General features: G+C 34.0%; 21 protein-coding genes and 1 long non-coding RNA gene across 48 annotated transcripts; 11 read left to right on the top strand and 11 right to left on the bottom strand.

Moving 5' to 3' along the window:
* Positions 1-40534: 40534 nt before the first annotated feature.
* LOC142977790 (beta-hexosaminidase subunit beta-like) lies at positions 40535-47921 on the bottom strand. Its single transcript, XM_076121880.1, has 10 exons — positions 47695-47921; positions 46825-47041; positions 44583-44692; positions 43940-44148; positions 43409-43521; positions 42808-43009; positions 42287-42416; positions 41918-42001; positions 41491-41696; positions 40535-41102 (listed from the first exon to the last, which is right to left on the bottom strand). The coding sequence occupies exons 1-10, from the start codon at positions 47869-47871 to the stop codon at positions 40931-40933; spliced, it is 1620 nt and encodes a 539-aa protein (XP_075977995.1). The 5' UTR covers positions 47872-47921; the 3' UTR covers positions 40535-40930.
* Positions 47922-102280: 54359 nt separating this feature from the next.
* Positions 102281-209978, top strand: tn (tripartite motif containing protein thin). Of its 4 annotated transcripts, XM_076121992.1 has the most exons (13): positions 102283-102342; positions 107930-108004; positions 140169-140263; positions 195055-195213; positions 195367-196800; positions 197019-197229; positions 197317-198273; positions 198378-198550; positions 199518-199658; positions 203870-204010; positions 204345-204562; positions 208905-209119; positions 209851-209978. In XM_076121992.1, the coding sequence occupies exons 4-12, from the start codon at positions 195079-195081 to the stop codon at positions 209116-209118; spliced, it is 3624 nt and encodes a 1207-aa protein (XP_075978107.1). In that variant the 5' UTR covers positions 102283-102342; positions 107930-108004; positions 140169-140263; positions 195055-195078; the 3' UTR covers position 209119; positions 209851-209978. The 4 variants fall into 4 exon arrangements, with proteins under 4 accessions (XP_075978104.1, XP_075978107.1, XP_075978105.1 ...); XM_076121989.1 differs by having other exon boundaries at positions 102281-102342; positions 197019-198273; XM_076121990.1 differs by lacking the exons at positions 102283-102342; positions 107930-108004; positions 140169-140263 and adding an exon at positions 187668-187775 and having other exon boundaries at positions 197019-198273.
* Positions 209979-219032: 9054 nt separating this feature from the next.
* Positions 219033-223275, top strand: LOC142977924 (uncharacterized). Its single transcript, XM_076122053.1, has 4 exons — positions 219033-219264; positions 219694-219726; positions 221054-221657; positions 222005-223275. The coding sequence occupies exons 1-4, from the start codon at positions 219163-219165 to the stop codon at positions 223219-223221; spliced, it is 1956 nt and encodes a 651-aa protein (XP_075978168.1). The 5' UTR covers positions 219033-219162; the 3' UTR covers positions 223222-223275.
* Positions 223276-236258: 12983 nt separating this feature from the next.
* Positions 236259-472522, bottom strand: LOC142977793 (uncharacterized). The gene is made up of 4 exons (XR_012959724.1): positions 472239-472522; positions 338218-338250; positions 258540-258569; positions 236259-236285 (listed from the first exon to the last, which is right to left on the bottom strand). It is a non-coding gene; the product is annotated as an uncharacterized LOC142977793 (long non-coding RNA).
* On the top strand, positions 306398-404499 carry LOC142977792 (5-hydroxytryptamine receptor). The gene is made up of 6 exons (XM_076121881.1): positions 306398-306603; positions 371050-371112; positions 384987-385181; positions 397944-398077; positions 401750-401859; positions 403269-404499. The coding sequence occupies exons 2-6, from the start codon at positions 371070-371072 to the stop codon at positions 404188-404190; spliced, it is 1404 nt and encodes a 467-aa protein (XP_075977996.1). The 5' UTR covers positions 306398-306603; positions 371050-371069; the 3' UTR covers positions 404191-404499.
* Positions 472523-472845: 323 nt separating the features above from the next.
* On the bottom strand, positions 472846-486406 carry LOC142977634 (calpain-7-like). Its single transcript, XM_076121682.1, has 12 exons — positions 486109-486406; positions 485342-485484; positions 484797-484923; positions 483885-484210; positions 483345-483521; positions 482557-482703; positions 482023-482250; positions 479693-479937; positions 478798-478997; positions 478201-478406; positions 477496-477728; positions 472846-477039 (listed from the first exon to the last, which is right to left on the bottom strand). Exons 1-12 carry the CDS (start codon positions 486317-486319, stop codon positions 476895-476897), a joined length of 2388 nt encoding a protein of 795 aa, XP_075977797.1. The 5' UTR covers positions 486320-486406; the 3' UTR covers positions 472846-476894.
* Positions 486407-486837: 431 nt separating this feature from the next.
* Positions 486838-501905, top strand: Pex14 (peroxisomal biogenesis factor 14). Of its 2 annotated transcripts, none has more exons than XM_076121883.1 (5): positions 486838-487041; positions 490449-490712; positions 496477-496691; positions 497091-497300; positions 498305-501905. In XM_076121883.1, exons 1-5 carry the CDS (start codon positions 486991-486993, stop codon positions 498309-498311), a joined length of 747 nt encoding a protein of 248 aa, XP_075977998.1. In that variant the 5' UTR covers positions 486838-486990; the 3' UTR covers positions 498312-501905. The 2 variants fall into 2 exon arrangements, with proteins under 2 accessions (XP_075977998.1, XP_075977999.1); XM_076121884.1 differs by having other exon boundaries at positions 497091-497315.
* A 337-nt stretch (positions 501906-502242) lies between these two features.
* LOC142977519 (uncharacterized) lies at positions 502243-519169 on the bottom strand. The gene is made up of 6 exons (XM_076121439.1): positions 518882-519169; positions 517287-517524; positions 513230-513466; positions 509234-509566; positions 507793-507927; positions 502243-507101 (listed from the first exon to the last, which is right to left on the bottom strand). The coding sequence occupies exons 1-6, from the start codon at positions 518981-518983 to the stop codon at positions 506488-506490; spliced, it is 1659 nt and encodes a 552-aa protein (XP_075977554.1). The 5' UTR covers positions 518984-519169; the 3' UTR covers positions 502243-506487.
* A 1307-nt stretch (positions 519170-520476) lies between these two features.
* C1GalTA (Glycoprotein-N-acetylgalactosamine 3-beta-galactosyltransferase 1) lies at positions 520477-543457 on the top strand. Its single transcript, XM_076122044.1, has 8 exons — positions 520477-520612; positions 525617-525750; positions 532235-532467; positions 532942-533080; positions 537361-537457; positions 537986-538112; positions 538555-538709; positions 539114-543457. Exons 1-8 carry the CDS (start codon positions 520607-520609, stop codon positions 539282-539284), a joined length of 1062 nt encoding a protein of 353 aa, XP_075978159.1. The 5' UTR covers positions 520477-520606; the 3' UTR covers positions 539285-543457.
* A 1424-nt stretch (positions 543458-544881) lies between these two features.
* LOC142977930 (rac GTPase-activating protein 1-like) lies at positions 544882-554396 on the bottom strand. 2 transcript variants are annotated; one of them, XM_076122059.1, is made up of 13 exons: positions 554140-554396; positions 553178-553380; positions 552576-552729; positions 551918-552102; positions 551199-551300; positions 550961-551084; positions 550475-550634; positions 550123-550252; positions 549704-549853; positions 549171-549421; positions 548810-548939; positions 548395-548525; positions 544882-547952 (listed from the first exon to the last, which is right to left on the bottom strand). In XM_076122059.1, exons 1-13 carry the CDS (start codon positions 554249-554251, stop codon positions 547919-547921), a joined length of 1866 nt encoding a protein of 621 aa, XP_075978174.1. In that variant the 5' UTR covers positions 554252-554396; the 3' UTR covers positions 544882-547918. The 2 variants fall into 2 exon arrangements, with proteins under 2 accessions (XP_075978174.1, XP_075978175.1); XM_076122060.1 differs by having other exon boundaries at positions 551939-552102.
* A 713-nt stretch (positions 554397-555109) lies between these two features.
* On the top strand, positions 555110-780957 carry Pkc53E (Protein C kinase 53E). 2 transcript variants are annotated; one of them, XM_076122215.1, is made up of 13 exons: positions 555110-555416; positions 757497-757528; positions 758263-758345; positions 766011-766122; positions 768584-768712; positions 769244-769440; positions 771527-771847; positions 772307-772480; positions 772881-772972; positions 773494-773860; positions 774308-774472; positions 774958-775119; positions 775508-780957. In XM_076122215.1, the coding sequence occupies exons 1-12, from the start codon at positions 555232-555234 to the stop codon at positions 775108-775110; spliced, it is 2010 nt and encodes a 669-aa protein (XP_075978330.1). In that variant the 5' UTR covers positions 555110-555231; the 3' UTR covers positions 775111-775119; positions 775508-780957. The 2 variants fall into 2 exon arrangements, with proteins under 2 accessions (XP_075978330.1, XP_075978332.1); XM_076122217.1 differs by lacking the exons at positions 555110-555416; positions 757497-757528; positions 758263-758345; positions 766011-766122 and adding an exon at positions 766423-766443.
* LOC142978010 (tetratricopeptide repeat protein 36 homolog) lies at positions 780950-798596 on the bottom strand. Of its 2 annotated transcripts, none has more exons than XM_076122220.1 (4): positions 783798-784040; positions 782932-783114; positions 781576-781751; positions 780950-781217 (listed from the first exon to the last, which is right to left on the bottom strand). In XM_076122220.1, exons 1-4 carry the CDS (start codon positions 783919-783921, stop codon positions 781134-781136), a joined length of 567 nt encoding a protein of 188 aa, XP_075978335.1. In that variant the 5' UTR covers positions 783922-784040; the 3' UTR covers positions 780950-781133. The 2 variants fall into 2 exon arrangements, 1 of the variants encoding a protein (XP_075978335.1); XR_012959732.1 differs by lacking the exons at positions 780950-781217; positions 781576-781751; positions 783798-784040 and adding exons at positions 786481-792717; positions 798131-798420; positions 798512-798596 and having other exon boundaries at positions 782981-783114.
* Positions 798597-798712: 116 nt separating this feature from the next.
* Polr1A (RNA polymerase I subunit RpI1) lies at positions 798713-804377 on the top strand. The gene is made up of 3 exons (XM_076122214.1): positions 798713-798859; positions 798987-803144; positions 803482-804377. The coding sequence occupies exons 2-3, from the start codon at positions 798996-798998 to the stop codon at positions 804301-804303; spliced, it is 4971 nt and encodes a 1656-aa protein (XP_075978329.1). The 5' UTR covers positions 798713-798859; positions 798987-798995; the 3' UTR covers positions 804304-804377.
* A 223-nt stretch (positions 804378-804600) lies between these two features.
* On the bottom strand, positions 804601-876525 carry Picot (putative inorganic phosphate cotransporter protein picot). 2 transcript variants are annotated; one of them, XM_076122219.1, is made up of 11 exons: positions 876160-876525; positions 812193-812371; positions 811717-811829; positions 811172-811301; positions 810910-810997; positions 809854-810080; positions 809391-809540; positions 807614-807746; positions 807110-807231; positions 806702-806821; positions 804601-806360 (listed from the first exon to the last, which is right to left on the bottom strand). In XM_076122219.1, the coding sequence occupies exons 1-11, from the start codon at positions 876233-876235 to the stop codon at positions 806145-806147; spliced, it is 1554 nt and encodes a 517-aa protein (XP_075978334.1). In that variant the 5' UTR covers positions 876236-876525; the 3' UTR covers positions 804601-806144. The 2 variants fall into 2 exon arrangements, with proteins under 2 accessions (XP_075978334.1, XP_075978333.1); XM_076122218.1 differs by lacking the exon at positions 876160-876525 and adding an exon at positions 827916-828218.
* A 21908-nt stretch (positions 876526-898433) lies between these two features.
* LOC142977455 (uncharacterized) lies at positions 898434-905813 on the top strand. Of its 3 annotated transcripts, none has more exons than XM_076121343.1 (9): positions 898434-898662; positions 898794-898920; positions 899170-899296; positions 899494-899561; positions 899634-899761; positions 901254-901337; positions 902249-902504; positions 902838-903048; positions 905116-905813. In XM_076121343.1, the coding sequence occupies exons 1-9, from the start codon at positions 898622-898624 to the stop codon at positions 905205-905207; spliced, it is 1134 nt and encodes a 377-aa protein (XP_075977458.1). In that variant the 5' UTR covers positions 898434-898621; the 3' UTR covers positions 905208-905813. The 3 variants fall into 3 exon arrangements, with proteins under 3 accessions (XP_075977458.1, XP_075977457.1, XP_075977459.1); XM_076121342.1 differs by having other exon boundaries at positions 902249-902510; XM_076121344.1 differs by lacking the exons at positions 898434-898662; positions 898794-898920 and adding an exon at positions 898990-899096 and having other exon boundaries at positions 902249-902510.
* Positions 905814-911268: 5455 nt separating this feature from the next.
* Vrp1 (Verprolin 1) lies at positions 911269-945127 on the bottom strand. Its single transcript, XM_076122324.1, has 8 exons — positions 944305-945127; positions 941281-941606; positions 918887-919040; positions 918366-918597; positions 917887-918002; positions 917537-917670; positions 916979-917150; positions 911269-911409 (listed from the first exon to the last, which is right to left on the bottom strand). Exons 1-8 carry the CDS (start codon positions 944654-944656, stop codon positions 911333-911335), a joined length of 1563 nt encoding a protein of 520 aa, XP_075978439.1. The 5' UTR covers positions 944657-945127; the 3' UTR covers positions 911269-911332.
* Positions 945128-948154: 3027 nt separating this feature from the next.
* Rpn6 (regulatory particle non-ATPase 6) lies at positions 948155-949957 on the top strand. The gene has a single exon (XM_076121399.1). The coding sequence runs from the start codon at positions 948307-948309 to the stop codon at positions 949567-949569; it is 1263 nt and encodes a 420-aa protein (XP_075977514.1). The 5' UTR covers positions 948155-948306; the 3' UTR covers positions 949570-949957.
* Positions 949958-950407: 450 nt separating this feature from the next.
* On the bottom strand, positions 950408-956544 carry LOC142977494 (uncharacterized). 2 transcript variants are annotated; one of them, XM_076121397.1, is made up of 11 exons: positions 956157-956544; positions 955921-956005; positions 955764-955834; positions 955304-955619; positions 954672-954861; positions 954370-954449; positions 954043-954261; positions 953568-953708; positions 953143-953274; positions 952811-952910; positions 950408-951802 (listed from the first exon to the last, which is right to left on the bottom strand). In XM_076121397.1, exons 1-11 carry the CDS (start codon positions 956260-956262, stop codon positions 951626-951628), a joined length of 1617 nt encoding a protein of 538 aa, XP_075977512.1. In that variant the 5' UTR covers positions 956263-956544; the 3' UTR covers positions 950408-951625. The 2 variants fall into 2 exon arrangements, with proteins under 2 accessions (XP_075977512.1, XP_075977513.1); XM_076121398.1 differs by having other exon boundaries at positions 954672-954858.
* Positions 956545-956783: 239 nt separating this feature from the next.
* LOC142977944 (uncharacterized) lies at positions 956784-963625 on the top strand. 6 transcript variants are annotated; one of them, XM_076122085.1, is made up of 10 exons: positions 956784-956833; positions 957117-957384; positions 957603-957940; positions 958605-958718; positions 959107-959256; positions 959821-959965; positions 960493-960595; positions 961278-961404; positions 961601-961670; positions 961929-963625. In XM_076122085.1, exons 2-10 carry the CDS (start codon positions 957160-957162, stop codon positions 962292-962294), a joined length of 1638 nt encoding a protein of 545 aa, XP_075978200.1. In that variant the 5' UTR covers positions 956784-956833; positions 957117-957159; the 3' UTR covers positions 962295-963625. The 6 variants fall into 6 exon arrangements, with proteins under 6 accessions (XP_075978200.1, XP_075978201.1, XP_075978203.1 ...); XM_076122086.1 differs by having other exon boundaries at positions 956798-956833; positions 957128-957384; XM_076122088.1 differs by lacking the exon at positions 956784-956833 and adding an exon at positions 956861-956974 and having other exon boundaries at positions 957128-957384.
* Ypel (Yippee-like) lies at positions 963612-1128478 on the bottom strand. Of its 8 annotated transcripts, XM_076122089.1 has the most exons (7): positions 1128053-1128478; positions 1101305-1101372; positions 981024-981139; positions 978392-978525; positions 976572-976615; positions 971582-971690; positions 963612-969278 (listed from the first exon to the last, which is right to left on the bottom strand). In XM_076122089.1, exons 1-7 carry the CDS (start codon positions 1128062-1128064, stop codon positions 969189-969191), a joined length of 573 nt encoding a protein of 190 aa, XP_075978204.1. In that variant the 5' UTR covers positions 1128065-1128478; the 3' UTR covers positions 963612-969188. The 8 variants fall into 8 exon arrangements, with proteins under 8 accessions (XP_075978204.1, XP_075978209.1, XP_075978207.1 ...); XM_076122094.1 differs by lacking the exon at positions 1101305-1101372 and having other exon boundaries at positions 1128053-1128474; XM_076122092.1 differs by lacking the exon at positions 1128053-1128478 and having other exon boundaries at positions 978392-978575; positions 1101305-1101329.
* Positions 1128479-1129385: 907 nt separating this feature from the next.
* Positions 1129386-1131909, bottom strand: CSN7 (COP9 signalosome subunit 7). The gene is made up of 4 exons (XM_076122032.1): positions 1131553-1131909; positions 1130769-1131021; positions 1130194-1130414; positions 1129386-1129639 (listed from the first exon to the last, which is right to left on the bottom strand). The coding sequence occupies exons 1-4, from the start codon at positions 1131745-1131747 to the stop codon at positions 1129481-1129483; spliced, it is 828 nt and encodes a 275-aa protein (XP_075978147.1). The 5' UTR covers positions 1131748-1131909; the 3' UTR covers positions 1129386-1129480.
* Positions 1131910-1132357: 448 nt separating this feature from the next.
* Positions 1132358-1149695, top strand: LOC142977576 (uncharacterized). 4 transcript variants are annotated; one of them, XM_076121548.1, is made up of 16 exons: positions 1132358-1132979; positions 1134041-1134266; positions 1134939-1135228; positions 1135582-1135720; positions 1138465-1138622; positions 1138913-1139056; positions 1139517-1139704; positions 1140091-1140391; positions 1140652-1140738; positions 1141083-1141200; positions 1141755-1141819; positions 1141902-1141999; positions 1142348-1142468; positions 1143151-1143348; positions 1144726-1144895; positions 1145406-1149695. In XM_076121548.1, exons 1-16 carry the CDS (start codon positions 1132854-1132856, stop codon positions 1145521-1145523), a joined length of 2547 nt encoding a protein of 848 aa, XP_075977663.1. In that variant the 5' UTR covers positions 1132358-1132853; the 3' UTR covers positions 1145524-1149695. The 4 variants fall into 4 exon arrangements, with proteins under 4 accessions (XP_075977663.1, XP_075977662.1, XP_075977659.1 ...); XM_076121547.1 differs by having other exon boundaries at positions 1135567-1135720; positions 1143154-1143348; XM_076121544.1 differs by having other exon boundaries at positions 1135567-1135720.
* Positions 1149696-1151236: the final 1541 nt, after the last annotated feature.

The raw sequence follows: 1151236 nt of genomic DNA, 5'->3' as shown, positions 1-1151236 counted from the left end.
ACATATCCGAAAAAAACAAATTAACGATACACGGAATCCATAACACGATGACCACTACAGTTTAGAATAACGAAACATCAAGAAATAGAAGGTGTATAATCTGAGAAGACCCGTACTAAACAGCGGCCGCAATGGGACGGTAATGGTCTACGCAAAATGTATTGTTTCAAAGTAAGGTGTGAATCATATTTCAAGGGTTTTAAACCCCTAAACCCACAAAATCACCAAGGTTTGTGTCAAAATATTTTATAAACCAAGCTTTAATTCGCAAACCAACAAACTGCGGCTAACCTTCAAAAGTTGTGGAGTTTATCTCACCATAATTTATGCGAGAAAAGATTATTATACCAGCAAAGCTAACAGGCTTAGATAAGCCAAAGAAAATTTACTTAAAAACATTAAAATTTCAAGTCAAATAAGTATAAGTTGCAAACTTTAGGGCTATTTTAAAGTTTTACATTTATATTAAAGATGACTTGAAACTTTTGAAATGGTTTTAAAAGATCTTTGACAATCAAGTTATTTAGAATCTTTTAGTAAGTTATTTTATTATCTTTAAGCCTCTAAGGATTAGATAGAGCTGTGTTAAAACTCACAATTCACCACTTATATTTTTTACATTAACCTAGGTCAACGGTCATATATCCTTTAGTGTTTATAAGCGTAAAATCACTCATTTATATACTTATTCACGTATAACCAAAATAAGGTTGTTTTGCAAAAATATTGATTGGCGTGCAATGCGTTCAGGGGGGCTATCACGTATCTCAGTTGACATTTACTTGAAAGCCACTATGCTGTACATTGTTTTCTCTCTTAGAATATAGTGATTAACACGTTACGTCAAAGCAGCAATGTGACAATCAATTTGACGTACACTAGCTGTCAACTGAGATACGTGATAAGCCCGCAGATGATATTAATGACGCAATAGTTGAAGTAGTCACCACGCCATTTTACTACCCTATATTGATTGATTCTTGTAGATTTGATTTCTATTATTTACTTGATTACTGGTTATTCTTGTAAGTTTGTTAAAGTCCCCGCAATGAATCAAAATATCAATTAATTTGTAATGCGGAAAAGTTAATTCGTGGAATCTCTCTCTTTCTTGAAGGCTCTCTCGTCACATAACACACACGAAAACATAATTTAACGCATCTCCATTAAAATACTGTTTATACTTAAATAAATCAAACACAAGATACGATCATAATTCCGTACATTTTCGCCGCAAGTCCCGTGACGTCATAGCCGAGAATAGCTACGTCATCAATCACGTACATCAGCCCGTCACGTTAAGTGATAACGTCTAAATATAGACAAACAGCTGCATTTACTTGCAAAGCCTTATACTATGGAATTTCTTACGCGAGATTTATATAAGACTAGGTTCTGCTCCCGATTACGTTCGCGTGAATTGATTTCCTAGGATAAAAAGCCTGTGTTAACACATTGTGTCCAGCATATAAACTATATATGTAACGCATTATAAAGAAAACCGTTCAGATATTTTCTCGTGAAAGAGCGACTTATACACACGCATACATATTCGTACATTTTTGTACGTTTAATATATTAGCTGGAATATTATGATTAATTCGAATTTTTATTCTTTATTACAGCAGAATAAGTTGACAAATCAAAATACACCCTGTATTTTGATTTGTCAACTTTATTATTAACTCCCGGTTAACAATTATTTTTACCCTAATTATTTACGAAATACGTTTGTTTGATTAGTCGTGCCTAGATTAAGCGTAACAGACGGATAGATAGACCGACTTTACAATTATTATAGTTTTTTTATGGAAGTATCGATCCTATAGGTGTGCTTATGATCAGACGTGACCTTTACACACTCTTAAACGAACTTTTAGAATAAAAATACAGACAGAAACTAGTCATAAAAACGAGTTTAACTTCACAAGTTATAAAAATAGCAATTAAAATAACCAATTGTCTTAATACACGAACTTTTAACCCAACTAAACAGATTGGCAGTATAACTCTCTAAGAGCACGTAAAATTTTAATGGCCCTATATTTTACTGGTACGGTACTCAAGGCTTTGATTAAAAACCTTTTGCGAATACCCAATCGGTAATACGTGATCATCCCTTTGTATTATTATAGTTAAGATATTTTTAAAGATATTGTTTCCAATATAAAAAAAAAATATCATACATACGTTTTGAAGGAAAATCAGCATGTTTTGGGAGATTTTATAGGGCAGGTGCTGAATAATGTTAAATACAACAATTTGTACAATATAATTAACTACCGAATTATTAACTATTAACTTTATTATTTATATTTATTATAAATTTCCACAGACTATACGTAATCAACCTTAGCATAAACTTGTTCACGGAGCTCACGAGTCATATGATATTCGAAATTCAAATGAAACTAAAACGAAAAATAATGCTTCTACAATAAGACAGCTGCCAATAAGAAATCAGTATAAGAAAGCCTCTCTTTCCTAGCGGCTCTGCTATTGGGCGGCGCACGCGACGCTGCTGCTCTCTTTGATGTATTTTGATCTATCCCGCCAGTAACCCCCGAAACTGTAGCCTTTACACACTTACCGGTACACATCGCGTACTAAAAACTATAAATTGAGGTTAACCTTACGGAAAAAGGACGCTTATTAATGGTTTTTTTTAGTGTAATGAAATAGTAATAGCTACAGTTTTGTGTAATAAAGACATTTCAGTTAAAGAACTAAGTGTTTACCCACCTAATGCAATAAGGATAGTGTTATTGATGGTTTATCATTATTAGGTAAGTGTGTGTTTGTATAGATTTTGCAGTGCCTAATACACACCGTTGAAGTTCCTTGAATTCGGTGGGACATTACTTATTAGTAAAGGTTGCACGGTAATATGCAACACCGATTAGAAGTGTGTAGGTATCCGGCGAGATGGCGATCTCATTTCGCACGTCAAAATTTAAACAATGTGCATTACTTTTCCATAATAAATACTCGAACTGATTAGTGATGATAAAAACCTAAGTGATAATAACTCGTAAGTACGTAGGTGGTGCATTCTTCGCAAGAAATATCAGTGTCGTCACAGGATCGAGACGCGCTGGCGCCGAAAGCGAGCCTTGCTATGTTGCCAATGTTGCTCCAGCGTACGCGTAAGTAACCTTTTATCTTTGAATTATAACATAATTTACTGTGGACTATTTCTTCGTTTATTATTAGCTACCTTTTTATAAATCCGAAGGACACGTTCTTTTTTACATAAGTATATATAATTTTCGAACACACATCTCCAAAAACGCTAAAAGTACAAGAAAATCTTTACGGTCTGAATCCTAACAGAATTTAATCCTGATTTAGTCTCACACAAGTACATTACTTACTTACATTGTACAAAACATCCGGGTTCCATGTGATTTTTACCCGGCCTGCAATTTATACCCGGGCCGGATTAATACGGTCACTTTTTAGATCGGAATATTCTTTACCCATTTTTCTTATATTCTCGTCCCATCCCTTCTCGTTGAAAGAAATCTAGAAGTTTTTAGATTTAAGGCGAAAAAGTGTTTCTTTTCGTATTAGTGCTAAGGTTTGGTTAGGCTTTAAGTACACCGAAACTAAGTTAGCTTTGTTAAAAGTTGTGCGTTGTTCTAGAATGTTTATTTGAAAAGTTTTATAAGGACATTGTCTTTTAATATTAAATTATGATAATATTTTTATGAGTTAATAACGTTGTCTTATAAAAGCCTGTACGTTAAAATATAATTATCCAATAAGAAGTAACACCTATGGAATTTTAAATTACTATGATATTTTGATAGCCGGCTTGATTACTTCTAAATAAGTATTGATAAGCTTATCAAGCGAATTATTGATATAATTTTCAAAACATTTGGTAGTACTTTATGGTTATCCAACACATATATTCCTTTACCTCAGAAAGAGCATTAGCATTTGCCAATGTCAAAGTAGTATTTGAAGTAACGCGTGGATAGAAAACGTATTATGTTGACTTCTATATTATATAATAACAACACGATATTACATAACCTATAATACAATCCCGAATCTGATCAAGAAAAAAAGGTATTTTTCTGCAAAAAAAGCCTGTAAATACAGCCTTGATTTTCCGGGTCACTGATATTTACGGGTGTAACGAGATTGTCTGTTAATTTGAACAGCCAGAGACGCCACGAATAGTGGAAAGATAAGAATACTAAGTTTATGTGGGCCTTACTAATGAAAGAACGAGTTTCTTCCGGAATTTTCCCAAATAATTTAAGGATTTTAGTTTGTTTTTGATGATAGGACTGTGAATTTATGCACACTCAGCTAAAAGTAACCTCCCAAACTCGCTTGTGTAATAGTTGTGTAGGTTATAATGCTTCAGGTTTGTATTTTTCTTGGTCCTGCATACAGTAGTGTGTGTAATTTTTAATTAGAGTCATAGTAAGGCAAATGGTCAAAGGCATAATTCAGACTACATTTCAACGACTTTTCGAATTATACGACTATTAAATATAACAACTATTACATGATTTAACAGTGAAGGTAACCATTGTGTTGGCTTTGAAGAAGTTTTTGAAAGTACCCGCAATATCTGACTCTTACTTGAACAGCAGTGAGACAGGAAGGACTAACGGCGGCCACCCATCAATAGCTCGACTGCTGGTAGCTTTCCTTAACTATATACCTATCCATTCTTAATACGAAACTATGGGGGTATAATAATATTAAGTTATACGAGCCACTTTACATTACATGTCTCCGGTTACACTCCATTTACTAATGGGAACTATGTCAGCATATAAATTGTGCCAATTAGTTTAAAACATTTAACATTGCATGATTTATAGCGGAGGGTAGAGGTAGAGTGTGTATATTAATATACATAATACAGTCGATGACTGAAGTAATAAGGAAGGTATTTTTTATGAACATTATTTTACTATAAACCTCCTGGAATAACGTAATCGAGGGACTTAGAAAACTGATGAATAAACAACCAATGTATAATATGACAGTATTTAAGTCGCAAATTAGAGTGTCTGCCAGCACAAGGAACTTACAGGCAGAGTTTGCCATCGTCAAGTAAAATACGTAGAATATGACATTGATGTTTTGATAAATTCTCCATACATTACTTATCAACCATAACCATACCGTAATATCAACACGCGAAAGCATGAAAAATGTATCTTTTATTTTTTGGCTGTTTATGCTTTTGTAGTTATAATTTGTACAAGCCCCCGTAAAGATAGAAGAGTCGTGAGATCGATAAATATATTTTTATATTAACAAACTAAAATTTCCCTGATGACCGTAATGATCGTATACGGATCGTCTTTAGATCCCTTAATGATCAGCTGAATTTAAACAAATAACATTTCTGTACCTTCACTTTTGTTCTCCACAGTACCTCGTACGCTAGATATTAAGTATACATGTATGCTTAATTCTTGGTTAACAATTAGTTATATTAATTGCGCGGCGTTATCCTTCGCTATTGATCCGACTACCGCTATGTACACCATTAGTTTTGGCTCAGGTTAATGGTTCGTGTTTGTATCTATTATTGATATTAGAAAAGAGAATATGAGTTTGTTTTTTAATATGGGATATTGAACTATCGTAGGACGTTGTAGACTTAATATTTAGACGCATATAACTGTTCACTGTTGAGCATTGGTATTTTGTAGGAATCTGGGAAGGAATAAATGTCCAACATACTGGCCAAGTGCGTGTCGGGCATTTTCCACCACGTTATCAACGGATGGATTACGGACGCAACGTTTTTTTTACAGTTAGTTCTAACGTCTAACGTTCTAACTAAAAGTAAAAAATATTTCTTAACACATAACCTCAAAAAATCATAAGTTGCATTGAATTTGGATTCTCGTTCAGCGTTAAAGTCAAAAGCTTGATCACTTGGTTATCACTAGATACGTACCATTATTTAATATTTATTTATATACAAACATACCATGTTTGTAGAAGATAACAAATACCATCATCATAATATATAATGTTCTACTGAACATACCATGAAGATACCATTGAAGGTTATTAAAAAAGCTTGAAGAATCGCTGAACCCCATAATTCGTATAACATACGCGCAAACTAAACCGTTCTTCCTGTTATCTTAAGAGCCCTTAATAATTGATAAAGGATGCATTCCCTGTAATGCGATTATCGGCCCGAGGGACCTCCCCTTGTGTTTTCAATACGAGGCCCTGATTGCTGATAGTAAGGCTTTTGTTCGTGTACCAGTGAAAAGCAACATTTTCACGCGTTACAAAGCGTTTTAAATGTTTTCAAGTTGCAGTACTTTTGTATGCCATGATATTTATATTAAAAATATAAAGTAAAGTAAACAGCTGTTGAAAACTAGACAGGTATTTTTTTTTTCGAAAAGTGTTTGTAGTTGTTTTGATCGTGTAACAGTAGATTGTGGTTTTTAATTCATGGCACATTAAAAGCGACATACATCAATTGTGAGATTAATAAAGCATAAAATTGTCTGACTTATGTGTAATCGCTGGAAATAGGCATGAATATCTATAGTGCCTTAATTTATGGTGTTGCTTATGTGTGGATTCCAAATATGTTAGTAAATGTGTAAAGTGAGGTGACTAATACATTGTTATATATTCAATAAGTAACTAGTTTAAGCAAACGCTATTTTGATTAGAAAACGAATTGTATGATAAAGAACACAGTTAATTTTAATCACATTTATTAGTAAGGTTTTTTCAATGTATCCAATTTGACAGGAGGCACTTCTTTAGCATAATATATAGGTAGTTCGTTGTACTGATAGTGATGTCTCGGTCCATACACGTATTGAGAGAAGCTTGTCTGCGGCGTGTGAGACGATTGGTAGAAGTACTTCTTATGAGCGTCTATCCAGCGTGTTACCTGGGAAATAAAAAATAATGTTAGTCGAAAACTTTATTCTTATGCAAAACTAAATAAATATATTTACAAGTAGATTATTTTTTCTATATCAAACTAGCTGACCCGGTGAATTTCGTACCGCTTAACAGTTGATATTTATTTTTTTTCTCTTAAAGAACTATCCTCGTACTTCAAAGAATATTATTAAATAAAAAAATGAGATCGGTTCAGCCGTTCTTGCGTGTAGGGGTTAGCAACACATTTGGCGATTCATTTTTAAACATAAGAAGATAATATGAATTTAACTGCTTTATTAATAATAAATTCTAATTCTAAGTTAATGGTTCTAGTATCCCTGGGGCTTTTAAAATCATAAGCGAACGGACACAAAGTACAACCATAGGTAAACAGACTTGAAATAACGTTAAGGATCGTAAAAATATTCGTCACTAGCTGACCTGCGCAACTTCGCTTGCGTCACATAAGAGAGAATGCGTCAAAATTTTCCCCGTTTTTGTAACATTTTTTACTCGTACTCAGCTCCTATTGGTCGTAGCGTGATGATATATAGCCTATAGCCTTACTTGATAACTGGGCTATCTAACACTGAAAGAATTTTTCAAATCGAACCAGTAGTTCCTGAGATTAGCGCGTTCAAACAAACAAACAAACAAACAAACTCTTCAGCTTTATAATATTAGTATAGATGTATGGAAGTCGAATCAACAGCTCACTGAAAATTTACGTAACGAGAAAAACTAATTATCAATTAATTAATTGCGAAACAAAGGCTTAAACTCATTATACTGAGAAATATTAATATGAAAATTGACAAAAGACTTTAATATGTCCAATAATTTTATTAATAAATCGTTTTACAGAAATTCAGCTTTATATACAAATAAAATACGTGTTTTAAAAGACAAAAACACCGAAACGATTTTATCGGAAACTTGGGAGCTGCAAAAGTAAATTATTTAATTTGGCAAAATATTAAATTTTACTTTTATCGTGACATAAATAAGTTTATTTCTAGGAATTAAATTGGAAAACGAAAAATATGGCCCATATCACGATTGCACTGGAAGAGCGTGATTTCAATTCACGAAAACTTAACTAACGAAAATAGTATATTATGTCAGTGACATACAAAAAAGTTCGAACAGATCAAATGAAATATGAAAAACCTGAGCAATTTTTTGTCAACTAGAACTAACTTAGGAACTACCAGACGGTAAGAATGATAATTTTTAAGCATTTTGCAGCTCTATAAAATCACGCCACAACCTTTAAAGCGAATACATCGCAAAAAACGCAAGGCTTTGCTAGTATTATAAACAAAAAAGTTTACTTACATAATCGCAACGACAACTTGGGATACACGAAAATGGATCCATATTTTTGACAAACACTGCACAAAACTATATCACAACTAAATAAAACCTATAATTTCTACTATACTTATAAAGCACGATTTAATTAGTTAATTAAAATTGCCAGCAATTAGATAATGTTCAATAATAATTATAAAGTATTTAGTGAGGGTGAGTTTCAAAGGATTTGCTTGAGGAAGAGATTAGTTAATGAAGACCTATTAATAATAAATTGGTTGTATTTATAATTTTACTGGAGGAGTTTTGAGTGAACCAATTAAGACAATATAGCAAAATCTAAAATATTTTACTATAATTTGGACGCCCTTAGACCTACAATAATGTTACACAATAGACTTGCGCAATAAAACTAGTATCATAATAAAATTGTCATAAGCCTATTACACAATATAAATCTTAAGCGGTCTATCATGTTGCAATGATATTGATCGTCAATATGACATGGTATTGGCAGTTCATCACATAATTCGGTCATGACAAAGAGCACGTCCAATAGTGCTATAGTTGCATGGTGCCTTAATTGCAATATTTATCTATCAAATCGGTTTGCACTATAAGTTTGTACATTGTGCAAATCAAAGAACTGTTAAATTTATATTGGATTCCAATTACTGTTGTTAATACTGTTACTTATGATGTATGATGAAACCACTACTCGAAGATATTGTTGGATCCATTAAGAATCTATAAATGCCTTGTTTTGGTTTGCGTAAAATACATTCTATAAAGTCTCTGTTTTTAAATCTTCTGTAAATACAAACCTATTCGTAATCAATTTACGTATTATAATTGCAAATCAGTAAAGCTTAATATTAATTTAATAACTCAATATATTCTAACAATTCACCCTTTCGACATCTTACTACTGAACCGTATAAATTCCAAAATAATATTTATTTTATCTGAACCCGTGAAATTACACGATGAAGGAGCGTTTGGAGATATCAAAGGCTATACAGATCAACTGTACGTGAAATCTAAAAGCATGTTAGAAAGTCATGAAGACGAGTAACCCTTGGATACCCATATGTTGACTTTATCAGTGGACTAAGTTACAAGAATGTTTCTGGTATTGCTTATTAGCAATAGTTTTTGTATTGATTTAGCAAGTAGTTATTGCTTTGGTTATTTTTTTTTATTTAACTGAACACATTTTTACAAAGTGATTTGAATTATTGATGTTATTCTTGCTCAGCGCCTTGTCAAAGAAAACTATGATTGCCGTCAACCAAAAATTTAACAGAAAAATTGCCATCTTATCTTATACGAAATTGAGCCTGATCCCCAAAGTTTACTGGATGGTTGTATGTACTGTCAGTGTCTTCCAAAAGCCAGAATTTTAACAACAAAATTCTCATTTTATCTGACCCAGGAATTGAACTTGGTCCCCAAAGTTTACTGGATGGTTATGTACTGTCAGTGTCCGAAAGTTCTCCGGTATTTTAAAACGGTATTCAATAAAATGTATACTATAATTGATACTGCAGTGTCTCTACATTATGTATTGGTCACTTTTCCTCTCAAATCTTATTACACACACCAGACGTTAAAAGCTATCAAGCGAAAAATTTGCCCGAACCCTTTTCAACAAAATCGGCTATTAAAACACGAACTTTATGCATATGGGACCCTGATCTTTTTGACATAGAGCACGATATTATTACCCCCAAAAAATAAGGCTCTGGACTGCTAGGAGCCAATGGAGCGGCCCCTGTCTTTGTAAACCCTATTTTAGTTGACTTACATAATATTTTGTGACGGAAAATTCTAAGAAAAGTAGCCTTGTAAAAATGCTTTTGATGTGTGAGAATTTAATCTACTGGATACTAGATTAGGAGTCGATATCATTTGTGTGTTTTTTAGGCTTTCTTGAACTGCAAAATATTTAGTATTTAATACTAAACGGTAACAGGCAAAACAATAGATTATATACTTACTTCTTTCCACAAAAAACATAAATAAAGGCAAGCAGAGCCTCGGATTTCAGTAGAGTTAGTATATTTACTGAAAATCATTTATTTATTTTAAAGAAACCTGAAAAAGCGAAATTGACGTAAGAGAATTTCAATTCACTGCTCAAATCTATATTTGCGTAAGTTTCTAGTCAGTTTTAAAAACTCGTTACACCTATTATTGCGCAATCGAAACAGTACAAAAAAAGAAGCGTAATTACTTACACATTTTCGCCAATTCTAAAACAGTCACACTTTCAATATCAATATCATTAAAGAGGTTTTTGTTCGTAAAGCCGTCGGATACAATAAATTTACGGCGAGACTTGAGCCAAGATACTCGGAGTAAACGCCTTAGCACGCGGCTCTTATCGCGTTACTGATATTGAATTAGATGGGAACACAAAGGCTTGATAATATATTGTTTAGGCTCGAGGTTCTATTGTGGTATAGATAAAATCTACGATAGTTTAAAATGCAAACGTGTTTTCGTGAAACTGGTTTGAATGTCAGCAATGTGCAATTAAATATTTAAATCACTTGAAGGTTAACATATAGGGCTATAGGTAAAAGTATTTTCACAAAGTCGTTTTATGCACGTAAGAAATTACTTGTTTCAGTTACTATTGAAGGATAAACTTTTTAATAAAAATGCCCCAAAAATAATGCATAGAAAAGCTTATTTTAGTAAGTTCATAAGCAAAAGCGGCTAACTAAATGGCTAACTTAACATAAACAGCTGAAGCTCAGCAGTAAAACCCGTAAAATATAGTAAAATAAATAATTATTTTCATCTTCTTAATATCTTTCACGTGTGGTTACAAATAAAAGTATCAAATACTAACACGGTAACGTTACTAACATTAGGTATATCTTCTAACCAAACGATTGGTTTAACGAAGAAAATATTGCCAAACATTGGAACCACAAATTGATAAAAGAAGCTCCAATAAATAAATTTTATTATGTGTTTATAGTCTAATATAAAGTAAATGTTATTTACGTCAAGTTATTTGGGTATATTAAATTTATTTATTAGAATAAGTGGATGCTTTAAATATTATTAGGTTTTATCTTTCTAATAATGTTTAATGAAAATTACATGTATTGGTATTATTAGGTTTTTGTATTTTAGCTACGGTTTTAAGTTTAAAAGAAATAACCTCTAATGAAAATTGGCTTATTATTGATGTATTTTTAGCTATTGACTCAAGCAGTAAAACAGTGTTTTCCTTTATAATTAGCGCATGGAATATCTTCTTCAATAAAAGCATGGGACGCGTTATTGCTTAAAATGAGACTGGATGATAGTTTTTATTAGCTACAATATGATACTCGATTTTAGCAATAGACTTTGATGGATCGATTAAATAGCGTCACATGATATAGGCATGTCAAATATTGCGATAATAATATTTTCGAATGAAAAAACACAACACATATACCTATACAGATCTAAAATACAAAAATAAAACCGTGTTTCATTACCAACCCATTAATACAAGGAAATACAGATCTCCTTTTATTTTAATGAGAACGGAAAAGCCGAAGTTATTTTTCCTTAAAAAAATCAACTTTAACTTTTTGATTCCGGTTTCTTATAATTCATTCACAGTCTTTTAATAGCAAGTAATGGCGGCTATATTTTGAGACCCACTTCATTTTTCCTCTAAAATATTAAATGTAAAAGAAATGAGTTTGCCAAGAAACTAAGTACTGTTTAATTTTTCAAGATCGCCCCTAATTACGTGTTGGGCACGGATCGCTTGAAATTACCTGTTAAAATTAACATCGGCTAATAAAGTCGTTATTTTTACTGGGTTTAGATGTTTTTGACCTAAATTAGGAGAGTAGATTTTTATTGAAGGTAAAAAAATGATCGTAAATTATTTTGTGACTATATACTTTTTTTTTATGTATTAACCTAAGCTGCTCCATTGTTGGGCAAAGGTCTCTCCCCAAATCTTCCACCAGTTTCTGTCTAACGCCAATTCTCTAAATAGATTATCATTTGTCTTACTTTGGAATTTACTTCAAAAATGTGATCTGAGTTTCTCTGAGTGTGCGATAGTCTGCAAAAGGATTTCGATATCTTCCACAGGAAAAATAAAATAATATAGCAAAACGTACATTGTTTAGTTGTACAATTTTCAAACTCAATTAAAAATCTCATTTATTTTTACAATACACAGTTTCGACCAGACACATTTACACTTTTATTGTATAGTGTTAATAGAAAATAGAGCCTTATAATTGAGACTGGACTGTTCAGAAACTAGAATTAATAGTGTTGTGTTGTTTGCTAAAAAAATGTTTTTTTTTGTCGTCGCCAAACATAACCTAGCTCTTATTAAAAGACTTTAAGCCTCTTACGTTCCGATACCATAACTCTTACTAAAATACTCAAACCCTCTCTCGTTTCGAGACAAGGCCTGTTTGTTGTAAATGTTTTAGTTAATTACAAATAGCTAGAAGCGCTGATCGGACGTCTATACAAAATAGTCGATACCATTCGCTGAAAACAAAACTCGATAGATTGAGGTTACAATACAAATCAGTAGAAGCTAGGTTTTAATCAACTTTTAACTCTCAAAAGCATGCACCACTTAACAGCCAATAATAGCCTAGCCAAAAAACCTCATAAATAATTCATATCAAGTGAACAACACAAACAGTAACCGTCTATTATTCGGGCGTCCCAACTTCGCGTCGTAAATTAATTCACCTAAACTCCGATTACGAAGGATTGTATAATATGTTTCCAAATTAACTTTTTGACTAGTTTCGCTTGAACAAAAGTTTGTTTGGCTATTTTTGGGAGGTAACTATGGAGCAGAATGGAACAGAATGGAGCTGCTTTAATAATAATGAAGTTTGTTCAACGTTAGTGTTTTGTTACTGTGGACTTTTTGTTGTAATTAGGTGATGCGTTTTGGATGGCAGGCGTTGTGGGCGGTACTGTGTTCGTTGTTGAAATACTCTCCGAGGCACAGCAGGGCAAGGGAGTTTTTGTGAAGAACCATTTGTCTAAGCTTCGGTACAATAAAATTGCTCAGTGTGCGATGTTGCTACTGCGCTACGGAAATGTCTTTCGCTAATATTCATTTCATAAATATCACAGTCTTCACCAACTATCGAAATATTTTATACGAAAATCTGGAGAGCGCCCAGTGCCCAGTGCGCTAACACTTTAGGTGTTGCGTTTTTGGTAATAGAGAAACAATTTTTTTTTTAAATTTATTTCAACTATCGATACTAATTAAGACGCGTTTCCTGATAAGGAAGCCGAAAAAGGTAAATAATCCCTAGCTTAAAAAGCCACACTTGCAAGTCTAAATTCGAATTACCTTACAAAACTTGTTCCCCACAATTTGTTGGAGACGTATAAAATATGTTTTAAACGTATTACACGAACCTTATTCACAGATTTGAAGTTTTGATAAAATTATTAATCCGTTGAGACGAGGATTAAATTAATTCTTCAAGTAATAAAGTTACTGTCTCCCGAGTGACGAAAGAAATTATATTTCATCCAGTGAGCCGAGGGAATAGTATAATTCAATATATTTAATATTCAAAGGTCACGCATGTAAGGGTTTTGTTCGAAAGGTGAATTATTTAGATCTTATCTTTGAAATGTGATGAGTTAAGACTAATTAAGGCTTTAAAGTTCTGGAATTCCTTTTGTACTTTGCCTGTACTTTTATATAATACAAATGTTAAAGCCTGTCTGTTTGTTACGTTGTAAAGGCCACTTTGCTAAACAGATTCTGATGGCAGGGTAATCGTTTAACGCGGAGTATCCGATTGGAGGTACCGCGTCCTGGCCACGTTATGGTGGCCGTGGAAGGAACAACGTCAGGTTTTTAGTGGGTATGCCCAATTTAAAGCCGGAATGCCTAGCCGGCGGGAGTGCCCGACAGACCCCCGCTTGCTCCCTGAAGCGGGAAATGCAGTAATGCATTTTCCTGACAAAAAAAGAGTAATCGTTAAAGATTACCAGTAGCCTGTGCTCTATAACGGGTATAGGCTACTTGTAATCCTTACACCTAAGCTGTTCAAATGCAGGGATGGAACTTTGAACATGAACGGAACCGCGGGTCAGACTATATTACTATGTTTAATACCCCTTTGAAGTGAAATTATAAGTCAGCTTTTCTTTATGGCTCTAGTCTCTTTAAAGGGCTTTAAAAACGATCATGAATAAAAAATCATCTGGAAAAAATGTTAATTTTTTTTCTTCATTTATACATTACCATCAATTAATTTGACTCTGAATTTTTTCAAATTAATTTCGAAGTTAAAAATATTTTTCTTACCTTTAGTGTTGTACTTTCATTGCCTTTGCGTTTACAGGAAATTATTTTAAAACGTTTTTCTGGAGTTCATGTAAATACTATTTCGATTGATAAGGAAAAATTCCAAGTTAATTACTTTTATCTCTAAGTCTTTGAGTAATTGGCTCCGGTATGATGTCCACTTATCCAATTTATTTTTTTAGATTTTTTCCTTTTAAATTCGGCTTTAAGACGCCCTGATAGTCAGTCCTGTGGGAATATTGTAATCACCTTGTTTACGAAAAATAAAGATGTAATGAAAAAATGAAAAAAAAAGAGGAGCTCGTGGCTTCGTTTACAACAGCCGCACGGATCGATTAAGGTTAAGCTACGCTTGCCGAGGTTGTTCCGTAGATTGGTGACCATCTTAAACATATCGAGTTCCTCCGTGTTTCGGAAGGCACGTTAAATTGTGGGTCCCGGCCCTCATTTTCGAAGATCTTTGACAGTCGTTAACAGTAGTCAGAAGCTTGAAAGTCTGACAACCAGTCTTAGCGAAGGGTATCGTGTTAATACCTAAGTAACTGGGTTGTGAAGGTCAGATAGGCAGTCGCTTCATGTAAAACACTGGTATATAAGCTAGCTGCATCCGATGAGACTGGAAGCTGACTCAAACATAGTTGGGAACAAAGGCTAAGCGAATATAATGAAAAAATGAAAAAGTTTCGAAACAGTTTAGTTATTAATATTAATGCTAGCTTTTATATTATTTACATTTTAACATAAACAGTATTTCATGCACATTAAGTTGTGGGCAAAATATTCTTATTCATTTTTCTACGTACCTAATATCCAACACACGTGTATTCAATAATCATATTCAAAAGTGAATACCCAAATGAATTAATTCTGAATAATAAAATAAATAACCATTTCTAATATGAACTTTGTAACGTGTCATATCAATTACAATAACAGATGGATGGACTATAATTGAACATTGATTTTACAAAGGTTCATTCATACCGATGACAATGAGACTGCGATCGCGGTGATTGCTTCGAAACTTTGAGACGATTGTTTGTAGTTGCAGTTTGCGATTGATGAAAGTCTGGGTGTTGGCCGTTTGACATAATATACTAAACTAGCTTACGGCCGCGGAGTTGGGGGTGGAATTTCACTCAAAATCTTCTCTTAGTGCTCCTTTTAACTTCCTAAGGAATCTTCATACCAAATTTTAGGTTTCTACGCTTAGTAGTTTCGGCTGTGCGTTGTCCATCAGTCACTCAGTAATGGAAGAGTTTTATAAATATTGATGACTAGCTGACCCGCGCAACTTCGCTTGCGTCACCTAAGAGAATGGGTCAAAATTTTCCCCGTTTTAGTAACATTTTTCGTTGCTACTCCGCTCTTAATGACCGTAGCGTGATGTTATATAGCCTATAGCCTTTCTCGATAAATGGGCTATCTAACACTGAAAGAATTTTTCAAATCGGACCAGTAGTTCCTGAGATTAGCGCGTTCAAACAAACAAACAAACAAACAATCAAACAAACAAACAAACTCTTCAGCTTTATTATATTAGTATATAGATTAAAATACGCCGCTTAGATATTCATTAATGATTGATATAGATATTGAAATATCTGTAGTTTTTATGTTATTACTTAAAATACTTGTTAGTACAGCTTCTGGTACTGATACTGACGCAAGAAATAAGAGACTTTCATGGTTAAATTCATAAGAATAACATGATAAATGAGAAATGTCGATATTTATGTTGTTTATAATGTTATTGTAAAACTACAAGACTGGTTTATATTTTTTCTTCAGAGTTTATCATAAACTGCGGGTAAAGAATTAAATTTAAAAAAAAAGCAACCGTCTAGCCCCACCCACTAGTCATGACTAAAGTAAGATGGCGAATATCAGTGTTCACTGTTCAGTGTGAACAAAGCCTTAAACCGACGCAGATGGCCATAATGTCCCGGAGCCTTTCAATTTCGACTCTTAATTGAAACCATTGTGTGTATTTCAATATGTGAAAAATTTAATCAATGGAACGCAAGTTAATGCGTGCATTATTTACGAAATTGTTGATTTATTTAGTCGAATAATCTGTTCTACAGCCAATAATCTTGATGAAAAACTAGATTCTTGATTTTCAAATATTAGAAATAACGATCGCTTTCTTAAATAGCCTACAGGAACTACGTATGTTTGTCATTCTGTCAAATTGTATCAAGGTTTATAAAGTATTTGAGCCTAAGATAGATAGATTTAAATTAAAAGCCGTACTTGTCAGGTATATTTTAACATTCTACCGGATGACAAAGGCCCATTCAGCTTTTTAATGAGACCATTAAAGTGTTAGTACAATTTCATCATCATCGGCCTAGCTTTTCTTACAACTATGTTGAAGACGGCTTTCAGTCTCACCGGATACAACTGGATACCAGTATGAGCGACTGCCTATTGGACCTGGTTACCTGGGCTATAACCCAGATCTGAAACTGGTTGTCAAACTACACTGACTGCGTTAATTCCATCTATTGCATTAAATTTGACATTTCCTCTAAGTAAATCGCCTATATCACTCAAACAAAGATGTATAAGAAAATCATTATCATATGCCAAATGCATTAAAAGCCTTTACCAAACAAGATGCCTCGCAATACCGATAAATAACTGCAGTCATAATTACTACGTTTGGCAAGCATATTAGCGATCGTGTTCGAGCTAATAGCCCGTTGTAATTTACTACGATGGATGTGCCTTTCGTAATGTCGTTCGATTTGGCTGAAATTTACTGAATTGTTCAAGCCGCTTTGCATGTAATGCCGTGGTTAAAGTGTGCTCTTTAGTTTTACTTGTAACAGTGAGTTCTAGGTTCAAATCTTACAAGGAACTAATGGTGTGTTTCGCAATAGTATAATTATCTGATGAACAGGATATTTACCGCTATAAAATTTTTACTTCGGTTTGTACCTATAATGTTTGGCGCTAGCAGTGGTTGATAAAAGTTAACACCATTAATATTTTCATCAATAAAAAACAAAGCTTTTTCTATAGTAAATAATAATCATGCTATGTTTAACAATTAACGTAGGACGTGCAAGTGTTTAACTTGTTTAAATAATATTTGAATAAAAACGTATATCACCCAAAAACTAAATAACGTATACATTTCTATCTTCATAGTTATCTGAACCACAAAACACAGGGTAATCCACACATACGCCGTGTAATCCGAGCGTAATTCCAAAGATATATGAGTCGGGCACAAAAGGTATAAACCGACTAAAATCGAGATGCATTAAAACAGCTTACTGTTAATATAGATCGGGTATATGTAATTTTGTAGCGTTATACTACAGTGAAGGGTGAAAAGGCAATGAATTTCGACTAAATGTACACGTAAGTTTGTCTGAAATGTTTTAGTCTGAAACTATTTTACCCGGTTTCGAATCTTTAATGATATTGCTTTAGAATGATTTAGTCACGTACGTTATGTGTTCAAAGGTATGTATAGTTTCTTCAATATGAAACAAAGTCCCCGGCTGAAACTGTCTGCCCGCTCGAAAAACGCAGAAACTACTTAACGGATTTTTATAATATGGTTTTTATTGATTGACGAAGTTATCTATAGGAACAAATTTAGTGATTTAGAACAGTTTTCTGGAACTAGGGTTAAAAAGACTTCTAGGGTATTAAAGCCAATTGAAAAGCTGTTGAGTAAAATAATGCTGCAAAAAACTTCAAAGGTAGTCTTCTAAAAGTTTTAATCTATCAACTGGATACAATCACGTAAATAAATATCATTGCAAAACTTATAAATGGTTATCTGATTCCAAACTAAAAGCTTGTCCCATAGTAATCAAATAACTGATAAACATACTTATACATTTCTAAATAAATACTTAAAAAGTAAAATGGTCGTTATGAGTTCACCCGTGTCAAAAATCGATTAGCGTCACAATCTTCCATCATTTCATCACAATAAAGCCACTGATATCCGAGATAACAATACCGTTCAACGTACAAAGGTTAATTCAACGAAGAGCTTTATATTAAAATTTAATTTCCTTCAGGAGACGAACTCATTGAACGAAAGAAGACATCAACTATAGGAATGTAACATTTTTTCAATTTACAGTAAAAATCTCGAGTTAATTAAATGTTGCTCCAAGTTATAGGCGTTTTGAAGTGCTTTAATATTTTTTATGGGTCGTTTGGTATTAATCTTTTGTTGATTGAAGCAAGAAATATCAAGTTTTCTTTCATATAGTGATTAGTAGCGTGATTTACTGCTATTCACCTAGTAATGAGGTAGTTACGGAGTTTATATAAAGTACTAGCTTTTGCCCGCGACTTCGTCCGCGTGGTTTGTGACTTAAGACAGAATTTGCATACAAACTTTCATCCCCTATTTTATTCCTTTAGGGGCAGAATTGATCAAAATCGTTTCTTAGTGGATGTCCCACGTCATAACATCTACCTACATGCCAAATTTCAACGTGGACTGATTCTGATCTAATCTGCGTTAAAATCGGCTGGTAAATTACATTATTGGGTTCTTCTTTTTCTTATTCTTGTCCCACGTTACTTGGAGTCCGCACATGTCTCTCAAAAACATAAATACCTATTGTAAAGAGGATTTCGCTGATGTTTTTACAACTAGTCACCAGTCTGACGTTAATTACCTTGAAAAAGTTAAGCTCATAAAATGTTTTTACACTTATGACATTTACTATGCACTATAGAACATTCTGATCTTCTACTTCGTTGTCAGACGACTAATCGATGCTCAGTAACGGTCCTCATAAAATGCACTTCAGTGAAAAATAATTAAAAACTTGCTTTAAACGAAGTAAGTTTTTGAAAATTATGGACTAACTTCAGCGTCTTGTTTAAGTACAAGTTTTGTAAGAATCAAATGAAAATACGTTTTATGGCTTGTTAATTTGTTTGTCACAGCTTCTTCAGTTATATGTTATAGTACCAAGTTTACTGTATTGCGCTCCTATTTAGTTTTGAAACATCAAATATATTTTTTAAATCCTTTTTTTTGTTTAACACCTGTTTAGGAGCCGGCTTTATCGTACGAGTACATCCACGTCTAAAATTAACTGTCAATTAATCACAAACATATTTTAGATGTCTAATATTTTGCAGCTTTTTCTGCGCTAATAACTATCCGTAATAATAAATTCAAAAATTGTAATAAGTTAGTGTTTCTATTTGTATTTCTCTAAAGTTACGCTCAGCTATTTTGCGGCCTAAATTTGTTCGTAATTTATTTTATAATATATTTATGCACTGCTCACTTAATTAGGTACGTCAAAAGCCGTTCTGGAAAAAGCTTGAACAAAGTCATTGCGCTCCAAAGCCGATTGTAAAATCATCAGAAATTGAACTTCATAAATGCATCGATTGAAAGCCGATTCGCTTTTAACTTAACAGGAGCATTTAAAACGGTAGGCTTTGCAGCAGTAAAATGTACTGAAAAATGCTTTGAGTTTTCCCTGGAACGTTAATAGTACCTATAAATGGTACTTATAATAATAATTAATATAAAACAATTATAGGTTTTCATTTACCCCAGTCATTTGACTGTTGTCTTCAGGTTTACCCCATAATACCAAAATTGTTGTCTAATTTAGAAGAATTAATTCCACGCCAACCTTATACAATTTACAAAATGCGTAATGTGAAAGAGGCGATTTCGATCAAACTTGGTGTCGTGACAAATTATACGCCGGAACATGCAATGTATGATACATTTCTATAGCTACTCAATAACAACTGTTCTTTGTACAGATTTACTTCTAGGAACTAATCATGCAATGTTGTTATAGCCATTCAAACCGTACAGAAACCTCTAACATGCTCAATACAAGTACGGATAAATACTAAAAACGATCTGACAAATTACCCGTAAAATCATTTGAAAAGCAATTCAATTATACACATTACGGTATATCTAAAGTTATGTAAAGGAAACATTAATTTTCATTGGGCAAATATTTACTTGATAAGTCCCTCCAATTTCTGAAAATAAACAACATTTTTTACGATGAACTCTCTAAGGATTTCTTATAAGATATTAATAATTTCAACGTAAGAGGGGATCCGTAGATTGCTGTCGATGAGAGGTTAAGTTATGTTGATTAAAGTCGGTGTTTTTGATGGGTGGTTACGACTGTTAATTGTTTAATTGAAGTCGTTTTTTTAATGAGGCTCTCGGCATTAAAATATGTCAAATTTGAGTATAATATTATAGAAAGTCTTTATTCAACATTAATTGTCATTTTTGCTACAGTTTTTCTGAAGTTACAAGCTTGGTTACAACAATATTAATTGTCTTTCGTACTCATAACCGGCGGTCCTGTATGACAAGATGTATGGATGTGAATGAAGCAAGGGTAGTTTGTCAGGATCGTACTAAGTGGCGTTATTTGGTCTTTATCAACCCCTATGGGAAAAAGACGTGATATTATGTATGTATGTATTAATTGTCTTTAAATCACTGAATACAAAAACTAACTCTCAAAAAATAATCCTTGTAATTTCGATAAAAATAGCATAAATCATATAAATTCCAAGAATCTTACGAACAGACATGACGAATACCTACTATTCTAGTTTTTCACTTTCAGATAGAAAGGAAAAGATTTTCGCTTTCATAAATTTTCCGTTACTGCTTCGTGCATCGTTAAGTTCACATAAAACTGGGAATCTGTTCCGAATCTGTTTGTTTCCGTTAAGATTGTAGGTATTGAGCTAGTGATTGCTTGAAAATGTAGGTTAGTCACTGTAATCGAGTAGTAATATTGTTACTTTGACTGATATTTGTAACTGAATAGTAGATTATGAGGGACGGTTGTGTATTGAAACCCAATTATCTAAGTGAGAGAGTAGAGAAGTAAGTAATTATATCCCTTTTTTAGGTAATTCTTCATTTAAAACGTACTAAATTCTAATATACCTTGTGTATATAAGATTGGTTTTTAAGATGCCATAAGTTTGTACATAGTCTGCCAACTGACTGACTGACATAGTCATTTATTAACGCACAGCCCGAACCACAGGACGAATAGGGCTGAATTTGGCATGCAGGTAGATGTTATGACGTAAGCATCCGTTAAGAAATGAATTAGATATATCTACCCCCAAAGGGATTAAATAGGGGATGGAAGTTTGTATGACGATTCTGTTCTAAGCCACACATCACCCTGACTAAGTTGCGGGCAAAAGATAGTTGTTTTTATAATTTTCATGTTTTCCATTTTGCCGATATAAAAGCTTTTTATCATTCAACTGCAGTTAATTAAGACAAGTATGTCGGTCATCTTCCCCTTAGAGACCAGGAAAATGGAGAGCTGCTGCATTTAAAATGCCTCCACTATTTATTAGAAATTGCCGGCCAAGTATTTATTGAGAATATTTTAAAATGCACGCTACTAACGATCTTGGTAATAGCGCTGGCCGTTAAGGACTTGGTTTGTAAATATTTTTCTTTAGATAAAATTGTACTTAGAGTGCAGTAGGCAGTAAATTTAAAGTAAAAAAAAATGTATACGGGAGAGAGAACAAAGCTATAATTACTCGTTATCATTTTGGGGACCTTATCATGGGCCATCATCAGTCTAACCTTTCGTCAAACTGTATTGGAGTCGGCTTCCAGTCTCACCGGATGCAGCTGAATACCAGTATGTTTCATGGTGTGACTGTCTACCGGATATCCACAACGCAGTTTACCTACGTACCTACACGATACCCCTCGGTAAGACTTTCAAGCTTCTCACTATTGGTAACGATTGTCAAAGATCAATGAAAAAAAATGTATCAAACTAAAATTATTTTTAATCAATTAGCGGAACTTTATCACGTGGAATATCATATTTTCATTATAGTAGTGAGATTTTTTAAGGATCAGTAATTCGGGGTCTTAGTTCTTTCCAATCAAAATCGAGCCCGCGATCCCAGCTGGTAAAGTAAGTATTTGATGTTACAACTACATACATAAAACACGTTGAATATTCACATCGGCTTTTCTCATCACCAATTTACCATTAACAGCTTTCACCCATGAAAAAGCACAATTCTTCCATCCTTTATTAATTTACACAAACCATCAAAAATCATTTCCTTCACAAATCATCTCCCTTATTCCATTTCCTTCCATATTCGGTCGTTAATATTCATTCCCATCAATCGAGTGGTATCCCGCTGATTATTGGTACATTTTCCTTATATGTCATGTCATGTGTGGATATAATTCTGTTTGTCTTTGCTGAACTTTGACTTTTGGCATACTTTTTAAATAATTTGCTTAATTTTCATTTTATGAGGGTGCTGAAGTTTTGCCTTTCTTTCGCTACTGCTTAAATTTCTATGCTATGAGGAACATCAAGGCAGTGTCTAAAAAGCACTTGACCAAAGAAGGGTACAATTTACGAATTTTAATCCTGCTTTCAGCATAAATATAATAGCATTCACTATAAGTACCTATTTAGTTCTAATTTAAACCAAATAGTTATGCATGTTCAACTACTAACTTTATAAACAAAATTAATACACATATTTCTTACTCCGCGATTTCTGAACAATATACAATTTTCAATTAATTTCCTGCTATAACCATGTAAAAAATTACGTAAAGCATAAACTAGGCCCAGAAACATTTCACAGTTTTACATCAAAAACCGTTCTAAAAATGGGTAAAAGCACCAGCATTTCTAGCGATTAATAGGAACATTTCTCACAGAAGAAATATTAAAAAGCGTTAGCGTGTGCAAGTCACGTTGCCGTACGGCTACGAACTGTGGAATTGTTACATCTGTCCTACACCGGTAGATAGGAAAGTATCTGCGGTAGTTTATTAGGACAGTTATGAAATTGCTGTTCCGCTATTTGTAGAGTTTTGACTTTGAAACTATTATGGCGTGAATTTGACGTTGGGAGAATTTTTTGGTGGTCTTCTTGATAGATTTTTCATTTGGTGATGGTCACAATATTAACGTGTGTTGTGTGTTTGCAAAAAATATAGATCTTAGGATTATATGTGGCAACTGGCTGTCTGTTTAGTTTGAGTTCTAATGCAAGCGAGTATTGATCAGTTTTTAGTTCCATTTTAGTTCTAGCCTATGATATCCCATGACTTTCATTAACAAGATTTTTCAATTTCTGTTGCTGTTCTCAAAGTTCTGTGGCCTAGTTTTGGAAATAATTCTGCACGATGAAAGCAGCCAAATCATAACAGGCGCCATATTGCAAAAAATCTCAAACTTAAATATTAAAACCTCATTATAAAATTGTGTGAAACAGAAGCGAGAAGTCCCGTATAAACGTATTTCACCTCTAACAAGTTAGCTCAGATATAACATTTAAAATTTAAAGTTTCAACATGCTCACGATATATTTCATTCGCTACTAACTCCTAGTTGGTGTTTATACTTATTTATGGCTTTGAAAACTTAGTTCTTAGTACTTTATTTATTTTCATAGAAATTTGTTGCATTTGAAATTTTTAAATGTGGTTTTTGTTGTTTATATAATAATATTTAGTAATAATATTTAATTGTTATAATATTTAGTATTTAACATTCCAGTCTCACTTCCATTGAGGTATTAATTCTGTCATATTATGACAATAGTCATTTATTGTTGAATTATTACATTGTGGCACATAATTTTTATAAGCAAGCTTAAATCACAATTTTATTAGATAACACTAATCTGAAGTGGGTGTCAATTCGCCTTTTGGTCTTCGTTATGTAATGGAAGTAACTTTGATTAGTACGTAATTATATTACAGTCGAATGCTGAGTCTTAATGGAAACGGAAGTTTTATATCCTCTATAACAGCGATAGACAAATTTTACTATTAGCACCCCTAAAAATTAAGAAACGTTTCATTATCCTACCGTAAGTAACACTAAAATCAGATTACTCAGTAATCACCGCAAAGACAAATTACTGTCGCAAAAATATATAATTAATTGTCCAACGGTACATGACATTACTATGTAGGGTCAGAAAAACAAGAGCAGCTCACGGCCCATTAATATAGGGATTAATGACGATAACCTTTTTTGCTGACGGTCCCGTATCTACGACAAAATGTACCAAACGGGACATTAATTACTTTGTACGTAATTATCTCTATTTATACGACATTTTAAAAGTAAAATATTGCCGTTGGGAAACTATCTGATTTTTTGTGGCGTTTTTAAGCTACTGTTGCTTGGATTTTGAATATCTTGAGCAAGTGAACTATTTTGTATTTTTAGTGCATCGAAAATGGAGAGCTTACGTACTGTACTTTTTATTCTTAATTGTGTAAGATTCGGTCTCTCATAAGGAAACAAGGCGTAATTTTGTGTATATTACGTGTATATAAATATGACCGTAGGGTAATGTTAATTAAAACTTGTTTTTTTAAGTAAGTTTAGTCATATTAGTTTTGAACGGGCGGTCACTCGGAAAACTATAAAAAAAACTAATACAGTGCGTGCGGGATTGTTTTTTTTTCTTATGCATATGAGTATATTGCAGGGATTAATTGGAAATAATTCCTGAATCCTTTTATTATCACCGTAGCAATTTCAGCTTCTTAGACTCTGCCTCTATAAATTAATAAAATCGCATTTACAATAACACAATTCCTTAAAACCTGGCTGTCTAAAGCCAAAATCCCCAAAACAAAAAGCCAAAAAAGAAAAATACATTTTTGAAATAAGAACATAAGAACCCACCAATGCAACTACAGGTGTGACACCTGCAGAGGTCAAAGTCAACTATATCCAGCAACCAATAGGATGAGCCGCGAGTTCCTTATTTCAAATCTGTGTTCTCTATGCACGGGCTTCGGAATAAACAAACGTATTCACACAACACATACAAGGGATTTTAAACCTTATTTCGTTGGCATTAAGACGAAATGAGCAGCATCAATAAGTTGGTTAGCATAAAAATCCGCTTAGGAGGTGCGCCAATTCCAATTTTGAAATGGTTTTGGCGGAATGGCAGTGGATTTTGTTTGTAGGGTTCAGTCTATGGTCAAGATTTGAATACTTACTTTGTTTAGATCTTGTCATTGAAAGAAACATTGCGAGTTTTTTTTCCTGATGTTAATAGTTCCATTAGAGTAAACCTCTGGTTTTATCAAGCGTATGATATTCAATTGTTTATCCAAATACTAAAACATTTTATTTATTGAAAATTCCATCAAAGCACATTATTTTTTACCCAATGCTGTTTGTACTAGGGTCTAACTCATATAATGAGGCGGTTAGGGTTATCCTGAACTAGCTAGCTTCGGTTTGAAGTCTAACTTCGGTATTGAACAGTTTATAAGCAACCACGTTTCAGTATTGCAGCACTGCAAATAAGCGTCTTAAACAGAGGAATTAATTTTGTGTCCTCAAACTCTTGCATAAAAAACATAATAGAACTGCCATTTTTCGGTCATCAACAGTTGCTGAAAAGCAAAATACACGGAACCTCACGCAACCTCCTCAAAAATTCTTGCCCCATTTTTTTCAACACAGTGGAAGCTAAAAGTTGTTTCCATTCAGGCTGGATAGTGAAATAGAAATCGAACTATCACTAGATGGCTACAAACGCTAAGCCGACGTCTGAAATACATGAAATATTATGAAATACATGAAATATTATTTAGTTTAGAACATTTGTGGAAATATTGATATATTTTGTGGGAAATTATATTGGAAATGAGTTTTTTGTTATGCTACTTTATTGAAACTAGTCTGATTGCGAGAAAGGAATTGGACTTGATTGCGAAAAATAAAATATAATACTTTTTATTTAGACAGCCAAAATTTATTTATATTTAAGTTTTATTTAGTAGCGGTAGATAATAAATGTTAATTATTGAAATCTTGTGACGTTTTCTGGTAGAAATAAGAAAAAAAAAATTGTAAATGCACAATATTTGCCATTCATTACGAAAACGTATTTAAAAAAGGTTTAGAGACGTAAGGTACTTGCCGCTAGTTAATCTTATATTATTATGTGCGAATTATAACTTATGATCATGAAAAGAAAGATAACGGTTATGAAAGGATAATAAATAAATATATTGCACTTTACATGCATAAATTACAACAAACTAGCATCATGCAAAATTAACATACTACAGTTTACTATAAGGCCAAACTTTCAAGGCGTCATCTGGTCACACTAGTAGCTCTCATACTCAACTTTGAAATAAAATACTCAAAGTACGACACTTTTAGCGCTCAGCTGGAAAAATGTATCCGGTCCGGAAGAGAAAACTTTACCGTCAAAAATTTAAATGTTACTGTAAAAATTGTCCACAGTCCTTGTGAGAATTTCCAAAAGATATTCATAAAAATTGGTAGAACTTTCTCCAAGTTGACTTTGTGAGAGGAGTGAGAATAGTTTTGTAGGAGTCTGTCGGTGTGAGAACTTCATTCTTTTGACAACTACAATATCTATGACTAATAGAAAAAAAACAATAATATATGTCGTTATATAAATTCTACTTTTTGTCAGATTGACAATAATTAAGTTAACGAAAAAGTTAAAAGAAATCTTAATTCGATTTTTTTTGAAGACTAGAGCTGTAAATATATTCTAGGAAAAGTTGTGAATAAGTTCGTAATTGGAGAAGCTATGTTAATATTAGAAATAAAAAAAATGGAATTACTATAATGCAACAACAATAACATTTGCGGCATAAAAAAGAACACATTTGGATACCATGTAATTCATTCAGGGTGATCTTATACATACCAATTCTGTAAAGAGCGTCATTCTTTTTCAAGAACATGCAGCTCTCGAAAATGCCTATAATTTTTATTTTATGCCTTCTACACATACAGGAAAACACGAACACGTCCAGATTATCGTACATTTACAAGCTAATATTAAATCTCGTTTATTTCAAGCTGTAAAAGCCGAAAAATATTATAATGTGGTGAGGCCCCATAACAGTACCTTGTGGCATTCCGGTCACGCGCTCAACAATGTGATGAAATGATAACTTCCTACACGATCCCTTATACGTGACCGGTGGGATATTGGAGCCGCGGATAATTCTTGCATAAAAATAAGGATAATGGCTTTTGAAAGAATGATGAAGTCCCAAGTACTGAGGATATAAGGAGTAAGTGTGTTTTGGTAAGGCTTTCGATTATATTTGCATGAGTGGTTTTTAAAATGGCTTGGAGAATTTATCCGTTTGTTGTTTTAATATACTCAAAAATTACTGAACGGATTTCACAAATACATACATAAATTAATTCACTAGATGGACTTTAGTAAACAAGCAATGAAATGTGGTGGTAATTACATTGGTCAACACGAATTTTGAGTCTGAGTTCTGTACCTTTGATTTTGATTACGTATACCTAACTAAATAAAGAAATAATATTTTTATCTAATAAAGTTTGCTTTTGTAGCTTTTAGAACGAATTTTAAATTTTAATGGAAAAGCTCTTTTTTTCACATTCAATTATAAATATATAAGAGAAAAAAGTTATGATTTATATATTTTTATTAATTTAAATGATGAAATAAGGCATAAAGAAACACAAAATACAAATAGGATACATCTTTTTTTTTAGAAATGAATACTTTTGGTTTTTTTTTGTGTGAAAATAGGAACTTGATGTGTCAGTAGGCTCTCTCCATATTCATGGTACTTCAAACTTCATCTTTTTTTTCTCTCCTCAGTACCAGGCTGAAAAAAATATTAATAACATTAATTAACGATGTACACATGTAATGTATATTAAAAAAAATATATATATAGGCATATAAATGTTCATTTAATATAAGGAGTATTTTCTTACCTTCTAAAGTGTTTTTGCAGTTATTACACAAGAAGTGAGGTGCCCATATTTTATCCTGATTTCGTACTGACATGTTAAAGTAAGCTTCATAGGCTTCACAAAATGCCTTATTCAATGATAAACAAATTTTATTGGCTCTCACTTTAATAAATTCATCACAAATGTAGCAAAAAGAGTCCACGTCGTTTTTACACTTTTTCGATGCCATTTTTAGACCCCGTGACGCAAAAAAATATCTTATTCCTTTTAAATGCGCACGCGCATACTGCCATGACACTCTGCTACCCCCCGCTTCACACCCCCAGACCCCTCACCCCTGGTTTTGAGTCATAAATGCAACTGCTCTTCAAAAAATCTGCCAAAACCCTATATATTTAGTTTTCGTTATATAAAGTACAAAAGCAAACTTAATTTATTATTAATGTTATTCCTGTTTTCTTTTTGATTAATATAATCAGAAAATATTCACTAAAACACAGACTCCAAAAAAAAATTTTTTTTTGTCGACTTGTGTTATAGAAGACTCAAAACTCCGAATGCATTAAAGCTGGTAATGCAGTTAATAAATATACGCGAATTGAAATTGAACGATTTATTACTTGAATATAATTCAAAATCCCAAAAGCAGCACCCGTCAGTTGCTGAAAATGTGCAGAAATGCAAAATTGATTCTGATTTACTGATATTATTTTAGGCGGTCTGGAAAATAGAATATCAAATTGCTAATTTAAAGCCTGAGTAACCCACGCTGAAACACCAATCAATCCAAGCTGAAATAATTCATTAAAATCTGCATTCTTTCAGTTTTTCGATTTCTTACTAAAACTGTACGTTCACTATTCAGTATAACGGGAACCTTTCTTAAAATTTTGCAGAAAATTATGTAAAAATAAAATCTTACAAAAATATAATTGTAATTGATATGTACCATCTAACAAAAGACAAACTTTTACCTTTCACAATACTCAACCATGCTATGTACCAATTTCCAAAAAAGCTGCTGTTTCGTTGTCCAAAAACCGCAGTATTATTTTATTAGACCAATTTTTCATCGCATCTGCTATAAACACCGTCGCAGATAGTAAACTGACTTGATAAAGGTCAAGTAGTTAAAAGCCTGCCAGTCCGTATTAATCTTGACGGGAGCTTCAAACTTCTAGAACTACTTAGACGATAGACTGCACTCGATACTGACGAAGTTTTGCTTGCATTGTTAATGGCATAAGGGTCAAAATGCAATATGTTTTATGTTTAGACAGTGTTAAGCTTTAGTTCGAGATGTGTGGTGATGATGATAATGTTTTGATGTTTATAATAAAATTTGGTGATATTTTAAATAATAAGATTTAGAGCATTATAAATGTATATATAAATGTCGTAGTACTGACAAGAAAAGTTAATGAATAATCTTAAAACATCTTGTAGACAAAAACTGGTAAAGAAAAGATGATCAGTAATAAAAATGCAATAATAGGAAAAGGTAGGTAATGAAATTGTATAAGTGACACCTCAGACACGAACGGGATATAAGTTGTGAAAAATGTAAAAATACTGAGACAAAACTTATCAAACAGTACAATAAATCGTAGAAGCTATCATTAATAATATCACACTATACTGCAAAGAATTCACTTGCAACGTAACAAGGAACAAAAATAATTCAAACATTTCCCAACTATCTTTATTCCCAACAATATCCGTAAAATTAAGTTCCCAACAAACTCGATCTCCTCATTCACGTAACCGAAACCGTTGTAACGAAATAACCGAAATTTCATACATTATTTTAAATAAAAATAATTTTGCGATAAAACAGCTTCATGCGGTCCACGGTTTATCCGTATAATTAATTTTATGTTTATCGTTTAACCTTACGCTCTCTGGTAGAGTGTACAGAGGGCCTACTATGTTTCGTGAAAACGAAATTTCGTGAAGTGAATAAATATCATTGGACAACTCACGGGATATCTGATTCTAGACTAAGCAGAACTTGTAATATGGTAACCAGATAGCTGATAACATACTTCTAAATACATACTTATATAGATACATTTACACCCAGGCTCAGAATAAATACTCGTGCTCATCCCACAAATATTTGTTCCGGGTGGGAATCGAACCTAACACATGCAGCGCTATGGTTATTGCGGCGAAGCGACCACGTTAAGTATAACTGCGCCAAACGTGCAGATGAATATCGAAGGTTTTTGACCTTTTCCTATACAATTTTGACTCGGAGTAGGCAGTATCGGAAAAGCAAGTTCTGATCTCTGCCTACTCATATACGAAGGAAGCGCGATTTTATATATTAATAATGTGTATGTATGTATATTCTTGTCCCATAGTTCGACTAACATTCTATAACGAATAAAATTGTGGTCAGAAACTAGCGAAATTTCACCGAATATTCGTATACGTTGATTATAGTAGGCCTCAGGTATTGTGACCGCAAATAAAAATGGCCGAAAAATTGCAGGGCTTATTGAATGTGTTATTACGCTGATGAGCCTGAATGTATTGGAACAATATTTTTTATTTATTAACTTGGACAGTTTGATGGAGAAAGTGTTTAAAATTATTATTAATGAATTTCGTTCCGCATTGGCCATTTATTTTGCACTTAAAATAATGTGTTGCGTAGTTATTATGCAGTTTCATATCTGATTAAGTGATGGGCAGCAAACAGATTAAGCCATTACACTTTATTCACTTTATGCAATTTTGGAAAAAATATTCCTATAAGACTTTTTTCTTTTTGACACTCATTCTTTTCTATGTTCTTGGATGTTACAGGATGTATCTATTTAAATCTGGGACATTACAGAACATCACGTGCTACGAATAATTTTTGATTATCCTCTTTCAAACGCCTAATTAATACTCAACATACCCGACTTACCAATACTATGAACCTAAACACTGACAAGAACAGATGTAAATTTACCTGAAAAAAAAACACATAATTATTTTTACAAGATTATTTCCGCACCAAGAATTTCTCTTGTGTTTTGTGTGTATGTGTGTGTTAACCAATAGGCCACGGACGCCGGAAAAAACGTAAATGTTCCTTTACAAGATCATCTTGAAATACTCTTAAATAATTTTTAAGGCAGCACATTTTAAACTACACTAAAATAAGTCACTGTTTCCACATAACGTACAGATTTAGAGCAAACATTTCACAAACTTTAAACCTCTTATCTCAGTCACAATATATTCAACAATGCACAGTTGAGAACATGAATTTCAGTAAGTAGCAACTTGAGATTTGGCTCGGGGCGAACATTTAACCTGTGCGTAAACTTGGCACCTCTAACTGTTACCTAAAACATTGTTACTGTATGTGTTACATAAGTTATGTTAGGTGAATATCTCTTTGTAAATTTGTATTTTGTTAGTAGATCTAGAATTAAGGCTTTGGATGGATTAAATGCACTGTTTAGAAGCTATTCAACGGTGTCAAATTGATTAATGTATCGGGAAAGTAATCACTTTGACGGAACTTGAGATCATCATCATTATAATAAAGTGATATTTCTAAAAATACATGCTACGGATCTCTCCAGTGATGTTTGTAATGTCAGTTTTGCTTTATTGGCAAATAAGTGTACTAGTATTATAATTACTTTACATATGTACATAATATGACGCGTTTTTCCTATAGGGGTAGGCAAAGAACGGCACTTGGTACGATTCTTACGAACTTTCGTACTATTATAGACAAACAACCAAAGAAGGATAATACCTTATTAAAGTTGAACAGCTTGCTATATCATAAATCATTTCTACAATATCTAAAATTAACCCTAACCAAATCCAAATAAAAAATTCACCTCAATTTTTTTCAATCAGAATAGTAGCTATGCAAAGCCTCCGGATCGGAATCCCTGTGAATTTAATTATTAGTTACGCCGCAAATTTAAATTGGATCGATCTTGGATAATCCCGTCCATCCGTGGTGGTTTAACCCTCAATTCAATGTGAGGTACCAATGAACTCCAATATTGACTTACGATCGTTTTAAATAATTCATAGGTAGAGATAGGGTTTCATTATAATAACTGGGCTAATTGTAGGACTATCTGTTAGGCTTTGGCTAGACTGTTATGCATAAACACGGATTCCGTTTTCGAGGTATAGGTAACCGGTATACCTCTTCTCTCTCCTTTGCATAACGCTTAAAACGTTGCGTTACAATAAACACTCAGTACACAATAGCTGTAAAAAGTTACAATAAACATTGTATTCCATCCAAGATAATATAAAATGATGACCATCAAAACACTTCCTTCAGTAACTGAATATGGCAATCGCAAACTAGAAAAATTAACTACTACTAGCTAACTAAATAGGCTAATGTGCTTTAAACATGTAGCCGAAGTTATGAAATCGTAGTGCAAATATTTATATTAAAATACTTTTAATATGATACGAACTAGCTGCAATAAGATAACATGCAACAAAAGAGGAGATAGTATTAGTCTTGTTACTTTTATAAAGTACAATACTATCGTCCTATAATTTATCTGCCCACTTAAATTCCTCACGCAACTTAAACTGCCACTTGACCTAACCTAATCTCTCGATCAAAGTAAATTAACTAAGTCAATTACTCTCTAACTATCCTTAACTACAGTTAAAGTTAGCAACCGACTTTAACGACAGTTAGTTTTCACCTACTGATCCCTTGAAGGTTTAAGTTGCGCTATTAACTTGTTTTGTGCGTGCTTCCATTCAATTTGTAAATAGTTTAAGTGTTACTAAGATTTATATGTTAGAAAGAGATAGAGCATAGTGAAAAACTTAACGATAGAATCGTTTAATTGCAAAATTAAGATAAAGGCTTTCAAAATTTCTCATAAAGTAATAATAAATCTGTATAGTTTAAGTGGTAGTGAAAGTGACTGCGCTGATCACGAAGAGTTGCGTTCGATTTTAGAGTTGGGTAAAAAGGTATTGGGATTTTTTATATCTATTATGAAGTTTTAAGAGTAGTTCGGAAGTTGGCACCCGATATATGGCATCGCAACAAAATGACGAAATAATTCCATGAAGTGGAGGTTTCCGTTTACACCTTTTTGTGCTTGTAATTTCATACACAATGTACAAGTGAGATTTATTCATTTTAATCCATCTGGCGTTGGCATGAGCTAAATCAATTTCGTTACAACAAATCTACCAATTTACAGTCAGTTTCTACTGCAACTTCATTGAACAAGTAAAACCTCACATTATACAAGCACAGAGTCGACCGCACGTTGTTTCGTGGATGTTTGTACGAATACAACTAATTATAAACTGCATTTGCAGTTGCAACCACTTTTTGTACGAAGTTGTTCTGCGGTCGTCTGTAACAATTTTGTAATAAGGTAGAGAAATTCAGAGAAATCTGGGTTACGTCCATTTGATTTGATAAGTAAAGATTTTTTTTTTGTAACAAAAAACAGTTTTATGACAATATACGTAGATTGAACGCATTTGATTCCGTATTCAAATTAAAAATTAAGTATTTTTTAAAAATATGTTGTAACAATGCGAAATATAGAAATTTTTGTTAAAAAATTTCGCTTGAAACTGTATGCAGCCCTATTTCTGAATATGTTTCTGTAAACTTACCAGATGGAATTTGGCCGTTACGAGTATTTGTATGTATACATTTTCTATCACTTTTTATTTATTTAAACTTCTTATACAATTTGTATAAAGGCGGACTTAATGCCTGAGGCATTCTCTGCCAGTCCACTTTTCCCTCGGCAAGGTTACTCAAAGCTTACCGATAACCTGTGAAACTGCCCTTTAATGTTATACATTAAAAACGTAAACATTCGCATCTCCCAATCTTTAAAAAAACAACAATCGTAATAATAAAACAACACACTATCCATCTACCAACAAGGCAACGCAAAGAATGTCGCAATCCAAAATAAATACATCACTATCGGCCGTTGTCCGTCGAAAAGCGTGAAATTACACACCCTATCGGCGACAGGGTGACCATAAATCTATCACAAGTGGGTTATTTGACCTCCAGGATAGTCCCGGACCCATATTTATATACTTCGCAGCAATTGAAACAAATTTACAATGCCTAAGTGACTTTTAGTGCTTTTTACTGTTTTTTATTGATATGGTGTCTGTCTTTGGATAGAATGGCTTCAGGCTAACGCAAAGAATATTGAAGCAATGTGATTTCGGTCTGGAATATCTTTTCTGATATATTTTATTTGATTTTAGGTGTCAAAAGTATTGTAGAAGATAATATTTTACGAAGCTACTAGCATTTTTATTCTTCAAACAGGTTTTATAAAACGGTAATCGATGCTTATATCTACGTTTACTCAAAAGCTGGAAAACATCGTGATCATTGAAAACCATTTTTATTAGCCCATACTGCTCCACTGCTGGGCTAATGCCTCCCCCATTTTTTATTGAAAACCGTAATAACTAAACTGTTATAAAATATACACTTGCGATAATTCACACATTTCCCATAACTTACTGAAATATTGATGGGACTATCCAATAGAACAAAGTGTGAAAAGCGATACGTAGGTATTTTGTTATAACAACTCTATTAAAACAAGGCACAGTCTGGAATCAAACAACTTTTCTTCGCTACTTTTTTTTAGTAGGTTCTATCATATTTTAGTCAGAAATATCTCAGAGACAAAACGCCTCAAGGAAGCCTAAAATTTCCATAAACCTCATAACATTCTCATAAAAAAAAATTGCAAAATCTTTTAACATTTTTCACAACAAGTTTCCACCGACCAAAAGCAGTATCTTTGAAATGAGGACGATTTATAAGCTTTAGGAAATTGAGACATAAATCTGTTGGCGTGGCGAGCGTGTGATAAAACGTGGACGTCGTGTCAAAGTTACGTCGTGCAGAAATGTGTTTTTAATAAATTATAGCGTTATAAATATATTTTTGGTACAATTTTAAAAGCACACTTTCTGTAATACTGCTAACTTCGCTTATCGGCTATCTGTATGCCAGATTTCATCTAAATCCATTCATTACTTGTATATGAAAAAGTGACTTACGTTAATCCATGCAAATAAATTTATGCATTTATAATATTAGTAGAAAAATATACATTAAAAAAAATTACAAGTAAAGTAAAACTTTACGCCTACTTATTTTTAATTAAATTAATTAAATTTAGAATTATGCAATAATTTATTATTTAATATTTTATAATTATGTTATTGTTTCTTTGCTTTGTGGTTATGTTAAATTACTAATTAATTAATGCAAACACTTGTGGTACCACAGTTATCAGTAAACGAGACGGCTAGCTCGAGTGTACCAATTATAATTATCACGGATTTCCTTCTGTTGATATTGTATGTAAAAATAACTATAATTAAAATTTTATGTTAATTATTTGTTTTGTTCAGGCCTATTAAGCGGTAACTAACTTTGAGTTAGTAAAAAGTAAGTAAATAAAAATATGGTTTTCTTTAAATGAACTAATTTTCAAACTATCAATAATATTATAAGCAAGTATTCAATATTTATCTCGCTACAGGCTTTGCTTTTAATCATAAAAATTGTGTAGGTAATAGCTATTCTTGCTCTTTAAAATATTTTATTTTATAATATCGGACTCGTCGGACTATATAAAAGTGATCATGCCTATACTATACTATAAGTTTTGTTTTGTTTTGACCAAGTCCTAACAAACATATTCTCTTACTTAATAAAGCAACAAACACAGTGTACCAGTAATAAATCTAGCAGAATAGCATCAACTTAAAGTCCCGGATTATCCTTACTTTATATTGTTTTAGTTTTTGATGCCTCGTTTAACGGACCTAAGTTTTTATTGGCTATATTGCTTTTATGTTGCACAGTATGGGGTAGGTATTATTTACTCTGTGGTGTTTTAACTACTAGTTTCATCTACGGATAAGCTATCTGGGAGATAAAAATGACAGCATAAATCCAGAACATTCCAATTGTTAAGTCATACGTAACCAAAATTGTAATGCTACTAAATAAAATTCAGTTTTCTCTTTTTATTTAATGGCAATTGATTTATTAAGCACGTATTTTTAAATTAGTCTCAAAGTCTCCTTATCGCCTACTTTTCTCATAATGGACTCTAAGTTTAATGAGAAACGAACAAACGAAACTTAAGGATCAAATCCTTCTATGTAAACAACATAAATTACATACATAAAAAAACCATTTCATTATCTCACGGAACAAGTATTTTTGAAACCGCAAACAATCAAGATTTTAAAAATTTCCAACTTCCGCATAAAAACGAAGAGCATTGTTCAAAAAGTATTAAAATATTAATCCAGCGCTTACCTACGTTTCTGAAGAAAATAAATAAAATGAAAAACCCGTCCGCCTCTGGACTCATTCCAAAATATCTTCACCGAATCTAAAATTATCAGCATTGTCAAGTGCATGCTGTATAAAGACTACCATAAATGGAGCGAATATTAAACGCAATTGGTATTTATGATGTTGGACATTGAATACTTTTGGTGTCTAATGGCTGAATAATAAGACTGAATTTTGAATAGTGTTTAAAAGTATTTTATAGCTGCTATACACGTTAAAGTGACAAAAACCAAAATTGAGTGTGGTTTGAGTATTCAGCCAGTCTTGGCCAAAATACAACTTTCTTTGAGTAAATTTCAATTAGGACAGGACTATAATAAGCTATTATTTTGATAAAAAACATTAAATCATGCAACTGTAGTTTCAAGTGTTTTCTAAATTACAAATTGTCATGTGGCATCAATCAATAGCAAAGTTCTGTCACGTTAATTATTACTTTTTGTAAAAAATAAACTGTCTGTATTTAAAAATACGCCGTTTCACAACTGACTCAGTTTACTACCGTATTCTTAGCCTTTGTTGGTTATTTAAAACGCAAATATCTAGAACCAAATGTTTCACACGACAGTACAGTCGCATTTTAGTCGTCACCTGAACAGCCAGCCTTATTTGTTCGTCGGTACAGCTGCAAGTGACTGTACAAGATTTTAATAAAAGATAATTTCTCTGCATACATATCTAGTCGTACAGGTTTATACCTACATATAATATGTTAAGGTACTCGTATGTTTGTATATGGACGTAATAATTCTATTATAATATGTACTGGAAAAGGTACAGTATTGTTTGTACGAGGAAAATTCTGAAAGCCTTGAAAGTACGGTTTAGGGTACTTTGAAGAGAGAACATAATGAACATGTTCTGGTTGACGAGTAGTTACGATAATGGTCAATTTTATTGTCCTGACCACTGCACTCGCGTTTGTTTATGCACCTTTCCAAGTGTGTGCACAATACCCAATGCACACTCCTCTCTCGATACGAGCGAGACTTCACGACGATAGATCAAGTGCAGGACCGGCGGCATTATAATGCTTTTAATTCATGAAGATCTTTTTTCCCGCGGCTATAAACTAATTTTAAAGTCAAAATTAACTTTTTAGCACGAATTGAAAAACTTCGAAACTTCTGCACATTAGTTGCATTTACTACCGCTATTTGCATGTGTAGACAATGCTTAAATAAGTAGGATTCTGACACTTAACTTTGCTTTCTTCACGTTTACCATAACTTGATTTTTGACCGGCATCATAAAACCTTTGACACTCAAACATGTTTCTACCCCCACAGGGAGAAAGTACTGGTAATAACTTCTGTCAATAAACTTACCTAACTAATAAACTTCTTAACAACACAACGTTATTTCAACGCACAAAAGGGTATCAATATACGGACACCGGTCACTGATCTTGAATAAAAATCCAATCAAGTGGAAATGAAATTCACACGGTGAAACTTCCATACCATTTGGTCCGGTCATCCTTTGAACGGTCAATCTGTCGAAGACATCACGCTTTACGATATTTTGATCTTCATACAATAAAACAGAATCTTTATTGTTTTGAAGTGCATTAAAAAATACTTGCTACTACATGTTTAATGTAAATATACGAACAGATTAGTATATATAGATAAGTATTAATTATTACGAACAACAGACTCATCGCCTCTCATACTCACATCTCCTTGTTTGAAATCGTTTTGGTTTACTGCTGGGCAAGGGTCTCCTCCCGTAATGAGGGAGGATTTAGACCTTGAGCCCACCACGCTGGTCTAGTGCGGGTTGAAGACTTTGCATACCTTCAATAAATTTTCTAAAGAACTCTGGAATGCAAGGTTACACGATGTTTTCCTTGACCGTTTGAATTTAATAATTTTAACCTCAATTTAAAATTTTATAACAGCTTTAGTTGTTTGAAGGTTCAGAACCTTTTTTCATAACATTCATGTCATCGGTTTCTCGGGGTCTAAATGTTGAAAATGGGTAATTAATAATGCATTATCGCGTTAACCGTTAGATAATAACACTAACTCATTTGAAATTCCTTTGAAAATATCTCCTGCAACACGCAAATAAACTTTCATACATGCAAAGTAAGTTTGTAGTACAGAACTGTGGATTTGCATGACAATTGTTATAAGCGGTTTCCAACAGTTCTAGCGAGCGGCAAATGCCACGCCATATATGCAAGTACTTGCATAATGGAATACTACTTCTGTATGAAGGCTCTATAAGGCTGTAGATATGTGAATAAGTATGCCCACTTAGAGCTTGAAGATTTGAATCTTTAAAAATAACATAGTAATAGAGATTTTAAAGGAATAGTGTACGTCCGTGGTGTAGCAGTTGAAGTGGTCATCACGCCGTTATCAAAGGGTGCGTTTGTTTTGAGTTTGATTCCCACGTGTTGCACTTATAGTTATTTCGGATTTGATAATAATTTATGCTCCATTTTTACCCCCGAAAGATAAATTCAGGTCTTTGTTTTCTTTTAAAAAGATTTTCGATGCTAAATTACAAGTCAAAATTTATCTGTACTAAAAATTACTACAAAATAGTTGCTGAAAAGACAAAAAAAACAGAACTTTAAACATTATACAGTTTTACAGATTGTATCTATTTGCGACAAGTAGATATTTCCATTCCTTTTGCATTTCCAAGAAACTGACACTCTTTACATCCACAAACAACTATCAACCTTATCCCATCTCTCCAAGAATCAAAATCATTTGCATCACACACACATCTTGAGAGACTACCCTCATTTGAAAATTTAACTTTAGGATTTAAGTAATAGAGTTGAAATTTACTTGTGTTGGTGTTAAAAGAGTATTTCTTGATGTAACTTGATGTGTCTAACAGAGGCAGTATTATTCAGTGAAGGTTTCAGTGGAATCCATTTCCTGTGGAAGGCTATAGAAGGCTATGGAAGGCTGTGAACGGATGCAAGATGCCAGATGTACTAGTTAGACGTGATACGGATAGGTGGCTTTATGATTGGGTACTGAGGTGTTTGTGATGTTTTAAAGTGATAAGTTGTTGAGTTATTTGTGTATTTTTTGGAGTCGATTTGATTAAAATTGTCTTTTTTGAGTTTTTTAGTTGCTTTCAAATAAGCTGGGAAGGGTGGTTTTCATTTATCAATTTTCTTTTTTTACTTGATTGACAAGTGATTTTATCGACATAAAAGCTTGCCTTTCAACGAATGGAATTATTTAGCATATCGATGCGTAATAAACATAACCTATGAATATTGTCGCATTAGGATACTTTTATTGTAAAAAATGGCGAAGATTTTAATAATATTTTTATGTCATTTGTTTTTTTTATCTTTGTTAATTAGTGATACTTTGGCGTTGCATTTTTGCGCTTACAATAGTCTGGATTAATATAACCATATCATTGGGTAGTGAACTATAGATTTTATTATTTATCGAAGGTCCTAAGAGATCCATATTCAGATAAATAGGTACTTGAAACTGTCCTCTATAAAGTTTACTACGCACAGACAGACTTACTGTAAAAATGTTATATTTATTATAGTATTAAACCGGGCCGGTTTTATTGCATTACTTAAAGATAAGGTCTTATAGTTTAATCTATTTTGGTATAGAAAATTTAGATAGTCTTTTTGATAGGTCTATTTTCTATTGTAAAATCTATATGTTGTAACTTATACTATCAATGCAAAAGTTTAGATCGATGCATTGTGCTGCACTTAAGCAGTTCAAAACTTCCGTAGTCCAACAACTTAAAATAGAGACTTATCATGCACGATTAATTTAGATGATTAGATAACATTATAAAACAAAAAAGTCAAATCATGAGAAAAGTAATTTATTGAATAAAGAAAAAGTGTAAAGATCCAAAAGTACTTACAATTAAAAGCCCAAAAAAAGGTTCGAGCTCATGATTTTTTTTGGCATCATAGCTCTGTATTATGTTATTTAAAGATAGTTAGCTCAATGCCTTTTTGCCAAGGATTAGAATATAATTATTTACATAGCTATTACGTAATTTCAAAAAGGGCACATATCTAATGGCTTTTCTTAGTGAGATGTGGCCTTATCAAAATTATCACGTGTCGAAGATAATACATATTTTTCAAGTTATATTTACAATCATTATTTCCAAAAGGGCACATGTCACAAGTCTCTGCAACGTGAAATGTGCCCTTTCAAAACGATATAAGTAGCAGGTTTCAATAAGTCTTTAGCCAGTAAAGCATACTCCCGGTCCACTGGCTGGCTGCGCCGGAATGCCACGACGAATCATACGACATGTGTGTTCTTCAATACGATGGTAGGCCTCATCTGGTGCATACTTGCTTCTTAATTGTGGGCTCCACAGTCTTTCAGCAACTGCACTACCACGCGGCCATACCCTGAGATAAAGAATATTAAACATTAAAAAACAACTACCATAGTCGCCTAATGTTCAACGTAAAATACTAGGAGGAAAAATATATTAACAGAAGCATTTCACAAAATCTCAAAAAGTAAATTCTCGTTATTAATGAGTAAGTTTTGATACCTAAGAAACTGACACCTAGACTTAGGTAAAACGACGATATACCTAGTCTTTTTTCAGCAGCTATAAAACAAATTGATATCATATCTTTGACTACCTCTATGGGAAGAAGAAGTGTTTTTATGTACTTATGTTTGTATGTATGATCTAAAATCTATATTTTTTTACTCTTCAGAAGTAATCTTATATTACCGAAAATCAGCCAAAATGCATTTCGGGGTGGTATTAATCTATGATATTACCTGCTCATAATATTTCTATCATCAACGACCTCTCCCCACATACAAGCTTCGCCTCCAACGATGTTTTCTAACTTAAGTCCTTTCTTGTTATCGTCAACCATTTTTCGTGGATCGGCTGTGTAGTAGTCAACCCAGTCCCCACCGTTCTTGAGCTGATCTAAGTACCACCACGATGAGTGGATCAGTTTGTACCCAGCTTCCAAGACCTGCGAATGAAAATAAAAACATATAGATAATTTTATAACTGAAATCTAACACTCAGCCCTGTAATTGCAAGGTGACAGCTTACAATATAAAAAGTTATATTGTGTGTGTTTATAAAAATGTTTTACAAAAGATTTTCATAAAGTGGTCTTGGCACTATAATCATAATAGTATTATTAAATGTAAAAACAAATGACCTACTTAAAAATTTATTAACACTTACTTTGACCATATCATCAGGCTTGTAACTTCTCCAAACTTCAATGATAGTGTCTTTTGATATTTCGACACCGTTGTCGAAAACATCCTGTAAAATAGAAATAGAAATGAGTTTATTGTTTTTTACAGTGTAATCAGCACAGTAATCAAAGTACGGGTGCACTGTGCCAGAGCTCAAATCGAATTTGAGACGTGACGTAGAAAGACAGTATGCGGCATATTAGTACAACTTACATTATGTATTGTTAATGCTCTTGATCCCATAATTTTCTCTTTTAACGCAATCTCTATTAAAGTTTTTGCTCCTCTAATTTTCTACTGAAACAAGGTCAGCGGCTCTCCTAATTTCTAATCGATGTATTTAAAGACTCACCTGCCAAGCGACGGGTATCGAATTTTGTTTAAGTAAAGGCATCACTTGAGTCATGAAGTACTTAAGCAGATGCTTTGTGTCTGGTATGTTGTTCTTTTTCATGAATTCCTTTACATCAGGATTTGAGCTCCTGAAATAGAAAAAAACAATATGTAAATTGAGCCCAACATGCCCATTGCCATGTTAAAGGGCAAATTACTCCTCCTAGACTGAATGAGACTTAGGTTTTGAGGCTACGACGCCGACCAATTACTGGGCTTGGCATCACTCGAAGGACAGACAGACAGTCAGAAGGAAGTACAGCTTCAATAAAAATGACGCCAAGTCTTCGGCCATGGGGACATTATAATCCAAATATTAAAAGACCAGCACAACTCTGATCAGGTTGAGGAATATGTAAAAAAAACAATGCTTTTGTGTCTTTAACGACTTTTGAGCTGCATTTCACCGAAACTGTTCAGAAATTTAGGCGTGAGCGTATAACAAACAAAACAGAAATTTTTGCTAGTCATAGTACTCACCAGCACTCCAGATCGACCTCATCACCACCCACATGGAAGTATTTGTCAGGGAACAAGTCTTGGACTTCTTTGAACAGTTCTCCTATGATGTTGAAGGTCGCATTGTTTGTCGGGTCCATGAGTCCAAGGCCTATCATTCTGTTATATTTGTAGCATTTTGTCAGTATATCTGGGAACGCCTGTCCCCATGATCTTGAATGTCCTAAAAACAATAAATATTAAAAATGGTTTCCGAAATTTTTCATCTGTCTTGGATTCCTTATTAGGGGGACGCCCTTAAAAGGCATACACAGTTCACATCAGTGATGTCTTGTAGAAAAGTAACGTGCTTAATACGGAAGTTCGTAAGGACCGTACCAAGTGGCTTTCTCTAGTCTCTGCCTATCCCTATGGTAAAAAGGTGTGTTTTTCTGTATATATTCCTCATTTATTCCTATTCCTCCCATATAGTTCATGGAAACATCTTTAAAATGTTTAATGATTCTGCAGTAATATCGGTGATGTTCTTCAAAACTACCAGGTTTATAGCATCGTAACCGGGAAGCCAGTATTGTCATGTTTAGATGTAGCTAAGATGAAGTACGTATGAAATATTATTTACCTGGAACATCGATTTCTGGTATCACACGAATACCTCTGTCTCTGGCATAATCTATAACTTTTTTGACATCGTTCCTGGTGTAAATCATAGTGACATCAAAGGCGCCTTTTGCACTGCAAAATAAAACTTGATTAATAAGTTATAGGTATCAAACTTGTCAATGCCTGGGTTAATAGACGAGCGTAAGGAAAAAGGTAAAAATTATAAAATGTTGTAGCGGGAGCCGCTAGCGTCCTAGCGAGAAAAAAAATTCAACGAAACTAGACATGAGTTTTTTTATTGTACACAATATAATATTTTCTTGCAGTTGCGTATGTAGTAATATGGTAGTACTACAGTCCTGCCATTGTTGAAACAATCATTTTGTCATCAACCAACAATTCAATAAAAAAACAATCATTCAATCAAAAATTCAAATTGTTTAATATACCTAATGTTTTTGGCTATAAGCGTTTCAAAATCCAGTATTGTTAGTCTATTTTTATATGACCTATGGTTTGAATAGTCAATGCTGTTAATACAATGTAGTACCTTAATTCCGGGTATTTCTCGCTCTGATACGGGAACGCCTGGTCATCTACAATGTGCCAGTGGAGGACGTTCATCTTGTTCATTTCCATGGCGTCTAATGTCTTCAAAATATTCTCCATCGTGAGGAAATGACGTCCCGTGTCGATCAACAGTCCTCTGTAAGGATGCCTTGGGAAGTCCTCAATATTTGTCGTGTTGATGAAGATATTCTGAAATTTAATAATAAGTTCTGAGTAAAAGGTCTTGAAACGCAAATACAATCCGAAAACTTTCAAAAGCACATTGATTGGGTGTTTTTTTGATAAACGTGTTACATCCTTTGTCATTCAACATCAAGTGAAAAGTTCATATTCAAAAAATAAATTACTCAGAGCTGATTTTACAGATTTTTACTGGTCAAGACCTTTGCAAATATAAGGAACACAAAAACAGAGACACACTTTACATACAATACAGGCCGTAGCAACTATTTGTAAATCACAGAAATATTAGTTCCATGTAACTTCGAACCTAAGAGCGCAGAAGTAGCTGCATGGTGACTGAATCTTAACCACTACGCCATTACAATTGAAATCTTCTAAAATATCTAACGTACCAGCTAGATGCTTATCTGTCAGGTATGTTAACAGTAGTGAGCACTTACTTCGTAATCGTCGGATATGTAGAACAGTTGAGCGAAACTTTCCAGCCCTCTCAAGATGCCCCATATTGATTTACTGTTGAGGGTAGACACCGCTGCCACGTCCAATGTGTCTGCAATTAAAGATTTATAATGTCTTATTTTTGTTTAAATAGCTCTGCTAGTATTTCTATTAGCTGACTATCTAGTTTTTTATCCCATTATATGATAGGGTTTAAGGAACGTCGACGTCTGATAAGACAAAAAGAAGTAAACAAATATAGATCCCGTATCTATTAGTCTGTCCGAGAGAAATATTAAAACTATTCATGGTTTGGCCGTCAAAGTGCGTCAGACTGACCGACCTTCGCATTTGTAATACTAATTATTAAAATAACCATATTTAAAAACGACCTTAACCTAACTAAACAAATACAAAAATGTCGCTAGGTACATCTTATCGTAACATGCATACAGAATTGCGTTTTCGTCTTTACTAAAAACGTGTGAGCGTGTAACGTGTGTTCAACTGATTAGTTACAGCTGTTCATTATTCATGTTTAGCGTAAAACCGTGTAGTTTTCATATTTGTTACTTACGTTATTTTAATTCTAGATTGCCCAAAAATAGGCAGCAAAAATATTCTATATTGCGCTACGGTAGCTCATTTCTCTACCGTAGGTACTATCGAGTATCGAAAGTTTGACAGTTAAAATTGCAAAAATAGTCCCTACAGCACTCGACAAAAGCGCTGATCAGATTTTATATGTATAATTTTTTTTTCGATAGCTAGTCGGTTTTTGAAAGTTATTAGTAGTAGAAAATCGCCCTTTTTAATTGAAAAAAGGAGGAAATATTTTCCTGAAAATTATGACATGTTGATTTTGCAAATTCCTATAAACCATGCTATATTACTCTTTTCATAACAAAGCTAGGCTTAGCAAAAATAATAGTCCATATCTCTAATAACTGCATATGTTCTACAAACGTTATCAATAGCGATACTATGAGGAAATCCTTTGATATTAATATAAAATAATATATTTATCTGTATGCATAATTTATTATGTTTTTACTGATAATGTTTATATATTGTTATTACACCCGTATGTATTTTCGAGTATCGAGAGTTTGAAATTTGATATGTGCTGCACAAATAGTTACACTACATGTTAGAAATATGCCTGATTTCTCACTCATATTCCTTTCGGCACTTTTGGTTCGGCAATATTTATCGAACAACAAAACCGACTCGACTCACTTGTTCAGCCTATGCCGATTGGATTCATCTACACATATTTGGTTTTGCCACTCGGCTAGGCCGATTAATGCCGAACTAAATATGTGTGTAGCAAGCTTTACTGATTATATCGAAAAAGATAAGAAACTAAATATACACGAATTTATCACATTGTCTGTTTATCAATTTTTTCGATGAATATCTGTCGGACAGGTTTTCCATACTACTAATAATTATCTTGTTAAACATCAAAACATCCTTAAATAAAAATTTACTGATAATGAAAAAATAAACTTTGATAAGATTTAAAATAGAATAAACAGGCAATTCCCACCATTATTGGCTACCGATAACTCAATAGATTTCGAGTTTTTTTATAGAAAACTGATTAGCGCATCAAGCGATATAGAATATTTTAGCAGAACTATGATTTCAATTTCAAGTAATCTAATTTTTTTATTGATTACTTTGCAACTGCTGGGCCTTCTCCCGAAATGAAATAGAGGTCTAACCTTGAGTACGTCACGCCTTCCAAGACCGGTTTGGGGATTTTACACACATTCAAGAATTGCTTAAAAGGTATCACAGAGATGCAAAATTTCATCAAGATGTCTTCTAATACACAAAAAACTTCCAAAAACTATTAGTGTGTTATCATCGGAAGTCGAAATATGGTCCGCGAATGACTTTAAAATTATTTTTTTTAAGGGTGATTATTACACTTTATTTTTAACTAGCTGACCCGCGCAACTTCGCTTGCGTCACATAAGAGAGAATGCTTTGTTTGTTTGAACGTGCTAATCTCAGGATCTACTGGTCCGATTTGAAAAATTCTTTCAGTGTTAGATAGTCCATTTATCGAGGAAGGCTATAGGCTATATATCATCACGCTACGACCACTAGGAGCGGAGTAGCAACGAGAAATGTTACAAAAACGGGAAAGATTATGACGCATTCTCTCTTATGTGACGCAAGCGAAGTTGCGCGGGTCAGCTAGTCTTAAATAAAACTATTTTGATTACTTACATTGTTCATCCATATCCATATAAGGGTACTCCTCACAAGGAGTTTTAAAACTGAGGTTTATTTGCAGTTCTTTGATAGTTCCTAAGTGTTTAGGGTCTGAAGAACTGGAAGCCGCTTCGAACTTCGGATGTTTGTCTGCAATGTCTTTGAGACTTTTGAGCACATTCTTATAACGCTCTATTGCCGTCTGTAATATTTGACAGTCTTGCCCTTTTACCTGCAAAAAGAAATATTTATAATGGATAAATAAAAAATATTTTTACTCAGCTACACTGTACAAAAATAATTAAAAAAAAAGAGACTGCAAAAAACTTCAGTTAACTTAGTTAACTAACATTTTATATAAAATTGCTATCTATTTGTATAAAAATAAAACAAATCGGTTTAAGCTTATATTTTTTAAATTTAGAAAGAACCACCCTATTTTTCTTTTTTTCTTTAATTCATATACATTGTTTCTATGTTTGTATTATGTATAGTAAAGAGTAGTTAAATTATTTAGAATCCATTTCAAGTGCGCTTCTCACGTCATAGAGTTTATCAACAAAACTTACATTACAGTACAAAATTATTAAAAAAAATACAATATAAAAAAACGAGATGATTAACTAAACTAAACATTATAAAAGTTCAACTGAACTAAATATATAATCAACTAAATCCGTGAAATATAGTGAAACTAGTCTCCTTAATTTTGAATCGATCTGCAAAAATTATATCCAAGATCTTTTTTGCTCAAGGCAGCTTTAAAAAAATACATAAAAAGGTTCACTCGTTCTGGTGTTATTATTTTCAGATACAAAGACAAGCACGTCAAATCCATAACAAAAATTTTGCGTCACTAAATTAAAGAAAAGAACTAAAACTTACGTTAAATTTTAAATCCGAAGGTACTAAATTATAATACGTATCGTATTTCGTCTGTACTTGCGCTTTTGGCCACAATTCTCCTTTAGTAGGCGGATATTTTGGCCCGGGATTAAACACATACATACTAGACACAAAATATACGCAAAAAGCGTTCAAAATAAATATAAACCGCAGCATTCTACGTGCTGTTCTAATAACCGTTCAAAATGTACTGTGCTACAGGAAAAACTTTTGAACAAATCGACGACGTATGAAATGAGGGGAATGTGGTATTTCCGAAATCACTATCTTGACTATCTGATATTTTTGAGGACTATTTATATTGGAAGAATTATCTAGCTTTGTGTTATTGCGAACAGGACAAAGAACATTTGGAATGATAAGATACTGCACGTTAATAAAAACGTTGAGATTTTTTTTTGTGTATAGTTTCGGTTTAGAGTCGACCTCAGTTGGGAAAGTAAATGAAATGGAGACGCTTTTAAGATGTTGTAAAATTAGTGCGTGCGCATCAATCTCATTCGTTTAATAAGAATATAAATTATATTAGAATAAGACACTAATATTTACAGATCATATTTTTTTTTGTTCCACCAGGGAATGGTACCAATTACTTGTGTATCAAAATAGCGGAGGAATACGTTAACCACTGCAATACTAGTATTGTTTAAATCGTTTTCTGCTTAGTCAGTTTTTCATTCTTATACGATTATCAAACATTCTATAAAAAAACATTTTGCGACTTTATCATTTTCCGTAAAATGTACGGAAAATCATAACGTCGCAGTATAATCAAGTTACGAATGACACAAAAAACTAAAGGTTGCCTTGCACTCTAAAAAAAATGTCCATATTTTTTTTTTATATGGAGATCTATTTCATTTCTTCTTGAACAATAACAGCGAGAAATGACGCTCTTGCGCCATATATTGCAATATTCCTAATCAAACAGAGTAGTCAATATATAGAAAATTTTGACAATAAATTATCAGTTCTTACAGAACATCACAGATAATGTCGGCACGCGTTCTGCGCACACAATCGATTAGTTTGATAAAACTGGTAGTAACTAGTTTATCGCGATAATCTTATTAATAACTGATAAAATGTTAAAGTATTTAAGTGTTTTATACTCGGTCAGTAAATAAAGACACGTCTAAATAATATTACGTATTTAATAGGCAACGGCCATATTGACAGAACAAAGTATTTGAGAAGACCGATGACATTTAAGAAATATATTTAAGTGTTGCAATTACAAATAATTAATTTCAACATCCTCTTCTTAATTGCAAACCCATAGCTATTGAACAGTCTTCAGTCTTCTGTTGACAAACTGGTTTTGTGAGGACATCAGCCACCATGTTTAGAGTTCCAACATAGCTGAGTTCAATTTCCTTCTCAGCTACCTTCTCTCGAAGAAAATGATATCTTATATCAATATGTTTGCTGCGAGCACAGTAAGAATCAGTACCTGCAAATTTGATCGCACTCTGATTATCACAATAAATCAAGGTAGGCTGAACTGTAACCTCCCGATGCAGTTCTGACTCTAAATATCTTAGCCACATAGCCTCTTGTGTGGCTGTAGCCAGCGCCATATATTCTGCCTCCATGGTTGATAATGCGACTGTATTCTGTCGTTTAGAACACCATGAGACAGACGCACCCTGAAACAAAAAAGTGTAGCCAGAGCATGATCTCCAGCTGTTAACATCTGAAGCCCAATAAGTATTTGTTCCTTTTATATATCGTAGCACTCTTTTTGCTGACGTCCAGTGTTGAACTTCTGGTTTGTTATTATTGTTTTCTTTTACAGCTGTTGCAAATAAATATCTTTTTCTTTACAGCTGTTGCAAATAAATATCTTGTCGAAGAATGTCGTACTACCGGAGCAATAACCTCATTATATTTATGACTAATCTTGCCTTGTACCGTACAACATTACCATTTGCATCTCTTTTCATTTTATAAACCCATTTGCAGGGAATAATCCTTTTATCTTCAGGTAGATTTACTAATGTCCATGTATTATTCTGAAGTAGAGATTTATATTCACTGTCCATGGCATCTTTCCACTCTTTTGCCTTTGGGCCTGAAAGAGCTTGTTCCACAGTCTCTGGTTCCTTTACATCTGAATCATTTGGTTGGTCTTGATTACAAAGATATGTGTTAGGTTTATTTTTCCTTGGCCTCAAATTCATACTTCTCAATGGCATAGTATCTTCTTTATATCTCTCTGGTGTGTAATCTGAATCATTATCTGCTTCTGAATTAGACAATTCACTGGTGGCATCATCAAACAATGGTTCCTCTTCTGAACTCTCATTTACTAAAGTATCAGTTTCTGATTCTTGTTTACCAGTACTTTCATGTTGTTGCAAACTAGTGAGCGGCATGATAACACAATTTTGCTTAACAGTATGTTCCAAGAAAACAACATCTCTACTTTTGTATATTTGTTTCTTCCGCTCATCATACAATCTGTAGCCTTTAGTAAAATCACAATAACCCACAAAAATCATCTTAAGAGCTTTTGAATCCCATTTTCTTCTATTTTCCTTTGGCACATGCACCATAGCATGACAACCAAAAATTTTCATGTTACTCAAGTTTGGTTTTTTACCAGTCCACACCTCATAAGGTGTTTTGTAATCCAAAGACTTTGTTGGTGAACGATTTACAATATATGCTGCAGTTGAAATCGCTTCAGCCCAAAAACTATTCTGTAATCTTGAATTCAAGATTAAGCATTTAGCTCTCTCTACTAATGTGCGATTCATTCGCTCTGCCATTCCATTTTGCTGAGGCGTATAAGGGTTACTTGTTTGATGCTGTATACCAGATTTACACATTAACTTTTTAAACTCATTGTTTATATACTCTCTTCCATTATCTGAGCGCAATATCTTAATTTTTTTATTAGTTTCATTTTCAACTAAATTCTTGAATTCTTTAAACTTATCTATAGCCTCATACTTGTTTTTGATGAAATAGACAAATACCTTCCGACTATAATCATCTATAAAAGTAACATAATATCTGGCACCCCCAATAGAACTTGTCTCCATCGGTCCACACAAATCAGAGTGAATTAATTGGAGCAATTCAGAAGCTCTAGTACCAGTATCTTTAAATGGTTGTCTACTCATTTTTCCTTCCAAGCACGTTGTACAAACTTGATTACCTTTTTTTAATAATTGAACCCCTTCTGCACTTTCTGTTATCTTCTGTAAGTCTGTGAAGTTAAGATGGCCCATCCTTTGATGCCATAAACTTATATCTCGCTCATCTACTGTTGATAGCAATGCCGGTGCTTCAGAAACATTATTTAATACATACATGTTATTGCGATGCAAAGCTGTCAATATTAATTTATTCTTCTGATATATTTGACAATTATTTCTCTCAAATTTTACTTCACATCCCTTATTTACCATTTGACTTACAGAAAGTAAATTTACTCTGAGTGTGGGAACAAATAATACATCTCTGACCTGTATAGTCCGTATTATGTCATCTGAGTCCCTTATCTGTATATCCACTTTGCCACTGCCTTTTACTGCTACTGTTTTGTTGTCCGCTACTTTAATGTTGTTGATTGTAGATGGAGAAACATCATACATCCAATTCCTGTTATTACACATGTGCATTGATGCTCCAGAATCAACATACCAGCAGTTTTCAACCAACTCAGGAGCAACTGAAAAAACAGCATGATAACTATTACTTTTAGAATTATCATTTTCTGAAAAATTCTTCTTTTTATTCTTAAAATAACAATCTCTGCTCATGTGTCCATGCTTATTACATGTAAAGCACCGTGGACCTTTGGATTGCCTATTATCATGGGAGTGGTTCTGTGGATTTTTAGACTTTGACATAATATTTGGTTCATTATATGACTTGGCTTGGTAGGCAACAGAATCTGAAGATTTAACCTCTTGTAACAATTTAGTTTTCACGTAATCAGTAGTAATATTCACACCAGAGCTCTCCATAGCCATTATCATCGGTTTGTAGTAATCAGGGAGGCCAGCGAGCAGCAATGTACCGAGCCACTCGTCTCCAACCACAAAATTGATATTTCGTAATTTGTGAGCTGTTGATATTACTATATTTACATATTCTTCAACACTTGAACAACTTTCTAAGGTCGTCGTTATTAAATCTTTCAATAAACCTACCTTTCTACAGAGCCCTGAGTCATCAAATACGTTTCTGAGGATAATCCAAACCTGTTTCGCTGTTGTAGCTTCCTGAACATGGACATAATTAATTGGATCTATCAACAATATTATTTTAGACCTTGCTCTTGTATTTTTCTGTTTATCTGACACGTAACCGACATCTGGTTCAATCTCTTGCCACAGTTCCTCGTGTTCTAAATAATTTTTAACAGCAAATTTCCAACATTGATAATTTTCTCGTCCAATGAGCTTATCAATTGTACCCATTGATATTTGTGAGACCATTTTTGTTGTACTTTTCGAATTATTAGCTGAAAAAATTTAAATAAAACTACGCCGGTAATGGCGGTTATAAATTTTGAACTTCAAATTGAATCCAGTTGTATCACCGCACTTTAGTAACAAAATACTTTTACTGAATACTTTCAGACATATAACGGCCCATAACCTGATAAAATGTTAAAGTATTTAAGTGTTTTATACTCGGTCAGTAAATAAAGACACGTCTAAATAATATTACGTATTTAATAGGCAACGGCCATATTGACAGAACAAAGTATTTGAGAAGACCGATGACATTTAAGAAATATATTTAAGTGTTGCAATTACAAATAATTAATTTCAACAATAACTATCTGACCCGGGCGATTCCGGACGTGTTAAACATCATTTAGTTGTTATTCATCTTTTACTTCGGTCAAATGGGGTGGATTTATCAATAAAAAGTCTATGTCTGATCATAGGTTCTTTATTGCTAATGAAAAATCATTTCGGACTTGTAATAGTTAATTAGTATTAATTTTATTTAATGATCACACCTGTCTTACTTGAAAATGGAGGTTTTTAAAAATACATCCGTGGAACCATTTATAATGTTAGTCTAGTAGTAAAGTCAAATAGGACTAAGGACTCAAAGAGGAATAAGGAATTGTATTTAATTGGCTTGCTTGAATCTTACACCGTAACCATAGTAAAATATCATAATTTTACACTATAGTACGGATTATAAAACATAAAATATCTGAAATAACTGCTCTCAGAGCTCGTCTAATTTTCTAATTTTGCACAAACAAAAATCAGATACAAAAAATTTCTTCACATGTAAACATAGAAATTGGTCTAAAAGGTACCGCCAAAGGTTTCCTCACTTCCCATACTGACGCAGTAATTTATGGTTATTAGGGACATGGGACGAAGGGATAGTCAATAGTCATTGCTTTGATTCCGACAGTTTGTTCCAAATGGGAGACAATGTATTTAAGATATTTTCTTTCTTATATAGTTCTATTTAATTCAAGTAAAGTACATGTTTACGAAAACACACGAGCCGAGGACGTTTTTCTTTTTGAAGTCGGTTAAAAATTCCATTTAAATGTTGACTCATTATAGTAATTAATAATTTTATTTTTACAGGATTATCTGCCTAAGATTGTATTATGTGACACCTTATCCAAAACAGCTTAAAAGTGCTTATAAAAATCAGGTCCGGTATAGGAATCGAACCTATAACAATTAAGTATAAAATTATAATGACGGTATCAACAATGTTATCGTCTAAGCTAATCTTAAAGGTTGAATTTCACCTTAAAACCTGACATACTTTTTCTCGTAGGCACCTAGTCGATAAAACACAAAAGAAGTAAAGAGAGTAATAAAGATTTCCTCACAAAGGAGTCTGTGTCCTAATGTTATGTACCGTCACATGGTCCTTAAATGACCTTACATTACGAAGTCCCTCAGGGTTCCAGATTGGTCCCAATCTCTGACGGTCGTAAGTAAGAAGGTTTATGAGACCAAATGATCCCTGAAGACAGACTAGATTATGACTTATAAAAAAATGAGGTAATATTTAAAATGTTTCGTTTTTTTTTTTGTTTTCAAGAAGACAACTCCCGCACTTAGAATTGCTCTTGTGTCGCGGGAACACACATAGAAACAAATAGTTATCCAATAATCGAAAGGATACGAATATATTATCCAAAAAAAATATCTGAGTGCTCTTTTACACTTTTTAACGAATCTCTATACCAAATTTCAACTGTCTATGCTCAATAGTTACGCGGCCGTGCGTTGTCGAACAGTCCGGCAGTCAGTAATGAAAGAGTTTTATATATTAGTGATTATGTGATCTTCACATAAATTTAATAAATACTTACAGTCCATATAAAAACGGATCATAGGCGTATTCCATCTTACATCGCTGTGAAGATGGCGACAACTATTTAGCAAGGATTTTGCTATGCTTATATTAATAAGCTTAGCAGATTACTTGTCAAAAAAATAATTATAATTGATCATTCTATTATACAGTTCGTTTCAAAACGGCTACAAATTTACCTTGTTCAAACAAGTTCAAGGTTCCTTGCATTTGATCAACTTAAAAGTTTTCATTAACTTACTTCGTTCTACCTTCATTTGCCGACCAATTTTCATAATTACTTTAGCAAAGGTGAGTGAAGGCTCTTCCGCATAATCGGACCCCTAATTAGAGGGGTCTATTCTATGAAGCATTAAATCAGAATCAGGATAACTGGATACGGAAAAGTGGAGCAATTGGGGACAAAAGTTCGACCAAGTATTTATTTTACTAATTATGAATGCAAAAGTTTGTGAAGATGTATGTTTACTGCTCTTTTACGTAAAAAAAACTACTGAATATATTTTGATAAAATTTCCTAGGGATGTAGTTTTAACCGGATCTGGGTTAAAATTCAAGAACGACTTTTTTATAACAATAATTGTGCTCTTGTGATCGCCTAGCCCCCGGTGTCTGAGTACATTTAGCGTTAGTTTATATATTTTTTTATATGAGTTTAAACGCTATCGAATAGATAGACTACCGCTTAATGTACTGAAATGTACTGAAAGCTTCACAGACAGACAGTTATAGCATATTCACATGACAAACGCTCAGCGTGCTATTCGATAACGCGCGTTTTCAACAGCTGTAAAGATTTTAATTAATCCTTACATATGCTAACGCGGTCTAGCAAACCGCGCATTTAGCGCTTTTCAAATGAACGTGCACTTTATTTTTCACAAGTAAAATTTGTTAAGAATATTGAAATATGAATAACAGACAAAAAAAATAAGTCAGTCGTATACTAAACAAACTCTTACAAAAACATACGTATTTCAAAAATACTAATGCAACATTAACACGTAACATTCACAATTCGTGTAATAAAATTACGTGACGGGCACGGCATAAATCCTTCACCTGTTGCCATTCGTTTGTCTCATGTATACCAAATGTTTCATGGAAATGCTTTTGAAATTAAAATGAGGCTTGTTTTTAAAGTGGCGTTTTTTTGGTGATGCTGTGATAAATTTAATTCATTATTAGTTATCTGCTGAAATATGTTGCTTAAGAAATATAGAACACAAGCCCTCATTTGCTCTAGAAGAAACCCCTGTCGAAGAGTTAGAAAGTTGCTAGTGTAATACAACAGTAAAATGTAGTTCAAAACAAAATTGGGTCGTCAACGGTTAATTGCCACGTTCTAGTTTGAGAAAAATGAGCTCAAAAATCTGCAATATAAAAAAAAAATCCTACAGGACAATAACACTATTTATAGGCATTGTAAAATTACTTACAGTATTCAGTTGTTACTGTGACCGTTTCCGCAATTTGGAAAAATGGTACATAATATGCATAATATATAAGTTTAATGTACTGACATACTTTCCAACACATAATGTTAAAAGTCTTTCAAAAAGCCTGTTCTATTTTCGTCCCGAAATTTTCACCAAAAATTTTTCTTTTCTGCGTTGTCTGTTTTTCAGTAAGTTTTGGCAAAAATGTTTGGAGTACATTTTCAGCTGAAGAATGCCTCCAAGTTATAAAAACTCTTGAAACTTTTTTCACTTCACGACACATTTAGCAGAAAAAATTGCTAATTTTGCCGGAGGTCGTAATTGAAGCCTGCTCCTGAGGTAATGTGCCTTTCGACACGTTTCATGTATTCAAGAGGAACACAATCAGGTTTATTTTTTTAACGTAATAGGCAGTTTTACGTTAACTGTGGCACGGTCGATAGTGTCCGTCCGTGAATGAGGTCTCGAGTTCGATTCCCGGGTCGTGCAAAGTTCTATTGCTCTTTTATAATTTATATTTGGAGTTTGGTAACGTGTTCCGTTGTTCCGTTGTTGTCCCGGTTCACGGCAATAGGCTGGCCTTCTATGACTTCGGACTAACATTGTTTATGACAAAACGTCTCATACACCTCTATCCACACCTTTGAGTATAAAAGGCGTGATATTGTTTGCTCTCAAAATTTTAAACTATTTCCATACTAAATTAAATGAAAATAATGCAGCGGCTTGCCCGCGAAATTGTTACAAGCATAGTAAAGAATTTTACAGAATAGATACGGTACTATTGTACCTAGTACAACAGTGCCGTATTTATACTAATATCATAACATTGTAGAGTTTGTTTGTTTGAACACGCTAACAGGAATTGTTGGTGCGAGTTTAAAAAATATGTTACTGATATACTGGATAGCCTGTTTATTAAGGAAGGCTATAAGGCTATATATAACACCAAGCTGCAAACATTAGGAGCGGAGTAGCGATTAAAAACGGGGAAATTATGATTTCTCGCTTATGTGACGCAAGCGAAGCTGCGCTGGTCAGCTAGTAACTAATAAACCAATTTCACGTATAATTTAGTGCGTGGCATCGCGTGACGTCAGGACATCCTAGTCAAACATTGATATGTCATTGTGATGGACGAGCTTTGACGCGACTATAAATTATGTACATGGACGGCCAATGGACGGATGTCAACATGAAAGCGTTTCCGCCAACATCCTATATTCTATCATTAATTTTCAAACAGCCTGTATGTCTTGAGAATTTTGTATTATTTTTTAGATATGCGATCCATTTGAATGAATAATAATAAATAAATAAATCATTTTATTTTCAAGCTACAATGGCTCATAGACCTTACAAACTAACATAATAAAGCCGTATTTCATTGAACTATAAAATTTAAGATTACTTGTGTTAAAAAGCAATTACTTATACATTTTTTTTATTAGTTTTGGACTATTGACATACAAATGCTCTTAGAAAAAAATCTACTCGGTACCTCTAGCGCATTTTGCAAGAAATATTTTCAAATATAATACACTCACTACTTGATAATACCTAGCTTAGAAATCACTTCACAGCATACGCCTTAACAATAACGCCGCAAAATGATTTTGATAACTAATTTAACATGTAATTTTGAATAAGAGCGTATCTCACTTTACAGACACAAGTCATACGCCCTTTTCAAAATGACATTTTCATATTTTCACCATAGAAATTCCCACTCAAAATTAACACATATTCAAATAGTTATTACTAAAATTGCCATACATATTAAACTAAAGTGTTAATAAGCATTCAAATACCGCGGCGACGTATGTTGTGATCATCAAAGGAAATGTTAGTACATAATAATATTTAGGTAATAACTAAATGTTCATATATGTATGTGGCGCAAGAACAAACATACAAGCAACTCAATGTAAAACCATCAACAAAACAACTATTTGTGTATCGCCAGATATTTGTTCCATATCGAACTGAACTCCGGACGCGCTGCCGTGACTTTGCTACGGTGACCGTCAATCCTGTCTTCAACCAAATCTTTTTCTCAACTTGTTGGGATAGCAGTCTCATCTCAGATCTGAATATTAGTATTTTTACATTGAGGGACTGTTTCTCGGATCTCCACAACCCAGTTACTTGGGTTATAACACGGTATCCTTAGTACGACTGGTTGTCAGAATTTTAATCTCCTGACTACAGTGCCTCGATTCTCTACTACTATCGACTACCGACAACCGGCTAGCTATCGAAATTTTGACATTTAGAATGTACTGCCAAAATGTTTCCTACGACACCCGTGAGAGGCGCTGATCAGATTTTCATACAAAATTTCTCGATGACAGGTCGGTTGTCGGTAGTCGATAGTAATAGAGAATTGAGCTACTGTACCGCGATTCTGTACAACTATCGAGTATCGACTACCGACTCGCTATCGAAAAATTTTGTATGAAAAATTGATCAGCGCCCCTAGCGGATTTTTGCAAACAACTATGTTCTTCAATGGCGCCATTTTTCACCAAACATTAAAATAAAATTAAATTAAATATTTATTTTTGCTGGAGCGCTCTTGGGGCAATTCGAAATTCGAATTTCGAAATAAAATATTCTTTCCATTTTTAATTTTAATAAATTATTTAAATAATCAATATTAGATAATATAATTTTAGGAAGACTAGGCCAACGAGGCTCAATAGGTATTGTTTCAACGTAGGAAAAAAAAAACGATGATTATTTTTTTGTGTTGATAATGTTTCGTTGAACAACATTAATTATGATATTTTTATATTATTGATTTATTTTTATTAATACCGTTTAAAGTCGACTATAATTAATATTTATGAGAATAATACCTTTTATAATTATTTTTTATCCACTATATAATATATTTAAAATTAGTTTATACACAATTATTTCCAAGAAAATTTTATTTAAAGAACAAATTTTCAGAACGAATCATTTTCTCACTTTAAATGTCAAGTTTTCGATACTCAATAGGTCGCGATTCTCTGCCGGATTGCTGCCGGTTTCCTAACGAGTAGCTCGATAGAAATGTATGGTATTCGATAGCGTGACGTTAGTATCGAATGTACAGAATCGAGGTACTGGTGACGAGTGTCAAAGATCTGTTAACATTACAGCCGGCACACACAATTAAACATCTCTTTCGAAACACAAAGAAACTAAGTATGTATAATATGATCATCCATCCACTGACCCCCCTCGGTAAGCGTAGCTTAACCTGAGAGATTGGTCCGCAAGGCTGTTGTTACTTAACCACGAGTTCCTCAACCAAAGCTGTCAATATTGCCGTACTCCTTCCACAAGTTTCAAGACGTGCTCCGCCATTCGCTTGACGAATTAATACACGAACCACCTCTCTATATTAACTCTACGCACGGAATATCATTTGTCTTGTACAGAATTAGTTCCGCGTATGATAGACTGCTTCAAAGGGAATACGGTAGTGAAATGCGATACGATTGGTTATAACTGATATTGAGTGGGTTAATTTACGTGAGTTTACTAGTAGTATAGATCATAGATTATGCATGTATACTAGTGGTTAAATCCGTGACCTCATACCTAAAAACATTGCTTATTAATAAATAAATAAAATAAATAAATTTAACCCATTACTGTCCCACTGCTGGGCAAGGGTCTCCTCCCGTAATGAGGGAGGGGTTAGGCCTTAAGTCCACCACGCTGGCCAAGTGCGGGTTGGGGACTTTGCATGCCCTCAATAAATGTATTAAACAAATTTTTAGGCATGCAAGGTTTCCTCACGATGTTTTCCTTCACCGTTGGAGCATGTGATAATTATTTCTAATACACACATAACTTCGAAAAGTCATTGGTGTGTTGCCTCGGATTCGAACCTGCGACCATTGGCGTGGGAGGTGTCAACTTATACCACTCGGCTATCACTGCTATATCATATCATCAGTAAAATTATTGCAAATATTAATATACTAGCTGACCCGCGCAACTTCGCTTGCGTCACATAAGAGAGAATGTGTCAGAATTTTCCACGTTTTTGTAACACTTTTTACTGTTACCCTGCTCTTATTGGTCGTAGCGTGATGATATAAAATATCCTTTTTTTCAAGAAAAATATTGTCAAAATTAATTATATCTCTTAATATAACGAAATCGCGCTAAGGCATATCCGCCATTAAAACAGTTGCCATGACAACGGAATTTTGTTAATTCAGTATCATTATAATATTGAATATTCGCGACTTCGAACGCCACCTGAATTTTCCCGGGAAATGCGTCATTTTCCCGGGGTAAAAAGTAGCCTATGTCCTTTCTCGGGTATCAAAATATCTCCATACCAAATTTCATACAAATTGGTTCAGTAGTTTAGGCGTGATTGAATAGCAGACAGACAGACAGACAGACAGAGTTACTTTCGCATTTATAATATTAGTATGGATTTGCAATAATTTTAAATGCAAGTCTGTCTGTGACGCCTTTACGTCTAAACTGCTGTAAGGATAAAAATGAAATGAAGTATGGAGGCAGTTTTAAACTGGGTATGATATCCACACAGGCAAAATCACGGGCACAGTTAGTAAATTAATAAATTGAAAGTAAATAATATTTCATGTACCCACATCATGAATTTAATTCTCTTAGCTTTAGTGTAATTATATCGTATAAAATATAAATTCTAGAGTTTCTATTAAGTCTTTTTCTTCTATTCAGTTTTCATGAAAAACCTTTTTCACTCAAACCACCATAAATTTTATAAACTGCAGCATTCTACAAATAAAAGGCTTTAGTACTATTAAAATATATTGTTAATAAAAAATGGCGGCGGGCAAACATTCGCCGCATCATTAGTGCCTCTTAAAAGTGGTTTTTACTTGTATTTGAAATAACACCTTGAATTAATAAACTACAAGCAAGAATACACCCAGTACTTAGAAACTTTAGGTTGAATTTTAATTGAAGTTAGTTGTCGCTTATAACGTTTTAGTTTCGTATAATTGTAAAACTTTCAAATTGGTGTGTGTAAACTGTTTTCAAGGAAAGTGAATTAGGCCGAATGCTGTTTATTCCTTTGCCTTTTTGCGGTATACAATTTTAGTGAAGTCTGGCTATTTGAGTTGTTACTTCGTTATTCTGTGTTCAGATTAAACTGGTTTTCTTTGGTTTTAATTTTGTTAGTGGCTTTGCAGGATACTTACTTTAGATGAAAGATATTCATGAATTTCAAGAGTAATACAAATATTTTTATGGTCTAATTGTGAGGAAGAAGAACAAAAGTAACTGCATAAAAAAATGGTCACGCCTTGCGAAATCTATATTAGCCCCGATGGTTTCAAAAAAATCCCAAAATGTAACAAGCAACTAGTTGTGTCATGTCTTCCTATAACGATGAAGTCATCTTCAAGAAATAACCAAGGTGGAGGTAACCGACGAAGAGTTTCAGATGTAAAATAGTACCTTTCACTATAATATAATCTTTTTTATACTTTTCAGGTTTCCTACGGCTAGTCAAAAGCGTCATTACTACCAAATTTCGAAAAGCTGCACTGAAAACCCTATTCAAATTTGTCTGAAAAGCTCGACCCATCGAAATGTCAAAAACACGAATTTTGGCCAAAAACTCTTAGTACTGATACCGTATGCTATGCAGTTGGTAGTAAACCGTCAGTTAGCCGATAGACTCATTACTATCGGACTGAGCTAGAGCCTCTAATCAAGTGTCTTCGCTCCACGTCTGATTAAAAGGATTTTTACATTCCACGACGCGATGCCTTGAATTTTTAGCGAAGAATTTTAAATTTCCTCCTTTGCCGGTAAAAGGGATTCAAGTGGGAGATACTTTGCATTTTACTTCTAGGAACTGTGAATGCGTTTGGTCTAGGAGTGATTTGTTGGAGGTTTCAATCTGGTTTAATGTTTTGTGGTCATTGCTTTTTCAAATAGTCTTAATAATATTTTGTTAGTACACCGTTCATGGTTTTGAGGACGAGTGTCGTAGATCTAAAACTTTAATTTTTAGATTTTTATTTTTACAACTTACTTGACATTTGATTTTGCAATATAAATGCAGTCAGGTTGTATTTTGCATCCATATTTTGTTTGATTGATAATACTCTCTATAATAGCCGTGACACTCAATCAATTGTAAGTCTGGACGAGCTGCTGTAAAAAGTATAAGTACTTTTGGACAGTTGTTAAAAGCCCATATCAAACTCATGCACATTAATAAGCTGGGATGTTACTTAAAACGCTTTAAAACAGTAATCTCAATTACTTTTTACCTACAAAATTATATATAACCCAGAAACTAATAACCACTTCGTACAAACCAAAAGCAATATAACTACAGAATGTTCTACTCTTCACGGACACAAATTCCTTGAAAGCCAGCAATCCAATACAAAGTGCAGTGACCACAGCAATGTGACCGATTAATTTACAACACAGCAATTTGTACTGAATGTAGAATGACCGGCCATCTTGTCCAGAGGGACACAATTTCTCAGGCTTTACTGCACTTGGGTTTAGACTGTGGCTTTCAAGGACATTGGGGGGTGTATTGATTGGTGGGTAGTGGTATTCTACAGTCGATAGCTTGAGCTTTTGGCTAACCATTTTAGCGGTTTATTTTTATTTAAGTTTGATTTTATGTGTTATCATGATACAGAATGTTTTGATTTTTCTATTAAGCTTAATGTAATGACTCCGAGCCTAAAACGAGTATTTGTTGGTTAGAGAGAAAAATTGGTTATCGGCGTTATTTCCACAGCGTAGGAAAAAAACTATTTATCAATACGATGAACTTTACTTACTTACTTATCAAAAATCTGCCGATTTCGAAAACAATGCCTATGTCCAGTAGAAAGACTGCAATAAGCGAAATTACCTCTATTATTTTTGATACCAAAAAAATGAGTTAACTGTTTCGATCATACTTTACTCTTTAGTTAAATCACCAGAAAAATCTTCATAAAGCCCCAGCGTGCATATGACAGAAATTCTATCTCAAAATCATATTCGGAACTATATCAATATTACTTTAGATAACGCTCTCAATAACACTCATACGGTATTTGTTAGCAACATGCGTTGTATTATCTGATTGTGCGCGAGTGGACTCCATCGGTGAGAGTTTCTACCGACTGAGCGTCTCTAATCAACTATGTTCTGCTTCAAGGAACGATTAAATAGGTTTTTATAGTGTACGATTTGTCGTGACGATAATTTACGGGAATATTTGAATGTCTGCCTGCTTGTTCATTCAGCTACAGCGGTCTGTTTAAATCAAACCAGATTCTGGTTCATGCACGAGTTTATTAAAATTTATAGTGTTGCACAATGCACAGCTACACTCTCTATTCGGCGGTACAACCTGGAAAAGACTAGAAGAGTTCGGGACTAAAGTCTTTAGGTTCTCTTTGAGGCAATGAGAACTACGACCTCAGCTTTTTCACGGAAGTTGTTAGTGTTTACCCAATGCAAACATTAATAATTTCTTGACAGAAAACATTTAAGAAATATTTTAGACATCAAAGCGACTTTTACTCGCGATGAATGTGATGTAAACGTGCAAAAAATACGACTTCTCGACTTGCGTCAGACATGCGATGAAATGCGATGCACAGGGCATATGGCAATATAATCAGTAGGCACTATAACTATCTTAATATTTCAAAATATTAGGTTCCTAGTTTGAAATAATAAGCGTAGTTTATATAGAATGTTAATAAACCACAGTTATCCTTGATTGGGTGTCGATATCACTGTTTACAAATAGACGATCAGATATACCCGCGTATAGATAATACATACAATTATACGGAAAAACCTGTAAAAATCCCACTTGTAAACTAACCGACACTTATCTTTTTTCCATTAAAACATTTGTGGGATTTCCACTAACGTAGACTTATCTTCATAATTATATAAATATTTCATGACACGTAGTGTAATTAATTCCAGCCGTGTTAATATTTCATATTGTTAACTACTAGCGAGTAGCTGACATTTGAAATTAGTAAAAAAAAAATCTAAAGAAACTTGCCAAAGCCGTTGATTTAACATACAAAATTTATTGATAACTAAGATTTTGGTGACAGTCTAGTTCTATGAAATCATTCCTCAGGAGTTGTAAAATACAACACAACAAAAACCGTACCAATCAATCAGCCTAGCCTTTCTTCCAACTATGTTGGAGTCGGCTTCTAGTCTCACCGGTTGCAGCTCAGTACTCGTATTTTACACGGAGCGACTGCCTATCGGATCTCTACAACACAGTTACCTGAGTTATAACACGATACTCCTCGGTAATACTGGTTGTCAGACTTTCAAGCTTCTGACTACTGGTGACGACTGACAAAGATCTTTGAAAATAACAGCCAGACCCCACAATTTGCCTTCCGAAACACGGAAGAACTCAATATGTATAACTACCACCCATATAATAATATAGACGACCTCGGCAAGCGTAGCTTAACCTGAGAGATCGATCTGTGAGGCGGTTGTCTTTTTTTTACCCGTTACTGTCCCACAGGGCAAGGGTCTCCTCACACACGAGGAGGAGGGGTTTCAGGCTTTTAGTCCATCCTGCTGGCCAAATGCGGCTGTTACTTAACAAAAATCGTATCGTTTCATCTAAAAGTATACAAACCGAACCGCCCGGGTTTAATCGAAGTTTATCTAGGAGTTTGAAATACGGTGTCCAGAAGGCGTTGTGCGATAGATACCTATGTTGGCAGCTAAATTATTGCCTACAAATGATCGGTTTTGCTATTGGAGTTTATCTAAACGATCTTGAGTGCAAATCTGACGAAGTAACTTGTCTAGTTCTGATGGAATTTGAAATGAATTGGTTCTTGTAATGCAGTTCGGTTTGTCTTCTGGGTGGTGAAGATTAATAAGTAGAATGTCAATATGGTTATATACCTCTATATTATCAGGTTACCTTCTAAAATGAGACTGGTAACGTTTTCCGTTCTTTATGCTTAATTCTGCTGTTCTAAGCCATTACTTCCATATACGACCTCACCTCACCTTGGTCTCTTGGCGGTCATAAATAATTGCCGCTATTTCTAGTCCTTTTTCTATTAACGATAAGTGTTCTAATTCGCTACAGAAGTGATCAATTGATTTGTAACGCACTTCTAACAGATAGAGGCTATATATCGTATTACTTAAGTATTTTACTTCTTCAAGTTCATTATCGTCAAATCTTTAAGGCTTCAAAAGCCATCTACAAACGCAAATAACTCTACACTTCCTCAATTTGTACCTAACCAACATAATACACAGCTCCGAGACTACTAAAATGTAACACCATAAACGTTAAGCAACACAAACCCTATAACCGTATGTAATTTGTATTTAAAATTTAATATTCTGAACGTTCTTAGTTGCACAGCTGTGTAGTGTTTCCAAACGGGATTTCACCGGCAATTAGTTCGGAGTAAACGTTCACTTGACTCGAACTGAAGGGTTAAAACGGAGCATAAAACTCTGTATTTTCGCTTGCCTTATGCTTTAATGGGAAGTAGGAACGTACAAAACACATTGAGGTCGGAATTTCGCTTGAAGTTTGACGGGTAATCAATGTTTTCATTTTGTTTTCAATTTTGATGAATAGGTTTTTTGTTATTACATCTGTTCTATACAATCAATAAGGGTGAGGCACCCATAGCCAGTTGCGCTCACCGGTCAGTAAACCTGTCGGTTAAGCAACCCTTGGTGCGGTCACTCCATAGATGGGTGACCGCAGGTGGTATTGGAACTGGATGTCTCCGTGCTATGGAGGGCACGTAAAAAGTCGGTCCCGGTTGTAGTCAATCAAGATAACAGTCGTTAAGATAGTATACGTCAAAGGCCTTCGGGCGGCTTAGACACTATGTTGATCACTAACCATACGATAAGAAGAAGATTCAATAATTGTGTGCCTTTTAATGAGTTAGGATTGATGTGTATTGAGGGCGTGTATGATCTAGGCGACAATGTCTGAATAATCAAGTCTCACGTTTGGTCAGGTAAAAGTTATTTTTGATCGATATCTGACGGCGTCTGCGATATAGAGGTTAGTGTTTACGACTAATGATGAGTTCTCGGGTTCGATGCCGCGTCACGCAAAGTCCTATCGGGCTTACCTAATTTATCTTAGATACATTCGGTATATGGCAGAACACTCGTTCCCTGATGCAAGAGTCTTAACAATGTAAATGACAAAACGTATGCATCCATTCACCCCTGCTTACACTTGTAACTATAACAGGCGTGATATTGAGTGTGTTTCATATTTACTTTGACAAAATTAAGCATATTATTATTATCTTATCACGACCATATCAGCAAGCAAAAAGTAAACTACGCTTGTGCTTTTTCCTTGTATTTTTATCGATAAATATAACCACAGTTGCATGTTATGTAACACTAATTGTTTACATTAAATACAATTTTTTTCTAGGAAACATACTTGAAATAGTTATTGTTATAATTAGTTTACAATTTGTGACTTTGAGATTAACAATAAAACAGTTTACCAAAATACACCTAAAGGAATGTTACAATGAACAAAATTACAACCATAATGTGTATTTATATTAAACCAGTTGACCCGCGCAGCCCCATCCACGAATTTTCTTTGCATTTCTTGGTTTTTTTTTTTCCCAAAAATCAATTTTACAGAAACAATATGACAGTAAAGCCGCTTTTGAAAGTTGCGTTCAGCGACATATGTAACGATTCATTTCTATATACATATATAAAACAACCAATTTTCAAAATCATTACATCAATTTTCGAGCCCACCTCCAACAGTCAAACTAACACGCCACTACAACAAAGTCTCACAAAATTGTCAATTTAAACTGTAATACGTATGCGAGTACGTATCAATGGTAATTTATTTCATTTAGCAAAGTGAGGAGCGGCCATCACTGAATAATGCAACATTTTCTTAGAGATTTTTCCTTCGGCCACTTGCTTTATTGACTCCTCAGTGCTATTGTTTGTTAAGGCTATGTAAAAAATCTATGGAGAGCTTTGACATTTTGTTGCTTTGATAATGGAGTGGGGATTTTGTTAATTGTTTTCTATTTTTGTGGTTAGCAAACAGTGTTTTCTATTTTTGTGGTTTACAGACGTGAAAATAGCGGTATAACTAATTCAAAAAATTTAATTCTTTTCAAACTTTTAAGTTTCTCCTTCGAAAAACTATTGTTAAATAGGGGATAGGTAAGGCAAACAAAAACTTATTTTAGTGATATTTCGTGATTTTTGTATTAAAGTGAATATTTATCTTGTAGGCAATGATTTTCTAAATATACTGAAACACGTTTTTCATTTTCATATTTCGTAAATCTATGAGTCAGTAGCATGATTCTCTACAATTGGAACCGTCAAGTACCGAGAGTTTGACATTTAAAATGTACTGCCAAAATGGTTTCTACGACGCCCGGTAGAGGCGCTGAACCGATTGTCATGCAATATTTTTGATATCCAGCTGGTTGTCGCTAGTCGATAGTAGAAGAGAATCGAGGTAAAAATAAAACAAAATATTAGACATGTATTTTTGATACTAAGTATTAAAGTATATAGTGGGACAGACTTTCGCATTTAAGTAGCGTAGATGATTCACGTTTAGATAAACAATTAATGATATAAGCTATTTATTCTTATCTCTACAACAAAGGTATAAATATAAAATTATCATCCTATCTATTATATTGTATCGGCAGGGATTATAATGATTCATCTTCAGATATTTATTTGAAAGATAATATGTGTTTAATTGATGATAAAACGTCTGGAAAATTTTCGTCTAATCTTTGAACTCTTCTAAAATTTGAACTTCTTCTTCGTCTAAAATTTGAACGTTTAAATTTTTTCATGCGTAAATGTAAAAAGCAATAACTCGATTCTCTACCACTATCGACTACCGACAACCTAGCGGCTAGCTATCGACATTTTAACATTTAGAATGTACTGCCAAAATATTTCCTACGACGCCCGTCAGAGGCGGTGATCAGATTTTCAAACAAAATTTCTCGATGACAAGTCGGTCGTCGGTAGTCGATAGCAGTAGAGAATCGAGAGCTACAAGTAACAAAATATATGCGCTTATTTTCTTATTTTATCTTAGGGGTAAGGTTTCCGGCTAGTAGACTGTTGCCATCTCGACCTCTAGTGATCTTTTGTGTCACTTCCTTCTTCGATACTTCAGACGGTTAGTTAGTCGTATGGTTAGTGGTCAACCTAGTGTCAAAGTTGTTCAAGCCGCCCGAGAGGCCTTTGACATGGCTTAACGACTGTTAACTTAGTAGACAACTGCCGGGATCGATTTTTTACGTGCCATCCGAAGCACAGAGATGTCCAGCTTTAATACCACTATGTGGTCACCCATCTATGGAATGACCGCACCAAGGGTTGCTTAACCCACACTTCCGACTGTTGTTACCTATTATCTTCTGGTTTTGGGTATCCGTAACGTAGTAGATTCAGTATTTTAATATAATATCGCGCTGGCTATGCTTAAAAGTAGGCTGAGGTGCACAGAGTACACCACTTTTGGAAATTTATGTTGTAATCGGCCCATGATAAATTAAATTACATTCTGTTACATTTTAATACCGCTTAAAGTCGCTATCATTGCGTCGGGAGGCGTTCGATTCCCACACGGAACAATTATTTGTGCGAACCACATATAATTGTTTCGGATCTGCTTGTACTTTGTGTCCGTTGTTAGTATGTTTGTTAAAGTCCCCGAGACACAAGAGCAATTCTTAATGCGGGAGTTGTCTTTTTCAAATATAATAGTAAAAAATTGCTTCCATAATTTTTTCCAATTGTACTATCAATTAAAAATAATTATATCGATACACCTAACTAACGAATATTTACCAAATATTATTTGCAATGTTTTTATTTTGATTGTGAGTTTCCTGTTATTCATGAACACAATCCTAGCATTGTTTATTTCATAAATTAACACAATATATCATACTATACATTGTATGCAACAGGAATTACTAATAAATCCTTCCATGAAAAACAACACAAAATCTTTTTTATCCATTCTATCCAAAACCCTTACTAAGTCGGATAAAGTAAAAACAACATATAAACCTTAATATATAGAAAAGAACTTTGAACAAGAAAAATGTTTTCCCGATAAATATTTTCTCAAAAATAATACGAGGAAAATTTTGTATGATACAAAATCCTCTCGGCTTCTTAGGGTGTTTGCAAACGAGCGATTAAACGCACGTAAGCGAACCTATTAATGTAGGTAAACGTTTTTGTAAGATTAGGTGAAAACAAAATGTAATTATATGTTTACTTTCGTAATTAAGTGTCTACGTGTTGAAATAAGATGGTGGTTCACGTAGATTTTATGGTGTGGATTCGTATTGATATTAATTTTGCTTTCGCTTGCCTAAGATTAATTTATATGTATGGTATTTTCTTTAAGTTCTTGAACCGAAGTGTGGATTTTATCAGAAGCAGAATATTGGCGTGTTACTGTTTGACTGTAACGGCCAGTTTCTTCACACATTGTCTAAACTGACCGCCAAAGCCATTGTCAAAATTGATAGTAAAGGCAGCATTTTGTTTCTTCATAAAAATTAAAACTATAATTTAATTCGTTAAGAAACAAATTGGATGTCTTTTTACTTTACCCCTATACTTCGGCTTATAAAAAAAAACTGGCCGTAATTGTTGCTACACCAACGTAATGTTTTGATAGCATACTTAATTAGTATTACAAAATAAAACAGCTTAAAACTACTTTTAAGACCGAAAAGGAGATCAATAAGAATGAGTGCGTCTATCTGTTATGTTTTCACGCCTAAATTACTAAACAAATTGTGCTGAAATTGAACTTAAAGATAATTGAAGACTCGGGACTAAAAAACAGCAACAAGTTTTTTCAAAAACGAAGTCCTTAGCTGCTAAACAGGGGTTGAAACTAACATAAACTAAACACCGCCCTGTCATATCCAACCTCAGAACAAGTGAGACGTGAGTTTAATTCAACACTACAGTTAAACATATTGTAATGTTTCACAAAGTTTGTACTCACGCGTTAATTACAGTATACTATGTTATGCTACATGTGAATATTTACTTACTGTTTTAGACAACTATATGCAGTTGCTTAGAAAGAAAATGAATTTATTTTAGTGAGGTTGAAACTTATTTTAAAGCGATTATCTATACTATCTATACTAATATTATAAAGCTGAAGAGTTTGTTTGTTTGATTGATTGTTTGTTTGTTTGTTTGTTTGTTTGAACGCGCTAATCTCAGGAACTACTGGTCCGATTTGAAAAATTCTTTCAGTGTTAGATAGTCCATTTATCGAGGAAGGTTATAGGCTATATATCACGCTACTACCAATAGGAGCAGAGTACCAGTGAAAAATGTTACAAAAACGGGGAAAATTTTTAACGCTTATGTAACGCAAGCGAAGTTGCGCGGGTCAGCTAGTACAAAATAAATAATTATTGTAGGACAACTCACACACGGTCATCTGATTCCACACCAAGCAGAGCTTATACTATAATAATCAGACAACTGATAAACATACACACCTACGTATATACTCCTAAATACATATTTATATAGATAAATTAACATCCAGGCTCAGAACAAATACTCGTGCTCATCACACAAATATTTGTCCCGTAATATTTGTTTTTACAAACCCTATTTTCTTGAAGGTTAGTAAATTCTTTGATTATCAGGGTAATACAAATTCAAAACAAATGCGATATTACTGTTATATATTTGTCGTGCCTTAACTATCAAAAACCTGTTTACAAACACACCACGTAGTCGAATAAATAATTTAATATTAATATTGAAATATTTTAAACTAAGTTACATACTCGTTTATATAAACATTATCTAATTCAAAGGCACATAGCGTGGGCAAATATTTATCCGCCGACTGCGTATGCAAGCTCTGTAAGATAAGAGGAGATATACTCAAATGCAGCTTAGAGAGATGAACAGTAAGCGTTTGTGTGGTTACATTTACTTTACTTAATAGTTTAGTCAAGAGCCTAGCGTATTTATTTATCCATACTATCCATACTAATATTATAAATGCGAAAGTAACTCTGTCTGTCTGTTACTCAATCACGCCTAAACTACTGAACCAATTTGCATGAAATTTGGTATGGAGATATTTTGATACCCGAGAAAGGACATGGGCTACTTTTTACCCCGGGAAAATGACGGATAATGGGAAAATTAAGGTGGCGGACGAAGTCGCGGGTAAAAGCTAGTATAAAATAAATAACCTTTGTTACCTCGTGAAATACCTACTATCAACCATGCTTACAAATTCTGTGAGGCACTTATAGCCAATTGCGCTCACCGGTTGATAAACGATCTGTGAGTTAAGCAAACCTTGGCGCGGTCATTCTATAGATGGGTTGTTGAGATGTTGAAGGCAACGTTCGGCGTCGAATGTAGCGCAGGTGTGTCGTAACACTATTTAGTTGTATTAACAAAAGAAATAGATAAGCTTATTTCAGCGTTTAATATGCTAGTATAGATCTCTATCACAACTATAATCATAATAGCAAAAATTGGAGCCAAAAACTCAATAATTTTAAAAATGTGTTTTGGCTCTAAAAATCGTGCCTAAAAATGTTGAGTGCAAAGCTCAATAAAGTCGCACTTTTACATGTGACACTAAAATTTTACGTTAAAATGCGCTACACGAGAACTTTATTATTACTGGACTACAGATTTTATCATGGACACAGCCAACTAGGTTAAAATATGAATATGCAGTGATAGTCAAACTTTTTTTGTAAAATTTTGTTACTGGTTTTTAGTTAGGGGCGTAGTGAGTATGAATACACATTCACATTACAAACTACTTAAAACTGAATAATTTGCAAGTTTTGTTGTGTAGGATTCTTATTTTTAACTAGCTGACCCGCGCAACTTCGCTTGCGTCAAATAAGAGAGATTAGGTCAAAATTTTCCCCGTTTTTGTAACATGTTTTATTGCTACTCTGCTCCTATTGGTCGTAGCGTGATGATATATAGACTACAGCCTTCCTCGATAAATGGGCTATCTAACACTGAAAGAATTTTTCAAATCGGACCAGTAGTTCTTGAGATTAGCGCGTTCAAACAAACAAACAAACAAACTCTTCAGCTTTATAATAATAGTATAAATAAATTATGAATTACGGTATAAAAAAAAAACAATTAGGAGTACCTTACCACCTACCAGTATTATACAACATGATACGGGAATTAACGCAAACATGCATTTTACTTTATGCCTGACGTTTTGGCGCAAGTTATACTGGCACCCAAGTTACAATTACTACTTTTATATTTATAATAAACATACAAAACAAAAGTTTAAGCGTTCAAATGAAAAGTTTGAGAACCAAAGAATTTTACTAAACAAAACATATTTTACGAATATTACTCTACGTGACACATTGGCAGTAGCGCTATTATCTTTGCTGATAAAATACGTAGCAAACAAAGTAACATTTAATTGCTTATTAGCACAGAAACAGTTTGTTTGTTCTTAATACTTATATTTTTCCTTCCATTAAGTATGTTAATTATCGCCGCCTGTAGATAACGGTTGAGGAAATCTTGTGTGCGTTTTATTAAAGAAGGAAGTTTTCTACACTATCGGCTGTTTAAAATAAAGCAATTAATATATACGTACATAATGTATATAGTTTATTTGAGTATAGTTGTCCAGAGTTTGGTAACGTGCTCAGTATATGGTAAAAAGCTAGTCCCCTATTACATCGGACTAACATTGTTAATGGCGAAACGCGGGTCTTCCACAATGGTAAATGTTTTGGCGACTGACTGTGGCCGTGAGTTTCTTGCGAGCTCTTCTCATAAGGTTCTACCCCCTTTCCGAGCTAGTGGTGGTATTCAGTAATTGTAACGACTATCATAAGCGTCAATATTTGACCTAAATTAATAATTGATTTGATTTTGACTTGTTTTCATTCACCTCACTTACATCTGCGGGTATAACAGGCTTGATATTATGTATAAATAATGGCAGGAAATCTCTGATATATAAAATTACGCTATAGCCAAGCAAAAATAATTTCACATAATCCAACCTTATTTGAACAACAATAAGCGGGCCTTTTTACACAATTTAAACCACACATGTATCGCCCATTATTGAAATTTGGACCCGAACTCATATTGTATTCACATCATGGACCCAAGATTACCGATAGACCGCACCTACATTTGCATAATAACGCTATCGGTACAATAACATTTGAGTATATTAACTCTAAACAATAATAGAGGGTAGGCTGTAATGTAATGTATGCAGTGATTCAATGATAAGCTTAGTTTCATGTCCGTTACGTTGATTAGTTTGTTATGACGTGCATGTAAAGTTAAGTGAGCATTAAAATACAGAAATTTAAGGCATAAATATTTGATATGATATGACTCGCATCGGGTCAAAAAGGTATACCAGATTTTGGTCTAGATTCTTTAAACATTTTTATAGCAATAACCAAAGCTACGTATTTATACATCCGAAACATGCAACAGCAGAAAAGCCTATTGCTTCAAACGGTACTTACTATAGCTTAGAGAACTATGGAAGTTAAATGAAATTGTATAAAAAAACAGTTCTTGCAAGACACCCTAAAGGCTTACATTCGTTTTTCAAACAATATTTTTGGATAGCTACTCGGTTGTCGATAGTGATAATCGCGCTACGTACGAACTTGGTGCAAAAATCACATCAGAAACTTGCAATTACGATAACTAGGTTCTTGACACCACTATTCTATCAGTGTTCACCCATATGGTAAAACAGGTACAATACACCCTATTATATCATCTACTCATCCATACGTACATAATATCACGTCTTTCAGGGATTATAGTCAAAGATCGGAGAACGCCAATTACAAAGATTTTTTCGCATCATTCATAACTTGAATGATTATTTTTTTTTTAAATCAAAATCAAATCATTTATTCACTTAGGTCAAATGATAGTCAATGATACAGAGAGTGAATTTACCGCCAGTTCGGAAGGTACAGCCAATAAGAAGAGCTGACATGAAACTCCTGGACACTCTTTTTTTTCGTCAAATGGTTTAACAATATTTATACTTGGTATAAATCGTTGATGATGTAAGTAGCTGCTACCTACCAACACTACCGAACACACTTTGGACATAACATAAATTAAATCAATATTTTAAGGTGCTAAGGTGCTATCAATAATCTAATATTATCCATACATTCAACATCTACTCTTCTAGAAAAAAAATCATTCGTCAAATTGCAACATTTTCAACGCTATTTAAATGGAGGATATGTAAAAATATCGTTTTAAACAACTAATAAGCTGTCTGCACGCGATTAGGGTTGCCTTGTAGAAAATTGCCATACGTCTTGCTCATTCAATTACGCGAATACCGTCTGCGGTGTGACAAGACTTTGTTGAAGGGGCTTTACACCCGCTTATACATTTTATATGAATAATATTTACTGCGAAATACTATACTATTCACCACCATCTTTAAATTAAACTTTACACTAAAACTATAGCAGTTTTAAGTCTCTGCATGCTAGATCTTAGTGTCATCAAAGTTATTTTTTAACTATACGAGTGACTACATAAAAAATGAGAGCTATTTCTCGATAATATAATTGTTGTCTATAGCAACAGGAAATTATACCCCAATAGTCGTTTAATCCGATCATTTTTTAAACTAAAAGTAAAAACCTCAAAAATTCTTATCCGGTGTAAACTCTTCTTAACACGTAAAGCGGAGACGCCACTGAAGTATTTAATAACACACGTGAGGTAGCGAAACTAGACACAGAAAGGCAAAGCAATTAAGTCGGAAGTGTGTCGCTGACCTTATGCTTAGGATTGTTGCACGTTGAGTGAATATAATGCTTGAGCGCTTGTATCAAGTTGCGCTCACCGGTCAGTATGCAATTAGTCAAATGAGCAAAGATTTCCGCAATTAAACCAAATATGGGGAAAATGTTTAACGTTTTCAATCATTGATGAAAAATACTGTATGCCAGAAGGTTTAAGAAATGGTGTTGGCGCGTATGGTAAGCATAAAGTTCACTTTTCTTAGAGTTAGTTCATAGTATGTGTGTATTGAGTTCAAATCCGATGAAAATCACACTAATGGTTTCTCTGAGTGTAAAATTATCCATACAAACCGAAACATTGAAGTTTAATTTTGATTGAAACATTAAAAACTACTGATACAGATTTTGACTACCTTAATAACGTCACAGCAAAGAGTTAGCTCCACAAACTAATTGCACAAACAATTAGCTACATACGACCTCCACCTATGACCTTCTGTTACACGATAATATTGTGAAGATGTTATTGCGCCCTTGTAACAGTATCTTTGTAGTTTAGTATTGGATTGTGAGCATTCCTGTCTAATTAAACAGCTGAACGCTATGAATGTAAGTTCGTAATGTCGTACACATTAGGCGTATTGAAGATAGTTGTAGAGTTGCGTATGTCTGAGATAAGAGTTTGAATCTATACTAGTACTACTCGGTTAAAGAGGCAGTTGAAGTTTGAATGAGTTGGGAATTTGGCACCATACCTTCGTCATTTTGTACAGAATTTTACGTAAGTGGGCCTACGACTATAAGTTTAATTTTTTTAACCCATTACTGTCCACTGCTGGGCAAGGGTCTTCTCCCAAACGGGGGAGGGATTAAACTTAGAGTCTACCACACAGAACAAGTGCGCTATTTTGCTATAGCATAATCTCAATAAGCATCTGACTATATTAACATTACCGTGGAGTAATTCGTAACTGTAACTCCAACTCAAGTGGCCCGGCTTCACCCAGGCTCAAATCTTTTTTAGGAATTGCTCTATCCATTGGTGAATATCCCACAAAAAGGACTATGGGCAAAAATGTATGGGCTCCGTCCCCACCTACCAACAAACATGGAACTGATACCAACGTGTTCATAAAGTGCCCCCTATTTAATTAAAATCCTTTGTTTTTGATAAATCAGTGGGAATATATATTTAAAAAAAACAATTTGTAATTATTATTTAACGTATATTTTTATTTTACATTTGTAAGTTATTTTAACATTATTGTTATATTACAGTACTAACTCATATGTATAATAATGTCCTCCTAGCCGATATACGGCTACGGCGGTCAGTTTCATTGAAACTGGCCATCTGTGCCGGACTTTGTTTATAGTGTCCAAGTGTGTGCACAATACACAGGTACACTCTCTATTCCATCACTCTCATAGTTTGGTGGGACGGAGAACCGACACGACCAGTGAGAGGTCAGGCGCAGGACCGACGGCTTTACGTGCTCTCCGAGGCACGGAGGTCTTCGACCTCAACTTCCTAACTCCGGGTAATCTCTAGGAAATTCTTAACAGAAAATCTCAGAACAGACTGTTTGGCCCGACCCAGGATTCGAACCCGAGACCTCTCGCACTGCAGTCGCATATACTACCGACCGCGCCACAGAGGCACTCATATGTATATACTTATATCATTTCCATTATATGGTTAATACATGTTATTGATTTCATATTCCAATAATTATTTTTACTCGTCAATTATAATGCTGTCTAACAGATGCGCTGGCAGATTAAAATCTGATCAGATCTAAAATCGTGGGTTGGAGAGCGGGGGGAGGGGGTTATTTTGTACCCAGCTATCTTTATGTGCATGCGGCGTCCGCCGCTGTGCACTAATTAATAAATAAATGAGCATGTATTTTGAAATTAGTCGTCAATAATACGTTAACGAGATATTTGTTTAAACGTAAGATACTATGAGAACCCCATGCATTTGGGCAATGTCGCCATAGTATAAAAATATCGTCTTGCCAAGATATATCAATTGAGCTACATTTCATTTTTGTTGATGGGTGGGGACGATTCCGCCCATAGTCCTTTGTTAAGTAGATATCTAGTAGTATATTGCGAGCAGACATACATAATATGGTGATAGTTTAAGACTGATTATACCTATTCTCTTAGTTTTTCAAGTAAAATCATGGTTCAACGATCACTCCAAGTCCGTCACGTCATGTTTGTATGTATGCTAATTATCTAGATGTGTTTAAACCACTGGATCTATTGAAGACGGCCACTGAGACGCGACGGTACACTTCATTAAAACTTGACATTTAACTTTTTCTTAATCTTGTCTTGTGGTTATTGAAATATTAAATAATCTTTTGCGAATCATTTTATAATTTTGTTGTGAGCATTTTAGGTGAAACTTTTACGAGTACAAGCTTATTAATTTTTCATTAATCTAGTCAACTACCTAATTGCACACTTTTACTTCGCTTAGATTTGAGTTTTAACATAATTAAATAATTTTTAACACATAAGTGCATTGTTATTTGTGCATTTTAGTTACTTTTTTCCGCTGATTCATAAGTTCAAAAATGTATTATAACATCGTAAAACTCCAAAAAACATACGTCAATTGAAATTCCCATAGCGCAAAAACGACAGATTTCACCATCCATTTATTTTGTACGGTGCGGTGTTGTCACATATTTTATTCATGCTCACGGCTTCGGCGCAGTAAAAATCCTTTAATTGATTACTATGGGCGATGGACGCTGGACGTCCAATATTGCGTTTTTTGATAGTATTTTTGAAGTTTCGAAAGTGTGTATTACACCGTTTTTCACGCAGAAAAAAGTGAGGGAATGTTTCGTATGTATGTATGTTTATTTGAACTTGTGATTCATTGGAATTGCTATTAATCCAATTGTTGCTTTATTGAATTTGGTATAACGTTGTATTCCATAAATTGATAAAGTTCTGCAAATCTTCATAAATTGTGACGACTTTCGGTAGAAAATTATTTGCATAGAATCGAACACAGCAATGTTGTAAATAGCGCTTCTTATTTTCAACCATAGGGTACAAATCGGTACAATTAATTTAAGTTTAGTAGGGAAAAAAGAGTGACTGCGTCTCTGGCAAGGTTGGTAATATATCCAACTGTTGATCATGACCTTATGGGTTGGGCAAAGTTATATTGGTCCTTTCTTATTTATATAATATTTTTCAATAGTACCCTGAGTGTAGCAGTGCCATGCCCGGTAAATGGCAAAAGTTTGCTCCTTATTACATGAAACTATTGAAAAATGTTGAAACGTGAGTGTATTTCCTACACCTCTCAAAGCCTGCGGGTATAACAGGTGCAATATTATGTACGTAAGAAACTGAGTTGAAATACACACTCATATTTATTTATGCCTTGACTACATTGACGATAATTCTATTACACAGCAAAACATTATTCAGAACAAAAATATTAATTCAAAACCATTCCTTACAAACACTGTCATACCATTTATTCCTTTAACCATTAAATCTAAAAACTCCTCAACAAAATTACTAGCAACTGAAACAACTTACCGACTCGAAAAAAAAATCTCAAAGAATTTTTAAATTAAAATGCATTCGTTTGAAAGCAAACTCAACGAAACGAGTAACGTATCGTGTTTCAAAAGCTTTTCCTTCTGAAAGCGAAATGAAGGACTAACGAGTGACGCCGAGTTAAATCTATAGTGTATTTTGTAATGCTGATTTACCTATTTTATACTATTATTTATTAAATTAGTTTTACTGTTTAATTTCTTTGTTGTTGAAGGGAAAAAATATTGTTTAGCGCCTCTACCGGGCTCCGTAAGAACTACTTTGGCAGTACATTTTAAATGTCAAACTCTCGATACTCGACAGTACAGACTATTAAGAATTGCGCTACAGCAGTCGTTTACAGGCAGTTTAAATATTAATATTTCAACAAATTACGTACAAACAAAATATAAAATGGATATTTTTTTAACATGTTTGTAAGGTCTGTATATGGAATGTAGGGGATTAAATTTTTCTTGTAATATCGCTCCTTGAATACAAAAGGGACACAAATCGAAAACTATAAATTTTACAGGAGAGCCAAAACAAATTTTTGAAACTGTTTTTTTACAATATTTTATATATTTATTAATTAAATATAAGATGTTAATATATCATTAGATGCGTATTTTTTAGCTCTATCTATCTACAGTATAAACTTTGTAATAGCTGTTACCTATTAAGAAAAAAAAGCATATAAGTCCGTTTTGCATTCAAAATTTGAACCAATATCATGAAAAATATGTCAAAAATTAAACACACTTTTGCAAATAAAAATGGTTTATTGTAAATTTTTTGGTAAAAAACCGTATCAAAAAGTTAAATCTTATTAGTAAATAAAACGATAAGTGAATAGACACCAGGAAAACATTGTATTAAACAATCTAAATTAAAAAAATCTTTACTTATTATTAAGTAAGTAATATAATAAAGATCAACTTTGTGCGTAACTTTCATTATTCAGTAAAATTAAACATCAATCATCATCATCAATCAATGGGTAGAATGAGTGCAGCAGGAGTATTAAATAAATAAGATAAAAGAATAGTTTTTTGAGTTTAATAAAGCTTTATATTTAGCATTCGTGGATTATTCCAAAGCTTTTGGCAGCATCAGTCATTCCGCCATAGAATCGTCACTCCATAACCAAGACCTTCTTAAAGATACTATGTAGAATCGAAGCTACATACATCAAACTCATCAAAGCAATATACAACAATCTCTCAAAATCTAAAGAAGCGTGAAACAGAAAGACCCGCTATCTCCCAAATTACTTACCAGCACCCTCGAAAAAATTTTCAGGAGCCTGGCGGCAATCAAAAGGCATTGTTGTTAGTGGCAAACAGTTAACAAACCGTCGTTTTGCAGACGTCATTGTCCTCTTCTCTTCCTTTGCATTGGAACTCGAATCAATGCTCAAAGATCTGAGTACGGCAAGCCTTCAGATTGGACTAAGTAAGAACCGTACAAAAACCCAGGTTATGACCAACAATACAAAACTTAGGGTCGAGGTAGGCGGGCACGTCATACACTATGTCGACGAGTACACTTACTTGAGCCAGATAACCTCTTTTAACAACCGACGGGACAAAGAGTTGGACAAACGTGTCACAAGTGCCTGGAAGAGCTCCTGGTCCATGAAAGAGCTGATGAAAGGTAACCTTCCACTGTCACTAAAGCGGAAAATCGTCGAAATGTTTATACTACCCGTCCTAACCTACGCTGCCCAAACATGGTCCCTTACGGAAAACCAAAAGTAGAAACCGAAGGTTTTTCAGAGAGAAATGGAGCGTAGTATATCAGATGTAAGAAGAACAGATCACGTCCAAAATTCTATACTGCGCTCCCAAACTCGCATAGCCGATTTAGGGAAGAAGACCGCCAGGTTGAAATGGAACTGGGCCGGCCACATTATCCGCATGCATCGGGAAAGGTGGGCCCGCATATCTACCAACTGGATGCCAGAGGATGGTCATCGCAGACGCAGGAGACCTAAACGGTGATGGCGGAATGACCTAGACGCATTTGAAAAGGACTAGTCGGATCTTGCCGCTAAAAGGGCGATTTTGAAAGGGAAGGGTCCCCCCTTGCCTTTCCCTGCATCAAAATGTTAAATTTTATTTCGAAAATTTTAACGAAAACTAAAATTATTATCATGCCAAGCGGCCATATTTATGGCCTTCCCATTCTAGCATGCTAAAAATAATTATTTATTCCACAATAATTTAACGCAAAAGGGACGTATTTCAAAATATGCTACTGTTATATTACAAAATATAATAACAAATACTAGTGTTTGAATGCAAAACGGTCGTTTTCAGAAATATGGCACTTTTGTATTACAAAATATGGTAACAAATACTATAATTAGAATGCAAAAAGGACGTTTTCCAAAATATGGCAGTTTTGTATTGTAAAATATAATCACATTAACTTGAAATTTTGCACCCAACACAGACGTATTTTGGATTGTGGCACTTTTTCACGCAACTGACGATCATTTGCGTTGAATCTCCGGGCGCAACTCACAAAGTGGCTGTTTTGCACTGACATTACCTGTCAAAGTGAGCTAATGCAAAAAGGGCAGTAAGTCAGTGCAGCCATAATATAAGCAACATTGATGGAGGTTTTTTTTTTACTATAAAATATAGTCGGTTCAGGTGTCATTTTTGCAATAAAACGATTTTCATTTTTTTTTGAGTTGTGGCCCTTTTGCATTGAAGGAGCGATATATAGATCGATGGGATCAACATTTTCTTGTTATATATCCTGACGAAGTCAGGCCAGTGCGCTAGTGTTCCAAAAAAAGTACCTAACCTAAATTCAATCGACATTCATGCAAATACAGCCAGAAGAAAAAACTTGATTAAAAACCACCTCAGGAGAAATTCGTTCAAGTTTGAATTTTGTTCTACGTTCCCTAACTTCCTTTTATAAAAGTGACAAAAGGATTAAAAAGGAATTAAGACAACAGATGATTAAGGAATTGTTTTTTTCTAAAATAAGTTTGGTTCTCATTTATATTGTAATTTGAATTTGGAAATGAAGAAATGGAATAGCAGTTTTCTTTTTAAATACGGTAATGGTTAGATCTTTTTTCTAGCCTGTCCTTTTAAGTATATTTATACACTTTTTATTTCAATTTTTTATTAATCGATTTCATGATGCTATTCAATGCTTGAATAAAAGCGAAACTAACGCCCTTATTTGTTTTATTTATATAATAATCAAACTAAACACAAGTACTAGTAATAAAATCACACCTTCACCCCATAGGGGTAGAAGGAGACCGGAGAAAATAATTATAAAACGGAACAAACTTTGTTTTTAAATCTGTACTAATATTATAAAGCTGAAGAGTTTATTTGTTTGATTGTTTGTTTGTTTGTTTGTTTGAACGCGCTAATCTCAGGAACTACTGGTCCAATTTTAAAAATTCTTTCAGTGTTAGATAGCCCACTTATCGAGAAAGGCTATAGGCTATATAACATCACGCTACAGTCATTAGGAGCGAAGTAGCAACGAAAAATGTTACAAAAACGGGAAAAATTTTGACCCATTCTCTCTTAAGTGACGCAAGCGAAGTTGCGCGGGTCAGCTAGTCTTAAATTTATTTTTAGTGCTAATTTTATTAAATCTAGACTTAATTTTAAACAATAACACTTTTGAGTGTATAAAATTATTGTGGAACTTACCGACCGTAGACAATGTGCGAAAAAATAAATGTTTGTTTTTAACACTAGTCTCCTAGAGTTGTGTTAGAAACGAGCTTTGAGCTTTATAATAATTATTTTGAATTGTCTTTTCTAAATTACTTTTATTTCAGTTTGCTTAAAATCTCAGCTAAGAATTTTTTGAATATCTTTTAAAACTTGGGAAATTAGTAACAATGGCTGAAAATAAGTTAGACCTTTTTAAAGTCTAAAATATTTAATTTAAATTTTTCATACACTTTGGGGGGCTATTTCATATCTCAGTTGTCAAATGTTTGATTAAAGTGTTTAACACCTTACATCAAAACTGGAATGTACTGAAGAGTGAGTAGTGACCTTAATTTGACCTACACTAGTTGTCAACATATTATATAACATACAAGGTATATTATGTGATACATAATAATATGCTTGTGATAGCTGTTTATGCGATAAAAAATTTAAATAAAAATAACGAATTTGCAATTATAAATTTAATTAAAAAACGTTTCCTTTAGTATCATCCCTATGTATCGTAGAAATCAACTGACTTTTCAAGCAATGTTTTCAAATCCGGACTTAGACGCACTTGCTTCCTATAACATAAATTAGAGACACATTAAATTACCTCTGTCAAAATATCTTCCTGGATTATGGCAAATGTATAATTCCCGTATAAATCATGACAGTTCACTTGAGGTATTTCTACGTTCAATAATGCAGGTGCCAAGTAGTAAATAAATGTTTATTATTTACCGGTCTACGGCAAAAGCAATAGTTTTGTGCCAACTGATAATATTGTAATGGATGCGCGCACGCAGACACGAAATTTAGCAACAAATAAACATCTTTGACTTTGTCTTTGAGGTGCTTATAGCAAATTTATCTCACTGGATTGAACAAAGCTCGAATAAGATATTCCAGTGATCTGAGACTACTTAATGATTAGTGTTATAAGCTTTTTTTTGTTATCTTCTGTAATAACACCATGCTTAAACAAAGAATTAGTATGGTAATAACTTAGTCTTAACGACAACCGCAACTGACTTTGTTCGACTTGAACTCATTTTACTTGACTGGCAAAATATAGAACAGTTACCTACTATCAGATATTATTATGAAATTATCACCCAAAAAAAATGATTTATTCTGAAAACCGAACTCAATACCTTAGTGTCTATCCTGTAACGTGATTCTCTACAGTCGGTACTAACGAATATCGAGAATTTGACATTTAAAATGTACTTAACAATTAGTTTTTACGACATCCGCTAGAGGCGCTGATCAGGATTTCATTCAAATTATCGATAGTTAGTCGTTTATCGAATCAATAGTAGATAGTGATACGCCCCTCGCTACGCTACTTACATAGTCACATATACTCTGAAAAGGTTTTTGCTTGTACAAATATAAAGCCTAGTTATTTTAAACAAAGTAAAAGTAATCCAGCCGCTATATATTTAACAAAACATTTGTTCACACACATTATGGAGGCGATGTGCAAAATGCGCATCTTCTAAAATACACTTGCACTAAGAGATTGTAAATAGAATTTTAAATTCGGTCGGTACACCTGTTTGTGTATTCCATAGAATAGGAACGTGTATTTTCTTCGTATTGAGAATGTTTGTTGTATTTTGCGTGATAATAGATTTGAACTGATACTGGTACTTTATTGAGAGAAAGATATAGCTATATCAATCTTTGTACGTTCTTACTTTTCCTGAAATAAAATCGCAAAATGTTATTTTTTTAAACACAACTCATCATATATTAAGACTAGCTGACCCGCGCAACTTCGCTTGCGTCACTTAAGAGAGAATAGGTTAAAATTTTCCCCGTTTTTGTAACATTTTTTAGTGTTACTTTGCTCCTATTGGTTGTAGCGTGATGATATGATGATGATAGCCTATAGCCTTCTTCGATAAACGGGCTATCTAACACTGAAATTATTTTTCAAATCGGACCAGTAGTTCTTGAGATTACCGCGTTCAAACAAACAAACAAACTCTTCAGCTTTATAATATTAGTATAGATATCGATCAGCACTGAGACGTTAAGGTCCATAATCTTTTAACGCCCCTGAAACTATACTCTTATATACCCTTAGAATTAAAAAACTGGGACAAACTCGAAATTAACAGTTTACATTGCTATAATTAGCAATATAAACTAACCAAATTAATTTGTCATAAACGTATTAACACATTCGTTGACAACTACGTAAATAACAGCTAGAGAATTTCGAAACGTATTCAAAATTACACCACACGTATAATAATCGCATAAATTCTAATTAATATAACCACAAATAATGATCACTTAATATAAATTATAATGTAACAAAGTCCTACATATTTAATGTAAACTCAAATTTATAGCGCAATACTCATAAATTATTGGTACAATTAATTATATTGTTAGCGTAGATTATTAGTTTAGAGAACACATTGAACTACACTTAATATAAAAGCTAAATATGTATGCAGAAAATATTTCTTTTTAATTATTCTTTTATAATTATAATTAACTAGCTTTTACTCGCGACTTCGTCCGCCACCTTAATTTTCCCATTAAGCGTCATTTTTCCGGGGTAAAAAACCTATATATATAGCCTATGTCCTTTCTCGGGTATCAAAATATCTCCATACCAAGTTTCATGCAAATTGGTTCAGTAGTTTAGGCGTGATTGAGTAGCAGACAGACAGACAGACAGACGGAGTTACTTTCGCATTTATAATATTAGTATGGATTTATGGCCTTTCTGAACAGTTTTAGCAAGTTACTTTGTGTATGGTTGTAATAGCGACGCGGCGTATAAAAGACGGTGTCATTCTTTTTCGAGACAGGAACTCCTTGCCTACATCTCTTTAATTTTTTTTTTACCTTCTGCTCAACGTTTCGTTACTATATTCAAACGCAAATATCTCTATCTAGAATGAAATAAAGGTTATTTCTACTTTCGAGTCTGAGCTAGTGATTTCGGGTAAGCTTAATACATGCAGCTGAATACGTGCTCTTGAAATTTTGTCATTTACATGAACACATTTTGAGTAGTAGTGAGGTGTTTGGTAATGCCCGGTATATCATAGGCTCATAGTTTGTTACAAGGAATAAACATTGTAAACAACGAAACAGGGACGAATTTCAAACAAACTAAAAATTTTACTCAATAAATAAAAATGGTGGAAACAGAAAAAGCTAAACAATAACAACCAACAAACACAACTTTAAACAATCAGTTTTAATGTCTTCCAATCAAAAATAGCGAACAAAACACGGAAGTTCACTGACAGACAGTAATTAGTTCTCGACAATTATATCAACGACAATAGATAATTAGCTGACGATTCCACGACTCACTTCACTTTGTTACTGAATAAACTTTGTTTCTTTAACATTGAGGAAGACTTGACTTTTGTCATGGATTTTTAAGTAGACGGTTTTTGGTTCGTTGAAGAGTTAGTTTAAAATTAAGTAGGTATCTTGAAGAATTAATCTATTTATTTTTCTTTATATAAATTAACGTCAGAGAAGATACTGTTTTGGATAAACTATATTATTGAAACGCGAGAAAAAAATGTTTGTTGAACCCCCGCCGCGTAACGCTTTTAACATTTTATATTGAAAATAAACCTCCACTCCCAATGATGGGCCAGTCTCCGCCTGGAATGACAAAGAAATTAGATAGTCTCGATACTCGATTGTACCAATCGCAGCAAAACGTGCTATTGAATCCGCTTCAAACAGAAAGGTCAAACCAAACAAAATATAATCACGTTAATTCCATTCAACATCATAAAGTCAAATAAACTATTCTCTCCATCTACATTATTACGTCGAAAATTATAATTTGAAACTTTACTAAAAGTTAACGTGGCAATTTCACCGGCCCGCGTCACCTAATCCCGGACAAAATGGCGTCGAAATTGTATCCGGCAGTCGACACAGTCCAGTATTTACCGGATGGACTCTGTTTTAAATCGCACAAATCCGGTTCTAGTTCGAATAGGGGCTACGAGGATTTTGAATTTGCACCATTTCATTCTGTTACTGAAATGTAGACTAAACATTTTTGGAGGGAATTTTATTTTGTGAGGAGAAGGATTGATTTGGTCTAATACTTGGGGAACTGGGGCAGGCGTTTGATATTCACACAGATGGTCAGCTATAATAATATGTGTATAATATGCTACCTACAATGCGTTTTTGGTACGGAATTGCAGAACACGAGGTTATGAGCATTTTGGTATGGTTTACATCTACTGAACCTAATTGACAAACGATCGCAAATAATGCATGATCACGTTGACAATATATGTATGTATATTACACAAACAAAGCAGCATTCATTTATTTTTCAACCGTGACATTTTGATATCTTATTTAGTTCATTACCAAATACTTTTAAATCGTGTATTTAAAATCAACAAGTAAACAATAAAGCTAGAACACAAAACGAATTTATCTTAGTCCAAAACTTTTCGATTCAGTTTATCTATATTCCAAACAACTAGGAGAAAGTTTCTTAAGATTCTTGCGCTATCTTAATTTAAAGTTTATACTAAGACGTTCTAAATGGTGTATTTTTAAAGAAAACACGGACTTTTTCCTCAACTCTTCATGCATTGCTTCCGTCTTTATATACGTAGTTTTATGGAAAGTTCAATAAAATCTAACTTCAGAGGTAAAAGGAGCGAGCGAGCAGTAGCTGGGGTGAATACGTAAGCTAAAGACTGAAGAAAAAAACCCTTTTAAATCTTTTATAGTCGCATTATTATGTGAAAATGTGTTTGTGTGGCCCACCTTCATATGTGAACGGATGCTTCCAAAGCGGCTGAACAGACTTGGATGAAAGTCAGGTTGATTTTATTATTACGTCTTCGCGACTAGATCAGTATTTATGAAATTAAAGAAGCATGCAGCGAAAGTGCCGCTGTAAAACAAAAAGTATTTTTTTTTGTTTGAATAATTGATGTTAAGACATTTCTCATCATGCAAAAATGACAGTGCAGTCAACTCGTGATATTATAAATATATTTTTTAGTCGCTGCAATAAATTGAAGAAATACAGACTACTGTTAAATTATTTGTTTTAATGGAGTCCTCTGAGTGCAACTCAGTTCGTAAAATTGTCAGCGTTTTTAAATAATTTATAAATCTGCAAGTTACGTATCAGTTTATTTGTTTTATGTGTTTCAAGTTTACAGCCTCTTAGGGACTATAACTTTGAATTCATGAAACGTTACACGAACTAAAAGTAGAGTTCAAAAATATATTTTTTTATTTTATTGCTAAGGTTTTTGCATTTGTGAATGTTTTTACTTTTGCAGGTAAGTTTACAGTGCTGTGTTAACTGTGATGTCATAAACTGTGGCTGTTTACAATTATTTTTTTAACTTGATTCTTTATTGAGTATATCAACAGGGTTGCTTTTTTTTGGGTCGCCAAGTAAGTAATCTCGAAATTATGAATTAATTCAAGGGCACAAGGCATTAAACTACTACAGTGTACAGTTTCTATGGTAAACCTGGCATCATTAAAATAATATATTTTGTGGACTCACAGGTATGCTAATTTCCATAAGACCATATCTACGCGTTCAACAATTTTGATCCGATAAAAATATATTCTTTATTCTCACAACTTCGGTAAACAGGCTTATTACTTATTTGTTAGATAGTTTTGTCTCAAAGACAATAAATTAAGCCAAAATCATTGCAAATCAAAACTCCCTATTTGCAGTACTCGAACTTTGATCTCAAAGAGTCTTTATAAAGCGCAGTGGAATTTCAAACGAAAGCGGACTAGAGCAGTCGTGTGTCCGCGAGCCATTGTTTGTGTAACAAACTTTCTGTTCCCTACTTGTATTGGGATTGAGTGCACAGTATTTAACTTATTAGCTTTGAATTTAATCAAGATACTATGGTATAAGAGCTTACTGTTGAAGATAGTTTTTGAAAGATTTTCTGCTCGGTAATGTTGCTAGAAATTATTTCAAATTTTTTAGATACAAAGTTACAGCACAATATTTTTGATTAAAATATAATTCCTATTTTTCTAGATATTGGATTCAAAAATTGACATGCAGTGTACGAAGAGTATTGTTTGTTGTTTATAGCAATAATAATAAGTTGAAATTGTTATTTGAATGAACTAATTTCTGAAACTTTTAAACCAACTTTATTTAGGAAACGGATTTTCTTCTATATTAGCAAATTATACTATTTTTTAATTAAACCCTTAGGCAATATTGTAATATAGACACCGTCTTACGTTATTATTTTGGATATTGACCCAAAAAGAGCTAAGCAATTTAGCTTCAAAAACTTAAGTACAACATATTCCCCAGTATTCTTTCTAAGAAATTCCAAAGTATTTTGTTCACGTCATTAAAGTGACGAACTCAAATGTCTCGGAGTTTCTTTTAAGCTATGACATCAAAGGAAAGTTCTCAATCTTTGACACCAACACCCCATTATTACTTCAACTTACAGCAGGATATTAACTTTAGAGTTTTAAAGGATGTTTAAGTTTTAAACACTTGAAACGTACGATGGCTTTTTTGTTAGATTTTGATACAGATTATATTTTACGGAATTTCGTTATTAATATTGTTTATAATTAACGTAGCGCAGTGATTTCGTGTAGGCTCGATTTCAACAAGAAACAAATATTTGTGCGATTCACAAATAATTGTGTTGGGCCTGATTATACTTTTTGTCCGTTGTTTGTATGTTTGTAAAAGTCTCCGCGACACAAGAGCAATTCTTAGTGCGGGAGTTATCTTTAAAAAAGAAAACATAAAAATAATGTTAAGGAAACAAGAAAAAATATAATTATTAAATAGCCAGTCGGTATAGGAAGAAAAAAAAGGATTGCCAAAACCATTGGCTTCCAAAAACTATACCTTACTGGCTATAAGTAGAAAGTAGTTTGGTAGAATGATTGCAACGGGCAGGCAACCATTTTTTTTCTGTAACAGAATAAAGTTAGTTAACGGTGTAAGGTTAGAATCTAATTCAAATCTAACCTTATATTAGGTTTATAAAGAGGAAGACCAATATCACTTGCGAAAGCATTACGGATTATTTTGATTTATATTTAATAAAAACATTTTTGAATCGAAAAAAAAATCTTCGTCTTAAAAAAATATCTACGTAAGTTTTCAGTCAAAATGGTAATAACTATCTTTAGATAACAAGACAACACAAAATTACAAAGAAAATTATTGGAAAATTAATTGCAATTATAATCTCTTACCAGTTATTGGAACGAAACCTTCAGCGGCACTTAAGATGATTAAATTACAGTGTTTTCTAATTAAAGCCTTCTAAGACTTCCGATTTAACTCTTATTAATTAGTTACATAATATTAGGATATTTATAGAAGTGATTGTTTATTTCCATACGTTTTGCTGGCAAACTAAGGTTAAGCAACGTCACCGAGGCCACATTGAAGATGGGTGACCAGATTTTATATAAGTTTAAACAAGGCTGTTGCAAAAACGATAGTTTGTTTGCGTTTTTATTTAAGTTGTGATAATGACGCACTGTTCGAGCTATTTCAAATATCATGTAATATTATTTTTTTATATGTATAAAATAACTAATTTTAATAGGTAGTTGATTCTATAGTTATTTTTGGTATAACATACTTTTCCATATTTATACGTTACGCTAAATATACATCGTATAGTTTTCCATATTTATACGTTTTACTAAGTCTCTAGTTATACAATACATTATTCTAAGTTTCTTCGTTGACCTAGAAAAAGTAATTAGCGTGCTAGTTACTTAGGCTTTTCTTATGTGTAAATAAGAGAAGTAGTTTGTGAGAAGAAAAACTAATATAAGATAGCTAAAGAAAATAATAAGATAGCAAGTTTTGAATATTTTACGTATTCACCTGGTAAACCTAATACGGACATGGGTCGAAAACTAATCGAAGTACTTATAAGTTTTATAACTTAGACGACCTTTATTAAGTAGAGGAAGACTTGCTTAAGAGTATTAAGGTAACTAATATTTAGGATCAAGCTGATCAGCCTAGTAACAAACAAGGAGTAAATACTAGCTGACCCGGCGAACTTCGTACCGCCTAACAGATGATTCTTAATTTTTTTAAGTCACCCTCGTACGTCAAAGAATATAATAAAAAAAAATATTGGTGCAATCGGTTAAGCCGCTCTTGAGCTTAGCAATACATTTGGTGATTTATGCCTTTTCGGCCCACTTAGACAATGCTAATCAAAATCTTAGGACTACGTTTCACAGAATAAAATACGTCGTAATAATATTACTATAAGAACCTGCAAAATAATGGAGTCAAGCCGATACGAGTGGTTAAACATTTTCCGAAGGATATTTTTCTGAAAGAATCCAGAAGGACGTAGTGATAAATAAATTATTTTGGTGAAAAAACTTTAACTGCCTCCAGAAAGAACTAACTATAATCCTAAAGTCAAATTATATTATTCAGGTAGTATTATACAGGAACAAAAACAAAGTTCCAAACAAACAATATAAAGAAGTTAATTAAGTACATTTGAACTGAGTACAGTTTTCCTCATAGCAATCGTAATCTCTTCCTGAACAGTTTCTTAATGACAACATTGATTGACATCTCCTAATCTTTGTTAGAACATTTAAGTGACGCTAATTGTGAATACTTGGATATTTTTATCACAGATTTTTTGTTTGTATTTCGAGAGAAAAATAAAATATTATTTGACTGAAATTTAAAATTGATGTTGTAGATAGGAACTGATATTTTTCTGCCTTTTATTTGCTTGAGCCATATGTGTCTTCCTCCGTCCTTGGGTTAGTTACTTTCAACAGCGTTAGTTACTTGGGTTACTTACTTTCAGCGTATCATGAAGTAAAGACTTTATATTACGTCCGGTCGGCGATGCGTTACTAACAAGAAAGACAAGAAAAATTCCAAAGTGAGATCAAAACATACACAATAACCACACCCTGTAGCACGGTGGTCACGAATGTCGGTTATGGTCGGTCTATAGATTGATGGATAGATTCCGTATCTTGTATAAATGACAGTATATTTCAGTACAATAAAAAAAATCAGAGGTATCCTTCATTCCTTTGGTTTTTTGAGGCTGCAAATCTGAAAATTCTGACAAAAGCGCGAACCAATCTGCCCGTGAACGGTTTAAGTATTCAATGCCCGTTTCGTACACACAGTGGCCTACTGTTTGTATTTTTCGCCACATTTTCCTACTACGCATTTTTTGGGAACTGACAGGAATTCCAGAAAATCCAATTTTGTTATAAAAGCAAGAATAATTCAATATTGAGGGGTATTTGAATTTTGGGAAAGGTAGCCCTATTTTTATCGTTCTCTGGTCTCTGCCTACCCATATGGGAAGAACAGCCTCTTCCCATGTTGATACGTACAATCACACCTGACTGTATGTATGTAAGTTTTGGGCCTTTTGATGATGGAACTAGTTCAGACTTTTCTAGAAGAAGTAAATGTAAAACGAGAAATTCACCCCATTGTTTGCATATTTACCTACCTTAGCAATTAATAATATGGTGAAGTTTTAGAGCCTTCTTAACCGTCTACAACATGCGGGCCCTTATATCGTTGCAATTGGTTTTAATCGTCACGTTATACTCTATTTAGAAATAATACGACATCAAAAAGTGCATTCACTTTTATGGGGCCATGCAGTAGAGAGTAAATAATACATATTATTTATTAACACTTTCATTCGTTATTGTTACGGTATTTCCATGATCCTACAATATAAAATGTTCCTCAAGGGTACAACAGAACACTTTATCAAAATTGGCAAATAAATAAATAAAGTCATTGAATATTACAAAAGTACAATAACAAAAATATGAGAAAACAACTTTATGATATCACCTCAACGATCTTATTCCAAAATAGTTTCTAATTCGGCAAAGCTATTTCTGTTGGTTGTTTACAATTTACGATATTTTTCAAGATTGTATAGAATTATATGTTAGGTCATTGGAGGTGAAACTAAGATGAAAATCGTTTTATTACCAATAATTTCGAGAAAATATTGGTCACCTTCAAGCGTTCGTACACAGTTGTACTCACTGATTACAAAATTAAAAGCAAATTACAGCCAAAATGATGATGAAACATGTAATTTATCATCTGTGATGAAAACTATGCGATTTTTACGTACATATTTTTAACAGTATTTTTATCAGTGAATATAGCAAAAATGTTATTGTATCTACTTTTTATCTATACTAATCTATACTAATATTATAAAGCTGAAGAGTTTGTTTGTTTGTTTGTTTGAACGCGCTAATCTCAGGAACTACGGTTGCGAACTACGATTTGAAAGAATCTTTCAGTGTTAGATAGTCCATTTATCGAGGAAGGCTATATATCATCACGCTACAAGCATTGGGAGCAGAGTAGCAATGAAAAATGTAACAAAAACGGGGAAAATTTAGACCCATTTTCTTTTATGTGATGCAGGCAAAGTTACGCGGGTCAGTTAGTTTGTTATATTGTTACCCCAAAGTATTTTTTAATAGCTGTTGATTAGTAGCAATTATGATATTGATATTTTCATACAGTACAAGTAGTAGTAGTAGGTACACAAATTTTTGCTCTTTACTGTATTAAATAGTATCAAAAGTTAAAATAAAAAAATACTATCTTTTCATTAAGCTTTTAATCATATTATTATTCAATTTGATGCTAAGTTCTACTAACTTTTGAGTTAAGTTAATATAAATTAAAATTATTTTTAAAAATATGTGTAATTTTTAAGTTGCAACTTACATGCATAAAGCGTATTAATGTAATATTTAAAATCTGCATCAGAGACAAATTAATTAAAAAAGCGTTTCTCTCATACATCACGTGACTGGCATTAAATCAACATTATTTAAAATTATTCAAAACATCCAGACGCATAAAATGCACGAAATTGTCATAAAACGTGCAAAATATATGAAAAGTTTGCCACATCAAAAAATAAAGACAGCGTTGAGTGTTGCTACAGCAAAAACTGCTGAATATTTATTATGGTAACCCTTAAGTTACTGTTTCGTTAATATAAACAAGAGTTTTGAATTTTGTTAGTTTAGATATTTTTATATTATCAAACTGTAAATATAATGCCTTGAAATAATAATAGTAACTGTGGTCAAGCGACCTCTGTCATTGATATAAAATTTTGTGTGTAATGTGCTAATAGTGCTAGTATTGTCTTTCAGAAGTATCAGCTAGTTTAATTCTTATATAAAATAGTCCTTTTAGTAAAGTGAATAATGCTGTCTATACAGGAAGCCAAAACGACTTCAATATTATATTGAAATGAATAAACTAGGCTCACAAGATTGTGATTGTTGGTTTGTCTTCATCCCAAAGCCGTAATTGATGAAGAATCCCTACCACATAGGCTATGAAAGTCATGCTTTTAGTCCTACTCATTATTGACCATTTTAAACCTCTCTTATCACCAGGCTTAGAGCGTACTCAACAAGATTGTAAAGTATCAAGGAATTTATTTAAAAGTATTCACACTAGGTCATAAGTGTTCAAAAGCAAGCAATATAAATCTTATAAATACATTTCCTCGAAAAGACCAGCGCCAAAATTACACTGAAATTAGCCCCTAAATCTAACAGCTAGTTTAATTGAATTCAATTATATTTTACGACTTTGATAGGTAATTATGAGGCGTCAGACTGCAACTGCTGCAATTGGTACGATAATTGCCAAGCACTGCGGTTACAATGAAACTGCAATGGTTAATGAACGGCGAAACGTTTGCTCACGAAATACTGCCGCGATAACTCTACGTAAGGTAAATTATAGTGCACTTTCTTTAGTTTTGTAATTTATTTGATGCAGATGTAGATGGAAAGTTTTTAAAGTTGAAAAAAAAGTGGTAAAAATTTACGGTAGTTTTGCTGATCTTTTGCTTGTTAAAAAACTTCTTGGATAAGATTTTCCAGGAAAGTATATCTGAATACGAGACATTACATACAGCTTAATAAATGAGGATAAGATATTTCAGGTAAGTGTAGCTGCATATGAGATTTTTATTGCCACACGATTTCAGCAGGTTAATAGATAAGCGAATTAAAAAGTGATACTGGTCAACTGGTCTGCTTGATGTAAGACGTATGATTCTGAATAGTTATGGTTCTGACAGTGTAAAACAGATTCATATCTAAAAGTAAAAAAATCTGTTGGCTGCTGAAACTATAATTTGACAAAGGACACAAAGTTACGGTAATAATTGAAATTTCCTCTTAACAGCAAATATTGTTAAAATTAATTTTAAAAGAGTCTCAAAATACCGCAACAAAAACTTTTCCTATTGCATACCAAAAATCCATTTCAACACTTTCCTTGCAAGTAATCCTTTTCGCAACTTCTGACTCGCGTCAAATATATGTTATTAGATTATGATACAAAAGGGTAGTTCCGATCCCTTCCCGATTTTGCATTGTAAATCTATTCGGAACAGAACGATTCCATTTCCTAAAACATTTATAACATTTGAAGCATATTTGTTTATGGAATATTACATACATTTCTAACTGTAATAGCTTTTGACTTTGTACTGAATATAGTACCTATTTGTGATTGAATTTCACAAATCGTATTAATGTGACTTTCGCTTTTATTAGAAGAAGTAAAATGTATGTTAAATCTATACTAATATTATAAACCTGAAGAGTTTGTTTGTTTGTTTGTTTGAACGCGCTAATCTCGGGAACTACTGGTCCGATTTGAAAAATTCTTTCAATGTTAGATAGCCTATTTATCGAGAAAGGCTATAGGCTATATAACATCACGCTACGGTCATTAGGAGCGGAGTAGCAACGAAGAATGTTACAAAAACGGGGAAAATTTTGACTCATTCTCTTAGGTGACGCAAGCGAAGTTGCGCGGGTCAGCTAGTATTACATATATTTCTAGCTGTAATAGCTTTCGGCTTTGCATTGAATGTAGTATTCGTAATTTCATACATTTGTTACCAGTGATATTGTTTGTAGCCTTTTATTGAGACAAGCGAAATGTATATGAACAGTTTTTATGTCCGTTTATCCGCCACACACAATTGCCCAATATTGAAAAAGGCCTTTAGAAAAAAAAAATGATCCACCTGCAAATCAAACTAGGTTTCGTTATTACAACTAGTCAGGTAACCAGACACAAAACAATTATTGGACATCACAGACATCATGAAAAGTGTGAAAGTATTTACACCTTTTATTGTTTTCCAAGTTCCAAACCACTCTCTGTACAAGCATATAAAGCTATGGCCATTTTACCAATGCGCTAAAACTACATCATCCTGCATAGGGCTTTACTACAACATAAATTGAACCAAACAAACTCGCCTTAAACACATGCTAATTCCCTTTAAAATATTTCTTCCAAATCCGACAGAGATTCAGCGTTAATTCCACTACGAACAAACATAAAAGTGTTTGTTTGTTCACAAAATATTAATACTCGAGTGTGGAGTTCTAAACATGTGAAAGTAAACGTTGCTTGTTGCACCGGGAATTTCCTTTGTAAATTCGTGTACTTAGTGTTAAGGGGATCTTAGATTGGACGAGATTTATATCCGTTTTCTATATATTTGTTTTATTTTATTTTTTACTTGAGTTTATTTAGTTTCAGTAAAAGTCAATTGCGGCAGTACTTCGATCAGTCAATGCTATTCAAACGACAACGAACAATCCGAAAGGAATTTTGGTAATCTGTTCCTATTTATAATCTGAGGAAAAAAGAGCTTTAGAGCAATTGAACTTCTTCTTCTTCCGATGCCATGTATGAGTCTGAACAAAAAAGGGCAGTTAGTGTTGGTTCAGTATCGAAAAAGTACCTAGTTTCTACAGGCTCAAAATAATTCTTTAGAAAAGCTTATAAGTAAAACTAAATATAAGAATATAATGGATTTGAATATAGTCAAGATATCCCCGAGTAAAGAAAACATTCAAAGTTTTTATTTAAAATAAAATTATCGGTGTGTAACATATTATTTCTTGAACGATTTTATATCCCGATACCCGGCTTTAATCAAGTGAGCAAGCTCCCCAACAATTCCTATTTTACGTAAGCACGTTGAAAATTCGTTTGATTCAACCTGAACCCACGGAATATCTATGCGACGTATACTATGTGCTACGAATTACCATTTTTAATATGAGCATGTCGCCGATAAAAGGGACTCGTTTTCGTGTCACATCGAAAATGTTATTACACGAACATAGGAAAATTGCTTTGAAATTGTTTTATTTTTTGTACGAATTTTTGTGAAATTTTGTACTGCAGGGTTTTTAGAATTTTTTATTTAGTTTACTTTGTTACATTTTTGTATTTATTTTTCTTGTTTGTGGCAATTGTAAACGACGACGTTAATGATAGAGCTAAATACAGAGAGTTTTGATGAAAGACTGCCCCATAACCACATAATTACCAGGAAAAGAGAGAGAGTTGTAACTGTAAGGACAAACTTAAGTGCTTTAAAAACAAAATAAAACAAATAACCATCGACCTTATTGATTAAAAGCACACGATTCACATCATCTTGGCAGCATCAATTGTCAAAATTTTAGTAGTATTGAACTAAAAGTCTGATGTTAAATACCACTACAAAATAAATAAAATTTTAACTCCAAACATCTAACCCGTTTTCCGTCTTAAAGCATCCCACTCCATATTTTCCTTACAAAGAGGTTTCCTCAAAATTTTTCAAGTATTAAACCATTACTACTTCAAACAGTCTATTGGAGTTCTATCGACATTTCGATGGCCAATTCACAGTCAGAGAGCCATGTAAATACATTACTTCTGTCGACCGGGGTACAAATATTGGATCTGCTATGGAAATTTGGCTTAAAGGACTCTCCAAAGTGTAGTAAAAGTTTACTGTTTTAAATGTAGTTTTATTTGAGAATTTCCTCAGCTTAAACCGTTTGAGAGACTGAAAGTAAGAGGCTTTAAAATGCTAAACGAACGTGAGAAGTTTAGCTTCCTACAAGCGAGTATCGAGTAGCTATCGAGAATTTTTATTGGGAAGTTGATCAGTAGATTTTCTAGACACGGTACTTCTACTATCGAGTATCTAGTAACTTTAAAACTTCCTTAAAAAATAGTTCTCGCATGTTTGTCTTTTATATTTTTTATTAGAATATTCCTCAATACTAGCCCGGAGTTAGATAACTTGCCTATTCCATAGCATACAAATTCGGGAATAACAGGCTTATAACAGATTCGGGTATGTAGTTTAAGATACAGGTCGATAACTGTTCATTTTTTATTGGTAGAAATCGCCACACTGCCCTCCTAGCGTATTCTGAAAGAACAATTTTTTTAAAACTTAAAACGCTCCCTATTCAAAAGCTATACGATACGAGAATTGGAAATTGTTCTACATAAATCTCGTAAAGCAAAAATCTAACAAGCCGGTCTGATTTTTATTTTGTTGTCCACTTTGATTTATAACATGGATTGAATTTTGAAAATATAAAATGTGTGGACACAAAGAACAATAGAATTGTGGACCGAATATGTCAATTTCATGCAGTGTAAAAACAAGTTTCATAGTTCGACGTGATAAATGTATGTAAAACGTCCATTGTGAGTTCAAAAAAAGCAACATTTTTATCCAGGATATCTTTCATCTCAAGCAGATTACGGATGTATACTCACTAAAATCCAAGCGAGAAAAAGTCCATAACGAGAGGCTTTTCCCCGAAAGGTCAGATAACAGATCATCTGTTACATTTCTTTGCGTGAACTCTCAGCGACTGAGCCTAAAAAACAATCCAACCTTTTCCCCAAAAATGACTTCTTCCCCGAATCTTAACACCATTGCCTCGAGGTAAAATAAATTTGTCACTTCCCTAGGGTTGAGCAGCTGCCTCTAAGCGAAAAATCCCAGAAAAAAGGAGCAATATTTTCTCAGAGGCAATGTATAAATTTTCTTTCATCAAACCCTTGAAATTTAATCCGAACGGTGACCTGGCCCCTTTTAATTTGACAACTTCAGAACGGTCCTATTTTTGGTCGCAAACACGGTCCCTACAACCCTTCGTGAAAAGGTGTCGGGTCTTTTTGATCGCGGACGTCTTTATGCAAACTTTGTGACAAAATTGTCCCTTTTTAGAAAAATAATATGATTATGCTAGACAGAGATGTATGAAATTGCTTCAGCCGTTTAGTGACCGGAAGGAAGGGTGTCTACATGGAATTTTCTTATGAAAATCTACGAAGTTTTCCTCAATCTCAAAACATTGCAAATATGTTTTTGGATTAGTTGTAGTTTTCTGATTTTTTTCAGTAAGATGTGGCGAAGGTGCCCAAAATCATTAAGGCTCCTTATGTTCAATACAAATTAAAAATACCCCTATTTTTTTCGATTTCAAAAATGATGGTTGTTTAACATAAATAACTGGGTTGTGGAAGTTCGATAGGCAATCGGTCCACGTAGAATACTCGTATTCAACTGCATCCGGTAAGACTGGAAGCGGACCCCCACATACTTGGAAGAATAACCTAGTAAATCATCTAACGCATCAAATAATTTGAGCAATAAGAACTTACGGGTCTCCCTCCATCCATAGCAGGCACAACATATTAAATAAACCCTTTATAAGCAGCAACTGAGTTAATAAAACTTCTAACGCATTTTCCATACTCCTGCACTCACATTAAGTATGCTACATTAAATCCAGATCAAGTTTTTGACGAAAACGACTCCATATCGCGATGATGGATGGGTTTGGACTCAGATCAAATACGATTACGTTAATGGGAATAGATGTTTATATGAGTTTGATAATTTCTAAATGGCATTTAAAATTTTCGATGGGTTGTACTGATAAAATGTGTTTAAGGAGATGATGATAAAAGGGTTAAATTAATGGTGAAAGAAGTATATGTTGTTTTTAATTTTTTTAATTTTAATAAATGTGAAACGCTTACAAACAATACCAGTTTATTGTTTTTTAAATTATAGCTATTTATCGCAATATGATTGAAGATATAAATACAAGCTATTTAACTTTGTACCTTTTAGTAAATTTGCATGGTCCCTTCGAATAAAACGAAATCGTAAGTGTAAAATAGATGGTGTGCCAGCGCATAGACTAAAGTGAATTTGTTGCGTCGTTACAACAATTCAAACCAATGAAAATATTATCCAAAATTTCAGCATATGAACGGTACCTACTCATGACACGTAATGGCAATCTCAGCTCTTATATTATACGACGAGACAATATAGCAAAACACAGAATATTCCAGAAACCTGGAAACTCCAAACACCTGTTAATTGCAGCGGATCTAAACACTATATTTTTAGCCTGAAACAAATTTAGCAGTCGAAGTCATAATGATGAGGTGATGTGCGTGGGCACAACACGTGCATTTAGCCCGTGCAGTGTGCAATGTCAGTGCATTATTTTTGGAAATATTTCTCGAGAATATAAGTGGGTGTGAGTACTTTAAATTATGATTTGAAGTGGCCGTAATCGCCTCAGCGGTAGGTAAATTGTTTGAGAAATAAACGAAATATGTCAGTTGTTTATGTATATTCTCTCATACTTTGCTGACTTTTGGTATTTCTGCATACAAATCTATTTAAAATTGTTTGCAATAAGATTTACTGTTTCCGTGTCGTATTCGGTAATATAGCCAACTGCGGATCATGAAGTCTCGGCTTGGGTTTTCGGGTCGTACAAAGCAATATCACTTCTAATTTAAATAAGAATATTTTTCAATAGTAGCCCAGACTTAAGACACGTGGCCGATAAACATGGCAATCAACTCGCCCTCTATTACATGGGACTAACATTGTTAATAGAAAACGCTGGTGTATTTCTTACGCCACTGTTTATACCTTCGGGCTAGACATGGGTAATTATGTATGTACAATAAAATTTTGATTTACACTCCAACTGTGTAAACATTATTTTTGGCTTTACTTCTAACATTGATACGCATAATTACTTATTCCAGTCTTTCGCTACGTCGATTCGTAGCCAAGAATCACAACATTATAATCTGACAGTTATATACGAGAACTGTCATTTGTCTTGTCATAGTCTTGTCACGTCTTACCAAAGACTTTGTGATATAGATCAATTTGACTTAGAGTGATATTCATTGGTTTATTAGGATGTCTTAGTCAGTATTTATTGAGGACAAACTTATGATTTAGCACCATAGAGTGCTATCTGACGGGAAGGCGGTTAGACAGCAAATTAAACAAATATGGCAAGAGATACATACATACATATTGGACATAATATGAAGCATTCACCCCCGGTTTCTGCGTACATTTAGCATTTTCTTTGTATGAGTTTAAACGCTATTGAATAGATAAACTACCGCTAAATGTACTCAGAAACCGGGGGTCAGAGGGGCAATTTCCAAAGTAACTATAAAAAAAAATTATACTATCCTGGCATAGGAACTAAATTAGCAAGTGGACTTCAGACTTCTAATAATTGATACTGCTAAGGGTTGTATTTTTGGCCCAGATTTTGTAAAAAATTAAAGTTTTAAGATAATGTAGTGTGACCTTTTTAAATTAGTCTAGTACATCAAAATCTTGGTGTATGTATTCAGGTCACCAACTGACAATATCCATATGTACGTTTCTGTAAATAATATCTAATAGTTTACTTGCCAAGTTCACTGATGTTTAAAGATGTTATCTAGTTAGCCGAAGTGGTGTAATGTATCGGGACATGTGGAGTGCGTCTGCCAGGTTTATGAAGGGTACCTGAATTGGTTTATTATAATTAAATGAGAATAGTAAAACTAAGGTAAGAAATGACAGCTACAACAATTAATAACGACGTATGGTGGACTCAAGGCCTGCGCGTCCCTCGATTGGGAGACGAACATTGCTCAGTAGTGGTACAATTTTAATAAATGCTATGATTTTTTTACAACTCAAAAGCATATTTTTTCAGCTTCTTGTTAATTTTCTTTGAAAAGATTGTCATCGTAGTATTTGGTTTAATTTATTGTGCGTAAAACATATTTCAGCGTCATTTATTTATATTAATTCTAAAACTATTATGTATCCCAAAAGCAAAAAGTGTGTTTATATGGCGGTTTTTACCCGAGTTTTTATTTTGTGTCTGCAGCGCACCGTGTCCCAAAATCAAAGTTAATACGATATAATGAAATAAAAATAAATATTTATGTCAAAATAAATCGTTTTCTGCTGTGACTTTTTGTGAGAAAATCAAAATACTTTTGCGGTTACTGAACTCGCTCGAGCCGAGTGATCGATTGCGTTTGTCAAGAAAATGATCAAAGACTGCAGAATGAAATAACGCTTTTATTGATATTTGGGGCAACAGAGTACAAACAAACCATAGCGCACTGTGGACATTTTATGCAGAAACAAAGAAGAAAATATTGCTATTTTTCAATTTAGAAATTCCCAGTCTAAACAATTCTTTGTTACGGACAGTACTGCGTTAAAATTGTTTTCGGCCACCTTCTCATCATTGTGTCACCTCATAATTTACGTAACACATGACTTTAGAAAATACTGCTAATATTTCATGTGGCCATAGTTTAACCAATTCCATTATAGAAAACTTTACATTAAAGTAAAGACTAAACTGAAATAATGTTCTTTATTTTGAAAGTGAAACAATAATGCTTCAATTGTATAAATCCTATTATTTTCAAACATTACCAAATATTTATACTTCAAAATATTGCGTATCGAATGCATCATTTACTTGCAAACCAATATTTCTTTAGTATTGTTTCGTTTCGAAATATCTTTGTCTGCCAAGCCGGATAAACAACTATTTATACCAGTCATTTAACATTTATCTCAGGCATTGAGATATTATGCATATTTTTAAATGACTGCCTTATTGATGAAGACAATGTAAGACCGAAAACTAAAAAAAATACTTTAGTAGAAATAAATAACTGTTGACGTAAAACAATTTTATCGAAAGGATGGGTTTGGAATGTTTGAAGTATCTGTTAAAAACACTGACTGATCGTCTCCGTCTGATTGTCAAAAACCGATTTTCCAAATATTTTTGTGCAGTCAGAAATATCATAATTGTTTCTAGAATAATGTTTTACGGCGATAGATAAGGCTACTTTAAAAGTTAATAACAATCCAATACCCACCTACTTAACTGTGCCGCGATATTAATGGTCTATTCATACATCTAGCAATTTTACTTTGCAAAAAAAACCCTTGATTGTACATGCATGAAAATACAGAACTAACACACCGACAAATCTACTGATTCTATCGATTTTTTACCACGAAACAATTCATATAAACGAATTATACATCAAAAACGTTTGAAGCGCTTCAAATGATAAGAATAAATCTATCATCATCGTCAAACTATCTAATAATCATTTTAGCAAACACATCAACTTTAATGAGCTAATAAAACATAATTTCTATGAAATACACTCATGTCTCATTCAAAAAATTTTTATGATGTGTTTACAAATAAATTGCACCAATAACCTATTTGCAATGACACAATATCCTTAGCGTTTTAAATTTAAACTAGACGCGCTGACACTAAACGTAAAAAAAAAACTACAATGACGTCCCGATATGTAATGCCGCACTCCACTCGAATGAGTGGCTATCTTTTTTTAGAATTTAGCGAACGAAACGCGATGGTCTGAATAGAATTAGTATCTTTGCGTTAGGCGCGCGCACTACAGTAAGTTACCAATTAAAAAGTTGAAATAAAAAAAAAACATAATCGATTTCATTTCCCGCCAAAAGTTAATCTGTCAAACGCATTTTTTTATTAATATTTTTTTTTATTGCCAAAACGTTCGTGCGGAAATTTAAAAAATGGATTTTTTTAATTTAATTTAGTGTGTTTATGGTTGTAATTAAGTGTTAGTGACATAGTGACGATATGTGATAATTATTGTGTGACAAGTTTCTTTTTTTGTTTTGTGTGAAATTGGAGAGTGCCCAGGCGCGACATGTCTATTTTAAGATTGTTCTTTCTAACATTTTATTTATATTTAACTAACACTGTTACTAACTGTTCATGATCTCGTCTCTCAAACTAACATTCTCACGATTAAAATTATAATGGAAGATTGATTGAACCGTAAAACATAATATAAAGTATGTAATACTACAGCTGTAATCTATTTGCGAATAAGTACCGAGCTATGATATGATGAGCTATTACAGTATGAAATGTTTAAAGAAAATAGCCAAAAATCTTTATAATAATACGATAACATTCGAAGATTTTTGCGTTTAAATTAAAAAGGATCGTTTAACATATATCGTACAATCATCGGCTAGAATCAAAATTAACCACGAAATAATAGCACGTGTTCATACAAAAAATAAAATACTTAACTGAGGAGAGATTTTAACACTATTTTAGGTTTTTATTAATTAGTATAATACCGAAATACATAGATAAAATCACGTCTTCTTTTCCCATAGATAAACGTAGAGATAATAAAAAATAAGCAATAAAACTTAGTTAAACATATTTTAAAATTAATCCACACAATTTAAACAAGAAAAAAATAATTAAACAGCTACGTAAAAGTGTGAAAAGTTTCAATATAAAAGCGTTGCTCATTAACAACGAGTGAACGTAACATGTTTGCGTCATGGAAAGTACTGCGTTACTGGGTCAAGGGATTTAGAATAAGAGTTCTGATTCAACGGGAGAAAATGTACTCAATACTTGGCAAAATATTTGTTTGTAATATGTAGTTTTTTTTGTACTTTAGTTTGTTAAATGGGAATTTTAATTTCAAGTTGTAGACTTTTTTGGATTTGATTTTTATTTTAGTTTGATGATGTTATAAAATGTTACATATTACTTTTTAATATTGTAATTCGTGTTCAAGAATAAGTTAAACTGCGCTGAGTTTTTTTTTGCCATGTGAGTCTTGTTTTTAAGTAAGAAATCTTACGTCGTTAGCACAGCATTTTATGTCAAAGTATGTTACTGTGACGCGTACAAAATTAATTCGATCTGAGATTGAATGATCTCTGAGAGAATAAATTCATTAAATTTATACATTCAAATTAATAATAGAACCATATACCTGTTTTCCTAAACAGGTATTTGGATAGCCAACAAAGAAAGAGTTTCTTTTGGTATAACTAAGTCTAGGCGGCAATGTAATGCCTGGTTATCACCTAATGATTAGTTCGATCCACCTATTTTTTATAACGTGATATGGCAACAAGCTCTCCCTCCATTTCTTAAAATTGCAAATGATGAAACTTATAAAGTAAAGGTAACAACTATAAAAAAAAAACAAATCGAAAACTACTTTATTTTTTCTGCAGTAGGTTAAAAATGCATTGTTTATCAACACATAGATTGTCTATCGCAAGACTGTCTACAAATCCTAAACAAACCATTGTTAATTATCTTTGTAAACACGTACGAATCATTGAAGTCAAATAGCGACCCAATCAATTGATATTGTAGTCAAATAATAACTTGAAGTAAAGTCTGCGTTAAATTAAACTTATGTTTTAGTTTAGCCCCTATGATAATACTAGTCTAGGACTGAAAGTAAATATGATTGGACTTGATTTGTCAATAATGGCTACGTTTATATGATTGGTATCTTTTTTAAAATAGCCTTTAGCTTTGCAATTGTTGGTTTTTGGATTCGTTTCAAAGATCAGAGTTTCAGAATCCTGAGACTTCAGAGTTCTTTTTTTTAAAGACAGTTATAATCATAGAAAGATCTTAATAATTATAATTTCTTTTTCTTTGCTAACTGGATATTCGGTACTGAATCAGAGCTTAATAACATTCAGACAAAATACCGATAAAAAACATTTGCAAAAGTATAATTATGTGCCGTATAAATTAACCAAACCACTGCAATAGTGCAGATAATTTAATAAATATAAGACATAATTTATTTAGGTAAAATTAGTAATGCAGAGATCTATTAAAAATCAAACATTGATCACTACAAGCGGAAGTAGACAAAAACACAAACTATTAATAAATTCTATGCATCCATTCATAGTCTAAAATTAGAAATACCGTTCTATTCAATTTCAGTTGTGGTTATAATTTGTATGTGGTACAATAAGCACCATCAATAATCGTGTCTAAACATTTGAACGAGAAATATATGCTAACGCGTCACGTTATAAATTGCAATGGAATAAAGTATGGTGACTTTGGACTTAGGCTCATTTCAAAGTCATGCTTTTCACCAAAGGTGAATGAATGATCCCACGATTTTGGAATGTACCTATTACCATATAACAGGCAGACCAGCAGGGCGTACGGACAACTATTGAGAAATGTAAAAATAATAGGTCTATAGCCGGCAAACGAGATTAGTTAGTAATCCCAAGTCTTTTAAATATTCAAAACTACTTTTCATGACTCGTAACGCATTAGTATACCTTAAAATTCTACCTCTATATGTATAATATGTTTCCGTTTTAAACAAATCTCTTTCTGTACTATTATAATGCAACGGGTCTTAAATCAATTCAATCGGGTTCAAGACCCGTTGCTCTATAATATTATGTGTACAAGTCGCGTTAGTTTTAAATTGTTAATCTCTTTCCTTATATAAATAAACAAGGGAACTTTACAAACCTAAACTGACAATTCCAATTTTATCATCCAACATCAAGTTTCAAACTTTGTTCATCAAAATACATAAATACAAATTGTCACTAAAGATAAATAAGGCATACTTAGCTTTGATTCAGATCTAATAGCGAATCGGAAAATCCCAATTTTAATTCAGTTTATAAAGTGGGTCAGTTTAGCGGATCACGACTGTTTTGTCACGACCCTAGCGCCATTCTCTACAGTCGATACTGTCGAGTATCGAATAATTTACATTTAAAATGTACTGTTAAAATAGTTTCTACGACGCCTGCTCGAGGCGCTGATCAGATTTTCATTGCCGATAATCGACAGTGGTTGAAAATCGTGCTCCTGGTTTGTCATGATTTCATGTTGTAAAGACAAAAATAAGTAGATGGTATTGTTTTGCTGTCACTTTAGCTACGAATATAGAATATATCACTTATCATAAGTCATGAAACTTAACCTTATTTTACTACTACACAAAATGGTATCTCCATCAAACTATCCTATAATCGAAATGTCTTCAAAAACTGTATACAAATCCTAGGGCTTGCAGCACTAGCCTTGTACGTGACAATTATTTATAATCTACTAAAACAATTCTCTAGCAATAAAAGAGGGATTAGCAAACAAATTCCTATCTCCATTGTTATTGAGTCGTAAAAAATAGATAGTTAAAAGCAAATCTTTCTATTTTATGAACAATTTCGCATTTTAACAGTAAACTTACGAATTCAAATCAAACAGAACATTGGGGACTTTAAAAGTTCAAAATGATAACAAATTTTAATATCGTTTTGACAATCCCTTTCTATTCTAACATTTTAAACACTTAAAAAGTTTAAGACAGCTTAAAAGAACTTTAAAAGAGTTTCTTTAACTATCTAAGATTACAAATGACAGCCATATCTTTAATAATTTAATGATCATTTAGTTAGATGAACTGTCGTACAGCCATTTGATTGGGAAACATGATAGTCAATAATTGTGCCAGCATAAGTTTGGGCTAAATACGAATGTGGAAGTTGTATTAAAAAAGTCTGTTATAAATATAATACGAAGTATAGCGATTGCTTTACTAATTTATAGATTCTTTCATTTTATATTTAAGTTTTTTGGTTATATTTTAGCTAGGACACACAAATAAATACTTCTCCACGCCTTTGCACTGAGCACTCTTACATCAGCATGAGGTGCGTTCACGTCAAATAATGTTTATCAAATAGTAAAAAAAGTCCCAAGTTCATAGTCTCATTACTCAAATGAACATTAAGCAATTCTCGTTAATCTAAACTCTACCTAGCTATTAGTTATTATAATTACAACTAAACATGTCCCGAGTACACGCTTTATGTTTGCAAATTAATTTACGCACTCACGCAACTTTGACTCAAAGAGGAAGATTAATCGTGTAACATAAAGGAATATTTAATTATCAAATTAGATAATGTTGATTGAAAATTAATAGGTAATTTTGTTGTCTATATTTAGAATTTGTTTGTTTACAGTTTTTGTTGGTAAAGCCTTATTTTGTAATAAGACGGGCAATTTCACAACAACATTAACTAGTGATAAAAATAATTTGAAAATTCGGCTGCATTCGTAGTATTTCTTGTAACTACATTTTTTTTATTGCATCGGAGATGTAATTTTTTGAGTTATATAACAGAACGGTATATCAGCTCTTTTTTAATTCTTTTAGTATCCAAAATTTGTTATTCAACTATTGCTTCACCAATTGACGATTAAGATTTTAGAATATTTACAATTGTATACAGAAAATATCTGATACTAACTTTAGGGAATCTCTAAATTTTAAACTAACTAGTAAAACTATCATAAAAACATATAATACTATAATTTTAAGTACGTATTATTATGTTTTCGTCTCAATCTCCATCCATAATCTATTCCGATAATAATTAAGTATAAGTTTCTCTTCAGGGAATTGCTCTCGTTTTGATTAACAAATTAATATTTAAAGGCTTATCAGAAATGATTATGATAGATAATAGTTAATTGAGAAACAGATAATAGTTATGAGGTTTCACGATAAAATTACCGGAATTATATTCTTGGTAAATTGTAGTGGGATTATTATAAAGATCCCGCTTGTTTAGTTTAAACTCGATCGCAGCACTGTCATATTTTTTGATAATGTCTACAAATTACCTTCTTCCACCCAATTTGCACAAATCTTTACTAACTACTGGGCTGCTTGCCTGACTACATTAAAAAGTTTACTAGAATAATCCATGCGAATATTATTATTAATGTCAGTGTGTTTTCTACGCTTTTATTGATTAGATACCGACGCGATTTTTGATAAAATTTTGCTCATAGGTTTTTGTTCCCCGGGAATTTTGGATCCAAAATACGTCTCTGCAGAACCCAGGGTACTCAGGTCCCGGGTTTTTTTTTCAAAACGTCAACCCTTTAGCAACTGAAATATGCCATGAAGCTTTTTACGGCCCTTAATACGTTAGTTTATAAATGTTAATAATAATATGGTTATTCCATCTCTTGGTAGAAACCGTATAAAAATCCATGCAATACTTTTTCTAGGGCTATAGCAGAGAGTATAGATCCATAAGAAAAGATTTATCTAAACACCTGTACAATTTCTCAAACATTATCACTAATGACTTATACATGTATTTAAGTAGTGTGTTTTTCACAGGTGCGCCGCCAAAGTGTTGCAAAATAGCAGTGGATGTGAGAATAGACAACATGCTTCTACTTTTTCGGCTGGGAGGTAAGATTTATTGTATTTTTTTTTTTTTGATAGTTAAGGTTCATTTAGATGGATTGAGTTTCTTACACCTATGTAGGGTAGGGTGATTAAGTGCACGCGTTTAATAGATAGCTAAAATCTTCCAAAGATTGTACTGTATAGATACTGTAATTTGACGTTTATATGCTAAGGTTTGCAATGTTGCAGTATGAAAAATCTTGCACGACATTTTTAATAATCATACCATTGCCTTTTTACACTTATACATTAAATGACGATTATTTAACGTCAGACGAAATAATTAAATACAAAAATGAGTAACGCGAAATCGTGTATTATTTTAAAATATAGAATTTTGAGAGATTTCTATGGCTGACTCGAGGTTTCTGCACACTTTTGATTATCTAATTGGAAGCTAGCTAGATTTTAATAAGTTTATTTTTCCTTCATAAGCGAGAAACTTTAAAACGAATCCTTACTCTTGGAGTGTGCACATTAGGTGTTTTTGGCGCCAAATTCAGATTTTATGTAGTGAAATTCCCGCATGATCAGCCTCTGAATAGAAGATGTTGAGTTATTAGGACATTTTAGCGAAACTTCGGTTTAAGTTTCTATATATTTTTTTACACCCTCTATTCTTTAAGTTATGAATGGAATAAATGTTATGTTTATTGCAGAAATGAAATCATGACGAAAATTATATTTTTCTTTATTATATACAAACATAAAATCATACCTATTTCCCAAAGGGGTAGGCAGAGACCAGAGAATGACATTTGGTTAGATCCTTAGAAACGTCTCTCTTTCTAATTATTTTTTATTCAATGTTCAAGTTCAAGGTTTTAAACTTAAAAGCACAAATCAAATTCTCTTTACTTCAAGCCAGGTCCAAGAAAAACGTTACAATATTATTGTTTAAATAAAGCTTATTGATCTAGATATGAAAAAAGTATCATCACAATTAAATCTACTAAGCATAATAATAATACGAGTATCAAATATCAAAACACCTACTACATAACTCGGAATTGAACTTCGGACCTCAGGTGCGCCACTGACTCAGCGGGCATCTAGAGCTGGCACAACACACTTCCGACTCACCTGCGCACTATGCGCGTGGTTTCATCACCTCTATATAAATACTGAGGGATATAAATAGACGTTTATTAATATCAATCGTAGGACAGAGTCGTGCGCAATTTTATAGAGGTAGATAGTGAAGGTTACGAATAAAATTATAGCAAATCATTTTAAAACTAAATTATTTTTTTACTTATCGTAGAATATGGGCCTAAGCTAAAAATAGTGCTGTGTTCGGATATGTACGGACTACAGGATAGGCCTAAAAACTACAATAATGCCAAGACAGTTGTTCTCAAATCGATTGTTTAGTAATTGTTAATAAAAACGATTAGTGAGATGATGATCCCGGATGAAAACGATGCTGTATCATCATTAAATGTGTATTTAACCTATGCTTACTTTCCCCCATCCGGGCTCTTATCCATAAACACTTTAATAATACACTATTATTAAAATAAAAAATATATTTCGCAAAACTGATTGTTAAGTGATAGAAATCATATTTTCAGCAAAATTGAAAGAAAGTTTTAAGACACAAATACGAAAATTAAATTACGTTCACACAATTTTTGTAAAAAAAAAATTGATACGAGACTCATTACAAACTATCCCAACGACATGCTTATTGCACGCCAAGTACTCTTCAACACATTGCAAACCAAAATAAATACAATTCAACTGCTTCCTTATATCCTAAGAACTATAGTCTAATAGTAAAGTGGACCGAAATTACCACTTTGTAAGAGACAGTTGTCTTTGGTTCAGTGCCAAGTGATTAAACATCGACATAGCGGCCTCGCAGACTGTAAAAATTAAACTATAATACGGAAATATGTTGGCAATCAATGTGAATCGGATTTACACTAGTACTGTTGAGGGGGTTTTCTTGTAATTTTTTGAGGAATATGAATGAACGGATCAACCACTTAGGTGAATTTAATCGTTATTACAGCTTTGCCTTTAGAAGTGATATGGGATTAAGTCCACCGTGCTAAACAGGGGGTGTTATAAGTTTGACGTGTTTGTGTGTGTGTGTGTGTCTGTAGCATCATAACTCCCGAACGGATGCAGTGATTTTGATATAGTTTTTTTTTTTAAAAAAGGTTACTTATGGGCGACTGTTCTTAGACATGTTTCATGAAAATCAGTTAAGCCGTTAACGGCTTAACCTAAATAGCCAATATTTAAAAAGTGTGAAAAAAATAGTTAAGTATAATATCTAGGGATTTTTTAAATTTATAGTTATTGTAATATGAGACTTTAAAATGCCTGTCTATAAAATAACAGTTTTGTAAGTTCAAGCTAATAGTTGCCAAAGTGCAATAAGGGCTGTCAATAATTTTGCTCAGTTAACGCTCGCATACATCGATTTCAATTGGAATTTTGTAATTAGCGTAGTATCTAGTAATATTGCAATATATTAATACAATACAATCATCGATCATACAACAATAATACCTAGCTATAAAATTGAAAAACCTAAGATCCCATGCTATCAATCTCGACAAAATAAATATTATGATAATAAATAAATAAATTTAACCCATTGCTGTCTCACTGCTGGGCAAGGGTCTCTTCCCGTAATGAAGGAAGAGCTAGGCCTTGAGTCCACCACACTGGCCAAGTGCGGGTTGGGGACTTTATATGCCCTCAATAAAAGTATTGAACAAATTTTAGGCATGCAAGATTTCCTCACGACGTTTTCCTTCACCGTTGGAACATGTGATAATTATTTCTAATACACACATAACTTCGAAAAGTCATTGGTATAATACATAAAAATAAAATAAACGAAAACAAGTACATTTATTTCTTCTTCACTAACCTTAAATCAACTAAATACGAATAGTTATGACAGTATAATAATATAATCATTGCCAGAGCGTCTTGGCAACGCATTACCGGTGCAATCGCGCGCGTCACTAAGATTTACTGCAAGACATTTATCAATTAATCAGTAACACCTAGGTTATTACTCACACCTGCATTACTAGACTAGAGGAATTCGTTTCATCTTTAGAGGTCTACTTTAATAGAACGTAAGACGAATATTTTATGATATTTTGTGGATTTTTGCAACTGTTATGTTTGTTTTGAGATCTTGTTCCCGGGTACTAAAGTGGGTATATCTACTGCTTAGTTTGAGTGCAAATTTAAAGAAGAGTTAGTTATAAAATAAATGTTTAGTTGCGATTAACGCCTTTAAACTATTTGCTTTCCATATTTGATAATTGTAAATTCAAAAATGTATTAGTACATCTATAATGTTTTCACAGCTAAATTGATGAAATGATTATTATCAACATTTATCAAAAACCCGTCTCTCTCCCGATTAAAATAAAACTTGTTGATTTAAAAAAAAACATCCCTTAACTGTCGATATAAGGGAGGAAACTCTTCGTGGACAAGGTAATCACTTATAAACTATTGTATTAAAATAAGGTCAAATAGTCATATTTCTGAGCAATATTTTTCGTTTCTGTCTACTGTTCGCGCCGAGTAGGTTAGTCAACCGGACATACCAATCCGTTTAATGTAGATGTTTTGTCAACAAAATACGTAGGAGGTACAAAAATGCTAATATCTATCCCGAAGCGTAAACATATCGGTATTACCAATGTCGTTTGGATTACGTGCCATTATTTATGTATTTGTGTACAAGGTTAGATTGGTATGTAGTGTAAGGACAGATTGAGATGATTTCACACATGAAACATGCGTTAGGGTATTTGTTTCAAACTGGTTTAGGAGTGCACATCTGTCAGTATTATACTGACTTATAACAACTACGATTTGGTTTCTATCTATATTTATAAATGCGAAAGTTTGTGTCTGTTTTTATATGTATAGGACAAAATAAAACAAGTTGGTATGAAAATAAACATAGATATTTTTCTACATAGTTGCACTAGTAAACTCGGAATGAGGTGGAATTAATTTTACAGCCTATTTTCTACGCGAGCTTATATTGATGGTCAGCTTTTGACACATTATAATAATATAACCATATTACTTTTTAAAATTTCACAAACAAATTTCGCAAATTCACAAACCACAAAAACCTAACCTAAATTCTCTTAACCCAAAATCCTCATCTCAAAAGAAAAAAAATCCGTACGTACAAATAACAAGTTCAATAAAACCCGCAATTACTTTATACAAAACTTTCTTAAACACTTCTCGGGAACATTTAATAAAAACTTTTTTCCCTAAGTGTTACTCGAAGTTTCTAGAAAAAACATTATACCGCTCCGGGGGCTAAAAGGCCTCAACTGGGAGTCGAATTAAGTGAAACGTATCGCGCATCGAGTTACCATCTGCCGCCTTTGAGCATTTAACTTGCAACTAAGTTCGTGTGAGGTAATTGTATTATTGTCTGTGCGTAGGGTGACTATGTTAAAAGAATCTAAAAGAAGGATATATTATTACGTAACATCTTTTAACTTTTGCAAATTTAGTGAATAAACACACTTTTGATGTATTTGCCGCTAGGTTTTGGAGGATTTGAAGATGCTGAAAGATCGTTGGCCAACTTTTGAAAGAAAGAGAAAAAACTTAAGACGAATGGCATGAAAGGAAAATTAATGAAATAATTTTAGAGTCCAGCGCTATTGGTCGTTGATCATCTGAAGTATAATTATAGCCAATTGGCCACACAAATTATTGGTAAACTTAAATAAAAAATATGATTGGACGAAATTAAACCAGCCAAAATTTTGACTATTTATCAGATTGGTTTAGATTCTTTAGAGAATGAAACGATTACTTCATTGTGTAAACTGGAACTAACAAACACTATGTCATCAATTTTTTGCAATAAAAAGTAGCAGAATAAAATGATACAGAAGAAAAATACTCCACAAACACAGTCACCCTACACTGAAATACGTGAAAGCAATAGTTCCCCACTTGGTTCGTATTTCACATCATATATGGTTCACTTCCCTCTAACAAGTTCCTTACAAGTGTACAAGTACTTGTAACATACAAATTGTGTTTCTTAACTTCTGTTAATAATATTTTTGTTGGACCGTTTAAATGGGAGCTCTGGGTGTGCTTTACTTTTCTTCTTTTTGAATGGCTCGACTGGGAACGGGGTGGAGAAATGCTGATGGCTTTTCTGTTTGTGGTATTAGACTTGCGTCTGTGTAAATATAAAACACGTATATTGTACGACAACTTAGTTGAGAGCCTTGTCAGCAAGAATTGCGGTTGGTGACGGCAATACAAAATGCAAACTTTAGATTATATCAGTGACCATGCATATGCATAGAATAAGTTAATAGAATAATGCAATCAGGCAACTGTTCTGTTACGACGAGTATTCATAATTAGCTGAATAACATTGTACCTTTGTTTTTCATTATTAGATTGTTGATTTTTTATTACAAAAAGTCAAAAGTAATCTAAATTATACAGGATTACTTGAATTTACATTACTTCAACAACTCATTAAACAGCCCGCTGTTACTTTGAGAAACACAAACATCACACTCAAAACAAAATGCAACAAAAAATACAAACTAAAATAACGCAGTGACACCATTTTAAGTGCAACGCAAAAACTACATTCGCAAAAAGTACGTACCTACTACGTATAGTAAAGCCTGAAACACACTGACAACGGGTGCGTGATGGGACATTTAGAATGTGTGAGCCGCGCGGTTCATACTCTTTTAATAAAATGCGAGCGTATAGTATGTTGCAGGTAACTTTGTATGTCGGAACATAACAACAGTCAGAATATAGAACAGAGAGAGGATAAAAGGAAAATAAATACAAGAGATGTAGGAAATAAGTGTAGGTGACGAAACGATACGACGGTGGCGCGGCACGTTCTCTTTGCTTACGCTTCACCAAATACTCTGCTTGCTGCAGCAGCAGTTACAAATACCTGTACTGCACGCTTTTTGTAGCGAATGCAGTTCTTCCGTCGTTCATACAACGGTATTATAACCACCGTACTCTCGTTCAAAGCCGCGTCCGCCCCGCAACCGCGCTGTGTGTGGCGCACTTAACAAATTTTAAAAATATTGTGTCACAAAAATTCACGTTTCCGTTCATCTGGCTGATTTCCGGGAGCGGTATTTCTGTAGAAATATTTATTTTAAACTGTGCCTGTTGCCGTTTTAAAATATTGTACCGTGTACGTGTTCGCTTTTGAAATCATTGTTCGGTTCAATTACAATAAAGAGACCTGATAGCTGACACTTTTAACGATATCTTTGTGACAAGATGATTCTTTAATGCATGATCTCTTTATAATTGGTGCTCGATTTCGTTTTTGTGTGGTTATGAATGGAGCAAAGAAAGCTTGTAAGGATCAAACCAAGTCGCGTTGAAGTCAGTCAGTCGAAGAAGGCGTGATTTTATGCATGATTTCCTAAAATTTTAAGGCATGGCAGTCAAAGTAGTCACCATACTATGCAGACGTTGTGGGGTCAATACCTATCTGTACAAATATCGAAACAACGACGCCCTTGAAGACGAAAATATCATTCAATACACTTCTGAAGCCTGGTAATAATATGACCAGGGAACAATAACTAAATACTAATTACGTCTACTACCATTAAATAGATCCAGAAGCAGAGAATACGCCATTATTTCATTATGAAATTTCCAATTTAACTCGTGTTACTCTCATAACATTAACTACAATTCCCTATAATTAGAATCTGAGCTAATTTCAGCTTAGAACAATAGCGTTTAAGCGCTAACATTGTTCTGTAGATGTCTTACGTTCTAATTAAGGTGCTGTGTGTTTCTGCGAACTAAATATTTCCCAGGAGACTCTACATACAAACATAATATCACGCCTGTTATACGAAAAGGTGTGATAGCCAAGTGGTATAAGTTGGCACCACCCACGCAAGCGGTCGCAGGTTCGAACCCAAGGCAACACACCAATAACTTTTCGAAGTTATGTGTGTATTAGAAATAATTATCACATGCTCTAACGGTGAAGGAAAACATCGTGAGGAAACCTTGCATGCCTCAAATTTGTTTAATACATTTATTGAGGGCATGTAAAGTCCCCAACCCGCACTTGGCCAGCGTGGTGGACTCAGGCCTATTTCCTCCCTCATTACGGGAGGAGACCCTTGCCCAGCAGTGGGACAGTAATGGGTTAAATTTATTATAGGAAAAAGTGTACGCAAAGATGTATGAAATACACCCACGTTTCGACATTAACAATGTTATGTTTCAATGAAATACGGGGCGAGCCTAAAAAACGCCGTGGCCGGGAAATGGTAATAGTATCATTTACCGGCCACGTTATTATGGGGTGTATTTTATTTACATTTGCCTACACCTTTCAGTTTACCAGGTGTGTTGCCTTGAAAGAATAGGAATTATAAAATAATCAGCTGATTGATGATTGCAAAAAAGTAAATTACGATTTTCGGATTTTTAACTGTTTCCGTAATGAACTCCTTCAAAGTTGGTTCAGCGGTTTAGGCGTGAAACCGCGATAGACAGACAGACAGAAGTTTCCTATAATTATAAGCATATACTTAACCTACAGTAGCGCTTTAAATTTGTACAAATAATGCGCCGATATTTTTTTTTTGAATAAGTAGTTCAATAGTAACACAGTTTTCCAATATCCGTTCATTGTTAGCAAAAGATCTGTAATTATTTTGGCAATGTTTCCAATTGTGTTGCTTTGCCAAGTCTACTTACTGTTTTAAGTCAACGGGAGTTGTTTCATGCCAGTTTTCAATGGGAATAATGAACTTCGCGATTCCCGGCACGAATGGTGCAGTTGAACACGAACGACCGTTTGTTGATACGGTATGTGTGCACAGTTGAAATTTGAGACTTCCATGGTACGTCCTTTGAGGAAAGTTTCTTCCGGAGTAAATGAGGGTGATTTTGGATGTGGTATTTTTTTGTTGGGAGTCACACGTTGTGTGTTAAAATGTAGTCTGTGTTTAGTATTAAGCGTTTATGCAAGTGTAAAATTATATATTGCATATTTAAGGGCCCGCTTATTTTTTCGGATAATGTAGGATTATGTATTGCACCACAATTACACTACACTAATGACCGTAATAGTGGTATCAAAGAGACCTCTGCATATCTTTTGTTTCATTTTTTATTATTTTGCCAAAAATATATTAATTCTACTTTGGAATTTTTAGAGACTTTCTTAGCCTTGAAAAAGGAACTCGATATACCCCAGACAGTAAAAAATAAAAAAAAACTTAGTTAACAAGCAAAATCACACCTTTGCTTTCAAAAGAAATTCTGCAAAAATAATCAAATTACAAAATATACCCTTCTTTAAAAATCACGTTGAAAACATGAACGAGATTTGAAAAACCTCCTTTGCAAGTTCTTGGGTCGCGTACACAAATTGCATTATCTAGTTAAGGCCAAACACTGTAATATTATTAGCCGAACAAAACTCGAAGACGCTTCAAGTAAACTCGGTTATTCATAGGATACCAATAAAATTACCGAATTTCGCCTTTGAGTTGCAAGTTGGGATATAAAAACTGGCACGGCAAAAGGAATATGAATTAGAGTTTTTTATTCAATTATTAAATTGAAATTGATATCGCTACGAGTAAATTTTGAAGTTTTGTTTAAGATACTTTTGGTTTTAAGACGAGTTGTGTTCGACTTAGCGGTGTGAGTTATAGCCATGCAGATGCCGTTATGCTGTGAGTGCACTGAGAACAAGTATCTATGTGATTTACTTATGATTAATTTGGATCTGGCTGTACGATATATCCGCTGTTTTAAAAATTGCCGCAATATAGATTTAATTTTGCCGCGGTTATTGTGTTTTGTTAATAAAAAAAGCTTTTTTTGTTATATATTACTTACGCCGTTCCCTAATAAATTATGGTTTATATTTTTGCTATATGATGGGACGTCGCGCGTCGTTATAGTATATAAATAGTAGTTACTACCGCCGTCATATTCACTTACCAATTTTTTGTTATACCCCTGTTTCAATAATTACAATTTCTCATTTATGCCCTCCCAATTACTTTTTTACGAAAAAAAACCTGAGCAATTACCAAATATAAATTACTAAGAGCTTTTTAGGGGCTAATTCGCAACGACCTACTAACTAACAATCAAACAACTTTCATTAGGGGTTGTTTATTATTAATCAGGGCGTAAATTACTAAACCAACCCTCGAGCTGATCGTAAAAATGCCACAAACATCATAAAATATTAAGCGCTTGTTGTAATCGACTTTTATTTCGCATCGATTGGATGTTACATTTCTAAAGGCTCTTTTATAAGTGTAATGGGATCTTTAATAGCATTTTTGTCTAAAATAAAAAGACCGTACACATGTACTAATTAGTCTAAGGCTTACGTTTAAAGTAAACACCTTTTGAAATGATGAACCTGCAGGGTTCTGATGAAAACAAAAAACTTTATGTATCAAATATTTCATGTAATTTATTATATAATATTTTTTTAGAAGTATATTAGAATGTTTATCAGTTATTTGGATACCATAGTAAAAGTTCTGCATAGTTTGGAATCACATGACCATGTGTGAATTGTCTAACGTCATTTTTTATTAATATGTTATTATTTATCTGCGAAATACCTTAAATATTTCTCGGGCGGACCACATCGTGATGTTTTCTTTCACCGTTAAATTACGTGACAATTGTCTATAATACATATATGTATTATTTCACATCACTGGTGAAGTAAGTAATTGCTGAAACCGCTCGGCTATCAATTCTTGTATCATTAGCTAAGATGTAAATATGCAGTGTTACTGCCCAATGTAAAAGTCCCTTTACTAAATTTGGTGTAACGTTTTCAAGGCTTTCTGTTTGTTTAGGAGTTTACTTAGTAGAATTCTTTGGGAAAGCTTTTTAGACGTGGTTTACAGAAATACTCTCCTGTATTTATTTGTACTTTGTGTTTATCTAGGATTAAAGGCGAAGTTTTATTGAGGTGGAAGAGATGATTTTTCTTAATTTTCTTTTTTTGGTGAATTTTGTTCTTATGGCAAGAATCATTTTAATGCGCGCTTGCAGCTAAAAGTGCTATTGTCTTTATTTTATAAATATGTTAGACTATAACGAAATTTATCGCCAAATTAAAGGCAAAAATATAAACTAAAAACGTTCTTGCGCGGCGAAAGAATCGTCGGTAGCCTACGAAATTCAAATTCATTGTTAAATTCTGAAAGATATTGCTTAAAACTAAACTTTGTAGTTATCCTTAAAATGCCGTAGATTTTAACTAAATTAAAGAACAAATGATAAAAAATCCCACTGACATTTTCAAATCCGTCAATAATTTTACCTAAAGCCCTTTAATTACTTAGAAATAACCGTACAATGGCAGTATCGTAGTCAATCTATCAGCAATATCTCGCCATAAGCGTTTGCTTTTACGATCAGTTTTACAGCCGCACTTAAAACTTGTATCCGACGATAACAGATTATTGCTACGTTATTTTATTTCGCTTTTTGTAGCTTTTGTTTTGAGGGTTAAGTAATTATTGTTGATTTGTTATTTTTATTGATGAAGTTCCAAACAAAAATTGGTAAATTGTGCGTATTTAACTAGTCATTACATGTAATTTTTTTTCTTTAAGTGACAACTAACACACTAGGATTGGTCTTGTCTCGCGGATACTTTTACAACGGGCGCAAAGTACAACCAGACGCGGAATAATTAATTATAAATCCACAAATAATTGTTCCGGGTGGAAATTGAACCCAAATCCAATTAGACTCTAACGTTGGGCAAAGTGCTATTATGATTTTCTTGGTATTGTCAATTATAGTAAAAACTTGGCAACGTTTTCCTACCGTGTTTCTCATCAGTCTAACAAGAACACTATTTAATAGGATTCTACACACTTACAAAAACTTTTCTCTAAAGCATGTTCTCTAGTTAATAAAAAGAAAAACTAAGAGTAAAATAAATTAAGCGCTTCCATCTTTGCTCTCCCCAAAATGTTTCACGAAACATGTTTTTAACCGTCTGTACAAGTTCAAAGCAATAGTTTCAGTAGAGCGGAAGTGACGAGCACCTTGCTCGTTAAAGACGTCTACTTCCGCTAGTACGATGAGTATAGGAGTGAATTGTTTGTAACTGTTCTCAATTGTGTAGTGTTGGTAAGTAGGTCAGGTTGATTCATTTTGAAATCGGGTGCCATAATAAGCTATAGTCGTTGGAACGATCTTTTTTTTAAAGAAACAACTCCCGCGTATATATTGGCTCATGTGTCGCAACTATTTGTGGATCGCAAAAATAATTGTTCCGTGTGGGAATCGAACCCATGACTTCACGACGCAATGATTGAGGATTGGCGACCACTAACTAACCACTGCGCCTCGCAATAACAGGTGGCATTTGAACTTGCGACAGGGAGTAAGTCCCAAATTCAAATCTGGAACACAACTGTGCCTCGATTCTCTACTACTATCGACGACCGACAACCGACCTGTCATCGAGAAATCTTGTATGAAAATCTGATCAGCGCCTCTGACGGGTGTCGTAGGAAACATTTTGTCAGTACATTCTAGATGTCAAAATTTCGATAGCTAGCCGGTTGTCGGTAGTCGATAGTGGTAGAGAATTGAGGTACAGGAAATGAGCTTACTATTCCTATCACAATTTTTATTTTGTGGAAATTATCACGTAACTAATTTCGTTTTCCCTTTTAATCTGATTTATTTAAAGTTAACATAATAATATGTACATAATAGAAGGCCTGTTACACCCGAAGGTATAGGCAGAGGTGTATAAAATACCCCTGCGTTTTGCCATTAACAATGTTCATTCCGAGTAATAGAGGGCAGAGTTAACGTTAGCTCATAAAAAATCATTTAGAAAGTATAAATAGCCTCGTACATATATACTAGTATAAGAATAGAGCCTAATTTTCTTGAGAAACGGCCTCGCTATCTCAAAGTACGCAGTGTCACTGAGTAGCGCAATTAGCGCAGTGATGCTTTGATCACCACGGTAGCTGACATGCACACGCTTCTGCTGAATATACCTCAGTATGTAAGTCTAGATGAAACGTAGGAAGGTTTTACAAGATCGTATTGAAGTAAAAACAAAATTGAAAGAGAATAATACACATTTTTCAACGAAAAGTACCTAATATAGACGTATAACAAGTGTAAACTCTCGCAACTTGTACACTAAGATATTTTTTACGTAAATTCAATGTAAATGTCTTAAGCGCGATTGTAAAGTAATGGTTACTGTAACTAAATGTTTTTCATTTTAAAGTTTTTAAGTGATAAAGTGACAACTTATTTACTTTTAAAACTAAGTGATGTTTTACACAAGTAGAACTAGTTTTGCTTGAAGTTCACAAACGAATAATCACACTTTTCAATCTTCATATTATCTTACAAACTTTGACATGAACATACATATCTATCTCCATAACAATATCAAAGACGGTTTCAGACTAGCGATATTTGGTCGCGACCGTATCGACACACGCGCCATACATTACGCGTTTAAAAAAATCGTTATCACTCTTGTACATGTGTATTCGCTCAAACGAGAAGTGGTTAGTCTATATAACTATGGAATCGAGCTTATGGGCACAGAAATGTTCTTACGAATACGTATCAAAAGAAGCGTTTATTACGCGACATTATTTAGCAGCTCTGTCATCGTACACACCATAGAAAACAGAATAAAACTGCACAACGGCACACAGTGAATTTGATGGCCTCGGTGGCGCAGTGGTTATGGTGCCCAATACGCTACGATTGGTTTGTTTGGAGGTCTTGGGTTCTAAAGCTGTTTTGGGTATGGTTATTTTTATTATAATGTTTGCAAAAACTCCCGTGAAAACAAGTACAAAACAACAGCAGTTTGAAGTGCAGGAGTAGCATTTTAAAGGGAACGAACGCTTCCAAAAATGAATGCGCGTACAAAACGCTAGTCTGTAACTCCTATGACAATATTAACCTCGATGCCGAACATTTCATTTCATTGTACGGTTACATTATCTTAGCGGATGTGACTCTTATCGCCAATAAACTTAGTGGCGTGTTCGTATTGTCAATCAACTCGATAGTGGTATACAGCCTTCATTATTTGGTTTTGTTGTACTAGTGGGTAAACAAGTGTTAAAGGGTCGTGATGTTATTCTTTAGTTTAGAATGGGCAAGATATTGTTACAGCATTGTAAAACCTTAATAAATGTTAATAAATACTTGATTTTAGTTTATTTTTCTAAGTGTTTTTAAGTCACGTGATGTATGACAATGTACATCCAAATCAATTTAGCTTTAATCAATCAATTCTGATCTCAAGATGATAATTCGCTGGTTCCGATGATTCCTATTTCCGAGTCATGTGCGATGCTGTTGAGTTTTTTCTATTTACTGTCGAGTAGCTTTTTATGATTGTAACCTATAGTTTTTCTTAGTGCTAGATATTTGACTAGTCCCCTATAACAGGGCGTTAGCAAAAAAAAAATACCAAAGATAATGTGGTATTTTGACAAGAACATAATACTTAATTTTAAAAGCACATGGCAGACATCGGAGAATATGCCTTCTTCAAATCTATAGTCAATTGTTTTATTTATTTTAACACTTTTCTTTCCCACAGTACATTAGAAAGCGAACTACAAATCAATATTCAATGAATGTCATACCCCTTTCACAATCAGTGGCAATTCTGTCTCATACTATTGTGTAGACTAGTGTTTACGATTGTACGTGGGTGTATGAAGATCCGTTCCGTTTTTGTATGAAGTTTGAATGGAGACATGCTGATGTGATGGGGTTGTGTCTATTAATAAAACTGTTGTGATGTGTGTTTAATTATGTTATTTCCTTATTCTCATATAAATGTTTTGTTCTCATATACTTTATCTTACTCTAAAGGAATGCCCATTTCATTTGAGAAGTTGGACCTAAAGAGGTGATTTTACTTTTAATTTTTGAAAAAACATGTAATTCTTAGGGTCTTGTTGTTGAATAATGCGTTCTTCGATGTACAAAAAAACGGTTCAAATAGGGAAAAACGGAACAAATAATGACTAGCAAAACAATCCATATGAAAAAAATGTAACTTGTAAAACATACCTATATAGTTTAAATTTATTGTGTTAATTTGGGTTCAATTAGATTTTTTAAATCTAAAGTATCACATGGTAGATGTAAATTAATAAGCATTCTACTCAAATTATTAATAATTCTACGTAATCTGAAACAAAACACAAACTCCACATTACATTTAAAACAGTAAAACAAAACGTATTCACACGTTCCTAGTTATACAGGCTTGCGTTAGAACCTTTTCATATTACATGAAAAGCTATAAACCTTTCAAATAAAAGAAAACCTCTTTTATCGGATTACGTAACGGTTATTGTTTAATTTTTCAAGCCAATTGTGAATAAAAGTAATACTTACTAAAGAATTCGTGTGTATTGTACGGTTAAACAGTGCCAGTTGCTATACTCGGGCAATTACAAACGCGCGAACTACGTCATGTCATTTTATTGGATTCTGTCGCTCGTACTTACATAGTGTCACATTCCTATGATTATTTTGATAGTGACTTCGCGGCTGAGCCCGATATCAAAGTTTCATATTGTTACTTGACCCGCCTTTATCTTGAATGTTCACAACTTAACTTTTAGGTATAAAACATAAGAATTAATCTCAGATTTTTGTAACTTTGGTCTAGACTTTCAAAAAGTATCACTGCTATAAACATAGTTTTTATATTTGTACCTGAAATTTAATAGAAAATCACTTACTTTTCTTTTAAATAAATTTTTCGTAAAAAGCTCGTTCAGGCAAAAATCGCAAAAAACCGCAAAATGATTCCTTTGTATTCAACTCACATCGATCTCAATGTAGCAATAACGTTAAATCGTGTGAAAATAAAAACGACTCCATACATTTTATCTTAGACTTCACTTTTTCCCCAACTTAAGTTCAATGGTGTATGACATTTTGAAAACCGTTTGTAGAAAATTTCATATTTGAGGATAATATTATAATCTCTTTCATGCCTCCGTCCGAAGGTTTATCTCGTTTATAAAACGGTATCAACCCGAAATAAAGCCGAGACCTCTCTTCGTTTGAAAATATACGGGGCGTTAGTTGCTGCTGGCACTTTTGTTCACCTTTTTTTAAACTGGGAAATAATCCCTTCGGATGCCTTTCCTAGAAAAAAAAAACTGGTTTATGTGGCGTGACCACTAAAAAACCACCCCGAAAACCAACCATTTGACGCGTAGTTTGAGAGGTATCCTGGGACCGAAAATACAAACAACGATTCTTGTTAAACCAAGCCAACAACGTAGATATAATCGCAATCGTAGGAAATTTTCAAATACAGCTGTATCTAAGCTTTCGAACAAAAAAACAATCTAAATTTTTATGCATATCGTAATAGAAACGTTTCGTAATCAAAATGAAAAAAATTAAACAACTTTTGGCTACTGCCAATATTTGTCGGCACGTAATTTGTGACGTCAATACACCTGCTAGCAATTTATTGTGTTTATAGATCTTACCGTGACGTTATTAACTCATTTCGTGACGTAACTTTGTTAAAGAATTCTTGAGCTCTACTTGATTCTATTCGAAAAAGTATTTGCCACCTGTATATAAATAACAATGATTTAGCTTATTTTGAATATAATTCTTCAGTAACAGTAACCTTTGATAAGTGTTTTGACACAAGAAGAATTCTGAATACGGGATTTAAAAAACAGAAAATATTTGAGTGATCTAGTATCTATCGACAACTTTAATTTTATGCAACTGAATGGCACACGCAGATGGCAGCACAGAAATAAAAGTTCAAAATTGTGGTGAATATCACTTGAACAACCACAGATCAAATGTTAAAACCTTCTCGTTCGTACATATAGTATTGTATTCCCGTCGAAATAATATCGTCCCGTACATCGTCACTTATTTGCAAGCGGCTACGTAGCACGCAAGTCAGCGTATTGTGTAGATTTGCGTGCGTGGTCCCGGGACTTTTTGTGATATAATATAAGTATTCCTGCGGGATATCAATACCTTTTGTTGATGTTCGCTCACTTGTTGGTAACTGATGGGTTGTTGCTTGTTTTATGCTGGTGTGGAGAGGAAATGTTTATTATGTATCAACAAGGATAAAGCGAAAGGTGTTGCTAAAAATAAGTTGAAGGCAGTAAAAATTGGACGAAATTAAGCATCAGCCAACATGATTTGTGGTTGAACTTGAAGTTGAATTAAACTGGTGGTGCATATAATTTTAAAAAAATAGTATTTAATTTTGTTTTTTCACATGTTTCTGTCCCACTGAGCAAGGGTCTCCTACCGAACGAGAGAGGGTTAGTAATAAGCACCTAAATCTAATAAATAATATTATCTTAGCTGTCATAGCTGTAAAAAAATGCAGATTATTATTTTTACGCAAATAACTACTTTATAACGATCAAACATTTATTGCACTGGTGGTTTTAGAGTTGCAACATAAAAGTTAAATCGAGATGTAAAAATAACTTTGTAAATTGGTATGAATTTGCTAACGGAGTCAAAGCCTTAAACACAAATATGTCCCAAAATTCCCAAATTAAATTGAGTTCAAACTATTTTAGCCGGAATACGGAATTTGTCTCAATTGATTCAAAACGTTAGGGACATTATAAACATCTAAGAATTAGGGGTAAAGTAAATAGTAAGATATCGCGCCCCACGGACTCCGAGATTACTAGCCGAGTTGATCAAATTCTTTGTTTAGGGATGCTACTGGAAACAAAATATTAAATTTGCAGCTTTATTTTAAAGTATATAGGCGCCGACCATGTTTTCAAAGCTTCAGATAAACCTATTAATTTTTTTTACGTACCACGATATAATTTGAATGAAGAATTGCGATACAAATGCAGTGACCCAAATGTGTGAAATACAGTCATTAAGCCACATCGAAGGCTGTCGAGCGGCTTGAACAACTTTGACACTAGGTTGAACACTTACTATACGATAAGAAGATTTCCAATAACGGTCCGCGCGTAACATTCTCCGTTTGCGTAAAAAACACATAGGTCCTTCCATAGGCTATAATATTTCACCCTAGGTATTCAAATCCATTCAGCCATTATCATTTGAAAAAAAAAACAAACACATACTTTTCACGACGCTCACGTACCTAAGCTTTACTTTTAAAATTAATCGAAATGAATAAGTACGAAGCGCAAGTATAAACATTTTCATCGGTAAAAACGGCTTAAGTTGCAAGCATAGCAACATAATCCCTCCAGCCCTACAACCAAATTTATTTACAATTTTCCTTATGAAATACTCTGAAGCGTTTCAAGAAAATTTATAGCGGGACTTTCTCAAGTAATTCTGAGTTTCGACTTGAAGTTTGAGCTCGCCTTCAACGGATTTTGATACGATCTGATGCGATATTTAAACTCTTTAAGTGGCCATTCGACGTTGAATTCGCGCAAATATTTTGTATACAAGTTTCAATGCTTAGAATCTTTTATAGTAATTTTGTAGCGCACGTACAAATTGGGGATTTATTAGTTTAATGGAGTACAATTTAAGGTATTTCGTGTGAATGTAATATAAATTATATGAATTTTATTTTGAAGTTATTGTAGATTAACTTACTGGTCACAGTGTTACATATTACGGTTTCTTTTCCAATATAAACTATTGTTTTAAGAATTGTCGCCACAAAAAGGAACGAAGAGACACAATTCCACAATATGTTTAGAAGATACGGAGCTACTATTTTTAAAACAATTTTCGTATTTTATGCTGACACATGTTTTCTCCATTTTTCGTATTTCAATTAATTGATAACACTATCTGAAACGTAAATAAATACAAACAAACAAAAACATAATAGTGAACCAAGTAGTTGACATAACAAAGAATCAGATTAGTTTTACAACCGCCACACATAAAACGTGTTCAGATGACCACAAATGAGAATAAAGTTATACGATCACTTATAAAGGGTATAGTAATGGGTGTTTGTTTATACTAAAATAAGCGGCAGTAGCCCAATAGCTGCAGCATTGGATTTGCGACTTAATGATCTTTTTTTAAATCCTACCCATAGCACAACCGACGTAAGCCTTTGATGGTTCCTAAACTTTTTGTTAATGTTTTTCCAAATCACACATTACCGTCTCATTTCTGGGTAAGGGTCTCTTACCGAACGAGGGAGAAGTTACCTTGAATCTACCTTGCTGGCCAAATGCAGTCTTAGAAATTATATATGAAATGTACATATTATCCTATGACCGTTCCATTACAATATATTACAGTCAATACACCACTGTAAATTACAATACAAGTTAGGATTCACTGATGTAACGGGAATAATTAACAAATCATCTTCGCCATTCGTCGATTTTGTTCAATTAGCATTCTTAGAGTCTTCAATGTCAATCGAGACGAAATTAATTTTGTGTACAACACCAATTCTTGGAACCAAAATATTCATTACTTTACTCAAAATTCCACAACTTTAAACCGTCAACAGCTATTTCAATCACCAACAAATTTTCTTAACCGAGAAAATTATTCCAATAATCTTGAAGTATTCAGTACATTTATTTTATTCGGAGGCGATATCCAGAGCCTATTACATCCTATAAAAATACCATTGGACCACTTTTGTTATCAAAATACTGCGGTACCCGAGAGCACTTTCGTGTCGAAATTTTTTACGTTGAAATGGGCTTGGAGTAGAGATGCACATTATACATCGATATTTTGGCGACATCAAGTGTCGACAGCAAGATTTTCATAATTGTAAAATATTAATATATATTATTTAGTTTATAAGTAAACTATGTATCAACATCCAGAAAGGAAGAAATTATTTTCAATCACGCTTAAGACTCATATTATACTATAACATAATTCATAACTTATCGTCCTACCTTCTTCTAAATAGTTTTCGTGTTCTCATAACTATTTGAAGTAATGTATTTCAGAAAACAACGAATTTGAATTTGTTTCTACAGGGTTTACTATATGTTTTTTATTAATCGATTATCTTATATGAAATATTGACTTAACCATGGTTACGTTAATACTCCTTTAAGATGTTCTTATACACCTACTACACATATCGATATATGAATCGATGTTTTTCATCCGAATGTTTTGCATCACTACTCTGCATGTGTAGTTTTATGGGACCGCTAGTGATCTGACTTTTCTTTTTACATAACGTGATAGTACCCCTTTTATTTTGGTTTAAGTTGAGATATATTGCTGTTACATATATTTTTGTTATGTCTATTGTAGTTTTTGCGTACATCCAGAGATTTTGTTTGTTGCATTCTGTAGCTTTTTGTGGGTTTAGTGTGAATTTAGAATGGCAATTTTTTTTGGTCTAATGTAGCACATTTCATAATCGTTTGTTTATTTTGGTCTGGTAGTAGTAAAAAATATTACATCGAAATGTTAAATTGAAAATTCACGTGTTGTGTCGTCACAACATGGCTTATTTTACGGCAAAAAACGACTAAACTAGCCCCCCTTTATAAATTAAAACGGATTTTATGCAACATCAACGGTCTTCTTCTTCTTATCGTATGGTTAGTGGTCAACCTAGTGTCAAAGTTGTTCAAGCCGCCCGAAGGCCTTTGACGTGGCTTAACGACTGTTATCTTAATCGACAACAACCGGGACCGACTTTTAACGTGCCCTCCGAAGCACGGAGACGCCCAGTTCAAATACCACTATGCGGTCACCCATCTATGGAATGACCGCGCCTAGGTTTGCTTAACCCACAGAGCGTTTACCGACCGGTGAGCGCAACTGGCTATGGGCGCCTCATAACATCAACGGTACATCCAATTTCTTTCACAACAAATAAAAGTGGTTAAGTACCGATTAAATATTTTTCATCATCTGATTCTACTCGTATGTCAAAATTCCTATGACTATTTGTATTTAAAAAGTATCTAGTTTTGTAAACATACTGAAGTACTCAAAGAATCCAAATATCTAACAAAATCAAAGGTCTATCCCAACAATGTAACTGATCCGATAGAACTTTGTAAATAACAAACGTTTCACTCAAACTGTGGCTCTCTGATAGCTTCCCTCGATCTTTCAGTTACTTAGTTACAAAAGTTTACCTTTTATCTATCCCCTTCAGGTATTTAAATGAAAGTAGAATAGAAATAAAGCTAAACTAGTTTTTGTAGTTCTTTTTTATGAGAATAGTCCTTTTTTGTTTCATTTATGTTACATTTATTTTATGAGAAATGCCAGGTATTCGAGTGATTTTTTTTATTGTAAATGGTTTAAATATACACGATTATGTTTTTACAGAATAATGTTTTATTTTATATTTTCAAAGATCTTTGACAGTCGTTAGCAGCAGTCAGAAGCTTGTATGTCTAACAGCCAGTCTTACTGAAGGGTATCGTGTTAAAGCCCAGGGTTGTGGAGGCCAGCTGCATTCGGTGAGGCTGGAAGCCGACTCCAACGTTTGGAAGAAAGGCTAGGATCAAAAAAGTACCTTATTTAAAGACCATCTACTCTCTACCATTATTAGAAATAAATGTCGCAGTACCTTATTAAGAACTCATCTACTCTATAACATTATTAAAACATCAACTTCAATAAAGAAAGCAATAACACCCTTTCTTATCTTACCTACTTGTATTCTACGTCATTAGAGCTCTCGTTTTTACACGAGATACAGCAAAAGATTCAAGTGTAGTTCTAGCTAACGAGTCTGTATCAGTACTTTCAAATATCTTAAGTGCTAATGTGAGAAAATGAATATGAGGCTTTAAATTTTTTAGAACTTAATAAACTTTTACAAAATTACCTATTACCTCAACAGAATGTCACTTCAAGAAAGTTTTGTAACCTTCCCATTTTCTAATCTGGATTTCGATAATTTTATTCTAATCGTAGATTTGCTAAAATGTTAGGTAATTTTTGTATGCAACACTGCTCGTACAGCCAATTATATATAATTCCAGGGGAATTTTGTCCTAATATGTTTTTAGATTTTCTAAATGTCTCACTGCTGAGCTGCAAAGCCTTGGTACCTTTTGAAATCACATACATACAATTTTTTTTATCTAGTTCTTGTAAATCGTAACAAATCATTTAAAATCTTAAATCCAAGCTTTGAAACAAACGGTCAGTTACAAACGGTCTCTCAAATAACAGAATTACACAAAGCATCCACAACCTTTGTAAGTGGGAAGCAGTTAAGTTTTACTATTATATCGTAACGGATCATAACGGAGGCTTCACGGAGGCTTCGCGGGGCTTCACGGACCATTAGAAGGGACTGACAGAGAAGACAGAGTTATTGGTAAGACGTAGCCGTTTCTTTTTGAAATATAGACGTACTTTAAGAAAAATTGATATGCTAAAATGCAAAATATTGTAAGGTGCTTCTTTTCTTATGGTTTGAGAAGAGTAGTGATAACGGAGTGGTCGTAGATTCGAATTTGAGGCAACACACAAATCAGTTTCAAAGTTAACGTGTATTATAAGTAATTGTTACTGATTCTATAATTACGAAAATACGTTTGGGTTATCTTTTGTTGTATTTATCTTGCTACAATAATTCAGTGCTATATTAGTAGTCAGATTAGTAGTTTCAAAACAATTTCTTGACTTCTATTTACAACAGAGAACGACCAATCGACAGCAAAATTGTTGCGAATTCCGTTTTACGTCAGCATCATCTAATTGTACAAAACGAATCAGAACGGTAGAAACTAAAATCAAACAATACTGTACAACTTTGGTACGACTATCACACGTGAAATTTCCAATAATTGTACATACAATAGTTGTTTTGCGATCAACCTCGATCCGAACTCTACAACATACCCTTTTGTTCTCACTCCAATAACACGACTCCAGACCTCTGTGCTAATAAAATTTTAATCTGTTCATAATACCGAACGAACCGTTACGGTTTAAAGGCGGTTTTAGACTTGCGTTTTTTCGGTCGTTTTAGCAGACGTGAGCAGTAGCTTCTTCGCTGGAGCTGATAGAAGGTTAATAGTATACTATAGGGAGTAGTAGCGATTAATATCAAATTGGTTTATACCATAGATTTCCAACATTTTAGAGACTTCTCCATTTATAAAAAAAAAACAAAATCGTAAAACAAATTTCTTATACATTTTTTTGGAAATATCACTAGTATTTTGACCCACTACTGCCCCCCACGAAAAGCTCCAGCGTCCACTAGGACCTATGATATATAAATCTTTACAATCATATCAACGTTTGTACAAGCCGCGAGTGTGGCAAAAGTAATGCCTTTACGCGCTTATACGGTTTGCAAAGGGCTTTTATGGGCGTACAAAACGCTAGTCTGAAATCATCTTTAATGTAGAAAACAAAGTTTTGTACGTGAAATTTCATCAACTTTGAACAAGCTCTATATCATTGTGTTTTTAGTTTTTTCGAACTACCCCGCGGTACTTGATGTATATAAATTTCGCGATTTTCATTGTTTGAGTTTGAGTTTAAAATTTCGGTGAAATGTTTTATGAAAGCTGATTATTTTCACTCTTCTCACTGGCTCTCGATTTGTACGATTTTAAATTTTCGTCCGAAAGTAGATCAACAGTTTTGTAGGTGGTAAGCCCAATAAAAACCTTATAATACTAGATTGACAAGGCCAAAAGAGGTTCAAGTAAACAATGATTACAGAAGTAGTAGTGTCGAAATTTCTTTGCGTCATCATTCGTGTTGGAAATCTAAATTATATAATATAAATATAGATTGAATATAAATCAAATCTTTGACACTTATGATAGTCATTACTATTCAATTTGACTCTTTCGATAACCGCTACTTTTTATTCAGTTTCATACATACTATATTCAAAATCATAAAAACTATAAAAATACAACTCTCCCTTCCGCTTCATTCGCGTTCCATACGTTTTTATTTTTCCTTTCCCATTGTTCACAAGATTGGGCTTTATAAATGAGCTACATTTTAATTCAGCCATTATTCGTTTTCACGCGTCTCCAATGATTCATAGGAGATATCTTTTTATGCTTTACTAAGCTTCATCTTTGTTGTATTGTTTTGTTTCTGAATACGTTTCGTAGATTCTTTGTTTCGATGAAATATGGCGCTAGTTGGTCGTTTATTTTTGAGTGGATTGCTTTTGTGATGTGAAAGGCGGCTTGACTAGTAATTTTCTTTAAACAAATTACTAATCAAGGCCTTAAAAAGCAGATTTTTAATTTTAATGTCTTCATTAATACCGAGACGTGGTGCAATAGTTAAAATACTTAAAACGCCTCTTATTAGGTGCACGGCGTCTTGGGTTCAATTTCCAAACAAAAGAATGTGTGACTGACAAATAGTAGTAGTAGTATATTTCGTGTCTGTCGTTTGTATATCTAAAAGAGATTCTGCGGCTAATAAAATTGCTATTGTGGTAGTTATTCTTCTAATTAAATTCAAATCTCCACGAATATTCCTTATAACAAAAATGGAACATGTCTAATATTAGAATTCTAATTTTATATCAAAGTATACACGCCAAGAATCCTAAGTTTTATGTAATAACATATACAACACACTTTGTAGGTAGAACAAACTTGTACTACAAATTCTAACCTTGAAAACCTGCGTACCGTGAAAATTATAGTCCGATGACTTAGTAAAGAGCCTTTGCCTTCACGATTTAGCTAGATTCTTCAAATATTCTGAAAAATAAAAATGTAAAACAAAGTAGGGGTTAGGCCTTGAGTCCTAGTAAATTTTGTACATTTCAAAAATAAAATAGCTGTATCAAACTGGCCAAAATTAGTTACATAAACCTATAATGTTTTAAATTCTGAATTTTGTATACGTCTTCCAACTTCGTACACAAGGCTCTGTACCAAGTTGTTGGACTATAGTAAAGCCGTGTACCGTGAAATTTAGTAAAGCCGTCGTCACTTCAAGCCGACGATACAATTTAGTTTACACTTAGCTATCTGAAGGGGATCTTATTTTATATCGCGGCTCAGAATCCTAAGCCCAAATTAAATGAAGACCTTCTTCACGAACTTAATTTATTTCCACAAAATAGATACCTCGAACACTATTTGGTTGGAGAAAACAAAGGGAAGTACACATTATTTAGGATCAAATTGGAAATATCTGCGAGCCGCGATTGTAAATTAAATATGGTGCAAATGGTTTAGAAACGCAAAAATAACGCATAAATTGTACTTTAGACAACATTTAGAGTAGTTTGTAGTTTTCTCTTCGTTGTTTAGTCTAAATTTAAATGCTCTATAATGCAACGAAATTGCTTTTCACAAGGTTATTTTATTACTGTTTTCAATAAAATTGCTACTTAATTGCACTGACAATGAAATTTTTAGTTTATAAATGTTCCAATTAGTAAGTACAGTAATATATGACTTTATGAACAAATAATATTTATAAAAAAAAACTTTTCAGTAGAATAGAACTTTTCAGTAGTGGGACACGTTTTTTTCAAATTAATATAATACTACGAGACGCATTCCGTTATCTATCTGTAGTGTACACAAAACTTTAATTTAGTTTTCAATCCAATCCGAGTTAACGTCAAAAAAGCCTCCCATCTGAAGGCTGCAACCCCATTTTTCAAGTGGCGAACCTGACCGCCTCACGATTTGTCTTCCTCTCATATTTCCCGAGGGCGAATGCGAATTTTTTCAACAAGATAAATATAAAAACGACCCTTCGCGACTGTTATTGCAGAATGTATTTGTATAGCTTTTGTTTGTTGTACTTTTCTATTTATAATTTTGTTTGGCTGTGTCATTGGTTGTGTTTTACTAGAAGATTTACCGTAATATCTCGCGTACTTTCTCTGGCGTTCTGACTTTTCGTTTACATTCTTGGAGAAATTATTTATGAAGAATCTATTGCCGTCAAAATTTTCTTCCACATTAAGTTGCTGTCTGTTTGCAAGGATTTTGACTTGACGGCTTGGCACAGAAGTTTTACAAAAAATGCATCAATAAAAACAATTGTTTTAGAGAATAATTACTATCTACAAACAAATTGCCTAATCGATTGACGAGTGGAGAACATTTTAAACAGTTTTTTGCACGCGACCCCGTTTACGTAGACCAATACTTAATGTTATAAATAAATAAATTTTCACCCATTAATGTCCCACTGCTGGGCATGGATTTCTTCTCGTAATGACGGAGGGGTTGGGCCTCGAGTCGACCACGCTGGCCAAGTGCGGGTTGGCTTAATGTTATAACACTTTAGTATAGTAGTTATTATTTGTAAATGTGATCCTAAATATTTGAACACATATTAAATCTGTCACCAGATTCTAGAACATAAAATTTCAATAGATATACCCGCAGCTATCGCTATACCAAATGCTTTTCTTTTCTTACAAACTTCAATATAAAAGTTTTTGTACGGTGTCAAAGTTTTGCTTCTGTTATGGATATTGGACTTCGGGTAAGTTCGGCTTTTTTCGTAGACGGAAAAACTGAGATGGTCCAGTGGTAGTCTAGTGGCAAAAGTTTAAGACTCCTAATGAAGGAATATGATTTTTATATTGAAACATAATTATCTATTTTTTTATTAAAGCCTCTAAACTCCACTGAAAAGGTTAATAAACTTTATGAAATTTTACACTGTACAAATAATCTACGAATAACACTCAGTTATTTTCCTAAGGCTCTGCTATAGACTGTTCAGTAGTTTAGTCATCAAAGCGTTAAATAAGCACTGACAAATTAATTCTTGGTTTTTTTAATAAAAAATAGGCTTCTCTTCCCTTCATTCACACTATGCTTAAAATCCACCCTAAAAACTTAAGCTTAAATAAGTTGGGCGGTCTTAAATCAAATACCGTTGCCCCTCAAAGTGGCGTAAAGGCATTACCGAGTAAAGCCGGGCATAAAACTTAGTTATCCGCCGCACTGGTGACTGCCAAGCCGATTGTACGTGACCGGCATCAAACCCCGGTCCCTAACCGGGCGACTGTCGATTCGTTACGGCGTTTTCGCTAAGTTAATTAATAGCTGATATTCGAAGTTACCTGATCAGTACATGACTCGTGTTTTAATGGTTTTAAGTTAATTTTGTAAGCTTTATTGCTATGTTAATTTTGTCTGTCGTCGATTTTTGTGAAAACCGCAAATACATCTGTAAAAGTAGGTTTAGATAATGTAATTTTTTTAAAATAGAATTAATAACAATACAAAAGAATTCACATTTTTTGTACATGATCATCTTTTTGTCGTACCGTAATACTATAATAATAAAAGAAATATACCTTGTAATAATTTTAAATCAAATAAAGATTTATATTCTTATCTTAAATAAAATAAAAATAATCTATAAAAATAAAGACTTATCAATAACAAATAATAAAAATCCACAAGTATTCTTTATTTGATTTACTGTTTTTTTAGTATTTTATTTTCATTTTCATCAAAACATATTTGCTAACACAAAATTGAATAACAATATCTTAATAAAACAAAAATAAGCTACACAAAATAATTTCGCGCAAACTAATTTCGTTTGTCGAATTTCGTTTTCAATATTCGCCTCGGTGCTTTCTAACCCACCTCATTAGGCCGCTACAATGCAGTATTGCCAATGTGAAATTAGAGAATTTGATTTAACGAATGTGCCTTGTTTAGTTGAGATTAGGGAGACTTTGTAGTCACAAACGTGCTTAGATTGTGTTGGGAATAAAATATCTTTGTAGACAATATTGTTTTGTGTTAGACTAGTTTATTATTTGAATTCGTAATTTACAATAAGTTTAACCTTCAAAGATTTTGTACTGTTTGTCCTTATTACGCAACCAGTTAATTAATATGCATTTATTAAATCATGACTGTTCCAATAGAGGTCAAAGAATGTCACTCCCTATGATCTTTAAATCTTTACAAGCTTGTAATGGTTTATAAATATCTCAAAGACAAGGTAATTTAGTCCATAGTTGCAAATCAATTGCATGTCAAATAATATCGGTAATGAATTTCAGTCAGAATAGATGTAACTGGGTGATTTTTTTCATACACATGGAATTGAATAAAATTAGAAGAAAATATTAATTTTTTTTCTTAATTAATTTGATATAATTTATTATTTCTTAATTAATTTGATATAATTTATTATTTCTTAATTAATTTGATATAATATATTATATTTTCTTGCCGTTATTTTTAACTAATTTATACACTTTCATTGCCAAGAAAATGCCTGGTAAACATTACAAAACCTCCATATACATATTTCCGTCGTCTTAACTCAAAATTATTTGCAAAATTCTTTGCGAGCACCCCATCAACAAAGAGAGCATTACATACATAATAACATAACGGAAAATAAGAGCTACTTAAAATATCTTGGTGGGGCGCGCAACATTTTCTTATTTCACCCCCAAGGGTGGAATTATCAACCCCTGACATCTCTACACCCCACGGCCTATTAAACGTCAATTCCTGTGAATATACTTAGTAGAGTCGTCCCTAATTGGAAATTCTTGAAGGTTTTTTCCCAACGATTATACATGTTAAGTCCAGAGGAATAAATTTAGTAAAGCGGAACACTGTCTTAAGTAATGTCCGTTTTATAGTTGAATTATTTCTTTCAAAGGTTGTTTTTATGACATTAATACAGGAAAGTTTATTCATAAAATAATTATATTATGAAAAATTATAACAAAGATAATGTTTTTACTTATAACGAAAGACTTTACTGAGGAAATAGACAATAATTTACCTCCTTTTCAAGTGGTCTAGTATTAAAACCCAGTGTACCGATGACTTTTCGAAATTGTGTGTTATAAGAAATAGTAATGACTGCCTCCTTGGCGCAGTGATTGCTAATGCTAATAGTTGTTATTGCATTATAATCGGATACTTTGCAAATCTGCTGAAAATATTGTTTAACTACGTGCGTTATTAATGTCTCGAACTTTAATTTCCTACTTATTTATTTATTTAATTTTTTTTATTTAAATATAAAAAAAGAGTTGCTTGAATAACTTTGAAACATGGTTGATCACTTAATAAAATGTAGTAATTCTTCGAAAACATTCTAAATGGTACCAAAAACCAATTACAAATGCCTAATAAAAATAGCAATCTTTTTATTAAAGTCCTTTCAAACTTCGACCTTTACAACGCTGATCAAAGGTCCACATACCTCTACCTAATATCCACTTGAAATTTAAAATGTAATTAACACTCATGCCTAACTTTTTGAAGGGTGAGCAAGAAAGGTTTTTTAGGCATTCCATCCTTACGTGTAAAAGAATTTAAGGTCTTCTTTAATTAAGTTTTTGTCTTTAGTGATGAGTTGAGTTGAGTTAAATGTCACATTTTTAGAATTGAGGAAGGCGTTATTTTGATCGGCATTGTAAAGAAGCGATTAGTGAAAAAATAGTATGGCGCTGTCAAATAATTGTCGTAGATTTTTGTTAAATTGCTCATAAGCACTATTTTTATGTACTTAGGTGCATATAAAGAACTTGTATCATTGAATTGAATCGTACAAGTAGAATCAGTCAATCCGACAAAGTTTGAAGAAAGGCTAGGCCGATGATGAAGGTCGGAACATCATAGTTTCACGCAGAGTCATCCAAGAAGCCTTGGAGTCCAGTTCTGCCCTGTGATCTCCACAAAAATCGATCTCTGACCAGCCCTTGTGCTCAGAATTACTAGGAGTGAATTACGAGACTACTACTGAGTTCTAATCATTCATAATACACACTTCTCAGCCATCAAAAACAGCTAAGTCTTATTAAAACTACAGTTTAATAAACAAAATACTGCACCCATATGCAGTTCCAAGTACATTATACTTTCAACATTTCTTCAAACACTCGTTATTTCAAGTTGAACTTAACACAACATTTCCTTCATATAAAACGTTCTAAACGAATGAAACTTCAGAGGTCAACATACATTACACATAAGCCGCACTTGGAACAGCGCCAGACCACACTGTTATGCACTTGTGCTAACACTTATATTGTTTTACTTTCTTTAGGCTTTTGCAGTCATTTGTTAGTTTGTATCGCTTTATACTTTTGTTTTAAGTTTATCGTATGGTTAGTGGTCAACTTAGTGTCCAAGTTGATAGAGCCACCCGAAAGGGTTCTGACATGGCTTAACTGTGACTGATTTAAGACGCTCAGTTCAAACACTACTACAATACAGTCTACTACAATTGGCTGTGAGCACGTTTTTTTTGTAGATTAATTAGCGTATCTATTTTGGATCACGTGTTGGTAAGCGATCAATAAATTATCGTGTTACTAAGCAATGATAATCAATGCAAGCAATTAAGGATTGAACGATTACGAAGAAGATCTATGATCGATATTTTATAGCCCATACTTTAATGATCAATGGAGACATGCAAAATGCACATCAATTGCAATTTTTTCGGTACATTTTTTATTTCCACATTTTGTACTTTTTAAGTAGTGTAAAAAAAACCTGAAGCTGCAGGTTTTTGACTTTCTATTCCTAAGCGTAATAAATCGGTAATAAAACCAAACATAAAATAATTTCGTTTAAAATTTAAAATAAACAGTTTGAATTTGAAACATAGGCCGCTGCCATTTCATACTCTCGGTATAACTCATACGAACTAATATAACACGATTATATTAACTCAAAATGAATATGAACCCGCTAGGTTATGAGAGATAGCGAGAGGATTAGCAGATAATGAGATATTTAAGAGTATTATGAACAATATTGCAGTACTTTTCTACCTTTTTTACAAAGTTGTTGTTGTCATCGTATCATAGTGCGGAAGGAAGTATATCTTAAACTATGCTAGGTGCTAAAATTGCTATGCCTGTAGCTCGATTCTCTACTACTATCGACTACCGACAACCGAACTGTCATCGAGAAATTTTGTATGAAAATCTGATCAGCGCCTCTGACGGGTGTCGTAGGAAACATTTTGGCAGTACATTCTAAATGTCAAATGTCGATAGCTAGCCGGTTGTCGGTAGTCGATAGTGGTAGAGAATCGAGGTACTGTTTGTTACGCATTTATGTAAAACTGAACTGAATTGGTTTCAATTTTGGGGTAGCAGTTCTGGCATACATGAGACAAGTAAGATAACTTTTACATTAAATTGGCTTTTGTTCTTAAGCTTAAGCTTTCAGTATTTAAACTATCTTTAACTTAACCTATCCAAAGGTCAAACCAACCCTACAAAAAACAAAACAATTTTAAAATTCCGACACTAAATTTTAAAAGCAAAAACTAAACGACGTTTTAAAAATCGAAACCAAAAAACTTATCAAAAGTGTTATTTTTAAAACTGGCCAGTGGTAGCTGTGCCAACCATATTAGCTTAGTAAGATAATTTTACGGTTACATCAGTTTAAGTTATTTAACTTAATCTTTCAGTATTTAAACCATCTTTAACTTAACCTATCCAAAGATCAAACCAACACTACAAAAAAAGAAACAATTTAAAATTCAAATTTTAAAAGCAAAAACCCAAACGACATTTTAAAATTTGAAACCAAAAAAGTTTTCTTTTCAAAACTGGCCAGTGGCAGATGTGCCAACTATAATTAGCTTAGCTTAATTCGCTCAAGCCTACAACTTGAGCTGTAACATTTGTTTGGCAGTATGCCAACTGCCACAGCCTGTGGAAGCTGAGATAGACGACAAAAGAAATAAAGCGAACTGTTCAGTATTAGGGTGGATATGGAATTGTTTATTAGTTTTGAATTATGGATTGTAATGGCTTGTTAATAACATTAATAATAACATTTTTTTGTATTATTTATAAATTCTACATTTTATTATTATTGATGGTGTTCGCGAATGTTTCAAATCATACTCTAAATTCTAAATACGTACGGCCGCAGACGGCTCCGTTTTTAAAACGTTTCAAATCGAACAAATGCTTCCTGAGATAAAACATTCAAAACAAATAAACTCTTCAGATTTAAATTATTTGTAGAGATTAATAAACTAAAAAAATATTCTCCTATCCCATAAAAATCATCTATATAGTAGTTCATACTATATATAATCACTGTCAGATTTGATATTAAAATAGGATAAAAATTGCAGAATTTATTTAAAAGTTGCGGATTCTATACCCCTCATATACATGATACAATATTAAAAAACAAAACAACAGCAATCAAAAGTTTCTCAATACATTAGATTACTAGCAAAAACTTTGTAAAAAAAATATTACATTGAAACAAAAGTTTTTAAATTTATATGTCCTCTAAGATCCAAATTTGTATTAACTCTACATCACACAAGACTGGCCATTCACGAAAGTTACACAATTCTAAAATGCTTGTTTTAGATAATTTAGTTTGTTCACTTGTTTTTTTGGCCGTACTTAGGCGATTAACACACTGCCCCGCATCATGCTGCATATTGCGTGTCGACGCACCTACGAGCGTTCCTGCGGGAGTGCAGATCTGCATCATCGTGCGGGTTTATTGCGCACTCACGCGCGTAGGTGTGTTTTGTAGATTCACGCACGGCGGCTCTCATTTATTTGCCGTTCTCTGTGGTGGTCGTGCAGTACTGAGCATCACGATAGTCTTGATAAAAATCACGCGCGGCACTGCGGGATTCGGTGTGCCATACCTTGCGTCTCGCCCCGCACCTACGCGCGGGGGTGCATGTTTCTCCGCGTGTATGCGCGTGATCCGCATGAAAGCGCGTGGATGCATTTTCTGTGTGTTAGACTGTGCGTGTTTTCCATACAAACGGAGATACTTACAAGCAACGTTCGAACACGCATTCACGCGCTACGCTGCGTGGTGCGGGGCAGTGTGTTAAGCGCCTTAGTTGTTTGGAACCGTTGCATATTTGCGCTCGCAAACAATGTCGGTTACGACTTTTTTGTTCTGGCTTGCCAATTTTTCACGATTATGCTTTTACAGTAGTGAGATTAGTTCTTTTTTTTCATAATATGATTATTAAGGTTCGTAGGTTGTTATATTTTATCCTCCATATATATTAGACACATCTTTCAAGGGACTATTGTTTTTTTTTTATAACGAAACCTCTTATTATTTAGTTGCAGTGAATCTTAATACTAAAAATATAGGTACAATATGTAACTTAGTTATTTAAATAAAGTTTGTATCAATTTCAGGTGGCGTAATCAACTTGTAGAGAGGTCCCCTACAAGGAGTCCAGGCGGGCCCACCACAGGGTCGGGCCCGCCAGTGCACCAGCTTATATTTATAAGTAAGTTTATTTATAACGCTTTATACTTCTTTTCTTGTATTTTTGAGTGAAACACCTTTCAGGAAACTTGAACTTAACTTTAGGGAAACGAGAAACAATCATATTTTGTTTACGGTTAATAAGATAGAAGAGACTTGTTGCATTATTCGAAACTTGGTTTACACCTTTTTTACATATGTATTATATGTTTCGAGTTCACATTGTAGACCAACGAACTCAGAAATCAGTCAAAAGGTTAATAAAAATCACAAATCAACGCTTATATTGGCACATTTTCTCCTTGATTTTCAGTTTTCAGCATCAATGAGTTCCTTTTGTCAAATATATCTTTAGATAAAATTATCAATTCTACACCATTACAAACTGTTAACATTCTGCTAAAATATGAGTTTTTATCACACATCACATTCATTTTTCATGACACGGGGTCTATAACCTCAAAAACTTAAACTTAATAAACCAAATTACCTCAAATATGTCGAACGAAACCAGAAACAAACAAAACAGTAAAACGTTATTTGAGAAAGGAAACTTTTATCACCTGTACTGCATGTTTTGTGTTGAAAACATGTTTTCGTTCACCAAGTATTACTGTACTGTGAGGTCTGCACACGAAATGGGTTTATTTTTGTAGAAACAGTATGCTATTTTTAGTTTTGTAATACCGTAAGTGAGTTTACAGTAGCTAAACTGTGTTTTTATAGAGGAAATGTGGATTTTTAGTAATAATATGCAGCTTAAATTAAAGCTCATTTTCTATAGTCGCTATGGAGAAAGGGTTTGTGACACATAAAATTACGTGATAGAAAATCAGTTCTTGCGGAATACGCTAGGGGCGCTGACCAAATCTAAAATATATAGATAACTCTATTTTGCAAAACCGAAACTAATCATAGGCCACTTTTTTCATGCATTCTAAATAAAAGTGAGCGAAGCCGCTCGCTAGTCTGAAATACAATCTACAAGATCTTCCCAAGATCAAGATCAAACTCAACCCATTAGACTTATTGTTTTTGTACAATTGTCTTTCAGGCATGGGAACGGTTTATACATAGAGAAAAAAAAAACAAAGAATGTTCATGAGCAGAGCTGCACGGGTCAGCTAGTTCACTAATAAATTTAAATAGATTTTCCTGTTGTATCTTAAAACTGCGCATCCCTATTTCTATTAAACAAATTGATAGTGTCTGCTTACTCACGTTCTATAAAGAGCGTATAAACCCCTGTTACTATTCAATTCAAAGGCTTTTGTTTCAAAGGAAATCTTAGAAAAAATCTCCAACAGTGTATTTGAAGTGTTTCCGCTTTAGCAGTTTTCTTACAAGCAGACATTTCTTGCTTAACCTTTTTAAATAGAAAATAAACTGTAGTTTAGGGCTTTTTTTGTTTTAAGAAACATACTCGTGTTGATATTTTTTCTTTTTAATTATGACGTAATTTTTTTGTTGTTTCGAAGTATCAAAGTGTTGAAATTATTTTGACATAATAATATTAATATGTATATTTGGTATATAAAGCAAATGCTACCTACTGTTTCATTGAAAATATTATACAATATAAGTACAATAATTATTAGTAGCATTAGGCCTTTCATACAACATAAATTAAGAATTCATACCCTCAATAATATTTGGCATAAAAATAAAAATATAATTTTATTTACTTATATTTGATTAGAAAATTATTTAAACTACATACCTAAGAGCACTATAATTCTTAGTGCAGTTTTAAATGAAATAATTTATTGCATAAATTTTTCAAATCTTTTAACGTATGCAAAACCGTCATCAATTTTCTAAATAATATAATAAATAATAATGTTCGAACAAAAGTATCAAGATTCATATACGACTATTGGTTGAAGAATGCGTCGCATGTATCAAACACATTCGAGCGACATTAAAATTAAGCACAACACATATATTAAGGTAATAAAAACTTTGAATATAATGTTTACAGGGTGGAGACAATACGTAGAGATAAATAAAACTACTAGTTTAACGTATTCTCAAGAAAATCGTGTTTAAACTAATCTTCATTGAACCCTTTATCTTTTTGTAATAATAATTAATATCAGACTGTATAATGGTCTATCTTTTTCAAAGTTAGGTTAGAATGGGACTGACACGGTCTTGTATGTACCCCAAACAATAAATAAAGATAAAAACCTTTCCATAACTTTTTTTTGGTCTAATAACGGTAGGATATGTTAATTAAATTGATCAGTCTGTTGCCCTACTGCTGTTCCAGGGTTTCCATTCGATAAGAAGGAAAATCCACAACACCATGGGTGTAGCAGGGACTTCGCGATCCTTTAAAAACTGTGTTGAAAGACTTCCAGGCATACAAGGCTTAATCCCAATGTTTACCTTCGCTTTTAAAAACTGTTATTTACTTCTATCAAAATATATCCATAGTATTGACTATTTATTTATCATATAATATTCCACCCTATATAACAGTTATATGCCAAACAATGTCTCTAAAACGTATTAGAATGACAAGTAGTGTTATAAAATGTTTGCAGTAAAGTTATTGCAAGACATGAAAACCGAACATTAATAATTTTATTCTCTCGACAATATTTCCCGCTTGGTTATTACGGGGACACGGCAAGATGTTACACAGATAAGCGACTTTTAATCGCGCTACAGTTGAGCTACCTGAATTGTAAGAATCTCAGTATCTGTGTTAAATAAAAGTGAAGTTACGATGTGAAGGTAAAATTCTTGATTATTATCGATTTGCCCTGTATAATTTGAAATATTAAGGAAAGAAAACTAAGATTTGTAAAGCTATCTACATAGCTAAAAATATATCATTATGTTAACAATACAAACTAGTTTCATCCCAATTAAAGCAAATAATCTTGATGCTTTAACAACTTTGACGTCACGTAGGCTACTTCGACGCAAAATATTGAAACAAAAGCATTAAAATCGTTGTCTTTGCCGCAGGTGTTGTGAAAATAAAAACCTATATGAATGCAATTTTGTGTGGCAGGGAACATAGGTAAACGTTTAGCTGCGTTGCAAAGCAAGCAACACAAAATCGCCCGTCTACATAAACCACAAGCTAATGGCCTTGCACAGGCAGGAGACATCACACCACAATATAAACTTTGGACAATAACCATCAATCCTTTCCAAAGTTGTAGCAAGTTATTAATTAGAATATAGGGCGGCTATTATTGCATTGTGGTAGGAAAGGGAGCGTAAATTATTTTGAATAGCACCAAGGTACCTTTTGTTGGCGACTGTTTTGTTCGTCTCGGCGATCGATTTTGACGATAGACGTTTTCGATAATGTCACGCTTTGTGCATTATGCAAATTGGGGACGTGGTGCATGTTCGCTTAAAGTATACGGTTTTAGGTGTCTCAAACTCTGAAATATTAGGGAGGCATTTTTAAATATTTTAGTAAAATCTATGATTGTGTGTTTATAAATTTCAAACTTTCTCGTTGCCTTATACCTAATATTACATCGAAATTAATTATCCATTATAGTTTCTGACCACGGCCAGTGTAATCAGTGGCGAAACGTAAAACCCAAATTGCATAATAATATGACAGTGATAATTCCTATAATTGGCGATTCTCGCGAGTTGCACACAAATTATTATAGATCAGCGTTTCTTAAGTACGATTGAAATATTAAATGAAATATTTAAGTTACGATACCTTATTAATTTGTTTTCCTGACGTTTCAATCGAGTTGCATCAATCATGATTACTGGGTGATTCTGATAATATTAGTCATAACTATTTTTTACCAAAAAAATGGTTAATGCCAATATATTATGTACAAAAGCTATTTAACTAGAAAACTGTTTTTCATTCGTATTTGATTAATAAATCGAATCTGAGTGTTTTAATAGGTACATGATTATCATCAATCATACTATTAAGGGTTCATAAAGGTTTTCTATTATTTGAATATTGAAACCGAATAAACCTAAAATAGATTCCAAATTTTAATTGAAGCATAGATTTATCAAAATGTAATTTATCAAAAACTTTAATTAATATGTTAGTGGCAAGCATTTTAATAAAACTTTTGTAATGTATGCAAGCACTTTATGAGATAATAATTAATCTATACGAGCTTCAAACTTTACAACGCGTTCTAAATTCAATACTAATAAAGCTGAAGAGTTTGTTGGTTTGTTTGTACGCTATTTTCAGGAACTACTGGATCCAAAATTGTTGTATGTGTGAAATATATTTTTTAAAATTAACTTTCGTAGAACAGTTACGTGTGTATGATAGTGCCTTGTCTGAGAGTTATTTAATACAATTCTTGAAGGAATGCAAAGTCCCAACCCGCATTCGGCCAGCTTGAGGAAATAAAGGCCTAACCTCTATCTCGTTACGTAAGGAGAATCTTGCCCAGCAGTGGGACAGTAAAGGATTATATGTATTTTTTATAGTATTTTTTTTGAGGAAGGATTGGCTATTTAATATAACGCTATAACTAATAAAAGCAGCAATAAAAAATGTAGTGAAAACGGAAAAATTCAATTCCACGCAGATGCAGTTGGGAGCGGCTACTAGTAGTTAATAAACTATTTTAAAGGTATGTTATTTAGAAAATAATTAAAAAAGTTTATGAAAACTTCGCATATAATTTAGACGGGTTTTTATTCTGAGGTTTTGTGCTCCAGGCAGTGTGTGGTAGTAATAGTTATTCGTTTTTCAGTATAATATGTGACGTTTAATTTTGAGGGTTGTAATAGATTATTTAATAAATTTTATGTAATTGCAGTGTAAAAAATTACACAAGTATACTCTTTTTGTTTGGTTGCCAATTTTACCTCTTTTTTACATATGCTTAACTTCTTAATAAGTTATAAAATAAAGCCTGCATTACTACTTTGTACATTTTTACAATTATATTGTTTTAGATCGAAAACTTACAGTTATTTCCTAAATGTATATCTGTATAGTGCTCATAGAAAGCTAAACTCATTTTGATTTATCAAACTTAATTTTCTATAATGATATTCGCTCATAGAGACTTACTGAAAGTAATATTCTCAGCTTTTACTAACGATTATGTGTGTCATCAATAATAGTCTTACACGAATATCCTGAAAAATCTTTTCATGTTAGTACGATCATTTATTTCCATATTCTTAGCATTAAGGTAATTTTATCTTCCTCTATATAAGGTTTTTTAAAGAAAAAATAAAGGATGCCCCTAAGAGCCCTAATCACGGACCTCTATTACATTTAACGAGGCCTCTTAAGGGCTTAATATCCCTTCAGATTTTTTGTAAAATTTAGGTAAATCGGTGGTGTTTGCATGGAAGTTATCATTATCTGTTGTTATAAACCTACATTAAAAAAAATCCCGCAAAAAATACTTGAACACATAATGTAGTGTAATGCTTGAGGCTGTCAGTGAGTTATGAGTCCGGATTCCGAAACAAAAATTATTATTTTTATTTGTTTCTATTGCTTATTTGGTTTTATAAGTCTTTGCGTCGCAAGTATCATGTATGCTGCAAGGGGAAATAAATTAAACGTATGTCAAAATAAACTTTTTCAAAGTACCCTAAGCTGGTAGTAATAGTGGGGTGCTAATCAATTTTCGCTCAATAAATATATCTATTCGATGACTAACTTAGGTAGTTCATAATATCAGATATATGGGGACTTGTGAAATACAGTTACTTTAATAAAAATAAGCATATTATTCTAGCCCTAGTAGCAAATTAACTTCTAACCTTCAAATAACACCAAAAACGCCTAGTGCTTTTACAAGAAAAAATATACAAAAATGTCAACGGACATACGAAGTTAATTAACTTTGATGGAATTACCTTGTCTAGCTGTTGCCTCTGAGTCTGGGCTTTGTAATTAAAATTTACATAATATACATAAAAATCAACGGTCAAGTGCTAAACACTAAGTGGTGGGATGTTTTCTGAATATTTCATTATAAAGTTAAGATGACCTGGACGTATATGAAAACCTGCCGCCGATAGGGGAATTTGGAAGGTAAAAGTAGTTTTTTCATTTATTTGATGTAAAATCTTTTTTTAATTTTTAAACAAGGTTTTTCAAATCATTATATAAAGAAAGTATTACTAAATAGGACTAATAAAGTAAATTTTGAATAAAATTTGACAATTTTGATAAAAACCAGCATAAGCCTGCAAATCTTAACTATAGAAAGTTAAGATATCCAGTCATACTTATTATGAAAATCAATCAATTAAAAAAGAGCCCTTAGTATTTTTGACTGCTATTCTCAAAGATTTTAAACGTAAAATTCAAAAAGTCGTGCAATAAAAACTCACTTCAAATAATTCAACACAAAACAGAAAAAAACGAAAAGCAGACCGTATTTTACACAAAAAGCAGCCATCTTGTTTTCAAGTGACAACACTCAACTATAGATTAAAAACGTTAATTCAGAAAAAAGTTTTTCTATTCGAGGCGGCGTCAAAACACCTTTTCACCTAATATTTTTGTATGAAAACATTTTTGTGAAAGAGACCCCACAATGGAGGGACTGTTGAAAAACTCTGTTATTTTCAGATAATTATATTACCTGATGAAGTTGTAAAGTTTCGGTTCCACTGAAAGATGCGTAAAAAAAATATTTTTCGATTCTTGAGGCTTTGTTTAGTTAAAAGATGGTGTAGCACAATTCGATTTTGGTATACTTTTGTTTAAAATAACCTATACTATTAGTAATTTGAAACTTTTACTTGGTATGACTTCTTTATTTTTTTAATGTTTTAGGACTGCATGGGCACATTTTATAGTAGCAATTCTTCAATCAATATAGTAGATAAAATTATGTTTGTATTTTACTACTTGTAAGTCAAAATAAGCTTAAGATAGGATGCAAAAGGCACGTCAAATATAGAGTGTTGGAGGCTTGAAGAGAGACTTGCTCTTCGACTACTATTAATATTTCTTTTCTCACTGTATGTAAAACCTAAAGGTCCTAGATAATAGTAATGTAGTAAAGATAACACTAAATAATATACTTAAGTAGAAGCAGAGGAGTAATCGAAAACGTGCTTTGTGATAATTGGGAACAGTTACAAGATTATTATTAGAAAGTATTTGGTTTTGGTTGGCCATTTTCGTACGCTTCTTGTGATTGCGTTTACATTTTAGTGAGTAAGAAAATTATTATAATTTCTGTGTCAATTGTATTGTTTTATGAAATTGTACGTTTGTTAGACATATAGGCATTTATTGCATCATAAAAACTGTGTACAATGGTTTTTACACATTTTTTTTATTTTGTTGCCCATAAGGACCTATATGGGCTGTTGTTTAGTATTATAAAATCAAAAGTAACTCTTGTCTTTTGTCTTATTATTTATTAAACGAATGTGCTGATTACGATAGAGTTCGGTATAACGATAGATCATAATATTTTAAAAAAATACAAAGGCTATGCTTTCACAAAAAAGGTTTACACGTTGTTTACAACAAGTTTTCGTTTTCAGCAACATTTTAAACAAATATCTCTAATTTTCTTACTGCACCGCAGGCTTCATATCTATTTCGTAGTAAATATGAGCAGTAATAGTAAAAATACACGGTTATTATGTAAGCGCAATATCAATTTTGGCAACATGCGGTCTCGCCGAGATAATTGAATTCTTCTATGTAACCCACATGCGTAGTTCGTGAAAGGTAGATAGAATTTGCATCCATATTTTCAGGTCAATTTTTATATTAAATAAAAATGGCAATGTATTTTTTAATTTCCCTAAGGTTTTAGTTACGGATCGTAATTTATCAGTTCGTTTAAAAGATGCAAATTAAAGGTTTTCTACTATAACCTTTCGTTACAGTCTAACAGATAGATTTTCATCTAGATTTTCAATCTATTTAGTAGACACAGATAAACTTACGAATAGCAAAAAAAAAGTAGAATACGTGACTTTTCCACGAAATGCATATTTTTCAATACATTTAAAGATGATAAATAAAATAAGGTAGGAATGCGGGCCGTGCGTATAATGACATTAATTTCTTACTTACAGAGTTTACTAATAAACAGAACTAGGTGGCATTAGAATCACTCTGAATTACAATTTTATTTTCATCGCTTTTAAAGCATAAAAATATAAATGTCTCGCTATCAAAGCAAAACTTCATATCAAACTCAATACTACCAAACCCTTTGCAATAACCACTACTGATATTTCTCTCATAGTAATATTATTGTATTTTATGATTATCTTTTTTTTACCCGTATCATAACTTTTCAAATTCCTTTGATCGTCCACAAACGTTGGCTTACTTCCTTCGCGATGGCTTATCCTTGGGTGAAATGGAAAAAGGTCCATTTCCCATAGAAAGGCAGCCTTGGTTGGAACTGACATCACTTTATCCCGGTAAACCTAGTGATTTGGCCCAGTTAGATTAGATTTTTGCATTGTGAACCCGTATTCTGAAATAGAAAGGAGCTGAAAGGTTTTTGATATTTTAAAATGCAATTTATAAACATTGCACCTTTTTAGGGTTAAGGAATTATTTGGATTTGTATTCAATGCCATTTACCGGCTTCACCAGTTTGATTTAAAGACTGAAAAGCTGTTAAAAATAAATATTACAAACTGAGGAAATTCCTTTTTAAAATATCAAGAACTTTATAAATAAAATGCTGTTATTTAAATTTTAACACACTTTAAGTTGAATGCTCTAATTTTCTTTTATATTATTCAAGTTTCAGATTTATGTTTGTATGCCCATAATTACTACAAACTACTAAAAAACTATAAAATATTATTATAAAAAACTAAAACAAAACAAAATATTATAAAACTTTCCTCGTTAAATTCACAACACAATCTCATATCAAGCGAATAATTCACAATGTTGTATGACATTAGTTTCTGCAGCCATACGAAAGACCGCAGTTGCAGTGAGCGCGAACTGTCCAAACTTGATCCCTATACATTTGTTTCAATGTCCGTAGCGGGCGAGACGCCAGAAATTAATCCACTGGGATATAGCTTTTGAACTTTGACATGTCGTTTATTGTATGGAAGACAACTGGAATTGGAATTCTTTCTTTCGTTTTCTTTGACGATTTTAACTTCTTCAGTAATGCTATTAATGAAAAAAAACACGCTTTTTTTAGAAAATGCAGAGTTATAAATTATATTCAGAATATTGCAAAACCCAGGTATACTAAAGAACAAATTTCAAGTGGCATAAAATATGACACAAATATCCGAATAGTGAATTGAAGAATTTGTTATCAAATAAAAGTCGTCAATTTTGAGATAAGTCATGTGCTGAAACTAAGTGTACTTGTATTATTAGCACTAACTTACCACACAAAATTATCTTTACTCTCAGTTCGTAAAAATACTGTGTCCAGCAATTGTGTTCTAACTAAATTAAATGACGGTTCCAACACCACTCTGAGTTGTTTATAAAAATTAAATTCCTTCAGAAGATCCCGCCTTACACTACCGAGGTAATTCTACTGCCTATTCGAGGAGTACAGATAAAAGCTGTGTACTGTCGCAATGAAAACTAATCGTTATTGCTGTTTGCATATTTGCTCAAATGTACGCCAAAGACCTTTGTACGAATGAACGTTTGTTTTTGGGACTCCTCCAAATTTGTGATAATGTTTTGTTGTTTTTTTGGGAATAACAGTAATTTTTATTCTTGATGTAGTTATGATTGTTTGTTTTAGTAACTACTTTGTAAGTATTACAGAAATTGTTATCAATTATTGTTATAAATGGATAGAAACGACCACAGATATTCAGAATATGCATTTGCCTAGGAGCGAAACTACCATATAGGCTTATGATATAACTTAAAATCTGTTGCGTACCGATTATTTATCAGGTTAGACATATAAATTTTATTACATTAAAAAATTAAACGTTCGTTTCAAACAGAACTAATGTCGACGAATTCATGAAATGACCACTTGAACGTAGCTTACTGTTTTCCTTAATGGCAAATGCAACTGGCAACGTGCACAGTAAACTAACTAAACACAGCAAATAACCGAAGTAACAAAGCAATAACAATCTCCTTCACGACAAAGTTCTGGATAAAATCCACACACGTCACTACCCAACTATTTACTAAACGAGTATTTTTATCAAAGTTAATCTATTGTGAATAGAGACAGTTATTTTAAGTGAGCACTCCATTCTACGTAATTTCTGGAACGACTAAAACGAAATGAGAGGAGCTAACAAGGTTTTTAATAATATAGGCTCGATGGGTTTTCGGAAAGCTTTTTTGGGAGTTCTATTTTGATAGAAGGTTTATTTTTATATTCGCTTTAGAAATTATTAATAACACTTGAGCCAATTTTAAAGAAGAGGGATAAAATTATAATAATAATATTGTTTTGCTTTTATGCCCCAAGTTGGGCGTCAATAGTATATTTTTTATGATTTGTAAATTAAAAAATAACAAAATGTTATGTTTTGTTATCCTTACAACCTTAGTTTCCTCCAAGTAGAAAAAAGCTCATTAAAAGGTAATTGTTTTTGAAGTACCGTAAAAATTATGACAAATACGCAAATCAGATTTTCAACACATATTACTCGTATCAATGCAGCAAACGAAAATATTTATTTTATGTTACCAAACTTTAAAATCTCGTAGCACATATTCACAGAGCATTCGTTGATATTTCAAAACAAGCTAGAGTCTACTTTAAAATAAATAAATGCATCACAACTTGCACTAACTTCGTCAATCACTTTGAACTTTGTGGACTCTTATTGGCGCCCAACATGGGACTCCGATATTGAACTAATAAAAACTAATTTGAAAACTTGTGATTCAGAGATATTTCTTGCAGCAAGAATATCTTTGAAGCAAAAGCAATCTCTGATGGCACGGTGAGAAATACAAATAAGATACTTTGTCAGTATTTTTATTAAGTGGAAAAAACAAATTATGACGTCATGTTACAGTTGTACTATTGAGAATAGATTCTACACCAAAATACTATTTATCGTTTCCATTCTTGGTTATTAAAAGACGTTTGTTTAGTGTTTTCTTTTGTGATTTGATACTCGGGTCGATAGATAAAAATTTTGCAATTTCTTTTCAGTCAAGTTATTAACTTTTTCTTAACCATTTGTCAGATATTTCTCGTCAGTTATTAATTGACAAATAGTAATCCAATATTATGAATTTCAACTACTCAATTACCGAATAAAGGCAAAATTTGTCATACCATTGTGGCGCAAATTAAAGGTCATTTCGATATTCAGACGTACAATAAATTTGGTAGACAGACTCTTATTGAATTCTTTACGTTTCTAGACTAGATTTATAGTTTAAATTGCTACTAGTTTTGGAATTAATGGACAGAAGAATGCCAATAACTAGATGCAGTTTTTCCTATAAATTGTTTTTTATGGCTCACTATTCGAAATTAAAAGGCTAGTCTGTAGATGTGTCGAAGTAAGAAAATTAATTTAGTTAAAAATACGATACCTTTACTTAAAATATTTTCTGTGTATTGCCTTGTCGGGATTTTTTACAAACATACCTGAAATTACACCTAAGTACATAGGAAGTATAATATTGATCCTTGTGATAAAGAACCCATGACCCTTGTACACATCGCTGTGGTTATTCAGTACGTAATTCAGGCTATTGTCATAATTTTTAATTTTATATTTAAGTAGTCCTAGTCCAAGGAATCTGAAAACGTTACGGACAATCAATAAAAAAAAATTAAAATGACTTTGCTTCTTAAATCAGAATGCTTAATTGACTACACACTTTACAACATCAAACACAAACTTCATGAAAGACTAAAATCGACTGAAACATGAACCAAACCCACAACACAATTGTTCGAATAAATTCATCCACTGCACTCCTCCCATCGTTTACTAGTATAATACGTGTCGTATTTGCTCTGAGTAACGAACAAACACGTTTTGTTGGTGTTCTATTTAGAACAAATATTTGTTCCACCAGTATAGGTGCTTTTGAATTAGATATGTACTAATCTGATTAATTTTGCGAGCTGAGCTGTGGAAATTTAATTACAAGCCAAGTTGCAATATGGGATATCTGTAGCGCGATTGTCTACAGTACTTTCAAATACCAAGCGTTTAACTTTGAAAAATTACTTGAAAAATATAGTTCTCGCAAAATACGCTGGTATCTAAGTTTTTCATAAAAAAACGATTGTCGATATTGTTAGCAAATCCTACCATTGTTGTAAACATATTTTTTTTCTTAACCTTTGCTGTCTCATTATCGGGCCAAGATCTCCTCTAGACTCCTCCAAAAGTATATATCCTCAGCCGTTAACAACACTAAATTATTTTATCCGGAAAAGTGTCGATTTTTAAGCTTGTTCCATGAATCACTTCATCAATATAAAGCTTGATCATTTCTGTCTCTAAATATTCTTTTAAAGTAAGTAAAAATAACCAATGTTAATCAGAGTTGATGAAACTTTCTAGGAAAATGGAAATATTTCCACGTGGATTAAATTGCGGTCAGTTGCTAGTTCAAATGTATTAAATAAAGAGGTCACTGTATTTGTAATTGAATCAGAATAATAGAAGGTTTCTGTTCAATTTGATTGAAAGTATTTGACTTTATTTTTATCTCATTTGTTATGTCGCAAAGCAATAAGTTGTCTGATCTACGAATAGCCATATTGGTATTGTTTATACAGTGTATGATGTTTGTACGGTTGTTAAATAAGTATTAGCGACACAGGATTAATACACAGTATGTCCTAAAAATAAACCGTTTCTAGTTTTCATAGTAATGCAAAGAACTCAACCCGCACTTGGTGGATTTAAAGCCTCGTTTTCCCTTATTTCGAATGAAGACCCCTGCCTAGTGATGGATTAGTATCAAATTTTCATAAAACATTTTTTGACAGCTAGTCGGTTGTATATAGTCGATAAAATCGTTCTTTTGGTTAAAGTGGACTCACATACTGATTCAAACAAAATATGAATTTCCTACATTGTACTACTTTCTACATCGTATTCATATGTCTCAATTCAACGGAAAACAATATTCAAATTCCACACTCCTTTCATCAGCATCTTGTAACAAATGTTCCACTTTGTCACTCAATGTTATTTGTCATAATAACAATTGACATTAACTGTTGCCAACGTTTCGATGAGAACGTTTGCATCTGTGTAAATAAGGGACAAATTGAACGTGTGAATTTCTATTTTGTGTACCGAAATTGCTGTATAAATTTGATCGTGTAGGGCCCTGTTTAATTGTTCGAGAAGATCAATGGTATGTTTGAGTTCAGTTCTGGGAACTTCAAGAAATTCTGTGCAATTACATTTGCGTACGTAGTAATTACACATTAATTTTTATTTTATTTGCGTTTTTTTATCTTTTTCTGCTGTATGTTATATTTTCTGTATTTTTTTGCAAAATTATTTGTTACTGATCTACAAACAACTTAACTATAACAATGTCTAAAATACTACAATTCAAAGCTCGAAACCTGTTTCAAAAGTTTTTTGTATACCTTTGTAGACACGTTATACCATATTATTATAGCCACATCATATAACGCTTATGCGCAATAAAATATATTATTAGAACAAAAAAATCATTATTTACAAGCCAAACCTAAAATATATTCCCAGTAAAATCTTCAAACTATGCTAACGACGCACAATTTACGCGGCAATTCAAATATTTATAACAGCGCCATCTATCGTTAAGGACATGTAAGTTACGTCGAATCTCATTATTTCAGGGTTACCAAGTTATTAAAGGTACTTACATACGGTTTTTATTGCGCTATAAAATCGCTTCATGGCTTTTATTACTCGCTGGTAATTGTTAATGTCGTTTAGCTGGGGGATAAAGTCACCGAGTCGATTATGATTAAATCGATGTTATTGAGTGGAGATATAGCGCCTATAGATAGAATAGGATTAAGGCGTAAATGTTATTAACAAACTTATTACCTTTTTGGAGATTCGTGTTACTTTATTAGTTTGTACTTTAACACAAAAGATATGCGATTACAATTTCAAAGAAATTTAAAATCCCAATAGCATTTTATAAGACCTGAAAATCAGCAGTCACTAGTGCAATCCTTTGGACCGCATTCATAAAACAATTAAGTGATGTAATAGTATTAGATATTAAACCATTAAATTATAATTTCACTTGTTCAATATTTTGAAATTAATTAATTCTGTCTTTTGTGTAATGTAAATAATCTTATTAATATAGTCTGCGACCTTTTTACTAATAACATAATTACGAACCCAAAAAGTTAACGATTTAATTAAATCCACGAAATTTCAACAAACAGAATTGTCAAAGAGAAGATTGATCAGAAAAGTTAATAAAACCTGTCGCTAGATGTCACTGTATCGACGGTGCTAAGAATTTAATTAAATATGAGTCAATACGAGAATGTACGTTATTTTGTTTTGTATCTTTGTTGAAACGTGTAAAGAATGTATTATGCTTTGAACAAAGGTAATTTCTGTTTCGGAGTGTTGAACTTCAGGTACATAGGTTTCGGGTTTGGTTGTAATTTGTGTCCGTTGTTTGTATGCTTGTAGAAATCCTCGTGACACAAGAGCAGGAGTTGTCTTTAAAAAAAAATGACAGATATATTTTAATAATATTACCAAAAACATCTTTGTTTTTCAATTTAAAATAAATCGTAAAAAAACCTTTTACAGGCAATCAATTTTTACACTTTCTTTCATACTCTACTTATGACATTTTCTTGACATCGTAAAAACTTTATTTGTAAAAATATGGTATTTTTTACAGTATTACACTCTATAAACATGTTTGTTTATGTCAAAGATTAAATGTTCATAGGCAGCAGAAAAAGACCGGCAGAAAAATATTCTTTCAGTATATTATTATTTACCTTTTAATAATCAATCAATATACAAGAAAAAAAAAATATTTTTAATTAAATTGTGTTTTATATATAAACTATCCTTTTGCGCAATGGCTTATCTTGTTACCATTTTCAATAATCTATCTTTGTTAAACGACATTTAACCTTTATTTTCGCCCACTGTAAATGCAGCACAAAAAGTGTAAATTACATCCCGGATCTTAAACTATCATCACATCAAAAATTCATATACTTTTTCACATTTAAAATTTAATGTGTTTTTAAAACAATAAATACTAACGCACTGTATATAACACCTATATTTTAGGCGTGAAGCATTTATATGATAAGTGGGACGGTTTAGTCTGTCGTAATTTGAGTAAAATATGACAGCCAGACGCTAGTATTTTTCAAAGGAAGACAAAGCATTTGAATTCCTTACCTTATCTATGAAAAATAAAATGGAAAGATTTTTTGTAAAGCTTTGTATATATAAATGTGTTCTTAAATATTATCTTTAATACATTTTTACTATATCTATGAAGTTATAGTTACATTTGTGAAATTGCAAAGTTTTAAAATAAAAGTCACACTGGATAAAGCTAGGTTAAGAGACAACGTCAAAGTTATTGTCTTACTTTTTGAATCAAGATTTTACTAGATATTTTGTAGAGAAAAAATATGTAGGTATGCTTTGTTTTCCATACTGTTTTTATCTGGATAGCTCTAATACCGTACTTTTTAACAGTATTTCAAACAGGAGAGGACAAAAACTCAAAAACAATTTGTTTACTTGAAATCGATTTTAAATATTACTTTCTAGCACTAGATCTCATTGCAGTATACCTACCTTCCTTCCCTAATAAAACGTAAGGCACCTAGCGTATAACTCAAATAATTTAAAAGGCGTAAAACCAGTCACAGATCAGCATATCGCGGACATAAAAAACACATCAAGAGATACATAAACCGACATTAGCCCGAGTTACCCTATCGTTTGCGACGTCATATCTTAGCGTTTTTATGTTAGGATATGTAGCTGATAGAGGAAAGAATCGGCATGTTTTATTAGTGGCAGAAAATTATCATTCGGCCTGGGAAACTGTGACTGGGTAATCCTTTACCCAGTCACAGTTTCCCAGGAAATGATCACGAGTTTTTGGAATTCGGAATCTGTGCTGTCGAGACTGTGTACTGTGTTGTCTGGGTTTTAACTTTGATCATTTAATGTAATGGTTAAAAAATAGAATGCTGAGTTCACTTTTAGTTTAAGTTTGTAAATAATTTATCCCTAATGATTAGTGCGAGCACTGTCTTATGAGTTTTTTTAAATTTTTGATCAGCGTTCGTTGCAAAACGCCGTAGAATATTGTTAAGTTAAGTTGTAATCTCTAAAACAAGTGAGTAAAACACTGGTTATATAAAAGAAAGACTAAGTATCACAATGCAAAAAAATAAAACGTAGAATAACTTGAAAATGCTCAAAATAAAACATCAACTGCAACATCCAGGTGTATATAATCGTCATATGTTGCGACACGACTCCTAAAATTGGAAAGGGGATGGATCAAATATTGTGAAATGTTGGCGCGAAGTGAAAATATTTTTACGCGTAACCACCAATGAAAGGGAATTCAATGTGCTTGATTATATTTTCTGGGAGTGTTATAAAACATATTCATGTTTTAGAAATGTAAAAATTTGTATCAAATGTATGTTTCATTTTATGGTGCTAAAAATAAGAGGTAATTACTTCGTGTAATTGTTTATTTTACAACTATATGTATTTTTTTACATCCTCGCATAATGCTACAACTTTAACCTACTGCTACCCCGTTTCCTATTGTTGATCTCTTTTTGAAACTAAAGATGGCTTCAGTTTTGAATCTACTGAGGTGTTGACTAGCTGGTTGAAGCTTGTCAATTAGAGCAATCACTATTTAAAATGATCTTTCCATGAAATGTACATACCATAATTAAAATTATAAGTCATTTAAGTACAATTATTTCGGAAAAAATCAATTCACGACAAAAGTACACCTAATAGAGTAGTGACGTCATAATTGAAACTTTCCAATAAACAGCTCATTTAGTTGCCGATCAAACACCAGACGAAGTGGGTCGTAACTTCACACTCGTGATCAAGTTGCTACTAGATTCAGTTATTAGTTCAAATGATAAGTTTGTGTCAGTTTACTGGGTCTAGGACGTATGTATGTAGAAACGTTCGTGAGTTATATGATGTGTGAGTCTGAGTTTTGAACGAAGATCTCTTTTAATATAATATATAAGAGGGTATGGGAATTAATGCGTTATTTCCGTTAACCTATTATAAATTAAATATGCAACGCAAAAGTTGTGATTTTTTAATAGTAATTCTGTTGTATAAAGTAAAGAGGAATTTTATTTTTAAAATTATTCCTTAAAAAAAACATGCATTTCAAATAACTCATAAAACGTTTAAATATTTCTTTGTTATGATTTGATCAGATAAAATTGGCCGTACAAAAAGTACTACAATCATATTCCTCAATTTTACAGTATTTAGATAGCATGTGACTGTTCCAACTGTAGTATAAAGATCGGATTTTCAAAACAAAGACTCGGTTTTTAAGTAATATCTTTTTAACTTATCACTTTTTGATACCATGTTATTTTAAGTCATCTAGTTGGTTTAAAATGAACAATATAGATTTCTGCCTGCGGGTTCATCTCCATCTAAAATGTTAGTGACTGAAAAAGCTATTAAAAACATTTAAACATACAGACATAAATTGTTATACATAACGTGTTTAGTTGTACTACTATACAACCTCTAGAAGATAACCAAACAACTTTCGGGATCTTATCCAAGCCACAAGTTAGTACACTCATAATTAATAGTCGCGGCTCATTTCTCTAGCGAACACTTAATTACACAGCACTTTGGTGGGACAAGCCGTCTTATGTGAACTAAATATGCAGTGTAAATGATGCAGTTAATCTTCTGGAACTTTCTGATTAAGTACTGAGACCTACACATGTACGTTAGTATAGCCGTTTTCTAAGAAAAAAATTAGTAGCCAGGACATAATATCTTTGATAGATCAAAATGATGTCGAACGAATGAGCTTTCGGTACTAATAGATGCGTCAAATTAATAGAGTGATTGGCATTTAAATATGTCGAAATTACGTTCACTAGTAAGTTATAGTTGTCTTCGTTGTTTTTAATTAAATGATGAATGTGTTTTAGCGGGAAATGAATATGTAACAAATAAGAGGTATAACCTAAGCAGATCTTAAGTATAGGTATATAAGTTCTTAGATCAAAGGTCGCTTTAAAAAAATAATTTCAATTAAATCACGTCTTTATTGTAGACTGTAATAAAAACACCACCTTTAACAAATAAATATTTAGTTAAAGACCAGAAAACGACGTCACAATCGAAGGTACGCAAACATACCCTTTGAGCCCAATTAGATACATTACTTCCACGTTCATCCTTCCTTTACTTCCCCTACTTTTTATATTGAGTGAAATACATCTATATTTATGTGCCTCATCAGTTTTGTTCGACAAAGTACGGAGACCTTCTTTAAATGTTACGACACGGCACCGAGACGGTATTTATGCAAACCTCAACAATTATTTCGTGGGTTTCCAAATTGAATTTACTGACACAAGTAATTGCTTTCAACAATTGAGAATTCAGTATCGTTGTAATATTAAATCCTTCATTTGCAAGATAAATTAATTAAGAAGAGAAAGAACACATATCACATACGACCAAATGATATTTAGCTTAACGTGCTAAAACTGACTAATTTCATTAACAAGTACATGATAAATTCCCAAAAGCAATTAATGTAAATCCAGATAAATATCTACATCGTCTATTCACTTATTCTGCAGCATAAGCCATACAGCCTGTGAGCGTCTCAACTGCCACACTAAGCTGTTCTTATACAAAATTGTTTGTTCAAACATCGGCCTTGTCACGTCCCCGCCTAATATAAAGAGTCCCTCAAACAAAAAGGCCCAATATAAGTTGGTATCGTTCGATAACAAAGCACATTCACCATTCACCCTATTGCACATAACACGGGTCGTAAAGATGGGAGTAACGGTTGTTGTCAATACTTTCAAGACCTTGACGCTGATAGAATTTGTTTGTGAAGATTTTTGGTTGCGCTAGATTAAGTACATGTGATGTGTAATTGTTTGATGTACATTTATATGGATTGAAAACTAGTAGCGATAGAAATATACAAAATTATGCGTAACTGACTTTACTTATATTCTGAAAAGTTGTGAAATCATACAATATTTGCTTCTCCGTTTGGAAAATATTTACTTTGTAGATATTATACTTATATACCTACTTAGAAACACAGTTGCGAAGGCAGCTACAATTCTGTAGTTGCTCTATTCGTGACAACATGTTTGTGAAATAAAAATCATTGTACCCGTGTCGTAATCAAATTCACCACCTCCGCAGTGCTAGCAGCGACGTGGTGACCACCTAAACTACGAACTAAACAGTCCGTGATGTAGTAAATGTATCAAATAATATAGAGGTAATAATAATAAACTTAACCCATTATTGTCCCACTGCTCGGTAAGGGTCTCCTCCCGGAATGAGGGAGGGGTTAGGCCTTGAGTATACCACGCTAGCCAATTACGGGTATCAAGCAGGTATTAAATCACTTTTTTATCAAACCATGACACATAGCTAAAGTAATATTATAGCAAAGACAGATTAATGTCTATATATTCTATCCAAAGAAATTCTTTCGAGTATTCATTTAGGTTACACCTAAAAGCTATTTACATTAAACGTACGCTAATTTCAGAGCCAAAACTAATAATAGACGTTCCCAAATTTCCTGTCTATATTGAATGATTTTGTGAAAAATACCATTACGTTCAGACGGATAGACATTAGACATCCTACGCGTTACCGTTTCCTATGTTTAGATTATTGTTCTAGGAATAAACTTGTGAAAATCTGCTAATAATATACTATTTTTGTATGAAATACAGACGTCATCCCTGACGACAACTTTGTGTTCAGTAATATAGTATGTTGAGTTTTTGGAAATATCTTGAAATGTTCACCTATTTGTTTGAACGTTTACAGTAGGCGAAAACCTAAAAAAAAGGATAGTTCACCAGTATTTTAAGTCAATATGCGGTCATGACTTGATGTATGGAAGTGAATGAAGAAATTGAAGTTTGTAAGTATTGTAGCAAGTAGTCTCAGTCAAACAAAAGTTTACGAAAAACGATGTAATATTTTTAATTTTTCTAGCTATACATCAGCCTCTATTTTTTCTCACTACATTACTATTCTCAACAACACAACACCTTTTCTAATAAACAAAACAAGCAATGTATATGTTACTGTAAAAGCCCGAACTGTGGTAAATCCTAAGATTTTCCGGTAAAACCTAAGATTTACCAACTCTCAATGGTAAAAGTCCGAACAAGCCAGAGTTTAAAAACTATGTTACGATATATAAAAAAATCCTCCTTCATAACTATGTTTATAACTATTTCACGGTATAATTATATACTGTGACATAGTTATAAAGAAGGAGTTTTGGGCATAGCGACATGGGTAGGTTAGGTTAGAAGGCTAAGGTGGGAGCGAGCGAAGCGAAGCTCCCACCTTAGCCTTCGTGGTTATTTTTTTTTAACCACCCAGAAGGAGGAGCCCCGCGAAGCGGGGCTCCGGCGACATCTCGATATCATCAAGTGAATATAGGTAAAAGTTCGAAATAAAATCATTGTTCGGACTTTTACCATTGCGAGTTGGTAAATCTTAGGTTATACCGGAAAATCTTAGGATTTGCCACCGTTCGGGCTTTTACAGTAACATATACAACAATACCCTGAAATCTCCACAGAGTAGCATAATGTAAAGAGGAAACATGCTTTGAGTTAATTATGTGTTTATATAGAGTTGCCCATCAACTTTATTTAACTTTCTCTTGGGAACCCGGTTTCATTAAACGAAGTATCCTCGCTATGTGAATTTTACCGTGCACCCTACCCGGGTTTCCGGGTTACGGAGAATAGTTGAACATGGGTGGATTTTTTGGATGTGTAGATAAATATGGGCTTGTAGGGCTGTTTTAATTGTGTAGAAGCTTATCGTTATAATTGTATAGTATTATAGTAATTACATTTTAGATACTTTATTATGTTTGTTAAGTAGGTAGGTATTAATTTTTAGTTTTATAAATATGTTAAGCGCGTATTCTCGCCAACAAGCCTGAAAACTTGGCGAGTAAAATTTTCTGTTACCGCAAATGTAAAACATGCTTTTATTTCAATAAAAAAATTGTTTGTTATTTTGATATTCCGAATACTTAGATCTGAAATTCAATCAGAAGCTACAAATTCTGATCTAAAATGAAAGACCTTAAATTCATCACGCTAGGCAAATGCAGATTAAAAAGACTTAGTACTTTACAGTTTTATCAAATTGTAAGGTACTCAAAGTTGGCAAACTAAAGTTTAAATTGTAAGTTCCTTACATAAAAAAATAAAACACGTGAAATAATTTCTATTTCAATATTTTAGAAGTTTTTATAACGTTGCCTAAAGTTTGAAATGTGGGAGTGTTATAATATATCATTGTTAATGAAAGAACTCTAACTCTAACAAAACAAGTAAAATCCAAAAATATCCTAAATCTAAATATATCCCAGACAGTGTAAGATATAATGGTAATAAAGCGGTAATTCATTCGGCGCGGGTATGATGTAGTTAAATCTTCATTAAGGCTTAGTGACGGACCCCGTCGAGGTAGCTCTGACACTCCAGTTTCAAACTTTGTGGTACTGTGGGGTGGAGTACAAGTTATAGGCGGTAGAGAGAGCGTTTTAAGATTCTAACAGAAGTAGGATTGGCAAAAGTGTGTTTGTAAATTTCATTCTTTACAGCGAAGAATAGTTTTAGTACTTAGTTTAATGATACTGTAGAAAGATAAATTTAATATTGAAGACTTTTATTTAAAAAATTGTATTTGATGAATAAGTTTGCTGCTTTTAGAGCACAGTGACGTGTTATTAATTATGTGAATTTAGTAAAGTTTATTATAATTAGATCTATCAAAAACATATTTATTTATTCATAAACATATCACACATAATTTTACAATACGGGCGTGAAACAACAAAACAAAACCTAAATATGATTTTTTGGAGATATTTATTGAATCCTTCAATTTACCCGCATACATTTTATAACTTGCACCAAACTAAAGCTTGAGCGGTACTCTAAGTTACAGCGGAACTCGTGTCCTTCTCCACAACGTTGAGAACGCCATCAAATCAACACTGCTATCCGATTGTACGCTTAGTTTTACGATTAAAGGATCAACTCTATCCACTCTGCCCACAGTACAGACTAACTGTTACTTAGTTCACGACTCGCATCAATGTGGATGCACGTTATGTAGCGCGGTTAAGAAGTTTTGATACTTGAGCTTTTGGGGACTAGGCAAATATGTTATGATTAATTTATGAATAGAATTCTGTAATTTTGGAATCCAGTTGTTAAAATACCAATAATTATAAATAAAAAATTGTTATACTATGTACAAAAGAGAGTAGGTAAAAATGATTAAATAAACTACATATATAATAATGTAGGCAGGGATAATTAACCCAACTTACTAAGAATATGTTTTCTCCTGTTTCGTCTTTATTCGTGCTCTATAAAAATACTTGGGTCGTCATCATCAGCCTAGCCTTTCTAAAAGACTTTAGAGTTAATAGAAAAAGGAGAACTATTTGCTAGAAGCATATAGGACAGCAGGATACCATAACATACAAAATATAATAACTTAGATTTGCATAACACGGAAAAAACCGTGACCCAAATATTTCAGATTTCACCATCAACCAGCCATACAATTTAGAGGGTAAATATACCAAAAAATTGCGCGATACACACATACAATTTTACCCCCAAACTACCTCTAACATATCTATCAACGAAACCAATTTATCATAACACGAGATGGGTTCAACCCGTTGGATAGAACCCTTTAGAAATTCACGTTTCATGAACCCTCAAACGTAGCGTGGAAAACTCAGACATTACGTTTAAGTAGCGTTTTACTGTCTTGAAAGTGTGTAGATGCCCTTATGTTGCCGAAAATATTGTTATGTCTATGCCATTCTACACTAAGTTTTGCTCAAGACTTTGTTTTCGTGAATCTTAGTTCTGTGGGGCGATTTCCTACTACTAAAAACTGACGATAACTGACAATAAATACAAATTTTGTTTGAAAATCTGGTCAGCGTCTCTAGCAAGTGTTCATAGGAACTATATGAGTTCATTTTGAATGTGAAATTCTCGATACTCTATAGTACCGACTATGGAAAATCGCACCACCGCACACTAAAATTTGTATTTTTTTTTGTGTATACAAGTTAAGTTAAGTTAGTATAAGTACAAGTTTTTAGGTATATCAGTTTAACCATCGCAAGTAACCATATATAAAAAAGGCTTGCTGCTATGCTTAATGAAATTTATCGTTAAATACTTGATAAGTAAGAGACAATGTTTACAAAGGTAAAAATCTCTTATCTTCACCTTAACAACTGCTTGAACGCAATGAACAGTCATACACTCTCTACGTTTCTTTTATATTCCTAATTCATTTACTACAATAAACTCAGAATATAAGCACTAAACAATAATAATAAACTCTCTCCACATTCGGAATACTGTAGAGAATTACCTAAAAAGGGTCTGGAAGCCTTTCTAAATGGATTTCAGACTTGTATACAAACTGATAGTTTAGTTCTATTATTCCTGTTATCCTTTTGTTTAGTTATAAAACAGCTGGGAGTTTTAGTTACAGATGAAAGATTTTGTTGAAGTATGTACTAAATTGTGTCTAGTTTTCGAGATGAGCTTGAGTATGTCGCCTTTAATGAATTGTTGATTGTTTAATGTGTGCTAATATATCATTCTTATTTTGGTATTCATTGCAATTTGGGTACTGACAGAGAAAAAGGTATGTCTATTAGTAAGTCAATTTAATATATATATAGATATTTTGTCTTTTCTCAATAAACCAAACAGTACCTGTTTCTGCATTGAATTATTGCCCGAACTTATTATAAAATGTACAACGTTATGATATTATAAGGCTAGATTACTCAATATACCAGCTTCTTATTTCATAGTCGATACCTTTTGAATGCGTAACAGTCTACGGTCTTAATATGTCACCTTAGCTGAAATTCCTAAACCAAATAGTATCTTTCACCCAAAAGAAATAAATCTTATTATACTACACGTAGTCTCAATTAAACATCAACATAAGCCTTTCTTATCATTAACCCCGGCTATATAGTTTAAAACCAAGATTAACTCGCGTCGCGATTTTGTCACTATACATTTAGTTTGTCTAATTTGCTTCGTAGCCCCGCATCCGTGATGACAATTAATTAAAGCTAATATAATTTGTGAAAAGGAACTCATTGGGGACAACCCTAACTTGATGGTAGGGTTGTCAATCCCATGGGTGAAGGATAAAACGAACAAGTCCACTGCAAATGGAGTTAGGAAAATTGTATGTGTTTGTTTTCAAAAGTTGACATTGTGTATGCAAGGAAATTAATTCTTTGTTTTGATAAATATTATTTGGATATAATTAAAATAGTAGCAGTTGATGGTATGTTCTTGATAAAGTGTGTTATTATTGCAAGACCAATACAATAGGCTAAGTACAATAGGCTTACTATTTATTTATACCGACGTTCTACACATGTCATGATGGTATGGCAAAAAAGCGTCTCTGTGATTCTGAAAGCACGTGTAATTTGGTCTCGGAAGTATTCTGACAAAGATAAGAGTCTTTTGGGGGCTCTTACAACTTTGACACGAGATTGACCACTCACCATGAGAAGGATACCTAAATAAATACATACCCAAATATACATACCTATTATATTCACCGTTCCAATACGAAAAAGAAAACAGCAAAATATCTACGTAATAATAAACGAAATCAAAATAACAATCTCAACGCAATAAAAAGCGAACAAAACACATTTTTTATTTATGTATATACGTACAAAACACACCTATTCGTTATAAAACGTTGACACGCTATAAATCCTGTATCACGTTTTAACATCACGTTTTTGGCATCGTTATATGAAATGTTTTGAATCAACGTGTTTATAAATTTATAGAAGACTAGCTGACCCGCGCAACTTCGCTTGCGTCACATAAGAGAGAATGGGTTAAAATTTTCCCCGTTTTTGTAAAATTTTTCACTGGTACTCTGCTCCTATTGGTAGTAGCGTAATGATATATAGCCTATAACCTTCATCGATAAACGGACTATCTAACACTGAAAGAATTTTTCAAATCGGACCAGTAGTTCCTGAGATTAGCGCGTTCAAACAATCAAACAAACAAACTCTTCAGCTTTATAATATTAGTATAGATTTTTTGGAGGCAATGATACTTATTCACGTAAAGATTAGAATAACCTTCGGTATTAAGAATCAGCTGTTTTCCGGATATTACGGAGAAGTTACAAATGTCGGGAATGTCGCTATCCTAGGAGAATGAGGAACTCAAAAATAGTGGCCAAAACAAGTGGTTATCAGCATGAGATCATAGAGCATCGTGTCGCGTTTGTCAATCGCATAGGACTGTCAGGAAGACTATTTCAAAACAATACCAGAATCAAAATCTGTAATGAACTTTTCTATAATCAAATCTGTCTGTATGCTGTTACGACTATACTGCTGTATCAATTTTGATCAAATTTAGCAGCTAGCAGAAGATGATGGAAACTCTATTCTCAAATAATGTTTTTTCAAAGGTCGGCCCTTAATAGGCGTATATGTATATAGGATTCAGCAATCGACTATCGACAGCTATCGTGAAATTTTATATGAAAATCAGATCAGCGCCTCTAGCGGGCGACTTAGGAAATATTTTTGCAGTATATTTTAAGTGTCAAGCTTTCGATACAGTAGAGAATTGCGCCTGCGAGTTGTGTTTATAGTTTAACATACTAATTCATTTCGAAAATGTCTTTATTTTCGTATCCTTCACCGTTAAGTAAGTAAAGAAGCCTCTTATTCATCCCAGTGGGTGGTAAACTACACAGGCAATGGGAAAGTCAATTTACTCACAATAAATCTTTTCCCCGTCCGTATAGTTTGCTAAACAATCTTATTTTGCAAATACAACTATGGAAGGGAAACGTCTGCGGAACTTTGAGTACGTATATTAAGTTTTGTATTTGTAATACAAGTAAATAATGTGCTTATTGTATTAGTGGAGTTATTGAATGATAGTAATTATTTTTTATTTATTAGTAGTTTTTGTTTATAAGTAGAGATAACTGGTTCAGTAGCTTTCACAATAACGTAGCAGTACAAGATGCGATTGACTAATTTGTTTTTTTTTAATAGTTCTTGTAAATTACGTTAGGAGTGCCTATTAAATTTATTTATTTCAATGTAAAGGGGGTAAAATTTGGTTTGGTATAACACCCGGGCAGTCTTCATATTTTCAACGATAATAAATTTTGCCCATAATTATTTGAAAAGCTTTCCGTATTAGGTAAAGTAAAACCTACCAACACAATTACTGATTGTTAGCAAAATAAACAAAATATTCATAAATCACAGAAAATGATGCACAAGAATATTACCATTACAAACTTTCTACAATATTTATTTATTATTATTAATATTGAGTACAATAAATATATATTTCTTAGTCATATTGTACGAGTCCCCGCTTCCTTTATTACGCGAAACTTTAGTAGTTTTCATCTGAATGTCACTTCAAATTACTTCGGACCAATCTCAATGAAAGTTCGTGGAATTCTTCGTCAAGGTCAATATTTACGATCTAAGAAAAAAACAGAGTCACCTTGAACCGTCTCGGACGAGTGTAGGTATTGAATTCTAGTAAAACATTGAAAACTGATTTTTTGTTAAGAAATGTACCACAACAATTTTTTATTTGAAGATGGTTAAGAAATGAGAGGATTAGAAGAATTTTAAAATCTTACGTAATATGATGGAGATCATGATAATCACAAAAAATATATATATGGCCTCATTTTATTTTTATTTTATTTTATTTGGGAAAATAAACAGTAACATAATATATTGTTTTACATGTAAATATAACTATAGATTTAACAAATATGTTACCAACTACATTCTCCACATATAAACAGAAGACAAAGATAGTTATAATACTGGCCTTACTGGAATAGAAGACATTAGACAACACATCAAAATCAATCAACATTGAGCTAAATCGAGCAAATACATCATGCCTTTGTCAAATTGGGGTACCTTACTAAATATGGTTACATTTGACTAAGCAAACTCTAAAACTAAATAGCTCAAAAGATCACTTACACACTGATCCTTTAATAATAAAAAATAAAGAATAACCGTGATCCTCAATTACAAATCCGGCCGACAACTTATTAATTCGCGAGGCTTTACCGCTTATCTACTCGAGGCTCGGCCTTACTGTTATAACACGAAACACGTTGCTAAGCAAAAACGTATTGGCGTTAAATTAAACTTGTTCAGGGGATAGAATATTGTGATGCTTTGGTTTTCTTTTTCATTCCATCTATTACTTTATATTATGTGTTGCTCAAACAGCTCGAGACCACATAAAGGTGAGCGCATCACACCAAGGAAATCAAATTAAAATGGATGATAGCAATTATTTTAAACGAAATTATGGCCAATATAATAGCATCCGGATATAATGTTTCACCCAGCTCAATTTCAATTAAATTCGTTTTACCGTTTGGCCGTGAAATTGTAACACATAGAGATACTTTGTAGTTAATTGTATTTTTCAAAATAGTTCTCTACAGAGAAAATAAATTTAGTTCTTTACTATGTGTACAGACGATTTTCTCCAGGCAATACTCTACACTATTCATTCATTTAGTTTCAAAATTACACATTACAAAATACAGGAATATTTCCCAAAATGGTAAACTAAATATTCGAATCTGTTTTACCTTGCACAAAAGAAAATAGCTTCATAACCCGTATGCAAGTATGCAAGTGGAAATTAGTGTCTTAAGGAAATTTGTGTTAATAGATGCAAGCATGCTAGCGTTTGAACAACTCGCCTTGGTTTTGTCGTGTGGCCACATTTCATTAGGGGTAATGAATTGGTAATTACAGTCCGGTATGCAGGTATGATATATTGGGTTCCAGTTGTAGTTGAGAAATTCTTGATAATATAGTGAGCTATTTACTAAGCTTAGTTTATTGTGTCAAACAAAAATGTGAATATCGTTTTTTTTAATCCGGGAGTCAAACCCAGAATCGCGACATATCTTGATTTCCAAAATATTTTTTTTTCATCTTGGGACAAGACAGGCAAACAACATAATATAGAAAGTAACCAGACCCAGAAAGACAATTCTGAATTAAACAAATGTTAGTTCTGTATCAGTATCAAACCTACTACTTAGCCATAGCTACTATGCCTATTACTTAGCTCAGTATGACCACTGTGCCACAGACGTGACACTTTTTTTTTATAACACTATTTAGTTTAAATTATGAGGCCCAGACGTATAAGTAATATTTAATTTTTCCATTACATAACTATTTTATCCAAAAACAGTATTTCGTCTAGTTAATACCAATATCATTAGAACAAAGACTTAATTCTCAATTAGTAACCAATACCGTTCACATACATTTTTCTCGTAACTTAAACTGACAGGGAACAAATTAGGATTTGTCTAGAAAAGACAGATTACGCTAACTTTCGTATCAATATCGAAGAAAATTACTTTTGTTAAGAAAAACACTTAAGGAGACACTTTTTTTTTGTCGCTTTGGGAGTTTTTGTAACGTGACGCCTATTCTTTCCTTAAAAGTTGAGGTACGTATTGTACCATAACTTGTACATAATATTGTACTCGTAGAAGAACGTTTTTTTTCATGCCAGTCTAGAGTACAACTACATTTTTTTAAATTGCTTTATTTTTTAAACTTGTGTGGCTCGTATACTGGACCGAATCTGACGTAATAAATAATTTATAGTAACAACATTTAAATTTCCACCACGCGTAAGAACCGTTGTGCATCTTAGTATTAAACCTAACTGCTCTATTGCTGGCCAAGAATCTCCCTCAAAATATGTGTCCTACACGCAAATTATTGTGAGCTACGAACATTTGAACCGTTCTTAAAGAATAAGTGACATTATGATCTTTCCTACTATAACTATTATGATAGGACATCTCATACAACGTAGGAAAATATTCCTTGATGTATTAAGTTCATCAATACCACTATGTAATATTATGAAGCTTAAATAAAAAAATAAATATTTAATACAAGCATAAATATACAAAAAGTCTCATTTCTCACAGCAGTCAGAAAATACAAAGAAAATACTACTTAGAAACAAACACAAACTTCCTTCACTTCTGCTCACGATGTCACAAAAACAACTGCATTTTTGCATAACCTCATAAAGAACAACACTACAAGAATTTCTCTAGAGAAATTACAGCAGAACAAATCAAGCCTTAGATACAACAAAGGAGCGATATCTGAATGAATAATTCGTTTTTGTTTCTTCAAACAACTTATTAAACTTGCTATACACATATTCCGTTCGGCATTAATCGGCATAGCCGGGCGGCAAAAACCGAATATGGGTAGATGGAAGTTTGTGAAAAATGCCGTTGGACATTGCCGCGTCTAAATGTTAAACCAAATTGTGACGATCGGTCTCCAAGGAACTCGGCATAAGCCGAACAAGTGTAGTAATTGCTTTAAGTTGGATTTTTTGTTTGTTAAATACTGCCGAACCGAACGTGCCGACGCGAATATGTGTATAGCAAGCCTTACAGTGGAAAGTTTGCAAGCTCGCCCTCGAAGCCTTCACAAAGCTTCACAATGTATGCTAATTACCAAACGCACGTAACGAAATGCAACTTTACAAAAATCTATCAAAAAAATCTTCTTAAACCTTATTTCGTATCGTAATAAGGTTCAATTTCGCATGGTAGCCTTTTTGAAGAGTGTGTGGTGAAAAGTTTGTCGAAGTAAAATAACGTAATTACTTTTTAATTTGCGTGTAACAAATTCGTACTATGAATGTTAATTTGTTTGGTTAAATATAAACGTTGGAAAGAACAATCGTTGTTTTGATGACATAGTTTGGGATTTAATTTGGGATTGTTACAATTTCTGTTTTAAAGGTCAGGTATTGGATAGGTGACCGATAACGTGATAAAAAAGATAATCGTGCAATAACACGTACTGATATTATATTACCTTTGAAATTGCATCTGTGGCCCTAGTTCGATTGGTTTAGTTGACATTGGGCAATACCTAAAGATTTTTTCTGGATTATACATACAGTTTTACTTTCATTAATTTCTTCGGAACTTGATACATGGCATCACCATTTAGCAAGTAAATAAAATTCTAAAAATTCTGTAAAAAGAAAACCCTAATAAAGAAATTTCAAAACCCCATTACAAGGGCTAACTCTTAGAAAAAGGCACCATAATTTAGCAAGTAAATAAATATATAAAAAATAAGTTTTTTTTTTTGAATAAGCACAAAAAATATGTATAGAGAAACGCTATATTAAGAAGTTTTTACATTCAAAATCGTACTACACAAGGGCTAACTCATATAAGAACTGAGAAGAGAGCTGAAATAGTATTGAAGGTAGTAAATGTTAACGTTGAATGTATTCAGTAAACATTTATGTGTATTCATTACTTTTGTCTCGCTGTTTATACAACTTCCTACATATTCATTCGACGACCTGTTTTAGATGTACGGTCCCTGGATTTGTTACAGAATATTGTTTTTAATATGATTTGTAGAGACTTATCAACTACATGTTGCATAGGTGTAATCTTTAGTTAAGATTAATAAATGTTGTTTTAATTAATTATTACATTGCACAGAACATGGCAAAGATTTTGAATTATGGTTATTCAACTTTGTAACCATATTTTGTATTACATATAATTTAATGTTTATTATATCAATTTTCCCAGTGATATTTTGCAAATAGAGCAGATACCATGTTTTGTTAAATAAAAAAACATCTAGTAACTTTGTCACTATAATTTATTAACCATTATAATATTTTTAATGTAACATTTTATTATACAGTAGTTGCAATTTACTATTTATATTTTGTTCACATTCTTTTCACAATAAAATAAGCCTTTTACTGATATCAATGGTCATTTTCCGAGCTCTTAATATTTTTACTTCCATCAGACGTCGCCTAAGAGCCTTACTTTAAATTGCAACGCAAAATTCTTAAAATCGAACCACAAAAAATGCAAGCAAATAAAAATAAAAAAGAAACTGTCGTATCTAGTAAAAAGGCTTTTGCTGTTGAATACTGAACGGGTCCGCATTAAGAAATATTTGAGGCGAAGAAATGAAAGAGCAATCTTTGATGACGGAAATTTTGCAGTTGCACAGCTTTTATTTGCCATTTGCTACTATTGATGTGGAGTTTTGGTGAAAGTATTATATTTAATAGTCCATCTGGCGGCCATCGAGAGAATAGTATTTAGTTGCTTTTGAGAGGATGCATAAAATGTGAGAGGATCCTCTTAAAAACAACGTTAGTTTTTTTGGTATGGACAAGATTATTTCTGCTTTGTCTTGGTCCAGCAATTATAATTGCAACAGAACTCGTTATTTGAGTACTAACTATTGTCTAAATCTCGTAATTTGAGTACCGCAACTGTTGTCTAAATTTGTGACAAAAGCGCTACGGAAAGTGGGGCCTTGCTTTGATTTACAGTCCATATTTCTTGAAACAAACCCCATTTAAAATCTATTCCCTTCCCTATCTACACTTACATATTTTATCTTTACACAGTATATTTACCCATATACATAAATTTACGGCGTGCGAACATTGTAGCCTTAAAGAAAGCGAAGCGGGTCACTCTATCTCCGGTCTATAAAATTTAAGTGCAACACACAGCGCGGTTGCGGGACGGGTGCGAGTCGCAGCGGGATTACACAACTAATACAAAAATTTTGTGCAAGTAGCCACACTATCGCATTAGATGTGAATCTTTTAGGATAGTAGTAAGGCTGATGAATAAATTAGTTAATAAAACAATGTGGCTATTGAATGTTGTCTGAAAATCTGATCTTCGCCTGTTAAAGACCTTACAGTTTTTTTTTTTTTGTTTTTTTTTTTTTATGAATTCGAATATAAACTTAATGCTCACTATTCACTCGTAAAGAGTGTCACAGTCGGATTTCAGAAAGCGCACGGCTTTAATTATTTGTAGCAAATTTTGCAGCTATAAAGACCCGCGCCCGCGATGCCTGTAAAGACAATGAACCGCACAACTTACGCGTTGAAAACGACCCAACACGCTTCCGCCCTCAGTGTGTTTCACGTTTCGCCGTGGTCAAAGCATTTTTCCCAAACAACCACGAGATTAAAATCTCGAGAGCCCATTATTTATACATAAATAGCCCCTTGCGAACCATAATCTTTAAAAAAGAAAATAGCGGAGATAATAAATTTACGAAATACTTTATTAACTTCACTTCTAAGTAAAACGCTCTCGTCCGTATAAATTCTATCGTGATTATGTTGTAATATTAAACTTAGTTTGTTTCCGCGGTTTTGTTTACATGATTCTTATACTTAGTTATGTACTAGCTGATCCCATCGGCTTAGCTCACGTAAAATTGTGAGTTTTAATCATTTACTATTTAGAGTACAAAGCTAGCCTTGATGAGGAACAACGCAACATCTTTTTTTAACCTCTCTCGATAATATTTAAGTGACATTAGAATATTTATTTTTTCAATTAATATTAAGCCGGTTGACTTAATGGACTGAAATATTCAGCAAATCAAATAATCCTAAAGTTTTGCTTAGGGACGCATTCTGCACCATTTGTGTGACACGAATTTTTATTCTAGGAAAATAATAACAAAAAATATTACTTTATTCTGTGTCATATGTTTTCTCGCAGCGTCAAGATGTATGCGACAAACACACATGTTTTTCTACGCAACATTTTATTTTATATGTTACACACACAATATTCATTATTATATATTATGTCACACTCATAGTTATGGCGAGGTGTCTTATGAACTAATTAAACAATATAAACATGCCTACAAAATACAGTGACAAACTCATAAATAAAATACATTGACTCTTCAAAGTATAAGTTTTAAATGTTTTTAATAAAGTAGCCTTTCCATGTAATGAATTACCAATAAATAGGTTTCCATTTTCAGCAGTAATTTAAACCACAATAGCCGCGAACAACGTTAAATCGACACAGTAAACATCTATATTGCCTCTCTACCATTATCAGGATCTTCATTAATCTCAATAACGACCAATATATTCGAAGCCTATATCCCTACGTCATTAATTGTAGCTTTCAAGTATTATAAGTAGTGAACACGCAATGCACGCACGCTAATCGCATGTAACGCGTAAAATTACTTCGAACTCATGCTCTAATGCATCGCGTGAAATGCGTGCAAAATATTTGTTTTCACTTCCTCAAATCAATCATGTTTGTAAGCTCTATTAATTAACTGTAACTTTTTAAGAACACGATATGAATGGGTTTGTATTAAATGCGTGTGAACGCAAAAATAACGCGTCATGCTTTCACATCGCGTGAAACGCGTGCGATGTCAAGGTCACGCGATAAATATTTGAAGAGTAAGGGTCCCACTTTTCTCGGCAACTGCTGTTTATTTTTTATTTGCGCCTTGTTTGTTTTTTATTAGGCTACTGATTCACCTGGCGTCGGCTGGTAATTTAGATTAAGGTACTTTTTATGCCCCAGAGGATAATATCTATATTTTTTGTTGCGTATGACTTATATTTTTTGTTTTTGCGACTGTCCCTTTACGTCTTTTGCTAAGAAAAATATTTTATACTTTATTAGATTTTATATAAGAACATAAATACAAAATATGTTACTACGTAATAAGTATAGCAGACATCACACACCGCAGTATGTCTAGATTTATAAGCGTTCATCTTAGATACAATTTTCCTTAAATCTTATTAACTAAAAACCAGAAAGAGAATTAACTAAGATACCCTTACCTTCAAGCTAAGACTATAAGCCTTCACACATTCTTCTACAAATACAAAATAGCGAAACTTTTACAAAAATACCTGCCAACTCACATAAAGAAGGAAGAATTACTCACAGTGACAATATCGCAATGAACTCTGCTATTCGGGGTTCCACTTCACCCCGTTTTCCCGTTGATAGATGGCAGAGACCCACTCCAAACACATTTCATACGTGACTTGGGATTCGTTCATATTGGCGTTGTTATTATTTTTTTATAATCACTGCCTATCAAAGTGGCTTCTGGCTCTGGTCTAACCTTTTTATAATCAGTGCCTATTTAATCATATAATACGACAAAAAGGCTTGCGACTTACGGCTACATGTTAGTCGTAAGAAGAGGACGAAGACAAAAAAATACAGTGTCTCCTAAAAATGCTATTAAACAAGACTGGTAGACCTGTCTGTGGTGTGCGCTGTTCTAAAAGTTCTTTTAAGTTTAGAAAGAGTTTGATAACAAAAATATAACCTTAAGATCAAGATATTCGCTATTATATTATTGGATTCGTTACCAGTTTTCACCATAATCAAGTTAATATTTATGTGTAAAGCATTATGATGCACTTAATTTTACGTTTTACCTTCCTGTCACAATACAGCACCATTTATTTTATTTATTTCTCTCACCACAATACGTAAAATATGTGCCATTTATATTTTGCCAGTCAAATTCTTGGTTGATAACAAAACCATCCCATGTACCAAAAGCCTTACATTTTATTCGGGAGCAGGATTCATCTCCGTGTTTTTCATATACGCCTATAGTGGAATAAAGAACGAGTATAATGTAGTGTATATTTCTGAATATCTTATGAGTGTGAAAATATTTTCTAGTCATCTTTGGATAGAGAACATGTTTTTTACAAAAAACTGTTTGTAGCATTTTTGTGTTAGAACTAAGCAGTATTCTGGTTGACACATAATTGATTTTATTAACAGAAAGGATCAGACTGCAAATATTAAAATCAAAAGGTAACTTATTAAAAGTAGTCAAAGTACATGTCAGATTATAAAAGATAAAATACTGTTTTTGTGGCTAGACTGACATTTTGTCCGCATCCCGCTCAAGGTAAAATTAATAATATAAGTAACATAACACTGTAACTGCCTGCGTGACATACGCATACTTCCTTTGCCACTACTTGGACGGCATAATCGCATGCATACACATGCATGTCAATACACACATTTAATTTTAATGTACTGCACGCATTATATTTTTATGCATCGTGTTTGACATAACTATGTAGGGTTTATTGATTTGACGATATTGTATTTGTATCTTCTATCACCAATCGGTGAATCAAAGTCTCGTCTTATCACAAAGTTCCAAACGCCTCCATTTCCACTTATCACACCGGAATCAATACACAGTAATACTATTCCAAAAATCAAAATGAACTTCAAAAAATCCGGTCGCACTTGCAGACAAGTCAGGGTGCCTCATTTACAAACCTTAGCGACAATTCCATTTTCTACGAAGAATTGAACAAAGACCTCGGGTCTGTTTCCAATTCGCAATTTACCATTTGAGCTTTTTTTCTAATAAAGAAAAATCCCAAACGCTTCTGTTTAAATTGAAAGATGTCAATGCATAAGAATGGGAGGTTTTCTTATTTATTTTTTGTCTCTGTTTTGTCTAAACGTTTGAATGGAAAATAAAATGGGAGTTGAGTGAAATAGTGTTTTACTTTAAGTATCAAATCCGATAAAAGGACGCATACGTTTTCCATTTATATTTGCGATAAAAAGTACTGTGAAGATTTTGTTTGAGACAGAAGTTATCCATCTCAAGAGTCGCATTACATGTTTTATTGTTGTATTCTTACAAATAAAATCACTTCGATAAACGAGAGTGATAAAAGCGCCCTATAAAAAGTGAACCATCATAGTTTATCATTGAAAGAAATATTTATTTTGCGTTGTATTCCAATAATCTTTTAATCCTATTGCTATTATATTTACTATAGGTTCCAAATCCATTGAACCTATATGCCAACAGGTGTATCTTTCATAAACAAGTGAATTGCCTTTTTCGAACATTAAACAAGCAGCGTGTGATTGGCGTACCAACTCTTGACTTTAATATATATTTTAGTAAAAGTCTTGTACAATAAAATTATCAACTTAATAATCATTATATCCAAACGATAAGAAACACAATCACGAGAGAACCACGCACCTCGACACCAAAAGCGGCCGAAAGGAGGGTGGCAAAAAAACAATTTCATCAACTGCTCCCTATTCGCCCATTGTTTTATGAAAATCACCGCGGTTCTTAAAATCAGAATGTTTACCCTATTCTGGCTTCCCATAACAGCCCTTATAATGTTTTTTTGCTCTCTAATTAACATAATTTGTTGGCATCAGAATAAATTGTTTTAGGAATTTGCACTTTTGTGTTACCTTGTTTTCTTTTCCGTTCTTCGTTCCTTTTAAGAGCTTAAAAATAAATTTTCGACTTTGTTTTGCATTGTTAGGATGTTTTTTCATTAAAATCAGTCTATTTTAAGAAAAAGGTCGCTAGGCAACATTATATTCAATTGTACGGCAAACGAAACTGTTTTCGGACATCTTCATATGGCAGATAGTTGAACAGCTACAAGCACAACGAAATGAATGATGATGTCTTGGATTCTTGAAGTAATGAGGAAATGTCTTTGATTTTTCCGATCCCCAGAATTGCATTACTTGCTTACATTGTATGCTGGATTTGCCAGTTGACGGTTCGAAGCCATTTTTGTCGTAGTTATAGCAAGGACTCTAAGAAAGCTAAATTTCTGTCGCCATCATTTCACTCTCACAATTTTTGTTGTGAGGGCGAATATCTGTCAGAATCAATATCAGAATATCTGTCAGATATTTAGTTTCAAAAACATAAAAGGTATCTTAAAATCTTAGTACACATAACATTGGTAAAAACCATAAACATACCTATAGGCTATACATTTTACTGCATATAAAATAACACTCACATGGTTTCCGTCGTTTTTTACCTTTGACGTTTACAGCCCATCTTGGAGTAAAGTCGGTTCAATTTCCGCACCACAGTTTACAATCGCACTAAACATTGTTGATGGAGAACAGATGGCATCGATCCATCAAATAATAATAAGATATTCATCTTGATTAAAATTCTTAGTAGACATAGAACGAACGACTGCCAATTTTAACCGGCTGAGTTGAGTGAGATTTGCAGAACTCTGGATCAACTGTTACTTGTTATATTCAGTGCTGTTACATACAATTCGTTAAATCACGCCTTTCTCCCATTGGAACAGGCGACCAGAGAACGCGACTTGCTACGATCCCCACAATCTTCTTTTTATTACACCTGTTAACACTTCAAAATGAGAATTATTAAACATCATCCTGTTTTACATTAAAGTGCGATATTATGAAGTGCTCCAATTTTTCAACTTTTACAATGTTAGTCCTATGTTATAAGGAACAATCCTATTGCCATGTACTGGGCATCTTACAAACTCCGGACTACTATCGAAAATATTGCAATAGCCCGATAGCTCTACAACCCGCACTGAAAATTTTACAATCAGCAGTCCAGCTCGAAAAATTATTCAATTTCCAAGAACTTTTACATAATCAAGCGAACCCTTTTAGCACAGAAACGTAAACATATCGTCTCAATTCTAACAATTTCAATTCGATTAATCTCGAACATTTTCATTACATAACACATCGGTAATAACAATATTCTGTACGCGATGAACTAGGCCTGCCAAAACATGTGGATCGAGAAGAAATATACGTAATTTAATTAGTTATATCAGACGCCTATGAACAATACAATCAAAATAGCAACGAAATTGGGACACATTACCTTCTTCAATAGACTTGGTATTAATAAACAAGAAAAACATTCTTGCGTCGGTTATTCCTTTTTTCTGTAAACAGATTTTTATAAGTATAAAAAAATAAAACTTCTTCGCCTTCACGACTAAAATACTATATATCGTCCCCGTAGAACGAAAAGTCATTAAGTAACAAAATGTTCAAAATCGACTTATAAATACCAATAAAATCAGTAATTTTTTCTCCATATTTCTGTCTTACTCTCGTATTCATAACGTAATTATTTAGAAAAATGTAAATCGCGAGACTTAATTAAGTACATTATTTGATTTGTGACAGTTGAGTTACAAGTAACTAAGTCACTTGATTACTTTTTCTCTTCTTTGTTGAAAAAGATACTTACGCATTAAAGTTCCTTATCTACTTTTTCCGCATTACTCCCTATAGGCATGTCTTAAAAAATAGTAATGCGAAAACTCATCAAAGTGACTTAGTAATTTTATTGTATGTGATATTTTGTGCGAAAAGTAACTAACTACCATTAATTATTTTTCGAGCTATATTATTTAAGACCAGACGTTTAAAAGAAAAAACGACAACTAACTATAGTGTTCTGGTTAATATTTTCCCTGACTGTAGATGACATAACACATTAGAGAATTATAATTAAAATGTTTTGGCTACTTTTCACTCAGCAAAAACACTACTAGATGAAAGGTTGGTAACTATGTCCCGTGATACGATGCTACTTAGTGAGATTACGCCCTTTGACCTTAGGACCCTCGCCGCGCCCGCGCATTACTGCAGTCATTCGCAGAGGCGTATTTTAAGATGGCGCGCCCTGGGCTCCGCTAGCTTTCCGCCCCATCAAGGAATGAAAAAACTAAACTTTATTTTCATTTTTAACAAATTAGTTTTTTACATTGTCCTGATCAATTTTATTTATTAAATCGGCTTTAATCGACCTTCACCTCCTCTGGGCAGGCTGAGTCGTCCAGATCTGTAATGCTCAGTTCCGCGGTCTTTGTGGGCCTGGACACTCGGAAGGTGTCCTCCCCGATAACTTTCCTCAATTTAGAGGCCAGGGCATCCGCTTTTCCGGTCCCTGACCCCTGGGAGCTCAACATTCGAGCTCCCGTAGCCGCAACCCCGAAGCGGACTATTTCATTGTCAGCTTGGTTTATTTTGTCCTTTGCGTCCCTAATAATGTCTCTATATGTCGCACCGCTTTTTGCCGCGTTCAGCTGCAGCTGGAGCCCGAAGATTGGGCGCCTTCTTCTTCCTCCTTCTTTTATTACAGAATTGATGAGTATCTAAACGACAATAGCTCTTGGGAATAGTCGCTCGCTTGATTAGGATTCTTTGAAATTAGGGAACTTTGCCATAAATTGTATAAACTCAGTAGCAGTAGGTCTAAATATTGTAAAATATGGGCACTTAATGATGCAAATAGGTGATGTTACATACAATTTGATGTTAATCATAAAACTGTCACTTTTTTTCTTTTATATTGTTCACAACCAATGTGCTCACTTGTTGCCCATATTCTTATTATCACATGCTAGTAGGTGCTCCCAACATACGGTATGATCAGAGACTAATAAATAACCTAACTATATTCATTTTCCTTAATTGACGTTTAGTCTATATCGCTGATTGTTGGCAGCTCCTCGCATGATCAATTATTGTATCAACCACATTGTAAAACTTTTGGCGATTGAAAAGAGTGGCCGTGAGTTTCTTGCTAGCTCTTCTCATAAGGCTCCACCCCCTTTCCGAGCTAGTGGTAGATTCAGTAATTGTAACGACTATCATAAGTGTCAATATTTGACCTAAATGAATAAATGATTTGATTTTGATTTTCTTGCCCTTTTTGTCGGCTTCCGTAGCCTTGGGCGCCTTGCTATTTTTCCCGACGAACTGCTACTCTTTGGCAGCCGTCGGTTTAGTGAACGGCGGTTTGGAAGCCACTGCACTGTAAGACGCGGCTGTTTACCCTGCTTCTCCTTGGTCCGGAGACCTGTGAGCTGCGGTGCGGTGGCGGTGGCGTGGCGAATGCGTTAGCAGGTACAGCTGAGGACGCTGCCCCTGGTTTTTCTGGCGCGGGGGTTGATGCCGTTGCCTGTGACATGTGATCGACCTCCTCTTGCAAGCGATAATTCTGGGCCTGACGCGCCAAATTCTCCTTCGTGGCATACTGCCTGCTCGACTCCGACACTGCCAGTTTGACGTTCCTGGCAGCGTCTTTGAGGGACTTTATAAAGGTCACCCTTGAGGTGACCGGATTTGTCGGCCACCTCCACCACTGCCTGGTGGTGAGTGAGGATGGTGTCCGCCAGCTGGATGGTGAATTTGTCCTTAGGGTCATTGTCTGACACTTGCTAAAACTGGGCGTGCTCCGACCCTCCGCAACTATGCTATGCAGTCAATACGGCTGGGCTTCTTGCCCCCGATCTCCTCGGGTTTGAGCTTCTCGCCTCTCCCACTTACATCATTTGGGTTCGTTTTCAAATTTAGATTATCCAAACAGTTCCCGCGAGTGTGGTGGCAAGTATCGTTCCACCGAGGTAGAGGCCCCATAATCCGGTGACCCTTATACTACTGGAGGGCGGGAGGTGCCCCAGTGGCCGCTTGCGTCTGGTTTTTCTGGCGCGGGGGTCCCCGCAAAGCGAATGAACTCTGACCACGCAAGGCCCCTAAAGGGGGCGCCACTGCTGGAGTTACTCGGGATTTTCACAGAGGTGGTCTCCTCGCGACCCAGCCGGTTAAGGCAAGGCCCTCGGTCAAGGATGGTCGGATTTACGATAACCGACGGTTGACGAGGGCGGCAGCGGCCTGGCTCTTCGTCAGCTCGGGGCAGTGTGAGTGCCTACTGAGCCCGTCCTCCCACTGACGGCTCACCTGTCCCGCACCTGTGTCCTCTGCAAACAGAGGGACACGCGCAGTAATTTTTTGTTACTCGCGATCACTGTTTCCCCAATTTCAATTCTATTAAGCCCCCTCACCCCGACAAGATGCAGACCCAAGAGAGGAAACCGGCCCGGGCTATAGCCCTTCTAGCCCTAGGGTAAATACACCCCTGCAAGGAAAGATTTGTTAAATCTTTGTGTCAAAGGTGTCATACTAAGCGAACTTTATCCTTGGTATGAATCTTTACCTGTTAGTAACGATGTGTTGGATAGGCTATGTGAGCCTGACGTCACTTAGCTCGAGGAAGAAGAGGAAAATGATGTGGCTACATCATTAATGCTGTTCTATTGATGATTTTGTAACGTGTTCTTGTTCATTATGTTTTAATTAGGTTTTGTATACTTAAAGACAGTTTTTTTATCAATAAATGTTGGCTAAGAATGTTGTTTTACTTTTATACTTTTCAACTGATAGGACACTAGTTTTAAATTAGGCAATAAATTAATAAATAAGCAAAGTCTATTAAGTTGGGTATTTTATTTAGACATAGTTATGTAAAATATGTTTTACTCCTAAAATAACTAACTGATTTTAGTTACTAGTATAATATTTAAATGCTGATGCGAAAACTAACTAACTACATGTGAAAAGTAACTAAGTGACAGATAAATAGGAAAACCTTGGGGTAAAACAAATTATCCTTTACAGTTAATAATTTATATACTATTTTCGTGGTTTAATACATATAACATATACTTAATTAATATATCTTCAAAACAAAACCTTTCATGCATCGATAACTTATCTCCGAAAAAAGTTATATTTTTTTTTGTCATTTAAGACATAAAACACCTCGTATCTCAAAATCACTTAAGTGTTAGTTAGTGATTTTTCGCTCTACGGGGACGATATATTCTTGCTAGATTTCATCAAAATCGGTTTACGATTTTGATGAAATCTAGCAAGGATATATCTAATGATCTCAAATTAAAACTTTTTTTTAAACAATTGCTCTATATTGGGAATAGTGGGAATGCACCTTTCTATACGAGGAGAGCCGCGTGGATCAGATCTATACTAATATAATAAAGCTGAAGAGTTTGTTTGTTTGTTTGTTTGTTTGTTTGTTTGTTTGTTTGTTTGTTTGTTTGTTTGTTTGTTTGAACGCGCTAATCTCAGGAACTACAGGTCCGATTTGAAAAAATCTTTCAGTGTTAGATAGCCCATTTATCGAGGAAGGCTATAGGCTATAACTAGCTATAACATCACGCTACGGTCATTAGGAGCGGAGTAGCAACGAAAAATGTTACAAAAACGGGGAAAATTTTGACCCATTCTCTTAGGTGACGCAAGCGAAGTTGCGCGGGTCAGCTAGTAGTTAATAATGATCTTGAGTTCTTGATTTTTTTTTATTATATGTACAAATAGTCTGTAAAAATATGGTAATTTGTAAACTATACATTTAAAGTACTTAAAACCTAACTTTTTTAGTCTAAAAAAATATTTAATTCTCAACTTTAACTAATAGCTCTTAAATGAGAAGGCATTTTAACAATAAAAAAGACATGAGAATGGTTATTTCACTTATTAAAACCACAGAACTCAAAGTTCTCACCGAGCATCAAAGAGAGGAATACCGCTGCACATAATTTTGGCACGAGCCGCTTCTATTTATATTGAAGTCATTGGCATTTGTAGTGAAAAGGACAGATAGATATCTTATTTATAGTAGTGAAAGTTATTGGGTTAGACACCTTGATCGGACTTTTTGTTTTTTGGTTTCTAGAATTCATAACATTTTTAGATCGGGCAACAAAGTTTCATTGTGAAAGTGTGATATATCATTAGTTGTCAACTTCACAAATATTTTCTACTAGAGGCCGCCCGCGACTTCGCCCGCGTGAAAACCCTTCCCGTGTAAAACCCGATCCCTCAGAAACTTCGAGATAAAAAGTAGCCTATATGTTATTCTGTGTCTTCAACTACATGCATACCAAATTTCATCGTAATCGATTCAATAGTATTAGCGTGAAAAGGTAACCAACATATACATACTCACAAACTTTCGCATTTATAATATTCGTAGGATGTACCGTTTGATACTTCATATCGCAAAGACCGTACTGGAATAAAATCAGAACAAAGTTGGTTTTCCTGTATGTATATGATTTTAATTCGACTGTGATCGAAATTGGCCCAATTCTCTACAACATTAACAAACAAAAACCTCGTGTCCTTATTACATCCTATAATTTAATAACACGTCTTATCTCTATGTCATGTCTATACTAAACCAGCACCATGATTAATTTATAATTATAACACAAACATACGTCTTTAGGTTAGCTTTATAATTACCAGTATTTGTCAAGCAAATTGATAGTACGTACTTCTCAATAAACGTTAATTATAATTTAACTAGTAGATCTTGTGACTTTCTTCGAAATAATTATTTCTCTTTTCAGTACATATTGAGATCAGAATAGAATTTTTGACAGAACCTTTTACAGGCAGATAATCATTTTTATATTGTTACAAATTGTCTAATTTCAACTTTATTGACCTAAAAGATCATGCATTTATTAAAAAATATCCACAATAACTTATTTGTATTTTTCTAAATTACGCTTGCTGTCTGCAAAGACTAACCAAAAGTTAAAATAATCTCAGTCAAATTGCTACGCCTATGAAAAACAATCCGCAAATATTTAGAAATTACAAACTAACATTTATATGATTATCAGCTATAATTAGATACCAATGAACTTATTGATTTATTAAATTATGTTATTTACTCTCGTTTATATAATATCAGAGAACTAAATTTTAACACCTATTTAAGATCAAAATTGACTTAAATCAGCTTATTCAGACTCATTGAATAATGAACTAAATCTCAATTTTAATAATATTACTTTATTAAATATGAGACATGAAAATTTTCATCTATCCGTAGTAATAAATGCTATGCAATGTTACCCGTATATGCAAGACTTTTGAATCAAAATTAAGTTTTCGAATATAATTTTATTTTATTTGTACTTATAAATACTATTTATTTACTTAAGAGAATCGTTTCAGGGGAAATCGGGCAGAGGCTTGTGTCAAAAAATCTGTTAATAGTTATCTTAATACTAACGCCAAAAGATTTATCTGCAATAAACCTTTATCTACCCCTAATGATACTAATCTTTTAAATCAATTACGCTTTAAGCATTTTAGTCATAGAATCAAAATTATGATGTAAATGAAATCATCAGGCGAAAGAATTGGCTCTAGAAAATGTCTTTTTAAAACACGTTACGCCATGTAACTTTACAGCGTTGTGTACTAAGAAAGAGCATTTAATTGCAACGCTTCACAAAGTGCAGTAAAACCTGCCTTTATTTTCACTCGGAGTTTCAAATTGTCTGTGCAAGACAAAGTTCATTGACACCTTCCATTGTCGAACGTTCTCACCAAAGTCAGTATTTTGTTTATCAATAGTGAAGATTTTAGTAACGAAGAAATACTTATGAATAAAGATAGTTGGATAAATAAGTATTTTACATAAGTTTGGTATTGAATACAACATTTTGATATTTTAGAAAATAGTTACGTTTCGTTGTAAGTTTCGAAGTTTTCTTACGAATTAAAGTTAGTGATTATGTTAAGTTGAATGCAAAACTCTGTTATGAAAAGTAATAATAATGTATATTTACTCTTTGAATTTATTTTCATGTTAAAAAAGTTGCTTAAAACAAAGCTGACCGTACATGGCGTTACATTTATATTAATACCTTAGTCCAATATCACGTCGATTTGCGATACAAAGACGTCACAATTTCAGTATCCTCCTAGTATAAAAATCACTCTTCCCTTTTTCTTACTTGTACTGTTTACAGCATACTTTAAAACTGCGTGTTTTCTTCGAACATACTTCAAATGTGTTATTTTCAAAACGTCTTGCATGTTATGTCTAATAGTTAATATGGAATCATTGGAAACGTTTATCTTCTAAAACATTATAAAAGTTTATAATGATAGTTATAAATACACTGTAGTTATATTTTTTTCTGAATATGTACTTTAAATGTTTCACAGTACAAACATATTACACAGGAAAAAAACCGAGAAATGAGACTGTACTCACACAAAATATCTAAAATTATAATCGTTATAACCCATACATCACATTACTGAAGGCCAAAAAAATGGGTTAGTTCCCATATTTCAAGATTCGTATTAATTTAATCAAGTCTCTTCGGTCATACAACGAGACCGTGTTGTTCTTTGTTTACACGTGCCTTTAAATAGCAAGGAGTAAATACTGCGGAGAAAGATCGTACTAAATCACACACGTTTTCACACGCTTTGTGTGTGACGTAGGGGAGAGGGGGGGCGGACTTGACATTGATGTAAGGAAACAAAAGTTTTTGGGAAGTTTTGAGTTGAGTTGAGAATTTATGAGTGCATGTTTTTGTTTTGGTAGTATAAGCTCTTGATTCCTGGTTGACGTTATTGTGTATAAATAACTTGTGTTAAATAGATTTGATAAAAGTTGAGCGATAGCGAGACTAGACTTGATAAAGAGGCAGTCTGTGCCTGGTTGATATTTATCGACGGAAGGTACTTTATCTTTAAAATAGTCAGCGACATGGACTTATACCCTTAACGAATATTAAACCATTTTGGCAGACACTTTAAGTCTGCCAAAATGTACTCTACCGATACCATTCATCATCACCAGTCTAACCTTTCTTCCAACCACGCTGAAATCGGCTTCCAGTCTCACCGAAGGTTGAATACCAGTATTTTACATGGAACCAGTATACATTAGCGGTCGTTATATAAAATAGCACGATACCTCTTACGCTACCGTGATACCAATACCCGAAATACTACAATTTTTTAAACAAAACATTTATTCGGGCAGCGAATTACACATAAAAGTTTATAATAAACTCAGTCTTTCAAAATCCCAAGAACTGTACACAGTCCAGGAAGCAAGCGACGACACATTTAATAATATTTAACGTTGATATATAAAGAAAACAAGCACTTAATCCACTCCCACTTGTACGAAAATCGGTCAAGTGCGAGCCTTGTTTATGTTCAGTCGCGAATGTTGATACGTATTTGGACATCGCACAAAAACACGAACGGGTTTTCGGAGATTTCGCGAAGTTTCGTTTTGTTCGATTGGAAGCAGTTTTAATATGTAAGAATATTAAAGTGAATTTAATAACCAATTAATGTATTCATTGGAATAACTACATAATGTTATATATGGTATTAACTAAGGAAAGTGTGTCTGTGTATATCTTGTAAAAATGTTAGCATGTGCAGTAGTTTCGCGTTTAAAAAAATATAATTTAATATTTTTTGTGATTTACATATTTTGTAAAGGGAAACTGTCTACAATGAGCTAAAGACAGAATATGGATCTCTACATCATAACAATGCGTAGTTCTAATTAATACCTTTATATCATCTTTTTGCCTTATAATATATAAAATACTATATATTTTAATGCTGACATGTTTCACTCAATCATGACTAACAGGGTGATCCAAAATAGTTAAATTCTCTACCTTAGTCTGAAAAGTAAGATATTAAAATATTACAACTAATTCTCAATTCATATTTTACTTTACTCTTTAGAACATCATAATAACAATCTACATATTTCTTAAGTCACTAAAACTTTAAAACAACTAAATTCAAAACTACGTTTGTTATTATGAATCAGTCTGTTATTCATCTTTATTTAAAATAACAGTTTCATCAAAACTGTATATTTCATAGTTACGAAGTATTTATTTTATTCAAATGTTATCTGTTATCCGGGGTAAAATAACTGTAGATGTTTTGATATTGTTATAACATACCTAAACACCTTTGAGTTGAATATAAATTAGCCAAAAGATTTTATTTTGAGAAAATCTTCTTCTTTCATAAATTTTATTTTATAACCTTTAGTCCGGAGTTTGGTAACGAGACCGGTAAATGGGCTCACCCCCTATTACATGAGAATATTTTTTTGAATGGTGTAATATGGGTGCCTTATAGCTTAGTGAAATATACCTATGTATTTGATAAAGTATGAAAAAATAAAATTTCTGAATATTATGTTTTCAGTTACGATAAAGGTTCCTAAAAAGGGTCAAACAACTTTACTTACTTTGTTTACATTCCTTTCATATATTTAGAGTCAATAAACTCGTTTAACGCCTTTATGACATAAAGCACTTAAGATTTCCTTTCCAAAATTGAATCTAAACAACAACAAAGATTAAAAAATACTTACATAATTACTTTAATATTATTGTTTATTACCGTTATTTAATTATTTAACAATCATTAGCTAACTACTTAACTGAATAGCATCACTCCTTTATCTTAAGGAGATAAACAGATAACACAAAGCTTGTTTTGATTATATTACAATCTGTACATAATTCTTATTAAAAAAAAGTGTTTACGAATTCCAAATGAAATAATGTCAATATTTTCAAAAATCATCACAAATTAGTTCTCTATATTAACTAACAATTTAAACAAGTGAAAACAATCAAACCCAACCTGTCCAATGACCTTTCGACGTCCAAAAGTAAACCGTGACGGGAGGAAAATAAATCCCGTATGCGCACGCGCCGTCTAAGATCCCAAAATAAGTTCCCGCGCACGACGTATCGAGTTCCCGTCAGTATCTACCAAAGTGTGCCACCGCGCACACCCATCCTGTGATAAAACTCTAGTCTATAGTGCCACAAGCCGCTACAATATGACAAGTAATAAAGTGTTATAAATCCCTGTTCACATTTACCCTATAACCCCTCTTGTGTGAATTGGATTACCCTCAAGTGTGTTTTATGTGGCTAAATTTACGCTGTAAGTATCCGCTTTGTTTTTTAAATAAGGCTTGAATTATTGACAAAGGAATGACAGTAACAAAGAATTGGCCACTGAACAGAAGTCCAAAAAAAAAACAGCTGATTCAACCGCCACATAATTTGACATATTGAATAATTTTGCGAGCTTTTCTCACGTCCATTCTTTCCATACTTATCCTTCTTGAACTGTCTTTTTTACCCTTTACTGCTAATGTTTACCCATTAAGTAATTGTCCAAAATGAGCGAGTTTCCTGCATGGCGGAGGAACGTGTAGTAATAAAGTTTCAGCACGTGCTAAAGTGTGCTATTTTGAACGATGTTTAGCAAACTATGGACATCTTAGGGTCTATTAATACTGTAGTTTATGTTATAACACTTTAAACTAGACCAAGAGTTTGTTTATTTGATGATTATTTTACTCGTAAAATCTAAAAGCTAATGAAGTTGAAGTACGTCAATTGAGATTTAAGCTTTCACGATTTTAGATGTTTAAAGTCAGGGTCTTATAACGTTTGAAGAATTACTTGTTTAATAAAACAAAGAATAATGAACGTCAAATTTCTTGTAAAGCTTATGTAGATTTTGTTCAAACGGAGGTATAATGTTTTAATTTAAAAACTAGTAATATAAAATACATAAAGATATTGTTATAAAGTCTACAAAGAATAATAAAAACATATTTTATTAGCGATTAGTTTGTAAAATGAAACGTTTCTAAGAAACCCACTCAAAGAGGTATCCGTTCAAGATGTTATTTTTACTTTGAAACTGGAACTGTTACACCTCTTTTATTTAAGATGTTTTCACAATCGATGTATTTTGGATCACATAAAACTTTATTTTTGACAAAAACACGTACAAAATGTCATATTTGTTCTTTGAAATTAATAAATAAGTCAATAATTACGATACATACCGAAGGGCTATGACAAGTTATGCTGTATAAATCAATCAAATATATTTTATTAAGTCTTGCATCCCTTTCTTTCACACGTGAAACTTGCTTAGAGAAAAAGAGACAAAGTATGCACCAACACTTTCGCCTTATCAAAATGCTTCGTTTTTAATCACTCGTCTACATAAATGCTCTTCAAAATACAGTACAATTCACAAAATATTTTCCAGCATCTTGAAATTTCCATTGTTCAGGGTATTAAAACAGTTGGGAACAATAACAAACCAGTTATATTGGACTTTACACAGCCATTTTGGAACAACAAAACCTTTGAATTTCCAAAATAAATTACCGAGAATCGATTTTAGTCTTGTATCGAGGCCTGTGATTTCAAAGTTACGGAGTAATTATCTTCACAAATTCAGTATTTCCTAAATATTTTGTAAATAAACTTGACGGTGGTTATAACTTGTATTTACGTTTGAAACAAGTCCAAAACTTCGGAATCCGTTTTGATCAACTATTGTACGAGAAATGATAAAATATTTGTGTTTCAAACTGTTTAAGCGTTTAAATATCTCGAAGGGTATTTGAGTTGTTTTATTTATGAGATCAGAGAGTTGATTATAAGCCACTAATGACTCAATTTTTTTTATCAATAACGTCTTTTTTGCAAAGCCAAAAAAATCTTTTTTTGCATTTAGAATAGCATAATTATATATAGGATTAATTGAAGGTAAAACTGTATTAGTGGAAAATTATCGATTTTAAAGCAGTAATTTTTGAGAAAACAATAACTTTTAAAAAACTGTGTTACGAGCCGTATAATATTGGTATAAGCCATCACTCCAACAAAATTGACACAAAAGTATCAAAATCACGTGACTGCTCTAAAATAACGAAGGGTAAAATACGTCAGTTGTTTACCAAAACGGGTAAAATTAGCTTGATAAGGTGCTTTATTTGTCAAGACGTAACAAAGCCGACACATGTGATTCGAACGTGGTAAACACCTTTGATTATAAATGATCTTGATACTTTACTTTGAATCACTTTCATTTAGCTGTCGTGTTTTACAACAAATATTTTAGAATGTGTTTAAGTTAAGGATAGCGCATATTATTATGCATTAATAATAATCAGATATTTTATTTATTTTATAAGAACTCACAATTTCATCTGAAAGAAACTTAACTTCATTATCAACTATCAAAGATACTGTTTATACTGTAAGTACCCATTTAAATTTTACTTTAACCCAACTCTCTCATATCACAAATCCCGTATCCCTAAAAGCCTCGCAGGCAATATTTCAAAACGTCACCAAATAATTTATAAAAAAGTATTTCATCACGTCTTCAGCTAACATTATTCCGGTGTACTGTCAACAAAACATGATAGATTTCCACAAAATAATGTATTATTCAATGCAAAAAACACGTCGTATTATTCTTGTTTTTACAAGAGCTTTCATGTAATCTGACATCATCAAATATTGAGGTTAGACACGTTGGGCGTTAAATGTACAATGTGGCGATTTTATTTATAAAGTGAAATGCTTTGTGACATTTCCTTTAAAAGCGTGATAAGGGATTATGGACCATAATTAAATGTATGGTATGGATTATGAATAAAGTTAGGTTTTGGATTATGGGGCTACTTTACAAACCATTTGAGTACGTTATTTGTAACTTATTTAAATATGCTGTTTTAATATATTACTTTGACTATTTATATCTTTCAAAACAACCATAAAATCTGTCATTATCATATTTTAGAATTGTTCCCTAACATTCAAACAAGGAAGCGGTTTGCAGAACTTCTTCCTAGAAGTCAACCAAACGTTTACCTTGAGTGACTTACACAAACCAGGAACTGTGAAACAAAATGTCTTTCTGTAGAAAACGTAACACAAACGAACAAAAGCTTTGTGTACAAGCCAAATACGTAGAAAACTGACTCAAGCTCTTCAATGAAAACCGAAAAAAATAACCTGTCTGCCAAAACGACTAAAAATATAAATGACGTATCCATTGCGCGCCTACAAGGGAAGAGGTGAAACGTATTTATAACAACCCACGCAATGGAAATTAATATATTGATGCTGGAACCAAAACACGGTAGGAATGCTATAATAGTCTGAATGGTTTGTTTAGAGATGAAAATAAACGTGAGTTCATTTGCAAACTAAATATTTTTGCATTATAAAAATAAACTTGGATTAGAATGTATTTAGTCTGGACAGGTAACATGTTTCTTATAACGCACTAAATAAATTGGTTTTAAATCGCTTAAAATCTAGAAAAACGCACGAACATTTTACTGCTTCTATCTTGTTTATATAAAGCCTTGGGTCGGTTTCGTAGTTTTGGGGAAAAAGCTATTGTTTTCTATCTTTATTAAGTACAGCGTAGCATTTGTGAATAGCATTGAAAACGTAACAAACAGACATAAGGACAGTCAAACTTTTGCATTTATAGTAAAGAACGAAAATATGGATTTATCTATCCATTTCAGATATTCTTGGTGTTGAAATACTAAACAAATCTTAAAACAGTTGAGATGTTTTGCATCATGCAGCATTGCACTGCAGTATCAGATCAAAGTTGCTTTATTATTCCATCATCCTAAAATTTATGCGTGCATGCAAAATTTCTGCTCAGTCAAACATTGAGATCTGGGTCAGAATATACTTGCAAGATTTACACTATGCACGGCGAGGAAGATAAATAAAATTATAAGTGAATTGTGTGAAAAGGGAATTGCGAGATGAAACAATTTGGCTTATTTTGGCGTGTCTGAAATGTTCACTAAATGTAATTTTACGGTACTAACTAATTGTACTGTTTTTGACTTAATCTATGCCTGTTAATTAATTATTGAATAACATAAATGTCTAAGTTTGGTCAAGGGGAGAGAACAAAGTTCTTAATTTTGCTAGTATGTACCATTCGTGAAAAATGTAAGACTACCATCGTGATTCATATTAATGCCTTTTAGCTAAAAAATTAAATCAAGAAAAGGCTTTCAATTTATTATTATAGATAGCACAAATATTATTAAAAAGAAAGATATCAAATAGGTAAACTTTAACTGCTAAAATACGCGAATTCAGTCTTACAAGAACCGTTCAAAATATTCGCAAGTATACAATAAAATCAGCAGAAATTCTCCAAATTCCAAACTGGTCTTTCTAAATGGATTCTTCAACCTATTCAAAAGCTATAATAAAATAAATCACTAGCAATCCAATTAAATATTGCATCCATCAAGCATTTTGGACACAAGACACGATGTTTGCAGCCAAAATATTTTGTCAAAGTTTAATTAAATGCTCTATCAATCAAATCTTAAATGTGGAAAGCTGGAAACGAATTTCTTCGATTGTAAGGTTTAGCTTTACGCTAGGAATTTTGATCTTTGCAAGATGGGAACGACATAGAAAATAATTAATAGGTATAGATCGTAGTCTTACTAATTTTCTTTAGTTCTTAGTTAGAAGTATTTGTCGATTTTTTCAACACAAAACTAATCATAATAATAACAACAATTTATTTACGCAAAATAAAGTTTTTCTTCTAATGAGGCGTTCTGCTATTGGATAAAGGTTAATATAATAAATATGATCATCTGCAACAGATGAATGATGATGATGATAAATCTGTCGATCTATCAGGCTAATAAAAGAAAGTAGGCGAAACTTATTTTCCACATGAAATCTTTGCTGCGCTAAAAATCAGCAACAAACTAATAGCCTAGTAAGAAATTATGCAAAGAAACAAGGTGGGATTAAATCTTAGTATGATCTCATTGACGCAGACGTCATAGCAAGGTGTGACGTAGATCATGACGCGATTTATCCATAACATCTAAATATAAAACCCCGTCAGAGTTTGGAACAGGATTTGCAGTAAAAGATAACGATCACTAGAATAATTCTGACTAAAATGCGAGTACGGAAATGATTGTGAAATGCACCTACATTTCATGAAACGCATAATTTTCAAACGATTTGTATGAATCATTCAGGAAAAAAATGCTCGTAAAATTTTACAAAATGTAGGAATGAAGTAGCCTAGAAATAGTATGCAAAAATTTTTGCAACCAAAATGTCCCGTGTTTCTAAACTGTGTCATTTCGAATAATTTCTTTAAAATTATCATTTTACTGGTTCTTATATTTAGCTTACAGTCATAAATTAATATCTTAATGTAGTAAGCACCAAATCTTCAATGTTTATCCATGGCAAGCGCACATTTTGTAAAAGCTTTAAAGTCAAGTAGAAAAAGATTCATAATGTCATCGGTCGCAAATAGCCCAGTTCCCTACAGAGTTTGTCGCCATGACTCAGGGCTGGACAAGCCAAAACGACTCACTTTTAACACAAAAACAAATTACCTAACCCTACTACACGTGGACTCCAGTTTTTATGCTTTACTATTTTTACGTCTGTGATGCGATTGTTGTGTCATTTACAATATTAAACGGAGTAGCCTTTCGGAAGCTCTTAAGAATTAGTTAGGTAGTTTTAAAGATTATCCTCTGTCATTTTGCTTTTGACTGCAGAGTTACGAGTGTGTTACGAGCTAGTGTCGAAAGGTTTTGATTTCCATGACCTTAATAAGTGCTTGTGATTGTACGTTACTCGATACAAATAAGTTTTTATTCACAAATACTTGTTCTGTACTTAAATACTTGTTTTGAGGCTAGTTGGACTTTGTAAGCCTTTGAAAAAATTAAATATGCAGGTGATCTAAGCAATTGACGTCGTTCAATAAAATACTTTATACAGATGTGCAATGCATCCTTAAGTAAAATTATAGCATATTAAAATTTATGGAACAGTTTCCGATTACCGCAAACATGTCGTTTTAAAATTCTATAAATGCCTAACTTTTGCTGTTTGTCGAGACTAACTTCCTATCTAATGCAAAGTCTACTTTAACACCTTTATCATAAGGTTCAAAATCACTTTCACTTCTTAGATATTCGAGAAAGCTTTTCAGAAACTTTGAGTTAGTATGTGCCCTACTAAATACCACTTTATGGATACCGTCATAAGAATCAAAATGAATCATTATTCACAAGCAGAATACAAAAACCAGTGAAACTTTATGACAAAACTTTTGTTTGCTAGCAATTTGCAATATAAACCCTTTACTATAAGACCTACATTTATTTTTGGTCATTCAATATTTGGATACTCAACAATCTAAAATTGTATCACTGAATTTTTTACTTTCTTATTTTAAGCATAAGATTCAAAATCGTTTAACGTTGAAAGTCGAACGTCCAGTCAAATAGGTGCGTGGAATACCAAACGCGTCTATTTATAATATCAGCCGGATCTCAGAGGATGCGAACACCAAATTTAACTTCTCAGCTTCGTTCATAACTAAAACGAGGCAAATGGTGCCGTAAATTCTATATTTGTGAAGGTCGTTTCGTATAAAAAGGTTATTAAAAAAAATTATAAGATATTGAAAATGTACACAATTATGTCGATGTACTGTAATATGCAACGTTAGTCTCAAATTATCGTCCCGTTATATTAAATAACCTATAACAAAATTGGGAATATGTTTAAGAGGATCATAAAAATTGGTCCTACTGACAATTTCAGTACTCGTTAAATCAAGTCAAAAGCTTCACTCAACTCAAACAATTTTGCCGCAAAATTTATCAAGAAAGAATGTAAACAATTCACATTTTTCTAGTTATAAAGTTCCCTTTGAATATTTCCCGAGCTCAGTGTCAAGTGTAGCACTGAATTTTAAAGGAAATTTCACCTTCTGAGAGAATACGACTTTGATCAATATTGAATCACCGCGTTCCTTCCAAACGAATATTAATGTAAATCGCATCGGCATCTTTCCTGCTCGAGATCTCAGATCGCTTAGATTTTATGAAGAAAGACTTTGGACTAAATCTGTGAATTTTAGCAAGATTAATAGCTTTTCGGAGTATATTATTACTAGACGACATGTCGTTGTCGACCCAATTCTTAGCTGATATTTAAATAATGAACACTGATTCTAAATACTATTCTGAACAGATTCTTTAGATAAAAAATATATGTTTAAACACTTGTGTAACATCTTTGAATAAAAGAACCTAATTTTAAGATTTTCACATATTTTTATAAGCAATATTCAACGAATATTTTAATCGATGACTTAAGCCAAATTGCCACGAAAAAAAATTATGACTATAAAACTATGTATTAAGCAAATACGTAACTTTTTCCCTACAAATCCTAAGGTAATTTTTTTCTTCCACAGGTACCTAAACAGCGCTAAGCAACTATGGAGCAGTTCGAGTCGTTACTGACGTGCTGCGTCTGTCTCGACCGGTACAGGAACCCGAAGCTGTTGCCATGCCAGCACAGCTTCTGTATGGAGCCGTGTATGGACGGCCTCGTCGACTACGTCCGTCGACAGGTGAGAACATGTGCCAATTAACACGTCAACAGAATGAGCAGTCCTACTAAATTAAAATACATGTCTTTTTTCAGTGGCCTTGTAAATAATATGTTCAATGCATGTGTTCAAAACTAATATGGACAAAATATTGAGTGTTCATTTGCTTTACAGGTCAAATGTCCAGAATGCCGTGCCGAACACAGAATCCCATACCAAGGAGTCCAAGGATTCCCAACAAATGTCACTCTCCAGCGATTCTTGGAGCTCCACGCCAATATATCTGGAGAACTTCCAGACCCCACTGCTGGGCAAGTCATGGAGAGATGCAACGTATGCTCAGAAAAAGCATACTGTGCACCATGCGCCCATTGCGACAAGAAAGTCTGTGAAGACTGCAAGTCGGCACATATGGAAGTCTTAAGGAGAGAAATCTCAAGAATCAACAATCAAGTTCGCCGTGGTCTAAATAGGCTTCAAGACATCCTCGGTGTGGTAGAAAGAAACACATCCAATCTCCAGACAAACTGCGGAGCAGTGGCCGGAGAGGTCGACGAAATACACAAAAGACTAGCAAAGGCACTCAAAGATAGAACAGATTTCCTAAGAAACGAAGTCGACCGCTATTTAGCAACAGAACTTAGAAACCTCACTCACTTGAAAGATAATCTAGAGTTAGAGTTAAGTAATATACAAAGCAATTGTGATCTCGCCGATAAATATATGAACGACGATGTCGAATGGGAAGACACGGAGTTAGTAGACACTAAAGAAATATTCCTCAAAACGGTCGAGTTCCTCAGAAACTTCGATTACGAAGCTGGCGACTATAACCGTAGGATACGGTTTATTATGACACACGACCCTAATCAACTGGTCATGCATGTCGCTAGTTATGGTGAGCTGAACATCACACAACCCAATGCGTACTCAGCAGGAATGCAACAAACTCAAGGCCTAACGAGGTCTAAGAGTGACCATCGCTTAGCAACGCAGTTCCGTCAGCAAGAAGAAGCAAAGGGTTGGATGGAGAACGACGAGCCAATTCTGGGTGGTCGTAAATTCGGTGAGCGACGACCACCACCTCCAGAGAAACACACGAGAGACCCTTACGGAGCCACTGACGATTACAGCGGCTACGAATCTGAACACAGACCAACTCGTTCAAGGTTCCGATCACGATTCGTGAAGAGTCACTTAGATAATGACTCTGACACAGAAACTACTAGCCGCTCAGTAAAAGCTGAACAAAAAGAAAAGGAAAAAGAGAAGGTCGCCGATACTGAAGACGCTACTCGAGGCCCTCTTAGTGGCATCTTCCGACTGAGTGACTGTCCACGTGTCATGCAAAGGATACTGGACGTCGACAGCGGGAAGAAGAAGGAAAAGAAAGAACCTCCACCACCTCCAAAACCAGTTCAGCCCGCACCTCAACCCCGTCGCCCTCCCCCAGCTCAAAGGCAACAAAGTGAGGACGATGAAATATCCCGTCTTAAAAGACAGAACAAAGGCGCGGCTTCATCACAAGAACCCGAACGTGCACCCGCACGTCCAGTTGAAGAAGAACGTAGTGCCATAAACCGTAAACCACCCACACCGGCGCGGGAGGTGAGTTGGGAGGAAGATACAGATTGAAAAAAAAAGCCAGCAGTACAACGTAGAATTTAGACAAATCATCGATACTAACAAGATAAACCGCGAATGAACTAACGGCATTCCATACAATACACTCCACGTTTAACACATTCATACACACACAAACACAACACAAAAAACAATCTACCTACCGTTTTGGTGTCAATACCGATTTACATGTAATTTCTCAGGCGTCCAGTGACGGTGAATCAGATGATGAATCTGTTGGGTCCCTGCAGCGAAATCAGCGTAAAGTTGCTCCCCCTGTTTCCAAACCAGCAGCAACTCCCAGAAGACCATCTGCGTCTGAAGTAACGACGCCACACCGTCCCGCTGCTCGCGCGCCTAGCACGGAATCAAGCGCTTCCACGGAAAGTTCCGGCTCGGCGGTGAAACACACAGGTGCCATTCTTACCATCGCTGAATTAAAAGCAAAATACAGCAGTGGTGCGCCTCCATCAAAACTTGGATCTCGTTTCTCTTCCACAGGAAACGAGAGAACAACACCAGTGGCAACCAACGGCACAGCTGGCGGTGCGCAACGGGTCCAGAGCCGCTTCGTCGGTTCTCAGCGACCCACACCTGCGCCCGCCCCCGCCGAGCCGGCGCACGAAGACTCCGACACAAGTTCCGAAGAGGAAACCGACTCGTCAGAGGAGAGCGATGAGGAGCCTGTTACGCAAAGAAAGCCCGAGAGCCAGGCGATGGCTCGTAGCGACATCGGTCCGCTGCTCGCGAGAAGCACTAATGCTCGCAATGATGCTATTGAAAACAAAACAAAGGAAACGCCCGCGCCTACGCGATACCGCACAAGGCAGACATCTCAGACTGAGGAAGAACCCGCGCCTAGGTACGGCACCTCGTCTGGTGGATCCTCGTACAGCAACCGATACGGAAGCAAACCAAGAGAGACTGAACGAGAGCTTGAGACTCAATCTTCTATAGACGATGAGACCAAGTATCCCACAGCTAGATCGAGGTACCTCGCCCTGAAAGAGCGCCGCAACCGTCTCGCGAGAAGTAAGAGCAGTCACACCGGTTTCGGTGTAGGAGACGACGACGATCAGGACGATCCGGTATCCCCGACGACAGCGTCACCCTCTGCGTACCTTGCGGCTCGATACGGCTCCGGCACTGGTGGTTCGGAGTTGTCTCGCAGCCGATCTTCGCATGCATTGAAATCTAGAGAGAGCTCGCCTGAGCGGCCTACACCCGGTGGTGAAAAAGACGGTGCAGCCCTCAGTTCCTGGGCGAGATACTTAAAGAGCAAATACGGCTCGCGGGGCAAGGACCGCGAACCAACTAGCACATCGTCGAGCACTTCTCGTCGCCTGTCTCTCGGGCTACCTTTACGCTCGGCAAACGAGCTTGCCAGTTCTGATGACGATTCAAAAAACGCGGCAGGCTCCCCCATCTCCCCTACGGCGGCTACAGCAGCGGTAGCAGGTTAGAATAACGGCGTGGCGTGTACATAGTGTTATGCTTAGGTTGACTGATGATATTTTGTTCTGCTAATATTTTTGAATGCTAATAAATTTTTCTGATGTTAGGTTTCGCAGCAGCCGGTTCCTCCCCTAGGAGCCAGTACATGCAGAAACGCCGTTTACAATTCAGCGTGGGGAGTCGGGGGAGCGAACCCGGATGCTTTACTTGGCCTCGTGGTATCGCTGTAGGTCCCGACAATACAATGGTCGTGGCCGATTCTTCTAACCACAGAGTGCAGGTAAAATTATAATATTTCTGTATATTTCGCAAAAGCAATTCTAAAATGTACTCAGAATGGCACATATGCCGAGAAATGTAGCACTGCATTTCCTCTTACGAGCGGAGTAGAGCTCTAAGTACTTCTTTAGTGGAAGTAAGTGCTGCCACAAGAACACACATGTTGGACTTAAAGACTCCACACAATTATTGTACTACTCTGCGTTCGCTAAGTAACTGAATTTTATAATGCCAGCTCTCAAAATTTATGCTAAGCTTTTAGCTATGAGAATATAATTTATAATAAAATTGAATGTTACTGTAGCCATTTCTGAAATCCAATTTTTATATGGACGATACATTTTAAAATCCCACAATTTATTTACAGTAAAATAGTTTTCAAGTGCAAACACGATGCAATAGAGGAAGTATCATAATTTCTGGTTGTAGAACGATGAATGTTGATCCAAATATAAATGATGAAGTGATGTTGAACGAATGCTGATGCCCGCAATAAATTTTGGCACAAGGTCAAAACAAAAATTTACAAACTGAACCCATTAAATGGTTGTAAACATTGCCTGGCTAATTGCAATGTTGTTTTGCTCTCCAGAAATGATACCTGGAGAACTGGAAGTGGTTGAATAACAAATTGCTTTTACGATCCGAAAACAAAAAAAGTTTGAATAGCGGAAAGCATTAAGGCATATAAATTGCAGTGAGTTCCGGGCCAAACATGATTTGTTTGACAGTAGCACAACCCCCAAAATAAAAGTATTAGAAAACCGTTATTTCAAAACAATACTCGTTATTTTAGTTTCGTTGTCGAAAACCATTTTTCGAAGGCTTACTGAAGGCTATCCACTTTCATACGTCAAGTTTTTCAGTTCTTTTACTATCATTTGCGGTTGGAACAATGCATTGGAAAAATATCACCGAAAAATTCACCTGTCAATAGCAGATGCCCACAATAATATTTATTTTTGCAGGTGTTCGACTCCAATGGTATATTCGTGAAAGAATTTGGTCAATACGGGAGCGGTGAGGGCGAGTTTGACTGTCTCGCTGGCGTCGCCGTCAACCGCATTGGACAGTACATTATTGCAGATAGATACAATCATCGTATACAAGTGAGTTGATTGATTGTTTGCCTCGAGTAAGTGAAATGAAATGTTAACAGGTTAACTGTTCGCAGTGTTCGCATTGCAGAGACAGTACATGAATAATTGCCGTGCTTGTAATGGATAGTACGTGGGTTAATATAGGAAATTATTAATTCAGCTTATGATTGATATTTTAATGTGACATAATTAGTATCACCAAAGCGTATGTAAATTCAAATTCAGAATATCCTTATTTTTGTAAATTTGGTATAATGTATTTGAAACAGTCAAATATTTTTTTCGTTTTATAAATTCTCGTGAAGAGAAACTCACGGATAAAAATGCATAGAATGCTAGCCACTTAGGTTACAATCTTGCAATTAATTTTATGCACAGCACTTATAACTACTCATTTATAAGTTTGTTTTATTATTTGGTGAGGAATAGACAGTCATTTTAAATTGCCCTACACGTAATTTTCTTTCTTAATCACCTTATAAATAGTACAAAATATCTCAATAACAGCTACGAAATAGCTACACGTATAACTTATTTACTAAAAGCACAGCAACATCAAACTGCGCGTTCATATCACATTAGTGGGATAATATTCGCAACGTCAGCTCGTTGCAGCGATATAACGGCTATTTTTCATTGTGAAATATTATTGGCTAGCGTAATAACTTTGTAGGTTTGATCTATGCCACTCTTGAATATTAATGGGTAGAAATATGCATTGTGGATGATGCATTAGTAGTTGTTTTTTCAAATTTTGTTTTTCATATTTGAACACATTTTATGTTATACATTTTTTTTTTCATATGTCTTTATATTACAGTCAATCACCAAATGTGTTGCTATAAACTCGAAATCGATTTAACTTATGTTTTTGAAAATCGTCTTTAAGACACAGGAAAGGTTTTTATGTAAGCAAGAAAGCAAAGAAAATCCGTAAGCGAAGCTGCGCGGGTCAGCTAATAACAAAATAAAACTAGAACGTCTACATTTAAAAAAATAATCGCGTAAAATTTTACTCTCAACATAATAATATACTATTACTTTCACATGAAAGCCTAAAAATGTCGAACAATATACCAAAGGTATCTATAACACGGCAAAGATTTCAACAGATTCTAGCAAACATTTTAGATAAAACAGAAACCATAAAAGCAAGATGAACCAAGCTGAACCGTATTACATTCTGAGCTCCTTTTGAATTTTATCGCTAAAAGCGCAGGTTAAGCTTTAAACAAAAGGAATGAAGAAACAGCAACTACTCTTGAAATCTGAATTCAATTTTACATTCAAAGAGTTTCGATTAAAAATTCACAATGCAAAGATGCTGGATGTTGTTGATACATAAATCTTTCTCGGACTTTATTTCTTGCTGTATTGGGGTCGGCATCTAGTCTGCCCGTATTAGGTTAGATTTTAAACTCTAAGGAACGACTGCCGTTAAATTTTGGGGAATGAAATAGGCAACCGATATTTTAGATAGAGTTTGCCAAAATTTATGAAGGAAATATGGTTGAATATTTTTATTTTATTAATTGTTATTGTAAAAGTATGTGTTAAAAGATACTGTTTTTAGCGTTTCTTCAAATTTATTATATAACAATAGCCTAGTGTCTTTTTCAAGAAAATAGTCAATACAATGTTGCTTTTAAAATTGCAAAGAAAGCAATGCACTTGAGCTAAAATTGTTTGGCATCATTTACAATCCGTTGAACTCAATTTATAAAGAAAAACAAGGTCATTGTGTTTCATAGTCATCATTTATAATGAAAGTCGGATGTCAAGTATATTTTGTGAAAAATTGCTTTCAAAAGTGTAGTTTATAAATAAAATTTTAATATTTCGACATATTCCAGAACCTAACATTGACAGTCGAAGTAATCATTTTGTTATTTCGCATAATTATAATGCAATGCGATTCACAAACAAATGTCAGCTTAAGGTTATTTCTAAATTCATATGACAAATATTTAAGAGTATAAATATCAGAAAATGTATTATTGTAAAGGAACTGAGAGTCATTTAAATAACTCTTTTACAAAGTCATCCACCAACTTGACAGGAAGAAAAATATAACTAACAAATAACATCATTTGTGAACTAGAAGGACAAATAAATCCTTTGTGTCACGGAAACAACAATCATGAAGTAAAGCTAGCTATACACTAATAAAAATCAATGTATAACAATAGAGCTGAATCACATCATTTCAGCTTCCATCTATTACGGTTTATAAGACGGACAGACAAACAGACGGACGGACAGACAGCGAAAGTTTAGTAATAGGGCTTCGATTTTACCCTCGGTACGGAACCTTAAAAACCACTTATGTGGAAGCACCTTGTTCTTGTGTACATTTTGGATATCTTTAAACAAAAATATGCGGGGCTTAAAATGGTGATAATAACAGTCGAACACATATCACATGAATTATTTCGCATTGGTGCTAACTTAATAAGTATTGTTGAAACGCAAGTCCCAAAGCATCTTTGTGTAAAACATCCTTTACCCATTTTTAAATATATTTCCATCTTACAATGTCTTCAAGATATTCTTCGTACATTTTTCACGTTACGGTCACAAAACTAAAACAGATTTGCAACTCTGAAATTGTGTTTTGTGAACTTACTTCTACCTCGTTGCGTCTTTCTGACTAAGATTTTCAATTTCACCTGTTTTCTTTGTTCTCACTATAAGGTATTAATGTCAAATGTATATTGTTTTATTGGATTAAAATAAGAATTGGTTTTCGTTTCAAAAGTTATTATATTTTAAAATATAACTTGCTTAGCTTTGATATTCTCGGCTATTTTTTTGTGATTGTTTTGATGTTGACAGAAAATCAGGTGGATTTCGTACAGGTTCGCGTGGTGTACATAGGTTCGATTTACATAACTTCGGAAACATATTTTAAATCTCAACGATGATTGTCGAACTACTCGTCTCACATTTTGTTTGCTCCATAATTCAAAAGAATTTAGGTAGGCGGACTATAAAAAACATCAACACTAGTCACTTAAAAATGTGAACTGAACACGTAATTTAAAAAAACATTGTGAAATGTGTCTCTTCTGAGTCACGTAGGTTACCTATCTTTAGGCGAAGAAAATTTCAATAACAAACTTCCAGTATAAATATAGTAGAGCCTGCTTTGAACTACATAAATTAGTTCTTCTCTTTGAGACGTATGCTGTACAATTTATTGCAAACAAGTAAATATATAAAAACTTTAGACAGACACTTAATAATATTATTGTAACAAAATGTGTTTGTACCTTTTGGAACAAACATTTAGGCATTTTTTAAATTTAAATCTTGTACTGCTATTAATAAAAAACCAATAATCATATATAAAACTTTTGGAACATGTTTTTAAAATTATTTTTATAATAGTTACTTCGAAAATGCAAAATGGTTCCTGTTGATATTTGCATATAAATACTGCAAAAAGAATTCAACACCATAGCACAAAAGAACAAAATTATACCACAGTAACATTTCCTGCACAAAACCCAACGCCATACAAAACACTCTTTTCCCATTCGATACAAGCACCCTTAACAACACGAAGCCACTCAATAATATTACCTCGAAACTTAAACAGTGCGGACAGCCTTCCAAACGATACAGCGCTAGTGATCCCATCTCAGCATATTTCCCGCGAGGCCTAAATTTGTATTCCATTCGTCTATTTGTCGTGGCAGTAATTCATTAGCGTCAGTCAGTCTGCTGACCGACTCCCGGGATCCAAGATGTGAGTTAGCGGAAATACGAGTTTGAGACAAATGACACTTTTTTGGACATCATCTATCCTGCTTTATACGCTTCTATGGGGATAATTTGACAAGATTTTTTGCGAAAGAGATAATTGATGGAGGTAATCTGTGTTTGGCGGAGGATAACGTATGTTTTATGCGTATGTTTTATTTCAACAATGGGGGTTTAATTCGGGCTATTCTTACGTCGTAAATTTGCTTTAACTGTGTAAATATTATGAGTTTAAACTCTGAGTTTGAAGTTACTTTACTTAACAACTAGTTAGTTTTTTTTTAGATTACCAAATCCTGCAAAAGATACCTTGTAATTTACCTCTATAGAGGATAAAACCGAGGTGTAAACGCACATTTCATCTGGAACATAATTAGCCCGTGTGTTCGCCTCATATAATATCAAGGAATTGTTTATTAATAGCACTTTCTTTACTCTTGTTTGTTTTTGTCCAGGTGTTTGACCCTCAAGGTCGGTTTCTCCGTGCCTTCGGCAGCCAGGGCACTGGGGACGGCAAGTTCAACTACCCGTGGGGCATCACCACGGACGCGCTCGGATTTATATACGTCTGTGACAAGGAAAACCACAGAGTACAGGTAAACACTTTCTACAAATAAAGAGAAAATCGAACTCTTGAATGCGTTTTCTTTAAATAATTGAACATTTTAAAGAACGTTTAGTGTGACTGAAAAAAAACATTGTTTGAAACATCACAATGTTTCTTTCAAAGTTTTTTTTAAAGCTTAATTTTTTTTTAAGCGTACTTGTGTCCTTTCTTGAAAATTCCACACCGTCGTAATTCTAGTATTTGTAAAATCGATATTGCATTGCACTAATAAAATGTACGTATTTTATTCCAAACAAAATTTTAGATACTTAAGAGCTTACGTAAAACAGTATCATTTTTTTATAATCACCATTCTTCATCAGGTATTCCAATCCGACGGCACGTTCGTGGGCAAGTTTGGGTCCTTCGGCTCCAAGCTTGGTCAGCTGGAACATCCCCACTACATCGCCGTCTCCAGCACCAACAGGGTCCTGGTGTCAGACTCCAACAATCATAGGATACAAGTCTTCGATGTCAATGGAAGGGTGCTATCCTCGTTCGGAGAAGAAGGCTCTGAAGATGGACAGTTTAAGTTCCCGAGGTAAGTCTGAATCACTTTTGTTAACACCAAACTATAGTATTGCAGAGCATTTTATACCAGACAGAATTTTATACGCAGTTTTAAAAACTTAATTCTAACCGTCTTAGTCATAAACACACTATAAACCTATTTTAGTTAAAAAGCTACTATAATATGTTTTCTCCTTTTCATTTCACTAAGAGTGAAAGAAACAAAACACTTTATAGGCCTTCATAACTTCATATATTTTTATCAAAAAGAGGGTAAGTTTAGTTTTGAAAAGGCACCCCTGATTAAAAAAAAATACTTTTGAACATATCGACTTTTTTACGATAAATTAAATTATTACTAACTTCGCATAATATACGTTCAGTAATTTCAGAGTATATCGCAAAAAGACACATGGCGAAGGGACTTTATTTTATAATATTTGCTTAAGAACAAATACCAAATATTGTAGTACAAGTCAAAACCAGGATCATAACAATACACAAAACATATACTCTATCAATTCATAGATAAGTAATACAGTTCGCAAATACAACACGACCTATTCACAACAATAGCAGAGAGAATATTGGCATAAACACAGCACTTACTACGATATGTATTCCATAGTTATTGTTGTCACACGATAATACGATGTTTTCCTTCATTCAGAAACTACGAGTAGTATTTTTGTATTTATCTTTGTCTTATTCATAAGCACGTCTGATTTGTATTTCATTTCGCGCTTAGTACAATTTGTTGATATTATTACTTTGCTTTTGTGACGCTAAGGGACTTGTGAGATTAATTCTACTAAGAACAAAATAGTGTAGCTGTATTTTGCTTGAGTGCAATTTTACCGTCAGAATTGTCGCTAAAATATCCAAAATATTCTAATATTCACAAAATAATTGCTTTATGTATAATCACCGTTATCGACTTTTTTCGATGTACTGCGAAGCATGGGAGGAGCTACCCACATTTTAACAGTCTGCACCTTCAGTGTTAATCGCTTTTAAGTCTTTTCGACAAATTTTATTTAGTGGTCTACCTTGCCGCAGTTCAAAGCATACTTAGTTATAGGGAAAACGGGTGACGATTGAATATGATAAAAGAGATGACACTGAAAAAGTCCATGAAGGATATTCTTAGTAGCAATAGTCGGTCAGTTTATCCAAGCAACTTGGTTTCCTCAAGTTAATTAAAAACGTGTTTGTATTTAGGTAATTCTTCACAGAATTAGCTAATAAACTTTCCTACTTTAATGGCTACTAACTGGAGCCGATTTGGTCTTAACGTGTGCTTCCAATGGCTCTATAAAGTGTGGTTCACCGATCTTCTAATTTAGGTTTACAGCCGCTTAAATTTCCAACTTGCGGCCAAATATTTACAGTAAGCGCTGAAAGTCTATAAGTGCAGTTTTGAGATATTGTGGCTTTTAGATAGTTTGCTGTTTTGAGCCTGATATTGGTGGTTATATTGATTTGGTTTATCGTAGTAACCCTTTGAGAACACGTCATAGTACAGTGGTCAAGTTTTAAGGTTAGGCTAGGTTTTTGTAAGGTTATATTGAATTCTGAAATAATTTCTGTGACCGGTTTTTTAAAATACGCGTCATATAACAGGGCATACCTTGAAAAAAAATCCATTCTTTTGCCGGTCCCACTTGCGTACCTTTCATAGAATATAAAACTTTTCTCTCATAGTTCAAAACGATAGTATTTGAATATATTCCCATTCATAATAATATTACTTACTTTCAAGTATAATTACAAAAGCGGCCAATGAACTGTATTTATGATTGATTCTATTGTTTATATCTCAATAAAGGCACATTGTTTCTGTTCTTAGAATTATTTTGATGTTTAGCTTCGGCTGAACATGAAAATAATTTTGAAACGGAAAACTTTGTTTTCATTTTGTTTAATTTTGTAAGTACTTCCGTTGAAAAGTTTTCGCTGAAGTTAATTTTCTGTAAGCTTAATGATGTTAGAACAAATTCTGAACAAATATCGTTAGTCGGTAATTCAAATCAGACGGTTGCGCCGGTGTGACGCAACGGTTAACGTGGTTTTTAATTCGACCTGTAGAATACGGTGCAGGTTTTTTTCTGGTGATACAAGGGTGAAAGTGTTTGCAACTACACAGCAGTTGCATTCGTTTCATTCGACGTGCAAAAACATGGCTCATTTAAATCGTTTTCCTTAGTTTTATTCAATTTTGAGCTTGTTTAAACTAACTAATATGCGTTTTATATAAAACGGTTTAGGTTTTCGGTTGGACGTTGACTTTTCTGTCGGTATTAAATTAAAATTTAGCGAACAAATCGTTCCCTTTGAATTGTATTTTCATACACAAACTTCTCGACTATTGTAACTGTAAAAAATATAAAAAATACTCTTTTAAAACCAAGGTCATACATGCCAACATTGACGTCCAAACTCGAAAAAAGCAGGTCAAAAAGTCTCAAACTAGACGAGTCCTTGTCAACTGTCTGGTCTACAAAGAAGCAAAGACCTTCATTACAATGATGCCAATATCTCAACGTGGCTAGACGTACCTTGACCGAAATACTCGCCTCAATAATAAAATATGACCCGAATACGTGGTCCGTTTCCCGACATGTTTTACAACTCTGAAAACAGTATGACTTACATTTAAGAAGATTGTACACTTGATAGCTTTTATTGTAACTTCTCTGGTACAGCTGTAGTTGAATTATCAATGACGATACACTTAACTAGAGTTTTTTTTTAATATTATTATTCTGGTTGTAACTGCATTGCTGTTTAAACATAATGCCTGAAACGCTAAAATTATAATAACTTTTCTAATTACCACAAAAAGCTATTATTATGCTTGTTATATTTGTCATTTCATTATTTTAATTTTACTTTTCTATGTCAGATATAGCCATAAGACTGAGATAGAAGATTATTGTGATTATTTAAAAAAATGTATTTTTGTAATAAAATATACAAGTTGGTCGCAAAACAAGCTAGTTCAACATTTTTATGAATTTACACCTGCAGATTGAAAATCATTACGATAATTTAAATAAATTACATTTCCTAATTACTGATTATAGATCAAACCATTGCATCCACAGTCACCAGCGAGACTTATTCATACCCAGTAACCAAAATTAAACCCGGTTGAATTACCCAATGTACAAGCTCTTTATAAACATTTTTACGACCACCAACCCGGTCGGTGAGTCCAGATTTTATTGGTGGAAAAATTGTATAGGTGATTCAGAAATTAATTCTCAGTACGTAAAGTATGGCGAATGTTCTCGACGTTTACAAGCCAGTAAAGTATGACATTTACTGCCGTACTTTGACGATGGGATTTTTAGGGACTGGTGGACTGTGGTGTAGTAAATTATGTCTGGGTAGGGGATTCACGGTGCTAGAAAAGTTTTGATTAATATTTTGATGGAGATTGATTTTGTTACATGTATAACATAATATTGCCATAATAATAATAGGATTATTTGGGGAAAAGGAGGGCTTTACGCGACAGTAATCTAAAAAATAAAAATCGTCGGTCAATGTTTACAAAGCCGATGGCCACGAAAAGAGAAAAGTGGAGGAGAAAGATTCGGAAGGATGTATTTATTCATTACCATATGGGATTCATAGCAGGGAAGCGAGAAATCAAAAATAATATAGAAAAAACTAATTTCTAGCTTTTAACATTTTGGATACATTTTTTAGAAACGATCTAATGTAATTTTATTCAATTGCATTCAAGACAAGACCTGAATCCAATAGCACGACTACTATTAAATATTATTACAAAAGAAATTATCCCCAGCTAAAGCCGTCTTTTCAAATAAATTTCCATAGCGTTACTGCAGGAATGACAAATAGGTTATTAGTATGCAATCTCTTTTTGCCTAATAACTTGTGGACTAAAGGATCGACCAGCGAGCGGCCGCTGTGTATAATGAAATGTCAACTGCAGCAGAGACAATGCACGTGCTCTTATTATCTTCAGAATAGAAGATATTGTTGGTTAGATAACTATTTTACAAAGCTCCTTGTGGCTTAGTAAGTGAATTTTTGATAGGAAAATCTGTTTTAACTTACCGATGTTAAGTTTGGTCTTAGGGTTTTCATCTACACGAGTAGTATAATGTGAAATTTTGTCGTCAAAATGTGAACAGAGCAATAAAATAGTAGTGTATCTATTCTAAGCTAAGCTAAAAATAATTTAAAAGAGAGCAAGCAAATCCTTATCTTCTCTTCTGCTCAAATTCAAGCACAGACTAAACTAGGCATGTCTGAATGTATCAGTAAAGAAACCCAAATCCGGAAATATGCTAGTATTAAAATCATGAAGAACTAAACCATTTTTTTCTCATCCTCAGGGGTGTAGCAGTAGACGACCAAGGCTACATCGTGGTAGCTGACTCAGGCAACAATCGCATCCAGATCTTCCACCCAGATGGAAACTTCCTCAGGGCCTTCGGTTCCTGGGGCTCCGGTGACGGAGAGTTCAAGGGTCTGGAAGGCATTGCTGTCATGTCTGGAGGCAACATCATTGTCTGCGATCGGGAGAACCATAGAGTACAGGTGTTTTAAGGTGAGAAGCTATTTTTAGTCCTGTATAAAAAATTGGCGATGTGTCGCAAGGATTTTGACGAAGATACAAACAGTGGAACTGTACGACAAGATGTTTGGATGTGAGTGTGGCAAAGCAAGTTTGTAAGGATCGTACTAAGTGGTGTTCGTTAAGGTTTTTGCTTATCCCTATGGGAAAAAGGCGTGATATATTAATGGACTAATAGTACAACAAATATTTGTGAATTCCGCAAATCATTTTGTTTGGGAACTCATGTAATGTTCTAAGTCTTGGCAATCACACGTGGCGACCACTTTAACATCAGCGCCGAAGACCGTATTTTGTATGGCTTTGAGTAATGATGTAATCCTTTTCAAAGCACAGTTCTGAAAACGCCTTTTTGCTGAAAGCCAGCTTGGTTTCAGTGAAATGAAAGAGTACCTCTTATTACGGAAAAATGCGCAATGTAAGATGTGCGTGATGCCCTAGATGTGGAAAGTGCTATGCTGATTGTATGCAATACTATAGATATAGCAGTTTAAGAAACTGGTAAATATATAGCAGTTTAAAAGGAGTCATAAATAACAATTGCGTTTGGTAATAAAGCAGCGAGCGTAGATTAAAAAGGGACATTTATAAACCTTAGAAAATTTAATCTACCAACGAACGTTCATCTTAAAGCCAAAAAATATACATATTAATCGAAATACATACATTATATTTCTTTAACATATTTTTCTTTCTCTTTTCAGATGAACAACTTCTACCAATTTAATATACGATGTTAATTTTCACCAACATTTTTACAAAAATGATGTAATCACGAAATATCAAATGTAAAATCATAATTTTTATTTAAAATAAACAAGCTTTTTCCAAATTGTAAGTTTCAATTGTTAAAATATTAACTAACAAATCAATTGCTTAAAAATACCTTTAAATTTTGAAAAATAATTTTCTTAAATTACAATTTGAAAGATACAGAGCAACCCTATAACGAATAAGAGATTGATTGAAACACTTTACTTTTCGATAAATCTCTAATATCTTAAGGTTTCCTTTCGATCATTGTCCTTAGCTATCACTTAAAGACGGATGGCCTATCGATGGACAGAACTGATTTCCCATAGGCCCGGCATCGGCCATCAATTGGAGAGCTCGCAAAATATTGTACATCGCCAGGAGTAATCGAATTTTATGAGTGAAATAAAACGCTGATCGAAAACAATAAGAAACAGTATTATTTAATGGGTTTCTCAATTTATACTTGACTATATAAAATAGAATTATTTTAATGTAAAAATGAAATAAAGGGTTATGAATGCAATCAAATATTTTTTCGTAAATAATCATATTACAAGAATTTTAGACACAAAGCACTCAACACAAAGTAATCAAGCAACAGAATAGCTATAGTAAATTCTCGTTGGCACAATGTGTCTCGAATTTCAATCAAAAAAGTATTTCAAAAAATTCACTCATTTTATTGCAATCGAATTTAAACGATGTGACTGTAAATTTTAATAAATCTAAAAAGCTCAATGTATAAATAAAATGATCATCTAAAAGCATTTAAATAAATTAATTGAATAAAAGATAATATAAATGAATAATAAAAGCATTTATGTAATCGAGTGCTACTGTAATATTTTATGCAAATAAGATGATAAAGTCGAAAATTTTCTTTTTTTTATGAAACATGTAAAATATGTGTTTTTACTTTAAACGAGCCAAAGATGGTAGGTTGAATAAAATATACCAAAAAAATGTTGTGACTATATTCACATTTAGCTTCTATTTATTTATTTCATTAGTATTCCTAGTCGATTTCTATAAATGTAATTGTCTTATTAAATGTAATAATAGTATTTATGTGACTGAAAGTCATAATGTTTTTGACAATATTGTTATTTTAATAAATCAAATAAATAAATGAACAGCGATTTTAAAGCAATTAAATGAACCACGGTATCAATAATAAATGAACCGTTTGTACAAAAATGAAATAAGATTTTCGTTCATTAATAAATACAGAAGGATCGTTTCTTACAATAAAATTTGTAGTATAAAATATGAATAACTGAATAGGTACGTCTAGTCGTAGCCGTAAATAACTTTCCTACGAAATGTAATGCTTACGAAATAAGGTATCCAAATATATTTGTGCCAAAAAGAAGTGTTTTATGAGAGACATTGTGATAGTCGGAGCGATTACGTAACAATTTAATAGAAAACTGAATTTAGATACGCGATTAAAAGTATGAAGAGTTTATTTTCTGACGCAAAATTGCAGCTTTTGCAGAACTCATTTTATGGTGAGGTAAGCAATTTGATAACAATATGGCTGTTAATATAATCTTGAGACACAAAAGGTACAAGAAACTAACTATTTTTAAATACCTCTTGTGTACTTTTAAATCAAAAACGTACAAGTACGTGCGAGTTTTTCTGTTCTCCGGTCATTTACACTTCATTTAAGTCCATTAGTTTTTGCCCTTTCATGTCATTTTTAACGAATTTCAATGAATTAAAGCCAATTTAAAACATTCTTGTAAAGCTATACGAACACATTTTAAAATCTGTGTTACAAATACGGCCTTATGGAATCTATGTTATAAATATACGTATTTTCTGTGTGGATCCACCATAATTGAGTATGCTTATAATGCTACCTTGGCTGATACCGATTCCATATGTAACATTATTTTCCCTTTTTTTTAAAACAACAGCAACTCCCGCACTATACAAGACATTGATTGTTTTTTAATAACGTGTTTTTTAATACATACATATTTTTTGTTACTAAAACTTATCATGTTTTGTCATCGCTCCTACTGTCACCTTGCTGTCTCCCTTATTATTTCGTGCCGATATAAGAAAATGAAACACTATTATGTATTCCACGCGATTTATATTTTCTATATTTGCCATAAGTTTCTGTCACTAAGGTTTACTCTAGTGTTTTTGACTGACTAGAGGGATTAATAAATTATCTTTCATATATTATTTCTTCATTTTGAGTTATTCGTCATCTATTACTACAAAAAAATAATCTGAGTTAAACAAATGTTGTATTTGACTGTAGTTTATGCAGTTTATGCATGTGAATTAACAAATATAAGAATATGAAAATTCAAGATTATGCTGTTTCCCCCGATCGGGCGAATTGATGAATAACTCTTAATTTCATCATCAGATTCTCAGAAATTTGTAATTTTTTTTTTCACCTTGCCTGACACATAACCGTGTGTACAGATTAACCAAATTAAATTAAATTATCATTTATCAACTCAAAATAAATGACGTTGACTCTAAATATTTTTTTGTTAAAAAAAAATAAACTGATTTATTTGCAATCATTTATTCGTAATTATAAAACTGTAATTAACACGCACAAAGCTTCGCTTCTGATGTTTTAATATACAATTATTTTATGTACATAATGTATTATGTACTTTGTAGTTTTAAGAGCAACATAATGTTGATATTGAGAACATTTTGTATGGTTTTTGAAGTTTAAATAAACACGATTTGTTACTGAAATGTTGTTTTATTTATATTCACATAACTTTCCCAGCTTTTATCAAAAAAAGTATACGTACTAATATTGTTAATCTAAAAGTTTGTATTTTTGTTTCTCCTTCATTAACAATAAAATGTCTGGAACTATTATGGTTAAGTTGTCCGATAAGGACAGAGGCTTAAAAACACGTAATGTTAACGCTCAGTGAACACATCCCACAGTGAGGAAATTTTAAAATTACCAATAAATTTAAATAAATTAATACTCAATAATTATATTATTGTTCATTGGATATTGACTTTTAACACAAATAACAAAGAATATAGTAAGCAGAAAGCGTTAGTGTTAAAATTAAATAACCGCGATTAATGTAAGCAAGCTTAGCCGTAGTGTCTGTCACAAAAACTTGTGAAACTTTCAGGCTTGTTAATTAAGTAAGAACGATTAGATCCATTATAATTTTAAGCTGATTAGACTCTTACTTTAAGACGGTAGTTTTAACTTTTCTTTAAACTGAATAAAGAGTACGTGTAAATTCGGTATTATAAATGGATCGCGAGTTCGATTCCGTAGTTTTGATTATGGTTTACTAATTAGATTATTTCTTGTCTTATCTTCAATAAACATAAAGGTAGTTACTTTAGATGAAATTTTCTTATTATTATTTGTTGTGATCTAAAGACAGTTCTATTAAGTGTTTATTTAAGCTTTATATTCTAAGGTATTCTAGGTGTCTTAATTAAATAAGCACACACATCATTCTATTATAGACTGGAAAGCCTACGTCATGATATAATAATAAATATATTTGTTTTCCAAAAATCCATGTGAGGATATAACACCATTAATCAGATTGCACCACGGTTGTTTGTTTTTCTGGACAATGCGTGCGTTTCATGGTCGGTTAAGCGTTACATTGTAATAATGATCTACGTGAAATATATCTGGATGTTATTGTTATATGTCATGGAAAAATTTACGTGATTGGATCACCAATTTTGTAAAAGCGAAAAAGATTATTTATACTCTATATGTACACATAAATATGGGTTTAGAAAATACTTTCAATAAAATGCAGCTGAATAATGAAAAGATTACCTTAGGAATCTAAATGAAAACATTATCAAAATAATTCGTGTTCGTTTCTTGAGTGTGTTACCTAAATACGTACAAAATAATTAAAATGTATTGCATACAAATAATCCGATTGTTATACAAGACTCAATTTACACTATAGGTACCTACTACCGATAACCGGTGAGCTGTCAAAATTTTTGTATGACAAACAGTGCAGCGCCTCTAGCGAGCGCCGTAGAAACTATTTTTACAGTACATTTTAAATGTCAAACACTCGATACTCGAAAGTACCGACTGTACAGAATCGTTCCAAGGATCCGTTTCTACAATAAAAAATATTTCTTCCAATATGAGCAGAAGCTAAAGTAAAAATATTATAAAGATAAGTAAATAATAAGTAATATAGGTAACAATTTGTCGAACAAAGTACCACACAAGCAATTTGATTAACACAAACGTATATAAGACTATTTATTATAATAATATTGCGTGAAGATTACCGACGGAACAGAAACAATATAATATTACTTGTGTTGATTACAACAATACTTTTTTCCTTATTTTTGTCTTATACATAATATTTTATTTCTAAAAGAAATTATGTGGGAGTAAGATTATTTTTTGGTTTTCATTGAGGTATTTCTTAATTTAATATTTGTACGTTTATTTTAAGAACCTATTATTACTTTTATGACAAGTGTTATAAAATTTGTTACTGCCATCGCTAAACCTTTTGTCAGATTCGATTCCGTAAGTTGTCAAGTGATGTATTTTATTGAACCCATTACTGTCCCACTGCTGGGCTAGCCCAGCGATAACGAGAAGATCCTAGGATCTTCTCGTCTTCCCCCAATGAGAAGAGCCCGTGATGATGTTTTATTTTAAAAAATAACTTTAAACAATAACCGGGCTGGTACTTTCATTTAATGAAAGTTGCGCGATGTATGTTTATGAAGACAATATTTACAAAAAGCGTATACAGAAATCGAACAATGTAACGAGATATTATGGCTATCACATTATGCACATAACATAAAATTATCATGAGATGCTTAAATTTAATATTCATATAACACATACAAAAAGCACACAAACAATTACTATGACCACTAATACAATAATACATCAATTATCACAAAGGACATCTAAGGACGTGTCGTCGATAACAGCTGATGAGGCTCACTATCAGTCTCGTATAATGTGAGATCGATAGCCATTTGTCCATGTTACTTTATCATTGATCATGTAATTACATTGTTTGTCTTTATTTATAGTTCAGGCTCGTGAGTCTATATTGATTTTATTTTGCGCTTACTTTCGCGTCTGATTAGCAACTTATTTGATTGAAAAGTTATTAGCTGGGCTCTGCCTACCTTCATGGGGAGAATCCGTGATTTTATATATATGTATAAAATACATTGAGAGCTGAAGTTGTAAGAATAGCAAAAAAGTAGTATCTATCATTTACCTTTAAATAATATCTAAGTGATAGCTACTTTTTATCCAGTTCTTTTATCAAATAAAGCTACGGAGTTACCTAGTTAACACCATGTGCTAAAGAGAAGATAAGAATTAAAAATAAATCTAAGATAACTTTAGGAAAATTCAAAACTTAAGGTTCTTATAAAATAATGAAACCAAAATTTAGGACTAGCTTTAGAACTTCCTCAGCTCTAAAAATATTCAAATACAGATCTTGCATAAATATAGCCGAAAATACTACTAAAACAGAAAGTACCAGTCTTATTAAAATAATTTGAACCATTCAGATTTTATGCCGCAGTACAGTACTGGCATAAAATAATAAATGGAGCCTTATTTTAGTGGTCCATCTTAAGTGGTTTATGAGCACCTCTTTACAAAGCCTACACAAAGAAACTACGTTTTGTTACTTAACTTTGTATACTTCAAGCGATCTCTAGGATATGAGACGTAATTATTTTTCTTGGTTAGTGGTTAAACTAAGGTCAAACTGAGGGAAGGAATTGATTTGGCTTAACTGCTATGACGACGACAGTTGCTTTAATTGAAAATTTTATCTTTATAGCTGCAAAAACCATTTCATCGTTATATTTATCATGATGACTCCAAAATACATTATAATCTTAAGGTTAATATATCTGAAAGGTATTTTGTTTGAAGTGCATTGTATACATTTTTACGTTTAGACATAGATAACTTGGATATTGATATAATCCTAAATGTTGATTGCCATATGATAGACACTTGAACTAGCTAAATGCGCTTTAATAATATTCTATCGAAAATTGAAATAATCTAACACCAGTTTTTCGGTCCCGTGTGTCTATCTCATGCTTTCTTAATATACGGTAGCTACCCTATCACTGAGATAGTTCTAATAAGATTTAGATATAACATAACCTAGAGGACCAAACATAAAAACTGCTACTTATTTACATAATTTGTAGATTATCATCAGCTTATTTATAATAAACAATCAAAGCAATAGCCTACAATAACCAAAGCCCAATGGAGCGTGACAAGATAATATGACATCAAAGACAAACAGTTAACGTAATAACGTTTGTAATGAAGTTAAACGGGAACAATGGTGTTGATTCAGTGGCTATTGTCAACTAACTAATGGATGCAATGAAAGTGCGGTGGTTAAGAAGTAAAGTCTTTAGTTTCTCCCTACTACAGTAGGTAAAAGTCATAATTTTATAATATTAACGTATTATCATACATCAATTTGCCTTAAAAATTCTTTCTAGTCTGTATGTCGAGTATTGAGAGTTTGACATTAAAAATGTACTGCCAGAATAGTTTTTACAGAGCCCGGCTGAGGTGCTAAACAGGTTTTCGTGTAAAAATTATCAAAAGCTAGCCGGTTATCGATAGTCGATAGTAGTAGAGAATTGAGCTACAGTTGGTCTTGTGAAGCTGATTGGTCGCTAGTAATGTATTGAAACAGTAGCCAGAATAATAACCAGAGCCCAATGGAGTGACAAGATAATATGACATCAAAGACAAACAGTTAACATAACAACGTTTGTAATGAAGTTAAACGGGAACAATGGTGTTGAGTCAGTGGCTATTGTCAACAACTAATGGATGCAATGTAGGTGCCACGGTTAAGGAGACCTGATAGTAAATTGTGCGTTTGATAATTAACTGCAAGTTTATGAATTGGAACTCGTGGCTTTGTTAACTATAGCCGCGCGGATTGATCTCTGAGGATAAGCTACGCTTGCCGAGGTTGTTCTGCGGATGGGTGACCATCTTATACATATTGAGTTCCTCCGTGTTTCGAAAGGCATATTTAATTGTGGGTCCTAGTTCTTATTTTCAAAGGTCTTTGACAGTAGTCAGAAGCTCGAAAGTTTGACAACCAGTCCTACCGTACCGTACCATGTTATACCCAGGTAAGTGGGTTGTGAACAGGCACAAATATTATCGAAATAAATAAATAGAAGATCGCTCTACAAGATAAAATAGATCAATGTTTTACTTTTAAAGATATATCAAATATAACATTACAGCCCAAAATATTCCATTTTACAAGAAATTTACCGTTAAAGGAAGCCATAAATAACTGTCACCCGATACCAGCAAGCTGGAATTTGTTTCAATTCACAAGTAATTAAGAAAATGTTCCGCACCTAGTTATCTGGCTCTCTACTGATCACCATAATTATTTGGATAGGAAATTAAACTCGTTTTAAAGGTACCCTTGTTCAATGTTTGGATTTTATGGTGAATTTCGAGGAATGTTTTTAAATGTGTTTTTACGTTCAGTCTTAGAAGAAAAAAATATAAAAAGATCTTATGAACTTTAGAATTCAATTTTAGAATTTAGCTAAAATATTATGATAACTGGCAGTATCTATTCGGCCCGCATAAAACAATTGCAGCACTATCATTCTTTTGCCATCTTTCAGGAATTATTAATGTCATTATTTAAATAAATAAGCTCCTCATAATAGTTTATACCAATAATTGCAAATCTATTGTTTTCTTTTGTTGTATAGTTTTTAGTTCAGTTCAATATGAAAATGAAAATAATAATGACTCGATCTATCCTTTCGACAAACACAAAAAAAAGCCTAATATGCCATTAGTTTCACCAAAAATCTTAAGTAAATTAATTACCCCGACCCAACTTAAAACTACTCTGAAACGTCAACAAAACTCCAAACTGCATTCCGTACTCAAAACTTTAACGTGAAGATCTCAATTTTAATTAACACGTACTTTACGGTGCCACTGATCCTAGGTTTTATCCAAAACTCGACGAAACTTGTGCAAGTCAGTGTAAATGCATAAATTAAGCCGGGACTAAAGGAAGTTTTAAATTAAGCGCATCCACTGTTTATTTTAATACTGTGGTTTAGACCCGACGCGTTTATAAGCTACAACTTAAGTTAAGGCGAGTATCTTCAAGTTATCCAAGTTTTTAAGCAAGATTTATTAAGTTTTGTGTCACTTTTTGGTCGTCGTGCTAGTTGTATGGCCGTATTTTATTTAAGACTGACACTTTTCACTATTTGAATACAGGCAGGAAGATGCAGAAATGCTGTTACAATAGAATAAGAACAAAACCAATTTTAAAAAAGTGTGCAGAATAAACAAAAATGGTGCCAAAAAAGATATTGGTAAAATTTTTAGAATTACAAATAAATAGACTTACCTGAACCAAGTGTTCAGGTAAGTCTATTTATTTGTAATTCCTATTTATTTGCAAGTGGCAGAGGAATAATAAAAAAAAGAGTTGCACAATTTTGTATTGTTTGCCTTAAAAATACTACAACGGATTAATGGACATCCACACTTTTTATAAGTACACGTAAAAAGATCCACTAACAAAACGCTTTACTCAAGCAGGTATCCATTTAAATGAAGATTTACATCCACAATCTTCTCAACGAACCCTAAAACCACAAAGTCATAAGTCATTATAATTACATTATGTACTTAACATGCAATATCACACAAAGCTCTTAAGTCCGCTCGTAAAACATACTCCTTAACACTTAATTCAAATAATTTAATCATGCCTTTAATAAAGTAAAAACAGGGAAGGCCTCGTCACCTTATCTGTGACGACCAGGTAACATGACCTCTCCCGCATTCAGATGCTATAGAAAATTGTATAGGAATGAACATAGGTGGTACTGTGAGAGGGTAAATAACGATATTTTCATATAGTTAATATTTTACCGGTAAATAGAATAACGATAATTGAGTATCGGATGCAATAAAATAAAGGTAACAAGTAACGTTAAAATTAACGATATTTTTTTCGTTACTTATGCGTTGTTGCCAACGCGTGCAGCGGGCTAGCGAATCACGCTGACGCCTGGGCACCGGCGCGGCGCGGGGGCCGGGGGGTGAGGTACGAACGCAAGCGCATTCGACGCGGTGAATCTGACGGTGTGGCGAGTTGGCGTGTCTCGTTTTAATATTTTGTAAATTTTATAGGTAAATAAGTGTCTTTTAAAATATGGGCCGCAAGAAAAGAAATACGGTGTACCGTTTCTTTGAATTAAATGTAAATAATTTGAGTTCCAAATGTTTAATAAACGATTGTGGAAAAATACTGAAGGTAAGTACCTATACCTATCTAAGTAGTAATTATGGAACAATTTTTTATCATATTCCATTCAAAATACGAAAATGTAAAAGGTAAACGATCCGCAAACAGGATTTTTGTTTGTAACTTTCCTGGGCATGATTCCATATCTTTATAATATGAGATCAAATCCCCATAAGGCACACACTAGTCAGTGGCGTGCTATTTGATAGGCCTATGTCCAGGAGATACAGGCTGATGATGATGATAATAATATGCCGCCCTCGCCTAAATCCATCTTTATGACTTCATGTGTAATTCTTAGTTTACCTTTTATATTTTCGTATTGTGAACGAAGTACCTATGTACATATTATTATAGGAATTGGTAGTTCATTTTATTAATTAAATGAAACATCCAGTACGTGTTCAGTTGATTCATATTTATTACTTATATTTTTAGACCCGACCTCAATTTGATTTCTGGCAAAATTACGTAAGTACCGGTGGTAGGTAAAAGATTTCCATTGGGGTAAGTCATATTAGTGTGATATTAGGTTTATAAAAATGCTTTCACGCTAATATTATGATGTGTCATTATTTATATTATGATGTGTCATTATGCTTAGCACTCATTTTAATGGAGAATGTTACTAGGTATGCCAAACCGCTTTAAATTTTGACACAGTATAGGTATTTTATAAGCATTTAAAGTTTCGAAAAAAATCGAGTCTCGCTAACAGCCGCGTGAGCGGCTGTGTCGTCATATTACATTACCGCGCCGCGCGGGCCGCGTCCCGCTTAGTAGGTATTAAGTCGCCAATCGTTGTTGTAGGTGTAATAGCTTGCGTAGTATTTTGTTGTGTTTTCGTCCGCATGTATAAAATATTTTATAATAATAGTAAATACCTACTATTAGATTAATAAAATGGATAACGGATTTGAAAAAGGGCAATTGGATAATCTACCTAAATTAAATGGAATAATGGTTACGATCACTGCATATTACCTATAATGAAACAATTTTTAACCGAAATAATCGCGTACTTATTGATTTTACATTCTTCCTGCCACTGTAAAATCAATAAACTCGCGATCAATCCGGTTAGAAATTGTTTCATTATAATATAAAGTTATTTATTATTATTACTTATGTACTTACCTACATTTACAATATGATTTCCTAGAATTTGAATTGGACATTTTTAAAAGTATTTAGGAATAATTTAACGCACCGAGCGCGCGACCACAAGCGGACTATGTGAGCCAGGCTGAGCGGGTGTTAAGTGACGTCACACCGTCACGGAGAGCTAGCGTCGTGCGGTTACAACTTGTTTTACTTATAAATCGAAAACTAATTGACGTATCGAAGTAATTCTTTCACCAGTATTTTTTATTTTGAGAATATGGAGTGCTAAAAATCAGAATTAGGTAACATTCTCCATTGTGAATTAAGGAGAGGGATTTTTCACCTGTGATATTTCGTGCTATCCACCACTGCTTGGCTTAACTTGTCCTATCTGTCAGCAGCAGCACCCCTTCTAACAATAGATACTAAACAATCAAAAATATATATAATAAACTAAATATAATAAACTACCGACGTGAACCCAACCCTTACTATACTAGGATTGCTAGTATTGTGAGAAATACATAATGCTAATAATATTTTAAAGAAATAAAATTAATTGAGTCATGCATGCATTTGTTCCATTCTCAACTCTAGAGCTATTTTCACTTGCACGACGGATGGGCATGTATAATACACATGGGCATGTATGATACGCATGGGCATGTATGATGGGCATGTATGTTTATTTCAGACGCAGCATGGTGCTAATTTAATGAAACATCTTAAGCATATGCACCCAGAAGAATTTAAGATCATTACAGAAATAAACCACTCTACACCGACACAGAAACCAGTGACTGAATCTGTCCTGAAGCAGTGCACGGACTTGATAGCCATTCATGGCCGTCCGTTTTCTTTGATTGATGATGAGGCGTTTCAAAATTTGTTGAAAATGATTCCTAATAATACCGAAATAATAAACGCTCAAAAAATACGCATGAACATCCAATCAATGGCAGAAAAACTTAGATATGAGATGGGGACGAAATTACAGGGAAAAATGTTATGCCTTAAAGTTGATATTGCCTCTATAGGTACAAGATGTTTTTTTGGTATTAATTGTCAGTACTCTGAAAATGGACACATTATTTTAAAAAATTTGGCAGTAACAGAAATTTTTGAACGACACACGTCAGATCATCTCAAAGACTTGTTGTTTTTCAACCTTCAAAGATTCCGCATTGATATTAAACAAATATATAGCATCACTACCGACAATGGGGCCAATATGATAAAAATGACGAAATTGATTAATGACTCTAACACGGCTGACACAGCTGATATTGCAGAAGCAGGTCAGGTTTATAATGTTAATTTATTTACATTTATACATTTAATAAACATATATAAACATAATAATATATAATACATATATAAATATTATTAATTACATACACATAAACAAACTAATAACAAAAAAAATGATTTTTTTTTGTACTTACGTAATATTCTTTATGCACGCTAGACTAAACTATTTTATATTTGTTAAATTTTCTTACATAAGTGAATTATTGTATTCTTGTGTGTGAGAAACGACCTCAGCACTTCGCTTCAACTATTTAAATTAACACTAATTGAACATGCAGTTTCTGCAATTAACATACTCACACGTTATGTGTTCATTGATTTAATTTCATTACAGGCACAAGCTCATCTCAAATCTTTAATGTGTACCATGAAGATTCAGAATCTAGTTTGGATACTGATCAGGATACAGAAATGGAAGGCAACACAACAAACGAAACAATAACAACATTGTTTCTAGAACATCTTGGAACAGAATTCCAAAATACTGAAGATGGGCCACATGTTCAAGAGGAATATACTATCGGGCTTGTGCGCTGTGCTGCCCATACTCTCCAATTGGCATTACAAGATGCATCAAATAATTTCAATGTTCGAAATCTGATTTCAGAATGTAGAGAGGTGGTTCGACGTCTCAGAACTCCCCAATTTGTAAGAATATTACGACAACAAAACAAACCCATTCCAAAACTAGATTGCGCTACTAGGTGGCATTCTGCAATTGATATGGCCCAATCGTTGATTACTTTAAAAGAAATATGTTTAACAAATGAACGATTATATTTGCCATCAGCCACTTGGGTGTCTATAGAAGATTTTGTGACATCCATGACTCCCGCAAAAATTTTAACAAAAAAACTTCAAGAAGAGCAGTTAACTGTAGGTGATTTTTATTTAGAGTGGATGTTATGTCAATATAGGCTTGCAAAAATTAACTCTGAAATTGCTACAAATATCATTTCTAAAATGAAAGATAGAGAAAATGCATTATTTGGAAGTAACACTTTTATAAACGCAATATTTTTAGATCCCCGTGTAAACTCAATTTTGTCGCCAGATCAAAGAAGCCAAGCTAAAGCGAATTTAATTAAATTATATTTTCGGCATTTAAAACTCCAAAATATTGAATTAGAAAACAACCCAGTGGATACAAATAATGACGTAAATGAACACTCAGAAGCTAGAGCTGAATTAGATGACTTCCTTAATTCAAGCTACGTTAGTAGATTTAGCGACTTAACCTGTTTGTTAAGGCGTAACGATCCACATGGTGATTTATTGAATAATTTACAACAAAGTTTTCAGATATTCCTTGAAGAACCATTATTAAAATCATCGGAAAATGTGTTAACGTATTGGGCCAAGTCAAAACTAAAATTTCCATTACTTTTTAAACTATCAACAATAGTACTTGCTACACCTATGACGCAAGTTAGTGTAGAAAGATTATTCTCCTCTTTACGATTTATTATGTCAAATTATAGATTCTCAATGAAAGACCAAATCATTGATGATATTTTGTTCTTGCGCAGTAATAACATTTTTGATAAATAAAAAAAAGTTTATTCTGAATGTTTTTTTATTATTTTTAAAACATCTTCCCAGAAGCACTCTAAGTTTTCTTCTGGCACTTTATTGATTAGGTACCTAAAAGCCACTGCTTTCATGTTGTACGGACAGTCGCACATAGGTAGTCCTGTCTTCTGTCCGCCTAAAGTCACCATTTTCGTTTTTCCTTTTTCATCTGTAACGAATTGAAAAACATTAATAGTAAGTATTAATACACCAAGTAAATGGGTACTATTTAAATGTTTGTATTTTTACCGCGTGGAACGTTTACGAGTAAAGCAGAATACAATGAGTGTCGTTTCGCATCGTGTCGAGTGCGCACGATGCAAGAAGTATATGCCAGAACTCTGTCAGATAAACACCATTTGACAGGGTTCTAGCATACACTTTGAATCGTCCACACACTACAAGATACGAAACGATACGAAAGGGTGGCTAGCCTAATATTGAATTTTACTTTGCCTATCCCGAGATGTAGTAGGCGTGAACATAGATAGGTAGATGAAACTAAAGGGTCTAACTACGGCTTCTGTACTGTTCGAATCATGATATTCTTGTTGTGCGCAAGGTGTTCAAAATATCTTACTAATCATTGTTTCATATTTAGTCTAAGATACATTATGTAAAGATAATTTTGAAAGCTTTGTTTGGAAAGATGTATTTGCACGCCTTGACTGATTATACAAAATGAAACAATGATTTTAATAAGATATTTTGAACACTTTGAATGCTTACAACAATATGATGATTCAAACCGCGTATATTAAATTGCTTTTATGTTGTTGACTAAGCTATTACAATTTGATGCTGACTGTACTAGCCTAAATTTTGCTAAAATTATTTTTCGTACGTAGGTACTTACTTGTTTCACTTTCATTGCGTTCTATTTTTTTTCTTTTTGGAACCAAAATGGATTGTGACTCATTATCATCATCCGACTGTAAAGTAAGAAAGTAAATAAATTACTACTTGTATCATACAAGTTGTATGTATGTATTTAAAAATTAACTTTAACTGTTGGTCTTTACCTAATTCTCATAGGAATAGGCTATAACACTTAGCATATCTATGCCTACGAGATTAGAGCGGGAAAGCTCTGCTACGCGCTACGAACTACGGCCTTGCGCTCCGCTTAGCTCGACTTGGCGGAGGCACTACCGTGCTCCCAGATATTAGTGTTAAATTAACGTAATAGTTTACCATTGCCAAATAATTCACAATTAATAAATAATTACCAATATTTAAAATGTAATCTTTAACTAGAATCATTAATCTAATCGAAATAGTACGAAAACGCCTATCCTTTAAAAATTACGCTCCGATAAAAACGCAACGTGAGGTAATAATAATGAAATAAGCCCGCGACAGACACATGATCTTACTTACGCATGTTTCTGTCGCGGCGCGAGCCACGTGCAAGAGCGAGATAGCGACAATATAAATTATAAGCTAAGCATCCTGCATAAGTATGAGTCGAACATTCTTCTACAGTTTGGTTATGTTTGTTTACTGTTTACATCTTTTGCGCGCTTTATAACAAATTAGAATATTTGTGTTTATCAGAACATTACCTATTCCTTAATAAATGTGTTTGTGCATAATAGTGAATGTATCAGTATAGAATCAGATTTATAGGTTAAACTCATTTCTATAAGAGTGTTCGTTTTTCCGTAATTTTTTTGGTATTTTATTGTTGATAAATACATTCTAAATGTTTAAACTCTCGCGTTGCATCAGTTGCATAAACAGTAATAAACACATTAACACGAACACGCATTTTACCTTAAAATGCCTAACGCACTCGCCGGTCGCTGACTGACTCAACACGCCAACCTGCAACCTGCGCCGAAACTTTAGGCATTTTAAGGTAAAATGCGTGTTCGTGTTAATTCCCGTATTCTGTTATACATAAAACATTCTAAATTTCTCGTATAATATGTTATTAAACAACCAGTGCGAGACAATCATATACAACAACTTATATACACACCCACAATGGTCTCAAAAATATAATATTATATAATAAAAGAAAAAAAATATATACTAAACACACTTACCATATTTTTTGATTTCAGTAGTCACACCTTAAGTTGCGTTAAATAATTAAAAATGCTGAGCACAAAACCCGTTCAGTGTCACGAATTGGCTCGGAATTGCGATCACAATATAAAATAAAACGAAAGAAACAAATGAATAGAAAATATCGGTAATTAACACTATTTATTTGGTAACGTTATCAAACCTTAGGTCGTGATCATGGTACCGTTAACATTTACCGGTAAAATCATTTTTAACGTTAAGCCAGCAAATCGGTAATAGATCACCAAAGTATCAATACCAAGGTAACGTTACCTTTGCTGTTAGCGGTATCTTTACATGATGTAGGTAACGATACCAGATTTTTACCGGTATTCAAAGCCCTGGTTCTAGGTTATTTGGTGGTGTTAAAGGAACTATTTCATTCGTGTCTAGAGATGGCCTATTTGGTTTACCGAAGGAATTTTGGCTTAAGTTATAATTTGTGGTGTGAGTCTTGAGCGGTTAGATCGTTTTAGATTTACCTGATATTTGAAATGGCTACAAAACCATATTTTTTCACTAGTCAGTCGTATATTGAATCATCTAATTAAAAGCCGTAATTGACAGAACGCGTCAATCTTTCTGTATCACGATTGCCTTGACCAATACTGAAGAGTATGATCCTAGTAAGCTGAACTCAAAAATATATTTGAAAAAACTGTTCCCGCGACGAAACGGTTTCTCAAATAACATTTTTTAAACTTTGTACTTTAGTTTCTACTATTTGTAATGATGCTGGGCAACGACATTTTTTGTATTAAAAATATGAAGTTACATTTAGGTACAAATAGACCTAGGCCATCAAACTAGTAAGTTGACACATCATAAATAAAATCTAACAACTACAGCTCCTCAAAATGTTCACAAGAATCATGTACAAATATTTTCACAAGAAAGTCGCTTGAATTCGAACTCACGTACTCACACGATAAATATTTATGTAACCACCTGAACACGATAAAGGGGAATCTATTGAAAATTTTTCACAAAAATATTTTCTTTTATTGCAAATAATGGTTTCTAAGGGAATGTCAACAGAGGGCACTACTTGTCACGCTACAGTGAAATATGAAAAACGTGTATTCGAGTTAAAATATTCAGTGTGATAACGCTCTGGTGCAAAACGGGGGAAAATTTGCATTTCGCTACGTTTACACGAAGATTAAAAAGGAAAAGGGATTTTTGCAGCTAGATATGGAATTTTAGAAGAAACAAAACAAAGGACTGCTTTCTGCAACAGGATTTACGAATGTTTTTCATTTGAAGATAATCTGGGTTGCACTTACTGGTCCGTAAGCGTGTAGAAGGATAGTGGACTCGCTGTATTTGCATTTTATAAAGCACGTTTAAAGTCAATCTCTCCTTTGTATGAAGGTTCACAGTTTTCAAACAATATTTTTTACAGTAGCGAGAGGCTTGACAATAGCCTAAGCATTAGATTATACACTAAAAGATATCACTAAAATAGGATTTTTCTGCTTTAACAAGAAATTATTAAACGTGTGCTAGTGAGTAACGAATATAAAATGCTCAATCTTCGTAATTTTTTTTCGTTATTTTTGTTAAAATTAAAATGTTTACAGACCGAAATGTAATAATTATTAGGTACTCAATTGAGCTCAACGAAAATTCGAAATTGTGACGTCAATTTCTCGTATTTCTATACTACAATGTATTATTAACATTTCATAAAGAGTATTTTATTCAACTGGTAGTCAACTAACCTATTGTTAACTCCACCGACTTAATTCGATGGTTTTTTAATTGCCTGAATGGATGTTTTTACAATGGCCGGATTTCAAATGCATGATACTGACACTAGTCTAACGTTTCAAACATTATAAACTCTCGCGACTTGTACCCATAATATAACAAATAAGGTATTTTAACCTTTCATTTTCTATCGCGTTTAAGACCCGTTACATTATAATATTATGTCAAACATTATAGTTTAACCCTTTCAGCAGAATAGACAAAAGAGTAATACACAAACAAACATTCTTATTTATCACCACATATTCAACTCATCGCTCCTACAAGTACCATGCCAATACATCACAAGATAATGTACTATAACGACACTATCTACAGTACATCGTGAAATTGTCTCGTCTTAAATTATTACCTCGTAACTTAGCAGCCATTTTGAGTGTGACGCAATGTTTGAGATCGTTATGGATGGGCCGTTTTGTGGTAGAAAGTTAGAATTAAAATTTGGAAATTAAATCCTTATTAAAAGTATAAATTTCGTACTTTTTGCGATAATACATACAAAACATTATAGGGTTACTAGGGCAATCAAACCAGCGATATTTTCGAATCAACTGCCAACCCGATTAATTTTATGACTGTTTCCCCTTCTCACACGTAATTTCTTCGTTTTGGCAATGTCTAGCAAGAACAGTATGCCACTCAGTATACAAAAACTTTTCTGCCTGCCCATACATAGACAGCGTAGAAGATTAAATCCTTATCCTAAAATTATACAATAATCGTATCCTCCAAAAAGAAACGTACATTCAGGAATTTCACCCGTATCTAACAGCAAATCTTAATTCCAAACTATCCGAATAGTCAATACATCAGTCGAAACGTTTATGATTATGTCCTCGGACCCTAACACATTAGACTTTAGGGTCCAAGAATATCAAACATTTAAAGGGACAATGATCAAATAAGGTTCTTATATGGCAAAAGGAAAAATATACCAATTTAGACGATTCTTATCGAGTAAAAGGCTGTATTAAGAGTTCGTTCTATTCTAAATGGACTAGAACTGCTATTGAAATGTTTGTGAGCTTTAAGAATGAAATTGTATTTCCTTTGTGGAAAATTGAAGGTGATTTTTTGAGACGCGTCTAAGTAGCACAGTGCAAGATTTTTATTTCTTTATATATTTTTTTAGTAAATACTGTTGTACGTTTGGATTGTTATCTGATAAACGTCAACGTTAGACTGTTTATTTATCGTGTAGGTGGTTAACTTAGTGTCAAAGTTTTTTCAAAACATCCGTTCATACCGTCTCTAAGTGGTGATATAATCACGGTTTAGAGACAGTTATTTTGGTTACCTGACGACAACTGGAATTGACTAATGCCCGGTTTCTGAGTACATTTATCGGTAGTTTATCTATCCAATTGCGTTTATTTTTGTATGAGTTAAATTGAATTGAATACATAAACTACCGCTAAATGTACCTCAGAAACGTTTCCATGGGATGAAAACACTGCAAATGACAATTCTTCGGTAAGCGTAACTTATGGCTAACCATATATTAGTATAGCCACATGATTAATACTGTATTTGCATATAAAAATAGTACATTTAAAATTATCTAAAATCGTCGTTAGGAAACTACTAAACAAGTACAAAGAAGACTATAAATAAACCTCCAACGTTTCAATAAGAGTATAAATAAAAAACTTGAAGTATTCAAATCATAATTAGCACGACTCATCCCAAAATCGTCTAACCAAAGTGGCCAGTTAACTCTTAAACTAATGATCCGCCATTAGTCTAAATCGGTGGGTAAGTTTAGTTGCCAACTATTAATTATAGTTCACCCTCTTTTTGCTAGTTAACCCCGTGTCCTTTTAGTTTAGTGGCAACACTAGCTGTTGTGGACCACTTAATGTTTTCTCGGTTCATGAGGCGGGTTTTTGTGGACGTTTGAGTGGAAAATCGATGGGAAAAATCTTTGGTAAGACGAAAGAATATTATTCTTACGTCTATTTTAAATAAGGGTTTAAGTAAAGATGGAGGTGTAAAATAATAACATAATAAATTTAACCCATTAATGTCCCACTGCTGGGCAAGGGTCTCCTCCCGTAATGAGGGAGGGATTAGGCCTTGAGTCCACCACGCTGGCCAAGTGCGGGTTGGGGACTTTTCATGCCCTCAATAAATGTATTAAACAAATTTTAGGCATGCAAGGTTTCCTCACGATGTTTTCCTTCACCGTTGGAGCATGTGATAATTATTTCTAATACACACATAACTTCGAAAAGTCATTGTGTTGCCTTGGGTTCGAACCTGCGACCGTGGGAGGTGTCAACTTCAAAAAATCGTCAAAAAGATGGAGGTGTATTGAACACATTAAATATTTCTGGCGAGATAACAGTTATATTTGGCTTTTACCAAATTCCTTCTTTTAGTTGAAAATATTACTATAGACATAACTTAATCTTCTTATAAACTATTTCTAACTTGGGAATCGTACTTTAAACGCGTGAACTGTATATGTACATATCTGCTATGTAATGATCGCTAAAACAGAAAACTTAAACATGAACGGTGCTGTAAAAATACTTTAAAACCAGCTCCGTATTTAATTTGACCCCTTCAAAAAACACAGGTGTATTTTTTATTTAACCTTTCTCATCGATTTGATGCCATTAACCTCATAAGCTTTTTTCGTCCAACTTTCCAATCTGCCAATATTAGGCCATGAACTGATAATGTGTAATGCTATCTGCTGCAAGTAGTGCTAAATTACATGTCATTTTTAGGGTTGTGTTCCCAAAAGGTAAAGCGGGAAATGTGTGTTTGTATGTCACTAGGGTGTATTTCATAAATGTTAGAAAAGTTGGAAATATTCACAGATGATGAATTACTGTGGCCGCTTTGACAACAAAAAATACTTTGACTCTCACGCAAGAAACATATTTGTTGCCTTTTTATAAATAATAATAGTACACAACCCTCCGTGCGCAACTCGCTCTTGGCAGGTTTTTAATCTTACATGACATGTTCCATCTCTCTAGACTTAGCCTAATAACTATAAAAACGATAGTCTAAAACGTTTTATTTCAATTAAGTGCTTAGAAAGTATTAAATACTAAATCAGGACTCTTTTAATATTTTAGTCGATTTTGCTAAAGTACTTTCAAGTGTCGCTTTACTAAATTGGACTGAGTAAAAAATATGGCTCAAGAAAATTAGTAATTTTCTTACAAATTTTAGATTCTGGAATTATTAAAATTAGGCCTACGGGACTGGTTATAATCTAATTTGGTCTGGTCTGTTTATTTTTGAATTGTTCATTTTGTTTTAGTCATTATGAGGGTATTTTATAGTAGGTAGTGTAGTTGTATTACTTTTTTGATAGTTATTACAAAATTCCCTCGAAAAAACCGATTTGACACGAAAAGCCCAGAGACGGCTCGCTACTTCTATTGACCCGACTCTCAATCGACACATTTTGTATGAAAATCCGATCAGTCCGGCCTCTAGCGGGCCCCGTAGTAACCATTTTCACATTAAATTTTAAATGTTAAACTCGCTTTACCATAGTTTGTGTGGAAAGGCTACTATTGGAGAATCTTATTCAGCAATAATATGACTGCATGATATCTATTAATTTCACTATTTATTAAACTACCATATACTCTACCAATACAGAACAGTGCCAAACAGTAAGTACAAATGGTAACCTAAACAAAATCGCTTTGAAACAAAACGAAAACGTTGTGAAAAATACAATTATTTCAAAATTAAACTCCCTAATTACTTTAGAATGTTAATTGGGTAAAAAAGTTGGATATTTTTTAACGAAATTGCTGTTGAGTATTAAGAGATTTTTGAATCCCATTCTGTTGAGAGCTCAGTTTAGAGAGAGACCACATTTCGTTGCGTTGCGTTTTCGTTGCTTAAACGCTGCGTCGTGTCTCATATATTGAAAAAAAAAAACGCGGCATATTATACTAAGGTTTTATTAGTCTATTGGGTTGATGTTACAACGACACTATAGCTTCCCATATATTTCAATTTACAAGCGAGATTAAAGAGTTGCGTCGTATGAAAAAGGATTAATTGATTCTAATGAGGAAGAGTAACAGAGGAGACTGATTTGCTGCGCTGTCGGAGCTTAAGGGCACGATAGACAGCATTCATCTGCTAAAGACTTAGTGCTTCATCCTTATGAGCTGCGTCGTCGCCACGACGATGTTGCATTCAATGCGTTGATCCGTTGCGAGAACGCAACGTAGCGCAATAATGTGGCGTCACCTTTAGGGTACAGGGTACTTAGCACGTAGTGGTTTTTTATTTAATTTCCGTTTTATAGCCTTAATTTAGACTAAAATGTAGGCTATTTTTGTAAATGAGTCATTATCACGAATTTCACTTATTCGTTCTTGATTACTACGAATATTAAAGATTGTTGGAATTGGGTTCTATCTATTTCTTAGTTGAGATAATGAAACTATCTTCATTTACAAATTAATGCGAATTTTCTAATTGTTAATTGGTCTACTCAAACTGGTACATTTAGATATGATTATTCTGTTGTAGAATGTAGAATAAAATTATATTACTATATTAATAATGAAACCACGATAAATTATTTACCCATTATTATGTTATTGATAAAGAATAGCAATTACTTCAATAATTATTTTCAAATACTTTTGTACGCCAAGATACACGAAAAAAATTCCCAACTGGCTAAAATGATAAAAATACCCTGCCTCTTGAAATCTATCAATACAAACACCATATTCTCCCAAAATCACTTCGTAAAAAACAGAAAAACAAAATGAAAAAAGGCCCAACAGATTCACACGAGTACGTACCGTCAATCTGGGTAAATAGGGCTGTGCCCTGTCACACGGATCTTTTATAAGTACTAGGGACGTGACCCGATTTAGTAATGTTGTTGTCGATGTTTGGGTGCCGCAAGTGTGAGCACGATTTAGAAGAATTTAGGACTTAAAACGCTTGATATTTACAATTTTTCAACATAAAATAAATAATACATTTATTGAGGGCATGCAAAGTCCCCAACCTACACTAGGCCAACATGGCGAACTCAAGGTCTCACCCCTCCCTCATTATGGGAGGAGTCCCTTGCCCAGCAGTGGGACGTTAATGGGTTAAATTTAATTATTTATAAAACTTGCTTAAAGAAAACTGACTTCTGCAAATAAAGTTTATCTGAGTACAAGAGTTATGAGACTACGGAAATTAACGCGAACACGCATTTAACCTTAGGATTTTTGACATTACGGCGTAGCTTACAATGGCTGTGGCTTAAAAAAATTAAAAGTAAGTTGAGTACTGTTTAAAAAATATATTAGTTCGTCCACAGATGGCTGAGTAATCGGTTAATATCCTTATTTTTTCTGGAGTCAGAAAAAAGTAAGCAACCTTTCCTTGTTATAAGGAAACAAAGACGTACACAAAACGAACACACACACACACACACAAATGGGCACACTTCCTTATACAAGCAAACATACATACCCTCTTTACAAAGATTAAACCTAATATCTGTCACACGCGGTGATGAAATCCGCAACCCTTATCACTCACATTTAAATATATAATTCAAAAAGTACAAGCTCAACATTCGTAACAGAAAAAATTTACTAATTTTTATAATACTACCGAGTCTTATTAGCTAAGGGCTATTGCAGACATGCTACTTATAGTGTTAGCCAATTAACTGCTTTTAAGCTATATGCAGAGCTCAGACTTTACAAACGATCGAGTCGCTTTTCGAAAGCTTGAAGCTGCTGAAAGTTGTAACTTTACACTCCCATACATCCAGATACCGATTGCATCAATTTAGCATCTATGTAATACCACAGCCAAACCGGTTCAGCATCAGAACTGTTACTGAATCGCGTGATTCCAAACGCACATAAGTAAACAAATCTTTAATGTAGATCTCTTAAAGACGACATTTTATTAGTTCTAAGATGTTATATCAGACGGGTCAAAATGCAGCATCGATTAAGTCGCAAAATCGCCAATCATTGCTACTAAAAGTTACGTGCTTGCCAGGGCCCTAGTTAAACGTTTGGAAGTTTGTAGACAAGTGACAAATTAACGACTATCCGCTGTCTAAACTAAATCTTGTAATTTAAAAATCATAACTTTTAAACTCTCGCGTTGCATGTATAATGTATAATAGGATACGGGAATTAACGCGAACACGCATTTTACCTTAAAATGCCTAACGTTTCGGCGGAGGTTGCACTCGCCGTGGTCCCATGCTGACAGGGACCACGGCGAGTGCTTAAAACTGCTTTAAAAAATATATTAGTTCAAAAATTCGTCCACAGATGGCTGAGTAATCGGTAAATATCCTTCTTTTTTTCTGGAATCAGAAAAAGTAAGCAACCTTTCCTTATTTTACGGAAACAAAGACGTATACAAAACGAACACACACACACACACATACAAAAAGGCACACTTCCTTATACAAGCAAACATGCATACCCTCTTTACAAAGATTAAACCTAATATCTGTCACACGCGGTGATGAAATCCGCAACCCTTATCACTCACATTTAAATATATAATTCAAAAAGTACAAGCTCAACATTCGTAGCAGAAAAAATATACTTACTAATCTTTATAATACTACCGAGTTTTAGTAGCTAAGGGCTGTTGCAAGCATGCCACTTTTAGTAACGGCGATTTGCGATTAACTTGCTTTTTAGAAACAGCATAAAAATGCAGCATCTAAGTAAAAAAATTGCACAATTAAAATAGCCAAACCTGGCACTTAAGCTGCATTTCTGAAGCTGGACACAGTGGCTACATGCTTAACTACGCACACACATTCATATGTATACTTCATATCGGCACTAATCGGCATCCGATTTGGCATGTACGAAACAAATCAAGTAAATCGATCCAGCAACGGAATAGACGCTAAATCGCGCGATTTCGATACTGCATTCAGTCTAAATAGAATCTTTATTACAATCTTAAAACTGTTCCGAAACGCGGAGAGCTGCCAAAATGCAGTATCAATACAGACGCAAAATCGCCAATCACTGCTACTAAAAGTTGCGTGACTGCAATGGCCCTAAGTTAAACGTTTGGAAGTTTGTAGACAAGTGACAAATTAACGACTATCCGCTGTCTAAACTAAAGCTTCTAATTTAAAAATCAATTGGGATTTCAGGGCGAAGTGATTTTTTATACAAACGACAAATCATTGTCTAGGTTTCTTGTTTTATCTAGATTTGGGAAAGGATATTGGTGCTAAGAGACTAAAAAGGTTTTCTCCTGTCTATTTTTAAGGCGCTGAAAAACACTGCAATATATTATATTACAATAGAAATCTTTTATACTTTAACGTATAATGTAAAAATAAATTAAATAAAAGAAAAACATAATTTTGTTGCGCTCTGGCAGCTGCTGTTTTCCTAGCTGTGCCGTAATAGTCTGTAAAATAAAGTATTTGCTACCATTTAAAATACCTAAAAATATTATTATTACATTATTTTTTCTTATAACGAGAAACACCCCATAATTTACTTTATTATATTAAAGTCTTATAAAAATGTTATAACGCAAATATTTCTTTTTACGTTCGATATCATAATTAACAAGGTTGGACCTGTAATAGTTTAGACGTCAGACCTCTACCTAATATAATCAAAGCATGCATTTTAACACGGAGTCACACAAAAAACAATCGAAAACCTAAACTGCAACACAATGATTTTTTTAATTCTACCTTCAAACTTTCCTAGAATGCAAAAGATCACTTTCAACCATCTATCTTAAAATTTTCAAATGTTCTCCTGGAACCATTATCAGAATATGAGACAACGCTTTCAAACTCCGTCTTTTAATTTTCAGAACGTACTCCCAGTCTACTAGTCCCTAAACTAACACAAAGCGGTATAAACAGTTCCGATTCTTCAGCCTCGCCCTTGACGGCGTCCTATCGACCCGCCTCGATACCGGATTAATTCCGGCTAATCCGTACGCGTCTCACAGCTTGCTTCAAGGTTTTATACTCTATGGGGTTATGGGAGAGAAGGTATTGGTACTGTATAGTTTAAGTACGTGAATATAAATTGATAGAAGTTGATGCTTACAATAGATTATAAGGAATAAAATTAAGGTAGTTTTAGACTACCGAATGACCATGCAACGAACGTGCGATTTCTTATTTTTAGTTTAATGGTAAAGTGTACTGTAAATTTTAGACTACTTGGTCATTTGACGTCATGAATCTTCTCAATACTTTGGTGAGTATGTGAGTTATGCATAAAAAGCCAATAAGACAATTAAAACTGCTATTCACTATTGAAGACTAACACGACTGATAACTTACAGGACCAGTAACTTAGAATAAAAAAAAAGACATTCGTTCATAGACGTATTAATTTACTAAATATAGTGCTACCCTGATATAAACGTAACGAATACCCTGATACGATTATATTGCTTAACGTAAATAAACTCAACCCCGCAATACAAACAACAATGTTTCAAATTCCTAAACAGTCAATTAACAGCCACAATCGGAACAAACTCACTGGCTACGCGTACACAATTAAATCCGAACACACACAAAAAGTACACACCGCATAAAAATACACAACTGTGTACAAACAAACACAATTAATGATCAAATCGCGATAAAACACAATCGGATTTTTCCCGGTACATTTTGGCGGCTGTTGTGTACACACATTGGAACATCAATACATTGTTTGAAACGAAATGAATAAAATATTATTTAACACGGGCCACTTGGTTTATAATATTTGTAGTTGTGAAAAAAGGAAATGTAGTTTTTGATCACAATTCAATTCAATATTCGGATGAGGCATTGAGAGGCCATTTTAAGGTTATCGAAGTGCTTAATAGTGATTTGGGATCCCGTTCCAGATTTGTTTTAAAAAACTGACGAGCACGCAATTTCATTACGACGTTTCCTTTTACCATTAGAACGAGTGAGAACGTTTACCCTTATATAATTAAAAATCTTGTCCACTTCTTTCCTAATTACGCACGATGGCACGAAGATCTAAATAGAAACACAATGTTTCTCAATACAATTAGGATTCAATCAACGATTCAAATTGTTAAATAAAGTTTGAAAATATTAATATATTGCTACTGTAACAATTCAATTAAAACTTACTTACCTTATGTTTCACTACTGAGCAAAATTATCTTCCTCCGGGCTGGTCAAGTGCCACACTTAGCAGCCAAACCTGGAAAGATATAAACAAAATAAAATACACGTAATCTTATCAAGTAATTTCCTAGCAAACTGACTTCCATCTGGTAATTTGTTTGTAAAACAAATGATGTAACGGAAACGTTTAGCGGTATATTCTCCGAGTGTATTGCGCTGTGTAAGGACAATCGCAAATCCAAGCCACTCGATGCCATTTGTAAGGAGCGGGTCTGTTTGCAACGCTTCGCACCTCCCTCGTGTGGTTCAAGTTATGAGAATAAAGAGAGCATATATATTTAGCTGTACAAAGTTTGGTAGCATTAAATCTATGAAATTACGTGCAAAATATGAAGCAGAGTTGTATGAAAAACACCCCCGTTTCGCGTTTAACAAGACAGTCCCATGCATTACAAGCCTATTGATATTTATCTATGAAATTGTTTTAATAGGTATAAAGTATTCTACGATACTGTTGCAAAGTTGTAAATTAATTTTTAACCTGTAATATCGGTTTGCATCAATTGATAATACTTCGTGTGAGTAGTTATTGTTTGACAATATACGTGCTCTTTTTACACAGATTCGTAGAGATCAAATATCACTGGAATCCATTTATGTGTAATAAATAATTTCGCCTATTCAGGAATGGAACTCACGCCCCTCTTATAAAACGGTAACGACGTGTCAACCATCTTAGCTATTTTGCTACAGATATTCTATTTTAGGCATTTTAGTAACATTACTTAAAAACACAATATCCAATTATAAATTAATTCTTATTGACACTAAACCACCCACAAGCGCACTTACACGGCTTTAAATATTTACAAATGTTGACCTGCACATAAATAGTATTAACAAACAATTAAGGGTACAATTTAATGGCTAACAGTGGAATACATTAGTAACCGCACGCAATTATCGGATGCTCTTATCGTTAATTAGGAGGACCGCAACACGATTATAATTTTAGTTTCATTTGAATCTATTTTATTTTTGCTTTCGCGGCATTTTTTGGGGATTATGAAAGTATGAATATGTTGGTTAAAATGTATAAATATGTTACATTTTGTTGCTAAAATGAAAGGAAATGCAGTTTTAGCTATTTTAGTAAGTACATTTTTAATTAATATGATGGGACTGAATAATTGAAAAGGTTTGCAAGATCCAGTAACCAGTGTGTTAGGGTGAATGAAGATTCCTCTATTCTCTAACACAGTCATAGCCATGGAGCCAACGCATAGATAGCCTATTTTGAACCTGGTAATCATTTTCAGAGTGTCAACATATACTCGTATGATAAGTATTTATAATCGTATTAATCGCACAATAAATTAAACAATAATCATATACTAACTACAGTTGATATGTCAAGTCACCATCCCTTAGCAGTTTTACCGACAAGGTGTGTTAAAAAGCTTACGACAAAAATCATGCCTTAAGCAAAATGTTTTCATTTTTAACAAAATTTGTATTTTAAGTGATGAATTTTTAAAAAGTGATCTCTTATAACTTGCCCCACACAGGCCGACATAACCCCTGAGGGGAGTCATTCCTCAGTCGTTTATTTTATCTCAAATACAAGCGTTTTATCTCTCACCGTCTTGACTGACAAGCCGGCTTGATGGCGGACGGGTTTACACCAACGATATTGGATGAAAAGTAAAATATGCAACAGATTTGTTCACGGCTCGGTTACGTGTTTCTTTAATCATGTGCTTTTTATTTATTTATGATGCCTTTTTCACTCTTGTTTGTAAACAATTTGAAATAAGGATTTGTAGACAGGTCTTGATATTGTTAAGGTAATTTGTGGTTAAGGAAATTTGGTATTCTTTTTTCAATACCCTTGTCATGGCATTATTTATCACTCTTTTACCCAACATATTCTATGCAGCTTCTTTGCCTACCTTTCGTTACAAGTATAAAATGCTTTATACATTCCCTGCGTAACGTCAGTATAAGCTTTTTATTAAACTATTCCTATCTCCGTTGCGATTTCATTAGAAATTACTTTTTACTTCGATATAAGCTTTAGAGAAAACGATTTAATGTATATAAAAGTATGTAAGATAATATGCGACGTTAAATAAGTTGCATCTAGGCGTGCGATTTTTGCTAAGCGTGCTATTTAAACCTTTTCCATAGCAAAATAAAACAAAAATCAATATTTTAACCACATCAAATTAAGCGTGAACGAAAACCAAAAACCACCTCATTTACCCCAAAAAAACATAATTGGGGAGAATCGAAAGCGTTACAAAAACAATAGAGGTTGGAATCGCATTAATTCTTTTTACACGGGAATCGAATTTGAAATCCTCAGTCCCTCAGAGGGTTTGTTTATCTTGTCTTATTAAGAGACTTAATAGGACTCAGGGCTAATACTCTTGAGGCACCGTTTGTTTACGCTGTTACAAGTTGTATCAAGAAAATTATGTAGGGAGTTTATTTGCATGGCTAAGTGAATTAAGGAATGGGTATAGAGTTGAGACTATTTATGTACATACTTGAGATGTTTATGTTTCGATGTGTAAAGGCCAAGTTTTCATGTGGTGAACGGTGGGTTCACGACCTCTATGTCAATAGTGTGATGTCTTAATTATTATGTTGAAGCTATCTGGAATCCATCGTAAACGATATTAAAAATATGTTGATTTAAAATCATTATAAATTAATATGTTGATTTGTATTGCTTCTATTTATCAGCACTGTATTTTTTTAGACATAAAGTTTTTGTCTGCCCAACTCGTTTCTTAGTCACCAACAAATAATTATATTCAAGACTTCACATTCATCACACTTTAAATTTAATATTTGTCAATATTAAAGTCTAATATTTACAAAGTTTAACCAACAAATACATAACTCAACAAGTACCAATTGAAAAGCCTTTGTCATAAAATCCCATTACTCGCTCTATCGCTTCACTCAGCCGATGCAACCGACATCTTACGAGCTCTTCAAATAATCTTGTAAGCACTGCAATACTACAACTATTGAATAACTTGGACTGTATTTACTCGAGCAAAGGACGAATATCTTTTATTATATTATGTTGAGTAAATATTAGAGAAAAAGATTATTTAGTTAGAGATTTTTTCGTAAAATATTTTTTGGATTTTATTTTAGAATATCACGCTTAGAAGTTTTAGAGATAAAGTTTATTTTTCTTAAGGATTACTAGGTATATTATTTTAGTTTTATTTTATACATGAAAATATATGTATATGTTTTAATACAGTAATGTTTTTTGTAAGGAGTGAGTCCATTGAGATTAGATAGGATGATCCAATTTTTATTGCTGTAAAAAATAGTTAGCAACAATTTGTAAAAAAATGTGAAGTAATCGTAATACCGTGATTTGCCGTTTTGTAAGACAGCCCGTGTTTAACAAATGGCAATTTAGGGTCTGCTTTAGAATTGTTTGAATAAAAGTAAGCCTCCGAATCCAAGCCAATCAATTACATTTATCATCTATATTGGTTTACTAATTTACACGAAATTGCGTGTCAGATAGACACACACCAACAGAAAATAGTATCTTAGAGTGCAACATCATGTTCGTATATCGTCCCCGTAGAACGAAAAGTCATTAAGTAACAAAATGTTCAAAATCGACTTATAAATACCAATAAAATCAGTAATTTTTTCTCCATATTTCTGTCTTACTCTCGTATTCATAACGTAATTATTTAGAAAAATGTAAATCGCGAGACTTAATTAAGTACATTATTTGATTTGTGACAGTTGAGTTACAAGTAACTAAGTCACCTGATTACTTTTTCTCTTCTTTGTTGAAAAAGATACTTACGCATTAAAGTTCCTTATCTACTTTTTCCGCATTACTCCCTATAGGCATGTCTTAAAAAATAGTAATGCGAAAACTCATCAAAGTGACTTAGTAATTTTATTGTATGTGATATTTTGTGCGAAAAGTAACTAACTACCATTAATTATTTTTCGAGCTATATTATTTAAGACCAGACGTTTAAAAGAAAAAACGACAACTAACTATAGTGTTCTGGTTAATATTTTCCCTGACTGTAGATGACATAACACATTAGAGTATTATAATTAAAATGTTTTGGCTACTTTTCACTCAGCAAAAACACTACTAGATGAAAGGTTGGTAACTATGTCCCGTGATACGATGCTACTTAGTGAGATTACGCCCTTTGACCTTAGGACCCTCGCCGCGCCCGCGCATTATTGCAGTCACTCACAGAGGCGTATTTTAAGATGGCGCGCCCTGGGCTCCGCTAGCTTTCCGCCCCATCAAGGAATGAAAAAACTAAACTTTATTTTCATTTTTAACAAATTAGTTTTTTACATTGTCCTGATCAATTTTATTTATTAAATCGGCTTTAATCGACCTTCACCTCCTCTGGGCAGGCTGAGTCGTCCAGATCTGTAATGCTCAGTTCCGCGGTCTTTGTGGGCCTGGACACTCGGAAGGTGTCCTCCCCGATAACTTTCCTCAATTTAGAGGCCAGGGCATCCGCTTTTCCGGTCCCTGACCCCTGGGAGCTCAACATTCGAGCTCCCGTAGCCGCAACCCCGAAGCGGACTATTTCATTGTCGGCTTGGTTTATTTTGTCCTTTGCGTCCCTAATAACGTCTCTATATGTCGCACCGCTTTTTGCCGCCTTCAGCTGCAGCTGGAGCCCGAAGATTGGGCGCCTTCTTCTTCCTCCTTCTTTTATTACAGAATTGATGAGTATCTAAACGACAATAGCTCTTGGGAATAGTCGCTCGCTTGATTAGGATTCTTTGAAATTAGGGAACTTTGCCAAATAAATAAACTCAGTAGCAGTAGGTCTAAATATTGTAAAATATGGGCACTTAATGATGCAAATAGGTGATGTTACATACAATTTGATGTTAATCATAAAACTGTCACTTTTTTTCTTTTATATTGTTCACAACCAATGTGCTCACTTGTTGCCCATATTCTTATTATCACATGCTAGTAGGTGCTCCCAACATACGGTATGATCAGAGACTAATAAATAACCGTGAGTTTCTTGCTAGCTCTTCTCATAAGGCTCCACCCCCTTTCCGAGCTAGTGGTAGATTCAGTAATTGTAACGACTATCATAAGTGTCAATATTTGACCTAAATGAATAAATGATTTGATTTTGATTTTCTTGCCCTTTTTGTCGGCTTCCGTAGCCTTGGGCGCCTTGCTATTTTCCCCGACGAGCTGCTACTCTTTGGCAGCCGTCGGTTTAGTGAACGGCGGTTTGGAAGCCACTGCACTGTAAGACGCGGCTGTTTACCCTGCTTCTCCTTGGTCCGGAGACCTGTGAGCTGCGGTGCGGTGGCGGTGGCGTGGCGAATGCGTTAGCAGGTACAGCTGAGGACGCTGCCCCTGGTTTTTCTGGCGCGGGGGTTGATGCCGTTGCCTGTGACATGTGATCGACCTCCTCTTGCAAGCGATAATTCTAGGCCTGACGCGCCAAATTCTCCTTCGTGGCATACTGCCTGCTCGACTCCGACACTGCCAGTTTGACGTTCCTGGCAGCGTCTTTGAGGGACTTTATAAAGATCACCCTTGAGGTGACCGGATTTGTCGGCCACCTCCACTACTGCCTAGTGGTGAGTGAGGATGGTGTCCGCCAGCTGGATGGTGAATTTGTCCTTAGGGTCATTGTCTGACACTTGCTAAAACTGGGCGTGCTCCGACCCTCCGCAACTATGCTATGCAGTCAATACGGCTGGGCTTCTTGCCCCCGATCTCCTCGGGTTTGAGCTTCTCGCCTCTCCCACTTACATCATTTGGGTTCGTTTTCAAATTTATATTATCCAGACAGTTCCCGCGAGTGTGGTGGCAAGTATCGTTCCACCGAGGTAGAGGCCCCATAATCCGGTGACCCTTATACTACTGGAGGGCGGGAGGTGCCCCAGTGGCCGCTTGCGTCTGGTTTTTCTGGCGCGGGGGTCCCCGCAAAGCGAATGAACTCTGACCACGCAAGGCCCCTAAAGGGGGCGCCACTGCTGGAGTTACTCGGGATTTTCACAGAGGTGGTCTCCTCGCGACCCAGCCGGTTAAGGCAAGGCTCTCGGTCAAGGATGGACGGATTTACGATAACTGACGGTTGACGAGGGCGGCAGCGGCCTGGCTCTTCGTCAGCTCGGGGCAGTGTGAGTGCCTACTGAGCCCGTCCTCCCACTGACGGCTCACCTGTCCCGCACCTGTGTCCTCTGCAAACAGAGGGACACGCGCAGTAATTTTTTGTTACTCGCGATCACTGTTTCCCCAACCTTTCAATTCTACTAAGCCCCCTCACCCCGACAAGATGCAGACCCAAGAGAGGAAACCGGCCCGGGCTATAGCCCTTCTAGCCCTAGGGTAAATACACCCCTGCAAGGAAAGATTTGTTAAATCTTTGTGTCAAAGGTGTCATACCAAGCGAACTTTATCCTTGGTATGAATCTTTACCTGTTAGTAACGATGTGTTGGATAGGCTATGTGAGCCTGACGTCACTTAGCTCGAGGAAGAAGAGGAAAATGATGTGGCTACATCATTAATGCTGTTCTATTGATGATTTTGTAACGTGTTCTTGTTCATTATGTTTTAATTAGGTTTTGTATACTTAAAGACAGTTTTTTTTCAATAAATGTTGCCTAAGAATGTTGTTTTACTTTTATACTTTTCAACTGATAGGACACTAGTTTTAAATTAGGCAATAAATTAATAAATAAGCAAAGTCTATTTAGTTGGGTATTTTATTTAGACATAGTTATGTAAAATATGTTTTACTCCTAAAATAACTAACTGATTTTAGTTACTAGTATAATATTTAAATGCTGATGCGAAAACTAACTAACTACATGTGAAAAGTAACTAAGTGACAGATAAACAGGAAAACCTTGGGGTAAAACAAATTATCCTTTACAGTTAATAATTTATATACTATTTTCGTGGTTTAATACATATAACATATACTTAATTAATATATCTTCAAAACAAAACCTTTCATGCATCGATAACTAATCACTGAAAAAAGTTATATTTTTTTTTGTCATTTAAGACATAAAACACCTCGTATCTCAAAATCACTTAAGTGTTAGTTAGTGATTTTTCGCTCTACGGGGACGATATTACCAAACAAATAATTGGCATTACTACAAATAAATAAAGTACATTTATAATAGCATCTCACAAAGCACTTACGATAAAGAGCTCTCATTGTTAATAGTTCAAGAGCTGTATTAATGCTTATTGATATTACGATTTGAGTGGCTTTCTGTGTTGTATAGGAGTCAAGGTGAAGACCCAAGGTTAGGTGAAGTTTTACAATAATTGGGACTGGGCCGTTTAGATTAGTTTAGTTTGCTGCAGTTTTGACTTGAAGAATATTCGTATTTGGATGATATTGAATTTTTGTTTTTAAATGCTATCTGGCGAAGTATATGGTGAAAATTATTCACAAATAGTTTTAAATCCAGACGTATAGAGCTCCATAAGAAGGCGCTCATAGCCAGTTGCGCTCACCGGCCGGTAAACGATCTGTGAGTTAAGCAGCTGTTGGCGCGTTCATTCTATAAATGGGTGACCGCACAGTGGTATTTGCACAGAGGACACGTAAAAATTCGGTCCTGGTAGTTGACCACTAACCATACGATAAGAAGACCCTAGACATATAAAGACGGGTGTTTTGAGTTTCACTGGTATGTGTGTCTGTCTGTCTTTCTGTGTTGTATAGGAGTCAAGGTGAAGACCCAAGGTAAGGTGAAGTTTTTGAAGTGATTGGGCACTGGGCTGTTTAGATTAGTTTAGTTTGCTGCAGTTTTGATTTCAAGAATATTCGTATTTGGACGGTGGTATTGAATAATTTGGCAAATTCTGGATGGATTTCGCTTTCAGATATCACTCGTGTGCCATTATGTTTGATGTCAGAATTGACCAATCTAGCATACTTTTAAAGAACAATAGTACCGGCAAAACAAGGGGTTACTTTAAAATGGAAAGAAATGGGCATGTTTAAAGTCAATAAACATTCAACAATTTACAATTTTATTCAAAGCATCAATCTTAGTATAAGAACCGGAAAACTGAACTCGTCGCTAGCTTTTTATGCGAGCTATGTACTTATTTCTACAATCAAGTTAACCCCAAAATTTCCCAAAGTTGAGGTAACTTTGGGAAAATTCTACGGTATTTATTACATATACAACATTATTAATTATGATTATCGTTTGTATAAAAAAGCTTAACTTGAAAGAAAGGTTTTTGTTGATGCCAAATAATTTGAAGTGTCACGTACTCTAAACGATAGCATGTGCAGGAAGAAAACATCTTAAACACTCCTAATCTCAAGAAACAAAATTCAGCAGTACATCCACGTAAGACATAGCAAAGACAGCGGAATAACATCGATAGCGAACAATACGTCTAATGACGCCCTCGTACCGACAGCAGACAAAAAAATAATGATGTTGACATTTTATATGACGACGAAGTAGGATCAAATATAGTTGCGATTTGTTTTGGGAATGTGGGTTACGGTTTTAGTTTTGGTGGTAATTAGATAATAGTGTATGTTTTTGGTATGTGTCATTAAAAATTATGCGTAAAATAGCTTATGAATAAAAGGTATAAAAAATACTGTCTGGAGAAAATTAAATGGTTGATTGTAAGAATGTATTGTTGTAATTGTTTTTTAAGTAATGAGTGTTATCGACCAGTATGTTTCTGGGATCCATTAGATTTAATACGTTTTACAACATATTGTTTTCCGATTCATATACTTTAACTGCAATAATAATTGTAGCACCATTATTTTTTAGAAAATGAATAAACAACTTGTAGAAATCATAATTTTAAATATGTATCTTAATGAACAGGTAAAACTTAAACTTGGTAAACTTTACTGTGCAACACATGAGTGTTGCAAAGTTAAAGTAACGGTAAAAGTAGCGCAGCCACGTCACATACAGTCCATTTTTTTTCCTAAACAAATATTTTTCCCAGGTGTAAAAAAAAACCTCGATAGCTCATCAAAATAAATTCAGTACAACTGATAAAACTTGTTTTTCTAAACATTTGCCGTTGACATCTTATGACGAGGGTCCCAACGATCAATTTTATCAATTAGAATATTAACAAGCTCCCACAAAATAAATCCGAGTCGTAATGATAGCCCTTAACGTCAGTTTTATGAGACCATTCATTTTTGTATAAAAATGGCTTGAAAGTTGATAAGTTTTAAAATGATATCTATATTTGTGGATAATGGTTTTTGTGTTGTATGGATCGTACCAAGTGGCGTTCTCTGTCTACCCCTATGGGAAAGAGACGTGATGCTATGTATTTGCATATAGGATAATCATTAAACATAAATTAATAATATAAGCCAGTTATACCCAAGCATGTAGGCAGAAGTGTATGAAATACCTATACCCACGTTTCGCCATTGATGATGTTGAGTCCCATGTGATAAAGGGCGAGCCTTGCCTTGTATCATGCGCGTTATCAAACTCCAGACCACTATTCAGAATAATAACCCGGGACCTCGTGGTTGGCAGTCGTATACACTACCAATCGCGACACAGAAGCAATCTGACAGATATAATAATCAATATGATATCATGGATATCGAATGGATCTTTACTCTTGATATCAAATTGATATTTTTAATTATGTCGATGAGAAAAAATCATTTCAGGTTTTTAAATATACGATTGTGAATATTATAAAAATAACACACCGTTTTTTACCCATTTCTGACCCGAGTTCTGGGCAAGAACTCATCTCAAATGAATACAAGCCTAGTAGCCTAGCCTTACGGTACACTTACTTCTCATGTACTAATTACTCTATAAATACTTAAAATAAATAGGAAAAGAGCAATGAACTGTGCCATTGACCTTACACTGTTCTGACAACTTTGACAGCCACTCGTCCCACTTAAATTAAATTAAAAGACTTAATTTTGAAAAATCTTAAGTAATATTACTTTTAAATTAACTTAATATTTTTGAAGGTTGGAGGAGATTTTAACTTTCTATCATGTTTAAACATTTTAATTCTCTAACCACGACATTTGTAGCCCGACAAGTAGAGCCTTGGAATGCACTATTTATCTCGATCATATAAAAAATCGTATATCCAAAGTAAAGTAGTTGTGTCAAACACGTCACGTGCCCTCCGAAGCATGGGGACGCTTAGTTCAAATACCAATCTATAAAATTACCATGAATCTATAATTTACCGACCGAAAAGTGCAATTGGCTATCAGAACAGCTTAGATGTCTAGTATAAAGCCTAAGGAACATCAAGTAAAGCCAATCAATACCACACTTGACCGCAACCTCAAACGCTCCGGAAATTATCTCTATCCTCACATTATTCATAAACGAACTTCATTAAACGGGGCGAGTATTTTTAATTTATTTACTTCATGCCGTTAAAAGTCTGACACCCTTCCGATCCTTTGAGGTCAATTTGTGTAAATTAAAACACATTTTCCTTTGGCAACACACAGATAGGTTCCCGAAAACTTTTTGGTCGCATCGTACGCGGGGGACCAGCGATTGTTAAAGTTAATAATGACAGCAGGACTGGAGGCTTAGTTTAATTTATATGGAAGGTCGGATAACATTAACCATTGAGTGATGGTTGCCAAAGTTTCGACCTCTGAATACTAATACGGGGTTGATGAGAACCGGACTTTACGAGCGAGTGTAACCTAGCCCTAATTAGCAATTACACATTCTAATAGAAAAAGTTTTATACAACTAATGAATTATGGAGTCGGTCGAAGTTTTCGACTTAATTGCCCGTGATTTAATTTTGAGTTGATTTTGTGCGTAAATTAAAAGTTTTAGTATAAATCAATGAAACGTTTAAATATTTATTTTGAAACTAAATTACTATCAAGGTCATAAAACAATTTAATTTGACCTCAAAATACATAGCAGTCGAAAATTTTCCAACCTAAATTAGTTATCTAGTAGGTAGTATACTGAAGTTATCATATTTCGCTTAATTATATTTTTGTTTCAAAATGGCTACATGCCCAATTACTAAGCTGATGACATCGACATCGTGTGACACGGAGTCCTGTCATCACTGGTTCAGTCAGCCTACAGCAGTGTAACGTGCGCCAAAACGTCAGACATTCTAAGATAAAATGCGCATTCGCGTTAAAACCCGTATACTATCATAATTATAGGCATGCAACACGCAATTTAAAAAGTTACAATACGGTAGTTGACTACCAGTCAAATCAGCTAGTCTATATGAAATGTCAAAAACACATTTTAGTATAGAAAAACAACAGTGACGTCACAGTGTCTTATTCTTATTGGTACTTATCAAATGAGTGCCTATTAAAATGTTTCAGTCTGCAATAATTCAACATTATTTTCGTAAAAAATGCACAGCGTGAGCATTTTGGATGAACCTTTTAAGAGTACAAGTTTAATATTTTTTTTGTTAACCTACCTACCCAATTACCTATTATATGTCAAGCCACAAATACCACATGTTATTCTACTTTATTCAAAACTGTCACCTGTCAAAACTTAACACGATTTACCTGCATATTAAACTGGTGCGTGACACCGTAATGAATATTGTAGCAACAATTATAATTTTATTAGCCATTAAGGACCCTTCTACATAACCCAGCGGTTTTAAATAGTTCATGACACGGCTGATGAAATTACTGACACTTAGTTAAATGGGTCAGCTGGAGTACATAGGTTAGTTATTTAATATAAGGTGCGGTGCAGGTTATTTAGTACGTAAAATGTGTGCGTAATTTATTGGGTAAATTAGGCTTATAATAGTGTAAATGTGAGTCTGGCGGTCTATCTATCTGTATTTTTCGCTATTACTTGCTGAACCGATTTTGATGAAATTTAGCACCGAGATAGCAGTCGTGCTGGCGCTGATTGCCTTTTCATGGGTATTATACTTTTTTTTACATTTTGGGGTAAGATTTGGTTGCATGATAATATTATCAACATTTTTAGCAAATATTCTACACATACGTGACCGTGGGAAATACACAACGAATAGTAAAAATTTGAATATTGAACTATAGTCGATGTGGATTTACCATGGAATAGAAAAGTTAATCCACACGAAAAAAAACAAAAATTACTTAACAAAAATTTTGTGATATTTTCCAGTCTGATGGGACTTCGTGTCCGTTATTCGCACATTTACAACACCACTCCAATTTGAATTTTCAAAAATAAAATTTGTATGCAGTCTGTACACTTGAGTAGCTCTGACTAGCCATACAGTGCAGGTGTGACAAACACTCGGCGGCTTTTAGTGCGATTGCTCGAGTCACGTCAGTTGTGCAGGTGTGCAGTTGTGCACCCCTGTCGTGCTAAATGTCAACTAAATTGTAAAACAGAAAATCCAGCCAAGTTTGTTAGCTATGCTGTTTGTGACGCAGTTCAAATAAAAAAGAAAATTTGTTTTTCGCCTAACTTGCAAAAAATATTGGCATTTCGGACAGTTTTTGCTTCGAAATATTTTATGCTTGCAATTGATTCTATATTTTATGTTGTCGGAATACTGACAGTTTTTTTAAAAAAAGATACGTGCCTCAACAAAATTTCACTGTTTCATATAATTTAGTCAGGTATAGAGACTACTTCATTTTATTTACAAAACTACATTAATATCACACACCCACTCATTGGCTTACTAAAATAATACCGAGAAAAAAATTACTTATTTATAAATCCGGTCACAGAAACTTAGGCACCGACTTTAAAAATACACCTTTTTTGTTATTTTTAGATCACACAGAAAAAATCGTCTGTTTAACTCTTCGTCTCAAAATGTTTGAAGCCCAGTCCACAATTACGGCTTACTATTCTTTGTGTCAAAGGCTGACACCGTCTTCAATGCATTCAAACGAGTGAGATCCTTCAGGCTGACCTAGAAACCGTCAAAGAGTAAGATTTGGTGATGAGCTCACATTCACGCGGAATGACTGAATGACTGAATGACTGAATGAGAGCACATTACATTTACGTCTGGGTTTCTGTACTTTTATAGTGAGTGAGTTTTGAAGGTAATGGATTAGGTTTTTTCTTTAAGGGGTAAGAGTATTTTTTAGGAGTGCTGCGGTGTCGTGCGCTTGGCACCTTAATATTGCCTTAGCATCTAGTGTTATGCCTTTTAAAAAACGATAACTGGCGAAACGTGATAGGTAGGCTCCTCACAATATGTTATATGACATATTATGTATGTATGTCTTTTTTTTAACTACTGACGTAATGGCACTGCCCAACTCGCAGTAGATTATACTTTTATCAAAATAATTGCTAGAAAGTAAAATACTGGGTAAACTATAATTTGCTAAGATTTTTTTTATCTTTTTACACAATAAAATATCAATATCAAAAAAGAGTATGTCTTTACATAAAACTACTATATATGATAGACAAATATCAAAGCTTTCAAAGCTGTATGCGTAACTATTTTATGTATATAACAAAAAAAAAAATTCGCGAACTTCGACGCAAGAATTCTTCTTTTTCCCATTTACAAGGATCCTGAACCCTATAACCAATCAAACGTCTCTGAGAAGTTCTTTCATCCCGTCACTGTTACCAAGCTCATTCAGTCAGAGATTACAGGCGGGAGACATAATGAGTATAATTAGATAATTGCCGAGCCATCAAGCTCTTTTGTCAATACCAACTATGGTGCCAAGATCGTTATGATTATCACTTTTATATTAGGCGATAAGTAAAAAGTGAACTAACCGATGTACCATGTTTTGTTACAAACATGTTTCTTTAAGGCTATCTACAGACAGTAAGTTTCAGAGTGATGTAATAAACATGGTATGCGGACACTAATGTAGACTAAAAAGAAAAATTAAAACCGGTTGTCACTAGAAGCACTCAGTCATTACGTTAATCATTTTGAAGTTATTTTACATCCACACCTGAATAAGCTATTAATAATAATTGATGAGAGAAGCATTGCCCGTACTCTTGTAGATTTCTTGTGTTAGCAAATATAGCGACTTTAATGTTTGTATCCAGTCTATTTGTGGCTTCTTTATTTTATGTCGGAACCAAACCGTCCAAAATACTTATATACTTGCAGAAGGGATAACTAATACCATATCTACAATAAGACGTATGTTTTGTAAGCGCGGAAGGATAGAGATGATTATGCGTCTATCGGTTGCACGTAACAGTGCCAATGTTTGGATGACAAAGTCAGTCGTATCGCTTTAATACCATAATACCATAATTTTTCCTCATGTCATGCCATTATCGTTCTCACATCGTCTTCAAATCGTGTCGTACCACCTAAAGACGTGGTAAAGCTAATTTGGTAAATCCATTCAGTGGCAAGGACGGCTCGAGTCCCTGCCATTTGCACAATGAAACGAATATAAGCCCCACTAATTATTCTTGGTTCCTCACATGTATGCCACTGTGTAACTAAGGAACTGAGATAAGACGGGTTTCATCCGAATTGCGGATGAATACGTTTATTTTTAGATAGTATTTTCGGTGTATGGAGTGAAATTCGCGATCATAGAATAATTATCAAGTAATATGTTTTTTTAGGTTTCAATTTTTGGTCAGGTATAACTAGCTAACCTTAAAAGAAAAATATAAGGTTTTCAACGAGATATATTTTTTTGAAAAACTTTACTCAAAGATGGTATGGTAGTGGTGTGTTCTCGAAAAATCAAGGAATATCGATAAAATTGTATACTCGAATTAAGTTCCTTGTAGTTTTTATAAGTTAGTAAGGAATTTGTGTTTTTAGCCGACCAACAAAAAACTTCCAGCAATATAGAACTTTACTATCATTAAACTATATAACGTTTTCTTCTATAACCAAGTTTATAGCCCTCACTACCATCACATTAAGAACCACTACTCATTAGGACTAAATACTTTCCTCATTGATACTTAACTTCTGCCTTGATTTTTTTACTTTATTTAAAGGGTAAAGCTGGAATCACTCAGAAAATGTTCTTTACAAGTAAGTTTCCTTGTTTGACTTGTTTTCCTGTTTTGATTTAAAGATCGACTTTTCTGTAAAAGAATATTCTTTGTCATAAGGCAAGATATTTTAGAATATACATACAGTCTTCAGAAATTCTGTACTTATATTTTTATTTAAAATATTTTCAATTGTGGTATATGACAATGAGCTCCTTGATTGCCTCCGTGGCGCAATGGTTTAGGTCGCGACCATTTGGTCGGGAGGTCGTGGGCTCGGTTTCCATACGGAAAAATAATTTCTGCGATCCACAAATAATTGTTTTGGGTCTGGTTGTATATCACAATTTTATATACACCTTAGCATACACTTTCGTGTATACTTTGTGTGTATGTGTGTGTTTACTATTATAAAGAAATATAAAAACTAAATAAAAATACAATATGAACAAATCCTAACAAAATGTTAACACATTACAAAAACAAAAAGAAAAACCACAACAAATTATAAAACTGTCAACAAATTACTCACGTACATTTGTGTCCACCGCAAACGAGCATAATCTTCACCTTCCACTCCACAATAACATCCAACATTCAACCTTTATCTACTTGATAAGTATTTAATTTACCCCGTACTTAAACCTTTGACTCATAACACAAACAAATATGAACCTCTAAATATGTTTTACTTGTGTTAAGAGTAAAGGTTTTACGGGTAGATTTCATTTCAGGACCGCAAGACTTGGTTATAGTGGATTAGGAGAAGCGGTTATTCCTTTTGTCATTGCTTATAGCCTATTACGCTCACCGGTCGGTAAACGATCAGTGGGTTAAGCAACGCTCGGTGCGGTTATTGAATAGATGTGAAACCGCATAGTGGTACTTGAACTGATTGTCTCCATGCTTTGAAAAATAAGTAAAAAGCCGGTGTCGGTTGTAAAGACAGCTCAGAAAAGAAGACCCAATAAAAAATAAGTTGTGTTGTTACTGCTACGTCTGCAATCTTCAATGATCTGCAGTTCTCGGTCTATAGCTATATTTTTTTATAGTATCTTACTTTCAATTGCCATCTCATTGTTTTTGAAGTCTAACTTGACAGCAGAAACTTTTTTTCAGAAGAGATGATAAGCTTCTACACCATATTGACAACCTTACAAAAATATTGCTGTATTAAAATTAGACTCTATCTTGCCAAGAATAACTTTCAAATATTAAAGCTTCGTTCGAAATAGGGACACAAGCACCTAAACAGCGAAACAGTCTACTCCCATTCATACGCAAAGTTTCAATCAGAAACAATAAGGTAATTTGATTACAAGACTCCATTCATTGCTCGCTTTCTCTCATAACCCAAATCACAATCTTAAGGGCAGATTTCATTGTACACCCGCCTAAGGCCGTGAATAATTCATTCCGACCGAGCTCTTTGCTGAATAAACATTAACCATTCAGTACTATACTTAAATAGGGAATTTATTTTTACCTTTTTTCTATGATAGGAGCAGGCGTCAAACGTCAGAAGGGTGATTCCTACCGCTTTCGACCATCTACATTGAAGTTTATATCGAGAAAAATTATCCGGCAAACTTATCAGCGACCCTGAGTAAGGACGTTTTTTTTCGTATTGGTCCAAAGTTGCAAAGATTATGAGCTAACGCTAAATTCCCGAATCAGAAATTAAGAAGTCAGTTCGGAATCAAGAAGTTAACAGTATTTTGATAAAAAAAAATATTTCAGTGTCTAACATCCGCAGTTGATATGGTTCTCAATGGTACCTTGTAAAAGTACCTTTGTACCTCAAACATCAGCACGCGTCAGATCAGATCAGTCTGTTTAACAATCCTTTTTCAAGGTCAGCTCTGTAAATATATTACCGAATTCCGATAATTCGAACATTGTTAATGGCTATTGCATGTTCAATAGTAATTAAATAGATAAACGTAGGCTTTAATCAATGAGTATACTGGCGTGGGTGACACTATTTTCGGCTACAGGTGTCGGGACTCATTAGCAAGTTGATTTGTGACCCTTAAGCTTGATACATACTGACAAGGAGAGCGTTTTCAGCGCGTCGACTGCGCGGTTTATTATCGTCAAGCGCAACGTGGACGCAGGTTCAGTAGCGTGATTTTTTACAGTCGGTACTGTCGAGTGTCGAGAGTTCGACATTTAAAATAGTTCGTACGACGGCCGTTAGAGCCGCTGATTAGATTTCCGTACAAAATTTCCCGATATTTAGCCGGTTGTCCGTAGTCGATATTTGTAGAAAATCGAGCTATGTTCGTTACAATTAAAATCAAATGATAACAAAATCCTAGTTAAACCTTGACGCTCCGACATACACCGAGCTGCTGCAAATGCATGTATATTACATGCATTTGCAGTAGCTCGTTGCTATATTCACACATACAAAGTAATTTGACGCAGTCTATACTCACGTCTACTCTCGCAACAGCACCGTATGTGTTTTGTACTTTAATTCTCGGAATATATCAACTTCGACCGAGTTTCCTCGTATTGTTAAGCGTAGGATGATCTATTCCGAGCTGATTTGATGTAAATTGTATTTAATGATGTTATGTCTGCCTAAATTTTATATCAAATTTTGTTTAGCAAAAGATAATGCTGTTTTTGGTGCTTATTTTTACTAAACCATAATCCTGAGTATTGTTTATCGTAGTTGATAATTTCTGCACAGCGATGATTTGTTAGCAACTATGTAGTACAATCGAAAGAGAAGTTAACCATTCCCACTAACAACAGACTTGAGTAAAAAGCTATGGGGAAGGCTTGTGCACAGCAATGGAATCGTATGGGCATATAATAATAATTAAAATGTAGTGCGTCGTGTCTTTTTCTAAATTGATATCATAATAAGCTGCAAGTCAATTAATGGGGGATAAAATATCCTTATAGATCTTCAAAAGCAGTTCAAGTTTTCTTGATTTCGACGTTACAACTACTGAGATGAGACTATAACCACCAAACTATAAAAAAACAAGATTTAAACAAAATTGTGAATCATTTGTAAACCTAAAGTACTAAAATCAGGAAGTAAAATATTCCGTAGGCATCACCAGATTCTATCCGACCACTAAGTACTTAATCTTAAATTCGGCACGCATCTCCCCGATCGTAATACCATCGCGATAAATCAAACACCCAGTGCCTATAAAATCATTATAGCCATTCATCTGAAGCGCAAACTAGAATACCAAATTATTGGAAAATGAGACAAAATATAGAAAAGAATTTTGTAAGCGTTTTATTTAATGGTGTAATCCGATGGGAGTGTAGGTTGTAAGACTATAACTGTAGTGATAAAAATCGTAGCAATTACGAAGGACGGAAATTCTTTTTCCAGTTACTTTTGATGAAAATATTTTCTTTAGGAAACAATTCGTTATAGTTGTTGAGCTTTTGCATAATCAGAATCATTGCATTGAAAGGATGCAGGCTACTAGTATGTACTACCTATTGTAACTATTGTGTATATATGTGATCACCATATAAGTTTCGCGTCTAAAAAATATCATGAAATTAATATTACTTGTTCTAAAACGATGTCGTTGACTTTCGTAAACTACATTTTTCATCAGTATGCCAAAAAGCTCTCATTCTTTTCACTATTTACCAAAAAAACAATTTAATCACGGCTCGAAACCCAACTGGCTCAATAACTAATGAAAGCGGCCAAAATTCTTCGAACACCAACTTAACCCCTCAAGCAGCCAAAAGCCCTTAATTCTGAGAGAAAATCTTCCCATCTGAGACGCAAAGTCAATACTGATTAGGACAAAAAAAAGGTAACACGTTCAATGCGTCGGGTCATGTGAAGCGTAACAATTAAATAGGGGTCAAATTGACCCGTTTCTAGAGATTCGGTCTTGTGTACCGTGATTTGTTTGTTAGGGAGAGGTCGAGGGTGTAAGGGTTGATTTTGGATGTGCTGTTTCATGGAGAATTACAAAAGAATTTGTAATGATAGTATAATGTAGTGAGCGGTAGGCACTACTTTTATTCGACGTAAAACTAATATTAGAGAGAAAAATATTCCATTGCTCAACTGTACGTTTGGCGCAGTGGTTTAAGCGGTCACCTCGGCGCAACAACCGTAGCGCCGCGTGTGGTGGGTTCGAATCCCACCCGGGACAAATCTTTGTGTGATGAGCACGAGTACTTGTTCTGAGCCTGGATGTTAATGTATCTATATAAGTATGTATTTAGAAGTATATCAGTATGTTTATCAGTTATTTGGTTACCATAGTACAAGCTCTGCCTAGTTTGGAATCAAATGACCGTGTGTGAGTTGTCCAATGATATTCAATATTTTAGTTGTTTTATTTATAGTACAAGAATATTATACTTATGCTGTTACTGCCAACTTACCTATGCGCTCGTATTTAATGTAAAAAGTAGAGTAATGAAACTTATTGTTCTGCTCGTTTACAAAATGTCGATTTGGGCGCTGTCTCCACGGGCGAGAGAATCGCGGCGATATTATCGTCGTGCCACGTATTTCTATACACTCTCTATGGAACCGTCTCAACGCGGCGATAATATCGCCGCGATACGACGAGTGTCAACGAGCGTGCGAAACGTCAATACATCGTCGCTAGTCGGCCGCGACAAGCAGCGAGTCCGCGTCAGCGTCATTTGTTTTCAATGTTGCCTCTTGTTTCGACAAGCTTTTTAAACAAGGAAAACGCGGGCTCGCGACGATACGCGGCGGAATTATCGCTCGTTCGTGGAGATTGTCCGACGATACAAGGGCGGACTCGTCGCGATTCTCTCGCCCGTGGAGACAGCGCCTTGGAGAGCGAAAGTTGGCCTACAGGATTATCAGAAATTGAAAATTGACAGCAATTCTGACAACAGCGCATATTCTCGACGTATTCTCTTTACTTCTTGTTATGAAAATAGCTTTTACTTTAACTCTATATTTTATTCGGAAACAGTCCAGTCTAGTATGCCACTGCATATTTAATTATAATTTTGACATTATAGCAATGCACCGGTATTCTATTACAAGGAATGCGTTAATTGTGTAACCTACAAAACGACTTCTACATTCATAATAATATCCTAATATTACGCCGGTTTTAACCGAGGATTTAGGCAGAGGTGTATATAACACATCCACGTTTAGCCACTAACAATGTATGTCTGTAATAGGGGCGAACCTGTTTTCATTTACCGGGCACTATCAAACTCTCATTTTTAAAATCATAGTATTAAATTAGGTTACATTCATACAACCCACAAACTAACTTAGGAATCGTCCATAAGATTGCCAACTCATTAAGAGAGGTAATGTATCCAAATTCCTGGAGAGAGCGTGAAATAGTTCTAGCGGTTGCGGCGTGAGGCTTGCGGGGCTCGCATTGTGACGTCACGGCATCTACAGCGGTATGCACACCGGGATATCTGTGTAGTACTGGTTCTTGTTTTCGAAATGGGCTGTAGCTGGTTAGGAAATTATATAAATCCAAATAGAGGTATGCCTGAAACTCTTTTTAATGCTGATTTAAACAATATTATATAAAATGTGGTAAAGGTGTACGTTTTAAAAGAAAACTTTTAAAAATAGCAGTACTGGAAAAATAAATAACTGTCGAAAATAATCTATCTATTTATTTTACAACTCAGGTACCGAAAACGTTACGCTATGATTTGCGATATCATAATTACTACTTATTAGACTATCGATAGATGCAGATTCTTACGTGGTTTATTAATGTCATCTTCTTTAGCGATTAAATTGTCATAATACTTAAACTAAATCTCAGTAGCCGGATTCCCTTATAATATCGACTACCAACAACCAGCTAGCTATGGATTAATTTTACACATTATCTGTTCAGCGCCTGTACCGGACTCCGTAAGAACTATTTTGGCAGTACGTTTTAAATGTCAAACTCACGATGCTTGACAGTACCGATTGTAGAGAATTTCGCTACTGATATATTCAAATATCGTCAAAATCAGTATTCCAAAACGGTCCAATTTAGTCCTATTGTCCTTGTTGAGCCAATAAATCTCTATAATGAATGGGATTTCTATAATCTTAGGATCGTGACGTAATATATCACTTGGCGAGCAAATTGGCCAACTTAGTAAGATATTATTTAGTACGCAGGTTAATGTTCTACCTTAACTAACTGATTTTAGATAGATTTGATAAATTCAGAGCCTGTTTCATAGCTTATCAGGTTTTGATAGTTGTTTTCGAATATTAGTACTAGTAATATTCACTCTACCTGGCAGATAGTAACGTCAATGTTAAATTATAAACTTAAAGTTTATGTCAGGTTATATTCAAAATACAACTACGAGGAGAGACATATTTGCCAATTTAGTAATCCATACTAATATTATAAATGCGAAAGTAACTCTGTCTGTCTGTCTGTCTGTTACTCAATCAAGCCTAAACTACTGAACTAATTTGCATGAAATTTGGTATGGAGATATTTTGATACCCGAGAAAGGACATAGGCTACTTTTTACTCCGGGAAAATTACGCATTTCCATGGGAAAATTCAGGCGGCGGACGAAGTCGCGGGTAAAAGCTAGCACTTAATAAACTTAACTACACATTTCAATAAAATGCTTATCATCAAAATTTTACTATATTAATAACTTATTACACGTATCTATTTGAACAGACACCAGCTTTTATTCTACTGAACTAAATTAACGTCTATACCCAATGAAATACAGGCTAAATTCTATTACAACTTGAAGTATCACTTGCCTAGAGATCATTGAACTCTAATCACATTTGTTCTCATTCCGATACAACACAAACACTGTTCTTGTATTAGATCCATTGTTATTTCAGTAGCACTGAATAATTGTGAAATAAATATTTATTTAGTTTCTAGATATAAATTAAAGGTTGCTTGGAAGAGATTTATAGCTTGTAATTGGAATATTGGCATTTCAATAAATTGATACATTGGTTTGCAGAAACATACACAAAAATAGACAAATAGGCAAATATCCGCTCAGCCTAAGCGCATATACCGTCTGTTTGTCTATCCACAACAGACTAAAAGTGGTTTAAACATTTTTTATATGGTTTTCACCAATTCCCAAAGAATTTTGCAATTTCCAAAGAAGGTTTGAATGTTAAAACACTTTTTTTACTGCACGATTGGCACAGCGGTTACCGTGACTCTTCTGAACCTTGTTGTTTATTTATCTATATTAGTTTGTATTTAGAATTATATAACTATGTTTATCAATTGTCTGGTTACCATAATACAAACTCTGCTTTGTTTGAAATGAGACGACCTTGTGAGTTGCCTAATGATATTAAATTATATTTACCTGAGTAAAGCCGGGTCTGGCCACTTGTACCTAAAACATAAAAAAAGACAACATAACACATGATCATTATTATTACACCAAAACAATATTTCGACCGGAATTCCATCAAATTTCCTTCGTTCCGAACCATCTCTTTTCCCATTATTTCTATTAACACCATTTATATCTGGCACAAAGATTGTACGGCATATTTCATGGTGGTTTTAATATTACTATAACCGAAGAACCGCGTTAAATGGGTAATAGATAAAGTTTGAATGATTATTAATGGTAAATGGGTTTTGGTAGTGTTGGTATAGTATTACGTATGATTATAGGTATAGAGGTAGATTGATGTTTGGGTAGAAGTTCGAGACTTTTATTAGAACAGGTACCTACGTTCATGTAATCTTGAACAATATTATTATATGATAGAAGTATATTATGTATGTATAATACATTCATAGCTGAGCTGTTAAATTAATCAAATGTTAATTCATAAGTGTGATTTACTAATCACACTTATATATAAATACTATAACTTATGTATTAAATACAATACGAGAAGAGTCAGGGAACAGAAACTTGTGAAACCAAAGGTAACTAATTATTACGGCCAAAGAACAAATAAGTATATAATACCTTCAGTTTTTAATAATATAGATTTATTGAGAGAAGTTCCTAAAGTTAGTTATAATAGTCTTAAGAAGAAACTAAAAGATGTCCTTTTAGAGTAAAAATATATACATATATAAAATATTATTGTTATGGATGTAAGGTAAATTATCTGTTTGTTGATGCTTTGGATATTATATTTGTATTTAAGTTGAGTATACGTAGTTTTAGACTGTAATTTCAAATTGTTTTGTAATAGATGTAGCATATATGATAAGAGCGTATCTCGCCGTTAAACATATGTTTGGCGAGTTTAATATGTATTTAGTTTTAAGCTACTTTTAAATAAATAAAATTATATAAAAAAAAAAAATATTCCAAACAACTTCTGCAGCCTCGGGTAAAAGAAAATTTCTTGTCAGGATTTAACGATATTAGTAATTAATATTGTATAGAAATATTATAAAGCTGAAGAGTTTGTTTGTTTGATTGTTTGTTTGTTTGTTTGTTTGTTTGAACGCGCTAATCTCAGGAACTACTGGTCCGATTCGAAAAATTATTTCAGTGTTAGATAGCCCATCTATCGAGGAAGGCTTTAGGCTATATATCATCACGCTACGACCAATAGGAGCAGAGTACCAGTGAAAAATGTTACAAAAACGGGGAAAATTATGTCTCTCTTATGTGACGCAAGCGAAGTTGCGCGGGTCAGCTAGTATTGTATAGACCTAAAAAACTAAAAACAAAATGTTTACTTACTTGACTGTTCATTGTCTGCTTTAAACGTTATCCAAAGCAAATAAAACACAACTACATTTTACCTTTTCAAAATTGAAAAGCAGTAAATACTCCTTATCTACCCGCCGTAGTTTACAAAATTCAAGGACAGAAACAAATTTATGCTAAAATATTCGATACAGAAACACGTTTAGGCTAGCTTAAATCTTAAGCCTAAACTTAAAGACAATTACTGCTAACAGAATGCCTAGACAAAGTACTGGGCAAAAACAATTTTGACCTAGACTATATTAAAGACCAGTATAATTTGGCCTCTGAAATATAGATTTTAAAATCAAATTGTAGGTATTTTTCTTCAATGATAGAACAGTAGAAAGGTCTATATTGATTGGTTTAAGATGGGAAGAAGATTATTTTAGTTGTATGGTGAAAATGAAAAGCGGAAGCGGCTTGAGGGCAGTTATCATTTGGTTACAAATTGCCGAAAAATTATAATTGTTACGTTGGTTTATGGTCACTACAAATGAACTTAAGTAATATAATATAATTTGTGTTCTTTGCATTATACATTGTATTCTTTGTGGGAGTGAAACCCACAATATTTACTGCATAACTAATTATCGAACCCTGCATGACCACAAGTTTATAAAAAGTAATTATTTTGCGATGTAAATATATGACCTTATAACGAAAGAAATATAAGAAGCAAATATTAATAATCTTGTCATAAAATCGCTTGCTCTCATAATCTTGAGACTTTGTAGAAAATACTTCTAAACAAGTCAACTTTGTAAGACTTGGGCACTTGCGATTTTACTTTTAATTATTCTTCTATTATCTATTTTAACAGTTATGTAGAGGTATGTTATGTTTTATTTCTATATTACTTAAAATATACTTGATATGCCTGTATTTTTTTTTAACAATGTGTGATTGCAGTTTACTCGCTATCCGTTATGAAACTGAAATACGGTAATGGTAAAACTATTTTACTGTCCTTGAACCAGATGTAATTTGAATGATAGTAAGTTTCCCACAAAACAACATACAACGAGAATCACAACATACAGAAAAATGAAAAGATATCAATTTTAATGTCTTTTAACTTAAAAATATCTACTTTATGTTGCATGAAAACTTAGTGAATTCATTCAAACTGTAATATGTCACATTTGTTTCCCTGGTTACATCTCAATATCACTTCTATTTATATCCCAACCCTACCCCTCCAAAATCTGGACACAACACTGTCCACATTACAATCCAAAACAACTTTCTTTATTCGTCAACTTTTCATATTTCAATAGCTTTTGTTTCCTCTACAAACTTATCAACACCTTTACAGAACAATCAATACACCTTATTGTAAAGGAATAAGGTTGAAATTAGAATGTTTCCAGTGCATAGTGCGGTGGTTCTGATGACGTCATGCTTTATATGGCACCTGCGTGATAAATCTCAATAAGGGGTATGGAAATGTATTTTTTTTTCAATACAATGAAATGGCAGGATTTGTGATTTTTTTGCTATTATTTAGGAGTGTTTATAGGTACATCTATATACGCAATACTTTTTAAAGCTGTATTATTTTCCATTTTTTAAGAGTAATTCTTCCCCAATAGTTCTTTCACTGTTTTATAATTACACATATCTATATTTGTTTATTCGTTGATACATTACTTTCATGCAAGCACTCATCATGTATATTTTAATAAAATGTTTTACTATATTGATGAAAATACAGACCACGGGTATTGTAGAATATTACACAAGTTAATTGATAAAATTAAAGAAAATAAGAATAATCCTGGAACCGAACCCTCGACATTCACTAAACCTTATTGTGAAAATACTTGTACAATACTTTTTCTAATTTTATTTATTCTTTTATACGTTCCCAAAACCCAATTTGCTCACATACTAACTTAAAATAAGAAGTGATTTTCCTATCAAACTTAACTGCCCTAAAGGGATTGTTCTAGTGTTACTACTTTTATTATTTATTCTATGAGGTAGCCTATGATATTATCTTTTGTAATACGAAAAAAGCTGTTGTAGAATATTGAAAAAACTTATTGAAGTAAAGTTGCTAAATATATTGTAGAAAACAGAGTCATAAATTTATTTAAATTTTTGACTTTTATTTAAGAAGCCATGGCTAAAGAATCGGTTAGTCTATTCAAATATACGTATATGCTGTCTTAATAAGTAACACACTGGTAATTTTGATAAGGTAAAAAGCTTTATATCACCTGCAACCTAACGACTAGTCTGTATTATAATTAAAAAGAAGTGATACAAAATCTTAATATTAGTATTAATATCTTATAGCATCACAAAAGATATCATATTAAAGAATATAACACGAACTCAGCAAAAATACAACACATCATACATATCCCTTACGTGAACAATACGAAAAAATACCAACATGCCGAAAAACTTTTCACAAAAAAAACACTTAACAAAGTTGTCAAAAAAACTAAAGTTTTAGTGATGGTTATCTCTCGTTATCGCCATCTCTACAGGTTTAAACGACACTAACAGTACAAGGAAAAGTTACAGAGAAAAAAGTTTTAATAAATTGAAGTTTGCTAGGATTATTCTTGGCAGTTGTTTGAGGCTAAAAATGGAGTACGATACTTATATTTTTAGGTTTATTTTATTGGAGCTTTGTATTTTTGGACAGAGACTCTTTTATAGACATGAATTTGCTTTTACATTTGTAGAATGTTGCGGTTAATTACAAGGACGGTGACAGAACAAATACAATCACGACGTCTTAAGTTCGATTCGCATGTCGAGCAAATCGTCCTCTTTTCTAATTAAATTAAAATAGTTCTCAATTTTACCGGAGTTTGGTCACGTGCCTGGTATAAAACAAAAGGCTATAACATGGGACTTACATTGTAAATTTTGAAAAGATGATGTATTTCATACACTTTCAGTACGATAAAATAAGTATTTCCTAGAAAGTTATTAATGCACTCTCAATATAGCAACAAAAAGCAAATTCGTACCAAAGACATTCTTCCCTAATTCCATAAAAGTAAACAATCCGATTAACATCTAAAACCTAGTAGTGAAACAGAACCTACAATGAAACCTACTTTAAACTTTCATCAATAGAGTTCCCAATAAAATTAGGTGATGTAATATCTGTGAAAAAGTTACGAGTCCCGAGGGAAATCAATGTAACTGGTGCTGCCACTAAAACGGCTAGCAGTAAATATTTCATCGATAGTGACCGGGAACGCGTTAAACGTAAAGGTTTTTTCACACGACGCGTTTTTGAAACGCTTAAACACGCGTTTACTACGTTTTAGTGGCAGTCAAAAAATTCGAAATACGTAAATACACTGACTACGGCTCATGAAGCACTTTATAATATTAAAATTGAATTCAAACGACCATGCATTTTTACCTGAGATTTTCAAACGTTTTGGTGCAAGTTGCGCTTATTGTGAACGCAAACTGACCGATACCACATTGTATAGGTGCGTACGTTACGTTAGAAACTGACTTGTAACATTTGTTTTTAAAGAAATTTGTTTTAAAAATGTTTTGTTATCGTGTTACACATGTTGTATAACGTTATGTAACTGCTGTGTAGGAGCACCTTATAATAATAATAATGTCCTCCTAGCCGATATACGGCTACGGCGGTCAGTTTCATTGAAACTGGCCATCTGTGCAGGACTTTGTTTATAGTGTCCAAGTGTGTGCACAATACACAGGTACACTCTCTATTCCATCACTCTCATAGTTTGGTGGGACGGATAACCGACACGACCAGTGAGAGGTCAGGCGCAGGACCGACGGCTTTACGTGCTCTCCGAGGCACGGAGGTCTTCGACCTCAACTTCCTAACTCCGGGCAATCTTTAAGAAATTCTTAACAGAAAATACTTTTTGGCCCGATCCAGGATTCGAACCCGAGACCTCTCGCACCGCAGTCGCATATACTACCGACAGCGCCACAGAGGCAGTTAACCTTATGACTAACATATAAAACAACTCGAAGATATGTACATGTATTGAATATGTACGTATTATAAAACATTCATACATGGTTAAAAAATCAGTTATAATTCGAACGTTTGTAAAACGCGCATCTTATCTCGCTTCGCTTAGGCGTTTGTTTCACAACGCAACAGTCAGCTTCTCGGCCATTTACAGTGCCATAAACGCGCGTATAAATTACGACGTGTGAATGCCCCTTTATGTCTGTTTTGTATGCGTTCTATGTACGGGAGTAGGTCAATAAGAGAGAATAGGAATGTAGTATTGGATCAGCTGTTGCTAAGCGGTTTTGTTTTCTTAAGATCTCTACCTATTAGAGAAGCTCAGCTCATCTTATGACTAGGAATACTCCTTTGTGAATACTTAAAGATAAGCTTTAAAGTATTTGAAGTGATTCTGGCTATGGATTATGAGGGTTTGTACTATGAACTATTTTGAAAGAAATAATGTTTTCAACTTTGACGTGCAAAATGTTATGATCAAAGCAAGTTTGTAGTACATTTCTTTTTAAACGGTATTGTTAAGATTTTTCCTCGAAATAAAAACCAGTACAATACGAAGAATTTATTTGCCTTCCCCGTGAGATAAAGGCATGATATTTTGTATGTAAAGAAAAATTTTTGAGTTTTTCTTTTAATGTATGCAACCGATAAAAAAGCCTAACACAAAACTATACTTAACGATGTAACCGTCCCTTCTAGGCTTACAAGACTCACAAAATTACTACTAAAACTCACTAATGACGTACAAGAAACCCTCACACTACATTAAGCGACGTACCACACGTATACATCACTTGTCACTTTGCCTCGAGAATTAACAGCACTAAGTCGTGCGGTCGCCGTAACAAATACCTACATTATTCGAGAACAAGAAGGTGTGGACTAATCGATTGTGTTTATAGATATAATTGTAGAAGACTGGAATGACCAGTGATGTTAGACATCTCGATTTTAGGGAGCCTGGTTTTCCATAACGACATTTTCGATGTCTTCCCGTGATGGGACCCCTTATTCGGACTAGTAGAATAGACCGGAATTCTTTGCCCCGAGACAGAGACTGCTAAATGTTGTGTTATTTTCAGAAACTATGTATCTCCTAAACGGTCTTTGGACTAGGGGGTGGTAATTGCATACTACTACTGATCTCTGGTTTCATTCCCTGGTTTGGCAAAGTGGTGATTTTTATTAGTTTCAATAAATTGACAATAAATTCTATCCAGTTTCATTGCACTAACATTTTAAACGACAAACACGGATCTAGTTTACATTTATTGAAGCCTTCGAGTATAATTGGCGTGATATGATAAAAATACAGTAAAAACATATTCTTATCTCTTCAACTTTCCCATTACAAAAAGACTATCAGCCAGTCTATTCATACGTCAATATAAAATCTGGCAGTATTCAGTATTTCACAGCGTCTAAGTTTGTTGCACATAATGAGAAGTAAGTTTTCACCGAAGCGGCCGTCGCAAGCAGCGGCACAACGAGACCTATGGAATTTAATTTCGTTACTTTTGCGGTATTATTGTGATACCCTTGTTTGCTTTTAATGGCTTTTATTGCAACAAAGTTTTGGATAATGAGTTGGGATCTGTATTGCTGTTGTTTTGCCTGATGTGTAATAGGTTTTGTGAAATGGAATATATTTTAATGAGATGTACCTATTTTTGCAGGCCTTTCCATCAGCGCTCCGCACTTATCACAGGTTATCCGCTACTAATACAATGTTTTAGCAAACTTATATGAATTTTAGAAACAGAAATTATCAAATTGTCCACTCTATTCCTACAATGACTTTCGAAGAGGGTTTATATTTTGCTTAATGTTACGCTTATGTTATTTGCTCATGCTTGAACGTTCAAACAAGGCTTAAAAGATTTTAAGGAATGTACTTTTTTTCTCCATGAAACATCCAGAATTAAAACATTAAACAACTGCAATGAATGATGACTTAATATTAAAATGTAAATAATTAAATTCTTTTGCGCCATTTGTGCCTCAATCCTTGCTTCAGTAGTGCTTAATTAGAGCCCGCTCGACTTGGCTAGCAGTCTACGGCTCCACGTCCATATTGCAGTTTTACTGCGCCACCATAAATCTGCTTTTATTTCAAATTATTCAAACAGAAACTACTATGAGAGGACTATTAAGTGTCTACGTTCAATTCCTCTTTTTTATGCCTTGCAGACAAAATATTAAATTGTGTTTAAAGTTTCTTACGAGATTTTTATACCGTTTTTCCGTATTGATAGTTCTGTTCGCGGAAATTTTAGTTCCTTTAATATCTTATGGTATAGTAACCAGCGGTCCTGTATAACAAGATGTATAGATATGAATGAACCTAAAGAAGTTTGTAGAGATTGAAATAAGTTGCATTCTCTGGACTCTGCCTACCTCTAGAGGAGAAACGCGTGATTTTATTTATGTAACTTAATAACTTAATACCTAACAATTGGATTTGACCAAAAAGAAGAGGTTTTTAAGCTGACATTAACCTGCCACGCAAGCTGAAGACTCATAAATTAAAGTACCAAACCACTTTGAAGTTAACATTAACATTTTTTTGCTATTACTTAGACTTACGAATAAACTATCCAACTCTAATCCGAAAGTAGTGAACCCGGTCCTTATTATAACGAATTCTTGAAAATATTCTCAATTTATTCTTCACAACTAAGAGTATAGGACAACTTTGCATAGCAGAAGTGTCTTGTAGTTTTTGAAAGAAAGTACTTGAGAACAAGCGTCGTCCTAAACTTAGGAACACGTGAGAACTTTAAATTGACTTGGAAATTCACGTGAACAATGACTTTATTACGTGCAGGTGCAGCTTATAAAATACATACAAACATTATATACGTTCATATGTAAAATTACTTCTTCTTGATGGGTCAGGTAGAGACCAAAGAACGCCATTACGAACCGTGCAATTTATACTAAATAATAAACGCATATATTTTTTGGCTACAAGACTACTATTTACGCAAGCTTTTGAAGAGGAGTATTCCTCTTTAGTTCTTTTCTTAAGTGATAGAGATATCACTTTATATGTTACGTAAAGAGGCGAAAAGATTTCAAGCATATCTCAGTCTGCACCTTCAAATATAACGTGATATGTTAAACTCTGAACAACAGAATAAGCCAACCACACCATATAATAAACAATATTTCGTAACTTCCATTTCATAAGACACAAGCTATATTAATATGATTCAACCACTTTCAATAAAACTTCGCATCCTTATTTCTAATAGGCACATAATAACCGTTTCGAACCTCAAAAAGTATAATCCAAAACTCCATTTCAAGTCGATAGAAAAGTTCATTTTCTTCCCAAAACTTTTGTTCATAAGCATGGGCTGCCATCCATACTACTATTAAAAATTCGAAAGTCTGTCTGTTGAGCTTTTGTACGTAAATTACTTTACCGATTTTGATGAAAATTAAAACAAACATAATTGAAGACATAAGGCTAAATATAGGATACACACATACACTTTTTCCCATAGTGGTGAGCAAAGAGCGAGCGTCATTTAAAACAATCCTTACAAAATATATCAGACACTTGGTTTTTAAAAATCTGCCCTTATTGAAGCATAAATAGGGGATGAAAGTTTATACGCGAGCAAAGCCGTGGGGTCTGCTAATAATTAATATACCTTTATTTTCCTGACTGCAGCACCAGATGTTAGTTCTTGAGCCGTAAATCATGAGAAACGCGGAAAAAGTTTTATTTTCGTACATTTTCAATGCGTTTGAAATGTTTTTGGCGGTAAAACAAAACAGATGCTTTATGAGGGTAGAAACGTATTTTAGTGGGTGTTTTGTTGATAAGGATGTTTTTATTTTGAAGGTTTTGATGAGGTTTAAGACATATTTGTTTTTAAATACGGTTTTAAGGTTGTTAAAAGGTTTTTTGTGATTTTTCTTAGATGTTAAATTTTAGCTATTCTAATAAATAATAATATACGAGGAAGCGGTCCCACGCCTCTGGCTTGCCTTCATTGGCTGTCCAGAGTGGAGTCGCGAGAGCAGAGCTCCCACTCTGTTCGGAGGACGGATGCTGAGCGTAAGTGGCTAGTGGGCCAGTGATGCCGGACCCTCAGGGAGCAAGTGATCTGAGTTTAACGTCCAGCGAGGCCTCTCCGTCCTTCAGCCGCTCACGTCCCTGTTGCCCCCTAGTTGCTATTCGTGCGACTTGATTAGGGTGGCCCAGTTTGTGAGTTGGCAAGTCTCCGCCTGCCATTTTTACATGTTATTGACATTGTTTTCGGCAGGCGCCATAGTTCCCGTAAATTCTTATTTACCCAGTCCATAAGCACCTCATCCAATAGTCCAAGTAGTTTTTCTCTTTAGTTTTGCCATAGTCCCACACAGTCCGGTGACTGTCCTTGGGTGCATTTTATAGTGTAGACAGGGATAGTCACCGGATTGTGACACCTTACATACTGTTTGAATATTAAAGCTGTCTTAATGGGCCTCTACGTGTTGGCTTCGGCCCCACGCACGCCAAAAAGTCCGGGACTCCATAGTCCCGAGATAATGAACAGACATACAATAATAATAATAAATTTAACCCATTAATGTCCCACTGCCACTGCTGGGCAAGGGTCTCCTCCCGAAATGAGGGGGGGCTAGGCCTTGTGTCCACCACGCTGGCCAAGTACGGGTTGGGGACTTTGCATGCCCTCAATAAATTGAATTGAATTTCCTCAGGATGTTTTCATTCACCGTTGGAGCATGTGATAATTATTTCTTATACACACATAACTTCGAAAAGTCATTGGTGTGTTGCCTCGGGTTCGAACCTGCGACCACTTGCGTGGGAGATATCACCTTATACCACTCGGCTAATTGCTTATGTTGTTGGAGCAGTTGGTCAGGTGCGACAATTCGCGATTCGATTTTCGGATAAGGCAATTTTAGTTTACTCGTATTAATTTAATTTTCGATTTCATGATCTAAGGTCTTCTTCAATCGTCACTCTTTTGAGATTAGCAAAAGTCATATCATTTCACTATAACAATTTGACTCTCATAATTACTAAAACATATCCTGATAGTTTCATAACCTATAATTTCGTGCATTATTGCTCCGAAACTCACTAAACGGTGTGATATCCATTAGCTACATTAATAGTGCGTAACATTATTATGTACAGTATGGATCGGTGCCAGAATGTACCCGTTATAGTTTAGTTATAGGTTCGGAAATTAAATTTGGATAATCGTGTTATTATTTTTCGGTCAACTACAAAATGATCTCGATGATTACCAGATAGATAAAATAACGCATTTTTTTCAGAGAGACCAAGCAACGCCACTTGGTACAATTCTCGTTTTTCTTCGATTCATTTACATCCATACTGCATGTCATACACAACGTTCCTATCCAGTGCTTTTTAAATATATTATGTTCATAAGTTTAATACCACTTTTTTGATATAGGTACCTATCCCTTGTTTGTATGTTTGTAAAAAAATAACAAGGGCACGAAAATACAAAGTTCACTAGACTATAATATAATCTAACCCCTTACAAGAAATAGTTCCCATAGCAACTGTCCGTATCATCCCAAGGTCGACGTAAAGCCTTGAAATTCTCATACATTCCCCATAAACGCCTTATAGCAAAACAATCTGCAAACAAATGTTCTATTAAATACCTATAGGAACATTTTCTGAAGCCGTCAACGGCCGACATGATTCGTCACTTTACGAAGTTAACCGAACATTCCCGAAGTTGGACATCGTTAGACTTTCCAAAGCAATTATGTGGTTCAATGACCAATGACGTGAACTGATATCGATATTATAACACCTTATTACAATGGTATAAAGTCGAAGTTTGTATAGCAAATTCGGAAAAATAAATATAAAAAGTTGTATTGGCAAAATGATTAATTAATTCCGGTTAAGTAGTTTGCTTGTGTCGGAAAATAAGTGGCGATTTGATTGAATGGACAATGAGATACTTTGTAAGTGTTATTATTTTCTTTTGACTTCTAACTGAATGGAATAATTTAAGGTTCAACAGAATAAATTTTTTTGTTAAAAGGACTCGAGAAAAGGATATTTAAATGAAGTCATATTACACTCCTACCAATGAAAAATCAGAATTTAGAAACAAATAACCAGACAGGAAAGCTTACCTATAATCAACTGACTAGATATGGCAGATTTTTTGTAACCCTCAGTTTCATCAGATAGCATACCATAAAAGATCTTCAGACGAGGTTGTAGCATTGAATACCTTTGCCTATGTAATAAAACGAAGAGAGGTGCTTTAAAAAAGGCACACTGTTTCTTTCATTACATAATATTATAGTTATCTATAAGTTATAATGGCTACTATTGTTATTATTGATATGCCTTTGCTTTGCCTTAAGAACTTTAAAAATAAATGTTATAAGCATTTAATTTTGTCTTTCAAGTTTCTGAGCCAAACCGTAATTTGCACAAATTTTTGCAGACTGATATTAAATAATTTATTTCTCAAATAATTATATTTTACTACTAAGCATCCTTATATTCAATGATTGACACCTCGAAATACTCCCGAAGGCTTCATGTAATACCAGATCAGACATCTTAGTACATTACTTTTACAAAAAATACATTATCAATATTCATTCGTCAGTAATAAAACATATTTAGATCATATTGAGACCTACTTTTTTCTATCAAGCGAATCTCAAATCTAGCTACTAGTCATAAGGTGTGTTTTTGAATGTAAAGTTTTCTTAAAAGAGTTTCAGTCTATCAATATTATAAGAAAAGTTGGGAAACTTTGAATACATAGATGTTGTGTATAATTTGCGTTGTACACAAGTTGCTCGACGTATTTCGCTACAAAAATATGTGTAAAACTTTTGAAGAAAGAGTTTTGATGTAGTGACCTTATTTTGTATGAAAGAGTGCCTGTTTGTTTTAGAACTTCTGAAAGCATGTTTTTTGACTTAATAATGATAAACCTAGTGTCAAAGCAGTCCACAATTAATATGATTTGATTCCATTCTTGACCGCTTTTTATCTGCAGAAGCCGCTCTGGCGCTCTGCTCGTAACTACAGCCACCGTAACCTGCGCTAAGTAAGTTCACATAATGGAAGAATTCTTTAAACCGTTTCATACAACATTGAAAAGAATACTCATATATACTAAAATCAAAAGAACTTTCGCTAATCTTAGTAAAAACTAAGCCCCAATTCAGTCCATTTTAGACCTAAAAAACGAAGCTACTTCCTTTCATACATTCTAGCTTAGAAAATGATTGCTAAAAAACTAAAATTTAGGCTCTAACGCTTATAGAAATGTGTTCTCGAAATATATCGAAAAAAAACGAGAAAATGTTCGCGGAAAGTGATCGAGAATGTTCGTAATCGATCGGACACGCTCGTGGCGATTAATGGCGGAAAATAGTAGCAGAGTGGCACTATGAATAGAATTGAGAGGTGCCAATCAACATATCGCGCTGCTGGGAATTTTGGTAGATGATTTTGACCCTTTTTGTTTTGTAGAAATATATTTTTTTATTATACTGCGTTTTTAATAATTTTGGAAGTAGAATAGTGCAAAACAATTAAAAATTAAAGATTTATTAATAGATAGATTTAAAGCAGCTTTGTGTGTTATTGCAATCTTATTAAAATAGGTCTCATTTTCTTGATTTTAATATTTAAACAAGTAGTTTATACTAAATTGCTCCCGATTCTTCAAATATATCTATGCAAAAAATATAAAAATCATTTCGATAGTATAATTGTTAAAGCCTAAAAAAATATTTTTGACGTTTGACGTTAGAATAACGCGAAAAAAATGTTGAGCGAAATTTGTTGATAGTCGAAATAGCTGGACTGTAGTCGCTTCTGCTATCCAACTAGTCTATAATTACCAGTGCGCTATGCAAGTGGCTAACAAGAGTGGCAATATGTCCACATTCGAGGTTCTATATACTAAACCATTTCACGCCCCTCGATCAAAAGCCGTGCATCGGCTATGGAGTAATTATAACCGGCTATTACGGGCTATTACTGGTTTGTACCGGACAAAGGCCGGCTTCAGTGCTCCGACATGTCATTGATGGCGTGGTTTAAAGAGTAAGATGTAGCGATTTTGGATTATCAGAGCTTATTAGTCGATTAAATGTTTTAACCCATATTGTGTTCGCTTGGAAAAGCTTTTCCGTTAATGTCATAAAATTAAAGCATAACTTTTTGACTGGTTAAAGATATTTTCTAAACTATTATTTTAGTATCGAAATTTATTGCCTTATATTATTAAGACGTAACATAAAATCTCACCAAACGGGTTACTTTATCTAAGTTTTCAAAGTTACTGAAAAAATATACGTAACTGAGCAACACAAATCTCTATAAAACCAGCGCATACAACACGCTGTCTGTGGTAGAAAATGTACAGATAAAATACAGTGTAAATTCAATACCGTTTCATAATGGAAACTTGAAAGACAAGTAATACCGTTAATATGATTCATGGCTGCAAGTATGGCGGCGGATACTAAACGAATGCTTTTTCTTGTAATTACCGGTTCTTTCAAACTGTTACGACGAACTTAAACTGTAGTTTCATTGCAAACGCTTGTCATTCGATGCTGTAGGACAAGTTATGAGCGAAGAGTTTAAAACTTTTATGTGTTTGTTGCTAGTTAATTTAATATTCAAAATTTTAAATGTATGCAGGTTGTTACCAATGGGTGTTTCAAGATTTAAATCTTAAAAAGTCCTTAAATGAACACAGTTAAACGTACTATTAACGTAGGAAATATGTTTTTCTATAAATACTTTGAAAACGATTTATAATTCACTGAAAAATCTAGCGGTAAGCATTTATGCAATAAACTTGCCTCTAGCAATACAGGAAATAAATTCTATGTAAGTACAAGCAATCTGGTGTTCTCTTTTTGTTAGAACATCTATCATTTTATCGAATGAAAAATAAATCATTGTTATTAAATCGCTTCAGCTTATAACGTGTACCACACCATAATTTGGTACCGTCCGCGATTGCGGAAACGCCAGCAATAGTCACGAATTGAGTTGGAAAATTGGAATTTTAAAATGGTGAGCTATAACTTATGATTTTTTTGTTCTTTTGTATTAATGTTTAACAGAATTTAAAATGAATTTCGAGCATGGAACCGTTGAAGCGTATTTCATGATTTTTGAGAAAAAATTTTGCTTGATGTATTATTGGAATGTTACAGAAAGATTTTTAGGGACTGGTAAGACTTTATGGAACTAGTTCCGTTGTTGACTCTTTTCAATTTTTAATAAATCTACTATACATAAAAATATAATGCTTATATGCATTTAGAGGCCTATTGAGTTTCGAAATGCCATCAATCCTCTGCAGACAATAATAAACTGACATTTATGAAACCAAGTTAAGACATACAAACACTCCAATAATCACTTAATGGCCACCCATCTATAGAAAACACTGACTCAAGACTCGCTTCCCATAAATTAATAATAACAATCGCAAATGTGCCTTTTTTCAGTCAATTGCATTTCCCTTTAATAAAACACTACAAACGAGAAAAGATGAAAAATTTCAATAAAAGCAATTCCTCTGAAAGTACTGATATAACCTCCGTAGTGCTTTCAATTACCCTCCGAGTCACTCTTAATTAATTTGTTCATTATAATATTATGAAATTTTCTTCATAACTTGCGTCGTCGGTATTTTTTCTCCATTATTCTTTTGATATTAATTCCCTTAGTTTTATGTGCTTTCGTTTGTAATAGATGTGGTATATTGTTATGTAATTATTCATTATAGTAAGAAACTGTAGAGAGTAAATAATAGGATTTTAAAACTTATACTGCATACATAGGTACGTCACGTTTATTTTGAAGTTACCTTTCGTTATTTCTCCCTTGCATTTACATTATGGTTGATTTAAATTCGGTGGTCGATCTTACTACAATACCGTCCAACTACAACTTAACAACCAAATATAAATTTTTGTGATGAGAACATATTATATTTTAATCAGATTTTCAAGTTTTTGCAGAAAGGAAATGCCTCAATTTTTACAGCGCACTGGCTTTAAATACATTAATTTTTAGGGATACATATGACACAGTAATATGAAATACATTAGATTTCTGTCAGTATCATAATCATATACAAGAATATAATTAACATAACATAATAGCAACAGAATAACAAAATTCACGCTAACGTAAAATAAACAGCGTACATTTTTCAACATCGAGACAAAGGTGAAATGTGACACCTATATTCTGATATCCATATACAAATTTGTATGTATGTATGTACGCATATACGACTCCATTAGGAACCCAATTTAATTACATCGCGAGACTTCATAAAGCTACAACGACCTTAAACAGTACTCATTTGCGAATCCTAAAAGTATTTACAATTAGGTTGTTAAAGGTAAAATTACACTCAAATATTAACCATATTTCAATGACATTAAAGTTTATTATAACTCTAGCGCGAATCGTAATACGATGTACTGGATGTCGCCTAAAAAATACCGGAATTTTACCGTAATTTACGTTCTGAAAAAACCGGTATCCGTTTGCGATATCGAAAAATCCCAGCTCTATCTGCGATCAGTTGGATTTATTTAAATATGGGTCACAATTTACATGAAAAGATACGGTTTTTGCTTTCAATGTAATGATCTATTGATGATGTTAATAGTTTTAGAATAAATTGAAATAGAGATTTTTACAATCTGATCAGAGCCTCTGATGGCCGTCGTAGGAACTATTTTGGCAGTATATTTTAAATGTCCAACTTTCGATACTCGACAGTACCGAATGTAGAGAATTGCGCTACTGATCGTCTTTCCGTTTCAAGAATATCATTTTGTTCATAAGTCGTTTAGCTCAGTCATTCCAAGCCATTTACAATAACCACGGTAACCACAGGAAAGAACGTTTATATGCCATTGAAGTGGAAAATACAGAAAGTTACCTTTAATTTAAAAGCTAAACTACTCGTCTTGTCCATAAATAACGAATACCAATATTGTAAAGAACAATGCATTTCAGAAATATATTCCAAGCACAAACTGTGGAATACTGGCATTGGTCGTAGCACACGTATTCGCTAAAGATGTCGTAATCATTACTGTATCAACATTTGCTTGTAGTGGACTAAGTGTTAGCCTTACGTATATCGAAGCATTTGCTTTGGCACGTGGATTTGACTAAACGGCAAGTATATAATACCTATATTGTCATGGCAAATTAAGAAGAATTGTTGAAATATCGACACTGACTTTTAAGTAGAACTCAATAACGTATACATAATTGAAGTTTAACGCAATCATTACGATCATAGTAATGGTTGTGTTTACGTCTAAGCATCATGAAGACAATGTGCCATAGCGATAGGTTGGCAAAGTGAGGCGCTATCAATTCGTTTACGCTTAGCTACGTGTGCTCCAATCCCTAAACTTCCGATATTACTAACGATACGTCATACTGAACATCAAAAGCCAGCTAACAATAAATTTTAGATCAAAAACTACTATCCGATATTCTGTAGTTGAAATGTAAAACGGATGGGAACACGTACGTTATTCATTTTCTCGATACCGTCTGTCAAAATGCGCAAATAAAGGAGAAATTTCACGCTTCAATGTTACTGTAGACAAGTTTTTGATAACGCCAAAGGGTTATGAAGGTAGCATTTGGATAATATTATTTTAATAAAACGAGTCAGTCGTATATTTCAGAAAACTTTTTGATATGAATATGTATAAATCATGGCCGTGATGGCCGTGTTTCAGCACTTTAGATGAGGAAAGAACTAGTATGACTGGTCAAAAGTTCAGGCTAAAAAGTTATACATGATATTGTTCATAATACTGGTAGACTGCCTGGAGTATAGGTGTAGCAAGCAGCCTGCGCCTAATATCTACCCAGACGGTCTTACATATTACCAGATTTGGAGATTGACGGTATAAACAGTTAACTTGCGTGTACTTGTATATAAGAAAACATTACGGTCTCAAGCCGTCTGACCTACCTATGCCGACGAGTTGCGGGAACATCATCACTGCAAAATGCCTACAAGCCTAAAGCATTCTTACTACCGCCCAAATAAGCCGTGTGCGGAAACTTATAGTCATCTTGTATATTTGAACACTAAAACAAAACCTTGTGCATTAAGCTTGTTTCAATGAAACTGATGACTGACAGTAATAAATCTATGACTTAACCTTAAACTTCTACCACGAAGATCAACATTACAACTTAACTACCGGTTACTATGCTCCTAGAACGATACTTAGCGGTACAAAATAATAAATGATGCGCATTAATACAACTCGCCGAGTATATCACTCAAACTGTTTAAATAAATCTGTGGTCAGCTACCAATTTGTGTTCCGATAGTGTTTGTATTTGATGCAGGACTGTAAAGGTGTGTTATTGTTGAAAGAATTCATTATGACTGTTTAAGATAACGTGAGAGTTGGAAGTCACCTTTACAATGAAAAATTTTATAAAGTTTTTATGAGTTTGTGAATGTGATGGGAAAACAGACGGTAATGTTCATGTTTTAAAAAAAAATGTGTTGAAAGATCCTGCTTAAGAATATATATACCACTACCACCATAAATTTCGTTATTATTATACCTATAAAGAATATAAATTACAACTATTAGCACATAACTACAGAAAAAAACCGTAAGAGAGAGTAAATACAATGGTTTGACTAAAAACAAAACCTAAAAATCACACCTCAGTGAATTAAAATATAAAAATACAAACTTATTTTTAGCTAACATAAAGTACAAAAAGTTTACGACCTTTTAATTTCGACACGTAATCATGAACACACACGATTTCCTCGACATTAAGATATGAATCAAAGTGTAAATCACACTCGTATTTGTATAACTAACTATTATAACGTCATTTAAACTCACGCTACCGTTTTCGTTCATTTCAAAAATATTTAATTATAGGTCTAAAGTATTTTTTCTGACTTTAAGGTTATTATGTGTGAACTATTTTTAATATTGTTCTAACAATTATAGTGGAAATATTTCTTAATAAATAAATGTTTGATATAATAATAGGAATAAGTTGTCTGTAGCTAAAGAGGTGACTATTGTGTATTCCCAAAAGACGACTTTAAAGTACAAAAATTGCGGTCTAATGGTGGCGGTTCGCTAGTGAGACGGAAGCAGGAGATCGAGACCGCGACCAGAGACTGCGGCTGAAAACTTTACTTACTAACTGTCTCCTGTCTCGGTCGCGCTTGCGAACTGTTTCCTATGCTTCTTCACCTAAAGTCAAGTAATGGTCGCAGTCTCCAGGAAAAGCGAGAAGCGTCTCCTTAAAGTGACAGACGAGGACAAAATTATGAATAGGTAAAAAAAGTCTTTTCGCATTACGGTATGTATGAACTTGTAATAAAATCTTTTCTCTACACAAAAAAGCTCGATATTGAGCTCACTGAAAGAAACCTAATGAACCGTGTACTCATTTATGATTCTTGAAGCCAAAGTGATTTTATTACAAGTTCATACATACTATAATGCGAAAAGACTTTTTCCCCGACCTAATATTTGCAATACTGTGTTTACAGCGCATGTTTGTAAAAGTGTATTTATACCGATCTGCCTGCCTGCCCCTGGTCACTAATCATTCATCCATAACGCTTTTACTACTAAACTGTTTAATTGATTTCCATAAAACTTAACGAGAGAAATAACGGAACCCTGAGGTTCAATGTAGGCTACTTTTTTCAAAAAGTAATAACCAAGAAACTTATACAGTTTTACAATATTGTACAACTAGTACATAAATAAAAAAAGCTATGTAGATATCTACGCACATCATTATACATTCACCTTACGAACAACACACACTAACACCAAACTAGTTACCGTACATTCAATTTGCAAATTCAAATTACACAATTAGAAATTAATATTGCGTTTTCAACGTTCACCATTGTTATACAACATTGTAAGTTTATAACAAATAGATGCAATCACCGACCGCTCGTTTGTGACGGTTGTGACGTCACAATTTGTGGTCATATGACGTGTGATTTTGTACTGATGAAACTAATTTAATTGTGTTTTGTTTTGAAAGCTTCTATGGCTGCTGGGCTCATGCTTCCACGGCATGGAAGAAATAATCTAGATTTTATCATCGACTACATGGCATCATGGGTATCGTTCCTAAGTGAACTTCAGACCCAACCGGTCTGAAGTCCGATGGCCAAATCTGAGTTAAAGACTTTAATTCCTTTCGAAAGTCGTTTCAAGATGTCTCAGGTATGCGAGAATTTCTCACGCTGTGTCTATACTCCGTACAATTAAATACTGATTCTAATGCAATGGCTACTGACTATTAGAGGCTGGTCTCCAATAGCTTTATACAAAGATAGGTAATAATGCTATAACTTAGAAAAGTCTGACAACTTGTATATTTATGTCACAATTAGAAAAAAACAAGATCATAATCAACGATTACACTAAGCTCTATAACTTCAGCAGCAAAACTATAAAAGAAATACCCTTAAACATCGTATTAATAAAATAAAACATACTCATTTAAAAACCGCCAACAGTTTATCACGTTACCTTTCAATTACAGCAGCAAAAAACACGCAATTTTCAGTCCATTAACAGCACAAACACCTAAATATGCCACTAATTTATTCAATAATAGTTAATTGGACATAAAATAAAGCATTACGGCATATTCACGTTTTAATAAATTTATCGGCGGCCAAATGGTTTCGTTCCCACCGGACTATGTGGAATTATATTGTGATTACTTTGTTTAATAAAAGTATTGTACAATGTATAAAGTTTAATGACAGTTGTGTAATGTTACATAATGTGATGCAATAGGGCAATTGTTTTTATTTTTTTCATCAAATCAAAATATCAAGTTATTTGGTCTCTGCTTACTTCTATGGGAAAAAGGCGTGATTCTATACAAGTTTTAGATAGATTCGAGGAAAACCTTTTAAGATTTTGCCAAAAAACGTATGGGTACAAGTTCAGTTGAACTTGTATCCTAACTGTTATTAATTTTGTAATTAAGTATCTTTGCTAATTTAGCATTTATTCAGTGATTTCTTTTTAATATAAAAAGTACATTTAAAAGTTCATTTCCTCCGTCAGTCAAGTGAACTTATAACAAAAGGGCATTTTTTCTTATTGATATTACTTCAGAATTGAAACGGGTTGTTCAATGTATCTTTATAGCCACGAACAGCCATCCCATATTAATGTACAAGATTCATACACTCACGGTCTCTCAGCAATTGATCGCTTAAATATAACTACAATTTATTTACTCTAGACCTAATTCAGTGACAGTTAAACCGAACCTTTATGTCCCTTAAACGTGACAGCTCAATATCCGAGCTCATATTTTAAACATGTACCAACATTAACGACGGTCATCTGAATAAAACCTTTTGGCTCAAAGAAATATATTTTATACGGGGAAGAACTGAATAATCGGTGTTTATAAAAATATGTAATGTCTGTCAGTCTGTTTCAAAACATTTTCTTATCATTGTTGAAGCATGCACACATGCAGGCATACATGCCTACAACTAGCCTGTGGCTCAGTGATTAAAAGGGGTTGCCACGTTATTACAGTTTCGGGACGGTGTGCATTCGATTCTCAAACGAAACGTTTGTGCAATCCAGAAATAGTTTTATTTATTGCATTTTGTGGATGTTGTTTGTACGATTGTAAAAACACCCTGCAATTTAAAAGCATTTTTAAATAAATAAATTTAATATTTTACTGCCTCACTGCTAGGCAAGGGTCTCCACCCAGAATATGGAAGGTGTTAAGGTCTTAAGTCTACCATACCGGCAAACTGCGGATTGGAAACTTACTAAAATTCTTACTATTCATCAATTTACTTTCAAAATACATACGTCTAAAGTCACGAGCAAAACATACTATTTAATATCAGAAAACCAAGTAATAATATAGATAAATTATTCATATCATTTCTTTCATAAATCGAGTTAACGCAAACAAAGGGGCGAGACTTTATTGGATTCCAAACCCGAATGCGATTGATAATCGCGGTGACAATCGATTCTTGCTCCATTCGATTCTTCCGGATATCGATTATTGAGGTTTCGAGTATCGAGTGGTTTGTGAATTGGTTTGTTAATTGTCGAGTATTAAGAGATGGATGTTTGAATTGTTGTTTAAAATGGAATTAATGTTTTTTGTATGAGTGAGTGATTTGCTTTATTACAGTTGAATTAAATCAGTATACATTTTTGAGGTTAATTGTGGTATGCGTAGTTACTAGTTAGTGTTTATGTTCATCTGCTAACTTGTTGTCTGTACATGGCCACTTCTAGTTTGCAACATTCGTTACAACATATATGACGTAACCGCCACATTCACCATTTACTCTTATTTTTTGTTTAAATTAAACCCCAGCACTTTTGAAATCATTATACATACTAAAATATCTTAACTAGCTTCTACCCGTGATTTCGATCGCATGGAACAATTTTCAGGAGTTTAAAAAAAAACGTTTCCTATGTCATTATCCTGCATACAGAAACTGGTTTTTACGTCAAAGAGTTTTACGCTACAACCATAGAATCACCCTCACAAACTTTCGCATTTTAATGTTAGTAGGATTCAAATAGCTTAACGTTTCTACCGGTGTGATTGTAAAACCAAAATGGTTGCAAATTATAAGTACAAATATATTTTAATAAAATTCAGCCTGCACAAAAACATATATTAAAATATTCGTGTTTGTTTTTTATTAACGTAAAATATGGATCGGTATCACATCCGTCATTTGAACAAAAAATCAACACGTTACCAAAAAGGCTTGGAAATTAATCAGTAGTCTCATACATTATGTATTGTAATTGATCAATTGTGTGTCTGGGTGGAAAATAAGTTAGGTTCCGTAGTACAAATACACGAAGGAAAAGAGAAAACTCCATTAGAAACAAAATATTTAAAGCTAGGATCAATACTACGTTACAACGTTGTGACACGTTGACGTTTTTACTTATTTCTTATATTCTACAAAATAATACACGTTTTTTAAAAATAGTACTACAAAGCAAAGTATATATTGCAAAGCAAAGTAAGAATCGTACCGCCTCTTACCTACCCTTATGGGAAGAAGGCGTGATTGTATGTATGCATGTATTTTATTTGTATTTTAGCCATTTTCTTAGTTTTGATAATGGGATAAAATGTGTTAAAATATTTTTTACAAAACTGTATAATCGTTCTTATTATCAAAGGAACTCTAAAACATACTCAACACCGTAACAAAAGCTATGTCAAATAATACATATGAATAATAACGAATAGGAACAGAGAGTGTTTGTTCAAAGGATAATAGTCATTATTTTTATAGCAATAAGGCTTAAGATATTATTGTTAAAACGTTTTCAGCGGCAGAATAGGCTGAATTATTAAATTATTCGAACCATCCGTTTGAAGGAGCGTTTAGACAGGAGATCGGAAGGTAGTAATTATTTAATTTTCTGATACAACTGTACCAAAATCTAAATTTGAATTCTTTATTTGTTAAACGTAGGTATTTATACAACTGTATGTTTTGGTACGATAAGAGTTTATCATGAATTTATGCAATCGATACCTTTTGCACGATTGCAACGATGTTTACAGAGAAGGTGTGTGTAATAGACTCTCTTAAAATTTTGTTCGTCGAAAAATCATGTGCAAAAAGCACAAGACAGCTTTAAGTGCGCCGGTACAAGTCTATGGCATTTTCGAAATTCATAAACATTAATAGTCACTGGTATTTTTTTTTAATTTAAAAGTAATTACTAAATTTTGTCGAGACTGTAAATCGAACTGTTTGTGACAATAACTTTGCAAACATATAGTAGTTTTAGAGGTATATTAGTTCTTTAGAAATTAAATAAGCCACATTTGTACCTATTAATTATTACCTTAAAAATCTCAAAGAAACTTGTTCCAGTAACTAACAAATGTTTTAGCTGCAATCACAACGCGCCTCAAGTACAACGTGTGTACATACATCAAATGACACCGTGCGGAATAATGAAAACGTCTTTTGTACTCATTTACCTTACGTACAAAGATCTTTGCACTTCTTCTTTATACTACCTTTTGGTAGACATTATTAGATTAAAGATTCTTGTTTGATTTTTTTTGTCATTACTATCCCACTGCTGGGTAACGGTCTCCTCCCAAACGAAGAAGGGGTAAGGACTTGGATCTACCACGCTAGACAAGTGCTGGTTGAGTACTACCTTGCCCAAAAAAATATAGATGAGTTTTTAGCTAATTAATACTCATCTTCTTTGTGAAAATTCTATAGAAGTTAAACAGACAATTTTTGTCTGATTTGCAACAAATCCATAATAATTGTGACGCCTATGCGTTACCAAGCCACCAACAAATATTTGCAGTAATTTTTCATTACTGCAGCGTATCCTCGTTACAATGAAACAATATATTTCGACAAGGTTCTATCTCACATTACAAAGATACAAGATGAACCCTTTCCGAATTCGCATTTTCAATGTTATTTGTACCGCAGTAATAGTGTGAATTATCCATGAATAAGTCCTTCTGGAATTTTGCCAGAGCATTAAAAACAATCATACCCTGTTTTTCCTTGGAAAATTCAATTTTACTATACGTTTTCCTCCGAAATATTTTGTATGGAGCGAAAAAATATGATTTTCTAAGAACAATATGTTGTTCTTAGGTTGTTTTCGCCTAGATTTAAGGTCGAAGGCGCGAGGCGCGTCGTTGTGTCGTTTAGCATTAACTCAGAACGTGATGTGAATAAATACACCGTACACATATGTTTTGTCTCACGAGGATATATAATTTACTCTGTTTTGTATGAAATATTAAGAAAATGATGAAAATATTATGTTGTTATATTTTTCTGCAAAAAAATTTATTACTCCAGCTTTTTTTCTCTTAGACTAGGAATAAATTGTTTATTTTTATTGAGTAGACTAGTAGGTTGTTAAATTACAACTCTGTCATGCGTTGGGCGCCATCGTTATTATACAAAAAAAAGAAAAAAACCCTCTGCCTACTTCGATTGTAAATATGCACGATATAGAAAGAGGATATGAAAGCGTAAAATATTGATTTCAATTAAATATTTTGTTGACCTGCTTCATAAGACAAAAGAATATTTACATAATACCACGCCTTGTTCCCACACAATTATATATAATTATATCGGTACAATTCATACAAACTCTATCCCTTATATTTGAAGATTAACAAAGACCTACATCAAACCAATTAATCAAATACAGCATTATCTTCTGAGAGTCTTTAAAAATTAACTTGAAACACCTTCAGTAAAGCAACAAAGACCCATATCCACATCAAATCATCTGAACAAAAACATTGTCTTTTGATCAACACAAGTCAAAACAAAATTCTTAAAATATTTACCACGTTTGCATATTAATAGAATATAAATACGGTTCGTATCAAGTGGATTAGCAGCACAATAAAATAAAAGCGACTAAGCACAAAGGGATTTAATGTTAATGAGGAACGTTTTGTGGTTAAACGATATACAGGGCTTTTGTTTAACTTTTTTGATAATAAATATTTTTTCTTAATACTGTATGCAGAATTATTAAGTTTTATATATCTCAGATTTTAAGTAGGTATAGTTACATATGTATTTTATGAAGGTATGCTTCAAGAGAATTAAATGACATGTTTCATTGATTTAATTTTGACCAATCATAGAAGCAAAAACATTAGTATTGTAAACCCTAAAATCAGGGCCCTTTTTTGCATTGCCTCTCAATATAGGCTTTAAATTCATCGCCATTCATTGGTTTCATTATTCACTCCAGGGTGTAAACCTTCTGTCTCAATCTTCTCATGTTAAATTATAAAAATAAAATATCCTTGATAACCATTTCCTAATTCATACTCCCCTAATGTACCCATAAACAGTCCTATAAATAGAATCCAAACAATCTCAGGATCAAAATCATAGTTTTCGTAACGGTATTTGAACAAAAGCGTTTTAAACGTATCTATAAGTTGGTCAGGGTCCATTCGGGTCCATTACAGAGGCCATCAAATGAAATGTAATCACCAATTGTTCCTTTGTCTTAATACCGCTGAGCCTGCTAAATGGACTGTGTTACTTTGTACATATATCTATAAATAGGTACGAATTTTGGCAGTTTCTTGGCAAAAAAGGTCCTTTTAGACACGATTAAGAGGTATTAAAAAGCGACGTAGATTAAAGAAGAATAAAATTCTATTATAATTCTATGATCGTGAACGTTATTTTTTTACTTACCATTTTGGCGTAGTTCACACTAACTGTGACTGCAAAATTATTCAAAATTAAGTATATAGAATATATTAAAGCCTTAAAAACGGTCCAAACGTTCCTACTACTATGAAGTCTATAGGTGCCTTTACACACCCGCTATTTCGCGCGTGAAACAACAACGGAGAGAGCGCGCGGAGGAGCATTTGCGTAAAGGTACCTAATGGGATTTATAGAGGTCGTAGTAACTTCTTCACGCAAAAACTACCAAATCTTGAATTAAAATGACACACAAACATAGATACCTTAGATAACTTATTAAATGCATTTAATCTTTTTACGCTGATAGCAGTAGCAAGCAAAAGCTAGCATACTATATACTCCTAACGTATCTTCAAAATCCAAACTAAATTTACAATGACACACAAAAAATAATCTCCCATTTTGATTACGTATCACGTATACAATAATTACTTACATATTATACAGGGTCCTTGAATAAATTACAAGCAATGTTTGGGGTTCTGTCAATGTAATAATGTAAATAAGGTCCTGTTTTGTGTATTTGTATTACGTAATGAAATATCTTACGGTGTGCGCTTTGTTGGCAAGGTGGTGTTTGTTCTCTTTCATTTGGAGTAGTTGATTTTAGAGGGTTTATAGAATTATAGGCGTAGCTGTTGTAGTTGCTGATACTAAAATAAAAATTTACATCTGATGGTCTCCTTTTAAAGTTTTGTCATTGAAACTGACTGGAAAATTGTATTTAATTGTTATATTTTCATGCCGAGGGTCAATACGTGCGTTTAAATATGTTTTTATCTAGTGTCAGTCTCGTTGCAAAATCCGTTGCAAGCTGGTTTAGATTTGACAGGTACCGTGAAAGCTGATATTATATTTCGCTGTGTACTATAAAAACGCACAATCAGCAACAAAACTATCCAAGAATATCTCCAAATAAAATTCAACTACGCAGCTTCAAGTAAAGCTTACTCAACCGATACTAACTCAATAACAAGAGGTCCAATCAACAAACCTCATGAAGCCTAAGACAATTTACCCAAAACAACGCCCCAAAATCCCAAAGTAATGCGTAGATACTAAAAATTTTCATCTTCTTAAATTCTCCGAGAAAATGGAAATTCTCCGTATGTCCGGTTACACCCGAGATTGGAAGGAATTTTTGGATAAAAGGAAATGAAGATTGGAAGGCCTTGCTGGTGCTGAATTTCTAGTCTATTTTGTTTAGACTTAAAATAGACTAGAGTTATGACTTTCAAAATACTAGCTTTTGCCCGCGACTTCGTCTGCGTGGTTTGTGACTTAGGACAGACCTTTCATACAAACTTTCATCCCCTATTTTTTCCCCTTGGGGACACAATTGATCAAAATTCTTGAGAAACCTAAGGCATAACATCTACCTGTATGCCAAATTTCAGCCCGATCTGTCTAGTGGTTTGGGCTCTGCGTTGATAGATCATTATGTCAAACAGACACCTTTGAGTTCTACATTTGGATTTCAATTATTTTCAAGTGACTTCCCAAAGGAGAAGGTTTACAATTCGGTTGGTATGTTTAGTAATAAAATAGGCACATTTCTGACTCAGACACTACTCACATATTAATCTCAAGAATCACATATTAATATTTGGTAGCATTTAAATGACATTTTTACGATGAAATTGGTGACATTCCTAATATGGAACAAATAATTTTGTAGTTTGTTTGCACTTAATGTCCATCGTTTCTGGAACAAGGCTAATTTTTTGTGCAAAAGTTGTCTTAAATATAAAAAGTATTACGGGTTATCTTCAAACCCTTCTCACCATAACCATTTTAAAAGAAACAAAAAGAGATCCTATTTCCAAAACGATTATTACTTTTTTTTGTCGATTAAAAACTTGACGGTACCTAATGAACGGCTTTTGATTTAGGAAGCAATCTACCGATACGCACCCTTTGTGAACAGATAATAAATCCTTAGGGTTCCTTAAGTGATTTTATAAAACTCCTATTAAAAGTTGGGGGTTATTTTTGGGTAATAAGTTAATTAGGGGTTGTGGTTGTTTTAAGTGTGAGATCTTGGGGTTGGTTCTCGGTTAAGTACTTAAAACTTTCTTTAAGAAGGTATTTTTGTTGGTCAATTACAATGAACACAATTTAGTATTTACCTTTTAAAGAACAATAATCTTTAAAAAAAGTTAAACATTACCCAACCCACAGGGCTTAGCTTACGCGTAATTTTAGTGAAATACAAAGTAATTCTAAAAAATTTGCTTATATGGCTAGACCCCTTGTGTAAAACCATCTCCGACCATTCATAAACACGGGTATGGCCACACAACCTTAGAAAACAAACAGCTAGAAAAACAGAAATTCTCATTCACAATCATCATCATCTCATTATTTTAATCCAGTCAAAATTCCCAAACAGATACAAAAAGAAAAGCAAGCACAAAAACCGCGCTATAATCACGTCGTTTAAATAAATTATGATAAGTACATCCCGAAGCAGCAGCAATTTAAAGTCTTAATCACACGATCGACTTTCCGTCACCGGCAGCGGAACCCGCAGATGTGATTCGTGGTTGACTATTATTTTTCATTTTATTCGTTCAAGTACCGGATATTAAAGCTGTGCGATTATTCGTTGCGATTTTTTTGTCTTACTGTCTTTGAAGGTTTCGTTAGGTGTGTGATGATTTTGTTACGTACATATGTATATGCATAAGTTCGTTGTTATGACTGCTCACTAGTTCGTTAGCTAATCATGCGCGTTAATTTGATTTATGTTTTTATTTTTTTTAAAGTAGCTGACGTTCTACGTCTTCAATTACCTCCAAGTTAAAAATTTGAAAAAGGCTGTTATGAGTGAGTCACGAAAACTTAGCAAACATACATATTTAGTTACTACATTTTGAAAAGTTGACTTCACTACATAGTATTAATAAATAAAAGTCGCTTCAGTCGTCTGTCTCTTGGTATTTATGTATTAAGATCTTTAAAACTACACAACGGATTTTGATGCTTTATTTTATTCGGCATCACGGATAGTTTCAAGATTTCTAATACGAAGTGATAAATACACACATCTTTTCGCGCTTACATTGGAAATTCTGACAGAACTTTAGAAAGATCTAAATTAATCATCCACCAGCGAGTTAGAATAGGTGGTTAAAAGTAAACTTTTATTTTGTCTAAGTTATACGCGCGGGTCCACTGGTGTTTTATATAAAAGTCAGTGCCTAGCTAAATCATTTTTGACGGCTTCTGTCATATTCGTCAAAAGGCCTTTGACGTGGCCTAACGACTGTAGTTTTAATTGACGACAAACGGCACCGAATTTCCATGCACTCTAAAACACTGAGACGCTCAACACATTCATGTTCCATACATAGAGTGGTCTCTCGTGCCACGTCAAAGTTTGTTTGGAAATTACTGAACGTTTACCGACAGCGAATGCGAGCTATAAGCTTACATCACGGTAGAACCTGCAAGGGTGGAGTAACCATCATACATATTACGCTCGTGTGAAATTATGACGATAGTACTTTGTAAGTATAATGGAAAGTAGGGTTATTTCTGAAGTAATAATGGCCTATTTTAGTTGATAGGAATAATATGGAAAAGATTGTCTTTAGTTTAAAAGATTTATAACTTTATTAAGTGAAACGTGCGGTGCCTTTTGCGCAAAAAACAATCACTATCACAGCCATATAGTTTCTAAATTGTCGTAAATTTCGAATTTTCAACTGTATCCATCCTGCATTTTAGGAAAATTGGTTGAGCAGTTTCGCAGCCAAGCATAACAGACATACAAACATTAATGTTCGGGAGTTAGGCACATTTTAAGTTTGCATTCACAACATTAATGTCTAACAATTATACGATGATATAAACACCACATAACGAGGTCCAAAATACAATTAGAAACTCACTCACACTCTTCAAATCTTCCAAATAAGATTCCTGAATAGAATTCGAAAAAATATGCACAAACTCAGTATCACCAAAACCAGATATAAATGTGCATTCCGGGAATTGAATCCGTAAACTTTGGCACAGAAGGTTGGCGGAGTGCCATTGTGTTATTTAGGTGGGGTTTTGAATAGGAATGACGCTATTCAAGTCCACGAAACGAACAGCGTATTCAGACGCGTCAATGCAAATATTATGTATGGAGTATGGCTTCATAACTTTACTTACTGTGTTATAAATAGACTGTACTTCTTATATTTACAATAATAAGCATTGTATACAATGCTAATATTTATTATATTCTTAAGACAACAGTCTACCTACACATTATGCTTTTACAAGCGTCTTATTGCACAATTTTCGTGAAAACGAAGCGAAGATGTTAATAATATTAGTTCTACACGCAAAAATTGTTTGTCTGTGTGTCTGTCACGTTTCACTACTAAACTGTAACACCACTGCAGTTGGTCATGAAGTGTATAACAGAGTCAAATATAGGCCAGTGAATTTCTTTAAACTGATCTAAAAGTACATATAATTCTAGGTAATAATGTATTTTTATGTACCCGAATTGAATTTGAGCTAAACTTTGTGATATTATAAAGCTTATAACAACATCACTTAATTTATTCATAAAAAAAACACTGTCAATCTTCCAAAAATGACGAAACCACCTGACACATTTCAAAACAAGTGCCATCAAGTCCATTACTCTAATCCCCTATTCAGCTCGGTACAAATTTAAATTGGACGACAATAATATAAAAGCGGACTTATCTCAAAGACTGACTTAAGTCAGAAAAAGACGCGAGCCCCGTCCACAAATAAAAGCATTCGGTTGGTATAGATAAAAAAAATCTGGTAAAAACACTTGTATGGAGAGAATTCTGGACTGTAGGACGGTTGGATAAGAAATGGAAAAGAAATATTTCAAAAAGTTTTCATCGTAATAATAAGCCCTCTATAGTCAGGAGCGAACAGTAACAAAATTGTATTATTAGCTATTGTCCGCGGTCTGACTCGGTGAAAAGATTTTCCTGAATAAAAGTCTTATTTATTAATCTAGGTCATTAACTAATGTGTAACGTTTGCTAATTTTTATCAAAGCCATATTAGTTTGAGTGTGAAAGTGCAACAAACTTTCATTTACAATATTAGTAGAATTTCAAACTTTTATACTCAACCCGTGGTGACAATATACCTCTACTTTGAAAACTTTTAAACTTTTCTAAACCGACTAAACGAGCATAATAATAATATCTATTTATACAACTGAATAGCAACTTAACAATGCAGTTGCAACAACACTGTAGGGGACGAGCCGATCGCAATATATCAGTCACAGGCACTGGGTAGACGTTCGTACACATAAATCAACTGTTGGTTGACATTAGTACACTATAGGCTTACATTGACAACTGTCTACATCTCTATCGATGTCGTCAAGTTAGGAAGGGCTTAAGTCGCTTTAAGTGAATTGGGAGTTGTGCCTTTTTAACTCTAACTACTAACTTTTTGGTGAAAGTTAGCTGCGGTCTCAGTGAGAAGAATGAAGGTGTTGGAATGTTGTAATGCTATTGTTGCTTTTTAAGTATTTTTTTGTTTTCGATTATTTTAGTCATCTTAAATCATGTCCTTATGTAATGGAGCAAACTTTGTTAATGACGTTAATGGTCTCACTGTGCCTCAAAAATATAGAAGAAAACAACAGCGTGATATATCTTGCGGTGTACAGTTTTTTTTACTGTACAGTTACAAATACATTTGTGTAATACATACATACTTAACATATTTTTTTAAAGTTATAAAAAAAAAACAAAAAAAAAACTTCTTATCCTCATCAAAAATTCCTAGTAAAGAACAATACCGGCCGGTTGCGATGGCCCATTGTCACGGACAAGCAAGATGGTGGAAGCTTTTTTATTTAGCCGCAAAACCCAAGAATAAGTAGTTCACTGTTATTGTTGTATTGAGCCCTGAGTGCGTAAGAAAATAGCTTGACTCAGATTGGAAAACTGGAAGCCGAAGGCTTTTGTGGAAAATATAATAAGTAAAAGTGAAGTCGGCTGCAGGAAATGACGATTGGGAATGAAAATGTATTAAATTTGTGTTGCACACATTGTGGGTAAGATTGCGTGTTACCTTATTTAGCTTTATTTCCAACTAGCTTCTGCTCACGATTTCTCCGTATATGGACACAATGCTTAGTATTAAAAGTAATTTTTGTGTTGATCAAGGTTAAATACGTATCTGTGTGTCAAAGTTCATTAAGATACATTTATTTTGTTAACAAAACATCCATACTTTTATCAACACTTTTACTTGTCCGATATATATTATGTTGAAATTATTCATTATTATATGCAGTATTTTATAATCACTAACATGTAGAAAACTCAAAACTCCTATGCTATTTTACAGTACCGCTTGTAAGCCATCTTCTATTATCCTCTCGGTCAGGCATCATCTACATACTTTTACTAAATAATCGCTTCAACCACTACCAATGCAATTTAACAGACTTCGCACGACTTTTAAAACTATGTGGCATTCAAATAAAATTTTAAACGCGTAGTCCTTAATAATATTATGAAAGTAAAAGTCTGTCTGCTTGTTACGCTTTTACAGCTTAAAACGCAGAACCGATTTTTACGAAACATGCAGATAGCTAAATATCTGAAGACGTACCTGCTCCTCAATTGTTATTTTTTCAAAAAATCAACATGAGCAGCCAAAATAGGGTATGAAACTGTGAATACGAGCAAAGTCGGGTGAGTCATCTAGTGTTTTAGTTATATTCAAATTGAGCTCTTACAGCGTGTCTAAAATATCAACTCAACGTTTTATTGCAGCAGAAGTTCAGTTAGGTATTTCAATACTTTCATATACTAAGTGTGGATCAAATAAAAAATGACCCATTTGAATGTCAATTTGTATGATCACGAATTTTATTGAAGCAATAAAATTGAGTAGAATATGAGTCACTTAGAAACAAGAATGGAAGATTATTAAATTATTTATGATACTAATAGAATGAAAAACTATTTTCCATTATAAATGTGAAAGGCCATACTTTTGTTAATGTAGGCTTTAGGAATAGTACGCACTAATAATACCAATGTTTCGGTCGGCTTTACATATAAACAAACCTGAAATACAAAATTATATTAATAAATTCAAGTAGGTTCCACATAGTATTTTTTTTACGCAGGTATGTACAATATTCAAGGCAATCATACAGCACGGCTTTGATAAGAAATTTTCTGTCATGAGAAGAAAAAAAACTAAAAGACATATTAAACGAACATATTGTAATAGATGAATAGTTCTTATAAAGGCAGCAAAGCCTCCACCTCGCATTTATGTAGCACACCTAACTCACCGCTATCAGAAAATAATATTGGCGTCTACGACGTAGCCTCGGGCCCAATCGCTACGGCGTAGCTACTCGTAGATCGTTTGGTATCGTTCCTTTGATTGAACAATCGATGCTGCGAAACTAAAATGTGTGGAAACCTTTGTAATGCAAAATATGTATTATAAGTAATATTAACTGGTTTCTTTGAAAACTGAAAGTCATGATGCTTTAAAGAAAAATAAAGATACAACTAAAATATAATTTAATACATAATTAAGCAGCGATAGCAACAGTTAACAGCAAAAATATACGACATAGTAGAAGGTGTTGAACCAAGGGTTGTAGACCAACCATTTAATTAAACCATTTGTATAAAATAAAACATTATCCGTATCAGATAGTAAGGAAAAACATCATGATATATGGGGATATTGTTCTAAAAGGTATCCTTCAATTATATTGAATGAAAATCACACATACACTTTTCCAAAGAACTAGACTTAAGGCCTCGGCCCTAATTCCTTTTAAAAGAAGACAAAGGAGAAGAGTTATATTTATTTCCGTTTTGATTTTAAGTTGTATATTATAATTTAATTAATTACATAGGTGCAACTGCAATCAAAATATAGTAATCACATAAGTACGTGCCAGTTTTAATCATGTTATAATATGTTTATTTAAATTTTAAATATTTAACACAAGTAATGAGGCAATGTAATGTGATTTTGTATAAATGAACGTATTACATTATTAATATTAACACTAATTAATGTTCTCTGTTTTAAATATTATATTTGTAATTATACTAGTGATTATTATTAAGTTATTATTCAACACAAACTCGTAATATTTTATTGTGGCACTTAACTCTTTAGTATAATAATATTGTCATATATATTGCATAGAAAAACTAACAATAAAACTCGGTTAAAGGTTTTGTCCACCATTTTGTATAAAATTAAATGTATATATAAGTATTAGTTTACCCTGTCAACGTGAAATGGCAAAACAGATTTGGATACAATGGATATTTTTAATAAATAGACATAACTATTCTTTCATTAGTTTATCAGCTTCTTTACTACATATATTATTATATTTAATCATTATGAAATGTCGTCTACTGGCTGTCGGTTCACGATAATCTTAATATCTACAGAACAAATTATCATGCAGTGTGCACCAAAAGAGCTAATCTAGGTTTTAATGTATAATTAAACATAAGTGAAGTCAAGGCGAACCGCTAGTGATAATAATATATAAAATAATCCAATCAACAGTACACAAAATGAATCAACTAACGAAGCGAACATTAATAAATAATACAGAAAACGAATCACGAAAACAAGGCACCCCTGTAACTAAAATTAAGTTTCGTAGCCGCTACGGCTCGTAGCAAGTGCTACGAAAGCGTAGCAATAGCCTAATTAGATTGGCGTCTATGAAACGCGGATCAGTGGAAGGCTAAGGCATATAGCTTACAGTCAATGTGACTTTATACTTTTTCTTTTACTTAAAAGTGGGTCAATGTGTTTGGCCTTTGATTTGAGTTATTGGTTTTAAAAAAAATGTCGTTAAATGAAAAACGTGTAGATTAATGAGAAAAGAAAAGGTAAGATACAAAAATACACAATTTTAAATAAGAAGGGGGATGGATAAAAGTTTAAGTTCTTATCAATTTGTGACGTTATTTAGCGGCATCCATACATTGACGAATATAAAAGGAATGCTTGATACTTGATGATAATAAAAGTCGATTTAAGTCGTTTCTATAAGAATGCAGTCACTGTTATTAATGCACTACTCATAATAAAAACAGAATAACAGTAAACGACCAAAGCAGAGCCCAAAAAAGAAATTCTACAAACAAAATATTTCTTACCGCATTAGTTCAGCTTCTACCAAAATTCCTAACGTCAATTATGTAATTGCTCATTACTTAATACAGATCACGGAATCAATCCTGGCCACTCAGTATATCTACAAAAGCCTCCACACTGAATATTTAAGGACTAATCCCTCAGCGATTGGTCTATTTTATCTTTGAGGAAAAGATTGGCTGCCTTATCTTTTGCGGAAAATGTTCGCGAAATCAAGATAACGGCTTATCAATCTTTGATTGGGATGGAAGAAAAATCTTTTATTTTTGTTCGGCAAAATGAAAAATATACTTTGAGTAAGTTTTTCTAGAAATATAAAAATGTTAAGTTTATACACAAAATCAAGCCCTTTTCAATAAAAGTGGTGGAGACCAGAGCAAATACAGAAAAAAAATATATTTTTTGGGATTTAAAAAGATTTCCCAAAAACTTACTGCTACTTATTGTTTTTTTTTTCTGTTTGAATGTCTCAGTACTGACAAATTTTATCATACAATTTTTAGAACATCTTAACTACAGAACTAGACCCTTTGTAACGTCAGCTAAAAATAAAAAGCCATATAATGATAACACACCATTCAAATGATCATAAAAGATCAACAAGTCAAATTGTCCGAGAGTCGTAAAATCCGTAAAAAAGCAACAACTCAGAGCGTTAATTTATTCCGCATATCAATTTGACATGTCCCGTTTATACAACACAAATTAAACGCATGGGGAGCTTACATTGTTCAGTCGGTATCTATAGCTATAGATAGAGCACGGTTTCCTAAGCTTTAGACTATCGTATCGACTTTGGGCTATAAATAATTGAAATTTTGAGGTAAAAAATCTTGCCAAATGCAGGGGAATTGAGTTTTGTTTCATGTACAAGCTAATATTCTATAGGACATATTATCGAAAGACCTTGTTAGAAGTATTGACCACCTAAAAAAGTATCCTGCACCAAACGTTACACAATGCGGCTTAAAATATATATTATGCTCGCATTGATTCTCATATAATTTCAATTTTCAACTATCGCGAAAGTGCTTTGATCGTAATTGTTTATCGTGAATGGTTCTGATTGATGAAAGATGTTTCAAAAACTACCATTACAAAAAAGTTTCAAATATTTTATAACACTCTCAATATTTCTCACCATTTTTTCGTATCAACGCGTTAAACACAAAACAATTTAAAAAGTTAAACACAAAAATTCACTAAAATTCTTCTCGAGACCGTCGTGCATTCGCCGAAATCCGCGGAAGTGAGACTAAATATTCTAATACTAGTTAGCTCCGGTCAAATTTGGTTACAGCACAAATTTGTCATGCAATCCCGTGCAGCTACCCCGGGATTTACATACAAATGAATACAATTATACATCTTTGCATAATAATGTTTGTTACACTGTATTCTGTACACCATTAATTTGATATTAGATGTAATGTATACTAGGATCTGCTTGGGATTTTGACCGCTCCAATAGATTTATAGAAGTTCAATATATTATATTTATGAAGGTTTTAAAACTGCACCAAATATCAAAAATTTAAACCTTGAACCTGAAAGTAATACATCGATATTTAGACTCTTCCATATTATTTTTGCATTTATTATATTATTATCTTGCACATGATTAACACCGAGTCCTGTGAAGATCACCACAGGTCGGTCTTGTGCCGGTATCTGGTTGGCTCAAACCGTTTTTCAGCTCTTGCTAATTACTTCTACGATGAATATCCTCAAAGATAGCAATAATAAGCACTGGTGGCCAGTTTTCGTAATTTTATAAACACTAGAAATTCATATGTGTACGTGCTCATAATTTCTTCCGCAACAAATGTAACAGTATACTAGGACGAATGCAAAACGATACTTTACGTCCATTAACGCAAACAATAGTGTTCACATATCCCATTTCTGAGTCCAATGTTCGTATCCATTCGCTAAACGTTCAAACATCCATCTCCTATCGGGCATCGGTTTTAATGATCGCTGTATGTTCTCTGTTAGTTATGTCTGACATTCCGTTTCTATTCCACATTCCACGCGTCTAAGAGTATAAATGGTGAATTTGTGATTGAGCAAATTATTTTGATACTCTTGATTGCATACTGTTTTTTTTTTTAATATATCAAGTAAGAAAAGGGATAAGTGACCATATTTATTCATCTAACAATAGAATTTTATTACATTTTATACAGTACAAAACTTATATAACTAAATATTTACATTAAATTATTAAAATTAAAACTATATATACACATTGACGAAAAAAAAAAACAAATATATATAAAAAAAAATTAAGAATATAAAAGAAAGGAAGCGCGCTACGCGTCGTAGTACTCCTCCACATCGCTGTCTATCGGGAACGTTCCCAGAATGCTGGCAGCATTGCCACGTTGTATGGCAATGCTTAACCTTTGTCCCAAGAAAATGCCAGCATTCTGGTCACGGGAACTGTCGACGAGGCGTTTGGCGATGTCTTTGTAAAGTAAGTGGGCGCTCGGGCCCCATGGTCCCAGCGTCTCGACCCCAAACGGCTCAAACACATACTCACCAACAAGACTTCTGTATTTGCGCCGCTTGAGGTCTTCGGCAGCCGCAGCAGCAGCTCCAGAAGCACCGGCCGTCCTTGGAAGATGAGACGGCGCAAGGGTGTCGACGCAAGTTGCATCCCACACCAAAGGCCGTCCCATCCTCCAAGGCATCAACGACATACCGTCCGGCCTCTTCCCGTCATCGCGCGCCAGCCCATTGGGTTCTAATATGGCTGGCATTCCAGCGGCAGCAAGAGACCGGCGAATGATGTCGTTGAGGTGTGCATGTCGGGGTATACGGCCAGAGCTCCTACTGCAGGAAAGACCATGGTGCCCAAGGCGGTCGACAGCTTCTCCACAGAGACAGCGATGCGGAGAAACGCAAGGAGCACCCAAACGGAGGCAAGTGGCGATGCGAAAGGTAGCATCATCCATCATCGAGCCCACGTTAAAAGATGGAAGTGCTTGAACCTTGAACCCAAAGGCCCGACTCCCACTCTCCCACAGCCAACAGGCGAGCACGCTCCGCAGGAGAGGATGACGTCTCTAAAAGATTTTGTCTTAATAAACTGCAGAGCGGCGCGTCCCATTGTCTCTGGGAGGACAGGTTTCGGGGCAACTCGGCATTTGGAACGATCATTCTCCATGAGTTCATGGCGTCGGTCTTGCACGACACTTCAGAGTCAACCAGTGTGGGGGTTAAAATTTTCCTGGTTAACTCTTCCGTGTTGTGAACCGAGGACAGGAACGCAGGTAAGCTGACATCGGAAATTTTGCGGACGCCGAGGCCACCCAAACGGATGGGTAAGGAGGCCTGAAGCCACACTCGGTCGTCCAAAGCCACATTTAGAATTTTGCTCAGTATATTATATTGCATACTGTTAAATGTAGTCGGGTGAAAAATTTGATTCCTAAGTTAGGTGGTGTCAATTCGTGGCGTCAAAAATAGGAAATGGTATTTAATACACTTAAGAAATAAGTTTAACATTATCATTTGAAGACTTTATAATTTGGCTATTGCCTCCTTATTATTTTGCCTCGCATTATCTTGTTGTAATTTCCAATGTCAGCGCAACTGTTACGATTCGAAAATGGTGTCAAATTATGGTTTTATTCCAATGTCTTATTATCAAGATGTTATGAACTCGTATAGATGTGAATATTAAAATTTATAACGTATCAGGAGGCATTATTTAATGAAAAGGAGGCCTGATTCTATATACGTATCATCTAAAATCTGTCACACGTAATCAATAAGTTGTTTATCTCATTTCAATACAACTATAAGTCGAGTAAAAGCTATAAATTACAATTAGTGGAAGTTCCAGCGAGGAACAATGTTGAAGCGCAGTTGATATAATTGCTAGCGTCGGTGCGTGCGGGGGAATTACATCCAGCGCTATTGCTTAGGGGACTCACGGAGCGTACAGATCACAAGCATTTGTTGTTTTTCTTTGCCACACTTTATATCGTTTGATAGAGACTTTAAATAACATATAGGAATAATTTTAAAATGTTCTAGTAACATTTTAAGTGGGATTTTTTGTTACTGGATAGCCTTTTTAGTTTAGTAGACTAAATGACTGGATCTTTTCAATCGTTGTTTTATAATGCAACAACCTTATAACTGTAGCTTTATTCTCTACTACTATCGACTAAAGACAACCGGCTAGTCATCGAGAAATTTTGTATGAAAATCTGATCAGCGCCTCTGACGGGCATCGTAGAAACTCTTCTGGCAGTATTGTGAAAGGCAGCATTTTAAATGTCAAACTTCATACTCGACATTAAATATTGTAATATTCAATAGAGCACAGATTTCTTTTTATTTTTTTACTTAATATTTCAGTTTACACTCTTCAGCTATTGTTATATACTACTGAAACAGGTCACTCCCATTCCTCACTTATAAAAATAAAAGCTCTTAACCAAAAACACATTAAAGCCACCCACCAAAAGCGAATTTTCATAAATTCTCAAATTCTAAGCAGCGATTGCATTGGCCAAGAACAATGGCAGCCAGAAGTTATTGGATGACCTCACATTGTCTCTTGCAAGTGATAGAGCGGTGGAAAATAAAATTTAAAAGCTGACCAAGACTTGGCGTGGTAAATAGTAGAATAAGCACTATTCATATCATTTCCCGTTTGTGATAAATGCTTGGATATTTTTATGCTGTGATATTATTCCATAGTTTATTAACTTTATTTTGTAGTAGTTAATTTTATTCCATGTAATTTTTTTATTTTAGTAAATGGGGCTATGAATGAACTCATTTTCTTTGTTTGGATAGTAATTTTTTTTTGCAAGCAATGCTAATGCTTAAAATAAAATCATATGCCGAAGAAGGACATGGGTGGTTGTGGGCATAATATGAGCAGAAATTTAAATGTGTTTTATTTTACTCTTTAACTTCAAAACGGCTGAACTTAAACAGACAAATCTGGTATATTAAGTCTAACGAAACATTACACTAATTTCAACAAATAAGAGTAATCTTATACTATCATTAGACAATAATCACGCAACATTACAATTTTATACTCACATACTATACATCATCACGACATAATGTTTCCCAACAAGTTTTCCATTCAATCGTCCATTTTTCCCAAACAGTGTGTCACGCAGTTTTCTATCCCTTGAAACAAAGGCGGGACATCGATACCGAACACAATAGTTACGATGAGAATGATTCCATGTAATTGTTTTCTTAGAACACAAGTTGCTTCGCTTGAAAAAATCTTTAGAAAACCTCGCAATTGTTTCCAAACAAAATGTTTTTGTTTTGATGTTTGTTGTCAAAGTTTACAATATATTTAGAGAGAGACGAATAGTAAAACGGTAACGGTAGTAAACGGAAGATATATTTAAAAATCTTGTTCTTTGGTCTCTACCTACCACTATAGGAAAAAGGTGTGTTTAATTATGTATTTATTATACTCGTATAGCGTCTAATGGCTTAGGCCTTAGATTTCTCCTGAAAAGTCGGGTGCTTGAACCAAAATTTTCGCCCTACAGACTCAAACTATTGAACTGAACTGTGAACTCACTCTAAGTACAAGTCACTGCTGGGCAATAGTCTCCTCTCGGTTGAAGAGGTAATTCTTTGAGTGGGAAATGGGCTTGAGTTCAATATCATGGTCAAAGACGAATAAATTTAAAAACAAAAACTAACAATCGTTAATTTTTCTGTTTATATCGTTGGTGATCCTGGCATTAAGTTAATAACACAGTAGTAAATAAGGAAAAACGCCTGTTTTCAAATGCAACAAAAGTCGCAATAATCTTTAAAATATTGACAGCCTAACCGTACACATCAAATTAAATTTAAAGAAAATGCACAACTACCCGCAATTTGAACGTCAATTTTGAACTAAAACAATCAATCTTGACGTCATTATTTTAACAGAGTGCTGGCTCAGCAAAACAAATAACTTGCCGATACTTGATGGATTCTTGTCACATGCTACTAAAGTTTCTCACACAAACCAGAATGATGGTGTCGCAATTTACGTAAAAAATGGCCTTAATGTCTCAGTGTGGGAACCAAATATAATCAATGCTAACTCTCTTATATGTCAAATAGATTCTAAGTTTGTCTTCTTAGCAATATACCGCTCACCATCGTACAATACCGATGGCTGTTTGGAGAGCTTTATGACCAGCTTAAATAACACCTTAGATAGTGTTTCTTCCTACCCTAACGTGGCACTTGTCGGAGATCTAAATATCGATATAAAACCGGGAAATAAGAGTCGACATAGCATGGAGTTCCTCATTTTGAACGCCTCTCATGGCCTGCTGCCAACCCATTTATTGCCCACAAGACTAGACAACTGTCTTGATCATGTCCTGCTCAAGTCCAAATTACCCTCGACCACTTTAATTCTGGAATCGCATATTACAGACCATAAGCCAGTTTTACTAACTATGACAAATGCAAATATACCACAAAAGCAAAACTATACATTATCCCGCCTTAATATAGATGCCATTAAAATTGAACTAGAAAAACAAAATTTTTCAGAAATTTACGAAATATATAACCCCAATGTAGCGTATACCAAGTTTATTTCTATAATATCAAATATTATAAGTAAATATACCATCAGACTCAAAATTCCTAGGAAAAATAAAATTATAAAACCCTGGATCACAACAGGCTTATTGAGATGCATTGAAAACAGGGACAAACTCCATATGAAATGTAATAAATCACCGGATAATCTTATTTTAAAGTTAACATATACACGTTACAGAAATTTTTGTAATGACTTACTCCGTAAACTCAAGTTAGCTTATGAGCAAAGTGAACTAGAAAAATCCAAAAACAATCCCAAAGCACTTTGGAAAACCATACAGGATATTACCAATACCCGTAAAGCACGTGCAAGTCCAAATGAATTATTAAAATCAAGTAACAATCCCATATCTTCCGTAAACCACATATGTATGTTCTTTCTTTGGTAATATTGGTAAAAAGTTGGCTTGTAATATCTTAAATGCCCATTCTTCATTGAAACCTTCTTTAGTTACTGACCAACACTCACAACCAATCATGCCTCCTCCAATCAATTCCTTCGTCCTTTTAGACATTGATCAATCCGAAGTCGAAACAGCTATTTTACAACAGCGCAACGATTGCGCGGTCGGCTGGGATGGCATATCGTCGGCGTTACTGAAAACTTGCCGACACATACTTGTACCACCTATCACCTACATCATCAACCGTTGCTTTCAATCCGGTACTTTTCCAGATGAACTTAAAAAAGCCATCGTCCACCCAATATATAAGAGTGGGAGCAGAACCAGTGTCAACAACTACAGACCCATCTCTATTTTACCATCGATCTCTAAAATATTTGAAAAGCTCCTGTACAAGCAACTAAAGGCCTTTTTAGACAAATACAAGCTAATAGCCGAGAACCAGTATGGCTTCAAGCCTGGGACCTCGACGGAAGATGCTGTACTGGATCTTACTCAGCTTGTAGCACGCAAACTTGATAGTGGGGTGAAGTGCTTGGGAGTTTTTCTAGATCTGTCAAAAGCGTTCGACACGGTTTCTGTTCCTAAACTTATATCAAAGTTGGAGTGTATTGGTGTGCGTGGCTTAGGCCTTGACATCTTTAAAGATTATCTTAGGAATCGTACGCAACAGGTCAAAATTGATGAACATCTTAGCGACGAATTTACAGTGGATTACGGCGTGCCTCAAGGAAGCATTTTGGGTCCCATACTTTTCCAAATCTACGTCGACGATCTGTGTAGAATGAATATTCCCAACTGCAAAATTTTCGCCTATGCTGACGATACTGCCATCATCGTATACGGGCAAACTTGGAATGAGATCAAAATTAAAACTGAGGCGGCACTAAGGAAAATTATGAAATGGTTTCACCAAAATCTCCTAACACTAAACGTAGACAAATCGTGTTATGTCCCTTTCACAATCCGACGGCACACTAAACCTTCACATGACTTTGTGGTAACTGCTCACTCCTGCCTCAGCCCGGTCTCGACATGTGCTTGCCCTACACTAGCAAGAAGTGAATGCGTTAAATATCTAGGAGTACTTATTGATGATGGGCTGAGATGGGACAAGCAGATTGATGCCATTACAACCAGAACCATGCGCCTAATCTACGTTTTTAAATCCCTCAGAGAATCGGCTGACACTCGTATACTAAAAATGGTTTACCTAGCTTTGTGTCAGTCGATTATAGGATACTGCATCACGGTTTGGGGTGGTGCAATTAAAACCAACTTCCTGAGAGTAGAGCGAGCTCAAAGAGCGGTACTCAAAGTTATGCTTAAGAAGCCTTACATATACCCCACCTCTCAGCTTTACGAGGAGAGCCAAGTGTTAACCGTTAGGAAGCTTTTCATCTTGCAATGTATTTTAAGAACTCACAAGGTCATGCCTCTCTCTAACCCAAATAAACGTAGAAACGTCCCGTCAGGAGTTAGTCACAAAACCAATTTTGCCGAACACCAATTTTACGTTGCAGGTACACACTTATATAAAAATCTACATAAGAAGCTAAACATATTGCATTCAAATAGATACGCGCTCAAACAAAAAATCACCCAGTGGCTATTATTACAGGACTACCCCACAACAGAAAATCTTCTAACACACATATCATGAGCACACATATACACACACTCGCATAGGCATACACACATACACGTACACACACACATACACACACACACACACACACATACACACACACACACATACACACACACACACATACACACACATACACACACAAACACACACAAACATATATTTCACTATTCCATTCCATTTTTATTTCATAGAGATGTAGCAAATTTATTTCATAAAATTAAAATGATGTAACTCACTCGATAAATCGACACTGTCATACCTGCTGAATATAAGTAGTTCAACTACAGCTGAACCCTATCCCTTAAGATACAGGCTGGACCTAGTTTAAGGGATAGAGTCTGAATTTTTTGTGTTAAAACAACTATAAACATATTTTTAAGTTTGTAACAGTGCTATGTAATTTTCATGTTTGTTAATCTGTTAAATGAAATAAATAAAAAAATAAATAAAAGGTCAGTATTTTCCGAGCAATCATAGTAATGTGACGGTTATTTGTTCAGATTACTGGTATGTCAACTTGAACTGGTGTTGTTATTATATCGATCACAATGACCGTGTGTGTGATCTTCAGTGTTCACACGCAAAGGTTTTGTAAATGTCGGGGTCGTAGGCTTATTATCCTGTGTATAAATAAATGCAAAACTTTGGGAGTGTATTCGTTTTTTTTTCACGTAGATACTTTTACGCTAAAACTACTTAATAAATCTAGACAACATTTTTGGTATATAGGCATTTTTTTGTTAAACTCATGCCTCAATCACGTAAAGCTGCGTAGGTCTGCTAGTTTATATAAAATAAATTACTTACTTTGTGTGTGTGCTTACACCAAAAACCTTAAATAACTAAACATATATACATTATATACAGCCTTTCTAAATAAGTAAGTTTATGTCAATCGCGAGTATAATTAGTGCTCATGTCAAAAAATCACTTTACACTGCCCAGAAATCAAATCTAAGACTGCTAATCTCTATCAGCGGGCGTTGATTTTCACTCCGATCACATATCACCAAAATGATTTCCAACTACCAAGTAAAATTAATTGAATTCACAATAATTGACGAGCCGTAAAAAATATATAATAAAATCAAAGCGTCAATTTTTCCGAACAGCTGCGGTTTCCCGCCACAATTTAAATAATTCTATTAGTTTAGAACACGTGTACGGTGTTCGTTTTATTCGGCCAGTAACGTTCGAAACTCAAACGGTCGTTGGCTTTTTGGTAGTGTGTAATAGGATTTCGCTGGCCGAAAATGAATTACGATGAAATAATTAAGACTTTTATTTTTTTAATGGTTTTTGAAAGGTTTAAACTATTAATTTAGAATGCCCACATTTTAGGAGAAACCAAAATGTGATATTTTATCATTGCTATATTAAAATTCTCATGTAAATTTAAGGCCTATGTTTAAATATAGAAATTCCACAAACTGTATGAATCTAATGCTGTAATTTGTAGAAAATATATTATTATAATTGAGAGTTTTATAAAATTACAGACTGAATCTCATAATATACAAACCTACATAAATAAATGTAGGTTTGTATATTATGAGATTCAGTACATAGCACATAGTCAGAAGTGTTTCAACTTTTAATACTTGTATGACTATAAAATGAAAATATAAATATTTATATCGACCGGAAAATAAAGCGACTTAATATTATAATTTGTTTCGATTTTTCTTATTATTTTTGCCCATAAAGATAGTGAAAAGAAGTGCCTTTAACGCAGGTAAAAATCGATTGTAGAACTCCATCATAATTTGATTATACAACAACAAAATACCAACTACAAAAAAAAGCAAAATTAAACTAAAAAAATCGACTAAAAATTCCCAACAATAATACGACACGAATATCAGTGAACGGTGGAAATTGAGCGGAGCTGCAATTTTCGTTCGTGCTGTCCTTTGATTTGACTAGTTATTGACGCAGTCTCGATCTTCTAACATCACGTTTGTATCAGATTTGTACGCTATAGGCAAAAATCTGTTTTAGAAGCTTGGTTGAGCGTGTGATAGGGGCTTTAAGTTGATGGTGTGGAAAGGGTTTTATTAATTACCGGAATATTCGATTATAAATTCGATTTTAAAATAACACTAATTAAAGTTAAATCATTTTAACTTTTTTTTCTTTGTTGCAATTGTTTTTTTATTATCGTTTTGTAAATACTGACCACTATGAAGATAAAAGTTCTTAAGATTTGTCTTCATATTATCTTGCTCATATTTAGCAGTAGTGGAACATGAAAGTCATGGGTTTTTACCGTGTACCTCTAACCCTGTAAAAAATAAATGTTGTTTGACCTAAAAATCTTACGATTTCAAATAATCACAATGTCAAACTTATGTTACAGAATAAACTGAACAAAAACACTATCCCCAACCCGAGAATCGTACCCGCCACAAAATTCAGCACCGCACTGGGTACAAACAGGCAATTTCCTCCGTTTATTGGAAATCACTTTATTATTTACGTGTCTGTCAGTGTTCAGTCAAACTACACGTACCCTTGGAGTGGGTCAATGTCACACTATTGTACTATATTAATACTTATTCATACATACATACATTATGCAGAGAGAGAGTTGACTGCCTCCGTGGCGCAGTGGTTTAGGTCACCACGCCAACACTACTGCGTCGGGAGGTCGTGGGTTCGATTCCCACACGGAGCAATTATTTGTGCGATCCACAAATAATTGTTTCCAGTCTCGTTGTACTTTGTGTCCGTTGTTTGTAGGTTTATAAAAGTCCCCGCGACACAAAAGCAATTCTTAGTGCGGGAGTTGTCTTATAAAAAAAAGAGGTATGTGAAATACACCCAGGTTTCGTGATTAACAATTCTTATTTAGTAGGAGGCGAGCCTCTCGCCATGTACATGACATGTGACCAGGCTCTGTGGGCATAAATAAAAAATCAAAAACAAAAATCATCTAAATATATGTATATAACTCAAAGGTAACTGACTGACATAGTGATCTATCAACGCACAGCACAGACCACTGAACGAATCGGGCTGAAATTTGGCATGCAGGTAGAAGTTATGACGTAGGCTAATGAAGGATTTTGATCAATTCTAATCGCAGAGGAATAAAATAGGGGATGAAAGTTTGAACGAATGTTCTGTCCTAAGTCACAAATCACGCGGACGAAAGCTAGTATTAATATAATAAACTCCTATTAAAGTCCTTCTGCTAGATACAGGTGTTGTTTACGTATTAACAAGAGGAGTTAGAGCCATTCTTAATTGCACCGCATATGCCTGTATGGACTTGCTAAAAATGTGTTAGAAATATGCTAATTATTACTATGTTAGCTTTTAAATAATAACTTAATTATAAGTAATCGAAGCTTACATTCAATAATAATAATTTATTATTAACATTCACAATACAAAACTAAAAACATCGATGCTTCACATCACTAAAACTATAAACAAGCCTAACTCTATCAATCCTTTCCATTCTATATAACTAGAAGCAGCTGTGCCGACCACACTCTGTTTACTCCACCACAACCTGTCCAAAACTGTCTGAACCATTTCACTGTCCTTCATTAACTGAAATATTATCGCACTGACATTACAAATCTTCTCTATTTTTTTGTAGATCTCTTTTTAATTGAAGTAACTAATTACAGTAGTGATGCAATGCTTTTTATCTTCATTGTGTATGTATATTGTATATATATTTTTTTATCTAGCCTGTTTCTGTGTCCCACTGCTGAGAAAAATCTCTCCCCTAGACTTCCATTCCCAAGACTTCTTTCATTGTGTATATAATTTCATAATAATGAAATTAAAGAAATGAATCGTCTATCGATAGCGTAATTCACGGAAAAAATCTAAAAAAAACAATCTCAGCAATATTTTCTTAACCCGGGAATCGAACTCGATATGTCAAGATAACAGTCACTAACACTGATTCTTAAATTCATATATCCAAGGCTGATTCATCCACTACGATGTAAATTATTATCTAATTTAATTTTCTACTCCGAATAAACAATATACAATTACCCTAATTTCAAAACACAACGCTTAAAAAAACAAACCAAAAATATTTGATTCATATAAATTACATCCAAAGTTACTTACTAACACAACATTATAAATTTTTATCAACAGCTCACAGGCATAAAAATCACGAATTTTAAAAATCATATTTGCCATAAACATAATTTAAAAACAAAACATTACCAGATGCATATCCAATTTCGAAAAAGAAAAACCTGCGAAGACTGGTCCAGTGAGGGATTCAACAGTTTTGCGCGCGCCTTCTCCCACCCTTCAGTTTACTTTCAGACATCACACTGCACGCACGTCCCTAACGCTCCTATCTCTCACCGATGTTGTAAATTCAAAAAATCGCGTCAAATATCAAATACGTAACGAGAAAATTTTCAGTTATTTTTTTTTGTGAGTGCCTGTGACATATAATGTGGTTGAACGATGTGGGGTAGTCATCGATGATGATAAAATGATTGAAGATAGGATTTGAACGTGCTACTGGCAGGTAATGTACCTTTTATTTATCAATTCTTATGTTAAACAGGAAAATTTGTGGGAAAAAATATTACGTATAATATTTTTCTTTCGAATTATTTTTGGATTATATTTAATGAATAAGCAATTAAGTGAATTTCTACTGTATTAAATAAAATGTATTAGTCGTAGAAGAACAAATTTTTTTTTGCTCACAAATTAAATAAAGTAGATTTGTAAATTAAATTGTATTATTTATAAAATTATCACATTAAACATAATGAAATAAAAAATATTAAAAAAAATCAAATGACACTACAAATAAAACCAAAAACCGAAACGTTAACAAAATAAATAACTTTTAACCGTTATTCGCAACGTTATACAATAACAATAAAAATAATTACGCGAACGAAACAGCAACGATTTAATTCGTTGAGAATTATGATCGTATTTACCGGCTTAAACCTTGCTTCTGGCGTATCGGAGGGGCCCAGTAACTTATGTGACACTTATAAGGGGAATATAACGGTGATAATGTATGTGTGCTTACGACACCACTCATTACACCGTCGCCTTTCGGCTAAAGAGGGTATTAATATTTTAGATATTAATATAACACGTGCGAAGCTGTTAATTGCTAATTTCTACGTCTAATTAGGTATTATGTTGATTAGGAGATATAGAGCGTGAAAGATTATAATATAATAATTATGAATTAAGATTATAATATCAATATACATCATTATAATTAAACGAAATTTTATAAAAAAATATATTATGATGTCACAAAAAAACTTTTAAATAGGTTGTTTAAAAATTATATCGTATCTATATAGAACATTTTAACTTTTAGAAACGATCATAAAAAATATTGAGATAAAAAATATGCTAGTGGTGGCCTCGTTTTTTTTTTAATTGGCTAAGGTCATCATTTATTCTGCCAAATGCAGTGACTTTGGTTGACACTAATTAAAGATCTTCACTAGAGTGCTTATATTAGTATTCGTGAATTGTGATTAATTTAGGTAGGTAGGTAGGTTAAAAATATTGAATCTTCAAAGTGTTGTATTTTTACGATATTGCTTTATTTTCGAAAACACATACATTACTGTTTGTTTAAATTATCTTCTTATCTTACGGTTACAAGATTATCAATAAATTATAGTCGCTAAATCTTTGCTACTTTTTTCTAAAATTTTTCGGCATTCTCCGGAGAGCATAAGATAATATCAACACTTTCCACCACGTCTAAAATCTATATTGATTTACAGCAGATAATAAAATAACTAAACCGATTATTCCTAAGTACGTAATGCGACTCTATCAAGGTCAAAACTATTATCTTAGATTCACAGTTAGAAAAATTATATCCCCAACAATCACTAATAGTGACGCTATTTTAGGAATACACTAATGGTAAAAAACAATAATAGAAAAAAAATACGCCAATATCTCCGTATCTCCGACCTTTAACATTTTACTCTCAAACCGTCTATACAAATAGTTTCTTAACAAACATCTTCTAAACTTCATTTTCACAGAACTGTGTATTTTTGCACGGCAGTCCCGAAACTGAGAATCTGAGGGCTCGAGCTAAGCGTTATTATAATTGAACTAGAGGCCACCTGCGACTACGTTCGCGTTGAAAGTTTTTCCCGGAGCAAAAAGTATCCTATGTGTTAATCCAGGGTAAAATCAAATCAAATTAAATAATTTATTCATAATTTAGGTCAAATGCTGACACTTATAATAGTCAATGAAACAGAAAGTGCATATAGGAACCGCCAGTTCGGAAGGTCAGCCCAATGAGAAGAGCTGGCAAGAAAGGTTTTTCAGATTACAACTATCTATGTACCAAATTTCATTGAAATCCGTACAGTAGTTTTTTCGTGAAATAGTTACAAAGATATCATAGAGTCATACATTCGCACGAACTTTCGGATTTATAATATAAGTAAGATATTATCTCTTGAAGACACGAGCTATTTGAACCAGTGTAGCGAAATTATCCACTTACATTATTAATACTGGAATTCGTCCCTTAAATTATCAAGGAATGCTAAGTATAGATTCTTAGCTGTTTATTTATATTATTATTTGTTATTAGGATTGAGAGTACTTGAGATTCTTGCCCTCTTCGCTCTGCCATTTCTGAAACGTTTGACTTTTGTGATATTTTCAATATTTGTAATATTTGACGTGAGAATATGGACTTTTATTTTTGATTGTGTTTCTAATTTCTTTATCATTTAGATCAGATAGAGAAAGAGAGAATGAGAGACAGAAGAATTTTATAAACTTATAGTTTGCGTTATAGTTTTTTGTACCAACTTTGTTCAGACACTAAATGACCTAAGTAGAAAGAAATTTATCACAAATATTGTTTTAAACAGTTTATAGATCCATCTCTTGAAGACACGAGCAATTTTAACCATTATCAACTTACATTACATTAATACTGGAATTAGTCCCTACAATTATTGAGGAATGCTAAGATTTATTAGATTTATTTATTTAAGTAAAGATAAGCTGTCTATTTATATTGTTATTTGGATTGAGAGTTCTTGAGATTCTTGCCCTTTTGCTCTACCTTTTTCACGGTTTCGGCAACATTTGACGTAAGAATATTGAGTTTTGTTTTTGATAGGGTATCGTAAGGATATATCTCCAATTCACCGATGACAAATTAAAAAGTTATAAGTGTGAATTCAGTATACTAAAATAATATTTATTTGGGCGTATTTTTTTTATTCTGGCGTTTTATTCTGAGATGATTTTGAAATCCCTTGTGATTTTGATATTGGAAACGTCTTTTAAGATAGGTAACGGTTAAACGGTTTTGAAATAATTATATTATCTTAAATGACAGTGTATGTTTTTTTCGAATATCTGAAATGTACCATTTTTGCAAAATACTTTGTTACTCACGCTGTTCAATACTTCAACATACCATGGATCAAAAATCTTAAGGTCAGTAACAATTCAGGGTCAACACAACTATTCACTATTACCAAAAAGGACCTCCAACAAATTACAATTACAGTTCAATTAGACCAACGCTAAAAGTCGTACAACGAAAATATTCTTAGAAAATCTTATAAAAGGTACAAGGAATTGTCGTAATTCGTATCCGAATGGCAACAAGAAATAACATACTCTTTCAGATAACCCCTGACCTTCACACAATTGTAAGGTCAAACATGGATAAAACACTTTGTTATATACCCTTTATGTAATGTACCTGTTAGATAAGAAGTGACATTACGAGAGTAATTGAAAAAACATAAGTTATTTCGTGTAACGCGGTAGTGGGCATCACACTAATGGTTTTTCGAAATAATTATGACGTATTAATGGTAACCCTTGTACGGTTGAGAGGTATTTTAAAAATAACTTAAAGGGATGCATAATATTGCATAACCCTCTAGTCAGCCAGCGTGATAAGACTTATGCTCTAACTTCTTCCCTTGTTCCGGGAGGAGACTATTGCCCAGTAGTGGGACAGATATAAAATATATGTGATCTACTTTTTATTATTTTTTGTACATTTTCTGTGTATATGTATTATGTATGTAGTAGAGTTTTAAGAATGTTGCTATTTATATAAAATATCTAACAATAACTAAGTAAATACCTACCGTTTAAATCAATACAAACATGAGTTCGTAAGCAGCAACAGACTGCAACATTGTAAGTTTCTAACCACGGATATCAATGGCTTCAAAGTCATTACAGTCTGAAAACATAATTACGTATGAGTAACAGTTGAGACTACAATGTTAGCTTGCCAAAGGGCTATAGTCCAAAACACTAGTAAAATCATAGTCAATAATTACTGGAAATTTATTTTGTTTGAATGTCTGCTTTTTGTAATTTAGTGCACCAGTTTTTGTGGCTATGAGTGTATTAAAATTAAAGATCACTGGCTTAAAAGACAATGTCTTACAAACTTGTGTGATTCAAACGGTTTTGGAATGATGCATTTTTAGTGGACACACTGGTAGTGGTTATTAGTACAGAGTATTCGATCTATTATCGATTACTGTATTTAAATATAAATTCACTGTTGAGAATATAAAACCTGAAACGATATATAAAGGTAAAATGTCAAATATTATCGAGTAACCAAAAAAACTTCTAAAAAGAATCTGACTTCCTAAATTGATCTCATTTTGTTTTATAAAAAGGTCACCTACTTTCTTAATGAATGTTAACTTTTCAGCCTTGAATGAAAACTACTTTTACAAGTATCTCGCGGTTCGTTTTCAGCTTATCATTATTTGGACACTTGGGCACTTTTTTCTTTTTAAATGTATAGAAAGATCAAGTTCTTCAAGGCCGTTTTTTGTAAACTTATAATTTGTGTACGATATTTTTAGTTTTAAAATTATAAAGGCTGATGGAACGTCCGCTTTGATGAAACGTTTTATTATTAAATCAGGTTTAATTTCAACTTGAGTCATAGTTCTGGCAATACCCAATGGCAAACTTAATCTGGTGATTTTGTAGACTCTTATCCGATTGCGTTTAAAAAAATAATAAGTGCAATGCGGCCATTTGGAAACGATACCGGTTGACGATGATGAAGAGAAATACTTCGATCCGGGACGAACTCCTCTTTGTATATATTGTCAATATTTCATTATTGTATTTTAATGTGGATTTTTAAAAACAAATTGTTTTTTTTCTTCCTAATCAATATGACCAAGTGGCCAAGCTATTCCTTTAAGCTCTTTGTCTAAGCATAATGCCCGCTGTTATAGGCTCGTTTTAGATGTTAACACGGTACATTCAATGACGATTGCTGTGGAATACCGACAGTCTATACCCCTGTAATTCCTAGACGCATTAAACAGTGTTTGTACTGTATGAAAACTCGATAAGGAAATGGTTGCGATTTTTGTCCTGTGAACAAAAGCTTAGTTCTTTTAATCCCACTTATATGAAAAGGGGAAAGATTGTGAGGATGGGTGTATGTCATTATTTCATGTTTGTTTTACTATTATAAGATTTCATAGAGTTAGTAACAGTTTTTAACCTTGATTTCTATATAGAACTGAATTAAGACACAGAATACCCCGGGAAATCTTTTGAAATGGATAAATTCGGTATATATAAGTGGAAACATTTTACGTACCTTCCAAAGCGCATATCAGATTTCAATATTTTGTACATGCTTTATACTAATAATATATATTGTGTATGATTTGTACACTCAACGTTTTAGACTACCTCAATTTTCAAAATCTAGAGACCCCTTCTCATTTATCAAAACGAATTCAGGTCAGTTTCCATCGTAACTTGATTACTAGAAATTCAAAGCCAGTCTGACCTAGGTAATTAAGCCACTAGGGACTTAAGCCCAGACAAGGCTGGAAGGCTAGACTGTGTGCTTTGGTTTACACACGGGATCTAATGTGGACGAGTGGAACGGAAGAGCGAGATTGGTATGTGTTGCCTGGCTTTAAGATGTGAAGCTCTGATGCCGAGAAAATAAAAAAATAAATTTGTTTTGGAAGAATAATTTAGAACTACGTGTTTATAATACATACTGTTTATTTTAGTATTTTCAGTCACAGTGGGAGGTTTTAGCTTAGCCAGTGTAGACTCAAGGACCCTCCCTTGTTTATGAGGAAACCTTTACCCAGCAGTGGAACAAACATGGGTTAAAAAAAATCCTTAATTTTTGTGCATTTATTGTTAAACTTAAACAACCGTCAGTCTATCACCAACCCTACCAAGTATAAAAGTGAAAAGATTCGTATTCCATCAACAAACTCTGTTTACTGTCCTCTAGTTAGCTCATTATTATCGTTGACTCTGTAATTTAGTCGGACAATAATTACCTTTCGACACCCTTGAAACTTGGATAAATTGGCCCCGCTTATTTAGTGAGCTGAACACATTTTGGGGACAGACTAAAAAGGTTTTATGTAAATTTAAATGGAATGAAGACAGGTTAGTTTGGATATATATTTACTCTGGATTCTGGAATTGGTTTGTTTGGTAGTCTATCTAATATCACTGATGTTTATAGCAACTATCTGATTCTATTCTCTTCTATTAATTTTAGTGTTCTCGATATGTCACTGTTTCATATGGAGTTATAAAATGTACTTATCATAATTTATTGGCTTTCCCAAAACAAACACGACCTGAAGAATCTTTATGAAGAAAAAAGATTTTATGTTATTAAAGCATTTTTACGGCTGTTTCCGTAAGTAAAATGGTGATTAACATCGGTCCGACTGCTTAAAAAACTATGTTTTTACTATTCGGCAACGCCAAGATCTTAACTCTAGATAAAATTCACTTTTGTGGGGCGAGAATTTTTAGTTCAAAGCATGAAATTTCTATCATAAAAAACTTAATGAAATTGATGACAAAATATAAGATGTATTGATAGGGGAGTGATATAAAGATTCTGTAATAACCCAATAGTTATCACTAGAAGATTGTCAACAACAACGTAAAGCACCACCAAACTCCTTCAACCAGTTTCTTAATAAACAATTAATTACCTCGTTCTCATTACGTCGTCCTTGGTGCTATTGATTATAATGAGATATGACCTTCGCAGTAAATAGCTAAAACAAACCATCACTATGTATTTACTTGTTAATAATTCAACGAGAACAAATTACTGTAATTGACGACAATTGGGACGTTCACCTGTCTGTTACTACATGAAGAAATGTGCTTTAGAGAACAAGCTATTCAGATACGTTGAATAATTTGATAAATACTCAGTTATAAAGTTAAAAACGTGGTCACCTCGCCACAATAACCGTAGCGCCGCGTGGGTGCATTCGAATCCCACCCGCAAATATTTGTGTGATGAGCACGAGTATCTGTTCAGTAGCTCGATTCTCTACTACTATTGACTACCGACAGCCGGCTTGCCATCAAGAAATCTTGTATAAAAATCTGATCAGCGCCTCTGACGGGCGCCGTAGGAACTATTTTGCCAGCACATTTTAGATGTCAGATCGCGCTACGATGTCAGACTTTGTAATGGTGTTATTGTTTTTCTGTAGAGTACTAATACTCAATTATTTCACTTAAATTGTTTATTTCATTGTATTCTCGACGTTTCATTTGATTGTGGGACAAGTCAGTATTGTAATGTAAGCTTGGCCTCCATATAAGATTTAATTCTGTATTGTAGCCAACCGTTTAGTATCGAGACATGGCATTGAACTGTTCCTTCTAAGTGGGCTTTAGTTAAAATCTATTAATTATTTATTTTATCGATTTAAATTTCAAGACCTATAGTATTTTGTTTCTATTGAGTCAGGATTTCTGTTCAGTTGGCTTATTTTCAACAGTCGAATTCTATGAAGTAGAATTTGAGCTGACACAATACTCTTATATTTCAAAGTAGCTCATGATCAAACGCTTGTTTTAAAAAGCGCAAATAAATCTTAAATCTCTCTTAGCATAGTACAAATCGCTAGAATTTTAAACCCCACTTAAAATTTTAATGTCATCTTTGTCGACCGTTAGATTGTAAAATAATGCCGTTTTGGTTTATGTGTTTTACGTGATTTTATAAAAGCTGCATTTTAAAACTTACTAAGATCATAAGATAACGATAAAAATAGTTATAAAGATAGACTCTAATAAAGTTCTTAATACTTTTTAAAATATTCTTATCTGTGCAAAGGTCGTGTCACTTTTGACATTGACATTTCTCTTTTCGTTCAAAAACCGAATTTCGACAATATGTTTTCAATAAGTACTTGGCTGGTTATATTTTAATATCAATATTTTGATAAAAAAGTAAGTTTATGAGTATAATAACTAGTTCGATATAATATTGAGAATGGGGTTAGTTTTTATAAAGTGGAACGGTTTAGGATTATTTCACAACTACTATAGCATAAATAATGTTATAGTAATTATAATGTAGTCAATTTTCTTAACACAGTTTACAGCGGTAATGTTAGCATCAGTAATGTTTCGGTTTCTAAATTGTTCTATTGTCACTTAAAGAGTCAATACTTCAACAAATATTTCTACAATCTTTATTATCTGAAATACTTTTAAAACTATAAAATAAAACCGTATTCAGTGTTTATCGTGACTTGAAATTTACTACTGTGCACTGCCAAGAGTATATTTTATTTGTGACCGATGACATAAACTGTCGCATGTCAAAATGCAGACTAGTTTTACAACCTGAAAAAGTAAGAGCTTAGGTGCTGAAAGAACAACAATCTTTTTCACCTACCACCCACTGCTTACCACCCACCTAATGCTTGTATATATAGATGACAAGTTAAAAGATGTATATAGTATGTATGTTTATGTTATCATCTTTTAACTTGTCATCTATATAATCTATAAGCATAACCTTTCTTGCAACTATGTTGGAATCGGCTTCTAGTCTCACCAGATGCAGCAACTGAATACCAGTATTTTACATAGAGCGGCTGCCTATCAGATTTCCACAACCTGGGTTGACTAGTTATCAGATTTTCAAACTTCTGTGTACTGTTAACGACTGTTGAAGAAATATGAAAATTACAGCCTGGACCCACATTTAACATGCCTTCCGAAACAATTCGTTATAATGGTCACCCATCCAAAGAACAACCTCGGCAATCGTCGCTTAACTTCAGAGATCGATCCGAGCGGCTGTTGTTAACTAAGCTACTAAAATCTAATGAAATATTTCATTTATGTACTTGACTTACTCAATATTTTGGTAGAATAACAAAACGTGGGGTGTAGTGGGGTGTAGCCAGCACCCCGAGGGAACCGTCTAGTCGACAAGCCCGCTGATTGTATTAAAATATACAATTAATATATGTTTCGACAATGTTTACTAAAATATACAAAATATGTTTACATTTTTACAGTGTTGTATTCGTTATTGTATCGATATTTTGTTACTAGTAAAATATTGTTGTAGTGTAATAATATTTTTCTACTATAAATTGTTTTTGGTTATCGTAATAACGTTAAAATGCGTTTGTAGCCAGAAAAATTACTATATTTTTCGTTTTCATCATGCTTTTCTGATTTTTTTTTCTAACGTTAAATTGGTTCAGCAATATAAATACGCTATTATTTTGAATAATATTACAGACAACTTTTGTGTGTTTATAGTTAACCACAAATTTGAACTCTTTGCCTTGGAAAGTAAATAGTATTCTACATAAAAATATTAAAAAAGCACATATTATTATCATAACCTCAAAAATCCAAGTCGCAATACAGCACCAAATATTTACGATACCATAACCTTTTTACTATAGTCCAACAACTTAGTAGAGAGCCTTGTACTCAAAGTTTACGGCTGCCGGTAGCCAACAAAATTCAAAATTGCGACCATCAGTGACATGCAGCCTTATACAGCTGGGTGGCCTGTTTGACACAGCTACTTTTTTTTCGAAATACCTTGAGCTATTTATTAAGGTACCTGAGTCAAATATGGCTAGTCGAAAAATATGGTCACACACCATTATTCCAAACACGAAATATTGTAACGCGACTATAAATTGGCGCTAGAATCACATGTATCCGAACGCCGTACCTGTCAACTTTTCTAGCGCCCTGCTAGTCCCTCAGAGCCAATTAAAATGAAACATGCGTGAGGTTTGGAGAAATGGTACGTGGCCATATTTTGCGGCTGGCCAAATTTGACCCAGGTACCTTATAATATAAAAATATCGGGCGTGCTTACGCTCACAGCTAAGTTGGCAAACTATAAAACTGAGCACATTTCGCGAAAAATATTCTCACGAAGACATTTCAACGATCCCTCAATAGTTTGAAAGTAAAAAATTTATGATTGTTATAAAATATTCATCGCGTCGCGGATCGCGTGTCTGTTTACGAACTCTCATGCATTCTGAAATGAAAATAAACGTGTGATGGTACTACGTTTTTAAGTTGGAGGTGAATAAACAGCAGCGCTTGAAAATTGTACTATGTCGCACTACTGTGAATCTTTCATGTAGTAGTAGTAAGTCTGCAGGTTTTTAATCAAAAGCGATTTATATACGACCGATTTTTCTGCCGACTACTGGGTCCCGGATCCTACCGCTAGCAAATAGGTTCCGGGTTTGATTCCCAAGGCGGAGAAAGTGTTATTGGTCTTTTTTAATTAACGTTACATTATTCTCAATAATAATCTTGTGGGTAGGAGAAAATTCTTAGATAGATGAATATAAATACTAAAAGCTAATTCAAAACAATTTCAGCAGTTACTCAGTGGCTACAGCTGACTTACGATTGTAAATAGGTTTAGTATCCCTTTTTTCACTTACGACATGAACAAAAATCGAATATAAAGTTATTGAGCTTTGTTAGAGAGGTTAATCGATTTGTTAATATGTAATATAATCAATATTGAATTTCAAAAAATCTGGTGCTGTGACTATTGTTACTTAAACACAATATGTTGACGGATAAACCTTAAAAAAATTAGCTCTACACACACATTTTGGATTATTATATGAGATAAAATTATGCAATTACTAGTTTTACTTGCAAGACATACAAAATAATCACTTATTTCCTTAAATTACTCACACCGCTTGTATTCAAATCGCCCATATTTCCTTCAACACATAATCCATTGTTCAAAAACTGCATTGTGCAGAGGTCAGCTGACCGGCCCCGGGCTTGCACCCTCCGTATATAAATATCTAAGGTTATATCTTACGGGGAGACTCAGTCAACTGGACACGACTTGACAACGAGTGACCGGCTAATGTGGACGACATTTTGTTTTGTTGAAGTGAATGGGTCAAGTTCGATTTAGGGAAGAAATACAGGGGCGTAGGTAGAATTGTATTAAAATACGCTTGTTTTTCTTACAGTTGGTGGCCCATGTATTAGAGAAGAAATTAGTAGACAGGCTAGCCTCGTTACTATACCCCGAGTTCTCATTGAGGATATTTCAATTAAAGTTGGTAAAGTTCAAAAGCAACTTACCCGACGGAATTTTGAAAAAATATGGAAAGTATCCCATCAAATGAGTTGCATAGAATTTACACATACGGGTAGAATCATAATTATTTTATCATAAGTCGAAATCTTTATAGTGGGTTTATTGTAAACTTATATAGCAGTAAATAAAGCCTTACTTCCCTTAGTCTAAAAGTAAATTCCTGCTTTACAGTGACAGCTATAATTCCGACATAAATAATTAAAAAAACCAACAACACAGACATGGTACAAAAATACCTGTTACAAGTACCATGAAAATACCAGTTCCAAAGCTGTTCCGGGAACCTTTAGAGTACCCTCAACTTTCAGTAGTTCTTTATTTTACTTTTTAGTTCGTTCCTAATACGTTCCAACGTTTAGAGAAGCGTGGACGGTGCAAAGTGCTCTATTTTCCTGATAGTTACTGGTATAGGAAGGTACTATGTATGTGGTACTTATATACAGCTTCAAGAAGGTTGTATTAATATCTATGATATTAATGTTGAAATATGACTGAAGTATTGGTGTTTTGATAGATTCTGTTCAACATATTATTATTTAGTGCTGTAGAAGACAACACGTCGCTGGCCAAAAGCAACTACTTTGTGGGTTCCAGAACATGTCGCTGTACTGAAAAAACAGAAGTGGATCCGGTTGATAGAAAGCAACAACACGGCAGGCCCAAAAAGAGATGGCGACAAGAGTTGACATCTCATACTTAAAATTTGTCATATCTTTGAAAAGAGATTAGAAGAAGAGAAGGAATGTAGCAGACCTACCTTCCCTCTTTCTAATGTCTGCAATGAGATAGAACAGTAATAAAATACTACCAGTTGTTCTAAAAAATAGTCTACAACATATATCAGATACGCTACTAAACAAAATGTTCCAAAATATAACAATCCTAAAACAAAAGGCTTATCCAATAGAAATTCAAAACCAACACGTAGTTGCCATACATCAAAATGTCCCAAACTACAATATCCTTAGCGCTGCGGGTGCAATCTCGTACGTTATGCCGTTATGCCACTACAAATACGTAAAATGCCATCTTGCGGCCTTTCACGTTCCTGCCACATGGCTCGCCTGTTTACTATATTTATTATAATAATAAGCACGGTAGTGATGCGACTGCTGAGCAAAAGTTAGAAAATTACTCTTAAGTTTCTTCTTTAAGTGAATTTTCATTCATTTACCAGAGGCGTCCGTAGCCAGTTGCGCTCACCGGTCGGTAAACGATCTGTGGGTTAAGCAAACTTTGGCACGGTCATTCCATAGATGGGTGACCGCATAGTGGAATTTGAACAGGGCGTCTCCGTGCTTTGAAGGGCACGTAAAAAGTCGGACCCGGTTGTTTTCAATTAAGATAACAGTCGTTAAGCCACGTGAAAGGTCTTCGGGCGGCTTGAACATCTCAGCTCAACACTAGGTTGACCACTAACCATACGATGAGAAGAGAAGATTCATTTACCAGAATAAAGATGTTGAGGTTCGTAGACTTCCGTGCTTCGGAGGCCGGTAAAACTATCTGTACTGCGTCTGACCTGTCGCCGGTCCTGTAGATCCCTAAAGTGATCTAAAGTGTTTCTGTATATTCAGGGTAGCAAAACGGGTGGTTAAAAACACTCTAGGAGGATACACAGTACCAACGAGTTGAATTAGATTTTTATCTTGGCTGGGAATTAGGCATCATTATTCAAGCTTTAGTAATACTCCAGTAAAAGTGCATCATCATTTCTTAAAAATAATGTAAATACCTTGCTAAATATATTAAGGTTTACAACAAACACGCTATCATTAAACAAACACGTTCGTTCTAAAATCTGAATTCAAGCGACGCTGTTCTTTCCAGTCAGCGCAAATATGTAAAATGACATCCAACAGCCTTTCACGTCCACACAAAATGTCCTCCGCGCGACGCCACTTAGAAACCAAATATATTTACACTCATAACTTTTCAACGGGAATTTTGTGTGAAATTGAGATTTAGAGGGCTTCAAGAGGATTTGCGAGGATGTTAGGAATTTTCTAGAAGGATTTACTAGGTTAAGTTTTAGATCGTGTGTGCATTTTTAAAGGGAATATCAAGTGTGTCTCTTGAATCCGTAATTTTTGAGTACCCGTTTGAAATTTTTGGTTGCTTATGTATTTTTAGAAGAAATTTTACGTTTAAGTATACTTTAACCCTCTATAAAGCCTTACTGTCAATATATATTAAACAGACACTTTCAGAATAACTTAAAACCAAAAATAAATTCCATTTTTTCACTTTATATTTCCACACAAAAGTATAGGTAATATCTAGAATCTAATTTTAGATACTGAAACTATTCACGTTTAATTTAGCAACACGAACATTGTTACAATTCCAAACACGTACCTGAAACTTATTTGATATAATCTATATCACTCACAGTCACACCCATATAACAAACACGTCGGAATTTCAACTATTAACAATTAACGTAAACAATAAACACGCTGTGTACTAGTTGTCACGTCGCGACTCAACGTCACGACAGAGACAAATGACGTGACGTGACGTGAACGCCGTGATGACGTGTTTTTGCGGTGACTTAATATTGCAAATACGGTAATGGATTGTGTGATGGTCTGTTTAACAACTGGGTGTACTTTCAAAAGGATGATTTAGTAGCGCCGGCCCACGACTTCGCTTGCGTTGAATTTTCCTTGATCTACAGACTATTTTCCGGGATATAAAATGTGGGATAGATAATGAGAACTGTTGATTAATGATGGTTATTTTCATAAATATGGCAACAGCTTTTAATATGGGGTAAATTGGTATCATGTTTAGTTTCTTATAGATAAGAAACCTTCATAGCTTATAGTGTTGATACGAACAAAATTAAAGGTTACCAAAACGGGTTAATGAATACTCTGTTTTTTGGTTTTGCTCAAAATCTAAAGAAATACACTTGTCTGTTAGTTTTACTTAAAACCTAAATGAAAACTCCTTGTCCGTCATTATGAATCATTCCGTCTATTAGTTAAAGCCGGATATAAAGTGTTCGGTAGTTTCTGAGTTTTGTCGCGGCCATACAGTTACATACGACAACAGGGCCTTATTGTCCAACACGTATTGATTTAAAAAATACACACCCGACTTTCAATACACAGTCTGACTAACAATAATTTTGTGCAACAACTTTTTCAACCGCAAAGTTAAAAACGTACACAGTAGTTTGTAACGAGCAGATTTTTATGTTAAACATGAAATAACAATACTATTCGTAACTTTGGCTACAACTATTGAATAAAGAACTAGTTCGGACCCGGGGTAGTGAAAGTTTTGCTGTTTGAATAAAAAATTACATGAAATTTTTCACGGAAACATAAAGTTTTTCATCTCCATTAGCAAAGTTGTATTTTAAGAGCTGTTACATATTTTAGAACTTGTTCGGTTTGTGACAATTTTTAAGAAAATTTTATGTGTTGTGACTAAGACGTAACTACTTCTCTTACTACAATACACCTACTTCTTTTATACCTGCATCACTGGTAGGTTGACGGATAGATTATGTTTTGGGCATTAATGAATGTGTGTAAGAAGTTTGTAAATACATAACTAATAAATATATTCCCGATAAACTTTAGCCTGTATGAGTGAATTCACGTCAATTCGAACCCGTGACTGTATTTAGTAGGTACACACTGAGTATTCCGAGAGTTCAATATGACAAAATTTTTACGTAGGTATCAAATAATTTATTTTCACCATTTTTTTTGTGACGTGTCCAGTAAAAAACTTAGTTTTGATGAAAAAAAATATTATAAATATCAAAAATCATCTAGTACTAAATACACTTTCAGCATTTAGCTTAGCGATAAACATTTATCTACCTTTAAACAGAAACAATAACCATTAAACGACAAATACGTAGCAGAAACAAACAATGCGCTTTATGTTCATTGACAACGATACTGCAATTACCGCAGTAGTACACAATATTCTATACGTAATTCTGATTCAAAAGCTATTATGTACAATTACTGGGCTACTAATAGTCATTTCTGATATCGATTAAACAATATTTTTGAATTAAAGGGGGCTTTAATATGACTTTTATGATTAAAGTGTTTAAGGGAAAAATGATAAATTTCATTTTCAGGAGAACGATATGGCCACTTTTTGTCACACAAATGATATATTATATAGATATAATATAATATTTTTTTATGAGTGCATATTTAATATAATACTCAGCGAATATTTGTGCTGTACTGCATGTGACTTCTTAACAAGGGGTCTTGTGTTCCTGTGTCAGGCAAAACTATATAAGCTTTTTCTTTTTTCATGTCCCTATGTATTTCGAATTATTTCAATAGAAGCTAGGAGTTTGTCATGTAGCTCGTACACTTTGGAGTGAAACAAGTCTGATGTTAAATAAAATTGAAATATATACACACTGCTACATAAACCTCTGAAAAAAGTACACATTCAACCGTAATTTTCAAAACAAATGTCCAATTTTGGACATTCTGATCGATTGCAAACGTAACTGTTCTGTCATAGATTACCGACGTGATTATTTATGAATAAACAGGGAAATTCCCTTATATCGATCCATCAAAATAACTCATAGAACGGAAACCTTTAGGGATCGATCATAGATAATGCTGATGTAGGCTTCAAATACATGATTGAGTCTTTTGTACAATGAAATAGTGCGAAATGCTCCGAGATTAGAGGCTGTTTTATCTATTACTGAGGAGTGATTTCCAACTACGATCGACTATCAAAAACCAGCTAGCTTTCGACAAATTTTGTATGAATATCTGATCAGCGCCTCTAGCGGGCGTTGTAGGAACTCTTTTTGTAGTTCAGTTTAAATTACAAACTCTGGATGGATAATCGATAGCGCAGACTGCAAAGAATTGCACTTCTGATCATAGAATGATTTATGTGTATAATATAGTCGACAATAACGAGTAACATCAATTTGACATTTAAAATGTAAAAACAAAGCGCTGATCCATTTTTCAAACAAGATTTCTAGATAGCTAGGCGGTTGTCTATAATTTTCAATCTCTCGCGTTCAATTTTTAAGGTATAATAGAATACGGGAATTAACGCGAACTGACAATTTACATTAAAATGCCTAACGTTTGTTCAAGTTGCTCTCGCCGTGGTCCAGTCAGTCTGCGACCACTGCGAGTGCAACCTGCGCCGAAACGTCAGGCATTTTAACGTAAAATGCGGTTGTCTATAGTCAATTTCAATAAAGAATCGAGCTACAGAACAATATAAATCTACAAATTAACTTTATATAACAATACTGTGCTGTACACCAGCCGCATACAACATACATTACTGACATCATTGTGGTTATAGTGTGAACAGCTTGATGCTTAATTTTCATTGAGTGCGGCGTAGAGACCACAATCAGTCATTTTGCAGTTGCAACGGTAGTAAAATGAATTGTTAATTTGATTTTTATTGCGTTATTTATATTAAGTTTTAAATTTAAAAATGTGTTGGACAATTCTGGTCATCTGATTCCAAACTAAACAGCGACGAAAAACAATTTGTTTACTTTTGCGTATTAAAAAAGACCATGTGCAGGACAATGGGCCATTTTTATAACAAAAATAAAAAAAAGGATAAAAAGCACGTAAAAATGTTTAAAAATAGAAAATAAATCTTTTGAGATTACTTAGTTGAGTTAGTGAGTTACTATTTCCGTGGTTTCTCTGAATATGCAATCCAAATTTACATAATATGAAGTGTTTAAGACTTTAAGTAAACTTAAAATTTACTGAACACACACAAACATTGCCGTCACCTTTCCATATCAAGCCAAAAAAGTTTTCAAAAACAATATTTTCGAACTAACTCAATTCACTTTGAAGCGAAAGAGCCTCAAAGTTTATAGCCTGTTTAAAAATGTACTAATTCGGGTCCCTGCATAAGTATAGCTTTAAACAAGCCCCTTAAGTGATATGTGCTTCTTCATATATTATGTATGTCGTTTTAAGCCTATGTCTAAAGTCTAGAACAGTTTCAGTTGATGCAAGGGCAGACGGGCATTTTCTATCGAACTATTTTAGGTTTTGCGACAAAAACGCGTTGTTTTAAAAGCTTTTTTTAGATTTTAGAATTACTTAACTTGTAAAAATAATCTTAAAATTTTTCGTGTGCTATTTTTGCTAAGGTTTTGCTGGATGGAAAATAGTTTTTTGACTTTTTGTGTATAAATCCAAGTTTAGTCTTCTTACAGTTCGTAATAAGGCGGGTCCGTACATGCAGGTTGGTTGGTTCTAAATGATTGGTCGTGAAACTCTTACTGCGGATTTCAAAGCAGTTTTCCGGCTTTCATTATCACAAGGCCAAACAGCATTATTTATTTAATAATGCAATAACTACTCTTAAGTATTATATTAATTAATTATTGTCCTAGTCGATGCCGGTGTCGACCAAAAATTTAAATAAGAGCACTTTCTCTTTTTAAGTCTGTTAATAAAAAAGGTCATTTTCTAAATCCAGGTCACATTGACGAAATAGTCATAATATATTTACCCTTAATGTTGACTGCAGTCCCTAGACTCTAGGAATTCAAAAGCTTTTAAAGTAAACCTAAGTAAGTCTAAACTCTCAACGTTACAAGACCTCTTAATGATTTCAAGTGGACCCTAAAGTCATTTTAAGTTACATTTAAAAGTAATGTTTTGACCAAACTGTTTTTTAGGACTGGTTTAATGGCTCTTAGTAATATGTGGTTTGAAGATTCAAACGTAACTTTTATATACCCATAAATTTTATAAATTTTCTTTACCCACGGTTGGTGTCTCTCTCTAAAGTCATGACTCCTCCCAAACGAGGGAAAGATTAAGACTACCACGCAGGCCTGCAGTTCTTCGCATGCCATTAAGAAATATGTTAAAGAACTTTAAAATTAATAATAATAGAGGAGTTATTTAAAAAACTAAAGCCAATTCATACTTGGTAAAAAAGAGAGAACAATATTGAGAGTATTGTATAATGTATCAAAGGGAATCTTTCAAAATCAATAAAAATATTTTACAAGATCTTTCACCTTTCCAGGAAACAAACATAAATTCGACTCAGAATCTTGTAACACTTATAAATAATGCAGTATTCCTATAATAGAACAATACTATACCTGTACTATAGGGTCGTAGCGAATGCACTACACAATACGCTCGCATACGAACGTGACCTGCATGTCAATAGCACGAAGTTAATGCGTGCGAGTGTACTATAGTAACTTGCTTTAGTTCCATGAGGTAGGAGTATAGAAGGAATACTATTGTGGATAGTAATGGGCAACATTTGGGAAAAGATTCTTTGAAAATCGTTAGTATAATAGTTATATTTTAGTGGTTGAGGAATATTGGCTGTGGTAAGTTTTAAATGGCTGATCGTTGTCAGTAGTTTTCAAGTAATTTGTACATAATCTTAAAATGAAGGGGTGTACGTTAATAAAACTATCATGATATAACAATCATATTTCTAGGAAAGGCTGTGTTAGTGTGATAATTGATTAGTTTAATTTCGATCAAATACATATATATCACTGCGGTTCAAACCGATTATCTATATAAAAAAACATAACATTCAGATATATAATTACATAATACAACATTAACCTTCGTTTTTTTTTATATTCCTTCCCTTTGAGTAAAAATAATTTTAGAACAAATACTAAAAAAATATACCAACACAGCAAGCAAAACAGACAGCCCTAAAAACAATTTGTAGTTACGCCAAAAAAATAAAATCAAATATAAAAAAAGCGAAAAAGGTTTCATATTTACCTTCATTTTATATTTACTGAAACTAAGTCTGATACTGTATGCCTACCCTTTTCATTTCTAGGTCCTAAAAAAGTCTAGAAAATATTTAGGCAACCTATACAGGCTAAGTGGGAGACGCTGTGTTTACGGATCACGTCTGAGATTCAGTTTATGAAGCGAGGGAAAAACGTAGGTAACGACTATGTACAGTTAACAAAAAACACGCTGAAAATGTTCAGGATTACATCATTACTGTGTGTTTAGTAAGAAAAGTTATTATCATCTCGCCTTTTTTTTACTTAAAAGAATATAATTTCACTAAATAGTCCAGGAGAGCGATTTTCTACGACCATCCACGGTCGACGACTCGACAATCGACTAGCTATAGTAAATGTTGTATGAAAACTTGATCAGCGCCCTTAACGGAAGCCATAGCTACAAATTGTTCAGTTGATGTTAAATGTCTAAAACTCTATACTTGTTATTACTAACTATAGCTACATGTGTCACTTTATTAACTACTCGTGTTCTCTCAAATCATGCAAAACACTAAATTCTTCCCTTCCGTTCCGTTTTTGTCTTCTGCAATGTTAATCAGGGCGAAACCTTCACTTGTGTGGAAACGTAGAAATTTTTAAATAAAGATCCCCAAGAGGAGCTATATTTAGAGTGTTTTTCTTTTATATTATTTAACATACACATTTAGATTTAATATTAAGTATTTCGATATAAAGGGTCTTGATAGTATTTCATTTCCTTGCTGACTGTACTTATGAGGTAACTAAGATGTTTGGGTTATGCTTTTCGTTTTGCCGAGCACGTTTGGTTGGAATTTTAAAATGAATTTACTTCTAGTCGATGAAAGGTACTAGTTAGGGAGGAAGTTTCTTTGTTAATTATTAGCAAAAGTTCTTAAGATGTAATGTTGCAGTATGCTGGTAGTTTTAGTTTGAAATGTCCGTTTTATTAATAACCTGTTTGTGCCTGCAGCTTTGCTCGGTTAATTTTTTCATTGCAAGAAGTTGCCCATATATATCGTCCTTTCTAATGGTATGAAAAAAAAAATATTTTGATACCAAATAAGGAAGACCAAACTAATAAACTTTCACATTTATAACATTAGTGTAGATTATTGATAATATAATACTCATTTTTTGTATAATTTTCAAAACTATAAAACTGTTTGCTTCTTAATAATCGTATGTATGTACAGTCCAATGAGAATGACGAAAATTTAATAAATTATGGCACGCACTTACATTTCTTATATTTTCTTTTATTAGAAAAGTTAGCCACTTCTCTAGATTTATGTTTTTATTGAATTATTTTTTCATTGAGAGCGAATAAAAAAGATTTTGTTTGAACGGCATGTGTGTTGCTACACTTCAGTCTGGGTTGATTTAGATATTTTTTTTTTCTATTCAAAAACTATAGTAAAATCCCCCAAAATAACTCTAAAATTACTAACCTGCAAGTCTAAAATCTATCTCAAAATGGCTCTAACAGCATGGTGTCGCATTTCAATGTAATCTCATATTCCTCCCATACATGACTGTACGTGGCTAGATTGAACTGATCTCATTACACACACGCGCTGTGGTCATTGTAAATCATACCGCTATTGTTTGTATTTCGTATTCGTGCATTCTGCGAACTGAAATGCAATTTCGTGGACAGTTTATTTCGCTTTTATTCTGTAAATTCTATCAGAGATGATAAACCTTTTTCAAATTGATAATCTATTAGTCTTCCCATTTAAACAAATCTCACATCCGTAGAAACCCTAGAAAAATTTATTAAAGGAAGAGGCAAAGACCTTTTCGATATAAATAAATATATAAAAATAAATAAAATAAATAAATAAATAAATATAACCGAGTTACTGGAATCAAAGTATCCTATATTACAAACAAAGTTAAATTTTTTATGATACTAATCTTTAACATAAATTTTCACTTCAAGAGCAAATCTCTTTCTTGGCGTAGGAGAGCAATAAGCTACTTTTCTGCTGACCTATTAATGAATGCTTAATTTTGATAAATACTTTTGGTAGCAATTATTGTTATTTTTCTACTAATAGCACATTATGTTTACAATCAAATACTTTAAAAAACTGAGCATAATATCAGTCCATTGCTTCTCTTCTTTCCAACTGCAAAAGGCAACTCTATCCAGCTTTAAACCAACCACAAAGGTTCAAAGAATGTGTATATTAGTTGCAGAACACATTAGTTTGAAAACGTATCGCCAGATGTCACTACTAGAACGTTGAACGTGAAGGAATTGCAAATAACTGTCTTACTGTAGTGCACCGACATTCTACGTTAGATGAAAGTATTTTGTAATGAAATGGCTTCGTATAACTATCAGCTAGCTACAGTATAGAAAGTATAACTTTTAAACTATTGAGTTGCACGACTGAAACTTTTGTAGTTGCATGTGAGTACCTAGTGCTGATCGCGAGGTTTTGGTTCAACTTCCGGGACGGGCAAAGTGCTTTTTTGTTTCTTATGCGTATTCAAATAACTAAATTAAGCAATAAAATTAGTTTCTTTGTGTTTTTAACTTTTAAACTTTCGCGGTGCATGTTTAATAGAGTACGGAAATTAAGGCGAACACGCATTCTACTTTGGAATGCCTAAAGTTTCAGTTTCAAGTATTTTTGCGTTGTTTTTTTGTTTGTATTCATAATGACCCTGAGTTTGGTCTTCACTTAACTACACTACACATACTTTGGTCTTTTCAACCGGAGACACTAGGCCCTTTGGCCTAGTATCTCCGCAAATTTAAAGATTCATACACCTCTGTTTACCACCTTCGCATAAGACATGTAATGTTATAAATATTATTAAACGGATATCAAACACGATCATGCATTATTCACCTTGGTTGGTGTCACAGTTCCGCGCAACCTGGCATTTCATGGAACTGTATAAGGGCCGATTATGCATGCGTTAATACTCGATTATTACATGTTGTGTTGTTAACAGGAAGTACTTTTATGGCATAATTTTTTTAAATGTAATCTTCGTACAAATTGTATTGGTTCATTTTTTGAATTTTTATATAATTTCTATATACGGAAGCATTTCTTAATTTAACCGTACAAGGTAGAAAGAAGGAACATTTTGCAAAAAAGGAAACACACTAATAGGACTCCCAAAAACAATTTTATTAAATGTCAGCTTTAATCCAGTCTCTATTAATATTATACATTGCACAAACAGACACAACTTTCAATCACATAAAACAAAACTGTTCCGCAATTCTCTACAACAATCGACTACCGACAACCGGCTAGCTAACGAAAAAAAATTATGACATTCAATTCAGGACCTCTAGCGGGCATCGTAGATACTATTTTGGCAGTACATTTTAAACGTCAAACTGTCGACACTCGATCGTTACAATTGAAAAGAATCGTGCTACTGTACAGTACCTATAGAGAATTCAAATACTTGTCCCTTAAAAGTACTCTACTAAGCGTTTTACAATTCAAAATCAATTTGAAACTAAAATAAAACTCGAATGGAACACGTTGACATCGCGTGCTTCTTATAAGTGAAGGAAACGACTTGTGAGGTAATGTTCTGACATGTGTCACTACAAAGTGTTTACCTTGAATACTTGAGGCTTTCGCTATTATGCTGTATTTGTTATTGAATATTGAAGTGATTTTAAACTGCGGATTTTTTTTTATTTCAATGAATTATTTTCTTCCGCGCTGTTTTTATTGATTATGCCTTTTTAAAGCGATAATAATGAAATTCTAGTGGTCATAAATGTGATTCAACACTTTAAGGAAGAAAATTTAAATTCCAAGCCCATGGAATTTTTTTAACGTATGTTTTTATTTAAAAACATAAAAATATGTTTTCTTTCAGTGAACCAAAATAATATATGCTATTTTAAAGAAATTTCCTCACACATACACCTTTCAATCACCTCTACACTTTTAATATTGACTGCCTCCGTGGCGCAGTGGTTTAGGTCGCCACGCCGATACCACCGCAACGGGAGGTCGTGGGTTCGATTCCCACACGGGACAATTTTTTGTGCGATCCACAAATAATTGTTTCGGGTCTGGTTGTGCTTTGTGTCCGTTGTTTGTATGTTTGTAAAAGTCCCCGCAACACAAGAGTAATTCTTAGTGCGGGAGTTGTCTTTTTTTGAAAAAAAAACAAAGATAAAATAAAGGCAAAATATTACATGTGCAGTGGGTTCACATCCTGAAGCATAATATGTACGTGTGTTTTTGTTCTGAATTTGAATTATATATTATCGAAATAATATATTTGGAAATTTCTATGTCATATCAGTCGTTACCGATTACCCATAATACTTTGCATATTTAAGATTCAGTTCAGTGACAGTTGTTCAAATATAATTATGCCATCTATATCTATACATATGAACGGGGGGTGTGGTTATGTGACGTATACATAAGTCAAAAGTTGATCGTGTGCCAACCGTGTCCAGTGGCACTTGTAGCGTGATGTATAATGTCACGCCGCGGACTGACGGCTCAACGATCGACAATGTGGACCGTTATATCACACGATTTAAATTTATTTACAGAGACTTTAATACAATAATTTCTTGATATTTTTCATATATTTTGGGTAGTTTTTTGGTATGTAATTAGCAGATTTTGTCAGAATTCCACCTTTTTGTGATTGAGGTGCTTTTTTGTGGTTTAGTTCCTGCCAATCAGAGTTAATTTAATGTTAATCTACAAGAAGTGGAATTTAATCCGAAGGCACTCTCTACTCACTCTCTACTAATCAACTTTAGAGTGATATAGACGTCGCCAAACAACTTGAACATAATTTGCTGTATTAGAAATTAAACAGAATGTAGACCCAGTGCAGAGGACACTTGGTTGGCTGTTATACCAGTCGGGTAGTCGAAGCTGAAACGCCGTCGCCTTTGCGCAAAACTATCATATCTAAACTGACCTAAATATCGTTCACTAAGATGTAGCGAAATTGTTCAAGTTGTTTGGCGGCACCTATACAGAGATACGAATAAATATAGCATAAATAATCATTTCGGAGACATGGGAAAATCGGTGTTGTTTACGTTAACCATCTTACTTTTTTATTCCATTATTATCCCACTGCTTGGCAAGGCTCTTTTTCCGAATTCACGTCAGGTCTTGAGTGCACCACGCTCACCAAATGCAGATTTTGGACTTAACATGCCCTTAACAAATGCATTAAACAATTTTAAGACATGCAACGTTTTCCTTCACCATTCATCTTTACCACTACAATACTCAAATTACAAAAACAAAAAACACAAAACATTACACAAGAAACACTTTCACACGATGAACAAAACAAAGCAACAAAAACATTTGAACAAGAACACCTAACCCTAACATGCTCATCGAAGTACACGTATACGTAGATACGTTAACCGCTAATTAGGTGGGGAATTTCAGTTCTCTCGCGTAGATAAAATGAGCTGCCAACCGTTTTAGTGTTAAGTTTTAAGAGAAAAGCGGAATAGTGTTGCGGATTTGATTATTGTTCATGTAAAAAAAAAATGCACGATAGAATATCGTGAAAATTTGTCGTAATTCTACTAATTAAGTTCATATAAGAAGCAGAGAAGCTAGACACTGATATTAAAAGCAAAATACTAACTATTATTGAAAAAGTAAAGTAAGTGAATGTTTATTTTGATTAAGTTTTTTTTTAAACTTACATAACTTTTCCAGTGGTTTCTCCTTAAATTTTTAGAAATGTCTACTTTGAACACTAAGAGACAAATTACTTGCCCAGCAATATCTATACTAATATTATAAAGCTGAAGAGTTTGTTTGTTTGTTTGTTTGTTTGTTTGTTTGAACGCGCTAATCTCAGGAACTACTGGTCCGGTTTGAAAAATACTTTCAGTGTTAGATAGTCCAGTTATCGAGGAAGGTTATAGGCTATATATCATCACGCTACTACCAATAGGAACAGAGTACCAGTGAAAAATGTTACGGATACGGGGAAAATTTTGACCCATTCTCTCTTATGTGACGCAAGCGAAGTTGCGCGGGTCAGCTAGTCTATAATAAGTTTCCGAAGTGTGAATGCTGCCAAAATTATTACAAAACATATTCTTATGTTAAATCCCTTTCACGTACCTAAGTTCGATCACAACACCACCCATCGACCAAATATTCCGAACGATCACCATTATCACTACAATACCTAGCTAACTCGCTCATCGCTGCTCACTTGAACACCATGATAACATTAATCATATGGAACGAGCAATGTAATGTCCCTTTCACACTAATAATGAGCCCGTACACAGCTGTTCAACTTGTTCGATAACTATAGCATTATCACGATAGTTTTTAATAATGGTTTTGTTACGTTATTTAGACTTAAACGGTTATATTTTTAGGCCACCCTTAGTCAATGTTTTAAGTATGCAAGCTGTTTAAGATAGTATTTGAAAGCCTTAAATATTTAAATATTGAACGGAGACACAAGAATTACTAACACAAGCTAGTACAAAGCTGCAAACAAGAAACCAAATACATTTCAGCTAAAAAGCGCTTCGTAGAATTTCCCTGAATTATCATTTTTTTCTAATATGCTTTTCATCAACAAATATTTTTTTGTTGCGAGGTATTATATAATATATTTTGTAGCCAAGTATATTACTTACCAATTAATTCTTAATTACGAATCGTAATGTTACGTACGTAAGTAATACGAAAAAGTTTAACAAATGTTTAGAACGTACTTTGCAGTGGTCTTTTGTAATTTTTTGTGTTGAAAACACTACAAGACACACATTTATTTGTTGCTCATTTTGCATTGATACCCTAAGATTTTAATTCCAACATTATTAATATACTTCCCAAAAATCTAATCTTTGTACCAATAAATATCTGGTTCAATTTTCCCTAGTTCAAACACATAATGCCGTAGTAAATTCAGTGCTACGGTCCTTTCAGCTAACAAGCTTGGATCTATGCCTCAAACAATAGGCGAGAGGTGGCTTATTTACGTAAAATTGGTAAATTTAATTAAATCCCGCACCGTTGTACGCTATGGACAATTTCGCTTTATTCTTTATTGTATTATGTACTTCAATGTTTTAAGTGTATTGTTTAAGGTTCTATGAGGAAAGTAGAATATATAATGTACTTATATATACTATAGTTGTTTAATTTGACCGTTATTAATTTTTACCTTTACGGTACTCTTCCTGTACACATATACAACGTGCCGCTCCAATGGCTTATTTCTTTAAACGTATGGGTAGGTTTGGGGCTTAATAATCAAGGTTAAATAATTTAATAAATAAAAAGGATTTATTTTTTGTTGTTCTTGAATTCTCTACAAATTAAAATTTTTGTGCAATTTGATTTCTTAATTGGAGCTATAAGTGACTATTGATGGCAATGAAAAATGTTATGTTATATTTTTTTGTTTATTGTGTGTGTTATGTTTGTGCTATTTTAAACAAATTAATGTTATTATAAATATCGTTTAAATAACTACACAAGTCTTTGAAGAATTTCTAAACAACTGAAACGTTGTGGCGACAGCGTAATTTTAGTTTAATGACACAACTGTTCGAGCCATAATTTTAAGACTAAAATCAATTTAGATTTTACTGTTTTCAAATTTATAGTTTATTCAGTTTATTACTTAAGGCTTTTGGTTCATCATTTTAAGTTTAGTAACACTAATTGGTTAGTTCATTAGATTAGTATTGAATTTTAGTAACAATTTAGCAAAATATTTTATAGATTAAACTATGATTTTCATTGTTAATTGGAATTTTAGTTGTCAAAACCTCTTATCTTTGTTTAAATATTATTATAATTTTAAATTATTTACACTTCGTTAGATAGGTAATTTAAAATAAATTATTTTATTTACTGGAAGTATTCATGGCACTCGACATAATATGATACTTTATAAAACCTGCAATACACACGGTTATTTTCTATAAACATTCTTTATTGCTGTCTGACATTTTTTTTATGGAAATTTGAATAATCTGATCAACACCTCTAGCGGGCGTCGTAAGTACTGTATAGCAGTCAATTTTAAAAGTCAACGTCTCGTACCCGTAGTACCGACTGCATAGAGTCACACTACTATATTGCAATCTTCTACCACTATCGTCTTTCGACAAGTAACTATCGACGCCTCTAGCGGGTACCTCCGGAACTACTTTTGCAGTACATTTTAAAACGCAAGCTCTTTATACTCGACAGTACCGACTGAAATTCGCGTCACTGATCGTTTATTGGTAGGTACAACCAGCTATAAGCCTTCAACCAAACGACACAACGGCTACCAAACCAAGGCGATCTGAGACGCAATTAATACTATAAACTATATAGACTACTCACTAGCCTGCTTTCGACAAATTTTGTATAAAAATCGGATCAGCGCCTCTAGTGAGCGTCGTATGAACTATTTTTACAGTAAATTTTAGATGCGGTACTATTTTTTGCACTAAATTTTAAATATCAACCTCTCGATACTTGATAGTACCGACTGAAATTCACGTTACTGATCGTTTATTGGAAGGTACAACCAGCTATAAGCCTTCAACTAAACGACATAACGGCTACTAAATGAAGGCGACCTAAAGCGCGAACACTACTATCGACAAGCCGCTAACCATTGACAAATTTTATATGAATAAGAGAGCACTTTCTCAATATTCGATAGTACCGACTGTAGAGAATCCCGCTACTGATGTCCTCCTATTGGTAGGTACAACCGGCTATAAGCCTTCAACCAAACGACATAACGGCTACTAAATCATCCGACCTGTTAACTGCAGTCATAAAATCAGATATCGAAACTCATAACTTAATATCGTCTATTACGACAACACTTGACCGATTTATTTTACGACTGCCTTACCTTTGAAACGTGAAGGTTAAGGATCAAATATTTTGCTGAATTAGGTATAGATTTAAACCTTAAGATAACAATTTTGTCTATTTGAATAAAGTATTTAGTGAGTGTAAAAATTGTTGATATTTGATTTGACAGTATACAAAATTCTTTACATTTTTTTCCGTATTATTATTAACCAAAGTCATTAAAGTGTTCTTCAAATATGTATTATCTACCAGGTAGCCCTGTGTTTTATACAGGATCCTTGAGGATTCAGGACAGATGAATACATGTGAATACCAAGTTACGTTCTCTGTTCTACTTTTGTGAAAAAAATGCCGTGATTTTATGTAGGTGTTTAATCTCGTTGTCCTTAAATAACTTCATCAAATTCTTATCCTAGACTTTACTGCACTTAAGCCTACCCTTTATTTTAATAATGAGAGATTCATACCTTCAATAGAAGTCCAATATGAAACATTATTATATAACTACATCACCGACACGTCTATAGCAAATCAATTTTATTACGAAATCCCGAGTTCTATTACCAATTCCAAGTAATGTTCATTACAATTGTTTCCGTAGAAATACAGTTAAAGCCAGCTGCAGCAAATAGTTAGTGCAATAATATGTAATCGACTCAACTATTCCAGCAAAACGTTTCAATCCAAACTTTTACAAAGCAACAAAGCTAAAGCGGAGATATTAGAAGTTTAATCACAATTTAAACCGTACGTGCTATCGTGTGAGTGGCCTCGTCATAAAACGTTATGAGAGAACGCTTACTCTAGTGAGCAAAGTATGAACTATTTTTGCAGTACATTTGAAATGTCAAACTCATGATACTCAAATGAACGGACTGTAGGGAAACGCGCCACAAATCAATTATATAAAGTTTTAGAGTTCTATTACCGGCAATTTTGCTACCAAGTAATTTTCATTCTTGGAGTTTCCGTAAAAATACAGTCTTCTTTCTTCCATAACTTTTAAACTCTCGCGTTGCATGTTTAATGTATAATAGAATACGGGAATTAACACGAACACGCATTTTACCTTAAAATGCCTAACGTTTCGGCGCAGGTTGCACTTGCCGTGGTCGCAGGCAAACGTTTCAATCGAAACTTTTACAAAGCAACAAAGCTAAAGCGGAGATATTAGAAGTTTTATCACAATTTAAACTGTACGTGCTATCGTGTGAGTGGCCTCGTCATGAAACGCTATGAGAGAACGCTTTATACGTCTGTCGTTAAAATAGCAGCTAGTTTATTCTTTTCTAAGCTTATTTTATATGTGCTGTGTTATTCTATGACGGTACAAAGTGTTTGATACTTTTAATATGTTTGGTTTATTATGTGCTTTTATGCCTTTGTTTTCAGTGTTTAGATGGTTGGTTATTGTGTGTTTTGTTTGCTGAAAATGTTCTTAAATAGTATTCAAAGGGCAATGATCACGAACGGCTAAATGTTGTTGAACTTTGTCATGTCATGAATATTTTCAAATTCGGTCTAATAGTCACCATTTACGTAGAAAGTGAATGAATTGCAATTGACACGTCCATATACTTATTTGTAAGTACATGTTTTAACGTTCTAAAGTGATTTGTTTAAGAAATAAATGATCAATAATAATTTTTACCACTTAGAAACCCTGTAAAATGTACTAGTCAAAAGTATGCATAATTGAAAACCCCGTACTTACCATGCTATAGTATCTAATGCTATATTAACTTATTTTGAAAAGAGACACGTACCCACCAAACAGTAACCTATAAACGTTACATATAACCGACTCGAAACCAAAATCAGCCATCCACATGTTTTTATTCACTTCAAAAAAGTATCAAAACATCCTAATCCAGCTACAGATCACACAACACACTCACTTATATTCAAATAAATCAATCAAATGAGATATTCTCGTGTTTGTCAAACACATTACGTAACGTGATGCGGTATTCACTTTAACGTGACGTTGACGTGTCGTCATATAAACGAGCGGTTTATTGCATGCGTATTGTAAAATAGCTCGATAGTTGTCATTGTCGTTGGTTTATTATTATTTTGAATCCATTAATGTCCCACTGCTGAGCAAGGGTCTCCTCCCGTAATGAGAGAGGGGTCAGGCCTTGAGTCCACCATGCTGGCCAATTCCGGGTTAGAGACTTTGCATACCTTCAAGAACTGTTCTAAAGAACTCTCAGGCACGCAAGTTTGCATCACGATGTTTTCCTTCACCGTTGGAACAAGTAATAATTATTTCTAATACACACTTAACTTCGAAAAGTCATTGGTGTGTTGCCTCGGGTTCGAACCTGCAACCACTTGCGTCGGAGGTGCCAACTTAAACCACGCGGCTATCACTGCTTTGCTTGCTATTCAAATAAATCAATCAAATGAGATATTCTCGTGTTTGTCAAATACATTACGTAACGCGATGCGATATTCACTTTAACGAGACGTTGACGTGTCGTCATATAAACGAGCGGTTTATTGCATGTGTACTGGAAAATAGCTCGATAGTTGTCATGGGCGCTTATTTATTGGCGTTAAGTGGGGGTAGGTTCGATATTCCCAATTAAAGATTTTATTATTATTATGAGCCTATATCGTCATATTGCTGCGCAAAGGCCTCTCTCTCAGCAAAATTATTATTAAAGATATACTCTCAATTTAAATAGACTGCTCCTGTGGTCTGAGTTGTGACTTATGACCAATAGTCACTAGTATGCAACCGTTGATCGTTAGTATGGGGTTCGATTTTGAGGTGTGGTAGACTGCTATTGGTCTACATAATATTATAATGCAACGGGTCTTATACGCGATTAAAAATTTAAAGGTTAGGATACCTTATTTGCTGCCCGACGTTTCGATCATGAGCACGCCAAAGGATGTAATTCTTCGTTGTTGCCCCGAGGTGATATGGCAAAAAACTCGCCCATTGTTTCATAGGAGAAAAGCGTGTCACTTTGGCATCACTAACGTGAAAAGTGAATATTTATATCTCACTTCGGTATCACTGCTCGAAACAAACCAAAATAAAAACACCTACTTCAAATAAATTCGGGTACACAGCAGCTAAATGTCACATTATTCATACATTATTCTATTAAAAGTTCGCCCCAGAATACCTATCTGTAGTACAACTCGATGATAAGAAGATTTATAGTAACAAGCGGCCCTCGACCGGAAAGGTTTTTGCAATTCAAATTTTTTGTTTCGTACATTCAGTGGGTCCGGGACCTTGTTTTGAATTTTTATACTGTTTTATGAGCTTTGTGCGTAATAAGAAATACATTTCTTATTAGACCTTAGTAACTTAATAACTACAACATAAATTAACGTTTGGCGTAGTGGTTATAGTGGTCACCTCGCCGCATTAACCGTAGCGCTGCGTGTGGTGGGTTCGAATCCTACCCGGGACAAATATTTGTATGATGAGCACAATTATTAGTTCAGGGACTGGTGGTCGTGTGTGATTTATTTAGTATTTATTTAAAATAACAGAACATAGTTTGGATAATAATATTCTTTTTCATAGAAAACGTATAAGTTTTGCGCGAGATGTTATGTGTCCGGCAATAAACTTGTTTTCTTTGCCTTGACTTACTGGAGCGCAATGCTCTTTATTCAGTTCTACTAGCTAGCGAGCTTTCGATGCTAAAAACATACATACAAAAATAATATCTCACCTCTTTCCCATAGTGATAGGCGGGGACTAAAGAACATAGTTCCTGCGAACTCGGCACTATGCGGCGAAGGAGGCAACACCTTGGTGGTTTAGTGGGTAGGCCTAGCCCTTCTGGTTGGGAGAGCCCCACATACCTCTGCGCTCCCCGGGCGTAGAGGATGCAATTTCATGCATCAACCAAATAAAATAACGGACTTAAGAACACCACTAGATATGATCCTTACACACTTACGTTGCCTCATTCACATTCACACATCTTGTCATACAGGACCGCCGGTTACGAGTACTTCGCACCTGATTGTTTTTCAAGACAACGCAGATATGATCGGAGTATATCTTTTAAAAATAAAACTTACCCATTCCTGTTACAGTGCTGGGCAAGTCCTTTCCTGAAATTATAAATACTAAAATTTAGTGACTTGAACAAAATACACTTAAAATAGACGTTAACTATAATATATGTAAAGTTTTTCAAACACATTTTGTATTTTTTTATTTATTTTTAATAATACTATTTTCGAAAAAAAATATAATTAAAAATCTATACCACCATATAAAATATAGTAAAATAACCAGTTTCAATTTCAGCACCGTTATCGCGAGTGTTGTGGAATGACGTCATTATTATCAATAGCCTGCCCGTATCCCTACATCCTTTTTAGTTGAGATGGGTTGTGCAGATAACAGTGTAATGTAGTATCTCATTTTACCGTATACTATAGTCGTATAGCGAGATTATAACTGGTCTATAAATAAAATTGTGTATTGGTAGTATGTAAACTGCCTTTTAGAATCTTAATTTGTATTATGCGTGGCCCAGAAAAAGGAAAAAGTTTTCTTTGTGACTTATTTTCTTCATCAATTCTGGTTAAATATACTGAACATCATTTTATTTTATATTATTTAACCACCTTTAACAAAATAATATCGTTAATATAATTGGACAACGACCACATGGTCATTTGATCCCAGACTAAGCAAAACTTGCTCTATGTTTACCAAGAAATTGATAAACATACTTATATACTTCCTAATACATACATACATATAATAAAGATAAATTAACAACCAGGCAAAATTATTATTAAATTAGCAACTATTAGAACAGATACTCATGCTCTTCACTCAAATATTCACACATCTAATATCCTACATAGTTTAAATACACAAAATTCCATCGTCAATCCGTCAGTTATAGGCCTAGTACAGACAGGCTAAGATTACCTGCCAGTGACGTCACAGCTGCGTAATTAAACTAAGCGCTTGTAACGTCCGGCCAATAAAGCTGTGTGCACACTATCATATTATTACTGCAACTAGAATATGCTTGCGGGTGTTAGTATGTGTATCATAGGTTTAATGTGTTTCGATAGAATTATTTTGCTACCTTATTAAAGTAAAATTTAGTAAAGATTTTTAGTGTATTGTTATTTATATTAGTGTTTTTACAATCCATAAATAAATATTTACGGTCATCTCTAAGAATTTCAGGATATTTTTTTACGTTATACAGTGTTTAATTATCTATTTACTGTTTTACAATAGTATTATTTACAAGTCTCTGGAAATATGTTTAAACAGTGAGTATTTTAATCAATCAAAAAACTACAAATATATTTTTCGATTTTTGACGAAACTCTACTTCTACGTCAACAAAACAAAAGAAATATAGAAAAATAATATTCGATCTTTGATTTAACCAAAAACAGCCGTAAATGAAATATAACACAATTCACATTCCATCATAGGAAAGTGGGTCAACAATTCAAAAAACAAACCAACATAACCTAATTTTACTTTCAAAATACTACAATTAATGTAATATTTACGAGAATAATATAATCACATTAATTAATACAGCTTTGACAATTATCACAAAACGTTATTATATTGTTGAAATGTTCTAAATTTTATTGTTTGCCACACAATCATATACCTAAAATGACCGCAATGAATGTTACTAACAGGAAATGTTGATTAGCAAATGTTTTTGATAAAACAATTCAACCGCAATTTTGTTTTGTTGAGAACTGAAATGTTTCGGCAAACATTTCGTGATTGATATTGCGATTTAAAATTTTTTTAGTTAGTGAATTGTTTTGATGGGAAAAAGTGCTTTTTTAAAAAACATGTAATTTAATCGCTTTTATTCTTTTGCCAGAACAAAAGTGAAGAATGTTTCTGGTGGGAATCAAACCCACGTCAATCGGGCCCTAAAATTGGCGAGACTCTCACTGTTATTAAAATTGATTTAGTCTAAGGATTTAAAACTAATATTAATGTTGAATTGACCCAAATAAGTTATACTTTTATTTATAACAAAACACCAATAAATCTAAGGAACATTCACACTACAAGAACATACTTCTTATCTATATAGCATTCTATCTTTTTCCAACCAAATTGAAAGAGTGAGACAGCAAATAAAACAAAACAACGGAAGACAATCACAGATATTTACATACTGAATTCATTTTAGGTAATAAAGCTGTCACGATAACGACTCACAATGAAATATAATAGAAAAGGTACGACACGGTTTTGTGAGCGAGAGACGAAAGTACTTATGTGAAGAAAATATTGTGATGAAACCAGGCATGTTTTGTTATATAACAGATGGTATTTTTTATACAATAGGGAACATGCAAATACGATATTTATGAAAATTTTATGATTAAAATGTTAAAAAAATATAAAAGAAGGACTACTTCAACATTTTTATTTTAAATTATGTTGATTTTTAACAATAATTACGAATTAAAATTACGTAAAACGAAACGCATTTCAAAACACCAATCAGCGTTCAGTGACGTCACTCCTGCTATGTCAACTTTTGAGAGGTTAACTTTGCGTGTGAAATTGATTATTAGCAGTGAATATTATTTACGTTTTTAATAAAAATGGAAGTTGGGTTTATCAAAGCAGACTCCAGGAATTTACCAAAAGTTAGTGTCGACATGGTAGTAACTTTTTTTGTCGTGAGTCCAGAGTTTTCAAATGTAGAAATGAAGGGGACTAAATTACTACGGTATGCATGAATCATAGTTTTTAAACTTTGTTTGCATTTTATTCAGCGATTTCTAAACATAGCAGTTATATTTTAGCTCAACGAGAGAATCTTACGGCGATAACGCAATCGGTTCATTCTATTTTGGCATTCAAAAATATGAGGTACCACATCCTTTTTCAGATAAAGTTTCCCCCCAAGCATTTTAAACTTCATCCAATTTTCGACGTCGTTCTCCAACTGTCAAATTAAAAATATATTATTGAGAAGTTTTGTAAATACTTAGGTACAGTACCAGCAATAATAACAAGTATTCGCCAACTTACGTCAAAGTGGTCTCCACAGCAACGAATAATAGTCTTTGGAGAATAATAGTCATTCCTCTTTGCAGCTTGAAACCACTTTCTTCTCAGTTTTGGGTCAGAAGGTCCAGTCAAAAAATTTATTTGGAAACTTTGTTGAAGTAGTTGGACACATTGGCACAAAACATGAGTCAGCACGACTTTTTATCGGAATTTTATGGGTATTATTGTGATCACCTGATGTTGATGGATACTCCATTTTAAATTATTACAAAAAAATAAGTAGAAAGTCGAGAAAATTTGCAATTTATGATAACCGACGAAGGCAAGCACGACCAGTGACAGACAGGAGTGACGTCATCGTGAGTGTAGGTCTGTTTTGACGCGAAAATTTAAACGATCCGTTTAAAACCGCATTTTTTACGATAAATTAGATTGTTTTAATTTTTTAATATGGTTATGACCTATTTTACATAGAATTCTTTAAAATGAAATCAAAACTAAAAATATTGCATGTTCCCTATTAGTAAATTTTGCATTTATTTAAGTATATAACATTTTGGTTAAATCATTTAATTAAAATAAAATGATTAAGCATCAGCCATATTTTATGGTCAAGAATATTTGGCTCTAAGAGCGTAATTTGAGAGCATAAGATCAAATACCAAACACATTATCAACATTAAAAAATCTATACCCATAAAAGTTCACATAACAAAATTTTAATACAAGCTTTGCTATACGAATAAAGAGTATCTCTTCAAACTGGCAGGAAGGAATTAGGGTGGAAACTTCCCGTTCGACCGCCCGCGAGTATATACATACATACATACATACATATTTCCATACATTTATGTATTGTGCCTGTTGTGAATTATTTTTAAATATCTGTGGGTTAGTGGTTGTGATTTTTAACCCTTTGAGCTTTGAACTATAGGAATATGATGTTTGTCGCACTGTATACAGGTAAAACTTTTGGTTATGATATTTTAGAAGTATAGTACCTATAGTAGAACCATTATTTAAAATGGTTAAATAATGTTTAGCAATGATAACGGTGATAGATTAGAAGGTTGAGTGAGTGTTATTTATAATTTTACTAATTTTAAACTTTTTTTTTGTACCTGCAATGCAGTTTGCAGAATCCGGGGTTAATTCTCTATTTGGTTACGTGCTACAGCCGTTTTACAATCCCTTTGGTGTTTGAATCAACATTCACTTTATTTTTAAGCACTGCCATAAAGCACTAGAATTCGATTCAATAGAACCTTTTGCTTACTTGGAATCAAAAGTATATACAAAGATAATCATCAATCCTATCTTCAGACGTTTCATTCCAATTTACATAAGAAAAAAATTGCAACAAGGAGACAACGATCCTCCATCTTAAAAAAAAAAGCAAATACCCATCAGGAGTTCATTAACCCTGAAACACAGGACGAATATTTATCACCGTAGTGTCCTTGAACCTGATTACAAACAGAAGCGGGGAGGGAATCGATACATTTTGTTATTTATATGTAAATGTGCTCTTAAAAAAACCTCTCTCTTGAAAGGTGTGTTAGATACGCGTATTTAATTAAGCTATTTGTTTTGTTGTAGTGTTTTTGCTTTAGTATTATGTTTTTTTTTTGTTTATAAGTAGGTATTATTGTGGCTGATACCGGCCCGTATTAAAGGATTAGCTTGAATATCAAGGTGGAAAAGGATATGAAAAGTGGTTTTAAAGACAGCAGACGTTTCACATTCTTTTTATTATTAAATATATCCATAAAAATATTTAAATACTGTTACCAGGGGAGAAAAAAATATTTGAAAAATTCAACCAGCTAAATTAAACAAAATTAAAATGACATCAATTTAAAATTCTTATAAATTTTAACAATTATATCACAAAAATCTCCACTCCCACAAAAATATAATGACGTCACAACTCAAATCTCAGCTGCAACTTACATAGCCAAGTTTGTCTCAAATTAAATTTTAATCACTCCCATTACTGTCCATAACGATCTGTTTCAGTTCGCTATCATTATGTAAAAAGAGGCTGCAATATTTTTACTTTTAATTGCAACGAAGCCACTATATCATACTACCTCATACTGTATCATAGAAAAAATAAAAAACAACATGATGTATTTGCTACTGGCTTTAAGACTGTATATTTGAAATTGGAACTTTATAACTGGCAGTTTGTTTTATGATAAAGGAAAGTCTTTATTTAATTTCTTTGTTTTATTTTCTGGTATTACTGTTACTGGATATTCAAATGGTTAATAAAGAAAATTTAAAACAAGAATAATATAATGAGTGTAAGCAAAGGTGTATAAAATACACCCACGTTTCGCTTCTAACGATGTTAGTCCCATGTAATGGGGGGCAAGCCTAATGTAATTCACCGGGCACGCTACCAAATTCCGCGTTTCTATTGAGAAAATTCTAATATATAAGTTAAAAAAGATCAAATAGTATTGAACCCACGATCTCCTGATCTACTGTCACATACACTATCGACCGCACAGAGGCAGTCTATAACGAATTAGCCATCAAATTAAGGAAAAATAAATATGTATTTGTTTATTTTGCTCTAATTGCTTTTATTAGCTTTTATTCGTGATTAATTACTTTTTACTATAAAGGAAAATAAGGTTTCGATTGACCTTTAACTCGTGTATAATCTATACATTGTTTTTAAAAGGAAATTGATATGCTTAATATGGTCATCCATCCACAGAACCACCATGGCAGGCGTAGCTTTACCTCAGTGATACTTAGCCACGAGATTAAAATTGAGTGCCACATATATTATTATGACGTATATTCGTATAATTTTTTTCATTGCGTACAAATTATATTTCTACTCTCAACACGAGATCTCAACAGTCTAATTCCTAAACGCAAATTCCACCACACTAATGATAATTAAAAGCAGAGCAGACGCTTTTAATAAAAGAATCACGCATCGCATTAAGAACTAACATACTATAGCTGTTGAATACAAAACTCCGACCGTAGTCTAATGAGTGCAATAACGGTAGAGAATGTAAAAAAATGCAGAATTCTTCTTTTCTAGGTCACAGTGCGAGGGGAATAGATTCTGATCTTTTATCTTAAATGAATAACGGTTCGAAGAACGCTTTGTTCGATATTTCGAATGGACTGATTGGACATTTTTGTTTTAGTTTCGTGTTTCAAGGTGTTTGGAAGTTGGAGGTAGAAATTGTGTTACCAGAGTTTGAAGCTATCTGCCAGTTGTTTTTAAAATTGTGGTTAATGACAACCGGTTTTTATGGGTTTATTATTGTTTACGTTAATAAGTAAAATGTAGTAGTGATAATAAAGCATTCATTAACAAAGGGTGTTGCATCTTTTTCACCCAGATAATAATGCAAAGTTTTTTTTATTGTGAGTTATTAACAATTTATTATAGTTTTATAAATTACTAGATAAAAAGCAAATAAAAAGTAAAGACATAAAATCTTGCCTGAGTGTCAATTTAAGTTCGCTTATTCTTTAAGACACAAATTAGTGATAAAATTACAATACCACCTTTGTCATCATAACACAAGTACCTGAAAATAATCTCAAATCACAGACAACCAACAAAAATACCTCAGCAGAAAACAAACCATTTCACAATATTTCTTGAAGAGAAAATAAACAGTACGAAAATAACATAACAGATAATACTGGAACGTTGTACGGGAATATCAGCGTATAATAACAGCTACGGGTTGCATTCAAATACTGAAATTCAGCTGAAAATGCCTGAAGAACATCGTATTTTTCTGAGCGGGTGTATGTTGGGGTATGAGAACAGCGGAAATTGGACTATTGTTTTGTTTGGTATTAATAACGGTTGTGGGGAACAGATACATGCGGTTGCGTGGCGTGAGCGTGGCGTGTGCGTGACGTCTGCGTAACGAGTGCGTGACATAAGTGTAAAGTTATTTTGTGTATCAAAGAGCGGCTTTCAAGTAACTAAGCGGGGTGCTTTTGTAAATAATAAATGACGATAGGTTTAAGTAACATTTTGAATAAATAAAAGTTTTTTCAAAAGTTTCGAAGCTTAACAATATGTGACCGTGATAATACCATATTCAAATGCTTTTAAAAGTTGTGCCTCATTCATCACCGTTGCTTCCGCTTGTCATTATTCTATTTCGAAAGACTTAAGAACATTATAAACAGCTGTCCATCTAATTAACTCTGCTACCAAAATATTATTTTTAATATCACTCATTTTAAGTAACTTCTATTTTTCTTTCCTTTCACAAGCCGCGGCGTGCAACTGACAACTACTTCAAAAAAGACCTTTGTCTCTCAAATTATTATGTTGAGAACAAAACCCTTCTTTAGATTGAGCCCGGTTCAATTGTAATATTTAGGTCAAAGGGAAAGCAATGCAAATATAAAAGTTGAAGATTTTTGAAGGTTTGTGGTGCCGGATATTGAATTATAGCTGTCCAATTTGTTCTTTTGTTAAGCATAAATTGCAGTGTCTTGTTTGGTTATCAATCGGAAGTTTATTTGACGTCCAGTTACACTTGACCAACATGTTATTTGCTCATTTATTCATAGTATCTCTCCTGTCATTCCCGATGTTATAGGCAAAGGTGTAAAAAATACGTCCACGTCTCGCCGTTGAGAATGTTAGTCCTGTGCAAGTAGGAGGTGAGCCTATTGCCATTTGCCGGGCGCGTTACCAAACTGAGGACTACTATTAAGAAGTATTCTAATATATACTTTATCCGAACCGAGGTCAATACTAGGCTACACTACAGACCGTGCTACAGAGTCAGTTGAGGCAATGTCATCTCACTATAACTATTTCTCTCACTCTCTCTCTCTGTCTATTTTGGCCATTTACAGTGGTGGCTAGCGTTCCTTACTCTCTTTCTTTTCCTTGCCCTATTTTCAAAGTCGTCTTATTCGAACCTCACATGCCTTCACTTCTAATCTCAAAAAAGCAATCACGAAAGATTCTAAATAAATATTTACGTCCCAAATCGCTGTTCTAATAGCCCTAGGCTATGAGTTTGAAGATAGCTGTAACAAAAGTCGACGTATCTATCCGCGAGACACCGAACAAACGTACTCGAGCACGTATTCAATGCAAATGTCATGGACACTTTGTTTATTACCTGCCTTTATTTGCAGTATTGGTTGTTTAAAGTATTGATTGAAAAATCTGGTGTGAATTGAATTCAGCTAAGACTGTGAATAGGTTGGAAAAATGTAAATCTATGGTGGAATTATCGTTATTTGCTAGCAACTCTAATATATAATAGGATACGTAAGCCTGTGACCGCAGCGCGTGCAACCTGCGCCAAAACATTAGGCATTTCAAGATAAAATGCGTGTTGGCGTTATCTCCCGTATCCTATTATATACTAATCATACACAACAAAAGTTATCACATGCAACTCTGTTGAAGATTTTTATTCAAAACTTTGATAGAAGATTACAGCTTTGTCATGCCAAATTTCCCTATTTGGATATTTTTCAAATAGACAGCGAGAGATCGAAAGATTATGAGCTATCTCCAATTTTGAAATACAAACACATATTTTTTCAAGAAATACAAAGCGAAAGATCGTATTAATATCGTCAGATTTGATTAAGTATTTCACTAATAAATCAGAAATAATCTTAACAATATAAACGCCAAAAAATGTATTAATGTAGAGTAAGTCAAACATCTTATAGCACGGTGAAAAAACTTTCAATCAAAGTTATGTAACGGTATATCAATTTCAATGGACTGAAAATCCGAAAATATTCGTTTGAATAGCATCTAGCCATATTCACCTATATTTGACAGGTTCTTTTCGATGACTAGGCAACGGGAACAAAGCAACCTACTATTTCAAGAAATAAAACAAAACACATCTACACATTCTTTTGTTAGCTATTGCGTCACCAAACATTTTCAGACGTGCAGTCACATAAATCTGTCCATAAAAATAGCCATTCCCCTTATCAATATAGACTAGTGTCGTTCAAGATAAGTGGACAGCACAGATAAGTGGAACTGCAGTGAGTCAGCGACACACACTTGGCGTTGCGCCACTGCAATATTTGTTACACTGTGTCATTTCCTTTTGAACAGATAAACAGACGATTGGCGTTTTAAATCTTGATCTTTTTCGTCATAGAATGCGATCTTTTTGGATAAGACAGCAGTTTTAAATTATTGATCTAAAGGCATTTTAAATCCACTCACGCTCAGTCTGGTAAATTTAGCAGTGTCTTGTAACAAAAAGTAAAAAATATGGTTATTTTCTTTACTAAGTTGCTACTGAGAATTTCGAAGCATTAGAATGCCATTTTTTACAATTACTTGCAATACAAGTATGTATACAACTCTGCATAGAAGTTTAAGGACAGCAAAAGCTTCTGCCGGGAAATCCTAACCTGAATTTCACGAGTTGTTTTTTCCCTCCTATCGAAATTCAAATCCTCTCTCGTATCTTACAGTTAACACTGCTACTTCGAACACCGACGCCGTGCATACAAACATACAAATATTAACATTTTACAAAAATATACACGAAAACAAAACCTACCTACATTTAATTTCGAGCAACGAAAATACAAAAACGTAAGATGCCAGTGATTACAGTAAGGAAACACTTCGAATTTTGATTCCACACAAGGTTCCTTATTCCCAAGGTTTTTCATTAGTATTCCTGCGCCGTGCCCGACCCGGTCAATGAGGGTTTTTAAACAAATTTAATATAGTAGGAAGGGGTAGTTTTGTAGCATATTTTTTCTTTATACATACCGTGTACGGAAAATCCATAAGGACTTTACTTGGCTAGGAGTTTCGATAGATTGAACTAACCATTGCTACGGTAACCAAACTATTATACTCGATATTTTAAATATTCTTACGTTAGGTAATACATAAGTATTACCTAACGTCAGAATATTTCATGTGTGTCCACTATTGTCAAGCGGACACACATGACGCGTGCATTTAAGAACCTGTTCATTCTAACAAGTGTCGAACGCTCGTTTACAACTACAAACATTTTATTGCCATGCTACGGGATTTATTGAAGTAAAGTTTTCCGCAGAATTCCATCTTCGATCATAAATAAAACATGTTTAAATCTCCGTAATATCTCACCAACATATCGTGATTCCTGTATTATAAATTAAGGTTGATAAATTTTTGGCTTCGCACAAGGGGCATCTTTTTGCTTACGAACTACTACTGCCAAAAATATCTTCTCTAATCCCCTAAAAATCCAATCATAGTGTTTCAAAGGGCTGAAATCCAGGTGTCACGTTGAAAAGCCATCAGAATCCCGCAACATGAAGACAGAGAGACATTGTACAATACATTTCCAATTACTGCCTCTAAAAACTGACCCGCTATTTCTCTTCCAGTTAGGCTTTAACACAGATATTGAGTAGACTAGATACCGTAAGATTTTTGATCAGTTTTATTCGGTATCATCATTTAAGTATAAAATAATTGCCAATACCTTAAAATGTTGTAAATAAAGTTATCTGATGAGGGAAACACAGTTATAATTACTATGAAATTGTAATAAGTTCAAACAACACGTAACCCCAGTCCTACTTAATCAAAGAAAAGTAAATGTGCAGATCACAAAATTTTCGACTGGAACTATAAAAGAAAATATAAAGCGATCAATGGCATCAATGCGCTTACGGAATGGACCGAAGACTAATTGTTTTAATAGCATCGGCAATCCATACTTCTGTAATAAAATTGTGTTTGTGTGTTTGTCTGTCTCTCACGTCAAATACGATTAGACTGGGTTATAGATTAGTCATGGCTAAATTATGCTTTCTCAACATTAAAAATCTAGCCCAGATTTTCTCAGCCTGTTTCAGTGAGACACTAAAACAGGCTGAGAAAAAAATATATATCCTTTATTTCTAAGGCTTGCTGTATCTAGCGTACAATATCTGTGTTCGTGACGTACTATCGAATAGTCGTCTATAGATAGGCGTTCGTTTGTGTACGTTGTACAGTATCGTGTGTCGCCAGAATGCAATATGGTACGGGCTGAGGTTAAGTCATCTTTGATGGCGATGTCAAATTAATATCCATACGAAGTCCAGTTTTTCTAGTTTAGTTTAAACTATAATGGTTTCTGCTTGTAATTTGTGTGCGTGAAACGATTTCCCGGGGTAGAAAGTATTATTTGTATTGAATCCAGGTTACAAATTACTGCTACTATCCCTATGGGAAAAGGAGTTATTTTATATAATAATATGTATGTATGTATTTATGTATCCAGGTTATAAGGTATCTGTGTTTATTTGCATAAGTGGATCTTGCGTGAGAATCACAGACGCTGTCGCATATTGTTAATAGGATATTAACTTATGCTTTTTGGACGCTGAAATAAAAAAAATACGTTTCTAAAACTAAATTTTTCAAAAGAACACAATTGTTATATTCGAAGGTCTGACAATACTCCCAAGGATTATTTTGATTAAATATTGATCAATAGAATAACAAAAATAGTCCCATTTCTAAATCCTAACATGTGGTAAATCACGTGTTTCTATTTTAAATACCTTTCCAATAATCTAAAAATAAAGTCCACAAGGGAACCCAGTGGTCAGAGCTAGTACAAAAATATCGTAAATTCATCTGAAAAGTGTTCAAGTAATTGATGAATCGGGCCGTGAGTGATTGCTCAAATATAGGATTTGTGTTTACAAATGTATTGTGGTTATTTATTTATTTAACGAGCGAAAAATATTGGTTTGCTGCCTAAATGCGAGTGGTTTTTGATTTTTAGAGAATAACAGTTTAGAACAAAGTGATGACTGGTATTGGAACAGACTAGACAGTAAAGTAAATAAAATTTTGGGTACGTTATTTTCTCACTGATGCTTTAAGCATAATTAGATTTAACCCTGTTCGTTAAAAAAGTGTGAAGACAAAGTCGTCTTTGATTTTTACTAGAATATAATCTATCATCTGAACAAATTTTACCTGAATTGGTATTCGGTTTGATCACCTACTTTTGAGAACGTAACAAACAGAGTTATTGCTTTTGTAATAGTATTAGCAGACCCGGGCGGCTCCGCTCACTCACAAAGTTTCGATTTCAGCCACAAAGGGGTTGAATTTGAAAAATAGTAGCCTATGTTTGACCACTGGTCTTATTCTATCATCATGTTACATTTTAAAACCATGTATTAAAATTAAAATCAATATATCTGTTCCATCAATTTCACCAGACAGTAGCTCGATTCTCTACTACTATCGACTACAGACAACCGGCTAGCTATAGAGAAATCTGACACGAAAATCTGTGTAGACTCTACCGGGCTGCGTAAGAACTATTTTAGCAGTACATTTTAAATGTCAAACGCTCGATAATCGATGGTACCGACTATATTAGACTATATTATAGAATCGCGCTACAGGATTTAAATCCACAATAATCGTTGAAATCTTGACCCATAGACCATTTCAATCTTGTAACATTGTACCAAATAACCGTTATCAAATTATTTATATAAACTTGTTATCAAACACAAGTGGCTCCATCTGTCGGTCATGAAAACAACGCAATCTCAAACTTTATGGCGGCCGTTAAAAACTCATCCTAAACAATATATTTAGCATAACCCACTTTGTTTTAAGACGTACAGTTTAATGTTGCTTTCATGAGATATTGAGCACTTTTTAAATTGGTCGTATTACTTCTTAACTTTATTATACTTGAGACTTATTGACTAACTCTTGAAGTTGTTTAACTTTGACTTATTTATATAAGCATATATCGGATTATTCATAGCAGTTACGATCTGAAATGTGAGATAATTTTATTTGAAAATAAAAATATTGTTGGACAATTCACACACGGTCATTTGATTCCAAATAACTGATAAACATACTTATATATTTGTAAATACACACTTATATAGGCACATTAGCAACAAGGCTCAGAACAGATACTCGCGCTCATCACACAAAAATAATGCAATCAATTAAAGCAGTTTTATTCAATTTGATGATAGGCTTTCTCCTCATTAGACCACTTCCTATGACCTTTGGCCCGTCACATCATTTGCCGCAGCCGTCGCTAGTTTTATAACGTCAGTGATATAGGAATTTCATAAAACTGATTTCATTTGACTAAGTGGTGAACTCAAACTCCTTGGTTATTTGGGAGGAGACTATTGTCCTGCAGTGGGACAGTAATGGGTTAAATAAAGAAAGATTAAAATATGGATTGCTTTCTATCTATCTTGACCTCGAATATTATTGAGAAATCTTAAACTACTGCATATTTTAAAAGTATTTTAATTCAAATGATTGTGTGAGCAACTATTACAAAAAAATCTAGTTGCATTTTGTAAAACATTACACTTTACATTTCCCTAGATACGTCACCTTATACCGATAGAGACCTTTTACAGTCAAATTAGGTGAAAGAAGAACATTGTTTGAAATGATTACTATTAAAACAGGTCACGTTACAACGATATTATCTGAACAAAAGCTGCAGTAATCCTCACGACGTCAACAGATGAAGTTTCCTCTTAAATCTGCCGATCATCTTGCTCATCATAATAAATTACTTCTACCCTCTTGCATACCAGCTTCCATCGATTATGAGTTTAAACAATGCTCTACGTAGCTGACATGGTTTTGTTTTATAGTATGTAATGTAACGTCTTTGATAATGTATGAAAAGTCGTTGCCTGGTCTTTATTTTTCAATGGTTAGTGGGAAACTAAATTGTTATCAGTTTTATTTTTGGCGTACTAAGGGCATATAACAATGTCAACCACTGTCGACTATCGATAACCGATAATTAAAATCTATCGAGAAATTCTGTGTGAAAAACTGGCCAACGCCAGTAGCATATTTCGTTACTATCTTTAATTCGGTGAATTTCACATATAAAATATTATTGGCAACTGAATAGCGAGATTGTAGAAAATCGGGCTATGAAATAGGCGTAAGGGCTGTTATTTTTAACTATTAATTAATGTTCCAATCTTACTTCAGTTAAAGTTGAATATTTCATTTAATAAACGTAATTTCTGCATGTAGAGTAATAACGAAATGGTGCTAAAACAATTACCCTACAAATAATTTTCAATAGAATAACAGTACAATGTAACTAATGATATACAAAGTAGCATGAGACAGTCATTACTATTCGCACAATAACTTCTTTTCTACACAAAACTTCGTAAAAACAACTCTACCAGTTTCTACATTTATATAGAAGTATATTTGTATAGAACTGAAGTACACAACAGACGTAATAAAAGTCCTAGGCATAACGCGAGTAACGTCGATATTTTGATACGACGTCTCGTGATATAACGAGTGTACGGAATAGAATGTTGAAATGTTCTGAATGACTTCGAGAAAGAGTACAGCTGCTATTTCTTGTATTATATTAGAAAGGCGTGAGTTTACCTGTCTTGGCGTTTTCACAATTTCAGGGTTAAAACTGATTTCGGTGAAGATTTAATTAGAATAAATGTTAAAGGCCCAGAATCAAATAAAGGTAGTGTTTTTTGAAAAAAAAAACAGGCCCGAAGCTGATGTATAAAAGTTTTCAACGCATGTGAATGGTCACCTACTTACTGCCTGGATTTAAAATTGTCAAAAATGCACCAATATCATAGTGTTAAATTATACGCCTGTCTACCGAAAAGATAGTACAAGGAAAAGTCCAGGAATAAGAGAAAAAATCTCAAGATCCTGATACATATTTTTTTAACATTATTTTTGTCTGCTAAGACTTCTTTGTGAAAAAAAATTTTGTACAATCCACTTGCTTGAAGTTATTTCTTGACCCGTTATTAATATAAGCACAAATAATCCACAAAATAGTATCTATTGTATCTCAAACTCATTTTAAATATTATATATATTAACAATTCACGCAAAATAATAGTTTTATTTTGAACTACGAATAGGTTCAGTCGGTCTCTAGAGGAGGCTGTCCGCTACGTTTACGACTGTGTCTGTCACGCAAACATGTTATTGACAGAGGGAAAATAACTCAAGTATTATACCTATGTCTAGTAGTATTTGGTACGTTGGATTTTAGTATTTAATATGAAAAATTTATTAAATATCACTTGATGTAGTGGATTTGCTGTATCAATGTAAATTTTTTATTTTTTTGTAATATGGTACGATGAAAAATCGGAGCCAACTTATGCTCGATTTTTCTACGTAGTGGACATTCTGCATCACGGTAAAAAAATTAATGTTTTGTAAGAAGGTGTGTTGCAAAAACGGTAGCAACTTATGTTCAATTTACTACTTTAGCTCAGTTCAAAAAATAGAGAAAGAGAGTTATCATATTAAGAAGGTCAGTAAGAATGATTTTGATACTATTATATTTGCTTTGATTCAAATTTTAAGTTGATCATTCTCTAAGTCTAGACCTTATTTTCGGAATGTAGATAGAATGTGGTTTGTAATCTTCAATTCAATTAGTATTCACATACATATAGAAAACATTTCAGCAAAATAATGAAGGTTCTTGTCAAACAGAGAAAAATATGAAACTAGAATTTTAGCCAAAACAGGCAATATTCTGCTACATTCAAGCTTACTACAACACAATGTACTTAATCTATCATTAATAATATTAATAAACACCAACATTGTGTACAACGGAACACAAATTTGTATAATTAATTTATCGATATCCTGTAATGCTCTGATTACAAGGTCTCGCGGGGCAAGCGTAATATTTTAAAATATCGCATTGAAAACACTTCGGTGCCAATGGGAATTAACTGCTAAAGATGCCTTATACACTTCATAAAACATTTATAAAATGCGCTTATTTTTGTACTTAATTAAGAATAAATCTGTAAGTAGTATAATACTTGCTTGTTACTCTTTTGGAATAATCTGTTTTCTCGGAGTAAACTACCCTAAGTGTCAATCCAGGATATACGCTATTTGTGTGCTGTGCTGTATTAAAATCTGTTAAATATTTTTAACGTGATTCAGAAAAAAACATCGATACTTTCGGATTTATAACATTAATACAAGACCAAACCTGGAGCATATCGATAATATCTGCAGCTTCTCTCAGGAAAAAATGGTTCCTAAGTTTTTCAGTGACTACCTGAACTATTGAAATGACGGTCACTGACCTTCGTACATAGTAGAGCGTGCGTGTGAAGATATTAAGCTTAGAAAATTAAATGACAACCAGACACCTATACAATAATATGATGAAGACTGAATCAAAGTGACCGTGAGGTTTGTTGCTTTTAATAAATTTCCCTGGCACCGAAATGCCTATCCAGTGGACGTAGTAGAAATTAATATAGAGCAAGAATTATTATGGTCCGTATGCTCCCATTCCGACGCAATGGACGCACAGTTTTAGCAAGTTTACCTACACGAAACAAAAAATACCATTTTTTTTTCCTTTTAAAACGTTCATACCACTTAAATTAATAATATTATATATCACGTTTAATTTGCGGCGTTTAATGCGATCCGTATACGAATTAAATTTTAATTGAATGGCTATTGAGCTTGGGATATTCGTCGAATGAGCATTTCACCAATAATGATTGTTTGTACAAATAAATGTTATTGCAGTGCTATTTAAGTGCAATGAGTGGAAACTGACACTCGTATTTATTGGGCCTTTTTATCTTTATTAATTAATTTATACTTTTTTATCGGATGGTTAGTGGTCCACCTAGTGTCAAAGTTGTTCAAGCCGCCCGAAAGACCCTTGAAATGGCTTTTCGACTTTATCTTACTTACACAGCAACCGGTACAAACTTTTTGCGAGCTTTCAAAGCACGGAGACGCTTATCTCGAATACCACTGCGGTCACCCATCTATAGAATGACCGCTCCAAGGTTGTTTAACCCACAGCTCGTTTTATGACCGGTGAGGGCAATTATACTAATATTATGATCACCATTACTATTTCTGATGAAAATGTGGAAGCAAGGATTTTTCTGAAGGTTTTTATCGAAGGCTTTTCCTTTCGAAAACTCTATTTTAATGCCTAATTTTGTCCTTCTAATGCGCAAAGGTGTCAGCTCGTAACAAACTAGCTTAAACATTATCAAACGTCTATAGATCTTAGAGTCCCTAGTTCTACCACTTGCCCCTAGATCATTATAATGAAAACCTATCGACAAGTTTTTCATATAGAATCTATCTTCTCTTTCAAATATAGCTCACATAGTAAACATTACCAAGAAAAATAAACATCTAATATCTTAAATCCTTTTTACTACAAATATACCTACGAACTTGTCTACCAGTTCATAATATAACACTAAACATATATTTCTTTCATATCAAAAGAAATAGCACATCTCTTACTATTTATTGAAAGCCTACTAAGTGGTACATGAAATCATTCAGTCTTTTATCGCAACATAACGACGACAGAGGTCGTAAACCTTTTGATAGCAAGATATATAGTTGACAACATCTGTATAATATTTTATTGCTAGTTTTATTGTTGTGATGACATCTTCAATGTATAATAATATTACTAGACGTTTCTAATGGTTTTATTCTATATTTTTACTCACATATTTTTAGTATATACTCTTAATATAATTTACGATATTTTTTAGTAAAAAAGGAAAATTACGACCGCGGTAGCGTAGAGGTAAAAGTGGTCGCCACGCTACAACTAGTGTATCGAGAGGTCTTTGATTCGATTTTCTCGCGAAATATCTTGTTTTATGAACCACAGTCAGTTTTTTCAGATCTGGTTGTCGTCTCTGTCGGTTGTTAAATGTCAGTAAAAGTCCCCGCGACACAAAAGAAATTCTTAGTATGGTAGTTACTGTAGCTCTAGGGTAGGCGTTACTAGAAATATAATATTAGGTATTACATAAGCTTAAACCTACATTTTCGTAGCTCGTAGGAACCAAAATATATCCTAAAAGCAAAGTCTTTTACAATCTAAATGACAAAGAGCTAAAACTAACATAACAAATGAAAGCGCACGACAAAAAGCAAAACAACAATTAATTTGCTTGAAAAGACACAGACGTCCTTCGTAGCACATCATCCAGTCACCGCGTAGGCGATATAAAATCCGCTACGGGCAAGTAGCAACCGTAGCCGAGCGTAGCCGTAGCCATCTGCTACGACGTAGACACGGTGTAGGCGAAATAAGTAGACTTGAATCGTTATTTTCATTGTTTTAGTTACATTAAAGTAATACTAATTTATATCTGTGGTTCTGTTTATTTTTACTTAAGTGGCTCTGCAGTAGTAAATCGGAATACTGTGTACTGATCTCGGAAAGGAATCCCGGGTCCAAGAATACACTTCAGATTAGAGACAAAAGACGTAAATTAACCACGTCAAAATTACTAAACCGAATGTTATGAAATTTGGCAAAGAGACAGATTATACTGCGAGAAAGGACCTAGGCCGCTATTTAAAAAATAAACGACTGCCGCAGTTATTTGCTTTTATAATTTAAAATAATAACAAAATGAATGAAGAGGCAATTAAATAGTAATTTGAATCAATCAGTAAGCTTTTCGTGTTAAATTGCAGGTGTTACATGATTCATAAAATAAAGCAACCAATTTTAAACAATGGAATTTTGTAATTTCACTGCAATTTCGATACACAGAGCCTGATTTTCTCAGTAAGAATAAATTAATGAAAGGAATTATAGAGGCTTTCAGAATTATATGAAAATACTGAGTAAACGGTATTTGCTTTTTTTTAAACAAGATACAAATATTTTAAGGAATTTCTAACTAGTTAAATTTTTAAAGATCGTACCAAGTGGCGTTCTCTGGTCTCCACCTACCCCTATGGAACATTTTACAGTATAGAAGCAGTCGACTCTAATACCATTAACTAGCCACCCATCATTATAAAACCCGCTCCAAAGATTGCTTAACCTACTGATCGTTTAATTCTAGCCATCGAATATGAACGTCTGTAGGAATCAAAACTACTCAAACTTGAAATTTCCGCTCTCATGGCTCAACGCACAGATTTTTTACCAACCAGTAAATGCATTTGAAAAGGACTGGTCAGATCTTGCCGCCGAAAGAGGGATTTGGAAGTGAAGGACCTTTGCCCAGCAGTGGGACACTCAAACAAGCTAAGAAAAAAATAGTGCAACTACTTATCTTTCACCGATTAGTATACGATCAGCGTCTATAATCCATTGGAGCACGCTATACTCGGTCTCGTGACGTCACATCACAAAGGTTCAGCCGAAGCCACTCAGCGTCACATGCGACGTAACGGTACTAAGTAAAAGTCGGCACCGGATTGGACGCCAAAAGGCGCCGTTGAGCCGCCCGGAGTGAACCGGATTACAAAGAGGTTTAAGTTTCATTTACACTAATAGCGACGCTATGTTTAGAAGACGTTGCTATTTTTCTGTTTTTTTTTATAGAGCCTCACTCAATGTCTTACAGCTGGGCCTATATGTATATGATTTTCTATTGAGCTTAAAGACCCTGTGGTGGTAATTTTTATCCAGACAAACTTCTGAAAACGAGTCCACTCATTAGCCAGTCCTGTTAACACATTTCCATCCAGCAATTCTTTACACGAAATGAATACATTGTAATTTAAACAATATCAACATATACGCAAGATATGCCTGGATGGGTTTGACAGGATAGTCTTACAAAAAATATAAAGAAGCCATAACTCCTCATTGGGAAGAATTTGGCAATGTATGATGGTGAAACAACAAAAACGAATAAACACGTAACATCGTGCCAGCTGCCAAATATAGCTTCTATTTAAGTGTATCTCCATCCTTAAGCTTTTGTACTTTGTTTTTGCTTTTAATGTCCGCTATTGATATCGTTGGATTACAGTTTTATGCAATTTACGAGCGAGTTAATCTTCTCTACTGTGCGGTTTATTTAAGTTTTGTTGAAGAATAAAGCTTAAATAAAGATAACATAGAATAGTGGAACGTTTTTGGTATAATATTTAACTTGCTTCTTAAAATGTAAGTCAGGGACACACCTGCCGTATTCTCGGCACCAAACGTTCAACACGCTCAATGCGTTTTTTAAGTTACTTAAGACAAGCTAGAGTTACGTCAGTGACGTCGAACGATTTGGCAGGGATGTCGCTACACTTACTCGATATTAAATATAACGCTAGTTTACACAGTAAAAAAGATAAGTATTAATTATGTTCCATGCTTTCGTTCTTTAATAGCTTGCAAGTTTGATTAATTAATCATTGGTAAACCCTAACCTTCAAATCACAGACTGCACCAAAAAACACACGGTACCTAATGAAACACAAGAACTCACACAGTATTTCGCGCTACCATTAATTTAACATAACATTACAATATCACTTTTTACTACCAACAATCGTACTACTTAACACTACATAACAAATCAAAGCATCGTTTCTCTAAACCTACTTCTAAATATCTTTTCTCAAATAGACACAAAATCCTTGGCAATGCAAGTATAAATCACGGCTAAAGGAAATGCACGCGAGAGATAGTTCGTTGAAGAAGGCTTTACGTCTGATAAGCAGCGAATGACTTGCGATCGACGTATGCGGGCGGAATACATTCACTATACGAAGTTTTATGTATGAATAGTTGGTTTTATTAAATAAACGTCTTTTGAGTATAGTAGTTATAAGTGATAACATAAAGTATCGTGATCTTGAAATTCTCATCGCGTTTAATAATTAGTAAGTAATCATAACTTTTAAACTCTCGTTGCATGTTTAATGTATAATAGAATACGGGAATTAACGCGAACACGTATTTTACCTTAAAACCTTAAATTAGTAAGTACCTAAGTTTAGCAATTAAGTGTAATAGTAGTTGTTTTTTGACCATTTTTGACTTTAAAAAATATTGGTGCCAGTTTCATCCCTTGTGAATAAGTATTGGCTAGCTTATCAGAAGAAATATTAATGGTTTTTTCTTCGATACTTTGACAATTTTTCATAGGCTGCAGCAGTGATGGAAGAGTAACTTACACATTTATTTAGTTATTTAAGTATGTCATGTTAGTCAGAAAGAGAGCATTCTCGCCGTAAAACTTATAACTTTGGCGAGTATAAACGAGTTAATAGATTAAGGTAAATTGTAAAAGTACAATAAATAAAATAAAATAAATAAATTTGCATTCACACAAGTGGTTAAGAATTTAAACCGAGGCAACACATCAAAGACTTAAATAATGTGTGTATTAGAAATAGTTGGCGATGCGAAGAGAAAATGTCAGAGGGAGTTAAATTATTACATGCTTGAAGTGGTCACCACGCCGGTATCGCTAGGAGATCACAAATTTGGTTCCAACGCTGGAAAACCGTTTTCCTTATTTAGTTCTAAAGAACAAAAAGTGGTGTATTATCCACTGTTTGTAAAAAGCTCTGCAAAAGTAATGTAAGGGGTTTGAGTAATAAGAAAATATTCCACCTAGCACACAATTAATTACCCCTTCAAGGCTCTATAAAAATAGAAAATTGCATTAAAAGAAGAAATAAATTGAGCAATTGCCTATCTAAGTTTGAAGGCAAGTGCTAACTAGTTCCAATTAGTCGTAGAAAAGTTTTAATAACAGCACTTTTATACAAATATAGCATTTAGTGAGGGGAAAGAATAACTGCATAAAAGTTATAGTTGAAACTTATAACGGTGTCGTTTTGAGCCGTTATTTAGCTTTTTATTCGCAATAAAAGCAGTGAAAAGCTTAAATGTTTTAAGAAAAGATGTGACTGTTAAAAATAAGAAGAAATATTATTGTTTTAGTACTTGACGTGTTTTGCTATCTTAGGTTATGGATAAAGTTGGGTTTAATAAACATTAAATGCTAAAAAATATTGTAACTAACTTCTGGCTGGAAGATGTTGGATGTTATCTTTCGTAGTCAATAAGAATCTTCTTAATTTGTACTCTTGTTCCACTACTATCAGGTCATTACAAACGTGCTATCTACGTCATGACATTTTATCAGACTCTCTTGCTCGCGCTTACACTGACAATGTGTAAGTGAGAGCAGAATAGTGCTATCTATGATTATTTTAATTTTGCCATAGTTTGTTTATAATAGTCTTAGTATGAGCCATCCGGCTATATTAGATTAGAGGAGAAAGTAGAAGAAAAACAGTCATGACGCGTTGAAAATGAAATGGAAAGTCAAATCTGACAGAGACAGTTACCAAAATTAATAAAATCATAATTGGCAATGACATTAATTATCCAACCTATATCAAATTTGATTAAAATGGGTAGTCCGGCAATATCAGTGCCATTTAATATCAACGCCGGACCGTGTTTTTGATGAAAACGCTTTTTGCTAATTATTTTTGGACGGCCTAAATGAAGATTTATTTTTAAATAATAATTACTTTTTTAACTATGTTCTGTTTCCGGTCATTATAATAATAAAATACTTTTTATAAAATAAACGTAGCAGTGGTAGCCGAGTGGTTTAGGTTGGCATCTCCCACGCAAGTGGTCGACGGTTCGAACCTGTGATAAAATTAGCGAAATTGGTAGCCCAACGGTTGAAATATCAGATGGATGTAAAAGGCATAGGGTTTGGCAATCCACAAAAAAACGTATCATAAATATTTGCCTCTGTATATAGCTAACTAATAATTAAATAAATACGACCTTGAAACCTGTAATCATACAATCTTTTGATATGAGCTAGTGAGAACAGCGGTATTTTAATATAAACCCACTTGAATACAATAATAGAACTTCGTAGAGCCTTAGAAATTTAATATAACAAAAAAGGTCACCTTTTCATTACTCGTTATATCAAAACACGACAATAAAACGTAATCACAAAAACGTTTAATAAACAAAAGCAGCCGCAACTGTTATTAAAGCAGTTATTTGTTAACAATAACGGTTTTATAACGTTATAACTGTTATCAATGTGGGTTTGATGGTAAAAGTTATCTTCGCCCTTTTGACATCTTAGGGTCGGTTTTGTCAAGTCGTAAAGTAATTCTAAAGATATTGCTGTCCTTTTCTTTAATTGAGAGAAAGAGAGAGAGAGATATGACAATGTTGCTACTTTCTGTTATCGAATGATTATATAGTAAAACTCAAGTTTTAAACCTCCAACGCGCGTATATAATATCAATAAAGCTATTTTCTACAGTCACTACTAAGGAGTATTGAGGATTTGACATTTAAAATGTACTGATGAATTAGTTTGCACTTCACCGACCATTAAATTTTCACAGAAAAATTCTCGATAGCTAGTTGGTTATCGATAGTCAATTGTAGTAGAGAATCGCGCTACTATTCTCTGTTTTATTATACACTGATTTTCATGACGTAACATTGACACATAGATGTTGTCCTTAAACTTCTGTCACATCACAAACGGCGCTTTACAATTTATAAACTGTAAACAAAAAAACGTTTAGGAAAGCGCCTAAGGACACCATTAAAATGTAAACTATGTCTACCAACGAATTAACTAAGCTAATAAAACAACTCTATTTATCTCTACATAGAGTCAAACAAACATCGTATACACAGAAAAGACATTATGTAATTATCTGTTATCGCGCCTGGGAGAGCTCGTAAAGCCTTCGGCCTGATGTATCGTGATGCCTCTACCCTCTTGAGGGCGATAGAGCCCTTACTTTGAGCCAAAGAAAGTGGGACGTCAAAGAATTGTGCGTTATAATTGACATCGATGTAGAGATACTATCGTTATGTGATTCTCTGACGCTTTTCTTGAACTCTGCATTATGTAGAGATGTGTAATTATGTAGAGTGGTCTACTTGAATCGTTAGTGGCGCAGAAGTGATGATAGTCACGTAATCACGACGGCACTGGATGACGTGGATTCGATTCTGATTTATCTCATTTAACATAAGATCAATGTCTAATGATATAAAAGACAAAAAATTAGCCTTTGGGAATAGCATAATAATTATAACAGTTGAAAAAACTAACAATATGATTACAGTCTTATGAAACCTTGTCTTGACTTCAAAGTTTAGTAACATTAAAATTCAGGATATAAATCTATTCAAAAGCTAGGCCTGTAAATTTTTTTACAATATTTTTTGCGTAGTGTAGGCAAATAAAATTGACCTTTGCTTTTTACATAGAGTTGTATATTTGTAGAGTTTTTGTATGTTTGTTTGTATTTCAAGCTGTTGCCTATTTTCGATTTTCGTATTTGCATTTGTGAATATTTATGTTACGTTAAGCCAATGGCAAGTTTTAACTGAATACGTTTTTAATATTTTGTGAATTTATTTCAATATATTAATACTAAAGTGTTGCGATATGTGACCGATATTTTGTTTCAATAATATTGTTTTAATATTTTTTGTTGTAATTTGCATTATAAGTTTTTTATATTCAACATCGAAACCAGCACATATTATTTTATATATTTGTGATTTTTCGGTACATACTAATTTCCGTAGTTTTGGATAAACGCGAAAAAAATTAAAACAATAACGAGATTTTTTACACGCTGGTCTATCAAATAGCAAAGGAAAAGGAATAAACATTGAATGTACATATTGTATTAAAAAAATTGTTTCTTCCACATACGCTAGGGGCGCTGATCAGCTCAAAGAAACTACAGCGACTGGTCTTGAAATAGTTACTCTGGTCGTCGTTTCTGCTTTTCTCGCCATATTACAGACACGAATTAATTCACTATCATTTAAAACATTGGTTTCACCTAGTTTTTCGGTGTTTGTCATCGTGAAAGATTACATACACGTAAATTCTACATTTCTTTACATTTTAGTAAAAACGTGGCTCAAAATGTACAAAAAATAGACATTGAAAAATAACATGCAACAATGAAAAATAACACAACCTAGCGCGATTTTATACACCCCACACGATCCAATAACGAACGATTGACAGCAAAAATTCTCGACAACAAAAATAGTTTCTTCGGAATACGCTAGGGGCGCTGATTAATTCGTACATACTCAATATATAGTATATAAATAGTAGATCTGGTCGTCGTTTAAGCTGTTCTCTCGGCACATTACAGACACGAATTAATTCACTATCATTTAAAACATTGGATTCATCTGTCTTACGAGCTGACAGCTTAATTGAAGCACTTTTAAATGAACACCTTCTGAATGTGGCTCATTGAAATATTCGCGGTTTAGTGCTATTTAAGTGCTGATTTAATTGAGAATGATTAGTTGGGTATTTTGCTGTTGAAATACGATAGCAATTTATATCCTTTTTAGTTTTCAATATTTTTTGTTATCGTACAGCTTCCTTGTTTATTTCTATGATTATATTGGTTGTATAATTTTTTAGTTACGAAAGGTGTTTTTGATTCGCGAGATTGCCGTTTGATAATTATAAGAATTCGCCTTTCACACGAAGGTTTAAACCCAAGGTAAAAAAGGTCGATTTTCGTATTAGTGATAATTACCTTTTCTCTAATGGTGAATGAAAAGATCATAATGAAATCTCGGTTCCTTGAAAGTTCTTTTAAAATGTTGTTAACGGAATGCAAAGAACTTTACCCGCAAAATTATGATTATATAACTACCAGACTATAACTATCAAAACCCATTTCCGTAAACTTAATAGCCCTGCTATAAATCCTAAGGCCCTTATCGAAGCAATTCCTGACCTCCTAAGGGTTATATTGAAACACTATCGTAAAAATAATGTCCCCGTCGTTCAAAATGATAAATTGCCGATAGAAAATAAAAATATCAATTTTCCAAAATGGCCGTCTTATATGTTCGTGACGTCATAACAAATATGGCGGATTTTGATACGTATTTGAACTGTTATTGAAGTAAATTGATCTATACATCCATTACACTGTTCTTTACTTAGTTACGAAGAAAATTCTATATAAACAGATTATAATTTATATTTTTATAACATTAGCCTTATACAAAATGTAAGTATAACATATCTCAGTTGTTCAATGAATTCGGCTAAAATAGAAAACGGGGTTGATTTACGAAAAATAAACCTAGTCTGTGTAATATCACAATTTTTAACTATATAACAGCACAGTTTCATCTGAACCTGTTTAGTAGTATTGCCGTTGCGTAAAAGAGTCGCAAAAGTTTATCCATCTCATTATCTTTCGCATTTATAAAATCAGTACACAGCAGGATTACACAATAGGCGAGTGCCTTAGCACTTTTATTTGCTGTAGAAATAAGTTACTCAATTATTATGTCAAATTTTAAAAGAAAGAATTCAGTCATGATATTTTAATAAGTTAGGTCTCCCACATCGTTTAGGAAAACGTTTCAGCACCTAACTTGTCAAGTAAACGACAGTGTTTCTGTCGCTAATAGCACTTCACTACGCAAATTTACCGACATGAGCGAAAGTACACTGTATTGAGAGGTTCGTATACCTTCACCTGGAAAATATGGGACGTTATAAGTTTTAACAAAGACTTTAGTTGTTGATAGTGCGTTTGAAGAGTAATAGTTTGATAGTTGTTACATTAAACTTTGGTTCAGTATTCACACGAAGCAATTGTTATTAAAATATATCGTGATGGAATTTTTTAGGTTTCTAGACTTTTGGTTCCAAAATAAATGATTTTAGACTCTTACGACTTGTACACATAATATTATAAAACACCCGTATAATTATTGTTCACCCGACGTTTTTGGTTTGGTTTTCAAATTGCTCCTCTATAAAATAACCCAAAAAATCCTTATCAAAGCAAAGATTATCATTTTGATATGACCTGCATATTTTCCTTCAAGTTAGAACCAATCTTGTAGTTATCAAATAACTTTATATTGAAAAACAAAACCGTAGCATATTCTATTTCAACTAAGAGCCAATCTTATTTTTATCAACAAATATCTATGTATATTCGACAAAAAACTTATTATTTCATATTATGTTGTGTACTTGTATTCTTTATAATATATAGGTCAAAATCAAAGTCTTAATTATTCATTAAACAATAGATTCCAACGATAGAATAGTCCTCTTCTGCTCTCCTATAGAATATATTCTCCACAATTTTCATTATAAAGCATCGTTATACTAAACTATATGTCAACACGGTCGGGTAATGGCTCTCGACTCAAGGGCCGTGTTCAGACGTGTTTAGACGTCGTTCAACAATTAATGAGCCGAGCGGATGCTCTTGCAAAAATGCTTACGAGAATCTACCAAGATATTCTTTTATGTAGGTAGTTTGTTTTGTGTAGTTTAGTTTAAAGTTTACTATATATTTTCTAGTTGGTTCTGTCGCGCTTGTTGTACAAACTGTTGTTTGAATTTTTATGGAAATCTATTTAGCCACGCATGTACGCCTTTATACCATAGACGTGGGCAAAGACACACAAAAAAAGAACACCAATTGCTAAGATCTTTACGAACTATTTTGCTTAATTCACATCTGTATCATGTCCTATAAACTGCAATGGAACCAAAAAACAAACAAACACACTTTCATATTTATCATATCATACCTACTTAGGAGTGTGAGGCATCTAGATTATAAAAATCTGTGTTCTAAACCAAATGGCTTAAAAAATTTTAATAAGGGTAGATATTTTGGGGCAATTTTCGAATCAAATAGATAGATAGCTAACGAAAGACAAAAGGTTTTGGCTGCATATCAAGGCTGGCTTTGGCTCAATTCTATTTTAGGAGTATTGTTTTAGACTTTCTCTATCCGGAAATGTTCATTAGCTGTTGGACGTCACGTGCCACATGGAAGAGACATAATTAAAAACAGCTGCAAAAATGTTTTGATTTTTAAGCTATCCTTAACCATACATTCTTTAATACTCCAGAGTATTCTATTCTATACATAATCATAAATTCTCGATTAACCTCAACCGATTTGCCAGCACTCCTAGACCGAAGTCAAGTCCCAAAATACCTGTTTAACGGATCCCATCGTATTGTGGCTTATTCGCCAGCGATATCCAGAATTGTGGGAACCATTTACAACACGTTCAATGAAATATTATCGAGTGTGTTGAGAATAGGTATTGTTCTATTTGACTTGGGCTTCAATGAATCTAGAATTTAGGTGCCGCTTAGAATTTGGGATAATATGTGAGAAATTTAGGTACGGTTTTCAACCAATTTTGTAATCCATATTTGCTTGAGCTGTTTTCAATATAAGATCTTGAACATTGGAGATATAAGGAGTCGCTTTTGCCCTGTCAGGATGATGCAAACCAGTATCCTATATTATAGTTACTATAAAATGATGAATCATGTAAGCGGCGTTCTCTTCTCTGGTCTCTGTCTACCCTTATGAGAAACAAGCGGGATTTTATGTATCTATGTAAAAAACAGTCTGTATGTTTGACTTTCCGTTTACCTGTCTCGCGAAACAGCTGTACCAATTGAGATATGTGTAAGCAGGATGATAGATTTTTCTTTTATAAACCCATTTCTGTGCCACTACTAGGCAAGGTTTTACGGTTTCAAAGGACGGACTTACGTGGAAGGGGTCAACTTATGCCATACCCTAAATACGAACATTTTTTGACTGAACTCATAAGTAATACACACCATTTTAACACAACATCAATCAAAAAATAAATACAAACATAATCAAATTCTCTTTCAATATTACAAGTAGATGTATATTTTTTGTATTTCCCAAAGGTTTGTGAGGGTAGCGATTTGCCGACACCACTGGGACGAACCAATCAATATAAACTCGTTCCCAGGCGGTAGATCTGTATACAAGATATTTAGTCAATACATTATGAAAAATGTGTATACTTTTTTTCAACCGTTTTAACAATATAAAATATATTGGTGTTTGTAATATTTGAATATTATTCTATGAAATATCTCTACTTGTGTTATGTTATTTACTGTACAGGATACCTGTTACACTGTTTTTTAAGTAGTTGACTATGATTCCCGAATCAGGTAATATGTAAAGCATTTTTTTCGTTTAAAATATTCAACAATAAAGTTTCCAACTTTTTTGAGCGTACATAGAAATTATTTGAAACCTCACAACACGTCTTAAAATTGTCTTGATGTGAATCAAAGTTAAAACCAAAAGATCCTAAAATGTTAATATTACAACATGTTTTTCAGGATTTATATTATTACGATAATTTATCGATAAGAAAATATCAGTTGAAACCAATGTTTTATTTTCACCCGTCACAAAACCTTTACCAAATAAATAATATGCTACCGTATTCCTATTTCATTGTTTTCACATTAAAGTATTTTAGTTTAACCTCAAATCCCAGATTCGGTAGTAATGACTAACCCGTTACTCAAATAACAAAGACCCTAAAACAATTATAAACAGAAAAGCAAAACTAAAACCTAAGCCTCATTATTTTAGCTTACTGTTGGAGTTCATTGACCTTTTATATAATCAAACAACTACGGTTTCACGACCTCTAAATAAATTACATTTAAAACAAATTTCATCCGTGGAAATAAATTTTCACCGGTACAAAGTATAACCTAGGTTGTAACCTATCTTTTTACCAGAGTTCATGAATATCCGTTCGATAGTTTCGGCATGATTGCAAACTTAAGTATTTATAATTTTATTTATAGTTATTACTTATGTTATTTGGAAATTAATATTTCCATAAATTTTTACCTTAGTTTAATATTACGGTCCCAAATTAACACCTATATTATTATTATTAGGCACCTTGAGTCGTTTCTACTGCTATTTAACGGTCTATTTAACCGTTAAACATAATAAAATATGTACAAGCTTTCCGCTATACAAACGAATACTAAAATGTACATAAGGAAAACTACGAAAAAGTCTAAAATAAATAATTCCCAGAATTTTCTCCTATATTCAAATGTTAGCTAAACTTTTGAATTATCAAAATATTTGCTCACAGAATGTAAATAGGCTTGTAACAATAGATTTTAATGTTAATAATGAAAAGTAGGCGTACGAATTTATTTGTTGTCCTACACCCACTAGTCATATAAATATGTGTTGGCAAGTGAGATAAGGGCTAAATACAAAAAAAAGTGAAATGTAATAGGGCTATAGAATTATATTAAGTTTGCGGCCGTACTGAACAATAACTAAGTATTATGCTTGCTTCTATAGATGGGTGACCGCATAGTGGTATTTGAGCTGGGCGTCTTCGTGCTTCGGAGGGCACGTAAAAAGTCGGTCCCGGTTGTTGCTACTAAGATAACAGTCGTTAAGCCACGTCAAAAGCCTTCGGGCGGCTTGAACAACTTTGACACTAGGTTGACCACTAAGCATACGACAAACAAACAAACAAACGATTACTGGTTAACTTTTATCTGTTAGCTAAATTAGTATAATATTGACGGCTATTTTACACGTTTGCAGTATAACTCTATGCAATTTTCAAATTATAGCCTTGGAAATAAAATTTTCTCAAAGAAATAAAATACAATGATGCGATTTTTCACAGAAGTTATTCCCTAAAAAATGGCGTCAATTTATACATTAAACTTCTTAAACAAGTAACGACATTCACTTGCAAATGCTACTCTCCATTGTTCTTGACAAAACCATATTTTTATATTTAAAAATGGCTACAAAATATCAGCAGTGCTACAAAACCGCTTGCCAATCGAACCTCTTCAACTATTATGGCTTCTACTTCACAAATAACAATACGTTTCAATAACATTGTTCAACTAAACGGTTTTTATTTAACTACAATATTCCGAGTACACTTGATTTGTTCAAAGTGAGCGAACAATAAAATAGTTTTTCTGTTTTGTGGTTAAATGTTTCATGAAGATGCGGTAGTTTTTCTGCATATAGATTTGCAGATTTGGCTTTAAATGCTAATAAATGAAATTGTATCTCCTGACTATAGTTACACCCTTGGGATCGAATGTGGTCCTTAAATGAGGAATATGCCTATCGAGGCACAGATTTTGAATTCTTTCCAGAACTTATTAAAAATCTTTCAGACACATTTTATGTAGGAGGGAGATTAATTGATACTTCTTTATAGGCTGTAAAACAGGCCTTATATCTACTTAATAGCATTCGTCTATGGTCCGTTGACGTAACGTTGTCTAAAATTTTCAATTTTATTTCCAAAATTATATTTTTGCAATATTTTGGATTTAATAAGCAGTAAATACATAATAATATACAATTGTCTTTGTTATGGAAGAGGGCGACGTCAGTGATGACGATAACAAGAATAAAAAGGGCGACAAGAGAGCCCGGGATAGTGGAGACAGCAGCGAGGATGGCTATATCACGGTTTGTAGGAGAAAGCAGAAGAAGCTGTTCAGAAGTTTTTCAGCTGAAAATAATATAAATTCATCTGAAACATTCGTGGATGCTGAGGAGAGTATGCGAGTTGGAGGCGAGTATGAAGTATCCTTGTCATCGGTACAAATTTTACCAAAGCAGATGGCTTTGGCTCGACTTATTCGTGATCAAGGTATTATGAACATCATTAAAATTAAATATAAAAGCCCATATAAAGTATTTGTCCGATTCAGTAATAAAATTCAAGCAGAAAAGCTCGCCAACTGTGAAAAATTAGTTGAAAAGAAAATACGAGCTCAGTTTATTGATGAAATTAATTTGTCTTATGGTATCATTAGAGGAGTTGATCTGGATATTGATGAGAAGGAATTACTAGAAAATATTTTGGCGTCATGTGACATTCTGTCTGTAAAAAGATTGAAGAGATTGAACAGAGATCATGTATGGGTTGACAGCGAAACTTTGAGGTTATCTTTCAAGAGTATACATCCTCCCGTGTATATTTACGCATACGGGTGTAAATTTACCGTCGAGAAATATGTATTTCCAGTTACACAGTGCTCCGCGTGTTGGAAGTTTGGGCATATAAAGAAATATTGCTCGTCCAGTAAAATAGTTTGCCCCAAATGTGGCTTGGATCACGTTAACTGTGATATTGCTGTGTTTAAGTGTCCTAATTGTAAGGGATCGCACATGGCTCTAGACAAATGTTGCCCTCGATTTGTGCAAGAGAAGAAGATTCGTTTTATTATGAGTGACCAGAGCGTCACTTATAAAAAAGCTTTCGAAATGTATTTGAAAAATAAAGGTGAGAAGTCAGTACCTCAGAGGATAGTTAAAAAGAAACCTATTGACTTGAGCAACGTTCTGCCAAGTGGAAATAGGACATACAGCAGTGTTGTTCAAGCAAATGTTGTGGTGCATAGTTCTTCAGATGGCCAGCAAGACATGAATTCTTCTTCCCCGATATTACCACATAAATACAGCGTCAAACGAAAAGAAAAGAGCACAAGGACAAAAAGCAGTCAGAGTGAAAATGTGGATTCGTTTGAGTCCATTCCCAGCTTTGTACAATCTGAACAATTTGAGAAAATGACTGGAAAACAACCTAGTAGTACTAAACAGAAAAAATTTGACTTACTGAATTTAATTTGGAATTTAAAGAATATTTTTATATCAGAAAAAACTGTAGACGAAAAGATTCAGTTGGCATTTAGAGTTATTTGTGACGAATGTAAATATTTTCTTAGGAGTATGTTTAACAGTGGAGATGTCGTTGGACAGTTGTTTAATCTTTTTAATGGATAAGTTAGATATTTTACAGTAAAACTCTCAAAGTTTGAGGCCTAAATTAGTTGATTTTGAAACATTATTGTTTAGAGGCAAAAGTTTTATAATAATTTAAATTTGAATTGTTTAGACATAGGAATGTTTAGTATTTTTTTAGTTTATCCAGCCAGTGAGGTGAAATGTGTTTATAAATTTATATTTTGTAGTTTTAAGAAAATAACTGTGTCGATTTTTTGTTTTTGTTGTGATGGGGCTGACATAAGCTCATAGAGTTAAAAGCCCTCAATAAATAAAGATTATAAAAAAAAAAAAAAAAAAATCTACATAATAGCAATATTTTAAAATACGAGTGTGAGCCACAAATAACCAAGTATGTTTCTTCTTACAGGAGGACGGGCGACAGCTAACATGAACGCGTCACGGTTACCGCACGAGTTCAATGACACCAGCCGTAAGTATTTGTGTTGTTTGCATGCTAATTACAATAATAATAGTTAATTAGAAGTACCCAATGCCCGTTTCTAGACGCGGCAAACATGTTGAAGTGGCCAGACTTGAAGTCCAATTGGAGGGACTTCAAATTTCCGGCTTCATTGATAAGATAGATTTGCGCAAGGACAAATGCAATAAAATATAGCATTTGTCCTTGCGCAAACGTTTGTGACAGACAGTAGCTGTGGTCGCATACTGATCTGGCTAAGGCTAAATCAAGATAAATATAATCACATTATTTATATCGTCGTATCATATAAATAACAGTTAGCAGACCATAAAAAAATATTATTTTTCCACTAAAGCTAAGAAACTTTATATGTATCACAATCTACTTCGAAAATTAAAAGCATAAAGGTAAATAAAAACTTTTCAAGTAAAAAACAATAAAAAGTAAAAACTTCAAGAACTCAATATTTATTGTCCAATTCGTTTCGGTTATCTGCAAGTCATTTAACTTTTAATGCAATTGTGAAATTGTTTTAACTTTTGCACCTGCATACACCGTTTCACGAACGTTAATATTAAAGTATTAAATATTCAAACTTTAACCAGGTACATTGTGATTTTCGTAGCATCGTGAAGAAAAAAATACCTTCATTGACATAACATTGAGTATATCTTAATGAATTAGACAAAAAATATCCATTAACTTTCATATCGTGGCTTTTTATTTTCTTATTGTTTCTCCCTATTCAGAGTATTTCGTAGCACCCACATGTCACTTCGTAGCTTATTCCGTAGCTCTAACATGTCGCTTTGTAGCACATTCCGTAGCACTATCATATCACTTTGTAGCACGTTTTCACTTCAAACAATTTCCAGTTTGAACAAGTTAAACCATAATTTTACCAATTACTAAAGCTGTTATTAAAAACGACACAAATTAAGTTTTAATATTTCAAATTTATCGATGGATATGAAATTTCATGCATCCAGTGCCTCATTACTTAAAAATATAATAAAAGGCGTCTCACGTTCACCGTTATAATGAAAACCAACAGAATTAAATTCTTCGAGCCTCCCCTCTTATCTCTATATGAATTTTACCTTAATTAAAACTCTGCAGTACGACGGTGCATATTTCGAGAAGTTTCGCTGTTTGGTTAAAACTATATATCGCGAAATTCACGCTTCATGGGACTTCGTACATTCTTTGTATTAGATTGTTAATGAAATTAATATGAGAGTCTGTTGTTTCGATTAAAGATGTACTAAGAAATAATACAAATTTCTTCAATAAACTTCTTGAAGCGTATGCTCTTCTCTTTGTAGTCAGCAAAATGGTGATCACCATTTCAAACCAAGTAATAACCAGTTCATAGAGTGGTATTCTATCATTTATATACATATTAATTGCAATTTTCTTGATTTCTTCAAAGTTACAAAAGAAACATGTAGAACCCAAAATACAAGTCATTACCTATCTTCAAATATCATCACATTCAACAAACACATGAAATCTTCCCAAAATCACTAAGGCACGACCAATAAATATCTTAAACCCCAAGCTATATGAAAATTCAAGACCAATATCTTCCAATATCACAATGCAGACTAAATTTCCCTCAGCAAGTACGTACACACCTTTGATCACTTTACCACAGCTAACACGATTCGTAAGTCGTGTCTCCGAGCACATTGTGTGAGTCAAAGACACGCGGGTAATAAATCTAATCTCGCCTTTAACGCTACATGTACACCTTACCTGCTAAATTGGCACTGAGGTGTTTTGAAACATGGAGCTAAGAATAGGTGATTTTGTTGAGGGGTCAAAGTAAGAGAAAACCTAAAGCTAACATAGTCTATTTTAGGGTCCTGATGATATTAGGTATCACTGTAGGAAAAGTGCTTCTTTTTTAGGCACTAATAATATTGGCAAGAACCTTAGGAAAAGTACTACTATAACTTTTTTAGTGCATCTTCGTTCGTGTGCTTACATTGACCATTTTAAGCCTTCAAAACGTTACTTTTTATAATGCAGATTTAGAAAATAAATATTAATGTGTGCATGGATTATTTTTAAACTAATATTATACGGGTCCTTTTCTGGGATTAATCACCAAAAATAGACTGAGCAAATTTATCTATTGTTTAATAACTAAAAGACTTGTGATTTTACAAATTTAACAGTAAAGAAAATATAATAAAAGAAATAAATACCCATACGGGGAAATTATGCAGGCTTTAAGCAACCTAGGCCAAAAATACTGCCATCATATTGACTCATATTTTACTACACTATTAAGGAGTAAATAAATGTGTTCAACAGAAACAAATTTATATGTTTTCTGAATTTCTATATTGTAGAGGTGGAGTAACGATATTGTAGTGTGTTTTTGACATCGTGCGGTCGCTTTATAAAACTGCGGTCTGTTACGTTGCCGTACAATAATATTGTAACATTAAATTAACAGGTACTTGTATCAAGAAACCATTTAAAATGTTGCTTGTAAAAGCTTATCAGAGAAGATCTGAATACAACAAAAAATATTGTGTCAAAAAATACCAAGTACTGTTCGAAAAAGCAAACAAATAATGAAGTCAATCTTCTTTAGGGCCCAACGAGTATACAAACTAAACAATAATATTTAAAAGTCTTTTATCAAAATATCAAACAAACCTTAAAAGTCTGCTACCAACAGAGACCTTTCATAACTCCGCGAAAGCCGACCAAAAAAATATTTTCGTTTCCCTCAAAAATCCTTGACCCATTCATTACAATCGAAACGAGATAGGGAACTTCTGAAAGTTTTTAATTCAACAAATTCTTTTATGAATCATTTACAACGAAGGCCAGGACTCCAACTTTTAATTTTTACATTTCCTTTGATTTTTTTTCACTTCGTATATTTGAAATTCCGTTGTTTTTTCACTGATCCGTTGAAAGAAAAACATTTCTTGCTTTACTGGGTGTTTGTCTTTTGTGAAAAGTCGTAAAACTCGTTAATTTTACGCTTAAATGTAAAGAAGTTAGTTCTTATTTATGTTAAAGGGTTCTTAAGTCCATAAATGATTGCTTGAGAAAGTCGTAGTAGTATTTTAAATGTATATTTCAGAGGCGAAGTCGTCCGTCTCGCGAAGATGGCATTTTCGATTAAAAGCGATCGACTTCCTGCAATTAAAGATGTTGATGTTTTTGAACGGGATCGACAGTGACGCTAATAAAATTAATTCCGAGAGAAAATTTCAATATTAAATATTCAACTCTCTTTTATTACTTGTATGGTTAAATAACATCGTGCTTGTTATAACCGGAGGTGAGAGTAAAGGTGTATAATTTTATTTTTTTATTCAAACTGTTCGCAGTATCAAACTACGGGAAGTTGTTAAGAAAATTTAAATATAAAATAGAAAAGACTTATAGCATTGGGAATCAGCAGGCTTATACACAAGTTCCGAGTCCAAAAAGCAAAAACACGAGTTTGTTTACATAAAATCTTGTTCTGTTCTTTATAGCAGTATGTTATAGTAATGTATGTTTCTAAAGATCGTCTAAGGAGGTATATATGTGGTAGTTTAGCGTAATCATGAGTTATAGCGCCCTTTATCTGGCATTAAGAAAGGTCTATCTCACAAAATTGGTAGAGCCTTGGGCGCGAAAATTTCCCAAAAAAACCTCTACCGAAAATAATATTTTCTCAATTTTTGAGATATATTTTACGTTATCAAGCATCGTAAAGATTTTAGTTGCTGATAATAGTCAATGAACTTAAAATATTGGTGAAATTTGTAGTCCTAATAATCTATTGAAGTATAAAGCCCCTTTAAAATAAACCAGTATATTCTTAAACTTTTGTAGAATTATATTGTCTACTTACCCTCTCATAACTGACACTAATTTTTATAAAAATATGCTTGTGTATGTACATAATATTATGTAAAACTCACTAGTATGATACTTTTGTTTTTTACAACTAAATATATAGATAAAATTAAAAATATAATAATATATTATGTTTGTACTTTCCTGCTACTTACTTATTTCTAAAGAAATGTCGTGGCATGTCCGTGTTGGCCTTAATAAATCCTATCTATTACCAAACATCACTCAAAATGCGTTCAGTAGGTTTAAAGTTTAACACGAAGATACAGACATATACGGCGATGGAACTTTCTTTTATAATATATAGTGATAACATCATTAACATACATTTAAAACTCCCACTATGATCCCTACCCTTCAGTTGGAACCAAACAAGATCGGCCACACAAAAGTACACAAAAACGTTACACTGTATTCCGCTTAATTTCCCCTCTCGCGATTGTATCAACACAATTTAAAATTCATTCATTATTCCCGTATTTGTCCATTCACGTACGTTCCTTCATAACGTTTATCGAGGTATTCCCATGCGAATGTAATTGGTGTTTCTAATTGAAAATATAATTAAACGTGTATCGGAATTGTGTGTTGGGATGCGATTTCTGCTGATTGTCGTATTCTTTTTGTGTCTGTTTTGGGGTAATCGTTTTTAATTCTTTGGAAGCTTGCATTTTCATTTAGCATCCTAGTATTTTACTTTATGAAAAGTCAAAATTTTAAATTGTTAGTGTCTCTCTAAAGTTATGGAAAAATACGTGATATTGTGGTTGTAAGTTTCCTAGTCGGTTTTGTTATTTGGTACTGAAGAACGCAATAATTGCACTAATTTATGCCTAAAATGGCTCACACTTGAGGTACCAAAACGTATAATAAGAATTAACACATTTCGATATACAGTTGATAAAATTAAGCACGCATTTTGCAGCTAAATATGCATACTTACTTGCTACAAAGCAGCTTTCTAGCTACATCCACACATGCTAAGTACATAAACAATTTGTTCCTCATTCATAATTAATTTTCTTTCTTTTCCTACTGTAATTAGTATGCGTGACTTAGTTGTGACGCATCTTGCATTTTAATGCAGCTCGTTAATATGCAAGCCGCGTTGTTAATAAAGGGTCGCATAGATTATAGTTTTAAGAGAATAGGTATTGCTATGTGGTATTAGGTTTTTAAATAGAAATAGTATGTTCTCGGTATTTTGAGTAAGTACTGTACCGTGATTTTCTACCACTATTGACTACTGACAACCAGCTAGCTATCAAGGGGGCATCTCAGTTGACACTAATTTGAAAGCCACTATGCTGTACATTGCTTTCTCCCTTAGATAATAGTGGATAGCACGTTATGTCAATGCAGCAATGTACTGAATAGTGATTATCAATTTGACGTAAACTAGCTGTTCACTGAGACAAGTGATAAGCCCGCTGATCAGCACCTCAAGCGGGCGTCGCAAAATCTAATAAGGCAGTACATTTTAAAAGTCAAACTCTCGATACTCGATGGTTCCAATTGTAGACAATCGGCAGCAGACCACGAGGTCTCAAGGGTGACTATTGAGTCGGCATTGTTGCTGTGAAATTATCCATGTCTTTTGGAATAATTACATTAGTCAGGAGATTAGTGATGTCTAACATTTCAAGGGGCAAAATGTGTTAGTATTTAATAACCAGTGCTCAGACCTTAGGCTATAAAAAGCTTGATGTTATGTGAAATAAAATGTATAGACTTCATTCATTTTCATGTCATCAATAAATGATAAAATTTAAGAATAAAGGTTAATTGAACTTATACTTAAAGTATAAACCTTATAATGAAAAAAGGCACTTGTTTCTACATGCATGCATATCACAATCATTAATCTTTGTCCGACACACTTGGTTTTGTTTTATACAAGGTATTATTCATTTTACTACTACCATTAATCTGATAATATGGACTTTGAGAATAAAATACTTTTACACTATGGCAATACAAGGTGTTCCACACGGCTCCGTCTCCATAGAAAGTTTCATTTCCTATTTCAACAAAGTATCCTGAATATTTCTTCCTGAGTCTTCGATAGATAAAGTCCATACTAAAGTTCATCAAATCCTGTAAGTGTTTTAGTTAGAAAGCATAATAGACAGTGACGCCTACTGTCGCATTTATATTATCAGTATAGATTTCATTTTTTGTAGAATTAAGAAAATGAGCATTGTATTTACTATACAAATCTGAGATCACTTGATTTTTTTGAATTTTTAAATAATGTATTTGCAGCAAACACCAAAATTAACGAAAAACGCCGTTTCCTTTAATCGCTTTCTCCTAAAATTTTGATCGCTGGGTGTTTTTTCCTGAAATACTAGCGCGATTCTCCACCGCTATCGACTATCTAGAGCCATCGAGATTTTTGTATCAGAATGTGATCAGGGACTGTAGATGACAGCCGGACACCGTAGGAACGTTTTTTAGAGTACATTTTAAATGTCAAACTCTCGATACTCGATAGTACTGACTGTATGGACTCCTCTATATAAAGTTATCTGTGTAACATTGTATAACTGAACATAAACCAGCTTAATACTGATTCACCAACAGAATAATATCTATATATCTATACCTTTATACTTACCAATGAGCCGTATAAATTAAGATGAAGAATTAATTTCATGTACCTTTCGTTCACAGGCGATGTTAACTTGAGAAAGTAATTAATAATTAATTTTCTTGCGACATACAAAATTAACGGGAGTTACAATTTTCAGTTTCAAATATAATGTTCGAGTTTTTCGGACGATGTAATTAGTTTGATAGTAGTTATTAATTATCTTGTTTGTTAATTAAGATGTAAATTTAGTATCTGTTTTGGACAAAAACTGGGAGGTAGTATATTAATTTAAGCTAGACGAAATGTTTATCGCTAGTTAATTATACTTGTGGAATCATTTTGTCCTTGTCTGCACTATCCTGTGTTTTGTGTGGAATGTGTTTGGTGTTACAAGTTCGGTTTGCTGGCATAATAATACCAAAATAAACCTATACAAAAAAATCAATTACTTACAGTTTGCTCATGCTTCAATTCCTAATATAACAAAGTTTTGATTTAGACTCAACATTTACAAAATAATAATGTTGTAAATGATATTTAAACTGTTTTATATATCTCTGACCATAGCCATGAATATAATAAATATGAGTTAATATTTTTACATGGATACGCGTTTTATATCTCACCATAGCTACATAGTACATAGATACATACATGAAATCACGCCATTTTTTAATATCGATAGATCGGGTCAACAGAGACCAGAGAACGCCACTTAGTAAGATCCTTACAAACTTCGCTAGCTTCATTTACATCCATAAATCTTGTCATATTGTATTTTAATAACACAAAAAAATAGCAAAAACATACTAACTCAGGTATACAACAGTCTTAAAGATAGTAAATTCCTTCAAGACATATTTTTGCTCTACATAACAATTGCGAAAACCAGTAATCGTTTAACAAAACAAAGCAGTAGGTCGGTAGTCAGAAGTCAGATCACTCTGACATACATTTAACAGTGACAATACTTTAAACAAGTGTGCCCTCGTCTTACAAATCACTTACTTAAGTCTGGATTGCGATGTGACGATGAAAGGGTTTACCTAGTTAAGGAAACGGTGTCACTGTGAGCGATTTAAAAAGACAAAAAAATACATATGAAAATTAACTCACCCCCTATATATAACATGGGACTAACATTGTTAATGGCGTAACGCGAATGTATTTTATACACGACTGTTTATACTTTCGGATATAATAACCGTGATATTATCTTTTATATATTTCTGACAATTTAAACAGCAAAACTTGAGTGTATTTTATACACTTCTGACTATACTTTCGAGCATAAATAAAACCTAATAACAAAAATATTCATAAAAAAAATATTTAAATGTACTTAACCAGGTCTATCATAACCTGAAAAACAATAAAAAATATAACACAGTTTCTTTGGTTCTACAAAATAGTAGCCAAAACCAGTAATTGTTTAACAAAACAAAGCAGTAGGTCGGTAGTCAGAAGTCAGATCACTCTGACATACATTTAACAGTGACAATACTTTAAACAAAGTGTGCCCTCGTCTTACAAATCACTTACTTAAGTCTGCATTGCGATGTGACGATGAAAGGGTTTACCTAGTTAAGGAAACGGTCTTACTGTGAGCGGTTTAAAAAGACAAAAAAATACATATGGAAATTAACTCACCCCCTATATATTACATGGGACTAACATTGTTAATGGCGTAACGCGAATGTATTTTATACACGTCTTCTCACTTTCGGATATAATAACCGTGATATTATCTATTATATGTATATTGCTGACAATTTAAACAGTAAAACTCGAGTGTATTTTATACACTACTGACTTTCCAGCATAAAATAAAAGCAAATAACACAAATATTCATAAAAAAAAAATTTACTTAAAAACGGAACGGTGTTACTGTGAGCGATTTAAATATGGCAATAAGTTACATACATGACTTAAAGCCCGTCGTATAATTATATAACAAATGACATATAATATTATAATGAAACGAGTCTCAAATGCGATTGAAAATTAAAAGTTTGGAAACCCGTTACGTTATAATATTATGTGTAAAAGTTGCGAGAGCTGAAAGTTAATTACAAATGACATTATTTTGGAAACCATTATTTTGTTACAGGTATACATTATTTTATATTAATTACTAATCTCATCGGAAATTACTAGCCATAGACGGACTGCGTAAAGCTTTACTCTCACTACAATAACCACAGTATCTCCATATCATACCATATCTCAGTCATATTATCATCAGTAGTCAAATAATACACTATGTGACTACCATACTCAAAATAGTAGATTTTGAGTATGGAATATCATTTTTTACAAGTTTCGCACTAAAATTATTAACTCAATTTAACTTTACTTTTGATAGAATATTTTCAATTAGTTTACCAACGCATCAAATATCGGTATTTCAAGTGCAACCCTCTTTGTTATCGATCCTCTCACCCGTTGTTAAATGGAAACTCGATAAATTTATAGAACTAATATCGTTTAGTTGAAGCAAAGTATGCTCGACGAATAACTGGTTAGAGTATTGTTTGCGATCCAGCTTTTGCATTATTATTTAGAGTTTTAGTATTAGTTTTGGTGTACATTTTTACACCCTAAACTTTAAACTTTAATTCACTAAGCCAGCTATTGCTAATTTAGGTAACAAACTATTATAATTGAAGTACATAGTACATACGTACATACATAATATAACGCCCTTTCTTTTTTTAAATTGTAGTAACAGTCTATCAATCGATTTGTTTGTCGAAATCCAATATGGAAACCCGCTTTAAATACATAGTTTTTCGTATTGTAGACTACTACTTTTATACATACATCAAATTAAACAAAAAAAATATCGTTTACAAGCGTAAATTAAGATTACTTAATCGTAAGACTACTTTAACTCTCTTACACCTGAAATAATATTTCCCTCAAATCTCACATTAAAATATTTAAAATTTACAACAAAAATATAAAACCGCTAATCGCTTTCACTGGCACCAATACCTAACGGATAAGCTGAGGCGTTTACAGCACATGATATGGGTTCTTCTTTGAAATGGGACTGTATTGTGAATGAGGCTTAAAAAGGGACTCGCACGCTCACTCAACAGATACCCAATGATATTCTACAGCCATTTTAAATATACTTCGGATTATTCTCTAACAAAACTATTAGAATAACTTTACACGTGGATTTTGGGTTACGTTGAAAAGATTTATTGCGTCATCTACACTAATATTATAAAGCTGAAGAGTTTGTTTGTTTGTTTGAACGCGCTAATCTCGGGAACTACTGGTCCGATTTGAAAAATTCTTTCAGTGTTAGATAGCCCATTTATCGAGGAAGGCTAAAGGCTATATATCATCACGCTACGGAAAATTTTGACCCATTATCTCTTATGTGACGCAAGCGAAGTTGCGCGGGTCAGCTAGTTCGTGATATAGTCCACTTAGTAAAGACGTGTAGGTAAGTCGTGGCTGGATTAGGTATAAAAATTTTTAGATTAAGACCGTCAATAGTTTACAAGCTTATGCAGCTGACGAAAGGCGGGTTTGATACAGTTTTTATGAAAACATTTGAAGTTCGTGAGTTAGAGGGTCCTATGTAACAAAAATACATACAGTTGTTGCAACGGATGTTTCAGGATTGTATGTACTGAAATTTTGTCACTTGGAAATCTGCAACAGTTCTTCTTAGTCAAGATATATTATTATAAATCAACAGTTTTTGGCAGTCGCAGTCAAAATGTTAAAATTTTAAGTGATACTCAACTTTTTATGCACATTACATCTTTGGTCGTAATGTGTATTCAAACTTTCAGCACTGGACCAATTCTGGTGCAGTTTTAATAATTTAAAAGGCTGAATTCTTGCAAACTGCGGCACTTCATTCCGAAATTCCCGTAAGAAAGGTAATTATCGTTTAAAAGCGTACAAAGTCGGCGGGCAAAGTTAGTAATAAGTCCGTTATGTTAAGAAATGCTTTTAACACTGAGTACCGAAGTTTTACCGTTTTACTGTATCAACTAAAATATTATTTGAATTTGTATTTACTTTGTTAGTTTTATGCAGTTAAAGTTGATAACATCGTAGCAGTTCTTTTCACTATTGTTGAAGGCCCTAATTTTGCTGAACGTGTAACAAATATTGAACGACTTGATTAGAATACTCCACTGTACCCTATCCTCCTTGGATTCCAATTAAATCTTTTTGTTTTTGCTTCAACGATTACAACATATTTCTGTTTATTACAAAGAACAAAATGATCATCTTCTTTTAAAAATGCCACACGAGATTTAAAGTTAAAAGTATTCCGACGCAATCATTTCGATAAAACCTTTTTGAGAAGTTTACTCATTATTTGTCTACTAGTCTCAACTAGTAGACAAATAATGAGTATCAATTGATAAACTCGTCTTTACTCCACAAAAAAGAGTAGACATCAATATAAAAATATTGAAATAAGCACATTGTACTAAACTATGCTTATGCAAACAACTTGAACTACACAGTTAGTAAACTAACTAAAAATGCACGAATAACATACTTTCATACTGCCTCCAGTACTATTATTAAACTTGTATTTTTAAATATTCCAAGCTACACGGATGCTCAGTAATTTTATACAGGCAAAAAATATAGCGAAATTCATGTAGGAATATTCCAGAAATTCTCTGAAATGAGGAAGTGAGTATAATGCACGAATTTTCTTGCAGCAATTTGGTTAGTAGCTGCACATATTATGTGAGAACCAACATTTTATGATATGAATGTAGAATATGCTAATATGACATCATTATTATGTAAAATTTTAGGAATTTTCTGTCATCTCCTTCAGAAAATTGCTGATACTTTATTATAGTATGGCCCTGGTATTCAGGTTTTGACATTTTTAAAGCACTTGTTATTTTTTTTCCAATATTTACTAGAAGGGCTGCAGAGCGATTTTTTATATTTGATACTAACGAGTTTCGAGATTTAAAATGCATTGAACAATTAGTTCTTACCGCTGATCAAGTTCTCATACAACATTTTTACATAGCTTCTATCGACAACCAACTTGTCGATGGTAGTAGAAAATCGCGCTACTGATCAATTTTTCATACAATTTTTGTCGATAGCTACTCAATACTAAGCTCGGTACTGGTAAAAAATTTACTGTAAGAACTAAACCAATTTCTTGGAGAGATTTTCATTTCGATATCATCCCGGAATATAAACGTCAGATAAATAGTAATAGATTCACTATTACATTTGACCTGAACATTACAAGAATCTAATACAATCTCAGTCTATCTTCAAGGCAATATTGTCATGATGTTATAAGCCGGTTCAAATAAAAATCCCGATATTATCAGTACACATAAACCTCGTGATACATCGCCATTGAATATTACACGAACACTTTAAGGCCGTTGCGGAATATTAGAGGTAATTCTACCAAATTGAGGTGGTGACATTATATCATTTTTTCCCTCGTAAATTGGCCCATCAATACTTGATATGGAATTTTGATGACGTTTACCGAAATTAGAGTCTTATTACACGGCTCGTAAAGTTCATTTTGGCATACGGTAACACTGTTATTGTAAGGTGATGTATGTAATTTGGGTACAATGAGTTCCTTTTTGTGTTTTTTTTTCTTGCTGTATTCAATTGTATGGAGAGTCATGGGTGTAATTATTTAAATTGTGGTTATAGATATTTTTACGATAATTGTTTTCAGACTTATGTGATTGTTGATGATATTTATATTTGGCAGAAGTATGAACTCATTCGTCCCTCATAAAGAAGTGTATTTGGACTGGCTTCTTTAAATGACTGATGATTTTAAAGCAAAAGCTTTAATTTATGTTATTTTGTATCTAATTGTATATCTATCAACGGCTAAGTTTGCTGTCAGTCCCAAATAATATTTTTTTAGGTAAGATTTAAATATATTTTCCCGGATAATGGCACAACGACAATAATAGTATACGCATATAGACAGATTCTTAAAGCTTCAAAGGCGGCACAACGGTAAATACTGCAATATAAATTACATGGATTGAAAGACTCACAGAACAACAAAATATTTAACACTTACAAACAAACATCGTCTAATCGTATACTTATTCAAATCTCGACAGTATATTTTAAATTTTAAACAGTCAACTTTGAACAAGCTCCTATCACGGCAGAATCCATGTGAACTCAAAGACACTTAACATCTAAAAGCCAACTCGAGTTCAGTGTAGCCAATTTAAAATTTCGCACAAGTTGGCCTACAAAGTTGCCGAACCACTATTTTCTTACAAGATGTTCGAAAACCTCAGCGTATTTTCATAATACTTATATTTAAGTTTTGCATTTTAAGCTGCGTTTACACTAAGAAGCAGTTTATATTTTATTCATCGATGTAAAGTTTAATATTATCAAGACTTAAACGTTTTACCATATTTCACTACCTAAGAAGTGAATTACGTTGTCTTTGCGTTATAATTATAGTTTGAATTCAACCTATTGCCCTTGCTATTTACCAGGCTCTGAGCTTTTGGGTATCCGATGAGAATGAGACTTATAGTATATATCAGAAAATCAAAAAAAAACTCGTTTTAAGAATTGAGCCCATTTGCACTATTATACCTTAGTTGACACAATCAGTGTTTATCATTAGTCTATTTTCATATATTCATCATCATCATCATTGGCCTGTATACCTCAATCGCAGATGATTCATGTGGCGTCAGGTAGTAATAGTGCAATTCATATATTACAGAATTCGAAAAGTAAGATGTAGTAGTACTATGTTCGAATGATTGTTTTTTATGAATGACCGTATACTTGATTCGAATATTATAAATATCGTATCTAAACTCTCTCTTATACACAATACCGCGGTTGAGGCAGTAGTGTGCAATCGTGCCCACTTTCTGAAATCTAGATAAAGTTCATTTGAAAATTTAATTTGCGGAAGTTTCCGCTCGTCGCGCGAAATTGTTAAAAAGCTTTAATAACTGGGTATGTCGAATGCATTTCGTAGTTTCGAATGAAGACGTAAGTTGGATTCGAGCATATTTCTTAGCCTTGTAATATTAAGTTGTTTATGACAAACTTTACTTGTTCTGCGAGAAAAGTGACTCATAAATGTTGTTGTTTTATTTCTAACGCACTTTTTATATGTAATTTTCAGGATACTTTCTATCGTTATATTTTGATATTGTCTTTATTTCGACTGTTAAATATCAAAAGTTTGGAAAAAAGACATCCTAGGAGTACAGCGAGTCACTAATCAACCCTCCATACAAATACCTTAATTGATAACATATTTTCTCACAAAAAATCTTGCAATCGATTCAAATTAAAGGATAACAATTTTCTTTTCAGTTATATTATCCATTATTACTTCTTCAGTATTAACCCTGCTTTCTCTTCCAGATGACGTCACATACCCAACATCATCAGAATGGTTCGACGGCGGCAACTGTTCGTGGGTGGACGCGGTGTCGTGGGGCTGCAACACCACCATCAACGGCACCGCCGCGAACACCACCAGTTCTGACGTCACGTCGCTCGTCCTCATGACTGTCACGTCTGTGGTGCTCGCGCTTATTATATTAGCTACTATTGTAGGTAAGTTATCTTCTACAAAATATTTACTATCCTTGTGAAAGACAACGAAAACTGGTAATTGAGTTACTTTTGGGTCATCATTAAGGCCTAAATTTCACAGTTGTATTCACGGACAGCCTGACTTTGCATATATTAGTGACCATATATGACAATGGTAGCTTTCCGAGCTTCTCCATTAAATGATATGTCAAAACATCGACTTAACGATTATAGGAATCCAAGAAATACCATATAAATAATAATAATATAACCATGCAGTAAAATTTCGAAATGTAGTGTTAAAAAAGTTACCTTTTTAAACATATACTGTCTATTGACAACGATCAAGGTATTATTTTTCGTGACCTCCAAAGCTCTTGAAACCCCTCAGTAAATACTCCTAATCAGTCAGCCTTTAAAAATGTAAATTTAAAGGATCCGTAAGGAATCCAATCAGGAGTTAATTAGTTTGACAAAGACCTTAATCATTGAACCGACTCTTAAATTCTGATCAAGAATTGTTAATGAGGAAACTAATCAGGGAACTTCCAATACCTGAAAGATTAACATTGACTTTTCAAAGATAAGGTTACCGATATAACCAGGAAATGGTTTATTAATTTCTAATACCTTTTAAGAAAAGACGCTCTGAGTTGTCGTGCTCGCTGGTCAAAAAGTACACTTTGACTGAGACAGACGTTTTATATTGATTAGTCTCAATTGTTGTCGTTTAAAAACGGTTAAACCCCGAAACAGGCTTTAGACGGCTTATATAACTTTAATATTTAGCTGACCAGTTAAAATAAGCACAAGAAAATCGAAAACTAATACCATCCAATCTCATAAACTATCAATAAATATGAACTAGAATCATATCTGAAACATTGACCGAAAACGAAGAAAAAATAAGGCTAACGATCAGGCGTCTCGCAAGGTTCAATTCTCGGACCAATCCAGACATCTTACATATTGGCATCACAAAAAATATAACATCAGCTTGTTTTTTATGAGAAATATTGGCGAGGTTAGGTCACCGATCCATCAAAGCAAAGCTTGTAGGACCAGATGATCCTTACACGTGTATGGAGGACATTGACCTGTAATGTTCAAGAGAAACTGAGAACAAACGGAGCGCAGGTGCCTGATGAGCATAAGTTTTAGCGTTGAGACGCAAGTTGCATGTCTCATTTCTAATATGATATGAGAGTTAACGCATTCAAACCGTTTTGCTTGATTAAAAGTCTTCGCAGTTGTAGTAATTAAATTCTAAAATTAGAATTTTCTGCTCCACTGTTTCGTATTTCACTACTTTTATCTTTTACATGAAAACAATTTTATACAGTCAACCGCTTTTTGACTTAACCTACATACAAAAAACTTGTCATCTCGCATCTTCTACATTATTCAATAAAATCCACAAAAATTGCTTCCAACGATTTCTAAAAAACAAATGTCGGATTATACATTTCGAGTAATATCTTCTTACATTATTCTTGAGATTTACAACTTATCCACGTTTCGTGAATACTACTTATCATACAAATATAAAGGGTCTTAAAGAATAAAATATATGAAACAAATGGGTTCTATATTCGCAAATTTCTCTTTAACACTTCGAAAAAATCTATATAGGAAAAAGCACTTTATAGGAAAAGCTATAGAGATCAAATTCGCGTGTGTTGTGAGTGTAAATGTCTGTTGTAATAAAGCCCTTTTGTACCACTTTTTCTAATCAAACTGATATGAAAGCCGACTGGCATATGAACTGGCTGTCAGCCAAATTGAAGGTACTAACAACGTATGAAGTTTGCTGTTTTAAGGAAATATATCCACTGTTATAGAAAAGCTATATAAAAGAGGTACTATAGTATGTTTCTGCTAAGTAAAGATTTTTGCCTTAGTATGAACAAAAATAAACCTTATTTTGGTTTAAAAATTCTAAAATTAGATTTCCTAGTCGGTAAAAATTGGTTAAATTTAGTTTTTACCGAAAGTATCTACTACGGTTTAATACCGAAATTTTACTACGGGTTTAGTTCTTAATGAAACTATTAATTCCTTAACAAAATACACTATAAAACTCTTCATACAGTCCTAGTGAATATCTTTACACAAGATTTTTAAACAAAACCCTGCACACTGCAGGCACTACAGCCTGCTTCTCTGATAATTTTCTTCTAAAAAAGCAACACTATCTCAAAGCAAATTTTAAAAATACCGACCTGCCACCAATCACCTGCAGAATAAAGAATGAAAAACATCCCTTTTGTTATAAGACACGCCGACGTAACTTGAAGCCCTTAATATTTATAGCTTAGAAAATCTAGTAGCTTTAAGGCCTTGTACAGAAGAAGGTGAATTCGTCTTGAAGTTTCGGAAGGTGTGCCTAGAAGCAGTCGTTAGTTACTGTCTTTCAAAAAAGTTGCAGTTTTGGTTCTACCGCATCAAAGGTTGAGTTGTCCCGTTTGTAAGAGGCAGTTAATAAAAAGTTTACCAAACGAACTATTATTGTGACAAAGTGACGAGTATATACTGTTTCTTTTGATCGCCTGCATCACGTTTGCAGTAGCCCGATTCTCTACTACTATCGACTGCCGACAACCGACCTGTCATCGAGAAATTTTGTATGAAAATCTGATCAGCGCCTCTAACGGATGTCGTAGGAAATATTTTGGCAGTGCATTCTAAATGTCAAAATTTCGATAGCTAGCCGGTTGTCGGTAGTCGATAGTAGTAGAGAATCGAGGTACAGTTTAGCGTTAAAAGAATTGTAATTTCGTCTTTTCTGTACAAGGTCTTAAACGTTATCCTATTTATTTTTTCATACATAAAACCTTTCTCTAACAAGACGCTTAGTGGACAAGCGATAAAAAATTTCGCCTCAAAATGTATGAAGCCTTTGAAACCCTACTTCAATCGCCAATCATTATAAGCTCCGGTGAACAAGTCTAACCCTTTGCGAGATAAAATATAATCGAAGAAAAATATCTTAGGGTGAGATATACCAAATAAGACGAACATTGTTGACTGCCTATGTATTATTTTGGTAGTATATGAAACCGCTGATCACGGGGCAATATTTAACCATCGACGCGTCCTATTAGATTGGACCAATAATGATAATTTTTAAAAACTGGGCAAGTGCGAGTTGGACTCGTGCATGAAGGGTTCCGTACCACCGTACCAAAAATTTCCGCTTTCTAGCTATCACGGTTTATAAGATACAGCCTAGAGACAGACAGACAGATAGCGGAGGTTTAGTAATAGGGTCCCGTTTTACCGTTTGGGTACGGAACAGATCGATCGAATCAGATGCAGCGTTAAACTACACATAAGTATTACCTATATTATTATATACCTTAGTATTACCCATTACTAAGGTGCAAACTAACCCGTTTATCCATCGTCATATCGTGAACTAGATATGATTCCCCGAACCCTTCAGTTAGAGCTAATATTACTGACTATATCACATTTACGGATGAGGATCATGAAGGTTACAGATTAATCTGTACGTTTACTGGAAACGGATTGTCATGATGTCTATAATGGGACTTTATCTGAAAACAAGCTTTTGCACGCGATTTTGTCCACATGGTTTGTAGCTTAGGACAGAATTTTCATACAAAAGTTTCATACCCTATTTTATCCCTTTTGGGGAGGAGTAGATCAAAATCCTTTGTTTTGATTTCATTGTAAAATTGATTTTGATGGACAGTAAAGATCGCAAAAATTGAATGCAAAAATCTAAGATTAAGAAGTGGACCAAAAAGATGGCTCTTAATGGTCCAATTTTTAACGCCATCCCAAGCGAGTACTGTGTAATAAATAAACAAAATAAAAACTTATGCATAAGTTGAGTATTAAGTGACAGTGCACAGCATTCGATGACAAACAGCTAAATACTTATTAATATTTTTGAGATCACTCGCAAATCAAACAAAAAAAATCTAATAAATAAATCTTATAGCATTGTGCGTGTATCACCAACCTTACATGTTTTGGAGTCCGTCACTGACAGTACAAACACCAAACATAAAACTTTATTACCAATCTGTATCTATTTGTGAACAATATACCCGACTTTTCTCAACTTTCTTGTTACATTACTAACTGTATTATGTACAAAGATTTTTTGGACTATTTATTGATATGAAAAAATCTAGACTCAAGGCTTAACTGATCTTAACTTAGAAGGCATCTCTTGCCCAAAAGTATTTTTTCCCCATTGGGTCTCCTCTCAAATTGAGGGAGAGGTTGCGTCTTACCTGACCTTGTACGCCCGTGAAAAGTAAAAATAAAAGTTATTATTAGGAAGTGCTTTATTGTTTAAGTCCTAGAAAAAGGTTAATTGTAACTCACCAGCTAGATTATTATGATAATCACACAAAGACATTTCTTTTATATTTTTTTACAATAAACTTTACGTCATTAAATAACACTTTAAGTGAACAATATACTCAAATCCAAAATCTATTATTTTCTATTCCAATACACGATAACTTACATAATAAATCACAAAGAAAAAAAACCAAACAAACGAACGATAAAAATTCATAGCCAGCGGCCATTTTTCACGATAATTATAACAGTAAATTAATTAAGCGTCTATGAAAAATTATTTTGTATTGTATTCAACGCTTGTTCTAGTGGAAAGCAATTATAATAAAATTAAAATAATAAGTAACTGACTAAGCTTTATGAAAAATAGCTTCTTTGACAAACTGTCCAGTCGTTGGTTTAGAAATAATTAAAGACTTTTAAATAATAATTTACTAGCGAACTCGGGAGACGTAATTCTACCTGATTGTAGCATTATATTTTTTAAGAGTGTTTTTATTTTCTGTTCATCATCTAACAACCTTATATAACAGGTTATTGAGAATACGTTTTCAAAGACCTTCTGCTCATTACAGTACAGTAGGTACAGTTGGTAGAGAAGCATGAAAGTCTGACAACTAGTCTTACCGAGGAGTATCATGATACCCATGTAACTGGGTTGTAGAGTTCCGATAGGCAATCGCTCTATATAAAAAACTGTTACCCAGCTGCAGTAGCCGGTGAGATTGGAAGCCGACTCCAACTTAGTTGGAAGAAAGGCTAGGCTGATGTTCTACACAGTCTTATTTTAGTTTTTGTAGGTATACTGGAAGAACTTGCATAAGGTTTCATTCACGGGTTTTTCAATTTGTTGCAAACATGTCGTCTTTATTTTGTAATAAATACGGGTGATTTGACTCTTTACTTTACCTCCTACTCTTTTTACGGGGAATATGTGACACATATTGATCCTAAGTTCGATTTTACGTCTTAAAATAAATCCGGGAGTATGAAGTAGCAATTTTAAAAGTGCCACTAAAATCCCGTCTTTCAAAAGTTTAGTTACGTGGTCAGTTTGCCAACGCCAGCGTAATAACTATGAAGTTGACGATCGAGAGTTTGTGAGGTTCATAAGTTTTTCGAAGTATTCATAGGTACTTAATGCAGGCTTTTTCGAATTTACGTATATTATTTAATCGCTTTTTAGGCAAGCGTGCTTCATGTCATTTCGTTACGTCGCTTTATATCAAGTGAGTTGCGGTCAAAAACGAACTTATTTTTTGTGAATAAAAAAAAAATCTAATAATAAAAGTCGACTCTATCACATTTATATAATTCACAAATATTTCTTCACCGTCTGGTAGTTAGTTCATTCTGTCCGTTATTTGTATGTTTGTAAAAAGTCCGGTTACGCAAGACGAGTAAGAATTTGTGCGAGACCCCTTTTTGTACATAAAATTACGCCTTTTCTCCAAGGGGATAGGCAGAGACCAAAGACCTTTATGTATAAAAAAGCCACAAAAGAAATAAATATACGTAATAAAGACAGTATAAGCAAAGCATCTCCCGTACACAAACTAATATCTAACAAACATACACAAAGTACTACTAGACTAGTAGATAAAACTATTTGCGATTCACACAAATCGCAGTGCCGCGTCTAAATTGAAAACGAAATTTCAATTAAAGTCTCCAATAACTCTAGATGTCAAATAAAGACAGCTCACTAACAGCGTAAAAAACCGGTCAAGTGCGAGCTGGAATCGCACACTTAAGGTTCCGTACCATTATGCTTTCAATAAAAACGACTTGAACGACTTAAATATCACGTTTGTTGTATGGGAGCCCCCTTAAATGTCTATTTTATTCTGTTTTTTTAGTATATTTTTGTAATACTGGCAACATAAATAATTTATTTGAGACAATTTTAACTGTCTACCTATAACGCTTCATGAGATAGAGCCTGGTGACAGAAAGTCACAATGCTAGGATCGGATCGATCTCGTTTTTACCCTTTGTCCAAGGAACCTTAAAAAGTAAGCACGAAACCATTAGAACTACGTCACTAGATATCGAAAAATCTAATCTACCTGCCCTCAAATCAGAGCGAGACTTCATTCAAACTACAATCGAAGTAGATCGAAACAGTGTTCGTATAATCCGAACGAGTTAAGTGCGAAATCCGTTCGAGTAGGTCAAGTTGCTCCCCGACATACATCGTTAGATGGTCGGGTTATATTAACAGCGGTTGAAGTTAACGTTTTCATTAGTTGCATGAGATGTTCTAATCGCTTTCCAAAGTGTAACGTATACCGAAATAGTTGCAGTTTATTAGAATATGCACTAATAAGTTTTCTAATTGAAATGTATTTTGGACTATTTGGTAGAGTAATTGAAATCGTAGGTAGACTATTTTCTAGAAACATTGCCACAATTTCCGAAATGCAGACAGGCAAGATTATCAAATTCTTTTAACAATGAGTGTCTTTTTTTAATATTTTCGAGTATATTTTTCATATGAAAACCTTCAACATAGAGCCTATACCTACGTATTTGCTAATTAGACTTCTCTTGAAATTAAATCAACGATAGACTTGTTTTATAACAATGAATGCACAACAAAAGCTTTAGGGCTTTGGGGCTTAACTTAACGATTTTAAACTCGCGACTTGTACACACATAATAGTGTAATGCAACGGGTCTTAAACGTGACTAACATCGATGAATTGCGTCGATCGCGGTCACGGGCTGACTGGGCGGTAAACAAATAAGGGAAAAAAAATTAAGTGTTTAAGACCCGTTGCATTATAATACTACATATTAAGACAATTCTTCACTTTAAAAATACGTTCGCTATAAATTATCTTTGAACGTAGTACGTCATAGTACGTCTCTACCATACAAACAGACATACAAAAAGGAATGTCGTTCCCATTTCAGAGATTCCTAAGTAATTCAACTCGTTGAAAACTGAACAATCTTACATTTCAGCTTTTAGCACGAACGAAGATTAAAAATTTAGCTTTGGCTGAGCGAAACAATCAGAGAGACGAGGTCGATGCAGTAAAAATGATCATAATACCCTCTAAAAGGTTTAGTGGGGCATATTAATGGGCCCCTAAAGTGTTGTACGGTTATTTAGGTAGGATTATGTGCCCCCAATATGGCTATAAATCGATTAGTTTATGAAATAGTGTTGTGAATTATGAATATTATGTTTCAGGTTTAGTTTAATGAATTAGGGATAGTTGAAATTTATTTTAACCTTGGCATTTAGTTTGGTGTACATATTTTATGTTTTGAAGGCCTGAGGGATGTAATATAATTCAACGATAATAAAATTATGTGTACGAGAATTTTCAGTGTTTCTGAAATATCATTTAAACCAAGGTTATGTATGAATACGTATTCTCTGCTACATGTCCGGCATAGCCGAAGAACTAAAAGTAGACAATTTCGTTCATTTTCAAAATATCGCTTTGACAAATGAGCCCAGTATTAAAAAATGTTTACTAGTTTATCCAAAATTCAGTAATAAACATCCTATTGTCTACTAAAAATAGTCTTGAAGTGTGGTGTATACATAATAATCATTATAACTACATACTGTAAAAATAAATCCCAACGCCGCGTTTTTATGTATGCTGGCGATAAACTCAAAATCTATTGAACGAATTTCCATGTGGATTTCACCAATAGCTAGAATTATTCTCAAGAAAAGTTTCAGTGTGTAATTTATTAAAGTTGACACAGTATAACTGGACGAAGGCTGGCTTAACCACTAGAGTACTAAATAAATCGCTAACACTATCACCGTACCTTCTATGCATACGGTTGTAGAAATCTCTTCGTATCTGAGAGTGAACAGAACGAAGTATTGAGACTACGACTGCCGAGTGAAGCTACCTTTACGATACTTCGATACAAATGTATTGAACATTCGTTCTTTATATAGAAGATAGACTCTATGGGCTTGTAATGGCTTTTCTATGTGAATCTGACTTAAGTAATATACTTAATATTATTGTTAAGGTTAATGGTAAAAAGTGGGTGTATTTTATGTATATATCTCTGCCTACACTATCTGGTACAACAGGCTTGACATAGTGTATGTATGCAGTAAGAAACTAAAAACTTTAGTTATATCAATAACTAAAGTGATCTTTAATTATTTAAAGCATCAGCTCATATGCCTCTGTGGTGAACGGTAGCGATGATAACTCAGATTTCTCGTCGATCAAAGTGCTATCTAATTTATATTACAATGTTCAATACAAATAGCCCTGGAGTTTTGTTAAGTACTTGGTACATAACGATAAGCTCGGGCCCTATTACATGGGCTTTGGAACATGCGGAACAAAACCCTCTACTTACTCCTTCAGGGATGTAACAGACGTGATGTAAAAAAAAAAGTTTCTCAAAAATGTCTGTTATTTGAAAACTCCATTCAAAATAAATTAATTTACCCTGAACTTTGCCCTATCATCCTATCAAGTTCTTTGTTATATAAACTGCATTATACACATATTGCCCCATAGAAATCAGACCATTTCTCATCTACATCGTACAATGTATTGTGTCATGTCGTTTGTATGGGACGGCGGCACTATGTCACATACGGGTCAACAATGTACATCAATACGATTCAATACGACTCGACAGTTGGAGATACCGTATCGTTTTCCGTAGTATTTTACCGACTTCAAAAAAGGAGTTTCGTCAATTTAACTGTTTTTGTTTATTTTGCCTTTAAACTTACTTCATAAAACTAGTTCGCTCAAAATCCGCTAGTAGCGCTACTGGAGTATTTATCAGTAAATACTACGTAATTCATTCAATAAGGTCTTTAAAAATAGTAAAGATTCGCTTGTTAATTTCCATGTAAAATTATTGATAGCTAACTTTCTAATGTAGTCTAGTTTAGAATATTGACAGAAGTTACACGGAGCTTTTTGGCACTATAAAGTTTCAATAACCTATTGAGATTTTTCGCTTGGAGAAGTATCAGTATCAAGGCCCTCCGCGTATTTCGAAGTAATTATAAATGTGAAACTATCGATACCAAGGCAGAGCCTGGGAATCCGTGACGCTGTTTAATTGAAAATTTGTCTTTTTCATTTTCTTAAATTACAACTGCAGTCATTTAGTATCTATAAATCTTTCAGCATTCAACATTAGAATATATGAGACCTTAAAACCTAAAATTATATTCTCTAACAAATTCATGTGACTGCACACAGTACGTAATAGAATTATCTTATATTAAAGTTGAAGTTTGTAAAGTTGTGAGCGTCGCTTCAGACGGACTATTGTCGTCAATGATTTATTGCTTTTAGTGAATTTGATTTAGACCGAGCCTTTAGAAAGACGTGGTTGATAGCGGAGCGATTAGAATATCTTTATAGTAATATCATAAAATAAATTGAGTTGAATTGATATTTTATTTCTATAATTATAAACACAATTAAATTTAACATTGGAGATTCATAATAAAAAATGAGTTTTTTTGTTTCTGTGTTTCTTATATCTCTTGTAATCAATTTCAACGAAGGTGATGTAGAGGATGAGTCTTGAATAAATAACAAACCGGCAGATTAGATATAGTATTCGGGTCACCAATGGATTTTCAAAAAATGTGGAGGCTCGTTTCTTAATGATGCAATCTATCATGTTGCTAAATTACATCTAACTCTCTTCAGCTATTCAAACATAAAAACGTAACAGACAGACAAAGTTACCGTCACCTTTATAATGTCAGAAATTAGGGATCGTATAAAGTTCACTGACCTCTCCAACGCTATTAGTTCCACATTCTAATCTACAAACTTCATAGGAAATTACGCAAGGCAGAGTTAGACGCTGTACGGACTAAAGGAGCCTGTCCACTACACTATTGCGTACTATGACAGCTTACGTATCAATTAAAATTGATTTATTTAACTTATTTTATACTTATCTATTTTCCGACTAAAACAAAGTGCTATCAAGTTTTTCTAAGTTTAGTCCGGAGTTTTATAACGTGCCAATCATGTCAGTGTTATCAACAAACTCGCTTCATATTACATGGAACTAACATTGTATATGGTAAATCATGGTTTAGTTTGGGTATAATTCAACTTGGCTATATTACTTAGACGCACAGCGAATGTTATGTGCGGTGAAAATTAAAAAAATTACTATACCTTATTTAGAACCCGATATTTACCGACTAACGTATTGGTCCCGGGAGACTTGATTAAAATTGTCGCACTGAAGACCCAGTGTTTATATTAATAAGCGTGATGTGGCATTGCATACGATCTAGTCACTATAACAGTCCAGGGGGGCTATCACGTATCTCAGTTGACAAGTATTTGAAAGTCACTAAGCTGTACATTGTTTTCTCCCGTAGATTATAATGATTGACACGTTACGTCAAAGCAGCATGATATTAAATAGTGGCCAACAATTTGACGTAAACTAGTTGTCAACTGAGATACGTTATACGCCCGCATGTCTAGTTTGTTTCCATACCTAGTACCTACGTTCAGAGTACAGTTATGGTGTTCAAAGGTGTGAACAGTCTCCTCAAGCCGGCCTACCTTCAGACAATAGTCGATAAGCCGCTGGAGCTCTTTGAGCGACCTGCGATAAGCCACGTGTGCTTCCTCTTAACTGCGGCTTGCTGGTTCAATACTTTATTGTTATGGTGTGTACCGAAGTGAGACTGCAATGGACTGGAAAATTTTAAAGGAATATAGAAACTGGTAGGAATATGGATATTGGTATATTGTTAGCTGGAAATACTGACTTCTTAGGCCTATGTAGTTTATGAAACTTTAAACAAAAAACTAGATTGTTTAAAAAAACTAGACAAAGTTAATGATATTAATGTCGTTGTTATAAGAATAATGTGAACCAAAAGAACCTTAAAAATTATTTTTTCACTGTTTGCTATTCTTGAAAACTACCGTTCCTTATTGATCTTTCTTATCTAATATGATTTCAATAGGTCTCTACCCATTTGCTGTATTTGCATTTTTAGCTCATAACTGTTTAATTTGGTAAGTAGCTTTTTGATTACTCGCGCCAAACTTCATGAGTCAGCTGATTATGTCACAAGAAAATTAAAGTAACAAGTTTTTAATAAATTCTCTTGCTTTAAAATCGCCATCTGTTTAACAAAATCCTACCCTTATTTGATTTATTGTTCTCCCGCTTCGTTTCAAGTGATATCTGACAATGAATTGCTAAGTTTTCGGACATACAACTTAGGATATATTGTTCTAGATAATATTGTACAAAGTGGGTTACCTACTATATTGTTGTTTCACGACTGTTCGGTGACGAAGTTATTTGGAGTAGACGGAATTGATGGTGTGTTTGTGATATGTTTGGTTAACTTATTTGAGGTTAAAATTTGGTTTATTGTGAAGAATATTAAAGAGATTTTTGATACTAAATACTGAAAAAAATGGCGGATTTTCCCCGATAGACACTCATGCTGAGGAAACAATATTATTTACAATATTGTGGCTAAGATAATTTAAAGTTCTTAAAATATTTAAACGTCAGCTTGATCACGGACTGTTATGGGTCAAAAAATAATCTTACATACATAAGGTTTGAGCGCGGCAATTTTTTTTTGCTGTTAAAGGTGCCTTATGTACTAGTACTAAACAATACCACGAGGAAATGCAATTGTATTAGTTGTATTTGCAGCTTTATACTGACTAGCACTTGTCACATAGGCTATATTACAAACGCAAAAGAATCTACTTTCATATATGCTTCGTAACTCCCGTGCCTTCATACAACGGTTCACACCGCGAACTACGGAACTCAGCCAGCGATACAAACTTCGTTTTGTTGTGTTCGTAAATGCATTGAAGCGACGAAATAGACGCGATGCTGCGAACGCAACGCGTGATAAAAACTACTACCTTGCATGAGTGCAGAAGAACGTTTTCTACTAAGTACTATCGACAACCAGCTATGTATAAGTTTATGTCTAAAAGATTTAGATTAGATACTAATTTTTCCAGTACATTGAGAACATCAAATGCTCGCTTCTCGATACTTGTGTGTGTCCTACGTGGCTGGTGGCGACAAGAAGCTGTAAACACTTTGACATAGTATATTTGACAGGCGTGGCGTCACATTCAAATCAAGTTTTGAGTGTCCGTTTTCCATCGTAGGGCAAGGGCTAAAGAGGCATGGAACCCTCTCCGGACAGTCGGTGCTTGTAAAGCCTTCGCTTCCATAAAGTGATAATGAAAAAGATTTTAATATGTAATTTATAAAAATATATCAAATCAAGACTACTTAAGTTACAGCAAAATGATAATTATATTTGTATGAACCTTCTGAAATCTCAACCCTATTTGGCCGCATTCATTAATTGAAGAATTTTAGATTTTCCTTCCACAATCATGTCTTATATATGTCAAAAGCTATATAACCATGTTGTTTGTCTGTCCACAGGTAACGTGTTCGTAATAGCCGCTATCATAATCGAGAGGAACCTTCAGAACGTGGCCAACTACCTGGTCGCGTCGCTCGCGGTCGCTGACCTCATGGTCGCTTGTCTTGTCATGCCTTTAGGTGCTGTTTATGAGGTAACACTAACAATATCAATAATAATATATTTTATTTGATTTGTATTTCTTTCATTGTTAGAAACGTAAGTTCTAATATATATTAAAACGTACATACGAACGAAAGTTCCGCGCGGTACAAGATCGGAGTAAACAGCTAGTATTGTCTACATCACCGCATACAGAACGTATACAGAAACCACGCGGTTTCTCGCGGTTCAAGAACTAGCGCGCGGATGGGAGCACGACGCGCGATATTGCGAAGTGATGTAAACGATACTAGCTGTTTACTTCGATCCTGTACCGCTCGGACGAAAGTTCCACGCGGCTCCGCGCGATCATATGAACTTAGCCTCAATGTTGGTATACCTATAAAGTCGTAATATCAGATATTCAAAACACTACCACAAACTGCATTTGGCGATCTTTGGCGATATAAATCTACAATTTTAAGTTAAATAAGATATTTTTAGGTGCCTAATTTACCATCTACAATCTTCAGTAAACTTGTATGCACATTCCAAACTTAGAATATCATTTAAGTACGTAGAAAATTTTCTTGAAATTACTCGCACTCTCAAAACTAGTAGGCCTTTTAACTTTTTCATTAATACACCCACAATAAAGCCCCTCTCTAGATTCATAAATCACAGCAAAAATACCAAGATACTAAATTAATTTTCAACAAATGTGATCACTCTACCTTTCACTAAATTGTCTACTTAGCATTTCAAGTCATAAATATTTTAAAACCATAGTAAAAAGACTTGTATGCAAAAAAACGCTTCATAAATTGAAAAGTGCTGAATGTATCAATGGATATTTTAAAAGAAACTGCTGATTCTTCTAATCAGACTGACCGCAGGTGAATAGATGATAAATAGATTTATAGAGGGACCTTTTTATTTGAGAAATTGTTTGATACAAAGAAAGATTCCATTAGACTATGAGAAAAAAGTGCCCTAAAGTGTTGATAGATTCGAAACACCTACTGCTGACACATACAAATAAATTTTCATTTAGATTCGAACCCACAATTCAATTTGTTGTTAAAAACTGCTAACCTGGAATCTGCAAACTGTTGTAAAGTAAAAAAATCTAAATAAAATAAGACAGCGCCCCTAGTGGACTCTAGGAGAACTAATTTCGTTACATATATTATTATTAAACATCAAACTTTTGCTTCTCGATAGTACCTTACGAGGGGGAGCGAATATCGCTACTGCAAACCAAAACGCGTTACTTCGGAAATATGCCTTATGACAAAAATATGTTTTTCCTTTCTTTCCATATTACCAACAACGTCCTTAATCCAACAAATGAATACAATTCCACATAATATAAATCAACGATAAACGTTCAAAGGAAATTAACATTCAGAACACATACGCGTTATTTTTCCCATTCCTGTTTTACACTGGAGCCCACATAATATTAGATTTATGACAACTTCCCGAATTTCTGCAAATCTACAGTACCTCGTTCGATATACATACGAATGTGTACTTTAAGGTTGTATAAATAAAGTGTATTTTCGCACAAAAGCCATGGCTTAAAAGACACACAATCAATAGGATCCGTAAATGGATTGGAGCTTACATATAAGTGTGGATACGCACCATTTTTTTACGACGAAGCCCAACTCTGTATAAAATGGTTCGACTATAGATACTCAAAATGTAAATATTGTCATATCTTTTACTGGCAATCCCTTTCACTTTCTCGAAAAAGGTTTTGTGGTAAAAATCTGTATTTTTTTTTCTTAAAACTATTTGGAGTTCTTAGTTCTAAGTTCTTTGGATAGTGTTTGTTAATGCCACAGAAATAATATATATTCCAAATTTAGTGGTAAGTGCGGGTTACATAAATTACGAATAGTATTGCTAACTTCACAGTATTCTTTTTTCAGTACGATTTTTTTAAAGGACTTTGTCAGTTTTTATATTTTTTTCTGATACGTTTAGAATCAAAAATAATATACTTATTAATATGTCGTGGAGTTTAAAATCATGCGAAGAACACACGATGAGACCTAAAGAAACAACTGAAACAAATCCTAGGAAAGTGGTTGTCACAGCGGCACCTAAACCAAATTTGACGAAACATTTTTTGTATAATTACAACAAAAAGAAAACATTACACGTTGGTACCTAACACAACAAAGTTGAACAACATTTAATCCCACGAATTAACAATGCACTCATCAAACAATTTTCGCACAAACATTTGAGCAAATGTTTGTCCAAGTTACTAGTTGTATGTAATTTGCTAAGTTGATGTTGTTTTACCCTGTGTGCATACCTGAGAACCCTTTGGGTACATTGGGTTTTGGGTTTTACCTGGGGTAAATTATGTATGTTAAGGAAATGCTGATATGCATTTATGATGTGTTGTAAATTGTAGGTGTTTAAGTTTTGGGGACGGGGAATATTAGTGATGTTATTTATGAAGGTCTGTTGAACGTTGGTACTTATTGTATAGTGATTACGGTAGCCAACGTGCCCTATCGGAAAATGGTTAAGCGGGTTTCGAATGAAACACATACCTATTTAAATCTAAAAATAGTGAAAATGTAGTTGATGTCGATGTTAAGTTTTTTTTTGCGAATGACTTAATGCCTCTCTGTACTTGGCTAATATAGAATTATGTGGGACTCTCCTGCCACAAAGCATAATGACTTAGTACCTGCCGATTAATTTAAGATTTTTGATAAATTCTCTGCAGTCAGAAATGATAAAATCAATCTTAAAGATAACTTTTTATCTGATGAATGAAAAATCAACCATTTAGTTTTTCAAAAAGACATTGTAACTACAACTCTTATAACAAACAATCGATCTGCTAACGACTACCATTAGATTTAACAAACCAAAGAATTTCTTCCATACAAATTCATCTATTCTTTAAAGAAATATTCTTACAATAGTCTACGCTAAACCATTCCTTCAGAATATAAATCCACCATCCAATTCATTAAAGATCCCGACCCGCATTTTTTACGTAAAAAACTTTTCTCTTCAAACCGAGACTAAAACTTAAATATTAAAATAGTAATTTCGTGAAGAATACGACGAAACTAATCAACTTGTTTGAATATTTCAAGTTGAAGGCTATTTGTTCTTGAATTAAAAGACCCTTATGATATATGCTAAGAGCCTTTTAGAATTTTGATTCTAGTTCAACTGTGCGGCCTTCCATAAGTGGAATTTGGTGTAGGAACTAAATTAAACTAATAAAAAAGGAGGTGCTTATTTTGCTTTTTGCCTATAGTTTGTTACGTCATAATAACTTATTATTAGGTTAAAACATTTTGATGATTCTTTTCATGATAGATAATAATGCAAAGCATTGTCCACATGATAACAAATTACGGCCATAATATGTTGAGGTTCTAAATTGTGTGACCAATTACTGATAAACATCGTATCCGCTGAGGCAAAAAAATTATATCGAATTACAAAGTCACTTAAAACTAAGACAAATAAATAATGAATAGACATTTTTCTACTACTACTGTTATTGGTTACTGAATATTATTTCTAACCTATCTATCTTTTCTCACGGGTTATTTAAGGACTACTGCTACTTTGTTATAGAATATTATTTTTAATCTGTCTATCTTTCCTCGTTATTAAGGACTACTGCTACGTTGTTACCGAATATTATTTCTAACTTATCTATCTTTCCTGACAGGTTAGTCAAGGCTGGATCCTGGGTCCCGAACTATGTGACATGTGGACGTCGAGCGACGTGCTCTGCAGTTCCGCCTCTATCCTACATCTTGTTGCTATTGCTACTGACAGGTAAAATAACAAAGCTTTCATACATTTCATAGAGGCAATAGACTGGCGTAGAATGTTATACAACAATCCAAAGAGATTATTTGTAATATACTCCAACATTTATCAATACGATTTTGGTTAACAGTAAAGCTTTAGTTTAGAGTGATTACATAGGTAGTGGAACTACTTTAAATGTACTAACGGTCTCTGTCTCAAAAAATTTTTTGACGTTATTTCGCAAAGTAAAAACTGAGAAATCTAGTTATAAAATGACACGACACAATACCTATATATTTTATTGTAGTAGACTCGGTCGGAAACACACGCATGCACAATAATAGTAAGAGCATAAAATTCAAGTAAATCAAAGTAGTATATGTTTAGTATGGACAGTTATTCTAGCATTTCCTACATACATGTATTTACGTTACATATATTTATTTAAGTGTCCTGTTTCATAATAAAATAAAATTGCATAATTCCCGAACCGAGGAATTCTATTCCACAATTTGACGTCATTTATGTCGAAGTGACGTAAACATCGGAATTTTACTCAGTTTGTTGAAAATTTGTCGAGAAATCCGTAGAATGATAATAGCCTTAACAATTTAATGACCTCAATAAATCAGATGAGGGAGAATTGGACGATTTGGCTTAACGACCGACGGACAAAAATATACGGAACTTTTTCAATCTCTTTATAGATTCCATTACAATTTATTCAAATTGGCATAGTTTATCATATCTAAAATAGAGTTTTTATTGAAATTTGTATAATTGATCGAAATAGAACTACTAAATGGATTTACTTATGAAAAATAAAGGTCTACTTATTTAAATTTTACGTTTATTTTTCGTATTATATCGAAATCTAACCAATTTTTGCTAAGTAAATCAAAGAAGTCATTTTTTCGCAAACTTTACTTTAAATCCCCTACAAAATCACTTTATTTTAATGCATATATGTATGTATAGCAGTATGGTCAAGGAATACGCAAATCTCGTTATTTCACTGAATATCGTGTTCCGTGGAATAGCAAGCAGTGCCATGCATATGTAAATAACTTCTCACTACCCACGATTGATCGTCTTGCCAACTACTTCAAAGGATTTCCTTGTCCACTAACTGAAAATATATTGTACGTGCAGACAGAAATCTGTGCCGAAAACGTAGCTTTTCCAATATTCTTAAAATAAGGACAAACTTCAAGGAAAAAACTTAAACTGATGTCACTCCCCCGCTATGTTTAGGTATAGACTTCTAATATTTCGAAGCTAAAAGTTCCGTCCCGTCAAATACTTAAATTACTTTTTTGATGAGCCAACTTTCGGAAAATTCACACCAGACTTAAGAAATTTCCAAGAACCGATCAATTACTGAGCACGCTTGAATAGACTGATGTCCTTACTGAAACTTGTCTGTGTTCCAGATACTGGGCTGTGACTGATGTGGACTACATCCACATAAGAAACGAGAGGCGTATCTTCACGATGATCGTGCTGGTGTGGGGCGCCGCACTCGTCGTATCCCTCGCCCCGCAGCTGGGCTGGAAGGACCCTGACTACCTCGCCAGAATCACCCAGCAACAAAAGTGCCTCGTCAGCCAAGACCTCGCGTATCAGATCTTCGCAACAATGTCTACGTTCTACGTGCCACTAGCGGTTATTCTTATCCTATACTGGAAGATCTTCCAGACTGCCAGGAGACGTATCCGAAGAAGGAGGGAACCTCCTCCACCGCGTCCTACTTCAGCTGACGGTGCCCCTCCCTCAGGCAGACCTGTACAGTCAGCGAGAGACAGGAGATTTGTAAAGAAACGGTTCCTGAACCTTAAAAAATGCAACCAGCGGACTCGCGCCGAGACGCTGGCTGCTGCGTTGTTATTGACCGAGGGACAAAGTACCTCGACTGTTGATACGTTGGACGAGGAGCCAAGGACTACTGCGTTCACGATCAACGAGAAAGCCCCACCCTCGGTGTCACCAGAAAAGTCTTCCTCGACTGTCACTAACGGCTCGAAGACCGAGCGAGCCATCGTCCCCGCTCCTACTCATAGAGAAAAGAAAGAATCCCTAGAAGCTAAGAGGGAGAGGAAAGCGGCGAAGACCCTCGCCATTATCACAGGAGCGTTCGTGTTCTGCTGGCTTCCATTCTTCATAATGGCGTTGGTAATGCCCATTTGCCAAACGTGTGTTATCAGTGATTACTTAGCGAGTTTCTTCTTGTGGCTAGGATACTTCAACTCGACCCTAAACCCTGTTATATATACGATCTTCAGCCCCGACTTCCGCCAGGCGTTCGCGCGCATTCTCTTCGGCACACATCGGCGGGGCCGGAATAAAAAATTCTAACGAAAATGTCATTACTATGTATATAATTGAGGGCGTGAGCGCCTATGGACTATGTTACTCAACCTATATGTATGATATTTCGCTTTCTGTATGTTATACATACTAAGTAGATAGTGTAAATACGTTTATTCGGTGATATATTGTAAATAATATAAAGGTATATGATAGATGATGTTGACAAATTGTTTTTTTTACGCGTTATAGTCTATGCAGCCGCGACGGGGCCGCTCGTGAGTCCTGGCGCCCCCGCCGCCCGCTCTTGTGTTGTTTCAAGTGACATTACGAAATAAATATTTAAATTATATCAGATTCACTGTTTTATTCAAACCTTCTACACGAGTCTGTTTATTCGGGGAAAAGCCGTTCATGAGATATCGGGGGCAATTAGAAAATCCTCTAAATCTATTTTTGTTTGGTTTCTTTATTCCTCCGTCAATATTGGGGAAGCTTTTATCTGTATATTTAAGGTAATCTCGGGAACTACTTAGAGTATTTTAGAAACCAATTTATTTTGGGTCGGATCTTCTTTAATGCAACCCAATTTATTGGTTGGTTTACTAGAAGTCAATAAATTCTTGGCTGAATACATACTCGGGAGAGCTTCAACATTTATTCCGGCCTTCATTACAAATTCCATTATACTCTCAACCCTATTCAAGACTAGCTAAAAACTCGTTCACTAATTCAAACAACTGACGCACAATCAAATAAAATAGAAAGTAGACGGCAAATTGACAGATATAAACTACTAAAAGGTTCAGAATCAGTCTTCAACATCCTTTTAAGTGAAAGACACATCGTGGCTCCCGAACAATTAATCGTAACAAAATTACACAAATATTGTAACATTGCAAGAAAATATTAAATACGTCCTATTTTGATCCTTTAGATTACATTACACCACTGATTCCCATTTTTGTTGACAACTTTTTTCGACGCAAAAGAAATCGATTTTATGTTGTGGGGACTCCTAGACTTGAAACAGTATATTAATTAATATTATCTTCACAGCAGTACTCATACCAGGAATTGAACCTCCGACCCACCCACACACAACGAACACCTTAACTACTCCACTACAAACGTTCAATATTCTCTGATACAAAGGTTAATCGATCAGGAAACTCTTGGCAATATGGCGCTATATTCTATACTATAAAACTATAAGTCGTAGTGTGAAAGTAAAACAAAAGTAGGCTTCTAACCGCTGAAGCCGTACGTTCTATACATTTTTTCCTCAAACACTGACAGCCTTGAAAAATGGTTGGGAGCGGATATGGTGGATAAGCGATAGCGATTTAATTTGTTATTTTATAGAAGATGTATAAAAAAATATGACATAAAAATTTCAGTAGGTATATTTGCCGCCGTATCATAAGACTAAAAGCATGATTTTTTTAAAAAGACTTTTAGGAATGAAAATGCTTGTAAATTAAACAAAAAATAGTATGTTTGTATAACTACCACTTATTCTAAAATAAAAGCTTATATTACCGGTATTAGTCAGTGTAAAGCAATTTAAAAAAAAACCATGTGAATGATGTACTCCCTTCATTATAATGCCTTTACTAAATCTTAAACAAGTCGACGTTCCTACTAAACATTTCGACTAAAACTTTAGTTAGTAATTACTGGCATCGTCAATGAAAACTCGTTTTGAGTAATTAATAGATTACACAAGTTAATTTACAAGCAGAAGCAAGAATTCTGTGAAACCTTGCGAGCAAGAGTTAAAAGCAACTAAATAATTATTCCTTTTGATCGAGTTGATTCCTTGAAGCAATGCTCCCGTTGCGCTCTGCGTTCACAAAATGTCCAAAGTTCCTGCTAATAGAAAGTTATGCTGTTATTATTTACTTTTGCAGGAAGTCATTCAAAGGCAAAAGTTAGTAGTAAAGAAACAAATAGAAATTAAGTACTGAAATCTAGGTTCTTTTGCTGTCATCGTCTGATTCCAGTTATTTCAAGACCAGATTTATGCTTGAGAGTTCTATCGCACATACTATACTCAATCATATTTACCTGCAGAGTATTTTTGTACTTCTGTAACTTAAGTTTTTACTGGAGCAATACCTCACTTTTTAAGCACACGAATGAAAAATAGTGTAGTTATGTAATTTAAACTCAATACGCGATAAGGTTCATGTTAAATTGAAACTGCAAGAACACAAGCAAGACTCTGAGCTAAATTAGCACTATTAACTTCAAATCAAACATCTCAAAATATATCATAACTTTTAAACTCTCGCGTTGCATTTTTAATCTATAATAGAATAAGGGAATTAACGCGAACACGCATTTTACCTTAAAATGCCGACCGTTTCGGCGCAGGTTGCAGTCGCCGTGGTCGCAGGCTGACTAGTACACACTGGTACACACACACACAAAATAATATCCCTAAATAATTTTACCCCTTCAATAATCGCTCCCGCTTATCAACACACCCTCTCCCGACCGACCCCATCTGTTGTCACTCGACGTTCGAGAAGGGGGGGGAAAATAAATTGTTGAAAGAACCCCCCTCCCATCGCAACTGATTTCTCCACTAGTTGATAAGAAATAGCCTTTTAACGTAAAAGGTAAACGATAGTGTTGCCAATCACTTTTTCTCATATTTATTTCCATGGGAGGATGAAAGGTTGACGCGTACGGGTTTTACCTCGAATGACAGCTTGAGTTTTATTAAAAGTTACGTATTTGTGGTAAAAATGTTGGCGAACTATGTTGTTATAGTATATGTATGTAACGGTTTATTTACTACATATACCACACTACAAGGTAAAGGTAAGTGTATGCAAGTTGTCTTTTGGATTTGTAAAGGCTGAGGTCTTATGTGGTATCAAATATGTTTTCTTACTTTATTTTAGACCTTTTTGGATTTGTAAAAACAGAAATTTTTCAAAATATAAAAATTGAATTTGTTCCTTTTATCCTTTTTTGCACACATACACACAAGAGACACAGTCATGCCAAGACACACTTCTATTTTGGTCAGATCTTTAGCATGCGTAATTGCTTTCCCTCTTCTTACTCATGTGTTACATAGTATTCATTCCTGTAGAAATATTGTCTGGTGAAGTTAAGTAACGCAACAAATACATAGTTAAAAGGTTGCCCTTTCTTTATAGGATGGGAGACCTTTGTAGGAGGCAATAACATATTATTTAGTGGCAAAACGAAGGATCTGTATGTCTTGTATAGGTCTCCCATTTACAGTTAAGCAGGCAAGTAGTGAAAATAAATTTAAAACCCTGTTCTTTACTTTCTAAGGTACCTACTTCCCCCTTCCCTTTCAAATCGGTATTAAGACAATAGCCATACAATCAAACTAATCCATTACAGTCAATGCTAGCACAGAATTAATCCAAACGCGTTAATTGCTACAACCAATAATCCATTACATCAAGTGCACATGTTTGTTCCCTGATCTTTGACATATTAACTTACTAATTGAAAGACATCCGTAGATTGAGTTCTAGCCTAAAATAGCAAGTCTGAACTGAACAGAGGCGCGATTCTCGATTATCGAGAGTTTACCATTCAAAATGTACTGCAACAATAGTTCCTATGGCATCCACTAGAGACGCTGAACAGATTTTCATACAAAATTTCTCGATAGCAAGTCAGTTGTATATAATGGTAGAGAATTGCGATACAGAGCGCTTTCGTAACACTACTGACAGTTGAGTAGATAAAGTTTACTTAAGAAGATCTCATCAATGCCCCTGGCGTATTAATCAAGAACATTTTTTTTAATGCTCGCTACTTGTAGTACCGATTATAGGATATTTCTACAGATGTATAAGTTACTACTCGTAATTATCTTGAAAGAGTGCCTATAAATAAATCTATTGTAATTCCGGAGGTTAGGTTAGATTCCCGATTTGGAGATTAAGTTCATGCCACTCTATATGCTTAGTATTAGCTGCTTATTTAGTTTCAGGAAATATATACATTACAAGCTATACTACTCGTAGTAAAATAACTTCGTCAAACCGTCCCACAATCTATCAAACGTCCACGCATGGCAACCAAAAATCTACGCATGGTAGAACTTACATAACACAGTCCTACACAAAATTTTCGTCCTCATAACAAATATAACCTGACCTCATAGACTAAAGGTGGATGACCTGTGACGAAAGGAAAACAAACTTCCTCGTTATTTCGGCAATACACATAATAATAATGAAAGGTATTACGATGATGGATGGTCGACACGCGTGAATATAGGCTTCTCTCTGTAAGGTTGAACTCGGTTCGAGATGAGATGAACGAACTGCTACAGAACAAGCTCTACTTAAAAGAGTCAAAAAGTATAAAATTCGTCATTCGTAATTTAGAACAAAATTATACTATACTAGCTTTTCCGCCGTTTTCCCTTGGGAATGCGTCATTTTCCCGGGGTAAAAGTAGCCTATGTCCTTTCTCGGATATCAAAGTATCTCCATACCAAATTTCATGCAAATTGGTTCAGTAGTGTAGGCGTGATTGAATAACAGACAGACAGACAGACAGTCAGAGTTACTTTCGCATTTATAATATTAGTATGGAAGTATGGATTAGTTAGTACTGGATTCTCGACTCGCACAAGGTGTTATTGGTCTTTTCTTAAATTTATATTGCAATAAGTGTATTTCAATAACCCATAGTTTGGTAGCGTGCCCGGTAAATTGCAATACACCTTTGCGTAACCATGGGCTATAACAGGCGTGATATTATGAATGTAAGTTCAATACTCTTAGCAACATGATTATGAAACAATCGCAAAAGTTAGTCCTATGTAATAGGGGGCGAGTCTATTGCTACTTACCGGGCACGTTACCAAACTTTGGGCTACGATTGAAAAATGTTCTGATATAAATTTAGTCTGCCTCCGCGGCGCAGTGGTTTAGGTCGCCACGCCGATACCACTGCGTCGGGAGGTCGTGAGTTCGAATCCCACTCGGAGTAATTATTTGTGCGATCCACTAATAATTGTTTCGGGTCTGATTGTGTTTTGTTTCCGTTGTTTGTATGTTTGTAAAAGTCCCCGCGACGCAAGAGCAATTCTGAGTAAGGGAGTCGTCATTTAAAAAATATATATATTTGATAAGATTAACAGTACTTTGTTCAACCCGAGAGTCGTCTCGAAATATAAATAAAAATAATATAAATAATAGCAGCATCATGATAGCATTCTTTACCGACCGCGCTATAGAGGCAGTCTAAAAAATATAGCACGTTTTATCATAAAATTGGCTGCTGTGTTAACCTATTTCTCAATGCACTTAAATCTATTTTCATGGTACAACTGCCATCATAACTCTTCAGTAAGCTAAACTTAATGTTGCGAGAAGCTCAAATATTTCAACAATTTAAGGAAATATAGCAATATCTTGATACAAAATGTGCACGATGCTAAGAGTTATGTACCCATGTATTCTAAATTGTACATGAATTATTAAATAAAATTGTGCTTAGCTAGTTATGACTTAATTTCACAGCATACAACCATTGCATAGAACTATATTTTAAAAATTACGGAAATCCTTTTGAATATTATTCTTATGTGTAAGGTCATAAGAACAAGCGTGTTTATATTTTACTGATATGCTTAATTTTATAGGAATAAGCGACACTGGCTTTTTTATACTGTAACATCTTGCCTATTATTAACGATGGAAGGTAATCCTATAGAGAACGAATCTATTTCTCAATACAGGAATTAACGTAACTTCAAGCAAATGAGAACATTCTAACTGAATCACAAAATAGAAATAAAATTATCCTACACGATGCCTACACCGGAATTCATCCCTGAGCATTACGATCTGTTATAGCCAACATAACCACAGGGGTAGTGAAGAATTAACATATTTATTTCTTCAAATGTAAAGTAACACCCATTTTAAACAGACAATTCCCACTACACTTAAAAACTACAACACCTACATCTTATTATTCTATCCTTTCACATGCATCTGTAACGTAATAAAAGCTATACTGATTTTCGTGGCGTTCTTGGCACCGTGCATCAGATTCTTTGTACCCTCGCATCGTGGAGTCTCAAGTAGAAATTTGGCCGGCGGCCAGTATTCAGTTAGTTACCGTTTAACTTCCACTATCTTCAAGCGATTGAAAGGTCAACCTGCCCTCAAAGATATCGGTCAATCGGATGTTGTTTATTGAGTTTGTAGGCAGTATCTTTGTTGGAGACTGGTTTTGGCTTCCGTGGAATAGTTAGGATAGTCAGAATCTTAGGTCAAACGGAAATTCTTCTATTAGGTAAAAATTACGATTTTTTTTGGTAGTTGTGGCTGTCTCACTGCTGGGCAAGATCTGCGCCCGATCGAGGAAGTGGTTCAAGTCCCGCAGGACAATTGCGGGTTTGGGATATTGCATGCCCTGAAAAAATATGTTAGATAACTTTTATACATTAACAAACTTACCATTAATAACTGAACAATATTCATTTGGACTATTATTCAGTTCGACTCGAAAGCGAAATTTGACACTGGATTCATCCAGATGCACGTGTTGGTAAGCATTCAGAAATTGATAAGCAAACTACCTGACTCTGCCAATGGCTACTCTGACACATTTGACTTTTTTCACATGTGTTTGTTGCTAATATTAGGTTGGGGAAAAAGTCTTTTCGCATTATAGTATGTATGAACATGAAGGACTTATGTATTAGGCATAAGTCCTTAAGTAATTAAATAAATGCCAAAAACTTAAGCCTTTAAGTTTCGTAATCAACAAAGTAAAAATAACTAAAAAAAACTCTCACACTTTTCTTCACATCATTTTCACCTACAAAAACACCTTCCTTCCTACGTGATAACAAAAACTAATTTGACTTAACCCTGCACCGGTGTGATGTTCATATTCTTATCTAAAACAGGCGTGAGTACTACTGAGTATCTCATAAGTATCACAATCAAGGAGTAACGACTTCTGTCAGTGTTAAGGGTAACACATACGGAAGACGGGAGCGTTTCTATGCAGGTTTGTGTGTGTGAATATCATATCAGCTGGAAATAATGCTAAAACCGCACGTTTGCTGCAATGGCAGACCACTATTGTCACTCTAACGGCACTTGCTTTCATTCAATTACAGTGCCTTCTAAATAATTTTGTGAGCTAAAATATAGTTGCTACTTAAGGCAAGGATTGTAAAAAATACATGAGTGCTGGTGATGGAAAAGTAAAAAAAAAACTTTATTTCGCCCTGTCACCCGCACTTCTTGCCTACGCCTTGTACTTATTATTCGCCTATTGCGCAGAGGATACAAAACGTTGAATGGCGCCGCAATACTTCCGCGCCCGCCACGCAACCGCGCTGTTTGTATCTGGTACTTAAGGGCTGCTGTCATCGTTAGATCGGTGTGACGAAAGGGCGCGACGCTCGGAACATTATTTTTTGTCATACGTGGCCCTAAAAATCCCTCACCGTCGTTTGGGTGTTAATGCGTAAGGGTAGTCACCGACTTATTAGAATTTCGTCGATTAAATTTTAGTATATATATATATATTCGCTTAGCCTTTGTTCCAAACTATGTTGGAGTCGGCTTCCAGTCTCACCGGATGCAGCTGGATACCAGTGTTTTACATGGAGCGACTGCCTATCTGACCTCCACAACCCAATTACTTGGGTATTAACACGATACCCTTCGGTAAGACTGGTTGTCAGACTTTCAAGCTTCTGACTACTGTTAACGACTGTCAAAGATCTTCGAAAATGACAGCCGGGACCCACAATTTAACGTGCCTTCCGAAACACGGAGGAACTCGATATGTATAAGATGGTCACCCATCCACGGAACAACCTCGGCAAGCGTAGCTTAACCTCAGAGATCGATCCGTGCGGCTGTTGTAAACTAAGCCACGAGCTCCTCCGTCGATTAAATTTTAGTATGGTATTTAAAAACTCTTCAATGTAGAAGAGATTACTTTAACCCTACCAAAATATTATGATTTAGACATTTTTACGTAAGAAAATTTAAAAAAGCCAAAAAAAGTCCTATCCTATATAAAAATGCGAATGTTTGTGAGTATGTATGGATGTTTGTTACTCTTTCACGCAAATACTACTGAATCTATTAAGAAGAAATTTGGTATGTAGGTAGCTTATGACCCAGAATAACACATAGGCGGTTTTTTACTCTGCAGTTCCCGAGGAATCAGGATTTACACGGGAAGTCGCGGGCGGCCTCTAGTATAAAATACACAAAAAGAAGTCAATGACTCGTGCTCGTGCATACAAGAAAAGTCTTACAGCCATTTTGTAAGTGGTTTTAGATTTATGTATAAAATGTTCATATACTATGACTATGAAACGTTTTTAACGGTCAATAAACTTTAATAGCAGATTAAGGATACTTGAATGCAGTCGCTCTATCAAGTGACCGCTTAGTGGTATTTAAATTAGACATTAAACTATGTTATATAGCCAATCAAGAGTTTGCAGACGATCTGGGACTTAAATAAGGTGAACGAACTGTCCACACTAAAAAATTTAAAACGGATGGGCATTTTCCCACTATTATTAAGAAAAAAATCTGCGCTCTAAGTGTATATTGAATTAACATTCTTGGTTAAAATAATTGTACAAAAGAAGATAGCTTTGAAGAAGCACTTGTCACAGTTTATGTTATATTTATTACTTTTCATATAAAATAAACCCAAGTATTATCCCTATCTACAATGTACTTTTATTAAGCCAATAACTAAATACTATAATTGGACAAAAATAAATATTATCAAACATTCTACTTTGGAAAAATTTTGTACCAAAATTCACTCCCCACAATGTTCGCGTAACAAAAAGCGAGGCTCGGTGAGATCAGTCCGCAGGTTTACTTTCAGCCGTAATATATTTCCTCCAATGTTGACGCGGAATGTTTTTTATGCGTCTAATTACGGCCGGGGCCGTTTTTTAAACTGGTTATTAGTGTATTTTTGGACGCGTCGTATTTTTTATGCAGTGTGCTTCAAATTTCGCTGGGTTTTCATAATTTTTTATGCTTATTTCGTGCTTTATAATTAGGGATTCATGTTTCAGAGGACTATTCAGAAAAATGTGACATCGCTGTAAGCTTTACAAAATATGTGTGTCATTCGTTTTAGCAATTATGAGTAACAGCAGTGAAATAGGAAGTCAGTGTATATTTTTCTATATTATCTAGAAAATACAAGACCCTTAGCAAAAATAGAACTGTAAGGTTAACATTATAAATACATTGCTGCTAAAAAATAATATCAGATAACTGAGAAACACAATATGCGTGCTGGTCGAATTGCGGTCGTCAACGTAAACAAAACGTAATCGTGTACGTAGTATACACGATTAAGTTTTATATATTGTGTTTCTCAGTTGTCCACATATTATTTTTAGCAGCAATGTACTCAGTAGAGGCAAATTTAAGCACATTGGTTGTCAACTGAGGCATTCAATAGGTTGGTAGCGTATGATACTGGAAATCATGATTGTTACTCATATATCTTACCACTTAGAGCATAGAAATAACCCCACTTTCTTTTATTTTCTTTTCTAAAACAATCTATAATGAGGGTCTAAAAGTCCTTAAACAAAAGCGGAACTAGTAAAAATATATTTGTTTTATAATGATCTTTTTAGAGCCGACGTAAAAAGTTGGAGATGAAAACTTTTTGTTTTTCTTTGGTTCGAAGAGTTTAGTTATGTGAGAAGTTTTTAAGATACAAAGTATATAGAGTTTTATTTTGTAAGGTTTTTGCAATAGAAAGGTAATCCCAACGGATTTAAACGAACATGATGGGGTAAGAATTGGACAGCCTAGTTTTGAGAAAGTATATACTGTGTAGAAAGGTTGAAGGCTGAAGTATATACGCCACAATTTTCCATTTACAATTTTAGTTCCATATATTAAACAAACCAACCTATCGCCATATACAGTATGTTTCAATAGTAGCCCAGGGCTACTATTGAAAAAAAATCTTACATAGAAGGTACACTATAGAAGGCTCTACACATTGCCGGACCCGGAAAGAACCTGAGACCTTGTAATCCTGCTGATTACATACACTGTCATCCAGATCATAGAGGCAATTATTTACAATATAAGTAGAAATTGATGTAAAGAATGAACTGACGTGACGAAATTTGTAGAACTTTTCACGCTGCATTCATATAATTATGAAACTAGATGATATTCTTCAAATTACTGTGACAGTATACCAAAATAACAAAGGAAAAGTATTCTCCCTAATCTATGAACTAATCTCAATAACACAAAGTGGCCACATTCCGACCGCGGCGTAATTAATCATATTATAACTATTTGTGTTATAATCTCATAGCGCGGTGTTTATCGTAACTTCGATACGTTTGATTGCTTAGTTTAACAGTAAATAAACTGCTCGTTAACTAGTTCCAATAAGTGGTTGGATTATATTTCTCTATTTATATATGTATATACATATATATTAACTTAGCCTTTGTTCCAAACTATGTCGGAGTCGGCTTCCAGTCTCAACGGATGCAGCTGAATACCAATGTTTTACATGAAGCGTAATCCTATCTGACCTCCACAACCCAGTTACTTGGACTTACACGATAAGACTGGTTGTCAGACATTCAAGCTTTTTTTTTTTTTTTTTAAATCATTTATTCAAGTTTAACAATAAAATTAAAGTTTTCACAAAAAATCGCCAAACTGCATAACAGTTTGTTGGCGACAATGGCGCTCTATTTCAATTCTTACATCATTATATATATAATTATACAATTCTTTACAATTATTATATAACTAATTATAGCTTTTAACTTACTTATGTTATGTATTTATATCCATAATTCTAAAAGTAATTTTTCTTTCAGTCTTTTTTTAAATGTTATTATACTTGTATCTTTGGACGTATTTCTTATATAATGACTTATAATGACTTACTTTCTTATATAATGACTACTGTTAACGACTGTCAAAGATCTTCGAAAATGACAGCCGGGACCCACAATTTAACGTGCCTGCCGAAACACGGAGGAACTCGATGTGTATAAGATGGTCACCCATCCACGGAACAACCTCGGCAAGCGTAGCTTAACCTTAGAGATCGATCCATGCGGCTGTTGTAAACTACGCCACGAGCTCCTCTCTATTTACAATTGTGTAAAGATATTAAAAGCAGAAATCGTTGAGAAGAGACTTATATATCAAGAAATAATTTATGCGTCAGATAACAGGGGTAGTGAGTGTCACTGGTGTGTTTTTAAGGTCCCAGAGCTCTTCCATCCAAACATCAAAGAAGGTTACCGGGGTGGTTTTTTAGTGGCAGCACCACATAACCTGGATCTCCCCCCCAGGAAATTCGGGTATCCGAAAGGATTTTTCCCCTCGAGAAAAAAAAAAAAAGAAAAAAAAACAAGGGGTACTGAGTGTAACTTCTACAAAGAGGTTTGAATCACTTATTGTGGCAAAAGATTCGTAGGTTTTTTTTCTAAGAAATAATTAGTATACCTGTAGTATTTATAGAATAGAAGTTACGGAGAGTGCCGGTTCTAGGAGAGCACGATAAATTTATTAATCCTGCGTATATTCTCTTATCGACTGAATAAACCAATTGACTGAATAAAAATTTTCTGATTAAACATAATGATGTCAACTAACATTAACTTAAAATTATAGAAAATTTACTCTTGAAATATTGTTACGACTATATCTTTTTCGTTTGTTAGCGATACACCATTAGTGTTTTAAAACAGAAAACATTTCTGAAGCAAGTTGAGTCACTCAGAAAATTGCTCGTTATATCACAAAAGACATACAAAAAACCAGTTTACAAAGGAAACTTATTATAAAATACTATAATGTCAAAAATGTTCACGCAATTACGACAAGCTGGCGTTTGATTTTCAATATAAAGGAGGTTTATTGATATGATACTAAAAATAAACATGTTATAGTGCGATTTTTTACCGGCTTTGTTTTATAGTTAAATAGATATTTTATAGTTTGGTTTTAATTATCGACAAATATTATACAGCGCCCCTCAAACCAAAAACAAGTAATTAACTTTTTATTTTGGCGATTATACTGCTGGGCTGAGTCCTCCAACTTTGTTTTTCTCACTTGACAGTGCTCTTCTTTTATCTATTACAGTCCCAAGAGTTTCCTCCAAAACGAAGCAGATAGCCAGTCCACAACGCTGGCCAAGTGCGGGTTGACGACTTTGCAAGCCCTCAATATCTGTCGTTGCAATAAGGTTCACTTAGAAAAGGTAGATTTGCTACTTGCTACTGAACTTAATACCAGCAAGTATTGTAATAAGTATTCTGTGCGTAGACTGCATTTCAATAAATACTACAAGTAAACGATTAACATGATTCAACAGTATCAAACCAATTTTGGTCACGCAAGGTTTCATCACGATCTTAGAGCAAGTGATGAATATTTCTAACACACATATAATATCAAAAAGTTGGTGTTTTGCCTGATTCGATCCGTAGATTATTTGCTTGCAAGGTGCCAACTTTTACCACTTGGCTACCACCACTTTGAACAGTCCTTTTCATATGTAAAATAAAATATTTATAAACTTTACTTTGGTACAATACAATTGAACCTTACATCAGACCGGTAAAAAAGCTTGTTCCTTTAATTTTTCCTTTCAAACAAGTATCAGTGGCTCAAAGACATTCACTCCAGCGTACAAAGTATTCCATATTGCCTTAATTGCCTGCGCACAGCTAACGATACGCTCTTTGATACAAGGACAGAATATATGCAAAAATATAGGTATTTTTTACCCATTATGATTGTTCTTTATGAGGCTAAAGATTTTTGTTTACAGTGTTACTTTTGTTGCTCAATATAATGAACATACAAGCAGTATTTTGGTTAAAATAAGACGCGGCTTGTTCTTCGTTCTTCAACTACCTTATTGTCAATTTTACTAAAGACGGTTAAGCGGTTGAGACATTTAAGCGTTAGATACAGACGAACAGACTCTAATATACTTCACATCTGCGTCAACATCATAAGAGTCCCCGCTCGTATCTTTGCGCAACAAAATTTTCCATCTTAAACACAATCCTTAGAAACAACAGAGCCTTTTTGTTTGCTACTTATTTTCCGCGTGAATTATCAAAGTGTTTATAAAAAGCTTTGTTTAGTTGCGATCACTTGTACGGGCCCCTCACCTCAAAGTTTAGCCTCTCATTGTTCTTTGAGTGTTTTAAACAATTGTTCTTACTTCAATATCTGGTGTAAGGTGTATGTGCTTATTGCAGTCTTTTTCATGATTATTAATCACTTTTTTTTATGTATTTAAATTTTTGGTTAGTATTAATTTAACGGAAAAGTTGTTTAAGCCGCTGGGTGTGTCTTAAACGAATAACAAGAACATCTGAGCCATGACTAAAAAGTCCTAGAGAGTACTCTCACATTTTAATATACAGATACGTTTGTTTCTGTGTTAGTTTAAAATGGCTCTCACTTTAAAATGGCTGAACTGGTTAATATTTTTGGGAGGGTGATAGATTTTATACCAAAGAAGGACATGAGCTAGTATTTTCAGTAAAAGAAGACCGTGCAGTTGGTCGGTGAACTGCAAAGCTAGAAAGGGTCTGCTTAGTAACATAATCCAAAAATTTTAACTTATTTACACATGAAGAAGGTATTTAATTTTGTCTTTCATTTAACTTCTACCACTTCAATAATAAAGTAACACTATATCTTGAGAAAACAAATACAATTACGAAGCACGTAATATTCGTTCGTTTGTAACATCAAACCATTTTCTTAACAGCCGACAATTGGCGGTTTTACCTCATTACACGAAATATATTTAACGTTTCAACTTTTGTGGTTTTTCACCGACTTTGCTTTGTAGCCTTTGTGCTGCGGTCTTGTTTGAAATTATTTGTTTTCGGAAATTCGACTCGCTGTTTCCCGAGGTAGATATTAGCGTTCGGTTTTCCGACTTTTAATATTATTTTAGGGGATTATTTTTTGGTTGTTTTGTTTTTAGTATAAGAATAATATTGTTGTTTTGTGTCTATATTTGTGGTTATCAAAGTTCTTAACAAAAGTCTTATTATATCTAAGTGAAGCATTAATAACCAAATTGAAAACTTCAAGATTGTTTTATTTTTATCTATGTAGCAATGTGTTAGACTGTGACTATGTGCTTGCTAGCACTTCTGATTAAATTATACCTACCACGTTATGTTACCAAAACTGAACTCAAATGGCAATCATGAATTTGACCTATATAATTACTCGCTAAAATAATTTTAATGACATTAAATTACTTTAACAGTAGCTATCATTACAGTACAGTGGCAGTTCACTTGATATTCCTAATGATGTCCAATAAAAAAAATGCAGTTTAATAATAATCTGTCAGACATTTAAATCTCTCGCCCTTTCTGGAACAGTTTATAGCATGAATAACAATAACAGTAGCCAGTTGATATTGAATTAATAGTTAATTTGCATGATAATTCAACGGTATTGAGACAAAGCTGGGCTAATTGCAGCCAAACGTATTGACCTTTTAGTAAGCATTAAGGGCCTTACAAAATGTACCAAGGAGTTGAGAACGCAATAAGATTTTAAGGTTTACGATATCTTATATGCTGCCCAACGTTTCGATCGAATGACATCGACCAATAAAGATTTTGTATTAGTTAACTTTTGTTATAGAGCTTCAAAATAAGGTATTGTTATACGAATATGTATTAATTTTAAAATTAACTATTAAAAACTGTGATGCACAAGTGCACAAGGTTTTTATTTGTACGCCAAAACGTTCCCATAGGCATTAAATCATCTCTCTTATTTAAGTAATTAAGAGCGAATATACAACATAGCTGACCCGCGCAACTTCGCTTGCGTCACATAAGAGAATCATAATTTTCCCCGTTTTTGTAACATTTTTCACTGGTACTCTGCTCCTTTTGGTCGTAGCGTGATGTTATATAGCCTTCCTCGATAAATGGACTATCTTAGGCTGAAAGAATTTTTCCAATCGGACCAGTAGTTCCCGAGATTACCGCGTTCAAACAAACAAACAAACAAACTCTTCAGCTTTATAATATTAAGTATAGATACACAAAACCAATAGCCTTTTCGAACCTAAAACACAATAAAACAAATCGTCCTACAATTCAGTAAAAACCCGTTTTGGCATGCGTTAACAAAATATGTGTCGTAAGTGCCCAATAAAAGGTATTACATAGGTAGGTATCTTAGGCAGGTAGAAACAAAGGTTGCTAGGCATTTTCTGCTACATTTAGGTGACAAAGAGAGGCTGAAAAATTCAATATATTAACGCTTGAAGGCAAATTTTATTCGCACCAATGGATACAGGGTATCGCTTATTTTTATAAAGAGACTCAGTAATTTTTAACCAATTATCCCAGTGCTAGGCAAATTAAGTCTCCTTCCAAATTGAAGGAGGGGTTAAGCCTTGACACACCACGCTGGCGAAAAGCGATTGAGGGCAGTTCAGGTATTTGAGGCTGATTAGTAAGATACTAAAGGAAATTACTTAATTCATTTTCACCAACTAAGATTTTGAAATAAAAATAATGGGCAAACTCGATTCTGCAAATTTCTTTTCCAGTCTTTATAAATACAATAGTGAAGTCTTTTAAAAGGTCAACTGCGTAGTAGTTGTAACCGGCGGACATAAAGGAGTCTGTTAAGCTGTATGGATGCGAATGAGATAAGTTTGTAGAGATCGTACCAAGTGGTTTTTATTAGACTGTGTCTAAACCGACGGGAAAAGGGCCTGATTTTATGTATGCGTGTATAAATACAAACAGTACATTTGCAAAATCAGTTTGGCCACAATCCGACTGTGGCATATATGTACCTTCATGCAAAATAAAGTTTGCTCAGGTACAATTGGCCGGACAATGCACGGTGCGACATCTAGCAGAAGATCTTCCTGGCTTCTTTCAAAAAGCACACCATTAGTAAAGCTAGTATTTTAAGAGCTAAAATAGTTATGCCAACTATTTCTCCTCCTGTCCCACTTTATCCCATTCAACATATTCAAAAGAACAGCCACATCCACGCACCTTTTCTTCCATCATCTTAAAACAAACACTACTGGTTCATCGTGCAGTCAATTAGCTTGTTCCTGCCCCTTACGTTTTGCACTTTATTCTTTGATCTTTAAGGTACAATTTCGCTTGCAGTTTGGAAGTCCCAAAGCGGTTTGTCAGTTTCTTATTAGACATTCCGTTTTGCTTTGAGCCTCAGATCGTCGCGCGTTGTCTAACGAGCTGGTATCAATAAGTTCTTGAGCTAGGCTCAAGCGTTTTGAAGGAAAATTTTCAAGATGTTGCATGGAAGGATGTTTTTGAATGTTTAATCAACCATTTTTAAGGGTTCTACCCCGAAGTTGCTTTAAAAACTGAGTATATTAACATTGCTACGTACATTTTATAAATTTAATGCTTTAGATAGTTTGTCTGGGTGAATGCTTCGTTTTCACAGTTATGCCGCTAAACAAAATTTGATATGGTTTCGACATAGTTGAAGTTCCCTTAGCCAGGATTCGACACAGACTACTTTTTTTTTATAAATAGCCCCTATGCGTCTTAAATTTGGGAATGCAACTCTGTAATTCTTAAGCTTAACTATACCTTATCGAATCCCTCATTTTTTTTCCTTTAAGTAAAATATAATCACGTTGACAATAACACAATCTAAAAATAGCTGTAACATTAAAACGTAGAGGATATACTCGTACACAACACATTAGCCTTTATTAATTCGTCAACATTAATTATGTGAGCCCTTCTCATTTGCTACCCCGTGACTTGATACCTGCCGCGTGTATATTGTCAAGCTTGTACCAAGTACTTGGGTGAAACACGTGACTGTAACGTACTTACACGAAAGATTCTAAGTATAATAATACTTAGAATCAAACAACACAAGCACGACAACTGAATTGACTCTTTGAGGGCAAATTTGGCTACCCAAACATAGGATACGAATGTTTTTAAAATAGCTTTATGAAATTATGAGAGACTAAAAATAACTTTTTTATTACCTACAGCCTGCCAGCGCGACGGCAAAACATTTTTTGATTTTTCGGGAAAAGATTAAAAAATAATTAATTGTTTAATGTTACAAATCTGCACTCTAAAAATTTCAGTAGGAATTGTCTTGAAATACATAAAAAAATGCAGTTTTCACAACTTACACCAGTTGTTAAATGTCCGGGAATAATATGGCGAAAAAATTACGACTTAGGTCTTTTTTAGGATTTCCACTGACAACTGTAAGCCATCAATTTTAAGCAAAAGAAATCCACTTGCCCAAAATCTCTTAAGTTCCAGTGATACATTCATATTTGTATTATAAACGGTGACTGGCTAGACATCGCAGTGTTGTAGATGTGTATGAGACAAGTTCATAGTGTCGCACGTTACTTCATTACGGAGATAAAATGACATCAGACGGTTAAGGTGAGGAGGGATTATTAGCGGAATGAAACTAAAGAGAGTCGTCTCTAAATTATACATATATTGGAGCTATTTTTTACCAAGATTGACTATCGTCAGCCGAGTCGTAATAGCTTTGTTTGAGAATAGCGTATTCTGAAGAACTATTAAGTGATTTTTTTAACTATATACTGACTGTTTCTGTGAAGAGGTCAGTAATGTATACGAATTCTGATGAGGTCCCGGGTTTAATTCTCGGGTCGGTTTTTTCAGATTGGGTTCCCATATATTGCAAATGAGCTTGCACCTTTTTACACAGGACTAAATTGTGGTGAAGTAAGATGAAAAGGACATAATATAGTACGTGATCTTTTGTCCAAAAATTTCCTAGTATGAGTGATTCTGCTATACAAAAAGACAAGTCATATTTCTTCACGATCCATTTCTCGCATCCACTGCGCCCACACCCAGCATCTCCTGGCTTTTTCAACAAACAAACAAGAGCAAGGAAGTATGAGAATAAATGTTAGTACAGTGATAACGTAGGGTAGCAAAGCTGTTTAATATCCCGCTCGGATGACTCCGAGCACTTTGTTACGCTTACTTGGATATACTTTTAAACTCTTATACCTATTATATTTACATCTAGAATGGATTGGTAGACAGACACGTTTAAAATTTATACAAAAATCACCCTTTTTTTAACCTCTGACGAAAAAGAGAGGTGTTGAGAGAGATTGACGCCTAAGTGTGTAACACATAATCACACCTTTTTTTAAACTTCTGACGAAAAAGGGGTGCTATGCGTTTGATGCCCATGAAAGTCTGTCTGCTTATATGTATGTCTGTTTGTCTTTGGCACCGTAGAACGTAGATGGATTATCCGATTTGATTTAGAAAGTTAAGGGCAGAGGTTTAATAACGCTACTAGCTATTCTATTTTCAATTACGCTTTCATATTTGTATTACGCTATTGCTATTCCTACAAAGTTCAGGTCTCGCCGTGGCCACAGACTGACTGGAGTGTAACCTGCGCCGAAACGTTAGGCTTTCCAAGGTAAAATGCGTGTTCATGTTAATTCTCGTATTCTATTAGGTATATAATAAACATGCAACGCGAAAGTTTTAAAGTTAAGAATCATATTTTTTGAAGTCATTTTAAATAACAAACGAACGTAACTCAATTGTACCGAGTGCAAGAAATAACGCTACTGTTTTCAGGACTCTAAATAACTTCATATTATAAACTACTGTTAATATCCTGTTTTATTGTAGTTCTACATAAACTTTATTACTTTATGACTACAAGAAACGTGCACGGTACAGTAATGTAAGTTTCCAACAATAAATAGTCAGTAGTAATATTTTAGTACAAGCTAAATTACTTTGTGTGAGTGAATGTAGCAGCAAATTGCTGCAAGAAAAGCATAAAATAAAAATAAATATAGTGAAAGGAATATACTAGTCGTTGTTCCCGTCACTCGCAGTCCTTTCCTTTGTAACATACTATTTACATTGTTAGTCCACTCCCTGTTACAAGAGTAAAAGGGGTAAACCTGCTTTCATATATTACACCAGTTACAATATTTAAGTCCTAGCTACTATTAACAATATTCTAAGGTAAATTAGAAAAGTTAAAACAGCACTTTGCTTGAGCCAAGAATCAAACCTAAGACCATGTTATCAACAATCATAAGAGTTCACTTCTATATTTCTTGTTTTTATACCTTACATTCTTCACAGCGTCTTGCTGCTATATTCAGACACCTAAAGTTATGTGACGCGTATTCACAGGTCATTTGTTAAGTGAGAAGTTTGTATATAATTTATTTGTTCTTCTAACTTCAGGTGAGATTGTACAACTTTCTCAGAAGTTAATTCATGCATTTGTTATGTGTGAGAAGTAAATGTAACCAATATTGTGAATTAATGAGTCAGTCTGTTTGTAACTGTTTTACGACTCAAGATAAAGTTACTTGAAGAATCTTGTATGTATGTTTAAAGTTTGTATTACAAGTTTCACGCTTGCTTAGCTTCTTAATTATTTTGGTCTATTAACGGGTAATATTGAAATTCTATGGCAATCTTCGAAAAACAAAAAGGCTCCGTGATTTTTATTGTTACAGTTAATTACTAATTTTAAGGAATCGATGACAATTAACATAATATAGACCTTTAACTCCCTCTGTGGTCTAGGTGCTAAATTATAAAACACCTACGGCAATGGGAAGATGTTCAATGGATACTATCTACTAGCGACCGTTTGACATTTAAAATGACCTAAGGAACTAAGTTCTAGTGACAGACGCTTGAGGCGCTGCTAAGATTTTCATACAAAATTTGTCCATAGCTAGCTGGTTGTCGAAAGTACCTACTGTTGAGAATAGCACTACAGTAGCCCAATGCACCAGCTATCAAAAAGTTTCGCATGAACATCTGATCAGCGCCTCTAGCGGACGTCGTAGAAACTATTTTGCAGTACATTTTAAATGTCAAACTCGATCGGTTCTAATTGTAGAGAATCGGGCTACAGGTGTGATGTATATTAGTGTATCACAATCTTAGTTATAGTGATCAACACAAGGTGTTATTAATGAAGCGTGCGACATGCAGCTATCGCTAATTGCCTGAGGCGCGCCACTGACTTGCGGTAGAGTAATTAATATCAAACGTAACTGTGTTTGTCGGAGTAATCCTTGTCACACCTTTTAGGTAGTTTTAGTACTAGTTCCTTAATGGTATTTGTTGGTCGCCATACAAACCTTTTTGGCATGTAATTACTGATTTTCGTAGTTAAATATTTTTATATAAAATTCGAATCTAGTGTCGACCGCTTTCTTGTGACAAAAAGCCTCAAATATTGTTAGGAGAGTTTTTGATTTGATTGTTCTAAAATTTTTATGTAGCAAAGAGCCTATGACACAGTATGTAAAAGCGCCCATATCCAGTTGCGCTCACCGGTCGGTAAACGATTTGTGGGTTAAGCAACCATTGGCGCGGTCATTCCATAGATGGGTGACCGCATAGTGGTATTTGAACTGGGCGTCTCCGTGCTTCGGAGGGCACGTTAAAAGTCGGTCCCGGTTGTTGTCTACTAAGATAACAGTCGTTAAGCCACGTCAAAGGGCTCTCGGGCGGCTTGAACAACTTTGACACAAGGTTGACCACTAACCATACGATAAACAAACAAACAGTATGTAAAACTAGTTTATAATGCAAGACCGAATTATAACGAGAAATTAAATTGACTAACGTGTGAGGAAAAATACTCTTATTTACTAAAAAATAATAAAAAGAAGAACAACACGACTTCCAGAGCTTCGATTAAACGAATCTAATAATATTTATTGAAGTAAATTTTACTATTTACCGTTGTGTCCTTTGTTCATGCAAACTAATACATAATGAACATATCTACATATTCAGCTAAGGGTTCCGGAAGCCGATATCTAGAGATAATGAAGGCGAAAGATTAGTGAGGGACAGAGCGATCGAGGTCGTGACCCCGAGCATCATTACATACTCATTGTAGATAACGGATTACATAGGATTTATGAACAATTAGGGCCTGCGCAAACGAGGGACAATCCTCGACGTACTTTTTTTGCCCTTTACAGTATATCTCTTACTACTGTATTGCATAACGCAGAAGAGGTATTAAAATTATTATATTTATATGTATTTGCTTTGAGCCGACAAAAGTCAATCGTCTTAGGCAGTTGAATAAAAATTACTTGGGTTTTTAAGCGCGTCTTTTGTCTCTGCATAAGATGCTAAGTAGTGCTCTCAGGCGCGTCAGTAGTGTCTCACAGAGGTTTCGGGCTAAAAGTAGTTGAGGTTGCATCTTGTGCATAAACACGTAAAGTCGTCGGCCCTGCGCCTGACCTCTCACTGGTCTTGTTGGAAACAGCCCCAGTAGACTATGAGAGTAATGTAATAGAGAATGTACTTGTGTTTTGTGCACACACTAAGATACTATGAACAAACTCTTGCATAAACTGATCTCAATGACAACAGCTAACATATAGTGTTCATGAGCTGAGCCACATAGGTCATTATAGTGAAATATAAATCAACCCTTTCTCATATACCAGTCAGCAAAAAGTTACAATCTCATACATATTAATAAATTCAGCTGAACTTTATTATACGAGTACATCGGAAACGTATTTGAACATAATATGTTCCGTACTGTAATACTATACAACCACGTAGTACGGTTTTGCCTAACTGAAATTTAGCCAACTTTATTGTAGTTTTCAGCAGTTTTAAACAAGCTCTCCAACTAAATCTGGTTTAAATGTACAATTTCCGCGACATTTGATCTGTGAATGCGATTACGAATTTCGCATATTTATCGTATCGCCGCATCAGATCGGGCGCATTGAAAAACTATGGGGGAGGCCTTTATTCAGCAGCGGACGTCTCATGGCTGAGATGATGATGATGATGATGAAGATGATAATCGTATGGTTTTTATATATTAGGTCGGGGAAAAAGTCTTTTTGCATTATAGTACCTATGCATGAACTTGTAATAAAATCTCTTTGGCTTCAAGAATCATAAATGAGTACGTAGTTATGCAAAAAGACTTTTTCCCCGACCTAATATTTAGATGGGTTTATCATAGTGTTATATTGCAATAGATGGCCGGAGTGGTGCAGCGGTTAGGCTGGTTGCCACACTACTACCCACGACCCTTAACACAGTGAGCGTTAGGAAATCGTGAGCTCAATTCCCACGCGGGCCAAATATTTATGCTACAAATGGTCATTTCTTAGATTATAGTTCCGACTTCTAATTGTATATTTCGTCGGACAAATTTTGTCCGGCAGTTGTGAAAGGACTATGGGCAAAAATGTATGGGCTCCGTCCCCACCTACCAACAAACATGGAACTGATACCAACGTGTTCATAAAGTGCCCCCTATTTAATTAAAATCCTTTGTTTTTGATAAATCAGTGGGAATATATATTTAAAAAAAAAACAATTTGTACTTAATTATTATTTAACGTATATTTTTATTTTACATTTGTAAGTTATTTTAACATTACTGTTATATTACAGTACTAACTCATATGTATAATAATGTCCTCCTAGCCGATATACGGCTACGGCGGTCAGTTTCATTGAAACTGGCCATCTGTGCCGGACTTTGTTTATAGTGTCCAAGTGTGTGCACAATACACAGGTACACTCTCTATTCCATCACTCTCATAGTTTGGTGGGACGGATAACCGACACGACCAGTGAGAGGTCAGGCGCAGGACCGACGGCTTTACGTGCTCTCCGAGGCACGGAGGTCTTCGACCTCAACTTCCTAACTCCGGGCAATCTCTAGGAAATTCTTAACAGAAAATCTCAGAAAAGACTGTTTGGCCCGACCCAGGATTCGAACCCGAGACCTCTCGCACCGCAGTCGCATATACTACCGACCGCGCCACAGAGGCACTCATATGTATACTTATATCATTTCCATTATATGGTTAATACATGTTATTGATTTCATATTTCAATAATTATTTTTACTCGTCAATTATAATGCTGTCTAACAGATGTGCTGGCAGATTAAAATCTGATCAGATCTAAAATCGTGGGTTGGAGAGCGGGGGGAGGGGGTTATTTTGTACCCAGCTATCTTTATGTGCATGCGGCGTCCGCCGCTGTGCACTAATTAATAAATAAATGAGCATGTATTTTGGAATTAGTCGTCAATAATACGTTAACGAGATATTTGTTTAAACCGAAGATACTATGAGAACCCCATGCATTTGGGCAATGTCGCCATAGTATAAAAATATCGTCTTGCCAAGATATATCAATTGAGCTACATTTCATTTTTGTTGATGGGTGGGGACGATTCCGCCCATAGTCCTTTGAGATTAAGTAAACAAGGGCCAAGTAAATAAAGAACGTTCTTGAAAAAAACGATTTGGTTTCGCTATCTTACTCTTCCAATAGCAATGTATTTTTAGAAGGTAAATTAAAAACATATTTTAGTCCAAAACTTTATCAGCCAGTAAATATCCTAAACACACAAACATACACAACAATTTAGTAGAAGTGAAACAATATCGGAGTCCCGGCTCCACTTGTTATAGCGTCGTAAAGTTAGAAAGCTATAAAATTAATAGTTTTAATACAGAGTTGCTAACGACATATATTATATGTGCCGGGCGAGATTTCGCTAATGTGGGTGAGCTTTTGTTCTGTGAGGTTTAGCAAACTGTATACATTTTGAACATATTTTCAACCAAAAATTATTCTACCTGATGTCATGGCTTTTGCGTATCTTAGTTGTCAACTATTTGAAAGCCTCTTTGCTGTACATTGTTTTCTCTTTTAGATAATAGAAATTAACACGTTATGTCAAAGCAGCAATGTACTGACTATCAATTAACTGAGATATGTAGTAAGCATACAGACTGATGATTATTTTTTATGCTTGATTTGTTGTATGCCTCAGTTAAAATAAAAGAAAAATACTTGACATAATATTCAAAAGTTGATTTAAACAAGAAAAACATTGGGTTGAGATTGAATGTACCTATAGGTACTAATTATTAGGTATTAATTTTATTTATATTCCGATTTCTTTTCAAGGCAAATAAATTTGAAATTATTTAGCAAACTAAGACGTGTTATTATTGAGCAACACACAATGAATCGACCAACTTCTACAAAAATATTTATTGAAATTAAATAGTGTGTGTTTAATACAATTGACTCTACAAGTCTAGTACCTCTCATGATTTGAATGCAAATATGAGAGCGTTGAAGCACGAACTCAAAGTAATGCACAAAGTAATTGTGAGCTTAGAACAGCCTGCTGAAATGATTAAAAGTTCACTGGAAACATACGACAAAAACTTCTGTGCGGTGGAAAAAAGAGTCAGCTTCAAAAACTGGTATATTCGTTACGTAATAATGAGCGATTTCTCGTTCAGAGGCACATAATTACAATACAGATTTATGAATGCAGTAATTATTACGCGGTTATGTTTCAGCAAGTACACAAACTTTAACGTCATATGCCTTAAAATAATACTTACTCGAATGCCTACTTTAAAAAACAACTATACTTATTTCGGCAAGCGTAGCCTACGGTGGAACAACAAATAAAGAACCTGTGAATATGGGTCAATAAACAACTCATAGAAAATTTGAGATTTTTTTAAGACAGACAGAAGTCTATTTTAAAATAATCTCAAATGTAATAATCTCATTTTTTCCTAACACGAGTTTTCTTCAGCGGCTACCTGCGTGCCCGTCTCAAATTTCTTCTCGTACATTACATCTAAGCTCAAAGCCTGTAACTTACAACAATAGAGTTAATTGATGTCGCCACAGCTCAGTTGCAACATATTAAAAATTCTACCCACGTTTTCGGGACTTATTTAAATTTACCCTCATCGTGACATCTGGGCATCAAATCTTGAGTCGATAGTTTTAGAAATATATGGTGAAGTTTGTATTTGTTGATAGTGATGATTAAATTAGCATGTCTAGATAGTTTGTGATAAAATAATTAAATGAAAGACTTTATTGATTTGGGTACTTTGATTGATCTTACGGTCAAAGGGAGTGACGAATAACTTTCAAGTTTTAATAAGTTGAATGACTTATGTTCATATTATCTATTTAAGCTCGTTACTTAAAAATCATAGTACAAATGTGTGAGTAAATCTATGTCCGTTTATTTAGATTTAATACACACATATCTTATGTTCTAAATAAGCTTTATAAACCACTAGCTGACCCGCACAACTTCGCTTGCGTCACATAAGAGAGAATAGGTCTTAATTTTCCCCGTTTTTGTAACATTTTTTAATGGCACTCTGCTCCTTTTGGTCGCAGCGTGATGTTATATATCCAAGAGTAACATAATTTCTCTAATTCGTACCGGTAGTTCCTGAAATTAGCGCGTACAACCAAACAAACAAACTCAACAATTTTATAATATCAATACTTATAGTATAAATACATAAGTAAAATAAAACACCGTTCATATATAGTACATACATAGCTATATAATACACGGTACAGTGATTATGATAACCATAATCACCGCGGATTGATGACGTGGCAGGTTATTAACGCACAGGGTGTTCACTCGCGCTTCTTTACCAACAAGCGTGTGATACAGGGTGATTAATATTAATGTAGGACAGTTTTGTTCGTTTTATTATGGGATGTGATTTTGTAAGTAATTTTAAGTGTTCTCTTATTCCTTAGTTATTTGCATTATATCCTTATTGCTCTAATATTCAAAATATTTACGTCTTCATCTTGCGATCGGACAGTGAAATATTATTTGATTTATTCTTATAGTTTTACCACTAGGAAAAGCGGAGCAAATTACACTCTTTCAAGTCATATTTTACCTCTCTCAGTCTGAAAAACCCAATGTCATCTAAGATGGCCCTTAAATAAAACTAGCTAAAGAAACCTCGCCAGCCGCAAACTCGTATACAAGGCTCTCAACTAAGTCGTTGGACTATAGTTACTAACCATTTTGAATCAAAACATCGTGTACAACTAACCATAAAAGTACTTTACATCGTAAAGAACAAGTTCCAAGTCTCAAAGGTACAAGAAATAAGATGGAAACGTTCAGACACTTTCAAATACTCTCCCTTACTCCCAAACCACAATTCAATTTGAAAAATTCTGCAATACCAAACTGGCTTTAATCTATCTATTATATTGTAAATACGAGTTCTGCCTGTTATGTTGTGACGGCCAAATTAATCTATCGATTTCAAAAAAAAAATTGCGACTGATACAACTATTGAACCAATTTAAATGATTTTGTCTACTCATAGACTTTTGCTTATAAGGATAGGCCGATACAAGCTAGTTTTAGAAAAAACGTGCATATAAAAACTAGCTAACTCCATATTTTTTCACAATGCATCTCAAAGGTCTGCAGTTTAAACGTAATTTATGACAAAATGATTTCTTGAAGAAGTTTTTTAGTAAGTGTAGTCGCAAGCCGAAACTATCATTTTAATTTTTGAAAATTTGTGATTAAGTTTTCAGGGCGATCACTATGCTTCATCGATTTGGGTAACATTTCGCTGAAGTATAGTTCAGAATTTGAGGAAGGATAATGGGTAGGTACACTTCCTTCAAAAATATAATTTCTCATAAGCAAAGTCGTATTAAAATGTTAGTAAAGCTATAAATGTAGGGGACATTTACAAATATTTTCATATAGTAGGATCTCCCAGTTGGTTTCAGTCCGCGAGTAACCATTGTTAACTAAATTGATTCTCCGATGAATACGTATCTGGATCTCGGTCTTTTAGCACTCCAGATTAATGGTTTAACTATTGGTTTTCTGCTGTAGTAAGTTGAGTTTGGATATATTGTTTTAGATCTTACGTATTGTGTGGATAAATGCTGAGATAGTGAAAATGTGTGAATGTAGGGACTTGCTGCTTTATAACGTTTTTGGCACATTTTATATCGAACTGTAAAGCTTATTTTTTTATTTTATTTGATCGTATTGTTTTAGTATTGTATTTTTTTTATGTTTACACGGTTGTTTCTAATTTATAAATCAAAACCCTAGGAGTATAAGATCTGAAAATAATAGAAATTTATGTTCTTACAAATACGCCTTCTAGGAATGAAAATTACAGTTTGAGCGTAAAATCTACTAAACCCACCATTAAATTAAACAAATATTTAAACAAGGTACAAAAGTTTTATTATACTTCTATTTACTTAAATCATTTTACACTTTACATCTCACGAACACTAAACATTTAAATTAAAAACTGCATACATAATTATTACTGTTTCATACGACGTACTTCAAAACGCATAGAAAACAAAACAATTTCAACCCATAAATCTCCTGCCATCTTACACTATATAACTTCCTTAATTATATACTTAGTTATATACCATATAATATACAAAGAGCCAGTATTAGTGGTGTAGTGAAGCGAGCACCTGCTACTCGTAATTAATTGCAACTCATCGGAAGGGTCAATGACACCGCTGGGAATACAGCCTTTATTCTAATTATAGATGTATTTGAGTGATAATTGGAAAATATATAAGAAAAACTGATTAGATTGATAGTAGTCATGTGATGTCGGTATGTGTTGCGGACTGATTTTTTAATTAGAAATATGTTTTGAAAATCCTTTGGACAATAACACAATTATCCGCCGTATAATTTTAGTATCACCAATAGAAACTAAGCCTTTTTTTTTTCGTGGGGAAATGCGTTACGCATACCCTGCGCCCTGGGTGGAGCGCAGGGTTATGTGGGACTCTCCCGCCAGAAGGGCGGGCATACACCACTAAAACCCCACGAGTGCCTGCCTGATCCGCGTATGTGACGTGCGACGGGATAACTGCTTGCGCTTAGAACCGCAAGTCGCACGCCACGCGGTTGCCCCTTCCACGGGGGCCCTTTCTAGACCGACTGGCTCGATGGCCGGACACTACGGCCATCGACCTTCTTTGGAGTCTCTCCTCCAAGTTGACAGCAGACGCCCAGTCCACTGTCAGAGACCCAATTTAGGGTGGGCGGCGGTCATGCGCCGCTCTCCTCCGTCTGACGCGGCGTTGACGCTTCGGGTGTGCATTCGGGTCTAGCTCCCGGACCCTCTCCGCATCCTCCTTTTGCGCCATTACGATTTCGCTGAAGCATCGCATCGCGCTCCAGGCCTCGTCGCTACCGAGCATGGAGCGAATTACGGCCGGTAGCGACAAATCGAGCCCTATTGCGGTGATCAGCGCTCCGCGCTCTGTCGCCCAAGCCGGGCACTCGGCCAATGTGTGGGCGGCCGTATCTTCGATATGCCCACAGTGGTGGCATGCTGGGGAAGGCTCTCTCCTTGCGACTACAAATAGGTATCGGCCGAAGCAGCCGTGATAGAAACTAAGCCTAGTACAGTAAATACAAAATAGTGCCTCAGAACTTCTTCTTCTTATACAATAAGATAGATTACTACTAATGCCTCATTTTATCTTAACCTACATTATGTATAATATTTGCAAGGTGTAAGCATTGTCGTATAAAAGTGTAGACTTATGTAATAGGTATAACTATTTTAACTGAAATATTTTTTCACTGTATTTTCCTACAATTCACAGAAACATATACCAGTCTACCGTCATAAACAAAAATACAATTTTTCACTTCAATCTTTCAATAGCTAACACCAAAAAATCCACCATTTTGGTGCCTAAAATTCGCCTAGAAACATTACCCATTTTTGGCTCTAACATCGGGTAGATTAGTGGCCAGCTGTCCATTCAAGGGATTATCCCCAATCACCTAGGACAACAGGCCTATAGCTTTTTATCTAGACCTAACACACATCTAAGCTTTACATTATTTATATAAGACCTTTAGTGTTTTAGGTTTTAAACGAAGGTCGTTATGGCTGGAATAATTTTAAGGCTCCCTTTTTGTTAAATTTGAAATCAGTAGTGCGATTCTCTACCGCCTGTGTTACGGGTAGATATCGAGAATTTTTGCATGCAAATCTGATTAGCGCCTCCAGCGGGCGCTGTATGAACTATTTTGGTAGGACTTTTTAAAATACCGGGACATAAAAGGAAGACATTCATTATTATCAGTTAATTATTTCGCTATCGTAAACCATTCAATAATGCATAAAACCTTATATTTCCAGTGTTAAAATCTAATTTGAAACCCAGACAAAACAGCATTTTACACAGTACAACGCCATTCTGTGCAGGACAAGGATTTTAATAAGAGTGCGCTTCTAATAGCGAGGACAATATCTATGCACGAATGAAATAGCTCGCTCGGATTATGACGGCTTAAGCCCACATTACGGGCTTATGGCTTGATTGTGAGACGGTAGTTTTGTGTGCTAATCGCGACTGTCTGAGGTGAGGTGTTTAGATGGAAAGGAAAGAGTTTTTTATGCAGTTTCAGTAACAAATACCTATTATCATGTCTGTTGAAACGAAAGGGTGTAAGAAATACGCCCACGTTTCGCCAGAAACAATGTTAGTCCCATGTACTAAGGGGCAAGTTTATTGCCATATATTAAACTTGACACATGCAATTAAAAATAATCTTAAATAAATATTCCAGTCTTTATTTGCCCGACCCGAGAAACCAAACAGAGACCTCGTTATCAGCTGTTGTATACATCTAAGCAGATTAATAAATACAAAATGACACATATAGCCTTTCTAAATTCTAGAACATGTTAGCCTTTCCAATGATCCAACTATGTAGTATTGTAGATGGGAACGAATGTGACAATGTTCTCTACTTTTTAACGTACAAACTAAGCAATGCATTTTTATGGAATTTGGAACACAGACAGTGTACATCCTAGATTTTATATCTTTACCATATAGACGGAGTCGTGGGTAAAAGTGAGTAATATAATAAACGAACAAGTATGTCATCTAAACAACGACGGCTCATACAAAATCGATTTACACTCGTATGCAACTCATTTGTGAAATAGGGTTGATCAGTTCAATATAGTTTGATTACAATTAAATTATTCCAATTAGATATGCGCTCTTGCATTTACTTTAAACTTTTGTTCCGCTTCAATTATAACTTGAAGCAATATATTTAACCTCTAAAATAATGAAATTTCTAATACATTTTCTCTTCAAACCGATAAACAGAGGGATACTATAGATAAATAGGTATACATTTCATACTTAAATTTTCTATAAACGGAAACATTGTACCATACATACTAAGTAAACATATTTTGAAAGGGTAAATAATATAAAATTCTATGATTTTTTTTCAACTGAACCCATACTCATTCACACTTCTAAACAAAAGAATTATCCCTGTCATGATGTTTGTAACAATATCCTATCGCAATATTACAAACCAACCGTTTATTTACATTCATCCACATAAAACAAATACACTACAATAATCCAGTACATAACTTATCTAGTATTTTCCGAACACAGTTTAGTTCTTACAAACTTGTCCCGAGGGTGTAAAGAATAAACTAAATGTAAACCTATTATAATGTTCTCTTGTAAACATGACTTGTTTAGTGAAACTTTGACGTGTCTGTTCGTGTATTACTTGTTGACGAATAGCTTACGTTTTGACATAATATAGTTTAATATGTGTTGAATTATTGTATTGGATTGGGTGGTTATAGAATTTTGTATATTAATATTGTTAAATACCGTAAATATGAGAAGTGAATTGTACAAAAGTATTCAATATATAAATGTTTGATTCTCCGATTCCTAAAGTTCTTTTTACAAATATTTGTTAGTTTGTAAGAATGATTATCATCGTGGTGTTAAATCATCGTTACATCCTTAATTTCTATAATTTTAAGCAGGACTTGTCCGTATCATCATAAACAGTTGCTTATGCTTTATAGCAACAATCCTTCATTTTTATAAATAAAGGCTTCAAATTCCGAAATTCTATTAACCCTCTTTTCCCGCCCAGCTGTGATATGAACTCACAATGAAACTCCGCAACAATTTCACCACAGTTACATTGCAAGCTGAAAGTTTCAGCTATAAATATTCATTTGTGATAATATCAAATACGTTAGCAACGCTATTAGTTTTATTTTATGCGTCGTTTGTTACTTATATAGCCTTTTATGATAAAGAATAGAGTGACAATTTTGTTGATAAAATTATTAGTTATATTATCTTCAGGTTATAGATATATGAATAACTAGCTGACTCGCACAACTTCACTTGCGTCACTGAAGAGAGTGTGTCAAAATTTTCCCCGTTTTTGTAACATTTTTTGCTGCTACTCTGCTTCTATTAGTCGTAGCGTGATGATATATAGCCTATAGCCTTCCTCGACAAATGGACTATCTAACACTGAAAGAATTTTTCAAATCGGACCAGTAGTTCCTGTGATTAGCGCGTTCAAACAAACAAACAAACTCTTCAGCTTTATAATATTAGTATAGATAAGCTTTCATTCTTACTAATATTATTAATGCCTAGTGTATGCGTTAGTTTGACCTCATGTTACGTCAAAACGGCAGAACCGGTTTGGGTGGAAATTGGCGGTGTGATAATTTTATTCCACGGAAAACGACATTTTTGGGTGCTTAAACACTACACGTAAGAAATTGAATAAAATATTTACTGCTGTAAATTTTAGTCGAACGTTATTATATTCCAGAAAGGACACACTAACACACATAACATATATACAAAGATTAAAATAAAAAACAAAATAATCTTTAGTATTATAGGCACACAGCTATATCCAATAAAGAAAATAATTTTAATAAACTAGCGACCTATCTCTACAAACAATTTATCAACTTAATTCCTTTAATATGAAAGACAAATTTCAAAGACGCTTTATGCGTAAAGCCATCTATTAAGATATCATAAAACATCAAGAATTCAATTCAAAACATCAGTCAGATTTAAAAGCATTAAAATGTTAAAATGGTAACATTTTAAAACGAAACGCTTATGAAACGTTTCTGAACGCAATAAAAGACGAATGCCCGCCATTGACTGAAAGAATTCTAATTTCAAATATTTGTTTAATTATTTTGCGCCTGACTTCGAATTATGCCTTGAATTTGAATTGAGGATTCATAAATTTGTTTTTTAACTTAATTTTGTATGAAGACAGGGTGTATTGAAAAAGATTCATTGAATCTATTTTTATAAAGAATGCTTCAATTATATTTTAATGGGACGTTTGCGTATTGTATATATGCACCTGCTGATCACAACGTTTTGGGTTTGATTGCCAAGTCGAGCAAAATGATTTTCGTTTATACGTGTATATTGAATCGTTTTTATTAGTAACTCGGAGTTCATCAAAATTATGAGCATAATGCCTAGTATCATTAATATTATTTGCGAAAACTGAATATGTTAGGTATACTCTGCTTACCTTCAGATAAAATAGATTAAAATATGGTCAACAACAATTTATTTACTACGTACTTGAAAAAGGATTCCTAAATAACGACGTTTAATAAAACCCAAAAAGCAATCAAATCAAAAAACTTAAAAGTTGGTACCAATGTATACGAATCCACAAAAAAAAGTTCATATAAAATATTGTCATATTGGCAACCCTGTTACCTTTCGCCGGGTGGAGTCATCGAGAGCAATCGCGTGGTCAGATTAAACTGAATCGATTAAAATCACATGAGCACTTTGTGCGATTACCGATGAATCGATGCATCGTTCGGGTGGCTTGCGATGAGGTGACGCGGTCGCGTTAACGATTGTTATTCATTTGGGAAATTTTTGTTCAATAAAAAGTTTTATAAAATATGGCTGTGTAGTATATTGAGTGACTCTATTAATAATTAAATTGTAATTTTAGAAAAATGTGTAAAATCAACATACAAGTTACTTATATTGAATCCTGAAATAACTATCTGTAATCATCCTAGCTTATGTAATATAAGCAGTAATAAGCACCATGTCATTCCTCAAATCTATCTACATTTTTTTTGCCGATTTGATTTTGCCGTTTAGTAGTAAATTATTACTTGCCAAACAGGATTGCTTTTGCTTTTGTAGTGCATATCGGATAGTGCCGGATAATTAATAGTAAAATATAGCGATATAGTTATCTTAAAATCCAAAGTATTATATTCCTTATTAATATGTAAGTTTTGTCACAATGCAATAATTTTAAATATTTGTTACCAATTTCATGTAATACTCCAGTCAAATGTGAAGGAAAATTTCACAGAAACCTTATCGGTACACTATGAATATTGTGATGTTCGCCTGAAATTTTCATCATCAATATCTTTGATGGAGGAAAGAATATGGAACAATGTTTGACCATACACTGTTTCTCATTCCGGGAACGTTCCCGTTATGTTTACCATGTGTATGGGTAAATTGGGGAATTTTTGAAAGGCTTCCTTATCAATGATTTATTAGAATTCTGCTTAAATGTTGTAGACAATCGTTAGGTATATTATTACAAAGCGATGCCGTTTTTAGAAATTCGAAATTGTTTTGCGTGCTTTTTTTATTAAATACGTTTTGCCATTATACATAATAACAAAGGGTTATTCACCAACTCGACACGTGTAATATGACCGTGTGTCCAGTTGACGGAAACATAAAAGTGACTTCGTTTAAGTTTCGTCATGTGGACACGTGTAAAAATCATAGCGTGTCCACATGACGAAATAATTAGTAGTACTAATTTTGAATTTCACCAACTGGACACACCTGTGCCCAGTCTCGTGAGTCGAGTTGGTGTGAGCCAAACGCAAGAACAAAATACATTTTTGACAGACTCTACATAATCTTTGTCTGTCAAAATTTCTCCTCGAAACTGACGTTGAAAATTCAGTGCTAAAATAAATTAAAATAATAATTTTTGATAACTAAAGAGCCATGAACTCTTAAGAAACGAGTTGAATGAACTCTTTGACGTCTTGTAGTTGGAATCCCTCTATAATTAAGTACTTATTTAATTAATAGTGAATTTACGCATGAATAAACTAAAGATAACTAATAAACATAGTCCTTACAAATTCCAGATAAGTAATTATTTTGTCTCTTCAAAATAAAGTGATAAGAACTGATTTAGTATGAAAATTTCTTGATAAATATTTTCTCAATATGCGTTTAGTAAAATTTTACTAATTACTTGATCATTTTAGTCAAACGTTCTAGTGTCTTCAAATAATTTAATTACATGTTTTTACCCGTAACTTTGTCTGAGTGGAAAAATTTCTTAGGCTAAAAGGATTCTATTCCATCAACTAGCGTTATAAACTACTTTAAGCTAGCATTTTTTTTTTATAAAAATTGTTTTGTAAGTCTTTCGCATTCATTAAACTCCTATTATCGAATCGATAATTTCTCAATCGATTGAAATCCGATTCAATTGTTTTCTACTCGGCTGATCATAGAGATCGAATATAGACTTCGTTTTAAATATTAAATGTCTATGCACCGTTGAACTTGGCGCCTAAAATAGAGTTGTAGAGTGCATTGTGATCGAACTATGTTTGAATTTGAACTTCGAACGATCAAGGTCGGTTGATCTATTTGAATATTGCAACGGATTTCGAAACTTTATTCGTTTCGTATACATTTTGGATGATTTGTTAATGTTTTGTGAAGTGTGAAGTTACCTGTTAATTGTTATTGACTTGAATAATGACGGCCGAAAAGACCGAACTTGGAATAAGTTTTTGAAAAAGAAAGAATAAATAAAATGAAATAGAAAAAGAAACATCAAGCTTGAAAACTTGGCGAGTAAAATTATGTAAAAAATAGTATAAAATAGTTGATACAAAATGACGTGGTTTTTCAGATTGATACCCGATTTCAGAGAAGCAAGTTTCATTTGATTATTTTCTAACCTCAAATTGGCTTTTACGAAGACCAGATAAAATAATGTTGATTAAGAAATCTTACTGTAAACAAAAATCTTTCTCTAATAGAGCAACATCTTGCCAAAACTGTTGCTTCGAAATATTCCACTTAAACTAATTTTAAAGAGTACCCCTAACAAAGTTATTTTCGTTCCCATCTATTAACTTCTCAGTGGTTTCCGAACTTTTGATTTATGTTCCGTCGAGTAACGGATGTGACGTAGTTTTGGCTTCGAAACCTAAAACTGCGTCACTTCCTTTATGATTTTATTTTTAGAACACGATACTGGTTTTATTGAAGTTTTATGTTGCCAACGTTTTTGGGCAAAGATAACTTATTGTTCGGCCAGGATTTAAAAGGTATTGTTTTGTTATTGAGAAAGTTTTGGGGAAAATTCCGTTTTGTATTCTGATAAAATATTAAGATAAAAAGTAACTGGAGGCTTTTGTTTCTTCAAAATTTGTAGTATGGATATTCTAGACGACATTACTTATAGTAGTCGATTTACCCTCTTATTCATAAAAGTATATGAAGTTATGAAAGGCTTATAAAGAGTTTTGTTTCTTTCACTCCTTAGCGAAATGAAAAAGACAAAACATATCATAGTAGTTCTTTAACTAAATTAGCTTCATAGTGAACTGATACGTCTTATACTGAAAATTAATTTCATTTTCTATAAAAGCTCCAATGTTCAAAAGAAGCGACGTATTCTTGTTCTTGCTATCTTTTAAAATAAATACGTGTTGAGATTATCTCAAAATTATCAGCAAGAGTACAACAGCGTGTATATTGCATTCTCGTTTATTGCAATTCTAATAAAATGCGAACTCTTCGCGACAAAAGCCAGCAATATTTCTCTAGTAATCTCGTCCAAGATCATAGCTACTCCCGACGGTACTTTAAAAACAAAACAATGATCCAACTCATGATAAGTGAAAACAAAAACTGCAACAAAAACACTCCTCAATTCCGAGAGATTAAACTGGGAGAAAAAAGTAGCAATTATTTTGTCTTTCATTAAAAACAAGAGAAGCGGGCAATCAGAAAAGTTGTCAACTTGCAAATAATTGTACCTCAACTGACAAACATAAAAAAACAATGACCAAACTAACACGTATACTCTATGGACCAAAAAATAAAGTCCATTTTACTTCGGCATCCGATTTTCAAATTACAGAATTATCTTTGCATGAATGTCACTCATTATTTCTCTGTGACATTTGTGTGACAAATCCCGTAGCAATTTCAGAAAATAGCATGCATTTACTTATTCACGCGAATTATTGTTATTTTAATACTTAATTGCTAGAAATAAAATGTCGCAGGGTTGATTCACTTTTAATTCTCAGTTTACGATTAAGGTCAGAACGCAAACAGCCAAAGTAATAGTGGCCAGTAATTGGAGTTCTTTTTTTAAATATAGTGCAATGAGAATAACGTTTTTAAATAGGTTAAGCTCTTACAGCATGCAACTTTTTAATTTATTTTAATGGCAATTGTGAAATAAATATGTAAAATAATTGCACTTTTACATACTAGTAAAATTGTAATTGTAGATTTGAAATTAAATAAACATTTTGTTTGCAACTTACTATTACTGCGAAATAACCTGTAACAAAAAATATGTAATTAGAAAGACACCCGTATCAGCCAATTTTCTTTCTCCAGTGCTACCACAAACATCCACTACTTGTTAGATTGGCTATCAAATTCGGAAAATATACTTTACCTCTAAAAATATAATATTCTACTAGGTATTTATTTAAAGTGCAATGAAGAATAATAAAAATATGAGGAAATCTAGAATTTCATCCTTTCGCATTCGTCAGTATTTTAAGGCTCTATTCATCATTTATCGTACATTCCGTGATTTAAATTAATGTCAAAGTTATAAAATCATGGCACAACGACAAAAATCGGGATCCGATTTCTACATTTGATTAACCCACAGATCGTTTACCGTATGAAAAAAATGCGATCATAAAAAAATCAACAAAAAAACTTGGTTTATCTCAGCTAGTTAACACCGGTCACTATAGTACAAGAAACTTGTCGATTACACAAAAAGTCCCTTGAAGAGGGTCTACGGAAGAGGTTTTTCCTTCAACGACCCCCCGAGGAGTTGAGTCGGCATCACAATCTGCTACTGTTGCATTACAACACTATTATCTATAAATAACTTCGGGCTGTCTTGTAATTAATGGTGTTTTGATAGCCGATTAACGAAAATGTTTAAGATTTTTGTTATGACGATAATGCGAAAATATGATGGCTGATTTGCATTCTAGTTATTATCTCATATGGGAATTACGCTATCTAGGATCACGGAAAGAGTAACCTGTGCCGAAGCGTTAGACAATGCAAGGTTCAATGTATGTTCTTCTTAATTCCTGTATTTCATTTAGAATTATAGGCGTAGCTATAATTTCAAATAAAACTTACTGGAACGGTATTAGACCTTCTACGTCATTGGGTAGCGAAGCACACACGTCACACAGTCTTCGAGAGAATGCCAAGTCTATTCCGATACTCGCACCAGTTTTTCTTTTAGTGTTGTCACATAATTCTAAGATTTTACATATAAATGTATAACCCATTAATACCCGGTGCACGCGCACTAAACAGCAATCCCTTGAACTACAAATTATCCGCCTACCCACACGAATTCGTCAGGCCGTACGTTTGATTCGGCCAATTTGTTGACAAGACGAATCGCCTGTTTCTACAAACCTGCTAGCTATTTGTAACTACAATGTTAACACTTGTATTGCTACTATTTTGGGTGCTAGCGTATTTTATTTTGTGAGGAAATAGAATTAAACAAAGTAGAGCAAACGGCGGGATATATTTTTCTTGCTTTTAAGACTTCTTAATCTATAGAAGCAATTCGAAGTTGAAAAATTATTACTGTGTGTATAGTTAATGGTTAGAGTGACTAATTGGGAAGATATTGTAGCACTTGTAACTCTACACTATTGTAGCAATTAATAAATAAGTTACCAATCAATTGTCCGCTTTAGCATGAATCGGAAGGGAACAGTTGGGGAAATTTGTAGAATGAGTAAATGCTAGATGCAATGCTTAAAATATACCAAAAAGATAAGTTTATGTGTTTACCCAAATATAGTCAAATCCTTAACGTAAAAGAAGCAAACACCCCCCATATTATTACTATTTTGAAAGCAAAGAAAAATGGAGTATTTTCTAATAAAATCAAAATCTCTGCCACTAGTGTGTAACACAGTACATGTATGAGTGAGGTTAGGTGTGTAGTGTATGTTAATCCGTGGCTATCACGGCGCTGTCGAACAACACCGCCGCGTGTACCGTCTATATGTAGATCAGAACATACCGACACACACCTCACTGTTACTACACCTAACTACACGGACTAACGTGTCCAATATAATTAAACTGAATTAATTGATTGCTTTAGTACGTTGATTTGAAATGCATTAAAGCATGCGTAGTATAAAATTGGAAAAAAATTATAGATTTAGATCTTATATCATTAAAATACCAAAAATAATCACTTGAAAATCGTATTAGAGATTGAGTATTCATATTTAAACCCAAACACAAACTAACGTAAAAGAACCAAAAGCCTCTAGATTATTACTAATTTGAAAGCAGGAATAAATTGAGTTTTTTCTAATAAAATAAAAATGTCTGCCAGTACATGTATGAGTGAGGTTAGGTGTGTAGTGTATGTTAATCCGTGGCTATCACGGCGCTGTCGAACAACACCGCCGCGTGTTCCGTCTATATGTAGATCAGAACATGCCGACACACACCTCACTGTTACTACACCTAACTACACGGACTAACGTGTCCAATATAATTAAACTGAATTAATTGATTGCTTTAGTGCGTTGATTTTAATTGCATTAAAATCAGGGCATTTGGTAAAAGATTTAAAACTTATTCCAAGTCAAAGTCAGTTAAAAATTCTATTTGAGTATTTTATTGTTTAAGTATTCATACATAAACCTAAAAACATTGTTTGCATACACAAAGCGTATAGTCAAATTAAATCATGGGTTTAATCACAAACTTTTTCATTTATAATGACGTATCAACTATAACTACATCATCAAAAAATACTACAAAATGTTGAAATTGTGATCAACACAGATATTTTGCTTTGATTTTTGAACTAAAATACCAGTAATAACATGTATAATGCGGTAAAAAATTGGGAATGTGCGTGCGTTTCTTGAAAATGTTTTGCAATGGAAGGATTTTGAACAAGGTAAAAGATTCCGAACAAGGAGGCATCGCTGAAGTAATTCGTGAAATATCTCGTCTCATGATTTTGCTATGTTATTTTGTACTTCGGGTGTATCTACGTTAAATACATAAAAAACAAAGGCAACTACAATTTCAATGACAACGAATTTTTCTTTCTTTGGTCAGATAACTTTATTTGAAGAATGATCATGTCGTTTTCGATATATAATTTGAATTAGTGTACTTAAAAGCCCTTGAACAACAAAGCAAACAAAACTGAAACAGAACTATTGGAAATCTCCCAAAAGCATAAAATCTCGATGTATCTTTAAAACAATTTCGTTACAATACCGATATCGGAAGTAATTTATACATTAAATACAGAGTAAAATATTAAAAATGTCAGTATTAATAAAGATAAAGTCAAATAACGATACGAAAAACAATTACTGACACCTCACAGAGCTCGATAGCGTTTATGAAAGCAATTATATTGTTCACATTCGACATCAACTTGTATGCACAATTACAAATTGAATTTTGAAGACTCCGTTGTTTGTTTTTTTTATTATAAGTATGACTTTTTGTTGTTTTTGGTGGCCATTGTTTGAAATTGTATTTCGTGTTCTCTATTTCTTTAGTTTTATTTCTTTTTGTATGATTATATGTATTTTGGAATTCGGAAATCTTCTTTTCTATTTTATAGCTTTCTGTTCTTGAATTTTGAACTCTCTAAGGATTTTTGTTATAAATTACGATAATAGTAAAGTTAAAAGTACATCTGTAATGCAAACACAAGTCTTGGCTGTGATTATATTATTGGTGTACTGCCCTAAGTTGGAGCATCAGTTCAGCGATAATTGGTATCCAGGCAAACAACAGTTCTTTAATGCTTAATACGAACATTCATTCATTCATAGTATACGTTAACCTAATGTCAAACTTGTTCCAGCCGTCTTAAGGCATTTGACATGGATTAACGACTGCTATCTTAAGTGACAGAAACCGGGACTATCATCACGTGTACTGTTATACCACCCGTCTACAAAATGACCGCGCTATGGTCCCTTAATCCATTGATAACCACCAGCTAACTTAACTCACTCTAAAAGCTTAACTCATAGAACTAAATCCAATAATCTAATAGTCACGTTCTATTTCCTCGTAGAAACCACTAAAATCAACTGAAATAGTGTTACCAGAATGAAAAATAACCTCTATTTTCCCGCCAAGCAACATAAGTGTATTTTTTATGGACGGTAACACTGTTAACCCTTTTCTACGCTGATAGAAATAAAGGTTCGTACATAAAGTTCGTAAGACAAGAATTTGAACGCTAAAAGAAATGTCATGCTAAAATATTTTAGGTCAGTACTTAGATGTCTAGAGTTTATTTCTCTGTAATGTTCGTTTTTTATTTCTTTGGACGATATATTTGAAAATTCATATTTATATAAATGTTATGATACAAAAGTCTGAAATAAGTAGTGATCGTAAATGTACTCCCATTTGCCCGTTTTTATTTTATGAACGTCTATAGTTCAGGACTTTTAACAATAGATTAGAAGGTTTTTTCTGCCTTTTCAGATGTTTACCAAAACCAATATCATTAATGAAAAACTCGTAATTCAATTTACACAACTTTTACAAGGCTGTAGCATAAAATATGTGAATGAGCAGAATCTCTTACTTTTTCAGTTCTACTAATTACTTTTTCTCATTAAACTGAAGCAAGAAAACTACAAAAGTTGAACAATAATTCTTGTTAAACAGTGTAAAATCGCCTTAACCACTAATCCCTCTAGCCAGTACATAGAAGGCGCTTAAAAAAGAACCAAACGTGACCGAGTGATTGTACTGCGAATTATGTTATTTTCTTTATTTTTTGTTTCACAGTGGAGGTGTAAATAACAAGTTTGGAGCCACACTGTTTGTGGATTACGAACTTGTGTACCTCTGTTTATTTGTACGGCTATTTTTATTCGGGGTTTAAAAAGAGGTTTTACTATGGAAACTTTTTTAGGAGCTCGTGATTTAGGTTGTGGATTTGTGTTTTTTTTTTCTTTTGACAGAATGGTCTATGTTGTTGTAGTATTATTTTTTGACTATGTTTATGGCTTTTTCGTAAGTTTTCTATTATTTTGTAGCTACGATATAATGTTGAGAAGAGTTGCTAATTATTTACTATTTAGTAACTAATATGAACAAACATGACACATTACAGATTTACACGTAGTTTGAAGATCATTCTTTAGACAAAGTTGAGGCGTATTACAAACAAGAATAATAGGGTCATGTCGTGATTTCTTGCTTTACCGAAACGAAGTTATATTCAAAATACTATGACGATTTAAATAAAGGATAGTTTTAATTCAGATAAAATTAAATGTGAGACGCTACCTAGTGTAACTACATAATGTATAGTGACCCAACCTGTTTGATCGTTCGATACCCAATTTGGAGGACTCGTTAAAAGTTGATTCCAGCTGTTTTCAATCCATATTACTGTCGTTTAACCATGTTGAAGGCTTCAAGCATCAACAACTTTGACATTATACGTAAACAGCTAGGTATATAACTGCACGTTTGGCGCAGTGGTTTAAGCGGTCACCTCGCCGCAACAACCGTAGCGCCGCGTGTGGTGGGTTCGAATCCCACCCGGGACAAATCTTTGTGTGATGAGCACGAGTATTTGTTCTGAGCCTGGATGTTAATGTATCTATATAAGTATATATTTAGAAGTATATAAGTATGTTTAGTTACCATAGTACAAGCTCTGCTTAGTTTGGAATCAAATGACCGTGTGTGAGTTGTCCCATAATATTTAATATTAACCATTCTCTCAAATCATGAAAACTATAAATAAAATGGAAAAAAACCTTCTAAAAATAAACGACAAACTTCACGGACTTATTGTTAAGCTCGTTGAGAACAATCAAAACCGGGACAAAGCGTTGTACAGAGCCTTTGTACTAAAATCAAAGGTTAACGCTTTTTACGCTTTTTTATTCATAAATAACGTAATGGAAAACGGTATGGATATCATAATTTTTTGTATAAATAGATTTGCATAAAGTTTTTGAGATAAAATTATAAGTAAATTACATTTTTGTTCTCAAATGAAAATGAGCATAGCATTAAGTTTATAAAGAATGATTTGACGCAAAAAATATTACAAGACTTTGGTCGCAAATGTTATATTCGCAATTATGTGTTCGCAATGTGGTACTAGATTATTTTTACAGTGTACATTAATTGTATGTAAGGGAACCTGTTGTACCTAGGCCGGTTTTTTAGAAATATATTTTTTATTGTGATTTGACGTGCAGCACACAAATGATATTTGCATATTTTGAAATGTCAATTATTTGGGTACTCACCAAAAAAATATCAGAAGTGTATATTTAAAACTTACATAATATTTTTAAATTTAAAAAAAAAATGGGAAATGTGGCCAAGGTACAACATACCCTATGTACCTAGGCCAGTAGTACGTTGTACCTAGGCCACATTGAAATTTGGGGGTAATTTAAGCTAATTATCAAGTTTTGTTAACTAAAATCATTTTATTTGATTTATTACAGTACACAGTATTATTACAGTATACAGTATTTAACAAAACATTTAAAAAATTCTCAAATGATCATAATTTAGAAATGATCAAAATTAAAATAATATTCATAGCTTTTTTTATGATTTTCAAACAAAATATTTAAACAAAAACAACTAACTTTGGCCACCGTTCCGTTACATCACATCGCTGCGCCTGCCAAACTCCATATGTGTATTTTGATGTTAAAAAAAATGAATATTGCTTCCCAAATAAAAAAAAAAGTTTTCTAAAATCTCACAAAAGACACATGTGGAACTTGGCAGGCGCAGCGACGATATCACATAATATAATATAGCAAATCAATATACCTATATAGCATAGCAAAGGAAAACAAAATATTGAAACAACTAGCTGACCCGCGCAACTTCCCTTGCGTCACATAAGAAAGAATGGGTCATAATTTTCCCCGTTTTTGTAACATTTTTTACTGTTACTCTGTTCCTATTGGTCATAGCGTGATGATATATAGCCTATAGCCTTCCTCGATAAATGGGCTATCTAAAACTGAAAGAATTTTTCAAATCGGACCAGTAGTTCCTTAGATTAGCGCGTTCAAACAAACAAACAAACAAACTCTTCAGCTTTATAATATTAGTATAGATTATCTTTACCTATATATAAATTATTATTTCTCTCTTAAATTTTAATCAGTCATTTGGACTAGTTATTATAAAAACACTATCAATAATGTAGATATATTATTCAGCCTTAAGCATTTAGTAGAAATCTCAGTACTTCTGTATCTCTGGAACATAATAAATTTCTCTGTTCTTGTTAACTTTTTGCGGGGTTTTAATCTCCTCTTTTTCAGGCCATTTCCAGTTTTTAAGTGATTATTGCATCGATTTCTGAAATAATAAAGATATTTAATTAGTAATATTATTACGTAAATGTGAAATAATTTAATAAAACAGTCTCCTGGCCAAAGTATAACATCCAGGTTGTACCTTGGCCACTGGCCAAGGTACAGCTGATCGACAGTGACCGAGGTACAACACTACTCCAACTTCACATAAACGGTGATTTTATATAGTTTAGAATTTAAGTATCTCGTAAGTGTTTTATTGTGTTGAGACTTGTAAAATCAAAGAACCGATAGCATATAACAGTTTAGTGACTATTAGAAAACTTTTAAAACTATTAGACTTCAAAATATAATAGAAATACTTACTTTTTCACACAAAAAAGTTTCAGCGTCGATAACACCAAACACCGGCTTAATGGCGGTATGCGACTAACTTTACATTGAATAGTCTGTAGTGACGTATCGAATACCGTAAACAGTAGAATTTAGTATCGCGCGAATATTTGAAAACGAGCCCAGTGGCCTAGGTACACATAGTGCCAAGGTACAACAGGTTCCCCTATATTTAGTATATGAAGATTAATCTAACGCAAAAAGAATCATTTTTTTTGGAAACAATTAGAACTATCATCTTATCTAGAAATAACATGAATGAAAAGGCTGTCTGTTAAGGTGTTGTGTTGTATTTTGAGAAAAATCTTATATTTATTAAAAAAAAATATCAAAAGCACTTACTACACTACATAATATACACTACATATAAATCAGTATTAACATACAATGTTAACATATGTAAATCTAACACACGTAAGACTCAACACACCTTTGACTTGGAAACTTACTAAACACTTAATACAAAGTTGAGAGCCGCAATTACCGATGATTCGACAGAAATTAACACCAAATTAGTTCCTAATTCCCCCTGTTGCCACGCTTCGAGGCAGCTTAAGTTTTACGTAATAGGGATGCTGACAGGGGAGGAGAAAATTTAAAGATATTCTAATTAGTCTGTCAGTAAGATAAAGAAAAAAATAAAACAGATTCTTTCTAATATTTTTTTTGTATTTAATACGAGTTAAGTATTGTTCTTAACACCAAGCTGTCCCTGAGGAAAGGGTTTCCTCACGAATAAACAAATAAAATATGCCTTAGCTAAAAACAACTAAAAAATAAAAAGTTAACTACAATTTATAATGTAATTTACTTGATTTACGCCGTAACGTCATTTGACTATTTAACTTAATGTATCGCAGTAATATTTTGAACCATAGTATACGAAAATATGCATTTCCACAATTATTTATCATCTAACAGTCGGACTGAGTTTAAAACTTCATTCAAAAACAAACAAACAAGTTACGCACGAAAAACCTTACTCATTTCCCCATATTTGGGTAAAAAACGCTCATATTCCATGTCTTTATTATATGAGATATGCCCTTTTAGAAATTGCATATTCAATTATACACAAAGTATCTTATTATACTAAGTGCTTCACGCGATCTTTATCTAGAAAGCTTTCTATTGAAACATTGCGTGTTTGAGAAAGTCTGGTCTCGTGAAAGCAAGTGAATACTAGAATTTGGGTGGCCAATTTTATCGAAATTCATTCTCAAATAGAGGCAATGTTTTAATTCTATGTTGTGTAACAGAATGTGTGGTGAAACTATTTCTTAAGTAATCTGAGAAATCTAGAACATTGAAATAAATTTAAAGTCGTTATAAACGTCTAATTTCAGTCATTAAAGACCTTGACTGCGTATTGAAAAATCTTTGAAAAGTAACTCAACAGCACATAATTAAATGGGAAATTAGTCACACACATATTTACAAACTATATTACAATTAGTTGTTCCGGAACCACATAGGAATGTTCATAAGCAGTCTTCAAGCCTTCAATAAAAGAATGTAAGACTAACATTCTTTTATTGAAGGCTTGAAGACTTTCCACCAAAAGAAAATCTTCGTTGACAGTTTCAACAGCGTTATCACAACATCTAATATATAAAATTCTCGCGTCACAGTTTTCGTTGCCATACTTCTCCGAAACGGCTTGACCGATTCTCATAAAATTTTGTGAGCATATCGACTAGGTCTGAAAATCGGCCAACACCTAAGCGACACATTTTTTTTTATATGGCAAAACAACGTTTGCCGTGTCAGCTAGTAACCAATAAAATAATAAAGAGGTTTCATGACTGGTATCATATTCTCTCTCGCACAAACAAATGACATAATATGTGTAGTTCTATACGACTATTTTACAAGCGGAGAGCCGGCAGCCGACGTAATGATATGTAATATAGTTTTATGTCATCCAGCGATTTAGACAACAATGGACTTTTACTACTTTATAAAATAAAATAGTGACTGCTATTTTACAGGTTTCCTAAAGATAAGTCTTAGATAGGTTGTCGTAAAGATTTAATCAAGTCCATTCGTCCCTTATCTGTTATCGTTATATCCTTTCTGAAACCTCTTCCGAACTGACGGTAAATTCTCTAACAGAATAAGTCATAATAATATATGTATAATGTATATATACATAAATACAAGTGTAATATAAATCATAAGTGTTCATTTGACCTTAGTTACATAATATAATTTAAGCTCATAGTATAATCATTACTGTCAAATTTCTGTTCTTGAGTTCAAGCGCGGAAAATGAATTGAAAATCAATATTCTACGTAAAAGTTTTGTCTGTTTAATGCAGCTTAGTATTAATACTTTGTATAATAGTTAAGGTTTTTTATGACTATCTGACTATGTATTAAGTAAAACAGTTAAGCTAAATATAGTTATCTCCTATCTAAGTGCATATCCTCTGAGCTGGTCACAAATCGCATCATAGTTCTTAGGTCTAGCAATTCAGGTCTAAATTTGACCACTATCAATCTCAAAAAATTAAAAATATATACATATAACCACACCTAATTCTCTTAGGACTAGGCAGAGACCAAAGAACGCCACTTAGTTCGACCCAAACTAACTTCCCTTGCTTCATTCACATCCATACATGTCATAAAAATACCTAGTATTTTATTTATAAACAAAGACGATATGTTACCAAACAACACGTGTGCTATGAACATGATTGATACAATATATGCGTGGTAGTTTTGTCAATAGCGTACAACTGGGGCTTGAGGACGCTCGGACGATCATGTGATATAGTGGGATTCTTTCTGTTTATGTTATTACGTGATTTTGTTTTGTTTACAAACTTTGGGTCAAACTGAGTGCTATAAAATAATGAGGTACCGGGATTTCTAGATTAATTGATATAGTTTTTGTGAGGCCACTTTAACCCTTTCGCGGGCGATAGGTAATAATTGCACCTCCAATTTTTGTTTTAACTACAGAAAGCATTATGAAATAACCTTAGCAAATTGATATTTATCACCTAGTTTACCTTGCAAAATATTTGCTAATGCTTGCGAAAGGTTTAAGAATAACTCTATAAGTCACTCCGACCCCTTGATAAAAATGATACGTTACTAGTTGTTCCGAGCGGTTCCGCTCTATTTTAGTCGCTTAGAAACGGAATCTTGAAATAAAATTAAATACTTTGTAGTTATCCGATCCATACACTATCGCCTCGGTCAAGTCTCAACATTACTCAATAACACAGAGCTTTCACAAATTATGTTAAACCACACACACACACACATATGTAGTTAGGTTGTAAGTAAACAAGTTAAGTCGCTCATAACCAGCCGCGGTAATACACAAACAATCGGCTAACTTCATACAAATATTGCGTTATCGTATATTAATAGATAAACACGGATATAGAAAACATTTCCTTGTACTGATATTTTATTATAACACAAGAAAAAGGATCATGCTTAAAAAACTTTGATTTATAGTCTAGAAAAGTATGTATGTTGTGTGAATAAAATAGTTATGGTGCCTACATCTTTGGTACTCCAATCTTAGAGTAAATTCTGAAGCATAAAAACGATAAAAAATCAGTTGCTGCTTTCACTTACTGACAAAAGTACGGCAATTATAATTAAAAATAAATCAGATAAACTAAAACCCACTCGTGAGAGATGACGGCAATGTTTGTACCCACTTGGAATCGAACCTACTACTACTACGATAATATAATTAGTCGGTGCAACTATCCCTGAACTATGGAACCTGACGCCACATCAAAATCAACAAAAGTACACACACACATATCTTCTACTCTATCTACCACATCTTTAACCAGTGATCAAGTTATCCACGACTTCCCAAACAGCTCAAACAAGACAACTTACCAAAAAACGAGCGTATCTACAAAATTAACATGACAAATCTATTAAGAACTGCTATTAAACTCAGTCAGAGGAACTATTACCTGCGTATCTGTTTCAATGGGAGTTCCAACGATGTATGTTCGTGTAATATATTCTAATGTCTTCAAGGAAAGCTGTATGGGATTTTGGTTGGAGTTTCCTTGAAGAGTATTATGGAGCAGAGTAGAATGGTTTTTGAGATTGGATAAGTAAATGTTGGTATTGAATGAAAAGTAGGCTCATGAATTTATGAGTTTTAAATACAAAAACTGACTATTTAATTATTTAGAACACTTGAAACTTACTTACCCGAATAATTAAAACATTTTTGTGCGCGCTTACTGAAGTATATAGAGTAATTTTAAGTGTTTTCTAAAAGTCTATGGAAGTACCATTTTTTTTTTTTTCACAGTACAAATGCGATTTCGACTTCGATAGCGCGATTCAGGACTTGTGACGTCAGTCACACTGCGCGTGGTGGTTGGTTGCGCGCTGGTCCCGGTAGATGTCGCTGTATGTAGCGAGCCGCTACATATATCTCGGTGATATTTTTTACGCAGTGGTGGCGGTAAACAGAAGGTAGTAACTTATATTGGTATACCACAAAAATATAAGTTTATAAAAATTATACATAAAATTTCTTATGTTTGAAAACCGCAAGTAAAATACAGGCATTGAAAAACATACAGTTTTATAACAACTTCAGCGACCAAAATAAATTCTCATACACATCGTAGCTCGTAAGCGCTACGAGAAAGAATGTGCTACGTACGTAGTGGTCTACGGCTCGTAGAGGCTATTAACTGCAGTGTGGGCTTACAATAAGCATTAGAAAGACACAAATTATAGCGAGACTCACAAAACGCCCACTGCTTGGCACAGAAGGTAACTGCAATCACTTATTTGAGCTTGTTTTATATGTCTAAAATGCTGTTTTACGAGTTATTTGCCAACGCAGTATTCTTGAAATTTCATTCAAAAGTATTTACTTATTTATTTATTTATATTTTATTTGTAGTATATATATTATATTATACATACTGTTATACTAGTAAAGTATGTAAAGTATGAGTAGTTACTTTTATTTGTAAGTCTGATGGTTTTTTTCTTATATTTAGTGCGAATTTAAGTCAGCCAAATTATGCAATATGTAGAAACATTACGATAGGTGTTGATCGTAAATAAAATTTATAATATCATGCTACAATTAAGTTTAACTTACTTTTTGGATAAGTGTGATATAACGATGGTAATGACAGATAACAATTTATTAAATAAGTTCGCCAATGTTTTTACTAAGCTGCAATTTTTTTTTTAAATACTAGTCTCGGACTAACTATTGATCTTGTGTCGCAGGGACTTTAACAAATATAATAACAACGGACACAAAGTACAACTAGACCCGTAACAACAATTTGTGGACCGCAAAAATATTTGTTATGTGTGAAAATCATCGAACCCTCGACTTCTAGATGCACTGGTAGTGGCGTGACGGACCTTAGCCACTGCGCTACGGAGGCCGCCTAAATCTATATCTATATCATATAGTAGAATAACTAAACAACACAATTATGGACCATAATTAACATAAACATACTTTATTTCACCAACATAGATACAAACCCAACTTCATCTTACATTATTATCATTAAATACGATGATTCCGTGTATCTTAGTAATAATAACAAACAATTTTGGGTAAATTACTTGTTATCACGATCAAGGTATTGTAATTGTTATGGGGTATACGGGGTACACTATAGAATGGGTATTATGTATAGGTATATGTAATAAGGTATAAACATATATTGTGTGATGTGAATGTAGCATTGTTTTTATCTGAAGATATTTTTGTATCTAAATATATTCGAATGATATGATATAACTTTCTTAACTATTGAAGATATTTTCAATATTTATTCTGCTTTGAATGGAAACCAGCTCATCCGGTGTTCTGCTTCTTTCATGGTACCAGCTATCGATATTGAATACTTGTTTTTAAACGCATATAATATGTTCCTTTGTACGTCTTTTAACAGTAACATAAACAATTTATTTTATGGTTTTTGTACAGTAGAGCTGATAGGAAAACTATGCATTGGCTTTTTTACAGCTCGTTCTTATAAACCTAACATGTAAACAAGAGAAAGATATAATCAACTAAATTACTAGACTATATAACTAAAACAACCGCTTAATAAGTATCTTACCCTATTGGTTATGAAAAAAGAATCAATCAATTCTTTTGATCGATAAATCGATATATTTCTATTTCCATCTCAAAAGAAATCAATATTTTTGCCAATATCATTAATTGACATCTCTACAACTAAATAATGACTTATCAACGATTACAAACCACCGATACTAAATAACAACAGTATAATATCACGGTTAACCTACTGTTTACTTATCTGTAACCAACACATCCATTAACGTGATTGCCTATGTTATTCGCAGCCATTTCAACCAAATAATGTCCTGATATACAGATGTCTTCTCCAATAGCCCGCGAAGAAACTACAACTAACACAAAGGAATTACAATTCTATACGTATAAAGATAAGGTTGATAATAACTTGCTTGAAGGTTTTAATAAGACAATAGTAATCAGTTTTACTCAAATCTATATAAATAAAAATGAATCATTGAAACGTATGTACGTGCATAACTTTAGAACTACTGCACCAAGTTGCATGTTTGTCGCAGTAGTTAACGTGGTCACCGCGTGGGGCTGTGGCGGGTTCGATTCCCATTCGGGACAAATATTTGTGTGATGACACGAGTATTTGCTCTTTTGTTCTGAGCCTGGTTGTCAATGTACCTATTAGGTCGGTGAAAAAGTCTTTTCGCATTATAGTCTGTATGAACTTGTAATAAAATATTTTCTCTACAGAAAAAAGCTCGATATTTGGGTACCTCACGAGCTCACTGAAAGAAACTTAATGAACCGTGTACTCATTTGTGATTCTTGAAGCTAAAGACATTTTATTACAAGTTCATACATACTATAATGCGAAAAGACTTTTTCCCCGACCTACTATATAAGTATGTATTAGGAAGTATATCATCAGTTATCTAATTACCATAATACAAGTTCTGCTTAATTTGGAATCGAATGACCGTGTGCGAGTTGTCCAATGATATATGATATTAGGATATTTTTTTTTAATATGTTTGCAAATGTCAGAACAAGGTGGAGAATCGGCGGGATCCAAATTCCCACGGGAATGGGATTAACGTACTATAACTATACCCGGTCGACGTCGGCTAGTAAGGGATTAACTTCCAAAATGAATTATTAATATTTACGTACTGATCGGAAATAGATTAGGATGTCTATCGATTTATTTTAATTTTCTAGTTAATAACGGGTTCTGTTTAGTTTGGTATTTCCTTCTCATTAGTTCGTAACCGAAGTTATTAATTTAAATTGATTACTCTAGTTTTGGATTAAATTGGAACTATTGTTGGATTAGTAATGAAAGGCATTATCTTATCAATCATAATCAACGTTTTTCAAGAATTAATGAAAACCTATTTATATCAAAGGCAAATAATATAATTGTAACAAGTCTGCTTTCATAGTAATATATAACTGTTTTAATAAGTTAAGTGCTGTTTGAATATGGTTGCTAAGTCCAACACTCGTCTTAACATTTGAAATGACTTGAAAAATATAGTTCTTGCGGTAAACGGTAGGGGCGCTGATCAGTTTTTCATACCACAAATATCTCGAAAGCTACTCTTTAGTTCGTAGCAGGAAGGAACGCATATTTAGACCGGTAATAAACCGGATTTAAAGATGTGAATTAAGCAAGGGAAGTTTGTAAGGATCGTTGCATGAGTTGTTCTCCGTTGCTTCCGACCCCTATTGGAAATTAACGTGTTTTTATGTATGTATGTATGTAAGACCAGGTTATTGTATCCATCATCATAATAGGCTGCTCTGTCTCAAAATTCATGCATAATATATGTAGGCTGCTTCTGTATCGAGTTCGATGGGTATCTGTGTGCTGGTGTCAGGTTTGATTCCCGGGTCGTGCCCGGTATGTGCCGGCAATAAGCCGGGATTATTCCATAACTCTCTGCCTATATATACCTCCGAGTATAACAGGCGTGATATTATGTATTTATGTACATATATTGTATGTATGTATGTATTCCATATGAATAAGCCCCACAGTGGTCGATCGTTAATCGAGTGGTAGTAATCGTTTACGAGTCCTCCCACATAAAACATTTATGGCTACTTGTGACCTACTTACGCTTTGAAAGAAACCTTATTTAATGGAAAAATGTACTGTATTCATTGCCACCTGTTTTTTATTATTATTATTTTGTTCAAAGTCATCAAAGTAAGTTTTCCTTTTGACGTTTGTGCCAAATGTGGGTGAGTTCTTTTGTAATATACAAATTGTAATTGATTGATATTTATAATGTTATTTTTCTGTCAACAATAAGGAAAACAGTGTCAATTCACACTATTGACATTTATGATATTTGTTAACATTTCGTAATATACCACCACCGTATCACCTGTTTGAAAAGTGGAGGAGAGCTTTGTAAGAAATTCTGGCAAGAAACTCGCCCTGAGTTTCAACATTTCTCACTATTCGTTTGCCTATATTTATTTTTCCCTCTTTTGCAAATGATCTTTGCAGCAAGTTTATTTCTTAAATAGCTGACCCGTGCAGCACTACTCATATGGTATTTAGGTTGTATTAAAAAATATTTTTGAAAAAAATGCGGTCTCAAGGTGTTATAATTGTATTGTAAGCCTCGTATTTCACGAGCCTCAATTCACTGTGTGGTACTTAACCTAATCAAACAACTATAAATCTCTACAAATGTACATATTTGCTCCCAATTTTCATTATTTTCCTTCCACAAAAAACAAGATCCACAATAAACTTATACTCGGTTCTACAAACTCTTATCTGCACTCCAAACTTGACGTAACGTTAGAAACACAATGAAATTCCAATCACGTCTCACACTGAACCATTTCACATGCGGTACGAGAAAGTTTCAACAGGACATATTTGATGGATCGGTTAATAGGACCAATGCGCAATGGTAAATGTTCAATATACTTCTATAGTAGGGAGACAGAATCTTAACCCACATTCGTTAGAAATACTTTTCAGTTTGAGTTATATTTAAGTCATTGATTATGAAATTCAAAAAATACTATAAATAAAAATAACATTGCGATTCTCAACAGTCGCCACTATCGAGTATCGAAAGTTTGACATTAAAATGTACTGCCAAAATAGTTTCTGTGATGCCATATAAAATTTCTTAATACCTAGCCGTTTGTGGATACTCGATAGTTTTACAGAACCGCGCTATAGGTATATTCAATTTGTTACGCTAAGTTATCAGTTACGTTTAAAAAAATATTTCAATGTATTCATTCGTTAAGTCTTAATTACTTTGTAACACATTTATTTTAACAGGATACACGTTTGGAAAATCTTTGCAAAAACGTGACATAGTGTAAAGTCAGACCTAAAAATAATTAATAATTCCTACATGTGATCGAACTCACCAACATCAACCGTACGAACCTTAACGCCGTCTCGTACCTTCCAGACGGCTAAGTTCATTCAACGAGAAGTAAATATGAAGTAAATAGGTTAACATACTCGACTCGTAATGAGGGCAACGACGTAAACAATATGGGGCTGATCAATGCCTTCTGCGTAGTGATATGACCCCGTGGCAAGAAAAACAAGTACAAAACGGTAACCTGGATTTTATCACTCGGTACGACTACCTTATGTCCTATATTTTTAGCTAATGTAGGTTATATTATTTTGGTATATAAGAACTATATTTCTTAAAACGGCGGACAATGTTGTGCAAAATCAATTCAGAATATCAGTAGAGTTACATTTTCTGTAGTTAAGTAATCTTTATGTGAGCTCAATAGTTTGTAACTACGTACGGTCTTTAGCCATAATGCAAAATGGTCCAATATTTACAGTTTACTGATTTAGGGGGTCATGAATCTTGATTTTTGTACCTGTGTAACGCAGCGAACATACTGATTTTTAAAGTACATTACATTATATATAATCCGTTTTTGTAATATAGTACAATTTTATGACGATATAATTCCATTAATTATGAGCTCTAATAAAATCTAATGCAAGTCACATCAAATTCTCTTCTATTTTCTAAATTTCAATACAAAACGAAACCCAATCAATCACAACAAAACACTTCCGTTCAATAGAAACTTGTAAACAAATCTCAACGACAAACAACTACGTAATTAAAATGTAATCATTCTGAGGACAATATTCCGACTTGTGTCCATGATGGATGGCCTTACGTACTAATAAATTAATTAGCCTTTTGATTAATTGGACTCCGGGTAAATAAAAACTCCGAGGAAATTAAATCCTTGCCTTTTTTGGGTATTTTATTTAGGCTCGGAAAAAGTTGGTGCTTTTAAAAATGTGAAATGTTTGGTTCGATTAATATAAGTTAGGAAAAATATAAAAACACTTTCGATTTTTTTTTATTCTCGTGCCACAAAGTGACCTTACCCCAACTTTTTTAATGAGTCGATAGGTTTAACCTTTGCAATTTAAGGCTCTTTTTGCATTAATTAACTGTATACAGTGCTTATCTGTGTGTCTGCTAATACGATAAGTGTTTACGCAGTGGTTTAAGCGGTCACCTCGCCGCAACAACCGTAGCACCGCGTGTGGTGGGTTCGAATCCCACCCAGGACAAATCTTTGTGTGATGAGCACGAGTATTTGTTCTGAGCCTGGATGTTAATGTATCTATATAAGTATGTATTTAGAAGTATATAAGTATGTTTATTAGTTTTTTGGTTACCATAGTACAAGCTCTGCTTAGTTTGGAATCAAATGACCGTGTGTGTGAGTTGTCCAGTAATATTTATTATTATTATTTATTTATTACGATATCAGTTTGAGAACGTAAAAGTAGATGATGAGAAACTAATTCAATAAATCAAAATAATATGAAATACTATCATAAATTCACAGTATATAACCAGACAGGTACATAATTATATTGAGAAAAACTTTTTAAACAAAAATGATTAAGTTTACATAACTAAATTAAATATTTTTCACTTAAAAGAAATTCAAAACAAGCCACATAAATCAAAAACAATTTAGTATCGTAAACAATTCAGTAATTATAAAAACTATGAGAATTTTCTAGAATTATAAAAGTTCATAAAAGTGTCAAAATTGTTTGAATAATAGTGGTTGTTTATAATGGCGTAAATTGGCAATACGTCACTACATAATAGACGGTCAATGCATTGTTTTGGACACCTTTTTGTGTACCTTTTGGTCAGAATTAACGTGAAATATTAAAGGCCGATGTTTATATAAAAATAAATTCTCGAAACGTCGTTGAGTTAAGTTTTTTTATATTTGGAACAAAAATGTGTCTGTACTTCTGTACCTATTCTTTACTGAAACATCTATACTAATATTATAAAGCTGAAGAGTTTGTTTGTTTGTTTGATTGTTTGTTTGTTTGTTTGAACGCGCTAATCTCAGAAACTACGGGTCCGATTTGCAAAATTCATAAGCTATATAATATCACGCTACGGTCAATACGAGCGGAGTAGCAACGAAAAATGTTACAAAAACGGGGAAAAAATTGACCCATTCTCTAAGGTGACGCAAGCGAAGTTGCGCGGGTCAGCTAGTTAACTATTAAGGTTCTAACATTAAAAACGCGTCTGTCTGTTGCGCTTTCACGTAAGATCCGAGAATAAGAGAGAGAACCGATTCTCATAAAATGTATAGGAATATTTAGTTTGAGGACCAATAAAGGGCCTTTCCAATCAAAAAAATAACTTTTCCTTCTTTTTTGTCCAAATAACACATAGTAGCCGAAGTCGCACAGATAAACAACATATATGAAAAAAAAACATGTGCCTATCCATTTCAAATTTAAAAACCAAATTAGCGGTTACCAAAATAAGTCGTTCCCCGAAACGTCTATTCCCAAAACTACATTTTATCTGTCAAAATAAAAACAAAGGCAAAGGCACTCATTGTACAGCCGGCCAATACAAATACGCGTAAATTTAAATGCGATTTGATCGGACTGTGTTAACAGAAGTAATAAACCGGGTGGGTCGTAACCCGATGTTTTTTTACTGTAGTAATATTGGCCGGGACCGCCTCGCCGATCGGACGGGTTTGGGTTCCGTGGAATATATTAGTGGGGTTTTATTTATTTTTGGCTAGTAATACATAAGTAGTTTTTGTTTGATGATTTTAGTTTAAAGTGTAAATACGCTTGATTTAATACAAAATTATTATTTCTTTTTCTTTTCTTTATATTTAAAGTGTGTTCCGTGTGGGAATCGAACCCTCCCTATGCAAAGTAAGTCATCCTGCCGGTTAATACGAAATTGCAAAATCATTTGCATAAAAAATACATGCTTTCTAAGACCCAGTTACAGCTTAATAATATTGTGGTATTTTTTCTCTTCTTTACATTTACCCACTCATAACCCTTCTCAGGGAGTCCTTTTCAGCTTAGTTCTATTAGATTTTACAACCCTTTCAAATGCATTACGACATTATGAAAATGAGAAATAAGAACTCTCATTTATAGTGAGGTAAATAAATAAACATTTTTCTTTACATTACATTAAATAACCTAAAAATGTAAGTTTGTTAGTTACGCTAAGACTCAAGAATAGCAGTAAAAATATGGTTCACTTTAGTCATTACATATTTTTTATCATCAACATTAAAGTCGAATAAAACTGTTTATTCTTGTAAACTACTACAAACTATACCTACCATCTTGAAACTTGTATAGCACAAATACAACAAAAACAAACACACTAACTAAAAATATTCACAAAATACGGAACCTTATTCAAGACTCTACTCGTAAATAGTTGTAAGACTATGCAGGGGGTGGACAGAGGGGTTTAATTCCTCCTAAGATGCGACCGGGAGTAAGACCGTCTTCCAGCTCAGTTGACAAGCTATTCGTTCATTCGTTCACTCGTTCCGGTCGTTCGTTCAGTCTGTGTGATCAGACGGTTCTAAGCAATTCTAACTTAAAGCCGGACCTATGTAGTGCAATGTTTTTATTGCACAATAAGATTGAAATAAGCCTTGAATCCAAATGATTAATATTATGGCACAGTAATCTATAAAGTAACATATGTATGGTGTATAAATAATATGGCTAGTCTTGTTTTTAGTTTCAATCCTACATACGATGCGATACGAAACGATAAAGTTCGATCTCGATTTCAAATTCCAAAATACGTAAGTATCCATGATCCTATACTCTACTAGATAGACTACAATGTCCCTAACCTTTATCCGACACTGCACAACATGCTTTCTTCTTCCACTCATCTCTATCTGTTATCAACTCAGTTTTCGCCCTAGTTTGCTCACAGCTGTCCATCCATCTCTACCTCTGCCATTACGCCATACGAAACATTTTAAATTGCCAACATCCCTATTATTAAATACCCTATATTGTGCAATGTTATTGCTCGTCTACAACCTGCCTAAGCAATTCTAACTGTAATATTTACCGAATGCTGAATTTAATTGGTATTACTCCGTACCGCGATCCCTAGAGCATTGAGATTGCGGGATAAATTGAGATTCGCTTGCTTTTTGACTTGTTATTTAGTTTTTAACTTTATTTGTTGTTAATTAACTTGTCCGTTTGGTTAATGCACTTTAGGTAGAAATAACTACCATAAACTAAAATACCATATTAGAAATAAACAGCTCTAGTTTTAATACAGGATACGTTTATATGTTGACGAAATATGCGTTTCATATTATCACGTTAAATTCGGCTTGAAAAGGGAAGCGAATCCGTATTAAAAAAAAATGCGAGCTTTTGATACCGTCTCTACATAATCAATTAAATAATTTTGTTTTGGCGTTTTATTTAGTAATGACAGACTTTGGTCATTCACCTTAGAAACAAAAAAGAATCAAGATAGTTCAAATCAAAACCCTAGTACTTTTACCGTAAAGGTTTAATGTGCGGTAAAGTAAATAGAATGAAAACTAATTCACAAATAACACGTAAGACGGTTTATTGGAACAGGCGTTACTGAAGGAATCTATTCAAAACAATGGTTTGAGAGGGCTCTTTAATCGAACTTGCGAGTGATAAAGACCACTACTCATACGACCGTAACACCGCTTGTGAAGCTGCCAACAAAATCTAACAAATATACTATAGGAACATCAGAGAATAATTCCGTGCACACGATCCTAATAACGTACCTTTATAAAGTTACTTAATAAGACGACTCCCTAAAAATATAGAGTAGTTACATTGCAATGAATCATCCTCTAAAAACAGTCTCTTGCAAGTAACGAACGACAGGCCTGTACAGTCGAAATCGGAAAGAGTCCAACTTTCTTTCCATTATTTGATAGATGTTCTTAAACTACACTGACAACTGAAGCCGAAGCGAGGAGGTGCAAAAGTGTAGCAGTAGGTTATTAAAAAAACGAGAAGGAGATAAGTAAGACCATACAAATGCTCCACATTAGCTAAAATCTCATCTACTGAATTGGCCAAACAACAAATCAGTCAAACTTCAGCACACGTGAACACCCCTTAATGGATCAAGAGCTCTTCATTTGGACTCGGGACGATTAACAAATCAAACGAGCTTGGCACAGGAAGGACAAATCTCTGCGTCGATCGCTCTCCCTCAAGTGTCGACTAAACAAACCCTTTGTTACTGCCATACGAATCATTAATACAATGTTTGAGTCATTATGCAAATAGGTTTATTTATAAAATTGTTGTTTCGATGTTATGCCGGTGATATTTTATTTGTTGTGTACCTTATGAAATGTAAGTAATGATTTTGAAACGTTTCTCTTATTTTTTAAGTTGTTAATTAATCTTAAGTATTATACACATATCTACGCAAAGTTGGTAACATTGCCATAAAATGTTTTTTTTAACCACTTACTGTCCCACTGCTGGGCAAGGGTCTCCTCCCGAACAAGGGACACCCGGGTTAAGCCTTTAGCAAAATATAATAAGGTTATCTTTGTAGTAATTAATAGTGCATAGTTACACTCGTAGAGCACTTAAAAGAGATTTGACATCAATTTATTAATATTTTTTAGTTCAATTAAAACTAACGAATACAGAAAAGGGTATAAGTTAGGCTATCACAGTATATAAGCATAGCATACACACATAAAATAGTATTGACAACACAATCTAATATCATCTACCAAGCGACATTTTAAAGTGACACACATATAAAAAGTCTCAATCGTTTTAAACTCTGTCTTCAAGAAATTCAATATGTCTTAAATACAAAGGCCATCAATATTGCAGGACAATTCGTTGGCTCCCAACGTTATTTGTTTAATGATGATAAAGTGAATGCACTCGCGATCAATGCTATCGCGATCAATCAGCTGCAGTTACCTTAGAACGACTCGGTAAACGGTGGAAGATTTATTGAAAACTAGCTAAACTGCGCAACTTCACTCGTGTACATATTAAACTAGCCTTTGCCCATGACTTCGTCTGCGTGGTTTAGTAATTTAGGGCAGAATTTCCATACAAACTTTGATGCTTCTTCTAACCCATTTTACCCGTTTTTCGCGATAATAATCGTTTAAGTGGTTTAGACGTAAAAGCGTAAAAATCAAACAGACAGGGTTTCTTTCACATCTATAACATTAAAATTAGTATGGAAGATTCTCCGTTTTAATATTTTTCGTGCATGGGTTAGTTTTTAAACCATAAAAACGGAACAAATACAAGAAGATAGTATAGACTGTGATATTTATATAAGTAATTTCTAATGACATAATAACACCGTTACTCCTACCACCAGTTTCCCAAAAATAATAAAGTACTAAACATACTAAAACCACAAAACAAACGATTATAAACCTTTACAAATTACCTGCAAAACAAGACTAGAAATACCTACATGTTTACTACAACGTACAATTCCTAACTAACCACAGTTCCTCATTTAGCGTAACATTCTCCAACATTTCTTAGTTAGCTGCCATTTGGGAAATACCCTCAAAACCGCGGAACAACTGACAAATAAGCTCTTGCATATTCATACATGTATGGAAGCAATTTAATTCACTATAATACAGCGCAAACATTGCACAATTGTACTACTGCTAGTGCAACAAGACGGTGTCGTTAATTTTGTACTGCTCCGCCACTGCGCGACTACGTAACGTTTTAACTTAGGCTAATATTACTAACGCTTTTAAAAACTTAAACAATTCACCCCCGGTTTCTGAGTACATTTAGCGGTAGTTTATGTATTCAATAGCGTTTTTTATATGTGTTTTGACACTATTCAATAGATAAACTACCGCTAAATGTACCTCAGAAACGGGGGGTAAAAGATGAGTTTAACAACGAATTCATGCAATATAACACGTGCTCCTGAGTCTCATGACGGCAATGACGCAATATTATAAAAATATACGCATAAAGTAGTGATAGCCGAATGGTCCCACGCAAGTGGTCGAGGGTTCCAACACGAGACAACACACCAATGACTTTTCGACTTTATATGTGTATTAGAAATAATATCATATCACTTGCTCTAACGGTGAAGGAAAACATCGTTATGAAACCTTGCATGCCTAAAATTTGTTTAAATTACATTTACTGAGGGCATACAAAAGGTCCCCAACTCACACTAGACCAGAGTGGTGAGTCGTGAGTCTAACCTAACCTAACCCCTCCCTCGTTTTCGAGGAGACCCCTTGCCCTGCAGTGGGAAAGTAAAAGGTTAAAAAAATACCTAACATTTGGTTGAGGTACCAAAAGACTTAGAGAAGTCGTTCTACGCTTGCGTGTTTATTATTTCACGCAAACTGAATCTTTAGTCATGATGAAAAAAAAATGCCAAAAGGCATAATATTTAATCGTTATACTACACTTTAAAAGCAACAACATAGATCACAAAAGGGTTAAGTTAGATTCATGTTGCCCGCCGTTAAGATGACGCCCATGGGAGTCAGTCATAACGTAAATATTTTATAATAAGCTATGTATCACCTGTAAATGTTTCACGTGAATTGTAACTAAAACATACATTTAAGCTAATACTGTCTCACGAAGAAATCTTCTTACGGATTAAAATGCTTTGATAAAAGTAAGGTATAGGTTCCCAAAGTGGACGATACCGCCCCCTAATGGGAGCTGAAGCATGTCGTGAGGGGCGGTAGTAAGTTCAAAGTCAAAATGATAAACAATAGAAACACATAAAATTTTCATAAATATTGAGTTACAGGGGGCGCTGAATTCATTTTTTTCTAGAAAAGGAGGCAGTCATCCCAGAATGTTGGACACCCATAACCTAAGGTAATGATTTGGAGGGGACCTAAAGTGTAAATGAGTTAAGTTTTAAATGCATTTAGGTCAGGTTAGGTCGTAATCGACAACTCTCATCAAGGGTGTGTTTGAGACTTTACTTCCCTGAAATATTAAAACTTTGATAGACCGCTTGTTACACAAAATATAAGTTGGTAGCCACCAAACTCCCATTCAATGGATTGGTAGTTACTTAAGTCGATAACAAGAGGTAGATAAATGTTTTGTGGGGTACGAGAATAGTGAAAATATGTCATCGGTGTATGATTTGTGTTTACATGAAACGGTTTGTTTTCTAATATTGGAAATGCCTTAAGTAATGTAAAAGTGCAAAGCTATTTAATTAATGAACATTTTTCTTTTTTAATTCCATTTGACTGATCAAGACGTTTTAATATGCTTTGTTAAATTCAAGTTAAACAGACCGTATGAAATATTCACTGAGTATTATTTTTTGTTTTGAATTAATTAAATAAAAAATCCGTGCAAAAATATAAAGAACTTACTTATCTTATTTTAGCTTTGAAATCAATCTGTAATAGTCAATCATGTCATCTAATGCGAATTAAAAATAAAGCTATTGCTGTCCAGAGATTTGGACAAAATATAATAATTTTATAGTTTTGTATACTTTTTAATATAGCTAACGGCTTTTTCTTCCATTTTTTAATGTATGTAGTTAGTACGTAAGTTTACTCCAAAATACTTTCCACTGAACTATTTTGTAAACTAATGTATTGTTTTATATACAGTTTTATATTCATCACCAACTATTGATAAGTTATATTTTTTAATTTTATTAATCCGTAAAAATGTAGCGAATTATTATATATCTATTTATTTCCGTGCATTCATATTACTCGAGCCGTTAAAAACACAATAGCATCAGACATCACTAGTCAAACTATACATTTAAACATTCAAGTATCAAAAAGCACAAAGTTCTAAGTTCCAGTAGTCGTTGCAACTCATATCTCAGCGCTATTTAATATTTGATCAGCGATTGTGCTGACAGCGCACAGCAAATGAGTTACCTGCGAGAATACACGAGTTTTATACTTGTAATACTCTAGCGACTGCCCGCGGCTTTGCCTGCTTGGACTTTAGTTTTCCAGGTTTCACAATTTTCATTGCTGCTCAACTACTGTTAATCATAGCGTGAAGCCTAACTCAATAAATGTACTATTCAACACAATGAGAATTTTTCAATTCGCAGTACTTAGTTCCTAAGATTAGACCAAAAGTCGTAACATTTCCACCGTACATAATAATGCCTGTAATGCCCGAAGGTATAGGCAGACGTGTATGAAATTGTTTATTTGAAAATTCACAATTTTCATTGCTGCTCAACTACCGTTAATCTTAGCGTGATGCCTAACTCAATAAATGTACTATTCAACACAATGAGATTTTCTTCAATTCGCAGTACTTAGTTTCTCAGATTAGACCAAAAGTCATAACATTTCCACCGTTTAAAATTTCAATTAAATTTGGTTTTTTTTAAATAACACATACCTACATAATAATAATATCATGCCTGCAATGCCCGAAGGTATAGGCAAAACATGTATGAAATTGTTTGCTTTAAAATTATTTAAAACCAAAAACTATATTCTAGAACAATAGTAAAAAGCCAAAATACCGTTAAGGACAGGTACATAATCCAGTACCGAGTTCCAGTGGCGTTGTTACAAGATATTATTATTAGCATCAATATTCATGATGTAATATTGAATGTGACTCGCGTTTAATATGTATTATCTGTTGTGTAATGTATCGCACGTGGTTGTACCTTTAGGTTTTGAAAATTGAGATGTGTTATTGTGGATTTGTTTTCTTTTTGAGGCATGATCCTAAAAATTGGAAAGATAACACATTTGTATGAACATTGTTCTAAGAAAAGAAATAGTGATTTACAATATAAAACGATTTTATGGATTTATTTTACCTGTTACACAAAGGGTTAGCAACTTGTAATGACGATTAAAAGTTTTATTTAAAAATGAAAATATATTTTCATAAACTCAGCAACAGTTGTACTTATACAGCTTGAAACTTATGTGCTACGGCGGCTACGAACTACGCTGCTACGCTCTTTAACAGTGCTACGACGTGATTTGTCAGTAGGTAACAAAATCCTACTAAGGTGCAGCGCAGACGGCACACGTTTGTGTGCGATCGAGTCTGCAGAATATCATGATAGACATTTAAAAAGAAAAATGTGCGATGAAGTGTGCTGTATTGTTTATTCCGCTCCTGTTTGGACATGTATGAGTCTAAAGAAAAAACAAAATACGGTAAGTTTAAGTTTTTAATAGACTTTACCACATTAGTACACAGACTCGATCGCACAAAAAGTGTGCCGTCTGCGCTGCACCTAATGCGACGACTCGCACACAAAATACTGTATAGCAAAAAAGCTAAAAACGTTTCAATGAATACTAAAATATAGTTCTTGCATTATTGAAGCATTTAAAACGTTAACTATTGTCATGAATAACTAAGGTTTAAAACCTACTATTACGTCATCCAAGTAACCTTCATGTGACATACATCGCAGTCCACGTGTCTCCACATAACGTGATGACAACGCAACTGCGGTTAAACAACAGTTAATGAGATGTCGCCGGCATAATTTATGCGCTCACATTAACTTCATCACGTTTAGTCAGCCAATGACCGCTGACCGCAGTTCACACTGACTTGCACCTAAATAACCTGCTGATATATCGCTAAAAGTTACACCAGGCATTATTTTTTGGATAACTAATTGGCCAGCATGGTAGACTGAAGGCCTAACCCCTCCCTCATTACGGGAAGATACCCTTGCCTAGCAGTGGGATATTATTGGGTTAAATTTATAATTTTTTCAATTATACCTATCATCTGATTTGCAATTTCAATTACTATCAAAGATAGTCAAATTTGAAAGAAGAAAATTCTAATGTATAATAGAATACGGGAATTAACGCGAACACGCATTTTACCTTAAAATGCCTAACGTGATGGCGTCGCAATGGGCAGCCCCGTTGCCCCTGCACTGGCTAATCTCTGGATGGAGCACTTTGAGGAGAAAGCATTGGCACTCGGACCAAAAACCATACGGCTTTGGAAAAGATATGTGGACGACATCTTCTGCATTATCCAAGGAGGTCAACAGGAAGTAGATCAATATCTAGAACACCTAAACTCCATTCACCCTAAGATGAGGTTCACCTACGAAATGGAGACGGACAGGTCGTTGTCATTCCTAGATGTGAGGGTTGCCGCGAAACCCGATGGATCCTTATCACACTGTGTTTACCGGAAACCGACACACACAGATAGATACCTGCACGCTACATCACATCACCATCCCCGTCACTTGCAGTCCGTTATGACGTCACTGAAGAACAGAGCTCATGACCTCTGTGACCCTGAACATGTTGGGAAGGAGCTGGAACATGTTCAGGAGGTACTACGAATGAACGGATACCACGTAAGTCGACGAAGGAACAGGATCACGAAACGGAGTAAACATCCGGAGGTCAACAGACAGCCCGCCTACTTGCCCTACGTCAGAGGAGTGACTGATAAGATCGGGAATGTATTGAAACAATACAGCATCAGCACAGTGTTCACGCCGGGGGCAAAAGTCAGCAGCATGGTGGGCACACCGAAGGATGTACTACCGTTTCAAACACCAGGTGTCTACAAGATCAACTGCAGCTGCGGTAGTTCCTACATAGGCCAGACTAAGCGGTCGATAGCTGAAAGGGTCAAGGAACATATCGCCGCTGTTAAGAACCGTCAAATCAGCAAGTCAGCCATTGCGGAACATCTACTCGAAGCAGGAACTAATCACTGGATTGAATTCCATCGCCCTCAAGTCCTCTCCACTGAACGACATTTCTACTCGAGGATTGTTCGTGAAGCGATCGAAATCAAGAAACATCCAAATTTCAATCGGGAAGACGGCTTCAAATTATCCGCGACGTGGAATCCAGTGATTACTGTTACAAAACCTCGCTATGTTTCGCAATCGGTTAGCTCACAGAATAGGGACACGGTTAGTGTAGTGTGTGTTGGCGGTTGGAAAAATCAAAATATGAGGGTGGATGGACATTCGTCCGCCTCATATACACGAAGTCCTGTCATCGCTGCTCCAGTCTGCCTGGGACCACGGCGAGTGCAACCTGCGCCGAAACGTTAGGCATTTTAAGGTAAAATGCGTGTTCGCGTTAATTCCCGTATTCTATTATACATTAAACATGCAACGCGAGAGTTTAAAAGTTATGAAGAAAATTCTAGAAGTATATTTTACCTGCAAAAAACAGTCTAACAAACATTTATCGTACTATATGTTTTTGTAGGTGAGTAAATGTCTTGCATAATGTTGTGTAGCTCTCATTCTTCTATTTAGTAAAACATCATAAGACCCAGTCTGTCTCGCATACGTTACTTCTATCAAAAACCTGCTTTACACTAAAACAATAGTATCATAAATAAACCTGTCACTTCGTAAGCCACTTCATCATTACACACTTTTTTCTAGATAGATACTGTTGTGACAAGTTAAAAGTCTGTAAAATGTAGTCTGTTAAGTAAAAGCCTGCTTCAACTAGCTCAAACACTTAACGTCTTGGCATATACAAGCCCAATAAGCTCGCAGACTTCAAAAAGAAAGAGCATTAAAATTTCATTTTCTAGAGACATGATAATATCTTGATACAATATCTACAGCAACACAAACACATATAATTTAAACTCGAAAATTCTTAACGAAAAATCTACACGCTTTCTTAAAACAATCTTCAAAATAGAAGCTATTTTGAAGAGAGAAGAGCAAAAAGCTGGCACAATGTAAAAACACACGCCTAATAACAAAACAAAGGTAACATTAATAAATTGTAAGAATTCCTCGGCGAAACAATCAGTGTTTGCCGCAGAAGAAATGAGTTCAAATTGACAAGCGAGTCCCCTACGAGCCTGTAGCCTTGACGGTGGCACACGTTAGCCCTACAAAAACAATGAGAAATCGCACACACGGAGCTAAATTAAATTTTGAAGCGTACCCTTATAAAACATTTACGTTGGGTGTGCGGTAGATGTGATAAAAGGAAGCGAGTTCATTTAAAGAAATTGTTTATGCCATCGAGCGTGATAGATACGGATTTGAACGGAAATTCATTCAGTCCACATACTTAAACTCACAGATATTATAGTAGTTTTCATCGGAACAATGAGAAGAAAACCTGACATTCCTAGATGATACTCTTTAAAAGTATTTTAACTAAACTGAAAACAGTCTCACTAATTGACGACGTTAAAGAAGTCTTCTGATTTTTAATATTTCACAATTTTTGACAAAAACGGCTTTATCATCTGCACTCAAGTCTTCTTCTCAAGGCCTGACGACAACCATATACTTAACAAACCCCCAGAATTGAAACATAAAATGGTAGGTAAGTTAAGAAAATACGTTAACTTGAGTTCTTTTACTGTGACATATTGATTTAAAGAACCTGTTGCCTTCAATATCCGGTACTAAGTAATTAACCCGCTGTCGCTCCTACCTTACAAACACACTAACACACCGAAGAAAGCCCGATGTGTACACAAAGCTCCTTATCTTAAAGGCATTAGGTCCACATTCGCATAGCAACAACTAACGAGTATTTGATTTACCATTTATATTACGTTTTGTCGTTCGATTCCATCACAAACACATTAATGAGTATACTCCAAGTAATTTTGACTTTATAGGAAATCTTTAAATCGTGGGGCGTTTTGCAGAAGCCAATTTTTCAGTCAGTTTATTCCAATTAACAATTTTGAAGAGACTCGAGTGGGGTTGGAACGATATTTAAAGGTTTTTAACTTTGAATGCGTTCTTCAAGAGGCGGATGAATTGAATGGCGTTTTTAGCTGTATCACTGTTTCAAAGGCTTTTGTTTTAAAAGTATTTTATTCGGTACTGGTATTGCGAGGATATTGAAATACAGAGAGTCCTTCAACAGTAGTCTTTATCTGGCTTTGGAAGTCGGTTTTAAAGATATATAATAGATCGATCGGATACCTAATAGATCAAGGGCCTGAGAACGCAAGACATTGATTATTGTATTGAAGCTTGGTTTGTCGGTGCATGCTCCCAATACCTGTGTGGATTAATATAAAGAGTCTTCATTGCTTTGGCAGCAATCAGGTCCTGAAGTTCAGAATTGCCGGAACTGTCTCACTATCGAGAAATTCTAGATCTAACGTGAGAACTATGCAATCAAAGGACATTATGCAGATAACCTTTTGCTGCAACATTTCTTTTCGTTAAATACAAAACATATAGAATCGTTCGCAACGAATTAAGATCAGTACCTAGACGGTATGATCAACTCAATCCTAACCTCTCTAAGAATCCAAAAATAACATATCCCTATTCCAATCCTACTGTATCATATTATCCTACATAATTAGTATTAATCTCCATTGTAAAACGTTGTATACAGAGGTCCTATTTACAGAGGACAATAGTCATACGATTGCATTAATGCGGTGTGACGTCATTTAGAGAAATACTGTTTCAAATTAACTGTTTGTGTAGAGATTTACCCTCTTATTCATAAACACACTAGTTAAAAAGCTTTTGCTAAGGAGTGAAAGAAACAAAACACTTTATAAGCCTTTCATAACTTCATATATTTTTATGAATAAGTAGGTTAGGATTTAAAACTGAGATAATATATGAAGTTTTTGATTCACTTGCTGCCTATATTCTTATTGTCACAGTTGCTGTGCTCCCAACATTCGACATGATCAGAGACTAATAATTAACTAAGCTATATTCGTTTTCCTTACCACTACTAAAGAATAAAATAATATAATAAAAATAGTATCACTCCGTACAAACATTCATTTATCACATCACCTACCTACCCGCTATGAAAAATTATTACTTACAGGTACGCTGGAGCAACAGACCTGTCTCGATCGGGCAGGCATCGCGAACAACACAAACACTCACTACCTAATAATGACAAACATCAACTTCTATGGCATCCTTATCGCAGTAGCCAAACACTTAATTCTAAATATTGAAATGTCTTTTTACACAAAACAGTAACTTTTACTATTCAATTACACTGAATACTAAAACAAAATCGCGTCATATTTACGAAAGATTAACTTGAATTCAAGTTTTTAGTCCGCGGAAAGTGATAAGTGTGTCACGGGCATAGTTTCGCGGGCGGCACTGACGGGGTAGATCAAAGTACATCAAACAGTGCGGCGGCGTCGCGTGCGCCGCCCAATAGCAGAGCTGCTAGGAAAAAGAGGCTTTCTTTTACCGTTTTCCTATTGGCCGATGCCTAATTGTAGTAGTATTCTTTCTCATTTTGAATTTTTGAATACGGCTCGTGAGCCCAGAAACAAATTTGATGCTAAAGTTTATATACAAAATTTTTAATAATGATAAAAAAAATATTTAATGACCCGAAAGTAAATATAAATACACAAGATTAATTTCAAATATTTAAATCAATGGATATTACAAATAAAACCACAGCACTATAGTCAAAATATTTCATTTATTAACATTCTATAAAAAGGAATAGAGTTTCAACATTATTATAATACACTGTGATTGTTCCTTACAACTAATTTATCACAGCAGTGCATGTGATCGCATGCGAAATATGCAACTAAACAACAATGGCAGAAACCGCAGAACAAGCATATAGCACGGCTTAGGCTGGATTTTTTCCTACGCTTACATCGGTCACGCAAACGCGTACACACAATATATCATATTATAGGACAACTTAGGCACGGTGATTTGATTCCAAACTTAGTAGAACTTGTACTAAGGTAACCAAATAACTGATAAACATATTTTCACAGCGACACTGACTTGTATGACAGATATTTCTGAGTTATATGTGACTGAGGGTGTGTCCGATATCAGCGTAAGAGGAAAGTAAGCCTTAGGCCGCAATTCTGTAAGAGTAAAGCACACAAATTTACCTGTATTAACTATTAATCGTGATCCAGCTTCCGTTGTTAGAGAGAGATAGTGCTACACAGAAGAACAGGTGCTATCTCTCTCTCACGGTAGAAGTTGAATCGTTTCAGCATTTAGAGTGTACCCTATAATAATACGGATAACAAACAGCGATACAACGCATAAGGCTATTTAAGACAAACGGAGATTTTTTGTTACTGATTCAATTTTACTGCATAAAACTCTCATCTAAACTAAAGACTTGGATTAATTTTGACTAAGTTGCTCAACAAATTCATTAGAACAAAAAACGATTACAAATAAAACCTACAAAACTCATATAGTCCGACCACTTAGTAGAGAGCAAAACAAATTTTAATTTAATAAACTATTTAGATTAGCTGTATCAAACTGCCTACCGTCAGCTATCCATACTAATATTATAAATGCGAAAGTAACTCTGTCTGTCTGTCTGTCTGTTACTCAATCCCGCCTAAACTACTGAACCAATTTGCATGAAATTTGGTATGGAGATATTTTGATATTCTAGAAAGGACACAGGCTACTTTTTACCCCGGGAAAATGACGCATTCCCAAGGAAAAATGGCGGACGAAGTCGCGGGTAAAAACTAGTAATGATGTAAGTCTGCGGGTCACGAAGTTCTAAATTCTTATACATAATTTTATAATGTGACGGGTCTTAAACGCGATTGAAAATTAAAGGTTAGAATACCTTATTTGTTCACCCGACGATTCGATCGAATAACATCGACCGATCGAAGGTGGTCACGGTTTACAAGACCCGTTACATTATAATATTATGTGTACAAGTAGCGAGAGTTTAAAAATTCTTAAACAACTCCCAGCCGCAAACCCTGCACACAAGGCAATCTACAAAATTGTTGAACTATAGCAAAACATACAAATCTACTACTTTACAGGTTACGCATCGCAAGGAGTACGGTACACTGTTATAGTCTCACTTAGTAGAGAGAAATATGTGTAAGGCTCGCGACTAAAGAATGTTTTCTAAATTCATAAATTAGAACATCAATCTACAGGCTTATGACACTGACAGTGGCCTGTTTGATACAACTACTTTATTTTGGAAATACACAGAACTATTAATAAGATATAATATAGATAAACCGTGCACATCAAAGCTCTCTACTAACCCTTTTCTGTGGTACATTTAGCGATAGTTTATCTATACAATAGCGTCTAAACTCATACAAAAAAGCTATTGAATAGATAAACTACCGCTAAATGTACTCAGAAACCGGGGGTAGGTTGAACAAGTTAGATGAGTTTTGTATCACACATTCGCCCCACAAAGTCGACAGTGCGTAACCGTTCTTTTTAATAAAAATTCTTAACACCCAGCGCACACTATACGACAGAAAAAAAGCTCATACATTTGCATAAACGCAATTAGCGGTGCACGGTACTTTTGTTTTGAACAACGTTGCTAATTAATTTAGGACTATGAAAAACTCGGATAAAGTGAGTGGTGTTTGCACGAATTTGAATGAATGATATTGCAATGTTAATTGCTGAAGATATGAGGTATTTTTGCATGGAAATGTACTCAAAAACTGCTTTTAGTGGTGTTATTTGATGTTTAAATATATTTGGGCAAAGATTGGGAGTTATAACTGTAACTAAATGATGACTTTTAGGCTTTTAGCGGACCAGTTCGACGTAACTTCATTATAAATAAATGTGAGTTAAGTAATTAGAATAGATTCAATGCGTTACATAATAGTTAACATTGAATAAATTATTGAACCATTACAACAATTAAACTCAAAAATTGTTTTAAAAATTGGTAATTAAAGCCAACATTAATTATTATTGCATGTCTAAGTTAACTATACGCGTCCGCATACATGTCAACGTGCACTTTAGATTTTTGACCTTTTGACCTTTTGACCTAAAGCCACCACAAGAACAGTACATTAGGAACGCTCTAAGCTTTTATTAAAAACACCTTCCTTTCAAATCCCCATGAAATTCACCTTTACAAGTATTAAAAAACAATATTCCCTTAGCGTTAACTTTGAAACATCGCCGCTGGCAAAGGCAAATGGAAGTTTACGTTCCCATGACACCGCGTGAAATAACTTAATATTCGCTGCGACGGTCTCACCAATTTGTACATAAGCTATTTATATTTACCTCTAGTTCGGAAGAAATGTACTTAAGGAATATTGAGGTGTACTTAAGAGATCGAGTAACAAGTCTGTATGTGAATTATGAATAGAATTTTGTTTTAAGAGCCCATTTTGTCATCGTTACGTAACTTTATTAAATAATTATTTTTGATGATTTAGATAGATGTTTTTTTTTCACATTCTCGGGTGCTCCAAGCGTGAAGATAAAACAAAAATAATCGTTTTATATAATCGTTTAAGTTGAGGTTAGCATTTTAAATTGGTAATGCCTTTTACGGCACATAATAAGTGACATGCGTAAGGTTTGTTGACAGTATTATGCGCATGTATACACAGTTGCTTATTTTTTTTAATTTGGAATTTTAAGTACAAAAGTACTGCTGAAAATGTGTGAACTGGTCATATATAAAAATACACGAAAAAATGCATAATTCACTTTGAAAATAGTTTGTGTTATTTTTTTTTGTTGTTTAACTACTTGTCTATAGTGTGTGCTTTACAAATACTCTATAACATCAAAGGCACAGATCTAATTTCATCACATACGTAATTTTATTGTCAAAAATATATTATAATCATTAATATTAATACAACAAAGCCGTAAAAGTAAAAAAGCGTAAAAACATTCGTTGAAATAATTTTAACATGATTTTTGATCAAACAAAACAAAAATTCGATATCATTGTAAGTATATAAAATAAATTGATTTATGCAGATTATTTTTTATGAACATCCGTAATTTAACTACAGGATGGCGAATTGTAAAATAAATAATTTCACTACATATTTCATTATTATTAAAAAAAAAACAATTTGAAGCTCTTTTTCGTCTGAGTAATAATAAATAAATCATTTTAAAACCAGGTCAATTTAATTAACACTGTTTTGCAACACATAATTAGCAAAAAGCATTGAAGCACATTCAAAGCATTATTTGTGCACTACTGAAAATTTAAACATTATTTTTCATAAAAACATTCATTTTCATTTTTTATTCAGAAACAAATCAATACCTCAAAGGATCTAATTTAATTGGACCATATTAAAATATTTTCAACGATTACATTATATTTACAATATCTCTGTGAGGCTGAAAAGGAAAACAAAACATTTTTTTTTAACCTGCCCGGTCGGAATCAACTTAAATATTTAGCGATCAATCTCGCACTCAATACTAAGCTCGAGCATGAATAACACTAACCACTACAAAAAAAATGTTAATTCATTATTTCAATTTAATTAAAACAGTCAAATACAAATATGTTTATTCTAACTGACCAAATGATTTAAATTTTCAAACCTTAAAAAAAAACAATTTATAATTTCAACGTCAACGTAAAAAAAAACAAACATAAAATATTCCATATTCGCCATCCCTTTCCCACCTCACAGAAGACGAACTTAGAATCTACTGTCGTCCTGCTTCCTCCTGCCGAATGCTCGCTAGTTGCGTCCTTCACATACGAGAGGGCACGTAGACCGAAGTTCTAGGAAGAATGGACCTTCCTGTTTGGGGTAGAATGTAGACGGAGTTAGGATGTACTTACCTGCCGGGAGGCTACGGAGTTCTAGGACTACGAAGCCGTTTCTGTGGGAGAAAAGAATATTGTAAACCATTTTATTTTAGTTATCGTTTTCAATAAGCTCTTTTTAGGAAGGCCTTCTACTAAAATTTTATTATGAGGTACCTTTATTACGAGTATATTTTAAAAATCTACTGAGGTACTGAAGGACGGTTATCAGAAACCTTTAGAAGAGACAGATTTAAAACTTGAATTATGTAAAAGAGAATCATTCGAAGGACGCAGAAGAACACACCGCATTTGTTCTTTAGGAATAGGATTAACGCACAAAATTCGAGAAGAATTCAATAAATTTAGAGCAATAAGTTACCAATAATTATATTGTCAGTCTGACCACATTTAACTTAAGTCCTTTCTATAGAACACCTTCTAAGTATAGGAAATATCAAAAGAAACTACAAACTATCACTGAACAAAAACACATTTAACAACAAAAACCAAACTATAGAAAAACATCTTACTTATATACTCCAGAAGTTTCCTTCAAGAACGGCGCAGTGACGTTCGGATCGTCTAAGCTCTCGACCCTCGCGTCCACTCCCAGCTGATACTGCTTCGGCCCCTTCAGTTCCACCACTATATGACATGGAGTGCGACTGTCTGGGACTGTGATTATAAACTTAGGGTTGTTTGGATAAGTCGCTCTGTGGTTCTCGCAACCACCCGCTGTTGGGCCTGACCATTCGCCTTTTAGCTGAAAGGTTTTTGGTGGTTAGTATTTCAGTTAGTTTTGCTCTGCTCCCAACGTTTAGAGTAGCAAAGGAGGAAGCGGCACAAATGATCACGAATGGTCGAAGTGTCAGCCGGATATTAACCAGCATTAACCCCTAAGATAAGAAAATAAGAGATAAGAATGTTGTTAGTCTTGGTATGCGTAGAAGCTTGGAAAATATAAAGAACTTTTCCTTCCGAATCAGTAGTCGATAGCTTTCCGTACACACACACGAGACAATACTGTTTCGACTGTTTACAGTGAATATCTAGACACAAATTTATAAGGAACTTTTGCTCAAATTTTTATCCCTTTACAACTCAAAAATATCTAAAGCAAACGCATCAAATTGCATACATTACAATAAGTATGTTTTTAATTTTATAGGCTAATTTATTCTACCTTTTACACATTTTAAGGATACAGATTCATAAACTTTGTATTGCATACTCACAGTTTTCTTATACGGATAAGGTTCCAACTTAGTCAGCTTGAAGGGACAAGTGGCATACGCTCGGAGAGTATAGAAGATAGTCTTGCTCTTCTCATACTGGGAGACGACCAGCGTGTAGCGGTCAGCGCTCTTGTCGCCGATGAGCAGCTCGCATAGGTAGTGGGGGCTGTTGATGCGGATGCCGTCTTTGTAGGGCTCCGGGTCGTCTAGAGAACGAAAATGTTTAAATATAATTTTTACTCTATTATTAATCGTGAACCCAGTGTCAAAGTTGTTTGAGTCGCCCGAAAGACTTTAAACGGATGTTAACGACTGTTATCTTAGAAGATAAGTAGCCAGGACCGATATTTTCCGTGCTCTCCGAAGCACAGAAATGTTCAGTTCAAATACAACTACGCGGTCAACCACCTAAAGAATGAACGCGCCAAGGGTTGCTTAACTCACTGATATTTGGCGACCAGTAAGCGCAACTAGCTATTATATAGTTTTGAGCTCAAGAATTAACTTGCTTTAACTAGATTATACATTTTATTTAGATCTGTACCAATGTCTTTGGCTACCTTAAACACTTGAACAGCAGCTATATTATATACTCACAAGGATAATAAACTCTCCTGCCGTTCTTGTAAACAAGTAGCGTGATATACTCCTTATTGTCTCTGAAGTCGTCTATCTGAGTGATGTGTCGTGTTAGTAACAGCCAGACGGCTCCCTTGCCTTGCACGTGGAGAGAAAACTGAGGGTTTTCACCTATGTTGTACGCGTCCTTCGCTGGACCTGTGCCGGCGTCCCACTTTCTATAAAAAAATGAAATTATGAGTAAATTGTCGGCTGACGGGAGTGAATAAGGCCAAGATTTGGGCAAATCCGGTGTTCGAGTAAGAAAATTATAAGCAATAGCAAACAAAACGTGGCAATAACTATTGGATGGGGAATATATAGACTTATTTTTGCGGAATTGTGGGTTTTATTTGTTACTTTTATTTAACCTTATGAAATTTATTAAAAACTAGCTGACCCGCGCAACTTCGCTTGCGTCACATAAGAGAATCATAATTTTCCCCGATTTTGTAACATTTTTCATTGGTACTCTGCTCTTATGGGTCGTAGCGTGATGATATATAGCCTATAGCCTTCCTCGATAAATGAGCTATCTAAAACTGAAAGAATTTTTCAAATCGGACCAGTAGTTCCTGAGATTAGCGCGTTCAAACAAACAAACAAACAAACTCTTCAGCTTTATAATATTAGTATAGATTTATAATATTAGTATAGATTAAGCGCAACAACTTTTAAAGGTGAAGTGAATTGTGGAATAATTGAAAATATCATAACACCTATAAGAATTTGAATATAGTTGCCAATTAAATTTGGTAATGTAAAAAATGGGTTTGCTCTAAATTAATTTGGACTTATAATGTAACTTTAATTTTGTTTGTAATTTTTAAGTAGACGCTTAATAGTAATAGAAAGGACCTATAAAAATACTCACTGATGTATACAATAAGTGTATTGAAACATCTCCGGGTTCCAATTCAAGTAGAAAACATCGAAGAAGTTGAGTATACTCGCGTAGTCGATCCAGAACACGCCGTTGTCGTACTGCGCCGCGCTGTCCGGGTCATAGTTCAGCAGTCCGCGGAGAGATGGCGTCCAGTGAGCCAAGTCTAACTCTGAGTAGTTCCCCCGCCAACGGAGGTGAGACCATGGGTTCTTTAGTTTTAGCAGTTTTACACCCTGGGAAAATACAATGATAAGAATAGTTTTGATATTTTAAAATTCTCGCGTCACAGTTTTTGTTGCCATACTCATCCGAAAGGGCTTGACCGATTTTCATGAAATTTTGTGAGCATATTGAGTAGGTCTGAGAATCGGCCAGCATCTATTTTTCATACCCCTAGGTGACACTTTTTTTATTTAGGTATATGGCATAAAAACGTTTGCCGGGTCAGCTAGTTAATTTATAGTTACGGATTCGGCTAAAGACATAAGTTCCTGTATACAACCTTAAGGTCCGCTTCGCCACTTTAAAGTAGGATCACTATCTGGAAAGACTAGAGAACTCGCATGCCTTTTAAAACGTAGAAGAGTGGACATTGTAGACCACCCGATTACGTTGGCAACCAGATACTGGAGCTGTCCGTCCCCGGAAAAAAACCTAGAGGGAGACCCAAGACCACGTGAACAGAAGTGTTGCGGCGAGACATGAAAGCATGTGAGGTTGAGGAAGACGACGTCAAGGATAGGGCGAAGTGGAGTGAAAAGTGTAAAGAAGGCTGACCCCACAACCATATGAGACGAATAGCCAGGAAGAGAGAGAGAGAGAAAGAGAGAGAGAGAGAGATACGGATTCAAGGCTGTGATAGCCGAGTGGTCTAGGAATGCATCACCCAAGCAAGAAGTCTATGGTTCAAACCTGAGGCAAAACACCATTGATTTCATAGTTATTTATTTTAGAAATAATTATCTTTAGTTTCAACAGTGAAGAAAAACATCGTGATGCGACCTTGTTTATCTCAGAGTTGTCTAACGCAATTCTTGAAGAAATGCTAAGTCCACAACCCGCACTTGGCCAGCGTAGTGGACTCAAGACCTAACCCCTCCCAGATTACAGGAAGAAACTCTAAAGTAATGGGTTAAATTTATAGTTGAGGATACAATGCAATTGAATTAAATATTATACGGTTCGAAGTGTCGGCGTACATGCGTGTCAATACGTATACGCTCAACACATATTGACTTATCAATACGCCATTTTATATCCGGGCATTTAAAATTTATACCCGTTATATTATATCTTAACATACCCGATAAGCAAAACTACAAAGAAAAATCTGTTTTTATTAAGCTTTATTCTTCTTCTACTTTAGAAGAAAGAACAGAAAAAGAATTATGCTTTAATTTACTGATCACTTCATAGCATAGAAAACGGCTGTCTGCCCCTATGTATGCTTAGATCTTGAAAGCTACGCAACGGATTTTGATGCGGCTTTTTTTATAGATACAGCTGTTCAAGAGGAGAATTATGAAGGTTTTTAGTGACTAACTTTTCAAACCGGGCGAAGTCTGGGCGTAGCCAGGGCTAGGTAATAATACAATGCACTTACATTAGCTAGTCTCACGTCCAGTACAGCGTACGCGTGTGTAGCTACAAGTCCCGTGCGCTCGGCCTCGGCGTCCGACAACTGACCGGTGGCTACAGTGACTAATACATCGCCTTTATCATCTAGTCACATATATCAGTACTTACATTAGCTAGTCTCACGTCCAGTACAGCGTACGCGTGCGTAGCTACAAGTCCCGTGCGCTTGGCCTCGGCGTCCGACAACTGACCGGTGGCTACAGTGACTAATACATCGCCTTTATCATCTAGTCACATATATCAGTACTTACATTAGCTAGTCTCACGTCCAGTACAGCGTACGCGTGTGTAGCTACAAGTCCCGTGCGCTCGGCCTCGGCGTCCGACAACTGACCGGTGGCTACAGTGACTAATACATCGCCTTTATCATCTAGTCACATATATCAGTACTTACATTAGCTAGTCTCACGTCCAGTACAGCGTACGCGTGTGTAGCTACAAGTCCCGTGCGCTCGGCCTCGGCGTCCGACAACTGACCGGTGGCTACAGTGACTAATACATCGCCTTTATCATCTAGTCACATATATCAGTACTTACATTAGCTAGTCTCACGTCCAGTACAGCGTACGCGTGTGTAGCTACAAGTCCCGTGCGCTCGGCCTCGGCGTCCGACAACTGACCGGTGGCTACAGTGACTAATACATCGCCTTTATCATCTAGTCACATATATCAGTACTTACATTAGCTAGTCTCACGTCCAGTACAGCGTACGCGTGTGTAGCTACAAGTCCCGTGCGCTCGGCCTCGGCGTCCGACAACTGACCGGTGGCTACAGTGACTAATACATCGCCTTTTTCAAGTCTTGTACGGATTTTTTCGTATAGAGCATCTGCGTTGAAATCCGGTTCGCCGTTCCTGATTGCTGCGCGCTCCGGTATCCAGCCGGTTAAAGCGTGCAAGTCAATGTTCTGTGGAAAAATAACAGAAAAACAACCATTACTTCTACTCCTTCTACGCTGAATCGGTCGCGTACATAATTCGCACGTTGGACCGAAATACACCGAAGTAAGCCTAGGTAAAAGTTTAATTTTATAAACATTAATCTGCTGTTCTATGTCAATTTTATCTAAAGACATAACAAATCGCTGAAATTGCATATGATTTTTTTTTGCTATTTATTTGCCAGAAGATTTTTTTTATATATCCTTTACTAAATGTATACTAAATTCGTCTCTGTCTTGCCTTAATTAGACTGTATGTTATTTTATACTCACACTATTAGATCCAGGGAAGTCATAGCCGCCCATCACTTTCATATACGCCTTCTCAAGCAGTGACACCCAGAACTCGTTCTTGTTGCTCGAGTACGAACATAGAAGTCGACCGTATCGGCTATACGGGAGACGATCGTCGATTATTATCTGTAACAAAAATATTTCAAATGAAAAACGCGAAGTTTCTAATCGATGCGTATTTTTTTAGCTAACGTAAAACCTTTTTTATGCTAGGCAAAGCCTTTCAGATTTAAAAGAAACATATCTATACTATCTATACTAATATTATAAAGCTGAAGAGTTTGTTTGTTTGTTTGTTTGTTTGAACGCGCTAATCTCAGGAACTACTGGTCTGATTTGATAAATTCTTTCAGTGTTATATAGACTATTTACCGAGGAAGGTTATAAACTATATATGATCACGCTACGACCAATAGGAGCAAAATACCGGTAAAAAATGTTATGAAAATGGGTATAAATTGACCCATTCTCTCTTATGAACGCAAGCGAAGTTGTTCGGGTCAGTTAGTCATTTATATAGAACAAAAGTCTATGCCGTAATCATCGATCAAGAATTGTATAAGAAAAATTGGCGACTCAGTTTTATACTGGCACCACATTCTTTTTTCATTTATTTAGTGGCCGGTTTTAATAGCGTCACGAATTAAAAATGACGGCAAAAACTACTAAAATATTATTATAAAGTTTCTTCGCATTTAATTCTCAACATACATATCAAACGCCATTCACATCAACACTGGCTATAAGAATATTTACGTATAACATACCTTTCTCCTCACTCCATTCAAATGTAATTTCACCATGTACTTCCCAAACGGGTTATAGACAGGCGACTTGCTTTTATTCTTTGGATAAATTATAGATGTAATAATCTTCTTATTGAAACGTCTCTCGTACAACGCACTCACTGCTAAAGAAGCCACGAATGAACAGTCGGATACTATCTGAAATATAAAAAAATACATTATAAAATATTTTAAAAGTCATTCGTGCCTATAAATTTTCTATATTAATCAACTTTCACCCAAAAAATTAGTCAGGGACAAACTATTGAAATATTTTTTTTATCCTATATTGGACAAAGAATGCTTTAGCGAGAAAATCAAATTCGCAGCTAAAACAGCAGAAGTTGGTAAAATTAAAATAATCTTTTAAGCCCAATAATAAGGAAAACCATTGTACAGTTATTGAAAAACCACAACGTTAAAGTAGTACCAGACCTGCAATAATATTGCGCAACTAGTTTGCTAATTTTAATTTGATGGTTAACTAGCATTCGTCCGCGACTTCATCCGCGTGATACTCACAGTTTGTTTAATACTAAAACAATCCACATGTTCATGAACAATTAGCTTCGGGTCCGAACAGATCTCATGCGGTCTGATCCAACAGTCAAACTCAGCTGCTTGCTTCGAAGACAACTTCAACTCACTGGCCCTATCTTCAAAAGGTATAGCATACTGGAATTTCTCTGTCAAGTCCACATCCATGAACGGTAAGAAACAATTGTTGTTGATGTTAGATGTTGTACGTAACACTTCTTTTTCTTCTTCGGTGTATGCTGCTAAATTGCCACTGACTTTAAGGTGGACGCTCTGCTCTCTTGATAAATTTGGTCTAACTGGTGATACAACTAACAAACAAAGAAAAATAAATCAGATGGTATAAAACTAGTACAAAGATGCAAAAGGGGTTTTAAACGCAATAAAACTTCGGCCCTAATCCAACCAGTTCAGCAGTCGATAGTAATTTCGGGTAACAAAAATTATAGTATCCTTGAAACCCTGATTTTTGTGTGTACGACACAGCTTGCATTTTTTATTTATGTTTACACATCGCGATAGTTGTAAATGGTAAGTTAAGTTTTGATCCATTGCTGAACCACTATTAAGACAAGTAACCTAATAACAAGCATTTATGAAAACAAAATACCACAACGCACACCTACAAAAATACCCAATAATCACAAATAATACAAAAAAAAACAGTATGAGAACAATGGTATGATAAAAGCAGTACACCTCATACCATAAAGTTGAAATTATTAGATTACTGGCTGACCATTGTTCAATTTTGTCTGGCCATCAGTAGAACCATATAATATTGTTAGTTTGTTTAAAACAGAGCCCATAGAACAAACTGTACACTTAAAAAAATATGCAGATAATGAGAAGGAGATGCAGTATTCTTACCATACTTTATTATAGTTTTTGTCTTACCTGGTTTCCTAGATTCATTTATAGACAGGTTGCTCATCTTATCAATGCCTTTAATTTCCTCAGCCCTGTCTAGAGCTTGCGCAGCTATACCATTGATTTTTGCTTTTATTTCTGGGTCACTGATTTTCTACAAATGAATTAGACATTCAATAAAATACTGATAAACACATTACCCTCTTTTGCATCACACAGCCAGGGAAAAGCTAGAATGTTTCAAAGAATAAGCACTTACTGTATAGATTAGGAGAAACACACTTTACATATTTGAGAGTTTTTTAAACAATACAATATAAAGCCTAGACATTAATAGCTTGGAATACTACTAGCCAAGATACTCTTTTAGGGAGTATACATCTAAACAGTAGCAAGAAAACTCATCATCATCCTAGCCTCTTAGAGTTATCTTCCAGTCTTACTAGATGCAGCTGAATACTAGTATGCATGGGGACAATTCCTATGAGACCCATACAACACAGTTACCTGAATTATAACACAGAAGTGAGATAACTAGGTAGTAAAATTCAATTATTTTCAAAATGCCTTACCGCATTGACTGCTAGCTCTACGGCTTGAGTGTACAGATCTAACGCAGAGTCTTTTAAGTTTGCTTCATCTGCATCTAAAGCCTGTTGCATTAAGAAGTAGCATTGTTGCATTGCTCTCTCACTAGCCGCTTGTTGTGCTCTATCTGTAGATAAAATAACAGTTAATGACTTTAGGATGTGGCTCTTTATATAACTGCTGCACTCATCTTCTCAATCATACTATAATCTTTATAAATAAATATGCAGTTTGAGCCAACTGCACATCGCAAAGGAGAATAATGTTTATTTATTCTAGTACATTATTACAGTAGGTATATCATACAGTTATCTTAAAATAGGCTCTTTACATTGTAATAAATACATTTCTTTATGTGAATACAAAAGATGTTTGAAAACATGCATAATATAATGCCTTGTTCCCAGTTAGGTGACTAAATTTCTAAGAATGTTGAATAAGTTATGTAAATGATACAGCACTCATGTAATGATAGTAATCAACAAACAGGTTTTTTAAACTTGTAAAGGACTTATTTATCATTCAAATCTTTTCTTATATCACCGCAATGCACCTTAGTAGACAGTAATCCGCATTAGTATCAACAAAAAATGATATCATCGTACAGATAATAGTCGTAAACCTACATTTAAGCGAGCATCTAGCCACATGACTCATAGTCAACAGTTATACAGAAAGAAAAAAATAGTCATGGTCCATTAAAATTTTATTTCTACAAAAACTAAAGCATAAATCTTGAAAATTACTGTACCTTTCTGTTCGCTTAAAACTGTAGCTCTCTCATGGTATTCCCTGACTTTGTTCCTTACTTCCAGTTGTTTATCAGGGGGGAAACGATCTCTAATTCTATCTAGAAGTCTTGCTGCAGTTCTATAGCATTCTACCGCTTGATCCGTTTGTCCTGCTTGATCAAATTGCACAGCCAGCGACGCAGCCTCCGTCGCATTTGCAAAATCACCCATTTTAGCCGACTATTGCATTAAAAATTTTAAAAGAATATCAATACAATGAATTGTTTAGACATGACAGTACTGAATCAAAACCATGCATGCAATGATACAATATAAATACAATAAAACGGCATAGACGAATCCTTTTTCAACTTGAAACAGAGATAGCCTCATTAAATTTTTCTCAAGAGCAAGTGAGTTAGCTAGATAAAGGTGCCTTAAGTGCCGAAAGATAGTTTGTGCTGGAACGTCAGATGATTTTGGTCTGTCAAATGTCAATACGTTCGGAAATAAAAAAAAAACTGGATTTTACGTTTACCACTACTTTTGACAAATAATAGAAAATATTATAATAAATCACTACTGATAATTAAATATTTCAATCGAAGTAATTTATTTTCGCTTTTTCTGAAATTATTAAGGAGAACAACTTTTATTTGAAACTGGTGTTACTGCACGAAGAGATAAACGTAAGATATATTTTTTGTCTGTGAGAATGTCAAGAAAAAAAAGAACAAACGTCAGTGAAAATTGATTAACTTTAGTCGTTTGTACGTCCAATTTATTACGGCATCTCATAGAATAATCAAATATTCATTTATTAGTTTTAGTGTACTCATTACAACAGTTGCATATAAAATTGTAAAATAGTTATCAAGGTGATTTGAAGGATTGAAGTGAAAATGGCATCGGATGCACTTGCGAGTGCAGGGGCCGAAATTCGTGATAATTTGGTAATTTAATATCTATTTTTGCATTTAGATTAAGTATAGCGTAATCCTATTAATGGTTTATGGCGTTAACTTATGTTAATAGAGTATGGGAACATCTTTTGTTTCATTATTTCTGAATGACCTTCGTACTGTGTTGTAGGAGTATTTACTTTTTTTAATTCAATCGCATTAGACGATTAGTTATGTTATCTTTGTAGTAATATTATTTAATTATATTACATGAGAGATATTGCAGATATACTCAGTCAGTGTTAGATAATAATGGTGTTAGATTATGCATAAATTAGTTCCGAAGATTTTCGGAATTATTTATTATTATTATCTAATTGATTAGAAGTTTCTAGACCATACACAGATTTAAAAATTGACCACCAAGAAACAAAAATCTCGTTTATTACGATCCTAGATAACAATTTCTGAATAAACTAAAAATTTAAATGTTGTAGAGCACATAAATTAATAATTGTCAGATAAAGAGATGATTTGCCAAATCTTCCTGATAAGCTATCTAGTACTTATCTAACTGTACTTAATTGTTACAAATTATCTAATTATATACAATCTAGCCATTGTTTTAGTTTCACAAAGGATGGTCTAATTACATGCATTGCATATTATTACATTTAATTCAAGCTAACTGAGCTACTGTGCCTAGCATGAGTAACATACCTGATACAATTTTGCACTTGCCTAAATATATTTGTGATAAAAGTGACCTTATAGTTATGTTAAAAAATTGTTTAGTAAAAAATCATTTTTTATGTCAGTCCAGTGGTTTGAGATATTATATCAACGAACCTTACTGAAATCTAAACAGATTTTTTTTATAAAATTTCAGTTAAAATATACTCAATTCAGTATTATCAATTTCGGAAGTGAATAAAGTTAAAGTTAAGTTAATACATAAAATCACACCTTTTTCCTATAGGGGTAGGTAGAGACCAAAGAACAAAAAATAACCAGATGTTTTTGTCATAATAATATAGTTTATCTGAAAGTCATTAGTGCTAGAAACTAATTCAATATTATAATTATTTATTATTCTTATTTCTTATCAGTTATAAACTGGCAACCCAAATTTGCTAATCAATTGATGTTCCAAAATGTGTTTATGTTTACATAAACAAAGTCTTATGACTTTGTTTAACTTAAAGGCTTAGAAAATATGATAAGTCTGTTTCTAGGAGGCAATGACCCAAAAAGTCTGTATCTTTATATAATGTTGTTTAAGTTCTATCACCATGCAAGTAATTTTTTTGCAGTTTTGTCTATTTGATGTCATTGGCTAGATAATCAAAAGACAGAATTAAAATTTGTCTGTCCTGAAAAGTTGCTAAAAATGACTTATGTGGTGATAGAACTTAAACAATAATATGTAATATGTTTTACCTACACTACCTACCTACTAATGGATAGTTACCTAGCTAGCAGTTCTTACTCATTACCTAATCACTAAGAAGTGTGAAGTTAAAAGTGTTCTAATAAGAATTGCTGCCAATAAATAATTTGTGCAATGGTTTTGTCTTATCTTTATGCATAGACAATGATAATTTTTTATACTTTTTAGTTGATCTTTATTTTTTTCTTGCACCCATATTTTTTTGTTGCCTTGTACCCAACACTCCACCTGTGCTTTATGTGCTAAAAATCCTGTTATCATAATAACTACCTATTCAAATACCAATTGAATGAACTCAATCTCATACCTACCTACTTTTAAATCTATAGGCTAGTTAATTATTTCATTCACCAACCATAAACAAATAAGAATCCTCACTAGCCAGTATTACAAGAATTTTATAAATATCCATTGTACAAAACCTTTGTCCTTACTACAAGATACAGGTTTATAATAAAAGCAAGTGCCCTTTGTTTTACAATAAGAATGTGGAAATACAAGGACATGCCTCCTCTACAATCTATACTAATATTATAAAGCTGAAGAGTTGTTTGTTTGTTTGATTGATTGTTTGTTTGTTTGTTTGAACACGCTAATCTCAGGAACTACTGGTCCGATTTGAAAAATTCTTTTAGTGTTAGCTAGTCCATTTATCGAGGAAGGCTTAAGGCTATATATATCATCACGCTACAACCAATAGGAGCAGAGTAGCAATAAAAAATGTTACAAAAACGAGGAAAATGTTGACCCATTCTATCTTATGTGACGCAAGCGAAATTGCGCGGGTCAGCTAGTTATAGATAAAGGTTAATTGCAGAATCAAAAAGTAAAATAAGGACTTTTTATGCTGGCTATCGATTAGATTACCTGTGAGTTATAAAGAAAGAGAATAATGCAAATTAAAGTAGATTAAAGTTGCTCAATAAAATAATGTTAGCATATTGTATCCATCATTTTAGATTCAATTAATTATTTCAGATACCTAATTGTCTAAAATAGTATTTAGACACTAAGATAGATAGTAATTATATCCTTAAACAGCATTGTAATGCGCGATATTTCTGCATACCTAATGTACCTTACATAGATAAGTATTATAGTGATAATAATATTTATGTACTGTTAACAATTTTGATTGAAATATCAACAATATCTGTGTTCATATAACACTGTGCAGTGTGGTATAGAAAAACAAAAAGCACTGCATAGGTGTGACATGTTTTATCTTTGCACTAGGTACATAACAGTATCCTGCTACTTCATATCCTTATAATAAATTGTATAGGATAATGTGATCAATACATTGTCCGCAACATATATTAATGATTAGGTATCATATTTTTTTGACACTGTATTTCCCAGCCATATCCAAGATCGCATTTTTACAAATTTAAACTTTTGTTTCATAATATACTGTACTGTACAATACCTAGTGTGAAATAAATAGGAAAATCTATAAATAAATGCAATTTTCCGTCATCGTGGGCCTGTTTCACTCATTATTTTAATTACGTCAGCATAAAAACAGCGTCACATCCTATGATACGCAAACATTTTACTATAAGGTTTCGGCTCTTTTATACCTTTTTAAAAGCACAAGGAAAATAAATGGGAACACGAAATTTTCTGTAACGGATATACTAAGGCTTCATATAAAGTCGACATCGAATATAAAACGGTTTGAAATTAATTAATTTGTGAGAGTAGAAAGAATGTATTCCGAGTTTTTTTGTCAATTAATTAATTCTTCTTACTTGCTCTACTTTTCTCGAAATGGAAATCAATTAAGTAATGTTAACTTTCACCAAAACTGGTATCATTGATTTAACTAAATGGATAAAAGGTTTCATTTTTAACGACAAGGCACTCTCTCGATAATTTATTTTCTTAAAATTCCTGGTACCCATGAAATGTGGGTATAAACAACTCCGTCTTTCATCAACGTTACGCAAATAATAATTAGCATTGGCTAATATCTATCAATAAACCTATTGAATTTCCCTTCCAGGTGACAACTGCAGTAAAATTCCTAACAAACCCGAGCGTACAACGATGTACCCTCGAAAGCAAGGAACGTTTCCTTAGAAGCAAGGGTCTCACGGACCCCGAGATACAGCGAGCCATAGAGAAATGTACTGAGTTACTAGACGTGCCGTCTATGACGTCAGAACTCATGTTCTTCCATCAGTCCAGAAGATCTTGGTTCAGAGATAATGTACTGCCGGTGTTGGTGTATGGAGGCTTTATGTATGGCTGTTACTGGTTCTATAAGGTATGTGTTATATTATTAGATTTCATGACTTTTCTTTGTAGGTACTAACGTTTTACAACATAAGTAGAAAAAAATGTCCCACTGACTGATATGGCTCTGGCAGCTAGTTTCATTTAAACCTGCTAACGTGCAGGGCTTTGGTTTTAGCGTCCAAGTGTGTCCAAGTCTATTTCTTCAATCTCATAGTCTGATGGGACGAGCAACCGTCATGACCAGTGTGAGGCCAATGGTAGGATCAACGATTTTACGTGCTCCGTGAGTGGTAGAATGACACAAGAATTTGATAATTTTATTCCCTACTGTATGAAATCTAAGCTCTATGTAATAGTAAGAAATACAAATTACTGACTGAGGTGCATAAGTTACTCTTCCTATTATATTTTAACTGCTTTTCTACGCGAATGTCTTCAAAGAGTTGTCTGTGACCCGTTTTCTCTCCATACAAAATTTACAGCGTGTAACGACTCGCCGTCTTACGTTTCTTTTGTCTAGTCTGCGCTTTAGTTGCAGTATATTTTCTGACAATTTACAAACAATTTGTTGGTAGATCACTTTTCTCTTGTTTATTTCCTTGCACAAGCTAGACTGTATCCGACGAAAACCTATTGACAAACCGTGAATCAAACGTAATTTTGAAATATATTCATTCCAAAAGTCGTTATGCTTTATGAATATAAATAAGACAAAATATGACGTAATATTCGTTTCTTTTTGAATGAGAGTAGACCTTGTTTAAACCCAGACGGCAATATATAAATCAGCTAAAACAACTTCCTAAATGTCCTACTTATGTCTCCTATTGTTTACATTCTCATGACAATTTCACACGCAAAAAGTCTCTCAAGTTACCGTTTCCCAGCTAATATGTATCGACAATGCGGTCGATGCTTCTTCCTATTACCAAATAGTTTAGTAGCTGGCCTCCCTACAATAGTTCAATGAAACGTAACTGACTGTAATGACGTCCGTCGTTTAAACGTTGACGACTATTGACGGCTTTTTGAACTCTGGGCTTGGCTTTCCTTTACCGAAAATATGGCTCTAAGTCTAAACGAATCTGGTAGCTGAGAAAAAAGAATCGCTATAATTTAGGCTGTGTACAGTAGAAATCTTAAATTCTCGGTACCATTACGGGCTTTAAATACTTGGCTGTTTTCCTTACTATTTTGTGAGAATTATGAGTTCAGATGCTTTGAGTGAGGTTAAGCCTACTTAAGAATGTGATGATCTTTAAAACAGTGTGACCTGTAAATTACGTACGTAACGGACAACCAGACCCATAAAATCTTCTATATCCTTTAGTTGGTATAGAAAATAATTCCTTTGCTTTTGAATCTCAATATAACATGCCTTCTGAAGCAGATGATGTTCAAGACAAAATTTCAACCATACTAAATATCACTGCAAATAACAAAAGAAAACTGGCTATGAGAGTCTACTAATAAACACTTAAAAATCAACCTGTAAAAATGTTATTCGTAAACTAACGTAGGTATGTTTCCAGCTATTATGTGAAAACGTAATTGTGTCGCCAGTGGAGAATGTTACCTAATTTTGATTTTTAGCACTCCATATTCTCGTTTAAAAATAAAAAATACTGGTGAAAGAATTACTTCGATACGTCAATTAGTTTTCGATTTATAAGTAAAACAAGTTGTAACCGCACAACGCTAGCTCTCGGTGACGGTGTGACGTCACTCTACACTTGCTCAGTCTGGTTCACACAGTCCGCTTGCGGTCGCGCGCTCTGTGCGTTGAAATTATTCCTAAATACTTTTAAAAATGTTCAATTCAAATACTAGGAAATCATATGTTGTGCCTAAATGTAATTTAATATTATGTAGGTAAGTACATAAGTAATAATAAATAACTTCATCTTATAATGAAACAATTTCTAACCGGATTGATCGCGAGTTTATTGATTTTACTGTGGCAGGAAAAATGTAAAATCGATAAGTATGCGATTATTTCGGTTAAGAACTGTTTCATTATAATATGCAGTGATCGTAAATATCTAACACTAGCTGACCCGCGCAACTTCGCTTGCGTCACCTAAGAGAATGGGTCAAAATTTTCCCCGTTTTTGTAACATTTTTCGTCGCTACTCCGCTCCTAATGACCGTAGCGTGATGTTATATAGCCTATAGCCTTCCTCGATAAATGGGCTATCTAACACTGAAAGTTTTCAAATCGGACCAGTAGTTCCTGAGATTAGCGCGTTCAAACAAACAAACAAACAAACAAACTCTTCAGCTTTATTATATTAGTATAGATTATTACTTATTATACCTATGTATAATATACTAGAAACCGCTCACGACTTCGTCCGCATGGAAACCCTTCCCGCGTAAATCCCGATCCTTCGGGAACTCGAGGATAAAAAGTAGTCTATGTGTTATTCTGGGTCTTCAGCTATATATCAAACTAGCTGACCCGCGCAACTTCGCTTGCGTCGCCTAAGAGATTGGGTCAAAATGTTCCCCGTTTTTGTAACATTGTTCGTTGCTACTCCGCTCCTAAAGACTGTAGCGTGATGTTATATAACCTATAGCCCTCCTCGATAAATGGGCTATCTAACACTGAAAGAATTTTTCGAATCGGACCAGTAGTTCCTGAGATTAGCGCGTTCAAACAAACAAACAAACAAACAAACAAACTCTTCAGCTTTATAATATTAGTATAGATAGATTTCATCGTAATCGGTTCAGTCAAATTTGCGTGAAAGAGTAACAAACATCCAAACATACTTACATACGTGCATACTTACATACTTACATACATACATATACATACATACATACATACATACATACATACATACATACATACATACATACATATACAAACATACGTACATACATACATACATACATACATACATACATACATACATACATATACAAACATACGTACATACATACATACATACAATGACATATCTATGTCATTGTATGTATTACTTATGTACTTATGTAAGTATGTACATGTGTACATTCTCACAAACTTTCACATTTATAATATTAAGTAGGATTTCGGAAGCAACAAAACCTCTATTTGTTTCACAAATAATTCGCAACCATTATTCCATTTATTTTAGGTAGATTATCCGATTGCCCTTTTTCAAATCCTTTATCCATTTTATTAATCGAATAGTATTTACTATTCGATTAATATAATACGATTAATATAATATAAGTTATTTTATACATAAGCGGACGAAAACACAACAATATACTACGCAAACAATAACGATTAGCGACTTATTACTAAGCGGGACGCGGCCCGCGCGGCGCGGTAATGTAGTATGACGTCACAGCCGCTCACGCGGCTGTTAGCGGGACTCGATATTTTTCGAAACTTTGAATGCTTATAAAATCAAAACTATTTGGTATTTTTGACTAAAACAAAAACTAGTTTATATGTATACATACAGGCTATACTGTGTCAAAATTTAAAGCGATTTGGCATACCTAGTAACATTCTCCGTTCTCACGATCACGAAACGTTTTGAATCACACATAATATCGTAGTTTCTAGGTCGAATGCGTATTCTGCAGCCACAAAAGTAAGTATAAGAATCTTTAGTAATAATACACCGTTCAGAGGCTTTTTGTATTGACATTGCACCATTTTATGTGTTTGATTGAATGCTCTGAAAACGCTTTACAGGTATTAAAAGTCGCCAACTAATAGTTTATATAACTATAGCCTTTTTAAATATTTTTTTTCAGTAGCTTCTATGACAGCAAACTAGTACTAAATCCTTTGCTTCATTAATTTGCAATACAAAACAATAAGAACATAATATATTTATGACCACGGAACTTTGATCTGACTCTTTGAATTTGTTTTTTGGCTACTTAAACAATAACAATAGCTAGACAAAAAGCAGTCCATTCAGAATCAGACTAAATAAAAAAGAACCTACTTATGCTCGCATAAAACCTTATTTAGCCTGTAATTAATAAACTCTTGAATCGCTTATTTTTTTTTCCTGCACATAAAGTTTAGGTACGATAAAAAAATTCGGGTGTAAAACCACTTTCGCAAAATGGGAAAAAAGCTTAGCAGCCACATCAGTCAGCTCGTGACCACGGTCGATGTAATTCAATCGAAACGTCGGGCAGCAAATAAGGTATCCTAACCTTTGAATTTTCTATCGCGTATAAGACCCGTTGCATTATGATATTATGGGAAAAAAAGTGTTTCTCCTCTAAAAATAAACTCTTGAATCGGTTACCTTTTTCTATAACACATAAAGTTTAGGTACGATAAAAATAATTGGCCGTAAATCAACTGACTGCAAAACTACTTTCGCAAATACGAAAAAGACTAGTGTTTCTCCTTTAAAATACTGACAGAAGAGAACAGGTTTTGCACAACACCATATTATACTCGAAACACGTACTCACAGGTAAATCAGAGGTACATTGACATGACAATGTGATCTTTAAATGACATCTTTGTTAAAGTAATTGTATAAATACTAAACAAGAACTCACGGAGGATGTAGTTAAACAAATTGTCTTTTTAAAACGTGTTAACTTACCTATTCAAAATTGTTATTGTCCAAAATGCATTTGATCAGTGTGGTGGAATCACGACATAATCTCTCCTTCAATCAATGGAACAAAGTTCAAACGCAGGAATGCATCTTTTTTTCTACTTATCATAATGGAAGTTCTTATAAGTAGATCAATTAATCGATTGATAAACGATCAATTAGTTTAGTAACCTTTGATCTTTGGTATGGCCAATCTTTAGCTGTTGATAGCTTAATTATATGTGTGAATCAGTTAAGCCTGTCTTGCTACTTCACGCCACGTCAAAGGCCTTCGGGAGGCTTGAACAACTTTGACACTAGGTAGACCACTAACCATACGATAAGAAGACTGTCATACAATTTCATAGAATATTGAGAGTCAGGGTCTCCTCTAGTCCATACAAAATAAGATTTTGATTCGATTATTTCACATAGCGATAGTTTTCCGGTAGTTAATACACACCTGAGCTTATCATAACATTATCTAACAGTTAGCATTTGTAGGCGTTTTGATAAAAGATAAAATATTATACTTTGTATTACATCAATTGTTTATCACTTCCTAGCACTCGACTAAATGCAGGCCTGTAGAGATAAATATCGATATGAAATTAGAACATTTATTGAAATCTGACGATAGTTCATTAAGATTTCAATAATGTTTCTTGTCTGCTTGAATGGGTTAAGGCTGTAATATAACACGTCGGTCAAGCACAGACAGATATACATATCAGACATAATATTAGATCGGGGAAAAAGACTTTTCATTATAATAGTATGTATGAACTTGTAATAAAATCTCTTTGGCTTCAAGAATCACAAATGAGTACACGGTACATTAGGTTTCTTTCAGGGAGCTCGTGAGGTACGCAAATATCGAGCTTTTTTGTGTAGAGAAAAGATTTTATTACAAGTTCATATATACTATAATGCGAAGACTTTTTCCCGACCTAATATATAACATCACATATGACACTACTGCTCTCTGCTGTGTTCTCGCAATTAATTAAAAAACTACTAAACAAATTCTGAACCAGATAGTTAGTACTCTATCTATTTTATGAGGAAGACTACTGTACAATTTCTTTAGATTGTGTATAAATTGGCTAAAATAGACGAACAGGAAAATGTCTTCATTAGTTATTTTTAGTAATCATCCCATTTGTCTGCGAAAATTCTGCAGTGCTACTATTTCCTCAAGAAAATGAATTTCCTTCACAGAATTACATAAGACAACTCTTATTCATTGAACAACCGAAGCGCAAATCGACAGCGGACTGCATCGACGAGCTGCGTAAAAGTCTGGACATATTAAACGCGAATGTGACGTCATTGCGCGGTGAGATGCAAGCTAATGCACACCAAAGCGCGCTGCGGTCGCAACTTGACAATATCAAGTCTGATATCGCTAGTGTTAAAGGAATATTGCTCAATAGGTAAGAAAAAAAAATATTTTTGAAGATACTGCCTCCGTGGCCGGAGGAAGGTCGGTAGTGAATACTACTACTAGGTCTCGGGTTCGATTCCCGGGTTGATCAAAATTTTATTGGTATTTTCTAATTTATATCAGTTTTTTCTTAATATGTGTCCGGAGTTTGATACCGTGCCCTATATGGCAATTCCCCTTTACTACATAACATCGTACACCTCTGTTTACTCCTTCGGGTGTATCCAGCGTGATATTAACTATGTATCTTTAAGTTTTTCGAACAATTACATTGTTTGACGCCATGATCGGGTTATGGACGTATCAGGCATGACAGGAACCAACCACCCACATACCCACTAAACATAAACAAAGAAGCTCTTTTTAAATACCCCATTTTAATTTACAGAAACCAATTCCCCGCTTTAAAAACACGTTCAGACCCGCCGTCAATACCGGCGTGGCAGCGTCAATCAGAAGAGGCGACATCCACAGAAGCGGCCACAGAAGAGAAGAAGAAGACCCACAGAAGTAGAAGTCAGCGGTCCGAGTCGGGCGGCTCTAACTCCAGCGAGGGCGAGCAAGCGACCAAGAACAGTGACAGCAGTCTGGAGATCATGTGAGCTGATGTGTTGTAATGTTCACGTTTTGTTTTAAGCATGGGGCGATGCATGGACACCGCAGCGTGTTTTGCAGTTATTATTACCGGGTTTGAACTAGCTAAGGAATGTTTTAGGCGGGTATTTCTCGGATTCTTCGCAAAAAAGGGGACAACCCATAAAAAATCTCTAAGATAGTGATTACTATACCGAAAACGGTTACGTAACTGAGAAGCGAACGCACATAGAAATTATTTTGCTTTTGAGCGATTTAGGCAAGAATAGAAAATCCCTAAGATAGAGGAACTATAATGAAATTCGGTAAAGTAGTTAAGGAGATGTTAGGGCACAAAAAAACTTATTTTGATGTGCGATTTCGGGATGTCTTTTTTAACGGGCTGATAACTTCGGAGGACCATTTTGACATGTTTTACTTCATAAAGTGATAAAACAAAATTTTAACATTGAACCAACATGCTATGTATGTATGTACGAATGTTCGTGTTTGTTTTATGCATGTGAATGACCGGGGATTTAATAACGTGAACCGAGATTATTTTGTTACGCTAATTTAATTTTATGTTTAAGATATAGTTCAAATATCAAAAGATAAACAGCATGATAATAAATTATAATTGCCTGACGCAATTTTGAAATTTAAAGTAATGTGATAAGGGAACAATGTTAGACTATTTTTATTTTACGCGATGCATTGTTTACTCTAATTTGTTTATACAGAAACAGAAATATAATACGGTTTTTCAAAATGCAGCCTGTTTTTTTGAGATTGTTGCCATTTTGAAACCAGCGTCTGATTATACGCTAGCTTGGAATTCAAATAAAGGATTTGACATTTGCTCGAAGTAGACTCGATTGATTTATAATTCGTTTCTGGCGGATCTATGATTTACATAATGATACTATGATAATGATCTACCCTCACATTTCGATATTTCTACATTAAAATTCTAAATTAAGTTACTATTATATTATTACTAACCAATTTTTCTATTTTTATTTCCAGTACATGAAGTTAGCACAAAACGAGACGTGTAGGTATTAGGGTAGCGCCACACTAGCGACACGACAAGAAGACACGAGTGTGGCATGTGTGTGGAACTTTAGACACATTAGTGATGAAATCCTCTTGCATTATCTATGTATAATAATTATTGTTTTATTATGTTAGTTGATAGATAAAATGTATTTAAGAAGATTTGACGAAAGAAAGATTCTGTCTTTTCGTCTTTCTGACTTATACAGCAACAAAAAATGCAGGTTTTGAAGGAAAACTAGTTTAACTGTTGAAATATGATTGTTAATTGGACGGAAACATCATTTTATTCTGTTGAATAGTTTTTCCTGTTTCCATCTTTGACCTGTAAGTTTGATAATTATAATCGGAATGTAACATTTCCTGACAAATGTTTCAAAACATAGCAAAATACATTTTATATATCAACCAACTATTTAAAGTAAAATTTTCAGATGAAATTCGTGTAGATACATTTCAGATGTTTTGATATATTTACTATGATATATTTACGATCAATTGCGGAAACATCTTACAACTTTAAACCAGTTTCACGGCTTTTGGATAACTTATCTCCTAAAGTGCCGGCAAATGTATGAAAAGAACTTTAAAATCTTCTGTTAAGCTATCTCACAGTTATTCAGGAGTGGTGAAACCGAACCTCGATACTTCTAATTGGTATATAATTCTCTGATCTCTGAATATCCCTGAGTGAGGAAAAGGAGATTTTATGTATGTATGTATATAATTTCTGAATAAATACGATTTTCAACTCTAACGCTTTAGTATAGAGTGCAAAATCGTACAAACATATTGCAAGAGGATTGTACAATGCTTTTTATTAATATTAATTGTATAAAAGCATTTTGTTCATAACGATCATGTATTTGTAAATTTTAGTTAGACTTTTGAATTGTTTTCTTTGAGACTTCAATTATATTTTTGTTTTGGGAATATGTGACACTTTAAACAAACTTTATTACTATTATTAGGTTGTTCTAGCTTTATAACATTTAAGGCGACTATTACGAAAAACCCAGCATCATTTTTTGCCTAACCTGGATATCGAATCCAGGACCCTAACGTTATTGTAATGCATTTATCTCCAATGGATTTTCAGAACTTATGTTATCTTGGCATTTTCTTTTCATAAAAAATCATATACGTTTTTTCTTATTTTAACTATTATGCAGGTTGTTAGGTAGACGGCTGTCTAAACGATCGAACAAAGTCGTTTGGACAATCGTCTGCCTAATACCCTGTATTTAAATAATTTGTTTTCACCCTTATAATATGTTTCTTTACAACTAGAAAAGTTATATTTAGTGTCACATATTCTCAAAAACCTCATCATTGACAAATTAAACATAAATATGTTTTGTCTCCCTCTTTCCCGTGTAATGTGAAAGAGACAGCATTATTTATATGTCAATGGTGAATTATATTGATTTGTATACGACATAAGTCAAAGATTGATATTTTCTAAATGAACATTGATAGTTTTGTTATTTAGAAATGTACTCTATATCGAAAGTAATAAGGTTCAAATTGCCAGTTTTATTAGTGTGATGGTGTCTTAGGTGGTATGGAATAGTTGTAAATAAATATAACTTGATTTTCTTATGTTTAATAATATAATATTATTTGAAAAGAATAAAATACGCCTATGAATATACTGAACGTCAAAGTATCTGACTAAAACGTTATATATTAGCAAAACAGCTCACAAATTAACTTGAATCGTTGCACTCGAGAATATTATCACTATCATCTGAAGGTGAAATACGGTATAACTTAAATGTTAGTATAATTTTTGAGTATAACACTAATAGTAAGATCTATTTTATACAGAAAATGTTGGGTTAAAAAACCAGAGTAAAATAATTGGCCTATTTCTATTTCATTGATATTTATTTATTTATTTATTTAGGGAAAACAAACAGTTACACAATATTCTTACTTACTAATAATAACAATAGGTTTCAACAAATGTGTACCTCACAGCGTTATCCACAGATTAAATCATACAAGTGTTACAGAACTATAACTAGAGTGTGTTAAGGTTAACAATGAAAGAAACAATTAAATATATACATTTGTTAAAATAAGGAAACTACAGAGATTAAAACTTAAAACTTAGATAATTGGATTTACAATTCACGGATTTTTCTAAGCAAGGCATTTCTAAATTTAGCAGCTGTTGATGTGAATATATCAAGGTCGTTAAAATAAATATTAAAGTTTGTAGCAATGCGGTACAGAGGTGCACGAACCCCAGCGTTAGTACGACAAGACGAAACAGCAAACAATGGTCGTTCGCGCACCTCTCGCCTCATTACAGTTCTAGGTACAGTATAGCAAAGGTTATTCGTCACATCTAAGCAGTCGTATCTATTGGAACATATGTCAAAAAGAAACATCGTTTCCAGATAGAGGCGTCTAGACTTTAAGTCCAAAAGCTTTACATGATTTTGATTTTCAATATTTTCTGTGTAGGTAATATCATTAAGGTGACACCGATATTTGAGTGCTTTAAACGATATTATTAGACTAAAAGCGTATATAACACTTAGTTCTTTAGTTCCTAGCTATTGCTCTTCTATATAATATTATATTATTTTTACATAAAAAATCAAGTTATTAGGACTCATTTTGCATAATCATGTTTTGTTTCTCTAAGTATTTAGTCAATAATTTTGTTGTTGTTATTTTTATTACTACTCTTGATATGGGCGTAATTTTAAACTGATATGTTTTGTCTCTTTCTTTTGTAAGGCATTCGCGCTCAGAGTAAAAGAGACAAAACATCGACTGGTTTTGAAGATGTGTTATTAATGAGTGACTCGAAATAATAAGAGTTTTTGTATGTAGGAGATATTTTTTCTTTTATTTTGCAAAGATTTTTGTTTTAGTTTTTTTGTTCAGTTTATTATTACGTCCGTATAAAAGATTTGTATGCCAAATAATGGCGTATTATATAATGTATAATTATTGTTATTTTTTATTGATTTTATTATTTAACTGCGATGTAGATGGGCAATGTTCGGAAAGTCTTACTAATTAACTAATAATTATAACAAAAGGAAACAGAAAAATATAGTTGTATGGTAGAAAGTCCTTCAATGACCGCCACGGTCGGTTATACTCGACAAATCAGAAAATGCTCACGACGCTATATTTTTGTCGACATTTTCCGACAAAAGCGTTGTGAGCACTTTCTGATTTGTCGAGTATAACCGACCGTGGCGGTCAAAGGGTTAATAACTCGTTTAAATGAAACATAGTATTTTCCGTATTAAATCTCTATACATCTATTTTGGTAAAACTAAACAAAAACTGAGTTTCATGAAAGTTAAATGGTATAAAGCTAAGATATTGTAAAAATAATGTTTTCCTGAAAAGACAATGACTAGTAACTTGAAAAAATTGTATAATAATGCCCATCGTTAATGTCGTTCTTCAAAAAAATGTATATCTTCCTAAATTGCTCATTGTATGTATGACTAAAAGACTTACAGTTGTATGTTTGTACAACATTCCAATTGGTGTTTTGTGTATCCCGTCGTGATAATTAAACCAATGATAATAATTATTTTTAGACTTTTTATTTTAAGATCTTAAAAGTAGCTAAAAAGAAAAATATTAAGAACTATCATTTTACTATGCTTTAAAGACAACAACCTTACAGCATATGGCAGACATTACTACCTTTCTAATCAATAGCTAGTGCAGTTTACCATAATTGCCAATAGCGCTCGACCTCTGGGTACACCCTGGGGAGGAAAGAGCAATACAAATAATGAGGAGAAAATTCACTTTTTGCTAACACCTCAGCATATTAGCTCAATAAATCGGAATACCCAAATAATTATATTACCCTTTTCAGTACTACAATCATTTCATAAGGAAAAATAAATAAAACATCAAACTTCACATGTTATATACGACTTTATTTTTATAAAAATACATCACAAGGTATAATATATTGAGCTTAATAATTGAAGGTCCTGTATCAGAAGAACACACTTCAACAGTTTTACCGATTGAGATCAACGAGAAAAAACAGGTATAAAAAGGTACAAATGTCACACTAAATAACTAGAGTTGCTAGTGTATATTATTCTTACTACTGGCCATATTTATGGCAACCCAGTCATACTCTGTAACAAAAAAAAAAGATCAATCAATAAGTACAGAAAAAATCGAAATCCAAGAGAAAAATAAATTCAATTTTGTCTATTTATTTCGCATATTTTGACAGTTATTTACAATTTAATTTCAAAGAAATTAATGTAGACAAACAACAATGTAAAAATAGATGAAAATTTGTATGACTGAGTCAACCCACACCAAAACAAAAATACGACTAATATAACATCCTCTAGTCGTATTTCCGTCTAGTCTTCCTTGATATGTGTAAGACTGTTCCCATAAGATCAAACAATCGGCTTTACGTACAAACTCTTAGAACACTTCATAACAATTAACTGTTGAATACACTCCCTTCAATAACTACATACACTGAACACGACTAGCGTGTCAAATAAAAGGTATATGGCCATATTTGTGTTATAAACTTCTTAAGCAAATATTTAACAAACATACAAATTGCAGTTACATATAAAATGTTGCATATATTTTGTTTCTTTCCAGAAATTGAATCTTGCGTTCTGAAATCGGTTGTGATGACAATAGTTTTATAACACAAAATGTCCAAAAGCGAACCTAAAAATAAAGTTGTTCGATAAAAATAAAACTAAAAAATTACTGGTATCGCTATATTATACATAAGTATCAATATGATACATAAAAGCAAAAATTAAAACTAAGCAAACTAAAATTTCATGCGACGATTGTGCGTTTTAAACTAGTCGTTTTAGACTAGTCTAACTCTAGTTATTTAGTGTAGTTTAAAGCCACTCGCTATTAGACCAGCGAACACGAAAATACATACAAACAGTGCGAAATTATGGCACACCAAAAAGATGGAAAATATCAGAAAATTTTGGGGAAAAAGGATAAAGTTGTTCTAGCTTACATTACTAAAATATTATTGTTACCTAACAATGAATCCACAAAAGTAATCTCTAAAGAAAATTATTAATATCGGTTCAACTTTTTGAACGCCATTTCACATCAAATTTCAACAACATTTATTTTAAACACCTACTACGGTAAAGAACAGGTCACTTGTGAAAGGTACAGCACCTAATAAGAAGACAAGATTTTGGTGGGTTACATAGACGTTCAAAAAGTTAACTAAACGTTAAAAAAGTAAAGTAAAAAATTCTTATAAAACACTTATTACTAAAAGCGAAAAGATATGCTTTTTACTGGGAGTGACAACAGTTATAAACAATCACAAAAATATTCAAGAGTACATTTATATTGAAGTCTTAACTAACGTTAGAACAGTCGGGGATAAGAGATGGCGCTACGTATTATCCGTATGTAGGAAAGAGAACGAATACAATAACTATACTTATAACTAGCTTAATCCGACGTCTTCATTTCAAATTCTAACTAAAATCAATTTTCATACCCGCATTTCTCTTCATTCCAAACTTAAACACGTATTTTCTAAAATTAACGACTCCCGCTAAAACTTCCAGTCCATATTTCACCCTAATAGACTCCATTCATATCTACAGACACGTAGCACATAAACTGCAATGTATTGTTGCCAGCTGGCGAAATTTCAAAACATATCCCCATTTAATTTACTCAAATAAGCTACAAAGAAGCAAAGAACATAACACCAGAAACAACCCTCCCACATTCACGAAAAGCTGTAAATAAGTTGAGCGTGAATTTATCCTTAAAAATTTGGCAGAAATTGGCAAAGTCATTCCTCAGAATCAGCAACACCACTCTTGTGTAGTGTACGACTCACTGTCCATGCATGGTAGTTTTATGTACTTTAACCTCGTTTTAAACTTTTTCCCTATCTGTAGATATGAATAGAACTACAGGAATTCATTTTCGAAAAACCCACCTTAACACTTTCGAAAAAACATTACATTACATTCAAATCTTCAACAATTTAGACAATATTTACTTTAAGTTCCCTTTCCTATAATGCTTGGAATATGTATTTCTACAAACAAATAAATGCCAACTCTTATCATAACGTAATTCATAGATAAATATATCATAAAATTTATATTATATCCATCTTGAAACAACGTTAAATAAATCTGTATTGTGACTCGTATGAAAAATTTAAGTATATCATTACGAAGACTAAATAATAATATGAAGAAAATACATTTTGAAACTGAAAAGGGTTTGGAATATAGGAAATAGTATAGCTGTGACCTGTTTTAAAACTTCCAGATAAGCATTGGTTAGTAAAACAGAAAGACTCGCTCTCACCACTGCTAACTGTTAAGTATCAATTAGCTCGTCATATAGAATTTTGACAGTTAGTTTCGCACATATGCTATCAATTTATCTGGTGGATAGTTATCAGACACATAATCATGACGGCTAATCTGCCCCTCAGATAGTTTACCCTATCTACATATAAGTTCCAGTTCTTATCTGTCAGTGATAAAACAGGTCTAGGAAATGATTATTCACTTGAAAAAGTACTTGTCACTTGTACCAATAAAATACTATTTACTGATTCTAACAATCATTCAACATAGTTATGTAACGTCTAAAATAAAAAGCCTCCTAAAAATTGGTTGTGAGATTACTTAAAAGTTTATAATGCAGTAGTAATTCTACTATTTTTATTGATGAAAATGCTTCTAAAACTGTGACAGTGTAAATGAATTTTTGGCGTTCACTGTATACACAGCGCTAAAATTTTTTTACCGCTCGTGCGAACCTCAGACTGTGGGGAAGACAAATAAAGGGTTGGCTAGATTATTTAGCAGCTTAGCAAAGTGACAAGTACTAAATTCTCTGGAAATAAGAATCACTTATTTTTAACTTTGCTATTGAATTACAACAATATAAGCACATAAATCTGTTTTTAAATTGCGAAACAACTATTTGATATTTACGTACTATGTTTAACATTGATTAACACGGAATAATTCAATAAAAATACATCTTTTTTCTTCGCGTTATTATTTAGTGCAACAAGACCACCCCAACAGCTTTCTTTTGAACTGTTAGCAGAATAATAAATAGAATAGAAGGAATACTGGACTCTCACACTTATATTATTAAAGTGCGAATATTGATCTGCCTGTTACGATATTACAAATGCGATAGTATGTCTGTCTGTGCCGCTGTCAACATAAAATCGCTGCACCGGTTTAGATGAAATAAGAATGGAGATGGGAAAACGAATATTGGACACGAACGAGATTATAAATATACAAGTAGAAGGTCGAATAAGTTAACTTATACTTATACTTAAACAAGCCTTGATTTAGCATTGTGAAATCAAACATTTGCGGCACAAAGATTTAAGTAAAGTCATTTTTTTCTGCCAGTTTACTGTGTATTGTACAAACATAAATGTTTTTATAAGTGCTTCTCAGAATTTAGCGATATTCTAATACTCCAGTATTCGTTCATAAGTCTATTATTATAACTGCTAATAGTTTTTTACTGTGCCCAAAACCTATGGCGGGTCGCGCACACAGTACAAATATATCAGAAAATATGATCTTTTCATACAAAATAATTACTATTTATAATTATGTAGCTACTCTCAATAAATCTAAATAAGTAGATAATATGTACGTTGATTTCAAAGTAGTTCGACACAGTTTGTGTTAAAGTAATTTCATCCTTCTGCATTTGTTATAGAGATCTATTTACTTCACAATGAATAACACTTAACTTGAGTGAGTATTTGTAGAACATAAGCCTATTATTATACTATTTTAATTGTGTACAGGGCTATGTAAATCATGCATTCAGTTGAAAAGGACATGATTTTACATGAAAAGATAATTATGTAGCCCTTGATTCCTATTATATGGGAAAACATAACCCCTATCTAGAAAACCACGGCAATGTTACGGGTAGTTTTAATTGCTTAAGTATTATCATACCACAAAAACATTAGAAAATACATGTATTAATCAGACATGACTGCTGTCAAAATGTGGCAACATTGGGACTCAAATATTGCCATACTACAAAATATAACAGAAAATATTGTCAACTCTTTACAGAACCGTGTGCGCGAACCGCCTTCAACAAACAACTTACAGCAATATCTTTTTATCAAAACTCTTAACCTTCTCGCACTGGACGATGACGTCATCTTTCCTAGCGCCAAGCAATTTCTCTGCCCTAGTCAAATCTTCGATAAAACAACGACCTTTCTCCGTACGCATAATATGCCGTTTTGGTATCAAATCTTTAGACAAATAAGATATTAGTTTCTGCCAGTCCCTTAGTAATTTGAAAGTAGCTGTTGGGGGGCGTGTTTCGACGGGTACATGACCATTTGAATGTTCGAAGAACACGTTTAAGATTTCTTTCGGGTATTTTGACCCTCGGCTGGCTTTGATGAACGATAGAAGTAGGTTATCGACGTCTTTGAGCGCGCTGATGATCGGTTTGTCGTATATATTGACGTTAATTTCCTCTACAGCTGGGCCTACGATGTACATTACGTGTGATGCAAGGCGGAAGGCTTCCTCGGCCCATATGTAGGGGTCGCCGTGTGATGTCGCGCAGATGTCTCCGTCGAACATGATGTCGAAGCCGTACTCTGAGCGAAGGTAGTTCACGAGGGAAGCAACGCATTCGGCGTGGAGACGGTTCGTTGATGAGTAAACTACTAGGATTTTCGGTGGTGTAGGGATTTCCATGGCTGTGGACAAATGTTACAGTTGTTAAACGTTTTATACAAGTGTATTTTGTTAACTAAGCTTTAGAAACGAGAGCGAAAATCATAATATAATTAAGGTCAAATACTGCCAATTAACTCTGCTACTTTGACTGAATTAACTATTATTGAAAGAGAAAGTGATTTTGACCTCATAATATAAAAACCAGGGAAAGGCAGCTATTTTTAACACCGGACTCAAAAAGATGGGTGTTATAAGTTTAACGCGTCTGTCTGTGTGTGTGTCTGTCTGTCTGTGACATCATAACTCCCGAACGGATGCAGTAATTTCAATTAAGTTTTTTTTGTATTAAAGGTTACTTATGTGCGAGTGTTCTTAGACTTGTTTTATGAAAATCGGTTGAACCGTTAAAAAATTGTAGGTGGTGAAAGTGAGGGGAGGAGAGGAAATTTACTCGGATGGGGTCTCAAATAGCTTCTACTACTATTTTTCTTAGAGTTTAGATGTGTTATATGGCGTATAAATAGTCAACATGAGAAACAAAAAAAAGGTCAATTTTCTAAGATAACAAATTAGTAGTCATTACCAATAGGCCACTAATATACCTACTACTAGCGTTGTTTCTATAATTTGTCTGAAATATCTAACAGCAGCAATTGTTTTTTCATCAATATTTTTAATAATAAATAACATGATACAAGTGATAAAACTTACCCATAGCCAAGTTATACCGGTCGTTGCACCAGTACCGTCTAATAACTCTCAGTACGATGTAGTACGCGAACAGCGTCGCTACAATCAACGCAGTTATACTTGCGATACAGATATTCAGCATTGGGGGTTCACTGCCTGTATAAAAAAAAATAGTTTTTTTAGTTTAAGTAGATTTTTCAAATATTTTAAGACTTTTTGGAATTTTAAGGGCGCTTTCCCACTTTGTCGTGACGACAGATAATCGTGTAGTTTTAAGTGTCGTGGCTTATATGTTTAAATGAAGGTGTTCACATATAGAACGACACGATTTCGATCGTTACGACAGTAAGCAGTTTAGTGGGAACGCGCCCTAAAGTGTTTGTGTATACAGTAGGACATTGTAAACAAAGCCTGGTCTCAATAAATTAGGTCGTCGAGGACATTATTTGTTATACACGTTTTATTGGGACATAAACATTGAATTTTCTATTGAATCAACATTATTTTTATAGTTTTAATGCATATTTGTCCAAGCTCCGGTGTTTACAAATTACCTACTTACAGCCCCATTTTGATCTTATTATTGAACACTGACAGACATTGTCACTAAGACTCCTACAGATAGTGTATGCGGCCACAATAAATACGCACTTAGAATTCAATGGCTTAAGAGATTGTATAATTTGTTTACACTTCACGTATTATTCTTTTATGCGGTTTGCGGTTAACTTTTAATAAACTTATTTATTTAATTAATAAAAAATAATGGGTTAGAAATTACGCAAAGGCAATTACATTTTTATGTAAGCCTATTTAATGTCCCACTAGCCAGTAACCGGCTATTACGAGCAATTTCGTTGCAACTAACCAAATATACACAGGAACAAATTCGCTTTCATCACACTCACAACTTCGAAACTCTCAATGAAGCTAAGGAAGAATGTTTAGCCTGACCTAGGATTCTAACCTGATATTTTGCGTGCATATATTTCCTCTGAGGCTCTGAGGCAACTGTCTCAGAGGCAATTTTACATATATAAATCTATACTAATATTATAAAGCTGAAGAGTTTGTTTGTTTGTTTGTTTGTTTGTTTGTTTGTTTGAACGCGCTAATCTCGGGAACTACTGGTCCGATTTGAAAAATTCTTTCAGTGTTAGATAGTCCATTTATCGAGGAAGGTTATAGGCTATATATCATCACGCTACTACCAATAGGAGCAGAGTACCAGTGAAAAATGTTACAAAAACGGGGAAAAATTTTAACGCTTATGTAACGCAAGCGAAGTTGCGCGGGTCGGCTAGTATGTTATAAAAATAATAATATTACTTGTTACCTGCAGTCCTGTATGACAAGACATACTGATGTGAATGAAGCAAGGCAAGTTTGTAAGGATCGTACCAAATGACTCAGTCTCTGTCTACCTATGATATTGTGTAAGTAAATACAAAAATATACTCACTAATCAATATAACAGGACTCTCCACCGCCTGACAACCCAACCCAACACCCTGATCATCAAAGCACGTAGCATGCATGGGCGTCACCACAAACTTGACAGACCCATTGACTCCAACATAATTATAATCGTGGAGCACTTCGTCGTACTTGTTCTTCAACGGCAAGATGGTCGTCATTACGGCTCGCGAACAGTGCTTGCTGCCACACGAAGTCTCCACCGTGATGCGATATGACATGATTTTCAGTTGTTCCGGTGGAGGTATAATGTGGACCCTCAATTTGCTTTCTAAGATTTCCACGTAGATAAACGGTCGCCATTTTTCTTCTGATGTGCCTGTAAAGAGGTTTTAGGAGATAAGTTTATATTTTCCCAGGTACACACAGACATAAATATTATGCCTGTTATAGCCGAAGGTGTAGGCAGATGTGTATGTTATACATAATCATACACCCATGTTTTAACAATATCGAAGTAAGTCCTATGTTTATGTAATGCACGTTACCAAACTCCGAGTTTCTATAGAGAAAATTCTATTGTTGATTGAATATTGTGAAATATTTTTTGAAATACTTTTTAACGGTCTAATAAATGATTATTTATTTCCCGACCTGGGAATCGAACCCACGAATACGAAAACGACGATGGTTAAGACATTACCGCCCGAACTACAGAAGCAGCATATTAATTTTCGTTTACGTATAATTTCTCTTGGGACATAACATGAATCCATAAATATTATATCTTTAAGAATCCACTGTCAAGTGTAATACAAACTTTCAATTAATATAAAACATACTTCACATGTGCCTGTGAGTCAAAGCAAACAATACCTATTCCGTTCAACAGACATAACAACGTCTGATAAATAGCATTGCATTTATAAATGAATTCATAGGATAAATATAGCATAATGGCGACCATTGACAATCGTACCACGTTTATTGGCTTTTATCATGATATTTTCCTTATTTTAGAAATATAAGTACACACAGGGATCATATAAAGCTTCATAGCCGTAAACGAATATATTATTAGTCACAATAGAATCCTATCTGTAACTCATAATTTACCTTAAAAATATTTTGGAAAGCGGCTGTCTATTTGGTTATTTTCGGGCATCGGCAAAGTCTAATAATGAGTCTACGCCTATTCGTAACCGAAAGGATAATCCGAAATGATTTTATTTCCGTAACCGTATTTCAAACCGGTTTAATGCACGCAATTTATTATATTTCTTGGTGGAATGGTAGACTAATATCAAGCGCTAGATTAATGACTATCTGCTATTTGAGGCACAGCTTGAGACCTCAGGTTTTATACAGTCTAGGAAGTCACAAAATGAAGCTACTACCTACCTTTCGTAATTAATTAAAACAGAATTTCACGTGTTTGATATCCCAAAATCTGTAGTTCCTATTTAAAATAGGATTAGAATGAGTGGATAAGAGAATGCCTTAGAAATACATCCCTCCTACCGAAAATAAGCCTAGAACGAGTAGATTAGACAGTTTAAGACCTTCAAATTAAGGTCCCCCTTTTCTAAAGCTACTAATAGTTTATTTAATAAAACAAATCTATTCCTAATGTGGAAATCAGGCCTTACACGTGGTGGGAATCGAGCCCTACTACTGACACGTGGATGCCAACGGCGATGACCTTACTTGCATCACACCGTCAAAAGATAAGTTAAAAAGTTCAACGAACGATATAAATGCACTATGCCCTCATAGTTTACTTACAAGTCAATAAACTTTCAATACAAACTTTGGTGTGGCCCTTGGATTTTCCATAGAAAATGGGTCACAAAAATTACTTGTTAATTTTCCTCTGATGCGAAAGAATTTGTAGTTTGAATGTTGAGTTTCTATACACTAGTCCCAAAAATTAAGGGATATAAAAAAAGAATCCAAATTTTTGGGTGATTTTCAACAAGCTGTAACTCCGAGGAAAATGGTCGTACAGAAAAAATAAAAAAAACAAATTGTAGCTCCAAGTGTCTAGTTTTTAGATATGACCATGAAATTTTTTTGTCATGGCCAGGTCTGAAGAAATCCTACGAAAACTACCAAAAAAAAATTTAACCAAATTTTTTCCCTCCTAAAAAAAGGTCCACGGGCTTCAAAATTTTTTTTTTGATTCTTTCGTTCTAAAGTTCTTTTAGAAAATTTAATCCTCTTTAATTTGCCGTATTCAAAAAGCCTGTACGACGATTTGCCACGGAGTTATCGTCAATCAAAGCAAAAAAGTTATTTTTGACTTTGATATTCAATAACTCCGGAAATAATGATCGTACAGGAAATCAAAGGAGGGTTTTGAAAACTGCACAATATTCTCTATAAGAAAATGTAAACATCTTCTAAGAAAAAATTTTTTTTTGAATTGAAACCTCGGACTGAAAAAAAGACAAAAATTCGCGAAATTAAGGATATTTGGATAACTTTGTATAACTTTGGATAAAATGGATGAACGAAGGATATCGTCGGTAATTTTTCAACCTCAAAGTGTCCCCTAAAATCCCTCAAAAATTCAAAGCGCTGCGATTTTTTTTTCATTGTGCCCCGAAGCTTCAAATTCTTTGTTGTTGCAAATTGTACACACCATTGTAAGCAATTTTGTGATTTTTATTCACTTTTTTAATAAAAAAAATTTTTTCTCTCTAAAATCTTTATTTTTTCGATTAAAAAGCAAATTGCGTGCCTACGCTCACTCCACGACATCGTCGAGCCCGATTGGCTTATGCGCATGACCATCACGATTGGGGTCGTAGACAGTGGACCAGTGTCTTATGGACTGACGAATCTCGATTTTGACTTCATGGCAGCGATAGACCATCTCTCGTTTTGCGATTTGCTTTTTAATCGAAAAAATAAAGATTTTAGAGAGAAAAAAATTTTTTTATTAAGAAAATGAATAAAAATCACAAAATTGCTCACAATGGTGATTTTTGCAACAACAAAGAATTTAAAGCTTCGGGGCACAATGAAAAAAAAATCGCAGCGCTTTGAATTTTTGAGGGATTTTAGGGGACACTTTGAGGTTGAAAAATTACCGACGATATCCTTCGTTCATCCATTTTATCCAAAGTTATACAAAGTTATCCAAATATCCTTAATTTCGCGAATTTTTGTCTTTTTTTCAGTCCGAGGTTTCAATTCAAAAAAAAATTTTTTCTTAGAAGATGTTTACATTTTCTTATAGAGAATATTGTGCAGTTTTCAAAACCCTCCTTTGATTTCCTGTACGATCATTATTTCCGGAGTTATTGAATATCAAAGTCAAAAATAACTTTTTTGCTTTGATTGACGATAACTCCGTGGCAAATCGTCGTACAGGCTTTTTGAATACGGCAAATTAAAGAGGATTAAATTTTCTAAAAGAACTTTAGAAAGAAAGAATCAAAAAAAAATTTTTGAAGCCCGTGGACCTTTTTTTAGGAGGGAAAAAATTTGGTAAAATTTTTTTTTGGTAGTTTTCGTAGGATTTCTCCAGACCTGGCCATGACAAAAAATTTTCATGGTCATATCTAAAAACTAGACACTTGGAGCTACAATTTGTTTTTTTTTTTCTGTACGACCATTTTCCTCGGAGTTACAGCTTGTTGAAAATCACCCAAAAATTTGGATTCTTTTTTTATATCCCTTAATTTTTGGGACTAGTTTAGTTGGTGATTTTAATACTGAAGTACAAAATTATGGATTTAACCACCTTTATTAAACTAAATAACAAAGCAAAAACATATTACTGTTTGAAACCTATAAATTAATATGTTCTAAAATAATCGCCTATTTATAAAGGACGTTATAGAGTGCAAAGCGGCTAACAAACATCACGGCACGACCAGCGGGACTAACCACATACTAATTTTCCAAATACGGTGTACTTGTCAAGCCTTCCAGTACCCTGATAATCGTCTAGTATCGGTTAGAGTGGAACATGCTGTTGAGGTATCAAATGTTAGAAAATAAATATGCAACATAAAAATTTAAAACTACTTACTCAACATATCCGGGGAAGGTATATTAAAGTAATATTTCCCCCTATTAATGGTTTTATCTTCGGCAACGGCTTCAAAGTCCAGCATATAACTCTGGCCTCCTTTATCATCAGTACTAGGCCAGTAGCAGTCGTAGTACAGCACTGAACGATCGTCGACCGTGAAGTCGTTCGCTATGACGATATTACTGCAGTGGTTCTTCAAGTTCCTAACCTTGTCTTGGAAACGGAATTTCATGGCTGGAAATAAAATAGTTTTATTAATAAAGTATATATTGTGAAGCTGAGTTTCCTGGTGTGTAAGATCCGTTAACGAAAAGTTATTTAATATTAGTATACAGTGGAGCCAAACACTAAGAGGAAAACTTGCATACTTGCAAGTTCTATGGAATGCCTTAAACAGCACTTTGCCTGTTTAACAAAATCTGAGCCTAACCGGTCCCTTATTCTGGGAGATCTGTGCCCAGCAGTGGATCGGAAAATTCGTGCATAAGATCACATCTTTTTCCTATAGAAGTAGACAGAGACTAAAGAACGCCACTTTGGTACCATCCTTACAAACTTTCCGTGCTTAATTCATCCATACATCTCGCCGGTGGATCAGTAATGGGTTAAATATTTATACGTTGTACCAACTTAGTTATTTAACGGTATTTCAACGATATGGCACATATAGTAGACGAATCACGTACTGAGTTTCACAAAAGTTAAATAATGTCACGTAATTCTACCGTGTTGCATCTTGTTACTTCACAAAGTAGAATAGCAAACTTAATTTTATTATTATTTAAATTAATTAGACCTTACTTCCTCTAAGAGCACTGCATTTTAAACGAAGCTAGGTAATTATAATATAATCATTCATATTTCTATAGAATTTACTTTGTTTTTTGTATTCATATAAATGGCACTCTTATCCAAACTGCTGTGAGAATTCATTAATAAAATAATAATAAATATGCAGTGAGTGATTATATTGTTTAATAAACAATGAGTCACTTGTTTTTGTACTAAAGGTGGAGATCAGAGCTTCTATAAATAATTTTACAACAATTCATGGTCCACTGTAAACTGTTCATATGTAACGCGGAAAACGTGCGAATTTGTGCTTACTACGTAAAGACTTCTAGATTATTCTAGAAATCCTACACGTACTAATAACCGGTTTATAGGTTTTACGTGAAAAAGTAACGCGTAAATCGTCGCAAACTTTCGCATTTATTTATTTAAACTTTATTTATTTAAACTTATTATACAGAACTACATACAGGCGGACTTAATGCACATTTTCTGCCAATCTACCTTGGGGTGCAGAGATTACTGTTAAGGTGTTTAATAAAAGAGTAAGGAGAATGAGTTGAGAAAGGGGGTTCCTACAAATAAATTATGGGATAGTGGAAGATGCTTAGAGATAGAAACCCTTGGGTTAAACATATGCTACTTCTTCACGATTAACCAAATTACGAGCGGCGCCGTGTGGACCAGTTAGTATATGCATAAAAAACGCGGATCAATACGTTACGCGTACTAATAAGTAATCTCGTGAAATCTTTTGAGAATAATACAGTGTTTTAAGAAACATGTATTTTAACTATACAAGGAAAACTATACAGTTTATATAGTTTGAAAACAAGGTCATGAAGATATCAGAAATTGTTCACGCGCGGCGCAGTCAGCGTTGCGTGTCCGATCGTATGCTGGAATAACGTCTAATTGTTGCATTCACTGATAAAATATAGTACGCTCTTTACTATTTGGAACATGTCATTCTTAAATAGGGCCGGTTTTGAAAGACTCACCCCATTAAGACAAGGGATTGATACACCTGTATTCTACCTGCAGGTATAACAAACGACATGTCATTTATGTATGTCCGTATGATTTTGACATTATCAGAAAAAAACATACCTAAATACATGAAAACGGTCCTGGGCACGCCAAAGGTCCCAATTTTGACGGGATTGTCCCTCTTTCAGGCTATCCCACTGTCCCCAGACTACATAATATGGGTATCTAGGTCTCGTGATACTCGTGTTAGAGTACCTATCGCCCGCTTTCAGAACAACAAGTATGTATTTTAGTCATCCCATGGTCACATTATACATGTCTTTCCCCAAAAACAAGAACCCTGGATCCCGCAGTTAAACTATGCGTTTCGCAAAATGTACCTACTACTTTCCACGATAAAGATATTCGGGTGTGTACTATGTACTTTCTTCATTAAAGGTTATCTGCTATCGTTATGATGTCACATGTAATCAAAGGGTCACATATGACTTGCATTTCAAAGCCCCAATATGTGTAAAACGAATAGATGAATCGTTATCAGGCCTTATCTATGTGTTTTTAAAAGTTCAATGACTTTGAAATGAGCAGGAACAAGGGTACAGATAAGACACCCTATGATATTATGGTTCTCAAAAAGTGATCTACTCCTGCTTTTACGAGTTCGAAGTAGTAAAGTTTTTTAATCTGTATTTCCTATTCTCTATAATATTTTTATTTATTGAATTGAACTAATTAAGTTTGTTGTACAGCTGTAACAGTATCATACTTAAAATATTATAAAGGCCAAAGCTTCCATGTTTGGATGAATGTTTGATACTCAGGCTAGCCATATAGTTTACAACCTGTATTAACACAAACAATACTTTTTACTCAGATTATTTCACACAAACGAAGTCGCAAGTGGAAGTTAGCACTAAATAGAATTAGGTACATATTTAAAACTGTATGTATTGAAGAAGCATTAATTTGTTTAACCTTGATTGCATCTAAAGTCCCTACCGCCTAAGATCCGCGTTGAAATAAGATAACTGTGATATGATTATTGATAACCATTACTTTTTCTTTCATAAACAAAGTTATATTATTCATATGCTTGAGTATTTATTACTGTAGCAGTGACATCATTGAGATTGATATACATTATCATAATATGTCTGATTTACCTTGTGTACAGTCTAAAGCAAAAATTAAACACTTAAATAGTACAGAATTTGCAAAAATATGTAAATAGTATGGGATTTTCAGTACTACTAGACATGTATATGGTCAGATCCTCTCCCTGTAGTCCAAACCCCATATCTTATACTCCATTGTTGATGTGTTTTAAAGTAATAACATACTATCTTACTGTCTTCTTTTCTAAATGTATTTTTAAGTGCAATAATTTATGAAATAAAGAGCATAAATGCTAGTAAATAATAATATTAACCTCACAGTAATTCTTCAATCACTGTTAATTTATTTAATTACTAATTACTTGCATACAACAAATTACGATTGATAATGTGACAGTTTTCTACATACATATTTTGCTCATGACAGTACAAGTAGCCAGACAAAGAATAAATGCTATATACCTGCCTAGGTATTCTATGTATAGACTTAATTACGGTAATTAAGTGCTTACATAAATAATTATAACTTCATTGGCCATATGTGCATTACTAAGTAATTAATACATTTTAATCGGTGTTTTTTAAATGAAGAAAAACTAAATGTTTAGATAAGTCTTCACTCATATGTAAAGTGAGCTACTGCCTAGAAAAAAACTTTTTAATAGCTTAGCATAAAGCATATTAATCTTTTTTTTTGGGGAGTAGCCTCTTGCCCAGTAGTAGTGGGACAGTCACAGAGATAAATAAAACCTGTAATGCACTTATGATTGAAATGTCCAAACATCTAGACCTTCATTCCTCAACTAACTTAGCAGTTTGGTTATATAAATAGATTTGAACAAATTCCTGGCTAATTTCATGAGACTCAGTTGAGTGGTTTTGTCGTGGAAACAAGTCATAACAGACTGGTTTAGATACAACAAAACAGTTCTCAAAGCTTTGTAGTATTCATAATCCATGTCATTTATTAAACAACTTCAATCATGTTTTAGAATTGTTCCCTGGGAAACCTTTTCTAGAGACACTTTTGCTTTGTTTAATAAACTCAAGTATGGAAAAGTTCTTCTCAGTGCCTTTTCTTTACTGTTAGATATATTTTTACTACTAAACATATAAATATTCACAATACATTAATAAATACTTCAGGTGATACTTACTCTTCCATTTGATATTAGAGAATGTAATGTTCAAGACTGTGTGGTTCAGTGTATACGGATGTACAAGATGTTCTGTATGCGTCACGGGAATAATGTACGGTCTTAGTGTAACCCCTCCTATATTCCAGTTGGCTTCGTTCGAAGTGGAACGGAATTTCATTGCTTTACATTCAAGGCTGTTCTGGGGGTACACTTTCATTGTACAGAAGTCATTGTTTGTGCTGTTCTCGCCGATGATCTGGGAACAAAGAAAGACAATATTTGTAGAACATGGACAACTCAGACTTAAAGAAGTGACACTCAGATTAATATTAGTAGAAAAAGGTCCACCCCAATATGTAGAAGTAGACCGATTATAATTAAAACAAGAAGGATAGATAAATATCATGAGTAAGAGGAACAGGACTGCTAGTCCAATTAACCGGTTACAGTCAAGTATACCTTCATTTATTTGTGAGCCTCATAATTATATTGATGACTAAACATTGCTATGGTCTATATTGTTCATCTTAGTGCCTATTGGCTTGTCATACCAAATTATACAATTTTGAACACAAAGAAACTCTCAAATTGTCTGATAGACACTTATAGCAGATTCAAGATTCATTCTGGAAAAAAATTACACAGAAATAAAATTCTGATCATGTGGTATTTATCATAAAAAAATACCACACAATTGACTAGTGCATTCATAAATTTGGTTGTGTGGTAGTTTTAGGTAGCACTCAAGTGAGTAATCATTACAACAGAATTGAAATAATATTTTTATGACATCTCTGACACAACAAGATCTTCTAACCAGGTAGAATACTGAAGTATTATATTTTTAAGGCCTTAACTATACAAGCTAGTAAGTAAGTAGCAAGTTCAACTCTAAATGTAACTTTTAAATGGACTATAAGGTCCTCCATCAGCCATCCATAGTTTTATCATCCAATGGACATCTTAAGTTGTCTAGGAAACTTTGTTACATGGTTGTCATAAAGTTCTTTCCCAAATTATTTACTTATGTACAATAATCCTTTGTTATTTACAGCTAGGGACAACATTAAAAGCGTAATGTTCAATCTTTATTGCATACATTAGTATTTATTCAATGTATTTGATTTAGGTATATGTAAATTTGTTGAAAGGGACTGCAGCAAGGTGAATTTAAATTGATTACCTATGCAAATATTATTAGCATTGTCTCTTAATTTTTTTTAATAAGTGTATAATTTTTCTAGTCTTAGCAAAATTGCGCCTTTAGTTTTTTTTTCAATCTACAAGCTTTACAAGGCTATGATACAATATTGAGTTGCCAAAAGCATAGAGAATGGAAATTAACACGCATCAATAAACAACCTTCAACTTTAGCTGATCAAGTTTCGAGTCTAATTTATTATGAAATCTAGTCAAGTTTAATTTATCTCAGTTAGTAAGATATTGTAATTTTATTGTGGTACAGGGAAAATGATCGGTCAATGAGTCGAAGGACGCTTGTGTCAGATAATGCACTCAGTAGCTAAGTACATATAATTGCAAAAATCAATACCGATTGATGCAGTTATATGCTTTTATTGAGCATTTAAACGAAATTTCAATTAATGATATACCTCCTTCGAACAGTTAAGCTCCGTGTTGTTCGCCGAACATTGTTGAAATCCAGCAACATATTGCAGAACACAAACAAACATAAAAACCACGGGCCGCCACATTCTCGACACTTTTTTCGGTTACGTTGGGAATTAAGGAATAGAAACACTCATAACTAATTTGAACACTTAATTACGAACTCATTGTAATTATTTTTCATCAACAAATACAAAAAAATAAGATAAAAACGATTTTATGTTTACAACGCGAGAGCAGTCACCAAGCAAACCAACTACGCAATGATGGCGTTCCAGTCATCCCTCCCTACCTGATTAAGCATAAGATAAGATCTCATAAACATCGACGCATCGAAATTGACGTCTAAATAAACATGATAAAAAAAGGTACAACGTACTAGATACTTTCTAGCATTTTATTTAATAATTTTATATACATAGCCTCAAATAAATCAGCCTAGCCTTCCTTCAAACTATGTATGTTGTAGTTGGCTTCCAGTCTCATAGTCTAAAACATTTAAATAGGTACCTACCTACCTAATAAAAATTTGACCTAAAGACCATCACAAAATTACCTAGATTCTAAAAAATTATGAACAGCATACAATTCTATGAAATAATTAGGTACTGTTTCTTATACTTAACGAGAATAAATTTCTTTACCACTATATTATTTTACCAATCGATAGGCTTTACCTCTATAAACTATAATATATTAGGATCTCAAAATAAAACTAGGTACCTAGTTATTTTTTTATAGTCATTATATCTTATTTTTATTTTCAAATATTCTCCCAGTAAGTTATGCATCTCCAATATTTAAAACTGCATCCTAATGTGGGCCCCCCTTATATTGAATTCCAATTGATTTAATGATTAGTGCGCTATACCTATACACATACTAAAGAAACTGGAGCATAATGTGTCTGCCTTTACATTGTAGATATTTACGACTAAAATATAAATTGAGATGTGTTAGGAAACAAATCACATATGTTTAAGGAGATATATTTGTACTTGTGAGGGGTTTTTGTGTTAATACGTACAACGTATAAAAAAATATTAATTCCTTTTGTTGGAGCTAACCATTTCCACAGTAGGTACCTATTATAAATTACAAGAATACAGGGTAGCCAAGAAATCCGGGTTTATCTCAGAATTCTGCGTTGTGTCCAGTCTCTAGTATTGAATTCAAGTCCGTTTTACAGTTAAATATTATCTGTAAAGCGGACTTGCATTTTCGCTTTGCAAAATGTAAGTCCGCTTTACAGTTAAACATTAATACGAATCATATTTGGAACATACCTCTATTTCAATTATTTATGCACTTATTCAAACATATTTTTTTTTATTATTCTTAAGTACCTATATAAAATTTGATAATACCTATAGAAACTAGAATTTTATAATTTTCATTGGCAATTAAACTTATCTTCCTTCATGTATAATATTTAGTGAGTAGCTGGGCTGGAACGCAGTCTGATGACTCATGACGAAGATATTATGAACGCAAAAGCCTTATTTTCAAACGCAGATTCTAATGTTGGTTTGACAAGCCACTTGACAATTTGACATTTGATTTATTTTATTGACATGCACCGCTGTTGATGATAACGCTGTGTTATACATTTTATCGCTTTAATTATGAAATAGTGAACAAAGTAAATTTAACGTTATGATCAAAATGTGCGTTTGTTTCTAGTCAAAAGAACAAAATAATCTACGACGATGACGGTAAGCGACCTTCTGTATTATCACATAAGATGTCGTCGCGTTGAACAAATTAATGTTGTTATTACTTGTAATTAACTTGTTAGAGGCCTAATATACAAACTAGTAGTGTTTTCAATGTAACAAGATACTAATTCATGTAACAGATAGGGTTGTAGTTGTAATTAATTATCACAAAACATGTAAAGAGGTTTTGGGTTGAACTAGTTTTCATTCAGTGTTTAAATTCGCCTCTTAAATATAATATTTTTTTCTACTACGAATCGCTTTGGTCGCTGTATCTCTTCTATATTCAATTTTACAGATTTTTTTACTAACGGTTTCCTATAAGATTACTACATCTGACCAAAATAGGTATAGTGTTTCAAACAATATCTGTATTATAAAAGCTCAAAACTAAATTAAAGAATTATCTACTCTGTGACATATGGTCCTTATCAGTAATTTCATAACTCATATGATAAATTCATAAAACAACTTATTTGAGACATTTATTCACTAAGCAGAACATTACAGAATAAATATTACATTGCTAGCTTATCCTGTTAAAAAAAGGCTTTAAATATTGTGGCTCAGAAAAAAAAGCGTTCTCAATTTATGGTCAAGACTGCCATTGTACAATTAAATGCCTGCATAGTAAAGGTTTTCAGTAGTAAGTAAGCAATAAATTTCTTATCAACTCATTTATGTGACGCTTTTGTTAATGGTTGCAGTATAAAGTTTGATTGCCAATTACGGTCTTAATTAATCCCTTTTTGTTAGTTCAAAAGTACATTTTTTGCTTGTAGAGGCTAAAAAATGTTTTTTGATATTGCTTATCAATTAGGTACTTTTAACTTTGGGTAAAAATTGGAATTCCCTTCCTTTTATTACTGGTAGCTACTTGGCAATCTTGTTGTAAATCAAATACTTAACATTAAGATTTAACATTACAAGTTTAAACAATCGCTTAATAATCTGAAATATCTTTTTGTGACTACGCTTACATACCAATTTGCCGTTAAAGTCAATGTGCAATGCGTATAATTGAATTGTGATAAAAATCACAATATTTATCCAACTACGCTAGCAGTTTGTCATGCGTAAAATGATTTTGTTTTGTTAATTATTTAAGTCAATTTTGACAAACAGTTTGATAGAACTATGTCAATACAAGCCATGCTTGAATGCACTACTTATGATCTTGAGAAAAACAAAAATGTATGTATTTAATCATTTATTATTTCTATATTATTATTTATATACTTAATTAAACAAATCATAGAACCTACTGTATGTTGTATAATAATGCCATTAGCATTACTTAGTAAAAAGATGAAAAATATTCTTGATGTATTTGTACAATAAATGTCACTCCAAGATTGTGGATCACCATCGTTGTCCAGAAGATGATCAGACAAATTGTCTTCAAAAAAAAAAGAAAATAGTTTAAGATCTACTGGCGAGGTTCCAAAAGCAAACAATTTTATAGGTAGTTTGTTATTTTCAAAATGCAAAAAAAATGTAGTAAGAATTATCAACTAAGCACAGTAAGTTAACCAGTTGCAAAATTTTACGTAAGGCCTAAAAAATAAAATAAACATAATCTAACAATTTAAAACGTAATAACATGCTTCTAACATTTTACAATAAATTACGTAACATATCGTTTTAAGTTGAAGACGTAATTATTCCATATTTTAATAAACATAGTCAAAAGGAGTAGTATGTATTCCTACGATTCAAACATACATTTGTATTATTTTAGTTTCGAAATAAACATACCAAGGAATGCTCGGTTCAACAGTATTTTAATTTAAACCAAAATTCTAAACATCGTATCGTTCCGAGCGACTGAACTTTGCCTTTGAACTCATAAACCACGTTCGTGACAGAGACATTTAAAACGATACATCTTGAGTTATGTTGTAAAATACTTTAAACTCTAGAAATAGACCTTTATTTTTGCCGTCAAGTTAAGTGAAACGAGTGTACCTATATCACATTTATTGGGACTTTCGTTTTAAAAATCTTGTAGTGAATATATAGTATAGACGAAAATGTAGGCATGACTTGAAACTTTCACGTTGCATTGTTCAACTACATTCTTTTTATTGTCCCATTGCTTAGAAAGGGTCTCCCTTCGGTGTAATATTATACTGTAAAAAACTGATTCTTGCTGATTGCTCGCGACAACAGCCAGTGTAACCTGCGCCAAAACGTCAAGCAAATAAAACTAAAATTCGCATTCATTCCAGTACAGTATTAGTCTTATTAGATAATATTCTCTGCATAATGTAGTCGTTGTTACGTGACACAAAAATCTCTTCAATAGTTTACAAATTCTTTGTAAAATGACAACATCTTGATCTGGCAGTGAATGTAGAAAAACAAATAGTGAAATTGGTAAACAAATATACAAGGCGTTTGATGATCGTAATGTCTCAGTTACATGTTTAGTGTGCTGTAGTTAGCGGGTGGGTGACAAGTGACCGTTTGAGAACGAATTAGAAAAATGCTGAGGTCTACGTATACGCAACTTGTTAGTGTGGTACGTTTTGAGTCAATTGATTTACTTTTTTTTATAGTAATCTAGATTTTATGCTGATTGTTGCGGAACAATCAATATATAACTCTTCCGTTACTGAGTGATGGACAACGCACAGCTGAAACTACTGAGCGTAAAAAGTTGAAAGGGTATGGAGATTCATTAGGAAGTGTAGAGGAGTATAGTTAATATAAATGTTAACTCACAGACTGTTCTACTTTTTAGTGACCAAAGAATAGAGAAGTAATGTATTATTTGTTGGTTAGTTTATCCAAATGATTTCTTATTGTTTATTTCCCTTTTACGTCACCGAAAGATCTAGGCTAGTAAAAAAAATACTTGCGTCTTATCTGTTTTAAATCAGACCCATAAATTGAAAAGAAAATAATGTTATTGAACATTATTTTATAGCCCTATTCTTATTAAACAACAGTATTTTAATTTAATCAAAGAAAGAAACAATGTGTTTTCAATTCGTCTATCAACGCTCGTTTAAAAGTTTAATAAAATCAATAGAAACATTGTATACAGTTCCCGAATATATTGAAGTTAATTTAAACAATGTATGCTATCTAGTTTTTATTTAAATCAACAATCGACGTTAACTGGGTACGTTTGAAACAGAGATGTAATGAAGCCGTAACCGAAACTATCGGATATTCGTAATTAATACATCATATTCGTTATAAAAGTCTCAGATAAATTCGGATATCGGATAGACGCAGTTATCACGAAATGAATGTTTATTTTTTTTACTTTACTATTCTTATCTTCCAAATCTAATATGCGTGATTGAAACTATCCAAAACTAACGAATAATCCAAAATAATTCCGAATCCGAAACCGTATCTCAAACAGAAGTAATGTTCATAAAGTCCAACAACTTAGTAGAGATACAAAATTCATGATTTGACTCGACCTTATTATGGACATACATAGTACTTATTACTTATTCGTTATAATCTAGAAGAATCGTTCACGCCAAAGTTCTCCACTAAGTTGTCGGACTATAATATACACTGTAACCGAAACTCCGTATCTATAACATCACTAGTTAGAAGTAGGACAGCTCCACAGCAATGAGTCCAATTGGTCGATAGATGTGTGGTCTATGTGCATGGTCAAAGCACTCAAAGCGCAATATGAACGACTTGTCTCGGGAATATACAATTGATATAGACAGGCAGATTAGTTACTGTTATATTAGACAGTTATGCGATGATTATGTACCTAACTGCTTTAAGATGTTTCGAGACGTCTGCGTTCTAAAGTAATGCGTGTATGTACCTTGTTTGTTTGTCTTAATTAGGGAGAGCGAGAGAAAATGCGAAAAAAAAAATGAAAAGAGCTTGAACTGACTTAAAGAAATTTTTTGGCATCAATCGGCCCTTTTCATTAGTTTTTACGTGACAAAAACGATTTGTTATCTTTGTTAAAATTATCACCCATAGTGTCAGATTTCCCCGTATGGTCCATTCAAACACACACACGTTGTCACATAAAATAGTTATCAAGTCCCGAAATTTGTGCCCTTGAAAATGGCGATTTTTTATTCCTAAAGTTTTGAAACATGTAAATTATCATTTTTCATTTATAAATCTGCAATATTCTAACAAAATATCAGGTCAATTATATTGATTTTCTACCATATACTGGATTAGATATATCGTATAGCCTACTTCTAAATTTAATTTACGTAATGGAATACGGAGTGGTCTATTCGCTTTTCCTTTGATTTTCCCGTGTTATCGTAAATAACAAACACTCGACCTGAATCTGAATCACACCGATGAGACACTTATAATACTAGGAATCATGACAGAAATACTGAAATAGACTGCAGCGTTTCCAATTTCAGAATTCGTGAAACATAGAATGCGCATACAAGCTTTGTTATTAAAAATAGTCATAGTTTTTCTCACGTTTGTAAAATTTGTGACTAGTTAAATACCTGAAGAAAAATTTTGAATTGCGTTTTGCGGTTCCCATATTTGTTTTTTTTTAACTATAAAAAAAGGTAAAAGTGCGAGAACTTCATTTTAGTGCCAGTATTTTGTTACCGTTCGTAGTGCAAGCTTGCCTATTAGGAAAGTCAGTTATTATTTAGATTAAAAGAACGTGTATATTTTCTATTAGAGATGTGTTTGTGTAAATGTTTAAAGAACAATATTATTTATATTCTATGGTTGTGCGACCATATTGTGTACGTTATTCAGTATAACTGTCCCATAACTCACAATTGTTATCAACGGCACTCGTGCGAATGCGAACGTTTACATATTAACACTCACTTTTATATCTCGCACTCGAAATAATCTCTACCTCAACGTATTGACAACTCTAATTACTTTGGAATGCAGATAGCGTAAGGCCGCATCGGCGACTCGTCGCGTAGACACGCTGTGAAAAAAAAAATTAAAAAAAAGTAGTTGTCAAAAGTTCGCGCGTAAATTGTTTTGTAAGAAATGTATACTGTGCAGGCTGAAGGACGGGTGATGGGCCGACGATTCTTTTTAACATTGGTGATTGGGATATCTGCTGGATTTAGTTTTGCATACATACTATTAACCTCGACTGGATTCACACGAGATATTGCTTGGCAGACCTACAACAGGTAACTTTTAACTCTATCCGCTCTTTTGCATGTCGCCTTGTTTTTATTTTTAATTTTTCGCGCTATTGCATGAGTAACGTGCATGGTATGTTTGGGAGCTAAGTGTTTTTGTTGTTATAAATAAGAATAATTCGGGTAACACCATGTACTTAACTTATTTATGATTAATTAATTTGTAAAATATTTCTTGCTGTATGCATACGTCTTATAAATTTAATACCTGTGACACATTTTCAATACCTAAATTTATATGTCAGCTATCGTAATTACTACGATAACAATATATTTTTTTTAAGTATTACACATTTTGGACAAAATTATACGTGTTTAAACGTGAGTAGCAATTACTTTTTTTGGAATCAAAGATTGGTATTTTTTTTTAAGTTTGGAACTTTACATTTTAATCCTAGTAATATTTGTTTTTGAATATTCAGTGGTATTTATAATATAAAATTGCTTGGCGTTCTAAATATTATTCTATTTATGTTGCAATATGGATAAGTACTACGGTTATCTTTAAGTAAACTACTCGACTAGTGATATAATACTAGCATTACAAACCCACCTCTTCGAAGTCAGATAATACTATTTATATTTACATTATTTATATCTATAGATAGATACATCGGTTCTTCGTATTTAGTATTTTGATTTTTACAGAACGTTACATATTATTTTTTTAGTAACATTTTATAAAACTATGTTTTCGTGGCCCAAATTATGAACTAAATGATACATTTTTACATAAATTTAATAATGACCTCAAATAATGATCCTTTGAACCCAAGATTCTAACTAGCTTTTACTAGTTAAAAAAATTAGTGTATCAGATGAAAAACATTTTTGTAGATAATAATTTAAAATTAAACTTACATGAAGGTTGAGCTTTATTCTGTAAAAATCAATATACTATTTAATTAAGATACTTACTTAAAATATTCTCCTTCGTCAATGTAATTTCTTTCAGCAATTTTCAGACGAATGATAAAAACTGGTTTCTTGTAAAATTAACTGAATTAATTTTGTGTATTTAACTTTAATTATTCTCTTTATCTATTGAACTAATTAACTAGTATAACTTGAGTCTAAGAAAGTAGTGTTCAATTCAAATAGTTGCAATAAAATGTTTATGGCACATAAAATGTTATATTACGTACAAAATTAAGGTAATTGACGATTATTATGTTTATAATCGATTGGTTGGCGATAATTGTTACCTATAATTTATATAGTATGAAATTCGCTATTAATTCTGACTTAACCCCTATCAGAAATATTCTCTTTGCATTTATTATCTTAGTCGTGAAATAATTTGTTATTATAGCCTTCTTCAGACTACATGGCAAAGAGCCCTTTTCTTTCCACTCGATTTTCTTGATCAAATGTTTATTAAATCTAGATAATTATCATCTATATCTACGTCAGGCAGAAATATGCCCAAATCTATTTCAGTTATTTTAAAACGTCGCCGAAGTACTACATATCAATAACATCCACGCATCAATCGAACAATTCCCCATTTTCAATACCTTTGCTATTTCCTGCCCGATTATCTTAAGGAAAAATTACAGATTAAACTAAATTAATGTCGCAACGGAAGTCCAAGATAAGTGACTCGAATACATTGAATATCAGACCGGCTTATCAAATAACTGAATATCGGTAAATCAGTCGTTTCTACCATATTTTTATCTGTCCTTTATCATCTTTACAGTATCTACAAGCAGTATATAAAAAAGGGGCGACGACTATTTATTTTTTGTCCATCTGGTAAATTGTAAAAAAATATCGTACACGTATTTTTGTCTTTTTGTATAAAATCAAATAATTACGGCGATACATTGAGTTGAAAAGTTGCATGACGTCACGTTATAGTAGAAAATGTACAACAACGTGACGTCATTAGTCGTCTCCTACTCCGTAATGCTTTGTAATGTTCCTTGATGTAAAAAATATGTGTATGATATTTTTTTACAATCTACCAGGTGGATAAAAAAAAGAAGTCGTCATCCCTATTATGGAATGATAATATAATCAATATGTATCATGCGGTTCGATAAAGTATGTTTTACTATCATTGTTGTGATTGTGACTAATATGATAAGGACGTGAGTCGTTTTTATCAGTTAGGGCCTTATTTATACGTGGAACATCGTGCATATAGTCGGAAAATACAGAATTCTAAGATTTTATCGAATTTGAATCGATTGAATTGTCAAAATCACTTACATTGCTGGCTAAAGTAACATCAGTATGGAAGAAAAAGTGTTATGGCAGTGTTTCTTAATTTGTGGACTCCTGAGGAGTCCGCGGGAGTATGTATGGGGGCGACAGTTTTACCTTGGAAATTGGCTTTTTTTGCCAAGCATAAGAATAAATCCCAGCAAGTGAACACTGACTTCTTTAGTACGTTTTTTCGGCAATGCAGAGGGTCCATGAAATTGGCCTGGACTTCGTTAAGGTTCACGAACTTTAAACTCTGGATGAGAGAACAAAAATGAGGCACATACAGCCATCCATTATTTATTTTTCATAACAAGGTTATTAGTCAGTTAGAAACAAAAAGCATAAAAGCGCCTTTAAAACGATTTCACAAGCAATAAGTTAAATATTTGTTTCGCAGAAACTATAAATTACGATAAGTTGATAAAGAAGAATCAAGTATTATCTTCGTGAATTAAAAATGATACCATTGTATCACCTGTCCGATGATACAGCGATATCGAGGATAAAGTAAAAATTCTTTAATGCGAATAAATCAACCAAAATTACCAAAATATGTAGGTATTTGTCTTGTATGAATAAATGTGTGGATGTCAATGAAGCAAGGGAAGTTTGTAAAGATCGTACCAAGTGACGTTCTCTGGTGTCTGCCTATCAAGTATCATTGTAGGAAGAAGGCGTATTATCAGATTATAAATTTTTTTTCGCGGTTTCTTCTTAAATAATTAATATTATGTATAGATTTGCACTTAAAAAGCATTTAACTATCTTCGATATTGAAACTTTGGTACTTGATGCCAAGACGTACCAAAATTTTCCGTTATATCGGTTAAATGTTGAAGCATAAAATGATGTACGAACCAAATATTCTAAACACAATTCGCTATTTAGGAGGATATGATAAGCTTAATATATTATTATATGTAAAATACCAAGAGGAAAAAGATATGCAAAACTGTTACCCTTAATTAACTTTGGTGTGCCGATTGATAGTGCTCTACATTTTGATAAATTTATTTGAAAATAGCATTCGCTGGCTTCACCTGAACGAACATTATTTAGTAGCTAGAGTTCTTTTTAACTGCTAAATTTGAATTAAGTTGGTTAAGCATTTTTCCTAGAAAATCAGGAACAGACAGAATTACTTTTGCATTTAGGCAGAGTATTAATTCATTTACGTAAATACACAATCGTTGTTACGCCTCTTTCATCCGAATTCCTGTCTTTACGTCGCTTGTTTTACCTCTACATACATACATGACATCACGCCTGTTCTACTCGATGGTGTAGGCAGAGATGTGAGAAACACACACGTTCCCAATCATAATACATGCAATAGGGCCAAGCTTTTTGCTATAGACTGGGCACATTACCAAACTTATTGATAAATATTCTAATATGGATTAGAAAAACCAAAAATGCTTTTACCTATAAATCTGGAATGATCGGCAGCCAGATACAGATACAAAGACAGTTGTTTCTATTCTATTTTTTTTTATCCTGAAAAATATCCTTTGTTCAGTTCTACAAGACTAAATAGCGCGTGCTAGTAAGGATTATTATGCTAACATTATCCTTGGTTCCGTATAAAACAAGTCACGATTTACTTTCACATTGTAATATGATGTTTTGAAGTAAAAGGGTATTGTTCCCTCATATCAATAGATCATTCTTTAAGACCGATATTGAGAAAATACCATCAAGTTTGAATATATTAAGTGTATTGTTTAAATAACTTATGTTTCCGTGTCTGTATTGAAAATATTGAAATGTTTCATAGACTGTTAAGACGACCTTCTGTCACCTTGCTTGTATTCAAATCTATGTTATTATATTTCATGCAATATATTTACATTATTCTTCTGCTATATCTTACGTACATAACATCACGGCTGTTATACAAGAAGATATAGCATAACATTCACGTTTCGCCATTAACAGTCACGTTAGTCCCATGTAAAAGAGGGCGAGCCTATTGCTACTTACCGGGCACGCTAGAAAGTTCGGGTTACTATTGAGAATAATCTACATCAAATTAAAAAAAGTACAAGTCACTTTGTTCGACTTAGGATTCAAACAGTATAGAAAATATTCAGCTTATGAAATTTAAGCTTCGCTTCTCCATGCTTCGTAAGGCATGTTGAAAGTTGCCGGTTGTTGTCAACTAAAATAACAGTCGTTAAGTTTTATCAAAGATAATCGGGTATGAACTATCATAAGTCGACAAGTAAGCTAACTTTTAAAATCGACTATCTGCTGCTTTGTTGAACTGTCGAAAAAATGTTTACATTGAAATTATAATTTACTGTTTCTGTGGTCTGGGCGTAGTGTATGCTGCTGCTAATAGGCTAGGTCCCGGGTTCGATTCCCGGGTCCAGCAAAAAGTGCGTAGGTTAAGCACACACACTTTTGCCTATGTGCTTGGTCTTTTCTAATTTAGTTAGATTATTTCTCAATAGTGCCCCGGGAGTTGGTGGCCTGATATATGGCTATATGCCCGCCCTCTATCACATGACATTAAAAAAATATTTATGGCCAAACGTGGGTGTATTTCATACATTGTAGGTATAATAGTTTACATAATATTTACTTGTGGGAATTAATTGTTTTGACTGGAGGCCAATATTTTACCCTTTAAAACAATAGTGAGGTAAAATTTACGTTTGAGCCACCATTTTCCTTGATACACATTACTTAACTATTCTATACCTACTAACCAAAATAATTAAACAAATTAAGAGTAAATAATATAAACATCTTAAGTATATCTAAACATCTTTTACGCTTCTACGCTTAAACGGCAAAATCACAGTGTAGGAAGTGACATCGACATGAAGTGAATCGGGGCACGTAAGTCTTAGATGAAAACTCTTACATACTTAATACAAACTACATTTTATGCGATTAGATTTCCGCAGGATAATAAATCAATGAAAGTAGAGATAGGTATCATATTTATCCATCTTTTTCTAATTACTATGTTATCACTGCAAAGGAAATTGCTAAATACCAGTCGTCTGAGCTCTGATTAGCAAACACAGATGTTTTGTCTTCTTCACTCATAAACCGTTTTAAAATTGATTGAAAGTGACAACACTGTATAACCGACCAAAGCTTACGAGCCAATTACTAGGAACAAGACAGATACTATACATATAAATACAAAGATTCCTCTTTCCTTAAAAAAAAATCCTTAGTCCTGTGCCTGTCTTTAACTGAATCTATATCTTTCGACGCCAATGTAGAAAAATGCTTTCGTTGTGGTATGTGGTGATCGGAATAAGTAGAGATGCAAAAAGTAGAGTATATTCTAAGCTAAGTTCTTTCATATTTTAAGGTGCTTTGGGATATATTGGCAATGCTCTTATTTTGCTTTGGTATTTCAAAATCTCATATTCAGTGGAAGGAAAGCGTTAGATCATATTATTATACAAACCTTCTTTACGGCCATGGAAAAGTATGAGGTTCCTGAAATAAATCTAGCTTTTCTTTCCACTGGAAACTGCATCCATTAGAAGCAAGAAGATTCCACCCACAGGTTGATCAGCTATCGAGATGCTTTTCAGTGGTCGTATTACATAGCCTTCGGGTATCCAAAAAGACTTTCTCTTGCAACTGTAATTGACAGTTGTAAGGTCAATTTCCCAAAAGCTTGTATCCTAAAGGACAATGATACGCTAGTCGCTACCAATAAAATAATGGCTTAAGTGGTAATGAATGTTTGATCTGTTACGCCTTTTTTGCACTGAATATGTAGATATATTTAGCATCGTATGCCTTTATTCAGAGTACTGTATTATGGCTTGGTAATGGTAATGCTTATCAATATTTACTTTAAAAAATATTGATTTTATTTATAAGCTTGATTATTTGGTAGATGGGGTTTTTTCATTATTTATTTCTGGGTATTCATTAATTACTATCATTCACTAACTTTATCTTTGTAATCTTAAGATATTTGCTGTTTAATAATCAAGATTTATAGCAGCGCTTTCACAAATTATTTGATATCTGGTCGTAAAATTTACATTAGAAAAGACGAATTGATTTTTTATTTTGTTCAGTCCTTTACTTAACAGCATCAATTTCTACTATCGAAATCATAAATAGATTTTTCGCTCAAGAGTCAAATTGATGGACATACTTACAAAACCTCCAAAAGTAATATCCTTCGCTAAACCACATTCTTTATATTCACCTCCATCAAAAACTAAATCTCATGAAAATTGACTCCAAAAATTCACCCTGTAAAATTTTCTAGGGAATCCGTAAGAGATCTGGACAGGCATCCAATAATAACCATTGGAGAGCACAGCAACGATGAGCCGGCCCACAGAGACGAAGACAGGACCCTGGCCGTGGAGCTGTCCAAGAAAGTCAGGGTTCTGTGCTGGATTATGACGCAACCGAAGAGCCATGAAGCCAAAGCGAAACATGTGAAAGCTACGTGGGGGAAACGGTGCAATAAGCTCATTTTTATGAGCACTGCAGAAGGTAAGGATATGAAAATTCATGGATTTGTTTCTAGTAGATATGGGAATTATTTTTCTCTGGAACAAAACGAGAATATTCTGATCAATCTACGTAATAATTCTAATGGGCCGAGATCCATTGTGTTATTTATTTAAAGAAACTTGTCAAATATAATGGAGATTTAAATAAAAAATAAATTGACAGACCCCTGTATATATAGCGTGGTGAGGTCCATACCGTCGCGCGCCTCCTCTCAATGAATATACTTTTCTTGTTTGGGAAATAACCAAGCCGGCAACTATTTTTGGCATAGTGGTTGCTATTTGCTAACTATAATCTGTTTAAATGAAATAGAGTCACTGTTTATTTCTGATACTGATATCTTCCTATTCCTTTTTTATTCTACTGCTAGGCAAAGGCCTCTTCCTATAAGCTTCATATTTACACCCTGAAATTTCAGTACATTACAAAATTAATTATGCTTGCATGTTCCAGATCCCGAGCTTCCAGCAATAAAGTTACCAGTTGGCGAAGGTCGCGATTACTTGTGGGCGAAGACGAAGGCTGCCTTCAGATACGTGTACGAACATCACAGAAGAGAAGCTGACTGGTTCCTTAAAGCTGATGATGATACGTAAGTCTTTAGTAATGGCTTTGTTTATAGAAATTTTGATGTGATATGCTATTCGGTTTAATTAGCGGGTCTATAGTCCAACAACATAGTAGAGAGCCTTGTATACAAAGTTTTCGGCTGCAGGGGATATACCAAAAGAATTTTGAACATCGTTCACCCGTAGACTTATGCAGCTGACGGTGGTCTGTTTGATACAGCTACGATTAGAAATACACCCGATAATTAAATGTAATCTAGAATTGTGCATGCCAAGGTTCTCTTTTAAGTTGTAGAACAATAAAGTTTTAAGTTTTGTCTCAGTTGAAATTAAGTATTCGCCAATTTGAGAGCTGCTGTGCAGTACATAGATTTTTTGACTTCACAAATTAATTACCATCACTTCAGGACATACATACGTACAGTGCATGATAGCTGATTTGACAAGTAGTCTGTCTTAATGAACTTATGTATCTAAAAAAAGTATCACCGAAATGTACGTACGCGCATAACTTTTGAACAACTTAACTAAATATGATATTTTTTTAAATGTTTTTGTAACTGTCGGGACAAGGATTAAATTTGAATAGAGTCAACGGGATAAAATTGTACTATACGAAGACGAAGACGGGCCAGTCCGCTAGTTGATAAATATTTGCAGGATATACAAATCGATGAAGATAAATAAGTACATTAGTAAATATGATCTTTACTTGTTATAATGTAGTTTTATAATCAATGTTGTATTGTTACTGTTAGTGTCAAGTGTTAGGTCAACTTTGTAAGACCTCTTACTTTGAGATAATGCACGGAGAAATGGAACACTGAATCATCTTTCATCGTAAACAATTTTAGTTTTAAATTATGTTCCGTAATGTTCAATATTTTTGAAACTTACTTTGTTGTTATGAATTTGCATTAATGTATTATATCGGTACTAGCTGACCCGCGCAGCTCCGCTCACGCTTTATTTTTCTCTCCATAAAACATAATTCTTAAATACCTGGTACATACGCGGGCGAACGGGATAGAAAGTATCCTATGGCCGTCTTCTGGCTACCCCTACACCAATTTTCAACTCAATCGATTTAGCCGTTCTTGAGTTATACATGGAGTAACTAACACCACTTTCTTTTACATATATGAATAGATTAGAACAAATAAATCCATGCGTATGTTCATCAGTAGTCTGGTCACCATATACAAGATTTATAAAGTTAGAAAAATGATAACCGTAAAAAAAATTACACGTGTATTTATATCTAGTCGAAATTAATAGATTAGCTTTTCGTAAAATCGAGACGGCAGACAGATAAGATAGAATAAATGTTACTAAGTGTGTTAGTCTGTCTGTCTTTTAAACATAAACGGCTAAACAGATCTGTAGCTCAAGCACGAACAACTCGTCGATAGCTTTTGAATTTTACGTTACCAGTATGTCAAATCAAAGATTCGTACTTCGTACTGCCGATTTCTTATTTTGTCTTGGGCATTTTGATGTTCTGTTAAACTGACAAATGCTTTCGATTTGAACTTAAACATGAATATTAGTTTTTCTAAAATTAGGCCGTTTTATCAATTTCCATGCAAATTGGCATCGTATTCGATACGAACACTTTCGCAAGTTTTCGTGCTAGGCCTACTGTATTTTATCTTAGGCTGTAAAACTAGTCTAAAATTACAAAACTAAAATCTATATTTCTGTTCCAACATCCACGCTGTAAGTTTATCTGTCATCCTTAACCTACTAAATAAATAACCCAGTATATGTAGAGTTCATCCATAGATAACAGTCTTTTGTCCCGGCGGCCTTGACTGATTATTTACACGTATTATTATAATCTATACTTAATATCCGTTGTTATAAATGCAAATGTATGTTTGTTACGTTATTACTCTGAAATAGCTGAAACTTTGTGATCTAGTTGGTAATATTAGGTATTAGACTGCTTTGTTTCCCGAGTCGGGGAAAGTGCTATTCTAATTTTTATTGGAATATTTTAAAAGTCGCGATTTGACGATAGGCTGACCCCTATTATATGGGACTAACAGTGTTAATGGCGAAATGTGTTTCATACACCAGTGCCTACACCTTCGAGTATAACAAGCGTGATATTATATATTTAATTTAATACTTCTTATTGATAGAAGGTAAAAGTAGTATTTTGAGTATTATTATCACTTATTTCTTAACGTAATTAGAGTAATCATAGTTTGCAAAACCTGACAATGTATAAACAAAATCTCTTCTAAAACTAACACATATTTTAAATAACACAACACTGTAAAGATTTCAACCGTATCTAATAAGGGTGTTATATGCTTTCTCATGCAAATACACAGATTGCAACCTTTCATACGTTTAACAAATTTATTCATTTGCTGTTCTTAGACAAGGTCTTATAACATGAAGGACGGTATTTGTTTGACATTATACGGGAATTAACTTGAGCTTGCGTTGCGTTGGTTTGCTTGACGTTTCGGCCAACTTGTGAAAGATGGACCTGTGATTTAAGACCGATTTTCTGAGTAAATTCATTGTGTTAAACGGTGGTATTTTTTTTACTGCATAAAATTGTGTTGTAATACCAAAAAGTATTATTTAATTTATGATCTTTGTTTGAGTAGTCCCTATGCATTATATGGCCTTTCCGTTAATAATTATAATAGAACACTCAGTTTTTATCATTTAATGAAATCCTATTTATCTAGATCAAAAAATGCATGTAATTTTAATATAAAATTGCACATTTCCGAACTGTGTGTGCATTTTAAGTAGCATTTTATAAAATGTGTTGAATAGGCATTTACGCTATTGTTCGTCGGGACCGTGTTAAACTATTTCCGTTTGATAAATAATATATTATTATGAATAAGAATATACAATGTTGTAGTACTTTAACACAATATAATATAATAAAAATAGACGATCAAGCGCGTGTCGAACTCGGCATAAAAATGGCAACAAAACCGCTTTTGTTGCACAGAAGCCCCCTAAAAAAATCTCTTAATATTCTTTACTAGCTGACCCGCGCAACTTCGCTTGCGTCACATAAGAGAATCATAATTTTCCCCGTTTTTGTAACATTTTCACTGGTACTCTGCTCCTATTGGTCGTAGCGTGATGATATATTGCCTATAGCCTTCCTCGATAAATGGGCTATCTAACACTGAAAGAATTTTTCAAATCGGACCAGTAGTTCCCGAGATTAGCGCGTTCAAACAAACAAACAAACAAACAAACAAACAAACAAACAAACTCTTCAGCTTTATAATAGTAGTATAGATTCTATTATTTTGTGAAAGCAGCAACTATACATCATCTGTGAATTTCAACTGTCTTACTATCACGGTTCATGACATACAGCCTGAGATGACAGGCAGCGAAGACTAGAGAAGGAGAAGAATAGAGTTCCATGTATACCGTGTGGGTAACTAATTGATCTGGGAATCGAACTTACATAACGTTTATACAGAACATAATATTTTTAAGGCTATTAACTAAGAGAAGAAAAACATGTTCGATAACAATAACGTATAATAAATCGTATTTGCTAAACTATAACGAATGCTAAGTAATTAGTGCAATTAGTGTTAATTAACGTAAAACGACACGGCGTGTTCGAATTAACGCAGAAATTAATCCTAAATATTATGCGTTACTAATTGTTGAGGATAATAATGACTTATGACAGACTTGTTAATGCCTGCAAGTCTGCTCGTGAAAGAATATCATGTAGTTCGAAAAAAAAAATCAAATCAAAATTATTTTATTGACATAAAATCTGTTACAATATCCACAGACTGTCCTAACATCTGTGCTAGCCGTAGCTGTGTTACAGATGCCAGTGTCTTCACCCTTATTTATGAACATGACAGCTGTCTGTGATGTATTCTATTACACTGTCAAATAATCTTGTTTAAATAAGTTAAGCGGTCTGTAGAAATAACTCCTAAGTAATTGTCCAGGATTTAGTCTATTCTACTTCTTTTATTCAAATCGGTTTAATGGATCGCAAAAACCTACTACGTAACGTAACCATCTGCTCTTTACCGGAGTATGTCTTTTCATCCTGCTTAATTTTATCAAAATAGATTTAGCCGTTTTCGAATGAAATAACGACCGTTTCACCTTTTGTGTTTTGAATATAAAAGGCTAAAGCAATATGGCTCATATAATTTTGATTAAATTGAAAAATGGGTTAGTTTGTAGAAATTTCTCAAGAGTCGAGTTAAATCGAGAACTTTAGATAACCAAGCGTTTTGTAAATATTTACTTATGATGTATTTTCCTTTGATTTCAGATACGTGGTGGTAGAGAATCTAAGATACATGTTGGCTGACTACGACAGCAACGATCCTATATACTTTGGATGTAGATTCAAACCTTTTACTCCACAGGTAAGAAAACTTATTTATACTTTTATACTACTTACACTGTCACGAAGTCTCAGGTTCGATTCCTAGACCGGTTGTTGCCATTTTTCTCTAGAATATTGTCTCTTTCTCTTTTGCCCCCTATTACAAAGATCGTTGGTGTACTTCAAATATCTGTCTACCCCATTAGGTATAACAGAAGTTATGCTATAGAAATTCCTTTTTGTTTTTTCAGAGCAATCCGGGGGTAAATCAATCATAATTCTTTTTAAATTAAGTTTTATAAAAATGGTATTATGACCATATAATAAATTAATCAGTAAGTTTTGCATTACCCTACCTTTAAAAAGGTCTGTTACTAAGGAATTTAGTCGACACTTACTCTACCTGTATTATGCACCCAAATGGCGAATAAACAAAAATACACTAAAAAATATTTCCCATTTATATAAAACTGACCGCTTTCTTTGCAGATCACATAAAGACTACTAATATTCTTGAAAGGAATAACAATTTTCTGTTACAATCTATGTATATTTCTTTCATTTCCAGGGTTACATGAGCGGCGGTGCAGGCTATGTGCTAAGTAGGGAGGCGCTCGATAGGTTCGTGAACAAAGCTCTGCCTACACCACATCTCTGTCACGCGGGAGATCATGGAGCTGAAGATGCTGAGATGGGTATGTATTAACAAATTCCGTATTAAAAATACAATTTTATGACGAAAATAATATTTATTTCACACGATATAGTAGACTCGGGATACGTAATAAACCTTAATGAATAAGTGATTAGATTTCGTTGCTTTATTATCTGGGACAATGAGTAATGCGTTTATTTACACGCAATGTGAAATCAATACTATTTACTGTATCATTTTTGTAACCACTGCAAACCTGGTGTGGGCTTTCAAAATTATATTTAACATCGAGACAAATTGCCTGAGACTTTATAAAGCTCCCGAATTTCCGTTTATTAAGTTAAAAAAGTAAAAAACTTTATTCAAAATAAACAACAAATAAATAATTTTCCATCGCACTGTTTTCACATTCTACCATACAACTTGCCATCTCTCTCACACACATATCCGTCTCACTTACACCACTTTTTTTTAATTTCTAGGTAAATGCCTGGACAAGGTAGGTGTCCGTGCGATGGATTCCCGCGACGAGGTGAAACGTGGCCGGTTCTTCCCGTTCCCGCCACAAGACCATCTGTTCCCTAATAAAGATAAAGGTTTCTGGTACTGGAACTACATTTTCTATCCTACTGATGAGGTGAGTGATACTTTCTTCATTGAGTACTTTAATATAGAAACAGATTAGAATGCAAAAAAATGTATTGGCATTAACAAATAAGACTCAATAATAAAAATAGTATTTTAAATCTTGGCTCATAAAGTCAGGCTTCAATTTTGTTTTACTATTTTTAATAATTTATTGCTAAATAGCAGTTAAAAGGTACTTTTGGAAACTGGTAATGACACGTTTAACTATCGTTCAAAAGTGTATTTGCAAAATATGAAAGTACTACTTACACATAAACGACCCGAAAATATTTTAAAATGCAAATACTGTAAACTGAACCATTTTACCAAAGACTTAAACTCTTCACCTTAGTAATAGAAACAAACATTTTTTTCCAGAATTTACTATAAAATTACTTGGTTTTCCTTCCCCAGGGTCTCGACTGTTGTTCCGACCACGCAGTCTCCTTCCACTACGTGAATCCACAACTGATGTACGTATTAGACTACCTCATATATCACTTGCGACCGTACGGCATATCCCACGGGAGCGGGACGTTACCCAAAATACTAAGAAACGATACTAAAGAACTAGATAATCGTTAAGTAAGTAGTTTAGTATTGGTTGAATAGTGTATTGAAAACGGGTGGGGAAACAACTTTATGTAGGATTGCTAGTTTCTTAACGCGACTATGATCATGTGAAACAGATTGCTGTTGTTCTGTGTGATTTGGATTATAAACTTTATGTGTAAAAAATTTAATCAAAATCCGTTCAGTGATAGCATAAAAAACATATAAGAAAAAGTTAGGAGTAGTTCTTTCATAATACGTTTCTTAAAAAACTTATTGAGAAATCTATATTTCTCGATATCAATAACTTGTATTTGAAGTTTTATGTCGCTTATAGATAGATTCCCACTTTTTAGAAATGGAGGGTAAAATTTCAACATAAAGTTGTTTTACACCAAACGTTTCTGCGTCGATAAGCTGTGGACAGTCAGTTAATTGGGAGTATTAAAATCCATTATTGGATGATTAGAAAATCTATTAGAAAGACACTGAATGTAAAAGAAATTTAAATTAGAGCTCTAAATGATTTAACGTGCACGGGCGTATACGCAAGTGTCTTTTACCTATACATACGAATATAATATATGGAAAAACAGTTTATAATACAAAAACGTGTGTAATTTTTCTTAGAAAAAAAATCTGCCGAATTTTAAATTGTTTGCCATTGAAGATTCGTTTTCAAAATGTAAATTACTATTATTGAAACATTGTTTCCTTGATATAGTATAAGCTATTAAAATGTATTTCTTATTTTAGCAAACATTTTAATAATACATGTTTATAGAGCCTCAAAATGTCTTTAACATTCAGTGTCAAAATTAATAAAATTAAATAAAAACTGTTATTTAGACTGCATAATGAAACATTCCGACTTGACTGCTACCATCTAGTAAATGTTCTAATTGTAGATAATATCTGTATATGTTGTATAATGTAATATAATTAGATGTACGCTCATTTGTCCATATGTGGCATAATAATTGAAATTGTTAACACTCGTTTGGCTATAAGAATTATTGCCCGATTTGGTAGGATACTCAAACGGTTTTGAATGTTAAATACATTCAAAATCATCAATCAATTTGATTGTCATGCATGTATTAAATATGTTTGTATTAATACATTCGCAAAGTAGAGACCCTTCTTTCCAGTAGAAAAACAGATTTCGTTAAAAAATGCTTAGGAATCTTTAAATATTATGATATTATCATATTTCATTAATTTAGTAGCAATTCACGTAGGTTCGCTATTAAAATTCGACAGTTATGTTACAGACATAACATATTATTATGTCTATTGTAACTGCAATGTCAACTATTCAGGCAATATCGAATAGCCAAATGAGTGTTACTAAGTTGAAAATGTCTTACTTAGGCATAATATTTGACACCGATGACGTAGTTATAAATGTTGCCTTCGATTCGTAGACGTAATATTTAATTATAATATTCTGATATTATGAAGTAAATAAAACCTAAAAGTACTTCAAATCAACAATTATAGCCGATTCTAACACTGGCTGATAAACTATTCGGAAAAAATTGATAACTGAAATTTAACAGCTGGTTTAACCACCTTTGGTTAAGTAATTTTACAATATTTTATATATTTTGTAATATCAGAATAAAAATTTAGACTAATTGTAGATAGATAGAACTGTTTGCTTTCCGCGCGGCAAATGAAATTGAAACAGTGAGGCATATATTTTATTTATTTATACAATAATTTAGTCAATTATATTGACTATTTAATATTACCAATGATTTCCAAAGGTTTTATTATTTAATAATAATTTAAATAAGTGCATTGGAAAAAAACGGACTTGCATTGTTTGTGGGCCTGTTCGGTTACAGTGTAGCCAACTTCAAAAACGAATAAAAAGGATGTTCTACGAAATAAAACTTTTTCAAGAACTCTCTTAATTTTGACCACTTTTAAGCAAAAGTCTTGCCTAACGGAAACTACTCTAAATTTTTCATAATATAAGACCACAGGCAATGAAACTATATTTTTGTTTGCATTTTAAATTTGATCACAATTAATTACACAAGAACCACCCTGTAATAAGTTATGTTATTTTAAGTGTTCTTGCCATAATAATTTAGATATAATTTATCATAATAATAATAATTTGTTCAAACGTTCATTTTATATCAGGGTGTTTCGGCATTTACAAATATTATGCTTTAATTTCGCATAATTTTAAAAACGTCGATTTTATATCATTTCTTGTCAATTATAATTTATTTTTAAGATAATTTAAATGAAAAATCTGTATATAGGTAATTATTTTAAATAATATTATAATAAATACAACATCATACAATAAAATCAACAAATTTAACTAAACTTACACTAATCAGTTTTACAGCTTATGAATAAGTATCAGATAACCAATCCAGTACATAAATTGATGTAGTCCAACTAAACTAAAACTAAACTTAGTAGAAGGCCTTGTATGTAAAGTTCGCCACTGGTGGATACATTCAGAATTTAGAACATCAGTGACCCGCAGACTTATGTAGCTGACGGTGGCCTGTTTGATACAGCTACTTTATTTTGGAAATATACAGAATTATTTCTTATAACCTGGATATATCATGCATACCAAGACTCTTTACTTAATTATTGGACCATACCAAACGTATGAAACAAACTGTCACAATTTCTACTGATAAACTATCCGAGACTTATTCAAAAGGACTGAAAACAGTCATAGTTATTTTATAATTTCTAAAAGAAACCTTTATAAAGAAATATTGACTAAAATGTTCAATTTATCAAATACGTTCCTTTAGTAATTTAATTTAAGTTATAATAGCTTATTTTATAAGTGTATGTAATGTATGCCCCAGTCAAAGCAGCGGTGTACAGCAGTGCCGTTTGAACGTAGTCTCAAAGTGTTGATGCGTGGTGTGTTCATACAAATTACGTACAAATTGTGCAACGATTTTAAATCTAGAGAATAATGCCTTTTACTGTGTGAAAAAAATAGAGGCAGATCGCGATAAATAGCTTTTATTTGGAAATTATGTTAGAAAGTTTTTAATCGGGTATATTTTTTTGTGCGTGCGAGCCCGTATTTAAAGTTTGCGTATGTTTTAAGTACGTTTAAGTGTACGTCTTTGTTGTAAATTACTGTCAGAATAAAAACAAGAATGTGCAAGCAGGCAAATCATGAAAATGTATAATATGTAAAGTACCTAACTTGAATGTTCCATTGAATTTAACTCATTAGGTATACCTTGGTTTTGCGTATACGTTTTATTTATTAACGTGTACTAATGAATTATCGGTACATCGCGCTCTGCACATTTAATTGTAAATAATGAAAAAATAAACCCCATTTCATCGTTCAAATTTATTTAATTGTGATAATCATGTAAAATTGGCAGAATATGTAAGAACTATGGCCTAAAACTTGTATGAAACATACCCGTATCATGTCAACCAAAGAATCTTAATAGATTTAAGAGTAATACGTAGTTGTAAAGTCAACTTTAGCATTTTTATATCACACCTTGTTACCAAATATGGCGAAGCTAAATTTTGTATTATATATCGAGGTAAAGTAATATTCCAGTTTAGTTTGTGATGAAGTACTATGCAAGACGAAGTGGGTAGTAATATTGCCTTCGTATCGTGTATTTGTTTATCAGTTGTCTGGTCATCATAGTACAATTAGTTTGGAATCAGATGTCCGTGTATGAGTTGGCCAAAGACATCATACATTATCGATTTTTCATGTTAAATGTCTTCAAAGCTCGTTAATGACTTAATGAAATGGGGCTACTGACCTATATGCATCCTGTAATTTGTTCGGGTTGCAATTAATGAAATTAGGATCCTTTACCTCGATGTATAGTTTTGTCAAGCTACTAAATACAATACGTAGGATTAATGATGTTGATAGTTTTGCATTTGATGTAAGAATAGAATGTCACAAAAATTATGTAATTATAATTTATTCGTGTAAATAAATATTGCACTTTTATAAAAAAAAGACCTAGTGAAGATTGACTGTAAATTGTTAGAAAAATATATTTTTCAATTGGCTGTAATATTTAATATTTTATACTTTGAGATCTGTATAATATATTTATGATTAAATTATTTTGTGTGAATGAAACTATTTATAATATTGGTTTGTCAATTACTTTGCTCAATTTGGTTTATTTATTTCTTGAATAAACACGTGATATGAGAATTGGTACATATGTTTTTTTTATTTACTTCCTTAGGCCTCTGAGTAGAGGAAGGTCGAAAATTTATGTATTGTGTGAAAAAGTGCATGGAAATCGAAGAGGTAAAGATATAGTTGACGGCTGATAGAAATGAGTGGAAAAAAGAACATGTTGTACCGACCCTACTTGATTTGGAATAAGGGTAAGACAAAGAAGAAGGTCTAAACCGAGTTAGAAGGCGGCACTTAGAACAACAAAAAGAATGGTAGAAATCTATCAATAAATAAATAATACTCCATAAGGAATTTGTGAAAACTTGATTCTCATTGACTTGACATGTCTTAGGACGTCGCTGTAGTAATTTCAGTAGTTAGAAGTCGGTTTTATGTATGTTAACTAATTGTAGTGTACACAAAATATAGTCATATGTAAGTTGTAGGATTTTAGACCTAAAATGTTCTACAGTGTATGTTTAATTTAGCATACAATATAGTAATATGTAAGTATTGAGGTTTTTAGACATAAAATGTGCCACATAATACGTTTGATTTAGCATATTCATGTTTAAAGAAATTAAGGGTAAGTAGAAGTAAAATCCACTAGTTGAGTTAGACAAGTTTATTTCATTCACAGTCAGTGATTACAAACTACATACTAAGTAGGTATACACTAGGGTGTACTAAATACTAGTCCGTGACTAGGCAATGTGATGAGCTTCAACCTAACTTACAGCTAGCCAAACGAAATACTATAGAAAATAAAGGGTTATAAACAAAAGGCCGCACTCATTTCACGCAGAAATACCTTCATATGAGGTCAAAACGTATTTTTACTTGTATAGATAGTTGCTGATCGTATACGCACTTTTGAACAACAAGACGAGCACGGGCGTATGCGTTCCATAGACATTATTACTCGCCATAAATTAGATGAAATAAAAAATTATTGCAAAGTTTATCCATATGTCATAGTAACATTGGATTTGAAAAAGGTTTGAAGATTTGGTTGAAACAATATTAAGTTACCGAGAATTCAGATATAGCGGGTTTCTTCCAACACAGATTAAATGTAACATTTATACAAAGTCCAGTATCCAAAATATTAGTTACCTAAATAAAGCTATTAAATAATTCCCTTCGGCCGTGTATGATACCAGAGTTTGGTAAACAGTATCATACGAGGAAAAAATGATCGTTGTAGGATACTGGTATCCAAGTGAGAGGATTTATTATTCTTCTGATACCCTTCACTATGTTTGGTAACCAGTATCCAGTGAGGAATATAACATACTGCCTATGACACCAACTCGGCAAAACTGTGATAAGCAAAAGGGTAGTTTCCCAACTCAATACTGAGATGAGAACCCTAACTGGTTGTGTCATTATCCACTTCTGGTTATATTATTGTCCTCTTTCATCCGAGTAAAAGCCATCGGATCTCATTCTGTACCGACGCTTATTGTAAACCCTCGCTTTATTGAAAACATACAAGGAAACAAGGAAATAGTTCATGAGTTTAAATTTTTACGACTTCATTTTTAACATTTAGAGTAACACTCACTGTACATCTATAATTAGTATTGTGGCAAAGCCAAAAGGTACATTCGTTTGAGTAGAGTTTTTTCCTGCGGTACTTGCGACCATCACTCAATAGTGCTCTTCCTCTTCTCTTCGTAGAGATAAATTCAATTTCTTTACTCATTTTGGACTACAGGCAACGCGGAAATATATCAATGCCGATGACATCATCAGTTGCATACGAGATGTTAAGAATTCACTTGTAATTATTTGATATTTTCCTTAGCTGATACTCGGTTACATAAAACGAAAAATCTCTATTACTTGGATACCAGTATCCTACAACGATCATTTTTTCTTCGTACGATACTGGTTACCAAACTCTGGTATCATACACGGCCGAAGCCAAATAATTAACGATTTACAAGTTTAATGTCAAATCCTAAACAAATCTTTATAACAAAGTAGCGTAACTTATTACTAAAGCGAAATATTTACAAAAGCAAGCAAACAATGAACAAGTTATTTCTAAAGAAATAGAATTATTTCTAACTTATTACTAAAAAGCTGCGGTTAACGAAATGTAGATGTTTGATAATACTTACTACGATTTCAAAGACCACTCGAAGTTTTGAATCAGAAATGGTAAGCACAGTATCTATATTATTTTATTTGTACTAGACTTTTTCAGGACTTTTAAATATTTCTCTGTAATAAATGGAAATATATAACTTTTACTACACTACAACAGTTTGTAAAATACACGACAACATTTAACTTTAGCGTAATGTCTGTCAGTCTGTCTGTTTTTTTAATATTCTGTTCAAAACGACATGAAAGTGGTCGGTAATAGTAGCTGTATAGTGCGATTACAAGCGACAATTCTTTATATTTCTAAAGTAATTACTGAATACTGAAACATCCTCAATTTCAACTTCATTTAAATTTCACGCGTTTATCCACGTGTGTTGGAGAAGTAGAGTACTGCAACTAATAATTGAGTTATGTTTCAAAATTCGGTTCCGAGTCCTATATTAACAACAAAACTTATATTACAAACAAGAGTCACTGTTTAGAGGTTTATTAATGTTATACCAAAATTGGCAAAAATATATCTAAAAAAAGTTGAAACGTAGCAAAGAAACTCACGAATTTAAACCATAAAGTGTTAAGTAAAGCGTCTTGAGAAGGACTATATTAGCTTACGGCAGCACTTAAAAATGTTCTTAATGATAAAAATAACTCAATATTGCATGGCCGAGGCTGAAGTGATCATTAAATGAAAGCCATCACTACGCTTCGGCATCTCCAAATATGTAGTTCTATTGCATGACATTATTATCTTATGAATTTTCATATTTTAAAAGTCATACAAAAAATTGTGTACGTTAATATAGTTTCTTCGCTATTATTTGTACTATGCGGATAATATGATGGATCTCTTAACAATGACTTATATATATTTACTTATATATTTATATAGTCGTTCATCGTAGGCGGGTGTGTGACGTCACGACAACGGAAATGAAACCTTACAACTAAACTAAATGTAAACTAATAACTAAAAGTTTTATAATTAACATTACTATAACATTTTGTACCATTTTTGAAAAATAACAAGGTAATCCTAATTTAAAAACTGACTTGAAATAGAAGATTTGACTTACAAAACAAGAAATAAAGGCACTATTACTATTTGCAATTTGCCAAACTTTTGATTAAAATATTTTATCTCGGAATCTTAAATACTGAAGTATTTATAACCGTAAACTTATATTTTATAGCGTATTCCAAACTTATAGTAAAGTTAACTAAAAAACTAAGGCACTGTGTTTAATAACATTTTTAATTCAAAATGAATAAACCAGCATCCTAAAGAAAACTAAACTTAAGTCATAAATTAAGTACGTAAATAGTTATAACAAGTTATTTTATTGCATCACTCTTGTTCTATGCCGTTGTTATAATACATCAAAGGTTAGCTCATGTAGGCCGGATCACGTCGCATACACAGCAAAAACATACAGTATTCATTTTTTTGCCCTAGAATAAAACTGTTTCGGCTAGAAGCCAAAATTTAATCTATATTTCTAATTGAAAGCGATAAAAACAAAAAAAATGCAGACTGAATACGTGTAGTTTATATAGAATTTACAAGTGCACGTGTTCTGAATATTACTTATTTATTTATTTATTTAGGGAAAAACAACCCGTTACACACTTACATTGTTATAAAGTAATACAAATAGGTACTTCTTATATGTGAAACTAACAACGTTTTCCACGTATTATTACGTTAATATGTGTACGTGCACGCACACGTTAACGGTATGTAAATATATCTATGCAATTTTGATACTTGACGCAACGCGTTCCACCCACAGAGCCAAGCCTTAGAATATTCAAATAAAATCTAATAACTTATTAAAACCAACCCGTTTAACTAAAGAAAACTAAATTGAAATTATATTACTTCTATCAAATATACTGTACTCAATTTGAAAATAATACTAAGATTAACAAAATGTTTTACTATTTAAGTATAGTTATTGATATTTGAAAATGAAAGCTCATAAACGTTTATTTTGATTACCTTTTTTAGTGACAACTGTTTCTAATCGTTGAAATTCACACAAAGTATTGATGCCGTATATAAATTTAACCTTTCCCAGTGATTGTAAGATTACTGTCCTATTGTTAAGACTAATGCAAAACTTAAATTTAAACGAAAACCAATAACTTTACTTAAAATAGTAACAAAGAAATGTCTATATTACAAAAATGTCACTAATAAACGATTTATTAAACTATAATTATAATGTTAGTCAAAAGTTATATTAAACGAAAAACCAAGTTATAAATAGAAAAACGTAAATGTACAAAAGACTGGTTAACATAAATGTTCTCATGAACAAACGAAAATGAACTCTAATTTACTAATAGTAAGGTTTAATATTGTGTTGGTGTCACTGGAAGTAGTTGCGTTTCTTTCTTGATATACTGAAAATAAGGAGTAAACATATTATTCGATTTGTATATTTCTAATTTACTTTTTTCACCTCCAGACAACTTTGTTGATGAAATGACTGTGTCCATTCTTCCAGCCAAGATTCTCTTTTAGAGAAGAATGACAAAGATGTACACACAAACCCACTACTTAACAACGGCTCTACGAAAGCCAATTGGCAGGTAATGAGAATCTCAAAAAGACATGGTATAGCTAGCTGACGATGAATAACATTGCTACTATATCTGATTTTGCAGCTAAATACAGTTAATGTCGGCAGATATTCTGTGTGAGAAGACGCACCCAGACTGTTAGCTCTTAAGTTAAGACAATTTCGAGACGTATATGTAGCTGTGATAAGGCCTCAAAAATAACCTCTTAGCGTGTTGCTCCTTTTTTTGCGATTTACAACATAATTTAGAAATATAAAGTTACCCAGTATCAGCAGGTGAGAAGAAGAATCCTCGAGGTCTGGTCATGGTGGCGGTGAGCGGCGAGCCCGGCTCGTTGGGACACGCCCACTGCGACCAGTAGTCGCAGGGCAGCCGGAGGAGCAGCTGCATCACCTGGAGAGATAATAACAATCCTTTTGTCAGTACATTATTTTCTTTAGTGATGAAGTCTTTTAATAAGCTTAATAAAGAATTTCTTATATTCGTGTCTTTTTTAAGCATACTGTGACAAAACATTTAAACTCTACTGAACAAAATAATGTAGATTTTTACGTTAACAATTCGTCCCGTTTTAAGTTAGCTTCATATATTAATTATTTGTAACGATCATTTTACGAAATTTTATTCTTTGTTCGAAATATATAACTTATTTTTTTGTTTATACTATTTGTACTTACGCCAAACATCTGTGCAGTCGCGTTGTACATCTCAGTGGGCTGCGACATGAGCCCGTAGCCGATCAGCGTGGGACCGAATATCTTCGCCAAGTTGTCGATACCCATCTCACACTCTGGACTTTCTGCTACTCTGTAATAGAAGTAAGTAAAATTATTATAGTAATGTACAGTATAGTTTTTAGGTTGGTGGCTATTTGAGTAGATTTGCCGGGATAACGAGGTATCACTGGCATAAAGAATTGCCGGCTTTCAATTTGAATACAACAATGAAAAAAACGCCACTGGTAAGAGTAGTTTACTGTCAGTGGTTAGTCGTTACAGTATAGCGGACAGACAGATTACTATTGCATGAATTACTCACTTCTGTAGATGCAGCACCAAGAAGGCCAGAGTGTCCCTGTTGGGCTGCGGCAGCTGGCTGACGGCCTGCACCACAGCTGCAGTAGCGTCACTAGGCTCAGAGAGCGTGGCGGCGTGCATGAAGTCGGCCCACAGCGCCGCCGACACCAGCGGCTCGCGCAGGGAGCGCAGGAAGTCCTTGATGCAGCCGCACAGCACGTGCACGTCCTCCGACGATAAGGATGGGGAGCCGCAACCGCGGAGGAAACGCTCCTGGAATTAAGAGGTTCATTTTAAGACTGGAAATATGAAATAGGTGCGATTGTGCAGCGAATTTGTAGTTTGAAATGTGAAATAGGGTTGATATCGAAAAAATGCACTCAAGAGTTAAGCACAATTTCATGAGCCTGAACAAAAACGAATGTAAATATGATCGTGTTCGATACTAAACATGTTCTTAATAAATTTTACTGAAAAACTGAATTATAAGTTTTAAATAAATGTAAATGATTTATTTACATCTCAAATTTTGATCATAAGAAAATGCATATATACCTTTAATCGTTTAACATCCTTATCAGTAGCGCTGATACGATAGATGCCCTTTTCATTGAGTCCCCTCTTCTCCACCTCGTTGATACAGTGCACCAACAGAGCGGGCACCATCGGCGGGGTCGACGGCGCGTAGTCCGATATACAACCCTCCTAGAATAAATTACGTAAATATTTAAAAATTGGGTCTTTTCAATATTATAGAAAAAAATATTCCTAGAATACATAAGGGGATCTAAGTCGAACGATGCTTTTAGTAAAGCCGGACAGTTTCACTTGACAATATTATCTAGCGACATAGCGCTACTTATATCCGTAATGACGAACAAAGCGTAATATTGCATCGCCTGACGTCGCGTACGATATTCGTCCCTGAGTGAAAATCAACGCTGTTGAAGCAATAACATAATGAATAACTTTACCTGTGGTGCATTAGGTCGCCTAGTGCCGGGCCCGGGCGGTACACAAGGTAGGGGCAGCAAGGCGCGACACTCGGGATGCGCCTGTGCTCGGCACGACTCACACTTCACGCCCAACTTCGCAAACTTTATACTGCAAATACAAACAATGTTTTCGACAATATACTTTTGACAATTACCTCATAGAATAGTTACAAAGTTAATAATAGTTTACGTGCTGATAGGGTATCTCCATTCTCCAATTAGTTTAGTAACCAATCAGTAAAACATAAGACACGCATTTATCTAGTCAAAAAGCTAACATGATTAGTATAATTATCAATCAGCCTTTACTAACTAAATCAGTATTACTTACGTTTTCCCACAAGGTCCGCAAGTCTCCCGCTTGTAAAAGTTCTTAGCTACAAAGTTGTGTTGTCGAGGTCGTGCGCGGGGCGAGGCGCCGAACGCCGCCGATACTACTGACGGAGTGCGCTGTGGCACGCAGCGAGGGGTTTCTGAACCACTCTCTGTGTCTGAAGAACATTGTGTAAAGGTAAATATGCGTGAAAATTGCTGAGACACTGTTTTTTTAAACAAACAAATTTATAAACTAACGGCTAAAATTTTCAAAAGCTTTTGACAGTCATTAACAGTAGTTAGAAGCTTGAACTGGGTTTTGAGGTCCGATAGGCAATCGCTCCATGTAAAATACTTGTGTCCAGCTGCATCGGGTGGGACTGGAAGCCGACTTCAGCATAGTTGGAAGAGAGGCTAAGCTGACGGCTGGCGATTTTTATTAACTCTTCTATAAAAATCTAAAATCTTGCAGAAGTTAAGTGTAATAAATATAGGATTTTACCAGTGCGTGGTGGTGCGGACGGCGTGCACTCCTCTTTCACCATGTGTTGTGACATCCTGCCCGACAGGCGGGCGGAGGACTTGCGGGCCGGAGGGGCCTCGTCACTGCTTTCGGATATGGGTTGCTGGAATATAACGTTGTATTTTAGGTATTGCTAACATTGAGAAGAGTGGGGACGTGAATAAGCAACAGAACAAAACTTTGCTGTAAAATGAAATTCTCAATTGAAGTAACTTACGAAGTTCTGCGGCGGTTTTAAATCGTGACTGGTTGGCGCGCGCTCCAGTGTCAGTGTAGTGGTGGCTGTGGCCAGCACTTTACCACCTTGTAGCTCCACAGTCTACGATAAAAAATAATAAAAAACATAAGAAAAAATATACCCTGTATCGAAGTAGCAGACGTAACGCACTAAACACTGTTTTTTTTTTCTCTAAAAAGGCAAAACCCGCCAAAATATTTTCGTCACATAGGTCTTGAGGTCTTTAAAAGTGACGAACACAAAGTACAACAACATTTGCAACAGGTACTTGTGGATTGGGCAAATTTCCGTGTGGGTATCGAACCCGCAACACCTTGATGCAGTAGAAGTGGCTAGCACCTTATACACTGTGCTTCTTAGGCTATTGTTAAGCAATGAAATAATTTGTTAAACTAAAAGCTCTACTAGTTCTAATCTATACTAATATTATAAAGCTGAAGAGTTTGTTTGTTTGTTTGTTTGTTTGAACGCGCTAGTCTCAGGAACTACTGGTCCGATTTGAAAAATTCTTTCAGTGTTAGATAGACCATTTATCGAGGAAGGTTATAGGCTATATATCATCACGGTACGACCAATAGGAGCAGAGTAGCTATAAAAAATGTTACAAAAACGGGGAAAATTTTGACCCAATCTCTTATGTGACGCAAGCGAAGTTGCGCGGGTCAGCTAGTGTATTTATATCTAGGGTTAATGCTAACACTCCTGTTCAGGCGGTCCACCTTGACGGCCGAAGAGTTGGTAGAAGAGCGTCGTTTCTTGGAGACTGGCGCGTTGTCCCTCGCGTTCCAGCCGCCGCGCTGCACCCACGAGCGTCTGGTTGACGCTAGGGAGAGGTCCAGGTCGTCCTCCGAGCGGGAGTAGGACATCTCCGAGAGAAGGGTGCCTAGGAGTAGAAAAATTGTTTAGTTATCTTAAAGAAGTCTTTGTTCAAGTTAAAAGATGTCCTGAGGTAGAGTCCTGTGCAGGTAATAAACAGTTACATAATTATGTACATACATTGTCACAAACTTTCACATTTTATTTATAATAATATGATTCTGTCTGTTTATCAACACAAAGCCAAAACGGAATTCAAATACCACAAAATGGAAGTGTTGCTGATTAAACCAGAAACAGAGATTAGAAATTATCTGAACAAATGATAAAAATAAAACTCTGACATAGATTCGAATTCAATTAGGCAATAGCAAGGGATTCGAAACTGCGAAAGAACCATTTTATGAATCAATAGTCTCATTTTACCAATCCTATTATGTCTAATGTTCATGACCTCAAAATCATAAAGTGTTTACATAGGAGTAGGGAGACCTAAAATACTACAACTTACTACAATTATTTTTACAACAAAGTACTCACCAGTAGAATTAAGCTCAGGAACACCACTGAGCTTAGCATTATGATCTTGCTGTGCTGTACCATTTAGAAATGCAAGCTTTTGTAGAGTTTCATCATTCAATTTTGCGCGATTGTCGTTGAATAACAGGTCCCGTGCCATGTCTAGCAGTTTACTCTGTAATAATATACATTGTAGGGTATTACATGCTACATGCATTATATAAAATAAAGTATTACTTTATGGTCAATCAATTAGGAAATACTTGAAAGAAAATTGTGCTCAAAATAGATTGTAATTGAAATCTCTCAAGCTTTGATCAAACAAATCAATTATTTAGGGGATTTTGGTGACATCAGTTTGACTATAGTGCAGCACATACATAATATGTTTTAGAATGGAGTATGATAGTGCTGATTTAAAGACAGCTCAAGTACAATTAATATTCAAAGTTATAAAAAATATGACCAGTCAGCATTGGAAAAATTCTTCAGAATTTGACTATGATCGATATATTTTTGATACTGACACATAGTAATAAGATTACATCGAACAGGAAAAAATTAACAAATTGCAAAGGTAGCATACTAGTAGTAGAAGATTTTAATTTTAAAGCTAAACATACCAATTCACTATACTTCTTCAACACAATATTCCTTTCCCTCTTCTCTCCATCCAGTAGTTTGCGTACATGGGCAAACTTGGCCTCCCACTTAGCCAATGTCCGTAAAGCTTCATCCAGCTCTGACTGTAGTCGAGCTGACTCTGCTTCAGCCGCAGCCCACTGGCCACGCACCCACTCCATTTGTTTTACAAAGGCTAGGAAACCTGCAGTTTTGATTTTGTTAAGAAAACTTTTATGGACTTATCTTTAAAAATACCAAATGTTCATTTTTGCTATTGTCAATTCATGCATAATAGAATTTCTGTCTAAGTCCAGCTTCCAATAGTAATCAGATACATTAAACCCATTTTCTCAGCAATCAGTGGGTCAGATAAAAAAAACACTCCAACCAAATTTTTGGTAGGAAGATAGTAGTTTTGGACTATAGTCCTGTGTAACACAATTCAATCTTACACAATATGTTATGTAGTTGCAAAAACCTTCGAAAATAGCTCATGCCAAACCAAGTTTCAAAATCATCTGATTGAAATATTAATTTGTGGTGTACCTATGTTGTTTACTTAATTCAATAATCCTATAAATAAAAATATATGAAATGTCAACCCAACAAGTAAAAAAATTAACCAGTTTGTTTTATCAATCAAAAAGTTTGTATGCTCAAGGTCATAGGATGTATAATGAGTGTGCCTTATCATAACATTTGAATTAGTACATAGTAATAAAAAAGTTAACTGTTACTCATAACAGTTAGATTTGGATAAGTATTTTGTAATATTTGGCATATTTTTTTGGCAACGCGGCTTATCGCCCGCCATTATTGACAGATTATCAGTTAGTGCAGGTAGGAGGTAGGTACATACCTGCACAGATTTAACAGTTGAAAAGAAACTGAAGTTTGCAGAATATTACTTATTATAAGTTTAACACTTAGTTTTAAAGATAGGACAGGATAAGGAACTCACATTCTTCAGCTGCTCCGTCGTTCAGGATATTGTTCAACCGATTTATATCATCAAATTGTGCCACCAACGACAAACCAATGCTGGCACCCGAATCCGAATTCTCTGTACTCATTTTGAATCAGTTTTCAGTCTCACACTTATAACAAAACAAAAACTTAAATAGTTCTTAAATTATTTCACATTTCAGTTAGACTAACAGCAAAACAAATCTTCAACCGTACAAAACTTAAAAATTAACGGCTTTCGGTTACGACCACTGACAGATGCCGCGATGCAAACAGGTTGCGTTCAAAAACTAGCGTGTGAGCAAATTATGATTTCTACACGAGGATATCAAAATGATTTATTAAGTTGTATATCTTATTGATAGTTTTCGTACATCTTTAACAAAATAAAGTTGTTTATTTATTTCCTACTATTGATATATTACCTGAAAAAATACACTAAAAAAATTGAACTTTTGTGGCGCGTCTGAGAAATTAATTTATCTTTGTAAGGATTCCGAACGTTTCCTTGGATTTTTAATGTTGTCATATCACGAAATATTTTGGATATCACGGGAAATTAAATGTCTTAATTGATATCGTATTAAAAGAACATGACATGCCACATTCAAATCAAGTTCAAGTAGGCATTCCAAATGTTGATAAATTAATGAATGATAAGTATTTTTCAACATTCATTATGTTGAGCCCAGCTATTACTTGAGGTTTTGATATATGAATTTAATAATACATGCTGACAATAAGATTATTCTGAACTCTTACGTGGTTTATGGCGTTACGGCGAATCGCGTGTAAAACTTTTGATACAAAAAATTAAGGTACTATTCTATAAAGAAACGGCATGAGACAACAACAAAAGGAAGTACGGGAGAAAATATTATTTCCTAAATTTTAGGGGTAAATATTTTCTTAGTATGGCAACAAAAAATATAAATTCCTATCTGACACTGACAGTTCCGTTCATTGACAAATCGCGATGACGTTCGGTTGAGAGCGGTGGTTCGTTCGAGTGGGCCGCGCTGCATAGCGAATATTTGTGAGATAATTATTTCCGAGTAAACCGGCGCCCTAGCCAACGCGCGTAGCCATGGCGGACGAGGAGAATAATTGTGATGAAGGTGGTGGTGATATGCGCGCCGGGCAGGCGTTTCGCTTGCGAGGCCGTAAGGGTGCGCTCAAAAAGAAGAATGTTTACCTGATCAAAGACCACAAGTTCATGCCGAGGTTCTTCAAGCAGCCTACGTTCTGTTCCCACTGCAAGGACTTTATATGGTAAGTGATTGATCATTTTGGTAGAATTTGTCGATAGTGCGATAATATTAATGTAAAATTAAAAATACACTATTTGTTTACAATGAGGAGGCGCCCTGTGTACGGTTTAGCTTTTTTTGGGTTGCCGGACGATGATAACAGTCTGTTCAGCCAGTGTTAACGATCACATTGTAAGAATTAAATTGGATGTATAAATGGTTGTCATGATGCAGTTACCAATTTAGGTCTGTATTGTTTGGGATGGATATAATAACGCGTTTTCCTGTGCGGCTATAATTTACGTTATCGGCGCGTACGTATAATATAATGCTAGATGCTTCATTTGTTTCAGCATAATTATAAACATATAATTTATTTTATTACAAATATATTTTTAGTAAAATATCCCAAAAAATATTATCTGTGATTTCTAATAGGACTCTTATTTGTAAATTTTATTTTAAAAATATTTTCCCATAAATTTTCCTTATTCTGAACATTAATACTAGGTATTTCAATGGAAATTTATTTATATTTCCTTAAGATTATTTATATTTGTCCTGTTCAAGATCATATTTGTTTGTTACCTCAAGTTATATTGATAACATACCTCTCATATACCTAATATTTATTCATAATGAAACTATTTTTAAAGTATTTTTTTTCTTACTTACTTCTTCTTATAAATGCCCTGTCTAAGAACTGGGCATTTTAAAAAGTTTAATTTATATTTTGTGATCAAAATGATACCAATACTTTCTAATAGTTAATTAAAAAGAGATGTTAAAATAATTTTCTACAATAAACATTTAATGGTAACTTGCAATCTTATGAAGTATAAAATTAATATCCAATAAGTAAGACTTAACTATTAAGAATGAAGCCAGAAAAACTTGATTTCAATATCTTAACAAAACCAGAAATATGAGTGTTATTTAAAGAATACTTATTTTTAAATATATCAATGTCAATGTAAAATATTAAATTGGGCATCTACTTTTATTTTTAATAATAAACCAATACTATCACACTATTATTGTCCAATGGGGTAGACAGCGGAACCTTATTTTTACACACAATCTCCAATTCCCATAAAATATTGGTAACTAATCTTTTGGCCTTAATCATCTGCAATAGATGTATTCAGGCCAATGATGATGATGAATCTTTTAAACACAATATACTTGATATGATGACATTAAATATGTAAAAAAATCAGACTGCAATAAAAATAAAAATATTTAACATAGTCTTATCTGAACAGAGAAAAAAAAATTAAAAGCAAACAAACAAGGCAATTTTCTTATTTTCAAAGAGTTAATGGTTGATGGACTCATTGTTTACTAAAGTATTAAAACTCTTGTATCAACAATTTGTCATATGCCAGAACAAAAAATAATTTAGCTACCAATAAATTAAGTTGTCAGCTTATAATCAGCTAAATAAATATATTTTTCGTACTGTAAGTGGGGAAATTGTAATGATAATATAATTCCTCGAAAGCCTTGTGATTAATCAGGTATTCATAGAAGAACTACACATATTTTTAGTAATACAATTTTTGTACAGAACTATGTACATTATAGTATTTTTTGTTACTTAACCTTTATTTTACCCACTTAATAAAATAATAAAATTATACCTGTCATCAGTAGAACATAAAATTTTTTTGTTACATCATCCAGAATCAAAGTTTTAAATACATATATATTTCGAATAAAATATTGGTAATTCTAATCTTAAGAAAATAATTAAATATTCAATGAAGTTGTTTATCAACTTATTCATGTTATAAGATTAGTCGTAAACCATAAATAAATAGGTGCCTATATTTAATATAAAAAGACGTAAAAATATTAATAACATTGACCTTTCCTGCTAGCAAAATGCAGACTTGTTGGTAGCATATTATTATTAAAAGGGTGTTAAAAAGAGAACAATACCAAGACATTGTCTTAGGAGAAGGATTGGGTAGTTGACTGGGTTAACGAACAATGTATTAAACTTGTAGTTGTTAAAAGTTCACCTTAATTGCTCAGGCTATGTATTTTTTTTCGTTAATAATGTTGAAGTTGTAATTATTAGAGACTGAAAATTTTTTTAGACACTCATTTGATACCATCGAAAATACGAAATTGTGACGTCACTACAACGTATATTACACTATAATGTGTTTTTGATATTTCATAAAGAGTAGCTGATTTGACTGGCAGTCAAGTAGAGGTACCCTACTATATGGATTTTTGAATAGTGTTAGTACGGATGAAATTTCATAAAATCACGAACTTTCGAGTTCGATAGTTAGTAAGGTAGTAGGTAAAGTAGTTTACTACTACCGCTTTACTAACGAACTTCTTAGGTCTTCCCAATTCTTAGAAGAATACCTATTCTAATTACTCGTACCTAGTTCCTCGTAGTGAAAAAATATCACATTAAGATTCTCTCTGTGTTAATTTCGATCAAAAATAAAAACGCGAAAAGTCGTTCTTGCTTGCGGGTGTAACATACGTAATATTATAAAAATAAAACATTAAAAACTATATTATTAATACAAAAAGCTTAGCAACCGATATCTAATATAGTTGTTCAGATTATGATATCAACATAAAATGTATTTTGTATTTTTATGACTTGTTCATTCACTGCAGAACAGATATAATGCGTGCGTGATATTTTTTTATAACTCGCCTTTTCATGCCAATTTCAAAACAACGTAGAATTATCACAAATAGTCAGTACATTATTTATTCTACAATTTTTAAATTGTCATGTTGATTATATAGGTACTTCAGTACGGCGACGTTTTCCGCGTGAAAAGATTTCCCGGGGTAAAACTATATGTGTAATCCAGGTTGTAAGCTATCGTTGTACCAAATTTCATTTAAATCCGTCTTATAGTTTTTTGTAAATGAGCATCAAACTTAACTACATACGTACTATCGAACAAACTGAATCATGACCCACCATGTGCTCATTTTCTAAAATACGTCTATATACACGTAGGTCGAAATTCGCTTGAACCTACGTTTCCTTGGTAATGAATTTGTTATCTGTCATTATCGCGACAAATCTTTGTGCGTCCATTATAGGAAATAATGTAACTATAAAAATTAAAATAATATAGGGTAACCAGTATAGTTATTACCCGGTTAAGGAATTTATACACAATTATGGTCAATAGTATTCTAATAGTACTCTTTTATAAACGCAACTTAATTTTTTTTTCTAAAGGAACATCAGTCATTTGTTTCAATAACTTTGTAAACATATAAATAAAAAACGACTTCTTAAATCACAGTAATTGTCCACCTAATTTTAAAACTTAACGAAAAAAGTAACCAGTATTCTAAAAGTGACATAGGTATATTGCAATTAATTTGAACTGGTTACTGTAGAAATTAAAATAAACGTATTATTGCTTAACGTTGGGAATCACTGTATGCTGGGCAATGACTATAGTGGTTACCCTAATCGACACGTTTCACAGATTTCTAAATGACGTGCTATTTGACATTTGACACAAATATATTTTTTCGTTGTGAAAAGAGTTTAGACTATTAACATTCTAGATTCAAATTAAGAGTGATTTTTTCGAAAACGTATCTAGTACTGTGCTAACAAAGGTCAAAGTTGTCTGTAGTCGTAGATACATCATAACACAGTTGTATTCATGTTTAAAATGTCCTAAGTGCGACTTTGACAATAGAGATGAAATTCTTACTGTTTTGACGGTTTCAAGCGAATTGTCGGCAAAATGGGTCATGATTCAGTTGGTTCGATAGTACATCTGTACATAGTTATTATTTTTCGCGTTTATACTTCTAGAATAGGATAGGAAAGTAGGATATACAAATTTTGTATTATAGTTTTGTCACCTTCACAGAGACGAATGTATTTAATTTCATGCGCGGATTTTCAATCACTGAGTATCACCTAAAAAATCCAATGACGCATTTTAAATTCTGACATCAATTGACATTGTGATCTATAGAATCGAATTTGATTCCAACTAATGTCTATTCACAATCTTAAATTCCAAACTAACACTTAATCGAACGCTCGATCAAAATTGAAATAATTATAATCGCTAAAATCTAATTCGTAATTTCAATAACCTTAAGTAATGCGCTAATTTGGAACTTAGGAGCACGAATTCATTAGTTACTGGACTAATTATTAGTTTCTGAGTACATTTAGCGGTAGTTTATCTATTCAATAGCGTTTTTTTCTATATGCGTTTTAACGCCATATAAATAAATGTACCTCAGGAAGCGGGGATAATAACCATAGTTAAACAGTGTCTTGTCTTTTTCACTCATATACGGTTTGAAGATTGATCGAAAGTGACACAGCATTATAACTAATTAGAGCTTTTATGAAGTTTATTACTAAGACAGTTGTATGTAAATTACAACTGCAATAAAATTAGTCAACGCGAAGGGACTAGCGATGTCAATGTTCAGAGCACGTTTCAGTGTACAGACTTCTTGAATAATGTAACCCAGACAAATAACTGAGTACTCATTCTGTAGGAAACTGAACAGCTTATATTAAATGAGAGTAATATAGTTGAAGAAAGACAGGATATGTTTATTTATTTCGCCCTAATATTAAGTTCTTCCACTCCGTTATTGAGTTTACGTTTTCTATGTACAGACTTTATTATAATTGGTTTTAAGCGTTTGAAATAATCGGAAAATCGATTTTTATATGCGTCTAAATTTAACTGCATTATATTTCAACTACCAACCATGCTTTTCTTTTTGTAAATTGAAATATTTTGCCTTCTCGAAAGGTCGTAGCGACCATAGAAAGCAGGAGACGTATTTTCTATGGTAGCGACTATGGCAAGCTTGTGTAGTAGCTCAAACATTAATCAATGATGCTGATATTAGTTTAATTTGAGATTGAAAATTTATATAATTATGCAGATGTTACAGTAATTTCGAAGTAAAAGTTTACTATAGTATATTACCATAGTATACTTAGTATAGTACTATTCTACATTTTAGACATTTGTAGAAAGACGTAACAACAGGTCAACTAGGTCAGTAATCTGTTGCTAATTGTCTTAAAACGTGAAGCCGAACACTAGCTAAGCCTACTTTTAATGGCTTCTGAAGTTCTCAATACTACTTCTATATTATTATAAATGCAAAACTCTGTAATACGGCTGTTGATTTCACGGCGGAACTGCCAAACCGGCCTGAGTTCGAGGTCTAAAGGAACTAAATAACAGGCTACTTTTTTTTTTCTTATGTTACTATGAGACGAATGCAGAAACACTACTCAATATCGAGTGATGCTCAAAAGCATATCTTTCGCTACGGTACATGTAATGGGTAGGTGGCGAGCCTGTTGCCATTTACCGAGCACGTTACCAAACTCTAGACTATTTTTCATAAACATTTTATTACAAATCACAAAAAAAAACAAAATATAACTTTGTCCGACTCGGGAATCGAACCCTCAACCTTCATGATCGGTAGACGGCCGTTTTACAGTCAAGTCTGTATGTAAACTATGCTATTGTATTACAACCGTACGGTACTAATGATCTCACAACGAGAGGTGCTCTATTAATAATATCGGTGCAAACGTTCAAATGTTTAGCTTTTAATAAATCAAAAGGTATAACTGACAAATGGATTGCCAATTTTATGCGCGAGTTGTTTCATCATCTGTTGCCGTGTTAATGCCAATATTTGTAGTTTTGTCTCTTTCTAACTATAGGGGTACGAAAGAGATGGACGATGAAACTATATTAAAATGAAAACTAGTGACTGTTTTCATTTTGCGTTTAGCAAAAAATATGATAAACAAATGCAAGGAAATCAATGAAATATAGTTAGAGTAACTTCTGCCCGCGACTTTGTCCCTAAAAAGGATTTCCTGGGGAAAAAAGTGTTCTTACACATATGGTACTTTTTACCTCGGATGAAAGGAGAATGGGCAAAATAGTATGGAGCCTGGGCGATCCGCGGCCAAACTTGATTTTTTGTTTTTTTAATGTAGTTTAGTCCTATAATTACCGTGTAGAAGTTTTATTGCCGCGACGCACTTATATGACGAACAAAAAACATTTTTGTTTTTGAGCACTTTTAATAGCATAAAAACATATTTTTGGCTTATATTCGGAGATTAAATAAAAAGTACTATTTATATTATTGCATACAAATGTAGACATTATTAATATTCGAACAATCATAACATGTAAATATATAAATATCGTAACAAGTAAACATCTTGCTCTTCTGATAATTCAGACAGATAAGTCGTCTCAGTGAATATATTAATATATTCACTGAGACGACTTATCACTGGTCGGTAAACGATCTGTTGGTTAAGCAACCGTTGGCGCGGTCATTCTATAGATGGGTGACCGCATTGTGGTATTTGAACTGAGCTTCTCCGTGCTTCCGAGGGCACGTAAAAAGTCGGTCCCGGTTTTTCTCAACTAAGATAACATTCGGGCGGCTTGAACAACTTTGAAAGTAGGTGAACCATATGATAGATAGATACGAGTTACGATTATTGTTCATTTTTGATGGCATTGCAATCGTTATAAGAAGATGTAACGTTATTACACAACATTAAATGCATTACAGACACGAAATAATTGTATTTGTTCTATGAAATTCCATTATATTTACATGTCAATATATTGTTTCCTGAAAGGATTGCAGCGAAACGTTCTTAGTAAAAGTTGTTCCTAGTTATCATTACTTTAATTTGACACTACTTCATTAATGGCCGCCGACCGCCCAGGAGTGCCCATTCTCCTTTAAGTTGCAAATTAACTGCGTGCCAAATTTCATAAAAAAATAAACTTAAAAGCGTCTTCCGCACTAAAAATAATTGCTCTTGAGTCCCGGGGACTATTATGAACAAATACGTACAGTAGTTTTGTACAAACGAGTAACAAACATTCACACATACTTCCACATCAATTTTCGCAATTAGTATAATGGTAGGAAGTAGGATAATATAGATAGCAGAATACTAAAAATAATCAACAATAGCATCCAGTAATTGTCAATTGTATAAGTCAATTCACTTCAATTCATAATCAATTGTTCGTTTAGGACAAATCAACATAATATTAATGAAATCATATCATTGACCCCATTGATTCAATTTTACGTCATTTGAAAATCGTCACGTGGAATTAGAGGAAATGGGATTCTATCAATAGAAAACGTATTTACGTAGGTGTATTCATGAGAGAAATAAAGTCTAGTTTAATTCAATCAGAGAGGTGATTTTGGGAGACAGGTCGATTGAATGATTTTTTAAATAAAAAATCCTTTTGTTTTTATATTATTTTATGCTGGTTCATTATTGTAATTAAAGAATTAACCTACATGTGTCATGGTTAACAGTGCAATAGGTGTCGTTTCTAAAATTATTGTTAACTGTCTTCTAACCGTGACTTGGTCCGCGCTGAAAACAATCCTGCAGTAAAAGAAATCTGTTAATCCATTTTATCGTTTTGCGTAAAAGACAAACATACGACCACTCACACTAACTTTTAGAAAACTTACAAAAAAAATGTTAAGATAATGGAAATCTTTTATGAATAGTGTCTCAAGTATGTTACAGACAACAACAGTTCAAGACCTAGCAAAACATATTACAATTAATTTCACTTCCTTGTTTCGTTTCTTTATTGGCGCAGCTCCAGAAACCAAGTCCTTTCAGTTTTCCGATAACACATGACACTATACTGATATCAACGTTATTGAATTAGGTTTCTTAGTGTCTAATTAGTTAATTATTTGTCGCAGTTTTGTTACTGATTCGTTTCTAAGAAGTAGTGCCAGAAGAATTATACATGCGTAGCAACAATCATTACTGCTGTACAGGTGCTAAATAGATCATTTATCAATGTACTGATAATTTATCAATGTATTGAATAGGGTAGTTGATTTACAGTCAAATTAGTCTATAAAGTGTCAAAAACGCATTTTCGTATAGAAATACAACATAGTGACGTCACTATTATTTTCGTTGACATCAAATAAGTGCCTAATATAATCAATAATTTCAGTCTGTAATCATATTAATTTCATCATTAAAAATGTTGCTTGCATTTGATTCATCTAATCCTTTAACGAGTACAACTTTTCTATGCCTTATTAAATCTATCAAACACTACAAATCGATTCTTGATCGTATTAATGTAAACGTAACAAATGACGATCACCATAATTCTCTTTACTAACAATGCAGTATTACGATGTACTATTTAAAGCAACCACGCATCGTATTTTAACAGGAAATTTTACTATGTCTATAACAAAACTAAATATAAACCGGAGACTGGTACTTGTCGATTTATTGACTCTATTTTTATATTAGAATGGTCGAAATGGTATGCTGATAATAGGGTTGTCGGGTCCTAAAATACTACCATTGGTCTAATAGCTTATCTCATATTTGCGAGTTTGCGACTAATCGCCAGCAACTACGTTTTTCGAACGAGCCATGCGATAAATCAACTAGTTGGTCGACGCAATTAATATGTGCGTAAAAACTAAAACATAACTTTCGCTTTCGATTTGTCAATGCTGCGTTGTAACTTAAGAACTATTGGATATTCAAAAGAGGTCTTTAAATGGCAGTAGTACATCGAATCTGATTAAATATAAAATACAAAATACAAATATGCTCAGTATCATGTCGCTCTTTTTGTAAAAACTGCAAGCGATATGCACATGTGATTTGATCAAAAGCCTAAAGCAGACCACACTCGTAAAAAGCTAAACGTATCCACCAAACACCTGGCAGCCCTACCTTCAAACTTTCAGTGACAAGCATTTGGCTCGCGAATACAATTTATTGATTTTACCCACTTATTATAAACTGAAATATTATGTCGCGGTGTATTTAAAGGATGTTTATCGATACAAATGGGGCCAAGGTTTGGCTGACAGTCAACAGGTAAATTCTCATTTGTTCGCGAATTACGAAGGAAGATATTCAGAATTGATAATTTGCGATAAGCGTACAACTTTTGAGTGCCTAGTTAGCAAATATTTGATGTTCAATGTAATTGGAATCATTACGATTTAAAGCGTTTAGGAGGAAATATTTCAATTGATGGATTGTTTGTTTGGATAAAATTGCAGGTACATATTTATAATTTGTTTGGGTGTTAAAAATGTTTAGTAAATTTGAATATAATTTATGATAGTAACCAGGAGTTTGATTGTGTCATTATGGACCTTACACTTATGATTATTACAGGAGTGATGTTGGAAAAGAAGGCCATTTTTTTATGTGGATATGTCTGGACCAATTTGGATTAAAATCGCACGTGAGACGCTACTAGTTCATGTATAAGTTGTATTTTTTTTTTGTAATCTGTCGTTTTGTTAAATGAACTTTTGAAGTTGTTGTTAAATTGTCTACAGTTGTCAGTCAACTTGGTCTTTTGTACATAACTCTTATGAGCGGCTGCTGACTCATTGTGTCTTCTATTTAAATTAACAAGAACATAACTCGCTGCTGTCATGTAAATCGCTAGGGGATTGTAGACAGTGTGTAGCTGTTATGCTTTGTCAAGATATCTCTACTTTAGACAGTCATATGATTGAGAGAATCTTACGTAGTTCGTACATACATGCTTGGACTACCAGTCAAATCAGTTACTCTTTATGTACGTGTACAGTATAGAAATACAACATAGTGACGTCACAAGTTCGTATTTACTTTGGAATTAAAGAAATGTCTATAATAATTTTTATTCCAACATTATTAACGAAAAAATTTACATGGCTTGAGGAATTTGGATGTACCTTTTACGAGTACAATTTTTTTTTTTTTTCTTCAACTAAGTCAACTACACTATTCATTTGTCTACTCTTATGGTAGTAAATGCTATTAATTGTTACCGAATTTCAACTAAATATATGAGAGTAATGTCTGTTACTTCTGCGTTATTTTCCATTTAGGATATTTGCCAGGTGTGTACTTCCGACCGGCAGCCGGTGTGTATGACGAATTGTCGATATGTATTTACGTGCATTGTGCATGGAGTCAGACTACGATATTTATGTAATAAGATGTATGAATTTGGTCCAAATGACTTATCGTCGTGATATTATACTATAATGTATTGGTTTCAACCACTGGTTTTGCAACCACGTGGATTTTTCGGGGGCTTTAACCTATTTCTGTGGTATAAAGTAGACAACGTTGTTAGGGAATATAGAAGCTTTATTTTACGATGAAATTTTTACAAATGTTTTCTACTTTTGGAGAAACTCGCTGAAAATCGATATTTTAGTAAAAAATCTAATTCACACGAATATTAAAGTATTTTCAAAGTAGTTACTCAATAGGAATGAAATAAAGTTTTTTGGTTATAGTGTGATCGCAAATACAGATAACGGAAGGCGCCTATAAATGTAGAACACGTTTTTTTCGTGTACGATTTTTTAAAGCTCCGATTGTTATCAAAAGTACACCTGTGAGGAAATGATAACGCATATCTTATGCTCGTATATAAAAAAGGATATTCCCCGAACTAAAGTTTGAGAATTAAATCGTTGCGGAATGGTATTATTCGTCCCGGGAAGTAAGTCACAAAAGATTTTTTACTAGGGATTCAAAAGAGGGTAAAATTTTACAATCACACGAAATCGGTTACTGTATTTTATATAAACTCGAAGATAGTCTAAGCAATTGACATGATGATATATTATTGCTAGGACCATACATGATTTTCATATACCAGTGGATCCTATAAGATTTGCTTAAGTCGATATTCTTAAAAAAAAAACAAGACGAAGTTGGGACTCCTCCCTGGTAAATCATATTCATGATTCTGAAAGTACATAAGAAATAATGTAGCACATACCCGGCACATATGTCGGTGCTATGCATTGAAAATCAGGCAATCACTGCCGAGATCTCATTAGCCCCGGCTGCGTATGCTTGATTATAAATTAATGCGTGTAAGGCAAAATGTAATCTGTTTTGTTCTCCCCTCCTTTTCTAATCTACGTTACAAGTATGCTCTGTCTCTCTCACTCTTGTGATTAAATGTAGTTGAGGTACTGTCTTTAATTAATTGGTACTACTTCTAGGAGTTTCTGGAGTATTGCATTTCTAGGGAAACCTTTTTCGGAAAGTGGATATTATGTTTTACATAGCTGCCTTGGGTCCCTAATATATCTGAGCTCGAAGGTTTTTTGCTATGGATAAACGTCTTGCAGGTAGAAGTTATTTTTTCATTATCATAGCTTCGTGGGATCCCTAATTTAGCTCCAAAATGTATGTAGTATTGTGAGAGGTGGAATGACACAACATTGAAAATGACCATGTTCTCTATACTTCATTCCAATACCCTTGAGCTATTACTATTTTTTTAATCTACAGTCCCGGATTTCAAAACCTATCAAGGACCAATTTTTTTTAACTTACTGGTTTCGACAAATATTTGCTTTGTGTGGAAACAGAACTTAACACACTTAATGCAATAATAGAGCATCAATCACCTTGACCAGTCGCTGTCAAAAACGCTCATTAAATACTCATTTAAGACACGTTTTTTTTAGCACGACTATTATATTTGCTCAATATTAAATCACCTGACATATTCAAAAACCACAAAGGCAATTAGCTTAAGTGAAAGATCTCTGATAGTTCTTATCAGTATGTAATCTCACCTTATGTTATAAAATCATGATAGCGTCATATCTGTTTTATGTTCGTGTATCAATTAAAGACGTTCGTGAATTAAATGATGTGATTTTCTGTCCGTATATTAAATTCGGGTGTGTTTTCCTAGGTAACAGGGAATGAGAAAATCGGTCAAATATTGGAACAGTAAAACAATATAATAATAATACAATAATATAAAGTCAATAGTCAGAATAAGAATATTAAAGTAGGAAAAATGAAACGTAATGCTTTTTTTGTAATACAACTCCAGCTTAGAACAACTGAAAATTCGAAAAATGTATTTAAATTATAGAATTCTAGAACAGTCGTCTATCGGAGTAATCAAATAAAAATGTAACGGCCATCTTCAAAATTAGCGTCCATTAAAAAATGGTTATCTTTTAAAATTTCAACGTTTATTAATGAAGTTATATAGATTTTGCTATTGGTTTGGAAATATAAAATATGGCTACTTATAATATATTAAAATATTTAAACCAGTTAAAATCATCGAGTGTTACGGCTGGTGGAACACGGTAGACGGTCTGTCCCAATTAACTTCACCGCGCGTTGATCGTTTGGTTATGCTCAATGAACTACCAGACTTCATAATTTTGAAACATATTCGCATGTTCTGGTAATTATTTGAGAGAGAATTTTGATGAGTTTTGTGTTTAAACTGGATGTTTGTGTGTTTGAAAGATTATTTGAGTGCTAAGGATTACGCATTCTAAACTTGACCGTGCTATAGATTTTAAGATTCGTTGTAGGAACTACAATCTGAAGAATGTCACGGAAATCTTTGATTCGACAGCAAAAAGATCAACCCATCTAGAGGCGATTGAACGATTGAAAAAAAAAAAAGAATACTACCAGAATTCATCTCAATAGTAGCCCCGATTAGTAATGTGCTTAGTAAATGGTTATAGGCTCGCCCCCTATTACATGGAACACACCTCTGCCTACACCTTAGAATATAATTGATGTGATATTAAGTAAGAATGTATGTAATAAAGTATGTACTTTATACACGGCATTAGTTCATTGAACCTTGAACTGCAACAAAGATTTTGCAACACTTACTCTTCATCAAAAAGTAATTCAAACAACAATATCTAAAATAACCCAATTATTTGATACAACAATGTAAACACAAACATGTCGTCACAGCTGCAATTTTGAGTACAGTTCATATCGCTAACGTGCGTCAAGGTCGAGTGCGAGTCATGGATTGTGACGTCACTATACCTCATGTGGACTTTACTATACGTCTATACGCACTTATGCGGATACGTTTTTATGATGCTCATTATTCATCAAAAGAAACATTGAGATCGCGACAGATGTAAGTCTTTTGTGGAGGCTCATTTTTGTTTGTTTGATTTATCTTTCTTTCGGATGTTATGGCTCTCGTATTGAGATGCAAACTACGTCAATGTCATCATAATCATATACTGCAAGTATATGAGTTAAGTCCTGTATTGATGATGTATATCTTAAGTACATATAAACAGAAAAATTCACGCCTGTTTCCCACAGCGACAGGGACATACCTAGACAGAGACCAATGACCGCCGCTTACTACAATCCCTACAAATACGCTTTGCTTCATTCATATCCATACATATTCTTGTCATATCTTGTTCAGATTTTTTGTATTAAAGACACATAATTACCCGAAACAGGGAGAAACGATTTCTATGCTCTACAAATCGTTTCTCCTTGTAAAAATTCTATTTGCTTGAGTTCCTACCTACTGGCAAACAAACAGTGCTAACTAGTACTAAATTGTAATTCCTAGAAATATAGCCATTTTAATCCCTGATAACTGTAGTAAGTACTTGATTTTCGACACTCGATTGCTCTTAATAAAATATACAAACACATAAAATGACGCCTCATAGCTAGAAATTTAAAAATTTGCCAGTCAAATATACAAAACAATAAAACAAGTCTAAAAGCAAAAACTATGATGAACATAGATTAATTTGACGTGTAAACGTTTTGAACGCAAGTGTTAAAACCGCATGCCACCTCGTTGCGGTCGTTCCGCTTTGCGACGCAGTTATTCACATGTCTGGGTTAGAATCAAATGTCGTCTATACAGACACTGATAAACTAGTATTTATATTTAGATTCAAGTTGTTATATTGACATTTTCGAATTTATGTTTTTGTATGTAAATTTCTTTGAGATGTTTATAATAAAAATATAATGATTTCGGCGAAGTCGTATTAAATGTTGAATTGGTAAACAATAGTTTGATTAAAAACGTATTTTTTAAATTGTTAACGTCGTTTCTGTGTTTCTTTAGTATCAATCGGTCTACTATTTCGATTGTGCCACCGGTTGGCTCTACTATAGGGACTACTTCCTGAGACCTCAATTTGCTATAGTCTTCTTTTTGATTTCTGGTACTTAAACGTCATAATTATAATTGAAATAAATTACTGTTATCTTAAAAACTACAAAATAATAGGTACAGTAATGAAGTTTCAATCTTGAATGCTTTAAATCCTTACTCATAGAGCTGCAAAACTCACTACCTTACAATCAACGGTACTGCGGTTTGTTTTGTGTTTGTCTATCTTTCTCATTACTTCCTAGCCGGTGAACGTACTTTAGTCTCGTGATCAAAATCATATTATATTTAGAACCTACACTTCCTATATTAAAAGATTAGACACGGTTCTAATACAGCCACGTCATTTAAAACAGTTCTCTTAGAAAAAACAAGGATAAATCTGAATCATACGTTTTTTGTTCGCCTTTCGAGTATTGCAAATAGTCATGGTTATTACTTGGGGATTTTATAGATATGAGAATGTTTGAATGAAAAAAACTGTCTGCTGATTTTGCTGTTGCTTACTTACTGCTTTAAATCAATAAATATTTGTATTAGACATGATCTATGTCTGCAGTCTGATCTACAAGAGTAGATGAGACTTCATATAAAAGCGGCCAAGCGGCCAGCTATCGAGCTAGGACGCGTGCCTATTTTTTGGAGGAAAAAAGAGTTAAGGCTCACTTTGTCTGTAAAATTATTTTTAGCACATAAAACTTCACAATCACGCCACTACCACAAATGCTCGTATACTGAAAAATGAAATAACCAGCAATAAAGCCTTTAACTAATGGAAAAGGGTTATTGAGGTTCTCTAGCAAAAGGAGGAATCTATTGTCGAGCTTCTGAATGGTGCCAATCCAATACCGTAAGTAATGGTTCCTGTGAATAAACCTATAAATATGTTCAGAAACATGACGATTTTTGAGCTAAAATATTATTAACAATTCTCGCACTAAGAATTGCTGTTGTGTCGCGGGGACTCTAAAAAATGGCTATGGCTTTTGTAAATGAACTAAACAACTGCAATCAGACTGGTAAGTAGTCTTCCCCAGATGAAAAACTAACGCTTCATTTAAATTCCCTTGAATATGTGTAGGGTAGTTTTACTAGCAGAATTTTGATAGATAATTTCATTGGAAAACTAGCACTTTTAAATCATTAGTATACAGAAACTAGGTACAGGTTTATCGGCTGTATTACTTATTATTGGTTTATCCTGATGTTAATTATTTCTAACTAGATGCGGATAAAGTAAAGGATATCTACACATAATCCTTATTTACACAACAAATATTTCTGTAATTTTTGCACGATATTATCCTTCACATAAATATAAAACTTCTAATTAACACATTTTCCTTAATAAATAGTATCAAATGATATGTTACATGAACATTGACCCATATACCATAAAAATACGGCTGCAATGTTTTGCCAGCCAATTGAAATTTCCTGTGCGAGCTAGCGGTGCAAATTGACCAATCAGGAGCGTGAACGAGACATATATAGGCCAAATAGTTACATAGCTACATGTTTTATTGGATCCTGGACTATTAAATGATAGAATCTATTATTGGACTGCATTAGCTATGCCCCGAAGTTTCAATAGCGCTTATAACCATGTTTTGTGCATGTATTCCTCGTAATCATATTATAAATGAAAATTGATTTAAAAAACTTTAATAATACTGGATAATACAGCGACGTAAAAACCTTCGAAAATCGAGTTTTTGCCTTGATTTTAAAGCGTTTTCAATGATCCATCAATGGAAGTAAACAGTCTTGGGTACTTACTGTTATAGCTCAGAATTCACTTTGATTTGACCATCAAATATAACAAGAAAGTTTCTATTGATCGTGCCCAGTGATGAAGTGGCATCCTCTGGTAACTAGTCCTATGGGAAAAAAGCGTGACTTTATGTATGTATGTATATAATAAAAATCAATTACGGATAGACTCACAAACGTATTTTATTTTTACCTCAACAAGTACTCATTATACCGCACAATATCCTTGTAAAGCATTTCATGTTCAAAACAACCCTTCCTTAATATACTACAAATTGTATAATCAAGTCCCGAGACCAACCCTAGTGAGTAATGACGAACCCCTAGGACCTCGTAAGCTTCTGCAAATGACCAATCAGGAGCGAGATGACATGTTAAGCCTTGTTTCCACTGGGCAACAATTGACGCGCAACAGGTTCTGCGACGTTGCGCAACCACGAGCAACATTGTCGCGCAACTTTAGGTTCCGTTACATGCTGTTTAAATGTTGTGAAGTGGAGACACGCTTCAAATATTATAACTACAACTGCAGAAATTAACGCTTGTCCCTATGGCGATCAGTTATTGACGACTATTAATGCATGAAGAATCTAGTATCAAAGTCAATCGGTCAAAACGGGTTGATTGAAGATGGCTTTTTACTTTTAAGAAATCATGTTAGTACAAGTCACTGATGTCTATACTCCAACAATTTAGTGGAGGAGTGGCATGCGCGATTTATTTGGAGGATAATTGTTTAACTCTAGGTGTTTCCAAAATAAAGTAGCTGTATTTGACATGTCACCGTCAGCATTATAAGCCTGCGGTTCATTGATGGTCTAAATGTCTGAATTTGGTATACCTTCGTCAGCCGTAAAACTTGCATACAAGGGTACTACTGCTACTTAGTTCTTGATCTATAGTCGACTACTACCAGCGGATCGGTGACTTTGGAACGTAGACTCTATTGGACTGAAACTGTTGCTAAACAAAAGTCTCATGCTAACTTTCAACATGTTGAGTAACATGTTGCGCCACATATTGCCCAGTGAATACGAAGCTTTACGAGACTTACGGGGGCCATTTAAATATGTATCATGTTTCCGGTATGGCGTCCAATTTGATTGGGTGTGATTAGTTGTAATCTAATCTTTGGACTGGCTTAGCATCAAGGGCGAATGGTAAACACGTACTTACATGTTAAATGGTACGTTGAAAGCTTTCGCTTTGATAACTTGGATTTTTTTACTTGTTGATTTGCGAGTGAAATTTGCAGTTTGGCTATAACGTAAAAAAATCGGTTCCTAGTTGGTAAATCGTATTGTTTGTGGACTTTTAGATTTTGATGATGATAGCGAGATTTTGTTTATTAGATGATCTCTGAATCAATAAAACTGCTTTTGTAATGAGCGATAATCAAACGAAAACAAATAGCATGTTAACGTTTTTAAACTCCAGCGACTAGTAGAAGTCAAACAAGGTATCCTAAGTCTTTAATTTTTAATCGCGTTTAAGACCCGTTGCATTATAATAATAAATAGCAGGTTCTTTATATAGTATATCAGATTGTAGTATGTTTTCAGTTCATGTTGATTGTTTTATATAATGGGTTTTATATGTTTCGGGTAATAAATGGGTTTATTCCCATGGTCTCGTATCTTCTTTCTCTTCTAGTCCAAATAATTTATTATAATCTAGTTTAAAATGAAATATTTATGTAGCTTATTTATGTCTGGATGGCACCTTCTGACCCCGAATTTTAGTAACAATAACATGCCCCTAGGTATTTAGTTGAAACATGTTCAAAGTTATTATTTATAACTCCTCTGGCTTTATTTTGAAAGCCCAATGGCTATTAAAATAGAGTTTGAATATACGTTACATTTACTTGACCATCCTCTTAGCCATTGTTGTATTTTTTAAGACAAGTTCTACACTAGTAATTTCTCGTGTGTTGCGGGGACGTTTACAAACATACAAACGACGGATACAAAGTACGAATAGGCTCGTAAAAAATATTCGTAGATCTCACTAATATTTTCTTCCTGTGGGAATCGAATATTAACTCTTTTCCAATGCTTTTGCGATTCGCCTCGCACATCTCAGACGGAGACGCAGTCTTATCGCGATAAGAACGGAAGCAGAGAATTTATTTTAATTCATTCTTTTCTATTCATATCTACAGTAGTACAATAATATCTTATCTTAATCTAAGATTTTATAGTTATGTATGTCTACATATTACATCTAGCTGGACCACGTGGCTCCACTCACGTACAATCTCTCGTCCTCTAAAACCAAAAAAAAAAGTTTACTTCTAATTTTTGTGCTTAATTTCTTAGCACTAAAACTGAAACAGACAATGCCTTTTGCGTATATAATATTAGCATGTATTCGGAAACAAGAAAATCCCAGTTCAAAAAAATACCCGATCACAGTTGCCAGCCTTAAAAACTGCCTCCATTTTTTGACAAAGGTCAGTTCAGATACCTCACGCAATGGTTAATAGCTGAGAGCTGAGTCAGCACGTTCTGAACTGGACAGTCACCGAGGTGCCTGATATATCAGAAATCAGTTACTGTTGCGTCATCTCTTCACTCTTGTGCTTTGATCTTAATCATTGATATGATTTTTCCCTTTTATTTTTCGGAAGAGATATTTGCTAGTGGGACAATGATATTGGCAAATTATTTATTAAAGCTTAAGTTAAGGTTTTTTTTCATCAATAAGGGATCCAGGGATTAATAAGAAAATGTTGTAGTTTATTGACATTATTTGGTTTGCTATTATATATTAGGTTTGCTAAATTAAGCAAACCTTGGGCAGGTATTATTGCGAGTTACCAACAAGTGTCCCATTGGCCGTTCCAGTTCACAACACATATAAATCTTGTAATGCTTGTAAAACTAAGCTACCATTTACGTAAGTAAGAAATAAACAATAACAAACTATTCTTTGTCCATAAAGATGAAGGTTAACTAAAATGAGATTTGTACGCGCGCATATTTGTTTTTGATTTGATTACTTTGATAGGACACCTGTACAATATTCTGTAAAATTTCGCAAAGCGACTCTACATCATGTTTTTCTTAAATGTATCTCTTTACTCTGAACAGGCAATAGTGTACCTCAATCACGTTAAGAGCCTCTTCTATAAATCAGGGTAGATTCACTTTACTTATTCATACGTACTAAAACAAAGTCGTACTTTACTACCTAGTGCGTACTAAACTTGTTTTCTAAGCTTTATCACTATCAGCCTTTAGGACTTCCAGAAGTTTCCACCCCATTAAGTTCTAGATACGAATTTATTGAGTTCGCCAACTACGTTTGTGGGGAACTGTTACTTCTGCAGTTAGTTTGTTACAAGTTTAAGGTCGAAAACAGAAAAAATACATTATAGACTTTCCGTGGTCTCTACTATGCAAGCCTATAGGCTTATTTTAACAAAAAAATATAAGTACTAAATCCCAAAAGTTGAAGGTTACGGAAACTATATCTTTTTTCTCAAATGTGCCATGAATAAGAGGTTTCTGGAGACGAAATCGAGGATGTAAAGAAATGTAAGAGAATAACCTAAGGCTGACTTCTGAAGGGATATGGCATGAAAAAGAGCCTTTAATTTCTCAAAGAATTAAGCACATGCCTGTTTTATAATGAGTACAGATGATATCTTGTCAACATGTTTTTCGTATGTCTTTCGCAACTTTGAAATATTGTTTCCGATTCTGGGTGTTCTGATGGTAATCGAAACCGGTATGTCAACAACAGCTTTTGATAGCAGCTGCACAACTGTTGCTAAAAATAGATCGGATTTTGATTAGTGTAGGCTCGTGGGTGAAAGGCGGGCGTACAGCCTTAATTGTTTTTATTTTCTTTAAGCAATAACTTGTGGAATTTTAAAAATAACTTAGTTCGGACGCGAGCATCCAATATCCTAATTCCTTCGTACATAAATTATTCCATAACTATGATAATTTCATTTAATTTTTTTTCCTACAAAAATTTGAGTCTTCAATCATTGGCTAAAGGACGATTGGAGGAAGTAAGAGTCTATACCAAGTATGATTTTAAACTATGTCTGTAAAAATGTAAGTAAATCTATCAAATTAATCTCTTTATTAGTCAGCTGGTATCAGTCCCGCACAACTCAATAAAAATCGAAGGCAGCTGTTTCGTTTCTATTCTAGTTTGTAATAAATTGATTAATACTTATCTAACTGGACGTTAGTTGGAAGATAGTTAAGTAAGTAAAGTTAAAGTTATGGACACGCGGGACTTACTTACGTTTCAAAGAGGTTTTCATGCCACTATAATTGAGGATAAGAGGTAGATTCTTTATCACTTGACTACTAGTGGCTAACGAACAAAGTAATGAAGAGTCAAATGCAAAGGGGCAAATAAGGACCAAAGTATAACAGTCTATACAAAAAGATACTAACTTCTTTCAATGTTTTCAAACATTAAAAAGAGTCATGGAGTGCAAAGTTTATTCTGCAATTAGACTTGACTGCTATTTGTCCCACCCACTTGTGTAATTCCACATGCGATTGACTAACAAACATCACTCAACCGCGTTGTTTTAACAGCAAACAGGATGCAAGATTTAAAAGAAAATATACCGAGCAGGATGTTTCTGTTCACCACTAATTTCGGATTTTCCTCTTCCGAATATGTTTGTTTCTTCTTATATTTCATCGGTTCATTTTATCAAAAGTTTGTTGTCAACAAACGTATGTTTTTTCGGAAGTCTTTTATCTTAAGTGTTAAGTAAATATTGAGAACAATCGTATGATGTAACGGAGATAGTATGATTCATTGCCCGTCAGTTCGTTGTATCATTCAATTGAAGTTATGTAGGCTTGTTTGATGTTTGATGCAGTCTAATTAAAATAATGGGATTGTGTAATTCTTATCTCGCTTTTTAATTATGATTTAGAACGAGATAAGAGATTGTTTTGTTTGTGACAAATTAGGTCATCTGTTGTTTAGATGTCATGTCAATTTAGCGCTACTAATTTATGTGTTTCTTTAGTGAAATATACCAACAATAATGCTGAGGCTCAACGTAAGTTGATTTTAAGAGGAAGAATTTTTGTTACCTGAAGAAAATGGTCCTGAATTTTATAAACGAGTGACGGAAAGAACTTACTCGCATCACATTGTACTTATCAAAAATATTCAGACAAAAATCGGTTTTTCATGCACAGTTTCCTAAACCTATAAAACTACACTTATCAAATATCAAAGAAACTAGAGTAGGCATTTAATTTTCTAAACTAGAAAAGGTATTTCTAACCCATACCTACTGTGGAATATATCGTCATTTTACTACGTTAAATGTGAAGCAATTCCTTGATTTATTCCAAGCGTCACCACATTCGTGTACCACTGAAAGCAATACGATGTAGCGAGCGATTCTTTCACTGTTGGTGGCGACGAGTAGCGAGTGGAGGCCGGATTAAGAGCGACATGCTTTAATGTTAATTAAAAAAGAAATGCTACTTGACTTTTGAAAAATATTCTAGTGGTTTGAAGTGCTGTGTGTTTTAAAAATTGTTTTTAAGTTATAAGTTTTTTTTATGTTTGAAACCTTTTTATATGGACGGAAACTAATTAGCTTTTTTAAAACAATCTTACCTTTCCCAGAACTTGACGTCCTTGTAAGGTACGGTATAAAAAATGTCTTGGAAATCGGTTCGTCTAAGCCAGTGGTTCCCAGCCAGTGGTCCGCAGGAGGCAAAATATGGTCCGTGAATGATTCTAAAATTTTAAATTTTCGGGATAATTATTACACTTTATTTTTAATATACTTTTATAGTGGTCCCTGCTAGCAAGAATAATATAAAAGTGGTCCCGGACTTAGCAAAGGTTGGGAACCCCTGGTCTAAGCTAACTAATATTAAGAAAACGAAATACGAGCTAAAAGTCGGATATAATGGAAGGCAAAGTTACATAAAGGTATTTTATACACCTCTGCCTACCCTTCTACTTCAAAACTTTGAGTATAACCCTCGACTATTTTTCAGTGGTCGTTTTTCTATAAACAAAAAAACATGTTATTAATGAAGCTATTGTTGAGACATGCAATTCCAATAAAATGCACACTGAAAGCATTTCTTCTAGCAATAATCATCGAACTGAGCTAAAAACAATTTCTATTTGAAATAACATTTTCGATTCAAACCTTTGTCCATCGAAGGCTAACGGTACGTAGGTTTTTCTCCGGAAATTAAAGGTATTTAGCTAACAGTGTATCTGGACTTGGATTTGAAGTACAACCTTGTGTGGTGACCAAATATGTATTGGAGAAAAACAGGATACATAAATAATGTTTTTTTTTTTGGTAGTTCTTTTCAAACTCTTTCTAGCCCTTTGGAAAATAGTGTCAGATTCATGATTTTAACGAATGGTTCATAACCTTCCTCTTAGATGTAAGGCACTTGCCCCTAGCGAGCGTATGATTGATAAAAACATTGTGGTCATGAAAGCTGAGTGTCTTCGTGCTTCAGGTGGTACCGTACCATAAACGTGGGTCTGATTTTTAGTAATGTTTTATTCAAAGTGGTTTGTACAGATTTGACTATGGACTCTGCTCTCTATCAGATCGCAGTCAATAAGGAAAAAGATGCTTGGGTTTTTCGAATCACCAGTATCCAAGTGTCACCTTACTACTTGCAGTTCGATTTTCCTTACATCAATAATAAACTAGCGCCCCGCCCCGGCTTTGCCAGGTTTTGGACGTTACTTTTTACATAAAACCTTAAGAACTTATACACTTATACAATTGCTCTATCTATTGGTCTTAATCGTATGTGAATCCGATCATTAGATTTCGTGCTACGCAAACAGGCAGACCGAAACGACAAGGGTACTTTATTTTACATAATTTGTAGTGATGCTTAAATTTAAAACCAAAGCTAACGGAATGTAATACATCACTACCAAAATAGACATTCGGGGAAACCCTGCATCCAAATTCCTAGTAAAATCTTAACGTGTGGTGTCTACAAGGTACTTATTAACGTAGCCAGTCGACCATTGATTTGAAATATCAGATCACATGTCGTACAAACACGAGTATCGATGTCATCGAGTTTGCGTGCCGCTTGTAATGTCTCTTTCACGAGTTTACCATCCATCACTGACATAGTTCAATATTTGACTGAGTATATACACAGTGAAATGACGACCTTATTCTTTGTGTAGCAGAGTACATTTTTAATTGCAGTTTTGATAGAATGAAGGGCAAAGAATTATAGACTTTCTGTTGTGTATGTCAAAGTTGAGTTTTAAATATTGAGGTGGATTTTTAAATGAATGTTCTGATGAAGTTCTTCAAAGGGTTTTGCTCTTTATGGTTTAGGGGTTTGAGTTGGGTTTCGTGTGTGTATATGTTTGTTAATACTCCAATACAGATGGTTAATAAGTGATTGTGTTTAGATGAAGTAATACGTTATTGTCCCTTTTATTGAAATGTTTATCTGATAACGAATTATAAATTGAAAGTTATTTGTTATGGATTTGTTTCTGTTGGTTTATTTCTCAATTTTTGATGGCGCTTTCCTAAGTGTCGGAGAGATATTTGTATCCGTCGTATGTTTTAGATGTGAGAAATTCACGATACCTTAGAAAATGTTCAAATGTTAGTAGCTTTTCGTGCGGAATAAAGTATTCGAAAGAAATTATCAGAAATTCAGAACTACAATCCTTTATCACATTTTAAACTTTTACATGAGTAACTTTGCATGCAGCTTTGCTCGAAAACGCTGTTGTTAATTCTACAAATTGAAATTATTATCATTTTGCATAAAAATATGTATATAGAAAAATATCGCCTAAGCACTGTATTTATAAAAAGTCTTCGAATTAAGTCACAAAAGCTTGTTACTTACACAAATACCAAATAACTTCTTACAATCTCTGCAAATTTCTTTTCCTCTATTAACATTTATACATCTAATTAATCAAAGCTAGTTTATCTTATTAATGTAATCGTAAATGACCTTCACCTATGTTTATCATTTTTTGTCCATAAATAATAAAAAACCCGTACGATATTGTCTAGTCTCATGACGTATAAGAACTCGTTTGTAAATCTATGATCGTCACGTACCAGTTCGGAAACGAGATTAAAAAAGCGTTAATGTTTTATTAATGCTATGTTATTATCAATATTATGCTTATTATGAGAATAATAGTATGTTATTTATTATTAATAAGGAATTATAATGCTGTTTTTCTTATATTTACTAAAGAAGGACATTGTGCAGCCTGTTTCTTTTTTATTTTGTTTTAAAGATAGTTGTGAGAATTGTTTTATCCTGTTTCGCTTGATTTTACTACAAAGAATATAGCCACATACAAAACCACTAATAAATATTTATGGGCCACATAAATATTTGTTCTGTATGGTAACCAACTGGGATATGAACCCACTTTGAATTAATAGTGTACCTACTTATACCTACCACCAATTTTACAATTCACTCTGATGTGCCTGTAGAATGCATACTTTAAGCTGATACGTTTTCTCTACTAAACCACTGAAATAAGCTCTTTGACGATGCCTTCCTTGATAGGAATTGAACTGCAAAGTAGTCCATGATGGTTGAAAAGAAATGGGAAAAGCTATTGACCAGTAGTGGGACAGTATAACCTTCATAAAAAACGCACCAAAATTATTTTTTACTGTATGCAAATTGTTTACAAATCCCCTAATAACTAATAATGACAGTCTTCTACCGCTATTCTAACAAAAAGTTTCCACAATGTTTGATGGACGTCACGATACTCATCTGCAGTTTGTTATCACAGGTGGCACGGATAACTGGCCATCATAATAATTGCGGAATGCCGCATTACATAAACTGTCTTTGTTTTCTTGGCCTCTGGTTCAAACAAATACTGGCTGATACGAGGCGCCGCTTTAAGCTAAATAAAAAAATAATCAAGTGGATTCGCACGTGTAGAGTTCCGTACTTTAGAAAAAAACGGCAAATAAATCATGTTTTATTGTGTGGAATTCCCAGTAAAGAATTAATCTTATTCTGTTATAGTATTTGTTGTCATCTATTATATAAAATTCTCGCGTCACAGTTTTCGTTGCCATACTCCTCCGAAACGGCTTGACCGATTCACATGAAATTTTGTGAGCATATTGACTAGGTCTGAGAATCGGCCACCATCTATTTTTCACACAATTTTTTTTTCATATGGCAAAGCAACGTTTGCCGTGTCAGCTAGTAATGGTATAAGAAACATTTTATCTGAGATCATTTGTTTTGTTACCACGGTTCATGACATATACGGAAGCCTATTGACAAATAGACGGACGGACAGATAGTCAGACGGACAGCAAAGTCTCTATGGTCCCATTTGTACCCTTTGAGCACGGTACCCTAAAAACGTTTTAATAAGATTTTTGTTCTGTAAGCCGATGAATTCGTTTGCTGTGGAAATCGAGGGTTAATGTTCTATTAGCTGATGAATTTGTCTGCTGTGGAAATCGATGTTAAAACCTACTGTAATATAAAATGGGGTTTTTGAACTAAGGACCATAATTATCACCCGTTTTCATTCTTAAGTAAAAATATGAGGAAATTTTGTTATGTGTTTCTTAATAATTTTTGATGAAATGTAAAAATCTCGATTCGCTCTTAGCTACCCTTGTGTACATAAGGCATAACTGTCTTATTTTTGGAGGAAACTCACTCAAAGTTCTTTTCTCCTATTTGATAAATATAATAATTATTAATGATATTTAACCAAAAACATTTATAGCAAACCATTCTGAGCTTGAAAATAGACATAATACCGGGCTGATATTTTAAACGTTTTTAATTAAGAGAATAACCTTTAGCCTGGTATTACCCAGAGGGTTTGAGAGGGTAACAAGCATACCTCCAGGTACGAGTATACTTCGATGTAGTGCGTAGGCGTACAAATTGGCAGGTGGTACGTGCCAAATTCTTCAATTATTGGATAAGGAACTATTTGATCGAAAAATAGGGTTCCGTAGTAATGCGGCGAGATTAGATCTGTTTATTTCTTTAACCCCCGGTTTCTGAGATACATTTAGCTGTAGTTTATCTATTCAATAGCGTTAAAACTCATATAAAAATACGCGGTTATTCATTTATTTTTTACTCAAGGCTTAATCCCTCCCTCCCCTCCGGGAAGAGACCCTTGCCCTGCAGTGGAACAGTAACGGGTTAAAAAAATTATATGTTTTTCTATACATATTGAGGATCGAAAGATGCTTGAACTCTGCTTATATTATTATAATTGGTTATTATTATTAACTTTTACTTGTGGTGTTATTTGGCAATTTAGCCTTAGTAACTTTGCCTGAATTTATTGGAATACAACTTCAATTGCGTTATAATTTAAACAATATAAAACGCGTCCACAGTAGTTCGAATCCTTTCAAAACAAATTACCTTTATGTATTTACGCAAAGCATGTTTTATAGCACTTTATATAACTGTGCTTTGAAATTGAAATGAATCAAATAAAAACGTTAGACGCTACTTAGAAACCGTTTTTATATAGTCTAGTACTTTTTTTATTATTCTCAAGGAACTCTAAAAGCTAAAACAGGCAGGTAAAAAACTTTGAACTATAGATAGGTAGGTCGGGTCGTACCCTACCTGAATACTAATCCAAGGGTCTCGATAGAGGCTTCGAAGAAATCCTGCAAAGCTTTAGCACTAAGGCTGAGGGACCCGTGTGACCTAAGACCTGAAGGAAAAATGGAATGAACGAGTGTTAGGATCTGAGTGTATAGTTTTGTGAGGTATTGAGATTTATTCTAGCTTTTCAGCACGTATCGTGTGTGGGAGTTGTATTTCTGGATCTTTTAGGTTTTTTGAATGGAGAAAATGATTTTGCGATTTTTTGAAAATAAGGTTGAGTCTGCTTTCTTTATGGTGTCCGTGGAGATATGGTTGGTAATGTAGGTAGGTACTATACTTTGCTAAATTAGTAAAGCACGGACTCAAAATCTATCCCCTCCCTCGATTCACGAGGAGACCCTTGCCCAGCAGTGGGGCAGAAAAGATGTTTTTAAATAAAGTAGCGAGGATCGGACTGCGGAGGATAGATGGAGGTATATTAATAACGATTAGATGTATCTGAGTATTACGGATAGAAATTGATGTCTGTGGATTTTTCCTAAGCTCACCTATACTTGTGTTTGTGCAACTAAATCATTAACAATGATTTAATTATTTTATATGGTTGAAAAGGACACTGTCGCCATAAAGTGTAATGCAAAATGATGTTAACACTAAGACAATGATATTATACAAATATCCAAAGTGAAATTCAGCTTCAGCACTAAATATGTCATACACGTCATGCTACAAAACTTCATAACAGTAATGAACTGGTCGCGTGACTGAACGATCAACCTTGAGACGCTGATTATCTACTTAGTCTTCAAAATATTAGGCTTCATGATATTTGATATGGACGGTCATATATAATGCGATAAATGGTAATAAGCTAATGTATGTTCAGTATTTACAGGCCTTTTTTGTGTATACATTCTAACATGATGACGTCGAAAGTTTAATACTTAGGAACAATTTTAGTATCTGATAACTTTAAACTGTAATCGATTGTAATATTTATAAACAGTATTGATCATAGTTTTCATTCGGACTGTTTTTTTTCGATAGGTACACTAATTACCGGCTCGGTTTAAATAGTTTGTTGTTTCAGCGATTTTTCTTCACAGATCAATGAGAGCAATTCAATGGCAGAAATCTCGAGTACCTAAAATGTATTTGTGATTAATTTATTCAGTTTAATTAATACTACCAAACACTTCTACCGCCCACGCACCTAATTTAGAAACGGCACAATTATTTAATTCTCTTCCAACAAAATTGACCTTTTCGGTCCTATTTATCGCAGACCAGGCGGTAAATGAATTAACAGGAAAATGTTAATTGAATCTCCTACCCAAACATCGAAATTGATTGTATTAAAATCAAAAATATCCCGACGTCCCGACCGAGGTGAAGCAACATTTAAACAAACACAATTGTATCGTGTACCGCTAGATGGCGTTGAAACGTAATATCATTACCGGCCCCCGTCAGCGCCGACTGCGCCTTATCTCACAGTCTCTCGCCTTTATAATATCCGACGTCCCGCCTCACTACCAAACAGCTTCAATAGTTGAATGAAATTGTATCTTCTGCCAGACGCAAATTTTATGATCTTTTTAGCTTTGTTTCAATTCCAATAAACTCACTTCTACTTTATTTTATTAAAATTGCCATTTTACGGCCTTTTTATTACGTTCTTGTCACGTAATTACTAAAACAAACTGCCCTCGTTCGTAATATCATATTTTTTCCGAACCTAATTAAGTATATACCTATGTAATTCCCGACGGGCTTCGTGACTGCCGACAGTAATGGCACAAAGTAAATATCTTATATGGGTCACGTAGTTTACCATTTTGTCAGAAAAGGCTTAATGCTGGTACAAAATATAAAGACTGCGATAAACCTTACGAGAATGTAAGTAGTGGATAAATTGGCGCCCACCGTGGGACCAAAGCTTTAACTAATAGCTTTATCTATTGTCGTCCATATTGTTTCTTCTCTGAATTGTTCGTAATATAAAAGCAGTTACGTTATATTTTCTCACAGATGTTACCGTTACTCAGTACATTTTATTTCTATATTCTTTATGAAAGAATAAAACAAAAGTGAGTTTATTTTACATGTCATTGCGTTCTTTCGGTAGAGTTTAGATAGAGGAAAAATATTGTGTGCGGGAAAAATGAAATATGGGCTTGAATTTTCTCATACGTGAAAAAAGAAAATGACGTTTTCTTGGAATTTTACTATAGTGGTTCACCAAAACATTATATTAATTCTTAGTATGGAAGCTAGCCCAAATATAAGAAAAGTAGAGCATAGTTGCATAGGATTTGAAAATTAATTCTCACTTGCCTACCCCTTTCTGAAATGTTAAGTACGTGCAATAATTGCCAGACGATTAGTATTAAGTAAACACAGCGCTCATAAAAGAAAAGATTTTAGTAAATCGACGGTCATTAACGTGAAAAAAAAAGTATCATAAATGCGAGAGGGCCATTACCAGGGGCTAATGAAGCGTTACCTGGTCCCTTTGTCGTTCAGAAACGTAGCCCAAAGAGAATAATTTACATTTTTATGATTAAGGTCAGGTGATACTGAAGGCACTGGAAACATTCATTCTGCCTCTTGTTTTCCCGGAATTTTAATTTGATTTTACAGGAATAACAGACAACGAATAACTGTGGAAGCAAATTTTGTTTCAAAGAATTTTATTACTGCTTAATTTATTAATTTTTGTTTGGAGTATTTTAAATACTTTGAGTGGAATTAAAATTTGGCCATTATCGTATAACGATAACGACAGACATTATGAAAAAGAAGGTACTTATTAATGAAAATGCCTTTGGGGTGTAAAGCTTAAGAAGTTTTTAATATTACAAAAAAAACGGGCCTTGAACGTGATGAAGAGAAGAAGATGTCTTACATTGTATGGGTTTTATAATGTTGCATAGAACAATAATAAATAATAATTATTCTGTCATTGCCATGTGAAAACAAAAGCAAACCTGTTGAAATGTTACTTTATTCCTTGCCAAACAGAAGTAATGCTATAAAATGATTGTGTTTGGCTGTCGGAGAGTCAGCAGCCGTTAGCCTTTTATACCAGCAAATTGCTCTTAGGAATATCAGATGGACATAAATTGAGTTTATAAAGAACCACTACACCGTACCAGGCTATGAATTTTATCTTAACATAAAGTTTAAAATCTATTCCACATTTTACAACGCAGTAAAATAATAGAATGCTGACTAAATAGACGTTGGTTGCTTGTTTTATGTGCTATTATTTTAAATATATTCTTTAAGAGGAATTGACTGCATTTACGAGGATGCAGACGTTAAGTTTTCAAGAGGGTAGTTTTATGTATATTTTTAGTACACCACTGAGAAAAGATTTGCCTTTGTATCCTTTTTACATAATATAAAAAAAATAGTAAAGATATATTATATTTTTTCATTATAGCCTGTTTCACATCAGACATGACAGATATTCTATCTAATAGATAAAGAAACAACAAATGTCTAAAAACACTATCAAAATTCTATCGACACTAGTAAAATAACCGATATTCATTGATTAGTCGTGAAAGTAAACGATAAAATATTTTAAAATTAGTAATAAATAATTCGAATGCAAAATAGTTGACTTATTTTTGTGAAAACTTAATAACGTAATTTTATAACGGTTTTAAAAAAGACGATCAACTTCACAAGAACTCGCAAAGCATGTAGACTTCTTTGAAAAGTTTAATTCGGCTTCAGTGAAAACCAGCCTATTGTAAAGAAATCCTAAATTTTTGAAGGCACTCGAACACATTCGCCTGTAATATACCTTCATACGTAATATATCTGCAAATATAGTCTAGTACTTCATGCATGACAGACTCCCAATTCGGATGAGTGTTTCACTTGAAACGTTACTTTGATATGAACGACACTGTAAATGTTTGAGCTTGTGTCGTATACGCGTGTTATATGGATATTGAACTGAGTTGTTTTGGGACTGAGGTTATTTAGGACTGTAAGGCATTATTTTCTTCTCGATAGAGCTATGTATTTTTCTACTTGATGGTATTACACTTGTTGGTATACGATTAGCGAAGTAACTAGTAGGATGTAAGTCGCCGTCATCAAGATAATCGGAAAATAAAAATGGTATCTCCATGTTTTTCAAGTCTATAACGAAATCTTCCAACAACAGAATATCAAAATCCTATAAGAACCATTTACAACAAACATTAAATAAACTCAAAGTTCCTCAAGTTTACTTTAATCTCAGATTTTCTGCCACTGTATCTTTTTAATTCAATTATCTGAGATTTCGGTACCACAGTCTCGAGTCCAACGACTTTTAAATTAATTTTCTCTCACTAAAAGCCGAAATAAATAATATTGAAGTGTACATTTTAAATTGTTACAAAGACATTCGGAGAGCATTAGCACCTAGCAGATCCATATTTAATGAGAATCCCTGTTTTGATGTTCGCTTTATAACATTATAAATCTTAGGCGTGTCTGTTCGTAGGACATTAACGTAAATATCATTCTACCGTATTATTTAGAGGGGTTTTTAGAATGGACTTTATTTACGTATCAAAAGAAACATAAGATTGATGGCGTTGCTTTGTTTGAAGAAAGTGTGGCCACACCTATTAATGTTATGAAGCTATTTGTTAAGTGAATTATTTGTCTGTTTTATATTAAAACGGCTGTTTAATTGACTTTTATAGTTTAGATGATAAAGTCCTGGCATTATTTTTTGTTTGTTAATATAGTTTTGTAACTAAATATGATTTGCAGACTTGAATTCATGTGTTTTATACAGTAAATGTTTAAAATTCAGTGACTTTCTATGTTGTACTTTGAATTCAAACTGTGTTCATGCATTAACAATGCGGTTCGTACTTGTAAATCAATTACGACTTTAAATAACTTTAGCAACTAAACACATAATAGATACTGCCTTTTAAGCAAAGAAAATATTTCGCTGTTTACATCATTGATCTAGCGCCGGCGTTCCACCAAATCCTCATACACTAGAGGCTACCAAAGTTTGTTTCTACATAATATACTTGAAACATTATGCGAGGTATTTGAAACTGGGGCGTTTGGTTAATGTGTTTTTAAGTGAGGCGGGGCTGGTCTTCAGTGACCTTGACGGGAAGGGTACAATTTGCGTATACCGTATGACTGACTTGTTTAATACATAATTAATGGCGCTACTGTTTGCAGGTATTTCAGTGCATTTGTTTTTGATTATGTTCTTTTTGGTACTGTCGTGAATTTTACGCGTACTACAAAATTTCAAACATATTTCAGTAACTGTTTGGCCAGTGTTGGTAAGTTGAAGTATTGTTGTGATTGACTGTTGTGTAATAAGTAAAGGTCATAAATACAGCAATAATAAATTAATGATCCCAAAAATAAATATAATCTTGTTTGACACGATGTCGTGTCAAGTGAGGTTCTCTGGTCTCTGATTACACCTTATGGGATAAAAGCGTGAATTTATGCATGAATGCTTGTATATATAGCAATAATGAGGCTAATTACTAACAATAGCGAGAGTAAATTAAACTTTAATCATCAACAGGTAAATCCAACTTCAAATTGTAGTGTAACTATAATTTAATTCGCATATTCAGACACAAATTCGAAAATGTTACACTAACCACCTTAGGCACCGACTGTACTCATTACGTCTATCCAAACATATTCAATTAGTTACGAATTAAAGAGCTTATACTCAATTTGGTGTAGAGACAATCGTCTTTGTTAATGAAAACGACGTGTTTTGCTTGTGAAGTTGGGCCTTGTAGAGCAGGGGTTCTCAACCTTTTGTTAGTCCGGGGACCACTTTTATATAATTCCTGTTAGCAGGGACCACTACGTAAGTATATTAAAAACTAGCTGCCCCGCGCAACTTCGCTTGCAACATAAGAGAGAATGTGTCAACATTTTCCCCGTTTTTGTAACATTTTTTACTCGTACTCTGCTCCTATTGGTAGTAGCGTGATGATATATAGCCTATAGTCTTCCTCGAAAAATGGGCTATCTAAAACTGAAAGAATTTTTCAAATCAGACCAGTAGTTCTTGAGATTAGCGCGTTCAAACAAACAAACTCTTCAGCTTTATAATATTAGTATAGATAAAGTGTAATAGCCATCCTGAAAATTTTAAATTGTTCCGCGGACCATTTTTGACCTCCGCACCACTGGTTGGGAACCACTGTTGTAGAGCTACCAGTTGTGAGAGTTTCAAAGGTTTGTTCGTCTGAGTTTTACTACGGAACGCTGAATGTACGAGTGGTTTATTTGTATAGAATGTTGATATCACATAGTTTTTACTGTGCAACGGAAAACTGTATTGTTTTTTTCATGTGACTGTTTTGATAGTTACAAAAATGCTGACGCAGTTATTTGGTTTGTGGATCCAGTATTATTTTTGGCTGAAAATTTTGCTCGTGCTAGAGTGTTGTTATATTGATACTCGTATACGCAAAATTTGATTTAAAAATCTTGTTATTTTGTAACAAAAAATATACCTAATCACCGTAATACGAATAGCAATTCACCCGTAAGCCTTTACACACAAACATAGGCGTTCACAAACATCTGTACTTTTTATATTGTAAGGTTTAATTTAAAACGCAAATACATTTCAAAGATCAAAGCGATAGGTAAAAACGCGCTGTCACAATCCCTCTGTCCCTGATTCGTTATTTTCAAAATGGCTGTTCGTTATAATTGCGTGTGTTCTACATAGCATCACGCCTGTTATGCCTGTAGGTGATGGTAGAGGTGAATTAAATTCTCATATATATTGCTATTTACAAAGTTAGTTCTATGTAATAGGGGGCGAGACTATATACGGCAATAGTCTCGTCCCCTAGGTTAATCGTTGGGCTACTCTTTTTTCCTATTGAGAAATATAGAATATTTCTCTCATATAATGTAGTTAACACAAAAAACATTTCGCTCGGCCCGGGAACTTGTAATCAGGAGTCGTATACACTACCAATACCGCCAAGGAAGCAATCGGAGGCAGTACTTAATTATTGTTTTTAAAGAAAAATATAGTTATCTAATAATTTCCATTTTTTCATTGATGGACCAATAAGAATTTCATATCTGCTACCCCGGAAACATCCCCTATTGCGTGTGTTGTTCTTGTGCCTGACGATTTACGTGATATTTAATTTAATTGTTTGTTTCAGGTAAGTTAATTTGCTGAGCGTGTGGTGCGTAAGTATGGTATTTGGAATAAGTAATTATAAGTTAAGTTAATAAGCCCTCAGAGTAATTACTCTGGGAGTAATTTTCTGCTGTCTTGTTTGATAATTTTGTTGATAGTAGACATTAACAGCGCGATTCTTTACTACTATCGACTATCGACAACTGACTATCAAACGATTTCGTATGAAAATCTGATCAGCATCTCTAGCCGTAGAAATTTTGTCGTAGTATATTGCAGGATAATGAATTATTTATTATGTTGATACTGAAACTGGATACATAATTTTCAGTTTTTTACATCAGAATAAATAAGCTTAAGTATACAATAATTCTTAATAGACTAAAATACGAGTGTAAGTAACTTTGTTGGTCTACCCACTATCTACTTTGTTAGACAATGTGCCCAAATATTATAGAAACATTAAGTGAATACTTGCTATTTCTATACGCTACTGTACGTATGATCTTACAGTACCAGAGCCTAATTAAGATTTTTAATATGACTATATTTCGCTACAAAAATCTTGCTTAATCTCTTTAAATTACTTTTTGATACAGGTACTGCCTCTTATAATATTCTTACTACAATTTTATCTATGTAATCAAGATTTTCAGGCGTTTCAAGTAGGCCCTTTTTTACGTAATAAATTATTTATTATTCTAATAGAAATATGTTTCAAAGAGATCCTTGTAAGTCATTAATTTCGGAGGGTATATTAACATATTATTTTCTACCTTCGTTTAGTGTGTTACAGTAATGAAGGATAAAGAAACAGGTTTTCATGTTAATTATTAATTACGTGCTTCCATAATGTTCCTGTATGTTTTGAGATTATTCGTACGTAAAAATATATTAAGTAACATAAAAATTGATTTATTATTTACAATTTACTTATATTTATCTACAAGGCGTGTATTAAAATTTTACCATAAGTTACCGTATTGCCATTTATTTTGTTTTTTAACAAATACTTATGCACATACAAGCATAATATCACGCCTGTTATGCACGAAGGTTTAAGCAGAAATGTAGGTATACATATGTTTCGCCATTTAAAATTTGTTAGTCTCATTTAATAGGGAGCGAGCCTATTGCCATTTAATTATTTTTTAATGATATTTAATTTATTTCATTATTTACTGGTTACGTTACCAAACTCCTGATTAAGTACTGTTGAGAAATATTCAGCTACTTATAAAATATAGTCAATTTTTTAAAATTATCTTCTATAAACTTTACTTCACCGTAAAATGATAAATATCAAGTCCACATCCATATAAAATCACTCGAGTATGTATCGAATAAACTTGAACATCGCACTCAAGTTGAAGTGTAATTGGCTTCTGCTCATATCGATCGTTTGTCGTGATTATACACCATTATACACCTAGGTCATTCTGACGTTTTATTGTACTGTCAAACTGTTATCAATCAAACTGCCAAATGTATATGTTACTGTAAAAGACCGAACTGTGGTAAATCCTAAGATTTTCCGGTAAAACCTAAGATTTACCAATTCTCAATGGTAAATGTCCGAACGTTCTTTTATTTCGAACTTTAACATATATAACGAAAATTTAAGTAAATTTTAAAGGGCTAATACTGTTTGAAACGTATTCTTATGAAGACTAACTTAAGTAACTACCCACACAAAAATAAACTGTCGACTTTGAAAAATGTAGACAAAAATTACTTTTCTACTGTATATTTGAAATACTGCAAAAACTGCTATACTTGCTTTTAAGCACTGAAAGAAAATATAGCCAGAGCAACTGAGAAGTCTAATATGTAAAGTCGTCAACAAGCTCTTTTTATTGTTATAGTCTTTAACACTACATGTTAGCATCTAGGATTGGAAAGTAATTTTATTTATCTAAAATATTAATAGTTACTTTAATATTATAGTTGTTTTATATATTTTATCCTACGGTTATTACCCGATAACCTTGTAGAACTAAATTAATACGGCATACAAGCACTAAAACAATCGCACAAACAATTCACATGTTTGTGTTAAAACATTTGAACTTATTAGCGTCCATTAGCGGCTATGTGTAATAATACCTTTATTTATTATCTACATACTGAGTTGTGACGTAATTTGACATAATATGACGGTTTGAATGTATATGTACTTGTAGTTAACACCGGTCACTTGCGAATTACAATAATGTTCTATTAGTGTACTTTAATTTCACTAATTTACTAATGAACACATTTAACACTTTGAACACTTGATAAAATAGTTACAAAACACGACATAGTCTTATAAATAACTAATAAAAAAAAATATGACCCAATAATTCCATAACAATTTAAACACCTAATTGGGTGAATTGTCTAGTCGAACACGTGTCCAAACGTTTGACTTTCAACATTCAGGGACATTTGTAATTTAATGACTGGCAATACTCGAGGCCCATCTCTACCGTTTGACACATGTCACTGCGAAAAAAAAACACGACACGTGAGTGACGTCACAATCATAATCGATATTACCCCAATCTTTTATCCCACACCTATACGACGAAATTAAACTCTAAAACAAACATCGTAAGGTTTATAATCGTTTGTTTTACGACATGTCATTAACAGACCCTTGATTAGTCAGTGAAAGTTCGTCCTTGCTGTTTTGTGCTTTTGTAAGGTTTATAATTAGCCGTTGCTGAGCTATTTTCAGCTTTATGTTTGGGGTGTAAGGTCGGTTTATAAATGGTGTGTACATTGGGCCAGCAACGCAGGTGAAATCTCAGCGAAAATTTAATGTTACAGCTGAATTTCGTATACGGCCTTTGGAATTTTGTAAATAGCAGAACGCATAATCTGCGTCGTAAAATTATAAGCGTTTGGACTTTTGTGGTTATTGAATTTAATTAGCTTAATATAAAGTGGTACCATTTAGGGATTATTATTTATTTCAAGTTGCTATTTATATGTTTGCATATTTAAATTATTAAATTCTTTGCACAGATTGTGATTATGCTTGACATGAAAATATGAGGCTAATAATTTCGTAAATAGAAAGACTTATAAACTTAAGGTCAAAGGCTCAAACCAATAAATTAAAAATATTAGTAACGTGTCTGTTACTATCTCAGCCATTGTAAGCAAAAAATCAATCGTGACATTTGAAAATGACATTTACCAAATGTCAAATCGAACTACAGAAGCAGTTTCTTGAATGCCGCAAAAAAGTCGCTAAAGAAAAATATTACCGTATTCCCAATAAACAAATAGGATGAATAAACAAACGCCTTTGCCGGGTCAACAGAAAAAAAAGGAATTATCAGAAAAACGCGGGAAAAGCGTTTGCTGACTCTTGGGAATCGACTACGAAAATAAATAATACATTATGCAAACTAAGTTTGTTTTAAAAACAATTTAGCGAGGAATAAAAATGTTGTTTACGCGGAACGTGTATTAAAAGCGTGAAGTTGTGAAATAATGTCGTTTATTTTGTCTTTTGCTGATAAGGTTCCTTAATAAATATTGTGGATACGATCTCGAAAAAACTTTCTTATTGCATGATTATTACCGAGCGTTAAGGAAGACATGCGTAACGGATCTTGATTTTCTTGACATAACGGCCACTGTAGTTTTTTTATATGATATCTCGGTATCATTCAACTCTATCTTAAGAAAAAATCTTACTGCTTTGATTTCTGTAATTGCGGAGAAGATAATACCTTTCGAGAAATATAATGTAAAAAAAACACAGTAATAGTCCTCAAAATGGTAACACAACAGTATAACTATTTTCTTAAAGATATCACGCCTTATTTGAACTGTATTAGCAAAATATATATGTATATGTTCTATACCATTGTCCCACGCTAGGTGGGGTCGGCACAACATGTTTTCCTCTTCCACTCATCCCTTTCAGCCGTCAACTCTGTATTCACCCCTTTCTTGTTCATATCCTCTTTCACACAATCCATCCATCTCTTTTTTGGTCTTCCTTTACTTACATGTCCGCTTACATTCATATTCATCACTCGTCTCGTAACCTTTAAATAGAATTTTACTATCTTCATGAATCTACAATGCTATAATAATGGCTTATCACAAATACCCGTCGTTTACAAGATACATTCTTCCATAATACTAACTACATATTTTATTATACATTTTATAGAGTGATCGTTACACATTATTGTATGACCACTTCCCGGGAAGGCGGGCTTGCGGTCCCGCATCCCGTGGGACGGGAATTTCTTCCGTGATTCAAACATTAAATTATAATGTACTGTTTACGTGAGCTGAAACATTTGCCGCTTTAATCTTTCTTAAGAATTGGTTCAGTTGAATTTTAGAATTCGTTTTACCTTTATTAAATAAAAGGTATGTACTGTTGACTACGATGACGCTTAAAATTTAAGTAGACTTTATATAGAAATGATTCGAAGCCTAACTCTGAACTTAACGTTTTAAGTACATACATACATAAAGATTATGAATATTCTTATTTTTCATCCACGGTGGCAAGAATAAGAGGCAATCATGGAGGGCACCTGTGTCAAGTAATGAGAGACCTAGACTAATAGTACGTATCTGTAGAATATAGATTATATTGAGGAGGACGGGATAAAGTAACGGCAAATGTACAAAAAAAAACTGTCAAAAATCTACTTGTTAAGCTAATCAGTAGTCCAATGAGCATTCTCTTACATGTTGTACCAGAAATTAATATTGATATTTTTTTATTCCGTACACTAGTTTCTCCCGCAATGAAGTTTATGTAACCCAATGAACGCGGTTGACTTCGTAACCGATGCAATATTCTACACCCGGGGCAGTTCGATTAGCACCCACCACGATACCCAGTTAACACCCTTAAATCTATTCAACCAATTTTAAATCAAATGGACGAGCTTTTTTTTCTGTTAACAATTTGAAATTCATAACTGCGCCAAAAAGTCGACTATTGGAGTCATGCAATGGAGTTTTTGAAAAGAACATCAAACCTATTATTGTTGAAGAATGTGTTTAAGAAGCCTAAATAGTATTTCTTGCTTTTGTTGTTTTTGTAGCCGTCGAATATTGAATCTGTTTTTGAATCGTTTTCTATTCTAAATTTACAGTCAAATGTAATAATAACAGGACACAGTGAGTCTTGTGAAACTTGTGAAGTCCCAGAAAACAGCTGATTTGCAATATTTTAATAGAAACTAAACTTTTTCGCGTAGGCAACAATTTCATGTAATTACTTAATCCGTTCTTAACAATTAAGATTTATATTACAATGAAATTCTAATATGGAAATTTAGCAACATATTCTAATTTACAAACCCATATACCTTACTCACTAAACAACTTAGTACACGTAACTTCATCACCAGCGGCGTCGCACCGTCCGCGCTAGTTTGATTAGCAGTTCGTACGATATTCATTTAACGCTTACATCTGCTGAGCCGAGCTCTCATTTCCCTCAAACTCACTCGTAACTCGGGTTAGTTCAGCCACTATCTACTGTTGATTTGTTTGCCCTAACTTTGGTACAGGTTGTCTACGGTAGATAGGTTTTTACAATTGTTTGAATTCGTTCATCTGTATAGGAACATTTTTGGATTGTTTGCAATGCTCTAGTTTTAGAAATTTTACGGATGATTCTATATTGGTACCGTAATTAAATTCATACTTACTATAATGCGAAAAACTTTTTCCTCGACCTAATATTATCCACTATCCAAAAAATCGGCAATATTCGATTCAGTCCCTGCACACAATTTCAAATCTTGATTTCCCATCAAACCATTTGAAATGGCTGCATCAATTCCGTCTGAACTGTAGTCGATTTGTGTCAATTTGTATCGAACGTAGTTTATTATTGAATTCTCGTCCCATCCAGTTTTCAATAATAGCCGTCCACGTGTTCACAGTCTACTGAGGAGTGGACAAAGGCGCAGTGCTTGTGTGAGTTCGACCGGCTTTGACCGGGCTTTGACCGGGCTTGTCCGGGTGTACCTCTTGTTCCGTATTTGTTCGTCCCCCGGGTAAGATTGGGGACTAACCTGTTGAAGATCGAAGTTTGTTGTTTGAATTCAAGGCGTTGTTGAATGCTGACGTTTAATAGAGATTATTAAGTACTAGTACTAGTAAAGTTTTAGATTAAAAAGCAAAATTGAGAAACATCTTGAAACTGACTAAAACTTATACTAGTTTTCTATTTTAAAACTTGTGTGGTTTTGTTTTATGGATAATATTATTCTTTACTGCCTTGAATTGTAGACACAATAACTCAAATTGTTTTATCCGAGCTTTTAACGTTTCACGAAGTGGAACAAAGAATATCGGGATTTTTTATACGCACAAGATTTCAAAACAAAATGTTTTTTTCTCTCTATACAAAACGAATAAATAATTATTCAATATTGACGCGAAAAACACACATCCTATTTCAAAATGTCTGTATAATAGAATTAACAGAGACACGTGTAATTTGTAATTACACGTGTAAACTTGATTGTATTATCTGTTGGCACGTGTGCTAATGAACCGACAATTTGTTGCTGTTTACACACTTAGGCAACTGCGGATCAAGGTAACGGAGTTTTAAGGGGTAGTAAGAAGAAGGGGAAGTAAGAAAAAGTTTAAGAATTGATTAAAAGAGAGACGTGCGATTGAAGGCGTTTTGAAGGCTATGGAAAAATCGCTCGTTTTCTAGTAGATATTCGTCTCATTTCAAGCTGGTGAAACTCAATCATAGAGGTCCTTAAGGTGTGTATTTATTATTTTATCTTTAAAAAAAAACTTCGACCGTTTTCGTTACTCATATTTTTTTCACAGTGAAAGTTCTCACATAACACACCTAAAGTTGAATAACTATATTCAAAACACATTTTTTTAATCTTACATCTTTACGTTTTTCCCTATCCAATTCCCTCCAGTATTACGATATGAATTTAATTTTAAACGACATTATTTGAGCAGTAGAGAAGATTTGAGTACAAGTTTTAATTAGGGGCGTTCCCTTGATACTGACAAGTTAACGAACCGAGGCCACTCTTAGATTGTGCATGGAATTACTCAGTCTTTGAGGCTGCGAGATTTTGTACCACATTGTAGGGTAGTTTAATATTTAGCGAGTTTGCTTGACCTGAATTTAGTATGAGGTTATAGTGTAAAGGGCTAAGTTCTAGTTCATTGTATTGTAGTTAAGAAAAATCAGGATAATATGTTATTGTAACGATTTAAATTAGTTATTTAAGTGGTTAAAACGCCTGCAGACAGTTTTAGTAAGTTTGGCGCTAGGTTTTCAATGAATAACAAATGATTTGGGCCGATTCTTTATTAAATTACTAGTTTGATAAATATTTTCACTTTGACGAATATGATAAATGTCATAGAATAAGCGATAAGTAAGCGTCTAATCGGCCCTCATATTAATTATGTTTGAAAGAACATTCTAACTATCCAGCACGCAATCTTGAAATAATGAAAACAAAGCTTATTACACAACTACTATCCTATTTATTTCAATTCGACAGCATTTGACTATTTCCTTTACATTTCCAAAGTTACATACATATAAAGTCACATCTCAATGATCTTTCAACTTGCAGTATAACTGAAAACTGAATCTCCTCTCCAACGTATTAATTTGAGAAAGCTTCTAGTCTAAGTTAGTGCTGCCATATGCAACCTACAAACCAAGAAATTTGCATACACGCTAACAGAATCTCAAATGTGAAAGCACTCCTTAACTTTGAAATTATATTAAAACGAGATATTCTGCAAGATGAGTCTTTTAATTAAAGAAAAATTGAATTAGCATTAAAATAGTTGAAAATTGTAGGTATATAATAGTGCAGTTCTCTTAACTATTTAAAATTATTAGTATTAATTCAATTATTTGAAAAAAAAAAAAGCAGGAATATTTAAATTTTGTAAATTCGTCTCGTCCCTTTGTTTTTGGCGGTTTTGTACGGTTGTACTGACAGGTTGGTAATATAGACATTATGTTGAAACTATTGTAGCTAATAAACTTGGTGCTGAAAAGGTATAACTACTATTTGCAGCTTTAGTTCAAAGTAGCTTTCGATAGCTTTTGGGGTTATGTATGTATGGATGAGAATGAACCAAAAAAAGGTTATTATGGGATCGTAGCAAGTGACTTTGTTTGGCTTCTGTCTACACCCAAGGGTTAAAAAAGTGTGATTTTATGTATGTCAAATTGCTAGCAGCTGTGCTAATAAATATAAATCTATCAGAATTGCGGCCTATATTACCTAAAAGGTAACACAAAGTATTTCGACTGTGGGTATATAAATAATGTTGAAAGTTTACCCTCGTGGAGGCATTGAGATCGACTGTCACGTACATCAATGTAAACAGAGTTTGACACGATTTATTCTATTATATTTGTATTGGATACCATTCCACGGCTACACGCTGTGCAGAATATAAATTATTTTTTGTTAGACTTTGGATTCGTTATTAGCTCGCGTTTTGTATACTTGGCTATTTTAATTCTTTTACAGTATACAATAAGATAATTGAATGTTACTTGAATATGAATCTGCGTAATTAAAGCATACGTGGTCCAATATAGTGGTTTCAACGCCTTTTTTGCTACGTTAGAGGGTAGTGGGTTGGATTCTCATACAGTGCATATATTTGCGTGATTCACAAGATTAATTGAAAGATTATAGTTTATTTGCACTTTTGTACACGCAAATTTTATTTTGGAAAATCCCCGTGACAGAAAAAGAACTTTTTTAAAAGTCGTCATTTTAAAAAGAGAGATGTACATATACCTACATACATATGTGTCATAAGGGACTGAGACTAAATACATATGTGTCATGAGGGACTGAGACTAAAATTACAGTACTCAGGAGTCAATCTTCGATATACTATCAAAGACAATCAACATAACACTAACGATTCATAAACAAAGCAGTACTACACACAAGTCGTCTGAACGGCTTCCGTGGCGATAAATGAGTATTTATGCCCATCAAACAGCAGTTATGGCCTTATGATGTTCCCAGCTGCAGTGTGTAACGACCAACCCTTCTGTTTATATACATACAAGTATGACGTCACAGATCGTTAACACAGCAATAGATTTTGTGCTTGGGAAATTCTTGAGGAGCATTGAAAACCGTTTAAGCCGTTAGGGTTAAACTAAGGGAAGTAGTCACCAATAAGTTCAAAGTTGTATGTCTTATAGAAATTATAAGTTAATTGTTATAAAGGTTTTAGATTGGAAGCCGATTTCAACATAGTTGGAAGAAAGGCTAGACTGATGAGGATGTTATGACGGTGCATGGAAGCATCAGCGATAAGTACGAATCAGGTATTCTGCGACGATTTCTACCGTTGAACTGCTTTTTCGATATCGATGTCATTCGACAGTACATAATATTCAGTTAAATAGTTATAATATTAACAGCAGCTCTTTATCAAATATAGTGTAATTTACTAAAGGAGTAAAGCCACAGGCAAAGCAATACGTATGATAAAAACTTGGTATTAAAACGAACCAAGGCCTATATAAAACATGTTTTCAGTACTAAAACGTTGAAACAAAACATTTCATATTTGCTAACTGGTTTCGGTTTTTGTTGGGATTAAAGCCGTTGGAAGCCTTTACAAAAGCCTGCGTGGGGATGGAGTCCGTAATTGTTCGCACTAAAGCCGATTATGACCGGCTTATAAATACGATGCTGACATGACACGCGTTTGTGTACCTATATTTATATTAAAGTGATACTAAACTAAATGTATTAGATGTGTATGTTGGTGAGAAAGGGACAACTAGAAGTTATCTACAACATTGAATTACGGACAAATGTGGACATTTGAAATAGAGGACATACTGCAGAACTTTATGAAAAGAACTGGTAAAAAACTCACGGCAGCTCTTTCAAATAGCTAATATATTTAATTTGGGAAACTAGCAGTGGCTGTCGCCGCTAGGTGATATTCAATCAACTTCACCTAAAAAATCCTACGCAGTTTACTATTTCCATATACTCATATACCTACCTATATTTTTATAAGATTCTAATGACATGATTCACTGTTCCTACACACTTACACTTATAATATTCCTATGACCATTGTCAATAATATATTCGACCTACTACCGAGCAATATAACAAACTCCAGATAGCCAATAAGAAGACATTAGACGTTAATTACAAGGAAAATCACTGAGATATTAACCACAAAATAAGAGGTGGATAAATAAGAAGAAAATAATATTTCCTGAGATGAAACGTTTTTATTTGTCATCGGTCGGTTTTGATAAGCAATTAGGAAGATGTCAGTGTTTATTCATAAGTAAGAAAAGTACGAATTGATTAGCTTTTTTATTACTTTTGTGACAGTTTTTGATGGTATATAGGCATTACAATTTACTAATTAAATTTTTAGTTAACAAATATCAAGACATTTTATTTTTTAAGATGGCATCTGTAATGCCGTGATTAAGGTGATCTATATTTACACGCCATCGCAATTTCCTCACAGATTATATATGAGTTTCTGTGTAAACTATTTGTTATCTTTGTCCATATGAACGTCCAACAAATAAATTTCCTTCGATATAAAAAAAAAAACTAAATTTCGTGTCTCCTTTTGACTTACGACGGAAATCTAACTAAATTCCTAGTACAGATCCGTTTCCGAAAACTTAGAATCAGAACGTTCTCCCGTTCATAAATTGACTTATCATTAAACTCATAAAGTCAACAAACTTACTTCATAGACGGAGCCGTGCAAATACGATTGCCGTACTCACACAGTGCGATTGAAGGAAATATTTACACGAGACTATGCAGTAAAGTTTATTGCTCGTTAAGTTACATAGCGCGATAATATTTCGGCTGGAGGAACGGCAATGTATGTATATTTTACATTGCGATCGAGTTGAATCTTGGGTGATGTTGGGTCTGTTTTTTTACATGAAATAATTGTTGAGGTAAACTTAAAAAATAACAAATTTAGGTAAATAAAGAAGAAAAAAAGAACAGTTGTTTATAGTAGGTAATCTTTTTGACTAAAATTGTTAACATTTTATTTTGTCAAGTATTTCAATTTAAATTTCATATCAATATGCGTTTAACAAAAATCCACAACAAAGTTCTTGTCAAACAGACAGACAGCAAAGTGATAGGTTTTCCTTTACCATTTTTATGCCCGAACCCCTAAAAATCTTTTATAATATTGTTAAAATACTTTTTCCTTTTTCGGCAAGAAAACTATTCTTAACAATAAAATAATAAATATTTTTTAAATAAGGTATCGTACATTTTCGGTACAAAGATCTAACATTAAGTAGTACTTGAACGCGCAATCAAAGAGCTTTATATAAATATCTACATTTTATTTTGTAAAGGCCACTTTACTCCAGTTTGATACTAGGTTTATCACGTTTTAAATATTAAGAGTTGTAGACGTTTTGAGCACTTTTCAGTACTTTACAGTCTTTGTGTTTTAGGACTTATAAAAGATTTTAAGATTTTGAAGAAATTTTGAGTACGACTTGTTTGTCTCAATTTTGGAGGCTTTGCATCTTTTATACACATGTTGGATGTGACATGCTGAAAAGTTGCGACCTTACTTTGATTGATTGTGTTATACTTTTCTTTTTAAGAATCTATGTTGGGAATTACATGATCCTAAAAACTGCAAGAACAGTTTGTAGAGATCGTAGCAAGAGTTATTCTCTAGTCTCTGTCTACCCCCAAGAAAAAAGGCATGAATATGTAAAGAATTTCTATGCTGCTTTCTTTTTAAATACTGTTAGGTTAGGCCCCTAACATATTCGGTTTCAGTTCTTTAATGCATTATTCACATGAGTACCTTAGTCGGCTTGCCAAGCCACAACATATACGTCAATACAAAATAAAAAAACTATTAATTTCAGTCCTCGTAAAAAAAATTATGAAGTAACAAACATAAAATGGCTTGTGTTACCTCATAATTTTAGAACTTCCTTCTTTACTCTAAGTCGGTTAATAATGCATCACTGCATACATATTCAAGTCAGTAACTGGAAACCAAAGAACTAATAAGCACAAAGTCTGCACATCTCTATAAACTTAACCGCGACTTATTTGTCTATGTAGTTCAGACTGTGAACTAGTTTGAACACTGTTAGCGATGCAACAATGCTATTATTGCAATGTAACTTTATAAGAGGAGACTGGAGTTTGTTTGAAATGTAACGTTTGAATATAAGTATCATTTAGGCTCTATTCAGAGGGAACATTATCACACCATATAGTAGCGGCGAAAACTAGTAAGGTGTTAATAGTTTCTGATGCAACTTCTTGCAGTTGCGTTGTAGTTGCATTGTGGTTCCGTTGTGGTTGCGCTGAAGTTGCACTGTAGTTGCGCTTTAGTCGATCTTATCCACACGCTTTTGCATCAGCAAAATACGTTCATTATGAAGTTAACTATTCATTAAAGTAAAAAACTATAAGCTAAAGAAGTAATAAGCTCAAAGTCTGCACATCTCAGTAAACTTAACCGCGACTTATTTGTCTATGTAGTTCAGACTGTGAACTAGTTTGAACACTGTTAGTAATGCAACAATGCTATTATTGCTATGAAACTTTATAAGAGGAGACTGGGGTTTGTTGAAACGTTAGGTTTGAATATGGCATCATTTAGGCTCTATTCAGAGGCAACACAACCACATCACATCGTAGCGTTGAAAAGTAGGAAGCTGTAAATAGTTTCTGATGCAACTTCTTGCAGTTGCGTTGTAGTTGCATTGTGGTTCCATTGTAGTCGCGCTGTGGTCGCGCTTTAGTCAATCTTATCCGCACAGTTGCGTGCATCAGCAAAATATGTTCATTGTGAAGTTAACTATTAATTCAAGTAAAAACTATGAACTAAAGAACTAATAAGCTCAAAGTCTGCACATCTCTATAAACTTAACCGCGACTTATTTGTCTATGTAGTTCAGACTGTGAACTAGTTTGAACGCTGTTAGCGATGCAACAATGCTATTATTGCTATGAAACTTTATAATAGGAGACTGGAGTTTGTTGAAACGTTACGTTTGAATATGGTATCATTTAGGCTCTATTCAGACGGAACACAAATACACTATATCGCAGCGGCGAAAAGTAGTAAGGTGTTAATAGTTTCTGATGCAACTTCTTGCAGTTGCGTTATAGTTGCGTTGTAGTTGCGTTGTGGTTCTGTTGTAGTCTCGCTGTGGTTGCGCTTTAGTCGATCTTATCCACACGTTTGTGTACATTAGCAAAATATTTTAATTGTGAAGTCAACTATTAATTAAAGTAAAAAACTATTAACTGAAGAATTAATAAGCACAAAGTCTGCACGTCTATATAAACTTAACCGTGACTTATTTGTCTATGTAGTTCAGACTGTGAACTAGTTTGAACACTGTTAGCGATGCAACAATGCTATTATTGCAATGTAACTTTATAAGAGGAGCCTGGTATTTTGCAAAACGTTACGTTTGTGCTGACTTGGAATATGGTATCAAATTGCTAAGTATGTATTTTATACACATTAAGTATCCAGTTCAATCTAGATTATTATGTTATCTTGTTACACTTATAGGTTAGTTATACTTTCTACATAATGTTTTCAATATGGGTTCTATAAACTAGAGTATCTTCTTTGTTACTTTCGGTACATACCAAAATACGTGTTCAAATTGTTCTTTTACCCAGCCATTATCTGAAAGCGAGTATTGAACATCACGGCTCAGATTTATGAAATATCGCAGCTCATAAAAAAGGAAAAAGTAAGACTTATATTTATACGAAAATCATACGTGAAGTCGAAAGCTTTTATCGTATGAAATCAAGGGAAGCCAAATCACCCAAAGATTGCGACGAACTTTTAACGTAATAGGCTTTCAAGTACGCGAAACTTTACCAGAGATCTCAGCATCCAATACTTTCGTATGAACCCCTCTTACAACTCCCACACTCCAAACTTGGTGCAGAATAAAAAAAATATTTGTCCATCCGCAAAACTTTCACGGTACGTCTTTTGTTCAAATTAAAAAAGAACTGTGAGCTCGGCGCGGATCTGTTGTGAAGTTTGTTAGAAAATTAATCGAGATCTAAAACTTTTCATTTATACTTGAAAAGAATTAACGACCCTTAAAACAGGAGCGCGGTTCGTTACTGACTAAAACTTCTTAACTAATTAAGGTTACCGCAGTTTTGCTGGAACGCCGTATTTAAGACACTATACTTTTATGTTAAAGAGATACTTTATCTTTTGGTATTGGATTTAATATCAGTGGGACTAATCTCGGGTTAAGAACTACTACGAAATAGTTTTAAGAATGGAGTGCAGACATAAGTAAGAGCGTATATTTTAACACAGAGAAAACGATTGAGTTGAAATGGCGACAGGTTCGTTCAATACTATCTCTTCAACACCATTGGAGAGTCGAAACTTAGTCTTGGTCTTTTGTATTTGGCAGAGAATGTCATGGGTTACTATTTGAATGAGTCCGCAACGCGTTGTGGACCATTTTTTGACGAATTCATCGTTTTTTTTTCGCTAGGCATACATCTAGACGTCTGATTCTTCTTCTATAAAAGTATTTTATGCCTAATACCGACATAATGTATGTACAAATTGTACAGTTATAAAAACTAAGCAACAATAGTATGTGTAAGTAAAGCGTTAGTTGTTAGTTGATATCGTGCGAGCGTCGCAGCGTGTGTGTGACATCGTGACGCGCCGGTAAACTTATCTGGGGACGAGCACAATATATGCGCTGGACGTACAAGACATGAGAGAAAGCGATAGTAGCGTATATTAGGTTAATTATTATGCACAATTTATTACTAGCAATCCGACAATATTGTTGAAAAGCCTTAAGGCTCCAGTATTATGTTTGATTGTCGTACTTACGTTTTCTTCTTTAATGCTACATTGTTACAGAGAAGCAGAAATAGTTGTGTAAATAAGCACTGTATATAAATGTTGTTTAAAGATGGATACATTTTATAGAAAGGTTTGACATCTTTATTACAATGTCGATATTCTAATATACAATTTCGAGTGGGGCACATGTCCGGTTTTAGGTTTTGTGTGACATGTATATTTTTCAAACTTGTCAAAACTGTCTCAACGATTTTTTCAAATGAACTGTAGAAATAAGTCTTGTATCATCATACGCAAATTGTACTTCTCAGAATCATAGAAATAGTTCGTAAATAACAGTAACATACGTGAATGCGTAATAAACATGATTCGCAATAAAAACGGTAATTATACGTGCGTTACGTCGACTTAATTACGTGTACGAACTCCATCTTGTTTTTAATTTGTAGTGACTATTATATGGTTGTTACTTTTATTCTTTGTATGTAATTCTTAGTATTTTAATTTATATTGACTTATGTAAATAATAAAAAATAAAGTTAAATGTAAAGTATGAAATTGAATAAAATGTTTTGTTATTAGTGGTTTTTTAAGTCTCCGAAGCTACCTGAGTAGTGCCCTAGTAAGCATAGGACTGAATTATTCGTAAAATGAGTCATAGTCTCAAACGGCAGACAAAAACATAACCAATGCGTTATTGGAGCGGCTGATTTCATTGTTTGAAGAAGCGAAACAATAGAACTTTTCGCTAGACATCGGTCATTGCGTGAATTAGGCCCAGGTTATGTAGTTGAATAGTATTTAAGTATTAAGCGACAGTTTACTTCATTCATTATCATATTAGTATTAGCAATCCAATCCGTGAATCCATCCAGCTATATCTTCAAGCCTTCGCGATCACCAGTTTCATAGTGTCAAACTGCATGAACACCAGAAACCAAATTCAAGGCACAATAACATACTATATTTATTTGTTCTTCTCTCATAACTTGTACCACAGCTGACATCTTTATATGATTGTAGTATTGTGGTCGGTAGGCACAATAGCGCGTCCCGCCATTAGTTTTGTTAATGCAACTGTGTGTCTGTGTGTCTGTGTGTCACCTAGTTTCTTATGTATGTATGTATGTATGTATGTATGTATGTACTGGTTTATTTGTCTGCTTGTTTGTTGAAAAGATGGTATGTGTGCTAGCTTTCTAATGTTGTTAATAACTGTGTAATGTGTATGCTGTTACGACTAGTTTTACAGGTTAACTTGACTTACTAAAGCTATTATGATCTATTCTAGTTTCGATACCTACAAGTACTTATAGTACGTACAAATATTAAAACAAAGGCAGACACAAAGTACAATTCGGCTTAAAATAACTGATAGTTGAGCATACAAACATGTCTTCAGAAGCATCAGCATAAGAATCAAACTCACGTCACTCAACACATTGCTACTCGTATTGTTATGGCAAATTGTTCCTCACCCATATTATTTTAGCTATTGTGTAGAAAATCACAATATAATAACACATCACTAACTCTGAGTAGGATTATAAATAAATGACATGATTCAATCACAATCTCATGTATTATGTATGTACTGTATGCCATTCCTATGATGACATTCAAACCATTATTCAATAATGACATAATATCCAATTCATTGAAATCGTAGCGACCCTCGATAGACGACAGCCATATTGAATAAAACGATGTCTACGATAAATCGTAGCTACGTGCTACAGCTACGGAGGGTCTACGCTCGTAGCGCTGTGTAGGAGAAACTTTCATGTTTTATGAAAACATGTACACAAAAGTTTTATGTTTTTAACAACATTGTGTTTTTAAATATTGATGAGGTAACTTGGGTTGTAGTGTATATAAAGAATTGCATGAATATAAATTAATAAAGCACACTTTGAAGTCACAATTAATTAATTAACTTTAACCTTTGTATAGTTACAAAATAAACAATGTGAATTTAATTTAGTAGCTACACTGCTTCATATAAAACTAAAGCTTTAACAGCCAGAGGAATAATTAAAATTTCCTTTAGTTAATTTAACATTGTTCACAAACATTTTGCGTAAATGTTTTTTGTTCAATGTTTTTCACAAAACATTTAGGAGACTGCCTTAAAATATTCATTGGTTATCTGTTAGCGTATGTAGACGTGTTTTTACATGGAAATTGATACTGTTCTTTACGAATATAGGAAGTTATGGCTCTGAAGAAAATGTGTAGGACTTTTTATGAGAATGGAAGAACAACATTGAAATTGACTGGAAGGCTTTAAGCGTGATGTAGGATGTGTAACCCGTTGTATGTCTATTGGAGTTTTGGAGGTCATTGATCTTTGGGTATAGAGATTGGTGTTCTGGGTTATTTAGTTTTTGTTACTTTTATGTGATTATTATTTTTATTAGGATATTTAAGCTGTTTTATGTTCTATGACAAGAAAACTTAATGATTGCTTGATCAACGGATAGATATATTTTATTAGTTTTGTTAATTAGAAGTGCTATGTTATAGCACAGTCAGATGTAGCGGTCAAGTCATTAATTCAAAAAAAGCATAACAATTAGAAACCCGAACACACCATTGTTTTGTGGCTTCATCGTTTGTGTCATAAGTTATATAAAATCCAAATTCTATATCAGTTTATTACTGATCAAGTCTCTAATCTAATGACTTAAATAAATGCTCCAAAAGTGCTTGCTTTTCTAAAATTATCGAATCATTTATTTAAGCAAAACAGAGGTTTAGTAATAGTTTCATTTTATCTCTCTATAACTAACGATTACTAACGTAACAAGTGAAGTGTAAATATTACACTTTTATACGTTAAGCCTTTAGGGAAATAAAAGGCTCATAATATATTTTTTCGTACATCAGTTCAGTGAACTTTATTTATCAAAGTACAATACCCTTTTGATTAAAATTTTTCGTCTTATCCTTAAAGAAAAAATCCTTTTCCGGTAGTTTCATTTTTATCTACTCTTTTTTGAAGATATATATTATATTAAGAACTAGTCTTGTGTATTCTACTAACATACAAACAACAACTATTCTCATAATTAAACTTATTTGGTATTGCACAAATTTAGTCGTGAGAGAACCAAATCCACAATATCTACACGCTATAGTCTGTGGTCTGCACTATGCTGGCCGCATTGTGACCACCTTAACCAGTATTTTATGGACGTTTTTGTAACCTTACATGTTATAAATTAGAAAAAAAAAACGTTTGTATGTTTCGATTGGTGTTTGTTACTCACTTACGCCAGAACTTGCAGCGATTAAAACTTATGCCACCAAAAACATTCTGTAAAAACCTCAAGTCTCGCCGTAAAAAGTTGTGAGATCTATATAATACCAAGTCGATTAATCTATTTAGTCTCTACTTAAAGGACCTTCTGTCTTAAGTTATTACGTATGTTATTATCATGCCAATTAAAAAAAATACCTTTAAAACAAATAGACCGACCTGGCCATCGCATGATTTAATTATTAGTATGTATCACACTAATCAGCACGAGGAGAAGTTAATGCTCCTGAAATGTTAATGGCGAATTTGTGTTTTCTTGCGATGACCAAGTCGATCTATTTGTTTTAAAGGTATTTTCTTTTTAAATTGGCATGATAATAACATACATAATAACTTAAGACAGAAGGTCCTTTAAGTAGAGACTAAATAGATTAATCGACTTGGTATTATATAGATCTCACAACTTTTTACGGCGAGACTTGAGGTTTTTACAGAATGTTTTTGGTGGCATCTCACTTCTTTTTGTAGAGCGAACATAAGTCCAATTTGTATGGAAAGACGTTTTTTTTTTTTTCATAATTCAACATATTTTCCTATGGGAATGTTGTTTAGTTTCATGGGCTAAACACCCTTACCCACCCTATACCCCTTCCCGTTATGCCTCATATAGTAGGTACCTATTTACACCTATTTATTTTATTTTCTACAGTAATAATAATTAATTAACTGCAAATGTAACCTTGTAATCTTATACATTTATATGGGATTACAAAGTTATTGTTGCAGTTGGTGTATTTAGAAAACTGGACCGAAATTAGAAAATATTACATTTTTCCCATGATTAAGACACTAAACCCTATTTGTATTCTAAATTTTAAGCTTCTAAGTCTGCTAGAAGTACCTTAGACTTTTGATGATCGGTGAGTCAGTGAGTCAGTGAATCAGTGAGTGACAAAATTCAAAATTTTAACAAGTTGTCATTCTTAAACCACTGGTTCAAATTGACTGAAATTTTAAATATACCGTGTTTATACAATGACTGATTAGTTGCTGAAAATCCAGGCTTCTTGTTTTATCCACAACGAAATTATAGGGGTGTCAAAAATAGCCCGAATTGCTTCGAGAAAAGGATGTTACGGCCGTGCCGCTTTTTTTTTGCTCGACTTGCGGGGGCACTTCCGTGCCCCCAGATGTGTCAAAATAACATATACGCTATAAAAATACTAATTTTGCCCGTGATTTTGTCCATGACATAACATAATACATATGAAGTATAGTCTACGCAGACGGAGTTGCAGGCAAGAGTTAGTACTAGTATGTATATGACTTGTTATATTACATAACTCTATGTAAAATGACATAATCTATAAACATTCTACAAAAATATTCCCACAATATTAGATCACATCTCGCTACGATTCAAGTATCAATAACGTTTGTTCAAAGATAATGCACAAAGGGAATAAACTCGATTGATACTTTACGGCTAAGGCCCGAATAATACATGTTTACGATATTTCTATGAGACAATAGTAAAGGGATTCCTCTATTGTTTTGAAGATAAAAGTTTTATTGTGTAATATATTTTTCGTTATTTTATGTATTTCTTGGAACAATGAATCTATCGTAAGGTTTTACAAACAAACATACAATTAGCGGATACAAAGTTCCTATGAGGTACCTGTACCTGTAGGTTATACAAATACATATTATTATGTGTATGTCTGGTAAGGGATTCGAATCCACAACTTCACGGTACAATGATAAGACCGTACCTAACACCAGTATTATTGCACGCAAACACTTTCAAATATTCTACATTATATTATACTGATTGATCAAATTACTACAAAAAAAGCATTACTTACCCCTGGTTACTGAGGTTAGTTGTAGTTTATCTATCTAGTTACCTTTAAGCTCATAATATATTATTATAAACATGATAGTTTGTATAGATAAACTACCGCTAAATGTGCCTCAGAAACCGGGCATTAATGACTTCTGAGCTTCAAGACCCGATAGAGATGAATGAAGAAAAAATCTATGCTGTATCGAGTAACTTAATGTGTGTAATCGACAAACTTCATCTTATGAAGACAACGATGATGAGTTTTCAGACCTATTTCTTCCTTCATAATTCTAGGTGAGAAGCCTCCACGCCATCTTCCCTAACTTCGCCGTAGGCCACAATCTCTCTCTCATTGTCATAGTTTCTAAGAATCGTATACAACTATGTTCATTATCATTATGCTCTTACTAATTAGTGTACGGTAATAACCAGATTAATGTTCTTACTATGTGTATTGTTCAGATAAATCCTTCAATGTTATAAATGCGAAAGTTTGTGAGGATGAATGTTTGTTGGATACTCTAGAAAAAAGCTACTAGACGGATTTTAATGAACTTTGCTACACTGATGGCTTATGACTTGAATTAACAAAGGATATTCTTAAAATCTTTTTCACGCAGATAAAACCGCGAGCAAAAATCTTTCGGATTTTTTCGACAACAAATGCTTAAGTTGTTTCGTTTTTTTATAGCAAGAGACGATTTCGTAAAAGCGATAGTGCCAAACCCCAATGATAGTCTAATTGCTTTGCCATCAGACTGTTGCACAGCTTAAATTGTATCTAAACTACAATTTAAAAATTCTACATTAGCTTTAAAGCTAAAATGTTGGTACATTTTGTAAAAATACCAAGCTTTAAAAATAAAATAGTGCAGATTAAAAAGCAATTGTACGCGGTGCAACCAGATGGATATTATAGCTGGATGGCACATACCATGCATATTTATTACAAAATGGATTTACTTTGTAATTTCCTTTTAAATATTCCAACCATTTTATTACTTTTATTTTTAAACATGGTGGATGATGATTTAACGGCATTTGCGGGTCCATCGTGACGGACCTTGGCACAGGACAGACAGATTTGGAAGGAAAGAGGGGAGGCCTTTGCCCAGCAGTGGGACACATAAGGGGCTAATAAAAAAAATAAAAAACATGAAACACCCGCGTTAGTTGTAAAAAGCCTGTCATTCCGCTTTACATTTTATTACCCTGAGAAATATCTTTTAAATCGGTTCAGACATTTCGGTGTCTTGAAGGTATAATATATATAATATGTACATAAATTGTGGCATTTATATTTAAATAGTTGTGTAAACAAAAAATAAGTCAGACTGTCAGTTGTTCTAAGAACTGGCAATATCTAATTTCTTTGCGAACTACTCTAAAGTTTGAAAAATAAATACGTAATTTTGATTAGGAACAATATTTCCTAGAATCAATATAAGCTTTAAGGTTTCTACGAAATAATGTGAAGGATTTCTTCACATTATACTTAACTTATTCTAAAACCTAATTTTGAAGAGGAATAAATAAGGTGCGCAAAGTAATTATAATAGAAGTTATCAAAAAAACTTTGTTCATTATTGCAATGGAATTGTCTTTTTACTGCGCTTTGCAAGATTCTTTCTGATTCCTGATAATTTAATTGTATTATTTTTACCTCCGTTCGTTCATGTTGTTTCCGCTTAAAGCAAACTAACTGAAAGCTTAGTTAAAGCTTTATAAATAGTCGCTCAACGAAAGTAACAGTGGTATGGGATTGAACCATATAACCCTTATTTGTTAAATTCTTCACAATATAAAGATAAACCTTATTTGGATTGCAGACTACGTATATTTAAATGATGTAGGAATGCGAATTAATCGAAATAAGTTTATGGAGATTCTTTGGTCTCTGTTTATGCCTATGAGAAAATGACATGATTGTAATCAAGTACTCGTATGTACTATCGAACAAACTGAATCATGACCCACCATGTGCTCATTTTCTAAAACGCGTCTATATACGCGTAGGTCGAAATTGGCTTGAACCTTTCGTTTCCTTGGTAATGAATTTGTTATCTGTCATCATTGCGACAAATCTTTGTGCGCCAATACAATAATGCTTTGCTACCGTTTTCAACAGGCTCCGTGGCCTAGTGGGTTGATGTTACGACTGCGACGCGTCAGGAGTGGGTACGATACCCACTCAGGGCATGGTTTATTCGGCCATTATAGGAAATAATGTAACTATCAAAATTAAATAATATAGGGTAACCAGCATAGTTATTACCCGGTTAAGGAATTGATACACAATTTTGGTCAATAGTGTCTTTATTTAGTAAAACATTGACATAAACTCTATTATAAACGCAACTTAAATATTCTTTCTAAAAGAACATCAGTCCTTTGTTTCAATAACTTTATACTAATTCAATATAAAACACTTAAAAACCATAAATACTAGCGAATACTGTTAATTCAAATGTGTTATCCTTAACAAATATTGCAACAAACTTTTACTTTTTCTTTTCGAATTACACGCCTGTCGCACAAACGTCGGACATGAGTTCTATAAATTAAAAATGTTACCAATATTCTAAAAATGACATATATCGCAATTAATTTGACCTGGTTACTTTAGAAATTAAAATAAAAGTATTATTCCTTAACATTGGCAATCACTGTATGATGGGCAATGACTGTAATGGTTACCCTAATCGTTTCACAGATTTCTAAATGACGTGCTATTTGATATTTGACACAAATAGGTTTTTTCGTAGTGAAAAGAGTTTAGACTATTTACATTCTACATTCAAATTAAGAGTGATTTATCGAAAACGTATCTACGCACTCTAATAACAAAGGTCAAAGTTGTATGTAGTCGCAGATACATCATAACACAGTCGTATGCATGTTTAAAATGTCCTAAGTGCGACTTTGACGATAGAGACGAAATTCTTACTGTTTTGACGGTGTCAAGCGAATTATCGGCAAAATGGGTCATGAATCAGTTGGTTCGATAGTACGTATATGTAAAGAAAAACAATGACATATGAGTTCAACAGTAGCTTTTTAAACATACTTTATTCCATCAAACAAATACACAGCCAATATCTGAAGGGATGAAACGTGAATTTTTCGAATGTTTTTCCTATAAAGCGTAATTAAATAGTCGGGCGGGTGCAAAGTAAACACGGAGTGAGGTGTAGCGGTCCGTTGAACCGTGCATGTAGGCCGAGTATAAACACCGCTGTTTCGTTTTATACCTACCTTTTGTGCCTGTATTCTGTACTCCAAATAGCTAGTATATAGCTTTAGATTTGTTGTTTTCCTAGAATAGGTATGTTGGTTGCAATGTTGCTGAATGCTGTGTTTCGTTCCTGGAATGGGTCTTTGATGGTGGTTAGTCGGAAATTTAGGCTGCTGTTGTCCAATGTAATGAATCCGTTTGACTGTGGTTATGAGATGAATGGTGTACAATTTCCATTGCTGTATTGCTGCAATTGTGTTATGAGCTACTAAATAACACTTTAAATATTATTAAATAGACGACTTTGCAAGTTCGCATTGAAATAGTTTCTAAGCTGGATTGTCATTTAAGTCACTTTTTTTATCCGACATTTGGTAGACAAAACTACGAGTGGAAATAAGTCAAATATAGATGAGTCATTATCTAGTACAGTGTGATCCACAAATTATTGTTTCGAGCCTGGTTGAAAAGTCCGCGCGATTCAAGAGCAACTTTTAGTGCGGCAGTAGTCTTTAAAAAAATAGTTTTAATTTGTTAAACTAAAGTGAATTTATCAAATAGTTACAGCCTAATCGCGACAAGCTTCAGGTCCATTTTATCGTGGCACCTGTTAAACCCGGGCTCTCACCAAATGTTCTCAGTTATCCACCGTACGATCTCCTAATTATATGGATTAACTACCCCTCAGATGTTTTTACTTCCAAATGTACTTCGAGAATAGTTCCTTTAGCTAAAGTTGCGAGTTATAAATAAGTTTGTTTAGTAGGTCTTATCTGGATAGTGATTTTGTTTTTGTATAACGTTGGCTGTTCTTTTATTTGTTGTATACCTACATAATATGTACATATTTAGGAATCAAAATAGAAATCAAAACATATACAGCTTTTGTTATGTATTGCCGATATGTATCGTTTTTAAAGGGCCGGACTGACACTAAATACGTAGTGATGTTGTTCTTTAAACAATTTCCTAATCAACTGGAAATAAGTGTAAAAAAAAGGAACACTTATTTAAAAAATTAAAATCCTATTAATTAAGAAGCTTATACAACTTTAATAACACACAACAGCATCCATTTTATCCATCTACTCCTAGAAAACACACCAAAAATCTCCATCTTTTCACAAATATCCTCACACATTCCTACAGAACATTTATCAAGGGTACTGTAATGTATAGTTCTTAGGTCCTTAATTAACGCGTAGATGTACGGCTGGACGCCTTCAGGCTGTATTTCAAGGCCTTATTAGTGAAACACGCAAAGCCTTTGGGATGAAAGCTAGTGGTACCTATTTGGAATTTCGTAATGAGATGCTGTTTGTATGTGATGATTGGGTGATTATATGCATTAGGTCTCAACTAGAAATGCGTTTGTATTGATATATTTTTATTATTGAATATTTCAGTTCAATATCAGACAATAACAGACTTACGTCATCTTTTCCAATAAGCAACCAACAGTTCGTGGTGATGATTTAGGACCGTCGGTTTTGTCTTCGCTAAGTTATAATTCTGAGTGCAGAAGTTTATTATTTTCAAGTCTTTAAAAGCGTTAGCCAGAGTCGTAAGAGAGTTCTATGAATTAAATCTGAAGTCTTGCAATTACATTAGTCATTGAATTTGAGACTTAATTAACTAACATGTTACTAAGAACATTGTAAAAAGTTTCTGTTATCTCTAATCCAATCCCTTTCATCCAAAAACCCATACATAATAACAACAAATAAACATCACCTAATTACGTAAAAAGCTCTAAACCGTTCAGCAAACAAACCCTTAGTGAAATTGTAAAAAGTCATTAAAAGATTTGAACTGGGCCGAGGAGAGCCGAGGAGGGCCGAGGAGGACCGAGCACGTAGGCTTTGTTCTTCAAACAAGCCTTGTACGTCATTACAATAATGCTTGCAAACAGACTTAAATAATAACTGCTGATGTAATTCTTTCTCTGCTTTTTACAATTTAGAGGATGTTTTGCTGTTCTCTAAGGACTTAGTTGAGTAAAAAAGATGAAGCTGTATTATTTCCGAATTCGTTATCGTCCACTGCTGGGCACCTACCCTAATTAAGAGTAAGTAAGGCCTCGAGTCCACCACGCTGGCCAATTGCCGGTTAGAGCATAGAGCAAAGGGAGCATAATTTCGAGGGATTTGATTGATACTCCATACCAATCACTAAATGCATCCAGCGTCAAATATTACACATGCCTGTTAGAAAATAAAATTCTTAATATTTATTTTATTGTGTACACACAGGCACCAATCAATCTGGACGGGTCGTCCAATTTGCACTCTACAAAGACCCACCACTTTAAAAGATTGAAACTACGTAATCCATTCAATATCGAACCAACATTCACTATATATGACTTCACAAAATTTTCCATACAACATTTTACATCCTATTTCATTCCATAAAATTCAAAAGTATGGAAATTTTTGCCTTCAACTGTGGTACTAAATAAGTCTAGTGATGTTTAGAATAAATGCTTCCGTTATTTAAAAGACTCCCAAAGAACTGACCTCCGGAGATTTTCTACTACTATCGACTACCGACAACGAGCCTATCATCTTTTTGACTGCCTCCGTGGCGCAGTGGTTTAGGTCGCCACGCCGATACCACTGCAACGGGAGGTCGTGGGTTCGATTCCCACACGGGACAATTATTTGTGCGATCCACAAATAATTGTTTCGGGTCTGGTTGTGCTTTGTGTCCGTTGTTTGTATGTTTGTAAAAGTCCCCGCGACACAAGAGCAATTCTTAGTGCGGGAGTTGTCTTTTTTTAAAAACATAAAAAAAAAACAAAAAACATCTAGAAATTTTGTATGAAAATCTGATCAGCGCTTCTAGCGGGTGTCGTAAGAAATATTTTGGCAGTTCATTCTAAATGTCAAACTCGCGCTACTGTTCAGAACAAGTTAAGGTAACATTATGTTATAACCAAATGATTAAATGTGATATTTTTATCGCTGGTTGTATTGATTATGAAAATGCATCAACTATCTTATATTGAATTCAAATGAAATCAGTTCAGCTATTTATGCGTAACAATGAAACAGACAGAGTGACTCTCACATTTGTACGACTAGAACAATATCGCTGCATTTGTACCAGGTATTGAATTCTAAAAATTGAAAGATTGCCTTTGAATATTTCAACAAGCCCACGTCGAGTTCCATCCTGTATTCATCCTGAATACATTTGAAAGATACGTGGAACGCTTGTGATTGCATCACCGTAGTTTGTTTCGTAGCCGTATCAAATAAAATATTAGCCTAATATTTTTATGTAACAGCTATTTTGCGTATTTCCCTATATGAATGATGGGAATTGTACGCACAAAATGCATTTTTCGTGATTGTGGCCTGTTTTTATTTACGGCTTCAAATACACATCTAGTATGATGTCCAAGAGATTAATCCAAACTTTCTATCTTGCATAGCGGTTCATTTTCTGCTGCGAAAAATCTTTATTCACGATTCAAATATTCATAGATTTTTTAATTAAATTTCAAGAGTCAGCAAACTAAGATAAACATACAACGCGCTCGGAATCGAGCATATATAACTATAATTTACATCCAAGCTCTTGCATAAAGTGAAATATGAGCATATACACGCGACATATTGCTTGCAGGTCATAATATTCCCCGATATCCGTGCTAACGACTAAGAAGAAAAATAGTTTTAACACGTTTTTATCTAGTTAGCCGGGAAGCTTATTACTCAGTCTCGTTAACGGCTGCTAGACAAGCGATGTTGCCAGTATAAAATATAAAACATTTTAATACCTTTTTTAGATAAAACTTTTTAAACGATGTAGCGTTTGCACCATAAATCCTCGACAAGCTTGTGGACACTTAAGTGAATTAATTTAAATAATTCCGCTGAGTGCTCTTATTAAAATATTGAAGGGAAACTTTTCAGACGGCTTGCATACGAGATAAGGCTTTGCAACGAAATTGTGTAGTTTTACATGTTATTGGATTTAGAATTTAGATTTGAATAGATATATGTGTTTTGGGTTTCAAGTTTAGGGCCTTTTATTATAAACCAGCGTAGTGTGCAATATTTTAATAATAAAATATACTGTTATACGATGCAAGTTCAGTACAAACGTTCATATTTTATGACTATTACAGTTTGATTTAAAGAGTGCCAATAAATTCAAACAAATATCATTTCTATTACAAATGTAATAGTAATTACAATCCTATATACTCCGATAAAATGAAGCAGTAAAAACCATTGTAAGGTTTCTAAGCCCATAGCCAGCCATATCCTCCCATATGTAGCACGTTCAACTTAGCTACGACGTAGCACTTATAACGCTACGTGCGTAGCAGTCATAACAAATTCGTAGCTCGTCCTCTACGATATTATCTGTTTTCGAGTGTATCAACGGTTTACTGTAAAGAAATTGGCGGTTAGTAATAAAGGGAAGCTATATAATAAATGAAGTTAACTCATACGAGGGATTTTGGGAAAAAAGTGTTTTGTACTACATAAAGACAATTTTCGGGATTGTACTTACACTGCCGGAATATTGAGAGTTTGGATTTAAAGTGCCGGCGTTTAAGTTCTGACTAAAGTAGAAAGTAGGTAACCTTTTCTGGTGAAGTGTAGTTTTTTGTTACATAGAGTGATTTTAAAAATCTTTGGTAAAATGTTTTTGAGATATCAATGCAATCAAGCTTTGTTGTCACGGTCGCATAATCTTACAAATTCTTCTCAAATTTGAAATAAGTCCTTACATCACAAAAACCTAAGCGTAAAAGGATACCTACTATTATCTATTCCACGTAACTCTACTCTAGTCATAAATCCACATCATCTCCCAATAAAACCTAGTTGTAGCTCATCAAATATGACCAGAAGGCTTCATTTATGTGTCAATAAACAACTCGGGTGTAAATCCTTGGCTCCAGCCACAGACTGACATTAAAACTGTTTTTATGAGCTGAAACAAATTGTTACATGATCATAATAGGTTGTTACTTCGATAGAGTTATTGATCGGGATTTGAATAATGTTTTTGCAGTACTTTGAGTAACTTTCTAAGGTTAAATACGTTAGAGAGTCACATAAAGTTTTAAGGAACAGGGAATTTAATGCGATTGTGTTTTGTTTTGCTTCGGTTAGCTAGAAGTTTCGGCCAGTTTACAGCACAAAGTGAATTGGAAAGGAAATAAAGGTTTTTGTTTTAGAAAATAGTCTGGTAATTTGAACCTTGATGCTTTTATTTTTCTTATATTGTCAAGTTAACCAAGCCCCTCAAAAGCCGTTGAGATGTTTTTAAGATAGTTGTCTTACTTCACAACCATCAGGACTAGTTATGTCTCATGACCATGAAACCCTTTGTCCATTTTATTGATATTCCAAATAATGCATTCTTCACTTTTTACAAATCTGTGATTCCTAGACAATTACTATTGAATACAAATACAAACGAGTGTCTCTTGGATAAGCATGTGTCATCCCCATCTTCGTCGCAATTTACTATTGGTTCAGATGAGAGGCTTATACCGAATACAATATTAAATTTAACAAAAGTCAGTGGCGTATCCTTTAGTCGTTCTATGATCTTCTTTTAGCAAAATGTCAACGAAAATCTACTCTATAAAGCGACACCTATCTAAATAGTCTCCACAAAGCTAGCAACACCGGTACGTTTAAATTTTCACGGCTAACTGTATCGGTTTGAATATTTACCGACTATATTCGCGGTTCAAGTCTCCTCTATAAATATTGACGACCTTCAACCTTTGGTTCGGTACGAGATACTTATAAAAGGTTAGTTTTGATGCTGGAACAGTTGGATTTTGCCTCTTTAGTGCAGATAGAGATTGTCGACTTTAGTAAACAAACAGTTCAAAAATTGCTCCAACGGTTGGGTACATTCTGAAGTCCATTATGCTGCTTAAATGTAGGCTGGATCTTATGCTAGAGTTGCAGTAGTTTTAAGTCTTTCGAAAGTTCTTGATATAATTCAGAGACCGATCGTATTCCTCTTCTACGAAGACATGCTTACATCAATTGCACAAAGAAGATTAATATTTTTTATGGGTAACTGGGGTCTTCGTGGTAGAAAATAAAACTGTAGAAAATGTATGGAAAGAGACTTTTGTACAGCAGTGGCAGTAGCACTTAAAAAAAAATATTATGTTTATTTAGAAAACTTTTAGATCATACAAAAAAATCCTTGCAAAATAAATTCCATGCAATATTTTATTCCAAAATCTATGAGAATATAAATCAAAATATAAAGCAAACAAAACCAGTTGCAGAGTTGAGATAAGACAAACACTCGAGGATCATTTAAAACCTTTAGCGAGACCTTCTCTATCTGTACATACAATCTTAATTCGATTTGAACGTTGTTAATTGAGGGCCACAGAAAAGACAACTCCACTGAGATTAATCCCTGTATCGGGGACATAAACTGATATACAAACACTTTTAAATAAGTGTGATATTTGCAGTGGAATCAATTGTTGTTCAGTCGATTGAATTAAGTTTCGTGATAAGTATTCAAAACTATCTATGTGTAAATATAAAACTCTTCCGTTACTGAGTGACTGATTGCCGTTGTCTATAAAATGTACACTACTAAGCGCAAATTGAAATTTGGTATGAAGATTCCTTAAGAAGTGTATAGGAACATAAAAAGACAATTTTTGAAAATCCGCCCCAAGAAAGTTTATTTCGCTATCATGAAACAATTATGTGTTTCTCGAGGAATATACGTCTGTCATAAATCTTTCGTTCAAAATCCAGTTCACGATTTGGGACTTTAAAAAGTGAACTACATGCTTATTAAATTAAATTGCCCGTTAGTTTTCTTATAAATATTTTAATAATGTCGTCAAAAGATATTAGCAAGCGTTGCAGATAGCCAACTATAACGTTTTAACTTACACCCATAACGACAATCTCTTGCAATAACAGTTATATCTATGACAACTCTAGTACTATTTTTATATTTTTCTATCACCATTCTGCAGTGAATCGGATATTCTCTCAGTTTTCTAGTACATAAATATTTATTGTATGCGTGGGTGTTAAACAATGTATATGATAAGTAGAAACCGTTGGCTAGCGAGGGAATGCTTCGTGTCTAAAATAGACAATGGGACTAAGGTTTTTATTTTGTTTGGAAATATACTTTTCAAATGAGTTTGAAATGACTAAAGTTGCATAAAAGTTGTCAATGGCGCTGTCACGGTTGAATAGCTGAATCCATAATGATCATAGTCGCGTAAATAGTTGAAGAGTCGAAAAATATAACCACCAAGACAAAGCCGCGCGATGTGGTTAAAGTGTGTATGTAAGTAACCGCAGCAAAAAATAAGTAATTAGTGTGACAGTCTAAATACAAAGTAACCGTTGCTACCGTTGTTTATTAACGAATTAATCAGAAGTTAATAGTTAAGTAATACGCATATTAACACTTCGGTAATTATATTTAAGTCCCCCGCCACCTACTAATTATTCCTAGGGTTAACGGTAATAAATAAACGTTAACACCACGTACCTGTAGTCACACCCTTAAGCACCACACGCTTAATTAATTAACCATTGCTCAAAGTAATTACTTATCAACCCGGTTCAAAAAATAACCGGCACACTTTTTAAAACAAGCCTACAGGCAAAGGAAACACACAGCCTCTTTCAAACAAACCAATTACATGCGCTGAATGACAAACGTATCGTTTGCATCAGGGTGTACCCGGGTCATCCGGATAACCGAAACCTTTGATACTCGGGTTTTCATACAGAGATACATATGTGCAACTGTGTACTTATATCAACCGGGTATACACATTTTATATCCGGGTTTTGATACCCGGGTATTTTGCCGGATTTAATTTGATATGTTTTGGGAAGTTTGTTAGTAATGTGGCTTGGTTGATGCTTACGCCTTTGACTTGAAAGTTGGTATTGAATTGAAACTTATATCTTAATGTTTGTTCAAGTTTGACCACGGACTGTGCGAGTTAGAAACTTGGTCACTGAAACTTATTGTACCAAGAAATGTTGGTGGAATGGAATATTCTTTGTGAAATGGGATAGGGGTAGGAATATCAAGTAGCTTATTCACGAGAAGAGTTGTTTATAGTGTGTTGCATGATTTTAAAAGTGTATTGTAATCTAGATTTTATTTACATTTGGATTGTACTGAAAATGTTGTTCAGGTCTATTTTGTATATGGCATTTTTTCAAGTTATTTTTGGTTTACCCACGGATATGATCGTAATTTATTTTTCTTTTTTTACTGTTACTGATTATAAATTATTATTTATCATCAGATATCCTTATTTCAGGAAAACAGTCATGACTATGTCTAGTCATAATTGTTGTTGTCAATTGCTTTGACAGATAATGTATAGAAAAGTCTAGTATTTCAAAATTATTCCTTTATCAATTATCTGAATATAATGGAAAGGGCAGTCTAAATAAGTTTGATCTGAGTTAAATTACTTATGTCAAAATAGCTCGATTCTCTACAGCTATCGACTACCGACAACCGGCTTGTCATCAAGAAATTTTGTATGAAAATCTGATCAGCGCCTCTAACGGGCATCATAGGAACTATTTTGGCAGTACATTCTAAATGTCAAACTCTCGACAGTACAGATTATACAGAACTGCGCTACCGATGTATGCATCTACTGTTGAAACAAAACAGATTCAAAATACATAAAAGCCGGACACAGTACACAATCTCCTTAAAGTTTCGCCGTACAGTCTGTACGATACAAAACATTATATTGTCATTCTCTTGGCAGGCTTCCATATCCATGTAATACGACTACAAACTACGGGATAATAGATTTAAGTTTTACACTAGCATTTTGCATATTTAAGTCTGTTTTGAATCGACTATGTATTTACATAAGATACCTTGTTATCATGAGGATATGACAGTTAAGTCACATAGTAAGACAACGATATCTACTTTTCGATGTTATTATTTTACAGATTTTATTAAATGATTCAAGTGCAATGTAACACAACTTATGTATCAAGGGATTACTAAATACATGAATGGACAAAAAGCTTTTTATTTTCGTCATAAAATTGATTATTTCTTTGTACGAAGTTGAGTGAACTTTCAAAAGTAAAGTAAGTATCATACGAATTTTTGAGATTTTCAAGTTTAATATAGGATTAGAGCTTCAAATTCTCTCCTGTATCAAAACAAGAACTATAACCTCTCGAGCGCCCAACGTCAAAATTCAAATATACCGTTAAGCGTCCGGGCCAAAAATGGCGCGCGAAATTGAATTGGCGGTTGGCGTTTAAGCGCCGATTCCGTCATATTTTGATACTAACACCCTAGTCATACCTTATATATTTGAAATCTACATAAAATTTGCTATATATTAAAAAAATAAACCACAAATAATATTTGATAGTGGTGGTACAATAGTCGGTTTAATCTGAATATTGTGTGCTTTAGGCATGTGTTTGAAAAAAGTCTAAAAAATATTTTTAGGAATAAAAAATAATAAGGCGGAAGGTCTTATCGTGTAGTTAATGAATAATGACATTAAAATCCAACTGTAAAATATACTCAAATCTTTAAAATTAGTTAAAAAAAGTATTTACAATATTGGTCATAAAGGAACATGTCGTTGGGTCGGATGTTGTTTAAGGTGCTCTCTGGCCTATATCAACCACTTATTCAAGTGTGTGCATTCGATCGTCGTCTCGTTTCATCAGCTTCAATGTCAAATATGTTTGAAAGGGATAAACATAGTTTTAGCATTTCGTTTTTACGTTTTTTTAATGTAAGATCGTTTTGCCGTACCACGGTGGCGGGGCGCTTGACGGGGGTAGCACATTTAACCGTGACACGGTGGCCGGGCGCTTGAGAGGATAATATGCTGCCTTTGGGTACATAGCACTTTAAAATTAATAGATTTTTCAAATATCAATTCTACTCTTTATTTATACGCAGATTAACTTCCGCATTACATCATTGATTCCGCGACTGTGGTTCACCAATAAGCCAGCACGTTGGCCAACGTCATTGGACGATTCGCTGGATTCAATTAGGCGTGGCGTAGTGCACAAATAGATTAACCCGTTTACATTGCACGCTTTATTATATTAGTGGTTAGCTGGCTTTTGTGTTTCGAAATATGGGTACTGTGACGCTGATGTATTTTCAGACATTTAAAGGGTGTGTTCGTGTATTATTCTTTAAGAGATCGGAAAATGTGGTGTACTACGGCGTACTACATCAGAACTCATGAGAACCAGGCGTAATTAAACATTAAATATTCAAAAGATGTATGTTTTATTTTTAAGTGTTGTTGTATTCTGTTCTTGGTTTATGTAAGTATAAATAAAATAAGAATCGTTTCTATTTTTTCAGTATTTTTGCGTGCTAAGAGTTAAGTGGTGAGCTGAAAATTCTGAATGTTAACGTATAATCAATATTGTAAATAAGTTAGTAGGTTCAGGGAATAAAAAAACTCACACAGGAAAGTATTATAAAAATATTAGTATGATAATTTTCCAAATATTTCTTTCCATCATATTTCGAGTTTGCGATACCCCTGAGGGCAGAACTCTGAAGAACTGCGAAAACAGCGTCTGTTGCTAAAAGTACCTAAAATATAATAACAAAATTTCTTACTCAGACAAACTTAACTATAAAAAGCAGAAACTCGTTTAAATTGTTCGCGTACCCCAAAAATTAATCCTCTTAATGCAGGAATCAACTTGGTAATAAGCGTGAAAATTGAATAACTTCCATCTGAGTTGTTACAATGAGTTCTCAGACTGATATACTAGGTTTTACTTGCGGCTCTGGCTATGAAATAAGATATTTTTTCCCTTAATTAGTCCGGTTCAGTGTCCCACTGCCAGGAAAAGGGTTCTTACATGATTTTCGCGATACAATCAGTAACTGTTTGCCAAAAAGACTAAGATTTCTGAATTGCGTATGTCGTCCGGGCGGTGCATATCTAAAGGTAGATCTGATCTAATTGCTGTTTTTATAAGTTTGATTCCCCAGTAATGTCAAATTAATATTTTAATAATTGAAAATCACCACAGCACTTTTAATCTAACAACTGTTTAAAATTTTTTGCTATTTCTGAAGGAACGGCAAGAAACTTACGGCTTACGCTTTTTTATAGGTAAAATTTTAGATAAAATGTGTTAAGGCTGTCAAAATCACGTCACGGTAATGTTCGGAGTTTTGTAACGTGTCCGCAATATGACAATAGCCCCGCGCCTATTACACAGGTCCAAAAATATAAACTGCGAAACGTGGGTGTCTAATACATCTCCGCCCACACTACGGTTTAAACAAGTAAGCTTAATAACATTTGACATTATAATAATAGCTAGGAAATTGAAAATTAGTCTTATAAGTAACGGAAAAGTGCCAAATGATCTCTCCTATATTTATTTGTAGTATGGCTTTTGGCTATCTATTGGCTATCAAGGCCTAACCCCTCCCCCTCGTTTGGGAGAAGACCCTGCCCTGCAGTGGGACAGTAATGGGTTAAAAAGAAAAATGGCTATTGGTTAACTTTGTGTCAAAGTTCAAGATGTGCTCGTGTCCTCCGAAACACAGAGACGCTAATACTGCCACGCGGCTACCCATCTATTAAATTCCTGCGTCAAAGGTTGCTTAACCTACTGATCATCTACAGACAAGTGAGCGCAAGTGGCTATGATTATATCGACCTATTCTATGGATAAACTAGTAGTGATATGAAAAAATCTGTTTGAATTCTAAATGTAAAGCTGTCAGAACTTATCTGGACGCAGTGAAATAGATTGATATCCAGCCTTTGTGCAGTTTATAGGGGTTTTCCAAATTGAATTTGTATGCCTTTTGATGTTAGGCGTACAAGAGGCGTACGTTTAAATTTTTATGTCAGTGTTGATACTATTGTACTTTTTATTAGAGTTATTTAATAGGTTCACATTTTTTTAGGTATTACGCTGACCAGTGCGAGACGCAATAGAGATGTTTCATATAAACTAGGTCTAGATTTTTGCTGCTTTTAATTAACCAACATCAAAAAGGAGGTTTTCGTTACATTGCCTGTCATCTATCGCGTCTCGATAAAACTTTATATTTTTATCGAATTTAAACGAAACCGTTTGCGTTAAAGGTCTAAGAATAAAAGAGCAACAATGTTAAACGTTAGCATTTATAATATTAGTAAATAAGTAAATATGACATCTTTTTGTTTGGAACAGGCAACAGCCTCGATGTAAAATCTTCGTCTACCGTGTAAGAGGCTTAAGTGTATTTGCTGTACTTTTGTGTGTTGCGACCAAACATTCATGGTTTCTTTGAGACATACTACTCGTCTCAGATTTGGGAACTTATAAATGCGGATACAATATTGAGATCCGTAAGATGTGATGATGGTAATATTCTTGTAGTTATATTCTTCCTATTTATCATTTAACGCAAATTCTATCGTAATTGTTATGAAGAATTTATGGCTCAAAGACTGAGTGCTGGAAATATGTCAAATATTTTAATAAATATCACGAATAATATCAGCTTTTCGCATGCACTCTAAAACAAAAAAAAACCTTTTTATCCAATATTTTTTTCGACACTACAAAGGGAATAGTAAAAGCCATATAATATTAAAAATCGTAAAACCAGATCATTTGTTTTCTACATATCCATTTGGAATTCCACGAATATTTAAAAAAAATCGACAGTTCGAGTATTTTTCATCACAATGTTTGAAATGTATACATTGGGAGAAAATATTTTTTAGGCTACTCGAAAAACACGTGGACGTTTCAATTGCGAAACATGGTTTGTTTTTGTTAGGTTTCCAGTGGAATTTTATTATAACATTTTGCGGTTAATCACTGATTGAGAACGGGATTATTATACGAGAGATTTGAGCGGCTTTTAACCAACATTTTGATATGAAAATAATGATTTTATACCAATGTAATTATTTAAATATTCGGTCTGTATTTACTGGTGATATTATCATAATGGTTTTGAAATGAGACCGTTTTTTCGTATCTATATTAATACACTAAGTCCACACAAAATGTATACAAAAATATCAAATATTTAGCTTTTATTCTGCGCTCTGAGAACCATACTTATGTACATATAGTACGTTTAATTTGCTGATGTTTTCCAACAACAAAGCCTAGCCATTTTGTAAAGAAAATTTAAATTTCAAGCATTAAATACGCTATAATCTAATAAAATAATAAACTACGGGAATATCCTAAACTACTGGTCCCACTAGGCCACCCTACCCGGATTAACTCGAGCACCTAAGACGTTGAAATGTTCAGTGCATTACCTGAACGTAACGTTGTGCCACTCACGTTCAAACATGTTACACGTTTAACGTTTAATATTGCCTGGCTTATGGGAAAAGATTGAGGTTTTAGATTTTCCGTCGAAGGAAATCAGTTTTGAAGTTAGTAGTCTTTTATGGTTGAATTGTTGAGGCTAGTTTCGTAGTGTTCGATTTTACATGCAAATTAAGCATTTCGCCTTGGTTTCGTTTGGTGTTTCGGCTTAGGTTGCTTTGGTAGTAATGGAAAATTATGTCGAAACCATTAGCAGACTGAGATGGTACTTATTGTGTATGATTCATGTTTATTCCTGTGTAATTGTCATGTAATTTATATATCATGGCAATAGTCAATTCCTTAGTTGCAATTTATTGATTTTTTATATAGTTATAGAATGTATAACCTTTGTTCCTTACAATGTTAGTCCTACTTTTTTCTACGATGTCTTTATCTTAAGCCACACAAAGAAAATATGCGTTCATTATAATATGTTTGTATTTAATTTGAGCATCGTTTTGTGTACTAAATTATCTATACGTACAGCGACACAAATAGTTTGGATGCAAATGTAGAAGTTATGAAACGTAAACTGAATACACGATTTGATAGATACCTTTCAACAAACATTTGCGATGAATAGACGTTAATTTACTACCGATCCGACATAAAGCTTCAAACCTGTATTCACAAAGAGAATGTATTCGCTCTCACACCAGTAATATTCATAAACCAAATGAATTCGTATATTTCCTTTGTTCTCCCGACGTAGGCTAGTATTAATAATCAATATGGCTATTTTACAGTGCGGGGATGACCTAGATAATGAATTATACGTAACACACCCATCCCGGGCTGGCCTGGAAACGATCACTGCCGAAATATTACGAAAATTCCCGAATGCATCGATCGTTCATTCAACAAGTTTTATTTTTTATACTCTTTGATGTATCGAATAGGGCTTTGCCAAGGCAACCATTAGTATCCAATCCAATGATTTTTGAAGTAGAAGTTATACGTTCTCTTTACGTATCTATGTAATTTTAATGGCGTTTAGACATTTCTTGCATGCAATATGACGAAATGTTTGGCAAACATAAAATATTATGTTAAGTATTAGTTGGCATAACGCGTTTGACTTTAATTACCTATTTCACTCTGTGAGCCTTGACTAAGATCCACGCTCAATCTAAGTGACGCCCACGTCTTAGTCAAAAACATAGATGGCCAATCATCATTAAGTACTCATACAAACAGTTTCATATTTGACTAGCTGACCCGCGCAACTTCGCTTGTGTCACATAAGAGAGAATGGATCAGAATTCTCCCCGTTTTTGTAACACTTTTTACTGTTACTCTGCTCCTATTGGTCGTAGCGTGATGATATATAGCCTAAAGCCTTCCTCGGTAAATGGGCTATCTAACACTTAAATAATTTTTCAAATCGGACCAGTAGTTCCTGAGATTAGCGCGTTCCAAAAAACAAACAAACAATCAAACAAACTCTTCAGCTTTATAATATTTGTAAGTATAGATAAAGGAGTCAAATATCATTTTGTTGCTTCGTAATGCCAACGGACGACAGTATAAGCCTATCGACAACTTGACCATGACAACACTACTTAACCTTCAAGATTAATACTAATCAAGATCTCGACCCTCCAAATTCACATTTGTGTAATTCAAAATAAGATAAAGGATTAATTGAAATATAATATCTGTTGTTTTGTTTGTTGTTTAATTGATTTGTTAATGAGTTGTTCGGTCCGGCATTTTGGCTCAATGCATCGAGTTTATTGTTCGAAAGGATTTTAATTAACAAAGTTCGTATCACGAGTAAGTTGACTGAATGAGAAGTTTTCGAGTGGAATGAAAATCTTGAATGGCCTTTTGAGTGAAAGTTTAAGTAAATAGTTGGTTATTGTTTGAATTTGATATTGAACTTTATTATCCCATTCGGCGGCACGTGTATCTGATAGTAATCTAATTTAACTGAAATGAAATTAGCGTTTTTAACTCTCGCGACTAGTACACACAATAATAATAATAATGTCCTCCTAGCCGATATACAGCTACGGCGGTCAGTTTCATTGAAACTGGCCATCTGTGCAGGACTTTGTTTATAGTGTCCAAGTGTGAGCACAATACACAGGTACACTCTTTATTCTATCACTCTCTCTTAAATGAAATTACTGAGCGGCGTCATTTTTACTAGCATCTATGATTTTTTTGAGTTTGGTTCCAAATCGCCATTAGACTTGAGAATGATATTTTGAAGGTTTTTTACTACCATTATTTTATAATACAGAGACGTCGGATTCATATATCATACATATAATAATATGCTCTTGTAAAAATAACCTCAGTATCTCTGTTTTAAAAATTCTCGGTTATTTCACGGGTCGAAGAGAATAATGAGAAGCCGATAGATTAAAGTCACGAACTGATGTATTCATATTTTCGTTCCTAAAATAAGTCTAAGGTGTATGGTCTAATATGACCTTAAACTCTCTCTAATGATGAATATACGGACTGAACTATGTAGGTATCGTCTATGTATAGTATAGTTACGAATGCAAGTTATATTTATAGTGCGACTAATAAGGATATGCTAGTCGAGAGCTCTTATGATATCACCGTCTTGTACAATGTACATACGTCCACTCAATGATAAATTGTAGGTATGTGCTGTAGTTTGGAGAATGTACTGTCATGTGTATTGGTTAAGTACTTTGAAATGATGGGTATTAATAATGGTATTATTTGGATTGAAACTTGATTATATTAGTGTTATTCTTAAATAGTAGCCTGTGTGTTTGCCGTCTATATGATCTATTACGTGCGAAATGTTATCCATATTCATTGCGCCATTTTATCCTAAAGTGGAACATACAATACATATGCAGACGATAGCATTTATAATAAAACATTTTAGACATTGGAATAAATTTTTGAACATTTTCTTAATTATGTATTTTATTTTTTACAGGTAAGTTCATCAATAACCTCAGTCTTCATCAATCAGTCGTTACAACGTATTCTTAAAGCTGGTAAGTATTTTACTGTAACAATCAGACCGGGAGCTTTAAAATCATAATTCAAACTCTCTTTTCATATAAACTTTCTTCTATCTCGCTCTTGCCAGCTCTTCTCACTTGCTTGAACTTTCGAACTGGCGCTAATTTACTAACTTCAGAAGTGACAAAATAAGACCTAAATGAGTTGACATTGTTTGTGCCTTTACGAGTTACGACTATTTTTCCGTACAAAACTGTAGTCACATGAGCGATATATTTCAATAACGTAATAATATTTGGCCGATGTTATCCAGATGTGCACACGACAATATCTTTCGGCCAGACGTTTGATTGATGGATGTATTTTTATGTCGCCTCTAAAACTGTACGATATTATACGTTTCATACAAATTTTTGACGATAAATCGCATCACACATTGTAATTTTAATGTTGATAGACATTTTGTTTAAAGAATTGGTGGACCCTGTCTTGTTATTTGCATTAATAAATTGTTATTTTGCTCAAATGAATTGTATTTTCGAAGCACATTCTGAGAAATTGTGTATGTAGGTACGTGGCATTATACCGGTGTAGATAACTGGTCTCGTTTCTTTTGATTAAAAATGCGCCCAGATATGTTTGTCTTCTCTATAAACTAAAGCTTTTAAAGATTTTTTTCTGATAAACAACAAGCAAATCATAATTAAATCAGTAGTCAAAATCATGCTTCAAAAATGCGTAAAATTTTGCACAAATCGTACAAATACAGGAACATTTAGGTGTCCATTCAATTCACTCCTGATCAAAGAAAACTAAAATAGAGAGAGTTTCTATTGATGTAATTTATAAATCAACAGAAACTCTTTCATACGTACAAAACGATTCATCAAATGTTTCCGTGTCGTCAAACGCGCTATATTCTAACAAACCTAACAAATTCTACCAATAACACTAGTGGTCCGGCATAGAAATATTGACGCATCGCTATTTGTCGACGGTTGGTTCCCGCTTCCACATAGATTAATACAGCGTCTGAGTAAACGATTTAAATTGACTTGAAAAATTGTAAAATTGTATTACTAGGCATAGTCTGTAGAATGTAGAAACAAAAAAATTACAATGTACTTTTACTTTTAGTACATCAAGGTGCTCATCAGTTCCCCTGTTTATGAAAGTCTCGTCAAAATTTGAACAAACAGGCTGACAAAATCTTTTTAAAAGTAATTAATAAACTTGACTTGTACTATTCTAATCTGACCCGTTAAGTTTTTAATACTCTTTGATGTGATAAAAAATATGTTTTATAACGTGCTTTACTTATACTTTTTTCTTCTATATGTATAATTAACTGGCAAAGAAAACGTAAATTGATGTCCAAACTGTAACCAAATCAATCGTGAACAGTTTCCAACACGGTACAACCACACACCCTTTGACCCGACCCTAAAACGAGACCTAATTTACAAACAGCTCTGTGTCTAAGCTTGCTCATTTGTTGGTGTGCCTTGCTAATTAGTTGTTAACAAGGACTAAACGGAATGATACACTCGATTGCTTGTGAAAACACCGAAATTGGTATACTGTTCAATGCCGTCCATGTAAAATGAAAGAACTTATTTAGGTTGAGAGATGAAATTGTGTAAATGACTCATGTTCTCTGGGCTGTAGATGTCTTCATTTTGGTATATATAAAAAGGTATGGAAACATCGAATTTTTAACTCTATGACTTGATAGTAATTGATAATTTGGAAGCGCATAAGCGTATTACTCAAAGGCGACTAATAAGTTCTAAAGCCTACTCAATCCTCAGAAATAGCCACATAATTTAAGAAAAATAATATATTTTTTTATGCTGAATTTTGCCCAAAGCGCTCAACTTATTTATATCGAATTCATTCTTCCCAGCATTCTTCCCAGCATTCTTCCTGGAATATCTCAACAAACACTCCCACATCTATATTTAGGTAAACGTACATCAAAAACATCAAGTCTAAACCTAAGCCTACTAATTCATCGAAGAGCGTCCCGTATTAGTCGCAACTCAGTCGCGAATCAGTCGCAAATCAGTCGCAAATCGGTCGCTAATAGGATCAGAGGGAAATTGATTCCGATACTCAATTGCTCTCGCTTCCATCGCTCTGGGTTTAATTTAGGTCCTTCAATCCTTTGAGCCGGAACGGTGTAAATAAAATAGATATTTTTTGTACCGCTATGTTAACTGAATGGATTATTCTGTGCTACGATGTGGATAAATGTTTGATTGATTGTGTGATTAACATAATATGTTTATATTCAATGAATTTAACAAGATTACTGTTAGGATTAAGTTAAAAATATCTCAGCATTATTGACTTATTTTCATATCAGTATTAACTTCATATGATGTATACAATAAGTAGTTACAATAAATGTAATTAGATAAATGTATTGTAATAAAAAATCGTCATTCTGTGACTGATCAGTTTTCGCATAATATATGTACTTAGGTACCCAGCGTATATTATGCGAAAACTGATCAAGAGAGATATTCTGATAGATCTTAGCCTAATTAATAGCTAACCCATTTCTGTCTTACTACTGAGCACCAGGTCTTATTTCGTAACGACGAGGTACTATAAATGACCATGTCCCGAACATGGTCAATTTATAGTACCTCGTCGTTTTGCATTCTTTAAACGTCAGTAAAGTTAAATTCATTATTTATGTATAGCTGTGGACCTTAAACCTATAAATAACCTCTAATTCTACAAAACCCTTACTCATTCTACCACAAAAGTAAAACTAAAACCCTACAATTTTTGCTAACACTTCATACACATTAACCGTTGTCGTGAGCGGGACGATGATTAATAACAGTTTTTTGTTCGCCCACACAACAGCTAGGTGTTAGCCATAGCTACGAGGGATTTATAGGGATAGAAGGATTCACCAGTTTTGTACAACAAGGTACGGATTGTGTTGTACTGTCCCCAGATAAACGTGGAGCAGGGATTTGAAGAAAATCGCTGAATAAATTGTGCAAGGAGACTGGAGAGAGATATTCGGTTTGCATTTTATCTTGTAATTGAGGAGGACATCGGTTCAAGATTTATTTTGGATCTTTTAGAATTTTCTGTAGGACACGTTGGTGTTAAGAAAGTGTTGGCCTTTAGTTCGTAATCGACTGTATTTAGGACCAAGGCGTGTGTATATTTTACTTAAAGTTTAAAAAAAATGTTAAGTGTTACCTTGTCTTGTATTGCAACATGCGACTTTAACACTATCATTTTTTTATTCAACGGTTAAATTAACTAGCCCAAACAGCATTTGAATCGTCTCAGCAGTAGGTAATATAAAAACCACAGTCCACGAAATCAAATTACCTACAAACGAAGATCTACCCGAGCAGAACATCGTGACAAAAACTACGAAGGCATTAGTCGAAGGCTGCTACGCTACGGGGCGCTTCCGCCACGGAAATTACCAGGAACAAAGCTCGGCCGTGACGTCAGCAAACAAACTAGCGGCAACTAGCGACACCTAGTGACGCTTCAAAGAACGTGATTTGAAAATTGTAACGTTTGATTCGGAATACGGTTGGTGCGATTCAGAGCACGTGGGTCTATTTATTTAATGGGGATTTGTTCTTCCTTAATGTCGGTTCACCGTTTACGCTAAAGTTTCTCGTGTGGTAGAATTTTCCGTTTTGTACGTTACTTACGTTTTGGATAAGTAAATGGTTGGATCGGATGTCTTTAGTGAAAGTGATTTGAAAGTTTCTAAAGTTCCTCTAGCGTTAGGGACATCAGCCTAATTTGAGGTCTAAAATTTATAGGCAAAACGCAACTTATATGTTAGTTAGTTAATTGACAGCACCACCACATTGGATTAACTACGAATGAGAACTACGGATTCTTCTTCTATAAAGTAGTGTAGTGTTTTGAGTAGCTCAGAACTTTACAAATGACATCTGGTCAATGAAAACCAAGACACTTAAGTCTTCCCTAGATTATTCACGTTCAATCACATAGTTTTAGAAAGTAAGTAAAAATGCACTACGTTTCGGTTTCCTTTCAATTTATCTCGTTGCTGCTAGGTATCTTGGGAGATACGCCACAGACGCCGATACTTTCCACGTCCGATTCAACGGCTTTTACACAGCTAGTTTATTTCCTTCCCCCTTTAAAGTTTTGTAGATAGGTTTTCTTGAAAACAGAGCAAAATGAAATGTGACTTGGGTGTTATTGGATAACGGCTAATGTCCATTTGAGTGTATTTTGTACATACATACTAGTAAGTAAGGGAAGATCGAAGAAGTGGATTTAATTTGTGTTAGAAAATAAATGATAGATCGATATGTGTTTCAAGTTCTAATATAATTCATGCGGATGAATCTAGTTGTAATATTCTCAGTAAATTTTTGATTACGGTTAAAACTAAAATATCTGACATCTGTGATAAGTAGATGTCTGGGTGGATGATTTCTGCCCTTATTTTTCGTAGTTCGTAATATCTTTTGCTAGTTATTTACAGTAATTTTCTAAAACTGACGGCAGATATTTTTTTAGTTATAATGTCTAAACTCTTGATGCCTGTCAAGTAAATGGGCACGTAGGTAGCAAAGTAAAGGTTACAGATTACAGGAAAATTAAAAAATAATAGTTCCAAACTAAATGAAACTCGACTGTAAATGGTACGTAAAATTAAATAGACCTCAAATACTGGAGACTTGAAGAAGCAACTCAAACATTAATAAATCAGTTTGTAAGTATTTCAAGATGGCGCCCACGTGGGTTGTACAAACAAAACTGTAATATTTCTGTGTAACCTGCCGGTTTTATGAGAAATGTGAGGGAAGGGGACTTCATTAAATGAAACATATGGTAGGAACGAAAATATTTTGTAAAACGGACCAGGGTTAGTTTTACTTAGACGGTTATAGTTTTATTTTGGTTTAGGGCATAGCAGTTTATTAATGAGTGTCAGATAATCTATCTGCTAGATACGCTGAAAGTAAATGTATGAAAACATATGACATCGGGTGTTGGGTGTTGTAATACTATTATTGATAATGCCGACGTTTATGTTACTAAGTACTTTATTGTAGGCTTTTTTAATTACATTATTCAAAAAAATATACAAAGATAACGCTTTGACAAAGCTGTATGTCAAAAGTAATAAAAAAAATTAAATACCCGAGTTTTTTTCAAAATTGAAAAGGTAGATAATTAATATAAAAGAAAACTAAGTTGAAAAAAATATGAATAGTGTTTTTATATTTTCTTTAAAAAAACATTGTAATCCATTTCAATGTTTTTGAAGTCGTGTCCATCTGTACTTTGCACACCAAAACATCAATTAAAAACCGAACGCAATCCAGCCAGTCCAATAACATTTTAGAATAAAAATAAGCTCTAGGCTTTTAGCAAACAGTCGTTACGCGAGTCGATTAATTTCACCGTGTATCGTTGTACCGAATGGTGTGTAATGTCGTTCAATAGAAGCAAACGTCGCGTGTGTAATACTCTCAATTGTTTTGGCTCTATGTTTGCTTATGTCTGTGTATTTTTTTTATTGTTTGAATTTTTTCATAACGTCAGTTTTGACTCCAAAACGAAGATTGTTTTGGAAATGGCTTTGGTCTCGCTCTACTTATATGGACTTAACATTGTTTATGGCGAATCGTGGGTTTTTTATACACCTCTGTCTAAACCTACGGGAATAATAGGCGTGATATTATGTCTGTATGTAAAACTTTGGAGTCTAAGCGTATATGATTAACTGACTGCATCCGCGGTATGAGATTTGATTTTTGAGTCGGGATATAATTTATGGTTTTTTTTTCTCAATAGTAGCTTGGGCATTAATAACTTGCTTTTTATATGACATGCTAACAGACCAAGAACATAAACATTGAAACAAAGTTGTATTCCATACATCTCAGTTTTTTACTTTTAATCGAGTCAGTGTGATAATCTAAAAAGAAAAGGTAAACGAATAAAAATAAAAACACTTATATTCCTTTATTTCCATGAGGAATCACCAGGTAAGGGCTTGTAAGGGCTCAATTATTTTTTCATCAATCAATAGCATGGGGTTAAGGGCGATCGCTGTCAGAACCCTTTTAAACCCTTCGTTGGATACATGGCGTGAGGTTGTAGGAAACTTGCCGTGTGATGCTCCCATGGGAAATGGGAATTGGTTAGTTTGTGATTATGGTACTGCTTGCTAAGGTGTGATGTCTTCTCGTAGTTCTTTTTGAGTATTGCTATTGTTATTTTTTGTGTTTTGAAAGATTTTATTGACGGAAATGGATGGACAATTACGTTTGAGACAATAAATGAAGTGGATTTTGTAATTTTTATCGAGCGATAACATTTTCGAAAATCTTCTCTCGGTTTTAGGGAAGATTATTAAATAAACTATTTTCGTTTGGAGATGAATTTAGACGCATATAACGTTCTTTGATCTCTGCTTACGCCCATGAGAACAGGGCGTGATTTTATGTATGTATACAGTTTATGAAAATGTGCTAAAACTCTCAATTTTAAAGCCAATTCTTATGATTAGTCACACTATAGATTTTAGGTTATCATTAGAGATTAATTATAACCGACAAGAGAACTATGTAGCAACATCTTCACACCAATAATAACGTCAATGTCCCGTAAAAACATGATTAATATGAAAAATCCTATTGAAAAATGGTACAACAAGTATTTTGTTAGCAGCCGGTCGGTCGCATTATACCGACCATTCCGAATCAGTGGAGCGAACCCTCTCCGGGAATTGGGTTTCATACAACATATATGTATTAGTGTATTAGTTCTTGATGCTGGTTCAATTGGCTGGATGTAATTCCAAGTGGGTGATTTGTAATAGATTTTTGCTTGCAAAGTTGAAGACTAAGTTTAGGCTATAGAAATAGTGTGAAGAATGTCAGTCATTGAAATTTTCTATTGTCGGTACTATGGACTAGTGAGCGTTTAGTTTGGAAATTTCTTGAAGACTAGTTCTTACTCTCGGATGCTGATAGATTTTTCATATAGTTGATAGTCGATAATGATAGAAAATTAACTTATGTCTGAAGAAGCTGTAAAAATGACGTAATTGATTTTCAAATATAGTTTTCTGATATGTTAAATCAGCTCTTAATCTAAAAGTTCTTAATAATATAATCATGAAGTAAGTAAGTAATACAGTATGATCAAATATTTCCAAGCCTTCTACTTTCCTTACTGTTGTAAAAATATTTATTTCTAAATTGTAGTCAAAACGACAACATAAAAAGAAATTGTTCCTGTTAAAATGTTTATATATATTTTACTTCACGATCAACATTATAATATACTATGAGTTACAATTTATTACCTGATTTACAAGTCAGTATTTTTAAGTCCAAAAAAATAAATTGTCCATAAATTAACCTGCGTGCATTGTGATAACACAGCACCTAATCATAATTTGAAATTTTATTTTAATTCTTAGATTAATATCAAGCACTAAGGTCATGTTATAAAACTTATTTAGTACTTATCTAAAATTATTGTGTCATGAGTAATGTTGTAATTTAAAAAATGTATTGCCATAGTTTAATACTAAATGTACTTATAATTCCATGGCACGTAAACTAAGCTTTTTATTATTCATTGAAAAATTAATCACGCAAGCTGAATAAGTACGTTTACAGGCAAAAAGAGCTAATTACTCCGTCAGACAATTAATAGAAAAATATAAGGCGTTTATTTTGAATAAATATTTTTTTTTTCGTATGTTAAGTGTTTATCACTTAACATACGAAAAAAAAAATATTTCTTCTTCAAAAAACCTTCAACTTAATTAACGACCGTTATCTTAATTGACATTCTTGTAACATAATAAAAGATAAACTAAGTTAAGACGCGTTAAAGAAAGCATATAGAGATAAATACCTGGTACCATACTATATTGTGACGTCATGCAACTTTTCAACTCAATATACTTACAGCATTTTTTTTTGTTCAGAAAAACTTGTGCATTATCTTTTGTTTATAATTATCAATAAGACAAAATAAAAAATAACAAAGTGCAGATCTATCATTACCAATTCTCTACTCACAGCATAGTATGTCAAGAACTAATCAACTGAACCACTAGTTTGTGTACTTCAAATGCCTATCCAGTACCATTAGTGACCAAATGATTGAAAACCATTGACAAATCGATCATAATTTGATGTCAACCGCACACCAATCAAGCGACTGAATCACGCAATCAATGTAATGTTTCAATTCAGACATATTGTTCCTATATTTATGATGACCCGAACAATATTGTCTATTCCCTATAGGTTAGATAGTGATGTATCAGTTATCCCGGATATATTTTCCCGGGATTCGATTTTTTTTCGGGACGATTTAATTTTAACGGGTTATTCGAGAACCCTCTTCAAACTGAGCTGTCCCTGGAACTAATATTTTTATTCTGAGATGAAGATTTTATATTTCACTACGTTGGGTTTACGATTGAGCCATCTGGGGTTTACCTGCGTCTAGATTTTTATATTAGTTCTTAAGTAAATTCTGTACCTGTATCCCGCGGCTATGAAATGTTTTTATACTTCTTTATGTTTATACTTTTATAATTACCAGTATTCTAGTTTTACGACGCAAAATTGTAGTTATAACTAGCCCGATTTTAATCTCAAAACTCATTAATTTATTAATTGATACGTTGATAAGCTCTATTGTCTGGCTACCAACTACTTTTTTATCTGTTTTCAATTAGAAAGAAAAAATGGTCAACTCATTATTCATACATATCACATCTATTGTTACGATTTGATGTGCGTTTCTAAAACCGGTTATTACCGGTATATCCGGATTTATTTCCCGGTATAAAATATGTCACATTGACAGCACTATTTGGGACCATTTTATGACAAGCCCAAATTGGGGCGATTTACCGTCGCGTACCCCTGTGGCTTGATTAATGTTATGTTCTGCTTTCGGATTTATTCCTCGACTGTACCGCCTGAAGGCAATGAAAAAGTAAAGATTTTCCCTTCAGTTTCAATTTCATTTTGTTTGTTCGTACTGAATGGATAAAGTAATGTAATTATTTTGCTTTTGATCTTTTTGTAGCGCTTTTAGGGTTCCACGTTTGAAGGTTTTAAAGAAACGCTATGTTTTACAGTCCCCCGTCTCTACCTATAATATTCATCGGTCCTACGCAATAATGACACAATCAGGAGCTAAATAAAATATTATATTATAATATACTTAACACATTTATCGATTTAATTTGAACAAAAATATTTACCTTCAATTTTATTGAATGTGGTTTGTTTAATTTTATATGGGTTTTGGCTTGAATTCCTGGTTCACTTTAATAATCAATCAGAACATACCTGAGATAACACATAAATGCGAACAACATAGAAACCTAGAAGAAGTTCGGAAAAATTCAAAGGGAAAATATATAAATAAAAATATTATGCAAATAAATAAATATCCTATTGTGTTCTGATTTACATAAAATACGTTTCATCCATCACAGTAACGTTGTTTAAATAAATCATAGCTATCCATTCCTTTTCTAAGAGATACCGGTAAACGGATCCGAAATCCGATTCAACCTTTCCGATTGTGAATCGATTTGATTTATTAATCGTTCGGTCCCGGGATGAGGGTCGCTCCTCACTATTGTTCCCGGGATTAATAGTTTCAAGCGTTGTTTGACTCCAATTGGAATATCCGATCTTATTGTACGGGATTAAAGAAAATTATCTCCAAATGAAATTGGACAGATATTAATTTTGGAGGTATTATCGTTTGTAATTTCTTATCTGTATTTTCCAGAATTGTCTGTTTTAATTATCCTATATTTTCGTTATTTTAGTACTTAGTAAATTATGTTTTTCAATTATCTCTGTTAATATTTTTCTGTCTTGAGAATAAAATGTTATTATATTACTTCTATGTTTTGCTAAGTATTTAATTTATTCTTGTTGCTTTATCAAATATTCTGATCTAAAAGATGGGTAATACCCATAAAATGTTGTTTTAGTTATACTCACCAACAAATTGATCACAACCTCATATCAGTGTAGCAAGTTCACGTAAAAAGGACTTAACACCTGAACAATTAGAGCCAGTTTGTCTGTTTAACAAAGCGACAGCAAAATCATGAAAACAGCTGTCAAAAAGTCCATCGTATGAGCTCTCGGATAGATATTTAGAAATTTTGAACGGAATTAGCTAAGCACAGAATAGCTTATCAGTTGCGATTCTTACATTCAATCTATTAGATAGATTATCCGACAGTTAGTTGTGAAACTATTCCTAATTCTGCCGTTCACGAACGTGTTGATCACAACCTCATATCAGTGTAGCAAGGTCAGCCTGAGACCACGGCGAGTGCAACCTGCGCCGAAACGTTAGGCATTTTAAGGTAAAATGCGTGTTCGCGTTAATTCCCGTATTCTATTATACAGTAAACATGCAACGCGAGAGTTTAAAAGTTATGATAGCTTATCAGTTGCTAGTCATACATACAATCTATTAGATAGGTTATCCGACAGTTAGTTGTGAAACTAGTCCTAATTCTGCTTTCACAAACGTGTTGATCACAACCTCATATCAGTGTAGCAAGTTCACGTTTGAATATTTTCGCTCGGGATGCGGGGTGGATGTCGGTTCAGTAGCTCGGTTCAAAGCGCGCCTATACATAGCTATGATGCTTTGACGTCATTCATACTCGTACCTACTAGGTTTCGGATGGAGGCTTTTTAATATTAATAGAGATGGAAGGTTTCGGTTTGACGTTTGAGTGGTTGCGAAATTGTTTTTAAGAATTGCGAGATTTTTTGTGTTGTTGAAACGTGTTTTAAGTTTTTGTAGTTTTCAAGCTTATGTAAAGCTCTATGATGTAATTGGTCGAGATATGTTAACTTACAGGAAAATAAAAAGTTAAATACTGTAAGAGTGATGTTTAGCGTGCTTCACTGTTATGCGTATTTTTATACCGAAAAGACAATATCCAATGATAAACCAGTGATAGATTGAAATTGAAATTTTGATAGCTATAAAAAACCTACTGTTCCTGTTACTAGTATTTTTTCGGCCCTCACGGCTAAGATTAGATTATTTTCTAGAGAAAATTTACTTTAAAATTGCTATGCCTCAATTCAAACCCTCGACTGTTCAATTACCAGTCCCCAATCTTAACCACGAAACTACCACCGTATACCTACATATTGAACTTACAGAGATAACCTAACAAACACGTAGAAAAGTTTTATCTGTTTTCATTTCCTTGGAAACTAGTAGTTCGGTGAAGACGGTACTAAACGAATTTGATGTTTTTCCTTCACTTGAGTTCCAATCAAATATTTACGTTTGGAGTTCCAACTTGCGGAACCAATGAATGAATAGCGATTAGAGATGTGATGTGATGCTTGTTCTGTTTGGTAAATTGTTATCCGTTTTTTTTTAAAGTTCTGTAGCGCCTGTTTTGATGTGAATGGGTATATTTTCTATTTAAAATGTCTACGAATACAATATATTGTATCAATAAAGTCATTTTTAAACACGTCTATACGTGTTAATTGAATGTAAATAATAGCGAGAAACTTGCTACAGTTGTCCCATGACTATGCAGAAAATATAAAAGGCTTTTTTGATATAAATGTCTGCAGTCGAATCTTAAACAGTTAAATTACAAAAGTTACAAGACAAGTTAATGTATTAACCCGAAGATGTTTTTAACATAAAATATTTGGTTTTAATGTCGATTTCAGTCTATAACATTTTAAAACAAGTATTCCTGACACCTCACACTTGATTTCAGACTCTCAGTCTCTATAAAAGTAAAATAACTTAACCATCACTCGCGCAATATAAAACAGTTCAAAAATCACCCCAACACCATTTCCCTACATCCAAGCCTGTCAATATCCCAAATATAGTTCTAAATTGCTACCCAATTTGCTTCGAGGCGTCTATAAATGCCTTCCGAAGGCTAGAGAGGGTATTACAAAACTGAATACGTATTGGAGTCAATACTACTTCGATTCCATTCAGATTTCTATACAAAACACCGTCTGAGGAGCTTGGAGGTAGACAAATGTTCTGTGCGAGGTGCAATTTATAGTGTTAGATGAATGTTCTAGATGTGAGTGAGTGACTGCAAAATGGATGGTGCAGTTTTGATTGAATGTTATTATTATTTAAGATATTAGAGTTTCTGCAGTGAGGATGGATATATTTTGTTGTTTGATGAGGTGTTTATGGTCGTAAAAAAGTGGATGCAAATTATGACTCGTTTATTTCAGCGCGAATGTTCAGTCTGGATTTGGAATTTGACTTAGTAGAATACAAATTGACTGCCTCCGTGGCGCAGTGGTTTAGGTCGCCACGCCGCTACCATTGTGTCGTGGGTTGGATTCCCACACAAAACAATTATTTGTGCGATTCACAAATAATTGTTTCTGGTCATAAAAGGTAAAAGCTGAGGACAAAAAACAAATAAAAGTTAAATGGGATATGATTATTTGTGGATTGCAACTAGTGAACTGACTAGCAACCGCACTACGGTTAAGTCTTTTAATACACAAGCAAGTAACGAACAACAAACAACATATTCCTGTAACCCAATAAAGATATTTCACCACGCTAATTTACTTCACAAACTAACATTTTGAACGTAAAGTTTAATATAAATCTCGCCGTAGATCATTTGCCACATAATTACTCGCATCTGCCTGATTAATGATCGCGCTAAGAATTTCATTTCGTACGTACGCAGCTCGCAATCAAATTATCTACGCTCAGCTCTGGACATGGAGAACGTAATTGTTGTAATTTTGTACTAGAAGAACGAGTAAAATGAAATCGTTGTAAGATATTTCCTTTAGCTTGTAAAAAGGGCTGGTGGAACCTGGATTAACATTCCATATTTCCACCGCTCAAGGGTTTATATTGAAACAAAAACTTGCAACTATCTCCAATCCCCTATTTTAAATTTCATCCAAATAGGTGTAGTAGTTCATTGATAAAAGCGTAACAGGCAGACAGACAGACAGACAAGCTTTTATTAAGGCAAAGACCGTTCCCGTAGCTTTCACTGTTATTAATAAAATTATTAAGTACCATTCGTTATATTATAATTGTTTAAAGCGTATGTCTTTTTTGTATGACACTGTATATAATAGGTAGTAAATGTAGTAATTGTTTGCCTCTCATCCATCAGAAAACTACTTTATTTTATACTTATAAAATATTTACCCTCTTATTCATAAAAATATATGAAGTTATGAAAAGCTTATAAACAGTTTTGTTTCTTTCACTCCTTAGCGAAATAAAAAAGAGAAAACACATTATAGTAGATTTTTAACTAAAATAGGTTTATAGTGAGTTTATGAATAAGAGGGTTAGACTAAATGAGTTTTACAATTAAGTGTTTTTGAAATGGATCGTTTTTCAAACTTAAAGCTTAATATTTTTACAATTTAAACAAAACATCAAACACAATGTCCATACATGTAGAACAGATTAAACTTGCTATAATTAATTATAAACATTGTAGCAATGGTGGGTGGGTATTAAGTCAGCCGAGGGCACGAGAGGCTTCGGAAGCCGTGCATATCCACTTACGTATTACGTACAACGGCTTTGCACGGCCCTACTTACCTGTGTTCGTTGCTAACCGACTGTTCACACAAATTGGATTCATTTACGAAATGTAGACTGTGTCATGGTGATGTCCTTTGGGTTTTATTGTATTGCTGTTTGTATTGAACGTGAATGATTATATTATAGAGTATATTCATGAAAGATAGTGTAGCTACAGGGCATACTTCTCAAATTCATAATGTTCATTATTTCGTAAACTACAAATTGGGGAAAAACCGAATGACTGAAATAAACGTCAGCTAAATCATTTGTTGAGCAAGAAAATGTGCTGTGCTGTGTGCCTACCACACTTCGTGTGGATAAGGGCAAAGAAAAACGTAATAATGATTGAATAATACTTGAATTTTATTTAGTAGTCTCTTATTAAAGAAAAAAAATAGGGTTGGTAAATAATTTAAATAAAACTTCCAAACTTGTCACGAAATCCTTCAAAATGTTCTGCTCTACCAGGAAACATTGAAAATTCTCATTAAATATGACAAGAATACAGCTGAAAATTTCAGGAAATGCTTCAAAAGTAAATCTTCAACAGAAATTACTTTCATAATAAGCATCATCCAATTTTATATGAAAAGAGCATACAATTTCTTGGATTTACTTGAAACTTGAGCATTCAGATGCAGTTGTTAAGCTGCGACTGCTTCAAGTCTGGCGACTGTTCGCACGAGTGGATAACACGGCTCTCACAATTGTTAGTCGCCGAATAAAATGATGCTGTAACTGGTGTTCCGAAACTTGGAATGTGGGAGTGGAGTATTTAGATTTTTTATTTTGAAATTTAAACGTTGCTTTGGGCCGTCTACGTAAACTTTTATCTGAAGTGCCTTTCTGTAAACTATCTTTAAAGTCTACTGACATTTATAGTTGAGAAAGCAATTCCTATTCATCACGTTTTTTTTTATACATGCTTACATATGTACCTAAAATCGCGTCTTCTCTCCATAGGGGTAGGCAGAGACCAGAGACTTCTTTCGCCACTTGGTACGATCCTTAGTAACTTCCTTTGCTACATTCATATCCAGAGATCTTGCTATACAGGAGCCGGTTACGAGTTACGGACGGCTTTTTTATAGTGGATCTAACATCTAACTTAGCCCTCTTCCAGCCGCAATTTAGTATAAGTCATATTATTTTTTTGGAAAGTAAATAAAAAGTAAGCCTAAACTGCTAAAGGAAGCCTAATTTACTTACGCAGTAACGATATTTTCCCAAAAATAATACGCGTAAATAATATACAAGAGAGAATCGAACCAAGATTACGTTTCCCCAGCGTCTAATTTACCAAACTTGAGTAATTTTATTATGTACGAAAATGTACTCCAATGGAATTAAAATTTAACCGTTTGTGGCTTTTCAAGAACATTGTGTGGAAACTAAAGAGAAGTTGGCAAAACTTCACGGTAACAATGTACACTTTGGGACCGCTCAGGAATAATTAATTTTCTATAACCAAATCGTTAGTATCGAGTTTAGATTTTAAAGGACACGAAAGTTTTCTAATTTATGTTCGGAAATTGGAAATAATTGTGTAAAATTATTATTTTGTATTGCAAGAACTCTCAAATATAATATTCAGATCAGCTATTAATTGTCGTTACTATAATTGGAATCTTCGATACATTTCGAGACATTTTTCCTGCTTATTTAGTTACCAATTTTCATAATCAAAAACAATAACTGATCATTAGACCAATTATTTTATTGTAGGTCACTCAAATTGCCGATTTCCTACAAATTTACCAAAATTCCAATCGAAATTCGTACCATTCGGCTCAAACGAAGCATAAAATATTCCACCTATTTTGTTGCTAACGGCATTAAAGCGCCTTCTAAATCAATGAACGTTTCAAACAAATGGTGGCTGTTACTATTGAATCTCTATGTAAACGGGCCTCGGCAGAAACGGCCCGAAATGAATAGGTTTTGTTCCCTCACGGACGATCGTTCCGAATTGGCCCCAATCGCACCGGATCGTGCCCTATTCGCCCCACTAATGTGCGATTAACAACATACTTTAGGACGAACATATTTCACGATGTCCGAACAGATTAAGGACTGTATATCAGCTCCTGGTTAGTAAGGAATTCAAAGTGCCAGTTTCTCCATTTCTGGATAAGTTCGAGATAGCTTATCAGTAGGAACGTTAATAGTTATTTTTATATATTTTTGGTGTCATTTTATTTAGCAGATCGGTTGCCTGACACTTTGATATTCATAACTTGAAACTGGCGCTAAATGATTTTGGCTGACACAGAAATATGATAAATTATTGGTATAAGGAAGTGTATACGAGTATATGGATGATAAATAAAAGATGTATAGATCTGAATGAAGCAAAGGAAGTCTGGAAGGATCGCATCGTACCAAGTGGTACTCTACTACTGGTCTATGCATACTCCTATGGGAAGGAGGTGTGATTTTATGTGTGTATGTATTTGTAATTTTTATTTCGAAATCTAAAAAAAAAATTTCTAATGTTAAAATATATTTTTTTATCTAGTTAAACGCAGGGGGTTGAACTTTCTGACCTCAAATTATTTTTTAGCATCAAAATCTTTGAGTATCAAATAACTCAAAGGACAATAAAAAACTTTGTTAAAAACAGGTCTAAAGGTTTTTTAAAAAGTATCAGTATCTATTGTTATCGATAGTCGGAGTTAATTTCTCCAAGATTCTGGGGTGAGTGGGGCGAAGTGGGAAAATTAATGGGACCGTTTGTGAAATGAAAATTATGCCGGGAGATATTTTAGTTTCAGATTTTCATGGGAATCAATTTTCTACGCTTGGGCATTCATTCATCAATTGATGTCGTTGTAACAAGGTGTCATTTATTTTCCAAATGCTTAGTTTCATTGACTCGAATGTCTCTGTGGTGCGGTCGGAAATGTATCTGACTGCTGATCTTGAGGTCTTGGGTTCAATTTCCAGGGCGGGCAAAGTACTATTAATCTTTTGTAATTAACACTAAAATATTTTCTAATAGTTCAGTAGCTCGGAGTTTGGTAATGTGCACGGTTAACTTAAAAATACTTGTTGACTGTTACATAGGGTTAACTTTGTCAATGGCGAAACATGGGTGTATTTATTTATTTATTTTATTTTATTTTATTTTTTATTTTTTTGAAAGACAACTCCCGCATTAAGAATTGCTCTTGTGTCGCGGGGACTTTTACAAACATACAAACAACGGACACAAAGCACAACCAGACCCGAAACAATTTTTTGTGGATCGCACAAATAATTGCTCCGTTTGGGAATCGAACCCACGACCTCCCGACGCAGTGGTATCGGCGTGGCGACCTAAACCACTGCGCCACGGAGGCAGTCATCATTCATTTGATACACCTCTGCCTACATCTTCAGGTTAAACAGGCGTAATGTTATTTATGTATGTTTGGTTTTAGTATAATTGAAAGGGTCGATGGATTTGTCTGTCGTGTTGTTGATAGATGCTATTTATAGGATTTAACACGAGTTTCGGCCTGCGGTTTCGCCCACGTTGAATCATCCGAGATTTTACGAGGCCCCCTGCTATAATGTTACCTATATTAATAAAGGATAACAAAGGTTTGTACACTTATTTATAGTCTACAATGTTTGCTAGCGGGACGTATTATAAAAAAAAAAAAATTCAGGTTTGAATCCAAGGCAACACACATAACTTTTTGAACTTATGGTGCATTAGAAATAATTAATATATGCATAATATTCAATTCTTCTTGAAGAAAAAGTATAAAAAATCAAAGGTTTTTTTCGGATGGGGATAAGTAGAAACCAAAGCTACTTGCTACGATCCTTACAAACTTCTCTACCATAATCATTATCAAAAACTTAAACAGACTAAAAATTCTTCATTTTGCTATATTTCCTCAACACTATAAAATAATAGTCCCATATTCCATACTAATACGATGATATATTTGCTCAGAGATAGTGTGAGGTAATGACTCGGAACTATCAATTGTTTCTCCCTCACTGGGTCTGAAACACGACGATCTGTGTCTTCGTGTTATTGTCAATGAAAACGTGTTGCCTTTTGAACTGTTTGGTTGTAATTGTTGTACATTTTGTTGTTAATTGACAACTTTAAATATTGTTTTATGAAGATCGTGTTCATAAATCTAGATAACATTTTGAGAACGTTTTAGAGTCAACATGATTTTTTTCATGCTTTGTTTTAAATGCAAGTTAAAAATGAGATTTAAATGAGGTATTGAACAAGAAAATGGGCTTGCCGTTTTAGTGTGATTTAAAATAAATCTTAATGCTTAGAAAATCACTTAATTTAAGACAGATTCTGAATTATTGGATAAATAATCATAACTACATATCTTTTTTTCTACTACTGTACATTTCCTTTCTCAAATTGTCATGTTTGAGTCAATAAAAATAATTGTATAGACAAGTTGCTGTATAAATAACGCACTATCTTACCAAAAAAAAAAACTATTCCCGTCGCAAAAAAAATAATCTAGAAAATATTTCAAGTCTCCAAACTCGTAAATTCAAATGGATCACGCCATCAATCATATTACTAGACGTAGAAAACTATCGATATCTCAAGAACAGGTCCCTTTTTCAATCAACATCGGTGAACATCCGCCAGTTTTGCCAATCCATCAGTTTTTTTGACCAACTCGCTGAAAAACAACGATATAAATATATTTTTGTGTATACCTGGACATACTGGAGGTATACTCTTGTATGAAATAATGCCAGGTAGCGTGCTTTGGTCTCTGCCTACCCTTATGGGGAAAAAAGTGATATTATGTATGTAGTTGTGTTAATAGTCAATAGTAACCCTCGAATGTCATTAGTTTAGATATAATAAAACTATTTTTAATCAATGTTATTTACTTCTCAAAGACGACGACAAAGAATATATAAAACCATTTCTGGTGGTATGTACGATACCTGAAACAACTAAAACGAGATAGATCTGTTTAGTCCCTCTTCTTATTGCTACAAAATTTTGTTTGTTAGTGAGGCGCGATCTTTGAAATTTCATGAAAGAATTCAAATTAAATCTAGATAACATACGAATAAGTACTATTGACATACACAACCTCAAATACATTAATTATTTTTGAAAGCAAATTTTCGTGTGGGCAGAAGCATACATCACTAAACATAAATTGACAAAATATTGTTTTCAAATATCACTCATACGTTTTTTATATTGTAAATAGCCACAGATACTCTCAAATTGATTGTCCATACATTTATTTATTCGATACAAATTCAAGTATCGGGGTGCTGTCGGTAAACAAAGGTTCGGTGGTAATCTTAATTAATTGTAAACGAACAACGTATGTATGTATGTTATTTGAGAATAAACGAGTTTTCAACGTGTGATGGAAATCGGTACCATGTTATTGATGGACAAATAATTCGGTGTGGGTGTTTAATAGGCAATAGGCTATCGGATCCAAATATGAGTTATTTTTTATTATTATTTATTACATCACATCGTTTGAAGTAAATCCGTTTCGCCATTTATTATGTTAGTCGCATATAATAGGGGGCTAGCTTACTATAGCCACATACTGAAGAACTTTTCGCAGATTTGGGTGTTTTAACAAGATGATTGATTGTACCCGGAAAAGATTAAGGTTACCTATTTTGTTTTTTTTTGTTGCACTGCTGGGCAAAGACAAATAGATTACAACTTTAAAAAACTTAGTGTACGTTAGTTAGTCCTTAATCTAAGTTGCGTAATTGTTTGATCTACTTACTATACCTTGCAAAACACGCAAAGCCCAAAGAATACACAAAACAGCAAAGTATTCTCCCCTACACTTACATCTCTATTTACAACAATAGCATTTTCACCACATTTATTAAGTTCCTACCACTCAATTGTTCTGAATTATTCATGTTTCGTCCTTGAACCAGTTGTTTCGGTCATCTCGCCACGAATTCTCGCCCTACTCTATAGTTAATGGCTTTCTGTTCCAGCAGTTGACAGTTATAAGAACATGTCGGTAATCTATACAAGCGGAGTTTCGATTTAGTTATTGCTATTTTATTTTTTAATATTAACTTGATGAATACCTTTATAAAATTTACAGAAAAATTATTATACATACGTTTACTACAACATTGTAATAGCATAATATTTGTATTGAAAATAGTCTAATTGTAGCTTGTTAAAACAATTGTTCCTTAGGAATCAAGTGCTAATAATTATTTAAGTTAGAACTCGATGGCCACCCGATTATCGGGAACGGAACGGAAGATTAGAGAGTAACTTAATGTGAGGACCTATACTGATAGTTATAATGCAAAACTGCATCGTTCCACTGCTACGGGCAATTCCTCATAATATCCATTTTTATCAATTTTTCACGAACGTGGTCAAATCTATTACGGCTCTATTTAATACATCCCGCCATCGCTATTAAACTGCACAAACATATTAAAAAGTTGAAAAACACAATCCATATTACATAGATAATCCTTTAAACCACAAAACTACAAAGTAAACTAAAATTTTAACCCTATAATGTTATAGAAAGTTTTGCAAATCGTTTTATTACAGCTGCGTCCAGCGAAGCCTGAACTATCCTTATTATTGATAACTCGCGAACTTTATACAAGTTGGGATTCTGATCTGGATATAACAATTACTGTATTTGTATTTGGGCTTAAGCCGTACTTAGGGCTTGGTTTGCCGATGTGGAGGGTTAAAAGTTTTGACTTACGTAATGCTGTAAACATGTTAGGAATTTCATTGAAATTGAATTTTGGAAGCGATTAGAAAACACATTTGACGTTGAAATGAGATAAATGTTTCGTTAAACATAAAATGATTTTAATTTTATACCTTTCTTATATTAACTTTATTCATCAATCCTAAACTATTTCCTAGTAAAGGGAGGGTACATAATTATGTTGTGGTATATAAAACTATAGGACTTTTTTTGAAAATTGATTCGCTTTTTTCACGCAAATTATTGCATAGACTACCAACTTATATTATATACTTTATTATATATTGAAAAACGAAGAGTTAATCATAATACAGGTGAGAGAGACTTTTCACATAAAATTTTACCATAAACAACACACAATAAATTCATACAACATTTATCCTTATCCAAAACCTATCAAAAATCATCATATTCAAAAAGCATCCAATTAATTCGTTACAATTGAAACATTCCTCACGTTTCCTTCGATATATTGCACCCAAGTCCCTCATAATGTTATTCTTTCCTTCGATTCTCCCGTACGTTCTTGATTTATTTTCTGAAGAGTCCATTTGGGACTTGAGCAGACACCATTTATTTTGTTTTCGTGCTAGAGTGTTATTTGTGTGAGGATTCTTCGGGGCCGATTCTTGAACGAGTTTTCATATTATTGTTTCGTAATAGGGTACGTTGGCACGTTTTGTTTGGATTTTGGATAATAGTGAATATGTACTGATGTTATCAATGCGAAAGTTACTGATCAATTTTGATGAAATTCAGCCAGCCATTTGCTCGTTTTTCAAAAATCATCTCTTCAACGATTGAAATAAGGGTTTACACTTTGTATCAGAATGATATTTAGTGAAAACCTACATTAAAAACATTGAAGTATTCAGGAGCAAACTTTTGTTTATAAATTATTTTAATAAAGATTACCCAGAAAATTCTTTTAAATTACTTGAATAATAACTCTGTAAAAATTCTACAATAATTATTTTACTCTTATCGCGCGTGCTTTTAATACTAAAATTGTACTAAACCTAGTGCTTAGTAACAAAACTTAGGGCTTAATCTTGAACCTAATTCCAGACCAACATTGTAGTCCGACAGTTCTATTGTTAGGTCTTGAAATGTACTTAGGTAATGGAGAGAAATGGTGGAATTTCCACAGATAGTTACAAATGAATGTAATTAACTGTTGTGGCATTTGGACGTAGTATTGGTCGTATATATTTTTGTATGAGGACTATTATTTTGGTGTATCGAATTTGTCAATTAATGTTCTATCGTGTTGTAAGCAGTATAAACTGAGCAGTTTTGGGATTCTATCGCGTTATGTTTTTGTAAATATGTTTATTGTTTATTGATTATTTTTGTTGTAATAAAATGAACCTACGAATTCCATTGTGAAAGCATATAATTGCATATTTTTTGTATAATTAATGCCTAATGGTTACTTAAATTGTACTTATGTCTAGTTTAGTTTATATGTTCTTTAACTATGTAATATATGTTGCAAAAAATACGGCCATCTCTGCTTATGAAGAAATTCATTAAAACTCGGATGTTATTCCAAACATCCACAAATCGTCAAAAATCTCAAAAAATGGTTTATTTGACAACATTCAAAGTGACAAAGTACTTATCTTTTAAATTAGTCTACTCGTATTAAATGCTTCTTCATTTTTAGCTAAAAATAATTAGGTCTTTTAATTTACATATTTATTTCCACAATACCTTAAGTTCAATACGATCTGGTAATACTGGTATAGATATAGTAAGTCGATAATGGCTGAGAGGCTGGCATACCGGCGCGGTCGAGGCCGTTTGTTGCCAAACAAAATAAATAATGATCCTGCAGCCGACCTTGCTCTTACGTATTTAAGGGCTTTCGCTGTACTTATATTTATGTATTATAGTATTAATAGAGATGTAAGCTATTTGCAATATGAAATTTCCCGAATAGCTGAATCAATACATACTTACATGATATCATGCCCGTTATGCACGAAGATGTAGGTAGAGGTGTAATATACTTACGTTTCGCTATTCGTTATGTCAGTGCCATGTAATAGGGGATAGCAATGTTACCTACTAACTATAGTTGTTTGGAAATATAAATTATAGTTACCCGAGAGTACTTTACCCAACCCAGGCATCGAACCCTAAATCTCTGCACGGCATTTGTGTACAATACCAACTGCCCCGCAAAAGCATGTTAAAGTTAAAAGTATATTATGTCCAGTTTCATGAAATGTTCATTTTAGTAGTTCATTTTCAGCCTTATTTTGTAGTTAGTAAATTATTTTGAAAACAATAAACATTTCCCGTTACTCATTAGTGAGACTTTTACATTCAATGATATGTCGCTTAACAACTTGAACAATTACGGTGTATAATAGTGAATGATTCTAAGGGGCCCTTAGAAAGAAGAAGTGTAGGGCGTGACGACAAAAGCTATTGAGCCTTGATAAATATAAATCCGTATACGTTCAAATTCGTAAACTTAGAACCAAATAGTAATAAATAATTATAATAAATTATTAGGTAGGTAGGCGTTAATTGAAAGCAAAATAATTTAGGTGGCGTTGTTAGCCTTTATTTCCAACTCACAACAAAATTGAGTAATTCAAGAAAGTCCAAAGTCCGCTTCATGTGCGGTAATAGTGAAGTAATGCACGGTAATGTGTATCGCGTGGTCGCGTGCCGCCGGACCTCGGGGACGGCGCTGTATCCTCGTATTAGAGTACAGGAAATAGACACTATTTCATTAGACCCGCCACTGGTAGCATGAAGATTTAGAAGGAGAATATGCTGTACAAGAATACGGTACTGTTATAGATTTGAATATTTTACAGGTCTGTGTAGTCTTAAAAAAGTTTTTCTTTTATTTTTGATGATTTCTGTAATTTTGGAGTCGTACGTTCTTTACAACACTAATGGCGTTTAAATTGTTTAGGATCTTAGCTTTTACTTCTAAGTAAAACTCCAAGGGCCTTTTTTTAGCGAGTATTTTTGCAGATTTTTTTATATGAATACAGAATACAAAAATTAGACAAAGGATTACTTGAAAAGTGGTTATTATACCATTGGTTATTAATAAATTGAATGTAGCCCTAGAATTAGTTACAGACATATTTTTGTTCTATTTATTTATCATCCTTCTTTTTCTGAAAATCATGCCTGCTCCCATATTTGATCTCCTATACTCTATAATACCCTCCGGAATAACCCGTCATATATTTAATGCATTAATGCAGCGTTAAACTAAACACCATCCATCATCCCATTGTTTGAACGTACACTATTATGAAGACGAGAGACCTTTGTATGAGGCAATGTATATATTATGTTAATTGTATTTTATCTTCCACAGGTAAGTTCGTGGTTACGAGATTCAGTTAACGTCATGAAGGTGTAGAATTCTTTGAATTGGTGAGTGAAACACAAATCAATTGACATTAAGAGAGAGAATATGTACGTAATTACTTACTTTAGTGCAGTTAGTTTAAGATTATCCGAGGCAATCCACTGATAACTTTCCCAAACTATGTGAAAATTAGATATGATAATTGCTTGTTTAACGAACAAAACGTCACGAAGAAGCCTTGCATGCTTGACAGTTTTTTTTAAGAATGCTGTCCTTTTCGAAATAGCACCAGTGACTAGTAGTGGAGCTATTGTGTTTAGATAACTGGAATATAGCTAGGTTCTTTATTGCTGACATTTGCTAACAATTTTAGCGATAATAGATAAATAGTTAAGTCGGTTTATAATAGCAACATTGGGTCCTGTTTTTTAATTTTGCTTATATTTTATCTTAACTAACAATAAGTAAAATCGAATTTGGCACATTTTTCAAAGCAGCATTGCTTCCAAACAAGAGGCCTCATTGGACTTTTGACAAGTTTGGACGGCAAAAACTTTATCAGTATGACTGCAAATAGTAGCAGCAGCGTTACTGAAAAATAATCCATTTGCTTCAAGAAGACGTATAAATTGCAGTAAATATACAAGTTACCGTGACACGGAGTTAACACGAGCGCTCCCGGGAGTGACGGTCACGCGATCATACCACGTTACTGCGAACTAATGCGTGATACACGACGTGTTCCATCGTGATCTATGTTTATTGATCATTGGTTATGTAGAAAAGAAACCGTAAACTTTAATATATTAATTGAATTTGAGACCTGTTCTTAAAATCGAATTGATGTATTCAAAAAATATTGTCGAATTACTTTTTTGTCACTTTTGGTGCCTTGGTGTGCTTTGATAAACTGAAATATGATGCTAAGCAGTCACATGATTGTCTTTCTTAAACTGCGTAAGCAGGTTAAAAGACAAGCCTTGCCATGCAATGGGACAGTATTTTTTATATTATTATTGTACCATTAGGCAAAGGATTTTTTCGCAGTATTGGAGAGGTTAAGCCTGGAGTCCTCTACGCTGGCCAATTGCGGACTAGAAACTTATAGAAACAGACGTAGAGGCAGATTCATCAGAAGATAGAATTAGACAGATTCGGTTGTTTCAATATTTTTAGATTCCCATACGGGACAATTATTTGTGCGATCCATAAATAATTGTTTCAGGTCTGGTTGTAGTTTGTGTCCGTTGTTTGTACGTTCGTAAAATCCTCGCGACACAAGAGTAATTCTTAATGCGGAAGTCATCTTTGAAAAAAAATCCTTTTTATTCATACAAACCCTCCGTTATCCACTAAGATCATATATTATTTTTTACGCCAGTGAACTACACAACAACGCGGTAAACATTATGTTTGGACATTGTTATCGTGTAAAGTCATAAGACCTAATTATTTTAACCACAGCCATCCATCAGCTGTCAACCGTTACGATATTAGCTGTTAGACGACCTTCAAGTATTAGCTTGTTTGTATAATTATGAATCATATGTCACGTGTGGAAGGTATATAATCGCGTGACATTGCACTTGTTCATGTTTAACTAGTTTTATCACTTTTTATGAACTTACTAAACAATAATATATTAGCCGGTAGTAGTAAGTACCTGCCTATATAAATCTTTGGATTTTGATTGATACGATTTGGTTGGTAGGGATTTATAGAAGTTTAAGAAAATCAAGATTTTAGTAGGTGGACTAAGTAGAATTACTCGTGTACAACCCATTTGCTTGAGTGGTTATGGCTTTTGCAAAACCCAACCCGCTGTGGCATTTTGGACTTTTAACATGACCTATCTTTCAAATAAGCTTTTTGACACGTAAACGTACATTGTGAAACTGGCTCCTACAATAGTTTCAAGCTTACCAAATAGAAAAACATCTAAGGAGCAATTGAGAAAGTGCTTTCAGAAATATACACACACTCTTTCCTAAGCTTATTTGAACATACAAAATCCACATGTTATTCAACAAAGCTTCCTACATCTAATGTCAGAGTAAAGTCCCTCGTAAACGCAACTTAATGAGACAAAAGAACGTCTCGTTTCACCTTCATTTGTACGTGTGTGGTACAATCTTAGATATACCCCCCTTTCTTTTTATGGGGAAGGAAAATTGGCAGGATATCTTAATTTCTTGTTAGAACATTAGAATATACGATTTTGGTCAAACTTTGGTTGTATTGTTCTTATGAAAACTGTAGTGGTTAGGTTTGTTTAGTAAGAAACCTCGCCCTTTTTTGGGCTAGGCATAGATCCTATATTATCATTGTTAACTTAAGCTTTTTACATGTAACATTTTGAGAGTTTTTAAAAAGTAGGTTGTATTTTCTTAAATTGGCCCCTTACAAACGCTGTATCTAATATTTTGGATAAGCCCACATTTTAAAGTTCGTAGTATATAGAGGTGGCATAACTAATAAGACTCCTTGGACAAGGAACCTTCCCAAAATCCTTCATCAGAACCTGGTTTTTACCTTCAGCCATTTACTGAAAGTCTCCAGTAAAGAGGTTAAGTTATTCCACTTTTGGTTCTTTGGCCAGCCTCAACTTCGGCAATCTTCGGGTATCAAGTGAGTAGCTCATCCGCAAATTTAATATATCGTCCCCGTAGAGCGAAAAGTCATTAACTCGAGTTAATGATTTCTTTTTTTAAGACACCATTGAAATCGCCATATTTTTCTCTAATTTTCTGTCTAATCCTCATACCTGTAGCTATTATAGTTTTTGTTTTATAGAATGTGAAAATTAACCAGGTCAACCCTTTTGAGCTGAAAATAAAAGGAGCAAATTAACTAATTTTAGTTAATTAATATTCATTTCTTAGGATTGTATCTAACCCATACTTAAAAAATACCTAAAACGACTTAATTACTTTTCCCTTGAATTATCTCTGCATATTAAAATTATTATTAGCAATTGTAAAATCACTAAATGGATCTAGTTATTTTTCACATCGGTACACGCATTTCATACTGCGTTAAAAATCACTAACTCTGATAAAAAATTAACTAACTCGAAATTATGTTACATATTTAAAAAATAAAAGTAACTAATTAATATATTTTGATATTTCCAAGCATTCAGACAATAATTTTCTTAATGTAGTCAATATTAAATAAACTTTGTTATAATTTCCTTCATTTAAGACTATACACGTAGAGATAGGTTACTGCAATCGTAAGTTATTAATTTTTATATTTTTAAAAACTTTGAACAGCCATATCTCAAAACAAGGTTTTTCGAGTTAATGACTTTTCGCTCTACGGGGACGATATATCCTGATATATGGTATAGTGTATCCTGCTATAAAAATGTCCATACCATATTATAGGTCATTGACATCACACGAGTATTCAGCAATTGTCCCATTAATATACCGTGAGTGTAATGTGCTCATGACACGGCAACGTTATCCACATGTCTATTATAATTACTGCTATATTCATTTAATGTTAAGTACTTGAAGTTAATTGAGTCCTTTACAGTTTGTTGTCAAGTATTTTTATATTGATGAGTTATATTTGCGGCACTAATAGCATCTAATATGACACGTATATTGCTATAGCTTCATTGCTCTTAATTCGATAGTTGTTCTCGGAAATTGTAGCCTATTTTCTAATATTATCTCTACGATTTTACTACTTCTGAATAAGTATCAGCTAGTCTATCACATAGAGTTTTGGCAGAACTTTTCAAACGCTTACTGACACATTATTTATTGAATAGATTATCCGATACTTATCCATAAGTCTGGAAATTGGCATTTAGTCTTGGGTTTTTTAAAAATGGGTTTAGCAGTTTGTCACATGTCCAATGTTTCGTTTTAATCCTTACTAGTATAATTATGTAAGATCTATTGCAATAAAATACTGCCACCGACAATCGGTAAACAGAAACCCAATATCTTTTAAACCAAGATCAAAAACAATTCCGTTTTAAAACGTCCAAGTGTCAGTCGTACTTATTCATAAGGCTTTTCTGCCTCATTAGCCGTGGAGAATTTCAAAACAATCCCACCTTGAAGGCCGAAGGGAATATTTCAGTTCCACGAAGGAGGTTCGAGAATTTTCCATGAGTTTGCTACCTTTACGCGGGTCTTATTTTTGTTGAATCGCTTTAAATTAACAAGGAATAGATTTTTTTATCTTTGCTTCCAAAAAGCCTGTTTTCCTCAAAGGGTAGAAAGGTATAGTGTGGGTGTATCAATAGAATAATATTTTAGCAGTTTTATTTTTGGCTGTACTGCTTGAAATAAGCATATATATAAAAATCATCTTAGAGAGAATCATAATTTTTCTCGTATATTAGTTCTTCTATATCTATACAAATAATGTCTATTGTCTAAATTAGATATTTAGACAATAGACATTATTTAAAGAAATTATCCGATTATGGAAAGTCGACGTTAAACATATTATTTTTAGTAAATACTGTTCTTTGTACCTTTTTGTAGCCAAACCATGTTTTGACACAAAAAAAAAACATCAAAAATTATTTTTCAACCTAGGGATTTAACTCGAGATCATTTTATGCAAACTTATCCTCAGCTGAAATTAACTCAAAAGTCTGAATACACACCTAAAATACACATATTTAGTTCCTGTGTATATTTCCAACTTTGTCGCCCAAAAATCCTCAGTCACTTGACAGACAGCTGACGAGCAACAAACTCACAGTCAATTGTTTCTCTGTTGTAAGCCCAATATAGTTGGGCACATATTATTATGTAGTTGGTACCATGTTTATGAAAAAAATGTTTGTTATATGAATAGAATGGGGTAAGATTTATAAAAATCAAACCAGTGCAGCAGTGGTTTGGGCTGTGCGTTGATAGATCACTATCCCCCGGTTTGTTTCTGAGGAACATTTAGCGGAAGTTTATCTATTCAATAGCGTTTTTTTGTACGAGTTTTAACGCTATTGAATACATAAACTGCCGCTAAATGTTTTTCAGAAACCGGGGTTAGTCAGTCAACTTTGAGTTATTGATGAATAATACAATTTTTTCGATAAATGTCATCACCTAATTGTATATCTAACAACAATAAAGAAAGTCTGTAGAAAAATGAGAGTCGGTATACAATTCAGAGGTATTAGCTTCGAAACTCGTTGCGTTAAGCCTTGCAAATGCTGCAAGCGATAACAAACAGATAAAGCGATACAAATTGTTGGTTTTTTCTTCTTCTTTGTAAGGATTAGTGATATCGCTTTGTGTTTTTAGAGAAAGGTATTATAAATACTGGAGAACAAATAATAAACTACTATTTTATGCATTTAAGTGTTCAAAAGGGAATCTAGTGTAAAAGGCATTTTTTTTTCTAAATGAGTGCAGTGCAGAACGAAATTCGAAACAGCAGTAGTAATTACACAGATGTATTTGTTCTGGACATTGAACTTATAACCTCCAGTAGTGGCATAACGACTTTAACCTTTGTGCTAGAAGTCCCTTTACCACAAGACAGCAATATAACAACTTAATTTCCTCTAAGTAAAATCAATATCCCACAACCAGCTGTATTTACCATTCACTTTACGGACCAAGCCTTCAAATCCCTGGACAATCTTGAAAATATTCACGTACATATTGTTCATACAATGTAGCATGCAATCTCCGCAATAATTCACAAAGCTCACCCGTATACCGAAACAGCGACGTTTTCTACCATGATATTCTGAAACGGCGAATGCTACCAGTATACATTGACCCTTCACCTTTTAACATTCCTCGTATAAAACTTTATACACCCCACGTGCCTTTTCAAAATGGTTTTTGTCATTGCGTAATCCACATTCTCGGAGATAAGAGTGACTGAGGTACAAAAATAAAATTTGAACAAATATTTTTGTGTTCCATTGAAAACAACGAGACGATGTACTTACGCTTCTATGTAATACACTAGAGATTATTCTACGATGTGTGGTAAATATTAACATCATCTAACTAGCTACATTTATTTGTAGCTATAGATCGCAAAATCTCAAACTCGAACTGTAACAACTCTTTAGCTTGACCGATCCTTAGATTGGTTATGTCTTTCAGATAAATGTCAATGGATTAAGGCTTCAGACGTCTCGAAAACCTTCATTACATACGGTTAGCAACTAACTATAGAACATTTAAATATAAAACTAAACCCTCATACTGGTTTTATGCATGCTGCTCTACTGATTTGATGCATGTTGCACCTTCGATAAGGAAGAAAGCCAATAACACATGGCGCAGAGATAGCAACCAGTGGAAAAGATTCTCATCGTATCCTCTTTAGCGTAGCTTTCACTCACAACATCTAGGTCCTCGTAAACCAATGTAAACTAAATCCATTTCATCTAAAAGCAAGTCAACGTTCTTCCATTGCGTTGTACAAGTAGCGTAGAACAAAATGCTCTTGTTACAGTGATGCACTTCGCATTTGTTAGCGTGTCATTTGCTTTAGATGAGTGAAGAGCCTTTGCTGCATACAACTGTATTGATATCATGTATGTGAAAATGTGACTCCCTCAATTAAAAGCTATGAGGTAACATACATTAAAATGAAGTCAATTCGAGCTACTTCTCTTTTTTTTAAAACGGTTAAAGATACGCACATCTTTGCCGTCGCTTATAAAATTCGTTATAGCGTGCCTTTTACTCAAAACGTCAGGTAAACCAATGTAAACTAAATCCATTTCATCTAAAAGCAAGTCAACGTTCTTCCATTGCGTGGTACAAGTAGTTCAGAACAAAATGCTCTTGTTACAGTGATGCTCTCCGCATTTGTTAGCGTGTCATTTGTTTTAGATGAGTGAAGAGCCTTTACTGCATACAATTGAGTTGACGTCATGTACTCGTATGCATGTTGGGTTTACCTTTGAAATTGTTTGAGAATTACTCGTTTTTGTAATGATGTGTGAGGAAAGATTATTTGCTGTACAGGTATTGTGTGATTTATATAGGTTTATAGGCGGGAGAGTCTAGAAGTTGGTTAAGTTTTATTTTTGTAAAAAGTTCACGGTTTTCAGATGGCAAGTAAAATATTTGGTTGTTAGTTTAGTGGCTAATGGGTTCCTGCCACTATTACAAAGAACCTTTACTATTCACATAGTAAAGGCATGCGATGAGTGTCTCTGGTCTCACCTTTGGGTACTCTGCCTTAAGAATTCTTTAACAGCCAAATACTCGAACGCCACTAAAGTGGCGTTTAAAAGTATTTGAAGTGGTCAAAAGTTTATTCCCAGCTCTTCTTCGAACTGGCGGTAAATACGCAGTAAAGAACTGTTACAGTGACATTCAAGGGAATCAATTATTTGATTTAGATTTTTATGACTACCTTACAATTTAGTGACAGACTTAACAAAACAGCAAATGTTTGAAAACAATTGACCCCCTGGTTTCTGAGGTACATTTAGCGGTGGTTTATCTATTCAATAACGTTGAACAAAAACTGGAAAACTGGTAACAAAACTTGATTTTTCTAACCAAACGTAAAGCAATAATAAACTGCTTAGTTACAAGGTTAGCCAGATGATTACGAACTTCACTAATAGCGTTTAAACTCATAGAAGAAAATTAACGCTATTGAATAGATAAACAACCATTAAATGTACTTAGAAACCGGGAGTGATCCAATTCCGTCTGATAAGCTCACTGACAGATATTTAGAAGTGGTGAAATTAAACTTTTAGTTTCCAAGTTATTCTATTTTCCTCTTTAGAAAGAAAATGTTCTATGTGTCCTTGGCCGTGACATTGCGATGGCTTCATTCATTCAGTTGTAATGTTTATTCGTTACAATTATAGATAGCACTGTGTACGTTTATTGCGCCAAATAAAAGATAAAAATGCTCTGTTTACTGTTCCACTAACTGACTTGTAATCTTTTCATAGAATGTATGAGAGAGAAATGTAATTTGTTGAATGTAAGTCGTACTCTAGTACGCTTGTCGATATCGGCTTTAAGGAATAATATAATTTTTATTATTGTCATTTCTCCAAGTAAATCTGTATGTAAGGGAAAATTCTTTGCATTTTTTTGAGAAATAACAAATGCTTTAAACTCGACTAAAGTATAGCTCAAATAAAAAAGAATCTAAATAAAAATATTGTTGAGGTCAGTGTCCTAATGTATAAAAAAACATCTTTATATTCCAGCAGTTAGTAAATGACAACAAATATTTTGGCAACATATCAATACTTTTCAAAACATATGTGCTCAAATATTACAAGTATTTCTCATTAGTATTCACAATATAGCCATAATATTGACCCTAAGGATCCACGTGACCTGGGTCCGAAAATAAACAATACTTGAAGTTTATAGCATTCAATACAATACAAATATTTATCTTTAAAACGGTAATTGTATTCTAAATATACGTAAAATGTTTCGGTAAATATGTCCATTTGAATACAATGATCGATTTCCAAAAATACATTTTATTGCATTTTGAAATGTCAATGAATTTCGTCAGATCATTTAACTGTTGAATTAAAGATATTGCATTGATTTTACACGTGATAATATTTTTTGCCATTTTACTGTACCGTAAGGAAGAATATAATATTAACTTGGTATTGTGCATAGAAATATTATTGCCAGAAGTGTATCATACGGGTTCGTATCCTGGTCAGGACAACTTAACTAAAGCTATAAAAATGCAATTATGGGATGGCAGGGTTCGGATTTTTCGGATATGTTTAAAACATCATGTGTGTGTTTTCTTTCTAATCCGGAAAATTATCATCATATCATTCAAATAACTTATTGTTATAATGATCTACATAATGTATATGAATAATTCAGTATTCAACCACTAACAATCTTGCTAAAGTAGTAGGCTAGGCACAAACCACTACCATTAACTTTTCCCCACCGAACTTGGAAACCATTACGAAGTTTCCTCTTTGCAACAACTTACGAGAACTTAATAAAATGTAGGGAAGGAATCGAAATTATTATTTTAGAATTTACTTCTTCACAATGTCTTTATAAAGTTGAACGACTACAAGTGCATGAATGATAAGTAACTAGAAAGAAGGTGTCGCTAAAAAGAATTTATCTTAACACGAAGACTTCGGGTGTCATCTTATAATTTCGGAAAGAGTAGATTAATTTATTCACCTTATACAAAGAATAAATCTTTGTTAACACGTCTATGACAAAGCAGAGATCACTTTCAAAGATATGTATTTCTTTCATCCATTAATCATTCATTCATGGTATTTTATTTAGGTATCCTTTATTCCCTTTGGCATATACCTCAATGAAAAAAAAAACAGTTTTTGAAATACAAGAATGATCATCGTCTTTTGCACAGTCGCTAACACAAGATCTATTAAGATAACTTCTTGGCGAGAAGAAATTTCAACAATCAATTACCTAAACTATTCAACTAACAAAAAAAATTACATTCTCAACACATTCTTAGCGAACAGAAAGATTATTTATTCAAGAATTCCAATCCCGAGATAAAATAGACTGATGACTTGTTTGAAACGAATAATTTTAATGTAGCCAATGAAAGAGGAACGATCGTAAAAACGCCGTAACAATGAGAGCTTGTGTTAGCTATGGATATTGGCATTACGTGTATATTATAGTGAGAGTTTAAAACTCTGCTCGACAGGTGGCGGTAGGTGTATTTTGCTTTTAAATGTCGACTTGAGAAGTATGCGCAAAATTTTGTTTGGATCTCTTGCGTACAAGTAATAGATCCAAATAAATCAAATTCAAAAATACACTACTGCGCTACGGACTTTGGAGTCATTATAATTGCAGTACCGCGATTCTCTACCAGTATCGACAACTGACAACTGGCTAGAAAAAATTGTTCGACAATCGGTTCGTTCAGCGCCTCTAGTGGGTGTCGTAGTAACTATTTTGGTAGTACATTTTAAATGTCAAACTCTCGATTATCGATGTTTCCAAGATAATCGTGCTACAGTTCGCCTAGTTCAAAATAAGGGTGAAAGACTTATTAATATTAAAAGTTGATGAGTTTAGAAAAAATCAAAAGATATTGCGTTGAATATAGAAAATCTGATGTTTATGCTTATTTTGGTGCATAAATAAAACGATTTCATTTTTGTACATGGCAATGCTATCAAACGCTTTATCGAAATCGATGTGAAATCCGAAAATTGGTTGAAGTTTTATGAGACACAGTCGTTTCGTATAAACGAATTGACAGATCGATAGAACCTAACAGAAGTGGAACATTTTATGCACGTTGAATATGAGATATTCGTTCTAAAAAAGTGTCCTCATATATTTTTAGTATACTTACATAGGTATTTATATAGATAAAATAACAACCAGACTCAGAACAGATACTCGTGTTCATCGCTTAAGTATTTATCCGGGGTGGGATTCTAACCTACCAAACGAGGCTCAACGGCTATTGCAGCCGATTTAACAGCCGAACACGTTAACCGTTGCGCCAAACGTACAGTTAAAACATACGTGACGGATTTCTTTTCAAAAAAAGTAAAACTTCAAATAACGACATCTATAATCTAGCTCATTCTCCATTATACATGCTCAAATCCAAAGTTAACTAAAACCTAATGATGCAACGTAAAACGTAACGATTTACGACTAACGTGATCGTAATCGTAACGCCTCGTAAACGTTTATTGCCAGCTGTTTTACATCTTGCATCTCTTTCTTACTTTCTACAATAGAGAGAGACAAAAGATGGGATTTTTTATTTTATGATGTGATGTAATTGCCGATGTTCGGTTTAGATGTCGTGAAATAAGATTATTAGAGTTGAAACTCAATTTCCAGAATTTGGTTAAAAATAGCTGATGTGTATCAGATCAGTATTTTCTCGCATGATTTCCTTAATCATCATAATAACAATGTTGATAGATTTCATAATAGTCGTTAAATGCTAAACTAATATATTGCGAGCTTTTGGGGCTTATGTTATTCAAATGTTTTTCTTTTATCTTTTCAGGTAAATACATCATCTTAATTACGTAGTTGTCGGAAGGAGGCAAGTCCTATTCAATATATTAAACATTATTTAGTTTGACATTAGAGAAGTAAAATCTCGACAAAAAAAAATATTGAAATGGTATTAGTATATAATTAAATAATATCTGTCTTCACAAACTACGGTATGTATAATTAGTCGGATTTTTCTATATAATGTTCCATGTCAAAAACTTTAAGATAGGAGAGCTCTTTTATAGTTTAGTGAATGAATCGTAGTATACTCACTATGTATGTATGTATGTGTTCTAGATCGTGAACTATTTGTCGTATGTGGGACTGACTTTGTTACGAAACTGTTTTGATTGTAGATTGGGACTATATTCTTGAATCTTTTTAATGCTTCCACATTTGTTCGATATTGTGTGATTGTTCTCTGTTTTTATCTTGGAAATAGACCAATTTCCAGCAGTGGGACATTTCCCCAATAATAGGGTTTTTTAATTATAAAATTAAGTATTAATAATATTTTGTGAAAGTAATGTATAAGATGAACCTCTTATTCTCCCATAAAACACGGCCCGTTATAGACTTTGACAACCTTTTACATGTTTGCATTGCCTCTAGAAAATGTGCATAGAACTAAAAAATCACTTTAAAGTCAATTACGGTAAAACTAAAAGCCCTATTTTATTCAGCTGTTTCTAAAACCTTCACATAAAACACAGCATCATAATAATAAACTCGTCATTTTCTACTTTAAACAAACCAGAAGTAGTGTGTCGTGAAAAATCATACAAATGAAAAAAGCAGTAGTTTTACATACGCGGCGACAAAAATAGGACAAGAACGAAATGCATGCACGTTAATAATTTAGCTACTGCGCTAGATAGTGCGCCTGTATTTACAAACTATATGTACGTTTCTTCTCGTAGAAAGAGCGTAGAGATAGACCACTATGAAGGTCTAATATTATACACTTTCACTACTTTTTTCACTTTTCTAATGCTCCTTCCCAAGTAGTGTGTTTATTAGTGTATATTTACCGTGTTTTCAATAATGTAAGTCTTGTATTTCGTAACGGTAAGGTCCGTATTTTCTTTTTAAAATACAGTTTAAACAAACAACATTACATGTGCTGTAGAGCTTTGCTATTCTACATATTTTAGTGATATTACTTGGTTCACCCAAAAACTAGTTTTGCTTTTGCACCATTCTAATTAATCAGACAATTAAAATCACTAGGACTGGGCCTTATTTTTGTTGTAAAGACCTATACAAATATACAATGAAAGGATTTAACTACAACTAAAGCCGACAAAACTAAAGAAAGTCTATAATAGTATTTGTTCTCCTGAGCCAAACCTGCAGTTACGCTAAACCACGGGCACCGTCTATTGTAAAAATTCTGTTCTGTCTCTAGAACTACTAAATGAAACACACATTTTCATCAGCCCCACATGCAACTAAAGATCTCATTATTTCGTTCACACTCGTCGCAGTTACTTCATTCATATAGGAATATACAAAATAATCTTGGTACAAAAGTCGGTCAAAGTCGGCGCGGTGGCATTATTATTTCACGTGGTGTCACTCGGCCTTCGTCCAATGTGAATAATAACTTACAAGCTGAATTTATTGCTGGAGGCGTTCAGGGATGTCGCTTTAGACACGTTTTGTCTGGAGTACGCAATTTTGGAGACTCTTTTTAGGAATGTATTGAGTTTTTATGCTAATTTGATAGTTTAATTAGAGTAATGAATGTTCTTTTCTTTTAATGTCTCAGAGTGTAATATAGTATAATTGTTACTAAAATCCATTCTAATGAGACTATCTGCTGCGTTTTCTTGTTTTTACCATAAACTGTATAGTATATAGGGAATGCAATCCCGACTCGAGATCGTCAACTCGAGATCCCTCGCGATCAGAAATATCAATCCCGCGGGATCCCGAGATTTTCGGGATCCCGTCTAGTTAGTAAAAATAATACAATTCGAACGGTTTGTTTAATGTAATATGTGTATGATAGTGTGGTGAATGCAATAAATTATTATTTGAAAGAAAATAAAAGCCTTTATTTTTCAATATTACTAACAACGTAACATAATTAACAGGTGTAATAATATGAACATAATCAAAAAAGTAGGTGTAGCTCCAGGAGATCAAAATAAAAAGTAATCACATGGCATTTTGAAAGTAGCCTCTTAAAATACAAAGTGTATCAATAGTACGAGCTTCTAATCGGCATCTTAAGTCTATTGCAATGTAGCCAGCTGCTGAAAATGCCCTCTCCGACAATCCCGAACGGGATCTCGTCATATTATGCTTCGGGATTGGTCCCGAAAAAATACACGGGATCTCGCGGGATCGGGATCCCGCGAGATCGGGATTGCATTCACTAATAGTATACCATGGATTAGTCCATCAAGGAACACTCCTGCACTCACTTGAGCCTTCGTTTTTTAGTAGTTAACATGGTAATTGATCTTTATCAGTCATACGGTTGTCTGAAAGAATTTTAACCAATTATTCCAGTATTTTAATTACCTGATGATTCATATTATTAAGGAAAGAGTAAGAAATAAAATCTGTCTATCACAACTAAACCACTTTAGGTAAAATTTTGTCAATTGGAAAACTGTGAATCACTAATGTAACCAGGGGTAATAGCAAGATTCTCTTAAAAAAACTGTTGTAATATTTAAACGTTTGTTCTACTTGTAAGAAGACATCCTTACCCGTCGTACGCAACATTACAGTATTAAATATTACATTTGAGTACAGCGAGTTGATCACCGTTTATCTCAGCTGCGAAGACTTTGTGGCGAAATAGAATATATTAATAACAATCACTCTTTCTTCAACATGAAATATAACAAGATTTCAACATATTTCTGTAGGACTGACTAGTTCTGTTGTGACTAAAATGCAACTGCAAGAGATTGCAAGAACCTAATTCTCTACAACGGTCGACTATTGCTAGCGTTCGAAAAAATATGTTGTATATCTGATCAGCGCCTCTAGCGGACGTCACATTAACTACTTTTGCAGTACATTTCAAATGTCAAACTCTCGCTACTCGATAGTTTCAATTGTAGAGAATCGCGCTACAGATCTTTGGTTCTTGGGTGTTATCCCCGAATCGGATAGTGTTTTCAATTCTTCTCTTTTCTGATAGACTAAGCTGTTCAATGGCAACTTGTAGTATGATATGAGACTAATATTAAATGGGACTGGCAGTATAAATAACCTGAGTGTATTTTTTTAGGTACTTCTGGCTACACGTTTGGCTACAATAGGCCTCATGGTATAACACTTTTACTGTGCCCTTGGTATCTTTTCTCATAGCAAGTGGTCTCATACAGTATAGAGAAACCTTCAGTAAAGAGCTGAAAAAATTGTCAAAGCTTAAAATGAATAAAAGTGGTTTTCCAAAATATCTCACACTTCAGATATGAAAATGTCTTTAGTATTCCCAATACACTTAGCCGTCATATGCAGATGTTTACTCATCCAAATATTTTCAATTTAGGGCTTAACCGAATTCTTTTGTTGGAAAAATGTACTAGCTCAAGTTTTCATGAAAAATTGGTGTCAATTTACACGTAATTTGGAACTTATTGAAAAAAATATTTAGCGCTTGCCAAATAAGTATATAGTTTTTGACAAAGTCACTACCTCTAAGTCCGGGTGTCGCGAGTTCGATTCCCACACAAAAACCAATTTATTTGTGTGTGTCATTAGTTGTTTAGGTCTTGTTGTACTTTGTTTTCATTAATCGTATGTTGTTAAATGTGCGTATTCCAACCTCCAATTCAATGTATTAAATAATTCTATTCTATAATTTACTAAGCTAATCAAAATCCTAAAAGATCTACCACTAAATCACATCTTTGTAGAAAACTCAATTTATTTAATTCCTCCAAGCTTCGAGTTCGAGTCGTTCATCCAAATTGTAATTAAGAACAAGTAATAAAAACTAATTTGTTCTGTAATACCCAATTAGGACTGTCTGCTATTGTAAATTAAAAAGATTCTTTAGAGCACCTGTCTCTGAAAAAGGTTGGAATTAAGTCTTATTATTAAAGAATTTTGGCCCCGATGAAACACTTAGCCCGGGGTTAGCTTTAAAGAAAATTAGAGGAAATGGCAAAGCAGTTTCTTTGAAGGTAGCTTTAGATACAACATACATAGATATCCTTATATATAGGCCTTGTTCCTATAGCAGAAAGGAGAAATTTTTACTTACCAAGTTAACAAGGTGACTAAAACCTGCCATTTTTGAGGAACGTCATTGATTTGATCCGTAAATGTGTGTTTTGCCTTTTCGTGACATTTCCCTTTAAACATTAAGATTTGATCGTAAATATGATCATGAAAAACTATGTTTTTTTTATTGCTTGTATGTCTAAGGTAGGCCCCGTATATGGCAATAGGCCTGCCATAGGACGCATATTGTGAAAGACGAAACGGGGGTGTATTTTTAACACCTCTACATTTTCGGGTATAACATGCGTGATATAATTGATGATCGTAAAAAAATAAGTCCTACTAACCCAGCTCAGTGTAGCTGACAAACCTTATACTCCATTAAAAAACTGTTTCTACAGCTACCAAGCTTACTTCACGTAGTTTTCCATAAAATGTTCATTAATTCCTAACATAATTTCTTACATGCCTTCAAGAACAATAATAATAAGATGTGGCCGCATCTTGAGAGTTCTCGTTAAGTCCAGTCGCTTCAAAACTAGATTTATTACGATAACGAACGAACTTCTGTAGCCCCTTCAAAATAATGACTTGCCGTTCTGTTTGTACGTAATATAAGGGAAACTTACTGCTATTGACAAATGTTTTTGTCTTGAATACCGAAAATAACTTTGGTAAAAACGGATTTCTTACTTAACTTTGGGATTCGCAGTTGAATAGATTCTTGGTTAAATCTTATTCGATTTTGTGGTTTACTGTCATCTTTTTCATAAATGGGTTAGCACTTTACTTGCAAAGGAATTTTATCCTTTGAAAAATAAACAAACAAGTCGTTGTTTATCATCGCACCTGGTAATAAGGGTATATTCCCGGTGTCCACCCCCTGCTTGTCCACCCCGGGTGGACAGAGACACAAATCTTTTAAAAAGTTCTCGGTGTCCACCCCTGGGGGACAGTGAGAATTAATTTTAAATTATTCCCGCTGGCCACCCCGGGTGGACAAAGATACGAGTTTCATATTACTACTCTAGATCTCCACCGCCGGTGGACAAAGCCACTGCTTAAATAAACATTCTCAATGTCCACGCTTGCTGGAATTGGGTGTAAATAATTATAACAAAATTAATTAAGTAGGTACATAGTTTAATCAAATTATCAACATCTCTAGGGTAAATAGAAGTAGGTACACTATCTATTGTGTGTTTTGCCATATAATGTTGATTGACCCTAAGTTGCGGCACTCATTAAACCAAGGTATAAGTTATAACAATAAACGTAAAAACATATATTTTAAGTGATCATTTTATTCACGACATGCGAATGGGACTTGTCAATGGGGACTTCAATATTGATTTATTTCTAGAAAGGATGAGGATGTAAAGATATTTTCTATGACTTTGATTAATACCTATTGTGATAATTATTTGTGTAGATTGCTAAAGTAAAAGATGTACTTAATTAATTTTGTTATAATTATTTACACCCAATTCCAGCAAGCGTGGACATTGAGAATGTTTATTTAGGCAGTGGCTTTGTCCACCGGCGGTGGAGATCTAGAGTAGTAATATGAAACTCGTATCTTTGTCCACCCGGGGTGGCCAGCGGGAATAATTTAAAATTAATTCTCACTGTCCCCCAGGGGTGGACACCGAGAACTTTTTAAAAGATTTGTGTCTCTGTCCACCCGGGGTGGACAAGCAGGGGGTGGACACCGGGAATATACCGTAATAAGTGCGGAGGAATTATGGAACTTTAATAAACAGTTGCCTAAATTGCATCAGTCGGTTCCGAGTTTGGCGCGTTCAGAGACAATCACTTCAACGCTTTTAAATATGGGTTTTATTAACTTTTCACTCGGCGATAGTGTAACCTTCCTTTAATGTAACATTTTTCGAATCACATCAATAATTTCTAAATTTAGTGCGTGCAAAAAATCTGTACAATATTAAAATAAAGATTTTATTACTGTTTAACACTTTTCCAACATTTTATACACGATCAGGCGTCTTCATGTCTACCACAGAATGTGTTGACTTTTAGTACTTTACTCACAAACAAACAAAATCTAAGTTCTCGACCAAACATTTGTCAAACACCCTACTGAAGATTTTGTTCCTTTTCAGTTGTAGGCCATTGTGGTCATTGTTTTAAACCTATGGGGACATCGGGCCTTGCCCTAAATTTATTATGCTAAAGCGTGTTACAAACAAGAGGGATCCTCGTGTTGTGTCTTAATTTATAGTATTACTAGCTGACTCAGCAGACGTTGTTCTGCCATATAAAAAAAAGTGTCCCTTAGGGTATGAAAAATAAATGTTGGCCGATACTCAGACCTACTCAATATGCTCACAAAATTTCATGAGAATCGGTCAAGCCGTTTCGGAGGAGTACGGTAACGAAAACTGTGACGCGAGATTTTTATATATTAGATTATTAAAGACATATCTGGGGGCACGGAAGTGCCCCCGCAAGTCGAGCAAAAAAAAGCGGCACGGCCGTACCATCCTTTTCTCGAAGCAATTCGGGCTATTTTCGACCCCCCTATAATGTCGTTGTGGATAAAACAAGAAGCCTGAATTTTCAACTACTAATTATTCATTGTAAAAACACGGTATATTTAAAATTTCAGTCAATTTGAACCAGTAGTTTAAAAATGACAACGTGTTAAAATTTTGAATTTTGTCACTCACTGATTCACTGACTCACTGACTCACCGATCATCAAAAGTATAAGGTACTTCTAGCAGACTTAGAACCTTAAAATTTAGAATACAAATAGGGTTAAGTGTCTTAATCATGGGAAAATTTCAATATTTTCTAATTTCGGTCCAGTTTTCTAAATACACTAACTGCAACATTAACTTTGTAATCCCATATAAATGTATAAGATTACAAGATTACATTTGCAGTTAAGAATCTTTATTACTGTAGAAAATAATAAATAATAGGTGTAGATAGGTACATACTATATGAGGCATAACGGGAGGGGATATAAGGTGGGTAAGGATGCTTAGCCCATGAAACTGAAAAACATTCCCATAGGAAAATATGTTGAATTATAAGAAAAAACGTCTTTCCATACAAATTGGACTTATGTTCGTTCTACAAAAAGAAGTGAGATGCCACCAAAAACATTCTGTAAAACCTCAAGTCTCGCAGCTCAGTCTTTCTGGCGTAAAAAGTGGTGAGATCTATATAATACCAAGTCGATTAATCTATTTCGTCTCTACTTAAAGGACCTTCTGTCTTAAGTTATTACATAAGTTATTATCATGCCAATATTTAAAATATTTTACGTTTAAAACAAAAAGATCGACTTGGTCATCGCATGAAAACACAAATTCGCCATTAAAATTTCAGGAGCATTAACTTCTCGTCGTGCTGTGTAGTGTAATACATACAAATCATGCGATGGCCAGGTCGGTCTATTTGTTTTAAACGTAAAATATTTTTAATATTGGCATGATAATAACTTATGTAATAACTTAAGACAGAAGGTCCTTTAAGTAGAGACGAAATAGATTAATCGACTTGGTATTATATAGATCTCACCACTTTTTACGCCAGAAAGACTGAGCTGCGAGACTTGAGGTTTTACAGAATGTTTTTGGTGGCATTGTCTTTTACGCTAGCATACGAAGTATTAAAAGTATTAAATAAACATACGAAGAATTACACCTTACGCTAACGATGTATTTATATTTTGGTAATAAAACTAAACTACTATTTAGAAATAAAACATTGGAAGCCTAGCGGAGCGAAGGCGTACATGGAAAAATACCCTCCACGCCCTTTCCTCTCTATAACCAAACAATACAAACATCGCTTTCGCTTCGCTACGGTACCGCTTCCAACTTTATCTATTATTTAAGTTTGTTCATTCATCGTATAGTTTTACAACGTTATGAAAGGACTTAGACGTTTCGCAGTAGTCGTAAAAGTCTAGAGTTTATTGTGTTCAACTCGGATAACTGTGAACGATGTGTAGAAGAAAAACTATTAACACGTACTTAGAGCTTCATGTCTTTGAAGAGATTGAGATTGTTTGAATATGTTTTGTGTTTAGTTGTAGTTGTAGGGCTGTTTTAGTTTAGCGTTGTCAATTTAAATATATGTGTCAAATTTTAATATTAAAATCGCGGTTGTGGTCGAACAAAGATACACATTTATGTACAAACGTAACTGAGTTACAGAACAAAGGTTAACTATAGCCTAACTTACTATAACCTTCTTTTTAGAAGTCAGTTAAAATTCAATAAAAAAAAAATGATATTCGTATTACAATTAGAGATCTTTAAAAAGTATCTGGATTTAGGGTAATCGGCATTTTGCTAAAATAGGGCGAAGATGTAATATAAAAGGCTTTTTATTTAAGCTTTTGGTAATTTTAGTATGATATTTAAAAAAAAATGTTATAATGCATGATTAAAGAAAAAGTAGCAGTCATTTTAATAGGAGGACCCAGAATTTCACACATAAGTGTATGTACATTATTGTTGAGTGACTTCAATTCATGGAAGTTTCTCGAAGCAGTCTAAAATTTCTTAAACACTGGCTTTTGCGGTTCAATATAACAAAAGACCACATTGATTATTGATTCGGTTCAGCCATTTTCAACAGAGAATGTAACTTGAGAAAACTTTTAAAGCCAATAATGATCTTTGACATTTTGGAGAATTTGACACTGAGACCGGTGTTGCCACTTTATTTAATCAATGAGGTTTTAAGGTAAGTGGCTATGGTAACATTGATAATAAAAGAAATACGCGATAGATGAGTTATTTTGTATGTTTATAGGGTATATAATTGAAACTAAAACATTTGCAACTATTTTAACTTTTGTTAAATTAAAGTCCCTTATATTTTGTTGATTTTGATTAATATTTTAATACGTACGTTTAATACGACACGATATGTAGTTCCTTTGTATACACAAAGGAACTACATTTAGAAGCCAACACATCACTATTAGTGATATTAATTTTGATACTAACTAGCCTGTGTTATCTTACTACTAGGAAAAGTCCTCATTAGCTCCATTGTGAAATGTATAAACTGGTCAATTTTTTAAAAATGTATGTTTGCAGTTACATATATTGTCGCCGACTAGGTCGAGAGATTTGGACTTTTCATTGCTAACAGTATCTGGCCTTGAAACTAAAGTAAAGCGATTATAATAAAAACCAGTACTCACCACTAATAAAACAAACTATCAGTATTGTACAATAATTTAACGCTCTAAAGATCTAAAAGTTTAAAATCTTTGCTCAGTGGATGTTAGCGAAGTTTATCCTGACCGTCGCTGTAATGGACAAGCTGAAAGTTATGACATTCAAGTTCGTGACTTCGTTGCTTGAACGATACTTTGCGTTCTTATTGTTGGTATTTAGTTGGCGTTTTTTAAGTTGATAGCGGTTGGTTTCAATATTTAGTTGTCTAAATAAAAATAGTAAGTTAAGTCATAAGTTCCTACAGAATTCCCAAATTCTCATTCATCAGACATGCAGTTGTTTCTCCACGATTTTTTCTTTTGTCGTTACAGAAAATCACAATTGTAAAGATGAACAAAGAATCAAAAAAACGCTCTTGTGTTTTCATAAACAGTTTAGTTTATAACTCACGTGTCACGAAAGAAGATAATATATACCGTTTCCAAAAATGGTGTTTGAATCTTAAATAACATTGATCATGAATATAGCTTTCATTAATCTTTAAAACCACAAATTAATTAAACGAAATCAAAATAATTGCTTACTATCCAAAATGTAGTTCTAAATTGTTTAGCCACGAGAAACTCTGACCTAAAAAGTGCCAGAGAATTTCAATTTAGGCGAAAGCTCTTAAAATAAATGTCAAGTTAGAAAATAAGGGCAATTATAATAATGGTAGTTACAAGTTTTTAATGTTCAGAGAAATGTTTGGTCTCTTGAGGGGACAAACTTACTTCGATCTTTGGTGTATAAGAAAAAATACAAGGAAATATTGGATAGAACAATATTTCTGTCATCAAGCATTAATTTTATTTACCCACTGCAATATATAAGGCTCTTCTCATAAATTAATGAACTGAGTTTGATGAAATTTTGAACACAGATAGTTTAACATAGATTACATTTAACCTAAATATTTTTTCCGCGGGTGAAGTCGGGAGCAGATACGAGCCTTTATTAAGTTTAATACTAATACTGGGAACAACTAGTACTAGTGCTAGTCCCTTATTAGACTAAATATAGCTAGCAGATATTCTACAGAAATCCCAATTAGGACTAAAGTTTATGTAACTTAGGCTTTAGTACAGCCTGTACAGGCTTAAGTTAGTATTATGACGTTAATGTACCTATTTAAAGATGGCTGACCTAATTTAAAACCTATTTTGAGCATTTGATTCTCGTGACGTCAATGTTACGGCCGCTAAGTATTTTTATCATACCTTTCACATTTTGTATTAAACGATATTATAAATCGACTCTATGGAAATACGTAATACCCTTGTTTCTTGTTTAAGCTGCTTTAAGTATTTTATGTGAAGTTTATTTTTTATCATTTATGGAATCCTGGATAAAGGTTTTTTTTCAGTAATTCATAAATTCAGTTCATGCTAACAATCAACACTCAAATGTAACTCGAGGCCTTAATGATATATTCATCCATTCTTATAGTAAAAATCTTTCCTAAAACTTTATATTAAAAAGATAACATCACAATCACAGAGAATTCAAGGACCGCAATATGACATATTAAGTTGACGATAATCCCTTCACCCCACGAGGGGCCGCCTTTCATAACCCATACACCGCAAAAATAGCCTCCAATTCGAACCCTACAACATTCACCCACAAAAAGGTATTTCACCCAAGCATTTCATTCAAGTTTATGATGTGTAAGTTATGCACGATACAGCCGCGCGAATGTCCCCATATACCAACCTGTAGACTCTTAATTCGTGATGTTTCGCCATTTTTCGCCAATGTTCGGCGGGAAAATAAAATGGCGGGTATTTTTGGCGCGTTTGACGTTTCCGACGCCATGTTTGTTTATGGTTGTGATTTTTTTTTCTTTTATCGTTGGGGTGGGATTTTCGTTCTAAATTCTAATGTGCCATTGTTATGTAGATTACGTTGGAAATGGATTGTTTTCTTCAAATTACTCCTAAAATAATGAATGACGTGTCCCCCATCGTATTATGAATAAATAAACTGTCCATTTTTTCGTATATTATTTTCTCGAATATTATTCGGGTAGCTTAATCGCTTTTTGTAAGCAAAAATTATGCATACATTCTCCATGCGCTTGTACCTTTTTTCCATGCAGTGTTAGTAAAATATCGATTATGGTAGTCTTTGCCAGTCTTCTTAATTTAGCTTCATCATAAATGTATTATAGAACTTGAGTGTCTAGCCGGCTTGAGTGGTTTATGAAAAGTTTGACTGATTGATGAGAGATTGACATTGAATGGAGAGAGTACTTTCATTTTAAGAGAAGTTTACTTAAAGTTTTGATCGTAAATATGTTTGATGTAAGTATTTAATGACTAAATAGGACTACCTAAAATGGACATTGCTTAAAAAAACTCTTTGCTAACTTACTTCTGTTAAGTATCCTATGCGAAGAAATATAAAATTCAAAAATTCAACGAACACTAACGATATAAAGCTTGGGGAGTTGATTGATCAATCCAAAGAAAAACTAGTTTTTTTACTAGTATCTAAGATTTGTTCATAAAGAAAAATGTATAGGTTTTCATCAACACAAAATAAAAATATCTTAACTCTATCACGAAACCGAAGTTTACAAGATCCAATATACCATATCTTAATAAAAAAGTTGAAGAAAAAAAAACTTCCACAATTCCATTTTTAAACAAAAACACTGGCACATTCATTGGAACTTTGACAAGTGAACGTTGAACGAATCAAGTAAAGATCGCAGTCGGTCTTGAACGTAAAACTTTGCGGAATATCTCATCCCTCTTAAATTTGTTCTCTAGTGATGTGTATTTGTCGATAAAATCTGAGTGGGATTTAGAATGTTTATTTTCGTGAGTGTTTTGTTTTACGTTGTTTGATTTGCGATTTATTTATTTGCAACTCTTACAAATAGCGTAAGCATGCAGTAAGATAATAGAGTACCAATAATAACCATTTTAAAAATACTAATAATAGTTTCTTTTATTAATCGTATTAGGTACGCAGCATTCATTATAGTCTTTTTAAGAAGCACTTGTGACAACAATTGAAATAGAGTTCTAAGTTGAAAAAACATTAAAAAGAACATCATCCTATTTAAGTAGCTAGTTAATACATTATGATGTTTTACTCTTTGTGCAAGTACTGTCTCCCGAAATGAGAAGCCCAAGGGGCTTATAGGGGCTAAACCTCGAGTCCACGACGTTGTCCAAGTGAATTGAGTTCTTAGGTCCATTCATCGTTATTAGAAATAATGACATTTAAATTAATTCATACCACCGATACCAGTAACAAGACAGCATTGTAATTTACAAGTGAATAGCAACTAATTGCACAATCAATCTATCAGCTGTTCGTAATACATGCATAATGTCGATATTGTAATTGCTTTATTGATGATATTCCAGTGTGACGGTTCATTACCATGTTTCAGTGGTGACAGGGAGATTGATATTATAGGAATCATTGTTAGGTATTGTATTAGTCTGAATATTTGTGTGTTATGAAATAAAGTAGTGATATATTTAAGTGAGTGCAGTGCAAAACCATTGTACGGTCGTCATGGAAGATTGGCCAAAGTAAATTCTGGCTCATTGCAATAGATTTAGTTTTTTATGTATTGTTTCCTATAACTATTACTTTATTACTTAAACGTAACATTGTTCTTATTGATATTCTATAATTTTACTGATTTTCGTGCAGAGAATTTTCAATTGTAAAGTCTTCCTTTGTTTACTTTCCATAAACAGGGTTCGATTCTCGCTTGTAATTTTCTGAATTTAAATAGTATGTTACCTTGACTTATTACTTGTTTAATAATGATTAATCTTTAAAATAAGACACAATTAAAATATTGGCGTCATAAAAATCACATTCAAATTCAACTATTAATTTTATCGACATGGTGTCATTCCCATCACTATAAAGCTTTGACCGTCAGGTCGTCTGGTATGCGAGATTGCAGCTGAAAGTCATCCCGCCAGCTCATTGCTCGGACCATCACTAAATACCTCGCGATCGTTATAACTGTTCTAGAACATACCACTCGTTGTCATAGCCCTTCTCAAATTACATTCCGTTGTAAAATGAATGTTTGAAGGTCTTAGATTTTATTTGCTTGATGGAATGTTTGATGGCTTATTTAAAAAGTTTAGATATGGGTATAGCTAGCATAATATTACGTCAATAAAAAAATCCTGGACCAGATTTTATTGGAATGGGTAGTAGTAGACCATTATATTTGACCGGTTACTAACCTCAGCAACAGAATACGAGCAATATGGTTAAGTTATACATCCATTTTTTTTATTTATGAGCAAATAAACTACATTAGATTAAACAAAAGTGAAACTTAAGCTACAGTAAACCTATTTAATGATAAAAATAAGTGATTATCATAGGACTGATAAAAAAGTTATATAATACCTTAAGGTACCATAACTAAAATTTCAGAACAATAAACTTCAATAGCTTTTCCCAAGATACAATTCCAGCCCTTTCTGTAGCTTTTCTCGAAAATAATATAAGAAGAACTTAAAGTATAGGGTGGCACATACTAATTTAACACAAAATTTCCATACATAATAGTATGCACAAACATTTCGTTAACCCTTCAACTCTCGCGTAATTGTAACCCGAAACTTTGAACATCAATGATGACCGGTGGTCGCTCCTGACCGGGTTCTGAGTATACGGGTATAACCGGATCAAAATAATTATCCGTTACACGGTAATCGTATTAACCGTACATCTTTATATTGTTTATTTATAAACCTTTAGTTAGAGAGAATTATTTAGGTATTCTACTATTTAGTTTACCATTTTTGTGTGCCTAAAAATAATTTCAAGACCTAAAAGTAATGTTCTAGGAATAAATATGTTTGAACTTAGAAAGTACTAAATATCTATGTTTAGAGTGAAGGTAGTAAATTTATATTTGGACTCCCTAATAATTCCAACATTAATGTGATTTTTGTCGTGTTCGCGTTCATGGTTATACCTTTTGATAGTTAGATAATTGTTATTTGTTTAATTTTTACTTCACTAAAATTAATGGTTTCCTTGATTTCTTTTACAGCACACAATATAACATTCATTCAACAAAAAAAATTCAAAAACCTTACTACAAACAGTGCACAAAACATGTTGAACACGATTCCCTCAATATTTTCCTTCACCATTATTTATTGTATCAGACTCCATATTATCCTATAACTCTATAACACTGATCCGTGACTAAACAAGTGAATCACATTGTTTGATATCGTAACCAATCGAATACATACACTGCTTTTCCATTATGGTGAGTCAATACTTTTTACTTTTTTCTTAGCTTTTAATACGATTGTGATTGAAGAACCGTTACAAAATGATTTTTTATGGAAAGTTTCTAATTGTCGTCTTTCTGAATTGCATTGCATATTAAAATGAGAGCGGGAATGCCTTACCAATTACGTTCCTGTTCATCCTAACTCCAATACAAACACGGTCACCAAAGATAGGATTTTGAAAACGACCATAACCTACAAAACCAATAAAATTATTTCATTTAAAGGGTCCTTCTAAATAATTCAGTCTTGGTACCCATATTTTGAAAAATATACAAGTAAACTAAGAATACCTTTTGAAAGCAGCGTACTTAAACTTACAAAGCAATATAATATAACACTGTCCTACTAAACATACGCCAGTAATATTTCCTTTTAAAAATAAGCCTACGTATGGGATTAGCAGTGAACAAATATAGCAAGAACAGAGGTAAATAAAGGCCAATATGAGGCACTCAGTAGTTGACGATAAATCAGAGGCCCGTAGTTTGACAGGGGACTCAAGACGTTGTCAATATGTGAACGTTGTATCACTTTTGTGTGAGTGTACAGTCACAAGCATATCTACGGCAAAATACTCAAAAATATTGAAAGTTTTATTCTTAAGCCTGTCGGAATAAAAGTTTGCTTTCATATATTACAGTATTTTCAGCTTTTGAATGCGTCAGCCCATTCTTCAGGTGTTTCGGCGGTTGTATGTTTGTTTTTTAAGTGTGTTAATATTTTTTCACTGGATGGTTTTTGGCTTACAGTCTCTAAGTATATTTAAAACGATTTTTTTTTACTAAACTTCTTTGGCTAAATTAAATGCTTGTGTTTACAGCTCTGGATCGTAGAGGATCATTTCGATAGTTTAAATAATTTTGAAGATTGAATAATATACGACCTTCCGATTACTAATATATGTATATATTCACCATTGGGTTACCGCGTGAAATATATTGTAAGACTTATTTCAAATTTGACACTCAGTTTATTTTTCAATGTTCAAGCTTTTATGCCCTTGCCTGTACAAAAGTGTGTGTGTGTGTGTTTCCGCGTGTGTGTGTGATTGAGATGTTAATACTGTAAGACAGTTAGAAATGTGTTGTCGGCTGTTGTGATTACAACTAAGTATTTCTTTGGTTAAGTATTAGTTTGTTCAAAACACGCAACGTAAGTTATACCTGCTGATGTCCGTTTCAATAACTTACTGTGGTAAAAATAAGTTTACTAAGGTTTAGTTACCTAGATATTTTTCTTGATGGTCTTAAATTTTCTTTTGTCGATTGCATTTTGTTTTAGGTAGAAAATAATTTTAGACTTATCAAAACATGTAAAGTTTTTTAAAAGCAACAAGTTCCTTGTTATTTCACGTTCTTGAATTAAACATGCAAAGTTTTTAAAAGCAACAAGCTTCTATGTTTTACGTTCTTGAAATGATGATTTCAAACAGTCATGAACAGATAATATTTGAAATACTACTCAATTATTCTTTCCGTCAACTTTATAACCTAAAAGTCTATCTTAATCCAAGTTTCTAAAGTCTTTAACTCTTGCGAACTTAAAAAAAGGCCTATAAATCAGCTTGAAGTCTAACTCCAATAAATTAGTGCTTAAGTTTGGAGCGAACAAATGAGTAGCGTGTAAGATAGGGCTGACGTCATTAATACCGAGGTTACACTGGCCCGGTGGCGCTAAGTAAGTCGTTAGGATGTAGACACATGGATTAGTTGGGGGTCTGAGATAAAATTGAGGGTTGAAGGTTGCGGAAGGGTTTGTTTTATGTTTAGGTAGAATTGGTGGCATGTGGTGCTTTTTAAGATAGCAGTGGTTTTGGTTAGCGGTGTGATGTTCTTGAGTTGCATAATAATGAGTTAAATTAATATGTATTTTTTATTTGTTTTTTTTTTTATTTATTTTGGCAAATATGGACGTAGAATCGAGTAGGTAGAGTTGTTAAGGAATACTATGGAGGACAGGAAAAGTGGGGGGGAGGGGGTCAAGAAAAGTGAGGGCTGATTTTTTCCTAATCGTAAAGACTTTTTTTCTGCGATTAATATACTACTTAAATATTTGCTTGATGCTAAAATAATATAGGAATCGAATCTAAGACCCCTTAGACAATGATATTGTCAACTTCAGTTTATACTTCAAAAACCATTTTACTAAGTGTACTCTCCAGAAAAACTAAGTGAAAAAGTACACTATAGTACAGTAATACGATTTGCACAGAGATTCGTACTCACAGTAGTGAACTGATTTAATCAGTAGAATTAGTCTCACTCGCTGAGATTGCACTTGTTACATTCAACATTTGACACGGTCTCTACTAGTGGTTTCTACGGTTCAACCAGATTTTCTTTTTATATTACGTTTTTGATGTTTTATAAACATCAAAATAACCTCAACTAATTCTTGCTTATTCTTTTTTTACGTATTCGATTGGTATACATGGGCTAGGTGAGTTGTTCTCAGCACAGACATTCTATAGATGTGTGGCTGAGGTGATACTGAGCTAAATTCAGCAGAATTTAGCTCAGAATCATCGTGCTTAAGACAAGCTACTTCAAAACTCAGTCACGGTTATTGTCAATTAAACATCATTTGTTAAACCATGTCAAACGTCTTTGAAAAACTTTCGTGACAAGTTGCCAATTAACCAAACTATAAAAAAAAATGCTACATAATTTAACAGCTTTCTCTCAGTTCGTAAAAACAATTAAACTTGTCACTCCGCAAAACAATTAGTACCCAGAATCCACATTTAACCAAACTCAGTATCGATTCTACATATTTAATTACAAACTTGGAACCGAATCGAGAATTCTCGATTGACGTAATCGAATTTACGGTTATCCGAGTGATAAGTAAAACCGTAACGTTGAACCGTTAAGTCGCCGAATTAAATTCCATTGAACGTTAATAATTTTATCGCTTGCTGTCGATAACAGTGGTGCCTGGAAGCCTTCGTGTTCATTCAATTATGTCACATTGATGACGTTTAAACAATTAACGGCTTAAGTTATTCATTATTATTAATTGTTGAATAATTTTCTTGGTTGTAGTGAATATTTTATAAAAGAAAAGTTGCGTTTTTATAGTTGGTAGTAATTAAAGAAAATTAGAAATGGGGTTAGAGTATGCTTCGATAGCAAGTGTAGTTAATTGTAGATAGCTTCGAATTCTGAAGTATTTTGAATAAAAAATATACATACATAATATCACACCTTGTATGCTCTAAGGTGTAAGTTATCAACGTTAGTCCGGGCTACTATTGAGAAATATTCTAATATTGATTAAAAAAACCAATGGCACTTTTCCCGACCGGGGAATCGAACCCGAGACCACACGGTCAGTCGTCATGCAGTCATTAAACTAAATGAATTAACTGACAATGTGTTTAGCGTTACTTAAATTTATTAGTCTGCATAAAGAATAAGGTAGACTTTACTAAGGTAAGCGTTCATAAAAGGCTATCAACTTTTATTAAACACTAACACGTGCTCATCTCACATACAATATGCTACAAACTTTACAAAACGCGTCCTGCCGAAGCATAATTTAAACCGTCACGATTATCTCCCGACTCGCATCTCGCTCGGAGTCACGTACTTTGTCGATAAGTGAAAAAGTCACGCCTCTATAAACTACCCTAAGACGGGCAATAAATCAAGTCACATCGGTAAACGATCCGAGTCGCGACTCGAATACTCGATTCATCGAGAATCGATTCCGACCGAGAGCAATCGATTACCGGTGAAATATCTCTATTTGTCGTTAGTTACCTGTTTCTTATTTTGTTGTCATTTGATTCAATAGAGGGTCGAGATATTTTTTTATCTGTGTATTTTTGGCGCGAAAACTTTCAATGGCGGCAATAATATTTGTCGTTGGGTAAAATATTCTTCACATAATATTTTATTGGGTTTGTTGTGTTATTACTTTTACAATGAGTGTAGTTTGGAATATTGTGTAGTGAATGTGATTACATTCTTTCTGGAGTATTGGAAGATGGGTAAAGGGCGTCTCTATAGCAACGGAATTTCGTTGCTTTACGGTTCAAACCTACGAAAAAAATATTTTCAATAAGTTTTTCTGTAAACTAGTAAGGTATTATATTTTATTCTTAGCCCCCTTACGCACTAGCGGTTAACCGCGGGAGCGGCTAGCCGCGCGGTTATAGTTTAATATACAACCGCCTGTGAACCGCAACATAACCGCCAACAATTTTGTCAGGCAACTGTAACCGCGCGGCTAGCCGCTCCCGCGGTTAACCGCTAGTGCGTAAGGGGGCTTAGGAAAACTATGCATTTTCGTTTGCATTCCAGATCACAAAATAATATTTCAGTATAAAAATATCATACAATAAATGAAAATTGCAAAACAGAAAATATCGAAAGCCGTGAAAATCTTACTTTAGCTTAATTAAATTACGAGTCAACTAAACATTAATAGAAAACAGCATTCCGTCTCGTTCTAACTTATAGCAAACCCCCTCTTTCTATCTTTTTCTAACTTCTTTTACTACCGAAACAAATCAAAAACAGGCCAGTTGTTTCTAAGAAAGACAAAGAGGGGTGGTGGTTCTTTAGGGGTGAAACTTTGCCATGATGATAATAGGCTCTTTGTGAGGCCTTAGGCCTTTGAACATCGCTTCCTTCCTATGTCTGACTGACGAGATTATTGTGATGTATGTGAAGGTCACGTGTAGGTCTTTATAATGTATTGTGTGGGAGTTCGTTGCTAGGTAATTTTAAGACCATTTGGTATCTTGATAAAGAATTTCGCAGAATTTAAATTGTTCAATTTTGTTTTCCCAGTTTTGAAAATTGAGTGAGTATTTTTATTTATTATGTTCTATTGAGACGGCAGCTGGAATCGGCAGAAGACCTTTTTTGCTGAGTATAGTGATAAAATACTATCGTTAAACTAAGAGTGAAACAGTTATCTTTAACAGCATAAATATGAGTTTGCTTTTTTTTTTTTTTTTTTTTTTTTTTTTTTTTTTTTTTTTTTTTTTTTTTTTTTATTTAGCCTGTTTCTATGTCCCACTGCTGAGCAAAGGCCTCTCCCCTGAGTTTCCAGTCCCCTCGGTCGATTGTTGCGTCTGGCCATCCATGCAGGAACGCATCCAGGTCATCCCGCCATCTCCGTTTAGGCCTTCCTCTTCGGCGCCGACCATCTTGTGGCGTCCACTTCGTGGCAATGTTAGCCCATCTTTCGGTGTGCATTCGGTGAACATGCCCGGCCCAATCCCACTTTAGCCTAGCGGTTTTCTTCCCTACATCGGCTATGCACGTTTTGGAGCGTAGCGTTGAGTTCCGGACGTGATCCGTCCTCTTTACTCCAAGAATGCTACGCTCCATAGCTCTCTGACAAACCTTCAATTTGGACTTCTGAATCTCAGTCAGGGACCATGTTTGGGCACCGTAGGTTAGGATGGGCAGTATACACATGTCGACGAGCTTCCGCTTTAAGGTGAGTGGAAGGTTACCCTTCATTAGATGTTTCATGGACCAGAAGCTCTTCCAGGCGTTCTCAATACGTCTTTCAACCTCTTTGTGTTGCCTGTTGTTGAACGAGACTATCTGGCCCAAGTAGACATATTCGTCGACATAGTGTATGACATGCCCATCAACCTCGATCCTACGCGTCGTGCTATTGGTCATGACCTGAGTCTTTGTCCGATTCATATGAAGTCCAGCTTGAAGGCTTGCTGTGCTCAGATCTTGAAGCATCAACTGGAGCTCGGATGCCGATGTTGAAAAAAGGACAATGTCGTCGGCGAACCGGAGATTTGTCAATCTTTTATCGTCAATAATAATGCCTTGTGACTGCCACGGAACCGCTAGGCTACGGAAAACTTCCTCCAGGGTACTCGTAAATAGTTTCGGAGACAGCGGGTCCCCCTGTTTGACGCCTTTTTCTATCTGGAAGGATTGACCAGAAGACTGAACCTCTGCTGTACTATTGTCATATATGGTTTTTATGAGTTGGATGTAACCAGGCTCTATGTTTTGATTGATGAGGGCTGTTTCTATTGCAAAATGTGTAATACTATCAAAGGCTTTGGAATAATCTACAAACGCTACATATAGCGGTTTATTAAATTCAGAAAATTTTTCAATTATTTGATTTAGGGTATGAAGATGGTCAGTAGTTGAGAAACCAGGACGGAACGCGGCTTGCTCGGGAGGTTGATGTTTGTCTAATTGGCCACTAATGCGATTTTCTATGATTTTCATAAAGGCTTTATAGAGATGAGAACTTAGACTTATAGGACGATAGTTAGTAATTTCGCTTTTATCGCCTTTTTTATGAAGTAAGATGATATTGGAGTGACAAAATTTTGTTGGGACTTGACTTTTCTGGAGTATTGAATTAAATAATTTTGTAATATGGGGTAGAAGTGTGGGTTTCCCAAATACTAAAGCTTCAGTGCTGATTCCATCGGGACCTGGGCTTCTGTCAAATTTCATGTTGTGCAACACTTTGTTTACTTCTTCCTCAGTTATCGGAGCGACATCATTGGTTAATTGAGACTGACTTTTGTTGATTTTTGTGGGATCTGAATATAAGGACTCGAAAAATTTGGTGGTAATATTAGTAATTTGCTCTCGGCTGCTTTGCTTTCTACCTGTCTCGTCTTTAAGGCTAGTAATCCACGATTTTCCTTTGCTGATTCCTTGTCTAGCTACTCTTAGTGATCTGTTTCTTATCAGTGCTGATTGGACAAGAGATGTGTTGTAGTTTCGGATGTCACTTCTAATGCTACGTTTTACTAATTTATCTATATTACGATAATCTAAAGAACCAAACTTCAGGGTATTTCTTTTATCAATTAATATTTTTGTATGTTGGGATAGTTTGCTATTGTTTTTTCGCTTTCGTGGAAGGTTTTTACACGCTAGTGTTATACTTTTAACTAAATTATTGTATTGCATTTCTACATCTTCGATGTCAGTGTTTAAAAGTGAAAATTGATTTTGCAATTCTAAATTGTATTGATCGAAACAGGAAGTAAATATGGAGCTGTCTATTATATTAAACCGTTTGGAAAATTGTGTTTTGCGGAGAATTTTAAAATCAAATTTTAGTTTTGCTCTTACGGGTCTATGATCGGAGCTGAATTTAATTTGATTGATAATGCCTATGTCGTTAATTATTTTGTTGTCTTTAGTAAGGATAAAATCTATTTCGTTAGTGGTGTTAGTGTCTGGTGATATCCAGGTCCAACGTCTTTGATTCGTTTTTGGAAAATAACTGTTGCAAACCTTTAGGCTTTGACCGAACGCAAACTGAAGAAGCCGATTGCCACGTGAATTTCGATTTCCCAATCCGTATGGTCCTAAGACGCTTTCGTTATCCAATTCTTGCCTAGTACCTAATTTGGCGTTAAAATCACCAAGAACAATATTATAGGTGCCCCGATGTTCGTCGCAAGCTTTGTTCAGAAGGTCATAAAAATCTTCAACCTCATCATCAGTGTGAGAAGAAGTTGGTGCATAAACTTGGATTACTGTGATAGTGTGTTTTGGTGTGATTCGGAATTCTAAAACGGCTATTCTTTCAGAATAACTACAAAATTCTATTATGTTATCCTTCCACTTTTTAGCGACAAGAAAACCTACTCCGTATAGTCCGCTGGTGGTGCCAAAGTGATAGAATATGTTATCATCTCTCTCAATAGTGTTTTCGCCTTCTCTTCTAACTTCAGCAAGACCTATAATGTCCCACTTTATGTGTTTGAGAGCGTGCTCTAGTTCTAAGAGTCTTTCCTCTTTCAGCAAAGTTCTTACATTATAAGTCAAAATATTTAGATTATCAGAGTCCATAGATCGCGCTTGGTTCGTTTGACGGGGGATCGATGTTAACGCCCGGTGATTCTTAGCACCCCTGGCTCCAGCACGGTTCCAGCTTCCGTCATCACCGGAGGTACTGGAGTCGCCGGGCACTCGGGGCCTATTCGGGGATTTGTTCATTTCATGGGGAGGAGTGGACCGTAATCCCACCACGCTGGTCCAGTGCGGGTTGGTGGGTCGCCAGTTTTGCCTCGTTTGTTGTTTAGCAGAGTGCACCGCGAGCAGGTGAGGTTGGCTTGGGTTTCGAAAGATGTTATTTGAAACCCCTTACACTCCTAAATGAGTTTGCTAAATCAAAAAAATATAGTTCTTCAGTTGGATAAAACTATCTTATATAGGTACCATTATGCATACTCAGATCGAGAAGATATCGCAAAAGCCTTCCTTACGTTGCAATTATAACGGTGTAGTTTCTGCCGTCTTATAAAATACCTACATATTTTCAAAGTAACAATGGCTACAGGTACACAATACGCTAACACTTTCATAAATCGTACTCATAAATATTATAATGACAATGTTACTCGATCCATCTTATTTGCGCTATCAAAGGAAACCCTCATATTTTCTGAGAAAGAATGAAAAGATTTATATGAATCACTAGTTTTTCTCTTGGGTTTTAGGTTCTACCTCCTTATATGATCCAAAATTATAAGCTTTCTTTGGCATTAAGAGATAATTGCCAAACTGCAAACACACTCTCAAAAAGGTCGGGTAACAAAAATTCAAAATTCTAATTTATTTTAATCTAATGCGAATTGATAAATACCTTACCTAAGAAGCAGACTACTACTACAACTTGTCAGCTTTAAAAAAAGTCTAACCAAATATACAATAGAATCGCTTATTCAATAAACAAAATTGTATGTTACTGATTTACCTACTAAATAATCACTTTTTCAATAAACAGAATTGTACATATAATATGTTTGTAAACGGTCCAGACTTGCTAAAGATATATCTGAACATCGTTCATGGATGCTCTTTGTTGTCCAACTTTTGAAGCATTTCGGACTATTTGCTCAGGCCTCTGTGGAAAATATTCAAATTCGATTTGCCTCCCTTTGCTGTTAGTTTTCGGGACAATTTATTGTCCAATATTAGAACACCCGTGGGCCTACGTTTGTTCTAAAATACTGGTATTTTTCAAAGGGAACTCGGTAATGCTTTTGTCAAAATTCGTGCAAAATAACTGACTGACTTTCCATAGTACCTACGTATTTTTCAAGAATCCTCTTGCAGTCCGTCTATTTTAATAAAATCCTTTGTTAGGTGTTGTGGTAGTTTTTTTCACCAAGCATGAACTCCCTTGTTTTTAGATTCTCTCTCAATCTTTTCTCTCACTGGAGAGGATCTGTGTGATTAGTGACTCTTTCTGACACCGTTGAAAATCAGTCTCCATTGGTTTCATTCTGTTGCTTCATAAAATGCAACACTAATCGGGATCGCCAGTTGGATATTTGGTCTGCGATCGTGTGGGACTCCGGGCTCTGGGTTTATTTTCAGTTTTCCAGTTTGAGAAAAGCGAATGAATTCTTACATATTGCGATTTTAACTGAGGCATTTAATAAATAATTTTTAAATATTTACAAATCAAATCACATTTGCTAATAATTGTAATGAAGTAAATAATTTGCTTATTGATCAAATAAATCGTATTTAAATAATCCCCCTTTAATTGTAAAGAAAAGACCACGAATCGGCCGTAACAATTAAACAACGCGCAGAAGTTTGTCAAGCGCAAACAAACAAACCATTGTTCTAATATTATCATATGTTGTAAAGTTTGTTTGTGTGTTTAAACGGATTACGATATTAACTGCTAATCCTTCGAACGTGAATCCTTGGTTTGTGAGCTTCAAGTTTTAATAGGGATTTAAATTTGTCATTTTTGAACTGCCTATCGCATTCTCAGAATAACTAAGTAATACTAAGTATATGCGGAACGAGAACCAAGTTATAATTATTTAGTAATTAAACTTAGTTCTTTAAAATGTGCTCCAAATCTACTAGTTTTATAATCGACATAACTTATGTTATGATCTTTGCGAAAAATGACTACCTAAGTACAGTATAAGAAATAGAGTCGTACAAAAATGTGTTGGAACTTAAGCACGAATATATAATTTAAATCTTTGACAGATATTTTACAGATAAACAAAACATTATTGATCGATCGATTTACACTATTTGTAGGTCCAGATCAATCATAATGACACTTTCATTACAGCACCACACTCACCAACAAAATACTCCCCAAACCACTCAGCAAGATTCGTTTCTCATCTCTAAACTCAAATGCATGTAATCAAAGTCTCATTAAATTACCTGCACCCGATACAAAGGAGCACGTACCTACGTGTGTTCCTCCGGGTTTACATCCGTACATCCGTACATCCGTAGATCCGCTGTAGGTGCCGCGTGGATGTCACATTCACATGTAAATCCGCTACACTGCCATTAGCTCCCGAACACAGTACAACAGGGCTGCAAGAATACTTGCTTGTAACAGATTTTAAATTTTTACATTGATAAATTGACTAACTATAAATATAACCCATGATTTCTTTATAGTTGATACCGTTTTGTAGTTTAATGTCCAAATACTCAAGCAGCACACAAGTTTAAGTGATGCTCAAAGTTTTGTCAATCGCTATAACACACGTCATAATGGAATATCAAGTATACATCTATGTAAATATGCATTTAGCACTGTTGTATGTACCAATGTAACAACTAATTCCGTTAACAATAAGTGTTTTCCGTAGTACGGCTCTTTATTAGCATTTAACAACTATGAAGTTTGCGACTACGACTACTAAATACGACTTCACGAAGACAAAATCTAGTACCCAAGATTTGAACCTAAAACGAAACTACACAAAGAAATAACTTCTATGCAACTAGAATTTACTAGTTACTCTACAAGCTACATTACGACCAATTATGTAAAGTATAATGCTACCATTCAGTTGTAATGTTAGGCAGAAGACGTAGACGGACTATTTAACAAGATTATTTCACTACGTTTTTAGGTGAAATTGTCTCAATCCAAGGCGAATTGCTCGTCGTTACGGCATTTACATTGTCTTGTAGGTACAGCCTGCGCAATACTTCTTTAGTGTACCACGCTGATTTTACATGACTTTTTCTATATAGGCTTCTCAATTTATCCATGTTGTACATGCAAAGGTTTCTATGTATATTTGCCAACTTTCACATCCAAATGGGTGAACTGATCTTAGTTTATTTTGGGTATATAAATTAATTGTATCCAGATAAATATTATGAATGTACAATAGTTCATTTGATTAAATGAAGAAGTAAAGAAACCTCTTTGGAACAGGTCTGTCCTACTAGGCATATAAATCCGGGTCACAAGTTGGTTTATTATACGTTTTACGGAATTTTCGGGAGTGAAACATAACGTCCCGAATATTATTTTTACAAATGAAAATCGCGTAATTTTTTCTCTGCTTTAAGCCTAAAAACTTATATTGTTATTCTTTGGGGCTTGTAAGACTTTAGATCAAATAGGCTTAATTACAATTCTACTAGATGTTGACCCAAATACACTACAAAATTTAGAATAAAGCTCATATTCTTCGGCAGCCCTAACCGCTGCTTACTTAATGCACTGCTTACTTGTATGAATACGTCAGCTTGAAAGGCAGTATTAGCATACGTTTGCTTTCAGCGTGTCATTTGTGCCTCCACCTACAATTTGAGACGGATATGTAACTACACGTTTCAGAAATAGGCAGTTTTAAACATACAGTTTGTAATTATTATTGTACTTGTATTTTTCAAACGAAGTGTTAGTTGATCGAGGTTGATACAGCTACGGCCAAAAATAGTGCACATTTTCTTTCGTATTTTTGTTATCAAAATGTCTATAAAATTACTGTTATTCGTCAATAAATAGTAGAACGTGATTGAAAAATTACTTTGAAGTTATTTTACTCTAGTGTTTTTTTTTTATTTTCATTGATAAAACTTAAAATTATATCCTTAAAAAATCAGGTGCGTAGTACGTACTCATAACCGGCAATTCTGTATTAAAAGATGTGAATGAGACAAGGGAAGTTTGTAAGGATTGTACCAAGTGGCGTTCTTTTGTCTCTGCCTACCCATATGGGAACAAGGCATAATTTTATGTATGACTATCATAAGTCATTGGTGTGCTGCCTCGAGTTCGAACCGTCAACCACGCTTACTACTCACCTACATGGTTGCAACGCTTAGACCACTCAGCTATCGCTAGGTATTATTACTTTAGAAAAATGCTAGGAGAGAAATGAGAAAAGCTCCGATATGACTAAAAACGAGTAGATCATTAATTATCTGACACGGTTACGTTCTTGAGAAAAAAATGGATTCTGCCTACATTTAAATAAATTATTGGCAATGTTGAACAACCTCGTAAGATGAAAATAAGCGATTGTGGAAGGAATAATATGGAAATGTATTTTAAAGATTCATTGTTACTTGGATCAATTCTATATTGTCATAGGTTTAATATTTGTTAACACGTATGATAGGTTGCTTCAACCAAAATAGTTGTGTTAGCATACCAAAAAGAATGCTTTTGTGATGTAAAAATCTGGTTTTGAACTAAAGTTTTATATTGTTTTAATAAATTTCTCTATTTACGTAATTTAAATCTAAGTGTTTAGCTACCTAAAATGGTTATTCCATATAATAACTTTAATTGAAATATTACGTTCGTGGAGTATGAAATATGATAAATAAATGAGGAGTAATTAATTAATAAGTGCACAAAAACGTATCTACTCAATATTTCGCATACAACAAAAAAACTATCCCAAAACATGAATAAAACCATTTACTGTATTGCAATGAAAATCCGAGTGCTTTAACACGTAAATACCATACAAACATTGTGGAGCCGGGTAAATATACCGTTAGACCGTACTAGTACGGGTTAAGTTGACTCTCGATACACTGAACATTGAGCAGAAACCAATAGGTAAAATGGTGCTGGATTGCTAAATGTAGCCATTGAAATAAGGATAGTTCAGACTGGATTTTTTTTTTCGTTTTTGAATGGCATGTGTCAGTGAAATGATGAATGAATACTTATATATTTGTATGAATGCATTGTATTTTTGCTGGACTTTAGGTTGAGCTTCCGACCTATACTTACCTAGAACTGAACTAAACATCTTTTTTCTTTTCACCCATGTCATACATCATGTCTTTAAACTTATTCAAAAACATTTATAGGCATTATAAACTACAGTCTAGAAACTCAAGAATACATAATAATATAATGAAAAACTTACCGCCATAATGTTCGGAAATAACTAAAACTACGTTGAAAAAACTAAGTTCAAAAACAAAAAAGGCAATAATTTAATAAAGATTTAATTTAAAACACGTAATCCCGTGCTAACCTTTAATAAAGCACTATTATTGATATGTGCTAGCTATAGATAGGTTTGAAGACAAGCAGGCTTAAGTTGCGCGTCCACTGCGACATGCGACATTAAGGATCTACCACTTTGTATTAAGTTCTGTGGCGTCGAAATGCTGATCCAGTGGACGCAGTCCCATACAATTTAACACAAAGCATCTGTACGCCCCGGTTCCGACGTGAGTGGACGCACAGCTTTAGGAAGAACACTAAAACACGATTCTCGTCAATACTATCTTGTTTCCAAATTCCTAAATAAATCCGTAGCTCGAATATAGGGTGTAACAAGTTAATAAAAGATGTAGTATTATGTAAGGATATATTGAATACTTTGCTTCAAAGCACATCAACTATTATATTTACATAGGGCCTATTGAATATTGAAGTGGCAGTATTGTATTGTACTTTACTTTTGTATATTCTTACTGGGGATAAGTTAGTTACAGACTGATTTTCAGTATAGGTATCACTATTGAATAGAGATATGTGCGGAAAATCAGTCTTATTGAGATGGGCTTTAACGCTTCTTTAACCGACTTTAAAAAATGAGGAGGATCTAAATTCAGTAGTTTTTCCTAAATTTATACAAAACAAAACAATTTCATCTCAAAGTATTTCTTAGAATCAAATTGGTTGATGATAGAAAAATTGCCTGACTGCCAAATTAAATAATTCAGCTATTAAACAAATTTATAATAAATAAAATAAATAAATAAATTTAACCCATTAATGTCCCACTGCTGGGCAAGGGTCTCCTCCCGTAATGAGGGAGGGGTTAGGCCTTGAGTCCACCACGCTGGCCAAGTGCGGGTTGGGGACTTTGCATGCCTCAATAAATGTATTAAACAAATTTGAGGCATGCAAGGTTTCCTCACGATGTTTTCCTTCACCGTTGGAGCATGTGACAATTAATTGTAATACACACATAACTTCGAAAAGTCATTGGTGTGTTGTACAAAATTGATTAGCATCCCTAGCGTATTTTAAACGAACTATTTTGACAAGACATTCTAAATGTCATATCCTAGAAACCATTACACTAAATATAGAAAAACACGCCTCGATAATAATTGTTCCAAATTACTTCAAAATGCAGTTACTCCCAAAGATTCCCCCACCTTCCAAATAATTTTTCACCACCAATAAACAACGCCTGTTAACAACATATCCTCGTAGTCCTAACTGCCTCCTTGAGAAAGCCCGCCATACATCTCTTGGCCGACAGTTTTATCGCCCTTCACCTTGACCTTGTACCTCCGTGATTTGCCTACGAATCCACCTGATAGACGAGGTTCCTGTCCGCAGGGAACTACGAGGGTAGTCTGCTGTTAGAATTGTGTTGTGTTGGTTAAAAAACATACAGTCGAATTGAGAACCTCCTCCTTTTTTGAAGTCGGTTTAAAATCTGTTGGAATAGTTCGTGTGGTTAGTATCGATGTGTGACTATTTTATGTTTTGGTTACTTTGGCTGAGCGGGCTTTAATTCAAATCAAATCATTTAGGTTAAGGACAGACACTTGCAGTGGTCAAATACGGTAGGTGAATTTACCGCCAGTTCGGAAGGTAGGACCAATGAGATGACCTGGCAAGAAACTCCTGGCCACTCTTTTAATCGCCAAATTGTAAAAAATAACTATGTTTACATTGACTACATATATTCATCTTCAAAAAGACATATAATTATAAAATTAAAAACGTGTTTTCTACTACACGAATGGAAATCCCGAAAAATCTTCACACAGAAGATAATACCTAAATAGCAAAAATAAAACAAAAATCTCCAAACATCGTTTTCAAAGTACGTACGTACCTGTAAGAAAGTACCTCCGTTATTACAGTGACATAGCAACACGCGTGTACCGGCACCAGGAATTTATATGAAGACCTTTTGCCCTCACTCACAAGGTCTAGCCTTGCCTTCATTCAATACAAGCTCCTATGAAATACGTGAGAGTACAACGTTTTGTTCACTATATTTTGAAGGATTTAGGAATAGTGTTTTAAACTAAAATTCGTACTTCAAATTTTAAGTACTAAACTTTTTCAGCCAAAATAGTTCGAAACCTAGAGCCGAGTATTTGAAATTTAGCTTCAGAGCTTTATGAAATACATAGTGTTTTTCTGTTTCGTACGCTTTTACGGCTAACTACTGAATCGATTATGATGAGACCAGTGATTCAACATACGCTCCTTTTTTTTTTAAATCAACCCCCAAGTTGGGTAAAACAATAACTGTTAGGAAAGGGATAGGTCACATACCTAAAGTGGACTTTCGTTTGTATGTATCATACTTGTATAAATCGCCAATTTCGTTGTATATGCCCGGTTTCAGATCGGTAGTTTATCTTTTCAATTGCGTTTTTTTTTATATGAGTTTAAACTCTATTGAATAGATAAACTGCCGCTAAATGTATTGAGAAACCGGTGGTTAGTTATGTTATTTGACCGATATTAAAAACTCATCTTCTGTGCTTTTAATCAGACCACTAGTAAATTGACCACCATAATTAATCTATCTAACAATTACCACTAACTAAAATATTCTATTACAATACAAGTCTTTAGATCAAGTTAACCTCAAAAAGTCCATCTCTTTGAATCGTTGTTAATCGACGCGTATTGAACGGGTGCCGATCGCGGCTTGAATTCGTTAGACGCTAGTATGTAAAGGCAGATGTTAACTTGAGCGTTTGATTGTGGTGAGAATTTTTGCCGAATGTTACGGTATATGAAAGAGTACGAGATAAACAGGGCTTTCGCTAAAGTATGGTACTATATTATCAAATGTTCGTGCTGAACTTTGTGTATGGGACTAGAATGTTCAAAAGCAGCCCTCAGTATTTGCGTCATCATTAAATTAAGCATTATTCATCAGCTGCGAGGCCTAAACCTTGCCTAACATCGAACATCTAGGCACAGAGCTACTCATACATATTTTAGTCTATTCATTAAATTTGACTATATATTACCTATCATCAACTTATTTTGCCGCAAATAACTTATTACTTCGTATTAGCACTCCATGAACCAAATCTATAACACGAACTTTACCTATCACCACCACGTCTTGCCTTTATTTTGTTACAAAAGATCGCGTGAATCTTTCAGCACCTTTACCCGGTACAATTTAAGGCTGGCAGGCAGTTTTGGACCGTAGGCCGTTAATCAGGTGCGCCGTGAATACCGAAACGGCCGAGCCGTTACAAATTGCCAATGTAACTTTATTTGAGGGTTATTAAACGGACCTTTTTTATTGAAACTTTTTTGGTGAAAGTGTTGGGCTGGTAAATTCAATATCGATGCTGAGTCTTGGCGAAATATTTTGATTTTTTTCATCAACTAGTATTATAAGTAGCTGTAATGCTTTAAGCTACGTAACGAACTGTCGTACGGTGTTAATGTGTCATGCATAGCTGTGGTCACCCATGATTACATCGACTGTCGTGTTTATAGTAGACTTGAATCGACTTCTAGTATGCTGGACAAGTCTATTTGTCATGCATACTGATTCAAACACTGGCGAGCTGATCCAGTGGTAGGTTTAAAGTCTTCTAAAATATAGTTAGGGTAGTTTAAAATCTATTCCTATATTTAAACTACGACTTCGTTTCGTGAATTTAATGTGCATAGCCTTAATATAGTATATGATTCAAAACCGAACTCAATTGCAACCACCAATATCCGAAAAAACCGATAATTTCTCCCAATAGTCAAACAAAGTGGAAACATGAAGTAGGTCAAACAGTTCGCACTCGAGCGGTGAAACATCTCAAGTGTAATTAAATGAACATTCTTTACGTTTGTTTCAGGTAAGTACGGCGGAAACTTCATACAACTTTGTTCACAACTGTCCAGTCAGATGTTTGGGAGGTGCACGTGAGAGGAGACAGCGGTTTGTAAGTAAAATAGAGGGTAAGTGGTTGTAAAGTAGAAAAGTGTCTAAATTTTATTAATAAAAAATAATTTATTAAGTAACGGCTGTAAAGAGTTGTGAAAACGAACTATATTTCCTTACCTAATTTCAAAAGCAGGGTATTTGCTTTCAATTGTATAGAGTAATTAGTACATAAGTATGATATAAGTTTAACAAAAATATTGATATACTCGTATGTTTGTCAATCAGTTAAGAAAATAAAGCCGCTAGCAGTTCCTAAACGGCATTAGGTTTACTTGCTTACTAGCTTTTAAATATACAACGGCGACTACACATCATTGCACAAGTTATACAATACAACAATGTATCAAGTATAAAGCAAAAGTTGTATTGAAACTAAATGGTTACAAAACATAAACGTCAAAACAACGACCGGCATCGCATATTAAACTCTAGAAAAGAAAGAATATGTAAAGAAAACTTTCTAGAGAGCCCATATAGGTCGCTACAAAAAAAGACTAAGGCAACCTTCTGCTATAGAATAAAAGTATGCCTAGTTCATATTGCAATCCAGTAGAATAGTAATTTATCGTGGGGTTAAACTGGCGACCCCAATACACTTGAGTAGGGTCTTATGACAAAAGCCTTCGGTATAATGTATGTGCTTTTTATTCATTGCTTTCCTCTAAGTGTGGGTAATAGCTCTTATATGGCAACATTGTGAGGTAGAATTATGAATAGTTTCTTGTTATTAAAAAGAATTAGGACTTATTTAAAATATACATAGTGATTCAGAAATTCTGGAAAATACTGACTTATTAACGCGTAGGTTTCAGTAGTACTGTGTTTCGATATACAAATCTTGAATTCTAATTAATCTATACTAATATAATAAAGCTGAAGAGTTTGTTTGATTGTTTGATTGTTTGTTTGTTTGAACGCGCTAATCTCAGGAACTACTGGTCCGATTTGAAAAATTATTTCAGTGTTAGATAGCCCATTTATCGAGGAAGGCTATAGGCTATATAACATCACGCTACAGCCATTCGGAGCGGAGTAGCAACGAAAAATGTTACAAAACCGGGGAAAATTTTGACCCAGTCTCTTATTAATCTTCCATTTATAAACATAAATTAGCAATGATTTAAGGTCTTAAGGTTTTCGTCCTCTCTGAATTGTATTAGGTGAAAATTCAAATTTACCTTCACTTTAATATTGAAACAAACAACAATGCTAAGAAAATAATGCATTTAAAATCGCTATTGCAGTAAGTTTTCTAAACAGTCCGCTCCTGCTCTCGCTTCTGCTTGTAACTCACACCGCTCATCAAAGTGCTACCTGGCTCGCTGTAAATGGACCGCAAAACGCGGACGCTTTTAATTAACTAAAGGCTTCTAAATCTTTTTTATAAAAACTTGAATTAAATCACATTTTTTTTCCTGTTCATATTTTATTCTTGCCAAGTTCGTACATTGTAACTGTTTTAAATTAGGCTTTGTTATTTTTTCGCTGAATTTCAAAAGGGTACGTGTATTTTTGTTATGGTTGAATTAATAAGAATACGTACGGCTGATTAGCTTTAGCTCGAGTTACATAGATCAGGAATTATTTTCCTGAATTATGTTCGAAGGCCTATGAAAAAGTTGCAAAAGGTTGAGATAATTGAAAATAACGAGGATGGGGTTTCTGCGAACTAGTACTAATAGTCATACAAAGCGTTTTTGAATTATGAAAATAAAATGCTATCCTAGGATTAACTTGTGAACTATGCCCGGTTTCATAAAAAATGCCTTTTGTAAATTTTAATTCGAAGCTTTGCCAAAACACATTACCGTTTACAGCTTTGCCATATTTTGCAATGTTAATAAAATATTTTGTTTAAAGATATTGCTTGGCAAGGAAACAGTGTTGCCAGTTTTTAAAATTGTGCCAAGTTTCCGTAGTTGAATATGTGGCTGAAAACAGGAAAGAAATAATGTAGTTTGTCATATTGTAGCCAAAACTTGTTAAGTTTTAAACACAGTAGTTTCCACCGTACTCTTTTAAGTGGAAAACAATAGGTATTTCTTTCCAAGTTCCCTAATGATCATAAGTAAAATGTGTAACATGAATTATATTAAGTTATAAACAATACTAAAATACGTACCTACTTGATAAAAATAATAAAGCATGACCCTCAAATCATTTGCGTAAGACATAATAAATTAATGTTTTAATTTCATCAGCCATCTTGTTCCATTTTCAATTTTCATAAGTATGCCAGCCAGTCATAGTAAAACGTTAAACGGGTCGTCAAGTAGCCCTTTTCCACGGCACAAAAAAGTAATATAATTTATTCTCGTCTTAAAACCGTCGCTTAGAAAAACTGACATGAAAAATGAAATGTACTGCCGTGGGTTGTTTATTAAATAACAAGGAAGGTATTGCCAATTAGAATTACCTCGGGCGCGTATTGAATAACTTTAAGTCTTCTTTGTTTGTTGACCTATAAGATTAGCCGCGTTTTTTTGGGTTCGCGAAACAGGGGCGTTTTATGGCGTTCTTTTCTTAAATTTATGGGCTGTATTGATCGGTGTTCTCTTTTCAAACTTGTTGATGGACGATCAACAAGTTCTTTGTGAATACGGCCTCCTTCCTACTTTTTAAGATAACGTGTCGCTTCAATGAAAGGGATCTATTTTTATAGGTTAGATAAGTTTGTTATTTTTTTATGGAGTAGAATGTAAAAATAAAATAATGTATAAGGTATCGTTTTGTTCACCAAAAGCCTTGAAATTACGTCAAAAATTGTACCTTTCTGAAAAGCGCACTATTTAATTAATCGAAAGGCATTAAATTAAAGTAAAAGTTATACATATTAGTCACAAATGTTCATTTGACGAATCGGTATGACAATTCTGGCTAACATTATTTATTAATAACTAAACTTTTTTCTTTTTCCACTTAACGTTATTGTAAGTTCTAATAAGGGTCGCTTATTAAAACTTTTTTCCTAAGCCTGTTTAAGTTACCCACTGCTGAGCACTAAGGACATTAACTTAGTCAAAATATTACTTTTAACCGAACCTACTAACTTATCTATTATTAAATTCAAAACTACTAACTATAAATAACACAAAAACAATACATAATATCATTCACCCGTCAATATGGCAACTGGTATGATCGCAGTCAAATTCGATTGTTGCTCGTACAGTCGTACAGAGCGCTTTGATGTCATTCAATCTGATGCAGCCTACACAAAGAATGAACCAACCTTTTGAACCTATCTGTTGAATAGTTGGGGTTTTATGTCGAATGTTGCTTGTTTATAAATGTTTAGCTTACTTTAGAAACTAAATATTAGCATCACCTCCACCACGGTAGCGAAATGGCAAAGCCATGGGTACATTTTTACTGACATGTAGAATTTTGTGAACTTAGGATCGGTAGAGTTAGGCCGTGTAGATTCAGAAGCTTGGCTCTACAAGAGATCTGATATCATTTTCACAGAGCAAACCCTATGCGGTCGTCAGAATTAAAATCATTTATTCGCGTGAAAAATAGTACATATCTGCATGGAGAGCCTTGGCAATATTTTACATGAAATGTTTTTGGTGGGATCAACAATACATAATATCATTCACCCGTCAATATAGCGGGCGGCATGATCTCAGTCAAATTCGATTGTTGCTCGTACAGTCGTACAGAGCGCTTTGATGTCATTCAATCTGATGCAACCTACACAAAGGATGAACCAACCTTTTGAACCTCTGATGAATAGTTGGGGTTTTGAGAAGAATGTTGGTGGTGGAATTTTTAGGTTAGGTTTATTTGCTCAATAGAGATGTATGAAAAAAAAATCCGTATACTAGTATTAAATTAAATATAGTTTATGGATATGTAGGATTAAGAAAATTTGCGGAGTGTAGTTCGTAAAATGTCTGTTCTCGCCAGATTTCAGGTGCTAACAAGGAATTATGATTAAACTGCATATCATAGTGAAAATCGTTTTTTATCATATGGTAGTTTTTGTGGTTCCCGTTACTAAAGAGTGAAAACGGGTTCGTTTCACTAAATCTATCACTAAACTGTATATCCTGAATCAGCTCAGCGATATTTGCTTATAGAAAAATCTTTCTATCTTTCAGCTAAGCTTTATTAAGCATTCTAAAAGTAAAGCACTTTGTGTCATTGTCAGGTATTTTTCTAAAACATAGCATTTTTTTACACAACATAAAATCTGTTAAACTCATCCCCAGCTATCCTGAGTGACAAATGGCCACACACGCCCCCTATTACATCATGATCGTGGCCCGCCCTCTATCACAAGGGCTATTATATCTCCACTAATATAGCACTTTATTATATTGTGTTATTAGCTTGTTTCATAATTATACACATTTTGCTATAAAAAAATGTAAGTATTTGGTTGTAATTTGTTTTAAAGGAGTATCGTTATTTTTTTTCGAAAGGTAAACATTCACGAGACCAGTTTACGATGTGCATTAAGTTTGCTAACTACGTTTCACTTTACATTTATGATTAGATTATTCTACTCCGTGAAGAACACAGCGCAGCACGCAACACGTCAGATGCAACGAAGGCGGCAAATCGAACGGCATACCTTATATACTCATGTCCTGCGGATCTATCTGCTTTGAAACGCGAAATTACTCCGTATTTTCACATAGGTGTGTTAAAGTAAAAAACTGTTTTATGTCCAAACCTGTGTAAACCAGGATAGACTGACTGTTGTTGTTTGATGGAATTTTGCTTGGAGATATTTGACCCGGAATAAAATAAAATTTATTATTGAAAGACCAAATTTTCATCGTCTGAAATAGGTAAACATGGAGCTGCGCTTGTCAGCTAGCAGGAAATAAACTCACAAAATAGATACTTACATCATTTCCCAAAGATCGTCGCATACAAACTTTATACTTACAAAAACTCGAGTACTTTCGCAAAACCTTACGAAACTATACAGTAATGGCTGCCACCTAACTTTCCTTTATTAATCCTTACTGTCGCGGAAATTAATGATCACTAACGCCTACTAACTAAAAACTAAAGTAAAGTTACTAACACTTTAAGAATACTGAATAAAAAATAGTTTTACTAAAGTGTGTTTAAGTCCTTAAAGGAATTTCGTACTCTTAGTTTCCTGTGTAATGTTGATATTTTGCATCATTTTTATACTTCAACTGCTGCTGTGTTAAACGTTTATTTTTAGTTTTCTTCTTTATTTTGATCATTATTATGTCCCTCGCAAAAAGGATTTTATTTCCTCTTAATTTTTTTTTATTAATAGCAATTTAGTTACAATTTTAAATCACTAACCTATGGTTTCTGAGGTACATTTAGCGGTAGTTTATCTCTTCAATAGCGTTTAAGCCCATACTAAAACGGGGGTGAAAACTAAAATGTGAAAACTTAAAAGTATGTCAATAATATCTGTATTTGTAGACATTCTGTCTACAAATACAGATATTATTGACATACTTTTGAGTTTTCACATTTTATGTCGAAATTATTTCACCTGTAATAATGACTTATGACTTATCAATACATAAGACCGAATTAAAATATTTAAATGAAATTAGGCGTATTACGAAACCTGTTTTCTTTTCTCTTTTGTGTACAATGTAAATAATTAATTCAAACTCATCTTTTTACTTTTATGTTTTAAATAATTATGTCGGTTTTCCTCAATTATCTGTTCATAAATTATCCTTATACTTCTGATTATAGTTAATTTCTCGATATAATTTATATTACGATCGCCTTCCGGATACGCATAACTTCTTGGCTAAAAGGAAAATGAGAGAATATTCGTGTATCTTATTGATTAGTATAGACTAGTTATAATTATGATACAGTCTATTTATTATATCATTAACATAGCTTGAAAATCTGTGTAAAACTTATAAAAAATTTTAGTGGTTTAAAACAATGCTTATGGCCAATTACATGGTTTATGCATAAGTCCCGGATAATCTAACCGATGGATAAAGTCCCAGCTAATGTATGAATACAACTGTCAGAATTCCACTTGATAAGTCCTATAAACGATGCTTATTTAAAAGTGATGAAACCTGTGTTTTAGTATATAATAGTCTGACTATCTGTTACCACTATTTCGCAAAAACTACTAAATGAATTTTGATCATATTGCATGGAGAGTGGAGACTCAAACTCAAACATAGGATAGTTAGACCATTTGCCCAAATTCTTAATTTTCTGAAATAGGGTATAAAACATTGTCAGTAAGTGAAATCACTTGGATAAGCTAGATTCTTTACGTCTTTTTTGCTAAAGGACTATACCTAGGTACGTCTTGACTAATTACATGTGTACATTACATTGTTTTTCTCAGAAATTCTCTCATACAGGTACGAAAAACAGTTTCTGGCTTATAAAAGGGAATTTCATTTACCATACAGGAAAACCAGGGAGGAAAACATGTACAAAAAGTATATAACTACACACATAACTTTGGGAGTTGGGACAGACGTGCTCAACTGCGGCCCGCATTGCTTTTGTTAGATTCAACGGTGAAAGGTCTATGCTGGTAGTTCATTTACTACTCATATTATAAATGTGACAGTATGGATGTATATTTGTTACTTTTTACGCCCGAGTTTTTAAGTCCGAGTGAACATTTTATGTATTAAAAATTTAACATCCGGATAACTTTAAAACCTGGAGTAGCAATGTGTTTATCAGGATGCTGGCATTTTTATCCAAATCTATTGCGACGGACGTAATCAGAAGCAAAAGCAAGTTTACGTGTAACGAAAGCATATTTTTCTGTTACTTATTACATAGGGCAAAATGACTCAGTTATTACATCTCTGAAGCATAATATCATAGATTTGGTACTATCAAGTAGCAAAAGTTTGACATTAAAAAGTAGAAATAGTTCTTCTGCAATACGCTAGGGGCGCTGAACAGTTCAGTCCTGATAGCTACTCAGTTGTTGACAGCAGTGGAAAATAATACATGGTTTAATACACGAACTGAAGGCATTTAATATATTTCTCTCTAGGTGCTGGCAGGTCTATTCTTCAATAGCCGCAGGCTTTTCATTCAAGAAATACTTAGAAATTCATCCCACCGTCTCCACGTGTAACTTCTGAGAACTAAGTAAAATGCTTACGCGTGGTTTTCCTTGGTTACTTTATATTATTGTTAGATGATGGTTGTCTGGAAAATATGGTTGAGGATTTTGTGGTGCAGTCTTTGTATTTTTCCTTGGTAGGGTGTATATGTAATTTATCAAAATACTTCTAAAGGAGTGGAAATCCTTATCTTAGGCTTTCAAAGGCTTATATCATAAAAATATTATCTTGCTGCAATGTAGGCGAGCCACTTATAAGGCATTTTTAAATAAACTTTCATGCTGAAAGTCATCTGAAGCCTACTATTCTGCTATTCATAAGTAAAAATATACTTCATGTATATTGTGTCTAGAAGCATAACAATCGGTACAATCATATTGTAGTAGAGGAATAGTTATTATACTAACATATTTTAGCATTAAACCACCCAATAAAATCAAAACAAAATAGTATCATAAACAAAAATTCCATTAAATGAAAAAAAGTAAATGAACGCGAAAATCTCAGCGTCAAGTAAAGTAAGTTGTACTAAACTTGATACTTTAAGTTCTCGTTGAAACTTGTCTCAGATCTGAGCTCGCTATATTCTCGCGACACGAAATACTACTCAACTTTGATACTTACAGCGTGACCGTTTTATGATATTGAACTTTTGAATTGTAAAATCATGCTTTTGGGGATTTCGTTGCTGTTTAAAGTTGAAACAATATTATACTTCTTGTTTGTATGTATGAAGGTATGTATGTTTGTTACTCTTTTACGAGAAAACTATTACACGGATTTTAATTAAAGTTGGCACACTGATAGTTAATAACCTGGATTAACACATGCGGACAAGGCGGTCAGAAGCTAGGAAGATGAAAGTTTAGTAAGGCTGACTCCACTATTAGAGGATGCATAGCAGACAGAAGAGGAATAGATAGATAACTTTAAAAAAATATTTATTAAATATCTTATTTATATGATTATTAAGATAAACTGAGAGTATGAATTATTAGTAGTCACAGCCATTCTTGACACTTTTATAACAAAAACTGATATGATTATAATATACTTACCAAACGACTATTATGTCTGGTACACTTCATTGAAATAATATAACGAACCATAATTATGTACCATAATTTTGATACTACAGTCAAACTGAGTCGGTAATTATGTGGAACATCAACTAAATAATAGTGTTATAGAGAGGTTTAATAAATAAATAAAATAATCTACTTAATAAGAAAATTACATAGCTAATAAGGACTAATAATCATCTACAAAAACATAAATTGCATTACCAAAATCGGCAAATAGTAAATGCAAACCCAGTATTGAGATGTCAATTCTTATTATAAGACTGTAATGTAATTCAGGTATTCGACCCAGTTCTCTATAATCGAATTTTAGTATTTATGCTGGTCTCAATTGAAAGGTCCATTGAGAATTATTGAGTGCAATTATATTGGAACGTTTCTCAACTATTAAGTGTCGCTTTTAATGGTTACTTTTGATTGAAACAGACGGGTAAAGATCGGCGCGTATTTGCGATTTTCTTAATAGTCTTAATTTTCTTTAAGATAAGAATTAGTAATAAGTCCCATTGCTGAGCCAAGGTCTCACAGGTGGATGGAACTGCAAACTCGCGAATTACTTCAGAAAAATACTTATTAGGATATTTTGAGCGACGCCAGTTTATTAGTGTTTGGATCATACATATCATTTGCATTGTCACATATTTCAAAGGGCACGATCTTTTGGCATAGACGATAACATATTTTAATTACAAATGCCTTTTGTATTGCATACATTTTTCTCTTTCAAAAATTTTGGCCTAAGAAAACACTATGCTTTTAGATATTTTATGCCTAGTTTCACCACTTTTGGGTAACTTTCATCTGATAAGGATCACATGAAAATTTCAGCATGGTTTTAAACATTTTCTGTCACTTTATCAAGCACATAGGTTATATGTCACTTTTTCCTAAACTCTGAACCTGGGCCTTAATCTCCAATAAATTTAGGCGGTCTCTCCAATCGTAAGTGCGTGTCAAACCATAGGTTTAGTTGACAAATATGGCATCTAATGGCGTCTGACGCGAACCAACATGGTACTAAATATTTACGCTTTTTATAGAAGTGTACAATCTGTGCAGTTATCTCGTTGATCGGTTGTAAAATACCGGCGCGCTCGTTAATTGCTCTGCCTACCCTATATGTAGGTGTCGTATCGATGTTTGTGAGGTAACATAGAGTGCTTAAGTAAATGTGCATCTTAATTAGAATTTTGTGTTTAATTTAGAAGTTACTTTTAAACTCTCGCGTTGCATGTTAAATGTATAATAGAATACGGGAATTAACGCGAACCGTATTCTATTATAGTTTAGTAGTAATTACTGTTGTGGAATAATATAAAAGTGAGGCAGTTAGAAATATTGTGTTAAATTTTGAGTACCTGTTACGTTCAACATTTTATACCAGTTTTCAGTTTTTCTTTTGTGTTTGAAGATTAAATAGATTATAATACTTTTTATTTTAAACCGAGATGTTTTAAGACTTATATGTCAAAAGCATAGCGGAGCGTATAAAATATAAAAACCTAGTTAATTAACTTCACAAATAGTCAAATGTCGGCTCATAAATAAATGAGCAAATTGAACACTTATGTCGTAACGTGTTGTATAGTATTTTAAAATTAATTTCGTGAAGTCGCGCTTTATACTGCATCGAGATAATTAAATATTTTTTTGGACCTTCAAAAGAATATTGCGCGGTACGAATATTGCAAAATAAAACGATATATCGAACAATAAGTTCTTGCAACTTTATCCGTACATTCAAAAGGTAAAGGAATGCGTTAACTAAGTAACATTGTTGGTAAAGTTTATTACACCCGAGGGACCACTCCGATGCGCTCGCCAACATTATCTGTGAAAGAAATACACGTTCAAAGGGACTGTGTGCTACGTATTTTAAAGGATATGTGGAGTTTGTTTTATTGCTTATGATTTTTGTATTTGTAATGGATGGCAAATAATGTATGAATATATAATTTAGTAGGTAAATTTAAAGTTATATTTTTGTAATATTATTTTTAATGGACAGGAGTATGGAAAACCTGGAAGTATTCTTATTTCTTGTTATTTAAATTAACTACCAAGTAGAACAAAATAATGAATTTAATAAACAAATAATAATAAAAACTTAATACTTCAAGTTTTAAAAAAAATTCAGTGCAGTATTTTAATAATAATACCCCGTTGAAATATTAATGAAGTATTTCTGATCTCTGTTTAAAAAAAACATGTATAACTCATTAATTAATATTTTAATGTTCTTTTGATCTCATTGGTAAATGGCTAAATAATTCCATTTCTATTAAACATTATTATTTCTAAAATAAAGAGATACCTTTCGTATAATACTAGGCGGGGCCCGAAAACTCGCAACTGTATAATTTGATCGTCCCTCAGGGAAATCCTAATTGTTCCTGACCGACTTGTAATGATGCTGTAAATGTTAGCAAAAGACACTATACTTCCTCTTACCTCTACAAATATACTTGTAAAATATTTTCTATTGAAAATAATAGAACTACAGTTATCGAAAGCTCTATATAGTTAAATAGATTTTTCTTTTTGTAAATATAGTGAATCTCTTTAAGAGATCATACCAAATCCAATTATTGTATCCTCACATTATAAATCGTATGACAATTGAAAATAGTTGCCATGAGTTTAGTACCAGTTCTTCTCATAAGGCCCTACCTCTGTCCGAGCTAGCGGTAGATTAAGTAGTTGTAACAGCAATCGTAAGCTTCCATATTTGACCAGAATGATTTTTTTTAAATCCATTTATTAGGTAAAGGTATCATAATAATTCTTTATTAACGCAAACAATAACATTTTATAAATAAACATACGATAGTTTAACAACAATGTTACTATCTTTTGGACGCCATTTAAAAACACACAAGATATATATAAAGTAATAAAGAAATATATTTACAAAAGTTAGTATTCTAGTTACAATAAACCACAGTAGGTTGGCAAGTAAGCCCTCAGGATCTTTTGAATGTTTAATTAGGACCTTCTACAAGGCTCTTGTTTGAACATTCAAGTTCTGAGTCCTAACTCATTATTGAACGCTTAGAACTGTTACTACTGACGATTACATTTAATTTTAAAACCTGTTTTATTGAATCAAGAAGAAATGTGTTAATAGCACAAATTTAATTCCGTTACTACAAAAATATGTTAGTTTGTACCTCATTAGCTTCTACCCGTGGCTTCGTTCGTGTAGAAAGATGTCCCGAAGGTAAAAAGATTACCTGCTCTATCCTACTCGGGTTTTAAACTAACTTTGTACGAAATATCATAAAAATCTATGCCGTAGTTTTTGCGTGAAGCAGTGACAAACATACATCATACATCTATCGTTACAAACTTTCGTATTTATAATATTTGTAGGATTTATTACAAATAGTAATCATTTTAGGAGCTAGTTAAAATATCCATGTAAAGTTATGTATATGTTATAGGTTCTCAAAACTTAATTCTCGTAAACTAAAAGTTTTCAAATTAAATCAATTATTTATGCTTTACCTTCTGAATTCCCAGTTTGCAAACTAATAGTTGTAAAATTAGTGGACATTACGCCATTGTGGGTAATTTTGACAGTGGCAACCCTGTGCATATTTAACTGAGGTCTCTAGGGCCTCAGCGAGACCTCGCACTCGAGTCTAGGGCTGTCTACCAGTGATATGAGATGATATATTTTATAGTTTTTATAAATACCTATCTTTAGCAGTCCGCATTTTTTTATTGTTGCAAACAAATGGTACGAATGTAGTCATGAATCAAAATGGTTCACTATATTATGTATGTTAAATTATTTTCAATTTGAATGTCAGCAGATAACCTTATTCATAATTTTATAGATGTTTTTCTTAGTGTCGAATTTTACTAAAATAATTCACTTTTCATTCATTCAAGCCATAGATAACTTTATGGTGCTTACGCTGAATAGAAAGTGTATAAAGTGGCAATGTTCAGAGGTTTTATAGCGGAAAATGTTCATTAATATGCAACCTTAATATCTAAAAGTTGTGTTAGTGTTGGTTCCCAGAATGGCCCCCAGAAACGCTCAGCACCCAGAATTCTGGGGTCCATAAGATTATATAGTTAAACAATATTATGATAACGGGGCCTATGGTTACTGGATTGCTAGGTTTTGTATGGTTTTCTATAAGTTACCTTCACAAATATATAAACTAATCTAGAATTCCCAAACATGCGAAGGATGAAATAAAGATATTAAGTTTCAAATAGATTTTATTTTATTTCTAGTGTCCACTTTCAGACTTTATTTTATACATAGTTTAATGGGTTAATGGGGATCTTTGTTTTACATATAGTTTAAAAAATAAATGGGAGTCTACATGGCGACAGTACAAGCAACTAAAACGTTTGAGAACCGTTGCCAGTTAATGAGAGGTGCATGGTTATGACGTCATAAGTTTTAACGGTTCGGTTGCCTTTACATTTGCATATGACAATGTTTCCTATGTTCACATACTGTCAGCATTTTACTCATAGAGTGTGTTTAAACTGTGTCTTAATTTATTAAAGGGTCAGGTATCGTATGAATGATTCTAGATTTGCTTGATATCTTTTTCTTATTTTGGGACTACCCTTGGAATACCTTCCTCCCAGCAAAAAGTAATCATTAATGCCCGGTTTCTGAGTACATTTAGTGATAGTTATCACTAACTCTAACTCATTTTTCAATAGCGTTTTTTTATATGACTTTAAACGCTATTGAATAGGTACATTACCGCTAAATGTACCTCAGAAACCGGAGGTACATCAGTTAATAGATGAGATAGAGTCGAATTGAGGAACCTCCTCCTTTTTCCAAGTCCGTTGAAAAGTTTATCTTAATCGAGCTTCGAAACTCGGCCCCCTAATCAAAATACGCTGTCATATGCTATCGAATGTTACTGCTGTAAAAACCTTACGTTTCAACAAGAGTATTTTCTAGATTGGTCCTTAGATTAAAATCTAGATAAACCTGAATTCTTATTTCTAAAAGGTAAAGCGAATTAAGGTCAAGGCGGAAAAAGTCAAATACTAAAATGTAACGAGACTCAAGATCGTCTTTATTTTTTAGGACTTGAAGTAAAATCGTTATTGTCTCATTAGAGTTTCTTTTACAACTTACTGTTTTAAGTAGATGAGTGAGAAGCAATTTTACTAAAATATTAAATTTGAATTTATTTCTTTTTTACTACTTTTATTTTGGAGGAACGCTTAAATTGTTTCATATTAAGTATGAATTTTGATTCAGTTATACCCTTCCTACAACCTGGTCCTCTTTAGTTGTTAGCTAGGTGACGGTTTCAAAATCACAGCTCGCATTTGATACCTTAAAGTGAAAGATTATAGGACAACTCAAAATAAATATATTTGTCTATAAAATTACCGTATTGGTTATTTTGGTTACGGTATTCCTTAAGAATAATGTGTCACACATTCAAATCGTTCATCCAACCAACTGAAGAACTTGTCTAACTTACGATATTTTTTCTTACATTAGATGTAAATCTATAGCTTTACTTTCATCTTAATTAGCAGTATATCTCGCAGTGTGCGACAGTGTTACTGAAGCAACACTCTACATAATTTATATCGGACGAGAGCGATGGCTCAAAGTCAAGGGTCTCGGGGACATTTTAATCACATTATATTACATATTTCATGGACAAACCTCGGAGAACTAGTTGTAAGATAATATTATGTTTTAGTGTTAACTTTTTCGTTTGTTAAGAATTCTTGACCGTGACTACGCATGGGTTCAATCTTTTGTACAGAAACGTTGGTTATGTCGTTCATAGTTATAATCTCTGTTGCATGTCACCAAAATTTGTTTAGGTGTTTAGTCGCAAAAAGGGTCCAGGGTGGGTAATTGTTTTATTTTTAAAATATAAGTGTGGTATAGTAGTATTGATAGTAGTAATTAGTAATAATTCGAGGCGCCCATAGCCAGTTGCGCTCACCGGTCGGTATACGATCTGTGGGTTAAGCAACCCTTGGCGCGGTCATTCCATAGATGGGTGACCGCATAGTGGTATTTGAACTGGGCGTCTCCGTGCTTCGGAGGGCACGTTAAAAGTCGGTCCCGGTTGTTATCTACTACGATAACAGTCGTTAAGCCATGTCAAAGGCCTTCGGGCGGCTTGAACAACTTTGACACTAGGTTGACCACTAACCATACGATAAGAAGAAGAAGAAGTAGTAATAGTAGAAAGGATTGCAGTCTGCTTATACCACTGCACGGTTCGGCTTCGTAAAGCAAAAAGATTCATACTATTTCATCGATTTTCATCCCAACCCATTCAGAATGTTTGTCATAAAAAGGTAACAAACAGAGCTGCTGGTATTCTGAATATACGGTACTAACGGTTATGGTTTCTTCTAAATATTAACAGCATATTCAAACTCCCTGTAATATTATTTATATACCTCTCCCCACCAGAGATGCTCAATATAATTTTCCTACATACTTGTATCCACACCTCCCTCGTAAAAACTCGTAAAGCCGTTACATTCTGTGCTCTTTGTCTTTTATATGAAACAAATAAAATATGCAACACAAGAATATTTTATGATCGTATTTTTATTATTATTTATGGAACATTTTTGCATTCACAAATTGAGAGACGAAATTTCGAAGTCACTTTGCTTTAAAAAAGATGTCGTTTTTGTTACTGAAAACACATTTTTTTTAACATCTCCTGCACTAAGAATTGCTCTTGTGTCGCGGGGACTTTTACAAACAAAGAAACAACGGACACAAGGTACAACCAACCGGAAGCAATTATTTATGAATCCCACAAATGATTATTCCCTGTGGGAATCGAACCCACGACCGCAATAGTAGCGGCCGACTTAGACCACTGCGCCACGGAAGCAGATGAAATAAATATTTATTTACTTTTTAGTAACAAGGAAATGTTTGAAGACGGCTTTTTTATATAACTATTAAATAATGTTTATTACATCCAGTTTGAAGAAACCCCTTATCTTAAATTGTAACCCTTTACCCGCTGGGTAACGTAACATGAAATAACACGTTTTAATTACAACCACTAATTATACGAATGTCTGTTAATTATCATTGTTTATTGTGCGATGTTCGTTATCGTGTGTTCTTACTAAATTAACGAAGTGTACTGTGAAATTGCTGAAGAGAATGTTTTTAGGCAGTGAATTAGCTTTGATTGTAAGATTTCATATTATGTTTATTAGTATTTACAAGAATATTTTAATTTCATAGACATTTTCTGTCAGGAAAAGAAAGGAAATCGGGAAGGTAAAGGTGAACCTTAATGTTTTATGATAGGTCTGATGAAAATGTATGATATAATTTCAGAGACTTTTATAACGCAAGTCTTCATCCCGGTGTGAATCCTTAATATATTATTATCTTGTCATCGCGTGTCAGTCTTTCATTGTTTTAGTAACCTACTGATTTCTGATTAATCCTTGGTGTAAGAGCAGACTTTTGTAAAATTATGTGAAAAAATATCCTTACATAATTGCATATATGTATGTGTATATATATAGTATCGTACCTAATTACAATATTATCACGTTTAATTTAATGTCAATTAGTGTTGCGTTGATCACGTATTCACGCTGTTTGCGTTACATATCGATACCGGTGGCAAGCTTATAAGATTCGCTAGACAAAGCGCGTAGCAAGAAGGCTGATTAGTTGTATTTGTTACATATTGATTTAAAGTTTAAGTAAACCTGTCAGTATTTGACCGTGGAACGAGAATAAAATATTAAGGTAATTAATGTTATCTATTGCGGATTAAAAATCGTTAGATTTCTGTCAGGAAAATGAAAGAAAAAAATGGGAACGAAAGATACTAAGGTACTACTGTAAACGTAACACTATTGTTAAGTGAGATATTTCCCTATGTTTACGTCGAAATATGAATATTTAGAAAAACAAAGGTACAACTGCCCCTTCCTTAAACTATTCTCTCTGGTTTTTAATATAACCTAAATGTTATAAGCCTGCACCCTACTCTAGATTTAGTCACACATCTGTGCCATATCGAAACTAAATGTGGCGGAATAGAGAACACATTGGTATTAAACTTGCTGTGACTTGGTTTGCAAGTTCACTTGAATTGAAACTAATACGTATTTGAAATTATTGCTACATCGTTAAACATGGTTAATGACTGAATAATTTCTTCTTACTACCCTACTTAATATAAATATATAGGCAAATAATAAGTCTTTGAGACGTTTGAAATTTATAAGAACTAAGACCTCGAAAAATCTCACTTGGTTTTTCTTATCACTTTTTGATTCAGTCCAACAACTTAGTAAAGAGCCTTGTAAGCAAGGTTTGCAGCTGGTGGTACCTCCGCCAGCAAATTCAGTATTTATATTATCATTAAACCACAGGCCTATGCAACTAACGATGGCCTGTTTGATACTATTTTTTTTTAATATACATTATTTTTCATTATAATCTAGATTAATAATGCAAGCTATTGCTCTCCACTAAATTGTCAGATTATAGGGTAGTTAGCGCAAATTCTAACATAATTCAGCATTAAGCAAGCATTTATAATTTACAAGGCTAAATATGCAATCGAAAATAAAAAACAACAAATTTACCTATTGAATTTATCCAGCCAGAAGTTACCGAACCTTGCGATAGCCACAATACCTTGGAGAATAATAAACCTCAAATAATTAAGCCGCAAAATGGTAGCAAAGAAAACTCGATACCGTAATTGTATGACAAGATTTATTAAAAATATAATAAGCTGTGCAGAGAACCACGAATAAGAGCCACACCACACAACTTTCTTGCAACGCGTGTTTTTGATGAACACGTCCTGTGCGTCTTATCAGCGTGTATTGGCAAATTGTATCTGTTTGATTCAATATAAATGCTATAGAAATGCGTTCAATATGTACTTTTTGAATAATACAATATATATATAAATACAATTGGCAATGAAAATCGATGTAACGCGAGCTAACAGTGGTTTTGCAGCGAATAGTGGTAATACAAATCATCGTGTGCACAAAACATTTGTTTGTTAGGCGTTCGAAGTGCGTTGTCGTCGCGTTATTAAAACATCGTGTGAAGGGACCTTAAGAATAAATACAGAGAAAATATCTCTTTCACAATATTTTAAAAGATACATTTTCCGAGATTACAGGGATGTTACGGCCATAGATTTAAAAGAAAATGAGGCGTCCGGGGATCCCCCGGATACATAGCGAAAAGAAGAGCTAAGGATAAAATGTGTTCTATAAATAGAAGGTTCTTTTTGTTATTCATTTCTAGATACATATTTTTTTTAACATTTTGTATTGTGCAAATGTTTATTGAAATTTATTTTGTACAGTATTCTTACAGGAGGTTTTGGTAAAAGAAATCAAGAGTGGTTATTTAATTATAATACCAAGAGCAAACTTCTTGAAAACGACTATTAATTAGGAAATCATTTCGTTAACTAGTAAGTTCAGTAAATATTATTGGCGATCAATTTATAAAAATACTATTTCTTATTCCTTCGACATCATATAGCAATTCGTACATCCCGATGGAGTTTCTTTACAAAAATCTTCTCTACGACCTTCCCAAAAAAAAATCCACTGTTATCAAAATACAGTCTAATATTTAATTAGACGAAGTAAACTTTGTCAGTCACCGGAAATCCGCACTAATTTCCCCATGTTAAACTTCCTGAATTAAGATCTTAAATGATTTCTAAGAAGAGAAGCTTTCCTCGTTTTATTTCCATTAGCTTGATGTTGATTCCCGTTTGTGAATAAAGAATAATATAATTATTATGATGGTCTTTATTATATTTTTGTTACTGCAAATCATATCCAGTTGCGGTCATAGGCTGGTAAAGGATATCTGGGTTAAGACAAGGCAACCTTTGGCGCGGTAATTTCATAGATGGGTGACCACATAGTTGTCTTTGAACTGAACGTCTCCGTGCTTTGGAGGGCACGATAAAAGTTTGTTCCAGTTGTTGCTAGTTTTGGGCGGCTTGAATAACTTTGACACTAGGTTGACCAATCACTAACTTCACAATAAAATAAATTAAAAAGAATACTCCACTTTTCCTTTTGTAGAAAATATATTTATCATTTTATTATAAAAAAGCTATAACTGAAAATAATAATTAATATTACAGTTCGTAGTTACTGTTATTCATTAAATATTTAAATTAAAATCAGTTTCGTATTCAATGATTTCGGATTAACGGTATGCTTTGATTAAACTCACAAAATGTATTTACAGTATCTATGATATCATTAATTTCAATGAGTCACATTTTAAAATATTCAATATTTCAAAAATATTACCAAGCATTATCATTGAAATATTCAATGTTATATGTTACGATAAGGGCTCTATGTAATTAAATAGAACCTTAAAAATATCGATCAATAATATGCCAGTTATTTATTTGGTACATACCTACAATAAACATATACAGTATTAAGGTAAACAACAAAAGTTTTTAAGTTAATGGCTGATAATTTATAGTTAATTCCGGTTTCGAATGATATTACGAAACGAATACCAAATTCTTTTTTTTTCCTGACCACAGATTCGAACCCACAACCGTATACACTAAAACTCAAACCACACACACAATAACTCATGTTACTAATAAACTACATATGTCATGCAATAATCATGGTACATTACTAAATTCAATAAGATTTACACTCACTATAAAAATGTCATATAAATCCCGACCTGTCTACAAGAATGTTTTATGAATTATATTTCTAGCTAGGAACGAATTTGAGACTGCAAAGTCATTTCCTATGTGAATTTAAAAACATTTTTGTGGTAGAATACTGAATACTACACGGATATCGAGAAACATTATTTGCTTATGTGAATATCTCGCGATTCTCTACCACTACCGGCTAGTTACCGATTTTATATGAAAATCTGATCAGCGCCTCTAGCGGGTCCTTTAGGTACTATTTTTTGCGTGAAATGTCAAACTGTCGATACTCAATAGTACCGACTGAGGAGAATTGTGCTCCTAGAATTAAGTTACTGCTCTCTGTATTAAGTCCCATAATAATAAACTGGTAGCAATAAGGAAGTGCGGTTTTAAGAATCCTTTTTTTTACGACTATGCATAGTTTCTTTGCTCAACGAACAGTTTTATTTCAATTAGACCTAGTTATTCTGCTAAAAGTTTATTTCGAAGTTTTCTGTGAACCTGATACACCAATATTCATACAACGTTTGAAAAAAAATTGAGTTGGATTCCCGTAGTCAATCAAATTCAAATTTACTTCGGATTACTTTTTTTGATTAAATTAGTTTCTAAACCCAATATGTTTCACACTATTGTCGAAATTTAGTTCGTTACAAACATTTTTAACAAACTGGTTCGTACAGTGAAACTCGTGAAGCTGCGGCCTTCCTGATTAGTTTTGTTAGCCTTTAGTTCTAGTGTTTACTAACGTGTCACGTAACTCGTTTCATTACTAAACTTTCTACTGCTTTTTGAGTTAAAAATAGTCACGTATTTTTGGTTACAGAAATGGTTGGTGTTAAACTGTCACTATTAAAACAAAGTTACTGTTTAAAAAATACGCATTTGTAATAACATGCCCTATATTATATACTTTTTGTAATAAAAAAAAATAGATATTGTCCCATTGCTGTGCACAATTGCACGTGTCTTTAATGTGGGAATGGTTCAGTTCACAAAGCTGGCAATGTCCGTTGAAGACTTGAAGAACTGTTTAAATGGTGCTGAGGCTTTAAAGATATAACCACGATGCAAGTGATAGTTATTCCAAAAGTATTAAAATTTAAATACTTTTGAAAAGTTTGCCTGTGCATTTAAACATTTGATCACTTCCAAAGTAAGATCTTACCTCTTAGTTATTACTGCTTCATAGTCGACGACATGGGATGAGTCGCTTCAAATATATTATTATTTCGCTTCTATACCATCTCATTATATAGTACCTAATCTATCAAAGGTATGATTTCGTCAATAAATTACACAAAAACTTTACTTTTCAATACAGTGTTTCTCAGATACATCAATCATATGGTATACTAAAAAACGTATAACGAATCATTAAAACGCCATTAACAGTAGCCATATCTAGTCAGGTCTTAGTCCACGCTCGTTCTAGATCAAGGCGGCCCCCTGGTGAGATTTAAACTCTGCCTTAACAGGTGATGTAGTTGGCTGATGGTTTGTGGCTGACTGTACGCTGTACCTTTTTTGGCGGTTATATTAACCGTGATTAAGAATAGTTGTTTCTATACTGTATTCGATTTGTCCACAAACACATCTTAGAATTATGTTTTATATGATTTGAATTCGAAATTATAAACACTTTGTATAGCGTAAAGACATTACAAAAGACGTATTGGTATGTAATATATTTTGATTTAATGTCACATTCCTTAAGTATAATGAAGCAAATAAGTAAAAAAATATATGGTAAGGATGTAAGATTTTCTTCAATATTCTTAAAAACAAATTATGAAACGAATAGGTTGATACCTGTTTTTCTACTAATTTACTTTAAAAATAGTTACTTCTCCACTTAATCGGCCGTATAGAAGCCAATAATACACAGCAAACAGTTTGCCCACTGCACACAGCCTTCCCGATCAAGTAACAGGTTTTAACCGTCCGTAATACATTGAATTAATCGGTTCGCTATACTAAATGTGATTGTATATACAATTGTAATTAATAAGCAGTTAGGTTTAATTAATATAAATTAACGAAGCCCGCTTAATATGGCCGCCGTATGATATTACATACTGCTTATTAAGTATATCGTGTTTTAATATAATTATGTATAGATAATATTTATGTTTGACTGTTTTTGTATTAGCGGTAGTGTGTGTCTGCTAATTGTGAGGTCTCGGATTCGATTCTTGAGTCAACCAAAGTGTTGTAGTTACAATATCTGTTTGAATTCGTGTGTATGGTAATGGTTACGTGGGATTAACATTAAACCATTGACTTAAATTAAATATTCATTGATTGATTGTTACTTTGTATTGTAAAAATACGTGATAGATTCCCCAATTTCTCAATTGGTGTTATGTTTTCCGACTTGTCTATTCTATAAACTTATTTTTAATTGTATATTTTGTTTTATTTCAGGTACGTTACCCATGGTCTTCTAACTGAAAATTATAACTACGTCATCACTGCGGTAAGAATAAAGTATCTTTTTATTTAAGAAGTAAATTTTGTCTGAAAATTCGTCAAACGGTGGCGCGATTCTATGTAGGTATAAGAAATTAGAATTTAAACACCTCAAAGGTTTTTATGCGTGTTAACTACAATTTGAACATCTTATTAACCAGAAACAAACATTAAGATCCGCTAATACAGCCTTCAAGAACCCCATAAGGAAGGAGACGAACCGTGTCGCGGCACCTCACTTAATAACCCGAACCCTCAGTGTTGCCGACGCAAGGGTAACCGGCGCGTAACGCACGGGTTAAGTGTTTTAATTAACGTATAGTGCGCCGGTTTAGGGTTAGTTATGACGCGGTTAAAAATGCCGGGTTATGTCGTTGATGGGTTCTTTGTGTAGATTGAGTATCGAGTGCTTTATATTGTTTTCTGATTGGTTCCGATGCATTAGGTCACTGAAGATGTGATCTATAGAATCAAACTGGCTTCTGCATTCCATATCTCGTAGTGTTGTGGTAGTAATAATCATATACCTATATATTGATATATTATTCACTTCTTAATTGAACTCGTTACTGTCCCACTGCTGGGTACAGGGTAAGTCTCCCATAATGAGGAAAAGGGCTAGGCTTCACTTTTTATCACGAAATTAAAATATGTAAACTGTACACTGTGCAGATCAAACACTTTGTCTTCCTACTTGCGGCAACCAACTTATTACTACTTAAAATCTAAATATTTACTCTCAAATCATCGGTTCCCAAGACTCTATTTTTCATAAAAAAACACTAATTCTATTCATCAAACTCACATTACTATCCCAATTTTCCACTACAACTTTCACAATACCATCTTCGACACAAAATTTCGGCCTCAAGAGTCCTAAGCTCACACTTGTATCGGCAAATCCTTTATCGCACTTTTAGCAACATTAGACGGAGGAAGTTTCCTCCACAAAACTTCTCGACCCATTGACAACATAAGCGCCTCTCCTATACAATATTTACCATTTCGAGAGCTTCTTTAAGGTGTACACACAATATACCCGTGATGTGGTCTGTAAGGTTACGTTTTGCGAATGCTCGGTGTTTGATGTTTGTAGCTCTTATGAATTTGTAACTTTGAATGTTTGTTTTCGTGTCTCTGCTTTAAAAAGTAGTATGTCAACTGTTGGAGCAATAACGTATCATAATAAATTTTTGTTGTTAACTGTCAATGAATTGTGGATCTCACAATAGATGTTCCGTGTAGAAATCGATATTGAAACCACGACCTCCCGACGCAATGGTATCGACGTGGCGAGCTAAACCACTGCGCCACGGAGGCAGTCGAATCTGGCGAAAATATTATTATTTTCTAGTTTCTGACACTCGTCAGTGCTCAAAGGTTCTATATGCGTGTTCAATAGTTTATCCATGTCACTAAAAAAAAGGTTCTAATGTGTATTCTACCTTTATTTAGCGGATGGTATAAAATAGGTTTTTTCGTAAAAGTTGTGTAAGAATCCCGGCGGAATGCTTCGACCTGATAAGTGGTATTTATCTCCAGGCTATATTCTATAGGGCTATGTTCGAAACTAAGTTTTGTGGCTAATTTAGAAATGTCTTGTAACAAGCTTGTTTTGGTAGACCACTGATAATGCAGTTTCTGAATCGATTCCTGGGTTGAATAGTGTTAAGTTGAGAACTTTGCATGCCCTTCATAAATGTATTAAACAAATTCAAGGCATGCAAGGTTTCATCGCGATGTATTCCTACCTTTAAAGCGAGTGATAAATACTTTTGTAAATGCAAATTAAATATGATTTTAAAACTTGATATTTTTAGGTTTTTAATGAATGTAAATAATTTTGCGGTATAATTAGAATTTGGTACTATGTACACTTGAAATAAGTGATGATCACATTTTCAAACAAAAAATTTCCACTCTTCATTTTCGCAACCATAAAGGTAACGAAAGATTTTTTTAAGTAGCTTTATATAAACCACAAAAACCTAAAACCGCCCTTATATTCCCCCATCCTATCTACACATCGTCACTCCAAAAACTCACATGTTACTTGACCAGAAACTTTCTCGAATAAGATTCATTATTGAACTCCCAACTTTCTTTAATTAGTTCGCCAACTTCACATTCGTTCCTTTGAACGTTTGACGTTCTCACTAATTCTATTTAAACTCGATCGTAACGCTTCGAGTATATATCAGCTTTTTTCCATACTATGTTGGAGTCGGCTTCCAGTCTCACTGGATGCAGCTGAATACCAGTGTTTTTACATGGAGCGACTGCCTATCTGACCTCCACAACCCAGTTACCTGGGATATAACACGATACCCTTCGGTAAGACTGGTTTTCAGACTTTCAAGCTTCTGATCGCTGTTAACGACTGTCAAAGATCTTTGAAAATGACAGCCGGGACCCACAATCAAACGTGCCTTCCGAAACACGGAGGAACTCGGTATGCGTAAGATTGTGACCCATCCACAGAACAACCTCGGTAAGCATTGCTTAACCTCAGAGATCGATCCGCGCGGCTGTCGTTAACGAAGCCACGAGCTCCTCTAGTAACGCTTCGAGTATGATTTAAATAATTTTCTCATTCGAGTTCGTATTACTTGGTAGTTTTGAAAGTTGGTAACTGTTAGATAGATGTAGATTTGAAATGGTAATTAGGAATTGAATGTTTGAGTTCTAAAGTTACTTGGTTAATCGTTTTATGTTCTATATTAATTTTGGTATTTACCTTACGTGAAATATTTTTGCCTAAATGATGATTTTTGCTTTGGAGATAAGTTTGGTTTTGGAATATTTTTGAGAGTTTCCCATACATCATTAGAGAAGGCAAAACGATTACTTATTATAGTTAAATTAAATTTATAAGATATCTTAACAAATCTCTGGTTCGATTACCGGACCTTAAAGCTGTATAACGGCTTCTTTAAAAGATATTAATTAAATACTTAAAATTTTGAATATACCTGAATACAGTAACAAACTCACTCGCGGTTGCCTATTGGGAAATATTTCGACATTAATCAATCTAAAACCTAGAAATCTGGCTAAAATCGTATTCACAAAATATTTTTTTCACATTTTATTGCAGTCATTACCCAATTTCTTCCCTCAATTTAATCGTCACTACTCATTAATTGCGGTAAACTTTACAAGCCAAACACCACGAACGTTGTCCCGACGAGGAAAACTTGTAATTGGACCAAAAAGCACTTAATTGCCTTCAACAAACAGACAACAGAAAATCGACGGAAATTAACACAATTTTACTGTGAATGTACGGAAATTAATTAATTGTAAGTACTGAGCTTGATTTTTTAAGGTATTTGTTAGAAAGAATAGCTTCAGTTATGTACGTTATAATCGCTGATATACATATACAAAGTGGCAGCGTCTGTAGGTATGTCTGTTTGCGATAAACTCATAAACGACTACACAGATAGTGATGTGATTTAGAAAAATGGATAGAGAAATTCATGAGATAGGTATACTTCATTATGAATTTTGGTAAAATGTCTGAAAGATTGAAGATTGAACATGTCAAAAAATTTATAAATAGGGCTCAAAATAAGTAGTATCTTCATATTTTCATTAAGTTACACGGAAATCGAACCTCCGCCTCCGTGGTGGGATTCCCTGAAATTACTATAATTCACCAACTTATTTCAAAAGTCCAAAACATCAAAGACTTAAGAATTCAATTAGAAATGTCAGAAGCTTAAACAACGGTATTGTAATAGTGATCTATGAAACACCCACCAGTTCTCAGAACAATCGTGTGCACCCGCCTTACTTCGTATTCAATTAAACTGAACTGAGAGTGTAAAGCTTGGAACACAAATTTGAACATTTACAGTTTAGTACTGATTATCGCATATACAGAACAAAATTTTCAAATACATATCAATAGGTAGCTTTATTATTATACTTAGTAATTCGGTTCCGATTTTTTGAGATATTTATACTATGCACATGTATGCACAATTTGAGGTTAAAATCGTTAATTGCAAACTAGAGTACAGTAAAAAATAAAAGTTAAAATAAGTCTAGTTTCTCAGTGTCTGACAAATATAACCTACGGCTTGTCTATAAAAAACTGAAAACTCATTGAATGAAGCGATTTCAAATCAAAATCACAACGTTGCGAAAAAAACTAAAACAACAATATTTCCTTTTTATAAAATTGTATATAAGGTCCCATATATCAAAAGTGTCGTCGCTAATCGTTTTCCGCGGCACGTGTCACGTGTTAAGCTGATCTCGGCTTCACTTATCTACTAGACGTAAAGCCGCAGCCGCTTATGTACTTACTTCATAGTTGTGGCGACTTAAAGCTTTTGTGGGTAGGCACAATTATTTGGGACTTTGTTGTTCGCACTTAGGAAACTGTTATCTATACTAATACATTACGAAGATTAAAGCCGAAGGGTGTTTTGTTTTTTGATAGTGCCAATCTTTACCATTATTGGTAAAAAAACAATTTAAAAACATCTTTCGTAAATGACAGGGATTTCACTATTTTGCTAATAGAATCAGCCACAATCGGATTAATCCTATCATTTTTTTTCGTAAAGTTTCGGCACAGGTTGCGATGTCTCCATGACCATGATGTGTTGCAAGACCTAAAAGCTCTTTCAATTGACTATAGTTGCAAGACTTAATATAAAAATAATAGCCATATGACGCAAAAGTTTGAAGATTGTTATTCTATTTAACATACATACATAAAATCCCACCTTTTTTCTATAGACCGTAATGGACCTTTAGGCAGAGACTATAGAACTGTATAACTATTCATTGAAAAACCTTAAAAATCTATCACCTTTAGAAATGAAAGCCCACAACACATAAATAAATACATCATCATTAACAAAACAACAATTGTCCTAAAAGATCAACTGTTCAATCAAAAACAATCCCTAACTTGGCGCAGATGTTGCCAGCAATAAAAAAGTCTTGCTCAAAGAATGTCAATGTGAGCGGCATACTTTGGACCGTTTCGATATTCAGCCCACGCGCGGACCTCAAAGAGCTCGCAAATTAACTTTTATTTCGCGTGGAAATGTCACTGAACAGTTTTACGTAATTGGATTAGGCCCGTTTATAGCCTTTTCAGGAAATAGTTCGATTTTCTCATTGTCAGTAAATTTTATGTGTGGAAATGTTTCTTTTTTATAAATTTCATAAACAGGATCTTTTAAATCACTCCTAAAGGATTTGAAAGTGGCTATGATGCATTTTTTTATCCTGTGGGATATGTTTTGAAAGTTTTTATATTATAATGGATAGTTCATTGTTCTGATATTTTTCTTTTGCTTGACTGTCCCAATGAGATAAATGTTATTTTATGAATTATCTAAAATTTTCTTTTCCTACGAAAATTAAAATCAAAAACTCCTCACCTACTCACCTCACTATTTTTAAAATAAAAGCTAAAACAAATGCAACACGACATTTAACTTCTAACTAAATGACAGTAAAAATGTCCGAATGTGACATTATTTCCCGCGGCCATCTTCCGAACACGAGAATGCACTAAACAAATTAACACTGCGCCAACTCAAGTTTCAAGTATTTTTAACACTTGCAACCTTTTAACAATAGTCAGATGTATTTTTGTGGCGCTAATACAGTATTTTTCTTGTATAATACTACACAGAAATAAATACGAACTTACATACTATGGATTACTTGTTGTTTCGGCGCTGGACCGTCTTTACGAGCTGATTGCTTGCCTTCCTAATATTTGTACGTTTGTTCACATTTTTTGTGCATATCTTCTTAGATGTAGAATAATTCATTAATTTAATTTACCTATGTATTAATAAGCCTTAGACCATCATCACCAGCAGTGGTTTCAAAAAGCGTTGTGTATTAAACATTCTACAGTCATGATTAATAATCCATCTTCAGTAAGGGTTTTTTTTTACGACGCTTTAATTAAAATTAATATTTATTTTTAAAGTATTTGACCATCTCGATTGTTGAACTTAGTATGCTTATTTTCAAAGTTCAACTTAGATTTTGTTTTTAACTTAGAAAATATATGTGCAAGTTGATCCGCAAAAGTTATTTTGAATCTGCTGAGGAAAAAAGATGTCTTGTTTCGAAGATAAAAGGTATTAAATCCGCCTTTATGCAGCTTTGTATAATAAGTTTCAATAAATAAATAAAAGGCCGTCAATATCTTAAACGTCAAACACGAATCAACATGTCCACTCAAGTTGTCACCCCTATCAGTTCTGGTCCTTGAGCTAGCAATTATCACACACAATAGACTGGTCTCAGGATCACCCAATCACCCAGTGATTCAATCACCCGATTTAATTTCAATCCGTTTGAATCCCGGACATCAAATGAGGGTGATACACCTTCCGTGTTGATAAATTATCTACAAAACCTTCACGTGAAATTCGATCTTATTTATGTGCTGTAAGGTTTGGTTTGGTCTGTCTTTTTATGGGTTGTTAGGTTATTATTATGATGATGAAATTTGTTTAGTTCTTAATATAATATTGTATTGTATTTGATTGTAACATTAAGTTTTATTATTATTTTATGGTTTTCTGTTTATTTCTTAATCGAGGTAATGATACAGGAATGAAAGATACGTTCTTTAGTCTTTATTTTAAACTTCAATTAACCTTCGGAACCTTTCTTTGTATGAAGTTATGTTTAATAATAAAAAAAATATTACTGAGAAAATCTTACTTCGGAAATATACTGATATTTACAAATGCAACACAAAAAACCTAAACCCTAATATATATTTATAGTTAAAGCTACTCTTGCTGTAAAAAAACCCCAATTATTTTGCACCCCAAAAGCCAAAAACACATTGCAAAACGGTGCAACAGTAAAACAAAAAACCTTCTAGCACAGGTAATGGTAAGCCGAGAATCGTAACATCCATAAAATCGTTGGCACAAACTTTCAAAAATTACACAGCGTACCTTTAGAAAACTCCTGAACGGAATTAAAAAGAGTTTTGTAAAGGTTAAAACATCGGTATTCGGAGCAACAGGTATGCAATTATTTGTGGCCTGTCTTTGGCAAGCTACGACCGATATGTTCCAACGTACATTTATTAGGTTTTTGTATTCAGTACGTTAGTGGGTGGGTAGTGCCAAAATTTAGAAGGCTGAAGACATGGTTATACTGCATAATGGACGTTGTATACTAAGTTAAGTCACTTTGTCGAGGTCAATAAGATGATTATCACTACATATTACAAAAAAAGTTCGCTCGTCGTGTCGTGTCGCCCCCTAAAGCTTACTTGACGGATTTTTATGCGGCTTTCTCCAGTAAAAAAGTTTTAGTTTATAGTTTGGGCAGCCAGTTTACTTATCAGATTACACAGAGGTAAGCAATGTAAATATAAACACATTTTAGATGCATAGCAAACATGATAACGCCATCTGCAAAATTTTGTTTTAACCGGAACAGCAGTTTGTGGATGATAGAGCAACATACAGACAGACAAACACAGTTACTTTTACTTCAATCATTAGATATGTTAAATACCCCAGAACTATTATCATAATCTCTATCCAATATTATATTGAAAGCGGCCGTAAGATACATAAGTTTAGCAAAAATATTTGGGTAGCACAAATCGGTCTATAAAACTTGATTTTCTTCCTAACATAACCTAACCTAAATATACAAGGAAATAAAGCTAGAATAAATAGAGGCAGGTGTACAATTTTTGTGAGACTGAACGGCAGAAGGTCTGTGTTCGGTCTTGAATTGTTGATGAAAGTGTAGCAGAATGTTTGCTGAGAGTGCTACAATGCAGGTCTAATATTTGTTATGTAGATGTAGCTACGAGATTTCATCGTTTTGGAAACTGCATCTACTTATAAAAATATTAAAAAGAATTTTGTAGATATTAAAATATAATTATAGTGAAGAGAATCATGTCATTTACGTATTTTTCAGTTATGTATTACTTTTTGAATTTGTATTTATTTTTCTTTTTTAACTTAAGCATTTGCATCTAGGCTTAAGACAGTGATCTGATTTATCATTTCCAGTCTCTCAATACCATCTCTAAGGTGTCTTTATTGTTTTTTTTCCTTACTATCGACTGCGTATCTTTGTAGACTCGAGGTGATGTCCAGTCGGATGCATAATTATTGTGTGTATGACTACCTGACTGTCAGACAAGCTTGTCCAGTAAACTTATCCATGACGGTCGATTCTTGCCTGCTGCAAACTTTATAAGTTTCTCAAGGCAAACAAGTAACCTATGCGATGTTATCCTAAGTATATGCCTAAGTTGATCCAGGTTATAAGCTGTCCCAATTTTTAAATCCATCGAGTTTTTTTCGTGAAAGAGTTTCAAACATCCTTACATAATATGTGTGTACATCCAACTTTACAAAGTTTTGCATTTATAATAATAGTATAATAGTAAAATTCTTTTATATTTATTCTTAACGTCTTCTAGATATATTCGAAGCTTTCTTCTAAACGTTCATGAATTATAAGTAATTTGTCGATGTTCGTGAGCCGTTGTATTTTTGCGTCGGCGCGATCCGTCACTCTTCATTATATTATCTGTGGCAGTTGCGAGTGATGCTGAATTGTTAACTTGTATATATTCACTGCCGTTGTTTGAGGAAGGATTTAATTTAAAGATGGATTGGAATGATTTAGGTGTTTATTGTAGAAGGAAAATGGCGATAAGGAAGGTTAATACCGGGTTTAGTACAGGTTGTTTGTTTATAATTTTAGTAAAAAGTAAGCTTAGTTAGTTTTGTCGTTATTTTATAGTGTTAAACTTAATGCTCTCTTATTTAATTTTGATTAAAAATTTGAGAATTGTTTCTTGCTCTACAATTTAAAAACATTTTTAATTATGCCTGATTAGTTATTTTCTCTAAAAATGTGATTATTTGCTCGACTGACGTTAAACGCAAAATAATAATGTAATCATTTGCCTTATGTAGTCATTGTAGTAGTATATCATGTCGTAAATTATAACCTAATCTAAAAAAAAAAACAACTTAACCCAAAAAAAAGTATGAAAGCTAGCCAACCACTACAACCCACCTAACCCTACAAAAGCGAGCCCTAATAATCACGTAATAATAGTAAAAATAACCCGTCACAACGGCAGTCCGGTCCGGGACGGTTAACCTGTTGCGGCGCGCGCACATCGACCGGTGCACTTCCCCACGTTAACCCGCCGAATGCCGCCGAATGTGGGTCGGACACACTTTACCGTGCCCGATACCTGAAGCACACAAAATGTTGCGTTTGTTTTAATATGTTATTATAGAAATTAATTTATGCAATCTAATTTGTTTGATGGAATTGGTACTGGTCTTGTATGACCTGATGTTCATCCTTAAAACTCGACTGTTTAGTAATTTTTAGTGCAATGACAACTTGTTTGGCATCTAATTGTCAAGGTTACACAGTAGCAAAATAACAGATTTTCAGGTCACCTACCTTTTAAGAACTATTGAAATATCTTTCAAGCCGACAAGTTTTTCATAAAACTTTCGCGTTGCAATATTTATTAAGTAACACAACACGAGAATTAAAACACATTTTAATTTGAAGAGAATATTTATTTCTATTTTTTTTACAATTTAATTTTACATGCTGCCTATAAGTTAAAACAAAATACGCATAATTTAATCAAATTTAAATCAAAACTCAAAACGCTCACTCTGAACCACGTTAAAAATATACTCTCTACTATGTATTTTCACAACAATTTTAAACAAAGGACAATGTAAAGCACTTTTGTAAATAATAGACTCATCTCAATACATTACCGAAAGTAGCCGAAAGTGTCCGAAAGTGCACGAATGGCAGTCGTTTGTCAAAAAACAGTTAAGTTTGGCGACAGCTGCGCTCCTATAATTCGATAATAGAGGGTCGGAGATCGCGATGTAGCGCCAATATTCCTATTATTAGGTAGTGCTGAAAATATGGGACTGTTCTTCCTTGTATACGTGTAACAACTGTGTTATATAGAATACTAAATAAATTGTGACATCTTGTGCTATTATTTATTTAGGACTATGTCGCATGTTGCATCCAAATATCTTGGAAAAGGTAATACGGCCATGATTGGTACGTAAAGTTGATGTAATTAATGCCTATTGCTATGTGCAGGCTATACCAAATATTTATGATTTCAAACTGCTTTATAACACCACTATCGTTCTGATAAAATCTACTAACTATACAGTTTCTAATTTCAAATAGAATTATGTTCTTAAAATAACCCCACTAAGTTAACACTATCACACACTCATTAATTAATCTAAAAACTGTCCCACATTACTCTAACGTATCAATTTTGTCAAAACGGGAGATCTGACCCTCGGCCCTAACCCCTTACTATGTGGGTCGCCCGGTGACTGCCAATAAACATAGTTTTACAAACCGCAGCTTTCAACAAAAGCCTTTTGAAGGAAGCCTCTCCTTTGTGTGCAGTTGTGTGTGTGCGAGCACGTGTGTGTGTGCACAGTCGCGAGCAAAAATGTGTGTACACTGTCACATTTTCAATCTTACTTTTTCGTATGAAAATATTGACTTATGTATTGCTGTTTTTCTACACTTAATTCACAATTATTGTAAAATTACTTTGGTGTTAATAGAAAGTAGTAATTCTTACGTTTCTAGTGAAAACAATACTGAAATATGTGACCATGTCTAGTTATTTTTGCTTTAGACTGTACATATGTGTTATGTGTGTTTGCATGTGTGTGTGTGTGTGTGTGTGTCGTTATGTCATTGTGAGGGATGATTAACATTATTAGTTGGTTTAAGGATGTGTAGGTTGTGTGAAACCTTTATGGATAAAATGACAGGTTTAAAATAGACCTAATAATGTGTTTAAGACTATTTTTAGAATAGTATTAGTGTAATAGTTTTCTTTTCAGGGTAAAACTGCTGTTCAATATTTTAAGGGCCAATCGTAGTTATTTGTCACAAAAAATATTTTTTACGGAAGTTCATTCTTTGTTGAAACGTTTTTAATTACGTAAAAACTAAATCAAATCAGTATAATACAAATTGGCCAGTTATGTGTAAAATTACATCGATTTGTTCTTTTCCTGTACGAAATGTATCCTATACACTATACTGATAGATGTATATTTTACTTAAGCACGAGAATTAGTGTCACAGAGAGTTATAAAACAATAACAAACATCTATAAAAAAAGCAAAACTGTCCGTAGTATAGCCGGCAAAGTACACGTAATCAAATCACTTAAATTCTTTTGAAGTTGCACGTTTTTTTCTCTACGTTTAAGAGCTTTTTTACTGCTTAAATGTTTTTAAGAGGTGCTAATTTAAACTAGTTTGTTCGTGTTTACTTGTGTAAGAATTAAAAGTTTTTTGTACAATTTGGACTACTACATAATATTATGATTCGTAGTTCCATGTAAGTTGTAAAATGGTTTTTTGTTATTGGTATACGACATCGATGCAACTACTTTTTGATTACAACGCGACTGGTTGTAAACTGCAACGCAACCAATTATTGACTTTGATGCAACTAGAATTTTATGGTTTATAGTTAGGATATAATAAAATCTTTTATCCACAACTTTTAAATTCTCGCGTTGCTCTCTTTCTCTTTTATCCATTAGAAATAAAAGGTATTCTCATGGCTGTTATTTACCGTAGAGATACAATGAACATTTTAAAGTTTGCGAGTTATAAAATTAATAAAACAGTCTAAGTTCTTAAGTCGATAGAGCCTTCACTATATTATACCTGCAGATACAGGTACACAGGTAAATAGTTTATAATCAACCTGTTGGACTCGCTGATTAGCCCTCGAGGTAACAAACTTCTGATCAAAGGGATCTTACAACTTGTCGAGTATTTCTTAAGAGCAATCCCTTGTTTGCTGTACAAAGGGCTTGAGGATTCAATATGAAATTTTGTAGATTTTTGGTAAATATGATTTGAAATTTTACTTGTTTAGCAAGAGAACTACGATTGAATTGTTACGCTAGGTGAATTATTACCAGAGTATTTTTTTTTATCTGTCATAATATATATAACTCAAAGGTGACTGACATAGTGATCTATCAACGAGCAGCCCAAACCACTGGACGGATCGGATTTTATGAATCTATGTATGTTTTTATCTTAATCAAATATTCGGCACTAATTATCATACAGTCCAACAAACAGTTTACAGTAATTCAAGAACATTTTATTCGTAACGTTAATGAGCGGTTTCTTTACATAATCAAGTCGCGAACGTGCAGTACGTTGGCACAGTAGAATTGAGCAGCAAATCCCGAAGGGCTCGCACAATTACGCTAATTTACAACAAACTCAGTTCCGGGATATTGAAGGAAATGTACGAAAGAGCTTCGTTTGGCCCGTCGTGGTCCGAAACAAACACTTGAGCAAATAAATTTTGCTCTTCCTTGTGTTAGAGTGGGGTTTTGTAAGGCGGAGCGATGAGCGGAGCGTTTTTTTATATAATTCTTCTGTCAGTGACATACACACTTACAGAAGAATTATCTTTATATTATTATATATAATTCTTCTATTTTATTTTTATTTTATTTTATTTTATTTTATTCGGAAAACAAACAGTTTCTAAATCTAGGGTTACAACTACATACTTAACAAATAACCATTTATGTGTTTTCGCATATAAAAACTTATATAAACAGCTAAAGTGCTGTTGCTATAAGTGTGTATGTCACTGAACTTCTCCTAAATGACTGGACCGATTTTGATAAAAAAATTTGTGTGTGTTCAAGGGGATCTGAGAATGGTTTAGATTCACAATTTTGTTCACTGGACAATGTTTTTTTAATTAATTTTTAATTTATTAGTAACGTGTAGACAGGGCAACGTCTGTCGGGTCCGCTAGTTATATGTACATGTATATAAAGATAAGCCTACATCTATAGTGCCTAACCCTCTCTTCGCACTTCTAAAATCACAGCCTCAGCTAGGATTGAAAGAGAATTTTAATATATTAACAGAAGGTACAGGCCAGAATTGATAAATATTTATTAGACGTTAACCGACTTGCGATGCTTTCAGGATTTTGTTTTTTTTTCCTACGTAAAGGTAAAGGAAACAGAGAAACTTTTAACTTATCAAAATAACGGTATTTGGGTTCGAAACTCACGAGAGTGGAAACAACTTTTTGGTATGTTATTCGAAGGTTTTTGATAATAAGCAAGTAATGTGTATATTTGTGTTGTTGGGATATTGTTCGTGGTTTATTTATTCTATTTTATTAAGACCGGTTTCGCCATTGAAGTTTTCTTGAGAAACTTATTTGTTAGGTTTATTATATAGTATTCGTAGACATCGTGTTACAATCGTTATATTAACAAGTGTTCTGGCGTTAAAAAAATACTGCTAAATACTTTTTTTTTAGTAAGATTACTAAAAATTGTGTGCGTATTTAATGCAAATTTGTTATTAGTACAATATAAACTGATATGAATTGTTCTCATTCATTTTCAATTTAAACAAAATTCCAAAGTGAAAAGTTCAAATAAATACCTTTTGCTGAAACCAAATCATACACAACTGTCAAAATATAAGATCAACCAAAAATATCTTCTATTCAAAACAGACATTTCAAATTCAACCCTTGTCTTATGCAAATAGAATATGAATTTGAAAACCTTAAACGTGGAGAAGTATAAGGTAAATAAAGATTTGAACGGGCGTCTTAGAGGGTGGGTAGACTAGTCATTTGCATAGACAGACAGGCGTGTTTGATCTCCGTATGATGGTTCTACGTGCTCTGAATTTATTGCTCTCAGAGCATATTAGCTGAGTTAGGTTAACCATGGTTTGTTTGGCTTTTGTTGAAATACATTCGTACTGTTTATATGAACATACAACCAAGTAAGTACATAAGAACCCATAATATGTTCAGATGTAATTTGTAGGTCTTATTATGCCTTGTAATGCAATAAAATAAGCGAAATAGGTATGAGTGATAGTCCACATCTAATATTCTATCGCTCTATCCTTTTCTTTAGTTCAATCCATGCATTTGCTAAAACGAAGAACAGCTAAATGTATTATCGCACGAGGCGATGTCTACGAAAAATCGGCAACACATACTCTTAAAAAACAAAGAATATGTTTTCTTAAGAATTAGAAGCTTATTTTTCCATTGCCAAATTTAAATAAAAGATTTCCTGTTATTTTCAGCTATTTTGTGGAATAATAGTGGCCTAATTTTAATTTTAATTTAGTTGTTTTAGAAAATATTAAAAGTAATTTCTAGAGCAAACCTCCTACGGAGTCCGTTTACTTAATAGAAGCTCTTTATGATAGTTCTTAGTTACGCTATTTTATTTCTCGATTTCTTAGAAGTTGATATTTTAATGTTGAAACTAAACGGTGTGGGTTGTGCAATTTCACCCACATTTTGGTATTTAAGATGTAATATAGTAAGTAAGTTAAAACTAATGAATTACTACCCACATTGAATAGCCGCGTAGGAAGCTATGATGAATGTAGTGGCTATGGTGCTACCTATCCTGTGATATTTTTATAGTCAGGTTATACATACATACATAATACCACGCCTAGTATTATCCAAAAGTGTAAGCAGGTGTGAAGGTTTTGCCATTTACAAATTTAGTCTCATGTAATAGGGGGCAAGTTTTTTGACATACGAGTATACGGGGCACGTTACCAAGCTCCTCCGGCTACTATTTTAATGTAAATTTGAACAAACCAATAGCCCAAACCGGGCATTGAACCCTAGACTACAGATGCAGTCATATAAATTTATCTATCAAAACGTATTTAACTCACCAAAATCTTAGAGCGTTAAAAACCGTAACATGCTAAATTTTATTTTTGGTCCAAGATTACACGTCGAATACGAACAAAACCCTAACGTTTCATAAACCGTACCCCAGTTTCCTTTTAATTGCAAACAAACAAATGTTTTAATGAAAATTGTGATGCCCACTCATTTTTTGTCGGGCCCTTTATAATTCATACTGACAGAGCCCTTTATTAAGTTGAACGAGTATGAAATATGATGGAAATTCTTTTATATTAATTGGCGAAGTATTAATTTTGATCCCTTAGGCTAGTGGGGGTGGATTCCCACTCCCTTAGGAGTTACTGTGTAATGAATTGTGCTCTAATGATCAATTTATTTTATAAACTCGATGAGATGGCTTTTTATTCTGCTTTTGAATTTTCTTTTGATCAATTTTGTTGGTTTAATTGTACTATTTTATTGAGATAATGGCAATATACATTATTTACTTTTAGTCTTTTACATTTATGTCTATCTAGATTTGTATTTTGTGCAAATAAATTTTTGATGATGTTGCGCAAATTGTTTACCAAAAATACTGCTATGACTGTTTTTTATATTGCGCGTACTTTGATCAGTACCTCGATTCTGTACATTCGATACTAACGTCACGCTGTCGAATACCATACATTGCTATCGAGCTACTCGTTAGGAAACCGGCAGCAATCCGGCAGAGAATCGCGACCTATCGAGTATCGAAAACTTGACATTTAAAGTGAGAAAAAGTTTCGTTCTGAAAATTTGTTCTTTAAATAAAATTTTATTGGTAATAATTGTGTATAAACTAATTTTTAATACATTCTATAGCGGATAAAAAATAATCATGAAAGGTATTATTCTCATAAATAATAATTATAGTCTACTTTAAACGGTATTAGTAAAAATAAATCAATAATATAAAAATATCATAATAATGTTGTTCAACGAAACATTTTCACCACAAAAAAAGAATCAGCGTCTTTTTTTTCTGCGTTGAAGCAGGCAAAGGAGACAATGCCTTTTCAGTCTCGTTGGCTTCGTCTTCCTAAAATTATCTAATATAGAATATTTAAATAATTTATTAAAACTAAAAATGGAAAGAATATTTTATTTCGAAATTCGAATTTCGAATTGCCCCTAAGTGCGCTCCAGCAAATAAAATAATTTATTAAATTTGATTTTATTTTAATGTTTGGTGGAAAATGGCGCCATTGAAGAACAAAGTTGTTGCAAAAATCCGCTAGGGGCGCTGATCAATTTTTCATACAAAATTTTTCGATAGCGAGTCGATAGTCGATACTCGATAGTTGTACAGAATCGCGGTACAGATTTAGTAACACAAAGTTGTGTAAAAGTTAAACATTTTGAACTTTTAACTTAACAATACAATTCTAATCAAAACAAAGCTTGGAGCTAAACAAAGCCTACCTATACATCAAACATTCACAATCCAAGATTACATAACAATATACATTGCCGGCATACAACGTGTACATACAATACATATCACTACAAACAGCGACTTGTAGACGTTGCAATGAGTCACACCAATGATTTTTGTTATGAGCATATTTAAAAACTAGGTACTTCAAGGATAAAAAATCTGTTTTTATTTTTTTCGTATCTTCAAAAATGACCGAGATATTAAACGTCAAAGTATGGCCTTCGCGCCAAACTCCGGCGAAGCGGCCGCACGGACGTGTGACGTCATCTCGTGACACTGCTATTTCGTCAGTACTTGCCGATACCTACATAGGCTCGTTGCGCTCTCGCGGTTTCGCTTTAAATAATTTGTTTTGCTTATAGTGGACAAACAAAATGGTTAGAAAATATTGTATTGTTCCTATGTGTACTAACTCCAGTGAAAAAACACCCCAAAAATTGTTTTTTTCTGTACCATGTAAACTGTTTTATATTTTTGCAAAAGACACCTAATCTAAAACTTAAAGCCCGGTTCTGATACTGTCAAGCGCAAATGTTAAATAGAAGTTTATTGCCTTTTGAACACTTCCTCAAGATCAAGATGCCATATCATGTTCATACCTACCTAGCAATGAACTTCTACCTAACAGTTGATGCTATTTAATAAGCAGTTCAATGACCTCACAGGCGGCGGCGAGCCGAGCGCGGCGGTTTAGTTGGCGTTGGTTTTTTGTTTTGAAAAAAGAACCTATGTTTATTAAATCTAATAATATCAAAATTAAAATGTTAGTTTAAAAGTTCTCATTACACACCCAATCATATAAGACTACCTACCTACAGAGTAGATTCATGCGTTCATATGATAGCCATCAACCCGACTAAAGTCAGAGGCAGGGGTGACAACTTTTTTTTTTATAATATTATTTTAAAACTATGTTTTCCAAATTTACACTTGGTAGGTACGTAACACTCATTATTTGTAATGCCAGTTCTAACAAACTTTCAATTTTATTGTTAACTACACACAAAAATATTATTAGTAGTATACGAGTTCAACTTTCTTTACCTGGGTCTAGTTGATGATTGTGTGCGTGGCGATCAAGATCGAGGATATCTTATTTTACAAAAAACACGATGATTAAATTTATAACACATACACATACTCAGACTCTTTAAATATTAAATGCAAATCACTTTTCAAATCAAAACTCCGCATCACCCGCAGTCGAACAAGCGTGTCTGTTGCGTCGTGACGTCAGCGCATAGCGCGCGAAGCAACGCAAATTTAAAAAAGCAGTGAAACTTTATAACGCTGTAACTTCGGTAATTTTGATCCGATTTTGATAAAACAAAAACTATTATTATCAGCATAAGTACACAAATTAAATGCAGTATGTTTAATAGTCATATTTTGATGTGCTGGTGTGACTCATTACGTTCGGTCACGTTGCGGCTTCAACATTGCTGGCGTACCGCAGGCTTGGAATCTAAGGGAGGTATACAAAGCCTGCCATGGATTAGGGATGTTACAGAGTTTCAACTCCAAAAATCGGAACTTTTAATTGATTTTCTACTTACGACTTACGTATTTTAAATTGGATTTCACGGTGCTAAGTTAGTGCTAAAGTAAGTAAAAAAAAAATATGTTAATCGTATTATATCACGGAGCTTCGACTTTGTCTTCCAAAGTTAGCCTTTTGCTCTCAAAAGTTCTTTGTGAATCTGAGTGACACTCAAGTTTTTTACCACTTAAGGGTCATTTCTCACTAATAGTTCACTCCATTAGTCTATTTTACAAATAAATATACATAGGATATTGGACAACACACGTACTTGCATACTAAATCAAGGTTTTTTTCCGTAAAGATAGACTGAGACCAAAGATACATACAAATCAAGATTATTATGCCTAGTGTTTGCCAGTTGACTAAACTAGGTTCTTTTTTAAGTTGGGCTAAGGCAAGACTACACTTTGAAACATTGAACGTTGAAACTGCATTTTTTATCATATTACAACGTATTAACACAGAACGTCATTATTTTAAAATATTTACACCTATATGTTAACTATACTATAACAAATACCAAATAAAATACTAACACATAAAGCGGAAGTGATAAAATAAAACATCATTATATAACTCCCCATCGCCGTCTTCAGAATAACGCGCCCAGAAGACTGGCAGCACTGCACATAGATTGACAAATTGGCAAAAAAATACGCAATTCATTTTCACCTTTAAATCCGTTCATCTTAAAACTACGGTTCCGTAAATGCTTAGTACCATCCCTATACATAATGTTTGTTCTAGGCCGTACAATGGGAATCCAGTATGTTCTAATTGAGCGATTCAGAACATTGCATTAGACTTGTATTGTTTGTATGAGCTTGTTTGATCATATGATTATAGAGTCACGAGGCGTGTCAACAATACTGTGTTTAGAATTGTGATAAATAAATAATTATATGTACTAGCTACAAAGGTTTAGGTCCTCGAATGTAACATTTTCTTGAATTATCCTTACTAGTACCTATATTATTATGTTTCAAAGTCAAAACCAAATCATTTATTCGTTTGGATTAAGACACTTATGATTGTCAAAAATACAGTTAGAGTTTACCATCAGTTCGGGTCCGCCAGTTCCAGACCACTCTTTTTAATCGCCAAATATCTATTTAATTATTTTTTTATTTCTTCTATTTATCTATATAGAATATAGTGTATTAATTATTACGCATTAAAGGCAAGGCAAAGCAAAAACTAGAATAAAAATGTGTAAAATCTAGCTCAAATATTATTAGAAAACTAAAAAAAATACCTAAAAAAAATGTTTTAACCGATATATTTTTCTACGCCAAATATTTAGGAACTGAATGAATGTGTGTAAAACGTCTTTATGGTTTATATGTTTGTTTAAATTAATGACAAAATTAGCTATCTACGCCATGGTAAAGCCTCTTGTTGACTTAATAGAGGTGAGCCAATGTAAAGACAGACAAAAGGGTAATTTCTGTGTTAATAATACGTGCGAGGGAATTAGTAGATATTGAAACCACTGTGATAATATGCAAATAGAGCAAGGAGATATGTCTTGTCTTTATCCTTTTTAGATTGTCAGAAAGAGATGAAAGAATGATTGACTGGTACCTTATGTAGTTGAAGAATACGTGCGATACTGTTTATAATAAAAAAAATGCGGCGATAAGGCGATTTGGAAAGAAAAAGGGGGCTTTTGGTCAGCAGTGGGTCAGTTCTTGGTTAAGAGAAAAGTTGATTGGTTTAATTTACACAATAATAGCAGTCTAATGACTGCAATAAAATTATTTTATTATTCTAGCATGAGCAATGCTAACAGAAATATATTAGATCGGCCAATGTTACCAGGTAGGAAATAACGTAATACGGAACCAGAGGGTTCTTAATTGAAGTAAATAGATTAGTCAGTACATTGCATGCAGCTTACAATTAGCTATTTGTATTATGTTATGTGCTATGTAGCATTTTATGTTACAGGGAGATTACAAGTAACAGTTTAAAGGAGCTTCTCGATTTTTTAAATATATTCTTTACTAGCTGACCAGGCAAACGTTGCTTTGCCATAAAAAAAAGAAAAAAAAAAGTGTCACTTAGGGGCATGAAAAATAGATGTAAGCCGAATCTCAGTCCTCTACTCAATATGCTCCCAAAATTTCATGAGAATCGGTCAAGCTGTTTCGGAGGAGTACGGTAAAATTGTGACGAGAGAATTTTATATATTAGATTTAATAACCATGTAATTTATAATTATGCGGACTTATCAAGCTTTTTATCATGCTTTTGAGTTTACATTACATTTGTCCGAGTGATATCTGTATCCCAGTGGTGGATTTATTATTATAAAGGTGATGAAAGACATAATTTGTTTGTTTTGTTTCATAAAAAAACCCTTAGACATATTGAGTTTTAACTATAAATAATACTATTTATTGGTAATGGAATGCAGACAACTAAAGACTTACTTTTCAAATAACAAAATATTGAACTTTAATTCATCTCAAATTTTACCGACGAAACGCATTGACTATCATTTTTAACCAATCCATTTACACATCTATTCAATACACTAATTTCTCTAGTATATTTCAGCACGTACACACATAACAATATATACATTGTTGTTAGGTATATGGTATCGCTATAATATTAGCGAAGCACATTATCACGTAATAAAAGTACAATAATCGTTACAATTTACAACTGTTGTCGTCAATTGGGCTATTTCGATACTCCAATGATTTTATATGATTTCATCAGACGAGTTGCTTTCAGTATTTTGTAAAATTTGTAGTGCATATTATGAAATGATATAGATTTTTAGTCATTAATTGTTACACCTACGATTTCGCCTTAATTAATGCTTTTTTGATTTCGACTTTTTTGTGAAAGATAATATGATTTTCTTAATTTTTTTAAGTAATATTCTTTTTTTTTATTCTGCCCTATAGGCTTTACAGTTTTTTGCTTTACAATATATATTTTTTAAAATGCTGTTTCGCGTTAAATCGAAATATAAATACTTCCACCCACTTTTTCGTATTTTGAATTTTGAACATTCGCTTGGTGTTCGATTCCCAGGTCGGGCAATCAGCTATTGGGCTTTTGTTATTTGTTTCAGAATATTCCTCAATAGTAGCTTTATTATTTACATACGTTCATATATAAAGTCACGCATTCTTCCCTCAAGGGGTACGCCATTTGGTACGATACTTACAAACTTCCTTTGCTTCATTCACATCCATGCATCTATCTATACAAGATTTCTTGATAGTAGCCCGGAGTTAAAATATAATGTGTTTGGTAAACTATAGGCTTGCCCTCTATTACATGGGACTGACATTATACATGGAGAAATCACTCACATTTTAAATATGTTAAAAATATATAAAAATCTTATATTTTTGTCCTACGTTTGCGTATAAAATCTGCAAGTGTTGACCAATATCTTAGAAATGCATTTGTACTTTACATAGCAAAGACAATGAAAACAAAAGATTTTCTTTTGTCTATAAACTTTTAAAAGTCTTTGGTCCTAAGAATTTCAGACTATATTTTTATCAAAGGAGGAATTGAGACAAAAAAATCTAGCTCTATTTGAATAGCACTTTACTAGGAAGACAGTGAATGCAGAAAAATGGAAATATATTTTTGCATCCATATTTTTACATTTTGCAGACTGTGTCGCTTCACTTTGTTACTTAGTTAAAACAATGCCTTTTTATTTAAGTTCACTGAAATATTTACGTATGCTGTTAAAATTTTAGAAATAATGTACTATGAATGAGCGTGAATGAAATAAAACAAGTTTATAGTTAGTTCAGTTTGGTATCTGTCTACCCCTATGAGAAAAGGCGCAATTTTTTGTTATGTATTTTGTTGTTATATGCCTTGTGGAACATAATAAAAATATACATATGTCATCAACCGAAAAAGGCGGAAGCTCTAGAATCTTATAGAAATACATATTAAATTGCAAGCTTCCAATTCTTACTACTCCATAACAAATACGTGAACAGAACATACCCTTAAACAGTAACATATTTTATTATCAGCCAATTCGCAATGAGAACAGATCGCCACAGCTGTTACGTGGCGTAAAATTTCACCCGCCTATTACTTACCCCTGAATAAACAAGGACCGATATACACACATTTACATAAGTTAGAGCGAGATGGAGATATGACACAGAGGTGCACAACCTGCTGATTAAAATATGTTTTGATTAAAATGGCTTTTGTAAGTTACTGGAATTCATTGCGCAGTGCGTTTCAATTGAAGCTGATCGATAATGAATATTGGAAAACGTGCACATTTCCGATGTATTAACAGTTATTTACATTTGTATAATTATTCACGGAACGTATTTTAATCACACTGTGAATAATATTCCGGTAAATTATAAATTATTAAGAGGAATTCTGCAAAGCTCTATCTAAGAGGAGCTCGTGGCTTAGTTTACAACAGCCGCACGGATCGATCTCTGAGGTTAAGCTACGCTTGCCGAGGTTGTTTCGTGGATGGGTGACCATCTTATACATATCGAGTTCCTCCGTGTTTCGGAAGGCACGTTAAATTGTGGGTCCCGGCTGTCATTTTCGAAGATCTTTGACAGTCGTTAACAGTAGTCAGAAGCTTGAAAGTCTGACAACCAGTCTTACCGAAGGATATCGTGTTAATACCCAAGTAATTGGGTTGTGGAGGTCAGATAGGCAGTCGCTCCATGTAAAACACTGGTATCCAGCTGCATCCGGTGAGACTGGAAGCCGACTCCAACATAGTTTGGAACAAAGGCTAAGCGAATATAATTCTGCAAAGCTCTATCTGTTATGGAATTGCAATCGTAGCTAAATTATATGGAACTCATCCTTTGGTCGCAATACAGTTTGAAATTATAATTAATTTTAACTAACTCCTTTGACAGACAAGTAGGGTTAGGCAGTAGGACGGTAATATACTTTTCTTCATAGAATAAGATATCTATGGAATATTCTTTCTACACACATATTTGTCAGAGACTTGACAATCAGTCTTACCAACGGGTAACGTGTTATAACCCAGGAAACTGGGTTGTTGAAGTCAGATAGGCAGTCGCTCCATGTAAAACACTGGTATTCAGACTGGAAGACGACTCCAACATAGTTCGGAAAAAAAGGCTAAGCTGTTATATTTCAATTACTTCTTTGACAGCCAAGTGGGAATGGCCAGTGAGTTATATATTCGCTGCTTCATAGAATAAGATACATACATAATATGACGCTTTTTTTCTCATAGGGGTAGGCAGAGACCAAAGAAATCCCTTGGAACGTTACTTACAAATTCCCTTGCCTCATTCTCTTACGTACATTAAAAGAACAAATACGAGTACATGTGTGATGTCTTTGGAATATTTGTTATACATAGAACTTTACACACCACTATGTACTATTTATGGTACGAGTATATAGGTGTACCAGAGATTAAATTGCATGCAGCCAGCGTTCGATATTTGGAACTGGATATTTTAATAATAGGTGCCCAATTTTAGAATATTCATATTCCATTTTGGAATTCACGTTCCATTTTAGAATGTTGTTTTAATTATGCTATCGAGTTCTAATTACCATGCAAATGTTCGTCTATATTTGAAAATGAAATGTTTGGCAAAATTTTTCATAGACTGATTTATAGACCCGACACGTTGTAGTTTAGGTCCATTAAACTATTATTACCACTTATAGAAATAGCCCTGCCAGCACCGTTTTTGCTCCCATATTTGTTGGTACCGCGAAATTATGGCGCTTATGATGTTTTGATCTGAAGAAAGACGTACGTTTTTAACAATTTAGCTATATGTTTGGATAGCGTTAGCAAACCCCGGCTGTACCCGGATAACACCCAATTAATCTTAACAAATAATACTCAAAAAGCGTCTTAGGAGAATCGCTCTATCTATTGATGAAAGTAAGATGAAAATCATTCAGTAGTGTTTAGTTTATCTCTAGCGGTCAGAAAGACGCGGCGAAGGGACTTTAGAATGCCATCATTAAATGACAAGCAGTTTTAAAGAACTACAACCTTTTAACGCACTCAATCGGGACATATTTTATTTTCATCATAGCTTCTTATTCGTACTAATATCTCAATATGTAGGTCTAATCAGCTGTCAATCGCAGACGTCTCCGCGAACAGACGTTGTGAAAGTTTGACAGGCCAATCAAAGTTCCATTGAGTGATTCCAACACGGAATACCTCTTAATAACAACCGTTTTATTACTTGAGAGTATAGAGATAGAGCACTTCACGCCAATGGCTGAGTTTTAATTAATTGTGTTATTGGCTATTTGGTATTTTTTTGTGAAACTGTCTTGGTTAAGCTTCTAGGGTGACAAATCATCATCACGAGCTATGCTGTGCTCTGTTTGGTCACCTCGCTCGTCTAATATTTTAATGAGGATACAAACAAACCATGCTTTGCTGCGCTGTATGAGGCTACGCTCTGTTTAAAACAACATCGAGTACAAACATAGCACAGCGCAGCATAGCCCGATGTTGATTTGTCACCCTTAGTGTTTCTTTGAAGGTAGACTATAAGATTCGTTGTTGTCTTATTGGTGAAAGACATTTTTTTTTTAATTTTAAATTCGTAGAAAATGTAAATTTTGATTTATTTTATAATTTGGTGTCTATAATATGCAAATAAATAAAAAGCTGTAACTAACGTAAATTATACTTAGCTTTATTTCTCTTGACATTTCGCCCACGGTCACAAGCCATAGCCTAAATTTCTATCCAAAATGGTAGAAAGCTCGCAAATATAACTCACAAATTACTCTCTAGAAAATTCATCAAACAATTAACTACAACGAAAATATTAATTACCATTTAATGTCTACTCGAAAAACATTTTCACAGAACATTACTGTAAGATATTTCAGAGTACTTGCGTAGGTAAAATAAACAGTTTCTGATGAGATACAAATCATCTGTAATTTTAGTCTTTGCGTACACAGTTTGAATAAACACCGTATTCGTTAGTGTATTTACAAATGACTTTCATCTTTGAGTTTTATTTACTTTTGTTTTTTCGGCTTTGAGGTATATGGTAAATTGATGGCGACAGTATAAATAGATGTTTTTGGTTTTGATGGTATTTACCTAAATTAGGTGGGTTTGTAAATACGCAATGTTACTTCGCTTTGGCGAAAGCTTAGAAATATATTTATGCCTAAAAAAAGCTGCAAAAAGCAACGTGATAAATGTCCACAAATCTCTTTAAAGTTTATAGTAAGTGCAGTAACACTACCTTACTCTACAATGTCGTCTATGGTTGCAGTACGCAGCCCATCTCGGACTTGGACATTTAAGAGATTTTTCTTTGTGTCGGCTTCGGCCAGATGAATACTAGTTAGTAAAACGTGAGTAAACTACTACAACCAGAATCACTATATCTCCATAAATAATAAGTTAACTACTAATCTGAAACGTTTACAGCTGGAATTACTATTTCCCCATTATTAACATTTAGAACTTAAAAAGTGCAATTATGACAAATGAATTTGAATATTAACAACGGGCACGTAAAATTATTAACGTGGATTGTAAATAGTCACAGCAACGGCAGCGTTGTTTAAACTCGCTGACCGAACAAAATGCCAGCTCGGAAACACGGCGTTATGAAGTCATCATTAAAAATCCCTTAATATACATTTTAAGCGACTCAAAGACTCTCCCACCTCGAGCCGACACCCTCGCAACTGAAACACAATAGACACTCGTACTTCATTTCTAAAATCAAACGGGATTCGAAAAAAAATAATTTAAAGCAAAAAGGCCGTATACTATATCGATGGTACGCTCGAGAGCCATTGTCGGGTGGAACTGGCACGCAACATTCCCGTTCCACTTTTGAATCTGGAGAACGACGTTTCAACGACTTTTTACGTTATTTTTTTTACACTTTTTAGAGAGATTGCGGCCAGCGTTTTCGCTTTATGAATCGCGATTATAATGTTGCCAGTGTTGTAAATGCAATTTGCGATTGTTTTCTCATACAATGCGAATAAAATCAACGTTGCTTTCAGTGTAATCTAGTTGTTTTACAAAGAAAAGTACAATTCCCATTTGTTTATTTCATTTTTCTTTGTGAAAGTGCAGGACAGTAAATGTTTGATGCGCACTTGATCATTTTATGTCGGTCTTTGTATCAAAAGAAGTGGTTTGCGTGACACGTTCACACCTCGGCCCTCGCTCCCGTAATTTCAATTAAAGGAGGTCACACATGTAAGCTTTCGCGTGTAATGTTAGGCCATGAAAAACACCAGCTGTCGTTACAATTACTGTCATTTAAAAGGAAAATTAGGGGTAAATTTAATTTTAACACCTAATTGACGAATTAAATTCGATATATAGTCTCCAAATTAACGGGCATTCTTTTTATGCCGTTACTAAAGTATTTCTAAACAAGTTTATTATCAACTTGCTGAACCAGTTAAAGAACAAGCAAATAATTAATTGCTCATATTATTATCTCTATGCTTACAGTACTTAGTAATTTCTTATTTTCCGCGTTATATAGTTAATTTTCTGTTTCGAGGTTCATGGGATATAATTTCTCTCTTTTCCTGGCTCTGAGAAAGTCTTCCACGGTTCATGGAATACTTTATGAGCAGTACCAACACACGTGCTCTCTGATAATTAGATTACACAATGTTACGTGACGATGAGTTTTTGTCTTAGTTCTTGTGTTATTTTGTTTATGGTGAAATATTGGCAGTTATTGTTTTTGGTATACACCCTTATATTGATTTCTTTATTTTCTATTTTTATATGAAACATGGTGATTTTCCTTGCACTGTATATTGAGTAATGGATATGTAATATATGAATTTATTGGGCATGCAAAGTCTCCAACCCGCACTAGGCCAGCGTGGTGGACTCAAGGTCTAATCTCTCCCTTGTTCAGGAGAAGACCATTTCACAGCGGTGGGACAGTAATGGGTTGAGAAAACGTAGCATACGCTATGTTTGAATCACCCAGGTGAACGTAAAAATAAGTCTAATGCTTATGTGTAATTAATAGTAAATATTAAATAAATCGTTTCATAAACAATTTAAAACAATGTCTACAAAGCTAATGGTTCGTAAACTAAAAGCTTCGCAAAAAAGCTCAGAATTCTTAAAAATTCAACATATAAACCACAAAATAAACATACTATTCTAACAATAACTAACAATTAACATTCATAGCAACGCGTCGTACTATTACAATACATTGGCACGCGATCCACTGTCAAAAAATAAATAAATAATTACATCTGGCAACCTGCCAACAACACTGGCAACACAAGTGTTATAAAAGCCTGTTTACACGATACCGGTGTAACGATTATTAATTTTATTTTACACTGAAAATAACAATGAAAAACTTCAATAGAGAATAGCTTTTAAAAATGTTGTCACAGTTGGTTTTCTAGAGTTGTTTCACACGTACAGTTTTATAAGAAATATTTTTATGAAGAATATTTATTACACAATTGTATAGCATACTGCGTGTTTTATTTAAATATGGTAAAGTAAATGAAGTTATCTTTAAAACGGTTAATATATTATTATTACTACTAATTACAAGTACCTAACTGTACGTTGTTAAAATTGCCTTCATTTTTATGTAAATTTTAACATAGAAATGAGTAATATGCAATTTATAATCTCATTACTGACTAACACTTTAGGGGCCGATTTTGTAATGCTCGATAATCTATAGAAACTTAGTCAACTTCGTCAAAATTAATCCACAAATATAGTTATAACAATAGAAAAGTAGTAAGCAAAGCCCTGAAAATTTAACGTATTTCTATGATTTTTAAGTATATTGTTTTGGAATAGTAATCCCCGGTTTCTGAGGCACATTCAGCGGTAGTTTATCTATTCAGTAGTGTTTAAAGTCATATAAAAAAAACGCTATTAAATAGATAAACTACCACTAAATGTACTCAGAAACCGGGGGTTGGTCAATCACGACCAATTTTAAGTATGGGAATATTTCAAATCAGTTAACGTAAAGGTGTGTCACGACATAACTATGTCAAAATATGACATGACCAGTTAAAACACAAATGTGAGACGGATGTCATAATCATATCTACAAATTAACACTTAATTATAGTTTACGAAACGACCATTTTGCTATTGCATAAATTTCTCATTCGTAAACCGAAACGAGAAATGGGCAATTTAGCTTAATTTATTATATTATTAATATCTATATTTAATGGAATGGTTTAATGACGAGTGATGAACAGTCGAACAGTTTTAACTGCCGATCATAATTATTAATATTCTACAATTTAGTTTAGTTTTAGAACTGCATAGAAGAAGAGTACGTAACGCGGTTAAAGTAAGCTCTTACCAAAATCATTACTTTCTTTTTTCGCTTCCAATCTAATGTCCTATTTGACCGTAAATTATTAGTATAATTAACTTAACCGCTGAAATTTGAATCAGGTATAATAAAATTATTGTAAAAACATCGTTTTTAAAGATACTGATACGTTTTGCTGAAGCTGAAGCAGCTTTGACGGCCGATAAAACGGCGTATGGAAACATGAAAAAATAGTCGTTGATTGTAAAAATAATATTTCATCACATTACGTGACTTGTCTAAAATGTGTCGCATTTAAAAGCAGATGAGCGGAAGAAGGTCCGAAGGTATAATAACATTCAATAGTTTACTGCAACTATAAAAATATTATCCCGTTTTACGACATTCGCCTACACTCTCTATTTTTTTTATGAACGTCTCAAATGTGTAGTGGTTTTTTCTTCCCGTTTTTTATTGAAAGACAATGGACTGTTGCTTGCTAGGTGGGTTTTACGATTGATATCTGGGTTTATTAAATTAAAGTTAGTTTTTATTATTTAACCATAAATAAATATACATTGATTTGTGACAAAGTTAATTTCAGATGGTCGAAATTGACAATGTGTGTCGTTGAAAATTAATAAATGTCCAGAGTGTAATAACTGCTTAAAGCTATCTTAGCTCTTTTATATTACAATAAGAATCTTCAATTTTGTAATGGAAACCTGACAAATCGGTTTCAATAAAAATTAAGATTTAACCCTTAAAAAAACAGCAAAAAGATTTCATAATAAAGAAAGCTATTTAAAAGTACGTGTGAGTCTTCCACGGTGACGTCACGCGGTCCACTTCGTACCATCGTGATATACGACTGTTACTGAATTAATTCGGTATGTGCTGAACATAATATTATTTGTGGACCGTTTCCGATGCGTGTGTGTGCTGCCACATTATTGGTGAAATAATTTCGCATTCGGTTGGCAAATTACATAGACATGTAATATTTTACAATTTTACGGGTAAATTTCGCTTCATCCAAAAAGGCTTTGACTGTAGTTGTCGGCGATACGATTAGCCGTTTAAAAATGAAGTGTAATACTTGTGTATGGATGTAAATGATGCAAGGGACGTTTGGAAGAAACGTACCTAGTGGCGTTTTTTGGTCTTTGCCTATCCTTTTGGGAAAAAAGACATGATTTGATATATGTATGTACGTAACAGTTATATTTCTATTAAAACCACATTGTAATTTTATTAATGCCTGATATGAATATTACAACAGCCTGTAAACCCAGAGCGAGAACATTAAATTCCTAAATTTTTCTGACAATATTACTCATAAAGTACTTAAAGCCATAAGTTCAATAATATTTCAGTAAATCCTGTAGAGTACCTACTTTTCCAGTTCGCGCAAAATATTACCAATATTGCAATAGTGCGAACTACTTACGTTGCGAACTTTCACCGAAATGCTATAGTGCGGTCACAGCTTAATAAAATGATAGACATTATTTTTATTCTTTATTTTTAATTCGGAATGTGTTCATATTTCGTAATAGGGTTCAATGCTCCCTGGCACTTGTCATCGACAGATTAGCGGCTTTGTGCTCTTATTTATTACTGGCTACTTTTAAAAACATTGTGTATTTGAATTTGGAAGTGTAAAAAAAATATTTGTAAACAACTGTCAGATTAAATGTAAACATGAAATCTAGATGATATGAAAATTGTAGGTTAGTTTATTGAACAGAGAAGTTAATAATATTTTGATATAAGGGTTTTTAATGGCAACTTCCGCACTTAGAATTGTTCTTGTGTCGCGGGGACTTTACGAACATACAAACAACGGACACTAAGCTCAATCAAACCCGAAACAATAATTTGTGGATCGAACAAATAATTGTTTGGGAATAGAACCCACGATCTCGTGACGCAATGGCAGCAGCGAGGCGACCTACATGACTACGCCACTAAGGCAGCTAAGATTAAAAAGTTAAGGGAGGAGGGTTAAAGATTAGAACCAACACGCAAATTACATAATTGTCGCATAGTTTACTACCGCCTACACAAAATCCAATACGTTTGAATATGTAACACATCAATGTTGCCAAAGCGAAATTATTAGCACAACATATACATAAAGTTTCGCTTCATTTAACCGTTTATCAATAAATTCATTCAATTTAGCACATAATTATGAAGTCTGTAGGTAACTTTGCTTCGTGAAGTGTTCAGATGGCGCTTGAATCTATGAAAGCCTCTTTGTCCTCGCGACCTGTTTAGTTCTATTGTGAAATATGAATAGTGTTGTCATTACGATTAAACTTTGAATCGTATTCATAAGCTTCTCTCTGTATACTCACTACTCTGTGAATGTTATTTGAACTGTGAATTTATTTCTTTTTTATTAAAAACTAGGGGACTAAAATTGTATCCCGTTGATTTCGTGCCTGTGGGAATTTAGATCCCATCAATCCCATACATACTTTGTACGGTTTCAAAATGTATAAAAGTGTAGGTAATAGTAATAGTAGTGTATAGTGTGGAAAATTAAATTTAAAAAATCATTACACTCTTTTCGTAACACATTCTCAACATATTCAAATTTAAACATATTAAATGCATTTTTAAATGTGAATGTGTAAAGTTTCGCCATTTTATGTAATGTTGGCACGTATGGCTGAACGGCGTGCGGCTCCTGACAAATTCTATCCGGAAACAGTTTAAACTACGGGCCAGTGGCGGTAATATATTGCGAGGGAACTCGCGCTCTCGGCAAAATGTGAAGAATTACTATTGAAACTCGAATTTACTTAACTAGTTTTAAGTTTATAGTTTTATGAATTATGAGTTATGTAAATGATAAGATTCGTGGTTATTTTAACCCGTTACAGTCGCAGATGATGCAATAAAAAAATGCTATGTTTTTCTTATCTCTAGTTTTCGTGAGTTTACTTGATCATAAAAGAACTGATGTGCTAAACTTTATAGTTTGTTTAAGATAATGAAATACTGGTTAAATCGTCTCCTATCATAATCGAGAGTTTGGACCTTCCAGTTCAAAATATTTATCAGAAACGTAGTTCTTTAAATCTTTTCAAAATACTGTTTTATTTGCTGCACAGAATATTGCAAGTTGAAAATAACATATTTTGTAATGAGAAATAAGGCTTTACTCGTTTCCGAGTACCTGCTTTTATGAATTTACCGGAATTATCAATTTCTGTTTGAAACTGTTCCGTGAAAGTGCTTCAACAGACACAAAAGCTGCACATAATCTTTCAGAGAAAATTAATTTATATTTCACCGGTATTTTCGACATATTTATTTAATGGAAAATACGTAGAAATTTCATTTTAATATTAAATACTTTTGAATTCTCATTATGCATTTATATTTACATATACATATAAAGCATATTTACCTGGATATTCATTGACATAATATGTTGGCAAGGCTCTGCATGTAAATGCAAGCCGGTGCATTTAAATAGTATTTACATTTGAATATTTGTTATGGATGAATAAACGGGGCTGCTATGTAAATTGACTCGAAAATTGGTAGGTTATAGTGCTTCGATCTCATGATAACGTTAGCTGGTGAGTGGGTTAGCTATGAAATTATGGGACAATTACGTAAGTTTGGCAAGTATACTAGTATTTATTACTCATTGACATAGAAACTTCTGAATAGATTTTAATGGGATTTGAAACAAACAGCCTTACTTTTAACTTCAGAAAATCAATAATTCTTTTCATACGAACGAATTCGCGAGCAGAAATTAGTTGTTATATAATATTTTATTCTCAATATAATATATTATTGTTTCAATATTAATATATTCCGAGATATATTCGGTCTTTTTCATTAATAGTGTATGGAATAAATTAACTCTTGGCTTCGAGTGCGGGAGTATTGTTTTCCGATACGTTCCTGGACTGAATATCTTTGATTATTGAGGGAACCTTCTTAATAAAGGCTTGCTTAGCTGTGGCTTGTTCTTTGATGAGAAAATACCATCTATTTATTAATATTATTTGCTTTTTTATACTCGAATGTATAGTCGTGGCATGCTTTTAGCGCGAGAAAAGTGTCGAGTATATTTAGCGGTAGTTTATCTATTCAATTGCGTTTTTTCATATAAGCTTAAACGCTTTTGAATAGATAAACTACCGCTAAATGTACCTCAGAAACTGGGGGTAAGAGATATAAATAAAATTAACTTTGTACTACCCAATCATCATTATCAGCCTGTCCTTCCTTCCAACTATGTTTTAGTCGGCTTCCAGTCTCACCGGATGCAGCTGAATACCAGTGTTTTCACATGGAGCGACTTCCTATCTGACCTTCACAACCCAGTTACCTGGGCTATAACACGATACCCTTCGGTAAGACTGTTGACAGACTTAAGACTGTAGCTTTGGACTACTATTGCTTCAAAAATATGTTTCTTAGGACTTATACTAAGAGCTTGATCCCATGAAGCTTTTGAGTATCTTACAACATTGATTAAGTCTAAAAATAATTCACCCTGCTGAATTATGAGTCTAACAAAAGGGTTTAATACATTTTGCCCTCGCAACGAGCCGTAATAATATACGCAAATCAAAATTAAACACAATTGTTTGCATGAAAAGGCTCGCATTTCACCTGAAACCATGAAACGATTGTCAAAATATACCTTTTCAGATATCAACATGACAATGGCAACTCAAAATACATTTAATGCTTCAACAAAGAGGAATGGAATCTATATTATAATAATAATTATAACGAGGAAATATTTGTATGTATGTTTGTCAATCTTTTACGCAAAAGCTACTACTTAGCTACTACATGCAAAATTTTGTTCTCCTACAGCTTGAAACCTAGATTACCACCACGTAGGATACTTTTCACCCCGGGAAATGTATTCAAGCGGACGCAGTCGCGGGTAGGAGCTAGTAATTTATATTCGCGGAAAACAATAACCCTATTACAAAAATATGATTTACGCTTATTACAGTGACAATTAAAATTATTTATTTGACATAAACGCGTCGCGTCACAGGCCGTTGGCGCGTTTCCAAACGAACTATTAATACGATACAGATAATATATTTTATAGGTGCAACAGATTTATGTTTACTCTGTGCATGGTTTACGCGGGAATTGGCTCTGAATGTTTTGAATTTCGAATTGTTTTGGAACGCTTTGATGGCCTGTTAGCTGTGGTTATTTGGGTGGATCAATTTAGTTCTCACTACTATTTTAATTTGTCAAATATTGACCTAATTAAGTACCAAGTCTTATATCTTCATCCTCAAAAATAGTGTTAAAACTGAAACTGATTTTCAAAAAGAATTTAGCTAAGCTCTTTCCATTGCAGTTTAAATTAATCAACAACAACACACGATATTCAGAAATAGGTCTATAAATCTTAAAAGTTTATTTTTAATTCGAGACGTTTAACACTAAAACTTTCAATTAGATTATCTAAATGTACATTGAAAAAAGAGCATTAATGGAGGTTCATTTGTATCACATAAAACATAGCTATTCTTACCACTAAATAAGCGATATTTTTATTCGAAAATTCGGAAATATGGTACAATTTTCGACATGACCTTGGTTTAAACATATGTGTCTTGAAGAATGAGAGGTATCTACGAATAATACGCCTTTCTTAGTACACGTTTCCAAGACAAACGAGGTGTTCGTGAGTAAAATATGTAAGCATTAAGTAAATACAGGACATTTAGTTGCAAGTACGTATAAAACTCATTCTTTTCTCGACAGAGAAAATCTCTAAGACATTACACGGTGTAGCGTGCAATGATTGCGAACGAGAAATAAATGTGAGAGAATGTAGTAGGGGATTCCTTTTGTAAATGGAATGTCTCGAGTAATGAGTTGAGGTTGCAGTGTTTTTCTTTTTAATAGAGCTTTGACAGAATGCGTTTGAATTTCGAAGAATATTTTCCCGCCAAAACCATTGAATTACTGAATTTTTACCCAATATGGCAGCTTCGCAGTAACAAAATTTCCTATTAAAGATATTTTAAATAAATCGGTTATTTGTCGTATCTTCAGAATCATAGCATCAATAAGACTTAATTTACAGCTTTTTATGCATCTTATGGCAATTTTGACAATGGTTTTCATACATCTGCTGTCACTTTATCTAGTAGATTGGTTATCTGACTCTTATTCATAAGCTTTGAAATTGATCCCTAATAAATGATAAGAAATTATGTTTTTACTAGTTCATTGTTCTTGTAAAAACAGCATAGTAGGTAAAAATAACTTTTCTCTTGAGGATTATTTAAAAGCCAAACAAACATTTTACCTGACGTATATAAATAAAATTTTCTTTGTAAAGAATTCAAGTTCTTAGAAAACAGATCAAAAAGCGATATAACAAAGTTGGAAAGTTATCCGAAATTATAAAACAATGATTATAGGTTCAATTAAATACAGCTTTGCTTTAAAAAATATAAAAGAATAATTATGTTTATGAAAGATCAAAGAGCCACAAACTGTCGCACACCGGTACAGATTATAAATAATTCTGTGACGTCATCACTGTGTGTGAGTAATTTTTCATAAAAAATATTGTTTTTGTGGTTTCGTTTGAACTCACGTTTGAATAATATAACATGTCAAATTACGCGTTCAGTAATTAATTTTATATACTAATTTCCTTGCGCGTGGCATTTATAGAAATAAAGCTACGTCTTGACTTAGCAGAAAAAGAAAGAAAATAATACTAATTTTGAGCAAAAACCAGGTACTCTTACTCAAACCAGGTACTTGTAGTCATCACATAAATATTTGTCCTAGTTGGGATTCGAACCCACGCTACGCAGCTCGACGACAAAATTTTAACCTCTGCGACCAACGTGTATAATTCATTATCTCTTAAAATAATAAAGTATGAAAATATTCTTCAAAGATTTTAGTCGCAGATGCTAAAATAATAACGTTGGTATATTTATTTGTTTTGTTTCGTTCTGAAATATGTGTGTTGTTGAACACAGTGACTGTTACAGTTTGTTTGTCCATGTTCTTGCGGTGTTTGACCGGAATATGCTTGAGAGTGAATTATATTTGATGGGTATATAAATATTCGAATGCTTCTGTGGCGCGGTCGGTTGTGTATCCGACTGATGACCACGAGGTCCCGAGATCGATGCCCAGATCGGACAAAGTATTATTGGTATTTTTTTAAATTTATATTTAAATTATTTTCAATAGTAGTCCGGAGTTTGATATGGTGCCCGCTATAAGGCAATAAGCTAAGCCCTCTATTACCTATAAATTATTTATCTGCCTCTAGTTGTCCGGTAACAGGATAGCTATGTTGGTAGTCGGAAAGACTCGGAATGTCAAAAAAATGCAGTCTACAAGGACCGACATCGTAAGCGTCTAATCTGCGCATAAAATCAGCCTTACAAACAAACAGCCTAAAACATCGTCCAATATGACTTATGACGGGGCTATGATACTTAGTAATTAATAGATACGACCCAAGAGAGTGTTTGTACGGAATAATTTAACATGTCAAGTCTATCCCTTCGTAAGCGTTGCGTGGGTAGTTTAATATTAATATGTTAAGGCTTGTAAGTTATTGCCTTATTGGTCAACGATGGTTGCGGTTTAAAGGACTAGATATACAAGTTACGGTTAGAATATGGTTTTACTTTGCAAAGTGTTTGTCGCAGGGCCATATGTTTGATTCATGAAATTGACAGCATACCGTCAATTCCATTTATTTTTTTATTGTTTGCTAGTAACCTTAAGTTTTGGTACGTATTATTGTAGGCAAATAAACGTCTTGTTTTTTATTAGATAGAAGCATAAATTATGGATAGCAATTGTATCTTAAAACACCTGAAAATGTAACATTATAATATATCATGCTAGATATTTTAATAAAAACAATACAAATACATAACATCCCCTTAATAACGTAAAAAAGTCAGCCATATTTAAAAACATATGAACTTATTACAATCAACTTCCATTCGAAATATGAACACTCGAACAAACACACTCAACGTTTACGAGAACAAATTTCCCTCGTACTTTTTTTCTTCTATTGTGTTGCCAACATAAAAATTCCAACGGTTGCGCCAATGAGGGGCGGCGGAGGCTCAGGGGTGCCAATTTTACGGACCAATGGCGCGAGAGAGCCGATTGGAAAGCGCTGATGACTATGTACTGATTATATTCCATGTTCTAATTTTGAGTGCGTACGATTTATATAATTTAATAATATGTATAATGATTTTTATTTGCTAACATATAGGTATAATAATGTTATTTTATTTAGATACTGAATAAATATTGTCTCTCACGAACTTTGATAGTTAGAAAGTTTAAATTTTCACAGATGATGTTTTTGTGTTCCCGTTATAACAACAAATATCACAGAAAAACGTAAAAATAAATGATATTTTGATGTTTTTAATTCCAATTCGCACTTCGCTGGTTTTATTAACATTATTTTGTTATATATTATATCATTTCCGATTTATCTGAACGAAATAACGCTAATAACAGTTATCTGGCCCAGGTGTCTTTATCGTTTGGACAACAGTCTGTACCCTTGCACATAATTATCTCTTAAACAAACTACGAAATACAAACGTTTAGTGTTGCCAGACTAGTAATTTTCGCATCAAACCCTTTCAAGTAACACGTAGCACTTAACTGTTCTCTGTCATTTGTGGTGTTGCCACTCAATAATTCAACGCGGAATGCAATGTGTTTGACAACATTAGTTTTGTAAGGGCTATAGAATTATTGGCTATTATTTAAATATTAAAGGAAACACATTTTGATTTTAAACTAGAAATGACTAATATAGTTTTATTAGTTTAAAGTAAAAGTGTTGTTTTTCAAAATGTCTCTTTTATTGTTAGACTTTCTAAACTTAGTCCGTAAAGGTTTTTAGCCAGGAAAGTTCTCTGTAACTGCTGAACCAATTTTGATAAATATGGAACCAAAAATATTAAACTCAATTGTGTCTAATTTAGATGAAGCTTTTACGTTATTCAGACTTTTCAACTTTGTAGAAGTCAAGTATTTTTTTTTTCTGCAGCATTACAATTTACCGTGCTCACTGGACATTGGTCACAACCTCACTAATTTCAAACACACCTTTTCACAACCCATTCATTTAAATTCATAAACAAAGGCTTAATCACAAAAAGGGTGTGTTTCATTGAAAACTATCGCCGTTGAGGGGCCGATGTTATCTGTCGCTGCGTTGTTGTCGCCTCCTTCCGACAGGTGTCGCTGGCGCTCAAAAGACGTCACTTTACACCCCCCCCCCTTCCCTCCTCTACCCCCTCCTCCCCCTCTCTCTCAGCACGATATGAGTGCAGTGAATGGAGACGGTTTTCAGTTCGTTTGTTCGGTTTGCAGTTTTAATAGGAAATGCAGTTGAATTTTGTGTTTGAAGTTTTGGTAACGGTCTTGACAAAAAAAATTGATATTTGTTTTTTTAAACGACTTAGATAGGCAGGAGATTGTCTATTTGACTTGTTGTTTGCTGTTATATGTTTGTTACTCGGGTTTTTTGACAACTTTGGACGGATTTTCATAAACTTTTTTTAATATTTTTGACGTTGTTTTTGGCTAACCGGCTACATACTTGAGTACATAAAATTACATTCTATCTTAATCCGTAGATAAAACAGTACAGAAAATATTTTTCTGTAATAACATGTGGTCACCAGCTCCATGCATAATTCTCACACCAACACATACCTATATCTCTTATTCACTCATTTAATATTACCTAAAGGGAGACAGAATACTAAAACATAACTTCTAGATTAATACAGATATAGAATATTCAAATCTAGAATTAATATATTTGGTCAAAGGCTTGTCAATGAATATTCAGACTATGTCGGGGCAATTCGGAATATGTCGGTTTATATTAACTGCCTCTGTAGTCTATGCGGTAGAGTATACGACTGCTGACCACGAGGTCTCGGGTTTGATCCCCGGGTCGGCAGTTTTCGTCGTTATATTACGTCGCATATTTTCAATCGAAGCCCGCACTTCGATAACGGGTCTGGTAAATAGCAATAAGCTCGCCCCCAATTACATTGGGCTAACATTACTAATGGCGAAACGTGAGTGTATATCATACATCTTAGATATATCATTATGAAGAAAACTTTTACAATTACTGATCTTAATAAAAGTAGCAAAACCTTATGAGTCAATAAAGACTATAATCTTCCGATGTCTTAACCCAACAGATAAATATTGCCTTATTAATTAAGGAATTATTATTTAAGGAATTTTCTATAATATCATTACGGAAATGTTCGTTCACAGCAAACTGAATAAAACCTAAAAATACCACAATAAGTTGAAAGCCCAAAAACCGTATAATTCCACGGAAAACAAGGCATCTAAATCAATTCAGCGCGAAGTATGTAATGGAATATTAAAGTCGTACATTGTATGGCCTCATACGAATATGATAATGTAATTCTTCGTAATGTGCCCCTGCTCATAATGTTATGAATCTCAAATAAATTACCTATCATATATTGTCGAATTTCCCTGTAGAGCGACTTCTGTTTTGTTGAAATGTTACTGTTGTGTAACTGGGCTTAAAGGTGGTTATGAAGCTGGTATTAATGATTTTGGTGCTTAAGATTACAATTATTTAATTTATATGAGGTCAATATTATTTACAACAACATAATCTTTTACACTATGTATACAAATAGATAAAAATAATAAATATGGAAAGCGCACTACTTTTTTTTCATCGCTGTCAATGGGGTACGTTCCCAGAATGCTGGCAGCATTGCCTTTACATTTGGTTCCTACATAAAACGAGCATTCATAGGATACAAGATCTATCGATTTTGATCTACAGGTGGAGTCTTTAAAAGGAAGTATCCCTTGGGTGAAGCTATGACAGTATTTTTTACCTTAAAACAGTACAGAATGATAAAAATAATTAACCCTGTCATGGATAAGGAACTCTGACGTTACTGCGGGGTAGACTTTTCTAGAATACTGACCAAAAATTAATATCACATTAACTTACGAAACAGTGGTAACATGACTAATATAATATTTATTTTAACATGACTAAACGAAAAAAAAAATTCGTAGATTTCAATATGTTTAGGTAAAGCAAGTGGATTTAACTAAACTATCTACAGACGCAATACAAACAAATATTAGTTTAATAGTAGGGTTTAACGCCCATCCAAATAAAAATCACAAAATATATTCAAAACCAAAACAAAACTTAATTAGTTTTTACTAAAATGTGTTTCAATCAGTGCAACGGTACTTGTTAATCTGCAACAATGATTGGAAGAGAGTAAAAAGTAACGATTACTGAACACGTTTCATGAGAACGACTGAAGCTGATCGAAGTTAGCTGATTGGATGTAGTAATGGGGTGGAAAGTTTAATCATATTGTTGTTATTAGTAGTACTAGTTTTATAAGTTGGAGTTCTAGAATAAATATTAAAAAAATAAATGAATAAATATTAATTAATAAAAACTCTAAGTACGTTCTGAACTTATAATATGTTTAAATTATCTTTCTTCTGTTTTAATATGACGGCAGGATTAGGAAGAGATACAAACCCCTATTTTAGCTGTTTTTTTTAATGTACTAAAAATAATCATCAGTCTAGCCTTTCTTTCATCTATGTTGGAGTCGGCTTCCAGTCTCACCGGATTCCGGATGTAATACCCTTTGCTAAGACTACATTGTCAGACTTTCAAGCCTTTAACTACTGTTAACGACTGGGAAAGATCTTTGAAAATGACAGCCTGGACGCACAATTTAACGTGTCTTCCGAAAGACGGAGGAACTCAGAACGTATAATATGATCACCCATCCATAGAACGACCTCAGCAAGCATAGCTTAACCTGAGAGATCGATCCGTGTGGCTGATATACTAATAATAACTGATTCTTAATTTTATCATCTTGACCATTGACCTACTTTAAGATCATTATCAGAAATTCATTGCCATTATTTCGAAGTGCAGAGTTAAGGGAAGGTTTTGCAAACATCAGATCACTAAAATTTAATGATAAGGTTGCGTAAGGCATTAGGGAGGAGGTTATACTGTTAAATAGTAACTCTAGATCTTATCTTACAGCTTTTGACTAGAATATATAACAATATAACAGTTAGTTTTTGTTTTCAATCATAAGAATACGCATATAATTTAGGGCAAGTTGCACGGGTAAGTATTGGATAACCTATTTGACAGATAGTTACAGTAAATATATTATGTAAGAGAGTGATAGCTTCTGATAAACTAACCGATACTTATTTAACAGTGGTAAAGCAAGGGTTTAGTTAATGTAACCCTTTACTAGCACTACGTTTTTCAGAATATCGTCAAGTATAACAGATTCAATTCCCCGTCACTGCTTCATCCATTCGTACGTAACATAGGCACAGCTGTTATATCCGCTAATTGAACTAATAGCTTCGGACGGACGCGGATTCAATTCCGACGCGACGCTCCACGGTAATAGCCCTGATGTGGCTTACTGTTATTGAACTGACTTTTTTAATCCTGTTGTGGATTTACAGTAAAAGCCAACGATAACCCATGCAACTATAGTAGAAAAATATATTTTTAAGCTTTTAATGAGAGAATAATGTACATACTATATTGTTGTCACCTACAGCTACTCTCAGTTTAATATGTTCAGTAAATAGTCCAAACTACAGGTTCTCTTTCTAATTTTGACTTTAAAAACGGATGAAAATATATCATACTCTGATATTGATCGCGCGAATGAATTGTGGTGTCAACTTTAGTTTATAATGGATTGGCAATTTATTTTTTTCTTGAAATAGATAAATACATCGATGGACTTTATTTTGACGTTTTTATTAATATAACCCTTTCTGTTTGTTTACAGGGGATTCGGCAAACAAGGATACCAGTGTCAAGGTAAGTTAACTACATCATTATTTATCTATATTTCCCTCAAACAACTGAGAAAAACAAGTCTTTTTAGAGAAAAAAAATGACCACAGAAAACCCGAAACCATAAACTTCAATATGAATTACCGGAAGCTACGAAATACGTAGCAGCTCTACGAAATGCTACGAGCACGGCTACGACGTGACGTGCAGCCTACGCGGCTACGCTACGTGTAGCGTGTGAGCCGTACTGTCACGCTCCAAGCGTCACAGGAACACTTTGCGATCTTTCTTTCACGCTTTTTAGAATGGAATTCTTTGACATACAGAGTTTGAAATCTTTTAAGAGGGCTTCGAAGATTTTTTGAAAAATAATATTTTGTGGTTTTATGATGAAACTACTCGTACGTGTGCATTAAGAATAATTAAAAACACATACAAAGTAAAAATATTACCAAACACTTTTTTGTTGTTGTGAGATAAAGGTCGCTTTTACACCCTTACTAATTAACCTTAGAAAAACAAACTAGCTTGAACCTTCCCTACCTTGATTTTCTTATACATTAATTTTGGACACCATGGTCTCAAATATACAGATATAACATTAATAGATAGCCATAACCACTATTATGCGATTCACAAGTAGTTGTTCCTTATCTGGTTGTACTTTGTAAAAGTTCCCGCGACACAAGAGCAATTCTTAGTGTCGCGGGTACGTCTTTAAAAAACCAAAGTAATAATGTATGTTTTCTTGTCTACAGTATGCAGTTTCGTGGTACACAAGCGATGCCACGAGTACGTGACGTTCACCTGCCCCGGCGCAGACAAGGGGGCCGATTCCGACGTAAGTATTACAACTCTATTTATTACGTGCTAAGGTTGATTTTTGTTTGAATTGTTTTTGAGGACTTACTGCATTTTATACTTTTGTGAGTGATATTAGTTAAGCGCCATCTGTTGGCAGATTTTGTGAATAACAGTTTGTCTATTAAAATTTTAGGCATTGGTAAGTTTCGTCATGTCTGAGTTTATAGTGTAATAATCGTGTATAGGAATATGAATGATGAATTTTAAACAAATAAATGCAATTTTTTTTTCAATTTCGGCCTTTAGTATAGAAGCCATGTTGCAATCATTTATAAGAATAGAAGTATGTTATTTTGTAAAACATAAAATATCACAAATGTCTATTTTAATCTTATAAACTTTACATTGTATTAAATATCTCACAACTTTGCCCGTAATACAAAATACATTCTAATTCAAATACCTAAAATACAAATACACAAGTAATTTTCCATCCAAAGCCAGGAGCATTTCAAACAAGACGTATTCATGTAGCGATGCAATTTAATAGTAGTGTAATGTGACGCGGCATCACGTCTGCAATCTCTCACGTAATAGTTTGTATTACAATACAGCGGTATTTGAATCACATAGTAAATGCTGTATTTAACCGAAGTAAATATTCAACAAAATGATTTCAAGCTTGTAGTATGTATATGGACTTCAGGTTAACCACTCCCTCATTCCGGGAGGAGACACTTGCCCAGCAGTGGCATATCAATAATATGAATAATTAATTTAAAATCTGAAAATTTTCCCATATACCGTTAAAACACAGACTTATCCAGTCATTCACAAAACACTATAAACGCACTTAAATGAATACTACACCGAAATACACAAGTAATTTTCCATCCGAAGCCAGGAGCACCTCAAACAAGACGTATTCATGTAGCGATGCAATTTAATAGTAGTGTAATGTGTCGCGGGATCGCGTCTGCAATCTCTCACTGAATAGTTTGTATTACAATACAGCGGTATTTCAATCGTATAGTCGTATTTACTAACTTAGTGACGTCATTTGCGTTTCCATCACTACTTTGAGAGATTGTATATTGATAATTTGTCTATGTAACTGTTAAATTAGGATGTATCTTAGTTTATGAATGTAAGAAACAGTTTCCTATAAATTTTAATAGGCAACATTTAGATACTGATATACCTAAGCGTTTTTGCATTTTAATAGAAGTGGTTTATTTGAATAAAACTCAAAGAACAGGTTAATCACTCAAAAAAAAAAAAGTAACTGCCAAAATGTTGCATTACATTTTGTTGCACTATATTGTATGGTCAGAAGTTTAAGTTTTGGGACCCAGAAATCAGATATTCATTTTATTGTGTCCTTATATAAATCTTACCTAAAACATAAGAAAACCGATCAAGTGCGAGATTGACTAGCGCACGAACGGTTCCGGACATTATTTATAAAAGCGCCAAAAAAACACAAACAGCAAAGTCTCAGTAATAGGGTCTAATTTTTACCTTATGGGTACGGAACCCTAAAAATATGTAGACAAGGACGCGGGTGCTGGCTAGTTAACAAAGAAATCAATAAACAAGTCTAGTATGCAGTAATAACATCATTGGATCTGCATATAAAATGCTTATAAGACTATCGACCCGTGCACCTGTTGTATTGGCTACTGAAATTGAATTCTAATATAAATGACACTGTCTATATTGGGCTCTTGAAACCAGTTAGGTTTTTTTTATGTTTAAAATGTAAGCTTTACTTTTGGGAATAAAGTGAGTTTAATTGAGTAGTAAGTATTTAACTTTAGGTTAAACTTATTTAAAGTTATATTTTTAAAATAGGAGATTTTAATTTTATCAATTCTTGTGACTTTACGTACCCATATTTTAGGTTATACTTCAAATATTGAATTTAGTTTAATACATTAGTAATTATAACGCATTAATAATGTAATATACTACTAGGTACTAGTTATTAGTAACATATTAATTAGATTTAAGCTATACCGGTATAATCTAGGGATTATTAATTATATTTGAGGGTAATTTGAGCAACAATATCAGTTACGTGTAATCATCTTCTTGATTAAATTAGGCATATAATATATCTTATTTAATATTGTATTCTAGTGTACTTGTAGACATTAGCCTTCCTAAGTACAGAGCCCCGCATCAGTACAGACATACTAAAAATGATTAAGACTTATTAAACTTTATCATATTTTTTGAGGTCATTAACGCAAAATCTGGAAGAATTACCCACTAAAACCTATATTGTGAATGTCCGTTAAGTGAAAAGCGCTTGAAAATTCGTTCAACAGTTTCTGAGTATATTACGAATAGATACGTAGATAGCCTCTATTAGGAGTTTTGTTGTCTTATAATAACTTAGTGATGACTGATGCATATGGTTATTCAATTTTAAAAAAGCACAAAATCAAATCATCATAATACCACTTACGACGTTTTTCTATCAAAGTTACAATAGCTCCAAAAAAAACGTGCTTACATCACCAAAGTCAAAAAGCATACACACACAATATTAAACAAATACCTATTTTCGTTATAGAGAACAGAATGGCCATACTAAATGAATATTACATGACATAAAAGCACGTTTTCAATTACAATAATGCATAAAGTAAGTAATATCGGCTCGCGTGCATGTTGGACAACGTGTGCGGCGTGCACTCAAACCTAATGAGTTCTATTGTATATTCGTTTATCACTTGTGGCTCTCAAAGTTTTGTTGAGACCCCTGTGTTTCTTATATTGCGGTATTTTTGTATACTTTCACTTTAATGAAAAAAGGATATTACAAATTAGATTGTTATTAGTCCGTCAGATAGATAATTAATCGATATTAGACTTATGCATTTATGTTTTATTAAGTAAATAGTATATGACTTGGTTAAACCATAATTAATGGGCAAAGCTAACCCCTTCCTAATTCGGAAGGAGACCCTTGCCCAGTAGTAGGGGTAGTAGTCATGGGTTAAAGAACAATTACAACAAAAAAGATTATGCGAAAACTTGGTATAGAATATACAAGACTATGATACTACTAAATACTATGCGCTAATTTGTTCTACATAAAAGTTTTGATTATATTCTTATTGTGTTACAATTAAGTTTGAGAACCCGTGGTTTATTGTTAGCCACTACACTGTATACTGCGCCTTAGGGAATCTATGATGGCGTATTGATATAAAACCTTATCTTTATCCATCATACAACCTTTTTGTTAATTAAACAACCATATTTCGCTAATGTTCGTTTATTGCGAACTTGGCTAGGTGCAAAGGGTTATTGGATTTTAACTTTGTACCAACTTTAAAAATATCTCATTTAAAATTTAGATAAATTTAAAGGGTACTTTCCTCTGCCTCACTGTAGGTATATTATAGATATGCTTGCTAAGTGGGAAAAAACAAAAATATTTACGAAACAGAAAAGACCAATACTAAATTAATTATAGGTACGATAACAAAGAACCGAATAAATAATTACAATGAAATCGAAAACCTCAAAAATTCAATAAATCATGTAGTTAACTGTATAGAAGTTAATTAATTAATTTGATCCATTACTGCTATGGTCGTCCTTTCCCCGGGCTTCTCGGAGTCCTCCCTGAACTAGTGTGATGACGTCATCTTTGCGTACAAATTGGTATAATATTGAAAACAAGACCATGTTCCTTGTCATTATGTTTTTACATTTAACCCTTTACTGTCCCACTGCTGGGAACGGTTGCCTTCCTGGACGAGGGAGGGACTAGGCCTTCAGTCCATCACGCTATAGAAGTGCCGCTTTAGGTCTTGGCATGCCCTCAAGAATAATTGAATAAGTTTTTTTTCTATATAAAACCAAACTAGTCGTCTTTCTCTTCTTAATTTTTTTTCATACCATAGCAGGGTCTTGTGCCTGAATTCATAAACATTTTAATATGTGTAACTACAAGAACAATACCATTACTAGGCAACCACAGAATTAATTAAATCCAAAATAGAACATTTTATTTTCTAAGCACTTGTATTAGGCATTGTTTGTCTACAAGAGTGGCTAATTAAAATTCGTTACAATCTTGCAGCCCCATTTAAATCTTATTGAGCAATTTTCAGACTAAAATATTAAGGGAATTTGTTGAAAACTATTTGAAAGATCTTCTAGTTGTGCCTTTAAGCTATTTCTGTTAATAATGTTGAATCAAATGGAGTGAAATATTTTTGTTTTGCTAATTATATAATGTTTTACAATGTCGTTTGCCCCGACTAACCGAAAACCCATTAACTTAGGGTTTAATTTGAAAAAATATGATTATTTTCGTGACCTAAATAAGTGTAATTTTTAGTATTTACTTTAATATCAAAATAATACTGACTAGTGTAAAGTTTAAGTGGTACTCAACAATCTCAAATAAATAACTTGAGTCATGCTTAAATAACTTGAGGGACTGTCGTATGACAATAAGAATATGCTAGGATGTCTTTTGTATTAAATTTTAAGTAAGTATTGAGGCGCCCATAGCCAGTTGCGATCACCGGTCTGACAACGAGCTGTGGGTGAAGCAACCGTTGGCGCGGTCATTCTATAGGTGGGTAACCGCATAGTGGTATTTGAGCTGGGCGTCTCCGTGCTTTGGAGGGCACGTAAAATGTCGGTCCCGGTTGTTATCTACTAAGATAACAGTCGTTAAGCCATGTCAAAGGCCTTTCGGCGGCTTGAACAACTTTGACACTAGGTTGACCACTAACCATACGATAAGAAGAAGAAGAAGAATAAGTATATTTAGTTGTGTTAAATATAATCATATTACTCAATTTGGTCAAATCTTGACATATACATATAGATATCTAAGTTTAAAGTACATAACCAAGTTACTACCAGTTCGGAAGGTACAGCCAGCAAGAACGTAATCTATACTAATATAATAAAGCTGAAGAGTTTGTTTGTTTGTTTGATTGTTTGTTTGTTTGTTTGTTTGAACGCGCTAATCTCAGTACTACTGGTCCGATTTGAAAAATTCTTTCAGTGTTAGATAGCCCATTTATCGAGGAAGGCTATAGGCTATATAGCATCACGCTACGGTCATAAGGAGCGGAGTAGCAACGAAAAATGTTACAAAAACGGGGAAAATTTTGACCCATTCTCTTAGGTGACGCAAGCGAAGTTGCGCGGGTCAGCTAGTACATGATATACCACATATTACTTTGTACTGTCAACAAAAAAGTGAACTTGTACAAAGAGCAAAGTAAAACAAAGCTGAATATGTAGTGGAAGTTCGTCTTATCGAAGCTCAACCATCCATTACAATGGCTTCCATATTTAATGCAACAGAATAGCCAACTCGATGCAACTGTAGGGCTGACACATTAAATAGTTTTAAATGTAAAGCGAAAGGTCCCTTAGACTTAATATTAATTTTTGGCACATGGTTTGTCGCAGACACAAAAAAATTTCGTTCTTTTATGGTCATATACATATGTACAATAAATTAGTAGTTATGTCGGATTTTTTATGGGAAAGCATTATATTATTATTTTCCTTGCTATCAGGTCATTGAATTTGTATTTAAAATTCTGTATTTACTTTACAAATCTATAGTTAAACTGAATAACCAAAATATAACTCTTTCAAAAATGATTAAATCCTGTTACTAAACAATTAATTGTCTGTTATTTTCCGAGTCAAGTAAGACATCCAGACTTCAACTTTAAACTTAAAATAATTTTACTACTACAGCAATGTTTAGGAGTCAGTGGCAGCCCTAGTAAAGGAAAACAATCCTGTTGTTCCACGTCGAATGCATTTGCTATTTGTTACGTACGTAGTACAGACAGACAGACAGCCTCCGGCAGGAAGTGAACATTACTTATACTACCTACTAACTATATGTAGTTGTTCTCTAAAACTAAATGTTTTAGTATTGGAAAAACGATTGATTTTTATCTAATTAATTGTCTCATCAAACCTATTGAGGTGTATCAATTATATAAATGAATAAATGATTTGATTTTGATTTTACTAATTGTGTAGTTTATAGATAAGTTAATAAGTAATAATAATACTACTAACATAGAGTAAAAATATTTTATTATATATTTGAAAAATCGCATAAGACTAATTTTTATTTATTAATTTGAGTCAGAAATGTGCATAATGTAAATGCAGAGGAAAATTGAAATATTCCTCTAAATCCAGCTGGAACCTAAATGAGACGATACGACAGTAAAAAAATCATTTAATCTTACTTTCTCCCCATTCTTAACTTAGATAAAGTATTGTTTCAAAATAATTACACTCTACAAAGACAATAAACTTTAAACTACAAAAGTCTAATAAAATTCAATTTAGAATCTACACAAAACTACAACAAACATAACATCAGTTGCACAAACTAATAAGTGTAGAGAGATTGCATTTAATATTTGTCGGTACAACGCCCTCTACCGGCGGTATAGCTGAGTCTGCAACAAATACAACTACCCACGCTCAATGAAACCAATTACTGTTCATACAGTAACGTTAATTGAAAATTGTGCTTTTTTCTCTTTAAAACAGCTAGCAGTCTAGTTTGTTTCATAATGGATTTTTTTAGTAATGATCCTCATTGATATTAATTTGTTTTGTGCAAGATTCTAGTGTAAGCTTTAAATAAATTAGTTTTGTTTGAAATATGTTGTTGGAGTCGTGTTTTTTACGTAGGTATGTATATTCGGTTTTATTAAAACTGTTGGTATTTCAACTTGCAGTAATTTCGAAATATGACTTTATAACTAGGTATGTTAAACTAAATTTTTTGTTAAGAACCACTACTTTAAACTAGAACTAAAGACATTTTAACATAGTTATTATCTGTGAAACAAACCGGCACATATCTAGGTAGTATTAATAATACATAATGATCAGAACGGACGTAATAAATAGTCGTTTTGTAAACTGCTATTACACCAACCACAAAAAGCAGTTTAAACATAAAATAAAAATGCTTATTTCCACAATTCTCTGCGGTACAAATTCACCGCGCAGATAATACACGAACTGTTTTTAATAACCATTAACTTTTGAAACGAGTTAATAGCGATTAAAATAATTTATATTTCAATAACCGCGGTGCTTTCAACGCGTTTTTAATATTCTCATCGTTTTATGTTCAACGGTTAACATGAATAAAAGTCTTGCTTTTAATTTTTCGTACATTTTGTATAGATATTTGGATTGAAAAAAGGGTCTGGAGGAATCAATATATAGTATAGGTTACTGAAAAGGCGTATATGAAAATTCTATGTTTATTCAATATCTGGGAAATATGGTTTTGTATCCAAGAAAGAGGTTTCAACTAACAGTGTAATAGTTATCAAGTTTATTTATTGAGTAAAGCAAGTAAATGGTAAAGGTAGGGCGTCAACGATATTGTTCCTAAAAATTACCCTCTTAACATGAAAATAACACTTTATTTTAGATATTGGACACAAAGGAATTGCCGTTATAATTAAGATCTGACTTTAGCTTTAAGATAATCTACTTTTTATCTAGATAATCACAATACGGTAAGTTTATATTATAAGTCTATGTAATATTCACAATTCTCCCGAAAAGTAGTTCCCACTCCCCCCAATAGAATCTATTGAACTTGAACCACGAAGTCCCATGTCCAGAACAGCACGTTAACAGGATATATGGCCAACAGGATACTCGCACGAGACACAACTTCCGCGTCCACACGTACTCGTCGCCGACCTTCTGCGACCATTGCGGCTCCCTGCTGTACGGCCTCATCCACCAGGGCCTCAAGTGTCAAGGTATCAGGCCAAGGACTAACGCTTGGACATGCTTCGTGTTCTAGAACTCTCTTTACAGATCGGTGATGGTGCTTTCTGCTAATGCTTTTTTTTTACTTTTTTTCGTGTCCTTCGCTCTTCTTCTCCGTAGGTTAATGTTTAACTCATTATTCAAGGCCCCTTACTCTAATCTAAGCTGCTTTATTAATCCGATGTTTATCATTGCAAAGGCGGCCTACGCTCCTCACAAATGGAACACATGGACGTTCCTTGCTCCAACTTTTTGTGACCACTGCGGTACTTTACTTCATGGTCTCGCCAGCCAGGGATTTAAATGCGGAGGTATAATATAGCAATGTCTTTAGAATGAAACTAACGAGAGGAAACTAGTTCCTGGTTAGCGAATGCTTTAACACGAGACGAAATGTATGCCTTTGCAACTAAAAGAATATATGTTGTCAGCACAAGACGGTTCCAAGTCCACGGTATAAATTCCTGTTTAGTGAGACAAAGAGAATTCCTTTGCACGAAATGTCTGGATCGTGAGTAAATGTGTCATTTAAAATTGTCTCGAGTATTAAAGACGAGCTCCCCTCGCCTCGTAGGTGCGCCCGGCTGCGCCCGGACTGAACATGCTTCTACTCATTTATTTGTTCTTTGTTCTGTTAGTTTGTTCACTCGATACACTGTGCCTGACTTCACTAATGCACTTAGTTTGTTTCTCATCGAAGTTAGACGTTGCATTGTATGGAGCACTTCATACGTAATACGTTATGCATTCATGTTAAGCGGATTATTTAGATCGCTACGCTTGCTTTTGTAATATTAATGGGTATATAAGCCTACTTGCTCGTTAATCGATATCATGCTCAACCGCCTCGATATAATTTCCTCTTCTCTCTACATTAATAAACATCAAGTTACTTTACGTGAAAGTTTTCTTGCCGTCGCGCAGAAAATTTATTGTACATCATAAAATATAACGCCATTTTATTTTCTCTTGGTTTAATACAGAAATATGTTTTAGTGGCTATCATTTTACAGAATATCAATTTTGAATTTGATATTCTTATTGAAAACACTTTTGTCGGCAGATACTTGATTATTCAGTTTTATTACTTATACTAAAGATTAAATCCCGTGCTAAATTAAACCTTACAGCACCATTACAACCATACTAACTACAAAATAACCTTTAAGAGTAACCAAGCCACGTAAACCAAAATATGTTACTTTTACACTTGAAGACTAATTTTAGCCCATAATTCGATCTGACGTTATAATAAACTAAGTTTTGATAGCAATTATTTCTTGTTTCCTCTACTAAATTGTACGTACATATAATATAATGTACAAGTAAACGTTGATCAAGTTTCAAGCATGTTAGAAGTTGTACCTCCCTCAGTTTCGCGTTATTTTATTAATTATTCGTAGGCGGTTGCGTAACCTTCCTAATATTATAATTATTCAGGGGAATTAATATGTTTTGCAAGTACTCTGTTTATGTTTACACGCTTTGTTTAGTTAATGTTTTGTATTTTGCCATTATTTGTGTTGTTGCCTGCTTGCTTTTTGTTTTTTTTTTAATAGGAACCGATTTTTCAACTGTCAATTTTTACGTTTCTGTCAGATTTCCGAACGTTATCTGTAAGAAACGTCAAAATTATATAAAAAAATGACTTACGATAAAAAATCGGTCCATTAAATATTGTTTATCTTTTGTTTTTTTTAACGTAGGTATACCATTTTCAATGCGTAACAATTTGAAAGCAGATTCAGAGTTTAACATGTTTTTTTCGTAGATTTATTTTTGAAGTATTTAATTTTAGATAATATCTTATCTAAAAAGCCAAATAAAATAGAATTGTTACGTACAGAAATGGTCTTGTTATTTTTATTTTGCGTTAGATTCTTATAGATTTTATCTTAAAAGTTTATAGTGGACATAGATTCTACCTTCTACTTTACTCCTTTTCTATTTAAGACTATTTTGCTATCTTTATCAAGATTTTATTTCTGTGTGACCTTTGTAAGCGTCCCGATAGGTACAAGTAAGTATACAAAATAAATATTAAACTATCGCAACTTTATAAAAAAAAGTAATAAGTGACGTATTAGAACAAAACTATAAAGACTATTTAATGACGCTTTTAATTGCAAACTAAGATTTGTTTACCCATATTCGATTTTCTTTGAACGATAATATAATTTCGTCACTAATTAAAAATAGCTCATGTAGGTATTTATACCTGTAGAAAAAGTCCAATAATACGTTCCAAAGTTACGAACTCTTAACTAACACTACTTCAAAAAAGCTATTCTTATCCGCAAACTATTAAAATCAACATTAAATTCTCAATCTCTAACTAAATCTTCGTATTGCACAAAGCTATCGCTTAATGTTAACCAGTGATGTCCATTGCACATTGCTGTGTATTCTTCTAATGTTACATCAGTAGTTATAACGTAATGTATGGTGCAGCATGCGACATGAACGTGCACAAGCGGTGCGAGGAGTCGGTGCCGAACCTGTGCGGCTGCGATCACACGGAGCGCCGTGGACGCATACAACTCGTCGTGTCTACGCAGGGGAATAAGCTCACTGTGGAAGGTAAATATAAGAAAATGTTTATTTTTAAACTATTTGTTCCTAACGATATTGGTTAGAAAACGCTTGCTGGCCCTTGCTTGGCTTAGAAATACTTCAAGTATTTCTAGGGTAAACTATAGGCCCGACAGTTTTTTCAAAACTACCGTCTTATCTTAGGGCCAAAGTTACTATTAACTCTCGTGCTGTCACTGTTACTTTGACTACTGTTGTAGCGCCTGTCGTCTATTTTTTTTAACTCATTAAAATCAAGTGTCGCTTAACTATTTGACTGCAAATGTCACGGCTTGCGCCCACAGACGGTGCAACCTTTGCCGAAATTGCCGAAAATCAAGATAAATATAAGCTCAAATTAATGTTGTAATCTTGTTGTATACAAATAGACAGACTTTCCTAACCATTTTGTTATTATTAGCCACAATCATAATAGAGCATACAAAATAAGTAACCTTTAGTACAAAAATATCACTCTGCACGACGGACTTATAGTTGTCTTGAGGACCCACGAAATTTAACAATAACTTATTTCCCCAGTGAAACAAGGCCGCAACTTGATCCCGATGGATCCCAACGGTCTGTCGGACCCGTACGTGAAGATGAAGCTGATCCCGGACTCGGACAACGTGAAGAAAAAAACCAAGACGGTGCGCAACACGCTCAACCCCGTGTGGAACGAGGTGCTCAGCTTCGACCTCAAGGCTGAGGACAAAGATCGCAGGCTTCTCATTGAGGTACGCACAGTCAGCTCCAAAACGCGCTAAACATATTCAATCTTTCGAAACTCTATATTTGTTATATTACATATTATTCCATCGAGAAAACAGCTGACTAATGACATACGATAAGAGCAGACGGCTAATTTTACCTTCATATATTTATTAACATTTGGTACTAATGAGGTTTTGAAAATATGAAGATGTAAAGCGGCTAATGGAGCTGACTATAGTTTTAATTGTAACGTTATATATTACAAGCGAACTGTGCTCACGACCTCACTTTTATCCCCCAGTTTGCCACCTTGGTAATGGTTTGAGAAAAAATGTAGCCCATGTTGAACCTTGGGTCCTTTACAAAATTTCTTTCAACGGTTTAGTTGAGAAGACGTCACAGAAAGACAGACTTTCGCATTTGTAACAATATGTATGTAGTAAATCCATACTACATACATATCCTCATTCAATTCAATTCAATTGATGGCTAGAGAAAAGGAAATAAGTACAAGTCTGGAAGTCCAGCTGAAAGAACTGCTCTCAGACTATTAAACACAACTTTAAATAAGAAAGCAATGTTGCTGAATTTATTTAGATGAATTTTAGAACTACTACTAACTAGTATTCCAGAGTAGTATAGAATTACATTTAAAGTAACAAAATACAATGCATAAATACTCGAAACCCCGGGAGCAAAGCAATGCAAATAAGCGACTTTATTTTCTCAGATAAGTTATATATAACGTTTATTACGCATAATGAATGAGTACTAAAGTTGAAATTGTAATTGACGCAAAGTGTGATAAAATTTCAATATTGTTAGAACAAAGAAATGAAACTAATTACTTTATTACAATTTCAAAAGATCTACTAAATTAGCCACTATCTCTTACTGTAACAAGTGCACAATGGATTTTAATTACTATTCTCAACGGGACTTAGTTACAAGCGCGAAGATTTTGATAATTTTATATTAAAACGTTCCCAAGTTTTTAATTCGATTCAGTCTTCTCGGACTTGCAAATTAATTCATAATAGCTCTCATTTACGAATCCATTTGGAGCTCAACTATTCATAATATATGAAATTTCTCATTAGTCGTTATTCATGTACCTTTTAATATTTTTCCCGGCTTAGTAACTCTCGTTTACAGAGAATATATTTACATAAAATTCGTGTACGAGAAAGGCTCGTGAAATGTTCTGTGAAAACATACCTGGAATTAATTTGCGAAAGTTTAGATTAAGCTTTGTTTATTTATACGTTCGTTTTATGTTAAAAAAATAATACTGGAATATGAAACAAGGGAAAATACCGCGAGAGTAAAGCCTCCTTAAGTGGAATAATGATTGTTCAACCATGAGCTTTTAAGTCTGTCGAGGAGAGGTTTCCCAAGAGCCTGAGATTATTTCACCTTCCTGTTCCTACTACCTTAAAGGCCAGATTCACAGCTTATGGATAAGTGTCTGCTTACCCAGTCAATAGATAAGGTGACATCAAAAATTTGAAGAATCCTAACAATTTGCCACTTGATAAACTAAGGCGCTGTCTCCGAGAGAATCGCGACGAGTCCGCCCTTGTATCGTCGGACAATCTTCACGAACGAGCGATAATTCCGCCGCGTATCGTCGCGAGTCGTAACGGAATCGCAGAGATTCCGCGGCGTCTCGTAACGGTATTCCCGCGTTTTCCTTGTTTAAAAAGCTTCTCGAAACAAGAGGCAACATTGAATATAAATGACGCTGCATTTGACAGCCCGCTCGCTGCGCGCTCGTCGCGATCGCGCGGCGGACTCGCTGCTTGTCGCGGCCGACTCGCGACGATGTATTGACGTTTCGCACGCTCGTTGACACTCGTCGTATCGCGGCGATATTATCGCCGTGTGGAGACGGTTCCATAGAGAGTGTATAGAAATACGTGGCACGACGATAATATCGCCGCGATTCTCTCGCTCGTGGAGACAGCGCCTAACCATTACCTATTCAGTTGTAGAGAAATCGGCAATAAGACTTTCATTACGACTCATTTAATTTTTAAGCTCCATAACTATTTTTAAGCTTCATAAAACAGCAACAAGAAAAGACCAAAAAATATTGTCCTCTTACAGATATGGGACTGGGACCGCACCTCCCGCAACGATTTCATGGGCTCCCTGTCCTTCGGTATCTCGGAGCTGATGAAGGCTCCCGCCGACGGGTGGTTCAAGCTCCTGACCCAAGAGGAAGGGGAGTTCTACAACGTGCCAGTGCCGGAGGAAGGCACAGACCTGGCCCAGCTGAAGAACCAGATGAGGGCCACCAGTGTGGGCGCCCGCAGACCACCGCCCCCGCCGGATAGAGAAGTACCGCATAATATGGCCGCCGCTGACGTCATCAGAGCGTCCGATTTCAACTTCATTATGGTGCTCGGAAAGGGATCTTTCGGCAAGGTATGTTAATAAAGTAAAGCTGACTCATACATACATATTATTACATATAGACATCAAATCACATCACACAATCACAGTTACTTTACCCATAGGGGAAGGCAGTGATCATAGATTTTAAGCTAACACAATATTTAATTAATGAATGTTAATGGATAAGCCAAATATAGTTTCATTCCTATCATAATTTAATTTAATTTAAATATGAATGAAACAATTTAGCTTGTCTCAATTCGGTCTTTCAAAATCTCACCACTCACTCTACCTTTTAATATTACCAGAGCAACGTTTAACTGAGCCACAACTTTTACCTGGGCAAAACTCTACTTTATCACATCCTCTGAAAACTCAGGTTTATCTTTTTTCAAAGCTTTTACTCTACATGGATTCTCAATTCCCATCTAATATACTATTATACCTGAAAAATGTTCCATTAGTATCAACATATTATGTTTGTCATAGGTGATGTTAGCGGAGCGCCGCGGCACGGACGAGTTGTACGCCATCAAGATCCTGAAGAAGGACATCATCATCCAGGACGACGACGTGGAGTGCACCATGGTGGAGAAGCGGGTGCTCGCGCTCAGCAGCAAGCCGCCCTTCCTCGTGCAGCTGCACTCTTGCTTCCAGACTATGGTAACATCGTCAATATAAAAAGCTACTCCCTTAATTCCTTTAGTTAGAGTAAAGATGAATTCATGAAATGTGCTGTCTTCATACATCTGAGATGTAATACGTTTACATGGTTCCCGGGTAAAGCACTAAGCGTTTTTATGGTCGTGCACCTTTCAAACAAGTGTGTCCCGTACGCAAACTTAAAAAATGGATCCGTCAGTGTCTTGCAGGCCTAGTATAACCATTCTTGGTTCAACTGCACTTTTGCCTTCGGGACTGCTAGGAAAGTATGATAAGATTAAGTTCGGTGTCACATAAAATACCCTGGATTTTTCTCAACACTTGCCATTTCTGTGTTGTTAAAACGATAACAAAATAAGCATTATTTATGAGTAGTATATTCTATTCTTCAATCTTCCAGGATCGTCTGTACTTCGTGATGGAATACGTGAACGGCGGAGATCTGATGTTCCAGATCCAACAGTGCGGGAAATTCAAGGAACCCGTAGCTGTGTAAGTAAACCCTTATTTTAAACACCATATTATATTTTGAAGAAGTTGGGCCCCGTACAATCTATTACAAGGTATACTGTTCGATAGATGATAATTATAACTTGCCAGTAAATCTTATTCCGCTTTTTATAGTAATCGATACTCTTTCATAGGAAGCCTACTAAAATATACAATTTTACATTTTGGAAGGTATAATAAACTAAGTGGCTGTAAGGAAACTCGTTAGATATAATTCAAAATTAAAAGTTATTAATAGACTGTAATATTAACATCATTAAATTAATATTAAATTTCAATGTTGCCTCATACTGACTACTCTGAGCGTTATACTTATATAAAACGTAATCTCTCAATGTTGAATACTTACGAAAAAAAAACTCTGCTATCAACGCTTGTAAATTAGGACATTTAATTACTTACTAATAACTTATGGCTCTATTTTTAAAAAAGACTCCACTCTCCCTTCATAGAAATATATATTTCCACGGCAAAAACCTAACCTGAGAACCTTGTAATTCCAGTTTCTACGCAGCAGAAATAGCCATCGGTCTCTTCTTCCTTCACTCCCGCGGCATCGTGTACCGCGACTTGAAACTTGACAACGTCCTCCTCGACCAGGACGGCCATATTAAGATCGCAGACTTCGGCATGTGCAAGGAAGGGATCACCGGTGACAAAACTACCAAGACCTTTTGCGGCACACCAGATTATATAGCTCCAGAGATCATCTTATACCAGCCGTATGGTAAATCTGTTGATTGGTGGGCGTACGGAGTGCTGTTGTATGAAATGCTGGTGGGACAGCCACCCTTCGATGGTGAAGATGAGGAGGAACTATTTGCTGCTATCACAGATAATAGCGTGTCTTATCCCAAGACTTTGAGTAAGGTTAGATTCTTATTGGATCTTTTTATTACTACAGGTGTGGTTTATGGATTTATTGCTTTGATTGAAATTGCATTTGTATTTCACTACTTTATAACAAGTATTCTTGAATTTTGCTAAACTTTGATCCTGAATATGATTTTCTTTTTCATTAATTACTACATGGTACCTATACTTTTTTTTGTCATTCTAGAATTCTATTGATGAGTGTCAAAAACAAAAAAATCGACTCTATTTCTCATTCCTTAGTTAAAACTAAAAAAAGTATATTATCATGACTACTTTTATGCTTATTTTAGAGGTTCCGCTATCCGTTTTAACCAGTCCTTAATTTCTACTTTCATTCTTTCCGCTGTTCTGCAATAGATTTGCTATAAAAATCTATCAGTATTTGTATTAGTCAAAGTAATTTTACTCGTACCTAGCTTCATAAAATGTATATTGTTGCAGGAAGCTAAGGACTCGTGCAAGTCGTTCCTGACCAAGAACCCTCAGAAGCGCCTGGGCTGCGGCGCGCGCGGCGAGGAGGACGTGCGCACGCACCCGTTCTTCCGCCGCATCGACTGGGCGCGGGTCGAGGCGCGCGATGTACAGCCGCCATTCAAGCCTAAGATTGTACGTATACTTCGTAGACAATTACTTTTTCAATATATTCGTGATCGGGAAAATTATTATTAGCAATTATACACCCTTTTTTCCTTGTGCCTAAAGGCGTTGGGAAGTGAAGAAATCCACATAAAATACAACAAAACTTTATCTAGAGCTAAATCTTACAAACAGTGATGGCCGAGTAGTGTAAGTTGACACCTTCCCGGTTCGAACCCGAGGCAGCATACCAATGTATTTTCGAAGCTATGTGTGTATTAGAAATAATTGTCACTTGCTCTAACGGTGAAGGAAAACATCGTGATGAAACCTTGTGTCTACCATGTCTAGACTTTGTTTGATACATTTATGTGGGCATGTAAAGTCCCTAACCTGCACTTGGCCAGAGTGCTGGACTCAAGGGGACCCTTGCTCAGCTTCATGGATTACTAATGCTTCTATACCAAACCATACATCTGTTCCTTCAATACATAATCGAGTTATTCGTTTCACAGAAACATCGCAAAGACGTGTCGAACTTCGACAAGCAGTTCACTCAGGAGAAGACGGAGCTGACGCCGACCGACAAGCTGTTCATGATGAACCTCGACCAGACCGAGTTCATGGGCTTCTCCTTCCTTAACCCGGAGTTCGTGCAACACGTCTGAGCGCCGCTGGTAAACACACTTTTAACAATCCTATTCAATGTTACATATTAAGATGATTTTATTCGATTCATGACTTAAAAAAAAAGATACATAAAATTGTGGATCACTACTGCTTTAAAGTCGGTTAAAACGGGTGAAAAATAACAAGGTGTAATTTGTACAGCATAAAAAATAAGTTGGATACTTTTTACTACTTGAAATTAAATCTAGGCTAGCCTTTTTTTACCTGGCTTATTTGCCAATTGTACACCACGTGAACAACACATCTTTAAACGAATTGTCTAAACGTCTCTAATTACTTACTTTTAATGAATCGAATACCTACTAGCACTTTATACATAACCTAAATCCGATTCAGCATTTGATATTGTTTTGACATACCCGTACATTGTTGCAGGGTTGAATTTCTCGTCATTATCGAAGCTGTCTGCGCGGTGGGAACACCCGCTACGGTCAGCCACTTCACTACATCTGTCGACTGTCTCTGTCACTCATACGACGTCGGTCGTTCGCTATCTCACTCTTGTTCATTGATCGTCGATTCTTGAGGGAATGCTATCTTAGGCTCTTCAGAGGTACGGTAGAAGGAATTTTGCTCATTCCCCTTATTTTTACTACTCTTAATTTTTAGTCGAAGATATTCTTACACCATCCAATACGACATGACTGTGTTTTTATTAGTTATTTTAACTTCAGCATCGATATCTCGTAGCGATATTCTCTCGAATCTGAACTCACTATTCTATCGTTATATCGATGTCGAATAATATAAGAGTAGTATTTTGTTTTAAGCAATAATTTATTTGACCGCAATAATTGGGAAATGTAATTCAACGAATTTCGCTAAGCAATATTAATTCGTGTTTTAACTTATACGCTCTCTACGTAACATTGGCAATATTAAGTTACTTTTGTGAGAATCACTGTTCAGAATCTCGACGCATTGGCAATCTCTATATCATGATCTTGGGGCCACTTGATAATATAAATAAATGTTGTTCTAGCCGCACAGTTATCACACTTTCTGTCAAAATACATTCTACTCTATTAGAATACGTTAAAGTCTATATTCGCTTGCAATTTTGACAGATCGCGTCAAGCTGTGCGGTTCGTTTCGTTGATTTTTCACGTTTTTCACATATCAGTGTTGTTTATATTGTAAATACTGGTCTGTCGTGTGGATGGCAATATTGATAAGCGTTTTTAATGTACCCGTACATATTTAGCTTACGTTGTATAGACAAAAGATTGCTTGGCTTATACTTTTTAATTAGAAATTGGCTTGCAATCTGTTCTTTTCGAAATTAGATCTTTTTGACGTTCGTCTGTTGTGTGACGTAAGCTAAATGTGTGTTCGAATACCGCAATATTATTTTAGCTCATTATAATTTGAATCTCTACTTATGTAGTTAGTATTTACTGTTGACTTGACCATTTTTGGGTGAATTTCATCAAATAATAATTATTAATACGCCCCTTTTTTGCCCAAAGATGTCATTAGTGTTTTTTATTTAGGCTGGTAACATTAAGTTTTCATTGTCTATGGTAACACGTTATTATGTTTTTAAGGTGTATTCACACTGAGGTGTAATGTATGGAATATGTATGGAATGTATGGAACGTTGTATGAGCTTGACTGTTAGCTTGTATGTATGATTGTGTGTGTGACTGTTCACTTGCATGCGTGTATGTTTCGTTTCGATTTTGATTTGTATTGATATTATGGTGGAAATCATTTCGGTTTTGAATTAATAGTGAGGGTGTAATTTTTTTGTTTGGGGTAAATTATCATAAGCATTTCAGTTTGTACATTTAAAAGGGGGATTAATTTTAATTTAACTTGTTATTTTTATGGGAGTATGCTATATTGTTGTGAATAATTTGGCTAACAAAGATTTGTTTTTAACTTCATTAATAATCAAGGGAATTTTATTTTTCGGAGTCGATTTTTTTTTACATATTTAAAATATTTTTTAATATTTTAATTAAAATACCCACATAATATCTATACAAATCGTCACAGCTGTCTGCTGTCAATAATCGTCTACTAAAATAGCCTTACTAACTTAATTAATATTATCGCTAATTAAAAATTACATTTTAAAATCGTATATACATCTTGTTAGATTAATCGATGTGGATTTAATAAAAGGAAAGCATTTGATTCTAAATTGAAATGTAATAAAATGACATTTAGGTGTTTTTTATTTTAATTTTTAGCTTAATGTTATATCTTTCAATAGTGTTTTGCCGCCATATTGAACGCGGCTTTGCTAAACAATATTTAAATAGGTAATATTGCATAGTGATTTTTTAAAAATTCTTTTCGTAGTTTTAAGTATAATTTAAGGGTGGTGGCTTATTTTCGCAAAAATTTTGAAGACAAGTAATTATTTTTTTTTATAAATTGATTCATAGTCTTATTCAAAAGGTAATTTTTTATTAATGAAATTTATTTTTGTTTTTGTTTTACATAATTAGTCGTGATATTATTAATTTAAATGAATGAAAACAAGCCATCACCGTAGGTTTACATCAGCTGGAGCGGGAGTCAACGTAGCGGGCGCGAACACGCAACCCAACACCCACCCTCTTAACACACATGCAGAAACACCCCACCCCCGTCTCTAGAGTCATGCAGAGACACCCCAACCTGTCTCTAGAGTCATGCAGAGACATCTCTAGTCAGAGAGCCTTATCTGCATATGCAGGCGTTCACTCTCTGTGCATGCATTTCCCAATCTCTGCATATAACCGTAGAACGCACCCCGTTATCCCTTTATGATGTTATAAATACTTTTTGATTGTTTGAAAATGTTCTTACAAACATATTATACTGGAAACTTAAGCATAAATTACTATCTATCCATAAAAATTAGAACGAAATTATGGAAAATGGCTTCTTAAGTATAATATTTTAATATTCTCGTAAGAATAATGTTTTCTATATTCAAAATAATTATAATAACATAAATAACAAACCTACCCAGCTAAGTCTTCTTTAAAATTAGAAATAAATTGCTTAATTCCGTTTCAATTATGAGTATTACAAATTATGTAAAGTAAAATCAATGAATTCAGCAGAAATTGTTTTTCAAAAGTATTATTTTTAAGCATTTAAGCAGCATTTCGGCATTTTGGACAAATTGTGACGTATTTTGTGACGTCATTAGACCAAACTGGCAATATTTTTGTGTGACTTAATTTATTTATTTACATTAAAAATTCCTTGTTTATTATAGGCTTTGTTTCAACTTTGTATTAATTATGGTCAAAAATAAGTTTCAAAATTAAATATTTTGATTTATTTCATATTTCAAAATTTTAATGTCACACGAATTAAACCGAAAGATATTGCCATATTTAAAATGCACCAAAAAAAATAACATCAATAAAATTATACTCATAATTCGTTTACTTCTAATTAGTGTCTGCTAGCTTTTGCCTTTAACACCCTACTTTACTCTGACTTGGTCAATAATAGAATAATAATATATTTAAAAGTTTATAAAACTTTTAGCTATTTATTTATATTTAACCGTTAATATAGGATCTCAATTGTAAATAAGCCACCATGATCGCGGTTTCCTTTGCTATAAAGACAGAGGAACCAATTCTTAAAAAAAAAACATTCGAAATGTCATTCCGATCTTATATCGATCGCGTTTTCAAATTTAAAAAAAAATTGCGCGCGAATCATCGCCTGTCAATGAACTGTCACTTTCATTTGACATAAGAGAATTGGTTCCCTGATTAAAAAAAACACCTTCGCGAGAGTGGAATAACCTTCTGGTCATAATATAAGTCTTTTCTATATAACCAGTTAAAAAGAACACGGCATAAGTATTATTTCTTAGTATAAGCTACATATTATCGCCATTTATTTTGCTTTATATGCTTCGTCATTTAATTTAGTGCTGTGACAACACCAAGTATTCAATCGATTGTTTTAAAATTTACGTTCCATTGATCGTTTTGATCATGAAGAGCTCATCGTGCTTTTCAAGAGCTGTTCAATGGAATACAAAGATTCAGATTGCGGTCTGAAAAGTATGTGTAATGTTATATAGTTATTGTATGTGTTCAGTGAGAATTAGTTATAAATATCTTGATATTATTTAGCATAGTATATGATATCGTGTTAGAGTTAGGTTGCTCTTCCTGACAGTTTTCTACCCTTTGTGTAATTTAAAATGTTTGCTAGATAAAAAAAAATGTAAAAGGGTATTACGGAAAACGTAGATACCTAATGTCCTTTAAGTCGCAAGCGTTAGTGTTTTAGAATAATTTTATTCCTTAAATTTACTTAAATATTTTGACGAGAATACAGTTTTTAAATCGCGACATTTCGACAACTTTTGACGACTATACGCTTGTGGCGACATCTGGGACGGTTTTTAAACAACATATTTGTGAAACTTTGCATTTTAAATCAAGTGATCGGTTTAGTTTTTCGTTTGATATCTCATAAATAGGCCTAAAGTCACCCTTCTATAGATTAAGCCCGTAGTTGATACAGGTCTTAGTATACTTTTGAAATATTTTACTAATGAATATTCGAGTGTTTAAAGTTTTACAATGACGATGTCGCTAATTGCACCATCACCTGTGCCAAAAGAATATGTAAATATTTTTCCATTAGTATTCTATTGAATATTGTTACCGGATATTTATCTTATTACCTGTCATTTGTGTTTCTTTATTTTATTAGTGTGGCAGCATTGTTATGTTTATTTGTTGACAATTCTATTAATTTTGATTTTTGATTATGACAACATTGATTTCACTTTGCTGTGGTACACTAATAAAATAAAGAAAGGAATCAATTCAATAATTAATACATATTTGCACGTTCTCCTACTATAGACAAACATAAAGATAAATTCTTGTTTTTGGTTCAATTAAGCTATCATTCTTATCTATGGCGCGGTTTAAAATTAGATGAAATGAGAAAACACCAACAAAATCACACATACTGCCATACCTCTAGTATATGTTAGAATACTATAAAATATAAATGTTCATCTAAGTTTTAAACAGCGCCTGATTTCTGTGAAAATCAAATTATGTTGATACATCTTCTTTGATTGCAAAGCTTCTATAAATTTAACTACACTGCAACTATTTCTGTGATAATGTATCATCCTTTTCACGGATTACTTAGAAGAGTTGCTTAGAAACTTTATACTATAGAAATAAATGTATTTGACGTCTCACACAATCTTCACTATTTATTTAAGAATCCATGTGCCAAAAATATATCATTTCAAACATTTTAGTTACAAACATTTAAATATCTAAGCAACTCTTCAAAGTAAGTTACATCGGTCTATTCAAATTGGCGCCAAATCATTGCTGTCAAACATGGCCGTAGGAAAAGCGCGCGAATTTAAATATAACCCGCCATATTGAAAAGACCTAGTATTTAATGTTTAAAGTGCACTTTCAAATTTTCCGTTAGTCTACCGTCGTCGCCTCTCACTAGTAATAATTAAATAATTATTATAAAAAAAACTTTTGAATTTTAACCAATTTGCGAGAATAAGGTGTGATTGCGTGCGGACATGCGCGGTGACGTCACAGTGTCGTAGTGACGTGTGTGCACGCGATCATGATTTATGAGATTTTATTGCATATTCTATTATTAATATCGATAGTGTAGTAACAGTATTTCGATTTGTAGTATTAAATTTGTCATTTTCAAGGATTTTTGGGAAGAGTTAGGAGTTGTGCCGGCGAGTGTCTCACTCAATAGATCTGTACGAGATCTCTGGTTGTTTGTATGGATTTTCTCGAAAGTGAATGTCGATTGTACTCAACAATATAAATTTCTAATCCATTAGATTTTATCTGTGTTTTATTTACAACCCTTTAAACATAATCATTATAACGAATATAGGTAGGTACTTAGGTAAGTACTTCATTATTGATAATAATCAACTAAACATTTTCTATTTGATCCAAGAAACTAAGAATTATATAGATCCAAGATTAATAGGCATAGACAACACAAACCAAACCGGTTAAAGTGTGATGTCCTTTTCACCTCTCATAACTTGACTAAGCATCTGGTTACATAGAGCTGCATATGGATTCATTTCAACCACCTGAAATATTATAAAGTTTCGTATAAAGTCTGTAACTAAGTCAAAACACCAATGAAAATAATTTTTGGAAGCTTAAAGAAAGAATACATTGTTCCGGAGAATTAGTATTTTAAATTCCTTTTTGAAAAATTTGAGGAATCTTTTACCAAAGTCTAGAAAACGTAACTTGGAACTCTCCTCTATTTATTTTATGCAAATAAATAAGATCAGTACCTACTTACTACGTAACCTAACCTACTGATGACGGGACGCAAAAAATTGTGATAACCAACTATAAATACATGTTCCTCCAAATTTAATTCTGTAACACTCAGTAACAAGTTAATAAATAAATTAATAATGCAGTAAGTAATCTAACCTGTTTCTTAGCGAAACTACTTCCTAGTAGCGCAGCCTCGTTGAAGGCTGTGCGCGCGTCATCATCGTTCCCGCGCTTACGAAGTAACACCCCGCGTTGACAGAGCGCTAGTGCGCGTGCGCGGGACTTGTGACCCGCTGTCAGCTGTAGCGCACGGTCTAGGTCTGACATCGCTTCTGTAAGGGAATACATGGAGAATTTTATGATCAGGATTAGTAATAAAAGGCTTCCATACCATTCAATTGTTTTGATTTTTTAATAGCTCATTACTGTCCCACTGCTGGGCAAGGGTCTCCTCCTAAACGAGGGAGGAGTTAGGCCTTGAGTCCACAACACTGACCAAGTGTGGGTTGGGAACTTGTATGCCCTCAATAATCACGGTATTTTCCTTCACCGTTAGAACAAGTGATAATTATTTCTAATACACACATAACTTCGAAGTCATTGGTGTGTTGCCTTTTGTGTGGTCATATATTACATTAAAATTGTAGACATATTATTTAACTGTACCTACGTTTGGTGCAGTGGTTAAACTGGTCGCTTCGCCCCAATCACCGTAGAGTCGCGTGTGGTGGGTTCGAATCCCACCAGGGACAAATATCTGTCTGATCTGTTCTCAGCCCGGTTGTTGACTTATAAGTACGTAACTATTTAGACGCAAACATATACTTAATTATGTGCATCAGTTAATTGGTTGCCAAAGTGCAAGCTCTGCTTAGTTAGGAATCATTTGACCGTGTGTGAGTTGTCCAAAGATATTTATTTATCTATATCTATTATCTAAATATGCAAATGTTGAGAAATAATTTCTAGAATGAGGTCGATTACAGGAAACAAACAACATTCGACGTGTTGTTATCGAATAGATTTAAATAGAAAGTGTGAAGTCTGTCCGTTTGCTTGCATGTAGACAGTTGAAAACTCAGAGTTAAAATTAGGCTACAGTAATCTGGCGAGTGGATCCTCATGAAAAAACTAGAGCAGAATAAAGCACACTGCTTATTAAATACTGAGTAATAATATTTACAATCAACTGTGTCATTTAATCCCCTAATTATTCACTGCAATGGCACTGCAATGGCATGTCTGACGAGTGAAGCGGTTATTAGAACTCAATACTAAATAATAGTAGGTCCGTGTCTCTATACCTAATTGTGCCTAGGCTTTAACTAGACACATTTATAGGTTAAAGCTTAGCACATTAATAGAGGCACGGACTCGAATACTAGGCACTAGAATACTTATAGAACCATTTGAATAATAAACAACAGTATTAACAACAAATACCTATACCTACCTAGACACGGTTCAAATACAGTTTAGTTGTTTACGAAGTTATTATAAAGGGTCTCTCACCATCATCTCTTTGCATAAGTCTCAACAGCTGTGCCCTATCATTGTAGGAGGCGGCACGGTCAGGCGCGGCCTCTACTCCTCGCGTGATCAGCTCCAGAGCCTCCTCTAACTTGCCTGCTTCAGCCAGCCGGACCCCTTGGGCACATAGCGAGGATGATTCTTTGTACGCGTCGGTTGAGGGTTCTGAAATTTGTAGGGAAAAAACTTAATTTTCACGATCCTTGTTCTCAAAATTCATGAGGTTAGTTCAACTACAGCCGAAACAATTATTTATAACTAGAGCATACAAATATTTGTTTCGTAAGGGAAACTAAACCACGATCCCGGTACTCTGAGTAGTAGCTTTCATGTCGTTTTAGTCAACACACGCTCCCAGCTGAAATTCAAATTAAATTTATTTGCAGAAAATATGGTACAAGAGGTGATATGAATTTGAATTTGCTACACTGGTGGTTGCAAAAGATAAGTAGGTACTTAGTTTAAACTTGTTGACGGTACAAGAGGTAAGAAGTAGGTGCTTAGAACTTCGAACCCACGGTATGTAGATTGACAGGCTCATGAACTGTACAGATATGTGGATAGGTAATATCCCACTGCGTATTTCAGTATTTATCGAAACGTTTCTGACTTTTTTAGAAAAGCTTGGTAACCGAGGTGTTTTGACATAAAACATCCTTGTAGGCAGTAGTATTTTTTATAACATATTTACGTAGAATGACGGCCTATCATGCATTAACATTGACAATAACAATCTCTAGCTTATAACACAAACTATCACGCAAAAATAACTCTTCCACAAACTAGAACTATTCATAATTCACTCTATATCGAAATACATAAGAACTATATTTCAAGATACTACATACCCGGCTCCTCTTCAGCAAAGCTGTCACCTTCATCTTCGACCACATCTCCAATAGTCGCCGTCGGATCAAATATACTCCTCAATACAGCTTTATCTCTCTCACTTAGATGTTCTAGCGCGGCCATGACACTACCACTTCGAAGGAACACTTGATACAAACTAACAAACTTGTTTTCAAGACGGAATTACAACTGGTTGGCTGTTTATCTACGTTCGATATTTTGCATAAATAATTAGTTTGATGCGAAATGAGAAGTTTCCTTTAAGAGGGATGATAATGGGAGAAAAAAGAACTTTCATGATTAGTAGATGTGTAGGTAGTTGTAAAAAACAAACCTGCAGGGAACTACATCTTTAAAAATCACTGCTTCGTAAGGCTATGCCTAGTATGGCTTTAGTTACTAACATTATTTTAGGACCACTGTGAACTGCTAATAAATTATTTTTTATTACTCTACATAAAATCTATACAAAAATGCCGAGCTTTGAAATAATCAGACTTCTTTTTAAATGTGCGTATCGGTAAGACATAATCACCAGAAGATGAGGTCCAGAAATGTGGCTTTTTCGAAGCTAAATGCTAATGGTAGTAGTACTTATGTCTTTTCTCTGTAACGATTTCGCTAAATACCGGAGGCACAAAAATAGACATGATTATAACATTAAAGAAAATTGTATGATTTCTTTGCTACTATCGTCGATTTTATTATAAGTTATCATTAATTTATTACTAATCAGCCTTCGAGCTTGCGTCGATAGAAACAGGTTCTCGACTTGTTTATTTACGCGTAAAATGTCATGAATGTAATCAGAACGACAAATTGATAACATCTTAATGACTATGTTTTTATAAATATTGCAATATTGCTGGTTACTTTCTTTATTCGACCTAATTCACATGAAGTAAAACTGCTAGTTATTGGTATATCAATTGTAACAAAACCTTTAGTTGTCATTAATCTATAAATAACATTAATAAGATTGTAAAGTTGCTCAGGTACCTGCATTCCGATAGATTGTAGACCATAAGGGTTAAACGACTCTATTCTCAAACTGGTCATAGATGGGTGAATGTTTGTCGTAACCTCTAGCAAGCACAATAGAAAATACACTATTGTTTTGCGCACTGATCAGTTAGAGTTAGTTTTACCCGACCGGGGTATTGAACCCAAAACCTATAGTTTACAGGTGCCATTTCCTAAATAAAACAAGTGATCATTTAAACAAATTTAATAATTGTCGAGTAGTTAATATAATTTACGAACTAAAATATCTATTTCTAACAAATAAATAGAGTTTGTTGTTGCCACCGTATTCAATTCACATACAGCAATAACGCAGCGGACTATAATAACACGAATAGGCCTATAGATGGTCCTTGAACTTAAATGATGTTTGTCATGTGCACCAAAAGATTTTTTCTCATTTAGGTTTTCTACATGATTGATTGTAAGGGCGCGTTCACATATAACGTCAGTTTTACAGGTCCGTTTAAACGTGTGTGTTATTAGCGTATGTAGTTGTATGAGCCAGTACACACATAATACAGTATTCCGTATCCAGTAAAAAATACCGATTCGACAAAATAACAGCAATCCACGGATTCGTAGAACGGATCCTGTTAAAACGGACGTTATATGTAAACGCGCCCTAAGTAGTTAGCACTTGAAGTGCATTTGACAGATTTTTTCTTATATCCTACTAATATTATAAATGCCAAAGATTGTGAGTATGTAAGTATGGATGTTTGTTACCATTTCAAGCAAATACTACTGAATCGATTACGATGAAATTTGATATGTAGGTAGCTGCAGACCCAGAATAACACATAGGCTACTTATTATCCCGGAGTTTCCGAGGGTGGGAAGGGTTTTCACGCGGACGAAGTCGCTGGCAGCCTGCCTCGACTAGGTAATAATCTGGTGCTTATCCATTCGTGGTCAAATATTATTACATCTTATAAATAAAGAACAGGTATTTATCATGTCTACTACTTGCGGAGCTGAGATGATAATTGTGAAACAAATATCATACATTTTGTTAGTAAACTTACTTCTAAATCTCACTTATAAACCACAACGTACTGATACATAAGTTGTGACTAGATTTCGAGTTTTAACTGGCGGTCGCCACTTACTGATAGACTAGCCGATAAATAAAGTGACAACAATGTACGAAAAGGTCTTCCATAAGCCAGAGGACTTATTGTCAGAAATGCTAAAAATAGGCTTTAACAGCAACCAGAAATTGTTTTTTATTTCTTATATACTTTACTTTTTATCTACTAAACCAAAAATATGAAAAATGTGCCTTTAAATAACAACAAGCTGTTTGTAAAATTTCTTTTAATTGTTAGAAACAAAGAAAGGCGTAGCGCGTTTCAACAATACTTATGTTACTGAGGAATAAATAAATTGGCACTAAATTGTTCAAAAAATGAGCCTATTATTACAATATACCTAAGTAAAACACAAGAATTCTACGTTTTTGGTGTTTAATCAAAGCAAATATTTTAGGTATTCGAATTTAATAAATAAGCTTACACAATGTATTTATTTATGATTCTTAATTTATTATTTAACGACTATGGGTACCTACTATAAGATTAAGTTGTAAAAATATATTTTTGTCGATATAGGTACTTAATTATCTAGATATAGCGTAAATATTGAACATGTACTTACAGTATTTTCGTAATATTCTTCAATTAATGCACAACCACCGAATTAATCATTTTTATACAATTTATGACACATGCTCGAAAATAATGTTAAACGGCAAAAGCAGGTGGTAGTTTTAAATATGTATCTACCTTCACATAGTAATTTCGGAACAATTCAAATTTAGATTTTTAAATTTCGTTCAGTAAATTATCCAAATGTCTTAAACTATAAATATCTTTGTGGTTTGAGAAATAACAGTATTTTCTATCATAAAATTAATATTTACTAAGTGGGTATTACTACGGAGTGATTCGATTTTGTCAAGATAAACGGTGGGAGAGCATATAGCAAATATTTCGTTCTGAAAGGAAACTCTCACAAAAAGTTTTCAATATTTTGAAAATATAAATATTATTATATAGGTATATTGACTAAAATATTATGATCTATGACCATACTTTTTTTTTGTTAAATACGCACTGAAAATAATGTAGCGAGTAGCTTCTCGATACTTATTAATTACTTTTCAAAAATCTATATCTATGTTGAGTTGAAACATGTACTTTCTGACCATCTTAACTGGTAGTAATCATAGTACCTATAAGACAAGCTATGAAAGCTATATGATATGAGCACAACCTTGTGAATACGTAGCGGCACTTTACTTTACCTGTAGGGAACGGCGAGTCTCTGAATGCATGGAAAGAACAATTTAAGGCAATTTTCATCCCGATTTTAGTTGTGTTTATAAGTAGCTGGTAATATTTATATTCATCTCACTGTGAGTAGAATTCACCCAAACCTCGGTAAACTGCTATTACCGAAGAATAGTATTCCCAATAGTATTGGAGTCGGCTTCGACATCCAAGATCGTCATGTGAACATTGTTTCATTGAAACCAATGTATTTCTGTGTTATAAGAATAAAAACATACTTTTTTCGTTTGAACCCATTTAAATTTGTGTTAGCATCACATAAAGAGTGTTCACAATTAATCTTCATCTATATTCCCTTAGTCATACGTCAAAGTTAACTCAAATATGTAAGCATTCACGTCAATCAGAGCCCGTGTTTCCAAAAATCTAAAAAGATTGTGTGAAACCCCAACCCAATACTTAATATCTTCGTAAACTTTTCTAAGCTTATAGCTATAACTATCATAGCAATAAGCTGAATGGTTATTAAACTACATAGGTTTGTTAAAATGAAAACATATATGAAAAAGTTGTGAGGTATGGTTTATTAAATATTTACAATTGACAAAGAGTTTCTCACAGTTTTCGCTATTTATAAGAACAATGTCATTAAATATACCATGGAAGTCATGGAGTAAAAATTTTCATAACCACGATTGGTAAAGATGGGAAGCCGATTCCAATATATTTTGGGGATGTGGCAAATGCCGTTTTTTGGTCTCATAATTGTTCAAAAACTCCCCATTCCTTCATTATCTAGCTATATATGTACAGTTAAATTCCATCAGTCCTGTATAAACATTAAATTTAATGGAAATACCTGTACACAATACTAACTACATATTATCTTATAAATAGGCAAATTGTTAATAATAATGATTAAAGTTCACACCATATTTGATACATAGTCTCAATGTGGAAAATGGAATTGAAAATATCGGACATTTTAAACTTACCCTACTTTTAATTGAACTTCTTTACCACCGAATGGATGCTCAAACAACGCTCAATTTTAAATAGCACTTGAATCTTATTCTGTCTAAAGCCCAACAACTTAGTAGAAAACTTTGTATCCAAAAATCGCGGATTGTCAAAATTTAGAACATCAGTGGCACGCAGTCTTATGCAGCTGACGGTGGTCTATTTGATACAACTACTTTAGTTTTAAAATACATAGAATTATTAATTATTATCTTGATAAATCTTGCATGCTAGGATTAACTAAGTTGCCGGTGTCTTACTTAAATTGAGTGTTGTTTAAGCATTCGGCTTTAAGAGTCACACATACATATAAATAGGATAAATAACATACAGGCAAGTGTCTCAGAACATTAATACTTTTTAAATATGAGTATTATAAGACATACGCGAGGTTTAATACTAACAAGAAAAATAACGATCATATAAAATATTTTATAATATTCTGAACACCTTTCGTATGGTTTAACAATTTGTCGGTAGCTTAAAGTATAACACAAACCAGAGAAGACGCTGCATCTTATCTACGCCTTTGCTGGTTTGCAATGAGCCTAAGAATTTATTACCTAAGAAATATTTCTTCTTAAGTTACCGATCACATTAAAACATTTTCTATTACAATCAAGTTACATTTTGAAAAGGACGCATGTAACGTATTACGAGGTACGACATAAGACCTTTGGATATAAGAAGTCAGTTAAAATTCAAGCCTTTTTAGCTTTACCCTTTACCCCATTGCATACGAGTCTTAGGACATAATTGTGATGTATATAAAAACCCTATCAGCAAAAGGGTAAATTAGGGTAAAAAGCAAAAGTACCCAATATTTTCAATTCCATTTAATACATTTAGGGCCAGTTTCACAACTAATGAGTAAGTGTCAGATAACCAATCTGCTAAATAAAGTCACAATAAACTGCACGTTAGGCGCAGTGGTTAACGCGGTCACGCAGTGTGGTGGGTTCCAATCCCAACTAGGATAACTATTGAGAATTCAGTATTTTGTTCTGAGCCTGGTTGTTACTATCTATACAAGTATGTTTATCAGTTATTTGGTTACCATAGTACAAGCTCTGTTTAGTTTGGAATCATTTATTTATATAGGAAACCATGTGTCCAGCTTCTGTCTGATAGACTATCCGACACTTATCCAATACTTATGAAACCTTAAATAAGATTTATTATCTCGTTTCATAGACGTCGTATTCTATCCCTGTACTGTTAAAGTGTTTCGAGCTATCAATGACGTAACCGGTAGATATAACTTAGCCGTTGGATAAGGTTTGTAATAAGACAATTATTCTATATCACAATCCTCATAATATTATGTAAGACTTATACTAGCGTTGGTTTAATGCGACCAATATTATTTTGGTTATATTTATTTATTTTTTACAGTTACACAAAAGTATTATTATTATTGAAATACTGTTATATATATATCAATTTCAGTAACGTTATTACTGAAATCATAGGTTTAACTTTACCTATTATAAGAAAGGTAAAATTACATTAGTAGTGACAAACAAAATGTCACTACAGAATTATGTTTCGTTGTAAAATATACAGAGAAGACAGTCTTATATTCGCAAAAAGTAATTAATACGTCGTGAGAATAGTTCTATAATGTATGCAAAGACCTCAACCCGCACTTGGCCAGAATGGTGGACTCAAGGCACCTCATTCCGGGTGAAAACCTTTACCCAGCAGTGGGACATTAATGGGTTATATTAAAATTTATTTAGGTTTATCAATCTTTAACAGCCGAGTAGCAAAAAGGACTTATTTTAATATTAACTTCCAGAGTGACGACATGTAGCTATTTTAACAGCAGTTATTACCCAAAACGTTAGTATAAGAAACTAACTTCACAACCAAGATACTAGGACTGTGCCAACAATCTAAGAGCAATACTGGCAATTTTAAGGCTAGTTTTTATTCAATATGATTTTGAGGTTTAACACTTGAATATTAAAAAATGCTGGGCTTTTGGCATGTTGAATACACAATAGCTTGTTAAATTTCGGGACAATGCCCATGAGTAATAAGGTTTGCAAGACAAAAATAATTATATCCAAAATAATAAAAGGTCAAATCTCACACACACATCAGTCATACTTGTAACGCAATTTAACAATGCGTGTGTCCACTTTGACGATTATATTACTATTATCTATCGATATTGCCTATAAAATACTTACTGTATTACTAAGAAACGTCGTGTAAGCTCTTGTTAGTTATACAGTGTTTTGTCTTTTTCACTCATATACAGTTTCAAAATTGATTGAAAGTGACAAAGCATTGTATAACTAATAAGATTCCATGAAGTTTATTAGTAGGACTGTATTTCGATACGAATTTACAATTAATTGTAATTGTTTAAGTGATTGTTATTTTAGTTAAAAATCTTGATGGCAAAGTTAAGTGAGAGGCAAACTAGAGAATATAACAGGGCAAAGTTGACACAAACACTGCAAACGCATTATAAAACTTAACATAGTAAAATAATATACTATAAATATACAATTAGCAATATCTTAACCCTAAAAATATGCTATACATGTAGAAAAACTGTATATAAAAAGTTTAATTGCTAAAACTTTCAATTTTCTTTCGTAATATATAAATCGTATTCACACAATCGCAATATTTCAATTTCTTTTCTTTTAAATTCATATAATTTTGTGAATTAATGTAACTGTTAAATTATGCTCGTATATTTAAAAATATATGTAAATGCACACATATATTAAAAGGGGTTATAGACGGGCAGTGTTGTCACGGTAACGTGTAACTGGCAAAGTTCAGCAGCAAATAGCAATTACTTATTTCATTCGGGAGTACCTTAGTTGCGATTCGTTCAAGCAGCCAAAGAGTGAAGCTAAAAGACTGCTATTTAAAAACGAATTCTGGGACTACCCAACAGTAAGAACAAGCAGTATCTTAAACGGCTATCAGGCAACACATTGCCGTATTAACATTGCCCGTCTATACCCTTAAGAGTGTTCATTCCATATAATCTCATCATTTAATCTAGCGGAAACGTTTCGCTCTACAAAAACGTTAAATATCAACAACATTGATTGTTCCCTGAACTGAGCACTCTTGATTTTTTAAAATTTATTTCACAATTTTTAATTAATTTTCTTATATTAACATTTTATTTAACTGATGATTGATAAAATGAGTCCAGGAAAACATGGCAACTTTGCCACGGAACAATAACTTTGCCTACTTAAAAAACACATATATTTGTGAAACCACTGCAATATAGCACTGTCACCTTGAGTATTCACCATTATAGTGGAGTAGGAGCTCGATAAATGTGTTTTTGTACGGAACTTCCAATGAAAAATAGTTGTACAATAGTGTCCATGCAGTAATAAAGTTAAAGAAATACAGGCAAAGTTAAAATCCGGGCAAAATTGCCAAGTCAGTCAACATATTTGGGAGCGACCGAAGCGAAACAAATCATGTATTTAGATCGTGTTTGCATATGATAATATTTGCTAATCATGATAATATATGTTAACCCAATCAGTTGCAATACTTGCAATTACATAGACGGTAGTGTGGTAATTGTAAATTTAACTATACCGTACCGCAAAACACGAAAGGACTTAAGCAACACAAACACTTAAATATATGAATACGAATGTCAAAGCGAAATTTTAAACGTACAGTATGACTTGTTACACACATATTACGGTTCGCCATTAATCGGAGTAGACGGGCGGCAAAACCGAATATGTGTAGATGAACCCGATCGACACAAGCCGAACAAGTGAGTCGAGTCGGTTTTGTTGTTCGGTTAATATAGCCGAACCGAATATGTGGAGCAAACCTAACAAGCACACATCGAAAAAAGTATTCAAATATGTACATATTTAGTTGTACTGTTATTTGTAACCACTGAAATTCTTCAATAATCTTTACATTTGAAATTGAAAACAGTACAGTTATCTTGCTGTCTATAATATGCATGAATATATTATTCGAATGTATGCTTGTGGCTGTACGTTACAAAATTAAGCTATTCCACTGGCGTTTTACGAGCGTCTCTCCAACGTGTGCGCAGCGTCAACGTCACGTCAACGCAACGGTAACGTCGCGTTTGTTGGCAACAGGTGCAATTACGAAATTAGAAAAACGCCCACGCTTGTAAAACGCCAATGCGATAGCAGCCTTAGTTATAACAATCAGATACATTATAACATTTGAGACAGACATAAAAACTAAAAATTGTGAAATAACATAGTAACATGATAACAGAATTATTCAATATGAGTCAAATGGATGGAAACTTATTACGTCTTTGTGAATAACTTTCAATATTGTTATTTGCTTGTGCTACCTTTTCTGGAAACCTTTTGTTCCGTCCGGTCCTCTTGGGGTCCTGATGACGAGGACTCCTCTCGGAGGGGGTGAAGGGAACACCCCGGCGGGGGGAGGGCCGCTAGGGAGTCGTGTGAGGACTTTCCTCTCCCTCCCTTTGGCGTTATTGTCACTTGAGTTCTTAGTCTTAGTGTTATTTTGATTGTCATTGATATTGTTGGCTTGGAGTTTGTCTTGAAGTCTGCTTAAACTGAAACAAAGACATTGTTATATGAGAAACTAAACAATCGTAATACGTTCTCTTTCTAGCTAATGCTATGTGGTATAATATATCGCGGATGAATTGACCTACGACCTCAACTTCCGAACTCCGGGCCATTTCTAAGAAATTCTTAACAAAAAATCTTAGAAAATCCTGTTTGGCCCGACCCAGGATTCGAAACCGAGACCTCATGTTCATCAGTCGGACACAGTATCGACTACGCCACAGAAATACACAATGCACAAGTACCTAGTAAGCTAGTTTTATTAAAATGTTGAAACAAGTGACTAGTCTACAATTAAATATCAGGTATTTCCAACATAGCACAACCCTCATCAAAAATTCCCACATAATTTCCCAATAGGAAAACAGTCAAGTTATTCAATCAGTTTCATCATTCATTCATTTATTTTATCATTTAAAAAAGACAACTCCTGCACTAAGAATCGCTTGTCTCGCGGGGACTTTTACAAACATACAAACAACGGACACAAAGTACAACCAGACCCGTAACAATTATTTGTGGATCGCACAAATAATTGTTCTGTGTGGGAATGGAACCCACGATCTCCCGACGTAATAGTAGTGGCGTGGTGACCTAAACCACTGCGCCATGTAGGCAGTGAATCTAAGATAGTAAAGTAATAAATGAGTGATAATTTTTAAATGCTATTATAACTAGTTTTATGCCAAGGTTCTCTAAACGTTAATTGGCGATGAATAGCACTCTATTTTGAGCCAGACAAGAATGTGCTTCAATGTAATATCCCTTTAGATTTAAGAACACAAAACAATTGGATATAATCTCAAACCCTCTTATTCAAAATACACTATAAACCTATTTTAGTTAAAGAACTACTATAATATGTTTTCTCTTTTTCATTTTACTAAGGAGTGAAAGAAACAAAACTCTTTATAAGCCTTTCATAACTTCATATATTTTTATGAATAAGAGGGAAAAAGTTTAACATATATATCCTATCCAACTAATATTACAAAAAAAGAGAGAATTCGTGAGAGTGTATGTTTGTCAATCTATGGCGTAAAAACTACTGGTCGGTTTTGGATAAAGTTTGATACAGAGATAGTTATAACCTGGATCAACATAATATTATATTATACGATAATTTGTATCGATGAGTCGCCAGCAGACGCAAGTAAAAAATACTCCTGGGTTAAATTGGGAAATAAATAAAAGTTAAAATAAGTAATGTGACAATTGAGTTATGAATAACGCTTTGTGTTACAAATAGCACTTCACAACAGAAATGTTTTAAGTGCCACTTAGGTACAGTAAAGTTTCGTTATTTCTCTTATAAACAAGCATTTTTGTATTCTCTCTTACAATGATCATAAAACAACTGGGACAAATAAAAATAACCTTGACCATTACATTGACCTATTTCCCAAAATAACACACAGATAATAAACAAAAATATTTTTCACTCAGTTTCACTGTTTCAAACACTATGGTCAATAAAATAAACATAGATTCTACTCCTAACATAGAAATATAAAAATAACAATATTCTTATACCTAACATTGGACCTTAAAAACTTTAAAATATGGCCAGTACACCGGTTGTTCTGTGCATTTTGAAAAGCAACTATTTCAGTCAAAGTCTTTATATCGCAAAAATTATCATAGAAACCGATAATTAAGAACCCTGATTCAGTCACACAAATATCTCTTCCGTGTGGTAATCAAACCCACGACCATTGCGCGCCGATGTAGCGACATGGCGACTAGACATTGTTAGTTAAAATGTTTATAATAATAGATGCACTTATAACGCGATGGTACATAGTATTCAAGATACTATAATATTTATTATAGCCCAGCAACTTAATAAAGAGCCTTGTTAGCAAGTCAATATACTTTGAACAGTCCAAAATTGCAGTAGAGAGAATTGTATGTTGTCGCTGCTGGTAGGTATACAGAATTTATAATATCAGTGCTTATGCAGCTGACAGAGGTCTGTTTGATACAGCTATTCCATTTTATTTTATAAATATATCGAATTCTTAATTATAATCTAGAAATCATGCATGGCAATGTTCTTAACTAAGTTGTTGCACTATAACTATTTAATAATTAATTCTAATAAAAGAGTGAGTCAGAACAATAAACCCATTATGTGTTCACAGCAATAATAAGGTTTATGTAATATTAAATCATGTACGTATTTGGTGGCATGTATACATCACGTAACTACTAACTCATCAACTATATGTAGGTAAATAATGATGATGTTTTGTATAAATTGCGATAAAATTGTATGATTTTTATATTTACTTTGGTCTTAGATTTTAATCCTATAGGCTTGAATAACAGTTACAAATTTATAGTCATTGTTTCGTAATATTAATCTAGCATTTTCATGGTTAAATAACAGATGGCCTACAGACTATGTCATGAAAACGAAATTTTGTAAAATATTGAAGGTGTTTGTTTAGTTTTTCTATTCTATTTTGACATGAAGTAGGCAGTACATAATAAGTTTATATAGTACTAGCCGACCCGCGCAACTTCGTTTGCGTCACATAAGAGAGAATGGGTCAGAATTTTTCACGTTTTTATAACACTTTTTACTATTACTCTGCTCCTATTGGTCGTAGCGTGATGATATAAAATATGCCTTTTTTCCGAAAAATATATCAAAATTATTTAAATATCTCCTAATATAACGAAGTCGCGCTAAGGCATATCCGCCATTAAAACAGTTGCCATGACAACGGAATTTTGTTAATTTAATGTCATTATAATATTGATTATTCGCGACTTAATTCGCCACCTGAATTTTCCCGGGAAATGCGTCATTTTCCCGGGGTAAAAAGTAGCCTATGTCCTTTCTCGGGTATCAAAGTATCTCCATACCAAATTTCATGCAAATTGGTTGAGTAGTTTAGGCGTGATTGAGTAGCAGACAGACAGACAGACAGACAGACAGACAGACAGACAGACAGACAGACAGACAGACAGACAGACAGACAGACAGACAGAGTTACTTTCGCATTTATAATATTAGTATGGATTCCTAAATTAGTAGTAAGTAAATTGCACCCCATTTGGCCCAGAGAGGGCCAAATGGGGTGCAATTTAGGTAGAGCAGAGTATAGAGTAGCTAGAGTAATAGAGCTCTTACAAAACAGTGCATATAAACACAAATGTCTTGATTAGCATTTAGTAGAATATACTAAAGAATCTCTTATTGAAGTTAAAATTCAGAATGGTAACATTTTTCTTGTACACATGCTTTTGGGAAATCTCACTGATAATAAATGTATATTTTTAGACACTAATTTCATCAGTAAATATGTATATTTTTATAAAAGTAACAAAACTATTTTCATCAATAGAAATGTATTCATATGTATATATGTTACTGTAAAAGCCCGGACTGTGGTAAATCCTAAGATTTTCCGGTAAAACCTAAGATTTACCAACTCTCAATGGTAAAAGTCCGAACAATTCTTTTATTTCGAACTTTTACCCCTATTCACTTGGTAAATCTTAGGATATACCTCAAGGGCAGGTAAATGTAGCTAATATAAAATAATTTAATAGTTATAAAGAACGAGTTTTCGGTAAACCGACATGGGTAGGTTAGGTTAGAAGGCTGAGGTGCCACCCACCTCAGCCTTCGTGGTTATTTTTTTTTAACCACCCAGAAGGAGGAGCCCCGCGAAGCGGGGCTCCGGCGACATCTTCAAACTCTCATTATAACTATGTTACGGCATATAATTATATCCCTAGCAATATCATTCTATTAGGGCTCAAACTCATTACAATATGACTTTATCAACTTTTACCGTGTCATTATGTAAATCCTAAGATTTGCCAATTAAATGGTGGTAAAAGTTCGAAATAAAAGAACGTTCGGACTTTTACCATTGAGAGTTGGTAAATCTTAGGTTTTACCGGAAAATCTTAGGATTTACCACGGTCCGGACTTTTACAGTAACATATACATGACTAAAATGTGTCACTAAATTGTCTAAAGCAGTAGAAGTGTAGAAAAGTCTCACTAAGAATAACTAAATGTAGAGAAAATGCCTTGGAAGATTTAATGGCCAGCATGTAAAAAGCAAAAGAAGTATGCAGCGAAACCAGCAAGTGGCATTCTTTAGTCTCTGCCTGGTCTTAAGACAGCAATATAATAATAAGTATGTTTTTATAAGTAAATAAATATCCTATCACTATGGCCTAAGAATGTTAGTTATAACTATCAATCTATTATCTTGACCATTCAATTCCCCACATGACCACAATGATCTAAATACTTATTGATGTCATTTATTCTAACATACACTTATGTATTGTCATAAGAAAACTATGACACATTTATAGACTAGTATAAAGACTTGGCCTACTTTTATTAGTACTTGAATTGGCTGTTATTCTGTCTTGTTATGGGGTTTCTCAGCTATGTAATATTATATTGATGATAAAAGATGAAGATTATAGTCCTACAAGTTAGTAGTCTTGTATGTAAGGGTCACAACTGGCTGGGGTATACAAAATTCATAATTTAAGAACAGCATTCATTCATAGGTTTATGTAGCTGATGGTGGCCTGTTTGATACAGCTTCTTTGTTTTGTATGAATGCTTAATTATAATCTGTATAAGTCATGCATGCCAAGGATCTCTACTTAGTTGCAGGATTATAGTAAACATTTTAGTTTTTCATTAAAGAACTGTCTCTACAATATTTATGAGAGGTTAATAGGAATTGTATAGCAACTAGTGGCAACTACCACTGCTTTATTGTCATAGTAAACTGGCATCGGACAATAGATATACCTACTTTATCTTGTGCCAAATACCAGTTTTGCCTGAATTAAGAATACTAATCTAGTAATAACTTAGATGATTATGATAGTTTCTCGATGCATTAGCGGTGAATATTATCCCTAATAATTAATTATAGTCAGGTAACTAGAGCTTGCCCTTTAGAAACATTAATTATAATACTCACTCCTAACAGTAAACCTTATGGACAGTTTTCGAGAGAAAATGTTACCCAAATATGATGTCTGTTATGCTCTATTCATATGTAAATCATGTAAACATGCTTATGTATCCTAACAGAGCCTGGTAAAAAGGATTAATTAACACTATCAACATTAACCACTAATTGCTGACTGTTTACCATATCAAAAGCACTGGAGTAACACCACTGAGTATACCATGTTTACCTATTGAGTTTAGGGCACAACCCACCAGTAAAGGTCTCATAAACTATGGTTACCACCTCAGAACTCTTTTAGAACTAGATTCGACACTAATATTACGCGTTTTCTAAACAACATACCGAAAATAATCACTCAGTTTCAATGTCACTGCATGGTGTTATATAAAGAGGTATCTCTATGATTGATAAATGAAACCGGCCTTACTTATCATCGATGACGTCCTCGGGGCTGCGGGCTTCGCCCAAGATCCGCAGCCGAGCCTCAGCGTATTCCTTCTGTCTTTGTTCAAGTGTTTTGACCGGCCGAGCGCGACTCTCTCCGTTCAGTTGCCCGCTCCCTGACGACGACGGCCGCTTCAATATACGAATAGCTGGCTCCGGCATCACGCACTGAGACCCAATACACGCGTTCTCCTCAACAGTAACCTTGCAACCTTTGAGTGAAGTTTGCACTGGCGCGCACTCACTTGACATCAGCCTGATCTTCTGGTCCAACTGAAACACAGAAACCCACTAGTGAATAACTTGATGGCGGCCAGCGCCGACGCGGGAACCGTCCAGGTTCAGCTTCCACAGTTACACTTACGCCAATTTCGTCCATATCCTCCCAACTTTCACATACGTCAACTTCATCTTGGGCCGCCATGTTGACTGACTGGCCTGATGTAGCCATAGCAAAAAAGGTGTTAAAAGACATAGAACGTAACTGTGCAGTTTTTGTACCGGTTTTGATTACGGTTTTTGCAGTGCGATTGAATTTTATTAAGTGTTGCCTAAGTTAAAATTAATATAGTCGGATTCAGATGTCAAATGTCAAAACAATGTGCTGAAATCTTTCTCTAAAGAAGTGAGACGCAAAGATTTTCAATATTTTACAGTGCTATTTGCCTAATTTTGTTCTAATAAAGTGAAATAGTTTATTATGTTATAACAGGTAAGTTTTTATAAACGTGCGCAAATATGTAGTTAAATATACTCGTAGTAGTTGAGTTTCGGAAGAAATTATTGAGGTTATGTTATCATGCCGTGTTTATTTTTATCAGTATTTATTTCTTTTTCAGGCCTCAAAGATGGCTTATAAGTCAGCAACGGCGTCGTCGACGTCGCACCTGACGTCGGTGGACCCAGACTATGTCCAGTTTTTGATGTTTGATGACGAAGATGTAAGGAAATTGAGTGTTTCGAAAATCACAAATGTACAATGCTTTGATGCTATTGGGAACCCTACGAAGGGTGGTTTGTATGACTCTGCCCTTGGGCCTCTTCGAGACAGGAATGAGACCTGTGGAACTTGTAATAATGTGTTGTTACATTGTCCTGGCCATTTCGGACACATAGAACTACCACTTGTGGTGGTAAATCCGTTATTCATCAAGAATGTCTACACCTTATTCAGAGTGAGCTGTCTAAAATGCTTTAAAATCCAAATGAATGATCAAATGAAGTTCATACTGAAACTACAGCTAGACTTAGTTGATGCTGGGCATATTACCGCTGCTTTGGACTTAGATAACTTTGTTGGAGACATCAATAGTAAGAGCGAGAGCTCTCCCGAAAAGCCAAGTAAAGTTATAAGGAAGTATCAAAAGTTATTGAAGAAAAGAGATGCAGTAACAGAAACTTTTCAGAACAAAAATGTAGATAAACTTAGAGCAAAGTTTATTAACAGTTATTTTCGAGTTATTAATGTAGCTAAGAAATGTGCGTTCTGCTCCTCAAAACTTATTAAAGTAACTACATCAGAAAATAAGATTATGTATAACCTTAGTGCGGAGACTGGTGAGAAAACTAAAGGGATAAAGATATTGATGCCTGATGAAATAAGACGATACTGCACAGCAATAGCTGAGAATGATGCTGATATACTTAAACATTGTTTCCCTGTACTCAAGCATTCTAATGTCCATCCCGTAACTAAACTATTTTTCATGGAAGTTATTCCTGTTTTACCACCTTGTGTGAGACCATGTAACGTATTACGCGGAGAAGTCGTAGAACATCCTCAAACGAATGTTTACAAAAGTATCTTGCAGAATGCGTTCGCTGCTCGAGCTGTATTACATGTACTGTCTTCATCAGACCCACAGAAAGCCGTTGACTGCTTAGACCAACTTCCAAGGCAAGCTTACGAGAGTGTTCAAGGGAAATCACCACCAGAGAAGCTGCATGCATGTTGGCAAGAGCTGCAGAAGAGTGTGAACAATCTTCTCAACTGTGAAGGACAAGGGGCTAACAGTCAAGGCTTGAAACAAATTATTGAGAAAAAGACTGGTTTGATAAGAATGCATATGATGGGTAAACGTGTGAACTTTGCCGCTCGGTCTGTCATCACGCCTGATCCTAATGTAGACATTGATGAAATCGGTATCCCTGATGCTTTTGCGACGAAACTGACGTACCCTGTTCCAGTCACTGAATGGAATGTTGACGAACTTCGAAAGATGGTTATTAACGGACCTAACAAACACCCAGGTGCTGAGAAAATTGAAATTAAAAATGGTCGGATAATTAGAATTCCTACTGATTCTATTCAGAAGCGTAAAAGTCTTGCCAAGAGGTTGCTTACGCCAGAGGAGTTTGAAAGCTCTGGATTGAAAATTGTTCACAGACATTTATTGAATGGTGATGTCCTGATTCTCAATCGTCAGCCCTCTCTCCACAAGCCTAGTATGATGGCACACAGAGCTAGGATATTAAAAGGTGAGAAAACTCTCCGATTGCATTACGCCAACTGCAAATCCTATAACGCCGATTTCGACGGTGACGAAATGAATGCCCACTTTCCGCAAAACGAAATCGCGAGAAGCGAGGCGTACAATATCATGTCTGTACGAAAGCAATACTTAGTACCAAAAGATGGAACACCATTGAGTGGTTTGATCCAAGATCACGTAATTTCTGGAGTGAAAATGTCGCTCAGAGGCACATTTTTCACAAAAACCGATTACCAGCAACTGGTCTTCCAAGCTTTGCCTAACCACAAAGGGCCTATCAAACTTCTTCCACCTACTATCTTAAAACCAATGGTTCTCTGGTCAGGGAAACAAGTTCTATCTACCATTATTATAAATACGACACCTAAGGACAAACCATGTCTTACTTTGATTGGAAAAGCTAAGATTAGTTCGAAAGCTTGGCAGAAGGACCCTCCAAGGCCTTGGCAAGCGGGTGGGACTCCATTTTCTAACCCGAACACCATGACGGAAGCAGAAGTCATTATTAGAAAAGGCGAACTTCTTTCAGGAGTACTAGATAAGACTCACTATGGAGCAACACCATATGGTTTGGTCCATTGCATGTACGAATTGTATGGAGGTGACAGTTCAAGCGCGTTACTAAGTTCCTTTTCCAAAGTTTTTACGTTTTATCTACAATGGATTGGATTTACTCTTGGTGTGAAAGATATTCTAGTAGTTCAAGAATCGGATAAAAAGCGAGATGATGTCATCTGTTTGGTACGTAATGCTGGCAAAATTGCAGCTGTTAAAGCCGCAGATTTGCCGGCAGATGTCGATGATGAGAAATTAAAGGAAACTTTAGAAGTAATGTATACAAAAGACCCGAAGTTCAGAGCCAATTTGGATAGGCAGTATAAAAACATGCTGGATTCATATACAAATAGCATCAATACCGTTTGTTTGACTGAAGGATTATTGGAGAAATTCCCATACAATAATTTGCAATTGATGGTGCAGTCTGGTGCCAAAGGTTCGACTGTAAACACTATGCAGATTTCATGTTTACTTGGTCAAATTGAGTTGGAAGGTAAAAGGCCGCCTCTAATGATTTCTGGACGTTCTTTACCAAGTTTCCCACCACACGACGTGTCTCCGCGAGCCGGTGGCTTCATCGACGGTCGATTCATGACTGGAATCCAGCCGCAAGAGTTCTTCTTCCATTGCATGGCTGGTCGTGAAGGTCTTATCGATACCGCCGTCAAAACCAGTCGATCCGGTTACTTGCAAAGATGTTTGATCAAACATTTGGAGAGTTTGGCAATTGCCTACGATCATACTGTAAGAGATGCTGACCACAGCGTCATACAATTCGCTTACGGTGAAGATGGCTTGGACGTTCTTAAGTGTCAGTTCCTTAGAAAAGAACAGTTTCCGTTCTTAGATACTAATGCCAGTGCGGTTGTCAGTGAAAATGTGATTGATAAGCTCAAAGAAAGCGAAACGAAAGATGTGAAGAAATCTCTTAAATCGTTGAAAAAATGGAAGAAAAAGTTCGGAAGTCCGTTCGAGAGAGTAAGGACAAGTGGTTTCCTTCAATTCTCATATCTTGCTAAGAAAGATATTGTTTTAGACGATTTACCAACTGATAGAACTAGGGATCCGTTTTATTGGGAGCTAGAGAAGAAATGGCGAGAGTTAAGTGATGAGGAGAAACAAGAATATGGCAGGAAGAAATGCCCTGATCCTATTCCTAGCAAAATGTCGCCGGAATTCAAGTTCGGTATCATAAACGAAAAATTAGATGACCTAGTGCAGAGTTACTTGAAGAACCGACACGCTAGTGTGTACGATGAATACACTGAGAAAAACAAATTCGTTGAGGTCATGAGTGCTAAGTATCTTGAATCGATGGCGGCTCCGGGAGAACCAGTAGGGCTGTTGGCTGCTCAATCTATAGGAGAGCCTTCAACTCAGATGACACTGAACACCTTCCATTTCGCCGGTCGTGGTGACATGAACGTCACGCTCGGTATACCTCGTCTCCGAGAAATTCTCATGACAGCGTCAGCGAAACTTAAAACGCCGAACATGGACATACCATTCCGAGACGATATTCCGGATTTGACGAAAAAAGCAGAAAAGTTACGGCAGAAATTAAATAGAGTTACCGTATCAGATGTTTTGGAGAAAATAGATGTGGAATGTGAGATTGTAACAAAACCTGAAAGGCAGTTGAAGACGACAATGCGATTCCAGTTTTTGCCGCATTCGCAGTACAAGACTCAGTACTCGGTAAAGCCTGCTCAAATTATCAAACACATGGAGAATAAGTTCTTTGATGAGATGTTTTCTGTTGTAAGGAAACAGGCTAAAGCGACATGTGGTGTGGTCTGGTCTGCTGAGAAGACTAAGAAGCGGTCTAAGGCCGGTAAAGATGACGATGACGAGGAAGACGATGGGCCAGCTCCTGAACCGGGCAATAATGTGGAGCTGGACAGTTCTGATGATGAAGCGCCTAATGAAGATGATGACAATACTGATGTAAGTAGACAATTTTATTATTTTTAATTAATCAATCTGTCAAAGTTTTTGTTACACTGAATAGGTTTTGCTATACTTGAATAGTTAGCGTATATCAAAACTATTTTCCTAAAGTAATTTACATTTCAAAACGCTCGCTAGTCAATAGAACCGTAGAACAAGCGTACTATGTATCACGTTCGTCTCTATATTAAAATATCTTAGAATTAATTTGGCCGTTATCAATTTAGTACAGCTCTTTTGTATAAAATATCTATTCTACATTTTAGAAATTTACATTGCATCTCAATCTTTTTCAAAAACACTCAAATTCATTGTCATCTTTTCTCATTTCCAGGCTAAAATCCGCAAGAAGAGAACAGAAGAACAAGAATACGAGGACCCCGAATCAGAAGAGGAAGAGAAATCGGACGACGAAGTGGAATTCACAGACGAACAAGCTAAAGAAAAAGAAGATTTAGACACGACTACTAACGACAAGACAGACTTGGATGCTAACAAAACAATGTCTGCCGTCGTCGACAGGATCAAAGAAGCTACAAACTACACCTTTGATACAAAACAATATAAATGGTGCCAGTTGACAGTACTCTTCCCAATTTCCTTCCTAAGGATTGACTTATCCCAAGCTCTTAGAGAAACTGCTTCAAAATCAGTGATCCATGAAATAAAGCACATCAAACGCGCGATCACGAACAAAGAGAAAAATGTTCTGTACCTCAAAACTGAAGGTATAAACATCCTACAAATGTTCAAATACGACCATATTCTAGATCTAAATAAGTTGTACAGTAACGATATTCATGCGATTGCTAACACGTATGGAATAGAAGCAGCTAACAAAGTGATTATAAAAGAAATTCAGAATGTGTTCAATGTGTACGGAATTGAAGTAGATCCGAGACATTTGACGTTGATCGCTGATTATATGACTTATAATGGGATTTTCGAACCGATGAGTAGGAAAGGAATGGAAGCATCGTCTTCGCCTCTACAGCAAATGTCTTTTGAATCCTCGCTTATATTCTTAAGAGAAGCTGTGTTGAATTCTAAAAAGGATAATATTCGTTCGGCTTCTAGTTGTTTGATGTTGGGACAACCGTGTAGAAGTGGTACGGGCACATTCAGTTTACAACATTATAGTAAAGTTATAAGCTAAGTGGTAACGATAAGTGGAAACTTGTGAAAATCGATGTTATTTTATTTTCTAATTAAAGCGATGTTATTATACAATTGTGTTTCAGTTCAAAGTCTTTGTCGACTTATACAATACTCATACAAGTAAATAAGTCATATTATTAGACAGAATCGAAATAATCGGTCCAGCTGATGTTATAAACACTTAACAAACATTAGTTCGCTAAAAATACAGTAGAGGGCGATACTGATCAATATCCCATTCAATAATAATTCTATCTTAAGGATATCAAGCGAAAGGTGAATAAAACTTGAAACATAATTTAAAAATCATTTCTGTATTTGTCGTATTACAATAGAACTTATAAACGATAATAAAACGACTAAGAATAATTACAGCGTTGACATTTCGCGTGTCTTACACGACGCATCACCCTGAACTTGTACTCATATCAAGGCACATAACATTGTCACAGACGATACATTATTCTTTTAACATTTGGTAGTACTTTCAGGCATAAGCGACTATTCGGACGATGTGTTGATCGAGTTGCAAAAACTGTAGTTCCATTACATATCGATCAAACGCTCTGGTAAATTGCCTTGTTTCAGTGGTTGCGATTACGTACTAAGTTCATGTATAACCACTACAATTTACATAATTCATTATTATTTATTCTGCGGTTTACATTATAGCTTAACAATAACTTAGTATACAGAATGATCACATTAGCTCCTGGGCGTGTAGCGTCTGATAACGTTACATGAAGTTCATATTTATTATTAAATACATAAATATTACAATAATCTTGCACAGAAAGTATATTTATAAACGCTTAACTAACGCAACAACATTCGCTTTAAGCGAACAATTAATGATTTTTACAAAATCAGAACTCACAACGCAATATTACCGTTTGGCACTAACTCAAAGACATAGACTAAAAGGAATTTTAGGCTTTATCACTAAAATATCAGTTTATCTACACCGTACCTATGTCAAATGCTTACGAGTCATAAGTAATTATAGGTAGGTACATAATATGACTATGAGTATGAAAATAACTAAAAACAAAATTCATTTTATTGTATGTTTAATTTCAATAATGTATTCCTTAGTCTATGACAAGGATTAGTGAAGTATTTTTTTAATGACCGCTGATTATTCGAGAGCCTGCGACATGGTATCAAAATGCTTGAATGGCACTGCTTTTTTAAAAACTGTAAATGTAATATTAATGCGAGGATATAAAAGTGTAAAGTCACTGGCTAGGACGGTAACATTCAGTTTCATTTGGACCCAGAATCGACATTCTATCTTTCCATACGTCTCTAGTATAAGCTACAAAATAACGTTTAACAATACTTGTATGGTACCTATTTAAAAATTAAACTAAATTTAATAAATAGCAATAACGTTATGGTATTTAAAAAGTTGACCGAATGCGAGTTCGTTGTGTATTTGTACACAAGATATATCACAGCCCTATTGATGTGCGTCTCATATATTTTAAAAATATCAAGACAGGTGAAAGAACTGTTAAACTAAGAAGTTAGCATGCATTAGATACCAGAATGAAAGTTAACAGCCTTATTTAAAACAATATTTAATAAACAAAAATTAACCAAACTAAAAATTAATTTGCAAATTAAAAAGTTTCACCTACTCTATAGAGCTCGCATTCGGTCGAACGTTGACAACGAACACGACCGCCATTGAAAAAACGCGGGAATTGTGACAACACAGCGTTTTTTTTTTAATTTTAACAGCTTTGACGATAACAAACCAGTGTTTCGTAAAGCTTTGAGTCATAAGTAGGTAAAGCAGTAGTGTTAGTTGTCTGTTCTCAACTTTTTCTTAAATTATTGGGCGGTTTCCGCTTGGCTTTGATTCTTGGCGGCTTTCTTCTCTAGTTTCATGGTCTTCTTGGCGGCTGATTTCTTAGCGTTGGCTTCGTCGTCGGCGGGATTGTCCCAGTCCTGTCTTCTGCCGGAACCGAAGATGTTGTAGAAAGTGGCGCAGAAAATGTAGATACCCGCTGCGATGTAGAATACTTTCCTCCATTGCGCTTGTGTGGGCTGTGGAGAAGAAAATTGATGAGTTAATTTGTTTATGCGGTTATCACTAAAGCGTTCACTGGACTAAGTTTTTTGTCAAAATTAAAGAAATCAGTCAAGAATACAATCTCGGTTTCATCAATATATTATCAACAGAGAACTTTATATAAGTACAATCTAAATCTTTAGAAGCCTATTGCTTTTAATAGAGTCCGGTAGATGGCGTTAGTAGTACAGCTTCGAGCTTTCTACTATCTTTTTAGCACGTCTAGTTGCTAAGTCAAAAAATACGGTAATATAATATATTATAACCAGTTATATTATATAACCGTATTTTTTTACTTCTCCATCCAGATACGTACCCTGCCCTCAATGATGTATCCAGCAACGATGGGCGCGAGGAGTCCAGTCAGGTTGGCGAGACAGTTGGTGAACGCCATCAGGATACCGGCGAAACGTGGCGAGATGTCCAAGTGGTTCACCTATCATACGAATACATACATTAATATTTGTAAGTTTTTAATTTATTTAGTCAATTATATCCAAATCAGGTGCCTATGTTTATTTTGAGGTTAGTACTAAACCATTAAACCGCTTTCTTGTCCGGAAATAGAACCTGAGCAATCGGTATAACCGTATAATATGGCATTGAGAGACAATCAAAATGAAATAAGATCTCAAAAAAAAATCTAAAACCCTGATTTCTAATCCTCTCTCATAATTTAAAAGCAAAGTATTCAAGTTCAAATATAATATTGCTTAGTGCTTACCTTGAAACCGGAGTAGATACCTCCGTTGAGACCGACACCGGCGGCCAAGATGGCGACGGTGGCAGCGGGGTTGCAGCCTGTGTTAGCTGCGATGAACAGACCGACCGCTGGACCGTATTGACCTAGGGAAAAGAATAACATTAGTGATGACTTATAGGTTCGCCTCGGATGGCTCCGAGAAAGTGTTGATAGAACTTGATGTCTGAGGTTTCAATACGTTTTCTTTAAAAAGAAGTCTGACAAAAGCTGCTACTTAGTTTAACTATTGATAATAATATAAGATAAAAATAATGCACTAAACAACTAAATTAAAATGTTAATTAAAGAAGAAATATTATTCTATTAGTTGAAGGATTCATGATGGATTTGAAGTAATGTAGATACAAAAGATTCTGGCGCGATTTAAGACCTGCCATTACACTTGCTAGTTCACCAGTGCGCCGTTAGATGGCACTACCCTTCGCATTCTTCATGAAGTAGTTTAGTATAAAGGTGTAAACTCACCGATACTGTTGATGATCTTCCTGACTTGCGTGTGGTTGAATCTGCCGCTGGACAACATCCAGTCGGCCACCACGGAGATGAACATTGAGAACAGCCACATGCACAGGTATGGGAGAGCTGACACGAATCCGTTCTGTAGGACAATAATACATTAGCTTAGTATTTAGTTATTTTTATATTGTGGAATACGAAGATATTACTTAAGAAAAAAATATCATGAAATTGTATACCTAGACTGCATTAGTGACTGTCAGAATGAAGATATTTTTTATTGTGGAGACTTTTAAGCAGGGAAAACTTAGGAGTATGGAAATAGAATAGTAGAGTGTTAATCTGCGTTCAGACACAAAAACCTAAAAACCGCTATTTCTGCACAGTACCTATTGCTTTAATTTTGCTCTCAAGTCTTGCATCTGTCATCAAAACTAATCAGCAAGTAGTCGCATGTACTTATTTACATAGTATTTATATTTTTAAGTCGCAATCTTATTGAAAATTTCTCAGTGCGAGAACATAAGAGACCCGCATCTTCAATATAGAGTTGAGTACAAAATTGGCACTTTAGCAAGTGCATCCTCATCGTGTCATGTCGTCCGAGTGTCTGTCACTTGTCGGTATATTTCCGTGAGGCAATTTACACTTGACGAGAGCCGACGGGAACCGTGATTCAGAGGGACTTCACTCGAGGGCTGCCATTATAGCTTGCAAGTTTTATCTTTGAATAGCTTTTCTAAGTGACTTTTTCTGAGTAGAAATAATGCCAGAAGTAAATAACTCAATGTTCTCATTCCATGTGTTCATCCTGGTTGATGCTAGATTTCATATATTATAGAACATAATCCAGGGTATCAATCTTAATGAATTCCATTTCGTAGTTTTTGCGTAAAAGAGTAATAAACATTCCTACATCGACCTATCTATCCAAAATTTATCTGAATATTAATGTTAGGTTATACCACTTCTGAATAAATAGCGGTTAGCTTATTAGACGGCATTTCCATACATTTGCTGTCACTTTATCCATCAAATAGGTTATTCCACTCTGATCCATATATCATAGATACCGGCTTTTAGGCATCCTTGTCGCTAATATGTAGGTATAATTGTATTTTTTAAGCTCATTTCTCATGACCAAACAAGCCTTTCACGAGTTCAAACAAACATCTTTTAAAATGTCCGCAAAAATCATAGCAATTTGCCGAGTCATCCTTACACAGATGTCCAATTGACCACATCTGAACTGTTGACCCGACGCGCGACAAATGATTAATAGCACTCAACGATCCAAATTGTGTTACGTTCCCGTCACTATAAATAACCGCACGCTAGATTGATTGATTCATCCAATTTGTATATGCTATTTTGAACCTTATGGACTGAGAAGATTAGGAATAGATTTTACTTTTAATTAAAGAGTCTTTAAAGTCGATTTTGCTTTTGTTTCTAATAATAATTCACTGTTGACATGTGATTTAAATTTTTTATTAGAAAAAGTAGAATGTATCAAAATTAAAAGTAGAAACTTTAGTTGCGCGTACTCGTCGGTAAACAAATAGTGAGTTAAGCACACCTTTGTCGCGGACAGCCCTTAGAAGGGTGGTCGTATTGTAGAATTTCCAATAAATTTGCGTCTCTGTTCTTTGGAAGGCACGTCACTACATATTACAGTACTGGATCTTTCAGTATAAACAATTAAGTTTAAGTCAAGTTAAGTGCGTTAAGTCAAAGGTCTTCGGGCGGTTTCAAGTCAAATGTATTTTTGATGTTTTCTACTTACGTCTTTGATAGAGAAGTGCAGGACTTGTCTCATGAAGGTTGGCAGCTCTGTCATGAGGGTCTCGTAACCGTAGTTCTGTCCCATGTGTGCCAACATAATCGCCCAGAAGGGTGTGGATAGCAGGATCTTGCTCCATGGGATTGGTGGCGACTAGAAGAGAAATATCACGTTAATCACTGTTTGTAGCTGTGTCCAAAATTTAATTGAGTGTGTCCAAGTAGTAATAAAACCTTAATTTTTGATTATAGACCATAAAGTGTACAATCTAGTGAATAATACTACCAATGGTGGATTTTTGAAGAACCACACGAAAACAGAACTTTTCGTTGACGTCTTGATAAAATATGTCGTAACCTACTAAAATATAGCAGTCAACTCTAAACATCTTGCTTTTTTCTCAGTGTTTAATGGATTCTAAAGAAAACCGTAAAATCAACAGCTAGAAAAGAAGCAAGTAACTTACGCTGGAACCAGCAGCGCCCCACAGCGAGCTCAAGATGTACTTCTTCTCCGCCTCCTTGATGCTGGCGCACTGCTCCGGATCCTCAGACACGAAGAACAAGAAGGCCAGGCACCACACGGTACCGATGAGACCGAACACGTAGAAGATGGACGGCCACCCGCCGGAGAAACCGTATGCCGAGAGTAGACCGGACAGGGGCATAGAGATCACCGTACCGAATTGTGCACCTGAGAATTGAAAAAAATGTTTTAAAGGCCGCTATTTGGTTGAGACAATGCATTATTTTTCTGTTTTATCTGTGTAAATTTGATGCTTATATTTTAAATGCGAAAGTCTGTCTGCTTGTTACGCTTTTAGGCCTAAACCAATAAAGAAATTTCCATAAAAAAACCATAGGCATGGAGGCTTAGTTGAAGATGCGTTTAAGTTTGCCGTCCAGGAGAACTATATAGTATTCCATCTTTAATATGAAAAGTGTTTAACTGTATTTTTTTCTTCCAATAAGGCTAACAAATACACAAATAATAAAACAAAGCTATCTTAAGCTCAAAAACATACAGATCTACAAATATTTTCTTTCAAGGAGAATCGTATTGCACCATTCCAGTACAACCGTAAAGGCAAACTCATTAATCACAGCACCGCATGTTTTCCATCAATGTAACTATCCAATAATGACACCTAAAGTCTAGATTTTACAACTGTCTATATTACGAAATGTTTGCCAATCAAAATAAGCAGTATTTATTTGAGGATATCCTGAGCTGAAGGTCGAGTTATAGTTTCAGTCTTAAGGCAAATGACAGTTTAGTACACATCAAAGAAAAAGCTATGCCACGCGGCTTCACACAACTTCTCACCATATTCTTATACATATTATAGATATACTTATACCTTCATACTCTTAGGGACTGGTTTTAAAAATCAAGTAACCTCCGGTTAAACCCAGGTAATGTTGTGGTTTATCTACATACTAATTTTAATCAAAATCTGTTCAGCTGCTTAGTCTTGAAAGTAGTATGTATTTTTGTATGTAAAATATGTATAAAATCTCACCGGCATATACGGCAGCTCCCATCCGACTCCTCTCGTTGGGTGGAATCCATTTCGCCAACATAGCGTGAGTGCAAGGTACAATTGGTCCCTAGAACAAAGTATCAGTAGTACTTATATATTATATACCTTTCACTCATAAAACCAAATGGGGTTTTAAAAATTTCCATACAGTAACGATCTTTATTGCTAATCTGTAGTATATTCTTAGTTTAGTTCCTTTGAAACCTGTTTTAAAAGTATGGTATGGTGCTTTTGAACTTACCTCTCCCAAACCTTGGATGAACCGCACGAGGATGAGCCACTCGTATCCTGCCTCAGCTGCGACAGGCACCAGCAGACCGAACACCGAGTTGATCAACATACCCACGCCCAAGAACAGACGGGCGCCGTACCTGGTAGAATAATACAGGTTTAGAACTAGAAAAAATGATATTAGGCTCAAATGACGAACAAAAGATTGTGATCGACCTCCTTTTGAGTAATTAATAAGAACTTTGAACAAATTACATTTTTAGTTTTCGTTTGAATTAGTTAAACATTCCGTTGAAATTAGTCACAAAATAAGCAAGCTATCTACTAAAATCGGAATTGAGTATGCATATTATTGGTAATTTATTGTTTAGTTTAGTTTTCGGGTTTGCCTCGATTTTAAGGCTTAAAATATGATGTGCTGATGTTGAATGATGTGTGGAACCAGTGTTTTGTGAAAAAGTGATGAATTCAAATGCTTTTGGGGAGACTTGAGCCAACTATCTCGCGAATCCTTGGTGGGTTTTATTTAAGATTCCATTTGATAAAGAAACTTACTTCTTAGACAAGATGCCGAAGGGTATCTGCGTGATGACGTAGCCGTAGAAGAAGGAAGACAAGATGTAACCCTGCAGCGTCGAGCTCCACACGAATGATCCGTCTTGTGTCGACTGGAACAATACAAATAGATGTAGATTGCTATTCTTTGTTAAATTTATTCTGTGAACATTGTAATTAGGTACTATCGCAAAACTTTTGAAGCAGAAGTCTAAAATCTTTAAGTAATGATCCAAAAGCTAGAATGCAATTATGCAACACTAAAAGCTGATTGAATACTACGTAAACTTCTCAAATATTGACATACTATTAGAATGTAACTTATAAGAACTCAAACTAGTATTTGCTGCCAGTAATTTCAGTATCCCTTTTTAAAATTATCCGTATATATTTTCGAAACATTTTTAAGGATCTTTTAACGACATTGCTCGGCCGTACAATTTAAACAAACTAACGACATGTATCTGTGTACTTACACTGGTAGAATTAGACTCGACACCACCACACTCAGTGTCCATGGCTTCAGCCACCACGGGCAAAGCCGTGTGGTTGACCATAGCGACGATAGCCACCGACATGTTGGTCCTCATGATGTAGGCGTTCGCCATGCCCAGGAACAACATGAACGTCACGAAGTGCCTCGTCCCCATACCACCTGAGGGAGAAAGAGAAAGGAATATTAGTACCGGTTAAATATAAGTTTTAGCTGTTTTTGTGATGTGATATCGAACTTGGTAAGGAGGTCTGGATGATTTAAGATTTACGATTCCTGTTAAAGTGATCTCAAGTGTAATTCAAATGGGTGTAAGAGTTGACTAATGCAAGCTTGCCTATGCTCCTCAGTATTTTTTCATGTATCTTTGCTGTAATAGCTGTAACTTTCTGTCAAAACTGTAAATTTTCTGAAGCCTTTCGTCAGAACTTTTAAATACGAATCATCATCTTGAATCCCTTTGAAAGGTCCGAGGACTCAACTCATTAACACAGTCGGATTTTAATCCTTCCATAATAATATAAAAGTTTGATCACTAGAAAAAGTACTAAAAGCTCAAACAAACCCATCAAAACACGAACTTCGTACGCTCAACAATAAAACAAACATCGTGAGTGGTAATGACCTTGTATCAGATAGCCGTGATACACCACTATTAGATTACATACGTACTGATAACTGCTATCAGCAAACTGGATCGATTGCACTTAATTAGATAAGCTAAGCTTGTAATACGAGCCTGTGAGCTTTGTTCCTGGTTCTAAATGTAGAGCTTTTAATGCTAATTTGTTTTTAGTGCGTCTATTATTTGCAAAATTAAAGGGTTTGGAACAGATACGACTCAGAAGACAATTCTGCGACAAATTGAAAATGAAAATGTGCAAAATTAAACTTCTAAATGTCTTAAAATTGCTCGAGCAAAGAGTTGTCGAGAAGAACCGATATTAAAGCATTCTTAATTCTTCCATAGATGCAATTACTTTTTATGACAAATAGGAATTTCAAATCGAAAATTTTTCACCCCTCAAAAGTTAATAACTGTCTTAAACTTTGCCATCTTCGAAACTACACAAGTATAAACAAAAATAAGGTAGCCATCGATCCCTATAACCATTGAATAAAAATTATTTATGACTATAAAAAGTACATCGAAAGCACTACAATATAGACTTCGCTCTGGCCGTCGCCGGTCCGTCGAGTGACGTCACTTTATGGAACATTTCGGCGTACCAATTGGTTAGGTATCTTTATCGTAGTGGACATAAAATGCTTTATGTACTATTAACAGTGGTTATTGTATTTTTATGGGTAAATATCGAGCAATAGTTAAATGAAATTGAGACAGAATTGACATTTTCGTATCCAATGGACCTTTTTTACTTTGAAAATTGTCATCTAATTTGCGATTACCAAGAATGGAATAGACGTTTTTTGTGGCACAAAAATAAGGTAAAACAGTTTTATCTCTCAAGGATTTCTAAATGGAGCATATTTGGATACTGAGTAAGTGAATGACTAACCCCCGGTTTCTTAATACATTTAGCGGTAGTTTATCTATACAAACTGTTTTTTTATATATCAGTTTAAACGTATTTACCGGATTAACATTATTTCAGAGATATTTCCCTGGGAATTCTTTCCACCCAGACGAAGGCACGGGCAGGAGCTAACTCCTCGAAGCAATCAATGATAAAATATGCTTTCATAGGGTACATTCAGTGGTTAGCTTAAAAATTAAACAATCATAAACCTGTCTCTTATTTTATATAGTTTATTGACATTCATACACAATTATTACGATAGCGCTTTATAAAAACACAATACATCATAATAAGTATAATATAAGTAATAAACCTGTCACAATATCTACAGATAGGTCAGTTGTACAAATGTGGGCTAATGCAGGGATTAACAGTGATCCGAGTAATTTCCTCTATGACTGTGCTATGACTTGATAAGATAACGACAATCAGTGCAATAATCGTACTGTCTGATACGGCTAATTGCCGTCGCTTGTTAATCGATGCTGCTAAACTTCAAAATACTTTAATGGTCCCGTAATATGAGCTTAAAGTTCCGGATTTCAAAGACCGACCTTTAAGGCTGTCCTTTTTTTTTCTCAAAATGAATGATTTCCTTTAACATTTGTATCAACTTGGAAAATCTGATTGCCTATAAAATAAACTTAGGTAGAGTCGAAAAAAATACAGACTGTATCTAACACCGCACCATATTATTATTTTGTACCAAACTTTAAATTGGTTCTCTCTTATAAATATTTTTCAAATGCGGGACATTATGTTGGCTCATAAGTATATTATAGTATCATGATAGCATTCAGCGTGTTTCCACGTGATTTTTTTTCAGTCACACCCATTGCAATATCTTTTTATCAACAAACTTGATTTGCATCAGAAAATGACTTCATTCGTAAACATAAACGAACTTTTTAAACTCCACCATAAATCATATCGTAAAGATAACTCAATACTAAGAAAACGTATATCGATTTATTGATTCAAAGAAAACTTTTAATTTTAAAACAAACATCGTTTGCTTTTGGTAGAAATTGACGCGCGTATGCGTCAATGGAAATAGCAATCATTTCATATTTATGAGTTCTGTAAATAAAATAAAGTTTGAAAAAGTTTAATGGCACTAATAAGATTTTTAAAACGAAAATAGGTAAAATATTTATCACCAAACTATTGCTCTGAAAGTCTTTCCTAAGAGAGATATTTTGAGAATTTTTTACATTTGATCGAGATTGCAATCTATTTTCTTTTGGAAAAATAAAATGTGTTACACAGTTCTTAACTCGCTCTCTCAAATAAATTATCTGAATGATATATTTTAAATTAGTATGGATTTCTAAGCTAAAATTATATTTCAAACTACATAGGTATATTACACTATTTTTATTTTTACATCGTTAGACGCGAGTACACCGTACGATGGTAAACTTGTCACAAATACGTGTATTTACATAATAATGGGGATAATTTAGCGTCGACATCTTGAAAGAGACGTAATCACAATATATTCTAAGCCATGTTTCATTCATGCACTCTTTTAGCCCGCCAAAACAGATTTTTAATGCGACGCCATTAAAATTATTGTACCTCTTCGTAGATGGGTATGGCAAAGGACAATTTATTTGTATACGGCCTGTTATGTCAATGCCAAAAAAGTATATTGAACTGTTATTTTGTTATCTCCTGTATATACGTTATGTAAAAATAGTTATTTATTTTCAACTTCGGAGTACAATCTTTTGAAATTATCAGTAGAAAAAAAATACACTTTTTCTCAGTCAGTCGGTTAATGACCGCAAACTTAAATTTATATACAAACTCCTAGATCATTTTCGTAGATAAAAACTATTAAGAAAAACGGACGGAAGCAATAAATTTACAAAAAAAACTTGCTTTTTAAAATTAAAAGGTACAAAATTAGTGTCTATGTCCAAAAATAATCTGTCTGCGGTGGAACATGTGAAAAAGTCTACTAAAAATAGTCTATGCCCGTGATATAGGAAATGTTAGACAGCGTTATTTGAAAGTTGGCAATAAAACGTAAACTACGCGCCAAAATGTCGATATCTATTTGGATAATATTCGTAATGTTTGCTAAAATCTTGTAATTAAATGTCTTGGATACAAGTGAAGTGATTTAATATGATACATTTGGCGGAAATTATCATATGAGGGAAACGGAGTTATATTTAGAAATTGGTGGTAAACATGAATTTAATGTTTCTAATTAAATTTGAAGATTAAAATAGACTAAAATTAGTCAGAATTTTCGTTATTTCCGACAGTTGACACGATTTAAAAGCTAATAATATGACGAGTATGTTCATAATCCATAAAATCACGCCGGATTGCCATAGGGGTAGGCAGAGACCAAAGAAAGCCACTTGGTAGTCTTGGTACGATCTTTACAAACTCCCTTGCCTCAATCACATCCATACATCTTGTCATACAGGACCACCGGTTACGAGTACTAACTACATAATTATGACCGAAAACATATTTTGAAACATAATCCTACCGTACTTCTATAGCCCATGGATTTCAAAGAGGGCCTTTTTATCCATAGAAGATATTTCTATAGCCCTAACATCTGAAAAGACGGAATACTCCCTGTTCTCAAGGCCTCTCATAGTCCCTAAAACTACGGGAAGAGGTCCCAAAATCCTTCACAAAAATCCCACAATGTCATTAGCGGAATGTCTAAACCGGTTCCATTCACCTTGAACCGGCGGCCATTAATAGCCAAACGTGATTTATCATAACAGACCTTCCCGAAGGACACACATGTAGGGCTTTAAATAGAACATGAGTAACACGTGTTCATTTACACAAATATATCGAAGGGACTATTTTAGATATGTATGTTTAGGAAGTACAATTACAGTATTTTTTATGTAATTCGATGTTGGGAGCAGGTCAGACTGATATAATAGACTAAGCGACATATTTCCGCTTGGAAAAGGTAGGTAAACGTATATTTTCAGAATGTTTTGATTGTGTATGTAATAAAATAAAACATAACTGATACCTGCTACTATAACAAAATATATAATTCATATATAACTATACTTACTATACTATACTGGAAGTCTAGGGGAGAGGCCTTTGCTCAGCAGTGGGACACAGAAATAGGCTAGATAAAAAAAATATAGCAGGTAGGTATAGTTACTTAACTTAAATATAATCACTTTTTTAGAAAAAAAGATAAGATTTATACACGCGTATACAACGTGTCCCAAAACTCAACGTCAAAACGAAAACCTGAGTAAGGCCGAGTGGAGCTGGCTCTCAAAAAATATAAAAAAAAAATCTATCTCATGTAGTTTCAAAATGACAACCATTTTTGTAAATTGCCACCCTCTGATGAGTTTACGTCTACTGTGGCTACAAATGACTTCTTTTCTAGTTCTTTTTTTGTGTGGATTATTCCTAAGTAACGCTACTACAAATTTCAATTCATTATTTGCACACAACTTCATTGGAATTTCTGAAAATATCCCTTTTATGGCGAACTATGCCTTGAAAATATTTCATCACTCAACTTTGACAGTCTGTCCTGAAAAATAATTGTACAACGCTTGTTCGGCATGTGCCCTTAAAAGTTGGCGCATTTTATGGGCTTTCGAAGATGGTATAACACTTACTAAACTATTTCATAGACGACGAGAAAATAATAAAAATCTTAAGATAGTCGGTATTTAACTTATTATTAGTTCGTCATAAAACTTTCTCAAAATTATTCTAATGTCATCTAAGCGTTCTGTGATGATGTCGTCTTGGTCGATTTCGGATACGGCGGCCAATTTTATTGAAACCAGCCACCTGTTCAGGATTTTGTTTATAGTGGCCAAGTGTGTGCACAATACTCAGGTACACTCTCATAGTCTGGTGGGACGACTAAACCGACACGACCAGAGAGAGGTCAGGCGCAGGATCGACGGCTATACGTACTCTACGAGGCACGGAGCTCCATAACCTCAACTTCCTACCTACGGGCAATCTCTGAGAATTTTTTTAACAGAAAGTCTCTGAAATGACTTTTTGACTTTTCTCACCCAGGATTCTATCTCGAGACTTCTTGTGCGGCAGTCGCATAAGGCGACAAAGAAATTAAGAGTGGGACGGATAGTGACGCTACTGTCTTGGTGTCAGTGACTATTATTATTTTTGGGATTGTTTATGTACATGAACCTTTTTCATTCAATTAAAGAGAAGTAATGTTTAATAATTGATGATTAACATCAATTATTAATGCCTAGATGACATTAGAATAATTTTGAGAAAGTTTTATGACGAACTAATAATAAGTTAAATACCGACTATCTTAAGGAATTTTATTATTTTCTCGTCGTCTATAAAAAAGTTTAGTAAGTGTTATACCATCTTCGAAAGCCCATTAAATGCGCCAACTTTTAAGGGCACATGCCGAACAAGCGTTGTACAATTATTTTTCAGGACAGACTGTCAAAGTTGAGTGATGAAATATTTTCAAGGCATAGTTCGCCATAAAAAGGATATTTTCAGAAATTCCAATGAAGTTGTGTGCAAATAATGAATTGAAATTTGTAGTAGCGTTACTTAGGAATAATCCACACAAAAAAAGAACTAGAAAAGAAGTCATTTGTAGCCACAGTAGACGTAAACTCATCAGAGGGTGGCAATTTACAAAAATGGTTGTCATTTTGAAACTCCATGAGATAGATTTTTTTTTTATATTTTTTGAGAGCCAACACCACTCGGCCTAGCTCAGGTTTTCGTTTTGACGTTGAGTTTTGGGACACGTTGTATAAAAAGTTTTGCACTGTTTTACTGCAAACTTTTTTTAATATGAGAAACCTAATTAATTTCAAAACGGAAGAGTGCAAAGACGTTCATCTTTCATACACCTACCTAGCCGAGTTGCATCAAATCTTTATTTAGAAGAGATAGACTCTGAAAGAAATGTACGCGATTCCAGACTTACGACCGAAACTAATAGAAAAAGTAAAGTATGGTGATTGGCAAATTCTTTGATCTTTTTTATTAGTATATTAGTCTATCTTTTTGGTACTTGAGGGGTCAAACCGCAAATAGCTAGACATGTTAGCAAACTTTACATATTTCAAGAACTGTTTAAAGAACTCTACTTTACAAACAAGCATATTTTTTCACGTTATTTTCCTTTGAGTTACGCAAATGACGATATTTACTCAATATTTTTTTTTGCAAAATATGTATGTGTCCTGGATTCAAACGGCTTTGCTAAGGTGCAAGTTAAATTTTGCTGTAAATTCTAAGAAAAATCTTTGATCTCATATTTTTTTATTCTAAAGATTATAAATTAATTTGTCACATTTATAACTAACGTCAAAAACAGCTGACTTTGATTAAACGTTTCGGCCTATTTTTTTACGATTCCAGCTGCTCTTACTCGACTAGTTTACGATAACTTTTATTGAACAAATAAAGTACCGGTATTTTACAATCGGAAAGACATAAAACGAAATTCAGGATCACGGTCATTTGAAAAACCTTATTGCGGAATCTTTTACAATCAAAGGAGTTGATACGAATGATTGACAACCAATAATAAGAAGTTAGTAGTTTTAAGAATAATAAATGAAGTTAAATATACAATACTCTTTAAAAATAATATCGGAAGCTTCAGAACAGTTTTAACATTCATCAAGTGTCAATGTTTCAATTTCTAAATATATGAATCGCAAATGGGACGTCACTCATTCCAATCACTCAAAATTATTGCACATGTTATTTGTTTTTATAACGAAGTATTTTTAAACACAGGAACCGAGTGTTATGTGATGTTATATAAACATTATTCATATTTATTAGCTACTTCTTCACACGTAAATATTTATATCATTTATAACGCACTTTCAAAGAGAAGCTAGATTATAAAATGTCATTTTATCTTTTGAATCTATACAAAAACCTTTTACGACTGATTATCTCAATTATTTTGTCTAGTTAGATGAATTCATGTATCTTTTATATAGAAATACATATATGTTGCTTAAGCAAAACTCAAGAACAGCTCAAACAATTCGGCTCACTGGTTTTGTAAAGTTGACTTTAAGACACGTAGAAGGTCTTTAAGAAGATAAAGAAAAACAACGATTAATACAAAGAATGTTGGTTAAAGGAACTGCGCAGATCAGCTAGTTGGTGATAAATATGTATTTTACCTAAATCTCAACTTAACCTCAGTTGAACTTCGTCCTGAAAATTGAAAAGGCTGAAGTATTTTCATTTCGCAAGACGCAATAAAATTATAATAAAATTCTCTTATTCTTGCCAGTGTCAAGGACTTTTTACCCATTTACAGTTGAGATTGAACATTTTCTGTAGGTACTTATCAAGCATTTTATTGCATTCATTAATTTGAAAATTTTATTACAAATACATTTTGCTGAGTTCTTCGACCGAGCAATAATTTCAATGCTAAGTAGATAGAGTAAGAATGTAAGGGCCGTACCAAGAGGCAATCTTTGGTCCCTACCTACCCCCATGGGAAAAATGCGTGATTTTATGTATGTATCTTGACACAGTTAGTGTTTTAAACTCATTAACTGAAATGATGAAGGCTGCTAATTTTATAATAGGTATTTTCAGACTATACTTTGAACCCCGTCAGTGACTGTTCCTGGTTTTTCCTAGAATCTGTCTACGTACTTTGTGGATACAAAGGTATTTAGACAATTGTGTCAAATAGTAATTGTTTGTGCGTCACTGTGTTATTATTCCCTGAAGTTACATTAATTTATAGTTCTTCCTTATTTCAAACCATGAGGATGAGCGAAAGTAATTGACATTCTAGCTTACGCTTTATATATAGGTATACTTTATACTTATCAATATCATACAGAAGAAAGATTTGGACACATAGGATACCTTTTACCTCGGGATATGCATTCTAGCCGACCGTTGTTTGCAGTCGACAGTTTAATATGAGGAACCAAATGACTATAATTCAAGCTTGAGCTAAAAAAACGTTGATGAAATTATGGCGCTAAGCAACAATTCGTAATTAAAAAATAAAATCACATAGGAATGTGCCTATTCGCAAGTTCAAAGTCTCCAAAGCTTCCTATTACACACAATAACATAACAATCATGTATTTGTGCAAAGATACCATACAACAAGTTAATTTGACTCCACGCTGCATTTCTACTGCTTCCCGCCATCACTGCATATTATATTACTTGGCAACGGAATAATTAAATGCTATTACTAAAGGGTTGGAAAATTACATTAGTTGTTTGTTGAAAGGGTTAAAAACAAAATGGTGGACTTGTAAGACTTCCTGCGAAAGATTAGAACTAATGTAAGGTCATTGAGAGGATTAAGTATTTCTCGGGTTAATTTTCTTTCAATACTGTCCAGTTTTTTTTATGATTTGAGGTGTCTGCAAAGACTTAAACTATGCGTTGAAACTCAACTCTGAAGTAAATGGTCGAAAAAATATATCAATATTTGTGAGCGAAGTCGCAAACCAAAGGCAGTTATTTATTTTTCATATATTAACACGTGCTGTCGGCATTGTGTAAGACTTTTCGTGCCATTCAAGCATTTATTTTCTCTTAGTTTAATTACCACTAGTAGCAGGTAGACGGACAAAAAATTGGCAAAGATGGCGGAAAGACGGCTTTTGGCGCCAATTTTACTTCTGACCAAGGTATGTGTCGTATACAGTCTAATAAAAAAACTTATGAGTAACCGCATGTCTGGAAAACGTGGGGATTGGAATTTTACCACAACAATTTAAATGTTTGACGCAATAGGCTAGTAATTGTAGAATTCCAATTTGTGACGCATGAAAAACTATGTAAATGTATTAAAACTTTGTCAAACGTAGATCTATTTCCAGTTGCCATTTAGTTGAAGCAAATTGAGGGCTATACAAGACTTATGCCCTTTTGGTATTTAGTGTTTAGAAATTTAACCCAAGATGAAATATTCGCAGAAGGCACTCGTACGCGCAAAGACATAAATCATTGATAAGCATGACGTTGACCAAAATTAATGCCATCGATAATTTGAATTACAATAATAAATTATGCAAATTATTTTTTCGTATTTGCAGCAGCATCATTCATATTTTATCAGAATTTAAATTTGAACCGTTAAGGACAAACTTTGTTGCAGGCTCAATAGCAAGTTACCCTTGCCATAAAAATGAAACTGACATGAAAACTAAATTTTGACGTTTCATAATTGTTGCCAGGATAAAAATATACGTAACGGATAAAAAAAATGGAGACAGGTAATTCGTAACACATGCAAGATTGTGTGCAAAAGTATTTAACGAAGTGTATCATGTCGATGACTGATATGACGTCACGACTATTCACTGGTGAATTCGATACACCTGCATTGATAACCAAGGCCATGTTTTCAGCTCTCGTTACCAACTTGGTAATGAAAGCTAATCAATTGAAAACGCACTGTAAGACACGCACAAGAACCACGTGTTACTGACGAAAATAGATTTACTTTACTCTTGAATATTACGTATTTTTTATTTTTTATTTATAGAGTCGATCTTGTACGAATTACAGGCATTTAAAGCATGTTCATTTGTTTTTGGGAAATGTTCAGAAAATTGACGAAAATGACCGCCTGTCATTAGCTAGACGAGTTCTACTAACATACCACTCTGGCGACTGAATAAATACTTTTAATTCATTGAAGTTCTATATTTATTATACACTAGCTGACCCGCGCAACTTCGCTTGCGTCACATAAGAGAGAATGGGTCAAAATTTTCCTCGTTTTTGTAACATTTCTTACTGGTACTCTGCTCCTATAGGTCGTAACGTGATGATATAGCCTTCCTCTATAAATGGGCTACCTAACACTGAAATAATTTTTCAAATCGGACCAGTGGTTCCTGAGATTAGCGCGTTCAAACAAACAAACTCTTCATCTTTATAATATTTGTATAGATTTGTCAAAGGCTAGCACTATAGGACTATATACATCACAATGTTTAATTGAATTATGTTTACTTTAAGTATTTACAATGGCCACGTTCTGACGAGGCAGGATGCACCGCAGTCATTACATCGCTCATGTGTCAAAGAGCCGCATTATGTTGCGATATAATAGCAACGAGACAAAAACGTAACGACTATTATGTAAGATTTAACGACGAAAACTGTTTATAGTGTATTTTTATTTATACTTAAATTGTTGTTTCCGTTATTTATTCATAAACAATGGGTAAAAAATAAACACATTTGTATACATATGAAAGATGATAGTGTGTGAGTAAGTTATTTGCTAGCTCTTTTCTTAAGGCTCTACCCCCTTTTCGAGCTAGTTGTAGATCCAGTAACTGTACCTAACCACTATCACAAGTGTTAACATTTATTCTGACCGAAATTAATAAATGATTTGATTCGATTTTTATGTTTAAAGGACGAAATGATTTTTTTTTCAAATATAAAATGGTTGGTTACGAAGTAAGGAATATAAGGAAAGAAAAAATATTACAAATAATACCCACGTTTTTTAAGTTACTTTATAAAATAAATAGGTAGTTATTTAATGTTTAATTATATTATACAACTGAAAATTAATTAAAAGATAAAATAGTACCTATCTGTGGTTTTGTGGTTCAATGTCAGGAAATATGATTTAAAAAAAACAAACTGTCACAATGCAATACCGAATGTAAAAAAAAAACAAAATACACATTTTATATGGCAAACTCTTTTCTTTAATTGCCTGCATAAATTCAACAAGACTAACTAAAGGATATAAAAACATATATAGCTGTACATAAAGGACAATGTTCGGATTGTCCATTGTACAATAAAATCGTTTGATACAAGTAACCTTGAACGTTGGGTTATCACTGATTGCAATCCTTTGTCGGCCATCTATCCGACCACAAACTAACTAGATTTACGAGACCACAGTATTGGATTTATTTCGTTGTTAGTTTTAACGATAATTTAACGATATTCATATCCATTCTAGTGTTATGAGATTGTAAGTGCTTGTTAGTACTTCTTTTACGAGAAAACGGCTGAACCGATTTGGATAGATTTTTGCATATTGATAGATAATGTAGCGGGAAAGACTAGAGTATATGTGACTTTCTGCAGACGGAACCGCTGGCATTAACTAGTAGAGAAAAGTATGTGTTATCTAAAGAAAATACGTTTCTTTATCGCTGCATAGAGCTGCATAACTTTTCATGTCAAGGTCCACCTTTTTGATTTTCGCACACAAATATTTTCGTATATTGCATCTGCATAAATATTTATACAGCTGCCTGCTTAAGACTATAATAAGTATTAATTAAAATGTACAAAAATATACTTTCATTTACATTTTTCAGTTTATATTTGGCTAGCTGAAGCGATAACGGAAAGTTAGTTAAAATTACCGAACCGTAAGAAAAAAAAAATACATAATTAAATATACTACTCGTCTTTTCTTTCCAAGAAATCTTTAACCACGTGTCGCTATTAATAAAACAAGTAGGTAAAATTTTTTAATGCTGAAAGATAAGCTAAATCATTAAGAGTTTCTTGAAGTAAAAGATTGTCACATACTAGATCCTCTAACTAGCAAGGAACTGGTCAATTCACCTGTCAACTTCACAACGGATTTCAAACGTAACTGTCAAACTAACGTCACAACTGTCACACTGCATCCAATAATAGCAGAATCTTAACAACAGGTGACACTAATGTACGCAAATATTTAGCTATTAGCGTGTTCATTTTCAACGTAATAGCTAATTAAAATAGATTGATTAGTAGGCAGTAATTTAACGTGTCATTGGAGTTTCAATGTCAATTATTTAAAGAGCTGCAAATATTATAAAACTATAGGAATAGGATAGTAGACGTGATTAATACCGGGATTATATTTGACAGCTATAATAATAAATGATATGTAGGACTGTAAGTATGACATCTGAAACTCACTAAGCCCTTTTGACAATTTGGCACTGAGAGTGACTAACACTTTTTGTCTTTTGCTCATCAGACGATAGCTAGTACGCACCATTTAAAATTGCGCCTAAATATATTTGATCTGTTTTGTAGAAGGCGTAAAATCATTATAGAAGATTCTCCTAGGCTTCTGAAGCAAGGAGTAAGGGTGACGGAGACATAATAATGACGGGTCCTTCCATTCTGTCATCTGTCACAAACGTGGTTATAATGGCACGTAAAGAATCAGTATACGTTAGCAAGTGCATTAAATAAGTCAAGTGGCTTGAAAATTTACTACTAAAAAAGAATCAACATAGACATGTGTCATCTTAGAAGTCCACAAACATTTGCACATGACGTATCATGTTCTAAATCATGCTCGCTAGGGCCCCTATTAGTGTACCGATGTCTGACGTCGGATCATGACGTAAAGAAGTCAGAGACATAATACTAGTCTTGGCAAGCGTCAGTACACGTGCATGACATCACGCGACAGACGGACTGATAAAGAATTTTCTGTAACGAGTCAATATTTAATTTGAGTTAAGATTGTGTTCCAAAAAATGAGGACTTGTACTTTAATTTACCATTTTTTATCGTTTTATTTTGTTGATGTTGTGTCGAAATTGGGTCTTTGCATTGAAAACTGAATTTTTTCAATGTACTTAGTTGCTTTTCTACGATAAATGAATAGAAATGTAAGTAAATTATAATTATGAATTCAATTTTTGCTGTAATTTTAGGTTAGCTGTATGTTTATAGAACCACAATAAATAAATAAATTGTAATAGTGTTTAATTTTCTAAGAGTAAGGTGTTCAAAAAGTACAAAAAGTAACGTCAGGAAAAAGCGAGCTGCCATTTTCACGTAATCAGCTCAAAACGATCGGAAAATTCAAAGCCGAGTTATGTAATATGAGCTATTACAAAACATAAATATATTGCCTAATCAGCGCATCGAACCGACACTAACGAAGGACGTCTGTAAAAATCCCTACTAATATTATAAATGCGAAAGTAACTCGTTCTGTCTGTATGTCTGTCTCTTCTTCATGCCTAAACCACTGAACCGATTTGAGTGACATTTTGCATAAAGATAGTTTGTAATCCGTGAAAGAACATAGGATAGTTGTTTTACCCAAGATTTAACGGGAGCGAGAACTATGCTGGTAACGAGAATAAGTCATAATAATCCTTCTAATATTATAAAAGCGGAAGTTTGTGAGAATGTATGGATGTTTGTTACTATTTCACGCAAATACTATTGAACCGATTACGATGAAATTTGGTATATAGTGAAGGTAGCTGAAGACCCAGAATTACACATAGATTTTTTATCCCGGCGTTTCCGAGAAATCGGGATTTACACGGGAAAGATTTCCACGTGGACGAGATCGCGGGGGGCCTTTAGTATGTCTATAAACTATAAGTAGTCCACGCGGGTAAGGTCTGATACAAAATATCGTACATAAAATAAACGTATTTCAGCAAAATTACACCTAGTTACTTAATACGTTGATGTCAGCATATTTGTTGAAAATGCCGACCACTTTACTTCCTACTGCTGAGTTTATTTTTCTATAAATATCACGTTCTAACACTATGGTCATCTAGTGCTGATTCTGCATTTTAAAAAATTGTAGTTATTTTATTGCATAACATGATATTAATTATTATGCATAATAAATTATTTTTTGTCTTTGATTAGTGCGAATAAAAATCTACAATGAGAAAAACTTTTCGCCGCTGTATGGAATGCAGAACTTTTTTTTTAAATTTATGTTTCACATGACGTACGAAGTAAATAGCCAGAGATCACGAAAGGCTGATTTTATGAAAGATGATTTTTAATAGGGGATTATTGGTGTGCATTCAAACATGACTGTACAAACAAATATGTTATTTTCAGTAAAAAGGAAAATAGGCCTGGTAAAGCCAGACGAAGGCATATTTACCGCATTATTAATTATGTTGCTCAATAATAACATTAATTAGAAAATATGAAAAAATAAGAAATAAATCTACATTGGACCAGAGGTTTTAAGCCGCAGTTTTGTTGAATGGTATACCTATTTCAGTAGTAATACTGAACAACCACTGGACTGGAAAATTATGCTTAGTTTTTTTACTCATTAAACATCGCTAGTGACATTTTAGAAGGAAAACAATAAGATATTTTTTTAGAAGAGGAAGTGGGTTTGGGTTTTCACAAATTGTGTCGTCCATATTTTGCGTGTTACATAAGTTTCCTTAAACCTTGGAAACCAACTTTAATTTATTATTATTTATCTAGCTAGGAGTAAACATTATGCAAATAGGTTAAGGTCATAGATTAGTCTCTTTTTTTAATTCTCCTTCCGTGGAATTAAATAATTGTGAAAACTTAAATTTTGAGTCATATGAGAAAATATTGAGAAGAACGTAGCAAATGTTGTTTTGCGAATGGCTACTTGTATCCCATGGTATCATGCGGGCGTACGGTGACGGTTTGTATGAAATATTGACCATTATTCTTGCACCCTAATTACATTTGGAACTATTCTACCACTAAATCTTCCGCAACCTATCACAATGAATATTTGATACAGCTGCAATTAAAAATATATTTAATTAATTTATCTGTGCCAACAGCATAGCTGGTTCATTCACATCTCATATCAGTATATCGTAATTCAAAGCATACTTTCATTAACGTTTCTTTTAACCACGTCAGTTTAAAAACTGCCAAATCAAAAAGCATGAAAAAAAGTAATTACTTTCGACAAAAAACGGAAATATTGCCGCGACTAGCTAAACCGAGATTTGAGTAAAAGTTAACTGTTTATGACAAAAAATAATTAAAGTAGAGTGTTTAATATAGAAACGTGGAGGACGAAGCTGAAAAGAACTCCTGAAGCGTATCGTGTTTCCTCATGAAAAACCTACTTTCATAACCCAGAGACGAGAAGATTAAAAACCTATTCAAACGACAGAACGCATAAGAAAACAGGTCAATGCAAAACGTAAGAAGAATCCGATTACGTTCTTAGAAAACTGAAAACACCGACACGTGTTAGCGTGTTACGTACTACAAACATCAGGGAAATGTAATTTACAGCGTATTGTTGACTGACCGTACACCCACCCTGGAGTAGACGTCCTTGTGACGTCATGGGACCCGTGGGAGTGACAATACTGACAATAGGACGCGCTACACCGCGCTACATGTAAACAACTCACCCGTGTAGCCGCGAGGACGCTGGTCCTCCAGCCCCGGCTGCTCCCACACCAGCACGTGAGCACCACGAGTACGCGAAACCATTATTAATGAACGAGGAGAAAGCACGTAAAGAATCCTAAACAACTAGATAAATTATAAACTAAAAGAGTCCGCTGTACTAGTGTCTACGTGACATTGCTAAGCGAGGAGGTGTCGAGTGGTGCGTGGGGTGACATCGCGAGGGTGTAAGTCACGAGTGATGGTATACTGAGACTAAGGCTGTGCTGAAGCCGACTGTTGACCGACTGACGGTTCAGTTCGGAGGCGACGCGCCGGTAAATATAGAGGTGAGCGGCGCGGGGCGCGGGAGGGAGGCGGGGACGCGGCGCACGCGCTCCGAGCATGCGATGACGTGAGCCGGTTCAACTTTTTTTACTGAACGCTGAAAGCAATCTGCAATGAGAAATGCTATAAATTCGACTAGACGTCGTCGGCGCCGCAAAAAGTTAAAAGTATCATTGCCAAAATGTAGATCGATGCATCGATGCGCTAGCTAAGTGGCTATGTGCTAAGTGGAGATATTTATGTGCCTTATCCATTTACTTTGAGATCGATAAAGACTGCATGTGGTTCTCAGCATGGAATTTAATTAAAAATGCCTGGAGTTCAGTCGCCATTCGCCACTTAGATTAACTTTAGTTATAGGATACAAAGAAAAGTATTGCTTCCTGAAATGTAAGTACGATATTTCGACGCCTGTAAGTATGATTCTTAAAATAAATATAATATTAGATTTAGTAGACAGGAACTGGCCATGTATGTCTAAACTAATACAAACAGATAGACAATAGTTCTATTGTATCGTGTCACGGTACTCAACTAGGTCTAATACAATAGAGCCTCAATGAAGGAAGGCGTAAAGATATTATATATTATTGTTTGAGACAAAAACCTTCAGTGATATAATATAAATTATGTCAATTTTACTACGCGCGACGATGCTAAAGGGATCTACAATGATTGCATGATTCATTCATAGTAAAGTCTGTAAAACTACTGTTATATGTTGATAGAAAACAGGAATTATGATAACAGGACACAAATATGACGAATAGGCAAACAAATTACACATTAAACATATTATGTAGTGACTCAACTGCGGCGAGATGATAATGTTGAATGTGATATTTACATGACTTATTACTATTATTTCCCATTATTAAAGATTTCAGGCCAGTTTATGTAGAGCTCACTCATTACGGGAGGAGACCCTTGCCCACTAGTAGTATAAATGTAGAACAGTAGAAGTGTCGGATAACCTAACCGATGGATAAAGTGACAGTATGAAAACCATTGATATCTACTTTATAAGTTAAACGAAAGTTGATAAGTGGTGTAACTGAAACTAATAATAGTTTTCCGAATAATTGCCAAGATTTACGCAAAGTCCTTTTTTCCCTCTGTTTAAACGAAAAATAAGTAAGTAATAGGTTAATACTAAAGTGCTCTTAAACTCGTAACAAATAAGTTAAACTGTGTCGAGCATCGTTTTGCAAAAGCTATTACAATACAGCAGAGGTCAATGGCATCGTGAAGAGTTTACTTCCACTTGAACGAAAGGTAACATCAAAACGCTTTCACGGAACATCTAACTTTAGATTTTGACTAAAATATTAAATTACGGTGTTAAGAGTCAGAAGGTTATTATTTTCATATGAAACAGTATTTTACTGCGATTTCGCCATTGATGCAATTTTTTTTCGGCGAATTTTGCTACAGTAAAAGTCGGTTATTTAAGTTTAATAACTAGGACAACTATTTTAGTCAATCATCATAGTAGGTTCAGACAAAACTAGGTACCTACTTAATTGAAAATGCAACATATTTGGAAAATTGTGAAAATGAACTGGCATGAAACTTATCGTCATCAGTGAAATAAGTAAGCAAATGCGGTAACATATTGTTTACATAAGGTTTACTACATAACAAATCGAATTAATTTGGTAATTAATCAGCGTACGTTCAAGGAGGGTCAATATTCCTTATCTATGACTCACGCGGAAAATCCATTACCGAACGAACGAGCCCGCGCTTTTCTACGTCAAACTACACTTACAATATGGCGGCGCTATAAATACATCGCGCGTTTTGTTAATTCCTCACTTTATGTTTAGATCGTGATGACAGCAATGTATGTAGTAAAAATATAAGTGGAGATATTTACACGTGGGTGGGAAGTATGAAAATCTAGTAATATTTATTTATATTTTAACAAGATTACTGTGATCTACTAAGATGCTAGTTGTGATCACAGTTTTTGTGCCGTAAATGTTCTAATGCAAATACGCAAAAAAAGCTTCTTAACTCTCTACCGCATGGGCCCATGTGAAATATTCCACTTTTGATGTCGTATTATTTCTAAACAAAGTACCTATAACAAAACGATTAAACGTATTTTCACAAAACCATATGTGGGCCTACAGGGTACAGAGGCTAAATAATTTATAAATAAGAACTAGGTATCCAACTTAGGTAAGGAATTCGAGTCTTACGCAATAAAAACCGCAAACCTCACGAAAAAATTGCAAATATATCATTCCTACCTAAATACAACATCACGGAATACATGCATGGTGTTTCAGGAAAACAGAAATGTAATGTAAAACTTATCATACGAGTATGACGTAAGCAAATTTAAAAGTGACATATTTATAACTATGTCGTAATTTTGTTCGTAAATCAAGCTATAGATATCCGACATGAGACATCCTTGCTATCAGTTGATGCAATAAAAATGCATTTACAGTGCAGGCATTGTGAATAACTAATGATGATTCAAGTGCAATTTATTATTTGAGACATATTCAGTGAAGGAAAATAATTTTAATTTTGTGCAAGAGTCGCTTTTGAACTAAGGTTTTATTAGGTTTCCTTGCACTTCTACAAGAAAATTTCAAATAGGTGTTAATCCTGAAAATCGCTCCTTTCGGAAATATATCAAATTTGTGTAGTTATAATCAGAATCGGTATAGATAATTGGATGCCTATCTAATAAAATCTAACTTTGAGTCTACTATAATACTGGGTAATGAATTTGGGTCTACGAATAGTGAGTCACATTACTTTCTTAATAAACTTTATTTCATTCATGTTTTCATAACGATGTAAAGACTACAAACTTTAATATAAGTCTACCTACGTCATAACCACTAATTAGATAACATACTCTTTATTCCAGTTCCAATCATCGATAGCCTAAAATCGATAAAATTTAGGTTTCCAGGTTGTCCTAATTATTCATCATATCAGCTCTGAGAGTTGGTTTCCTGCCTGCCAGTAGCGTATCCGTACATTTGTAACTAAGCCGCCATTATCGACCAATCAATCAGTTTAAGTACTCGTATAAAAATAAAATAAATGACCGCAATTTATTGAATTGTAGATCAAATAAGACCAATAAGATTTCGTTATAAAATATGGCCCCGTTACGTAGAATCTTAAATTTATGGACCCACAGGTTGTATGCGTGATATCCATGGCTGTTGTCTATGCTCAAATAAAAAGCGCGCGTAAAAAACAAGTTCAATGCCTTTTCCTCGCGGCGACTTCCCAAAATCGCCATTAACATATAGCTTGTTATATTCTGAACATGTTCGATGAGATTACCATCTGACTAGTGTTTACTTACGGTTCGGTCCGATTTTTAGAAGCAATTTTCAATAATAGCAATTTCCTGAGTCAAGCCTTTAGTTTTGTGACGGGCGAGCTATATTATAATTCATATACTGCTAAATTTAAGGTCTGCTAAGTTGCTTCTTATCCTAGACAGAATAGGCAGAGACTAGAGAGAATCAAATCTAGATCAAAATGTCTAGCACAGGAACTAAATCTAGGATACTCGGCTCAGCATAATGGCATAAAACAATGCCTCTAAAGTTCTCAAAAAAGTTCAACTCCGATTTCAAAATCAAGTTGGAGACAGAAGAATTTTTAAAGTTAGGTAATATATTCTACATGCGAGGTACAAGTAAATAAAAAAGTCACATTATAAACTGTCTATTCTGTAAAATATGTACGAAGCACTATGTTGACCTTGTATATAGAGCTGATTCAGTACTAACGTGTCGTATATGATTTACTCGTAAAACTGTAACATGAAGAGCCGGCGTGATGGTGTAAAAATCGATGGTAAATAATGTGCTTTGTAATGCCCTCTACCGATAAAGCTATGTACCAAAAGTTACCGTCACTGATAACAGCGCCACCTACTCAGTCTGAAAGAATTTCTTGCTATGCTATACGATACAAAAGTACTCCATATCGCCGATAGATGGCGCGGTCACCTTCAGTGCATTGTTTCCGATGTTTCTTGTTTATTATGGAGTACTCAGTAAGGTTATCATTATAGGTTTTACAATACTTTTTGTGACATTAGCATAAAGTTATTATTACATAAATCGACAGATTTTTTACCATCAACTATGCCAATGAAACATTGTCTTCTAATAAAAAGTAATGACCATGCTAAGTACGTTATCGCGTGTTGAAAACAATAAAAACAGCTGCTTTACAGCTGTTGAATAAACAAAACGAACCTAGGTTTGGGTTTACAGAACCCATAACCTTTATAACCTTCTTTACTATAAACTATAACTATATAACTGTACTGAAATCTACAATTATCACTATTCACTACTATATGCTGTTTTTACACGCAAAGTATAGCATTGACCCGGACTTGAACAATAAATCCTATACAATATGTAAATAGGTAAATTATTACAAAGATTTATTGCTATCTAGTTCTTTAGTTATCAATTGATCTATGTCTAGATTCTAATAACTACTACATCATTTACTTTATCTTAGAAACATGTATTGTTCTGTCATCATACTGTTGCATATTTACAACGAACTAAAGGTTTTCATAGAAATTAATTAAGCTAGGACACATTAGCAATAAATTGCGAATAGTTTAAATATTCATAAAAACATATTTTAATCTATAAAGCAATTTTGCAGGGCCTTGAACTCAACTTTGGGGCATACCTATAATAAATCTTATAATTTACAAATATTTTATCACTCACATCACCAGTTTCTATTCTAGTATCATAAAAACTATATTTTATGATAGAACTGTATAAAATTAAGCAGTTATTTATAGTATTTTCTTCAACAATGACTATAGTAATCGAATCAAAGGCTAACGAGAAGTCAAGGACCCATTTTTCCTCGAGGAAAAACACTCGATTCCTTTTGTATTCCTATCAAAAGTTGACCTAGTTATCTAAATAAAGTGTTTACATCTCTTTCTTCCCGATTGTAGTACAAAGGACATGTGTAGCATTGTGATTGGATAATAAGGTGGTATAGGTCGAATCATTGTGAGTCCGGATGTTGCCATTTTGCACTAACACACCCACGTATAGCGTGAACAACTCAACATACGTCTCTAGTTCAAGGAATTTCGTGTTTGGATCTGTTGTATGCGTGTGCGCAGTACTAAGCGATGAATGGAAGCGAACATTGTCAAGGATTTTAGTACCAATTACTGAAATGTAATTAACCAACGCTGTGCATTGCGTAACCAACTAAACAAACGACTTTTTCTTCATTTCTATAGAAAATACGTGTATTTTTATTACCTTTTCCATAGTTTTCTATAGTAAAGTTATATCACGAATGAATTGATATTTCTTTTTGTCCTCTGATTTATCTGTTTGCGAGTTCCAAAACCGTTATGCTATCTGACATGATTAATGTTTTGGGGGTAAATTACTTTGATCCTCATAACATAAATCATAGTAATGGAAATGTGAATAGAACTACAAGAGCAATAGAAGGCGAAAATACATGCTTGAAATAGTAAATGGAAAAGCCGAGAGGGATCGTCCTAGAAAGACATACCTACACAGATCATAATAATATTGGTGATGTCTTCTAAAGAAATCGGGAACGTAGTACTTGTAACCAGCGGTCCTATATGACAAGGATGCAAAGAAGCAAAGGAATTTTGTAAGGATGATAGCAAATGGTGTTCTCTGGTCTCTGCCTACCACTATGAACAGACGGCATGATTTGATGTAATGTATATATGAAAGTACACAACAAGAGAAACTTAGCTACGTAAAAAAAGTGCTAACAATATATACAAACAAACAAAACTTTCATGTCCACGAGAAAAGTAAAAGCGTTAATTAAATGTGAAACATGCAAATGACAAAATGCAATCAAATGAAACATAGTTTGCATATAAACGTACAATTGATTTGCATATTCATGTCACAAGACACGTGCCGGCTGTCGTCATCTACTGTGTATTTTTCCCACGAACTTGACTGAATTAAACTAATTACCCCTGTTTCTGAGGTACATTTAGCGGTAGTTTATCTATTCAATAGCGTTTAAACTCATTAAAAAAACAGTTTGAGTAGATCTACCGCTAAATGTACTCCAGAAACCCGGCGTTAGGCCCGGTTTCCACCAAAGCGGAGAGGAGTGGAGACGAGGAAAGATAACCAATCCACGGAATCCACCGAACCTAAGCGGAGAAGAGGTGGTAATAACGAAATCTGATTGGTTATCTTTTCTCGTCTCCGCTTCTCTCCGCTTTGGTGGAAACTGGGCATTAGTCCGTTCGGTTAACTTCGTTTAGTTTCGGAAGCATTCGGAAGTTCATGGGTACTTCCTCGACCTTCGTCAAAGCATGGTCTGCATATTAATAACCACTGTCCGCATGTGCACGCGTTCAACATTCCTTCCCTTAGTTAGTAATTTAAGGAAAGGTTATTGATTAAAATAAATAGTCTATGTTATATCCTGGGGTTTCAGCTATTTTCATGATGAATTTCATTTACATCGGTTCAGTAATTTAGCCGTGAAAGCGTACTAGGCAGATAGACTATCGCATTAACAATGCTTTAGTAAGGAAGCATGGATATCTCCGAGGTTTTCCGAATTATCACGAAGATTACCGAAGCGACTAAAGGACTTCAAAATTGCCTTTGCGTGACATTTAAAATATGGTAACACGCAAAAACTTAAGTAGGTAAGAGGTATTATACTGCTAATGGTGGATGATGACACCTGGCTACTTATCTGATTTTATTCAGTAACTGTTGATTTTTTATCGCCAATTATTAGCTACGAATAATACAATGGTGTTCTGGTATACAGTTAACGTTATTCGATTAACACATACATAGAATATTGTAGGAAAATTTCTTAGAACTGTCATGTTATTGACGAAAGATTAAGTATTGAGATAAAGAATAACGGATATTGTAATTAAGTATAGTTATTTTTTTTACTCATCACTGTCCCACTGCTGGGCAAGGGTCTCTTCCCAAACAAGAGGAGGGGTTAGGCCTGGAGTTTAGATAATATCTAAAAAAAATAAAATTATTAAAGAAAGTTAAGTAAGTAAGAATTTGAATACTTTTCTTCCTAAGATCCTTAATTTAACAAAGCAAAAGCAAATATTTAGTTCCTCTTTTCTGATAAAACTTCTAAACCGTCTATAATTAAATTTGACAGCGTAGTCTACACCTCGAAAAAAGACAAAATATTTCAAAAAAAAATCCACGCTAGCGGAGCCGCATATAACAGCAAGTTAAACTATAATAATAGTCAATTCAATAACATCAAAACTGCCACCAATAAAGCTTGCGGTACTCGAACAATAGGGTGACATCTGGCGACTACAAGCGCATACTAGGACGAACCACGCACAGAATGTCAATGCCTTTGGGACCGTCCATTAATTACGTGAGTTTTAAAAACTGGGTATATGAAATCACGAAATATCACAGGGTAGGGGAGTGTAATAATATATAAGGTATATTTATTTTTTCGGGATACATAACCGAGAAACGGTTTTACGCGTAACATGAATACACTTTTCATGCACATATTTATTCTTATACCAAGTAGTAAAGTAGTAAAATTAGTTCGTTTTTTGGCCACAGGCTAACTTATTTCTATAATAAAATTATATTAGAGCTAAACCTGTATTGGATACTAAAAAATACACGTGATATAGGAAGGGGGTCAGGCTTAGTTTTAAACTTCACCATGTACACACATGTGTGCCAATGGGGAACAAAAAAACCAAAGAAAAACATCACGTAATTAATGGACGGCCCCTTTGGCTGAATGAATGGATACCTTGACATTGTCCTACGCACGATAAAATCATACGCCATTGATATTTGGACGCGCCAACTGCCGTTAGAAATGTTTACACGTGAATTTAATTACTGAACACGTTTGCGTCATGTTGCCCCATATTTTAATTCAATTTGAACTTCATAGATAACTGCTGTTCGCTATTGTGTATTTTTTAATCTTTTGTGTCTTTAAAACGCAATCTTGTTAATATTATAAATGCGAAAGTTTGTCAGTATGGTTGAATGTATGTTTGTTCATACACACATAATAGCACGCCTTTTTCCGATGGGGGTAGGCAGAGACCAAAGAACGCCACTTGGTACGGTAAATCTTTCACGAAAAAGCTACTGATCAGATTTTAATGAATATTAATACACTGTTACCTTATACCTTGGATTAGCAAAATGATCTGCTTTTTTCCCCGGGAAATCGTGCAGGCGTAGTCGCGTTAAGAAGCTAACAGTAGATAATGGTCAATCAGGAATGAACCCTTTAAATACAAAAATTGGTGTTCCACCTAAAATATTTTAAAAATAATTATGTATTTATAAATATGCAAATTGAACCTGTACTTCTTGTATGTACAAATGAATTATCACCGAACTAACAAGTCTTTTTTAAGGCACGTAAAAATATACAAGGACTAACATAACCGTCGCCGGCAGTTTTAAAATAACTCTCGGAAAATTTACAATCTGTATTTTTTATACTATGAGAATATAGGGCCATTAAAGATATTAAGTGGCTAAGTTAAAAAGCATTAAAGTTACGGAATGCGATCTAATGACGTCACGTTGTAGTACATTTTATACTATACCATGACGTATTGCGACTCTTCAACTCAATGTCGATATTTTTTTTTTTTTTTTTAAAAAGACAACTCCCGCACTAAGAATTGCTCTTGTGTCGCGGGGACTTTTACAAACATACAAACAACGGACACAAAGCACAACCAGACCCGAAACAATTATTTGTGGATCGCACAAATAATTGTCCCGTGTGGGAATCGAACCCACGACCTCCCGTTGCAGTGGTATCGGCGTGGCGACCTAAACCACTGCGCCACGGAGGCAGTCATATAAAAATCTTCATCCTATTTTGATATAAGAAAGCTGATACACAGCACACACAAGCAGAAGTTGTAAATCTGGGCAATAATTATTGCCCAGATTTACAACTTCTGCAATTATAATCTATTGAAATACTTATCGAGGAATGTAGAATGAACTAAGCAACTTGCATAATCATGCAGAGTCAATAAAGAAATGATTTACTGTCAGCACTTTTGTATTCATAATGATGAAAAAGTGCGCCTTTTTATCGTTAAGTTGGCACCACTGACACCTTTATTCTGTAAATATAACCTTAAACTTCAAATTGAATGACTCGTAGTAATCTAGTTAATTATTCTAGAGCAATGTCAAACGCCAAATAAATAATATATTTGATACTTTATTGCATAACCGGTAGACTATTCGCATTCATTGGCAAATTTATAGCATGACTAGCTGACCCGCGCAACTTCGCTTGCGTCCAATAAGAGAGAATGGGTGAAATTTTTCCCCGTTTTTGTAACATTTTTTACTGGTACTCTGCTCCTTTTGGTCGTAGCGTGATGATATATAGCCTATGTCCTTTCTCGGGTATCAAAGTATCTCCATACCAAATTTCATGCAAATTGGTTCAGTAGTTTAGGCGTGATTGAGTAGCAGACAGACAGACAGACAGACAGACAGACAGACAGACAGACAGACAGACAGAGTTACTTTCGCATTTATAATATTAGTATGGATTACCATAATTAAGATAATAAACATGCGTTAATAATAATATTCATTAGGAATATTCTGTTCTATACCTAATATTTTAGAAAAATAAATTGTTTCTTTAAAATGGTCAAACTGCAACCAGGAAATAGATTTTTATAATTAGGTTGGTACTATATGAATCAAAAAAGCTTCCAATTTTGCTAAATAAGTTAAACGAAATGCAACTTTCTACTTTAATGCATGCTGAATTATTATGTTATAGGGCCCAATAACTTATTAATTTATGTAGCAACTATACTTAACTTAAAAATCGAAATGATCCTCATTACAGTTAGAAACATTATAAAACTTACGAAATACTGGCTGACAAAGCGTGTTTCCCAAGCCCTGAAACTCGATATTTTTTGCTCATTTCCTATGGCGTGTCAAATCCGTAGGTATAATGGCGTCTAGATTGGCTAAAACATTTATTTATCATGGCATCGCCGCACGCCATCACAAAAGGTATAATTAGCTTAAGTTTCGCCCAAATCTCGCATGTTATCAACAGATGTTATTGTAGTTTTTAGTTATAGGTCACCTAGAAATACATAAGACCATTTTTTTAATATACCACCTGTGTTTTAGTTTTTTTGGTTATAAACATATTATTATGTAGGTACCTACGAATATAAATTAGCCACATCTACATATCTAGATGTTGATACCTATACCTCCTAACATTCCAAGTATAGACAAAAATGATGATACATACATATTTTCTTCTGACCAATATCTTTCTTCGATGCTATTTTTCGCGCTTAAAATGAATTAATAGAAAAATCTGTGCACTCACACACATTAAGCCAGCGCAATCTTTTTTAATTTAAACGTCGATACTTATATACTTAAAGCTAAAGGTTGGTAATTTACTGGCTTAGATATCCTCTTCCGTTCTGAAACTAACAGTACAATACCTTGAAAACAAAACCATAACTTATGTTTTTCAATACGTTATTTATAACAGAAAAAATATACCACAAAGACGTACTTTACCTACTGTTGTTTGTTCTAGAACACAATACGATGTTAAATACAAGATAATCACTCAAATAAATCAATCTGACATCTTCATACTAATGTAGTACCTTTATTACTATTGTATTGTTCTGTGTCATATGTTAATATCCCTGGACGGAAAGATTAAAAAAACGTTTTCTTTTGGCCTCGCTGAATACTACCCAAGTATGGATGTAGATTAAAATATTTTCTTTAAATAACAACGCAGCATTTAAGATTATGTAAGAAAATTATATGCATGAAACTCTTGCAAGTGATGAACTTATTTGTTTTCAACCATATATTTAACCTGTAGCATTAATAAAGGACAACACGACATAGAGGAACCATTACTAAAAGCAACTTAAAAAAAAAATAGATTTTACATAGAACAGTAGCGCTTAAAATGTTACCGGAAGGTAAAAAATATCTCACAACTAGGTTTGTTAGCAAAACAAATACAATAAAAATTTAAATATATGACAAATCCACACACGTGCTCAAATACATGTGCAGTAACAACATTTGTAATTTAAACATGAATCATGTACAATTAGTTCGAGGTGATACCGCGAAAAAAATGTCGAAAAAAGTCGCCTCGCTCTCATTATCTCGATCTTATTTCGATTTTCGGTAATGTACCGGTAATCTAATTTTTTGTTCAATAGCCGAATATATTTTAAAATATTTTATACAAAAATTATTTGTCAAGCCCTATTAAAAAAAGTAAACCTCTAAAAAAAACAATTTCATGTGACATTATTTATGGCGCGAATTTAATTAAAACATTTTTTGACAGTAGTAAAAAAAGATTATGAGCATGGATCAAATAAAGAACGTTACCTACGTTTTTTGCGTGTTTTGATAAAAATAAATAATTTCAGAGATTATGAAAACTACATAGTCTTATTAATGAGTTATACGAATTTCGCAGTTGTCTATCAGTTAGTCAAATAACCCGATAATAGGTAACAGTTTCGCAACCTTAAAAGTTATCTTATCGGCCGAGGAAGTTATGTTACATTAATCTTTAGCAAATAGTTATATTATTTCACAATTCTAAGCATAATATTGACTGTCTTTATTGCTTTTAACTTTGAAGATATATAAATATACACACCTTATAATTACGCATATTCGCCGTCTTTCAAAAGAAAAAAATCCTTACAATGGAATCTTTTATGATGCATTTGTCTAAACGAAAAAATGCTTCAACAAAAGAATTTTCTTACTGAAAATTAATTGAAAATTCGTTGATTTGTTTGTTCTTCTGCTTGCTTATATTTAAAAACAGAATGTCTTTTACCAAAAGCATAAAAGAACAAACAAAAAAAATACCTACTAAACATGTTCAGTAAATAATTGGTACCTACTTGTCGCTTTTCCGCGTTTACGACATCAACGCTCATTACATTTTCATTTTCCTTCAATTGTCAAGTAGTTGTCAAGTACATTATTTTCACTTAAGCAACGCGGTTACCGAACTAACCGCAAAGCAATATGTACTAGGTAGATGTTTTGTCATAAATTGTGTACATTGCCTTTTTTAGTGCACTGAACTTTGAATGAGATTGTTTTGATTGAGTAAAAAAATCAAGCAGAATGCTCCTGCTTGATTTTTTAAACGTGCGCATAAAGTCCCGTACTATTTAGAATGCTCTACTTTACCGGTAATTTGCATTTCATAAAAGTTCTGGCTTCTATGAGTAAGTATTAAGTGTAATTAAGGGCTTCCTCATAGGATACTATACTATATGTAAGTACTTATTTGACAGAAGTTCATTATCCTATTTTGTCAAAAACGTCAAATTAACTATCGACATAAAAATCAGTATGCCCGTATGAAAACTACTCACCTCAACTAACACTAAAACCGCAGGTTTTCGTCAAAGTAAATAGTGAATTCTAATAATAGAAGAATAAACATCAATGACTAACAATTTGAAAGAGGTGTGTATTGTCATATTGTGTTATTTGTGTACCGAGCACAAAAATTCAAGTGTTTTCGTCTTATTTGTGCTCACTCACTATCATTCTTGTAATCACTGATGAAATTACTATTGTAATAATATTAGATCATCGCTTAAAGCAATTTTGAGAGAATACACATAAAAAAACGATTGTCTATTTATGAAATTTTGTTTGTAGATAAATCTGAGTTCAATGACTTCCAACGCGTTACGTAAGTAATAAATTAAAGGTTTTAATTAAAATTGTAAGTATCTATCCCGATCCTGGGCTAAAACAATTCCCTGGTAAAGGCACTAGGAATTCAAATTATCATCGCTAAAATGAATTCCTGGATCAATCAATGTGAGTTTCCGTATCTGCAATACAAGGCTGAATTTTTGCGCTGAAGTACTATGAAATCTAGTTACTCAAATATGATGGAAGAGTAGTATTATCATTCTATGGTACTAAAGCTAAACGTCTCCGTGCTTCGGAGAAAATCTTAAGTAAGTAAGTACCTTGATCTCGTCATTAAGACAACAGTCGTTAAGACAAACCTCGAAAAAAATGAGCGAATTTTTGACACAAGTTGACAACCATACAAAAGAAAAAAAAGAACAATAAAAGTGTAATCAGACGCAAAAAAACGGAATGCATTTTCCATTTTCTTTATTCAGTGTTTAAATAAAGACTAAGAAAAGAAAATTAAACAGTAATTTTATTTGAAAGGAAAAATACTTGGAAATACTTTACGTAATTCAGTTGGTTCATTAATTATTTGTGTTTAGACATTCTATTTCGAATTAATTATGCCGAATAAAAGTAGAAAAAGAAAATTGTACCGTCTGATTACACCTTTATAATTCATAGACAAACTTACATTACTTTTTAAATCAGTCACGCCAAGGGCATCGAAAGCCAGCCATTTTCCATCTTCTATTTATAAATGTCAACTTACCTGTAACACAGAAAAAAAAACATAAATTAATATAAATGAATTATGGTACATTAAAAAGTGATTAGTACCCTCCATTATGAGAATGAAACCCTTGAACAAACATTAGCTTACGGGGTTTAACCCTAAAGGATAAATAATATATTATTAATGGCTGCTATAAACGAAGATGTTTTATTATTATAAATCGTTAACGTATTTTATCGGCTGTCGCATTAGTCAAATAGGTAATCTATCTTATGACATAATATTGTAACCGCAACTTAGTATATAGTTTTTTATTAGTATGTTTGGTCGGTATACCTACTTTTCTATATTACTCATGTTTTTTAAGGCTACATATATATTTGTTCATGCTGAGTCAAAATTATGTGTCATGTTTTATGAAGATTTCCTATGCGAATTTCTTTCTAAGTTCTCCTAATTAGGTTTGTTAGGAAAACATGAGTATTAAGATAATTCGCAATTATTTATTTTAACTCGTATATAATAATTCTACCTAACTTAGAGTTCAAAACAGAGCATAAATTATAAAAAAAAAACAATTATACTGCAACTTTAAATTTGCAGTCGATGAGTCATAGCTCTCTCTCACCATAGTCTAAATGTATGCAAAACGACATAAGTACTAAATATAACAACATACTGGCCGTTTTAAAGTGCGACCACAAACTAGAACATCTCAGCTATAAGACAAGAGGGCGACACTCGCTCATTTGCTTTGGCGCCTTTTTGTCTTTGCTATTTAGATATTGTCTATTGTCTAGTGTCGAGTTTCTAATGATCTTGTAGACTCTATACTGTGACTCTACTTCTGTTATATTAAAAATGTTTCTTGTTTTTTTCCAGAAGATTTTAATAAGAAAAATATCATTCACATTATAATTTGATTCTGAAAGTTATCAAAATTCAACTTATATCTATTCCACAGATTTTTAGGTTATGTATCTACTCCCGAAATGAGAGAAGAATTCGGCCTTCTGCCCTCCATGCTACAGAAGTACGGGTTAAGATGTTTGCAATACTTTATGACTCGCAGGCATGCAAGGTTTCTTCATAGTATTTTCCTTTAATGTAAAAGGAAGCGACAAATTATTTTAAAAATTAACAAAGACGTTTTTCTTCCAATAAATTGATATATAACCATGTTTGTCACTCAAGAAAAATAAGTACAATCATCAAAGAAGGTACCAGATGCACTCAATCCCAAGAACAATAAAGTCTCAAGTGGGAACTGACCACGATGAGCCCATCAGGTGGTCATCAAATCACCACAGAGCAATATCAGCTCTAACACAAACACATACAGTATAAAGCAACATAACTGTAGTGCGTGATACGTCGTCTTGATTCTGAAGTGGTCTCATCCCGAGGATATGAGTAGTTATGATATAATCCCGGCACTTGATGCAATCATTTTTATCACCTTTGAAGATGTAGGCATTGTTTGTATGATAGGTAGTATTTTTAGATAGTGCATGCAGATTATGTGGAGTAGGGCGTGTTCGTGGTCTATTTAGTGTTGCAGTATTGTCATATACTTCTAGACTAAAAAAGTCTTTACCGAATGAATTTTGAAGTACCAAAGACAGTTAATGAAAAAGCTGGTAGATATCTACTAAAAATCTACTTAAAGGTCTAAGCTTGCTAGAATTTTAAATCAAGGCTGCCTGTCTCAAGGATTTGTCTATCTTTTAGTACCTCAAAGCAGCAGTAATCTACAAGTGCAGGGACCTAAATAATATGACCTAAATAGAACAATGTACGAATATAATAGGATGCAAAGCTTAAAAAGCCCCTCCTCTAAAAATGTAATAAAAAAATCTGTGATTCATATTTGATCAAATACGAAAATGATCAGAATCGCACCATAAAATCATAATTTTGATTAAAGTGGAACGGTTGCGTAGATTAACGCTTTTCATAACATGTCACAGTTGATATAGTGTTTGAAAACATTTGTTTGGTACACGTTGCTTGAAACTCGAGGTAAATGTCTAACCACAATGAATTCTTCAACGAAAAATTTACAGCAAACTTTCAGATTTAACTTTATTACTTCGCCATTGATCAGTATTTAGAAAAAAATCTTAGCAAATCTTTGACCTTATTATTTCATCTATCTGCATGCCAAATTTCACTGAGATCGGATCAGTAGTTTACCCGTAAAAACGCAACAAACAGGCAGACAGAATTTCGTATGTATAATCTGAATATGGATACGATAGACCTTAACATTTAAAACGCATATATGAGTGTAGTTAATCAAAATAATGGTAATATTTGTAAAAGGCGTTAAAATACAAATTTCAATTTATAATATTACGTAACTTTAACACGAATCGATCAATCCAAATATGCAATACGGATTTGCATAATATTGCATAACGCAATTTATCATTGATTTGATGTGAACAAAATTATAGGTTTGAAGAAAATCTAGTTTTTTATAGGCCAGTAGGTCATTATCGAGTTTAATGGGAAAATGTATGCTTGTTCACCTAGAGTTACCATGATAGAGGAAAAAATAAATTTCAAACAGGTATTGTAGGAAAATGTGCATAAAGAACTGTACTTTGTTTTTTACATAAATCAACATGAGTAACTTTTTAAAGACTTTATGTTAGCTAGCTGTCAAATTTTTTTTTTTAAAAAGAAGCAAAATGTTATTTTGACGTTTTCTTATATTATTTTTTAAGAAAACTCTTAATTACCAATAGTTCCATATATTATGTTGTTTTAATGGCTACTATTTCCCTTATTGCCTTTCTGGTTACACTTTTTAATGAAGCAGTAGTTTTGTTTTCATTTTTTTATCCCAATCGTTGGAATTGGTAAGGCGAAGGTTGATGGCATATCCTTCCTGATGTTTTTACTGTCTCTAACAGATTAGATCCAAGCCGTAATTCATTGATAACAAATCAAACTTAGTCTTAGATTGAGAAAGTTTAATAATCTAGTATTATATGGCAAACCACGCGAATATGCATTTGACAGACTGACAGTCAGACCACGGCAGTGGCAGTGCGCCGAAACGTCAAGCAAATCAGGGTAATATGTATGTTCGAGTTATTTATTTAAAAATCTTTATTTTAGACAGGAGAAACGACCGTGTCGTCCTCGTAATGATTTAGTTAATCCGTCTATATTATTTGACAACAAACATGCTACGCGAAAGTCTAAACCCTTGTTTTTTTACCAAGAACTCGATCATGAGTAGATACATGTGCTCTTTTACACGTGTCTGAAACGTCAAGATAAAGTTATGACACTTACACATGTTCGTCAAGTCAAATAGTATGACAATACTCACTAGCGGTGCTGTGTATTGATATAATTTGTCATTGTTTGCGTGAGTTCGAGTTGTGTGAATGGAGCATTGATTGAAATGATAATGGGACTTCGGACTTTACACCGTAATGCAGTACTCTCGGTATTATGGAGAGGTGAGGAAAATATAGTTCTGGTAGCCTCCGCTAGAGGTGCTGATCGAAACTACTCTTTTGTTGATAGTCACCTCTCTGATACCACCAGTTCAGGTATTAAAATCAAATGAAAATCATTTGTTTCAGGCTACTGCCCATGATGTAGCCAATGTTAACCTTGGTGACAGAGAAAATTTATGACAGGTTACCGTTTAATAAGGTCGGCCTAGGGTCCTGAAAATCTTTTTCTCGAAAATACCCAATAATTTCGTGGATATTTGGATTATCGCGTACAAACAGAGCTTTTTTGCGAAAAACCGAACTGAATCGCATTTTTACGATACGTGTTTTATAAGTTGGTGATGAGAGTGAGGAGCTAGATATATTTCAACGACAAATTAGCATTAAGACATCAAAATGGTCCATAAGTTATCTCACGGTGGAAAAATCTTTGCACTACCTCTTCCTGCAGATTTCCTCTGTAATCCTATCTTTATTTTTTATGATGAACTAAATAATCAACTAAAATAATTTATACAAAATACATTGGTAACCACTGGATAGTGAAGGTTCATTACTTTGATTGTTTTTTCCACAGAAACGTCGGCGGCGTATCCGACAAGGTTACCGATTCGCCATGCGTTTAAATATTACGCTTGCATTCGAATTTCCTACAACTGATGTGAAAATACTTTTGATTGTTATGTATTCTTAGCATTTTATGACGTTAGTTGATATTATTTATTATTGTAGTAGATTAACCCCCGGTTTCTGAGTAAATTTAGCGGTAGTTTATCTATTCAATAGCGTTTTTTATATGAGTTTTGACACTATTGAATAGATAAACTAAGAAAGCCAGTCAGTCTTACCGAAGAGGTATCGAGTTATAACCTAGGTAACCTGTGGAGGTCCGATAGGCAGTCGCTTCATGTAAAATACTGGCATTCAACTTCATCCAGTAAGACTGGAAGCCAACCCCAACATAGTTGGAAGAAAGTAGTTATTTTAGAACTTTGTTTTATTTATAACGAATCAAAACGCAGTTCTATGTTTAAAATCAGTTTATCGTCTTCGGCAAAATTAGACACCATATTGGCTGCATAGAAATATTGTCTTGGGATGTTGTTTGTTATTTTTTTATTGTAACAATGACAAAGCACTTTTTGTCTTGATTGCATAATTGATTAATAATTCGATTCCATTCTAACCAAATAATTGGTAATCCATTAAAATTCTTAAATCTGTGCCTATTAATAATTGGAAAAATACCATAAACTATCATAGTTCTGACTAAAATTCAACGCAATAAAGGTTAGAGCAGTACCTAATATGTATAGTCATATTATAACAATTCCAAGCTATTGTTTAATTTCGACAAATAACAAAACTAACATTCCGAACCCATTATTTTCGTTTATGGCAACTATTTTGCAAAAATAAGCTCATCTATCTACATATTTCAATGCCTAAACACAATATCTAGCTATTTTTATGTAAAAAAACAGCATATTTTCTACATTTAAGTTACTAAGTATGCGAATTTAATATGCACATGTTTATATTATGTGTAAGCGGCACGTGCTGTGTAAACTGTCATCACACGAGCAGTTTTCTCAAATGCTATTGTTGAATGATAACAGCCGGTTGCAAACGATACGTGTTTACGATATCTCCTAGTCGGTCCTAGTTCAAATAGTTACTGTGTCATATTCGAAGCTGGTCAATAAGTACACGATCAATTCATCGGTTTATTGTCAAGACTAGAATATATACTTTCTCGGCTGTTGTATAATTCAGTGGTGTGTAATCTTTTGCACCAGAGTAGTGTCTATTGTTCCATCATAAGGACAATATGGGACATGAGGGGACGCCTTAGAAAAACATATTTAGATCATATTGTTATTGGACATCGCATAAAGTCCGCTGCTGAATAGGTAGACTGTAAACTAGATTATTCTAGCAATTGAATATTATATATTATCTTTCATAAAGAAAATCTAACCTTTAATTCCAACCTGTGCCGAAATGTCATGCATAACAAGAAATTGATAATCGCGTTTATTTCCGATTAATATCAGAAAACGATCAATCATAATGAAGTAAGATTTACAAGGAAAATTAAACATGAAAAAATAAATTAACGAGAAACATCAGCATAACAATATCAATCATATTTGTACAGATACTCGATTTGTATACTACTTATTAGAACTAAGTATAAATTATTAAAATTCTTGGATTTTAAAACAGAAAAATATTTACGAAACCCTTCCATGAAAACGTATAATACATTCTAAATATAACGAACCTTTCAGGCTGTGTCAACACTGAACACAAATGAAATATAATTATTATTAAAGGCTCTATATACCTACGTACTTACATGAATTTATCAATGACGCGAATTGTGAATATTTTTTAAAGCCTCCACTCTTTCGGTAAGAGACTCTTGCCCAACAATGAGATAGTTATGGGTAAAATTTTATATTTATTTTTAAATATTGCTATGGTTACAAACAATTAATCTCGTTTGTTTGACATTAAAATACATTTTGCGTTACGAACTGTATTTTGCGTGGTTATAAAATACTAATAATATAATTTGATTATTAAAATGATAAACGATTATTACCTACTGTCACTACATATGGGTTCTACCAAATTTATTAAGCAAATAGAAACTGGATTTACATACTTTTAACGATTTATGTGATGTGATATGATTAACATTTTAATTACTTTAAGCATGACCATTATTGAGTAAATAATATTTGAAATATATAAACAACACGGCTTTGTTAATTTATGAGAATAAAGTAATCTAATTATATTTGACTACAAGTTATAGCCATGCAAAATTTTATCCAAACCGGTACAGCAGTTTAGCCACGGTAAGCACTACAGACAAGCGTATAACAACCGTTTTAGGCTTAGGTGCGGATATTTACATAAAATTTTAGCTAAAAATAACTTTATTGTCATCAACTGTAAATATACAAAAGGCTTGAAGGCAATAACCTGTTACATAGACCTTAAACAAGCGAAATATAGAATCTATACATATAAAATTACTTGTACTGACTGACTGATAATCATCGCACAGCCTAAACTATAGTAGTTAGAGACAGGAAACTTGGTTAAAGGATGCCTTTTATAATGGAGGCTCCCCCTAAAAAAGGATTTTTTAGTAATACAACCCTAAGAGGTAAAATGGGGGATGAAAGTTTGTATAAGTTGTTTGTATAAGTAGTAACCTTTGAAACTAGAAGCATGAAACTTCTTCTTTGGAATTTTAATTTAGAATAAATAAACTCATATTTCAGTGTTTTTGGGAAATGATCCCCTAGCGTGTTAAAATAGGAAATGAAAATCCACTTTTATTTTTCCTTATTTTTATGCGAGCGAAGCCACGCGGTTCCATTAGTAACTAATAAGAACTGTAAAACCTTCAGTTACAAGAGCCGTGATATTTCTTTTACTAAGCTTCATTCAATTATGTTTTCATTGCAAACTCTTTGTAGATCTGTAACGGTTTAAGTTAAACAAAAAACACAAATACCTTGAACAAATTGGACTTGAATGAAATACAACTAGAACCTTCTTAGGTGGGTGACCATTTCATTTAGGCTTTCTATATTTAGGAAAACATAAGAATAGCTAGTTTTAACAATCATGTTGGCCATTAGTCTCAAAAAAAAAGTAAAAAACAATCGGCGGGAAATGCCTATTTCATAGTGATAACTTTTTCATTGTAATCTTGGGTTATTTTAACAACCATTACAAACTCGTGAAATTCGTTAATTTATGGTTCTTTGGTACTGTATACCCTTATGAGAAAAGCGCGTAATTATTAGATCGGGGAAAAAGTCTATTCGCATTATAGTATGTATGAACTTGTAATAAAATCTTTTCTCTTCACAAAAAAGCGCAATATTTGGATACCTCACGAGCTCACTGAAATAAACCTAATGAACCGTGTACTCATTTGTGATTCTAGAAGCCAAAGAGATTTTATTACAAGTTCATACTATTACATACTATAAAGCGAAGACTTTTTCCCCGACCTAATATATTATGTTAATATGTATGTCTGTATGTGTGTATGTGTGGCCTAATTTATATTGAAATATATTGAAAATGTATTATTCTAATAACGTATTATTTGTAACAAGAAGAATGCGCGCGCTATGTGTCATGGAAACGTGATCGAATCTTGAATAACTCCGATATATGCTAATTCAGGGGTGTCACGTGTACACACATATTATTGAATCTTTTGTATTATTTTTGAAATTAAACTTTTCTATATCAATTGTAACTTTATAAAGAAGTGTTGTATTATTAATCCATTACAGTCCCACTGTTGGGCAAAGGTCTCCTCCCAAACGAGGGAGGGGTTAGGCCTTGAGACCACCACGCTGGCCAAGTGCGGATTGGTTACTTTGCATGCCCTCAATAAAGGTATTAAACAAATTTTAGGCACACAAGGTTTCTTCACGATGTTTTCCTTTACCGTCAGAGCAAGTGATAATTATTTCTAATACACGCATAACTTCGAAAAGTCTTTGGTGTTTTGCCTGGGATTGGAAGCGTCGACCACTCGCGTGGAAGGTGCCAAGTTGCCAACTTATACCATTTGGCTATCATTGCTTCCGAACTACATATTTCATCTGTCATAATCTAGGCCAATTATCAATAAAACTGCAAGCCCTATTTCACCGGTCATTTGAATAGCCGTGAGTGTAACATAAACAAACAAACACACGTGTCATAGACAATATTATTATGTAAATAAACAATATGGCGACGACTCTGTTACACTTTGATGTCAAAGTATTTACATTGATACATTTGTAGCTAATCTATTGTTGTTTTAAAATATATTATTATTTACTTTTGTTTATTTTTATATGGATAATATTAAGAAAAAGACAATTTTTATTAAATCTTCCTATCAGTATTAAATAACGAAACCTCTGAACGTGAAATTTTAATTAGGTTTTACGAATTGCCATATTTATAGACTTATAATCGTGTGTATAGGTACCTCATTTGAAGACTTATAATAATAATTGTGTTCATTAAAGATCGTTTCGCTAGTGTTTACCGTAAAGTATTTTAAAAAAACATTAATCTATTATTGAAAATAACAAAAACAATAACAAATTTTACTCCAATAACAATAAATAACTAAAAAATTAACATAAAAAGTTATGTATAATCGTGTTAATAAATAAAATGAACCCGTTCTTTTTATTTACATTGAATTTGCCATGTCAAGCGTGACGTGACAAATATCCAAATATAAACACTTTTGTACTGAATAAGAACAGGGAAATGAACGGATTAATGGCGGCTGTCGATCTTTTTATAACTTTGCTATGTGCGAGTAAAATTGCAATTAGATAAATTATTTTTGATCAAATCACGCCGAGATAGCAACGGCGACCGCAGCGCAGCGGCAATTCGGTCTCTAAATTGTGTTAAAAAAGTTTTAAATTATTCAAGTACTGATCACCGCTGTAATATTTTTTATCACCTACCTTTTCTAAGCAAAAAATATAAATAAGCAACACTTGGTGCGCTCATGTTATTGATGGGTGTGAGTGGTATTTTGAACTAATTCAGACTTCACTTCCCTTACAAATATAACAAAGTAAATAAAAAACGGGGTTGCTGATCGCCGATTGTTATTTAAAATATATGGAAATTGTTAAACAAGTGGGCATTTTGTATTCAAAAATATAATATTCGCTTGTTAGTCATACAAGCGGTAAATTTCTATTTGTTCTAGTACAACGGTTACAATTATTACATGTCAAAGTAACAAATACGAAAGAGTGCATGTATGCCTGCATCGAATTTGAAAAAAGATCTTTTAGATACTTAACAACTTATACAGATTTTTTATTATTCTTTCAGACGTTCTGAAATATGAGGCAGAATTGTGCAGTCGGACGGTGGCAGAAAAAATATCGGGGTTTTTATAATTTTATCTAGCAACTAGTTAAGACGAATTTTATCTAAATTGTCTTATAAAATTATAGGTATATTTTTTGGATTTTGATTGCGGATTTGCATGTAAAAGACGAAAATAGCGACAGTTTTTTAGAAATTAATAAAGCATAAAATGTTTTGTAGTTGCGTGAAAAGTCTTGCATATAGACACAATACATAGTTATAATTATCAGGCTACTTACATCTTGAAAGGTAAGCAAACAATGTCTTGTGCTCTCTTAAGGGTGGACGAACGATAAGCTACTACAAAGAAAATAAACCCACTTTCAGACCATAAACAATAACGACCATGAATATTCGAAATAAAAAAAAGAAGTTCAGGATGATAGAAGAGAGCGGGAGGGGAACTCTATGATTTTTCTAACAGATAAAAAATATCTTCGTCTTCTTCCCAAAAGGGTAGGTTAGAGAACACCACTTGGTTCGATCCTTGCATTCTTTTGGAAGAAAGCGTGATTCTATGTGTCTATGTACGTAAAAGTATCTTGAGAGTATATACAGAACAAGTGTTTTAAAACGATAACAAAAAACGTGTTTCACCATAATTGACATTATCTATAGTAACGATAACACATCGTTTCGACATAATAGAAAAAAATATGAAAATATCGGCTGCAATGCCGTTATCTTTTCAACGTATTTCTTCTTATTACGACAATGTTTTAGTAAAACTAACTTCTAGGAAAAATACAATGAGTTACTTTGTTTTATTACTTACTGATAAACGTTTGAAGGCATGAAATTCAGCAGCCATTTGCATTTTTATGTTCCGTTTAGACATTTTAGGACAAGGATTCATTTCATTAATGCGTTACGTCGTTAATTAGATAAAGTGTTAGTTAATGTCGTAGTCGCTAGATAGTTCCATTAAAAAAATAGATAGGAAGGTTCCCTTTGAGATAAAATAAACTGAATATTTTAACATTTTAAAACGACTCCTCAAAAAAGCTAATTGATGGAAAGGATGAGCCTAAGGCCGTACATACGCAAGGCTACGCAAGTCTCCAACACTCAGCAATTTTACAATCCATTGAGATTCGTTCTTTTGCAAAACAGTAGTTGTTTGAAGACTTAAGTAATTGAGTATCAGAGACTTGCGTAGCATTTTGAACGAAAGCCTTAAACGACTTAAAAACAAACTTAACAAAACTATTAATATAATACAAACGCGTATTTACATATTTACCTAAAATCAAATAGTCTAAGTTTTCAATGCAATTTTTGTTAGTACATACGGACAAAATTCAGGGTAACATAAATCCAGTCAGTTGCTTGAGTTTTAAGTGCTTACAACAAGGATGTTCATAACTAGTTATCACAATAACGAAACCGTTTATAGCCGCTTTCCTTGAAACGATGTTAAACTTAAGGTTTTTGTACACATTAACTTTTATTTTAATGTGAAATTCTGGGAAATTTGCTATTTATAAATGATGACAAATACTTATATGTAGAAGTATTGTTTAACTTTTATTAGCACCTATATACAAAGGACATTGATCACTTGGCTAGAGATGCTGTAGCGCGTTTTAAAATAGTACGACTGCATTGAGGCTGCTAGTCGCCATGTGTGTAGTTAATACTCTAACAGACTACACCTATGTACATATGTATATTCATGCAGAGACTCAAAATCTGGTGTTTTTTGGGGCTTCAAAGTCCCAAAACCTGTTCTTTTTGTGTTATTGCTACATACTAAAACATCAGATAGATAGATAGCGAGATACTCAGTGATGAGACAATGGTCCGTTGTGGGGTAGCTCAAGGATCCGGTTGTGGGCCAGTGTGCTACCTCATGCACGTGAACAGTCTACGTGGAGCACTGGGTCATTGCTCAGCGCGCATGTTTGCAGATGACTTGTGCACGCTGCGCGCGGGCATTGACCTAGCGGAGACTTGTCGCTCTGTCCAGGAGGATGTCAATGCAGTTGTGAAATGGTCACACGACAATGGAATCGTACTAAACTCTGACAAAACCAAACTCATCATCATTCACTCTCCATATCTTCCACCTGCAGGAACAGAAACTCCAGTGATCTCTCATAGTTACTCATGTTACCACAATAGATTAAATAATTGTAATTGCAAACCCATAGAAAAAGTTAAATGTATCACGTACCTAGGTGTAAAGGTCGAGTCTCATTTAATTATAGCAGTACTTAAGATGTACATATATGTATATATTGTATAAGAGCTTTGATTATATATTATAAGTTTATGTATTAAAATGTATTTATATTGTATGTATAAGAGTAATATTATATGGTTCAGTAGCTTGTGTTTTATACATGTATATTTGTATGTGTGTTTATAGATATTTATAAACTACTAAGTAGATACTTTTTTAATTTTTTAGAAAACTTATTTTTATTTCTATATTTGTGATAAAATGAGGATACTACTGGGCAGATTTTATCATTTAAGTTTCAGAGTACCAATTTCTTTATTAAAATACCTGTACAAATCACTCTGTTTTAATAATAATAAATAAATAAATAATAAATAATAATCAGAAGCATTTTGCTATCAGACTAACTAAATTGCTCACTGTGAGGCCGCATTATACTCTGGAGGGCTATCAAGTATTTTAATTGACAACTATTTGAAAGCCACTATGCTTTACACTGTTTTCCCCCTAAGATTATAATGATTAACACTTCACATCGAAGAAGCAATGTATTGCATAGTGGCTATCAATTTAACGTACACTAGTTGTCAACTGAAATACGTGATAAGCCCGCTGTTACGAGTTAACGCTAATACTCGTCCACACCTTAAACTTTTCATTACTCCGAAGGTTATAGTCGCCAAACAGACGCACACAACATAGTCATATACACATACACAATGCAAGTGAATCACTGTGTTTTTCCACTTAGCCTTAGCGTTATAGCATTTTTAAAACCATTGTTAACTGAGGATCCGGTAAAACGGTCAATGAAAATTTTATTTGAATTTTATTTCCGCCATTAACCGCTGCTGGGTGTTCCTGGTATTTTTGTTGTGGTTTTTGAGAAGACAGTATAACTAATTACGATTACGATTTGGTAGTTGATGCAGTGGTTAAATAATTGCGCTGTTTTTAGTATTGTCCGATGGAGAGTGGGTCCCCTAAAATAATTGTAGTAGTTCCATAATCTTTTTTACGTTGGAGAGTTGGCCTATCGCAGAATACAGAAATGAAGTTAAAAATTATGTAACTTTGCAAGCATTTCAGTTGTTTTTACATAAAAACGAACGAATGTTAATGTACCATACATAATTGTATGAGTCATCCATCACGCATACATCAACCCACTGGCACACCTCTGCTTTACGCTAGAGCAAGAATCTACATTAGACCGTCACTCGTCTGAAATTCTCATTTCAAGACCTCAAGTAAAAACTAAATTTCATAGACTCTGACCAGTAAAACTGTACTCATTGCAGCCTGCCAATGTCTATGCGGACATGCTTCGCTTCGTTATGTGCTGGACTCCTGCTCAATACGTCTAACAGTCAGTGGATAAGAATTCTAAATGTGAAGAAATACGTTTTGTACGCGCCCGAAGAGAAAACGCCCTAACTTATACATATTTCAGTACATATTTTTATATAGAAAATTTTTGTTTGTATTAAAGGTTTGGCATGACAACGGCTTATCAGATCGGCTTGGACAGCTTGTCAGGGCACCTGTCGGCAAGCTTGTTGGCTTACAATAAACGTCTGATAACGATGAAATTATTGATGGACAGTCCAACCACTTCTAACCGGATTTAGCTAAGGGTGAGTTCACAGCTTTTGGATAATATTATTAGATACGTATCATATAACTAGTGACAATAAATACATGAAAAAACTGTGAAAATTGCATCCGATAAGCTATAGTGATACTTATTTGAAAAGGTGAGATAATCCATAAATGTTTAAAGTCTTATTCATTTACGTTTATATTATAATTCGTCTTCGTATATCGAATGTAGACCTAGTAGTAGGTACCTACTCCTCTTTTGGCAACCCAAACTATTTCTTATTATCCCCTAGCATATGTTCTAAAACCATAAGTGCTGAAAAAAATATGTTATTGAAAGTTCACCTGAAATAAATGGTGCTGAAAGCGAATCAAGCATATTTTTCAATAAATTATCTGATTTGGGCCATAGACACTTTATTCTGTTACTTATGGGCATTCTGCCGTACTGTCTAGAAAAATCGTAGGCAATGTCAGAATGCCTAAGAAATAAAATTGCGTAATCTAACTCTAATCAAAACGAAACAAAGGCACCATCAACATTTTATTTAAAATGGTCATTTGATATTTATTGCGATTACAAGAAATACATTTATAATACAGTTTTAACTACTGCAGATAACAATCGGCCTTTATATACGAGTACGAAGGCATTGTTTATAGCTAACCTATTCATTTTGACGTATGAGTCTAACTATTTTATTGATACTAGTTCAGAACAATATAAAAATCCCTAGGGGTAACCTTACCGATACTATTGTCACTTTAAATGAAAAACTACCAACAGAATATAAGTAAGTATTAGTATAAATAAGCAGGTTGATCATGCTTTTTTACTTTTACGTACAACGCATCGTACTTTATTATTACAGGTAAGGACTTCAAAAATCCAAAAATGGGGTACTTCAAAAATTTCGTTGCTTAAGGGTACGTTGCTTGTCACTTGCTCTAACGGTGAAGTAAAACATCGTGAGGAAACCTTGCATGCCTAAAATTTGTTTAATACATTTATTGAGGGCATGCAAAGTCCCCAACGCGCACTTGGCCAGCGTGGTGGACTCAAGGCCTAACCCCTCCCCCTCATTTGGGAGGAGACCCTTGCCCTCCAGTGGGACAGTAATGGGTTAATAAAAAGGTTAAGTAGAAACGTTTGGAAAAAAAATGGTGTTTGAACAACGAAAATGAATCCAATAACCATGGAATAAGTCTTTATGACCAGCATTTCAGATTATAATTATTATCTATTATCTGTTGTAATATTGATTTATTCTTACAAACAAAAGTATGTACAAACAGTTGCCAGCTATGTGCGATATGAGGAAGTTCATTCTATATACTTATCAACATTGCATTACAAAATTAACAAGGCAATCCTTGTGCAAAGCCAGAAATACCTGTTTCATTACAAACGTCATTGAATTTAACTTTCGCTCATGAAAAGGAACTGCGAAATTCAATTTAGAAAAAAGGATTAACATTTTCGATTTCAATATAAATTGTTTTTAAATTAATTTAGTAACCTATTAATAGCATGTCATAAAAATATTTAAATTATAAAAAAAGGAACCATAGTTTTAAATAACAAACCATAGACCGTATTGTTTTTATTTTTGTTGTAAACAGCTGTTCTGACGTTGTTTAAACCAGCCAGTCATCAATGCGGAACGATGAATAAAAAATTATCATAACAATAAATTAACGGAAGTTACAAATGGAAGAATATTAAAACATATCAACATTAATTTTAATTACTTTATACAAATAAAAAAATGGAATTACGTATGACCAGTTCTCTCATGATTTACAATAGGTACTGACAGCAAAATTATTCATAGACAGATTTCTTTAAACATGATTTTAAATTATTATATTCGTGCAAAACAGGACTTCATTTAAAAGTTATTTAATGCCTAAAAACGTTCAGCAACTGACATGCATTCTACCATTAATTACAGTTTGTTCACGCACAGTTCGATAAAAAAAGGGCCTGTTTTCCCGCCAAAAACCAGTTGGCGGCGAAATTTAGAAGACTGGCAAAATTGTTGAAGTTGAATGACCCTAATTACCACCTTTTTATGAAGTCGCGGCTCCTGGTTTTGAGATATTCAGACTGATTGGTTTCAGTTACTTTTAAGCCTTCATTTTGAACATTCTAGATTTATACAGCACAAGTTAGTTCAATAATTATGTTTTAAGATCAATCATTCATTTGATATTCGTCATTATGTGTAAAACACTGGTATTCAGCTGCATCCAGTGGGACTAGAAGCGACTCCAACATAGTTGGAAGAAAGGCTGAATTTTATGCATTTGTAAAAAATATTATAAATCTGATTGGTAACTGGTGTTCTAGCATAGAACAAATAATAATAAGAGAAGAATAACTTTAGTTTTATAAATAAAAACGAAATAGCAAAACATCTGATCTTGGTAAATAATATAATTCCAATATATTATAAATATTTTATGCTTCAGAAAATTGCTATGAAAGATTTTCCGATAACCCCGTTTTAACATTACGACTTATGTATGTGTGTTGCTGTGTTGCATATTATTATATGCTCTTGTGTATGTGTGTACGAGTGTGTGTAAATAAATAAGTACAGGTGGCGATTTATTGTTCACAACCATATTGTACAATAGTACGATAAATATTAATTTTAAATATAAAAACTGTCATTGTATGCAATCAGTATTGATTCACATTCATGCTCTCTTATTTAATCAGCTTTTTGAAAATTGACGACTACTTATATCCTTTTTTAGGTAGAACATTTGCGCACAAGCCCCAAAACCGCACTTGGCCAGCTTGGTAGACTCAAGGCTTAGGCCTTAGCGGAGGCCTAAGAGGGGTTAGCCCTTTTAAATTCGGGAGGAGACTCCTATCCAGTGCGACAGTGATGGGATAAAAAACAATTTAATGCCAAGAGGTAAGTATTTTCTAAAAGATGACTGACATTAATCTCAAAACTAACGTCGAAGATCAAAATCAAATATCATTTAAGGAAACCCAATTTAAAAAAATATTGGATCCATTTAAAAACCCCGAAACATACATAGACAACATATCGTTACGAATAAAATAAAAAAACACCACATCAAAATAAAAAAAGGAATGATAATAATTTATTTTTTATCTTTATTTATGACAAAATTAAATTATTGCCATTGTTATTGTCTTTGGTTTAATATTTTTCTTGCAAAAGCTTGAAAGAGAACATGATGCCAAGTGGTCACGAATGTTGAATATACAATTTATGTGTAGGGACTTCCCTTACGGTATAATTGCTTCATGTGAATGGTCAAATGACTGCATTTCGACCATGACCGTAAAAGGAAAAGGTTACGTGGAAAAAGTCCGACAGAATATAATTGGAACTAAGATTACTTGGACCTCATACAATGTTGATTTGAAAAGTAAAAGACTTTTTTTACTTTCTTGTTTAATTTTAGACAGATTTTAATACTTTTATAGATGCAAAAAGTTATGAGCATCTATGGATGTTTATTACTCCTTGTTATAAAAGTTACTGAATGGATTCTTATAAAATTAGTTAGCCTGTTAGCCACAGGTTGTATTTTTCTAAGTGCGTATATATTTCGGTAAAAACAACAGGAAAGTTATTCATTCTTATAAGTTTATCATAATAGCAAGCTTATGAATCTAATAATAAATCAAACGGAACTCAATCAAGTCTAAGGAAGCAAAAGGTCAAATCCCTTTCGCCCTTAAACTAAAAAAATAAATCAATTTCTATTTTCAAACGACCGTGATCACGTATACGCTTGCCCAATATCAAATCAGTAGTACCAACATTCTAGTACAACACTGAATACGTGACTGACGCTCATTCATCGCCATTGTGACATTTTCTATTGAAATATGGCCCTATTGTACAATTACGTTGTCAACTGCATAATTATTATTTCACCAATGATAACTGATAGTTTGTTTGTTGTGAAACTTTACGTGGAAATACTTGGATTTTCCTAGAACTCGTTGAATATGAACAGTATAGTTACAGTCTCGGTAATATTTTAAAATGCTCTAGTCTACGTGATTTTGAGGTTTTGATATAATGTATTTAAGCGATTGAACACTGCTTACTGCGCACGGCTAAATACGCCCAAAGATTTTCAGTGCGAGAATTAAGTAATCCTAACTTCTGTATGAGTAAGTCTTGTCAAAATTGCTTCCTAGCTCTTCACCTCGAAAACATTTGTCAGATAAAACGGTTTTATCAAACACAATGGTTTAAATTCTAAAATAAATAAACTACCTATGTAAAATGTCACACGAAAAGAAAAACCTTAAGTTACTAAGGTGAAGAAACTAAGTTAACAAAAAACTATGTCGAATTAAACTGAAATATTTAAAAGTTAAACTAGAAGCCTGAATTTAGTTCTTTGACACACATTTGGAAGGTTGTGTGACCTACTAAAGAAACAATAAGGTTCAATTATACGGAGAACGAAAGCCTGCGGTACGGTAATCGAAGAAAAATGTACTTAGTTCTTAAAATGTATGAATATACCTAAGAAAATGTTTAAGGCTATAAAAACAATCCATCACAATTATTAGAGTAGTGGCAATGTAACTCTGTCTGTTTAAACTACTGCACCGATTGAGACAAGAGTTTCAGTATTATTTATAAGACCATACCCATTTTATTATCAGCCATTATCATTTTATTTATTATTTTATTTTTTATTTTTATTGATTACAAATTACAAAATAATGTATATTTTCGTTATATTTAAAATACATATAAATTTGAGATATTTCTCTCGTCGGGATTGGGTAAATTTTACAAGCCATAATAGTTCATCTTCGGTAGAGCAATCGGAAAAAATCTTACGAACGATGACGATGGGAAAAATTTGTATTACGATAGCCAACAGTACTTAATACTTACTGGACTCATCAGTACGGAAGTATGCGAACTCATAGATCATTGTAACGTGAAGAGAATACAAATGTCGTAAGATACTGCTTCAGGAAAAGTCCGTGATTCTCAACTGACAGTTTCAAAGGAAATAACAAGGAAAATGACCGACCTTATTGCTGTAGAAATAAAGTTATGGTTTTGACAGGTAGTATTTTTAAAATTAATGGGTTAAAAGAATATAGTATTTTAAATCAAAAATACGTGTCATATTTTTAATTTTTTATTAATACAGTTAAATTTATACATTGTACAATAAGGAAATGCTGTAACGAACACCTAACGTGTGTATATTATGTTATTCATTCTAAAATTTCGACTAAGAAGAGAGATGCACGCTGGAGTTTCTGGTTATAGTCAACAAAGCAAAGTGACGAGCATCATGACCATAGATAACAAATTTGTTTGATGCCTTCTGTCAAAAAACTGCCAAATCATAATTGGTCTTTTTTTAAAATTCAAAATCAATAATAGTTTAACTGTTACGTAACATTCCTCTTTACTCATAAAGACACGTATACACTTGCGACATTTTTTCTTAAGCGTTTATCTTGAACAGAGGCAATCTATATCTGTTAAATATCTTATCAGACGTTTGAGAGCAGTCTAACAAGTGGGTAACCTTCGATTGACAGTTGGGACGCATAATATTACTTTTTTTAAGATAATAGCCATAGTAGGTATATCTACTTTAAATTTTATATTATTATTTTATAACATATCATTTTTCCTCTTTCTGTCTCTTTCTCAAAAATGTTTTTGAAACCTGATGTTTTATTATTTTAATATTTATTATTATATCTTTAGATTTTTCTGGAATAATAAGTACGGTGAGATCTGCATAAAGCAAACCAATTGTAAAGTATGACAATTGGTTGCAACTGCAAGTTGTATTAGGTAATCATGTATTAGGTTTCAGAGCCACTTTGTAATACAATAATAATATGAGCGTTTTTTTTAACTACAATCATTTTTAAAGGGAAATCTGTAAATAGACATCGCGATTAGCAAAAGGAAAGTCTATAAAGAAAAAATGCACTTTATTGTATGATGCCGATTTGCGATAAGTGACAGCTCGTGCGATTTTGATTCAATGATGAGATATCACCTCATCTATAAGACAAATACTTATATCTTTTACATAATATTGTCATTGATATTATCACGTTGACAAATAGGACTTAAGTGTGTACACACAGCCTTAAATAAAAATACTCCGTATAAAGCTTTCACATTGCACGTGGTCTAAGCGTGTTCGGATTTCAAAATAAAGAAAGAATCTGTTTTGAAGTTGCATATAGACATTTAGTCAGAGAAAATAATATGACATATGAATCATCGTTTCAAGTTGTCTGTGGTACTTATACTTAAAATTTACATAGTTGTTTGTGACTAATATCTGCTTGCGACTTTACTTGTACTCATTATTCTTTTGGAATATTTTGACATATCAAGCTTAAAATATGTTAGATTTAATCATCTTTTTGATTTCTGATCTGGTTTGATGTTTCTATGAGCCCTATAAACAAAGTTTACCTCTTAACAATGTTGTAAGCATAGATAGACAAGTTATATTTGCAAGTCATGCTTATCCTTTAATTTGTAATTGCAATGTTTATAAAATAGAAATAACCATAAAATAATATTTATGGGCTGTCTCAACAGTCTTGAATAAGTATAATATAGCGTACCATGAAGAACTATGCCAATTTTCTTTTTTATCCTATAACTGTCACTTTATCTGCCAGTTAGGATATCCGGAACTTATCCATGACCAGTGAAACTGAGTCATAGCACAGTTACCTACATCAATATTTCATTTTGAGTATCATGATATAACAATAGTTAACTTTACGTAAGTTTATAAGCAAGTAATATTTTATGTCCGCCATAAAATTAAACCGCAGGTGGATTTATTAAATAATTGAAAAAGTAAATCCCCATAGTTATTGTTTTTCAATATATGTTATGATTTATAGCATATATAATTCGATTACTACGAGTTTAGTTTAGTTCATGGCCTAACGTCATACCCGAGAAAATGTTTTAAGTACTTATGCATCGACAATTTTTATGAAAATATTTTATGTTCCTCGCGTCAAAGAACTAATAAATCTAATATCTATCAGATAGCTTATAAGAAGACATATTCGAGAGATTTTAATTACATTTTCTATTATTTTATTTAGCAAATAGGTTATCTCACTAACATAAAAACTGTTTACCTGGTCTTATGGATAAAAGTTGCATAGACTGCATACCTAGTTGCTTTGCGATTAAACGTAAAAAATCATTTTTTACTATTACTTCAACCATTAATGGTTATTACAGCATGATTTTGCTTGTTAAAAATAAACCGTTTATTTTGTCAAAAACCTGTTATGCTAAAATTATGTAATTAATACAAAGCACTGACTTATAATGGAATGAGTAAAATAGCGTAAACAAATAAAAATATTTCGCTTTTGTTATTGTATTTCAAATAATTTACGAGTAGTTATGCATTACGAGATAAATAAAGTTTTAGAATTAATTAACTAACAACATTTTGTTGGGGAATTAACTATTGTTTAAAATGAACAACAGTTACATAATGATTTACGTACCAAATAACTTAATTCATACAAAAAAAAAAACAAATAAACGAATACATCAATCTGTGGTTTTAACAATAATCTACTATTTGTGGAAATTATCCATTGTTTTTTTACAGCGAAGTGTCATAAACAAATAGATAAAAAAAAACTTTGTGGTCAAACTGGTTTAAAACAGTTAAGTAAATATTTATGGTCAATATACTGTTCTTTTGTATGTAAAACCTTAAAATTAATTTACACCTTCTATGCAATGTGATGTGGTGGTCATATTATTACATTATTGTGTTAATAGCAATACTTTTTTTATTAGTACTTTCTTTTAGATTAGATCATTTTTTTAAATTATAAGCATAAACAAACAGCCTTACTAGACATAACTTATATTAAAAATGCGAAAGTTTGGATGATTTGATAGATTGTTACTCAATCACGCAGAACTACTGAATGGATTTTAACGATATCTAATCCACGAATAGTTTATTGGATTAACACATTGGATTGTTGAACTCTTTTCATTTTGGGAAAATATTTTCCTTCAGACAAAGTGACAGTCAGAAGCTAGTTTGTTATATTATTCACCCTCGTTCGAAAAAAGAGCTTAAAATATAAGTATTCAAAATATTGCTTCATTTAACAAACTATCAAAACAACGAACACTCTAAAATATTCGTTCACCGAAACATTTCCTATAATAAAACAATTAATAATCAACATGAACTCATGACATACAAACAAACACACATAATACTCACGCGAGACCAATCAGCGTGAATGTATTTATTGACACAAATCATTTATATCCGCCATTCATCTTTACGTCATAATATTTAAGTATTTACATACATAAGTGTATTACACGAATTTGCATGTACCGATGATATAAGAATTTGTTATGGCAATCGACTTTGAATAATCGATTTTGCATTTATAGAATGATGTATTATATTATTGTTATACACCGAAAGCTTTCAGTAAAGAAATGTGCAAGGAGGTATAAGAAATATGTTTATTTCCGAGTTCAGATGTTCTTTTACAGGAGTAATGCATTATGCAATACTTTGGTCTCCTGGCTAGCGTAGTCTCGCATTTTTCAGGTAAGATAACAAAGTTGTCTGTTGATATTGTATGTATAATAGATATTTTTTTAAGTATTTAGTCTGCTATCGTTATATCATAAAAAGGTGTACAAAAATAACTCAATTTAGTCAAAACAAGCTAAATAAAGACCTTGCGGTCAAATCGATGCCAAAATAAATTAATTGGCGCCATAAAATCGTATCTTAATCACCATATTAATCAGAATATAGACAAATTAATTATATTGCAATTCTTTCATTTCAATATCGATTACGTAATCGATTTAATAATAATCGATTCAATATATGAAATCATTAACATTATAAAGTGCACAATGTATAGACGTCAATCTGTCTATTTTACATTAATTATAACAAAAAATAAAATAAGACTAGATTCAGCCAGCGACTTTGTCCACGTGAAACCCAAGGTAAAAGGTATGCTAAGTGTGTGCATTGTATTCATCAAAATTAGTTCTGTCAGTTTTAGTGTGATTAAATAACAAACATCCAAACCTTCGCTAATATTAGTAAGGAAATAAGTAATGGATTGGTACAGCTCTCTTATTACGTAAAATCATAATAGCCAAAAAGAAGGACAATAATAATTGGTAATAGTACGTTCAGGCTGACTTTTTGACTCTTAGTCACTTCGACAATGGATTCTATTCTCGGACGTTAAAAGTTGTACCCAAAAAAAGGCCATTTTCAACTAATCCAATCAAAACTACATCAACCTGTTTAAAGCTCTCAACAGCTCTATAAATAACGAAATAAATCTCAAAATTATATAGCCTCAGGCAACTGGTTCACAATAAGTTATTATACAAAAAAAACAGTCAATCAGTATTGACGTAGAAACAATTAAAAAGCCAATTTATACATATAAAACTTTTCCGTTACCGAATGACTGACAGACAACTACCGAACACAAGAAACTAAAAGGCAAGTATATATAATCCTTGAAGAGTGTAGGGGTGCACGAAGAAAATATTTTTTTTAATTCCCTTTCTGAAGGGAGTGACAAGGTGCAAAACTTAAACTATATGAAAGATCAGTAAGAGAAAGTTTTATGAAAACGGGAATACTAAAATCCACGCAGACAAAGACGCGGACGGTCGCTAGTTGTTCCATAAAACTATTGTGACTAGTTTATTCGCTAATATATTCATATTTTTGATTGGCAAAGTTATTTCGTCTAAAAATAGAGCTATTAGTTCAACGTTCTGAATCAGACACGGATATAAATAACCTTTTGGTTTTTGAACGTTCGAGAATTTTGAATACTTATATAAGTGCACTTCACTGTGCTTCAGCCAATGATACTTAATTGACATGTCAACAAACAGTCCCAAGTAAAATTATTAAGGTCAAATAATGACACATATTATGTTCAACAAAGGCCAATACTGAGGAGCTATCACGTATCTCAGTTGACAACTATTTGAAAGCCACTATGCCTTACATTGTTTTCTTCCTAAGATTATAGTGATTAACACTATAAACAGAGCAGCAATGTACTGAATAGTGACCATCACTTTGACGTACGCTAGCTGTCAACTGAAATACGCGATACGCATACTGGTCGTCAATTATATGACATCTTTCATCTTTTATGTCAAATGTGTAATTAATAGCAGCAACTTAATAAAATTGTAAAGAGAAAGAATATATACCAAACCCAATGTAGGTTTGCAATACACAAGTTAAAAGTATTTCAAAAAGAACTGCATGTAATCTACCTTACATAACCTATGAAATAATCGTATTAAAACATATTGCATAGTTCTTTGAAAGTAGACGTTATAAGTAATATTAACTTTTATAACCGAAGGTTGAAACTACTTGAAACTGAGATTATATTTTAATTTACCTTATTGGAGATCAATTAAATAAACTCGAAACTAGTCATAAGTGTCATTGTTGAACGAAAATGAATCAGAATTGACTAGTAATTACAATCTTCCTTAATAATATTATCCTTAAAGACCTATTTTGAAATATCTGTATACTTATACGTCTATTACAAATACGAGAATATCTTCCTGTCAGTAGTGAAACAGCAAAATGTTCTCGTCTTAAACAGGTTAGATTTTCAGTTAAACTTAATTTTCGAATATGAGTCTTAGCAGATTAGCACCTACATTACATAAATAGTGTATTTAAAAAAATCTACGTAGGTCTGTATATTAAAGTAGTGATAAAAAGGTACCTTTGCAATCATACTAATATTATAAATGCGAAAGTTTAGGTGTTTGTAACTCAATCACGGCAAAACCACTGAACGCATGTCAATAAAAATAGGAAATAAGATAGTTTATAACACCGATTACAGAACATAAGACCTACTCCGCGAAAGCAATTCACGCGGACAAAATTGCGAGCAGAAGCTAAGTACATAATAAAATATACCTTCATTTTCCATTTCCTTATAAAGAGTTATCTCGGAAACCTCCGCCATTGTTTGGCCGTATTATAAGCAGACTGTAGAAGTAGCACTACCGTATAAAACTTGTCGATACTATCGTTAGAGGACGGTTCAATTATAACCTTATTGCCGCTAACTACAGATTTATATTTGCATTTTCCTTCTATCTCCCCCATTAACGTAGTGTACCTATTTATAATCAATCATTTAGGTAGGTATCTGATATTCATCGGGATAAGGTAAGCAGGTAAGTGTTTAGAAATATATTTTCCGCAGAAGAATTTGTTAAAGTTGACCTGAAAACCTGCCCTTATTGAATGCATGAAGAATATGAGTTTTACGTTTGCGTTTCAACTGTCCAATCTCACTTTATTTAAGTAGTCATATAATTAAGCATAGGCTAAGACGTAAACCTATAATTATATTTCGATGCGAAAGTACATCTATCTGATATGTATGTATGGTACCGCTAAACACTACTCCATTAAATTGTTGTATTTAACTGTCAGTAAGATTTCAGGTAAGCGAATGACCGAATTTAACGAAAAGAGGACATTCTTATTTCTCAAATATAATATTATAATCAATATCGCTGCCAGTTTTTGCCAGCGGCTTGATGTAATACTTCTCCCGGTATACGATTTTGCTTATACTGTCACTGTACCTACAGCAAAATGAACTGTCCTGTATAAAACACTTATAATTTAATTACTCTTTATTCTGACGCATTTCTTAATCGTATATTTAAATCTGACAGATTAAACCAATGTTTCCTGCTAACAATTTTATATAGTTTTTTTTATGCCATAGTGTTAAGTTTTACTTTTTAAAGTTACAGTCAAGGCTGGCGGTTTAAAAGTGAATGTTATTGAGATATTAAAAGGTGATAGTGTGTGGAATGTCCGTCTGATTATGTAATGCGATATTATTTTTAGCCTACATTTTGTTAGTTAAGTCTCATGCAAGAATTGCATGTGGATAAGCACTAATCTACGAGATAATTATTGATTATTTCTACTTTAAAGGGCACAGATTTTATTATGTCTTTGCAGTGTGAGTTTTGTTTATTCTGAAACGGTATGTTCTTTTGTTGTCGAGATAAATGCTTACTTAGATTAAGTTAAAATGGAAGCGGAAGATGAATATCTTATTGCAACAGTGTCTTAACGCACGCAAATATTTAACAAACTTTATCAAGTAAGCAGAAATAGCATTTTACATAACGGTGAAGGAAAACTTCTCAAAGAAAATATACAATATCCTTACGGCATTTAAAAAAGTAGGTAATTCAGATAATGTCAGTTACATTTCAAGTTAAACACAATCCACTAATTCCAATTGCCAACCATCCAATTTATCTAAGCCGATTGCAAAATCAACGTGACATTCGAAGGAAGAGGTCGTTTTCAAGTGAATTTCACAACAACGACACACGACTGACAGATGCACGTCACACTGAGGGGCATGTTGCGACAAACATCCGATTATCCACTTTTAACCACTATTATACAGCATTGTACTGCAAACTGTGGATAATACGACACGGTTCAATGAACTGTAGCTTGATTTAATGATTGGATTAGATTTGCGAATTGTCTTTTTGATTGGGGTTTGTGCTTTGTCATTTATTATACCTCTAGCAGACTCGTAACTAGCGGTCCTGTATGACAAGATAAATGGATATGAATGTACCAAGTGGCGTTCTCTGGTCGCTGCCTACCCCTAGTTTGTAATCTTAAGATACTGTTTGCGAAATACTAGAAAGAAAGCTTATAATATATTGCGAGTGTGTATGTAAGGGGTAATCTCCGTAACTGCTAAACGTACTTTAGTAATCTATCAGCATTCAGCATCTGATACGTCATTTTGGTATAATATCCTACATTATACCAAAAGAACGTAGGCTATGTGTAGATAATCCACTTGTGTTTAAATGTCTATTAAAAGGATTATAACGAGACTAGAGGTTGGACACTTCGTCCAGGATAACTAAATGAATCATGTTGTTTTTTTATTCACTAAATATATTCTAAAAGTAGAACGTTCTTAATTAATCACACAGAACAAAAACGCGTAGTGGCGAAAGTCCTTGTAACAAAAGATTGTAACCGTTACTGAGTGAATGACTGAATGAGTGAACGATCTCTACTGACATTCGCTAATGGTAATGACATCTCCACAACTGGGTGATGCATTGACCTGAAGCCGCTATTTTTTGTTCCTTTTTAAGTAGGTAGGAGAATTATTCCAGTTATTTATTAAAATAAGTGGCTGAAGTAAGCATTAATCGAATTCTAAAGAGTATAGTAAAACATGTTGGTCGACAATGGTCAACATAATAAAAACCACCCAAAAAATCAATCATTTTTTATTTATACGAATTCCTCTTTAGTCTGTGTGAATGCTCTACATATCAGTAGAAACGGTCTCTATCGATGTACAACCATAGGAACCATTAAAAAAGTATAAGTTGTTTGGCTTTCATAATAAAAAACCTATGCATATTAGCAAACACAGTGGGTACACGTAATAAATAAACGTAACATAATAAAGCACTCTCTCTAAAGTCCTTGCCAGTGAAATATTGCCGAGTTCATACACTTTAACTGACACAGTTTCACACTTAGTTCGTGATCGAATTACTTCACACAATGTGCTATAACTATACGTAATATGAAACAAAAATAAAAGTTCAAAATGTCAATGTCATTTAACTGTCATAATGTTTACGCGGGAAAAATCTTTTGTTCGTCTTTATCAAGGAGGTTGCGAATGTGTAACAATGTTTTGAACCTGTTTGGTGGTTGTCCTTATAGCAGGAAACGGGCACAAAAAAACATGCATGGGCTTGCCAAGAAATATCTTATTGCGGCTTGATGCCTTAAGGCTTTTCCTAGGTTTAGAGATTCTCCATTTTTTACAACCTTGGCAATGTAACATGTGATTATAAATAGCCTTCCCTTGGGCAAATCTTTATATTATCTTTACTATACAGAGCCAGCTCTATTCAATTCCAATTATAACTCAAGTCTAACCTACTGAATATTTATTTTCACCTTACTTGCCGTGAGAAGATATTAAAATCAATCACGTCACAGGCAATCCTTGACATGCATTCTTGTATCAATTGAAAAATACAATTTATAACAACAGGGCATTTCGCAAGCCATTATCAACTAGTAAAAAAAACATCGATATATTTAAAAAAGGTAATTGATTATTTCGTAATTAGAACGCGCACGTGGGGGGACGCGAATAGAGAAAATCCGATAAAAAGGTTCTGAGTTTCACAACCTCTTTGTAATGTGATATGTATAACGGTCAAGTGTGTGCAACGACCTTCGTTGAAACCATGTTACATTATCATAATAGTTTGCTTAATTGTAATGATAATTATTTCGACATGTAAAGATATGAATCATAGATCCTGTGTTAGGAAAAACTTTATCAACGCGGTAATTTTTCTATGTGAGGAAATGAATACGTCCTTCCTAGCGTACATCCCTATATGATTTAATTGTATTCATTTCCTTAGTCTAATTAGGTGGGATTTAATTATCTTTTGTCTCGGCCCTTTCCTTGTTATGACTAACAGCCTTACAATATTTATCCGACGTTTAAATGGTTTAAACGTCATTATTTCAGTGACTTCCCATTTTGACATTAATATTTTTTTATTTTACAGCTTGGGTTAAAGGATTATATGCCTAAAAAAGAACTACCTACCGCGGTATATTCTGTCTACGAACAATAAATAACTAAACTAGAATTGTAATGAGCTATTGTAGGTGTGAGGGAAAATAATCAATGGTATTGTTTTCCTATAATATGTGATTCAAAGCCGGCGTGATGACTAAACAGAACAAATATTACGCAACCGTACAAACACTCACTAAAACAAACGTAACCCTTTACGATGATGGATTTATTTATAACCGCAAAGTTTACTGACTAATTTTCTTTTAAAGACTGACTTTAAAGATCCAAATGAGTTTCCAAAACAAGCTGTTGGTTTAGGATTCTAGAGTATTTTTGGAAGTATCTTGAAGATTATTTTTTTTTCATTCAAAATAAAATACGATGTTTTGTTAAACCCGTGTATACTGCATGTCATTGTTTTCTAAATTGTTTTTAAGGGTCTATCAATTCGTCTCAAAATCAGTAAGAGGAAAACAAGCTTTTTGCTGTGGGATAAGTAGCATTACTTACTATATATTTGCAAAGTAGATTTTTATTATAATCACAGCTGATCGCAGTAATCGCAGATAAAGGTAAGTTCTTCCAAATTTAACCATTTCTAAATAATTGCGTAAAGGCATGCAAAAGCAGCTCTATCTTTTAACTTTGAAATGTCCTCCACACCACACCTACAGTATATGAAAGAGAAAATAAAATATATTACGAGTAAAAATAATGAGTAACCGTGATAAAGCAAAACTATAAAACCCATAAATACTTTAAGCCACGTGCTTTGATGATAAATAAGTATAATATTTAAAAAATGTTTAAAAATAAAACAACGCATTAGCAAACTAATGTCATAGTCAATGATACTAGTCGTATTTTTTTAAACTAGGCACTGTGTGTAGGTATATTAAATCGTATTTGAAACGTAGCTTTTTGTTAATTTATTATTACAATATTATGTTTTTGTGTATTTTTTAGGGTAATAACGATCTAAAAAGAAAGCTAAATGATTCTTTATTAGTATTACCTACTTCTTTTCCCTTTAAAGCATCAAAAAGTTTGATAAAATCTTTCAGTACGGAAGGAAGCCTGTTTATAATATAAGTAGAAATGCAAACAAAATGTATCACGAGTTGCCTTAGTGAATATCACGAATGTATTTATCTAACTATTGTTAATGAGTTAAATAACCTAAAAGGCAGTTTTATTTATTCAACAATATTTTAATCAGCGTTTGAAATCAACGAAATCAATTATTTAGTCTCATTTTCGCGGTAAATTAAGTTTAGATTAACTAAAAAAACAAGACGGTGTTTAGGATTTTCTTAATACTATTCATAAATCTAAGCTACTGTTGCAAATATGGCCGCTTTTACAGATTATAATAATTATGACAGGATGTGGTTAGTTATCGTTATGTAAATGACAAAATTAAATTATATACTAGAGAATAATCTAAGTCATATTATAGGCAACCGGCGCCGGCGCCTGTACGACATGATATTTGGATATGAAAGAAGCAAGGGCCGTTTGTAAGGATCGTACTAAGCAGCGATCTCTGGTCTTTGGAAAGAGAATTTCCCTATGGAAAGAGCGCGTGATTTTATGTATGTAATTATCAAAGTTAATGGCTTATAGAGGTGAAGCCTACACAAAGCTTTCTTTTCTATGAATCTAAATGTCATTTGTCATTAGAAAGTATCAAAAAATAATTACATTAAATCAGTAAGTACTGAGTATTGAATGCGTCATTAATTTTACTCTATTCATTGTTTGATTGCGTTGTGCATATAAAACAACCATTACTTCTCTAGACATCGTTGATTCATCTAGTATTGTCTTTGAATAAAGAATTATCGGGTCTATGACGAAACCACAGAGCATGACGACAATAAAATAAAACAATATAAAACCATAGACTATGAACAATAAAAAAACAATATAAAATATAACATAGTATAAATACAGAATATCACGCCTGTTCTACCCGAAGGTGCAAGCAGAGGTGTCTGAAATACACCTGGTCTACGAGTCGCCGTTAACAGAAGTAATTCTCATGTAATAGGAAGCGAGTCTATTGCCATAAACCGAGCACGCTACTGAACTCCAAGCAACTATTTAAAAAAAAAAAAATATAAATAAGAGAAAATTAATTTAGTATTTTGGGACCTCATGTTCCGCAGTGGGATACACTACCGACCACAATATTAAAAAGTAAATTTCCGCCTCTAGTGTTATACTTCCGATCTATTTATAGTTTGACATGTAGGGCATGTCATCGTAAATCGTTTCATACGTATTTGTAGGTCACATTTTGGTTACTTAACTCGGAACACTGGTACAACCAGTGTAAACACATGTAATATCGATCTAGTGGTCCTTCGAAAGGTTGCTGAACTTTCGTTTTCACCGAGGTTAATACTGGTGTACCATATAATTATAGTAAAACTAGAGGCCGCCCGCGACTTCGTCCGCGTGGAAACCCTAACCGATCTCTCGGGAACTCCGGGATAAAAAGTAGCTTATGTGTTATTCTGGGTCTTCAGCTACCTACAAACCAAATTTCATAGTAATCGATTCAATAGTATTTGCGTGAAAAAGTAACATACATCCATACATAATCACAAACTTTCGCATTTATAATATAAAGTAGGTACGATAAGAAATGGATAATATGAAAAGTTTTTTAAAAAAATCCAAAAGTAACTTCTAATTAAATAGATTGTTTTGTCCAAAACTAAGTTGACGAGAATAAATATTGCATTGCCTTATGCATTGTCGTTTGTAATACCCTTTAATCATATCAACTGAGTGTAAATTAAATCAACACCTTATACGCAAGCATATTTTTGAAAAATACTTCAATTTGATACATTTCAAGTGATCTATTAGTAAAGTTTCAAAGTCCAATAAACATGCAATACATCACATGATGATCGGATGATCTCGTTTCCGCTATTTAAACCATAATTTAGACATTCTATTATAAAATGTATGTATGATTTTCAATTAGCACAAAATCAGATCACTTTTGGTAAATCAATTTAGTCGTTTAACTAAGCGTAAATGTCACGATCACGATGTTTTTTTTATTTGTTAAACAATTACTACGTTCGGTTTAGGCGTTGCGCGGCCATTGTGTGTCTGTCATGCATGACGGCTAACCATTTATTTATTTTTGTCGTCCTAAAGGCTGTATTATTGAATCAGCGTGTGAATAGAAAATTACTTTATACAATTGTTTTATTTCTTAAGCTAATTTGTTCGTAAATCGGTGGCATTTATGACTTGTGGTCAATTATTTTAGAACAATAGATAAATAATTTATCTAGATCCGTGTTACTTCCTTTAACCAGTGGCAACTTGCACATGGCCGCTTGTTGTTTTGAAGATTGAGGACTTGAAGCGTATGATTACAGAATAGCTGATAGACAATACCAAGGGTTTGGCGCCTCAAATACTTTTACATAATCTTACAGCAGTTCTCACAGTGTTTTAACTGTAAATTATAAAATTCGCAGGTGGGAATTTTGTTAACGGTAATTTTGAAAAATTATCCTCATTATAAAAAGGGGCTATCTATCCATCTACAAGCCCGGAGCGTAAACTTGAAGATTTTGCGGAACTTGTCGTAAATTTAACAAGACGATTATTATGAACTTGTAAAACGATGACGTAGGTTGGAGGTTTAATTTATTTTATAATAAGGAAGTTGGCGACTGGTCCTCATCGCAACCTCATTCTAGTTTATTTATTTTACAGCCTGAATACAACCTTTTTATTGCTACTGATTAATTCTGTACAATGTCTATTCGATTTTAATACAAAGTTCAGTGAGTATGTTGCCACGAGAGAGAAATAGGGATTGAGCCTTGCATTTACGGAATAGGTTTTGGGCTTATGAATGCGAATGAAGTAAGGGAAATTTGTGAGAATCGTAGCAAGTCGCGTTCTCTGGTCTCTGCCAACGCCTGTGGGAAAAGGTTCCCTTTTCTGTATGTATGTATGAATTTCAGGCCTAAAGCCAGTGTTTTACAGTAACATTAAGATTGTACATTTAGTACGGTGTACATTAAGTGTTTTCATATTTATGGGGAGTTTTCACAACGTAGGTACGTTATTTGGGTGAACTTTGTTAAACTAGACTTAGAAATTTTCCCTACGTTTGACAAAACAAGAAAAATATAAAATGCTTTGAATAAAATCGCTTATCATCATTGAACTTTGGAACATAAACAATTGGTCCTTATTTGTCGAAAATATCACAGACATAAAAAAGTAATCAAATTAGTAGGCAAACGCGAAATGCTCTGGATCTTTCGTGCTAATAAACGATGTCAATAATTTTCAAATGCATAAAAAAAATCGATACTTAGCATACCTTAAAAAAAGTTCCGATTATAAAAAATCTTAGGTTTTAAAATTAGCATAAAATGTGTAAAATGGCAATTGTGATACAAAAACAGATTTTTATGGACATTATTATTTATACCTAGGTTTTGATTGCATTTATTTCTTAAGTTTTTTACGACTGCTGGGATTTTTTATTTTATTTCATATGCTTATTCTTTCGGAAACAAGCAAATTATAAATCTGACAAAATATGTTAGGAAGAATATAATTTATTTATAAATGATTTCATTAAAGTCTTTATCTATTTAGGTACGTGCGAATTTTAACTTTAAGGCAATTACAACAAAAACACTACTTACTAATAAAAAGGTATTTTTTTATAGTTTTAGTACTATTTTTCTAGGTAAAGGTATTAATTGACAGCTTTGTTGTAAAACTGCCTTTTGTCATAACTGTAGTAATTTTTTATTAGTGTTTTTAATACCAAATTTTAGTGCTCTTGAAAGAAAACTAAAGAAACACACCATTTTCAATGAAACGCTGTAACTTTCATTATTCTTCATCGTGATAGTTATTGTTTATCAGCAAGGAAGCAATCCATCTTATTAAGATATTTATGTCAATCTTAAAACACTTCAAGTGACACGACTATAGGTACATTTATTGATAAAAATCTTGATCATACAAGATATTATTTTACTACAAGAATAAAATTTATTTGCATAATAATATATAGTTACTATGCAAGTTAAAAATCGTAAAATCGTCAACAGTAATTTTCCTATAAACATTAAATAAAAATTAGTGCCTATTTTTCCATTGCTAGATAACTTATTTGAAAAATCATTTTGCCGGTTTGACTGATATTATAACGTAAAGAGGATCTGTCAAAATATCATAATAATAATAATAAAAGCCTATCGATTTATATAAATACTTAGGTTTTTAATGTTCATATGTTTTATCAATTGAAAAGAAATATATTAATTAAAAAAACATATTTAATTTAAAAATCTATATTGACTTGAATTCGAGATTGACAATATTATCTTTGAAAGTCAGTGATATTTACACATTACTTAGTAAGAAAACCGCAGATAAGATCTATAGTGTTAAAATAAATAAAGTTTTTTTACGAAAACATTGAATTTCCAAATTATTGTATTTTTTTACTTTCAAATAACCACCTTATTACAATTCTATTGATTTTTTCATATTTTTACTTTTTAACATAAGCTATTTTAAAGAAAAATATTATTATTTTTACATAAAAATCGCTGAAGAATTCGACCTCTAAAATAACTTATTTTGATAATCAATTACCATTAAGCCATAAATAAATATTTAGCAACAATTTGTCATATTACATGTTCCGGCCGAAAAATAACGTTAATAAGAATAAACACGATTCGAAACCTGTCGTAATAAATCTAATTTATTTTTTACACATTTAAATTAAGTATATTATACTCAATAATATATATTTTTTACTTTTAGCCATATTTTGTTTAATTTTACGTAAACATATAACCTACTTTTTATTATTTTATTTTATTAAATAAATCACAACGCATTTGCAAACTTGACTACGAATTAAAAAAAAACTGATCAAATTAAAAAAAAAACACAACAAAACCGTAATCTAATATTTATGGTGAGAAGAACACTATTTCATTCTTCATGTTTACCCTCCAAATAAAACATGCCGCGATACGGAATGTCATGGCGACGCAAAATTTACGTTATCTATTATATAATTAATCAGAAACTGGTTTTAGCAAATAAAATTAACATTGATAATGATCTTGGTGTTTTAGAAGCGTGGAAGTGGTAATAAAATATTTATTTAAATGCATATATTTATAGTTTTATAAACCGATTTGATTATACGCGTAAAACTTTACGATTAATGTTGACAGCTTTTTTTTAAGATTAATAGCTGAGTACTACAATAAAATCCTGAATAAATAACACTTAAATAGAGTTGAATTATTTATTACAATTTACTTGTTTTTGTTTCAGTAAAATATATTTTTTTGTACCATGTTTAAACCGTTTTTTACTAACTGCTGATTTTCTATCAATATTGTATTTTATTAATAAAAAGAATAATAACTTACTTGGCTTATCCGAAACATCGTCATCCATAATCGCCAGTTTGCTCGGCCTTTTGTCATCTTCGGATTTCAAACCCATTTTCACTGTCGGGAAATTAAAATAATAAAATCAAAATTTAAAAATCGAACGCTTTTAGCGCTGCTCACTTATTGCACAGATTAAAATTCGTTATTTTATTTTTATGTAACTTTGTAAAATTCGAGTTCGAATGCGGAGGAATGATTGTTGTCGGTTGTATGAAATAAACACGCGCGCGTCAGATCGCCATACTCGCGACAGGTGAGCCTGGCCGCGTACTCCGTCTACGAAGGTTAGTATCGACTGTCACGGTACAATGGACTAGCCTTGTTTTTAAGGCACGCGAGTCGGCTTGCAGGCACGCCGCACGCAGCGTCTATCGCGCGTATGTAGGTAGGCTCATATCAGTGAAATTGACATAGCAATTGACATGGGGACGAAGGTTGATCGAGATTATGACAGCTCTCAAATTAGGTTACATCTAATTGGTAAATATAGCAAAAATTTTGTAGAATCGCAAAATATTTATTTTTGAAATTATATGTAAGCTTTTGAGAGCAAGCCAGGATTTAGCGAGACGGGTAAAATTAAAAAAATATCATATCACGTTGAGCATATTTAGAGCATACCTGTAGTACGTCATTTTGACATTTCAGGTAATATTGCACAGAGTATTAACACAGTTTCGGCGCAGTTAACTAAAAATAGCTGTCATTAGTTTAAAACCTTTTTATCCATGCATACTAATAAGTACCACTTATTGTAAAGTTAATTTTGGAACCAAGAAACTGCACAAGGATACTAAGTATGCCCATATAAATTTGAAGGTAGCAAAACAAAAAATATGCAAGAATCTAACGATGTCATCATAATGAAGTTTAATGAAGTGGAATCATGTATCTTTTGAACAATTTATGTACATAACGATGTATTTTGAGTTTAAAAATGTGTTACAACCCCGAGGGGAATGACCTTTTGACAATATTTTTTTTTATTTCGATACCTCTAGACTTTTTTTTAATGTTTTGTGTCAAAGCATAGTTGCTCATGCCCCTTTAAAAAATAATATGGTATTTAAAGAAAAAAATTACACTACACCAAGATCTATTCTTTTGTGAGTATGGTGGGAGGACGTACTGAGACAATAAATATTTAGAAATAGCAGACAAATTTATGTTATCAATAACATAGCAAAATGTAATAAAAATATTTCTAGATTGTTCTATCGAAACGACATTCAAAATTCAAAACCAGTTATCAAAAACAAAAACAATTTAAATATAATAAAACTGAGCAGGTTTAAACTTATATTGCTCATGATAAACTGCTTTACTAATCTCAAAGGCGACAAAACAGCATTATTTCTGTATTAAAATACTAGCGACTCGCTCCGGGTTTCACTGCAATTACCATAACACATCGTACACTAAAAACTTCTTAGACAATCTATACTAATATTATAAAGCTGAAGAGTTTGTTTGTTTGATTGTTTGTTTGTTTGTTTGAACGCGCTAATCTCAGGAACTACTGGTCCGATTTGAAAAAATCTTTCAGTTTTAGCTAGACCATTTATCGAGGAAGGCTTTAGGCTATATAACATCACGCTACGTCGATTAGGAGCGGAGTAGCAACGAAAAATGTTACGAAAACGGGGAAAATTTTGACCCATTCTCTTCAGCGACGCAAGCGAAGTTGCGCGTGTCAGCTAGTCGTTTTATAAATTAGTGACAACTGCATGGAAATCAGTTCATTAGAAAATAAGTTTATGGCGAATAGACAGATAGACGCGGCGAGGGGACTATGTACTTAGTTATGTATTAATTTATTTACACGAGCAACAACGTATTATACAATGTAAGTTACTTAGAATATATCTAAATAATAATATTATCTTCGTTCTTAGTAACTGTTCGCCTTCCTGTTAATAAATAGACAATAGATTGTGTGTGTTGCCAGAATAAATAAATATTTGATATAGGGAGTTCGCCAAGGTACTCATCCCGAGCTAACTTTTGGACTTAACGATTTTTTAAAAGCGAAGGTGTAAGCAGGTGTTATCGAAATACCTACAATAAAGGTTTGTTATCTAAGATCCCAGGATATAATCTATCATCCTGTCAAATTTTATCCAAACTGTCTAAGCCTTTTTCGCGTGAAAAAAGTACAAAACAAGCATATGCGTTCTTTGGTCTCTGCCAACCCCTATTGTAAAAAGGCGTCATATATGTATGTATGTAGTTTTTTCGTGAAAAACTAACATGCATTCACAATAACAAACTTTCGCATTTGTAATATCAGTAGGCTATAGTTGCATGTTTTTTCTGAAAAACATACAAAACATACTGTGCCGACCACACTTAACATGTTATAAGGACAAGACAAGGAAGAGTATTTAGTATGTATGGAGAAAAAGACACGTAATGTAGAAATACCGTCATTTACTACGTAGCTAGTTGGCTAGGTAAAACCGCAACTCAACCAAATATCAAAACATAATATCGTCATACAATTAGTTTGTGTACAAGGATGGGATCTCCCGCGGGTTCAATAGACAATAGTTACCTTTACTTTGTTAGTCATTACGCACTAACCGTCTTAGTATTAAACGTAGTGCAAGCCCTGATTTGTTATAAAGTATTTTGTCTCTTACAATCAATTTTGAAACGACATATGAGTGAAGAAGACAAAACATTGTTTAATAAATCAGAGCTTAGACGACGTTTTTTAGTAGACAGTACGTGTTTTAACGCAGGTTTAATAAAAAAACCTCTAATTTTATTTTCTCATCATAAGTCATAAATAATAACTGAAAGACTGAAACTAACCAACGCCAAAAAAATAACTTATGTTTCTCCTTATGCCATTATAACTGAAAGATTGAAACTACATAACCAATGGCAAAAAATTAAGCTAACTTCTGTAATTCAAAATAACAAAAATGAATAATCGTTCTGTCTTATATTATGAGCATAATATATTATTATGGACGCATCTCCGGCTGAATGGAGCAAGTATTTACGAAAATTGAAAAGGCCAACCTAAATAGAACCTTTCTTACATCACGAAAATCATTTCTCTGAAAAATCAAAACTTTACACAAGATAAGGCTGTTTGCATAATTGTTATCAACAAAACAACTCAAAAGATATGTAGCAAAACTTAGTGAACTTGGCCTTACATTTGAATTTACATTTGAATTGTCAGTGACTAAGAAATAATATCAAAGATAAGTCAAAACAATACATTTTACGCAAAGGCTTACTATGTTTTTCATTATGTTATGGTTAGTGGTCAACCTAGTGTCAAAGTTGTTCACGAAGACCATTGACATGGCTTAACGATTGACATCATAATTGACAGCAACAGAGACCAATTATTACGTGCTTCCCGAAGCACGGGGACGCTCATTTCAAATACATAAGCGGCCATCCATCTTTGGAATCGCCGCGCAAGTCGATACTTAACCAACAACAGTTCCTTGACCGATTTTGGTTTTGTTTTGCAGGTCTACACATAGATTTTTACTCGTGTTCAAGTTAAAAGAACTATCACTAAACAACATGTAAGTTTCCAGTATTATTAATACCTATAGCACGTTCCACTCTGACAAATACTTTTCTGCCTTCACAAACATCATTGTTTGTCACTACAGTGTCAGTTATATACTATAGGTATAAGGGTAGAGTTAGTAATAAGTAGTTTTTCCCCAAACACTGGTAGTAAAATATTACTTTTTCTAAAACAACTCTTGCACTTCAAATGACTCCTTTCGCGTGGGGAACTTTGCAAAACATACAAATTATTTTAACAGACACAATAGTCCAACTAGAATTGAAGAAAGAATGCTTACTATGAACACAATAATTTGTTCACTGTATCTGTAGTGAATCTACGTATTATCTCAAATTCTCAACGCGTATTAAGAGATGGATTTAACAGTCCATCCAGATAGGACATCCTAAACCAGCCATTCTTTCTCTACCGCACTGCAAGTGCGACGTAGACGAGATGTTGGGTCTGTTCTGCACTCAACGTATTAAAAAGTACAAATTCTCGAACGTTTTATACGTGAAAATTTACAACTTAACACCAAAATTTTTCTACCTGAGTGGTAAAAAAATTTTTACTACGGCCATAAAGCCCGACATTGACATTGTCCCGAGACACGAGTCTATTACATCAATGACATCGAGAACAGTTGTACAACGATGTCGACACGATCACTGAGAGTACGCATGCACATTCACTCACTACTTAGTAAATCAAAACAACTTTCAAGTCTTAACAAATAGCGATGATAGCTAGCGGTTCTAATAATAGATCTTTTGTTGATGTTTTGGCAACAAATTTTGCTGTCTGGACATCTTATTTCGTAGATAATATTATTATAAATGCGAAAGTTTGTGTGTTTGGGATCTGATTGTTTGTTACTCAATCACACCAAAACTACTGATCAGAGTTTGTATCTAACCTGAAATAACACATAAGTTAGCCTGGGGTAGGTTTTTTACTGAAGCTTGTATTAAATGTCAAATGTAATAAATATTGCCTAATACTGGACAATCATGGACCACTTGAAAAAAACATCTTTCAGTCAATTTATAAGTATTTAAGATATGTGATTCAGTTTAGTTGATATATTAACAAATAGCGATAGAAATTCATCAACAAGGATGTATTTGACTAGCAGGAAGACACTGAATTTACCGGTTGGTAAACAATCAGTCTTAGTCATAAGCAACGTTCGATATAAGAAACTATTATATGTTTTGGCTAAGAATAGCCATTTAGTAGTATTTAAAGTTTAAACAGAGATCGATTAAAAACCTCTGGCTTCAAAACTCGACCCCGTTGCCTTCCCATCCAAGACTAACTTAATCTCGAAGTTGAAAATCCGAATACACTTTAAAACCTATACGAGAATAACACATTCCAAAAAGCAGCCATTTTCCGTCCCACTAGACAATTCAAAAGACATTTCTTAACTCTACGCCAAAGGTTTCCAAAACTAAAAGTGTATTGTATAAACCACGCAACAAGCTTCCTTACACGCAACCTGTTCCCATGTTCACAAAACAGCCGCCATTTTTCATTCGAGACACGTACAACACGTATGAAGAAATGCATTTGCTGATGAGACGATTTTGGCAGCCAGTCTGTGACGTCACGGCCTCAGACAGGTGACTAAGGGAATGTACATTATAGTGAGTCGTTATACAGAATCTTTGTTGAATTTGAATGTAAGGAAAATATGATTAAGGAAAATGTCGTTTAAGTAACGGTTAGAACAAGGTTTTCATTGCTGGAGGGTCAACGTTTTTAAAACGTAAATATGATATAATTAATGTGTATAACGGACGCATAATTACATTTATTTTTAGCAACACAAACAAAGCGCTTTTTTACAGTACTAAAGCAGAAAAAAACAGTAACTTCGCAGTAAGTAAAATACCATAACGAAACAATAATAACTCATAGACTATGACATAAAATACATTTTTCAAAAAAAAGTGAAATTGACAGAAGATTAAAAAAGAACACTTATCTTGATGGTACCACTGGAAGTGTACATAAAAAGAAAATGCAGTATTATAACGGTTATCTATGTTATATAGACCTGAGTATATATATTATAAGCTATTATAACATATAGATAGTTTGTTTAAGAACATTTACTAACATTAATTGTAAGCAATCACACCACATAGTTGAAACAATGACGATATTTTCGATATATCCATGAGAACGACCCGTGAGAAATATCCGGTGAGAATATTCGTACACATCATAATATATTATAAAATCAATATTACGGTAACTTATGGCTTCCTTTTTATGTATTTATTATTGGTAAAATGTTTGTAATTAACTATCATTTGTAATGTTGACTGATGGTGGACGTAAAGGATTTGAAAGTTAGTTTTTATGGCTTGAAAATATCCGCTTCAATATTATTATGATACACGTTCACTGCACACCTTATTTATTTCCTTTTTCTACCATTTTAGATGTAGGTAATCTTATGTTATGTAAATATGAATCGTCAAATGTGTTGCAAAGCGCAAACCTCAAGAACGGCTCAACCAATCCGACTTTTTGCTTTAGTAAAATTTTCTTTAAGACACGGGAAACGTTTTTATGGAGAGAAAAATAACAAAAAAATGGAATGAAAATTCGTGAGTCGAGTTGCGCGGGTCAGCTAGTACCCACTCATCTAATAAAATAAGAACATAATAACAAAGTGATTTATAATTAAGATTTTTTTTATGTTAGCGTCTTGAATGACAAATGTTAAACTAGCTGTTGAATAATAATTGCAGTGTGAACACACAAATTAAAATATGTATCATCAGCTTAGCCTTTCTTTCAACTGTTGTCAAAATGTTGGAGTCAGCTTCCAGTCTCACTGGATGCAGCTGGACACCAGCATTTTTATGCATACATTAAACTATCCATTCTATGCATTTCTTATTTGTAATATTAATTATCCTTATCTTAACCGTGAATTCAAAGGAACTTGAATTTATTCTCGGCTTTCAATACCTAATGTCAGTCATCTATTGTTTTATTCCGAGAACAAATTACTTTCTCAAGGAAAACGTATCGACCAATACGGTATCCGATAGAAAATACAAATCTATACTAATATTATAAAGCTGAAGAGTTTGTTTGTTTGTTTCAACGCGCTAATCTCAGAAACTACTGGTCCGATTTGAAAAAAATCTTTCAGTATTAGATAGCACATTTATCGAGGAAGGCTATATATCATCACGCTACGATCAATAGGAGCAGAGTACCCGTAAAAAATGTTACAACAACGGGGAAAATATTGACCCATTCTCTCTTATGCGACGCAAGCGAAGTGTCGCGGGTCAGCTAGTATATGATGTTTTAAGTACAATTCATCTTTTACTACGTATAATGCGTTTAGTTAGAAGGCGTCGTGATGATTGTATACGCATTCTTTTTGTTAAATGTATAATATTATCACGCGTGTATTTAACATTCGCGGAATAATATTAGAATCGCATTGTGCAATTTTATGTTATACTCTATGTGTCATATGCACGTATAACAACATAACCGTCATCCGAAACTTCTCTTCGGTTCTAGACGATGCATTTCGATCGACAAGAAACCTACTTACCCCCGGTTAATGAATACATTTAGCGGTAGTTTATCAATTCAACAGCGTTTTTTTTGTATGAATTGTAACGCTATTGAATAGATAAACTACCGCTAAATGTACCACATAAATGATAATGTCCTCAGGGCAATCTGAGAAATTCTTAGCAGTTTTTTTAAAACAATTTTTAGACCCGACCCGATATTAATGTATTGATTTTAAACTATCGCAACTTGTACACATCATTTTATCGTGAACGGATCTTATAAGCCATTAATATGCCTGGTGAAACCCGGTCAAAACGTCTAATAAAAAAATAGTAAAACTATATTTGCATTTAAAAATCCTATAGAAAAAAATATACCTGTCTGTACGAGATTTCTTAAAAAAGGTAATATAATATATTGTCCTTATATATTACATGGTTCTAGACAAAAACTGCCAGACATTGACGCCATTCGTGTAAATGATTTATAAATGTTGCTAATCAAATATAGATCAGTTACCTTTACAAAATAGCCTTAAAAGTTTTGACATGTTTTTGTCAATTTTTGAATATCCGATCTAAGAAACACAGCAATCAATAATGTATGAAAAACATCATATTTGTTTCATAATAGTTAAGTTGCAATTTGCCATGCAATAGCGCTTTAAATAAATTACGGTTTCAAGCAAGTAAACAAACTATTGATAATAATCTTCGTGATGTAAAAACAGGTAAAAAAACGTATTAAATTAAAAAATAAAGCCATAACACACTCGTAACTTTGGTTAGTTTTTAAAATAGATTGTATTCACATCGCGAACTTGTCTAAAAGGTAACTGGCAGTTTCGTAAATACCCATGCATGGCTTACGTAAGAAACACTTTTTGGCGCGCGAATTGAGAAGATGGCTGAACTTTTAGACGTTTTGTTTTGTATTCAATCGTCGATCACCTTTCACATTCTAAGAATATTTTTATGTTAGGGCCATTATGGGTGAACTTTAAATTGTTGCTTGGCATTTTTGTAACATTGTGTTGGTCGTTATTCTTTTATTCCCATGGCTTATGGTCGACTTTCAATATTTTAATGTTAAAGGTGTTTCAAACCAGAAAACCATAGCAGACAGCATAAATACTTATCTTGCTACTTATTGGAAACGCGGTGCATGACTTGTAGAGCAAAATATGTATTTTTGACAAGAACAGGCTGCATTAATCGTTAAGATCTGAACTGCTTCTCTCCAGCCAAATCCAGACCAAAAAAAAGTTCTTTAAAAAATAACACCTTATTCACAATGCTCTAACAAACAATGACGTCATATTTATCTATTCCACAAACAAACTATATGTCTTTCAAAAGATAAGTCTAAATAAAACGGAACAGAGGACTAATATCATCCATATTTGACATAAACACAAGTGCATGCACTCAAAGAGCTTATCTGAAGAAGATCTCAGGCCTTTAGATAAATCAGCACGAATTCAACAGCTGATTCCAGCCTATGGATCATGCATACGACTTATACACTTATATACGTAAAATTTACGTAAATTGACGATATTTTTATATATCACAGTTAAGGTGGGATATTGTTTTCTTTTATTTTACCGACTTCCAATTTTGCTAGTCATCTTTTTGACTTATGAGTACTATTTATAAAACAATGTCTAAAGTAATAACAGGGATCTTATATTCTGAAACGAAAATAATGTCCTAGAAACGTGCTAGAAAACACATTTTTTTAGGTTGAATTTTCTAACCTATCAAAGCCGCAAGCATATTAGCGAAGCCAATCATTAATAGTATTGCATACCTTCTCTTCCCATTCTTTCTTTGTATTTAACAGCGAAACTAGCCCTAGTTTATTATCATTAATTTTATAAGTCAGTCCGTGGTAAAGTTTATCTAAATATATCACGTGTATTAGATGTATGAATGAAATATAAATGAGGCAAAACCACTCCTACTAACATCCGCACATAAAGAAGTTTGTATATTTGTATGGGATCGTAGCAAGCAACCTTCGGTTTTCTACCTAATGGAAAATAGGCGAGATTCTATGTATTACATCACATTATAACATGAATGCAGTAGGCATATTTTGCATATATCCTTAGCTACATCTTAAGACATATCTAGTTACAATCGTAAACAGTAAGTGTCAGATTAAGCAGTCATAAGGGTGCTTCATACGTAAGTAGTTGTAACAACGTTGTAAAGATATACGGATCACTGCGTGTTTGTATGTGTATTCACTGTTATTGTATGATATTGTAGGTGGTAAAGTATGTTTGTGTTTGTAATGCATTTATTGTCTATCAACTCATATATTTTAATATATCCTGAAACATTCCGTTCTAATTTAAAATCGAAATGGTTTAATTAGGCACAAATATGATTGCAAAATTTACTTCATAGTTTGGAAGGTATTTTTTTTCTATGAAAGAAATTACAAACTTAATAAAAAACTCTAACAAATCCATTTATTTAATTTTCCTTATGGTGTTCTTGAGATTAACTAACAATTAAATATCAATATTGTTAATGACACACCTGAAAGTCTTAAACATGTTTTCATAACTAGAACTTTATTAAAAAAGAAACCCTTCGGAAGTGTAGACATAATACAAATTAACATTTCAAATTCTAAAGCTGATCATTCCATATTTATCTTCAGGAAAACCTTCGGGGTACTGACACACAATATTTCCAGCTATCCCAGAGTTAACTGATAAGACTAACTGTCAAGATATTAAGATACCCCACCTAACGTTTGAGGTTAAGCCGCCAAAGGCACAAACTAGAATTTCAGCATGATTTTCATTTGTGTACAATAGTGCCGACATTCGGGATTATTTGAGGATTATTGCTGGTTTTTAAAAGATGTGATAGTAACCATGAAACAACAGATCGAAGCGTGAGTCAGCCTACTCGAGAGGAGAATTGTGCAACCTGAAGGGCGATTTTCTACAACTACCGAGCGAACTATCTTAGATAGCTAGAATATTTTTCTGAAAAATGATAGACATATTTTGAAAGTAGGTACACAATTTTATCCTGTAATGTTAACGGTCGGTTTAACCACCTGTGAATAAGTATGTGATAGTTTACCTTACAGATAAAATATTGACAGAAATACACACTTTAGCCATCAGAGCTATCCGACACTTCTCCGTGAGTCACTGAACTGACCCTTCATGACACGCAAGCGCTTTTATTTTATGTAAAAATCTGACGGAGGCGAGTATACGGCAATAGGCCCCCTGTAACATGGGACTTATATTGTTAAGTGCGAAACGTGTTTCATACACTACCTACCACTGCTTACACCTTCATGTATAACAGGCGTGTTGTTATGTATGTATGTGTATTTATGTATGTAAGATAGTAAACAAAATGAGAATATACCAAACCCTGCGTTACATAAAAGTAGTTTTCAAAAAGGGTCTTATAGCAGGTCCAAAGTCCGTCAACGTGTAAAGTGTTAGATTAGGGTCTTAACCATCTACTAACGTGCTCATAGACACTTCTAGGTAATGACGTGTTGCTCTAATCTTATCTGTATACACTGGTTAAGCTTGCCTAGGATCACCATGTTTGAACGGAGACTTCAGGACAACTCTATTAAGAAAGTACTGAATACTTAAAGTTCGATCTTAACAAAACTATACGTGCGTTAATGAAATTTTGACGTAGTTAGCCACGGATGGGACGGCCCCTAATTCTTATAAGAATCTTTCAAAAGCACTACCAATGCCTTAGTGTTTCGGAAGACATTTTGGAAGTTCCCAATATGCATGCCTTTTTGACTAGCTTTTAAAATTATAAATATAATATATAACTGTATAACCTGGTCAAAGTCATGCACACTCCGGCAGATCTGCGCAAGTAAACCTCTCGGGTAGACCGCAACGAGTAAGGCCGATATGATTTGATTGACTACTTGAAACACAAATATAAAGAGCAAGTATCTAAAAATAAGAATTTCAAATTGTTTTACCTTGAAGGAATATGATCGTGAATAGAGACTAGAAAGTCAACGTTATTGGAGACCATAATATAGTAATTAGTAATTAATATTGTTTATAACCAGCCCTATACCCACGTGAAGACCAGTAGGCCACTTGAAACATATCATGTAACACTCGAATGATTTTCGTGCACTCGTACACGTGTAACAAACGAGGGGTGTGGTCTTCGAAGAAAGGCCAACCTTGAGGAATAAGTGCTGTAATTATAATACACTTCTGATTAATTTAGTACTGACAACATAAGGGCCTACACACAAACCTGCGAATTGATACGACCGCGTGGCACACAGGAACAGGTGATAAGAAGCGCTGCGATGCGAGCGTCAACATTACTATAAGCTACCAAGCATTAAAGAACCGGAGGCGGCGGCGCGGCAGCGGTCTCCTGACTCTGGCGTACCACAAGCCGCCTTTAGCTAGTGTCCCAAAGCCGTCGCGTGTCTGCTTCGAACTCCCGGTTCTCTGCTCGGTAGGTCAATGTGCACCGTAGTAAACGGTGAAGATCTATCTTCTGGTTTTCAAGTTCTCTTATCAAAATACGGATACAGTAAGCAAAATGACTAATGCAAGACAATCCGCCAATTCTATAATATTCAAGCTCCTGCATTCTTACGATGTATAGTTAGCAGGTTTGTGTGTCCACCCTTATGTACTACATACAGGCCCTTCTTTAATTAATCCGACAGAGTCCTTCATAGTCTCACACACGTTTTCTTCAGTAGGTCTATCTATTTGACTTGATATCTTATATATCTTATCTAGAAAACTGGACTCATAATCGCAATGACTGGACAAAACGAACGACTTTGAAAGACCTCTCCGTTGCTATCTTATCAAAAACAGAAAAAGAACCTCATATCTTCATAAAAACTAGTGAGGCTTTTACATACGTATTAACAAGCCTTTTATACCCGAAGGTGTATAATACCCAGAAGTATTTGAAATACGTGTACTTTTCATCATTAACAATGTTAGTCCCATGTTATACGGAATGAGTCCAATGCCATTTTCCGGGACCCGGGCACGTTACCAGACCCCGGGCTACCATTGAGAAAAATTCTAATATGAATAAGAAAAGAACAGTAGTACTTCGACCCGACCCGAAAATCCAACTCGAAACCTCATGATCAGCATTAGAAATAATTAGAATACACTATTGAACACGCTTACACGCTACCTAAAGAACTATCCATGGCATCCATATTTCAATTAAGATACACTCCAGCACCAAAAATGATTGTATTCCCTATTTCACTTTATAAGGTTTTTTCCATTATATAAATAATTAGTTAGTTTATTTATCTTTAATTCATACATAATCATAATTCCACGATACATATACCGTTTAAGTCGGCTAATTAATAGCAGTACTTAATTGTTAAGAATAACAAAACAGCGAATCTACATACCTATCCTATCGCTACTAATTTACGATTTCAAAAACTAGATTTACATAGTCGTAAATGTACTGTATATTGCTGAAGTACATTAATAAAACAGTTCCCTCTTTAATTAGGTCACAGATTCTGGTGTTATCCTAAGGCCTTTTCTACACAAAACTACACAAGTCTTTAAAACTCAACGATTTTATTCTCCAAGCAACTACCGTTTCACAATTCTAGTCGCAAGATAAATGTCAGCGACTCGTGTACGAACCTCAATGGGGTTGTATGGCGATAGTCGTTTAAAGACTTAAATCGAGCGATTGAGCATCGGAGATTTACGTAGCCTTCTTCGTTCAATGAAATGTTATTTTTATAGGCCTTAGCTTGCGATTTTCAGAGGTTCAATTTTATTTTTTAAATGTGTAGTGGAGGTCAATAGAAGCTTAAGTTTAATTTTGTGGCGTCGGCACTCTTGTCCCCCGGCCTGATCCCTTTTTCTAAGATGGTGGCCGAAAATCGCATCGTCTGAACAACACACGTAGTGAACGAACGGCCTAAGACCTAGGTACCTGAGACACGCAATCCCACATCCTCATTAAAACCTTTGTTGACTCACATTGAATCACCGCCTCAATTGAGTGATTCACTTCAAATCAAATACGTGACTGAATTTAAAATGGCGTTTTTATCTCAAAAATTTAGTTTGTCACCATAATATTTACATTCTACGCGTTACTTAGTAAACAGATTAGGATCCTTTGATGTTTTTAAGCCGGTTTTAGTACAAAATTTGCTCAAAAAACGGCATGTAAGTTTGTGTTCCGTGTCAATTTTCGTTTAAGATGTGTGAGCGCGCTGCCAGGTGTCGGGAGCAGAGACGTGACGGGTTAAAAGATCAAGATTGCGCATATAAGATGCCTGATTGTTACTTTTGCCTCACGACTGACTCCTATTTGTTTTTAATTTTGACATACATTGGGTACTCCATTAGTCAATTTTGATTATATTTGTTACGGCTCCCAAGACTACCACATAGCGCTACTACAGTTTATTTAAATTCATTATCATTTCCCAAATGTTTGCTCACAAACTAGAGATCAAAACTGCAATTGCTGTTGCACCATAATTGTAAAAGGTAAGGGAAAAATCTACTATAATTTTTTATCCTCACTTTCATAAACTCTTTTACCTGCTAACTTGCTTGACAGGAGACGTAAGAAAAACTCAGTGAAAATTCCACCTGATTGTTTAACCAACACTTATCCAGCAGTGGTGAAGCATAAATGACAAAAAGATTAAATGCCGGATATATACGCCACCGATATGTAGCAAAAGGAGTAAGCCTTAAAGCTAAAATTAAACAAGCTTAACTAAAAGTGTAAAAATAAGAAATAATATACTATGTTATACATACGTTTTTCTGAAGACGTTTCCTGGGCTTCTCCAGCCTCTAACAAGAACATTTTAAATCAATTACATGTTTACAACACAAACTATAAACAAACAAACCATTTCACTTATTATAACCTCACTTTAATGTCAAAATTAGCTTTCAAACTGTGTACATTTCAAAATGATTATGTCAGAAAGGAAAAAGGCTTAAAGTAAATTTTGAACTCTTTTTAAATTGAAACATCTTATCGTAACTTGGTACGAAATACCAAGATAGTGTCTACTTGGCCGTGAATGGTGGTGATTGTTACTAACCAATTTCAATACCATCATTGGGCATCGGTCTTACTACTACTCTTCCACTATTGAGAGAGGTTTAAGCATGCAGGTTGGATGTAAGCAGACGACCAGGACTTTTAATTCCGGGTACAGTGAATACACGATATATGCTATAGAATTTTCCTATTATCGGCAAGGAACCTCTTCCTTGGGCATCCTTAAGGGCTTTTCAAGCCATGCCAATACATACTTTTATGTGCACTTGTAGATACCGAACGGCGAACCATCATTTCTTTGCCGATAACGATGATATACGCCGGCCTAACGGGATTAAAAATCTATGCGTGCATTGTTGTACTGCAAAACACACAACACGAAGATCCCCATCGTAAAATCCTCGTAATTTGTCGTCTTGTCAATCTAATCGATTTTTTTAATCGGCCATTACATCGAATTCGAAAAATCAGTTCTGCATTGAGTTAAGCTGCTGTGAGTACGGAGCATTCGTTTTTCAGTTCCGAAGTCTCCAAAAAGCATGGTATTCATACAGTTTCGTATGTATTGTTGCATATTATTTACACAATATTATTCAATCTCATCTACATAGATATATCTAAGCGCTTATTTGTTTATTGACCACGCATGTCCTCCAGATGTGTATTTTTGTACAAAATATCTTATACTTGTCACTAAGACTTGATGTATTTAATCTTGGCAGTATTTATTATCAACTATCAATTTATCTCTGATGTTTAATAATCTCACGTTTTTCACGTATTACTTAGCAACTCACGATATGTATTAAATGTTAACGCAAACTTTTGAAACTCCTCTTTTTTGGCAATTTAAGTGATCACGGAAGCTTTCCGTGTTTGTACAATAAAGCTTGTAAAAATGGCTACCTTATTATAACCTCTCATCTTATTTTTTACTGATAAGGAGTGACATTATTATGTTTTGAGACTTACAACTGTGAAACTAGGAACAGTGTGTTGTTGGATGTCATGTCAAACAACACAGTGTTCCACAAAAAAAGGTGGACTTTTAGAGGGTTCATATAGGTTCCATCAAATTAGAAGCCGCCAACACGTAGATTACATGTTTTATTGGTTGACACGCGCAGCGGTTCACCGATTTTTGTCGGAGGTAGCAATTGAACAAAAAGTTAGCTTCTCTTTGGTCTCCGGGTCTACTTTTATCACTAGGCTAATTTTAAAGGTTCACCGGCATAGCCTAGAGACCTTACTAGACAGACTTCACAGGCCTTCGCAAGTACCTTAGATTGGAAGAATGGATTGAGTAATGAATGGCAGTAACAATTTCACCGATATTTGCGTTCCATGATCAGTTCAATGAATCATGGATTACTTACTTGCAAGCCTATTTATAATAGGTAGTCATACTAGTCATATAAATACATTATGAGTCACAAGGCTGATCAAAAAAATGGATAAACCACGGATATCCTCCAGTTTTTACCAGTTTATTGCCTTATAACGGAATGATCCTATAATACAATAACTTTAAAACCACAAAGGTTACTTCCTTCCCTTCAACCGAACCTTCACAGTTGAGGAAAATATTAAAATACCTCTGTAAACTGTGCAATTGGTGATTTACATAATAAATTCATATTTTATCTGGACATAGGTACGTCATATTACTATTTTTGGAACTTTGGGAAGTAAAGAACTTGGAAAGATGTGAAGAAACGACCATGACAGTGACCACTTGTCATTCTTAAATACCTCAATATAAAATACTGCAGCGATTTGGAGAAATATTCATTGAAAAAGAGACAATCGCGCAACAATGGAAGAAAGTGCGAGGAGAGATAATACTTGCTAAGTAGGACCAACACTTTTGTAAAGTTCAAATAGAATAAATTAAGCGAGCGCATTTATTAAACTAACGTGATCAGGAGTGTGGAGATTCACTATCGAGTAGACTACTCATTAACTTACCGACAAGAAGAATATTTTGGCTGACAACTACTTAAGTACCTAAAAAGACGTGAAAGTTTTCTGGGATCATTGACAACATCCTATTACCAATAATATGTTACACCAGTGGGTTAGCCGTAGATTTGGACGTTTTCCTTCCATCCTTAATCGCTTAACACATTTAATACCTAATATTCTATCGTTGAGTTCTTTCAAGATTTCAAGAGGTTGGAGGTCGACCACAATAAATTATTAAATTTATAATATTGTTAGAAAAAATAACTTATTCAAAATAAGATGAAAGATAACAGAAAGTCGTTAAATTAATGACCGTTATTATTCGAACTTTATAAAATACCTACTTACTAAATAAATATTTATTTTATTGATTATGCAAAATGATCTTAATCTATTGATACGCATTCTTCTCCTATGACTAACAGCATTAATATTATAATCATTTCTTAATACACCATAATATCTCATAATTTAATTTGCAGAACGAAATTATTATTTAAATTATTGAAAAAACAACTCAAAATGGTTTCTAATGAAGTCATAAATAACGTAGATATTCGATCAGTGCGTTGAAAAATAACTACTTAAATAAAAGTAAAATAAATCCTCCGATTGTCAAGGAAAAGCTTTTAGCTTCTGTGGCGAAGTGATTCGGGTGGTTCAGGTGGTGTTCTTTTGATTTATATAGATTTTTGGGTCTAGCAACCAGTGGCGTAGCAAAGGGGGGGCGGCGGGGGCGGTCCGCACCGGGTGTCACCTTTTTTGGGGTGACACCCACCAGGTCTCTCAACTTTAAGAACAATGTAAAAACAAAAAAATATAAAACCAAATTTTCTTTTTCTGGCTTAGTTATTATTGTGTTTTGTTATTTCTTCAATATCATAAATAATAAATTATACATGTCCTAAAACACAAAATAATAAAAAATAAATCATATAAAAATGATTGCTTTTTACTTTCGACGGGGACCCCATCATGGGGTGTCACCACGAACTTCCGCACCGGGTGCCAGCCAAGGTAGCTACGCCACTGCTAGCAACTAAATACAAATATAGCAACAAGCTACGCAGAAGCTGAAATATAGGAAAATTAATAATAATAAGCAAAAATATATCTTGTATTTACAAGAGATATAGAGCAAGAAAAGCTAGAAATGGAATAGAAAAACGCTGATGTCATAACGCTTTCCTTATCCCTGTACTTTCCACCACACTTCGGTACTCGGCACCGACCGGTTCTCGCATCTTTGTAAAAGCCCCGTGATAAAAATACTCTATAAAAAACTAAACAGAACACCATCATTTGTTTTAAGGAGTTACCTGAATAACTTACTAGGATGTTATTTATCTATGGTCAGCACGTGCCATTCTTAGAATTAACGTGTCAACACACATTTTCCTCTATAGGTGCCGGTTGTGGTAACCGTGGTGTCTAAACCAACTATTTAAGTCAACAAAAAGACCTTCCCATTTTGTTTACTTAGTTACCTTCCCTGTTTGCATTGTTGACGAATTTGCAATGACTAATTTAAAAAAAAAACTTGAGTGTTATTTAATTTTTGAGGTTATTAGAGGCATTTTTAAGTGTAAATTTCCTTTTTGGTTCTTCTTTAATTCTTAAGCTTTAATAGTCAAGTAGTTTTAAGCAATGATAAGTGCGTTCTAAAACGCTACCAATATTTTTTTCATGTATTAAAATGTGCAAGGAATCATCACCGTCATTCACAGCATTTCTCTTCGTTCACGACAACCATCCGTGAGTGCAGATAACCTGCGACTATTGTCTTATGTCTTTCCTCAAAAATGATCTTTGATCAGCGCCCCTATCGCATTTAGAAAGAACTATTTGAGTATTATTTTAACGTGTTAATAGTATCGACTTCCAAAACGAACGATCACCTTTACCATGAAAGTAGGTAAGTAAACAACTAAATAGGTATAATTAACTAACTACTAAAGTAACTTGCTGGTTCAAGTAAATATCTTCATAAAACGCGCTTAGTCCACGCAAACATTGTGCATATAGTTTCATTACTATTACAACATATTTAAGAATTTGATACCTGAATGTAACACATTTTCCAATCTACAATCTCAAAGGAAACAGGTTGGAACGAATATTTATATTTTACGTTCTCATGTACATTGTAAAATTTGTACATACATGCGTTCCCTGACTGATACTTTTTTTTATTAAGCGTAGTTTCTGCGGCTATAAAACTACTGAAAACAAAAAAATATAGGTGTTTCTTCCATTAAAGAGGACCTATTTAAGTGTTCTTCCAGACAAATCCATGAGATGTATATGATTCGAATATTCAAATAACAAAGTATTTTTTTCACAATTGTCTCAAAAAATCGAACTCGGGACGTAGGTATGCAACAAACCGTCGTCGCTCCGTTGAAACCATAATAGGAAGAATTGAAGCTAGGCTTATTGTGTTAGGCTCCATTATGCTTTAGACACCCCTCCCTTTTATTAATGTACGATTTTGAAAAGGTCGTCTTATCTTATTAGTTTACTAATGTGAGATACCTTTATCGGAATTACATAATCAATTGCATCCGAGACTTTACTTTTGATGAGCTATTATATTCTCTAACAAACTGACACCGACACGCGTTACCGCACTGCAAATTATTTGCATTCATCATCCCTGCAAAATGCTGTAAACATACCAGACAAAAGTGACAAATTATAATAACATTTACATAAGGTACCTTTATGTACAGTACGTTTGTCTTTAACGTATCACTGCGCAAACAACTATGAACAAACATAGTTCTTTTCTCGAAATGTTAGTTAATTCTTTATATTGTTCCTAGATGTAGGCTTCCTGTCTGACGGATTAAATGCTAATCTCTCTAGATGCTGCTACTGGTAGTGTTAGAGAAAAATCCGCTGTTAAATTGGTTAGGATAAAGTTATCCAGTTAACTTTGTTCAATCTCGATATAATTAATATCTGTGCATAAGAAAACACATAAATTTAAGCCTTTTTTCTTGGGTAGGCCAACTAAAGACAGATTACCTACTGTTACGAACCCTACGAATTTCTTTTGCATAATTCACATCCATACATCTCGTCAAACTACAACGACTACGGTCTCTCATTGCTTATAAAAATTCAGGAAATATCCTATCACAAACAAGTAAGAGCACAATAATAGAGTTTTCTCCACCAAAGTAAGTATAAGCAATAAATGCTATTTATTTTTATTTCAAAGCTATGATGAAATGGTTCTATTGCTACAATTTGTTCTTTAGAATCTAATGACGAAATGTCAAGTCAACGGCCTACCTGATAAATGAGTGTTTCAGATAAGTTTTTCTCTACATAATCTCTAGGAAGACAGAAATTCTGATAACGTAATCTTGTGATAGCCAAATCCATTCTGAAGAACCAGGAAGGTCGAGTCGTGGACGGTTTTTACAAATATTACTACAGTACTCTAAATGTACTTAGCTACCTATGTTTTGACTATAGTTTCCTTAAGAAATTTTTCTAGTTAAAGGTAAGTTAGGTTGAGTTCAGTCGATTCTTATCGACTGAACTCAACCTAACTTTGGGTTTGTAGGGTCTTAAAGACAGGTTAGACCTCTTGGTCTAACCTGTCTTTAAGACCCTACAAACCCATCAGACTAGCCCATCAGAATCTACTTTTATGTCTTTCTCGAAAAAAAGGTAATAGAAAAGTCTAACTTTTGTTTAAAGCAGATTCAAAAACAATATGATCTCCATCCAAAACGTCACAATCGTATCACATCATTTCAAAATAAGCTTATTCCATCATAATTATAGCTGAGCAAACTGTCGCAAAAGACAATAAAAAATAAAGCCACAATAAATGTACAATTGAAAACTAGAAACCTAAGTCCTCAAACACACAGACATCGTTATCAGTAGATCTTAAAACATCTTGAAAGCTAATCTTCCCGACACTTGAAGAGATAAAGAGGTGACTGCAATGTGGTTGTGAGTAGCCAATGAGCGGCCGGGAAATGTTCACGCCTCCATGTCATGGGTGATCATGAGACCGCACCATGCGGCGCATGAAACTAACACAGTCGTGTCACAAATATGTGATAAAATATGATAAATAATCTCGCTAATTCCATCACAAATATATCTCAATCCTATGTAGCCGAGCCTCCTCAGTTTAACAAATAACATAGGGCTTGCACACGTGTTCATTTACATGTGTTTATCATTGCAATCTCTGACAGTTAATGATGCAGTTTCTATGATCAGCTGAGCATGAAATGTATCAATCGTTTTATCGCTAATGTTAATGGTCTGCATAATCCTAGTACTCCGATCAGCATTCTAATTGTTCTTAGTTTACCTCATAAAGGAAAAACGGTTTCTTCCGCTATTCAAACGCCTTATTATAAAGTAATTTTCTTACGTTCACGCGAATAATATTGCGATCTTATTGTGTAGGATCTCGACTTATCCGTACTCATATACGGCACAAATGAATCGCAATGAAGTCTATTGTCGTTTTTCTCCTCATATTATTCCAAATTGTCTGTTCATGGTTTCTTGTATTGTTACTGTTCTTCTCTTTGAACATTGGATCCTGAATCATATTTTTTCTTTTTCACTTATTATTTAGATCTCGTTATTAAGAATTTAGAATACCTTCCAGCATTAGTCTAATAATTCCGCTCAGTTAAGTTCGATAGAGGCTACCGGTATTACCTTACGATTTGTTAATTAGGTCTTCTAAGAACCTAAGTTTATCTCCGCAAAGTGACAAAAATGTTCGAAAGATCATGTTAAGCCCGTCCGAATCCCTAACCATCTTCAAACTGGACTAACAAGTTCCTATGTCCCGATGTCCTTGATCCATAAAACATTGTGTGCCCTTATTTTTTCTTGCCCTAACACAACAAAACTGGTTTCAGTTACAAAGGGAGAACAGCTATAGTCAACATTTTAGCAGTGGGTATAGCTATTCAAGTATGGTTCGTAATACCTAAGTGCTAAACAAACAATAGGTGTGTTAGCAAAACACGGATGCAGGTCGATTACTTTCCACTTTAGTAACTTTGTTGACATATCGTAAAGTCCGTTCATAGTTTTGTTTTTCCCGTTTTGAAGAAAAATAAACGCATAACCCTATCAAAATGAAGTCATAGCAATATTTAGACTTAACATACGTAATGTTGTCACAATATTTTAGTGATGCAATTTTATATTTTGTGCTAAAAATGCTTCCTGAACTTTTAAGGTATTTAAATAAGATATTTTCCAGAGCTTTACGTTAACATAATTATGAAACGAAAGCGGTAATTATTTAGGAATAGGTATATTGCAACCAGCAGATGCCCGCTGCTTCATCAACTTGTACTTTAATTTGCCCTTTTTCACAACATTTTTGTTGCTGCTCCATCCTATTAGTCATAGCGTGATGTTGTATAGTATAGCCTTTCTCAGTAAATTAATTATACAACAGAAAATATATTTTCAATTCGAACAAGTAGTTTCCGAGATAAGCGCGTTAAAACTGGCAAAGAAAAAACTCTTCAGATTTATTATTGTTAGTAGGTATAGACATCGTGTACTTATAAGTTTAGTTTAGATTAGAAATTTCTTGAGGGAATACATAGGTACAGCTTTACGCGGCTGATCGATGTCTATCAATATTCTTTATTCCTTTAAAGACTATTGGGTGGTGTAATAAGAGTCAGATCTAATCATGATTTTTAATTTAGTTCGTCTAAAATATTATTATACCCATTAAGAAAAATATTTTCCAAATTAAACTTATTACCTATCGTATTTGTACGCAAATTTTCTCTGGCAACGATTCTCAGACAATTATTTATTTTTGCTAGCAACATTGGCACAAGAAAAATCTGTACCATAGACTCAATTTCGCAATATAGAATGGTAGGTAATACAAAAGTAAATTATGATAAATGATTTTGTTAGATATAAATTCACATACAATTAATGATTACACAAATTTAATTTGTATTTAATTTATCTGGTTCAAGTAAAACTTTTACTTTAGTAATTTTATAAAACTTTAATTGATAAATCGATAATTTCACGACGCAGTGCTTTGTCTATGGCGTAGCTGGCGTGGCCGCATTGACAATACGACGCCATTTTGCATTGCTTTTTCCTTTGCATTTGTGTGGCTTTTGGAAAATTCACTGAAATAATTATTATTTTGTTAGTATATCGAATCTGTGATTGTTAGTAATTAAGTAGTGTATATACTTTGTTGTATTTAAATTATTGTATTCTAAGTTTTCGTGTATTTTACGGTACAATGGGCAGAAAGAAGAAGAAGGCATCTAAACCATGGTGCTGGTATCCTTTTCCAATCTCTAACTGGATTACGAAATTAGATTTGTACATGACCTTCGTAATTAGGTCACTTGCAAACATGACTGAAGTATATCTTGACCAAGTTTGTAAAGATTTCCTTAACTAGAGTTCAGGTACTGCAACAGGGAATTCGACGACGAAAAGATTCTAATTCAACATCAAAAGGCAAAACATTTCAAATGTCACATTTGTCACAAGAAACTGTACACGGGACCTGGATTGTCAATACACTGCATGCAGGTATGTGCGTCAGTGCCATAGTTTTGGCAAGCGCCCCGCCCGCCCACGGCCATCGCGCACTCGCTTTTTTTAACTCACATACTTATAATGTATCTTTAGATATTTTGGCGCGACTTACGGGCCCAATTCTGCTCCCATAATAGTACTCAAAAATGTCTTTTCCTATATTCACTTGGGTGGGTTATCTGATAAAAATAGTTAGTGATAATTTTGAACAGTTCACACAGTCAAATTTAACCTTTGTTGCAGGTTCACAAAGAAGCCATAGATAAAGTACCAAATTCATTACCAAATAGGTCAAATATAGAAATAGAAATCTATGGTATGGAAGGTATACCACCTGAAGATGTGAAGGAGCATGAGAAACAAAAATCAGGTATAAAAACTTCTTTATTTGGGCACTACTGAGCCACTTTGGAGTTATGTATGTACAATACTTTTTTTTATTATGCTTGGGACACTAGTCATAAATGTATATAGGTGTGTAGTTTGATTAAATGTTCCAACATAAGCAAGGTGGGTTGATTGTGAGCACTGTGTGTGTATTTTGTAATCTGTTGTTGTTTTGTATAGGTGGTGGCAAAGGATCAGATAGTGACGACGATGAGCCCGCTGCAAAGAAAAAAGCAACGCCAGCATTGGTAAGTCTCTCACTATACAATGTCCAACCAAACTTTACTTCTGTATCTAACTTATGGTCTACTTCGTTTCAGCTGGGACCAGGACCATCATCGGTAACACAGGGTATATTACCTACACCTATGGGTCCAGTCCCTCCGGGGATGTACCCTGGGCCTATGCAAATGAATCCTATGATGCCTCCATTTATGCAAGCACCTAGGTAAGTTACATATACCTTTTAATTGAATCTAATTTGTGGCCATGTTTCTAAAAGACCCCATAACAAAATCAATTGTAATGAGGGGAGGTCTTTTTCAAAAAAAATATGTCTATATTTCCTAAGTTGTAGTTTACCCTTGAAGATGTGTGAAAGAGAGATAACTAATAATAATATTAGAATGAGAGGGGACTTATGTACTTGGTAGTCTTCCTCCTTGCTATCTGTAATGTTGTATTACAATGTTTATTGCAATGTTTTATCATTATTTATCACATGTGTGTGTTGTTGAGATAGTGAAACATGTGACTTGAAGTTTAATGCCAATACTGTTGTTGATTATAAAGAAATGAATATGTAATAAAACTTTAAACACAGATTTTTTCAATCTTATTAGAATGTATATGAAATAGTAAATAAGGCACAATGCGAAAAACCTTTACATTTTAATAATTTTATGTAACTTTACAATTTGATGAAATTGTTTTTTGTTTAATCTATCTATTTTACTGAAAATTCTCATATAATTCCTTTCAGTACTTTTAGTTTGTGAAAGATCTAAACATCCACTAATACATTCCAAACTTTCACATAATAATATATCATGAGACAATAAATACATCAAATCATAACAATAATAAGTTATGCAGACTATCATTTCATTTTATCATCTCTACAACAAAGTTTGAAACAAAGTTGATTAAAAATTGAAACTGCACTCAGGTTTCATGCAATAGTTTCTGTTGCAACAAAGCTGTTCACCTTGATCTACTGCTAGCTAACCAGAGGTCATACAACTTGTATTATAACTTTATAATACACTGCTATGAATATAATACGATATTTTCATCTCAATTCACTCACTGTTTAAGATGACATACATAATATTTCCTTAGATGTAGGCTAAGACCAAAAACCTCCACTTGGTATGAATTGTTTAAGACTATATGGGCCAGCCAGTTTTACAGTTTTTCATGAGTGTTTGATAACCTTTCTGCTATATAAAGCAGTTAGATGTGGTAAAACTGTGCTTTATTATCTTTTAACATACTAAAATAACAATTTTGTATTGTTTAAGAGTAATTAATTGTGTCTACTCATTTTAATGGTGCATAAGTGATTAAAGTCCACACTAATTGAGATAACTCATTAATTTATATACTTAATTTCTCATTAAAATACTTTTCTAATTTGTTTATTCATGTGCTCTTGATTATTATCCATCCTCTTTTTTTTAGTCGACTGCGCGACGCAAAGGAGCGTAATGGGTTTTCTGAATGATATACTGCAGTATTTTATAAGAAACTTATTCTATCTGTAGGTATAAACCAAACTATTGGTGTTCTATTTCACAAGTAGCTAGTTCATGGCATAAATCTGGCACACTGCCAGTTGTTTGATATTTCTCCTCTAAGATTAAGTATTCCCATGCTTTCAACTCGCGAGACTAAATAATTATTTTGTATGCTAAAAATAGCGTGTGTTGTGATTTCAGAATGATGATGCCTGGAATGCGACCACTGTTCCCGGCGGCCAGTGTCGCGACGTCCACAAGTAAACCTACCTTCCCCGCCTATAGGTATGATGCACATCTATTCGGAACTTGATTTTTATATATTTTTCATAGTTTTATTTGCAATATGGCGGGTGCGTTTCTAAGAACGGTTATAATATTTCATAAATGTTATATTCTTGCAACAAAATACACAAGTTTTGTATCAAAATAACTCATTTGCAATACACAAAGTTACTCAAGATAATTGTGTGGTGAGAGCTTGAAATATTTGGCACTAAACAACAGTCAATGTTGAAATTATTTGTCAGTTTAATGTGCCAGTTGACAATAGAAATAGTTTGCTAATTACATTGTATTCATCAGTGTGACAGTTATTGCTATTGATGGTTTATAATGGTTATAAGATATCATGAGATTTATAATGAAACATAGCAGTTTTAGTTTGGTAAGCTTGTGCAAGAGGTCTTCAAAAGCAGAATGATTTGTCTTTATATAGTCATAGTTTTCAATATGCAAAATTTTACAATGCGATATGTGTTGAAGAATTTCTTTCTTATAATATGATAATTTATCACAATAGTTCTTTGTCTGTAGAAAGACAGGTGGTTTCATAACTATTCTGTATAATTTTCCCATTCATTTAGCAGTATGCAAGTAACATGTTAATATATTTGTTCATTATAATATGTAAACAATGGCAGTCCGCGTCCTCGACAATATATTTGCACAAGAAGACTTCTCGCCAACAAAAGTTCCTTATCTCAATATGAAAGCAAACTCTTACTTATCGAGGAAGATATTCCATTATACGTTAGGACATAAGCATCCTTACGCTTCAATAAGATAATTTAAAAATAAAACCGGAACAAAAATGAGAATATCGCGGGGCGGAGCGGTCTCTTTGGCCGCCTCGCCGGCCGTGCGGTGGTGGTATATCGTGTTGTGCTCGCCGCTCACCCGCCCTCGGCACGCAGTAACGCGACCATCAGCGCGCCGCCCACGACGGCGGCGGCGGCCGAGGACGAGGCGCTGCCGCCCGGCGGCGCGGGCGCGGCGCTGGTGACGGCCACGGGCGCCGGCGCCAGCATCGTGCACCCGCCCGAGGACGTGTCGCTGGAGGAGCTGCGCGCGCGCCGCCCGCAGTACCGCCCGCGACCCAAGCCCGACGCGCCCGCGCCCCCGCCGCTGCCCGCGCCCACCATCATCCCGCCCAGCACCAGTCAAGCCGAGGTATGGGTTAGTTGTCTTTCTTTCTTATTATTATTATTACCTCCCGCCCCTCTCCTGACGCCCTTAGTTTTAACGATTGTTGTGTCGTCCCGCACCGTAAACTTCTTCACCGTTCTTCGTTGACGTAAATGATTAGTCACAGATAAATCGTCATAATTTTGGAAAATATTTTATGTGAACCATACTCTAAAATAGACTTTCTCTATCCGATAAATGCCTTACCACGCTAGCGTAGGTATTCATTATAACAAAGTGCGGGACGACGAGTAGAGTCAACTAGCGGTTAGCCACGCTGGGCCCGCGACTGGTGAGTGACCCCGACGTCTGGTGCAGGTGGCGGCGCACATGAACGCGGCGGTGGCGGCGGCGCGGCAGCAGCAGGCGGCGGCGGCGCTGCGGCGCGGGGTGCTGGGCGGCGTGGTGGGCGTGCTGCCCGCCAGCCTGCCGCGCGTGCCGCACGTGCCCGTGTCCATGCCGCAGATGCCGCCCGTCATGCCCATGCTGCACATGCCGCAGTTCAACCTCGTGCGCCCGCTGCAGCCCGGTCAGTACATGCCCTACCCGCCCGCCTACCCGCCACACTACCGCTAGGCCGCGAGACACACTTCACCCCGGACCGGATCTCTGAGTGTCGTTCCCCCTTAATATTTGCCGGGTTTTCGATACCTACACTCTCAGTTGGATCTTTATAAAGAATGTAACCGTTTACTTCCCCTATATTTAAAAGACGATTTGCATATTCCCTCGAGTGCATTAATGTGCACATTGCATAATCGCCCCTCTCATCTCCCCTGTCCTTAACATTTAATACATAGAGGACATTAAAATTTTATGAAGTTTGATATTGTTGAACATTATTTGTTAAACGTTTTACATCTTCCATAGTTTTACAGTAAGTTATAATTTTTACCATGGACCGATTTAACACTGGACAGATCATCGATGAACTTGGATAAAGTGCCCCTTTTTGCTCCATTTTATATGTCCGAGGTCCCACCGAGGCCCCCCGAAGTTTTTATATTAAACTGTAACAGTATTATGATGTATTTGTATAATATTATATACCTTTTACATAGGACATATCAAAGTACTAGGTAATAATTTATAATGATATATTCTCGTTATCTTTAATGTTGCACATTGGACGTGAAGTTATTATGTAATTATTGTATTGAAATGTATTTTTGATGTTGAAATGGTCCAAAGCCTGAGTGCCGACTCGTTAAAAAGTTTTGTACAATGTAACCAAAGAAATTATGTAAATGTTAAAGATGTTAGTTAAAAGACTGGATTTTTTAAACATTCCATAGAAACATACAATTAGTCCATATTTTTATATCAACATGAGAAAACGATTGGCTACAGTTGACATGATGATTGTAACTATGTAACACAATACGACACAAGGTTTTTTTTGCATTTATTGAACCTTAGCATAATTAAAGTGTGGGTGGTTTTTTATTTTAGTAATAATGTGGCTTAACGATAGTTCTAGTTTAAGAGGACAGTAAATGAATAATTGTTTTGAGTATACAATCGTTTTGTTATCACGCAAGACTGTGTGCTATTATTATTAACGTGGAAAATGGAGTGTGCTAGATTGTCGTGCTACAATAAACTTGCATAATATAATTTGATTGTATTTGTTCTATTTTCCACGACAAGTGATGATCTAATTAAGACTTATTAGCTTTAGTAATTGTTGACTGTGTGTAAGGAAATGATCGCTTATGTTTAAGACAGAGACATTTCGCTAAAGTTGTTAGCGCGCCGCCAGAGCAGTGAGCGGTGTAGTCGGTCGGTGGGTGCCACTTGTATATGTTAGCACTGACACGTGGTGACGTCCGCCAGGGTCCGCCAGGGTCTGTCTCAGTATATAAACACATAACAGCTTGTCGATACTCACACGCCCCTAACACCCCACTAACACGAGCGGTCACCCTCTCATACGATACCCTAGTACACTAGTACTGAACGATCCCTAGACAAAACACTGTCAACGAGTTAACTGTGATTTTGATGTGCCATCCGCACTATCGGAGGAACGGAATGAAAATGAGCGGTAATTTTATTCACATTCCTTAATGGATTTGCTTATTGTAGTAGCTCTTATCTTATTACTGTCTCGATTTTCTCGTAGTGTCATATAAAATGTGACTTTGTCGGTTTACGGGTGGGTACACTAATATTATATTTACGTACAGTAGTTTTGTCGCTTTACAATGTGCATGAACAGAAAGAGTTTAATAGTCGTTGGCTGAATTGGATTCTACGAGCAACCATTCTCGGATCACACTGAAACATGCATGAACTACGGATATTACGATTATTACATCGCCGAGTATTTTGAAAGTGTGATTTTTCATGTGAATTATTTATCCTACCTACCTGTGTTCCTTTGCTTATACTGCACCTTACCAGTCGGCCCGGGCGGGCGCGGGCGCCGCCCCCGGGCCCGGGCCCGCCCCGGGCCGCGGCGGCCGCGCCCGGCGCCGGGCGGGTGACAGGCGATTGTTCAGCAGTCACAACGGCTCCGCCGTGTGTTGGACCGCGGGTCCCCTGTTGCTGTGCGGCGCCCCGCGGCCCGCACTGACCCGCTGTTTGTGTGCAGGGATGCTGCTGCCGGGCGGCATGATGCCGATGGGCGCCATGTTCCCGGGCGGCGTGGCGGGGCTGCCCGTCATGCAGCCGCGCTTCCGGTAGCCGCCGCCGCCGCCGACTGCGCCGCGGGCTCGCCGCCACTTAACGTGTCCTCTCTGTTGACAGAGGCCGGCGCGGCCGCCCGCCTGCCCCCGGCCCGCCCCCGGCCCCGAGCGAAGGTAGGCGCTCGTTCCGTAGTAATGTTCTATACGTGCGCTTGACCGGTTGTGTGTCCTCGGCTCGTTGCTAAACCGCGGTGAGGGGAACTAACGACAGGTAAGGGCGGCGCTAGTGTCGGGACAGGTGATGGCAGTCGCCCGGCGCCTCGCCGTGGTTGGGCCGGCAGTTCCCTGCGGCGGGCGGCCGCAGGCGACGTGTTACCTGTCACAACAACGTGTTGTTGGATTGGCGGCCCCCTGTCCCTTAGCCATAAGTCATTATATTCCTTACCTTACCACTGAGCTCTCACATAGACTGTCGACAGCAGATTTCAGTAGTGAATTCAGTTCTTAAATTTTCTGGTGTTAAGAGATGTGTGTAAGAATAATAAAAGAATTAAATGTTATCTGCCTTGATGATTCTCTAAGCGTTTCCACATGAAGTTGTGACGTTTGCCTACTCTTGTAGAATTTTGACTATTTTACGCAATAAATGCTCTGGACATGACAACTTGTTTTTATTTATTTACCCTTGTTCATATTTTCAATGTTTGTGTGCTCTCTATTATATTCTGTCAGTTATATATTATATTGTTGATTTGATACAATTCAATACATTATTTATAACTGATGGATAAAGTTGAATTGTGTATTTAAAAGCGATGTATTTTGCACTACCTGGGTACTGTGTACACAGGCTCGCTAGTAGGTATTAGCACAGTTTGATGTTATAGACGCCCCGTAAACGCATGGATGTTGATTTACATAATTTTTTTAAAGCTAATTGATGTTACACTTTGATTTTATGTATTTTGTTGCGAAACTTGGGGTTGGACTTTCAGAATGTGAATAAAATTGTATATTGAATGCGACGAATTTTTAATAAAGGATATTTTTATAATAACGATGAAATTAATTATTTATGTGAGAATGAATGAAGATATGTATGGGTAGAAAACCAGGGATGCCATTAGGTATTACAGTACCGTCTCCCCTTAAACTCCGTAGAGGAAGAGAACTTATCTCGTGGACGAACTGTGTATAGTGTCCAGGTGTAAGCACAAGATGACGCTAGTGTAGTAACAGTGCGAGAAATAAACTTGGCACCTGTTGTCCGCTAACGCTACTCTAGTTAAAATTTTATAGAATTCGGGAAAATCGTTCTCGTTACCTCTAGCCCCCATTCCTTAAACGTTAAGGTTGGTGTACATTGTAAAGCTGAGTGACGCGATATCATCGAGGTAAGAAAACAATTATGGTAAGTATTATCAGTAAGTAAAGTACAGTCAAAAATCAAGCTAATGAGCGGTTGTTATCATTTTGTTGAATTAAAAAAGCCAAAACTTTTTGTTAATAAATAAAATCAAGTGAAACGTGGGCATTTTTTCCTTTAAAGACGAAATTCTTACTCTTAATACTAGCTAGATTAAAATCCTGTGCTTAAAACCACATAAAGAGTAGGTACCTACAAACTACTCAAGGATTCAAATCTCGCTTAGTTTATCGAGGATGTGTATAGACAGGTAGAGATATCTTTGTTTAGAAATTCATAGTCTGATCTCGTGACAAGAGTTAATTAACAAAAAGACGTCGTCAACTTTGCTGCTACTGAGAATATTGCAATGTGTTAGCAATATTGCAAGGTGGTAATAACATTACTTATGGAGGTATAGTTTGGGGGAGAGCTTTGCTCTACAATGGGCCCGCATAAGTTACAGAAACGTGTGATCCCTCGTGAGAGACAGTCAGCCTGGACTGCTCGAGCTACCGAGGAATAAGCTTTAAAGATTCAAATTCGATTAGGTAAGAGTTAGGTTAATCACTGCTGCTCGTTACAATATTGTAACTGGTTGCACGGAAGCTTGTTATAGAGAAAAATTACCAGTTATAGACCCTGCGACATGCTATTTAAAAACCCCTAAATTTTCTGTATGGTTAAATTCTATCGTAAAAATTGATTTAAATAATTATTATTTTGTGGAAAGTACACTACCTAATATAGTATTTTAAACTGCACGTTCGGCGCAGTGGTTGGTCTGGATGTCAATAATTTATCTATATAATTATGTATTTAGAAGTATATAAGTATGTTTATCAGTTCTTTGGTTACCATAGTACGAGCTCTGCTTAGTTTGGAATCAAACGACCGTGTGTGAGTTGCCCAATGATATTTATTTATTTATTTTTGAATAATTTTAGCTGTTATATAACATGTATTTATCAATATAGACCCTCATGCCAATTAAATTATTGGCACTCTTATGCAAAATATTCCCATTTGACATATTTTTTGCGAAATATTAAATTGGTTTAATAGAAAACCTATCTAATTGGACTAGCTTTTAAGATTTGAGAAATAACAATAGGTATGCAACGAGCCACTCTACCATGTCTTCATTCCTCTAACGTATGGGTAGGGCTAGAGGTTAGTAGTCATGTGACAAACAGAAATATTACATAGTTGGCTAATATTAAAGAAATTACACATAGGTAGGTACCTGATAATAAAATAATGTACTTAATAGTCAAAACAGTATTATCTATACAAATATTCGTTATTACCATGTACCTAATGTAAAACTACAAATTACTGCCTAACTACTTACTGGAGCAACAGCGGCAACGCAGCATGACTCGGGAGTTCGGCGCCGGCGCGTCTCGATCCTGTGATGACACTCACAGTCACAACACTGATATTTCGTGCGGCCTATGCATTACCTACCTAATTACGAGTTATTATCACTGTTATGTTACTAATAACAATTATAATCACTTCGAGCGTTTAATGCGATCGCCATGTCGACGGATAGGTAGTTACAAAGTTGTAATCGGTGTTGCATATAAGCGCGCACCCTTGCTAATAACAAATCTCCCGCCGAATCCAAGGAACGTATACCTACGGTGTGTACCTAATAAGCACCGTGAAAGTCACACAAACACTCACGAATTCATAATGATAAACCCTCATTAACACTATGGCGTCCTCATTGCAATATGTAAACGTCTTATTATTAAAATGTCTATGTTACACAAAACAGTCACCATTACTATTTACCTAATTACACTAAAAACTAAAACAAAAACCATAATTAAGCGTCTTTTTTCCGTAATATTAACAAAAATATTTAGTAATTGGCGCGCGGAATACACCGACAGGTGTGTCAAGACCACAGGCTCTGGAAGTACTGGCGGGAAAGACCGAAAATTCGAAATTCGAATATTATATTACTCTTGAGCCCGGTGAACGAACTTTACTGGAGTTGAATACGGACAGGCCGTGGAAATATGTTTATAAAGTTCATAGTGAATAATTCGGTATTTAATAATAATACCAATTGTAATATTTCACATGACTAACGATCCTTAGTCCTACCCACACGTTGAAGGAAGTAAGCCATGGTACTATACTGGTGGTGTGGTCAGAGTAAATATTATTGACATGGCGATAGTCATATATCGATGTCAGAGATCAATCGTTTTATGTGGTGCGAGGCACTGATACATTGTTTTTTATAAATAGGTTCATAATTACATAAGGATATGAGAAATTAAATAAAAGTGCATATTAATAAAGCTGTATATTGAATTATTACAATAATAATAAAAGGTTTCGTCTGTACACATAACACATTTATACACGACAACTATTCGCTAGACTTGTTAGAAGAAATATTAATAGTATATATCCTAAAATACATGAATTACAACAGGCTTAAAATAATAAAGTAATAATACAATTATTGCATTTAACTAGTATCACCATCAAACGATTCGTTCAACCCAATTAAATCTTTTTGTAAATAATTCACAACATTTAAATTTCAAATTATAAACAAATGATGCTATTTTAAAAATAATTTCACAACAAATACTTATCATCTATGTATGGCAACATTTAAAAACGCAATCTTTAATGCAAACACTTCAATATAATATTTTGTATAATTTGTAAGTGGCGTTGAATATTATATTTATTCGTTCTGTAACATCTAAGCTAAGCACTTTATTCTCTACTTGGTCTGACGAAATATAAGTATACAATTCACTGCGAGTTACCATTTAGTTACAAAACTACAAAATTTGAGCTTGTCAAAATCACAATAAATGTAACCAAATTACTGCTCAGCCACAAGAAGACATACGAGACGATATCCGACCATTTACATTCACTCACGACTATCAATTGCACACTAACTTTCAATCAATCTAGAAATTTACCTATTATGGCGGGATACGTAGAACGGTACATTCTCGTGGCTGAGACGTGTGTATGTATTATATAATGTATGTAGATTAGCTGAATGTTCGTTAGTTATGATTATACTCCTAGCGGCGTGCTACATATTATAAGAAAACTGCCCTTAAGGCTACATACACCCTAGAACTAAACAACCAATCTTTGTCGATATGTAACTGTTCGTTATAATTGCTGTTCAGAGGATGCTAACAAAATAAATCACAACCTTTAGCTAAGTGAACACACCGGTTTGGCACGCTCATACTATTATATTGGTGTTATATCGAGGACTAGCAACGATCGAATACGAAACGAATACTGATAATACAAGAGGTTACAATTTTACGCAGTCACACATCTCTCTAACGTTACAATAATGAACCAACTGTCGATACAACTTGCAGACGGAGTGAAACAACATACGATATTAATTGACATTGTCGAGTTAACTTTATAATCATTACTATCTTTATTCAATCAAATATTTCTGCTTGTGATCTATGTGTTTAGTTACGAAATTACTAATATTATTAGGAATAAAAATTTCCAGAGTGAGAACCAAGCACTCTATATTATTACAATTATGAATTTGTTGGGGCATATTATATTCTTTTCTCTATTGCCACGGTCGCATACATTTACATTCATACTATTAGAATAAAGGCAACACGTGAGCAAATCGCACCTTTTCATGAGGAAATTACTAATGAAGTGTATGATAACAATACTTAAACTATCATATCTCAACAATACCCTATTCCATCACCGCGGACCACTCCCACCGCTCACAATACAAAGTGTTTTGGCACCGATTTTTCAACACTTTCAAATATAAAAAACTAAATAACGCATCCAAAAGAAGTATGATGGAACGAGCGAGGGAGGGGGTCCGCGGTCTCCCGTGCGTGCGGCACTCGGTCTGCAAGTGGTACAGGTCGGTGTCGCGGGGGTTATCCGAGCGTGTCGGGCGACGGCGTGACGCGGAACACGTCGAGCGTGGGCGACACGGAGCGCGCCAGGTCGGCGCACGGCGTGGTGGCGCGCGTCATGCTCTCGAAGCGCTCGCGCATGGCCGCCACGTGGCCCGCCATCACGCACTCCTTGCGCGGCTCCCTGTCGTCGGGCGCGGCGGGCGGCGCCGGCTCGTCGTCGGGCGGCGGGCGCTCGGGCGCGTCGCCGTCCGACAGCAGCGACACCTCGGACGACGCCGTGTAGTACATCTCGCTGACGGGCTCGGCCGTCACCAGCGCCTGCTCCGTGTCCTCCTCCTCGGGCGGGGACAGCGGCGCGTCGCTCCACCGCTCCGCGCGGTACGCGTCCACTATCCTGACGGCGACGTCGCCCGGACCGGCCAACTCTTCGCATTCGACCACTTTAGCGATCTCGACGGTCTCTATCGGTTCCGCCGCTTCCTCCTCTATCTCTTCGACGACGGGTTCGTCAACGGTCTCCTCGCAGGCGTCCTCGTAGGTGGAGGTCCGCATGGTCTCGCACAGGCGGTTGATCGCGTCGAACACGTCCTGCAGATCGCTGACGTCGTCGACGGCGGGCATGGTGAGCTCGTCGATGGGCAGCACGGCCAGGTCGGGCGCGGCGCGGGGCGCGGGCAGCAGCGGCGCCGCCAGCGTGTTGGCGGGACACAGCAGCGCGTGCGCCACGGACAGGAGCGCGTGCGCGGGGTGCGCGTCGGGCGCCAGGTGCGCCGTGCTGGCCGAGTGTGTGGGGGGCGCGGGGGCGGGGGCAGGTGTCGGGGCGGCAGGCGGGGGGGCGGGGGCGGGCGCCCCCCGCGCTCGCTAGCAGGCGCTCGACGTGCCGGTCCAGCCCTCCAGCGGCACGCGCAGGGGCGGCGGCGGCGCCTGCGGCTTGCTCACTGTCGACACCACACGAGGGAAACGTAAATATCGGTACGTATACACGAACATAACTCAAGCACACTACGTTACCAAGATTTACAATGCTCTGTACTTTTGAATAGTAACCATATTAAAGTCGGCTGAATTATGGTTTTTTAATTTTATATCATTTAACAACCGTGCCCGTACAAAATATATTCGCGTTGAGTAAGAAAACCACAAATCACACAACGACATCATCTCTACAAATTCCTTCAATCATTATTCCACAACAGCAAAGAAGTACGTAGTATGCTTGAGTAGTTAAATAGCAAAACATAACAATGGCAACACCGGTCCTCCCCGCTTCGTTCCACAGACGTTTTGACGGAAGGACCCGCGCTAGTTGTGTATGTACAATGTTATAATATCATTTATATTATAATTATATGGTAGTCACAAATCATACAAGTTATTTCAATACAAAAATTTTGATATAAAAATACATTTCATTGTCTATTTTTGTAGCACAATGGACAAAAATGTTGACACTTTATGCCACTAGATGGCAGCTTCGGTACAAAAAATCATTCAATTAGATATAAAAACAAGAAATTTCAACCACGATTTGTTTTAATTTTGGTTTTCTATAAAAAAAGGCGAGCATAATCATCACAATTTACAAATGGACAAAATTCAATTCAATATCAAGTACTTTTTCAAAGACCACTCTTTCCTTCTTTATAGCAGCAAGAAACCCTTGTCTCACAGCAATAACAGCCAGTTTATTGCCATATTACAAAACATTTTGCCACTGCATCAAATAATCTTCTAAATGTCCATTCGTAAAATGCTATATGAATGCGCTTTGCTCCTCATACAGTATCATCTGAATACTCATTACAATGTGTTATGTACATGCAAATGCAAGTGTTAATAAGATGGACATGCAATGCAACATGCTATGTTAGAATACGACTAAACATTTTAAAGTAGAGCTTAAAACGCTCGGGACGTCATTGCGTATACGTGTACGTTGTTTTACGGGCACGTATTTGAAAAAAATATTTTACTATTTGTCAAATTGAGTATTTTTTTACCAATAATATTAATTCATTGTTCATTACGATATACGTTACTGTATTCTTTTCTAAGGGTACAGTTATACACTCAGTGGCGTAGCTACCTTGGCTGGCACCCGGTGCGGAAGTTGGTGGTGACACCCCATGATGGGGTCCCCGTCGAAAGTAAAAAGCAATCATTTTTATATGATTTATTTTTTATTATTTTGTGTTTTAGGACATGCATAATTTATTATTTATGATATTGAAGAAATAACAAAACACAATAATAACTAAGCCAGAAAAAGAAAATTTGGTTTTATTTTTTTTTGTTTTTACATTTTTCTTAAAGACCTGGTGGGTGTCACCCCAAAAAAGGTGACACCCGGTGCGGACCGCCCCCGCCGCCCCCCCTTTGCTACGCCACTGTATACACTGCCCACTTTACTGGATAAATCTATGTGTTACAGACTGTTATTTGACCATAATCTTTAGGTTACATGGGCACCATAAGTAACTTACTTTTAGTTATACTAAAAGTCATATCATCTTTACCGTGCACGTATAAACAACGTGCACTCGAAACGTATACGCAATTTTCAAAAGTTCTAAGCATACTTCAATAAAATATTTAGCCGATGAAGAATGAAATACACAAATACGGTGAGTAATAATAGTGGTATATAAACATGCATGATATAATAAATATTGAACTTACCCGTTACATGCAGACCATGTATCGTAGATCACAACAATTACTGTACTACATCAACATACACGTACGAAGTTGGCTTCGGGAATATTCGGATAACTTCGGAAATACAAGGACTAAATTGTAACTAGAATTTTAGAAGTATTACTAATATTAAAAAAAGAAAAGTTATATTTGTATCAAACATCGTATGGCTTAGTCAATGCCAATTTTACACCTTTGACGAATAGCTTTTTAGATAGAATTTGTACAGTGATTTTCGTTTTTTTGTTGTCACTTCATTTGCCAGGTAGGTTCACTGACACTTATCTGTAACCCGGTAAACTGGCTTTGAATCACTCTTATTTATTGTAAAAAACTGACTCTAAAAATGTCTTATTTTCTCGCATTTCCGAAGTTAAACAAATATTTCCGAAGCACATTTCGTACAACGTCAACCTGTTATATAAATTCGAAATGAAAATTAACTACAAATTATCAACGCTTTACTTTACTTGATACTCGTGAAAATCGATTAAAACCTGCGATTACTTTTAGGCGTAAAGTTTAAAAATACTACGATATAATTTAATTGATTTTCTATAGACTATAAGAACTACTCAAATTGGAAATATAGTCGCCTTGTTTTATCACTGAAGAAAAAAACATAATTCATACAAGAAAGATCCTAATAAGAGACACTATTTTAAAAATATGCATTAAAATAAATTTTGTGTATAGAAAAATAGTCTAAGCATTTTCTGCAGAAAATCTATGTCAAGGCACATTACACTTTAGCTGCTTTTTACTATGATAGCATAGTATAAGTAAAAAGAACAAAAACATTTTAAAGAAATGGATCTTGCTCTATTCTACGAAAGTAAAGTTCTGTTACTACAATAATCAAACCTGGGACAACACAAACAAGCTGTACCACAACATATAATGTTAGGACAATAAAATACATGACAACTCCTTGGTAATATTACTCTTTTATTGTTTAAAAAAATATTATATTTATATAAATACTATGATCGTCGTACACATCACTATCACAATACCGCTCGTGTATCGATACATAAAAGCGTAAAATATTGGAACATCACTAAATTCCTTAACTGCAAAAAAATGTTACTATTTTTATATTAAAACAGCGGTTTAGTATATAATTTAGTCGATTAATTTTAATATTGCATTAATTCAATTCCCGTAAAAAAATATAGAATGCAAGCTTACGATATGTCGCGCTAAAAAACGAGATAAAACATTGCATGGTAATTATCAAACACCCAATACAACCACCTTTTGCCCAACCATGCATTGCAATATCAAATTTCAACTCAAACATAACTTAGCTTGCACTCCAAACATTAAAAACCGTTATCCCGTTATTTTAAGTTATCAAAGACCACCGTTAATTAGTTTTTTAACAATCGACTATACGTAAGCACAAAAAAACCGGCAGTTAAGCAATTTACTGAACAGCTTTTAGTGAAAATAACGTTTGGAAGCGATACAGGTACAACTATAGCGTATAAAATTCGCAGCAATGGCACCTCACTAAATTAAAAAATATATGAAATCACAACATAGTTCTTTTGCCTTTCTTCTATCGTGCAAGCATTGAATCGTAACGATTCCAACTAATTACTATTATAATTTTATCATAATATATAATAATTATTAATAATATAAATAAACTTAATGACTCAACGCGATACATTGGTAAAAGTCCTATTATTATCACTATTTATAAAACACTCCGTAAAAATGCTTAATATAAACTAAATGAAAAAAAAAATAATTTGGTATTGTATCGAATGATTACGATAATGTGAGGTATGGAAATTTTGCATTGTCTGGTGGAAAAACAGCCGAAATACTGAACTGAGAAAATAATTCAACTAATAAGTATTTAATTGGGTTTTTATAAATTACCATACTAGTCCTTGCATATGTCTACTTTCAAAAGTAAATATTGAACAGGTATTTTTATTGTAAGAAATAACATTTTGGTAATATCAAACTACAGTTATTTAGTTTAATAGGACTTGTTTAAGTCATACCCAAATAAGTCTATTGTTTTTCAGCAGTCAGTATTTCGATAAATTACTAATTTTGTTAGTCAAATGGAACACACTGTGAAGTGAAAATGTCACCAAATGAATTTTGAAATGTTGCCAATGAGAAAAACCAATCGAATAAAAAAATGTAAACGCCAAATCTGTGTTCCTGGAATGACAATTTAAATGCTTTTTTTGGAAAATATTTTGGTATAATTCATTTTAAAGTACTAGTGAACAATCAGTGGAAGAACAAAATGTAATTTTTAAGCATATTATAACTATTCTATACTACAATGTGCAGTATCTAGCATATTTCAGTACATAAAAAAGTAAATAAGTATATTGTAAGCCCTTGTTCATTTTGTCAGTAGTTTTAATAACACACAAATGACATCTACGTCATCTACGTCAAATGCGTTCCAATCTACGCAACAATAGAGGAATTAATTCTTAAACATGGAAGATGTTGACAAAATAAACAAGAACACAATTAAATCCAAATTTCAGTCTCCATGAAGACACTTAATCAAGACGCCATGCGATCATGCACGTAAAAATAAATCTTTTTTTAATAACAAAAAAATAATACTTTGTTTTCGAAATAACAATATATTTTTAAAGTCAACGAGTAAATTTTGTAGTCCTAAATGTAATTATCGCTTATATTATGCGTGTCCATTACGACTTGTACCTATTGCACTTATTTTAGTTCTAAAGTCCTTATTTTTAAGTCCAATGAAAAGTTTAACTTAAACTTCAATATTTAGTAAAAAGTTGGTAGTAAACTAAGTATATGACTAAAACGAGCATACTTGTGCGTTAGCTCTGAAAAATATCGATATTTTAATCGATTAATTATCAAAAAGTTTACGAGACATTTTTAAAACTTCAGTCTGATTTTTAATACAGTCATTTCCTTTCGATGTTTAACATTCTCATTTTTGTAAAAAATATATTTTCTATCTTACAAAAAACGTCGTGTAAGCTCTGATAAGTACAATATTTTGTATATTTAATTCTTATACAGTTTCAAAATGAATAGTGAAAAAATACTGTATATAACCCAGAGCTTACACGATGTTTATTAGTGAAACAGTTAGACCAGAAAAATGTCTTTAATATGTAGTAAATAGGCAGTTTTGATTCTTCGATACTGTAATACTATGTTACTTATAACCAAGTCGGGTACTATACAATCTTTTATAACTTATTTCAAATACGCCATTGTAAATATTATATATCCCAACAATGACATAACATACACAGAGCACATTATTTAAATACAACAGTGAGACGAGCTATGGTGGCACCATTTTTGTAAAAGGATTTTTTCACTATATTATAGCAGTTTAGTAATACTGCTAATAAAGTCTGTAATATTAATTAGGTTTTCAATACACGTTGGTATGTAATTATGAAAAATATTTAAGGCACTTGATATCTGTTAACTCTGTAAAGGCCGTAAAACAATTCTTAAGCGAAAATGCAGACATGTCAAAATGTAGAATATTGCTAATATTCTAAGTATGGTCCAAAATTACAGTTACTACTAATATAACTTTGAATGTATGTAATGTTTCACTTTTCAAAGTATACAACTTATCTATGCTTTAATTTTGTTTATTTCATAAATATGATCTTAAGAATGAGTAGCTCCCTAAAGTTCGTGAAACAGCTATTTTAAGATTTTTAAGTTATACAAAAGTGGCGCCACCTATAGCTCGAGAACAGTACTAATAATCTTATAATTGCATTATCTCGTGTATATTGTTATTTCACGTATACTTACCGGCGACGGTCGCACTGCTGTATCCCTTGGCGATCCTCATGAACGGGTCGGGGTCGGGGAACCGTGATGGCGGCTGGAACAGCTCTGCGAACCTCGCGTCCAGGTCCACTGAGCGCATGGACGAGCCGCGGACCGGCGGTGCTGGCGCGAAGCCGTCGTCACCGTTTATACTCTGAAGATTATGTAGAAAAGATTAAATGTGTGAATACGATATAAATTTTGAAATAGTAGCATTCTATATAGATTTAGAATTATTCGCTTTTGGGACTTTTAGCGTTATTAGGTTGTAGTAATGTATTATAGGGAGATAATATATTTTAATTTTCTGTGACTCTACAACATAAGCCAGGGATGGTTAACTTTTTGGCGCACTTAAATCAGTTCTTATCATCAACCATGATAGATTTAGCCCTTGGAGAATGATAGTCAATAATCGAAAATATTTTTTTACACTGTTATTATTCCATGACTTTTTCGTTGGAACAAGCAAAATAGGACTAGGTAATAAGGGTAATGGGTTAATAAGGATGCAATTCCTCATAATTATATTTAGCTTACCGGTTGTCTGTGGTGCGGCGGTGGTGGTGGCGGCGGCTGGTTGTGCCGCGAGGGAGGCGGCGGGGGCGGAGCGCCCGGTGGTGGCGGCGGACATACACCCGGAGGGCGGAGTCCTCGTGCCGCTCGGAGGGTACCTGCGAGTTAGTAGCACTTATTAGCTAATATACCTTCTTTATCTACGAGGATATCCTACATGTGCATAGCTAATCAAAATCAACTTTTCTTAAAGTTTAGAAAGATTGTCATTATTTCACTAATAGTACAAAAATCATTGTTACTGTTAATCTTAAGGTGCACGACAGCTGTGAAAGCAATAATAAGTTTGTCATAACGGTGGCGTACGCTCTTACCGAAATGCGATGCGGGGTTCTTAGTAACAATGGGCGGGTTGATAGGCGCGGGCGGCAGGTTGAACGGCCCGCGGGACCCGCCCGTCTGCGGCGACGACGGAGACGCCGGCGGTGATCTGAACACAAACATAAATTATAATAAATGTTGACAGTAAGTTCTAAAAGGGAAAAATGCATATACTCTTTTAATAGAATTTAAGACCTCATACAAAATAAAAACTAAGGGAGACGAATTTTCTTTTGTCACATTATTTAATTTGCAGATTAACTCACCTGACTGTCTGTCTGATGATATCGACTTGCATTGGCCCTACTCAAGACTGTTTTTGGACTTTATTATAAAAGGGCGACTCTTCTCATTAAGTTAGCAGTGAGTGTACATAATTAAATCATCATCTATAATTAACCCGACGCAACACACCAATGACTTTTCGAAGTTATATGTGTACCTATTAGATAAATAAAATAAAATGGCATACCTAGGAACCCTCATACTCTGCGTCCTTCCAGCTACTTTTCCGTTCGTGATAAGTTTCTTGGGCGGCGGTGATGGCCTGGTCTCGGGCGCTGGAGCGAGTGCCGGCGGCTTCGGGGCCAGGTTCGGCTTCCCGTGGCTCACTCGCGTGGGCCGGTCACAGAGGTCCGATGTCGAGAGGGAAGAGGCTGGCGTGGGAGTCGGCGATGGAGATGACAGTGAGGTCATACTACCACCTGTAAAGATAAAAAAAAGTATTAATTGCTTCAGATATAAGGAGGTGACGAAGTGATTGAGATTGAATCGTTTTTCTATTGATTACACTGGTGTTGTTTATCAAACTCTTTTCCTTGCTTTTGCTGCGATACATTGATTTAAGGTAATTTTCTTCTTGTAGTCTTAGTCTTTTTGTCTGTCTATATGGAGTCCACAACACTAAAGCTATGTGCATTTGCAAGAAAATTTACATTCTCAAGAGGTATCTTTAATATAAAGTGAGGTATAAGGTCATAGAAGAGTACGTACCAAGCGCCCCTTGTCCAGTGCTGTGTAGGGAGCTCTTGTTCCTGTGTAGCGTGGAGGCGACATGAGGAGCGAGGCCCTGGTCAGACACCTGCTGCTGAAGGTTGCTGATGCGGTCCAGCACCGAGTTCGTCGTCAGCACCGAGTCCGATGAACTCTGCAACAAAGGATAATGAAACATAAGTAACAATATCTTGCTAAGAGGTAAAGCAAAGGTAAGGAAAGTAGGAAGCAGTTAAAACGTCTAATTGTATCTTCGAAGTTTAACGGATGGTTCAAACTATTACCCTAAAATACTGTTGCTAAAGAGACAAAATTGAACGCCATATTGTACATGTTTATCTCTTAAAGAATTATCGCGTAATATGAAATAGAATATTTGTTCATGTAACTGAGGAAACGGTAGTGCCTTGATACTCACAAATCACAATTTAACCCTACATCGCGAACCAAAGCAGAATAAATCAATAGTTTTTAAGCTGGAGACAAGAATACGTCCAAGAAACTCGACACTTCGCCAAATACTAGACAAAAATTACGTATTCTAGCACCGAAAGAATCTAACAAATAATTTCCAGACGTAGTGTATTGACCAACTTGTGATTCCCGACTGAATTCACAAGCTTTTTCCTGAACACCCCTCGAAGACTAAACATGCAACGTGCTACATGCTAAGGTTTGCGTGTCGACTCGAAAAATCTGCGGCCCATTAATCGATCGGACCTCGCATTAAACGTGCAACGGTCAGCCCTGAAAACAGACTGTTGAAATTTTCCCTGTCTTACATGTGTTTAGCGGAAAAATGCTAATATAATGAATATTGGCGATTTCGCGTTGTTGCCTGAAATTCATTTACATTTTCGTGGTATTTTGCTGTCCTGATCGGAAAACATTAAATAAAATATTTCAATAAATTATACGAATTAGCATTTTCCATTATTATTTTCCTGAAATGATTTCATTTTAAACCAATGCTCCCAACATCAATAGCTGAAAAACTACTCAAAAGAAGAAAGTCGTTACACAAATACAACATGACATAACTGTCGACGTTTTGTACCACAAAGACATAAATTACGGGAAAAGTTCACCCATTTGCTTTGAGCTAAGTCGTCGAAGTTACATCTATAGTTGTTTTCGTCAAAAGTATATCCGTCGTGCGTCAGCAACTTATCTTTGCGCATAAATCTTAGAGAAATAGGGTTTCTCAACGCTGGCAGTGGGCCAATCTGACACTTATACAGAAAGTCACCAAGTTAGACCCTTCGTACACAAGGTGCAGAAGGCTACACAAATCTATGATTTTAGTTTTTTTAACCCATTACTGTCCCAATGATGGGCAGGCGAAAAGAAAGGCTTCAAAACGTAGGAATGGGTTAGGGATTGAGTCCACCACGCTGGACAAGTCTCTTCCCAAGGAAGGGGTTAGACCTTGAGTCCAACACACTGGCCAAGTGCGGTTGGGGACTTAAAGCAACTACCGTCATACAAATACAGTCTTGGGACGAATGTCGGCGACGCGACTCCTATACGAACCTAAATGGTTTAGTCCATTGAAATGTTACATTTTAATCCCCGTCGCAATAAGAGGGGACTTATTTAGGCATTAGCTTGCCTTTTTTCAGAGGATATTATTGTTTCATGTGTAGGAGGGATCAGAAGAAGCATAGTCGCTTGAAGACTAAAATCGTTAACTATCGAAGACTAGCCTTATATACGAAGGGCCTTATACGGAAAGCCACCAAGTTATTGTCATTGTGTCCATGTCACAATACAAAGTACTTAACATATATCATTATTTCTTTAGCGAGGTGAAGAAAAGGAATAATTAGAAAATCACAATACGTCGTTCGTTTTAATGTGCTCGTTAGTTATTGCGGTTTGAAATGAGGTGTAATGCCTGCCCTGCGGGTTACGGTGACGATTGGAAAGTGAAAACGGCTTGAAAATATGTGATACGATATGATTAACTGGACATTTGGTTATAAGTGCTGGAATTTAAGCCAGTAGAAACCGTATTAACGAAGCCTAAATAATCTATACGTATTTTTTTATTTAACACATTACTGTCCCACTGCAGGGCAAGGGTCTCCTCCCAAACGAGGGAGAGGGATTAGACCTTCAGTCCACCACGCTGGCCAAGTGCGGATTGGGATGTAACCCAGTAGAATCCGTTTCAACCGAGGGTAAAATTATCTTCTCATGGTTCCATTCTAGGATCAATAATGGTATTTGAAGAGCATCTATAAATCACTTTGTAGCTATATGTCCTTAGACACCAAGATATTAATTAAACTTTTCTATACAATACTGGACTTTAGTATGACTCACGACATACAAATCACTTTAAAATTAATTCTCAATCCAATCATTATAACACCAAAAAGTCATATTTATAAATCACATAAGAAAATTAGTAACTAAATCATCTAATTAAAATCACAAATATTTCTCTTAAACGAATCTATTTTGATTTAATTGACTAATAAAGGGTATCATTAGGTCAAGCGCGAGAGATCACAAAGCGTCAGTCATTATTCATCTTTTATCTTCCGAGAACACGACCTTAGTGTTCAAGTATCAAGAGTATTACGCAAAACATACTGAGTTATTTCAATTAGGCATAATGACTTCCTTTGTAATAACAAAGGAAGTCATTATGCCTAATCTTTCCCTCATTCTGGGAGGTATCCCTTACTTTAATCTGTTCTGAGATACCCTTTAGTATTTTTTTATTGTGTATAAAATATCAAAATTATACGTGCCCACTTAAATATATCACATTTTTTCTTTAAGGATTTTCTTTTAGCTAATGTACTTCCACGACAAATAATCTATCACACTGCCAAATGTCGCCTCATTCGGTTTATTAATTTAAGGTTTATACTGATAAAGTAGATTTTCATAATCGATTCAGCAGTAGCAGAGATCGTCTCTAACAAACAAACAAACAGACAGAATTTACTTTGTTTACTTCTTTCAATTACAAGTGATTGTGAATGCGGAAGAGTATTTAATTACGTTAGACAGGTCGTAATGTAGATTATACATATTTGTATACAATGTACTGATGATTATACATGTATAATTGTTATCGGTGACTCAGTTGCGACATTTGCGGCACTTGCTACACGGTCTGGCGGCAAAACGTGGACGACTAGCCCTCTTATAGATTTCAAAAGGGTTCGAGATCTTAAGTATATTCATATTTTGGATATTTTATTTGGGTTTTTAACGTTCGTTCGTTCGTCGTATGGTTAGTGGTCAACCTAGTGTCAAAGTTGTTCAAGCCGCCCGAGAGGCCTTTGACGTGGCTTAACGACTGTTATCTTAGAAGACAACAGCCGGGACCGACTTTTTACGTGCCCTCCGAAGCACGGAGACGCCCATCTCAAATACCACTATGCGGTCACCCATCTATGGAATGACCGCGCCGAGGATTGCTTAACCCACAGATCGTTTACCGACCGGTGAGCGCAACTGGCTATGGGCGCCTCAAATGGGTTTTTAACAAAACTATTTACATACGCTTATAGTGCTATATTAGTACCTAATAAAGAATGGGATGACAGGATGTTTTAGTAAGTTAAGATTTGGACGATTTCTCATAATTAATTCTGAAGTATTCTAAACTTAATGAAGTCATTGATAGCACTCGTCGAAATAAGCTAAATTAGGATCTCGATATTGTAGGTTCTCATAAATACTGATAAAGAATTCTAAATTCTAAATCAAATAGACATTATTCAAGATAATCCTCAAATCCACAATTTGTTATAAGACGTATCGCTAAAACCAACACAGTCCTTAACTCATTTAAATATCTCATTAATTTTCTTAAGCTTAATTAAAATCTCATTAATAATAAAATAAACAAGCATGCATGTTGTAATAACATTAGCTTAGAAAATGTCACCCACAAAGGACTCTTTCTCAACTGACGACATAGCGCATTAATTATAACACAAATTAATTCCACGCACGTAATTATTATATGAGAGGACATGGCTCCTTTCGCAAAAAATAATATTAAAATTCATATAAGATTTCGCAATTTTTCTAAATGTTTTTGTGTTTTGTTTAATTTGTACATAGTATTTGAGTCTAAAAACTGATTTAATCGTGAGATAGTACTATTGTTTTTATAATTATATTAATATCCAATTACAATACAAAAATATACCTAAGTACATGAATTTGTCTGTAATAACACAAGCTGAGAACAGAATAAAATATAATTTTAATAAGATTATTGACAATCATATTTTAATTTCCGCCCGCCAAAAGGACCACTTTGAACTCTCAAATAAGACTACCCTAAGTTCGAAAGCAAAAAACAAAACCTACATCAAAATACACAATGTCACACATACTACCAATTAAATGTAAACAAAAATATTTATCAACATCAATAAAGTAAGCACCTAGCAACGAACAAAAATCGTTTAATCAATTATACTACCTAACACATTACCACAAGATACATATTGGCATGAATCACAGGTCATGGGCCATAATGAGTCAGTGATGACTAAACTACAAGTGAAACTTATGTACGTGAGCTATGGTATCAAGGATCGAATTGTTTGTGGTCAACGTTGAATCATTGACAGATGTGTACCCGGAATTATGAGTTCCATACTTAGAACAACACGACAAGGTAATGGGGAAATAGAAGCCTAGGAAGTTGGTAGAGGAAGGAAGCAAGGAACTGAGGGCTTACTGCGATTCCTGAAATATTGAAGGTGTTCGTTTATAACCTTAGAAGAAGAAAGAAGAAGACTTCATTACTCTTGTACCATAGTTCGATCAACATTTTATAACGGATAGAATAAACAAACGAATATTCGTTTTCGTTGATTGTAATAATCTGTTTCCAAAGATGTGTGTATAGGGTGTTACGAACTAGTGAAAAATCTATAATGGAAAGCATGAAAGCGAGCAAAACAAATTCGTACAATTTGTTTGTCGCACTCTCATAGGAAATGTCGACAAAACGTTGGCTTTGTTTAGACAAAACAGATAAACAGTCGGGAGAACATCATCAAAAACGGTATGGTTGACTCTAGAACAAAACGTAGATTAATTGCGCGTACGGTATTTCTGTAAAGGTGGTCTCCAGACGCTGCTGTGGCAAAAAGCTTCGAGAATAGTGTGTCTCACACATAACAAAAGTTATGGTAAACTACCAATAGTAGTTTTGGATCTGAGAAGTACTTTAAATAATATGCAAGGTGATTATAAACTCTCGCGACATGTACACATAATATAGTGCAAAGGGTCTTCATGTTCAAACGTCGGATAAACAACTAAGATATCGTAACCTTTAACTTTTGATCGCGTTTAAAACCGTTGCATTGCATCAAAATCTAAAAATACATAGCTAAAGAGATAAAATGCTCCGAGGTTCATGACATTACAACTTAACACTGTCGAATCAAATATGGTCAACTCGTGCATCCGCTGTTTAGTATGAATCATTTATGGACCTGCTATGTTTTATCTTTACGTAAATAAAAACTGATAACGGCGACATGTGCTGTGTTTGACACGATTATGTCACAATGTCAACAAAACTTCTAAAAGAAAGAAAAAGTTCTGGTCGCAATTAAAAAAAAATGTTGGCCAAATAAAAAATAATATTGGCATGTATCTTAGTTTAATAGATTGGTTTTACAATTATTTTTGAAATTACTAAATTGATTCTAACATAAATGGGAGGTAATATAATATTAGGCCCTTCTCCCATTACGATACTTGTAGGGTACGATACTCGAGTATAATACTAGTTGGATACATGTTCGCTACCCGATGCTCGCATATTATGCAACTTAAAAGTTACTAAATTCATCATTTGTGCAAACTCGTTTTTTGTAGACTGACGTTATGTCGAGCGACTCAAGTGACGATGAAGCTCTTGCAGTTTTTTTGTTCTCAATTTCTCACAGTTTCTATAGCACCTAGGAGCTGTGAGGAACTGAGGAACTACCTATATTATCAAATGTTAGATTCTGTCAAACTTGAAACGTGGTGGAACTATATAGTTCCGCGAACATGTTTCCTGAACATAGTTCCAATTAGGAAATGAATGATTCCATGTTCAATCCGCTCCCGAACATGTTAAGCGCATGTCTACGCGAGACGCGACGCACAAGCGACCAACACGGCGGGTATCGCGAGACTAGTCGCGAACGCGTAGAATACCAGTATCGTAATGTGAGAGTCTCCATACAAATGTATGTGAGATACTTCGTGGCGACTAGTCTCCGAGACTAGAGTCGCGCGGGCGTATCGTAATGGGAGAAGGGCTTTAATATTTTCTGCGAAAACAATCTGCTGAATTTAGCAAAAAATATTCATGAAAATATGCAAAAATCTTATGGATATATAAAAAAATAAAGAGGAAGCGTCTTAACGAAAAAAAAGTAATAGTACATAGTCTTAGTTAAATACTAATTCTAACACATAACAAGACTTACAAAAGTGATCACGGAAGTACCTACTTGTACATTAACTCTAAACAGTGTTAAGAGAATAGTAGAAAAGAAAGTAAAACTGTCAGCCATTATTCTTTCAACAACTCCGTTAGCCTTCATACATAACTTATTAGATGCGTGTTTTCCAAAACAACTGATTCTATAGAGATTTTATTTCCTCACTCTTTTGAGAGATTCTTTCTTTAAGATTTTTTTAAGTACCAAAGCAAAGTTCAAAACGTGTTTTGGGCGTTCCTAAATATTGTCTTATTGTATGCTTAGTTCAAGGCTGGTGGCATACAAAAATCTGAATTTCGGCAGGCTTAGGCATCTGACCGTAGTCCATTTTATACAGCTTTTTACTTTATTTTGAAAATACACAGAATAATTATTTTTAGTCCAGATGAATCACGCATGCTGAAACTTACAACTAAGCTGACACTAAGCAATAAATAACATTATCTTAGTGTCAATAACAAAACTTATCTAAAACATAACCTATAACACATAGAGAGAACAAACCCGGTACAATAGTATAATGATACTGCCATTAATATCACTACAGTCTATGAAATCGACAACAGAATGGAAAGCAGACAATCCAATATATTACAGTATGAATTCTATTACTACAATCAATCAATTACCACCCACCTGAAATCCATTATTTCGCCAAGCAACAGACACAAATTTACAACAAACAATAACAAAAAAAAACTAAAAATAAGTTATCTAAAAGTCCGTGTTATTCGTTAAAACAGTTCGGTCTAACTGAAGCTAAATTTTTTGATTAAATTGGTGAAATGTTTCAATGACGCAAGGGCAAGAATATTCAACATTCGCAAATGTTTTACAAGAATTGCGATAGTGGAACAGATGTGCAAGGTGAGCTGGTCTTTTGTATTATGCAATTAAATTTACTCAATCTGTTATACGGAGAGAGTGAGTAAAGAAGCCGAAATGTCATATTGTTTAATATTGATTTTATTGACACTGTATTCATTTCCACCAGCTGATTTGTAATGATATAATCCATCTGTAACTAGTTTCACTATAATACAAAGCTTTTATTCATGCGTTAGTGTAGCTTTAATGCTACGATTTGACATAAGCTGGAATCCCACATGATTAAATTCGAATGTAAGTGTTGCTAATAAGCAAGTTGAAGCTGTATACATAACTTCTTTACTGCTGCAGTAAGAATTTGATAGTAGTTAATTTTCAAACAAAAATAAACACCTAAGAGCCTTACCTCTAAGCTTTTCGACAGCAACTGATACTAAGATAACTAAGGCCCTAAACGATATAAAGTCGGATCACTGGTTAATTACAGAATCAATAGTAAACGACTAAAGAGAATGAAAAAACATTCTTATGCCACAAAGTTGGACAACATTTCAGCCGAAACACAGGTGCAATTTTTGCATCATTCTTTCATGCAAATACAGTCCAAACATCAGAGAAAAGTATTCTAAGCAGCCAGTAAGAGAGAAGTCAAAAAAATCTCATTGTACGGAGGCAATAGAAGAAAAAAACGTCAAAATATCATCGTACTGGAGTCAGATAAAACCTTTTAGTATTAAGCAACACTTTTACTCAATCTGTGGCTATAAAGATAATGTTAACGTCCAATGGTTTACAGCCGAAATGAACCCACGGCGTGTCCCGTTATCATATCACTGTACATAACTTGGCACAGTTGCACTCGGTACTGCTGATAGTGTAGAAAATTTCGTATCTGACACAAACCGGGATTTGGGAATTTCACTATCGGGTTACAATTTTGTTTATTCATAGTCGGTACTCAGTTATGTTGTAGAATCGAATAGAAAGATTGAAATTATTTATTTTGTACCTTTTAGCGTGAATACAGTTTTTAACTGAATTTGTATGGAATCGTCCGATGCAAAGTGTGTATGTAAAGATATAGGGTTATTTATAAAACACTGAAAACCTAACAGGACAAGATAGCTAACGTCATAAGCAATAACTTAGGTTTTGTCGAGTTCTGTCATAACTCAATACATGAATAAAAAAAATCATTAGTGGTGTTTCAAAAATAACCCCGTATAACGCACATTTCTAAGTCTGATAATTGAACAGGTAATCAGTACCAAACTCCATTACATAGTTTACTTTGTGGTTATAAGAAAGCGCACATCTGTCGTTTTTTGAGAAAAACTTGCAGGTGATCCAAATCAACAAAAAAATCACACCTGCCTCTTCCTTTTCTAACAAAAACGCAATCTGATGGTGAAAAAGCAATGTGTGTGGCTACAAAAGACTTTTATAGACTGTATTTATATATGAATTAGTACATTTTATCATCATACCGAGTCCTTTCAGCTCGGTCAGTTTTAAGGTCTAGTCCTACCACTCATTCGTTTCGGGACACCCTTGCCCAGTAATTGTGTAAGTGGTGTAAGTTGTTATTAAAAATTTAAACATGGAATAACCAGACTGTGTATTCAGATGACAGGTATAATTTTATATTGTGGAGCAAAGCTTGCTCTTAAATATAGAAAATTATGCCTGTCATTATTATAATGTTATTATAATAATAACAGAAAATGTACAAGTAAGTGCATTCACATGAATTGATTAGTACAATCGATACGAAAGCTATCGTAGTAGATATCATTATGGTAAAGGAATACTGTTATTTCTGAATACAAAATTATAATTTAAATAATTTATGTTATATTATTATATGGAGGATATATTGTATTTTTATATTATAAAACTATTTACCTATAAATTATTTTCAGCCTAAAATATTAATAATGAGGAAAAAGGTTTTCCGATGTTTGTAAATGGTGACATATATTATCAAACCGCCGAACCGACTCTATGAATAACATAAAGATACATTATCCCTGATTAAAAGAGACTATTGTACTAATTATTATTTAAAATCCAACAGGAAATTATAGGTACGGAAAACAGAAAATGTATACATAGTGCAAAGCTATATTGAAACAATTCATATCCTCAGGGAAACGGAGGCGTAAGTGGGAATCGCTCACTTTACAAGAGCAAAAACTGTTAAAGCAGGTTATTTATTACTTCGTTCCGATTCTACACATACTGTTTAACTTATGTATAAAAATTTTTGGTATAAAACCTTCATTTTTAATTTAATTTTTAATTTTTCCTCAAACGTTAGAATTAACGGCCTAACCTCTCTCTCCCTCATGTGGGAGGAGACCCTTGCCCAGCATCTGGAGAGTCACAGAGAAAAAAACTATTTAAAACTAATATTTAAAAAATACGATTTCGTATGCCTTTGTTGCAGTGGACGTGCAAATGTTACATGAGTACATCATTCATAAAACTTTTTTTTACGTTTCCTACGCGCATACACAGATACAGTCTCCGCAGTACATCAGAACAGATGTCGTCAAAACAAACAAATGTGCAACCTTGTTAATAATTTAGCGCGGGTCGATGACATTTCAGACAGATAATAAAACCTTATTACCATTGAAACGAGTTTGAACTAAAAAAGTTTTTTTTTTCTGTAAATATCTGGTACAATCAGTATCGAAGCCAAGGAAAACATTAAAACTTTTTTATAAGCCTCTCAACAATACAATATGAATTTTCTTTCATTCTGTGGTCTAAATAGCAGGCCATGATTAATCTCGAAACAAGAAAACCTACAAGTTCATAATGTCATTCAACTGTTGTCTGTTGCTCCCGAAACAATTGGAATAATCTTGGGAGTTAAGATACGCTAGTAATTGTACCATTTAAGAAAAAGTAAAATAGGACAAGCGACTTTGAAGTAAGAAAAACAAATTACGTTAGAAATAAACAAAGAAAAAACTACTCAAAAAGATAAAGCTTTCCTAGGTTCCGACTATTCCAGAATATTCAGCTTCATGGCTTTATCCAGAGGACAAATTAACTATAAAGTTTCATAGCCTCATGTATTTATCTAACTACACCAAGTTTCGACAGTTCGAAAGAGTCAAAAAGGAGTTCAGTTTTAAGGCTTTTCTTATCGGATAAATTAACTGAAATGTGTCATAGCCTCTTATAATAATAATAAGTCATATTTATCTGCCTACAGTTATAAGGATACTGAATCAAATCTGCCCACCAAACAATGATTTAAACCAACCAAACCGCATACAATCTTTGCTTGGACTATGAGTCAACTGACCTGTGTATCACGTAAAACACATTGTCAATAAAACAAGCAAGTAATAATCAGATGTAAATACAATCAAGTGATTCACTAACATTGCTATTCACGGACAGACATCATGACCACTTAGCAGTGACTAATGTACACCACACCTTAGGACAATTAGTGTTGGACTTTACCTTAGTAGACGTATTACACCTAAACATTCATAAAATCAAGCCTTCTTCCAATAGGGCTAGGCAATAGACCACCACAGCACTTGCTACGATCCCTACAAACTTATTTTACTTCACTCACATCCATACATCCTCTCAGAAAATATTGACAATATTATCCCGAAGTACAATGATCTTAAAAACCAATAAATAAATGTGAAACTCGGTCTGTGAGGCTCTTACACCTAAACCGCTCAACTATGTATTTTTGATACATTAACATACGCAAAATCACGCCTTCTACAATTTATTTTATTTTATAATTTTTTAATAAATATGAGCGAACTTTGGTGTCGTTTTACGTTACATGCCACAAATTAATTCTTGTCGACATTAGCATAACCGATATTTATAAATATAGAATTTAAATTTCTAGGTATTAATAATAAACATTCATCATACTGTTATAGGCCTTATGTAAAGAAATCTATCAAGTCTATTAAAACATAAATATTTATCTTTCTATTGCATCACACACGCTTTTTATCACATTCTACGGCACAGGTATTTAGCACTACAACTACATGAATATATTAAACAGGTATCAAAAATCCTCTCCCAAATCACCAGTGACCATCTGGCTAAATATTTTACGTTGGCAACTCACTTCACCATAAAAGGGACTCATAAACTGCCTATCATCTGGCCAGTTACAAACTCGAATTTAAATATCGAATTTTATTTTGGCGCGTAATCTGACATTTGGAAGCAATATAAACGTCAAATCGGACAAAATGGCACATACCCAGAAAGAAAATGAGAATTGTATCCACACACTGCACGGGACAAAATTCGTTTTCTTATTGAGATAATATGCAAATATTACAACACGTTGTTTTATCTGAAGTAACATTATCGAGCATTTTCTTTTATCGTTATCTAATATTTATTCGTCATTGATGCTGGTTCATCGAATCGGAGCTATGTGGGCGATATCGACTTTCATAACTGTCTCATTTCTTATGGTTTTTTACGATGTTGATTACTTTGCAGTAGTGCAAATCTTGATCGCAATAATCTCTCATTTTATTCTCCAGATAATAAAATAAATTGGGATGGCGGTGTTTGCGCGTTCATTGTGGCGGAATATGGCACAGGATAGACAGGTTTGAAAGGAAAGTGGGGAGGCCTATGCCCAGCAGTGGGACATATATAGGGCTAATATACAAATAAACATAAAATTAGAACTAATTTTAGCAGCAATGTCAAGCATATGGACTTTAAAATAATAGTATTATGTTGTTTGATTTTAATATGAAAAATCATAATTAGTTACTTTGCCGATAAACCAAAATATAGAAAGGAAAACCGCAATAAACGTTTAAACAATATTCAAAAGAACCTATCTTTTTAATAAATAATTGTAAACAAAAAACATTGTACAATAACTAGATAACCTAAAATTTTTAACCGCAGTAGCCAAATATATAAACTGCAGTGCATTTTCAAGGAATAAAAACATTTTTTCCTATAAAATGCCTATATTTGATACTCCTTTCGTGTTAAACATAGGACGGGTTTGGTTTGTGTTACGTATTAGCTGCACCATTGTTGGCAAAATTATTATGAAAAAAGGCATTTAAAATCGCCGTTAAACACAAATAATTTGTTAAAAAGGATAATGCCAATTCGGATGGTAGAACCCATAGATATAACTATACCTTTCGAATTGGTGATACCCTTTTTATGACTCCTATTAGTAATGAAAATAGGGCTTAAGCAACGTTTATAGTAAATGGTGTAAATAATAATAAAACTGTCCCTGGCGTGACAACTGGGAATAAAAGTAGGAAGAAAATTCCCAGTTATCACCCCGGGGTGACAGCGTAGAGGGGACAACTGAGAATATACCATTTCGACAGGTCACTATTTAGGATTACATAAAAAAAAAAACACCAACTTGTTCTCATCTTCATTATATCTCAGGATCGTGATACAGGAGGTCAGCCTATTACTATTAATTTGGAACATGTTTGCCCCATAACACGTAACGCCGGGTTTTCGTCCCGCCAATTTATTTAGGTTACCCAGTACCCACTGTTTTATTAATCATATAATATACTTGTATATAATGATTGTAGCAGGCGTGCTGGCCTATTTTTGCGTTGTGAAATGTTGCCAACATACTGAAAACTAATTAAGAGTTTTAATGACGTTACGTTTGATTGCTCTTATTGTAATTGTGTTATTAGTTTGATAAAGCGGTTGGTTGTAGATTCAGCTCATTAGTAGGATTAGGGATTAGGGCATAGGTCATTATTGCATCCTTATATCATATTTCTAAGATGTCTACTAATAATGTGATGTTCGCAAGCTTCTTCCTTTTCACAGGCGCAAAGGAAGTTTGTTTTGTTAGTTTCGTATCAATTAAAATATTTACAGATTATTTCATATATTTGCTGTAATTTTATCTATCAGTTGGGTTACCCGACACTTATCTATAAGGTGTGAAACTGGCACTTCTTTAAACTTACCCGAAAATATATTCTTGGTGTATAACTTTCGTCCATAATTGCAATCTTCAATAACAAATAATTTAAAGTACAAAATATGTTTTCATTAAATACTAACTGTACAGAAATGAAAAGTGCGCGTGCACATAATACGCGTTATTGATAATTATCAGATAAATACATGATTCAGCTAACAGCCACGCTGATAAAACACCAATCGACTGATAGCGAACGAAAATAGAACAAGAACATTTTGAGTTTATTTTATGAAATAGACAAACTGTAATTTATCCAAAAGAAACTATAATTTATTTGCATTTAAGATTTTTTATAATTTGCATGCCATAATCCTTCGTAAACGTGCGGTAACCTAATATTTGTTACACCTTGTACTCCATTTTTTGCAAATAAGGATATTCTAATTCCATATTATGTCAGGTACAGGACTGTTATGGCTGATTGTATTACTTCTGTATAAGTTATTTGTTCCTAGCTGATATTGGGCTACGGCTGCCAGTCTCATCGAAACCGGCCGACTGTGCAGGACTTTGTTTGTAGTGTCCAAATGTGTGCACAATACACACGTGGCTATAGCTATCAGGTCCTTATCAAACGCAAAGCTGATAGATACTTTCATACATTACCTGTCACTTTATCTATCGAATAGATTATCTGACACATGACGACATTTATAAGTCGTGAAATTGGCTGTTCACTGTCCTATCCTTACTGTTGATTATAACCAATAATTATCTTTCTTTTTCTCATCTTATTTGTATTATTTCAACCAAAAAAACCAAAGAAGGGAGAAATATTCTGAAGTAATGCGTTTTAGAATGAACAGCTTCCATTTTCTTGTGACCGGTGCGTACCTTACGAGGTAAATAGAGCAAAATGTATACTATAATTATATTTTACGGAAGAAAATCCCAATAAATAATACATAATATACCTATACATTTAAAAAAAACCCAAACTAAGTAAGTTACAATAACCAAGGAAATAATAGGTCTTAAATAATTTGACTTCAAATCTTTAACAGCGTTTTACCGTATAAAGCCCCCTCTACGGTTACTCTGAAAACTCAGAATTGCTGATGCCACATTATTACCAATCCCCCTATTCGGCACGTTTATTACCTTAACCCAAATCTCACGCGACCCCAAAGAGAATAATACACGAACGTGTAAAACATTTCTACGCATCTTTGCACAAAATTCTTTCACGTCGAAGAATTATTTATTGTTTGCGGACCACGCCCCGCGTTTCCCCGTCTGACCTCAGTAATCCCTTGTTGTGCCGGAAACATTTTGTATACGTGTCCCGCCATGATTCGAACCATCCGGAATATGCGCGAGTGTAAACTGTATAGGCATAAAAAGCTGGTTGCCTTTGCTAATCTGAGAAAAATGCGCCATTGTCTGTGATGTGATGACAGATGACTGACATGCGTTTGACGTTCGATAACTGTATGATATTTTACACATTTTCTTTTAATTGTTATGGGAGAAACTGCATATATTGCAATAATATGTACTAAGTTTTCGTCTGACCTGCACACGCTTTTAGTGTGGTATCTTCTATACGATTACAAGTAATAAAACCCGTTGTACTCCCGTCTGGACCCGCGCCAGACCAACGCTTAATTTCTGTGTGAATTGCGCTTTAGTCTCTCCTAAATATCAATCTTTTATCATTCGAAAGCCTTATTATCCTGGGAAATAGTCGGAAGACGTTACAGGGTTTTTACATCGTATCCGAGATATACCTTATAAATAATATTTTCCTTCAGCAGGTAGCAGTTTCCTCTAACAATGCGTTCATATCCTAACATAACAAACGAGAAATGGATGTAAATTGTTGCCCCTACATGCTTTCGGGGGTACGCAGATTTATTTTCCGATATTTTCATTTGATATAAATAAATTATATTTTCAGTTCAATGTACGTTCGTTGAAATTTAATTTTATGTTTATTTTTTCGAAATAAAATTTCAAATACTAGTTGCAATTTCGTATATGCAAGTTATTTTTAAAATATGGATTTATGAATCTCTACCGTAAACTAATGCGTACCAACAAATATCCAATTTTTACTCCACTGCGTACGTACGAAGGATAACATGCCTTTAGTAGAATTCCTTGCATTATGATAAATAATAATAGAGTCATAATGTTGTCCCACTGCTGGGGTCTCTTCCCATAATGATAAGAAACAACTTCATTATACAAAAATGAAATGAAAATAATACAATGTATAGGGCGATACCTCGCATCGATAATTAATACATTATACCTAATTATAAGTTTCACTATACTCGTACAAACTACAATTCCGATTCTTGTAATCAGATTTCTATCACAGTATACTATTCTCAGTAAACTGACTTGCTACAACTTAGTTTACATGCCAGCAATAACTTTTTAAGTTTAAGTGAGGCCAAGACAAATCGTCTAGACATCTTCAAATTAATAGACGACATTCTATGTGCGTTTTATGCCAATCTATGAACGTACGAAATTTTCTTGGCAAGTTAAAAAAGGCTTTAGGAAAGCAAGTTAGACGGCTTAAAATAAGCGTCGGATAACCTATGTGCTAAAAAATAACAGCATTTTTTGTCAAAATTCCATCTTATTAACTAACCGATATTTATCCAGAGGTAATGATACTACTAACAGTCACCTACATCAGAAGTTTCATCACAATTCTTTTCAGTGTAGAGTGAGTTTTCAGGATATTCGTGTAAAGCTATTTTACTTCCATACACCGAGTTTCATACACGAGAGTTCTATTTAACGTAGCTTATCAAACGATTACTACAGATAATTAATTAACAATCAGCGTAATTAGATATCGCGTAACCTTCGTATCTTTATAACGAAGCCCTACGCTCTGTCTAGTAAATCTCTACCGTTATGAACACGATACATAATGTAACTTGTTTTTATCCAATTATAAGTATCATTGTATATAGATATAATGACGTATTTATTTATCTATATTCCTAATAGGAAAATCAATTAACAAAATATATAAATTATTGAAATCTATTAAACTCGTCGTATTAAACATATGTAGTATCCAGACTTGCCAACTTTAATTTGATGAAATATAGTATATCTGATTTTAGAGTAAGTAAATAAAGAGTATGGAATTATAAGATAGGGTCATTTAGCTATCGGTACAGTTAACATGGTGTAATAAAGTAGAGTAGTTTATTAGTGTTATAGATCACAGAGAAGACATACGTGATTTAGAGTAAAATACTCTATTTTAGACCACGGTTGACAATCCTATGTATGACGTGCCCATCTTCATCGATCCTACATTTTGTGTTGCTGGGTGCTCCTGGGTTTTTGTAAGGTTCATACTTAGTCCAATCCGACAGCAGTGGGGCACTCAAACAGGCTAAAAAACTAACTTTTCAAGATAGTAATATGGTATAAATAAAATGCCCAAACTTTGGGCATTTTATTTCTACCAATTCGGCCGTTTTTGATATGATCCGCTACAAACAACTAAAGTTTACTATTAATAAACACGATAAAGGCATAGGTCACGAGCCAAACAGATATAAACATGATTTATTTACATAAACTCTTACTTTCAATCAATAACATTAGTCATAATGATATAATACATACGTAAATTTAGTTTCACTGCTAATTTATTTATTGTAGTTTATTTTCGTATATGTTTATCCTCGCGGGAAAAATGGCATGATATTGTTTGATATCTGTTCAATTGTTAATATATTTTATTTGTACTGGTATTTAAATTGTTAATCTTTAAATAGTCATTTATGGATTAACGATTTATTTACTTTAATAAATATCATTGAATTTCCTTCTAATATTATAAATGCAAAAGTTTGTGAAGATTTGTAGGTATGCGTTTACTCTTTTAGGCAACATATACCATTTATCTTTTATTACATTAAAAACATAACACAACGTTCGTCAAGTCGGCTAAGCTCACATTTATAGGATAGTGTTTTGTCTTTTTCACTCATATACAGTATCAAAATCAATTGAAAGTGACAAAGTACTGTAAACTAATCTGAGCTTATACGATGTTTATTACTAAGACAGTTACACTGACACCTTTTTTAAAGGCAAAGGTTGTCCTTACTACTGAAATATGATAATGGTTGTTGAAGATATTTTCATTATATTTGAGCTATGAGAATGAGATATTAAAGTCATCTAACAAGAGAAATAATCGTTCAATAGATAATTTAATGTAAACAAGATTATAGGAGCTTTGACCTACATCTCACACGAACAAGAAGAATACAAGACATACATGACTCAATAATGTTTATCTCAAAGACGTTTTCCTCATACGCGGAACAATAACAAAGTTATTAATTTGAAATGCACATTGAATCATCATAAGGAGGAATAAAGCCATTAATTTTCTTAGAAAATGTAGTGTTGGATTTCGGTTTCCTGTATTTCTCAAATTTAGTAAATTCCCAGCCCACAGAAACCTAGTGCGTTACCTGGGCATCTTCTAAAATTCAACGAAAACAAAACTGCGCACATAACTTCGTTTGATTATTACCATGATATCACCCATTTCTAAACTTCATTTCAATTAAATTTGAATCTTCTAAACCTACTATAATTTGCGTAAGCACGTTATCCTTAAGACGACTTGTAACGAAAATTCGGATTATTACTACTGGAGTATCTTAATTAAAGCAGCTAAAAACTAATCTCTCTTGACCTTAAACTGAGACAATCGAGAAGATCTTTACGTTCCGTTACAAATAAATCAATTTATCCTAACGATTCTCTATTAAATCGACATTGATATACCAGTTCACCACCAACATTATATTAAGATATCGGGTATCTAAATGATAATGCTCGTTTATTATACGACAAATAGTAGCACCGACCACAATCACTTTAGAAAATATCTAAAGCAATCTATAAAAGTGGATCAGGGGGACAATATTGAGGGCATATACCTACTCATACACTCGTCTCTAAGTAAATAGCACGCGAACGATCATAAATCATTTTTACTTGGCAATATTTTACGTAAAAAGCATCACGAAATTGTCTCTAAGGGAATGTATTGTGAATATTGGACGCCAGTTTAGTATATTGATTTCTTTTGCGATAAAATTGCTTTAGCCAATTTGACGCATTGAAACTAGGTCACTATCAAAATACCTATCTGTTTTTATCAAAGTGAAACCAAAACAGGCTCATATTTATGAAGATCTCCTTGCTGAAATTCTCAAGTAGGAATGCTTTCAAAGCTTCAACAGTTGCTGTTACAGTTGAATTCTGTTCACTCTGTCCAAAGAGTATATAGAATTCGCAAGTTAAACCAGACGACCAATATTTAAACCAGATTATAAACTAAAGTACTTTTTTACACAAATACTACTAACTTAAGTTTCGTTTACAAACTTAAGTTTCGTATTTATAGGTCTTATCCCAGAGTTTTCGAAGGCGTGGGGGCCTAGTTAACACGTATATGCCCTTCACGACTTTAAAATGACAAAATGTATGGAGTCAATATATTAATAAGAAAAAGTGTAGTAAGTTACAGCCACATGGTAGCGCGTCGTACAAAATAAACAAGTTACCAAATCGGTGCTTGCCCCACCCACGTGGTGAGTGTTCACACTTTTATTGCGACACGTGCCCCTCATCCCCGCTAAGGGTATTTTTACATCACCACTACACTCCCGTGGGCGGACTCGTTTATTTTAGTACATATTGTTTTTGTTTCTCAATGCCAATGTTAAGAGTTATAAGTGTGTTTAGTTTTTTTCATCTTTGCTCTATTTCTTTGTTTGCAGTTATGTATTGTGTTTATTGGCTACATATTTTGGTCTCTTTCCTAATACCTTAGTATACAAATTGAGTCTTGTCTCAAGTGACCTCTAAAACAGATAAAAAAAATCTGAGACCAAAAAAACATCTACAAATCGATACAACCGGATTTTTCAGATCTACACCAAATAAATATGTGTTTAGTATGTGAAAATAACTTATAACTCACAACTTTCACTCTCCGTAAAACACCGTACTTACTACTAATATAAAAAACATTACAATATCAACAGCTCATCCCAATTTCGTTGAGATTCATCTCTTTGAAAACGTTTACGTAACCCTGTATCTATCAGACTAAAGGTTTGACCTACAACGTTTGATGTCGTCAACCCCTCGGTCGTCCTACGCCCGTCTCAGACTAGACAGACATAACACAGACTCACGTATACCTCTCTATATAAATCTATCTCACACAAATTCTAGACTAAATTCTAAGCTCACGTAGCTAGAATATTTGCTGAATAAACGCGATCTTTGCCACAAACAAAAGCTGTGTTCTGGGAATTTTAGACGTTACTTGTTTAAATAAATATGTTAAGAATTTGATAGCTATCTAAATACTAAGAAAAATAGTATGTTGTCTTTCTTTCAGTATCAGCTGCTATTTTTGAAGGCAATAGATTAGATCCCGGGGACGAACATAATCCACCTACTTTACTTTTCGCACGTGGAACTACGGGTTTAAGCCAGTGCTTTTATAAAAACCTAAAACAGAGTTGGTGTTTATTTTTTAAGATTTTCTTTGTGCCAAGGGATGATCTTGATACCACCTCTCTAAAATTAAGTGGCTTTGTTTTATTCAAAAGACTCCTCAGAGGGTAATCCTTTGTCGAGGCACATCATAAGGATGAAATTAACAGACACAAAGAACAACCCACATAAAATTAAAACGGGTTTTTTTTGATACCACTAAGACAAAGAATAAACCGAATTAGATTTTAGTTCGATCCTATATTGGTTGTAAAGAACAAAAATCGGCAAGTTTCATCAATTCAATCAGAAACACATAAATCAACAGAAATTTCGCTTCTCTCAACATCTATACTAATATTATAAAATTGTAGTTTGTTTGTTTATACACGCTGATCACAGAAACTACTGGTGCGAATTGAAAGAATATTTTTCTGTTGTATAGCCTATTTATTGAAGAAGTCTATAGGCTTTAACATTACGCTACGGCTATTAGATGCGGAGTAGCAACAAAAAATGTTACAAAAACGGGGAAAATTATGACCCATTCTGTCTGTGCCGCAAGCGAAGTTGCGCGGGTCAGCTAGTTCCTAAATAATCACGGTACGAAAGCCAAAGGCTTTTCTCCAACGATATTAGCGAGTCAACAAGCATAGCTAATCTTTATTACATACATTTAATCACGTATTTCATGACGTAAGCGACGGAGTTAATATTCTTGATGTACTTTCTCTCAACATTAGAGACTTTTCGAATAACAATCGAATATTTTCGTTCGCTATTAAAATGTATTATTTTATGTTTACCAATAAGGAAGACTGGTTACGATAAGGGCCGATATTAAATTGTAATTTATCGATTGTGACGTCATCGGAAGTTGTTCAAGACATTGTGGAGTGTGGCTTCTTTGAGAACCCCTTTGCGATGTGCGAAATGCAATATCTTCTATAACATAAAAAATAATCGCTAAATGTGTTGCTAAGCGCAAATCTCGAGAGTAGTTGAAACGATTTCGCTAAAATTCTTTTTTATAATATTCCTTGAAGTAGGAGGATGGTACTTACGGGGAGAAAAACGAAAAAAAATCATATGTTAGGTAGTACGAAGCCAGCCGGGTCGACTAGTATCCATATAAATGAAAATGAATCACCGAAATGTATGTACGAGCATAATTGTGAATAACTGAACTTAATCGGATAATTCTTTTTAAATATGTTTGTAACTGTCGGGACAAGGTTTGTATGGGATCAAAGTTCCCACGAGAAAGGAACCAACGGGATAAAGTTGTAGATACTATACGCAAGCGCAGTTGGGCCAGTCCCATAGTTTTTTATAGAAACCAAGTCTGATTATCACGTTGAGGCGAATTCTATAGCAGAATTAAGTGATCCGTTAATATTCAAATGTTATATAAATACTAGTTTTATTACGATCATGAGTCATCATATTGGATAATCTTTAATTCATTCATAGACCGCCCACCCGCTGGTGAGTGTAGCCTTCTTAATATGACCTGCAATATTTCTTATAAGTATATAAAATTCTCGTGTCACAACGTTCGTTCCCGCACTCGTCCGAAACGGCTTGACCGATTCTCATGAAATTTTGTGAGCATATCGAGTAGGTCTGAGAAATTTTTACACTTTTATCACCAACCCCTATTTTTTAACAGTCATTTTAGTACAATTAAATGGCAAAATAAAGTTTGCCGGGTCAGCTCGTTTCTTAAAACGTTAACCACTGCTGCGACAAATATTTTATTTATTTGGCGATGCACATAATTTGCAAGAAGGTTGCACACCTGTCAGTCCTACAAAACCCTGTTAAAGAAGCAAATATGACAACTGAGAGAAATCCCCAGTACCTGTGCAAATAAAAAAGCCGGTAGCTTTTTAAATGTCACTTGGCCAAGTCAGACAACCCAATTACTCCGTCCAGTAACCAAAAGATATAAATAGTAAATGGTCCATAAACATCGTATTGTTCTTTTAAATAATGGCCAGGTCGAATCGAATAAAGTTGTCGCATTTATTGACAAAACAAGTTTCTTTTATCAGTGAAATTAACGATCTTTATGCGTGTTTTGGTACTTTCACACAAAATGACATAATAATGGACAGACACCGGAATATCGACGAGACTTGATTACGAATATATCGTGTTATTTGGAAGATCCTTGTTGTATTAATAAACTGATTATAAATACGGGTAAGTCTGGGTTTAGTGGAAAGTTAGGCATTAGGTAACTTCGACGGCATAGAGGGTGGATGGAGTAACCGAATAACAGTAACCTTATCACCCAGGCGCAGATCTTTCGTAAATTTCATAACTCAATAAAGACAGAACGCGTGTACGTGAGATATGGTGAAAATCTTTTGTATACTAAAGCATAGTATAATGTTTAATAGAAGCACGTATATAATAGTGGGAATCATTCAACGGTAAATTAATTGACAACAATCATGCCTAAGCTTTGGCGATATTTAACGAATTTAGTACCATCGAACTAAATATGGTCAAGATAAATAGAACTAATGACTAAGACTCACCAAAGGCATCGCCGGTTTGTGTTGTTGTACAGGTGGTTGAGGTGGAGGCCCTCTCGTCCTTATATCGCTAGGTTGCCTTCTAACCGCAGGCCTCGCCGGGGGCTCCCTTGACACTTCTCTAGTATATTCCCTGGGCTCTCCTCTTTCACGACCAGCCAGTGCTTCTGACAACGCAGCAGAAAGAGCCCCGACATTTGAGCCTCCCGTAGGTGCGGGGGGCATAGCCGGCCGCACCTTGTCTGGAGAATTTCTTTGCGGAGGCTGTTGTGGCTGTGGCGGGGGAAACCGGGGGGCGTCGGTCTTTACTTGACCATTGGGGGTTGAACCTGAGGAAGAAAGAAGGTCGTTACATTTATTTTGACTTAAGAGTAGATTTTACGAAGGGCCAATAATTCCCTCGTTAGATAACTTTGAAATAATAAAAAACTGTGACGATCCGAAAAGATTCCCCTTAAAATCATGTTCTATTGAATCATCTACCAATTTCTTTTTCAATAACATTTATCTGCAATGGAAAAGCTGGTCATAAAACAATCGACATGGATTCGCCTGTGATTTTAAGGCTCAATCTGGATTGAAGCCGTAAAAACGTACGCACGTCACGTCCCGCGAGCGACAGTTGTTTGTTCTGAATTATAACTTAAGCATCGTAACACAGACCTTCGTGATAATCCATATATTTGATTAGCGTGATAAGTAAACTGCCCCGTTGGAAACATGCGTGATTTTTTGTATGGAGATACTAAACTTTTAATTCATGTTTCATTACTAATTTTGTGTTTCTTGTTCCCTTTTTATGCAGGGCTGATGCAAAAGCATAATACTTACTCTTTTAATTTCCAAATGAGTAGGTAATTATAAGTAACATAACAAAAAATATGACAAAAAGTAAATTTTAGTAGGTAAATAAGAAGCTAATTTTACAACAAAATTATTTTTCCATCTCAAGGTGTCTGTTTTTCATATTAAAATAGCTCAATTCTGTTAGTTAAGAATTATATCATTAAACTAGTATGAAAGATGAATCAGCTGTACTACAGGTGTAATACAATAGGTATCTACATAGTAAATATCACCTGTTACTTGTTACTACAGTGACTAACTATTGTTTGGTTATTTTACTACCAGGTACTTTTGCATGCATGAATGAGTGTACATTTGAATCATACCTTAGAGCTGACCTTTAAACTAGGCTTAAGAATAGAATAAAAGAGATCAAGAATTCATTTTTGCATCTTTAGATAACTAGATACCTATATTTAAAAATCACATGGTTTCTTTTTTATTCATCACTGTCCCACTGCTGGGCAAGGGTGTCCTCCTACACAAGGTTAAACCTTGAGTCCACCACACTGTTCATATTTAATATTATTGATAAATTTTCCATATATTATTAGTCATGTAATAATCACAATATAAACATAATTGTGAATTATTCCTTAAAAAAGTCTTATAATGGCAAGATTGGACTTTGATATCTAAAGCATATTATTATAGGGAGTTGTTTATATAAAGTAACATAAAAATAAGTTTCATTACAATTTTGTTGTTTGATAACTATCATAGTAATATTTCTGAATAGATACCAATTTTCATATTTAGGTTTTTAAGATTCCAATTTCAAATGAAGCCAGAAAATTATTAAATTAAAATCATGGTAAGAATCCAAAATATTGTGTAGTTTTTTTTATTGTATTATTGTAGGTACCCTGATACATACATAATGGAACCTACTGGAACCTATTAGCAACAACATTTAGACCACATTGTTCATTTTCGTTATTTGGTATTCCTCATGTGTTATTGATGTAATAGATTAATAATGTAACCTATGTATAATATGTTAACTTTAGTGCCATTTATAGCAATTTGTTTGTGGTTTTCCTTTTTTATTTTCCCATTGTCCAATGTATTTGTTTGTATATGAATACAGCTAGGTATATATTATTATGACATAAATGAAATAGTTTCATGGAATATTTATTTAGCCTAGATTCCTGTTCTAGGTATATAATATATTAGGTGGCTTAAGCCAAATGGTGGGACACACAAGAATTTTGTAATATAGTATTTTTTTAATCAAATAGTGTATTGAGAATTTTGTTATTTGATTAATATGTACCTATTTTTAAAATTAAATAATGCATTGATTTATTTCAAGATTTTCAGAATGTATGTAGTGTGTGAGAGAGAGTAAGAACAAAGGAATATTTGGGGAAAATTGGAGTCTTACATAATTTGGACTATGTAGATCAGAGTCAAAATTTTAAAAGTCATATTTTTTCTAGCCTTTGTTGTATGTGCAAAAGGCTTTATGAAAAGTTAAAAAATCTAGTAATATTGGTAGTAATTTTAACAACAGGTAGTCTGATAGGTGAGACAGGTAGAAATATCAGCAAGATTAGACACCAACATCTATACAGAAAAGATTACAGTCCAGTAAAAGCATGTTTAAAAAATGTTTTTGAGATATTGTAGTCTGCCTTTCCACTTTTTACTAAGGTTTGGAGTTTGATTGAATTGTTCTAGAGTATTTTTTGCACAATTAGCACAATTGAATATAGACTAGATTAATTATGATTATCTCTAATTAATTACCAAGAAGAGATGAAAAAAACCCCTTATAATGTGACAGTAACATTAAAACCTTTCTTAAAAGATTAATGTATGACAAATTAGCAATCATTATAGTGTCTTTTCAACAGGTAGTTACCAGGTGTGTCATTATAGTGAAAGCTACAATGTGGCCACATTTGAGGCTTGAAATATATTATCAGTAGACAAAACAGATACTTTATCATTCCTCTGATAAGCTTTAATAAATAACAACAGAATAATAATTATGGGCTGTATTAGAAAATATGTTCAGATAATTTAATATCTAATCAATGTTTATCAACTGTAACAATTGTAATTTAAATGGCAGTTTTAGGAAGTTTCAACTAGGTTTAACTATGACTAACTTTGGACCCATGATAAAATTATGTTTTATAAAAAGTTTAGTCAATTCTTGTTCTTAGTTACCTGCCAGCTTCCCAGTGGTTCTTAGCTTAGGCATGCCTCCAGCAAAGAGTCCTCCCAGGCCTGGGGGCCCGCCTCCGCCGCCGCCACCATTCTGCAGCGGCGCAGGACTCCTGCCCGAGTTCCCACCTGGGGATGCACCACTTGACACACTTGACACTTTACCAGGTATATACGGTCCACTTTTGTCCACTGTTTGTGTCTTTTTCAACTTTGTACCCTGTCTAATGGAACTTAATAAGGCATTTCTGCCGTCCCCCGAAGAACCACCTTTAGAACTACTTCCGAATACGGGCGGAGGCGGCGGCCCCGGCGGCGGCGGAGGCCCAGGCGGTGGCGGAGGCTTCGGACCCATTACTGCACTGTGCTAAACTCGAACACCAAATGCCATCAGTCGCCAACGAATAATTTACGAACGTCGTGAAGCCGAGCACTTCTGTATTCAAGTAACGGCCTCTCAAACCTTCACAGCGAGCCTCCGCGTACGTTCTGGCACGTGATGACAACACTCAATGCACAATACGTCACTTTACACCGATACATACTAATTTACATAAAATATTGAAGAACCTTGCCCCAAAAGATTAATCATTGTAGGAAGTACGTAGGCACTAGAATGTTTTTACCGAGTTCACCTCATAAAACCTAGTTACTAATGTTCGTTCTGAGGAACATCGTTTATTATTCGCCAATATCAAATTCGGCTGAATAGTAACGAGTTCAACTGTATTCTACAAAAAATGTACAGCCACCATACAGTGCTAAAATCAACGGAATGAACTCAATGAGAATTTGTAAAATTCACAAATGGCCGACTGGACTTGTCAAAAAATTACAGATAAGAAATGTTTCAAATCAGTATTGCTACTACAAAAAATTTGGTAGAATTAATATTACACGTGTTAGTAGAATTAAACAAGAAGTAAATCAAAAAATTAAATTCTACTATAGAAATTAACCGGTCCCACTATTTACTTTATTTACCCCCTTTTATTTCAACTAGTTAGTTTTGTTAACGTAGTTTCATCGTATTATACAAGCCGGAGCTTGCCATCTCTTTTCTAGTGGTCTATCATGGAGCACTTTCGCCAAGCACCAACTTCCTATCGACAGTCATGATCTAGGAAACTGTTTTGTTTTGTTTCATTTCCAAAATACTATTAAGGCCTTGGTTTCTCGAATAATTTTGCAATAGCAATTTGCTAGCTTTCTTCATACAAAAAGAATTAATTATCTGTAGGAAACATTATCTGAAACTTGTCCATCAATAACTGCCCCAATTGTATTATTCAAGATGATGATTTATATAACATTATTATACAATATTTTCCTTGTCTCAATTTAATCGTGCAGAATAATAATATGTCATTAGACCATACACTTTCACATTCAAATTGTAATATAATCATATCATATAATTATGTGGACTTTATAAATGATTTAGTTTTATTGCTACAATATTGTTAAAAACGAATTTAAACGAAAATGAAACAATAGTATATTTAACTGTATTATTAAAGTTACAAACTACTAACATAAAATCACATTCCCGTGACAAAATAAAATTAATGTCAATAAGAACATTGCGAGCAATATTGGTATTAAGTTATACATTTATTTAGAACTAGGTCCAATAGAAACTATATCCTCCTCGTCCATAGTACGATATTTAATTAAATTAGAATCGTAACTAGCTTCACTACCCCCTTGCATTAATAAAGCAGCTTCCATGGCCGCTCTTTCAGCAGCCGCACGTTCTTCTGCTGCAATAACTTCCCTTTCTGCATTAAGCTCTTCGGTCTCTCTTGCTCGTCTATCTTGCAGTTCTATGTTTTCTCGATACTTTATAAGACAAGTCGACAAGTATTTAATCGGATCATTCGGTTGGTGAAGAATAACTTTCCCAATGCTCTCCCGTAAAGCTTTGCCAACCGCTTCCTTCAGATACTTGAAGTCTTCAGTCACATTAGCATCACCTGGGCATGGTTCAAACATATCTAAATGACTGCGAATACGTACAAGGTTACCTAAACCATCGTTCTCATATTCACTTCTCGAATCTTCATCTCTATAAATATGTTTGCCTTCCTCATTTACATAATAGCGGCCATAGTTATCGTAGTAAAATATAATTCCATCCCTCTCTTCTCTCACTTTCAGAAGAACTCCAGAACAATCCATCATATATTCACTAGCAGATGCGTGAGCTTTATAAACTCGTTGCCTTGATTGAGCATCGACATAGTATCGACCGCATTCGTCGAAAAAGTAAACATGCTCAGAGTCATCAGAAACAGGCACTAACTCATTATTTTCATTAGGCTGATAACGTGTTTCGTCATCGGGTAGTTTATATATTTTCCTGCTGTATTCGTCGATATAGAATGTTCCAATTTCATCCGTAAATTCTTCCTTCATATCGGTAGCACTTAAAATTGAAATCATGGACTTATCACCACGTTCGCCATAAACCGCCATGTCCCATAAATAACATAACTCAGTAACTAAGCGTTCACGATTTTCCAGTGGAAGAAGGTGGTTAAAAATCCTGAGTTGAAAATAATCTTCACATACGCATATTTCTTCGTCTGGGACATCTTCAACAGATACGGTTGCAAGTTTTTGAATATCTTTTATTGTTGTTTTTAAATTCTCAAGTGATTCCAGTCTTCTCTCTAAATATTCTTTTTTATGCTTTAATGCCATGAGAGCAGCAGAAGGCTTTTCATTTTCAGGTGCTTCCAAACGTTTTATACGGTCATCAAGTACATTAATCTTATCATAGACTTTACTTATTTCGAGAGTGTGAGTAGTAGTAAAGCGCACCATAGAACCTATTTCTTTGCCTTTGGCTCTTAATTCATCTAATACTACTTGAGCAGATTCTGGCTCCTTTGTTTTAAGTTCATCTACTATTTGTTGTAAAGTTTTCGTTAAATCAACTGTTAGAGATTGTACGTGAACGTTTATGTATTTACATAACTTTATGGCCAACCCATCGTTTATTTTGTCTACCCATTGCAGTAATTCTTCTGATTCGTCAATAATTTTTGTTTTGTATTCCTGTTCTGCTTGGATTTTCCTTATCATCTTCATTTTATCCAAAAGAGCATGAGTCACTTCCTTGTGCATTTCTTCAACAATTTCAAAATCAGCGTGCAAGTTAGCTTGTTGCAGTGGACTCAATATATGTCTTTGTTCTTCAATAAACGTTTGAAAATTTTTAATACGAAAAGCTAGAGAATCTATGGTAAAACTCAAAGCTTTGTACATTTCATCTCTTGGAAAGTTATCTTCTATAGCTTTTTTGAAGGTCTCTATCTCATTTACAGTATGTAGCCATTGTAGGTGGAAATCAACTATAAGTTCGAGAGTCCTACCTTTATCTGCTTTTATCAAAGCCTCGCGTATATGACATGAAGTATTGAATATGTATTCTGAGTAATCCTTTTTGGTTAGGAACACTACCGCATTCTCATAAAAACCTTTTATTTCTTTTGTAATATCAAACAAAAATTCAACGGCTTCTTGTTGTTGCATTGTTAATAAAAATATAAAACCACTACGGAACTAAAAATATTTGAAATAAATTTTTTGACAGATACTGATATAAAATGTTAGTAAAAACATTTATTTTGTTTTTTTGTGACACATTAAACTATGGTTATATGGCATTATTTCTTGTTTTAGTCGGTATGTACTAAAGAGATCGTTTGGCTTTATAAAAAGTTGTTCGACAATCATTAGGCTGTTATTTATTTCTATGAATGGTAAATATTAATGAATGTATAAAACACACTTTAGTCAAAATTATTTAATTTCTACCATAACTGAAATATTATTGGTGTTAGAACTGGCAACTCTGTACGCGTCTACGATTTGTTTCTGAGGAGGTCGTCGATGACTTTGCGATTATACAAAATTACAAAGAAAAAGTGTGTCCGTTGTAGTGCTATTTTACTGTTTATCTACGTTTTTTAGTGTAAGCATATAAATATACACAACATGGCCGGAGCGATGTTATTCGAGAGATCACGCGTCTCGTCGTCGAACAGAGACGAGGACGTACGCATGACCGACAAAATGGTTAGCACTGGCGAGGTGCCCGAAGATGATGAAGAAAATATAAGGGCCAAGGAACAGGGTATCCTAAACCTTGGCGAGAAGTACAAGAAAGAAGGAAAAGCTAAGGAATTAGCGGAACTGATCAAAGCGACAAGACCGTTCCTAAGTCTGATAAGCAAAGCGAAGGCAGCGAAACTGGTGCGTTCTCTCGTGGATTTCTTCCTCGACTTGGAAGCAGGCATCGGCATCGAGGTCCAGTTGTGTAAAGAGTGCATAGAATGGGCCAAGGAAGAGCGGCGTACGTTTCTGCGACAGTCCCTGGAGGCGAGACTGATCGCTTTGTACTTCGACACTGGTATGTACACAGAAGCCTTAGACCTCGCCACCGCACTGCTCAGAGAACTCAAAAAGTTAGATGACAAAAACTTATTAGTGGAAGTGCTACTTTTAGAAAGTAAAACTTATCATGCACTTAGCAATCTACCTAAAGCCCGTGCCTCACTGACGTCAGCTAGAACCACTGCCAATGCTATCTACTGTCCACCTAAAATGCAGGCTGCACTTGACCTGCAGTCAGGCATACTCCATGCAGCTGATGAACGTGATTTCAAAACTGCTTACTCATATTTCTATGAGGCATTTGAAGGTTATGATGGTGCTGACAGCCCCAAAGCTCTAACAGCTTTGAAATACATGTTGCTGTCTAAGATCATGTTAAACAATGCTGAAGAAGTGGGATCAGTTTGTAGCAGTAAGGCTGCTCTCAAATATGCTGGTAAGGAACTAGAGGCCATGAGAGCAGTGGCCACAGCTTCCCACAAAAGGTCTCTGGCTGACTTCCAAGCAGCACTGAAAACTTATAAACGTGAACTGGAAGAAGATGCAGTTGTAAGAGCTCACTTGGGAGCTTTGTATGACACTATGTTAGAGCAAAATTTGTGTCGTATTGTGGAGCCCTACATGCGTGTGCAGGTTGACCATGTAGCTCGTTGTATCCGTCTGCCAGTTATTCAAGTTGAGAAGAAACTCTCCCAGATGATTCTTGACAAGAAGCTCAATGGCATCCTTGATCAAGGTGAAGGTGTACTAATTGTGTTTGACGAGTCCCCCTTGGAGAAGACGTACGAGACTGTCCTGGAGACGATCCATCACATGAGTAAGGTTGTTGATACACTCTACCAGAAAGCTAAGAAACTCTCATAGACCTATGTAAATTTGTTGTAGCATTAAAAACAATAATGTATATCAAAGTAACCATAAATTTTCAGTTGAAACATTTGTAAATGGAACTATTTTTTGAATGAATTCAAAATTGCATTATTTGTACCACAATGTTGTAAGTGAAATAGATAATTACAGAAAATGTTTAAAAAAAATGTAAAAAAAGATAGTCTAGAAAATGGGGAATTGCTGCACCCCAGTGCCTCATGTTGCAAGGCTCATTGTGTCCCTTGACACCTACCTACTACAAAAATTACGCATTTTAAATATACTAATCCTTAATTTTGATTTTACATTTCCTTTTTTAACATAAGCTAGTGAAAAATTATAATATTCTGTTTTATTGAGATAATAAAAGGTGTTCTCCAAATGATTGTTTTCTTCACCTTTCTGCCCACTCATTATATTTAGCAAGTCATGTTATTTTAACTCCTTGGCACACAGTGCAGTGAATCACACTGCATACTAACCTACCTTTACATACACCTATGCATTTCTTTCTTAACAATCTGCATTCACAGTTTGTTTCTAACATTATTTAGTTTATAGGGCACTCAAGTCATTAGTTCTAGATGTTTCTATTTGGTAATGTGACCTTATTATCCAAACAAGTAGTGGTTAGCATTGATAGTGCAGTAAAGAACTGCATCTGACCTTTTATGGTTGCATACAGGTTTCATGTGTGGTGTACTATTTCTATTAATACTTTTTAATTGCTTTTTACAACTTTAAAGGAGGTTCTCAATCTGTGTGTAGGTATGTGTGTTTAAAACTCCATTCTTGTTGAACACAAAGTTTCATTAAAAAACTGATTGTTGTTTATCCTTTATTACAAATTTTACAAAAATCACATTCAAATATACTTTTCTTTGTGACTAACTAAAGCTAAAACCCTTATTGAAAATGCTTTGACAATGTATTTACACTTTTCATTAGACTAACATTAACATAAAACACTAATGAGGTAGGTAACAATTGTATGTTAATTAAACTTTGTTCTTGTGAAATCACTTTCTTCTACATATTTTTAATTAAGAACATAAATGAGCTCTTCCAAATAATATGTTTCTTACATTATCATTAGTAACAAACATCGTTTACCCAGCAAAAACTCGCGATTATTTCAAAGTGGGCTGATAAACTATCATAGATAGGTATTTTATAACAATCATGTGAAAAATGCCGAGTTAAGATTAGCTTTTACATTTAATTTCATTAACTTTACACATTCCTATCACTAAATACATTTTTATTCAACTTTTCAATAAGCTTTTTACTCCTAAGCACTATTTCCATCACCCTCTTTTCTATGCAAAATGAGCAGGACATAAAAGTTTTTGCTTAGTATGAAATATTCCTTCATTATATACAAGTGCGAAAGGTGTTTTGATAAGTACCGTTATATGACGTCACTGCTCAATATAAACATTATCATTTCAACTCATTTCCCGCGGTTCTTTCAATGTCATAATGTCAATGGCCGATGTGTTAAAGCGTGGGTTATTTCGTTGAAAATAAATGCAATACATTAATTTCGTGAATTGTTGATTTCATGTTGACGTTTGTTAGAAATCTAGACTACAATTTATCTCTGCGCCTAAGATTTATGTGTTAGCAATTTGTTGTTTAATTGTAATTTTGCTAAATAAATATTGTGAAATAATGCAAACGGTAGTTTGATTTCACTGTTCCCAGGTCACATCTTTATTGTTTACATTAAAATTTGATTATAATTAAAGGGATATGGTGGGTTTATATTTAAATTCTTAAGACTTCGGAAGTCTAGACTCAGGCACATAAAACTTAAAATTAAGGCTATAATTATAACACAGCCACACAACAGTTAGCAAGTAGCAGAGAACAAATATTGATACTAATTTACATTTCGAAGGTACAGGATACACTTATAAGGCACACAGGTCTTCTTAACTAAAATAATTTCTTCCTACTTAAATTAGAACTTAGTAAATATTTCAGGCGCAAGACTGCCATTTCTTTTCAGAAAAGTAATATTATTCTAACTAAAAATAAACTTATGTTATACATTATTCCTTCTATTAAACTCTTCAGTGTTCTCCGGGACAGTCCACCTTGGGTTCCAGTACCGGGGCGGAGTCTTCGGCCGCTCGGGGTTGTTGACCCCGCGGTGGTGCGAGCACTCGTTTATCTTCTTGGCCATCATCTCTGGATCATCTTTGTATAGCTCACTGAAGAACTATAACAATAATGTTAAATTAACTATAGTTCTTAAAAAATATGACTGCCTCTGTGATCTGAGTTGTGAGCGGTTTCGATTCTAGAATCGGGGAAAGTGCTAATGGGCTTTCTAGTTTACATTAGAATATTCTCAATAGTATTCCGAAGTCTGCTAAAGCACCCGGCTTATGGCAAAATATTAACAGGGCGCGTGTGACATGGCGAAACGTAGGTGAATGATAAAGAATAGTATGCTAACCACAATTCCATGAATATTTCGTCTCATATACGACATACGTGTGCGTGAACATAAAATACAGTTATAAACAAACAATATCCAATAACTACGATTTTATGTTTCGAAGAAGAAGAATCTAGAAGGCTCATTGCTATAAAATCTCAGATTTTCGGAGACCATCTTAGAAATTTAAAGATGCTTAGTATTGACGGGATTGCCACTCATACGTGCGCAGGGGTTGTATTAATAAATGGTTTATGTATTTTTTACTCGATAGGTTGAACCTGTGTATATGTTACTGTAAAAGCCCGAACTGTGGCAAATCCTAAGATTTTCCGGTAAAACCTAAGATTTACCAACTCTCAATGGTAAAAGTCCGAACAAGCCGGAGTTTAAAAACTATGTTACGATATATAAAAAAATCCTCCTTCATAACTATGTTTATAACTATTTCACGGTATAATTATATACTGTGACATAGTTATAAAGAAGGAGTTTTGGGCACAGCGACATGGGTAGGTTAGGTTAGAAGGCTAAGGTGGGAGCGAGCGAAGCGAAGCTCCCACCTTAGCCTTCGTGGTTATTTTTTTTTAACCACTCGGTAGGAGGAGCCCCGCGAAGCGGGGCTCCGGCGACATCTCGACATCATCAAGTGAATATAGGTAAAAGTTCGAAATAAAAGAATTGTTCGGACTTTTACCATTGCGAGTTGGTAAATCTTAGGTTATACCGGAAAATCTTAGGATTTACCACCGTTCGGGCTTTTACAGTAACATATATATCACTCACTTGTACACATTTCTCGCAAGCCCATCCAGGCAGCAACCGTTTCTCTGCGCGCGTTCTAGGCCCATCATCATAATCCACTTCTACCGGCTCTGGTATTCTTCTAAAAAAAACATTTATAGTGTCATAATAGACAATATTCAAACAGACTTATATCAATTAATAGCAGGTTTAACTTCAAAGGCATGATGTAAGTGTATTTTAAATTAATTATTACTTCAAAACTTCTGAATAAGTAATCAGTTAGCTTACAAGCTGGAATTTTAACTAGTTGTTTAGCCAGTAGAGAGGTTGCCTGACACTTTATAAGTTGCTAAACTGGTCTTAATCCTTACCTTTTAACCTGTTCAGTGGTAATCCTAGATACTTTAGCATCTCGTTGTAGTAACGACATACTAGCTTGCAGTTCGTCGTCATCTTGAACATTCGTGAAGTTTATGTTGTCGGCCAACGGACGCTTTGAGGGACTGGAATTAAAATATACATGAGTAAAATGAACGCGAAAAATTTAAATATGGACTCTAAGGTTAGAGTCGCAGGCACGATATTTCAATTTTGCGCGTTTTGCTCTTACGCGGTCTTGTACGCGCAGCGTCGAAACAGCCCAAGAACATAATAATAAGCAACTTATCTAGAAAATATGCCACCTGTTAGGAGCATATAGCATAAAAATGTGCCTACTGATATACATTGTGAGTTAGCTTAATGGTTTAAAGAATTAATGGGTTAAAAAAAATATCATAATAAATTATTCATTTACCTGATTGGTTTGTCCTGTTGGTGAACATCATCCAGTTTTTCAACATGCTGTAATAAAGAGACACTTGCTTGTGTATCACAGAATGTTGTTTCATCATGTGCTTGCTTCAGTGGAGAACTTTTCAGGAAGTTTTTGGGCAGTCTGCGGAGAAATCAACAAGAAGTTTGATGTGTGATGAAATTTTTTGCTCCAAAATTGTCTCATAACAATGCACAATAACTTGGGAAGTTAACTATTTAATAGTCTAGCAATCTTATGTATCTTTTCTTTGAGTTTGGTAACTTTTGCCAATTTTATATAGAATCTAACTTTAGTGTAAAGTTTTCAGGGGAATTTCATTTCAAAGATACAGCGCCATTCATGGCATTTCAGGCGACCGATTTGTGGTTGCATTATTTCGAATTATGTTTTGTAACACAAAGTTGGTTTCCGAATCTGCAATGAATCCGACTGCAATACCTATATGTATATTTACCTCTCAGGATGTAGAATATTAATGGAGTCTTCTTGTGTGTAGGTTGCACTGTGGTTCATTTTGATATTGTTAATACATTTCTTTATTTCTTCTGTGTCTCTTTCCACCTTTATTTGTTTGTTCTCAGAATCTTGAACAGCCTTTTTTACAGTGTTACCTGCTTTGTCTGTTTTAGTTTTTAAACTTAATGGTTTCTTAAATTTCATTGGTGATTTAAAACTGCAAATTAAAAAAATGATTTGTTTTAGTTACTAGTTTTGTTTTTTATTTTAGTTACTCATATATTAATTGTTACTTATTTAATTATAAGGATATAAAATAACTTACAGAGTAAAGTTTGTGGGACCACTTGTAGGTGAAGGCAAAATAGTGTCATCATTCTCCATTGATTCTTTTTTAATTAACGGCTGAAAGAAATAACAATTTATAACTTTTTCATGTACTTAAGCTTTAACTGTTAAACTATATAGAACTTAAACTTTATATAACTATATAGCGGAAAATAGTTCCTACAACAATAAAAAAACCATAGAGATAACAAGATTTTCATAGAAGTTAGTTGATAATTTGCACAGATTTTGATAATTGCGCTACTGATCATAATATTTCTCTTGTAAAATTGTTCTCACCTGCACTATACATTCAGTTTCACTCTTCCCTCTGCTCCCACCACTGAACTCTGGTGAACAAGTGATATCAATCACATTACTTGTCGGCACCTTTACTATGTTCAGTCTTGATTGTCTCAACTTGTTTGTCTTGCCTCGGGTTGGAGTAAGAAATGTTAGCTTCAGTGCTTTTGACTCTGGTGTAGGCCTGCTAGGTATAAAGTAAGATTTAATTTGTTAAGTATAATAAATATGTGAAGATTTTCGGTGTCTTCTAAAGTCTAAATCCCTTAGTTATTTTCAAATGAAAAGTTTACAAAAGTGAAGCTATCAAATCAAGTGGATTATGTAGTGTGGAATCATCAAGCTAGCTAATTATTCACTGGATACGTATAATGGTTGTACCTGATGGCATCGCAGATACACAAGGTCCATCAGACTTTCAGACCTTAGCTCAGAAATCCATCTTCTTAGAAAGACAAAGTTAAGGCTTAGTACACACATATTTGGAACATATTTATTAAACAAAAAATCCAACTCAACTCAATCGTTCCACTTTTGTTGATCAGGTTTATCTACACTATGACATATTTAATCTTGCCACCCAGTGTATATGTTTGTAGCAAGCCTAACAGCTATAGTTTCATACTCACCAATTATCTGGACACTTCTTCTTATCTACAGTAGCAACCATAGAATTCTTCAACTTTTTAGTCTGTATTATAGGACTGGTACGCCCTGTAGGTGTTCCTTCTATCTCTGATATAGACTCATTGGCAGAAGACAAGTCTTCATTTGAACCTAATTCTTTTTTAATATTGATAAATTCTTCCTGTTTTAAGTTAGTTGTTAAAACCTCCCTGCTTTTACTATTCTCCTGGTAGTGTGTAGTGTCTCCAAATAATATTTTAAATACTTCATCCAGCAAACTCCAGTTTTTTGTTTCATTTAATCTGGTTAATGCTGATGCTAGAATAAAATATTGATGTAGAGTAAATTTTACTACTTTCAGACAACAGTTTCATTTCTCCAACCACAGCCCTAATTAAGGCGCTTTATGCCTTTGATTAAAAATGTAGACAAAAAATATTTAAAAAAAACTAAAATCCTTACCAACTAATTGTATGATATTGTCTTTTGATTTAATATCTTTCTTTAGTTCCTCAGCACCACAACATGCTTTACTGTGATAAAAATAAAAAACAAGAAAAATAAATTAAAAAAAAAATGCAAAAAAATTAAAATGTCTCAAGTTATTAATGTTTTTTACCTGGTACATTGTTCTTTTTGTTTCAAATATTGCGTTTTATAGTTATCTGATTCTATGTGTAGTTGCTCCAAATCTATTAGTAGTTCTGAAAAGAAATGCATTAAATATATAATTTCTGTGCCTTCACAGTATATAATTATAGCTTAATTTAAAAAAAATAATTAAATTATATTAGGAAAAAACCAAACAACACGAAAATGGGTACCATTATTTCAAATTTAGTATGTTTTGTTTACCTTTGAAATTCGACAATCCCTGATGTAATGTTGTTTCTAAAGCCAAAACTCTACTATTATTTGACAGATGTGGAGAAAAAGAAGCTGTAAATGAAACTGCAGACATGATTAAGTTGTTTATCAGCGAAATAATTGCCGATGAATGTTTTGTTAGTTTAGCGCCAAAATATTATTCAAGGTTTTCTCGCAAAAATACATAACCACTTTTGTTCAACACTGCTAGTAAAACTTCTGACACTTTGGGTGAATATATAACGCGTTTCAATGTGTTAAAAAGGTAATAATTATTTAAATATTTAGCAAAACTAGGACAAATATGAGAAAATAGATGATGATCTTTAAATTAAATACAACAAGCTGTCAGTCAAGTGTCAGTAAACCTGTCATGAGCTCAGCTGTCATTTACGCTCAATGAAAGGCGTTGTCAGTAATTAAATATAGCAAAGGCCTTTTGCTTTCGGTTCTAAATTTCACTCTGCTAATATTTATTGTCTTATACAAATTAAAATACAATGTTAAATTATTAAACTCGCGTTATTTTTTCCCCTTCTTATATGATGCAAGAATACAATTTACATGGAAGTCCTAAATTGATACATTTGTTACTGGGCAATATTTTTAATCTGCGATGCCAGATCAGGCAAAGGAATAAAGTTGAGTTGCGTAGTGGAATCCAGGTATATTTCTATCCCATTATTATTTATTTTACGCTGTGAATGTAGTATTTAAGTTCGAAAATACATATGTTATTTATGATAGAACATCGTAATTCTCTGTATTACATTTTTGAGTGATTTTGCAAGAATTTGCTATACAAGGTTTAATATTACAAGACCTTTGCTTTGTTATGTTTTCTAAAAAAAATTGTCATGGCGGTTGTCTGGGGTTGTCAAAATTATTTTCAAATAAATTATTTTTAATAATTTTGTATTGAAATGTTTAAATTAGTGAGTGTAATAGTTTGTTTTCAGGTTGTAGTGATCGATATTGGATGGATTGAGGTATGGCGGCTGAAGATGATATGATTGTATTGGTTGTTGTGGACGATGACGAGAAAACCAAGGATTCTCATATTGAGATAAAAACAGAGCCAGGAACTTCTTCAGATGACTTTGGTGCTGTAAATGATATTTTTGAGACAGCTGAGAAACATGGCAAGTTCATTGCTGTAAAGCTGGAACCACCGGACGAAGAGGATTGTGATTATGTTGATGATGAAGTATTGCAGGTGATGTTTGATTTTCTGTTATTTATTTACCCTTTTTTAGTATGATGTGGTATTTCTGATTAAGCTGTAGCTTTTTGATTTAAAATCATTGTTTCTAATTAATTTTGCACAATATGAATTTCAAAACTCCAATTAATTCTTATTCTAGACTGTAAAATTCAGCATACACAATTTAACACTTGATTATACTTAACAAACCGTTACCATCATAATTTCAGAAAGTGATCAAAACCGAAAATATTAAATCTGAGTGCAATGATGATAATGTTACAAACTTTGACACCAGCCAGGAGTACAGTCCTGATGAGGAGTACCAACAGTATTACGAGGAGAACATCAAGTATGAAGATTCTGAAAGGCACATGGCCAATAAACACCGCTTTTCTATGCTAAAGCCATGGCAACGGAGGTCATTTGTTGCGGAACTTAGACAGGAGTATGTGGAATTGAGGGAAGATGAAGAATTGCTTATTAATACTTTGGAACAGATTATGAGGAGTGTGAAGCCACCTCCACCTCCAAGAGACTATTATATTATGAATGGGATTATGTTTGAGTGAGTAGAACAAAGTTATCTGTATTATACAGCTGTGTCCCACAATATAACAAACACTACTGAGCTCTGGAACACTATTGAGAAATATTCAAATACTAGCTGACCCGCTCAACTTTGCTTGCTTCACTTAAGAGAGAATGAGTCATAATTTCCCCGTTTTTGTAACATTTTTTACTGTTACTCTGCTCCTAATGGCTGTAGGGTGATAATATATAGCCTTCCTCGATAAATGGGCTATCAAACACTGCAAGATTTTTTCAAATGGCACCCGTAGTTCCTGAGATTAGCGCGTTCAAACAAACAACAAACTCTTCAGCTTTATAATATAAGTATAGATAAATTAGAAAAATCCTATAGGATTTTGCCTGAATCAGTAATCCAGTCTTTAACCTCATTAATAATTAATTAGATTAACTTATATACCTACGTATATAAGTTAATCTAATTACCTACGTATATAAGTTAATCATAGCCTACTGCAAAATAGCTGTAGTCTGAGAGCTGTGTCTTGTAAAAAATGTTGCATCTATTTGCCTATTACACATGCTTCACGATGTTTATTTAATATGTATAGACACATTATTGCATTAAGTATTTCAATACCATAGCATATCATGTTTATATCCAATATCATAAAAATATAAATTATATTGTATTGACACAGGTGTGTACTATGTGGGTCATTATCGGACACAATACCAGCTGCTCGACGGCACTATCAAGAGAAGCACGGGCAGAGGTACTTAGTGTGCTATGCTTGCGGTGTGGATTTTAGAAGGTAACTTCTTTTATTATCTACGTATGTTTAAAAGAGATCTAATATTGTTGATGTTGTATTTCTCTTAACCTTAATATCATTGAAACTGTTAGACATATTTATATCCCAGACCTTCCAAGTTCTCAGGTGGTCTTATTATGCCATAAGAAAATATATTCAATTAGGCTAAGATGATTTCTGTTCCTTGCTGTCTGAACATGACTTAGGAAGGAAGAAAAATACCTAGAGATATAATATATAATACCTAGGATATATGGTGACTATCAACTAACTTAAGTGTAAAACACCTTTCAAATATTTTTTAATGTCAAAAACTCGCTAGGCGTTAAAAGAAGACTACAAAATCGCTCAACTGAATGTTTTATAACCCATTGTTTATTGTTTTCAGTACAACAAACTTATACAAGCACGAGAAGCGTTGCGTGGCGCCCGACGCTACGGTCGTGTTGAAGGCGCGCGCCGCGTGTGTGGGCCGCAAGGGAAGGAGCCGACCGTTTCTCAGGCACTATGAACAGATCGACAAGGCAGACAAGGCCAGGTATAGAAATAATTATTAAATATTATATAACTACCTGTGTGTGGTATACATGACTGCTGATAACAGGTTCCAGCGGGCTTATCACGTATCTCAGTTGACAGCTAGTGTACGTCAAATTGATGGTCACTATAAAATACATTGCTGCTTTGATGTTACGTGTTAATCACTATATTCTAAGAGAGAAAACAATGTACAGCATAGTGGCTGTCAAATGTTTGACAACTGAGATACGTAATAGCCCCCCAGGTTCGACTCACAGGTTGGGAAAAGAACTACTGGATATTCAAAGTTGTATTACATTTTTGATGATTTTCTAAATAGTAACCCACATTTGGGTGCGTGCAATAAGTTCGTCCCCTATTACATGGGATTAACATTGGAAATGGCGAAAATTTATTTACCTATACTTACGCTGTTGAGTATAATATGTACATACAAATACTTAATCAGAAGAGGGCTTTAATTTTTTTGGACTATAATTTGGACTGCAATATCAAATGAATTATATATAAAAGTTTAGGATAATAAAAGACTTGTTTATATTAAATCAGTGTGTGTATCCAGTCGTTACAGGTTCCCGTGTCAGCTGTGCTCGGCGGTGTTCATGACGCGCAGTAACCTGCAGTCCCACGAGAACCTGCACCGCGGCGAGAGACCTTACCGCTGTCACGCGTGCCCTTGCGCTTACACCTCGTATTCTGCGCTCTCCGTATGTTTCTATTAAAGCATTATATGTCAACTAGCTGACCCGCGCAACTTCGCTTGCGTCCAATTAGAGAATGGGTGAAAATTTTCTCCGTTTCTGTAACATTTTTTACTGGTAACCTGCTCCTTTTGGTCGTAGCGAGATGATATATAGCCTATGTCCTTTCTCAGGTATCAAAATATCTCCATACCAAATTTCATGCAAATTGGTTCAGTAGTTTAGGCGTGATTGAGTAACAGACAGACAGACAGAGTTACTTTCGCATTTATAATATTAGTATGGATTAATATTAATAGCACCGCGTGGCATGTCTTGTGGGTTCGAATTCCATCCAAGATAAATATTTGAATGATTAGAAGCATCTGTTCTAAGCCTGGTTGTAAATTTATCTAAAATAATATCAGTTTGTTGGTTACTAAAGTACAAGATTTGCGTCGTTTGCATTTAGATTACCCATTTGACAGTTTTCCAAATATACCTATATATTTGTTAATTAACATAATACTTAACATGATTATTATATGTTACAGCGTCACACTAAGAAGCACACTGACATCCAGTTCATATGTGACCACTGCAGTCGATCATTTAAGATCAAAGCCGCGTTAGTTTCACATATGGACACACATAAACGTAAGTAAGACTGACATATAAAGTTGAGAATTTTTTATATTGTTGTTGCATGTGTTGGTGTCAACTAGATGATATCATATTATACTAGCTGACCCGCGCAATTTCGCTTGCGTCACATAAGAGAGAATGGGTGTAATTTTTCCCCGTTTTTGTTACATTTTTTGCTGGTACTCTGCTCCTGCTGGTCGTAGCGTGATGATATATAGCCTATAACCTTGCTCGATAAATGGGCTATCTAACACTGAAAGAATTTTTCAAATCGGACCAGTAGTTCCTGAGATTAGCGCGTTCAAACAAACAAACAAACAAACAAACTTTTCAGCTTTAAAATATTAGTATAGATTAGTATAGATGTGGATCTCATAATTAACCTCCCAACCGATGCTCGGCCACTTTCCTTCAACCCGGCTAACAGGACATTGTTGATAGTGTCCAAGTGTGTACATAATACACAGATACACTCTATTCTATCCGTATATAGTGTTCAGTGTGATACAACTTTTTGGACCGACTCGGGATTCGAACCCAAGATCTCTACACGGCAGAAGATGCGTACCTTATTGTCTGTTATACAAAGGCAGTCATTTTTAGTAAACTGCCTTATCAGAGCTAGTCAGATTTTTTCAAGAGACTTGAACGGTTTTTATAAATGTAACTATAATATATGTTGTGTTTGTTCCAGCGATGCGTAAACACGGTTGCAACGAATGTACTCGTAGATTCGCGCAGAAGTCAGCGCTAATGTTGCACGTGAACAGAGTACATCGCAATCTTCCACCGCCTTGTGCTTGCCAGATATGCCCTAAGAGGTAAAGACAAGAATATATCACTAACTTCTGCTCGCCACTTCTCCTTATCATGTGTTAAGCCGGTCTATAATACCTATGTGATTCTATGCTCCAAATTTCATCAAATTTAAAAAAAAAAAATTATGTTCAGTAGTTTTGGCGTGATTGAGTCTGATATATGAAAATAGTTTTAAAATTACTTTACTTTATCTTTCAGGTACCCTCGTATGTCGTTACTCAAAGCCCATATGAAAAGAGCACATGGAATGTCTATTATAACACGCAAGGTAAGTTAGTTATATTTCATAACACCCTTAAATTGGCCCTTTATTTATAGAGATGAGGTCTAATTCAAGTTTGATGTGTTCATACGCCATTCTTCTGATCCACTAATTGTTGTTTCGGGTCTGATTGTACTTTGTATCTGTTGTTTGTATTTCTAAAAGCCTCTGCGGCATAAAAGCAATTCCTAATGCGGGAGTTGTCTTTTAAATGCAAATAATACCGTTATTATAAATAACAGTAAAAACATGTATTTATTTCAGATGTTCTTCAAATCCTTACCAACGATGACGGAATCAGAAATAAAACAATCCAAAATAATACTAAAATCTGAGAACGACATTGACTACGAGCCGCCTTACGACCCAGAAGAGATGTTCAGGCTAAGTAACATCTATGAAAATACAGACACACCTGAAAAACAAGTCTATACAGACATACCGAATGAACAACTAAATAAAAGTGATTTAATAGAACATATGAAGATTACAGATTTTGTGCAGTTTGTACGAAAAGCGCCTGAGAATATGAGTAATGTGATTTATATAGAGAATGGAGAGATTGTGGACAGAATGGTGCGTTCTGATGATAATTTGATATTGGAAGTTGAGGACCCCTTGTTGGAATAATTGTACCAAATTTATATTTCTCTTTGGACCCGCCACTGCCCCCGGCCCTCAAGGCTCTAACGCTCAGAAGGGGGACGGTAAGTGCTTGTTCACGTTGGCCGCCAGGCGGGCGTTTGGCTCAAACTGGTTGATCTTACTTGACATCGCGAGTGGAGCGCGCCCGCCACCGCTAGTTCGACGTGAACACACACGAACATCTTCACGCGTTTGATATTGCCGCGAGCGCGCCACGCGGGCCGCGCGCGACACCGCTAGCTCGCCCGCTACTTAGACCGCGCGTAGGGTTTGTACGTGAACACTTGGGAACTACGCCATATGTTTGATATTTCGCGACCGCGCCCGCGAGTCAACGTGAATGAGCACTTACGCCCCCGTTGGAAACTTATGTTAAAGGGAAAGTGAGAAGAGTTAGGTTGTATAATTAATCTCGATGTTGTACATTTTGTTAGTGTACGTCAAAACACTTATGTATACGTACTGAAAATACTGTCGTATGAACTTCTTTTCTAAACTGAAGCAATTTTTTTTTGTTCATGAACTTGAAAGGCTATTGTTCCTATTTATCATATTTTATTTCAATTGGCTGCCGTCGGATGATTGAAACTGAAAACATTATATTTAAACAGCTAGTCTATAGCTAAAAAGTACAATTTTTGTTGTATTTCTAATGTATTGCTGTAAAACTTGTCTGTGTTGAGACGAGCTATGCGACTTGTAGACATTTTTTGTACTAAGACTGATCTATTTTAGTAATTAATTAAATAGTTAATTTATTCTAACATTTGATTGATTCTTACGTCCTTTTGTAAAGTGAATGTATAATGAAGTAAGACATTCTGTATTTCTGAAAAGATGTTGATTATTTATGAAGAATTATAATGTTGTTAATGAACTTTTGAGTTTTATATTGATTTTTAAATACTTTTTATGAGTTTGCTTTTATTTATTGTGATTGTAATATTAGTAGGTGTACCTACTATTTCAAAAGATCTTATTTATTCTAATACCATGATTATGTGTAACTTAATTTTGAAAAGAGATAGAGGAGACATACCTACTTTATAGTAGATATGTGATGTTGGAATTACTTGCAATGTAAGAAAGAAAACTATGATTTATTCAGATAGAGCAGGTATGGATTTTCCGTCGTCAGATAAGTTTAATTCAAGGAAGAATTTTGATAGGTACAGGTAATAAGGCGTAATAACGTATGGATCGTCAAATCATTATTCTTTGAGTACAGTCACCTGGTGACGGAAAATCGGCATTGTAAAGGCTCGTAGGTAGATAACCCAGTTACGAAATAAAAATACAAAATTTTAATACGAAAATGTGTTTTATTACGCACTTATTATTTCAACCAAATATGTTTACTCATCTATAGCATAATGCGTACAATCTTTAGAAAGACACCACGAACGTTTTTTTTTATAATGCATCATTACATACTAGGAAAATACAAAAATATTAAGCGGTTTCTTGGTAAACAACTACTCGGGATACCTTAAAAATATGCGAAATGTACACATACTTAATGAAATGCACCATTTTATAATACGCTGTTCATACATCTTGGTCATCAGTTAACACTCCAAGACCTTTATGTTTTTGGGCTTCTAATATTAATCTTACACTAATTATTATCTATTATGATCGTAATATTCTCAATTTTATATCATTATTGATGTTTTGGGACCACTGAGCGGATTTTTGTCAACTCATATAGTTTACGAGAGATGTAAAAAGATCGACATGACTATAATCGTAATGACGATGTGATCGGTCAGTGAAAATGCAATTACAATACAGTCAGTGACTGACAATTATGTTTCATTAGTAGTACGAAATATTAGAAGCCACAAAACAACACGGTAAAGTGAATGGGTGCATTGTTTTAGAGCTAGAAAGCGTTTTTTTTCTATTCTCGACAACAACAATCACTTCGACCAACAACCACAAAAACTAACATCAATTCTTATCTTCACTCCACGAATACTGATCATAGTGTTTTATCTTAACAATGGTCCAAAAATATCTAATAGCATCCCTAACAATCAAGTAGAAAAATACTTTTAATTACGCCTCACAGAAATCTAGCATCTTTTTTTAAATTTCCCTCTCACTATTATCAAGATATATTTTTTTAAATATTTTTTTCTGTTTCATGTCGAATTGCGTCAAAGAATACATTATTTTGTGGGTCTAAGAGTGTTAATCTATACTACTGTGACAATGTCGATAAGTTTCGTTTATCGTGTTGCATAATGTTCATGATGAAAATATTACGTCACTCTGTATAAAACTAAACATCTGACGATGCCGATAGATACGACTGGTTTTAAAGCATTTTTTATTTGTTAGAATTAGTCGTGTCTATCGACATTCGGTATTCCACAGTATCGATATATCTAGGTCTAGTCAAGTCTCTATTCAAATGTGAGTTACGATTCCTCGAACTTTAAAACAAATGAGACAGGTATTTTTGGGCGCTCGAGATATCGTAACTGACATTTTGTTTGAGGCCTAATAACTCTCCATATCACTAAAATTTTTAGTATCATAAATGTAGATATTTAAATATAACGCCACTGCCTTGTTAATATTAAATTAATTTTACAGTTAATGAGTTATTTTTTCATCTACAACATTTAGCATTAAACATAAAAGGCAGTTTGTATTTTTGCTATTGATATTTTTTGATTTTCATTAAACGAACGTAAGAATTTCGTATACAGTTTACTTTTAGATGGAACATGGGTATCTTTTCAATAGTGCCTATCAATGAGCATAATGAATTGAAGAACAATTATGAAAATGACTGATTAATGAATTTGGCTGTTAAAAACCGTGAATACGGATTTTTGAACACCCAAAAGACCCCTATTATCGAAGATACCCATGTAAGCTGTACTTCAAAATATATTATAACTTACAAGAGTTCAAAACACAGATAATGTCACAGATTGTATAAACCGATATTATAATCTACACATCACCATAGACCACACTCTGTCCGTCGTATTTTGTCTTTATACAAATGGGGTTTTTATCTATCCTCTACCATTCAGCCTCTTTATATTTTCATTGAACATTGTGCATCAAAATCTTAACATTAAACCCTAATGATAACAACACGATTACATTAAATAGACAATATTGTGAACTTTTAATGCATTATCGTTTGACCTTACTTTTACGCTGAATATGTTTTTTGAAAAGACGTATCTGTTAGAAAGATCTTGTTAGGCACAAGATGACGGTTGAAATACAGAACCTGCTTTTGTTAAGTTGGTTAAAACTGGACTTTTTATAGTAGGTTGCCATGCCAAACTTAAGAAAGTTGAAGGATATCCTTGAATTACACAATGAAAATAACTTAAGTACCTACCTACATACAATGTCAATTTTGAAAAATACTATACAATACATTGACAAATAAAATACGATAAAGTTCACAGCCAGTAAGAGTAGAATATTAAAACATCATTTGTTCTAAAAAGTTAGATACTTATTTGAAAAAATATAGACCTTTCCTAAGTTATTGTCATTTTGTAATTCAAGTGAGTGCATGGCAACAAATTTTGTGGTAATTAAATATAGTGGACATAAAATTAATGTTATTCGAAACTTTGAAATCATAATGCACTTCGGAACACTTCGTTTCAAGACTAACATACTCTTAACATTTGAATTGCGACTTTGTCTGCATACAGATAAGGCTGTTGATCCACGTGAGAATAGATTTCCGTAGTGCATCATGATTTTACAAGAATATAGAACATAGAAATTACATTCAGCTGTACTAAAACACCTAGCACACATATTAATATTAATTGTACAAAAAATATCGATACATTGATGTTTCGGATTGTTTAGTCTATTCGCAACTACAACTAACTTCACAAATACGTCTTTTGTCTATGATATTAGAATGTCCTCTTACATTCTAAAATCAAATCTGAAAATCTAATGTAGCCATCTAAATTATGTATTTTATTTGTAAAAATAAGTATGTGTTATTATAAAAGTTCTGTTTGGTAGAAATCGTAGTTACAGAAACTTTTAAATTATTATTTTTGATTACTCAACTTTAGGTCGTACTATGAGCAGCTAGTACGGCAAGATATATAGTACGGATTAGTGCGTTATTGAAAGACAGGGATGCAGCTATGTAGAATGTATAGCGTCATCTCTTTCTAATGACATAAGTAATGCTTAACCCTGCATAGTATGGGCAGTATATTTTAGTTTATTGCATTTTGTAGCGTTCCTATTGTGCTATTTGTTTAGTTTCTGCGACCATAGTTTCCAACCAAACAGTACTTTTAATGACAAAATCTTCTGCCAATCAAAACAGTTTTCTGATTTGATTAACAAAAGAATCTTCTCACGTTAAGATAGTTCTGGACATATTTAGTGATAACGATGTTATTTAGGCAGCCATGGAAAAACTACCAATGGTAGCTTTAGAATGGTCATTAAAATAAAACAAATAAATATTCGTAAAATAAAAAGTGACGAGTTCTTTACTATAGTTAAATCTACACCTACGATAAAACTGCTACCTATGTTTTCAAAGGAATATAAAGTAAGTTACTTTTAAACAGTAATTTGCACTAATTGGTCGATGAATAGACAGTGTGTCAAGCCAACTTTGGCGCAGTTTGTTCATATATAGGTTTTCTCTGCGACTGACAAAAATTATAAGCAATGAAAAAGTGTAATGAGCGATTTCATTTGACATAAACATAATCACAGTTTTTTACAACCAGGTGTAGAAAGTAATATAGTATAAAATACGCGTCATTTTTATTAAACGATATTTTCTGTATAAATAAAATTTTTAAATAAAATAAGAATGTACTTATACATAAAGTACATTATAAATAAAATTTTCCAATAAATCTGTCCAGAAACATATATATTTCGTACGAACGAGCGTTCACTTAGAATTTGTATTATATTAATGTATTATACAGAGTATACACTAGTGGCAGTTATCAACGCTCTTGATATTCAACTGGTAGTTTAAAAACTCACTAAATTTGATTTAATTTAAGATTACCAACTTTATAATTTTACAAAAAAAATGTCGCGTCATTAATGGCAACACATTCTATTTTTTTCATGATGGTAACAAAAGTTTTTAGGGCCTAAACACATTGGTAACGTTAGTTTAAAAATAGCTGCATACAGAAGAAAAGTGTTATTCAGCTTTTTTTCATATTCGCGATAAGAAAAAGTTGGCTATTTAATTAATAATTATAACAAGTTTTGTTAGGCCAGTTAGTTTATTCAGTTTTGTTCTTCTTCAAGTTCAAGTGTATCTCATATTAAACCGTGTTAGTGAGCTTTTAAACTGAATGCGACGGCAAGTCATTGCGTACATACATACAAAAATTACTCCAATACAACACTATTTGAAGTCGGACGTCAGATTATCGATATATAACGATTATTCGGGAAATTATCAGTGCGTATGACTCTTCGATCCATCCACAGACATCGTATGTAATCCAAGCTCATGCAATTTCTTACAATGATATACTTTATACAATTATAAATGAAGTACCATGGATTAAGATAAAATATACGGGTACATGTAGATATCTAATTCATTACATTTTAAATGGAAACAATAAATGAATAATAAAACTGTCCGATAGCTAACTCGCCACTTTCATATAAAATGAGCTCAGAACTCACATTCCCGGCTATCAACTAAACACAAACAAAAAATATAATTTGGAAAAAACAAATTCCGTTGAATATCCAAAGATAAAATACGAGGAATAGTCGAAAAATTGTCACAATTATAAACTAAAAATCACTAAATCAGGCGCAAAATAAAAATAAAATGGAAATCATCTTCCCACAACACATTACAGTTTCGACTAGGTTCCTCACAAAAAAAAAACAAAATAAAAAGCAAATTGTACAGCTGAAATCATTAGGAACATACAACTGACGTTATCTGAGCAACTTCTTGAAAGAATACGTTCAAGAAATTCAAAAATTTCTATTACTAACATACTTATCACAGGTTAAAAGGGACAAGAGAAAGTATTAGTGTTCTCTCAGTACAGTACATACGTAGCTACATAATATAAAAACTAAGACAACTCACGACGCGACCGCCGCGCCCCCCTCCCCCCTCCGAGCGCGGCGGCGAACTAATCGTTTTAAAAATTAATAATAAATTCTAAGCCCATAGCCCCTTACGTGGGGCGGTTGAGATCGATTACTTACATTTATAACAATATAACATTACGTTGACTGGCGGTGCCGAAGCGCTGAAGCCGATTAAAGTAAAAGAGCACATAAGGCGATATCCTCCTCGTGCGGAGTGTGCGGGACTGTGTGTGGGACTGTGTCACTGTCCGCCGTAGTCCGCCACTGTCCGTCACAGTCCGTCATAGTCCGCCACAGTCCATATAGTCCGCGCCGCGCGCTCCGCCGGACCTCCCAATAGTAATTAGTTAATGTCACAAAAATAATATGTTGTCCGGCGCGAGCGAGCGGCGCGGCGGCGCGGTGTAGCTGTGACGTCACACGAGCTGTGACGTCACGAGAGACTGTGACGTCATGCGAGACTGTGTCGTGACGCGGGGCTGGTGGGAGGCGAGCGCGAGACTCGCCGGACACGTCATCACGAAGGCTCGAGCTCGCGGCGGGGGTTCATCGTCGCCGGCCGGTTAGGGCCCGGGGATGGCCGAAAAGGAACACTCGTGGTGCATATTATCAGGTGTTTGTGGGTAATTGACGCTTCGTTGAGTGAATGTCGCGGGGCGTGGCTCCGACCACCAATCGTATCACAACAGCACTGTAGTCCAGTCAGGCCAGGCCTGGTCACTGCGGGGTCGGCGCGCGGCCCGCCGGGGCCTGACCGCGCGCCTAGTCCCACCCGTTCTCCTTCACCATGTGAGCCAGTTCTATTATGAACTTGCCCTCTTTGTATTTCTGACTTGATTCGAACGCGTGCTCCTGGAACAACACAAACATACACATTTCAATAAGTGATATTACACCAAAGAGGTGCCGAGACACGTCTCAAAGTGCTAAACGAAAGGGTGACTTAAATAGAAGTCAAGGCGGGAATGTCTTTGTCCAAAACTAGATACAAAGGGAGCAAGTATTAACATTTCTATATGGTTAAAGAAACTTGAAAAACATAATATGGACATATTATTTATTCTGTGCAAAAAGTAAGGGTGTCTCTGGCTTCAAAAAAGTGTTAAAAAAAGCTCAAGTTTAATTTGACTAGCACGTGCCATTTGAAAGAATAAATAAAGTTATCTTACACTAAAGGTAAAAGGGTGAGTTGATGTCTATTGAAATAAATCTCGCCGTTTGGACGTCAATGGTAATGCAAATTTTATAGCGACCAGTTTGAGGAACAAATACGTTGGGTAGAGGGGTACAAAAAGTTGCTTCCAGAATTTTTTATTGAATTAATTCCCTTGGTCCAACATAATATAAGTATTGCAATTTTTTTAACGACAAGTAAATGGTTTTCTAGTCGACATAATAAGATCTACATTAAGCGTCTGACCGACTGACGGACAGTAAAACATCGGAACCTATTGAGTTAGAGACTTTTGAAACGTGCTATTTCTTTACTACTAACCAAATATATAACACAAAACTTTCGCACTTCAAATAAATAAGACTATCTATCAAAAAGGCCTTTATCCCATGGGGGTAGGTCTCTACCTACGACAAGACTTAAGAACATCACTTCGTACGATCCCTACAAACCCTTTTTTTTTTCGTCCGGAAAACCCGCCGGGTTAATACCTGCTTCATTCACATCCACACATCTTGTCATACAAGACAACCAGACACGGGTACTACGTCGTAAAATCCGATAATCTTGTCTAAGAAGTTATCAAACATACAAGCAAATGACGTCATAGTCTCCATCGTACGATATGGTCTAACACTACGGTTATAGGAAGGTCGCTACTATCAGCGGTCACGAAGGGTCATTTGACGTTAATTGATATCGCTATCAGTGGGTCATAGGCTTAGACCCTTGATGGTAGTTTTACTTTTGTTAATCGCGTCATTAGAAAATACACTTTGACTGCCTATATAACGCGTCAGTATGTGGCTGTTGCGCAATATCGGGTTTGTTTCCCGCGCCTGAATAAACAAACATTCTCGTCGTTTTTCTTGAGAATTTCTTATGCCCGGTTTCTGGGTACTACATTTCATAAACTACCGCTAAATGTACCTCAGAAACCGGGGGTCAGTGATTGACCGGGATAACAAAGTTAAAGTCACCCTGATATTCGGCGACTTTTGCTAGTTGCATTGAAACCGGCCACTAAGTGGGAGATTATTTGTAGGGTCCAAGATTCGAATCCAAGACTTTTGCGCGAAAGTCATACGCTATTGACGCGCCATACATGCAGTGAAGGGACTATAAAGCTTTAGAACTATATGAAAATAAACACTTGTTGAATCAGAATAGTAAGCTATAAGTAAATACCTAAACCACAATCGTCTTTTTACGAACAAAACTACGTGCATCAGTTAGTATAACAGAAATATTTCAAACGTTCATGTGACACTATGAAGGTAATATTTGAGAATTGGATAAACAGTATGAATATTGGCTGAATGAGACAAATTGCTATTGCATCAACGGTTTGCCTTGAAAATATCAACATTGACCGCTTCTAGAGAATTCTTTACTAATGTACTGCAGACACATCGCGTTAACGTATTGGTATTTATTATGTTATACAGAAGATTATGAGTGTTCTAGATTATTATAGAAAAAGCTAAGACATCTAGGCTTGCCTAGAAAACTGCACTACTGCTTTTTCTATCAAGATAGACTTAACTGTTTTTTTATCATTTTTATCTTTAAACAAGGGTTTTTTTTAACCCATTACTGTCCCACTGCAGGGCAAAGATCTCCGCCCAAACGAGGGAGGAGTAAGAGTCCACCACGCTGGCCATGGAGCAGATATTAACAAATATAATAAAGACATAGGACGGCAGAAACTTTAAGAAGGCTAATCCTACTACCTTATCGGACATATAAATCTGTATTCACGATCTGCTTTGATCTTTTGTAATATTTTATTACTTTGCATGCCGTGGCAGCCTTTAATTGAGGCAACACCTAGTTTAAGTTTTTATGAATGTATCGTATTATGCATGCTTCCTGGTGTATGCCTTGTTGGTTGTCCTAAATAAATAAATAAATAAATAAATAAATAGCTAGGAAGAGAGCGAGAAAGATAGAAAAGGTGGTAAATAAGGGTGTCACTAACATATTTCCAGCCGAGCATGGTCTTGCAGCACTCGCAATATATGTCTGCGACGGCGTGCAGCCCCGTCAGCAGCACGCGCTCCTCCGCCGGACCGCAACCCACGTTCACACTGAAATAACAAACATACACACGTTATTGATGGGCATAACAAATAAATATAGCAAGTTGCACTCAGTCGGTCGGCAAACGACCTGCGGTCATTCTATAGAAGGGAGGCCGCATAGTGGTATTTGAACTGAGCGTCTCCGTGCTTCGGAGGGCAAGTAAAAAGTTCGTCCCGGTTGTTGTCAATTAAAAAATAACACCTCTTGGGTTCTTGCGTTATTATTGACTGTACAAATAAAATGAGGGAAGGTAGATAGATAATCTGTAGTACATTTGTGAAGTTGTGTAATATGTAGGTTTAAAGCTGTATGAGTTTGGCTAACCTTTTTTTTTTTTTTTTTTTTTTTTTTTTTTTTTTTTTTTCGTCAGGAAAATGCATTACTGCATGTCCCGCCCCAGGGAGGAAAGCGGGGGTCTGTCGGGCTCTCCCGCCGGCAAGGCGTTCCGGCTGACTTGGGCATACCGACTAAAAACCTGACGGTGTTCCTTCTGCGGTCACCATAACGTGGCCAGGACGCGGTACCTCCGATCGGATACTCCGCGTCCCAGCCGGTGACGGCTCGCTTTGTATGCGGGCCCTACTTCGAGCTTCGAGCGGGGGCAGGCACGAGGATTGCCCCCCCCTAGCTCTCCACTTCAAGGGGGTGTGCCAGGAACACACAGCGCACTCCCCACCTCTCGGACCTGTTCCCTGTCCAGGCGACGGAGCGTTCCGCCTCCGCCGCCCACAGGTCCGCGTCACGGGGGCCGGAGATCATCCCGGCGCCTACGACGCCCAGTGCGTCTTGCGCGGGAAGGGAGGGGAGCGTTGATTTCCCGCTCCCGTTCCGCCGCCTCTTTTGCGGATATAACTTCCTCGCAGAACGAGGCGACGGCCGACCACGCTGCCTCGCTCCCGACCATGGACAGAACCACGGCCGAGAACGAGAGGTCGCTCCCGACTACCCCGGTCAATTGACGGCGCTGCGACGACCACGCCTGGCAGTGTGCCAGCGTATGCAGCGCCGTGTCGGGGCAGTCACCACAATGGTGGCACCTGGGCGTCTGCTCACGGCCTATGCGACACAGGTACTTGCCGAAACAACCGTGTCCGGTCAAGACCTGCGTCAGCCGATAAGTGAGCGCGCCGTGCCCTCTCTCCAGCCACTCCGTGACCGCCGGCCGCACGGCCTCGATGGTAACGAGGCCGGCGCTGGGGTTCTCCAGTCGCCGCTTCCACGCCGCCAGGACATCTTGGCGGAGCTCTGCTCTCCGCGCCTCCACTTCTTGAGGCGCTGGCAGTGATCCTCCGCCTTTGGCCTCCTCGCGCCATGTATAGAGTGACGCGAGGGCCTTCGCGTCCAGGTCCCACGGCGGCGTTCCGGCCAGTAGGCACGCCGCTTCGAATGAGATCGTGCGGTAGCCTCTCACGGCCCTGACGGCCATCACGCGCTGCGGACGTCGCAGCGCGGCGATGTTTTTGGCCGACAGGGCATTGGCCCAAATGGGTGAGCCATATAGGGCCATTGACCGCACGATCCCGGCGTACAGCCGTCGACAAGTGTTGTTTGGCCCCCCGAGGTTCGGCAGCAGGCGTGAAAGAGCGCCCGCCGCACCTACGAGTCTGGGGGCCAGCCGACTGAAATGGGCTGTGAAGTCCCATCGGCCGTCGAGAGTTAGACCAAGGTACTTCATCGACGATGCAATGCCGATGTGGACTCCGCCTACGATGATGCTGGATCCTGGAGGCGGGCGGCGTCGGGGCCCATGGAAAAATAGGGCCTCCGACTTTTCAAGTGCCACCTCCAGACCCAGCCGCCGGATGCGAGCGACGACCTGTGCGACCCCAGCTGTGGCCAGCACCTCCGCGTCGCGGTGCGTCTTCCCCCGGGCTGTAACCAGTGTGTCGTCGGCATAGCAGAATATACCGACGCCCGGCGGGAGCGCACCGCGCAGAACGTAATTATAACCAATGTTCCACAGGAGAGGGCCTAGAACCGACCCCTGTGGAACCCCACAACACACCACTTGGCGTGACCAGCCATTTTGACCCGGGTAGATAATCGATCTTTCCTCCAAATAAGCCCCGATGATACGGCGGAGGTAGGGTGGCACTCGGTGATATTCGAGTGCCACTCGTATGCTGTTCCAGGGGAGGGTGTTGAAGGCGTTGGCGATGTCGAGTGACACCGCCAAGACGACCTCTCCCTGGGCTACTGCGTCCTCCGCCAGGGCCCTAACGCGCGCGATCGCGTCAATCGTGGAGCGCCCTTTGCGGAACCCGAATTGTTGGTCCGCTAGGTCCGGCCCTACACAACTTAGGTGCGTGACGAGGCGGTCTGCAAGTATGCGCTCGAAGAGCTTGCCCACCTCGTCTAGCAACACAATGGGCCGGTACGCGGACGGCGAGTCCGCGGGGCGCCCCTCCTTCTTCAACAGGACGAGCTTCCCGGTCTTCCAGAGCGCCGGGAACTCGCCCCTTTCTATGCACGCGTTAAAGAGCCCTAACAGTCGGGGCTCGAGGGCCTCGCGAGCCAGGACCCACGCTCGGCCAGGAATGCCGTCGGGCCCTGGGGCGGTGTTCTTTGCCGCGAGGCGTTGCACCGCCACCCTCAGGTCTACCCGGGTCACCGGGGGAATTTCTTCCTCCTCCTCCTCTATCGTCGTCGTCGGCGTCTCGCCCGGCGGAGCCATTGGCGGCGGGATGTGTGCCGCCCTGGAAGGAAACAGAGCGGACACCACGTTCTCGACCACCTGGGGCTGGAGACTCTGGGTTAGCGGGGGGGCCCATGGGCGAAGTTTGCCCCTGACCCAACGATATGGGCGCCCCCATGGATCAATGTTTAACGTCTCCAGGAGAGTGCCCCAGGCGGCGGTTTTGGCCCTGCCGATTTCAGTTGACAGGGCCTTCTTCGCCGCTCTGTACCTCTCGTACAGCTCCGCCTCTTGTGACTCCGCGTCTGGGGGTCGGCGATGCCTCCTGCGGAAGCGCTGGTAGCGGCGGCGAGCCGCTGTACAATTTTGGCGCATTTGCGCGATTTCCGCCGACCACCAATAAACCTTCCGCCGTCCGGGACAGAACCGGACGCGGGGCATCGCTACATCACAGACGCGGGTCATGTCTGCCCGGAGCCTGTCCGCTTCCGCCTCCACGTTGGTGGGCTGTTCTCCCGACGCCTGCGAAGTCCAGGCGTCAACGATGGAGGCTTCTATAAATAAATCTTTATCGAGGCGCTTCAGGGACCAGCGCGGTCCTACTTCAACCGGGGTTTCCTGGGTATGCAAGGCCCTCGAGGTGACCGGGGAGATGCTGAACCTAATGTACTTGTGGTCAGATAGTGTCTCAACCCCCTCGAGGACCCTCCAGGACTGGACACGAGACGCAAGTGCGGGGCTGGCGAATGTGAGGTCGACTATGGACCCACCCCGCCAGCGCACGCACGTGTGCACGGCACCCCGGTTCAGGACAACAAGACCCGTGGCCGCCAACCAATCTTCCACTTCCTCGCCCCGCGCGTCCGTAGACGGGGAACCCCAAGCCGTGGATTTGGCATCCTAACCTAACTAAATGTCATTGCCAAAAATATAAATAGAATATCATCCTGGAGAAGTAATTCTAAATATATATTTACGATGTCGTAACATACGCCAACGTGTGAATGAAAATAACAATAAATAATTATAAATATGAACTTTAAAGCTAAATTAGACTAAAATATTTATGTTTCTAGAAATAGGCACAGACAAAAATTTAATTTTTAGAACATAAACAATTCTTATTTATTTTTTAAATACCTACACTGGCCTAAAATGACCGTATAACCTAGAATTTGTATGCGAATATTTATCAAAGAATTCTTAACATGACCATGGCTGATCAAACACATTGCATTTCACACAATTGGAAGGAAAAGAAAAAGATAGCAATACAGGTGAAGGTCGTATTGAATATTTCAAATGGGAAAATAGCAAAGGTTGCAATGTGCATCGTGTTTCAAATTCCAACCGGTTCTGTAGCCAAAAGATAATACGATTTCGTTCTGCTGTAATACTTTTTAGCTGTTTTAGAATCAAAATTTACTATCTATTTAAATTTATCTATTAAATTACATTTAAAATTGGTTTTGACGAAAGCGCAATTTGTTCCTAAAAAGTAGAGACACATACAAATGTTTGTTCTAAGTTTAGTACATCTTACTTGCATGGGGCTACGTGTAGGTACTAAGTTTTTATCTTTTTGAACAAAAATATAAAACGTAGCTCTCAATATTATCTTATTAAGAACGTTAGTTTCGATGGAAAAGGCATCGTTATCAAGAAACTGTTAGTCTATCTAAAACCTTAAAACTAAGTGATTCAAAAGTATACATAAATAATGCAAATATGAGTAGTGTTGAAATTCTAGCCGTGAGCCACTCGCATGTATGAAATATGTATGAACGAAGTGGTACAAAGTAGCAAGGTATATTCAATATATTGTGACGTACTATGCTTTTTAGAATAGAAGAAGATCTTATCACTGCTCTAGCAGGCGCTATACAAATATATTATGCGAAATTATATATTACACATTTACTAGGAAAACACATTTGTTAGTCTTTAGATGAACTCGTTAGTTAAAAAAAACATGTGAGGCTATGTCTGCTCAGACTGTTTAAAAAAAATATTGGTCGCAGAATTTTTGAGTCTTAAATATTTGTTCGCCGATACCATTGCGTCGTGTCGGGAGGTCGTGGGTTCGATATCCACACGGAACAATTATTTGTGCTATCCACAAATAATTGTTTCGGGTCTGGTTGTACTTTGTGTCCGTTGTTTGTAAAAGTCACCGCGACACAAGAGCAATTCTTAGTGCGGGAGATGTTTTATTTAACAAAAGAAAAATAATCGAAGTATGAATACTCACACTGAATTGAAGAGGTACGCGCGCCCCTGGCTGCCCTGGAACGACTGTAAAACAAACAACATTTCTATTAATATCATTTACAAAAACCTATATTTCAATATCACACCTGCATTTAGCATTTAGGTACAGGGCAACAAGAACCTCAAAATCCTTGACCTAACTGTTCTGACTTTAGGGTCCTCGCGGCTGTTACATGGATCCTTCTAGCCAAGGCCTGATGTTAAGGTTACATTGTAGTTAACCACCAGTTAAGCAAGCTGCTTAACTCAAAGGTCACCTACCTCCAGAAGAATAACGTACTAACTACTTATAGTTTTAATCAATTGCAATAAGCATCATTTCATAAAATGTAAAAAACAAACAGGTTAGTTTTCAAGAATAGTCAGAGCTTTTAAATAACAGTTTTACAAGCAAGACTGTAGCTTAATTAAAAAGTTATATTATAAAGCGTAGTCTGAGTTTTCTTAAGACAAAAGAGTAATTTAAATTACAAAATAAATTCTTGTGAGAGCTAAATGGATGAAAGCTGTTTAGTTCAAAGCAGTTGTCTGTTGCACGGCTGATGGAAGAAAAACTATTTTTAAATATGGTACTGGTGAAATTACTTTATTAAAATAGAAAATAAAGTATCTATTAATTACATCAAAAGCATTAAAAGATACTGTATCAAAAGAGAGGGATTTTACACAAACATTATGTGTTCAAGTTGTATCTCAAATCAGAGTATTGACACTAGTTTTTAAATCTAAACACCTTTGCGAGAGTCTGTCAGATAGTATGGAAGTTTTCAGTTTAATAAACATTCAAATAGAAGTACGTATTCTGTAAAATATCACACTAAAGGCAAAAATTACGACATCAAAGTGAATTCATATCAAAACTCACAATGACTGAGTACTGGCTCTAAACAACAAAGCACACGGCATAGTGAAGATTAAAACGTGCGAAATGGAGTGCGTTGTGCTAATTAATAGGCTCTTTCATTTACTAGGTCACAAAGCACTTCGTAAAAATTACGATTAATTGCTCACTACGCGCTATCAATTCTCGTGAACAAGTCATGAACTGTTAGGCTTAAAGGCGCCGGACCTGTCGCCCAGTGGTATCCGTTGTGCTTACAAAAGCAATTTATATATATCGTGCTATGGACACATTTTGTATGAAAAAGTGATCATAATATAACCATAGGTTAAGTTAGCAAGCGTTGAGTATTGTAAGTGTAAATCTAGGAGTAGCAGTCAAAGAGAAAAGCTATGTCAAATCAGTTCCCATGGAAAATGATTAATTGCTTGAAGAAAGTGTGAAAAAATCCTCATTAAAAAACTTTCTGGAACAAGTATATGTAGAAGCAGTTGAACTGTGTGTGAAAGTTAAAGAAGCTATATTTTATAAGAGCAAGGTAGTGAATGATGGAAGCTACATATGTATGTTAAACTTCATAGTTCTTATTAAGGTTAAGCAGACGATATGATGAATAAAAAGGTATTTGAAGACCACACTGTAGCGGTGGCTAGTGATCAAGTGTTTTGTAAAGGGTAGAATATTGCTTTTCCACCAGGGACGTGCGAGGAAGCAAGGCCAATATGATAACTTAATTTGATTAGCACGGCAGCACATATGGCAATGTTACCCCGTACAGTTCTGGTGAAAAAGCAGTCTTGGGTCCTTATAAATAGACTAATATCATCTTGGAAACACGTTTTTAAGCATACTACTAACTATTTAAGGTTGACGAATGGTTTTTAAGAACCATGCTTCCAGGTTACCGTGCCTTAGACCAGATAGTTTAGCTTAGGTAGTAGGCATGTTGGTATATTTACCTTAGATATAAGCTCGTCATGGCTGGCCAAGTGCGCGCGGCAGTGTATACAGCTGTAGGTGCGGTGCGCCGGCGGCAAATACGCCTGGAAGGTCTTGACGGGCGTGCGCGCGGCCGTGGCGCCCCCGCCCTCGCCTGCCACCCCGCCACGGTTAGTCACCCCGTCACGCATGAGTGCCTGCTAGCTACCAACATACACCGCCGTCAAGCACCCATTGCTGGCGGACGCCCTAAGTGCACTCGCACACCACATCGGGATCATACTCTTCAGGGTACCAAATGATTCAGCTTTAGGGTAGTCAGAAGAATGAGCGAGGATAGGCAAGGATTACCCATCTTGGAAAACACTACCACATTCTTCTTTTTTAGTATTTGCTTGGTCTATTTAAGTTGAAAAATCTGATGTAATATTCAGAGGTAGAAAATCTGATCTAGTTGTGGATTGTTTTCGATTACTTTTGGAAACTCTTTTTATGTAAAGCGCTCTCGACTCGTAACTGCACTGACGTCAGAAATAAAACGAAGGGCTTCCAGGAATACTGCAAACTTTTTCAATATCTCTGAGGCAATATTTAGTTTAGCATCAGTAGATTTCACAATTATCTCGAAACTGTAGCTTTTAGACATATTCTATCAAAAGTTTATAACATTTAATAGTGAATTCTCGAAAATACCGAGATAGAAAATCAGAATTTATGATGTAAGGTAGAATTGTCTCGGAGCCAGCAACGAAATGATTGAATCAGGAGTGAAATTCAAGTGCATTTTGTCCATTGCGAGAGAGAAAAGTAAATTCAATTTGTGAATAGAAAGTGTGGAAGTCTGTCAATTGAGATTACGAAGATTTGTGCAATTATGGTAAATCGAGACATTAGGGCTAAGATTATTATAGTAATTGGTTGTGAAACTGCGGTAGTTTGAATGGAGAAATGATGCAGCTACGGATTCTAAATTAAGGTGACATTTTGCCAGAGTTTTGTCATATACTTTAATGCTTGTTAGTACCGCTTTCGTTAAAAATTTGGTTGATTTATAAATTGAAAGTGTCAAAACGGGAAAGTTCTTGGCAACTTGGCATCAAATATAACTCCAGGGGGTCAATGGTATCGAACGGTCACAAACGCAAAGAGATGCGCTGAAATGTAATTTTTGTCACCATTTTCGCTCTTTGGAATCCATCCAAAAATATATTAGGTGTCGTAAAGCAAAAACTGCAATTTATTAAACAAATGTCTTCGGTTTCTCCACAGAATTTGAGAATATTTGCTTTACTAAGGGACTGTAAAGAAAATTACCCATAAAGTTGAATCATTGGTTTTAATATAAGGTGGTGATTTAATCTCGATGTCGTGTGTTGATATAGTGCGCGTAGGGCGTGAGAATAACGGCACTCATGGGACAGTAAGTAAATACAATGACATATAATACATAGGAACAATTTGTACGTATATAGCTCTAGTACATTAGGTAATATGTTACGTGGAAGCCAACCGTCGCGTTGCGTCTTATTTATAAATAATATTTGACGTCTACGGAGAATAGTAAACAAGTAGTTTCTTTGCGTATGTCAATTCAACTATTTTTATCGCGGACCAAAAATAATACGAATGTTTTCGTTACTTTTTGTATTTAAAAGTAGTACTCCATGTGGAATAAGGATATCATGATGTTATGGAGGTAAGTTTATCAGTTGTCTGGTTACATTATAGGTCGGACCTAGTACTGATTCTGCTCAGTTTGGAATCACAAAAGTGTGAGTGAGTTGTCCAAATATATTTATCTTTATATTTTAAAGCGACTTTGTTAAACTTTCGTATTCATATTAGCCGAAACGTCAAGAAAGCCAAGGTAAAATGCATGTTGCACTTATTTCCGAATAAAGATAATAATACTATATTTTGTCAATTATACCATAACTCTTTATATTTGAAACAGACAGCCATTAATTCGTTTTATTAATGTAGAAGTCTGTACAGTTAATGAAATTATAACAAGACTATTATTTCGAATTCAATTTGCAACTCAACGATGATTGGCTTCTTAAGGGATCTGCATAATTTAGCATAGTCGTATTATAATGCGATTAGACCTGAAGCATGTTACAATTTTCATAAGTTAAAAGACTATGACATATTAATAATAATGTATTAATGGGTAAAGTACACGAGTAAAGTAAGACTTTAAATTAATGCTTTATTCCGTTGTCTTGTCGTAAGTAGAGTATATTTCTGAATAAAAAAAGTGGTAGCTTGCTTCAGGTCTTTAAGACTAGCGTATTAATTAGAATGGTTTATATTTTGGCAAAAAGGAACTGTAATATAAGTAGCTTTAGGAATAAATTAGAAAATGTCGAAATACATGACAGATAATACGAGGCCATTAATACCTCCAAACCATACAAAGTCTTGTTCACCAATTTATTATTATGCAAGAGGTGGTTCATTTAAACCTTTGTAATATATCTGGTGGAAAGAACATAAAAAGCAACCCCAAATTAAAATTTTGTCAGCCTTCATGAAGCTATCTGTCATGTATTTCTATTACTAGACTGTACTGTATTATTTCGAGCATTTTAAAGGTCCATGGTTTTCCCACGTGTGGGGTGTTAAAATTACGTTGTGTTGTGTACAGACCTGCCTGGCGCGAGCAGCAAGCGCTCGCCGCCCACATCAGCCGCGCGGACCGTCGGTCACCTGCCGCGCGCGCTCTTGCTCCGCGCCGCGCGCTCACACTTGGCACCCGCCACCCTCTGTCAACAACAGAAAATAAAAACTTAGTTTATGGTACAAACTAGCTGAAATGTCAAGAAAAAAATGCGGTATATACGCTGATTATCCCTGTGTTATTATAAGTAAACATTCTTATTTCATTACATGAGTAATGACTGCTGATGTAACAGAAGACAAAATAAATTACTGGTGGCTAGCCCCATACAGTCAGGGTAAAATCCCATTATTATTGGGTGAAAACCCTACTTGATGTTTTTTCCTGTTTAATCTTTAGAATGACTTTACCTTATGTAAAAGTTTCTACAGAATAGAGACGTAAATATTCTTTGTTTACGGGAAACAATCTTTAAAAATTCTGTACCGTTTTCCGTTATCCCGGATTAACATATAATGTTATTTTATCCCGGAAAACCGTCAGGAAAAATCTTTCATTTTTTTCCTGAAAATTAATCTTTTTAATGTTGCCAGTTTATAAAATATAGAATTTCATAAATATTTACAAAAATAGCAATGGCCAATGATGTGAAAAATGACAAGTACGACATAGACACTCACATATTAAAGTTAAAAAAATACACAGAAAAGAAAGTTATTTGAAAATTGAGCATACGATAACAAATAAAAATTCGCAAAGAAAACTTGACTACAGAATGAAATGAGGCATGAAAGTAACTAGTTGAACTGTTCAAGTAGTTGCATTGTTAAGGTATCGGTATTGTGCTAGGTATTGCGCCGGCACACAAAAGGCGATTAAAGGATTAGGCACATCATTGCAACGCAGAACTTTGCCTGCAATACCTTTGTAAGCTGAAGAAAGCCTTCGGGAATTGTTATTTCAGGAGTTTTACGCTTATAAGATAATCTGCTGGACCAATTTGGCTGAAATTTGATAAAATATAATGTGACGTGGTGTAGTCGTAGGTACGCGTGGAGATAAGTTGAAATACTATTTGGCTGCATTTGAAGTAAACCAATTTGTTTTCATTCATAAAATCTCAAGAAGAATAGCACAAAATTCTGATTTTCTTCAAAGAAACTAGCGAGAGTTTAAAAAAAAACTCAGGTATAGCAGAAGCTGGCAGCAATTAAAAAATATATAAATTTGACAGGTGTCATTTTCAAACTCCCGCCATTTTGTTCCGACTTCCAGTGTTGTTCGATACATAAATTGCAGTGCTATTGCACACTGGCAAGGCGCCAACGCATTTAAATAGCTTTCCATATTTGTAATTGCGTTTGCTTATTAGCTATGATGCTAAATAAATGCAAATCCGTGTTGAAAACTCAGCACTGAACATTAGTATGAAGCTAATTACTGTACGAAATATTTTGTTTTTTATTTAATTCAGAATTAAATCGAGGAAGCTAATTTTTTGAACTAAATACTAGTATTTGGTAAACTGTACATTTAATATACCTATACAAGGAACTGAAAAATATGTGAATATATTTAGTTTAATTTTCTAAAATACAAAAATATATCTTAATTAAAATCTGTTTTAATGCAAGCAATATTTCTTCCCTCCACGGATTTATAAAATACGTGTGTTTCATATATGTGTTGTTATGTACGTAGGAAAAGAAAAATAATCAAAATCGTATTTATACGTGAACTTATTTAGAAAAGATCCAAAATCCTACCTAATACCCATTATGCCGAAACGAAATAAAACAAAACAAGATAAAATCTCTTATAATTAATGATTGTAACAACAAAATAATTGTAAGTCATAGTTTCTTACAAGCCCACGTTCAGTTCAACGAAACGGCGCAACAATTAATTATGAACACAATCACGTGGACGAATGAACTGGGAATACGAATCACTGTTACTATTGTAATCTACCATTATTATGCATCTCTTTCTAATATATCACTTAAGACAAGAACAGAATATTTATGCTAAGGATCCGATCGCGCATCCCAATTTTCCATAGGATAAATAAAGTTGATTTATTTCAAAAGTCTTCAGTCCGTACATGGTCCGATAACTTTATTTCGGTTGTTAATTTCATAAATTATTATTTGACTGATGTATGCATGAAGTGTAGAGCTCAAAGTTATTAGTTTAAATACATAAAAATAACTATCTGACTTTGCTCTCTACCTAAAAAAGACGTGATTTTAGGTATGTTTGTATGTTTAAAAATTCCCGCACCAAAAATCTTTATGCTGCCGGGAACTAAAACAGTTTCCAAGAAAAGCCAGACCCGTAACAGCTGATTGTGAATCACATAAATATTTGTTTCTTGTTTGAATCGAACCTTACAATCCTTGCGTAGTGTATTTAGAAAATCTAAATACTTAAGTGTTAGTAAATACTTAATTTACTTAACACCTAGTCACCTACCCTATATCCTATACAACATTATTTTGCAAAAAAAATAGGCACTTATTCTAGCAGAGGAGACAGTAACTATGACGTTACAAATGTCAATCGTGACGTCATACTTCGTACTAAAGGTATGGTTGAGCGTCAGCACAGTTCAGTTACCTGGGGATCGTTGACAGCAGGTGAAAAACCTCCATTGAACTCGTAACAACACTGATGGAAATTGAGGAAATAGCGCCGGTTGAATGGAGATTGACCGATAATTGATAGTTTGATTAAAAACCTTAGTTATCGAGTGAAAAAACTACAGTCATCCTGTAGTTTTTTCGTGTTTTAATTTATGTACAACATGTTATGGCTTGTTTTCGAGTAATTGAAGACTGTATTCTTTCGTATTTAGCATAAGTATGTAAATCATATGATGGCTTGTCTCCAATGGAGGCAGATAGTGACCGAAAAGGCGAGTTGCTTTTCTTTCATCAACGTTAAGATAAATTGGTATTAATGCTTGAAGGTTACTATAAAATTTCCTGTAAGCTCTTACTAGTTATACAGTTTCAAAATTTGATTGAAAATTACAAAACACTGTATACACTATTATAAGAGCTAAAACGACGTTTTTAGTATTTTAAGACAGTAAATATTGCATGAATCACGTAAAACTGTTATGATCACTGTTTTAGGATTTCTTTCCTCCAAAAAAACTTCATAACTAATGTAGAAACATAACCAAGAAAAGGTTTACAAAACACTCGAGTAAGCAATTTAAAAAAAGGCTCTAATCTTGTCATTATTAAGTGAGTTACGCCTTTTTAGAATGCATATTCAATAGTAAACTTAGTAAATGCCTTTGAGTACTCAAGTTACAGTTGATAGTGAATAATAGTGAAATGAGAGAAGTAGCATTGTTCTAGTTCTGCTCCAACGATTCGACCACACTCCTAACCTTGCCATATTTTATGTCAACGCGTGCAATATGAGATACTATTGTTTATTTTGATATTACGTGTTATTTCGTAATCCTAGAGGCAGAAATGCATACGTTATGAAATAATAATATGATCTGTAATCACACACTTTCAGTTCAATATTAAATACGCAACAGCAAGATTTTACGTCGGTTGAAAGTGATTTGTGTTAACAAACAAAACTAAGTTCTATGCGACAGGCGGACTTTTTGCCTGACAAGCATCTGAGTTTGTTATCATTTTACACATTAATTGAAGCGTAAGTCCATTTCGAAGTGCATGTTACTACAAAACCAAAATCCTGGATCCGTCAGTCATGATTATCAACCTTACATTGAGAGATTTGTGCCCGATTTTTGAGGATTTTTTTTTATATATGTTTAAATGCTATTGAATAGATAAACTACCGCTAAATGTATCTCAGAATAGGTGAATGATTTATCTAGGCGTCATGATTTCAAGCTATCAAACACATACCGTATACCGCTTACTGTAAATTAACATATAGTGTAAGAAATTCAACGAAATGTAAAATTTTATAGCGTTAGAACGTTATAATATAATGACAGGCATTCAGTAACGCATTGATGGTCGGCTATCAACCTCTGTGCGTGGACTTGAACGTTTAGATGAGGATGTAAATTTATTTACGTACTTACCGAGTTTTTTGTAGAAACACTACCTTGATGTTTTTCTTGAAGGGATTTGGAAATCTGTTATCTGATTTTAAAACGCATAGCACACAGTTTTAGTTTTTAAACGAAGTATTAAAGTCAGAACAAACTTTACAAATTGATTTCAGTTTGTAACTTTGTAACGTATAACCCAAAAAATTACTTAACCGATTATTTTCGATAGTTCTTTCACATATATTATGAAAAGCAGCATTATCAGCGTAAAGCATAGACAATACGGAAAATATACATGAAGACGATGTCACGGCAGTCTGCTAGTCCTACTAATACTATACATGCGAAAGTTTGTAAGAAAGGATGGGTGTTTGTGTGTTGCTCTTTCCCGAAAAAACTACTGAACGGATTTAAATGATAACTGCACGTTTGGCGCAGTGGTTTAAGCGGTCACCTCGCCGCAACAACCGTGGCGCCGCGTGTGGTGGGTTCGAATCCCACCCAGGACAAATCTTTGTGTGATGAGCACGAGTATTTGTTCTGAGCCTGGATGTTAATGTATCTATATAAGTATGTATTTAGAAGTATATAAGTATGTTTAACAGTTATTTGGTTACCATAGTACAAGCTCTGCTTAGTTTGGAATCAAATGACCGTGTGTGAGTTAAAAACAAAAAAAATACATAGGTAGATAGTTTATAGCTTAGACGAACACATAGGATATTTTTTATCACGGGGAATCTTTTCAAACGGACGGAGTTGCGAGTGGTAACTAGTTTAATATTAAAATGAAGGTATAAAAGTAGAAAACAAACGTAATTAAAATAGTGATTATTGTAGCGTGTCGTTGTTTAATTATGGCTCAATCATGAGGCAAATATGTATTTCACTAATAACAGCCGGTCGTTGTGTCGCTTGTTTGTTGTTTCATAGATTATTATCAAAATAACTACTACGCTGCATTTTTAAGTCTCTGCCATTTCAATTGTAGAAAATAACTTATACGTACTACTTATCACGCCGTTACACCTCGGAGGTGTAGGCAGGTGATATTACTTGTTGAAAATATAAATATACTAGGTATTTATAATTTTATTTACAAACTTAAGGACTGATTTCATAATTGCTGGATAAGTATCAAAAACCTTACCAAATGGTCAATTGTGTCAATCGTTTTCTTACTTATTTTGTCACTTAATCTAGCAGATAGGTTATCTGACGCTTATTCAGAAGTGATGAAATCGAGATTGAGTAGGTATTTGTTTGAAAAAATGAGAATGACAGATCATCGCATATTTTCTTAATGTTTCAATCACAAGCATGTAACCTGCCAGTACTACATGATACGAAAAAAAAACTCCTTGCTCTATACAAACAAAAAGTTGCCAGACCAAAAAAATACATTAGAATAATTCTAAACACATTTACATAAGCGTTGTGTAATAATACAATATGTACATTATATAATATGTAATGTATTATACAAGTTGTTCGGAAGAGCCCAGACCTTGACCGATAGAACAACGATGGAGTTAATAACGAATAACCTTCTGAATGTGAAGTGTTTTTTGTTCGGACACTTGAAACGAAATAAATTGAGTATCAGAATGTTCTAGAATGTTGGTACTGTTTGATGAGATTATTTGGACAGATTGGATATTTCATAACCATGTATTATTATGAGTCTTATATATCTCGGAGCTATAGAATCCTGGTGTTTGGAAGGCGTGGGGCCGAATCTCACTCGCAGAGCATAATGGCTCTACATGTCGGCTTGCTTAGACCACTTTAATATTTGGAAATTACATGGATTGTACTATAGATAGTAGATTTAATTGTTATCCTGTTACGTCTTGCCAGGTATTTTTTTACAGCAAATCTCAAACACCACTAAACATATTTTCACGCTGTGGTTTACCAAGAAGCAGAATGTTTCATGGGAAAAGTTAGAAATCATATCAATTTAACGATGATTGTTGGGGACTTTAGCAAAAAATTTAACACTACGATCGGGCTTTAAGTTCCGCTAGAACTATTTATCTTTGCTTAAAACAGAAAAGAAAAACAAAAAGGAATGTAAAAATCGTATAGAATCATAATCAGAAACTATGCCATGCTGTGTGAATTCAGTAATTGTATACGGGTAGATACCGTTGTAGTTCCACTTCACATAAAATTGTTAAAAACCTCAAATAACAAGGAAAAGATGTCCGTTATTTTTTATATTTCCCACACGTAATTATTAGCTTGTTTTACTTTTAATTCGGCGCACAAGGACGTACGGTCAACGTCTTTAGAAAACACTCTTGAACGACTCTTGAATAAATTAAATTGTCTTGGAGATTTAAAGATTTTTTCTTGAACTAGCTTTTAAATATGCATGTTGTACCGTGTATAATATTTTGAGCTGGCAATGTAAAAAATAAAAATGAAACTTGGAATTTGATAGTTTTTTTTATATAATTAAATAACTTTCACTTGTTCTAACGGTAAAGGAAAACATCGTAATGCAACCTCACACGCCCGGAGTTCTTTAGAACAGTTCCTAAAAGTATGCAAAGACCCCAATTTGCATTTCGCCAGCGTGATGGACTCACGGTCTAACCCCTCCCTCATTACAGGGGGAAGCCCATGCCCAGCAGTGGGACAGTATTGAGTTATTTTTTTATTATTGTTATGTTTTTTATCCCAAGGTTCTTTTTAAGAAATAATTGATACGGTGTCCTTAGAAACCGTTGCGTTTACGATCACTTAGCTAAGGCATTGTTGCATGTTACCGGAAAAACCCATTAGTCAGATAACAAAGGTTAAAACACCCATGATTGTTTAATAAAACAATGTCATTGTATTGTTACCAAGTCGAGTTCACTCACTATCATTATTTATAGTGTATTCTTTAGGGTAAAGTAAATATCCAATCGAGAATAAAGCAGCAATGTATAATGCAATTATTTCGTTGTTGCGTCAAATCAAGACTTGAAAATTTTAGGCGGGAATTTTCACGATTCGACGCCATATTGACTTTTTAAAAATGAAACTTAATTTTTTTTTATAAATAAATAGACTTGCTGTAAATGACTGGAGTTCTTTTTTCAAAATATTCTAGTGCCGTGTTACGAGCAAAGACAATGAACCTCTTTTTATTGCACACGTATTTCCAGTATTCCTATTATGTCATAGCGTAATTAGTTTTAATTAAAGCAGCAAGCAGATGTTTGTTTAACCTAAGCCTGGCAGCTGTAATGGCGGCCGGTGCAGCGCTAGATACTGTCATAATTACTGGGCTTATCAGCTGCACCGGTGACCGCAGAAATACGTTGGCATCCATTATGGCTCAGATGAAATTCGCAATAACTTAATTTAAACGTGTTATGAAGTTAAATTGTCAAAGTGAAATTAGAATGTAGAGATGTGAGAATTGCAGACATTGTTTTGTTTGTGAATTAAAATTGTATTATTCTTTTATCATTGGTCTGATATGGCCACGTATAGCAAGGTGGTGATGCCTATTACTCCAATTTGATGCAGTGCTGCCGTGAGTGACCAGAATCCAATTAGTTTATAGATGCAAAACAGGAATTATTATGCAGGAATTAATTGGTATTACACGGTAATGTGCTAAAACCGGACCACACTGAAAACATATCTTAGTAACAGATGTAGACCTGTGGTTGGCTGATCTATCTGATCATTCTACATTAGCTACGGCTCAAATGCAGTGTGGTAAGAATTAACTAGTACTAAACTGATTGAATTTAAATTTAGAAGAGAGGTGCGTTCGCCACATTACACATTGCGAGATCGAAACCACAGAGCAGCGGATTTAAATTTTATTATTCTTAGCCAAGCCTAGGCAATGAAACATTTAGTAAACAGCCTGATAACTAGGTTAAACGTTTATAGCTTTCAGACGCAAAAGCCCCGAATGTTTTGTTCTATTTCTGTCTAAAAATAATCTAGATAAAATATATTTTTCATATGAAAATGACTACGCATTGTTTACGAAACTCAATGTCAATGTTTTTGAGTAACGCGTAGTAAATGTTGAAGTCACTTTGTTTACGTGCCATCTATTATCACTTGTGGTTAGTCACGATTTACAATTACTGTAACAATGAATGCTATATTCAAATGACTTTCAACGACAACGACACCAATCTTCGGTCGTAATTTGTGCACGTGTCAAAATTAATACAAAAGCGTGCACTTTCTGACACCTGTCAAATGACCTGCACGTGTCAAGATTTATATACGTAACACACCTGTCTATGGTATTTCTCAAAACATTCTACTTCAATAATTATTTTTCTCATCTGACATTAATTTTAATGGCATTTGTTTCTGTACCATCAATCAACTATTTTTTATATGACGCCCTTTACGTTGCGACACAATAACAATGTATGAGTTCTATTTTCGTCGTCTCGCCGCTTTGTTTTTCTTGTTTAGCTATAAAATGTAAAATTCATGGTATTCTGAAACATAAAGGTTCGTTTAGCTAATGACTACAGTTCCGTTTCTATGTACGGATTAGTTACTAAGCCTGACTATCTGGAATTCCGGATAAATCCAGCTGACCTACATAAGACTAGCGGGTCACAAACACAGTTGTTAACTGGGATTTAACCTAAAAACAAAATATCCTTAACCATTGTGACATAGTAACCCAATTTTAACACTTAAAAGTGCAATGCGATTGTTACACGAAACAAGTTCTTTAAAAAAAAACTAATGTCACTTTGTGAAAAAGTGCCAAGATTGGCGGGAAGTTCTTTTTCTGCAGAAAAAGGTACCTATTTTTTTTTATATAAATTCAAATGTTCCCGGCACCTACAATGGCTGACAATGTTGTTTTCCAATTACAGAGGGCGTGTGTGGTAGAGTGCTTGGAACGATGCACGGTGATTGACACAGTTTTCATTCGTGTTATTACCTACTACTTTTGTGTTTTCCAGTTCAAACCAGCCAGTTGCAAATCGTGTGGGACCGAGGTGATATGAATAATTGAATGAACTTATATTCAAATTGAAAAGAACAATGGAATATTAAAAAAGTAGAATACATATTTTGTTTTGGTAATACTGTCTGTTTTTTTTCCTCTACACGAGAAATATTTACTTAGTATTATTATTCTATGTTGTTTATTTTATGAGATTAAATAAACAAAGATAAAGTAATCGTAGTAAATAATCTCTTTGTCTAGCGTAAAAGATTAATTTTATCATAAACTAGCTGACCCGCGCAACTTCGCTTGCGTCATATAAAAGAGAATGGGTCAGAATTTTCCTCGTTTTTGAAACACTTTTTACTGTTACTCTGCTCCTATTGGTCGTAGCGTGATGATATAAAATATGTTTTTTTTTTCACGAAAAATATTCTCAAAATTATTTATATCTCTTAATATAACAAAGTCGCCCTAAGGCATATCCGCCATTAAAACAGTTGCCATGACAACGGAATTTTGTTATTTCAATGCCATTATAATATTGACTATTCGCGACTTAGTTCGCTACTTGAATTTTCCCGGGAAATGCGTCATTTTCCCGGGGTAAAAAGTAGCCTATGTCCTTTCTCGGGTATCAAAATATCTCCATACCAAATTTCATGCAAATTGGTTCAGTAGTTTAGGCGTGATTGAGTAGCAGACAGACAGACAGACAGACAGACAGACAGACAGACAGACAGACAGACAGACAGACAGAGTTACTTTCGCATTTATAATATTAGTATGGATAATAGACACGGTTAACAACAAAAAGCATAACAATAATAAAATTACTAAGAACGTCAACTGATTTAGTTTTAACAACCTAGAATATTCCCTAACAAAGAAAATCAGTAGAAAAAAAGCTGCAAAACAGCCATGATGTGATATGACTAAGAAGGATTGCATCTTGTACGATTAGCATGTAGACATATTTATTTTATATAAAAACATAATGTATCACAAATATGGGAATAATACAAAGTTAATCGTTTTCTACGGTTATTTTCACATAATAATTTAGATTCCATTTACATTAGTTAAGTACTGCGCACAAAGATATCATGAGAATCGTTTTGTAACACTCAAAACAGCAAATCAATTTGCAATCCTAACCATAGACTATATTAATAGTTTTTATGCATAAACAAAGGTCTGGAGGTGTTATTTATTCATTTTGCATGGAATATAAACATGCGTTAGTTAGCATTCGTTTTGGTCACGAACAAGCCAATCAGTTAGCGGGTTTATAAAATAACTCTATTTTGTTCATTGTGTTATACAATCAAGTCAAACAGACTCATATTGAATAATTACATTAGGATAATATGTCCATGACCCATTTGACATCAACGACAAGTATAAACGTCAAAACTGACAGCGGAAATTAAAACAATAACATAACCTAAAAATGAGACAAAGTCGACCTCAACACAAGGATGGCCGTTTATTTATAAATACAGAAAACCAAGTAATTTAGACAATGAGATTTAAAAATAAAGTAACATTTGTGCGAGTTTCATTCTCTATATTTGCAGTTGCCAGCTACTACAATTTAGGAGAATTCATTAGAAAATATAGCAAGGATAAATAAAATGCTTTCCAAATTGTATTTATTTTTTTGTATGAAGTGGTGATCGTAGTGGTCACCCTGGTGTCAAAGTTATTCAAGTCGCCCCAAAGGCCTTTGTCATGGCTTAACGACTGTTGACAGAATTTTGGTAAACAACAACCGGGATCGACTTTTTACCTGCCCTCCAAAGTCCGGAGACGTCTAGTTTAAGTACCACTAAGCGGTCACCCATCTATGGAATGATCGCGCCAGGAGTTGCTTAACCTACAGATCGTTTACCGATCGGTGAGTGCAACTGGCTATGGCCAAATGAAACAATTGTATTCATTTGTAGTCTGTGTTTCTTTGTTTTACTCCCAAGGTTTTATCATCTACTGTACGATGTTATTCTTGAACTCTTTACCATTTACCTTACAAATTACTTCCATTCCATTTAATGATGTTCATTCACCTCTTTCAGTAATATCGTTTCGTTTTCGACAATTCTAATTTGTTAGAAGAAAATGAGAGAGAGTATAATACTTTCATGATAATAAGCAAATATTGTTCAGAATCTATGTTCGTAACAAAAAATATAATAATATAGTCTTTTTGAACTTGTTAATAACTACTTCTATTAATATTTCTTTTAAAAATAATCTTCGGTTTACGTGATGAACATAGATTGTCTTTTATTCTCGGAAATTCCAAGATGGCGGAAAATCTTTCAGAGTAGATGAACTCGTTAGCAAGAAGCTATTAAAGAAAAAAAGCAACTGAAGTCAACTCCATTATAGTTAGCATATTTAAGGTTGTAAATTAAAATATTAAATTGTAAATTTGCAAGACATACAGAGATCATATGGGTGATGTCTTGCAAAAAGATCAGGTGCGTAGTACTCGAAACCGGCGGTCCTGTATGACAAGATGCATGGATGTGAATGAGGCAAGGGAAGTTTGTAAGGATCGTACCAAGTGGCGTTCTCCAGTCTCTGCCTACCCCTATGGAAAGAAGGCGTGATTTCATGTGTGTAAATTAAAAATTTCTGCTAAATAAACAAAAGATTGTATTAACCCTTTTATAGGGGTCATTATAAGAAATAAATTCAAAAGTTTACAAAACAAAAATGGCGATTGTGGAGAAACAAAAGGCAGGAAGTATTTCGATACACAATAGTGGCCTATAAATCAGCTTTTACAGCTATTTGTTTGATCGATAAAAGCTAATAATTTACATTCAAACAGCCCATTATAGAATTGGTTCACTTTACGTTGCGACATTCGCACACGTGCATTTGTTTCGATATCCCAGATCAGACGGCCTACTATGGTTCGTAAAAGCGAAATTTCGTCAAAATATTAAAGGTGTTCGTGTATGACCTCTCTCTTCTACTTTGACACGGAGTAGACTGCATGGGATAAGCATGGGTAATATTTTGTAATAAAGTTTGAACGACATTGAATGACGGATAGAATTGGGGTAAGAGACGAATGAAATTTTTACTATATTAAGGTCTTTGATTATATTAAGGTTTTTGGGAGCCTACGTTTTGGTTGATATCTACCACGATTCCAAGCTTCGTTCAAATGAAATTCGAATCTTTTAACTTAATAAACTGCCAAAGTACGACATCAAAAATTTTAAAAGACACATAGTAGACATCGAACTTCAATTGTAACGAAACTTCGGATTTAACGAAACATAGTAGGCCTTGCGTCCGAATATTTACAGTGTCTATGGAAATTGAAATAGCCGTTGACAAAATAGCTCCGATTTGATCTGCTGTTTGGATAACTTCGGCTATTTTAGCCGTTGATTGGATTTATTGCGTTACAGTTTCCATTTTGCTTTGTTTTTGTTGAATTCGTTCCGTTGGAATATATTTTAGTGTATTTCTATAGAATTAGTTTAAACTTTGTATTTATTTTTCAGATGTCTAGCTACAATATAAACTTGGTATATTTGTTTTTACAAAACATTGTTTTTTTTTTAGTATTTTACTATTATCCTTAGGTACCCCAGAAATCACGTGTTGTTCAAAATTTTGTACTTTTCTGAAAATAAACTATTTTATCCTTTTTTATTCTAAGCAACAATTCTATTTTTACATGTTAAGTCGTAGTACAGTAATTGATTCTTTCAATAGTAAACTTTACATTACAGAATACGCAACATTCTTTTCAATTAAAAATGTTGAATTATTTATTTATGACTAATTCCTACTTAAATCAATTAAAATAGGTCAAATGCAAATGTTCATTATGTTGTTTGTTTTCCTGTTCATAGTTTCAAATACAATTTTATTTTGTATAGTACTTGCCGTTAATTAAAATTTCGAAACGTGTAACTAGAGTAAAAGGAATATACATTTTATTAATGAAGTTGAATTTTATAACTACACACCCTTTTTTGCCGAAGATGAAGGCATGATATGTTTTTGTAAGTTTTCTAAACTTGAAACTAAATAAATACAATACAAGAAAAATGTCTTGCTCTTATATTCAATATTAATCATTTTGGCTAGCTATATTCTCAGTTAAAATTAATTAGACATTTCAATCCAGAAGAAAATTGAAAATAGACACAATACTCTTCATTTCACAATTTTTTTTACATAGGATTGTATATCTTTGTGCATTTTAAATTTACATTATAAACTATTTGTTTTATTTTGACACTTTTACCAAAAAGTCGTAATACAACAACCAGTCCTTAATTTTTCAAATCGACAGTTAATTACCAAAAAATCTGGCTAAAACAATCGCATCGCAATGGAGAATGTTAACAAATTTTGATTTTTAGCCCTCCTTATTCTTTGTTAAAAATAAAAAATACTAGTGAAAGAATTACTTCGATATCTCAATTAGTTTCCGATTTATAAGTAAAACAAGTTGTAACCGCGCGACGCTTGCTCTCGGGGACGGTGTGACGTCACTCTACACTACGCTCAGTCTGGCTCACACAGTCCGCTTGCGGTCGCGCGCTCGGTGCGTTGAAATTATACCTAAATACTTTTAAAAATGTTCAATTCAAATACTAGGAAATCATATGTTGTGCCTAAATGTAATAAAATGTTATGTAGGTAAGTATATAAGTAATAATAATTAACTTTATCTTATAATGAAACAATTTCTAACCGGATTGATCGCGAATTTATTGTTTTTACAGTGGCAGGAAAAATGTAAAATCAATAAGTAGGTACGCGATTATTTCGATTAAAAATTGTTTTTTTATAATATGCGTGATCGTGAATATCTAATATTAGCTGACTCGCGCAACTTCGCTTGCGTCACATAAGAGAGAATGGTTCAAAATTTTCCCCGTTTCTGTAACATTTTTTATTAGTACTCTGCTCCTATTGGTTGTAGCGTGATGATATATAGCCTATAGCCGTCCTCGATAAATGGACTAGCTAACAGTGAAAGTTTTTTTAAATTGGACCAATAGTTCCTGAGATTAGCGGGTTCAAACAAACAAACTCTTCAGCTTTCTAATATTCTAGTATAGATATTACAAATATGTATAATATACTAGAGGCCGCCCGCGACTACGTCGCCATGGAAACCCTTCCCGTGTAAATCCCGATCCCTCGGGAACTCTGGGATAAAAAGTAGCCTATGTGTTATTCTGGGCCTTCAGCTACCTATATACCAAATATCATCGTAATCGGTTCAGTCACATTTGCGTGAAAGAGTAACAAACATCCATACATACGTACATACATATATACATACATACATACCTATATACATACATTAAATATTTAATTAAATATTAAATATTGCTGGACAAATCAGACACGGTCATTTGATTCCAAACTAAGCAGAGCTTGTACAATGGTAACCAAATAACTGATAAACATACTCATATACTTCTCAATATATAGATAAATTGACAACCAGAACAAATACTCGTGCTCATCACACAAAGATTTGTCCCGGATGGGATTCAAAACCTCCATACGCGGCGCTACGGTTATTGCGGCGAGGTGACCGCTTAGACCACTGCGCCAAACGTACGGAGTAAATAGTACAAATAAATAAATAGTATACATATAATACAATAGTATGTATACATACATGCATACATTTTCACAAACTTTCGTATTTATAATAATAAAAAGGATTTCGGAGGCAACAAAATCTCTATTTGTTGATAAATAATGCGCAAACATTATTTTCATCTATTTTAGGTAGATTATCCGATTGCCCTTTTTCAAATCCTTCATCCATTTTATTAATTGAATAATATTTACTATTAGTACACTATAAATGTAATAAGCGGATGCAAACACAACAAAATACTGCTCAAGTTATTACACCAACAACAACGGCTGGCAACTTAATACTAAGCGGGACGCGGCCCGCGCGGCGCAAGTGTAGTAGTATGACGTCACAACTACTCACGCGGCCGTTAGCGGAACTCGATATTTTTCGAAACTTTGAATGCTTATAAAATCAAAAATATTCGGTATTTTTGACTGAAACAAAAACTAGTTTATATGTATACACACAGGCTATACTGTGTCAAAATTTAAAGCGATTTGGCATACCTAGTAACATTCTCCATTACAGCGTATCGGTATTGTCTTATATTTCTCAACGCGGGTGCATTGTTCCCTGTTGCAACGTACAGTCTGCCATCGCAGTGCACAATACACATTGTCGATGTCATGTCATAATCGCTACAATGTTGCGAAAGATAATCAAGTTATACTCGGTTTATTTGGTCTAGACGTGTTTGATGGTTTGGTGTTAGGAATATGATGGTTTAGAAATTGTTTCAAGTACTTTGCTGATTGGTGATTATAAAAGTTGTAATTTATCGGGAATGTTGATTCTTTGGTTTCTGTTTCAGTGCCGGTAAAGGCGTGATTTAATGTATGTGTGGATAAATGATTCTTCCTAATAATAGTTAACATTTGTCTTAAAAGAAAATAAAGGGACAGGTTATGATTACATTTTATCCGTCAGCAATATTTCTTACAGTCTCTACGATTTATTATAATAATAAAATATATTTTGCATAAAATGAACAAAGAATAATGCCCTGTATGCACACATTATTTTCTAGAACAAAATACACAAATAAATGAATTAACAAATTAAGCAACATCTCTATAACATAACATATACCTAAAAAGTCAAACACTAAGTACACAAAAAAGTCCTTAATTTTTCACAAAACTGCACTACAAGTAAATGAATAAGATTTACATTGTTTTACAAATATCGTAGAGCAAACATAATAAAGGTTTTGTTTGTATGCTAATATTAACTTAATAAAACACCCCCGATATTAGCCGAGGGAGTCATTCGCGTGACGTTTTTATATACTCTTGATTAGGGTTGCCGCCTCTTTGTTTTGTAAATCTAGGGTTGATACTATGAAGTTAATGATATGAAAAACTGGTGAAAAGGAAGGATTAGTGTTTTGGAGGCTTAGGCTTTTAATGCGTGTGATGGATTAAAAAGGAATACTTATACCCTTTCTGTAAATTGTTTCTGAAATCCTACAGCAATTTTGTCAAACATCGCTCCAAAATGTCTACTCTACTATAGTAATATTAAAAATATGTAAATTGAAGGCTAACCCTCTTATTCATAAAAACATATGAAGTTATGAAAGGCTGATAAACTGTTTTGTTTCTTTCACTCCTTAGTGAAATGAAAAAGAGGAAACATATTATAGTAGTTTGTTAACTAAAATAGGTTTACAGTGTGTTTATAAATAAGAGTGAAAATTTTTATTTTACTTATAAACAAGTTAACTGATTTCTATTTACTTCATTTAGTAACGCTTCTGTTTTAGGCAAAAAAACTCGACTAAACCTATATCGATAAAATTGGGTAACATTAGCTAAATAAAACGCGCTTCAATCTATCATAGAACCTTAACTACTGTACCAAAGAAAGTACCACAAAATCTGTATAAAAAAATCCTTGCCTATTAAAATAATATAAGTGATTAGTCGAGCAATGGAGGCTAACTCGTACGAGAGTCAATTAACACGAGTGTGCCACCTCAGTTCCCTCAATCACCACTCCTGAAGCAATTGAGCTTAGCACTCTTTATAATTTTACTTTCTTTCACCTGTAGTGTTGATATTTGTCTTTTTACTCAAGATTTGTTTTGATGTTTGACCACGGTCTATGATGAAATGTCTGGTAAACAAATAAGGTATCCAAACCTTTAATTTTCAAACGCGTTTAAGACCTTACATTATAATATTATGTGTACAAGTTGCGAGAGTTTAAAATCGTTAATGTTTTTAAGGTTTATTTTGTACAGTTTATCTTTGGTTGGTTAGGGACTCTACGATTCCTTTAAGAACTTCTTTAAAGATCTCTTAGGTATGCAAGTCAGCCTTTTCTTCCCTTAGTTAGTAATGTTACTCTATTCAGAACTTTCAGGTAAGCTAGATTTAATAACGATGTTTTCTTTCATCGTTAAAACAGGAGATTACTTCTAAAACACACTTTAAAAGATATTGGTGTTAAAGGTGAATAATTACACTGCTCTTGCGGCTCTGCTCTGCTCTTTATAACAGTTATTATTTAAACGACCAACAGAAAATGAGATAACAAATTTACTAAAATAAAGATATATATATTCGCTTAGCCTTTTGTTCCAAACTATGTTGGAGTCGGCTTCCAGTCTCACCGGATGCAGCTGGATACCAGTGTTTTACATGGAGCGACTGCCTATCTGACCTCCACAACCCAGTTACTTGGGTATTAACACGATACCCTTCGGTAAGACTGGTTGTCAGACTTTCAAGCTTCTGACTACTGTTAACGACTGTCAAAGATCTTCGAAAATGACAGCCGGGCCACAATTTAACGTGCCTTCCGAAACACGGAGGAACTCGATATGTATAAGATGGTCACCCATCCACGGAACAACCTCGGCAAGCGTAGCTTAACCTAAGAGATCGATCCGTGCGGCTGTTGTAAACTAAGCCACGAGCTCCTCTAACTCCTACTAAAATAAAGATAAAAGAAAGAAAAACCACAATAAGTTGCTATAATAAACATTGAATGTATAAAGTAAATCAACGTTACATTAAGCGTGGTGCACACGTGGAATGCTAATGACTTGCACGCTTCGCATAGCAATCACTTGTGTTCATAGGCTTAGTCTAGACCGCCTAAATACACGCTAATTGACTATTACAAGAGTAGAATATTAATAGAACTAGATTGTCTTGAGAATAACAATTAATGGTATTTTAAGACGATCTACCATTTTCATAATATTTGATAATAAGAAATATTTTTCACTAGTTCTAATGAGGGAAATAAATGTGCTGCTTTGCATGTCTGACCCCCGATTTCTGAGGTACATTTAGCCGTAGTTTATCAATTCAAAGCGTTTTTTATATTAGTTTGATCGCTATTGAATAGATAAGCTACCGATAAACGTAACTCAGAAACCGGGGGTGGGAGTTCTTTAACATAGGTCTTGAAGGAATTCGAAGTTCCACACTGGTGCTGCGACCATATGGTAGGCTTAGCTTCTCAAGTCGAGAGGAGATCCTTGCCCAGCAGTGGGACAGTAATGAGTTTAATTCATTTGATTATTTAAAGTGTAGTTTTTATAGACGAATTTGTAGATAATAATAAATGTAGAGAGATGTAAAATCTGATGTAAACATAGGAAGAAGTAAAAATATTGGTAATTAATTATATTAAGAAAGAACGCGTGACAATGAAATATTGTCTTGATGACAATTATCAAGATGCTTGTCGTTGAACCATGTTTTTCTTACATTTTAAATGTATGGGTATTTTAATATTAATATTTTGTTCAAGTCTGGAATTCTCTTTTTAGCAAAAAAAAAAAGATAAACATAACGGATACGAATTAAAAAAACCTTACATACTAAAACAATAAACTAACCTACTTAAAAGGTTTTGCAACTCTTCCGGTATTTTTCAATTTATTATTTTTAAAGTTATCTCTCTAAGATAATTTAAAAGTCAAGATTACATATAATATTACGCGTGAATTAAATAAAAACTATGTCAATAGGGAACAGAGTCGGCTGATAGCATATGTCCTTGTGCCGATAATATTATCATATCGACTGTATGTATCGTCATGAACACTAATAAGTATAAACTGGTACATTTTAAACGCACTTTGTAAATGGAAACTTTGAAAGTGTATGTTGCAGTAAAAGTTAAGGAAAGCACCGAAGGGAAATCATACACGTTTCAAATTTCTCTATAAAGTTGTTAATTATGTGGAGTCCTCAAACTACACTTGGCCAGCAAGGTAGACTCAAAACTTAGACCCTATCTTTTTCGGGAAGGAGAATATTGAAAATGCTAGGCTGATGATAATGAGACCCGGCATTATAAATTTATGTTTACTTCACTATGATCAGTCAGTTTTAAACTTTGCCAATTTTACAACTTAAATTGATAAAAGTAATTTAAAAATGGTGACAGAATGTACCAATTGGTGACTGTACCCTATGTATTGATAAACATAAACTAAGAAATTGTGCCTGAGTGTTAATAATGTACACAATCATCATATATCACAAATGATCGACATACATTTCTGCTCACGACTGTACATAATAATACGGACTGCGTGGTCGTGAACCGTACAGTTTATTTACATATATAATGACAAGCATTGTGTTCGTTTTAGGGTTATTTGTGTCAATATTCTGCGTAATAATGTGATATGTGACACTTTGTTTACATACTGTTTTATGTAATGCGCTGATAAACTATAATGCATTACTCTTTATGCACTTAACGAATGTTAATCCATTGTAAAGTAACTTTTATCTAATTGGAAATTGTTGATATAATGGATAGAGAATGGTTCAAAAACATTAACTTTCGAAATAAGTTATTTAACAATGGAAAAATTGGCCATAAAGGTCTAGTATCCCCTCAAACGTCCAATGGATACTAAAGTATCCATAATTATATTACAATACCCTCCACGGACGTTTGAGAATTAAGTATGTGCTGACAAAAAATGAGCACAAAATTCCTTGATTCGGACGTAATCAATATTTCTTCGGACGGAAGACTTTTCGCGATGCAGGTATTAATAGTTTGCGATTTTAGGGCGGGCTCACTTAATTTTAACCGACTTAATAATAGAAAGAGGTCCTTAAATTCTGTATTTTTTGGTAGTTTAACCCATACGCTTCCATTTCATACAACCTAACCTAACATCAACAATATTTTTACCACTATAACAAGTAAAGATAACTTACATCTTTATCTCACAGGTAATTCACCTCCTCAATACGTAAACAAAGAAACAAAAACAATAACATCTTTATCAAATGTAATCGCGTTTTTATCTCTAATACAGACGTTACGCGCACATGACGGAGAGATAATGATGAGATATGAACTACAAAACATGGTAGACTCATTGACTTTTCAGAAAAGATAAGTATCTTTTTTTATCCTCATTTTGTAAAACCTATAATTTAAGGTGGCGGTTCGCGTACGAGATAGAGACGGGAGACCGAGAAATGAGACCACGATTGGAGACTATAGTTTGAACACAAACCATTTGAACAGATACTACTCTCTCCACAGCGACAAACGGTCTGTGGTTAAGCAACATTTGGCGCGCTCATTCCATCGTTGGGTGACCATATAGTAATCATTGATGTTTCCGTACTTTGGAGAGAATTTTAACAGTTAGCCACGGTTGTTGTAAATTAAGCGTTAATCAATCACATAGGCCTTTTAGGCGGCCTAAAAATCTTAGACACCAGTCCGATCACTAAACATACGATAAAAAAAAAATGCTCGCAAAACAATTGTTATTTCTTTCTTTGAGAATGCGCTCATATGACATCTACCATCATATAAACCGGAATAACCCGGAATATACCACAGTTTCAAGTAAAAGAGAAAAAGTATACAAAGGTCATTCGGAAAGGTCGGTTGAGTAAAAAGGTTATTTCAGTTCAGACAGGCTGTTTATAACATGTCAAACTAAAAAGATGGCAGCTTAAGATAGATGATCAATGAGGTTGGAACTTTAGACGAGTAGTATTTAAAGATAAGTTACCATTTTATGATTATAGACAAAGGACCAGTTTATCAATTCTCAAAAATTTGATGTTTATGACAATATCTGGAGAATGTTTAAATTAATTGTAGAGAAATTAAGATTATAGATAATAAAATATCTAGTAATGGACAAATCTCAATTACTGATTCAGATGTCGTCATCATTTCTAGCTTCTATTCTACTGCTATGGTACTAATTAGCGCCAACACTAATGAACAGATTTGATAAGATTTAGCACACCGGAAGTTTTTAATTTCGATTAACACTGAGGATAGTTACACTGAGGAATGCTTTTTATTCTTTTCTTAATCTTTAAAAAGTATTTTTTGGATAAAGTCAGATCAGTTTCCGTTCATCTAACTAAAAGAAGCATTTCCATGCTTCAGAAAATTTCGTACAATTTTTCTAGGTTCGCTGTTAGTAGTTTTAAATATTGCCCAGTTTCATGTCTATTTCCAATTCATAATGAACACGTTCTATACATTTTCATTCGCTTGGGGCCAGTGATAAATCATTGCATTGCATTAATTAGATTCAGTGTGTAGCGAGCCCGAAGGCTGGACGTGGCTAGAAAAAGTGATTGGGCATTTGCATTGTGTAATGGTCTGATTTATTGTTAATTAATAGTTGGGTAATTTATGAACAAGAGCAATAATTAGGTATAGTTTCGTTTTCTATTTAAATTCTAGATTCTGCCCAAGATATCGCTAGGATAGGAAAAAAATATCTTGGTTTCAAAGTATCCTACGTGTTAAACCAGGCATACAGGTATAATAAATATGTTAAATATATTTATTATACCTGTATGTCAATTTTAATACAATTCTATTTAGTGTCTTAAAAGAATAACAAATCTTCACAAACTTTTGCATCTAACTTCTAGATTGATGATAATCATCAGAATATCGAATAGTATCTCGTAACTCAAAATTTCTCAAATCCTTTATACAGATATTAACAAAATTATATCAACTGATACAATACATGAAAAACTCTTAACAAGAAGCTAATTTCATAACACGTCAGATTCAAAGACAAAACTGGAGAATAAACCAAAAAAATACAGTTCCCGAAGCCCTGCAAGTGTGCAGCCAGTAGGAAAGTTGAAGAGATAAAGATGAAACTAGGGCAGTGACCGGTCGCCGTACATTATAGATGTGCTCAAATCGATCACACCACTGACACGTTTAAACTAACATCTCTTTAAAATTTCAACAGTTTATGTACAGCTACCGGTAATTATAGTCTTTAAAATATAGCTTGATTAGAATGACAGATGTCAAACTGTTTTGACTAGGGTTGTAGAAGTATTGATCAAAATCGATAGCGAAAAAATCGAATCTAAAATAATTATATTCGATTCAATTATTTTTGAATTAGCTTTTTACGAATTGTTGTTGTGAATCTTATTGTTTAAGCAAATTCGTATAGGACGACCAGCCCTACTTTTAACACCGCACGGAGACCTCTCCTAGTTTAGTATTAATTAAATAAAATAATGAAATTAAAGTTAAATAAAATTAATTTATTCTGTTAATGGTGCAATTCTGATGATAGGGATGAAGATGATAGTAATATAGGATGTGCAGTTAATAGTGCGCATCCTAAATCAGTATCATCCTCATCGCTATCATCAGAATCGCTGGAACAATCTTGGAGATTAATTATTAATTCTTGGTCACGAATAGTATCAAAGTGTACTTCGCGATTAACGATTAATCAGATGATTTACTCTTATCTATTGTGTCTCCTCACTAAAATTTTTGCAACATGACGTAGCCTTGTAGAGAGGTTGAAAATTATTAGGTTTATTTTTAAGACTAAAGAAAATAGTACTGATTTTTAGTTTAAAGGCTGATTGTATTGAATTATTCTGATTTCTAATTGAGGATCTGTATTTAAAAAATAGTTATAATGCTAGACAAGACAGATTTTTCGTGTTTCAATTTGTAATACTCGTTAGACGTCACTACAAAGTTGTGTGCTCTGTTTTGCTTAGAACTGTCATTTTAATCAAGCTATATTTTAAAGAGTATAATAATCTACTTGAATATATTGAAAATCTAATGTTATGTATGTATGACAACTGCCTTTGTGCAACATATATTACTAAATAAAATGATCTCAAACCCAAACTTGACCAGCGTAGTGGACTCAAGGCTTAACCCCTAACTCTTTCAGGAGGAGACCCTTGCCCAGCAGTGGGACAGTAAGAATAATGGGCAGCTTCGCCCTCTATTACATAGGACTAACTGGGAAATGGCGAAATGGGTATATTTCAACACTGTCTTTACTTTCGGGTATAACAATCATGATAAAATAATTCTAATCTATATTATCTTATTATCTATATTATAAAGCTGAAGAGTTTGTTTGTTTGTTTGTTTGAACGCGCTAATCTCGGGAACTACTGGTCCGATTTGAAAAATTCTTTCAGTGTTAGATAGCGCATTTATCATCTATATATCATCACGCTATATATCATCACGCTACGACCAATAGGAGCAGAGTAACAGTGAAAAATGTTACAAAACCGGGGAAAATTATGATTATCTTAAGTGACGCAAGCGAAGTTGCGCGGGTCAGCTAGTCTACCCTAAAATAAGATGCTTTATACGTCAGCCTATACTGTTTTTACTGTTTTCATATACTAAACGTACTTAATAGTTTTGTATGAAATAACGTAATTATCAAAACTAATTAAGATAATGTACCTACTTATGTCTATTACAACGAGATTTCTTTTTGTTGCGAGGTCAGTGAACTCTATTTAAAGGTCGTCTTGTTTCAGTATCATGCTTGAAATGACTAGATCAGTGACCTTGCAAGGTCATTTAACAAAACAAAACAAAAAGTGTGCGAGAGTAATGGCTTTATGTACTAGTTAATGAGTGGGAAAGAGATGGAATGTGTTAAGTAATTTTAGTAGAATAATGCTTTCATACACACATTACGCCTGTTAAATTATACCGAAGCAGACAGAGGTGTATGATATATGCACATTAGTGTTTCGCCATTTAAAATGATAGTAGTACTATGTACAGTGTTTTGTCACTATCAATCAATTTTGAAATTGTGACATCGGTGATTACAGGACTTGAATATGCGACCAAGGCAAGGGTGTCGAATTTCAACTTTTTTGAAAAATGTCTATTATTGCTGAACTAAGTGATATGGATTTTTTTTTCCCAGAACTGGTATAACTTAGCCTTTCACCCGGTCTCAGATTATCGTTGAGTTTTGGGACACCCTGTAAATGAGTGAATAAGACAAAATATTATAACTAATCAGAGCTTACACAACGTTTAAGAGTTTAGTAGAGAGTCTTAGCTTGCACGATTTATCTCAATTATAATTAAAAGGCGATTTTGTTTCAATAAGCAGTAACTGTATTAAACAGGCCACCGTCAGCTGGATAAGCCTACAAGTCAATGATGTTCTAAAATCTGTTTTTTTTACATCCGCCAGCCGCGAAGCTTGCATACAAGGCTGTCTATTAAGTTGTTGGACTATAGTAAGTCATTGAAGTGATGTAATATAGTATTGCACCTGTATTTTTTATAATATTCACACATCTGTTTTATGACGCATCGTGGAAATACACAAGTGTTGTCGCATTCTATGTATAGTTTGTTTTTCTTACTATTTATATAGATCTGTAATTATTCTGTTATTTGTAGAACTAGCGATTGTGGTAGATTTTTCTTGAAATTCTGAATGGTCGTACAAGATTTGCATAAATACTATTAAGTACACGTAGTAGCGCGATTTTTTACACTACTATCTACTATCAAGAGATTGACATTAAAAATGTACTTCAAAATTAGTTCATACGGCAACTGCGAGGGGCGCTAACAGATTTTTATATAAAATTTGTCATTAGCTAATGGGTTGTAGATAGTCGATTGTAGTAGGGAATCACGCTACAGACCTCAAAATTTAAAATAAAGATACAGTAATAAAGCATTTTTTTTATTTGAAAGATGCTGTATTGTATGTTGTTTATACGTAATAATAACAATATTGTAAGATTCAAAAGCATTATAAAATTAAAAAGGTAACATTACTGACCGAATTGACCAATGAGCGTGAAATTGCGAATAAATCACTCGGTTATAATTTCAAATATCCACCCAATCAAATTAAATGCAAATTGTATATTATCGTCAAAATAATTTAATCGTTTACGATATTTTAGGAATAATCCTTATTTATGTAACAATTATAACTTGATTTTTTTTTGCATCTATTAAAGTTTTTTTACGCGTATGTATGTATATTTGTAACGCTTTCACGCAGAAACCTCTAAACGGATTTCGACAAAATTTGGTATACAGATAGTTAATAACATGGATTAACATATAGAATACTTTTTATTTCGGAAAACTGACTTTTCTGTACACGAAACTGTAGTCGCGGTCAAGAACTAGGTAAACGTAAATGGATGGACATTGGTCTTGAAATCTAAATGAGTACAAGGTTGTGATCATCTGTGCTCTTAATATAGCTATCTTGAAATAACTCGCGTTCATTTCCTACATTCATACATACATACATACATAATATCACGCCTATGATACCGGAGCGTAGGCAGAGGTCTATGAAATAGGTCGTTTTAAGTCCACTGTAGTAGGGAGCGAACCCTTTAACATTTACCGGTTCCCAAACTCCGGGCTACTTGTAAAAATATTGTAATAGATTATAGGAAAAACGAATTAATACTTTGCCCGATCTGGGAATCGCTTCAAAAACCTCATGTTCAGCAGTTAAATACATTACCTGTACTACAGAGGTAGTGATTTCCTACTATTCAATGTTTCCCAAAACATTTGTGGACACTCAACTTTTTATTAAACATGCAAATTGGAGATTAAGCTGTCAGTTTGTGAGATAATAGAAATAAATATTCATGGAATTTTTTGATTGATACAATTTGAAATTTGTATACAGATAGGACATCGCTAAAACCCTTCAAATGGGGTCCAAAAATTGGGGTTTTTAGATTTAAGTATATTTATAACAAGCTGAAAAGTTAATTAATTTGCTTGTGCCACCGTACCAATCTCTGAAATTACTATTTAAGTTTTAGATAAGCTTGATTTGATCTGAAAAAATGTTGAACGTATCGTTAGTGGTCAACCTGTTGTCAGTTGTTCAAACCGCCCGTAAAACCTTTGAAGTGTCTAACGACTGTTATCTTAATTGACAACAACCAACCTACCTTTATGTAAATATAGCTTGATAAATTCATAAAAGGATTGTATTTTAAATGTTATTTAGATGTATTGGTTATTAATTTGTTTGTATATTATTTCCTTTTCCTGGTTTCCTTATATCCCTAAAATAACAATACATGTATATGATTGAGGAAAAATCATGGAAAAATCTCTTTGTATTTATTATCACAAATAATATAGTCGTTGTTAGTGTTTGTTTACCAAAGGAAAGAGTAAAATGTTTGTATTTATTTATTTATTGGATGATTGGAGTAACTTTCGACAGATGCATTTGTTATATACTTTCAGCTAATAAGTTACTCTCTCTCTGATTATTTTATGTATATCTAACACTGGCATCAAATTCTATATAAAATCTAAGGCCTATCAAACCTTTCATACTTGGAATTCATAATTATTTTAATTATTTTTCACAATGGACCAGCAATTTCTGAGATAGTCGCGTACAGACAAACAAATTCATCAGTGTTAGATTGTTAGTACCAAGATAGCCTCGATACAGAGGTAACATTTGTTGTATAACAAAGTAAGTTTATACAAAGTGGTCTAAGTCGCCCCAGACAGTGTTTCGTAAGTACCCTCTTCATGTTATCGCGTTTTCTATAATTAGTTTACAAATGACGTGTGTTTGCCAGTATATCGCAATTATGACAATTTGCCATTTGCCGAGTTCACAAGTTAATTGCCACATGGCAACATGATGCGCAAATGTACTGCGTAATACTTACTTATAGACGTAAAGTCTGCCGTTTGCGAAGTCTTTACAAGTAAAGAATTTGCGTAAGAAGTAGAGAAAACGTATTAGACGATATAGAATTTGCGCTTGTTGTAGACAAAATGCAGAATGTGAGATGATTGTGGTAGAGGCATGTTATGAGAAGGGTATAAAGCCATGTTACGGGCCACAAAACTGTTTTAATTTCCACTTATTTCGAAGTAAAACCATCAAGTTATGTACAAAAAATTCAACAAACATTGCAATTGTTGGGTTTATATTTTACGCAGATTACACACATGAATAAAAAGAGTAGATTCTCGATTCGGTCTATTTTTTTCGTCTTAAAAATACCTGCTGTTGTCCTTTTATTGTTTCTTCTTTTTTATCATTAATTATTATTAGTTATTAGGTATGTAATGCCATATTTGTCATTTCTTAGGAAAGTTTTTTTATTCATCCTACTTTAAGACCAAAGGTTTAGTCGTAAATCCTAGTTCTAAGCGATCGCTCATTGTGTAATGTAGATTGAAGAAGTTTGTACGTAAGCAAAAGGAAAAAGTTAACTAATACAATAGTAATCAATAAGAATGAGCGATGAAAGGAAACTATTTGCCAAAACTACGCCAAAAAGACTTAAAGTGATGACAAATTCTTTTGCAATTTCGACTGTTGAACTTTATCCAATTTTCTTGAAATACTGTACGTATAAAAACATCCGTTTGTTTGATATGTTTATCTGTTTGGAGCACACGATCAGCTCGTACTTCAGAGTACTTCCTGAAAGTCTCCGCGTCTATTAATAATTCCTGCTGGCGTCCGCCATGTTTACCTGAACTACTTGATTTATGTTGAAGGTACAGTAGAGGAAATTCTGCGATATAGGTACGCCGAATTCAGTACAAATATTTTTCTCTTCTTACTAATTTTATGTTTGGAGGAGCTCGTGGCTTAGTAAATAGCAGCCGCGCAGATCGATCTCTGAGGTTAAGTTATGCTTGCCGAGGTTGTTCTGTGGATGGGTGACCATCTTAAACACGTTGAGTTCCTCCGTGTTTCGGAAGACACATTAGATTGTGGTTCCGGCTGTCATGTTAAAAGATCTTTGTAAAGACAGTCGTTACCAGTAGTCAGAAGCATGAACATCTGACAAAGAGTTTTACCGAAGGGTATCGTGTTATAAACCTGGTAACTGGATTGTGGAGGTCTGATAGGCAGTCGCATGTAAAATACTAGTATTCAGCTGCATCCAGTAAGACTGGAAGCCGTCTCCAACATAGTTGATAGAAAGGCTAGGCTGATATTACTAATTATATGTTTATTACAGCTATTTTCGTTATATTTCGTCGATTACATAGAATAAAATAATCGTGCACGACCTATCGATTCGGGTTCAGAGCGCAATTGCGTCAAATAAACACGCTTCAACAACAACTGATAAAGACAATACTCCTCGTTCTTATGCAACCAGATAACGTTGACTGCGCATTTACCTCACCGCACACTATTCTAGGCCTTATTACTTTAACAACATGGCTTATAATCAGCTGGTAAACGATAAACACTCTTACACTGTACAACGCCGGCTCACAGCTGTGTATGCCATTTACATAATCTGGCCGAAGCGAAACCGGCTGTCAGACGTTACCAATCAATTTTTCAATCGAACTGCATGGGAATAGAGATCAATTTGTATTGTACGTTACAAACGCTTGTGCCCTTTGTGAGTTGAGTAAGAACAGTTGCAGAGTCGACATATAGAAACGACTTCCGCGGCAATAAGTGAGTTTCTACTTGATTATGAGGTGTATGATGGGGTATTTAAGATTAGCCACATGCAGTGTATCGTGGAGAGACTCGCGTGGTGTCGCCGGCCACCGTGTGTGCGCGTGCCTGCACATAACTGCACTACGTGTTACCGTGACGTCTGTTTACGTTACAATCGTGTAATTTTCACAATTGTTTGAGAAGATAGGATATATTTAGCCGTGTATTTTTCCAGACTAACATTACTATGACAAACAAAAACTTCGATACATGCGAACAGTCATAATGATTTATGAATATTTCGTTTTATAAAATAGTGCTAATACAATAAGATTGACAACTCACCGTATTTTGTTCCAGAACATTTTTAAAAGTATTTTTCACGAGAAATACTGTTGACACGACAAGGAAGCACAGAGACATCCACTATAATGAGGACACTTGCGGAATAAATTAATAGAGATACGATCGTGCGGAGAATTGATACAATTGGAAGAAACAACCTCTGCAAACGACATATTATTACAGTCTAATCTTAGAAACTGAACATTGTAGTGTATGTGCCGTAAATTTCAAAGAAAAAAAAAAGAATGACATGTCAGTCAGTCAAAAACAAGATTGTTTTTTTTTGCAGATTTGTATTGGGAACAACGCAGTTCTTAAGTTTTGAGTCTTCAATATTTAAATACTAGCGGCCCGTCATGGCTTCGCCCAGTTTAAACAGTAATTTTACAAAAAAGTCCTCTTAAGTCTTTTACATAAACCTTCTTCCTGAATTACTTTATCTATTAAAAAAACCGCATCAAAATCCGTTGCGTAGTTTCAAAGATGTAAGCATACATACATACAGAGATAGAGACAGACGAAGAAAGCGACTTTTACTATGTAGTGAAGTATTTTTTACAAATACTTAACTTATTTAACTCTTACCATTGGTTTGGCGCGGAAGTTAAAACAAAGATATTTATAATGCACTCGCGAAATGTCAATGAACGTAGGGCTGCAGTTTGTGCCAAGAATTTATTAATTAACCATAGAGAAAATGTTTAACGCCAACGCAATGACCTATGATGGCCGGACACTGACGAATATGAGAATTAATTTTCATAATCAATGGACGATGACAGAAATGCTGTAGTTAACCTTTTATAGAAGCTTGTTGTTATGTGACAAGCCATAAAGAGAACTGTAGACCAATTAAATAAAAAAATGTTGTTCTATTTTTAAATAGTTGTCGACATTTGCACGTGTAAGCTGTCAACCAATTGATTGTTTATAGAAATCTTTGAAAAAAAAAACAGATTATCTCTGTGGCGCAAGTGGTTAAAGTCACCACGCTATCATTGCGTCAGGAGGTCCTGAGTTCGATTCCCACGCGGAACAATTATTTGTAAGATCTACAAATAGTTGTTTCGGGTCTGGTTGTACTTTGTGTCCGTTGTTTGTATGTTTGTCTAAGTCCCCGCAACACAAAAGCAAATGGTAGTGCGGAAGTTGTCTTTTAAACAAGAAAGAATTTCGTAAATCTAACGAGAAAAGGAAATAACATTTTCACAGATAATAAATATAACTTGTTATGCCAAATACTGCGTAGTGTTTTTCAGTAAACAGTTAGAAACGTCACATTAAAAATAAAATGTTCAACAATATTTACATATATTATCAATTATGATATTTTGCGTATAACTTTGTATGACAACAACTACTTTTCGGTTTGCAATAATATTTATTTTCGTACGACCTACATGACTCAAATTATTTGGGTAATTTGAGTAGATATCGTTTCATTCATTACATTATCATTGAATTTATTACCGTTTTAAATATTAATGGGTTTATGAAAATAATACAAGGGCTGCATTAATTAAATGTACATATTTTATAAATTCCAATTCGCTTCAAAGCCTTGATATTCTTGGTGGTCAACATAGCGTCAAAGTTGTTCAAGCCGCCCAAAGGCCTTTGAAATGGCTTAACGACTTGTTATCTTAATTGACAACTACCGGTATTGACTTTATACGCACCTTCAGGAGACGCTCATCTAAGAAAACACCACGATACGGTCACCCCATCCATGGAATATCCGCGTTAAGTTTGCTTAACCTTACGATAGTTGACCGGTGACCGAAACTAGCTAATAGCGCCTCATGACGGCTGCTTTTAATCCGAAATCAATGCTTTTAGTGTTAAAGCGAGTTACTTTAATCTTTATTTAAGTCTTAATGATAGACTTTATTTAGAAAAACATCAAAAGGTATTAAAATTCGCTTGAATTACGATCAAAGGTAAATATGTACTAAATACTTAAATAGTCGAGTATTTCAAAAACTATTTTATTTGTAAATCTTAATAGATATTGCATTTGATCTTAGAAAGCTAAAAGTAATCAACTCAAAAACTTTGTATCTTTTATTTTGGTAATACTTCAAGGTTACTATGTCTAGTTTTTTAAAACTACATTTTAATTACAAATAAGGTGACTACTACATAATACTCTTAATCTAAACTATACCTTCTTGCTAAGAATAATAATTAATATTTTAGCAAAAAATGGACAATGCATGATAAGTACTTTGTGATGTAATTCGCAAAAAATCTGTCAAATTTTGATGAAACAAACTACACTAACTAACTTACATAATAAAATGTAGTTTTCATATAGATTAAAATGAAAGAAAAGACTAGGAAAATACAAGACACGTTAGACATAAAACAGTAAAACAGACACTAATATCTGTTATTATAATTATCTAACTATTTATTCAACCTATCAACCACATGTCCATGTTTAATTATACACTCATAATAATAAACGTATGCAATGTTTACATTCAGCCTCCTTTGTCATGACACTTTACGACAACCACCTACTATACAGTTTGACATTGACGTTTGACGTTAAGCTGTCAAACGTCAAACTAAAAGGGATCTTACTTTACACGTGACTGATCTATTATTTAAATTAAAGATGTGTAAAATAAATATTAGATACATAGAAACGTTTCACATGTGTTGGTATTGGAAATAATTACGACATATCGTATTGAAAGGTGCCTTATAGTTTTTCAAGTAATGGAAAGTCCTTAACTACATTTAGAGAGAGAGAACTCAAGCCTAATCCTTTCGTATATAGAGCGAAGACCTGTGTTCAAGAGCGAGACGCTACCTATTAGGTTAAATATTTCTAAAAATAAATGATACAGGTATTTACGCAGCATATAAATACAAAATAACAAATTTTACATAATGTACCAGTCACACTCGGCAATACATCAAGCACGCAAAGGGATTATAATTCCCAAGCTCAATTATTACCATTTTCTTAATCAAAAACCGTGTTATATTCTCTATGGATCAAACTTAACACGTGAGGTGTAATAAAATACTCCAGAGGGTTTAAATCCGGAGGTCAAAGGCTTATGTTCTGATAAACTACCAACTTTACTTTAAATTACGAAACATTTTTAATATAAGCTATTTGTTTAATACCTCTTCAAGCATTTAGTTAAAAAAATTATAATACTTTTTTCACATGACATTTTGACATTAATGACATTTCAACTCATTGTCTAACTGACAAGGTCATCCTCACCACAGATTAAATAAATAATAAAACGTACTAATTGTTCTTGAAATGAAACTCATTGGTTCAAATCTTGAGGCAAATAACCTGCCTAGATGATTCATGGAGACGAACAAAGCAAAAAAGGTGTAGTCATTAATCTGGCAGTGAGTCAAGAGTGAGGATCGGAGCAGATCGGAGGCAGTCCAGCGAGGAAATAATAGCCAATTACAGGCTTCACTCGCTCTTTTGTTTATAGTTAATTATGCTATACAAAATATGGGACTGACTGCATCTTTTCTTATGTAGAGAAAGGAGAGAAAACTAAATGTATTTCTATCAAGTCTATAGTTTGAGGCCCAGCTTGAGTAATTAATGTAAACCATCTGCTAGATTGCATAGGGCAAATGTATAAAAAATCTGCCAAACTTTCCTACGGTAAACTATTTGATTCTTAACCCTAAGCAAAACTGTGCGTTAACTTAGTAACTTTTCTATAAGTAACATTATCACCACTTCTAAAGTTCTTAAGTCAAATATTTCAACTATTCCAAACAGCTGTCCACTTAGCAACAAAAATAAAAACTAACGCAAAAAACAGCCGACATTTTTTCACTAAAATACGTTTACGTCAAGTACTTGTCAGCCATATGGCGTGTTCCGACATAAAAGGCTTAGGAACTCCGAAGTTTGTTAAAGTCATCTTTCACTCAATTTGTTGCTAATCAACCGTGAATGAGAGCCAAGGCTGACTTTTTGTCGTCGATTTCAAATAAACTGAACACAGTAGGAACTTCTTGTAGAACAGAATTGTAAATGGAATGATTGAATTAAAAAATAACTATATTTTTTACCTCTTGTGTCTATTGCTTTTCAGCCAGCTATTTTAATCTTTATCTCGTAAAGTAAAGCTAATTATTGACTAGCGTTAGTGATATAGAATCTCTAAGGAGCCTTCCGAGCCTTAATCCCTATTGAGATCAATGGCTGCCTATATCTAGACCTAACTAAGGAAGATAACAAGTACATTTACCTAAATATTCCGTCTACAGTAATAAGGAATCTAAATATAATCATTAAGAACAATTCAGGCTCCACCGCCATAAGATTCCTTTGCCTAAACGAAGCTGACTCTTGTTTTTCTCTCTGCTATCAACATAAAACTATAATAAATTAGATTATTATAACTAAGCCTGTATAATACAGCCACAAATATCAATTGCTGTAGTAATTCTAAGAAGAAACTTTGTTAGTCTGGCCGAAATTCTGCAAAGTCATAATTTAATAAACCTAATTCTATTTCGGTCGAGAAAACAAAATGGCGATTCTAAATATGGCGGGTGTTCGGTAAAAAATTGAATTGTCGAGACGATCGATTTAGAGATGAATGTCTAGAATATTTAAAAGATGTAATTTTTTGGTGTATCGGAATTTAATTTTAGATAAGGTGTTTCATTTCGTAACTTGACATGAAAGGACGATGCGAGAAGGTGCCAATAACTTTTGCCTTTCGGTCATCGAGTTCGTAAGATTTTCATTACTTTGTGGTTGTCAATCTTTCAAGCAGTAAGTATATTAGATCTATGAGACTGCAGTATCTTCTTTATTAAAAAGTATACCTCATTCTTTCACGATGACAGTAATCTAGAAGTTAGCATTTGCTTGTTTTAAGTTACAATGTAGAAAAAATCGATGTCATTTTTACTTTCTGGCTCGTCTACGATATTTCTGGAGTCTAAAATATGATGTTCTGTTATTTAACGTACTTAAAAATGAAAGCCGTTTTCAATTCGTTACAAAATTTTATTTACAACAAGAGTGAATATTTACTACGAGAAGATCGTAGTAAGTAACATTTAAAGACTCTACCCTTATGTACACCCTATATTACTGTTAAAATATTTCAGTAAATAGTTACTATAATCCCGAAATCTAAGCCTTGAAACCTAAATACAATATAAACAGTTGAAGTTTCATCGTAATTTGAAGTTCTTCATAATCTTACAAACTGCGCGGTATTCTGCACTCAATAAACTGTAAGTAATCCACACTCAGGTCAATTGTTTGATAGCCTACTTATAATTAATCTCTTTATTTGCCCTCCTATCTATAGCAGTGATAACAACTCTTATCATGTTATCAGTGTGGTACGTCGTGAAGATAAAGACTTTCATAAATTATGCAATTTCTTTTATGATACGTTTATTATATTGCAATTGTGATTTGATCTAATTACGATTATGATTAATTACTGATTAGTTTCCGCGAAAAGATTTATGATACGTACTCTTTTATAGAAATAGAGGAAAATATATTAAAAGTTTTTAAGAAGCAATGTTGACTCGCAAATAAAAAAGTTTTAGGAAACATAGATTTTTACGGAGAAGGAAAATAATGATGTAACGGGATCGTTGACGATCTTATTTTGTCAACACAAAATGCAGTAAAAATCTTACTTCAATTGCTGTTTCAATTCTACAAAAATAATATTACTTCGGAACGTGACCGCCGATGTATTGCATTTCTTTGTGTTCTTCAGTTGGTGGTCCTTTATTATTAGACTCGAAACCCTCCAAGGAGTATGACCTCCAAGTTTGTGTAACTTTGAAATTCGAACATTTTATTTTTAAAGTGTTTGGCATCGTGATAAGTGCCAGTGAGATGAGAAATTGATTATCGATTTGGGCGTTGACCTGATTTTGACGTTAGTTTGAACTCGATTTTATAATAGTTTTAGGGGAGATATCAAGTTTTACACCCTCGTCCTACGCTCGTAAAGTTAGCTCTCGTTTCTTCCCCTCTTTGATTAAATTATATTTTAAAAATGTATGACTTTTTTTCTTTGACTCTCTAATTTTATTTTTTTACTGCTAAAATACGAAATAGGGGATGTACAATATGTACGTGGATTGCAATGCATATAAATATCAAACAGCATTATTTGTTTTATAAAAGCGAAATAGGTACAAAAAAATATATATTTTAAATTCTACAGTTATATTCGTAACGGTAAAAGGGCCCATTTGGCCCCGCCTAGAGATCTCATATCACGTAAATCTTTGTCACGATTCCGTAGGTGGAGGCCAGTCAAAACTACAACACAAAAAACATATTTCTAAAGCTCAAAAGTATTCTAAAGTACAAAGAACACGCCAGTCTGTTGTCAAACTACTTTATCTTACATGTATGATAAAATGTATGAAATCATACATGTTTGTATACATAACTTGTTATCACACACCACGTGTGAATATGGAACATTCGCGAAATAGGCCAGAGATAACGACTCAGATAAGGGGTAAACCCGCGTTGCACACAATGTCAATAAAAGGAAAAAAGATGTATCATAAACTGGATTAGTAAATTAGTTCTGGGTGGAAAATCTACTTGTTTAGTTATTTTTCCTGCTTCAGTCATTTTTCCTGCACTAAAAATATACATGTTTTTTTTAACTAATGTAGAGAAGAATCTGCTACTTCTTTTTACATTATTTAATTATCGCACACATACAGGTCTAACCAAGAATCTCTATTTTTTAAAGTAGGTTAAGATACGAAAACCTCCTGATTCAAACGAATGCTGTGAAACGCGAGATGATTGCATGAAACAGGCTTGACATACAAATATGTACAGTTCAAACTAAGAACCTCCTGTTTTTTTAAGTCGATTAACACTATATAAAATGGGCCAAATAATGATATTGATATTAATTGAATAAAAAAATCAGACATGGATTATCCTCACTGCTGCACTGTCATGACTTTAATTTTCAAAAACAAGTTACTTTATAACCATCACATTTTAGAGAGCTTTGGCCAATCTTTAAAATTGCATACACCTCACAAAAGTGACAGATTTGAAAACAGTTATACAAAAAAGTAAAAAAAAATCAAATAGAATACCCATTATTTACATGACACATGTCATTAAAAAACGCGATGTACTCACACACCATTTTTATTTCATTGTGTACAATAATTCATAAAATTAGTCTAAATTGTTTTTCTACTTAATGGTGTCAGTATGTCTAGTTTTTTATGCTGGTAACATTATAACGGAGATTTGGCGGTTAACCTGTAATTTATTATGACATATAAAACTACATTTTTTAGTGTTGAATTCCTCATAATGAGTTTTTAAAACGGCGGTTAGTTAATTGAAGATTTAATCTGTTTTTAGAGGTTATCAACGTAATGATGATAATATGACGGTCATAATTGGGAACGGATAAAGATTATAGGTTATGTTTTTGTTTAAATTTTTTGCTTGTCATTCTTGTTAAAATTAATGAAAATTAAATACTTATTAACTAATTAGATTACGTCGCTTGGAGAGAACGATAGTGAAGGAAACGAAAATACGTGTAAAGCTTACCAATATTTTCTCGCACTGATCATATTTTTGTATCAATTATTTGTTGAATTACCTGCAAGCAAAGAAAAATACAGATTAGTAGATACATCTTTTTTAATTTCAGTTTAAATATGATTCTAAAAACGGACTCATATTCATATAAATAAATATTCATAAGTAAGTATAGTGTTACGCCAATGATATACCTATCGATCTTGATACAGTTATTTCAATCGCCTTGCATACACAAAAATAAGACATTAAATAAAAACAAATTGCCATACAACACATCATAAACATCCAATACGAAGAATCCCCAATCTGTTATTAAGACATTTCATACAAATCTAGTCATTATTACAACGGAATAGAACCGAGAGTTGTTTGTATACATGATGGCCGATCAGCTGATCAATTGACCACATGGCCGTGACCTCGTTGTCTTAGATACAGCTGTTACGGATTACTGAATACAATAATATTATTATTGTGTATAATCTGTGAGTTTTATTATCTATATTTATGGTATAGAAAGGGACAGCAATAGTTCTATTTTTGAATCGTAAATTTAAATAGATTGATTCTCAACGCCGGTTTCAGCTGTCAAATTAGTTCTGTTTTTTTCCGCCTGTCAATTATTATTGTGACATTTACTACTGAAAATGTTCAATAATGAAATATAAGAACGTGATATTTTCTTTCAATTAAATTGTAGTTGCTTTACAATGAAAGCACTAATTTCTATTCATGTTAGTTTAGCAAAAGGATATAAGATTTTGTTTGAAAGTTGAAAGATTCTATTCATTCCGATATTAATTGACCTTTGATAGGTGAAAGGAAGAAAGGTAATTTATTTTTAAAGATAATCTTAGGACTTTTTTGTATCCATTCGCTAAATAATATTTTATTTCGACTGACGCGGACGGAACTAAAAACAATAAAGAAGTTTTTAGAGATCGTAGCAAGTGGTGCTCTATGGAAAAAATGCATGATGTTTTATTAAAATACATTTTATAAACAAACAATTTAATTTACTACAAAAATCTCAAACATGAGTGTCAATTAGTTTTGACGTACAAATTTCCAAATTTATAAATAAATAGACCTAGAATGCTCTTAGATTAATTTAAAAACACTTTTAAACAGTATTCAGACGAATATATTAGAATGAATATAAGTTTGAGTTATATTTTTAGTTCGTTTATAGTTAATTTGAAACAGACTAGTTTATCGATATGCCGTGACCTTTTGACTATCAAATAATGTCATTGCCAAGCGCCGTTATTATTATCTAGTCATTTTTATAGCTTTAATATAAGGTGATATAAAAAAAGTAAACTGGAAAGTATACATTTATTAACCCAGTACATTATTAAAAAAATATACTTTGGATACAAAATGATGTGTGTGGCGATTTTTAGAGCCGGTTTTTCCATCGCTTGTTGTCAGTTATATCCAGCTTTTTCGTAGATGAATCGGTTAGGAAAAAGTAAAAGATTTTTTGACAGAGTCGCCATTTTAATCTTCAAAACTGTCAGTTATCTGCAATATAGAAGACAGAAATTTCGATAGAAAAATCAGCCTTTAGTATGATTAATCCATTTCGTTGAAAGCATCACAGAGAATTTTTTTTCTCAAGCATAATATTTCCTAAAAAAAACTCTACAATTTATAGTCATAATAGAAACTTAAATGCGCATAATAAAAGGACTATGACCTTGAAACTCGTTTAATAACATGGGGTAATAAGTGCTATTATTAGTTCATTGCAGGGGGTGTGGGCAGATGTGCAGCCCTTTGTGTTAACCGCTTTTAAATGCGAGTTCTTTATCAAATTGAACAGGACATGCACGCCCCCTATTACATGGGACTTTATAAGGCGAAATTTAAATGAATTTTTAGATTATATGATAAACCCTTTGAAGAGACAGTTGGTTTGTAATAAAATAAGTTGCGGATATAAGTCACAAAGGATGTGATAATATATGTACCTAGTCCAAGTACGTGTGGATTTTATGACAAAGAATAATGCAAACTTTTGAAATTATTTTTTGCGAATGAACCCCTCCATCGATCCGAGAGGATAACCGTGTCCAGTAGTTGGACAGACATGAATTAAAAAGAAATGAAATATCAAATATTGAGCTTGAAACAATTGCCAAAGCATCAAGTCAACTTAAAAAAACAATTGCATTAACTATTTTAAACACAGCTACATTACTTATAGCCTGAAGTTAGCAACAAATTCTACCAACAAACCCTGAAGTTAGCAACAAACCAGCAGCATGTATCTGTATTCTGTAATGTTACTGTCTGAACTCAACCGGTCGGACCGGTCCCGCACTGGGTCTCTTCCGCGTACTGCACGCTATTACACCTTTACTTAATATAATACTATTATACAACTGTAATTAACATTTATGATTAACTATTAGCAATTTAGATTAGCTAATTTGTAAATGTGAAGTGTTAGACTGAATATTGATTAGTTAAATCAGTGCAATATTGTTATAACTTAAAGCAATTTTAATATCGCTAGATAACAAAAATAAAACTATTTTGCAAAATGATTTGTCAATAATATTAAAATAATTATTATTTTTCTATGATAGAATAACTGACCCCAAAGCCATTTTAAAATGACCTTTACTAAAATGTGTCTGATTTCTTGATAAAACTGAAGTTTTCATACACTTAGGCTCTACCTACAATTTCGTGTAGAGCAGGCATGATATTATGTATGTATGTAATTTTGAATTATTTTTACTGATCATCAGAGTGTTTCATAAATGACAACATTATTTGGTCTATAATGTAATAATTGACCTCTAGGTCATTATAAAATGACCTCAAAATGTTGTATCACCGTTTATCTTCAAAATAATCTAAATATTATCAAATATTGGTACTGCATTAGTAATTAACACACATCAAACACAAACAAACGTTAATTTAATTTTAACGTGTCAATGACACGGCTATTCATTATCAATTTAAATATTTGTGATATCCAAACATTTTTGCATGAATTATTTTCGCCAACCTAAAAAGGTAGGCCCGTTATTTACCGTTTTAAATATATAAATAAACTTTTGAATATAAATATGTAATTTTAACAGTATTTATAATAATGTTCTGAATAACAAGACAGGAGAAAACGGATTTTAATTGTCACTTGCCTCGACCGTGAAGGAAAAAATCGTGAAGTAACCCCGCATTCCTGAGAGTTCTTTAACACAGTTCTTTAAGGACTGCAAAGTCCCTTTTTTTTCGTCAAGGAACCCCATCGGGGTCGCTGTAAAAGGTCGACCTACCGACTAGGTCCCCGCTGCACTGGGACTGCGCAAACGGGGTATGTGGTCCGCCGTAGAGCCCACTAAAAACCTGACGAGTGTCCAACCGCTTCCGCAAAGACGAACCCGCACTTGGCAAGCGTGGTGATCTCGAGACCTAACCCATCCTTCAGTCCGAGAAGAGACCTATGCCCAGCCGTGGGACAGCAAATAAGTTTACTTTTAAGTTTTTAAGCAGGCAAGTCTTTAATAACATTACAGGAAACGTTATTTCAAATAAAAGTTACAAAATAACAGTTTAAAGCGCAAAACATCTTTAAAATAACTGATATTTCGATCCAATATTTCATCTTTTCATCAATCTAAGTGCTGAACTCTCGTAGCACGCAGCCAAAAGGTCAGATGACACGAATAGAGAAATATATTTTATAACAAGAATATGTTCTAGAAAATGTAGGTATTATCTTTATTAATAACTAAACTGTCAAGGTCTTTATATTAGTTTTACATGGCGCCATATTTTAAAGTAATATTTTAACCTTGGAGAGACGAATCGGTGTATTTTTGTGGTTAGGTTTTTTTATAATAGCCACAGATACAATGCAAGTTTGTTTCCAATTCATTCAAGTCAAGTATGCTGTATTTCATAAACTTTTAACATGTATTTGAAATCGTTGTATTTCTATTTTATGTTTAATACATTTATTGAGGGCATGCAAAGTCCCCAACCAGGACTTGGCCAGCAAGCGTAGTGGACTCAAAGCTATTCCTCGTTCGGGAGGAGACTCGTGTCCAGCAATAGGACAATAACGAGACATGTAACCAATTATACTAATTTTTTTGTAGTTTACACAAGAGTAAGATTTAAGCAATGCCATGTAAAGAAGGGATTGACACGAGGATTTGGTAAAGAAGATCATTTAGATATTTTATCAAAGGATCAGATCCAATACATTTAAGAAAAATAACAAACAACTTCTTTGACAAAGGATTGACAGCTTCAAGAGGTTGATAAAATGGCTCTATATTTCATGGTAAGTAAATAACTATTACCCCAGAGATAATTTTTTATTTTCCCTGAAAATTGTGTAGTTAACTGTGTTAAAGATTATTGTAAAAAGATAATTGGAAAATTATTGTATTTGTAAAAGGATTACCTAAAATGCTTTTGGTATCAGGTATGTATTTTTTTCACTGAAACATTTTACTAGGCATTATTTTGATACCAACGAAAGCGGTAGTACTATTACTTATTCTGTGACGAAAGTACAAAACTGAGACGTCACCATACCTTATTTCTATACTAAAATGTGTTTTTGACTATTCTTATAGAGTAGCGGATTTGACTGGTAGTCCAGTACCTTTACCTCGATTCTCTACCACTATCGACTACTTACAACCGGCTAGCTATCGAAATTTTGGCATTTAGAATGTACTGCCAAAAAATTTTCTACGACGCCCGTCAGAGGCGCTGATCACATTTTCATACAAAATTTCTCGATGACAGGTTGGTTGTCGGTAGTCAATAGTAGTAGAGAATCGAGTTACTGATTACATTTATTTAGAGAACATAAACATGCAATATACTAAAATCATTGAGTACAATTTTAGTCGCCATGTCATTGACTTGTTAAACGGCTCAAACATTAATTTAACGTTTATTTACGCACTAAATTTACATTTGAGACGATATTCAGTCTAATTTCAACGGTATTGCACAATCTTATATTTTAATGAGAATTGAAGCTATACTTTTTGCATTTAAGCAAATAAAAAGTAATTTAACACTTTTTAATGGTTTGTAATATCTATTAGAAAACAAATACAAAATTAAATCTGTCTCTCTGTTTCACGCTAATTCATGGATGTGGTAATGGACCAATTATGGCCTAATTCAGCAGAAAAATGAACTTTTACGCAAATGATTCCGTAAGTATAAACTAGTATGCAGCAACATTTTTCATACAGGTGACAATTGGATTAAATAAAACATTATTTTGCCTGTAAATCCGTTCTTCTCTTCGCAGTTTTTATTTCGTTCAAATAATGGATAGCTATTTTCATTTAATTTATGTATTTAGGCACTTATCTCTCTAAAATAATATCGTTTTCCTCGTTTTTTATATAAAAACAACGTTTGTTTTTCTATAATTTTCTAAATTCCGCGCTATAAATACGTAACGTGAACGACCTCGGATCAAAATATTATTGTCTGTTTATATCCGGTACGAAATATCTCCTCTCTTAAATTAGATCGGGCCGCCATTTATACCTTTCCACCAATTAGCAAACGATATTGGAAAATTTCATTCGTACTATTATTATCAATTTGAATGTTTATTTGTACTTTTGTAACGTGTAAACGGCTGGACCGATTTGGGTGTTTTGTTAAGTAATAGATATATCTCGGAGAAGATGAAAGACAAGACTTTTATGGGAATAACAAATATAATAAACAAAAAAAAACATGTCTTAATGGAGAAGATCATTAAATAATAAATAGCATTGGAGATAAAATAGGACAGTTATTAATAAGTATGCAAGTTTATCATTATTTTTAACATCACGTAAATATATCTCTCTTAGTGTTTTTACAAATTGAAAGTGAAGACCTCTGTGAATAATCTCTGTTGTATGTACATATGTATGTTTGTGCAAAGATTCACGGAACGATCACTTGACGAGAACGTTCTCACGATGTTTTGTCATCGCAGACTTATATGTGGGACTTTCTGCCAGAGAATTAAGTCTTAAAACATGGCCAGTTCATATCTTACTACATTAAAGTAATGTACCAACACATAGCTGTGAAAATCTTGAATTTAAATAAAAAATATTTTTTTTACGTGTTGGATTCAAGGCTTAACCCTTCCCTCATTACGGGAAGAGACCCTTGATCAGCATTAAAGGGGTAAATTTATTTTTAAGTAATCAGCTGTCTTTAAGTCAGACACCATTACCCAACAAGCAATAAAAGGGATTTTTGGAGCCATAAGTAGGTATACCTTTACATATACCGCCGTTCAGAAATATGTAACGATAGACCTACTTTGTTCAGTTGCAAGAAATTACAAATGAAAAAACATTGGTAAAAGTTTGTGACCATGGCCAGGACAACATGAAGGACCAGTAAAATTCAAGATAAATAAATTATATACATAATCATGTTCATCAAATGTAAATGAAAATTGAAATACAAATTAAATTCAATAATATTTTAATAAATTTTAATCAAAAACTTACTGCATCAAATCTGCTGATCAAATTCTAAACAGAAATCACATCACAAATTAATTGATATATCGATATTAATTAATATTAATAATCAATATAATGCGTTAATTACGTTTCAAATTAATTCTGTTGACTAAATTACTGAAAATTGATTAAATTGTCCATTCATTTACGTAAATTGAAATAGATTTTGGGAGTCAAAATATTAAGTGAATCTAACCAATTACTGCTACACTTTAAGAATAGATGTCCTTTCGTAATGAGAGAGGAATTAGACCTGAGTCCATTCATACTGGTCAGCAACGGGTTGGAGATTTTGCATTCCTTCAAGAACTGTTCTATAGAACCCAAGCATGCAAGGTTTCATCGCGATGTTTTCCTTCACCGTTGGAACAAGTGACAAACATTTCTAATACACACATAACTTCGAAAAGTCTATGGTGATTCCTTGGGTCGAAACCTTCAACCATTTGAGTGTGAGGTGAATGCTTATACCACTCTGCTATCACTGCTTTATTATTAGAGCATATTTGTGTAGTCCATAGGGATAGTCACCTCGTCAAGTAACTGATTTCAAATCTTGATTGAGTCTGCTTAATTTATGACCGTCACTGTACGGTACTGTCCCTGGATGCAGGAATTATTTACACTTCAGTGCAAAATAAAATGAATTGTCAGAAAAAAGTCAATACGCAATGTGTATATTTTACACCAGATGGAAAATTCAGGTAAGTTATCTTTTTTGACAGAAAAATACGGATTTAATCTAGGGTCTAGAAAGTCCCTCGATGTTGATTGCTATGGGACTTTAGGAGTACAAATAGTATCGGGTCACTTATTTGTTCCATAGGACATTTGAGAAAACATAGGGTCAGTTGTCCCATAAAGGGATAATTTAATAGGAATAATGGGATAGAGTCCATTTTTAGATGAAAAAAGACCCTACCGTAACATAAACCTAAAGGTATTTTCTCAAAGTAAGAATAAATGAAATAAAAATCACGAGTCCATTGCTCCCACTCAGTTATATCGGGGTGAACGTATTGGAACAAACGCAGCAATCGATTGTCGACGACAGGTCATTGAATTGTTCGGTATATGCAAATCGTAATCGTGACGCTTTTTAGATCACTTTTTTAACTTGATTTATTTGACTTTGATTAATTATCTTTACTGGCCAGTATTATATAACGCGTTAAGAAACATCTAAGTATGCTTTTGACAGCTTGTTAACTCTGAATATAGCAACAAGTCGCCGCACAGAAGACAAAAAATAAATACAAAAGACGCAAGAAAAGAGTGCAGGTACGTATCGTAACCAATATTATGTAAGTAGGTGTTCCCATTATGCTTCCAATACTATTTGATATCTTCTTTATTAGAACCTTAATTGTGTGTGTTGTTGTAGTGTTGGTAGCAGCTCCTTACATCTTCACTGATTTATAACTAACAGAAATATTGTTAAAGCCCTTTGGCGATTAAAAAGAGTGGCCAGGAGTTTGTTGCCGGCTCTTCTCATTGGCCCTACCTTCCGAACTGGCAGTAAATTCACTCTCTGTATCATTGACTGTCATAAGTGTAAGCATTTGACCTTAATGAAGAAATGATATGATTTTGATTTTTGATTATAACATTGATACGTCTGGCTTACCCGCTCTTTTAGTCTGTTGTTTATTTTCGCCTTCTGAGCTGCTTGTTGCTATATTCAAGTACTTAACGTAAAGGCACACGCTACGCTTTTAAGAGATGTTAATGCAACACCCGAAATATCAAAACCAGAATTTTCGATTCCGGCAAGACCTGCTTAAATACACATAAAATCTTTAAATAATCTATATATTTTTACTGTCTTACTAATAAACGTCGCGTAAGCTCTTGTTAGTTTTACAGTGTTTTGTCTTTTTCACTCATATACAGTTTCAAAATTGATTTGTAAGTGACAAAACACTTTATATCTGATTAGAGCTTACACCATGTTTTATATACTAATATTATAAAGCTGAAGAGTTTGTTTGTTTGTTTGTTTAAACGCGCTAATCTCAGGAACTACGGGTGCGATTGAAAAATTATTTCAGTGTTAGATAGCCCATTTATCGAGGAAGGCTATATGCTATATACCAGTAAAAAAATGTTACAAAAACGGGGAAAATTGTGACCATTCTCTCTTAAGTGACGCAAGCGAAGTTGCGCGGTCCAGCTAGTTAGTAAAATAGTTATACTAAAGAGGTTATTAACACTAGTTTAACCCCTAAAGCTTTAACCCTCTAATGCTCCCATTTAATCATTTTCTTTAGTAAAATATGTTGCATTTAGTCCAAAGATTTCGACAGCAATTTAACACTCTCATTTGGTATTCCAAGTATTTATTTTGCTAAGTGCCTACTTGAATACGTTAAATTAAATGGGTTCTAATTATTTTTACTGGCAATATTAATGTTTTAGTCAGTTAAAAGTAAATGATTCTCTTTTTAATTATTTATGACTATTTTAGAACATACGTGTAAAGATCTACTCTAATCTATACTAATATTATAAATGCGAAAGTAGTTTGTGAGAATGGATTGACGTATGTTACTCAATCACTCCAAAACTACTGAACATATTTTGACGAAACTTGATGCTGAGAAAGTAAATAACCCGAATTAACACATAGACATAGGATCTTCATACTTTTTGGATACCGAAGGAACCGCATGCAGAAGCTAGTAGATAATTATTTTTAATTTGTAGAAATATTTGAGTCAAATTTGTTTAAATATTAATATGTGTTTCTGTCATTCGACACCTTTATTTGATTATGTAAGGTTAGCAACGCGTTTGATGTAGACATAAGCCCAAGTTAATGGTGTGATTCGATTAATTTCGGTTGATTTATTGCGTAGGTATTACATTTTAATGATTAACTTTGTAATTTGAGGCTTTCTATATATGATCTTATTTTTAAGATAAATATCTATGCTTTTATTAACGGTTGTTGTTTACTGTTGTTTATTTATGATATGGAATATGGATTTATATACTATCTGTATAGGATCGTAGGATTCTTTTACTCCAGAAAAACATTCCATATTCGTAAAAGCCGTGGGCAGAAGATAACTAATTGTTAATGTCATTATTTTACCGAAATCAAGAAGGATTTCGGCTTAAAATGTTCTTATAATGCGTATTGCATTACATAAACCCAACATTTATATTTTTAACTTAAATAGTTAAAAAATATAAATGTTTTGTATATCGTCCTTTGACATTAAATAGAGTTGACACCACCCAAAAAGTTGTCAGACTCAATTCAATTTTCATACATTTATTTTACAATGAAAATAATATATCGTACTTACGGTGCAACACTGTCACTTATGCAAAAATGTAGTTTTTCAGGAGAAGCACTTTAAACTTTGACACCTCCCACAACAATAACTTTATGTGATATTGATAAGATGAATACATCAGCGAATACTTTTAACTTTACTTTTGCTTATATAATGATAATAGTAATACAGTAGTAGTGCTTTAAATCAATTACTACATAAGTAACTCATTTTTGCATTTTTTTACAAAAGTGACATTATTGCACCGGGGGTGCGATATGTGTAATTCAGTTTAAAACTGAATTGAAAATGTAATTTATTTGAAAAGAACGAGGGTTTAATTTATCGTGTTAGTTTTAGTTTAGAAAAGTGTTGGAAAAGTTTCTTAGACTTTTACATTACGTGCTTTAATAAAGGTTTACTTATCTAAGTAAAACTTTTTTGTGCTCTATTTATAAAAAAACGCAATGAGATCGAATTAAAATAAGTTTTGATAACTATAATTTGTACATTTAACATATCGTTCTTACTAAAAAAACACATCATTTTACAAATCATCAATATAAATCTACAATTTAAATAAATTCTACAGCATACATACATTTATGTCACAAAGTAATTGGCCTGACGTAAATTCAACTCCTTTTACCCACAAGACACAAACTCCAGCAATCTTCAATCTCAATCCGTCAATATTCAGCAATGGTACAACGATACAAATGCGATCCAAACTCGGTCCAGTTCACTCCAGTTCTGTCAACTTTATCCGAACGGTGGCGGTTAGTGCCCCCAAAACGATCCAGCGAGGCATCGAGTGAATCACAATGCCAAATAAAAATATACACGAATTAAAAGCAAATTAGGTTACATTCTTCTCTTTAAATGCAGATGCATTAAAGGATTTTGGATAAAAAAGAAAATTTTAAGACTGTTTTTATTATGATTGAGATACTTACTACTTTTGGAAACTATTATCCCAGAAAATATGCTATATTGTTTACTAGCTGACCCGCGCAACTTCGCTTGCGTCACATAAGAGAGAATGGGTCAGAATTTTCCATGTTTTTGTAACACTTTTTACTGTTACCTACTCTGCTCCTATTGGTCGTAGCGTGATGATATAAAATATCCTTTTTTTTTTCACCAAAAATATTCTCAAAATTATTTATATCTCTTAGTATAACGAAGTCGCGCTAAGACATATCCGCCATTAAAACAGTTGCCATGGCAACGGAATTTTGTTAATACAATGTCATTATAATGTTGATTTTTCGCGACTTCGTTAAATTTTCTGAATTTTCCCGGGAAATGCATCATTTTCCCGGGGTAAAAAGTAGCCTATGTCCTTTCTCGGGTATCAAAATATTTCCATACCAAATTTCATGCAAATTGGTTCAGTAGTTTAGACGTGATTGAGTAGCAGACAGACAGACAGACAGAGTTACTTTCGCATTTATAATATTAGTATGGATTGAAAGGTAAATTAAAAGATACTAAAACATCTAGGAATCCCGATTTTATCTGTAAAAAATGATAATTTCAGCTTACGATTCGTGTTAATGTCTAACAAAATCAAGTTTCTAATAAAATAAAAACTTAATGCGTAATTATTACTTAATTATTACTGCAACTAATGATAGGCAGTTAACTAAACGTAATCTATAACTAATTTATTGATATTTTCTATAGTTAAATTGATTAAAATATTTAGTTAGGTTAAAGCTGAGTAACAATTAATTCACGATTTTTTGGTTGTTTTAAAATTGTATAATACATTTCTTGAGGGCATGTCAAGTCCCCAATCCTGACTGACCCCGAGGAGACCCTTGCCTAGGAATTTTAACCCACGGTTTCTGAGGTACATTTAGCGGTAGTTTATCTATTCAATGGCGATAAAACTCATATAAAAAAAGCGCTATCGAATAGATAAACTACCGCTAAATGTACTCAGAAACCGGGGGTTAGTCTTTTAAAACAGTAATAAGCTGTGTAAATATAGTCTTTTATGCTCCCCAAAAACATTAAAATAGCTGCATAAACACTAGTAAATGAAATAACTCAGGGAATCAACGAACGATGACATAAAATCAGAGTAACGAGCCACAATGACAGATTGCACAATACTCGTTGTCATGTCGCCGATCATTTATAACAGTCAAGGATATTACATACTGTTTGTACCCACTTATTAATAACATTGATTTACTTTGATGCATTTAAATTAAGTGTTAATAACTGGTTTTTAATTCTGTTTTATGTGTTTTGTATGTTAAATTTCAGGTTATTCCATATTTTCAAAACGTTCTATAGATAAAATATAATCTACATACATAAAATCACGCCTGTTTCTGACGGGAGTAGGCAGAGATGAAAGTAAGTAGAGTGACCGTCGTTTCTAAAGTATAATTACTTCTTTAAACATATATTTTTACTTTTGTTGAAACGTTATTCGAGTACAGTAAATGATGTTTTACTAGCTTTTAAAGAACAATGAATATCAAAGTTAAATATCCATGAATAAATAACAATGTCAATTTATTTCAACTTGCAAGAATAACATTACATACTCACAAAGTTAACATGGAACAAAATAATATATTAAAACAAACTAACAAAGACGAAACATGGCTCCGTATTCAGACGTATTCTAATAATTTCAGTGCTTATACAAATAGTATCAAGTGAAATTGTTCCATTCACAAATTGCTCGGAGTCAGACAGACTGCATAGAAACGTAAATTAGATGAAGCTAAGTAAATTAGTCTGTAGAAACGCTATCTACAGACTCAACTATGCACTCCTTTAACAAACTAAAATCCTAAAAACCACTCTCAAACTAAAACTACTATTTCTTACAACAGACAAATAAAATTACAAAAAGCTAGCTAAATATTACTAAAAGAAAACCTTTTAAAAACTTTCTAAGGATTGTAAACACTTTGAGTCTCCTTTCTTTTTAACAAGAATCACCGCCAAAATTAAGAAGTGAGGTTATTAAAACCGCAAATGACAAAAAAAGTTCCAACAAAAACTATTTAAAGCATAGAATTAGATAAGTGTCAAGTGAAGGACATAAAATACAATAAAGTGAGAGACGAGCGCAGGTAAAAAAGGGTGCAAAAAAGAAACAAAGACTGCTTTAATATGTATGTGTGGATAAACAGAGTCCAAGGACCGTCCGACTGGATATTATTACACAAGTTGGCCGCCAGAGTCTAGACGGGACACAATGGGCTAGACATTTAAAATCACCAAACGCCGTGGTCGTTTCGTTTTATTGCTCAAACTTAGAAGTCAATACCCGTCTGCAAGAGGAAGTACGGAATATTATAAAAATTGAATTGAAAACTGTCCAGACGGTATTCGAGCGTTCCCGCTTTATTACCCTGATCCTGTGGAAAATAAGGATTGCAATCTCACTGCAGACGGAGGAACGTGGAAAGAGGGAGATGCAGTTTCAAGTTTAATGCACGCATGTCTAGACGGTGGTGTGGAGGGAATTTATTGTAACAATATTACGTAAGTAAGCACTGTCTGAGTAAACGGAGAGCGAAATGGATTTCAATTTCCAATATAAATAAGGAAAACGGCGCCACGGAGTTCTTTACGGCGCACTTCGCATTTGTTTTTAACTGCACGAATCATGGCGTCCTTCGAAGTTTTGATTCATCTACGGATTCTGTGTAACGCACACGGTTCAGGCGAGACAACAATGAAAATAAATTGCATTGTTTACTAAACGAAGCGCTAGAAACAACATGACGTAATGATAAACAGAAAAATGCAGTTTTTATAAAAATAAGATCACGTTAAAACAAAGCGAATTATGTGCACACCGACGAGAAACAGATCGTTCGTTATACAATAGAGACAGGATTAGACTGAACAAAACATACGTTTTCTTTCGTAACAATGAAGACTTCAATGTACCGCGTATTATTTTAGATCTGAGACGCAAAAACATAGAAAGTGAGTACGTAGTTACGACAAAGGGTTTCAGTATTTCAAGTCGCCTTCGTGTAAATATTTTCCTTAAACTGGTTGGAAGTGAGCCAAATTGCCGAGACAAGTTTATACCTTAAAATTACTTCATTTAGGCGTCGATTATTCTCCCTCAGTGAGGGCAGTGCAACGGTATACAGGACCCGTTACAGTAATGAAAGACCAGTTACTTAAGATTTCACTTTAATGAAGCGGACTCCTGGCATTTGGTAAGAAACGATCAGCATCGGGTTTTACTGTTCCGCCGGCGATAACACTGACTTGTTTTACTCGTTATCCATCGAGTTTATTATTTACAATGACTTCCTTATTATGTATTGATAAGTGTGTTTGTACAGCGTTGTGTACAAGTCTCGCGTCATGTCGCTACTAGTCACTACTCACCAGTCTCAGTCACTTTGTGATTACCGGCAACTGTTGATCATGATTCTTTGTTGCTGTCATATTTATACAAGGTCGTCTAGATCTGCTTGTTATATAAAGTTGTGAGCACTTTTTGGTTTCTCGGCATTTTTACGATGGAAATAAAATGCTTTATTGCTATGAAGTTCAAGGTTTTGCTTTTGTCTTATTTTGTTGGTTCATTAACATCTTTAAGGTCATTCGCTGACTCATTGAGTGTGAAACGACAAGCGTTTCTTCGAAGTGGTCAGATATTGCACAATGTACAGTTAGAGTGTTACGAGGTACTGTAGTACCTGAGTATCGTGCATTTTGGTCGATCGCCACTTCACGGTACAGTCACGATCCAAAGATAGAATTGTAGATTAGTTCAGTAATTTATTTACTTTACGAGCCTACGACTGCATTGCATCCGCTTGTGGAATCTTACAACTGTTGCAACAGATATCAATATTGTTTTGTTACAGAATTTTGAACGTATTTTTAAACCCAATTCTTCTTCAATCCACTTTACAGAGGACATGTTTTGCATTTAGAATGTCAACCAAAATACATCAGAAAGAAAAATAGATACCTAAGTATCTTTTTAGTACTTATAAAGTCTCTAGTCGTTAGGTAAATCACCTGCAATTTCATCAACACTGCGAAAATCCATCGTACCGTATTCAAGTTAATTGCAAAAGATTTAGGGTTACAAAGACGAAATACGTTCGCTGGAATAAAGCCAAACTGAACCAAACAGGAACTTTCACTGGTGAATCACATATTGTTGACTATCAATGCTTACGAACATTGCAATTCTCGAAGAGTGTGTTTATACTTCTCGAGATCTTAACCAGACGAATTCCAAAATTCCACTGTATTTTGGAAGCGTTGAATTCACACGTGAAATGTAAGTCCTTTGAAGTGGGCAGCAAAGGTTCTTGTGAAACGTGGTAGATGGCTTCGTGCCTACTAATCAATCTATACTATCTATACTAATCTATACTAATATTATAAAGCTGAAGAGTTTGTTTGTTTGTTTGAACGCGCTAATCTCAGGAACTACGGGTCCGATTTGAAAAAATATTTCAGTGTTAGATAGCCCATTTATCGAGGAAGGCTATAGGCCATATAACATCACGCTACGGTTATTAGAAGCGGAGTAGCAACGAAAAATGTTACAAAAACGGGAAAAATTTTGAACCATTCTCTTAGGTGACGCAAGCGAAGTTGCGCGGGTCAGCTAGTAGCGTATAAAGCTCACTAAAGTAAAGTGAAGAGGTATTCGAATGATTTCCACGAAATATCTGCTGTTTATCTGCAACGTCTGTATTCCACAAATATTGATTCACTTTGACCACGATGAAACCTTTTGTACTTTATTCAATATTTGGTTTACTGTTTTTAACAACATTTCATTGCTGATCTTTTATATAAAAGTTGTCCCCTTTTTACCCTCTTCGGAGGGAAATTTCCAAAATAGAGCTACTCTACGTTTCATAAGGAATCTTCATACAAAATTTCATCTCTCTACGCTCAGTAGTTTCGGCTGTGCGTTGTCTATCAGCCAGAAACGAAGAGTTTTATATGCATTGATTGATTCATCACACGTTTTTCACGTAGAATTTCAACAAATGAAGCTTTTTATAGCATTTATAACCTCTCAACTAGATTATGTGTGAGGCGTAGTAAGTGTATACTAAGGAAACAGTATTAGCAAATAAAATGAGATATTTGTGTATCTCCACGTGTAATATATTCTAAAGTTATCATTATTTCCTCGCCTCACTGTATTTTGATGATGTTTTCACTCACTAAACAGTCACAAATGGTGCCAAAGTATTTTTTACAAACATTTTTGATTTGTTTACGTCAAATTTCTACGTGGTTTCGGAGATACATGCCAAGTAAGTCACAAATAACAGATAAAGCCGGTTTTAGTTAAAACGGTGTTATGTTTGTACGAGATACTATATTATGTTTATAAATGTTATTCAGATATGCAACTTTCACTAGATTATTTTTATCTCGGACGCGATGTAAAAGGAATAATGGCCGCCTCTGAGGTCAACAGACTAGAACAAGATAAAATTCCTTTAATGTTCCATGCTAAGGATTCCAACTTAGTAAGCCGTTCCAAATTGTTTTTGAGGCATTTAAATAACGTCTGGCGAATGAACAGGGCGCTCTCCACAAAAGAATTATTCAACAATAGCTAACGAAATTCGAAAAAGTACTCTTAAATAGTAAAGACCTTTTAGTGCAGGCAATAAGTATTCCAGGGCAGTAACATAAAAATGTAACAAGTACCAAGTTTTGGTTTCATTGTGTTTCAAGTTCTACCTGAGGTGTTTGAGTTTAAAACTTTGAAAGGAGAGCGATAAAACTGAAGAGTTTTACGATGTCTGTCGACAATTAAGAGTAGGTATAATGAAGCGAAATGCGCTGCAGGAAGAGTGCATCGGAATTAGTTCATTTATCTTTGTACTCCCGCTGTAATTACTGTGAGCGATGTTTATAACTAATAAATCATTCCGCGATAAAAACAGGTAAACATTGTGAATATTAATATAATTTTAATAACATAAATAGGACCGTTAGCGGCACCGGCGTTGTCACGATCGCAAACTTTGTTGACAAAATGATTAATCATAGTAATGGCATAATGTTTGTTTAATATAAATACAACGGTACATCGACCGCGTCGTATGGTTCAGTTGACCGCAAAAATGGAATCATCGTGTCACTAGGACTGGCAATTGTTTGTGTGAGATACTACGTACGGTGCAGTCAGTGTACCGTTAGCTCAAAGACGAGTTACCAGGGCAGCAGACGAGCATAAGAGATACCGCTACGCGCCTTCTACGGCCACCGGCTAAATTATAACTGTATCTAGTCGCAGAAGCGATGGAAATACGACAAACTTTGTCGTTTAGTTACTTGTGTGCAACCGGCATCTCATTAGCGGTGAAATCGTGCGGTGCCTCATTTAATGACCATGTCGGTACTCACTTTCCAATCCTCGTCCTGACATTTCGCGATGATCAATCGACTGTATATGTAAGCGCTCCGACGCACACATAGCTACGTTCATACGTTCATGTTGAAGTAAACACTCATGATCAACGCATGCATTTGCATTCAAACACATCGATATATTGTGTTGATGACTTCACTGATATTGTACATTCTATGTAGCCGACATATTAAAACGAACATTTAAATCCACTTTCAAAATAGGCATCCGCCGTATCGAGTGTTTCGTAAACTTAGCAACAATGTCCAAGAAAAATAAAAGAAAACGAATTACCTTCTGGCACAGTAGCGAACGCGTAATTTTAGATGTGGAAAATATCTTCCAAACGAACGCCGTCGGGCAGTGCTCGCCACAAAACAACACTATTCACTGAATATTGCGTAGAAGAGGAAATATTTTTTGGAATAACTGCACTAAATTTAGCCGATATACGCGATAACACGATAGCTCTAAACAAAGTAGAGTGTTAGGGACGCGAGCACACGTCCGCCGCGCGCGACGTCCACACGCGAATAGAACAGCTTGTTGAGTTCAGCACTCGGCTTGTCAACAAACAAAGAGGGCTCGGTCGCGAACGTTTTGCGCAGGCGCAAATACGCCGCACGCACACAATACAACGCGTGTGAATGAACACGTAAACATTGAGTAGATTAGTAGATTTCGCTGTACTCGATTTCGCTGTAAAATTGAAGGAGTCGCGCGGTCACCCGCCGCTAATTAAAACGGCGAGCCTTTCAAATTGCAAGGTTTTAGTGTCAGCTGTGGGCGTCGTACAGTGTATTGAGAACGAGTTGGTGTTGATAAAGTGCGTAGAATGCGCTGATGTCGGGGCAACGGTTGGGGCCTCGCGGCTCGCGTCGCGGCGCAGCGCATCAAAACAATAACACACGCTCGTTATCGCGGCGCGTTATCGACTGTGAAAATAAAAGGTATTATCGCGGTCTAGACCATTCGACAGCTGGTTGTGTCGACATAATTATGCAGCGATCGACTCGTGGTTAGAAAGAGTCGTGAAAGGTCACGTATTCGTGTTTGTAATGTTGGCACGCGATACGTAAATAACTCAGCAGCCGTGAACCTGAAGATGTGCGTATCAGAGAAATTTGGTTCAAGACGCGGGGGCGGCAGTAGAGTACACATACGACAGGGAAATGCTAGCGAGATAAAAATATCTCTCTACATAATACAAAAAAGAAAGTTTGTACTTTATTCTTATTCTCGTCATTTACATAACAAAGAAATCCAATCGATACTCATATTAATCATATTCTGTATTGATTAAAACCAAAACGTGGTTATTTTCCTTTGTTCTATTCTTGTTTGTACTATCTCGTTTGTCACACGACGGGTAGTATACACTTTTTCTTATAAGTGCTGCGTAAACCAGTGGAAACAGTGCTATAGAGCCATATATAGAATCGAAAAAGTGTTATACAGAAAAGCGAAAAAGAACATTACGGTGTTAAATTCGTCTTCCGAGATATGAGAACAAATCTCAAAAAAATGTTGACATTTTAACAGTGAAAAAAAAAATATGACAATGAAAAATGCAGTACGGTTGGAAAATTTAATCCTCAACAATTTAAATGACTGTTATATACTTTTTATACATTACTAGAAAAATATAGTTCTTTGGTCTCTGCCTACCTCTACAGTGCAGACCATCGAACTGTCAAAAAGTTCTCCATAGAAAAAGGCGTTATTTGATATAATTTTGTGGAAAGTCTCGATGTCCTTAAAAAGCTGGTATCCCTACAATAGATGTCCTACAAACTAGGTTTAAAAACTGCGCACTACGAGTCAACGACACGTGTAAACATATACGAATTATTTGATCTAGCGAATTGAACGAATAGAGCTGTCTTCAGAATAGAGATCGTGATTCATTCTTTAAGTCAATATCGTGATAGTTATTCGAACTTCTCTCGATTTGTAAAAAAATTTAAAACCTTTTAAAATCTCGCAAAAAATATTAAACTTGCTCAGGTAAACAAATATACAGCTTATCAGCGGGTTAAGCAGACTGCAGTACGTGCATTCCGCAGATGGATGGCCGCTGTTTAATATCTTAAGCTGTGTAATGCTTTGGAAGACACGTAAAAATCCCGGTTGTAGTCATTTAAGACAGCCATTTACTATTAAATTAAGAAATAAAGACTAACTTAAACTCTGTGTAAATCCATAGCTTAGCCCCTATTTAGTCGGTTAGTTATGTAAAGTATATAGTTATGTAAAGACCTATTTCAATGGTAAACTTCTATACTTTTTACTACTACTATACTATATTATATACTACTAGTATATTTTTCAGAAATAAGTCAGCTTTTAACAAAAAAGATGATGTAGAGTAAACACACATGCTCTCTTTATAAAACAAATGAACATCATCTTTGTCTTTTCATTTTCCGTCGTAGTATATTTTTATGAAGGGCTTTAAAACGTTAATAAGTAATCACCTTCATTCACAGGTCTCATTCACCTCGCTAGAGCGAATGACATCACGACATGTTTTATTTACTTCACTATCATTGACAGATAACGGCTAGATTGTACATGATAATTACCACAAATAATTGTATGGAGAAACTCAAACAATAATAATAAAATAAGGTTAAATTCTCGCGACCTGCATAATTATAAAAGTCTTCCAATTTGAATCGGCTTTTAGTACGGGAGCCAGTTTTACTGAAACTGTGGAGTACTTTGTTTATAGTGTCCAAGTTTATACTTATATGTTATGTTATAAAATATACATAAAATTACGCCTTCTTCTCTCAAGGGTACGCAGAGACCAAACAACGGGCTACATGGATAAACACACTCCTATTTATCTCAATTTCATAATCTGTATAGAGGTACCTTGAAAACAGAGAGAAAATTATTCTTCCTATTTTTGGGAAGGCAAATCCTTCACCAAGAATAATTATTGTACCACGGAGACTACAACAAACAATTAATAGAAAACTGTGCCTGTTAAGTTTCCAAATACTCAAAATAGTACAGCAGCTGATTAAGTACCCATATTTCGTTACGTATGGATATCGAACCTACAACTTTGAGCTATGGTGACCAGCGTACGGCTATATAACTGAACGGGCAATTTGTCACAAAATATGACTCCAGTCAATGAATACTTATAGCTTGCAGACCACCCACAAAGCACCGGGTTCAGATTGTAAAGTGCACTGACATTTCGAAGCCATGGTGTTGCATAAAGGCAATGCAAGCATTATGAATTGCTACAGTATCACTTTGCAATAGTGATGACAAAATGAATCGTTTAATACTGAAAGTTATTTAAAGGTAAATAGTTTTTTAAGGGATGCAAAAAGTCCTGTCTGTTGAGTAAGTTAAAAATAGTTTCAACTTGTAAGTACTTTCCTTCCCCATAGAAGTCTTCTTCTACATATGTATGCCTAATAAATACATATAAGTAGACCTCTTATTTAATTGTAGAGTTATAACATTTGACTTTTACTAGTTTTCTTACATATTACAAGATTTACGACCAGTTTTCCATGTGATAACTTTATTCGTGGGATAATTTCAAAGTATATGATAGACTCTATTAAAAGCATCATAATTATTCCATAAACAAGAAAAGACGATAAAGAATCAGCTCGAACCATGCAATAAATAAATCTTAATTCCGTTCAACATCTGTCTCATAGATAAATCTATTAAACACTCGTAAAACAAGAGTGACATAAGCACACGTTCAGAAACAAAGTGTCACGTGGTCTTATATATCTCTCGACCTTCGCAGGTCATCGCTCCTTTAACAAATCGATATAATTTCAATTGATTCGATTTAATTCTAAAATAACATCCGATGTATACCGAGTCCGATCCTTGATGTGAAATTGATATTGGTGAACATAAAATTAGCTTTTAAGAGCGTTCAAGAGCTTTTTCAGAGAGTATGTTTGGTATTAAATGAATATAACGAAGATTATTTTCTTTTTATCTGTGGTTAAACATCGTGATGAAACCTTGAATGACTAAAAGTTAAAAAGAAAAGAAAAAGAGCATACAAAGTCCCCAAATCGCACTTTGCCAATGTAGTGGACTCAAGGCCTTATCCTTCCCTCGTTTGGAAGAAGTCCCTTACCCAGCAGTGGGATTATCATGAGATAAGAAAAAACTGTTTTTGACTGACATTTATCATTGTTTTCAGTACCATAAACCCGTATAGACTTTACCATAGATTAAATAAAAGTTACATAGACTGTCAAACATATATAGTAGAGTTTCAGAGTCGTCAAAAAATTTAATTTTTTTTCGCTCTATAGTATACCAAATTTATTGGAAATAAGAAGCTACAATATAATTCCCACTCGAACAGTATGGCCGGTTAGATAATAAAAACAATATAAGTACGTGTACAAGCAATTATCAACCAATATTATATTTACATAACTCCATATTGTGTTGGCTGTTTATTATGAGCACGGACGCCCTCTGTCGTTACTTTGAGGTGAAAACATAATCGATTATTAAAGTACGTTTATAAATACGTGTTGGATTTTGTTGAACCTAAAATAATGGACTAAAGGCCGCTATCGTTCTGCTACAAGTCAGAACCCGACCACAGAGCTATATTTTTATATTCATCATCATTTTGAGGCCAATTCCCAAGAACTTTAATGAATTGTTCACTGAGATCAATTGGTGCTATCGATTGGTGAAAACTGCTCAAAATATTTACTAGTTTGGCACCAACAAAGAGGCGCTCAGGGGGACTTAGGTAGGTACCAGGCCGTGAATCGTTATGCAGTCAAAAATCGCAACATTCTAAAGATAATTTTGAAATTAAAGGACATTGGTGCTTTAAGCTAAAGTCTAATATGTTAGCTAACATTAGAAAGGGAGACAGTACATTTTCTTTAAGACTCAAGTAAATGCTGAACCCTTCTTCGAATCCCGTCACTCAAGGCTACACTCATTTAAAATATACATTTGCCAAGTATATACAAAGTTCAAAAAACGCACAAACGTAATATAATATTATAAAGAGTTAGCAAAAAAACTAGAATTACACAAACGATACGTGCTTTGCGCGCGTTATTGCTTGAAATGGTTATTGTCGCGAATAATACGACTCCATTTTGTTACTACGGGTTAAGAGACAAAGACATTACTATAGAAAAAAGACCGACGAAAACGTATATTCGTTGAAATTTTGTTTGTTTCTTATCACAATTCTAAATGTTATAAAATTTCGGTCGAACTACGGAATGAAAATATAAAGCATGCTTATCACATACTGCCTACCCTGTGTTAAAATTAAATAGGAAAAGGTGATAAACAAACACTTTCAATATTTGTCAAAATTTCGTTTTAACTAGTCGTAGTTGGCTCTCAGGTATATACTCAATAAACTTATATTTTACTATATTTCAGGCCTTTTTAACTGCGGTACAACTGAATTGTATAATTATGGCAATGCCCCGGGTCTGTAACGGCAAAACGATAGTTGATTTTCCAATTGCAGTTGGAATATACTCAATAGTAGCTCGGAGTTAGGTCCTATGCCTGGTTTTTGACATGCGGCCTGTTTAGCTCCCTGCTGCATGATACGGCTACTGTCTTCACTTTTGGGAAAAGCAGGTGTGATGTTATAAAAAACAATAACCTATTCAATATTTTCCAGGAGAAATTAAAAGCTTATACAAATCTGGGATTACGGAGCTTTTTATTAGTAAGAAAATATATATTATAGATTTTTTACTAAAAAAAAAGCTTATTTTTAGCTGACTCGCGCAGCTCACGTATTTTGTTGTATTCTTTTGTTTTTTACTTTTCCGTGTCTTATAGATTACACGGACAATAAGTCGGTAGTAATTTGGCTACTAATTTTTATATATAAGATATGGTTACAGATAATAATAAATAGCGCAAGAGATATTATAATACCTTGCTTACTTATTTTCAAGAAATATCATATCAAAAGGTTTTCAAAAACTAAATTCTCCACGTCTTTATGCAATAAGCGTCTCAAAATTCAGCATAATTCAGCAGCATCAATAGAATTCGATACTATTTCTAAGAATCGTCTACAAGTCAGACATTCGTAGAATATTTGAAGAAATAATATAAAAAGGTTTTATCAAATACGTGTTATAGGATTAAACATGTTATTTCTTTTATTACTAGAAATAATATTCAAATAATATTTTAAGTTATTTTCTCTAGATCTAAGCTTATTATATATTTTTACGTGTGGTCAACCTATTGTCAACGATGTTTAAGTAAAAAAATGAATTGGTTCAATAATATAATTAAAAGTTATTAATTAATTGATAACTGAAGCTCAATTACGATAAGTTAACTATTAATTAATTTTATAATTATAAGAATAGCAATTAATATTATCATCCAGTCATTTTATTTATTTTTTAGCGTTTAAATGTTAATATACTTACAATAAAAAATCGATATCAACAATTCGAATTAAGAACACTGAAAAAGTAGGGCAAATTAAATCTATCACATTATTTTTCAAATTTGGAATCCAGCTCTACTTAATATTATTAGAATTTTTTATCGAATTTTAACAAAGAAGGAGGTTCTCAATTCGACAGTACCTATTTAGTTTTTTTTAATTCAGTAAAAAAAGGTGTTCTAAATTTAAAAAGAAAAAGTCTCTATCAATATACAGCATGTTTCTATAAAAGGACGCCGTCAGCCGGCGTACCCTTACGCCTCATTGATCCGATATTTACCAAAATTAACGTTAACGTCAAATCACGTTGCCGATGACGCAACACCCGTATTTTTCCTCACAAATATAGTTGGGGGTATTTGTATGGGTGCCTGGAACTGAGGCCCAATTAAACGGTGAAATGTAGTGATTCCTTTTACGAAGAAGATTAGCTAGTTTCTTGGTAGAGAAGTTTGTTATATTGACTATTTTAAACGTAGCTAATAACTGAGTATTCAGTTATTCTAAGAAAAATGTCCGAAAAATAATTAAAGGCGTTATCGAATGCGTACAGAGATGTTATTAGACCAAAAGTTTAGGTTTTTTATGTTTAAAAGACACGGACTAAGAATTGCTCTTGTGTCGCGGGGACTTTCACAAACATACAAACAACGAACAAAAAGTACAAACAGACCCGAAACAATCTTTTGTGGATCGCACAAATAATTTGTGATGTAGTGGTATCGGCGTGGTGACCTAAACCAGCGCGCCACGGAGGCGAAAAAGTGTTAAAGGTCTTATGTCAACGGGTACAAAGAGATGTCATTAGACCGATTATTCTTTAATTTACCGGTATTATACGAGTACTTAGTAATTGATGCGATATTTGTCAGCTATATATACATATACGTATTTACAAACATTAAATGAAGCAGTGTCAACTACGACGACAGCAGCGGCACGCGACAGTAACCGAATTACCGGTGATTGCATTAGTCCGGGACTCGATGCGTTGTCAACAACATTTTAGTTCTACCCTACAGTATTGAAAACACGTGAACGGACTTTAAAACTACATGTTTTATTCCATATTTATTAACTATAGAATATATGTTTTTTTTTATTGCTCCCACTGCTGAGCAAAGGTCTCTTCCCTAGAGTTCCATGAAATACATTAATTAATTAGAATTCTTGTTAAAATCCCTAAATACATACAAACATAACTTCATGCCTTCATCCTATAGGGAAGAAAACGAAAAACTATAGTATATTTCCTATAATCAGTAAATAATAATATTAATCGGCGGTTATGTAAGGTGTTAGTTCAGCTTCGCGGTTTATGCCATAGTATATGTATGAAAATCTCTGGCTAAATTATGTCTGATAAACTAGATTAGTTCATCAGACAGAATTATACTTATCCAGTAGCCGTAAAACCGTATTTAATATACATAATGATTACTTCCAACATTATACATAACGTCTCACATAAGAATAATACAATAACTATTAGCCCGTCTGCGTACCCTCCGGAGATATTTTCCTTATATACTTTTACATAACAAGCCTTTTGTATCACAAAGTGCGTTCCAGTGTCAGCCAGTTTTTGCTTACGACGTCACTGGCTATGACAGATACTGAACAAGATACAAGGAATATTGCCTCGACCCGTTTCAAGCAGTTTTTTATCCTATTTAGACTGACTATTTATTTTATTTAGGCGTTCTTTTTTCTGCCTACCCCTATGGGAAAAATATGTTTTATAATGTTCTTTGGTCTCTGCCTACACATAAAAGTAAAACGCGTGATATTATGTATGTACTAAAGACTGAGAGTAAAGATTTTTTTCTCTTTTTTTACTTTAACGTTTTTATTTAAACGTACATTTTAGTGCGGGCGCGAAAATTGGAGCGCTTGGTTGTACTCGTACGAGCATGGGAGCCAGTTTTAAATCCAGTATTTTACGGACCTCGTGATATACGATGGGACATTCGCAGCTTTACCGGTTTTAGAATAATCATCTTTCAGGGCAATGGGCATAGCATATTTTGCAAAGGCAGTTGGTAGAAATACGAGTAGAAAGGATTAAAAAGAGTGGCCAGTCCAGAAGTCTCTTCTTGCCAGCTCTTCTCATTGGCCCTGCGTTCCGAACTGGCGGTAAATTCACCTACTGTATTTTTGATAATCATACGGTCTGTATTTAGCGTAATCGACTAAGTACTTTGATTTTGATTAACAGTCCATTTTAATGGGTTTTTTATGGATTATAACACGATACCCTTCGGTAAGTAACTAGGTAAATACAGTCCTCACATCTAAATACATAAGCAGTTCCTCATATCGCAGCCATGGGCTACAGTTTGTAATATCTTCTCATCAGCAATTTTAACTAGTAGTCCACTCAAAAAAGCAAGTGTAGAGTGCGTGAGCGGGATCCTAAACAATTTCTTTAGAAATTAGGAGTATTCTTTGAGCGAGCTATAGCAGCAGTTCCTCATAACGACAGTCATGGATATGTACAGTACAGTCCAGTTCCCTAACACCTTGACCCTCAACTATCAGTACCATCAGCAGTCCTTGACATGGCGTGCAACATGTAATCTGATCGATTTATACCACCAGCTCGTATGAGGGTGTAATTGCAGCAATTGAACACTTTATTGATAGTTGTGGAAACTGATTACGGTAGAATAGAGTTAGATTAACAGAAAAAAATAAAATAGATTTAGCCTATTTTTGTCCCACTGGTGGACTAGAGTCTCCTGCCGGTATGGGGACGGTTAGGCCTCAAGTCCACGTTAAAGTCCACGCTGATCAAGTGCAGATGGAGGCTGAAAGGTAGTTTGAAATTTGAAAGTTTAAATTCAGTGAAGAAAGTTATATAATTAAAAGAAAAATAGCCCAAATCTGTCGTAACATTTTGAATTAAAGTAAATAAAAAGTGAAACACACTGATGGGATGAAATCGGAAATGTGTTTGCGAATATTCGCATTTTTCCAGCATACGTACGTTATGTTAATTAGAAGTAAATTTGCCCATGTAACAGGGCTCAGGGTTCGTGCAAGTATGCAAAATATTATGTAAATCGATTGATCCGTTAGACCGTGAAAGCGGAACAAACAAAACTCGCTTTCGCAATTAATATAAAGTACGGGATATGAAGAAAATAATTCTAAAAGAGTTTCCAAAATAACTTGGCACTGTCATCTCCGTAAATTCAACCTAAATTCAATTATTCACCTTTATTAGTTATTACACTTGAATTTAAAAGTCCAAGTTTTGTGAGAAATGCTAAAGTTCTTGCTAACAAATCTAAAGTAGAAATTATGTTTTAAAAACAAGGAAAAGTATTATTTATTCCGGACTCGAGAGCTCAAGGCTTGTTATTTGTTATGTAAACTTGTGTCCGAGCTAACAGTGTAAAAAGTAGTACATTAATTTTCAAGACGTAAATTGTATAAAAACTTTTCTTTTGGCGAGAGACTATGGACTACTATCTATAAAATTTATTATGCGTTCCTTCTTTAATATGCGCACAGTTAAAAATAATATAATAAGTATTTCGAAGTATTTAACGAAGTATGGAAAATTTATTGAAACACGCTGGGGCGCGTCGAGTGGCACCACAATTCCACATTCATATCATATCGGTCACCAACTGCTGGTTATTATGAACACTTGACCTCATTATGAACTAAATTCATTTACCATTCGCTTTAAGAGGCTTAAATTATGTTTATTGCAACACTGGCTAATATTGTTTGTTTTAGACTATTTTTTAGTATGCCAGATATTAGGAATGTTTTTATTCGGTTTTCAATACATACATAAAATTACGCCTTCCTATAAGGGTAGGCAGAGACCAAAGATCGCCATTTGGTACAAACGTACGAATCCTTACAAACTTCCTATGCTATATTCATATCATCACATTGGACAAATTTCAATTAGCATAATTATTACATTTCCTCACTCATATCTCTATATCCAATTTAATCATAATTTTTTTTCTTAAATTATTCATAAAAATAATACAAATAACATTCAATGCAAATTATTTCTAGACGAAACTTTAAACGTCAAAATTATCGACATGAAAAAATACATCGACATCTTTTTAATTCATAATTATAATTTAAAACAATTTGCAAACACAATAGATATCCAGCCAAACGAATTAAAGAGGAACCAATATCACAAGGCTCTTGAAGGCCCTTAAGTATTTTTAAACAGCCTTCAAAGGGCTCTCAATGAAATTACAAGTTGAACTAAAAATACATGACTATTAAACCACAGATTGGTCGATTGCGTGATTGCTAATCTTTACCGAATTACGTGTTAAAGCTGGTTTTTATGTATATTTACATTTACTTATAAAAAGATTGATTATAGAGCCGCAATCGAAATATCGTTAGGTAGAACATTATTTACTTAACTTTACTAAATCTATGTTAATAAAAATGAATCGCTGGAATGCATTGTACGCGCATAATTTTTGAACAACTAAACTAAATTTGTGGTTTTTATTTAGGATAAGTTAAGAAGATGTCATTTATTTTAATTATATTTTATGTTAAGTGATATTAAATTTATCTGTATCAAGAAAATTATCTCATTGAATAATAAAAAATGAAACTAAGGAATTGGATAATTATTTTCTAAATATGTTTGTAACTGTCGGGATAAGGTTTGTATTGAATCGATCGAGGAATCAACACGATAAAATTGTACTATACCCGGACAAAGTCGGGTCAGTACGCTAGTATTATATAATACAGCATTTTTTTTCGGATTAATCTCCCGTTATTACTTTTAGATAAAATTAGTAACTCAAATACTATCATTTAAATTGAAATCTGCGTTGTCAGAAAATTAGCCGACGTTTTCGAAACACAGCTTACAGAAACCTTTTAAAGAATAGTTCGATAATCATTTATCACACTTACTTTAGAAAAAAAAGGTTAAATAAATAGCACATTTAGCACTTATCCCAGTCTGATTAATAGTCTAGAAGTCAGGTCAAGGAGGGGCTACGAACTTTGACTGACAGCCGAATACGCCTGAAAAAATACATCGACAAGATTTCAGAGGTTCGTGAAAACGATTTTTTTTTAAATATTAAAGAATACATCGACAAAATTTCAGAGGGCCCTTTTATAAGGGACTAGCTTTCCGGGCGCGGCTTGGCCTGCGTGGAATTTGTCCCCCTTCGGAGGAGAATTTCCTAAAATCACCAATTAGTGCTCCTCTACATTTCCTAAGAAGTCTTCCTACCAAATTTCAACTTTCTGCGCTCAGTAGTTTCGGCTGTGCTTTATCCATAAGTCAGTCAGTCACTCAACAAAGTAAGAGTTTTGTATATTATATATTATATTGATGATAAAACAGTAATAAGAAACGAACGACATTTTAAAGAAATTTCGTTTTTATTGATTATAATAATGTCTATGAGCGTAAAATAAAAATGTTGTAGATATACTCTATGCTACTTACTGATGCTCACTGGCCGAATGTAATCGAATAGAGATGCGCTCATGGCATTTCAAATTAGATGCAACGTTCGAGCATTTATTATACTTCACTTATTTCTAATGCTTTAGAATTGAGATATATTTTATTTATTCAATTACTGTGAACGGTATGAGGTTGAAAGTTATACGATAAATGTTTTATTCTTCACTACACTCGGGTTAGGATGACCTGTACTTAATTTAAACCAAAATCAAATCATTTTTCCTTTAAGTCAAATGTTAACACTTTTGATAGTCGTTACAATTTCTGAATCTACTAACTACTAGCTCAGAAAGGGCACTACTGCACATATAACCATTATATAGGGCCCATTGCGATAATGTACTTATCAATATGATAACACTTTTACATGTATGTGCAGTAGTTCAGGCAATTACTTCACAAGTCCTCACATATAGGTACACCAACTTCCTGAAGCTATCCTTAGTAAAATAACAGATATGTTTCGTAATTTTTTAAGCTCATTTCTTCAGCTTTTTCCATCTCATCAATGAAATAAAAACAGAAAACAGACGTACACGATTCCGTTGAAGCCTAATGACATGTGTCGCTTATCAAGGCAGGGTGGCGATCGATAAATGACGTCACACACGATCGAAACACTGATAGCCGCCATTACTGAACTGACAGACACATCATTTAGATATCGACGACTGTCTGCAACGGAAACTTTCGTTCGGAAATAAGAGAATAAAAACTACAGATGTCTCGTAAAAATGAAAATTAAATATTTATTCATAGAGGTCTAGTACTGAAACTTAAGATACTCAATTATAGTATTTTTGTTACATATAATATTATGCCTGTTATACCCGTTTCGCTTGTTTCGCGATTAACAATGTTAGTCGCATGTAATAAGCGGCGAGCCAATTGCCATATACCGTGCAAAATACCGAACTATTGTTGTGAATAATCTAATAAAAATTAGTAAAAGACTAGAAGCACTTTGTCCGACCTGGAAATCGAACCTCGTGTTTAGATACACTACCGGCCGCGCCAGAGGCGAGTCGTATTTTTGTCACTTTATTAATATGGCTTTTATTAAATTAAATGCAGTTAAGTGCGGGTTAGTTCTTGGAAGGACTCTTATAAAAGACGGGACGAGATGGCCGCCAGATGACAATCTGAAACAGTACCCAACTAGCACACAAGCTGCTTATACAGTCGTTATACAGCCTGATAGTTGCATAAGAGTCGTTCAAATGCTGTACAATTCTCTATAAGTTGTATACTAGCTATTTAAAAAACCCTTTAACAGCTAGGCGGGACAGTAGCCGTTTAGTAGGAAACTAATGACTTATAGTGATATATGAGCATGTAATTGCATCGCTAGACAGCCTAGGGAAGTATAACTGAGTTAATGGAATCTTCTATAACACCGTTAACTGTATAAGGGGACTTTAGGAGATAAAGGAGTTTAAACGGAGTTATGCGTTGCGCTTATAGCGCTCAAGAGCGTAAATAAGCTTTTTGTAATGCCTTAGGTTCTATAACAGATTTTTTTAGGGCTAGTGTATTACTCATCTATAAAAGAGTTGCGTAGGTCTTTAATAGCGCCTTGAGCGTTATATCAGATATTTATATGGCTTCTGTACGGCAAATAGATGTATAAGGTATCATTCGAAACATTTTTACAGCCATGGGGATTACAGAATTATGTTAAGCACCTAAAGCGCTATAACCGAGTAATATACCTTTATACTAAAGCTTAAAATTATTATCATAATATATTTACATAGGTGCAGTGGTGGTTCAGTCTGTCAACTGTTTTTAAAGAATAAATAAAATAAATAAAATAAGTAAAATAAATAAAATAAATAAAATAAATAAAATAAATAAAATAAATATAATATTCCAATTTCGAAGTGTTTTGTAAATTTTACGATATTTAAAAACTTTTATTTTTTATTGACTTTTAAAAATTTAATGTATTGCTGGAATTTACTTTTAAATTGGCGGAATTAATTAATGGCAGGTTTGTTAGTTATTTATTCAGAGTTCTAATTGTTTCTTTGAACAATGGTATCGGAAAGCTGAAACTTTTTTAAAGGTCCAACAAGTGTTAGAAATTATTTTCATTATTTTATTTGACGTGCCTGTTTAATGATATTTAAAAAGTTATCATCAAGTTAATATAAAATGTTAATAAACCCCTTTGATGTTGCAGAAATATTTTTATCCTAACTTTAAACAAACATAAAAACGCACTCCTGAAATCATACCATAAATCGCAAAAACAAACAATACCGAATTGTGATACAGTAAATAAAATGTGAGTTTAATCAACCAACCTCTTTGTCCGGCGGCGAGGCTTACAATCCGTTTGTCAAAAACCACTCAACTACGAAACAAACACCACAAGGTTGGATGTGAGATCGACCGCGAGGAGCGACCGCCACGGGCAGGTGGCATGCACGACTGTGCACTGTGCAAGGACTCTGTGCACGACACAACCCGCGCAAGGAGCCGACCAGACACATAAATTCAACAACCTTCGCCCGTGTATATTATGTAAATGGATGCCTCAATGCGCTCGAAAGGAAACTGTATAAAAATGAGACTTATTAAGTCTACAACGGTAAGTTATTTAAATAATGCATTTTATGAAAGTATGATTTTCTTGTTGTCGCGCTGCTAGTGCTACGTAGTGCACTGCCAAGAGAAAAGTTTTCCTATTATTTGTTGACGGATTTTATTATGTAAGGGAATCGTTGAGAGTACTTTGTTATTTATACCCTTTATCCTATTTTTAAAGTCTTTTGAGAATATAAAACTTTGTTTATATGTGTAATGTGCTGAATAGGTTTAAATACTAAACTAATTGTGTGGAAAACTAATTGTTAATTTAATGCAGTTTCCAAATACAAAAACTGTTGAATAAAAAATACATAACTACAAATATATGGACAAGTAAGAAAAATCTTTTTTACATATGCAATCTCCATATTTACATCAACACGTTTAATTTCATATAAAATAACAGCAATAAAATAAACCCAAAAATTATATTTAACGTGACGTGAATCGGTAAATAACTAACTACAGGATTTTACATTTGTTACAAGGACCAAGATGAAAGGGTCTAATTAAACCGGCAATTAAGAACAACTTAATTAAGTTATTAATAGCACAATTCAACGTAAAATAAAGTCTTTGACTTGTATTTTACACGTGTTAGTCGAGTATTTTGTACGGATTAATTTATAAGCCAAATATGGAAGCCGTTTTTTAATCTTACGCTGTTTTAATGACACTGTAATTTAGTATAATACAGTCCATTTTTTAAAACCATTACTGACCCACTGCTTGGCAAGGGTCTCCTTTCAAACAAGGGAGGGGTTAGGCCTGTTAATACAATCGAATAAAAACTTAAATCTTATAATGTATTAGTTGATTTACAATGTAAAATGAATAAAGAAGCAATTTGAAAGTGAAACGTTTCGCAAAAAAAATGTTACAAAAATGCCACATCCACAAGTACGCTCATTTAGTTAGTACATGTATGGTTCCTTGCAGACGGGTTGCACTGTATTCGATCGGTGCAAGACAAAGCGATGTCAACGTCCGTCGTCGCCGGCGAACGATGACCGCGCGCCGGAAACGATCGCAGGTACACTACCATACCACATCCACAACATATGGGAATATGCATCTTGTTTAATACATGTCTAGAAAGTTTCGGGGGTAATGAACTGTCAAAATTTCAAATTTCGAAATATTTAAAAATTAATTGCTTTTAATTCAAAATATTTTGAGCCAGTCCTAGAAAGAAGGTAGGTACTGGAAGTTCCGACGGTCAATCAACTAGAAAAATCTCACGAGTTACGAAAGACTTTGACAAATATTATGTAAGAAAATACTGTAAACCTTGATTTCTTGTAGATTCGATATATTTTTAAAATTGCATTTATTACATATGTTTAAAAATTTCATTTTTTTACATTTCCATCTACTTCCATTACTTATTTATATAATAAGGTCTCACCTACAACTCGGAAAGCAAAAACTCTATATGGTAACAATTTTACGGAACTTTGATCAAGTTTTTTGGTAGGCACAAGTTTGAAAGAGAAAAGGCTATCAAGGATCCATTCACCTCTACAGTCTAAAAGTCCTATACAAAACGCCAGGATCATACACGGTAAAAATAAATTGGGGTTTCGTCAATATATTTTCTAGAATTTATGATCTCGTAAAAGGGTGGAGTGCAATGACCGTAGACGAATTCGTCTATGAAGGTATATCACCTCTTTTACTGCTGTGTAAAGGCTGGCTGGAAAAAAAAGTAAAATGTTTGAATTCCGAACGATATTTTTATAAAATGTTTACCTTTGGTCGAGACTTTGCATTCTTTGTGAAAAATGTTGTCAGTAAAAATATTGGTTAAAATCGTTAATTTAAGTTGTAACGTAAACATGAATCGGTATTAATATTTAGTAATCTATATTTATGATATGTTTTAAACATTATGCTTCTTAATTTTTCAACATTCATATGAACGAAGTTGCGGACATGGTTAGTTTAAATTTATTATCGTAATTTTAATGAAATTTAAGACTTCTAAAACCTTAACTACAATCGATAGCTAAATCAAAACTAGCGATACACATAGCTACAAACTTCAAAAACTAAAATCTATCACTAAAAGCATAGTAATTTATTGCACACAATTTCGTTAGTAAGATGGCATTAGTAACAAATAAACACAGCTGTTTACACGATACACGAGTATTCCCGAGTATTGACGAATATTGACGAACGTACACGACGCTACAAGTCTATGTAAATATGACTGTAGCACTAGGTACGAAGAGAATATATTTCTCACATAAACTAACATTAAGATATCTTAGGATCTAGGATTTAAATTTAAACGACGCTAGGCTATTAATGTAGGTGTTAGTTGATAGTCAAATCCTTACGAGTATTTCACTGGTCGTGGGAAAATCTTCCGAGAGTTTCAAAGATATACGAAATTGAGATTAAAAATATAACGTTTTTAAACCTTAACGTATCAAATTTAAATTTTGGATATTATTTATTTCATACATTTGAGTATATAAAATATTCATAGCATTTAGAATAATTAACCTCATATTCTTTTTCGGAAAAACTGGTTGCTCGTGAGTTTAAGCGCTGTTTTTTCTTATGACATGACGTAGAAACTTAGAGCTAAATTATTTTCTTCAATGCTTGCAAATTAATCATAATCAACCTTTATTGTATCAATCAAAATGTTGAATTAATAGATAACATTTTTACTTTATAACGAAATAACTACAAAAGAACACAAGACTTCACAATAAACGCAAAAAAAATAGGGCACTGGACCCTACAACAGGCCAAAAACATCCAAGTATTTTTTAACCCGTTTTGCGACATTATCTAAAACAACAGCAAACTTTAAAAGCAAATAACATCTTAGGGGATGGAAAGTGCCCGCCCCCGACGGGTCTCCACCTTGCTGTGGTGGGGGGGCTTAGTAGCCGCAACCTTGAGTCCGCGGATTCGGTTGCGGTGAACCAAGAGGGACCCAGTGGAGAGGCCGCTTCCCCGTCTGGGTGGTACCGCTGTAGCCCGGGGGACCAAAGCGGTCGGCCGGCTGGGCCTAGGCGACGTAAGCCTGGCCGGTTTAGGAGAGGCTAGTCGCGGAGGAAGGGAGGTAGCTCAACCCTATCCTCCGCGACTGGGCGGGGCCGTACCGCGAGATGCGGCAACGGTGGGGCTGCCGTGGGGAGCCGGGGGTCGGGCGGTCGGACCCGGCTCTTAACCCATGGCGGCTGGTGGTGGGACCGTAGGGCCCGGGAGCGTTGGGATCTCGCTCTCGGGCTCGTTGGTCGGAGGGAAGGTTGCGGCGGCCTACACACCTTTACGCCGCCGGCGGCCGGGACATGCTGCGCATCTGCGCGTGGCCTGTCCCGGCTTCCGAAGGCCCCCTGGCTGGCGAACTCGGGGGAGTTTTCCGGCCATTGCACAAGGGGGAATAGTGGGGGGACGGCACCCGTGTGTTGGGGTGTCGTCCCACACTGTGGAGGAGTCCACGTGTGGACGGCCGCGTCGGGGTCGCGGATGTGTGCTTAAAAGCGTTCCCGTGGCCTCGGCACTTTGCGGCGAGGAGGAGGCAACACCTTGGTGGTTTAGTGGGTAGGCCTTGCCCTTCTGGTTTGGAGAGCCCCACATACCCCAGCGCTCCCCCTGGCGTTGGGGATGCAATTTCATGCATTAACCAAGTAAAAAAAAAGGGGATGGAAAGTGGCGGCTACCGATACACTATCCATCTCACACGAGACCCCGGGGGATGGAGACGAGGGGCGAGTGGACGTATCAGGTAATGGAATGGTGGAGGTATTATGTTTAGAAACCTTATGTTAGTATCGTTTTAAGATGTTTAGTTAGTATTTGTGAAATTAGTTGAGTAGGAAACTAATTGTTTTTGCTAAATTATTTACTTCAATGCTTGCAAATGAATCATAATTAACCTTTATTGTATCAATCAAAAAGTAGAATTACTATGTTACTTTTTTACTTCATAACAAAAATAACTGCAAAAGAACATAAGACTCTACAATTACCGCGAAAAAATAAATATGACACTAAACCTTACTGAGAGGTTAGAAAACCTCAATATTTTCAACCTGTTTTGCGACATTTTCTAAAACAACAGCAAACTTTAAAAGCAAGGAACATCTTAGATGGAAAGTGGCGGCTACCGATACACTATCCATCTCACACGAGACCCCGGGGGATGGAGATGAGGGGCGAGTGGACGTATCAGGTAATGGAATAGTGAAGCTTTTATGTTTAGAAACCTTATCTTAGTATCGTTTTAGGATGTTTAGTTAGTATTTGCGAAATTAGTTGAGTAAAAAATTGATTGTTTTTGAGATTATTTACTTTAATACTTGCAAATTAATCGTAATTAACCTTTATTTTATCAATCAAAATGTAGAATTACTAGGTTACTTTTTTACTTCATAACGAAATAGCTACAAAGGAACATAAGACCCTACAATTAATGAAAAAAAAATGATACTAGACCTACTATGTATTAGGTTAAAAAACCTCAAGTATTTTTTAACCCATTTTGCGACATTTTCTAAAACAACAGTAAACTTTAAAAGCAAGGAACATCTTAGATGGAAAGTGGCGGCTACCGATACACTATCCATCTCACACGAGACCCCGGGGGATGGAGACGAGGGGCGAGTGGACGTATCAGGTAATGGAATGGTGAAGGTTTTATGTTTAGAAACCTTATAGTAGTATCGCTTTAGGATGTTTATTTAGTATCTGTAAAATTAGTTTAATAGAAAATTGATTGTTTTTGAGTTTATTCTAAGGTACTAGTTGCGGACAAAGATATATTTAACATGATTGCTGTTTAATTGCTAAACAGAGATCTCTTTCTAATTTAGTTTTATCACTCTTACGCATTTTGTCCATATGAAAATTATCAATACCAGTATTTAGACTATCTAGAAAAGAGCTTAAGTAGGCCCTGAATCTTGGACTTGAAAAAAGTCTTTCAGTCGCAAGCTCTACCTAATGGCAGATAGTGAACGTTTAACTTGGAAAGAAATTATAACAAACATTTGGATATGTAAAGCCTATAGCTATTACTGCTCCCTTATAAAATACACAATACCTAATATGATCGACCTAGGAGTAGGGAACAGCTATTGCTGTTTTCTTATAAAATAAACAATAACTAATATCATATTAACCTAGCAGTAGGGAACTCAGGCCATGCCTTTTCATACAGAAGTCATACATGCGATGCCTGTATCTTCAATACTGAAAACAATATAGTTGCACCAAAACCACAACTAACTATTCTTTGTTTCATTAAACATAGACACGGTTAAAAGCAAACCTTTACAACAAACTAATCAAAACCCGCAATTTTCCACACATGTTGCTAAGGGAAACAATGTAGGGCGCCTAATGTCTAAGACACCAGTGGTAGACGGTAGACCGTTCACCTGACCTTGTGCAGACAGTCGGTTAAATATCGTACCGCGTGGAGACTCGCCGTGACACAGATATACTGTAACGAAACATAACCAAGACCGATATGAGAAACTTGCAGGGCTGCTGCAAGTAATATGAAGATTTTAAGGTTATTTATTTGTGATTTGTTGAAGAATATGCAGTATTTTAAGAATAAGTGCTTGGGTAGTTGAAATGGTTAATGGAAAATATGGTAGCAAAGAGTTGCAATTTTCACAAAAATCATCGGGTTTGTATCTGGCAATAGTGCTACAGAATCAGTCAGTTCGACGTTCGGCACTAGTTCGGTAGGATAATAAAGATACAAAAACATGTATTGTGGTATGTAGGTATTTTCTAAGCAGTTAAAGAAAAACTGCAATAAAAACATTTTGAAGACTATCTTCTTTGTCGGTGTGAGTTTGTAATTTACAGAATTATGGTTATTCCTAAAATGCACAGGAGTTTAAAGGTATTTTAAGAACTTTTAATTAAGTTCATGATAAACTGCCTTCTTTATAGCTCTACACATGAAGAAAAAAAACTATTTCAAGCGATAACCCACATAAACCTAGTCACCGAGTAATTAACTACAGTTATCCCCTAAACAATCGAAAAATTACTAGAACAAGTAACATCATAAAAATATCCCTCTAAAATTCCCATATACAGTTAAAAATACTCGAGCACAAATAGGTGGAGAGCTTTAAATAGAGAGACAATAGCCATCGGGCCGCAACGTCACAATGGACGGCTAAAGGTCGCCGCTTCAAATTTACTCTCAAGTATAGACTTGTTTGACAGTCATGGATGGATTAATTTAACTCGGAGAGCACGTAAAGCCGTCGGTCCTGCGCCTGACCTCTCGCTGGTCGTGTCGGTTATCCATCCCACAGGGTTATGAGAGCAAAGGAATAGAGAGTGTACCTGTGTATTGTGCACACACTTGGACACTATAAACAAAAGTCCTGCATCGTTGGCCAGTTTCATTGAAACTGACCGCCGTAGCCGCATCGGCAAGGAGGACATTATAATTTGATGATGATGAAGAAATAGGTGAAATAGTATGACATAGGTGAAAAATAGGTGAAATATATACTTAGATCTAATAATCCTGAATCCACCAATTGCTAAAAGAGGGTATTTCATTTTACCTTCGTTTTTAAGAACTTTTGATGTGTCAATTAGCTTTAATATGTTAGCCTGAAACATCAAACGGCCAAGTGGTCTTGAAGACCTGAGCAAAGGTCTTTGATCAACAGTCTAAGGCTTCGAAAAGGCTTGCTATCAACTAAATACATTCTCTACTTTCGTTGACCATTTCTTGCGTACCATTGCAAGATTTCAATATAAATCGCGCAAGAAAATATGAGACAGACATCTAATCATAATACATAAAAAACTGAAATTTAATATTTATCACTAAACCTGAAGTAAATTATAGTTTTCCAATCATTCCCCAATTTAAAGCTACACAATCTAAATTTGTACAACAAATGAGATACAACAAAAACTCAGTCGGTATTACGGATATGAGGCACAAACAAAAAGTGTCCTACGTTCAGTTCAACGACAGTAACACTCGTTTTTATTGCGTTATGTAACAAATTAATTGCTACATAAAAACGTATAGTTTGCAGCTTACTGTTAGCAGAACAAAAACACTTAGGCGCAAATCCTAGGGTATGAGTTTAAACTAACTTAAAAAAAACGGTTCTCTCTTTTTGATCTATGTTTCTCAACTGTTCGACAATGCGTAGAGCGATTCCGATTTTTCTTTAACATCCGTTGTGCCATCAACTTAACACAGTTTTAGCAAAAGTAAGCAACAAATTATCTGTTAAATATGTGGAAGCTGTAGAATTAGCGTCGGAAAATTTAATCCATATAATCCAGTTCCCAATGATGGTCCTCCACATTCTTTATATGTACAAAATAACTATGAAAGAGATGGATTAAATTAAAAGCCTTGTTTCAGGATAGTAATACCAACATAATACTAAACCTTTTTCTAAACAAAATAGATATACAGAAATGACGCCTACAGCCAGTTTCACCATTTAAATATACTGTAATACCAATTCTAATCTTAAAGATCTTTGTTACTTCATTACGTTAATCACGCTTAAAATACTTAACAAATATTGATGAAGTTTGGCATAGTTTATAGCCTGGATTAGCACATATATGACTTATATCCCGAAAAATCTGTCCACGAGATCGAAGTTATAGTTTATAACCGAGATAAGCATATAGGATACTTTATATACCGGGAAACCTAGCTATCCACATAACATAGTCATAATTGTGGCTTAACTATACCTACACAAATAATGAAAGTGTTAAAGCTAGCCAGTTTCCAGGAAGAGCCAAGTTTCCACGTGGAGACTAACTTGTATATGTGAGACTAGGTAGCTAACTACAGTGACATTATATACAGAACAGTCTGTTAATTGCCGGCAATTCATAGAAAAGGTGTTTACTAGTGTCTGACATTTCAGTTATCAAGAAATTTTAGTCTTTGAGACAAACTCCCGTTAATAGAATAACATTCCTTTCTGGGTTAGACAGAAAATAAAGTTCTGCATGAGACTTCAGAATCTGTCTATTTATTTACAGAAACACGTTGTAGGTAGTCCTAGTCTTCACATACCCTTGAGTGCTGCTTCAAAACAAGTATACCTACCTATAATAATACGAACAGTCTTGCTTACACACAGACCAAAATCTACGCTTGAAAAGATTATATGTATGTGCAAGCAAAAAAAACTAGTTTAATGCCAAAAATGTCAGACTGTTACCAACCAATTAGCCCTTTTGCAGGACAATAGTTTTCTTAAATCCATAATCGACAGAAAATCATATTTTCTTAAATATGGACACCCCTACAAGACAGTTCTAAAGTTACAACTGTTCAAATAAATGCACAGCGACTATTTAACGCACGGCTCGTTACGTGATTACACAATACATAGACAATGTACATAGTGCGTTTGTACATGGTACATAATTAGTAGACATCCGTTTATTTGTCTCACTTCACTGATGTGACCGACCGTTTAATTTGAAGAACCACATTTATTACAAAACTTTACATGGGTCAAATTCGTACAATTATTAGACATTACGCCCAGTAGTAAGAATAGGCTGCCTAAAAAATCCAATTTTCAAAATTAATATAAAATTGTAATAACAATTTCGGAGTGAACGGTAATAGATTCTGAACACAGTTCCAGTTAACGACCACTTTTCACAGTGTTACAACACAAACAATAGTTGCAGAATAGAATTTATAAATAATTACGAAGCCTTTTATAAATATAACCCGTTACTGTCCTACTGCTGGGCAAGTCCTCTCCCAAAATGACGAGGGCTTTGAACCCACCACGCTGGCCAAGTACGTGTTGGAAACTTTGTGTTCCTTCAGGAACTGTGTTAAAAAACACTCAAACATGCGAGGTCAAACTTTTTATGTACAAAAATATAACTTTTAAGACAATATTAATTACAGCTCTCACATTCACGAATCATCCACTCACCATTGAAAGGCTCATCTAAAATAAGCTTAGTCCTAAAAGCAAGTTATTTATATCCTTCCCTATGTGCCACCGTTTTTTCCCCACTTAATTGCGGTCAGGGAGATAATTTAGCATTTCTGGGGTACTTCTGATTGCTCAGTTTCCCTTCCTCGGGTTAATTGTTCACTATGGGGAATAGAGAGAGTCTATTAGGAGCAGTCGTATAATTATGGTTACATGGAAAATATGGGATGAGATGTTGTCTTTTTCGTACAGAATTTTCATGAATTGTCCTCCCCTATTCCCATGGACTAGGGGAGGGGAAAGTCTTTAAATCTTGTATCCATCTATCTCTATCCCTGGATATAATATTGCGACTTATAGATTTATTTAAATATTTAAATCGTCTAGCCTGGAGACTCCAGATAAATAAGGGCAGAGGTGATATAAAATACATCACCGTTAGCCTTTTTTTATAAATGTTGGTCCTAGGTAATACCTCTACAAATTAACGATCACAAAGTAATCTCATTTCTCTCTTTTCACAATAGTACCTCGTAACGTATAAATAAAGACAGGTCAATATTTTTGTTAAAAATACATAGGCTCTTATAAAACCACGGCAACCAGTCTCATTTCCAGCTTAAACCGTGAAGTCCCGCCATCTCCCCAAAGTGATCAATCACACTAAACTGCGTAACGGATTATCGTCCGCAATGATTCGAATGCTAAATAAAAAACAATGGCAGCTTTTATCCAACGCTTATTGTTCTGTAATCAAGTGATTCACTCGATCATAATATAAATACTGCGGAGGTAAGGACCTGCCGCCCTTGAGACTGTCTCGAGTTTTGGTACAAGATGAAGGAAATCGCGGTGAAACGGGCTAAATGTTTGTGTTAAATATTAATGCTTTGACGGGAATGTCAATGATTGAGCGGCTTTTTTCTTTAAATAAAATTAAATTGTGTTTGTTTTGGCCTAACTTGGGAAAAGTATCTCATGGAGTGTGTTGTTAACTAAACGATGATAATAAATTCATTTCATTTTGTCACACACACATTTGTGAACTGTTATAATTTTGTTGGTCTACAATAACCTAGAAGGATCTAAAGTAATAGAATTCGTAACCTAATTGAATTGAAATAAATTGTTTGAATCCTATGATCACCTTAACTATTGTACAACGCACTACGTGTTAATTATATAGTTTTTTATCATTAAGTTAAACTAATAACTAAAGCGAAGGAGATTTTATCAGTACTACAATAATATAATTATTATGTAGTTACAATTAAAGTTCTATACGTAATAAGTTTCCACAGCAATTGTAATAAATGAATCATATTCAGTGCTCAGTCTAAATAGGTTTGCAAAAAACATGTCTAAGTAAGTAATTTAAATTGTTAATAACTATCATAAAAAGTGTACATTGAAGCTCTACACAATTCATATTAATAAGTTTTTCAACAACCACTTATATTAGTTTCTATGAGATTATTATTTGAACTAGGCGTATAATTATTAACACGCGTTAAATAATTATTATAATTGCTGGTATTTTTCCATTTGGTATTTTCATTCTATGATTAACCCGCCCCGGCTTCACCTAGGTTAACTATAATAGATTATACACTACAACCTTCCAGGAGAATTGTTCTGCCATAGGGTGAAAACTGCATGAAAATCATTGCAGTAAATTCTGAGTTAACAGGCAAACAAGACAGACTGACAGTACACAGACCTTTGTTTTTTGATATGATAAAGATTCGTATGAATAAAAAAAAATTGTATAATTTTGTAGCACGAATTTAAGACCCAATTTTAGTAAGCTAAATGACCTAAAATAAAATGCTAGTATTTTTAAGAAACAGTATTCTAACGTTGAAATCATCCAGTCACAACGCATTTTCCAAATGTTAAGACAAGCGTAAAATACTAAGGTTCTTAAGACAAAATAAGAAATATAAAAAAGTTATACACTGAAGTAAAAGTATTCCCGAAATAAAAGCCTGAGTCAGAATACCTTTACCTTTTTCGTGCAGATTTTCTGAGACCTTTTTGCATCGATCAAGGTTTCTTAAAGCTGTTATTTAGCATAGGGATAAAATTTTACAAACCGGACTAAAAAAAAGAATTTTCACATCAGGAAATCTATCTATTCAGACGAGGTGGCGGGGGGGGGGGGTCAAAACCCAGTCAGAAATATATAAGATTTATTTCGTATCATAATCCGTATAAATATGTATATTATCAAGGCAGGAACTTACAGGTAACAACTATAATACAAGAACGGAATCCATCTTTCGTTATCCCAAAACCTAAGCGCAACTTTCAATGAAGTTTAAGCGTATGCATAACACAATCTACACAAACTTAAATTAAATGAATAAGTTTCGCTATTCTCTCCCAAATTACACCACACGATGAAGTTTAAAGCTTATTTGAACCACTTACAAACTATTTGTATATGTTATACATTTTCCATCTGGACTGTGAGTCTGAGAGTCTGAGAGTCTGTGAATCTGTGAGAAGGCAAACGTGAGACTTTAGTAGTTCAATATTCAGATGTAGTCAGATATATGTATATTTAAATAGATTTAAGGCACGTTTGAATATTTTCTTATGTAATAGATGTTACCTCGATTGATACATTTTTTTGGCATATCATCTTTCTATGTTAGAATTTATGGCTTTAGATACATTTGGAACTCCAACTATGTTTTAATTTGGGTCAGATTTGATTCCAAAATATATTTTGAAATGTAATAACAGCAGAGCAATAAATAAATGATTATCAGCCTTTTTAACAGAAGGACAATTTTCCTGCAAATATCGAGTATCGCTACCGAGTAGCTATCGGCAAAAGTTTTATAAAAAATCCATAAATTCCCCCTAGCTTATTTTGCAATTATTTTTTCGTGTTTTTTTTTTAGTTTTTATTATTACGTTTTACAAGTTAATCAATGGTAGGCAGGCAATCGCGCGGTGGGTATTGCCAGTTAAATGTTATTTTGAAAGTACGTAATAGAAATAAAGTCTGCATAATATGAGAAGGATTAAAAACTTCTAAATAATAAAATTTTATCTAAAATATTATAACGGCGGAGAGCGTGCATAATAATATATGACAGAGTTCCGTTCGTTCCAAATACAAATAACTAAACAAAAGAAAAAACTTTCATTGATATATTTGCAAAGACCCCTGATTTCATTAACATCTTTATAAAAAACCATTACACATACTTATTAAACATACATGTAGTAAATCTAGTGGGTACATAATGTACCCATGAGAGTTGCCAACTCGTTCATGTGAACTGAATGTTAATCCTCGCATAAATCTCATTTGTGAGGCAATGGATTCATTTTGATATGTTTCAAGGACATGTGTAATATTATTATCTTTAAATGTGTAGTGATAATCCTGGAAAGGTAAAGTTTTGAGTAGAAGTTAAGATTTTGTAAATATTATTGAACTAACTGCCGCCCACGTCTTCGACAGCGTGGACATCAGTTTTCCATTTTCACAACTTATTTTATTGCTGCTCTACCCCTATTTGTCAAAGCATGATGTTGTCGAATTTGACAAAATCCCGTCTCATTAAACACTTATGTTTTAAAAAATTGCCCTGAGCAAATTTTTGAATACTTAGCACTTGAAAATTCATAGTTTGCGTGATAAGTAAGTGACCTATCGGTTTTAAATAAATAGATTTGTCTAACACTTAAAACCCTTTGTTTCGATCTCGTGGTAGTTCTCACTCTCTTGTTTAACAACAAGGATATATTACTATTAAGTTATTTCAAGTATACTATACAAATTTAAATTTTCGAGGTCTAGCAATTTTTATCGTACGTTATTAAGGGCCATTTTCACAGCTTATGAATAAGTCTAATAAATAAAGCGACATCAGAAAAATGTATAGGACTGTCAAACATTTCCTGACATCCATAATAATACATTCAGAATTGGTGAGCGATCATAAGAGTCCAAATTGTCAAAGAAAACAACAATCGACAAAGCATTATATTCACTAAAACTCCTTATCTATACATCATCTTTAGCTCATAAACCGTCATATTATCTGAAAGGGTTAAAGACATGAAGCTCTAAATAAAACGGCAATAATCTTCATATTGTTCGGGGACTCACCCCGCGTTGCACTGAATAAATGAACAGACTGGTTTAAGTGGAAACTCAGACGGAATTTACTGTTCGCCTGGACACTGAACTGTGATTTACTATATTTTAGTTAAAGTTTGAAACAGCGAAGATGTTAGGATAGAAGTCGTAAAGAAGGGAACGAGTAGAATGAAAGGATCATCACAGAGAATTTATACTTTCTAGCATTATAGTTTAGTTGAGATTACAAATTATATAGAATATTAATATAGAGGTACATACTTCTGGTATTGGTCATTGAAATAAGCATGCTGTTAAGTAGCAAAAAATAATAATTAGGGAGAAATTCAAAAACTTAAATTCTATAACACAATATGATTATGTAGGTATACACACCAAGTTTATATATTGCTATAAACCTATAGCCTTCTTTGCTTTGCTTTCTATTACAGATACACAGCTGTACTGTTTAGGAAAAGTTTCCAAGTCGTTACATGTCCAGGGGAGAGACATAGGCCAGTTTTCTTTCTCAAAGTCCACGAGAACAGAGACACGGACAAAAACTAGTAGCTACATGATAAATAAGAAATCGTCTGACATCTATACTAATATAATAAAGCTGAAGAGTTTGTTTGTTTGTTTGTTTGTTTGTTTGAACGCGCTAATCTCAGGAACTACTGATCCGATTTGAAAAATTCTTTCAGTGTTAGATAGTCTATTTATTGAGGAAGGCTATAGGCTATATATCATCACGCTACGACCAATAGGAGCGGAGTAGCAACGAGAAATGTTATAAAAACGGGGAAAATTATGACGCATTCTCTCTTATGTGACGCAAGCGAAGTTGCGCGGGTCAGCTAGTTTGTTATAAAATGAAGGTAGAAATAAAATGCACTGACTACTTACAGTCGATAGCATATTCAGTCAAACGAAATAAACGTTTGAAATCGAGACGTACGTGCAATGCACTCACTTTGAGCGCAGCATTCCGAATATCCTGGATACAAGGTACAATATGGTTACATAGTTATAATAGTTGTATATAATATGTTGATTATACCACACATGTGAAGGTTTTCTCTTTTTATCTACCTAATTGTTGATTATTTCGTTTCGTGTCGAAATAGGAAAGTCGCGGAAACTATAATCTTCCATATAACTAAACCAATAAATAAAATGCCTTCAAATAGATGAAAACAAGTTTATAATTATAGCGTTGCTTAGTTTTCGATGTTCCGTACTTGACTTTATAGACACATTTTGATAATATTTGTATTATGGATATTTAAATTAATCAAAATATACAGGATGCCTACCACCAAGGCTGAATAAAACCTTTAAAAAGACTTAGGTATCATGTGGCAATCGAACAGCTATACCCAGTGCACTGGTTGCCTAGCAACCACATACCTCATCAAATATTTAACATTTTATCTTCAGCCAAAGCACATTTAACTTCAAGCAAGAGTAAAATATAAATGTACAGGGATTTCGCGAGAGTAACCAGTGATTTACGGTAATGGTGCCGCGAGACGGCCATTTGTAATTTTAGCGGTTTTCGCGCGAAAAATTAAGAGCTAAAGTGCAGAGGTTGGATACAAGTGATTTAATATGAAATATTTTGTATGTTTTAATAATGTTTTTTAATACTTATGAATCTTGAAAAGTGGTTGTTTTGCCTCCTTTCACGCAAAGCCAGCTCAACTTAGCTCCAATATGGTAGGGTGTAGAATATATTCCGAAGTCAAACTAAATAATTTATTTATTCATATCTCACTATATACCTACCTAAGCTACTTATTTATCCTGTATTGCTGTAAAAAAAAATATATGTACGTTACCCCGAAACAAAGTATATCCAATATACGTGCACTTTACCAAAAAATCTATGCAGCCAAAGCAACATATAACAACGTATACTACAATGAAAGAACACTAAGAATTGCTGTTGTGTCGCGGGGACTTTTTACAAACATACAAACAACGGACACAAAGCACAACCAGACCCGAAACAATTATTTGTGGATCGCACAAATAATTGCTCCGTGTGGGAATCGAACCCACGACCTCCCGACGCAGTAGTGTTGGCGTGGTGACCTAAACCACTGCGCCACGGAGGCAGTTACTTATTACAACTTATTAATAACTAACGAAAATATTTTAAACACCTTCCAAAGAAGTTTCAATACTAAAATGAATAAACATAATTGTTCTATAGAAACCGTATGCATGTTGTGTTTCTTTACCGAGTGTAAAGTACACAGCGTATTTACATTAACAATGTTTGTGTGTATACATATACACACGTGAGGTTTGTTTGACAATTATTGTAATGTACATACTTGTGTGTAACGGACGGACGATTGGAAAGACTGGAAATATAGGATAGTTATTTTAGATAAAAAATAGGGATAACTTAGGTAAACCAAAATATATTTTGTATTTCTTTTTTTGTTTAAAACACAACTCCCGCACTAAGAATTAATCTTGTGTCGCGGGGACTTTTACAAACATACAAACAACGAACATAAATGACAACCAGACCCGAAACAATTATTTGTGGATCGCAAAACTAATTGCTCCGTGTGGGAATCGAACCCACGACCTCCTGATGCAGTAGTATCGGCGTGGTGACCTAAACCACTGCGCCACGGAGGCAGTTTTATTTTAAGAGGTTTTTAATTTCAGGTGCATTTTAGACGAAAGAGACGCACACAAATAGGTGTCTTTTGCAATATACATCTGCTTACACCTTCGGGTATAACAGGCGTTATATTATAGTATGTTGTAAAATACGGAGGTAGTCCTAAACTACTAACAGATAACAAAAAAGTACTCAAATGAATTCAAATCACATCAACAACGTGACGAAATTGTAATAATTCAGGTTTCTACTTTTCATATAGTTTCTCGTGTTATGCAAAACTTCATATTTCCTTGTATGCAACGATCATACATCTTAAGAACATATTGGACGCGCAGACTGCAGAACCGAATCTGGAATACAGCCACGAGTAAGATGTTTGGCACAAGCCCTCCACGCGTAAGTTTATTTTAGTGCATAGTCACCAACAAACATATGTATAAGAAATAATTTAAATCATCCTTTAAATCATTTATTCATATAGGTCATATGTTAACACGTGTGATAGTCGTTACAGATACTGTATCTGCTACATGCTCGGAGAGGGAGAGAGCCTCATGAAAAGAGCTAGCATTGATCATGTAAAGGACATGTCAATACGACTTGTTATAACAGTGAAGGAAAACATTGTGATGCAACCATGCAAGGTGTCATTATGATGTTTTTCTTCACCGTTTACCGTCTAAAACTTCTTTAATTCCCCAAATTCGAATTCGCCATCCTGAACTTGATCAGCAAAACTCTCTAAGGTCTCAATGTCTCAAGACCTAGGCCCTTGGCCCTCCCTCTCCTTTCTACTTTCGAAAGGATGCAGACAACAGTGGGGCATGCTCAATTCTATTGTTTTTTCATTAAAAATATATTTTTTTTGCTGTTGTTTATCATTTTCGGTTTCTATAGCTTTTTATTGAAAAAACAACAAAGAATATTTAAGTGAGACCTAGGGTTACGTAATCTAGATTTTTGAATAAAAGACTCCAAATTAGCATTATAGGTAAATGTATTAAAAATATGTTTATTACACCATTATATGAAGCAATTTTGAAATAATGTCAGCATATTTCACAGTTCGGCAAACAAAGGCACTATTAAACAATTAATGATCAAAATTACACAATTCAGTGTTTTGTATTGAACTTATTGTATGGTTTTCATTAATAGCTCTATTCATTTCCGTTATTTATGTGGTACATATATTTGTATAAATAAATACATATCATAAAATGTAGTGTTTATTTATTTCATTGGTGTAGAGTCAGTTTTCCATTAATCGAGAAATATTGCGGTTTATTTTGGTCAGAGTAATCTATCTATACAAATATTGTAATACCGAAATTGTTTTATCTGTTTGTTAAGCTTCCACCAATAAATAAATTTGATTAAATTTTATTTCTCCTTTTAGATTTTGGCGATAGAAATATAGACAGTCTGATGCAGCTAATGAATCATAATTTATTATTATTCTTACCATAAATTTAAATATTTTCATCTACTTATTAAAAAAAAAGTACATTTAAAATCTAACTAAGGATACCAGTTCGATCAGGTACTAATAGTCAATGACTTGTAAATCCATTTGACACATTACAATAAATGTATATTGTTCCTATTTTCAAAGAGAGAGATAAACGCAAATCCTTTGTGAATATAGACAGGACATTATTTATTGTTTAGCAAATGAAAGGGCATATTTTTTGCTCAACTAGTAATACTCATAATTCTGTACTTCCGAAACACATTAATACCTTTTCTATTATTTAGGAAACATCTGTTATAACCTCGAAATATTGTAAAGCAGATGTTCTTATTGTATTTTTTGGTATCATCACGCCTATTACTCCCCAAGGAGTATACTTTGTCATTACCTGATTGATGTACCAGGTCCTCGAACTGTATTTGAAGTAGGTAGCAAAAGGTAGGTGGTAGGTAAATTATTGAAATCAATCATAGAAAAATCTAATCATTACTGAGAATAAGCATTGAGTAGCAAAATTTGGAACCATAACTGGTGACCACAAGGTCTCGGGCTTGATTCCCGATGAATATCTGATATAATAGTAACATAAAAACAGGAATGAGAGGCGTTAACAAAAACTCTTTGAACCCTGCGTGAGGTACCATTGAGAACAAAAACCTACCTTATAAAGAACTAGCGCGCAACTTCGCTTGCGTCACATAAGAGAGAATGGGCCAAAATTTTCTCCGTTTTTGTAACATTTTTTATTGCCACTCTGCTCCTATTGATCGTAGCGTAATGATATATAGCCTATAGCCTTCCTCGATAAATGGACTATCTAACACTGAATGATTTTTTTCAAATCGGACCAGTAGTTCCTGAGATTAGCGTGTTCAAACAAACAAACTCTTCAGCTTTATAATATTAGTATAGATAACTGAATGATGATGACAAAAGGTAAATAAGCATAGCGACGATCGTCCGTCTATAATAAGTAGCGTACCTATTCTTCTATAAGCAGCAATCTATACCTACCAAAGGATAAAATAAAGCCACAATGACTCAATACTTTCTCTACTCCCAACTTTATCTAAGCTCTGAATCCCTAAACTTCAGTTTATCGGAGTAACGGTTGCAGACGTGCAATGGGGGTGAACGACCGTGACTGCCGTGGCGCAAGTGCAACCGCGTTAATATCGCAGCTAATCAAGTTTGATTGAACCTGTGTGGGTGTCACCCCGGCCAATTGTCTACAGTCATTCATACTTTATGAATATGAGACACTGTCTCTGTGGTCTGGGAGAAAGACTGCTAGCTACGAATCCTTGGTTCAATTCCCAAGTACTTTTGGTCTTTTCTTTTTTTGTTCAGTAGTAGCGCGGATTTTTATAACGTGCTCCGCATATAGCATTTTTTTATATCAATAGTAATATTGCCAATGATCACCCGAGTTAATAGGCTTGCCCCCTTATTACATGCGGCTTATAATATGAAAAGCAAAACGTGTGCGTATATTTTCATATCACCTTTGCCTTCGGGTATAACTGGTATGATGTTATAATTAAACAGTAAGTTTCAGTAATCTGGTAAAAAACATTTATAGCAAAATCGAGCGCGCTACGGGTCTCTTCTCAGTTGACTAACTATAGTGTCGTTTTCGACTAGTCTATAAAACATCCTGTTGGAATCAGGTTACGAAAGTATAATTAAATAAAAATAAAATAACAAAGCAATTTGTGATTGCAATCAGCGTTAGTATCAGCGTTAGGTGTTATTCACTCCAATCAAGGAGTATTACACAATCAAAACGTAACAATTTGAAAGCTTTCTAACATAGTTATTTTATTTAAAACATGACACGACTTGATTTTAACAAAGCTTTTTTTCAAACATCATAATTTTATAAACTTTCACGTGGCATTATGACTCAAAGTTTTTAGGGTAATAAGTCAAGTCGAGGCGGATTGTGATTAAGCCATTGCCGAAACTTCAAGCAAATCGAGGTACAAATTCATGACAGTGTGCCCTTCCCCATAACACCTACTTAGCGGTTGAATAAAAAAAACTTAGACTACATTGTAACTACGTGTTCAACTATCTGCATCCTAAATTTTTCAAAATCGGTTGAGCAATTTAGTCGTAAAACCGCAATAGATTTTCGCATTTATTACACTAAGTATACTGGCTATTATTACAAAACTGTTTACACAATATACGCAAATGTATAATAATATATTATGTAGGTAGTATTGCAGTCTGTCTGTATGAACGTCTGTGACTCCAGACGATTTGTCGCTACATTGCAAAATAACTTGAATTGTAGGGCGACCAAGTAAATTGCATCACACGACCAAGAATAAGGTTGTGGTACACATTGACTGAACATTTTACACGATTTTCAGAAAATGAAGATTAAATAATTAATAAAACGCAACCTACACGATTTTCGGAAATCAAAGGTGACATTATATTTACGAAACGAGGACTTCAAAGTCTGTTTTACTAACTATTGAGTGGGTTATTCAAAATGTTACGATTTAGAATAGACCATATTCATACAATTCCTTACAATTTTGTGCAAAATAACTTTTAAATTTTCAAGATAAAAAAAAATTATGAATTCAGAAGAATTCATCTAAATTAAACTTTTGCAAAAGAATGCTAGTTTAAATAATATTATTTATTATTTTTCGTATGGTCGGTACTCGGTGACCAACCTAGTGTCAAAGTTGTTCAAGCCGCCCGAGAGGCCTTTTGAGATGGCTTAACGATTGTTATCTTAGTAGACAACAGCCGGGATTTTTTACGGGCCCACCGAAGCACGGAGACGCCCAAGTCAAGTACCATACGGTCACCCATCCATGGAATGACCTCACTAATGATTGCTTAACCCACAGCTCGTTAACCGACTGGTGAGCGGAACTGGCTAGTTTCAAGATTCCGTCGAAAACAAAAACAAATCGAATAGTAAAATTTTTACACCATAGTTCTCGCATCATATTTTACATCTACCTAAAAATCAATTTACAAAAGAACTAGCCAAACCAATAGTCTAGACTGGAAAGCACCCTTATTTGAATTAGCCGGCGAGACGCGTACGTTAGCGTTCGTAGTCTGAAACGATTGCAGACGGCAGACAACAAAGGACTGCACCGACAACGAGATTAATTGATGGTGCACACTGTAACAAGGGAGGAGCGAAATTGAGAGTACTATATATCTAATACTAGCTATACTTTTATACTACTGCTAGTTTTACCCGCGAGTTTCTCCGCGTGAAACGATTTAACATGGTAAAGTATCAAATAATAAAAGAATAGTAATCCACGTCATAAACAATCCGAGTACCAAGTAATTTTAATGGTAATCTACCAGTATATGTAAGGTAAGAAAATTAGTCTCTAATCTGTTCTTGTACTTTAATTGTGTAGGTTAAGTCTTTCCAAGCAAAACATGAACGAACACGGGGCGGGCGGCTAGTAATACTCGAAGCAATGATTTAGCTAATGTGATAGTTTTAAAGTGTCCAACAAAGAGTGATAGGTTCTCTTTAACTTGAAGTTGACTGAAACGAATGTTACTCTGGTTACATATGTCTCCGGCACGTGCAACAAAGATTGATATAGTTTTTAGTTTCTTACAGAACATACATTTAAATATTTGGCACTCTTATAATAACCAAATTGATAATTAACTATACATACTTTATACACCATTAAAATACCACCTACTAACTATAACTAATCATCCATAACACCAAAAATAAAAACAACATTTGATCCGATCAACGGAAAAACAAAATCATAAAAGCAACAAAATTCTCCACAGACTCGACGAGACCAATTTATACACCACCCTTCCTTATAACAGCAAATAGAGATACAAAGGTATACTACTATAGTCGTCTATAGTATATGCAGTACTATACTCGTAGTATAATACACTATAGTTATAGTATCTATCTATCTAGGATAGGGCGTCGTCCCGCCGGGCGTGGTTGCAGACTGCACCCGGGGTTCAGCGCAGACAACAAAGAAATCGGCGCCAGGACCTGCGCCCAATATGAACGTGTTTACGTGATAATACTATTCCTGAATAGTCTTGTAAAATCATCGGGTTAACATTTTTTCTGATTTTCTATAATATTTCCTTTGTTTGCTATTGTTAATTTTTTATCGTCGTTATTGGCAAATTCATATATGAGCATTAACTTATGCATCTTGTATTTTGTAATTTCATATTAATATAAAATGCCTCTTTTGAAGTAGTTAAAAAGCTACAGACACAGTTAAGCTAATACAATAGCCCCCCATTCCAGTGCTTATGACTAATATTTTCACAAAGCTAAATAATTTAATTAAAAAGTACATTTATAAAGCGTTTTATTTTCAGGTATAAAAACTACAGTTAAAGGTAAGCTAGGATCAGGGCGTTGTCGAAGCAGACAACAAAGAGACGGGAGTCAGGACCCACCTGTGAACGTGTTCACGTGTTAATACGCTATGGAGAACCAGCCAGGTTTGAGTGTTCATGTCTGTTATTTACACAAAACTGAATATAAATAAGATAATTAAAAGGTACTTTTATATTAAAAGGCTATCAAACATGTATTGAGATATATAATAGCCCCCCAGTTGAGAGCTTATGAAATAGAAATTTTAAGTAAATTAAAAAGTACTAATAAAAGCGTTTAATTTTCAGGTATCGTAGTACTACAGTTAAAGGTAAGGTTTAGGGCGTTGTCAAAGCAGACAACAAAGAGACGGGAGTCAGGAACTACCTGTGAACGTGTTTGTGCTAATACGCTATGGAGAACCAGCCAGGTTTGAGTGTTCATGTCTGGCTGACACAGGCTAATACTGACTAAGAATGGAAGGTTTTAGCTACGCTTTGCTAATTACGACATCTACGTTTTACGTTAATTAGACTGTTTGTATACTAAAGCATGTTTAAAGGTGTTGTATTTTTTATTTTTTTATAGCTGACCCGCGTAACTTCGCTTGCATCACATAAGAGAGAATGGGTCATACATTTCCCCGTTTTTGTAACAATTTTACTGGTTACTGGGTGGTACTCTGCTCCTATTGGTTGTAGCGTGATGATATATATATAGCCTTAAGCCTTTCTCGATAAATTGTCGATTCAAGACAAAAATATTTTTTCAACCAAACCAGTAGTTTAGCTTTATAATGTTGAGTATAGATTATTTTTAAGAAAGAACTCCCGCTCTAAGGTTATATAAGGTGGGTAAGCCAAAAAAAAGTCTATGTCCTAAAAAAGCCTATTTCTTAATTTTCCCGTTTTCGTTTTCGAATGGCCGCCAATGTGCGTAGAAGTACAATAACTAACGCACGCACTTCAGACAAAGATGAAAATATTTTACAACAAGAAACACACGTTAAAAATACGACTATTTTGAGCAGTCGGGTAAGAATGATTGTAAAACATGAATTTTATGGAAATGTTTAAGACACAGCTTCCCACTACGAGTATGTATGAGTATGTATGACATAAAAATATTTTTATGTATACTTGCATTCGCGTGAAATGGCTTCTTTGTTTACATCCTTTAGCGCTTACCTGTAAAGAGAAAAACAACATGAATACGCCAGAAATAATATAAAAAATTGTCTATAAAGTTTAAAAGCTGTAATTTTTACTTTTATATTTAGTATAGTATAAGATTTGCTATATAAAAAACAGACAGCTTACGACACGAATATAACTTGGCCCGAAACGCCAAGTAATGCAAAATAAAAAAACAATAGATTATCCACTGAATACATACCCCCGGTATCTGAGGTATATTTAGCGATAGTCTATCTATTCAATAGCGTTTAAACATATATAAAAAAACGATGTTGAATAGATAAACTACCGCTAAATGTACCTCAGAAATCGGATATTAAACAACTATTTTTATTCTGAAACAGCTAGTTAGTTAAATAAATTATTCTAGAATGGTATCAGAGACTTAAGTTATGCAACTTAGGCGCCCATAGCCAGTTGCGCTCACCGGTCGGTAAACGATTTGTGGGTTAAGCAACCATTGGCGCGGTCATTTCACAGATGGGTGACCGCATAGTGGTATTTGAACTGGGTGTCTCCGTACTTCGGAGGGCACGTTAAAAGTCGGTCCCGGTTGTTGTCTACTAAGATAACAGTCGTTAAGCCACGTCAAAGGCCTCTCGGACGGCTTGAACAACTTTGACACTAGGTTGACCACTAACCATACGACAAACAACAACTTACTTTATTAAGTTGTCTCATTACAATTCAAGTTACAAGTGCATGCTAAGTTCATGGCTGTACGTTAAATATTCTGTTTACGTTAACACGACTGTATTACACAATACATTTTCATATATTACACAATTATCATTTCAAGGTTGATTTTTAAGTGGTTTAAATTTTTTGTATTGAGTTATGTATATCAATATAATTGTTTCATATAGCTGTGGTTAAATCGCATTTGCATTATAAATGTTACGGTTATATAGAGTTGCTTAAAAATACGATTAAATTCAGTTTTTATAGATTGGTTTAATATTCCTATCTGACCGTTAATTTCTTAGCATTGATTGATTTTTCTTTTTGAGTAGGGGTTAAAGTAAAAGCACCAATCTTATTCGTTTTGTGTACCAATATTTTATGTTTCGTTATACTTATTATAAAATATATTTGACATTTATATTATAATGACATTTTCGAAATTTTTATGTATTTCCAAAACCTATGCCCTTAATAATAGTCTTACTGAACTTAATAGTACATACATACAAGTACATTGACGAATGAAAATAGCAATTTTGTGTACACTTTCACCGGTAATTGGTGCCCCAGTTACCATTAAGCTTGCTCGACCTTTCCATCAATTGAAACACTCACTAAATGAAAATCATAATTCTATTTTTGCATTCAATTCTTTCCTACCATTTTTCTAAAACCATTAATCGGTAAAAAAGGTTCATTCGTCTACAAACACATACTAATATCATAATGGCGAAAGTCTATCTGTCTCTTACGTTTTTGCGGCTTAACTCCTAAGCCGATTTTCATCGAATTTTACTTGGGAATAGTTAAACACTAGGGATTAAATAAGGACTTCATAATTTTTGAAAATCCACGCCTTTGAAGTTTCGGGCACAGCAAGTAAATAAATAATGCGAAAGTTTATCTCTTATGCTTTTTTGCCTAGACCGTTATACTGATTTTTATGCAAATTACTATGAAGATAGTTGCAAATCCGGGGTCAAACAAAAATAATTTTGAAATCTACCCTCAAATAATTTTTTTATTTTTACCAAAAGTCCACGTGAGCGAAGCAGCACGGGTTAGTTAGTCGAAAATAAATGGAATTTCGATAAATGAATGATTGATTGAATTCTAACTGATAGACAGTGAGGGGGGGTAGAGAGGGGGGGGGGTAGGTAATTATTGACCTGAACTTTAGGTTCATTACAAGGCTCGATTTAGAAGCTATGACGTCAAAAAGTTCACGTGTGTTAAGTGGGCGGCAGTTTGAACTTTTGTTTGAACCGCACAGAGACATTCGCAGTAGTCAATTAACATGTCTGATGCAAATTGGGGAGATTCAAATTGACATTTGTTGAGTTTCATATCTTTTTTCCACTTAATTACTTTATATTTGATAACGTGTACTGTGTGTGCATTCAGAAAATTAATCCATATTTTCATTTGTCGCGATCGTGAAAGGGTATTTCCAACAACTATCGACCACCTAAAAATATATCTTCAGCGCCTCTGGCATATTCCACCTAACTATGTTTTTCGAATATTTAATTGGTTAGTTAACAGTGGTCGAACTTAGGTAGAGACCTACAAAACTTAACACCAGGTTAATCATATGAAAATGCAAAACAAATGTCTGGCGCAGTGGTTAACGTGGTCACTTTACCACAATTACTGTAACGCCGCGCGTGGTGGGTTCGAATCCCACCCGGGACATTTATCTGTATAATGAGCAGGTGTAAACTGTTCTATATAAGTATGTATTTAGAAGTATATAAGTATGTTTATCAATTATCTGGCTACAGTACAAACTCTACTTAGTTTAGAACCAAATATCAAATAAGTAGGTTCATCAATTACCTGGTAACCATAGTATAATCTGTACTTAGTTAAGAATCAAATGGCCAAGTGTTACCGTTAACTGTTGATTATCAAGAGTAAATTCAAACGACGTCTATCAATGAGTGTCTGCGAGTCATCAAATAATGTAATTTGTCACCGCACGTATAGTCAGAAGTGGGCATTAACGTCCATACATTATGTCCCGTTGAACACTCTAACGGAATCAGGTATTATCTAGTGTCGCTATGTAATGCGTCGTTAGCATGCTTCGTGTTATGTGCCTTCCCCTTAGGCACATAACACGAAGCATGCTAACGACGCAGAATCATAGTGATATGAAGACAATGAATGGGATAATCGCTTTGACAGCAGTTTAAATACGGCAATAATATGTTAAAAAAGTAGCATTAGTATCAACTTGGATACCTACGCTATTGGCAGATTTTATTCGAAAGCTACATAGATGATATCTCGCCTATCGCCTCTGTTGTAACGAAGGTGTAGACAGAGGTGTATGAAATACCCCCGCGTTTCGCCATTAACAATGGTAGTCCCATGTAATAGGGCGGAGCCTTTTGCTATATACCGGTTAACAAATCCCTATTATTATATTATTGATAAATTAGAAATTACCTGATTATCAGTAGTCGGATACACTACCGACCGCGCCACAGAGGCAGTCTAACAAGAACAAATAAGTAATCAAATAAACATAATAAGTAAAAATGAAGTAAGCAGTGATAGCCGAGTGGTTTAAGTTGGCACCTCCCACGCAAGTGGTCGCAGGTTCGAATCCGAGGCAACACACCAATGACTTTTCGAAGTTATGTGTGTATTAGAAATAATTATCACTTGCTCTAACGGTGAAGGAAAACATCGTGAGGAAACCTTGCATGCCTAAAATTTGTTTAATACATTTATTGCGGGCATACTAAGTCCCCAACCCGCACTTGGCCAGCGTGGTGGACTCAAGGCCTAACCCCTCCCCCTCGTTTGGGAGGAGACCCTTGCCCTGCAGTGGGACAGATATGGGTTATTAAAAAAAAAAAAGTAAACATGAGTTTCAAGAAGTGAATTATTTGATACATAGATGACGTGTTCTACATTTCCTGCAAAAGTTATTCGTAAGCAAGGAAGCCCAAATTCCCAATCCCTATCATTTTCACAAAACCTTAGCTACTTATTATGACGATTCCATTACCTATCCCCACCTACAAAAAACAATCCCTCCACACTCGAACCCGAATTTCCACACATTTATTCACGGTCAGGACGTCTCAATCCTTGATTAATGCAAGCCCACGGCTGGGAACATTCTGTGAGCGATATGTTCGTAATATTGAACAAAGGAACGAGTGCTGATTGGGAGGTCAGTGAACCCGAAGTGCATGCACGCAATTTGGATAATGGATAAAAAGTATGATTTAGTACAGTCGACTACATAAGTATGTATGCATTTGGTAATAATGTGTTGTTTTTTAAATTAGTGCACGACTTTGTGTGGTATTTAAAAAGTTCTAAAATAGTCTTAAACGACTGTCTTTTAACTCTATTTTAGAATTTTTGGGATGTTTTAATTAAAAGTATTAAGTGTGTACATGCAAATATATTTTTTAAGGTAGTAATTTCTTTTATTTTTATTTAAAGACTTAAGTCTAAAGTTTCATAGATAAAACTATCAAAAGTAAAAGAGTCCTGTGATAAAAGTGTCTGTGCTGAAATCATATCTCCCATTCTCCTTTATCACGAAGTCTATCACAAAGTTAGACAAACACGAGCCATGATATCTCAAGCAGTTTTTGTAATTCACCACTTTTCTACCAATATGTTTTAAGATAACATATACGTAAGAAAAGTATATGAGATACAGTATATGAAGAAAAACTTTCTGTATTATTCTTTCATTCAAAGCTAAGGTACAATATAAACGTTATTATTGATCCGCACAAGTCTTAACCCGTCGGACCTTCGCATCAAACTCCTAGACTAAAGAGGGCACTTTGAGATGAAAAATTCAGACGAAATAACGATCTGCTAACAGAGGTATGTTTACTGAGTTTTATAAGGGCTTAGAACAATATTGAATGGTTAGTAGTAACTAAGTAATTTGCTGATTAGTAGATTTAATTAAAATGGTTTCGATTTCATTGGAAAATATGAGCATTTGGCATACGTGTATAACATTACGCCTGTAATACTTGAAGATGTAGACAGTGATTGAAGACAGCTACGAGTAAAATCTATTCCCAAAATTTCTAAATGAAACCAATAAATCTTATTCTACGCTAAACATTAAAACGAAAACACACAGTTCGAAGTAACAGAGAGATCATGAGTTTTAAGTGTAACACCAAAATTTATCGCTATTTGAGTCTTCAACGAAATATCACTCGGTCTTAGCAAACCAGCAAATATCACTCAAATATCTTGTTACCTTACCATACCAACCAATGAACACAACACAAAGAAGAGTATCAAATACATTTCACAATTCCTAGTCACGTTGCAAAGCCAAACAAACCAACAGACTCCACCATCTTTTCATACGACCATCCATCAAAATACCTATATAATAAAACACAGATATATATCCAAACTAGCTGACCCGCGCAACTTCGCTTGCGTCACATAAGAGAGAATGGGTCAAAATTTTCCCCGTTTTTGTAACATTTTTTATTGTTACTCTGCTCCTATTAGTCGTAGCGTGATTATACATAGCCTATAGCCTTCCTCAATAAATGGACAATCTAACACTGAAAGATTTTTTTATGGACCAATAGTTCCTGAGATTAGCGCGTTCAAACAAACAAACAAACTCTTCAGCTTTATAATATTAGTATAGATAAATGTCTCAAATCTTCAACGAGACAGCAGACGTCTCGTGTTCATGGAGATATTAGAAGGCAGTACATTTTCAACCCTAGACAGAGACGGGGTGAATGAACTGCGTGTCCTTCGCAACTGAGATGTTACCTATAAACCGCAGCTCTATTAGACTTTAGATTATAATAAGGCTGTGGTTTTAGAAGGACGGAGCGGATGAGAGAGCGTTCAGCGGGTATACTTTCAACGTTGTTTGACTTCACTTGTTGCTAGCTTTTATCCTTTGATAAACTGCATGTATTATATTTTATAGGTTGTTTTTTTTCTCGGAATATTGGTCCTATCGCTTAGGTTATTTGTACTAAGACCTAACTAGCTTCAACTAGCTTGAAATTTTCCATGTAACAAAACCTTCTTTGACTAAAACTGCATTAACAAACATTACCAAGAATCAAATGGGGCCAACCGTGACTACGATAAGACTAAGTTAGGTAAAACCAAGTAGATTTAAAATCAATACTTAAGTATTGGGTTTTCAGGCTAACTTAAACAATACATCGATCAACATTAGACGCTTCAGAATTTAGAATTAGGTTGAAACATAGACATTAGACAGTTAAAGTTTAAAAGTATAAACGCAATATTAAACTTTTTTCCGCACCCCCAACAAACGTCCGTTAACGTAGCACAAATACCCGCTCCGCTCATCGCTCCGCTTGTCCCACAGTGTCTTTCACATTACTAAGGTTTGCAGACTTTTGAATTTCATTACACAGGGTCGACTTGAAATAATTTTAATGTATTATAACTTAGTTTTAAAATATTAAAATGTTTTTCTGTTATTTTTGTTCCATTAACTTGTTTGAGTAAAGTTTCGAGAGTGAATTGTGTGAGTACGAATTGATTCAATTGATAAAGTACAATGAACGCTGAATCGCGACGGATTTAACTTGATAAAAGCTGATTCACAGATTGAGTGTATTTGAACACTGTAGCTGGATTAAATGCAATGTGTGATTCTGGCATTTTATTATTAATGTAATTTTTTTAATCTTTTTGGCGGGTGCGACTGCGCTTATCAGTGTTGGGCAAAATTTAGTTTGATTGATGATTGATGATTAAGATTAAATTATTTATTCATGACTAATGAATAATGACTAAAAAAATTCAATCATGAGTCGTGATTGATGATTAATTAGTGTTAGTGTTAGTTATTCAATCATGACTAAAATTTTAATGACTAAAAATAATAGTTAAATAAAACTAAGCTTTTCAAGTCTACGTTCCATGACTGTTGATTTGTTAATCACAGGTTTTTAATTAAAGCTAGTTTTACAACAGAATCAGTTAATTTTTTTTTAATTTACACAGGTACACATTTGCAAAAATAAGTTCGGGCTAATTTAGTTTAAAATAATTTAAATTGCTTTTTAAAACTACGCGTTTTGAAAATCAAATTTTATAAATAATGGAATTATCTTCTTTCAGTCAACTTAAGGTGGTGATCAGTTATAGTTTTATAGATGTGTTCAATTAAACTAAAATTATGTCACCTGAATTATTTTTTTTAGTTTAATCATCATACAAAAATACAATAAATTAGTCATCAGTCATTTAATCATTAAATGATTGATGACTAATTTATTTAATCATGATTATGATTATTATTTTTACTCATGATTAATTCAATCATGACTAAATAATTCATGACTAAATTAGTCATGACTAATCAATTGATTGAAAAAATTAGTTGATTGACCCAACACTGGCGCTTATGTACCAAAATCTCATCCCGAATTTCAGTTTCTTAAAATTAGGTTTTTGACAAAAAAGAAACTTACATAGAAATTTATTTAATGAAATTCAGCATGGGCATAGTTGATTAAACCAAAATTGGTTCAACGGTATCGCTGTTAAAGCGTTTTATGTAATTTGGTATTTACTTTTTAATTTGGTATAGGTAATTAATAACCGTAAGATTTGGGCTACTGTTTTATAAAAATCTGCACCTAATCTGAAATACATAATAAACTTTGTAGATACATGAGCAAACCGGTGGGGGTCTGCTTGTGCAACAATAATCTTTTGTCGTAATTTGATAAATATTGAACTTAATCTGCTTCTCACTGTGAGAAAATGTTCTTCAAGTTATTATGGACATGTCTTATTATGTAAACCGAGTTAAGAAAGATGAAGACGTTATGTACTCACTGACAGTTTTCTTTCGCACGACACTACATTAACCCGAGGTAGAGTCATGATCAAAAATATGTTTACACTCTTACATTTTCAATCTCATTTGCAGTTTGTTGATTTCAAAATTCTTCTTATTGAATACTGCATTGTTTTATGAAAGTTCAGCTATATTGTGTCAATTATATTTTTTTATTTTATGCATTAAGTAGAAAGTTTGATAATAGGAGAGTGGGGGATGGGTTTATAAATATTTTTCAATGTACTTCAAAAGACATTATGTTACGGCACACAGCAGTCTTGTTTATCTTTCTAGCTAAGCTCATAAGCTTGTGTGAGCAATGCTTTTACAACTTTACGTCGATAAGTGCGGTTTGAGGGGGGAAATCTTGCTTCATATTTCTTTGTAAGTATGCTATCTTTACGAGTTTATTCTTTTGAGTTCCTATTATACAATGCCTATTATAATTTCCCTTAAAAGTTTAAAAAATGTTTGCGATTACACACTTAAAGCTAAAACGTTATATTTGTATGTATTAGTCTACTTATATTTTTTAGTTGTTTTTTGTTGCCTGTAATAAAGGAATAAATAAATAAAAAAAATTGAAAAAATAAAACAAACACTGCACTAATTTTGACGTGCACGTCTGGAAAATGATAAAATGTGATAGTGTCAGATATTTATGCTCGCGACTGTACCCGTATATTCCCTAGAGAAATTATTTTACGTGCTTCGTGACATTAAGGAGGAAGTTGTTATCATAATGGATTACAATTACTTAATATTATGACTGACACGATATAAACTTTCCTGGACAAGTTACTTGAAATAAATATGAAAAATTGAGTTTTAAAGCAGAATAGAGCCTTTAAAAGGGGGATGGCAATAGGCTTCAAACTTGTTAGATTTAGTAGGGTTTTAATGTTTGCAAAAAATAAAAGCCCGCTCTTTCTTTGGGAGGTTTCAAAGGTAGGTATATACTCGGCAAAATATAGGAATTCTGTGGGTGTACAATACATTACTAATTAAATTTTTCTATAACATGACGGCAAAATCAATTTGGTAATGTGTATTCGCGTTTAAAAATGTGTTCTTATGATACTTATTTTCTACATCATTATAATTAGCGATAGGCAAATTAACTGTGTCACTTGTATACCTACTACCTATGTACCAAGTATCTCATAAAGATTCCAAAATATGGTTTATGATTCAAGATACTTATGTGCATATAAATATCTGAACGCATAAAACCTCAAACGACACACCCTCAAGCCCTTATCGTGTGAAAATTTTACAGCGCTCGTGATAAAGGCTTCATTATGCATCAAGTAAAATGCTGGCACGATAGCAGACGCCTTGATTAACTCCTACGGAAGCGAGCCCTGGCCGCAAACAGCTGTAATCAAGATCAAACTCGACTGGAAACCGTTACTGACACTTTCAAAAGGTTGATTGTTATTTTTATGTAGAAATTAGTATTACTACAGAAATTGGTACTCTCTGAGGCGCGGCTGAGGTTCAATTCCCGGGTCGGGCAAAGTACTATTGGTCTTTTCTTGTTTATCTATATTGCGGCTTGCCCCTTATTACATGGAACTAAAAAATTAATGGCGAAATTTGGGTGTTTTCTTCCTTTTTTTAGTTACTCGTGTACATCTTTATAATAAGAAATATTATACGTACTTACATGGAGACAGGAAATAAAGGTATTTTACTTTGGGGGTACCGTATTTACCTTTAAAAATGGTCTCAAAAACTCACAAACATGAAAGGTTACCTTTTGATGTCTTCATTCGCCGTTAAAGTAAGAGATATTTATTTCACAATTCACACAAACTTAACACGCACCAGTAGCGGGGAAGACCATATTATCTGCTACTTCTATAGTTCTATAGTCATTTACCAAACAAATCTAGGCATTGTTAACAAAACCTAAACTGCCTAAACTCAGTGTCTACTTAACTAAAACATTACGAAACTTACTAATGAAAGTACCGTGTCAATTGTACTAAATAGCCGTTGTGGGAAACATTAGTCAGTGAGCTAGCAGGCTGTAGCCGCGACAAATAGCCGCGCCTGGCTGTACTGGCCTACTGTGTGGCTAGGTTAGATAAATTAGCACATACAACAAACACATTGATTCTTTTGAAACTACAATTTGTATTTTACAAAAATAAACCTGGGTCCTTCACAACAATATTTAATTTTATCTTTTTTGTCTTATTAAAAAAAATACTCATTTAATTCTTATTTTTACAATCATACCCAAATTAAACATCAACATAATCAAATATTTCAATACTTAGTGCCTAACTTCAATTAAAATTCAGGGGTTTTTTTTCTCTATTTAGTCTACATGAAATCAATTTTTTAAAAGGCTTTTATTGCTTATTCAGTTTACAAAATAAAAAAAAAACATCCTCTATTTTTTTATTTAGAGAATAACAAACATCGAAACAAACTTTTGCATTCATAACATCAGTTTATCCGCTGTATAATTAGTCTAGGAGCTAGCAGGCTAGTTGATAGCCGCGCCCAGGCTAGGCTAGATCAATTTACACTGACAACAAAGGCATTGTTACGCGTTGTATTAGCTCCATACAACTGTCTGTCACATATATGTATGTTTGTATGGAAAATCCTGTTTAAAGCCAGCTTTCACTGTGGTAGTTTTATTATGCGGTTTCTGTATGCGTTTTGTAATTAACAAAAGAAGATTAAATTAATATTGTTTTGTGTTTGAGTAGTTTATTTGAAAATTAGGTACTATTGCAGAAGTTATTCACAAAATGAATGTATGATTCAGAGATACGGGACATTTTGATTTCTTATCTAGCTGATGTATTTTGTGAAAGCATTATAATTTGTTAAGAAATTTAGGTCAAAATCTCAGGCATTAGTTTAAAATGTCTGAAACAGTTTATAAGCGCTATGATTTCCTTTGATAAAGTTTGTAAATTTCAGTCACAAACGATTAGTATTGTAATAATTGATCATTATATCAAACGGCACATAATTAACAATCTGTTTTCCCGTCCGTAGGTACAGTCCCCACAAGTCCTGTCTGCAAAGACGTGAAATTATGCAATAACACAACAACCTAACCTTTCAAAACACTCAGAAACCAACCTTTTATCTCATACATAAAATTTCATTTCACACACAACACACAGGAAACAATACCTATTTTTAGTGATACAAATTATTTCATATGACCGCATAAATAATATCTTGCATAAATTGATCGTGTGCATGTAGGTGTAGTCGACAGTGGCCGTAATTAGCACACAATGCCTGTCAACTACGAAGGTTGGTCAACAATTATATGGGACGCGTGTTGCGTTTACTGAAGGTAGTGTTCACTCCTGAGTTGACCTAGTTACTGAGTGTTCTGTATTATAACTATATTTATATATTTAATCATTTATTGGTAATATTGGAGTATTATGGCCTCAAAAGTGGGTACCACAGGATGTTCGGCGACGGGTGAGGCCCAAACGACGATGGAATGACTTTGACTGGTAAAAAACAGAAAGAAACTAAAGGAAAGAAAGTCTTATGAAGAGGCCTATGCTCAGCAGTGTGACAAAGAAAGTAGGCAAGCTACTGTTTAAAGCACTTTCTGACATGCAAGGTTTTATGATATTCTTGATTAGTTTTGTTTGCAAATGTTTAGTCGGCTGGGACAGAAAATGGTTTTTAACCATACGTTTGTACGTAATAGTGAAAATCCAAATTTTCATAAAACATTTGCATAGCGATAGGAAAAACATTTTGATGCAACTATCTTTGTTGTAAAATGCACGTCCATCGCTCATCCAGTTAGCAAAGATTAAGTGGGTCACGTTTAATGGGGCCGCGATGAAACGAGTGCAGTGCAGTATTTCATACAACCGCCACAGAACAACTACCCGCCAAAAAATATCATTTTTAAAAACATTAAAAAGCTACTCGCTTTTGCAATTTAACGGAGAGGAAAAGTTGAGTTTGATAACTCTTGTGTTTCTCAATTATTAATGTTAAATTTTTTGGTGCTGTTCCCAAATTAAAATTTACAGAATTTACTGTTGCGTATTTGGAAAAAGTTTTAAACATATAGAAAACTACAGAATACTTCATTTATACAAAAACAAATACATTATTTATTTTAAAGTTTATACAGGTATAAACTATGTATCCAAACTTTACCTAATACTAGTAAACAAACTAACAAACCATAACTTAAAAACAAATAATAATTAATAAAACATAGAAAAAAGTAATAATGCAGTCTATGAAACACCTGGAAAACTCGACCTTACTAGAAGTCTAAATTTAAATCATAAAAACATTGCAATAAAGAATGTTTGCAGACACGCTCGCGAAGAATGGCGCGACCTATATTTAGCGGGACGCCGACTGTTGACCCCGTGACCTCGCCCTGCATCTCTCTTGACAAAACGTGTCGATATTACTTTCTTCGTTTTCTGCTAGCCTAGTATTTATCGATTCTCGAGGCCTATGTTCCCACTTTGTTCTTTGTCACAAAGTAAGAAAGTTGAGACCACTGTCGATGGCTCTATCAAGTTCGTAATAAGCAAATTTATATTCTACTCGCGAAGACAGTATTCAATTTCAGAATATTTAAGTTTAGAGACCCGTATTTGACTTTTTTAGAAGAGAAACTTACGATTACTTTATCAACATTACTTTTCAAACAAAGCTTCAAAATTAAACAATACAAAACATATTACTCTCAGTATAAATTAAAAAAAAAAACGGTGCATATAACATAAAAACTCCTTTGCTGCACACTCTTTTATCTCCGCGTTCCTTATTTACATTCATAAAGCAAACACTCTACATTGTCTTTGCACAGGAGTAAACGAACTCCTTGCCGAGTCTGTGCTCCTGGTTGATGCAATAAAAAGATGAATGGCGACTATAAAAACGGCTTTTACAATCAGCATTTCTTTTAACGACTACTGTATTATGAATCATTCTGTTACTTAACTTGAAAGGATTGTCAAAGGTTTTAGAGCTATGGCCAGTATTTCGGTTAGAATTGTTTTGCCTTTGTGTTCAGGCAATAGTCGATAGATCAGTGCGCGCCGGGCGTTTATTGCTTCAAAGGTGAACCGCAAATATAGAGCTCCGAGATACGTAGTGTAATATATGTAGGGTATTTTAGATTGATGTAACGGTTTGAATGGACTTTGTAAATTTATCTATCGGGCAACACTGGACTAAAAAAGCAAACTATTGCCGGATATAAAAAAGGAAAAAACAGTAGCATTTATTAAGAAACTCCTATATTAAGTCGGTTATAAAATCTGTAACTTATACAAAACTACTACCGAATTCATATAAACAGTGCTGCGTGCTAAACCATTACAAATGCGATGCAGATTCTTTGGAGACATGTATGGCGCGAGCGTTGCCTTGCAAGTGCTTTGTGTTCGTGCATAAACCGCCTGCATTATCTGCCGCCCTAGTACCGGCGGCGCACAATGCATTATTTACATGCGGCACTTACTTCTATTCCTGATGCTTGCATGCACTTATCGTTCACGAAGGATATTACAGTTTTAAAAATCTGTTATGTGTAATAACTTTATCATTTAGGTCAAACCGCCTTCATTGTAGAGATAAAGACAAAGGAAGCATGTTCTAAATTCTTTATGATATGGAAGAACTAACTATTCGCATATGGCTGTATCTATCACTTAACTACTTGAAGAACACTGTATTTCTAGGTTAAATAAATTAAATTCTAAACCTATATTTACCGAACGCCAACCAAACCGACGTAAGCAAGCATCGTATACAACGAAACGGTTTATTTTGGTAGGTATCGGTACTAGCCTGCGACCTAGTTAAGTGGAACATGACCCGAGTTGACCTCTCGGCCTAGGTCGGCCGCCCTCCTCCTGCTACCGCCAGACCTATCTGCTCAAATCTCCACTCGTTCGTGCGATCCTAGTACTTTATTCTGTTGGTACACAAGACTTTTATGTAACGGAAGATTTTGTGACGTCTTCCTTTGTTTTATTTTCCGTTTTTGCATTTCGTTATACGGACATTTTCTTTTTTTATTTTTCACCAAAATCTTACGTTAAACTTTCTTATTCTTCTGCAACGATATAACTTTCCTCTTTATAGTCAACTGTAAAATATAAAATAGTCGTAGCGTTTTACACTTTCGACATAAATTCTTGTACATAAAAGAATCAGCCGAGCTTCAGTCACTTTATAGAAAAGCGATATCTTTATAAGAACTTTCCGTATTTATTTTCAGCACGATATCGCCCGAAGAATATTTTTTTTCGCGGAAACACCTCGGAATAAACAGAAGCTCAATTCGCGAAATGTTCCGTTACGAATGGCGGGCCGGTTAACTGGAACAATGGTTATTCTAGTTTGTTTAATAGTTGAGCAAACAGCGATGATTGCACAATAGGTGCGGGCAATCTTTGTAATTGACGTTGACGGTAAATCTCTGTTCATTAGAGTGTTGGACAAGCGAGGCCGGCCGACGACCTGAGCGCACCGGATTACTTCAGCCCGGAGCAGACGTGATAGCTAAATTGGAGTATTAAGACCCCGCCCTTTATATGCTAATTTTCTTTATTATTCACCGGACGGATAGCCGAGCTTTCTGGTGAAAAGCGGTTGGAAACGGTTGCGGTTACGTGTGAGTGACGACGAAGTCGTTATCCTCACAACGTTCTCGCTCAACTGATAACAGTCACTCACCTATCCTTCATACGTCCTTTTCAATGTAATTGGACTTTACCGCGAGCAAGCATAAACAGTACTAAATAAATAGACAAACTTATAATCACGGATGAAGTCAGCATTAGTTTGTTTACCGAGAAAACGTATTTACGTAGTAGGAAAAATGTTAACTGTATATTAGCTTGTTTTTATAAACAAGTAAAGATTTACGAGTTGAAAGTTTGATGGATTGTTAGATAAGTCGCCTTATAATTATGTTGTTACAATGAGATGTAAAGAAACTAAGAGAGAATTTTCCCATGGATAAATAGATAGGCCGTAATATGGCATAGCTGTGTTAAAACAGTTATTTCTAAGAGCGGATGACTAACGTACCTTATTTGCTGTAGGACAAAGAACCGTACGCAGTGGTATAAATGTGAATCATGCAGTATGGCCGAGAATACTAAGGCCTTGGCTTCAAATCCTGGTTTGCTTTAAGTACCGAAATTCTTCAAGAACATTGCGCAAAGGTATAAAGTTGTCATTGGGACTTTAGGTCTTTGGGAAAGAGTATTTGTGGTCGTCTTTTGAACGGTTTAATAACTGATATTATTTTGTTTCTTGTCTGCATTAATTCCAGACATATTTAGGTCATATTCAAGTATAAATACTTTTTTGTTCCAATTAACTAATCACAACATTTCTTTTTGCTTGCTTTTCTTGAGACAGTAAATTATGATACCTAATTGGAAAGAATCCCAAAAGCTAAATTTGAAATTTTGGTAGCTTTCTTTTGCCATCTAAAGTTTTTAATTTTGGGAAATAACCAAAATCGAATATAAAATAACCCGTCCACATTCGAAAGCAGGTGGACAAGAAAATAAAGCATAAAAAAACATACCCAAAAGTAGTTAAATGAAAAAACCTCATTACTTCTAATTCAATAAAAAGAGGTCTAATACATTCAACAAGTACCTCATCAAGTGACAATAATACAAATTGCGTACTAACGACATACCTTCATGAATAAAACTAGCAAATAACTGTTTCATAGAAAAATTGGAGCCACTGACCGCAGTTGACATTGCTAATAATGAACTATAATACACATATTAATATCATATATTAATTTATTATCTATACTATGTATACTAATATTGTAAAGCTGAAGAGTTTGTTTGCTTGATTGTTTGTTTGTTTGTTTAAACGTGCTAATCTCAGGAACTACTGGTCTGATTTGAAAAATTCTTTCAATGTTAGATAGTCCATTTATCGAGGAAGGTTATAGGCTATATATTATTACGACTACGACCAATAGGAGCAAAGTAGCAATAAAAAATGTTACGAAAACTGGGAAAATTATGACCCATTCTTTCTTATGAGACGCAAGCGAAGTTGCACGGGTCAGCTAGTCGAATTATAAGAGTCATAAGACTGGCTCTGTAATGTGGGCAGTAGTGTTACCGTCTGCAGGCCATTAGGGCTCGGGTTCGATTCCACTGTCGGGCTTGGGGTTATTAAGCTTTGCTCATTTATACTTGAATATTTCTCAATAGTACCGCTGAGTTTGGTAATGTGTCCGGTATGGCAATAGGGTTACATTGTTAATGTCGAAAGTGTGTTACACCTATGCCTAATCACCTTCGGGTATAACAGGCGTGATATTATGTACTTACTAGCTGACCCGGCAAACGTTGTTTTGCCATAAAAATTAAATAAAAAAACATTGTCCAGCGGACAAAATTGTGAATCTAAACCATTCTCAGATCGCCTTGAACGAACACAAAAATTCATCAAAATCGGTCCAGTCGTTTAAGAGAAGTTCAGTGACAGAAGAATTATAATATATATAAAGATGTATGAAAGTAACTGTTTAAAAGAAAAATTGGAGCCACTGACCGTATTTGACATTGATTTAATGAAAACGTATAATACTATTATCATGTCCAATTATCTATTTTTATATTACAGTGGAAATAACTAGTACTTCTGTTATTATAAAAAAGTAATATTCTTGTTGAAGATAATCTCTGAAAAGGCCGAAACGATTATTTCATAATTTAAGGTCGTAGCTATTAGTTATGTGCAGGAGAAGAGTATAATAAATTTATTCGTATGTGTATACCAGTATACCAAAGTATTAATGAAATAGTTCAAAAACTATGATGGATAAAAAACTTGATTATTTAGCTGGCTACTGCTTATACGCAACTACAACATGAATATCAACAATCGCGGCGAGACTTTGAAAAAGTCATTCATTCATTAGCTCTTGCCCGGAAAATTCCCGTTTCAATGAGTTTTCCAGGATAAAAACTATCAAATATATCTCTCAAGTATCAAACTAAAAACTAACTCAATTTTTTACGAAAACAGTACAGCATTCTTCAGGCAGGAGAAAAGACAGACATAATTAATTACTTTCGCATTTATAATATCAGTAGGGCTATTATAATAAGGGTTACTTTTATACGAAAAAATCCTTCAATTCAATCATATCTATGTCAACTAATATCATTCACTGAAATTGAACATAAACATACATTTTCTACTGAAATAATAACAAGTCTGTAACATTTAGATTGATAGTTAGAGACTAACAGAAGGACGTTAAGAAATCATTGGATAACTCGTAATCATAGTGTCGTGACTTTCGTATAGGAACAACATTAATGAAAGGTTTAGACTAACATTACTGGCTAAATAACATGATTTTATATAAGCTAGCAAACTAGCACATCAAAATTTACATATTTATATTAAAAATGCCTCTCTTGACTGTTTGTTGTGCTTTCACGACTAACCTCCTTTTTTAAGTTTATAATAATAATAATAATCGTTTATTTTTAAGCAATAAAGACTCACTGACATGTTAGTAATACAATATTTTTTTAAGTTTAATACGCATAAACATTTTTTTTTTCAGAAATCACCATAACGTTGTAAACGCAGTTGAAACTGCAAGTTTAAAATAAATAACATATTGCTGTGTTAATGATCCACACACACAAACGTAACGATATTGCATACAAACTCGAACCAATAGAAAATATTAATTACTTAATAGCCGATATTATCGACAGATTGTAGTTAATAATAAATAAATAATGAACCGATGACACAAAGACCTTGTAACACAGTCCTTTACAATGTAATACGTAATTGCATTAAGCGCATAATATCCTGCTTAGTGGTTATTATTCATAGAGATTACTGACTACTGTTACACTATTCATATGGATCATTTGTAGTACTGTATGGATCAGTAAGAGTGGAAAATCACGGTTCAGATTACTTTCTGAACTGATTTCAATGAATCAGGCTGTTTTTTTATATCTACAAAAAAGTAGCCTATTACTGACCCTGACTTCTGACTTTCTTTTCTTATTCTATTACCATTTAACCCCTTTTTAGGCTAACAACCAAAAAGAACGCAATCTGTACTGCCATTCCCGAGGTTGTCGAGACTGAAAATAAACTGCATCTTCCTTCTTAAAAGTTGAAACACACAGAGGGTTTAAGGTTGTTTTAAATACATAATAACAAGGTTTCCTTTTGGCGTCATTTCGGCATCCATAGGTTAATTTCTGCATTACTAATTCCCTTTATAGCAGTTGATATAATCTAATTTCACTAAAAGTGAGATTCGTTTAGTAACCAGTGAAAGCAACGAGTTTAAATCTCATCGACTTCGAAACCAATAGGGAACATTTAATATATGCACCCAAGTTAGTTAGGTAAGACGTTGCAGTCCCATCTGGATCAAGTAATAGCTGCGCGTGCATCGTGCCAATTAGCTGATTGATTGTGTACCAACAGGTGGGCGTGCACAGTGGACCAATTTAAATTCATTTATTTTATTGATGGAAATTTATCCGCACACGTTGCTATGAAGACAAGGTGTCTTGTGGGTGTCGTCTCGTTTTATGCGAGTCATTTAACGATATACGAGACAATTATTTTTTATGATAAGATATTATTTCTGTGATATGTTTGAAGCGATGGAAGTCATTTTTGGGCAATTTTTTTCAACTATTCCGAGGTTGTTACAAGCAATTGTGTAGAAATTACGGTAAACTCTAAAAAGATATTGATATAAACAGTGTTTTTTTAAGTTTCTTGCACAATGCACAGTCGTTGTGCAACAGATAAGTAGCTTATTATAATTACGTATCATACGATGAATGAAAGTAAATGCGTAATAGTTTATTTCTTACACATTAGAAAGCACATGCTACTTAGCACATCTATAAATATTATAATATAAAAACATAAATATCTACATCTCATAAAGATGTATTACAATATAAAGAGAAATACATATATCTTCATGAAGAAAACAAACAAACACGAACAAATATAGCACAAACAAATCGTTTCTCAAAATAGAGTCACAGACAGGTGACACGTAACTATTTCAATACACACGTAGTTCGTTTAGATTAGATAAGTCTTAAGATAGACCGTCTAGGCAATATAAATGAGACTATATGGCGTCTATCGTACCTAGTAGGTAGTCTGAGTAATAAAAGTATGAAATGCTTTGTTTGGTAGTAATGTGTATTGTGTCTGTCTGTTTTCCTGAAGTAGCTCAGTTAATTGTAGGCTCAGGGTGTCAAACCACATAGGATCGGACCGATATATTATTATGATCGTAGTAGACCAAAGCTAATTAAAGCATGTTTCTTATTCTGATTTCTATTGATCCACTGTCGACCCCCCATCAACTAAACCTTAATACACAGTGGATCAAGAGTTGAACCTTCATTACTATTTGCCTCGTTATTTATACACATAATAATTAAATTATGCTTTGCATATGCAAAAGCATAATTTGTTTTATCGCATACTTACTAATCAATAGTTCCCCAAAACATTTTGATTAACAAGAAAACTCCGGTTCAGGAACATTTTCTTGTATCGTTAAACAAGGTCCACTGCGATACGAAACTAGTATAAAATCTCAATCACAAATAAATGTCTAGTAAAACGTTTATTGCGGGTAATTTCGCGACGTAGAAGGAAAACAATGTAGCCATTGCCGTTATAAGAATTAACTATAGAATGAGGTTGTTGTGGTATTTTAGTTAAATAGTTACGTGTGTGTATGTCTGTGTGATTATAAGTTTGTTAGTGTCTTCAGATAGGTGTCTTCAGGTAGGTACTTGGAATGTTATGGGAAAAATTTACTTGTTAAAGTCGGTCATATTATTTAGGGAAAATTACGATCTTGAAATGGTAGAATAGGTGGTTTCTAAGCTGTTACTGATGCGCCATGAGGACGTGAGTTCAATTCCCACATGGAAAAATTTTGGATCCATAATTTTTATCTAATTTTAGTGGTAATTGGTCTTTAACGTCCCGACACCATACTATTCGTTACCAGATGTTTTTTAAATTCTTACTGAGCGAAAAAATAAATGTGTTTTGACAGAAGAAACAAATAATAATTAAAAGAGATTACTAGCACCTACAAAGTAACACACGCATCTATGAAAAAAATATTATTAAAATCAGTTTACCTATGAAAGTTACGGATAGACATACAATCTTTCACATTTCTAACCACAAAAATTCAAAACTTTATTAAAAAATAACAGTTAATCCACTCCATTCCCATAAAGTAACAATGGTTATTCAATCCGAGATAGCAGATAACAGAACAATATTATCACTGCGATTCAAATGTACCACGATACGATCAAAGTGATTAATTCAAATTAATATTAATCGTTGCAATTATAACTGACGGATGACTGGCGAAATTATGTGCAATGACCTCTCGCGTTTTTGTTATCTCAATAAGATCTATAAGATGTTTTATACCACTAGTTGGTTACTCAATCTCGTTGAAAATCTGCTGTAGTTAATTGTGTATTCGTTTTATTTTATTATCTAACAAATTATTTAGGCAAAGCTATCAAATTTGACTTATTCGCAAGCAGATAACTAAATGAAGTACCACTATTATGAATAATAAAGCACTTTTTACCGTGTATTGGTAAAAGGCCTTCTGCATTTTTATCACAGTGCCCACATTATTTGCTTTGCATGTCTGCTGTCCAATTCCTACTAAGTACATCAACACTATCAAAACTTTTTTTTTATACACTAGATAATAATATCAGTGCCCTAATACATTGACGTAAACTGTATCTAATATGAAGCTAAATCCTATAAATAGAAATAAAATATCGTAATCAGAAGAATATTACTCATATTATAACTATTATATACCTCAAAATTATCTTCCAAGAATAAAAGTACGTCTCCAAAGAGTCAATTATTTTAACAACAGTCAATAATACAAAATACTTCAGGGTTATATATAATAAGGGGTAACAACCTCGACACGCGTACCTATTCTATATATAGACACGACCTTAAAAGACTATACACTTCAATGACGTCATTTCCGTGGCCCCTACTACGCCGGAAGAGGGGGTAATTTACGTAAATTCCAACAATACTACAAAAATAGCTGGCACTTTTGTGGTGTAAATCTAATTTTGCTGATAGATTTTTTACGGCACGTAACAATTTGGTTACCTTAAAATATCTGAAAATGGAAAGTAATTATAGTTACGTGTTTGCTCAAGAACTTGACGTTAGTCGTCTATGTTTGGTATAAAATTAGTCCCACGTTGGGCTTCAGTAATATTGACTTTTTACTATTCACTATAGTACAACAACTCACAGAGACGACAAGAGAGTACGTGCACGGTGTATCTAGATTCAAATTATTAATTTCGTGTATTAGTCCATTGAAATGTTACTATTTGAGGGCCGAATATTGCATTTTTTAGAGGACGCAATTTTATTTATGGAACGTGTAGGGGGGTTCAATAGAAGCTTAACTTGAAGTTTGTGGGGTCGCCACTCTTGTCCCCCGGCCGCCATCTTGGAAAAGGGGGTGGAAAAACTTTTTTCGCTATATCTCGGAAACTATGCGTCTTACAACAAAATTGTGAAAGCATAATTTGTAGCAAATTATTTTACCTACATATATGTATGTTTATTAACTTTTTGCCCTAAATTGACAATTAAAGAAGTTATAAGCAAAAAAGTGATTTTTTTTTACAAACATTTCATTATTTTCTCTATAACTTTTTTTGACGACAGCCGCGCGGATAGATCTCTGAGGTTAAGCCACGCTTGCCGAGGTGGTTCTGTAGATGGGTGACCAATGTACACATATCGAGTTCCTCCTTGTTTTGGAAAGCACGTTAAATGGTGGGTCCCGGCTGTCATTTCCGAAGATCTTTGACCGTCGTTAACAGTAGTCAGAAGCTTGAAAGTCTGACAACCAGTCTTACCGAAGGGTATCGTGTTATATACCAGGTAACTGGGTTGTGGAGGTCAGATAGGCAGTCGCTCCATGTAAAACACTGGTATTCAGCTGCATCTGGTGAGACTGAAAGCCGACTCCAACATAGTTTGGAAAAAAGGCTAAGTTGATTTATATGTATACAAAAAAAATACCAAAGACCAATCTTGTAGAGTATTTTTTGAAGAAAATTTTTCCCTTTAGCTTTTTTAAATTTCATTAATTAGAAATTCAGTTACAGCGCTTCAAAGTAGACCGGGTTCGGAAAGAAAAATTTTATAAAAAAATAATAACTTTTTTGCTTATAACTTCTTTAATTGTCAATTTAGGGCAAAGTTATTAAACATATATGTAGGTAAAATAATTTGCTACAAATTATGCTTTTACAATTTTATTGTAAGACGCATAGTTTCCGAGATATAGCGAAAAAAGTGTTTCCACCCCCTTTTCCAAGATGGCGGCCGGGGGACAAGAGTGGCGACCCCACAAACTTCAAGTTAAGCTTCTATTGTCCCCCCCTACATGTTCCAAAAATAAAATTGCGTCCTCTAACAAATGTAAAACTCATGTAACATTTCAATGGACTATATCTCCAAAGTAAATTCTCAGTCAACTTTCCCTTGCTAATTCTGCGGATGACTGAAATTCACAAAAAAATCTAGATACTTCTCTAATCAGCTCTTAATAAAATTTTTAGAATATGTAACTGTTGCTAATAGACATAGCAAAAACTAGCAATAGCTATATGTACCGCCATTTTTAAAAGACATTTTCAACTACATGTCAAATGAAAACTTATCTTGAATTGTCATGCATACATCGTGTGTAATGAGAAATAGTTCCACCTCGCCACTCTGTCTGCATTCACGTTATTACGTAGAAACAAGTCGTGTTATATTTGCGTCATATCTGTCCTCAGCTGACCGATACCGGCGCAATATCTCCTTTTATTTAACTTTCATTGTAATATAAGTGTAACGAGTTACAAATAGATATTGTAAGTAAGAGTTTATGGATATGTGTGTGTGCTAATAGTGATTATGCACTGTCGACGACTTAAAATAGTACGTGAATAGACTGAATAACCAAACTGACTGATGACTGTATGCATAAGCGCGTATTCTTAACTAGATATATTTTATCTATTGAGCAGTGACCGTTAGTTAATTTATTATTTATCTACGTCCAGCGGTTGACGACATAACAATATTTTGATATATTACTTTAGTAAAGAGATGCTTTTAATTGTATTTTAATTCCATTCTTTTGAATACATTTGGGTGCAAAATATATCACAAAAAGTATGAAAGATGCGCAGTCCCAAATACGCACTTAGTAAGTTAGTAAATGAGGAGGAGCCACCTTAACTCTTCCCTTATTCTAGAAGCAGATGCTTTCCGAGCAGTGAGACAATATGAGCACAGCCTACAGTAAAAAATCATAATTTTTTGCGGTCACCTGTATTTCCGAAATTCTAAATTTCATTGTCGAAAATGCGCTGTAGTTCTCAACCCACGGTGACATTAGTCTACGAGGTATTGAAATACACAAGTGTGCGTCTAAGTTAGAGTGTATGTGTGTGTACGTATGTAGCATTCATCATTAAACTACGTTTTACTTGTGTTTATCGCGTGTAAACTCTTGTTGGTAAACATTTCGTTTGTATACAAACTAATTTATTTACTTTTAACACAATCACGTGAGTTAGACGTCTTAGATTGTTGATTTTTATTTGTACACGAGTGTATACTAATTAAAATATTTATAATTAGCTGACTCGCGCTGCCTTTGCGTTCATGTACAAAGTTTCATTCACTATTTGAGCTGATTAAAGGCTTTTTCGAGTCACGATCTCGGCTTTGTGTTAAACTAGGTAAGATCATTACGTAAATGCCGTAATATGAACAAATCAAGTTTTTGACAAAATGTTTGAGGTGTTCACATACTTTGGTAAATGCCTCAAACTTTATGCATAATGACATTATATTAGCGAAAATAATTGTCCGTCTGCCTATCAAATTACACCTTAAATGAACAAACCGGTTAAAATAAAATCTGACATCGCCAACTTACTTGAAAACTAAGAAGCAATCCTCCAACGGAATCAAAATTATAGTACAATCAGTATTAGTAGGTACTTGGATTAAACTCAATTCCGAACCCACAACTTTAACAGATACTTAAACATCTAAGTTTACGCTAAGAAACGCTTATGAAGCTCGTACAAAGAATGACTTCAGTTAGCCGAGCTGATTAGAAGCTAATGTACGACCACTTTGCGACTTAGCCAGCGAGTTGGATTTCCAATTAGTTGGAAATACTGCTGGACAACTTGATGGAAACGTTCTAGGGTTTATAGAATTTATGGTTATTAAAGCGTGGTGCTGAGAAAAGCGTTTTTATATTAGGTTATAATGAACAAGTAATGTCTTTTAGAAAGGTCTGTACTTATTTTGAGGATTGACCATTAATTACTTGCTAATTATAAAGTGAATTTTCGAAGTTATGTGTGTATTAGAAATAGTTATCGATGGTTTAAACGGTGAAGGAAAAGATCGTGATTAAACTTGCATGCCTAAAAGTTGTTTAACACATTTCTTGCATAGTCCCCAAACCACACTTGGCTAGCCTGGTGAACTCAAGGTCTAACTCCTCCCTCGTTCAGGGAGAGAAGTAAATAGATTAAAAAGTGATAATTATTTATAATACACACATAACTTCGAAAAGCCATAAATACATTCAAAAGGTTTATCTTTGGACCTAAACAAATCTTTCGGCCTAACCAAAAAACTTATCAAATGAAAGCTTTTTTTTTACTTAAACCTACCTAAAAATGTATAAGTTAGTATATAGCCACAATAAACGGTATATAACAGCACATTAATATGAAACAACACGGTGTTTACGACACAAAATGATCGGTGGCTCAGACGGTAAAGTTCAGCAGTGCTTACCTATTCATGAGCCGAGGTGACCTTTACAACAAACCTTTATCAACGCCTGTGAAATATTCACTGATAACTGTGATACAATAGTGATTTTACCTAGCATTTTATAGGTACAAATATTGAAAGGTGCAACTGCATGTTTGGCACTAACGTGGTCAACTTGCCGCAATAACCGAAGTGCCGCGTGTGGTGGGTCCGAATCCCACCCGGGACAAATATTTGTGTGATGAGCATGAATATCTGTTTTGAGCCTGGTTGTTAATGTATCTATAATAGAAGTATGTATTTAGATGTATGTTTGTCAGTTATTTGGGTACCATAGTACAAGCTTCGCTTACTTTATTGTCTAATGATTTTTAAATCACACTAGTTATAAATTGTACACCGTTGGCGAAAGAATTTATACAAGGCTTAAAATTCTCTCCTTAAACTCTAATTTCGATTCCTGGCCATTCATTCTGTCATTTTCTTACTCAAAACTTGACAATCATTTATTTTCCCCATAAAAACACACAACTCATTCAAGCTTAGTTTATTTAGCTTTAGCCTAATGTGCGTCATACAAAGACTAATGATAAAAGGTTCTATTTGGGGGTAAACATGACACATCGTGGGTGTCATGAACTATGACTAAGTACTAACAAATAATAGGTAGGAACTATAGTTAGGGAGGCTCCCCGTTCCGCGAACTGGCCCAGCTTGGCACACGAATATTATCGACCAAGCTTTTCTAGGAATATAGACTGCCAAGTATTCAAAACATGTCATTAGTGTGGATTATTTGACTGCATGTGGAAAGTGACTATGGGGAGGAATGCTAAAGTTGATGGAAATGTGCTAACTTCTTCTCATTGTATGGTTAGTGGTCAACCTTGTGTCAAAGTTGTTCAAGCCGACCGAAGGCCTTTGACGTGGCTTAACGACTGTTATCTTAATTGACAACAACCGGGACCGACTTTTAACGTACCCTCCGAAGCACGGAGACGCCCAGTTCAAATACCACGCATCTATCGAATGATCGCTTACCGATCGGTGAGCGCAACTGACTATGGGCGCTAACTTGATGATGATCATTTGGCATAGCAAAATGTGATCATCACGAATTAATCTATTGGATTTGTTAGTAAAACGATTAAACGTCTTAACCTTATACTTAAATACATACATAATATCACGCTTATATTCCAGAGAGGTAGGCTAATTAATATGATATATACGTATTACAATATATTTTTCAAAGATTACTCACTTGAAAGGATTCTCCAGCCAAAATCTAAATTATGCTCCTCTCAAGAACTGAATTGGTCAATAACATAACAATACTGGCTGGACCTGAAGACTTGACACCTCCACCATTGGACACAATTGTCATTGAGTTGAAATAACGCAACACTATAGTATTTATATTCAATTTAAAATTCATTCAATATAAAGTATCCACAAAAAATACTGCAATTTATGTTACCGTGTTACATTTATAAAAATAAAAACGAAACGAATTCGATTTTTGAAACGCGAAACAAAAATGGCGGACCTTCGTCAATGGCGCTCGGCCTACATCCTGGCGTACCCTGTTGAATTATACATTATGTTTTGGCAAATATACCGAGAATATCACTGGCTGATTTGAAAATCACGTTAATGTATCTACTGTAATTTAGAAAAAGATATTGGTTCTATTGACACGTGTAGTCAAGAAGGTAAGCCACTGTCAAAATAAAAATAGAACGACGAAAAGATGCAACAGTGACAAACAGCCTCTGTGAGGAGTTGGGTAATAAAATCGACTGTTAAATATGAGGTCTCAGGTTCGATTCCCGAGTCTAGAGTTTTTTCTAATTTATATTACAATATTTCTCAATAGTAGCCCGGGTTTAGTAACGTGTCCGGTATTTGGCGATGGGCTGACTCCCTATTACTTAGGATGTATGTATGAAACTACTGGGTTTCATCGCTTCTGGATAAGTACCTATAGGCTAGTCTAATGTATTATTATATTAGTCTTCAGAATAATTAGGCAAATCAACGTTAAACATCAGACTACGAATTATTATTAACTTATAGTAGAGAATTTAAATAAAAATATGTATATAGGCAACAATGCCATAATTTCATTTACACTTCATTTATTATCTCACTAACTTATTAGCACAAATATCTGAATAAGCAAACAAAAAGGTACTAAGCTCAAATATTCACTTCTATTCAGAGCCTAACGATAAATCGTTCCGACATCAAAACTTCTTGAATTTATCGCCTAAAAACAAATAATTGAATAAACTTTCTCATCTATAAATAAGTAGAAGGAACTATTCTTTGTCTAAATGATTCGAGTTTCTCTGTACAAAGTTAGGAAAAGATCGACCTCTTCAAATTATTGTAAGCTCCCAAAATTGCGGAGGCTTCAACTTTTTTAGAGTTCTAAAATTATTTTTACCTCCTTGGTTCTGCTAGACTTACGGAACTGCGTATAAAAAAAAGTAGTACTGTCTTTTCCTACATTTTAGTAAAATACAAGTATTTAAACTGCTTTGGAACATTTTAATTCGAAATTATTTGAAGAATTAAATGGCTTTCATTAGTTCAAGGCGCGGTAATCAGTTTTTCATATAAAATTTATAGATAGCTACTTGGTCGTCGCCGCGTCGGTAGTTTATACGACATAGATTTGGACCAGAGACCAAAGAACACCACTTGTTACGATCCTTACAAACTTCCCTTGCCTCATCCATACATCTTGTCATACAGGATCGCCGGTTACGAGTACTACGATAGTTGACAGTGGTAGGAAATCGATCTGACAGTGTCAAACATTACAAATATTGGAATTAAGACCATAACCAAAAAATAAACTGCAATTCCATCGTCTAACTTGCCAAATGTTTGGGCCAACACTGACACACGCCTAACACTCGTTTCCCAACGTTTACACGAATGCAAATAGTGACGTGAATAAACTACACCTACCGATGCGTATTAAATTGGGTCACGTACGTGTCGAAATTCACTCTCCTATGGTTTTCGGTTTACGATTACGACACTGTTTTGAAGATTTGACCCATTTTTTATAGGAAAAATAGTATAGTTTGACAAGAGTTAAATTTCACGTCAAAGATTTTTGGCACATATAAGCAGGCAGTGGTGAATCTTTCTTCAAAGTTGTTCAAGCCGCCCAAGGGCGTTTAAGATGACTTAAGAATCTTCGCTAAGACATATCACAAGCTCTTAATTACAAATTAGAACTTTGTTTTTACATTGCTACTTAGCTAATTACTTTTAATAAAAATGCATGCCAAAATTTCTGACTACAAAATAAATTAATATAGGTAAAAAACTTATTTCTACTGGTATCTATCTATATATTACAAGTTCTGAAATCTGTTCATCAATTACAAAACTACTTTTAATCAGTGCATTGAGCGAAGGGCTATTTACAAAATAATTGGACATGCATCGTTTCTAACAGAATCAATTTTCATAACCCAAATTAAAACGGGACGCGGCGCTACTCCGCTAGTGTGTCCGGGCTAAACAAAGTTGCCTTTAATCTGGTCAAAGATTTCATCAGATGGGAAGTTTGGACAGCTTGAAATAATATATAGACGACATTTTGTTTGGACAGTTAATTTAGGATTACAACACACGAGCATTTCCACGGCGGTTGACGATACGACGATGGCATCGATAGTGAAATGTCTTGATGTTTTAAAACACGGTATTAAAATAGAGCTATGTGACTGAATTGAACCTTAAAAAATTCCATTGCGTTTAAGACCCGTTAGCAATTTTATATCAGACTAGCTGACCCGCGCAACTTCGCTTGCGTCACATAAGAGAATCATAATTTTCCCCGTTTTTGTAACATTTTTCACTGATAATCTGCTCCTATTGGTCGTAGCGTGATGATATATAGCCTATAGCCTTCATCGATAAATGGGCTATCTAACACTGAAAGAATTTTTCAAATCGGACCAGTAGTTCCCGAGGTTAGCGCGTTCAAACAAACAAACAAACAAAATCTTAAGCTTTATAATATTAGTATAGATGTGTGTACAAGCCGCGATAGTTTAAATACCTGAATTGATGTTATATTGTACTATATACAGTGTATTTTATGAGACAAGACGCTGATACTAGCATTTCACGGCAAATTATCACTAAAGTTATATGATAACAACAAAGAGAGATTTGAACATTTGAAGTTAACATTCGAATTGAGCCCAAATTCTTTTACAGCTTTAATCATCCAAAAAACTCCTAAATATGTGTTTTTAAATTGTTAATCTTTGTGTGTGCTTGCCTTTACAGATAATAGGAAGAGGATACACAATCTCCTCAGTTTGGCAACTGACCGCGAAGTAGCGTCGGTTTGTTGTTATTCCTGTCGCTTCATAAACACAAGAGTTAACTTTGAAGATGAACAAGGAAATGGTTTGATGTTTGCATGTCTATCAGTCAGTCACTGCTTTGAGAAGAACCATTTGTGTTAAGGATAATATTATTAAATGGTTTGATAGATTAATTGAGACGAAACGTAGAAACATTCTGCAATCAAGTTTTACCAAAGCTACAGTTTTATATTTGGTACTCTAAAATTTGGAATTCTGTCTAACTTCTAGAATTCTACATAATAAACGTATTGTTATAGAAAAAAAAATACGTGTACTTAACAGCAAATTCTAAATTCTTATCATTGGCCGGTATCCATCTTTTGCAGATGATTAAGTGCGGCTTCAGATTGAGAGATATCTCCACAAATGTAACATCTTTGTTCATTCGTTACAGTCCTCAAAAATCACATTCTACGAGTAAAATATACTGGCAACTATCAATAAATAAAACCAACCATTTACTTAAGACGAAAAAAAAGTGTTTTCATCAACAGAAACTAGAGGGACTTCTCTACTACTCTAATTACTACCTAAGGTTCTATAAAAGTGGATCATGCTATATAGCAATGCTTAGAAAGGTAAATAACAATTACCTTAGAATCTCTACAGCATGATGATGATGTTTCAGACGACGGTAACACCATACAGCTTTGTTATATACCTGTGGACAACACATATACATAATAAGTAAAATATATAATCCGATTCAAAAGGCTGTCTGAACGCAGTTAATGCCGGAGCATTAACCTAGACCAATAGTCGGAACTATTGGTATTTTCTAAATTAAATAAGAATACATATACCTCAATAATTGCGGTTTCACGCTTACTACCCCACCCTAATGTCATGATATAATAAGGTAAACCTGTAGCTTATCATAATTGTTAGAATGTTATCTCACACAAATATAATTTGCCAGAAGCTATCGCATGCAACAAAAATCTCTTCACCTTTTTATCAGTAAAATTGAATGAAAACACTTCAAATATAAAGTTAAAAACCTCAAACTAAATAGAAACAAAACCGTTCATACTAAAAATAACTGGCTCAACTTGCAACTATTTCGTAACAGCATTTAGCGCGAGTGCACGTGAAAACTTTGTTGGTTAACACGGTTAACTACTGTGTATGTACAGTATCCATCTCTAGGTATATAGGTCATTCAGTAATGTATGCTATGTATATCATATTAATAATGTATGACACAAAGGTGTTGGGTTCGAATCCAAGATCGGACCAAAAATCTCATATCTCTTAAGTTTTTCTATCTGGAAATTCGAAATGAGGAAGTTAATGTCAAAGACCTCAATGCTTAGGAATTATTCAAGGCCGCAGATCTCAATGCCTGGAAGAGCATGTAAAACCATCGGTCGTGAACCTGAACATTTACTAGTCGTGTTGGATATTGTACCACCGGGTTAAAAGAGTGAGGGAACAGCGTGTCTGCGTATAGTGCACCTTGGACACCATAAACAAACACATACCCCCGGTTCCTTAGGTACATTAAGCGGGGGTTTATCTATTCAATAACATTTAAGCTCTTATAAACATGACACTTAGAATAGATAAACTACCGCGAAATTTGCCGCAGAAACCGGGAGTTAGTCGGTTTTAATGAAACTGGTCGTAGCCAAATATCGAAAGACACTATATAGGTCATCTAATCTATGTTTCCTCTTACAACACACACGCATCGTTGCCATCTACCAGACGATGTAACGGCAGTCGTAAAACTCGTGTGATTTAATAGCCGTGTGGGTAGTTCACTGGCAGTTATTTACCGAAAGGTTAAATGTTGATTAGTTGACAAGTATTATGTAAGAGATGTGTCAAGAGAAATTAAAACGATTATATCATAGAATTATATAAGTACCTACTAGTGGATGCAACAACTATTTTTCTGAACCCGGAGCCCGGTAGCAGCACTGTGTAATTTTTCTTATTAACTAAGTATTATAAAGGATTATACAAAAAATGATGCTGGATGCCCTAGAAATACCTACATACAAGGATCATATCGGTGATATCTTACACAAAGTTCAGGTGCATAGTAATCGTAAGCAGCAGCAAGGAAAATTTGTAAGGATCGTATCAAGTGCCATTCTTTGGTACCCATATGGAAAAAGGCGTGTGTGTATTTATGTACACAACCATGAAAACAATAATTATCATCATATTTGAGATTTACACAATACTTCTTGGGATGCAATAGTCTACAAGTGTACAGCTCACAAACACAAAAGACAGGCGGACAGTTTTGTTTAGAATTGGTCAATTTAATAATAACAAAATTTGTCATAGCAACGAAAACTTCATTTAGTTTAAAAGCCACCTTAATCGTATATATTAAGTTAAAATAAAGTGTGTTTTATATAAAACTGTAGTAATAACCATAATCTACGACGAGGTCAAGGGCTAATTGTCAGACCCTTGGGCGTCCTCAGAGAATAGCCACAAGCCGATTACACCGGGTTCGTCTCTAATGTGAATTTATATCCTGAAACATGTATCATACAATAGCACAGTAACAACTAAATTATACGATACATCGGAATAGACTGCACAAATGTTACTATCGATTTGGCCTAATTTTGTGTAACAAGCTGATTAAATGAAAGAACGTTTTTTTTTAAACAAACCGAAGGAAACAGCTGTAATTTGCATCAAGGTACAATTTTAGCCTGAAACCGTTTACTGCTGAGTAAAAGCCTACTTAGGTGTCCAATACCTTCGGTCATTCGTTGTTCTATTCATCTAGAAATGCATCCAAGACTTTCAAGTTTCTGACTACTGTTAACGACTGTTAAAGATCTTCGAAAATGTCGGCCTGGACCCACAATTTAACATGCCTTCTGAAGCACGGAGGAACTCGATATGTATAACATGTTCAGTAATGTTCACCCATCCACAGAACAAGCTCGGCAAGCGTGGCTTAACGTCAAAAATCGATCAATGTGGCCGTTGTTAACTAAACCACGAGCTCCTCATCTTGGTTATATTAGACGGTAAATAAAATCATGTGACACTCTTCTGCCAAACTATCTTTCAAGGAAATGCTTACGTTATTTTACGATCTAATAATTGCTACTGTACTGTGAAGTAAGTATCTCCCTCCCAATTTACCTACAAATTGGAGCCAATTGCAATCTATCATTCATTACATGAAATTGCACAGACATCGTGTAGTTCGTGTACTAAAGGATCCTTTGATTTGAAGTAGTTCTTAGGCTGATTTCACATTCAGACTTACAGGCACTTCAGATGCTACTACTTTTTTATGATCAACGTGTAACCGTCACATTTTTCGAAGAAGAATACAATTGTTTTTGGGCAAGAAGACTACATGAAGATGAAACAAAAAATTGTTTACTCCATTGACTAATCTTAATCGAATTGCAAGATTGTTGGAGTGTTAATTTTGAGCACAACATTGCATGTGTTAGGAAGCCGCGAAGATGGTGGTTCATTACTGATAAAGGGGCTTTGGGATGTGGTATGCGAGACATCACTGGTCAACGTGAGCTAGCGATACAAAATAATGTATAAGAAACACCTAATTTGACCGCCTCCGTGGCGCAGTGGTTAAGTTCACAAAGCCGCATCCATTGCGTCGGGAGGTCGTGGGTTCGATTCCCACACGGTACATTTGTGCGATCCACAAGTAATTGTTACGGGTCTGGTTGTGCTTTGTGTCCGTTGTTTGTAAAAGTCCCCACGACACAAGAGCAATTCCTAGTACGGAATTTGCCCTTAAAAAGAAAAAGCAAGACGAACATCACATCTACAGCCTCATATCACATTGAAAGAGCTTCATTTTATATTACTTGCGCCGGCGCCGCTTACTGCATGAATATTTGCTTTACCCTGAGTCATGCCCAGTCAGCCGGTTAGCATCAATGTTGTGTAAACGTCTTATTATTTCTGAATGACATAACTGGGCTAATTCGATAGCACTGCTATTTATTAGTACTGCTTCGTGTTGCCAAATTGCGTGCAATATATTTGGATAGTTTACTAAATGGTTCGTGTTAGGTGTTTAGGTTTTAGCGTAAACTAAACATTTATATTATCATTTTAAAGGAAAACGCTAGGAAGAGTAACGATCGGATAGAAAAAAAAAATATGTAGGGACTCTTTTTCATTATTTTTTCGGACAGTGATGACCGTGTCAGGGTAAGTACCGAAACTATCAGTATTGTATTACTCGGGACCTGCTAGGTAAACGGTACTGTATAGTGTATAGCGATAACCGCCTTGGTGTGAAGTAGGATTACCGCGTTACCATACGGTTTTCGTAACCACAAACGCTAGTAGATAACGCTTAAATCTGAACGCTTCTTTTCATACAATTTAAGCAAGAAAAAGACGAAATTGAGCCGACACAGAGTCAATCAATATACCCCTGGTTTCTGAGTACATTTAGCGGTAGTTTATCCGTTCAATAGTGTTTTTTATATGAGTTTAAACGTTATTGATTAGATAAACTACCGGTAAATGTACTCAGAAACCGGGGGCTAGTAATGTCCACAGATATTCTTTTTCCCAACAACACGTGACTACCAATAGTTCTGTGAATTACAATACAAAACTACCGATATTCATCTAACCTTGAACAACCATAAAATAATACTTTTCAACCAATATAAACACTACTGTCACCATATTCTAGGAAACTCTATTAGGTAATTATTCAATTTTATAAATGGTATACCACGCAATATGGGGTAAATGTCACGCGTCATTACTGGATATCGTATGAGTGAAGTTTGAAAAGGTTATAATCTGATGTTTTTTCTTATTACTGTTTAGGCTATTAAGCCTAACAGAAATAAAAAAAAACGAACAAAGTCGAAGTCGCATCTCAGTTTTGTGTTAATACAACGCACTGGAAAGAATTTGCAAATTGATTCAAATGCTTCCGATTTGTCGCTCCCGGACTGTGGAAGGCTTTTTGAAGATACGTTTTGTCACACGAAATCTCATGGAAAGATTTGCAACACGGTTTTCTAAATTGCGAATCCCAAGGTTGTGTACAAAACCTTAGGGGACGTATAGTGCTCGAAACATAACTTAAATTTGTTGAATTTTTTGTCCCTCTCTCTGTATGAAAAGTTCCAAAGATCGACTTGCTTTTCGTTTAACTTTAAATCTAACTGCGAACTAAATACAAATTTTCCTTGTTCCAAGCTAATTTCTACAGTAGGTAGTACATTTTGGTTTATTTCACAAATCTAATTGACTTCACTACAGCAACATTCCTTCCCGAAAAGGTAAAATAAAAGCAACGTACTTCAAAAACCAGGTTGAAAAGTTGAAACTAAAAATAAATTCTCTTAATGAAAACTCGCGGAGATTCCGTAAAGGTTTATCCACTTAACTTTTTATATGAAGAATGTCTTTCGTTTAAGAGTCCTGAGAACGCGAAAAATTCTTGTATATTCTACAGTCTTTTGTTTGTAAATAACGTAAACGACATTTCTTAGAAAATGTCGTTATTGGATATAGTTCGACCACTTAGTACAGAAGCCTTAGCGTGCACGATTAATCTTGATTGTAATTAATAATTATGCTGATAAGACAGGACACTGACAGCTGCATAATCCTGCAAGTCATTCATAATATAGAAAATTGCTAATTTTATATACCTCCGTCAGTCGCGAATCTAGCATAAAAGGCTTTCTACAAAGTTGTTGGTCTTTATGAACCAAATTCTAGAATTCGATGATTTGGAATTTCCGAGAAAATATTATTAGTTTGCCTTTAGTACATGTTATTTTTCGTTTTTATTGTAGTTTATCTGATAGTCTTATTTGTGATATGCTTTATTATTACCTGGTAATTCTGAAAAGATAACCATATTTCTGTTCTATACATACAATGTGATTTTATATGATTTACCAGATAGAGTTTATCAAACAATGATAATTATCTAAATTTTGTATTATCTTTATGTTAATGACATGGACCAATTACGATTTATTTTTATTTTAAGACGGTAAACAAACCACCAAATTACAGCACTTAATATTAAGTCACACTTAAAAGCCCTTATAGACATCATGAGATAGAGGATAGCTTTTTGTTTAAAGTGTTCATTTTTCGCTCTATATACGCCATAATATCACCAAAAGCTGTATTCTTCTTCATTAAAAAAATCTACATCAAAAGAACTCTTCGCGCTATCTTTCTGATTAAAACATAACTTTATCTTTAAATTGTTTACTGTTACCTAGCGAACAAAGGCAAGCCAGTGAGTCGTACAGTTTTAATTGATTGCTTCTGAACAATTTTATTGGTCTACCCTCAGATACAGGTCTGCCAATAGTTATATTTTATGAAACAGTGTACCTTTGTGTAGTTAACGAAATATTTATTATGAAACTTGCTTTATGGTTATCTAAGGCTAAGCAAATAAATAAAACTATATTATTAAACTATTTTTTTAAGTTTTTTATTAAAGTCAATACTGTCCTGAAACTAATAATGTATAGAAACTTTTACAAACAAAAGACGCAAAGCTGACCAGCAAAGCTGACTACCAGCGGATAACACAAATATTTGCTAATTTGAAATCGATCTAATGACCTCTTCTCACAGTTTTAGCGGCATGGTGGGCTACATTAAACACTACACCACAGGGGTAGTGAAACGCAGTTTAAACGCCTTTTTTCTTTCAAAAGTCGTATTTAATTCGCGCTTTCTACTACTACATCTATAAAGCAATACACAGGATTTAAATTTTCTTGTACTTATTTTGTGCAGTCTATAGATTATTACAACATTTCAAGATATCATCCAATCGCTGATCATTACATCCTGTGTGGCCTCAACTACTGAGTAACAGAGAGTATACTAGGAACAATGTGCAAACATTCGGAGACAGTAGCAAGAAGTGATAAACTATCAGTTCCTGTTGCTCTAATTGATACAATAAACATCGGAATAGAAATGTTTTATTATCAGCTTGGGAACATCCGCTGCTGATTCATTCATGATGAGAGTATAAGCAATTACTATTAGAATTACTTTTCAAACTAGCCACCTGCTTCGATTTCACCCGGTTAAAACAGTTACAAACATACATACACACCTACATAGATTAATACATACATTTAAGCATATATAAAATCACGCCTTCTTCGTATATGGGTAGGCAGAAACCAAAGAAAATAGCTACTAACTTTCACTCAAAACCTTAACAAATTATACACATAAACGTTTCTTGCGAATCGTTCTTTCTATTGACGAAAACACCTTGAATGCGAACAAACAAACAGAGAGACATACAGACACGGCGAGGGAACTTTTTATAATATGCAGCAATAAACTTAATAGTTTTTTTTTATGTAAACTTTACTATTTTATACCCGTAACTTTACTGACGTGTATTATTAATTTCCGAGGCATAAAATCTTTACTAATTTACACAAGGTTTCGTTATTGAAAGTGTTTTATAACATATTATTATATTAAATCAATCTCTGGTCTCAACCTACCCATATGCGAAAATGGCGTGATTCTATATACGTATGAAAACAAAAAAATCATACTGTTTATCGCATTTCTTAACAGAATGCAAAGTTCTCAAATCACTTGGCAAGCATGGTGGACTCCAAGCCTAACCCTTCCCGCAAATTCGAGAGGAGACCCTTACGCAGCAGTTGGACAATAGCGTGTTTAAAACTTCACAAGCTTTCAATTTACAGCTCCCGAGAATTTTTATTACACAGAAAACAGAAATAAAAGTCAAATCTACGCAGTGGATCAGCTATTAGCGTACCATTCCAATATTAAGTTCCATATTTTCCGAATTACAAGCCAAAACCATTCAGTGATATTAAAATTCCTAGTACTTGAAATATATTTTTCAATTTCCCGTCATTCCTTTACGCTTTACAACACGAGAGCAGAAGTGTTTAATTAACTTTACTATAATTAATTGAAGCTAGAAGTGGTTTCTGTTTACCAACGAATTGAAAGCTTTAATGTACCGAAATACTTTTATTCTTCAAACTTAAGTGGTCGTTAACGCAAGAGACTTGATTTGAGACTTGAGACACGCGAATTTCTTTTACTTCAGGGTTAAGGCTTTATATAGTGGCAGACTACCGTATTTTGGTTTGTACTTTAAAATGCTGAGGGTTCGGCTCAGGTATTGATGGGTAATCTGAGTCATGAATATTTTAATCCCTTGGATACGCTGGTGTTAAAATGGGTCTATCCCACTAGTCCCGTTGAGTTGTCCCGTGACGGGACAACTAGCACTATTTTGTCCCAGGTGTCCCGTGGCGGGACCAGTGACACTGTTTTGGTGGAAAGGACAAACTAATAATATGATATGATATAGCGTACAATTCATCATCTGCTATCTAACCAAAGTACCAAGTACCTGTTGTCACACAACAACTCAATGGAACCAGTTGTTTTGACCCTTCCATCTGTCCCATTAGTCCCGTGATTTTTTTGCAACGGGACAACTGGCACCAAAACAGTGTCACTTGTGCCGCCACGGGACAACTGGGACGAAATAGTGCCAGTTGTCCCGTCACGGGTCACCTCAACGGGACTAGTGGGATAGACCCGTTAAAATGTAATAAATTACTCAAAACCAAAAATCCTCTTTTAAAAGCCCTAAAATATGAAGTGTTACGGACTGCTGATCATGAGGTCTAGTTTCAATTCTCGAGTCGGGCAAAGTGCTATTGGTCTTTTCTTAATGTTGTAATGTGACCACAGACCACTACATTTCGACCGACATTTTACTAATTATAGTAAATTTTCGCATTCATTTGTGACTCCGATGACAAGGCAGAACTAAGTTTGCCAACCTCTATATCGCGTGACTGTGTCAAATGAATCAAATACTTCCGAAAAGACAATAACATGTCATAGCTTTTGTTCCAAATACATTGCATTTCTACCGTTATAACGTGGTTATAATGGTAAAAGTTTTTACTTAATACTTATTTGATTTATTGCCGTAAACATCATTTCTTCCAATTAATTTGATACCTCGTCAGTTTACACGAACTCACTAAATACGATTATGGTCTATAATGAGTATTATTACATATTATGTGACAAGACATGTATCACGTATAACATATTACATCGTAAAAAAATGCACAAAACTCAAGAACTCTAAAATTATTGATGATGTTTGATGATGCATTTCACACACAGACAGAGATATTTCCGAGGAAAGATTAAGTAAAAAAGACATTAATATTTTTTGAGGAAATATGGCGATTATGGTAGTGTATTTCGAAAAAAAATATAGCGTTGCAATCGAGCTCCAAGCTTGGGCACAAGAGTAAATACACAGTACACTAGTTTTCATTTTTATCAGACTCTAGCTGACCCGCGCAACTTCGCTTGCGTCACATAAGAGAGAATGGGTCATAATTTTCCCCGTTTTTGTAACATTTTTTACTGTTACTCTTCTCCTATTAGTCATAGCGTGATGATATATAGCCTGTAGCCTTCCTCGATAAATGGGCTATCTATACTCAAAGACTAATGACCCTGAACTTGTAATTAAATATTAAAACATCCTGCCATTGAAATCACCGCAAAAGTACAGTAACAAAGAAAGAACAAAACATGCAATGTCCTGCATAATAATTAAGTACTATTCAAAGTAGTCAAACAATACCATCCATTATTGAAAGAAATATAGCTGTACCATGCGACTTCACTCGCTTAATACACCCCCTAATTCAGCCATTTAGAGTCTAATTTTTGGAAAATTAAGTAACTTATTTTAAAGCTTAATTCTTAAACTATATCTATGCAAAATTTTATTAACATCAGTTCAGCGGTTCAGCTACAAAAGTATATAAATAACAATAATAAATACGAACAGATTGAGAAAATAAAAATCCTAACTTCTAACACAATTCTTTAACTTTATTCATGCAAAATTTCATCAAAATCGGTTCAACAGTTTTGCCGTAAAAGCGTAACAAACGAACGGACTCTCTCATTTATAATGTTAATAGTAATTTGGTTCGGATATTATGTTTTCCGTGACTAATGACTTGACAAAGGACATTACTTCATAGCACAAAGTAGCAGAAGTTGCACAACTTGTTATGTAACAGTTATATGTGTTCACCTGCTGTTTAATAGAAAACTAATGTTACATGACTTCAATTGGACCATATTTGACTGCGTGACCACGACCAACAAATAATTGTTTCGGGTCTGGTTGTACTTTGTGTCCGTTGTTTGTATGTTTGTAAGGGTCTCTGCGACACAAGAGCAATTTTTAGTGCGGGAGACGGTTAGACTAACAGAATGCTGTTTAAACAAGCTTTACTATACAGCTTTACACCTTCATATCCATTTATGAAGGCGCCACGGAACTTCAAAGATTAAACAGCTAAGATGCTAAGACGTAGTTAAGCCGATTTGCACAAAGCACTCATACTTGCATTGATTGGTTTATAACCAACTAGCTGACCCGTGCGGCTCCGCTCGCGTGAATTTCGTACTGTTGCTTATTCGTTAGAGCACGCCAATTGCGAAGCACTCGATACACCTACACATAAAAATGCTAACAACTCTTTTGTCATCTAATGGTTATTTACGAAAGGGACCCGAAGGGCACACAATGTGGCACAGGCTCAGGCAGGCCTGATTTCCTGTGGTTACCTTCTTTTCCGCTCTCGTCTGTATCCGTACCAGTTTACAGTGTAAAATATAATACCTTATTATAGACTGACCATTGCTTACCCGTCTAGATTCAGAATATTATTATAACAGACAGACCTATCTGCGCCGGAGCTCTTCACACGCGTAATAATGTATACTTGCGATGATACGTCCGAAACCGCGTAACCCGTAATTATTTTTTATATATCATCCGTTGTTTATTTTTTAAAACTTACCACATAGTCTGTTTCATAGCTATCCAATTTATTTCCTTAATGCAACCAATTAATTTGGTTATGTGTTACGAACTACAACGCCATCTGTTAGTTACGGCGAACAACGACAACAATCGAAATTACTCGATTTGCCATCTAGGATATCCCGACCGCACCGGACCCACGTAAACCAACATTTTTGTGTAATATATCATACAACATTCATGTTTGAAAATCTTATAAATGTATAGCCTGTTTCAAAGGTATTTTTGTTTACAATAAAGTAATCAAAATAAATTAATTAGGAAAAACATGCTGTGTTGCGGTTTATAACGCCATCTTTTGGTTGGTGCGAACAACAGGTATCGATACGGCCGGTGCCACGTTAACTATAATGTGAATGTTGTAAAATGGATTGCAACGCCATCTATGGTCTCTTTAGGAAAACGCAGGTTCAAACGATTTCTACGTATTTTTTTCAATTATCTAAAAATCTTTGAAATTTTATGCTATAGAAAGTATCCCATAAGTTGCTCCACTACTTATTCTATGCATATACCAAATTTCAGTGCATTCTATCCGGTAGTTTTTACGTGATAGCGACACATACAGACGGAGGACAGACAGACAGACAGACAGAAAAGAAAATTATAAATTGCAGATTCGGTATCAGTATCCGTTACTAAACATCCCCCATTGGTTTTTTTTTAAATATATGCAATGTACAGAATTGACCTCTCTACAGATTTATTATAAGTAGGTATAGATAAGATATTTGATAAGAGAAATAGAGCATAGTGTAGAGGTGGAAAATCAGCAAAAATGAGTTACAATTCCAGTACAGATGTTAGAGAGTTTAATAAATTAGGTATATTGTGGGCTTATAAAAAGATAAAAAATAAGGTGGAGGTTTTTCTAATTTCTGTGGCAATTTCTCATAATAGCCAGGTAATTAGTTTAATACTTATATGGCACTATAAAATGGCACTATGGAATCTGAAAGCACGCATTTTTGGTAGCCCATGACTTACCTACCATTTGATATAAGTAAGCGGCACAATACCTTTTTAAAATATATTTAACAACGTCGTAAATCTAATAATTGACTCTAGAAAAGACAATCTATCATCTCCTACATTTCACTAAATCTGTCATGCGAATATGCGCGATATGCACATACCTAGCATATTATGCATAATGTCATGCCAACATGCACTGGCAGTGACACACCTCCGCATAACTGTACATGTGTGAATCAAAACTCTATTTTAAAACCACTATTTGGGTACGTGACTATTTGCATGCGTATTCGAATATAATTATTTGTAGCGGTATTTAGAAATAGAGAGCTGACTGTATAAACCCTTCGTTGGTTTGCCATGGTATTATCAGTGAAGAGTAATAGAATATTATTCGAATATTTGGACTTTTTATTTGGGAATATTTGAATACTGAGAGCCGTAGTGAAGATTATAGATATGGCAAGCATTCAATGTTGTCTAAAAGTATGATTTTTTGTTACATTCTCTGTAGATATATTGATGATTAATATTCGTGCCCTGAGCAGGCACGTAAGTAAGAAGAAAACTTATCTCAATTATAGAAGGGTTGGGCCTGAGTCTTCCACGTGTAAGTGCTGGTTGTGGTCTTTGTTTGAAGAACTCTCGGGCATTACAGCTATGTTTTTCTAGCGCCAGGTTTCTGTGATACATTTAGGAAAAGAAAGTTTGAATAGAAAACTGCCTTAGAAACTGGGCATAAGACGGTCAAATCGGAAATTTTGAGTTATAAAAGTACCAGAGACCTGCACATGTCTGTACCTGATGTACAAATTACATCAAAACAGGGTTATCTTCAAAAGCCCCAGCACAATACTTGACTCAAGCACAAACACTACTATCATAGTTTCCGTCAAAACCATTCGAAAAATATTCACACAAAAATGGCAAACAAAAGGCTTGCCGCACGCTAGAATGGGCTTTATCAGCGTAAAGCCGGCGACACACGCGCGATTAACCCCCATAACGACTGCCCTCTGCACCATGTATTCATATGCAGATTTTAGTCGCACACGAAAAAATACGATTAAACTGTTCATACTATTAGACCAAGAGCTCGTGAACGAAAACTGTAGTTACTGTAGTGGTTAAAAACGTTTAAAATGTCACTGTGATCTAACGTCTATCTCTCTGTTTTATACGTGTTTATGAAAGTAATGTTATTAAAAAGATGCGCGTGAATTAAGCCCATTTCATTTGATTGTTAATTATCAGTGACAATAGAAAAAGACAAATGGCCTTTTAATCCTAAAAGTTTGTCAGCACATTCTCCCAACAAAGGTAAGAACCTTCCATGAAGTTTAGGCCATCATGGTTTTGACAGGTATCCTATAATGTTTATCTGCCGAAGGGTTCAAACTGCCAAAACTGTCTAGCTGCCGTATACCATAGCACTGGCGGATCAAGGATTTTGCTATTAGGGTGATCACAAACATTCCCAGGATTTATGACTGCACAAATTTCGAATTGCTTTACTCGAGTAACGTGTAAAAGTTATGCAACTTTGCAAAGTGCCCATGTATGTCTACCTATCATACTAGCCCATCATTCTAACACGCATTGGGAGCATATCATTGCATTAACAAACTACTTATCGTTTTAATAAAATACCGAAGGCCGGACATTTCCGTGCTCTTAGTCTACATCAGTTCTTTTATGTTGTTCCTTTTGTGGAAAAGGTTACGGAACTATCATTGTGTTAAGTAAAAAGGGTATTCTAATCGAGTCGGCTCGCCTCCGTTATGGCAAATGGTAACCAAATTTTATTGCACGAGAGAGAATCGGTATCATTTGGCCTCTGTTTTGGGCCGTATTGAATAAAATATAAAAAGCAATGCTTAGGTTTTGTTCCTTCACTGCGTTATTAATAAACGTCGTGTAGCTTTGGTTAGTTATACTCTGTTTTGTCTTTTTCACTCATATGAAGTTTCAAAATTGGTGAAAAGTGACAGAGCAGTATCAGTAATCAGATATTACACTATGCGATGTTTATTGGTAGGACAGTGTGAATGTGACAATAATTTTATTGCAATATTTAAGTTTTCATCGAGAAGGCATTACTTATAACCGGCGGCCGTGTATGATAGGATTTGAAGAATTTGAATGAAGCAATAGAAGTTTCGGAAATTCTGGAGATCGTAGCAAGTGGCGTTCTAAGATATCTACCCGATGATGGGAAGAGGCATGGTTTTATGTAATGTTTGTGTATTTTGTTCTAATTTTAATAAAACATGATAGACTGTTGGTGGGCGTTAGATTACGATCACAATCACGTAGACAGTAAATCCTACGAGTGTTATAAAAACTATTATAAAAATAGTGTAACCGCAGTTTGGTTAGCCAATGTAAGGTGATGGTTAAAAAACTCTTTTTAAGGTGAATCCTCCAGTACCAATACCAGACGTTAAACCATGATAAAGTGCTTCAAGCAGCTTAAAAAAAATGGCCACTACCCTTTAAAATTCTTATTAAGTATAAGAACCATTTAGTAATTTATTATTATGTGTACAAACCGCGATAGTTTAAAAACTTTAACCGTACCTACCACTATTTTGACCACTGACCATATTTCTTATGTTACAGAAATATATTACTTAAAATAGCTTTAACCGTACATAGAATATGTTATCACATTCTTGATAAGAACCCTTCACTCTGATAAGTTCCTTATAACTTTACCTTCTGTATTACAGGCATCCTTCAGCGAAACTTAGCTTCGCTGAAGGTGAGCCAATAAGTCACAATATACTGCCAGTGTACTGGCTTTGAAGGATTATCTATCTAAAGTTTGCAGTCAAGACACTGCATCATACTGCACTATGGAATAAATTATAAGCTGGAAGTAGGTTTGTTGGTGGAAACTTTTAGATATACAAAGTGCTAAGGGATTAACTGTAGTCATTATCGGTAAAAGTACAGCAAACCGAAACTGATATAAACGTCCATAATTTTTTTTTTTTTAATGTTTCCCGATCGCCCATCCCATATGTTGTTTGGAATATGTTAAATTCGAGAATGAGTCCCCTGATTCATATACCTCTAGTTATTGCTTATGAAACCTTTAATTTTGATTATAACAGTTAAAGATTTCATCACTAACATATTAGGTCGAGGAAAAAGTCTTTTCGCATCATAGTATGTATGAACTGGTAATAAAATCTCTTTGGCTTTAAGAATCACAAATGAGTACACGGTACATTAGGTTTCTTTCAGTGAGCTCGTGAGGTACCCAAATGTAGAGCTTTTTTGTGTAGAGAAAAGATTTTACTACAAGTTTATACATACTATAATGCGAAAATACTTTTTTCACGACCTAATATAACATCATTATAGACTCAATCACCACGAGTCATAGAACTTTACACCACTCTTAGACTACAAATAACATTGCTACAAACTTGGCTCAGTTACAATAACGGTTTAACACCATCAACTGCGTTTAATTGTTACAAGTAGCGTTATAACTTCTCAAAATGTATGGGAAACATATTTTTTCTCACTATTTATTACCAAATACACGTTATATTTTAATAAATACATACCATAAGTACTTATTACGAATAGTTTAATTGTTACGTGTGTTCAAGTACCGTAGTACTATTAAGATTTAACGCGATTACTATACATTCTACCATATTTGAGGCGTAATTAGTTTAGCTTAAAACAAGTTTTATTTCTCACTAAATACCGAATTAATTTTGAATAAGTATTATAGACGTGAAACTGTATTTGAAAGGCGTATTCACCTGTTAACAGGGGAATAAAGAACATAAAGATATTCAACGGATAAATAAACTATGTTTTTTGCAGGCGAAGCCACCTTTGACTTCCTGGGATAGAACCTATCACTCTGACAAATTTACCAAAATCGGCTTAGCTACAAAAATTACAATGATCGTGATACAGATTCTCACTTTTCTATTTATAATAACAGATAAGAAAAGCAAGGCAAGAAAAAAAGGACTTGTTTTTCCTTTTAACATTTTCAAAATAAAATTACATTTTCTAATACAAAATTTCCCGTGTAATATAATGTTCTAAAGCCATGTTCTATTTGTGTGCGCAATTCGAGTCCGGATTGACTTTCCCCTATCGGTGCATCTCCGCAGTGACGTCATCGCGACCCACATTCCAGGTCAAACAAGTTGCAGCCAGTATTTGGGTTACCGTCACACCAGAATATCACTTGAAAATACTCTAATGAAGGTAAATCTATATCTCCATATTACTATGACCATAAGAAAATAATAGAACAATATTTTGAGAGTTTGTATGTATTAAAAATAAATTAGTCACCTCTCAATGTACCTACCTATGTACAAAATAATTTGTCACCTTATACCGAAATTATTACCGGGCACGTTACCAAACGCTGGACTCCTATTGAGAATTATACTACTAATATTATAAATGCAACAGATTGTGAAAATGTATTTATGTATGTATGTATGTATGTATGGATGTTTGTTACTCTTTCACGCAAATGCTACTGAACCGATTACAATTACTGGCTTTGAAGGATTATCTATCTAAAGTTTGCAGTCAAGACACTGCATCATACTGCACTATGGAATAAATTATAAGCTGGAAGTAGGTTTGTTGGTAGAAACTTTTTGTTATACAAAGTGCCAAGCGATTTATTGTAGTCATTATCGGTAAAAAATACAGTTAACTGATATTGACGTCTATAAATAATATTGCAATATTTTAAAATGGATTGCTATCGGCCATCCCAGTATGTTGTTTGGAATATGTTAAATTCAAGAATCAGTCCCCTGATTCATGAAGCTATTGCTTATGAAACCTTTAATTTTGATTATAACAGATTTCATCACTAACATATTAGGCCGGGGAAAAAGTTTTTTCGCATTATAGTATGTATGAACTTGCAATAAAATCTCTTTGGCTTTAAGAATCACAAATGAGTACACGGTACATTAGGTTTCTTTCAGTGACCTCGTGAGGTACCCAAATATCGAGCTTGTTTGTGTAGAGAAAAGATTTTATTACAAGTTCATACATACTATAATGCGAAAAGACTTTTTCCCCGACCTAATATAACATCATTATAGACTCAATCACCACGAGTCATAGAACTTTACACCACTCTTAGACTACAAATAACATTGCTACAAACTTGGCTCAGTTACAATAACGGTTTAACACCATCAACTGCGTTTAATTGTTACAAGTAGCGTTATAACTTCTCAAAATGTATGGGAAACATATTTTTTCTCACTATTTATTACCAAATACACGTTATATTTTAATAAATACATACCATAAGTACTTATTACGAATAGTTTAATTGTTACGTGTGTTCAAGTACCGTAGTACTATTAAGATTTAACGCGATTACTATACATTCTAACATATTTGAGGCGTAATTAGTTTAGCTTAAAACAAGTTTTATTTCTCACTTACTACCGTACTCAATATTAGAAATTTTAAAGCATATTTGTACGTTCCTATTTCATTTGAAAACGGCGGAATCAATTTGGATAAAATTTGGTATTCTAGGGACGAATAAATTACATTTTTTTGCAGGCGTAACCACTTTTAACTTCTGTTCTATCATACACACATACTATCTTTCTTCAATAGGGGTAGGCAGAGATCATAGAACACAACTTGGTCAAATTCTTAAAAATTACCCTTGCCTCATTCACATCTATACATCTGTTCATACATACATAATTTTTTTTACCAAATCGGTCAAGTCAGTCAGTTTTCTGTCAAAAAATAACGATGAAGCATATTTAAATATAAACAGATAAACAAAGCCAAATACGAAAAAAGGACTTGTTTTTCCTTACTTTAGTACATTTTCTAAATAAAATTACATTTTCTAATGCAAAATTTCCCGTGTAATATAATGTTCTAAAGCCATGTTCTATTTGTGTGCGCAATTCGAGTCCGGATTGACTTTCCCCTATCGGTGCATCTCCGCAGTGACGTCATCGCGACCCACATTCCAGGTCAAACAAGTTGCAGCCAGTATTTGGGTTACCGTCACACCAGAATATCACTTGAAAATACTCTAATGAAGGTTAATCTATATCTCTATACTATATCCTATACTTCCTACTAATATTATAAATGCGAAAGTTTGTGAGAATGTATGTATGGATGTTTGTTACTCTTTCACGCAAATGCTACTGAACCGATTACGATGAAATTTGGTATATAGGTAGTTAAAGACCCAGAATAACACATAGGCTTTTTATCCCGACGTTCCTGAGGGATCGGGGTATAAATGGGAAGGGCTTCCACGCGGACGAAGTCGCGGGCGGTCTCTAGTAGTACATACTATTACAATGAGACAATTTTTCCAGATTATACCTATGTATAAGGGGCAGTAATTTCTGATTTGTTTCAATTCAATATAGAAGTATAATAAATCTAGATTAAAACCCAATTTCACTACTTTGTAATGCATTCATTTATCACATGGTTAATGGTTATCCTATTGTCCAAATTGTTAAAGCCGCCCAAGGTCTGCCTGCCACACTTTATGTGGAAACTGCTGAACCGATTTCAATGAAATTTACCATTAAAATAGTTGAAGACTCGTGATGAAGCATAGAGTACCTTTGGAGATCAACCCTTAAGTTACCAAAACAAGGGATTAAACTTAGTTCATAATAATATGAGTGTTTATTACGCTTTTCCGACTGAACCGACTTTGAAGAAATGTAGCATGAAGGGATTTACCGACCGGGGAAAAGGATACTTGGTGATAAAAATATCAAATCATTGCATATTACTCCAATAAAAAATCCATCCAAGGTTGTTCAAGAACTAAGTCCACTTTACAACCTAAACCAAAGTTTGTTAAAAACTGATAAATATAAGTACTCATAAAACAGAACGTTATTATGATTTGAGTGTGTAACGTACTAATAAAATGGAGATTTTTATTAACAACCAACACTTTACGACAGTGTATCTACATTTATTTCATCGTAAAGATGATTCGTGAGTGAATTTCTTATGAAAAAACATCCAAAACACATAATCTGACCGCATCTGAATATTACCATACGGATTAAGACTCACAAATATTAGGTCGGGGAAAAAGTCTTTTCGCATTACAGTATGTATGAACTTGTAATTAAATATTTTCTCTTCACAAAAAAGCTCGATATTTGGGTACCTCACGAGGTCACTGAAGGAAACCTAATGAACCGTGTACTCATTTGTGATTCTTGAAACCAAAGAGATTTTATTACAAGTTCATACATACTATAATGCGAAAATACTTTTTCTCCAACCTAATACATAAGTACTTAAGCTGATTTAAATATCGCGACTTTTTGGCAATAGGTACTCTAGCAAACTAATTCCAGAAAGTTTTCCATATATCCCGTTGCAATAATTTCCTTTCATCAAAATTTTACAGATCTATGCTAGTACATGCTGAATATAAGTAGATCTCGTGTCATCTTTGCTTCGGCCCCTGACTCTGTCAATCGCATCCAGACATGAACTGCTAAAATACAATAGCTGTCTTCGCGTTTTAGAAGATCCTTGACACTCTCACCCCCGGTTTCTGAGTACATTTAGCGATAGTTTATTTATTCAAAACCGTTTTTTTATATGAGTTTCAACGCTATTGAATAGATAAACTACCGCTTAATGTACCTCAGAAACCGTGGGTCAATCATCTGTTCATCCAGACATCACCTGCTGAAATAACCTAATCGATGTCTTACTTCAGAAAACTACTTTAACAATTCACACATAAATCTATTTATTATACTTACTACCAACGTCTTTATAAAACTTTATCATATCAGCGTACTCACATCGTCGAGGCACCCATTATTACGTTACTTTTATGTTTTATCCCATCAAAATCAAGTTTTATAGCAGAAACATTATCTTGAGGCGGCACAAACGCGTTTTAACAAGCATGACGCGCGATTACGTTCATCTTTTATACAGCCAGGCTTTTATCTACGCTCCGATCGCTCAATTCAAGGCCTACCACTAGAATAAAGTTCAACGTCTTGAGGATACAATACCTATTTATAATGTGTATACATGGAGAAAGAAAAAGTATTCTTTCTTTGCGAAATGAGAAGATTTCGGAAGAAAAAATGCTTTTCTAACACACTGCCAACCAAAAGGTAAAGGTAGAACGTAACTTGCTCCTAGACTTTTTGGAAAGCATGAAACAAATGTTTCAAAGTTATTTGCAACAGCTATTTTGAGTTCAATACACAAGTTATTGAACAATATTTTCTATATAGCCATTTCTTCTACAGTTACTAATGGCAAAGAATTTGATAACCATACAATAGTAGCAGGTTACCTAACGAGACAAAGAATACCCTTCACGAAAACTCATATCAAACAGTGAATTTTACATCACAAAATGGACCTTAATCGCGTACAATTTTCCTCGCATTACCATCGAAACGCAGTCAAGTATACGACATCCGACGGTAGTTGTTGAATTGCTGCAGTTTCAAACTTTTCACAACTCCTTTACATTCCGCGCGAATACTGGGGCCGTATGAAAACTTCGCCACGAATCCGCCACCTACGGTAACTTAACACAAGAAAAATAACTCTTACAAAACTGTCGTAACAAATGATCTATTGCTACAAACTATGTAATGTTATTCACTGAAAAATATCGTATTTTGACTTTTCAGTGCTCTTTCTTTTCGTTCATGGACGAGTTAACAGACAAACATATTATGAACTGAAAATAATGGGACCTGAAACATTTGCGGAGGACAGATTTGTTCTATATGATAATGACATATGTTTCGTGGACCAGAAAGATGCTTGAACTATGTGCCACATCTTATATTTCATCTCGTCACGATCTTTCATCCAACCAATGTTAACAAACTGGCATGTAACTAAATTACTGGGCAATTCAATCTTTTAGCCGTCAAACTAAATAGGACTCCAAGCCACCACAAACCCTAAAAATACTCCTACCTCTCAGAGACTTCAACAAATTAAATCTAAATTACAACAAAGACTAGCATCTTTCGCATTGTTACCTTCTACTAAAACACCGACAATATTTAACCACACAAACATTTGATACAGCACAAACAATAGTATCAAACAATCAACATGGAGGAGCAGACGGCTGGTCGTTGCACTCCGTCACAGGCACACAATAAATGTTTAAATGACTGAAACTTGAGACGTGGTGCGTGCTTTCAAATACACTGTGGTTTCCACACCTTGCACTAAGCATGAAACCACATATTTAAATATACCACTTCCTATGGGTATTATTCTCTTATTTGTCGTAATTTGTAGGCATTATTGTTTCTAACCAAAAAAATTAAAGTATGCAGACAATTTAATATGGATTGAAAGTGGGACTTATCGTGTGATGTTAAAATTAGGCAGTCACGATTGAATATGGATTAAAAAAAAAGATTTTATACCAATATTGGGTAATTTTCTGTTAATCCGAGAATATCTCCAGGTTTCTAGCAAAGTAAATTAGTGGCAAAATCTACCAAAATGCAACATAAAGTATGAAACGTAGTGTAGTGTACCTATAATTATGTAATTATTCTAATTATTAGAATAATTACAGATAGGATCTTAGCTCTCCATGAAATGTCATTTGTTATTGTGTTTTTTGAACATTATTTCGGTGGTTGGTATTATTTTTAAGAAATCAATAAAACAAATATATTAGGTACGTAGAAAAACTATTGTTACGTAAAACACATCATCACGATTCTAGCATCGTGTGGTATTTTATTTTCTTCGTTTCCATTTCCTTAATAAGAAAGTGCCGAGACAAGGCATTAATGATGTTATGTGGCTGAAGAAAAACGTGAGAGATTCTGTCACGCATGTGTTAACAGTTCCTATTCGCTATTAGATGTCGATATGCTTTAACAGGCAACAAAAAAAATTAAAACGAATGTACAACTCTATTAATTTCCCTTTGTTACTAGCTGATCCCTGTAGCTCTAAAACTAGCGGCCCGCCCCGGGTTTTAATGGGTTAACCTTAACCATTTATACACTGAAACCTTCTTTGAGAATCACTCTATTTATTGGAGAAAATTGCTCGAAAATCTGTTAAGTAGATTTTGAGTTTATCGCGAACAGAGAGACAGTCGCGTCGAGCAACGTTGTTTTATAAAATGTAGTAAAAAGGTTACTTTCTGTTCGACCGTGAATCTTTAATTATTTCCGTGGAAAATTTAATCAAAATGTATTGAATAATGTTGATCTGTCAAAGAAGAATTTCAAAGCAACTTTACCACATGTAGCAAACTACAACCAAGGAATGCAAAAAACGAACATTTTCAATGTTAACAAAACAAAATTAAAAAATGAAAAATGTCAGGTATTCTGTTACAAAACGATTAAGTTTTATTTCCATTGTTTTTTTACACTCTCCAGAAAGTGGGTCAATTTAGTACCGCCTTAAATGTGTATTTTCATTTTGTTCAACTCCTTGATTTGATGCGTTCCTTGTATCAAGTCAAGTTGGTGCCAAGTACTGCCGTTGGAAACTTACCAACAGTAACGCAATTTCATTGTCTTTCTTTAAATTATTTTTGTCCATTAAAGAAACAACTGGAGGGGGACGGGGTGAATTGTGGAATGAAAGATCTTTTTGGTAACCAGGGTACTGACCACTTTCAATCAAAAGTTTGCTAGAGCCCGACAGACCCTCGCTTCCTCCCTGAAGCGGGAAATGCAGTAATGCGTTTTCCTGACAAAAAAAAAGGCCGAGAAATCTTGTTTTATGTTTGACCCGTATTATGAAAAAATACGCATAACGACTTAATGTATTCTGCTGAAAGACAACCGTCGCACTAATAATTTATCTTGTAAATAGTATAAAAACAACATTATAAATCAAAATCTATGCCGAATTACTATGTACCAATATTTTGACTGCTTTTTACGAGAGCTTGGAGCATTGAATACTTTCAATGGCCACATTAGATAATATTTTTGCTTAGTATCACAAAAGTAGTTCATTTCTTCCATACATCTCTTCTAGGGAATCATATTAATCTAAGTTGAAAGGAGGACAAGAGGATTCCTATTGTGGAGGTAATTGAGACCGAACAGTACACTGCTCGGTGCCTTTTACGGTTTCTTATTCTTATGTGAACATTCATCTTTCCATAGCATTTATTCTAGACGCGGGAGACCCAAACGGAGATGGAAGATGACCTGGACGCATTTGAGAAGGACTAACTGGATTTTGCCACCGATAGGGGCATTTGGAAGGGAAGGGGAGGAGGGCTTTGCCCAGCAGTAGGACACTCAAACAGGCAAAAAAAATAAGAAAAATATTTAAAAACAAAAAAAAGTATTTATATCAGTAATCCTTTCGAATATTTTATGATTAAAACTTTGTTCTTGCAACATAGTAATGTCGAAATAGATACTTAGATACTTTACATCCTGACAACATCACTCGTAGACAGACATTTACCTACTGTCAAATTACACGCGAGCTCCACCTTCTTAGCGCGATCAGAAGCTGTACAGACATGACAGCTAAAACTATGCCAGTTTTGTTGTTAGAAAAGGATATAGCTTTACGTACTCTATAGCATTGTCCCTTGCCTATGATATAATTTGGATCGCTTTGACATTTCTTGTACATAATAAGACTTATTTAAGAGCCAGTTTCTTTCTATTATTGGCGTCATAGATACAGACATTTTTAATTCTCTGTCAAAGATTACTGATAGATTGTTATCCTTTATTAATACGTCAAAATAATCTTACTGGTTTTGGTGGGAACCCATTTAGGGATAGCAAATTTATAAATAAATAAATAATAAAAGAGTTATAGGAAACTTAAGGAAACGAAGTACGATACAATGACAGATAATATTTGTATATCTCTATAGAAAGTAAACAGTGGATAGAAAACGGCCCTAAGTCTATACCAACAGCAAACCATGCCACAAAAACTAACATCAAAATGTTTACCCGCGCGAGTCGGTCAGTATGCAACCACGCGTTCTATAATAAGCATCGCAACAAAACTGGGTTACTTTGAACTAATCTCATATAACTAGCGAGGAAGTGCAGTGACATAACAGCTTTACCTACATATGACGTCACAAGTCCTCGTATCTCATTACTGCACGTTATGGAAGCCGGACAGGTGCACTTATGAGCTGGCTTCTGTAATATGACGTTTTCTTTCGATATTTGTATTGACATGTGTTGACGTTTAAATGTAGGACGCGTAAGGAAACACAAATTACATTGGTGAGAAGAGTTTAGCAGATATCCTTCAGTTCAGTGTGGGATTCAAGACTGACGGCAAATCGATGGAAGAAGATGAAAAACTTTTCCATACAAATGTATGGAAAAGTCATTGTTTGTTACTGCCAGTATAGCTGCCATTGTTTCCATCAGATAGATTATCCCACACTTCTCCGTAATTCACGAAACTGGTCCTAAGAAGCCTTTACCTCTTCTCTGATAACCTTGGTCGAAAGAAAATCTAAACTGACGATTAATAGATTCTATTAAAAATCTGAATTCTGTGAAGAAGAGGTCTGAGAATCTTTCCACCGTTTTTAGCGCTACAACATGGCTTACGATAGCCCGAAATCGAATAGCTGAAAGAGCTTCAACTTTGGACCATGTCCAAAACTCTTCAAACCTCATACTTGCTTAACTCCTCAAAAGGAAGAACAGAAATAGCTCTAGAAGACTCTTGACGATGTTCAAAACTCCGCATACATTTACTTAACTCCCGTTTTTTCCATTAAACATTTTTCAATAATCAACAATATAAGTACTAAGTAGTTAATAGTCTTTAGGGTTGTCAATTTAGAAAACCGAAGTAAGGTTTCATATAGCAAATACAACAAAACATCTACTTATAATTGATACCTGGTATCTTGATGAAGCAATAATCAGCCATAAAAACATTAAGACAATGTACATATTCATTTCGGCTCTACAGTTATCATGTAACAAAGAAATGTAAGAATTGATATGATAACCGTCTCATAATACGTTACTGCGCCGAGTATGTCCGATTATGCCATTATCCTCTCGTGACAATTGTTAACCGGATGTTTTGTGCTCGAACATGATATGCACTCGTGTACACACAACGTAATATCGTGACTTTTCTTTAAAGAGTGGATAGCACGAAATACCTTTAGCGGTAAGATGCCTGCTGTAGTTTTTAAGATGTTTCTTAGCCTGTAACCCTCTATTAGTCATATTCTAAATGGGCTTTTTTTTGATTCGACATGAGAACAAATATCCAACAAAATCGATGTCCTTTAATTTTCGATCGCGTTTAAGACACGTTACATTTTAATATTAAATTAGAGGCCTTTGTGATCAAGCCAGCAATGGCATAAACAAACTGCTCGAGAGTCATTAAGGTTATTAAAGGTATTAAGAATGAACTATCATAATTAACAAATTGCTTTCAATAGGTGCATCATGTACCTACCTATACTGGATTAATAAAAAAACTTTTTAAAACACCTAGTTATGCCTTTTACGATGCATTCTGAATCTTCAATTAACATTGTTACCTGACAAAAAAGACGGTAAACGCTTGATTTTTTATCGAAGACTATAGATATAGTATAGGGTTCAAAATTCCCACAGTTGATGCTTGAATAATTCTGTTAGATATTATTGTTTATTCTACTGCTATAGGGGGCAAGTTTACAACCACAAACCACTGGGCAGACTTCCAAACTTTGAATTTTCGAATTGAACTCAGTCATCGGACTATTAGCAACTGCTGCTTTTTACGTTTACTAATTATTTTTTTGATATTTCCGTAATTTTTGGGCTAAAGAATCAGTAGACCATTTTCATCTTTGATGACAGCAAGAACTTAGTTTTTTCTTCAGTATATGTAGATTTATTTAGATAGCAAAGAGCCGTCCGCGTCCCGAGCCGAAAAGAATAAATACTAATGTATTAACATCCACTATAATAACTACTTCTACATTATTAGCAACCACTCTTGATTGCTGAAACATCCCTGTTCTCCCCATTTAACTATTCACGTTTCGTTTCATGATAGAGTTTTCCCTCGGTAACTTTACGATAGATCCCTATCACGTAAATGTGTCGTCTACAGCCACAAAAAAACTAGCTGTTAATTTCCCCTGTGCCGCTGAAAACTTTTAATATAAACGCATACGTTTGTGCTCACAATACAGTAAAAATTGCACAACTTTTAATACACTCGTCAAACGAGAAAACCAATAAAGGAAACTTGCCGTAGGTACCTAAATGTAGGAATTATTTCTGCTCCTACGCCCAAGTTTCACAAAGGATCTAACTTCACCGATGCATGCTCCAAGTTTCCTCAACCATACCATAGCTTGTTCAAATGATAACTTACAAGACAAGTGTTTGAACGTTAAAATGAGATATGTGTCTGGTTTCTATTGCAACATCTACATTTCGCCAGTACTTCTAGAAATTTCCAATTGTCGAGTCAGTCCATTTCATAAAATTGATTTACTACAAGTGCTGTAGCAACTACCAGATAAAACTGGTTAGAAATATGATAGTCCGATGTGTGAAACGGCGTGTTTTATTCGTTCAAATGTAGCTACGTTAGTGTGTTAAGGTCACAATCATTTCAATACTTATCTAAAGCGCTTTAACAAATAGGTACTGGGTATTCAAGCTTTTTGTGAGCATTTAATGTTGTTGGCTCGCAGCCAGTTTTCCCTAAACGTTCCGTAACAACAGATACTGCTGGAAGGTTATTTTGTAATTCGCTTTACCTGATTTTTTATCAAACACCAGGGCTTTCATAAATTATTTATTGTATTGCGCGACAAAGAATCGGTCGCGTGCTCGCCGCCTTTGATGTTACACTTCAGTTAGGTAGGGCAATAAAACATCCTTTATAGAGCTGTTATTTGGTTAAAGGGATAGGTGTAACAAAAGGTTGAAAAAGAGCGAATAGCCGAGGGTCGGTGGAATAATGTAATCTGTAATGCAAGGCGCGCGCGCGGGACCAGTCTGACTAGTTGCTCGCTCCGCCCCGCGCTCCCCGCGCGAACAGCTGACAGCTCCAACAACAAAGAACATCAACCCAACTCGCACACAAACATAACACGCTACATACAACACACAAAACATCATTATTACTACAAGTACATGAGAATGTATCGATTCTAATCCATTGACTGAGCGAATAAATTGATGTATTGAGTAGATATTTCGTGACAAACTATTTGTATCGTTCATTTTGTAACTCCAAACATTCCAAATGATGCATGTTTTGTCAGGCATATGCGCAGCAATCGAATATCATTATAGCACAGCTACATGACAACCGATCAGAGTATTGAGTAAACAGTGTTGACCATGAATATCGGCCGTCCTACGTGAAAGATGAATATATACGACCTAACAAAGGGCAACCTAGTACTTGCCTTTCTGTTCATCCAATACACGAAGGCCCTCGAGTTGTGGCACTCCGGTGAACAAGAGTCTCTTTGTATAACAGTATTGTCTATTAATTATTATGATTTATCACGGTATCATTGTGTAAAACGCGACGGTCACTTGTGTCGTAGTTTTTCACTGTTCCGTTGCTATGGTGCTGTGAATTATCACGACACTCGGTTTAGAAACCTTTTTATTTGCGACAGTAACGTCGTAAGTACTTTACATGATCAATGTTTACGATACAATACATTTTATGTGTTATTTACATCACTATTTAGAGGCCTGCGAATGTGATAATCGTTGCACTGCCTGCGCACTTTATTTGCTGCGCTTCTGCGTCAACAAAACAGTCTCGGTACTTCATGTCGGGCAAACTCGCCGCTTCACTTCGCTGGAGATTCGCCCTCTCGGTCGCTAGCCTAGAACACCACGCAGTTTTGTCCTACTCCCACATTTGACGTTTTGTTCGTTGGGTTGCAGCATCTAAGTCTACAAAATCTATTATTTTGGGGTAGAATCTAATCCAGTTATGTTTATTTCAGATAGACATAGACATAACTGACATAAGTAAAGTGCCTAACAAATGATTTTACAGTTTACGTTATTAGCATACACTTTTCAAGAAAATAGTTAGACGCCTGATGTGATGATTTAGCAACGAATGTATACTCAAACAATTTGATTTCAAAAATTCAAAAATAATGATATCTTAAGTAGCTTCAAATAGAATTGCTCTTAGAAAAGATTAGGAGAATCATCAATTGTTATTATTTTAACGATTCAGCAATAGATTAAAATGAGTTTGTTTGGGGATTAAGAATGTTTGCGTGAATCTCTGAATGAATTATAAAAAATAGGGCTCCTATTTTTCACTATTCTGGAGTCGCTTCGATTACGTACATAATAATTGTTGGCTCTTTCTGTTTTCCTTTGCTCATAGTTATCATGTTTTCTCAAAGAAAATATTAGATAAAAGATAGCTTACCTATATTTCTAATTTTCTATTTTGAATACAAAATATTCGAAGAGTTGTCAAAATGTCATCAGTGTTACCCTATAATTTATTTAATCATAGTGGTAGTTTTCAGCCTGACATTTCTCTCAACAGAAAACTATCAGCTGTTCTATTGGAAAGTTATGTTTTTATTTAGCTCTGATTTCATGTCGGATGATTACTTTGTTTTTGAAGTATCGCATAACTACAAAGTCTCGTACTCTAGAGGTGGCGTACATCTAATATTTGAATATTGAAGTGGAGATTAATTAGAACATCATGCTTAAGTCGGAAAGGGGTATTCAAACAAAAATAAAAAACCGAAAAAAAGAGAATGAGTAGCATACTTAGAGTTTATTAACAGACAGTATCACAAATTACATTTTTTTTTATATCTATGATTACAGGATGGCTGGGGTTATGTGTTCTTTTGCCAGAACTTCGCGGCGTTACGCGGGTGATGCGTTTTGCCTTTGCCAGAGTTCTTTTTCGGTGCAGAATGTGTCTCCGTACAACCACCCGATGCCGAGTCTTCGCTCTCTGCCTGAGTTTTCAGCGTTTTCTTTATGTAAATGATCTGAAAATTTACATTTACAGAAAGTAGCTTTGCTTTTAAAGTATGACCGATTTTAAATCAATCAATGCTGTGGTTTGGTGGACTGGAGTAGCTTCCAAATAGTTTTTTGTAAACCAAAAAGCATATGAAAATGAGATCAAAATAAAAAGTACTTCTTACTATACTTTTTACAACTTATTCTACTTCAGTCCAGCATTGTAAAATATAATTAGGATTATTAATTAGTAAGCTTAACTTTCTAAAACTTATAGGCATGCAATTGTTAAGATGGCCATCACACCATATTATGAGAGATCACAGCTTTTTTTAATGTTTTAAACCTTCAAAAATACCCAACAACTAACAGTGGCATGCCTAGACATTAGGGTTTTTAATCACAATAAATACCTAAATCGAAATAAATTTACAATTTTCTTTGGCATTCTTAATAAATTATACTTAATTCTAATTGTTTTGATTTCACATTAGTAAGTAAAATAATACATTTAAGCCATGTTAGTTTTATTCATTGAGACATGTCTGTTAAGTGCGCAGAATACTTTCATAAAACAAACCTCTTGTTCAATAGCCTGTTGGTGTCGGATAGCCCTTTGCTTATGGTGGTTGGCTCTCTGTATGTGTCTGTCTACAGAGCTGAGGACGGTCTCGCAGGCATTGCACCAGTCAGCCAGTACGTCAGCGATGGATGCCGCGTCCTCGAGGCGCGCGTCCCGGCCGAGAGCGACGTCGACCTCCACACGCTTGCATTCTTGATCCAACTTGCCATGGATTATGTCTGGAAAGAGGTGAGATCGGGTATATGAATTAGTATTCTGTTTTATTGGCAAAAATAAATAAATGTTTAAAAAGGATGACATCAAATTTTATTTTGTGATTTTTTTCTTAAATTACTGGGATAAAATCAGTACAGCTGAAAATATGTTTAGATATCAAAATTTAACTTCAACATTACTGTTTTTATAGAAGCAGAAGTCGATAGACTCTCAATAGAAGCATGGGTACTCTTCAGCTATAATTTTAAAAAAGTCGTGAGTACAATAAATAATAGAGATCCTTAATTTAAGGCGTAAAGATAGAATATAATTGATCAATAAGAATACGTAAGAAAATGGTTATAAAACTATCTCACCTGCATAAATAGCTTCAATAATAAGATCTTCCAAGTCCCTAACATTCTTGATATCAAGTTCTTTGAGCAATACACTGTAAGGGATGCACTTTTCTTGAGTGGCAAGAGTTGCAATAGTTAAGTGTTGCAACTTCTTGCATTGAGCGGGAGTCAGTTCTAGATAGTCTGACTTATTCTCAAGATAGTCTTTGTATGTTCCATATGCAAAGAGGTTGAGAGTCCTGAAGTGAGGAGCATATGTGCCGACTTCAAGCTGAAATTATAGACATGTTGGTTAGAAATTATTCTGATTAGATAGGGGGTTTGCAAAGTATTGTAGATTTGGTTTATTCTACAATCATAGTTAAAATTCAGTGTTTCAGATGTTTACTGTATAATTTGTGATATCAGAGTCTTTGAAACATTAAAAATATGTTCGTTTTATAAGGCACAAGATGCAATCATAATCAAAGACAAAGGGTTTAAAAATAAATAAAATGTGTGCAATGAAAACATTTGGCCAGTGCATTTAAAACTAGTAGATTACAAAAGGAATTAGTTTTAAATGGTATTCTAGAACTTTATCTAATCTAAAACACGAACTACATATTTTATAGTCATCCTATGTTCAGTCCTAAGAAACAAACTTACGAAATACCTACACATACACAACAAATATTTAGTCATAAACTAAAACCATGAGCACGAGCATAGTTTGCTTTGCTAAAATCGATAATTTAACAAGAAATGACGCTATATCAGATTCATAGTTACAATAGTAGTCGCAAAAAGAAAAAAAGATAACCTCCTTGATATTCGGCATTTCGAGGAGTTCACCAAATACGTGAACACCGGGGGCATCCAAAACTTGCTTTATAAGCTCTGCACATGCTGATCCCTTTGCTCCTTTAGCTAACAACACAAACTGTTCCAAAGGGTGGTTGGTAGAAAACGATAACAATGAAGATGGTTCATCTCTGTCCATTGACATCGGATTCATGGCGTCTGTTGTAATATTAACTACTTTCTCACGAAATTTAAATTTATCTACAGTCTTAACGTTAACTCATATAATGTTGAACTTTGCGAACAGCTTATTTTATATTTTACGACGATCGAATTTACAAGTTGGTGAGATTGACAAATTCGATGATTTTATTTTGACAGTTAGGTCATTTACGTTTAGTGAAGTGCCCATACGAAATTGAGACGAATAATTTTGCACCAAAACTGTTCACTGTAAATTGAACATAAAAGAGACGAAATATTCTTTCGTCATTTTGCCGAATTTTGTATACGAAAATAGGTATCAATATAAAAAGTAAACAAAACTTCCAAAAGAATTAAAAAATTGTGGTACACAAATCATAGACACAAAAGTATTTTGGAACTTTTAAAGTAATTTTTCTTGACTTGTTTAAATTTTGCAGTTAACTCTACAGGTAAAAGTAAGCTTAAACAGTGAAACTTTAGTCAATTTACGTTTTAGTAAATAATATTTATTCAAAAACTAATAAAAATATCAACTGTGTAATTAAACTGATGACTTAATAATTTGTCATTGCTACGTGAATGAGTTGAATTTAAAAATCACAATTGACCATAAACAATCGAATAAAATGGCGTCCGGTTTTTTGTGTGTGCGACAAAATTATTGTTTTCATGATATTGAGAATTTTAATTGAATTTCTGATATTTGATACTACTTTTTAGTGTTAAAATAACATTATGAAGTGCAATAATGTGTTCAGTGAACTAAAAAGCACCACAATTCTCAAAAATAATGTGCGTGTCAGTCTTGCTAGTAGCGTCGTTGTCCTATGCCGCCTTTTATATTGAGTTCATTAGACCAATTTACGAGGATTTTCTCGTGTAAATTGATGTTCGACGGTCATTGATAGTCACTATAAGTATGAATTTACATAGATCAAACGTTTTTGTCGGCATTGTGATCGATGGGTGCGTTGTGCGTTTGTAGTAGTGAAAGCGTACATACATGTTCGTAATGATAAAACTGTCATGAGGACTCTTGTTTACTATCAAATAGTGAATTTGTGTTAGTGAATTTTATTTTTCAAATGTAATGAATTATATTAAGTGTTAAAAATGTGTATGCCAACTCCTAATAATGTGTCGGGCTTCGGTTACTCGTGGGGCTTTACGAGTTCTGCGGACCTTACGAAGGGTGAGGTGGAGACTCCAAGCAGCCTGAGTTATACCCTAGGAAATACGGTAAGTTGTCAAATCTACCAGATATAAATACGTAGAATAGAGCTTAAGTATAAATAAAGCTATAATAATGTCTATCTGTTTAACAAAGAGACTTGTGCATACTAATTAACTTTCACGGTTCATTTGAATCCTATTGCATACTAGAGTGGTGCAGTAATTACTCTGAAACTAAAGCTATTATTATAACATTTCTAATTAGACACAAAGTACCCAATATCTACCTTTGATAAAAATACAATTTTTCCTAGTTATAATTTGATATTTTGACTGTATAGACAGCTGTAAAGTTTAAAGATAAAGCCTCATTGATACTTATCAACACTACTTATTAGTAGTTTAGAGGTTATATTGAACTTAGGTTTAGTGTACATAGGTTAATTGTTTGTTGTTTAAAGCCTCCAAATTATACATAAACAATAACAAATATGGAACAGGAAGTCATTTCAAAAAAGTACTTGCTTATATAGTAGATAACATAATAAAATGTTTTATATCTGTTTTCATTGTCTTAAAGATTGAGTAGTTTATTCTAAAAAAGTACTTCTTACATAGTTTCAGATTAATGTTCATTAAAATACATTTGTAGCTGTAATTACTCTTCACCTTGTTTACTTCTTGTTATCTTGTTACATTGGCAAATTAATGATAAACACATTAACTAATAGGACAATTACATGTTAAGCATTAAGATATTTTGAAAGAAACTTTTAAACAAATAAAAATAGGGTAATATGTGTAACTGCAAGGCATTTTCATCTGGCCCCATCATAAAACTTATTTCAAGCAGTTGTAGCTTATATTTTTGTAAACAAAATGATTAGGTTCCTATATGTTCTATTGTTTGACAACTTAGTAGAGAGCCGTGTATGCCAGGTTTTTGAGTGGCACAGATATGATAAATTTAGAATTTAGAGAATCAGTGACTCCAGGGTCATGCTGTTGACAGTGGCTTGTCTGAAATGGCTACTATATTGTAAAGCTACCCAGAATCCTGAATAATCTAGATCAAATTTAGATACATGTCATTTGGGTCATTACAAAGCAACATTTTTATTTCTCAGGTATCCCCAGAAACAACCTTAACGGTTATGTCAACGAACAAACCACAAGTACAAGAAAAGGTTGGAGCAGTTACAGTAGCAGTATCAAATGCTGGGGCCCAGTTGACGAGGGTTGTGACGACTGGTACTCCACTGTCAGGGCGACGGGCTATGTTTGTAGTGAATGATGCACCTGCACACACTTTGAACAGGGTGTCACAGCAGAATCAGACGGCTACTATACAAAGTGAGTTTTTGAACCTGTAGTTAAGATTTGTTAACTAATTATTATTAATATATGGTCAATAATTATAGCCTAGTTGTCATTAGGCTACTGATTTAAAAATATGAAGAAAATACACGAGCATTTCTTAATTTTAGAGTAAATTCTCACAGAATGAATACTACAATCTCATTAAATAATTTACTCTTTTTAAAATCTTTATACTAGTGGATAAGTCAAAGATTTCCTGAAAAATCTTTTAAAGAATTGTTGTTACTTAATATGATCCACCAACTTAATTATATTTCGAGGTAGTAATTGGTATTATAAACCTTGTATTAAGTAATAAACTTCAGTGATAGCAATAAGTGATTGATTACATAATCTATCAATTGAGTGACATGATAAGTAATTAAGGAAATATATCAATACATTTTATACTAACCTTCTTATGGAGTGTGACTCACGTCATGATACATTGACTTTGCTTATAAAATGACAATACTAAGGAGTAATATTTTGTATAAGAAATTTTATGATACTTTTATTCATATATTTCGATCACACTGTTTACCTATGATCAAATATTACACCTTTAGTAGAAGAAACGGGCTAGTCTCCCATTGGCATATTCAAAAGCCAATTGTTATAATACCAAAGGAAGACTTTAATAACCTTAAAATCATATTGTTTCAGCAACGAACTTAGCAGCTAAACCATTCATGACTCCAATCGGTCCTATCCAGTTAACCGCAGAAGAATGCAACGAGATATTAATGAAACGGGCTCTACAAGCTCAAGGGATACCGACACCAGTTATAGATGCATCACAATTAAATCACACGATTCTTAATGGAGGTTTAAAGAGTTTGGCAGAAGCGACGGCGCAGCAAGCTCAAGCGGAGAATATACAGACGACGACGGTACATCAACATCACTTGTTGCATACGAAACAGGAACCTGGGACTGCGAATAACTCGCCAAAAGTAAGTTTTATATACAAGCCTAGTATTTACTGATTGGAACTTGCTCCGGTTAGGAAAAAAAAAAACTCTTATTAAATGGTTCTTGAATCAAGAGTGCAAGTTCTTCATTCATTCAACCGTATCAAATGTAAGTTATACGGAAATTTGACAGTTTTACTAAATTTCGTATAATGTAAGAAGGAAAAATTTTCGAATTGCCGAATATTTTATAGGTACGTTTGCACCCCATTGGCCGACACTTTTTTAGTTATAAATATTATCCAACACCATCAGACAAGTTTATAGTAGTTTTAGTTAAAATTCTCGTAGTTAGTAGTCGTATAGTAACGTATTGTTAGACGGTGTATTCGCAGACGGAGCTAATGAACAGCAACTCGATGGTGACGTCACAGCCGCCGGCCACCGTCAAGGAGCGCCCCTACACTTGCGGCGAGTGCGGCAAGTCCTTCCTGCTCAAACATCATCTTACTACGCATGCGAGAGTTCATACTGGTATGTAACACTCTTGAATGCCTATATATAAAAACACCCAGTTAAGCTAAGTACTTGCAAATAAACCCGAGTATCAGAAAAAAGGATCTTGAGATCTACATAACATTACTTAAGTTCGTCGTTGTTAGACTTTTTTCCGTGATAGTTATTCAGTGTTTAAAGAATTCGAAATTACTTTTGTTAGTTCCTGATCTAATATCCTTTTTTTGATAGCTTCAACGACATGAACAAACGCTTTACGTACACCTCATATGGATCAATGCGGTCTTCATTCTTGCAGTCCTTTTCATCATGACAATTTGTGGCATACCTTAGAACAAAAACAATCACAAGTCACACATTTAAGATGGATATTTTAGCTTTCATCATTGCTGGGCAAAACCCGTCCTAAACAGACGTACAGAACAACTGACTATACGTCGTTATTTCAATGAATAAAAAAATGGACAAATCACCCACAATCATCTGATTCCAAACTAACCATAGCTTGTAGTATGGTAACCAGACAACTGTTAAACATACTTATACACTTTAAATACACACTTATATAGATAAATATACAACAATGCTATTGAATACATATAATTTTTAATACCGTATCAAAATTCTCATCATTTGCATTTACCAGCAGTATCAAAACTCACATAATAAATTCTCACCATGAAGATGGATTTACGAGTTCATTAGTAGTAGTAATAGTATTTTATAGTGTTGTCGTAACAAAGTACCCGCATTATTTATACGAGCGGACATCGAACGGTGACCCAATTTCATTTTTATTATACGTATCGTTCCGATACTTGCATTCTGGCATACGAAAAATGTATTATTTAGTAAAACGTGTTTTGTCTTTATCTTTCTACCTAATACTGATATTATAAATGCGAAGGTTTGTTACTCTTTCAAGCAAATACTGCTAATTATGATGATATCTAGCATACAGATAGTTTATAACCTGGATTTTCCCCCGTGAAACATCCAGTCTTACCGAGGAGCATCGTGTTATAACCCAGGTAACTGGGTTGTGGAGGTCCGATAGGCAGTCGCTCTATGTAGAAACACTGGTATTCAGCTGCATCCGATGAAACGCCGATCCGATTGACGCGGGCTAAGCCGCATGTAGGAATTAGTGTTATATTATTTAAGGCAGGCGTAGTTGTTTCATGCATTGAATTTTTAAAATAAGTTCTACAAAATATATGGTTATACAAAGAAAACTGGTACAGCATTAAATTTTATTACTAAGGTATTATTATTATGAGTAAACATCGTAAAACTAAACAAAGTCCAAAGTTTTCTTTTATGAGAGTAACGTTACGTTATATTAATGCTATTAACAAAATACTTACAACTAGTTTATTTATAATGAGAATTTAAGAATGAACAACATAATATGTGTACGCACAATTATTGACTTTAAAATCTATACTAATATTATAAAGCTGAAGAGTTTGTTTGTTTGTTTGATTGTTTGTTTGTTTGTTTGTTTGTTTGAACGCGCTAATCTCAGAAACTACAGGTCCGATTTGAAAAATTCTTTCAGTGTTAGATAGCCAATTTATCGAGGAAGGTTATAGGCTACATATCATCACGCTACGACCAATAGGAGCAGAGTACCAGTAAAAAATGTTACAAAAACGGGGATAATTTTGACCCATTCTCTCTTATGTGACGCAAGCGAAGTTGCGCGGGTCAGCTATCCCTAAATATAATGATGTTTTAGAGTGTAAAGCATCCTTTGATCCGCTAAAATAATTAATAGTTGCTTATTTGTATTTGAATTAAGTTTGTTTCGTTTAAAATGATCCCAAACATCGTTTATTTGGTTTAAAGATGAAAGAAAAACTTATTCAAAGTTCATCTAAGGATTATCAAAAAGCTTATATGTTTTCTAACATTATTATTCAATCAAGGAAACAATGTTGATCTATTGGTTATAATATTTTTTACTACCAGTTGACCCCGCTGTTTCAAAGTCATACAAAGATGTCTAACAAGTTTCATTGATTTATATGTTAAAAAAAATATCATACCCGTTTGGTATTTGAACTCGTTTTTATACATTTTTCTCTAAGATGTTATCTGTGCCTATTAAAAACATTTAAAAATAATATCGGTGTCGATTTTTTAATAATTCATACGATATTTGATAGTGGTAAGAATTTATATAAATATTTGGATAGATAAAGGTTTAATAAAGGAAGTGTCAATATCAGAATCTGTTTAATTCAAAGATTAATAGAGTATAGAAATAGCAATTAATACGATTGTAGAAAGTATTAAACCATAAAAAACTTCCTTTACGTTAAAAATAACGATTGAGCAGAGCCGCGTGGCACTGTTCTTTTAAGTATTGTATTAGAAAATGTTCTCCTCATAATCACTTTCCTCGTCCAAAAGAACTTGTCGAATTCGTCGAGCCGTTCTCGTTTGGCACTTAGATACATATTTATTTATTTATATAGATTCAATATAATATACACACATAAAAAGCTCTTACAATATCCATTAGAACATTCTAGCAGTGCACGTACGATTGCGGTCCGCTCTGTTTCAGGTGAGCGACCGCACTTGTGCGTGCACTGCGGGAAATCATTCGCACACAAGCATTGTCTGAACACACACCTGCGTCTGCACTCCACCGAGCGACCCTACAAATGCCCTGATTGCAAGAAAGCCTTCACACTCAAACACCATCTACTATCACATTCACGGGTAAAATATATATAATATATTTATTATAGGTGAACGGCCCCATGTATGCGCGCACTGCGGTAAAGCGTTCGCTCGAAAGCATTGTCTCAACACTCATCTGTTGTTGCACTCGGCTGAGCGGCCGTACAGGTGCCACGAGTGTAAAATGGCCTTTACCTTGAAACATCATCTTGTTACGCATTCTAGGGTGAGTTTTTTGTATTTGTGTTACAAAGTTTCAGAAAGCAGAGGAACCAACTACTCTTGGTTAAAATTGTAATTTTTTGCGGAAATTTCGTCATCATTTCGATAGGCGTATGTGGTAGGTGAATTAACGACGTTATTGCTTATGCCAATCCCTTGAACTAAAGAGAGGATAAAACAAGTGTTTATTCAAGCCTCATTCTAGTGATCACAAAAAAATATGGGCTTCCTAATGCATATCTATTTTTTTTATTGAAACATGTTTTTAATGTTACATTGTATTGTATTCGTCAGGTACACAGTCGTGATCGTCCGTTCGTATGCAACGAGTGCGGGCGCGGGTTCCCTTTGAAGCGACATCTGGTGACGCACAGCAAGTACCATGCGGGCGAACGACCGTACGTCTGTAGTGACTGTGGGGAAAGCTTTGCGCAAAAGGTATGTTTATTTCATAATATGTAAAATTATGCATATTTATATTTGATTTCTTGAGGTGTCGGCGCTAAGGTTAAACTGGTTTAAGCTTGAGAATAATTTTCGTTTACCTATTTCTGCCCCACTTTTGAGTAAGGCTCTTCTCTCCAATTGAGGAATGTTTCGGTGTTGAGTCCACTATGCTTGCCAATTAGTGCAAGTTGGGGACTACATGATCTAAAAGAAAATACTATTATTAGGCTTGCACGGTTTTATCACGGTGTTTTCTTTCACCGTTCGAACAAGTTATAATTAATTATATTACCTGGCAACACACGAATTTTCGAAGTTAAAGAACTTCGAAAAATCATTGGTGTGGTGCCTCAAGTTTGAATTGTTCACAATTTACGTGGGACGAGTATACTTAGTCCACTCGGCCATCATTATTTCATAAATCATTCTAATATATTTGTTAACATTGCAGGAGCACCTAGTGATGCACAGTCGGTTCCACGGCTCGCTGTCGCCGTACGTGTGCGGCGACTGCGGCGTGACGTTCGCGCGCAAGTTCCAGCTCGTGAACCACGGCCGCGTGCACGGCCGCGTGCCGCACGCCTGCCCCGTCTGCGGGAAGGAGTTCCTGCAGAAACGGACGCTCGTCGCGCATATGAAGTACGTGTAATACTGCTATAGATACCGCTAACGGCTAAACCACTTGAAAATTAGTTATAGTATGAAACGCACAGAACGTAGATTCAGTACAGAGGGGCAGAGGCACTCAGTCGGCGTGATATACTAATCGGACAGCAGAAGCGCTATAATTCGTTGTTTGAGACTTGATCTTTCACAATACATAGTTCGATTAATGATTATTTACAATTTACCTAAACTGTGTTTTAATAACTGTATAACCAATCAGATTTTACACGACGAAGATTAGTAAAGTACGAGTATTCAGTTATGATCATAAGACATAATGAATTAAACTAGAGATAGTGGTCAGTGTCACTGTCATGTATGCACAATTTCCATTCTTAACTATTTTTTTTATATTCCAGAATCCACACAGGAGAAGGTGCGGTCGCGTGTCTAGAATGCGGTGAAGCTTTCAAATGTAAATCAGAACTGCAAGAGCACTGTGAAATGACGCGGCACTGCCTCAGTGCGTCGCAATCCAAGCAACAACAACAACAACAGCAGCAAGCGCAGCAACAGGCTCAGCAACAAGCCCAACAACAGGCGCAACAACAAGCCCAGCAACAAGCTCAACAACAGGCACAACAGCAGGCGCAACAACAACAACAGCAACAACAGGCGACTGTTATTAAACAGGATGATTTTAAACCACAGATTGTACAGGTAAGGAATTTTATAATTTTAATTTAAAAAATCTTAGTTTCCGTCATTCTTTGCTTATACTTTCATTTAATTTCTTGATGACAGTAGTCATAAATCCATGATTCCTTGATTTTTTAGTTTAATTGTGCCTGTCGTCACGTGTTCTGTCGATTGATGATATCGGTCTTTTGCCTATTCATTTTTGCGATAGATTCTAATCTTCGTAGGATGATTGGTTCAAATTAAAATTTAAGTAATTTATTTGATGCTTGTTATTACAGGTTATAGGTGCGGACGGACAACTAGTATCGGAGAAAACGACACCTGGATACGCGTGTCCCGAATGCGGTTCCTGTTTTAATACTAAGGTTAGTATTAAGTACACTGATCGATTAGTGACACAGTCTACGCTGCTCTATTAGGCTAAGTTCATATGATCGCGCGAAACCGAGCGGAACTTTCGACCGCGCGGTACATGATCGAAGTAAACAGCTAGTATCGAAAGTTCCGCTCGGTTTCGCGCGATCATATGAACTTAGCCTTAATCTTCGGTGTAGTGCCGTACCGCTGGTGTCGACTGTCGGGGACCTGCCCTGTGTCATGCCCGCGCGGCTGCACATGTCGACTCTCTCGTTTTATAGCGCTGGCGTCTGCTAAGCGCTCGACCTCCTGTAGTGATGTGACGTGTGTGTAATGGTGTTTGTGCCCCCAGGAGGCGCTGTCGCTGCACGTGCGGCTGCACGCGGGGGACCGCACGTGCGTCACGGACCTGTGCGCGCTCACGGCCGCGCTGCAGCCCGGCCTCGTGGCCGCGCACCACGCCACGCAGCGTACGTAGCCACTACTGCCTACTACTTACCCTCCTGTATAACACTTGCATGACATTAAAAGCATTCGCTGCGTTAAGCGGACGCAAGGCGCGTGCGGCCGCACCGCGTGCTTGTTTCAAGTCATGTGATGTCGCAGCGCTGCGTGAGGCAGGGAGCCGTCGCACGCGGCGCGGGTGACGGAGTACTCGCCGCGTGTATGCGCGACGGAGCGTAATCCATAGTTATCGACTGTATACCTACGCGATCGACATCATACTGGCGGCGCTGCGACAGACGGGCGACCGTCGCGGGTGCCCGTGACGGAGCAAGCGTGCGCACGGTACGGACGTCCGCGGCGGGCACCCGCTTAACGCAGCGAATGCCCTAGGATGGCTCAATATATATCATTCAATATAAAAAATAAAGTCCGTCGTCAAGACGTTTTCAATTTACTGGACTACTTGGAGTAGTCCGCATACTGGAAGCGCACTGTCTCAGCACAGGCAGACATCAGGCGAATGTAGTCGAGTTTGCGATGTTTCTACGATTTTATATCATCAAAATTTATTTTTCAGATCAACCAATTCAAATCATATCATCGAACCCCAACAATGTTGTACATACGCAAGTTATAGCCACGGTGAGTGCCATCTCTTGTAATCTATTTATTCAATCATATTTTGTCGCAAAGGACCGCAAATTCAAATATTTATTCATTTTAGAATCATCACGTAACGCCTCCCCGGCCGAAGATTCATTTTTGCGGTGAATGCGGGAAAGGATTTGCGGCTAAACATGGTCTACTAGCACATCAAAGAAGGTACAATACAACCAAGCAATACAATAATTTTCTAACTCTTAAATATTTTAAATAATTTTGAATTTGACCTAAAAATAATGAATAATTTTCATAAAATATGTAACCCATTGTTGTCCCACTGCTGAGCAAGGGTCTCTTCTCGTAATGAGGGAGGAATAAGGCTTCTAGCCTATCACGCAAGAACTGTCTTAAATAACTCTTAGACATGCAAGGTTGTAGGATGTTTTCCTTCACCATAAAAACAAGTGCTAACAATTTTTTATATTTGTCATATTGCGATGAAAACAAGCGTATCCATACGAACATATTTTCTAAACACTTATTTTAATTATTGTTTCGTACTATCAGACACCCAGACGGCAGCTGTACTCTCCGCACGCACGTGTGTGACCAGTGCGGGAAGGCGTTCTTCCAGAAAAACCACCTCATGCTACATCAGAGACAACACATGGACTTACCGCCTAGAACTGTTAGTAATACATTACATTCGTGATAGATATTTAGATATTAAATTACTTTTATTGTGGAAATTACAAGGACCTGAGTAAACATAGGACAACTCTCGATGTGTTTTTTTGTCTTTCATAAGGCACTTGTCCCACCGCCGACGAGAAAACGACAAACTATCGGCTATTTTCTCGTTCAAGAAACGTATAATAGATATGCATTCCATGTAAACAAAAGAGACAAATATACAAACAGTTGAGCAGGTTGAAGCACTCGCTTCACTAGTTTGTTGCTAAGCAACTAGAACCACGAAAGATAACACTCGCTCAGCACGTCGAGAGAGCAACCAGCGGTCAGTGATGCGAGTAATCGCTCGCCTCACTCACGCACTCGTTTGTAGCAGAGCTACACAACTATCGCAACTACGCACTCGCCAACTCGTTTCAAATCCTATCTCTACTCGTTACTCGCTCATCGTTGGCGGTGGGACAACTGCCTAATACAACCCTTACTACCGTATTGAAAAACGCAAAGAGGATGCTCAGAGTAAAGCATTTTGTTCATATTATTCCTGATTCAGCCCGTGACCATGGCCGATAAGGTATTGTTCCCTTAAGTCATCGTTTATGACCTGTTTAGCAATTACTATTATGTGCACAAACCAAATGACTGAAACTGAAATGAAACGATATTTTTCTTCTTAGCAGCAAGTGCAACCCGTAACGCAGCAAGCGCAACAACAAGTGGTGCAACAGGCCGCGCAACAAGCACAACAAGTGCAACAACAGGTGCAGCAACAAGTTCAACAACAGCAACAGCAGCAGCAGCAACAACAACAGCATCAACAACATCAAAACAGCTTGGAGTTAGACCAGGACCATCAGGCTACGCATATACAAGTGGTTCGTTTATTTATATCTTCGAAATAGTAGTAGTAAGGAACAAGCAATCTGTAAGTGTCTATCCGCCAAAGACAAAAGGCGCACTAAATTACTGTATCGGCGACACTCGGTCCATAATGGATGTGCGAAATATGTCATATTGGAAAAAAACTAGTTTAATTCGCAAGTTTGTATGGCCCGATTTTAGATTTAGCTGTACATTCTTGCTACTATCTAAAAATGGAATTAGCTGCTAAATTACTCGGTACTTAAGAGAATTACTAGTTTTGAGCAAATTATTGCTTCTGAATGACAGGTCAATTTTTTACGACTAAAAACAAACAGTTTTTAGTAAAAAAATATTCATAGGCTTGATACACACATGCTCGGCACTAATCGGCCTACCCGGGCGGCAAAACCGAATATGTATGTATGAATATTTGGTAAAAAATGCCTCTCGACATTTGAATGTTTACACCAAATTGTGACAATGGGACCCGAAGGACCTACCCGATCGGCACAAGCCGAACACGTGCAATAATTGTTTCGATTCGGTTTTGTTGTTTTTTAAAAACTACCGAGTCGAACATGTTGACCCCGATATATGTTTAGCAAACCTTATACATAAATAGTCTTTCAGCAGCTGTGGCATCGAAAAAGAAAATCTTGAAATATGCCAACTTTCTAATCAGGAACTGGCAATATTACGAAAAGCGTTGATAACTGCTACCTGAATTTGGCTACCGTGTGGTATTTTTTTGTTTATTTATTCTTGTAATTTAAATACTATTCCCTTACGCGGGTACACTAAGTAACTATAGATGGGCAGGGTAGTAAATAAGTAGATACTTGATGGTAGCTTAGGTTCTGTTTACGTAGTTTGTTTTGTAATCCTTTGAGATTAAGTGATAGCACTCGTTATTGCCGTGAACAGTAAAAATTATGTATCTTAGTAGCTAAGTTATACATAGTTAAAAAGTTTATATTAGTGCTTGCTACACACATATCTGGTTCGGCATTAATCGGACTAGCCGGCAGTTACCGAATATGTGTGAAGCAAGCCGTAGGTACAGTAATTGTATATATAGATTAATGTCTCGTTTTACTGGCTCTCATGAACCTTCGATTTGCCTAACAATTTGAATTTTGTCAGAAATATTCGAGAAATGCCCTTGTATTCAGAATGGTGGTGTAGGTTTCGAATTCCGGTCTTTTTTAATTCTCATTCCGAATTTCCTCATTCCGAATTTTGGAGGTCAGGCAAAGTGCTCATACATTTTTCTAGTTTTTAAATTTACCCCAATTGCCATTTCATCTATTGTATATCTTCCAAAAGCCGTGAAACCGGTATTTAAAAGTAGCATTAAATATGAATAACAGCCGTTGTTTGTTCTGTAGGTAACGAACAGGTCGGGTCAGGTGATCGGCAACCAGATCGTGGTGGGCGCCGTGGGCGTGGGGCGGCGGCTGGTGGCGCCGCAGCTGCACATCGTGGGGCGCGACAACAAGCCGCAGCTGGCGCACCTCGCGCACAACAAGCACCACGCGCAGAGGCAACACACCACCAGGTACTACACTACCAACTAATATAAAAATCACTTATTCCTTCCATCAATTTTATGTCTTGTTTAAAAAAAGCACACTGCTGTCTTCATCTCTTCATCTAGCCTTTATCGCTATCATACAATGATTTACGGTAGAACCAATTTCTTCATAAACCTATCGCAAATACATGTTAGTTAGTCGATCATATGTATTCATTTTCTATGAGTATGAACGCACCAAAGGATTATTTATAATTCGTCTATGTTGTCCCACAAACTCCATCCAAAGTGCTTACCTATAGACTGCTTTTCATAACAACTCTTACTCATACTCCAGATCATGTTGGATTTATTTTAATCATGAAAATATACATTAGTTTTGCTTGTGGCCAATACTTTATGTATTGGCCGCAAGCAAAACAACATTCTTAACGTTTATTCAACGTTTATTTATCATTAAACTGAAAAAAATATTTAGATTATACAGACTTCATGCTCTAAGTACGTGTATTAAAACATCCCATATTTCCACAGCGGTGACGCGAAAGAAGTAGGCGGCCTAGTCTTATCCGCTGGTCGGAACGGGCTCATCAAGTACGAGATCTCACTACCGCAGCCCACGTCCGTGGTACAAGTGCAGCAGCTGGACTGAGTGAAGCGGGAACCAGACGAACAGATGCTCGTTTGGCTTAAAAAGTGACCTTGAGACACTGTGTGAGTGAAACACTTAACTATTGGCAGTAGTAGATAGATCGACTAGTGTATAATCTAGTGTAGATAAGTACAGGTGTGGTCTATAGTCAGGCTACTATTGCGTCGATTGATTTGTGTAACAGTATGTACGCTTTATGTAACGTAGCGTGCGATATAACACTTTAGTTTGTATGATTACGTGTTATATAACATTTCAATTCAATAGTGTTATATAACAGGCTATGTTATTTAAGTGTATATACCATAACGGTAGAATTTTGTTTTAAGCATAGTATAGTTTTGATGAAATTAATACTAGTAAATTGTCAATTAAATGATTACATCACAATTTTCTATAAGTATCTTTTATAAAGTTGAAATTTGAAAACATTAAACTGTAAATTATCGATAGTTAACTTTTCGAGGCGATCAAAAATCGTTTTAATCGCCACAAATTATAGTGGCCTGACTATGGGCAGTATAATTTCTTTACTACAGCAGGTATGATACTATAGTTGATCTATCTGTGGCTAACAATAGGTTATTAAAACCGGCTGTAAGTTCAGTGTACTAGTGTGGGGAATTATAGCGTCGAAAGTTGTGTAAGACCTCGGTGATATAAGTGTGTGAATTATAGAAATAAATGGCTTTTAGGAATCCTAACATAGATCTTTAAACGTTTGGATAGTCTAATCGAAAGTTAAATCATGTTGGGATTCTTTAAAGTGATTTAATGTATTGTTACAAATTTGGGAGGTCAAAATTAAAGCAATATTGTATTTGTAATTTAGTAAAGTTTATTTTGTGGTGTAATTATTGTAAATTACGAAATTCACTGCCATGTTAAGTGATACTGGGATAGGGTGTGTACCGAATGGTATTTTTGTATATAGAAACGCTATTTTATCCCACACTAGGACACTAAACTTTGTGAACATTTTGTATAGAACATTGACTGAGCGATGAATGTAAATGTGTATTATAGTGTATGCTAAAACAACTTGGTTCATAAAACTTATAATTTCTGTTACACATCGGTGCAGGTCGAATTAGCCTTGTTAGATACAAAAAATTGTATTTTTTATACTGGCAACCACCTCTAAATGTAATGTGAGAGTGTTGTGACTAACTCCGCCCATTTTTAAGTACAAAAGTCCGAGATTGTTGCCAGTGTAAAAAATCTACAGGTGATTTTGTTCCTTTAAATAGCGCGATTTATTATTTTTACCCGAATGACTAAACATTTGTAAGGTCGATTAAAGCAATTGAGAATTTGATTTTTGCATCAACAAAGCTAAATTTTTGAAGAATATTGGATTAAAATCTAAGCCTAAATTAAAAATAATGCCAATAGATTGGAAAGCTTTATTTAATGTATAGACGTCTGCCTTACAATAGAGCCTTAATTTTATCTTTTATTGTCTCATAGGTATAGATAACTTGGGAACTACTTAATTTCGATGGCAATAATTGTTAAACTGATTTATTCAATGTAATATATAGTAAATGTTCTAAAATTTAGGACATTTTTGGTGTGTAAAAAGGCAAGGTTAGAACCATGTTTTTTTATGTAAATTAGCATAGATATAAGGGCAATTTAGTATAATTAGTTATCTCTTGTACATATCAAACACGTTTTTACGGCACTGAATGGCGGATTTTGTAATAAAATGTACAATCTCTATGGTAGGTTTCAGCATTTAAGTTTTGATTGTCTATGATTAAGTAGTTATGTTACTGGCAACTAATTTAAAAATGTTCTAGATTTGTCTATTGTTTTATGAATAACACTGAGTTATTGTTAAATCTTTACACTAGTGTAATATGTTATTGTTGAACCCAAAAACGCACATTTTAGGTTTAAGTTGAAAATGATTGTCAGAACTTTTAATATTATACACATATCAGAACATTTTTAAATCGCTCTAACCATAGACATAACTGAATCATAGACAAAACTATTTTATTTTTAAGACGTCTCGTCGAATAAGCTTTCGTTAAGTACATATTAATAATCAGTTTAATTTTTCTTTTTATAAGTAAATGGCAGGTAAAGGATGAGTGATGTGCAATCAAAATTCAAGATTAGATGGTATAGAGATCTGAGTTTTTATTTTATATAAAACGCGTACTTATTTGATGCATCTTGAATAAATATTAACCTTAGAAATGAAAGGTAGGACGCAAAATTTCTTTATCAAAAGTATTCGTTATCACCTAATGAATAACACGAAAATACACTTTACTTAGAATTGTTTGACGTTTCAACTTGTATTTACTTTACTGACTAAATCAATGAATACATAAATACTTAGTTTAAACTGTATTGTTATATTGGCCGTTGTTGCAAGCTAAATCATGAAATATTAATATTAGTCTAAAAGAGTGAAGAATCGAGTCGCTTTTTTTAGAAAAATATACTTTTGTTTTGATTTAATTCACTATTCAACTATAAAGTGAATTTATAGACCTAAACAGCAAAAAAAATCAGAAAATTTGACTTGAAAGGTTGTGGAAAACCTGAAAAAGTTTATATATTTTGTTTGAAATGTTAATAGCTTATAAAATGCTATTTTATAATGAAGCTGCATCAAATATATGCGTGAAAATAGACTATGAGTAGTGTTGTTTAAGCTCCGAATTCATCTGTAGGTGATCAGAATTTTGTAGAAAAGTGATAGTATAAATGTACTGAGGAATAGTGTTATTATACTTTATCTGGTATAGTGAAAAGGCCAGTTTCATAGCTTCTGGATAAACGCTTATAGCCAGTTGCGCTCGCCGTTCGGTAACGATCTGGAGGTTAAGCAACATGTGCCGCGGTCATTCTATAGATGGGTGACCGTATTTGAACTGAGCGTCTCGGCACGTAAAAATGCGGTCCCGGTTGTTGTCTACTAAGATAGTCGTTAAGCCTTGTCGAAGGCCTTCTAAGTGCAGGCAAATGTATGAAAACAGGTAACTATAAATTTTCCATCTGAACTTAACCGATACTTATTCAGAAGGAGGTGAAACAGGCCATAAATATGTTGATTATTTACTGTTAACCATAGCTTCCAAATATCTTCCTTTAAAATATGTAACAATTAAAATAAATTAAACCATTCCTAAATTATGTAGTAGCGCGCGAGGAGTATGTCTTCCAAAACAATTCGAAACTTAAACAACACTATTTCACCATAAATATAAAAAAGTAGCACTTGTCTATTCTTTTTTTGGTATTTTAAATTGAGAATCTAGTCTGTGATAGGGATTGTCTATTTCTGTCTGTGAAATGTTTTACTTTTTATTTTTACAAGGCATTAACTTAAAAGATTCAAATGAATGTCATTTAAATGTTTTATTCAATTTACGATATCGTGTCAAATATTTTATATTGGTGTAAATAACTTTTACGCTGTAAGTATGAAAGTAATTGTGGAACTTAATTTTTATTATAGCATTAAATCATGTATTAACCAACTTGGCAAGTAATACAGCAGATTGTCTACAATTAGAGGTGGTTTTACAAATAATTATAACGTTTTGTCATATAGATTTAACGTTATAATTAATAACTTTATACTTTTAAAACACCAAAGTAATTCTTCGAGTTTTCAATCTGACTATGGATAAATCCTGGAAGTTTAATTAAATGCCTACTATGTGTAGTCGTCGCCTTATTTTCTAATTTATATACGAATATTAAGTTGACAACCATTTTTGCGTAGTTAAGTTTATTTAAAATGCTTGTAGCGTAAAAGTTATAATGTCTTACTAATAAACGTCGTGTAAGCTCTGAATACTTTAAGTTTTGTCACTTTCGATCAATTTTGAAACTGTATATGAGTGAAAGAGACAAAACGATAACTAATCATAGCTAGTACGACCTTTATTACTAAGACGGATATAATTTTGATCATATATTTTACATTATTACGGACAGAATGATGGAAAGTTAGTTGTACAGTATTATTGTATAAAATGTTACGATGTAATGGCTGCCTAAGCCTACGTTGAACGATCGTTATGTATTTAATTATATTATTATTTTTGAATCTTGACAAGTTGTTTGCCATTAACTTACATGTAAATATTATAGCGGATATCTATAATTTTTATATTAAATGAGAATATACATACCGTAATAGAGTTTTGTGTTTTTCTGTAGCCCCATTAACCAAAATTAAATGGTTCTACCAATTATTAGAAGTAATTATCACTAGATTCAACGGTGAAGGAAAAAATCGCGATGAAAGCTTGATTGCCTAAAAGTTGTTTAACGCATTTCTTAGTCAGCGCGGTGGACTTAAACCTAACTTAAAATGCCCAGCAGTGAGATAGTAATGGGTTAATAAACAGCATTTTATTACCTTTGTTTTGTAACTAGCTAAAATGGAGAGGAAATTTTTATAAAAAGGTTCACAACTCGGTTTGTAAGGGGAAATTCAGTATAATACTTAGGGCGCTACTGTGCTGTTATGCTATATGCTGCGTTATCAAGTTAGTATCTTAATTGTTCTTAATGTATCGTTTCCCGATACAGCTAAATTTGTCCGCTAGTCACGTATCTAAAAGCATACTTGCACTCGAGAGTGATGTGACCTTTAAAATATTAGGTTTAACATACCTATTATGTTTGATAGAGTTGAAGTCTCTACCTGATGAAAGCTCACTTGATTTGAAATTATGTTCTGCTGAATGCAATCTTTTTAACGATAGCCACGGGAACGGGCCAAATAGAAACTAGCGGTCCATCGATTCTACAAACCATTTCACGAACTCAATCTTGAAGTGAAAAATTTCTATCGCACGTACAGCGAATACAATTACTTGACCTTTACACCATTAAGTTGAGGGCTCTCAACGTTTCCAAATACCCTTGGAATCTCTGGGGGCAGTAAAAAGAGGTCTTTTTACACGCGAAATAAGTTTCTTGAGTGTCCCGTATTCGAGTGAACGTTTGTTCATCCCTCAAAAGTTTCGACTCGCTGGTTATACGCTTGGGTACTATAAACCGGAGTGTATTCAGTTGTCCAAATTGTTTCGTCCTTTTAGTATGTTTCGCGAGATTGCCAACGTTTTTATGAAGGATGGTAAATTGGTGCGGTGCAAACGGCCTGTGTGGAATTGTGGTGAGGTTTTGTGTACGGGGAAATTGAATAATTTATGTTTTCTTTGCTGATTTTGTGGTGTTCGTACACTGTAAAAGTGATTGCGTGAAGCTTTATGTTAGTCTTGAGGTTATTGCTACCGTGTAGGGTTTACGTTTCAAAAGAAACTCACAGGATGTCTTGCAGCTGTCGAGTAACTAATACTAGCGTAACTTTGAATCAGCTTCATGTCATCAGACGTTTATTACAGCAGTTGGAATTGATATACGGGTCTTAATATCACTATTACTCGTAATAAAGGCCCGGATTTGGATCCATGCCAGGGAGAAACCTTAATTGCCGACAAGTAAGTGCTAACACGTTTGAATTATCTCTTAGACAAATTGCACCTAAGTATGAGAAATTAAGCCGCGAAGGTACGTACTACGAAATAATTTGAGACTACTTTCTTACTCTCTCTTCTAACTTAAGTCCCTCAGGTCTCAGAAGTAAATTTAGTTTTCTAGACTATCTAGTACCTGACTTATCGGGTCCATCTCCCTTGGGCCTCACAACTTTTGTTGGTGAGGAAGCCGACCT

Source organism: Anticarsia gemmatalis, chromosome 13, assembly GCF_050436995.1.
Source record: "Anticarsia gemmatalis isolate Benzon Research Colony breed Stoneville strain chromosome 13, ilAntGemm2 primary, whole genome shotgun sequence".
Classification (NCBI taxonomy): domain Eukaryota; kingdom Metazoa; phylum Arthropoda; class Insecta; order Lepidoptera; family Erebidae; genus Anticarsia; species Anticarsia gemmatalis.
Note: the sequence above shows the minus strand (reverse complement) of the source record. Positions and strands in the feature narration are given on the sequence as shown.

Excerpts from the sequence above, each read along its gene's own strand:
- LOC142977790 (XM_076121880.1), bottom strand. The coding sequence starts at position 47,871 with ATGCTGCGGTTTATATTTATTTTGAACGCTTTTTGCGTATATTTTGTG. Across the intron at positions 44,693-46,824 it reads TATGGATATGGATGAACAAT|ACACATTGGACGTGGCAGCG; the intron begins GTAAGTAATCAA and ends CTTTAATTGCAG. Across the intron at positions 43,522-43,939 it reads GAGAAATACCCGGAATTAAG|TGCAAAAGGCGCCTTTGATG; the intron begins GTACTACATTGT and ends TTTATTTTGCAG.
- tn (XM_076121989.1), top strand. The coding sequence starts at position 195,079 with ATGGAGCAGTTCGAGTCGTTACTGACGTGCTGCGTCTGTCTCGACCGG. Across the intron at positions 198,274-198,377 it reads GGCTACAGCAGCGGTAGCAG|GTTTCGCAGCAGCCGGTTCC; the intron begins GTTAGAATAACG and ends TTCTGATGTTAG. Across the intron at positions 199,659-203,869 it reads GATACAATCATCGTATACAA|GTGTTTGACCCTCAAGGTCG; the intron begins GTGAGTTGATTG and ends GTTTTTGTCCAG.
- LOC142977924 (XM_076122053.1), top strand. The coding sequence starts at position 219,163 with ATGGGCCGCAAGAAAAGAAATACGGTGTACCGTTTCTTTGAATTAAAT. Across the intron at positions 219,727-221,053 it reads TTGATTTCTGGCAAAATTAC|ACGCAGCATGGTGCTAATTT; the intron begins GTAAGTACCGGT and ends TGTTTATTTCAG. Across the intron at positions 221,658-222,004 it reads AGCTGATATTGCAGAAGCAG|GCACAAGCTCATCTCAAATC; the intron begins GTCAGGTTTATA and ends ATTTCATTACAG.
- LOC142977792 (XM_076121881.1), top strand. The coding sequence starts at position 371,070 with ATGAACGCGTCACGGTTACCGCACGAGTTCAATGACACCAGCC. Across the intron at positions 371,113-384,986 it reads CGAGTTCAATGACACCAGCC|ATGACGTCACATACCCAACA; the intron begins GTAAGTATTTGT and ends TTTCTCTTCCAG. Across the intron at positions 385,182-397,943 it reads TATATTAGCTACTATTGTAG|GTAACGTGTTCGTAATAGCC; the intron begins GTAAGTTATCTT and ends GTCTGTCCACAG.
- LOC142977634 (XM_076121682.1), bottom strand. The coding sequence starts at position 486,319 with ATGGGTGATTTTGCAAATGCGACGGAGGCTGCGTCGCTGGCTGTGCAA. Across the intron at positions 479,938-482,022 it reads TGGACGTGAGACTAGCTAAT|GGTGTAAAACTGCTAAAACT; the intron begins GTAAGTACTGAT and ends GTATTTTCCCAG. Across the intron at positions 477,729-478,200 it reads CTTATCCGTATAAGAAAACT|CTAAAAGGCGAATGGTCAGG; the intron begins GTGAGTATGCAA and ends AAAACCTTTCAG.
- Pex14 (XM_076121883.1), top strand. The coding sequence starts at position 486,991 with ATGGCATCGGATGCACTTGCGAGTGCAGGGGCCGAAATTCGTGATAAT. Across the intron at positions 487,042-490,448 it reads CCGAAATTCGTGATAATTTG|GTGACAACTGCAGTAAAATT; the intron begins GTAATTTAATAT and ends TTTCCCTTCCAG. Across the intron at positions 490,713-496,476 it reads GCTGTTACTGGTTCTATAAG|AATTACATAAGACAACTCTT; the intron begins GTATGTGTTATA and ends TTTCCTTCACAG.
- LOC142977519 (XM_076121439.1), bottom strand. The coding sequence starts at position 518,983 with ATGTGGCGGCCCGTGGTTTTTATGTTTGTTTGTGTTCTGCAATATGTT. Across the intron at positions 517,525-518,881 it reads AGCTTAACTGTTCGAAGGAG|ATCATCGGCGAGAACAGCAC; the intron begins GTATATCATTAA and ends CTTTGTTCCCAG. Across the intron at positions 507,102-507,792 it reads CCGGTATAACTTGGCTATGG|CCATGGAAATCCCTACACCA; the intron begins GTAAGTTTTATC and ends ATTTGTCCACAG.
- C1GalTA (XM_076122044.1), top strand. Across the intron at positions 525,751-532,234 it reads GCTTGGCAGACCTACAACAG|GGAATCCGTAAGAGATCTGG; the intron begins GTAACTTTTAAC and ends AAAATTTTCTAG. Across the intron at positions 533,081-537,360 it reads CTTAAAGCTGATGATGATAC|ATACGTGGTGGTAGAGAATC; the intron begins GTAAGTCTTTAG and ends CTTTGATTTCAG.
- LOC142977930 (XM_076122059.1), bottom strand. The coding sequence starts at position 554,251 with ATGAGTACAGAGAATTCGGATTCGGGTGCCAGCATTGGTTTGTCGTTG. Across the intron at positions 551,301-551,917 it reads TGGACCGCCTGAACAGGAGT|ACTGTGGAGCTACAAGGTGG; the intron begins GTTAGCATTAAC and ends TTTTTATCGTAG. Across the intron at positions 548,940-549,170 it reads TTGGTGCTGCATCTACAGAA|AGTAGCAGAAAGTCCAGAGT; the intron begins GTGAGTAATTCA and ends CTTCTATTACAG.
- Pkc53E (XM_076122215.1), top strand. The coding sequence starts at position 555,232 with ATGGCGGACGAGGAGAATAATTGTGATGAAGGTGGTGGTGATATGCGC. Across the intron at positions 757,529-758,262 it reads ACAAGGATACCAGTGTCAAG|TATGCAGTTTCGTGGTACAC; the intron begins GTAAGTTAACTA and ends TCTTGTCTACAG. Across the intron at positions 774,473-774,957 it reads CGCCATTCAAGCCTAAGATT|AAACATCGCAAAGACGTGTC; the intron begins GTACGTATACTT and ends TTCGTTTCACAG.
- LOC142978010 (XM_076122220.1), bottom strand. The coding sequence starts at position 783,921 with ATGGCCGCGCTAGAACATCTAAGTGAGAGAGATAAAGCTGTATTGAGG. Across the intron at positions 783,115-783,797 it reads CTTTGCTGAAGAGGAGCCGG|AACCCTCAACCGACGCGTAC; the intron begins GTATGTAGTATC and ends TACAAATTTCAG. Across the intron at positions 781,218-781,575 it reads GTAGTTTCGCTAAGAAACAG|GTGGTTGAAATGAATCCATA; the intron begins GTTAGATTACTT and ends ATAATATTTCAG.
- Polr1A (XM_076122214.1), top strand. The coding sequence starts at position 798,996 with ATGGCTTATAAGTCAGCAACGGCGTCGTCGACGTCGCACCTGACGTCG. Across the intron at positions 803,145-803,481 it reads AAGATGATGACAATACTGAT|GCTAAAATCCGCAAGAAGAG; the intron begins GTAAGTAGACAA and ends TCTCATTTCCAG.
- Picot (XM_076122218.1), bottom strand. The coding sequence starts at position 827,997 with ATGGTTTCGCGTACTCGTGGTGCTCACGTGCTGGTGTGGGAGCAGCCG. Across the intron at positions 812,372-827,915 it reads GCGTCCTCGCGGCTACACGG|GTGGTATGGGGACGAGGCAC; the intron begins GTGAGTTGTTTA and ends TTTCTCCCTCAG. Across the intron at positions 810,081-810,909 it reads GGGAGCTGCCGTATATGCCG|GTGCACAATTCGGTACGGTG; the intron begins GTGAGATTTTAT and ends TTCAATTCTCAG.
- LOC142977455 (XM_076121342.1), top strand. The coding sequence starts at position 898,622 with ATGGGCAGAAAGAAGAAGAAGGCATCTAAACCATGGTGCTG. Across the intron at positions 899,562-899,633 it reads AAAAAGCAACGCCAGCATTG|CTGGGACCAGGACCATCATC; the intron begins GTAAGTCTCTCA and ends ACTTCGTTTCAG. Across the intron at positions 901,338-902,248 it reads CCTACCTTCCCCGCCTATAG|TAACGCGACCATCAGCGCGC; the intron begins GTATGATGCACA and ends CTCGGCACGCAG.
- Vrp1 (XM_076122324.1), bottom strand. The coding sequence starts at position 944,656 with ATGGGTCCGAAGCCTCCGCCACCGCCTGGGCCTCCGCCGCCGCCGGGG. Across the intron at positions 919,041-941,280 it reads ACAAACCGGCGATGCCTTTG|AGTTCATCGGACTCGGTGCT; the intron begins GTGAGTCTTAGT and ends CCTTTGTTGCAG. Across the intron at positions 918,003-918,365 it reads CAGAGTATGAGGGTTCCTAG|ATCACCGCCGGCGTCTCCGT; the intron begins GTATGCCATTTT and ends GTTTGTGTTCAG.
- Rpn6 (XM_076121399.1), top strand. The coding sequence starts at position 948,307 with ATGGCCGGAGCGATGTTATTCGAGAGATCACGCGTCTCGTCGTCGAAC.
- LOC142977494 (XM_076121397.1), bottom strand. The coding sequence starts at position 956,262 with ATGTCTGCAGTTTCATTTACAGCTTCTTTTTCTCCACATCTGTCAAAT. Across the intron at positions 955,835-955,920 it reads CAAAAAGAACAATGTACCAG|TAAAGCATGTTGTGGTGCTG; the intron begins GTAAAAAACATT and ends TTTTTATCACAG. Across the intron at positions 953,709-954,042 it reads AATATTCTACATCCTGAGAG|ACTGCCCAAAAACTTCCTGA; the intron begins GTAAATATACAT and ends ATTTCTCCGCAG.
- LOC142977944 (XM_076122085.1), top strand. The coding sequence starts at position 957,160 with ATGGCGGCTGAAGATGATATGATTGTATTGGTTGTTGTGGACGATGAC. Across the intron at positions 957,385-957,602 it reads TTGATGATGAAGTATTGCAG|AAAGTGATCAAAACCGAAAA; the intron begins GTGATGTTTGAT and ends TCATAATTTCAG. Across the intron at positions 961,405-961,600 it reads TGCCAGATATGCCCTAAGAG|GTACCCTCGTATGTCGTTAC; the intron begins GTAAAGACAAGA and ends TTTATCTTTCAG.
- Ypel (XM_076122089.1), bottom strand. Across the intron at positions 981,140-1,101,304 it reads CATGCTGTAGAGATTCTAAG|AGGGTGGCGGGTGCCAAGTG; the intron begins GTAATTGTTATT and ends TGTTGTTGACAG. Across the intron at positions 969,279-971,581 it reads CCATGCTCGGCTGGAAATAT|GAGCACGCGTTCGAATCAAG; the intron begins GTTAGTGACACC and ends GTGTTGTTCCAG.
- CSN7 (XM_076122032.1), bottom strand. The coding sequence starts at position 1,131,747 with ATGAATCCGATGTCAATGGACAGAGATGAACCATCTTCATTGTTATCG. Across the intron at positions 1,130,415-1,130,768 it reads TATTGAAGCTATTTATGCAG|ACATAATCCATGGCAAGTTG; the intron begins GTGAGATAGTTT and ends ACCTCTTTCCAG. Across the intron at positions 1,129,640-1,130,193 it reads AACAGGCTATTGAACAAGAG|ATCATTTACATAAAGAAAAC; the intron begins GTTTGTTTTATG and ends GTAAATTTTCAG.
- LOC142977576 (XM_076121544.1), top strand. The coding sequence starts at position 1,132,854 with ATGTGTATGCCAACTCCTAATAATGTGTCGGGCTTCGGTTACTCGTGG. Across the intron at positions 1,135,229-1,135,566 it reads CTGCGAATAACTCGCCAAAA|ACGGTGTATTCGCAGACGGA; the intron begins GTAAGTTTTATA and ends ACGTATTGTTAG. Across the intron at positions 1,143,349-1,144,725 it reads AGGCTACGCATATACAAGTG|GTAACGAACAGGTCGGGTCA; the intron begins GTTCGTTTATTT and ends TTTGTTCTGTAG.